This window comes from Hippopotamus amphibius, chromosome 7, assembly GCF_030028045.1.
Source record: "Hippopotamus amphibius kiboko isolate mHipAmp2 chromosome 7, mHipAmp2.hap2, whole genome shotgun sequence".
NCBI lineage: Eukaryota > Metazoa > Chordata > Mammalia > Artiodactyla > Hippopotamidae > Hippopotamus > Hippopotamus amphibius.
The window spans coordinates 60,274,406-61,427,838 of record NC_080192.1 but is presented as its reverse complement, the minus strand read 5'-3'; the positions used below and the strand labels follow the sequence as shown (position 1 = coordinate 61,427,838).

General features: G+C 34.8%; 2 protein-coding genes and 1 pseudogene across 2 annotated transcripts; 2 read left to right on the top strand and 1 right to left on the bottom strand.

Annotated features, from left to right (window-relative positions):
* Positions 1–197,337: 197,337 nt before the first annotated feature.
* Positions 197,338–1,018,817, top strand: LRRTM4 (leucine rich repeat transmembrane neuronal 4). The gene is made up of 3 exons (XM_057742053.1): positions 197,338–197,512; positions 199,327–200,873; positions 1,018,462–1,018,817. The coding sequence occupies exons 1-3, from the start codon at positions 197,509–197,511 to the stop codon at positions 1,018,681–1,018,683; spliced, it is 1,773 nt and encodes a 590-aa protein (XP_057598036.1). The 5' UTR covers positions 197,338–197,508; the 3' UTR covers positions 1,018,684–1,018,817.
* Positions 857,332–857,900, bottom strand: LOC130856946 (39S ribosomal protein L35, mitochondrial-like; annotated as a pseudogene).
* LOC130856945 (protein FAM98B-like) lies at positions 937,835–939,115 on the top strand. Its single transcript, XM_057742054.1, has one exon. It carries the CDS (start codon positions 937,835–937,837, stop codon positions 939,113–939,115), a length of 1,281 nt encoding a protein of 426 aa, XP_057598037.1.
* Positions 1,018,818–1,153,433: the final 134,616 nt, after the last annotated feature.

Below are 1,153,433 nucleotides of genomic sequence, written 5' to 3'. Positions count from 1 at the left end.
CCACCTTCTGTAAAGAAAGCAAATGTTTTTAGAAAATATCACTGGTATTTATGTTCACCAATCTACAGAATGCTAACATTAAGGACAGTTCATGATTGCTCAAGAAAAGTAGGATATGTGTTTTCAAGAAGGCATGAGAAATGCAATTACATTTTATTAAGGAAAAAGGTAATAGGTCTGACTTACAGGTGGCTGTTTCTGAATGGGAAATAAAGTAATGATACAGAAAGTGATAAGAAGGTTTGTGGAAAGTGGACCCTGAGAAAAGAGTTTTGTGCATGATCAGGATTGACTAAGTTTAGATAAATTTAGTTGAGTAAATTAATTTTAAAAGTAAGCTGGTGCAGAACTTGAATTTGGCTTTTCTCTCTGTTAAGAGGACAAGTTTTCTTAAAATGTTGAATTGCCTTTTGATAACAGATTTCAAGTTTTCTTACCTTTTAAGTGATCTGTTCTTGTTACTTTGGCTAAGTGAATAACTATTGTTTCACAGTGACCTATAAGCCTATCTGACTGAATGTTCTAAACCCTTTTTGGTATTTTCAACAAAACTTCCTGAAACAAATTTTGATAAAGTCCTTTTGACCTCTAGCTAACTTTGGGATGCTTCAAAGGGCCCCTAAAACATCCCAAAGAGAGATATAAACTAGATTCATTTGGTACATTGTTACATGGAAAGTATTGTCAACCAAATAATAAATCTTAGATTTTAACACATAGTAATTGTTATTAATATAGATATTCTAGAAATTATATGGGGTTCCTAAAATTCTGATATGTCCTGGTAAAATGTTATCAGTCATAATTCTAGTTGTTATCTTAAAATGTTGTATGTCACAACAGTAACAAAATTAATTGCCCTTGCAATCAGATTTTAAACACACCTTCTTAGGCCTTATGTCTTAAGATGACTCTGGTTTTATTCTGATGCCTTTGTAAAAATGCTTCCTCTTCAAGAAGATTTATAAAAAGGACTTTTGGATAAATACAAGTTTCTGACTTTCAGACCGTAATGCTGAATGAAATAAAAAAATAAATAAATAAAAATCCTAATAAAAATAACTTGATGGTTTCATAAGCTGTTAACAAAAAATATGTTACATATGACTGAGTAAACTGGTGAATATGGTTATAAATTTTATGGTTTCTATTTAAAAAAAAAATAGTGTTTTCCAGATGTAAGGAAAACCTTCCCTTCAAACTAACTATGATTTACAGTTTGATAAAGTATACATTTGTAAAAAGGATTGAAACATTTATCTTTTCTCTCTATCTGTTCCCTCCAGACATTAGAAACTCTTAGGTTCCCAGCACTTTATCAGATAAATTAGGATTTTCTATACCTCAGTAACAGGTATTTTGGGAACCTTGAAAAGGGAGGAATTCACTTACATCTGTTAGGTAAAAATCTGTGATAAGCCCAAGCCCTTGGTGTGGCTTTCCTACCCCTGAGAGATCTTTTAAAAAGTACAGTCTGAGACTCCTTATAAAAGTTTCAACAAAGCCAAAACACTATATGATCAAATATAGTTACAAAAATTATCAGGCCAAGTTTCATTTGAGACCAGACCTATTTTGCAAACAAATTAGCCTTAATCTATTTATATTAGGTAAAAATGAGGGTAATTTTAGAAAGAAAAATATTGTTTCAATAAATATTAAGTGCCAGTTTTGCTGATGGAGGTCCGTATTTACTAAGCTTCACTCCCTGGATAGTTCCATGCTGTTGTACTATAGTAATGTAAAATCCAACTAAGTTTTTAAAAGGACACTCTAAGTTTGTTTCTGAAGCTTATCTCAGTAATCTATCATTGGATAAAAACCAGATGCCCCTCAACCTTCAACCAGGGGATTATGGATACTAAAAGGACATAATTTAAAGGACAATCTACCTAGACAGAAGGACACTTATCAAAGGAAAAACTACATTCACACTAGGATGAGAAGAAACCAACATCAGAAGTAGACAGCTAGCCCAAGATGCTAGATCTGACTCTTATGAGCATTTATAATATTTTTTTGACTTCTTGGACCTTTACATATAAATCAAATGTTTTTCTATCATGGGCACAATACTACACTAATTTTAAAAATCAATCCAATTATTGGGTTTACTTTTGGTTTGCCTTGGTGTGTTTCTCCCCTCCAAGGCTCTAATTGGATGGCCCTTAGGAAATTTGCTCTAAAAAAAGAAAAAAAAAATTATAATCCTGTTCAGGGGATTCCCTCACCTAGCCAATTAATAATACTTGCTCAGATTTCTGCAACCCACTCCAAAGTCTTGAGCTCTTCAAAAACTGGTTTGGCGTGGGAAGCTCATGTCTTAAGTATTTACTTGTAACTCTATTGATGCTACTAGCTATATTATTTGTATTTTGTCTGCTTTTCAAGATTATTGCTTCTCATATTACCAAATGTGTGACTGAACCACCAACAAAAATAATGATGACTAGGCTACTTGAAGCAGTTGATCAAATATATAGTTCTGTAGGTGATCAATGATTGTAATAGTGTAACTCTGGATATGGAAAGATGTAACAAGAGGAAATTTTTCCTGGACCATAACAGATTAGGAACACAGGTGGTCCAGAGAGCTTTGGTTTTTATTACAAAGACCTAACCCAGTACTGGCACACTGAGTGGCCTATCGGCAAGATCTTCATCAGACCTAGAAATGAGCCTTCCTAGCACTGTGGGATGAAATGGTCATGAAACGCCTCCCAAAGCATGGTCAAATTTATGACCATGAGGGGGCCCTGTCAACTATAAATTGGAACTTGCCATCTGCCTGTACAAAGACTAAATCACTTTGTGCTGCTATAATTACTGACCTTCCACATCCCCCTGAAGGGAATTCAAGATGGAGACCAGGAATGAGGCACTCTATACTTTGGAGGATGGGCAAAACAGGTCTTCAGGTAGTTAGATGTTTTCAGGAGCTGATTTTATGAGCCCAACCCTTGCATCTCCTCATATCTAGAAAAACACTAAATCTCTACATGATGACATCTGCTCCTCATGACTAGCAAAAAAACCCTACTATATATATATATAATATTATATGCACTTCTTCTATTTCCTACTTTTCTTAGCCCAAGGTAAATCATTAGGGGTCCCAGTTTATGAAGACAGAGGTCTCACCAGGAAATGCAGGTCTCTACAGATTGAAAACTGGAAAGGTGATGAGTGGACTCCTGAACACATAATCCAATATTATGGGCCAGCCACTTGAGCAGAAGATGAGTCCTTGGGCTACCGAACCCCAATTTATATGCTTAACAGAATTATCTGACTCCAGGTGGTAATTAAAATCATTACTAATGAAATGGCCAAGGCTCTTAAGTTATTGGTAAAACAACAAACCAAAATGCATAATGCTATTTATCAGAATCTCCTGGCCCTAGATTACTTACTGGCTGCAGAGGTGGTTGTCTTTGGGAAGTTCAATCTCAGTAACTGTTATCTAAAAATAGATGATAAGGACAAGGTTTTGAAAAAATAAAAATAAATAACCAACAAGATGACTAAAATAGCTCGTCCCAGTCCAGACTTGGAAGAGATGGAATCCCGGAGAGCTATTTGGGGAGTAGTTCTCTTACTTGGGAGGATTCAAGACTCTTGTAAAAATAATTCTGCTCCTCCTGGGGACCTGCCTCCTCTTACCTTGCCTCTTGCCATTATTCATGAGGATAATTTCCAGCCTAACTGAAGCCACCTCGGATAGGAGGGCCACTGCACACCTCCTAGCCCTGAGAGGTTACCAGCCCCTCAGCCTAGAAGATGAAAAGGTTGATGCCTTGTAAGATTTAAGGGGCATCAAGAGGGGGAAAAGAAGAGGAAAATTAGAAGTTTGCACTCAGCTGGAAATAACTTCATGCTTGCTCTGCTTCTGTAAAATCTGCTTGTTGCACCAAGATAAGAACAAGATGACCTAGCAATCAACTGTAATCTTAAGATGTTCTGAGAGGTATGGAATGTTCTGCTCTTGCTCCTGCAAGTTTCTGTTTGGAAACCCCCTGCCCATAACCCATAGCAACTCCAGTGCTCTGTAATTGCCCGTAGCCTATAGTAACCAGGTAACCAATCAACCAATGCTAACTGTAACCATGTGCACTGATCCCTATAAAGGTAAAGCTCACCCTGAGCTCAGGGCCCCAGAACTTTAGAGCATTAGCTCATCTGGGACTGCTGGCTTAAGAAACCTGAATTCTCCAACCCTCTGAGTGCGGTGCTTGGTTTCTTGACAGACAGATCCAGTTTCTGCAACAGTTGCTCTCAATACATGAAATTAAAATACGAGCAATTATGTTACAATTTAAGAGACAAAAGGCCAAAACTTTGGGAAATAGGATGCTCTAATAATTTGTTACAACTATCCAGCAGTTACCCAAAAGGATACAAAAGACATCCTTAGCAATTTCCTGAGAAACGTACTAGGGGGGTGAGCTCTATAACTCTTAATAGCACTTCAATGACTGTTATCTGCAGTTAATAATCCACATAATGTCCTTGACTTCAAGGAGGATAGAAAGATTCAAGACAGAGAAAAAGGTGTGGCATTTAAATGACCGAGACTAAGTTAGCTTGAAATAATTATTGGAATCGTTTGGTCTATAGATTTTTTTTGCAGCAACAGCTAAAATCAAGTGAAGATACTGGGTCAGTCTATGAAGGTAATTTTATAAGAGATATACAAACTATTACATCAGTTAAACAGGTGCCTGACTTGAACCCTAACAGTAAGAGTTGGCTTTGGGATACAGTTGTTATTATAAATGTAGGCAAAAGTTGTAAGGTGATCTTGAGCTTCAATGAGGACTCCCTTAAGCAGCGGTCCCCAAATTTTTGGCAACAGGGACCGATTTTCTAGAAGATAATTTTCCCACGGATAGGGTGGGGCGATGGTTCAGGTATTAATGCCATTCAAAGTGATGCAGAGCAGCGCATGAAGCTTCGCTCACTTGCCCTCACTCACCTCCTGCTGTGCAGTCCAGTTCTTAATTGGTCTGCAGCCTGGGTGACCCCTGCTCTAAAGGATTCCTAGTTCTTATATTTCCCAGAAAGCCTTTCTAAATAATGGTACAACATCCTGGTCACACCAGGACAGTCTTCATCCCACATGGAGGAATCAGACAAAGGTCCATTATAATATTATCCTTTCAGGCAAGAGAACATTGGGGTGGCAGATGGTAGGAATGTGTTCCATGATGAAGTGTTTAGTTGGTTTCTACCACTGTCAGTCAGCTAAATTGCTGAGAGCTTGTCATTTTCTTTGGATGACCCTACACAACAGATCTCTCACTTGCTACACAGGGGGAATTGAGTGTGGTCATAGTGTGCTTTTCCCTCATTACAAATGCTTGCATTGATTCGATTTTTACTGGTTACTATTTTGTTTCTGTTCAGAATAAACTTTGCATCAATCGTCTATCTGATGACCCTCAAGTGAATTAATTTTCCTAATTCAAAACTGAAATGAGATTTATTTCTTTCCAACACATAGTCTTGTTCTTGATTCTTCACCTCTGAAACTAAGTTTCAAAATAATTTCTTTTAGCCATACCAATCCAGAACAGTCTCAGCCAATTTCTTCTTGTCAAGCAATATAGTTTTTTTATTATTCATCCCATTTTAGGAAAATTAGGCTTTTTAGATAGTGTTACCTCTTCATCTGCTCTCCCTCTTCCCCATATTTCGATAATCGGTTTCCTCATCTGTAAAATAATTGTGTATCTTCTTCTTATCTTATAGTATAGTTGGGAAATGAATATATATAATATCTGCAAAAGTGTTTTTTATTCCTTAAAACACACACACACACAGATGGAAGTAGTAGTTTATATTAATAGTCATGAACTATGCCACACAATTTTAGAGTAGTGTGATTATTTCTAAATATATACGGACATTTCTTGAATCTTTCCTTGTTATCTCATTCCTGGATCCCACTCTGTCATAGATTTAGCTTCTCTATACCTCTGTTTCACAAGGAAATAAGGGAAAAACATTGGCCTGGGCTAAAAGTGAGACAGGCTGGGACCTGGGATACTTTGCTGCAATGCTTATATCTGGACAAACATCTCCTAGAGCAACAAAATATAAAGAAACTATACAGGACTTAAAATATGTATGTACATGTGCAGTTGGGGCAAACTATGGACAAACAGATACAACAGACTGAAAAAACTCAACTGCCACTTCTGAAGAGCCAGGAGCAAACATAGAGTGTTGGGAGCAAAAGTAGGGTGCTACACATGCACCTGCAATAAATGCCACCAGAGGTGTGGTCAAAACCCCTAAACCACCCCATTGTTTGACCCTTGGACACACCCCTACCCTCACCCCACATAGGGGACAAGCTTGCCCCCCTCAAGCAGTGAGCAGGTGAGAGAACCTGTTGCTTTTCCTTGCTCCCCTTGCTGCAGCAGGGGCCCCAATAAAGCCTTGTCTAAAGTTGTTTTCTGGCCTCTAGTCAATTTGTATTGACTGGGGAAGGCCAAGAATCCTGCTTGGGATCAAAAATGGTAATGAAACTAGTATGAAAACAGACCCCAGGCTCAAAATCATTGGAACAAGATATTTCCATTCTAGAACACTTTCATTAGACTATCTTCCCACATTATATCCACCCTATTCTACTTCACACATCATACAAATCAATTGCCTGCAGTCAAACTGAATTGTTCATATGCTACAGGTACAGGTTAGCCTTCCCAATCTCAGCACATTTGCTTAACATAATTTGCACCATGTTAGTATCATGACATTCCCCAAGGCAATCACCACTGTCATGGTGTTACTGATCTACTTTGTCAAATGTGATCTCTTTCTCCCCATGTCTTTAGGACTTTGCATTTTTCTTAAGGCACTGCCCACACTCTGCCTTATATTAGGATTCTAGTTTCACCTCTGGTTTTATCTTCTCCCCACATTCTTGTAAGTTGTCTGAGGGCAGTGTCTATGCTTCCATTTTCTACATCCTCTACAAAGCTATGGCTCCAACAGCAGTAACAATTAACATTTTGAACTGGATAAAATTGAGAAATGATTTAGAGTAATATACTATAATGAACATTTTAGAAAGGCTATTAAGAGGTTTATAACTCAGCCAAGAAAACTCTTAAGTCTAAATTATCATTGTGAGATTGATTATATTAGAGCTAGAGAAAATTTCTGACTGATAGAGGAGTCAGGAGATTTTGCCACTAAGCTATGGCTATTCAGAAATTTAGGTGGCAAGAACATTCCACTATAGGCTTATTTCCTTTTACTCTCTGTGAACATACTATACTGGCTCCCTCCTCCCAGACATCTGTGATTTAACCAACTGTAAGTCTATAAATTGAAAGGTTTGTGGCTTTTTTCCCACTAGAATGTTTTTATTTTCTCTGTGAAGTTAGAACAACATAGTTAAGAGTTATAACTGTACCTTTGGGTGAGCATTGAAGTTGGCATTTCTCAAATAATGATGAGGCATGAAACACAATTTTACCTTCTAGAGCAAAGTTGCAAAGAAATTTTCAGAACCTCCTAAAACATCTTTTTATTCCTGGTCCCTCAAGACATTTTTCTGATTTAATCACATCTTTGCATTTGCTTTCTGATATTATCATTGTTATTGTGTCTTAAAAATTACTGCCTTTTTTTTCCTTTTAAAATTTTATTGAAATATAGTTGATTTACAATGTTGTGTTAGTTTCACATGTACAGCAAAGTGACTCAGTTATACATATATATATATATATATATATATATATATTCTTTTCTTACATTCTCTTCCATCATAGGTTATTACAAGATATTAAGTATTGTTCCCTGTGCTATACAGTAAGTCCTTATTTGTTATCTTTTTTGTATATAATAGTGTGTAATGTTTAACGCCAAACTCCTAATTTAGCTTTCCCCTTGTTTCCCCTTTGATAACCATAAGTTTGTTTTCTATGTCTGTGAGTCTGTTTCTGTTTTGTAAATAAGTTAATTTGTATCATTTTTAGATTCCACATATAGCTGATATCATATGATTCTTGTTGTTCTCTGTCTTGCTTACTTCACTTAGTATGATCTTCTCTAGGTCCATCCCTGTTGGTGTAAATGGCATGATTTCATTCTTTTTGTTATGGCTGAGTAACGTTCCACCATGTATATATATATATTAAGTCTTGAATACCACTTTCACGCAAATCCATGTCAACAGAACCTACATTTACCTTTAGGACCATTTTCTTTATCAGCATTCAATAATGATCAGTTCTCCAGGCACCTTGAACATAGCAAATCTGGCTAGGTTTGTACATGTGAATAGCATAGAAGCCACTCCTTCACTCCCATACTTTCTTACTTTGATAGAGGAAAGGATGACAAATAAAAGCTGAAAAACTGTGTAACTAATATACAGCAATTTTGTAACTGTGGTACAGAGTGCTGAGCTGAAAGGAATCATACTAACACTTAAAATATTTCTGCAAGCTGTATAAGTCCTTGAGAATACTGTATTAATCAATTTGTAATGACTGAGCACTGTGAATTTTAAGTCCCATGCCTCTGAGAATCCAGAATTAAAGTGGTAGATTGTTTCATAGCAATCTTTATGATAGCCACCTAAAATCTCTTGCTTGGGAGCTTGTCTGTTACCTTTTAAAAAATCTGTATTCATAAACTATCGTGAGGAATGATGTTAGCATAAACTTTTTGTAAACCGTGTGGTCATGCTTGTGACAATCATGATTAAATTAGGTAAAGGACAGGACCCTACAAAACCAACCCAGAAGTCAAAGAATAAGGGGTGAAGGTCCACAGAGCAGACATTTTGAAAACACAAATATGATTTGGTCTCTTTTTTGAGTATTGACATAATGTTAAAAGAAAAAAAATAAGAGTAACAGAATAAATATATGCACAGATTTTTATCAATAAATATATATTAATTATATAATTACATTTTTTGTGTATGTTAGAAAAACTAAAATTACCAAAACCAAAAACATCAGGATGTTAACATCAATTATTTCTTAGTGGTGTGATCCTTATACGTTTTTATTTTTTGTGCTTTTGCAGCATACATTATCTTCCAAAAAATTAAACAAAAACTTAATAAGAATTCTATAACTGGGTATATACCCAGAGAAAACCATAATTCAGAAAAACACATGCACCCCAATGTTCATTGCAGCACTATCTACAATAGCCAGGTCATAGAAGCAACCTAAATGTCCATCAACAGATGAATGGATAAAGAAGACATGGTCCATAGAATATTACTCAGCCTTAAAAAGGAATGGAATTGGGACAATTGTAGAGACATGGATGGACCTAGAGACTATCATACAGAGCAAAGTAAGCCAGAAAGAGAAAAACAAATATCATATAGTAATGAATATATATATATATATGGAATATAGAAAAATCACACAGATCAACCAGTTTTCAAGGCAGAAATAGAGACACAGATGTAGAGAACAAACATATGGACACCAAAGGGGGAAAGCAGGGGGTGGGGGTTGAGGTAGCATGAATTGGGAATTGGGATTGCCAAATATACATTACTAATAAGAAAAAAATCAAATTTTACACTAAATATATGCAGTTTATTGTATGTCAATTATATCTCAATAAAATTTCTTTAAAAAAAAGAATTTCTATAGATTTCTTATTTCACAGGTCAAGAAACTATGACCCGGTAGCCAAGCATATTTTTTTAATGAAGTTTTATCAGAACGTAGGTATATGCATTTATTTCCATTAAATGTCCTTTACTGTTTGTGGCTGCTTTCATAATATAATAACAAATTTAAGTAGTTCATAAAGAGACAACATACATATCAAATCTAAAATAGTTATTATCTGGACGTTTTGCAAAAAGTTTGCCTACTCCTGTTTTATGTCATCAATTCTTTCTCAACTCAACCTGTGTATGATAGCCCAGAGAACAATTTATAGGCCAACACTTTCTTAAAAGTATAATCTCACTTTTACCAGCAACAAGGCTGTTTCTTAGTATTAAGTTGTTATACAGCCAGTTTAAATTCACAGGTGGAAGAATATGTCAACAGATGCAAAATTTTGACTGCTGCTATATTTTTGTGAGCTATTTCAACAGCAATTTGTATTTAGTTAAAAATATTTTTATTACAATTCAAGCTTAAATAAGCTCTGTGTCTGTCTGTTATGATACTTTCATATTCTGGCCTTTCTTCTGAAGGCTTTTCTGAATAAAAAACAGATGGGATTCCAGAACTAGAGAAACTGTATGCATATCTGAGTTGCTTGTTTTTAAAAAAAGTTAAAAAGGAGAAAAGTCTACAGATAACTTAAAAGTAAATGAATAATCCAGAAATTTTATATCTTGTGTGCACATCTTTTATGATGGAAGTTGTTGAACTTTAGTTTGTATGTAATTTGATCATATAGGTACAAAATCTGTGAGTAAGCAATGCAACAAAAGATTAGGCAGATACTTAACACACAGCTATCCACCAAATGTAGATGTTAACAAAGGTGAAACATGAAATAGAATCAGGAAAAATGTTCAATATTTTATTTGTGGCCTACAAAATGCTTATAAATGGGCCACAAAATTGATTAAGATTTCTCATAGACAAAGTGGAAAAGGAGACTTGCGTAGTAACAGAATTCTTTGTTCATAAGCTGAACACAGATCTATTGCCCAGAAGAAGCACAAACATCCTTATGTACTACATAGCCAGGGAGGAATTTTCTTAGGAGACCTCATCAAGAGGATCCTGAGTTATTGCAAGCCTTCTTCACCCAATTCATGCAAGAGCTAAAAAAGGAAACTCTAAAGAATTTCATTCTAAGCTGAAGATGTCACACAACAAAGGACAATTATTTTATTTTTGTTTGTTTTTTGTTTTCTAATAAAATAATGTCCTGAATGGGAGCCCAGCTCTTTGCTACTCAGATTTGAGCCAATGGTAAATATTAAAATATGTAAAAAATAAGTTACATTTAATTAGGTCCATTTGTTAATTTTTATTTTCATTACTCTAGGGGGTGGGTCAAAAGACATCTAGCTTCAATTTAAATCAAAGAGTGTTCTGCCTATGTTTTCCTATAAGAGTTTTATAGTGCCCAGTCTTACATTTAGGCCTTGAATCCATTTTGAGTTTATTTTTGTGTACAGTGTTAGGGAATTTTCTAATTTCATTCTTTTACATGTAGCTGTCTAATTTTCCCAGCACCTAATTAAACTTAAAAGCTTTTGCACAGCAAAGGAAATCATAAACAAAACAAAAAAGACAACTTTCAGAATGGGAGAAAATATTTGCAAACAAAGCAAATGACAGGGGATTAATCTCCAAAATATACAAACTGCTCATGCAGGTCAATATTAAAATAACAAACAACCCAATCAGAAAGGAAAACCTAAATAGACATTTCTCCAAAGAAGACATACAGAAGGCCAAGAGGCACATGAAAAGATGCTCAACATCACTAATTATTAGAGAAATGCAAATCAAAACTATAATGAGGTACCACCTCACATCTCATCATCTCCAAATGGCCATCATCAAAAAATCTACAAACAATAAATGCTGGAGAGGATGTGGAGAAAAGGGAACCTCCTATACTGTTGGTGGGAGTGTAAGTTGGTATAGTCACTATGGAGAACAGTATGGAGTTTCCTCAAAAAATAAAAATAAAACTACCATATGACCCAGCAATTCCACTCCTGGGCATATACCCATAGAAAACCATCATTCAAAAAGATACACACAGCCCAATGTTCATTGCAGCACTATTTACAGCAGCCAGGACATGGAAGCAACCTAAATGTCCATCAACAGAGGAATGGATTAAGAAAATGTGGTACAAATACACAATGGAATATTACTCAGCCATAAAAAGTAATGAAACAATGCCATTTTCAGAGATGAAGATGGACCTAGGACTGTCATACAGATTGAAGTAAGTCAGAAAGAGAAAAAAATATATCATAATATCACTTATATGTGGAATCTAGAAAAATGGTACAGATGATCTTGCAAAGTGGAAATAGAGTCACAGATGTAAAGAACATTGAACTCTAATGTTCTGTGGTAACCTAAATGGGAAGGAAATCTGAAAAAGTGGGGATACATGTGTACATATAACTGATTCACTTTGCTGTACAGCAGAAACAAACACAACATTGTAAAGCAAAGCAACTATACTCCAATAAACATTTTTACAAATATGTTACAAATTATTTACTGGCCAACAAAAACTTCCATATATAATATTATATACATAGTATAGGTTACAAATGTTTTATGTATATAGATAGAAATACACATATATAAGGTTTTTTTAAACTTCTTTTTATGTAATAGGTGGAAAAGGTAGCATAAACTGAAATGGTAACAATGTTAACAATGGGTTTCTCCTATTTACAGAAGAAAGCTGGCTGATTTGGTTTGTTTCTCTGTTTCTTGTAAAGAGGTTAAAATACTCCTGTTACTTCCATAGTAAGAAATACAACTTTAAACTCTTTTCCCTTAATCTGTAGCTTATAATACTCTTATCAAATTACTTTTCTCCTTTATTAAATGTATTATATTTAATGAAGTTTTATTCTTCAAGCATCTATTTATAATTTAAAGTGGAGCCAACCAGAGATTTGAAGCACCCTTGCCACCACTCAGTAGGAGTACACTAAAATCACATGGACAGACTTATCAGATAGAATTAACTTCAAATATGAGAGAAAGCATACATGATATAATTTTGATACATGTTGCCATCTTTAATTTGGGGTTTATGTATGTGTCAGAATTTTTTTAAAACCCTAAAATACCTAATAAAAGCATATCAGAAGTTTTCTGCAACCTCCACAGAAATCGAAGAAATACAAATTAAGAAAATCATTAAATGACAAGTTAAACTATGAAATTACAATGTTGTGTATATTGTAAAGCTAATTTCAGCATTGTTGAAAGTGAATAGGAATACTTAAAGCATACTTAACACTATTATTGAATGCAAAACTTCTGGATGACACTTTGGCAACATATATCAAGAGTACAACCTTTGATCAAGCAATTAACTTAGAGGTCTTTATAAACAAAATAACACCAAGATATGCCAAGATTTATACACAGGAATATTCTTACTTATCAATCCTAGTAAGCAAAATAGAGGGAATTTAATACAGAGAACTGGCTATACTGGTGACAGAAGAGCTGATATGCCAATCATGGCATTATAAGTTCCATAAGAGCAGGAAGGCTTCACCACTATAGGTTGCAGCGACAAAGGAAGAAGGCTACAAGAACTCAGAGATGGAGATCATCTGCTAAGAGCTGGAGACATGTCACCATGGCCTTTCCAGTGGGTACTGGAGCCTCAGGGAAAATGAAGCTGATGTCAGAGGTACCACCCAATGGAGAGGGAAAAGAAGTACTCTCTCTTTCTTCCTCCTGCCTTTCAATGTCCCATTGATCCAGCCAGTCAGAAGTCAGCTGACCTAGGAGCTCCCCACACACATACTGCAGGAGTCTCTCTCCTGAGATACAGAGGAGGGCAGGGTTGGAATGGCTCAGAGAGCAAATAGGACAAGAACGAGCAAATTATCAAAAACTATTCATCTTATGTCAGCAGTTACTGTACAGTAATATGATAGAATTAATAATATGCAGTCAGGAAATATTTTTTATAAAAGAGCTTGTAAACATATTCAAGATGTATGAAAAATCCACATAGAAACATATTTTTTAAAATACAATTCAAATATTTTATTTTTATTTTTAAAAAGCCATATTACCTCCCCCTATACACAGGCTGTCTCTCTCTCTAAAAACAAAACAAAACAAAACAGGAGAATAAGTTGTTGGACATATATTTAGCACATATGGTTTGGTTTGGTTTTGTGTGGATGATTATAAAGGGCTTTAAAAAAATGGGTTTGGATGCAAACTTTGTGCTCTCAATGTTGCAGAAAACCGATCCCAGGAGAGACCAAACACCAGGCTCAGAGGGTTGAAGAACTCAGGTTTATTGAGCCAGAGGACCCAGATGAGCTAATTCTCCAAAATTCTGGGGCCCCGTTTCAGGGGAATCTTTTCCTTTTATAGGTTAAGTCATATAGCTATAATTGGCACAGAATGATTAGTTGCTTTAAACAAGGCTCTAGTTGAGTTTGGCACAAACTGATTGGTTACATAATTACTATAGATTAGGGCAGTTACAGAGCAGAGAGTTGCTATGGGTTACATGCAAAAGGGGGGGAGGGGGTGTTTCCAAACAGAAACTTGCATGAGCAGGAGCAGGACATTCCATACTTATCAGAACATCTTAAGGTTACAGTTGATAACTAGGTCATCTTGTTCCTATCACGGCACAGCAAGCAGTCTTTACAGAAACAGAGCTAGCATAAAGTTATAAACTTCAAATTTCCCCCATCATCAACACACACACAGCATAATTACTTAAATTTTAAGTTTTTAGCAAAGGCAGGAAAAATGTCTTCAGAAAATTAAGATACATATTAATTTAGCATGTTCCAATTATTAAATATTAGATACCATGTATATTTCAATTTGAGTTTAGCAATTTTGTTTAAGGAGAAGTTACAAGACAATATAATTGGATTTTTTTTGAGATTAAAGTGTCCACATATTTTTGTAAAAGGATTTAGGACAAAATTGTGCTCCTAAAAGTTTATTGCTGTTTGATTGAAGACAGAGAAACAAGCGGGGAGTGAACACATTTTCATCTCTATGTGGTGTGATTAAGGACAAAACCAGGAATTTTGTTGTGAAAAGTGAAAAAGAAAGAACAAATCAAATGGTGGTAGCCTTAGAAATGGTTACAGGGATTTGTAACTCTGTTCCTGATACAAAGCAGGAATGTGGAAGTAATCAACACCCTTTTATGAGAAGAAATGGTTTCTGAAGAAAGGTTTTATCATGTAGAGACAAGGCAATACTTCCCAAATGTTTGTTATGGACATGCCTTTCAAATAACTTTCTTTTGAAGTTTCATCATTTATTACTATGTCATCTTCTCTACAGAATGTCACAACAAAACTCCCCTCCCAGAATGGCAGGGAGTCTCTTCTCACATCTTTCATGCCTTGAACTCCACCCATCCTGAGTGTCAGGAAGCCTTCTTCCCCTTCTTTGTCCTTCTTTTTTTACAACAGCCTTTCTTTTTACAAAAGCCTTTCTCAGAAAGGGTCTCAGGTGATGCTCTGGACACAACACATCTGTAGTTTTGATGTGTTAGGGGATGTGGTGACACAAGCTCCTGATGTGTAAACATTTTTTTCTTCCTTCTTGCAATTCAGACTTTTTAAAAGAGCTTTAAAATTATAGATAGAAGATTTTCTATTCTGACTCTGTGGTCTTATTTTACATTGCAGTGAGAATGGGAAAGCCTGGAGAAGGGGAAATAAGATAATGTGTTCATGTTTTGACATGTCAAGTTTTATTATTTTAACAAGATATTCACGTGCAGATGTCTTGTTTAAAAACATAGCTATAGAACTAGATTAGATTCTAAATCTATAACAGTGAAGGTTGATTCAAAAATGTCCACAGGGACTGTGAAATAATTCAGAATTTCTGATTGTTGTTAAAAATAAATTAGATTCTAATTTACCTCAGAACAGTTAACTGTTGTTCATTTTAAAAAGGAGTTAATGGAATGTTTTTGCATCACCACCATCTCAACTAAAAAGAAATTTTTGAGAATGAACAGCCCATATAAACTTGAACTTTGCTACTTAGCATATATTACAAATTTTATCTAATTTGCTTCCTTATAAAAATAAAATTTGTCTTTTTTTGCTAAATACAGAAGCATTATTTTTATTTGTAGTTCTTACCAAAAAACTGTATTTGAACAAATAGACAGTAAATTTGTAAAATGAAATTTCCATTACATTGATTTTTAGAGAATGTAGCTTCTTGAGTATATTCAATTTTGAAACATATTAAAAAGTGACATACTATTTTTATAGTTCTCTATATAGTTTGAGATGTTAGTCTATAGATATTTGGGGAGAAGTAATTGAATTGTGTCTTATCTTTCTGATACTATAAGTCTGTCTTTATCATGCCAGAAGTGAGATGTTTATTTTTCTGATGCTTTAAAAATATAAAAATATCAAAACATTTCATTTTTTTACTTTGCATCCTTATCCAGGGAAAATATATGTTCAGTGGCATATATTTGAATTCAATTATTTAAATTAATTATTTTTGGAGCAATATATATTTTGAAACCTATAATGAACACTTTTCCATTGATATTTAATTGGCTTTCTTGGATCATAGATCTAAATATCTCTACATTTCTTTTGCATTCAACACCTACCATTTTTCCTAAGCTTTTTTCCTTAATCAATGCAAGTTTTAAAACAGACTAAGCAACACAAAATATGTGACACTACAAAATTTGATTTTCACATTCCAGTGGTTTACTCTAAGGAAAGTTGAGACAAGGAATAACTTATAAGTCCTACGTTACCAGGTGTTTAATTGCTCAAAATTTATTTAAAATTATAAAAAAAATGTAGAATTTTCAGAATGGAAACTAATTTTGAACCATCTTCTAACAAAAATAATTTCTTTTCTTGAAATAACTGCTTCTTTTAGTATGAACCAAATAAGCTTACTAATTGAAAAGAGTTAGTAGGAAATTACTTGGTTTTGATTTCATGTGAGAGAGGTATTATAAGTCAATATATCATATAATTTTAATATGTACTTAACCTTACCAAATAAATTTCGAGGTTAAAAATAACAGTGTCTATACATTTTAAATAAAAAGTATTGCTGTATGGTTATCGTTTGTATTAATTAAATGAAAAAAAGATTTGTAATTGAAATAAAAACTACATTTGGAAAAACATCAGAAAGCATTCCCATGTTCTACAAGGCCCTGTAGATCTGGTTCCAACTTAGCTCTAGAATTTTCTTATACAAATCTCACCTTAACTCACCCTGCTCCAGACTCACTGGCTTTCCTCATGTTCTTTCAACATGCCAGGTTCATTTCCATGACCAGGTCCAAATTTATTACATGTGATGTAACAGATGACTTTACACTTTCTTGCTTAATCTAGTCTCTTAATGTAGTCTCTTAATCTAGTCTCAATCTATTTCCTCAAAAGGAACTATAAAGATTTCCGCATCATTTTCAAATACATCTACATATATGAACACATACACAAGTATACATAGGCACATCAGATTTAATAATGCTGCAGTTCTTCATGTAATAATTTGTAATAAAACTAAATTATCTAGTTTCTTCTTCATTAAAAATGTTAAGAAGTTCACAGGTAAATTTAACAAGTACAAAAATAGTATTGTATACCTAATTTACTTTTTTATTACTTGATCACATAAAAAGTATTTGTCAACATAAAAATACTTTAAATTTATATAATCAGTTGAATGATATTTGAAAATTAAGTTTAGATCTTCATTTTAAACCAATGAAAATAATATGGTCTATATTTCATGTTGCAAGGCTGTTGATAAATTTATTCATACTAGGATGTTAGTGGTGAGATATCTTAGGTTAAACTTATTAAACCACTAAGGGTTTCATTAATAAAAACAATTTTCCAAGCTCAAAACTAAAGCAGGGCATAGAAAAAGAGTTTTCAAATTATTTTATAATACTAATAGATTTGATACAAAATCATAATAATGACAGTGCAGTAAAGAAATCTATAGGACTATAACTTATAAGAAGAATTTTAAAATAACAATACGTTTAAGTAAACTTTATTGATCAGGGTATTAACTGAATAATGTAACATATCCCCAGAATTAAATATCCTAGAGTTTTAAACCTAGATCAATAATATAAAATGTAATAATAATTCATTATTCAGCAAATTTGTATTGAGTACCTACTAATGGCCATGTGATACAACAAGTAGAAAGTTACCTGCTCTCATGGGACCTGAATTTTGGATAAGGAGAGAGCAAAGGATGTAAAGGATGATAATTAATGTATACAGTAAGTTAGAAGGGGAAAGTGTTTCCAAAAGATAGCAGAGATTGGAAGAATTGGAATTATTCATATTAATAGATTTGATGAGAATAAAAGTATGAATATTGTTAGTTCAAATTTCAGAAAACATGATAGATACTGAAAAGCATTTGAAGAATAATATATCTATCTCAAATATACAGAACATTGGTAAAATAGGAATAAAATGATGTCTCTATCATAAAAATATCTGTACCTCAAATTTAGTCAATAAAATTATTTTAGATTAGTGTGTATTATTTTTCTCCTTATTCTTTTATATTTTTGCTAATTTATACTATTCTTCTCTGTCCTTTATTATAATCTCTGATCGAACTACAGCTCTTTTTCAAGAGATAACTTTTTCCATCCTAATTTTCTTCTTTTTTTTTCTTTTTTTTTTAAAAAGGCAAAAAAGACTTTATCTAAGGCTATTACATTGGCAGAGGCCAGAACAGAGTTTGAACTGAACTCTGCTGAAATAAGAAAAGGTAGGTTTTCAAGAACCAGAGTAAGGAGGAGATGGTAGTCTATTTCTGTTGTTACAACTTGAAGCAAGGCACCATTGAGGCAGACTCCTACCCTTCTACAGAGACTGGGAAATGGAGTATTCTTTTCCTTGATGATTATATTTCAAAGAGATGATTCCCAGGATCTTGAGAAAGACAATGCTGGTTTGTAAAACTATTAAGAGGCTTAAAAATATTTATTTATATGTTTGGCCACAGTGTACAGTTTCTGGGATTTTAGTTTCTGACCAGGGATTGAACCTGGGCCAAGGCAGTGAAAGCGCCAACCCAGATGACTGGATAACCAGGGAATTCCCCCTAATTTTCATTCTTCATTCATTCAATAAATGTTTGTTGAGAGCATACCAAATTGCAGGTGTAATTCCTTTGTTTGAATCATAAAATGTTAAGAAACTATAAATTTATGGAAAAAATGAGTTTAGAGTTCATGAATTACCATTTTAAATAGATTAGTTAGGGTAAGCTCATTGAAAAGGCAGAATTTTAGCAATAATTTGAAATCAAAAAAGGAAACTGAGATGAAGCGAGAGAGTAGCACAGACATATATATACTACCAACTGTAAAATAGTCAGTGGGAAGTTGTTGTATAACAAAGGGAGTCCAACTCAAGGATGGAAGATGCCTTAGAGGACTGGGGCAGGGAGGGTAGGGGGGACTCAAGGTGGGGGAGTCAAGGAAGGGAGGGAATATGGGGATATGTGTATAAAAACAGATGATTGAACCTGGTGTACCCCCAAAAAATAAAAATAAATTAAAAAAATAAAATAAAATTTAAAAAAAAGGAATTTTCCATTTAAAGGAAAGGATAACATTATTATATATTAAAAGGATCACTCTTTCAGATACAGACTGAAGAGGGCAATGTTGGAAACAGGGAAACAGGACTTTGTTGCATAAAAAGACCTAAAAGATGATGATGGGTGGAAAGTACCAAGACATTTATTATGAGTTTCTAACAAGTAATACAGATATATTGTGAAGGCCATGAGAACAATTTCCTGTAATACTATATTTGATTTTTTAGAGAAAAATGATGAGGTGTGAAGCTTGAGAATTAGATTAAGATATGTTATCAACCCAAAGGGGTGGGTTATGTATGGGATGTGTTTGAAAGACAAAAACAAAAGTTCACCTTGGATATGTAATGTTGATATTTTATTAGACCAGGTGGAGATATTAAAGAAAGAGTGGATATGAATCTGGAATTAGGGAAATAAATCTGAGCCATAAATATAAATGTGTGAGTCACTAGAGTTTAGGATGTTTTTAAGGACATCGCAAAGGGAGTTAGTGAGGTTAAAGCAGAGAAAAAAACCAAGGACTGAATCATGGCAGTCTTCAATATTAAGGACTTTGAGATAAAAAGATGAAGAGAAGTTGAATGAGAATCGGTGTGGTCCGTGTGGTAGGAACACAACCAGGTGAGTGTGGTATATTAGAAATCACATGTAGAAGGCAGAGAATGATAAACTGTGTCCAAGGCTTCAAATAATATATTATATATGTATATATAAAATATATATACTTAAAATTAGCCATGTTATATTGATGTAGCAATTATGACATTATTGATGACCTACACATGAACAATGGAATAGTGAAAACAAAAGCCTGATTTGAGTGAATTTAGTAGAGAGCTAGAATAGAGAAATTAGAGACAAAGATAAGGGGTAAAGATGTTTCTTTCAAGGAATTTTGCTGTAGAAAGAGCAAAGAAGTGGGATAAACCTGGTAGAAAACTTAGAAGATATGGCTTATTATTTTTTTATATAATATTGGAAAGATAACAGCATATTCCTAAGTTGAAAGAAATGATAAAGAGGGAAAATTAACACAGCAGGCAAGAGAGAAGCATCCTGGAGCAACTTCCTTGAGTAACTGAGAGGGGATGAAGCCTATACACAAGTGGAGAGATTGGCTCTGTGTAGAGCACAGATGGTTCACTACAGTAACAGGTGGGAAGGTAGATATTATTGGTGCAGCTGGTGGAGGGTTGGGGAATAAAGCTGTGGGAGTTTGTGGAAGTTTGCTTCTGATTGCTTAATTTTTCTCAGTGAAATAGGAAAAGTTCATCATCTGAGAGAGAGTATGAGGAAAGACGTGTTGCAGGTTTCAAGACAGAGAAAACTGAAATTGTTATCTAGGGAAATGGTGGAATATATGGTTAGACATATACAATGTAACTGTTGTACAGCATTTAGAGACCACTTCATGATAACAGTCATGATTTAAAGTGGGACCTAAAACAGTTTTACTTTTTTTCCTACAGCCATATTCAGTTGCATGGGTGTGGGTGTGCAGTAGGCTGGATTATATTTAATCAAGGGTGATTTTATCATGTGAGCATGATGACAGTCAGCCCACAGGTGGGAAAACAGGATACATGCAAGAAAGTGATTATGATGGTCACAGAACTTAAGCTGATGTGAAAGTCAGGATGGTGAAAAGGTAAATAGATCAAATGTGTGGGTAGACAAAGAATTGTGGAGATTAGGTGGTAGAGGGAGTGAGAAGCATATAGATGATTTCGTGGTCATGAGTAAGATGTGCTGAATGAAATTTAAGGAATGATTGCAGTTACTTGAAAAGAAAAAAATTGTAGGATATGACAATGCAATGTGTGTTTGAGACTGGGTGATATACAAGACCATTTTATAAAATGTGATAAAAATGGCACTTCACCACAGTGACTGTCCTCCTCAAAACCCATAATCCATGTCAATTATGAAAAGAACACCAAAAGGATTTCAGTTGAGGAACATCTTGCAGTATACCTGACCAGTACTCCTCTCAACTGACAAAGTCATCATAAATAAGTAAAGCCTGAAAAACTGTCACAACCAACAGGAGCTAAAGGAGACATGACAGTGAAGTGTAATGTGGTATTCTGGATGGGATCATGGTTGAGAAAAACAACATTATCTAAAACCTAAGGACATCTGAATAAACTATGGGCTTTAGATTATAATAATAGTTAATATTGATTCACTACTTATAACAAGCTTACGGTATGAAGATGTTAATCACAGGGGAAATTGGATATGGAGGTATATGGGACTTCTGTGTGCTATCTTAATTTTTCTCTAAATCTAAAACTGTACTAAATAACAAAGTTCATTTTTGAAAATGTGGTCCTAAAAATCACATTTATCCATTGACTGGATGCAAATAGAGCACCCAACATTGGTAGTAGGTAGAGTATTGGTAACCCCTGAAATGCTACTTCAGTATAATTATTGAATTTTTTCCAAGGGTAAATACTAATGGAGTAGTGATACAGGGAGTGCAATGGGCCTCCACTATCTCAGATATTTGGAATTTGGGGCAAAGTATAAATTTGTAAAAGGACTATAGCATTGGATGCCTATAGGTGCTTTGATTGAACAACTGAGGGTGATAAATCACCAATTTATAGTGACATGTGGAAGTCAGAGTTTCATCTGCAGCCTGGGGCAGGAAAAGCTAAAGTCCAAAGATTAAATTTAAGAATAGCACAGTTCCTGAGATGTTTGGATTCTCAATTCTGGCATGTCTACTACACTAAGATCAAGGCCCTAGAAGGAATTAAACTCAGAAAGGTGGGGTGGGGATTCTTGCTTTGATTCTCTTCAATGTCCAAATTCTTCTCAACCATATGTGCTGCAGAAGTGGCCCACACCTCTCTGTTAAAAGCTGTCACTCACTTGGTGTTTGCCTATGACACAGAAACCTCTATCTTGAAAAACAGGACACACTTTCTAACCCCCAATCCACCATATTTCTTAATTTATCATACACACACACACACACACACACACACATACACACACACACATATGCAATTGCTTTAGGTCTATTTTCTTTATTATTATTATTTCTTTATTTATTGGCCATACTGGGTCTTCATTGCTGCACATGGCCTTTCTTTAGTTGCAGCGAGCGGGGGCTACTTTTCATTGCAGTGTGCAGGCTTCTCATTGCGGTGGCTTCTCTTGTTGGGGAGCATGGGCTTTGGTGTGCAGGCTTCAGTAGTTGTGGCACGTGGGGTCAGTAGTTGTGGGTCTCAGGCTCTAGAGCACAGCCTCGGTAGTTGTGGCACATGCGGCATGTGGGATTTTCCCTGACCAGGGCTCAAACCCATGTCCCCTGCATTGGCAGGTGGATTCTTAACCACTGTGCCACCAAGGAAGTCCAGGTCTATTTTCTAATTAAATACTTCTATATTTATGTATTTCTTATCTGCCCATTAATTAAACTACACATTTATAATTAAAAATAACACTTAATAATTTACCTCTACTTATTTTATATTTATCTTGCTATTTTTATAGTTCCTAATTATTTGCTTATGTGTCTAGTATGACTTTCCTTTTACTAACTTTTACGTAGATTTATTTTATATTCCTTCCTGACAATATCTATATCTGGGATACTCATGGGTATAATTCATCGGCTTATTTCTGCTTCTTCTCTGAGGTTTTCATATGCATTTCTTTTCTCAGGGATCTGCTGGGTGGCCTGATGAGTCTGAGTTTAAGCTGTATTCCTCCAGAGAGAATCCTCAATTGCTTCTGCCTGGTGGACTAGGGCACCGCTAACTAGAGAACACTTTAAAATATTTTCTGGGCTGGTGGTTTTCAGATCAGAAATAATGTACATTCAAATCCTAAATATACATAAGACAAGGCTGGGTTATGAATTCTTGTAGGAAATTGGCTTTATTTTCCATCCAGATGCATAATTCAGAAATACAGTTTTGCAAGAAGAAAGATATTTCCTAGCCGGTTCCATTCTGCAATGAAAGCGCTGCAGTGTCCTCAAGAATGTCATTCTGCCTTCCACATATTTTTGGCAGATGGATTTTTGTCAGCAAATATCTTCTGGGCAACTCTTAATTCATGCTAAGTTTGCACTGGCTGGTTTTTCCTTACTTTCTTAGTACCCAAGCCTGTGTGCTTGTGTTTGTGTGGAAAGAGAGATTGCAGTATTTTATCCAGCATGTTCAGGAGTTCGGGATCTGGAAAAGTTTTCAGAATATATAGTCTACTATTTTTCTAAAGTCTGTAAATTCCACTGATGTCTAGTTTTCAGAATTGTGGATGAGAAGTTGATTCCTATGCTGATATTTTTTTCTTTTATACATAAACTCTTCTTTCTGTATAGGTTATATATATTTCTCTTTATTGTATGGCTTCATAAATTCTACCAAGGTACAAGTGGATTTTTTTTTTAAAGTTAGTATATCTGACACTCAAATGTTTTAATCTAAAATGCTAACTTTGTCTCATTGGGGAGTTTATTCTCTTGTTCATTTCTTCTATTTATTATTTCTTCTTTAATCATTTTCTTCAAGAAAGGCTCTTTATTTTAAATATTTTTATTTCTTCTTTTCTATCCAATAAATTATTTTCTTCAGTAGTGACTCACTTGTGGTTTTCATACTTTTAGATCAATCTTCCTTTTTAAAATATTTGTTCTTTACTGTAAGAGATATCCTCTAATCATTATGTATTTTCTCATTGCCTCTATTTGTGAAATGTACATGCCATCTTCCAGAAGATAATTGTCTGAGACGTGTCCTTCTTCTGAATCTTCATAGAACAATTTTCCTCCCTGTTTTTATTCCCATGGCCCTGGCCTCTAACTTGTTATGATTACTACTTTAGGTCTTTAATCTTCCATTTTTTCTTGGTCTGACATTACAAAGATGCAAGTTGATACTTACAAACCTCAGGTCAATTTCTACTTTTTAAATACTTTTCTTCTGGAGATGCTCTGTTCTCCAGAAATGAAAACTTCTCTCACCTCCATGTCTTGACTGTTTTGTTGTTGTTGCCTTACCTTTGTTTTAATACAAAAAATAAAAAGTAGCCATCAAAACTATGCTCCTTACTATGTCTGTTCCTCCCAAAGAACTTCCAAAACAGTAATTTGGGTGTTTATATCAGTAGGTGTGAGGGCAGTACTATTTCTTAAAGCAAGAGAACACATTATAAGTGTGATAAAAGGAGGTTGGGCAAGGGATAGACAGAAGTAAACCAAATTCTGGCCCATATTTAAGAATCATGAAAATTGAGTTTCCTTGGTAATGCTGTAAAAATGGTGAAACAAAGAGACTAAAGATATAGATGGTGAAATGAAAAAGTATTATGCTTCTTTGCTAAGTTGCTGTCAGCCTCATTTCTAATTCAATTTTGACTTGTACTAAACACATTTAGCATAAATAACCTTTCTTTATTTCCCTTTTCTGCTTCCATGAAAGTTCTATTAAATCAAACCTTTCCTAGTAGTAGAATATGGTAGTCCCATGTTTCTGTAGGTGTATATGTACTCAAAACAAGATAAAAACAAAAAGAAGCATCAGTGATGTCCCCAGAATGTGAGAAGGTTGCCTAGGCACTGATTGCTGTTCTGTCATCATTTCTATTGCTTAACAGTTGGAGATTCAGAGTTTATGGCAGCAAATTCTGTTTAACTGGCAGACACAGTTGTAAATATTAAAAATGAAAGAATGTGAAAAATTTCACCAGATAATCTAAGACCTAGTGAGACTGAGATTGTGTTTTGGCTTTAAATTAACTCACTAGCTAAAAGTCAATAAATAAATAAATAAATAAATAAATAAATAAATGCAGATATACATTACACACACACACACACACACACACACACACACCATATTTGTTCCTTAGGGAGATTGTGAACAGAAGTTGGAGTTTTTAAATTATGTTACTTTCATTCTAAACATAGTTGTTCCTCGTTCCTAATCTACCACACTTACTGATTTAAAAAAAGTATTTTTCAAGAAATTCTTAATGGTTATAAAATAGAATGAACTTAATACAAGATGACTTATAACTTAAATGTTTAGTAACTGAGATGCTTCAAGATAATTTCTTCCAGGCTTCACAATATTTTGAATCATTCAATACCAGGTATAACCTGCATCTTGATTATAGGTAATAAGAACCCTGAAAGGCATCTTGCTGTTGTCACTGGCCATCTGACCAATGAGCATTTGATGTTGAATTGTGTTTCAGTGACCAACAACTCTTAAAATTTAGTGGCCTAAAGCAACAATCACACTAGTATATTTCATTATTTTGTGTCTATGTAATAATGGGAAATGTTCTGCAGTGGGATCTTTTTGCTCTAGCACAGGAGTCACTCAGTGGGATTTAGCTTGTGGTCTGCATGGTTCAAGATGGCTTCACTCAGATGCCTTTCACTTCAGCAGAGATGGCCTGAAGACTGGGCACAGCTGGCCCCTTTCTTTCTCCAGATAGTCTCAGGGCCTCTTATTTGGTCTTTGCAATAGGGTACCTAGACTTTTTATGTGGTGGCTGAGGGCTCTAAGAACATGTGTTCCCAGAAACCTGGTCAGGATCCCAAAGCCTTTTTATGGCAGCCTCAGAAGTTCAGAGTAACATTCGTGCCATATTGCATTGATCAACCAAGTCTCTAAGGCCAGGAGACTTAGACCTCACCTCTCAGTGAGAGGAATGCCAATAAATTTCAAGCCATTTTTAATAGACTACAACTGTGTTAGATCACTCATGCTTAACTCCAAGACATCCTGGAGAAGTGAATAAATACATTTTTTTCATAACATCCAGGATCTTTAAAAACAATCATTGATATTTCCTGGAAAACGACTTTCTAATGGCAAGTCTAGGAATGAAAGTTTACATAAAGTTAAATACACAAACTTTTCTCTGAGGGTGAGAGCATTATTAGGCAAAACAAAGGAGATTCTAAATTATGAGACACAGGAAGCTATAGAAGGCTGAATGGGAAAGCAGTTGGCATGGTGAATCTGAAGACCAATGGAAGGAGAGACTGAAGAGGCAAATTAGGACATCATGAGATTTAACTCAGCAGTAGCAGAAAATTAGATCCAAACCTACTCATCTGCTGCTTGGAAACTGTAGCCAATTCATTTTTTAATGTAGGAATTGATTTTCTAAGCAAGGCCCACAGTTATATAGGTTGGTAACAGGCTGAGTATTTCATCTATTTGTTAATACTAATATACATTTTATTTTACATCATTTTACATAATACACTTAATTAAAGGCTAAAATTATACTTAAAGGCTTAGCATGTTTGAATTATAATTCATATTGTCCTAATGTTAGCAAAACTAGAAGATGCTAGAGAAGCTGACAGAGCACAGTACCGATTGCTGCTTCCAGGTGCAAAGTGGCCCCAGCATCAGGACAGTTTGTTTGTTGTATGCAACATCATGGTATACAAATGTCAGAATAAAGGTGCATGTAAGGGGCAAAAAGCAAGGATCATGAGATGTTAACAAGCCTAAGAAACCTTACATGCCTTTCTTCAGCTATTTGTCTATAAGTCATATTAAAGTCAAAAGGGGAGAATAAAATGAAAGTTCCTGTAAGCCTTAAAAATCATCAGTGTTCTTGATTAAACATTCTACTTTTGATCACAAAACTACAGTTTCCCTGTTAACCAATATACAGACCACTAAGGTGGACCAAAAATGGCCCCCAAACTTCAACTTATTGGCCCAGAAGTACAATATGTGATCAAGGTTCCAGATCAAGAGCAGAAGAATTTTGGTTGAATTTCCTCTCACACTTGTCTTCAGTTTCTTTAGCACTTTATTATTTTCCAAGTGCCTACAAACCTCCTAATTAATTATGTTCAAAAAAGTCTTTCAAGAGACATCTTTAATTTCATAGACAAGGAAATCAGCACAGAGAGGACAAACTCTCTGCTCAGCATCATAATGCCAGGCTCTAGATATCAGTCATAAAATCAGATATATTTTAGTCAGGGATAGGCCCTCATAAGCCCACCCTCTAATAGTTATTCAAGAGTCTGCATTTAGCTGTTGACATAATAGATTCTGGTATACATTCTGCCACTTATTCAGATAAATGGATATTGCACATGTCCAGCTAGGAGAACAGAAATGGAGTGGATAAAGATCCTTGTCCTTACAGTTCAGAGTGAACTTTCAAAGTGCTGTGCCAAGAAATCTAATAAAAGTTGAAATCTGGCCACTCACATGGACCCTCAGATATACAGATCCACTTCAATATGCATCGGTCTAGGTCAGGTCGGAAAAATGAGTCCTTCTCCAATTAATTCTAAGAATGGAATAAATGAAACTAGTAGCTAAAAATCTGTTAAGAGATCAAGATCCAACAACAAGGCAACAACAGCTAAAGGTAATGTAATTCAAATTAACAATAGTAGTTCCTACCTTTCCAGAGATGGAAGGACAAGAGGAAAGGCTGTTACTAAAACCTACTATCTCAGACCACTTGAATGGAGTTGAAACAACAATGAAAGCTTTCAGTGGGAGCTGTGTTCATGGAAGAAAATGCTGTTCATGGCTGGGTGTGGGTGGTGGAGGAGGGTGGAGGCTCAAACCACTGTGAAAATGTAGACAATGCCAACGGATTCAGCCCAAAACAAAGACAGTGAGGGCATGAAATCCCTCTCTTCCAGTCTCTCACTTACCACCTAACTTAAGAGAAAATATGCAAAGGTGCCAGGTGAATGTAATTTGCAGCAATACAAGGCAGAATAGAGGAAGCACAGTAAGTGGATGTGAAAGCAATGGGCACAGAAAAGGATTTATAATTGTGTATAATCTAATAATTATGATCCATTGTGTAATAAGTATTCACTGACTAGAATTTAAGCTTTATGTGCAGAAATTCTTTCAAGTAGTTTTGGGTAATCTATTAATTTTGCTTGTTTGAATTTACATTTCTACTTTGTATAGCAGAGAGAATATTTTATGTGCTCTCCAGGAATTACTGCATTCTTAGGAGATAACCATATAGCTAATGTATGATTTGGTAAATTAGCTATTTAGAACCTTAATCAGTAATTCATCAACAGATGACTGGATGTTCCACCATAGAAGACCAAGAAGCTATAGCCTCTGGTTTATCTTCAACTGTTTTCCTAAAAAAAACTATGACAATAACAATGAGAGAGAGAGAGAAAAAGAGAGGGGATAATAATAATACCACAGACTAGGATTAGGCCATGATGAGCTATAAAAAAATGAGAAGAATATCCAAAGCTAAAACTCTGGAAGACTAATACCAATATAGGACCATGATACTGGTATGTTGGGGATTTTGGAAAGGAAGAGGGTGACATTGGAAGGGGCCTGGATTTTAAATTGAAAAGCCAGGTCTGAAGTTATGTTAATTGCTCTGATTAAAGAAGAAGCAACTCTGTTCTCACATTAAGAGAGACATAAGGTGAAGAGAAAGAAAGGCATTGCTATCTATTGTTTATTGCTTGTTTTTCTTCCCTCTGTAACTAAGGCCATGCCTGAGGATACACTTCCCTCTCCACTATGTTTTTACAATATTTAAAGGAAGTAAAATACGGTTTAGTACATTGTAGTAAATCAACATTTATTCCTTTATGTATTTTGTGCTAATGAAGTTGTCATTCTTTCTTCAAATAAGAACATAAAAACTAAGACATTTTTCTCTGCACATATAACATTCAGATCTTTCTGTTTTACCATGCTCTCCTTCCCTGAAACATGATATAGTTGTGGAGACTTCATCTACTAGGGAAAGCTAGTGTTGTGTTTATCAAAGTCGTTCTCTGAATATCTATGACTCTACCATAATCCAATTACCTCTTCCAATGCTTATTTAATTGATCTGTTTGGACCCAGTGACTCATGGCACCCAAATTATGGCATGTGAAACTAAGAGTTAGAAAAAAATGAGTTTGGAAAGAGCACTGGAATGGTGCAAAAGTAATTTTATCTAGAATAAAAAAGAAACTGTGCTTCAAGCTATCCCCAGTTAAAATTTACTTCCTAGAAAAAGAATAACATAATGGCAACTTCAGACCAGTATTGATTCATAAAAGAAAGGCTTCAAAACAGCAGGAAGTTACCTAAAAATGGTAGTATCCATCAGTCTTCCAGTAGTAAGCTATTTCTAACACAAAAATGTTAGGTTAAGATGAGGACTAACAAGAAACCACACAATTAGGTTCTCAAAAAACAGGTGTTAAATGAATGAAAAAAATGTGATAGAATCCAGGTCTACTTGTCACTGTTATTACAGTGTGATTAGTCTTTTTTAACTAATCTCATTATTTTAATTCTATAATAATCCATCAATTCAATTCACTGAGCAGCACCACCAACCACAATAGACCCACTTTGTCCACATCCCTTCTCATTCAAACCTGGAGTCATTAAGTAGATGAACGGTTTGTTTCTTTGTTTTAATTGATTTTTTTAAGGAGAGGAAAAAATGTGAAGCCATTATTATAGATTTTTGCCTCCAATGAAAATTTCAATTAACAGAAAATATTCTTCTTTACACTACTAGTTTCCATATTCAACTTACAAAATACCAAAAGACATTCTAAGCAGCCTATAGTAGGTCCTTTTGAGGCATATGCTTCGAGAAAGTTGATAGATCATGTCATCAGCTATCAACTGATCTATCATGATCTATCAACTTTGAGCAGCCTAGGGATTTTTCTTTTTTTTTTTTTTTTTTGTAAGCACTATTTGAAAGTCACCTCAAAGATGAAATTCATAGTTTAAATATACATTTTATGTCCCATAATAAATTTTTCATGAGTAAAAATGAGCCTAGATAAAGAGGATATGAAATGAATCCATGAATAAAAGTTTTTAATCATAGGAGAGTTAGAATGAGTTAGTAAGAGGCAACCCTTAGGAACTGGGTTCAGTTCTGTGCAAAGTACTTTAACTACAACATAATGCATTAGAGTGAATTCAAAGAAGAGTAAAGAGGAGAATAAAAGTACTTAGGACCGTGTCATATGCAAGATAGTAAATAATGAGGGTGTTTATATTCCAGAAGAAATAAATAAGATGGCACAGGAAAGATTTCTTCAAATATTTGAGAAGATGTTCTGTTGGAAAGGATTTATGGGACCCCAGAGTTCAGATCAAGGATAAGAGAGTGAATGTTTAAAAGTAACATTGAGGCTGAATAAAAGAAAGGACTGCATATCAATAAAAGCTAACAAAAATTAGAATGAATTTTGTGAACTTCATAGGAATAATATAAACAAATAACACTATATTTGAATGTGAATGAACCAAAAGATAGAGACCAAACACTAGTTGATTTGTAGAATTTCTTCATCTCAGTTTCAGTGTTTTGGTGAAATGACATAACCAAAGGTACAGATCTTTTTTTTTTTTTTTTTTTTTTTTTTTGATACTGATTAAAAACTTAGGGTAGAAAATTTTACCAAAATTGTTGTCAAGTAGCTACATAAATGATTTTCAGACTGTGGGCTGTAATCTATTCATAGGCCTAAAACCAACTTAGTGGGTCAAATGAGTAAAATAGAATAAGTAAAATATGAAAAATTTCACCTAACAAGGATACATATTGTTTCATACAACTTTTTTTTACTGTGTGTGTTTGTGTGTGTACACTGTAATTACATAAAATCTATTTTCCACTGTAGACCATGTTCTAAAATTTTTGAAAATCACTTTCTTGAACCATGTCTCTATGTATAACTTGCACAATTTTGACTGAATTGGATAATGATGTAATAGGCACATTGTTGTGAACAAGTGGTAAATTGTCTGATATTTTTGTCAATTAATTCATTTTAATTACCTTATTTTATTTACTATTTGCATCATTTCATAATAGTGGTCTTCTTCCACAGTGTTTCTCCCTTGAAAGTAACTGCAATTTCTTTGAGATTTAATTGAGATCCTTTCAAACATAGGAGTGTTTGAGGAATAATATTTCAAGCAACTATAGTTAAATCCCCAGGCCAAATGCTCATATATTGAGTTTTAATAAAGAACTGAGTTATGAAGAGTTAGTAGGAGGATGAACTTTAGAACCAGACATATCTGGGTTCAAATATTAACACTTTCTATATTTTATTTAACCTTGGACAAATTATTTTACTTTTCTGATTGTTGATTGAAATGTATATATAAATATATATGTGTTTTCAAAAAGTTCAATTTTTATGTCATGTCCCTCCACTAATCTAACTTCATGACTGGCATTAAGATTACAGAGGATACCAGAGCCTTTGCACTTTTTGATGGAGTCTTCAGTAAAAAGTAAAAGAAAGAAAGAGGAAGGAAGGAAGGAAGGGAGAAAGGAAGGAAGGAAGGAAGGAAGGGAGGGAGAGATGGAGGGAGGGAGGGAAGGAGGGAGGGAGAGAGAAAGAAAAAAGAAGAAAAGAAACAGAATCAAAATCTCTTCCATTTATTGTGTAGTATTTTACTATCTGCTGTTGATGAAAGGATTCCCATCTATTTAGGAAATACTGTTCTTAACATGGGCACTTGAAGGCAGAAAAAGATCAAGAAGAAAGAAAAACAAGGAAAAATTTTTCTCATAGAAAAAAAATTTAATTGGGTACTTGACAAGAATTTTACCACAGCACACCAAGATAGGACCCCAGATATGAATATTAAGACACAAAGGTCATGTAAGAATTAAGGGTATTATTTTGACTAATGAGAGCTCTGTTGTGTGTCCTTCAGTATCCTGTATCTGGTTTCAGATGGCAATAAACAGTAGAAATTTAGAAATTTAGTGCTCCATGTGTTAATAGGGGGCCTTAAAGATAATCCCTAAACTATCAAGCAAGGCTCCCAAAGAGAATAGCATTTTGTAATGACTTTTTCTTTTTTTAAGTTGGTCACCAAATTATCCTTAAAGTAGTTGCAATTTACAGACCTTAGATATAAAGCTAACTACTACAATTTGTTTATAATAGTTTGAATTAAGACATACAAATACTACATATGTGTGTGTGTGTGTGTGTGTGTGTGTGTGTGTCTGTGTGTGAGGTTGTATTCAATAATCTGCTGGAGCTAGCTTATACTGGCTCATAAGAACCAATTTTTAAATTTTCAGGAAATTTTGAAACATGGTGTGAATGTAAATTGGTACAGCCACTATGGAAACAGTATGGGGGTTCCTTTAAAAACTAAAAATAGAACTACCATACGACCCAGCAATCCCACTACTAGGCATATACCCTGAGAAAACCATAATCCAAAACATATGTGTACCTCAACATTCATTGCAACGCTATTTACAATAGGCAGGATGTGGAAGCAAACTAAATGCCCATCAACAGATGAATGGATAAAGAAAATGTGGCACATATATGCAATGGAACATTACTCAGCCATAAAAAGGAATGAAATTGAGTTACTCATAGTGAGATGGATGGTCCTAGATTCTGTCATACAGAGCAAAGTAAGTCAGAAAGAGAAAAACAAATACTGTAGGCAAACTCATATGTATGGAATTTTAAAAAATGGTACTGATGAACCCAGTGACAGGGCAAGAATAAAGATGCAGATGTAGAGAACAGACTTGAGGACATAGAGTAGGGGGTGAAGGGGAAGCTGGGACAAAGTGAGAAAGTAGCATTGACACATATACACTACCAAAAGTAAAATAGATGGCTAGTGGGAAGCTGCTGCATAACACAGGGAGATCAACTCGATGATGGATGATGACTTAAGGGGTGGGATAGGGAGGGTGGGTGGGAGTCACAGGAGGGAGGGTATAAATAAAGCTGATTCACTTTGTTGTACAGCAAAAAAAAAAAGAAAAAGGAAAAAAAAGAAATACTAAAACTATCAGATTCCATTTGAAACAAAAATTAAATTGCATAAATGTACATTTTAATACATTATATTTAAAGTGGCTAATCTTTACAATAAATTTATCATTCCTAATTATTTTATTACATTTTACTATTATCTATACTCTTGAGAGTACATGTTCTGTTGTTTCAGTATGTTATAAATAAAATACAATGATATGCTACTGCTTATTTTCCCCCAATGTTCAGTGATATACTGTTAGTTTGAAATCAACATTGCTGGGAATAGCTACACCACAGAAATGGTAAATACTACAAATCAGGGCTTTTTTGTTAAAGGGTCAGTTGTTATAGAATTACCATTATACCAATAGATTTTTGTCAACAGATTTCAAAGAGTATTGGTGGCTTGCATTTCTTTAGGAAACCCCAGACCAGAAATTTCTAGCTCTTTCAATTTCATTATTATGCTACGCTGCATATCATCAGATCAGAGGACATCTGCCCCTTTAGAGAAATGATCAGAGGACTGATGTTCTAGAACACCTGAAGGCCAGAATATGTTTGCCTCTCATTTCACTGCCTGAGAACAAGTGAGAACAGGCTGTACTTCTTTGTATAAGACAAGGATAATCCAGCATCCAAGAGACATCATGAATAATTCTTTAGACAATTAATACAAAATTTGTTTGCCACATACAGTCATACATAAACTTAGGTCCTGTCTCTTTTTAACTTTTTCTTCTATCAAAATGAACTTATGTTTCCTCAAGTTGAATAATTTACTCTTGTACACTTCACCTGAAACTCAGATTAATGTGTTGTGCAAGGGAGATTTCCATGATTTCCCTGAAATCATTGTTGATCTACAAAAATATTTTTCCATTTATCCTCCAACCTCCACTTGCAAACTTTCACTACAAAAAAGATTTGTCCTAATGCAGAAATTTAGTGAAAATATGAATGTGTAACAAAGTTAAAAAAAAAAATCATGAAACAATATGTACTCTATTGACAACTTCATAGCAAAATATGGAACACATTGATTTTTTAGGCTGGCTAGAATTCTCCTCCTGCATCAAAAGGGAGTTCATATGTAGGGATTTTCTGCTTATTAAGATGGATGTAAAAACTGTGTATTACTGGGATATAGTGAAAAGCTAATTTTTTCTTTTTTTTTTTTTTTTAAACTAGAAGGTCAAAGAGAGAATTACTGGTATAACTGTGGAAGAAAGAGTCTTTGTCAAACTACTTGCTGTGTCCTCTGTGAATACATATTTAATGCAGTTTATTCTTTTATAATTTCTGTGGGAAATTTATATATATATATACATATATATATATGTATATATATATATAATATTGAGGTGAAAGAAATTTGAGAATTCATCTTGTTCCACTGAAGTATGCTTGTAGATAGACATTATTTTTTCTGTTAGGGTGTATAGCCTCTTCTGTTCCTGGAGATGCTGTTATGATATTTCTTCTATAAAGACAAGCAGTTAAGAACTTCATAAATGTACCTGATATAAGTGTCTTCCAAATTAATTTAAATCTTCTCCATGGATACGGAGAACAAGTGATAATCATTGCCTAATGAGCCCTCTACTTACAGGCAGAACTAATCAATTCACATTGGAGTTTTCTTTTCTCTAGCTTAAAATGCCCCAATAGGGTTAAACTTTGGAAAGGCACTCCATTCCAGCTTTTATCATTTTCCTTGACACTTTACCAAATCCTTCCCCCCTTTTCCTAATCTAGGAAGTAAACTTTATACTTTATCCTTAGTTAATACATCCCTTTCTACCAGGAAGTTAAGACAGGTGTATAGATATTTCTGACTCTCAAGTTAAGTATTTTGTCTTAAATGCTCCAAGCAGTGGATTCTATTTTGACAAAGACAAACAATAAACCAAACTAATAGAAAATTAACTTTCAAAATACCTGCATTTGAAGAGAGATTCTACAACATTGATTCTCTTCTGGTCTTCCTAGTTTACATTAGTGATTTTTTTTTTTAGCTCTTTATTGGAATATAATTGCCTTATACTCTTGCACCAGCTTTTGAGGTACACCAAAGTGAATCAGCTGTATTTATACATATATCCCTATATCCCCTTCCTCCTGTGACTCCCTCCCACTCTCCCTGTCCTGGCCCTCTAAGGCATCACCCATCATCGAGTTGATCTCCCTTTGTTATACAACAAATTCCCACTAGCTATCTATTTTACAGTTGGTAGTGTAAATATGTCTATGCTACTCTCTCATGTCATCCCAGCTTCCCCTTCCCCCCTGCCCCCCTAACCCTGTGTCCTCTAGTCCATTCTCTGCATCTGCATCCTTATTCTTGCCCTGTCACTGGGTTCATCAGTACCATATTTTTTTAGATTCCATATATATGTTAGCATACAGTATTTGTTTTCCTCTTTCTGGCTTACTTCACTCTGTGTGACAGTCTCTAGGTCAATCCACCTCATTACATATAGCTCCATTTCATTACTTTTTATGTCTGAGTAATATTCCATTGTATATATGTGCCACATCTTCTTTATCCATTCATCTGTTGATGGACATTTAGGTTGCAGCCACTATGGAAAACAGTTTGGAGTTTCCTTAAAAAACTAAAAATAGAACTACCATATGATCCAGTAATCCCACTACTGGGCATATACCCAGAGAAAACCATAATCCAAAAAGAAATATGTACCATAATGTTCATTGCAGAACTATTTACAATAGCCAGGACATTATTGAATTTTTAAAATCATCATTATACATTTTTGTCTTTAAATCCAGGAAACTAATTCTTTTGGAAGCATATTTTTACCATGAATAGTATAGTATTTGTTGGCATGATACATTTACATAACTCATACATATTAACTCATGCCTATTACATAACTCATGCCAGTTAAAAGGCCTGAGTACTTCATACTGCCATATGAAGTAATATTTCAGTGTTTGAAAAGCAGACTCTAATTTCATGTGATGTGTTTTTTTGAAGTTTCAATATGACAGTATTTGCGGAAAGCAAATTATGCATACTTCAATATTAAAAATTATAAGCATTAGTATTTTTCTTTTAGGATTGTTAGAAACAAAGTTGTTCAATTTATAAACAAGTAACAAATTACAGATTGCTTCTAAAGACAATATATATCAAAAGCTTTACAAACTCTGTCTTTATAAAGCCAATTTATTTTGGTCACACTCTACTGTAGGATATATCACTAGGAGTGAATTTAAAATTTCAGCAAGTGCACTGAGAAATCGATTTACCACCTAATCTTCTCCCTGTACTTTATAGCCATAAAACATTATTCAAAATGTGATGGGACTCTGGCACTTGCTTCAGAAGTAGGAATTGTCAGTAAAATAGTTATTTATGTTTATTAAGAATTAATGTAGTTTGAGTCAGTGGGAAGTTGTTGTATAAAAAAGGGAGTCCAACTCAAGGATGGAAGATGCCTTAGAGGACTGGGGCGGGGAGGGTGGGGGGGACTCAAAGCGGGGGAGTCAAGGAAGGAAGGGAATACGGGGATATGAGTATAAAAACAGATGATTGAACTTGGTGTACCCCCCCAAAAAAAATAAAATAAAAATAAAATTTAAAAAAAATAAAAAAAGAAAATAATTAATGTAGTTTGAAGCACTTTGAAAGAATTGCAGGTGGGTTAGAAGTCTGTGTTTATTGATTATGAGACTCAGTCTTTACAAACATAAAGTTCTCCAGACTTTTTATTACTTTCTTCACCTTCATATTCACATACATTTTGATTCCTCCATAATTTATTTGTGATTATCAATATGCTTTATGAATTACTTCATTTTGTAGAAAGATTAATTGAACATAGAATTTTTGCAAGAATAGTAAATTCAAGTTCAGATCAAGGTAACATTTCACAATCCCATGACATTTCAATTTAGTATCAAATGAGAAGAGAAGGTGAAGTTATGCCTCCAATTTTAGCATAATCTACTATGATAATGTAACTTATTTTTTCCTGTAAATGTTTTTTAGTAGTTGGTATGCAGGTAATTTGCTTTAGCTTTATTTGCTTTAATTTTAGATATATTTCATTTTAGGTGCTCAGTCTCCATAATATAGAGATGAGTTATGTTTGTGAGGAAAATATGAGGTCATTTTAAGCTGAATAACTTAGAAAATGAGATGTAGATTCTGTTCAAGTTTTTGAAGGCAGGGGAAAATCTAAGCAAGTACATAATCTCAGCTGGGGACTTGCCTCATCCTGATCATGTGGGGAAGCTCTGGAACATGACTTACATTTATAGAGTAGGTACTCTCAGCCAAAGAGTGTCAATCTTCTGTATTCCCAAGTGAATCATTTAATTGATGGCTGGACATTACAGTTCCTGTATGCCTGAGGACATTTCTTTGGAATAGGGGGCTACTGTGAGCAATTAGTAGCCTACACCAACAGGGTCTGGGGTACATACACACCATCAGTAAAAGGGAATCTGAATGAGTCACCAAAAGAATCCATTATGGAAACTTACAAAGAAATTAACAAATAACCTTTGATGATCACTAACTAGTTAGCTAGCTAACCAGTTAAACAGATTTATATCAAATAAAAAACAGTGCCTAGAGTCCAATTACAATGCATGTTTGTTTTTACCTGTTAAATTACTATATTGATTTAAATTTATTTAAATCAGAATGCTTGTAGACTAGGTATGATCAGGCATTATTTTCTAAATCCCTATAGCCCTATGTGCATTAACCTCACAAATTTTTATTATCTCCTTTGATTTGAAGGAATTTGAATCTGATAAATATGGCATATCTATTGAAGATCAAAAGTTCATTCAGGAAACACCGAAAAGAACTTTTTGGCCAACCCAATATATAGAAGGGACTTAATTATGACAATTGAATAAGAGTTAGGCTAGGATATTAGTCTCAAAATTGATAAATCCCCTAAATCACCCCTTGACACTACAACTTTTTGAATTTCCAATTGTACTTCATAAAATCAGAATTAAGGCACGGCAGAGGTCTTAGAACTGCTTACCTTTATAAACAAAATACAAATAATGCTCAGCCCATGGTAAATAGACTTCTTCAGATATTATTATTGTAGTTAGTTCTTCTAATTGTTATTGTTCTCCAAACAATATTGTGGTGGGACCCCTAGGAGCTTTAGGACCCAGAGGCCATAACTCAACTGAAGAGAAATGTAGCTAGCTCCAGTTGTTATCTATATGTGCCTGGGAAAATCCTCTTGCATGTTTCCTACCTACCTCTATTACTATGTAGCCCTTGTAACTCTAAAACAGCCCAGAGACCATGAAAGAAAAGTATCCAATCAAATCACTTGTTACCTTCCTTGTTACCTTGTTTGGGGAACAAAGAAAGCCTAATGTACAGGATCTTGACAAAAGGTGCAAAAGAAATTGCCCTGCTTTGTTCAGGGCTCAGCCTCTGGATAATAATCCACTGAGTTAGTGCCGGCACAAATAAATGCTGCTTCCTGCATATAGCCTTAGTGTCTTGCTTCACTCTGTAAGAATCCTGCAACAACATAAGAGAAAATTAAAGTACAGAAAGAAGTAAAAAAAAGGACAGAAAGTATGGAAAGAAGCTCCAGACTGTTCAGCTAGTGAGACAAGAATCAGGTCTTGATTAACGAGTTTAGGATCAGCAATTCCAACTGGATCAATAACTCAGACTTGATCAACAAAATCTATTTCCTTTTCCATAATTTCTCTGTGGCTCCTTAAACATCAGTAATTTCTTCCATTTTATATGAGATAGTTTGTGAAGACCAGAAGCAATGCCCACTTTCACTAACGTCCTCCGCTTTGAACATAAGCGGTGAGACTAATTCATTCCTTGTGGTTCTTGATGTCTGCCCTGGCATGGAACTGGTCATGCTACTGGCTTCTGCCTATTGGCCTTACTGATGGAAGTGTCTTTTTCTTCCCCTTACATTTCTATGAATAAAGCTTCCCTCAGTCACACTGTCTGCTTCCAGTGTCTGAATGACTCCCTTTTATGGAATTGGGTAATTGACATGCTGGTGATTTTTTTTTAATAGTAACATTTGCACTTTTAATAGTAACAGCTCAATTTTATGAACTTTTCTGATGAAACCAGTTTTAAGACCTGTTAAACACTAAGGAACAAGTGGCCTGAATCCAAAGACAAAGGCACAGATCTTTCTACTCTAACTTCCTCAGATCTAGCCATCTCTTTGAACTTGCCCTTAGGTTTCCCTTGCCAAGCTTAGAACTGAATTAAGACCTCTTCATGTCCTCTCATTCAATTGTCTGGGCTTTTTATTCTTTATCTTTATTTCTTTACTTTCTCAGCTTCTTCTCATTCAGTATATCTGTGATACTTTGTCAAATTTATTTTTCTTATTTGTGGGAAGACATTCAGGAGTCTTTCTGAAACCTTGAAAATGTTAAAGTATGTGGGCTGAGTGACTGGATGCAGAATGTCCTGCTTGAGCAGTGGAGGAGTTAAGGGTGTGGGGCATGGAGAATATGGGGACATAGGCAGAAAATTGACCCTCTCTGAGGGTGCAACCCCTTTCTCACTGCATTCCTCATAATCACCCTGTTTGGCCCTGGAGGATGGCTGGTTAGCCAGAGATGGGTAAGATTCTTCAGGGGAGGAACAACCTAAGACAGGCACAGCCACAGAGGGGCCAACAGGGGTGGGGCACAGGCCCTTAATCCTTCTGAGAGAGGTCTCCTGCCCCCAGGACTGCTTTGCTCCCATGCCCAGCTCAAATCCGCACCCTGCTCAGATCCACACCTGCTCAAATCGGACCCAGGAGGCAAACAAAGATCATTGCCCCAGTCATGTGAGGCCTTTGATTGTTTATGGGATTAACCTGGGAAGTGTTAGCCAAGAACTCAATAAAAGCAACGTGGGATGAATCAGCAAGGCTCTTGATCCTAGAGGTCTAGAGCTCCCCTGGTCCCATCTTTCTCTTCAGTCTGTGTCTGTGTTTTCTTCAGTCTGTGTCTGTGTTTTCTTCAAGCTTGCGGCAACCGTCACTCACCTCGAGTCGCCGAGCTGGTCTCAGCACTTATTAATATCTATTGCCTTCATTGGAGTAAAAATACACTCACAAAGGATTATAATGAAAAGCAGTAGTCCTGTGAATCAAGCTCTGCCCCCTTAGTCCTCCTCCACAGAGACATACACTGACACATTTCTAGTTTTGTTGCTACTGGTGATTAATCCCATGTCTATAAATAATGGTTTATATAATGACATTTATTAACATTTCATCTTAATTATTTACCTATTATTTACATAATATGAAGATTTGTATAATTTAATCTGTCAAATGCCCTCTTTTATGCTCTGGAATTTTTCTCCCAGGTATCCCTATGGTCTATAGAGAAACCATGACCATAGAACTTGTATTCAATTGTCCCTGGAGTTGGGTCCATTGTTTATTGTATCTATGACTTTCCCTTTAGTTTCACATTTTTGCATGTAATATATGAATAAATATAAAAAATATCATACTAGGTAAATTAATCCAGATATAAAAGACTAAATATTTTGTGACTCCATTTATATGACATTTCAGGAAAAGGAAAACTATCCAAGGGCATAAAACATATTGCTGCTTGACACTGGTGGGGGGGAGGGGAGTAGGTAATCAATTACAAGGAGCCATAGTGGAAACATTTGGGGGGATAAAAATGTTCTAGGTTTAGATTTTTGTGATAGTTATACAACCAAATATATATATCAACAATATTCATTGAATGGTATAATAAAATGATTGATTGTACTATATGTTATCTCAATTTGAAATAACAGTATTTTAAAAAATTCTATATTATTTATTATGTCAATTCAGATACTGTAAGAAAGATTCCCATATTCAGTAATTTGGTTCCTTTTTTCTTTATTGAGGTACAATTGACATACAACATTATATACTTTCAGGTGTACAACAATGAATAGATATTTGCATATATTGCAAAACGGTCATCACAATATGTTTAAGTTAACATCGTAATCACACACAGTTACAATTTTTTTCTTGTAATGAGAACTCTTATGATCCACTATCTTAGCAGTTTTCAAATATGCGATACAATATTTCTAACTATGGTCACCATGCTATAAATTACACACCTGTGACTATTTTATGACTCAAAGTTTATACACTGAGCCCCTTCACCCATATTCCTGATGCCACCCCCACCTCTGGCCAAGTATTCAATATCTTAAACAAAATAGAAGTTCACTTCCTGTAAAGTCTAATTTTGCATAACATCCCTCCTCCATGAAGGCAGCAGAGGTAGTCCCATTTGCCACCTTCAGCATCATGTGGTTGAATATAACTGCTGTAGCTACTGCAATCATACTGTATTATGCCTCAGTTTAACCAGGAGCTAAGGGGAAAAAACAGAGGAGAAAACAACAACAACACATTCCTTTTGAGGAACCATTCAGAATTGTACTTAGCATTTTCTATTAACTGGAAAGTAGAAATAAAGATAACATAAATGAGGAAAAATGGAGGGTATTTGTACTTGTAAAGGAGTCAACCATCAACCCTTGTGGCAGACACTCAAATACAGGAAGGGGATGAGAAATATTTACAGTAAGAAAACAAAAATTAAAAAAAAAAAAAATAGAAAGGATTCAAGTATGATCTGATTGGATCACTTAGCCTGGAGAAGTTAGAAACAGGCTAACCAGAAGTGGGCATCTTATGTGATTGGTTTGAATTACATATCTGGTTTTGTCTGGTTGATCCTGAGTTAAATGCAAGGGAATAAGATAAATAAACCAGCAATGTTGACCAAGTCTTGACTGTCCTAACCCAATTGCTGAAGACTCTGTGGTTTGGTTGCTGCCCGATGGTTGCTGCAAATTTTGTAAGTCAGAGTTCTGTTGTCATATATGATCCAATCATTGTTCATGTGTACCTTCAGTCTCTCAATAAATTGCTCATATGGTAACACTTTGATGTAAAGGATACTTTGCTATGCAGATTGTTTTTCTGTGTGGCTCTTACCCAGCTAGATGTCTATCTCTATGTAAAATGAGAACTCCATAGCCAGCACTTCTGCACAGTCAAGTATTTGTACATGTATTTTTTCTTATGCATAAACTGCATTAAAACCTACCATAAAGTAGATAATCTCAAAGAACCAAAAGGTTATTGCTTACAATCCAAAGACTTGATCTCTGATTTAAATGCAGTTCTCAGGTATATGATTTCCTTTTGGTGAAAATGTTTATAAATTAAATACATACCCAACATGTATTTCAGTGGGTGAGGAGAAATAGAATAATTGAAATTTAAATGGTCATTAATAAAATAAGAAAAAATAAATCTCACCAGTGAATGAAATGACCAAGTCCTGTCATGAAGAATTTGCTAAGAATCCCTACTCCAGAAGTAGAATAAGTTTCTTGGTTAACCCATCCATCTATGCCTGGTTCTGCTAGCTGGGCAATAGGTCTTAAACCATTTTCTTCTGTGGTTTCTTACTTAACCTAGTGTGAGATTGTTCTTTGTCCATTATCTTCTCTGGCTCATCTGAAGTGGGCATTCAGAAGAACATGACCTACTTAGAGATGTATAGTTTTCCCAACTTACTTTCTACGACTCAGTTTTTGGGGCCCCCTTGAAGTTGTTTTAGACATCCAACAATCACAGCTTTTTCAAACAAAACTAGTAGTATTTTTGGTAGTATAATTTCTCCAGATTTTACTAGGTTACTGTCTATTGGTTTCTGGGCAATGGTGCTTAGAAACAGTTTCAAAGTCTAAAATCTCTGGCTAAGAAATTTTACTAGGTTTGTCTGTGCCCATCAGTGTCTCTCTCGACCTAATTACAAATAACTTGGGGCCATCTGAAACAATAACTTTCAGTGGAAAGATAAAGACTTTTTTTTTTTTTTTTTTTTAATATATGCTGCTTGCCTGGCTCACATTAGGAGTTCATCCTACAAGATATGGATCCCTGATGATTTTTCAATCTCATATACCATGCCTCCCTTTGTAACTTACTTCAACTCCAGTAGCAGACTCTCTGGTCTGATTGAGGACATTTTGCTTTTCACTTTGCATAGGAAAGTTGTATAAATGTCAGCTTCTGTCTTGAGGAATATAGATTGTAGTTTTGGCTATCATTCCTGCTGTATGACTAACTGCCTCACTTTTTACAGATTTTTATTCAAAAGTCACCTTATCAATAGCCTTTACCAACACACCACAGTTGAAATTTCAAATTCCTTCACACAACACTTTAAACCCTTTCCTTCTCTTATTTTATCTTCTAATGTCTTCCTATAGCACTTATCACTGTCTAACATCATAAACTTTATTTATTGTGTTTATTTTTATTGCCTTTCTCTTTCCCTTGAAAACAATATTCTTGAATATGGGTGTCTTTTTTTACCCTGTTTTGTTCACTGCAGAGCCTGGGACGTGAACCAATGCAGGACTGGTACTTAGTAAATTTTTATTGAATGAATGAAAGGATACTGGAACTTGAGTTTTTTATGTCACTTGTTCAGTTTCCCAAAGTTAATTAGTAGGTTTATATATTCTTTTATTATTGTTCAAATGAATTTGCATCAATAGCTAACGTAAGTATTCATACCATTGACCAGGCACTACTCAAAGCTCCTTGTATATTTTTTTTCAGTTCTAATTCAAAAGAGCTCAATGTGAGAGATACTATTATTATTGTCTCTGTTATGAAATGAAGGATACTGACATAAGGGGTTTATAAATTGCCCAAGGTAAAGAAAGCTCAGTAACTGTAAAGAATTAGGAGGCCAGGAATCCATCACAGGCCTTTTGACTTCAGAGTATGGGTACTTAATTGTGTTATTTATGTGATGTTGTGTGACATATTACCCCAAAACTTAGCAGCTTAAATCAATAAGCATTTATTGTTTCACAATTTCTCTGAGTCAGGAATCCAGGCACCACTTAGGGATTCCTGTGATTTATTATCCCTCATGAGGCTACAATCAAATTCTTGTCCAGGTTTGTGATTCTCTCAGGGTTCCAGTCTGGCAAATACACTTCCAATGTCATCATTTGGCTGTTGGCTCCTCTTGGGTTGTCACTGGCAGTTGACCAGAAACATAAGCTCCTTGGCACATGAGTCTTTCCATGGGTCTCTTGATAGCATGCTATCCTGCTTGCCCCAAAATAAGGGCTCTAGGAGAGAAAGAAAGAGAGCAAGACAGAGTCTATTTGAGGGAGTCACAGTATTTTTCTAATTAATCTTGAAAGTGGCATAACTTATGCCATATTCTAGTCATTAGAATTGAATTGTTTGGTCTAGCTCACACTCAGGAGGAGGGTATTCTGCAAGTGCATGAATAACAATATATGAGAATTATCTGGGGACTATTTAGAAGCTATCTACTACAATAACCAATCCAGTTGAATAAATGAATTATTGAATGAATGAATAAATGAATGAATGGATAAATGAAAACAATGTGGCAAGATAAGTAGAACAATGTCACATATACCAAAATTGTATGCCTAAAATGTTCAAATTTTAGTCATATATGTAATGTGAATCTTGAATCCTAAATTTCTTATGGGAGTTGCAATGTATGTCTTTGTTGGCCTGTAGCAAAAATAAAGCTCACTACATTATTGATAGTTTAGCTTGTAAGGTCTGTGGAAACTAGACATCTTCTTGTGAACACATTTTATTATTAATGGTAATTATATATAATTGGTTGAAAGTCAACCTGCTATAAAAAATTATTCATTTATGGGATTTTTCTCATGGCAACAGTGTCTAACAGCTGACCATCTTTTATACTATTTTCTTTGCTATTGATCCTAAATTTACTTGCTGTTAATTTGATTGAATGAACACTTGTTTTCAAATGATAAGGCAATAAAAATTTTTTAAACTACATTTAAGTTAGTTACCAGATAGATCAGCAATAAAGCTCTGCTATAGAAATATTTAATCTCAAAGAGAGGAATCTTTTCACTACTACTCTCAGGTAGTAGTCTCCAGCCTCAACCCCATATCCTGGCTTCAAGGAGCTCTTTAGCCACTTACTGGTTAGATACATTTTGAGGGAAAAAAAAAAAATCCCATTTTGTGTTATTAAGTATTTGAATTGTAATTCGAATTGTAATTCAAATTGTAATCCAATTGTAATCTTTGAAGGAGTTTAAACTCTCTCTACCATTATCTAAATAAAAACCTCTTTCTGCAGCTTAACTGTATTGCTGGTGTGGAGGTTAAAAGAATGGGAGGTCTGTGGTGTATGTATGCAATGGAATGAATCGTTATGTCCCTCCAAAATACACGTGTTGAAACCTCATCCTCAGCATGAGACCTTCATAGGTTATTAGGTCATGATAGTGGAACACAACTGAAAAGGATTTGCATCCTACATAAGAGGTTGTGGAGACTTCCCTTGCCCTTTCCATTATGTGAAAACACAGAAAGAAGATGGCCATTCAGGAAGCAGGCTCTCACCAGACATCAAGTCTGCCAGTGCTGTGATCTTGCAATTCCTAGCCTCCAGAGCTGTGAGAAATACATGTGTGTTTATAATCTACTCAGTCTATGGTATTGTTATAAAATACCCTGAGTGGACTAGGATAATGTGCCATTAAGTAAATATGAAGATTCTTATAAAAATATAATTTAGTTTCCCACTTCTTAAGAGTAATTAGTACAAATCAAGGCCTATAGGACCAGAATAAAAGGAAAACCATGGTTCTATTGTAATTCATCTTCCTGATTCCACAGTAAAGACTAATTAGTAGTATGTAGAAAAAACTTAAAAGAGATTAGAGCAGACTATAAAATAGATAAAAATTAGCCCAATTTCACACAGATGGGTTGTTGACACATGAGAACAAGCATGGTGAAGGCTTTGCATGTATAATGAAAGACTAAGCTAAAAGACCAGTACCAAGCCCTTTGGAAGGCATTTCAGAGATACCAAGTAGACTGAAATGTGTTTCTTCCATGAGTCCACGGGGGAAGTTTATCCACCAAAAGAAAGATAATATGATTTGCCTCAAATATTACTTTTAAGACATTAACTGCTATAAAACAATGTAGTTTTACTCTTGATCACAAGACTAAAATATTTGATACTTGCTATATTGTAAATCAAATGTAAAGGTAGTAACTTTTTTTCTCAAAAATATCAAGCCACAGAAAGATTATACTCTCTTTCTGAATTATAAAACAAAACTAAAATTGTAAACAAACAGTTACAAAGAAAGACCTATTCCACTTAAAGATGGATCACAATGAATAACTCACTGAGGTGGAAGTCACAACAATGAAGCTTTACATTAAGTTCAAGTTATCAAGTTCATTCTTAAACTGAGAGTTTTGAGTAGAAATGCACTTCCTGAAAAGAAGTTTTCACTGTAATTAGAAAATCCAAGTGAGTTGATATAAGAAATAAAAAGGTCTGAGGCAAAAATTAAATTATTAATTTTTGTGTGTATATGTGTACAATTTCCCTTTCTCTCAACCCACATAAAAGAAGGAGGTAGGTTCTACAACTCTTTATCTTAGATACTGTAGTAGAGTTGAAAATGGAAACTATCAGAAGTAAATAATTCTTTTGTAAACTCTCATGCATATTGAGATCATGTGATGTTCGCTAAAGAACAAAGGTCAGGTAGAAATTTTTATTCCAAAAAAGGATTCCTTTGTTTGGAAAAGGCAGAGAGGTCTGTGAGTTTTGAGAGGAAAATGCAGTGGGAGAAGCTTCACCCTGTTCACTAGCAATGTCCCTGAAACAGGTGGAAAAGATCAGGAGGGATGTGATTTCTGGGCCTAGGGAGGTGTATATACACATTTAAGGACTTGCTTCAGGAAGTATAGAGAAGAGATGAATGGGAGATTGTGTTTGAGCAAAGGAAATGCTAGAGAAAAACCTAATACACCAGGGAAAAGAAGACTGTATTATTTACCTGCTGCTGCACAACAAAATATTCTAAATCTTTGTATCTTAAAGCAACAACAGTTTATAATCTCACAGTTTCTGTGAGTTAGGAATTTAGGTATGGCTCAGCTGAATGTCTTTGGCTCAAGATCTTTCCTGAATTTGCAGTCAGTTGTCAGCTGAGGCTGTGGTTATGATGAGGAAATTGAAACTTCCATACTTGTAATTGCTTACTCTCCTCTATCTCTCAAAGGCCTGCTTGCCACTCTCAGTTAAACAGTAAAATGAATTACTAAGAGTGATCAGATATGGGAAGAATGTCTCACTCTCAGGCACCCACCCCAAGCCTTTGTTTGAGACCCTTTGCACATAGACTTGTTAAGTGACCATTAACTTCAACCTGCAACCAATGTGAGAATGCAAATTGGGACCTTAGTCCTGATAGGAATGGAATGTCCGGCTCCTACAAGTTGCTGTTAGGACCCCCTACTATGTGCGTAACCCATGGCAACTCCCATGCTATGTAACTGCCTGTGACCTATAGTAATTTGTAGCCAATCAGTTTGTACCAATTATAGCTGTATGTTTTAACTTATATAAGGAGAAGACTCCCCTGAAACGGGGCCCCAGAATTTTGGAGTGTTAGCTCATCTGGGTCCGCCGGCTTAATAAACCTGAGTTCTCCAACTCTCCGAGTGTTGTGCTTGGTTTCTCGTGGTATCAGTTGTTTTTTTTTTTCTGCAACAGTCATACATGAAGCCTTGGCTCAAAGAGGTGATGGAGGGAACTACTAAGCTCACTCATCTGTGTTTTTTTGGAGGGCTTCACACCATCCCCTGTGTCCCTCTGTAGGACTGCTTCACATCATGGAAGCTCACTCCCAGAGTGAGCCCTTTAGGAGAGAAGGTGGAAAATAGAATACCCAACACAGAAACCACAGTCTTTTATAAGCCAATTTTGAAAGTGAAATCTTTCTTTAGAATTCTTTAGAAGCAAGTAAATAAATCCAATCCACACTTAAGAGTGTTGCAGAAAAAAAAACTGATCCCACGAGAAACCAAGCACAACACTCAGAGAGTTGGAGAACTCAGGTTTATTGAGCCGGCGGACCCAGATGAGCTAACACTCCAAAATTCTGGGGCCCCATTTCAGGGGAGTCTTCTCCTTATATAGGTTAAAACATACAGCTATAATTGGTACAAACTGATTGGCTACAAATTACTATAGGTCACGGGCAGTTACAGAGCGTGGGAGTTGCCATGGGTTACACACATAGTAGGGGGTCCTAACAGGAACTTGTAGGAGCTGGACCTTCCATTCCTATCAGGACTAAGGTCCCAATTTGCATTCTCACATTGGTTGCAGGTTGAAGTTAATGGTCACTTAACAAGTCTATGTGCAAAGGGTCTCAAACAAAGGCTTGGGGTGGGTGCCTGAGAGTGAGACATTCTTCCCATATCTGATCACTCTTAGTAATTCATTTTACTGTTTAACTGAGAGTGACGAGCAGGCCTTTGCAAGATAGAGGAGAGTAAGCAATTACAAGTATGGAAGTTTCAATTTCCTTATCAAGAGGATGGGGAATTACCTAAGGATATGAATACTAGGTTTTGGGGACCATCAGGGTCTGTCTTAAAGAATACCTCCTACAGAGTGTTTTTTTTGTTTTTTGTTTTTTTTATATATAGTTTTTCCAGGCATTTTACCAAAATAGCAACCAGGATGGAAGATTATAGATTTGGGTGATTTAAAATAAAGGAGAAAGTGATATTTCTTTAACAATGTACTTTTGGGTCTAGCACTCACAGCATCATAAAAAGAAGCATCAGTGTCAATGATTATATCAGTGAGGTTTCAACTATTTTCAAAGATTTGTACAGGTTTAAGGGACCCAGCAAAGGATGATGAAGTAGCAACAATCAGCAAAAATGTAAATCCATTCACAACTCATCCCTCAAGGGGCAAAAGGACATGAGAACCATGGGAGAAAGGTAGTTGTGGTAGAGAAGGCACCCTGAAGCATTTGTAAACTTAGATTGAGAAAGTCAACCCCAACCCAAATCAGACCTCCCTCTCTCCAGATTTCTGCTGGTGTCTTCCGGTGACAACAGAGTCTAAGCAAGAAAGTCAGTAGAGGTCAGCCTTTCATGGCTAAGAGTAGACAAAAAGGTTGGAGAGGCATCTATAAGAGAAAATTAATAATAACTACTCTGGTACATCATTATACCACTTAATTTCTAGTATTATAATTTGTTTAAATCAGTGGTTCTTTAAGTGTGGTCCAGAGATAATGTGATACTATTAAGAAGTTATTTGACTTTCTCATTCTCCCCCTCCCCTCCCCCTTGGTGTAGAGTTCAGTAGAGTTGTCCAGAGGCTAAGTCATGTGTGACATTACAACATATTGACAGCAGAAGTAGATATGAGAATCCATTTATCTTATATTAAGCCAGACATTAATGATTTTGAAATTAAAATAAAACAATGTCACTTTCTGTATCTATCATGGATATTGCCAATGAACAGGATAATTTTTTCTAATGTAATATTCAGCATAAAATCAAAGATCACCAAGCACAGGAGACAAAACAACATGAATGAAAATAAACACAAATAATAATCAACAAATGAAGTAAACAAACAGCAGAACAGACCTGGAGTTACCTTAGCCAGTAGGTTATTCCAGGTATATACAAAGCAAAATATAAACATTTCATTAAATAATTGGAACTTTAAAAATTTAAAATTCCTATAGAAAAAGAATTAAACATAAAACTCAGTAGAACAATTTGAGAATTAATAAGGACAGAATTAATGAACCAGCAGATAGGACAGAATAAAATATATACAATCAAGCATAGTGACAGAAAAAGATAGAAAATGCAGTACTAAAGGTAAGAGACATAAAATCTCACATATATAATTAAAGAATCAAGAAAAGAGAATAAGAATGGGATAATATGTTTCCAAAATGCATTAAATTATCAATTGCAAGACAACAATGAACTAAAATCAGGAAAAATAGAGAACAATTCACAACATCACAACACAGAGAGGGATTGTAGAAACCCAGAACAAAAGAGAAAAAGATCAAGAACAGGCAAAGGAATAAAAATATTACCTTACAAAGAACAATCTTTAGATTGATAGCTAACTTCTGAAAAGCAATGCTGTTAGCCAGAGACAATAAAATATCTTCGGTGTGCTAAAGGAAAATAATTTCCAGTCTACAGTCTCATATGCTATGAAAACTTCCTTTACAAATGAAGATGAAAATAAAAACCTACTCAAATCATTGAAAATTCAAATAAATCACCAATACAGAACCCACACTGGAGGTTATATTTCAAAATAAAATGATACTAGGTGGCAGTTTAGAGATTCAGGAAATGAAGAATAGCAAAAGGTACATATGTGGAGAAATTAAAATGAGTACTGTATAAAACAGCAATAGAAATGACAACAGTGTATATTAACATTCATTAGAAAAATAGAATATATATTAAATTTTATTAGCAAAATAGAATAAAACTTGGTAGGAGGGTAAATGGAATTAGTTTTTGAAAGCCCTCACTTTACTATCACTTAGGGAAAATATAAATTAATATTATAGTTTAATACATCAGTAATGAATGATTTTAATTTTAGGATAACTATAAATACAAATAGGAAAGCAGTAGAAATCTGCTAGCAGAGGAAAAATTGGAATAAAAAGTTAAGTCAGGGAAAGTAATGGAAAATATATAGTGAAATGGTAATTTTAAATTAAATTTAAACTGAATATATTTGTAGATTGTGAATGTTCTAAATTGTATGTAGTTATACTATTGTGTTTTGTTATTGCTCTTATTTGTCTTATTCTCCAAAAGGATCTAGAACTGCGACAGTTTTTAACCAAAATGGAAATAATTATTATCAGAAAGGAAGAATCAGAGACTGATAGCAGAAACCACTTTTTAATTGTGATATATTTATAATTATACACAATACACTATCATTAGTGTATAATTAACAAAAGTTTAAAATATATGCATATTAATCTTTTCCTTTGCCATGCAAAAGCTTTTAAGTTTAATTAGGCCTCATTTGTTTAAAGACAACCTACTAAATGAGAGAAAATATTTGCAAATGGTATGAACAATTAAGGGTTAATATCCAAAATATATAAGCAGCTCAGTCAACTCAACATGAAAAAAATGAACAACCCAATTAAAAAATGGGCAGAAAACTTGAATAAATGTTTTTCCATAGAGGGAATACAGTTGGCCATCAAGCACATGAAAAGATGCTCAACATTGCTAATCATCAGGGAAATGGAAATCAAAACCACAATGAGATGACACCTCACACCTGTCAGAATAGCTATCATTAAAAGAACACAAATAACAAATACTGGCAAGGATGTGGAAAAAACGGGCACCCTCCTACACTGTTGGTGGGAATGCAAATTGGTACAGCCACTGTGGAAAATAATATGAAGCTTCCTCAGGAAACTAAAAATAAAACTACCATATGACTAGCTATTCCACTCCTGGGTATATATACAAAAACAAACAAACAAACAAACAAAACACTAATTCAAAAAAAATACATGCACCCTGTTGTTCATAGAAGCATTATTTGCAATTACCAAGATACAGAAGCAACCTAAGTGTCCATCAACAAGTGAGTGGATAAAGAAGATATGGTATATACATGCAATTGAATACTACTCACCCATAAAAAAAAAGGTCTAATTTTGCCTTTTGCAACAACATGGATGGACTTGGAGGGTATTATGCTAAGTGAAATGTCAGACAGAGAAAGACAAATACATGATATCACTTTTCACTTAAACAACAAACTAGTGACTATAACAAAAAAGAAGTAGACTCACAGATGTAGAGAGATGTAGAGAACAAATTAGTTGTTACCTGTGGGGATAGGGAAGGGTGAGGGGCAGTATAGGGGTATGGGATTTACAGATACAAACTATTATGTATAAAATAAGCTACAAGGATAGGGACTTCCCTGGTGCTGCAGTGGTTAAGAGTCTGCCTGCCAATGCAGGGAACTGGGACATGTTTGATCCCTGGTCTGGAAAGATCCTACATGCCATGGAATAACTAAGCCCATGAACCACAACTACTGAGCCTGTGGGCCTAGAGCCCATGCTTCACAACAAGAGAAGCCGCCACAATGAGAAGCCCTTGCACTGCAACAAAGAGTAGCCCCTGCTCACCGCAACTAGGGAAAGCCTGTGAACAGCAACAAATACCCAATGCAGCCAATAAATAAATAAATAAATACATACATACATAAATATTTTTTTTTGTATTCCCTCCCTTCCTTGACTCCCCCCCCTCAAGTCCCCCCCACCCTCCCCACCCCAGTCCTCTAAGGCATCTTCCATCCTCCAGTTGGACTCCCTTTGTTATACAACAACTTCCCACTGACTATCTATTTTACAGTTGGTAGTATATACATGTCTCTGCTACTTTCTCGCTTCATCTCAGCTTCCCCTTCACCCCCGCCCCCTCCCATTCTCTGTATCTGCGTCCTTGTTCTTGTCATTGAGCTCATCAGTACCATTTTTAGATTCCGTATATGTGTTAGCATACAGTATTTGTCTTTCTCTTTCTGACTTACTTCACTCTGTATGACAGACTGTAGTTCTATCCACCTCATTACATATAGCTCCATCTCATCCCTTTTTATAGCTGAGTAATATTCCATTGTATATATATACCACATCTTCTGTATCCATTCATTTGTTGATGGGCATTTAGGTTGCTTCCATGTCCTGGCTATTGTAAATAGTGCTGCAATAAACATTATGGTACAAGTTTCTTTTGGGATTATGGTTTTCTTTGGGTATATGCCCAGGAGTGGGGATTGCTGGATCATATGGTAGTTCTATTTGTAGTTTTTTAAGTAACCTCCAAATTGTTTTCCATAGTGGCTGTACCAACTTAAAATAAAATAAGCTACAAGGATATATTGTACAATACAGGGAATATTGCCAATATTTTATAATAACTCTAAATGGAGAGTAACCTTTAAAAATTGTTAATCACTATACTGTACACCTGTAAATTGTATAATACTGTACATCAAATATACTTCAATAAAATAAAAAGTTTAATTTGACAAACAAAAACAAATAAATAAACAAAGATGTATGCAGGTTAATATCAAAAATATAAACAAAATTATGAATATAAATTATTAAATAACAGCTAAATTTGGCAGCTATTAAAATGATTAATATTATTACTAAACAATAGTCTTATTCAAATTAAAAGGTAAAAAAGGTGACCAGGTATGTTAAAAGTTAATTCAGTAATGAAAAACAAATATGGCTAATAAAAATTAAAGAATTTAAATACAGTAAAACCTTGGATTTCAAGTGACTTGTTCTGTGAGTGTTCCACAAGATAAGCAAATATATCTAATAAATTTTAACTTGATAAACAAGCAATGTCTTGCAATACGAGTAATACATGACGCTGAACATTACATGACCACGACTGAGCCAATGCAGCTGAACACTGATGAACTGATGGATCTGCATCACAAGCAACAGCAAGAGGTTATGAAGGAGATCTTGTCTGCAGGGTAGGAGGAGAAAAAGGTGGAGGAATCCGTCACTTCAAATGAGATTAGGGAGATGTGTAAAATGTTGGAAACCATGCAAAATTTTGTAGAAAACACCACCAAAATAAGGCTGTAGCACTGCAAAAAATGAATCTGTTTAATGACAATGCAATGTCACATTTCCACAAAATCCTCAAAAGGAGGCAAAAGTGTGTCATTGGATAGGTTCCTTGTTAAAGTTGCACAAAAAGAAAAAGATTCCACTCAGCCGATAAATAGCAGTGATTCTGTTAGTGATAGTAAAAGTAAAGTCATCCTCCACAATAACCCTCCTCCCTCTTGTCTCCCTCACACCAGCCACGAAGATTTTAAAAGGTAAGTGAAGGTTAATTTGTTTATTTTTCTTTATATTTTGTATTTTCTTTATTATTTTGTATTTTATTACTGTACTGTAATCATTTTTATATGAATATTTTTGTGTTGTGGAATGAATCATCTGAGTTTCCATTATTTCTTATGGGGAAATTCACTGATATAAAAGTGCTTTGGATTTCAAGCATGTTTCTGGAACGAATTACACTCACAAACCAGGTTTTTACTGTACTGAGAAAGCACGTGGTCTAATTGAACTTCAGAATTGTTTGGGCTGTTCTTTCCAGTTCAGGTTTTTGTGTAAGTCTGGTGAAAAGCGGCCTCCTAGGCACAACTCCTAGGAATTTAAACTGATGCAGACCTTACTAAGTGTCATTTACAAACACATATCCAAAATCTTAAAAGTAACTGCACCTTTTGGCTCAAAAATTTTCCCTTTATGAATTTGACCTACATAAGCAGAGGTAATGAATACAGGGTTCTCTGTATGAGAACATATATTGACATACTACATTATAATTTTGTAACCTGTCTAAGTATAGCTATGATGCAACTGTAGAGAATGGATTCAATTAATTTTTCCCTTGACACTATCCACTTTTATTTATCTATTTTTTATTGAAGTATAGTTGATTTACAATATTATATTAGTTTCAAGAGCACCATTTTCAGCATTTTTACAGATTATACTCATTTAAAATTATTACAAGTTAATAGCTATACTCCCCTGTGCTATAAATATATTCTTGTTGCTTATCTATTTTATGCATCATAATATCTCTTAATCACATATCCCAAAATTGCCCCTCTCTCCTTGCCTCTCCCCACTGGTAAGCAGTAGCTTATTTTCTACACCTGTGAGTCTGTTTTGCTACATATATTCATCTGTATTATTTTTTAGCTTCAACATGCAAGTGATATCATACGTTGTCTTTGTCTGACCTAGTTCACTAAACATAATATTCTCCAGGTCCATCTATGTTGATGCAAATGGCAGAAGTTCATTATTTTTAACCACTGAGTAATATTCCACTGTATTTATAGACACACACACATATACCACATCCTCTTTATCCATTCATCTGTTGATGGACACTTAGGCTGCTTCCATATCTTAGCTATTATACATAGGGCTGCTATGAACATTGGGGTGTACGCAACTTTTTGAAATAATGTTTTCATTTTTTCCAGATTTATACCCAGGAGTAGAATTGCTGGGTCATGTGGTAGTTCTATTTTAGTTTTTTAAGGATACTCCATACTGTTTTCCATAGTGCCTGCACTAGTTTACATTCCCACTGACAGTTTACAAGGGTTCTTTTTTCTCCACATTCTCTCCAACATTTGCTATTTGTAGGATTTTGATGATAGCTATTCTGAGAGCTGTGAGGTGATGTCTCATTGTGGTTTTGATTTGCATTTCTCTAATTATTAGTCATATTGAGCATCTCTTCATGTGCCTGTTAGCCCTCTGTATATCTTCTTTGATATGTAGAAATTCTTTCTTTCTTCTTGATTTAGTCTTGGCAGGTTATATTTTCCTAGAAATTTGTCCATTTCTTTTTGGTTTTCCAATTTGATCATTCTTTGGACGTTAGACTTATTATTAATGTTGCCTTTCTTTTGCTTGCATTTTCCACAGTTCATTATCAAAAACATATAATAGGTTTCATAAAGCATGTTCATTGACAATTATTGTGACACAACATTATTAAACAAAGTGGTGCTCGTATTGTTGACTCAGTGTCAATGGTGTGTTGAAAACAACTTCTACTGGCTTGGAAGAGCCCACTTGAGCCTCTTAACCTAACTCTATGCTCAGTAATGTCTTGTTGGTTGCTTAAAATTGACCATGGTGAATTTTTACACTGTAGAAATCTGAAAATGCTGCAAATCTGGCTTTTTTATTACAGAATGCTGGAAAAAGAGAAAAGAAATAAAGATATTTTAGACAATATATTTAGTGATAGATATTTATAATTTATTTCTGCAAAAATAATAACATTCATATTTAATAGCAGCTAGCAAACATATTCTTTTCATGACTCTTATTTTGTTACTCTTGTCATCTTACTTGCCATTTAAACCAAGTTATTATTTTCATTTATTCTTAAGTCATTTTTATTTAATGTTTACTCTCATATAGTTATGCAAAAGGCTCTAGTAAGATTCACACCTTTAGCAGTCAATATTTATGAAGTAAACAGGTCCTAGAATAATAACTACACATTTGGTTGCACATAATAACATCACAAAATGAGAGATATATAAATATAACATGTATTAATAAAACTGCATCTTGCTGGGAGAAACTCAGGCTTTTTAAATCACAGGTTCTAATGAGACCTTACCTGCTGAGAGTAAGAGAAGCTGAACATTCTGTATAGATGTATGGATACAACAGACACTGTAGACTTTATACCAATGTTAATCAATCTAGTCAATAAAGATTAAAAAAGTCACACATAAAAATTATATTTTACTGCTTGCTATTTTTAATATGGTTTAAAACTGTGTAGTTTTCTATAAGCATTTTAATAGCTCTTCCTAAAAAAGGTTAGTTTTTTGAATTGTAAATGATTCATCCCTATAATCCATTGTTACTCAAAGTATAGTCCATTAGTGAGTAACATCAGCATCACTTAGAGCTTGTTAGAAATGTAGCTTCTTAGGGCCCACTCCAGATCTACCTAAACAGAATCTACATATTAACAAGAAGCCCATGTAATATATATATATGAAGTTTGAGAAGCAGCTTACCAATCCATTCTCATTGTCATCTTAGTAGATAATTTCTTTTTACTTGTTTCAGTATCAAGCATCAAAAATTTGTTTGTAAATTAAATATTTTAAGTGAAGGTGATTTATGTTTTTCAGTCTTTATTATATTACTATAAAGTTATAAGAAACTATGTATGTAATACATATGTTGTATATAATGCTGTCCATTTAAATGTCATTTTATAGAGCTACATGTAGACAAACACACATTATAGACCTATTCGGAAGAGTAGGAAGATCCACGTATTTGAGGGTCAGATTTTACTTGTGTTGTGGCCCCAGTGCTAACTAGGCACCTCTCTCTCTCTCTGTGCCTCAGTTTCCTGGGTCATAAATTATAGGAACTACGTGGTACATCTGGGGAAATTAGATGAGCTTATAGAGGAAAGCAGCTGGTATGTATTGCTTGACAGAAATGTATCTGTTCAAATACATTAGTATCTAAATTTATGATGTCTGAAACATCTGCCCTTCTTAAGTCAACATATTAGATGCATATATCTCATTTTGATAGAAAAGAATCTGTCACTAGCAAAAAGTTATTTAAATTATTACAGATATTATGAATACTTTAAAAAAATAATAAGCTTGCTCTCTTAAGCTTGATCCTAAGAATGCTTTATCTAATCAATCCTTATAGGTAGCTTGAGATTCTGCAAGGAATCTTGCCAGATCTTGTGTTAGTTTGGATAGCAGCTAAGGAGAGAATGCTATATATCTTGAATCCAAGTTCAAGTAAATTTCCTTTCATTCTTTACTAATTTAAAGCAATCTTTAACAGTTCATCACAATGCTGTTTAAAATGGAAAACTTTAAACAACGTGAATCTCCAAATATCTGGAAGAATACAAATCAAACTAATAAAATTGATGATCTCTGGTGAAAAAGTGAATGATTATTGTTTACTTTTAATTATCTTTATTTTCAAATGAACAATTAAAAGCAAATATTTTATATATGATGTTAAATTTTTATGTGGCACAGCTTAAACTTATGCAGTGCTGTATGTCAATTGTATCTCTACAAAACTGGAAGAAAAAATAGAAGCTCACCACTAAGCTCAAAACAAAACAAAAAAAAAAAAAGGAAAAAATCCAACTATTCCATCATAGATAGATTCTATAAAAGTTTATATTTAAAATAAACCTCAAATTCAAGTTTAGAATTCCTTGAAGATTTTATGTAAAAATCAAATATAAACATATTGTGTGTGTGCTGAACATAGATAATATTATCTGTTTACTGGTTAATAGAAGTTGACAATTACTTCAAAGCATTATAAATTGATTCAGCCTTCCATTTTAATAAAAATAAGAAGCTCAATCATTCAAGATTCCTGTGAAATAAATGGCAGTATAACTAAGCTAAGAGGAAAAAGTAGCTGAGCTCCTTTTCTTTCTTCTGGTTTATCTCTTGTAATGTTAATAACTTAGATATGTTTGACAATAGAAAAATAAGACAAGGTAAAGCTTAGTGCATTGCAGAAAAGTCAGTTTGCATTTTCACATATATAGTTCTCTTAAACATAATTATTTTTATAAGTTAACAAACTATATAATTGGGTAGAAAATAAAACTAACAATATTAGTGAATATTTAGCTTTGGTATTTCTATGTTCAGTATTTTCTATAAGTTACATATCTAAGTATATTCTCCCTGGATTTGAATACTACTTCTGTGATTTGAAGAGACCGGGAAAGAATATTTGTGAGTTGCAAAACTCAGGGAGCATTAATTTATTTGAGCTTTTGAAAAGGGCTTATTTTTTTCAAATAAATTCCACAGAGAAAACCACATTACCGATATAGAACTATCAAAAAATTAGAAGTCTATTTGAATAGCCTTCAATTTCCTGATTTCATATAAATTATACAAAAGGTACATAGTTCAAAATTTATTCTTATTTTAAAGATTTGTACTTTTCCAATTTTCACAGGGTTGTACATTTAGTATCTCTGATAGGTCTCAAAGCCAGACCTCTTCTATCATGTGTTCTCCTATATATTGTCATTTCTCTCTCAGTCTCTTAAATGTTCTTCCATTAACATTTAGATTATTCTAACATACTTTATCATTTAATGGCATAATTAACTTTTTTAATGAATGATTGCCTGTGTGATTCCCACTGGATATGCAATGACAAAAAAAATAATTGGCATGACTATGATTCTCTGTTTAAGGGAAAATAACAATAGCAATTAGATAAAGGTAGCACTGTGAGACTGCAAAGACAGCATTAGTGCTCTATCTCTAAACAAAAATTAGGTCACACATAAATACTCCCAGACATTTTATTAACAATTCATAGAATAAATGCTACAATAAGGGTAGTGTAAGATAACTCTATCATGCATTTTCAATTATTTTCTTTAAATATGTGGATCGAGTACCCACCATGTGCAAAAAATTGATTCTCAATATGAGGGCTATCAAGTACAAAACCATCATACCTCACAAAATATTCACAGGGAAGATATAATTATAATCATCTAGATTTTAAAATTTTAATATTTTTAAAAGACATAAAATTAGCAATGTGGGCATGTGTAGGAGAAGAGAATTTTTTAACCTATGGACAAGGGATAAAAATTTCAATAACATAATATCTCTTATATGTGTAGGAAGTCTTCCATAGAGAGGAAATGAAATTTGGCTTTAAAGAAGACATAAGATATAAGAACTCTCACTGTTATACAATAAATTCAGTGACTTTTGCATTTAGATGTCAGGAACCACAGCAGTTTTTATAATTAGGGAACATAATTATTTGTTATACGGCTTGGTAATTGCATTCTGCTCCTAGGTTTCATGTGTCTCACATTAAAACACTTTGTAATTAAAGTATTTACAGTATCTTTATGTTGCATAATTAACTATAAATTTGAATCTCAAAGGAAAACAAAACTATGACTTTCTCAGAAATGAAATGTGTATCTGACATGCTGAGAAACAATTCAGTACATGAGGTTAAGGCTGAAGTTACATTTTCATACGAAATGTTAACTGGGTTAATTGCCAAGGCTGTGAGTTACATTATCATTTCAAGTGACTTGTAATAGCACTTTTTGAGTCAATAGATCTCAAGTGTTTCAAATCTATAATAAAGCATAATTTATAATATTAAAATATAAATAAATGTTTAATAATTTTACATTTATAATTTATAATAGTCATAAAAATAGATTATTTTCAAAAAATGATTCATGAGTACACTTTGAGTTCATAAACATCATCTATTTTAAATTGTAATTGTTAATTGAGGGATGGCCAACAAATTTCAGTAAAATATAGCTAAGATTTTTTTAGCCAGGAAAATCCTAATAAATGTTTGATATATCTTATGCTACCAGTGGAAAGTCACAAACCATTACAAAAAACAACAAATTTTTGGAACCTAAAGAAAATTGTACACTGAATACAAAGCTAAATGTGAGTTTTCAGATATATTTTATACTTGCCTCTGTCTATTTTGCTTTTGGCCCAAGACAATGCCAGGACATTTTCATTTTCATCTGGCTTTAGAAATTCCTCAGTTCTTCAGGTGGAGAACTCTCCACTTGAAGAGGTCAAGGCCAATAGTGTCACCAACCATTAAATAATTATTTTACTAAATATTATAAATAATTAAAATTGTTATTGTTACAAAATGATCACCAGAGGCTATATTTGAAAACAGTTTTGGCATGCATTTGTGTAGCCACACAAAAACAAATGATCAACTTGATGATGGGTGATGACCTAGAGGGGTGGGATAGGGAGGGTGAGAGGGAATCACAGGAGGCAGGGGATATGGGGATATATGTATAAATACAGCTGATTCACTTTGTTGTACAGCAAAAACTGGTACAACAGTGTAAAGAAATTATACTCCAAAAAAGAGCTTAAAAAATGACCAAGTACCAATCTAACATTTTGCACATTAAAATTACTTGGGTCAGTTATTGCAGAGTATTATTCTTAGCAATCTCTCCAAACAAATGAAGATAATTCAGATAATAAGGACTCAATAATTGTGCTGAATAGCTAAAAACTCATTTTCAAATTTACCAATTTATAGGAAGTATAATGTCTCAGTGGGGTGTGGATCCTTTACTGTTAACGAATTCCTATTATTGCCTAACTTTCTGAGTGTACCTTCCTGCTAGATTTGGAAGAGGACAAACCCAGGATCTCAGTGAACAGTGTGAGAAATTCCAGAAAACAGAGTCCAGTGATCTAAAATCAATTCTACAATGATAGTAAATCTCTCACTTTTAACTTGCAGAAAATATGCAAGCCCTAGAGCATCAGTTAGGTGTTACTTGTCCCATCCCAGGAATATGAGCTAGAATCCAAATACAAATCACACTGCAAAACAGAAATGAGGACATAAACTTAAACCCTTTTATTCAACTGGAAACTCACTGAGGGGAGGAATTATATTTTAGACATTTTTGCATCCTCAGAAAATTATTCTGTAATTGTTGTGGGTTATATATTTAATATTTTGTGAATGAGTATCATTAATTACTTAGTTACCAAAGAGAAAGAAAAATCTAATGTTGAACCATATCTTACTAGGAGAATAGGATTTAAATGCGACAGATAAAGAAGCCCCTGTTTTTAGCTCAGTTAATGCAACAAAGTTAATGACATACGTTTCAAGAGTAAAACAACAACAACAACAACAAAAACCTAGCAGGGTAAGGAATTGGTCAAAAGCGAGAAATTCTTCAGTTTGGATGCAATGGATATTATTAATGGTATTCTTTACAAGAATCAGGATTCCACCTCTGTAGTTTTCCTTAAAGCACATTTCTTATATTTGTAGATACTTCAGTTTTAATGTAGTTCCTGTATTGTTTTTCTTTCTTCTCATACGAGGTCCATTATGGCAAACACAAATGGAAAACAAAACAAACTCAATACAATCAGTAAGATAAAGCTACAGTTAATGCTTTCTTAGTGTCATCCAGGTTTCCCATATTAACATGAGATATCAATCTTTACATACACATGCACAAAGAACATATGCACAATGGGAGAACACCTTTCTGATTTGCTACCTTGTTTTAATACTTTAATGTATTTAGAGAATGTGACTTAACCTATCACATTTTAATGGACTCACAATTCTCCATTGTGTGGTAGTAATACAAATTTATTATTTATTTATTTTTTATTTTAAAATGTTTTATTTAAAAAAAATTTTGAGGTATAGATGATTTACAATGTTGTGTTAATTTCTGCTGTATGGCAAATTGACTCAATTATACACATATATTCTTTTTCATATTCTTTTTCCATTATGGTTTGTCACAGGATATTGAATATAGTTCCCTGTGCTACACAGTGGGACTGTGTTGTTTATCTATCCCATATAAAAGTTTGCCTCTACTAATCCCCAAAGCTTAGCATCTAATATAATTTCAATTCTTGCTTCTATGAACATACCTTTATGAAACTTCTTATAACTATATATCAAAATTTTATTATTTATTTAAAATAAGTTCAATGAAAATGAATAATTTAGCCAGACAAAATGTATTTGTAAACTATTTCTAAATGGTGCCTCATAGACATCTAAAAGGATCACTATTATATATATATATGTATATATATATACAACAGTATCCATATCAGTTCATTTTAGTCAGTGATAAATATTGCTACCTATTTTTAGCTTTGATGATTTAGCAGGAAAATGTGACAACTAATCATTTTTAAAACAATTTATTTGAATAAAATACTTCTTTAAATGCTTATTAGTCATTTAAATCATTGCTTTTATAAATTACATTGTGTATTTTTTTTCATTTTTCTACTAGTTAATATTTTATTAATTAATAAGATCTGCTAATGAAATAGTAATACTGACCTCATAGCTGTCACATATAATGCAAATATTTAACATTCTTGCTTTTCAAATAATTGTTATACATTTTAAAATGTTTCTTGTCACATTTGCATCATTAGTTCTTCTCCAGTCAAAAATTCTGTACATATTTGCATATAGCAGTCAATGTTTACTAATTCTTCTCTTAACAAATTTGCATATTTTACTATAAAATGAATGTATTTTCAGTAAATATGGATAAGAATCTAACTTTAGAAAGCTTATCAAAGCCATTTATTGAATTATTTACTTTATTTATATCTCTTCTAATTCAGCTTTTTCAATATTTTGAATTTTTCAATCACAATATATGTTTGTATTTTTGGTAGAAATACTGTTCAATCAGTAGATTAGATAGATTGTAGTAAAATATCACTGATGGAATACTATTTTGTTTTTAATTTTTGCTTCTCAGAAAAAGTTATATGAGGCTACATTTTTATTACACATCACATTAATCTTATTTATTTAAATTTGATTCTTTAGGTTATCTTCAAAATAATAATCATATCACCAATAAATAGAAATATTTGTTTCTCTTCATTCAGTGATAATAAACACATTTTTCCTTGTCTAATTGAAGCTGCTAGAATTTCTAGAAAAAAAGTTACACTATTGTCATGCTTGAAAGAATTGTGTTCTTATTTTAATTATTAATAAGAATGCTTCACAATTAAGTAAACTCAATGGCTGTGTGCTTCATGCATATATCTATGTAAATGTTTATATAAATTTTATCACATATTATTAAATCACTAAGAAAATAATTAAAATTTTCTCTGTACTATTTATGTGATGAATTTAATTAGATTTTCTATAAATTGAAATTTTCTTTGACTATATCAATCTGAAGAGTTAACTAAATTCTTAGTATAGAGTGAATTCCACTACTAGTTGCTTATATACAGTTCCCACATATTTCTAAGTAATATTTTGTTGTGTTTTTTTTTTTCTCACTGATGTTATTTTCTATGTTCTGTTACATTACATAAAAAAGGTAATTAAAATGGAATAAGAAGTTGTATATGTCGAGGATGGAAGATGCCTTAGAGGACTGGGGAAGAGAGGGTGGCGGGAACTCGAGGGGGGAGAGTCAAGGAAGGGAGGGAATATGGGGATATGTGTATAAAAACAGATAATTGAACCTGATGTATCCCCCCAAAAAAATAATAAAATAAAAAAAAAGAAGTTGTATATGATTTGTGAAACATTAAATATAAAAAATTAGCTAATATTAGAATATTTGAATGAAAGAATTTCTAACATACCTGAATCTCAGTATTTTGGAAAAAGATTTTCTTTTAATGTATTTTAATTTTTTCTTCTGGAGTTACACTTTTGTTAAGGTTTTTCACTTATTATATTAGCACTTTATATTTTCCTAAAGAACTGTTCAGTTTAGTGTTCTCTAAGTTAACTTGAAAAAAAGTCTCTAATTTTAAAATAATTAACCTGGAATGCATCTTTTTTGAATGTTTATGCTATGTGTGTTCCAGTTTCTTTTTGACTGGACACTTAAGAAGTTGTAGCTTATCAGTATTTTTAAAGAAGCACCTTTAAATAAATAAAAAATTAAAAAAAAATAAAGAAGCACCTTTAAAAAACGGCTTTAAAGTATAATAAAATTATCCCATTATAATAATTCAGTTCAATGATTTTGGTAAATTTATAGAATTGTGCAATGATAACTACATTCCAGTTTTAGAACGTTTCCATTGCAGTAAAAAGTTTCCTCATGCATCTTTGCCTTCAGTATCCCATTCTACCTGTGTTTTATTTATATATTTGCCTTATTTAAATTTAATATAAATGGTATATACAATGTGTAATCTTTTCTATTTGACTTCAGGTAATGTAAAATCTTCAACTTTGTTCATTTTTTCAAAAAATATTTTGACTATGTTGTTTTTCCTTTGCTTTTCAGTTTCTATTTAAATGTTGGTGGTTTTGATTATGATTGCATTAATTCTGTAGATAATATTTGGAAAACTTGACATTTCAATATTGTATCTTTCCATCCAGGAGCACAATATTTCTTCATTTATTTAGCTTTTCTATATTTTATTTACTCAGCAACAATATGTAGTTTTCAGTGCACAGGTCTAGCTCATATTTTGATAAATCTATTTTTATATATTTCATTTTAATGCTAATATAAATGACTGTTTTATAATTTCAATTATTTTATTTTTCACTGTGTTTAAAAAACCATAACATGCAATCATTTTTTTTTTTACATTTTTAAGTATACAGTATAATATTTTTAAGTATATGCACATTGATGTACAGCAGATCTCTGGGACTTTTTTTTTTTTTTTTTTTTTTTTTTTTTTTTTTACTATGCATGGCTCAATCTCTATATTCATTGAACAGCAACTCCTCATTTCCCCCTCCCTACAGCTCCTGGTAACTGCTATTCTATTTTCTGCTTCTATGAGTTTGGCTATTTTAGATTCCACATATAAGTGAAATCACACAGGTTTTGTCCTTTTGTGATTGGCAATCTAAAAAAGAAGGATTGCTTTGGAAATTCTTTGGATCTTTTATGGTTCCATATAAATTTTAGGATTATTTCTATTTTTGTGAAAAATGTCATGGGTAATTTATAGGGATAGCATTAAATCTGTAAGTTGTTTGGGGTAGTATGATCATTTTAACAATATTAATTCTTTCAATCCAAGAGCATGGGATGTATTTCCATTTCTTTGTATCATCTTCAATTTCCTTTATTAATGTTCTCAGCTTATAAATCTTTCACCTCCTTGGTCAAGATTATATATAAGTATTTTATTTTTTGATGTGATTCTAAAAGGGATTTTTTTAATATTCCCTTTCTAATGTTTTCATTTTAGTGTAAAGAAACACAATCAATTTCTGTATATCATGTTGTGTCCTGCTACATTCATTTATCAGTTTCAGTAGTTTTTCTGTGGAGTCTTTAGGGTTTTCTATACATAATATCACGTCATCTGCATATAATGACAATTTTACCTCTTTCCTTCCAATTTGGATACATTTTATTTATTTTTCTTCTTTGATTGCTGTGGCTAGGACTTCCAATACTATGTTGTGTAGAAGTGGTGAGAGTGGGCATCCTTGTCTTATTCCAGATTTTAGCAAGAAGGTTTTCAGCTTTTCATCATTGTGTATTATGTTGGCTGTGGGTTTGTCATAAATAGCTTTTATTACGTTGAGATATGTTTTCTCTATATACACTTTGGTAAGAGTTTTTATCATGAACCAATATTAAATTTTATGAAATGCTTTTTCTGCATCTACTGAGATGATCATGTGTTTTTTTGTATTTTCTTTTGTTGATGTGGTGCATCACACATTGATTTGTGTTTGTTGAACCATCCTTATCACCCTGGAATGAATACAACTTAGTCGTGGTGTATGATCTTTTTTATGTGTTACTGCATTTGGCTTGCTAATATTTTGTTGAGAATTTTTACATCTATATTCATCAAATATATTGGCCTATAATTTTCTTTTTTGGTAGTGTCTATGGTTTTAGTACTGTCTTTGGGTGTATCCCCTCCTCTTCAGTCTTTTGGAAGATTTTAAGAAGTATTGGTATAAGTTCTTCTTTCTATGAGTGGTAGAAGTTGTCTGTGAAGCCACCTGGTCCTGGACTTTTGTTTGTAGGGAATTTGTTTGTGTTTCAGTTTTGTTTTGTTTGAAATTACAGATTCTATTTCACCTCTAGTGATTGGTCTATTCAAGTTATGTATTTCTTGATTCAATTTTGGTGTCCTGTATGTTACTAGAAACATGTTCATTTATTCTATATTGTCAAATCTGTTGACATATAATTATAGTATTCTCATAGTTTATTGTATTTCTGCAGTATTGGTTGTTTATACTACATTTTCTTTATCCATTTATATATCCATGGACAGTTAAGCAGTTTCTATCTCTTAGCTATTGTAAATAATGCTGTAATAAACATGGAAATTTAAATATCTCTTCAAGATCCTGATTTCAATTATTTTGGATGAATACCCAGAAGTGGGATTGATGAATGATACAGTAGTTCAATTTTTAATTTTTTTGAAGAAATTCTATGTTTTACATAGTGATTTCATCAATTTACATTCTCACTAACAGTGTATAAGGATTCCAATTTCTCTACATCCTCATCAACACTTGTTATTTTGGGTTATTTTCCCTTCCTTTCTTTTTTCTTTTCTTTATTTTTTTAAATGGCTATCTTAACAGGTGTGAGGTAATGGCCCTTTGTGGTTTTGATTGCTGTTCCACTGATGATTGGTAATGCTGAACACATTTTTATGTACCTATTCTGGCTAGAAATTCCAGTTTTATTGAGTTGAAGCAGCAAGAGTGGGCATTCTTTTGTGATCCTGATTATAGAGAAAAAGGTTTCAGCTTTTCACCATTGACTGTGAAGTTAGCTGTGGGCTTGTTATAGATGGTTCTTATTATGTTGAGGTAAGTGTCTTACATTCCTAGTTTGTTGAAAGTTTTTATTTTTTAAGATCCTTGAATTTTGTCAAATGCTTTTTCTATATCTGTTGAAATGATTGTGTAATTTTTATCCTTCATTCTGTTAATGTGGTACATTTTTGTATGTTGAACCAACCTTGCATTACAAAGATGAATATCCCTTGATCATGTTGTACAATTATTTTAATACGCTGTTGAATTTAGTTTGCCAGTATTTTGTTGAGAATTTTTGCATCTACATTCATCAGAAATACTAGCTTATAGTTTTCTTTTCATGCAATGTCTTTGTCTGGCTTTTGAATCAGGGTAATACTAGCCTCAAAATAATTGTTGGGAAGTGTTCTCTTGTTTCCCAGTGTTTGGAAGAGTTTAAGAAAGATTCATGTTAATTTTTCTTTAGATGTTTGATAGAATTCAGCAGTGAAGCTATCTGGTCCTGGGCTTTTCATTTTGAGGATTATTTTTTACTACAAATTCAATACACTTGCTAGTTACAGATCCAATCAGGTATTCATGATTCAGTCTTGGTAGGTTGTATGCTTCTATGAATTCACTAATTTCTTCTAGGTAATGCAATTTACTGGTGTATAATTATTCATAACAGGGTTGTAATCATTTTATTTTTGTTGCATGAGTTGTAATGTTGTCTGTTACATTTGTGATTTCATTTATTTGAATCTTATTCTATTAACATAGCCAAAGGTTTGCCAATTTTGATTTTTATAAAACCAATTTTTAATGTAATTAAATTTTTATTGTTTTCTCTATTTTTGAATTTCTGCTCTAATCTTTATTACTTTTTCTCTCTTTTAAATTTGGGCCTAATTTGGTTTTTTCCTCTAGACCTTTAGTGTAAAATTAGATTATTTATTAAAGATCTTTCTTCTTTTTCAATGTTGGCATTTACTGCTGTAAACGTCCCTCTTAGTATTGCTTTTATTACCTTCCTTCAGTTTCAGTATTTAGTAATTTCACTTTTGTTTGTCTCAAGATATTTTCTAGACATCAAGATACTTCTGAATTTTTTTCTTTGACCCATTGGGTGTTCAAAAGTATATTATTTAATTTCCACATAATTGTGAATATCTCTGCTTTCCTTCAGCTATTGATTTCTGGTTTTATTTGATTGTGGTGATAAAAATTCTTAGTATAATTTTAATGTTTAAAAATCTGTTAAGACATATTTGGTAATTTAAAATGTGATTTATCCAGGAGAATGTTTTGTGCTTGATTGAGAAGAATGTGTAGTCTTCTGCTGTATGGAATGTTCTGTATATATCTATTAAGTATATACAGTTGTTCAAGTCCTCTATTTCATTATTGATATTCTACCCATTATCAAAAATGAGGTATTAAAAGCACTTACAATTATTTTAATGCTTTCTATTTTCCTTTCAGTTCTGTCAATATTTGCTTCATATATTTGATGCTTGGATGTCAGGTGTGTATATATTTATATTTTTTATATCTTCCATGTTAATTTATCCTGTTATCATTATATACTGTCCTTCTTTCTATTGTATCAAATTTTGACTTAAAGTCTACTTTTCCTGTTTACCTCCACTCTCTTTTGATTACTACTCACATGGCATATATATTACCTTTATTCACTTTGTATGTCCTTAAATCTAAAGTTAGTGTCTTGAAGTTGGTGGGGTAGAAGGACATGCACTCATTTCTTCTTGTGAGAGCACCAACATCACAACTAACTGCTGAACAACCATCTTCAGTAAGACGTTGGAATAAACCAAAACCAATAACACACGTCCAAAGACAAAGAAGCCACAATGAGATGGTAGGAAGGGTGCATTCACAATATAATCAAATCCCATAACCACCAGGTGGGTGGCCCACAAACTAGAGGACAATTATACCACAGAAGTTCTCCAACTGGAGTGAAGGTTCTGAGCCCCATGCCAAGCTTCTCAACCTGGAGGTCCAGCAATGGAAGGAGGAATCCCCAGAGAATCAGACTTTGATGGCCAGAGGGATTTGATTGTAGGACTTTCATAGGACTATGGGAAACAGAGGCTTCACTCTTCGATAGCACACAAAGTCCTGTGCACATCCAGGGGAGAGGAGCAGTGACCCCATAGGAAACTGAACTAGATCTACCTGCTAATGCTGCAGGGTCACCTGCAGAGGTGGGGGTGGATGTGGCTCACTGTGGGGACAAGGGCATTGGCAGAAGCAGTTCTGGGAAGTACTCCCTGGCATGAGCCCTCCTGGAGGCCATTAGCCCCACCATACAACCTGGATGCACCAGTGCTGTGTCACCTCAGGCCAAGCAACTAACAGGGAGGAAACACAACCCCACCCATCAGCAGATAAGCAGATTAAAGTTTTACTGAGGATGGCCCTACCCACCTGAGCAAGACCCAGTTCTACCCACCACCAGTCCCTCTCATCAGGGAGCTTTCCCAAGCCTCTTAGATAGCCTTATCCATCAAAGGGCAGACAGCTGGAGCAAGAAGAACTGCAACCCTGAAGTCTCCATAATGAAAACCACAATTACAGAAAGTTAGACAAAATGAAAAGGCAAAGGATTATGTCTCAGATGAAGGAACAAGATAAAATCCAAGAAAAACAACTAAATGAAGTGGAGATAGGCTATGTTCCAGAAAAAAAGAATTCAAAAGATTGATAGTGAAGAAAATACAGGATTTAGGAAAAATAATGGAGGCAAAGATTGAAAAGATGCAATATATATTTAACAAAGATCTACAAGAACTAATGAACAAACAAACAGGTGAACAATACACTATTTGAAGTGAAAAATGCACTAGAAGGAATCAACAGGAGAATAACTCAGGCAGAAGATCAGATAAGTGACCTGGAAGACAGAATGGTAAAAATCACTGCCAAGGAACAGAATAAAGAAAAAAGAATGAAAATAAATGAATACAGCCTAAAAGATGTCTGGGACAAAATTAAATGTACCAACATTTATTTTATAGGAGCCCCAGAAGGAGAAGAGAGAGTGAAAGGACCAGAGAAAATAATTGAAGAGGTAATAGCTGAAAACTTACCTAATATGGGGAAGGAAACAGTCAACCAAGTCCAGGAAGCCCAGAGAATCCCAGACAGGATAAACCTAAGGAGGAACATGCCATGATACATAGTAATCAAATTGACAAAAATTAGAGACAAAGAAAAAATATTAAAAGCAACAAGGGAAAACAATAAATAGGATACAAAGGAACTCCCATAAGGTTATTGGCTGGTTTCTCAGCAGAAATTATTTTGAGAAGGGAGTGCCATTATATATTTAAAGTGATGAAAAGGAAAAACTTAAAATCAAGAATAATCTATCCAGCAAGGCTCTCATTCAGATTTGATAGAGAAATCAAAAGATTTATAGACAAGCAAAAGCTAAGCGAATTCAGCACCACTACACCAGCTTTACAACAAACACTAAAGGAATTCCTCTAGGTGGGAAAGAGATTAGCAACATAAAACAACATTGTACATATATAAACTGCTATATTAAAACCACATTGGAAGAGCAAACCTCAGAATTACAATAGATGGACAGAAAAAGAAGAAAAAGCAACCCAAACACAACATGAAAGATGGTCATCAAACCACAAGAGAACAAAAGAGGAAGGGGGAAAAAAGACCTGCAAAAACAAACCCAAAACAATTGAGAAAATGGCAATAGGAATGTACATATTTATAGTTACCTTAAATGTAAATGGATTAAATGTGCCAACCAAAAAACATAGACTGGCTGAATGCATATAGAAACAAGATCCATATATATGCTGTCTACAAGAGACACACCTCAGACCCAGGGACACATACAAATTGAAAGTGATGGAATGGAAGAAGGTATTCCATGCAAATGGAAATCAAAAGAAAGTTGGAGTAACAATACTCACATCAGAAAAAATAGACTTTAAAATAAAGGCTGTTATTAGACAAAGAAGGACACTACATAATAATCAAGGGGTCAATCCAAGAAGAAGATATAACAATTCTAAATATATATGCACCCAACATAGGAGCACCTCAATATAGAAGGCAAACACTAACAGCCACATAGGGAGAAATCAACAGTAACACAGTAATAGTGGTGGACTTTATTACCCCACTTTCTTCAATGGACAGACCATCCAGACAGAAAATCAGTAAGGAAACACAGGTCTTAAATGACACATTAGACCAAATGGACTTAATTGATATTTATTGAGTGTTCCATCCAAAAGCAGCAGAATACACATTCTTCCCAAGTGTACATGGAATATTTTCCACAATTAATCACATGATAGGTCACAAGGCAAGCTTTGTAAATTTAAGAAAATTTAAATCACATCAAATATATTTTCCAATCACAATGCTATGAGTCAATAAACAAATTGCAAGGTAACAAACTATAAAAAACACAAACACATGGAGGCTAAACAATATGCACTAAACAATCAATGGATCACTGAAGAAATCAAAGAGGAAATCAAAAATTACCTAGAGACAAATGAAAATGATTCAAAACCTATGGGATGCAGAAAAACAGCTCTAATAGGGAAGTTTATAGCAATACAATCTTACCTCAGGAAACAAGAAAAATCTCAAATAAACAGCCTAACCTTACACCTAAAGCAACTAGAGGAAGAAGAACAAACAGAACCTAAAGTTAGTAGAAGGAAAGAAATCACAAAGACCAGAGCAGAAATAAATGCAATAGAGACAATTTTTCACAGAACTAGAACAACAACAACAAAAATCTTAAAATTTGTATGGATATACAAAAGACCTCAAGTAGCCAAAGCAAACTTGAGAAAGAAAAATGGAGCTAGGGGAATCAGGCTCCCTAACTTCAGACAATACTACAAAGTTATAGTCATCAAAACATTATGGTACAGGAATAAAAATAGAAACATAGATCAATGGAACAGGATAAAAAGCCCAAAAAACCCATCCACCTATGGTCAATTGATCTATGACAATGGAGACAAGACTACACAATGGTGGAAAGACAGTCTCTTCAACAGTACTGTATCATATCTATGTGAATGTAAGATATCTTGTACCTGATTTATGATACATATGACTGACCTTGCTTTTTTTTTTTTTTTAAGCTCTTTATTGGAATATAATTGCTTTACACTCTTGTACCAGCTTATGAAGTACACCAAAGTGAAACAGCTGTATCTATACACATATCCCCATATCCCCTCCCTCCCACAACTCCCCCCCCACTCTCCCCATCCCAGCTCTCTAAGGCATTGCCCATCATCAAATTGATCACCCTTTGTTATACAGCAACTCCCCACTAGCTATTTTACAGTTGGTAGTATATATATGTCTATGCTACTCTCTCACTTCACCCCAGCTTCCCCTTCACCTCCTGCCCCCCCCCCAACCCCATGTCCTCCAGTCCATTCTCTGCATCTGCATCCTTATTCATGTCCTGTCACTGGGTTCATCAGTACCAATTTTTTTTTTTTTTTTTTTTTTTTTAGATTCAGTATATATGAGTTAGCATACAATAATTGTTTTTCTCTTTCTGGCTTACTTCACTCTGTATGACTGACTCTAGGTTCAAAAAAGCAAATAACCCAATCCACAAATGGGCAGAAGACCTAAATAGACATTTCTCCAAAGAAGACATACAGATGGCCAACAGACACATGAAGTGATGCTCAAAATCACTAATCATTAGAGAAATGCAAGTCAAAGCCACAATGAGGTATCACCTCATACCAGTCAGAATGGCCATTATCAAAAAATCTAGAAACAATAAATGCTGGAGAGGGTGTGGAGAAAAGGGAACTGTCATGCACTGTTGGTGGGAATGTAAGTTGGTACAGCTACTATGGAAAACAGCTTGGAGGTTCCTTAAAAAACGAAAAATAGAACTACCATATGATCCAGTAATCTCACTCCTGGGCATATACCCAGAGAAAACCATAATCCAAAAAGAAACATGTAGCATAATGTTTACTGCAGCACTATTTACAATAGGCAGGATATGGAAGCAACCTAAATGCCCATCAACAAATGAATGGATAAAGATGATGTGGCATATATATACAATGGAATATTACTCAGCTATAGGAAGGACCTGACTTTATAATGGCATTATTCTAGAATGTTTTCTTTCTTTTTATCATTTGACAATTTGATTATAATAAGACTTCTTTAGTTTCATCATAGTTGGCTTCTGTTGGACTTCTTGAATTAGAACATACATTTCTTTCACCATATTTGTGAAATTTTCAATCATTATTTCTTCAAGTAAGTTTTCTTTATATTTTTCTCTCTTTCTTTCTTCTGAGATTCCCCAAATGTGTATATTGGTCCACTTGATTTATCCCTTAAGGCTTAGCCACTCTTGATTTTTTTCATTCTTGTTTTCTTTTTGCTTCTCTTTCTAGATAATTTCAAATGACCTGTCTTCAATTTTCTGATCCTTTCTTGTGTTTTATGAAGTCTGTTCTTGAACTTTTCTAGTGAACTTTTCAGTATAGTTACTATATTCTTCACCTTGAAAATTTCTGGTTGATACTTTTTGTATTGTCTGTCTTTAATATACACAAGTTGTTTTCCTGGGCCTGTCTAGCATCTTTATGAGAGTTATTTTGAATTATTTGTCAGGTAATTCACATATCTCCATTACTTAGAATCATTTCTGGAGATTATATTATTCTTGATTGTGCAATGTATTTGTGTTTCTTTGTGTGTGTTGTTCCTTCGTATTGGATTTTGTGCATTTGAAAAAACAGCAATCTCTTCCAGTCTTCATGGATTGGCTTCACACAGTGAAAGATATTCACAAATGAGATTTTGGTGGCCTCTCAAATATTTTCTGTGGATACATTTTTTCTGGCCTTGTGTGTCTAAATTCTCAGAGATTTGCCAGTTTATTTTTTCAGGAGTTTGTAATCTCTTCCTCCCTCTGGTATCTATCTGTGTTACTGCAGTTTCTTTGCAGGCACATCAAGCTGCCCATTTCTTTTTTGCTATTAGCAGCTGCCAGACATCTAGAGTAGGCATGGTCTTGTCAGCATTCCCAAGCAGAAGAAAATGAGACCACTCATCAGGCAACTCACTGAAAGCCAGAACATTGGATAGGTACTCCAACTCTTCTTCTCCCCAGTAGTGAAGATGAAAGGTGGAGGTTTTCTCCTGCTTGTTCTGTACTGAGATGGGGGGAGGGCCTATGGTGAGTGAGTGTCAGAAAGTATCATACTGTCTTTGATGTGGCTGGTTTCATGCTTCCCCAGGGTTCAAGAGCCTCTTAAGAGATTATTGGATTTCTCACAAAGGGAATTGGTCTGTGAATTGTTGTTGAATTAGTGCCACCTTTGGGGCAAGGAGGGTCTGGAGCTTCCTTTTCCTCCAGCTTGCTGGCATCACTCTCTCTATAATTTCCATTAAATTTTACTTGTTAACATGTGTAAATGCAAAGGGTCTTTTCAAAGGGACTTTATAGCCTTCAAACACTCTAAACTGATTATTTCTGGTAGCTTTTTTGGTATGTTTCTGAGAATAAATATGGTTTTACTTCTTCCTTTCTAATATCTATATTTTTAATATTGACTTTTTGTCCTTTTGTACCATTCATAATGTTCTGTACTATATTAAATAGAAATATTGAAAAATTACATTTAGATATCGTTGCCTTTTTCCCAATCCTAAGCATAAGTATTCAGTCTTTCTCCATTTTACACTTTCAAGATCAGGACCATCATTCTTGTAGAGCCCATGGTTGTGGAGATGGAAAACACAAAATCTTCTATCAGTCATTGGGAGTGTTGGTATGTGGGCTCATATTCTTCTTTGGAGACAGAGCATCTTCTAATGGTCTCTGATTTAATAAATACACTGATTTCTGTGTTTGGTACTACATACTTTCAGAGTGTTTCCTCTGAATTGATGATTTAGTTGCACATTTAAAAGGCACTTGGAATCTTCTCATTACTTAAGGTTAATCATACTCAAGATTTCAATGATCCAAAATTATTGTCCAAAAAGTGCTAATCTTTTGCAGAGTCAAAACAGCAAAATTAAATGAAGATGTGATAGGAACCTTCACAGTCATATTTTAATAGTTTTTATTAACTGCTGCAATTCCCTATGGATTGAGGTACTGCTTTGAAGTCACCATGTAAGAGGATCAGTTCTCACTGTACAAGATGGCACTGCCTAACATAAATAACTCTTATGATAGAACACAATACACCACTCTGAGTATTCTTCCAGATGGTCAGCTGACCAACATTTAACCAAGTTGAAATACCTACATGTAATGCAAAAATAGAAATCAAAATATTTAAAGATGGAGGAATGTTAGATCTGATTTAACCAAGGACCCATAGAATCAATCCAACCATGTCTCATAAGAGAATATGCAACAAATGTATTAATCAAGTTTTCAAAAATATTTTGACATGGAAATTTAGTAGTTTTTCTTTGCATGATGGCTAAATATTTAGTTTTGGAGAAAATGACTACAAGTTGGTCATAGACTCACTGGGATCACTATGAGATGAACCCAAGCTAAACCTCCATTTATTATTCAACACCCATAACTTTCTACTTTGACTGATGGACTAAAGAGATGTTCTGAGTCTCCCAAAAATGGTGTCAACAGACAGCAAGTGTTCAACAATTCTCAAAAGATCTGGGGATTTTATTTCACCCTAGAGCCCAGTTACCTTGTAAACAACTTCTGGTCACCTTGAAGCATGCTTGGAAGGAGATTTACAGTAAATGTTTGTGGAGTGCTGCAGAGACTTTCCTTATTACTATCTATGTCCTCCTTTGTTTGAGAGTTTCTAGGCCGGTGAAGTGAATCATGCTGGGAACTTACTGAAAAATCATAAATGCATCTCTTCCCCAATCAGATCAAGACCCTTATTGCCAGGCCCAGTTTGTTGTTGTTGCTGTTGTTATTGTTGTAGAAGTTGTTGTTGTTTCCAATTATGGTGTTGAAATTAGATCTTAAGATTTTTCTACATATTTAATATCCTAGGAGCACAAAAATCCCTTAATAACTACCTGTGATTACTTGGATCAAATCAGCCTGACCCAAAAGATCTTGTATGAGAACTGCTAAAATCCTGATCCTTAACCTCTGAAATTCTAAGCTCACATCTTCCATGGAGAAATGGGGAAGCCTATATCAAGTATAGTAATCTCCAATTTCATACCCAGCTAATAAAGCTTTATAAATAAAATTTCCTCCCTTTTGTGGGGCTTAGTAGAGATTGAGTTCATGGGTCCAAAGGTTAAACCAAGCCAACTTCCTTATCCCCTTAAGGTTTTGGGTTTCCTTCTTAATGTTAGACTTTTATTTCTGGCATCCCAACTTCTTCTACTGTTGGCCACTGTTAAATCCAGGTTGTACTTTTGAGCAAGCAAACAGAATCATCCCTAGCTAGTTGAGCTGGCACACACAAAAAAATGCAATATATCTGATAAATGTATCATGTTCACAAACTTACCCTGATGAAAAATTTTGTTTCCTCAGCTCTACACTACTATGTTTGAAACCCATTTGGCATTATATTCCTTTGAATACTCCTGATAAAATTCATTAAAATGATATAATCCTTTCATCTGTAAGAATTATTTTCTTTCATTAAACATTGTATCAAATTAATGAATCTTTTTTTTGTTTTTATATGTCTAATGATAGTAAAATGTGACATAAGAAGAAATAGCCATCCCCTTTCTGAAATTGTATAATTATTGCTAAAAAGGAAGGCTAAACATCATATAGTGGAAGAGGGGCTGCTACCCAGACAAAAAGACTCTTAAAATTTTGGATTCAAGTACCTAAAATTGTGTAAATGCTACTAAGCATCACTATGCCAGTTCCTAGGTTCCCAGTCATTCCCAAGTAACACCATAACTTTTACACAGCATATTTGAAATGGCTATAAATTCATTCTAATAATTGAACAACCTACAGGCATCAATTTTGTCTGTATTTGAACACTTAGTATTAAAATAAATGACAAAAGATGTTTTAATGACAATATAAAGGCACATTTGTCCTCTAATCATACATAGATCTAAGCTATGTTATTATAATTTTATTTAGTCAAGCTTTACTACATAGATCAGCATAGTTAATTCACTCTTCCGTCCATGTATGCTTCATTCTCATTGCCTTATTGTCAATAGGCACTTTATTCTAGGTTATTAAAGGAAATGTTCTAAGTGATTCCTGACAGGCCATGGCAAACATGGTCAAATGAGCAATCACAGAAGTTAAATCCACATCAGCACTTCTGTATTCCTAAATCTTTATAGTTATTCTTCCTAATTTTCATAGTAATGTTATTTTCTTATTGGAACAAATCCTCACTGCCTATAAACCCTATTAGGTGAGAGAGCTAATCATGGATTTTTTTATTTTATTTTATTGGCTGTGTTGGGTCTTCTTTGCTGTGCACGGGATTTCTTTTTAGTTGTGGGTGAGTGGGGGCTACTCTTTGTTGTGTTGTGTGGGCTCCTCATTGCCATGGCTTCTCTTGTTGTGGAGCACAGGCTCTAGGCATGTGGGCTTCATTATTTGCAGCACATGGGCTAAATAGTTGTGGCTCATGGGCTCTAAAGCACAGGCTCAATAGTTGTGGTGAATGGGCTTAGTTGCTCCATAGCATGTGGGATCTTCCTGGAGCAGGGATTGAACCCGTGTCCCCTGCATTGGCAGGCAGATTCTCAACCACTGTGCCACCTAGGAAGCCCCTAATCATGGATTTTTATTCCTGAGTTTTTGTTGTCTGCAATCAATTCTTGTATCAAATACTTTTAAAGTCAGGATTAGGTTTGAGAAAGCAGAAACAATGCTAGCATTTTAAAGCAGGACATGATATAAAGCAGAACATCAGTTTTTACAGTCTTTCAAATGGTTATATAAATACTCTGTAAATGGAAACTCTAGGAATGACTTTCAGAGTAACATTGCCAATCTGGCCTAACAAAGATGATGTGTCCTCTGTATAATTACAAAGATGAGAAATAAGGAAGCTCTATTTATGATCCAGACATCAGGAATCTGCTACTATCATAAGTGGCTGAACCACTATTTAGACCCAGAAAGGATGTTTGTGCCTAACTTTTAACATCTAGGAAAGTCCAGTGTTTCCTCAACTGTGCTAAAGAAGAGAAACATTGGAAGCAAAGAGGCAAAGCCTCCTATTTAAATCATATCCAAAATCCTAGCTGTAAGATTGTCTGGAAAACTGCACTTCAGCTGACTTTCCTCTTCAGTACAGGTGAGCTCTGCAGGAGGGTGGAACAGATGCGGAGCCATTCTACCGTATTTCATTTTGGATATTTCTAGGTGGGCATATGATGTCAATATTTACCTCAACTCAGTGAGCCCTTTAGATTGATCATATAGATTATTCAGCAGTTCAAGAAAATTTCTATTACTACTGTTGTTGCTATTGCTATTACTGCTTTCCTACTCTTGTCTTTTCACTCACTCATTAAATCCTTTAATTCTGTTTCAAAATGATGGTAAGAGTAAATGTATTTACCTCTTCTAATGCCTAAAAAATGACAACTGAAACCAAAATAAATCCATAGCATCACTGAAACACTTGGAAGGATGTCATTGAAGAATAAGGACATTTAAGAAATTTCTTGATATAAAAGAGATGCCATTAAATTAGCAGCTGATAAAACTGCAATCCCATACAGCATTCACATCACAGTGAGTTCTCCCAAGCTAAGAGCTTGGTTCAGTTTCTTTGTTTCAGAAGAAGCAGTAAATAAGGAAGGCATTGGGGAAGCCAGAAGGGTAATTGGAAAATCGCCTCCTAATCCCACAGCTTGTGACTTTTTACCCCAGATAAAATCTAGAAAATTTTCTCTTTTTATAATGATGATAGACTATCAGAAACTTCTGTTGCTAGCCCTATAGATGAGAAGAAAAATGTGTCAATACCTGTAGGTGATTTCCAGCTTCATGAATGGATATAAAGCTTTCTCTGGAGACATACACAGTAATGTTTATATCAGCATAATTCATTGGTGCCCCAAACTGAATATAACCCAAATTCCCATGAACCATAGAATGGAAGCATATTAAATGCATAACTACATTGTAGAATATTCATAAAATTGATTGTTATGAAGCAATGAAAATAAACTAAATGATGCAACATGATATAACATGGATGAATCTCAGAAATATGAGTCAAAGAATGCAGCTATATAATAATGCACACTGCATGATGTCATTTATATTATTTTCAAAGAACAAATCTAAATGATAGTGTTTACATATTTAGTGATTTTTTTTTTTTTTAATTTGGCACCAGAAACACCCGCATGCCTGGAGGTCAAAGGCCCTTCCTCCCAGTTTCATCCATAGGAGTTTGGCTCACAGCTCTGTTACACATTGACTCTTCAACCCTCCTCCACACCAGTCAAAGTCATGGTGCATTGCCTTGTCCCAGAGGCTACACCAGGTGTGGGAATACACTCTGGCCCAAATGTTGTGCACTGGATGGACAACTGGAAGCCAGAAGTGGGGAGTGCACTGAGCATGTGCAGGTAGCAAATCTATGGCCTTCCAGGAGCCTTAAGGGACCAAAACAGTAAGACCCACTACTGGCCCATAACTCCTGGGCCTCCATTGGATATCTGCCAAGTTCCAAGGCCACAGCAACCCAAAACATGCTAGTTCTATTCTTAGGCTCTCTATCCTGGACACTGATATTCTTGCAGCCATTATTAATATATATAATTATTTTATCATATTAACTTGTTAAGATACTGAATATTCATATCTTTGCATGTGACTTAATTATATAATATTAATTATGTATTCACATATATGCATTATATAATCAGTTATATATTCAAAATACAATTCATATATTTGAATTAATATTAATGTAACATCAAGATAGTAATTACCTTGGCTTTCGCAGGGTGGAGTGAGTTTTGGAGAGGGGCATGGAAGGGCACTTCTGCGGTGCTGACAGTATTCACTTTCTTAATGTGCATAGTAGATATGTAGATATTCATGTTGTGGTAACTCCTCAAGCTATACAATTTGGTTTGTGCCCTTTATTAATATGGGTGTCTTATTTATGATAACACAAACATTTTTAAAAATTGATATGAAATCTCTTTTTTAATTAATTAATTAATTTATTTTTGGCTGTGTTGGGTCTTCATTGCTGTGCATGAGCCTTTCTCTAGTTGCAGCGGGTGGGGGCTACTCTTTGTTACAGTGCATGGACTTCACATTGTGGTGGCTTCTCTTGGTGCAGAGCACAGGCTCTAGACACAAAATTTTCAGTACTTGTGGCTCATAGGCTTAATTGATCCACAGCATGTGAGATCTTCCTAGACCATGACTTGAACCTATGTCCCCTGCATTGGCAGGTGGATTCTTAACCACTGTGCCACCAGGGAAGTCCCTGAAACCTCCTTTAAATGAAGTTTTTTAAACAGCCTGAATTCACATCCTCACTATGATAGCCAGGGCTTCCATAATTAGCATCAGAAACCCATGACTTTCATTTACCTCACGAAAAACCTCCACCCAATTACAGTTGTGTGTGTGTGTCTGTATGTATCCATGAAACAAGAATTACAAAGCTTTTTATGATCACAAACAGTATTGGGACTGCTAATTAAGGAGGAAATAGGTAACTTCAAGCCAAAAAGCAAGAAAGAAAATATACTGTTTGAAGAAAATAATCAGTTTTGAATTATTATCATTCATAAAAACAAGAGATTCTGTTTATTTGAAACAAAACAAACAGTAGCAAGTGAGAGAGATAGAGACAGAGACAGAGTTAGATGGAGAGAGAGAAGGGAGAAGTGTGTTTGAAATGTTAAGCTCATTCGGTAATTATTAGTATTCAGGCTAGCAGTTGAAAAATATAACAGCAAAAAATAGTTACCATATTAGTCATATGAAAAAGCTGATGAGCTCTCTCATAAAGTACTCCTACACAACAAAAGGTTTAAAATTATGAAAGAAAATTTGAGGTCAGCAATTGATCCAACGTTTCCAATATTCATAACCATTTATAAGTTATTAAGGTATCCAAAGCAAGATACAAGAGCCAACACACAGGCACAGATACAAAAGCATAATTGAAGAAAATATACCAAAACTTATGAAAAAAAGCATGGAAAGAGACCTCAGTGTCTTTCAAAGTTAGGATCATTAATGTGAGAAAATATATTAATTCGAGGGTGAGTCAAAAATTATCCACACTCCAGTTACATTAAAACTTCTGTTGGCCATGCTGTCTTAGCAGTTTCCATCCAAGGCTGCTGTCTCCCCAGTCACTGCACAGATTGCACTTTCTTTTTCTGTCCAAAATATGTCATGTATACCTGTGCTTGTTCCTGGTGTAAAAATATTGCATCTTCTGAAGAATATTTACAAACCTTGACAAACTACGTTTCCCATACTTGTTTTATTCCTTCTTCATAATCGATGTACAGTACTGCAATCCCCAGTTCCATCCAAATTTCTCTCTCTGTTAAGGCTTTCTTGTTCATTGCAGGTCTTTCTTTCAGTTCTCAGAAATTTAGCTGGATTTATCTTCTACAAATCTTATTAGATGAAATTAATGCTACTCTATATTTTGTATTTTCATTGAATCAGGCAAATCTTAAAAAAAATTGTGATATATAACTTCACTCTATCGTGACACCTAGCACAGTTCTATATACATACAATGCTCATAAAATAGTCATAAAACAAAACATCAAAAAGTACATTAGTAGCATTTAAAACTAGATGTTCTCCTTAACCATGTCACCCCTGAGTTTGACTTACTTTATAACTTCTGGCATGTTTACAGCTGTAGACAAGAAGTCAGGTTTATAAGTGTCACTATTTGCATATCTGCAAAAATAAAATAGAAAGATATTTTTATTATATTTCTATTAAATATATGGTATTTTACAAAAATATAATAGAAATATATTTTTATTATGTTTCTATTAAATAAATGGTATTTTACATGTAATATAATTTATATAGTATTTTATATACAATATAATAGTAAATAAGTTTGATAAATTCTTCCATTTATACATTCATCCATTTTTTCATTGATCTATTCTGCTATATACCATGTGTCAAGGCTTTTACTAAGTTATGGGAATAAAATATGATATATATGGTACTTATATTTACAAAACATACAGTCTTATTAAGAGACAAACATTACAGTTATAGTAGAGTTTGGTGAGTGTTATGATAGGAGATATATCAAATATTATAATAACTTATAGTTTCTATCATTTATCTAAGTCTTGTGACCTCTTCAAGTAAGCCATTTAAGTTAAGATACAAAAGAAGAGAGAAGCAGCTATATAAAAATCAAAATAAACCAAGACTCTGGAACCTTCATGAAAATAAAAATATTTCTGTATCTCTGTAGTGCAGTATGAGGAGTACGCAGAGATATTTTACTGGAGAAGACAACCTTATAAGTCATGGTAAGGTGTTTGGATGCTATTCAAAAAGAGATAGGGCATCAGTGAATAGTCCAAATCAAAGCTAATTTTATTAAACTCAAAGCATGGCATTATGATTCTTCCTGGATTCCAATCTCATTTCTGCCACTAGGATTCATTAATTTATGACAGGTAACCTTTGTATGCCTCCATTTGCTCATTTTAAAATTAGGATAGTAGTAATGCCTATCTTATAGAATCATTTGGATGCTAAAATGAGTTAATATTTGAACTCAAAAATGTGTTCAGACACTTCCCTGGTGGTACAGAGGATGACTCCATGCTCCCAATGCAGGGGGCCCAGGTTTGATCCCTGGTCAGGGAACTAGATCTCACATGCATGCCTCAACTAAGGAGCCCTGGTGCTGCAAATTAGAAGCCCACCTGGCACAACAAACACCTGGCACAACCAAATAAATATTTTTAAAAAAGTGTCTAGCACATAGTCAGTGTGAAGAGAGTGCATGAGGATTGGACTATTGGAAAATCATTGTGATAATGTAATCTAGAAATAGTGGTGATTTACACTGGAATTGGTATGTGATCAGCAGAGAAGCAAGTATGCAACACTTGGAAAGGTACTTGCAGGTAAAGCTGGAAAGATCCCTTTATGACTTTATAGGAATGGTGAGGAGAGGAGCCTGGAAATGATGAATCTGAGGCATAAGTTTAGATAGATGGATAGGACAAGGAGTGATTTATTACATACTTTGAGCACATTATACAGTGTATTTTTTAAAGTAGCATGTCTACAAGATTGTTACCAGCTGTGAATTAAAGAATATGTAAGAGAAAGCCTTCTGAAAATAATCCACCAACAAAACAGAGAAACGATAGTCAAAATATGCTGGGATTTTTTTTCCCCTAAAACTAATGACACAGTTCTTGTCTACAAGCTCTCCATGTTCACAGATTCCTTTGAAACAAGGTTTCCTTAAGAATTGCTTTTAAATATGGAGGCATGTGCAAACAGAAATAAAATATCATGTATCAGTTGTTCCTCTGAGTTTTTCCATGGGTAATTTTTTGTCTTTAAATTCATTACTTTACTTTGAAATGACTTATTTTTCTTAAGTAAGATATTAATTTTGCAATTAAGAAATTAGCCAATTAACAATATTTTTCAATATCATTGAGAATGCAGGTTTCTCTTCTCAACCTGATAGGCATAAACTAATTATAAGGAGAAATTATTAGAGCAGGTACTGGCCCAGAGAAAGTCAAGTTATCTACTCTTCCTATGAATTTAAGAAATTAGTAATATTTATTCCTCCCTTTTTGACATTTTCTTCTCAATTCAGTGTTTGGGCAAATGATTTCTGTTTATAGAGAAGATGAATAGTGGCTTCTACAGGGTATCTTCATATGAATATTAACTTTAACATGATTTCAGCTCTTAGTGATTTTATTAGCTGTGTGTGAAAAGAAACTAAATGTAAGAGGAAATTCAGGGTGTAAAATAGAGATTTATTTTTACAGAAAAAGAGCAATGATGTTCACATGTAGTACATATCCTTGTTTAAGTCTCAGGTATTAGTTTAATCAAACTCACCATCAGCATCAGTATTATCATCACAAAAATATGTGACAAAATTATAAAATTTTTCTTAAAAGATTATATTAGTATGTTTTTTATGTGCATCTACTTAAATGTTAGAAACCTCATCCCATCAAAATGTTTAAGCTTTAACATTTAACTATACACCCATTAAATGTATATAAATGTAAAATGCTTGTAATACAGATTTTTGTTTTTATTTTCCAAGTAAAAATTTTTTCCAGCTTGATAATCATCTGTTTTAGTTGCAGCCTCCTTGGCCTATATTGTGAAAGCTCATTTCTGTACTTTGTATATTAAAGCTCATGGAGAAGATTTGTGTGCTCACTTCAAATGTTCCTATTTAAGGATAATTTAAAAGATATTAGCAACAAAGTAATTTATCATATCAATTAATTTTAAAAAGTGTAAAACTAAAATCATGTGAATAGTGATTCAAGAGAAAATATATTATTCATTAGTGATATAGGCCCTTAGGCCAAGTTTTATCAGTTGCTAAAAAATAGTATTACATACCTCATCTACTAATTTTCCTCATAGTTTTCGATTTCTCCCTACCTCCTTGCCAATCCATTTCAAGTTGAGTACCATTAGCATTAACATAGACCTAAATATAAAGTTGCTAAAATGTCTTATGCTTCACATGTACATTCACTTATTTATTGACATATTTTCAAAACTACTATTGCTACATCCTAACACAATCATCTTCCCATCTTGCCTTGGAGCAGAACATGTTTATTGTGGGTGACTGGATATCACATCTACAAGATTCCAAGTCAATAGGGCCAATAGGCTATACGTTGACTTTTGTTCTAAGTCATGCTATTTAATGGAGAAATGTGACAATAGTTTTTATAATAACAGACATGGGTAAGACTGGGCTGAGGTGACCTTTACAAACCTCACAATAGGCTTTTTATTAGATATTTCAGTAGTTAATTTTGGACCATGTTAGACTTGGCCCGGATAATCATGGCTTTGCTATTTCAAGACTGCTTCAGTTATGTTCTCTTTCTTTAGCCATCTGAGTACCTGAGACAAGAGAATAACATTTTTGAGAAATAATTTATTAATTCAGATATTCAAGAACACTTCAAATTTCAGTATTCAGAACTTAAGAATACCATGCAAAATTGGATTATGGGGGAGGAAGGAGGGAGAGAAGAAAGGAAGCAGGAAAATCATTAAGTCTAAGTAACAAGGGATCTGGAGAATACCTGCATGCTGTTTTAGCCACTTTGAGAGATGTCAGAAAAAAATTATACCAAACACAATGAATATGTGAATCTACCCAGGAACAATAGCTCAGTCATAAAGAGACGGACTCTGGAGCCAAACTGCCTGACCCTGTCATATAATAGTCATATTATCTTCAGTAACTTACATAAATTTTCTATACCTTATATCCATTATCTATACAATAGATGAAGATATGTACCAGATTACCAAGTTTTGTAAGGAAGACGTGAGTTAGGAACTATGAAGTGCTTAGAAATATGTCTAGCATTGACTACTATCATTATCATTACTATTATTATTATTTTATGTGAATTTCTCTGAGTCTGGATTAACATCAAGAGCTCCAGAATCTGTCATACATTGGATTGTTCTCATCCAGGTCATCTAAAACTCCAGGCACAATACACTACACCAGACTTTGGTTACAATGGAGGTGAATCAATACTGGGATATGGAGTGTAAGGGAAGGCAATACAGGGCTAGAAATGCAATATGAGATGGATCAGTCAATATTACTTCTGATGGCTTTTATGCATCTAGTCCAAATATAACAAATTTCCCTGTTATTTTACAGTGCTGTTGAAACCCTTCTGTCTCATATGTGGCTTGTATTTACCTAGATTACTCTAATAGCCTTCTGAATGAAACTAACTCCTCTATTCATTTCCACCCAGCCCATTAATATGCTAGTGCAACAAATAATTAACATTTGCACAGAGCTTAAAAGGATATAAAATGCTTACACATTATCTCAGGAAATTTAATTTATCCTACTTATATAACCTAATTGTTCTTAATGCAGCTCCAATAAAATCAACAACAAACTTTACCATTATTCCTATGGTATATTTAAGAGATTTATTATTTTTTGAGATTTATTATTATTAAATGTTTTAAAAATCATTTTGAGGGTAACTGGAGCTTTCGCTGAAAAAATTTTAAATATCTATGACGGTATCATCAAGCAATTAGTTCTCATTTTATTTCCCATCTACATGTTTCATCCATTTTGACATTCTGATTTTGCCAAGTGTGCAGCAACCACTTTTTTAAATGGTTAGACAATTGAAGCTATACCACTTTGTGAATAATCTAACATTTACTAAATATTTTTAAATGCTAACATATCACAGATCTCATTTGGATGACTTCCTGGCTCTCTATTTCTGATTTTTTTTTCTCTTTCATAAAATTCACTTTCAAACTGAGTACCAGAAAGTTTTCATTATTAAAGTTTAATAACACATTTAAATAAGAAGTGTTCTCCCATGACTCACCTACTTTTTAATATTCCTGGATTTTTCCCACATAATATATTTTCATTGTGAAAGAGGTGGCCAATGAATATATATGTTCATGTATGCCTGTGGTTTTGTGTGTGTTAACTTTGGTGTAGACTTAGTATGCTTCATATGTTTCACTTAACATTTATATTTCAGAAATATATTTTTTATTTGTGGTTAATTTTAATTTTTTCTTATATAAATATTTACTTCTTTCCAAAATCAAATTTATATGACAAGATGTGTTCTTCTCTAGAATCTATCTAAAGTTTACACTAGCACATTTTATCTATCATCTATCTATATCTATCTAATATCATATATTTACAAGGCTGTTCATTTCAGCATTGTTTGCAAAACATTGTACAAGAGCCCTAAGAAGTGTCCTTTATGGAGCACAATCTAGGGGAGGGGACAGCAGCTCTGCAAGAGGGCCAAGAAACCACCGGATCCTTCTGTCCTTTATCTCTTATGGAAGAAAACGTCTCATCTATGATGGGAAAGGCAACAATCATTGTTTTTCTCTTGATCTCTCTCTCCCTCTCCCCTTTTAAGGATACTAAACCTTTGCTATCATAAAAATTTAAAATAGGAGGAAGGGGCAAAGTGCAATTGTGCTTCCCTGATTCATGTGCATCAGGGCAGATAGGGAAGGGGTGTGCCAAAGAAGCTGCTGAAAGGTATTGGGAAAGACTTACTGAAGCTGGAAGAAGAGAACAGGGAGGAAAGAACATGGCAGGATTAAGTGCTAAATCCAGAAATATAGTTGGAGGCAGGGCAGATGAAAGGAAAAGTTCACACTCACTGACACCCAGGGAGAATACCTTACCTAAGGTAAGCCTTTATCCTTAATCAGATAGCAAAACCCTTACTCTACCACCAAGCTAGGACACCCCAAATAACAAGTAATAGAATACAACTGGAAGACAGATAAGAGAACTGAGCAAGCTTATAGTTTATTATTGCACTGTTTTCCTCAGTGTATAACAGTCTTCAAATTCATGTAGAGGGAATTTGTCTGTAGGATACAGATGGTTTAACAATCATTACCAGTTCTATTCTGAATATTAGGTCTTTCCTTCATGCCACACCTCAGAGATGTCCCTACATAAACTTCCTATAAGCATGAGACCTTTTCCATAATAATTATTTATGTAAATACTTTCACATAAAGAAAATTCAATTTTTATGTATTTTTTATGTGCTGTCTTAATACTCTAATGATTTGTAAGTTCATTTTCAATTATTTTCTTCAAGATTATTATCAGAGTTTGTATTCTGAAATGCCAATTGAGTAGAAAGTCTTAAAGTTCATTAAAAACTCAAAATTTAATAAAAGCAGCGTGAAAATTATAATTTCTTAATTTGGAAGACTGATTACATATATTTATTTTTCTACTCTTCTTACTAAAATACATGAGGTGGAATGCCCACTGATTCACACTAGCCAAAGGCAGCACTGGAGTTCTCTGCCAATTATGTGATCACATAAATAATGCCTGTCCTACTCCCTTACATTGCCATTTATTTTTTTATTTTATTTATTCATTTATTTTAAATTATTTTTATTTTTTTTATTGGTTGTGTTAGGTCTTCGTTGCTGTGTGTGGGCTTTCTGTAGCTTTGGAAAGTGGGGGCTACTCTTCATTGCAGTGCACCAACTTCTTATTGCAGTGGCTTCTCTTGTTGCAGAGGCAGGGCTCTAGGTGCACAGGCTTCAGTAGTTGCAGAATGTGGGCTCAGTAGTTGTGGCTCATGGGCTCAGTTGCTCTGCTGCATGCAGGATCTTCCCAGACCAGGGCTTGAACTCATGGCCCCTGCATTGGCAGGCAGATTCTTAACCACTGTGCCATCAGGGAAGCTCCCCATTGTCATTTATTCTTAAAAAATAAAAAGGTGTACTCAGTCATATGACTATTTAAGATGAAAGCTTTGAGCCAGGGTCCTTTGTATTAATAAGAGAATGAATTCAATTCTGTTAAACGCTGTCAGAGGGATGGCTGGTTAGTTGCTGATTGGAGGATTTTTATTAAAATTTATGTGTTTTAACCTGGAAAAAATCTACTAAAAATCCACAAAATCTACACAAAGCCACTGTTTTTTTTGTTTTTTTTGTTTTTTTGTTTTTTTTCACAAGTTCCATTTGGTGACAACTCCTGGATGCATTAAGGATGCACATTGTAACTTTAGGTCCAGACTTTATCATATGCATCAGTTGCAGCAGAGGGATGTATTCAATTTTTCACACTATTTCAATATTAAAGAAGAGCCACAAAGAAGGACCACATTTCCAGAACTGCTGACAGGGCTTTGGGTCCAGTTAATTGCTGTATACAGAACGGTTTTTAATGCTCTTTTTAGTTCTGTGTTTGTGGCTGCCAGAAGCTATCAACAGGGCCTTTAAATTTTCCTCTTTATCTCTGACTCCAGTTGATTGACATGTGAACCATGAGCTGACAATGTTTGAAGAACTGCACTGGATTTCTATAAAGCTATGACTATTTCCCAAACCTTACAGAACCAGATCTAAATGCTACAATTTCAGGTGTGATTCTTTAATGCCTGAAAATCACTAAGCTGAAAAGCTAGTCAAATATTGTAGTGAGTTCTTTCCTCATTCAATTCATTGAAAATCATTCAGTGAGTGCAGATTTGATGGTAAGGGATGCTTAGCCCAACATTTATTAACACATTTCTAATTACTTGTTTAAATGTTTATTTATCAAAATATGAAACTATGTTTCTATTTTGATTTGCATTAAGAAACATATCTACACAGTACATTTTGTTTCTTAATTGATTATGTTATTAAAGTTATAAGTAAACCAACTACTACTAATTTTGAGGAGTTACTGTTATTGTGATTTTCCATTGAGAGAACATGTAACAACTGTGTTTGAAATTTTAAAATATCCCAAATTACAATGTACATTCTTTTCCTTTCTCTCTCTCTCTTTCTCACTCCCCCTCTGTGTGTGTGTGTGTGTGTGTGTGTGTGTGTGTGTGTGTGTGTGTGATTTATCTCTGTGTTAGCTTACTCTAATGAAAAAGTGAAGACATTATCCATGGATAATTCTGCAAAATATTGGAATAATGCTATTTATAGAAATAGAATTAAAACAGTCTATATTATGTATTTTGACCCAAAAATATCTGTTTTAACAGAGTAGAAATCTCTCATCTGAGAGATAGTAATTAAACACTTTTTTCCCTATTATACAAATCCTTTAAAAAATCTTTCAAAAGAACACAGTGACAGGGTATAATCCAATGTAGATTATAAAGGAAATAAAATAAATTGAAGGTGTGCTACCAAAGTCTTTCTCTTATGCCATAGGTTGCAATATTCTGTGGCTAATCTTCTTTTTGAAAAGCAACTTCAAATACTTCTCAAATGCAATTGTGCTTTTTATTTTCCATCCTTTGCAGAAGTATAATTTTTACTCTTCTTTGTGGTATATAATATTTTCATAAATTGATTTAATGTGAAGTGTTTTTAGATGTTGGCAGTGAATGTGGACAACAAAATTGATAAGTAGTTCTGTCTAATCAATAATCAATATTTTTTATCCTGAAAAGAACATAGCCTCCTTAGAGACCTGACTTCTTGTTATGGGAATAGTTTGTTTCATTTTAAACAGCATTGTACATTTTCTACATATGATTTGGGGATTTAGGTTTCATTCTTGCATTTTGCTTCTGTCATTGGGCTGAAGAGAAGATGTTAACTCTCAGAGCTCAAACTACCTGCCCATGTGAAATTAATTTGAAAGTGTAAGACAGAAAACACAGTGTGAAACACAAACTTCCTTAAGGATATAAATATTTGATATTAGGCCAGTTATGCCAACATTACTCCATGATTTAGGACTTAACTGGGTAATATCTCAAGGTCTCAAAGTCATCATATCTAAAATAAGGGGTTTTGAAGCAATGATCTTAAAGGACTTTGTAGTCTAAAACTATAGGATTTTGTTTTCCAGTAAAGACATAATATATTGTCTTTGTAAATGATATAATTATGCCATGCGAACATAGCAATTTTGGACAATAATATATACTTGTTTATGTTACTGTTCTAATTAAATGACAAGAGTGAGTTTCTATGATATTTTATGAACTATTAGTTTAAAAAGCATCAACAAAGCAATAAATATCTAATTAAATATATGATAGTGACAGAAAAAGTTATGTATATGGAAAAATAAAGGCTCTAGTCATGCCTTGGTAAAATTTATTTTGATTTGAAAATCAAACTAAATGATGCTTGAGCAATAGATCTTGATGAAGTTGTTTAACCAAATAGAATGTTGAAATATGATGGCTATATCCTGCTGCTTTTACTAAAAGGGATAGACTATCAAAGAAGAATTAGCCAACTGTAGAAAAATGGAAAGATATACAGTTCTGCAAAGGGTAACTCTTCTCATGTGGGCTATATGTCATTTTATTATGGTGTACACCTCAAACTTATGCAAGGTTATATGTCAATCATATCTTAATAAAACTGGAAATAAATAAATAAAATTGCTAAAGGTTTACTGTACCTGAAAAAAAAAAAGAGTTCAATTATTTGGCATTTACAGATTTAGAAAAGTAATTGATAATATAAAAACAAAAACAAAAAACTAAAGAGGAAGCAATAAGATTCTCTCTTAGAGCTTTCTGCAAGAACATCCAAGGAGCTATTCTTGGACATATAATAGGTGCAAGCAAAGAAAATAAGACCAAATTATGCTTTCATTCATTTTATGGTTTTTCTCAAGTTTTGTCTTGCCTTCTCAACCAAGTCTATAATCTCAGATGGGCTCAAGTAGAAAAAGGGGGAAATTTCAAGAACAGAGCCCTTGAAATAATGCTAACTCAGGTTTAGTTATTATAATCAGATGTTTTTGACTGTGCTTATTTTGCCATGGAACTAACTGAAAGCAAATCATCTGGATGCCTTCTAAGTTTTATTAGAAAATTTACTGCTATAGAATCTACAATTCTGACCTAAGAATACTTGTTATCATTTAACTTGTACTCTGAACCCCCAAAACCTAAACCAGTAAGAAGCAGGCTATAAAATTAATGCAAGGTTTTTGGAATGGAAAATTTTATGTTACTGTCCTGCTTCCCATTCACATCATAAAATAAGCCAAGAAGTAGATGAGATAGAAATGCCATGTATATATAGGATTTATATGTATTACACATGATTATTGAACAGTATTAAAATGATATTGAAACAATGACCATCAATTTGGGAAATAATTACATTTTTAATCTATATTTTCTCATACACATAAAAAAATTTCAGATGAATGAAAGATTTTGACAGAAGAGTACATACATACACACACAAATACATATATATATATAATAAATCTAGACATATACAATTATAGGTAAAGATATAATAAAAAGTATAATTATACATGTATATATAGATATTTGAATATTTTTTGGCTGTGATAAGCCAGAAGACGTCATCAAGAAACCATAAAGTAAAACATTAATCAAATTGATCATATGAAGATTAAACCAATTTTAGATGGCAAAGGCAATATGGACATCCTAAAAAATACGATGTTCTGAAAAATAAGAAAGAAGACTGGAAGCATTTATTTGCAATAAATAATAGGTTGGAATATAGTTATATAAATAGTTATTTCAAATCAATTAGGAAAGAGTCAGCCCCAGAGGGAAAAATCAAACAGGGAGCAACTATGTTATTACCTATGGACATGAATCAGTTAAAATAAGAAGAAATACAAATTACCCATAAACTCAATGAGCTCATTAAACTTATTGAATATCTCAAATAATATCTAAAATTCAAATTAAAATACTTGTGGAATACCATTAAGATAAACCTAATTTTATAAAATTATGATTAATAATTGGCAAGATTATGGGGAAGTACTCATTCCCTACACAATTGTCAGAAGTTTAAATTAGAATAGCTCTTTGAGGTGATTTTTACTAACAAATATAAAATGCATACTATTTGACCAGCCAATTACATTTCTTTTACTTATTAGAAATACTGACACCAGAATACAAAGTTATGTGCTCAAGGACATCCATTGCAACATTTTATATAGTAGAGAAAATCTGGGACAGAATAATGATCATTATTAGAGAAAATTTTAGAGAATATTCTACTCTACTTAAAAGGAAAATGATATGTCTAGTTTTCAAACAAGAAAAGATTTCCAAAGCATAATTTAATTTATGTGAAATTGAAAGGCAGAGAAAAAATTCAAGTATGTGTTACATAGAGAAATATCTGGGAAGGATATTGCAGACTTGAATAGTGCTCTCTGAGGTATGTCATGGTATTGGTTGGGAAGCTCTCTGGGTCATTTTCACTTTAGCACCCTTAAATTTTGGCACTATTTGAACATTTTAACAGTAATAATTACAGTATTAATTTTTCAAAAGTATTTTCTTTTTGTGGATTTTGCTATTACTAGATAATGACATTGTTTATTTTGAGCTTTAATGTGCACTGGCAGGGGTTATGAAGGATATTTAATACTTTTCTATAAATAACTCTAAAACAATATATTCACATATAATCTTTTAGCTGCCTGAGGCAAAGTCTTTAGCTCTTCATGCTCATCACAGTAGAATAACCTGACATGTGTGCATTTTGAGGAGCTATAATTTTGAGAGAACAAAAGATTTCTTAAACTGTGGTAAAAATTGCATGATTATTTTTCATGAATAACAAAACATCTGCACAATAACATGACTAATGTCTGCAGAAAAATGCAAATAAAATATCTGTGGAATAGAAACTCCATCACTGGAACAGGCAACAGATATTATATTCTACTCCTACCTCCATGAAAATTAGCTATGGAAATAAATATTTAACCTTTCCAGGTATCCGTTTGGTAATTATCAAGTAAAAGGATAGACAAGGCAATACCTACATTCTATTCCAACCCTTGTTTTATATTTGTTTAAATTTTGTTTTCTAAAAGGACAGTTAGAAACCTAATTGCTTCCTAAAAATTTCAGTCACATTTTTTCATGTGTAGTGAAAAACAGTTAAAAAGTCTAACAGGAGTTCCTGAGATAAATTCCTAAAAGTGCAAAGACTGAATCAAGATGTAGGCATATGTTAAATTTAAATTTCAGTGCGAAGTCATTCTCAGAAAGTATATACCAAATTGTAGTAGGTACAATATTATATGACAATAACCTCTCCCTCTCATCTTTGATATCACTAAACAATACAACATTTTAAAAGAATTATGACAATCTGAATATATTACCTATTTTTGGCTGCTGCATTTTTTAATTAATTAATTAATGTATTTATGTATTGGTTTTGTTGGATCCTCATTGCTGCATATGGGCTTTCTCTAGTTATGGCGAGGAGGGGCTACTTTTCATTGTGGTGCATGGGCTCCTCATTGTGGTGGCTTCTCTTGTTGTGAAGCATGAGCTCTAGGCACATGGACTTCAGTAGTTGTGGCACATGGGCTCAATAGTTGTGGCTCACGGGCTCTAGAGTGCAGGCTCAATAGTTGTGGCATGTGGGCTTAGTTGCTCCACAGCAGTGGGATCTTCCTGGAGTAGGGATCAAACCTGTGTCCCCCACATGGGCAGATGGGTTCTTAACCACTGTGCCACCAGGGAAGTCCCTGCTGTTGCATTTTTTTTAAGCTCTTTATTGAAATATAATTGCTTTACACTTTTGTATCAGTTTTTGAGGTACACCAAAGTGAATCAGCTGTATTTATACATATATCCCCATATCCTCTCCCTCCCGTGACTCCCTCCCACCCTCCCTGTGTTGGCCCTCTAAAGCATCACCCATCATCGAGTTGATCTCCCTTTGTGATACAGCAACTTCCCACTAGCTATCTATTTTACAGTTGGTAGTGTATATATGTCAATGCTACTCTCTCACTTTGTTCCAGCTTCCCCTTCGCCCCCCGCCCAACCCTGTGTCCTCAAGTCCATTCTCTACATCTGCAGCTTTATTCTTGCCCTGTCACTGGGTTCATCAGTACCATTTTTTTAGATTCCATTTATATGAGTTAGCATATGGTATTTGTTTTTCTCTTTCTGGCTTACTTCACTCTGTATCACAGATTCTAGGTCTATCCATCTCACTACATATAGCTCCATTTCATTCTTTTTATGGCTGAGTAATATTTTGAAGCCAAACTAAATTATTTTGAATTCTGAATTTACCACTTTATTGCTGTAATATAAAGCAATTAGAATATAAGACAAAAAGCTCTTAGCTAGGTTAACAAATATGCAAAGAGGAGGAACTAATAATACCTGGTTATAGGGTGATTTTAAGAACTGATTAGATAATTCAAATAAAGAATGTGATATTTGGCAGGGAGTAACTACTTGGTATTTGTGATACTTATTATTATCATTTCTGACTTCTTTACTTAATATAGCCTTACATGCACCTAAGATTGTAAGTATATTCACAGCGAAAAATAATTTACCTCGTACTATAAAATACTTCCTTAAGCCATTTAGAATCAATTCCTTACTGTAGTATGAGGTAACGATTCAGTCTTTTCCCCCAAAGGGATGACAATAATACATGCAATGTGTTAAATACACCATATTTTCCTGATTTATGTCAATTATCACTTTTAATATTGCCTACTAAATTCCTAGAGCTAAATGGATCAGTTTCTAATTTCTACAAATAAAAGAAAATATATCATTCTCTTGTGGAAAAATAAGTATGTAATTGTAATTTGAGTCTGCTTATACTTTTAGTCTCAGCTGTTGATGGATAAGCCCCCATATGGTGGGGCTTAAATTATTCTATTTAACAACACTGAAATATTAACTGTTAACTTCATTCACTGAACATTTTACTACTGTACTTTTCATTGGAGTAAAGTTATTATAAGCATATCTACTTCAATTACACCATGAGGGTTTTCAAGGGTAGTGAAATTTTAGATAGTAATCCTAAAAACAAACTAAGAGTTGTAATGAGGTGTTGAGTTTGAGAAACACTTCAGACTTTGCTCCCACGTATCACTGAGTTAAGTATTAGGGAAAAACTGAATAATTTATTTAACCATGCCCACACAGAATTTTTCCAAACAAATTCAGCCAGCCATCTCTTAAAATAATCTCTCATATCTCATAGAATACTATTTTCAATGGAATGTAGCTTAAAAAAAAAGAAATACAGATCAACATTATCTGATTAAAAAAATTACCAACTCATGCAGCCTGCCTTGAAAAACATTAATAAAAAGCATCAATGGATTCCCTCTTGTTGGAAACCAAGGCATAAAAATCTCCTCTAACCATCATGGAAAATAATCACTTCAACTGCATCCCCCAGTTTATAACCTGATGGGGACAAGTATGCCTTTCCTGTTACCTGCAAGGGTGATAGAAGTTAGTTTTCCTGAATGAATGATTTCCATCCTTACTTCACTTAAATACATTTTGAGGCTTGATTTTCACACTATTCTATGTGTTTAGATGTAATAATCTAAAATCATAATACTATCATAAGTAAGATTCAAGTAATAACTATATGAAGCGTGGTAGATAGTGTTAATAACTCAAGAACTCTAATGCTTGGATTTGAATCTGGGATGTATCAGTTATGGGTTATGTGACATTAGGATAATTACCTAAATTCCACTGGTCTCAGTTACCTGATCTAAATAATTAGGATATAATACAGGTACATTTATAAGATTTTGTGTGTAGAATGAATGAATACATGTAAATTTCTTTGAAGAATTTCTGGCATATAATAAACATTCAACAAAGTTACTTATTGTAACTTTACTGTACTAGCAGATTCTATTTCCTTTTTTTAAAAAAAAATTATAATTGTTTATTTCATTCTAAAGGACTGTAAGTCTTTATTTTACCTAATTAATGTGGGGGTTTTGGTTGTATTAAATCAATTTTATTTTTTAGGGCCGTTTTAAGTTCACAGCAAAATTTAGTAGATGATACAAAGATGTCCCATATAGTTCCTGCCCCCACTCATGTATAGCCTCCACCATTATCAATATCCCTCACCAGAATGGTACATTTGCTGCAATTGATGAACCTATGCTAACACATCATAATAACCAAAAGTTCATAGTTTATATTAAGGATCACTCTTGGTGGTGTAATTCTATGGCTTTGAGCAAATGTATAATGACATGTATTCAATATTATAGTATCATACAGAGTAGTTTCACCATCCTAAAGGTCCTCTGTGCTCTACCTATTCATCTCTACTTCACCCTTAACCTCTGGCAACCAATCATTTTTTACTTTTCAATAGTTGTGCCTTTTTCCAGAATATCATAGGGTTGGAATCACACAGTATTTAGCTTTTTCAGATTGGTTTCTTATACTTAGGAATGGCCATTTGTTTCCTCCATATCTTTTCATGTCTTGATAGGATATATTGTCTGGGTATACAATAACTTATATATCCATTTTATGTCTTACTTCAAAAATTGTAGATATGGAACAAAAAACAAATTCTTGGCAATTTACCCTATGGAAATCCTAGAATTGTAAAATTGGGTCTTTTATCTCTTTTCTCTCAAATCCATGATATAAGAGAAAAAGAAAAAAAAATGGCTTCTTGATCAAATAAAAACAAATTAACAGCGTTTTAATCACTTTCCATTAATTGATATTTAAATATGTGGCTCCAACTCCATCTGGAAAAAGATATATATATATATATATATATATATATATATATATATAATTAATTACTTATAATTAATTACTTATAATTACTTATTATTATTAATTATTATTATTAATTATTATTATTATTATTAATTACTTATAATTCTCTTAATATAAATTTACATTTTTTAAATATGCACACATGTAAGTACAGATAAGTACTATATGTATTTACATATATGTAAATGAATAAGCATATGTATACATGTGGGTATTTCTGTGTGTGTGTGTGTCTGTGTGAGTATGCATGTGTAAACACTTGCTGCATAAACTGACTACAATACTTTGACTCTTGACTTATTGTCTTTCAAACTATGGCTCTTTCCCACTGCTTCTTTTAATATTTTATCCCTGTCTAAACCTATTCCTGAATAGGTTTTTCTTTGTGATTCCAGTATGTTAAATCATACAATATAGTCACTTATTTTTATGTCATTTTTAGGAAATATTTGTTCTCCAAATTAGCCACCCATTCTCAAAAGACTATAGAGTTAGTAGTCAATAAAAATGATTTTAGTCCTGATCATTAGTCTTCAATTTTTATCCCTCCAGTTTCAATACTTTACTGCTACAATCTTTTTACTTACTTATTCATGCAGTAATAAATTATCATAATCTCCATAATACTTGATTAAAATTGTAGCTGAAATCAGGAGCCACATATTTAAATATCAATTAATGGAAAGTGATTAAAACGCTGTTAATTTGTTTTTATTTGCGCTCCAGCTGTATCTGTATTCTTTTTCTCCCAATAGATTATAAAATTCTAAACAGTAGGAACCTCATAATATTCACTTGTATATACCTTGTGCACAGTAAATACTCTATAAATGTTGATTATATTCTATCTGAATGCATAAACTCCTTAAAAACAAAATGCACTGGTCTTCCTATGTATAATATATTATTATACAATAAATTACACATACTGTAATGAATTATTTCTGAAATATATATATGATATATAATATATAATATGTTAAAGTAAAATATATATTTTATATATTAATATAAATATACAACATATGTAATGAATTAAGTAATACAATTTATATATTAATATAAAAATATAATTGTGTAACATAATTATATTTCATATTATATGATATTGCATAATGTGATATATTATATGAAAAATATAATTATATGTTACATAATTATATGTTTACATTAATATTATTTATTATATATTAATATATTCATACTCAAAAATCTCAGGAACAAAGAGAGGGCTGAAATCAGAGAGGTCAGCTAGAGGAAACCCTTCAACATCTCAGTTCCCGAACTCTGAACAAGGTATCATTAGACAAATTGGAAGATTTTGGTACAAATTAGGTTAACTATAGCAAAAACATAATTGTACATATAATTGTATATAATGCAATTATTTATATAATATATATTATATATAATTATATTATATATAATATATATAAGATAAATATATATTAAAATATATAAATAAATGTAAATTTATTATATAAATTTAGTATTATTTATTACAAAATATTTAAATATATATAATTATATATATTACATATAATATATTTAATAGATATAGTATAATTATATTCTATCATATTATATTATGAATTTATTATTACATTACGTCACATTACATTATATTATATATTATAATATCATTAATATATTTATTAATTACTTATAAATTAACAATTAATAATTAATACTATACTATATTATAAATTTTATAGAATATAATATGGTATATTATATACTTTTATTTATAATATAAAATATATACAATATAAATACATAAAAGTATGTATATAATTGTATATAATTATGTATTATTATATATTTTTATAAATTTATATATTTAGCTATATATAATTATATAAACATATATAATTACAACATATTATGTATAATGTTTATATAATAAATCATACTCTAATATATAACATTTATAATATAATTTTATATTATATATTGTAATAGATGTGGTATAATATATAATGTATATATAAATCATAATAATAAATAAATAATAATAATTATAATAATAAATTATAATTAATATAAATAATATTATTTTTATTTTTTATCTTTATATATTTATGTAATACATATATCATAATATAAAGCCATATTATATATTATATTTTATATTATGTAATTGTATTATATAACTTATAAATTCATTGTGTTGAAGGTGAATGCATAGACTGGTTAAGGACAAAGTACATTGTATCATAATATAAACTATATAATACAATTACAAAATATATACTATAGATTATATATAGTATAATATAATGAATTATAGTATAATATCATATTAAAATATAATTTATTATTATATTATATGATATATCATATTATATATTACATACTATTTATATTTATTTATATAAATACATTATAATGATGTATAATGTACAACACAATAATATATAATATGTAATACTATACATTATATTTATAAGTTCTCACTATATAACTGTAACATTATTATATTAATGAAAATTTTAACAATCATTATCTAATTAATAACAATATGTTTTATTATATAATTATTGTTTTAGTATACAATTAAAACTTTTAAATAATTTGCCTTCTTGAAGATGACTCATATGTGGTTACAGTGCCCATTGAAATCACCACTCAGAGTTTATACTCTTAACATTAATTTGTTAGCAACTGAATCTTATTTGCTAAAATCCAACTCCAAAACAATGTTATTTCATCCTTCCTTATATTTGCAAATGACAACTTTATTTTTCCATCATAAACTGATGTTATCCTTACCTCTCATGTTTTATACACTACATCTAAACCATTAGTGAAATCTGTGATAATTCCTTTCAAATACATTCAGAATCTGATTATCCCAAATCATTTACGCTACTACCACTCTAGCCAAGAAATTATCTCCTTTCTCCTGAATTATTGCAAGATGCTCATATTCAACCTCCAGTTTTAACCACTGTTTCTGTACAAAACATACTGTACAAATTATCATCACAAATCCATTTAAAAAACTTAAATTAAAATTTCTCCTTAGGATTTGAAAAGCTGAGAATGAGCATCCCTCCTACCTAACAATAAAAAAAAAAAAATATTATATAATGATAACTTTTTTGAACCCAGCATAGAATTAAGATTTTAAGCAGCTAGTAGTCTAATATTTAATGCCAGATGAGTTCCTTAGAGGAGGTACAAGAAATTCAGACAGGGACAAGGCATAGGAAAAATGTGTGGCTACCAAAAAAGTGAGAAAAACATCAATGCTAAGCTTAATGAATTGCTAAAGAACATCTGCATGTGCAGAAGTGAGAAGGGTTCCCACTCAATCATGGGTAACATTTCATGGATAGAAGACAGGAGGAGAAAGCATGTCTCAGTAGCGTAAGAAAGGCAGAAATCCAAAAGCACTGCAGGAAAGGCCAAAATTCCTCCCCCTTTGTCTATTTCTTTAAGACTGAGGAGATCCTTTAATCTACCAGCAAGGAATAGGGACAGAGAACTTGTGTCTGAAGAAAAGATATAAGAGAAAACAAACAAACAAACAAAAAAAACAACTCCCCCCACTGCATGCTTATGAGATAATTGAAAAACAGTCCTCAGCCTAAAATTGCTAGAACTTTATACTTTTTTTTTCCTATATTCTTTTTTTTTAATTTTTTTTATTTATTATTTTTTGGGGGTACACCAGGTTCAATCATCCGTTTTTATACACATATCCCCGTATTCCCTCCCTTCCTTGACTCCCCCCCTGAGTCCCCCCCACCCTCCCTGCCCCAGTCCTCTAAGCCATTTTCCATCCTCGAGTTGGACTCCCTTTCTTATACAACAACTTCCCACTGACTATTTTACAGTTGGTAGTATATATATGTCTGTGCTACTCTCTCACTTCTTCTCAGTTTCCCCTTCACCCCCCGCCCCCTCCCATACCTCGAGTTCTCCAGTCCATTCTCTGTATCTGCATCCTTGTTCTTGTCACTGAGTTCATCAGTCCCATTTTTAGATTCCGTATATGTGAGTTAGCAAACAATATGTGTCCTTCTCTTTCTGACTTACTTCACTCTGGATGACAGATTGTAGTTCTATCCACCTCATTACATATAGCTCCATCTCATCCCTTTTTATAGCTGAGTAATATTCCATTGTATATATATGCCACATCTTCTGTATCCATTCATTTGTTGATGGGCATTTAGGTTGCTTCCATGTGCTGGCTCTTGTAAAGAGTGCTGCAAAGAACATTATGGTACAAGTTTCTTTTGGGATTATGGTTTTCTTTGGGTATATGCCCAGGAGTGGGATTACTGGATCATATGGTAGTTCTATTTGTAGTTTTTTAAGGAACCTCCAAGTTGTTTTCCATAGTGGCTGTACCAACTTACAGTCCCACCAACAGTGCAGGAGAGTTCCCTTTTCTCCACACCCTCTCCAACATTTGTGGTTTCCAGACTTTGTGATGATGGCCATTCTGATTGGTGTGAGGTGATACCTCATTGTGGCTTTGACTTGCATTTCTCTGATGATGAGTGATGTTGAGCATCTTTTCATGTGTTTGTTGGCCATCTGTATGTCTTCTTTGGAGAAATGTCTATTTAGGTCTCCCACCCATTTGTGGATTGGGTAATTTGTTTGTTTGGTATTAAGCTGCATGAGCTGCTTGTATATTTTGGAGGTTAATCCTTTGTCCATTGTTTCATAGGCAATTATTTTTTCCCATTCTGAGGGTTGCCCTCTATTCTTGTTTATGGTTTCTTTCACTGTGCAAAAGCTTTTAAGTTTCATGAGGTCCCATTCTTTTATTCTTGATTTTATTTCCATGATTCTAGGAGGTGGGTCCAAAAGGATCTTGCTTTGATGGATGTCATAGAATGTTCTGCCTATGTTTTCCACTAGGAGTTGTATAGTGTTTGGCATTCAATTGAGGTCTTTAATCCATTTGGAGTTTATTTTTGTGTATGGTGTTAGGAAGTGTTCTCATTTCATTCTTTTACATGTTGCTGTCCAATTTTCCCAGCACCACTTATTGAAGAGGCTGTCTTTTTTCCATTGTATACTTGTGCCTCCTTTGTCAAAGATAAGGTGCCCATATGTGTTTGGGCTTACTTCTGAGATCTCTATTCTATTCCATTGATCGTCCTTTCTATTTTTTGTGCCAGTACCATACTGTCTTGATTACTATGGCCTTGTAGTATAGTTTGAAGTCAGGAAGCCTGATTCCACCAACTCCATTTTTCCTTCTCAAGATTGCTTTGGCTATTCGGGGTCTTTTGCATTTCCATACAAATCATAAGATATCTTGTTCTAGTTCTGTGAAAAATGCCATTGGTAATTTGATTGGGATTGCATTGAATCTGTAAATTGCTTTGGGTAGTACAGACATTTTCACGATGTTGATTCTTCCAATCCAGGATCATGGTATGTCCCTCCATCTGTTTGTGTCATCTTTGATTTATTTCATCAATGTCTTAAAGTTTTCTGCATACAGATCTTTTGCCTCCTTAGGCAGGTTTATTCCCAGGTATTTTATTCTTTTGGTTGCAAGGGTGAATGGGAGAGTTCCCTTCATTTCTCTTTCTGCTCTTCCGTTGTTAGTGTATAGGAATGCAAGAGATTTCTGTTCATTCATTTTGTATCCTGCTGCTTTACTAAACTCTTCAATTAGTGCTAGCAGTTTTCTGGTAGAGTCTTTAGGGTTTTCTATATATAATATCATGTCATCTGCAAAGAGTGACAATTTTACTTCTTCTTTTCCAATTTGGATTCCTTTTATTTCTTTTTCTTCTCTGATTGCTGTGGCTAAAACTTCCAAAACTATGTTGAATTACAGTGGTGAGAGTGGACACCCTTGTCTTGTTCCTGTTCTTAGAGGGAATTCTTCTAGTTTTTCCCCATTGAGAACGATGTTGGCTTTTGGTTTTTCATATATGCCTTTTATTATGTTGAGGTAATTTCCTTCTATGCCCATTTTCTGGAGAGCTTTTATCATAAATGGATGTTGCACTTTGTCAAAAGCTTTTTCTGCATCTATTGAAATGATCATATGGTTTTTATCCTTCAATTTGTTGATATGATGTATCCTGTTGATTGATTTGCGTATATTGAAGAATCCTTGCATCCCAGGGATAAACCCCACTTGATCATGGGGTATGATTTTTTTAATGTGCTGTTGGAGTCTGTTAGCTAGTATTTTGTTGAGGATTTTTGCATCTATATTCATCAGTGATATTGGTCTGTAATTTTCTTTTTTTGTGACATCTTTGCCTGGTTTTGGTATCAGGGTGATAGTAGCCTCATAGAATGAGTTTGGGAGTGTTCCGCCTTCTGCAATATTTTGGAAGAGTTTGAGAAGGATAGGTGTTACCTCTTCTCGAAATGTTTGATAGAATTCGCCCGTGAACCCATCTGGTTCTGGGCTTTTGTGTGTTGGGAGATTTTTAATCACTGCCTCAATTTCCGTACTTGTGATTGGTCTGTTCATGGTTTCTATTTCTTCCTGGTTCAGTCTTGGAAGATTGTATTTTTCTAAGAATGTATCCATTTCTTCCAGGTTATCCAATTGATTGCCATATAGTTGCTTGTAGTAGTCTCTCATGATGTTTTGTATTTCTGAGGTGTCCATTGTGACTTCTCCTTTTTCATTTCTAATTCTGTTGATTTGCATCTTCTCCCTTTTTTTCTTGATGAGTCTGGCTAATGGTTTATCAATTTTGTTAATCTTCTCAAAGAACCAGCTTTTAGTTTTATTTATTTTTCTTATGGTTTCTTTCCTTTCTTTTTCATTTATTTCTGCTCTGATCTTTATGCTTTCTTTCCTTCTGCTCACTTTGGGGTTTCTTTCTTCTTCTTTCTCTAGTTGTTTGAGGTGGAAGGTTAGGTTGTTTATTTGATCATTTTCTTGTTTCTTAAGGTAGGACTGTATTGCTATAAACTTCCCTCTTAGAACTGCTTTTGCTACATCCCATAGGTTTTGGGTTGTTGTGTTTTCATTGTCATTTGTTTCTAGATATTTTTTGATTTTCTCTTTGATTTCTTTAGTGATTCCTTGGTTATTTAAGAGTGAATTGTTTATCCTCCATGTGTTTGTATTTTTTGCAGCTTTTTTTCCTGTAATTGATATCTAGTCTCATGGCGTTGTGGTCTGAGAAGATGCTTGATATGATTTCAATTTTCTTGAATTTGCTGAGGTTTGATTTGTGACCCAAGATGTGATCTATCCTGGAAAATGTTCTGTGTGCACTTGAGAAGAAAGTGTAGTCTGTCATTTTTGGATGGAATGTCCTATAAATATCACTTAAGTCGAGATGGTCTAATGTGTCATTTAAAGCTTGTGTGTCTTTATTTATTTTCTGTTTGGATGATCTGTTCATTGATGTAAGTGGGGTGTTCAAGTCTCCCACTATTATTGTGTTACTGTCGATGTCCCCTTTTATAGCTGTTAGCATTTGCCTTATGTATTGAGGTGCTCCTATATTGGGGGCATAGATATTTACCATTGTGATATGTTCTTCTTGGATGGATCCCTTGATCATTATGTAGTGTCCTTCCTTGTCTCTTTTAATAGTCTTTACTTTCAAGTCTAATTTGTCTGATATGAGTATTGCTACTCCAGCTTTCTTTTGACTTCCATTTGCATGGAATATCTTTTTCCATCCCTTTCCTTTCAGTCTATATGTATCCCTTGGTCTGAAGTGGGTTTCTTGTAGGCAGCATATAGAAGGGTCTTGTTTTTGTATCCATTCAGCCAGTCTGTGTCTTTTGGTTGGAGCATTTAATCCATTTACATTTAAGGTGATTATTGACATGTGTGTTCCAATGACCATTTTCTTAATTGTTTTGGGTTTGCATTTGTAGGTGTTTTCCTTTTCTTGGGTTTCCTACTTAGAGAAGTTCCTTTAGCACTTGTTGTAAGGCTGGTTTGGTGGTGCTGAATTCTCTTAACTTTTACTTGTCTGGAAAGCTTTTGATTTCTCCCTCAAATCTGAATGAGATTTTTGCTGGGTAGAGTATTCTTGGCTGTAGGTTTCTCTCTTTCAGGACTTTCAGGATATCCTGCCATTCCCTTCTGGCCTGCAGAGTTTCTGTAGAAAGGTCAGCTGTTATCCTGAAGGGTTTTCCCTTATATGTTGTTTGTTGCTTTTCTCTTGCTGCTTTTAATATTTTTTCTTTGTGTTGAATTGTCATTAGTTTGATTAATATGTGTCTTGGTGTATTTCTCCTTGGGTTTATTTTGTATGGGACTCTCTGTGCTTCTTGGACTTGGTGAATTATTTCCTTTCCCATGTTGGGGAAGTTTTCCACTATAACCTCTTCAAATATTTTCTCAGACCCTTTCTTGTTTTCTTCTTCTTCTGGGATGCCTATAATTCAAATGTTGGTACGTTTAAGGTTATCACTGAGGTCTCTGAGACTGTCTTCTAATCTTTTTATTCCTTTTACTTTTTCCTGCTCTGTGGCATTTATTTCCCCCATTCTATCTTACAACTCACTTATTCATTCTTCTGCCTCAGTCATTCTGCTGGATATAGCATCTAGAGTATTTTTAATTTCAGTTATTTTGTTATCCATTGCTGTTTGTTTTTCTGAGTTCTTATGAACTGTTTCTTGTACTTTCTCTATTTTGTTATCGAGATTTTGTATCATTTTTACTATCATTACTCTAAATTCTTTTTCAGGCATTTTTCCTATTTCCTCCTCATTTATTTGGTCTTGTGGGTTTTTTTTTCCTGCTCCCTTGCCTGCATGGTGTTTCTTTGTTTCCTCATGGCTGTCCAAACTTTTGGGGTTGCTTGTCCTAGTGATAGAGGTGTTTACAGAAGACTGTCCAAGCCTCAGACTAATGTCCAAGTATTGGATTAAACAGATACTAAGTCTAGGAAACACATACATGTATACGACACACAATTACTGAATCCATTAGGACATAAGGCTCTAGAAAGACCTGACAGAACCCCAGTGTGCTATCAGATATTCAAAGAGAAACCCAGCAGAAATTGACAACTGAAACAGAACAAATCAGAGACAAAAGCAAAAGCAAACAAACAACAAATAACACCCTACACATACAAACATCAATCCAGGGAGATTTTGTAAGCTAGGATCAAATATAGAAATGAGCTGGAGTACCACCAGAGAGATTGGAGATTCTCAGAATGTAATTAGACAACTGTACTAAGAACTAAGGTAAAGACAAAAGCCTAATATTAAACACCAAGGCAGTGTGTCATCTGGAGAATAGAGCAAGGAGTATGAGCAGACCGATAGTGTTGCTTATAAGTATGTTAAGATAAAATAAACTTAAAATGGCTGGAAGAAAGGGTAACAGAGGAGCATAATGTGGTTGGAAATATGCAAATAAAAAGAAAGGAATAGAAATGTATAAAAGATAGGGATGAAAGGAAAGTATGAGAGATATTTTGTCCATACTACCAAAAACTTGGCTAGATATAGAAGTATATAAAAAGGCCAAAAAAAGAAAATAAGAAAAAAATCATTAAAAAATTATGTTATAAAACTTGTATATCCCTTAGGGCTAAGATCGTATTTAATAAATCAAAAAAAAAAAAAAAAAAAAAAAAGAGAGATAGAGAGAAAGAAAAAAAAAAAAAATCCAGAACTGATCCCAGAATGGATCAGTTCAATAGGTATTGATACTACTATTTCTGTTTCCTTAGCGTCTCAGCTGTAAGTGTCCTTCTCCTTGCCTTGGGTTTTTTTTGCATTATTCTGTGACCAGCAGAGGTTCCTTTATTGTTCGTCTGTAAGCGTCGGTGTGTGGGGAGGGAGAGGGTACAATAGTGGCTCCTTCTCCTGGGAGTGAGTGAGCAGTGGCGCACTGTTGTTTCCGTCAGGCTTGGAGGTGCCTGTTGCAGAGGGCGCTGGTGGCTCAGGCATAAACAGAAAGTCTTAGAGTTGGGCCTCTCTCAGGGTTTTTTTCTTTTTGATGCTGTTTTTTTTTTTTCTCTCGGCAGCCTTCCTGCTGCTGGCGTTGCAAGGGGTTTTAATCTAGCCCTGCCCAAGTGCCTGAGGGTGCTTGTTATCCCTGAGTGCCTTAGGTGGCCCACAGTGCTTCTCTCCACTGCCTGTTGCAGAGGCGTGGAAAGAGAGGGAGATGCTACGTGCGTGGCTCCTCCCCCCGCCGCCCATGAGCTTGCAGCCTCCAGCGGCCATCATGGCTGGGCAGCTCTCAGGGACGGGCACTCCTCTCCGCGGACCTCCTCCCTCCTGTCCTCTCGGTCTGTCACCCTACCGGCAGCAATGTTTCTCACCCTGAACCAGCTCTCCAGTTCCCATGCTCCCGCTCCTGGACCCTCCGTTCAGCCACGGATCGATGTCTCGGTCTAGAACTTTATACTTTTATCCAGGAGCATGAACTTCTTTACCATCCAGGACCTGCCTAGGGACATGGTAGAATTTGTCTGTCACAGAGAAGAAGAGCAGGAGTCATGACAAAACCCCTCCTGAAGTCCAGGAGCACATGGTTTATTTAAAGCTGAGGCTGCACCTGGATAATAATGATCACCTCTTGTCATCAACCTACACACAAGCAAATATCAATTAACAAGAAGCAGCAGTTAGTCAATAAAGGAGGGACACGAGCATGGAAAGTGACCTTCTCTGGGTCTCGGGGCCACAGAGAAGGCTGAAATCTGAGAGGTCAGCTGGAGGAAAACCCTTTGACATCTCAGTTCTCACCCTCTGAACAAGGCATCATTAGATAAATTGGAATCTTTTGGTACAAATTAGGTCAACTACAGCAAAAACAAAATTCAAACCCAACTTCTGATTAAAGTAGCTCAACTGCTACACTAAAGATATGACAGAAAAGGCATACCCATTTCCAGAAGTAAATACTATTTTCCTCAGTCTCTGTTGCTCCATACATCATGAGAAGCATTCATTAAAAAATTATGAGATACACATAATAACAAGAAATTAGATACTATAGATAGTAAACAAAATAACCAAAATACTTGCATTTAAATGTCTTACATGCTGGAATAATCACACTAGGACTTTTAAATCATTATGATTAATGCAGTCAGAAATATAATGGTAAAGATGCACAACATATGTGAAAAAATTGGGAATTTCAGCAAATGATGGAAAATATAAGAAAGAATTAGAAGGAAATGACTGAAATACTTTTTTAATGATATCACACAAATAATTCCTCAACAGACACAACAGTAGACTCAACAAAACTGAGGATGCAGTGGTTCAACCTGTGTGCAATTGGAGTCCCAGTTAAGAACAGAGGAGAAGCAAAGGAATTATGTGACAAAATAATTGCCAGTAATTTTCTTCAAATAATAAATGACAGCAAACCACATATTCAAGAATCTCCAATCACTTCAAGAAGGATAAATATCAAATAAAGCATAGTTAGGCACATCATATTTAAATTATTGTAAATGAAAAATAAAGGAAATTCTTGAAGGAAGCCAGAGAAAAGGACATCTTATCTGTAGAGGACAATAATGAAGATCATTGCATACCTTGTCAGAGCTCTGAAGATAAGAAGACAATGGTGTGATATCTTTGAAGTACTGAAAGAAAAATCAAGACAAAATAAAACCCTGTCAACACAGACTTCTATGCACAGTAAGAATACCTTTTGAAAACAAAGTGGATAAGGACATTTTTAAAGACACAAAAGTTTAGAGAATTCACTTCCAGCAGACCTGTGCTGCAGTAAATGATGAAGAGATGTTCTTAAAGCAAGCAATATGAGACAAGAGTAATCTTGAATCTCTGTAAATAACTGAATACCTGTGGAAATGGTAAAAACTAGGGGTAAATATATGAAATGTTTTTCTATTCCTCTCAATATCCTAAAGGGGTAACAATGTTTAAAACAAAAAATAGTAACAATTTGTTGTGGGTTTATAACACATAAAAAAGTTGTTAGGCTTTTCACTATATGTGAACTGGTCTACTATTACCTAAAGGCAGATTTTGATAAATTAAGGACATAAATTATCAACCCTAGGGCAATCACTTAAAATTAGAAAATATATTATAACAAGTAAGCCAAAGAGGTGATAAAATGCAATAAGAATGAAACACAATCAATATAGCAAACAAAAAAGAAGATGGAATAAATAAATAGAAAACATCTAAATATTATGGTTGACATAAATATGATCATATAAATTGTTGCATTAAAGCAAATGGTCCAAACATCCCCAATTAAAATGCAGAAATTATAAAATTGTATAAAACAGAAGACTTACTATGTGCTTAAAAAACACTTCTAATAAGAAGTCAATGTAGATTAGAATGAATCATTGGAAAAATATATGTCTCATACTATCACCAATTAAAAGAAAGATGACTGTTATTATTATTATATATTATTATTAGGTAAAGTAATTTTAAGAAAATAATATAATCAGGGAAAAAAACAAATATTATATAAAGTTATTTCACCAGAGCTTCAAAACACACAAAGTAAAACTTAATAGAAATAGATAAATCTAGGGGGAGGAGTCAAGATGGCAGAATAGGAGGAGATGAATTTGTTGCTCCTCACAAGTTCATCAAAAACACATCTACAAATGGAACAATTTCCACAGAGCTCTTGCTGAACAGCAGCAGTAGACTTCAGACACCTAAAAGAACAAAAGAAAGAAGAAAAAAGAAAAGAGGAATCAAAAAAGAGTTCAGCAATCCTGGCAGGAAGCTGAAAGTGGGGAGAGATCCCCACATTAAGAAAGACTCCCTAATGGAGGGGTAATCAGCTGGGACAGAAAAGGAACTTTTTGGGTTCAGAGGAGAACACAGAAGAAGGTCTGTGGAAGGCAGGACAAAGTAAGAACCACACGCATGATCTACACCACAGCTTTGTGCATTCCAGCCTGAATTGTGAGTCATCTATTGTGAAGAGAAGCTGGGTGCTGGAAAGAGGGATTTGAAGTAAAGACCCAGAGAGAGGACAGATCTTGGCTGTGAAAAGACAGCCTAAAGGGATAGGATCAAGGGACACCACAGCCAGGAAAGTCTGTCAAAAAAGCCTGAGACACTGTAGCAAGGCATAATTGTCTAGCAGCATGCAAGGAGCAGAGCAGAGATTATAACACCCTTCCCCACCCACTGGCTTCTTAGGCCTCTGAGGACATTGGGAGGGGCTCCCATCTAAGCAGGCCCATCTGGGCTGGGCTCACCACCACCTGCATAGGCTCCAGGGGCCTTAGTGCCACCCACCCCAAAACCTCCTTGGTAGGACAAGAGTCTGCTTAAGTTGGCAGGGTTGGAGGGCTAACACATGAGGTTGGAAGAACAGACTCAGTGAGGGAAATGCAGCTGGCTGTGTGGATGCAATAGAAGGCATGAGAGTGAGGGGACGCATGACCAGGAATGCCCCTAGAGAAATCAGGGTCTGCCTGGAAAACAAGGCACCATTGTTGAGAGGCACACAAGGAGGCAGGGCCAACAATGCTCCCATACACCAGCTCCTGCCACTGCAGTTACTGGGAGTACCCAAGTGGGCTCCAAGCAGCTGTTCTTTTCACTCTCTCTCACCTGGTCAAGGATCAGATTCATGAGGGCAGCACACATGCAGAGGAAGGGTTAAATCCCAACGGGAAGTGCAACTAAGGAAGAGAATCACAAATCTTTCCATGCAGCAGCACAAGCTGTGCATTAAGTCCCCAAGATCAGCTGGGTAAATCCTGCGTTTGTGGAATACCTGAATAGATAATGAGGATTTCAACATCTGAGACCAGTCTCACCTTCACAGCACTGGACTTTGTGGGCAAATACACATGGGAATGGAGACATATCAGAGTCTGAGCTGGCCCCACAGTGTTCACAGCAGGTCCAGAGACCTACCTAGAGGTATTGGAAGGCCTCCTGGGGAGGTGGCCCCAGGAAAATATACTTATTACTATTATTCTATGTTGGTTGGTTTCATTTTGTTCAGTTGTTGGTGGTGTTGCTTTTATTATTTTTTATCTTCTACTTTTTAAAATTTATCTTGTGTTATTTTCTGAATATATGTAAAATTTTTAGTTTTATATTTTTCCTTTACTTTTTTGTTGCTCTGTGGCCTTTGCCTTTTTATTCTTCACTTAATATGTTTTTTCTTTTTTCACTTTTTCAATTGCTTTTAGATGTATATTCTATGTTTCATTCACTTTTTGTTGTTGATATTGATTCCTTGTCACCATTTCTGTTTTATTTTTCATTCTTTGTTTTCATTAGCATATACGTTATCAACTGTCATATTAGAATTCTCTTGTTTGGTTGTCTGTTCCCTTATTTTTTTCTCTCTTCTCTCTCTCTGTGTGTGTGTGTGTGTGTGTGTGTGTGTGTACGTGTGTGTGAGTGTGTGTTTTGTTGCTGTTGCTGCTGCTTGTTTGCTGCTGTTCTTGCTATTTTCCCTGAGTTTTGTTTGTCTGTTTTGTTTTTCCTTTTTCTTTTCTTTCCTCTACTTTTCTACCAGACTGCACTGTGCACCTTGTGGGTTCCTGGTTCCCTGACCAGGGGTCAGGCCTGAACCTCCAGGGTGGGAATATAGCATACAGGATGCTAGAATACCAGAGAATTCTGGGGCCTAGGAAATATTAATCAGGGTGTGTGTTCCTGAAGATTTCCAAATCAACACCAAGACCCGGCCCCACACGACTGCCTGCAGGCTCCAGTACTAAACACCTCACACCAAAAAAACCAGCAAGACAGGAAAACATCTCCACCCATCAGCAGACAGGCTGCCTAAAATTATACAAACTCAGACACCCAAAAAAAACCACCCGACACAGCCCTGCCCATCAGAAGGAAAAAACTCAACTCCAAAGCACAGAGCACAGGCATCAGTTCCTCCCACCAGGAAGCCTGCACAAGCCCTGGGACCAACCTCACTGAGCAGAGAGCAGTCAACAGTAAAAAGAGTAACTATGACCCTGCAGCCTACAGAAAAAGACCACCAACCCAGTAGGTTAGACAAAATGAAATGACAGAGAAATAGACTGTAGACAAGGGAGCAAGGTAAAATCCCACAAAACCAAATAAATGAAGTGGAAATAGGCAAGCTATCTGAAAAAGTATTCAGAGTAATGACAATAAAGATGATCCAAGATCCAGGAAATAGAATGGACAAAATACAAGAAACATTTAACAAGGACCTAGAAGAACTAAAGAACAATCCATGAATGATGAACAAAACAAAAACTGACATGAAAAATACACAAGAAGGAATTAACAGCAGAGTGAGGTGGAATAAAAAGTGAGTGAACTCGAAGATAAAATGGTGGAAATAATTGCAAAGGAACAGAATAAAGAAAAAAGAATAATGACTCCATCTTGCAAGAGCACCAGAATCACAACTAAATGCTGAACGATCATTGACAGAAAGACACTGGAACTCACCAAAAAAGACACCCCACATCCAGAGACAAAGGAGAAGCTGCAATGAGACAGAAGCACACATGAGCCTCCTAGACAACTTCCTCCACAAGAGGACAGACAGCAGTATCAAGCAGTATCAGCAGTATTTCATCTTGTGGAACTGAAAACCACAGCCACAGAAAGACAGAGAAATGAAAAGGCAAAAGACTTTGTACCAGATGAAGGGACAGGATAAAACACCAGAAAAACAACTAAATGAAGAGGAAAAAGGCACCCTTACAGAAAAAGAATTCAGAATAATGATGGTGAAGATGATCCAGGACTTTTAAAAAAGACTGGATGCAAAGATGAAAAAGTTTACCAAAGACCTAGAAGAATTAAAGAGCAAACAGAGATATGCAACACAATAACTGAAATGAAAAACACACCAGAAGGAACCAATAGCAGATTAACTGAGGCAGAAGGGCGAATAAGTGACCTGGAAGACAGAATGGTGAAAATCACTGATGTGGAAAAGAATAAGGAAAAAGAATGAAAAGAACTGAAGATAGCCTAAGATACCTCTGGGACAATGTTAAAAACACCAACATGCCCATTATAGGGGTCCCAGAAGGAGAAGAGAGAGAGAAAGGACCCAAGAATATATTGTAAGGGATTATAGTTGAAAACTTCCCTAACATGGGAAAGGAAATAGCTACCCATGTCCAGGAAGTGCAGAGAGTCCCAGGCAGGATAAACCCAAGGAGAAACATGCCAAGACATATAGTAGTCAAGTGGACAAAAATTAAAGACAGAGAAATGTTATTAAAAGCAACAAGAGAAAAAGGACAAATAATATACAAGGGAACCCCCATCAGGTTAACAGCTGATTTCTCTGCAGAAACTCTGCAAGTGAGAAGGGAGTGGCATGATATATTTCAAGTGATGAAAGGGAAGAACCTACAACCAAGAATACTCTACCCAGCAAGGATCTCATTCTGATTCAGTGGAGAAATCAAAAGCTTTCCAGACAAGCAACAGCTAAGAGAATTCAGTACCACCAAACCAGCCTTACAACAAATGCTAAAGGAACTTCTTTAAGTGGGAAACATAAGAGAAGAAAAGGACCTACAGAAACAAAAAGAAAACAATTAAGAAAATGGTAATAGGAACATACATATCAATAGTTATCTTGAATGTAAATGGACTAAATGCACCAACCAGAAGACACAGACTGGCTGAATGGATACAAAAACAAGACCCTAATATATGCGGTCTACAAGAGACCCACTTCAGAACTAGGGACACATACAGACTGAAAGTGAGGGGATGGAAAAAGATATTCCATGCAAATGAAAATCAAAAGAAAGCTGGAGTAGCAATACTCATATCAGATAAAATAGACTTTAAAATAAACAATGTTACAAGAGACAAGAAATGACATTACATAAAGATCAAGGGATCCATCCAAGAAGCGGAGATAACAATTATAAATATATATGCACCCAATATAGGAGCACCTCCATACATAAGGCAAATGCTAACAACTATGAAAGAGGAAATGCAAGGCAGAAATAGAGACACAGATGTGGAGAACAACCACATGGACACCAAGTAGGGAAAGTGAGAGGGTTGGGGCCGAATGAATTGGGAGATTGGGATACCAAACTGTACACTCTAAATATATGCTGTTTATTGTCTGTTAACTGTATCTCAATAAAAGTACCAAAAAGAAAAAAGAAAAAGGAAAAAAGAAAAATGAGAATTGAGGACTGTCTCTGAGACCTCTGGGACAACATGAAAGGCACCAACATTTGAATTATCAGGGATGCAGAAGAAGAAGAGAAAGGAAAAGCGACTCAGAAAATATTTGAAGAGATTGTAGTTGAAAACTTTCCTAACATGGGTAAAGAAATAGTCAATCAAGTCCAAGAAGCTCAGAGAGTTCCATACGGGATAAATCCAAGGAGAAACACGCCAAGACACATATTAATCAAACTAACAAAAGTTAAATACAAAAAAAATATATTAAAAGCAGCAAGATAAAAACAACAAATAACTACAAGGGAATACCCATAAGTTTACCAGCTGATTTTTCAGCAGAAAATTTGCAGACCAGAAGGGAATGACAGGACATATTTAAAGTGACAAAAAGGAAAAAGCTACAACCAAGATTACTCTACCTGTTAAGAACTGATGGAGGATCTCTTTCAGAATAGATGGAGAAATCAAAACCTTTACAGACAAGCAAAGGCTTAGAGAATTCAGCACCACAAAACCAGCATTACAACAAATGCTAAAAGAATTTCTCTAGGTGGGAAACACAAGAGAAGGAAAAGGCCTGCAAGAAAACACCCAAAACAATTAAGAAAATGATAGTAGGAACATACATATCTATAATTACCTTAAATATAAGTGGGTTAAATGCTCCATGCAAAAGACACAGGCTGGATGAATGGATACATAAACAAGACCCATATATATGCTGTCCACAAGAGACCCACTTCAGAACTAGGGACACATACAGGCTGAAAGTGAGGGGAAGGGAAAAGATATTCCATGCAAATGGTAATCAAAAGAAAGCTGGAGTAGCAATACTCATATTAGAGAGGACAGACTTTAAAATAAAGACCATTACAAGAAGCAAGGAAGGACATTACATAATGATCAAAGGATCAATCCAAGAAGAAAATATAACAATGTAAATATCTATGCATCCAACATAGAAGCACCTCAATACATAAGTCAAATGCTAGTAGCCCTACAAGGAGAAATTGACAGTAACACAGTAATGGTGGGAGATATTAACACCCCACTAACACCAATGTGCAAAGTATCCAAACATAAAATAAAAAAGGAGGCATAAGATTTAAATGACACAATAAACCAAATAAATGTAATTGACATTTATAAGACATTCAAACCAAAAGTAGCAGAATTCAATTTCTTCTCAAGTGTTCACGAAACATTCTCCAGGATAGATCACATCTTGGGTCACAAATCAAGCCTAGATAAATTTAAGAAAATTGAATTCATATCAAGCATCTTTTCTGACCACAACACCTATGAGATTAGAAATCAATTACAAGAAAAAAACTATAAAAAAATATGAACACATGGAGGCTAAACAATACACTACTAAATAACCAAGAGAGCACTGAAAAAAGGAAAGAATAAATTAAAAAACACCTAGAAACAAATGACAACAAAAACCCAATGCCTCAAAACCAATGGGAGCAGTGAAAGCAGTTCTAAGAGGCAACTTTAAAGCAAAATAATCCTACCTCAGGAAACAAGAAAAATATCAAATAAACAATTTAACCTTACACCTAAAGGAACTAGAGAAAGAAGAACAAATGAAACCCAGGGTCAGTAGAAGGAAAGAAATCATAAAGACCAGAGCAGAAATAAATGAAATAGAAATGAAGAAAGCAATAGCAAAAATAAATGAAACTGAAAGCTGTTTCTTTGAGAAGATAAAATTGATAAACCTTTAGCCAGACTCATCAAGAAACAAAGGGAGTGGACTCAAATCAGAAAAATTAAAAATGAAAAAGAAGTTACAACTGAAACCATAGAAATACAAAGGATCATAAGAGGGTAATACATGCAACTATATGTCAATAAAATAGACAACCAGATTAAATGGAAAAATTCTTAGAAAAACACAACCTTCCAAGAGTGAATCAAGAAGAAATAGAAAATATGAACATACCAATTACAAGTAATGAAATTGAAACTGTGATTAAAAGTCTTCCAACAAACAAAATCCAGGTCCAGATGGTTTCATGGGTGAATTCTACCACACATGTAGAGAAGAGATAACACCTATCCTTCTCAAACACTTGCAACAAATTCAGAGGGTGGAACACTCCCAATCTCACTCTATGAGGCTCCCATCATTCTGATATCAAAACCAGACAAAGATATCACAAAAAAAGAAAATTACAAGCTGATATCACTGATGAACATAGACACAAAAATCCTCAACAAAACACTAGTAAACAGAATCCAACAACACATTAAAAGGATCATACACCATGATCAAGTGGGATTTAGTCCAGAAATGCAAGGTTTCTTCCGTATATGCAAATCAATCAATATGATACATCATATTAATTAATTAATTCTTTAATAAATTTAAGAATAAAAACCATGTGATTATCTCAATGGATGCAGAAAAAGCCTTTGACAAAATTCAACACCCACTTATAATAAAAACTCTCCAGAAAGGCCATATATGACAAAACCATAGCAAACATTATTCTAAATGGTGAAAAACTGAAAGCATTTCTTCTAAGATCAGGAACAAGACAAGGTTGTCCATTCTCACCACTATTATTCAACATAGTTTTGGAAGTCCTTGCCATGGCAATCAGAGAAGAAAAATAAATAAAAGGAAAAGAAGTAAAACTGTCACTGTTTGCAGATGACATGATACTACACATAGAAAATCCTAAACATGTCACCAGAAAACTACTAGAGCTAATGAATGAATTTGGTAAAGTTACAGGATACCAAATTAACATGCAGAAATTTCTTGCATTCCTATACACTAATAATGAAAGTGCAGGACCAAGCACCTGTGGTCACCTAATCTATGAGAAAGGAGGCAAAGATATACAATGGAGAAAAGACAGTCTCTTTAATAAGTGGGGCTGGGAAAACTGGACAGCTACATGTAAAAGGATGAAATTAGAACACTCCCTAACACTATACACAAAAATAAACTCAAAATAGTTTAAAGACTTAAATGTAAGAATAGACACTATAAAACCCTTAGAGGAAATCATAGGAAGAACACTCTGACATATATCACAGCAACATCTTTTAGGACCCACCTCCTAGAGTAATGAAAAAACAAAATAAAATAAATAAACAAAAGGGACCTGTTTAAACTTAAAAGGTTTCGCACAATGAAGGAAACCATAAATAAGATATAAAGACAACACTCAGAATGGGAGAAAATATTTGCAAAGGAATCAATGGACAAAGGATTAATTTCCAAAATATACAAGCAGCTCATACAGCTCAATATCAAAAAAATAAATGACTCAATCAAAAAATGTGCAGAAGAACTAAATAGACATTTCTCTAAAGAACAAATAGAGATGACCAACAAGCACATGAAAAGTTGCCCAACATCAATAATTATTAGAGAAATGCAAATCAAAACTACAATGAGGTATCACCTCACACCAGTCACACTGGCCAGCATCAAAAAAATCTACAAAAAATAAATGCTGGAGAGGGAGTGGAGAAAAGGGAACTCTCTTGCACTATTGTTGGGAACGTAAGCTGATACAGCCACTGTGAAGAACAGTATGGAGTTTCCTTAAAATCTGAAAATAGAAATATCATATGACCAAACAATCCCACTACTGGGCATATACACAGAGAAAATCATAATTCAAAAAAACACAGGCACCCCAATATTCATAACAGCACTATTTACAGTAGCCAGGTAATGGAATCAACCTAAATGTCCAGCAACATAGGAATGGATTAAGAAGATGTGGTACATATATACAATGGAATATTATTCAGCCACGAAAAATGAAATTGGGTCATTGTAGAGACTTGGATGGACCTAGAGAGTGTCATGCAGGGTGAAGTAAGTCAGAAAAGAGAAAAACAAGTATCATATATACATGGAATCTAGAAAAATGGTAGAAATGATCTTATTTGCAAAGCAGAAATAGAGACACAGATGTAGAGAACAAATGTATGGATACCAAGGGGAAAGGGTGGGGTGGGAGGAATTGGGAGACTGGGATTGAAACACATACATTATTGATACTATGTATAAAATAGACAATTAATGGGAACATACTGTATAGCAGAGGGAACTCTACCTAATGTGCTGTGGTGTCCTAACTGGGAGGGAAGTCCAAAAGGGAGGTGATATCTATATGTGTATGGCTGATTCATTTTGCTGTGCAGTGGAGGCTAACACAATATTGTAAAGCAACCATACTCCAATGAAAGTTAATAAAAAAAATAGGTAAATCTAAATTATGTTTGAAGACCTCAATACTCTTCTCTCAACAATACATAAGACAAATAAGAGATAAAATCAGTGAAAGATATAAAATACCTAAAGAAATCTGTAAATTAATGACCCTACTTCTATTTATATAGTACTTTATTCAGTAACATAAAATACTTATTCTTTTCAAGTACACATAGAGCCTTCACCTAGCTAAACTCCATTAAGGATCATAGAACAACCATCAACAAACTTAAAACAATTTTAAAAAATGAATAATAAAAGCATGTTCTCTATGAGAAGAAAATAAACTAAAAATTAACAAGAGACTATGCCCAGACATTTGGAAGTAAAACAATATAATATCAATCTCTAATGATTCAAATTGAAAATCACAGTGAAATTTGAAAATATTTTGATTTGAATTAAAACTGAAACACAATGTATTTTTAAAAAAAGTGTGAACTGTGGATGAAGCCTTGTTTAGAGATAAATTAATAGTGCCAGATGTTTTATATTAACATATAAGAAAGTCTCAAACCAATGCTCTTAACTTCTTGCTAAAGAAATCTGTGTTCTACCACCTCTTTCTTTTTTTTTTTTTTTTTAATTACTCTCCAATCTTCTACTAATGCCTCTTTTTGGCCAAATCCAATTAAAAGTTAGAAGGTAAGAGTGCCTGACTTACAGTCTATAAGAGACCATAAAGCCATTAAGAGAAGGTTGGAGTCAGAATTGGTGAGAACAAATGAAAACTAAGCAACATCAAACTTCTTATACTAACCACTAAAACTTACTTCAATGATAAAATATTAAAAATAAGAGATTACTGGAGTTAGGAAAGGTACTTATAATGCTTATTTCCTTGCATAGAATTGATCAAATGAAAATAAATGTTGATTATATCACAGTTTATAAACAATCCTGAGTCTGTTGAACACTTCAATTTCACATACCTCTTTTGCTTTATTTTTTTATTATTCATTGTAAATGATCATTATTTTAATGCATTCTTTTAAAAGTTATTTCTTTCCTTCCTTTACTCCTTTATTTTTTTTTTAATTTTCTATCAAGATAAATCTTTTGTTAAACACTACAATCTATGTTTTTTGTGTTGACCTGCAAGTAGCAAAATTTTGTGTGAGGGGCATGAAAGAAAAATGAGATATATTAAGAGGCTATTGTGGTCTTCCAGGCAAGAAATTAAGGCCCTTGGACTAGAGAAGTCAAAGCAGAAATCATAATATGTGGTCAGATGCTGAACATAGTTTGAAAATCCAGTCTATTTGATGAAGGATTGGATGTGGCTAAAAGGGAAGCAGAGAGATAAATAACGACTGCATGGTTTTGCGCATTGACAACTTAATGAAGAAAAGTGGTACCAATTATAGAAATGGTGATGCCTGGGGAAGAAACTTGTAGATAAAGGGGTGCATGTAGAAATCAATTAAGTCTGTTTGGAACTTAAGTTTTCAAAGCCTATTATATATCCAAATCAGATTAATTGGGAAGTTGGTATGTAAGTGAATCTAAACACCTGGAAAAGTATTTTACACACTATTCTCCTAAAAAAACCTCACTCAGAGTTAGTAATATGAGCACAGTAAGTATAACTTCCTAAAGTACTAGAATATCTTTTGTTTGTTTGTTTTGATGCTTTGTTCTTACCTTAGAGGAATTTTGTCCATTCTGTTGTGCAATAGATTTTAACATACAAAGAAAAATATTCATGTCAGTCAATTGAGCTACATGAAAAAACTGTAACATACCCTTTGTCATGCTCATTCTCTTTCCATTCCCACAGATAATTCCAGAATCTTTATAATATATTTTTTCTTAATTTATTTGAATACATTTAGGATATAATAATTCCCTTTGCTACTCTTTGCATTTTACCACTAGTGTATGTTGAGTTCAAAATCACTTTTTACCTAAGAAGCAAATGAGGAGAGTACATAAAGTACTCTACTTTATTTTTCTACTTTATTTCTAAAGGAAAGCTTAATCAGGCAAAGGCGATTCAGAGGAGATAATTTTCTATAAGTTTTGGTGGTTTGAGATTATCCAGAATCTCTGAATTCTCAGATATATGACTGTTCCTATTGTTAAGGTGCTTATCTTTCTCTGTTAATATCTTAGTTTTCAGAAAAAAACCCATAAAGATGGTGTATTCAAATGGTGTTGTATATCCCCAGTTGAGTGACATCAGTTGCCGAGTTCAGTATTGAATATCATTTTCTATACAGGTTTAAGCTCTAAATCTTGGTGCTAAAAATCCTTGCATTTTATCCCATACCTTGAGGCAAGTATTTCAAGTTTGTGCTTGTCACTTTCTAACTTTTAATGTTGCTATGAGCAACCCACTGGTGCAGTAGGAAGGCTAATGATCAAGTTTCCTAACAAAAGCCAAAATAGCAGTGGCTGAACAAGATAGAATTTTAAAATTATTTCACAGTATAGTCCAAATATAAGTAGCCAAGGGCCCTATAAATGTTTCTTAGTGAAGCTCTGATATCCTAAATCCATGGATTCAATAATATGCACTAAAGTTGCTATTTCTGCCTCCCTTTAACAAGACTATTTTCTAGTCAGTGGAAAAGCTGGAAGAAGGAGTGAAGATGATGTCTCTTCACTTCTGTAATATGACCCAGAAATTTTACAAATGCTTTTCCTTCCATCCCATTGGTTGGAACTCAGGCATGTGGCCATACCCAACTGCAAGTAAGTTGGCATATACAGTCTTTGACTGATGGCTATATATCAGGAAAATCTTGTCATTCTCATTCTGAAGAAAGAAGAACAACATGGATAAAGGTGAGCAAAATGTTGTCTGTATTAAAATTGACATTATTCATCTTCTTTTTAAAAATTTTTTAATTTACTTATTTTTTACTTTTTTTTTTTATTGAGGTATACTTGTTTTAGAATGTCATTTTAGTTTCTACTGTACAGCGAACTGAGTTCCTTGTGCTATACAGTGGGTTCTTATTATTATCTATATTGTATATATTAGCATATATATGTCAATACCAATGTCCCAATTTACCCCCGTTCCCCCCTTGGTGTCCATGTGTTTGTTCTCTACATCTGTGTCTAATTCTGCCTTGTAAATGGGTTCATCTGTACCATTTTTTCTAGATTCCACATATATGTATTAATATATATTTGTTTTTCTCTTTCTGACTTACTTCACTCCATATGACATTCTCTAGGTCCATTCACATGTCTACAAATGACCCAATCTCATTCCTATTTATGGCTGAGCAATATTCCATTGTATATATGCACCACATCTTCTTTATCCATTCATCTTTCAGTGGACATTTAGGCTGCTTCCATGACCTGGCTACCGTAAGTAGTGCTTCAATGAACATTGGAATGCATGTGTCTTTTTGAACAATGATTTTCTTTGTGTGTTTGCCCAGTAGTGGGATTTCTGGGTCATATGGTGATTCTATTTTCAGTTTTTCAAGGAATTTCCATACTGTTCTCCATAGTGGCTGTATCAATTTACATTCTTACCTACAGAGTATGAGGGTTCCCTTTTTTCTACACCATCTCTAGCATTTATTGTTTGTAGATTTACTGATGATGCCCATTCTAACCAGATTGAGGTGATACCTCATTGTAGTTTTGATTTGCATTTCTCTCATAGTTAGTGATGTTGGGCATATTTTCATGTATTTGTTGGCCACCAATATGTCTTCCTTAGAGAAATGTCTATTTAGGTCTTTTCTCCATTTTTTGATTGGATTGTTTATATATATATTTTTTGATATTGAGTTGCATGTGGTGTTTATATACTTTGGAGATGATTCCTTTGTATGTTGATTCACTTACAAATATTTTCTCCCATTCCAAGGGTTGTCTTTTTGTCTTGTTTATGGTTTCCTTTGTTGTGCAAAAGATTTTAAGTCCCATTTGTTTATTTTTTTTTATTTCCATTACTCTAGGAGGTGGGTCTTAAAAGATGTTGCTATGATATATGTCAAAGAGTGTTCTTCCTATGATTTCCTGTAAGAGATTTATAGTGTCCTCTCTTACCTCTAAGTCTTTAATCTCTTTTGAGTTTATTTTTGTGTATGGTGTTAGGGACTGTTCTAATTTCATTCTTTTACAAGTAGCTGTCCAGTTTTCCCAACCCCACATATTAAAGAGACTGTCTTTTCTCCATTGTATATCCTTGCCTCCTTTGTTGTAGATTAGGTGACCATAGGTGCTTAGGGTTATATCTGGGCTTTCTATCCTGTTTCATTGATCTGTATTTCTGTTTTTGTGCCAGTACCATATTGTCTTGATTACTGTAGCTTTATAGTATAGTCTGAAGACAAGGAGCCTGATTCCTCCAGCTCCATTTTCTTTTCTCAAGATTGCTTTGACTATTCAGGGTCTTTTGTGTCTCCATACAAATTTTAAGACATTTTTGTTCCAGTTTTTTAAAAAAATGTCATTGGTAATATGACAGGGATTGCATTGAATCTTGCTTTGGGTAGTATAGTCATTTTCACAATATTGATTCTTCCAATCCAAGAACATGGTATATCTCTCCATCTGTTTGTATCATCTTTGATTTCTTTCATCAGTGTCTTATAGTTTTCTGCATACAGGTCTTTTACCTCCTTAAGTAGGTTTATTTCTAGGTATTTTATTTTATTTTATTTTATTTTATTTTTTGCAATAGTGAATGGGATTGTTTCCTTAATTTCTCCTTTTGTGTTTTCATTGTAGTATATAGGAATGCAAGAGATTTCTGTGTATTAATTTTTTATCCTGCAACTTTACCAAATTAAATGATTAGCTCTAAACATTTTCTGGTGGCATCTTTAGGATTTTCTATGTGTAGTATCATGTCATCTTCAAACAGTGACAGTTTTACTTCTCCTTTTCCAGTTTCTTGTAGGTCTTTTTTCTTTTCTTATGTTTCCAGCCTAAAGAAGTTCTTTCAGCATTTGCTGTAATGCTGGTTTGGTGCTTCTGTATTCTCTTAGCTTTTGCTTGTCTGTAAAGTTTTTGACTTCTCCATTGAATCTGAATGAGATCCTTGCTGGATTGAGTATTCCTGGCTGTAAGTTCTTCCCTTTCATCACTTTAAATATATCACACCACTTCCTTCTGGCTTGCAGAGTTTCTGCTGAGAAATCAGCTATTTAGCTTATGGGAGTTCCCTTGTATGTTATTTGTCATTTTTCCCTTATAGCTTTTTTTAAAAATACATTTTATTATTTATTTATTTACTTATTGGCTGCATTGGGTCTTTGATGGTGTACATGGGCTTTCTCTAGTATCGACAAGAAGGGACTACTCTTCATTGTAGTTCACAGGCTCCTCATTGTGGTGGTATCTCTTGTTTGTAGAGCATGGGATCTATGTGTGCGAGCTTCAGTAGTTGCAGCACACAGGCTCAATAGTTGTGGCTCACAGGCTTTAGCACACAGGTTCCATAATTGTGGCACATGGGCTTAGTTGCTCCTCAGCATGTGGGATCTTCCTGAAGCAGGGATCGAACCTGTGTCCCTTGCATTTGCAGGCAGATTCTTAACCACTGCACCATCTAGGAAGTCCTCCCTTGTTGCTTTTAATAATTTTTCTTTGTCTTTAATATTTGTCAGTTTGATTACTGTGTGTCTTGGCTTGTTTCTCCTTGAGTTTATCCTGCCTGGGACTCTCTGTGCTCACTGGACTTGGGTGGCTATTTCCTTTCCCATGTTAGGGAAGTTTTTGACTGTAATTTCTGTAAATATTTTCTTGGGTCCCTTCTCTCTTCTCCTTCTGGGACCACTATAATGTGAATCTTGGTGCATTTAATGTTATCCCAGAAGTCTCTAAGGCTGTCTTCATTTCTTTTCATTCTTTTTTTCTGTTGCATGGTAGTGATTTCTACCATCCTGTATTCCAGGTCACGTATCTTTTCTTATGCTTCAGTTATTATGCTATTGATTCCTTATAGTGTATTTTTCATTTCAGTTGTTATATTGTTCATCTCTATTCATTCTTCAATTCTTGCAGGTCTTTGTTAAACGTTTCTTGCATCTTCTCTATCTCTATCCCCATTCTTTTTCTGAGGTCCTGAATCATTCTTCACTATCATTATTCTGAATTCTTTTTCTAGAAGGTTGACTATTTCCACTTCATTTAGTTGTTTTTCTGGAGTTTTATCTTGTTCCTTCATCTGGTACATAGTCCTCTGCCTTTAGATTTTGTCTATTTTTGTGATTGTGGTTTTTGTTCTGCAGGCTGCAGGATTGTAGTTCTTGCTTTTGCTGTCTGCTCTCTGGTGGATGAGGCTATCTAAGAGGTTTGTGCAAGCTTCCTGATGGGAGGGACTGGTGATTGGTAGAGCTGGGTGTTGCTCTGGTGTGCAGAGCTCAGTAAAACTTTAATCTACTTGTCTGCTGCTGGGTGGGGCTGAGTTCCCTCCCTGTTGCTTGTTTGGCCTCAGACAACCCAGCACTGGAGTCTATAGGCTCTTTGGTGGGGTTAATGGTGTATTCTGGGAGGTCTCAAGTCAATGAGTACTTCCCAGAACTTCTGCTGCCAATGTCTTTGTCCCTACAGTGAGCCACAGCCACCCCCACCCCTACAGGAGACCCTCCAACACTAGCAGGTAAGTCTGGTTCAGTCTCCTATGGGGTCACTGCTCCTTCCCCTTTGGTCCTGGTGTGCATGCTACTTTGTATTTGCCCTCCAAGAATGGAGTCTCTTTTTCCCCAAGTCCTGTAGAAGTCCTATAATCAAATCCCACTGGCCTTCAATGTTTGATTCTCTGAGGATTCCTCTTCCCTTTGCCAGACCCCCAGGTTTGGAAGCCTGATGTATAGCTCAGAACCCTCACTCTAGTGGGTGGACTTCTGTGGTGTAATTGTTCACCAGTTTGTGAGTCTCCCACTCAGTGGTTATGGGATTTGATTTTATCATGATTGTGCCCCTCATTCTCAGTAAGTATGTTGATGATTACTTGAATATGTGGTTCCCCAATGTATACTGCATAATGTATCCCATTCAGAATGTATATATATTCTATAATGCTCTATTTTACCCTATTTTTTCTAGCAATTAATTATGAATGCTCCCATATTTCACCTGGAGTCATTTGCTTGCATCCCTCTTTCCTTATCACTTTCTTTATCAAATAGGATTCCTTGTAAGCAACAGAAACAAAAATCTCATTAAGTGAAGAAAAAGAAAGAATGCTATTGAAGTATACTGATATCTCACTGTTATCAAATGACAAGTTAAAATAGCAGGGTGTGATCTGACCCTGCATCTGGAGATTTCACCAGCACAGATTCATGAGACTTAATTGGGGGCTGCCAACAATGACTCAACTCCAACAACCTTTAGTCCCTGAACATTCCCTCAAGATTCAAATGCCCAGATAAGAGAGTCTAGTTGACTAACTTTGGCAACAGTTTCATCCTCTTTTCCTGGGGTGTGTGTCAAGGAAGAAAAGGAAGGGCAAGGGTGCAGTGGAGTACATATATTTTCCTTAAGGCAGGGGTGACAAGCAGCAAACACAAGAGATGTATTCTCTCTTCCTCTGACGATGACAGCCATTACTATTTTTCTATTTTACTGACTTCTATGAGGAGGCAAGTCACAAATTGTTCAAAACTCCATTTTATCCTCTATTCTCTTGGCTAAATTTTTATTTGCTTTGTGTATCAATTTTATTATATTTAGAGTTAGAATATTATTTCTGGTAAGTTCCTTTGTGTGCTTACATCAGATAATTCCTAAGATGCCAGTTATATTTTTGGACTTAGAAATATTAGTTTTCATACTCATTAAATTAATGAGCATTACAGAATGATTTATTTGGTTCTAATACATGCCATTGTTTTTTCCCTTTTTTGCTTATGTATAAAATTGTAAACTCATTAAGGGATCACTTATTAAGATTTTATCTTCCATAAAGCATAATTCAGAGCTAGTTATTTATTTACCATTCTATAAGTGATTCTTCATTAATTGATAGCTGCAGTTAAGTTTTTCAACTGCTGTAGTTTTACTGATTCTTCAGATTGAAAATTTAAGAAGAAAGTAAATTTATTAAACATCCACAAATCTATAACCATCCATATGTCAATTTCAGTTGATCAGTCAAAGCTATATGGAGTTGGACAGGAAGTTCTCTGAGTCTTGATTGTGTGAGATTCAGTGGCAAAAGTTGTCTTCAATAATCAACAATCCCCACCATAAGTACAGGTGAGCATTTAGCAATATGTATGATTGCTTAAAAAACTAGCACCTCACTGTCATGTGTGATATGAAGTACCTAGAAAACCTGATGAAATGCAGATTCTATTTCCTATGGTCTGGGGTGGAATATGAGATTTTGCATTTTTAACAATCTGTCAAGTGATGTGGAGGCTACTCTTCCACAGGCTTCACTTTGAGTATGAAGGACTTAAATGCTTATTAATGAACTAGACAGTATCTCACTGAGTTTCTGGCTTGTATAAATGAAGATCTATGCATGCATGCAACAAATATTTATTGACACTTCACTATGTACCAGGCAACTTCCTAAGTATAGAAATACAGCCATGAATAAAATAATTAAATAAGTCCCTGTTGCTACAGGTATTCCTTTCTGTATGTGAGCATGTGTGTGTGTTTGAGAGAGAGAGAGTTTAAGGGAGGGAGAAGAATAGGTCAGGAGAGGAGCAGAATGGCAGAAATTCAACAAAGACAAATATAAATTAGTACCTAAACACAGAGTATCTCTCTCTGGGAATATTTACCCCAACTCCCCTTTTCACATTAGCAGCAAGCATAGCCAGTTTTCTTTAAGCAAATAAACAAGCTTAAGCCATTCTTTAACAAATATAAAAGGTTGGATTCAGTGAAACAATACTTGACATCCCTAGGATTTTTCTACCCCTTTTAGGTCCTGCTGGGCTTGCCATGAGTCATATTATAACAAGATGGATTCCAGTGTCAGATGCCAAAACTTTACACTCAGTAGCAAGATGGTCAGCTTCACTAAAACAATCACTAGTTCAGGGAACAGCCTAGGAGCCCCTGCTTCAGAGACAAGTGGTCATTTGCAGGTAATATCCAGTCCCACCCCACAATCCCTTTTCACTATTACAATGAAAACACAATAAGATCCCCACTCACATAGCCATTACTTAATGTAGCAGAATTTCTGGAGAGGAGGGTGGGCAGCAAAGAGGAGAACTCAACTCTGAAAAACATGTATACCAAAGTTATCAAAAGGGACTATTTAATTTATTATGAAGAGGTCGACTTCAGATAGAATTAGTATTTAAGCTGAAATAAGACATTAAAGTAAAAGTAAATGACATATTGTTCATTGGCAAGTCTAAGTGTGTTTGTTACCCAAAAGGGTGGGGGCTCAAAAGAATGATAGAGAAGTGACAAAAAAGTTACATTGTTTAAAAACACTTGGTTGTTGTGTGGGTAAATTAATGATCATATTATATATGCTACAGAACTAGTTCTTAAGACTCTTCCTTTCTGGATTCCTTTTTGGTTAACCTCTGCTACAGAGGACATTGGTGCTGCTGTTACTCAACTGGGCACAGTTGCTGTGGACTAATGACAAAATCAAAACAAAAACACCACAGCTCTACTAAGATCTTATGATCTTTCTGAAGCCATTGCATAAAAAGAAATTCAATAGAGAAGTGAGATGGCTACAGTCATTAGTTCCTCTAAGAGATGACAGCTCTATTCTGAGTTTATAACCCCTTCCTGAGCTGTTTTAAATCCCTACATCTCACCTATGGAATAACATAGCACAAAATTAACAATGTTTTTACTCATTTGGCAGACATATGAGGAAAATATACATTCTCAGGAAGCATAGTACTACACCCAACCATACAATTTCTTATAAGAAATGAAGGTAGTATTTTAATCTGAAGTACCTGGTTACCTCACTGTTTACAGGTGCAGCAAGGACAATGATTGGTAGGTCTTGTTACATGTCCTCATGACTTAAAAAGTCCAACTTAACACTTTCTGTCCCAGAACAAAGTGGGAATTTTTCTCCAAAATGAGTTCCAATCTCCAAATTAGAGACTAGAAACTCTTTTAATTCTAAAGAAGTCAGTTTTACAGCTGAAATTACAGTTAAATTTTAATACTTACTGGATACTCCTTCAATCAAGTGCCTAATTTCCCCTTCCCTCCTTCCTCTCTTCCTCCCTTCCTGATTTCCTTCTGTCTGCCTTTTCCTCCCTCTCCCCACCTCCTCGATTTTTTTCTCTTGCTTTTCGTTTCTTTCTTTTTCTCTTTTCATTTTCTTTCTTTTTCTTTTTCTTTCTTTCTTTCTTTCTTTCTTTCTTTCTTTCTTTCTTTCTTTCTTTCTCTTACTATGTACAGCTTAGTTTGAAAAATAACAATTGTTTTAAGAATTTTCAGTATAAATAACTTAATGAAAAATACTCTAATATTTTACAAGATTTATATATTAGCCAATGAGGAAAAATCTTAAAGAACCTCCCTCTCTTTCTCTTTTGCCCTTTTCTCTATACCTCTGAAAGAAACAGTATCTATACATTTTTTTTATTTTTCTGGGAGGAATAGGGTGTAAGAGTTTCCTTGTTCTGGACAGTTTAGAAAAGGTGGCCAAGGCTAAACACTGTCCTACATAAACTGCTATTCTTGAAAGGTTAAAAAAAGGTAAGAAAATATACATCCTATTATTGATGTGAAACAGACATTTTTATTTGAAGAAAAAAAGGAATTGGTCCTTAGGGCTTAATGGAAGCATTAAACTTACAAAAGTCAAATGAATGTTTCTTCTAAAGTTTAAATATTATAATTATCTATCATAAAAAATAACCATAAAATGGCCTACATTTTATATCCTGTTATATTTTCTAAATGCTTTCCCATATGTTTTGATATAATTTTGTTCTCATATATATCCTTGTGAAGGAGGGTGGGGAGTTATTAATTTTCTCTCTTATTCACAGAGGCAGCCTAGAATCCTCACTGAGTAGATTAAATATGCATAACTTCATTTTTCATTCCCTGACTGATTCCAGAGTCAATATCTTAATATTGCTAGGAGAAGTTGCCTTCCTTAAACTAAGGCCTCTGTGATACAGACAGAATATTTATAAGGTAATAAGTAAAGCATTTTTATGAAGAAGAGTGCCAGTATTATGAAGAAAACATATTTCACATTTATTATGAAATTAGTTATTATGGAGAAAATGTTTCTTCTAGGTACCCAGGAATTTTATCTATGAAAGAGTGATATGTACTTTTATTAAAATGCATTTTCTTTGAAAATGAATTTTTGTGTATCCTAAGATTTAACTCTTGCTCATGATTTAAGATTTTCAGTCTCTCACAGATTCAGGAAGTTTGCCTCACAATTTAGGAACCTGTAAAAGAGAACAGCAAGACTAGTGTTAGAAGTTAAGATTTTGTTTTGTGCAGCAAGGCCTAGAATGGAAGTCAGGGCACTTGGAGAATGTAAAAATCTTCACAAACAAATTCAAGCTCAGAATGCAGAGAATGGCGTTAGTTCCACTGAAGTCCAGGTCAAAGGATGTTAAAATATACCACTGGAAAATGAAGAAGACAATTTTACAAGGAGCAGTGACCTATGGCTCCTCTCTCTAACAAGAAGATTGTTAAAGAAAGAGAAAAATAAGCCAGGTAGAGATCTCAGCACACCTCTGAAGCCTTATTGTCTAAGACTATCATAAACATTTCTATCACTCAGAGTAGTCACTGTTCGAGATGTATGCTTTTGCAGAGTTTGTGTTTCATGTAAATATACAGAAATACATATTGCATATATTTTCATGTATATCCATACTTAAATTATATCTGTGTACTCTGTCATCTACATAAGTAAAAGGCACATATGCAATTTAAATTTTCTAGTGACTACATCCAAAACTAAAAGGAACAGATGAAATTAATAATACATATACTTAGTGCAATATATCTAAAATATTATAATTTAAATATATGTAATTAACTTATAGTATTTGATTATGTACATTAACTATATGTAATCAATATAAAAATTTAAGGTAATTTTACCTTTCATTCTTGAGAATGAAGGATGAGTAAGAATGGAGCCATTTGTGGCACTATGTATTTCTATAATAAATTTATTAAGACAACCTTAATGAAAATCCATATTTTTTTGAATCTGGGAATGAAGACATGTTAATTCCATCAGCATGCACCCATATTAGAAAAAAATGTGAAAAGCAGTTCACTTCAACTTTATTCCTCTAACATCTGAAAGACAAATAAAAAACTAAAGATTATTTTTAATAGCCACACAATTCTCTTTTGTAGTATTTAACAAATTGGATTAAATTGGTTATTTGTTAAAAGTTCTTGCTCTTTTTTTTTTTTTGCATTGCAGACAATGCTTATCATCTTTGTACATATCTCTTTGCTTGAATGTACATAAACATCTTTAGAAATGCAAGTCATGAAAAAGAGGGATTTATATAGAAATAATAGTAAAGCTTGAACTAAGATATTGTGAAATGTTCTAATGTTCTCATTAGAATATTCAGGTATTTGAGGAAAAAATATACACAGGAGAAAATGGAGCACAATGGACCATGTGACTAGGAAACTCTGAACTTCAAGCTCAGTGAAGTGCTCCAGTGAGACAGACTTGACTATGTGGAAATATGGTTTTACTTATGCTAAAAAAAATAAGTAAAAATAAATCAGAAAGTGTCTTCCCTGGGGGTTAGCGAGCCCATATTATGGCCACAGAGAGAATCCCATCTTTTGTAGCCTATGAAAAATAAACATGTTTGCATGTGCATGCATTAGTGTAACAAGGATGTGAAACTTCCTCCTCACACAACATACAGTGCTCTGCCAAAGCCTCTTTCTTGACCTATAGTGAAGGCAAGACTTGGGTTCAGCAGAAGTGTGAAAGATAGAGCTTTCTGGATAATAACATGCAGGAAATCTACTTAAAATATTTCATTTTCCCAAACATAAAATGTTAGAATCCCATAATAGTTAATAGAAACAAGTTGTTAACAAAGCAATGATTTGGTCATTTTGTCAGTCTTCAAAATGAAGTCACTAATTTTTACAAATTGCTTTGCTTCCATAATAGAAATTGTCTGTGACTACATCAAGGCTGTCATGCATACTGACAGAAACATGTCAAAGTTTAAGTCACACAACTCTTTTGGCATATTTGATTCAGATTTATTCTCCCTTATTCAAATATGAGAAAATATGGACATTAAAAGATGGTAGATTAAATTATCAGAGAAACCTGGGTTGGGGGAGAATCAGCATCAAAAAGACTTAGAACAAGTAGTTTAAAATGATCCATTTCTATTTCTACAAGAAAACTCTGGAATAATTGATAGACTAGGTGCAAAGTGAGACTATCTCTGTAAAAGTCGTTCAGAAAGCCAGCAGGAGAAAAGGGTGAAATGGAAAAGAAAAAAGAGAAACTACCAAGACCAAGGACTGTACAAATGGAGAATTATGAGGCATTAGAAATTTCCTGTATATCAAGATGTTCATGGTGGTTATCTGCTGTTTGTGCAGTTACAGTAATTAAATTGATTTTTTGCTTTTATATAACTTCCAAAATTTCTGCAATGTAAGTGTAATAACTTTATCAAATAGAATATAAATGAATGGTATGAAATATATAGAACATTTTAAATAAGATTGGAAGGAATTGTAAACAGTTACAAAAACATTATCAAATAATGAAACTCCAATTAGATGGCTTCACTTATTATTTCAAACTTTTGGATGACAGATTATTCCAAAAATAAGCAAACTATTCAAAATTTACATAGTACAACCTAAGGCATATTTTGAACCAAAATTATGTGTGAAACAGAAGGTAACTACGGTAGAAACTATAAATCCTTTCTTATAAATCAATATGCAAAAAATACTAAGTACTGTGCTAATAAAGACAGTTAAACAGTGTTTCAGAATATCAATTCCATAAGACTAAGCAGAATCTAATGCATGGAGTAAAAAGTTGTCTTAATATGAGAAACTCTAGTCTGTGTTACTACAGATCCAAAAATAGGAGCATCACACATAAAAAAATAAAAAAATTATTTGTGTTATTAAAATTTCTAAGTAGTATATGTGTATATGTATATATATATATATATATACCCATCCTGCTATTTTGCATCCAGAAAACTGCAGGCTCTTCCTTCCTCAGAACTCACAGTGCTAGTCTGCTTTAGGGTATAAAATAGATGGAGTCAATCCAAGGATGTGTTTATCACTCTAACAATTTTTAATAGAAAAATGATTTTCCATTAAAATAAACTGCTAGAAAATTTCTGTATATAGGCAAACCTTTCTTTACAATGCTCCTGACAATTGTTTTTTTAAGTATGTTCATGAATATTCTTTTAACAAAAACTCATCAAGACCATAACTACATAGCAATGTTCACATTTTTTTGTATGTTTATGCACCAACTTTAATGCCTTCTGAGTGTTTTACTTTATTTTTAAATATACTAATTTATAATGAAGATGCCTTGCAAATAACTTATATAATTACTAATTTAATTATAAAATCACATAAATTAGCTAACTACAAAACAAATCATTATAAAATGTATGTCTTAGAGAAAGGGAATAAATTATTAACATTAGGGAAAATAATGACACTGTGATAAAAAGAAAAGGTGGAGAATAGTTTTAAATTGTCTCCCTATTTTATTTTACCCATCATGCTCTTTATAAAGAACATGCTCACTCACATACTCTTTTTTTCTGACTATAAACAATTTAATCCTCTGCTGCTGAAATGACAGGGAAAACTCACAATGATTAAACCCAATTCAAGTTTATGGTCATGACCCATGGCTTTCCCTTAATGCCCCCGGGGACCTGAATTTTAAATCCTTAAGCCACTCACACTTTTATGCACTTTTCCTCTTTAGAAGACTTCCATTTCTCACCCTTTTCCTCTATCCTTTAGCCCAATATTTTCACTTCCAAATTCATTCTCTGTCGATGACCCTTACCTTCTCTTCCACTTGAAATATAATCGAAACCAGGGTAAGAGGAATCAAAAACCTTAATATTGAGCCATCTGTCACATGGCCCCAGCTATCCTCTGGATTCCTGCAAAGGTCTTCCTGCCTCCTAGCTCTTCTGCCTTGCCCTCTAAGGTTGGCAAATGGATTACAGGTGTGACATGGTTTACTTTAAGTATGCCCACTGGTATGTTAGGGGAAGGGGTCTAACCCAGTTACTATCTCAAAACAAACTCAGGAGGGCATAGCTCACTTGGAGGTTCAGTTCTGTGAATAGAGCATGTTAAAAGCTACTGGGATTGTGGCTCACAGAGGGTGCAAGAAGGATGGCATAGTCACTACAAATGGGAAGAGCACAGCAGATGCCCCTGGGATGAGAGTCGAGAAGCAAACATACACATAGACTGTCACATTCAGACATTTGTCCTTGGGAGTCTCATTGGGATTCTTACCATCTCATGAGGTTTTGACAGTTTTTAATCATTGGCCCTAGAACTGTAAAAGTTCCAGATGTGTGCAGGCTCCTAATATTTTGACATTTGAGCATGTGCCAGACCTAAATGTGTCTTCCCGAGGCATCCAGAATCATAATTTATAATGGTGTGTAACACATAGAGAAAATGTACTTCCTGTTCTAATATATCCAAATTACCAAGCTGGCTTTCTCCGGAAATATAGAAATGGGTATATTACTGACCTGGGTTCTTGGCCTCCTTAATGAAAAGAAATTTATCAGAGGCCAGAGAAGAAATTCAAGCAAGGCTTTATTGGGGCCCTTGCTGCAGCAAGAGGGAGCAAAAATGAACAACAGGTTCCCTTGCTTGCTTGCTCCCTGAGGGTGAGGGTGGCAAGCTGGTTCCTAGTATGGGGTGAGGGTAGGGGTGTGTCCAGGTGTTGGGCCAAAGGGGTGGCTTAAGTGGTTTGCCCACCCCTTAAGTGGTGTTGTGTGCAGGAGGCATGTGCAGTACCCTGCTTTTTCTTCAGACCCCCTGCTTTCGCTCAGGGCTCTTCAAAAATGGCAGCTGGGTTCTTGGTCTCTTTGTATCTTTTATCCAGATTTTGCCCCAACTGAGCATGTATGCAGTTATTTTTAGTCCCATATAGTTTCTTTGTATTTTGTTGCTCAAGGAGATGTGTGTCCAGGTGTAAGCATTTCAGCACCACAGCAAAGGGTCCCAGATCTCAGCCTGTCTCATGTACACTGAGGAAGAAAATACATTTGATTATAACTGGCTTTAAAAAAATTAATACCATAACTTCTTAAGCTGGTAACTCACCCTAATTTTGTTTTTATATATCTTTCAACAAAAGCACAAAAGCATTTTAAGCCTACCAATGTCAATCACTTTGCTTTAACTACTAGACAGACTGCAGCATATTTCAAATATGACTAATACTGCCTTCATAAAATTGTATCAATGTAATTCACCACATGGTATATTTAAACTCTGGTGATCCAAATTCCTTTTTTTTTTCTATTATTATTATCTGTGTTGGGTTCTTGTTGCTGCATGCGAGCTTTCTCTAGTTGCAGCTAGTGAGGGCTACTCTTGGTTGTGGTGCACAGGGTCCTCACTGCCGTGGCTTCTCTTGTTGTGAAGCATGGGCTCTATGCATGAGGGCTTCAGAAGTTGCGGCACATGGGCCCAATAGTTGTGGCTCATGGGCTCTAAAGTGCAGGCTCAATAATTGTGGCACACAGGCTTAGTTGCTCCACGGCATGTGGGATCTTCCTGGAGCAGGGATCGAACCCATGTCCCCTGAATTGTCAGGCGGATTCTTAACAACTGTGCCACCTAGGAAGCCCCCAAATTGCTTTTTTATATGACATTATCAAGATAAGTCAGGCTTTGAAAAAATAATAACAATTATTTCTAGCCACAGTTTATGAGAGAAAAGAAAGGAAATAGAAGCATTGATCATGTTTTAATTGGTTGGCACACTTCCTTTGATCACCATTTCTCAAGGTGATGAAAATGCCCTTTAATTTTTGCTGATCTGTCAATATTCTTTTTGAACCTTGCAAATTGCTGAAAGGAATTTGACATCTAAGATGATGATGAAAAATTATCTTTCATCTGGTTGTAATGTTCTTACAATTCTGAAGAACCAAACATTTAGAAATTATATTTAAATGCCTAAGCCTAGAATCTGCTTCATAGCCACTTCTTAGATAAACAGAAATAGTCCATTCTGAGCAAGAGGGCCATGGAAACTCTATTGTCTTTTGTATTTTTTCTTCTCTTTTTGTTTGTTTTCTATGTCCCTTCATCCCTTAAGCTATCTCTCTCTCTCTCTTTCTATCTCTCTCTCTTTCCTCCCTCTCTCCCTCTCTACTTCCTATGCTTCCTTTTATCATTTTTTTCCTTCACTTACAACTAAAGACTTAAATCCCCTTAATATCATAAAAGAAAATTTTCCACATACATTTTACCTCTACATGCACTCTACTTGCAGAGTCTTGATGACTCAGGGAAGTTCTCTTGACTCTTCATTTCATCGTCTTTACCCTCTTAAGTAGGGTTGCTCCTCAACCTTGAGATTTGCCTCTTCATACTTAGGCTTGGTTGTATGCTCTGTCACAATGTGGTTTTTGTTTCAATCCCAGATTTTGTTTTTCCATGGGCTAATTTTGTCTTCATAATCTGAAGCCTGTCCTTCCCTAGCACTGGTCTCATATCTCTTTGCCTATGCCGTTAAAAATGGGAGTGTGTGGAAAAACAAAATGCAAAGGATATCAAATGAAACAAGGTGATATAAAGTAATAGCTGCTTTTCTGGTATATTGGTCTAGAAAGGAAGGTAGAAGTCTGATTGTAGAAGACCTTGATTGCCAATATATGTGTCACCAAAGGAGTTTATAGAAGCTTTTGTGATTAGGGCAGTAAAATGTTGAGAGTGATATTTTCCAAAGCTTAATTTGACAGAGATGTACCAAGGGGATTAAAGAAAGACAATGCTGAAAGGACAGAGCCCAGGTAGGAAGCAGTGAGATATGGAAGTGTGCTCCACAGCCAAGTGGTACCAGAAAGATGGAATTTCCCTTCTCTTTTGTGAGAAGACATGCTGAATACTCCAACCCCAGTGCATTAAAAAAAAATCTGCTTTTGATTTAAAAGTAATGTTGAATACTCCTCTAGTTCATTTGTTTCTACTTACAGATCTGTATTTGTAAGACAGTGCTGACTTCTTAATGATTGTTTCCAAGGATTCAATTTGCACCTGTGTCTCTATAGCTCCTTGAATTTTTCAGCTTTTCAGTCCTATGAGCATGAATATATATTTTGATAAACCTATACAAGTGAATATTTTTCTGACCTCCCTTCAAAATTACTTTGTGAAGCTCAAATAATTAGAAAATAATTTTTGTTGAGAATTATGTTCCTTTTTTTGGTATGACATATGTATCTTCCTTACCTTTAGAAATTTAAAAATTACTACAGATCAAAGGAAGCAGTAAACTTGCTGGCAGGGTCTGCATGTGAAACATGATCAATTATGTGTTCTGCATCTTTGCTCAAAGTGAAAAAATAGGAAAAAAATTGAACCACAGGAGAAAAGCCAGTGTTTTAGTTTTTTACGTATCCACTAAATTCATTGTATTTCAGAAATGATGAATGCCTTACTAAGGAAAAATGCATTTTGTTTGCTTACATATTATCAGAGGATAGAGACTAATACAGCAGGGATCAAATAGCCATTTTTCTTAGTGACTATAATTTAGAATTATATTGGCATAATATGGAAGTGTTATATAGCCTTAATACATGTTAGCTATAGCTGTGGACTTGTGGTTTGTTATGTGTAGAATTATTTTGCAATGAAACATGAAATTTCCAAATAGATAGAGTGAGAAAGAAGCTTATCATCCATACCAATGCCTTATTTGTAAGAGAGAAAAATAAGAAAGAAAGAAGGTAAATGATTTATCCAATGTCTCTTGGGCTTGTTATAACTGAATCAGGGCCAGAACTGTGGTCCCCCAACTCACTCTCCTTCAAACTTTACTCAAGCTAGTCTTTCTTTATTTCTGGACAACATATCCTGTCTTCCCTACAAAACAGGAAGCCAAAAATCAGATGTGCCCTTTATTGTCTAAACATATCACCAGCAGAGGTTTGACAGTCCTTATGAATAAATAGTATCTTGAATAAAAAAGCACAAATATTTTCTTCTCCAAGACCACTGACTTGTTCTCTTTAGACACTTAGTACCATGTGTGTGCATAGGCACAAAATATTTCCATACTTCAAATGTATGATTATAAAGCATATACAGGGACTTCCTAGGTGGCTAAGTGGTTAAGAATCCACCTGCCAATGCAGGGGACATAGGTTCCATCCCTGCTCCAGGAAGATCTCACATGCCACAGAGCAACTAAGTCCATCTGCCACAACTACTGAGCCTGCACTCTAGAGCCCATGAGCCACAACTATTTAGCCTGTGTGCCACAACTACTGAAGCCCATGAGCCTTGTGCTCCACAACAAGAGAAGCCATTGCAATGAGGAGCCTGCACACGACCTTAAAGAGTAGCCCCCGCTCACCGCAAATAGAAAAAGCCTGTGTGCAGCAATGAAGACCCAACACAGCCAATAAATAAATTAATAAACAAAAATTTAAAAAATAAAAAAATATTAAAAAATAAAGCATATACAATTTGCCTTACATATTAAACTCTACCTGCTAAAAATGTCATCTTTTTTTCATAGCCAAAGTAAGAAAAATTAGAAAAAATAGACAAGTAACAAAACAAAATAATGTTTAGCAGCATAATTATTCTTTTAAAATAAGTTGATGGAGAATTTTTACCTTATTTGTATTTTTAGTGAGAAGATATCACCGTGCTTTTGGATTTCGTGTGAAAATATTAGCTACTCAAAAATGCTAACATATATTTTGTAACTTGGAAAAATGTTTTCTTCAAGAAATAGATGTTACAGCATTGGCGGGGGAATCTCCTCACTCAGTCTATGTGAGTGTGTAAAGGCACATGAAAAATGCAAGGAAGTTGTAAGTTACTTTAATAAAATAAAAACAATAATTTAACTAATGTTTTTTAGCCATTAGCCACTTTTAGCTCACAGGCCGTACTAAAAGAGGTCATAATTTGCTGACGGCCTAATCCATTTTTTTCAGATAGAAATATAATGTAAGCCACAGGTTAATTTTACATTTATAGAGGCTCATTTTAATATTTTGTTTAATTGGATATATACCAAATATCATTTCAAATTGTAATCAATATAAAAATTATTGAAATATTTTACTTTTATTTTTACAGTATTTTTCATAATCCAATGTATATTTTTCACTACTATAGTCTTAATTTTGACTTCACATTTGGAATACTAAGTTACTTTTAATTAGTGATTACTGTATTACACAATACAGGTCTAAACATTTGAAATGCAGGGTGTCCAAAATAGATTTTTCCTATAGCTTTGATTCTCTCAGTATTCGCTGACTCTATGAAGTGTGATCCTCCCATTTGCTTAAGCTCCAACACTAAGATATATTGTTTCTCTTCCCTTTCATGTTAATCCATCATTAAGTCCTGCTCCAAACAAATGTAGACTCATTCTACCTCTCTGCAATTCCCCAGGCTCTATTCCAGGCCACTGTTACCATGCATCGTGACCCTTACAATGACCACATTTCTAGTTCTGTTAGCTCTAATCTTTCCCCACCATCATACTAATATTTAAATTTACATCATTCCATTTCACTTCTCTCCTTTAAACTTGAAAATAGGTCCTGTTGTTTTTAAAATTCAACCTCCTTTCATGGCAAACAAGGTCATATAATTTCTCTCCCTGTCACTCATCTATGTCATAAATTAATAAGAACCTCACAGGATTATTGTGAGAATAAATTGATTTAGAGAATATTGACAAATTTTTTTAAGTTTTTATAGTGTGTATTAATATAAGTTCTTATATTTCCATAAATGAGGGGCCTATCTAGCTTCTGAAGTTTTGTTGAGAGCAAAGTGCTAGTGTATAGGCATTTAATGAAATCACCTGAGAGCAGATCCAAGAAATGGAAAACCAACAGAAACATGGAATGATAATGACCAATCCATATTTTCTTGGGTGGAAGCAATTGAGGAAGATTTTGTCAACATATTATTTAAAGTGAGCTAAATAAATCCCTCAGTGCCTAAAAATTGCTGATAGAGCATATCTGATTATTGAAAGCACTATTTTTTTTTTTAATCTTCATGCTACGTCTGTCTCACAGACAATGTGAGTAGATGGGATGCAAATATGTTTTTCTTCTAAAGTCTAGAATAACATTTTTGACACGGAAGGAAGAATTGATTGAAATTACTTGAAATTATATATATATATGTGTGTGTGTGCTCCATTTTATTGGATGACTGTGCAGTTTTTACAAAATATTAGTTTAGAACACATAAAATACGCATATGCAAATTTAAATACTTTTAGCATCAAATTACATGCATCTAAAAATTTGTGCAAAGAAGTCTATATGTCACTCAGAAAAACTGCAAAGGAAATAACTTGGAGTAGTCTGTTAGTTTAAACTTTTAAAAAATCTCTCAGATTTAGGTCAAAGACTGAGTTTATTACTGTTACTTATTGAATTTATGTAGCCTTGTTGAGTCAAAGATTTCTGAGTTTCAATCACAAAGCTTGAAAAGTCAATTAATAACAAATCTGTTCAACATCCTTATTCCATAACATGATATATGCATTGCAGAGAATGCATGCCTTTTGGTTAACCTTTTTTCTAAATTTGTGGAAATTGTATAAAACCATTTTACTATGATTTAATTTTATCATCATCAAAATATATTTTAAATTTTAATATAATTTATAATTATAATACATAAGTATAAAATATATAGTAGGACTTTGAAAATGAAACAAGTTCTTAAGAAATTATATGGAATAAATTATGCTATATTATGGACCACTACTGTATCCTGGGGAGAAATTAAATTATAATAGAAAAATTTTTTTTTCATTCAGATGTTTTAACTATAATATTATAAAAGGTTATATGAGGGTGATGGTATGAGAGTGTAAATAAAAAATAATAGTGAAATTTAGTTTACTGAAGATCATCTGTTTGAAATTCAGGCATGTCACAAGTTAATACTGCATTAGTTACATGCTTCTCCCACTAAGAAGGAAAATAAAAGAAGCTGATGTGAAATTTGGGCCTGTGGATAGTCATTGGCACAGTTACCACATATTTCAAAGATGAAGCAAACCTGTGGTGAGATTTAGAAAAGACCAATGAAGTTAGTAATTATGCAGGATAAATATTTGCTGAAATATATACGCATCATTAAAATTCAATTATATCCCATATTATTGACATCTTTCACATTTCTGTAGTGTTTTACAGTTTAATATTTGTCAACTTTCCAAAATAGGAATTCTGGCATAGAAAAGCAGCTTGAACAGGATCTCCCTGGTGTTAAGAGTGGAAACCTTTAATGTAATCTAGCTCTCAACTGCATACATTTTACTATCCAGTATAATTCTGGCAATAATTCCTTCTATTATATTTCTGTGGTATTTTCTGACATTACTTAGTTTTGAGTTGTGCTGTCTCCAAGTAGCATTCTCCTTTCATGAAAGCTAATGTTAATTCCCATGTAGTGGCTTAGTTTACTAACTCAGCTATAATTAATTTTGTCTCTTTCTAGTGCTCTTGCCAAACTGAGATACAAGTATATATTTTCAAATTGAAAGATGTGCTACATTCTTTTTTCTTAATCTATTAATTTTTAAACTACTTTATCAAGGTATAATTCACTCACCACAAAAATTCACCAACTTTAAGTATAAAAGTCAATAGGCTTTAGTATATTCAAATATATTTGACATCATTGCCAAAGTCAACTTTAGAACATTTCATCACTTCCAAAAGAAATCCTGTGTCCATTGGTTATGACCCCAGTATCTCCTCACCCCTCCACCAGCTCTAAGTACCCAATAACCTACTTTCTGTCACTATAGACATAAATGCCTAGTCTAGACATTTCATATAAATGGAATCATAGAGTAAGTTGGATTCTGTGACTGTCTTCTGCCTGGTTTCTTTCACTTAGCACAATTTTTTCAATATTCATTTGTGTTGTGATATGTGATAGTACTTCAGTCCTCTTTATGGCTGAATAATAATCCATGGTATATATAACACATTTTGATTATCCTTACATCACTTGATAAATATTTGGGTTGTTTTCACCTTTTAATAATACATGGAAAATGCTGCTATAAACATTTGTGTACAAGTTTTTGTGTGGACATATATTTTGATTTAATTTGGAAAAAAATACCTAAAAGTGAAGTTGCTGGGTCATATGGTAGCTCTATGTTTATTTATTTGGGAAACTTTCTGTTTTTCAAAGTAGTTGCACCATTTTAGATTCCCGCTACCAGTGTGTGAGAATTCCATTTTCTCCACATCCTTATCAACTGTTATTCTCTCACTGTTATTTTCTCCCATTCTGTGGGTTGTTATTTGCATTTTCTTGACAGCTCCTTTGAAACACAAAAGTTTTAATTTTGATGCAATGTATCTATTTTGTTAGTGTTGTTGCCTGGACTTTTGGTGTCATATCTAAGAATCCATTGCCAAATCCAAGGTTATGAACATTTGCTTCCATGTTTTTTCTAAGAGTTTTATCACTTTAGCTGTTATATTTAAGTAGTTGATCCATTTTGAGTTAATTTATCTATATGGTGTGAAGTAAGGGTCAAACTTCATTCTTTTGCTTGTGACTATCCAGTTGTGCCAGAACCATTATTGAAAGACTATTCTTTCCCATTGAATCATATTGTCACTCTTGTTGAAGGCTGGCTGACTTTAGTCAAATGGTTTTATTTCTGGAATCTTTTTTTTCTTTGTTTTTTGGTTTTTGGGTTTTTTTGCTTTTTCTGTGTAAGATCATGTCTGAAAATAGAGATAGTTTTCCTTCTATCTTTTCACTCTGGATACCTTTTATTTCTTTTTTGAGTCTAATTGCCCTGGGTGGAACCTGTACTCCAATGTTGAAAAGTGGCAAGAGCAGACATCTATGTCCTGTTCCTGATTTAAGGACATATATCTAGTCATTCATCATTAAGTATGATGTTAGCCATGGGTTTTTCATACATGCTATTATTCAGTTTAAGGAAATTCCCTTCTCTTCCTAGTCTTTTGATGTATTTTGTGTAATGCTTTTTCTGTGTCAATTGACATGATAATGTGGGGTTTTTTTGTTTGTTTTGGTTTGTCTTGTTTTTGTCTTCTACTAACATGACATACTAAACAATTGATTTCTGGATGATAAAGTAATCTTGCATTGCTGGGATAAATTCCATTTGGTCATGGTGCGTAGTTCTTTTTATATATTGCTGGATTTGGCTTTCTACTATTATGTTGGGGATTTTTGCAACCCATATTTATGAGATATTGGTATAGTTTGCTTTTCTCATAATGTATTTTTCTGGTTTTGGTGTCAAGGTAAAATTGGCATCATAAAATGAATTGGTAATTGTTTCCTCCTCTTCTGTTCTGTGAAAGAGTTTGTGAACAACTGGAGTCAATTTTTTAATGTTTGCAAAAATCAATGCCGAGGCCATCGGGCAGTGCATTTTTATGGGTCGGTAGGTTTTGATGACTAATTCAATCTCTTTATTTGTTACTGGTCTATTCAGATTGTTTCTTATGTTGGTTTTGGCCACTTGTATATAGCTAGGACATTTTCCATTTCGTTGAAGTTGTCTAATTTATTCATTTCAGATTCTAGTAATTTTGGTCTTTCCCTTTTTTTTTTTCATTGTCAATATACCTAAAGTTTTTCCAATTTCATTGAGCTTTCAAAAGACCCACTTTGGGTTCACTGATATTCTCTATTGTTTTATTCTTTTCTGTTTCTTTGTTTTCCTTTCTAATGTTTTTATTTATTTTGCCTGCCTTAAATTTAGCTTGCTCTTTTTCCAGCATCTTATAGTAGAAAGTTAGTTATTGATTTGAGTAAGAGCTTCCTTTTTTCTTAATACTATAGGTATAAACAGCTATAGACTGTTTTAGCTAGATGCCATTATTTTTGGTTTATTGTGTTTTCATTTCCATTCATCTCAAAATATTTTCTAATATTTCTTTTATATCATGTTGTCTGAAAATAAGGATAGTTTACCTTCTATCTTTCCACTCTGGATGTCTTTTGCTATTTATGTGAAAGCATCTTTCTCCATTCTTTTAGTTTTAATGTACTTGTAGGTATAGATCTAAATTTGTAGACAATATATAGTCACATCTTTTTTTTCAAATTCAGACTGTCTCTACCATTTTATTGACTTGTTTAACCACTTACATTTAATGTTTTTGTCGATATTGTTAGAATTATGTCTGCCATTTTACTTTTTGTTTTCTATGTCTTACAGTTTTTATTCCTGTATTTACTCCTTACTGCTCTCTCTTGAATCAAGTTAATATTTTATAATGTAGCATTTTAATTTCTTTAATAATTTTTCACTACATTTTTAAGCTATTTCCTGAATGGTTGCTCTAGAATTTACCATGTACATCACAATTTATCAGAATCAGCTTCAAGTTATACTAACCTAATTCCAGTGAGATAAAGAAATGTCACTCCTACAGTTAACCCCTTTTTGTTCTATCATTGTTATACAGATTATATTTATAAATGTTACAAACCCAAAACTACATTTTTATAACTAGCACATTGTATAATTTTAGATCTTTATTGTAGCTAAAAGAAGAAAAGAGAGAAAGTTTATGTTTATAGTTTTTATTATATTAATTTTATGGCTCTCTCCATTTGTTCTTATGGTTCAAGTAACAGTTTGAAATTATTTCCTTAGCATAGCTTTGCCCCCATCAACTTGATTTTTCCTCCTTAGTAGCAAACATACTACATTTCTGTATATTATAGGCACAGTATTTCTATTATTTTATAATTGTTTTATATATTATATAATATTGTTTTCTACAATTGCTTTTTATATCAACTAAGAGGAAGATGAAAATATTTATTTATACTACATTTTATAATCACATCATTATCATTACAAGATTTTTTTGTTTATATGTGGAATTGAATTATTATCTGATCATTTGTTTTCAGCCTAAAGAACTTCCTTTAATATTTGTCATTAGGCAGGTCTTCTAGTGACAAATTTTCTCACTTTTTGTTTTTCTGGTATTATTAAGTTTTAACCATTTTTGAAGGAGCTCTGCTGAATACTGGATTCTCTGTTATCAGTTTTTTTTTTTTCCTTTGAACACTTGGAATCTGTTATTCCACTAGCTTCCATTTTTGTTTTTGCTAGGCCAGCTTTCAACATTATTGTGAGTCCCTTGTAAACAGTGACTCCTTTTTTTTTCTTCTTTTAAGATTTTTCTTAAGTTTTGTTTTAGCATTCTTATCATGATATATTGTGAATCTTTTTCCATTTATCCTATTGGAATTTATTGAGCTTCTGAGGTGGGTAGATTATTATTTTTCAATGAATTTGGGAAGTTTTCAGTAATAATTTCAATGAATTTTTTTCTGCTCCCTTTTCCTTCTCCTCTCCTTCTGATAGTCCCATTATGCATATGTTAGTGGGTTTAATAGTGTTCCACCTTTTTCTGATACTTTGTTTATATTCTTTTATTCTTTTCTCTTTCTATTTTAAGGATCACATCATTTTTATTGATCTGTCTCCATGTTCATCAATCCTTTCTTTTGCCAGTTCAAGTCTACCACTGAGGCTCTCCCATAAATTTTCCATTTCAGTTTTTATACTTTCAACTTCATAATTTCCATTTAGTTCTTTTTTTATAAGTTCTATCTTTTTATTTACATCTTATTTGATGCAACATTGTTATCAATATTTGCTTTATTTCTTTATTTTTGGTTTGTTACTTCTTTAATTTAAAATGACTGCTTCAAAGATTTTTTTCTATTATCCAACATCTGGTTGCTCTCAGAGGAAGATTCAATTGCCTGCTTTGTTTGCAGTGTTTGGGTCATATTTTTTTTTGTTTCTTTGTATGTTTGGTAATTTTACTTTTTGGAAAATGGATATTTCAATCTTCTATTGCAGCAAATCTACAATATATATCTCTCAGGGCTTGTTTTACTTTCTTTTTTTTTTTTCTTGTTTCTTTTTTTTTTCTTGTTTGTTTAGTGGCTGACTGGATAATCTTACTGGAGTCTATTTCCCCATCTTACACAGTTGCTCCTCAGAGGGTGCAGCCTGAAGCATTTCCACAGTCAGTCTGGGATGACAGTGCTTTTGGCAGGATTCTCTTTGACTATCACTGTCCATGACCAAAATCAATATTTAGCTCCACTCATGATCTGATTGATCTACTGGTTTTAACAAAGCCCTGGAGTATAAATTGTTCTATACAACTTAATGAGTGAAATGTGTTCTCCTTTCAAGTGGTAGTACTGAGATTAGTGTTGAGAGTTATTCTGACAAAAAGCAGGTTTTGCTTAGTTCTCTCCTTCCCTGAGTCTCTAGGGAAAAAGCAGCCAGCCTACAATTTAGCCTATATATCCAAAGAATCCACCAATCTCTTCCCAATAATTTGTCTCAACTGCCTCCACTGTTTTTGAAAGTGCCCTTAGGCTTGAATTTTTCTACACTCTGTTGGAAATAAAATTAGTTATTTTGGGAAGAGATTGGGAGCTATCTGTTTAACAGCCTGCTTCTCTCACAAGGTAAAATCTATGAAAGACTGCTATGAAACTGGGCATGGGGCCAATGGCATACTTGTCTCTGAATGATACCTTTGCTTTATGACCAAAGCTTTTGGAAGAGTGGTGAAGCAAGCTCAAGTCTGCTTTTTTGTCTCTCCTATAAAGGAACCACTGACATGAGCTGGGGCAAGGGTAAGTAGGGCCATATTATTCTCAGCAATGTTACACACAAAGTAGCACCTCTGTCCCATAAGTGGTGGCTGTGCAGAAATAAGGGTTCACTGGATTTTGGGTACATTTACCTGAAACTTAGCTTCAGCAACAGATAGTTGGAGGGAAGATGAGAAATGTTGACATACTGCCTCTCTTGGGACATACTTGCCTCTGCCCTTCAAGTGGGTTATGTGAGCGAAGACAGTCCTATGTTTTTGGCTAAAGTACTCTATGGTGGGATTTCCATTTCATGGAGTTAGAGGTGATGCAGAGGAAGCAGTCATAGTTTAATTGAATTTTAGTAGATTTTCTTGAATAAGTGGTTTTCATTTATGTTATGTCCTTGGTATCATTTCCAGATTTTAAAATGTTTTAAAAATAACTTTTACCAGTTTTGTTGGGGATCAAGTCCCAACTACCATATGACTCAGCAATCCCTCTTCTGGGTATATATTCAAAGGAAATCAAATCAGTATCTCCAAGATATATCTGTACTCCCATGTTCACTGCAGCTTTATATTCACAATAGCCACGATATGGAAACAGCCTAAGTGTCTGTTAATGAATGAGTGGATCAATGAAATGTTATATAAACACACACACATAAGACATACAAGAACATTATTCAGGCATAAAAACAGGTGGGAATCCTTTCCTTTGTGAGAGCATGGATGAAGCAGGAGGACCTTATTCAAAGTGAAATAAGCCAAACACAGAAAGACAAATATTGTATGATCTCACATAGAATCTAAAAAAAAAAAAAAAAAAAAAAGAAAGAAAAAGAAATAGAACTCACAGAAGCAGGGTGGAGTGGTAGTTACCAGAGGCTGTGGGGTAGGGAAAATGAAAAGATGATTGTCAAAGGGTACAAATTTCAGTTACAAGATGTATAAGGTTGTATCATATACTAGAAATTTGCTGAGAGAGTAAATCTTGTGCCTCACCACACACACACACACAAATGATAGCAAATGTGAGGTGAAAATATGTTAATTAGCTTGATTATGGTAATCATTTTGCAATATATACAAATATAAAACCATCACATTCTGCACCTTAAATGTATGTCATTTTTATTTGTCAATTATATCTCAATAAATCTGGGGGGGGGATGAGTAAAGGAACTAGAATATAGGCTTTAAAATTTGCTGCTTAATTTTTTAAATTTTAATGTAGCTTAGTACTTTCTTCTTCAGAAATCTAACTTGTATTTTCAGCTTCATCACTATTAATAAAAAAAAATGCACACACACAGAAACACAAGACACAAGAGGACTTTAAATGCAAATTGATACAGGAGCCAATTTGAAAAGGCTACCTATTGTATGATTCCAACTATATAACACTCTGAAAAAGGAAAAATACAAGACAGTAAAAAATATCATTGGTTACCTGCCAGGTATTTGAAGAGATGGAGGATGGGAGGGATGTATTTGTGGAGGATGGGGGAATTTTAGGGAAGTGAAATTATTCTCTCTTGTATTACTATGGTGATTACATGATATTATGCATTTCTCAAAATCCATAGAGTCTCACAACCTAAAGAGGGAGCCCTAATGTAAACTTGGATTTTTGTTAAAAATAATACATCAGCATTGGTCATCAATTGCAAAAATGTATGACCCTAATTCAAGATGCTAATAATAAGGGACACTCTGTGCTGGGGTGTGAGGTTGTGTGAGCTTTCAGTATTTTCTGCACAATTTTACTGGAAAGCTAAAACTGCTCTCAAAATAAAGTTTATTAAAACTTGAAAAAAGTACATTTTTTAAAAAATTCCAAGAGATGAGAATGTAATGAAGCAAGATTCCCTAAAAGCCTTAAGGCACTAAGGCAAAGTCTCCTTACCTGGTCTTTTTGTTTACTTTTTACCTTCATCTTTGTCTTGAAGTTATCAAGAAAATATGTATTTAAAATGTAATTATAATACTATATAAAGACAATAGCTCAGTACATTTTCCAAGATTATGAAAACCTTATCAATGGCTTTTCCACCATTCTCTATGACAGATGTTAATTTGTAAGAAGAAAATGATTCTAACAAAGATATTATTTATATGACTTTATCATTTTAGTGAATTGAGATGGGGGATATAATGAAGAAAAATGTAAGATTAAAACTTTGCTGTATTTTCTAAGTAACAACTAAATTTTTAAAAATAGCATATACACAATGGTGCACAATAGAAAAATATTCACATTCACATGGATTGTGGCTGCTGACAAAATAAAGTGCATAGTTCAACTTAATATGTAACTTTTCAATAACCCTATCCATTATATAAACAGCTTTAATGTATGCTTTCCTTTTATCACCTGTAAATTTGCTAAACATAATACCATGGATTATCTTCCTAGTATCTAATAATCTGTCAGTTAAGGGTATGAACAGTTCATTCAGATCAACAGTTTTCATGCAATTTGCATATATTGTGGACAATTTTATTTTCCTTGCAGAAGTAGTCTTAAAAACTATTACTGTGTTTGTAAAAGATATGTTACTCTAGATTTTTGTGATATAGGACTTTAAAACCATCATACAACAAACAATGACTCTTTCTAAGAAACATAATATAGATACATTTATTGAAGTAATGAAATAAAAATTCCACTAAGTTGCTATACACTCCTTAGAGAAAATACTTGAAGTAATTTTTCCCTCGTTCTTGAATTCATCTGGTGACTTGAAAATGAGCAGTTGAACTGAATATCTTATCACTCTCAGAATGACATGCTATCATCATCTGTCTTCATGTTTTTCTTCCAGCTTCCTACCATAAACAGTATTTCTCCCACTGAAATACTTTTCATTTCCTAAGAAACTCAGGACCCTGATTAACAACTACCCCTTTTTTTGAAACTATGTAGTTGCTTTTACAAAGTCCTCATATGCTTTTTGGAAGATAGGATTTATCACTGTGAGAAACTACAAGTTTTTTTTTTTTTTTTTTTTTTCTGATCCCAAACCAATCATTCAATTTCTCTATTCTGTTCATACATTATATGATCAGAATAAAAATGTGGTCAGCCATAACTGTAAAAAACATTATCAACAAAATGGTGCTGTGAATCGTATGCTTCATGGGAGCATGTTTGAATGCATCTCATAGTCAGTGTAATTGAATTTTACCGCCTGCGGTTTACTGTCGATCTTTCAATTACGTAGGTCCATTACCCCCCAAAGTATTTCCAACTTTAGCTGTAGCATATCCTTATTAACACTCATAATTGTGTGCTCGTACTATATTCTTCAGTGTTTACTGCTGTCGTGAGTGGACTATGTGGGGCTGCAGCATGTCACATCCTATTTGCTGCTGGCAGGGCCGTGTATCACTCAGCTTAAAGTGCTTGTTTCCTATTGCATATTTCCTACTATGGTAATTTTTTAATCTTGGATGTGTGTCTTTAATTATATATTGATTTTGGATTCCTTATTAAATAAGTTTTCTGAATAAACTCTTGGTATTGGAATGGGAAAATTCTAAGTAGATTAATTCTGAACTTTCTGAAAAATTACTCAAATAATAAAATATGAAATACCTTGAGAAGGTCAAACAAACTTTTAAATAAAGGAATCTCTGTGTGGAAAGAAATGCAGAGCAGTTATGCTAGACGTTAATGTTGATTTTTTTAAAAATAATGCCCTGTGTTATTAGGAGAAATTTCCTATAAATCTTCTAACATCTATAGTACTTTAGCTTTCATTTAATGTCCTAGATAGCATAGGAATTTTTAAGTAATTATACAAACAGGCTTTTAAAAATCTTTACAAACATAGTGCTAACCTGAAAATCAAAGTCAATTTAATACATGGAGTTAAGAATTCTGGCTCTACAACCAGACTAAGACTTACATCCAATTCTAATTTCTTATTTGCATTTTATTGGGTAAATCACATGTTTTCCCTGGACCCCTGTGTCCTAAATTCTAGGAGTGAAATAATACCATCAGATGCCTGCAGTGCCCTGCCTAGACCTCCTGCAGTGCATTGTTCAGTTTTGCAGTTGTGCCTCTCTCCCATTGCTGAGGTGCTAGGTACAGCCTAGATGCCATGCAGTGGAATTCTTAAGGGATATCCTCATGAAATTGAGCTTACCTAGAATGAGTTGCTTGGGCATTACACCTGTGCCGCTCTCCCCATGTTTTCTACTTTAAAACTCCCTCCACTTGGGGTCATAGGCAATTAGAGAGAAACCAAAGCTCTTCTCCTTTGACTCAAAGTAGAATAGAGCCTTTGGAGTAATTTACCCTCCAGAGCTCCCCTTGAGATGAGGTTCAGTTAGACCTCTCCTGAATCCACATTTTTGCAAAAGCATAACCCTTTTCTCTATCCTGTTTTTCTCATGCCTTTACAGGTTACTCAGAGAGTACTGTTTCAATAAATCACAGACTCATAAATCTTCTTCTCAGGCCTTGCTTCTGGGGAACCAAACCTAACTCACCTATCTTCTTAAGTTATTACAAACATCAACTTAATTCATTTCAGGTCTGTAGAACCACACCTTACACATTGTAAATTTACTCAGTAGATGTTAACTACAATTTTAATCATAAATATTTTTGAAATCATATGTGATTTAAAAAATGTTTCAGTTAACTTGATTTGTAGAAGACTGTGAAGATGAAAAGTATACACAAGTAACTCCAATAAAATGATTAATCTGTCAATTAATTATTAATTATCATTTTATTAAATGGCCAATTTTAAATGTATCTGATCAATGGAAGAATATTACTTTTCTTAAAGGTTAGAGTAAGATGGTGCAAAAAAACAAAAAATAAGAAAAGCAAAAGACACAAAAACCTCATAGGTTATTGTCTGAAAACAGTGTTATGAGACCTAGGAAACAATTCTGCTTCAAAAATGCATTGGTGAGTGGATGTCTGTATGTTTGTTTTAATTAGTATATGCTTCTTCACTGTCTCAAGTTAGTTTTACCACCATAAAAGTGTGGACAAAAATTAAAGCCATATCTTCATATCCATTATAATAGATAATGGGGAGAAACATGGACTGAAAAGAAATGTTAAAAAGCTTTTTTTATGTTGTTTATATTGAGATAAACTATTGATAAATAGAAAGATGTAGAAGATGACTGCTTTAGTAACCTAATGCTTTGAGAAAAAATCTTCTATAGAAGATTCAAGCATTAGTAACGGAAGGCTATCCATCAGAATATCATCAACATTTTGTCAGCATGTAATAAATTTTAAGGCCAAAATGGAGTCCATGTGGCCCATGGTTTATGAAAGGCCACTTGAAAGTCTGAAACTAGTCTATGTTTTAGCACTGCCAAATTTGATAATAAAATGATTTTATTTCCATCATTTAAATGGAAGTCATATTCTCAGTGTGAAAATAACTATTAAATCAATATTTATTCATGCAAGTAAATTGATTTGTAATATCAGATTTTAAGGGAAAAATTTGAAAAAATATTTTATACTTCATGGAAATAATAATTGATGAAACATAACAGAATTTAACTGCACATTAATAACTATTCATTTCCTAAATGCCATCATTACACACAAAATAAGTTGATAATAATTACATAGTATTCCACTATTTAGAGATAAATCTTTTTGTTGGATATTCTTCTAGTAATTTCATATGGACATATTAATTTTAAAGTGATATCATACCTATGTACTGCTTGTAACAAACAATTGTGAAACTCTAATTGTACAAACATTATGAACAGCCTTCTATGTCATTACATATTGCCTATGTGGTTAGTCAAGTAATGATATAATATTCCATTGTATAAATACTAGATTAATCAACTTTTTAAATTTACAGTTAATATGAATAGTCTTAATTATAAACATCCTGACAATGAGATTATTATGATAATCAACAAATTTGCATCTATTCAGGATTATTTCTTTACTATAAATTCCTACTGAAAATTTATGACAATATACACTCCTCCATATATATTTGAGACTGTCCATTTCATTGTAACTTCACTCAGATTAAAACCTATATTTTAATTGCTGACAAATCTGCAGTTAAAATTTTGACTGTGAGTGAAACTAGATATATTTCCACTTGTTTATTAATATTTAAAGGTATCATAGTCACATTTTACACACTTTCCTATAAGGAATTTTTAGAATTTTCTTATTACTTGGTAATATCTCTTTTTTATATTTTTATAACTTTTTTCATTTTACTTTTTTTTATAATTTTTATTGGAGTATAGTTGATTTACAATGTTGTATTAGTTTCAGGTGTATAGCAAAGTGAATCAGTTATACATATACTTACATCCTCTCTTTTTTAAGATTCTTTTCCCATATAGGCCATTACAGAGTATTGAGTAGAGTTCCCTGTGCTATACAGTAGGTTCTTATTAGTTACATATTTTATATATAGTAGTGTGTCAATTCCAGTCTCACAATTTTTCCCTCTCCCCTTACCCCAGTAACCATGTTTGTTTTCTACATTTGTGATTCTTCTTCTGTTTTTAAATACATTCATTTGTACCCTTTCTTTTAGTTTTCACATATAAGTGATATCATATGATATTTTTCTTTTTGTGTCCTACTTACTTCACTCAGTATGACAAACTCTAGGTCCATCCATCTTGCTGTAAAAGGCATTATTTATTTTTTTATGGCTGAGGAATATTTCATTAAGTAACATATTTATCCATTCCTCCATTGATGGACATTTAGATTGCCTCCATGTGCTGGCTATTGTAAATAGTGCTGCAATGAACATTGGGCTGCATGTACCATTTTGAATTATGGTTTTCTCTGGGCATATGCCAGGAGTGGGTTTGCTGGGTCATATGGTAGTTCTATTTTTAGTTTTTTAATGAACCTCCATACTGTTCTCCATAGTGGCTGTACTAACTTACATTCCCACCAACAGTGTAGGAAGGTTCCCTTTCCTCCACACCTTCTCCAACATTTATTGCTTGTAGATTTTTTGATGATGGCCATTCTGACAGGTGGCAGGTGATACCTCATGGTAGCTTTGATTTGCATTTCTCTAATAATTCATGATTTTGAGCATCTTTTTATGTGTGTTTTGACCATCTGTATGTCTCCTTTGAAGAGATTTCTATTTGTTGTAGATCTTCTGCCAATTTTTTTATTGTGTTTTTTCTTTTTTCTTTTCTTTTTTTTTTTTTTTTTGGATAATGAGCTGCATGAGCTTTTTCTATATTTTGGAGATTAATCCCTTGCTGATTGCTTCATTTGCAAATATTTTCTCATTCTGAAGGCTGTTTTTTTGTTTTGTTTATGGTTTCCTTTGCTGTGAAAAATCTTTTAAGTTTAATTAGATCCCATTTGTTTATTTTTGTTTTCATTTTCATTAATCTAAGAGGTGGACCCAAAAAGATCTTACTGTGATTATATCAAAGAGTGTTCTGCCTATGTTTTTCTCTAGGAGGCTTATAGTGTCCAGCCTTACATTTAGGTCTTTCATCCATTTTGTGTTTATTTTTGTGTATGGTGTTAAGAAGTGTTCTAATTTCATTCTTTTACATGTAGCTGTTCAGTTTTTCAAGCACCACTTATTGAAGAGACTGTCTTTTCTCCATTGTATATTCTTGCCTCCTTTGTCATAGATTAGGTGACCATAGGTGTCTGCATTTATCTTTGGACTTTTTATCCTTTTCCATTGATCTATATTTCTGTTTTTGTGCCAGTACCACACTGTGTTGATTACTGTAGCTTTGTAGTATAGTGTGATGTCAGGGAGACTGATTCTTCCAGGTTTGTATTTCTTTCTCAAGTTTGCTTTGGCTATCTTGTGTCTTTTGTGTTTCCATATATATTGTAAAATTTATTTGAAAAATGCCATTGGTAATTTGATAGAGATTGCATTGAATCTGTAGATTGCTTTGGGTAGTATAATTATTTTCACAATGTTGATTCTTCCTATCCAAGAACATAGTGTATCTCTCCATGTGTTTGTGTCATCTTTGATTTCTTTCTTTGGTATCTTATAGTGTTATAGTCTTATAGAGTACAGGTCTTTTATCTCCTTAAGTAGGTTCATTTCTAGGTATTTTATTCTTTTTGATGTGATGGTAAATGGGATTTTTTCCTTGATTTCTCTTTCTGATCTTTTGTTGTTAGTGTATAGGAATGCAAGAGATTTCTGTGCATTAATTTCATATCCTGCAAATTTACCAGATTGACTGATGAGCTCTAGTAGTTTCCTGGTCACATATTTAGGATTTTCTATGCATGGTATCATGTCATCTGCAAACAGTGACAGTTTTACTTCTTCTTTTCCAATTTGGATTCCTTTTATTTCTTTTTCTTCTCTGATGGCCATGGCTAGGGCTTCCAAAAGTATGTTAAATAATAGTGGCAAGTGTAGACATCCTAGTCTTATTCATGATCTTTGAGGAAATGCTTTCAGTTTTTCACTATTGAGAATGATGTTTGCTGTGGGTTTGTCATATATGGTCTTTATTATGTTGAGGTAGGTTCCCTTTATGCCCACTTTCTGGAGAATTTTTATCATAAACTGGTTTTGAATTTTGTCAAAAGCTTTTTCTGCATATATTGAGATGATCATATGGTTTTTATTCTTTAATTTGTTGACATGGTGTATCACATTGATTGATTTGCAGATATTGAAAAACCCTTGCATCCCTGGGATAAATCCCACTTGATCATTGTGTATGATCCTTTTAATGTGTTGTTGGATTTGGTTTGTGAGTATATTGTTGAGGATTTTTGCATCTATTAGGTTGCCCAAAATGTTCTTTCACTTTTTCCATAAGATGTCTCCAGTAGCATTTAGTTGTCTTTAACTTCATTGAAAATAGCTTTGTTAGATTGTATGTGACAACTGTCATATCAACATGCATTTAAAAAAAGACATCAAAATTGGTGAATTTTTGTGTGGCCATTTTAATATTGAAGATGGAAGAAAAAAAGCAACATTTTTGGTGTATTATGCTTTATTATTTCAAAAAAGGTAAAAATGCACTCAAAATGCAAAAAACAGCTTTGTGCAGTGTATGGAGAAGGTATTGTAACTGACCAAACATGTCAAAAGACGTTTGCGAAATTTTGTGCTGGAGATTTCTAACTAGACAATATTCCACAGTTGGGTAGGCCAGTTGAAGTTGATGGCAATCAAATAGAGACATTAACTGAGAACAATCAATGTTATACTATGCAGAAGATAACCAACACACTCAAAATATCCAAATCAAGTGTTGAAAATCATTTGAACCAGCTTCAGTATGTTAATCTCTTTAATGTTTGGGTTCCACATAAGTTATGTGGAAAAAAAAAAAAGAAAACCTTCTTGACCATTTTTTTGCATACAAATCTCTACTTACATGTAATGAGAATGTTCTGTTTTTAAAACAAATTGTGATGTGCAATGAAAAGTGGATACTGTACAATAATGTGGAATGGAAGAGATCATGGGGCATATGAAATGAACCATGACAAACCACACCAAAGGCTGGTCTTCATCCAAAGAAAGTGATGTTGTGTATATGGTGGGATCAGAAGGGAGTTCTTTATTATGAGTTCCTTCTGGAAAACCAAACAATTAAATCCAACAAGTACTGCTCCCAAATGAGAACAACTGAAAGCAGCACTTGATGAAAAGTGTCCAGAATTAGTGAACAGAAAATATATAATCTTTCATCAGGATAACACAAGACCACATGTTTCTGGCCTTCAAGGCTAAATGCTTTAGGGGTTCTTCTTCCTGATGCCTGCCCTTCAGATTGTCTTGAAGCTCTCTTTTTATGTGGAAATATCCCTGTTTGGCCTGCGTAGATTTAGTTTTGGGGTTTTTGTTGTTGTTGATTTCATTTGTTTGTTTGTTAGTTTGTGTGTTTTGGTGCAAAGAATGTTTTCAGTATGAATGACTGCCACCTCTTTCCTCGGTGAATGCTGCCTGTTTTCCCCGTGATTGGGGGTTTGACTGGTGTGGTGACTAGACCACACCAGAATGTGGTGACACCTCTGCTCTGGGTGTTGAGTGGGGCCTCCCTTTTGTTCTATGGTTGTCACTGCCCTGTGAGGGGTAGGGTCTGCTCCCTAGTTGTTGAAGTAGGGCCCCCAGATCTGTTTCTTAGCTGTGTTTCTGATCTGTAGTGTGAGGTAGGCGGGATTGGGGTACTACCACTGGCAGAGAAGCCACTGAGTTTTCCTCCTCTGGAGTTTTCACGTGTGAATGAACTCTGTTGTGTCCCCTTTGGCCCACGGTGCTCACAAAATACAGTGTTGTTGGCACTGCTCTTGGTCCCACCTTAACTGTGGGTATGTTGGCAATTGGCCCTGGTGTCTCTCAGGCATTCTTTTTACCAGGCAACCAGCGCAGATCCCCTGAGGTCAGGTCCCAGGAGTGCAGTAGTCATGCACCTGGTCTTGCTGTGGGGGATGTGAAGGTGGCTCAGACTCTGTCCTGGCTCAGCCCCCAAGTGCACATGCCCACAAAGCTACAGCTGCTAAAACCAGATGCTCCTAGCTACAGGAGCATCTGTTGTTCTACTGAATGTTTCACAGGAACTAACTTTAGGAAGCTGTCAGCAGAGCTGTAACTCCACAGCTTGCACAGCCACAAGGAGAGATTTCAGCTCTTCTTCCTTAGTCACATAGCCCCTGGGGCTCAGCTGTGATTTCAGCTCCTTCTCTGGGCAGATTTCCTAGTGGGGGAGTTATCTGTGCCCTCCTGGGAAAATGAGGGCAGGTCCTGGCACCCACTGACAGATTTCCTTGTGACAAGAGCTATCCACATGCTCCCAGGACAGCAGAGCATGCCCCAGTGAAGCAGGTCCCAGTGCAACTCCTAGTGGCAGAAATTCTGTACCCTTCCTAGTCAGCAGGGGTGGGTCTCGTGGCCTGCTGATAGATTTCCTAGTATTGGAAGCTGTCTTCGCCTTTCTGGGTTGGGGGCATGGAGGGTCTTGGGGCCTTCTGACAAATTTTTAGTGGTGGAAGCTATCTGCTCCCTCCTGGACATATAAAGGGGGAAGGGCCTGGTGTCTACCCACTGGTCTGGAAGAGGAAGCCAGTGCCTGCCTCTGGAGCCCAAGATGGTGGTGGTTACTTGCTCCTACCCCCAGGGCTCCAATAAGCCATGTCCTGTTTCCTGGGATTGCTCACAGGGGAAGAAGCACTTATGCTGGTCCCACCCCTCTCCTTGTGTGTCTGCCAATAATGGTGTCTTGGCTCTCTGGATGACGCATGCTTCTTCCTAGTGCACCCCCAGTTGCCACAGTCCAGCCTCTTCAGGCTGTTTCCACACCTAACCCTGGTCCTCTCCCTGGGACTGACCTCCAGAGCCTGAGCTTTAGCACCCAACCCCCACCCACATTGACAGAGGAGTGTCTCAGTTTGGAGAGTTCCAGGTGGGTGGAGCGACCCTCTATGCAGCTTACTCTCCAGGTTGCCTTCCACAAACCGGTTGCTGCCCTCTCCTTTTAGGCTCTGAAGCTCCCTTCCATCCAGGCTGATCTCCCTGCAGGTGAGGAGACTTCCCCTAGTGTGGGAATCTTTCCTCCTTCACAGCTCCCTCCCTGGGGTGCAGGCTCCATTTTGGTTCCTTCTTCTTCTTTTTCCTTTTTTCCTACATAGTTATGTGGAGGTTTTCTTATCTTTTCAGACATCTGAGGTCTTCTGTTGGCACTCAGTAGCTGTTCTGTGTGAAGTTCCACTTGTAGATAGATTTTCAATATTTCTGTGGAAGAAGGTGAACTCTGCTTCCTACTCCACCATCTTGATCTCTCTCATTTTACCTTAAATTTTCATAGTATTTCTAGTCATTTTACAAATATTGTGCATTCAAATCCAACCTCAAGAATTTATTGCATGCTTTCTATGATGACATTTCTATGAAATGTATGCATTACTTATTGTCATTGGCTTTAAAATGGATGTGACAAGGACAGGGATAAGGAAAAGGACAGGGAATAATAAGAACCTAGAGTCAGCTGAGACAAAGAGTAGCAACTGTGTTTGTGTTTGGACTGACCTAGCTCAGAGACGGTCACCAGTGCTCTGAGTTAGACAGTAGCAACAGGAGCAGGGGATCTTGTTCCATAGCAATAATCTTTGTAATGGTTGGTGGTATTTTTAAACTTCAAAAGAACCATCTTTGATATCCACCTTCTTCCCTTAGTGATAAATAAGATGTGGCACTTGGAAATATCAGTTAAGCTGAACCTGTGAAATGTATTATGAACTTGTGGATAAGATGGCCACGTGGAATATTGAGTGCACTCTTTGTGACACTATTGATGGACATTATTTTTTAGTTTTAAAAATAACACTCTTGATCTTGCTTAGCTCTACGTATTACAATATTGCTATGGGGTAAATAAGCTTATTTTTGATTCAATATAACTGCTGGTTTGTGTGTGTGTGTGTGTGTGTGTGTGTGTGTGTGTTTTCTTTACTTTTCCTACTGTGTTATTTACATTTACTCCTTTTTGAGTTGCTGTTTTTTAGTTTTAGATGACCAAATCTTAGAGCTTCTGTATTTTCATTTTAACACTTAATGTACTTGCATTTGCAGTCATTTGTATCTTATTCTGCTACCTGTTCTTCTCTTTTTAAAATGTTTGTACTGTTTTGTAGGACAGATAATCAATTCAGATGACATTACCACACATGATTAAAAGGATTTTTAGAAATAAATTTTCATTTTGGAAATTTTTTTAATTTACAGAAAAGTTGTCAAGATAGTGCAAAGAGATTCTACATACATCATATCAGAGGTTCCTACTATTAACATTTTACATTAATATTGTAAATTTGTCACAATGAATCAATATTGACATATTTTTAACTAAAGTCTATATATTATTCAGATTCCTCTAGGTTTTAATGTCTTTCTCCTGTTCCAGGATCCTATCTGAAACATATTACATTCAGCAGTCTATCTCCTAAGGATCCATTAAACTGTGAATTTCTCAGGCTTTCCTTGTTTTGATGATCGTGATGGTTTTGAGGAGTATTAGCCAGATTTTTGTATATAGAATGTTTTGTAATTGAGATTTTTAATTTTTTCTCATGATAAAGCTGTTTTTTTTTGGGGGGGTATGTTTTTGTTTCTTCTGGAGAGGATGCCAACAGAAGTAAAGTGCCACTTTCTTTACATAATTATCAGGAGTGCAGAGTATCAATAAATTAATTATTGTTAATACTAACTTTGGTCATCTGGATGTAGGTCGCATTTGTGAAATATCTCTACTGTAAAGCTATTTTTTCTCTTTTCCCCTATTGTAATTTTATGAAGAAAGTCAGTGTGCCACCCCAAGTTTAAAAGTGGAGAGTTGTGCTACCTCTTTTTTGAGGGTGGTGTATATACATAAATTATTTGGACTTGTCCCGTTTAGGAAGTTTGTCTCTGTTTCCTCATTTTATTTATTGAATTATGTTCAAATGACTTATGCATATTTATCTTACACACTGGGTTATAATTCAATAGTATGTTAGTTATTCTGTTGCTCAAATTGTTCCAAGTTTGGCTATTAAGAGCTCTTTCAGTTGGTTCATCTGTCACTTTCACATACTCCCATCATTATATTGTTCATTTTGCTGTTGTTAAAGTACTTCTTAATTCCTCGCAGTAAAAGATGATCAAGGTTAATCTGTATGTCCTCTACCTCAGCCCTAGAATCAGCCATTTTTTCCAAGAAACTGTGGTTCTACATTGGTTGAAGAATAGTATCAACCACCAAGATAGGAGAGTTACTCCTAAGGTGTCAATAATTTATGTCCTCTCAAGTGACATAACATGGAAACCTATGTGTGTATAGTAACCTAAGTATATACAGATATTTATAAATGTTTTCCTCTATGTCCTACTGTTGTTGCTAACTCTAATCCATTATCACTTTTATTATTCTAGTCTTCTCCTCTTACTTGGCTGCCACCTCCAACAGTGAGAAACTTGGCTCCCATTATCCACCATCCATTTACATAATTTTTAAATTCCAGTATACCTCTATAGGGGTTTCAATGCTATTAACCCACATCCCCATGGAAAGGTATCTTTATCAACTAGACTATAATGCTTCTGTATAGTTCATTTTGCCTGTAGTCTTAAAGTCTCCTTGCATTTCCAAAATAGTTTGTCAGCGTGTGTTCTCCAGTCTCCCAGAGTGAGACCATTACATTCATTTGTAATACAATAGGATTCTTTTGTCACAGTCTATATTCTGGGATAACATGACATCATGAATGAATTTTTAAAAATTTACATACATTAAAGTTCACTCTAGGGCTTCCTTCTTGAGCCCACATGCCACAACTACTGAAGTCCACACACCTAGAGTCCATGCTCTGCAACAAGAGAAGCCATCACAATGAGAAGCCCATAAACCACAATGAAGAATAGCCCCCACTCACTGCGACTAGAGAAAGCCTGTGTGCAGTAACAAAGACCCAATGCAGCCAATAAATAAATAAATAAATTCATTAAAAAAGTTCACTGTGTTCTACGTGTATTGACAAATGCATAATGTCATGTAACAACCCATTAAAATATTATACAGAATAGTTTCATGACTCTGAAAACCTCTGTGTTCTACCTAGTCAACACTTTCTCTTTCCTAGATCCCCAGCAATCACTGATTTGTTTGCCATCTCTATAATTTTGCCTTTTCCAGAATGTTGTATAAAAGGACCCATAAATTATATAGCTTTTTTCAGGCTGCTACCTGCTTTTCATGGTTCTTTAAATTTTTGCTATCTTCGGATATGATGACTTTTTCAATGTTCTGGTTTTTTTTCTTCAAATATTCACTGGCAATTTGGAAAAAAACAAGACCAACTTATTTTAGTTTAGCTGTTATTTAACTTTACTTTTTTTGGAAAATGCATTTAAATCTATTCTAAATAGAAGTGAATTTAAACATAAATCAATTTAAACATATATCAATTTTCAAATGAAACAACATATATTTTTAAAACTATATACAATGAAATGAAATTATCTTTAACTTTTTATGGGATATGACAGCCCATTTTATCTTTTCAGATTTTATCTTCATTTTTATGTTTCAGCTAGTATAATATGGTGTTTTAGATCATGTTTATATATTTTTTAAAAAATTATAGTTGAGAACATTAATAATATTAATTATTAGTGTGTATATATATATACACATTATTTTTTACAATATGTGTATAGTCAAATATTTTAAATTTGCTTTTTTTATTAACTCATTCAGGCAATCCTTAAGACATAATTTAAAAGTATTTTGTAATCATATCTATTTTTTTTGCAATCAAAAAGATTTTACAAGAGTTTTTCCTGTAGTTTTGACTAAATTTGCTCTTCATTTGCTGTTGATTTCTCTCAAATTTTTAAAGAATTGAAAATTGATCCACAGTCAATTTATGCTGAAGGAGGGTTAGTTGCCAAGGATCAATATGTGCCCCCTATTGGCTGTTCTGCTACTGGTATTTAGATCCAATTGCTGCAACTTCAGCTCTCAAATGTTAGGCATTCATTTTCATCTCCCTCCTCCTCAGAAACAAGCATGGAATGGTCATTCTCATACAGTCAGTCAGGTTGGCCAACATTATCTCATATCTCACTCAGAAACTTAGAAGTTTCTGAGATGTGAGGCATACTTTGCCTTGATTTTCAGCATGGATGCATATGTTTTCTTATTTTTGAATTCCTTTGCTAATTTCTGTGAATATTTAGGAGACCGAGGTTCTTCAGGCCATTGAGTTATATCACCCTGTGTTCTGGAAACACACATACATTTTAGTGTTCTTTTCCTTTGGTTCTTCTGATGAAAATTTATCTCTTTTTTTTTCTGTCATTTGAAGTGATTCTAAATTATTTATTAAAGAATAGATAGCTTATAAAAGCCAAACAATTTTTGATGAAATATTATCAGCAGCATTACACAGAAGCTTTAATTTACATGTCTATCCTCTGTCACCCCTCCGACTGCAAAAAGGAAGACAGGATCTTTCATAAAGCCAACTATTGTAACTGATATTATTAGCATATGATAATTTATAGATGGTACATTGTACATTTTTCTTATTGTTTTTTTTCTAAATATAGCACTGCATTGTACATAATATGTTATTCATTACTTGCTTATGATCTGAATAATGGAGTAAATTATTAAATTTAGAGTGATTTGAGATAATAACTTAAAAATTAAAAGAGCTCCTCTGAGGGGAAAAAGGATATGACATAGTTATAAGGTTTAATAATGTCACATGATCATGTTTATCATTTCCACTTGAGGTTAAGAGACAGTAGCATCACTAATATTTTACAAATATATTCATTTAAGGGATAATATTCCCCAATCCCAAAGCAGAAACTAGAATAAAAATGTGCTAAGAAGCACTAATTGGACTCTTGAGTATAAGAATTCCATCTGTTTTTAAAGGACATTTGTGTGTTAGTAACAGAGTATTTCTGCTATAAAAATATCTTAATTCTAAGAAAGGTATATAGAGCAAACTCCCAAATAGCTATTATTTATTTACCCAGAATTATCTCTGAGCTGATATTTTTAAAAAGCCTGACTCATAAAAAGCTGATGGTTAAAATGATAGTCCTGAAATGCATATGTTTTAAGATACTATAAAAATAAAAAGCATTAAAATATATTTAGCACAATTTTAATCACTAACTATATCTAGTTATAAATATTTAAAAAAATATGTACCAAATATGTTGCATAACATGTATATTTAAGTATTTCAGCTCCATGAATTTATTGAATACTTGAAATATGAGTACATTTGATCAGACACATTCACACACACACACACACACACACACACACACATTCTATTTTTCTAAAAATTAGTTGTAGGATATTATTTCTAGTTAGATTGTTTACAATTAAAAACAAACAAACAAACAAACAGAAAATAAGGGGCTTTAGCCTCTGCTGTCTTCACATATATTCTGTACAAACTTTCTCTGTGGTAACTTTTAGTAAATACACTTAACACCAAACAAATATTACATGCATACACACACGTATTTAACACACATAACTTTATAATAACTTTTCATACTCAAAAGTTTCAAGTAAGTTAAAAATGTCCAAGAATTTTAATAAGTAAAACAACATCATCTTCACCATCAACAAAGCTCTAATCAGCAGGGTGATCAGATTTGTTTTCACGTATCCCTGTTCATTTCTACTTCTTTTGGCGAATGAAGTTGGAAAAATCAGGTTTCCAAATGAACCCCACTCTCCTTTGGTAGCCACCTCTATACCCTAATCACTCTATTCTCTTAGGTTTCACAACAATGATCAAAAGAACATCAAGTTGAGGAGGGATGACTATCAGTACAAGGACCAGTGCTCAGGAGATTTTAAAACATGAATCCCAATTTATGGACACACCCCTTTCCTTTTGGCAACCTCTCACCAGGTTTGTGTCTGCTTGGACCACACAGACTAAATGATGCTGTGTGACTTCTAAGGCTGAGCCGTAAAAAATGATGTAGTTTCTGGCTTGTTTGGTTATAACACTTATGATTAGAGCCCTAAGCATTAAGAAGGTCAGCCTGAATCTGCTATGCTGCTAGGAAGCTAAGAGACAGACAGAGAAGCCACACACACACACACACACACACACACACACACACACACACACACACGTAACTCTAATTAGCTCCCTAGCATTCCCATCAGCCAAACTCAAGGGCCACATAGGAGTGAACAGGCATTCAGCAATGTTCCCAGTGGAGGCCTCTTCCCAGCTGAGGCCCTGGACACTGCCAAGTAGAGAAAAGCCACCCTTGCTGTGCTCTGTCTCAATTTCTGTCCCCAGAAACAGTGAGCATAACAAATTAGGTGTTTTAAGCTGCTAATTTTGATTAATTAGTTACACAGCAGTAGTAACTCTAACAAATACGAACTGCCTGAAGAATACTTTGAGAAAAATGTTTCTAAGATACACTGTAGGCTGCTTGAGGCAAAGGCCAATTAACCCAAGGATTTGCTTATAAATGAAAGGGGTCCCAAGAAGAATGGCCCTTACACTCCCTACATTAGAGTAGCAGAGAGAAGTTATAAATGAGAAGATGGTGGGCATGAGATGCTTGTGCTGGAATTTGAGAGAGGCAGTTTTTGACCTTACTTGCTGTTCCTGAATATACATTGGATGCTGGCACAGAGGATAATACTGTTTTCAACTTGCTCTGTTTGGCCTACATTCTTAGAAACATAATACACCTGACTGCAGGGTCTAATATGTTATGCTGTGTTCCTCTGAGAAGAAGGCAAGAGTCCCAACTCACTACACAAGTCTAAATACCTAAGAGGTAGAAATCTGTGAGCATATTGGTTAGGTGCCCTTATGCACCTGCCAAGGGTATAGCTTGTGCTGCCCTTTACAGAAGCATCAGCCTGAAAGGAGCACTGAGCACAGGAATGGCAAGGTTTATTTCTATTTTCATCTTGACTGTTCTGTATGGGATAGATTACAGAAAAGTAGAATTGCAAGAGTTTCTTGAAACAGTTCATGGACGGATGGCAGTGCCTTAGACTAGGGAGGTCATGGGGGACAGAGTCTCACTTTATCTTGAAAGTAAACTGTAAGAATGTTTGATGGATTGGGCCTGTGGTAAACGTTGTAGAGAGTTACTCTTCTTTATTTAATTTTTATTTATTTTGTTATCATAATGAACTCCTTTTTCATATTTGTTACATGAGTTTGTGTGTGGGTACTGTTATTTATATCTTTACCTTTCTTACTGTTCAGATGTTTATCTTTTTTTTTATGATGCCTCTAACTTAATTATGACCCTAATATACCTCCTTAAGAAAAGTAACTCTTTCACTTCAGTGTATTTTTCCAATATTTTTCCAACTTGTCATTCCCCTTTTACTTTTCTTTAGGATGTAATTAAATTGCCATTTCAGAGCTTAACATTTTTACTTGCAAGTATGTGGATTTACAAAATGATTTCCTCTAAACATGTTTTTAAATCTCTAATCTAAAGCTAAAGAAACAGACACCAATGGAGACCAATTAAATAATTATATTCTCTATCTTCCCTAAATCTTAAAATATTTTAAAGCAAATGAATAGAAAATAATATCTATGTGGTATAATTTATACCATAGTCTTTACTCAAAGCAAATTTGATTTCTGTTTTCCCAAGAAATATTTATTCCATCGAAAGACTGAATTTCTCAGAAGCAGTATGTTTTTGCCTTTTTCCCCCCTAAACAACAAGCCTGCATGATCAATGTCTTTAGGCAGTGCCAGATTCCTTCTTCTGTGAATCTTCATTCTTGATATCTCTAAATGGATAAAGGAAAATATAGTAAATATAAATGATTCCCTTTTAATTTCACCTGTATATGAAAGATATGGAGAAGGACCAACTCATATCTACAGCAGAGACTTTATTAGCTTCCAATACTGAATCATCAAAGGCCTCCACTATACAGAGGGGCCATCCACTTCTTCAGATTTGCTTGCATATTCTTGTGTGCTTTCTGCATTCCTAGAGTGAGTTCTAATTCAGTGACTGGCCCATAGAACTGTCAAAGGATGCATCTTGAGAATGTAAATGAATCTCATGCTCATAAGTTTTTAACTGACAGTTATATAAAATTTGATTATTCAAAATTATGCTAATTAACTATTAGTAAATGTCATTTGGTTGTTCAAAACATGTGGTCAATTAAAAAATTATAAGGGCCCCAGATATTGGCAGTTAGGTCTAGGAGAATATAATTTTATTTTTGGCAGAGATTTGTGAATTCTCTGGTGAATGATACAGGCATTAGAGAGAATTTCCTAATTTTTAAAACTATTGTGAAGAGAGTTTTAAAATGCATTCAATTTATAAGAGCAAGGGAAGAAATTGAGGAGAATATAGTCATATTTATGTTTATATGTGGAGATAATATGCATATACATGTATATATATACACACATACACATTTCTTTAAAAGAAGAGCAGAAAGGAAAAATTAAGTAGTGCTTATTCTTTAGAGAGAGGGAATAAGGGTCAAAGGACAAGAAGACAAGTTTGTTTTTGTTGTTTTCTTATTTTATTGTATAATTATTGCACTCCTTAATTTTTTTTACTGTGCGTATTACTTTATTTAAAAAAAAAAGACAATTTCCATACAAAGTTGGCATGTTTGAAGTGCACATTTGTTTAAGTTCACACATCCTAAGTAATAATAATGGTGGTAGGTAACCACTTCTGTTGTAAAGTTCATCTCAAGTTCAGCACTTGCATAAAGTAACTGCAAATTTAAAAGAAATTAAAATGTTTTCTACAGGAAGGCCTGCCTGACTCAGCACTCTCACCTCTTCCTAGTGCTTGGGTGGAATTCTTCTCAGGCTTTCAGACCATCCTGGTTTTGAGGGTAGATACATTTTGAGGCACTGAAGCTTGAAACAGACCAGACTGGACTCCTGGAAAAGGATCAATGTGTTTATACATCCAGAGTAGCTGTAGCCAAATCAAGATCATCCTAATTATCTTGGTTTAAAATACAAAGTTCATTGTCTTTGCAAGTTAATAACTTAAGAATGTAGAGGGAAGAGAACACAATAGCATTTCATATTTCTAATTATGGAATCAAAAAGTAAGAATAGGAGAATATGGGATTTTCAAGCAAGGGAAAAAACTTGTGTCTTCTGACATCACAAGGAAACTAAAACACATAAATGAGAATATTTACCATGTTGGCTGCTCCTTTCACTGAAATTTTATTTCTTGTTTTATTATTTCACAAATAGTGGCAGGTAAGCCAGTACTCCAAAATAATTCCTATTAACAAATTGTTTTTGTTTCTACTCTACCCAAAAATAACAGGGAAAGGAATTATCATTCAAAAATGTGAAAAACTTTCTTAGCTCACAAGTCAAAAAACAAGCAGCTAACTGGATTTGGCCCAAGGGTAAGAGTTTGCCAATGCCTGAGGTAGAACAACAGCCTTTCGGTAATGGAAAATGCAAAAACCTAGCTGCTATTCTTTTTGTAAATAGGAGACAGGTGTGTATGTATTTTTTAATAGTAAAATGTTAATATTTCCATTTTTAAAAATAATACATTTAGGCAAAAGAGATATCTATACATCCTTATCCCTCTTAAGTAGCAAATTATCTTTTCTTCTATCCACCATAGATGTAATTTTATACAGTTATTAGCACATAATAGATAAACATATACATTTGGCATATTCTTTGCTTACCTAAAATTATGTTTCCCTTATTACGGCAGAATATCTTTAAAAACTAATATATTATTAAACTGACTGAAGCAATCGATGAGTGATAAATTTTATAAAATTGATTTCCAAATTATTATACTAATTTATGTATAGCACCATAAATTACCATTCTATATACACATTAACTTTTATTATGTTTTTATACTTCTTAAATGCACTATCTCCTTTTTGCTTTAATTTGCATTTATTTCATGATAAAAATATACATTCCCACTTTCAAATTTCCTTGCTACATTTAGCACATAAGAATTGTGTTTTCATGTCCATTGCTGTTATATCTACTTGAATAGTGATATATTTTATCAATATTTACAGGTTTTTTTTTTTTTATAGAGCATATTTATAAGTGGTTTCTCAGAACTGTTTTAAATATATTTGGGGTCTATTTTCTTTTTTTAATTATGTTTTTTGTTATAGAGAAATTACTTTTAATTTTTTATACTCAATGGAGTCAAAATTTCTTTATTTTTCCTTTCACCTCCATGTCTAATAATTTCTATTTTTCAACAATTTGATAAACTTTCTATTTTGAACCAGCTTTTCTATACTTTGAATGTTTACATTTACATTCATGTCCACCTGAGCTTTAATGTTATTTGTGACAATAGGAATTTTAGGAATTCATCTATTCAATGAAAAAAAAGTATATAATCCCAAACCATGGCGATGACATGGCTAAGGGAAAAAAAAAAAAGTAATTCTTTCTATAAAAATAACTTGCAGTAGCTTGTGCTTGCCCATTTCATCGCAGAGGGAATCACATTTTATGACTGTCACTGAAGCAGGCTATCATGTATAAGAGGCTGCTACACAGGTTTTGGTTCAGTAGACAGTAGTAGAGTTTAAATGGAATTAGGCTTTTTCTTTCTGAAAGTAAAAATGTTGAGAATGTGCATTTTGTAATCAGTATTCATTAGTTGTTTCCAACCTGTAGATCGAGGCCAGCAGCAGCAGCATCACGTGGGAAATGTTGGGAATACAAATTACTGGGTTCCATCCTAAACCTGCTGAATTAGAAACTTTGGGACAAGGCTCATTAATCTGTGTTTTAATAAGCACTTGAGCTGATTCTGATTCACACTAAGTTTGAGAACCTGAGAAGTACTGGTACAAAAATTAGGACCTGTATTTGCCTTAATAGGTAGGCAGATCTTTCCTTTGTCATTTTCAATTTTATACATTTAAAGATTTTAATTTTTGACAAAGGAGACAAGAATATATATATACAATGAAGAAAAGACAGTCTCTTTAGCAAGTGGTATTGGGAAAGTTGGACAGCCACATGCACATCAGTAAAGTTAGAACACTCCCTCACACCATACACAAAAATAAACTCAAAATGCCTTAAAGACTTAAATATAAGACATGACACCATAAAACACCTAGAAGAGAACATAGGCAAAACCTTCTCTGACATAAATCGTACCAGTGTTTTCTTAGGGCAGTTTCCCAAGGCAATAGATATAAAAGCAAAAAAATAAACAAATGGGACCAATTCTAACTTATAAGCTTTTCACAGCAAAGGAAACCATAAATAAAATCAAAAGAAGACCTACAGACTAGGAGAAAATATTTGCAAATGATGTGGCCAACAAGGCCAAAAATGTCCAAAATATACAAACAGCTCATACAACTCAATACCAAAATTACCAAACAACCCAATCAAAAAATGGGCAGAAGATGTAAATAGACATTTCTCCTAAGACATACAGATAGCCAACAGGCACATATAGTCAACAACAGGCACAGATGGTCAATATCCCTAATTATTAGAGAATACAAATCAAAACTACAATGAAGTGTCACCTCACACTGGCCAGAATGGCCATCATCAAAAAGTCTAAAGTTAACAAATTCTGAAGAGGGTGTGGAGAAAGGGAACACTCCTACACTGTTGGTGGGAATATAAAGTGGTGCAGGTTCCTTAAAAATCAAAAAATAAAATTACCGTATGATCTGGAAATCCTATTTCTGGATATATATCTGGAGAAAACCATAATTTGAAAATCTACATGCACCTCAGTGTTCATAGCAGTATTATTTACAATAGTCAAGACATGGAAGCAACCTAAATGTCCCTCAGCATATGAATATATGAGTGGATAAAGATCTGGGGTGTGTGTGTGTGTGTGTGTGTGTGTGTGTGTGTATACTGTGTGTGTATATATATATATATATATATATATATACACACACATACACACAAGAATGAAATAATGCTATTTGCAGTATCATGGGTGGACTTAGAGATTATCATACGAAGTGAAGTAAATCAGGCAAAGACAAAACATCATGTGATACCATTTATACGTGGAATCTAAAATATGATACAAATGAACTTATTTGCAAAACAGACACACAGAAGTAGAAAACAAACTTGTGTGTACCAAAAGGGAAAGTTTGTAGGGGAGGTATAAAAGGAGTTTGGGATAAGCAGATATAAACTACTATATATAAAATAAACAACCAGGTCCTATTGTACAGCACAGGGAACTATATTCAATATCTCATAACAAACCATAATGGAAAAGAATATGAAATATGGAAAAGAAGATATATATATGTGTGTTTGTGTGTGTGTGTGTGTGTGTGTGTGTGTGTATAACTCAATCACTTTGCTGTACATCAGAAAATAACACAATGTTGTAAATCAACTATACTTAAATGAAAAAAACATTTAAAATTAAAAAAGATCTTTTCTTGCCTATTCATTATTAGCTGTATATTTCATTTTTGAGGAACCATCATACTGTTTTCCATAATAGCTCTACCAATTTAATTTCCCACCAACAGTGTCTAATGGTTCCCTTTTCTCTACATCCTTGCCAACACTTGTTATCTTTTGTGTTTCTGATAATAGCCATCCTAAAAGATGTGAGGTAATATCTTATTGTGGCTTTGATTTGCATTTCCCTGATGATTAGTGATGTTAAGCACTTTTCATGTACCCACTGGTCACTTGTCTTCTTTTGAAAATAATGTCTACTCAAACCCTTTGCCCATTTCTTAACTGGCTTATTTGGGTTTTTTAGCTATTGAGTTATATGTGTTCTTTATATATTTTGTATATTATCCTCTTATCAGATACATGGTTTGCAAATATTTATTCCCATTCTGTAGGCTGCCTTTTCAACTTATCATACCTTTGTTATGTAATGCTCTTTAGTTTGATGTAGTTTCATGTGTTTATTTTAGCTTTTGTTTCCGGTTCTTCAGTATCTTATCCAAGAACTCATTGCTAAGACCAATGTCAAGGAGTTTTGACTCTGTTTTCTTCTAAAAATTTTATGGTTTCAGGTCTTACACTCAAGTTGTTAACCCATTTCAAGTTAATTTTTGTGAGTGATGTAAGATAGAAGTCTAATTTCATTCTTTTGCAAGTAGACATCCAGTTTTCCCAGCACTATTTATTGAAAACACTATCTTTTAACCATTGTGTGTTCTTGGCACCCTTGTCAAAAATTAGTTGCTCTTATGTTTATCTTATGTTTTCTTTCTGGAGTATTCTATTCCCCTGTTCTATGTGCTTGTGATTATTACAGTATCATACCATACTTTTTTTTTATTACTATTGCTTTGTAATATAGTTTGAAATCAGGGAGTGTGACACCTCCACTTTGTTCTTCTTTCTAAAGATTTCTTTGCATATTTTGTGTATTTTGAGGTTCTATATAAATTTCAGGATTGTTTGTTCTATTTCTATGAGAAATGTCACTTGGAATTGTGATAAGGATTGCACTAAGTCTGTGGAACTCTTTGAATAGTATGGGCATTTAAAATTGTTAACTTTTCTAACCAAGAACATTGTATATCTTTTCATTTATTTGTGTCTTCTTCACATTTTTTTTATAAATATCTTCTAGTTGTTCATGTACAGGTCTTCCATCTACCTAGTTAAATTTATTGCTAAATATTTTATTGATTTTGATACTGTTGTAAATGGATTTCATTCTGAATATTTCTTTCATAAAGTTTGTTGTTAGTGTATAAAAACACCACTGGTTTTTGTATCTTGATGTTGTATCCTGCAACTTTACAGAAATCATTTTTTAGTCTAACAGTTTTTGAGTACAGTCTTTCAGGTTTTCTATATATTAGATCACTTCATCTGCAAATAGAGATAATTTAATTTTTTTCATTCTGATTTGGATGCCTTTTTGTTTATATTTTCCCCTCATGTTGTTTGGACTTCCAGTACTATGTTGAACAAAAATGGGGTGAGTGGTTGTCCTTGTCTTGTTCCTGATCCTAGAAGAAAAGTTTTTAACTTTTCACCTTTGAGCTTCTCATATATGGCTTTTATTCTGTTGAGGTACATTTGTAGTAGTTCTTTATATATTCTGTTTATTAAAACATTTTATTAAATATATGATTTGCAAATATTTCCTCTTATTCCATAGGTTGCCTTCTCACTCTGTTAATTATGTTCTTTGATTTACAAATGTTCTAAATTTTGATGTATTCAATTATCTACTTTTCCTTTTTTTGCCTGTATTTTAATGTCATATTTTAAAAAATCTTTGTAAAATCCAATGTCATGAATATTTTCCCCTATGTTTTTCCTTAAAAATATTATAATTTTAGGTCTTATGTTTAGGTTTTTTATCCATTTTGAGTTAATTTTTGTATATGAAATTAGGTAAGGTTCCAAATTCATTATTTTGCCTGTGGCTCTTCAGTTTCTCAACAAAGTTTGCTAAAAACTGTTCTAAACATTTCACATGGAACAGTCTTGGTAGCCTTGTCAAAAATAATTCAACCATATATATGTGATTTTATTTCTACATTCAGTATTTTATTTCAATGGTTTATATAGCATAATTTCTATAGATATATATGCTATAATTACTTGATAATTATGATTAAAACCTTAAGAACCATCGAATCTATGTAACTTCGTTGCATTAGTTAATTATTTCCTTGCACTATAAACACTTAGACTGGAATTGCTGCATGGAGTAGAATGCAGTTTTATACATTTTTCCAGATATTTTGAAATAATTACACTGTTAGAATGTAAGTGTTATTTTTCTAAACTCCTGTTGTCACTGGATATTAACTATAGACTTTTTAATCTTTGTCAACTGGCTATGTTCTTTCCTTTTTGCCTATTATATGTGTAGTTATAAATATTTCATATTAATTTTATTACATTTTAAATGCTTATATATGCTCAAGGTATGTAACACATGTGCTTAAAATGTTCTTTTAAGAAATATTCATGGAAATTAATGATGGAAAAAATCCTACAGGCATTCATGCAGAAAAGACATACCATCTATAAAATGAAAAAAAAAATCTAGTTGGACTCAAATTTCTCTACATGCAGGAAAGCAATGAAAGAGAGATTTAGAATTTGAGGTTAAAAGATTGTAACTGAAGAAATTTAAATCAGCTAAACCATGATTCTTTTACAAGCGCCTCAAAGATTCATTGTCATGCAAAGATTCATTTAGTATGCAACCCACACATGAATTCTGGAAATATATATATGAATGTGAAATTAAATAATAATTAAAAGGGTGACTTCCCAGGTAATTCAGTGGTTAAGAATCCACCTGCTAATGCAAGGGACAGGGGTTCGAGCCCTGTTCCAGGAAGATCCCACATTGCATGGAGCAACTGAGCCCATGCACCACAACTATTGAGCCTGTGCTCTAGAGCCCATGAACTACAACTATTGAGCCCATGTTCCACAACTACTGAAGTCTGTATGCCTAGAGCCTGTGCTCCACAACAAAAGAAGCCACTGCAATGAGAAGTGCATGCACTGCAACGAAGAGTAGCCCGCACTTGCCACAACTAGAGAATGCAGGAACGAAGACCAAATGCAGCCAATAAATAAAGAAATAAATTTATTAAAATGATAATAATAATAAGGATAATAGTAATAAAAAAAAGGACAATAAGGAATGGTGCTAGTAAAGCATGGTGTTGCTTAATTACAAATTAAGGTACAGAAAAAATTAAAATTGTAATGAGATGAAATATTTCACAGAAAGTAGAGCAATCTGAGCCTGAGGAAAATCAGATTATCATGATAAATATTTAGAAATATTTGTTTAAGTTTAATTTACACAACTTACCTCATGTCTTCAAGAATGGCAGGCTTCAAAAAGAATGTACAGCCTCTAAATCATTTGAACTCAAGTGAAGATTTGAAATGTGTACTTAAGAAAAAAAAAAGGGATAAGTCTGGAAAACATAAAGGAAGACAGTAAAACTCTCAAAGTCAGAAAAATCAAGTTGCTTTTTTGCATCTCAAATTGTATGGAATAATGTGTAATTTAAGATAAACTTCCATGTATTATTAGCTTTACTATTTTATTAAAAGACACAACTTTATGAATATTATAATACATTAAAATAACAAGTGTGTAAGTAAAAAGAACAAAGAGTCTCTCTTATCATCCAGTTATACAAAGCATTAGGTAGCAACCCAGAGCAGTCACCCACAGTGTGCCCTGAGGGAAATTCAGGATGGAGAAAAAATAGGATGATGCAAAGTTCCCTAGTTAGTCAAGATGCAGTATCTAAGGAAAACTTTCAGTGGCCCCAGAATCTTGCACCTTCCCAGACATAGAAAAGCACTAAAATCATAAACTTGAGATATCTGTTTTCTGTGATTAGTGGTCATCTTTTACTAAGACATATGCTTGGCTACATGTATTTCCCAGCAAAATAATTTTATATATATACACCGGCTCCTCCCCTACCTCTTTGGAGCAGTTGCTCAGAGCTACTTGAGAAGCTGTCTCCTGCACTGTGGTAATCAGTCAAGTCCATGAATAAAACTGAAACTCACTGCTCTTACATTGTACAAATTTTTAGTCAAGTGAGAGACTTTTAGAATATCACTATCATTTTTGACAACAAAAATTAGCGAGCCATTAGAGATATACTAATGTTGCTATATTTGTGTATGTATGATAAAATATAACATATTTTGTAAAATGTTAATGTGATATACACATATATATGGGTATATGTGTGTGTGTGTGTGTATATATATATATATGGTCTTATATTTTATATATTAAACTCCAAAGAAACCTCTAAACTTTTTCCTAAAGCTAACCGTGTGGACGATTTTTCATCATAATCAAAGAAATCTATCAACTAATAATAAAAAAGAAAGTATTAAATTTCTTGGGGAAATTGAAATTTCACAAGTAATGCCTTAGCAAGGAAGCAATTTAAACTATATTTATGTAGCTAAAAATAAAAAATAAAATAACATATTTTATTTCAAACATAAAGGGTATTTTAAGATTATGTTATGAGGAAACTTGATTCTTTTAAATTTTTATTTTAATAAAAAATGGAAAGGGCCTTCACCTCAAACTTATATACAATAATAAAAAATAAAATGGGTGAAGTTTGTAAAATGACTGGTTTAACCAAATAACAAATATTGTTTAATAAATCTAAGCAGTTTCTTTAATAAGGCTAATAAAAACTTGTGCTACATTTAATAAATAAATAAAATTACTACAGAATAATCTTATAAATTAAAAAACTGATAGAAAAATAGGCATGAGTGACAGGGAAAAAGAGATTTATAAATATTTATTAATTTATAAATATTAACTTGCAAATATTTAATTCTAAAATATTTTTAGAATTAAAAGGACTTATTTTTTTAATGGGCAACAATTTATTAAAATGATAAACTACCAATTAGTATTAAAATTTTCCCAGTTGTACATAGATATTTTCTACAGTTAGCTGTTTGAATCAAATAAGGACATACTGTAAAAAAAATTAAACAAAATAAACAAATAAAATAAAGGAGACCAATCAAGTGACTACAGGGCTTCACCATATTTGAATTCTGATTCAAACATATATAATAGCACTTTTAAATTTGTTTTTTCAAATTCATGGAAAGTTTCCTGATTATTTTTAAGCAAACAAAAATAACATGGATAAAACAACTTCACAAAGCACAGAAAAGAAAATTACAGATACGTCATTTTTAATAATATATGCCAGAATTGAGTTCATCAATATATTAAAAGTACAATACAACATTCAAATGTATGGTTCATCCCACTTGTGCAAATATAGTTTAATATTTTGTACCTGTAAATGTAAGTCACCACATCAAAATTTCATGTAAGAAGAAAATCATTTGACCATCTCTACTGAAACAAAAGATAACTTAAAAACTTCAACACCAATTCTTGGAAATTCCCTAGCAATCTATAAATAATATAATCATTAAACATTATAAATTAAAGCTATTTAATTCTACAAACCAATATCAAACTTAATGCAGAGATATAGATGCAGTTTTTCCATGCTTCCTCATCATTCTGTAAATTTTGATTACTAAAATGAAAAAAAAAGTATCGGAAGTAGAATAGAGGTATTGAAAAGCACAAACTCACTTAAAAATTTAAAGCCAAATAATTAAATTCATTTAGATAGATTTTAGTATTTTCTGTTCAAGAAACACTTCAGAGTAATATCTGTGGACATGTGTATATATTTATGCTTCTCAGTAAAAATATGCCACTGAAGACTTACAATTTAGCATTTTTGAAAATTATATAGGCATGTGTATCTACTTATTTTTAATCATAATATGATTTGAATTTCAACTAAAGACCTTAATAGTGGTTATCTCTAGGAGAAAGTACTATACAAAGTATATACTTTTAAATTTTTAAAATCATATTTATTGAGTATCTATTACTTGAAGTTAAAAGTTAAATGCTACAAAAATAGGAGGAGAAATGTTAAAAGATATAAAAAGAATTGATAATCAATGTGGAAAAGGTATCTGAATTAATAGATGATGTTGCCAAAACTTGCTAAATTAGCTTTTATTTATTTATTTATTATTTATTTTTTATTGGAATATAATTGCTTTACACTTTTGTACCAGTTTTTGAGGTACACCAAGGCCAATCATCCGTATTTATACACATATCCCCGTATTCCCTCCCTCCCTCGACTCCCCCCTACCCTCCCCGTCCTAGTCCTCCAAGGCATTATCTATCATCGAGCTGAACACCCTTTGTTATACAGCAACTTCCCACTGGCTATTTTACAGTTGGTAGCATATATATGTCTATGCTACTCTCTCACTTCATCTCAGCTTTCCCTTCACCCCCCTGCCCCCCCAAACCTCGAGATCTCCAGTCCATTCTCTGCATCTGCATCCCCATTCCTGTCTCATCACTGAGCTCATCAGTACCATTTTTAGATTCCATATATATGAGTTAGCATACAATACTTGTCTTTCTCTTTCTGACTTACTTAACTCTGTATGACAGACTCTAGGTCTATCCACCTCATTACATAGAGCTCCATCTCACTCCTTTTTATAGCTGAGTAATATTCCATTGTATATATATGCCACATCTTCTGTATCCATTCATTTGTTGATGGGCATTTAGGTTGCTTCCATGTTCTGGCTGTTGTAAATAGTGCTGCAATAAACATTATGGTACACGTTTCTTTTCAGATTATGGTTTTCTCTGGGTATATGCCCAGTAGTGGGATTACTGGATCATATGGTAGTTCTAGTTTTAGTTTTTTAAAGAACCTCCAAACTGCTTTCCATAATGGCTGTACCAACTTACATTCCCACCAACAGTGCAGGAGTGTTCCCTTTTCTCTATACCCTCCCCAACATTTGCTGTTTCCAGATTTTGTAATGATGGCCATTCTGATTGGTGTGAGGTGATACCTCATTGTGGCTTTGACTTGCATTTCTCTGATAATAAGTGATGTTGAACATCTTTTCATGTGTTTGTTGGCCATCTGTATGTCTTCTTTGGAGAAATGTCTATTTAGGTCTTCTGCCTATTTGTGGATTGGGTCATTTGCTTTTTTGGTATTAAGCTTCATGAGCTGCTGGTATATTTTGGAGGTTAATCCTTTGTCCGTTGTTCCGTTGGCAACAATTTTTTCCCATTCTGAGGGCTGTCTTCTTGTCTAGTTTATAGTTTCTTTCACTGTGCAAAAGCTTTTAAGTTTCATAAGGTCCCATTTGTTTATTCTTGATTTTATTTCCATGATTCTAGGAGGTGGGTCAAAAAGGATCTTGCTTTGATGGATGTCATAGAGTGTTCTGCCTATGTTTTCCTCTAGGAGTTTTATAGTGTTTGGCATTCCATTTAGGTGTTTAATCCATTTTGAGTTTATTTTTGTATATGGTATTAGGAAGTGTTCTAATTTCATTTTTTTACATGTGGCTGTCCAATTTTCCCAGCACCACTTATTGAAGAGGCTGTATTTTTTCCATTGTATATTCTTGCCTCCTTTGTCAAAGATAAGGTGCCCATATGTGTTTGGGCTTGCCTCTGAGTTCTCTATTCTATTCCATTGATCTTCCTTTCTATTTTTGTGCCATTCCCATACTGTCTTGATCACTATGGCCTTGTAGTATAGTTTGACGTCAGGACGCCTGATTCCACCAACTCCATTTTTCCTTCTCAAGATTGCTTTGCCTATTCGGGGTCTTTTGCATTTCCATACAAATCGTAAGATTTCTTGTTCTAGTTCTGTGAAAAATGCCATTGGTAATTTGATGGGGATTGCATTGAATCTGTAAATTGCTTTGGGTAGTACAGACATTTTCATGATGTTGATTCTTCCAATCCAGGAACATGGTATGTCCCTCCATCTGTTTGTGTCATCTTTGATTTATTTCATCAGGGTCTTAAAGTTTTCTGCATACAGATCTTTTGCCTCCTTAGGCAGGTTTATTCCCAGGTATTTTATTCTTTTGGTTGCAATGGTAAATGGGAGAGTTTCCTTAATTTCTCTTTCTGCTCTTCTGTTGTTAGTGTATAGGAATGCAAGAGATTTCTGTGCATTAATTTTGTTTCTTGCTACTTTACTAAATTCATCAATTAGTGCTAGCAGTTTTCTGGTAGAATCTTCAGGGTTTTCTATGTATAATATCATGTCATCTGCAAAGAGTGACAATTTTACTTCTTCTTTTCCAATTTGGATTCCTTTTGTTTCATTTTCTGCTCTGATTGCTGTGGCTAAATTTTCCAAAACTATGCTGAATAATAATGGTGAGAGTGGACACCCTTGTCTTGTTCCTGTTCTAAGAGGGAATTCTCTCAGTTTTTCCCCATTTAGAATGATGTTCGCTTTTGGTTTCTCATATATGGCTTTTATTATGTTGCGATAATTTCCTTCTATGCCCATTTTCTGGAGAGCTTTTATCATAAGTGGATGTTGAATTTTGTCAAAAACTTTTTCTGCATCTATTGAGATTATCGAATGTTTTTTATCTTTCATTTTGTTGATATGATGTATCACATTGATTGATTTGTGTATATTGAAGAATCCTTGCATCCCAGGGATAAACCCCACTTGATCATGATGTATGAGTTTTTTAATGTGCTGTTGGAGTCTGTTAGCTAGTATTTTGTTGAGGATTTTTGCATCTATATTCATCAGTGATATTGGTCTGTAATTTTCTTTTTTTGTGACATCGTTGCCTGGTTTTGGTATCAGGGTGATGGTGGCCTCATAGAATGAGTTTGGGAGTGTTCCATCGTCTGCTATATTTTGGAAGAGTTTGAGACAGATAGGTGTTAGCTTTTCTCTAAATGTTTGATAGAATTCACTCTTGAAGCCATCCGGCCCTGGGCTTTTGTGTGTTGGGAGATTTTTAATCACTGCCTCAATTTCCATACTTGTGATTGGTCTGTTCATAGTTTCTATTTCTTCCTGGTTCAGTCTTGGAAGATTGTATTTTTCTAGGAATTTATCCATTTCTTCCAGGTTATCCAATTTATTGGCATATAGTTGCTTGTAGTAGTCTCTCATGATCTTTTGTATTTCTGAGGTGTCCGTTGTTACTTCTCCTTTTTCATTTCTAATTCTGTTGATTTGAGTCCTCTCCCTCTTTTTCTTGATGAGTCTGGCTAAAGGTTTATCAATTTTGTTAATCTTCTCAGAGAACCAGCTTTTAGTTTTATTAATTTTTGCTATTGCTTCCTTTCTTTCTTTTACATTTATTTCTGCTATGATCTTTATGATTTCTTTCCTTCTGCTCTCTTTGGGGTTTCTTTGTTCTTTTTTTCTAATTGTTTGAGGTGTAAGGTTAGGTTGTTTATTTGGTATTTTTCTTGTTTCTTAAGGTAAGACTGTATTGTTATTGACTTCCCTCTTAGAACTACTTTTGCTGCGTCCCATAGGTTTTGGGTTGTTGTGTTTTCATTGTTGTTTGTTTCTAGATATTTTTTGATTTCCTCTTTGTTTCCTTTAGTGATTTCTTGGTTGATTAATAGTGAATTATTTAGCCTCCATGTGTTTGTATTTTTTGCAGTTTTTTTTCCCTGTAATTGATATCTAGTCTCATGGCATTGTGGTCTGAGAAGATGCTTGATATGATTTCAATTTTCTTGAATTTGTCGAGGTTTGATTTGTGACCCAAATTGTGATGTATCCTGGAAAATGTTCCGTGTACACTTGAGAAGAAAGTGTATTCTATCATTTTTGGATGGAATGTCCTATAAATATCAATTAAGTCAAGATGGTCTAATGTGTCAATTAAAGGTTGTGTGTTTTTATTTTCTATTTGGATGATCTGTCCATTGATGTAAGTGGGGTGTTCAACCTCTCACTATTATTGTGTTGCTGTCAATTTCCCCTTTTATGGCTGTTAGTTTTTGCTTTATGTATTGAGGTGCTCCTATGTTGGGGGCATAGATATTTACCATTGTGATATGTTCTTCTTGGATGGATCCCTTGATCATTATGTAGTGTCCTTCCTTGTCTCTTGCAATAGTCTTTACTTTAAAGTCTAATTTGTCTGATGTGAGTATTGCTACTCCAGATTTCTTTTGACTTCCATTTGCATGGAATATCTTTTTCCATCCTTTTACGTTCAGTCTATAGGTATCCCTTGGTCTGAAGTGGGTTTCTTGTAGGCAGCATATAGAAGGGTCTTGTTTTTGTATCCATTCAGCCAGTCTGCGTCTTTTGGTTGGAACATTTAATCCATTTACATTTAAGGTGATTATTGACATGTGTGTTCTGATTACTATTTTCTTAATTGTTTTGGGTTTGTTTTTGTAGGTCTTTTCCTTCTCTTGTGTTTCCTACTTAGAGAAGTTCCTTTAGCACTTGTTGTAAGGCTGGTTTGGTGGTGCTGAATTCTCTTAACTTTTGCTTGTCTGGAAAGCTTTTGATTTCTCCCTCAAATCTGAAATAGATTCTTGCTTGGTAGAGTATTCTTGGCTGTAGGTTTCTCTCTTTCAGGACTTTCAGTATATCCTGCCATTCCCTTCTGGCCTGCAGAGTTTCTGTAGAAAAGTCAGCTGTTATCCTTATGGGTTTTCCCTTATATGTTATTTGTTGCTTTTCTCTGTCTGCTTTTAATAGTTTTTCTTTGTGTTTAATTGTCATTATTTTGATTAATATGTGCCTTGGAGTATTTCTCCTTGGGTTTATTCTGTGTGGGAATCTCTGTGCTTCTTGGACTTGGTTAATTAATTCTTTTCCCATGTTGGGGAAGTTTTCCACTATAACCTCTTCAAATATTTTCTCAGACCCTTTCTTTTTTTCTTCTTCTTGGATGCCTATAATTCAAATGTTGGTATGCTTAATATTATCACTGAGGTCTCTGAGACTGTCTTCCATTCTTTTTATTCTTTTTTCTTTTTCCTGCTCTGTGGCGTTTATTTCCCCCATTCTATCTTCCAACTCACTTATTCATCCTTCTGCCTCAGTCATTCTACTGGTTATACTATCTATAGTGTTTTTAATTTCAGTTATTTTGTTGTCCATTGCAGTTTGTTTGTTCTTTAGTTCTTCTGAGTTCTTATGAACTGTTTCTTGTACTTTCTCTATTTTGTTATTGAGATTTTGTATAATTTTTACTATCATTACTCTGAGTTCTTTTTCAGGCATTTTTCCTATTTCCTCTTCATTTATTTGGTCTTGTGGGTTTTTTTTCCTGCTCCTTTGCCTGCATGGTGTTTCTTTGTTTCCTCATGGTAGTCCAAACTTTTGGGGTTGCTTGTCCTGGTGATAGAGGGTTTTATAGAAGACTGTCCAAGCCCTGGGCTGATGTGTGAGTGTTGGTTCAAACAAATACTAAGTCTAGATAACACATACATATATAAGGCACACAATTACTGAATCCATTAGGGCATAAGACTCTGAAAAGACCTGACAGAAGAACCCCAGTATGCTATCAGATATTCAAAGAGAAATCCAACAGAAATTGAAAAACAAAACAGAACAAAACAGAAACATAAACAACAAAAAAACAAACAAACAAGTAACACCTTACACATACAAACACAAATCCAGGGAGATATTGAAAGTTAGGATCAAATATAAAAAAGAGCTAGAGTACCACCAGACAGAATGGATAGTCTCAGAATGAAATTAGACAATTGCACTAAGAATTAAGATAAAGACAATAACCTAATATTAAACACCAAGGCAGTGTGTCATCTGGAGAATAGAGCAAGAAGTCTGAGCAGATTGATAATGTTGCTTATAAGTTAAGATAAAATAAGCTAAAAATGGATGGAAGACAGGGGAACAGAAAATCATAATGTGCCTGGAAATATGTAAATAAAAGGAAGTGAATGGAAATGTATAAAGGATAGAGATGAAAGGAAAGTAGGAGAGATATATAGTCCATACTACCAAAAACTTAGCTAGAAATAGAAGTATACAAAAAGGCTAAAAATAAAAATAGTAAAAGAAATAGAATAAAAAAATATGTTATAAAACTTGTAGATCCCTTAGGACTAAGATTGTAATTAAAATAATAATAATAAAAAAAAACTGGAAGTGATCCCAGAATGGACTAGCTCAATAGAATTGATACTAATATTTCTGTTTCCTTAGAGTCTCAGCCGTAAGTGTCCTTCTACTTGCCTTGGGTTTTTTGTATTATTCTGTGACCAGCAGAGCTTACTTTATTGTTTGTTTGTAAGTGCTGGTGTGTGGGGAGGGAGGGGTACAATAGTGGCTCCTTCCCCTGGGAGTGAGTGAGCAGTTGTGCTCTGTCATTTCAGTTGGGCTTGGAGGTGCCTGTTGCAGAGGGCTGCCGCTGGCTCAGGTGTAAACAGAATGTATCAGAGTTGGGCCTCTCTTCTGGCTTCTTTGCTCTCAGCAGCCTCCCTGCTGCCAGCATTCCATGGGGTTTTAATCTAGCCCTGCCTGAGGGCCTGAGGGTCCCTGTTATCCTTGAGCACCTTAGGTGGCCCACAGGGGTCCCTCCACTGCCCACTGCAGGTGCCAAAAGAGAGAGTCTATGCCCATGGCTCCTCCCCCCTGTCCATGAGCCTGCAGCATCCAGCTGCCATCATGGCTGGGCAGCTCTCGGCAGGCACTCCTTGCTGCAGACCTCTTCCCTCCTGTCCCCTCTGTCTGCCACCTTACTGGCAACAATTTTTCTCACCCTGACCCAGCTCTCTGGTTCCCATACTCCTGCTCCTGGACTCTCTGTTCAGCTGTGAATCGACACCTCAGTCTGGGAATGCTGAGCTGTGGTGCAGCCCCTCCGTGTGTTTCTCACTCCCTCCCATCTGCCACAGCTCAGCCACTTCACCCTCTTTGAGCCATTGTAGATGCCTCCCTACTGGGTCCTTGCAGTCCTTTCTGGTGTCCAAGGTAATCTGCTGGTGTTCAGTTGGTTTTCTGTGGGATTTATTGCATCTTTTGGTGCTTTCCCAATGCATCTGTGGTGAGGGATGCATTCCACATCCCTCTACTTCACTGCCATATTTTCCACCATTTATCTGTAAACAAGCTTTTAAACATAAAATAACAGCCAACCTACAGAGACCAGCTCACCTCAGCAACTGAGAATAACTTCCATCACTCTAGTTGTCTACTCTCTGAGTCCAGCCACCTAAACCCTAGAGTCCTTTCCTTTATATTCCATTATCTGCAACAGGTGTTGATTCTATTAGGATGCTGATGGTCTCAGGTCTGAGACTTTCAGGACGGTCTGTCAGAAACAACAATCCCTGCCAGTTCAGGTCCAAACACTCAGTTACTCAGTCTGAAATACTTCATGGAAGGCAAATAATCAGCAAAATGATCCAGATTGGTCTTTGCCTCTCTCAGCCTTTTCCCCTTTAGGCTTTCTCTGTCAGTGTGAAATTAAGATATTTTTCCTGGAGCCTATAGACTTTGGATCAGATTCACTCTGGTTAACTACCTGGAGACAGCTCTTCCCAAAACAAACAATAATTTTCAGAAGAAGGGTGTCTAAATTCAATATTGGTCAAAGAAACATTATATGTATATATTTTAACCATAACTGCAGCCAGAACTTTCACAAAGAAGTGCCTGATACAGACTCAAAAGGCTAGTAGTACCTGTTAGGCACACTGGAGTTTCCAATTTTTCTAGAGATGAATTGTTTTTAATTTACTTTTACTTTTACTTTTACTTAAAAGCATAGAACAAAGCCTTCAAGAACATAAAAATCACAGAGTATAAAAAGTTTCAGGAGGCAACATTTTCTTATAGAAATCCAGCCAGCATAGCGTATTTATCATTTTCCACCTGCCAGGCTCAACTTGAGTATGTCTGTACAGACAGCTTAGGGTTAGCTTCATACAGGGTGAATGAGACCATTTGTCAGTGCCTCATGACAGAAAACTCATGCACTGTGTGTTAATAGCTTGTGAAATCCCTTGAATTGCTTGGTGTGGTTGTAATATGTGTTATTTTTAAAGCAGTTCTATTTATACAAATTAAGGCATCACCACCACAGGAAAATAGTGTGAAGACCCTCGCAAGAGGGTCTGTGATACATTACAGACATATTTAGTAAATCTTGTCTTGATTTAAGAATTGACACATCTTGGCTTGTGGGAATGCCAGAAGTTTAATTTTCTACTCCTAAGTATAAATGAGCACATGTTAATGTAGTAATTGAATATTGCATATCTCATAAGTTTCTTTCTTAATAGCATTAAGAATAAGGACAAGTGACTTCTTAGTCTGCTGAATTGTTCTGAGGCTGACACAAATTATCATCTAAATTTATTAAGAATTGCCAAGTTTGAATTATTTTTATGGCACTCTAGCCACAATTAACTAACTCTAGGCTGATCTTTAATATAAATGATAATTTTTACTGTCTAAGGAAAGAATTGGAGCTGGTGCTAGTAAATTCAAGTCTTCTTAATATCATCATTATTTGAGGATAATGTTAATTAAAACATATTAATAAAACTACTATAATTATAATTTGTCATAGTTGTGTTTTCTGAGTTTCAAAAAAAAAAAAAAAAGAATGAGTACAATATTCTAACAACTAACTTAGTGTCCACCCATCTTTAAAATTATATTTACATGTGTTTGAGATAGCCAAATAATCTCTCTTATTTAAGATACATTTTTCCTTAATGAGTCTTGAGATTAAAATGATTAATAATTGGAGAATGTTATCCTTGATAAGGTGATGTGAAAAATATCTCATTCTGAAAATGTCAGTCATTTTAAAAAATCAAATTATTAAAATCTTCTGTTTTGAAAACATCAGAAGATGGACTTTCAGGGCCTTATATTTTCAGACCAAAAGAATCTATCAAAGACAGCAGTGCCTTCAAATATTACATTTTCTTAATTTGGAAATCCAGATGATCTTAAATTGTGTGGATAAGTAAATTATTTTTGTCTTGATGCTGATTGACTTTAAAAATATGTACATTAATAATAAATTTGTCATTAATAATTTTAACATAATAAAATATATTGATGTTAATTCTTCAGTTTAATTTAAATTAAATGATGTTTTCTGTGCCTCAAAGACCTTTCTAAAAAAATTTCTCTGCTTAGATTGCGCCCTTGATTTGTAACCTCTGAATTTCCTTCACCTTCCTTTTCTACTTGAGAAGTAGTTCTTAATGGGGGAGAAAGTGTATTTTGGTCCCAGGGGACATTTAGTAATATCTGATGACATTTGAGATTATAACAACCAAATCTGGAATTTGTTACCAAAATCTAATGGGAGTTTATTATCAAAATCTGGTGAGCTGAGATCAGGGATGCTGCTAACTATCCTCCAATGCACAGAACAGCCCCTAGAGAAAGAATTATCTGGTCCAAAATGCCAACAGTGCTGTTCTTGAGAAGTCTTGTACAAAAATATTAGTCTCCATACCAAAAAACCAACCCTTCCATTATTGAATCCAACATTTCCTTAGAAAGTAGCTCCAGCACCTTTGACGTCACTGGTGAAGGCTATTTCAAGAAAGAGTGTTTAGTGTTGCATTTAGTCAAGTCACTTATTAAGTTAAGAAGTCAATCAACCACAAGTCACAAATCAATAATAAAATAAGCTTCATTAGCTTCAACATTTTCTCCAAGGAATGGTTTGCTAAACCATGCAAGTAGAAATAATGCCATGAGTGTGCAGGTACTAAAAAGTAAAAAGTGAATACTGATGATATGAAATTTTGTGATATAATGGACGTATCAAACTTAGTGTTTCTTTATGATGCAAGAACTCCTTTATTCTAAAATTTATGCATGGGTTTTACATATTGGTTATGTCTATGAAAAACAGCTTTGACCTTAAGACACCAAATATTGCTTAATTCAGCAATCTTCTCATAGTTGTGGGGTTTTGAATATTACAGTCATTGCAAGACCTGAGTTATTTAAATAATATCCATGTTTTTGTAGAGTTATAATAATACACATCTCTTTATACATCAGGCAATATCAAGTCACATGACTATGTCTATACTGATGTGAACAGCAGTATGATGCAAAAACCTTGTAACAAAGTATATGTTAGTATTGGATAAGCATTTAACAAATTAAAGTTCATATATGTTCTCAGTGCCATGATTAACTCACAGACAATTTGACTTAAAGGAGAGTATAAATAAGGATTGAATTATTATACAGCCTAAGAAGACTTGAATTACAAGAATTTTGCTGACACTTCAAACAGACAAATGGCTTCCAGCCCTATGAATTTGTTCTCTGTCAAAAGCTGCATGGACCACAGGAGTAATTCACCACATGCATATTCTACACTTTCAGCACTTCGTTTTATCATATTTCTTTGTCAAGCATTGTGTTAAAAAATTTTCAGGTGCTTATTTGAACATGCATCAATTCAAATCAAGCAACACCAAACCAGGAGTGGTTAGGAGTACTCCACCAGCAGGAGCTAGGGGAGAGATTTTTACAGAGAAGACATGGAAGAAAAATAAGGAAACTATTTGATTGGCTACAGTTTAAGGCTGCCTTTTTTGCAAAAGCTGGCTGGCTGTTTGTGATTGGTTCTTCTTAAGTTTCATATTCTTGACTTCAACAGCACTGATTCTGGCTCAGTTTCAGTTTGCTTACACAGGCTGCTAAGGTATCAGAGCTGCCCCCTTGTTTAATTACTTTAACACTGTAAGTTTTTCAGAATTATTTATTATTTTAACCTGTCTTTTAAAATGTGGGCATTAGTTCCTTTAGAAAGTCAGAAAATACCTTGAAATCGGATATATATCATGAGTATTTGTATTCCCATTTCTAAACCACCAGACTAAGCAAGTCATAGTAAATAATTCATCCTGGAATAACATAGTCTTACCTTTCCTAGTACATTTGTAAAATATGTGGCTGGAGAGAGAATTACAGAACTGCAGAACAAAAAGAGAAATTTATTCTACGTGCTTTATTTTTTCCTTTAGGTCAACTGGTTGGTTAAAAACAAATGCATGATGAAAAGTCCAGTTGTCCTTAGCCCACTAGCCTCCCATCAGTATGACCTCCATCACTCAGTTCCGGTTTTATGTGAATGATACCATTCTCTGAAGGACCTTGAAATGCAGTCAGCCCTCCTTCAAAGCAGTTCAGTATTCTCCATCACCGCCTTGCAGGAGATCTCAGCCCACACTAATGCATTATCAGAGGGGAGATGCCCAGAGGTTACAGCTTCCATGCTTTTTTTGACTCAGAGTGAGTTTGTTGCCTAATTGAGCTCTGCAGATTAGCCATTGTCCATACAACTTCAGAGTAAAAGTCAAACCTGGTTAGGCCTATGACTACCTCCAGGACTGTGGTTACAGCTCTTGCTTGTGTTTCTGACATTCTCAGGAGCAACTAGTCTAAAGCAGCTTGCAAAGAGCCACCCCAGAGGCTGAGGGGTGGATATAACTCCAAGGATTAAATAGATATTCCTTGTTGTTTCAATTATGATGATTGCTATTAACTCTGATGTGGGACTATGGAGTTTATCACAGGGGGATGAAGACTGACCTTCTGTACCCTGCCTCTGCCAGCTGTGCTTCAGCTGAACCTAGGGTCACTCATCTGAATGGGTGGAACAAGGCATCTTTGGAGTTCCAGCCTACTGTGTCTCCTCAGCCCATTTGTCCTCTGAAACAAGCTCTTACATCTCTCATGTCTCATGTGTCTTGTCTCATGCTGAAGTTAAATACTTGCCTCCTCAGAGTGGCAGTCTGTTTTGCTCCTGCTATAATTGAGAAATACTACTCCCTGAAATAAAGCCTCTCTTCTAAATTTAAATTCACCTCATGATCCCTCAAAAATATGCTTTAGTGAGCCTTTAGAAGTTTCCAGGTCTAAATGATTTAACCTATTATTGCCTATTCATTTTTGGCATTATCTGTATTAAAGATATTACACTTTATAAGAGTATGTACAGATGTGAAAACCAAGCCCCTGAATTTGTAAGTAAATAGGCCAAAGTCATATTTTCATAACTGATATCTGGATAACACTAGAACCCTGGACCCCTGCCAAACTGTGGCAGACCCTTGCCTTGTCCTCTTAATTTCCAGTGTCATTCGATTTTCCTTGGAGTTTTTTCATTACTGCAATGGCCAATTATAAATGTGACAATTTTCTATTGGAAAATTGTTTTAAATACAACTATATTTTCATGAGCAGTAACTTGAAAGTAAAAACATGCACACAACAGTGTGTGTGTGTGTGTGCATACTCATATATGAGAAATCAGTTTTACTAGCACAGACTGTTTTCTGATGGATGTGTTTCAGAGTACTATTTAGAAACTTTTAATTTACATTCTAATTATGTGTTAACCATTAAGCCCAGAGGGTGATAAACATCTAAGTTTGTGTTGCCTCCTTACTTATGCTCCTATAGAATGGAGTGAAATCTATTCTAAGCTGCTGAAGCATGTTCACTCTTCTCTATTGCTATTGTCACTCTTAACTTCATGCTGCCTGCTTTAGATGAGAGTGACTCAGAGTCATTTGGGGACCTTGTAGCATAAACATATATCTCACTTCCTTGAATAAATGCAATACTAACTTGCTACAAACCATTATGTATAAACTCAACTTTCACATTTTTCCCCCAATTGGGCTCTATACAGCTACAAATAAGGAGAGTTTACATTTGGGATATACTTAAGACATTTTTTTTTCACTTGCAAGATTTTCTTTGTTTAGAAATAAAGGGCTAACTTGTAAAGTCATAAATTGATTTATAAAAGACCTTAATCTGAGCAGATGGCAGTTTAATGTCTTGTCATCTAATTCACTAAAATGTTATTCTCAGATATTTTCTTCTTATTTTATATAATATATGATACGGATGGAGGGAATTTTAGTGGCTGCAGAGTAGTCCAGGATAGATCTAATGTTGTCAGGGTTTACAAGGAAGGAAGATGGCCAAATATTCCCTTGTATTTTCCTGATATTTATAACCTATTATTTGTTCACTTTAATTCAGTTAGTATGCAATTAATCAGAGACTGTTAACACCTAAAGCAATCTGATGCCATCCTTTAGAGATAATGGGAAAAAATATTTAGTGCAATTGTAATACTAATAAGGTTATTTTGCTGGTTTGTAATTGAATCTGGACAATAACACAGCCCCCCTTGATATTACTGCCAGTGAAATAAGATATGTTTGAGTGAAGACTTAAGCAAGCCAATTAATGTACTGGCAATGAAAGTCAATAAAAAAAGGAAGTAAAAAGCCTATTTTCTCTTTCAAGAAAAAAGTTGATAGTGAAAAATACAAAATACATACACATAGGATCAGTTGAATATTATTAAATTTATCAGGGAAAACACTGAACATGCATTAATTAAATACAAATACATTGCTATACACAATACTCAAAACATACTTAGCAATGTATACTATTATCCTATTATTTCCATTTTACAGATAAGGAACTCAAATAGGACTGGTTAACTTACTTTAACATTTTTTAATCCAGCTACACAGAGACAGAGTCCTTTTTCTTCGCTCACTGATACACTGCATACTCAAAAATTACTTGATAATTGGAGAAACAGCTACTAGTGCTACATTGGAATGCAAATCCTTTTTACTTCAATAATCATGTTCTTGTTAATATACTGTTTTGCTTTCATTTGAAAAAACGTACCAGTGTAGCATAAAGAAAAAGAATATCAATTGGTGGTATCATTTAAGCCTTCATGAAGTAGTTGATATAAAATGCCTGGATGGGCTATTTCATTCAAAAGTGTCTGTATGGTACTTCATAAAGGAACACACACAAATATAAGCACACTATCACATGATGACAATGCGTGTAACTGGTTCATGCATAATTATACTTATATTTATGGAAGACATGATAAACCACACTCTGTAGCCAGCCGAAACCAATTCAACAATAGCAATATGATGACAATTACCAAAATATAACTGCTAGATATGCCAGGACAATGTGCAGAAAATAATAAACACTAGTACTTACTAAGTGTAATTTTTACCAGCTATACATAGGCATGAATTCTACTGGCAATGTTATAGCAGAACTAAACATTTTATAGGTCTTTACATGTTTTGCTATCATTATTTACTTAACTTTCAGAAAGTCTCTGCTTTCCAAATTTGTGTTATCGTTCACTTTATACAGGATAAACATGAGATGCAAAGGGTAGAGATTTATCAGCATGGTTCAGATAAAAAAGGTTATTAGGGTGTAAAATATCTACTCTAATTAGTCAGTAATGGATGTCTGATTGGATGTGTTTTCATAGTCAGGAAAGACACTTTAAAATTATTTACAAAGTATCCCAGATCTTTCAATAATAAAGTCAGAAATTTGACTGATACTTGAAATTAATTTGTCATAATTTAGGGTACAATCAACACCTGTCTGGAATCATTTTCTGTCTTTCTGATTGATATGTATTGTAGAAAGGGAAAAATAGCCATAGAGAAATTGTCAAAAAGTTATAAATTCATCAATTCACTTTTTTTCTGTGTGACCTTCACTCTTTTTTGGGTATTAGTGTAGGTTTTTTTTTGCATGGTTGTAATCAATAACATGAATACCAGTTCACTTTAATCATAAAAATTACTTTCATATTTATTGAGTGTAAATTGATTAATGTGTCATTTTCAGTAAAATATTCTCATTTTTTTAAAGTCTCTTTTATGACTTTTTTCCTTTTCTTTCTAATAATATTGTAATGGATCTGTTTGAATATTGTATCCTATTATTTTAAGACATCTTAGAAAGGAAACACTAGGTTAAAGGCTAGGAACATTTATTTCTATGGATCTTGATACTTACTGCTAAGTACATGAAAAACATAATTATTCTAATTTACATTTCTCCTATAGATACATGTTTCACAACAAACATAAAAACACATGCAAATATAAATTGAAACATAATATCTGATAATATAGTCAGTATGTGGTTTAACTTTTATTTCTTTTCCTAGTAGGGATATATATTGTATATTTTTTCCCATTTGACTTTCTGAATTTCTGATATCCTGTTACCCCATCTATAGTGTGAGCAGTTTAAAATATCCTATGGAAACAAAGTCTTGATGTATTACTTTCATCTTCTGAAAAGTTTCACTGAAGCTAAGTTGTGCATTTTTATATAAGAATTTGTCAGCCCTTTTTGTGTGATTTCTTATATCACCTCAAATTTTATAAAAACAAAACTTTGGAGACAAAGAAATAATAATTATTAATTGAGCCAAAGTTACGCCTTTGCAGTGGAACTTCCAATGAATGTTGCCATTACTCCTATAACATACAAAATGCTCATATTATGTAAAAAACATATCATTGCACCTGCACTGAGCTCTATTCAAAGTTCCAATGTTAACTATTTGTGAAATTTTGAATAGGCCACTAAGTTTAACTTTAGTTTATATATTTCTATTTCATATCAATGTTGTTTACACTATACACAGAGAAGTCAATGAAGTATACTATCAGTGTATTATATAGCAAAATGTAAAAACTATAAAATATCAGCAAAATATTGTTTTATGAAAGGTATTTTTAATTCAGTAAAATCTATTATTTTTTATGGGAGATAGCGGGAAAAAGAAATACATACATATACATATATATATACATATATATATATATATATATATATATATTTGCAAATCCCTAAACTACATTTCCCATTCTACTGTTTTATCTAGTTCTCTACATAATCTTCCATTCGGTTCTGCCCAATTTTCATTTATATTTCCATAGAGTTCTTAATTTCAATTATTTTGAATTATTCTGCTTTTAGTTTTACAATTTGGATTTGATTCTTGTTTACAAATTTCATTTAGCTGCTGAAATCCTGCATCTTGTGATCCAGTTCTTTAAGATAGTAACCACAATTATTTTTAATTCTGTGTCTGATAACTCTACTATTGAACTGATATGTGAATCTGTTTCTATTGCTTACTTGTTTTTTCCTATTATTTATTCAAACAAAGCCAAGCATTTACCTCTCCTCAAACTATTTACTTATTGTTTTCTCCATTGTATTCTTCTCAGGGTGTCCTTAAGTTGTGCCTGGTTCACTCCGCTCATTCATTCAGTCATACGAAATTTGGTAATTCATTTATTCCACAAATGAATGAGAGTATTTTACTTGAAAGCCCATTAAAATATCATTTTTAAAGATTTTGTTCCCAATTCTTCAGTGCAAATTATCACCCATTATTCTGCTTCCTAACATTTTTTTCATTTACTAACATTTATCATAATCTGTAAATTCTATACTCATTTCAGTTTTTATTGACTAAATATCCAATTTCCATGCACCTCAACCCCATTTTATCATGTTTACATTACCATTATCTACTCATTAATATTCTATCATAGATTATCAATTATTTTTCTCTTTTGATATGTTAGTCCACTGGCAAATAAAATAAGACATAGAAATAGTCCATTTTATGTATCTAAATTTTAGTAAAATTTTTGCTGTGACTATATTAATGTAAACATTATCTGAATTTACACACAGATTAAAGGCTTTGAGTATGGACATTAAAATTCCTAAATTCAACTGAACACATATAATAGGATGTTATTTTTCTTTAAGTTTTTAACAAGTAAGTAATTATCACTACTATCCGGAATGAAGTACTATCAAATTACATGAGTAAATTGAAAAAGTTTCCTCAAGGTTCCTCTTCAGATTGAAATTGAATTATGTGCATGATTAAAATGTGTCTCAATGAGTAAATTATTTCTAAACATTTTCAACGTGTGTGTGTGTTGGTGGGGGGGGCATGTGTCCAATGTGAATACTGTCTAATACATTAATGCGTAAGACAAAAGTGAAATAATATAGACATACATTGGAATTTTGCTTGTCAATGGCATGAGTGATTTCTTTGCTCAATCTGCTAATAGTTTTCAAATATTGGAAGGATATGGCTCAATTTTTGTGCTATTTGTAATTAAATAGCTATAGATACAGTGCACTTTTAAGTTTAGTTTGTAATCCTCTTTCCTCCATCACTTTCTTAACTCTAGACACTCAATTAAAATTTAGCTTTTGATGATTTCCTTTGTGTAAATACTCCTACCATGGTCAATTTCAAATCATTAAAGTGAGATTACTGAATTCTCTTTGAGGTAACAGAAATTCCTATTATATCCTGAGGTCATAATATCTCAATTTAGAAAATGAAAGTATTGTGCATCATATTAATTAAGAACTCATATTTCATATAAAGCTTAAGTATTCTCCCCCTTTTCCCCTGGTGGACCAGTTGTAGATGGGCCCTCTGCTGCCTAGGAAAAAAGAGGATGTGAAGTCAGCTTCTCTCATTCCTGCTTACCTCCTTCCACTCTTACTTACTGCTGTTTCTGATCTTCCCAGGAATCTTTTTGGTTGGCTGGTACAATTGTAAAAAGGTTTTTAATCTCTGTGCCTAGCGGAGATCCAAAATATTTATCTTTTTCATGGACATATTGATAGATCCCTAATAGCCCAATTAGGAAAAATGGGCAAATTTTCCCATGACAAGAATGACACTTTTTTCTTCATGTGTCTGGTGCCCTTCCAAACTTGATTGGTTTCTATTTGTTTTTTGTTTATTTGTCTGTTGTTTTGATAATGCCCTTACGCAGATTTATTCTGTTGCGGGTATCACCAGGTTTTAAAACAGCTTGAACTAGTCTTTCTCCCCTTCCTCTCTTTCTCATAACCCATCTATCTTCCGTGGAAAACACTTGTACATATTTTTATCTAGACAAACTCTGAAAGTGAAAGCCAATCCCAACACTAATTTAACTCTTCTTTGCTCTGGTAAACCCATTTCTTATGTTTTTGGCTTGTCTGAAAGGAATCAGATTCTATAGTACTGGCCTCAATGCAAGAAAGACATATCAAGCTCTTCAAGTAGCCTGGAAAAACCCCTTGTGCTACAATTGAGTTGAGGAGCTGGCATGCTCCCCACTTTCTTTTGGGTGAAAGGATGTGTGTGTGTGTGTGTGTTTATGTTTGTGTCTTGTGCACATATACATGTGATAATACAGGGACAGCTCTTTCCAAAGAAATCTTCCATGCAGTATCCTTTGTTACTCTCAGCTCTCTCTGTCCTTTAATGTCTTCACAGTGTGTTCAAGAGAATTGTAACTGATTTTTGACCACATTCTTTATAAATTCTGCATATGGTCTAGTACCTTCTTTGGAATACACATATGTTAGATCTTAGTACTTCAAACAAAACTTGCATTTTAACCGATGATTCCATTATAAATGTGGGTAACATCATGAGATTTTTCCAATCTACTATCAAAACTGTTCTCACATCTTTCATTCAAAGAAAAATTTTACCATACAAGTGCATATATACATATCTCAGGTTCCACTTATTCATTGCATTTAAAAAATACAGAATATGTTAAATAAAAAAATCATAAACAATGAAATGAAGTGCACCCAAAATTAATTTCCCAGGAAAATCTGCTTTATTTTGTGCCTTTGCAAAGAAAAATATGTAAAGAAATAGACTCCCTATCATCATCCTGTAGCACCTGTGTTCTCTGTGCCTCCTCTTCATGCATGATCTATTGCTTTGCTGAGTGTCTAGACTTAAGAAAGTGATGGAGCAAATACAAAGCATTTTAATTTCCATGGCAGCATGTGTTCTAGTTCATGAATATATTAACTTTTCTGAACTAATCTATCACTGAGTATTTAGGTGGGGTTTAGTAAACCACATTAGTATAAACAAATTATATGTGTATCATTTATGTTAATTTCCTTAGAAAGGTATATACTTTTCATTAATCTATTTTGGTGTTCATTTGCATTTTAATAAGTGTTAAGCCTTAAACCAAAGTTATACATTTCTAAAATAGAAATTTAGGTATTGGTTAATGAGAAAAGGATTTACTTGTTCTTTGAGAAATCTTTGCAATTAGACAATTGTCTAGTATTGTTTAACCAAAAATCTGAGTTAAATAATATATATTATTCATATGATAAGCTCCCTAACACTAATATTTTGATAGACAATCTAAAATCAAGTACTATTTCTAAAAATATCCATTTCCAATGATCCACAGGAATCCTAGATGCTTATTAAAATTAATTTAAACTTCCCACACCTGCTAAATTAGGTTAGCCATCTAATCTAGCAGTCTTTCTCTATACTGTATTGGGTCATTATTCCAAATTGTTCCAAAAATTGTTATTGGCCAGAATATTATGAAATAAACAAAAAGAGACACAAAATAGAGGTGATGAGTTATACTACTTTTTTCAAAGTTTAGTACAAATTAAGGAAAGCATGTATTTTTTTCAAAAAAAATACCCGTTTCAGGTATTATATAATTTTATCCCTTCTGAGAATATTCTGCAAAATTTAGTGAAATACAACAATGATGTAGAACTCACATGCTTTTGTTTTTCTGGAATTGCCCATTATAACTGACTTGCATAGGAATAACCTTGTATTACAAATATAGATGAGTTTTAAAGAAAGTGATTGCAATAAGGAAGACAAGCTGGAATTCTTCTTTTGTCTAACATTTAGTCTCTCTTAGTTACTTGCACATTTGGTAATATAGAATTTAAAGAGGACTGCTTTAAGGCTAAAAATATACACTTTTTGAAAGTAATGATCTAGGCTCTTCAATAAATGTGCAAAATTGCAGAATGTGTTTTATTATCAAAAGTTGGGAGTTTAAAAGTTAGACCTAATTTTTTTTAATGCAACTATCTTTAAAAGTGGTATTTTCCTTGAGTATGCCTGATTCTCAAGGGAAAAGTCTCTATGAATTCCTGGCCTTAGGCATTAGAATTCTGCATATGTGGCTAATGAGGTTCAGCCTGGGCTGCTTATTCCTGCTTAGGGTTATGTCCATATGACCCATCAAGAGAGTAATGGAAATATGGACATTGCACAGGCTGAGTGAAGTTACTGAATGAAAAGAAACATAATTAAACTAAAAAAAAAAGACTGCTTCCCTTTGTGGTTTGCTTGAAAATCTATAAATAAAACAAACCAACATCAAGAAAAATAAAACTGAAATTACTTCTATTGTTAAAAAAAAGAAAACACATATCCCCTGTGATATATGTAGAAAAAGAAATCAGGTCAAGGCAACTTTAAACTACGAATTGCATAATATTTGTAGATGCAGTATTTTACTTAATATTTGATATCACTGAATGGAATTCTTTGGTATAAACCTTTCATAATATATATTATTGGAGAAAAAAAAGTGATCCTGTGCCTTTAATTTCCCTTTCTGAGAGAGGGAAGGCTGCACACCACTGACAGGCTCACTTGTTCCCGTCTTTAATGTGCAATCTGTTTTCTCCAGCGGAGGGCACTCAGTGTATCACAAACTCAAGCATTAGCACCAACAAGCTCTGAGCATCATCAGTCTCTGGAAAGCCTTCTGAATTAGACAAGGGCTGCCTCTCAGCACAGCTACAAAACACTTTAAACCTGACCAGCTAAATGGATAAACCTAGCCTGCATAGCTTTTAACCTGGGGTCTCATACAGCACAGGAGGCCTACTTGCTTGAAGAACTGAAAATGCAGAGGATGAATTGCTTTATCTGGAAATGGCAAAAGGCAGCACAATAAGGAATGCCAGGTATTCTGAAGATTTTTTTTTCCTCTCTTTTTACAGAGAAGTTGGTTACCTTCGAGATGGGCTGTAGCTCTTTTGCACAGATTGCCAATTACTGCTGATGGGTCTCTGGTGAATTACACAGTGATGCTCAGAGCCTAGAGGCCCTCCCCCACCCCCCAACCGCTTCTTTCTCCCTGCCCCCCATCCCACCCCATGCTGATTTTTCGTATATGTATATATGTATACATATATATATATATATATATATATATATATATATATTTTTGTCTGTCCTCTCCGGGGAAGTTTGTATGGGGCTACTTGCTCACATGCGGGGTCAGAATGGTGTGAATGACAGCGGCACTGTGTCATGAAGGTGGTGGTGGTTTCAGCACGAGACACCAAATAAGAAGAAAACTGAGAGAGAGGGGAACCGTTTTGGATGACAAAGGATGGGTAAGTGAACTTTTGTTGTTTCCTTCTTAGCAAAGCTGATCCTCTTGGCTTCCTATTCTCAGTCGTGGCATTAGCTGATAAAAGACGGGAAAACAGGCAAAAAGCGGCAGCCTCGGAGTTTGCCAGTTGACTCTATAGTTGCTATTATATTTTTAGATCATTTTCCTTTGTGTCTTTTTTATTTTTAACTGTAAATGCATAACACGGACTTAGACTCTGGAGAAATATCTTTAAGACTATCTCTTCAGTATGCGTATCCTAGCTTGGGAATTGAGCGTGAGATAAATGTTACGTTTGCTTCTATTTCTTGATAATATTAACCATGCTTGTACTTCTGGTTGCTGTCAGGAAGACTGTTAACACTTTGCTGCATGTGTGTAGGGGTGGGGTCATCACTTTATCAGAGGTCGCACAAGGGCTTGTTTTATCTTTGAAGATGTATATATCCTGAGCACAGCTTCCAAATTTCCAGCAGTCATTTGCCAGTCTTATTTTTTCAAGTGTGACTGGCTCTCCCCCCACTCCTGTGTGAGAGAGCTGGAATGTATTTCAATGAGTCTGTAGCTGGCAAGAGGACAGAGAGCAAGATCGAGTTTCAAATTAAAAAAAATCTTAACTGGTTGAGTAAAAGGAGAGTTTTTCTTTTCTTTTTAAATTAGGGATTTGGCTGATTGCCTTTTGGTTAAAAACAAAAGTATTTAAGATTAATAAAGAAACTGCAGCACAAGGTACCTTTTTTTTCCCTCACCGCTAAGAAATAATAAATCTACTGTTGACAGAGGAAAGAAGTCCCTTAACATGCTATGACTTGGAAATGCAGCATAAGTGCCAATAGCTTGCAACTTTGCAGGTTTTCTGAAGTTAATGGAGGTAGGGGAGATAGAGAAGTCAGTGAGAAATTTGAGCAGGTTGGGATGGGAGTGGGGGATAGTAGTCTGCTGTTTCTCTCCTTGCTTATCCCCCGAATTTGCAAAAGCAACTATATGAAATATATCAGAGAAAATTAATACTACACAAGATTATTTTGTATTGTATGCAAATATTTAATAAGAATTTGATAATCATAACTTAGTAGTGTTTTGTGTTATCAGTAGTTAGGACTCTGAGCCAGTGATCATGGGGCAGCAGAGCCTCGGTAGGAATCTCTTCTTGAATGTTGAAAGCATATATGCTTATTAACACATTGAGAGTACCTGGTGCATGCTGTTACTAGTCTTCATACCAGGCTTCATTGGCTGTTTATGTTGGTCCCAGTGCCATTTTTTCAGAGCTCCTATCTGGTTATCTCATTATGCAATAAGGACGCAATCTCAAGCAGGGCAGACTTGGGTTACCTTGACAGTTTTCTTAAGCTCCTTTGCCAAATCACAGCCTCTTTGCTCCACCAAGAAAGATGTACAAGCACAGGGTTTACTAAGTCACATTTTCCCCATTCCAAGAAGGCTTAGTACTCTTCCTTTTGGTACTGGTGTTCAAGTGACTAGTCAAACATTGATGTTATTAAACATCACCATTATGTGATAAGATAGGCTCAGTGTTTTTTAGTGTTGACGTACATATGAACTCCTGAAACTAAGGAAGCTGTTCTTAGTTCTGTGACACTGTGGCAATTTGGAAATCAAGGAAGAAAGCATGAAACCTAAATAGGAAACATGCAACACTGAGGAAAATAAGGCTTTCAGTGCCAAATACATTGTTCTTAAATCAGCTGTCCCATTACTACACTAGATGAAATGCCCCTGATATTGGTAAGCTGGTGGTGATTTACATGGATAGCTTTACAAAGTGCATTTGTCTTCTTTTTAATATTGTAGGTTTCCATTTAATTACGCAGCTGAGAGGCATGTGTGTGGTGCTAGTGCTACTTCCTACACTGCTGCTTGTCATGCTCACGGGGGCTCAGAGAGCTTGCCCAAAAAACTGCAGATGTGATGGCAAAATTGTGTACTGTGAGTCCCATGCTTTCGCAGATATCCCTGAGAACATTTCTGGAGGGTCACAAGGCTTATCATTAAGGTTCAACAGCATTCAGAAACTCAAATCCAATCAGTTTGCCAGCCTTAACCAGCTTATATGGCTTTATCTTGACCATAATTACATTAGCTCAGTGGATGAAGATGCATTTCAAGGGATCCGTAGACTGAAAGAATTAATTCTAAGCTCCAACAAAATTACCTATCTGCACAATAAAACATTTCACCCAGTTCCCAATCTCCGCAGTCTGGACCTCTCCTACAATAAGCTTCAGACATTGCAATCTGAACAATTTAAAGGCCTTCGGAAACTCATCATTTTGCACTTGAGATCTAACTCATTAAAGACAGTGCCAATCAGAGTTTTTCAAGACTGTCGAAATCTTGACTTTCTGGATTTGGGTTATAATCGTCTTCGAAGCTTGTCCCGAAATGCTTTTGCTGGCCTGTTGAAGTTAAAAGAGCTCCACTTGGAGCACAACCAGTTTTCCAAGATCAACTTTGCTCATTTTCCACGCCTCTTCAACCTCCGCTCAATTTACTTACAGTGGAACAGGATTCGCTCCATCAGCCAAGGCTTGACATGGACTTGGAGTTCCTTACACAACTTGGATTTATCAGGGAATGACATCCAAGGAATTGAGCCGGGCACATTTAAATGTTTGCCCAATTTGCAAAAACTGAATTTGGATTCCAACAAGCTTACCAACATCTCACAGGAAACCGTCAATGCGTGGATATCATTAATATCCATCACTTTGTCTGGGAATATGTGGGAATGCAGTCGGAGCATTTGTCCTCTATTTTATTGGCTTAAGAATTTCAAAGGAAATAAGGAAAGCACCATGATATGTGCAGGACCTAAGCATATCCAAGGTGAAAAAGTTAGTGATGCAGTGGAAACATATAATATCTGCTCTGAAGTTCAGGTGGTCAACACAGAAAAATCACATCTGATTCCCCAAACTCCCCAGAAGCCTCTGATCATCCCTAAACCTACAACCTCAAAATCTGACCCCAGCCAGTCCACCCTTGAAATGCCAAGTCCTTCCCCCGTGTTTCAGATTCCTGGTGCAGAGCAAGAGTATGAGCATGTTTCATTTCACAAAATTATTGCAGGAAGTGTGGCTCTCTTTCTTTCGGTGGCCATGATCCTTTTGGTAATCTATGTGTCTTGGAAACGCTACCCAGCCAGCATGAAACAACTTCAGCAACACTCTCTTATGAAGAGGCGGCGGAAAAAGACCAGAGAGTCTGAAAGACAAATGAATTCCCCTTTACAGGAGTATTATGTGGACTACAAGCCTACAAACTCTGAGACCATGGATATATCAGTTAATGGATCTGGGCCCTGCACATATACCATCTCTGGCTCCAGGGAATGTGAGGTATGAACCATGATCCTCCTAAAAGCATTTCTACTGCGGGGAAGGAGAGGTAAATGTTTGAAGCTCTAGAGGTGTCTCTAATCACTAGAAAGATTAATGACCCTTTTGCTTTTGGGTTTTGCTCAGTGTGAAAGGTTACTTAATTAAATTACAACCACCAGGAAATTGACTGCTTTTTTTTTTTTCCTTAAATGGTTGAAACTTGAAGGAAGTTCATTCAAGGATGAGATTAAGTTGAAATAAAGCACTATGTTAAAACATCTGTTTTTTAACAGTTTGTACACAGGGGTTGGACTTACAAACACACATACACACAAACAAAACTCTTTTCATCCTAAAATTTATGTCTGGTTCTTGTTGTTTGACTTTTGTAATCAAGTAAAGAAGGAGGGGCCAGCTTAATTTAAAAACAAAGTGATTTTACCAAAATTCCAGGAGGTAATGAAGATTTAAACCAAAGAGCAATTTACCCAAGGGTTGATTTTGTTGTAAATTTTTTAGTTTTAATTAAAGCATGCAACAGGGATCTCACAGGGATAACTGTTTCTGTGTTACTTGCCATTTAGTTATTATACCAGCATAGAGAATGTCAGGCCTATTGTGTAATTGTATTAAGGCATTTAAAGATGTGTTTTTTTCCTCCTTTCCTTCCTTCCTGCCTTCCTGTTTTCCTTCCCTCCTTTCTTCTTTCCTTTCTTCCTTTCTGCCTTTTTTTTCCCTGGTTTTTATTACTGGACATAGATCACTTTTCAAAGGTTTTCTTAAGTGCTGGCTATATGTATATAATCAGAATGAAACAAATTCCATGGTTTTGGCTTTGTCCCTGCTAACTAAAATCAGGTCATGATGTTGTGGATGATTTAGCAATAACATAATGACAAGCATAACAGGGACTGTTTGTCAGTGTTGCTGTCATCCCCAAAGGCATAATGTGTATTCTTGTTAAACTAATCCAAAACTAAGTGATGCAAATATTTATAAATAAAAAGAGAGAGATTTGGGTTCTGAGTATTTTCCCTTTCTGTAACAATCACCTCAAAAGAAGTCATTTCATGTTATACTATTTTCATTTTCCTGAGAATAAGTTGGAGTCAGTCTGATTACTTAATTTTAAAGATCACATATAGGAACATGTTTATGAGTTGAAAAATAGTCACAGATTTCCAACTTGTTAATAAGCAATACTGGGTGCAAATTTTTTCTTTACTTGTTAAAGTTGATTGAAAAGTGCAAAGACTGTGACTTCCAAGGCCTTATTACTAGAATAAATTAGTAAAAAGAGGTAAAGTTCTGCCTCTGTGTCATCTTAGTATCTAATTTTACATGATTAATTTTTCAAAAAAAAAAGTTCCAATGAGCATTTAAAGACTTTGTCCTTTTTAATACTAGTTATGAGTTGAAAAATATAATTTGCTCTGTCATAATATATACCCAAATCTTTCCATAATCCTAAATGCAAATGCTAATGAAAATGTTTTCAGACAAAGCACTGAGTTTGAAACAATCTCCAACTCAGTGTTAATGTGAAATATTGAGCTATTCTTCAGAGTTCACCTTCTCCTCTTTGTGTATGATTGAAAATAAGAAAAGTAATCCCAGATAATAAATCCCTAAAAGAAACCTGTATAAGCAATTGCCCTTAAAAATTCAAGAGAATAAAAATTTTATATAAAAATCTAACAGGTTTGATGTTTTTATTGCAGGCTGACATTTATATAATATTCATGAATATTAGTAAAACAAGCTTGTCCTATTTTATTCTAGATTTGTCTTCTATTTTGAGATCCTCTTAAAGACTAGCAATAGGTAAAAAAAAGCAAAATCCAGTTCCATTCATTTTTCTCAATGTTTGCATTCGAATGGTGATTTTAATTTACAAGAATCACCAAGAAAGATTCTTCAAGAGCATGCACTTCAGAAAAGTGGTTCTAAAACTTTTCCAGAGATCTTAAATTCTCATGATTATTCTTTAAAGACCATAGACATTACCATGATAGAAACAAAATAAAAACATATTTCATTCTGTAAAAATGTGTTTAAAAACACATGTTGATATCATATGTATTCTGTAGAGTGGTGTTTATAGTCAAGAAGTTGCAGTGACATTATTGGGGATGGATGTGGTGTTACGTTAAGTAATGAAAAGTTTAATTAAATGTTATAATGAAGATGTTGAGTTGAAATGGTAGCCCTACTGAAGTAGATCAAACTTTCTATGCCCTGCAAAGTAGAAAATGGTAGGCTATACATCTGAGATCATTAACTCTACTTTTGAGTGCTCACGGTCCAATAAAGCTACATTTAAATGAATATTAACTTGTTTTGAAACACAAAAACACAGAAACAAACAGTGCAGCTGCCCCTCCTCCTTGTCAGTGTGGTCAGTATTCAGTGTATCACAGTTACAGATGGAAATAAGAAATGAGGAAAATTAGATTCTTAAAAATTGTTATGAAAACAATAATTTTCCCTTACTTCTTTGTCACTCTAGAGTAAAATTTCTCTTGTTAAGAAAACTTTTCTATAAAATGAAGCCAAGAGAGAGATGTGATTTGCCCAAGTTTATGACTTTTTAGGACAGTAGAGCTATGCTGAGTTTAGGTCTGGTGTTGTTTTGACAAACCTCACCTATCAATAGCTTAGAAAAAACAGAGAACCATTAATATATTCATAACACATTTTTTTGAGGTAGGTATTTTTTGATTCAAAACATCATACTCTACCCAATAAAGCCATATTTTACCAGAAAACTTAGCACCAAATGAAAATTTTCTAAGATAGTGCCTTGAATAAAAATTGCATTAAATTGAAAATTTCACCTATATAGTTGATGTTACCTTCAATTACCATGATCCAAATATAGTTAAAATATTCATTTTTGTCTATTTCCTTTAAGAAGAAAATAAAAATCTCAACATTCCTCCTTAGAATAATATCTGTGAGCCACTGGACCTATATAGCATGCAATTTATAAAATAAATAATACAGGCTCTGATCTTAATAAATTTTAAATTTTAAAGGTCCAGGTGCACATTGTATGATAATAATCTGAAGGAGAATATTATAATAATTTAGGCAGGAAAACTTTATTATGTCTATGAAAGAGGAATAGAGTATATAGCAATGAATAATTACTATGATACACGACACAACTCCAACAGGCAGATACGTCTCCGTCATACTTTGAGTGGATCAGTGTGCTTGGTTGAACTGAATCATTTAATTTGTTCTCAATATAAGCTCAAAGAAGAAAACTTAAAACCAAAAGGATACAGCTTTGTCTAAAACTTAGTGTCACTGACAGTCAAAGTTGCAAATACTTACTTTTGAAAATAGCTTGTGAAACTTTGGATAGCTTTATCTCATACAGAAATTACAGGAATTATAAAGTTACTTCATTTTGCATACCAAAACTATACTTAAAGATTGTACGAAACAAAATTTTGAATACCTGGTTCTTCTAGGATATGTTTTATCAGCTGAAAATAGCAAGGACTTTTATAAAATTAGTCATTGTGAATATAAGCCAAGAGAGTTTTGTCTTTTGAATTAAAAAAAATTGAAATTGGTAAAACCTTAACATGAATGAAAGAAATCTGAAAGAAATCCTGCATTCAGAGTGTTTTAAAAGAGAAGTAATTGAAATATAAAGTTTAATGATCTCATAATGCTAACAGTGCTGCCATTAGGGAAATGGGAGTATAAGAGACATTAGGTATATATTTTACAAATATTTAATATTTTGGTTACACTCTTCAAAATCAAGTGAATTAGAAATGTATTGGTTGTCACTTGGGGCTTATATTATTTCTTTCACTGCTGTGCAGTGGATGGTATAGACCATTTCTAACAATTTATATTTATATTTAGTGAATGTACTAGGTCAGGTCCAAACTACTGACTTAAAAGGGAATATTAACTTCTTTTTACACTGTAGACATTGACATTTTGAAGTATACTGAATGAATTTACAAGAACTAAAAATCATAATATATTCAAAGAAGATTCTAAGTGAAGCAGGCCCAGTATCACTGAGTTTAATACACTTTGCTAATATAAAGCTATAGAAAACAAAATTAATTTTGGTGGCTGACTCCTACTGTGTTATATTAAAGTGTTACAATTGAAACTATACTTTATATATTTAAAGAAAGTCTATTTATGCTTGTGTGTGTGTGTGTATGCGTATGTGTGTATTATGTAGGTAAGTGTATGTGGTCACATACAGAAATAGGGAGAGGGAAAATTTAAGTTTATTTTGTTCATTTTGAACATTTGAAATACTAGTAACAAAAACTTGGGTTGTGATTACTGGAATTTGTTAGTTAGGAAAATACTTCTTAAGATAAAGTTTAATCATCTCTAAAATTATATATATCTTATGTCCAGATAGTCTAATGTTCTTTTTTGAAGAAGCAGAGTTTAAATTACATATTACCATGTTTGCTGTGACTTTGGGCTCATCATTTCATTTCTTTGTGAACCATCACTGAATGAGTGTGATCAAACTAGTGCAATATATCCCAACTCACATCATTCCTCAGAATAGTCAGCTCTGTAAAATCTTTGTGGTATTCCTAGGACTACAGGAGCAAGATGGGATGTGGAGGGAAAACTGAGCTGTTTATATTCATTGTCCATGAGAAAAAAGAGAACTTCTAGAGTTAGTAAAAAGTAGCATGCTCAGTGAGCAGCTGTACAATTTCTTTATGCTTGAGGCAAAATAAGTTAGTGCACACACACACGTGAGCAGACACACAAATTTATATATCTTTTAAATTCTTTCAAGTAACTAGCTATTTTGAAAGCATTCAAAATATGACTTTAAAAAATCTACTGTCTAAATTTGATCCAACTAAATTTCATTCATAAATACAGTTTTTATTAGAGTCTGCAAATAGTACTGGTGAAGAGTGACAGCTGCTAAGAAGGCCCACATGGCTAATTTAGGAAAGATTTTAAACTGACAAGAAGGATTCAATTCCTTTTTCTAGAATTAGCTCATATTAGCATCTCATGAACAAGGTTTTAATAATTGGTTGCTCTCATAGATACCAAGTTGAGAATCTGACTCTGGTCTTAGGAATGCATAGTTTTTGACACACCCCAGGAATCTTTAGATGCTTCCAGAATTTTTCTTCTAGTGACTTTTCTACATTCAGTAAAATCTAGTCATCCTAGTTCTGAAGAATTACATTTATAGATAGCTTTATGCTTTGGAAGTTCCTTGGGAATATTAGCCTTGGGTACTTGGTGACTCATCAGAATTGTCATGTCTTTAGAGTTTCATGAATCTCTAAATCAAAGTGAAACAGTAGCAACCTGTATATCACCAGACACTGAAAGTTTTGAAAAATTACTCTGTCTTTTGATCAGTGAAAATCATAAAAGAGATATCAAATATGTTTTAAAAATTAACACTGCTTTTTATAATCAAAAGAACTATCATTCATTGGGTCAGTTTAATAAAATCTCAATATTCTTAAAATGAAAGAGAAATCATGAGGGTATTTTTCTCATGAACTGCATAAGGCATTAAAATTTTAACTGTTAGTTAAGGAAGGTTTAGAAAAAGCACAATATTTCCTATGATGTCAGAATCATTGGCTTTTTCAATAAACTGCTTTAATATGCATGAAACTGCTCAATATGTGCAGAGAATATGATTTATACTCCTGCTAACTAGTTTACAAATAATGCTTACACCATCAAGAGAAATTAAGGAAAAGTAAGATGTTTGACTTTAAGTCAAATCTTACATATTATAATGCTTGTAAGGTTTGGGAATGAAATGACAGCAAAGTGAATACACATTAATAAAAGGTTAATGTAAGGGTGAGAATATAAAATATTTAAGAAAAAATCATGTCCAAAAATTATCAACAAGCTTTACTAAAAGGAAAAAAATTGAACAAAACTAATGCCTGGATATCAGATAAACAATAAACATGCACATAACTAAATAAGATTATGATATTTAGCATTATTGTTTGTACATGGAAATGAGATATCTTTTAATATTATATAAATATAAATAAAAAAGTAACTTTGAAATATAATTGCATCTAAACAACCATTTACAATTAAGCTGCCATATATCCCACAGAAATATTTCCAAAATACTGAAATGTATGTTGCAAACAGATAGTGGATTAATATATATTATACTTTTTGAATAAACCCTATTCTTTACTAACTTGTCCCATACACATGAATTGTCTCAGAAATAAATATTTGGAGGAGACATTAAAAAAGTTAATGGCATCAAAATAATTTTATGTTTCTTCTCTCATTGCCTCAATGTACCATGATGGTTTTCTGAATTTTTGGACATCCATACACAATCTCTCTCCTTTACTTCAGTCTTTTACATATTCACTGAATACTCAGACTTTAGAGTTAGGGGTAAAGATGTAATAACTAAACCTAGCAAGAAGAGTCTTCTCTTTGATTTTTCTTTTCTTTTTTAAATGTAAAGTCTTCTAGTAGAAAAAACTAAGATACACTAAACATGTTTGTCACTTTGATTTTAAAAGAGAATTTTAAAGTAAAGAAAGAGTAACTATAATATCAAAACAAAACTTCCTAAACAAATTTATAATTATCATTTTTGCCTACCATTTCAGTTGTTAGGATCTTCAAACCTCATTGAATTATAAAAACTAAAAATTGTATTTGTTTTTTACAACATATTTGAATATTTGAAACAGACAAGCTAAAATGAGTATAGATGGATTTGTTTAAGAAAACTTTTTTTTTTTTAAGGATTTCAGTAAACAAATGTGTTCCAAAAGAGAAATATATAGTGTTATGAATTGATTCCATTTTGAGGTCATTTTTAAGGTTAGAGCAAAACCATGTAGATACTAATTTTGGAATGCCAAATGATGCAGACAAAGAGGGGAAAATGCCTGGAATTGTTTTATTTTGGAAAGTCAGTGCTACTTAATTCACATTCACTGTGTGTTTTCACTTTAAAAGATAATGATTGCTGTTTTGCTGCCTTCTTTTAAAATGAAATATCATCAGATAAATCATTGAAATTATACTGATTTTCTTAAAACAAACAAGAAACAGTCTTTGGGTATAAATTCTACACTTGCTTTTTCAATTCCTCCTTCCCCCCTCAAATCACATTTACTGAAACGGTGTTCTTTTTCATTTTCTGCTGGAGATCTAATTATTTGCTGTGCTAGGAATTATTAAAAGTTGATTTCTTGTTTCCTTTAACTGACTCCTATTAAATGCATTTATGTGCAAATGAGGCCCTGAAAATATTGCTTGTTTCAGCATAAACGTGATCGTGATGCATTTCACTATTAGGTATTTGATATTTATTATTTTAAGTTGAGACCAACTATTGTTAAGTATTCCTAATAAGACTAAAAAAAGAAAATAATAGAAATATAAATTATGTCTGAGTCTTTTTTGGTATGGTCTCCATAGATGAAAAATTGACATTTTCTTCTGTGTTTATAGGTCTGGAAAAGTAATAGCAGAGAGGTCAGCCTTAAAGTACTTTAGGTTGATGGTCAAACCATAACATGGATCAAAATTGCATTGGTCCAGTGGTTAGATCAAGGGGTGAAAAAGAGGTCTCAGAGATTTGCTTTACTTCTGTAATATGGGACAAGTAAATATATATCTGACCTTTCTGTGATATGATTTTTCTATCTATTGAACTGGGATAATAACTTTCCAACTAACTTGTTGAAATGATTAATGAGCTACTATTTGAAAACCACTCTGAACTTCTCCATAAAAAAGCTGCAGTGTAAATATAAATGATTATTAGCCATAAGCCCTACTGTCTACTGAAAAATGCAAAATACAATGTGGCTGTATTATTTTCATTGTTATTATTAGTTATAATGATGGTTATAATACTCTCTGATGTAGAAACAAGTGTTGTGGTTACATTTTTAGTAAAGTGTATAATAAACCTGAACTTTCAGTTCCTTGTCTGAGCTGTAATTTAGTTTGGGTACCAGACACACTAATATTTAAATAATACCCCAGGATTTGTAAAATACTCCCTTGGCTGAATATTTGTTCATGTTTCAAAGAAAACAGCATTTACAATTCTTTTAGCAGTGTTAACACTAAAGAAGAAACAGGTTATAGAAACAACTTATAAATTTTCAATCTAATCAAGTATTGCCCTTCAGCTCATTTTCTTAACAAAGTGAGGCAGTTGTAATTTCCCCAAAGTGTTTGTACATGACAAGTGGGAATTTTCAAATAATATGTAGGGTATTCCTTACCCTAGGAAGGTAAGGAAACAAACAAAAGGAATAATATGTATTCCTTTTGAATAAGTTAATATGTGATTTTAGGAACCCAATATTTATCAAGTGTGTATATATGTGTATACATACACACACATGTTTAATGCTTTGATGTGAATATAAATCTTTATTTTGGTTGAATATAATATGACCTCTTATTTTTGCATAAATATATGATTATGTAATTCCTATTTATGATATATTTAAAAATGAAATGCATTTAAGTTTTCACATGGAATATTATCGTGTGCTATAAAATAGAAGGCACTACTGGTACAGGTCCTTAACAAAAAACAAGCAGCCTGCAGACAAAAGAAAAATGCTAGCATTGCTAGAGAGGACAGTAAGTTATTTTCTTTGTGAACAGAAAGGCAGAATTATTCCAAATCGGAGATTCTGCCCATTGATGAATGTCTATTCCAATTATGTACTCTCGAATGAGAAAAATAACCACATAATGGGGTCACAAACCCACTGGACCCACTGTGAAATGGATCTGAACCCATACTCAATTAATTTCATGAGCCCCTATTCTGACTGGGGGACCACAGTGATGTTTTGGATCTCTGGAATTAGTGTCCCTTCTGAGTCGATGTCCCCAATAATCCCCAAAAGTCTGATTACTTCACTTTCCACAGTGCACAGTCACCTTGGTAAATAGCTGTATGTACATGTATAGCAATTCAGGTTAGACTTCTGTTCACTTGACTTAGCACTTTTCCACTTATACAGATCAAGTGAGAATTTAGTAGACTGCTCATGTACTTCTTTCCTAAGAACACCATAGATAAACAGACAACATTATAGGTCTCTGTTGAATCAGACTGTATTGATTACTGCTTTGACTCTACTGTCCCATATGGTAACCATGCCCATCCTGTCTTTGGCACTAGGCCTGTGACACCCAAGGATCTCACTTTTCATGTTGCATTTAGGGACCCCAGTTCAGTGGTAGCTGTTCCCACTGTAATTTCTGTCCTGCAGTGAAGAGTGACAACAGAAACATTAATGCTGAACTTACTTTTCTCTACCTCTTTCCTCTCTCCAGTTGCCAGGCCTCAATAATTTTATCATCTTGGAATATGGTCCACAGTATTCTAACCAGTTTTTCTTTAGTTTTTGATAATTGCTTAGAAACTTATAAGAAAAGAGATTATAAAATGGGAATATGAAATTCTAACTTTTTGCAATTCATAATTCTTTGAGCTCACTCTCCACTCATGGTCTATCTTTTCTCAAATGATTAGAGGATGAAATTATTTTAAATCAATATTCCAACTATTTCCCCTTTAATACTGGCATATCACTTTCCTTGAGAATGTGTATACAGTTTTCCTCCAAAACATGAAGGTTGGCAAGGATCACTGGCCTAGAAAGAAGATAGCATCCATTCTCTTTCTCATTGTGTTTCTTAATGAAAATTTATTGGAACATGGTGATCAATTGCATAAGCAAATATACTATTTTATTAAAGTTGTCAAACTATTCCTGTTCTATCGACAGTAGAAAACTAAAGAGGTAATCTTACTCTCAAATATGAACAAGTATAATTTTGTGGATTAACTAGATATATTTTTATTTATTTTTATTATTTTGTAATTTTAAATGAATGCTTTCTTTAGAAAATGTTGAGAATATGAGAATATTTATAAAAATAAGCAGAAAAATTATCAAAAAATCCTACCATGCAGAGATAATACTTTAAAATTTCTGCTACTTACATCAGTTATATGCACAGATATGTGTATGTATTTATAATATCGATTTAGCATTGAAAACTGTAACAGATTTTTATACTACTACTTTAAAGTTAACATTTTGTGATGAATAGTCATGTTTAAAAATACTATTTTTGAAATTACATCCCTAATGTGTCATATTTTACTTACACCTCCCTTTTTGTTGAACCTTTATAATGCTTTGTTTCACTGTTATAAATATTTCTTCAATGAGTTCATCATCTAGATAGATTCCTGGAAGATAAAATATATAGCCAAAAGAATGAAAATGTTAAACTTAACTCATGTTGCCAAATTACTCTCTCAAAAGTATATACCTATTTGTATTACCACATGAATTGTACAAGAGTTATTTTCCCACCTATACACCAACATTATTTATCTTTTTTTAAACAACTTGATAATTTTTTTAGTATTTGATATTTTTGTCTTTGTCTTTAGGCTATAGAATTTTTTTCTATGTATTTGGTGTTATTGGATTTTGTATTTTAAAATATGGTGTATAAATAGTTTGTAGCATCGAGAATAATACTATTTTTTGTTATTTTTCTACATTGCTTTTAGTTTTAGAAAGGCCTTTTCCATTCTGCAAGCAAACATTTACTATGTTTTGAACACTCCTTCAATATTATTTTCATGTTTATTTCTTTAACCTACCTGAAATATCCTCTAGCATATCATGTGAAACACATACCTAATTTGTTTTTCTCACAAAGGAATTAAGATTAGCATTTTACTGTAGAATTTTCATGTGTCCACATCAGTTTTCTGTTTCCTTGGTTCTTCCCATGGGTTCATTCTCTATACTTATATTAGAGTTATATTTTTACATTAGTATAGTTTTTATGTTTTTTTAATTTCTATAAATGTTTTTAATCCTACTAAGTTCCACATATATTTTTTGATTGTCTTGCTTATTCATCACTATTTTTATTTGAAATAAAATTTTGCATCTTTTTCTCTCTGTCTGTCTTTTTTTTCTGGAACACACACACAACACACACACACATGGTATTTTGACTGAGATTGTGTGGATCAGTTAATTTGTTTGGAAATAACTGAAATATCTACAGTTATCAGAAAGAAGTGTTGTAAATGTTATGGGCATAAAAATGGCATAGAGCTCCATTTATATTATCTATTCCTTATGCCTTCAATAAGCATAAGCTGATTTGCTTTTTATTATGATTCTAATTTGTATATAAAAACATATGTATATAAATGCATATATAATTATTATCAGTATTTTGACCAAATCCTTAATTTCAGCAGATTGTCATTTTTTTTTGAAATTTCAAGTTCAAAAATAATTGTGTAAAGAAAAAATGTTAGCTTTCTAACAGTTACATGACTTATTTACTTATTTTTCCATATTGTATTGTCTAAATCTTCTAAAATAATGCTACATGATTACTGTGATCTGTAGCAAAGTTTTTTCATTTCTAATTTTAACACAGACTCTCCTGTGTTTTTGTACATTTTATCATTCTATTTATTCATTCCCTTATTTATTCAACAAAAATGTATTTTATATCTACATTTGTATCTGTTAACACAGGGCTCAGTGCTGTGTTTACAATAGTGGATAAAATACTTTGCATTAGGTAAGAATTTATCACATTTTTCATACCTGTAGTCTCAGTTATAAAGTACACACTTATCAGGATGGACGTTAAGTATTACTTAATGACATTTTGGCACTTCGTTTTTCTCTTTTTGTGAGTCCTGTATTTTTCCCCCCTTTTTAGTTATCGATTTTATGAATTATATATTTTTATTTCCTCATGTTAAAAGTTATTTGTTTTTCTGAAATACATTATGGTTATTTCTTTCATATTTTTCCTAGATCAGGTCTCCTTGTGTTTACTTTTATTTTGTTTGCAATTATTAAATCTCTCTTAAGGAGGGCACTCAAAATTATTGCTCTTTTTATCAGTTGAGTTACTTTTATTATCTTTTTCTAGCTCTGAAATGATTAAAACAATATGGATGTGATCTTTTCCTTGAAATTTATAAAATATTTGCCAAAAACTGCTTTGTGGTGCCCTTTTTGGATACAATTCTGAGAAAATGTTATAAATTTTATCCATGTTTTTTTCTTTTTGCCTTTTTGCATCCTTGAATCAGAATGTTGGATTAGGTTTCCCAGAAAAATATCTATTTAATTGAAAATGTAGCATATATAATGATTCACATAATAATCACATTTTCTTAAACATCTTCTCTAGTCATGTATTTGTTCATTCAGCCTCTGTGGACCACTACACTAGAAACTGTAAATGAGCAGGTGAGCTTCTTCAATCCATATTCTAATAATCCAGAAGGAAAATTATTAAAGTATTAGATGCACTTTTTTCTTAAGATTTTAAATTTCTTAATGATGTAAAACTTCTCTAGTAGTACTTTTTTCATATTTTAGTTTTGTTAATTTATTCTTGTTCATAATTGCTGAAGTTTTTCGGATTTATCGTTTTTTAAAAAGAACTTGAGGAGAATTACCTTCAAACTGCAGGAAATTATATCAGTGTTCTACTTCCCCTGGCATAATATCACCTATGTCTGAATGAATTCCTCCACCAACACTCTCTGACCTTCTAAGTTATTTTACCTTATCATTCTTATCTTACATTTCAGTGCCTTGTATCGCTAAATTATTTCTTTGATTTGTAAGGGGTCATCAAAATACTTCTGCAAAGGACCAGATAGTAAATATTTTAGACTCTGTGGGGTATACAGACTCTATCACAACTACGTAACCCTGCCATTGTAGCATGAAAGCAACCATAGAAAACATGTAAAAGAAGAGCACATCTGTGTCCCAATGAAATGGTATTTGCAAAAACAGGCAGCAGCTGGATTTGGCTCAAGTCTTTATAGTTTGCTGACTCCTAATCTAGATCATTTTAAACCTGCCTGGGTCTTACCACTCAAAAATAAACAGCGTAGAATTTTCTCCTGACCTAATACCTTCTATGATTGCCCTGTCTTAGTCCTCCCCTTCATAGAAAATCTTGCCATAAGATTCCACCCAGTCTATATTCCCTCATCAATTCTTCAACCCACTACAATCTGTCATCATAGTCTATCAAGCCATTAAATCAGCTTTTGCTAAATTTGCTGCTGACTTCATTATAACTCAATTCTAGGCCCTTATTTAAAATTCTTTGCTTTGCTATGATATCTCAGTAATTATAATTTAATTATAAAAAATGGGTCTTTTCTACCATCTTTAAATGTTTTCCTTTCCAGAATTCTATAATCAGACCATTTCCTCTTCATTCCAATATGTTCCTTTTTCCAACATGTTCCTTTTTCATATCCTTTGTAAGCTCAACTTTCTCCACCTGAATATTATGTTTGCCTTAAGGCTCTTTCCTTGCGCCTCCTTTTATACCACTATATTTTCTCTCTCTCACTCGCTCTGTCTCTCTCTCCCTCTGTCTCTAGATGATCGCATTTCCATATACAGCATGCATTACCATTTATTTACTAACAGTAAATGAGTTATTTCTCTATAGCCTGACCTCTTCCCTGAGTTCCCCACATGTATACACCATTTTCCTATTTGACTTCTAAATTCAAGTACAGAAGAGTACCTTAAGCCCATTTCCAAGCCAAATCATGGTCTTTCTTCCCAAGCATATTTTTCTTTTGGTGGTTCTTGTCTTGTATATTTATTTAAGTCAGAATCATAGGTATCATCCCCGACTCTCTCCTCACTCTCACATTCCATAAACAAATCACCTTGAAGTCTTGCTGGTTTTACCTCTTGTGTATCTCTCACATCCATCCATTCCCTCTATATTTACTATTGCTACCTTTTTGTCCTATTTAGTCCCCCAGCTCAGTTCTTGCTCCATTGAATGTATTCTCTACACTGTATAAAAGTGCATCTTTCAAAACAAAAGCTGATCATGGTCACCATCCTCCTTTATTTAGAGCAATTTAGCTGAGTCCTGTTGCTCTTTGAATGAAAACTAAAACACTTAACATGACCTTAAAAACCCAGAATGATCTGGCCCTTCCTTCACAGATCTTTCTCACATCACACTCCTCTTGCTCTCAAATCTCCACCCAAAGAAGCCTCCACACACTGCCCTGGCTTCCTTTCCTTTTCCTTTTACTCTGCCCTTTGATGACATCATTGGATAAGCCCAGCCCCAGCATGCTACTCACTCTACTTAGTTAATTCCTGTTCACCACCTCCTCCATAAGCCATTGTTGAAATCCATATATTGTCAAACCACAAGGTTTAATTCTTCCTCACTACCACTTCTTTTTCATAATGATTTAATTAACATCTTCCAGTTCTACTTGAATCTACTGTATCAAAGGAAAGGTAATATATGACTGTTTTTATTTGACTTTATATCTTCAATGCCTTACTCCATACTTTGTATAGAAGAGGAATGTCATAAATGTTTACTGAAAGAATAAATAAGTACATTTCCAAATTTTACTTCTCTTTATTTTCTGCCTTTTAAAAATAGACTCTCTTCTTTGCAAAGTCTCTTTATAAATTTTTCTTTTGAAAAATTAGTAAGTTTATTTCATTATTTAAAGTTCAAAACTATAGATTAGGGTATAGATTTGGTATAGCTCATTTTAACAATAATTTTTCTCATTGACTTTTTAATTAGTATACCATCTTATTATGTCTATGTTCAAGATGACAAAACACATAAGGACAAAAACAAGAAAAATACTATATATAACTTTGTTTACCATTTTCCTAGCATTTTTGTATATTTTTGTTACACAAATAAAATCAATAGAAACAAATTGTTTATAATATGCCATTTTTATTTACTCTATTGTGAGCATATTAAGCATCCACCTAAAAGCATAATTTTAGTTTGTTCATAATACTGTATATTATTTTATTGTACATGTATTTTACTGTACATTTTTGTTTTGCTGTTTGTTTCAAAATATTTGGAATAAACAAGATGACTACCGTTGCACTTATGTATTTCTAAATATACTTAATGATTATAATTTGATATTAATATTTCAATCCATCTTATCCAACATTTAAAAAAATTGGTAATGATCTGTTACAATTTAGATCAGAAAGTATTTTGTTGTTTTCTTAAGACTCACCACCTTGATTACCAATGATACACATAATATCTTACATTTCATTGACATTTATATATTTTACTTTCTGTATATTATGTTCATTTGCTTTGCCTATTCATAATTTTTAGTGACTTCTATAGCTTTTTAATTAATTTATTAGTCTTTTGGCTTTTTATAAATATCACAGATGTTTTTCTCAGCCCTTGTTATTCACCTTTTAATTATTTTAGGTGGGATTTTTATTATATAATTAGAAAATTAATTTCACATATTTAAATTATTGTATGTTTTATTTTATGCTTCCTGCCTTTTTTGTATGGTACAAAACTTATCTCCAGAAATATTAAATAAATATCCATTTTGTTATCCTCTAATAGCTTCATGGTTTTATTTTTTGCATGCAAATCATTAATTCAACTAACTTTTTGTTGTCAAAATTTTACCTGGTTCCACAAACTCATTTGTTATTTACTCACAGTTATGAAATGTTCTATTTGTTAACCTGCAAAGCATCAAATACTTATAGATACATATATTAAAGTTGTATGCATATATATTTTTGTGCTACATGCATGGGTTCTGTTTTCATATACAAATATGGAATTCTGTTTCCATATATATACAAATAGATATGAATACACATGCTCTTCTATTAAACTTTTAATTTTCCTAATGCTTTTATCCTACTCTTTATTTAATATTATCAGTTGAATTACATTTCATCATTCATATTTTTTAGATATTTTGGCTATAGTTTTATTGAGTTTCTATACTTAATTATAAAAGTCACTATATATAATATAGCATATATATACATATATAATATACATTACATAAGGTATATTATAGATAGTATATACATTATATTATATACATGTTTCTTTCAGTTACCTTGCTTTCTATTGCTTTTAACCTCTCCTAAATCATATTCTAGAAATAAATCTCTGTTAACTCTTTACTCTGTATTCTTCTGGATAGTTTCTTTGCATATATAAATGAACATATTTTCTTCTCGTATAATATTATACTGTCTGTACTGATCTAAATTCTGTTTGTATGCTTTTGGCTTTTTTTCATGTAATATATCTTGGACATTTCTCCATGATAGCAAATAAAGATCTACCTCTTTGTTTTTAGTTTATTAAAATGATTCTCTAGTGGTAGACAAGAGAGATGTTGGAAAATATGGAGATGAACTTTACAATTATTTGTCAGTATCCTAATAAAATTTATTTGATACTTTTATCAGAATTGTGTTTTTTTAAAGAATAATTTGGAGTTAACTAATAGCTTTTAAATTCTAAATCTTTCATCCTGGGATATGATAAAACTCTACTTCTATTAATTTATATCTATGAGTTAAGTAAACAGTAAAACACTAAAATATTCTGCATATAGGAGAAAATTGATTTTATATGTGTTACAATTACAGTTGACCCCTGAAGGCCAGTTTGAACTGCTTGGGTCCGCTTATATATGGATGTTTTTCAATAATAAATAATGCAATAGCACATGGTCCATGGTTGGATGAATCTGGGGATGCTGAGGAACTGCAAATACAGAGAACCAACTATAAACTATAGGCAGATTAACCCCTGTGTTGTTCAAAGTCAGCTGTACTTCATTTTTCTCCTAATACGTACATGATGAATTTTCCTTTTTTGATATTTTCTGTTGTTTTTTTTGTTATTGTCCACCTAATTCATGTTTTTGTGTGTATATGGGAGTGGGGGGTTGTATCTTTATGTGCCTGTTACCAGCAAAAACAATATTATTCCAAATGTTAATTCCAATTATATTTCAGTATATTTTCTTTGGTTTTATAAATAGGACATTCTTCATTTTTCCATTATCTCTTAACTCTCTCAACTGTTAAAATTTGCATTTTTTATTTTAGTCAAACTTATGAAATGATATTGACCAACTAGGAAGTTGGAAATCAACAATTTCCCTCTCTTTCATCTTCACAATAGTCTGAGGAGGAAAATCATTACTGTGGATGATTTGGTCCAAAATGTAGAATGTTCAAAGTGATAGAGTAGTGTTTATAGCTGATAACAAAACTCTTCTGCAGGGAGAGGATGCAGTAAGGTGGGCTGTCAGCAATCCTTCAATGAGAGTGTTTCTACTCTGAGGCAGTAGACTTAGATGAGTTGCTCTGAGCGATATCACTGTCTTCTTCAATATCTTCTATTAGGCTTCTTCTAGCACTTTTAGTCTTTTGGGTGGAGCTGCCAAGAGAGCCAAAATAAGCATATAAGTTTGGGCCAAAATATTAGGAATCTTCTCTGTTTAAATTTGCCCATGGGTTGCATTTAATGAAATGCAGGCAAACTCAGATGTCTTCAAGGGCAAGAGAGATGATATGAGACAATGCGTGGAAACAAATAAGGATTAGGGATTAGTGGGACTATGGAAACCTACAGTAACATGGGCACACTATGTAGCCTGTGTCAACTGTTTTCTTATCTATAAAATAATGAGACACAATTAACATCCGGGCAGGCTCAGGTAAGTGTGTAGAGAACTACAACCAGGAAAACTTTCCTCAGGGACTCGTAAATGCTGAGGCATGGGTAATTTCATACCCCTCCCCCAAAAAACTCCCAAAGTAGGAAATGATCTAGTAGAGTATTTTTCGACCTCAGCATTGTTGCTATTTGGGGTCAGATATTTGGTGGAGGGGGACATGGTGGATCTTACCTGAGCATCATTAGAAACATGCCTGGCCTGATCCATTAGAAACCAGCAGCAACACCCACCCTCTAGTTGTGACAACTGGCTGTGTCTCCAGATATTGGTAAATGATCCCCTGGGAAAACAGAAGTAATATTAACCATGGTTGAGAACCACTGATGTAACACATAGAATTTAGTCTTGGAGAGATAAGAATACATTTCTGTAGCCAAGAAAAGTTCACTAGTGATCCTCAAACTTCAAAATCTTGATGTCACATGTATGGGACAAGGGATAATCTAAGCAGCGATGGGTAGGTAACTCTAAAGTAAACTCAGGGTCACATCAAAATTGAGAGAATTTCCTGTTCCAGGAAAGAATCAGAAGAAATTATTCATTTTGCTGCCACCATGGTAGTAGGGTAGAGCTAGAGAATTTTGCTTAAGGAGAGGCAATGTTGGGAGAAGTAGGTACAGGGTAGTCCAAGTACATCTTTCCACAAGATTCCTGAGTAATTGTGTTTGGGAAACACAAATAGCACCAATTGGGTCAAGCAATGTTTAATGCATAAATATTAGGCATCAGAGAATTAAGACTATGACTTTGTTATTTTGACTATTATATACTTGGAAAGGGGGAAAAATCACAATAAAAGATTGTCTACTCTCAGTTCAAATTTGGAAGACCTGCAAAGCAAGAATCAACAGGGAAACTGAAAAGCAAATAAAAGGTTTTGAACACACCAAATGAAAATGTGTAGCAGAAACTAGCCTCAGGAAAAACCTGGAGACTGACAGGTATTTCTGTAATTTTCTACAATCTCTAAGAAGATAGTTTTTCAGAAGACTTGATCTATTAGAGGAAGGAATTTTCACAGATGGTAGAATTTCCCCTTATTAAATGGGAGAGATATGGTTAAACTCTTGATGAAAGATTTCTTCCAATTGAGTTTGAGGCTCACAAGTAATGAAATCTGAACAAATGTCACAGACTGACTGGTACCATGGAGAGGCTGAAATTAAAAAGAAAATGATTTTTTTTTTCTTCTCCCTTCAGGAACACTTTAGAGTCAAAAAGACCTAGGCTCTAACACTAACCCTGCCATGTTTAGCTCTGAAATCTTGGGCAGACTTTGAAACCTATGTCAATCTGTTTTCTTATCTATAAAATAATGATACCATTTGCACCTTATAAGTTTATATGAAGATGTCATATAGTAAAGGATGTAACATAGTCTCCAGTGCACAGTGAGAGTTCTTAACAAATGGTTGCTATTGTTGTTATGCATTTAATATCCTCCCTCTTTACTCAGATGTCACTAATTTTTGGTTATGTCTATGACTGTTACCAACTCTTCAAGTACATTACAGAATATGTGGTGCCATTTTGGAATAAGCCATTATATAAGATAAAGAAATTATATATATATATATATATATATATATATATATATAATTTCTCTATATTCATATAAAAATTCCTTATAAATCCATATTTAGATGTATATATATAGAGAGAGTGGGATAGTGTGTGTGTGTGTGTATGTGTACATGAATGTAGATATAGATCAGGACTTAAAATATTTTGTCTTCTTGACTTCTCGAAGTCATAGAGAGGTGTGACATAGGGGATATCTGGAAGACAATCCTGACTATAGGCTCTGAAAAAGATTTCAAAACTATAGCCAGTACTTATGTGAAATTTACAGTGATAAATGCCTATATTATAAAAGAAGAAAGGTGTCATATCATTGACCTCAGCTTCTACCTTAATAAACTAGAAAAACAAGAGCAAATGAAATCCAAAGTAAGCAGAAGTACATAAGATAGAAGCTGAAATCAATCAAATAAAAAGTATAAAATAATAAAGGAAATTATTCTTTGAGAAAAGCAATACAGTTGAATAGACTCTAATCATACTGATTTGCAAAAAAAAAAAAAAAAAAGCAAAGAAAGAAAGAGCAAAACATGAATATCAGTATCAGGAATGGGAGAGGTGGGATCATACCAGTTTCTAAAGCTATTAAAAGTAAGGTAAGGGAATATTATAAACTTCTTTTTGAAAATTAATTTGATGACTTAGACATAATTAACAAATTCCTTGAAGGACACAAGCTACCAAAGTTTATTCAAGAAGATCACCTAAATATCTTTCTATTAAAGAGATAAAATAAGTACCACAAGTGAAAATCCAGGTGTAGGTGGCATGAGTAATAAATTCTACCATACACTGAAGGAAGAAATAATATGAACTAAAGAGGATTGAAGAGAAAATTAAAGAGGAGGAAATGCAATACAACTCATCCAGTAAGGCTATCACTGCACTGATACCAGAAGCAGACAAACAAATTACAAGAAACAAAAATGATAGGCAAATACACCTAGTAAATATATATACAAAAGTTCTATACATACCCCAAAATGTATAATCATGACCAAGAGGGTCTTATCCCAGGAACCCAGGAACGCATGTTTGGTATAGTACCTAACATCAATCAGTATAATTTATGATATGATGTAATTAATTTTCTTAGTATATATGGATAAAGCATTTGACAATATCTAACATATATTTCTAGTGAAAACTCAGTAAATTAAGAATTGAAGGGAACTTCCTCAACCAGATAAGGTTCATTTGTAAAATACTGATTGCCAGCATCATACACAATACTGATGAATGCTTTCACCATAATATCTGGAACCAGGTAAAAGTATCTGCTCTCACCTTCTGTGTAACATACTGTGAACATTTTAGCCAGTGCAATAGACAAGAATTAGAAATTAAAGGCAACCAGATGGGAGAGAAGGATATAAAACTATATCTAGATAACAGACCAGCTAAAAAGAAAATCTAATGGAATCTATCAAACAACAACAACACAAAACTCCCAGAATAAGTGAATTTAGCAAAGTTACAGTGTGTCATATTATTATACAAGAAATTGATTGTACTTCTATATTAAAAGTAAACAAACATTTAAATAAAAACAATGGTATTGATATTTATGATAATATCAAAATATGAATTACTTAGAAATAAATATGACCAAAAATGCCCAAGACCTGATCTGTACTCTGAAAACTACAAAATATTGCTGAGAGAAATTAAAGAATACATAAATAATCAGTGAGGCAGACCTTCTTCATGAATCAGAAGACTAAGTATTATTACAATGTCATATCTCTTCAGATTGATCTGTAGATTCAATACAATGCCAAACAACAGTCCAGCAGGCTTATTTTTGTGGAAAATGCCACACTGGCATTGAAATACTAAATTTCATACTGAAATGAAAAAGACCTAGAATAATCAAATCAAATTTGTAAAGGAAGAGTAAGTTGGATGGCAAATTATCTTCTTTTAAGATTTATAAAGCATTAGTATTCAATACAGTATAAAATTGACATGAAGATAGACAAATAGGCAATGAGACAGGATAAATAAACCCATACGTATAGGGACAATTGATCTTTGATACAGATGCAAAGGCAAGGCTTCCCTGGTGGTGCAGTGGTTAAGAATCTGCCTGCCAATGCAGGAGACACGGGTTTGAGCCCTGGTCCAGGAAGATCCCACATGCTGCAGAGCAACTAAGCCAGTGTGCCACAACTACTGAGCCTGCACCCTAGAGCCTGCGAGCCACAACTATGGAGCCCAAGAACCACAACTACTGAAGCCCCCGCACCTAGACCCCATGCCCTACAGCAAGAGAAGCCACTTCTATGAGAAGCCCACATGACACAACAAAGAATAGCCCACTTACCACAACTAGAGAAAGCCTGTGCACAGCAACGAAGACCCAACACAGATAATAAACTAATTAAAAAAAAAAGATGCAAAGTCAATACAAGGGAGAAAGCATAGTCTTTTCAACAAATGATATCTGATAGCCACATGCAGAAAGTAAGTTAATAAAACACTTCATACCTTATACCAATTTAACAATATGGATCATAGACCTATATGTGAAACCTAAATCCATAAAATTTCTAGGGTAAAATACATGAGAAAAACTTTGTTTTTTTTATATTTGATAACAAAAGCATGCTTCATAAAAGAACAAAATGATAAATTAGACTTAATAAAAATTAAAGATTTTGCTCTTGGAAAGACACTGTTAAAGGAATAAAAACATAGACCACAGACTAAGAGATATGGCTAAAACGCACATTAAGTGTTGACAAAGATGTGGAAGAACTGGAACTTTCATACAATTCTGCTGAGAATAGAAAATGATAAAATCATTTTGGAAAACTATTTGGCAGGTTCTTAAAAAGTTAAACGTGGACCTAGCCATGTGAACTAACACTTCTACTGCAAGGTATTTAATTAGAAATATGAAAGCACATGCTTTTATACAAAGATTTGTACATGAATGAACATAGAAGCTATATTTATAATATCCAATAACTGGAAACCATCCAAATGCCCGTTAACAGATTAACAGGTAAACACACTGTGTTTTATCCATACAATGGGACACTACCCAGAAATAAAAAGGAACACAGCAGTGATACTACATAATAGAAGAATCTCATATTACTAATGCTGAGTGCTAGTAGCCAAGCAAAACAGAGAACGTTATGCATGATTCTATGTGCGTCACTCTCTAGAGAATACAAACTAATGTATAGTGATAAAGAAAAGATTGGTGGTTTCCTGGAGATGGAGGAAATTGTGGATAGGAAGGCCAAAAAGGGGCACAAATAAATTTCTGGGTGTGGTGAATATGCTCACAGTCTTGACTGTACTGATGGTCTCACCAATGTATACCCATGCCAAAACTCATCAAATTGTGTATTTTACATACATGCAGCACAGTGCATGTTAATTACACTCTATAAAGCTGTTAAGAAATGCAACCAGTCTTGAAGGAGAACCTCTGGCCTGAACCATGCAAAATAAAAAGAAGCAGGGAAAGGCAGTGCACAGATTCAGGGATTTTTCTGTGACAAGTTTTTAGAGTAGAGAAGTGGTAATGGGAAAGGAAACCTCTCTTTTAATTAACTGCTGATCTCCTGCCCGAGGGCTGCCTTGATGGTCCACAGGTCTCTGCCAGGAGAATAACTAGAAGTATCTAAATGTTGAGAAACTGTGGATCTTGGGATGACTAGCACAAGTCATTTTCCCTCACCTACCACTGTGTAGATGAACCACTAATAGCCACGAGAAAGGTCAAGAAAGATTTGGTAATAGAGATCTAGGGAGGGATTGCCTGGTGGTGAAAAATAACAACTAAACCAAATCAAATGAATGAGGTGTTAAAGACACTTCTCTCCCTAATTTTTTTAAGTTCAGTTTATTTTGTGCTTGTAGAGTCTCTACACTCATAGGAAAAGCTTGGCAGGTCTTTTGACAATTGATTTTAGGTAGACATTCTTTAAAGTGCTAAGGAAACACTGTACTTTCAGTTTATAATGGGTTTATAAGAAATGTGTATTGAAGTTTAATATAGAGGTAAGCCATATCTATGGAGAGAATTTCTGTTAACTTATTACTAAAGTCAGCTTATTTTATGAGATTTCCTAATTTTCAACCATTATCACTTTACAACTTGAAACTCTATTTTATCATAGACTATCATGGTAATATATGGTTGAGATAAATTGGCTAGAAAATATTAAGTATTAGGTATCTATATATGTAAAAATATTGATTAGTACTTTTTTTAATTTGCCTTTTTTATTAACAGAATTAAACTAGGTTTGTTAAATGAATTGCAAAGCTTTCCGTAATTTCTTCAACCTGCAATAAAGTACATAAAAATGGATAAGTATTTTTCATTTATGTTATCCTTAAAATTCTTGGGGTCCTGGGTCTTTTGGGGAACATATATTTTTAACTCATTTTTATATAACTTTATGTTCAAGGATTTATTTAAATAGCCCTCATGAAATATTTTTAAAATTTTCTAATTTTTAGAAATTAATTTTTAAGAGATTCTCAAGTTTATTTGCAGAGTGGTAGAAATAGATATTTTAAATACTAAAGTAAATAAAAAATCTTTCAATTTACAGTTTTATAAATGATTTATTTTCTTGATCTTAACCACTTTCTTAAATACATGTTTAAAGTATCTCATCTTGATTTTGCTTTCAAGAAACTTGCATATATTTATCATTCTTAAAAAATGGCTTTGATGATTGAACCTGGTGTAATCCCCCCAAAAAAATAATAATAATAATAAAAAAATGGCTTTAAGAGGTATTTATTGCCACATTGTCCTCTGATTTTTATTACTGATACATTGATTACTTTTCTGTTTGTTACTAATCTATACCTTCACTTAAATATATATTTTTATCTTTTGTGTTACTGTGTTGTTTAATTTTTAATATTTTCTTTTTTGTTCCATAATGAAAGAAGTTAACCCATGGTATTTGTTCAGAGTAGAGTTTTGGCTTCTTTCCATGAGCCCAGATGGGTATGATTCTGATTGCTGATAATTTTCAAACAGATTTTAGTTGCTATTTTGTTGTCTATTTTAGGCCTAGTTTTATTAAAGTGAACGCTATATTTTGGTTTCTGTATTGTTGATTATTAAGACTTTTAGAAATAATTTTAATTAGTTTCTAATTTTATTATACTACATTTACTTTGCAAAACAATATGAGTTTTCAATGTTGACCAGTGCACACAATTTTTTAAGTATTACAGGTTCTGGCTATGAAAATGTATTGTTTCTTTCTATGGCATAATATAAATATATAAACCTTCTTAATTATATTATTGAAGTTGTATAATTTCTTGCTTATCTATTGATCTCTCAATACTAAGTCCTATATATAAATTTCATGGTTTTCCACATTTAATTTCATAATGGATCCTCAAATCTTGATTATTTCAGTTTTTAGTATGAAGAGGTTGGTATTTATATATTATTATTCTATATTATTTCCACACATAAAATTTCAGGAATTTTATGTCCTCTGGGAATGCTATAATTAGAAATATATACAAAAACATTGAAAAGTTATGCTTTTTTTCTAGAAAAATTATTTTCACCTAATATACTTTTCTAACATATTAACTTTTCATTTCTGATACTTCATATGTTATTTTAAATGTGAGTTTTGTTTGTTTCAATGTAAGTGATGACTCTTGTAAAATAGTTTTATATGTAATTTAACTAGATTTTTCCTTAGTTCCACTTGAAATTATTCTTACATATAATTGATACATTCTTCATAATTTAAAATGTGATTGAAAACTGTTTAATTTTAGAATTTCTCATCTTTATTGCACACAAAAGGTACATACTTTGCTTTATAATTCAAATAGTTGTCTTCATTTTTTCATTTTTAAAAATTTTTAAATTTCTGATTCCACTAATTATCTGAGAAATGAAGAAATGTATGAAATTTTATCCCTACTATCTGAGACAAGGAATTTAAAATTCTTTTACTCTTTCCTTCTTCTTCAACAATATATTCTTATTCTTATTTAAATGTAATTTTATTATATTGTTATATAATTTATGTATTACTTTAATATTTTAAACTTTGTTGATTTTTTTTAATGGATTGAACAAGTGTATTTTGGGGTTTTCAGACTTCTCTCTGTGTTATTCCACTGCATCATTACATCACAGCATTTAAAGTTGCTCATTCTGCTGGGTGATGTGGAATTCTATTATACATTATTCTTGTATTTGTCTAGGATGTGCCAAGTGGTAGGAATGATGTTTGAGATGTGATAAGCCATTTAAGTTTCTATAAGGGGATTTTCCATCTCAGGGACATTGCTACTTTCCATCCAATTATTTTTCTGCTTTACTTCCTTTATCTCCTTTTCACTTCTGTGTTTATTTATCCATATTTGGCTTCTCATTCACTTTCCCCTTTATCTATTTTGTAATTGCTCAATATTTCCTAGCTTTTTTATTTCCTTTTACATGCTTAATATTATGTTCAAATATTTCTTCCCTAACTTTAATTTTCTACAAACTATTTTGATCTTTATGTCCTTTAAATTAGAGTTTTTCTCTGAATTGCTCTTTTTAAAAATTTCTTGTCTGTTTTTTCATTTTATCTCCCTCTCTCTCATTCTCTCTTCTATTTTCTCATTCTGTTGCTTTTTTATACCAACTTTCTTTCCAGTTTCAATATTCTGTCCTTTCTGACAAATGTCAGACACCACTGTAACTTATATCACAGAAAAAGAACCGTTTTGTGAACTGTTGCTCTGATCCTTTCCAAAGTTTTTAATGATATTGATTTTTCTTTCCTTTCCTTTGTTCTGTCATAGATTACTAGTCCTGTATTTTGTTCTTCGTGAAAGAAAAAAGAAATTGGTTCAGATACAGTATTGTAAAGACACAGGGAAGCAGGGCTGACCATGGTGTCCAGCAGTGAGACAGTCCTTTTCAGATATGCAGCAACTCTAATAGGTTTTTACCCACTTTTTACTCTAATGAGGTATTAGCTTTCTCTATCTAGGCTTCCCAGTTTTCATACACAGGCACACTTTGTTTTCTTGAACTATACAGATATCATGTGTGGGTGTATTTTAAGTTGAAGTATAGTTGATTTCTAGTATCATATTAGTTTTGTATGTACAACATAGTGCTTCAATATTTTTATAAATTATACTCCATTTAAAGTTATTGTGAAATATTGGTTATATTCCTTGCATCGTACAATATATCCTTGCAGCATATTTATTTTATACATAGTAGTCTATACCTCTTAATCACCTACCCATATTTGGTTCCCACACACACACTCACCTCCAGTAACCACCAGTTTTTTCTCTATATCTGTGAGTCTATTTCTGCTTTGTTGTATTCATTTCTCTTAATGTTTAGATTCTACATGTAAGTGATAACATTCAGTATTTGTCCTTTCTGTCTGACATTTCACTAAGCATAATACCCTCCAGTTCATCCATGTGGTTGCAAATGGCCACATTTCATTTAGTATATTGCTTCTTCTTTATCCAGTAGTCTACCGATGAACACTTAAGTTGCTTCCATATATTGGCTATTGTAAATAATGTTGCTATGAACATTGAGGTGAGTGTACCTTTTCAATTAGTGTTTTCATTTTCTTTGGATATATACCTAGAGGTGGAATTGCTGAATCATATTGTAGTTCTATTGTTTGGCTTTTGAGGAAGCTCCCTACTGTTTTCTACAGTGGCTGTACCAAAGTGCATTCCTATCAAAAATGTTCCCTTTTCTCCACATCCTCATCAACATTTGTTATTTGTGGCCTTTTGGATGATTGCCATTCTGACAAATGTGAGGTGATATCTCATTGTGCATTTGATTTGCAATTATCTGATGATTAACAATACTGAGCATATTTTCATGCACCTGTTGGTCATCTGCATGTCTTCTAGGTAAAAAATTCTATTTAGGTCTTCTATTTCCTTTAAGCAAGTTGTTTGTTTTTGTTTTGTTGTTGTTTTTTTTTTTAATTTTTGTTTATTTTTTGATATTGAATTGTATGTGCTGTTTGTATATTTTGGATCTTAACCTGTTATGTCATATTATTTGCAGATATTTTCTTTCATTCAATGGTTTGTCTTTTTATTTTCCTGGTGGTTTCCTTTGCTATATAAAAGCTCATAAAGTTAATTAGGTCCCATTCTTTCATTCTTGGTTTTCTTTTCTTTGCCCTAAGATACAGATCCAAAAAATAAATAAATAAATATTGCCTCAATTTATGTCAAAAATTGTTGTCTCTATGTTTTCTTATAGGAGACTTATGGCTTATGATCATACATTTAGGTCTTTAATCCAAGAGTTTATTTTTCTATATGATATAAGAAGATGTTATAATTTTATTCTCTTGCATGTAGCTGCCCAGTTTTCTCAGCACCACTTATTGAAGAGGCTGTCTTTTCTTCGTTGTATATTCTTACCTCTTTTGTTGTAGATTAATTGGCCATAAGTGTGTAAGCTTATTTCTGGGCTCTCTATTCTGTTCCATTGATCTTTGTGTCTGTTTTTTGTGTGCCAATACAATACTGTTTTGATGACTGTAGCTTCATAGTATAGATAGTATAGTTTGAAGTCAGGGAGTGTGATACCTCTCACTTTTTCTTTTTATCAAGATTGATTTGGATATTTTAGGTCTTTTGGTTTCAGTACATATTTTAGGATTATTTGTTCTAGTTCTCTGAAAAATGGGTATTTTGATAGGAATTTCATTAAATCTGTATATTGCTTTGTGTAGTATACACATTTTAATGATATTAATTCTTCCAATCAATGAGCACTAGATATCTTTTAAATTTCTTTGTATTATCCTCAAGTTCCTTCATCATTGTTTTATAGTTTTTCAGAGTATAGGTCATTCCCCTCCTTGGTTGTTTATTCCTATATATTTTATTTGCATGTGTGTGTGTGATCTTAAACAGGACTGTTTTCTCTTTCTGAAATTTCATTATTAGTATATATAAAAGCAACAGATTTCTGTATATTAATCTTATATCTTTCTACTTTACTGAATTAATTATTAGTTCTCATAGATATTTGGCAGAGACTTTAGGGTTTCCTTAAAACAGTATCATGTCATCTGCAAATAGTGACAGTTTTAATTCTTCTCTTCCAATTCAGTTATCTTTTATATTTTCAGGTCTGATTCCTGTGGCTAGGACTTCCAGCACTATGTTATAGAATTAGCAAGAATAGGCATCCTTGTCTTGTTCCTGATTTTAGAGGAAAAGTTTTCAGTTTTTCACTGTTGAGTATGATGTAGGCTATGGGTTTGTCACAAATGGCCTCTATTATATCGAGATATGTTCCCTCTATACTTACTTTAATGAGGATTTTTATCATGAATGGATGTTGACTTTTGTCAAACACTATTTCTGCATCTATTGAGATGATCATGTGATCTTTATCCTTCCTTTTGTTAAAGTGGTGCATCACATTGATTGATTTGTGGATATTGAGCCATCCTTGCATCCCTGGAATAAATCCTAGTTGATCATGGTTTATGATCCCATTTATATATTGTTCAATTCAGTTTGCTAATATTTTACTGCATCTATATTTATTAGAGATATTGGCCTGTAATTTTCTTTACTGTAGTGTTTTTGTTTGTTATTTGTATCAGAGTAATGGTGGCCATATAGAAGTCTTCCTCTTTAATTATTTGGAATAGTTTTGAAAGAGTAGATATTAGTTCTCCTTTATATGTTTGGTGGAATTCCACTGCAAAGATATCTGGTTCTGGACTTTCATTTGCTGGGAGCTTTTTTTTTAATTATAAATTCAATTTCATTACTAGTGATCTGTCTGTTCATATTTTATATTTCTTCCTGGTTCAGTCTTGGAAGACTAGATGTTCCTAGAAATTTGTCCTTTTTCTGTAGGTTGTCCAATTTGTTAAAATATAACTGTTCATAGTATTCTCTTATGATTTTTTCTGTCTCTGTAGTATCAGATGTTATTTCTCCTCTTTAATTTTTTTTTATTTTGTTTATTTATGTTCTCTCTCTCTCTTTTTCTTGATGACCCTGGCTAAAGGCTCATCCATTTTGCATATCTTTTCAAAACACCAGCTATTGGTTTTATTGATCTATTCTATTGTGGGTTTTTTATTTGTCTTTATTTTATTTATTTCCTCTCTAATACTTATTATTTCCTTTCTTCTGCTGACTTTGGGCTTTGTTCTTTTTTTTTCAAATTTCTTTAGATGGTAGTTTAGGTTGTTTACTTGAGACTTTTCTTGCTTCCTGGGGTAGGCCAGTATTGCTATAAACTTCTCTGTTTGAACTGCTTTTGCTGCATCCCATAGATTTTAGAAAGTTATGTTTTTATTTTCATTTGTCTCAAAGTATTTTATGATTTGCTCTTTGATTTCTTTATGACTCATTGGGTTTTGTGGTATGTTGTTTGGTCTATAAGTGTTTGTATTTGTCCCATATTTCTTCCTGTAATTGAATGATAGTTTCATACTATTGTGATTGCAAAAGATGCTTGATATAATTTTTATCCTCCTAAATTTTTGAAACTTGTTTTGTGACCTAGTATGCAATCTACTATGGAGAAAGTTTCATGAGTACTTTAAAAAAATGTGTATTTGGCTGATTTTGAATAGATTGTCTTGTAGATATCTGTTAAATCTAACCAATCTAATTTGTCATCTAAGAATACAGTTTTCTTATTGATTTTCTGTCTGGATGATTTTTTCACTGATGTAAGTAGGTTGTTAAAGTCCCCCACTATTATTGTGTTATTGTCCATTTTCCCCTTTATGCATGCAAATATTTGCTTTATATATTTAGTCACTCATATGTTAGGTACATATGTTTTAACAAGTGTTGTATCTTCTACTTGTATGGAACTGTGCCCATATAAGAAGGCATACTTAATCAACAAATGCTGTGTGTTCTGACTGTGCCACTGACTCTCTGCTTTCCCATCTCTGTTCCTGTGCCCTGACACAAAACTATGTTGAAATAGGGCCAATTAATAACTCCTCAAGGGCCTCTAAATGTCCAAGTAAATGAAAGAGTTGCATGTCTCTACCTTTAAATCAAAGGTAGAAGTGATTAATGTTAGTGAGGAAAGCATATTGAAGGCCAGGTTCAGACAAAATCTAGGCCTCTTGCACCTAAGAGTTAGACATGTTTTGAATACAAAGAAAAAGTTTTTGTAGGAAACTAAAAGTGCTAATCCAGTAAACACACAAATGATAAGAAAGTAAAACAGCCTATTGCTTATGGAGAAGCCGATCTGGAGGGAAGATTGAATCAGCCACAACAGTCCTTTAAGCTAAAACCTATTCTAGAGCACGGCCCTAACTCTCCTCAATTCTGTGGAGGCTAAGAGAGGCAAATAAACTGCAGAAAAAAAGTCTAAAGCTAGCAGAGGTTGATTTATGAGGTTTAACCCATCTCTATAACATGAAAATACAAGGGGAAACAGCAAGTGCTGATGCAGAAGCTGCAATATTTTATTCAAAATATCTAGCTAAAATAAATAATAAAAGTGGTTACACTAAACAACACATTATTCAACACAGATGAGACAGTCTTGTATTGGAAGAAGATGCCATCTAGGTCTTTCATAACTAGAGAGTAGAAGTTATTGCCTGACTTCAGAGCTTCAAAGGACAGGTCAATTCTCTTGTTAGGAGCTAATGCAGCTGATGACTTAGTTGAGCTCAATATTCACTTACTATTCCCAAAATTCCATATCCCTTAAGAACTATGCTAAATTGACTCAGCCAGTGCTCTATAAATGGAACATCAAACCCTGGATGACAGCACATCTATTTACAACATAGTTTATGACTATTTTAAGCCTGCTGTTGAGACTTCCTGCCAGAAAAAAAAAAAAAAAGATTCCTGTCAAAATACAACTGCTCATTGACAATAAGCCTGGTCACCCAAGACCCCTGCTCTGGAGATGTACAATGTTGTCTTTATGCCTACAAACATAATATACATTCTACAGACTAAAAGTCAAGTAATTTTGACTTTCAAGTCTTTTTTATTAAATAATAATACACTTCTTAGCTGCCATAGATAATGATTGTTCTGATGAATCTGAGGAAAGTCAATGTAAAGCTTTTGGAAAGAATTCACCTTCTAGATGCCATGAAGACCATTTGTGATTCATAGGTAGAGGTCAAAATATCAACATTAATAGGAGTTTGAAAGTAGTTGATTCCAAACCTCACGAATGCCTTTGAGGTGTTCAAAACTCCAGTGGTGAAAGTAACTGCAGCTGTGGTGGAAATAGCAAGAGAACCAGAATTAGAAGTGGAACCTAAAAATGTGACTGAATTGATGCAATCTTGTGATAAAGCATGAATGGATGAGGAGTTGTTTCTTATGGATAAGCAAAGAAAGTGGTTTCCTGAGACAGAAACTATTCCTGGTGAAAATGCTTTGAGGATTGATTAAATGAGTAGAGACTTAGAATATGACATAAACATAGTTGATTAAGCAGCAGCAGGGTTTGACAGGATTGACTTTAACTTTGAAAAAAAAAAGTTCTACTGTGGGAAATTATGCTATCAAAGCACATTGCATGCTCCAGAAAAATCATTAGTGGAAGGAACGATCAATCATGTCACAACTTTTTTGTCTTAATTTAAGAAATTGCCACAGCCACCCAGTCTTCAGCAACCACCACTTTGATCAGTCAGCAGTAGCTATCCACTTCGGGGGAAGATTCTCCACCAGCAAAAGGTTTAAGACTTGCTGAAAGCTCAGTTGATGGTTAGCTTTTTTTAGCAAGAAAGTATTTTTTTTTAATTATGGTGGTACTTTGTTTTTCCTTTAGATATAATGTTATTGCACATTTAATAGACTACAGTATGGTATAAACATATCCTTTTATGCACTGGGAAACCAAAGAATTTGTATGTCTCACTTTATTGCCATATTCACTATATTATAGTGTTCTGGAACTGAACTCCCAATATTACTGAGGTATGCTTGTACTTTGCAGCAAGATAGGATAGTAAAAGAAAAATGCTATATATCATGAACTGCCATTCAAGTTCTTGTAATGGCAAAAATATCCTCTTCTTGCAAAAACTTTTCTTCTGTGGGCCTGCACTTCCCAGAATGTACTTCTGCTCTTCTTACTACTAGATATACCTTTATATTAGAGGAATATGAATCTCTGTAGAAATATTGTATTTTCCCATAATATTTTTTTTTTACATTTAGGTTTAATTTTATTCCAAATTTATGAACAATATACTTTATTAAAAATATGTAATGTATTGTCAGTGTTCCCTGACATATTTATAAGATAATTTTTTCATTTTTCAGTTCTTTGCTTTGCTTTATGTCTTGTCAAATAGACTCAGTCTTCAAATAATTGCTTAAAGGACAAACAGGCATAAGTGGTATATATTCTGGATCTTTCTTCATATGGATATCTCTCTCTGTTTTCTCCATACTTATAATCTAGCAAGGCTGAGCCTACAGTTAATTTTGGGCACATACTGCTACACTTCTGGTATTTAGTGTTGAAGATTATTAATATGTTTGAGAGCTATAAATGAAAGTTGGGTGGCCAGTTTTCTTTGTGGTGCAGTTCCTGCATCTTTGAAAATGATGGTGAACAATAAAGAAGGGAACAAATTTTTGTCTATTTTCAGGTACCATTATTTCATGATACTATGTGTATTTGTTCCATGTAGCAGTGTCTCAGTCAGGATCTATTTATTTAATTGTTGAAAAGGATCACTCAATATCTGTAATAAGGTTAGCTTTCTGTCTTAGTTTTCAATCCTACTTTAATAGTCATCGTTTTTTGTCTGTATATGGTGTAATGATGAGTTGGGAAGCAGAGTGGCACAGCAGGAGTGTGCTGGGCTCATAATGATGAGGTGGGAGAATATATATGAGAATCTGCTACCTATATGCCATTTTTTATTTATGAAAAATGCATGCATGTGATTTTTGTGTCTACAAATAGAACAGTCACCTATTATTAGTTGTCTTAAATTGAGTAGGTGTGATGTACCCAATTTTAAAATAAATTGATTAAATAGATCCACTATAATAGATTCAACATCTTTTATAATATAATGTCTTTAACTTTGTATAGCAGTTGAGGGGCATCCTAGGTGGCATAGTGGTTGAGAATCCGCCTGCCAATGCAGGGGACATGGGTTAGACCCCTGGTCCAGGAAGATCCCACATGCTACGGAGCAACTAAGGCCATGAGCCACAACTATTGAGCCCATGTGCTGCAACTACTGAAGCCCATGTGCCTAGAGCCTGTGCTCTGCAACAAGAGAAGCCATGGCAATGAGGAACCCGCACACCACAACAAAGAGTAACCCCCACTCACCACAACTAAAAAGAAAGCCCGTGCACAGCAGAAAAAAAAAAAAAAACACAGCCAATAAAATAAATTAATTAATTAATTAATTAATTTAAAAAAACTTTGCATGGCAGTTGAAAAATTTCAATTGCATTTCTCAAAATACGAATCCATCTAAAACTCAAGATAGATAGCATGTTCTCTAGCAAGGAGCTTGTTACCTCCATTATACAAACATATCTCTTATCACACATTAAATCTTCTTTGAATATTATACAGATAATACTAAGGAGGATCAAGGGTGGGAAGAGTACATGAGAGTCATTAGAAGTTAGAAATCTAGTATAGGTTTTGCCATCTTGGTCCATCCAAATACAACTCTTGTATGCTGTAAGAGGTAACTATTATTATTTTTCAATACTAAATTGTTCAGGCATCCTCCAAGAGTAATTATGATAATTATTCCTTAAGCTCCATGAACCATGATTTTGAAATAAAGAAAACTCTTAACAATGCATGCTGTTCTCAATGTTGAATGTTTCCTATACCAGGACTGTTTAAAATGGTTTATTTTTGTGAACAAGCCATTCTTGGTTATTTGACTTGTTGCTTTGTGCAATCATAAATCAGAGCTTATGTTACAAGTGGTTGTTTAAATATTTTGAATATCAGTCCCTAGTTCTTCAAATCACAGTAAAAGCAGAATTCTAAGAAAGGCTGATAAATTGAAGACAAATTGCAGTTCTGTGTAAATGAAAACCTGAAGGACCACCTGTGGATAAAACTCATGTGTTTTCTGCAAGGGGTAGTATTTGTACAGGTTCAGACATATTATAGTCTTCTGGACTAGAGGCAATTTGAAGGGATCAGAAGTATACATCATATAGTAGTATTGAAAAATCAAGATATAGAAAGAGTACTTGACCATCGCTCTACGTAGTACTAATACATATACCTGTTAGGTAGGCTAGTAGACTTTGGGTAATGTTTCATAACGTTGTATGAAATCACAAATGGATGTGGATTCTTAAAGCCCTTTGGGCCTGTACCAAACAGATAAGTGCATTGTGTAAGACTAATTCTAGTATCAGGTTCAAACATGGCAAAGACTATAAGTGGTGGATAAGCAGAGAGGTTGTAAATCAGTTTATCAATCCCTTAAATTGATTAGATCATAGTATTGGAAATTAATTCATATTTGTTTGTAATTGTACTAAAGAACAGCTTGTTATTTTGCTTGATAGATCTGAAAATGTCACTAAAAGATTCCATTAAAGTTTAAACATGCTACTCTTTCCATTTAATTTTTAAAATTTCGTTATTTAACTGGTATTTACAAAATCCTTCAATGTGCTGTAAGTTATTTGTGAGAATAGAAATATTTAGCTATTTAATTTTGGATTCTTAGTACATGCTGTATTGTCTCTGATAGTCTCTTTCCATTCAAATGAGAGCAGAACCTTTGTAATATAGATCTGTCATTTTTATATGTTTATCACAGGAGTTGGAAATGGCCATTATCATCTCTTTGGCATTATTTATTTCTTCATCTCAGTGAACTTGTTTGAAAGTATACATAGGTCAGTGTCCAATCATGTTATATATGTAAACTTTAATATTAATTTTTAACGTGCTTAATAATATCATTTTTCATAAAAAGTATGCAATTATATGTAATTATAGTGGCTCCATCCTTGAAATCTATAATCCATAATATTATACCATGTTTCTTTCCTTAAGGTTGTCATAAAATATAGATTCTTACACAAATATCTTCTTGCCAGAGTGATTGAGGAAAATATTTTATCATTTTTTTCTAAAACAGGAAACATTCCCTCCCTGTTTTCTCTCTCTCTCTCTTTCTCTGAGTAGGAAGAGAAAGGACACAATACCCAATTTTCTATTTGTTTCCAAAATTTATTAGTTCACATATTTGTAACTTCTATGAGAATAACTGCTGTTACTCTTTATTTCCAATGAAACTGTTCTATTGAGTTGTAAAGAAATGTACAGTCTAATCATTGTGAAGCAATACCCAATTAAAATAGTCTTCATGACTTAATTGTAGATGTGGTAGCTAAGTAACAATCTCTGAATATTTATTGTGTTCCTATAAGGCATTACAAAAGTTCAAATTTATTGTAAAAATGCAGACCTTCCTTTGAGGAAGTATATATAATTATTTTCTTCTTCTATGCATCAAGACTTCTTTGGAATCTGTGTCAAGATTCATTTTCTAATATTTTCAAATATAATAGAAACTTAATCACATGTCCTAATGTGTCTTTTAAAAACATTTCTATGGAATTTTTGTATTCAAAAACATATTGTTTTATGGCAACTTATATTTTATGTTTTCTTTCTTTGCCTTTCCTTTTTTTTTTTTCATGAAGTCTCAAAAACCTCATGTAGGGTATTTGATTTACAATCCAATGCCTTGTAGGAAATCAAATGAGAAATAAAGGCTCCTCTTATTCCCTCACAGTTGGAATAAAAATTGGACAAATCATATTGGAAAAAAGCACCAGCAACTTCAAATTAGTGAGAAACAACTCTGGTCATTCATTACATGCTTCCCACATCCATTATCTTCTTTTCATTTAAGTCACTAATTCAAACTCAGAAAAAGTTTAGCTACCTATTGACTTGAAATGTGTAGCATTTCATTTGAAATTTTACATTTTTTTTTCATTATCTTCATACAGCAGGTTAGAAATTAAACACTAGTTTTATGTCTTGAAAATTGCAGCAGAGCTTTCAATCCAGGAATTTTGAGAGAAATGGTGCATTTCATGCTTAGGGTCAGGTTCCAAAATAACTATAAGAAAAAATGCAATCTCCACCCTCTTGCTATGTTACACTGTGGTCTTGCTATGTGAAATAGGTTAGCCTGGAGCAGTTGCCCTCATCCTTGGATAATCATACTTTTTTGAAAAAGGGGATTTCAAATTTATGTTTCCATGAAAAGAACTGACAAGTGATGCCTGAGACAAATACCACACACTTTGCAAAAACAAACAAACAAACACAATATCACAGTCTTCAATTAAGAAGCAAAGAATGTGGAAGGAGAAACTAAGGGTGACTCCTAGTGCGTGAGATGGTGGGTGGTGGGATCTCTGCCTTTGACTTTTGTCTCTCCCTTCATCTCAAATCTGGAATATAAGCAACCTCCACTAACTATAGAACCAAGTCTCTTGCACTATTTTACCTTTATCAAGTTTCTATATTTGGCTATCTAGGCAAAGGCAGAGTCCACCTACTCTCATCTGCTTAGTTCTGTATTGTGTAAAGAGGAGGGGAACTAATAGATTGCCTTGCTAAAGCCAAGTTTTGTCCACAGTTAAGAAGACAGATTCGGGAACCAGGTCCCTTCCTGCATTTAAGTCTCTGTCTTGCCTTTTCCTAGGCAGGTTACTTTACTTCTCTGAGCCTCAATTTTCTCTTCAGTAAAATGAAGATAATACTAGACCCATGCATCACAGAGTTGTAAAGAGAATTAAGTGAGCTCACATACATATCAGTTCAGAACAGGGCTTGTCACAGAGAATGTGCTGAATAATGTTAATGAACATTCATATTGCTTTTTGCTGAAAGGTGCCAGTAAGTGGGCAGTGAATTAATACTCTCAATGGAATAGTTGAAATTCTCTAGGCAGAGAGTGGATAGAGGGATAGTTAATGCTATACTTCCATGTAGGTCATATCTGAAACATCTGACATCAATTCAAGGCCCTGCCAGATGTAGCAGTTTGGGATATGTTTGGTGATTCGGTGACCCTGTGTTGCATTTGGATGTAGACTTGAACTGCAAAGAAAACGACAAGACAAAAACCTGCACAAAGAACTTTTGCAATCTCTCTGTCTCTCTGGCTCTCTGTCTCTATCTCTTTCTCTTTCCCTCTGTCTCTCTGGTGTTGGCCCTCTCTCATCCCATCCCTGCCATACACACCCTAAAACAGCAAGTTTTGAGTTTCAGAGTGTTGGAGAGGGATGCTGAATGACTCACATGGGTTATTCTTTTTGTAAATTGCAAGCTTTTATGCCTGCCCTTTCTTTTTATCCCCCGCTGCTGGCAGTGCTTAATTTGCCTGCTTTATTAATAGTGGCAGTATGGAGTAGGCAGAAGAAGATCTATCTAGGAATTGAAATGATGCATTAGTTGATTTGCTTGGGCCTGTTTGCCTTCACGATGGTGAATTGAACAAGTGTCTAGTGAGCAGCCAGACATTAACTCTGGGCAAGGTGACTGTTCATTTTACCATGTGCTGGACTCTCTTTTCTTTTCATCTGCAGTCACTCACATATTAAAATATAAAGAATACACTATCTTTTGGAAAAATAGGACAAGAATTAGCATAAAGTATCTCTAAGGAAGAGTGGACACCTCCTGCATTATCTGAAAATAATCCACTGCCAGGCAGTAGTGCTGGAGTTCTTTTGCAAAGACTTTGCCTCTTTTCTCTTCTGTGGTTTTCACTAGATAATTTCCTCTTTAAGGTAGAAATCCACTAACATCAACTTCATTCATTAGGCAGGATATGCTGAGGTTCATGATCAGAGGCAATGCAGGTTAAAGGAAAGAGTGTGGGCCAAGGCAGATCCCATCTCTCCTTTACACCAAATTCCTACATTGTTTGCATGGGCTCTAATTCTGGGAAGCTCACTGGTGGCATCACCATTATAGGCCAGATTAAGCTAGGGGTAAGGGTAAAATGAGATCCTAGATGGGAAAACCTTGTGTCATAAGTAAAGCATTATTTGAAATATGGTTGTTTTGTTTCCTAGATATTTAGCCTTTTCCTATATCTGTAGTTTTCAAATAACAGGTACCTTACAGCCTTTGTGAAAAGATGAAGTGTACCATCACTCTGAAGTGTCTGAGGATCTATGGGCATGAGAGAGAGGGGTCAGGAAATGGCATGAGGGATGGCAGGATCCCACCTCTAACCCTGAGACCCACTGTGTCTCTGGACAACTTACAGGGCAGGACTGCACGGTGTATTCATGCAGGTCACATCACTTTCACAATCAAAGTCACCTCCTGTTACTCATCTTTGTTTATAAGTCTGCAGAGATTAGTATCCTGCTAAGGTGACACTCTCCAGTAAACTCTGAGGACTTGCTTTTTGAAACCTCCATAGCTTTTAAAGTGTACTGCCTGTTTGATCTTTTCTTTTTGTCAGAAATATTTTGTTAGAAAAATATTCATTTCTGGAGAATCTTACTTCCTATATGTTTTTATGATTGTTGTTAGAGAGCCCATTAAAAGATTCTCACATTCACTTTCATATTTTAAGAAATCAGACATTGACAATAATGAAAAGGTCAACAAGGAAACAAAATTGCTTGAGACAGAAAAGTTCTTATGGAAAAATAAATGCTGAATTACATAAAAATCTTTCACCATAGGGGACCTATCAAGACTAGCCTTTTTTTTCCTTCTTTTTAGAAGAGATAAAAATTGTAAACTCATGTGGCAATTATAGCAGACAGCATCTTCACATCAGAGACTTACAGATCTTTAGAAGTAAGTGCTTCTGAAATGACATGAACAAATAGAAGTGCATTTTCTCTAATTGAATATCTTAGAAACTCAGATTGTTTTCCAGGAAAAGAATTATATATATATATATATATATATATACCAGTGTATGTGTAGAGACACATACCTCTCAGTCAATGGGCTTTGTGGGAAGTGTGAAAGTTTCTAGCACTGAACTAAGTGACTGTAGAAGCAAAATTTCTCTCCTTAAGAAATCCAGAAAAAAATAAAATACTTAAAATACTAACTGCTGATATGGGACACAATATGTTTAGATACATATGGTTTTCTAAATAACTTTAAGAAACCTAATAATTTAAAAAAGATACCAAAGAGTAAGGCATGAATAATGGTTATAGCACTTCATCTTAAAAAGTTTTGAAAATTGAGCTGTTTTGAATAACATTGGCATAGATGTCAAGAAAAAGTTGCACTTAAAAATAGCATTTTTATCTTAAATTGCATTTTGAACTAACAACGAGAAAAGATATTATTTTCATGAGTAAAGTTTGAAAGTTGTGTGCTTCCAATACCTCCACAAGTCTTGACCAATTTTGTTAATGTGCAAGATTGAAAAGAAAATAGAGGTGCAGATACATTTTTAGGGAGAAACAAGTATCAATACTAGCAGTGAGACCAGTGGTTTATAGAATTGCCTAAAATAGATGTTAATGTAATTCATCTTGAAAATTAGAATCTATGTTTCCTTGAAGAAGATAGTGAACATCTGTGAGCCTGACTCCTTCATTCTTAGGATTAAAGTAACAGTACCTGCCTCATGTTGTTTTTGAATGAGTATAAAAGCATGAATATGTTTCAAATACTACATGGTACTGCTATGCATCTCAAAATAAATCATTTTTTAAAAAGGAAGATAATGGTAACATAATATTTCCATTTGTACTTATGTAGGAGTTTGAAATAGTTTTAACTCTATAGAATAGGGCCATTAGGTTGCCAAATCCCCTTTCAGGGCTTCCCTTAGTCAAGACGAAAGTTTTTTGTTTTTTTGTTTTTGTGTCTTTTTTTTGTTTTTCAGAAATGGTTTTTGTCATGGAAGTGCCATCCATTATATCACCAAGAATATTTCAGATGTTCCTCACTAAATACTTTTATCTTCTTTGGTTCTTGCTGATTTCCTAAAAACTGTCTCCTTGAATCCTCAGTAGTCTTCTCAAGTTGTATGTAATTTGGATTATTTTGGAAAGAAAATAATCTGCAATCTTACCTCTTAGAGCAGCAGTCCCCAACATTTTTGGTACCAGGGACCAGTTTCACGTAAGACAGTTTTTCCACGGACCAGATCAGAAGGGGTGATAGTTTCTGGATGATTCAAGCACTTTACATTTATTGTGGACTTTATTTCTATTATTATTACATTGTAATATATAATGAAATAATTATACAATTTACCATAATGTTGACAGGAGGTGGAGCTCAGGTGGTAATGCAAGCAATGGATTCCTTCGCTAGTCCTCTGCTCACCACTTGTTGTGCGGCCCTACTCCTAACAGGCCATGGGCCAGTACCAGCACCTGTCCATGGCCCAGTGGTTAGCGACTGCTGCCTTAGAGAAAACAATTATTCACTTATTTTTCTGGTAAAATATATGACAGTAAATTGTTTACTTAGACTGTTAATTTTTAAAAATTCACACACTTTATTTAAATAATGTTTGTACCTGGCTTTAGTTACAAACATCCCATACCTTTATTCTACTGCAACATTATTTTTCAGTTGCATTATTTACCATTATAAAGATTTTCCAAAATAAATTTGGCTTTGATTATTGCCTTAATTACAATTTGCAATTTCTACTCTTTTCATTATATTGTAAATATTTTCTAAATGATGCTTTTGTTGTCTTATTGATTTGAGTTATTAAAATGAATACTTTATGCTTACTTTAATTTCTAAGATATTTTACTACTAAAGTTAATTTGTGGCTTTTGTTTTAATATAATCAAATAGTCAGATCTATATATTTACTGATTTTGATTTTTTTGTATTTGATTTTTTTTCTATATTTCCTATAACTTGTAGAGGTTAAGCTGAAAATGGCTTAATGATTTCTATATAATTGAAAACACCTACTTATGTGTTCTATTGCTATATCTTCAATAACAAGAAAAATAATTTAAAAATTGTCTTCCTAGTTAGTAATTTGTTCATTTGAAGTTCATAGGAAAAGAGCTCTTTTCTATCTACTTCTAGCTACATACTTTAATTCCTATTTGTAAGCCTATGGATATTTGTTTACAACATTGCAGTAGAATATGATTAAATTTTATAAATGTTCTACAAGTATGTAAAAATTGAATACTATGTTTCATAGTTCAATACATAACTCTAAAATAAATCCTCTCAATTACATTATCCTATTTCTTGAACATCTTATTTATGTTCCTTGATATGTCAAGGACTTAGTAAAATGTATTAAAATTTTTCCCGCAACGTGGGAAAGTTAAAAACTTGTATGATAAGTAATAAATTTATGATTCTCACATATATCCATTAAGTGTTTCTTTTCAGTGAGAAAATGGGATCTTAGCTCGATGGAGCTGGGATAACTGATTAATTATTTTAGGAAAAAAGAGGAAATGATTCATATCACATAACAATAGAAATAGTATTCTGAAGAAATTGACATATGGAAATAAATGAGAATATTATAGAACTAGTGATGTAAATGTGTATGTTTAGGCAAGGGTGACTGGAAGGAGGGCATTGCAGGCATGGCCCAAAAAAGGCAAATGTTTTGAATGCAGGCTCCACTAATGGGCTCAGGTAGTTCATGATTCTTTTTACATATATTAGCAAAGTTTTCTTCATACCTTTTTTCATGAGAAAAGATTCAATTGAACTCTTTACCCTGAGAAAAGCCTTTCATTAAGTTTTTTAATGTGTCTGTGTTAGAAAAGGTCAGTATTGATCAACAGGGAAATACAAAAGTTTATTTTTTGTGTGTAATAAAACCTTAAACAAAATTGTAAAGAAAAAGATAATATATAGATTGCTATGATAGAAAAGCGGTTATTTTATTAAACTGGAGAAGTAGGCTACAAATATATCAATCAAAAATAAAATGTCATGAACCTTGTATTAAAAAGGACAAAGAATATGAACAGGAAACCTAAGAAAGAAGGAATATAAAGTGCCAATATATGAAGAAATGCCTGAATGTACACATAAATAAAATACATGCAAATTACACTTAAATTAATTATCTTCTTTTCCTCATCAGATTAGTAAATATTTTAAAAAAAAATTATTAGATGCTAGTGTTGATGCAGAATGGGTAAAACTTTCTAGAAGACAATTTAGAAATATGTATCAAAGGACTTTAAAATATGCATATTAGTTAACCTATAAAGCGTATATTTGAGAAACTTGTCTAAAGAAATGGACATTCATCATTGCCTTGTCTGCAAAAAAAAAAAAAAAAAAATCTACAAAGAAGGAAAAATATTCTAGTGAGGTTACTGTATATTCCTTAAAATACTATGTGTTCGTTCAAAATAGATGACATACCAATGAAAAGTGATTTAGGCATTGTTCACTGTGATAGTTACCTGTGATATCTAGCAATATGCAATGGACCATAAAAATGATGCAGGCTAACTGTTCAAGTTTGAAAGTTTGAATTTTTAATATGATTAATGAGCCCCCCAAATTAAGTTAAATTAATTACTTACAAGTGAATTGAGTTATAAAGCTAATACCACCTGTGCTTCTTTATATGTGTGGATTCCAGTTGCTTGCTCTGCATCACACAGTTGGTGTTTTAGGGAAAGAATACTTTTCTCTTCTTTTACATATTTTAGAAGAAAATGTTTTCCCATAAATACATCTTCTCGGTTGGTCACAAATTTTTCTTAATGTTCATATGTCTTTCACACAATGTCAGTTGTTGGAAGTATAGTGACCCCTTTCTTTCCTCAACGTACTTACTTCACAGAATGGAGTTTGGGCTTTTGTATACCAGTGGATGAGCCAAGTTTTAGGTTATCATGCTGTGATGCTTCCTGGTAGTCAACAGGGTGTTGTGAAAGCCTTAACCTCATTCATATTACAAAGATACATGTTGATTATTTGAAAGTTTAATCAAATTATACCTTTGTTATTTTACAAAGGGTGCTTATCATTACAGACAACATAACTGAGTAAGTGTGATCATCACTACAACTGCAAAAACAGCCATTTTGACTCTTAATCATAAACATATTGGATTTAAATAAGTCAATATAGGTCAAATATAAAGTACAAATAAGAAAACTAGGGGTTTATAACCTTTTTTTTTTTTTTTCAACTTTGATATCCATTTCCTATAACATTTGTTTGGCTTTGAGTATTTATTGTCTTGATTTAATTTTGACTTTTTAAATCTATCTGTCATATTGATTCTGTTCCAATCTTAGTTTTGACATTGTTGTAGAAGTTCACCCCTACTGAGAAGTTTCCACTGAAATAGGCTTCTGTGACTATTACATATACCATGAATCATATAAGAATTGGCAGTTGGCAAGGATGGAAGATGCCTTAGAGGACTGAGGAGGGGAGGGTGGGGGGGACTTGAGGCGGGAGGAGTCAAGGAAGGGAGGGAATATGGGGATATGTGTATAAAAACAGATGATTGAACTCGGTGTACCCCCCAAAAAATAATAAATTAAAAAAAAAAAAAAAAAAGAATTGGCAGTTGGGTTCTGTCAGAGAGCCATAAATATGATTAAGCCAGCAAAGCATGAGATGGGACTGACAATTTATAAAAAATCTTACCTATGTAAATGAACAGCTGCAGCCCCAGACAAATAACCTGAAATCTACTGAGTACTTTTTACCTCTCTGTTTCTCAGGTGCTCCCTCGCTCTTTTTCTCACTCTTCTCTCCTTCTGTCCCTTCCTCTGTCAGCCTATCCCTCCACACATGTTAGTTTTTGAAGCAATTTAACAAAATGCTTTTTCTCTGAAAAGTAAACACACACACACACACACACACACACTGTAAGTGTAAATTCAATGGCTGTTTTTTTTTTGCATCACTGATCTAGAAATAATAAAAAAATGTATTTAAGTGTAATGAAACACATGATGATAACAAAACAAGGACAAAGCAGACAAATTCACTGGCTCACACTGTAAGCCAGGGAAGTGGTAATGAACACTCTAAACTGCCAGGACTAATTGAGTAAGTGGTTATTTGTAAGAATGACACACAAGCAGGCTTGGCTTGACTGTTGCAGTGCTTTGAATTCTACCTGCCAAAGAAGGAAAAGAAAATGCATAATAGAAGGAAATCTCTTTTTCATTTCTTTATTAGTGTCACATACACTGGTGCCAATAAGGCTGTCAGGCAGATGTTTTGACTTAAATACGCTTGGCAGTGACTTTATTGAAAATCAACACAAATCATGGTCAACTATCAGTTTTTACTCCCCAAAGAAACAATTAACAAAAAGTGACAGCTCAGATGGCCTCATGAGGTGAAAACCAAAGCTCAAAGTCTGTGAGGGACGGTGTTCTGTGTCACAGTTGTCAAGCTGCAATTGGGTCAACAGTCCTTTATTTGATTTTACTTGTACATCAGCCCCACTCATTTCTAGAAAGAAAAATAAAAAGGACTAACAGAGCTATCAGGTGAGCACTGTGCATAAAATCAATCCCATTAGCCTGAAGGAAAATCAAAACTCTTGTGCCTGAGTGATGTTAATTTGTGTTTATGTCTTTGATTTTACATGTTCTCTTATAATAATAATAATCATATTTATCCTAAACTACCTCTCTATGAACCCTTGATAAATATTTGTTTCAAATCTTAGAAGAATGATTCATATTGTAAAATGGTTATTCATTATTTTAATAACATTTCATAACATTGAGACACTTTCATATTGCATTTACATTCATGGTCCTTCTTGATTCTGTAAACAATTCAGAAAAGTGGGGAGGGAGAATACGTTTATATGTAAACAGTGCAAAATCTGAGTTTCAAAGTCTTAGTGACTTGATAGTGAGGATAGATGATATGTGTGTGCAAGTATGTGTGTGCTTGTGTGCATGTGTGTGTGTATGTGTGTTTATCTAAAGGGGAAAAAATACAGGAGTAGAGTCCACATTTTCTAACTTTGTATCCTCAATCTGTTATCTGCTCTAGGCTTATTTCTAGTTCAGATTAATCACTGCCTTTATCTATTTTTATCTTTAGTATCTTTATCTTTAGTATTTTAATTTAGAGATAATAATAAATTCTCATATCACAATTAGTTTAATAACAAGTGATATGGGCTTGTTTGTGATCAAAAGATGATAAATTCAGTTTAGAATTAGATATACCTGAAATGCATGTGTTGTTTAATTCACTCATTTAATCCTTCCTTCATTTCATTCATCAGACAAATAGTTTTCCACCAACATCACCTTGAGCAATACTAAGGTGGTTAGAAATCCAAACATGCTTCCTGGTTTCACATCGTTGCACTGCGTAATGTAAGTAATTGACCTCCTTGTTATAAGCCTTTTTATATGTCAAATGAGGGTGCTAGCCCCTACAACATTGAACTGTTGGGAGGATTATATGCTGTAATAATATATTATTACTACTGAGCACAGCTACATTCCAGGCACAGATTTAAGCTCTGGTGATACATTAGTTTGGATGCTTCTCTGCTTTTTCAGAATCCCCTGCACTATAGGGAAGAGTATGACAATAAAAAAGGAACAAATATAGTCAAATCTCATTATTCACAGTAATTATGTTTTATAATGTTGCCATGAGTACTGAATTAACACATAGTAAACCATCGCTCCTAGGGGAAATACAGGGTAGGTTCCTGTGAGCCTCTGGTCACAAGATTTTTTGTAGACTGAGCAATACATAACTGTGTTTTATGTGTGTTTCTGCTTAAGGACACCTTGTTTAATAGATGCTGTTGATTCACTGACATTGAGCTTACAGCCAACAGCACAGTAACTCATGCCTGAACAAAACTCGTCTAACACATTTTCTCTGCAAGGCACAGCAGAGTTTTCTTGCATTTAGGAACACTAGACAGCACTTCAGCACTACACTTGGGGTCATTTTAAACAGATAAATCACTAACAAAAACATGAAAAATGGGAAAAACATGACATAAAATATACTGCAAAAAGGACATTTGTTTATAGTATGAGAGATGAAGCAAGAAGGTAGAGAGTTCAGCCTCAGAGGAGAATGTACCCCCAGGTTACAAATTTTTTACAGCTCTACACATGCCTGTAAATGACTTTGAAAACACCACCACAAGTACTAGGTTTGAGGTTACAAGTAAATTTTAGTGAGTGCACCATAGTATGAATGCTATGTAAAATAAAAATGAATGACAACCACATGAAGCAACATGGATGAACATCACAGATGTAACACTGAGTGAAAGGAGCCAGTCACAAAAGAGGGCATGCTGTTAGGGTTCCATTTTTATAAAGTTCAAAAGAGGCAAAATGAAGCTCATGTTAGAAGTCAGGTTTGGAGTTACCTTTGTTGGGTGAGCTAATGAATGTCAGGATGAACAATATTTTAAGTCTTGATCTGGGTGCTGACAATGAGTGTGTTGATCTTGAGAAAGTTTATTTTGCTACACAGTGATCTGTACTCTTTTCTGTAGGGATGTTATACTCAAATTCTATTTTAAAATTACCATTGCTAATCTAGATTTTATTAGTTTTGTATTTATTTTGTATAAGAACCATGAGAATAGGAAGATAGTATCTAGTCATGTTAGTACATATTTATATTATATTATAAAAATAATTTTTAAAGATATTGGGCAAAGATTAATATACTAGAATCATTTGTTAACCCTTTGGTTGAATTTTAGATATTGCAGGTAAAATGTTCAGGAAATGAAATGTCTTAAATTTCCCTCCACCTCCCTCCCCCAACCTTCTGCTTTGGTTTTATTTTACTTTGTCATCTTATAACATTTACATCCTATTCAATAATCACAATTTCGTGGCTGTTCTAGTCTATGTTCTGGTTTGTATCATTCACTTCTCACCACCAATTTGTTTAGTTGCCTTCAACTTTTTCATTCCTGAATTCATCAAAGCATGAGACCATCATTCAATATCTCAAATAAAAAAGACAAACCAGAAAACAAAATTTAGTGGGTGAGCAAGTTTGCAAATATAGAATTTGCAAAACATGAAGAAAGACAATATGTATATATGCTTGTAAAACATACCACATGGTAAAAATAGTCATGGAGAAAAATAAATCAAGGTAGAGTGCTGCTTCTGGTAGTGGTGAGTGTGTGTATATCTGAAGTTGTTGTAAAAAAACCTCTGTGACAAGCTGGCATTTGAACAAAGATCTTAAGAAAGTTAGGGAGGATTTCATGTGGATGTTTATCAGAAATGCCTTCCAGGCAAAGAATAGCAAGTGCAAATGACTTGAGGAAGTATCACCATCCCTTCATTTGAGATTCAGTAGGAAGGCCTGGGAACAGAAGTGGAGACAGGCAGGGGATTGGGGAAGAGAAGAGTTCAGAGGTCACATGAGGCATTAGAGAGGGCTATGGGAAGTCAAGAGGGATGTGAGAAGATGAGACGCATAATCTGGTTATTTATAAAGTGGATCATTCTGACTTTTATAGAGAATGGATGGGAGGGAAGAAGGAATTTATTTAGGAGACTACTATAGTTCCAGAGCTTATTACAATAGTTTGGCTGAGCATGATGATACTTTGTACTGGAACAGTCAGGTGTGGTCAAACTTTGGATCTATTTGGAAAATAAGAGTTGACAGGATTTTCTGATTGTATTTTTTTGTTTTTGGGGGGGTACACCAGGCTCAATCATCTGTTTTTATACACATATCCCCGTATTCCCTCCCTTCCTTGACTCCCCCGCCTCGAGTCTGATTGTATAGGAAAAGAAAAGTCTATGGTAACTTCATGATGACTCATGATCAACTGGAAGAATGGAATTGCTTTCAATGAGAGGGGAGAGGCATCTGAAGGGTGGCTTGGGGGAAAGGAAAAATCAGGGAACCTGGTTTTGTGCATGCCAAGTTTCAGATGCAGATTTGAAACACAAGTGGAAACATCAGGTCCTTACTAGATGATTTGTGCTCTTAATAAGTATTTTTATCTGTTTTGTTTGTACTAATTAAGTCCACAAATTTCCCATGATTTCATACACAACTGGCATGATCTTGTTGTGTCCTTATTCATGTAATATGAATGAAAAATAAAAGTTGTATATTTAAAAAAGAGTTATATCTTAAAGACAACAGAGTGCAAATTTGTCTTCTATATTTGTAAATGCAATGTCTTAAGATGAATGTATCTTAAAACACCAGATGAACTGTAAATTAATTGTTAAATCACCCTATGATGCTGAGGTTGTGACTGTGCCATGAATATTGACACCACTGTCTTTGTATCTATCTAATGCTTGTTCAACCGACTCACCTTTCTGCTCTTCACAGCCCCACTAGATAGCAAACCAAATGTCATTTTGTGGGTTAGTATTTTAGTTATTCTAAACACATTTTTGTATCTTCCTTTTCACAAATATTTAATGCTTTCAAATACTTGCTTTGTGTCATTTGCTCTCTGTTTTATGTAATTTTCAACATATTCGGCACCAGCTTGGTATGCCTTCCAAAATTCTTACGTCCACCCATCTGCTTCTTCACATGCCAAAAACCAAGACAAATGGCTCTTAATCCTTAGTTCTTAAGGAAATAGTTGGACAATGTGAAATGTTCTACCTTGCTGTATGATATGTAATTGTGAATGATACACACAATTTGTTTGCATAATGTTACACACTTTTAAAACATATTTGTCTACAACCTGAACACACGCCCTTGCTTTTCTGCAGCAGTTCTAGTCAGTCCTAAGAAACTATGCCTATTAGAGCTAAAGCAAATTGATCCTGAGTGACTAACTTCTTACCATATCTGACCCACCCATGCCTTTCACAGCAGTGTGTAATCCTACATTTCCAGGAATATAAATTTATTGTGATTAACTGCACTCTTATAAATAATAAAACTTTGTTTTACTCTATTGTGATAAACTAATTATCACTTAAAATGGAGAAAATTATATCAGCCTTATCAAGAATTGTGTAAAAATGTCAGAAAGAGCATAAAGTGCTATAGAAAAAGAAATTTGCCCTTGAATATGTAAAAATTATAATAGTGAATACATTTATAGCAATATATGCATTCATATGCATGTTTAAAATATATATGTGATATACAGGTATAAAAATGTTTAATCATCTTCCTTTTCCAGGGTGAGATTGATATCTTCAGTTTGCTGCAATTCATCATCTCACTTTCTTAAAATCTTTTTATATATTCATCAAAATTAGGACCTTTATTCTGGAATCATATGAAAATGAAATAAAGTCTCTGGCTTTCTCATTTGCATAATTGCAAAATTTTGATTTATGTGTTAACCTGGCACTATTTCTTGGCAATGTCTTTACGGTTAGCAGCAAGCTTATTTTTGCAGTACATTAGCTCTCTATTACTACATTTCAGCTTGAATTCTTTGCAGGATTTCTTTTCCCCTGCCCCCTGACACATTCTCTCTTTCTCCATCAAATAGGCTTCTGTTTGAGTAGTTTATTAGTGGCCTTCTGTGAAATAAAGACGCTTCTGTGTGGGGCTGTGCTTTCCCTGCTGCCCCTGTTTTCAGAGGCAAACCCTTGCTGCTTCCTTTGCCCAGGCTGATTCTGTAGTTTTTAGAGATTACCCTTGCAGTCTCACTACTTTCCCCAAATGTAAATGTTAAGGCAGGAATCAAATTAACTTTTTTCCCTCTTGTGTTTCCCTCCTCACTCCCTTTCTCTGTCCTTCCTTTTAAGAAAGCAACTGAAGTTGGGAGTGAAAAGGCATTTTCTGTGTTCCCTAAACAAGATACCTTATGCACTAATGGGGCACAGTCCTGCCCTCCTAAGTGAAGAGCTGGATTAGTTTTCAGTTTCAGCACAAATCTGGCAAAAACAGGCAACATGTTATATGAGGTACTTCTAAGGGTTTAAAATTTCAGGATGGGTCCACTTAGCAGACATTTTCTGTCATGTCCTTAGTGATTGAGGGCAGATCTCATGTGCTGCTCCAGTGAGAGAAGGCAAGAGGATCAAATTGGACCTTTAGGGGTGTCCCTGTGTGTGACAGATATCACACCATGGGAGGCAGGCATGCATTGACCCCTGGGAATACAGGACACAGGGTCATGAGGAGAGCGACAAGAAAGCTAGAGGAGTGTGAATACCTCCACACTCCCCCAGTGAGATGTTCCCACCTCTGGGTAAAGATGGCCCAGAGCACTGTGCTGCTTTTACCTCTGCATGCAAGTGCCCTTGTTATGTCTGTCTTCCTTACAGACTCCAAGCCCAGTGAGGACTTAGTGCCCCAGAGTAAAGCAGCTTTTCCATATTTGAAGACTAAATACAGACTGCACCAAAAATACTTTAAGCACATCTCAATTTTATAACACACTCTAACAGAACGATCAACTTGCCTTGTAATAAGTATCTTTGCATTCTCAATCAATAATGATTCTTTGTTCATATGCTTCTCAAGACTATAACATAGTACCATATTCATAGTAAGAGTTAAATATTTGTCAAATGAAGTAACAAATATAAGAATAAAAAAATCAGTGATAGCCAAATGTATAGTTAATTAATGTGGTTTTAATAAGTTTCTTTTTTCCCTGCTGCTCTCTGATCCTTTGGTCTTTATTCTCTGGAGAAGAAGCAGAGGTGGGGTATAAAAAAAATACCACAGGCACTGGCAGAAAATACAATAATAGATATTTATAATATCATAGACATTTTGGAAAGAAGGGAAAAGCCAATGAAATAAAAGCAAAACACAAAAATAAATAAATAAATAAATAAATAAATAAATAAACAGACACTCATATGACATGACTTTTTTCACACCTGGGCTGACAGAGAACTATATAAGTACTTCTGATTGCTACTCAAATGTAAACAGTAGCAGGGAAAAAAGACAAATCAACAAATAATCTCTGACATTTATTCAAAATATTTTTTCAGGGTTGACAGCCATTGATTTTATAGCACACAGAATCTTTTTTTTTTTCTAAAGGTCTTGTCATTTTCCCTACCATCCAAACTTAAGATCATTTTGCTACTTTTTTTTCTTAAAAAGTTATAGTTTCAGAATAAAATGTCAATTTACATTGTATTTAAAATCATTGTTACATTATTTATATACTCAATCTCAGCCTAACTCAAAACAAAATTACTGTGTTTTGGCCTAATTTCTTTGACATGTATTATTCGTAGAATATGTTCAAAAGATTCCCTTTGCTCTCCTGGTGGTTAGGAATGCAAGCATACAAGCCTACACGTTCACACACACAATCATAAATATGTGTATGAATGTGTTTTCCTTCTTGGGTCATTGAAAGCGGAATTTTATCCAAGCACCCAGACTCCTTAAAGGGAGATGTAAAACGACTGCTGGCTGTCACATCCCTGGTGGATAAGAATCAGGAGCAGCTCACGAGATGGGAAGGTCATGCTGCACCTGTCCACACAGTGGGCTGCGTCTTTCTGCTGAGTGTCAGGATGGGTATTCCAAACTGGAAATATATAAACAAGTAAGCAGACAAACAATGTTCTGACCACCACACCTGGTGAAAAACTCAGGAGTCAGAGCTTCCGTGAGATCCATCGTTCAACCCCACAAACTCCATTCCCACTCCCCACCCCCGAAAACAGACCAACAACAAAAACTGGTTTTATATGAAAATGCTAGCATGTAAAATGTGATATTTAGTTTCAGCAGTGAACAGAAAGTGAAAGATGTTATTTGTAGTTTGGAAGCTTTTATCACAGCACCAAATATTTTATTGCAGGCAGATTATTCCAGAAACAAAGGATTGGAAAAAGAACTTTCTTGTGTTGGTGTCTTACAGATCTGAATTGATTAATTATTCATAAAGAAAAACAGTGACTAAGAAACATGATATTATCATTTAACTGTTAACACAAAAGGAAGAGATGTTTTAAAACATGAAATAGTTGACAGATTGGATTGTTTAGTTAGTGACTCTAGTGTATTGCATCAGCAACCTCAGTTCCTTGCATTAAGGCATCTCTCCCAGACCATCAACCTCATCTTTGAGGTTATAAAACAAAATACTTACACTTAGCTGCCAGATATTCTCATTATTTTTCTTTTCTTGCTCAGTGGTAACCAAGACCAATTTAATTCTGACTTCTCTGAAGTAATTAATTTGGGGTGTTCTAAAAATCAGAATTCTGCAGAAGCAGGGTTCTTTTCACTTCCATCCAATTAAATTCACAAGCCTTTCCTGTCCCCATATGCCCCCTTCTGATAAGCTTTGTTCAGAATTGAAACTCTGTGGAGAACTGATCTGAATTTAATTCTATTGTTTCTAAGAAATGTACCCCATAGTTAAAGTCCTGTTGTTTTTCTCTAAAACAAAGGTCTCCTCCTTACATAAAAAGAGTCATATTTGCTTAGGGCCTGTATTAGACACGTTTTAAGTTCTATGAATAAATTATAATCACTAAGCAAAATAATGGTGAAAGGAAAAATGGTCCACATTGCATTTGAGAAGTCTGCTGTTTTTATCATTACCTTAGGTGCTAGCTGCTGTATGCATTGTTCTGTAATGCCAGTCTAATCAGCACAGAGACTAGGAACACAACATCCATGAAAACTAGAGAAATTAGCTAAAAACAATAAATCCAAACAGAAATCATAATATTAGAACTGTTGTATTCTGACAGAAAATGTTTTCTAGGACAACAGATAGGTAAAATCTTTGGCAGAAACAAACATTTCTCCTTCCTATAGTCATTGAGTTGAACCAGGATTTAAATGGTGGATGAATCTTAGGTGCCTCTCTATATAATAAAATTATAAGGGACTTTCCTTGTCCCCTAATATGATCACAAGACATAATAACAACTATTAGAGTAACTCCTTATGGATTGAAGTGAATCTTTTCAGATATGTGTTTTTAAAATGCAGAAGTTCTTGGGAGATGGAATACAACAAGTTATTAACCACTGTGAGTTTATGAATTCGCTCTTCTCCTGCAAAGGAAAAAAAGACAAGCTGTTGGGGAAAACTTGTGTTAAATGAAAACTCTGTACATATAATCAATTTTCATTTCATAAAATACTTAAATATACATATTATCTTCAGTTTGTGGATGGGCAAAAATTTAGTTCACATAGTTAAGGAACTGGCTAAAAGAAGTAAAGATTTCATTCATTAATTAATCAACTATTGTTGAACACCTAATCTTTTGCCAGGAACTGTTTTAATAGATATATACTATATATTATATGGATACCATACATCAGTCCCAAACCTCATGAAGATTATATGCTGCTGGTGACAGAAAGACAATCAACAAGCTATATTACAGTGCAGGGCAGTGATAGATGCTGTGATGAAAAATTAAGGGTTTGAGTTTCTGAGATTATGGTGATTATGTATTTCATAATTTTTTATTCTCTGCCATGCTGCCTGTCAAGGTGAAAAGTGATTGGAATTGATTTGGCTCTAAAATATTGATGGTTTCATGTAGGATCGCCCCTTGTGTCATTTGTTTATTGGGAAAGTATTTTTTAAGAGCTGTATTTTCAGGGATATATCTACATAAAAAATACTTGGTTAGCTGTATTAAAAAGTGCTAATTATTATTACCTAACACAGAAGTTCTAATTTAATAAACTTGGAAGAGGGTTGTTTTAATAAGCATCTGAGGTGATTCTAATGCAAGTGCTTTATTGGTCACCTTTTGAGACAAAATTACCCCAAAGAATGAATAGTTAACATTGGTTATCCACTGTGATATTAGGCCCCACAATGAGACTTCAGAAGAACAGACATGCCCAAGACCAATTATTGCCTGAGAGCTGCCACGTTCAATACATGTGACTCTTAAGCCCCTGAAATATGCATGGCCCAAATTGAGATGGGCTGAAAATACAATATGCACAGTGGATTTTGAAGACTTAGAATTAAAAAAAGAATTTAATGTAGTTCATTAATAATTTTTATATTAGTTACATGCTGAAATGATATTATGTCGGGTATACTGTGATAAGTAATATATATTGTTATATTAATGTTACCATTTTAAACATTTTTAACATGGCTACTAGAAAATTACATATGAAGCTCAGATTATAGTTCTGTTAGACTACTGTCTTAGACCAATTATTAGCCCTTGTTCATTCAGAAATCTATGAAAAACAATTGCATTGCTATCCTAAACATGCTTCCAGGGTCATGATACTGTGGCACATATCCGTCTTTCTGATATTTTCCTAGTCTTAACTCACCCATGAGCCACTCCAGACCCATGCTTGGTATGTTCTGTACCAGCCTGCGTCCAGGTCATTTGCCTTGTCTCTCCCTCCAAACAAGACTATACATTCTACATTATGCATTTCTACTATTCCATCAAAATCAGTTCAAATCCCATCTTTAAGAAACATGTATCTATAACATTTATCATGTTACTCTCTATTCATCAATTCATTAATTCACACCAGAAGTTATTAAAATGTTGTAATGGTAATGTTTCTTATTATTGTGTACTTTGGCGTAATCAGTGATGTGGTGAGAGGATGTGCAATCATTGACAACACTAACGTTATAAAATACATCACTAGAGATGGTGCTGCAGGGCAATGATGACAAAATATGTACATTTACTGCATCATTCATTATTCCACTTGTTAAAAGAGATTGAAGTAGGAGGAAGGTCTGTGAATGATAAAATCTTAGGGTCATTTTCAGAATTGTAAAATATATAATCATCTTCCATTAATGCAAAATATAATCACTCTTCTATGGTGAATTTTCTTGGAGGACAATTACTCTAGCAAAACGCACTTAAAAACCATAAACATTTTCCAGTGTTGTGTTGCAATATAGGTATCTATAAGTGATTGGGAATTTCATAATTAGGAATATGTGAAAGATTGTGGTTTGTTGGCTAAAGAGAGTATTTGTATTCATGCATAATATTTGAGATTTGCAATATACAGGTTATTCATGATCATACCTTAACATAAAAGAAAGCTGCTTTATTATTTACCAAGATGATATAATCAAATAATAATTAAATTCAGCATGAACAATCAAAATAATTCACCTCTCTGGCTTCCTAGTCATTTCTTCTTTGAGACTTCCATAATCTTTGCCTAGATCCTTCTCTGTTAATTCACTGCTCAACTCTAACACACACACACATACACACACACAAACACACACACACAGATGCTTCTAGAAGCCTCTGTTAAAACAAGGAGGATTGCCCTAGACTCAAAATTTTTAAAATCAAATGTGCATTGATTTCTGCACAGGTAGGCAATCTGTGACTTTATTTTTTCTTATGCTGATTGCTAATTGGGGCGGATGCAAGACCTGCTTTGTTTCCACTTAAAAGCCTTTGCTTGTGAGTATTTCATCATCTGTGAATCCAGAAACAGCATGAATATCAAAGAGCTGTTGGTTAGATCTTCCTGCCACCTGTTTTTATTTTTTTATTTTTTTTCCTGGTGAGCCGGTTGTGTGTTTCCATATGCTAGACCATTTCCTTATAAGTTTTTCTTATGTCAAGACAAGCAGTTTATTTACTGATTGGTAATGGTCAGAAGTGAGAGTAGGACTGGGTCAGGAAGAGTGAGAAGGAGGTTGACCTCTCATAACCCTTGCTCCGATTCTCCACTGAGCTCATTCAAATCTCTACCAGGGAGGATGCTACACCACAGTAATTCCTGAGTGAGGGGAGACTTTCTAAATGTCTGAACTGGTTGTGTTCTCTTTGCAGCAATAATCATTCCCTTGAGAGATTCAATTTTATTTTGATAATGACTTCCCCTCTGTCAAATATTTCGCTATTTGCTGGAGATGCAATGGGGAATACTCCAGAGCTCACATCTTGACTTTCACAATACTATGAGAAAGAGAGCAGGCAAACTGACTTTTACAGTGAGCATAAGTGCTTTGATAGAGTTATATGTGGGATATTGTGGGGACAGAGCATGTGGGGTGTTCAAGTCAGACTTCCCAAAAGAAAAAGTGTAAATTGAGCTGCTGTGTTAAGTGAGTAGGCAACAAAGGGGGAAAGAGAAAGAATGTTCTCAGTCTTATTCAGTTTGTTCTTAGAGAAAAGTGATTTCAAGATATACTTTTGAAAGATTATGGCCTGACTGATGTTAATCAGTATGTACAGAAAGACAAAAACAAGCAGTAAGTTTTTGATAAAGACAAGCAGATAAACAAAACAAATACTCAGAGAAAGGAATAGCAGTTCAGCCAGCCATTTGAGGCAATTGACTGAAAAATCATTTTATTGGTTGCTCAATACAATTTAATACTCCTGGGGTGAAAGACCAAAAACAGCCACAGAGTGGGGGATGCTGAGCGAAAAGGCAGTAATATTCTTGAATCTTCAGAATAAATTGGATTGACTGTAAAGAATTTGCTTAGGTCCCCAACAAAAAGTAATATGTATGTATTTTTTGGCAAAATAATTTTATATTTGTTACCTCATAGCAACCATAAAAGCTGTCCTCATTACTAAAATAGTATTCCTTATGGTTGTTTTAAAATTTTTTACTATCCCTAATTTTCATTGTGTAGAGGTAATTAGAAGTAGGGAATGGGATATTTCGACATTTTCAGTTCATATGGCCTCTGAAATTCTTAATCTCTGCCATGGGAGATATGTGCATTGTTACAAATCTACAAAGATATTTAAACAGCACTCAAATGAGCAGAGGCAGAGACATCCAAATACCAGGGCTGCTGGCAAGTGCTGAATCTGAATAAATTTCTTTGCCTTTGAGAATGCATGCAATAACCCAAAAATAAAATCCATGGTAACAGTGGATACCTCTGAATGATTTATAATCTATTCTTATGTGTTTCCATGTTTTGTAAAATAAGTATACGTTTTAAGTCATAGAAAAAAAGAGACTTCAGACTCAGCATGTACCACTTTGGTTTGTGTGTGTATATGTGTATACACAAACATATACATAAATAAATGATATGTTTGTGTATGTATGTATGTGAAAATACATTGATGTTTTAATAAATAAGAAAATTACACTAAAGAGTGAATTAAAAATAATTAACTCTGGATTGAAGAACTTTTTTTCCTCCAATTACCTCTTTATATTTTGAATTCTTTGGAATTTAGCCTATATTCCACTTTTAATATTAAATGGGTAAAATATTACTTTAAAAAAAAGTCAGGCTTGGTAGAGGGTAGAGGAAATGGGTTGGAATTCCCAGTGTCACAACAGATTACCAGAATACAGCTACCTAATTGGAAGTTACTGCCGCAAGTAGAGTGAGGTCAAAGAGACTATTTTCCTGGGGACTTTTATATTGCTCCTTTCCTGGTGTTCGAAATCTAGGTACAGAGAGCCAATCACTCTAAGAAATGCAAAAGGCATTCTCTAACAACCAAATTAAGCACTTAAACTGTTTTTATCTTTCTGAATATCATACCTCATTTCTAAAAGAAGATTTTCATGATTAATTATTCTGTGTAAATAATTATTTTGGTTAATCAACTATATAAATCATCATTTTTAATTGATTTTTATGGTTGTCAGAACTTACTAAAATGACCTTAAGAAATAAACTACCTGGGGATTTTTTTTCTTGCCTAAGATAAACGGATGTGCAGAAGAGATTTGTCATCATCATCTTCAGACTAGTAACTATAATGGCTTCTCTCTTAAGGATAAAAGGAAGCTCCAAGTAGTTAAGGAACTTAACCAAAGTTTACATGGTTAACAAAGGTCCACATTTAGCTTTACCTTAGTCTAGCATTCATGCTGCTTCCAATAAACACAATTAAATATGGTTAATAATATATGTTTAAAAAGAAAGAAAGAGAAGAAAACTTGTCTCTGATTATGTGCAGCAGCCTAGGTTAGCTTGATCATGGGGGGGGGTATTCAGGGGGTCAGTGTATTTAATTTATAGAAAATGTATGTTGTTCAACAGCTATACAGATATTTAGGTATTCAGTCAGTTCTCCTTATGTTTTCTTGTACTCATCTCTGTATCCATGAAGGATGCATATGTGGAATTATTTCAACTAGTTTACTCAAGTGGAAAGAGAAATGTAGTAATTTAGAGATTATTATTTTTCATCATGATTGTAGGATAGATTGGGAATTGATTAGGTGGTCATTGTAATAAGAAGAATCATGAACTAAACAGCACACGGCAGTAGCCCATTGCTAAAAGGCAAGATGAACTTACAAGCATTTGAGATTCCATTAGCATAAATGATTATTCAAGAGCCACAGAGTTTCATGGCAACCTTTTTTTTTTTTCTTTAAACCAAAACCAATTTACACAAAGAGTATAAAGCTTTAAGTGTGTCATGGAAAAAGAATTTACTTCTATGTCCCTTGTTTTACTGAATTATATTTCATTGAAAAGTATTTCATTGGAACATCAGCTAGGGCTGACATTAAGTATGTTTAATATGAGCTCTTTGTATAAATGTCATGGATGCCACAATTTGATGTTTTGTAAAGGACCAATATTTTATACAATTATTCTGCTGTGGGGACTGTATAATGAGGATAATCAAAGACTGACTTCTAATTTAAAACAAAAAAATCTGAAGAACAAAGCTGAAAATTGGTAGAAGGAAGGGAAAGATAAATTTCAGAGCAGAAATAAGTGAAACAGAGGTTAAAAAATAGAAAAGATCAGTGAAACTAAGAACTGTTTCTTTGAAAAGATAAACAAAATCAACAAACCTTTATTTTAAACAAGAAAAAGAGAGAAAAGACTCAATAAAGTCAGAGATGAAAGATGAGAAACCATAACTGATATCACAGAAATAAAAAGGATCATAAGAGAATACTACAGACAAAAATAGGCCAATATGTTGAATAACCTAAAAAAATGGATAAGTTCCTAGAAACATGGAATCTTCCAAGAATGAATCATGAGGAAATAGAACATCCGAATATATCAATTACTAATAAGGAGATTAAAAGAGTAACAAAAAATTTCCCAACAAAGAAAACCCTGATCAGGAACATACTGATTCACTGGAGAACTCTACAAAACATTCAAAGAAGATTTAATACATGTTCTTTTCAAACTCTTCCAAAAGATTGAAGAGGAAGAAAATCTTTCAAACACATTTTACAAAGCCAATATTACCCCAATACCAAAACCAGAAGGGGACACCACAAAAAAAGAAACTCACAGGCCAATATCTTTGGTGAACATAGAAGCAAAAAATATCAACAAAATATTAGCAAACAAAATCTAATAATACATTAAAAGGAACATACACCACAAGCAATTAGCATTTATTCCATGGATACAAGGATGGTTCAATGTCTGGTAATCAATCAATGTAATACACCACATTAGCACAAGAAAGATAAAAATTATATGATCATCTGAAAAAGATGTGGAAAAAAAGCATTTGACAAAAAACAGCATTCATTTATGATAATAACTCTCAATAAAGTAAGTATTCAGGGAACATACCTTAACATATTAAAGGCTATATATGACAAGCTCAGAGCTAACATCATACTCGTTATACTTGTTATCAAAAACAAGACAAGGATGCCCACTCTTGCCATTCTTATTCAACATAGTATTAGAAGTCTTAGCCACAGCAACTAGGCAAGAAAAAGAAATAAAATCATCTAAAATGGAAAAGGAAGATGTAAAACTGTCACTGTTGATATATGACATGATACCATTTAAAGAAAACCCTAAGGATCTACCAAAAAGCTGTTGGAATGAATAAATGAACTGAGTTTATTCACAGAATACAAAATCAATATACAGAAACCTGTGGGTTTTTTTCTATACAGTGATAATAAGCTATCAGAAAGGGAAATTAAGAAAACAATCCCATTCACAATTGCACCAAAAAGAATAAAATACCTAGGGGACAAACTTACCCAAGGAGTTAAAAGACCTGTACACTGAAAATTGTAAGATACTGATGAAAGAAATTGAAGACACAAATGGAAAGACATTTCGTAATCATGGACTGAAGAAATTAATGTTGTTGAAGTGTCCATACTATTCAAAGCAATCTACAAATTCAATGCAATCCCTATCAAAATTCCCATGGCCATTGATGAAAGTGAGGTTTTGAATTCCCCCACTATTATTGTGTACATTTCTCCCTTTATGGCTGTTAGCATTTGCCTTATATATATTGAGGTGCTCCTATGTTGGGTGCATATATATTTATAATTAGATTGATTCCTTGATCACTATGTAGTGTCCTTCTTTGTCTCTTGTAACCGTCTTTATTTTAAAGTCTATTTTGTATTATATGAGTATTGCTACTCCAGTTTTCTTTTGATTTCCATTAACATGGAATAAATACCTATTTCCATTCCCTCAGTTTCAATCTGTATGTGTCCCTAGGTCTGAAGTAGGTCTCTTATAGACAGCATATATACAGGTCTTGTTTCTGTATCCATTTAGCCAGTCTATGACTTTTGGTTGGAGCATTTAATCTGCTTACATTTAAGGTAGTTATTGATATGCATGTTCTTATTGCCATTTTGCTAATTGTTTTGGATTTGTTTTTGTAGGTCTTTTTTCTTCCCTTCCTCTTTTTTTCTCTTCTCTTGTGATTTGATGACTAACTTTAGTGTTTTGTTTCAATTCCTTTCTTTTCTGTGTGTGTATCTATAGTAGATTATTGGTTTGCAGTTACCTTGAGGTTTTGATACAGCAGCCTATATATAAACAAGACTGTTTTAAGTAGCTGGTGTTTTAATTTCAAATGCATGTCCAATATCCTGCATTTTGTTTCCCCCTTCTCACAGTTGCTTGTTTTGATATCATATTTATGTGTGGATGATTTCCTACCTTTACTGTGGGTTTGCCTTTACTGATGATCTCTTCTGTTTGTAATTTTCTTGTTTCTAGTTGCAGCCTTTTCTTTTCTCCTTAGAGAAGTTCCTTTAGCATTTGTTGCAATGCTGATCTGGTGGTGCTGAATTCTCTTAGCTTTTACTTGTCTGTAAAGCATTTGATTTCTCCCTTGAATCTGAATGAGAGCCTTGCTGGATGGAGTATCCTTGGTTGTAGTTTCTTCCCTTTTATCACTTTAAATGTATCATGCCACTCCCTTCTGGCCTACAGAGTTTCTGCTGAGAAAGCAGCTGATGATCTTATGGGAGAGTTCCCTTGTATGTTGTTTGTTGCTTTTCTCTTGTTGCTTTTATTAAAGACCTAAATGTAAGACTGGATACTATAAAACTCTTAGAGGAAAACATAGGCAGAACACTCTCTGAAATAAATCTCAGCAATATCTTTTTCAATCCATTCCCCCAGAGTAATGGAAATAAAAACAAAAATAAACAAATGGGACCTAATTAAACTCAAGACTTGCACAACAAAGGAAACCATAAACAAAATGAAAAGAAAACCCACAGAATGGGAGAAAATATTTGCAAATGATGAGACCAACAAAAGATTAGTCTCTAAAATTTACAAACAGCTCATGCCATAAAAACAAACAGACCAATCAAAAACTGGGCAGAAGACCTAAATAGACATTTTTGCAAAGAAGACATCCAGATGGCTAAAAGGCACATAAAAAGATGTTCAACATCACTAATTATTAGAGAAAAGCAAATCAAAACTACAATTACATGTCACCTCACACCAGTCAGAATGGCTATCATCAAAAAATCTACAAACAGTAAATGCTGGAGCGTGTGTGGAGAAAAGGGAACCCTCTTCACTTTTGGTGGTGATGTAAACTGGTACAGACACTATAGAGAACAATATGGAGGTTCCTTAAAAAACTAAAAATAGAGCTACCCTATGATCCAGCAATCCCACTCCTGGGCATATATCCAGAGGAAAACTTAGTTCAAAATTATATATGCATCCCAATGTTCTTTGCAGCACTGTTTACAATAGTCAAGACATGGAAGCAACCTAAATGTCCATCAACAGATGAACGGATAAAGAAGATGTGATACATATATACAATGGAATATTACTCAGCCATTTAAAAGAATGAAATAATGCCATTTGAAGCAACATGATGGATTATCATACTAAGTGGAGTAAGTCAGACAGAGAAAGACAAATATCAAATGATATTGCTTATATGTGGAATTAAAATATATATACAAATGAACTTATTTACAAAACAGAAACAGACTCACAGACATAGAGAAGGAGCATATGGTTACCAGGGGGAGGAGGGCAGGGATAGATTGGGAGTCTGGGATTGACATGCACATACTGCTATATTTAAAGTATATAACCAACAAGGACCTATTGTATAGCACAGAGAACTCTGCTCAATATTCTGTAATAGCCCAAATGGCAAAAAAATTTGAAAAAGAACAGATACATGTATATGTATAACTGAATCACTTTGTTCTACACCTGAAACTCACACAACATTGTTAATAAACTATACTCTTATATAAAATAAACATTTAAAAATGAATTAAAAAATAACATATTTGTAAAGAAAAAAAAATTCCACAGACCTAGAACAAAAAATTCTAAAATTTGTATGGAACAACAAAAGACCCCAAATAGCCAAAGTAATCTTGAAAAAGAAGAACAAAGCTGGAGATATCATGCTCCCAGACTTGAAATTGTACTATAAAGCTATAGTAATCAAAACAGTATGGTACTGGCACAAAAACAGACACACAGATCAATGGACCAGAACTGAAGGACAGATATAAACCCAAACATACAAGGAAAACTAATTTACAACAAAGGAGCAAAGCACATACAATGGAGAAAGGACAGTCTCTTCAATAAGTGGCGTTGGGATAATTAGACAGCCACATGCAAAATAACAAAACAAAACCACTCTCTTACACCAAACACAAAAATTAACTCACAATGGATTAAAGACTTAAATGTAAGATCTGAAACTATAAAATTCTTAGAAGAAAACACAGACAGTAACTCTATTGACATTGGTTTTAGAGATGTTTTGTGAGATATGACTCCAAAGGCAAGGGAATCAAAAGCAAAACTTAAGAAATGGGGCTAAAAGCTTCTGTACAGCAAAGAAAACCATCAAAATGAAAAGCAACTTATTGAATGAGACAAGATATTTGTAAATCATATACAGGCATATATGGAGATATCACTGGCTTGGTTCCAGACCATGCAATAATTCAAATATTACTATAAAATGAATCACTTAGGAATGTCTTGGTTTTTTAAAAAGAAACTGGATCATCAGAATATGTTGGTTAAAAAAAAGAGATTTTGTCTTTTTTTGAGAAGAGCTTTTAAAATTGTCTCAGGAGAAGATACCCTATCTTAATTGCTATGTTTGTATCTGTTTACTTAAACATGAAAAAAATTCTAAATTTAATATACTGAGTTTTAGGTATGTCTGAAATAACCACCTTATTTGTGTCATCCAAAATGATTAAAATATTTTTCACTTTTACTCTGTTGAAAGCTTAACACAGCTTAACACTTCTGTAACAGAGGCTAAATAAAAACATGGCACACCTCTCCCAAGAATGGGGTGAAGATGAAGTTGATAATTTGAAGAGATAAATAATAGTTCCTTCTGGTATTCTACAGAATGGAGAGTTTATTATTCTAGTTAATTTTTATTATTTTGGATAAGAAACAAATCTCTGAGCTTTTTGAACAAATCAAATTGTGATATATTCCAGATTTTAAAAAATAAGAATTTCCATGTGGTTTACATTATGAACTTTTAAAAATTCACATGGATCACGTAATAGAACAGAGAAAGAACCAAAGGATATGGTGTCTTGAACTCATGGATATAGCACAGCTATTTCACTTGCCAGTTCAACACATATTTAAGATATCAATCAGAGCTCACACATTTAAACTTCCTGCCTAATTTCTGAATTTCCACTGAATGAGAAGAAAATTAATGCAATTAAAGTAAAGATTCCTATCAATATTTAAACCCAGGAAGCCACTCAAATGTGAAAAATATTGAAGAATTTCTGTAAAATAAATTGTAGGAATGAACATCTTAATAGGACAGTAAACCATTAGTAAGTCCCTGCAAAGATGGAAAAGTCCATCTGGAAATGAGGGGTAGTAGCTGCACTGTGGAATCTCACTAGCATTATTTCATCTGCACCAACAGAAGCTGGAGCTAAAGGCAGCCTTTGAGCCTTTTATGAGAAGTACAAATTGATCTCATTTATTCCCCCAGATTTCTATCAAACGTTGGAATCAAGTCCATGGGACAAGCCTGCAGTGGTGCTGCCTCCCAGGTCACATTTAGCATGTATGGCTTTCTGAGTAAAGCAAGGCAGTGCTACAGCTGGCTCCAAATGAAGGGAGTGGTGCCAACTCTAAAAAGTGCCACTGACCCAGCTAATGCCTGCTGTTCTGAGAAATACAGTAAGAAATTATTTGGCAGAAAGGTGAAGCACTATGTCTGCTCTTCCTGGCTATAGCTCCCTTGCTACTCCATCCTGGCAACTGAAAATGGAGCAGCTCTAAACCTTCCCTTTTATTCCTTTGTCTGGTCTGGAAATATTTGAACAGAAATCAACATAATCTCTGATAAATCCCACCTTAAATCCCAAATCTGGAAAAGAATTATTGACTGTATGCTCTCTGTAGGGGTGGAAAAATATCCTGGACATCCACAAGGACTAGGTTTTAAACAGAGAGTTAATCTAAGGATTTAAACTGTGAGACAGATTGGGCATTTCCCTCACCTGGGTAATTTTAACTTTCATCAAGTTAGTCTCACTGCTTCTAGCCTAGACTTCCTTTCTCTAAATCCCATCTGTACTGCAGATAGAGTGAGCTCTAAAATAAAACTCTGTCAGTAGTGCAGGGTCATCCAGGAAAACATCTCTTAGAAATTGGCCTTTGGGCTGAGGTGTGATGAAGAGAAGAAGGGGCTAGGTGATGATATTTGAGGATACTTTTTTAGACAGTGGAACAAAAAAGGTCAAGGGATTAGTTCAGGAATAAAATGGGCTTCATGGAGGGACAAAAGCAGGTCCAGTGCACTGGCTTCCATGCACTGATGGAAGACAAGAAAGATGAAAGGGACATCATCAGAACACAAGGAAATGAACAGTTGAAAGATCACAGCTCTTATAGTACATGATGCAGCTTTAGAAAATTTTTAAAGGGAAATTCAAAGCTGTTTAAGTGACTTTAAGTAGAAGAGATATATGCATGACTTCTATTTTAAAATATCATTTTGATTTCTTTATAGAAAATGAACCAAGGCAGAATGGCTTTGTTAAATGTGAGATATCACTAAACAGATAAATATCCAACTCTGGGGAAATAGCAACCTCTGGGGAATCTTGGGATTCGGAGATAAAGTTAAGTAGCATATAGATAGCATTTAAAAATCACTAAGTAAAAATAAATCATCAAGTGAAGAGAAACAAAGGAGTCTTGCCAAAATACTCCATAGGAAAATATTAGAGTTTATAGAGAATAATGAGTCAGAAAATAAGTGGTTTAGAGGATGACACGAGAAACTGAAGAATGATGTTACAATTAGAGAAGAAAGTAATTCTATATCAAACTTCTCCCATGTTACCAAGGATTATTTCCAAATATGCATAGAATATTTGTGTAAAATATCATTTACATTATCAGTAACTCAACAAGTGTGGTTGATGCAGTAAGAAGCACTTAGTCTCTTGCAAAAGTACACTGAATAAAGACTTGGAAGGTGGAAATATAAATTGTAGTTTTTCCAATGGCCCATGGTATACTGAATCTAATTAAAAATCTTGGCTAAAAAAGTCATCATTTTAGCTACTGTTAACTAATCCCCAATGTCACTTTCTATTTTTGAGTATGACTTTTTAGCTGGATCAACTACATCCATATTTTTCAAGACTCAGTGCAAAATGAAAATTCAGAGTTTTTCATTAAAAAATTATTAAGACAAGGACAGCAAAACCTTGAGCCAAGTGCAGGACCCTCTGAGCTTGGGGGCCCATGTCACTGCCCAGGTTATACATCTGATGTCCCTCAATAGCACACACCTCTGCCTCCTAAGAGAATCCATTAAAATGGTTTTACTCTATGCCCGCAGCTACAATTTAGCCCATGCTATTTTATACTCTGCATTTGTTAGAAAGGTCATTAAAATGAGTTAATGACACATTTATTCTCAAAACCCTCCAAACATTCTTATATCTCTTAGAATAATATCCAAAGTTCTTACTAGGTAAGAGGGACTCTGTTCTCTTGATTTTAGTTTTCTTTTTTTTTTTTTTTTTCCTTTCCTCTCCACATCCAATTCATCAGCAAGTCCTGTTGGTCCTACCCTCCACATGTATCCTAGTTGTGTCAATTTTCCCACAGTTCTACTGCTGTCATCCTACCCCTGATACATGGGTCACTATAATAATGTGCTAAGTGGTCTCCCTTTATTGGTTTTCATCTTTAGTAAGACATTCTCCTCCTAAATGTAAAAGTAACATTTAAAAGCATAAATCAGGTCATGAGACCTCTATGAATAAAACCTTCCAGTGACTCTCAACTGCATGTAAAGTAAAATCTGTACTCCTGTCAATGAAAGAAAACACATGCATCTTGCCCCTGTCTAGTTCTTCAAATGCCTTCTTATCTACTCCCTCATTCCCTATTCTCCTGTATCTTGTAAATAAAAGATAACCAGAAACATCAGAAGTTTTACCTTTAAGCAACCAAACTTATTGACACATCCCTTTGTGTGGAGAGCTTTTCACAACTCATGGCCAGCTCTTCCTTATCATTCCTGTCTCAGCTCAGCTATCTCATGCACAGAACTATTAACCTGAAGAGGCCTCTCCCTTCTTGTCCACTACCCTGTGGATTGTATTCACAGTAATTATCACCATCTAACATTTCCTTAATTATTTATTTCCTTACTTTTGTTTCCACCTACTGCAAAGCAAAAGCTATGTAAAGAGTTTCTTGCTCTTTGCTGTATTATCAGTGCTTGGAATAGTACCTAGAATTTAGGAGAAGTTCCAAGTTTTCAATGAACAATTACAAAAATAAAGTATACAGGCCTCTTTCTGTAAAAAAAAAAAAAAAAAAATTAGAATTAACAATGAAAGAATGAGCAAGCATATAGAAGGGCTTTCCTCACAGCCAAAATAAGAAAAAAGTGCACCAGATCTGATTTTGTATTCTGAGCCTCATCTCTAATTAAGTCCACTGAACCTCCATTTCACTTGCCAGCTCATTAGGAAAAATAGCATCAATGCTCAGATTGCATCTAAAATCAATCAACAGATATTTTATTGATTGCCTCTCATAGGCATTAAGCAGAATTCAGTGATGGACTTGGATGGACCTAGAGATTGTCATACAGAGTGAAGTAAGTCAGAAAGAGAAAAACAAATATTGCATTTTAACACATATATGTGGAATCTGAAAAAATTGGTATAGATGATCTTATTTACAAAGCAGAAATAGAGACACACATAAAGAACAAACATACAGACACCAAATGGGAAAGAGGAGGTTGGATGAATTGGGGAATTTGGATTGACATATATACACTATTGATACTATGCATAAAATAGATAACTAATGAGAACCTACTGTATAGCATAGGGAACTCTGCTCAATGCTCTATAGTGACCTAAATGGGAAGGAAATCCAAAAAAGAGGGGATTCACTTTGCTGTACAGTAGAAGTTAACACAACATTGTTAAGCAGCTATACTCCAATGAAAAGTTAAAAAAATATAGCATGCAATGTTTGTGTCACATGTTAGAGGGGCCTGAATGCTATCTAACAGTGCAACACATAGGATACTTTCAAAAAGCTAAAGAAATTCATAACAGATTGGAACTGAGGTGAACAGGGATGACTTCAGGAAATGCTAATCATCAGACAGGTTTAAAAGATGGATTGGGCTGGACTGCAGAACAAGACTTGCAAATGTAAATGTGATACTTTTCAAAGAAATTTTATGGGACAGTAAGTGAACTATTTAGGTTATTGCAGATGTTTACATACAGAATTTATGGAAAATAAATTATAAATTTTGTTTAGTTGGATTGTGAGATCTTTGAATGCTAAGTGCATTTAAAACTTAAAATATAGGGGGGTACTGTTAGGAAAGTAGTATAAGATTTGATCTATAGAAATTTATCGAATAGATTGGACTACCAGAAACTTGGAGCTGGGAATAAAAGTTGGAATATTAGAATTGTCTAGATATAAGGTGATAAGTGCTTAAGCTAGAATGTCTACAGTGAAAATTGAACTGGGGAGATAAAAATAGCAAGTCATTAACATGTGACCATTTGTAGTTACTTTGGGAAGAAAGGGAATCAAATTCTTGGGTATTGTTTCAACTCTCCACAATCTGGAGATAAAGAGAGGAAAGGATAGTAGATGGAGATGCCTATGAAAACATGATTTCTGTTTTTTAGATAGATGTGTCCCTTTTTTCCAGTTTCTAAAAGTCCAGTACAGTCACAGTGCTGATTATTGGCATTGAGTTGAAGAATAAAGACACTTGTCTATCTTAATTACTTAGCTTTATCATCAAAAATTATTTGGTTAAAACAGAAATTGACATTATAAAGTCTTCTCTTCCTTTGGCATTCATTTAAGTTAAAATTGAGATTTAAGTCCTGGTCTGATAGAGTTCCATTGGGAAGTGTATTTTTTGGTTAATGAGAATGGAACAAGATAATTTTTATTATGTGCCCTGTAACTTTGTACCTGATGAGACGTGTGTGTGTGTGTGTGTGTGTGTGTGTGTGTGTATGCAGCCTGAGTAGGGGAGGGGGAGTTAATATTATGTAACTCCTAAACTGTTGAATAATGTTTCTCTAAAGCAAATATAAATTAGTGTTATGTTATCAAAATATATTAAATTTTTAAATAATCATTTTAATACTTTAATGACATTTTTTATGACTACATTTTTATGACATTTATTTCTGAGATAATAATAGCAAACATTTATCCAATAAATATTTATTGTCCACTATCTGCTAACCTGAGCTGGGTGCTGGAATTATAACACTTAACAAATCAAACATAATTACTCCTAAAGCTTATATTCAATATTATTATAAATCTGGTATTGGTTAAGTGTTGAACATATTGTATCAGTCAAGATTTATCACCAAAAGCTAGAGAAACTGGCTGATTCAAGTATGAGCAGAATTCATTAACAGGGAGCTGGAGAGCATGATTTGAGGTGACATAGCCAGTGACAGTGTCAAATCTATGCCAAAGGAAATGATCCAGTGAAGTTAGACTGTGGTCACACCAAGCACCAGAAGCTGCAGCTGGCAGCACTGACCCCACCACCATAGCACACTGAACCATGGAACTGCTGATTCTGGGATATAAATGTAGCTGCTGTCAGTGGCTACCTCTTTCCACACTGGATTCTGTGTAGTCCCTACTGCTTCCTATCACTAGTTTCTGATTCAAAGCCTGTGGAGAGTATGTTTAATTGGTAGAGTCCGGGTCACCTGATGACACCCTAGTAATAAGGGAGGTTGGGGAATGAGCCTGGCACTTTTAGTTTCTGTAGACTCAAGAGTGCTTTGCTTCAGGAAGTGGAATATTCCCTACAGAGGGGAAGCTGGTTCAAAATTCTGAAAAGGCAAACAGGAAATAAAAGTGACAAATATGCACTCCCTGTACATTATCTAATTTAAGACTTGCCACAACTCTGACATTATTATAATTATTTAGAACATGAAATAACTGACATGCAGAGCTTCTAATTAATCCATTGAATGGCCAACATTTTAACCAAGTCCTGTCAGATTCTGAAACCCAAGCCAATGACTCCGTGCTCCAAAACTTTTTGCATATCTTAATGTACAAATGAAATATAATTGCCTTAAACATACATTCATTTGCTTGAAATAGTCAATTTCTATTAGATTTTATATCCTTTAATAATCTAAAATTCATAGCCAGTGACAGAAAAGGAACACATAAGCTTAAAGAATAATGTTTGATTTTAGACTCAATTCACTGTTCTTTATTATATTAGGACTCACAGAAGAAATTGTCAAAATACTAATTTATTTATGTTTATGATCATGGAATGTCAAATATTCCAATGTCAGTTGCAAATATATTAAAATGACTTAAATCTGCCACTCTCCAGAAATATGTGAGGGTCATTGTCTATTGATATGGTCAAATTTTTTTTAAAAATTACTAAAAAAAAAAGTACATTCTTAACTTTGCTAGGTACATTCAGAAATAATACACTATTCTGAATCTTGACAAACAACATCAGCTTATAATAACATTGTACAGAAGGGACCACTATACAACCTGGCATTTCTATTCCCAGAACTACTACAAGAGACTCTTTTTCATGCTGACATAAATATTTATGGTAACATTGTTCATAATAGCCCAAACCAGAAATAACACAAACAGAGCATTAACAGAAAAATTGAAAATAAAAATTTGCTTTATATAATAGAAGGCTATACAGAAGTGAAAATATATTAATTATAGCTACACATCAAAATGAAAGAATCTCAAGGGCATAATATTAAATGAAAGGAGTAAGTCACAAATATATATATATATATATATATATATACACAATATGATTTGATTTAAATAAAGTTTAAAATCAGGAAAAAACCTGGTTAATATGTTGTAAATAATAAAATAATATTATAGTAAAATAATGTAATAAAATAACATCATTCTGTAGTGTAGTTATAATGGTGGCATTAAAAGTTAAACAAGGGAAAGATGCACAAGATTGAGTGCATCACTGCCTTTGGATGTAAAAAGATGTGATCAGAAATTGGTACAGGAGGGGTCTCTAAGGAACTGAAAATGTTCAATTTTTTAATCTGAGTAGCTTTTTCATTTTATTATTACTTTTTACAGTATGTGCAAGTTTTATACACTACTGATTACATTATATCATATTTTAAGCAATAAAGACAGAGAAATGTAGCATATATATGAGCCCTTACTTTGTGCCAAAATCTACAATCTTAAAATCCGTGACCTGTAGTGACTGCTTTTGTTGAAGAACGCAAAGCAAATATGGCTACTTCCATGCTGAGCTGTTGAGAAGGACCTTTTAACTCTGCACAACTCTCCCCTTTCCACATCCAACCTTTCCACCATCTTTTACTCTCCAACAAGGAAATGCAATATCCAAAGTTTCTACCTCACTTCCAATCTATGGAGGTTATGCATTTGTTTCCAGTGTGCTGATATCAAACTATTGCTTAATTTTTATCTTTCTTTTTCCATCTCCCAGAAGATCTTGCATTTATGTCTTGCTATCTTTTAGGATATAAGTAGGTTAATTCAGGTAGAACAGACATTTGTACATATTAGCAACATATTATAATCAATTAAAATCATAATTACTACATTAATAATTGGATCATTATTTATAGGCATTTTTTACAAGGGGAAAACAGTTTATTTTAGTGACAAAATTATTTCTGGGAACAAAATACATTTTTCAACAAATTAGGGTAAACTGATTTTAACTTGGCCCCAGGAATGTTTTATTAGTATCCCCATAACTACCAATCCTGATACTATTCTTCATAGTCACCAGATAGTTCTACTTAGGCATGATTCAGCTGGCTTCAATTCAGAAAAGACTTAGAGTGATCAACTGATATAATACTGACTCTGTAAAAAGGTGAAATAGCACACCCAACCTAAGGAATTTGGACATAAGGTAATTAACTCTACTTTTACATTATTATGTTAACTAGGATTCCAAAAGCATGATAGTGGCTGACAAAAACAAGACAAAACAAACAAAAAAACATATTAAGCTTCTAATTGCAGAATAAATTAGTTGTAGTCCCCTTCCCTGCAAAACTTCTCCCTTAATGTCATTGAATCCCATGGTGCTGTTTGCCTCTTCACCAAAACTACTTTCTACTACCTCAATCAGCAAGCAACCCAATAGTGAACATATAGCAGCACATAATTTGTACATATGTATGAGGGTGAGTCAAAAATTATCCACACCGTGGCTATAGAATGTATTTTAATTAACTTTTAGAAAAGACAAATACATCATTTTTCAACATAATATCCTTGCTTTTCAATAACTGTCCATCTGTCAACAAACTTTCCTATTCCCTCATTAAAAAATGTTTTAGGCTGAGCTGCAAGCCATGTATGCACTGCAGTCTTCACTTCATCAGAAGTGAATCCCACTCCTTCTTGATGGCTAACACTTGTGCAACCTTCCTTGAACTTCTCTACCCATTCATATATATGTCTTCGTGGCAAAACACTTTCTCCATACTGCACACAAAGTCTTCGATAAATAATGGCACCAGGAACACCATCAGACCACAAAAAACAAATCACTGCACGCTGCTCTTCTTTTGTGCAAATCACAAGTGGGGCATATGTTTTGCTTGCACCGCAGTTACGTAACACATTCACGCTCACACAGCAGTGACTGGGGAGACACTAGACTTGAGTGGAAAGTGTTGATAAGACAGTGTGGTCAACAGAAGTTTTAATATAACTGGAGTGTGGATAATTTTTGACTCACCTTCATACAAATATTTTCAGATTAAAATTTTTCAAACTGTTACTATTATTATTAGAAAACAAAATCAGCATTCTTTTCCTCCTCTGCCACGAATTAGCTGCATAATTTTGAACAGTTTGTTTATCACTTAGGGGCTGTTTTCCCTCCAACCGAATAAGAAGGTGAAGCAGAGTATGGGCCAAATATGCCCAAAATATATCTTATATTTGGCCAGTTATAGTGTTTCTAAATGTTTTGAATTAGTTATCAACATTTAAAAATTGGAGTTCTTCACTCAAATATCAGGCTATCAGATGTCCTGTGCATCTCTGTGGATCCTTTCAACTTGATGTGTGTATTCCCTCCCAAGTCTAAAATCACAGACCCCTCCTCTCACACAACCTCCAAATCCAGGCATTCACCAAATACTGTCACGTATATCTTCAGAGTACCTTCCTAGTCAACTTCACCCCCCCATCCCCAAGGTATTCTCACTGCCCTTGCCTTCATTATGACTTGCCTATGTTATAGCACTGGATCCCTATTAATTTTTGCTCTCAGTCTCTCATCATTCAAATAAAATGATTGTATTCCTTCACACAACACTTAAAAAATCCTTAGTAGCTTTAGAACAAATCCTAGATCATGGCACAGAGAGACAGTGACACTCATTGTGGGCAGTGCCTGATTCCAGAAATTCTTCTGCTACCTCACTTTCCCTCATGCAACTTCATTCTTGGGCTCAGTGATTTGTAATTCCTGATCTTGAGAGAATGTCTTGCTTTGGGTGTCCTTGGATATGCTGTTTATTCCCTCTATCTGTACCACCCTTGCCTCTGTCTTTGGCCAGTTAATTATTATATCAGCTCCTGTGTCTCCAGCTTGAGGACTGTGCTATGGTTACATCCCCTCCTCTCTGGTCCTTCAGTCCTATGTGCATGCTTCTTTAGTCACAAGGATTGTTATTGTATTTGTTTATTAGTCTAATTACCTCAACATCTTTTTTCCATTCATGAAATACTCACTGCAAAGACTATTTTCTTGCCATCTTTTCAGTCTTTAGTAAATTTAGAGACAACTGTCTTTTAAATCACTTTTATTTCCTTCCAAAGCAGTCAGTGGGTTCACTGCATCAAAAACACTAAGGATTTGGCCCCATACCAAATCTACTTAACAAAAATCTCCAGAGGTGAGGCCCTGAATTCTTCATATTTTAAAAAAATATCTCAGGTAGTTTTATACCCATTGAGATTGAAAAACCATTGTCATACATGAATATTTGTTGAATGAATGTGACTATTCCAGCATACTTAGATGTACATTTCAATTTGTTTAATTCTGGTTTAACTTAGTCTAATCATAGATTTTCCATCTGCTTGACTCCATCTATTTTCTTGAAAATAACATTTCTGTCATCCTAAATATTAGACATATATCAATAGGCTCAGAACTCAAAGTGGAAGTTAGAGGGGGCTCCACCTGGAGAGGAAGGTTATAATTGCAAAGGTAAGTCAGACACTTTCTTAAGGAACAGATTTCATGGATAGTGCTGAAAAATAAAATCTAACCACCTAAAGGGCTTCCTTGACTAAGGCTTCTTGAATTTATTTTAAGTTATTAAGCCCCAAGAAAGTATCACATGTGAATAGTTTTGTGCAGGACATCATTTAAACAACTTTGAATTAAATGCAAGCATTTTAGTTACATGCCATGGGAACTGTGTCAGTTCTTTCTTTGTGCTATTATATTAATATTACATTAATTTTCTCAGAGTCCATAAGAAAACTAGAAAGTGAAAGGAAATTATTTGCGAGTGTGGATTGAAAAGTGAACTACACAATTCAGCTTTGTCTACTCGTTCCTCCCTCTATGCCTATCCTCCCAAAAGTATATCAAATAATTTTCATAATGCTGTGGTGTAATTTTATGACCAAAACTCAAGATAGCTCCTAATGGTGAATAATAGAACATTTGACGTAATAAAGATTAAAACTTTTGTTAATCCTTAAGGATGTGGTTTTAATCCTGTTACAGTAGATTATGACCAGGTATGTAAAAATGAGTAATCTCCTGTCCTCTTGCCTCCTGCCCATGTGGCTCCTAAAGCAGACACACAGGCAACAGGGAATAGGGTAGAAGTCAGAGATGCCCTTGACAAGCCCTGACTAAGATGTTGAGCTCTAGAAAAGGCTAAGTTGGAGCAGGACATTTAGATTTGAAGTCTCAAGTCTTCTGTAGGTATCCTTAGTCATTCTTTTCTAATTTTAGAATACATGTAATCAGTTGTATCTGTGATGCTTTAGAGATGACCATGTCCCAAGTTACTCTTTTAGCAAAATGGAACTAGAAAGAGAGGGAAATGACTACTCTTGAGGGTGTAGGTTGATGGTGTTAGGGAAGCTGTTTCAAGTTATCAACTATATGTGCCCACCCATGGAAGTCCAGGAGGATAGACAGAGAGATAGGCTACTGAGGCCCACATTGGAGGATGGGAATGGGAGGAGGCAGGATGAGTGGAAATAGAGGGCAGGCATAGCTTCTGGGATTTTAAAGCCCTCAGTAGTAATCATAGCTCAATCAATGCCTAATACTTTTAACTATATTTTAGCATCTTCTTCTTCCTTGAGGAAGAATATAGAAAGGTACCTGTGGAATAGGAAAAGGCACTCACAATGCCCCCTAAACCTACATACCATGTTTACTTTTCCTTCTCCAATTATCTTTTTCTCTTTACTCTTTGAATTCAGTGTTCAAGGCTACAGGCAAGAAAAATGAGGCTCTCTCAGGAAGAGACTAAAAGCTGTAGGGGGAATCTGGCTTTCTTCTACATGGGACTATTATTCAAATTCTTAATGCAGTTTCCTTAGAGTGTTCTGAAAACTCTGAGGAAGCCAGATCTCTACACCCAAATCCTCCAGGTAAAATAAAATTCACCTTGATTGTATTTCCCATCTCAACTCATCCATGGTCTCAACTGTCTAGTATGACCTCCTAGAGATTATACAGTGAGCCCCACATGGAAATGTCATTCAAATAACAATGAAGCCTGCATTATAGTTGAGCACTATGGAATCCTGCACAATTCAGTAACCCCAAAGAGATATAAAATCCAGACAAGAACTTTCATTTCCTCTCTCTTATGTAGTGAGGGGCCAGAATGAAAGTGTCCAGTTGTGATTACAAGAAATGCAGCATTACTCCATTTTTGTGTGACTCAGAATGGCAGCATATCAAATTGTAAGGGTCTCCTTAGCAAGTCTCTCAACCACTCTGTACTAAGGTTCTCCCACCTATAAGACAAGACTAACCCTGCAATGCGGATATAATGACCTAATACATGTGAGGTGCTTAGAGCAGTGCTTAACATATTCTAAGTGTTTGCTAGTATAATTCTTAGCTATAAAAAATCAGGTGAACAGGTAGGTACTCTACTTTTTCTGCCCTTTGAGGAACAAAAAGACAGGAGCCCAGCATTGGAAGAGAGCAGAAGCTCTCTCTCCACACCTGTGATATCACTGATTTTCAACTCCATGATTTTCTATTCAAATACAGAGGTAGTGCAAGTAGTAATAACATATCCAATTGATCACATTTAATTTGTAATATGTGAGTGTGTATGTGTGTGTGTAAGAAAATATTTTATTCCCATTTTTAGAAGAGTAAGAATCTTATGTATAAACACCTTCTCCAGTTCTTTTCCTATTAGAACACATCAGATAACGTAATTTTAAAATCCAAGCTGCAGAAATGAACAGTTCCTTGAAAAAATATTTTGATTTTTTTGATAACACAATTAGAATGATACAGATGTAAATTGTAGACTGTTTCCCCCTAGGGGTCTAGTTGTTATTGTTGTAGGCTAAAGAACAATTTAGAGATGAGTCTACAGAAGGTACTGTGTAGAGCATTAGTAATGAGTTCATCATTGAAGTGAAGGGCTGACCTCCACCAGAAGGCAGGTATGCTCAGGCCTTGCCAGTCACCTGAGGGTGTCTGTAGTTAAACCACAGTGCAGGACAGGAGGTCAGAGCATGCTGAGCCATCCACACCACGACAGCTGATTCTAATGCAGAATCTTCCTGACAGTAACAAAGGAGCTAATGCCACCTTCTGTGTGATATGGGCACACGTCCTGCTTTCTGTCCCCTTGGGAGGGGATAAGAAATTAATTATAGGATGATTAAGGAACGAGAACATTTTCATAATTTGTTTTCTCTCTTGTACACCTTTCTCCTTTTTCCCAATGGTTCACTCATCTAATCTGCTCTTTAAAGAAACAATGCCTTCTCTGCTTACATAAAATGTTTAAGAAATAAATTGTACTAAGTCAATGTTAACATTCCCACATTCAACATTAGTTACAAAAATCATTGTGAAACAGCTAATTACAACAACACGAGGAGTATCCACCAATATCATTAAACTACAGCTGGGTCTGCTCTAACTTGACATGCATGTTCCAGTGTTCTTGCAGATGCAATTTCAAATAAGAAAACATATTTATATCTATCTAGAGGCAAATACGTCTTATGGATATACTTGCTTACAGAATATATATCATATATAACTATATATATATATAATATCATATAACTACATATGACATATTACATCTATGCACATATGAATTGCCTTGAAACAGATTTGCATTTTCTAAACAAGTGTTTTACTAGAACTACCTATAGCAAAATTAAGTGATACAGTATAGTAGTATTTGGAGTTGTTAAAGTGCTGGAGAATCTGAGGAAAACTTTTAATCTTCTCCCATAAAATCCACATATACATGCATACATTCATGAACAACGTGTATACAATAAGACCCCCATTCTTTATGATTTATATTGCTGGTACCTTGTTTAAAAAGTTCATTTGCATCACAAGGTTATGTACCCTCTTCATCTTGACTTTATACTAGTTTTGCTTCATACTTTGGAAACTCTAAACTCTCAAATTACAAATACTTATTTGATTTAACAAGGAAGTGTTGCATTCATTTCCAAATATTTTTTCATAATTTTGGGTACCTTTGTGACTCCCCAAAGCTGAGTTATTATTTCCATTGTTTTCTGTACTGGTAAAAAAGAGTCACACATTTCACTGAATCTGGGCTACAGGGATTGCCAGGGTATTTTTCACAGAGAAAAACTGCATTTGTTCAGGGGAGTTCACAAACAAGAGCATCAGGCTTACATTGTCTATATTTAAAGTGCTGTCATGATGTACCTAAAGTCCAAACTCTGACCCTTGTTTACATCAATAAAATGAAAGAAGATAACAGGGTGCTTGATGTTAAACATTAATGAAGCAAAAAAGGGGTGAGTTTACATTGGAACTAGACCAAATTAGACCCCACAAAGAGCTGATTATGGCAGATTGCTAAAGGTACTAAGTTAATTGTAAGAGTAACCTAAATATTGCTTTATTCTTTTACATTCCAATGTAAGTTATATTTTGTTATTGAGCATGAATAGCTAACACTGTCATCTCTGGAGATCAGTGTAGTGTCATAATTCTCAGCCAGTGAGAATTTTGTTTGCCAGGAGATATTTGGCAATGTCTGGAGATATTGTTACAACTGGAGTGTGGAATGTGTAACTGGTTTCTATGGGGAAGAGACTAAAGATGCTGCTATACAGCCTATAATACACAAGACCACCACCCACAAAAAAGAATTATGTGACCCCACGAAGACAGTATTTGAATCTGTGCACTAAAAAAAAAATATATATATATATATATACACACACACACATATATCAGTAATACTAAGGTTGAGAAAACATTTTGTAGAGGAAATATAACATTCTATTAACTTAAACAAATGAATAGATGAATTATTACATGCTGAGTATGACATTTAGGAAAGCACTAATCTCTTCTGTCTATAAAAATTGTATGATGATGCTGCTGTTTTGAAAGTACTTACATCATGTTGTATAAGTTCCCAACCCTGTCTCAAAGGAACGTAGAACATATCATATATTTTTTGTTTGATGATAATAACATCTCATTGGGCAAAATAAAATTAATAGTAATACTGGAAACAGCAGTAATTTACCTTTGCTGAATGGTGCCAGGCATTGTTTTGAATACCTTGAATATTCTATTTCACTCAATTCTCACAAAGTCCATGAGATAAGTTATTTTTCTCACTGGTTTACAGATGAGGAAACTGAGAGGATAAATACCCAAGTTACACACCTTGCAGTAGTGGAACCAGGAAATGGGGAATGAAAATGGATACTCATGAAAACATTTTTTATAAATCTTGATATAAATGGACTACAAATTTATTGTAGCTATGCCAAACAGTACATTGTTTGGGGGGTGTAAAGTTGTATATATTGATATGCCAAGCATTTTAAGGTTACTTTCAAATGTGCTTTAGTGATGCTTAGGAAAGCAGTAAACTCTGCTCTACTCAGAGACTCAGAAATCATTTGAAGACAACACAGAAGACCTGGCTAAAAAAATGAAAAACAGGGGAAAGAAAAAAAAAAAGGAAGAGATAAAAGAAAGAGGGACAAAATGTATGCTGGAAATTTGATGTATGAGTAGTAAAGGAGAATCCTGTCAGTGCCAAGGATATGAGAAGGAAAGTTTCCAGAGGCAGAGAAAATGATAAAACCTGATACCTTCTAGACACACTCTTCTAAGTGTACCATGTATATTGACTCACGTAATTCTCACAATAAATCTATGAGGTACTTACAGTGAGTCCCCTACATATGAACTTTCAAGTTGCAAACTTTTGAAGATGCAAATGTGTATTCACATGATTGATCATGTAAGTTAGCTCACATTTGGCCTACATTGTCACATGCGTGAATCCTCTACGAGCAGTTGTGCTTTTGTGTACCTCACTGTACAGTACTGTATACAGTACACTAGTACAGAATCTTTATTTCAAGTGCAGGATGTCCAGAAGCAAGTGTAAAAGCAGTGGTGATGTAGCTGGTACTGCTAAGAAGTGCCAAGCAATAATGCTGGAAACAGATGTGAGAATAATTGAGAGAGAGGAGCAACAAGAGGAAGAAGAAGTAACTGAAGAACTGAAGAGATTCACAATGCCGGAAATAGCAAGGGGATTTTCTTCATTTGAGGAGGCACTGCTAGTTTTTGAGACACAGGACCCACATGTAGAATGGTACACAAAGGTTGCAGCAGCCGTTCAGAATGCAATCCACTGCTACAGTATCACCTATGATGAGAAAAAAAGAGCTGCTACCCAGACATCACTGGATCATTTTTTCAAGAGGGTAGATAGAATTGAATCCAGCCAGGAACCAGAACCTGTGCCATCAATGTCAGGTGTGAGTGGAATTGCCACTTGCCCTCCATCTCCTATTTCTGACCATCCTTCAGCTGTACCATCTCCCACCTCCACTCCCTCCTCCAGTCAGTAACTCTTCTTGCCTGTTCACTCAATGTCAGCCCCTGTATGCCAGCTGTTGTACTGCACTATTGTACTTTTCAAGGTACTGTACTGTAAAATTAAAAATGTTTTCTTTGTGTGTGTGTGTGTTTGTTTTTTATGAATTATTTGCTTAAAAAGTATTGTGAACCTCTTACACTACAGTACCATATAGCTGATTGTGTTAGTTGGGTACCAAGGCTAACTTTGCTAGACTTATGAACAAATTGGACTTACCAACATGCTCTCAGAGTGGAACTCCTTCATATGTAAGGGACTTACTGTATGCCTATTATATTCATTTTACAGATGAGGAAACTGAGGCATATAGAGATGGAATAGTTTATCCAGGCCATATGAATGGCAAGCAACCAAGAATCTACATTTGAGTCTGTACAATGAAGGCTCTAACACCCATGGTTGTAACCATACTCAATTGCCCTAAAGAAGATACTTGAGACCTAACAAGGAAAATCAGTCTTTGAAATAGCTTGACAATATTTCTGAGCATATATCAGTTAGGAATTGATCTCTTTGGCTGATCCTCAGTGTTTGAGTGTGTGTGTTTGTGTGACAAAAAGACAGAGAAATGAAGACACACATACACACACAGAAAGAAAGAGAGAGAGAAGGCAGCTGTATACAACTCTGCATTTTACTGTATTTAAAGCCCACAAAACACTGATTTTAAAGGAAATGACAGGAAAGTGTGTGAGACTGATGTTTTCCTGATAGTTTTCAACAGATAGAACATTGGAGATTGAAGTAACTTATTGAAGAAATTTGTTCAATAATCTGTGAATTTACTAGAAACTCCTATTTTGAGTTTAGTGATTATCACATTGGCTGAAATCAATGTTAAAAGATTTTTACATTTTTAAACTACACCTTTTAACTTGATGTTTTGCAAGTTATATCAGCAATATGTGATCATTGTAATAAGTGAAATAGTAAATACAAAGAGGTAATCATGCAAAGAATATCATGTGCCTTCGTTATGTCTCCTCACACCTGCTGGCATCCCTAAAACAGTAGATTTTATCAGCCTGGAATCTGTCCTTCCACATAGATCTTTACTAAGACTAACATAATAAAAGAAAACACCTACAATCTTACAAGTAAGCAATTATATCACTACAATGAAATATTGAATTTCAGAAAATATAACTTTTTACTGGAAACATAAAGGTTACTTTTGATGAGGAGGTGTCCTCTGGAAGCATTGTGACTGTCTGCCTTGCTCCATATGTATCCACAGGACTCACATCTCATACATGGACAACATGTTAAGCGTCTGTAGATGAGCACCTAGCCAGGGCATGCATGCTGTTCAAGTGATTGTCATATTTTTTTCTATGTTGATTTTTTCCTTTTATTTTTACTGATATATATTTGATATCCAATATTACATTAGTTTCAGGTGTACTGTATAACATAGTGATTCAACATTTTTATATATTATACATTGATCACAACAATAAGTCTAGAAACTATTTGTCACCCTATACTGTTATTACAATATTACTGACTATATTCCCTATGCTTTATGTGACATCCCCATGACCTATTGATTTTATAACTGGAAGTTTATACCTCTTAATCCCCTTTGCTTATTTTGCCCCCTCCTTCCCCCACCCGTTTGGCTACCACAATTTGTTCTCTGTATATATCACTCCATTTCTGTTTGTTTGTTAATTTGGTTTTTAGATTCTACATGTAAGTGAAGTAATATGGTATTCATATTTTTCTGACATTTCACTTAGCATAACACCCTCTAGATCCATCCATATTGCAACAATTGGCAAGAGTTCATTTTTTATGGCTGAGAAATATTCCCTTGATATAAATCACATCTTCTTTATCCATTCATTTACCAATAGACACTTAAGATGCTTCCATATCCTGGCTATTGTAAATAATGTTGCAATAAACATTGGGGTGCATATATCTTTTCAAATTAATATTTTTGTTTTCCTCTGATAAATACCTAGAAGTGGAATTGGTGGTTGTTCTACTCAGTATTTTGAGGAACCTCTATACTCTCCTCCATGGTAGCTGTACAAATTTTACCTTCCCACCAATAATGCAAGAGGGCTCCCTTTTCTCCACATTCTCACCAACACTAGTTATGTGTTGTTTAATAACAGCCATTCTGACAGGTGTGAGATGTTATTTCATTGTGGTTTTTATTTTTACTTTTCATATGCCTGCTGGCAATTTTTCATTGGAAAAATGTCTATTCAGATCCTCTGCCCATTTTTTAATCAAATTGTTTTTTATTGATATTGAATTGTATGAGGGCTTCATATACTTTAGATATTAAACACATATCAATGTATCATTTGCAAATGTCTTCTGCATTCAGTAGGTTGCATTTTCATTTTGTCACAGTTTCCTTCACTGTGCAAAAGCTTTATGGTTTGATTGTGGTTCCATTTGTACGTTTTTGCTTTTGTTGCCCTTGCCTGAGGAGATAGATCCCAAAAAATATATTGCTAAGTCAGAATGCATTGCCTATGTTTTCTTCTAAGAGTTTTATGGTTTCAGGTCTTACATTTAAGTTTTCAATCAATTTTGGGTTTGTTTTTGCATATGATGTAAGAATGTGGTCCAGGTTTATCCTTTTACATGTAGCTGTCCAGTTTCCCAGCACCACTTATCAAAGAGGCTGTTCTTTTCTCACTGTACATTCTTGGTTCTGTTGTCATAAATTACTTGACCATATATGTGTGGGTTTATTTCTGGGCTCTCTATTCTATTCCATTAATCTATGTGTCTTTTTGTGGCAATACTATACTGTTTCAATGACTATAGATTTGTAGCACAGTGATATACAATTGGGCTTCATTTAACTGGTTTGAGTGTAATTGAAAGGTGTCTAGATACACATAGGTTAAGAAACAAATGGTGTCATTCATAGGCAGGTAGTAGGTAATATTTGAGATACCAAGTCAGGATTTTTGGCTACTGGGTAACCAAGCACTTCAGTTAGCAACAGGTGATATCTTGAACAGTTAGCTTGAGTTGTTTTTACAACCAATTGCTAATATATCAGGCATTTTCAACATGCTTTTTTATGGCTAACCTACTTCTTTTTTAGGTGGCCTGCTGCTTTTTGGTGGCTTTTATTGTATTGGGCAATGAATCATTTATAATATTTTCCCAGGTTAATTGTTATCATCTAAAGGGGTGTCTTTATGCTCAAGCCTGACATGAGACGTCAAAGTGGTACCCATGGATTCAATATTATGTTGAATAAAAGCAGTGTAAGTGGGTATCTTTGTCTTGTTCCTGACTAAGAAATAACTTTAATTTCTTAATTACCTAACCTTACTAAGAGTCCCTGGATTTTGTTATGTCAATTAATTTTTAGAGGTATACAATTAGCTCTTATTTACCTCTTTAAATAATATCCCCCCAAATTAATTTAATTTCTTTAAACTTAATTCTTATTCTGTGACTAAGATCTGAACATCTTGTTCTTGTCCGTGTCTTTGTTCAAGTTCTCTTTCTACCTACTTATTACTTTTTGTGAATGATTCTCATAGGTTTCAACCCAAGTAAAAGTCTTATTTTTGTTGATGTTGCCTGATACTGCTGTAGCTATTGGTGAAGATTTTAATTTAGAAATGAATCAATCAATTTTATATTGAATGTCTATGTTAGGAATCCAATTATACTTTATATAAAGTATTATGAGACACTGCTGTGGCTATGAAAATTGCTTATATTTATATTACTTATTTTTCTTCCATGGAACTCAGAATGCTTCACATGTTATATATTTTATCATCCCAGGATCTCACTTCAATAATGATAACAGTTATTGCAATCATAATAAATAGCTTGCATTTAGTGAGTGTCAAACATTGATAAAGGCAGTAAAACATTAAATATTTAGCTCAAGTACATGCTGCTTCTGGAATTACAAGAACTTCATTTATATACCCACTTTAATAAAATAGCTATATGCAATGCCTACCTATCCATATGAATTTTCAAAGTATGCAAATAATAAAATATTTATTGAGCACCAAATAAATGTTGTATCCTCCACGGCACCACTTTATATCCTGGACAACTACCAGGATATCTAATTGATAGATCTGCATCCAATCTGACCCCTTTCCAATCTCTGTGACTCAAAAGAGGAAGAATCATCTTGTATAAGCTCAAATATACTCAGTTCATATTCACTTTTCTCATTTTCCTTTTGAAATCTTTCTTAGAATCTAAGGAAAACAGCTAGCATACACAGCTCTGGCTGGATTGACTCTCCCTCCCTCCCTAGCCCATCTTATACAACTTTCTTCTCTCTTTTTCCATTGCAGACACACTGTCTTCTTTTGAGACCTTTTTAATTAGCCACACTATCTTATGACATGGGGCTTTGGAACATGTCATTATTTATGCTAATAATGATTAGAAGAAGGAAAGGGTTGGGAAGAGAGGAGAGAAAGAAGGAGGTGAATGCAAGTAGCTAACATACCAAGTGAACCCGTCCTATGCTCCAGCAGCTGATCAAAGCAATATACACATATATATGTGTATGTGTATGTGTATATATATATATATATATATATATATATGTATATACAACTCAATCCTCACAATGGCCATAAAAGTAAGACAATATCAATGTGAATACCTGGAATAATCTCCCATATCATCACCATGTGGTTAAAAATTTTGGCTCAATCACACCTTTACCCAAGAGTCACTTCTTCAAGAATATCTTCTTTGACCTCTTTGGCTTAGTCCGCCTAACATTCACCTGAACATACTCTGTTCTCCACATAGCACTGAGTACCAAGTGCAATGAGGGAGTGAAATGTCTTTTGCTGCTAACCACTGAGTTCTCATAGGTTCTCACAGGGCCTAAAACATATATAACATCAACAAACATTTGTTTGGTCAATAACGTATATTTGATATGTGGGGTTTAGAGAACTTTATCGCATACTCAAATGTTTTTATGTTTCCAGGCAATATTGATAACAAAAGAGCATGACACACTTGCAGTTTTGAAAAAGTTATGCTGAAGTTACGGATGTAATCATCATGCTACCTTGTGGATTGTATCTGTCAAATTTTTGTTTCTGGGAGGAAGAAAAGTTTTGAGTTGTGGTATATAAAATTTCTTCTTGCTTCTATCTGAATGCATGAACTACTGAGTTTTAGGAAATTTGAAACACCATAAATTATAAAACTCATCATGATTTTACAGACTTCTTATAAAGAAATTGAAAATATTACATGATGCTTTCCTGTCAGTTAGAATATTGTATATTTAACTTATTAAAATAATATGTTTAGACTATCTAGACAATGATATGTACATTGATAAAAGGCAAATATATGTAAAATAAACTAGTTATGGGATTTCTAAAACTTCTTTGCATTTAACACCCTGCTCTTCTATGTCAGATTTTAACCCAGAGTCCTCTGTGCCCATGTTTTTCAATACTACATTGCTCTCTGGAACATTGAGAATGTTGGCAGTGCATAACTTCTGAAAATAATATCCTCTACTGTATCTGCATCATTCAGTTGTTTTCACTTGTTTTGTTTATCCAACGCTATGACTTCTATTCTGAAGTTTTCTTGATGATATTTTCTTTTTTAAATTAAAAAAAAGATTATTTTTTGTTGATTTTAACTGAAAGAAAATATCTAGACAGTACTCAAAACTCCTATTCTTACCTCAAATGGTCCTTCAAGGGTTTATTGGCTAAAAACAATGAGCAGTCACAGTGTCTAGCTAAACATCCGGAAATAACAAGTTTATACTGATTCAAGCAAGGAAAACTATGTTCAGCTTCTATTTAGTTGACTGTCATTATAAAATGTGAAAAAAGTGTGATTTGAAGGCCCACTGAAATATATTTGGTGGTTTTACTCCATCAACTATGCATCTAGGACTTATAAATATTTATTATTTTAGTCATTATTGCTCATAACTTAGGCCAGATAAGCTTATTATGTCCATATTACAAATGAGGAGAGAGAGTCTCAGAGAGAGACACAGATTAATATGATCTTGACTCGCCTCACCTGCAGGGGCTTGAAGCAGGGTTTCAGCTCCTGGACAGTGATTGAGGTTGGGTTGCAGTGGTGAAAGCACCGAATCGTAGTCCTAGACCAGTGGTCAGTGACAAGGCCCTGGCCCTATGGCTTTGTAGGAAAGAATTCCCACAAAGATGTAAAGAAGCAAAACTAGTAAAGTATTTATTGGGGAAAAAAAATGCATGTGGATAGACACATGGGGGACTCAGAGAGTCGCCCCCTAGTGGCAATTTGAATCACTTATTTGAGGCATTTCTTCCATGTTTCCTTTGACCAATTATGTTGATTTGCCTGGTTCAAAAACCATATTTGGTGTATCTCAGGATTTTCCCATGTGTGCATGCACATGTCTTAGCCAAGATGGATTCCATGGAAGAGGCCGATGGGTAGGTTTGGCCACTTGACATCACTCCCCTTTTGACCTCCAAGGAGGCTTTCTGTGCATGTGTGGTTGGGGGAGGTCTGCTGACTTCAATAATGAGGAATGTGTGGTCTCATCTTCTATCTGGGCAGGGCCCAGCCTCCTCTCCCAATTGTCCTCTTACTCCTGTCTCAGAGTATCAGGTCCACAGGGAATGAGCTCAGACCTTTTGCCCTGAGGGCCCATCTGTCTGCTGCCTCACATTCATTTGCCACCCCCCCTCCCCACACAAAAACCTAGTAAAAAAGCTGACATGTAAACCCACATTTTTAAATGTGGAATAGAAAAATATTAACTGATTAGGTGATTGTGAGCTCTAATCAAGGTAATTCACCTAAAGTTCTTATAAAATAATAAGTACCCAAACATATTAGCTATTTATATCATTTATTTGTTCAACAATATTTTTTGAACATCTACAAGGGACAAGCTACTGTACTAGGCATTGGATATAATTTTTAAAATATTATTTAAAAATCTTAGTCCTTGCTCTCCTGAGCATTTATTCTAGTGGATTGTTAATAAAGAGGTGCCTTTTTCAAATCTAGGAACTTGGTTTAAATAAATGATATCAGATCATCTTCAGTTCAAGGTGAGACAGAGATGATTACACATTAAACAGACTTTCCACAAATTTATTAAAGTATACATATTTATTAACAAAGCCAAGTTCTTAGGGCAAACTATGTTAACATAGTTCACTGTGAGAACTGTTTTTAAGAATAAATAATGGCAGGGAGTTGCAAAATGCACAACTACACAATAACAAGACCTCTTCATTGAGATGGAGAGAGTGCCTCTTAATTTACATATGAAATGGCCAATCAGGACTGTTCCGTTTAAATATTACTTTCATTGCTACAAAACTAAATCTATGTGAATTAGGGAGGAAAAATATCTAAATTTTCTAGGGCATTCAATCTATACTTGACTAAAGGAAATATTTTTCCTGAGCATAGTTTGGTGTTCTAAAAATAATATGTAGTATAAGGCACCACATCCATTAGAAATATATTGTATTTGCACTGCCTTTGTAAGAACTAATTCAGTATTAGTTAATTAACTAATAATTGATGAATTGATACTGATTTGCAAATTTTAAGACAGGAGCTGCTGAGTTTTACTTTATTTGGCATTAACATTCTGAGCAATGTCCAAAATAAAATTATTTTTATAGCAAACATTCAATTCCTTAGTAAGCACTAGAAGAGAATCCTGATTTTTGTTGCCAGTAGACTCTACTCCTAAGCAGTGTTATCTCTCACCCTCATGATTTTTAATATATTCTCAGGCTTGTTTGCAGACTATTCAATTTCATCCCTCTTTCCTTTGCCAGTGCCACATTTATTTAATTACCGTATTGCAAAATAACATTATTTGATAGTGTAGATATCACACTTTGTATTTAGATGTAAGGTATACATTTTAAAAGCACTATTTCTGGAATGTTCCAGCTTAGTTCATTTTGTGCTGAATGTAAAATTCAAAATGATACCCCAATTTTTCCTTTTTCAACTGCTTCATCTGTAAAATGGAAACAATGATATTGCCTTCCATGTAGTTTTGTTTTCAAAGAATAAAATGAGATAATGCATGTAAAATAGCACTGCTCTGGCCTCTTGAGAGTGCGCAGTGTAGCACATAGTACCACTTTGTTGTTATCATTAGTACTTGTGCTACTTTAAGAAAGTCCACATCCTTCTTAACCACCTATACTGTTCATTTCTAGTTATATTCTGTTTGGATTCTGATTGCTATTGCATTGAATTTAGAGGTTAATTTTGAGAAAATAACAATCCTTAGAATAATATGTCTTCTCCTTCAATAGATTTTTTTATTAATTTCTTCCTCAGTGATGGTTAATATTTTCCTAAGTTCCTAAATTGAATGAAGACTTTCAGTTTTTATTGTTAGATAACAAAAATAAATAAATTATGATTAATTCCATATTTGGCCTTATTTGGTCATATTTGGCTTTATTCCTTAATAGGCAAATACAGTTTTAAAAAAAAGAGGAGTAAGAAGAGGGGGAAAGGAAGACGAAAGAGAGGAAGGAGAAAAATACGATTTTCACATTGTAATCCTTTGACATAAGACTGCTAGGAGCTCTAAGTGATGAATTACCTCTAATTTTTTTCAGCATCTTGAGTTTGGTCCTGGTTTTATTTCCCTTTTATAGGAAAAGAATCTTAGGCTTTAAAAAGTCAACTAACTTCTTCAGCTTCATATCACTTCAGCCTCAGTGTGAAGGTCATGAACTTAACACTGCTCTGTCTTATCTCCTTACTTTCTAAAGAGCCTGTAAGTGCATTTTGAGTTACTCTACCTTAAGTGACATTCAGGACAATTTGTTAACTACTAATTGGCGGGGTAACTTTGTGTGTGTGTGTGTGTGTGTGTATGCATGTGGTTGCTTTATTAATTTCTATCTAGTTCTCTTGCATTATGCCCACATAACAGGGTCTATATATTTTATGTTTTTCAGAAAGTTTTGACATTGTATCCTTGCTATAAATGATATCCACTCTTGTAAAATGTTCCATGCTTCCTGGAATGAAGAAATATTTTTCTATTTAAAGGGTCCACAGTTTGATATGTCTTTGCTTATACCTATGCTAATAATAACCCTCATTTTTAAAATGGTTTCTTTAATTTTTATTTTTCTAATTATCATTATCACTTAGAAAAATATCTTTTAGATTCCAACATATACTTTATTCTATCCTTCCCATAAAATAAGCATTTTTGTAGTGTGGTTTCAAACTCACACTACTACTCTACTAATTTCTAAATTATATCATCTATGTCAAAATGATTTTTGATATTTTTATTCAATGCTATAGCAATATTACCATTCTACTGAAATACGTAAGTTTTGTTCATTTCATAGTTTGGCAGTATAGTGTCTATATATTTTAGATACCCTTTGTAAACAACAGGCTCTGAAATAAGAATACATTAAGTACACTTTTGTGATGCTGAATTTTAAGAAATTTAGTGAAAGATGCCATTTATACAATAACTGTGACATCAGTCACAAGAGTTTCAGTCTCTAGAACAACTTTATAAAAATCTTACTATGCATATAGTATAGCTATAATTACAGTACACTGTTAATTCTTTATAATTGCTTAATAATCCCAATATAGTTTCTATTCTGTTCTTATTTGGATGAAATTAAAAGGAAATTGGTATATTATAAATGCTCATTAAGTATGCGCTTGTACATTTCATTATTATATTAAGAGGAGAAAAATATGCAAAAAGGGATTGAGTTAATATTAAGTGGTCTATAGAAACCAAAAAAATCTAAAATAGATATTCATTAAATATCCTGGCCCCATGTTTTCTATCAAACATGACTCAGTCAATTTTTGGAATGTACTTTTTGTGTTATTTTTAATCACTTAGATAACTTTACAAGAGCAATGATGATGTTTTACATGTATCTACTGAGTTAAATGTCCTTAATAGAAATATTTTTTTCCAATTCAGTGAGTTTTCATTTTTTATATGAAAAGGTTGTGCCCCAATTTCTTCAAAACAGCTTGGTTATTTTTTAATATATTTCTTTGTAATTATTGAGTGTAATAGCTTTAACACCATGGCTTAAAAAGTCAGTGGGGTTGAGATAATACAATTACCTTGTTTTCTTGCATGAGTCAACAAATGGAGTTCATTAGAGGGTTGAATCTCTGTGTAATATGAAGTTGTTTTGAAAGGCAAAGCATGTTTTAATTCCTCATGCTTGCCTGCTCAGAAGGGCATATTTAAAAATCTTGACTTTTCATGTTTAAAAATACCATTCTTTTAACTATCCTAAACATCTTGCTTGATCAAAAATTCATAAAAATCATCATATTTAGCCAACTGAAAATGTAACAGGCCAGTATCATTGAAAGGCCATCTTGATTAAAAGATATACTCTTAGCAAAGTTATTATACACTGCATTGTTTCCAGTCAGATCACTGTCAAAACAGTTAATCACAATTGTCTCCCTAATCATACAACCAGACACAAGTTATTTATATTAATATTTAAGTTACTATACTTTGTGTGGATTCTCAGCTGATAAAAATATACTCTTTGTTGTATTTGTACCAGGAACTGATCGCAAATTACATTAAGTCCAAGTCCTTAAACTTAGTGTGTTTGCTATTTTAAGAGTTTAGAGAAAGAGTTGACAGAATTATTTATCTACACAAATAAAATATTACCTTCATAACTAGTATGTTACATACAGAAAATAGTTGATTGATATCATTATTGGACTAACAGCAGAAAATAAAGTGTTTGTAAGATTGAAGGCATAATATGTTTGCTTCTTTTCTCTTTTACTATATTTTATCATCTAAAGTATATTTACAACTTACCCATTTAATCTATCTAAAGCTTTCTAGACTCTTTGGTTTGTTATGTGCATGTCATTTCTGGAGGTAATGATTTCTATAGTAAAAGAATCTCTCTTCCATTGGTCCTAAATTTACATCTTCCTAACATCAAGATGTGACTCCAAATTTTAATTTTATTTTTTAGGGTATTATATAATTATGTAAAATCAATTATGTTAAACATATAATACCATAAGTGACACTATACATATAATTAATATAATTGATTTTATATAATTATCTAACAACCTTAGCATCAATCTTCAAAGACAGATGATTTTTCTATTTTTAGTAGTCTACTTATCGTTATGCTAGAATCAGTGAGTTCACCTGGAGGCCAGGGTATTTGTCATAAGCAGTATTGTAACTTTAACACTTTGCAACACATTTGACTTTATTAAATGGTGTATAGACAATTAAAGATTTTGTTCCTGCTCTGGTCATTCTTTCTTGTACTAGCCCATAAAAATACACAGCATGTTTTCTTCACTGTGACGAGCAATTCGATAATTTTAGTATTCCTTTTAATTACTTTCCTAAAACATTTTATCTTGTTTGAAATGATCAATGTCTCTCCTAATCATATATATTTCTTCACACATGGAGAGTCAAAACTATCTAAGGAAAGATTTCACGTGGTGGAAATAAAGGAATTAAAACTGAGTGAGGGCATGAGTCAAACATCTCTCTGAGAGTTCCATTGGTCCTTGGTTTATTTTCCCCTTGTGCTATGGTCAAGGCAAGTATGGTTTTAATCTCCTGGCATTATAACTAAACAAGTTTGCAAAGAATTTTCAGCTGAGCAATAAAGCAATTCAATTAAAGAATGGTTGAATAATAAAACTTGAAAACATGTCTTATGATGCAATTTCTTTCCATGAATTGTAGAAATGTCTCCAACTATCCTAATTATTAGTATTTAAATCATGAGATCCCAAGAAATCTTGAAACTAGAATCAGGACTGCTAGTAAAGGAAATGGTCACTTGAGTGGCCCTTCAGCCACTTTAAATATAAAGCAGTTGTTCTCAACTAGGAGCCACTTTGCCTCCTAGGGGACAATTTACAATGCCTGGAGACAGCTTTGGTTGTCACAACTGTGGGTGAAAGCTCTACTATCATCTAGTTCAGAGATACTGCTGAACACCCAGCAATGCACAGGAGAGCCTATCACAATAAATAGTTATTTGGCTCAAAAGTTCAATAGTACCAAGAAAGAGAATCCTTAAAACTAGACGACAAAGTCCCTTGAGTTAAGAGGTAAACAAAACCTTCAATTTTGTTTCAATGTATGTACTCACTCACCAGTGTCCCTCTACTTGCTTCTGCATATGAATGCATGGCATGGCTTTTAGAAGTAGAATTGTTAGTGCACTTAAAGTTTAATTCTTGATTCTACTACCTATTTGCTTATTAACCTTGGACAACTCATTAAACCTTATTTACCTTTAAAAATAGTAATGTTGCAGTAATGATTTCTAAGTTGTGAGGTTGTTGTGAAGGTAAAATAATGCAGGCAAAAAATAAACACTCAATACATTGCAACTACAATGTTAATTTTGTGTAAGGATGGTTGTGAAGCTATATGAATTGTGGTGTGCAAAAATTTTAACATTTTTTTCCATAACTCTGGTTAATTTCTGCCACCAGATCTTTTTAGACTGGTGGTAAAACAAAATTAATCAATTGTCTATAAACTCAAATAATTCATTAGTTTCTTAATACATTAAGGGCTATTGTGTTCTCCCTTTATTTCTAAAGTTGCATGTAAGTTTCTGACTCACATCAAAGCCCATGAAAAGTGACTGAGTTCTTGGTAACTGCTGACCCATTTTGGTATCTTTTGAAGCTTTTTATTTTCTTTATCCCCATTCAGCAAGTGATATACCCCTCTGGCATTTCAAAGACATTTTTTAAAAATCTGGGCTCTGATAACATGTCTACACACCTCACTCTGCTTGTTCAGCATCCTGGCCAGGGTGTTATTTTCTGCAGCTCTGTGTCCTCCATAGGGAGCTTTTGGATGTTATCCTATACCATTTAGCTCCATGGGAAGTTGTGTAGAGCAATCTCACATCCAGACACAGGAGATGATTATGTGTAACTTTATTGCTACAGCAAAGTATTCATGTAGAGGAAACTCTAGAACATGATGCTTATGTAGGCCCATGAAACCAAGCTAAGGTATTCTCTGCTCTAGAATCCTAAAACTTGTCTAGGGATTCTACTGTTCTTCTTCTCATAAAGCTCAGACAAAGGTGGAAACACAAGATAGAAGGCTATTTCTCAGGAAGCTTTTCCAAAGTTCTTCTCTCTTTTCCAAAGACATGCACCCCATGTCTCAGTTCAAATGTGGGTAGAGAGAGGTTTATCTACTCATTCTGTAGCATCACAGTGGTTTGAAAAATTTCTTTCCATTCCTATTGTTTATATTAGGACTTCAGCTTTTGAAAATCCAGAAGCCAAGGATTCTTCTTCTTCTTCTTTTTAAATGTCTGCTATGTCTTTCCTTAATGATGGCAATATGGCTGAAGCTCTTATGGTAATGAGGAATTAAAAATGGATAAGTAAACTTATTATATATAAAATAGATAACCAAAAAGGACCTACTGTGTAGCACAGGGCACACTACCCAATATTTTGTAATAACCTATAAAGGAAAAGAACCTGAAAAATATATGTAGATATCACTGTGCTGTACACCTGAAGCTAACATGACATTGTAAATCAACTATATTTCAATAAAAAAAAAAATTAAATGGATAGGTAAATTTACCAAGTTGTATATAATCAGTGTATAATCTCCCATTACCACATGCACACTCTACTTCATAGTGAGAATACTTTATAAATATAGTGTTTGACTTTAGAAATTTATGTATCCTTAGATTTGTTAACACTGGTGCAAGGTTGAAATGAAGGTAATCTTCCCCTTGGCTCCCCAACCTGTTTTGATTTCAAGATATCATTGCTGATTCTGTTTGATCTTTCCCAGTTCTTATTTTCTCAGAATATAACATCATAGCTTTCAGCACATTCTATTTTTCTCATAACTTTCTTTCTTAAGGAAATAAATGAGAAGGGCTGCCTGAGTCCTTCTTCAGGGAAGCAGTCTTCAAATGATTGAATGCCTTTTCTCATGGTGCAGGAAGAAGGCTCAGGGGCTCCAAAGGAATGAGTAGATTTAAGGGATTTAATTTCCTGAACTACATATACTATTTCCTAAAACTGACCTACCTGAGAACTGTCTACTGACTGCAGATTTTCTTTCCCCACATCCTCTTTCTTAATTACTGCTTACCCATTTTACAGAAGAAAGAAGAAAGATACAACTTTAATCTACCATTTTTCCACTGAAAAGAGCTATTAAAAATCTCCTGGGCATGAAGCACAGATGCAATTGGAGAATGCACTGTTTCTGAAAGATAATCCCAGGAGGAAAGCAAAGAAAGTGTTAACAAGTATTGAAAGGGACATCATCTGATTTCATTCTAGTTACATACTTCTTGCTTATCTCTAGAATGAAATAAGCATCTGCTTCTTTCAATACTTCTTGCCAATACTTTCAATATTGTCTTGGTATGCATATATATATATATATATATGTTTGTAAATACACATACACACAAAGGTATGCTGAAAGTGTATTTATCTCTTAATCCGTCTATATCTATCTTTCTACCTATGTAAGTATTAGAATTTATAGTGAGCAGGTTATCACAGGACATAAGCCATATTTTGATTTTGATTTCTTAAAAAATCTTACTTTTTCTGGAAGAAATTTGTCTAATTTAGATGAGTGATTTGACAAAGAAGAGTGGATTTTCCTAATGTAGATATTTTCCCTAAGCTGAATGAGATAACTCTGTCCCTTCAAAGTTTAATAAAAGGTATATTTTAAATGATATACTATATACAATTTGATGAAAAATACATTTTTCACAATGATTTTAAGGTAAAAAAATCTTAGATGTAAACTTAGAAAGTACAGGAAGATACCTGGTTTTCAAAGCCTTATTTGGAGCATATGACTACAATTTTTGAAGTCCAGTGCTTTGCAGATCTCTAAAATATCACTGAAATAAACTGGAATTATTAAATATTTACAGTAGCTTTTTGCAAGCCATTCTTCCTGTAAGTGACAAATTGCAAGTTGACCCTACCTTGTAACAACAATTAAACAAAAAGTCTCCCCCTGAATTAATTTATCATCCATGAATGTATTTTGAATTTTTACAGGCAAATTGCAAAGTTCATCTGCACCTTGAACCTTGCAGTAGTAATTTGAAGAAATGCATACAAAAGATAATATGTGGCAGAATGTTTTTTAATAGAAAAGAGTATGTTGTATTACTAATGAAATAACTTTTTATTTAATATAACTCCCAACAGAATGTTTGGTTTGAAATTGCAAACATAAATAAATAGATAAATGGATAGATAGATAATAAATGGAGAATATGAACTAGGAAAAAACAGAGCACTAACCAAATATTTCAAAACATAGAAACTGCTTTGAATTCTAAATATAAATTACTAAGTACACTTTTTAAAACAAAATGAATGTTTCCTTAACTGTACCAGATATGAATTTAATGAATATTTAATATTTCCTTCTGGATTCCAGGATACTTAGTATTTTCTACATGGCTTAATTTGTAATCATTGCCTCTATTTTCAGAGACAGACAGGTACTGTACAGCTGAAAGAGCCAAGATTCTGGACCCAGAATTGGGCATTTGTTTTTTCATGGGATTCTATAATTTGAGTTAAAATAAAATTTTTTAGTTGCAATGTTTAGTATAACAGTTATAAGATTAGCTGGAAAAAAGGCCGGACCCATTCATTTATTCATGCATGTATTAATCTTGTGCCAATGTGCACATTCTATGGTCGTGTGCTGTAAAAATGAATGCAATACAGTTCACATATTGCTGAAATTATACAAAGACTCAATCATTGCATTACGGTATCCTAAAAATAGAGTGGTTTTACAAAACGTTGTAGAGCTCCTGAAGAAGTGCACCTATTTAACAGCATCAGAGATCCAGAGAAGTCCATATGAAACTTCAGTAAAACCAAGTTCTGCTTGGTGAAGAAGTGCTTACCAGAAGTGGGAATGCTAGGGGACATTCCAGGTAGAGGAAACAAAAGGGTGAAGGGGAAGCTGGGATGAAGGGAGAGAGTAGCATTGACATATATATATATATACACACTACCAAATGTAAAACAGATGGCTAGTAGGCAACTGTTGCATCAAACAGGGAGATCAACTCAATGATGTGTGATGACTTAGAGGGATGGGACAGGGAGGGTGGGAAGGAGTCACTGGAGGGAGGGGATATGGGGATATATGTATAAACACAGCTGATTAACTTTGTTGTACAGCAAAAACTGGCACAACAATGTAAAGCAATTATATTCCAATAAAGAGTTTTAAAATGTGAAAAAAAATACTTTGAAAAAATAAAATAAAGAAATAAAAAGGAAAAAAAGTTTGAAATGCAAAAGTACATTGTAGAGGGGAGCTTGGTTTGTCTGAGAAACTCAGACAATTCAGTGTGTCAGGGAGCATGGTGAGTAGGCATGTGCACAGGCTCGAACAGAACAAGGAGGGGCTCAAGATAAACTTCCTGAGATGTTGGGCAAACCTAGTAAAATTAATATCACAACTCCCGGAAAGCCACTGAAATATTTCAAATAAGGAAGTGGTAATAGATTATTTAATTGTCAAAATCACAATAATAATTAATATTGAGAGGTATGGGTCTACATTATGGAAAGAAAGGTCAATTGGGAAAGGTAAGAAATAGTAGTAGTGGAACTAAAGTAGTTACAATAGAAAGAGATGAAAAGTCTACAAGTTGTAATTATGAAAATAAAGTCTTCCAGTTTAATAATTCAGTAGATATCAGATTATGTAAGTAGAAAACTAAAATGACTCCTAACATTTTGGCAATTAGGTAAAAGATTACCTTAATGTTACTTCCTAAAATACAGAATATAAGAAAAATGACACACTTTGGGGGACAAAGTAGGGAGGTTAGTTTTGAATATGTAATTTATTACATTGCTAAGAAATACCCAAATAAACATAGGCATTCAATTGGAAATATGGCTGGATTTCAGAAGGTGAGGTTTGCACTTCAAATACCTCACCAGTGTACACCAGTATATGTACATAAGTATATATACTATATTGATCACCATATAGTTCCTTTGAAAGTGACAGAAAACCAATTCAAAAGTAGAAAAAAGAATTTTCACTTATATAATATATAGAGTTATTATCAGGGACAAATTTATCTGGGGTCCAGAGATGTCAAGTTTCTGTATTTCCTTTGGATTGGTCTCATTTTCAGGGTATGTTTGAAGACTGCCATCAACCTCAGGCTTCTCTCAACAATTATTGCCTAGAATCCATATTCTCATGTTACGAAACCCTGGAAAATATAGAATGCTTTTCTTCCCCCAAAGCTCCAGCAAACATCTCATATCTCCTCTACTCTGATGGGGTTGGTTGCTCCTCCCTGAAATGATAACCGAGGGCAAAGTACAGGATGTGCTGATTGTCATGTGCTGATCTTGCCTCTTTGGAGCCATATGCAGCTTCAAATCATCTGGAACCACTTGGGTGAAGAACAGAGACTATCCCCCCTAAGGAACATTGGAATATGTTACCTAGAAGGAGTATAGAAAGCTGGCCCAGCAAAAACAAGAACACTAAAGGGGGAAAAAAAAAAAAGATTGAGAAATATCCACTAGGTAAGGCAATTAAAACCACAGGTTTGGAAGCAGATTACCTTGGATAGTGTATAGGAAGGAAAAGATGTAGTCTTATGGTCTTCTAAGGGATTGCTAACATTTAAAGAATGCAAAGTGAGTGACATTTTTTGCAAAACTTTTTTGAATGAAAGAGCATATTGTAATTCTTAGATCATTTTCCTGGATCATAAATGATCTCTCCTAATCTATTATTCCATATCTAGAACTGTTCTTTAAATGCTTGACTTCACACTTGCCCACATTGGAGCTCAATTGCCATTTGCCTTACCCCACACATCTTCGTGAGTGCTTTACTCCCACTGACTCAGCATTCCTTTGCTGAGGAGAGCTTGGATAATGTACTGTGTACTCCCACTTTTAGGTTATTTATAAAAATCTTTAAATAACATTACTGTCAAAGCTGGGGAATGGCATTGTTAACTTTTCCCACTCAGCAGAGCATTAATTTAGCTCTGTTCTTTTTCTCCTAAGTGTCTACTCCTTAACCACGGCAATCAATATTTATTTGTTAAGCATCACACAATGTGCTTAAAAGTACACCAGTCTTGGGGCACACTGATGAGTTTGAAGACATTCAAGAGATTCTGTTAATCACAAGGCAATTAAGCTTTATTTGCTTTTTTAACAGTCTCAATGATGAAACTTTGCTTAAGACCACACATCAGTTCTGTTCACTGTTTACTGTTCTTATTCTTCCATTAATAAAAGGCCTTACCTGTGTTTCCTTTTGACAATACACAAGGCAACTTCAATTTTTTTTTTCAGTTTTATCACTTATCCAATAGGTAACTGAAATTATTTTGAAGTTATTCATCAAAAAAGAAGAAAATTTCTTAGAATTATTCATAGGAATGAGAAAAAGAAATATTTTACTCAGTTACATTATGTGAGTGATTCCCATGTGTCAAATTATGAACTGTGACCAGTCTTCTGATGGCAATTTTATCAGGCCAAGGTGAAATTATGAAAATAAGAACACACCATATTTTAATAAAATATTATTTTTATTTACTTAAAAAGTCTGTCCTTTGAATTTTTTTTTTTTTTTTTGGTGTTAATACATGTCCTTCCTTTGCTGATGACATGGTTATTGAACAAGCTATATGGGCATTTTTAATGTCCATAGTTGACAAGTGAAAAAGTTGGCAAATTTATACTAGTCTTCAACACTGTTTTGAATATTATATGATATGCAAGATTCAAAATATTAGTAACATTAATTCATATGCCAATAGGCAAAGAATTTCACCCATTCATCTGAACTTTGGGTTCAGAATCTAAGTAAAGATTACATATCCAAAAATACAGAGTGTTCTCCCCTCTGTTCTCTCCCCATAGCAGGCTGGCAGTGGTGTCATATAACCTAAGATGAGATAGATGTTAAATCAACAGGTCAACTACATAACTGTTTTATATGGATCATTCATCTTCAGAATTGGGGTTATCTTGTAATGCTGTAAGAATTTTAACTTCAGACTACCAATAAAGGAGAACTTTCTCTGTATTCTAAGTTGATAGAGCATTGTTGCATGAATTAAAGCATGAATGAAAATGTGTACTTCTTTTTACATTAGCAAGAGTGTTCCCAGGTGGAAAATATATAACTTGTTAAATGTCTTAGTTTAGGAAAAAGGAAAATATACATGAAGGAAGGATTAGGTAGTGATATATGATTTTAAAGTATTTATGCATTATTTTTTCAACAAATCCCTCTTACATATTAAGAAGGTTCCAAGCACTTTGTTAGGTGCTAGGAATAAATTAAAACAGGCATGGTTCCTGCTCTTATGGAGCTTAAAGAATAATGGGGAACATGGGCATTACAGAATTGTAACTTTGAAAAGAGAGACAATATAGTAATCAGATCTGAAGAATAAATAGAAATTAATAAAAAAAGATAATTCAAAGTGCAGGCTCTGAGACTGCAGGGAAGCAGATTTCTGTGAAGGACTAGTAGATAACCACAATGAAGTCTTCATAGAGGTAAATTAACCAACCTTTCCAGGAGAAAAACGAGACCGATAAGTGATGAAAGTATTTCTCTGGTAAAATGCAGAAAATGGACTGTACAGCAGATGGGGGGGTGGGGGTGCATGTGGGTAGATGATTTAGGAGACAATGGTAACTTGTATTTTAAAAAGATAATATTTGCAAGAGATATGTTTAGAAGTAAATGAGTTTGGATAACTTTTAACCAGTATATTTGAGAAGATTTTTAATGAATTGGATAGAGAAGATCAGGAAATGGATGTCATGGTTGACTCAATTACTGACTTGAGTAATTAGATGCATAGGGCTTCTATTATATGAGAAGACAGGTTTTGAAAGGTGATATATGTATATTTATGTGTATATATATATATATATATATAAAGGTGGTATATATATATATATACATGTATATATACATATATATATTTCCTAGATACCACAATGCCTTTGAAACATCCAAGAGAAGTTGTCAAGGAGACAATAGATATAGATGTCTGGAATTAAGAGTAAGATCTGGCCTAAACATACAAATTTGTGTATCTCTGTTTACAGGTGTCAATTGGTATATACGTGATTACTGTGATTACCTAGGGAAATAGTATAGAGTGCAAAGAAGAGAGACTTTAGACAGAGTCTTGAAGAATTTCAATCAGTAGAGAGATAGGTCTCCAAAACAAGGCACAGAATAGTAAGGTAACATGAGAGAAGAAAAATAAATGAGAAACGACCAGAAAGTCAAGGGAAAATATGTCAACAAGAGTGAATGCTGCTTGGAAGATAAGTAGTATGATGGTTGGTAAACAGCCAATGGATTTAAAAAATGAGTTTGATTGGTGACCACAAACAATTTAGATTGATGCACTAAACTAATGACTACGCTGAGAACTGTATAAAAGGGGAGGAAATGAAAAGAGTCACTATGGACAGCTCTTATAAGAAGTTTGTGAAACTGGAAGATCTTTAATTTGGTCCCTAATTTTCAGACACTGTGTTACTTTGAACAACTAAAAACAGGAAGAAAAGTTTAAGAAATAAAAATATTAGGATTATTAAATGTTAAATTTCTCACTGTATGAGTGCAGTTTTATTTAGCACAGATCTTTTTGTAATTCGCAAAGTTTTTTAAAAGACACCATGCTTAATCATCCTCAAGAATCTGCCACTGTGATTCAAAGATGTTTCATATTCCATTTAAAACATCAAGAATCTAAAATAAAAAGGAATATATTAGTTCCCCTCCTGGAGCTTTGTGGTATTTTAATAAAAACAGCACTAATAATGGACTCATTAACACTTGTCTCTGTCATCTACAGGCATTCCTGGGTCGGTAGCCAAATACAGTATAATTTCCACAAAGACGGTGTATGTGATTAAAGCTGGAATTTCTTCAGGTTTATAGCAAATGCTCCCCACATCTTTTGTTCTGATGCATTTTTTTTGTTGAATAATCTCAAGAATTTCATTTCAACAGTGATTGGTTGCAATTTATACAATCATGTTTAAGGTGTCATTTGATGGGTTCTGGAAATTTTCCTTTTGCTATATTTTCCTCATCAGAAAGCTGCTAACAGAGATACCACACATTGTGAAATATGCATTCTGTTGGGATAAGAACTGATCTTGGTTACAATTAAAATATTCCATAGGAGAATGATGAGTTACTTCATGTCTGTTATTAACATTTTAGTGCTAAAGAGTTTATCTGATCTTATCCAAAGTGACAGGGAGGTGATATCAGCTTATTATATGTATAATAAGACATATTATGAAGAACTTTTGAAGGCAGAAGAGCAGAACAAAATGTCCAGAGCTAAAGCACTATCCATAAAGGGCAGGTGAAAGAACATTATTTCAAAGCTATTTTCCTTGAATTCTACTTTCCAGTAATCTCTTATTTTATTAATGACAACAACAAACTAAAACATACAGAATGCTTACTATGTGCCCAGCAGTTTGCCAAGTTTGCATGATTGCTCAGGGCTGGAGCAATACACTGAACCAAATTATTTAACTTTGCGTTCTGAGCATTCAACCCCCTCAATCACTATAACATCTGTCTATCCCAAAATTGTTGATATAAATTCTTTAATAAATATGCAGATACCTATTTAGATAGTGGCAAAACACATGAAGCTTAGGAAAGATGTAATAAAATTAATAAAGATACAAAACAAATTTGATCTCATTAACAGCCCAATAAATGAAACTTAAAAACAAAATAACATCTTAGATGTGAATTCATTAAGAAATGAAATGCAAATGACTGTACCAAAAACTGGATGTCATTTAGCACTTTGGTGCTCTTGAACCATGTGGGGTTCGTGTACGATGAACAGACTTCCTCTGCAGCCATTCTGAACTACCTTGTTTCTTTTACAGAAACTAGAAAACCAAACACTCTATTTTCCTACACAGTTTCTAGTCAGGCGTGAACTTGCAAAACAGTTCTCATCAATAAGTCAGAAGAAGTCTACGAGGAATTACTTGCCTATCTACACACAAAGACAAAGCCTTGAAAGGAGGTTTTGCACCTTCAACACTATTCCAGTCTGGTGCCTAGACACTCTGCAACAACAGAGGAACCATGACCATGAGGCAGCACTAAAGATGGCACAACAGAAGAACAGAAAGAACTTATGTTAATGATGACATCATTGGCCACTATACTAGCCCTGAACTTTATGTGAGACAAACCAAACACTTACAATTTAAGTAATTATTACAGGATGTTCAATTATTGGCAGCCAAATGCTCTCTTAATCTCTGCAGAGAGTGATTTGTCTTTATGTCTCAATAATCTTTAGAATGATGAGAACTTATATTAAGTTATTTAAATTCTGGGAACTATTCCAAAGAGATCAATTTATATAAGACCTGTATGCCCTAAAATGAATGAGTTTGAAGAAATTATATGTAAAATTGTTTATTTCAGCACTATTTATAAAACTGAAAAGTACAAATAATTAAATGGTAAGTAGGGGTTGAAAAGTAAATTAAACAAGTGATGTTTATTTGATGGACCATTATCTAACAATAAAATGACTCTTGAAAATGAATAATGCTAAGAGAAATCTTGTTTTCATACAAATAGAAAGTTAAAATATTCAAAATTGCATACTGTATGATTAAAACACTATATTAAAGCATATAAAATGCTGTTTTGTTTCAAATTGGTATGCATTATGGAATATTTTATTGCAATTTTATCATCTGGTTTTTCCCCTTAATTATAACTACAGTAATATAAAACTTTCCTGCAACTTTTAAAACTTTTATGAAAATTTCAGACAAATCTAAAAGTAGAGAAAATTGTATCATGGACTCTTAACTTCAAATTGTTTAATCTATATTCCTACACATATCCCCTTTTTCCATCCTAGATTATTTTGAGGTAACTACCAACCAATACCATATCATTTTTCTGTAACAACTTCAACCGTATCTTGAAAAGTTGACTACTTGTTAAAAATATGACCAAGGTATCATTGTCACACCTATAAAGATTTGAATAATTTCTTAACATTATAATCAGCTTTTCAATTTATCTTCAAATCTCTCTGATGGTCTTACAAAGTTTTGCTGTTTATTTGTATTAATTGGAATCCAACTATCTTCCATTTCCTGGAATTAGTTGATGTATCTACTCTGCCTGTTGTTGTTTCTTTGTAATTTACTTGTTGAAAAGATTAAGAGATCATTCAAGTAGAATTTCTCAAAGTCTGAATTTTGCAAATAACATCCAGGTGGTACCATTTCTAAGGTCCTCTGTCAGACATGGGTTCAGTTCATCGTCAATAATACTGTGTGAACAGTTGCGCTCTTTTGTGTTTATGTGATATTAACAGTCATTGATGTTCAATGCTCAAACCCACCTTTTATTAGAGTTTGCAGAAAGTTGGTATTTTACCTTATACATTATTTGTTAACTGGAATACTTCTATAAAGAAAATTTTCATCTCTTCGACTATTTAGTTTGAAGTTTTCTCAACCCAGGTGCTACGTTTAGACTGGATAATTCCGTGTTTAAAAGGTAGTTCTGTGCATTATAGCATGTTTAGTAGCAACTCTGGCCTCTTCCTACTAGATGCTAGTAGTACCTTTCAGTCGTGTGAATAAAAAATGTCCCCCTCATTGCCAAATTATCCCTAGGGGCAAAACTGTCCCCAGTTGAGAAACACTGGCTTATCCTAAAATTTATATATGAAAAGCAGAATGTATACTTTTCCTTTACTTCACAGTTTCCAAAATGATGAGTTAGTTCTCAAGCTTTCCTTAAGGAGATAAATGAGATTTTTTTCTAATATCATTATGAACTCATAATTTAAAATGTATTTTATATCTTTGATATAATGTACTTTTCCAACTTACGCTCATGTTTTCCTATTTTAGGTCTGTTTGAACCTCTTCACAGTTGTTTTCTAAATTCATCTGATACATCCAGAGCCCTTACTTTCTACTATAACAAGTTAATCCAAGCTAATTTTGTACATTTTCTGCTCAGGCCTAGAATCAACTGTTTCTCCAAGGTGTCCTATTTCTTTCTGAAGAAAGTAGAATTTAGAGAGTACAGTCTGGGTGGATGTTTAGCATTTTCCCTCCTCTCTACCCAATAGATGCCAGTAGCACCCCCACCCAGTTTTGACAATCAAACCTGCTTCCAGACATTACCAAAGGTACCCTGGAGGACAATATCAATCCCTTTTGAGCATCACTATCTTAGATACAAAATTTTTTTTTTTCTGTTTTTACAGGTGCATGCCATATTTTTGCCTGCATAGGCCATAGCTTTTTTCACCAATCTCTTCTTGATAGACATTTCAGTCTTTCCCAGCTTTTTACTTTTAAATACAGCACTGGAGTGAATAGTCTTGGCCTTTTATCTTTTTCTTTTTATATTTTTGCCAATGTATCATTGGAATAGATTCCTAATTGTAGGATTGCTACATCAAAGCATAATTGCATCTGTATATTTGAAAGATATTGGCTAATTCTCTCCATACCCCACAGGATTTGAACTATTTTACTTTGCTACCAGCCATGTATGAGAATGTTTCCCTATGGCCTCACCCACAGTTTGGTTTCAAAGTTTAGAATTATTGTCAGTTTGATAGGTAGGAAGGGTATCTCAACCATTTGCATTTGCATTTCTCTTAAGAGCAAGGCTAAGCAACTTTTCATATATTCATATTCATCTTTAGTTTTTTTTGCCTATTTACTGTTGGTTCTTTCTATTTTTCTTTTCAGAAGTCTTTACATATTAGGTGTATCAACTGTTTGCAACATAAGTAGAAAATATTTTTGCAATTATATATTTGTCTTTTAACTTGTTTATCACATTAAAAAAACAAAAACAAAAACAAAACAAAAAAATCAACATTTTCTTTTATACATCTGGATTTTGAGTATGTTGAGAAATTTTCTCAATGACCAAAATAGAGAGGAACTAAGCCATGCTTTTCCCTAGCAATTGTAAGTAAATTCTGAATCAATTTGTATTTATTCTAATATATATAGTAAGAGGAAAAATATGAACTTTGGACTTTATCTTTTTCAATATGGCTACCCAGTTATGCTGACGCTGCTCATTTTAAAAGTTTACCTTTGCATCGTTGATTTTAGAAGATGCCTTTACATTGTATTCCAATTCCAAATGTATTGGGTCTATCTGGATTTTTAGGTTTTTTTTTTTTTTAACACCTTTATTGAGGTATAATTTAATGCCTTGAAATTTATTTTAAGGGTAAAATTAAATGTTTTAGTAAATATATAGACTTGTACAACCATCACCAAAATCTGAGTTTAGGACATTCCTATCACTCCAAAAAGATCTCTTGTTCCTATTTGCCATCACTCTTCATTCTCATCTGCAGCCCCAGGAAACCACTAATCAACTTTCTATCTTTATAAATTTGCCACTTCAGGAAATTTTATACAAATAAATTTATACAGTATTCGGTACTTTGTGTCTGGCTTCTTTCACTAAGCATAATGTTTTTCAGGTTTATCCATTTTGTAGCACGTATCAGTACTTCCCTCCTTTGTACTGTCAAATGATATTCCATTGTATGGATACACAACTTTTTTTTAGAACTTTATTTTTTTATGTATTATTATTATTTTTTGGCTGCATTTGGTCTTCATTGATGCGCGTGGGCTTTCTCTAGTTGCGGCAAGTGGTCGCTACTCTTCATTGTGGTGCACAAGCTTCTTATTGTGGTGGCTTCTCTTGTTGCAGAGCATGGGCTCTAGGTGCACAGGATTCAGTAGATGTGGCATGTGGGCTCAGTAGTTGTGACACACGGGCTTAGTTGCTCCACGACATGTGGGATCTTCCCAGACCAGGGCTTGAACACATGTCCCCTGCATTGGCAGAGGAATTCTTAACCACTGCACCACCAGGGAAGTCCCTATACTACATTTTTATCTTATTATTACATTATGGACATTTGAGTTGTATCCACTTTTGTCTACTGCAAATAAAGCTGCTATAAACATTCACACATATGTTGATGGGAACAATATGTATTTTATTTATCTTGAGTATATAACTAGTAGTAGAATTGTTGAATTATAAGGTAAATTTATATTTAACTTTGTAAGACTCTGCCAAACTTTTTTCCCATCTTTTCTATTCTTTAATTTTGTCTATGTGTCCAAGTCACACTAATTTAATTTAGAAAATATATCTTTTCATATCTGAAAGGCTAGACACTCCCCCTTCAATAAGGTATTTCCTGACTATTCTAACTTCATTTGTTTTGTTTAATTTCAGTTTTGAAAAATGGTAATTTATTAAGATTACCCTAAATTTATGAAGTGGGGAGGTCACTCATTGTTATGATGTTAATGTTTTGTATTCAAGAGTAAGGTACACCATTCCATTTGTACCAAGTCTGGGAACTAGACTTATCCCAAGTATAGCTTCTTGTTTCTTAGAAGCATAGGTTTTAGACTTTTCCTTAAATTTTTGCTGAATTTCTTTTTTGGGGGGAAGTATTCTAAATCTACTTTTCCCTTCCATTACATCTCATAACAAGTTGTTTTATTATGAAAGCTATTGATTTCTGTGTTGATTTTATAAATTTATACTTTGCTTAATTATCTTGTTGATAATGCATTTTCCATTGATTGTGATCTCTAATACTATCAACTGAAAAAAAAGATTCATTTATATCTGTCTTTCCAGTTCTTACAGTTCTAATTGCTTTCTCTTTTCTAACTAGATTGGATAATACCATGAATACAATCTAGGTAGTAATCTAGATAGTGAATATACTTGTTTTACTTGTGGCATTATCAAGGAAGCCTCTATAATTCTCCGTAGAGGAAGAGGTAGTTTTGGAGATGAGGGATCCATCAGTTCTTATGTTATGAAGAATAATTTTCCATAGAACCGATTGAACCTAGGTTTTTGTTAGGTTTGGTTTTGTGTTCTTTAACAATTTTATTTCTTGGCTAACTGGCTTTTTTAGGCTTCTGTCTTTATTGGGGCAATTTTTCTAGTTGTTCTCATTTTTCTAAAAATGTATGCATCTCATTTAGGCTTCCAAAGCAATTAAAAACTTTTTTTTTTCTGGTTCAATTGTTATTTCACCATTGTCAGTTTAAAAATTAATTCTCTATTTGAGCCTTCATCACCCAAAGGAGAGCACACTTTTTTTTTTCCTTTATTAGCCTCGTTAGTGGCTTGTCTATTTTTTTTTTTTAATTGGCTGTGTTGGGTCTTTTTTGCTGTGTGCGAGCTTTCTTTTTAGTTGCGGTGAGTGGGGGCTACTCTTCTTTGTGGTGTGCAGCCTCCTCATTGCCATGGCTTCTCTTGTTGTGGAGCACGGGCTCTAGGCACATGGGCTTCAGTAGTTGCAGCACATGGGCTCAATAGTTGTGGCACATGGGCTTAGTTGCTCTGAGGCATGTGGGATCTTCCTGGAGCAGGGACTGAACCCATTTCCCCTTCATTGGCAGGCAGATTCTCAACCACTGCACCACCTAGGAAGCCCCATGGCTTATCTATTTTTATTATTATTTTAGAAAAAACAGTTTTATTTATTAATTTTACTGTTTTATTATATTTTATTTTGCAACTGCAATATATTTACAGATAAATTCACTGAACATGCAAAATACTGAAGACATATTCATAGTGATTCATTAAGAGATGAGACCAGCAGAGTCATTGGACCTGGGATCTAAGTTAAGGGAGCTTCAAATTTTTGCTGTATTAAAAGCACATTTTTGGAACAAAATTGAGCCATTTGTAGTGAGATGGATGGACTCACAGAGTGTAGTAAGTCAAAAAGAGAAAAACAAATACTGTATGCTAACACATATATGGAATCTAAAAAAAATGGTACTCATGAACCCAGTGGCAGGGCAAGAATAAAGACACAGATGTAGAAAACGGACTTGAGGGCATGGGGTGGGGTGGAGGGACAGGGGGGAAGCTGGGATGAAGTAAAAGAGTAGCACTGACATGTATACACTACTAAATGTAAAATAGATAGCTAGTGGGAAGCTGCTGCATAGCACAGGGAGATCTACCCTATGATTGGGGATGACCTAGAGGGGTGGGTTAGGGAGGATGGGAAGGAGGCTCAAGGGGGAGGGGATATGGGAATATATGTATAAATACAGATGATTCACTTTTTGTACAGAGGAAACTGGCACAGCAGTGTAAAGCAATTATACTCCAATAAAGATCTGAAGAAAAAAAACCAGCACATTTTTGATATGAAACAGGATGAGCCTTTGTCACGTGTGTTGCTTACAACTAAATTTAGTCAGCTCTCATTCTATTTAAATATGAATGTTAGAGGACAGATTCAGAGGTGAAAGTCTTAGATGCCTGATATACTTGGTTAGTTTTTTTTTTAATTTATATTGAAAAGATATATTCTTTAAAAAAGTAAACCCAAGAGTTCTGTTTTGTTTTTTTTTTCTGTGTAGCATTCATACATTGAAAGTGAGAGAATGATATTTTAGAAACCTTTAAATTCTGAGCATAATCTCTGAACAACCCCTATCACTACTTCCATGTCCATGACAAAAATTCCAGTCTTGTCGCTGGGCACTGACAGTGAGTAAAAGCAAACTTGACATGAGCAACTTCATCCAAGAATCCATGCTGTATATACATAAGCCGCCAGCTGTGCATATAGCTAAAGAGAGTGGCTGAGTGGTGCAAACTGCTTTTACTATTTTTTAACAAACCTTAAATGAAAGCAGGGAATCTGTATCTTTAAACTCAGGCTCATAAATGTGGAAAGTAACAATTTAAAATAATGATTTTAGATTAATCAAAACAAAGCAAACCTACTGAGGGCTAACATTTTGCAAACCAAGAGAAGTGGAATAACAAATGCTAGAAACCCAAACTTGAGAAGGGGCAACCCACAGATGAAGGGGACAGTTCACATGGAGCACCAAACACCACTGACATCCCCATGCACCCTCCCTCAGTGGTCAGTTCATTTGAAGAGTTCTTTGTTAATGCTTGTTACAGCCTCAAAAAATGCTGATTTGGACTCTACTGTAAAATTCCTGTGTTCTTCAGTCCTATAATTATGGCACTACCTTCATTCTATTATACCAGGGCTTCTCAATTCAAGTACTATTGACATTTTGGTCCACATAATTCTCTGTTGTGTGTTTTGTGCATTGAATGATGTTTAGCAGCCTCCCTAGTGTCTACCCACTAGATGCCAGTAACACGTGCCCCTCATCCGTGACAACCAAAAATGTTTCTAGACATTACCAAACGCTCTATGAGAGGAGGCAGGGCAACAGTACAAACTACCACATAATATGTTTACTGACCACATCCCTTCTGTCATTGATCATGTCTTTCCTTTATTTTCCTGTAAGTATGTGGGAGAAAGAAGCCTGGACAACTGTGATTCATCCTTGTTTTCCTTTTTTTTTTTTTTGAAATCCTATTTTTTAAGCCCTTTATTGGAATATAATTGCTTTACACTTTTGCACCAGCTTTTGAGGTACACCAAAGTGAATCGGTTGTATTTATACATATATCCCCATATCCCCTCCCTCCCATGACTCCCTCTCACTCTCCCTGTCCTGGCCCTCTAAGGCATCACCCATCATCAAGCTGATCTCCCTTTGTTATACAGCAACTTCCCACTAGCTATCTATTTTACAGTTGGCAGTGTATATATGTCTATGTTACTCTCTCACTTCGTCCCAGCTTCCCCTTCACCCCCCACCGCACTAACCCCATGTCCTCCAGTCCATTCTCTGCATCTGCATCCTTATTCTTGCCCTGTCACTGGGCTCATTAGTACCATTTTTTTAGATTCCATATATATGAGTTAGCATATGGTATTTGTTTTCCTCTTATTTGTAGTGAGGTGGATGGACCTAGAGTCTGTCATATAGAGTGAAGTAAGCCAGAAACCCACTCTTATGACCTCATTTAACCTTAATGATCCCTTTAAAAAGCTCCATCTCCAAATTTGGTCACATTGATGATTAAAGCACAAACATACAAATTTAGGGGGGAACACAATTCAGTCCATAAAAGTTTTGTTAAATATTTATCCTTATTGGTATTCTAGACCATTAATTTTATTTGAAAATTATCTATTCTGTTATCATTCTCTTCTGGTTTTTCAAAGTACATATTGTATATATACATGTGTGTATTCATAGTATATATGTGTGTTTACACATGTGTGCCTACATACATGATGTATATATACACATACATGTATGTACAATATACATTTCTACAATATACATATATGTATTGTGTGCAGTATATATATATACATTTAGGTATGTGTATTTATATTTCCCAGGTCACTCCTTTGTAATAGCTTCTTGTAGTCTCTTAAAAATTTGAAATATAGTTTTTTTTCCTTTGATTCTAAAATTCTCTCCTATTAAAACTTCTTCAGAGAAAATAACCTATGGCAATTTGTCAGATTGATCTCTGTTCTTCAAATTACTGGGTCCCGTAAACAAAGAGTAAATTCCCTTTGTCTATTTATACATTCCATTCATATTAGACCATCCCTCAGCAAGAGTGGGTGTCTATTATTAACTTCTGAGTGCAGGGACTAAGTTGTCATTCATGAGGGAGTACACAGAAGCAATTCTTCCACTGTGGGCTGGAAGTAAATGGGCTTCAGAACTAATAAGGGGAGGCTTCTGGTTCTCAGGTTTTGACAAGAAACAGTAGTTCTTTCTCAGTTGCATGATAGAGAAATAACGCTACTTTTTTGCATAGGGCCTCTAGAGGGCAGCCAGGATAGCAGGAGCAGCAATTCTTCATATGGTAGCATAATATGTGGACAGAAGCAATTCATTCCCTAATGTTGGAGGGACACCCTGGACCAGTTGGTGCCCAGCAGATACACATTCTACTGCCTCACACACAAGGAAACCTCAGTGCCAAGAATTTATGTGTACAGTAATGCATCAGACCCATCTCCCCACCTCCCTGATCCCTCCTATCAGGGTCTGCTATTTGTATTAGTAAAGTCAACCTAGCAGAATACAGCAGAGTAGAGACAGTATCCTATTAGGCCTGTTTTTCTCTGAAAAAGTCAAAACCCCCACCATCTCTTTGACTTTATCTTTACTTCCCTGATTCTGTTCCGGGGGTCAGAGTTGATCTCAATTTTTAAAAATGTGCTTCATGCATCTTGTGTTCTTGTTTTATTATTTTAAAAAGAGAGAGTTTAACAAGTTAATATATGTTACCTTAGTCATTTTCTGTCTTGTTGGTGTTTATACAATTTTGTTCAAGGTATAATTGGATAAATAATGGATTTGAAAGAGACTTCCTGACCTTCATGAGTCTATTATATAGTTAGAAGTTCAGACATGATTAAATAAACAGAGATAATTAAAATAAGCCTGGAAAAACCTCTTGCTGACTTTGATATAAAGTCTTGTGGAAATACAAAATAGCGGTAGTCAGAATGACTTTGAGTTCACCGGGAGATTTATTGGAGCAGATGTCTTGAAGCAGTTTTAAAGGAAGACAGGAGTGTAAGCGGGTGGAAATTGCTACGTAGCCTACGTCAAGAATAAGCAAATGTGAGAATAAATGAAAGAGCAAGGATTTTCAAGAAGATTTTCAAGAGCCAAGTTCACATACACCTTTGTTTGTATCCTTAAAAAAATGTTAAATTTGCTTTAGCATATATTTTTTTTTTCATTTAGTAAACACAATTTTCATTCAACTTCAATACATTTCAAGCATACTTCAGAAGTGCTAAATAGTCTAGTTTCACTGATAATCATCAGATTTCTATAATATGATTAGTATTATAGGAAAATGGTGCATCCATCCATCTTTTTCTTCAAGTTCACCAGTTGTCAGAAGAGAAATGGTAAAAGAATAGGAAATTCATATCTCTTTCTCTGACATGACCTTGGATAAAATCTGTGTTAGTCTTGGGGAGGAAGGATTTCCTAGCAATATACCATAGAATAGTCACAGGAAATATTCTAAAACATGGAAATTATGCAAAAGACATCTTTTGAAAGAGTGATGGTTAAGAGTTTTAGTGGATGTCTGGTGGAAATTAGTTGGTCTAGCATGTGGGCTGTTGCTGCCTTTCTCCATTAATTTGTGGCCAAGAAAGAACCAAATGATGAGGACAATTGTTTTTCATGATCCTCTTTGCTACTTACTCAGGAACTCTGTGTTCTTAGCATTTCTAGTTCCCTCCCCACCAAGCGGTGAAGTCAGAAAAAATGGGTAAGCCACAGAAATGCAGTTTCTAAAACTGAGGTCTGAAATGGCTCTACTTAGGGTATAGACTACTTACTTGATGATCTCACCCACCTTTAATAAGATATGAGCCACAGATTGTGCCTGTGAAATGAAAATAAAGGATTCTGAATAAAAACATCCAAACCTTCAATCATATTACTTCAAAGTCAGGTTATTTGAGTGTTTCATTCTAAAATGACAATTCAAAAAAATATTTTTAAATGTCTATTTTTTGGTTAAACAAACAACATGATAATTGCTTTGGCACTCAAATGTATAAAGTGAAAAATTTTATTAAATTAAAATATGTCAGAAATAAGTCAGACAGTGAAAGAAATACTGTATATTATCACCTGTATGTAGAACCTAAAAACAAATAAACAAATGTATATAACAAAACAGAAAGAGACTCATCAATTTAGAGAACAAACTACTCATTACTTGTGGGGAGAGGGAAGGGGAGAGGCAAGGTAGAGGTAGGGGATTAAAAAAGACAAACTACTATGTATAAAACAAATAAGCTATAAAAAATATTGTACAGCACAGGGAATATAGCCAATATTTTGTAATAACTTTAAATGAAGTATAATCTATAAAAACATTGAATCACTACATTGCACACCTGAAATTAATATAATATTGTAAATCAAATATACTTCAATTAAAAAATGTAAACTAAATGCAAAAAAAAAGTCTTGCAAGATTAAGTTACTGCTATGTGGTTTTTCAAAATGGTTACCTTCTTACCATGTTTTCAAACTCCTTGCCCACTGCTTTAGAGACATCTGTTTATAGAGACATTTTAGAGAGTAAAAGCATATCAGCAGGCTACTTGCAAAAGGACATTTAATATACATACTTTCTGTAGGAAAAAGCAAAATTTTATGAAATACTCAAAATTTAAAAATTAATTTTCATTTTAGAAAATATTTTTGATTCTTCCTTTCAAGAAATGTAAAACATTTAGGTTGAGAGGGAAGGTTTTTTGGTTTTTTTTTCACACATTTTATATAATTTATTAGGGCAAGAGAAAATATATCTGATTTTACTTACTATCATGCTTCCTTGAAAGCTCTGAGTCCTATTGTGAAACTAATGAAAATGTAATAATTTAATGTGTGATGCCCCACTTGTCTTCAGAAAACATTACCATAGTATTAAAATAATCTAATCCATTTTTATTGTGTTTTGACTATATGCAATATATTGTATTGGCTATATGTAAAATAAATATTATAGGTTTCTTACTTTTTAAAAGCTATTTTTAGTATAAAAATGTAAGAAAATCTATACACAAATGTCTGATTAATAAAGTCACTACTTAAGGGAGGAAGTAGATATGGCAGGTTTGTCATTTTTGTTCACTGATCTACCTCTAGCATCTAAAGTGCCAAAGAAGGTACTCACAAATTATTTGTTGAATGAACATAGGACTGAGAATACTGTGATCATTTGTGTTCACTATTAAATTATTAAACAAGGAAGTCTAATAACAAATAAACTCATGTTTTAAGGCTTTTGATGTTTTTAAATAACTGGATCTAATGAAAGATGAAATATTATAGTATTTAAATGATATATCTTTATTTTAGAGATTCATTTATCCAGTTACCACACTAACTTTTTATATCTCATTTTTTCTTTGACTCAGTTTCTTTAGTTTTTCTGCCAGAAAGGAGCTCTTTTTACTAAACATGTAAAGTCTAGTTCTAAGCTGTAGTTTTGCCTGAAGTGGTATGCTTTTACTAAGATTCCATCAATAAAAGTCCATAGTAAGAAAAATATTTTAATTTTCTGTGTTCATTTTAAGGGAGGAATTTGTTTTGTTTTTTTTTTTATTTTTTTGAGAATGAATTTGTAATCATTTTAATGTTTTACAATTATAAGCCTTTGTAAAAGGTGGGATATATTTACAAACAAACCGAAGACATTTAGTAGCAACCTATATAAATAAGTGTTTGTGTGCATACCATGAGTTATATATTTATTTCAGAAAAAATTCTAATAGTTGCATTGAATGATGTGTAAGTGACCACAGAATAATATCTGTTACTAAAATCCAAAACCCTGATAACATTAGACTTTCTCATTTGCAGGCCTATCATGGGCTTACAAATTTACCTCTGGGGGTGAATATTTAATGGTTAACTAGTCATCATTAATTTTGCAGTCATGATTTGAAAGTGCACAAGATTTAGAGGAATAAATGAAGGAAATATTATTCTCTTCTATAATAAAGCAGGTTGGACAAATGGACTCAATGCACAAAGGGAAAATTACAAACCATATTTTATTTAAAAAAAAAAAGAGATGTGATATGCACTAAGGAGAGAAAATGTTTGCATATTCTCATAATATACCTTGATTCTACAGTATAAATTAAGAGAAATGTTAGCCAATTATATAGATCTCCTATAGAGGATTTGATTCTTAATCTAGTAATCAAGAATAAATCAATCATGTTTGGATGTGCTGAGTTAACTAGCATTTAATCAATGACATTCATTTATTTATTTATACATATGACATATATCCAGAGAGTACCTAGGATGTACCATGCACTGTGCTAAAGTCCATGAGACAGAAATTGTGTTTGATCTCATGAAACTAGACCAGGAAGGTACACACAAACAAATAGGCAATCACAACACAAAATGTTGAGAGAAAAGCAAGGTGCTGTGGAAATTTCCTGAGATATCTGTAAAAGGAATTGTATATGAGAATCCTAGAAGTAGTACTTTTTAGTAGTAGCACTTAAGATTACCTACTTGTTGAAAGGGATTTAAACAGGCAGATGAGTGGGGAGATAGAATGTTTTATGCAGACAGAGGCGTATGCACAAATGTTCTCATAGGAAGACAAGGAGACGGATGTGCTGTTTTGTGAGAGGTAAATGTGGGTCAAAACGGCTGACATCTGAACCCTATGAAAGCCCTATGGATAAATCTCAAACTCACCAAGAAATCCTGACAGCTGCGCAACTGAGAAAGAATGAATTTGAGGAGTTATTATGCTCTTGCACCTCATAAAAAGGAAAACAATTTTCAAGTGGCAGATACATTAAAGAGGGTGAACTCTGATACAGTAAAAGTGAATAAGCATTCACATGAAGAAATGCACTTCTCTAAGCAAAGTCTGCTAACTACAGTTAAGGTGTGGCAAGTATTCCATTATAAGTATTGTGTACTGGAGTATGATTAGGAAATAATAACACTGTTTTAGGAAAAAAATGTATTCCTAAAAATACTTTTAAACATGTATCCCCTCAGAAAGAAAACACGTAACAAACATTTGAGTAAAGTGAGCAAACTTCTTTATGTCTTCTTTAGTGATTTTACAGTGAATTTGATTTGCAGTACACAGGAATGTAAACACGTCAGTACAATTTAGAACCACGATCAATATTCACTCCTTCCTAAATCATTACCGTTAAATCTTTCTAAACCTGTTATAGAATGATTGGATTTCAATAGGACTTTAGAGATTATCTGGTCTGACTTCTTCATATTGTATGTGAAAAAAGAAAAGCCATTGGAAATAGTCAAACTACATCTTTTTTGTTTCCCTCTGCTTTCTTGAGGTAAAATTGACATGTAAAAATTGCAAATGTTTAAAGTGTATAATTTGATGTTTTAATGTATGCACACATTGTGAAATGATTACCACAATCATATAATTAACATCCCCATCACCTCACACAGTTATCTCTTGTTTTGTTTTGTGGTGGTAACACTTGAAATCAGCAATTTGCTCATTTTGATTTTAGGTTTGATGTTTTGATGTTTGATTTTCTACCCAGGTAGCTCGTGTATTGGAAATGACTTACTGGTGTTGTGTATATGTGAGGGAGAAAAGTATATAAAGTGTGTGTGGGGAGGGCTAGAGTTCACAAATCATCAATCAATAAGCATAAATTTCTTGGCATAAACACTAGACTGCTGACTTCACTCTCGCTCCTCCCCTAATAATAGTCTGTCTTCCTGAGAAAGCATAATTGGATCAGAACAATCCCTAATTATGATGAGAAATTTTAGAAAAATATACATCCTTTACTGATGCAAAATTATACTTGGGGACCTGTCCTTATGCAGTTCATGGTCTCTAATTGTTTTTAGTGCTGATAAGACTACAGTTGGCAAAGAAATGCAGACAATCAAAACACACTGAGATAAACTGAAGTGTGAACAGGGCTCTCTGGGAACACAGAAAGAGATCACTCATCAGACAAGGTTTGGAAAGCAAGAAAGGGAAGGCTTCCTAGGGCAGCCAATTGAAGACAGCAGAGAGGCTGTGCATATAACACTCAACATCTCTCTGTTCATAGTATTTCTCTGGCTACATTATAATTATCTGTGTACTTGTCTGTCTGCCCTTAAAGGTGAGGGTCTGGTTTTATCTTTGTTTTCTCAGCTATATACAGTGCCTCACACTTAGAAAACTTTTGATATTTGTTTGTCTGATGGAAAGAAGATAGGAAAAGACTAAAATAAGGAAAGGAATGTAAGAAGAAAGGAAAGAAAGTGAAATAAAGAACCACACACAATCAAGTGGAATCATAAATTTTTTATTTTTTTTTTAATTTTGGATAGAATTCTAGTTTTCTTCCAACCTTCAAGTACCTTGTCAGTCAGAAGTATTGCAAATATTTCCTTATTTTTGTTTTATAATTAAACAGATTTAATTAGGGAAAAGTCTCTGACTTTAGATGAACAAGTTGCCTGCTGAGTTAGGGTAAAGAACCCCAGGCATCCACATAGTTGGGTATGTCTCTGAGGGAATAACTGTATAACTGGACAAGATGTCATTAATGTTTGCCTGGTGTTTAAATCATGGATCCATATATAAATGCATGCTTTCCTTCCATGAGGTAACAGTGGGCATCGTGGTAGGGTGGGGGCAGGGGGGAGGGGAGGGAGGGGTAGGTGAGGGAGAGCCCTATAGAAGCATGATGCTTCTCAATGTCAACTCTCTCTCCCACTGGAAACAGGTTCCTGAACTTCCTGTGACAAATCATGCCTCTGATTCTCATCTGTGAGTAGAGTGTCCTCCAACACCAGGTGTATTGGCTTAAACCAATCGTACTATCCATCTCACACTCCACAATAATTGGTTCAGTAGCATGGAGCAGAGTTGATCAAAGAAAGCATTTGCTGGGACTTCTGAAAAGGTAAACCTCTCACTATTTCTGGAGTGAGTAGCTCTAGTTTGGGAGACTGGGACTGCTGAAGTCAATCAGTTATCCCAAAGGGAAGAAGCTTGGTAATGAAACAGGGGAAAGGGTCTTAAGATAGGGATCTCCATGACCTGGTTTGAAATTTAATTGCAGGTAAAGCAATACTTAACTATACTCTTTTCAGATCTATGAGCCAATTTCTTTTTAGTTTATTGCAATTTGGGTCAAGATTTCCTTTAATTACAAGCAAAACAATCCATAATGACACAATTAGTGAACTAAGAATTATAAAACCAGTATTTGAATCAATAATCTTGCCATTAACCTGCTGAACTTGATTGGTTAGTCACCTTTGCAGTTGAGAAACTGACTACCAAAAAAAAAAAAAAGAAGGAAAGAAAGAAAATGTTTCCTCCCTACTTCAAAATACCATTATGAGTCTCAATAGAGACAATGTATGTTAAAATACTTTTTAAGTAGTACATTAATAAACAAATAGAAGAGAATATCATTAATACTTCAAAAAATGAGCATTACCTTTTTTCCTTCATACTGACAATAAAACTGAGGTATAGAAAGTAGACGGTAGAAAGTCAAGTCAAGAAATTTCAACTTTTTATCCAACTGTATCTCTGTCATCCTATGCCGCTGATAAAATGTAGAATAATTTGCAAAAAATTATCTCATTAATGATGACAGTTTCTGAATAATTATTGCACACATCTCCCTTGATGGTCCTACTGCCAAAGATGCCCTTATGGGCTTTGATTGCACAGACATGACCTTATATTTCAATGTTGTCATGTCTTCAGTTACAGACAGACATGATTTGAAGCAGCCAGATTTCCTTTTTACAACCAGTAATTCACATTTAGGCTGTTCAAAATACTCTTGGGTTTAGCACATTGAGACAGCATTATCCCAAAATTAAACACTCATAGCTGCTTACAAAATGTGTGCAAATACTCCGTATTTGCAGGGTGGCTGAACAGATGCAATTGTAGTATACTATAGAGATTTGGGGAAAACTTAGGAGTGGAACATGTTAAGAGTGATACTTTCCTTCCACTGTCTGCTCGTCTTTGTTCAGAGATAAATTAATTTCTTCCAAATGACATCCTGCTAGAATCTTGACTGTACTGCAAACTAAAATGTTGCCTTCAGATATTCTACTTATTTCTGTGGTCCTTGTCTACTCCACTGATCTACCTGTCACTCTTCACCCTGAGGTGATATGTATGCATGAGTACTTGGAAGTCTCTATGAATAAGGCCAAAGTGATACAGAACTGTAGCCAGTGTAATTTAGGAACAAGTGATTAGTTTCTAGAGAATCCACTCTAAGGACCACAGTCATACCTGTGGGAAGACTGAAACTGAAGCAGATGACTGGGCTGATACCACAGACATTCATTCTTAAAATAAAGTGAGATAAGCAAGGGGACAGTATGACCTCAGAGCCTAAAACCTACACCCCATTATCAGTAGGTCATGTGTTCCTCAAGAATAAAGATGGGGTTTTATACATTCCCGTTTTTCAGAGCGTAGCACATTGCTTTACATGATAGCCTTCTGTAAATTGGCTAAATAAATACATTCGTGTGGTAGTGGGGTAAGTGGTGCAGTAGAAACCCAAGACCCTAGGGTCTAATGCTTGGGTGCCCTAACCTGGGGCAGGGTAGAAGGGAAAGTGACTGGAATCTAGGGTCCCACCCCTCATATTTTGCTGAGGATACTTGTGACCTTAAGCCTAACATAATTTAGGGACACAAAGGAGATTAAGACTGTGGTTTAGAGTGCCGCTCAAGTCCTTTGTGAGAGACCAGGGGAAGGGGCCTGAACACATGCTGTAGGAAGACGTTCCTGAATGTTCCCTTCAAAAGTGATGTATTCCTCTACATTTTATTTGCAACATTTGTATAAGATTTAACAGAATAAGCCTTGCATTTATAATGCTCATGATTTATTATTCCTGGTAGATTATAATCTCCTTGGTAATAAGACTCATGTCTCATTCATCTGTTACATACATACAGCTACATTGTTTCTTCTATGTGGTAAATTTCCTATGAACCTTTCTTGAACAAAATTGAGCCCAAACTAGTTACCTTGCTAGCTTTTTATGGCCATGGTGTATATGATAGAATGATCTGGAGAGATTTTAAATATGCAACCCTGGCCTATCTGCCAGAGATTCTGATTCCTTCAATCAACTGGGGGGCGTAGGACATTGTTTAATACCACCAGATGATTCTGATACATATCTTTGATTAAATTCTCAGTACTTTAGTGAGTGGAAAAGAAAAATGCTGTTGATTTCCAATACATGTATCCCTAGGATAATTTTCAATTTGCCCAAATTTTCTTTAGCATCCTCATTCTCAGTCAGTATTCCTCTTCTCCTTATGGGCACACTATCTTCAATGTACTTTCCCATAGGAACTATCTCACTTAATTAGCTGTCTGCCAGATTGGAAAGCAGTCCCTGATCAGGTGTTAGCTGATGCTTCCTATGGTGTTATATCCTGTAAAGCAATTTCAATTTAATAGGAAAATGTGAGCACCAAAATCTTAAGGGCTTAAGATATCTAATAGGGGTTTCAAGCACCAGTGTGGGAGCTATTTCAGGATAGGGAGGTCTTTAAAATAGACCTTTAAAATCACAACAAAACTGGCTCCCCCCTCATGTGGCTGGCCCCATTTCCCCAAATATCAGACCCCAGTTATACCCTACATGAGAAAGTTTCTGGTGATTTCTTGTCTGTTCAATGTAAAGTGCTGAATGTTAGGAAACATTTATTTGTAGATTGCTCTTTTTTATAGTATCTTTTTAAAACCTATAAGACTTGTTTATTTTTATTTCTGATATATATGTATATATATCAGAAATAAAGGTTTCTTTGTTGATGGACATTTTCTATTTTTCTCATCGTGAGATTATGTGGGACAAGGAGTAGCAAGATTGCCACCAGAGGAGAAGTGCTACACCAGGAGGTTGCAAATGCCACTCTTTTTCTACTATGGCTTTGATTAGCATTGTTCCTTAACCTTTTTCCATCAACCTTAATATCAACCTAGGGCAGATAAGTCAAAACTAAAGACAGGACTATTCTACTTTAAAAAACAGTTTGGTTTTTATTTTCTAAATAAAAGAACAAAGGCTGAAAAATGACATTTCTTATTAAGGAAACTGTCATTTATTTGTCTTTTTTGTTTTAAACTTCTTCTAAAGGAAATAAAAACACACATGCTCATGCTTACACATACACACACACAAATACAAACAAATATCCAACCTAAAAGACAAACAAAAGAAAAGGCCTCCAATTAGTTAAATGATACAAGGCATCAGACACTCTTATGTATTTCTTATATTTAATTTGCAACTAGTCCTATGAGGGTAAAATATTATTGTCTTTATTTATTTCTTCCATTAACTATCTTGATGAAAATTTCTACCTTGGATTCAATGTTCATCAAAAGAAAACCAAAAACAAAAATAAGACACATACACACTTGCAGTGGAAGAATTTTATATGGTCAGATGAAAACAGCTATATTTTTTCCCAATAAAAGTTGGCTCAATTTTAATATTTTCTCAAAAAGTGCAAATCATTAGTCCCAGAACATGCACATGTGATTCATTACATATTTTCCTAATTGACTGTTTAATTGATATTAATTTTTTTCAGGCAAACATTTATTAAACAGAAACTGTAACACCTGTATCAGACCCTAGGGATTTAACAGGCATAATTTCTTCCTTTGAAGAGCTTTGAGACTAATGGGGGATATAGAGAAGTAAAAAAGCAATTATAATTCAGAGTGACAAGGACCACAATGTGGAATAAGAGTTTGACAGCAGAGAAGCAACTAACCGGGACAAGAGGATGGGGAGGCTTCTGGAGACATGAGAGGCTCACAGGTAATTTGATGAACAAAGCAGTCAGAGGCCCCATTGCTGCAATTACTTATTTTTATGAGAAAACACACAATGAAAATTATTTGTGAACATAATTTCAGAAAATTGAATATTGATTTTATATTATATCTCTTAGGGATTCAAATTCTAAACTTAACAGATAGATGAAAGTCCTAATTAGTAGCAGCATCTTTTAATAACACTTCAAATTGGGATTTATGTCCTGATATAATTTGGTCTATGAAAAATTATGTCTGGAAAATATTTCAAACCATGATAGATATTGAGATATTAACAAAGAAACACTAAATTGGAAGATAAATTTCAGTAGCAGATACAAGAGCAAATATTCTGCTTCTATGGGATTAGAACCCATCATGAAGGGATATCCTGTGTAAGGCAGAGGCCGTACTCTTAATAAACAAATACAGACAGGAAAAAATCATTTCCACTAGGAGTTGAGAATAGGAATAGAAAACATCAATGCTGAAAACTGATTTCAAACTTGGAAATATTTGTGGGAAAATATATTTCTAACAGAAGTTGATAATTTTTTGAATGTTGGAGAAATAGACACCCTTGTGTATGTGAGCTTACAGACTTTGGTTTACAAATTATTTTCTGAAACTTACTAAGGGTGAAAGGGCAGGTTATATGTTGGACCAAAGAAACAATTAGCTAGGCATTTGTGATTTTTCTCCTGTTGCCAGGTTATTTGACACAATCATTATGTCTTCAAAACCTATGCACAGATCAAAGTTGTTTAAACAATTGGAAAAGGGCCTGAGTTAGTATTAAAAGACAATTTTGGAGGCATTGAAAGAACCCTGAGAGTAATAGGTGAAGCTACTTAGCTTCTTTTAAATACACAGATATGATTTTTCCCAAGACTCCTATTGTCAAATTAATGAACTTTAACTGCCAAAACAAACAAAAATATAAACTAACAATAAACTCAGACTTAAAACAAAACTATGTACTTAAAAGTAGTACAGAAGTAGTTTTTGTCCAAAACTATAGCTTCACTCTCCAGAGTATTTGTTAGTCTGAAATCAACACACAAAGATTATAACTCTCAAAAATTGCATGCAGTGATTACATCTCATACATTTAAGAAATACTTCAGGACACTTTCTAAACATAATAAAGAGGTACATTTTTTGCTTTATATAAATTCTGTTTTCTTCTAACCAAATATTTTCAAGTCCATGTCTCAAATTGTTCTCAAATGGGGGCATGGAAGATTGGCGTATATGTACAAATTCCTCTGCCCTGATAAATCCCACGAAGCAAACAAGCAGATACCAATTCTTTGTGAGATTTTCTTGGTAAGATTTACTTTTAATTACAAGTAGGCTCAATAATCCAGGTCTAAGGAATAAATACTTCCTCCACAATTAGAAATTATCTATTTAAAAGATTGGCTTTATTGATCAAGTTTACAGTAGTTAATTTTGTAGGGTATGCATCAGCAGGCTGCTGCAGGAGAATTTATTTCTCCTGGGGCATTGGACAGTATATTTCCTCACTTATTTCCCATACGAATGGAAAGATCTGTTTTTTGGTGGTCGGTCATTTTTTTTTAAGATACAAGATTACTGTCTTCCAGTATTTCCTTGTTATTTGTGGATTTAGAGCAAGAAACATTTTCTTTTCTACTGTATTTCTTTATATGAAATGAAAATAATCTCATTGCACTGAAGGAAAATATTTGAGCTCAATCCATGCACAATGCAAATTGGTCTGATGACCATCTATTTTCATAGTAACAACTACATTATCTTTTTAAAATAAAAATAACTTTCTTACTGCTAACCTAAACTAATATCTTACTACTAATCTAACTAATAATAGCAAAATATATGATGTATGTAAAAGTCTGTATAAAACATAGTACATATTAATTTGTTGCTTACTTTAGCAGTTGATTAATAAATAGTCTCATTTTGAGTTTTTGGTCCAAATTCTAGTGAGCAGTTTCCAGGTATAACCTTTTCTTTCCTACTTTCCTGGTTTTGTTTCCAACCTGCCAACTATTGAAGAAAGAAAGGTTAGTAAGGCATATATCATTCTATTAAAATGTGAGTGATGCTATTTGTCAATATTTTTATTCATTTACTTTTTCATTTATTTATCCAATATCTACGGTTTATGTACAGAGTGTTAAGCTTCGTTACAGGGGTAAAGAAAAGGAAGCTAGTCCTGCTCTTAAGAAGTTCTTTTTCTATTGTGAAAGTCAAACACGTGTACGCACAAAGATGGTAGAGAAAAATAAAAGCTATGGAAACCAGTGGAGGAGACATATGAGACTGAGGAGAATATGAAGAAATTGCCTCCTCCTGAATACAGTAAAACAGAGATAATCCAAAAGATGCAAAGCAAGAAGATTCTCTGTTGATGTGGGATGGCTAGACTCGGAGACCTGATTTGACTTTCAAATTCCCCTTCAGTTTCAACATCACTTACCAATTATAATTGCCAACACCACCTTTGTTTCAGGAGCAGCTCTGTTGCTAAATCAATTTCAGAGGATTAAAGGAGAATTCCTGAAAGGGTATATCTTTGAATGAAACATCAAACAAAAATCAGTATTATTCAGGTGAAGTTTGAAAAAGGAGTGAGGAGAGAGTGGCTAAGAGTAGTATTATATAATGATTTAATGGTGTAAGGTTCAGTGAAACTATGTTCAAAGTCCAAGAGATATATCACATTTGGGTACATGCATGTTGTTCAGTAGAATAGAAACAAACTTTTAAAGGTTTAGGGCAGTAAACAGTGGCCCACTTCATGGATATCACCTCTCTACCATGTCCAGGAGTTTCCTCCACCCCCACCCCAGTTTTGAGGGGAAGAAGTAAAAATACTGGTGGGCTTTTTATAATTCTCAGAAGGGCAGCCAAATCAAAATGAGCATGGTTCTCATAAATCAAAGTGAATTGTATTAATTTGGTTGCATTTAGAGTGAGACTGATAAGTGGAAGCTTTCAACTCAAACATCTGTGGAAGCTGAGTTTTTATGTTAGACTTTTAAAATTACATTATAAGAGTAATTTAAACCATGGCTTACACCTGCTACTTAGTAGTGCTGATTGCAGTGTTTAATAAGTTTATAAGTTTACCTTAAAAGTAGCATCACCTTTACCAATACTATGAAAGTTCCCTGATTTAAAAAGGAGGAAGGGGAGAGGTTTATGAAAAATACTAGAAACATTAAATTTGAGATACCCAATAATTCCTGTTGCTTAACTAAAAATGCTATTTTTTACTTTTATTTCATGCAGCTACCTATTTAGAAGTTCCCTGTGGACATTTTAATTAGCTTTGCCACCACTCCTGTGAGGTAGGCAGATAGCATAATGCGTTGAGTTTGATGAATCTGCCTGTGGCTTAACTATTTTTTATAGAAAGTCATAGGTTTTGATAGTGTTAAAACAAAACCCCAAATCTCTTTAGTCCATTTGACAATTCACTAAGCTTAAATAATCAGAGGTCAAACTATTATTGGGACGGGCTTCCCAAGTGGCAAAGTGATTAAGAATCCACCTGCCAACGCAGGAGACATGGGGTTCGATCCCTGGGCGGGGAAGACCCCACATGCTGTGAAGCAACTCAGCCCATGCGCCACAACTACTGAACCTGTGCTCTAGAGCCTGCGAGCCACAACTACTGAAGCTATGCACTGCAACTACTGAAGCCTGTGTGCCTAGAGCCTGTGCTCCACAATAAGAGAAGCCACTGCAATGAGAAAATGGTGCACTGCAATGAAGAGTAGCCCCTGCTCGCTGCAACTAGAGAAAAGCCCCTGTGCAGCAACAAAGAGCCAACACAGCCAAAAATAAAATAAATAAATAAATAAATAAATAAATAAATAAATAAATAAATAATAAAATAAATCTTTAAAAGAAAAAACTATTATTGGGATATACATGCTAAGCAGTATATTAAGCTACTATATCTGTTTTCTCAGTATTTCTTCTCCTTCTAAGGGCCTCTTTAAATTTATTTAAGGGAAAATGTTTTTCTTATTCTTATTAGATAAATGCATTGTTTTCTGAAATGCAGTGCCCCAAAAAAGTCCTAATATTAGCAAACATTTTTGTTAATTACAGTATCATTATAGGCACACCTCACAGACACTGCAGTTTTGGTTCCAGACCACTGGAACAAAGTAAATATTACAATAAAGTGAGTCACACTAATTTTTTGGTTTTTCCAGTGCATATGAAATTTCTGTTTACACTATACTGTGGTTTATTAAATGTGCAATAGTATTATGCCTAAAAAATAATGTATATCCCTTACTTTTTTAAGTGTTTTATTGTTAAAAAATGCTGATCATCATCTGAGACTTCAGCAAACAATCCTTTTGCAATTGAAACATCAAAAATAACTGATAGCAAATTACCATAACAATATAATAATAATGAAAAAGTTTGACATATTGTGAGAATTACCAAAATGTGACAGGGAGACAAGAAGTGAGCAAATCTACTGGAAAAATGGCACCAATGGACTTGCTTGAGGCAGGGTTACCACAAACCTTCAATTTGTAAAAAATGCAATATCTGCAAAATGTAATAAACTGAAACACAATAAAAGGAGATATACCTGTATTGTAAAAAGCTGACAGATCAAATTGAATAAAACTCTTTTCCAGTATTAAGTAGAAGTCATCTGAAAAAAAGATGACAGGGAAATTAAAAATAGTGACAACTGAAAAGCATGTTTTTTCATCAGCACACAATTATACCAATTTTCTATTTGCTTTTTATTTCTATAAATTAGTTATGTGACAATATTTTAAAGCAGAGAGAATAGGTGAATCAAACCAGAACATTCCTGTAATAAGAACTGATCTAAGGACCATTCTCCTATATGAAACAATAAATTAGAATAGAACTGGTATTCTCTTATTTATTAAAGCAGGACAAGTTGTCTCCAACTTAGTCATGTTGAATGTCAGCTGGATCCTTTAAAACTATAACAATAAGTTACATTGCACTATATTCACCTATCAGACATTTTATAAAATGATTTTAAAAGTGTAATAAACATTTTTCTTCCTGTTAGTGAGTAAAAAAGAAAATCCCTGAACCAACTTTCCTTTCCTAAAATACATGTATGTTTCTCATGTAAGTGGAAAAAAAAAAGATAATACCTATTAACACAACAGCAAAAACAACAATTGCTTATATTTAGTGTTCACTAATGCATGACATAGTCAGGGTCAGGGTTGGATTAAGTTTCAAGATAGTGGCAAAATGTGACACATAAATCTCAGAGTAGACAGAGATTTAAAGGGAGAAATTATCTAAGACCCACCCCAATTATCTAAGTCCGGCCAACTGTCTTAGAATTATCCAGGACTCATCTAGTCCCAACTCCATTACTGAACACTTAGAAATCATTAATTAAATACTTGCTAAATAGAGCAAAAAGATAAAGAAGAAATAAAAGTTCAATATATTTGATGGTGAACTTGCTTTTTTAAAATTATATATATTACATATAGATATATTTCTATTACATACATAAAATCTTGCCAATTTCCATTATTGCTCGTTCATCACTCATTCATCTATTCACCCCCTCTTTGTACAAATATGAAATATTCACTCTACTCCAAGTACTGTACTAAGTACTAGAAATCTACCTGAAGCAACACATACCTTCTGGCCTCAAGGGATTTGTAATCACATGGCAACCACAAGACAAGACTAGCAGTAAGTGATGTCTGGGAGAATGATCAGGGTACCATGAATACACACAGGGGAGTAAACCAATCAACTTATTAGGACTGCAACCACCTTTCTGTTGCTATGGAATTCCAATAAGAGATCTTAAAACTGGAGTTATTAGGATGAAAAAGCAGAAACGGGGGTAGGAAGGATTTTGGATAGAGAGAACCACTATTATCAATATGTATTTATAGAACCAGAGATGAGAATCCAAGGACTGAAACTAGCTCAGGAGAATTAGAACCCTGAAACCCAGATGGCAGTGGAAGGGTTTTTTCTTTGTTTTTTTGTTTGTTTGTTTGTTTGTGGAGCGGCTGTGGAGGAACAGTATTAAAAGATCAGGATAGAAAGGCAAACTGATTATTAAGAGCTTGTCCTGATCAGGTTAGGCACTTTAAAACTTACCTTAGGTTAGCAAGGAGTCACTGGTAGGTTTTCAGCCCCAAAATGCTATGACTGGATTCATACTTGAGAAGGAATTTTATGGCTTAGTGCGGAGTGGGGCTTAAAAAGAGTGAAAGATGAAAATGTCCTCATAGGAATCCAAGAAATAATAATGTTGACTTAGGATAGTGATCACTGAAAAGTAGAAAAGTGTGTACATTTTTTATGAGCAAAAGGACTAATACTTTCTCTCATCTACCACCATAATACCGAGCCCTGAAGCTGGTAGATATTCAATAAATATGTGTAGGAATCCATGAAATGTCATATAGGCCCTTCACAGAGTGTTTTCTAATGAATAAATAATTTGTGGGGATTTTCGGCAGAGAAATGGCATGATTTGATATATTTTCAAAGTCCCTCTCTGGCTGCTCCATATAAACATGAGACAAAACTGTGGGAAAATGAAGAAAGAAAAGAACAGGGAGACATTTCAGGAAATTCCCTCAAATATGCAGATGAATATTTTGACCTAGAACTCAGGCAACGGTATACAAGAAGAAGACAGCAGGGTGTTGAGATACAAACCAACTACATGTACTGATCGATGAGCTGTGAGATGAAAGGGAAAGAAAGAAGTCAGTGACAGTTTAAAGCATTTCAGTCTTGGAAGCCAGGTGAACTGTAGGGCCAATGCCTAAGCTGCAGGCTTTAGACCAAATGGAAGGGTCAATTATTCAATGGCAGGCGATAGAGCAAAACAGGTAATAAAAAATGTGAAAAAGCAGAATAAACATTAGACATGATGGAGGAAAAAAACAAAGAATGTAGCATTATGTCACCAGGTAAAGAGTTTCAGAAGAATAGGCTCAACATGATCAGATACTGGGAGGTAAGGTAAAGATGAAGATGAAGAACTGGCCAAAGGCACAACATTGACAATTTCTTTGAAAATGTGATACTAACTTGTAAAATTGTAGATGAAGTTCAAGAGAGAATGGGAGAAAAGTAGTAGAGACAGTGTTTACAGCTTGTTCTAGAAAATCTTTGCTAATATGGGGAACAGAGAATGGGGAAGTAGCTGGAAAGCTGTAGAAATAAGCAGCACCTCTTCCCTTTTGGGTAAAGACTAGATATATTCCAGCATATACATATGAATTATCCAGCTAAGAAAACTTTCTGGTTTATGTTTTTGAGTTTATTAGAAGACGTGATATCTGGATCATGGATGGAGGCTTTGTCATCATAGAAACAGGAGAGAAGTAAGAGTAATACATAAAAGTGCAGGTATAGAATATGCAGGGCTAGGAGATGCCTGTTCTTATTGGATTACACCTATTTTTTGCAGTCTGGGAATAACAAGGAAAACTCTGCTTACCTTCAGGCCTTCTGTGAATTGGCATGAGAAAACATCGACAAAGGAAAGACTGCTTCTTTTTTTTTTTTTTAAGCTCTTTATTGGAATATAATTTCTTTACACTCTTGTACCAGTTTTTGAGGTGTATCAAAGTGAATCAGCTGTATTTATACATATATCCCCATATCGCCTCCCTTCCCCAGCTCCCTCCCATCCTCCCTGCCCTGGTCCTCTAAGGCATCACCCATCATGGAGTTAATCTCCCTTTGTTATACAGCAACTTCCCACTAGCTATCTATTTTACATTTGGTAGTGTATATATGTCTATGCTTCTTCTTAAAAAGCTTTCCAAGGAATCTATTTTATCCAAGTGCAGAGTGATTTAATAAAGGAGATATGCATAGAAGAAACTGGGGGAGTCTGTTGATGGGGACACACTTTAAAGGCCAGAGGAAGAAGTGAGACCCAAATTAGGCTGTGTAGAGCACATGATGGGGGTATATGTTCAACTTCAAATTATTGCATTTTCTTGAGACTGGGTAGTGTCATAGTCAATGATGTGGAAATATTGAGGAAGGGTAGTGGTCTGACCGGGAGAAAGAAGACTTTCATGGGTCTACATCAGTCTTGATGAAGGGTCAGTGATGAGGGGCTGCAATGAGGATGAGGGGCAGTGCTGAGCAGCTGATTGTCACTTGTGAACCCACTGTGCCAGGTCACATTGTGACACTACCTCATTCAGTTTCACAGCACTATGTCATAGGGACCATTAATTGGCCATTTTGTAAATTAGCATGAGGGAATGTGAAATGCCTTTACCCAAGTTTTTTGGGATAGTTTTCAATCCACGTTGTCTGACTTTATGGTCTATACTTTCAGCCGCTTTTAAGGAGACAAGATGAGGAGGGAACTATAAGATTTAACTTGCACATGTTTTCCAAATTCCCTTTTTGGAGTAAGTTTAGTGCCGTGTTCAAGGGCAAGGACATTGATTTTTATTATGCCTTCAGCAACTTACTGTGTGATTTTGATCGAATCACTGAAATGTTTTTGAGTGTTTGATTCCTCCTTATTTACCTGTAGTCAGAAGGAACTACCTATGTAATGCATAGTAACCCTATAGGCAAGGGGTGTAGCATAGAAAGCTAAATTATACTCAAGGTGTCAGTTTAAAAATTTACTGACAAGAGGGTAGCACATAAGGTCTAGCACATGGGAAGATGACATGCATCATTCTGTTTACTTAGCATAGATTCATTATTTTTATAAAGGGGATGATAGTATGAGTTTAAGTGGTTAGTGGCATATGCATGAGATAAACCTAGGATAGTTTCACACAAAGAATAATGGAGACAGAGAAGGCACATCAAATTACTGGGCCAGGGTACCTCAAGGCTCAGCACAGCTCTGGAATTAGCATTGCAGAGGTTCTTCTTTATGATGCTCCTTTGTATTCTACGCCCTGAAAACTGCCACATCTCTTTAGAGAGATGCATTATTTCTTAGAGATGATAAACAATTTGATTAAGTTATAATCACATCCTAATGGCCTGTGAGCCATCGAGTCTTTTTAAAATGCCTTTTCTTATCTTCTCTCTGATTCATTGTCTGCTAATGTCTGCATTTAATTAGCAGAAATCAGTCTTAGAGATCTTTCCACAATAAGGGAAGATACTGAGGGTTAGCACATTCCAATAAGGAAGGACTAAAAATATAAGCAATGGCCATAAAATTTGGAATCAGAGGTTCCAGTCTTGATTTTAAAATGTATTCTACTATGGGAGTTCTTGTTACACCTATTACACTTTAACTATGAGAATGGAAATATTTTAGTATAGCCTCATATACTTATTTTGATAATCAACTAGGCAGTGAGTGTAAAAAGGAACTTGAGAAATACAAAAGTCTATTTAAATTGCATTTATTCAGTGTTCAACATATATTGCACACTCCCTGCACTTAGTAAATGTTTGTTGAATGTATAATCAAATCAAAGACTCAGTCAATCTTTGCACCTTGCTGTATTGGAAGTCACAGGTCAGGGCTCCTGTTATGTACAGCTTTCCCATGGGTAAAAGTGAAGAAGAAGAATAGGAGAAGATAGCAGCAACGTACTGTCTTCTGTGCATAAATAGCCTTCTCTTATGAAATGTGTAGGCAGAGATTGATCTCAATTGACCTTACTGCTAAACCTTCCTGCAGCAACAATGTCACCTAATCACTTTTCTGTTCTATGCATTGTTCAGGAAAGTGTACAGGTTGTTTGATCTCACTAGTAAATAACCTGCAGTCAGCTATGATTCTGAAACATAAACCTCTGACACTTTTTTTCCTTAAACTCTCATAATCTAGTATGCATTGTTTTGGCCTATCATGAAAAGGAAACTTATAGTAATTTTTCTTGGATTTAAGAGGATTTGAGGTAGTTCTTTATTACCCCTCCCCCAGCAAAGACCATGCCATGTGTATGTGCAATTTATTCAGAAAAACTTTCACAAAATGTAGACCGTAGAGATAACCAACAATTCTGTTATATTGCTCTCTCTCTCCATCTCTCTCTCAGTCTCTCACATTTTCTTCTTCCCTCCCTCCCTGTCTCCCAGTCCCTCTCCATTTCCCTTTATCTTTCCTCCTTTCTCCATTTATTTTTCTTTATATCATTTTATTTTCAATAAATTATGTTTAGTAGGGCCAGGAAAATTAAGACTCAGAAATTCAGGCATGCCACATTAGGCAAAGGGAAGAAGCACAGTGTGGATTCTTGAGAAATATTAATAACTATCTTCCAAATAAAGAATATTGTCTTTGCATTCTCTACTGAATACTTCTCCCACTGTCAACTGAAAATAAGGGTAGATGGTGTTGACTTAAAAAAAGCACAACCTCAAAGTTGAGAATTATGTTTTATATGCTGGACAAAACTGAGGACTTAAGCTCAGGACATAGCCTCTTAGATAGCTTTAAGGGACTGTTCCGAAGAGGAAAGGGAGGAGCCAGGATATATAGGAGTTTTGCAACAAAGACCAGATAGTCGGACATCAAAAGATTACTGTTAATTAGAAAAAACCAGATATCTCAAGTTCAGGAATTTAGCACTTTTCTAAGCATGGCAATATGAAAGAATCTGGGCTCACTGAAATACTGAAATGATTTATTTGATCTGCACCTCAACTATCTGGGGCTGGTATCCTCCACTTTCTCATCCTCAGGCTGCTCCGCTGGCAGTGGTTGCCATCTGATGACTGCTAGATGCTGAGCATCCTGTTCCATCCTTCATCCTTCCATCCCCTTTTCCTTCCATCCTTCATCTTTCCATCCTTCACCCTTCCTGTGTGTAGGGAGGGTGCTGTAGTGTGCTGGCTTAATGGCTGCAGCATCCTCTGGTTACTAATATGGCAGCAACATCGTGTCATTGACAGAGGCAACAACTGCTGTGATCTGCATCCTATGAATGACCCTAGAGACCTGCAGACTGAAATGAAGAAACAGGGGTAAATGCCTCCTCATCTACAATATTCCAAGAGAACCCTCACTGTAGATACTTTATAAAAATCCCTGGATCTATTCAGTTGAGTGAGTATTAAATAGGTGAGGATCTCTGAAGCATTAGGTTTCTGTTATGCAAATGAACACAGAAAATAAAGTGTTTAAAGGAAAGAGGAAATTAATATTTTAAAAGACCAAAGATAAAACTTCCAATGAAAATCAGATGATACACATAAAGACCTTAGTATATAACAGTTGTTCAATTAGTGCTATGTTCTTTCTTATTTATATTGACTTACAAAATATTTTTAACATTTCCATCAATAGGTAAATTTTATTTAAGAAAAAAATGATTGTGGATATTTTTATTAATGTGTTCATTATATAAATAAGCCCATTACACAGAGGAGAAAGCTGAGACACAATTTTATCAACTTGTTCAAGATCTCACAGCCGGTCAGTGAAAGAGTCTGGATGCAAACATTTGCTAGCTGACTGAAATCCCTTAAGAAAGGTCAAGCTGTTAACGAGCCCAGAAACTTATATGTGTACAACTCCAATGTAATTTTCTTGCTTTTGAAAAAACATGTACTGTAGATAAAATGTCATTAGTAGGTTCAAAAAATTTTTTAACAATAGTTATCAATTTTATCTGTATTCTCCAACATCGTCCTACACTTGCAAAGGAACAGTTATGTTTTTTTAAAAAAAAGTAAGTTAAATTACCTAGAAAGGATTGAATTCATATTATCATATTTTAATCTGATTTATTGGCCTAAAAGAATAGAGAATCTATATTCACAGGGCAGCTGTATGGTTGGGCAGTGCCTCTGAATTTAGGAGCTTCCAAACTTTTAACTTTTCCCATGTATCTAAGTGCTAAAATTTGGCTTGAAGTGCCTTGGTTTCTGGAAATTAGAGTAGTTATTTGTGAAAGCAACATCTGTTTCGGTAGTCATTTGCTACTTATATCTTGTTGAGAAATAGAAAAAGTAACAAATATTTAATTTAAATAAATAATTCAGTTGCTTTTGAATGTTTCCAAAAATTGAGCTTACCACACAGATTATCCAGTGGGAAAAACTTCCTTGTCTATTAATAATTTAGTGATATTCAAAGGGCATCGAAAGATAAGGCTTTTACATTCTCACTGGCAAGAAAGGGGCTTTCCTCAGTATCACTTACCTTTAAGGTTCAAAGTTGTAAATTGCTATCCAAGGACATTTTTCCCCAGGACACCTAAGTGTCTCTCTTACAGTCAGCACAAACTGTGTCTTAAGAATTTTGAGCACCCAGGTATTAAAATTTCATTTTGGTCAAGTTTGATCCCAACCTTCTAGTCATTCCTATGACTTTTGACAGGAATCATGCTGTATTCTATCTGGTAAGGAGAAAGTTCAATTGGGAGTTTCCTTGTTTTAATGATGATCCTAATACAAGTATAATCAAACCAAGATTGTTAATAAAAGATAAGAAAATCAATTTTAAAATATTACTGTTTTTTTCTTCTAGCTTCAGTGCAAGGAGAAGCAACAATGTTTGCCCTTTTGTATGCCACAGTCTTTGTAAAACTCTTCTAAGGAAACACACCACACATTTCAATAATTTTAATGAAAGTCAAGCTTTTACAAACAATTATATTTCTGTAGTATATCTTTATATTGTATTCTATTCTTTTATCTCACAAGTATTGTCTTGATTTTCTTTTATGTTGAAGGAAATGCATAGTTTCATTTGTGTTGATTTATTCTTAAAGGGAAGTGGCCTTTATGATTTTATTTTCACCTCAAAATAATGTAATTGAACTATTTTAGATCTCTTTATTCTTAGCCTCTATTGCTAGAATATTCCTTTTGGAAATTCAGATGTGGAAAGGTGACAGATACAAGTTTATTTGGTTGGATTAGTGCTCTAGAAACCAGAGTAAGGATTGCCATTGGCAGTCCCAGTAGGGGGACTTTGAACCATGACTTTCTTCTCTGTGTTGTTTAAATCTATCCATATAGAGACCAGCATTTCTGTTCTATTTATCTTCACTTTGCAAACAAAGTGGTGCACCCTGCCCTCTTTATCACTGCTCTTCATGAGAAAGGAAAACCTTACCCAACAGAAACTTAACTCATCTCAGTTTAGTGTGTCCACACTCTTGCTCCTGAACTTTGCTCCAAATCAGCTGACTTGAAAATATTTTTTTTTTTGGTCCACAATGGACACAAGGATTCCAGCAGAATAGTTCCATTCTTTCCCACCAGTTCTCACCTTTCTAAATTAAGTCTTATTTGTGGGATTCTTTTTTTTTTTTTTTTTCCCTACTTACTTAGCAGCTTCCATTGTTATTTTGGGAAATAAATGGTTGTCCTTCAGTTAGGTTCCATTTCAGTTGAATTAAGCAGACATTCCTCATGGATTTCAAAATGTGAATGTCTTCCTTCCCTTTTAACAAAGCTGACACAAATTTTCTCTACTTTTATATACTTTTGTTCATTTCAGTCAAGTTCTAATATCAAGGTGGGGAATTTTGGTTGCCAATTCTGAAGCCATCACTATTCTCTGAGAAACCTCTATGGAATAAGCTTTTGGTCTTTGGCATTCTTAGACTGTTCAGTTAAGCTGCTTCACTAGACAACACAGAAGAATTATATAATCAAAAGGCAGATTAATAAATCTCAAGGATTTTCTATTTCCACTTAAATCCCATTTTTAACCTCACATCTACAGTAGAAGATGGTACTTATTGATAAAAAATAATTTAAGGCTTGAGAAATAAAATATATCAGTAAGAAATAAAAGAAAGGTCTGGGGAAAAGCTATTATAGGCATTAGATTTACTGCATTTTAATAAAACATTTCTAGACTGAGGAGTCAAATAAACTAAATTTACTTTTCTCTGTCATTCATTTAACAAACATTTAACAAGTACTCACAGTATGCAAAACTGTATGTAGGCACTGCGGGAGATATAAAAATAAATTAAACACAGTTCCTACCTGTGAAAATCTTAGGGGAGACAAGAAATATGCATAAATAGCTTGAACACAAGCTCCAAAAATGATGTAAGCCATAAGGGGAGCATAAACAAAGTCTACTGAATCCAACAGCTGCAGAGATTACTTCCCTGCTGAAGGTAAATGTGAAAGGCATGTGCATAGAGGCATGTACATATGTGCACAGGCACACGTGTATGTATACATGCTCAGGGGTTTTTTTATGTGTAAATATCCCTTTAAAATGTTAACCAGTCTTTAAAATGGATAAATCATTTTAGTGGTTTTAATAAATAAATCAACAAAATTAAGCATGCCTTGATAATAGAATCTAAATGATTCCAAACACAATCCTGATTTTAATAATGTTCTAAGAAACATTTCAGTAAAAATATCAGTTGCAAGACATGAAAGATATGAAGTAATTAATAAGGAGCAATATTAACTCCTTGTCTTTTGGCTAATGTCATAGAAACACATCCATTTAGTTCTAATTATTATTTTTTTAATAAATTTACTTATTTATTTGTTTGTTTATTTTTATTGGCTGTGCTGGGTCTTCATTGCTGCACATGTGCTTTCTCCAGTTGTGGCCAAGCAGGGGCTACTCTTCACTGTGGTGCACAGGCCTCTCAGTGCGGTGGCTTCTTCTGTTGTGGAGCACAGGTGCTAGGCACTCTGGCTTCAGTAGTTGTTGTATGAGGGCTCAGTAGTTGTGGCTCGTGGGCTCTAGAGCTCTGGCTCAGCAGCTGTGGATCACATGCTTAGTTGTTACGTGGCATGTGGGATCTTCCCAGACCAGAAATGGGACCTGTGTTCCCTGAATTTGCAGGCAGATTTTTAACCACTGGGCCACCAGGGAAGTCCTGTATCTAATTATTTTAAGTGTAGCAAAAATTAGGAGGAAAATTGGGTCATTTAAGAAAAAAAAATCTAAGGAGAACAACTGAGCTAGTACTGAAATGGATATTAAATGAATACTAAAGCATCAAAACACTTTTTTGAGTGTTTAAATAATTTGAAATAACCTTGTCCAAAGGACTTAAAGAATGTAAACGATGTTTTGAAAATATCACTGGTCAGCTAGTCTCATTTGTCTCTGAGCGGAGACAAAGAGTGAATACATTTAGTTTTACCAAGACAACGTTTCTGTTAGATTTTTTTAATTTTTGGAAACTACAAACTAACTATGATAGAAGCATCAGAACAGCTTATTAAGACTTGTCAGCTAATAAAATCCTGTATATTACCCAAAGTGACATGAGAGAAGTCCTAGATGATGATCTCTTCAAGGGAATTAGTATTGTGGCATAGTCAAAACTATCTAAATTCAAGTGCTGGCTACTTTTGGGTCTAGCTATGTGATTTGAGGTAAATTTTTAACTTTTTTAAGACTTCTTTAGAAAATAGATATCTTAAAGCTAGGATAACATGAATATCTACCTCATTAATTGTTAAATGACTTTATACATGTGAAGTTTTAGACTAGTATTTTCTTAGATATTAACTCTGAGTAACAAACTCTTCTCCACAAAGCAAAAACAAAAATCAGCAAAGAAGAGATGGAGAAAGTACTGATATAGGGAAATTGATTGTCACAAATATCATATTGATTATTTAGTTTCCTGCATGAAAGTCTGGAAGGAAACCAAGGACATTATAACAGAATAAAAATAAGTTCCTTGATTTTTTTTTATTTAAATCTATTTTATTTTTACGCAGTTAGCTTTTCTTTTCTCCAGTCTTTTCTGGTCTTCGATTTACTTTTTCTAGTATCCTTGATTTAAAATTATGGGTTGTATTGCATGAAACATAGACTTGTATTTGTGTTAGAAATTAGAGAAATTCCTAAATATTGCAAAAATGCAGGTACTATATCTAATACTGTACTACAGTATGGTTGTCAGATTAAATACAGTACACCTGTTTAAATTTGAATTTCAGATAAATGAGGAATTTTTTTTAGAGAAATGTCCTGAATTTATATGGGGCATATTTATATTAATAAATTATTGTAAGTTTATTTAAAACTCACATTTAGCTGAGCCTTCTGTATTTTTATTTGATGAATCTGACCATCATGGGCTGTAGGAAGCCCATTAATTCCCAATGTGTCAACCTCAAAACAAATTACCAACAAGTAATTCTGTATATTCATCTCAGTCCCTGCCCCCACTTCCTTCCTTTAGACCATAATCATTCTAACTCTAATAATTCCATCAGCCTCCTAATTGTCTCTGGCTTTATTCTCTCCCTCTTTCAATCTATATTCTTCACCCTGTAGTAACGTGATTGTTCTAAAACAAAAATCTGATTACAGTGACTTGCCTGCTAAAAATCTGTTAGTGGTTCCCCAGAGCCCTCTGGATAAAATTTAAACACCTTACTAAATATGTAAGGTAAAGCCCTAGGTGGTCTAGGACTTGTGTTCCTCTCCAGTTTATCCACTGTATATTAAAATCCAGCTACAGTAAGCCTCATTCTGTCATGATCCCTCTGTCTTGAAGGGTGTTCTCATACTTTCCCCTCTTCCTCCCTTAGCTAACCCCTACTTGCCAGTCTGCTTTATGCCTTCTCCTTTATGTTGTCCCATGCTAGGTAAGTGACATCCAATTATTTGTTTAAATACTATATAGAGTATAGGCTATACTATCTTCTTTTTGTATGCATTGAAGACAAAAGGGAACTGACTGATGTGAGCTGTGAAAGAATTTCCCTACTTGTAACCAAGGTATCTTTAAAAATGCTTGGATTAAAAACTATTTTTAATAGGTAACATATACACAATGTTCAAAAAGTAGAGAAAGTATCTTGCTCCACCCAGCCTGAACATCCCTTCCCAGAGATAACCACAGTTAGAGTTCCCCCTGTCCCCTTCTAGAGACATTTTACGCCTGCATGTAATACATGCAAATAGAAGCACACATACATTTCCAGTTTCTATGGATAATTAAATCTTCAACTAGTAAATAATATAAAGTTATAAAGTTTTCATCTGACCTATTCAAGCTGTGGATTTCATGAGGAAAATTTTTTTCTCAGTTTCAGTGTTTCAATCAGTAATTAAGTAATTACATATTCATTAATAAAGAATTTACAATGTCCTAATCACAAATTTTAAATGGGTCATGCCCTACAAAAATATGTTCCTTTTCACTCTCTCAAGTTGTTAAAAATTTAAGCAGACAGCCTCTCTAAAGATTATGTATTTTCTTTTGTTTACATTTTTTCTTCTGTTACCTTTTTAAATTTCCTATTTCCCTAACAATCTTTATACTCATTCTCAACTACTCAAAAGGATTAAAAATTAAAACATGGGTTATTCAAAGTATATAGAACTGGATATACTTAATAAAAATATAAAAACTAAATAAATCAAAATATTAACTTCTTAAAACAATGTATTTCCTCTAAACTATTTAAAATTATGTAGTATAATTTGTTTTGCCTCTATTTTCATGTAAATCAAAATTTAAAATTATATTTATATGAAGATCACTTTATTTAGCTTTTCAAAAAAAATTGAATTTATAACATATTTTTATAGTAATACACAATTTGCAATTATAGCTTAGGGAATATAAAGAACATTCTGATTTGCCAATGTTGAGAACAGGGATCATGTTTCAGATGAATTACATCTAAACCTTTACATATCCTAATTTACAGTTATATGAATTATTTCATATTGCAAAGTGATTCTTGATGGCTGTGTGCAACCTATCTGAAAATTGCTAGTATGTGAGTAACTGTAGAAGCACAAAATGGAATACTATGGGAAAAAATGAATTTGCCACAGTTCTGGGAAATGGTATTTCACTATGCAAGAAGCTCTTGCCTTCATGCCAACTTTAAAAGTATATACATGTGTATTTTCTCTTACTCAAGCCTACCCAACGGCACAGTTCTCTACATGGTATCCAAAACATTGTCCATTTTTTAAAGCTGTAGAACACACAAATTTTTACAGCACTCAGATATAGTTGCCTTTGGTTTAAAAGGAATAAGGTGAAAATATGAAGTGGTGTTTCCCTGGGGTGTAAACAATGTTATTGTGAAAGTGGATGTTTAAGATTAAGTTACCCTGTGCTGGCCTGATTGCTAGATTCTGAGTGACAAAGTGATTGTGTTCTTTAGTACATATCGTGTCTGTGTTTGTGATATACTGAGCCTTTAAAGCACAGGACTCAGGACAGGGGGCCCTCTTACCCAGGTGTAATAGTAGCTTAAATATAGTCAATATTGGCTGCCTTCCATAATGATTACTTCCATAAAGGCTCCCCATTGGATTCACAAAACCCAGCACAGCGTTCGACACATACTAGGAGCTGAAGAAATGAGAGGGAGGGAGGGAAGGAGGAATAACAGAAGAAGAAAAGAAGGAAGGAAGGAAGGGAGGAGGGGAGGGAGGAAGGAGAAAAGCAGGAAGTGGGGAAGGGAGGAAGGAGGAAAAGAAGGAAGGTTTATATTTTGTTCAGGCAAGTAAGAATTATTCCTGCTTGCAGGGTGATGGGATACATGAGGGTTTGTTAGCCCAATTGGCAGTACCATCTTGAAACAGAAGTTCCTTTGGTGGGAGGTAGTTTAACTATAAGAGGGTATCAATCTTCTTAAGATGATCAGTCAGGAAATAGATTTAAATTACAAATTCACTTTGCTGACTGGATAGCATTTAAGGGTGTACAAATATCAAAGCCTCTTAAAGTCTCCTTTGGCTTTATATCTAAACAAAGAGACAATGTATAAATAATCACTTGATAATTACCTGTTTGAAATTTTTCACCTATTAGTTACTTTTGTATTTTTAACACAGATGAGTGGTTCTAATTCATCACAACCCTGATTTGGCTTTACCTATGACCTGTCCGGGCTCTAGGAAAGGCTTTGATAAATTTTCTGCAGGTACAATTTGATATTTTATTCAGTCCCTCAGATTTTCCAAATTTCTTTTTGGAACAAAACCAAGAATTTTTCATCCCTTTTAATGTTTAACTGCTCTTCTGTAGGTATATTAAAATAGAGTTACAATAAAAACTACAGTTAACTTGATTTGAATTGGCAATATGATTGGCAGCTATTTAAAAACTGATACAATTTTAAAGTGAGATTGCAAAATTTTTACCTGGAATTTATTCATGCTCAGTTATACATTTTGTTTTATAAACTTTAAAATACTTGTGAATACACATTTTAGTATAGATTGTGGAAATATACTTCTTTCAGTATCTAACGCTATAAAATCTAGTATATGCTTGGAATTTCTAATTAATGGTTATATTAGGTTATTTGGTACTATATCACCCAAATTGTGATTTACAAAACCTTTCCAATTATATGTGGAACTTTAAATATATATATTACAAAGTACATATATTTATATAAAAGTATCTATATACTATTTTACATATTAATTTACACATTTATATATTTATTTTTACTTCACTGAAATGAATTATTAACATAATGAATTAATGACATAAAACACATTCACTAACACGCCAAAACACATTCACTAACATGCATGTCTTCAAAAATATAAAAGACAGAGAAAACATCCACCTAAATACAAAATTTGAAATACAATTGACACCATACTGATTCACTACTATTCATAAATAATACTCTTTCATGTATGCTATAAATTATTTGATATAAAGTGATTGTAATAGAGAGATTTTATAAATTAGCCTAGCTGATAAACAATATTTGTAAATCTCAAAATTTACTTGTAACTGTAACACAACTACATGAAAGAAAAAATAGTGTCCCCACTTAAATGAAGAAAAGAAACAATGAATGAAAAAGAGAAATTCTCTCAGATTTATTTCCTCCAAATTAGGGGCTGCAGACTCCTTTTGCATTACTGTCACAGTTTTGAATGTCTGATGTACAAAAATAATATCCTGGCCTTGTATTTATGAGATCTGTGCACCACCAACTGCATGATGTGACCTTGAACAAGGGACCAAATCTCTCTAGACTTAGACTAGATGATATTTATGGTCTGATCCAGCTTTAACATTCTATATCTAATCTAATATTTTCTGTGAAGGTTCATTTCATTCAATTCTCTACACACAGGCCTGAATGACTGTTCACTTTCAGAAATCCTTACTTTTTCTTTTTTTGAAAACTGAAGTTACTAATCTGACATTTCCTTTCTTGAAGATGGTCATGTCTCTTAGTCCTCCATTACACTGTCAGGTAAATCAATTTACACACCACACTGCAAAGCCCTTCATCCAGTCAGGAACAAAAATCTGCCTCAAAAGAGTGATATGAGCAGAAAAAGAACAAGGATCTTATCCTAGATCCTGTGAAAGCACAAAGTAAATGATCCATTTAAATATCTTAGATCATGTTTTTGTTTCACTACCAGTGAAGCCATATATATTGAAAGTTTGAAGAAATTTTATATATAATCTGTCTTCAAAAAATAGAGGTAATGTGAAGTAATGGTGAAGTAATTTCATTAACTGTTAGGCATATGTTTTCCAACGCATTAGCATGTCCCTAGTTTATATGTAATTTCTCTCATCAGGTGGAATGGCTTCCCTTTAGGTAAGCTAGTCCTTGTCAACAGCTGTGAAGGGCCCAAGATGTTACCCCACTTGCAAGCTAACAAGTTAGCCTACCACACTTTCACAGAAGCTGGGAGAAGGTGCTTGAGGACTCAAGGCACAGCAGACATCATGAGCTTCTTGATCACATGGGTTCCCTTGCCTCCCCAGCCCTGTAGAGTGATATGGAGTTGTCCAGCTTGAAGGTGAGCAATCTTGAGTTCAGGAAACCCCAATCTTCTAAAGAGGACCAAAACTGCTCAACTTTGCTCCAAATGGAGATTATCGTGGAAAGCAAAGAAATATGCCCTTTGCTTAGAAGACATGCAGAAACATGCAGGATCCGTGACAAATTGTCTCTTAATAATCCTCATTAAAAAAAAAGTCAAAAACAAAAAAATGTAGAAAACTCACCTTTATGTACAGGTCAGCATGCTTATAAAAATTAGAATGGCTTTTTTCTTAAGGACACTAGGAAAATGTCCACATCAACCAAATCTAGTCATATCTAACATCTATTAAATGCCTCTCATATTCCTAGCATTTTCATATATACTTTTACTGTAATTTCTAAAGCTTCTCTATGAAGAGTATTACATAATTCTCAGTTATATAGGTAAGGAAATGAGTGTTCTTACAAGGAATAATACCTGCCTCTTGGTCATAAAACCATTCCATAGAAGCAGTGGGATCTAAGTTTGGTATAACACATTGAAAAATAACTTGTATGAGGACTTATGAGGAGTAAAGGTAATAAACTTTTGATTAAAATTTTTCTCTTTGTTTTATTGACTTAGTAGATGCACAGAACTTATTTAACCTTGTTAAGAGGTAGTAACATCCTTATATAAATGTGCTAACAGAGGATCACTTAGACTTACAGACTTATGAAATCTGTCACTTTCGTTCATGTTAGAAAGCTTATTGATCTAACATCTCCAACATTACTCTTTCCTCCCTCTGGTCTTTTAGCTTTCAAATGCAGTTATCTTAGAACAATTTGGTGAGGAGTTAGCCTCAAAAACATATCTTAAAAATATTTCCTCTTAGAAATAATATATCTTCTACATCAGAACTTCTAAAATTGTACCATGTAACATATTTTAATTATAATCTAGATATATATTCAAAAAGAAAAAAAAGTAAAAAAGAACAAGAAAGTCTACTTATTTGCTTAGGACATCTGGTATTACTGATGGAGTGAGAAAATCTGAGGTTCATACTTTTCAAAATCATGTTTTAAAGTGAACTTGATCATCTTAAGAATACCGTAAGTCTGAGTTTTTGCTAGAAAACGACCCCCATTTTAAAGCTTATGATTGCCTTAGGACAACTGCCCAAGTAGTCAGTGAGTGGGTTAACTAAGGAGCAAAGAATTCCACTACACAAATATTTTCAAAGCCAACTATAGCTGAGAGGATTTGCTCTTTACCAGTGAATCTACTTCAGAAATCTCTTTGGAATCACAGTAAACACAATTCTATTCTCTTGTCTATTGTTAATGTTATTGTTAGTTGACTTAATTTTGGCTAAGCCCTGAGGATAAAAGGTTGAGAAATGCACAGTTAGAATTGTTGATGGAATTTATAAAATCAAATGGGTCATTAGAGTGCAATCTACTCTGATCCCTTTTGAAGAATTCCATTTTCCATTCTCTCTTGATCTGTTTCTCAGCCTGCAGAGATCTTATGTGATTATCTTTTAAAATGCATTACCCAACATTGATAATTTTTCCCTTTCTAAAAGTGTTACATTTTTACTTCATGTTTCCTTCCTATGCATTTTTCACTGGGAATTGCATTTAGAGGATTAAAAGAAGACAGTATAGCTGGGGGATAATTAGATTTTTATAAATGCTACTACTTGAGTATTATGATTTTCATAGTTTTGCTGTAATATATACTATTTATATAATATGTGCAATTTCTTTAATAAAGATGAATTTTAGTTTATAGCAAGATAGTGCCCACATATATTAATTTTAAATCTAAACTTGATCCACTTCACCTACTTTCCTTCACAAATCTGTTGTTGTATCAAAACTGGTTTATTACTTTCCCAGAAGTGTTATTTCAAATTTCCTCTTTTACCAACTCCTTTTCCTTTTCACTAGGGAAATGTAAAGACAGGTCTTGCTCAATTTAAGCATCACCTTTTCTTTAACTTTTTCCTTGAACACCCCAGTCCTCAGTGATCTTTCAATTTCATCTACTTATAATTAATCTCTTTCTTTTGATGTTTATTAGTATTTTTACATAGAATGTGTACTGCTAGTAGTAGTACTACTAGTAATAGTAGCAAGATATGTAGTGATAAGCAATTAACATTTATTGGAAGCTTAATATATGTTACATATTGTCCAAAATGCAATTTCTCATAAATAAGTTTCTCATTTAATTCTCATAATAACCTAATATGTTGAGCTCTGTTGAGAAAAATTTCAAAAACAAGTATTTGAAGAGTCAAATAACATGGATAAAGTCATACAGCTAATCAATATTAGTTAGAATATGGATTTAAACTCACTTTTTCCAATTCAAGACCTCACATTCTAAATTAAACCATCAAACTATATATAGCATTTTTAATAATCTATGTTTTTTAATATTATCTTCCTACTTATATTAAAAGCTCTTTGAGGGAAATGACAATGCCTTACACATTTCTTGCTACCTCATAGAAACTAATTTCATGTACACTGAAAGTTCTTAATGAACATTAAGTCATTAATTGAACAGCTGATACAATAAATTGTAAAACATGCTATTTAACAAAATATAAATATTAAGAATACTAATAAAGTAACCAACAGTAGTCTCATTTATTCCAGCATATCTCTGTCTGTAAACCTTCCTCTTGTAAAATTAAGCCCTGCAACAACTGCAGCTTAGTACAGATTGTTGGACCCTCAGAGTTTCTGACTCAATAGATCTGGGGTAGTTGCCATACTTTGCATTTCTAACAGGTTCCCACCTGATGTTAATGCTGCTATTCCAGGAATGAGTCTTTGAGACTTTGAGACCACAGGTTAGTGATTCTAGAACCCCAATGCTGCTGCTTTTAAGCTGTGAGCAAATGATTAATATCTCTGAGTCTCAGTTTCTTCATGTGTTTAAAGGAGACTTTAGAATTTGTGTATGGATTAAATGAGATAGCATATGTAAGTTGCTTAGAATACTGCCTGGCATATACAAAAGTTCTCAGTAATTATTAAACATTAATTTTATATTAGCTATAATTAAGTTGCAAACATTGACATAACCAACTCTTTCTTAGACTGCTTTTTGGTGTCGTGCAAAAAGCAAAGCATTGAGAAATAGACTATGAGCTGTGATTCTCAGAATAGCAGAGAAGAAGTGCTTGAGGTATAAGAAAATTCTGAGAAGAGCCTTAGTAGGTGATCCAAACAGTCGTTCAACGAACCCAGAGAGCCTCATAGGGAAAAAAAAAAGCATCTGTGAGAAGTGGAAGAAAGCAGGATGATTTAAAAAGAGGCAGAGTAGAGGTCAGAAAGTCAGGTAAGAGAGAAAGACTATATTTGCAAAGCAGAAATAGAGACACAGACATAGAGAACAAACGTATGGATACCAAGAGAGAGGGTGTGGTGGGATGAATTGGGAGACTGGAAGTGACATATACACACTACTATGTATAAAATAGATAACTAATGAGAACCTACTGTGTAGCATGGGGAATTCTACTCAATGCTCTGTGGTGACCCAAATGGGAAGGAAATCCAAAAAAGAGGGGATATGTGTCTATATATGGCTGATTCACTTTGCTGTACAGCAGAAACTGACACAGCAGTTTAAAGCAACTATACTCCAATAAAAAATTAACTAATTAATTTAAAAAGAAAGTAATTTCTAATAAACATAACACCCAATCTGAAATGTACAAAACTCAAGATGAATGTTTTTAAGAATAAAATTCTCACTACTTTATGGGTATCTAACATGATCCATAGTTTTCTCAATCACTTTAGTTTAGTTTATGAAACATGAAATTGATATAATTTCCAAAATTTAATTTGAGGTACAAAAACATATCAAATATTTTCCTTGCTCCTTGTGAACATGCTAGCAAAAATTGAAATGGAGGGAATTTTGCAATTTATTGCTCCAAATGGAGAATGTGCATATTTTTTTTTTAGCAACAGGATGTGCTATACCAGGGTTTCATTCAAATCAGGTTTTTAAACAGCGAAAGTAACCACATAACAGGATAATATTTAATGATATAAAGAAAGTGGTTTTGGTATGGCTAGTACTCTACCACATTGTCCCATTCTCAGCTTAGATCTCTTGTATGCTTAGATTTCAATTTAAATAAAATATTCCTTTCCATTTTTAACAGGATCACTTTATTCTAATCTAAAATGATGTGAGGAAAAAAATACAGCAGGAACATGATTTCCAAACTAAACAGTTTTACATAAAAGGTCATTCTGTGGCCACTGTTGTGAGGCTATGCTCTGAATTATTTTTGCATACCTTTTGAGGCAGACTACAGGGTAATAAAATCAGATTAACACTGCTAGGATTTACATAAAGGACAAATACTTCTGCTAGTGTTTCTCAGAGTGTGGTGTGCCTGCCCCCAAATCACAGAGGATGTTGGTGAAAATTTTAGGTCTCTGGGCATCTCCCAGGACCACTAACTTATAACCTCTGGGAGTTTACTCATGAATCAGTTATTTCAGAGATATCACAGGCACTTTCTCCTGAACCAATAACTATCTGATGTTGACAAGTGAAGGCTTCCTGGGGAAATTTACATGGTTAAAAATAAATTATATTTCTTTCTGTAGGTTAGGAAGTGTACAGATAAATTAAGCATGCCAATCAGTAATATACTACCTATAGAGAGAACAAAGTATATATTAGTAAATATTTTATTTTATATTTAGCTTGAAAAATACTGTCATTTTCATGTATACTGTCATTTTCAAGATTTAACAGAAAAATCTTCAAAGAGTATATAATAAATCTGAATACTTCAGTCTTAACCATTACTTGAAAGACAGTAGAAAATTTCTACAAAATTATTCTCCTTATACAAATATTCTTAACCTGAAAATACCTAAATATATATTTATAATGCATGATAACAATTCAAAAACTATTCTGTAGCTTGTTTGTTAGTATTCCAGTGAGAAACTGAAATGCCTTATATATTTATTATGCATTTATTATATATTACATATTATATTATAAATTATATTTTTTTTTCTTCTTTTCCTCAACTCCATCATCCTGTCACAAGAAAATAAGAGTGGTCTCAAACATTCTTTTTCTGTGCAAAAATGTGTACGTGTGACTATATAGCAAATATCTAGAAGTGAGTCTACTGGATATTCTTTTTCAAAATACCACTAAATCTTCTAACTAAAAAGGTTTTTGACAACTTGCACATTCATCAGAACATTAAAATGACCAACTCCTTTCCCAAATTCCTATTCACATTGGCTACTAATAAGCTTTTTCATCTTTACCTAACATATGAATAGAAATGGTAGGTTTTTATTATAATTTGCAATTATTTAATTTGACTGAGATTATATATTTGTATGCTTATTGGCTGTTTATGTATTTATTGATCAATTGTGCTACTGGTCTGTTTTCTTACTGAATTATAAGAGATGTTCTATGTAAAACACTTCACCCTCTTTCTGTCATATAGTTGCCAGTTTTTTTCTGGGTATTTGTCCTTCAGCTTCGTTTATTATATCATCTATACAAGAACTTTAAAATTTTATGTAGTCAAATTCATTGATATTTCCTTTTCTACTTTTCATTTATGTATCACACATAAATGTTTTCTATACTTTTCAAAGTCTGAAATCTCTAACATAAATCTCTATATTTTGGTGCTTTCATAAATTAATAATAATAGTTAATTATATGCTATATTACAAACATCTTATTTATACCTACTTTTACTAGGTTTCTTGTGTTCCTTCCATCCAAAATAATTGTTTCACCTAATCACATGGGTGATTCATGTAGATAGTCTAGAAAGTTTAGGAAACAAAAAGAAAATTAAAAGTGTTCATCATGATATTATCCAGATACTGAAACTGCCACTAGTTAATATATATTATTTGCTTATTTTCTTATGTCTTATCTATCTATTAATGTATTAATCAGTTAATTTGACCATATTTTTATCTTGTATATTTTTTATGAACTAATTTTTAACATGACATATGTCTTTTCCCCTGAAGTTCCTTGGAAACATTATTTAGCAGCCAAATAACCACTTGCTTATATAAAGACATAATAAGTTTTAAGCAGGCTAATTCCAGTTTGTTTGCTATTTTACTTAAAATTGTGTTAAATATCTTTCTCATAGTTCTCTGAATAAAATTATGATCATGAACAATTCTTAGAAGTTAAATTACTGGGTCAATCTATATAACTGTATTTTCAGATTTTTCATATGTTGACATATTGCCCCAAAGGGATGTTTTACTGACTCTTACCCCCTGAGCTGTGCATGATGTTTTTCCTTTAACTGAAAACTTGCCAATATTTAATAATGTTTCTTAAAATCAATCTATAACAATAAAAAACTTTGAAAATTTAAAATACAAAGGATTATTTTAAATTAATTATATATTTCCATGGAATATTTGCCTTTGTTGTGCCTTAAGTATATTACCTAGTTACCTGCAAGTTTAAAAGTTTATACTATTTCAGAGGATTCAATTATAACTTCATAGTCTATTAAACATAAAGGTCGGAAAATGATGACATCATATGTTTAACTTGTTGAGAAAAATAACTTCCATTCAGATACACAGATTAACTACTACTGATGAAATTTAGCAAAACAAAAGGTAAAATTAGATAGAGTTTATTTATTACAGTTTTCTAAAGAACTACCATAAAGGTATAATTCAAGAAAGTTAACCCAGTAGAATACACAGGGAAATAACAATTATGAGCAAAGAAACTGATAGTCCTGTAGGGAAATCTATATATAATTAAGTGTAAATATCAATATTAATAGCAGAGTACTGATGAAAGAAGTCAATGCAGCTCCAAATAAATGGAGAGACATACTGTGTTTGTGGATTAAAGATTTAACATAATAAAGATGTCAATTCTCCCCCCACCTAAAGAAAGAAAAAATATTAATAGCAGGAACCAGTGGAGGAGATTAAATTTAAGATAGAGGTAAAATAAAAGACAACAGTAATATACCATGTGTGAGAAGAGCTGCTGGAGTTAACTAATCTAAATGGCAGATGTTATTGGAAAGAGAATACAGTGTGTAATTCTTTAGAGGTTGCCATGCCAAATATTCATATTACAGATATACACACAAACATTAAAACTACATAACTATAAGGTATTACTTCCAAACCAGAGAAGATAAAGAAAGGAAATAAAAGTTAATACAGAAAACTCTATCAATGAATAGATATCCAGAAAGGATATAAGGGAGAAAGAATAAACACTGAGAAAAAAAGCACAAAATATGGGAAAAAATACATCCAAAATATTTAGTAATCAAAAGAGTGTAAATAAAATCTACTTTTAAAAGACAGAAATACATATTCAGTGGAAATATATACATCTTTAAAACAGACACCTCTGAAAACTATAGGAATAAATATAAGATTGAAAGCAAAAATGAGAAAAAAAAATTACAGAGTCACTTATAAACAAGAGCAACATTAGACAAAATGAGAAAAAAATGAGATTTTTTAGTCATAAGGAGCATCATTATGCATAATGACAAAAGGAAGAGTTTGCCAGGAAGATAAATTTCTGAGCTTTTGAAATGTGAAATGGTAAACACTATGTCACCTGAAACATTCCAGCCCAGCCTCCAGGTGATTCACACACAGAGTATCACAACCAAACAGGAGGGTCCATTGTACACCTGAGGTCACTGAAGCAGGTGACAGTTTAAGTACCCAGTCTGAACTCACACATCTAGCGATGGGTAAAGTCAGATGCACACAGTAAGCTTGGCTGCAAAGCCCAGCCTGATGCACAACATAAGGAGCTACCACAGTTACAGAAAGAGACTTTTACTTCACATCTGAAAGAATGCAGATGGAACCCAAGGACGTGTGGGACTTTTAACAACACTTGATCAGTTTAGAAAGAAAGTCTCAAAAATACCTAATAGTTGAAAATACACAGATTATGATCTCAAAGCACTCAGTTAATTATCCAGAAAAGGATATGACAGCTCCCAAAACATAAGATGGAGAGAAACTTTTAAGAAATAAGCAGACACATGCACACACTAGATAAAGAATTGCTCTAAGAAGAAATCTTAATAAAAATAATACATATTTAAATAATAAAAATGCCATATATCTAAACACGGAGAATGAATTTAAAGCAGCCTTTGAAATAAAAAGCATAACCTTAAATGAATTAGAATAAAGATATAAAAATCAATTGATTTTATTTATCACAAGAAAAGAAGGGCAAATATACCCCAAAAGTAGGAGAAAATGATAAAAGTAGACTTACTAAAGTGGAAAATGCATTGAAACACTGTATAGAGAGTAATTAATGCCTTTAAATACTATCATTTGAAAAATAAAACAAAATAGACTTGATAAGATTACAAAGGGAAGAAAAAAGATTAAAAGTTCAATAAAATAACATTTAAATTAAGTAGGTCATATAATTACAAATATAGTTTTTAAAATTTTAAATGAATATCATGAATAATTGTAAACCAGTAAATCTGAAAACTTGGTCAAAATGAACTTTTATAGAACAACCTAAATTAATAAACTATCTTTCAAAGATGTAGAATTTTGATAGGAATATGGGCATTAAAGAGATCAAATTAATTTTTGAAAGGTTAATAGGTTGATTTTACTTTAAGAAAATAGATGAAAAATATAAAATAAAATCTTAGTATGTTTTACAAAGAAATGAAAAGATAAATATATCCTGACTAAACAGAGTTTAATCTCAGACAGGGAAGGAAGTGTTATTAGAAAATCTACTCATGTAATTCATCACAATAACTGATTTAAAAAAGAAAAATAAGGAAAAAAAAAAGACATGTGATGTTCCCCAGTGATTCAGAAAAGCATATGATAATATTGAGTACCCCTATAAGATTCATTTATTTTTCTTAGCAGTTTGTAGATAGAAGATTACTTCTTTAACCTGGTAAGTAGTATTATCAAAAACTTGCAGAAAACATTGCACTTTACAAGAAGCAGTAGAACATTCATTTAAAGGCAGATTACATGACAAAATTTGCTACAATTTTACATTGTCCTAGAGATGCTATCCAAGAAATCAAGATGAAAAATAAAGATGAATCAATATTGTAAAAGTCAACTAACCACAGATTAACCTATAAGAAGGCTCAGAAAACTATGACTTTTTGGCCAAATCCAGCTCATGGCCTGTTTTTGTACTGCCCTGTGAGCTAAGAGGTTAGTAATTGTTGTTGCAGTACTAACTGTCAGGCAATTTATAAGGATTTTATTTGTTTCATTTTTTTTTCCTCTCACAAACACTTCATGAAGCAATAGCCATGTTTTCCTATTTTACAGAGAAAGAACTCAAGGCACACAGTCAGGTAGTTACTTGCTCAACATCACAGAGCTAGGAAACAATGGAGCACAGATTCCAACTCAAGCTGTTTCTCTCTAGTGTTTGTAAGCATGCCAACTTCCTGGGGCCAAAGAAAGGGAAAAACCTTATAGGATAGAGGTCTAGCAATAAGTACAATGTGCTCTTTGTTTCTTTTCCTGTTTAGCTTTTTTTCCTTAACTTTGTTGTGTCCTTTCTTCTAGAGAAAGCTGGAAGTGACTGCTGCAAATTACAAATAAATTCTGTTTCCTAGTAATATCTGCATATACATTTTAATCAAATTAAGAGAGTTCTCTTGAGTGTGAAAAAGTGGTGATTTGAAATTTGTAAAATTTGAATTCTTATTGAGTGGTGAGGTTCACGGAGAGAGAGAGAAAAGATAGAGTGGAAAGAAGAAAAGAATAAATGGATGCACCACTTGTAAACTTTGTTTAAAAAAGAAAAGGTTTGAAATAATATTCAGAAGAAATTTGGGAAAAAAATAACCCAGGAAGCTGAGAAAATTAGAAGAAACTGAGGAAACTGACTGAGATATTAGTAGGATCATCCAACAATCTCTGGAAGAAGTTTTAGAAGTTAAAGTTTATACTAGAAAAAAAAATAATGCTTTTCTTCTCTTTCACTAAAGAAAACTAGGAAGTTCTCTACAAGATGATTTTGGAACCTAAAATTTATAGCAACTAGATCAAGTAGTGCTACAACCACAGAATGTTTGATATTGCATTTATAAACTAGATATAGATAAATCTTTGAGACCAGATGGTCTCTAGTCAAGAGTTTTGAAAGCAATTAAGACTGGCACTAAAGTTTCATGGTAAAAATAAATAGTCATTGAAAGTAGTCACTTTGTTAGAACCAAAATTGACTGGCATCCAAAAGAAAAGTCCCACTATAAACCCTAGAATTACCATCTAGTGAGTTTCATTTCCATATTAGAAAAGATGACAAAATCTGTTCAATTATTAATTTCACTCACATTTAAAGAAATATTTTTTAAATTAATTAATTAACTTATTTTTATCTATTGGTTGCATTGGGTCTTCACTGCTGTGCACGGGCTTTCTCTAGTTGTGATGAGTGAGGGCTACTTTTTGTTGCGGTGCACGGGCTTCTTACTGCAGTGACTTCTCTTGTTGCAGAGCACGGGCTCTAGGCACATGGGCTTCCATAGTTGTGTCACGTGGGTTCATTGGTTGTGACTCACAGGCTCTTGAGTGCAGGCTCAGTAGTTGTGGTGCATGGGCTAGTTGCTCCGCAGCATGTGGGATCTTCCTGGAGCAGGGCTCGAACCTGTGTCCCTGCATTGGCAGGTAGATTCTTAACCATGGTACTACCAGGGAATCCCCCTAAATAAATACTTATAAAAAGATAAATTGTGGGGTTTTTTGTTTGTATGTTTGTTTGTTTAAGAAAATTATGTGTCTAATATGGAAACCATAGGGAAACAGGTACTAAGTTTTAGTACCTGGAATAATCCTTTATAAACACCTTTATAAATTATGGAAAGAGGAAGTTCACTGCTTAAATCCCTGCAAGTCAGTTCCCTCTTCTGTCATGAATATATTTATTCCCATTTGCTTTGAAATTCCTGCTTATCTCCTCCATCTCCCATTTTCATTGCAGCTCATTTGCTTTTAATTTCAGTCTTTTTTTTCCCTTGAAGCTATTTCCTTCAGCCTCACATCTGCATGTAATCTTTTGAATGTGCCAAACTTTCTAACATTTTATATTTTTATTCAGCAGTGGAAACTGTGGCTAGGCCGGATGTGGACATCAGCTTACCCTCTAGCTTCAGATGCGAGTGAATAAAAAAGGGCATGTGAAAGATCCCTGTCCAGTTTCTCACTTCCAGTGAGGCTTTGACTTTTTGACTCTGTATCTGAGCAGTTTCATCTCCATTTTCTGCCACAGAGTGGATTTCTCATTCTACAGAAATCCAGGCTGTTTCCATTCCTGCCTAGACTTTTCTGACTCTGTGTTAACAGCAATGTCCCCTGCAAGGGGACTCCCACTCCATCCCTATTATATACTTCCTGGCCAATTGTCTTCTATGAGTCATATATCTGAATATAGCTTTAAAAATGAAGGGGAAGGAAAGAAAAGTGATGAAATCCAAATAAGGTCAATAGCTTAGTTAATAGTATGGCAACAAGTCTAATTCCTGGTTTGATGTTTTATGTTTATATAAGATGTTTCATTGAAGGAAGCCAGGTGCAGCATACCTGGGAAATCTCTGTACTATTGTTACAGCTTCTTATGAACCTAATATTTTTCAAAATGAAAAGTTAAAAAAAGGGAGGGAGAGGGAGATATGAAGCAGTAAGTGTTTCATATACCTCAAAACATAGTACCAGTGTTGTTGAAGGCCAGCACTTCCATTTTATATTTGGTATAAACCTTGGACTTCTGAGTCTGGAAACAGAAAGAAATTGAAGACAAATCTAACATTTTTTTTTTTTCCCAAGTGAGTTTTATTTCTTGGTTGACTATAATGCAAACATTCAATATATTAATTGTTTACTTCTTCCGTAATCTCTTTTCTACTCTTACAGTTAGTGAAATATATTCAAAGCTCCTCATTATAAGTTATCCATCACACTAAGTTTTAGAAATTTTAGGTGACTATTTTTTATTCTCCTATCATCCTAGTTTTTGTTATTTTCTTATTTTCAAATTCGAAGTTTATTTTGTTTTATTAATTTTTGTTTTGTTTTGTTTTCAGAACTGGGAAATGGTACATAAGGGTCTAATGCCATTTTAAGCCAAAAGTATCCCCAATTTGGTTGATATTTCTCATGACCCTTTTTAGTAAGCTTTTTTTTCCACAGAAATCATTAAGTTTACTTCTGTGAGCAAGTAAATTGTGTTTGACCAGCTGTTATATTGCACTCATTTCCAGAAAGAATTGAATTTGCTTCTGAACTCTGAACTCACAATGGCTAAACTTGGCAAAATGTGTTTTCTCATCCCTACCCCAAAAGACCAAGCACACACAGTTATTTAATATAATGCAATTTTGACTATTGGCTTAAAAGAACATGGAGGCTTACAGCAACTACCACAGTGTATTTTCCATGACGTGCCATTTGTGCCTTCCGAAGTGAAGAAAGCATTATTAATGCTGAAGTATTATTCACAATTTATTCTTTTTTATTGGATCAATACTAATATATGTGGAGATTTTTACCAGATCTCAATGCCTAGTAACCTTTCTGCAGTTTATAATGAAATGACTGTGTGTGATTTGTGATATATAATTAAGGGCTTTTAAAAATCACCATCATTCCTGAAATGTGCAGTGAAGTTCATTGTGTTTGTTAAAAATTCAGTTCTTCAAATCTGGTACTGTACTGTGTTCTGCATCTGTCTAACTCTCCATCTAGCAAAATGGCTACAATATAGAGAACACTTGGTAGATTTTTTTTAATTAATAAGAATACAAATAAAGAAAGGCAACCTTTTTATGATCGATTCTCCAAGGCATTTCTACATGATTTGGGATAGCTTTTGTCCCAGAGTATACTTCCAAGGATGTTTGTATAACAGAAAGCCTTGGAAGATAGAGATGGATTCTCCTTCCTGGGCAGAGGGCAGGTTTTTTCCTGGCCAGAATAATAAAGATAATGTCTTCTTCTTGCCCAAAGTTGGATGAGTCTGCCAGCAGCCTGCTATAATACTGAGGTTTATCTAACAGTGCTTGGTTCTGTAGCTGTAAGATAAACCCACTGTGTACACAGTACCCCCTTGGCCATATGCATCACTGCTTTGGGCCCTGGGGGCCTGAGTAACCAAAGCAAACATAAAGCCTATGCTTCTTGGCTGTATAATGAGTAATAAAGTCCTTTATCTCTTACATATGTTTTGTGTGTCCTGCTGCTATGCATAAAACTGTGGCAGACAGAGGTGCTAGACTTCAAGTGGAGTAAAATTTCATTCTCTTCAACTTTTTTGAAATAATGATTTAGCTTGGAGCACATTATGACTTTGTAAGTAGCTAGGGAGACCTTGAGGCCAAAGGAAGGTCTATAGGATTTGGAGAATTAAGCTCAGAGGGAGGAGCAAAAAAGCGAGGTTGAACATATGTAAAGGAACTATGACTGATGTAGTCAGTTCCTAGAACAGAACTGACAGGAGAATCTCTAGGCACAAGAGTAAAGCAGGGCTTAGAGCAAGAGAAAGGCCACTTCCTCCTGTGTGAATGGAGAAGAGAAAGAAAGAATGGCTATGACAGCAGAAAGATTAATAGATAAAGAGGTGGAAAGTTGAGGAAAATCAAGCCTGTTGGCCATAATTTTCTAGTGTGTCAGATGATTTGCTGGGTGAGAACTGAGTACAGAGAAAGTCTGAGGAAAAGGAATAGTTCTGAAATGTCAATAAGAGGATGGGAGAAGTAGCTGAATAAAGACAGGTAATAGGATTGATAGATGGTGCTGAGCACCCAGCTGAGTTCAGAAAATAGACATCTGTAGAGTTCTTAAACTACTGTCACATAATGGTCTGTAGCAGAATCAAGTTGCTCTGACATAAAAGAGATGGCCCATTTTAGAAATTTAACTTTCCTGGTAAAGACAAAGAATAATATCCACTGCCGGTTATTTTGGGATGAAACTTAAAGTTTCATGCCCATCCCAGGTTCTACATAATTGTACATCCACAGACGTAGCTGACCATTGAGATAATGGATGAATAACCTCCTTTTAACAGAAAATTCACCATTTGATTCTCAAGTAAAAGTTGAGACTGACATACATGTTCTAACAGCTTTTTACATTATGATACAGTCCTCTCCCATCCAACTAATCCCATTACAGATTAAATCCACCTTGTCTTGAAATCATATATTAATGAGGGGCCTTGAACATGAAACTAGAGCTAATTTGCATGGATGCCTCTGTTCTTTCTATTATTGAAGTCTAGCCAGACCATGTCACCAAAGAACTATGAGTGATGGGAAACTTCAATGAAGCAGTTGGCAAATGCATGTCAGAGAAATTCTTAATCATAATAAATCCTCTGACAAGACAAGAGCACTTAAGTGACAGTTTAGTTTACAGAAATAAAGCCCATGTTCTCTGCTCCATTTTCAGGGTTTGAATGGTTTTAATCAGGCTGTTTGTCAGATAGCTACATCAGTCCATCCCATCTATCTAAATTCTGCCATCTTTGGCTAGGAATCCATAGACATATTTCTAAACTTCAAAAACAAAGAAAATCTCATTTTATTTTTCATTTTTGTTTCACAGCCATTGAAACATTCTCTCATTTACAGTTTGAAAATGTATGAATTTCCTGTGAAATAAAACAATGCTATTTCCCCCAAATGAGAAAAGTAAAGATTAGTGTCAAATCAAACTTATGCAAAGGTTAATGTTTCATAAAGTAGCATTGCTAGGGGCAGTAGTTATTATACCTAGAAACTTGAGGGACATCCCTGGTGGTGCAGTGCTTAGGAATCCACCTGCCAATGCAGGGGACATGAGTTCGAGCCCTGGTCTGGGAAGATCCCACATGCCACAGAGCAGCTAAGCCTGTGTGTCACAACAACTGAGCCTGAGCTCTAGAGCCTGCGAGCCACAGCTACTGAGCATGTGTGCCACAACTACTGAAGACCACGCACCTAGAGCCCTTGCTCCACAACAAGAGAAGCCACCATAATGAGAAGCCTGAGCACAGCAATGAAGAGTAGCCCCGGCTCTCCACAACTAGAGAAAAGCCCACGTGCAGCAACAAAGACCCAACACAGCCTAAAAATAAATAAATAAATTAATTTTTTTTTAATTTTTTCAAATTTTTTTGGGGTACACCAGGTTCAATCATCTGTTTTTATACACATATCCCCGTATTCCCTCCCTTCCTTGACTCCCCCCGCCTCGAGTCCCCTAATTTTTCTTAAAAAGAAATTTGATGGCCTATATATCTGCAATCTCACATCTGATTTGTCCCCATTTTCTGACCCCTGCCTCCTTGATTTCTCAAGCCAAACTCAACATCTTCCCTTGCTTCTTTCCAGGCCTGAGTTTAGATCACCTTTACTGAAGAGTGTCTCTCTCTAGAAATACCATGTAGATTGCTGTGGCCACGGTTTCATGGATACTTCAACAGTCCTATGTTGATCAGAAAAGTTTGAGGATGACCTCAGGCTCAGTCTTTTCTTGGGATTTTCCTATATTATCCACAAACCCTACCTCAATGTCATTAATCTTTGTTTCTTTCCTATACCTTGACCCATAATGGATTAAAAATATAATTAACCAAGGGTAATGCTGTATTTATTCTTTTATTCCCAGCTACTAGTACAGAGACTTGTACCTTGCAAATATGTAGCATAACAGAAGTGTGTCATGTTTTCAATTCACAGAAACCATATAGATTTGCATCTGGGCTCTATTACTTATATCAAACTAATTAAACCAAAGTCTACTCATCTGTAAATAGAAATATTAAAATAAAACCTCATGATTTGTTATGAAGATTAAATAAAAGTTATTCAAAATGGTTTATATTTTTTAAAGGGTAGTTTCTGTTTAAGGATTCAAGGGTAGCTCATAGTACCCCAAGGGCAAAGACAGACAGAAAGGACTCAGAAGAAGACTCTATGTGAATACAACCATGACTTCCATTTTTCTTCTCATACCTGGGTGATGGTAATCTGCTATCTTCTTTATTTCTTGAATCCAATTCCTCCTCTTCTCCAAAACACATGGTAGAAACAGGTGAATTACCTGTAGATAAAATGATATTTCTCTTCTTCAGCCCAAATTCCAAATTATTTGAGAAAAGAGAGGTTGCCCTAGCTTAGGAACCTGACTACACCTGTTCCTGCATGAAGAGGAGAGCAAGGTCAAACAGTAGAAAGCTGGATCTTCTAAGTCACCTCTGCATGGCTCAGGTGACACTCCTGGTGGCTTGGATCAGAAGACAAGTCTAGGCTATGGCAGAGGAAGAAATATTTTCTTACTACAGAGTTTTTTATTTAAAACACAGGGTATAGAACAATATTGTCTAATTGAGCTTAATATGATGATGGATAAGAGCACCTGAAGTGTTTCCTTGAAAACAAGGAAGTAATATTTGATTTTAATTACTGTAAACTTAAATAGCCATATATGGTTAGTGACTAGTATATTGGACAGTGCAGCTACAAAATTTTGCTGTCAACAAATGGAAGCTGTTCCTATGATGTAATCTATCCTTGTTTAATGAATGTGTAAATGAACACCTTCCATCTTCCCTAGACAGAGCACAGTTCCTGGTCATCCCTTATTACTCAATCCTGTAGTTGTTTTTATACTTTCTGTAATTCCCTCTATTTTTTAGGTACTTGGAAACAGAAGTATCCTGGGAGAGGTATGTTACAATTGTTTAGTAAGAGTAGAGTTAGCTGCAGACTTGTGTGGAGGTCACTGAGTTTCTAAAGATGAAGAATTGCCGGAAGTTGGATGGGGGTAATAAAAATGGGAGAAGTGAGGAGAGATATTGATAGTCTTTGCCTTCTCCACAATTTCCCATGAGATATACCCTATTCAGGAGCCACTTAGACAAGTTATTCAATTCCAAACAAGTTACTACCTCAAGTAGAAACTGAGATATGTATTCACAATTAATCACTGTCTCACGTACACATTCTCATGGCAATAGTTGAAGTTGCAATCAAGAAAAACATGGGCAGGTTCCACTTTCAGGTAGCTTATTATCTAGTAAATGACATTAAAAAATGAAAGAATGGCACCAACAAGTGCAAGTGTGATGGAAATCTATGTGGGAATGTGGAGGGGCAGGATCTAGTTTGGGAGGAAAGGAAGGCTTCTCTGAGGAAACACCCCTTTAGCTGAGAGCTATAAAAGGATTTTGTCTTCCTATAAGAGCAACTGGAATTTATTAATAATGGGGAAGAGGGAGAGGGAGAGATAGTGATGTGACTAGAATTGTAATTTTTTAAATGTTGATTTGATTATAGTTCAGAAAGACAGATGGGAGAGGAAGAAGTTAAGTGAGTAATGCAGTGCCTGGGGCAGAGAGGATAATAACTTGACCAAGGATGCTGACCAAGATAGAGACATAAAAATGCCTAAAAATGATAATAGTAAGTACAATTCTTGAGACTGAAGAGGGCATTGGATGGTGTATATGAGTATGAAATAAACAACACTGATGACTTTCTGTGTTTCACTTGTACTGCTGCATAAATGATAGTAGTTTTCACCGAAATAAGGGACTGGAAGTTGGCAGGGTTTGAGAGAGGTGAGAGGAATGATAGGTTAATTTTTCATGAGATTTGCCTTTGAGACACCCAATGGAGATGTCAGATAAAAAGTTAATAAATTGCTTAGAGCTTTTAGGAGTGGTCAGGGCTAGAGACATAAATTTGACTTGGGGCAGAAATGAGATAATTTGGGTGAGAATATAAAGTAAGAAAAGGAAGGCACCTAGGATTAAGCCTAGAAGATTTTGAATAGTTAAAGATTAGTTGGAAGGTAATAAAGCTGCAAAGGTAGAGAAGAAGTAAAACTAGAGAAATAAGCAAAGATATGTCTTGGAAGCCAAGAAGAGCATGTTTCAAGGAAGAGAGAATGGTCAATTGAAGTGAGTCCAAGTAGGAAATTAAGTACCACTGAGTAAATGACCATTAAACCTGGGGAACTTGGTGAGAGGTGCTATGGAAGAGGAGAGTATAAGAAGCCAGACTGGACCAGGTGAGTGTGTGAGAAGGAAGTAAAACAATGGATGTAGAAATTATGAACAATGTTTTTAACAAAGTTTTCTGTGAAAAGAAATTTCATTATATTTATTTTTGATTTAACTTTCCATGGTACATAAACAAATCTGGCACATTTCATTTCATATATACATATGTAATATATAGCATATGTGTACATGTATATACATACATATATATGTACACACCTATATATAATCAAATTGTTCCATCAACAAGAAGGAATTTATTGTTTAGATTTTTTAAAAATATTATGTAGAGAAAATAAAGATACAAATAAAAACATCCACAATCCCAACACTCTTAATGTTTCATTTGCATATAAATAGGTGATATTTATATTAATAAGTATTAATAAAATCACTCAAGCAAAGTAATAAGTAACAAGCAAATATTATTTACCTACCCTTTACTTAGGTGGAGATCTTACAGTTTATTTTAGAGACATGCTGAAACTTAATTTGTTTACCCCTACGGAAAAGAGCTGTGTCAAGAGAAAAATCATGACAGCTTTTCTGGTTGCTTGATCACTGAATGACTCCTTAGTTTATTCATAATTTTTTCATGTAATTAAAAAAAAGCTGAGTGTTTTCACAGAGCTGGAACACAGGCTGATAGAGTATATTTAAGCATTATGTTCTGGGGACTGACCTGAACTTTGTGCTATTTGGAAATTAACTAGGTGATAACAAGACTTTTATCATTGAGTGTGTAGCATTTCTCTGAGAATGTCAATATTCAGTAAACATGTTCTTGGTAAATCTTATTCTACTGAAGCCTATTTTTATGTGTAAGAGTCAAAATGTTCATCTAGACTCTACCTGTATAAAGAAAATATGTTAGTCTTGCTTTTTTTTTTCTTTTAAAGATTATTAGTTCTTACATTTCATTAGTGTTCAACTTCTACCCTGAAAATACAGATACAGATTTGGGCCCTGAAAGACTTGATAGAATCCACAAAAGTGAAATCCTTCTCACTGGAAGGATCAATGTTGGTTTAAAAGTTTGATTTAAATAAATGTTGTTTGTTTATCTGCTAAGAGGTAGGATTATGTGATTATTGGGGATTTGTTCTACTCTGGTGAATCTAAAAGCAGTGATTTTTCCCACACAGAAATTACTACAACAATGAAAACAGCAAAAATAATACAGGTGATTCTGGTTATTATGATGATTCTATGATCTCTAGGCTCATTTTATGTGCCTGCCTTAGTGTTAAGACAGCTACTTATGGGAATGGATTTAGTTAGACTGCTGTCTTCCCTCAGGGGGTAGGGGCTGCATTAGAGGCTACTGACTCACTGATGGTGAGACAAACTTCCAGGAATGGGAGAATATAGCAAAAAGAAGGGAATGAAAGGACATGATGGGAATGACAAATGGCACAATAGAATTGGGTTGGCTCTATAAATTCAAAGAGTAGTAGTGTCTCCAGTTTTCATGATGGCTGCTCTACTCTTAGGATTGTTCCTTTAAAATATATCCTGGTTGCAGTTTTATCTGCAAGTTAACATTTGGTCCTCTGCTTATTAACTCTTCCTTTCTTGTTTGGACTTGAATCCACAATTTCCTTTAATTATCTACTTCCTCTAAAATGGAATCAATTTTGTAGCTTTCTCCAAATACATCCCCTATACATAGCAGTTAGTTTGAAGATTCACTTTCTAGTGGAATTTTAAACAAATGTGTGCTGAGGAGCAGAAGGTAAACATTCTTGTGCTCAGAAACCACTCATCCTGCTACAATGAGGCAGGTGTGCTGATGCTGAATGCAAATAAATGTCCATGCAAACACAGGGAAGTAAACAGACTTTTTTTTTTTTGCTTGCTGTCCATAGCATTCTCTGCTTCTAAATGCATGATTTATGAGAAAGACTTTACCAACTAAATTTGCCTTTTGAGATTCAAATTTAGGTATCTTTAGAGGGACTACATGTAGCTCTTTATCTTTAGTAATTCTGTAACTGTGGTAAATGTGTCAATCATATGTGGAATTATGTATCACCTGTAATCGAAACTTTCCATCATGCCAAGAAATACACAAGTTTTTTTAGGGTTTTAAAGGGTTTCTTTTCATTTGAGATTTCAGAGTTATATAACAGGTTTAGTTAAAATTCCAAAGCATTCTTCTTAATACCTTCTTGCAGAGGAGGAGATAAATCTTACATATGTACTCTGTGTTCAGTTAGAGCTGTGGTCTACATATAGGTAATGCATTTACTTCTGGTAAATTCTCCCTCTTTTATTGAGGACCTGATGTTAATGAGACAGAGTTTTGAAGAGCACTTGTATTAGTCATTTACTATTTGTGTCACAATTCTGAGTCAGAATGGAATTTCGGGTTGGATGCAAAGCTCAGTAAACCATTTCAGGATGACAGGACACAGAATTCATGAAATGGTGCATAGTCCTGATTCCTTAAAGGACATGATGGAAATCACCACCACTACTTCTATTCAGGGAGATGACTGTAATGATACCTTGCTCTGTTAGTTTCCATCTCACTGCTGCCATTAAGGACAACCTTGAGGTCCAACTCAGTTCAGGACTATATGCTGTATTCTTAACAGCACATTTTTTCTTTTTTTTTTTTTTCTGATTTCCTATACTTTTCAGTTTCATTATCTTTCTTCCTTGGCTCTTACTTTTTTTTTTCTCTTTTCAAAATTCAGTGCCAAGTGCTAAAGATATGTGCATAACCCATGAGAACTACATAACATGAAATTTGGAGGCACAATATAATTTTTTTATTATGAACCCTGATAATGTTGATTGTGGATTTTAATTATGGATATAGTATAAATTGTAAAGGGACAAAATAGCATTGTGGTTAAGAACATGGATTATGGGGACATATTGCCCAGTTGCAAATGCCTTCTTTGCACCTATTACTTATTGACCTTGGGCAAGTTTACTCAATTTCTTATTGCCTCAGTCTTCTCACCTGTGGGCAATAATAGTACCCTTATGGATTCTTATGAAGATCCTTTGTTAAATACATAAAATTGTACATTAAAATTAAATTAAGTTAAATTTTCTTACTTTATAAATTAAGAAATGTGCTAATGTTGGACCAACTTTTGTTTACAGACTGTTCTAATTTTCCTACTGACTTGTTTTGTCTTAAGAAATTTGTAAATCAGACTAAAGTAGGAATCATTTATATGGTTGTTATGGAAATTTTTTTTTTTTAATGGAAGTTATGATATCTTCTATCTTATGGCCCTGATGCCAAGGCAGAATCACTTAGGTTTTCATCATCTTATCACTGGTCAGATTTTACTTGCCATAAATGGGCTACTCTAGAATGATAGCTAAATTAGTCCAGTCCCTATATTACCTCTCATGGGGAAGAAGTAAGACTAGGGTCAGTTTGAGGGTAGAGTCTGTCCCTAGCTCTTGTCTTTCAAACCACCTATTCTCTCCCCCAGTGCTGTTCTACATTAGAAGTGTTGGTTTGATCTCTGATTGCTTTAGGTTTTCCCAGTCAAAGTGGTGTGACTCTAAGTTCTGTGTACGCTTACCTTACTTAGGGAGACCAGCATTTCTTTTATTTTTATTTTTTTTTTTTTATTTTAATATTTATGTATTTGGTTGCACTAGGTCTTAGTTGCTGCAGGCGAACTCCTTAGTTGTGGCATGTGTGTGGGATCTAGTTCCCTGATCAGGGATCAGACCCAGGCCCCCTGCCTTGGGAGTACACTGTCTTATCCACTGCACCACCAGTGAAGTCCCTTGGGAGACTAGTCTTATATACTAGAATCTTCTTCTGACCAGGAAATGCTGAGCATAGGTATGAGACAGTATGTCCAATGGTTAAGATCATGAGCTCTGAGGACAGACTGCCTGGAATGATATCCAGGAATGTCACTTTCAGCAATGTAACTAAACTTTCTGGGCCTCAGTTTTCTTAATTGTGAAATATCAATGGCTATAGTGATAGCAATGGAGAAAGAGGGATGGGTTTAAGAAATACCGGAGGTAAAATATTTGACATTAATGTGGAATGATCCTAAGATGGCACTGATTTCAATTTATGTCACTGATATTTTTACAAAGTTTTTGCCAGTATTGTTTGTTTGTGTTTGTTTTTTTATAGTTAGTTTAATGGACTGTTTAAAGGTATACCAGCCATGATTAGTTCACTGAAAAGACAACTGGTATGTGTTCTAGACTATATTTTCAAGTTGTTTAGCTTTGAAGAGAATATATAGAACCATAGTTAGCAGAAGTTGTGCACTTGAGGGAACATTTTCTTTTTAAGATGAGATAAAATTAAGCATTATAATTTAGCTAAGGTAATAAGTCAAAACAAGTAAAAGAGTGAGGATGGAGAGAATGAAGACATTTGAAATAGCACAATATCTCAAAATGTCACAGAAAAAGGTTTAAATTTTCACTTCGAGAAGAAACCTCTTCAACTAAAATGGGATGAAAGGATGGAAGAATGAAGAGTTTGATTCACCTGCGAGTGGCAAACGGAGGAAGTTTAAAGAGTTCTTGCCTGATTGCATTTTTTTTTTTCACTGAAGGAGGAAAGATCATTTGCTGAGAGGAGGAAGGGGGTAAAGCATATGGGATTGCAGGAAATAAATCAATATTTAGAGGAATTCCTGAAGGAGTTCATAGATGACTTACTAGGAACATATTGAGGAGGATCTGGAAGAGTTTAGAATCTGGATGAAATTGGATGTTTTATGAAGCTGTAACAAGATTGTGAGATTTTCTTATGCATTCAGTCAGCTGTCCAAGAGCAGAAACAGAAAAGTTAAATGGTTGGATTCATCCTGGCCTGGGACCAAAGGTGGGTAACTAAGTAAGAAAGTTAAGTCCAATAGTAAGATACTGATAGAAATGGTCGCAGATATGACAGACTCTGAGTGAATTACTGAGGGAAAATAAGTAATAAGTTGGGAAGAAGATTATTGTAGGAAGCTGCAATACACCTTTAAAAAATATGTAATGAAATAAGAGTATCCTGGAGGAATCAATAGCTACTAACTAATACAATTTAACATTCCCAATATATTTGTTGAATTCCATTTAAGTCTATTCAGTTATATCACAATACTTTGGAATATTGGAAAGATTCTAGAAGCTAAAATCCCAGTTCTGCTCTGTTCTTCTCTAGCAAGAGAGCATTAGGGAAGTCACTTAAATTCACAGGGCTAATTTATTTATCTACAAACTATAGCACAATTGTTGCCAAATTGTTGCCACACTGGCTCCCTGTGCACGGATGCCAAATAAAAATAAGGAGATAGAGAATTGAAGATAAGAAATAGGCTTTTCATTTTCTTTGCCAAGCAAAAGGAAGACACAATAGGCTAGCACCTCAAGGACTGTGCCCCACTCCTTGGGAAATCAGAGATTTTATATGTGGGGCTCTCAGTCCAGGGTATATGATAAGTATCAAAGTAATGAAGGTCTTGCATTTCTTTTCTTCTGCAAATTCAGGGCCAAAGCTGGCATCAGGTGGCTCAGCAACCTAGTCTGGTGCCCCTGAAGTTATTAGCCCATGACCTTCTTTCTGCAATGAAGAGTGCTACAAGAGAGTGTGGGGGGAAGAGATGCCAGATACAAAAGGTAATTTGTATGGAGTCAGAGAGTGATCAGCTTTGTGAAGGGCAAGTCTAGCTTCAAGTGTTTGTTAGTAGTAACAACTGAAGAATAACTGAGATCGTTTAGCTCTTTCAGGCCTGTTTATGTTGTTTCCCCAGCCTGTTCATTGTTTCCTTGTTTTTCCTGGTTATCAGGAGAGGAAAAAAACTCATTTCTATTTTTGTTGTCAGCAAATTCCCCACTGCTAGTGTATTCCCTCCACATCAACGGAGGAACGGAAACAGGTGTCATTTTTGTCTGGTGAGGACAAACTTCAGTTTTGCTCCATTTGACAAACACTAGCTCTCTGGCCTAGGGGCCCATCTATCTCCTACTTCACTATGTATTTTTGATAGACATTCAATTCATATCAAGTGAATAAATTAGTAAATACAGACATTGGGGTTTAAGGATGAACTTGATATAAGTTATTATAACATGTTTATACAACATTACATTTCCATTTCTCAGATATGTAAACATATATCCTATTGTTTTTTAAAGACTTTAGAGCAGAAAAATTCAGGTTCTATTTTAGTTACTAAGTCAGAGCTTAGTAAAAAGTCACTATTAGTAATGCCTCCTTTAACTAACTTAAATTGGCCATAAGGTATTTTAAGTTAATTTACCCTGTCAAGTAGAAGTGCAGGGGAATGTATAAAGCAAATATTATGTAGTAGGTAACTTTCACATCTCATTTTTCTCTTTTAATTTGCACAACATCATTTGAGGGAAGTATGACTGTTCACATTTTATATTTGAAAATAATTAGGCTTAATGCAATCATATATAGTGGCAGATCCAAGATTCACACCTAGGTCTATGATAGATGTGTAACTCAAAACCTTAATCTTCCCAGCTTTGACATTGCTCTTAGTTTACAGAGAGATTGAAAAGCCTTCTTAATGATAATACAATTTACAGCAATATACTTCATAACACTTATGCTTGCTATGTCATAAACACCTTCACATTTTTCTCTACTTAGAAAAATTCTCAGAATAATAAGGCAATGAAAGAAGGGAATTAGGGAAATATGAAATGGAAAAATTTTTTTTAACTATAGGAGTTAACAATTTATTTTTGGTGAAAAATAGAATGGAAAACTCAAAAAACCACAAAACTTGAAAGAATTTTATGAGAGGTCATTGATTATATAAAAAAAATCATTTAAATAATTTGATTAGATTTGCAAAGAAAAAAAAAAAAAAACTAGAAGATCCCTGCCTAACAATAACAAAAATCAATTTAATTTAGATTAAAAGATTAAAATTGAAAAACAAGAATACAATATAATTACAAACTAGAGTAAATTGTCATCTGATTTCAGGCTGAGAAAGGTTTATGACCAAGTCCAAATGCAAAAAATATAAAATTTGATACATTTATTACATAAAATTTTTAAAATTTAGTAATCAGAATCATTAAAAAGGTAAGAAACTAGTAAAATTTGTAATTAAATGAAAAATAAATGATAATTCAATTGATGAAATGCTTTCATCAATCAATAAGAAAAAGATGAATAACAATGAGGAAATGGACAAAATAACAAGAGAGGAAATTCACATGCAAATAAAAGATTATTCATTAGACAAAGTATGTATTAAATATTTATATGCAATTAATAATGAGCAACATTTTAAATTAAATTGGTAAAATTGTAAAATTGTTAACAAATGTTACCAAAGTCATAAGGTAACGTGCAGTCTCACTTACTGATGTTGGGTGTACATGCTAGAAAAATCTCTCAAGAATAAAATTTCTTAATGTATGTTAAAGCTTCATATTCTTTAACAGAGTAATTCAACATCTGTAATTATCTTATTAAAAATTCCAAAATGTGGAGAAAATTATGTAAGAAAGTGAATACTATTAAAGGGTGAAAATAACCACAAAATAGAATTTTTTCCTGACATGAAACATTGTGTTTTAGAAGAAAAGTCAAGGACATTATTTTAGCATATATTAAGTGGGGAAAAAATCTAAATTCAAAGCAGTATATAAATTGTGACCCTAACTTTCTCTAAAATGTTATATATTCCATCATACTACTCATAAACATATAAAAAATATGAAGGAAATACATTAAAATATTAACAGTCCCTCTGGCTGGTGAGTTATTTTTTTTTCTTTTCGTTTTCATCCCTGTGTTTAAGTCCCTAAAATAAGCATTTATTTTAAAAATGCTATGTGTATATGAACTAATGTATACTCAGTAAAAATTAGAAGTGTTTTTTAATAGATATAATGCTGTTAAATGCAATAAATTGTACATTATCTTATTTATCTTAAATTTATGTAAATTTTTGTCATTTCCAAATTTGCTGTGGTCACATGATTTTAATTAGCTTTGTCTTCTTTACAAAGTATCTCCAAGAAGAGAGAGAACAGTCAAAGCTGGTTTGACAAATGAATGAAGTTTGTATTTATATGTGTAACTCTTGGAAGATTTGAAGCAGATGGCTACTTATTTTTTAATTTAATTAGCATTAAGGAGGATAAGGCATATTGGGGGAGAATATTCCCAAGCAATGATTAAAATACCAATGTGGAATTGAATATGTGGCCAAGATTCTTGATTTTCTATAGAATATTTCAGCTGTGCTAATTTACAATGTGTTATAGGAAATAGGAAAATGTCAGTATCAAAAAAAAAAAGTCAGTATCATCTTTGCTCATTTTGCCACACTGTCATAACACTTTTTGTAAAAGGTTGTTCTTATTTTAGTTTTCATTTGTTTTTCTTCTTCAAAGACTTTTTTTAAGCTCTTTATTGGCAAAGACTTTTTTTAATACTTTACTTTTTACTACTTTTAAATTTATTTATGTACTTTACTTGTTTACTGGCTGTGTTGGGTCTTCGTTGCTGCACATCTGCTTTCTCTAGTTGTGGTGAGCAGTGGCTACTCTTCATTGCAGTGTGTGTGCTCCTCATTGCAGTGGCTTCTCTTGTTGCAGAACACAGGCTCTAGGCACATGGGCATCAGTAGTTACAGCACATGGGCTCAATAGTTGTGGCTCATGAGCTCTAGAGCTCAGGCTCAATAGTTGTGGCACATGGGCTTAGTTGCTCTGCTGCATGTGGGATCTTCCCGGATCAGGGATCAGACCCGTGTCCCAAGCACTGGCAGGCAGATTATTAATCATTGCACCACCTAGGGAGTCCTTGCAAAGACTTTCTAGATTCATTTCACTTCCACTATCTAAACAAATAATAAAAATCATCTAAAACATGTTGAAGATAGGAAAAAGGAATGTGAAAAGAATGCCACCGTATAATGAAATATATACTACTTTGTAACCACAAAACACAAGAGATTATAATGTACAGTATCCAAATAACATTTTAAGTCATTAAAAGAAAGATGTCATTCTAAACTTCTTCAAAATAAGAGGAAGAAGGTAAAGTGAATTACTAGGTATAGGTGTTTCATAATTATGATAGTCAAATTGCACACAATACTCTTTCAAAAAAAGTCAAATGTGTTAAATAATTTGACCTTCATAGCAATTATAATACCTAGAATATAACACATGCCCTCATTTGCAGAGAGAAAAACTGAAATATCAAAAGGCAGAATGATAAACCTAAAATCCCACAATCAATTAGCCCTAGTGCTAAGACTGTATTTCAAGTTTTTGGTTTTATAATTATTCCAAGTGGACCTTTGCACTTAGAATTGCCTACTAGTCCCTGTGGTCATTATACATGTTTATGTGACTCTTCTGAATTGATAGCCTAGTGCCAAGGCACAGCAAACATAGAGATGCCTTGTCTTACTGGTTCCATTTAATAGGCATTTCTCAAAACAAATCAATCTTCATTCTCATTCTAACCAACTAAGCTGAAGACAGTTTTTGCCTTTGATGGGATTTTTTTATGCTGTTCTAGTTCCTAGAAATGCATTTCTTCCAGTTTCTGAGCTTAAGCACATTAGACTGATCTTGGAAGCTCCCTCCTCTTAAGTTCTTCCATCTTTGTTTGTTTTCTGTTTTTATTTTCCTTTGAATTATCAATGCCTTTTGAAGAAATCCCACTGCCATCACACTCATAGAGATTTTTGCACCCTCAAACCTAAAATACTTCATGAACCTCCAAAATTGGCCTAATGTCTTTTAGAAGATTTTTCACACCACCATAATGGCCTGCATCTATTAAATACTCTCAAAATGCTGCCGTGGTCATGTTATGTCACTCCTCTGAGGGAAATCTTTAATGTTTCAATTACTCTATGATCTGCATTAAAAAAAGATAACCTTTATTGCCATTCCTCAGCATGTCTGTAGGTGAAGAGAGGTGGAAGGACTGGGTGCATACTGAGCCCATTTCTAAGATGTCCTTACTGGTGGCTATCTAGTGGAAGCATGAAAGAGCAATTCCCTGGCTCACAGCTGAGAAAAAGCTCCGAGCTCTCTCAGATATCACTTGTACCCTGGAGACCCCTTGTGGTATCTGGCTAAACTTTAGACTCGGCTTGAAATCATATCACTGCTGGTCTTTTCCCCCTTTCCTGTCCTGTTTCCCCCATGAGCTTTCCAGTGTCGCTTGGAAGAACTTCCTTTAATAAAGTACTTGCCCAAGATTCCTGGTTTCAAATTTGTTTCTGGGAAACTCACTGAGTTACATGGTTGATTAGTGAAAACCAAGTTTGGAACATGCTACCCAAAGTGTAGTCCTCAAACTGAGAACAGTAGTAGCATCTGGGAAGTTATTAGAAATGCAAATTCTGTGGCCTCACTGCAGATGTAGTGAATAAAATTTCTAGGAGGTATGTCAGAGAAATTTCTGTTTTAAGAAGTTCTCCAGATGGTTTTTATGCTTGCTAACGTTTAAGAACCACTTGTCTTGAAATGCATCTCCTAATTCATAGCCCACAGCTTTTCAATAACTTTGTATCTCTCCTCCACCCCCGTCTGTTCCTCTGCCATTCTCCTCACTTTTCTTACCTATCTTTCTTACCTCCTTTCTTCCCTCCCTCCCTTTCTTCCTTCCTTCTTTCCGTCCTTCCTTCCTTCCTTCTCTCTCTGTCCCTTCCTTCCTTCTTTCCTATTATCTATCTGCTTGTCATGTCATTTATCATCAACTTGTTAACAAGACAAATAAATAAAGCTTTATTATTTATTTATTTATTTATTTGCCTTTTCCTCTACTCATTTTATAGCCTTGCCAATAATCTCAAAGAATTTTCTTACCCTCCTGCAGGGAAAGAATGATCAGATTTTTCACCCCTATACTCCTAAACAAATGATGAGCTGTTTAAATCATAATAACTATTGCTTACTAGTAATTTACCTTCTCCCTTTTTTTTCTCTGAGAATAAAAAAGCAAGTGAAATTCAATACAGTAATACATGGAATCATTTTCTAAATTTATTTTGATATAACAATTTTTGTGAAAATATTTTTTCACCATGTGATGAATGATTTAGTTGACTGGCAGTTGGTATTAGATTGTCTGTACTTAGTTATTTGACATTCCTTTATAGTAAATATGATATCTTGAGAACTTACTGTTTGCTAGGTACTGTTTTTTGTCACACACATTATCTCAGTTAATCCTTGCAGCAACCTCATGGGAGCGAATTAGTATCATACTTATTTACAAAAGAGGATATGCAAGTTGAGAGGAGTTAAGAACCTTTCCCAAATTGTTTACTTTTATGCAAATTTCTTCTGGCCTGAAGACTCTTAGAAGATTTCAGACATGGCCAACTTGTGTATTCTTTAAAAATTTGTTTATAAGTTTATAGAACTTACAATTAAAACTCCAAAGGGATTTTAAAAACTGGGAAAAGTGACTTTAAACAATTGACAATAAATAGGCAAGAATATCATAGATCTTTTTAAAAAATAAGAAAGAGGAGTAACTTGCTCTAACACCCAATATACTCTAAGTCTGTAATAAGTGTAAAAAATCAAAATGAAACCAGAATATCACAGTGGATGGATTTATGCATGTATACACAATACATATTTACATATATGTGTTACAAATATACATGCACCAATATGGGTACAAAAGTACACACACAGAAAGGTATGTAATACTTTTTCAAATTGAAGTATAGTTGACTTACAATATTTCATTAGTTTCAAGTGTACAACATAGTAATTCAATATTTTTATAGATTATACTGCATACAAAGTTATTCTAAGATTATTGACTCTATGACCTGAACTGTGCTGTACAATTTATCCCTATTACTTATTTATTTTATAACTGGTCGTTTGTACCTCTTAATCACTTTCATCTATTTTGCTCTTCCTCCCACCTCCCTCCATTTTGGCAACCACTAGTTTATTTCCTGTTTCTGTCTAGTTATATGCATTTGTTTGTTTTGTTCCTTATATTCCACATATAATTGAAAGCATTTGATATTTGTGTGACTTATTTCACTTAGCATAATATTATCCAGGTCCACACATGTTGTCATAAATGGGAAGATTTCATTCTTTTTTATGCCTGAGTAATATATATATATATATATATATATATATCTCATTTCTTTATTCAACACCATTTAGGTTGCTTCTGTATCTTGGCTACTGTAAATATCAATAATTCCACCACTCAATAGTGGAATTCCTGGATTGCATGGTACTTATATTCTTAGTTTTTTGAGGAACCTCCATAATGTGTTCCTTAGTGGCTGGACCAATTTATGTTCCCATGAATAGTGCACAAGGATTCCCTTTTCTCCACATCCTCACCAACATTCCTTATGTTTTATCTTTTTGATAATAATTCTCACAGGTGTGAGGTAACACCTCACTGTATTTTTGATTTGCATTTCCCTGATGATTAGTGATGTTGACTATCTTTTCACATGCCTGTTGGCCATCTGTATGTCTTCATTGGAAAAATGATTAGTCAGGTCCTCTGCCCAGTCTTTAAATCAAAGTCTGTTTTATTGATATTGAGTCACATGAGTTCTTTATATATTTTACATACTAACATGTTATCAGGCAATCATTTACAAACATCTTCTCCTATTCAACATTGACTTTTCCTTTTGTTGATGGTTTCATTTGCTGTGCAAAAGCTTTTTACTTTGATGTGGTCCCATTTGCTGATTTTTTGCTTTTGGTACCCTAGCCAAAAAAATCTAAAAAATATTGCTAAGACCTGCCTCAAAGAGCATACTGCCTAAGTTTTCTTCGAAGAGTTTTATGGTTTCAGGTCTTACATTTAAGGCTTTAATCCATTTTGAGGGTGTTGTTTTTGTTGTTGTATATTAAGTAAAAAAGTGATCCAGTTTGATTCTTCTGTGTGTGGTTGTCCAATTTTCTAACACTGTTTTTTGAAGAGACTATCCTTTCATCATTCTCTGTCTTTGCTACTTTATCATAAATTAATTGTACATATATTTGTGGTTTATTTCTGGGCCCTCTATTCACTTCCATTGACATATGTGTCTGTTTTTTGGGGGGTTTTGTTTGTTTTTTTGTTTGGTTTGTTCCAGGACCATACAGTTTTTATTACTAGAGCTTTGCAGTATAGTTTGAAATCGGGGCACATGATAACTCCATCTTTGTTCTTTTGTCTCTAGATGGCTTTTGTTATTTGGTATCTTTTGTGGGTCCACACAAATTCTGGATTTTTTTTTTGTCCAGTTCTGTGAAAAATATAATTGTTATTTTAATAGGGATTGCATTGAATCTGTGGATTGCTTTGAGGAATATGGACAATTCAAGAATATTAATTCTTCCGATCCATTAGCAGAGCATAACTTTCCACTTATTATTTAAATGTCTTTCTTTAATGTCTTATAGGACAAGTCTTTCATATCCTTGGTTAAATGTATTCCTGGTATTTTATTCTTTATAATGCAATTGTAAATGTGATTATTTTCCTAATTTCTCTTTTTCATAGTTTGTTATTAGTATATAAAAATTCAACAGGTTTTCTGTTTAGTAATTTTCTATTCTACAGCTTTGCTGAATTCATTTATTAGTTCAACTGGGTTTTGGTGGCATCTTTAGGGTTTTCTATATATAGTATCATGTCATGGGAACACTGAGATTTTACATATTCAGTGTCAATGTGGCTACCTTTTACTTTTCTTTTTTCTTTTCTTTTCTTTTTTTTTTTGCTGATTACTGTGTCTAGGACTTCCAATACTATGTTAAATAAAATGGCAATAGTGGGCATCTTGGTCTTATTCCTGAGTTTAGAGGAAAGGCTTTCAGCTTTTTACCTTTGAGTATGATGTTACTGTGGGTTTGTTATAAGTGACTTTTATTGTCACTTATGACAAAAGTCTCAACTTTGCTGAGAGTTTTTTGTGAAGGGATATTGAAAATTGTTAAATGCTTTCTCTACATCTTTTGAAGTCATGATGTGACCTTTATGCCTCATATTGTTAATGTAGTATATCATGTTGATTGATTTGTGGATATTGAACCATTCTTGCATCCTTGAAATTAACCCCACTTGATCATGATGTATGATCCTTGTAATGTATTGTTGAATTCAATTTGCTAATATCTTGTAGAGGATTTTTGCATCTAAGGTAAAGTTTTATCAAATTACCAGTTTCATTTATCTTTTCAAACAACCACCCTTTAGTTTGATTGATTTTTTATATTGTTTTTTGGTCTTTATTTCTATCAGCTTTGATATTTATGATTGCCTCTCTTCTACTAACTTGGGTTTTGTTTATTCTTATTTTTCTAGTTTCTTTAGGTGTACAGTTAGATTTTTTCTTGTTCCTTAAAGTGTGCTTGTATTGCTGTAAACTCCTCTCTTAGAACTGCTTTTATTGCATCCCACAGATTTGGAAAGTGTGTTTCCATTTTCATTTATCTCAAGCTATTTTTTTTTTTTTAATTTTATCTTTGGTTTCTTCACTGACCCATTAGTTTTTTAGTAGTGTATTGTTTAGTCTCTGCTTATTTGTTTTTTTTTTTTTTCTTTTAGTTCTTTAATTAATTTCTAGCTTCATATCCTTGTGATCACAAAAAAAATGCTTGATATGATTATGGTTTTCTTAAATTCATTGAGACTTATTTTGTGGCCTAGTATGTTATCTATCCTAAAGAAGTTTCCATGTGCACTTGAAAACATGTGTATTTTGATATTTTGGGGTGGAATGTTCTGTGGATATCTTTTTAAGTAATTGATCCACTACCTTCACTATGTATTTGCTTTTACCAGTGAGACTGTTTCCTTCATTCATCTTTTTTTTTCTTAATTTCTTGTTATGGAATTTTTTTTTTTTTTCTTAAAGAAGACCCTTTAAAATGTCTTGTAAGGCTGGATAATTAGTGATGAACTCTTTTAGCTTTTGCTTATCTGGAAAACACTATCTCTTCTTTGATTCTGAATGATAACTTGCTGGGATAGATATTCTTCATTGTTTTCTCCTTTCAGAACTTTAAACATATCATACCAATCCCTTCTGGCTTGCACAGTTTCTGCTGAAGAGTAAGTAGATAGTCATGTGGAGATTCCCTTGAAAGTGACTCTTTGTTTTTCTCTTGCTACCTTTAAAATTATCTTATTATCTTTAACTTTTGCCATTTTATTATTATATGTCTTGGTGTGGATCTCTGAGAGTTCTCCTTGTTTGAGACTCTCTGTGATTTCTGGGCCTGAATATCTGTTACCTTCCTTAAGTTAGGGAATTTTTAAGCCATTATTTCATCAAATGCATTGCTACCCCTTTTTATTTATCTTCTTATTTTGGGACCCTTATAATATAAATGTTAAGTATGACTGATATTATTCCAGAGGTATGTTAAACTATCCTAATTTATTTTTTTTTTTCAATTCTTTCTCCTTTTTCTGTTCTGGTTGGGTGATTTTCACTCTTTTTTCTTCCAGGTAACTTATGTATTCCTTGGTATCATCTAATTTACTGTTAATTCCCTCTCATGTATTTTTTAATTTCATTTATCATATTATTCAGCTTGTTTCTTTTTTATATTTTTTTAATCTTTATTGAAGTTCTCACTATATTCCTCCAGTCTTCTCTTGAGTTTGGTGAGCATTTTATGACTGTTGCTTTAAACTCTGTATCAGTTAAATTACGTATTTCCATTTCATTAGGATTTTTTTTTTCTGGGATTTTATCTTGTTCTTTCATTTGGAACATATTCCCTTGTCTTCTCATTTTGTTTGAAATTCTGTGTTTGTCTCTATGATTTAGGCAAAACAGTTACCATTCCCAGGCTTGAAGATGAATCCTTGTATAGGGCATCCCTAAGCAGACTGCATGTATCTGGTGGCTTTGGCAGGAGGGCTAGGGTTGAAGAGAGCACAGGCCAATACTTTTTTGGGGGACATGCTGGGGTTGCCACCTTGGCAGTGACTTTCTAGGGTCAAAGGTGCTAGAGCACAGGATATGGCTTCTACCAGGAAGCACTTTGTGTTGTTGCCTTGGCATGGGGGTTTGGAGCTGGGTCTGAGTGCATGCTTGAGTGCATATTGGGACTGTTTTGCAAGCTGGCTAAAGCACCAGGTGCTTTTCAATCTGCTGTTTCTGTGCTGGGACTTGGAGCAAGTGAGTTTGTGCATGCAACCTTTAAGTGTGTAGTCTTGATTTCCTACAGCCCTCCAGCTCTCCTTCTTATAAGCCCCAGTGGTTTCCAAAACCATTTAAGGGAGTTTGTCTTCTTGTTCCAAGTCCCCCAAACTGGGGTACCCAATGTAGGGCTTGAACCCCTTACCCCTAAAGGAGAACTTCTGAGTTTGTTATATTCCCTTCCTCTTTTGGGTCACCCACTGGGTCTGTAGTCTTGACTAGATAGTCACTCTTCCTCTCCTACCTGTCTCAATGTGATTTTGTTCTTTTTATCCCTGGCTGTAGAAAAGCCATTCTGCTAGTCTTCAGGCTATTCTCAGAGAGAGTTACTCTATATGTAGTTGTAGTTTTGGTGAGTCTGTCAGAGATGAGCTCAGTGTTTTTCTACTCCACTATCTCAATCCCACCTATGAAGTCATACTTAATATCATTGGGTGAGAATTGTTCATTAAGTTATATTGATATATTTAAAAATCAATTTGGTTTAAAAATTAAGATATATATTTTATACTGAAACAAACTTTAAAAGGTAAAAAATAAATAATAGAGTTGTAAAATAATTAGATGAAAATATAAATATTTTTATTACTTCAACATGGTGTCATTATCTCTATGTATACAATTCAGAAAATACATATATGTAGATGCTTATTACAGTTTATATGAAATAAGGAAAGAGTTAAAACAACCTGAATATTTAAAAAAAGGAAATGTACTTTATATATTATGACTTAGCTATACAGAAGAAAGGTTAGTCTTTAAACATAGCACTCTGGAAATTATAAACATTAAAAAATATTTAAAAAATACACTTAGCAACAAAGTATATACACATTTTAATTTTTTCAGAGAAAAAAGAAAATAAATCCTTGAAAATATACATAAAAAGTTAATGTCCATTAGTTGAAGATGATAAAATTATAGTGATTCTTACTTTCATCTTTAAGTCCCTTAATTTTAATTTTTGCATTTTCTAATATTACTACATCTAATATATATAGTAATATAAATAAAAGCATTTTTAAAGAAAATATTTTAATTCCTTTTTAACATGTGTGTAAAACCAGTATTTAAAAATTTAAAAGCATTTTATATTGCTTACCTTAAATGTTGTAAGAATTCAAACTCACAGAATAAAATTAGTTGTAAATTTTAATTACTTAAACCTATTAAGAAGAATATGTACAAAATTTAGTTACAGCTACTTGTTTTGATGTGTTTAATGTTATCAATTAGGCTTTTGCTAAAAATTGTGCAATTGATCTCCTATTCTGTACGTTCTTATTTCTCTATTAGGCAAGTTTCACTGAAAAGGCATTTGTAATAGCTTGCACTGAGGAACAACAACAGCAACAATAAACTGTTTTTTTGTTTGTTTGTTTGTTTTGTTTTTTTTTTTTCTCCTTAACTCCTTGAAGTTTCCATCCAGGTTGCAATACAAATCTTAACCTGGTTTGGAAAATGGAATCGTTGCAAGGCCTAAGGGATCTCTGTACTGTCACATTTAGATCAATAACTCATTAAAATATAGCTCTGTTAAGCAGAGACAAATCTGGTCTCTCCTCAAATGTAAACACCTAGAACAATGAGAACTTCTGATTATATCTAGTTTCAAGCAATTTTGGGGAAGCATTGTAAATAAAATGGGTCATGCATAACATTAATTGTATTTCCTGGAGTTTCCAAAATGATCTAAGGGTGCTACAGATCACTTTATAATTGCCAGAGTAATCTGTCTTCATCGTGTTAGGTCACTGAGGGAAAGATTGAATTTACTTTTCATTGCAGTCAAATGTAGGAAACTAACACATTTTCTGCTGGCCATCTGGTGAATTGTACATCAAATCAGTATTACAACTTCACTCCTAAAATCTAATTATTATTCAAACATTGGTAAAGAGAACTAAACAAATAACTTTAAACTGTTATTCCATAAAGGAAGGTCAGGCTCAGCATCAAGAGGAGAGTGAATGGCTTCTCACAAATGCTAACCAGAGGAAAAGAAAAGTTGTTCTGTAATAATAGAATTTTCCCTCATTCCCAATCGATGTTCATGTGATTGACTAAGAATTATGACATGCACCTTGATCCTTCATTTCTCATTTTAATTTACACTGTCACATATATCAAACATGTAATAAAGATGACTTTGTTAATAAAATTATACAAAATGAAACAAAGAGGACACTCAGAGAATGTACACAAGAAATAGCAACTGTCTCTAAATGTATTTTATAGTAATATTTGTTGTGTTTTAAAAGTGATTTTACAAACAAAAAGTACGCACACACACTCATGAAGGAATTCTGTTGTCATATTTTTTTTTCACATTTTTTTCTTCTTGTTGCTATTTTGTGGTAGTATGATCCTCTTTTTGTTCCTAATTTGTTTGGTTTCTGCCTCTTCATTGCACATATTAAACAACAAGTAGTCTGAGTTATTGATTCAATATGAATCCTTCCATAGTTTTCTCTATGTTCATGTGTGTGTGTGTGCAAATTCAAAACATAAATGCACATACATAAGGGTTTGTCATTCATTCACAAAAGTGAATTATTTTCTGCATCTTGCTTGTATCATTCAAATATGTTTCTGCTTACCCTTTAATATTCCATGGTACAGATGTACCAGAAGATCATTAGCCATCCAACTACTAATGAGACTTTAATTTGTTTCAAGTCTTTTATAATTATACTGTAATAAATACTTCAATAAACATCATTCCACTTGCATTATTATATATAATTGTTATTTCCAAGAAATAGAGTACTTGGACTGGGGATATCTTGTCAAAGAAAATATGTATTTCTGAATTTTATAGGTTTTGACCACTTGATATCAAAATGCACTGTAACAACATATTTTCACCAGCAAATGTTTTCTTTGGTTGTTAAGCTTTACATTTTTTAATGATAAGCTCAAAATAAAATGTTACTGTAATAAAATAATTTTATAAACTGTATCTTGAGTACTGCTGAGTCTGAACAACTTCATTTATGTTTTGGGATATTTTACAGTTATTAATTCTCTGCTTGCTGGTGGAAATAAGTCTTTCAAGCTCTGTTGTTTGTAACTTTAATTTGCCTATGGTAATTCTACAAACTACTTAAATTATTTTTATAATTAAATATATCTCAATTTATTTCATAGTTTTAGGTTTCAGGTCTTGATTTTCCCTTAATAATGCATTATGCATACAATTTCAGAGAAATTTTAATGATGTTTTTAACATTTAAATATTTATTTACTCCAAATTATTATATTTTTCTCAAATTCTTCTAAATTCATTCTTTGAAACATCAGCATTATCAAGTTCTCTGTGAGAAGAATTTGTGAGGGGAAAAACTGAAGTTTCTGAAGTTAAGATCCCATTCTTGAAGAGTCTGAACCTAGTTCTAGGGGAATAATTGGGAATGTATTACTGTATGTGATATAAAACAGGAGAATAATTTTATATTCATCTAGATAGCCAGCTATTATTCATGATGACAATAATTTATAGTCCACTATTTACTTGCTGAGTTGGAATAACACGACTTTCTTGTGTTATCATGTAGACTGGAATTTTATTTTTATGAATTTCTTACTTTACTCCATTGATTTTTTTTTTACAGTTTCTATATAGATTTTATTGCATACATTTATAGATTTTCTTATATCTGGTAAAGCATGTCCCCTTCTTCCATTGTTCTTTAGCCAAAAAAAAAAAAGTCTTTTTTTGATGCATTTATTCTTCCTTATAAACTTTAAAGTCATCTTACTTCTACCCCATCTCCCATCCCAACAACAACAAAAAATCCCATCAGCAACAAAACTGTCACAAGTCATCTGCTAATTATTTTAAATGTATAGTACATTTTGAGAAATAAGACATTAAGACATTACTCTCATTAAGACATAGTATCACTTTCTATTTGTTGAAATCTTATTTATATCCTTCAAAAAGATGACTAGAGTTTTCTTCACCATTTCTTCTGAACCATTAAAAACTTAATTCATGACAACTTTCTAGGTTTTATAGTTATGAATGGAATTTTTTTTTTTATTTCTGTTTTTTCAGGTAAATACTATTGGAATAGGAAAGAACTAGGGTTTTATTTTTTAATTTGTTTACCTTGTATGCAGCCAACATAAGAAAGTTGATCATTAATTCTAATGGCTTTTCAGTAGTCTTTAACATTATAAACATAAATACAGTATTATCTCTACTTTTCTGATGTTATTTAATTTTCTTATTGCATTCACCAGATCATCCAAAACATTACTGATTTTAAAAATGGAGCTAGCAAAAAAAAAAAAAAAAAAAAATGGGGCTAGCCAGTAGCCCTGTCCACCTCCTCATACTACTGGAAATGCTTCTAGTGGTTTGACATTTATAATCATGTTTGCTGTCAGTTTTAATGGTCTTCTATTTTTGTTTTCTTTAGAGTTTTTATTTTAAGTTGCTGCCATACTTCATCAAATGCCTTTTCATTTATTTTTTTCATTAATTTGTGGCTGTGAGATTATGTTGGTAGATTTTTTTATCTAACCACCTCTGCATTCATGTAATGCATTCTACTTAAACATAATCTTTTTATATTAATATCTTTATTTGCTATGATTTTTGTATAGTTTTTGTAATTATGTTCATAAAGTTTTACCTGTATGTGTTTACTTTTTAAATTTCAAAATACATGTTCATTGATGATATTTTAAGATCACCCATAAGCAAAAGGCTAAAATAATAAAAAAAAAAAATCACTAACAGAAATAACAACTTTAAAATAATGTTTTTATATTTTTCCAGAAAAATATTCTTTACATTTTGACATTCTGCTTTGCATACTTGTAAGTTATATTTCACTGAGCTAAACATTTCTCTTTCTCTGACATTATATATGCTTCTGAAATTTTATTTTAGGGTTGGCTTTGTGTTCTCTTATGATTTTATGAAAGCATTTTAAATGCTTCCTTTCGGTTGAAACTTTATTTGATTTTTCCAGTTTTTCTTATCTTGCAAATAATACTGTTAAGCCCAAATGTCAGGTCAAAAAGTATGCTTATTTAAACATTTAAATAGCTTGTGCCTATTTTCTGCCCTCAGGCAGTATATGAGAGAGCCATAGTCTCTGAAACTTTAGCAGTAAAAGAGACTGTGTATATGTCTGTGTATATTCTACATTTTGTTAACTGATTTTTTTTAATGTTCATTCATGTATTTATCAAATATCTATTAAGTACGTGATAGGTGACAAGGCAATTTCTGGCATCAATAACTATACATATGTGTGTGTGTATATATATATATATATATATATATATATAATGTAAATAGATATAATATATAATTATAGATACATATACAGATACAGGTATCATCTTTTTCAAATTTTTATTTGTTTATTTTTTCTTTAAGAACTTTCACTGAGAACAATTGACATACAATAAACTGCATATATTCAAAGTGCACAATTTGATTTTTTTATTAGTAATGGATATATGGTAATCCCAGTCTCCCAATGATATAGGTATTGTCTTGATCATATTTTAGACCAGCAGCACCAAAAGTGCAATCTACAAACAGATGTGAGTACACAAACATAAATTAAGATAAAACATTTAGAAACATTTATAGCAATTTAACAGAGCAAATTTATGTCTCCTGAATTTAAATATAAAAGGTGTGGGTTTTTTATATGTATTTTCAATTTAATGTCTTATAATTATCTTCATTATATTTTATAAAACTGTATATTCACGATGGATTAAAAAACAAGTAATCTCCCACAATAGGTAGTTTGAGAAACATTATTGTAGTAAATTACATATTTTTCCTTTTGTAGTTACAAAAATCCACATAAGAGTAAATAACACCCAAAACACACACACGGAAGTAAATCCACATAAAAGTAATATAAATAAATAAATGCTTTTCCATCGCAAGAGATAACTTCTGCTAATATTTTGGTGAAAGTAATGTTCAGGATCCTGGCAGGAAATACCTAGTATTAAAATGAGCTGATTATTGACATAATTTAACAAATATACTACATACAAAGGCTTCACGTTAATGACAAGGGAAGCTGAAAATCTCCAGGGTTGGGACCACAGTGAAACCATCATATCTCCTGAGTCTGAATAGGAGGCAGTGGTTCCTGGAAGTCTGTGTAAACTCTGGATATAGGGTTTAACCACTTGATGGAAGCTATAGCCTTTGGTCAAGGCATGTAACCACAATCAAATCATAATCTTCAAGGAGACAGCTGAGGAATAGACACATTCAATCTCCTCCTTCCTGTGCAACTCTGTCAGTGTCTTAGATTGGCCCAACCAACTGGTGCAGGGAGCCCACTGATGTAGCCCAGGGCAGGGAAGAGAGGTGGAGAAAGGATCTGTAGAGGAGAGTGGAAGATATAACACCTAATGTACATGATCTGTACTATTTGGGGTAGTGTACAAAGTAAGAAATATATAAATAGTGTTTAGAAAATATTATCAAAATGGCTTCATATTCTGTAACTAACTTTTAAAAAATCTGTTATGGTCATAATTTCCTTTTAAATAAATATATTTCTCAGCATCATTTCAATAGCTGCATGTATTATTATTATTATTTAGTCAAATCTCTATTAAGGGTTATTTAAATCTCATTGAATTATTCAATATTATAAATAAATCCACAGTTGAAAACCCCATAGCTACATTTTTGTCTACATTGATGATTATTTAATTTGATTTCCAGAAGTAGAGTTCCTCTATTTTTTTTGAGAATGTTTAAGGCTTATCATAAGTATTCAAGGACTATTGTACCAATTTAAAATTCCTACTGACAACATATATGTGTCTATTTCACAACATTTCAATTGCTCATGTCCACAGACACACATACATGCACTTGCACATATCTATTTCTATCTCTGTCATTTTGTTAGGCATACTTCGCATATTTCTTAAATTTATGTTTATTTGGTCACAAATTGAAACATTTTTCATATCATATTAACCATTTGTATTTCCATTACTATAAATGGCCTTAATATGATTTTAACCATTTTTTAATTTGAATATCAATTTTTAAAAATCAACTGGCAAGATCTCCCCTAACTTAAGGTTAATTAAAACCTTCATATTCATGTGCTTTGCAAAATTTTCCTTCAGGTATAATCTGCTTGTATTTTTTGCATTTATTTATCACAAAACACATTAATTTTCTTTCAAATCTATATATTTCTAATAAAATTTCTGCCAGTATATAAACTTGAAAAAATACAATCAAATTTTCTCGTATTCTTCAATTTTTTTTTTTATTTTCAGAAAAACTGACTTTTTTTGGTTTACCACTCTATGAATTTTGACACACGGTTAGATCCATACAACTGCTATCATAATTGGGATATAAAACAGTTCTATCACCTTACCTAGTATGCAAACTCCTCTGTGCCTAACTCCTAGCAACCATCGATCTGTTTGCTTTTCCTACAGGTTGCCATTTTCAGAATGTAATATAAAAGAATCATATATTAAGTAACCTTTTGAGAATGGCTTCTTTTACTCAGCATAATGCTTGAGATTCGCACAGGTTGTTGTGTGTAACAATAGTTCATTCCTTTTTATTGGTGAGTAGTAGTTCAGTGTACAAAAGCACCACAGTTTGTCCATTCATTCAGTAAAGGATATTTGGATTTTATGGTTATCAATGGAACTTCTAATAATATACAAGTATTGTGTGAATGTAAGCTTTCATCTCTGTGGTAAATATCTACGAATGACATCTGAAATTCTTGTGGTAAATGTATACCTAACTTTAAAAGAAAATGCCAAACTGTTTTCGATCGTAACTTTATCACATGGCATTCTCACCAGCAAATGGTACTGTCAGAGCATTGCTGACAGTATTGTTTCATTCTAGTTGGTATACTGTGGTATCTCATGAAATTTGATATTTTAATTTGCATTATCCTGTGGATTGCCTTTTCCTTCTCTTATTGCATTTCTCAGAGAAAAAACAATTAACTTCAATAAAGGCTAACTTGCCATTTTAAAAATATATTCTCTTAGTCTGTTTTTCTTTTTAATTAATATGATTACACAATTTATATTTAATATGGTATTAGAATGTTTGGGTTTTACTTTTTGTTTTCTCTTTTCCTCTTATTTTTATTTTTTTAAATTTATTTATTTATTTTATTTATTTATTGGCTGTGTTGGGTCTTTGTTGCTGCAGATGGGCTTTCTCTAGTTGCTGCGAGTGGGGGCTACTCTTCATTGTGGTGTGCGGGCTCCTCATTGCAGTGGCCTCACTTATCATGGAGCACAGGCCCTAGGTGCATGGGCTTCAATAGTTGTGGCACATGGGCTCAATAGTTGTGGCTCATGGGCTCTAGAGCACAGGCTCAATAGTGGTGGCACATGGGCTTAGTTGCTGTATGGCATATGGAATCCTCCCAGAGCAGGGCTTGAACCCATATTCCTTGTGTTGGCAGGTGGATTCTTAACCACTGTACCACCTAGGAAGTCCTTTTCCTCTTTTTTTACAATTCTTTTTTGTTTCCTTCTTTCTTGGAAATATCTATGTATTTTTATTATTTCATTTAGTTTTTGTTAAGTGTTTTATGTTTGTATGATGTTTTTTGTAGTTGCTCTAAAGTGGTCTGCCTTTAGTTTTCAGCAGTTTGATTGCAATATACCTTAGCACAGATTTCTTTGAGTTAATACTTTTTGGGATTCTCTGATCTTCTTAAATTTGTGAATTCACCACTTTCACAAAGTTTGGAAGCTTTCTTCACCACAGTCTTCCTTTCTTCTTGTAGTATAATAATACAAATATTAAACTTCCAGTATTGACCCCTAAGTCCCTAATGCTTTATGTTCATTTTCTTCCTCAATCTTTTTTCTCCCTGTTATTCAGATTGGATTGTTTCTATTGCTATATCTTCAGGTTTGCTCATATTTCTTATGTAAGTCCCATTCTTCTATGAAGCCCAATCCATTATTTTTTATTCTAAAACTTACCTTTACTTTTCCTTTATTTCTCTGCCAAGTCTTGGTGTGTCTTAAGTCATCTGAGGTGTTCACTCTTACTTATATTGGTTCTTTGTAGTCTTTGTCAGATAATTTCAACATCTGTGTAGTTCAGAACTAATTGGTATCTGTTAATTGTTTTTTTATTATGACAAATCAATATGATATCTTATGATATATACTGATATGTTTTATTATGATATGTGTCTTTTGCTTGTAGAGTAATTTTGGTTTGTATCCCGAAGAGTTTGAATATTATGTTATGGAACACTAGGTCCTGTGTATATCGTGCAGAGAATGCTCATTTTTTGTTTGCTTTCTTTCTTGCTTGTCTCTTTGTTTTAGTAGGCTTGTGTGAATACTACTTAATGGGCAGAATGGCACAAAATTTAAAATTTACTTATTTATTTTGTATCCAGTTTTCCCATGCTTTTTTCTGGCCACCCCATCCATTCTTTCTTCTGTTTCACCAATTCAATAATCTAATTCCCTAAGGACCTTTATATCAATTATTTTAATTTCTTGCTGTACTTTTCCCCAATTCTACCCATCTAATTTCTCTACTTTCAGATATCAGCATTAATATTTTCTTCAGAAAAGCCTTCCCTGACCACTTGCATACAGGTGTACCTCATTTTATTGTGCTTCACAGATACCACATTTTTTACAATTGAATATCCGTGGCAACCCTGCATCAAGCAAGTCTATCAGAGACATTTTTCCAAAACCATTTGCTGATTTTCTAACTCTATGTCATATTTTGAATTCTCCTAATGTTTATAACTTTTTCATTATTATTATACTTTTACAATGATCTGTGATCAGTAATCTTTGATGTTATTATTGAAAAATGATTATAACTCACTGAATACTCAGATGATGGTTAGCTTTTTTAGCAATTATTTTTTAAAGTATGTACTTTTTTTAGACATAATGCTATTCCACACAACAGGCTACAAATATATTGTGAACATAACTTTTATATACAATGGAAAACAAATACATTCACTTTATTGCAATGTTTGCTTTATTGTGGTGGTCTAAACTGAACCCACAATCTCTCTGAGGAATGCCTGTAGTTACGTTTATATCACAATTTCTTATTACCTAATGGTACAAAACTGCAAGGGTTTTATCTCATTGTTTGTCTTCTCCATTAAGATAAACATATCAGTTTTTCACCATAGTAACTGGAACATAGTAGGTACATACCTGATGAACAAATCTGCTATATATAGCTAAAAATTGTTTTATTATTCTATATTTAGAGTATAAGGTAGTTATAGACATAATACTTTCAACTTTTTTTTTAACTTTTTTTTTTTAGCTTTACTATACATTTTTGGGGAAATTCAGTACAAATTATCCAAGTATTACTAGCCATAAATGACTAAAATTAGAGACTAAATTTTTAAATAAAATGCAGAATAAAAGATTATTATTACTACAAGTTTGAGACCTACTGGTCTTGAAAAGTTAATATACATTGGATGAAGTTCCATAACTAACTTGTGGTTAAGGAATACCAAATATTTTAATTCAATAATATGATTTGCATTATTTTCTATGAAACATTTTAATATTTTTCTCCTAGGGTGATCTATTTTATGGTGAAATCAAGACAGTTACATAGGAAAACCCTATTATAATGTATGTTAGAAAACATTAGAACTCTCCATTTCCTACAAGATAAATAATAATTGTATCTGTGTATTTTAGAACTCTTGGTTGCAAGTGACAGGAACCCAATGAGCTAGCTAAAGAAAAATAGAAGCTTTTGTCACCTCAAATGTTGGGGGAGGCTTCAGAGATGATTGGATACAGAGCTTGAATTCAGTCTTTCCATCTGCATTTCTTTATTTGCTTTCATCTCAATGCCAGCTTCAAACTCTTACTGTAAAAGTGTTTTAGTCATATTCAGTATAACTGTAGCTCAGTCTCTTGACAAGGGAGCAAGATTGTTATTTTTTATCAAGTTTGGAACACTTGAGAAAGGCACACATGTCCTGGTTTGGATCATTTGTCCATTCTCAGGATTCTAATTGTGGCCACTGGCATAGGGCCCTAAGTTTGAACCAGCTTAAGGCATAACCTGTGTCCCTGGAGTAGAGTTTATTAACAGAAACAGAGAAAATAGGATTGTTAGGTGTGGAATAAACAGCCAAACAAACAAATGACACCATCTAGCTATCACAGTTTTCATTTATTAAGAGACTGCTCTAATGACAGCTTATCCTATTGTACAATTTCATACACATTATTTTTCTTCAAACAATATTTACTGTCCAAATTAGATAATTTCATTTCTATTTTTTCCAGTGAAGAATCTGAGGCCTAGTCAGATTAAATATTTTTTTTTAAAAATTCAACAGTTATTAAACAGCAAAATGGAGACTTAAAGTCCTATCTGAATCCACAACTGTTGTTTTTTCTACTCCACTAGATTTTCCCAACTTTGGCACTATTGATGTCATGGGCTGAATAATTCTTTGTTGTGGGGGCTGTTTGGAGCATTACAGGATATTTAGCAGCATCTTTGTCTTCTACTCACTGGAAATCGGTAGCAATTTCTGACATGCACAGTTGTGACAACCCGAAATATCTCCACATAGTGCCAAATGTTCTCTGGGCAGAAAAAATAAACCCACCCCAGTTAAGAACCTTGAACTGCACCACTGCTTCTCAACATGTGTTTTGTGTACTTACATTCTTCATGATGCTCCATGGAAAAGAAAAGTGCTCCATAGATAAACATGTTAAGGAGGTTCTATATGAACTACAACTTCACCATAAAGTACATCATGTAGTACATTGGTATAGCAAAGAGCTCTGAGACGTCCTGCAATAAATTTAACTGAAATAGTCTTTTCTTTCTGAATCATCCATTAGTTGACATAGAACTTCTACAATACCGTAGTGTTTCATCCGTCTTGAGCCCAATGCCTTTGCATATTCTATTAACCCCTTTACAATCCGTCTTTCACAAACTATTATTCTCTACAAGGAACTTTAACAATTCAAACTTGGAAAAGATTCTTTAGACTTCAAAAATGCTTTCTTTTTATTTGTAAATGGCCTTTTCCTTTATTCTGCCTGGTAAACTCCTGCTAGTGCCTTTAACCGCCTCATGAAAGAGTCACTGTTCAGTATAAACTATCTAGTCCTCCCAGAAAATAAATTATTTTACATTAGTAGCTTCTCAACATTTAACCCAAATTGTTAAGATGCATTTTTTAATCCATTTAAGATATTTATTGAGTGCAGTATCTTGTGCTGAATGAAAGCATATGTAGTTCCTCTCCTCATAGGGCATAGAAGCTAGGAAGGGAGAGAAAGTTAACATGCTGTTATCAATAAAACCATGATAAACAGTATTCTAGGAAGTATGGATCATTCTATATAACCACAGCAGCTGAAATAACCTCTATGTTTCCATGAAGGAGTGATATCTCATCTGAAACCTCAAAGCTAAGCAGGGTCTACCAGGAAAACAAAGTGTCAGTGGAGAGGCCTGTCACAGGCAGAAGTAACATGAACAAAGGCTCAGAGGCAAAAGAGCACATGTTTCATTCATAGGAGTGGAACAGCAGCAAAAACCCTAGGAGGAATGTATCTTAGATTTTGAGCACAGGAAGGGTAATTTAGTATGGATGTGGATGTATTTCTCCACCTGGTTGTGTTCAGCCAGACATTAAGGACTGTGTCCTCATCTTCATGTCTGTCCCTGTGGCTAGCAGTATTAGTTATTCACAACAGATTTTTGAGTAAATGGACCCTTAGAGTCTTGATAATCCATGGGATAGCAAGAGATATGTGTGTACTTCATCTTGCCTATGAAAGATTTCATTTCACTGGCAGAACACCTGAAATTGGAATTTCAAAATGCTTTATGTCAGGATTTTATGCTACTTGGGTATTCTCTGAATCAGAGGTACTTTATGAGGTTGTGTTATATGCACTGTTAAATTTCCTTTCTATACTCTCACCAAGTAACTTTTCTTTAGACTTCTTTTACTTTGAAATGTAGATCATGCTCCCTTAGCAAGGTCCATATTTTTATTCTATTAAGTAACTTGTAGAGTCAAATACCTGAAGAGAATATTGAAATCATGAATTATGGAGACCATATTAAAATAATTTCTGGTCTCAATAAATGATAAATTAAGGCACTACAAACACAGTGGTACCATAAATTCCTTTATTTTACATTCATTAGAATTCTTAACTCATAATTCCATCCCTACCAATTCTCCCCCAAATATAAGCACTCCTTATTTTCTGCATATGACAAAAAAAAAAAGTGTTTAAAAAGTCAACAATCTGTGTACAGCTTTACAGTGGTTAATTTAGGGTTATTTCAGCATTTAAGTATGAATTTGATTATTTGAACAGGACTATCTAATCTTTAGTAAGGATTTACAATGTGCCACATGGTGTACTAAACTCACGACATGTATTGAGTTGTGTAATCTTTATAGCAGTCTTACATGGTAGTTTATTTTATAAACTGAATTTTATAATTAAAGATACCAATTCAGAATGGTTGTTTTGTTTAATATCTGTGATTTCATAAATTATGAAATTCTGATTCCAAAGCCACATTCTTCACCACTGCTCTACACTATCACCTCTAACAATGTATGGCTGAGGATATATCTTTAACATTTATATTTTAGTGAAACCAAACAAATGTGTAATGTTACCTGGCAAGAATAAAATTTACTCTATGACACCTATCCTCTTGAGGATACACTAATAATAGGTTAATCAATTTCTTAAAAATCTATTAGAATATGGTGCATCACATTTCTTATGAAATCTGTTTTAAACTAGCATTCCTTTAAATCCATATAAATTCATATTCAGACTATAGATTTATAGCCTTTAGGTGTTTACCCATTTCTTTGGTCAAAACTATCAATGTATGTGATTCTCGTTAGGAAATAAAGCAACATCCATTAGAAAGAATAAAACCAAGTGTGAGGGTTAAGAGTACATAAATTTCCCTGATGGAAAGCTGTCCTCTCTTAGGAGATGAGTCTATTCTCCTTCACTTGTCACACTATTCTCAGCCTCTGAGGGAGGAGATACAGCTCTAACCTTTTCTTGCCTTCTATCCAATCTCCATATATTTGCCTCTGACCCATCTCACATTGCGGAGGATAAGGCAGCATAATACAGTGAGAGTTTTTTAAGGAATAAGAGTCTGGAAACCTTAATAATGAACTGTATGGTCTCAACCACATCATTGATACATCAAGAGTCTCATTTTCCTCATTTCTAACTTAGGGCAGTAACACACATCTGCAATAGGCAAGGTTTATCTAATTATTCATTTAACAAATATTTATTAAACACCTGCTACATGGCCATGCTGCCCTCCCTAATGGAATTAAATGAAGAAGACAAATAGTAAACAAGTAAATAAATACATAATAAATACATAAACATACTATCAAGTAGTGATAATTGCTTTTCATGAAATAAAGCAAGAAAAAAACAGGGAACTCAGAGTGATGGGAAAACAGGAGAGGACACTTTAGACAGTGTTGACGGAGAGACGTTGGGCTTTGAATGAAGCATAAATGAAGTGAAAGAGCAAATCATAGCTTTCTGATGTGTGAAGAGTTATGTTAATATTTTATTTGGTTAAGTCTCTTCAAATTTATTCAGAGTGTGGGTCTCAGAGGAGGGAAAGAGGCCAATTTCCTAGAACACTGAGACAGGGAAGGCAGAGAAAAACATTAGGGTGAACAATGGCTGTCAGAAACCTGCAGTTCATCCAGGCATATCCACAGGGTTCTCTGATGCCTATAAAACTTGTGGCTCTTACATAATATTTATTTGGTTACGTGAATGATTGGGTACCTGTAAGTTGATGGCACAGTTAAATTTGGTTTGCCAAATCATTTCACAAAGCCATTTGAAGGCAGTGTCTTATTAGTTTTATGTTAACTATTTCTTAAGTGGCAAGAGGTTTAAAAGAATATGAAATGGATTGACACAATGTCCTTGCAGGCACAGAAGCATCCTAAGTCTTTCCCCTAGAAAGATGTGTGACTACAAATTTAGACATGTTTAAACAATATGAACTTCAATTATGACCACATTGATAAGACATTCTTTTTTGACATAGATGTAAAAGTAAAGTTTTATAAGAGAGGATTTATTTAGTTTAGTCAAAAAATTTTAAAACTATTTAAAACTATTTAAAGCTGAAAAAGTATTTTAAGTTTTAGAGCAAAGAAACAGATGTTCTAGACTTGGCTACAGCTGCAAGCAGGGTCTGATTATGATGAATCTTTGCACAGTGGTACAAAGATCAGTGATCTTTGATGACCTCCAATATACTGATGCCAGAGAGAGAAAAACTATTTATCCCAATACTATTAATTTTAGAGAAGATAATTAGATAAAATATTTAAAATATTTTGTGACAAGTAATTTGAAGAAACTCTTGAGATTATTTCAATGTATCTTAAATGGAATTGTAGGAAACAGTTTGTAGCTTTGGTCAAATATTCATTTATGAGCTAGCTGTTGAAAGTTCAAGGCGTTCATAAGGCAATTGTGAGGTAGTTTTGTGTTTTGTTTTGTCTTCCTCTCTCTCTCTTTTGTTTATTTTTTAGGAATAATTTTACAAAAGAACTGTACAGTCACTAGAGTAGGGGTCAGCAAATTATGGGCTACAGATCAAACCCAGCCCACTGCCTCGTTTTTGTAAGTGAAACTTTACTGGCACTCAGCCACACCCATTCATTTACACACCGCCTACAGCTGCTATTGTGCTACACCAGCAGTACTGAGTTACTGAGACAGAGATGATGTAGTTCAGGAAGCCTAAAATATTTACTGCCTGCTCCTTTACAGAAAAAGTTCGCTGACCCCTGCACTAAACCCTAACCTGATGAGTGCAAGGACTATTAGACATGACAAATTAACAAGGGATACTTTGCAAGAAGCTCCAAAATTACTTCTGTTTGGAAACCCCTGACTGAAGTAGAGATGACAAATTCGATTCTGAAGGGTGTGCCAAGGAAATATGGACCTGTTCACTATATTCTGCAGTGCTAGGTCAGCAAATGCCTGTTTATACCAAGGGCATGTACTGAGCATTACTGTGTAGGGGTCATCACATAGTGTTTTATTGCAGTACCTCACTCAACCTCACAAGTCACATGAGCAAAGGATAATGCTATTCCTATTTAAAGATGAGAAAACTGGAGTGAGAGCGTTTAAGACTAAATAACTAGTAAATGTCAGAATTTGTGTAAATATCCAAGCTTGTCAGACCTCAAAGTCCAGGCTCTTTATAGTACTAGTAGTAAACAATATTGTCTACAATGAAATATATTTTTATACATTGATTTAAAAAATATATATTATTAAATACATTAATAGGCTCACATATAAGCAATTCCACATTTTAAAAAGGTGGAGACCTACCAGAAGACAGATAGCATGTTTAAGTATGTCAGAAATGAAAAAGGGAGATACAAGTATTTGAATTGTTTAATATGTATTGGTAACACATAGGGAGGGGAAGAGGGAGTTCCCACTGAAACATCTTTTAAAGGAATTCTCAGCTATTTGAGTCAATACTAAGGAATTCACAATCTCAACCTTATTAATACTATATAGAGACATGTGGCCACCCCAAAACTTAGCTTAATCAAGGCTTAAATTATGAAAAAAGCCTACTTTGGGGTTAATTTATGCATTCATTCAAAACATGATTGTTTAGTGCTTTCTATGATCTGTGCAGCTGGTATTCATCAGTATTTAAAACAGACATAAACTCCAGTCCTTGTGGAGTTTAACCTCCAGGAAAGAGAATTATGATAAATATATGAAGCATATATCACTTAGAAGTGATAAATAAAGTAAATTATTTGGGTTCAATATAAGAAAAATTATAAAAAGATAAAGGAAAGTGAAGATACTTGGACAAGGTGTGATTTTAAACATAGTTGGCTCTTGGAATTCACAGGTTCCACATCCACAGATTCAACACAATGTGGATAAAAAAACGAAAAATTCCAAACTGTTTCAAAAAACAAAACTTGCATTTGCCATGCACTGGCAAATATTTACATAATGTTTACTTTGTATTTACAACTAGTTACATAGCATTTACATTGCAGTGAATATTATAAGTAATCTGGTGATAATTTAAAGTATATGGAAGGACTTTCATAGGTTATATGCAAATACTAAGCCATTTTATATAAGGGACTTAAACATCTGCTGATTTTGGCATCACAGTTGGGGGTGGGAGAAGGTCCTGGAACCAGTCCCCCTCAGATATTGGGGAATGACTGTGACGTGATGAAGATGGACCCTCTTGAGTGGGAGTAATTTGAGCAAACACTTGAAGAAGATGAAAATGCAGCTAGGGGGAATTGTGAACTATCTGTGTTTCAGGCAGAGAGAAAAGCCAGTGCAAAGGCCCTGAGGCAGAAACAAGTCTGCTTGTTAAAAGATGAGCAGGGAAGAATCCAACCTGACTGAAGCCAGCTGATCAAGGGACAAAGTAGGTTGAGTAGAGGTCATAGAATCAGTACAAGGACCAGATTGTTCTGTGCCTGGAGCCACTGTAAGACAATGGGTTTTAATATGAAGTAGGAAGTGATTTGGAGGTTTTGATCAAATATTTTAAGCAGATTGAACATGGAAAAATATACCAAAAGCTCCAATTCCACTTTAGGTCAATTGATAGATTCTATAACAAAGCAGAGTATCTTACAATATTCAAATTAATATAAGCTATTAATATAATATAGTAAAAGGTAACACATACTAGTACCTATACAAATTTAGATCTATTAGGATGGGCAAGTAAAAGAAACAAACTAAAGAAAGACTTTATGAGACTATATAAATGGGAAAGGAGAGTATTAGCATTAGAAACTAATATTTCCCAAACATTTATTTTATGGAGATACTATAATAGCATTTTAGGTGTATTATTGGTAAAAACACACATGCAAGAGAGTTATTATTTCTGTTTTAAGATGAGGCAACTGCTCACTGTGGTCTTACACCTGAAAAACTATCATGTGTAATGGTACCTGTGGTGGAGGTGACAAAACTAATAGAAAAGTGAAAGACGATTATCCTATACTTCACTAAACATAGTTTATCTCTAAATAGAGCACCATGTACAAGAAAGATGGACAGATACTAGAGAATAAATATAAACACATTAAGGAGGAATGTAACTGTACTCAACCAAAGTTTAATGCTTCCAAAAATTAAAATGTGTATAAATAGAACTGTGAATGATTAAAACTACACAATTGTATAGTATAGGTATAAGATTCAATGCAGTACAATGACTAGTAAATATTACATTGTACAAATGATTATAAATCCAAGTAAATGTAAAGAAAAAGATTTAATAAATTTAGGGATGCTGGGGCATTTTCACATTATTACTGAGGAAAATACTTGGAACTGTAATCTGACCCTTCTGTAATTGCTCTCTAACAATGAATATGATTAACAATGTTTTCTTGAAGCCTATTTAAACACTGAAGTCAAGTAGAATTTGATATATGGTTTGGTCAAGGGAAGAATTCCTTATGATCAATCATTATACCATCACTATAGGCACATGCACCACTTTGTTAGACCATTAATATATTTTTTTGTATTAGAGAAAAACCAAGTTCATAATTATGGAGGAATATTCTAAAATGTTTACGAAAAATTGGGGTTATTATTTACTTACTATGCAGCTCCTGGTTCCTTTCTTTTCTTTTCTATTCTTTTTTTTTTTGGTTTTTGTTTTTTGTTTTGACTCTCACCAGAAGTTCCTAAACATCTAACTATTGACCTTTGTGGCCTGCCATGTTTATTGTTTGGCTTATTTATAAGTCAAAATTCCAACTGTCTTAGTCTTATTGGAGGAATGAGTTCAAGTAAATCTAAGAAAGATTTGTTTCTATATTTTTGCTTTGTTTTGTTTTTATCAGATTGCAATATCTATGATAACACTTGCATTTTGAAGTTCAGTCCTGGAATATAGCAAGTTTACAATATGTAACATTTTTTCCCTAGAAAACTAGGAAGACAAGGTTTTCTTAGAAAACAAATTGGCATTTTTTAAAAATTTATAACAATATCTGTCACTTTACCTTGATACTAAAATTGGTCTTAATTAGTGAAAATAGACTTTCTGTCCTTCTACATAAGTTTCTCAATACTGATCTGATTTCAGAGAATTTTCATAAAAATAATTTCCTTGTGTATGCCCATTTATTTATTTAGAGCATTTTAGGAATATTTCTTTATTCCCAAATCCTTTCTGTATGGTTTTGGCAGGTCTATAACACAAAGGACTGGGTTGTCAATTGTATTTGCAAAAATTAAAGATCTTTCCCAGTATAAACTGTATTAAAATTTCTGGGACTCCAAGTAACCACAAGGTAGAATCAAAGCAGTTACAACTCTGAGTTCTCAAATACCATTTCCCAGATCTTTTCTTGCCACATTCAGACCCAGATTAACATAAGAGATTCTTACTCATTCTGTGCAATCACATAATTTACAGACTATAAGTCAATTTGATCATGCAACTTAAACATGTTCATAACCTTTGAGTCCTTTCTCTCTTAAGGACAGCACCTAATAAAAGGAGAGAACTGATTGCAGACCTGCTACTTAATTATTTACTATACACTTTCAATTACAATATTTTTGCCTTTCCAAACTTTAAGAGTAGGCCTGGGCAATCATTGCCCCTCATCCCACTGCCCTAGTTATAAGGACTAGTACAAGGAAGGGTATGCAAATCAAACAGGGTCAGTGAGTCTTCCCTGAAATTGCTATATAAATCTTAGGAGATTGATTTTTGTTTTTGTTTTTTTTCCTACTGGAATGGCTAAACTTGTACCATGGAAAGGATACACGTCTGAAGTAAGAGAGAATAACCTCAGCAAGAAGAAGAAAGCAAATTGGAAAGAGAAGCGTAGAGAAAGAGAATAAGAGAAGACAAGATAAAAATACCGTTTGAGTGCTGAATTAGATCCCTAAAATCCTGTTTTCTTTGAATCTTTAGACGCATCAAACCAGTTGCATGTTTTGTCTTTTGAATTACATAAACCAGAGTTTAAAAATAGATTATTGTCACCTTCCAAAAAGTCTTAATGAACAGAAATAAATAAAATTTTAATTGTCACACTGCTTTATTTCTATAATGGATAAAGCACCATTTTGACAACTTAATCGTTTCCTTTTCCCATAACATAAAAAGCATTATGAGAAGAATTAAATGTGTGAAACTTCCTAAATTTTATTTTTTCAAATAAGTAGTTTGACTAATAGAAAGCTCAGAACAGTTCTTTTTTTCTTGATAACATAGATGAGTATAAAAGAAAAAAAGAAACCCAATATCCAATTATTTAAAGATAGCAACTATTAAACATCATATTTTATTTGTATATATATGATACACACACATGTATACATACATATGAAATAGAAACCAGATTATAAATACATTTTTTCATTTTATTTCACATGTGGTAGGAATTTTCTTACATCATTAAAATTCTCTGTAAACATAGTTTGGGATAGAAGCTTATCAATTTATTATTCCTCACTTAGTGTAGGATGAAACTCTTTAAAGGGCCAATTTTTCTCCCCACTCAACAAAATATAAACAATTAATAATATTTTAAATATCACTTTTTAGATTGCAATCAGCACTTCTGAATAAAACATTATTAATTGGATGCATGTCACCTCATTCTGTGGAAAGTTAGCAAGTCATTTGAACCATGTGAGCACATTGTAAGTAACCAAGTCTAGAAAAGCAAACAATTAAATAACAAAACAACTCCCAAACTTTTTTTTTTTTTTTTTTTTTAAAATAAATTATTTTATTTTTTTGGGGGGTACACCAGGTTCAATCAACTGTTTTTATACACATATCCCCATATTCCCTCCCTTCCTTGACGCCCCCCCCTCGATTCCCCCCCACCCTCCCTGCCCCAGTCCTCTAAGGCATCTTCCATCCTCGAGTTGGACTCCCTTTGTTATACAACAACTTCCCACTGACTATTTTACAGTTGGTAGTATATATATGTCTGTACTACTCTCCCGCTTCTTCTCAGTTTCCCCTTCACCCCCCGCCCCCTCCCATACCTCGAGTTCTCCAGTCCATTCCCTGTATCTGCTTCCCTGTTCTTGTCACTGAGTTCATCAGTACCATTTTTAGATTCCGTATATGTGAGTTAGCATACAATATTTGTCTTTCTCTTTCTGACTTACTTCACTCTGTATGACAGATTGTAGTTCTATCCACCTCATTACATATAGCTCCATCTCATCCCTTTTTAGAGCTGAGTAATATTCCATTGTATATATATGCCACATCTTCTGTATCCATTCATTTGTTGATGGGCATTTAGGTTGCTTCCATGTCCTGGCTATTGTAAATAGTGCTGCAATAAACATGATGGTACAAGTTTCTTTTGGGATTATGGTTTTCTTTGGGTATATGCCCAGGAGTGGGATGACTGGATCATATGGTAGTTCTATTTGCAGTTTTTTAAGGAACCTCCAAATTGTTTTCCATAGTGGCTGTACCAACTTACAGTCCCACCAACAGTGCAGGAGAGTTCCCTTTTCTCCACACCCTCTCCAACATTTGTTGTTTCCAGACTTTGTGATGATGGCCATTCTGATTGGTGTGAGGTGATACCTCATTGTGGCTTTGACTTGCATTTCTCTGATGATGAGTGATGTTGAGCATCTTTTCATGTGTTTGTTGGCCATCTGTATGTCTTCTTTGGAGAAATGTCTATTTAGGTCTTCTGCCCATTTGTGGATTGGGTTATTTGCTTTTTTGGTATGAAGCTGCATGAGCTGCTTGTATATTTTGGAGGTTAATCCTTTGTCCGTTGTTTCATAGGCAATTATTTTTTCCCATTCTGAGGGTTGCCTTTTAGTCTTGTTTATGGTTTCTTTTGCTGTGCAAAAGCTTTTAAGTTTCATGAGGTCCCATTCATTTATTCTTGATTTTATTTCCATGATTCTAGGAGGTGGGTCAAAAAGGATGTTGCTTTGATGTATGTCAAAGAGTGTTCTGCCTATGTTTTCCTCTAGGAGTTTGATAGTGTCTGGCCTTATATGTAGGTCTTTAATCCATTTGGAGTTTATTTTTGTGCATGGTGTTAGGAAGTGTTCTAATTTCATTCTTTTACATGTTGCTGTCCAATTTTCCCAGCACCACTTATTGAAGAGGCTGTCTTTTTTCCATGGTATACTCGTGCCTCCTTTGTCAAAGATAAGGTGCCCATATGTGTTTGGGCTTACTTCTGAGTTCTCTATTCTGTTCCATTGATCTTCCTTTCTATTTTTGTGCCAGTACCATACTGTCTTGATCACTATGGCCTTGTAGTATAGTTTGAAGTCAGGAAGCCTGATTCCACCAACTCCATTTTTCCTTCTCAAGATTGCTTTGGCTATTCGGGGTCTTTTGCGTTTCCATACAAATCGTAAGATTTCTTGCTCTAGTTCTGTGAAAAATGCCATTGGTAATCTGATCGGGATTGCATTGAATCTGTAAATTGCTTTGGGTAGTACAGTCATTTTCACGATGTTGATTCTTCCAATCCAGGAACATGGTATATCCCTCCATCTGTTTATGTCATCTTTGATTTCTTTCATCAATGTCTTAAAGTTTTCTGCATACAAACTTTTAATGAATGCCTAATTTGTAATGAGCAAGTGGTCTCCCCACCTACAGCCCTGCCGCTCCAGATCATCCCACCGCAAGTGACTTTTACCAAGTGCCATTTCTAAAATACAAATCTGAGTTAGTCACTCTATCATCCAAAGTTCCAAACAAATTAAGACTGTTGATCAGAAGAAAGAAAGCTGAGGGATCTAATCCTGCCTTCCTTGCTCTTCCGACCTCCCCTCTCTTCCTCTAGTCAAGCCAAAGTCGGTGTCCATTCCTTCAGTTTCCTGACTGTTCCTTGCCTAAATAAACTCAGGACTTCTAGCTGAATAGGATTATTCACTTTATTCTAATAACAATGGAATTATTATCTATCCCCGTAACACTTTCATTCTGGCTAATCAGGTCATCTGGAAAAATTCTATGCACTCTCAAGACCCTAAACACATGACAACTCCTTCTATGAAATGTTTCTTAATTTTTACTCTGCCTCATGCACATTACCATCAGAGGTAAATACCCTCTCCATTTCCCTTACACATGCTCCTGTGCATCCCGTTGTGAGGGGATCTATGGCCCTAGTATCATATTTGTTGATATCCCTGACACCCTCATTTACCTGAGCACCTTCAGGCCAGGCACCATGGCATAGGCATCTTTAGACCTTCAGTCAAATGCAGTCCAGGAAGCCCTCCCTGGGTTTATTTTTTTTTTTTTTTTACCATTTGGCACTGTTAAACACAGTATGGATTTTACTGGTATATCTCTTTTTTTTTTCTTTCCAATTGACAGTCACCTGTAGAATTTAAACTCCCTGAATATAAGATTCTGTTTCCATATGTTCATGCCAGTATTTCTCACCTAGAAGAATTCCAGACCAGCACATATTACATGCTTACTTAAATATCTATTGAATGAAAGCCTATGTTTGATTAAAAAGCAAGAGGACACAGAGGTAAAGATAAAATTTTACATGAGCAATTTTCTGATAAGTTGGACTGAGTTCTGTAAAGAAACTCATAGCTGAATGTATTTTAACCAGTCAGTGGAGTACCACAGCCATTTCTGTGATGAGTGTGTGACTGTCCTAAGGTTAGTCCTATCCAGGGACAAGCTACCTAAGTTCTCTAATATCAAAAGAAGACACTCTGTTGATGTTAACAGTTAATGGTCATCTTATCTGGGATTCACAAAACCCTGGCTATTCTCTAAATATTACAGTTGAGAAAACTCAGTTCAGAAACATCAAAGATATCTGGTCAAGGTTCCCAGGTAGCTGATGGACCCTTTGGCCTGTTGCTGTCTCACTTAACTCTTCAGAGATCTCTGCTGAAGGAATTCTATATCTAGAGCATTTGCAATGACTTTTGTGAGCATCAGTGCTGAAGTATAGAAGTCATTCATCAGCTTATTTCAATTTATGTGTCTATGGTGCAGCCTGAAATCCCTAAATAGAAATAAATCACCTGCCTAGTTAAGTGAAGACTCCTGTATAACTTCTCCCAACGACAGCACTTGTAAACCATAGATCATAGATCACTGCACTTTCCCCCAGGGCTTCACATTTTCCTCATGAATGCATAATATATCTAGAAGTTATAGTTTTAGAAACTGTCATTGTACAGCTCCAATCCTTAAACCCTCAAACTGTGGCCAGAATATGTTCTAATGGAATAGTTGTGATCAAGGAAAGAAAGAGGATGAGAGAATGAGGGAGAAGGAAGGAAAGAAGAAAGGGAGTGAGGGGGAAGAAAGATGACACAAATCCCTACTACTGGAAATTTCCCTCTTCAACCATACAGTTGTAAAAATGTCAACCCACACAGCAAGCTTCAGGATTCTCCATGGAAAAGTCAGCGAGCTCTCTGGTAGCAATCACGTCTGAAGTGATGAGGTTGCTATGACTGCTGGAGCAGGGGTTTTACAAGGCTGGGATTTTGCAGAGAGCTATTATTCAGTTAGACCTAATAGCAGTAACCTTCACCTACACCTTTGCACTTACTTGGACTTTAAATTTAACTTAATCTCAGGTTATACCAAGCAGGCTATGGAGCTAATGGATAAAACCTATTTGCTGAAATTATAACTTTTACTACCAAAAATAAGAGGTCACCAAGGGCTTAGCACAGTATGTAGTAAGAAATGTCTCTTAACATATGTATTTTGGTAAAAGGCAGATTCCAGATATAAATCTGTGAAATGACAAAGCCAACAAGTAGACTTTCCTCCCATGTATGTTTTCACCTCTTCTTTGTTCTTCTTCTCTATCTCTTTTCTCTGACTATCCTGCCCCCAGCTCCCTTTTAAATTTCTCTCTTCTTTTCCCTCATCCTCCTTTCTTTCCTTCCTTTACTCTTTCCATTCTTGTTGAATTCTTAGTTTCCTTCTTTCTACTTTTTCCTTGTTTTACTAATATTCCATTCTATTCCTCTTTACATTTTTCCTTCTGCACTCTAGCTCTTGAGATCTTTTTGAAGGGGATAATCGTGTGAATATTACTAGGTTCCCTATTCCCCCCAAAACATACTACCTAGAGAACATAAGCTTGCCTAAAATTAAACTAAGGAAAAATATAAAGCAAATGACAGATGGCATCAATCCAAAATGCTGTAATTACATAGAATAATAAAGGATTCCTCAACTCCTCTCTTTTGTCTCTACCTGCCCAGCTTTTAACCTTGTGTTCTTCATTCCTTTTGTTACCTATAGAGAACTTAAATTACTCTTTCAAATACAAAGTATACCATGACTTAAGAGCAGTTTTACATAAGAGTCTTTTTTATACAGCACCAAATAGTGCTTCATTGTTATTGATATTTTACTAATTACCATGGAGAAAAAAGAACTCTACACCCACCGAAGCAGGGTATAATATTGGGGAGCTGTAGGAGCTGAGAGTCTTGAAATTATATAAAAAACAATTTGTGTCATATTCTCAGGTTACCCCAGTTTTTAATCTTTTATAACTTTTTTGTATTTTGTACAGTATGCTTAAACCCACATGTTTTTTGATTTACATAGTGCTACCCTTTAGTTCTAGAGTGTATATAAATAGTTTAATATAATGAATTATATGATCTCCATCCTTGCATCCAAGTGAGGAAATGTCTTCTACATTTATCTTAGGAAGAAACACTTTCCCCTATTCCTTTACTGTATCCATTTTAGAGAAGAGAACCACAGATGAAAAAACAAAATGAAACAAATCTTCCTTTTGCCTAAGATATGTCTTGCAGCAGAGATAGCTCAAACCCAGGTTTAGGGAACATTCTACATTCTGAAATTAATACAGGCAGGAGAGGGAAATGAAAGCTCATAAGTAAAATCAGGGGGAAAAATTGTCAAATGATATTTTCAAACCTGCATGAAGTAAGTAAGCATGACACTTTTGTGACATGATGGTAACAGAGAAAAGGAAACTAGTCCAGTAGGATGAAATGCAGTATCTTTCATTCCATTGGCTGGAAAATAAGGTTAGATTCCATAGATTATTTAAAGTAGAGACCAGGACAGCAGTGATCTATTTGGACAATAAAAAGGTAGTCTATGAGTGGTTTGAACATGATACATAATATTTCTACTGCCAGAATCAACCCCAGATAAAGCTGATGCACTGCCTAAGAAAAAGTTTTCACAACAATTTTTACCAGTACAAAGTACAAAGAGCTGAAAGCTGCAGAAACAATTGGTATCACTTCAGAAATAGTGCCCTCACCAAAGCAAACCAAAAAGGTAAATTCCCAAACCTCAATATGAAAGGGGCTCTCAGAGAAGAAGTGGAGAAAATTCTGTTAGCAAATGGCTCACTGTAATTCCAAATCTTTGAGGGGAGACTTGACCTTTTCTCATGCTATTCTCTCTCTCATTCCCAAGCTGCATTTACTTTTTATGACATCTATGCAATTGAATTTTATTGCTGAGGTCCAGAAAGGACAAGTTCCCTCCTTTTGCTAAGCAACAACTGGACATCTCTATGTGGTTGGTGCATAAGGGTCTCCAATGTTTAAAGACTCCAAATGAACTTACATATAACCCCCATACTCAGCTCTACCTCCAGTGCATTTCAAAGTTGCTTTGGCCAAAAGAATGAGAATCATCCTGGGAATATTTTATCCTTTGTCAACTGTCTGGCTATCTTATTTTGGGTTCCTTAGAAGCAGAGTCTGAGACAGGGATTTGGATACACAAGATATTCTGTGTCAAAGGGGACAGTCCTCTGGAGATTGACAGTCCTTGGCTTGGGTGTGAGTATGAGGGTTGAAGAGTGGTATTTAACGTCCAAGCAGATTTTGAATTTCTCTGTTAAAGGGATTAGATGTAAGCCTAATACCCTACTTAAACAGCAGGTGGTCCAGTGGAGGGGATTTGAATAGGTCACCACTGACTATATCTAGTGTATCATCAAGTCTCATTAATTCAAATTTTTAAATAATTATTGCTTCAGCTACTTTCCTCTATCATTCTACCATTACCCTGTTCAAGGTAACAGTTTTGCTCTTCAAAACCACTAACACATTCTCCTAATTATTCTTCACAAATCCATCTGTATGCCTCTCTCATCTAGTCTGTCAGTGACATCTTAAAAAAAGAAAATGAAACCACCACACTGCCTTACTTAAGACCCATAGGATGAATTCACAAGTCTATAAAATGGCTCACAAAATGCAGTATCATCTGTTTTGTGTCTATGTCTCCAGCCACTTCCCTAACTGTATGTCCCCTGACTCTACTTTAGCAGCTAGAGGATGCTGAAGTTACTCAAAGCATGAAGTTGCTTCCTGCTTCATGGCTGTTGTGCACGCTGTCCTGTCTTCAAAACACTTTTCTCCAGATGAAGCTAGTTCTAGACAAAAGTCTCATTCACAGGGGACCATCCTCTTGCTTCCTTCGACTAGATTTGAATCTCCATTTATCTGCTCTTACACTACACTACTCTTTTGTAGCACTTTTGTCAGAATGGTATTTTTTGTGTGTTTGCCTATTTAAGTGTCTATCTCCTATACCCTACAAGACTAAGCTACATGAAAGTAAAAATCTTATCATCTTTTTTTTGTTTGCCACTGTGTCCCCCTTCTCCAAAACTCTGAAACACAAGCTAAATGCTAATAAATATATGTTGAGGAAAAAATCAATAAGGCCAAACACATGTGGAATAAAAAAAAACAAAACCAGAAACATGGCAGCCATTTTTATCTGAGCTCTATGAAAACCCCACATTTCCAACTGAGATTTATTTAGGTCTGTTTTTAGGCAGGGGTGATGTGCCTAAACAATTTGTATTCTGTTGTTTAGGAAACCTCATCTGCAAATGTTTCCATGAAAACTAGTAAATGCAAGGCTAGTCCCAAGTGGCTAAAACAGCTTAGTAATAAGTTGGATGTCTCCCTTGAATATAAGGGAGAACCATCCATGCACTGGGAGAGTTCAGTGCCTCACAAGCAAGGGAGCACTGTTCCCAAGGGATCTGGAGCAAGAGCAAGTTTCACAGAGGTTAGAAGAGGCAACATGGAAACAGAGCATGATCGGCTAGGAGGTCAAGGATTTCCTTAGGAGGTGAGCAGGTCCTGCTTCACCAGGGTCAGGAGAGCTCCAGAAAGAGGAGTTGGAGGATCGTGACTGGCACATGTGTCAAGGAACCCCCTTCCTTGACAGGGCTTTCCTATAAATATAGGCTGACGTAGGATGAGATTTGTGATGTGGGCTGGGCCACAGGGGCAGCTTCCATTTTGTGGGTCCTAATACACAGATTAGCTTCAACAATAGTAATTATAATAAGAGCTAGTATTTTTGAGTGATTACTAATACTAAATATATTGCTTATATTTCTAAGCAATTCATATATATTAACTCCTTTAATACTGATGTAAGTTAGGAACTATTATTTTCCCAAAGTTATCTTTGAAGAAATTGAAATCCAGTGAAGTTCAGTAACTTGCCCAGGGTCACACTTCTCATAATGGTGAAGCCAGGAATTAAGTCCAAGTTTATTTTTCTTACGAGCCATGCTCTCATTCAGGGCTCCCATAATGTGAGATTTAAGAGTGTAGACTTTCTCATCAGAAAGATGCTGTTTGAATTGTAGCTCTGACAACTTAGTAGATATGTGATCATAAGCTAGTCATTTAACTTCTTCAAATTTATTTCCTTATTTATGAAATGGGGGCAATAAAAGCATTTGCCTCCCAGAGCAGCATTTAACACAATGCCTTTCAATTAGAAAATACTCAGATAATAATAACTACCGCCATTGCCACTGTATTGTGATTATGGGTTTGTTTGCAAGTAGCAGAAAGCCTAAATTAAACTGGCATAAACAATAAAGGGAAATGGTTGGCTCATACAGCTGAAAAGTGTAATGTAAGGTGGTCTCCAGGCCAGGGTTAGAGTGATGTGACCCAGGACTCAGGATATTTCCAGCTCTCTGTTCTGAAGAAGAAGATTTACCTAAAGTTTAGGTTCCTTCATGTTCTCAGGATGATGGTGGACAACGAAAGCACTTGCTTCTTTCTGGTTTAAAGGGAGAGCATTTTTCCTCCAACCACCAAAAAAATTCTGGAGAAGGAAGTTCTGGGATTTACTCTGTTCAGAATCACTTTGGTCAGGAAGCAAAGTGAACAGGAGATTGCCACAAGACAGTTCAAATATCTGGGCTACTCCACACTGGGGAAAGATGAGTAGAACAGAAGCTGGTGTGTAATAATCAGAGCTCTCCCCAGAAGCCAATGCCACCCAAACCCTGTGTCTTTGACACAATGGAAAAACAGTGGTTCCCCCAAGGAACTTCTGCATGCTACTGGGAGACAGTGATGTTGAATAGACAAGCAATGAATTTTCACTAAAAATTATTACCTTTAGAGTGTTTTTGTCTTTAATATAAACATCTATGTAACTGGTTATATGTAACAAACTATTGGGGTGGGGGGGGAGTGGGAGAGAGGGCTCATGTAGTTCCAAAGTCTCAACCTTTAGTCTTGGAGCTTCTCTGGCATATGCATACCAAAATCAGATGGGTTTTGTAAAATTTGTGTGGACTCTAGTTGTTTCACTTTTTTAAACTAATTTTGACACCTGTTTGATGAAGATCTCTTATTTATATTTGGATCTGTGAAGGTTATTTTTACCCTAGAGCTAGGTAAGTGTTCTGATAGAAGCAGTTTTTTTCTCTCTAAAGCCATGCCAAGAACTTTTTTTTTTATAGTAGTAACCTACAGAGTTTGTTTGCATGTATTTTTTCTCCTCATTGAATTCAGAAATGTTTCAACATTTGGGTATCTGCTGAATGGATTGTTAAATCTGCCCTTTAGTGAAAGCAGAATCATTTTCAGTTGAACGGTACTGAGATGGGATCACATCTCAAAGTGTTTAGGTGAGCCAGATGCAAAGGAAATGTTCTTAATGTCAATTTATTTTACTAAAAGAGGTATATTTGGATCATATAAGAGGATTGATAAAGTAGCATCCTAATGAAACTTAGAGGAAACTACCAATTTATATGGTAAGTATATTCACCTTCAGCTATCCAGCCCCTTCCACCTCCCAGGAAACTGTACTGGTATAATTGAGCTCCTTCTTTGCAAATTTGAAAAAAAATTATTTTGTAAACAAAGGGTATGAATTCAAATGTATCAACTCTACCAATTCTACCTGTGTGATGTGACTTTGATTACCCTTGAAACTCAATTTCTCCATCTGTAATGGGGAGAAATTAATTTTAAAATAAAACAAGCTTTTCCCTCCTACAACTCAAAATTTCATGTCTTAAATTTCAGTCTTAAATAATCAATGTAATCCTCTCAAGAGAATGCAGAAAATGAGTTCTGTTGAATTTACAGCAAAGCTATGTAGGAACAGAAGATTTTTTTTTTTGGTTCTGTGTTTATAATCCATTAGCACCAATGCTCATACTGAAAGTCTTTTCAACTTCCCAGAAGTAATACCTTGCTACATTTTTTTAAGCTCTTTATTGGAATATAATTGCTTTACAACCTTGTACCAGGTTTTGAAGTACACCAAAGTGAATCAGCTGTATTTATACATATATCCCCATATCCTCTCCCTCCTCCCATGACTCCCTCCTGCCCTCCCTGTCCTGGCCCTCTAAAGCATCACCCATCATCCAGTTAATCTCCCCTTGTTCTTCAGCAACTTCCCACTAGCTATTTTACATTTGGTAGTGTATCTATGTCTATGCTACAATATCAAAAAATTCTAAATTTACTCTTTGCATGATAATCTTGCTTTAAAAATAAAATGTTTCACTCGTCCCTTGTTAATGTTAAACTCACACATCGAATTTTGCCATAGTTAAAAATCTCTATCTAATGAATATAAAATATGAGTGTTCCCCCCCACCCCACCCCTTTGTTTTATTTCTCATTCTTGTCAGAGCAAGAACTTGTTTTTCCTTTCTTCATTCACTCAATACTTAGTTAGAAACTACTGTGGGCTAGAATCAGACTACAGGCTGGGCAAGTTAAAACACTCCAATTTAGATGTTGTAACATCTCCTGCAGGGGAGGCCTTTGCACTTACTGAACTAATAATTGCCTTTTGGTTATGTAAGACTGATTTAGAAGAGAAAATACTCTCATTTATATACTTAAGGTTTCCAATAAAAGGCAAGCTGAAAAGTTGATTTCCATTGCACACACACACAGATAGACTAAAACACTTTACCAATAAAATTTACCTCCTGTTTCTCCAGGCTTCAATAAGAAACTGTGCAGGCCTGCAAGAGAGAAGTGTGTTTCTATTCTTTTTATCAGAGGAACTGAAGACAGACAGATTGAAATGCAACAGTTTCTAGTATACAGTAGATGGTGCTTTTAGTAATAAATTTATGAGGTTACTTCCATACCCTTTCTGTAGATTTTTTTTTAATAAAACTAACCAGAAATGAGAGAAGGTAATATTTTGCCATAACATGAAACAGTCTATATTTTTGTTGTTATTAACATATGTACTTACAAAGCTCAGCATGGTTTTTTGAATATTCCTATCAGGTCTCTGTCAAATAATGAGAGATGAACTAACAGAGAAGCTAAAGTTAATATGTCTTATAATTCAATGATTTATTTAAATGCTGAATGCTTATGAAATTGGAATAATCTAACTGCCAGCATAACTCCAGTTACAGATAAACTCACATGTATTGTTTTAACTCATGCTGATTTGGTAATATTTTTGTGTATACAACATTTTTCAATATAAAAATTAAAATTTTAAATGTCTCATATAGGAAAAATTGCCATGACGGTAAGATTTTTGTTCCCTTAAACTATATTCACATTTGCTCTTAGCATGTTTCATATGGCCTCTTCCTTTGATTGTGGCCTTCATTTATCTTATATCGACCTAATTGTATTATAATCTTCTAGGGTTGCCTACCAAATTTTTTTTTGAGAACTTTTATTGAGATACAGTTGACATACAATAAATTGAATATATTTAAAGTGTACAATTTGATTTTTTTTCTTATTAGTAATGTATATATGGCAATCCCAATCTCCCAATTCTTTCCCCCCAACCCCCCTGCTTTCCCCACCTCGTGTCCATATGTTTGTTCTCTACATCTATGTCTCTATTTCTGCCTTGCAAACAGGTTGATTTGTACCATTTTTCTTTCTTTTTTTTTTAAGAACTTTTATTGAGATAGAGTTAACAGACAATAAACTGCATATATTTAGAGCGTACAGTTTGGTATGCCAATCTCCTAATTCATTCCCCATCAACCTCCCCTGCTTTCCCCACTTGGTGTCCATATGTTTATTCTCTACATCTGTGTCTCTGTTTCTGCCTTGCAAAAGGGTTGATTTGTACCATTTTTCTATAGTCTGCATATATGTGTTAATATACAATTTTTGTTTTTCTCTTTCTGACTCACTTCACTCTGTATGACAGTCTCTAGGTCTATGCATGTCTCTACAAATGTCCCATTTTCATTGCTTTTTACAGCTGAGTAATATTCCATTGTATATATGTACCACATCTGCTTTATCCATTCATCTTTTGGTGGACATTTAGGTTGCTTCCATGTCCTAGCTATTGCAAATAGTGCTGCAATGAATATTGGAGTGCATGTGTCTTTTTGAATTAGCCTACCCCATTTTAAAGAAAGAAATGGCATCTCAAGTGTACCAAGGGAGTCTGCTTTTTAGGTGGGGTGGGGTGACTTCCAATGGTAAGAGTAATGGTAAAATTTAAAATATTAAAAACATTTCCATTTACCCTAATACCTGATCTTTATATTACCTCTGAGGTTAGGAGAAATGCTTTTGGAAATGATTTCTTAACAACTTTCATATACAACATACAGCAGTGTTAATTATATTGATCATGTTTGCATTACATTCCTAGTACTTATCTTAGAACTGAAAGTTTGTACTTTCAGTTTCTTGCATTCCCTACCAACTTGACAAAAATAGACCTCTCTTTAAATTCAATATCAAATCTTTTCTTTAATATGTGTAATTATGAATATAGTTTTGGGCATTGCTATAAATTAATATCAAAACACCAGTCACATTAATTTCCCTATATTTTAAATTCACATAGTTCCTAGTAAACTGAACTATATGCTCATATATCCTAGTAGTTTTCCACCACACCCAGAGTCTTGAATATCAATACAGAGATTTCTGCAGCATTCTGGTTGTTTTTTGTTCATTTGTATCATATATTTGCCTCACTTTCAGCTTAATAGAAAATGTAGATATTTATAGCTTGACATTTGAAAAATGAGGAGTTAACTTCCAAAAACATGATTAGTTTTTCTTAATGATGATTTTTGAATAGGCATCATAGGCACAAATAGGAATTATTCAGTCTGTACATTTTGGGATGGTGACCAAGAGTTACTTCTATGATATTTTCAAGGGTGTAACCTCCTCTGAAAAGAAAGGATGAAGTAAGTCAGAATAATATGACATACCTAGTGATGGGATGCACTGAGAATGGCTATGTGCTGTTCTTGTCAAAATTCCATAATTTCAATCCTAGTCATGAGAAAATATCAGATAAACCCAAAGTGAGGGACATTCTACTAAATAATTGACCAATATTCATCAAAATCATCAGAATCATGAAGAAGAAGGAAATTTGAGGAATTGTCACAGATTGGAGGAACCTAAGGAGAACTGACAACTATGGGTAATCTAGGATGCTGGATTGTATTCTGGACCTGAAAACTAATATAGGCAGGAAAACTGGCAAATATCAGGAAATATCAGTAAGTCATTTTAAAATATTGTATTAATTTCCTAGCTTCTATCACTGTTCTGTGATCTTATAAACTGTTAAGAATAGAGAAATCTGGGTGAAAGTATCAAGGTACTCTGTGCTATTTTTGCAACTTTTCTATAAGTCTAACAGTATTTCAAAATAAAAAATAAAGAATAAGCATATGAGTATATAAATAATCCATAATGCTCAGAATTTTACAGAAGTCTCTCATATTTACCTTACCTTTCAATCGTTCTTCCTTACAAATCTTTATATTAGACTAGCTTCAAATGAAAGTTGGTGGAAAACAGTATTATCTACCTTAAGAAATTACCCATTATAAAATTATAATTATCATTATAACATCAAAGAAAACAGTATATATCCAACATAAATACACTGATACCGCCTGTTCCTTTACCCAAATTCGATTAACTATCCTATTTCAAGCCAAAATGATATTAAGTAAGGAGTTTATTAGATTTCAGATCTGGCCCTTGAAAAGGGTAGTTATATTTTCCAGGTGTCATTTTAATTTTCAGCTAAAGGTAATGTGATCTGCAGCAGTTCTATGAAAGTTTTCGCTCTGAGTTTGCTTTCCTGTCGTGCTTTTAAGTTCATAAATGTGTAATTTGAGTTTCCTGTGTGTCTCCACTGGAGTCACATGTAACAATGTAATAATACATCATTTATGTCAAAAGACTTACCATATAAAGATGCTTTACATGAAATTGAGTGTCAGAAATTTAAATGAAAATGTTGATTTGGAAAGGAAAAGAATAATACAATTATAACTATAGTATGCTGGTTTTATATATTCTGAGCAAATAAAATCCCCCATATGAGTCTTTATTAACATTATTACCAACCCATGGTAAGTCCATGTTATTTTGGTAGTTCTTAGAGGAGAGTTTTTTTTTTTTCCTTTTTCAACAGACAACATGCAGGCAGTGGTTTTCAGTTTTATCTATGCAGAGAACAGGACTAAAGTCACAAGTATTTATTAAAAGAGTGAAACAGAAAAAGATGGCCTTCCAGCCTCCTACTAGTTCCCACTTCATCATTGGACTGTCTGAACTGACTGCTGGTTCACTGACTCTCTGGGAATGGTACACAGCAATATCTAATTTTACGAGTACCACTTGACAACAAAAAGAAGAAACTAAGTAAAAAAAAAAATGTCTGTTTGGGATATGGGATAGTCCTACAAATATGAAAATATTAGAGGAAAATATATTAATTGGGAGATTACACAATTTACTATAGACCCATATAAAGGAGTTAGAGTTCATAGGAATAAAGTCAAAAAAGTTAAAAGAAAGCAGTGAAGAATGTCTAAAAAGAAGACATCAAACAATATAGAAATATTTTAATTTCTTCTAGAAAAATAATCACCTAGAAGAAAATCTTGGTTTTTAACTAGCAGATGAATACCAAAGTTGATTACTTTGATCATTTTTATATATTTTGTGATTAGTTATGAAATGGCAGAAAACTGCAAAGATGATCATCACAGTTCATGTTTTTTATCATGTATTTTAAACTAACTAGCTTCTTTGATAGAGAATGTATGGATTACAATGTATAAATTGTTGTACTTTTTTTTCACTTTACATTTATCATGAAAATTTTCTCAAACTATAAATGATTCCTAAATGTGATTCTAAACATTTATATAGTACATTCCCTTGTATAGTTGAACAATGCTTTATTTAAGTTATCTCCTATAATTTGGTTTCTTAGGGTTGGGTCCAACAATAAAAATAATAATATAACAATATTAGAAATAGAGCTGGGATAAATACCAGTATTAATTAATATTTGCTAATGTTGAACTATTTCTTAGCCTTAAAAGCAGCATTGCTAAGTAGGCACAACTTGAATTTTTTTTTTTTTAATATTTAATATCATATTGACTTTCAGAAATGTAATAACAATTTATATTTTCACCCCTGGTATAGGAGAATATTTGCTTTGCCAAACATTTGCCAACTCTGTAGAGACAATTTTTAAAAATTTATGCCACTTAGATTGCTAGAAACTAACATTTTACTGTTTCAATGTCCATTAAAAAAATACAACTTACAACTGACATAAAACATTTTTAGGTGTTAATTGGCAGATTATTTTTGTAATTGCCTATTTAAACCCTTAGACTATCTTATTTCTAAAATTTACTAAGCACTTCCTATGCATCATTCTGTAAAGCACTTTGCCTACTACGTTATCTCCTTTGAACCTAACAACCATCCTGCTTGGGAGGTGCTATAAATCACTATTTACAAATTAAAAGTTGAAATGTAACCGTTAAACTTGTTCCAAATTATAGAACAAGCAATAAAAGTCTAGCTCTATTTCTTGATAGTTTCATGTCAAAGAGAAGTTTCTCAGATCCTTGAGAAATACAATCCTGGCTTGTGAAACTGGCAGGAGGCTTTGGGTAGAAAAAAGATTTACAATTTCTTTGCCCACATGATTAAATCATTCTCAGATATGGGAAGTTGGAGGCCTGAAATTGAGAAGAAGGGTGTCTAAAGTTTAGCCAACTCGAGGTGAACTTTAAGACTGTCTTGGTCACTCCAATAACCTTTGATATTCAAAGAAATTCACTCCCCATTAGTCATAATTATTGCAAATAATTTTCACTAACTGCATTTCACTATAATTTAGTAATTTTACAGCACTAGCAATCTATATTGGTTATTGAAAAATGAGAAACAACTGAGTGGCAGGAATCCTATAATTAAACTAGTTATTTATGTATGTTATGCAAATGAGTTACCTACTTTTTAAACTAACAATATATTTTAAAAGTTGTTGTTTGTAAATAACAACACTCTAGAATATCATTCTAAATTTCTATTTGACACTTTACAGTTTAAGCAAACCCCTACGATTTCATATAGATTATTTGCAACCTAAATAATAAAAATATGTACATGCCATACACTAGTCCAGAAAAGTAAATGTATTTTTGCATACAAACACAGATGGTCCCCAACTCACAATGTTTTGGTTTTATGATGGTGTACACATTATATACATTCAGTAGAAATTGAACCTTGAATTTTGAATTTTGATCTGTCCCCAGGCTAGTGATATGCAATGCAATGTTCTCTTGTGATGCTGGGCAGCGGCAGGGACCCACAGGCAGCTCCCAGTCAGCCACGTGGTCCTGAGGTTGAACACCTGATACATGTACAACCATTCTGGACCCAGACAACCTTCCTGTTTTTCACTTCCATTATAGTATATCAATAAACTACGTAAGAGAGTCAACACTTTACTGAAAATTGTTTTTGTGTTAGATGATTTTGCCCAACTTTAGGTTAATGGAAGTGTTCTGAGAACATTTAAGGTGGGCTAGGCTAAGGTATGCTGTTCTATAGCTTCATGTATCAAGTGCATTTTCAACTTATGCTCTTTTAAACTTAGGATGGGATTGTTGAGACATAACCCGATGGGTAAGTTGAGGAAGATCTGTAATAACATTTTGTTATTATTATTTTATAGTACATATTATATTTTCTAAGTGCTTTGCATTTAATCCTCTCAAGAACACTAAGAGGAAGGTACAGTTTTCATCTCTGTATTTCAGACAGAAAAATGTAATTGAAAAGATGCTAAGTTACTCCCCCAAGGCCACACAGCTACTAAATAATCTTGTAGAATAACCTTTAATTGGTAAACCTCCCAAACATAGAGCATATAACACTGAGTGAAAAAAAAAAAGTTGATTGAAAAGAAGTAAATATGTTATGATCCTATTCTTAGAAAATTGGTATAGGTATAGGTATAAAATTTATAAAAGTCTATAAACCAAGATCTGAACTGTGCTTATATCTATTTTCAAGAAGATGAAATAGAATATACAGAAAAAAAGAACATCAATAAGGATGCTCATGGATGCCAGGAAGAAGAGAAAAGTTAAAGGGGGATATCACGGCAAAAGTTTCCAGCAGGCTGTTTAGTCATTGAAGGTGGATTTTGACTTAAAAAGTCTGAAAAGCAACCTCTTTATATTGATTAGATTTTCCTAACAATAGAAGGAAATGAAACAACCTACAGAGATGATACATACTTTTTCTATAAATTTATTTATTCTAATTTTATGCATGTACCTTTGTCTTTCTCAAGAGCTTTTCCCTTCATTTCCAGGACTCTAATCAATGAAGAGTCCTTAGTATTGACTCACTTGACGTTACCCATGAGACTTCAACATCTACTCAAAATTCTCTCTTAACATTGGATGATTCTAAAAGGGCCACATCAAATCTCTACTATACTTTTTGAGTTATTTGAGTTGCTGTCTATTTAATTTTGTTTTTCCTTTTTCAGAGTAGGTAAGGCTTATTAGATGATGGATTTCCATTTACTTAGATTATGTGTGTATGTCTGTGTGTGTGGTTTAAGAAACACATAGGTAATTATACAGAGCTGAAATAATTGAAGTATGGGTTTTGTAAATCATAGTGAAATAAATAAGAATACTTATATATTATCTAAAACAATATTTAAATTGAGAACTATTTCTGTCTTCAAACTTTAGATCTTTAAATTGAGATTCAAAACAGATAATTGAAGCTGTGCCTAGTGACCTAAAATTACCTGATAATGTCCACAAGATAACATCACATCTACATAATTGTGTTGATAACTTGTTGATGGGATTTAATAGCAGCACTTTTCACTAATTGAAACAATCACAGTCCAGAAGAGATTGAAATACAAGATGAATAAGCAGGTCAGTTTCACAGCATTATGAAGATTTAAGTGATATCTAATTAACTCTGAGGAATTATGTACTTTTGTAGAATAGAATACACTACTGAGAAATAAATGGGTGAAAATCATATTAATGACAGGGATATGTGGGCAGTGAAATGGACTGAAGTCAAACAACCTTGAAAAGACGCATCACATGTTTCAATAGCTTGGGTGTCCAAGTGAGGGGTTGGAGTGTGGCTGGAATTATGGGAAGTCACCAACATTCTAATAATGGGGAATGACAAAAAAGCAAAATGCACTGGGCTTGCTGGTCATTTGTGGAATATGTAGAGAAAAAAGTGAGAGTCCAATGTTCCCTGCATGGATTGCCTCATATTCATTGAGAATAGCCAGTGTTAGAGTAAGACAAAATTTGCTAACATTTCTCCTGACAACTCAGTATTTTATTAGACTCACTTCCAAATTGTCATCATATTTTCTACCAAAGCCAGAATTCTCAATAATCTTGTCCCTTTTGGAATTTTTTAAAAATAAATTTATTTATTTATTTATTGGCTGCATTGGGTCTTTGTTGCTACGCTCATGCTTTCTGCAGTTGCATAGAATGGGGGCTACTCTTCATTGTGGTGCACAGGCTTCTCACTGCAGTAGCTTCTCTTGTTGCGGAGCACCGGCTCTAGGCTCACAGGCTTCAGAAGTTGCAGAGTGTGGGCTCATTAGTTGTGGTTTGTGTGCTCTAGAGGTCAGGCTCAGTAGCTGTGGCTCAAAGGTCTTAGTTGCTCCGCGGAATGTGGGATCTTCCTGGAGCAGGGATCGAACCCGTGTCCCCTGCTTTGGCAGGTGGATTCTTAACCACTGTGCTACCAGAGAAGCCCCTTTTGGAATTTTTTAAAGTCTGTGTCTGACCTAAGCCTTGAGCTTGCAGCCAAACTCACCTTCCCTTCCTAAGTGTTTCTCCATTCATGCTCACACTTTCTAGTGACTTTACATTGGTGGCTCATTATGACCTACCAAATAAACTTCACACTTGCCATCATTTACTTAACCAATACATAATACACACAGTCTTTGATATATGCCACCTACTGTGCTAAACCCTTTACAAGTATTAGACCACTTGATTGTGAAAATAACCTTATGAGGGAGACAGGTAATAGTATAATTTTCTACACTCTAAGGGTAAGCAAACTGAGGGCTTGAAACTTGCCCAGTTTTATACATAGTCAGTAAGCAGAATCCAATCCCAATTATTCTGCCTCCAGACATTATGCTCTTACTTGGGTACTTTGTTTTCTTCCACATAAACACACTCACCCCTTAGGTGCTGTAAATTAAATAATTCTTTCTGAGCCTCAGATTTCATTCATGTTCTTCTTTGTAACCAGCAGAAAATGGGATAGTTTTAATAAATCAAATATGATATATAAAGAACATTTTTTTAAAATGCCAAGGCTTTTAAAGTCCATCAAATTTCTACCTTGCACCTTAATTTGTTAATTTTGGGCACAAATCTTGGGCAAGTTTTTTTCATCTTGTTTTACAGTTGCATTTGAATTCAACTCAATTTTTGTGGAAAAACCTTAGTACCATCAGATAATTTGGAGATATTCTGGGACAATATTTGAAACTTGTACTGGACAATGAAAAGCCAACTTTGCAGTCCAAGATTTAAATTCATACTGAAAATAAAAACTATGAATTATTAGAGATATTTCAAATATATTATTACATTCTTCCTTTAACAATGAGTCTATTTTAATCAAATGGCAGGCTCAAGACAATTTAAATAAATAAATATACACATTTATATATATATAAATAAAATATGTATACATAAAAGACACTGCCATGATTATTATTCCCAATGCTGCAATATTTATTATCATTAAAAGTGTAATTAATCATGGAAGTCTGGTACAGTATCGACATATTGGTTGTACTTGTCTGCTCCCCTTTCCTGTAACAGCTGCTGGGCTCTTAGATCAAGAAAAGCCTTTGCTGCCACATCAGAAAATAGTCTTGTGACAGATGTTCCATGTTCGATTGAAAGAGCACAGAGGAAAATAACAGTCTCTCCATGCTTCTGAGACCAGAGTTGAAAATGAGCAGTTGTGCCCCTTCCAGACAACGGCTATCAAACTCATAGAACCTTGACATAATTTGCAGCCTGGCCCACACTAGAATGAGGCCTACATAGTACTTGAGGCTGTCAGGTTCCACACTATTGAAACACAAGTAGGGTCTGTTTTCCTTTTCTGAAAATTCAGCTGTTGAGAACAATAATTGTACAACTAATGACAAAAACTGCTGCAAAGATTTTGCTCATTTTCTTTTAAAAAAATATGTTTTTGTGTGTGTGTCATGTATGTAATTTCTTTATGGAAAAAATTTTAAAATGCATAATAATGACAATGGAAGTTACTAATAATCTTTTCTAATAACCATAACAATTGCTAATCTGATGTTTATCCTTCCTATACACTCACAAATGAACACACACACACATACACATGCACATTTTTAGGTACACAAAAATATGAGCTTAGCATACACAGTTTTATAATTTCCTTTTCCACTTAATATTATCTCACAAAAATGTTTCCATGTTCACAAATATAACTGTCTTTTTTTAACCAAGACTAAGAAAACTTTCTGTAAACAGCAAGACAACAAATAATTTAAACTTTGCTGGCCAAATGATCTTTGTTGCAACTATTCAACTCTGCCATTGTAGCTTAAAAGCAGCCATAGGCAAGACCTACATAACTGCGTGTGTTCTTGTTACAATAAAACTTTATTTACAAAAGAAGGAACTGTGCCAGAATTGACCTATGGATTGTGATTTTCCATCTGTGACCTACACTATTATTTTAACATTGGCAGATGCTTCCATGATATGGATATGATAAGGTTTATTTAAGTCTTTTTGCTCCAATGGGGTATGTGCTTTCAGCCTTCTGTTATTATATTGGGTTGGCCAAAATCGTTTGGGATTTTCCATACAATGTTATAGAAAAACCCAAAGGAACTTTTTGGCCAACCCAATAAAAGCTCTTGCACTGCCAAGGATTCCACTGCATGCATGCCTCTCAGTGCTGTGACTAACATCCCTGGGGGCTAGCTTTCCTATCAACTAATAATTACCCCAATCTTCCAGGCCTCCTCCTTCCCAACCAGAGGGCCTCTGTACTTTGGAATTCCTCCACTATGTTGTCTCAAGTGTGTGCTAGTTTATCAGCAAGGTTAATTACAAGACATTTGCAGCTTTGAGTAGTTTTTTAACACAGCTTGGGAGATCAGTGAAGTTTTCACATTTCCTATGTCCAAAGAAAAGGAAGGAGAGGGTCAGACTTTTGTTGTTAGGCCCTTCCTGCAAGACCTGTCCATTTGATTTTTCATGGCATGTTGCTATTGTAATGTCATTTAAAAGTGTGTTATTTGAACTGCACTCCAGTTTCTGCATCTCTGAATTGGAAATGGCAAACAAAGAATCATCAAGTGGGTTTATTTCTGCCCTTTTGATCTCTGGTGGCCTTGGCCTTCAGTGGCTTGAAACAGGGTCTTGGTTCCCAGCCAGAGATTGAGGTTGGGCCCCTGGCAGGGAGAGTGCTGAAGCCTAGCCACTAAACCACCAGGAACCAGTGGCCAGTGACAAGGCCCTGGCTCTTTGGCTTTTCAGAAAAGAATTCCCACAAAGACAGAAATTAGTGAATCAAATAAAGTGTTTATTAGGAGGAAAAATAGTGCTTATGGATATACAAATGGTGGAATCAGAGAGAGAGTCATGCCCTCGTGGTAGTTTGAATCACTTATGTGGGGCATTTCTCCCAGGTTTCCTTTGACCAATCATTTTGCTTTGCCTGGTTTTAGTCTGTATTTGGTACATTTCAGGATCCTCCCATGTGTGTGCCTGCATCTTTTAGCCAAGATGGATTCCAGAGAAGAGGCCTGTGGGTAGGTTGACATCACCTACTATGGTGTGTCACTCCCTCCTTTTTTGACCTTCAAGGAGCTTTATAGTTGGGAAGGTCTCTGAGTTTAAGAATGAGAAATATGTCATCTCTATCTTTTATCTGAGCAGAGTTCAGACACACCTATCTTCATCTTGGAGTATAAGCTCCAGCTGCTTAGCCTGGGGCCATCTATCTCCTGCCTAAAATCTCTCCTGAGAGACATAGACCCCAAAAAATCTCTATTGGGAAGATGAAGGACAAAGGTCTGTCTTCTATAGCTTCTTCAGGCTGGCAAGTCGCTTGCAGACCCTACCTTGTTAGCATCACAGAGCTCTCACGCTGTATCATTAAGGGCCCCAAAGTGATTTCTGTTGTTATGTTGGCAGGACCTGCTGTGGGGAGTCACTGGAGTCCCTGTATCACCGTTGTCCTATGGTGACCTAGAGAAAACTAAGTAATCAGATTACAGAAACATGCGCTAGTAAAAGACTATTATACTATATGGAATCTAAAAAAAAATGGTACTGGTGAACCCAGTGGCAGGGCAAGAATAAAGATGCAGATGTAGAGAATGGACTTGAGGACATGGTGTGGGGGGGGCAAAGGGGAAGCTGGGATGAAGTGAGAGGGTAGCATTGACATATATACACTACCAAATGTAAAATAGATAGCTAGTGGGAAGCTACTGCATAACACAGGGAGATCAACTCGATGATGGGTAATGACCTAGAGGGGTGGGATAGGGAGGGTGGGAGGGAATCACAGGAGGGAGGGGATATGGGGAAATGTGTATAAATACAGCTGATTCACTTTGTTGTACAGCAAAAATTGGCACAAAAGTGGAAAGCAATCATAGTTTAATAAAACAAGAGTAAGAAACTGGTTATACAAGGTCAGCATAATTTTGTTAATCTTCACCTTAAAATTCAGTACATTTCTCTATTTCTAAAATGGCAGGTCTGAACCTGTTAGTCCCAGGCTTCCTTCTCGGAACAAAATGTCTTCACTGCAGAAGTACAACAGTAAGGAAGACAACAGGACACTAGGTGAAATATAAATCAGTATGGCTGAAAAGAGGAAGTTTATGAGAAAATGGAAACCTGTTATCAGAAAGTTTTTGATATCTTGTGGGATCCAGGAGAACAAGGTGGAGAACTAGTTTTCAATTTCCCTGCCCATATTAAATAGCGAGGATTGATAGTTAATTGTCTGCTTGAAACTGTGTGGCTTGTTATCGAATTTTCTCAGTGTTGGTCTCTACCTGGGAAGAAATGTTAATGTATGTGCAACAAGAAGTATTGGCAACTGCACATACCCCTCTTTGTTCTGCCAACAGATAATCCAGGGCCAGTCCATTGTTAAGTAGCACCTTGGCCAGCGAATCTAGAGATTTTTGTAAATTAATAAGAAAGTTAGCAATACTGTTAGCTATGGCAGTAAGAGTATGAGACAAGTTTCGAAGGACATGTTGATGGGCGGCTACTCCCCACCATGGTAACAGAGGGTACCCAAAGAAATAGGCATCTCCTTCTGGGATGCCACCAGGTACATCTCAAGTTAATTGAGTGAAGAGTTTTAATGAACTAGCCCAGTGCTTGGATTCATTTAAGGAGTGGATTAAGAAAGGGGTAATCAAAGTTCCCAGCAAACTGTGTAGGTGTGGAGTTATTGCGTAGGCAATTAGTGGCCCATGGTGTTTCATCTACCTAGCACATGAAAGCATGTCCTGGTGGGGCACAACAGACTAAGTCACCCAAGGTTTTAAAGCCTAGCCATCCAATTCTAATTTTATGAAAACGTTCTCCAGCTACAAACCCAATTCATTGCATCCACAGCCATCCTGATATCTTTTTCTCTAGATTGAATACTTCTTCCATCGGGTAGCAATTTAGAGTTTGAGCACAAATAGGTAACTGGAGTTTTGGCTTGGGGGTGAGGATGGGGTGAGCATTGTAAAGTGCCAAGGTGCTTTCATGCCAGTTCTTTGTCCTCCCCGTTTGACTTTGTCACTAAGACCCTTTGGGGCCTTCCCATGACAGGCCTTCCCCCATATTCTCTGCTTACCTCTTCTCTGAAATACCTAGATAATAATATTTGATACACATATCCTGAGTTCTTTTGCAGATGTGAACCCCACCCCCCCAACAAAAGGAAGATGATAACTACTTGATGACCAGGAGCACATAGCTCAAGGCCTCCTGGAGGATAAAGACTAATAATGTTAACCACTATGATACCACCCTGACTTCACCATCAGCCAATCATAGAATTGTGCACAAGCTGATCACATACCCTGCGACCCCCCCTCCCTCACCTGGCTTTTAGAAGTGCTTTGCTGAAACCCTTCAGGGAGCTGTAAGCTTTTCAGGGCATAAGCCACCTCATTTCCTTGCATAGCCCTTCAATAAACCTTTCGCTTCTTAAAATGGTTTCAGTGTGTTGGGCCTCACTGTGCACTGGGCACATGAACTTGCACTAACTTCACTTTTATTCTTATAGAAATTTGGGGCTTTGTTTCCTTTCTTTTTAGGTATGTTTTTATTTGTTTTTGCAATTTGCATTATCAATACCAGAAGATTCAGAATTTAAAATTAGATTATTTTTGTGGTTTTACACTTACGGTTAGGCTTCATTTTTATTTTTATTTTTTGAGTCAAAGTTTGTGCATTTTAGTGAGTGTTATGATGTGCTTAATCTGTGCCTCAAATGCCAGAAATCAGCATAATTTGATGGAGACTGCTATAGAAGATAATAGTTTCAACTTGTCGACTGAAAAAATTGCACAACCTAAAAGTTGAGTTATGTTTTTTCCTTCTGGTGGATTTTCTAAGGATTGAAGCCCAGAGGATAGCCTCTCAGATCACTCTGATGGACTGCTCCAAAGATGGGAGAAGCCAAGATATATACAAGTTTTTGCAACAAAAAGCAGGTAGTCAGAATATCAAAAGGCTACTACTAATTAAAGAAAAACAGACATCTCAAGTTAATGAATTTAGCACTTTTATGCGTGGGAAGATGCAAAAGTCTAGGCTCATTGAAATCATTCCTATGATGTGCGCCATCCTCCACCTTTCCTACAGAAGGACTCAAAGGTATTGTAATGTATATTCCTTAAGGAGGAGAGCTTTTTCACTGCACTCTTGCTTCTTGACTGCTCCTCCCTAGTTTCTGCATTCCCTCCCTTTCCTGGCAAGCAAATGTTTGAATCTGCCCTTTGGGACTCAGGTCAAGGAAGCTGAATGAAGCATATTTCCTATCAATAAGAAACAGCAGTGGAGGGGTGGGAATGGACACAGAAAGGATTTGTACCTGCAAGGCCCACAGGGTTCTGCTCCATTTCTAATTTATACTGCATTTTAGTAATAAGAAGCATCTCATTTAATGTCAAATATTTCATTATAAGCATTCCTGCTTTATAATCTTTTCCCAATACATAAGCAAATAACATGCCGAAATTGTATAGATCCATGTATATGTATGTGTAATAGAAGTGTTACATGTGTGTATATACATAATTGAATTACTAAGTTTAAAAAAATAGTACAAATTATAAACATTGTGTCATATATAATGATATGATATATATGTGATATTATATCATATATAATTTATCTGATAAAAACAATATACCAGAAAAAAGTCTATCTCTCATTTGTTAATAAATGAAATCTGAGATTGAGATACTGGGTGAAGAGATATAATAAGAAGCACAGATAAGAAACAAAAAGTAACTAGTAATTCATATATCAGAGAAATTTTGGGTTTAATTTATATTTTCTTCTATAGGATTTTAGTATGCAAAGTAAACTGCAAAATATATAAAAGCAGAATATGAATATAGCTACTCTTTTAGAAACTCTATGAAATGACAGTTTTTAATTTTACTTTTTAAATGGTTAAGAACATTAGAGCTTTCATCTCATCAGTTGCATTTCACTGCTTGACATCTGAATTTTTTTTCCTATTTCATTAGTTTATAACCTGATTGAGAAACCAAAAAAAAGTTATTTGAAAACTGGGTCACATGTATTGAACTATTCTCCAAATATAGTTGTTTCTCATATCCTCAACTTGGATAGGTAACTGCATCAGAGCAAAGTGCATTAAAATGATCCCTAACTGGCTGCAGGTTAACTGCTTTGGAGAGGAGAGAAGAGATATTAAGAATTTATCAGCTGCAAAAGCTGGATAGTTATTTGATTACCAGTGTTGTCACATTTACATACATTTTGGGATATGTCTGCTCCCAATGCCTCAGGTGTGACTTAATAGAAACTATCAAGTTTAAGGTTTTGCAACAGGAGGCCCATCAGCAATATCTGAAAGCTATGGTAAATTGCAGTAGAACTATTTCAAGGAGGTTACACACCATCCTGATGTGAGCTATTGTCCCTGAAACTTGTCATCATTGAATGACATGTCAGTGCTGCAGGATGAAAAAGGGCACAGAATATGATTTCTGTTATTAGTTAATAAACTACAAAAGGCAATACATATTAAAATTCTCATAACTTTAACCTGGTAATTTCACTTAAAATAATTTAACTTATGTATATAATGAGAAAATTGCAGAATTTATAACAAAATTGAAAAAAACTGAACCTAATTGCATATATATCCAAATATCTGGGACTGAATAAAATTATTATGCATCCAGGCAATGTATAATATTCAGCCTTTAGGAAGAATGTATAGATGTGGACACATTGTAATAACATAAGTGGAAGGAAAATACAGATTTCAAATGATGTGATCCATTTTGTACATGCAAAAATGCACATACTTTTATTTTGTCTTTTCTAAATTTTCAGAATAAAATATATTGAATCAGTAGTAATGATTTTACAGACTTTTTTTTTAGAAGACTAGAATGTACAGGGTTGTTATTTTATTATGAGAACATAAAAGAGATAATTCTGGTTATACCATCACTTTGCACAACTTCCAGAAAAAAAAAAATCAAGCTTTTTTTGCTTTAAAATTTTAGGGTATCATATGAAAATGTCATCTTACCAACTTTTAGTAGCATAACAAAGCAATGACTTTAAGAGCTCAGCAATAACACATGGCTATGCAATGAAAATTTTAAAACATGCACCAACTTTTAGAACTATGTCTGTTGAATATTAAACACTTGAAATTGCTAGTGCCTAGAGCAGTTCATTTAGCATAATGTATGTAAACTTTGGAACTATTTTCAGGCACCATTTTTAATAAATGAAGTGCAAGGTTGAGAAGGAAGTTTACTACAAAATATTTTGTTTTACAATCATTTATTTTAGGTACTACTCATATTGAATCTTTGTAAGACATGAAATTAGAGAAAAGATTTTAAATGTGGTTAATACTTGAACATTTTGAGAATTTAAATTAAGTTCAAGCTTGCTTTTAAACATGTTCTCAAGAATAACAACATTGGTGACAATTTAAATTTTTGGTGCATATATACAGGATTTGCATTTATAACATTAAAAATTAAGAAATTTGACAAGAGGTAAACAAAATAGCCTAATTCATATATAAGTCAATGAAGAAAATAGACAGTTGATGTTATATTGGTATTGAATTAACTAGTTCTGAGTTTAAAAGCAATAATTAAATAATAGTCTCAAATAACCAAGTTTCATGTGTATCTTTTCAACCTTTGTTTCTATGGCCTAATGTTCTCAGAGATAGAGCTGCATCAACAATGTTCCTTCTTTTCATGCATATGCATGACATGATGTTCCCAATATGAAGAATGAGTCCACAATGAATGAATAAAATGCTTGGTTAATTTACAAAGCATAATTATTGGTGTATCATGTAGGGATCTTAAAAGACATTGCTTTAACAAGATTTGGTGTTCCATCTGAAGAAGATTTGGAGTCAGAAAGGTATTCATTTGCATCCTGATCACATTATGTACTAACTATGTGATCTAGGATAGGAATTAATCCCTCTGAGCCTAGTTTACATGTATGCAAAATGGACACAATAATACTGTTACCAAATCCAAGCTCAGTCTGCTTGCCACATGACAGGCCAATGAATTGGGAGATGAGGTATTGAGGCAAGGAATAGTGACTTTATTCAGAAAGCCAGGCATCCGAGAAGATGGTGGACTAGCGTTCTAGAGCACCATCTTATTGGAGTTTGCATGCTGGTTTCTTTTATAGAACAGAGATGGAAAGGAGGTGAGGAAGTAAAGTAAAAGTGTCATAAGCGTTGCAAATATCTCCTGGTTTTGGCCAGCCTTGGTGAGGGGATGTGTTAATATCTTATTTTCTGCAGCCATTCACAGGTGGGCAGGATCAGAGTGTTTCCCTGTAAGTTGAACAAAGGCACTTTGGTTTAACATTCAGGCCAAGAGGCAGATTTTCCTGAGGCAGGCCATTATGTATACCTATAGCTATAGACAGAACAAAAGCAATGGAGAACAAAGGTTAAAGAAAAACAACAGATCCAACCTGGAGTCAGATTTTGTTCTTCCCTGTGACAATACTATTTCTTTGAAGGTTAATTTAAAGAGTAAATAAGATAATGTCAGGTAAGCACTGAGCAAAATGCCTGCTCACATACTAGTTGCCCAGCAGGGGATTGTCACTACAGTAGCACAATTATTGGTTGCTCTGGTGTTAGTACACTTAGCCATATAGCCATTTTACCCCAGAGCCAAGAGCTGTCCCCTTCTAGTTTTTCTGTCTGACTTCTGTTCACACTAAGCCTCAAGCATTTTTTTTTTCAGATATTATTGATACTATTTCAGAAACTACTTCATTTAACTATTTATTTTTCATTCATTTCAAATCATTTCTTGGATAAAATTTTTCCACTAAAGTAGTTTAGATAACAGACCACTTGTCACTAAACTCTACACTGAATTTGTGAACTTGGCATTCACTTCTCAGCAGGAGAACTCCATTTACTCATTCAACAAATTTTGGTTGAGTGTTTACACCTGATCAGCACTGTGGAAAGAGGTGCTAAAGGTAGAGTGATGTGGGATTCTGGACACTAATGTGTGTGATAAAGTCTGAGCCACAGTCGGACCCCTGTAGGATCCCACTGTGCCAGTGGACATGCTGTTCTAATTCATCACTTTCCCTTCTTCCCTATCAAAATAAGTACATAGAAGCCTTTATCTTCTTGGAAATGTTAATTACAACTCCCCTCTGTGCTAAAATTTTCTGGTTTAGTCAAATCTATTTTCAAATGCCTACTAATCAACTTGTGTCAATCACACTTTATCCTGGAGAAGAATAAAAGACATGGTCATTTTGAACAGGTGATTAAAACTTTCAGCTATACATTTTATAAAAATTTACCTGGGGTAGGTAAGTTACAAAAGGGACAGGACAGATAAATAGTACTGCAATCATCCAAGAAAACAAAAACCCTTAGGGTTTTACCAACTGAAAAAAACAAAACAAAACAAAACAAAAAAAAAACACATACACAAATTAAAAGTTGCCAGTTATGTATTGTTTCGGGACCCTACTGAAGACTGCAGCCCAAGAGACAGCCTCTTAGATAGCTCTGAGGAACTGTTCTGAAAAGGTAAGGAAGGAGCCAGGATATATAGGAGTTTTGCTGAAAAAAACCAAAAAAGTGGTGGAACATCAGAAGCTTACTTCTAATCATACACATACACAAAAAACAACAGCAAACAAACAAACAAAAACATATCTCAAGTTAATGATTTCAGTGCTTTTCTTTGTATGGGAAGATGCAAGAATGTGGGCTCATTGAAATTATTCCTTTGGTATGCATCTTAAGTATCTAACACCAATATCCTGTTTTTCTCAATCCTGAATTCCCCTCAGGGCACACCTAGGGGATGGCTGCAGTGTCTGAGGGCTTGAAGGTAGACAGTATTTGTTTTTTTTTTTTTATTTTTTTATTTTTTTTTTATTTTTTTGGGGGTACACCAGGTTCAATCATCTGTTTTTACACACATATCCCCATATTCCCTCCCTTCCTTGACTCCCCACCCCTCGAGTCCCCCCCACCCTCCCTGCCCCAGTCCTCTAAGGCATCTTCCATCCTCGAGTTGGACTCCCTGTGTTATACAACAACTTCCCACTGACTATTTTACAGTTGGTAGTATATATATGTCTGTGCTACTCTCTCACTTCGTCCCAGTTTCCCCTTCACCCCCCGCCCCCTCACATACCTCGAGTTCTCCAGTCCATTCTCTGTATCTGCACCCTTGTTCTTGTCACTGAGTTCATCAGTACCATTTTTAGATTCCGTATATGTGAGTTAGCATACAATATTTGTCCTTCTCTTTCTGACTTACTTCACTCTGTATGACAGATTGTAGTTCTATCTACCTCATTACATATAGCTCCATCTCATAGACCTAAATAGACATTTCTCCAAAGAAGACATACAGATGGACAACAAACACATGAAAAGATGCTCAACATCACTAATCATTAGAGAAATGCAAGTTAAAGCCACAATGAGGTATCACCTCACACCGATCAGAATGGCCATCATCACAAAGTCTGGAAACCACAAATGTTGGAGAGGGTGTGGAGAAAATGGAACTCTCCTGCACTGTTGGTGGGACTGTAAGTTGGTACAGCCACTATGGAAAACAATTTGGAGGTTCCTTAAAAAACTACAAATAGAACTACCATATGATCCAGTAATCCCACTCTTGGGCATATACCCAAAGAAAACCATAATCCCAAAAGAAACTTGTACCATAATGTTTATTGCAGCACTATTTACAATAGCCAGGACATGGAATCAACCTAAATGCCCATCAACAAATGAATGGATACAGAAGATGTGGCATATATATACAATGGAATATTACTCAGCTATAAAAAGTATTTGTTTTTTACCAAAAAGGCAGGCAACATTCTTTTTTTACTGAAATGGCAGACAACATTTTTTATTTGGCCACTGCCTGAATAGTGACAGCATATATACCCCAACCTACTCAGAACCTAGGCACTTCAGGGACTTCCTTGGTGGTGCAGTGGTTAAGAATCTGCCTGCCAATGTAGGGCACAGGGGTTCAAGCCCTGGTCCAGGAAGATCCCGCATGCTGTGGAGTAACTAAGCCCGTGCACCCTAACTACTGATCCTGTGCTCTAGAGCCTGCGAGCCACAACTACTAAGCCCATGTGCCACAGCTACTGAAGCCCATGTGCCTAGAGCCCATGTTCCTCAATAACAGAAGCCACCACACTGAGAAGCCCACAAACTGCAATGAAGAGTAGCCCCCACTTGCCACAACTAGAGAAAGCCCATGTGCAGCAATGAAGACCCAATGCAGCCAATAAATAAGTGAAAAAAAAAAAAAAAAAAAAAAGAACCTAGGCATTTCAGCCTGCTGGTGTGGGTTGTTTCCCCATTTTATCCTCCCACCCCCTCCATGCATAGTGATTTCAACCAAAAGCTAGATTATATTAATGAGGCAGGCTAATAATAAATGCAGGGAAGGAAGAGGCAAACAGAAGAGAATGCAAGCCTCAGGGAATAAGTAACTTATGGCCTCTTTTACAGAGATCCTGCCATAAACAGCCCAGACATCTGAGTCAAGGAGATAAGGGAAAACCTAACTTCTGCACTCTGGCCTCTGTACCTTGCCCCTGCCTAGATAAACATAGCTATAGGCTCCCAAAAAGCATGGGAACTGGTGTATAAAAGGGAAAACTTTTCTTTGTTTCGGGGCTCAGTCTTTGGATGTGAGTCCACTGTGCCTGTACCAATAAACATTGCTTCCTGTATTACAAGCCTCGGTGTCCTGCCTACCTCTACCGATTCCTTCAAAATTTCAGCAGATTGTTTTACATTATCTAACATTATGCCCTCACAAAGTGGCTCTGTCCCCTCCCTTCCTTAATAGCTGTCTGGTAGTAATTTCTCAAAATCATTCCACAGACCCAGGAAAGAAAGTGTTTGTAAATATTTCATTCAGAACTGCTGCAGAAATCTCACTGAAGTTGTTGAAGTGGTTTATAGCACCTCCACCTACTATTGCCAACATAAGTTTCCTCTACTATTATAAAAGTTTCCATGGGATATTACAAATTAAAGTAAGAGTGAGCAAATATTTATTGAAAACACCTCCCTTCTCCCATAAGATAGGGACTGTGCTAAATGCTTCTTTTTACTTGTTTTATCTAATTCTCACCCGACACTGATAGGCATATTCTGACTTCAAACCCCATGATTTCTTTTTGCATTCTATCACAGCTGCCTTACAGGAAATCTTGAATCCTACTATCAACACTATTGAGATATATTTGCAAAGAAGTCAACATGTTCACTGATTAAAAATAAACATATATTTAACATAACAAAACTCTAAATTTTAAAAGGGACAGATTTATCTACTATTTCTTAAAATAACAAGAGCTAGAAATGATATCATGGATGCCACATTGAAGCAAGACTGAATAATATTGTGACACAATTCTCTATTTTTATATTAGTTTATATTTTACTACTTTAAATTTGGAAGTCATTGTTATTTCTGATGAAAATTTTACTGCCCTGATGTGAGTCTGCAGTGATGACTAGAAGAGTATGTCTTCATTTCTTCCTACTCCTCCACTGCTCCTCTGATGCATGGAAAATGAGCCTATTTCTGCTTAGTTCTCTTTTTTCACCTAGGTGACTTAGAAACTATGTCTAAAATAGTTTTTAAATGATTTCACCTGTTCTCATTTCTGGTGAGTCTTCCATAGCTTTCATTTTTTGAGGTGTTGCTAGGCAATGTCTTAACTATCCTTTATTCCTTGTGATTCCTTAGCGTCTTCATGTTACAGAGTAACTTTTGAGTAGAGGTCACAGACACACAATATGCCATTTCTACCCTGTGTTTGAATCTCTCTTGGCCCAAGAATAACCAAGCCTAATATGAAAGGAATAGGATACTATTTATTTTAAGTTTTATTAGCAAAAATTCTGGCTAACAGCTGAAACATAGGGAGAATTACAATTACATGAGTGGATTGTCAGCTCCTCCTGCATTCCTCTGTGTCTCATGGGGCAGAATGAAAATGACTGCAATTATAGTTCAAATCTCAGAGGGATATTGATGTGATAGTTTTACCAATAGCTTTCTTGTTTTTTTTTTTTATAAATGTGTTAATAAAAGGATGGCTGTGGTAATTTGTGGAATATTACATTTTGTTAGCAGTAATTACTCCTTAATATAATGTATGTGACATAATGACATTAAAAAAAAAAAGACTTCCTGAGAAATTATTTCAGGGTAAAACCTCATGAAATATCATTCTGATTTATAAATATTTTCTCATAATATTTTATCCGATAGTATCTACTTAAATTTTTAGCAATAATATGTTTCTTTAGCTATGGCATTCTATTTTTCAAATTTAATTACTTTATTGTACAAACTTAAAATTAGAAATTAGCAACATTCAATGGTTATATAATTTCAGAGCATAAAAATTACGCATTTTCTTATGAACCTGTTTAAATATGTAAAGTTAAACAGAAAAGCAATTTTTAAAAGTTCATGAAGTGTCTATTTCAGAGTATATTAAAAATGTGCAGTGTGGTTTTTTTATAAAGGTTTATATCTTTTCTGTTAACCCTATACAAACCAAAATGTTTAATTAGCTTTAAAAGACATGGCCTTGTATCCTCTTTAAAAGAAAAAAAACAGGAAAAATCTATCTGTTTAGAGTCATTTAAAGTGTTTTTCAGTTTACTGAAACTGGATTTTTACTATGATTTCTATCTTTCTTAGTATGTATTGCTATTTTTAAATATGAAGTCATGGAAAACCCAGGATATCACAGAATGCTTGTTGTTATCCTAAACAGATAGATATGTTACCAAGTCCAACCTTGCTCTGCTCACTGCATGACAGGCCAATGAATCAGAGATGAGGTGCTGAGGCAAGAAAATGACTTTATTTGGAAAGCTGGCAGACTGAGAAGATGGCAGACTAGTGTCTCCAAAACCATCTTATTGGGGTCTGGATGCCAGTTTCTTTTATAGAATTGGGGAGGGGGGGAAGAAGTAAAGTAAAAAGAGTAGACTCAGGGAAGGGATGTGTTAATTTATTCTTTTCTGCAGAGGTGGATAGGGTTCCCTGAGGTAGGCCATTATGCATGATTAAAATAACAAAAGCAATGAAAAGCAAAGGTTAAAGTCAAAGAAACAGATTGAACATGAAGTCCAATTTAGTTCTTCCCTGATACAGATAAGGATAATTGAGAAACATGAAATGAACATATGAAAGTACATGCTAAACCTATCTCTCAAATCCTTGTTTAAGAAATAGTAGTTAATCAATAATTTATACACATGCATGTTCTACTTGATTTACATACAGTAGAAGCAGCTACCAATTATTGTGCACTTGATGCCAAAAGCTCAGCCTCTCTGTACACCAGTGTCAAATCGAATCTTAGAGAGAGTTTTGGGTGATGTAGAAAAGGATAGCATTATTGCTTTGCCAGGTAAATAGGGGCAGAGTGGGCTCCTGCCTTGAAAAGCTATGTGTCCCAACCTGGGAGGATTTGATAAGGAGTTTTATAGCAATAGTTCAAGGGTAGAAGTTGCTACAAAGATTAGGGTATGTGCAGGGTCTCAGGTGGTCAGTCTCCAAATCGTGGTGAGATTTCTGGTCCCTTTAATCTTGGCTCATGTGGTTTCTTGTCTGCTCCTCCCTTGATTAGCAACTATTCCTATCTGCCCTTTGAAATTCAGGGAAGGTCCTGGAGGCTGGAGTCTTGCCTACAGAAACTGAGGACAAAAAAGACTTCCATGCTCAGGAGTCCCACAATATCCTCCTTGGTTACACACTTCCTTTGTGCTAGACACTGTATTAAATGGTATGCATAGTTATAATTTATTCTTCACTCCAAATTTATGTGCTGTTTACTATAAACTCTATATTACAATTGAAGAATTGAGCCATGTGTTAGGTAAATTAGCCCACAATTGCCCATCTAATCTTTAGTAGAACTCAGCCATAATCATAGTTTGTAATGCTGAATTGTCTTAACACTTAACTATTTTGTCTTCTGCCTTTTAAAAATACTTTAAAGGGCTTCCCTGGTGGTGCAGTGGTTGGGAATCCACCTGCCAATATAGGGGACATGGGTTCGAGCCCTAGTCCAGGAAGATCTTACGTGGTGTGGAGAAACTAAGCTTGTGCACCACAACTATTGAGCCCACGTGCCACAACTACTGAAGCCTGTGCACCTAGAGTCTTTGCTCCACAATAAAAGAAGCCACTGCAATGAGAAGCCCATGTACCACAGAGAAGAGCAGTCCTGGTGTAGCAATGAAGACCCAACACAGACAATAAGTAAATAAATAAATTTATTAAAAAAATAAAATAAAATTACTTTAAGAATCTGACCAAAGTTTAAAACATTTATATTTTTCATCTAAATAGTATCACCAAAAGATTAGCACAAGCCTTCCAGCTATGATGACAGTTCCAATTAAATAAAATGACTCATGAATAATCATTTCTACAAATTACATATAAAATACCCCCACATTTTCTAGAAGACATCACTTTTATGTACTCTGTTGAAGTTCATGGGCCTCAAACAAACTTTAAAAAAATCATTATCACATCATGTCCTCACACTTGGTGACAATGTGTTGTTATGTCTCCATATATCTGTCAACATGTTTTTTTTGAAAGGTTAAAGTGTTTCTTTTCAATAAGTTATAATGGATAAACTTCTCTATATTTCTTGCCCACCTTCTAGAGATGCAGTGTATCTTACAATGGATAATGTGACAGTTTTACTTAGACAGGCTTTTATTTTTCCTGCGCTGGATTTTAGAAATAGATGGCTAAAAGTAGCAAATATTCTGGTACCACATGAAAAGGAAACAATGTTCCAGTTCCTCTAGTTATGAGACTGAATTTTGAAGAGTTTATTGCTTAGTTCAGGAATCTTCTTTGAATTGTTCTATAGTTGAAATTAATTATATTTCACCACTTATAATGTGGTAATAAAGAAAACATAATTGTGAGATATATATGTATCACACAATTTTATATCCTGTGAGATATACATATCGTGACAAGTTGGAAGAACTTTTGTGCATTTATTTTCCTTCTTGGCAAAGCCTGTCTGCATTTTTGCAAACAACCATGTAGACTGTCACAGTAAAAATTTAATGGTTATTACTATACTCCTTTTCTTAATTTGCACTTCAGCCAGATTGGAAAATTCCCTCTGTTTCATTAAAAGGAAAATATTTGTACACATTGTATGAACATTTATGTGTAATGTTTTATATAAATGTTTTTATGCATCATCTTCTATACATTTTAGAAACCATGTTAGGTTTTAGACTTTAATCATTAACAAGTATTTATCACTATTAGGTTGGAGTTATGATTAGCAGTAAGGAAAGATAATTTAAGGTGCCAACAAAACTCCATTTTTTTCTGTGTGTTGGAAAATTAATGCAGTAATGGTATTGTTTTTATTCAAGTGATTTATCCTCTGGAATGATAGCAGCAGGACACTCTCTGATGAATGCAAGATTAATTAATCAGTTGTAAATCTCATGACATTAACTTGTTAGAGAGGATTGGTCAATGCATTCTTAGTTCATTATTTTGGTTCATCAACTATAAGTGGTTTTCAACTCTGGCTTTGCATAAAAAGCACTTCTAGAATTTTCAGAAAATATCTGTTCTTAGATTACAACATTTGAGATAATGTCTGGAGTAAGATCTGGGAGTTGATTTTAAAATTTCCTTTAGTCGTTCTTGTATGAAATAATTTTTAAAACCACTTTATCTTAATTAGATTGTCTTCACTTGAGAGTAGATCCACAGAGAACATAAGGTGGTATTACTCCTGGTGACTGATTAATCCACTTGCCTATTGATCTTGGATTATTGGATTATTGAAAGGCAGAATTTACTCTCTCCTTATGAGTTTCTTACAGATCACATGCTCATTCATTACACTTAATGCCCAAGGGTTCTGTGTAGAATTAGAAATTTAAACCGTATCACCTGCTTTGGGGAATGATGCAAGATTTTTTTTTAAGAAAAGTAGAAAAAGAAGCATCAGCAGCTCATTTTTTTCCTAAGTGGGTAAGCCTTTGACCACATGATCTTGTGTCAGTCCTAAAGAAGCATTGTCATCAGAAGATATTGCTAGTTTAGATAATTTGGAAAACTTAAATTGATGAACTAAGAGCAAGGGAATCTCCACAGGGGAAAACTTTTCTCATTATATTATTATTAATTTATTTTAAAGTCCTATTATCTTCACTCTGTTATTAAGGCAAAAAAAATCTGAGCATCCCTGGTATGACTGCCTCCAGGGACAGCATCTAGGGGTTTCTGAAAAAGACTATAGCCAAGCTTGGTAGGAGAAGGACCCCTAGGTATAACTAGACCAAAGAACAAACCAAGCTTACTTAATTCCTGGGTCATAAAATGTAGAAAGAGGGACAGAAGTAAACACTAACTAGTTAATGCACTAGGAGAATCCCTAAGATCAACCTATTGAAGCCTGTGTGTAGTTTTCTCTTTCCCCTATCTCTCACTGTATAGCTAGAAGGCACTAACCTCATCATGTATACAGTAAAATGTGGTGACTATAGAATAATTGGAATGCTCTCAGGAAGACAAATAAGCAGTCTCTACATCTTATCAAAGTTTTAATAAACATAAATAGGTCAAACTGTCTATTTTTTTAATTTACTATGATGTAAAACTCACATAAGAGAGAAAGACATTTTTAAAATAGGAAAACATAGAAAAGAGTTTCTTCAGCCCCCTTAAGGGCTGCGAAATGTTTGAAGAAAATCTCCAGATACATGCAAAAGAAATATGTGCAGGAAAAAAAAAAAAAAAGAACAAAAACAAACCAAAAAAAAACCACCAAGATTTACTAATGACAGAATGCCAAAATATTAGTGGAATCTATATTCATTACCCAATGGAGCTATGATGAGGACTCGGGGGCAGAGAACTTTCTTTTCTCTGCTGATTCCAGGTCTGACCTTATGAAACAGGAAGAGACCTGGGGGAGCCAGCTCTGCCATCACTTTGATCTGGGATGTCTAGCATCCAGAACTCTCAGAAAAAAAAAAAAAAAAACAAACTTCTGTAGTTTAAGACACCCAAGTGTGGTACTTTTTATGGCAGCCCTAGCAAGTTAATCCAATGATGGTCAAGCCATATAATTGACTATATTAATTTATCAATATTATTGGAAGAGGAATTTGCCTGAATCTGCTAACATGGACTAGAAAGTACTGATCAACATATGATCTCCTAACTCCTTAAATAATGTAGACTTTAAAGTTTAAGAAAAATATATACTTAGTAAGAAAAATTATAAGTAGCAGAAAATTTTCTGATAAAAAAAGATAAGCTCTTTTTCTAGGGAATTTTTTTTCTTTTTTTCTTTTTTTTTAGGGAAGAACAGTTGCTAAGAAATAAGCTATTTCTATATCTAATGTAACATAAGAGGATACTGAAATTATGTTCTTAAAATAATATGTAAAGTAAATCACATTTGCTTTAAAATAAACCCAAAAAAGAATGAGAATATCTTCAATTCTAGAAATAGTTGATTAAATTTTTGACAAGTGACAGTAGTGTAAATATAGCACTATGGCTAGAAATGCTAGTATTATTACAAATATATAAAGTTGACTGTGTGCTAGAAAAAAGATGATTTGGTTCACCTGGAGTCATTATATGTTTATAAATTTTTCATGACGATTAGGTAGGTATACTTTAATTACAACATTCATATGTTACTTAAATGGAACACACAGATTAAATATAGAAAATAATTGTATATAGTGAATGTTTGTTTTGGTTTTTCCAGTTTTAAAATATAGGCAATGTTAAAATATAAATCCTGTGTGCATTACCCATTGCAACTGAGCTCAATTCTTTTCTAGTGTCATTTCGAGTTCCCTGTTGCCATAGTTGCTGCTAAGAAAATGCATTTTTCTAAAAGATTTATAAATAATGATTGCAATGTTTTTAGCTCTTTGTAGTGAAATACAATATCAAATGCCTCTGAGAAGAATATAAATCTGAGCACTAGGGAACCATTCAGGTCACACTTGAGTCTTGTTACAAGTAGGGCAAGAAAATTGTCTCACTGGTATCCATTAATGTTCACTCTCCTGCCCACTCAAAAGATAAATTCCACATAGTTAGCTTTGGAAGACATATATATAAGACAGTCTTTAAGCTTTATATCTGCTTTTGTTACTCCAACGTCTTGTCAAACAGAAAAAGGTTGCATTTATTAACCTCTCTCCCTTCTAACATTGCTTACTCTCATCATTCTTCTAAATGTTAAATTAAAATATTTAGTTTATATGAACATGTTTCGCCAAATGCACACATTCTTAATGTGTCTGAAAATTATATACATTCTAATTTTTACTGCAACAAGGAATCAAAGTTATCCATATGTGATAAACTGATTTTAATTATGGCTATTGATATAAGATGAAAATCAATATTCAAAAGTCACTTCCTCCTCATTTTCCCCCACCAAATCAGGCACTATTTACTAATTGAATAATTGTTTAAGTTAGTCCACGTATAGTGCATGCTATCTGAAATGAACATGTACCAAAAAAAACAAAACCCAGAAAACAGAGAATGATGATAAAATAACATAAATATCTCCTATCCAGGAATACAGAAAAATTGAATGTTTCTGATACACACACACACACATACACACATAAATACACATATATGTACACATATCTATATATATGTCAGTGGTATATACACATGCGTTGGCTAGTCTAGATTATGATGCAGTAACAAAACCAAATTTCCATGGGTTGAAAAATCTGAAGTTTGTTTCTTCCTCACATTTATGCTCAATACTGTTCAATGGAAGGATCTGCTTTCCTTAGTCACTCAGGGACCCTAAGGTGGCAGAAATTCCACCATCTATGACATCTCCATCTCAACATGAGGCTTCAGGGTTTACCACGCTGTCAGGGGAAGAGATGGTTAGTGCTTTAGGCTCCCACACCAGCAATTAAATGCTTTGGCAATAGTACATTACCTACAGTTAGTCACATGACCTTGGCTAATTGCAGATGGTGGAGAAGTATATTCCTCCCATATAACCAAAAAGGTAGTAAATATCTATCAATGAGCATTAGAAAGATCAACCGCAATGTTCTACACAAATATTCATTCTCTTCTTCCTTCTCTGATTCTTTCTTTTTTGTGCCTTATTTATATCTTGGTCAATAGAGTGTGTCAATGGTAGTGTTACCATTTTTATGTTAATAAATAGATACCCATATCACCATTTTAGTGGTTCCCTGATTTTCCATTATATGGATTTCTGAAGAAATGTTCTACTTTATCCACTTTCCCCCTTCCCTGTATTTTCTTTTAATCTGTTGAATTCTGAGTCACATTGTTTGACACATGGTGTGTCTGATGACTCATACAGTTTAACATTCTCCTCCTATCTTGTATATGTTTTTGTATGGCACACCCTAAGTCCTCAACAAATATTAGCTCTTATTACTTTTGGTCAAAATCACCACTTTTTCTCATTTGAGTTCCATTTTTAGTATATACTGTGAAAATTCCTCAATTTCTTATTTGACTTTTTTTCTTCCTGATTTTATATTTTGGTTCTACTTCCCCAAAGTGTCATATTTTCCTATAGATTTCCATGATAATTTCAAAAGGAAAGGAATTAAGTATAGAAGCTCATAGTAATTTGATACAAAAATTAAAATTTCCTCTTGACAAGATGTGGTATATTTTAAAAGCATACTGGACTTAAAGGTATGTCATCTGGATTTAGTTTCCAATTCTGCTAATAACTAGGGATGTGTTTTAAAGAAATAATCTATTGGAATTGAATTTTCATTTCACCATTCAAATAAATGGGTGAATAATGAAAATGGCTGACTTAAATTAAAAAAAAAAAAAAAAAAACATAGACCACACACTAAAATATAATGGCCTCTTGATACAGGTTTGTTTATTTTCTTCTTTTCCTCAAAATTTTCTCTTATCTGACATTTTGAAGCACACAGAAAATCTGTTTAATATTTATATGTGAATAGTGTTATACTGCTTTTATGTTTTTGATCTTTACTGGCAATCACTTAAGTTGATTGTGATTGGAAGTGACTAATGTAAATACAAAGGAAATTTTCATTTTATGACTCCTTAAATTTTGAAGTTTATTTTTTTCTTTTTAATAAACTTTATTTTTAGAACTGTTTTAGATTAACAGAAAAGTTAAGAAGATAGTTCTGAGAGTTCCCATATACCCTGTATCCGGTTTCCACTATTGTTAACTTATTTGAGTATGGTACATTGGTTAAAATCAATAGATTAATATTGATACATTAGTATTAACTAAAGTTCATACTGTATTTAGATGTCCTTGGTTTTTACCTAATGTCCTTTTCCTGTTCCAGGGTCTCATGCAAGATAGCACACTACCTTTATTCATCATGTCTTATTCAGCTCCTCTCACATGTGCTTTTCAAAGCAAAATCCAAGCTCCTCCATGGCTCCTGCTAAGCTAGTTTCTTCTGCTTCCAATCTTTGCTTCCTGGACCCATGCACAATGAGAAGTTTAATTTTTAAGGCATGCTTCTTGATTTTCCAATTCTTTGTAAGATTGGAAAATAAAGGGAAAGAATAATATTCTAATATTCAAAAATCCAGAGCACTGATGTAGGTGCTACATATGTATTTCACCAAGTTTATATAAAAATCCAATGAGGTAATGCATATGGAGTCTGCAGAAGCCCCAATTATTTATTTATTTTTTTATTTATTGATAGAAGTGGGCATGCTCTCTTGATGTTTTGGTACTCCAAGTTTCTTTGGTGACTCAAGTTTAGCCACAGCAAAGTAACAGAAAAATATTAGGCAAGGCTTCAGGAAAGTTTATGTAATACACAAACTCTCTTGACACCTCAATTTGCCCTTTATCATTTGCCCTACCCCATTACTTTTATGTGGAATACCAAAATTCATTTTGGTTAATAGAAGGACAGAAGTTATCTTATTATCTTGTGGATGAAAATCAAACGCTAAATTGGAATAAGAAGATAGAAGGAAAAATGACCCTTTTTGATATTTTTGTAGCTTGTACAAGCCCCAAACAACCTAGCTTCAGAATTTTTGTGTTAAAAAAATAATTTTCTTATTTATATCAGTAGTAGTCAATTATGTGATTATTGCCATTAAGTAAAATCCTAGTTGACACTCTTGAGCATAAGGCCTGGTACAGGTGCTCTGATATTTTTAGTAGTATTGTCATGAAGACATCTATCAGTTCAGAAAATTAAAGCTACCTAACCAAATATGAACACTTACAATCTATTAAAATTTAGTTTCCCTTAATAACACATATTTATGTTAAATATTTTTGCACAAAATGAACAAAGTGGGTCATCAGCCATTTCCCTGTATACATCACAGAAAGAGAAAAGCTTCTATCTCCAGGAAAATGGTAGCTCACAGGCCAAAATACAAGATAATGAAAGAAGAGAAGTACTTCAAAAGAAAAACAGAAACTGAACAATACATATCATCTAAGCAATTATTGAAGCAGTGAAAAAATAATTTAAAATAAGCATAATTAATATATTTAACTAGAAGAAGCAAATTATTGCCATGTTAAATGCAAATGAAATGAATAATGCAATGTGAGAGTTAAAATGTGGGATGGAAATAGTTAAAAATGAATTTGTGCATTGAATGATCATATTGGGGTAAATTTCACAGAACATGTTGAGAGTAAAGTGACCTAGAAAACAAATGAAAATGTAAGAAACATGGAGAAAAAAGCATAAATATCCCAATTATACAGATATCTTAAAGAGAAAAATAAAAATAGAAAGGAGGAACTAGTGTAGTAAAAATGGAATAAAAATTTCCCAGATTCAAATAAATTTAATAGACTTTAAACCAAATGGTTCATAGAGTCTCTGCTGGGTGAGCAAAGGAAAAACTTAACCTAAATATATAGTAAAACTTTAATATACTGATTACAAATGGAAAATTCTTAACCTTTCTTTTAACCTTACAAAAATATTACAATATAATTGAGTATATCCGCCCCCACCCCCACCCCAGCCATCCCCTGTTGCTTTCCTTATCTATGAATCTGTTCCATTTTGTTATGTTTGTTCATTTGCTTTTTTTTTGTTTGTTTTGTTTTGTTTTGTTTTTAGATTCCACACTACTGAGTACAGCACCATCCCTATTTTATTCAGTAGAATAGAGTGTGAAGCTGTCTGTGGGCTATAAGAGCAGAAAAGGGGCATGTAGTCCAGCAACAGTGTACTCTCACATGCAGTGTGTCTTCAACTGAGAAAGATGACTTGGCTGGCTGATCACTAGGAACTCAGGGCTCACAGGTGTGTCAGGAAGCAGATGCAGCATGAAAGAACACAGACTCTAAGAACTGTAAGTAATTAAGTGTGGTTGGAGCATTTTAAAAATCCTGCAGCTGTAGGGAAGGCAAGAAGAAAAGGAAACTAGAATTAGAGGTAGGGTCATATTGTGAAGGGACTTAAATGGTAATCCTAGAGTTTAGACTTTGAAAGATATGAGACACAATTGGGGATAAATTTAAGCATCTGAAGAAAATTGTCAAATACATGTTAACCTCTCTTGAATAAATACTGTATGATGATTGGGAAAGATATCACCTAATAGTTACTGCTACTGATGATATTAGCATCCACATTTGTGTAGACTAGGATGATTTTTATCTGTTCCACCATGTCTAGTGAATCACACAGATTCTCCTTCCAGTCTTTTATATGTTTTCATTAATTTTCACCCTGTTTTAGTTCACAAAACATTGAAGGATGCTTACAAGGCATTAAAAAATTAACAGAGAAAGTCAACTGATGAAGAAGCAAAACCTTCTTAATATTAGCAAGAAATAATAGTTCTTCCTGGATCTCTTTCATGAGTTTTCCCTGATGGATTAAGAACTAAGTTAACTGGGAGCAAGTGGACAAGAGAAAGAAGGAAGGAGAAATACTGTTACTTTGAGAAATACGAAAAATGGCAGAAGAGATGTATAATGCGTGGTTTTCACATAAAGATTCATCTCAGAGATTTTAAACACTGAGATGTTACTATTTCAAACAGAAATGAGTGCACAAAAATCTTATCATATACTCATTGATTATGAAATTCAATCACCTACTTTGGAGGCAGATATAGGCCTGAGTACAAGCCCCAGAGTCCATGTTGTCAGTAGCAACCCAGACTGGCCTACAAAGAGCAATTCCTAAAAACACGAACATACCTTCATAATTTTGTAAGTGTTATTATTGGCATGAGATAAAATAACAGTGTCTTTGTCAATTGTGCATTAGGAAGCCCATGGTTAATAATAACATAATGCAAGCACGGGTGTCTCAATTCAAGTGTAAATGTGGAGTTAATGAAGGATACGATCCCTTAAGAAACCATTTTCATACTCACAGTTTTGAAACTTGGGGGCTATAAAACCATTATCTTTCAAATTTTCCTTTTGAAAATAAAAACACCTATTTTATATTGGAGCCTAAATTAAGACATGCTTTTGTGACACAGGGGAAAAAAAAAAGAACTGAAATTAAGAAAGGAAGTGAAAAAATATGCATAATGCAACCAGTCTATGTGTACCCCTTTCGCAACATGTTGGTGATTCCAGTCAAGATCTAGTTCATGCATAGAGGATCGGTTTTAATAAAAGGATACAACTATACACACAAAATTGTAACTTAAAAACAAACAAAAATCATCTAACACTGTATTATAAAAGTATTTGACTATCAGAAAACAACTATTCATTTTCAAAATATTTTCAATGGCAAACAATTTTCTATTACCTGGGTGAACAATCAACTAATCAACTGTATCCTTATTTTTTTTCTTACCCAATGTTTAAAGATAAGTAATACAGTAGTAATGCCTTATAACTTGATTTTTGTGGCTCCATCCCACCTGGCTTCCTCTGAGCCATCATTGAGCAGAAACATGACACAAGTACACCTAGCTGGAAGGATGTGTAGGGACATGGGAAACAGGATAGTCAAGAAGAGTTTGAACCAATTATAGTACAAAATTCTAAAATCTATATAGATACCATTTCACTTTTTTCTAAAAATTAATGTTTGCAATGTAAAACTTTGAAGATAGACAAAAATTTTATTTGTTTATATGTATTTTTTCCTTGCCTATGTGCTTTATAATTCAAAAACACTGCCATGGTGTTACTGAACTCAGGTTTGGCTGTTTGCCACTCAAAAGCCAATAACAAGAGGCAAGTGTTGGTAGAAAGTTGCTTTAATCAGAAAGCTGTCAATGTGGGGAGGAGGTGTATTCATGTCCCAAAGCCAACTCCAAAGATTCTGCTCAGCCATAACAGTTTATAGGAAAGAACAGGAAAGAATCTTAGTGAATTGGCAAGGCAGAAGGTCAAGCTCTGTGTCATTTTCCATTGCATGCAGTCTGGCTGACTCTTCATGATCTTTTTTCAGGTATTATCTTGTCTCATGGTCTGCTTGCAAGATTGCTAAGGGGGCTTCTGAGAGTAGAGAGCTAGTCACTCTTCAGCTACTTTATTCTTCATTCCTACTTCTTTTAACCTAGAAAGATAATCAACAGGTTAGGCAAGGCATTGTCTGCATTCAGTAGAGGATACAACAGGAGTTAGGTTAAATGTTACCTAGTAATTTCATTTGTATAATTAAGGTTTAAGGGGGACAGAAATAGGCAAACAACAATGCAGCAAAAGAACTGATTACAAATCCCCACGTGTCCGACATCATTCTGTTTCTATGGGATTGGGGCAAAGGTCCGTTTTCTGTAACTTCATGCTGATGTAGGGTGCCTATTTTCAGAGTAGAAGATGCCAACATGGGTCTGTAGCATATCTTTGGTGACAATTTTAGTTGCCTGCTTACATGTATGGGCAGAGCAAGCTACTATTATTCCAGTGCCCACAAATATATAGATTATTATGAGCAATAATGTTAATCCCATTCTCTTGAGTCCAGTTCTTGGAATTGTGCTAGCCATAGACTCAATATTGCTCAAGACAGAGCAACTCATGTCATGGCTGCAGTTTGGTCATCATGCAGTTAGCTTTTCCCTCTGGTGGTAGTTATGCATCTGTAAAACAACTCAGGAATATGCATCAGACCCTGAAAAATTCTGTGACTCTATTGTCCTAATCATTAACTGCTTGAGCCTGCTCTTTTGTGACTTGGAGAGGCTTTGGAAACTTCAGCTTTTCTACAAACAAAAGGCAGGAGATGTGGAGGGGCCTTTGTACTTGGGGGGGCCCTTCAGGGTTCTGCTTAATTTCAGTGGTATGTTGACATATGGGACAAAGTATCCTGGAAAATAATGGATTTTTAAAACCAGTATTTTTAATCATTTTCATAATTTATAAACATTATTTTCTAATATGGCATTGCTTTTTCACTTCTGTTCCTTTTATTTTTCACCTTTTCTTTTGGAAACATTAGCTTTTGGTATACTGTTCTTTTTAGTATGTCTAACCTACTCCACCTCATTAACATAATTTATTTTTGCTTTTTTAAAAATAAGTTTGCTTATACATATTTTTATGCAATATTATGTTTGTTATTTGTCTCCAAATTGTATTATAATTCCATACATGTTAGTTTTTCATTTTCTTCACTATTCTTCCTTTTTGGTTTTCCTTTTAAATCTATTTCTTAATTGCCTTAATTAACCTATTTTCTCCATTTTATGCTCTGCTTCTAATTCACAGGGACCATGCTCTATTACTGTCTATTTGATATATCCAGTGTTCTGTGTTTTCCTTCTGAAGTTTCTATTGGACCATATTCAGAGATAAGATCACCCCACAAATCATGAAGAAATTTTTATTTTTCTTTCTTTTTTTTTGTAACCACAGAACCAGTGTTGTTGTAGCTTGCTGTCTTGTTTGTTTTTACTCATCCTTAAAGAATGTCCAGACAACAGATTTGCCCACTGTTTTAGTATGAGTGGATTGCCCTTTTTCCTACATTTGTGTTTGTGGATAAGGGAAAGGATTAGTACTTATGAACAGCCCCCTGTCTGTACTAGAAGTTCACTATCATTCTTTGGTTTTCCTGGAAATTTCTCATTTCCCCCCAGGTCCTTAGGGTGTAAAACAAACAAGTCAAAAACAAACTACAGTTTCCTTCCTGAATTTCTATAATACCTTCCCCTTTCTTCTAGTCTCCTGTGTAACCTACACAACCTAACCCATGTAGGGATGCTGCATTATACAACCAGCACCAATTCACCCAATGGTCCAGTGGTTCCTTGTTTTGGGATGGCAGCCTTGATTTTCCCTAACTTCCATACTTGTTCAAACATGGAGAGTCTGAGATAGGATTGGGCAAGAAACATTAATAAGATTAATTTTGAACAGGTTTTCCTTCAGGTAGCATAGAAACTTCAATTAGTATCGTTTTCCCTTTTAAGTATTCTTAGATATTTCTTTGGTTATAATTTTTCCCATTGTCTTAAAGAATATTTTTATAAAATCTGGTCTAGGCAAAATTAGGAACTCCTATTGAGATACCAATTTAAAATAGAAGCCCTCTTCTTAACTTCTTCTGCTTTTCTTAAATATCACTGTATTGTTTCTACAATGTGATTTTCTTTTTTGCTAGAGTTTTTCCATATATGTGTGTGTGTGTGTGTGTGTGTGTGTGTGTGTGTTGGTAGTGATTTATAGTGAAGGAAAACTGCCAATTGAGGGAAAAAATCATTTGCATTTTATAATGTTAAAATAGCAGATGTTTAAAGGCCAAAATGTTAGTTAACATTTAGTATATTTTTAATCAATTGTGATTTTAAATAATTTTTGGAATTAAAAGTATGATGATTAATAATTAAAATTCTTTTCTAACATCTGTTTCCACAATCAATATTATTCAAATGGCTTAGAATGATTTCTTAATGTAAACATTGACTACCCTGTATTTTATGTATTTAAAAACTTTCACTTTACTGAATTATTCACAAAGTGTGAATAATAATCTTAACATCTTCACATTCTAGATTTCAATATGTATACACAAGCTGAATTGATTAGATTGAAGCAATTCTTCAAAACAATCTATCTAGAGCATCCTTTCAGCTCTGTAAACAGCCAGAAACTTACAAATTTACCATATATAAGATTACAAGATTCCCAATGTTTATTAGATTACAATTGTCAATCTAAATAAACCTTGGAGGCAATAATCAAGCAGAATGCATTTATTTAGGATTAAAGAATTGCAATCCCTGGCACACAGATTCCTGTAGAAGTCCAAACATAGTCCTGCTACTGAGTAAAATTCAGAGGCTTTTAAAGGCAAAGAAGGGAGATTTGCACTACAAAGAATTTTAATTGGAGTTGGAGGCAGAAGCTAGTCTTGGCTAAATAAGATTGAGTGCTAAGGCTATCACTAGAGGGAGGAAAGAATCTGTTGCTATGACAAGTTGCCAGCTGTTTTTGCAGCATCCTTGGGGTATTTGTGGTTTGACCAGTTCAAAAGTCCATGGTTCCACCTGGTGAGGATGTGTGCAAGATCCACTCCGTAATGGACTCCCAGCTTCATGTTAAAACCCCTTGGCAAAAGTGACTCCATTTTTGTCTCACATTTCACATCATCTTCCCATCAGCTATACCCAATGCAGTTTAACAGGCCATAATATATAAGGTTAGACATCTATAATTACATGTAAGAAAAAGTTCTTAGTATTTAAGTATTTTGTTTTATTATTATTGTCTGGTAGTGCAGACTTTACATTATTTCTTTTTTATAATATATATATTTATTTATTTATTTGTTTATTACATTGAGCTTGGTCTGAATTGCATCAGGTGGGCTCCTTAGCTGTAGCTCACAGGCTTCTTAGTTGCAGCATGAGAACTCTTAGTTGTGGCATGCATACGGGATCTAGTTCTATGACCAGGGATCTAACCTGGGCCGCCTGCATTGGGAGCATGGAGTCTTAACCAATGTGCTACGAGGGAAGTCCCTACATTATTTCTTTAAGCTTAGATTTACTTTTGGTTTATAGTGTTACTGCTTAATATGGCTTGTTTTATCCTACATCTTGAAGTCAGAAATTTCTCTAATTGTCAAAATTTGGAAGGCATGAAATACCTAAGTATGTGTGTTACTTGTCCTCTTCTGTTTTAGATGATCAGGATCTATTTTTAATATTTTTCTTTCTTAAGGAATTTCTGTAATGCTTGCTTGCAATTGCTCATGGTACTGTATATTTGTATCTGTATTTGTATTTGGTCAAATAAAATTTATAAAAATTTTGTGTTGGGGTAGAATTAAATTTACATAGACAATTTATTCCCAACAATTATTTTAAACTCAGCACTAAATTAGTTCCTCTTATGGTAAGTTGAAAATACCCTCATTGTTTTTTAAAGAGAATTTCTGCTAAAATGCTCACAGATAGGTCCTGGGGTTTTGTGTGTGTGTGTGTGTGTGTGTTGTTTTTGCTTTTTTTCCTACTGTAGGAAATAAAAGGGCATGAAAAACAAACAAAAAATGTTATTAGACTAAAGTTTTTCAGCCCAGTTTTTCACCTATCAGAGGTTTATATCATTTGACCTTCAGTTAAATACTCTGAGCCTCTAGGAATAAAGGTTCTACAGTAGCATTAACTATTATTGCTCTTATCTTCCTCATCTAAATGCAATCTTTAAGCTACTTAAGATTCACCTCTCACTGTTGGAAACTTTCTTTAATACCTCCATAATTGTAAATAGGACTTTGATGTGAGTATTAAGGTTTCCCCAGCTTCTGAGTGAATTGTCTGTTTAATAGTAGATAAGCAGACTTCAAGAACTATTGACATTCAATTTCCTCTGATTTCTTCATTTTATAATTTCTTTAAAATTCATCTCTTCCTCACTACTGTAGAATCATGCAAGAAAATGCCAGGTTAAGATGGAAGGAAAATAGAATGACTTAGGACACAAATTCCATTTTAACTCCATCATTAATTTTGAATAAGATCTTGAGAAAATTACTTAATCGCCTGCAGAATGGGGGGATGGCATCAGAGACCATCTGAAATAGAATATTGGGATTAGTCAAGAATGTGTTTAATGCCTCCTGTGTATCTAATTATCTTTAAGTGATTTACTGACACAAGATTAAATATTTCAGCTGCCAATGTGGAATTTTAAATATAGTTTTTTTTTTTTCTTTTTAAATTACTTTCTATATTTAAGAAAAAGACATTAGATAGAAATAGAAAATAAAATGTAACTATCCATCAGTTTAGATGTTTGAATTTTTAGTATGTGTTGGCATCTGACATTAATAGAATATTATTTTCAGAGGCAATGAATATACTATAGGAATTATCATTAACAGACCATGTGTGCAGATTTGATATATCCACCACCCTATGCCTAGATTCTTCCCCTGTGAAAGTCAGCCTAAAGAAAGACTTGGGCAATAAGAAGCCCTTATTTATTAACTCCCAAATAAGGAATGAGGTTCACTTGTTGCAAGAAGAAAGGAATACAGAGACACAATTTTAAAATCCACAGAAGGATAAATACTGCATGATTCCACTTGTTTGAAGAATCTAAAGTAATCAAGCTCTGGAAGCAGAGAGTAGAATTCTGGTTGCCGGGGACAAGAGGAAGGAGGGCTGGAGAGTTGCTTTTCAATGGGCCTAGAGGTGTAGACACAAATGACAAAACAGTTCTGGAGACCTGCTTGCAACCTTGTGCACATGGTTAACAATACTGTACTATGCACATAAGAATTTAGGAGGGATTTGTGTTTCATGTTACATGTTAATAACAATTTTTAAAAAACCTTGAGAAATAAACAGAAGTGACTTATGTGTTTCAGAAGCTGGTCTCATTTCTGATTCAGAGTTTTGGAAGTTTGGGAAGGTGAAGAGAGGGCTGGCAAAATGGGAGACCTTAGATACAGAAGCTTGACTGGTTACTAACTTTCTCACTGAACATGTTTCCTATTAACATATTTAAATTTTTTTTAAAAATCTAGAAAATATAAATTGTGGAAATGCTATTATAATCTCCAGAAATCATAGATAATATGAGGTTCTGGAGCCCTGAGAATGACCTTTCCCAGATTATAAGCTGTTTATAAACTTTCACAATACTTTATCACAAGAAATACTAAGCATAGTTTTCTGGAATGAACAATGTAGAAAAGAGTGGGGCATTGGACAAACAGCCAAATGAGGTTGCCATTGATTTCAGATGAAATTCTTGGACTAATTTTAAAATAAATTGTTAGTGAATACCTGAAAGAAGGAACACATACTGCTCAGCTACAGTATGGGTTCACACAAATAGTCATCTCAGACTAATTCAATTTCTTTTTTTAATAGGATTAGTAGCTTAATAGATCAGGGGATATTAGAGACACTGCAGACAGGGTCTGGATTTCAGCCAGGTATTTAACAAGGCTTCTGATGTTTTCCTTGTTGACAAGATGAAATGAGCTGAATTTAAGAGCAATTTCTGCTTGCAGAAAAATTATGGTAATATGTAAATAGTCTTAAAATATTAAACTAATGATATTTATTTATAAATCTTTATGTCAAAGCCACTTCTATGTGCTTTATATACATGCTCTAATTTTCTTTTCTTAATTCATTCATTCATTCATTTATTTTTATTTATTGGCTGCGTTGGGTCTTCATTGCTGCACACAGGCTTTCTCTAGCTGCCATGAGCAGGGGCTACTCTCCATTGTGGTGCACAGGCTCCTCATTTTAATGGCTTCTCTTGTTGTGGAGCAGAGGCTCTAGGCATGGGGGCTTCAGTAGTTGCAGCACATGGGCTCAGTAGTTGTAGCTCATGGGCTCTAGAGCCCAAGCTCAATAGCTGTGGCACACAAGCTTTGTTGCTCCGTGGCATGTAGTATCTTTCTGGACCAGGGATTGAACTTGTGTCCCCTGCCTTGGCAGGTGGATTCTTAACCACTGTGCCACCAGGGAAACCCCATGCTCTAACAATCTTAATCCTCATAACCTATGAAATATACACATTCTCCAAGTTAGAAAAATGAGGCAAAAGAAAGTTCAGTACTTTGTATTCTATTCAGATCATGTGGATTATAACTGGCAGAGCCGTAATCTGAACTTGACTTAGACTCATACCCTCAACCACTATGTGATAACCACTTGACTTGTTTTGTACTTTTACACAATTTAATTAATTACAGCAAAGAAGATATAGATGATATATTCATCAGTTTTGGAATAACCTGTATGTGAAATATTTTGGATGATATAATAATTAACATTAGAGTTTGCCTCCTTGAATTAGAGTTTTTCATGTCCATGGTAACAAATCCCCATAAATGTAATGGCTTAAAACAATGCAAATTTATTATCTGACAGTTCTGTAGGCTTGAAGTGAAATGTGGGTCTCACTGGACTAAAATTAAGGTGTCAGCAAAGCTACTGTCCTTCTGGAGGCACTAAGGGCAAATCTGTTTTTTTTTTTGCCTTTTCCAGCTTCTACAGACTGCCTGCATTCTTTGGCTCGTGGCTCCATTACATCTTCAAAGCTAGCAATATTGCATTTCTCTGTGCCTATCTTCCACAGTTACATATTCCTGGCTCTCTTCTTCTGTGTCTCTAATCCACATTTGTGATTATTACATTGGAATTCATCCAGAGAATCTAGGATATTCTCCCTATTTTAAGATCAGCTGATTAACAACCTTAATTCCATCTGCAAACTTAATTCCCTTTGCCATGTAACCTTGCCTAGTCATACATTCTGGGGATTAGGAGGATGTAGACACCTTTGGGTTGACCACTGTTCTGTTTAACACAATTCTTCTATTTCATTCTCTACTTTATAGAAAGGGTGAAATCTCTAAGGTATACACCTGGTTTTGTCATTTGGTGAGCATTGTTTTTTACTCCCACAACCACTCACATGAACTTCCTAGTGCAATATCTAGTTTAATATATCCTGTATAAAGTCTTTTCTTCTCTCTTCATTACTTTATAGATAACATCCAACCAACTGCATGGCTTATAACACTGATATTGTTCTGGAAGCTGAGAATTATTGAAGCTGGTTGATGGGGCATTTACTACATTAGTCTAGTTTTGTATATATTTAAAATTTTTAATAATAAAAATTTAAGAATAAACTCAGAATTTTATTATACTGTGTAATAGTCAGCCATATAGTGAGAACAATCTAAAAGCTGAGGTAATATGTACTAAAACAGTAGAATTTTGATACATAGAATGAGAGTAAGTGTTCCACAGTATATGATGGATAAACAACAATTAATTTATGATATCCACCTTTGAGTACTACAATGAAAGGAAATGTATACAAACTGGGACATATTCATAGGCAAGTGGCTAAAATGATGCCTGGATAGCAAGCTACATAAGCTTGGTTGAAGAAATATGCAGCTTGGTCAAAAAAAAAAAAAAAAAAAGGGGCTGGCATAGTATTATCAAGTATTTAAAGATCATTGGGGTAAAACAGAAGTAGGTTTATCTTCCCTGGCCCCTGATAAGACCAATATTTAGGGACTTCCCTGGTGACCTAGTGGTTAAGACTTTGTATTTCTACTGCAGGGGTCACGGGTTTGGTCCCTGGTCAGGAAACTAAGATGCCACCTGTCGCACAACACAGCCAAACACACACACAAACACACACACAGAACACCAGTATTTAGTAGACCCATGGAAAGGGTTTTGGTATCTATATAATTTGAATTATTTAGAGATGGAAGAGCTGTTTTGAATGACAATGATTTGGATGGCCTAATGAAGAGTATCCTAGCAATAGCTTGTTGGACTTCAAAAGGTTTGTAGTTTCTTTTAACCTAGGCTTAAACTTTGGTAATGGATGAAACTTTGACCTGTTTAGTTTGTAAAAATCTCTGAAACCATAATCACATTCTGCTTGATTTCTCAGTTTTATAGAGTCACCACTGCCTATTATAATCACACTGAAGTGTTTGGACAAGACAAGTGAAATCTCATTGGCTTGAGCCAACTTACAAAAGGCGCAGCATGCGTCTTACTTGACTGAGGGCAGTGGGATTTATACTGATGTAAATACTAAACTATCAAGCCCATGAGAGTGCTTACAGGAGGAAAAATCCTATACTTGCCAAATGATATTAAGTCAGAAAGTGGTAGAGTCCATATGGAATACACTACCTCCTAACCTGACCTCTACAAATGGTGAAGTAAGATATTGTGGGTGGGGAATCTATACCCTCCATGCATATCTGGATCTTTCCTCCTCAGCTATCTTAGTATAACTAGCCACTTGGCTCCCTCTAGACACACCCTGAAATTCACAGTTTTGGCTTTTTACTTTTCTTGCCAACTCTTCCTTTATGCAACTTATGGAAAATCATTTTCAAGTGACATTTAGTTCTCTGCCACTGTGATTTTTTAAGGCAATCTCAGTCTTTTGCTAGGAGATGCTTGATGAATGAAAAACATATTTTAGGAATGCCAATCAAGCTGTACAGGCATACATATAGTGAATTTTTAAGTTCCTTCCAGCTGTCATAGGACACTATTTCATGCAGAAAAAATATTTTCTATTTAATAATGTTTAAATTCCTCATAAATTTAATATTTTTCTAAATGTTTGTCAGGTATAATCTCTTTTGATCATTATAAGTACTGTTAAAAAGAAAGGCATTGTGAGGAAACTGAGACCTAAGTGTCTTGCTCAAGGTCACATTGCTGGTTAAAGGCCAGAGGGCTTTAGGGGTGCAACTACTATATCATACTCATCCCTCTAGACAGGAGGAGAACCAGGCTTTGAACCTTGGACTTTTAATTATAAGTTCACTGTTCTTTTCACTATGCCATATGACCTTTCCAAGTAAAATGCCACAGCTTTCCAACATGGTAATTAGCTTCCAGTGTGACTTTGAGGCTTTCAGTGTGACTTCTAGGGGGGAGAGAGAGAGAGAGAGAGAGAGAGAGAAATCCCAAGTGAGAAACTCCAGTTAACCCTAGTAAATGAATTTGATTTATTATTCTTATGGGTCTAATGAGAGTTGGAATTAATCTGAAATGAATAGCTACAGTTTTCTCATCTTTAGCTTGCCATATAGAGATACTTTAAAAAGTACTCAGTGACATTTTAGAGTAAATATGACAAGCAAATGTAAATGTAATTACACAAGTCATATATGGTGTGAGTCATTTGTAAAGTTCACTATGAATGAGTTATACTGCACAGAATCCATTTGTCACTTAAGAAAATTAGATCATCTGCTTTTACATATGAAGGAAGAAATTTAACAGTGCATTAAACCCAGTCTAAGCCAGAACATGTCCAAATTAATATTCTCCAACAGTTCGGGTTCAAATAATCTAACTGTGAGGATATTCCCCATTACTCCTTTCCTGATGAAGGCTGGTAGAGAAAAAGAATGGAAAATCTGAAGAATATGTGTATAACTTTAATTTTTTGTGTATGTGAAAGGGTACGTGAATAAAAGACAGATGGATATATCTTCTGTTTAACCTCTTCATTATTTTATGCCTCTATACTATGCATTTTCATAAGACACAAGCTCTAATTTTCTGTGTGATATAATAATTTTCTTTGTGATATAATTGGCCAGATCAGAAAGAGATAGGTTAAACTTATAATGAACTGAAGTAAAGTATTTTTCATTGCTATACAGATGTAATAAAAGCTGAAAATAGTAAAATTTATTTTCTCAGAAAATATGTTCTCTGTGCTACTGTTGCTGTCTGTAATTGGTTTTGAATATAACTTTTCCAAAACGTGAAACTATGGAACAAAGAGGTACATGCCACATTTTAGAAAATGATTTCTAAATGTGCATTTTGAATTGTTCTTTCTGCCTTGCCATGTGCTTTGTAGTTGCATGTCACTGGCCTTGTCTATTAAATTTTAAAGAATAAACATCCTGGAGCACAGAATACTGATGGCGGTGTGAGGCAATTATTTCAAGAACAAAGTGCAATAAGGCAACTGAGGTGACTACCCACACCTCACCCTCTATCCCTAAACTCTAAATTTGGACTCTTCTTGTCATGATTTTTGTTTGGTCTTGTTGAGTACCCCCTCAACCTTTACCAGAGAGAGCTCTCCTAGATCCTCACTGCTGGAAGACAAGGGTTAATTCAATCCCTCACTTTTCTTCTTGCTTCTAAAATTTTTCCTCCCATGAGTTACTCCAGCAGCCAGTTTTTAGGGGAAAAAAAATACACACACACACACATATATCTGTATGCATGTGTATATATATGTATGTTTTTAATTTTACAGTACAGTCCTGAGGGATTGGTTCCAGAATCCCCTGTGGCTACCAAACTCCACAGATGCTCAGGTCCCTTATATAAAATGGCAAAGTATTTGCATATGACCTGTGCACATTCTTCTGCATACTTAATCATCTCTAGATTACTTATAAGAGAATATAATGTAAATGCTACATAAATAGTGTGGCAAATTCAAGTTTTGATTTTTGCAACTTTCTGGAATTTTTTCATATATTTTTGATCCATGGTTGGTTAAATCTGAAAATGTGGAACCTGCAGATATGGAGGGGAGCCTGCAGTTGTATGTCTGCACATACTTCTTATGACAAGATTCCTTCTTCCTTCTCTCCCTCCTTCCTTCCTTTCCCCTTCCTCCTCTCTGCCCTTCCTTCCTTCCTTTCTTCCTTCCTTCCTTCCTTCCTTCTTATCTATCTTCAAGTTTTTAACATGTTATATATTTTTACAGTATAATGTTTCCTTGAGACTCTGAAGTGGTCAACTGGGGAGCTTTCCAGCAAAAAAAAAGAAAAAGAAAAAGAAAAAGAAAAGAAAAAAAATAGAAGCCCACTGCCTTGTTTTTAATGATTAGAACTACAATTTAATGACAAGGATGGAGGATAACATGGAGCAGTAGTTGAGGATACATTTAATACCTTTTCTATACTTTGGTTGCTTTGACTGTACCCCATATATTTAAGTCTGTTAACTCTTCTCTACTTGATGACTTATGTACTTCCCATTTAACACCCAATTTTTGAAAATCAGTTCTCTTCTGAAGCCTTAAAAGGAAGAGGATTGTCTTCTTAAGTGTGAGAAACTCCAATGAAAGCTCATCCTTAAAGTTGAATACATGTAATAATTTTTTTCCAAGACAAAACCTCCAAGAAAATCTCTCATCTTATCATTTTATCTGCCTCTATCATTTTTATATTTGGTGCCATGTTGACCTTGAGGGTCCTGGAACTTTCTATTAACAATTTACAAGCTATCACTATCACTCAGGTTAAGTAAAGGTTAGTACAGTTGAGGCCCAGTATAGGGAGAAATGCATTTGTAGATGCCTAGAGGCCTACATCTTCTTAGAGAACTGCCAAAGCCAGGCAAGATATGCAATAGTTTATTTTTTTATTTTATTGTTTTTAAATAAAGCTGGTTTGCTGATGCTGAACTCTCTTTCTTAAAAAATTATTTATTTATTTTCTTTTCATTTATTGGTTGCGTTGGGTCTTCATCACTGCACGTGGGTTTTCTCTAGTTCTGGAGAGCAGGGTCTACTCTTTGTTGTGGTGCTTGGGCTTCTCAGAGCAGTACCTTCTCTCATTGTGGAGCACAGGCTCCAGGCACACAGGCTTCAGTAATTGCAGCACATGGGCTCATTAGTTGTGGCTCACAGGCTCTAGAGCACAGGCTCAGTAATAACAGCACATGGGCTTAGTTGCTCTGCCATGTTTGGGATCTTCCTGGCACAGGGCTTGAACCCATGACCCTGGTTTTGGCAGGTGGATTCTTAATCACTGTGCTACCAGGGAAGCCTGATACAATAGTTTTTTAAGCTCTATTACTCTTTACACAGCAATAAGCCCCTTGAATCAATTTGCATGCTCCTGATTTTGCTTCCTGGAGCATTATTGCACAATAACATAGCCTATAGATAATTTTGCCTGATTATCAGTTATATTTTTAAATTATATTCAGGAAAATTTACTGAGTTTCTAGTGATTGTATCAGGCTATATTTGGTTCTATAAAAATTCAACAACTATTAATTTAGTGCCAATCATGGAGGAGACTGATCAATGCCTTGGAGGGAGAGGTGAATCAAAACATTATGAAGTATCATTCTCATTTTGCAGGGTTTTATAATCTAGCTTAAATGTTGTAAAGAAATTTCTGCAGGAACAATGCAAATCGGTGTAGGTGGGTACTAAATGTGTGGCACAGAGAAGGGCTGTGGAAGCTTTAAGGGAAGAGATTATTTATAAGCAGCCAAAGCTGCTTTTGCATATATTGGGATGGGTTTAAATGAACCATAGCAACCATTTTCTTTCCCATTCCCTTTCTTTCCCCTCCTCTCTTTTTCTTTTAAGACTTAAACTTTGGCTTTGGATAGATTGTGATTTCCATCACTCTCAGGATTTTAGTGTTTTTTCACATTCTTGATCATGTCTGTGTCTGCAGTGGCCCTCACAGAGCCTGGCACATGAAATGATACCCACAGTTTAATGAATGGAACCCACACACAGTGAAAACCACCAAGACTTTGTTACTCTTTTTCCCCTTTCCTACCACACATGCTGTCAAGCTATCTGGGTTTTGGAATTTTAGGAAAGATGGAAGAACCTAATGGCAGTTGTTTTTTATTAACTTATCTATGGCTCCCTTTACACATATTTTAACAATTAGGTACCCAGGGTTTTGGTGGATATTATAAATGAGTCATTATATTAAAACTCCAAAAGCTAATTTTATGAAAGTAATATAGCCAAAATAACCAAAGATTGTGCTTTTGATATAATAGATGTAATAGGTATTATTTGTCAAAATCTTTTGACACATAGTAATTTGGGTTCATTAATGTCCCTTGGAAATTACTGAGTACTTAAATTTTGTTTTTTTAATACACTAGAAAAAAGTCACAGAGGTGTAAAATATTTAAAACCCCAACTTGGAAGTGTTTTTGTTGATTCTAGAAAAAAAATTCTATCCATAAAAAGTATGGATAGTTAGGTGAGCACATTTATCATCTAGACACCATGACCTTTATTGCACCTGTAGTTTCTCCATGCTCCTCTGCAGTCTAAGATATTTTTCCACAGGTACAGATACAGCAGGAAGCCAAGGCTGCAATTAAAATTGCCAAATGAACATGAAAACCCTTGGGTTGCGTCTCATCTAGATACTCATTAACCTTTCTGTGATAGATGGCTTGGTCTTCTAATATGTAGAATGGGCAACAGAAAGATCTCCTGCTTAATTGCCAAAAAGCTTCAATTTGTGTGTGTGTGTGTGTGTATTCACACATGAAAGAGAAAAGGCAAAAGAGAACAAGAGTATGAGGGCTTTGGAAATATAAAATGTAGCATTATTTCACCAGAGTGAGCACAAGTGCTGCCAGAGTCATCATCTTAATGAGTCTCTAGCATTGTTAGCCTCTATTTTTAGGAGAGACTCAAAAACCATTATATTGTGAGGGTCATTTCCTAAGAATTTTCTTATTACTGAAATAAGTAAGAAGTAGGCATCTTGCATGTACCTTACTGGAAAGGAAAAAAAAAGTGCTTGTTTCAGAACATTGGGATAGATATATGAGCATATATTTTGTAAAATCAATGCATGATATATATATATATATGTATATATATATATATATATATATATATAATCAGCAGTTTAAGAATCTCACAAGTTGTGTCTATTTCTAAATGCCTTCAGATATCAAAAGTGAAACAGAAAACCATTAAAAAGACTCTAAAAATTTCTACTGCTTATTTTATATATTGGTCTTGTTATTTTGTTTCTAAAGAGAATGCATAAAGTTAGAACAGAACATTTTGCTTTTTATTCCTTTTAAACTTTTTAAAAACCTTATATCTAATTCCCTGGAATGTCTTAATTCACTATGCATCTTACAGTTTTCTTAAATAATGCCTCCCACCTAAAGTCTACACAAACCCCTGGTTGTGTGTGTGAGTGAAGGTGCTATCCACATGAGACTGAGTATTAACCTATATGCTTCCTTCTGCTAAATCCATATTGAAATAAAAATAGGGTTTAGTGACTAACATTTTTGCAATGGTGATTATAATTCTAGTGTGATAGACAATACAAGGTAAAGGTCTGTTTGTTTCAGAGTGCTTGTTCACTGCATAAGAGAATCTAAACTGTTGAAAATAAAACAGATGCTCTGAAAATTATCAGGCTTGTATTTAATTTATGCAGTTTTCCCATTAATAGCATTATCTATTTAACACATCCATTACACATCCTTGGTGTTAATTTAGACAGAAAAAATGTAACAACTTCAAAAGGAAATCTTCCATTAAATTAAGGATATTGACTTTAATGGATGTCCCAAATAGACATGGAAATTAACAGGATGAAAAAACAAGTTGATTAAAAGTGGTCCCATTATAATTTGTTATGCCACATAGAATAAAAATATTAAGACAGAATTCACTAAAAAAATCATACCATCGAAAGCTCTTTGTACTCTAAAATATATGACTTTAAAAGCTGTCAAATCATAGAATCTTATGTAAAAATACAGCTTTTTACAGTTCTGAATAAATCTGTATCTTGCAAAAGAAATTGGTATTTACAAGGCTCTCTTTATTCTGATAGTCAAGGAGTTGGAAGTAGTGATCAACATTGCTTGTTTAATGACCTCATTTCAAAGAAACTCTGTACCTTCTCAGGGCAGGCAGAGTGAATTGCTGCTTCTTTCCCTTCCCCCTTTCTCCTTTTTCTGTATCCCACAATTCACAAATAGCTATTATTATGTTCATTAGATTGCTTGAATTCCCTTTTAACAATTCATTTCTTTGGACCTTAAAATCATTCTGTTTTTTGATCCCATTAAAGTGCCAATATGCCTAAGCCATCAAGGAACAAACAACTCAATAAAAGTCCCAGGTGGCAAGGATTATCCAACTGGGGGTGGGGGTGGGATGTCAAGGAATGGGGTCACAGGCAGGGGTGGGGGGATAGGATAGAAACAAAGACCAATGAGAACAGGGGCAATATAGGACCTAGGGTGGAGAAAGGGGCCTTAATAGGATGAAAGAGAAGGTGAGTGGGGACAAACTATTCCTTCTTTCCTATATTATGGCTAGTTTAGCAATTTAACTGTTGACTTTTTATCCACTGATTCATCTGTTCAAACTGTTTTATTGTGTGCTTATAATCACCTTGGCCTTATATAGGCACTGTAAACATAAAGATAAATATAGCAGAGTCCCAGTTTAGTCTCATGCATAAGGGACTATAAATGTGAATTATTGTATTGTAATGAATTTTAAATTTTTCATTTATAACATACTTACTGAGGGTCTTCCCCATGCAGGGCACTGACTGTAAAGTTATCAGGCAACATAACTGTCTTTAAGTGGCTATCTAGTTGAAGAAGACAGAAAATTAATTGTAAAACCCCACAAAATCTATATAATATGTCATGTGCTGATAAATGCATGGAGAAATTAACAGTGTAATGGAGGGAATGATAACTTTTGCTTATTGAAAAGAGGGGAGGGATGGTTGAGGTAGGTTTCAAAGGAGAACTGCAACATAAGCCCTCGTGAAAGAGGACTAAGAATTAACCAGGCAGAAGTCACTGGACATTCTGGGCAAATGAGCACAGTAGGTATAATGGCTTGGATGTTTTAAGCAACATGATATAGGGAAAGGAATTTAAATGATATCCTTACGTTTGAATCACCTGTGCTCGTGGAGTATGCATGCAGAGGGCTTGGTGGTGGAGGCATATTTTGGTGGGAGATGAGAATGAATAAGTAATTTGTTACTGGATTACAGAGCACTTATAATCGTCTACTAAGAGATCTGGCTGTGAATCACCAGTAAGTGGTTGCAAACTATGGAAGGATGGACAAATGGCATAATCAGATAGATATTGTAGAAACTTTGGCTTGAGTAGTAAAGTAGCCTCACAAACAAATTAGAGGAGGGTCAGCGGAAGTCAGAAAAATCTTTTATTTCACAGTCCAGACTCTGGGTAGCTCATGAGACATGAGGGTGGAAATGGAATAAGAAATATAAATGGTCAAATAACAATGAGGAAGAAGAATAACATGGGTTATGAAATGAGGATACTTGAGAGTCAGGCTCCTGAAAAGAAGCAGACATTCTTTCTAGAAAATATCCTAGTAGATTTTAATTCCACAGTCTTTTACAGTATGTTTATTACTATACCAAATTAGAAATATTTTTTTCATTGAAAAAGACTTTTGGAAGACACCAAGGCAAGGGTGATCTTATTTTCACACCAGTGGTTATGGGTAGACCTCAGTCTAAATAATAACTCTTTTGGTCTTGAAGAAAATGCAAAAGGATGCAATTTCACAACCTTCCTTGGCAAACTGAGAGCAAGACCTATTACCTTTTTTATTTTATTTTTCCAATTAAGCCCTAACTTTTCAATTTTCTAGGTCATTTTTCTAAGCTGTACCTTTCTTTCTTAAAATCAGTGACCCAAATACATAACTTATTAAGACAGAGATTTTTACTTTTGCCCAAGCCTCTGCAGAGGGATGCAAATGGACAAGTGCTGCCTTATCAGTCCATCCAGACACTTGCCCCAGTTCAGATCTTAAATCATCCTTCTACTTTAGTGAATGCCTGTGGCCAGATGACCTTAACTTCTACATTTCTCAACAATCACAGGTAGGAAAGGCACAGCTAAAAGGGTGTTGAAAGCATGGTCTTCCTTGAAGCCCTGATGATGTTACTTAGTAACCAAGCAACAAAATTCAGAATTTAAGGTACCGGGGCTTCAGAAATTTAGTTCAAGCTTTTCCTGATACATCGGTGTTCCCAAAGATAAAACACTTAACTATTCAGTCTCTTTTATTATTTGATTTCTGTTGAACATTATACAAAATTTTATATAAAAGAGGTGCAAGACAAGCACAGATTGAATAAAATCTCTTGAGCTTTGAAAGAAAAAGAAATTAAGAAAAAAAAGGAAAAAGCTTAACAAAGGTCCTTGTTTACAAGTGAGCTCTGTATAATCATGTGCTGAATAACCAAGCACTTTTTTCTCTCATTAAGCAATTATCAGCAATTGATATATTTGAATTTCATTTATATTTGTAAATAGTACTGACTTAGAATGTCTAGCAGACACTTTCATCCAGTAAGGTTCATATAATGACATACAATCTATTGTTTTAGATCAGTGAATACTTATCATTAACAATGCAGTGTGCTAATTGGCTTCATTTACCTTATTGTTTCACCACCATTTCATCTCTGTGTTTAACATATTCACAGTAAGCTAGCAATATTTATCAAGCCTCTTTTATGTGCCACCATTCTTGATAAATTATGAGTTAATGTAACCAGGTCCAGGGCCTCCTGTTTTGCAAAGTTTAGGTAGACATTGAATCAAGTAATCACACAAATATGTAATAACATACCATAATAGTTGGTTTGAATGATAAATGCAGGAAGGAAGCTGTGAGAGCTTATTACAAGAAAATCTAATCTAGATATAGGGGAATATGAAGTGTCCTGAAAGATGCCCCAGAAGAAAGGAAATTTGAGCTGAAATATGGAAAATATGTAAAAAGTAAGGAAACATGAGGGGAGAAATAATTGCAAGTGAAGAAATCAGCATGTGGAAAATTTCAGTGGATCTCAAGCTCTAGAGTGCATCAGAATTACCTGGAGGGCTTGTTAAAACACACCCTTCTGAACTCCATTCCTGGAGCTTATGATTCAGTAGGCCTGGGGCAATGTCCAAGTATTTACACCAAGTGCATTTCTAACAAGTTCTCAGATGCTGCTGCTGCTGCTAGTCTGTAGAACATACTGGATTAGAACATACTGGAGAACCACCAGGTTAGAGAAGTTGAAGGAAGGTCATTACGGCCAGTCCACTGTGACTATGGAACCATGGATTGAGAAGACAGCAATGTAGAGAGAAGACAGATGAATTAAGCCTTTATAAGATCTTTTTCATAGTTTTAAGAACAATTGGGATGCCTTAGTGGATTTTAAGCAAGCAACTGTTTTGATCATGTTTGTTTTCTTAAAATGATCACTGGCTTTGTACCATGCAGAAGGAATTGGAAGGGAAGTGAGAAGAATGCATGATAGGAGAGGAGTTAGGAGTTTATTCTGGGAGTTCAAAGGAGAGCAATGGCAGGGTGACAGGAGTGACAATGCAGAGATTGAAAGCGATACAAGGGATATTTTGGAAGGAAAATCAATAAGACATGGTAATAAATTCAATATAAGAGTATTGGAGTATCAAGATGACTCCAAGAATTCTATCTTCTAATGCCCGGTTGGTACTCTGTGGTACCATCCAGGTAAAAAGATTCCTGAAAGAGGGCCATATTGGAGGTGGAGGTGATTAAAGGTGATTAAAGGAATAGTAGAATTAGGATATTGAGGGGTTTTCGTTTTTTTGTTTTTGGTAGAAATGTCAAATGGAAATTTGGATGTCTCTTGACCTGGAGCTCAGATGAAAAGCATGTGCCCAAAATACAAATTTGAAAGTCATTGACCTATTGATGGATTTGAAGTTTTGTGTATGGATCAAATCACCTACGATTAAAGTGTACATGAAACATGAGAACATGAAAAGGCCTAGAGCTGAGTTTATGAAAATAAAATCTGACAGAAAAAGAAATATGAGCTGATAAAGTTGAGAGGATGTAGGAGGAAAGAAAATAAAATTGCTGTTCAGATGCCTAATCATTTTCTTACAGACTTTATGTAGTGTTATTTCTGACTTCTGAAGATGTTTAGAATCCTTTGTTTAACATTAGTACTCTGATATTTTACCAGCATCTACTAAAAATTTTTCTTATCTTTTAAATTTTGTTTATTCTTTTTATAAAAAAATTCTAATTCTCCAGTAGTATTATCTTATAGTGTGAACTAGGATATTTTTGAAATTGAAAGTGGCATTACCAATAAATATGCTGGAGAAACAGTTCTAAACAGGACTGACTAAGGCAAACTGGAATATATGGTCTCTCTATATGAGTAATAAATTAGATCTTTTGGATTAATGTTTAAAATTTTCTGCTTTATTCCCTCTTATTTTCAGTCATTTCTGGGGGATTTCTTTGAGAGTAATTAAAGCACTAATGAGCTTGTTGAAAGATTTATATGGGGACAATTGTTTCCTGGTGGCTTTACTGTATGGAGATCTGGAGGAAAACAGGGTGTGAATTTTTGGGGGGATAGGACCCCTCCTTCCACCAAATACCATTCTTTCAAATGGTTTTGCTTGTTTGTTTTCTCTGGATAATACTTTGCTTAGCAATCTTCAAGCCTTCAGCCTGTTTTCACGGAGTGGATTGGGAGAGGAGGGAGAGTCTCTGAGTTCAGCACGTCAACTTGGCTCACCCCATGTTTCAGCCTGATGCTCCATCCCTGCACTTGACTGGGCCTGGTATCCTCCACGTCCAGAGCCTCTGCAGGTCTATTGATCTGTAAAATTGCCCCCTTGCTTCCTGCAGTCGGAAGAACTAGGACTTTCAAACATAATTTTAGTTTCCCGCTATCTTCTATAATTCCATTGGACCCTCTCACGATATGGGTGGGACAAATCAACCCTTTTCTTATCAGAGTCCCCTCTGTAGACCCTTGGAGTGTCATTTCCTCCACTCTACTAAGTCAAATGACAACTATTTTATCAACTTTATTGTCTCCAAATCAGTTGAAATATTATTTTGGTCTTGATGTCTGCTTACATTTTGGCACAAATCTTATTGCACTTGAAATTAATCTTGGAATACAATATTAGGTAAGATTCTTCATTTTCTTTCTGCTAAAACAATCATTTAATCTAATATATTTAATTATTTGTTATTTTTTATCACTTTGTGATTCTAAGCTTTTATAGACTAAAGATTTATCTTCATTGCTTTGGGTTTGAAAAACCTTTTCTCAAGGTTTCACATGCCTTAAATGAAATGTAATTAGGCATAAAACTATGTAGGACATTAATTTGAACATGTTACTAATGCAACAGATATTACTGCACTGTTTCCTTCTCAAATATGGTAATTAGAGTAGTTAAAATACAACTTTATAAATATGCTGAGTGAATAGAAAGTAGTAGAAAGCTTTACATTTTATGTCATTGTTTTATTTGTTCTCTGTTGTATTAAGCAGAACCTCTCTTTTGTCCTTTTCTTAACATAAGATGATGACATGACTTCCCTTTTGGTTTTAAGGCTTTCTCTACTTATAAAATCCATTCACTGTGACTTCTCTTAGTGAATGGTTCATTATATTTTCCAAGACCCTGTTGTTTTACCATCTTTGAAAACAAATAGAAGTGACACTTCTAAACACTCCACTAAAACAAATTAGATTTATTCTGATGCGTTCAGCGAACAGCATTTTGAATGAGATCCATAATGGGCTTTTTAATTAAATGAATATAGTCATTTCATAGAGGCAATTCTCATTAGTAGAGCAGTACTGAGATGACCGTTTCATTCTAATTGTGCTGTGTGTTTATATAAGGGGGCTCATTTTAGGGTTGGTTTGAATAGATTTATATCTAGTCATGTCTTAATGCCTAGTGCACATTCAAAAGATAAATATTATTCCTTTCTCAAAGACAGTAGTGAAATAGTCTCAATAAAAACACAACATTTTCCCCAGTAATTTGCTGTTATTTTATTTCTGTTGGGTAGTAGAGAAAATAGATTTCATATATTGCCTTTTATTAAATACCTGGCTTTCATTTTATTTCTTTACCTTCAGTATGTCTTCAGAATGTATCTCCTAAAAATTCATCGGTTGAAACCTGAACCCCCAGTGTGGCCGAGTTTTGAGATAGGCTTATAGGGATATGATTGAGGTTGAATGAAGTCATAAGGGTGAAGTGATCTGATAGAGTCAGGGTCCTTGTTAGAAGAGATACCAGATGCCTCCCTCTCCCTCTCTTTCTCTACATGAATGGATTGAGGTAAAACCATGGGAGACCATGTAAGATGGGAAAGGCTGTGATCTGCAAGGCAGGAGGAGAGCCCTCACCACCATACAGGCATCCTGATCTCACACCTCCAACCTTCAGAACTATGAGAAAATGAATTTTATTGTGTAAGCCACCTAGTCTGTGATATTTTTAGGGCAGCCTAAGCAGATTAATATACCTTCCTTTATGTAATTCTAAAATGTTAATATTCTGAGTTGCTATGAGAGTAGATATGTAAGTAATGGATGAAATTTCATAGAAAAGGTTAAAGAAGCATGAGCTTAACATATCTTTCTACATGCTAGTAACTTCATTACCTGAAGATGTTCCTTTGTAAAAATATCATTAGGACAGGGTACCAAGAAATATTGGAACATTCTATAAATGGAGAATGAGATTCTAAGAATTATCAAGGTCTAAAAATGTGTATGCAAAGGACTTCCTTCTTTAGTATATGGTATAAAATGGTAGGGTAAAGAATAACTTTACAGTGAGGAAAACCTAACAAACACTACTTCAGTCAGGTAGTTAAGGATAAAATCATCAGTGATAAGTCATTTTAATAGTATGCATAACTGTAATTAATGATGTATTAATGATGGTTTATTATTTATGACAAATGTACCATACTAACATAAGATATTAACAATCAGGGAATCTGGGTAAGGTGTATATGGGAATTCTGAACAACACTGAAATTTTTCAGTAAATCTGAAAGCCCTTGATAATAAAGTTTGTTTTAAAGCTGTAAGTAGATGAAAGGGATGCTATTTTTTTTTTACTTGTTTTTATCCAAAGTCAATAAGATCCAAAGACCAGGATAGAGAATCTTCTCTCTCCAAGGATCAGTAATCATAATGTGGTTAGGAATCCTTCATAGACTCATTTATCCACTTTGCACGGTAGGATCCTGTACCCAGCACCATGTGTAGTAATCAGGAGAGGCTGTGCTTGTTTGCTATTTTTAAAGCGTGTATTAAAGTAATCCAGCTTTCTTTCTCATGCTTCCATTCCAGTTTGGGACACCAAGGGCACCTGCTTACTCAGGGACCAAGGGTAATGGGAACTTTGTATAACCACACCAACTTCAGCAAGGTTTCCAGGTTCAGCAGAGCAAGGAAAGGTATTCTATATATATACTTGTTACTTTCCCTCACAGTCTATTGATAGAGTTTGCCATATGGCAGTTGCCAGCTGCAAGATGACTGGGCAATGTCTCTAACAAATGGAATATGTGAGAGCAGTAAATTCATCACTCATTTTTATTTCCTCATTCTTTACCACTCCTTGCTTACTTTTATCCAATTTCTTTTCTTTTTTTAATTAGTACTTTCAAAATATTTGAGAGCTCTGCTTAATCTTTGGAACTCACAATACTCTCATTCATTCTCTGGAGAAAATGGGAACCCCAATTAGATGCCAATTTTTTCACCATCTCTTAGAGACTAAATGCATAACTCACGCTTCCTCCAATTTGTGCTTGCCTAATACTTACCAATGGAAATAGAAGAAATATGGAATAAGTATATGTGTGAATATAGGAGATGATTATTTTAAAGTTAATGCCTAGTGATGGGGAAAAGTACACATTACTCTATGGTTCATCTCCTGAAATCATTACCCTAAGATTGTCTCCAATTCCAGTATCATAAATTAGTATAAGGTCCCCAAGTGCATTTTGATCAGGATTGGTGAGTCTTTATTTTCATAAGGAAATTGTCTTCTTGCCTTCCAAATTGGATAATTATAATTCTAAAAATCCACTCAGAAATGTAAATGTCCAATTGCCTATGAAAATATTATATTTTGACTTGCATTTATTGCATCTGTGGCTGCAAGTTTAGTTGAACTAACTAATTCTTAGTACAAACTCAGTGTGTATTTTCCTTTCCTAATAGCATCAGTAACTGAATGGTAACAAATTAGAATCTCTTTTATAATGTGGTAGTTAATGACTAATAGAAAAACATTTTGGCATATTTTGGCAAGAAATGGTTTGCTATCTAAATGCTGGCATCTATTTGTGAAGTGTTGTGTTATGAATCACAACTATCCTGTAGAAATTCACTTCTGTAGAATATTATTCCGACCCTTAATATATAAATTACATTGCATTCCACACTGAAAGCAACACTTCAAGTAACTAAACACACACACACACACACACACACACACAACTTCTTGGCAGTTGTAATCTCTTTAATGATAGGTCAAGAGTTAGGGAAAAACTAATGTAGGAAACCTGGAGGGGACTTTTGTATACACCTGTGCTCTGTTCATGTTTTTGATCTCTTCAACCTCTTCTGTGCAATTTCAGATGAGCATATTCTTTACCTCTATAACCTGTGCTGTGACCCATAACTTTGCAAAGCTGAATAGAAATTTACCTCTCTGCTAAAAATCAAACAGACTTTCCAAAATCTCTTCATACAGAATTTTCTCCTGCTAGTACCAAAAGGAACCCTATGATCTATTAGGCTGATCTTCTTTTAATTCACATTTGAAACCTCCTAACACTCAGCTTTTTCTTGCTTCACCACTCTGCAAATAGAATGCCCTTTCCTCTCCTTTCTATGTTTCTCTTTCAATTCATAATAATTAACTGAAGAGTTATGAATCTATTTTGACCTACAAAGGCTCTTGATGTGGGCTGTTCTGTTGAACTTCTTTGTTCATCAAACCTGTAGGTGTTATACATGGAAGGGATGAAATGTCAACTGATTACATTAACACTGGTTAAATTATTTCCTCTCAGTCCTGCAAATGATGTGCAAACATGTATTAAAACTTGCTACATATCAGGCACATGCATTGTCTCAATACTCATATCTCTTTTTAAGAGTAATATTAATCCTGACCACTTGACAAGCATTTGAGATATGTTTTTGAGAGGTTACATAATTTGCTCAATGTCACACAGCTAGGTAATGTGAGAGCCAGGATTCACGTCTAAGCTTACTTGATTGCTAAACCCATATTCTTGACTCTTGGGCTATTCTGTCACTAACATTTTGAGGACTAACACTTTAGAGGTCATTACATTTAAAAAAAAATTGGACTTTATAATTAAGTTTCAAATATTTCTGTGTTAATTTCTGGTCAATAATGTACAAATTTAATTCTAGTAATTTTATTATCTATTTTGATGTCTTCTAGTACAAGTTCATCTTCCCTGCTCCTCCAGGCCTCCTCCAAATCCCTGCTGCCATACATTTCTACTGTTTTTTTTTTCCTGCCCAAAGTCTTCCTGAAAATGTGGCTCATATTATTTTTCTAGGTAAACCTCATGAGAATTTTGTCTTATTCCAATAACCTTCTCCCACTGAGGTTTTTATTTGAGTTGTAAAGTATATATTAAAAATGAGGATAGTGGGGACATGAATTTGCTCTGTATTCAAGTTTTTAAATCATTTTCCTTAATACTATATAAACAATGATTTAAAATTAACATGAAAATTTACTTAGTATCTCAATGCCCTGTATTTTATTTAATTATTTTTGGTTTATTTTGTTGTTGTTGCTAACTTCTTATTTTCAAATAATTATAGAGTAAGAGAAAGTTGCAAAGACAGCACAGAGAGTTTTTGGACACCATTCATCCAGTTTCCCCCATAAGTTACATATTATACAACTACAGCACAATAGCAAAATCAGGAAAATGATAGCACCATAGAATGTAAATACAGTTTTGTAATTTTATCACATTTGTTTATTCATGAAACCACCACTATAATACACAATCAAGGTACAAAACTACTTCATCACCATAAAGATCTCCATTATGCTACCACTTTATGATCATGCCCAAACCCCTTACTATCCCTAAACTCTGGCAAGCATTAATCAGTTCTCCATCTCTAGAAGTTTGTCATTTTAAGAATGTTACAAAATGGAAACATACAGCATGCCACGCTTAGAGATTAGCTTTTTTTCACTCAGCCCCACTGCTCTTGAGAACTACCCATGTTGCTGCATAAATAGATATTTTGTTCCTTTTTATTGATTAACAGTACTCCTTGATATGGAGATACTACACTTTAACATTTCAGGTATAAAAGTAACATTTTTGTTGCTTTCAGTTTCTGGCTATTATAAGCAAAATTGCTATGAAAAATCATGTACAGGTTTTTGTGTGGATATAAGTTTTTATTTCTCTGGGATATATTCTCAGAAATACAACTGATCTGTTGTAACATAATGCATAGTTTAGTTTTCAAAGAAATTTCTCAGCTATTTATTGTAGTGACTCTACCATTGTACCTTCCCATCAGCAATGTGTGAGAGAATGAATTTCTTCACATCCTCTGCAGCATTTGGTATTGTCACTATGTTTAATTTTCTAATAGATGTGTAGTGATGTCTAATTGTGGTCTTAATTTGTATTTTCCTAGTGGCTATTGATATTAAATTTCTTCTCACATACCACTCATGAATTCTCCCAGTATTTTGTCTATTTTCTAATTAGATATTTTTTTTCCTTGTTGCATTGTGAATTTGTTATAAACTCTTGCTCTAAGTCCTTTATCAGATATATGATTTGCAAATATTTTTTCCCAATCTATAACTTATTTTTTCATTCTCTTTACAGGGTCTGACACAAAGCAAACATTTTTAATTTTGACAAAATCCAGTTTATCTTTTATTTATTTATTTATTTCATTTATGGATATCTTTTTGTTGACATGTTTAAGAATTCTTCACCAAAGCTGAAGTCTCAAAGATTTTCTTCTACCTTTATAAAAAGCTGTATTGTTTTTGTTTTTATTTAAATCTACAATCCATTTTGATCTATATTTTGTATAAGTTTTGAGATTATTTTTGCCTATAGGTATCATAATACTCCAGCACAATTTGTTGAAAATACTCTTCTTCCTCCTTTGAATTGTTTTTGTCTCTTTGACAAAAATGTGTTGGCTGTAATTCTGTAGGTCTGTTTCTGGATTATCTTATTCTATTGATCTATGTGTCTAACACTTTTCTAATATCAAATAGTTCTGATAACTGTAGCTTTAAAATTAGTCTTAAAATCAGGTAGACTGATAATTCTTACAATTTTATTATTTTTTAAGAATGTTAGCTATTTTATTTCTTTTGCCTTTCCATAAAAATTTTAGAGTAATCTTGTATATGCCTACAAAATAGCTTGCTAGAATTTTGATAGAAATTGTGTTAAATGTCTATTTCAGTTTACAGAGAATTTGTCTTTCCTATGTTGTCTTCAATTTCACAACCATGCTATGTTTTTCCATTTACTTAGGTCATCTTCAATTTTATCAGAATTTTATAATTTACAACATATAAAGATTGTACATATTTTATTAGATGTATGTATTAGTACTTCCCTTTTTTGAGGGGTTATAACTGGTATTGTATTTTTAATTTTGATTTTCACATATTCATTTCTAGCATGTAGACATGTAACTGATATTTTATGTTTATCATACACTCCATGACATTTATGAACTCATTTATAAATTCTGGGCAGGTTTTTTGCAGTTTTGAGGAGGGGTTTCTAAGTAGACAATCAAATTATCTGCATATGGAAATTATTTCTTCCTTCCCAGTATGCATGTCTTTTTTTCCTTTTCTTACCATATCTTGTGTGCTAGAACTTCCATTTCTATGTTAAACTGAACTGGTGAAACTGCATTGCTTTGCTGTATTCATAATCTTAGGGAAACACCATTCAGTCTTTCAGCATTAAATATGATGTTAGCTATAGATTATTTTGTAGATTTTTTTATCAAGATGGAGAAGTCCTTTACTCCCAGTTATCTGAGAACTTTTATCATGAACAGGTGTTGAAATTCATCAAATGGTTTTTCTGCATCAAATGTTAAGATTATATAATTTTTCTTTCTTAGCCTATTAATATAGCTGGTTATATTTCTTTTTTTTTAAATTGAATTATAGTTGATTTATACTATCATGCTAGTTTCAGGTGTACAGCAAAGTGATTTGGCTACACACACACACATAGGTATTATGTACATATCTATATTCTTTTCTCCCCACACTCTTCCATTATAGTTTATTACAAGTTCCTGTGTTATATAGTAAAACCTTGTTTATCTGTTCTCTATATGGTAATGTGCCTCTGTTAATCCCATACTCCCAATTTATCTGAGCTTGTTATATATCTTGATTCTAGAATACTGATCCTGCCTTGCATCCCTGGAGTAAATCCCAATTAGTCATAGTGTATATTTTTATATCTCTGAATTCTATTTGCTAATATTTTGTTTAGGAATTGTGTGTCTATTATTTATGAGGGATTTTGATCTCTAGTTTTCTTTCTATTCTTTCTTTCTTTTTCCCTTTCTTTTTTTCTTTTAACTATCTTTCTTGCTTTTTCTCCTTCTTTCTGCAGTCTTTGTCTTCTAGAGATTGTATCAGGGTAATATTAGCTGCATAAAATGAATTGAGAAATCTTCATTCCTCTTCTATTTTTTGGAGAAGCTTGTTTAAAATTGTTAATTCTTCTTCAAATATTTGGTATAATTTTCCAGTGAAATGTTTTGAGCCTAAATATTTCTTTTTTAGGATTTTTTAACTAAGTTTAATAGTTATAGGGCTATTTACATTATCTTTTTAATGTTGACTAATTAATGATAATTTGTGCTTTTAAGAATTGGTCCATTTCATCTATGTTGTCAAATTAATTTCTGTGGAATTATTGTATTATTCCTTTATTATCCCTTTGAGGTCTGTAGAGGCTTAGAGGTATCTCGTATTTCATTATAACATTGATGTTTTCTTTCTTTTTTTCTTGTCTGTTACACTAGAGGTTTGTCATTAATTGAACTCATCAAAGAGCTAGATTTTGTTACACTAATTTTCTCCATTGTGTGTTTCTCACTTCATTGATTTCTGCCTGTGTTTTTGTTATTTCCTTACTTCTGCAAAATTTGTGTTTATTTTTACTTACTTTTTTCCAGTTCCTTAATGTGGGAGGTGAGATTATCAGTTTGAGACTTTTCTTTCTTCCTAATGTAGGCATTTAAATGATATAAATTTCCCTTCTTCACTACATTAACTGCATCTCACATATATTGATAGGTTGTAATTTTGTTTTAATTCAGATAAATGTATTTTTTTTTCTGTTTCCCTTTAGACTTTCTCTTTGACCCATGAATTATTTAGAAGCTAATGTTCAGTTTTCAAGTGTTTCGAGATTGTCCTGTTATTACTTGATTATTGATTTCTACTCTGATGCCATTGTGGTCAGAGAATATACACTCTGTATGATTTAAATTCTTTTGAAGATTCTGAATGTGTTTCATGGTTTAAATATGGTCTATTTTGATATATGTTTTGTAGAAATAATGTGTAATCTGCTGTTATTTGGTGGAGTATTCTATAAATGTCTATAGATCCTGCTGGCGTATAATGATGCAGACTTCTTTTACAGTCTTGCTAATTTTCAGTCCAGTTTTCTACCACTTTTTGAGAGGTTAGTGTGGAAAAGTTAACTATAATTGTGGATTGATATATTTCTTCTTTCAAGTTATCAGTTTTGTTTCAGATATTTTGTAGTTCTGTTGCTTGGTGCATACAAATTTAGTATTACTGTCTTATTGGTAGATTGATCCTTTTATTATTGCACAATGAACCACTCTGTTACTGGCAGTTTTCTTTGCTGTGAAATCTATGTTGTTTGGTCTATCAATTAACCTCTCTTGCTTCCTTTTGGTTATTTGAATATTTTTTGTAAATATTTTTACTTCACCTACATGTATCATTATATTTTAAGTGAATTTCTTGCAGATAGCATATAGTTGTGTCATATTTTTCAATCCACTCTTTTAGTCCGTATTTTAATTTTTTAATTCAGATAATTTACCTATAATGTAATTATTGATGTGTCAGGGCTTATGCCTGTCATTTTATTTTCTGTTTTCTGTTTGTTTTCTATGTTTTTCACTTTTCTGTTTTCTTTTTTTTTCTCTTGTTATGGGTTGCTTGAACATCATTTAGATTTTCATTTTAATTTATCTATAATGTCTTTAAATGTATCTCTGTGTATAGAATTTTTAAATATGTGCTCTAGGTATTGCATTATATACACATTACTTATAACAGTCTACTGGTGTCAACTATTTTATTGGCCAAGAAAATCCTTCTGTGGTCACAGGAGGCCCACTGTCAATGGGTGACCAAAGAGGCACCCAAGCCCTCATTCCTCTGCACTCTGTGCTGATGTAGTTTGAGGGAAATGCAGAAAAGTTTTCTCCTTTACATAACTCTATCTTCCCTCAATTATAATACAATTGTCTTACATATTTTATCTACATTCATTGAGAGCTATGATAGATGGTGTTATAATTTTTGCTTTAATCATGAGATATAATTTAGAAACTCAATAGACAAAGGAGAGACTATTGCATTTAGCCATAGTTTTGCTTTCTGTTCTTTTTCTTTCTTCCTGATGTTCCAAAATTTGTTCATCACTTCTTTTCTATTTAGATAACTTCCTTAAGCCATTCTTTTATGGTACGTTGTCTGGCAATAATTATCTTTTCTTGTTGTTGTTGTTTCTCTTTTGTTTTATTTTCCATCATCTGAGACTGTCTGATTTTCTCTTTATTTCTGAAGGATATTTTTGTTGGATATAGATTCCAGAATGACAGCTCTTTTATTTTAGCACAATCCAATTTGGATTCCTTTGATTTCTTTTTCTTCTCTGATTGCTGTGGCTAAAACTTCCAAAACTATGTTGAATAATAGTGGTGAGAGTGGACACCCTTGTCTTGTTCCTGTTCTTCGAGGGAATTCTTCCAGTTTTTCCCCATTGAGAACGATGTTGGCTTTTGGTTTTTCATATATGGCTTTGATTATGTTGAGGGAATTTCCTTCTATGCCCATTTTCTGGAGAGCTTTCATCATAAATGGATGTTGAACTTTGTCAAAAGCTTTTTCTGCATCTATTGAAATGATCATATGTTTTTTTTTCCTTCAATTTGTTGATATGATGTATCATGTTGATTGATTTGCGTATATTGAAGAATCCTTGCATCCCAGGGATAAACCCCACTTGATCATGGTGGATGATTTTTTTAATGTGCTGTTGGATTCTGTTAGCTAGTATTTTGTTGAGGATTTTTGCACCTATATTCATCAGTGATATTGGTCTGTAGTTTTCTTTTTTTGTGACATCTTTGCCAGGTTTTGGTATCAGGGTGATGGTGGCCTCGTAGAATGAGTTTGGGAGTGCTCCGCCTTCTGCAATATTTTGGAAGAGTTTGAGAAGGATAGGTGTTAACTGTTCTCGAAATGTTTGATAGAATTCGCCCGTGAACCCATCTGGTCCTGGGCTTTTGTGTGTTGGGAGATTTTTAATCACTGCCTCCATTTCCGTACTTGTGATTGGTCTGTTCATGGTTTCTACTTCTTCCTGGTTCAGTCTTGGAAGATTGTATTTTTCTAAGAATGTATCCATTTCTTCCAGGTTATCCAATTGATTGGCATAGAGTTGCTTGTAGTAGTCTCTCATGATGTTTTGTATTTCTGAGGTGTCTGTTGTTACTTCTCCTTTTTCATTTCTAATTCTGTTGATTTGCATCTTCTCCCTTTTTTTCTTGATGAGTCTGGCTAATGGTTTATCAATTTTGTTAATCTTCTCAAAGAACCAGCTTTTAGTTTTATTTATTTTTCTTATGGTTTCTTTCCTTTCTTTTTCATTTATTTCTGCTCTGATCTTTATGCTTTCTTTCCTTCTGCTCACTTTGGGGTTTCTTTGTTCTTCTTTCTCTAGTTGTTTGAGGTGGAAGGTTAGGTTGTTTATTCGATCATTTTCTTGTTTCTTAAGGTAGGACTGTATTGCTATAAACTTCCCTCTTAGAACTGCTTTTGCTGCTTCCCATAGGTTTTGGGTTATTGTGTTTTCATTGTCATTTGTTTCTAGATATTTTTTGATTTCCTCTTTGATTTCTTTAGTGATTCCTTGGTTCTTTAAGAATGAATTGTTTAGCCTCCATGTGTTTGTATTTTTTGCAGTTTTTTTTTCCTGTAATTGATATCTAGTTTCATGGCGTTGTGGTCTGAGAAGATGCTTGATATGAATTCAATTTTCTTGAATTTGCTGAGGTTTGATTTGTGACCCAAGATGTGATCTATCCTGGAAAATGTTCCATGTGCACTTGAGAAGAAAGTGTAGTCTGTCGTTTTTGGATGGAATGTCCTATAAATATCAATGAAGTCGAGATGGTCTAATGTGTCATTTAAAGCTTGTGTGTCTTTATTTCTTTTCTGTTTGGATGATCTGTCCATGGATGTAAGTGGGGTGTTCAAGTCTCCCACTATTATTGTGTTACTGTCGATGTCCCCTTTTATAGCTGTTAGCATTTGCCTTATGTATTGAGGTGCTCCTATATTGGGGGCATAGATATTTACCACTGTGATATGTTATTCTTGGATGGATCCCTTGATCATTATGTAGTGTCCTTCCTTGTCTCTTGTAATAGTCTTTACTTTCAAGTCTAATTTGTCTGATGAGTATTGCTACTCCAGCTTTCTTTTGACTTCCATTTGCATGGAATATCTTTTTCCATCCCTTGACTTTCAGTCTATATGTATCCCTTGGTCTGAAGTGGGTTTCTTGTAGGCAGCATATAGAAGGGTCTTGTTTTTGTAGCCATTCCGCCAGTCTGTGTCTTTTGGTTGGAGCATTTAATCCATTTACATTTAAAGTGATTATTGACATGTGTGTTCCAATGACCATTTTCTGAATTGTTTTGGGTTTGTATTTGTAGGTGTTTTCCTTTCCTTGTGTTTCCTACTTAGAGAAGTTCCTTTAGCACTTGTGGTAAGGCTGGTTTGGTGGTGCTGAATTCTCTTAACTTTTGCTTGTCTGGAAAGCTTTGGATTTCTCCCTCAAATCTGAATGAGATTCTTGCTGGGTAGAGTATTCTTGGCTGTAGGTTTCTCTCTTTCAGGACTTTCAGGATATCCTGCCATTCCCTTCTGGCCTGCAGAGTTTCTGTAGAAAGGTCAGCTGTTATCCTGATGGGTTTTCCCTTATATGTTGTTTGTTGCTTTTCTCTTGCTGCTTTTAATATTTTTTCTTTGTGTTTAATTGTCGTTAGTTTGATTAATATGTGTCTTGGTGTATTTCTCCTTGGGTTTATTCTGTGTGGGACTCTCTGTGCTTCTTGGACTTGGTTAGTTATTTCCTTTCCCATGTTGGGGAAGTTTTCCACTATAACCTCTTCAAATATTTTCTCAGACCCTTTCTTTTTTTCTTCTTCTTCTGGGATGCCTATAATTCGAATGTTGGTACGTTTAAGGTTATCACTGAGGTCTCTGATACTGTCTTCTAATCTTTTTATTCTTTTTTCTTTTTCCTGCTCTGTGGCAGTTATTTCCCCCATTCTGTCTTTCAACTCACTTATTTGTTCTTCTGCCTCAGTCATTCTGCTGGTTATAGCATCTAGAGTATTTTTAATTTCCGTTATTTTGTTATCTATTGCTGTTTGTTTTTCTGAGTTCTTATGAACTGTTTCTTGTACTTTCTCTATTTTGTTATCAAGATTTTGTATCATTTTTACTATCATTACTCTAAATTCTTTTTTAAGCATTTTTCCTATTTCCTCCTCATTTATTTGGTCTTGTGGGTTTTTTTCCTGCTCCTTTGCCTGCATGGTGTTTCTTTGTTTCCTCATGGTAGTCCAAACTTTTGGGGTTGCTTGTCCTGGCGATAGAGGTGTTTATAGAAGACTGTGCAAGCCTCAGACTAATGTCCAAGTATTGGATTAAATGAATATTAAGTCTAGGAAACACATACATGTATAAGACACACAATTACTGAATCTGTTAGGACATAAGGCTCTAGAAAGACCTGTCAGAACCCCAATGTGCTATCAGATATTCCAAGAGAAACCCAACAGAAATTGACAACTGAAACAGAACACATCAGAGACAAAAGCAAAAGCAAACAAACAACAAATAACACCCTACACATACAAACATCAATCCAGGGAGATTTTGTAAGCTAGAATCAAATATAGAAAAGAGCAGGAGTACCACCAGAGAGAATGGAGATTCTCAGAATGTAATTAGACAACTGTACTAAGAACTAAGATAAAGACAAAAGCCTAATATTAAATACCAAGGCAGTGCGTCATCTGGAGAATAGAGCAAGGAGTCTGAGCAGACCGATAGTGTTGCTTATAAGTATGTTAAGATAAAATAAACTTAAAAAGGCTGGAAGAAAGGGGAACAGAAGAGCGTAATGTGGTTGGAAATATGCAAATAAAAAATAAGGAATAGAAATGTATAAAAGATAGGGATGAAAGGAAAGTATGAGAGATATTTTGTCCATACTACCAAAAACTTAGCTAGATATAGAAGTATATAAAAAGGCAAAAAAAAAAAAAAAAAAAAAGAATAAAAAATATCATTAAAAAATTATGTTATAAAACTTGTAGATCCCTTAGGGCTAAGATCATATTTAATAAATCAAAAAAAAAAAAAAAAAAAAGAGAGAGAGAGAGAAAGAAAAAAAAAAGAAAAAAAAAATCCAGAACTGATCCCAGAATGGACCAGTTCAATAGGTATTGATACTACTATTTCTGTTTCCTTAGCGTCTCAGCTGTAAGTGTCCTTCTCCCTGCCTTGGGTTTTTTTTGCGTTATTCTGTGACCAGCAGAGGTTCCTTTATTGTTCGTCTGTAAGCGTTGGTGTGTGGGGAGGGAGAGGGTACAATAGTGGCTCCTTCTCCTGGGCGTGAGTGAGCAGTGGCGCACTGTTGTTTCAGTCAGGCTTTGAGGTGCCTGTTGCAGAGGGACGCTGGTGGCTCAGGCGTAAACAGAAAGTCTTAGAGTTGGGCCTCTCTTGGGGTTTTTTTCTTTTTGATGCTGTTTTTTTTTCTTTTTTTTCTCTCGGCAGCCTCCCTGCTGCTGGCATTGCAAGGGGTTTTAATCTAGCCCCGCCCGAGTGCCTGAGGGTGCTTGTTATCCCTGAGTGCCTTAGGTGGCCCGCAGGGTGTCTCTACACTGCCTGTTGCAGAGGCGCCGAAAGAGAGGGAGAGGCTATGTGCGCGGCTCCTCCCCCCCGCCCGTGAGCCTGCAGCCTCCAGCCGCCATCATGGCCCAGCAGCTCTCAGGGACGGGCACTCTTCTCCACGGACCTCCTCCCTCCTGTGCTCTCAGTCGGTCACCCTACCGGCAACAATGTTTCTCACCCTGAACCAGCTCTCTGGTTCCCACGCTCCTGCTCCTGGACCCTCTGTTCAGCCGCGGATCGATGTCTCGGTCCGGGATCGCTGAGCTGCACTGCGGACCCTCCGACCCTCCGTATGTTTCTCACTCCCTCCCATCTGCCACAGCTCCGCTGCTTCACCCTCTTTGAGCCGTCATAGAAGCCTCCCTACCAGCTATGTTGGGCTCCCCGCAGCCCTTTCTGGTGTCCAAGGCCATCTGCTGGTGTTCAGCTGGTTTTCTGTGGGAATTACTGCGTCCTTCCGTGCATTCCCAATGCATCTGTGGAGAGGGATGCACTCCACGTCTCTCTACTTTGCCACCATCTTTTCTCTCCGCCCTGCTCAGCAGTTTTTAAGGGATCTTGCTCTCAAGTGTTCCTTCATCTTAGAAAGACTCATTTTATGAATTCTTGATCATTGAGTTTCATCTTGTTCTTGACTGCAATCTGGACAACTAATCATATCTCAGGGTATAATTTCCTGTACCTTCCTTACCACCATAATTTTTGTTCTCTTTTCCTTTTTCTTACATATTTTGTGAAATATTTCTTAAAATTGACATCTAGTACTCATGTGGGTTTCTATAATATCCAACATTCTGTGCACTCCCCGCATTACAGTTTTTACATCAGTTATCATGTTCTTCATCTGAGGTGAAACATTTATTTCTCTGAACAGCTGGTACAAGAATTCCTGTTAGAGAGAAAACTATATTGGGAAAATATTTATGCTTGTGGATAAGAAGCTAACGGAATGCTCAAGAACCAAGAATCGTTGCTGAATCATGTGTGAGGAAAGAGGTGGAGGGAATCACAGAGGTTATGAAAGGTTCTGTTACACTCCCCATGACCCCTGTGGTGGGTCCCCAGCGTATTTTCAGTATATGAATGTTTTGGCTAAAGAACTTGATGAATTTTTGTTTGTTTGAAAGGGAAGGAGTAAGTGTCATGTTTTATGTTAGGGCCAATATGTTAGGGCCAGTAAATAATGTAAGAGACAGAGAGTAAAGAGAATGTAATGTCCTTAGCATTAGCATAGATACGTGAGAAACCCTTGGACTTCCAAGAGCTATGAAATTGGTGGAGAGGGTAGTGCAGTCAGGCACAGAAAGGAATTCAAGATAATTTTATTAAGTTTCAAAAGCCAGTCACAGAACAACACAGAGGGAAGGCCATGTGAAGTCACAGGGAGAAGATGACTGTGTACAAGCCAAGGAGAAAGGTCTCAGAAGAAGCAACCCTGCCAACACCTTGATCTTTGACTTCTAGTATCCAGAATTGTGAGAAAATAAATTTTTGTTTAAGCCACTCCTCTACCCCTACCCTTCCAAACAAACAAACAAACAAAAGTCAGAGATGTTCCTAGTTAAGATGCAGGTAACTTTTTTTTCCTGTTCTCCATTCTTTCCCCTCCTTATGATTGCCTATCTACTTTTAGTTTCAGTGATGGTTTTTTCCCTTGCTAAACCAGTGTGCTTGTGCTTCATTGCAATTTCATCAGGGTCATCTCATAGACCGAGTTTATTTTGGTTTGAATCAGTTACACTCAAATGAGGTAGGAAGAAAATGTGGTTGTCTCTATTTTAGTTGTGTCACCAAAAGTTAAGGAATTGCTCTCTTTCTTAGCTCGTTTTACCTTATTTATTAGAAAACAAACAAACAAACAAAATACTAAACCTCTTTGTCTGGTAAGTCCAGCTGACCCAAAGTTTCTTATCTATACTCTGTGTCATCTCAGGCATCTCTGAGCTTCCTCAAGGCTATAGTTGGATCAAGACTTATACCTCTCATCTGCTCCAGCAGCTTCACTATCTCTCATCCCAGACAATCTGAAACATGAATGCTGATTTGGGGGAATATGCTTCATTTATTTGATGTCTATGGTTGTTTGAATTTGTGGATAGTGGTTTTTTTTGCCTTTCATCAGATCTAGTCCTTTCTGTATTCTATCTTATCTAAAATCCTCAGTTTCTTGCATACTATTTTCTGTCTGAAAATGTGCAAGAATATTGACATTCTTAAAAAGTTTGTTTTGTATTAACTTAATTATGCCTTTGAGGATCCATCCCACCAAGATGGTAAAAAATTCAGTCTCAGAAATTCTCATACTCTAACAACAGCTACGTACTCAAATATCATCATCTTTAAAGAGACAGATTCTCATGGGGCTTTATTTAGTGCCACAATAGTGAGAAATTTGTCAATAAGAAATCATGTAAATGAAGCCTAGAACCATTAGCAGTGAAACCTACAGTGGGTGAGTGCAAAGGTAGTTGAGCAAAGCAGTTCTGAGTGGTGTACTCTCTCTACCATCTGTTGTGTGGCATTACATACTATGTAACTCCCCTTTGCCTCAGTTTTTTCAACTGTAAAATGTAAATTCTAATACTTGGTTGCAAAGATTTTTGTGAGGATTAAATGAATAAATGCAGGTGAAGTTTTCAAACCAGTGCTTTACACATAGAAAGCTCTACACATATGTTTGAACTGTGTTTCCCTGAGCTCTTGCCTTCTCCCTGGGGTGCTGTGGGTTCCCTAGGATGTGAATCAGTGAGCTCTCTTCTCAATCTCAGTCCTTCCCATCAAGTTTCTTCTTAATTCTTATCTTCCTTCGTTTCCTTGGAAATCCTAGGAATCCTGTTTGCTGAGCTTAAAATTGCACAAAAAGACAGGAAGCGCTTTTAACTTTTTTCTTCTCATTCAAAATCTGTGGCAAATTAAAAACAAAAACAAAAAAGAGCAGAGCCCAGCTACTTTCTGGAAACAGGAGAAAGGTAAACCCACAAGTACAAACTACAAATATTCAGGCACACATACTCTATGGCCTTTAATCACTGCAATGGGAAAGTTGAAGAGAACTAGAATTTAAGTGCATTTTCTGTAGCATTAATTTTTCTGCAAAGCTTTTATAGTACTTTTTAAATCTATTTTTTCCTAACTGAAATCCTATAGAATTTATGATTTATTCAAAATTATAGAGAAATTGTTTTTACTGTCTATACATTAACATAATATTAATACAATTATAGTAATACAGATTGAAAAGGGTCCTATTCCTTTGATAGCCACTTATGTGAAAATAGACTATACAACCTACTCACATAAAACAAACAAAAAAATATATCAGGCTTTCACCTTGGATTTACCCATTCACTGTTAAATGTATCTTTAATTGTAACATTGCTTGTGATTTTCTGCTGATAGCACTTATACAGTTAGTGTTATATAAAGTTTGACAATCCAGCTTACCTAGTGGCTTTCATGCTCAAATGGCACTTAGAATTGATTTTCTATGAAGTATGATTTTGGTGACATAGAAAGTAAACTTTTTTATTCAAATTTGATAGGGTTCTGTAATTATCTTTATTAGGTATCAATATTTTATGTCTATACTTTACTTTGAAGCAATATAAATATATATTGATTTTGTGCCCATATTTTTAATTTGCAAATGAATATATATATAAATACACATATACACTTAAAGATACTTAATTGGTGCCCATGTTTTATTTTGCAAATTAATGCATACACATATATTTATATATTTATAAAACACTTAAGATTTATATATATAGAAATTCATATATATATTATATTTACATAATGTATATATACAATATTTCAGCAATTCTTAAAAATTATATTTGAATGTCCAATGATAATTATTTCTTGTGCCCTTGAATAACCAAATTTCAAAGGTAACAGTCTCCAAAGTTAAAATTCTATGCCAATAACATATCGAATAACTAATGCAATTAATATTATATCATAACATTATATTAATTTATATTAATGTATTCAATCATTAATATAATTCAATTATATTAATATGTAAACTTTATTAATACATTAATTTATATTGATTATAAATTATGTTAACTTAAATTAATATAAATACTCTAATATAAAAATAACCAATTGCTTTTATAGGAAGTACTGAACATGACAGCATAATTTCAAAATATTAATTAATCTCACCTTTTGTGGACAACATTCTTAATTACCAATGTAAACACACTTTTTTTAAAAGTGTTCCCCGTGCATGTATTATTGGAGGAATATCTCATCCTGACATTTTTGTGTTGCTAAAATTTTCTCTCCAACTTCTTAGGAATCACAAAATGTTGACAGAGTAATAAGAGCACTGAAAGATGTGGTGAGCACCTAAGTTATAAAAAATGAGAACCCACATAGAGTTATTAAAAGACTTGTAACTTTCAGGAACAGTATCTTCAAAACAGCTATGGATTCTGCAAAGTACTTTCTGTTCTGAGTGCTATATAGGAAGGACAAATAGACCTATTATTCTTAAATACCTATCTGAAAGACACTATTGCTAGAAACTAGAAAACAGAGGAAAGGTTTTTCACATCTCTAAATAAAAAGAAAAAGGAAATATTTCAATAAGCCATATACCAGTGTGATTTTATAATCATTCAATTCACCTATATTGTTTTACATGAATAGAAATTGTTGGTACTCAGTTTTGTACATGGCATATTTCCAGTCCCTTGCGAAGTTATATTTTGTTTTTATTTTAGATACCATTAATATTCAATTTAAAATTATTTATTAATTTAAAATGTTTTCATGTGATTATCGTATTATTAAAAAAATGTATGACACATTTCTGTGCTTTTGTTAATCAAAATGTTTTGTAAATACCAATCAATATAATTTTAAAATCTCATCCTATTATAAGAAGGATATTTATTTAGAAAATGAAGTAAAAATTGCATGAATTACAATGGTAAAATTATGATTAAAATATTAAAAGTAGTAATTTATGAATGTAAGTATAAAACATATGATTTTGCAAATACATTTATGTAAGCTGGCATGTTTACCTCTGAGAAGAGTCCTATAAATTCATCCAGAGGTAGCATATTTTCACTGATAAAAATGAATCAAAACAATGGAAACAACAACAATGATAATATGCTCTTCTAAATGCAAAGAGCTTTTACACTCATTTTCACGTTTGATCATCCTACTGATATTGTGAGGTAGACAGGGATTTTCATCTTTGTTTTTAAAGATGGGAAAATCAAAGAGAATGATGTTAAAAGAAGTTTGTACAATAGAATTTTCTGTGATGATGAAAATGTTGTATACTTGGTGCTGTACAATTCAGTAGCCACTAAACTCATTGGCTATTGAGAACTTACAATATGTTTAGTGTGACTGAGGAGTGAAATATTTAATTTAATTTAAATTTCAATAGTCACTCATGAGAGTGTTTAATAGCACAGGTACACAGGGTCATTCCTTTATTTACTGATTCACTTATTTATCTTTGCAGTGAGTACACAGATTTGGACTTGTGCCTTTCATTGCGCTGACCACATTGTGGAGCCAGTGAAATACCTTGCCTAATCCCCAGCTTATGGGAAAGCAGAGATTAGAAGACACATTCAAATGGAGGTGTCTTTTAATTGCTAAGCAATTAGGCTGTAAAATATTTAACTGTTGATTAGTCACTAAATCTAGTGAAATAACATTTTGTCACTTGCAAATGTTTATATCTAGTATCACACTCATTTCAAACTGAAGGTAGCTTTGCCTACTCATCTCTAGAGTCAGCTAATCAAACCAGGCATTGGAAAAACCCAGAGAAGCTAAATAATTCAACTAAGGACTTACAGAGAATTTACTGTATTTAAGATGAATGAAACTGGCTAATTATGTTATATGGTTGATCAACATAGATTTAAATTAGCAGGGACCAGATTTTCTCTTGCAAGATTCCAGGTATAAAATTCATGAAGTCCAAATGTTGCTTCACATTCCCAGTGTTCATTCAGAAACTGGAAATGGACATTTCTACTAATGATTGTGCAAGTTGCTTCATTCCTTTCCATCTCTTCCCATTTCATTGCTTCAAAACCCCCAACACAGGTATTATGTGTGTGGGAAACTTGAGGAACATGCTGAGTTCCAACCTTTAGGGTATTATTTCTGTCAGGTTTCTTAGAGATTATTGTCTTCTTCAAACTTTCTTCTAATTCTTTTACATTTTTTTTCCCTGGAATGACTCAATGTCATTTGTCATTACGTATTTTGGTCTAACAAAACATCTCAAAAGTTAGTGGCATGAAAAACAACAATCTCAGAATTTAAGTGGGTCAGGAATCTGGGCTTGGCTTGATTGGGTTCTCTGGGTGTCAGGACCTCTCATAAGAGTTCAGTCAAACTGCTGACCAAGGCATGAGTCATACCAAGGCTCTACTGAGAAAGGATTCCCTTCCAAGGTTACCCATGTGGACACTGGCAGGATTTGATTCTTTGTGGGCTTTGGGTGGAGGATATTAATTCTTTGCTGGCTTCCTTCAGATTTTGCCTGTGGGCCTCTTTATAGAGCAACTGAGAACATAGCAATGTGCTTCATCAGAGTGAGAAGAGGCAGAGAGAAGGATAGAGAGGAAGAGAGAGAGAGAGAGGTAGAGAGGAGGAGAGAGAGAAAGAGCGAGAGAGACTGTGAGAAAGAGGCCTTGAGAGAGAATGAGAACAAGAGGGGAGTTACAGTGTGATCTAATCTTAAAAATTCCATACTATCACTTTTGCTAATTGCATTAATTATGAGTCCAGCCTACACTCTAGGAGAGGAGATGATATGAAGACATGACCATCAAGATAGAGGGCATAATTAAAGTCATTTCAGAAGCTGCCTGCCGTGACCTATATTTTTGGTATCTACCAATCTCCCCATGTGTTTGCTCCCATTCTGGTGCTGCAAATTTCCTTTAAAATGTTTAGATATAAATGTGTTATTCATGATGATATTAAAATACTGTTAAAAACCCTGAAAACAGATGTACTTTACTAATGGCTATTATATCAACTGTTATTTTAAAAATAAATTAATTGTGGTAAAAAACATAACAAAATTTACCATTTAACCCTTTTTAAGTATAAAGTTCAGTAAAGTACATTTGCATTGTTGTGCAACCAATTTCCAGAACTCTTTTTCATCTTGCAAAACTATAACTTTTTACCCAATAACCAAGAACTTCTATTCCCCATTCCCCAATAAGCCGTGGCAACCACAGTTCTCCTTTCTGTCTTATGAATTTTATTACTCTAGCTAATTCACATAACTTGTATACTACAGTATTTATCTTTTTTTACTGGCTTATTTCACTTAGCAAAATGTTCTCAAAATTCATCAGTGTTGTAGAACATGTCAGAATTTCCTTCCTTTTTAAGGCTGAGTATTATTCCAAAGTATAGGACACATATTTTTATCCTTTCATTCACTGATAGACACTTGGATTGCTTCCACTTTTTGGCTATTATGAATAATGTTGCTATAAACATGAGTGTACAAATATATCTTTAAGACACTTCTTAAAAATATTTTGGGTTATAGTCAGAAGTGATAATTCAATTTTCAATTTTTTTGAAGAACCACCATACTTTTTTCCATAACAGCCTCATTATTTTACTTTCCAATGAATAGTGCATAGGGGTTCCAATTTCTCCGTATCCTCACCAACGCATTATTTTCTGTGTTTATTTTTGTTTTGAATAGTGGCCACCATAATGGATGTGAGATGGTATCTGACTGTGTTTTTGGTTTACATTTCCCTAATGATTAGTGATATTTCATGTGCTTATTGTCCATTTGCATTTTTCTTTGGAGAAATGTCTATTCATTTTCCTATTTTTAATCAAGTTGTTTGCTTTTTTGTTGTTGGCTGATAGTTCTCTGTATATTCTGGATATTAACCCTTTATTACAGGGGTCCCCAACTTCCAGGCCATGGACCAGTGCTGGTCTGTGACCTGTTAGGAACTGGGCCACACAGCAGTGGGTGAGCAGCGGGCAAGCGAGTGAAGTTTCATTTGCCTCTCCCCATCGTTCCCCATCACTCGCATTACCGCCTGAACCACCACCTTCCAGCCCCTGTCTGTGGTAAAACTGTCTTCCATGAAACCAGTCCCTGATGCCAAAAAGGTTGGGGACCACTGCTATCTGATGTATGATTTGCCAATATGCCCTCCCATTCCATAGGCTGCCTTTCACTCTGTCAATTGTGTCCTTCAATGCCGAGAAGTGTTTAATTTTCAGGTAGCCCAGTTTATTTATACTTGATTTTGTTTATGCTTCTGATGTCATATCTAAAAACTCATTGACACTTAATATTGTTACTATGTCAATACTATCCAAAACAATCTAAGATTCAATGCACTCTCTATCAAAATTCCATATTTTTTTTTACAGAAAGAGAATAATTTGTCCTAAAAGTAATATGGAATCCCAAGCAACCTGGAATAGCCAAAATAAGTTTGAAAAAGAATAAATTTGAAGACCACACATCCAGATTTCCAAACTTAAAAAGTTACAATCATCAAAACAGTGTGGTACTGGTGTAAAGGTATATATATATATATATAGGCCAATGAAATAGAATACAGAGCCTTAAAATAACAGCTATGTTTGTATCCCTTAGCCCAGTCAAGTTGCCACATAAAATTAATATACATACAAGTATGTGTGAATATATAATATATACTTATATCACTACTTCTTCGATCTGTGTCTTTCACTCATATGTATTGAAAAAAGAAATGGCATCTTCCAGAACTTATACCTTATGCCTCACCTCTATACAACAATCCATGTGCACTGGAAAAGAACAAGTATTCTGCTATTATTCAGTGGATTGTTCCTGAAATGCCAATTAGGTGAAATAGTTTGACTTAATAGATTGAAGGACAAATAGTATTCTCCAAGTCTTTTCTATTTGTATTGTCTGCCTACTTATTCTATCATTACTAAGGTAAAAGCATTAAAATATTCTACCAAATTTCTTGATTTTTTAATCTGCTTTCAGTTCAATTAGTTTTTGCTCTATGAATTCTGAAGTCCTGTTAGTAGGTGCAAAATATTTAGGATTATTATATCCTCTAGATGGATTGAACTCTTTATCATTCTGGAATGACCTCCATTACCCCGATGATATTCCTAAATCATTAATATAGTTAATTAAGTTTTCTTTTAGATTAATGTTTGTGAGGTATACTTTTTCCCCATCCTTTTACTTTCAATCCATTGATAACTTTATATTTAAAGTGACTTTTCTGTTGACAGCATAGAGTTGGGTCTAGTATTTATAATCAAGCTGATAATCACTTTCTTAATTGCTGTGTTTAGATCATTTTCATGTTATACTATTGATATGGTTGGTTTAAAATCTAGCAGATTGCTAGTAGTTTTCTATTTGTCCCATCAGTTTTTTGTTCTAGTTTTTCTCTTTAATGCCTGCTTTTAAAATGTTTGGGTATATTTTTTTATTTTTCCACTTTAAATACAATATTGGCTTCTTATTTATTTTCTTATCACAATCTACACTTGAATAATACTATACAGTTTCATGCAGTATACACAAGTATACACAGCAGTATACTTACATTTACTTCCTCTCCTTTTTTGTATTGTTAATGTCATATATTTTATTTTTACATATGTAATACCTCTTCAATGTATTACTACTATTATTGCTTGGGCAGTCAATTATATTTAGAGTGATTCAAAATAAGAATACAAATATTTTCTTTATCTTCATTGAGGCCTTTGAGACCATTTCTGAAGTTCTTTCTTTATTTCAAAGTTATTTCTGATATATTCCTTCTCTCTGGAGAATTTTCTATAACATTTCTTACAGTGCAAGTATTTTATGCTAGTGATGAATTTTCTTAGCATTGGTTTCTCTGAAAAAATACTTATTGTAATTAAAAAACTTATTTTTGCTGGATATAATATCCTGATTTAACTTTTTGTTTTTGTTTGTTTCAGTACTTTAATGATGGCAGATTTTGTATTCTAACTGCATAGTTTCTGACAGGACATCTGCTGTAATTCTTGCCTTTGATCCTCTTTCAGTGTATTATATTTCTTTTTTAATGGCTGGCTACAAAATTGACTCTGTATCTTTGACTTTAATACAGTGTGTCTAGTAGCATTTTATTTTTGTTTTGTTTTTAATATTTATCCTTCTTGGATGTCTGTGTACGCTTTTCCCTCTCCCAGCAATAGATTGCTGTTACTTGTTACTTGGTTCTTGCTAGCATGGTTTTGAGGAGAGGGTTAGGCAAGCACTGTATGCCTATAACTTTGCCTTGGTACTTTTCTTTGCAGTGTCTCCTATGTGTAGCAGACAAACTATGTTTTCTTTCTTCGGTGCTTTTGAGAGAGAATGTCCTGCTTTCCTCCAAAGTTAAGAGACTGCCAAATGTGTCACTTTTGTTTTTGCACCCAAAACCTGCTCCACCCGTAGTGTTAGGGTTTTTGTTACTATTTTTCTTTTGCTCTTCACTCAGTCCATTGGTTCTTACCTGTGCCCTGGTGCAGCATCATTTGCTGCTCCTTCCAAGCAGCCTAGAGCTTCAGAATAGTAGACAAGAAGGGTCTAGATGGAGCTCTGTGCCTTTCCTCTCATAGTGGCAGTCTCCTCTTCCAGACTTCCTCAACCAAATGAGGCAGCCTTCTATTCTGTTCCCAATCTTATAAAAGAGAATGTGATGGAGGTTCCTGAAGAAGAGCCCCAGAGTAGCTGTAAATTCCCCTGTATCTGTAGCTCCTAGTGATTCTATACTCTCATTGTGGTTCACTCTCATACTTCATAAGTTCATTAAAATTTTAGAGTGAATTCTTCTTACTTGCTAGTAGGGCACTTTGTGTCTCTTCTCTTCATTCTCTGCAGTAAGTTAACAGTGCTTGCAAACCATTTCTTTTGTGTAGTGGTGTGGAGGTTCTTAAATTTTAAGCTATGTTGTAGCCATGTGACTTCAGCAATCTGGGTTTAAGAGACTTATAATTTTTGTAGCCTGTCTGATTTTTCTTGTTGGGAGTTAGGTTTTTAACAGATTTTTGTATCTTTGGTGAAAACAGAACTCCTGCATCAGTACTAAAACTATAACAAAAATGATAACAAAACTTCCTTGGTATATCTAATATACAACTACAGTTGAGAACCCCAGAAACTCAAGCACTGCGCATAACTTCTAATGCTATGGCTTTCAACCCTGGGTGCTGATAAGAGTCAATGGAGACATTTTTAATAAATATTGGTGCCTGAGTCCAAGCTTCAGAGATTCTTAATCAGTTGGTATGAGCAGAGCCCCAGGCATCTACCTAGGAGACTCTAATGTGCAGCCAAGGTTAAGATCACTGCTCTAATCATTCTAAATTGTCCTGTAAGCATGTGAAATAACAAATCTTTGCATTTAACCATAATATTCTTGAGTCTATTATAATCACAAATTTATTTGAAGATATTTTTTAATCTTACCTCCTTCAGTGAAACCAACCAAGGTCATATATTTTACGCTTGTAGATACATATTCCACCTGAAGCCACATCCAAGCTGTAGTCATTACAGTAATTTTTTTTTGTGAGCTAAGGAGAGAAATGTTTTTTTTCCAAGGGGTTAAATCAGTCCCATTGGGCTCTTCTGTTATCATGGTTGGGTAGGCTACTAGCTGAGGTTCTGTTCAGTGGTCTGCCCAGAATGTTAGAAAATATGCAGGGGGATAGAAACAACAAGGACATATATCTCTTTCATATGATCTGGTTTTTCATGACCCAGGTCAATAGATGTGACTGTTATATTGTCAGATGTATCATGTACTGTATAGCTGGCACATACATGCTACTCAGACAACAACTACTTAGACAAATAAGTCAAACAGCTGACATGTTTCATGAACAGGAACTACCCTCTGAGTTTTTGATTTACAAAAAATGTTTTAAATAAATGTTCTTATTTATTGACCATTCAAATTATATATGAATTTATTAGTGAGCAAAATATTAAAATTTTGTAAACAGAGAGAATTTGAGATATAGATAATTTGAAATATAAAATTTGTGATGTAGAAAAATAAATGACCAAAATATTACATCATAAATAAACAGAAAAATCAAAAAATAAATAATGTAGATATAAGCATGATTCAAAGATATCCTAGAATTTACACTATTCAAAAAAAAAGAAATGTCAACTCTGAATTTTATAGAGATAATTTTAATATTTTAACATTTCTCTTATAACTGAGCTGGGGAGAGGAGCCTCCTAGAAGCCCAGATATAGTTTCTTTCATAAAACAGCTGTAAAACGAGTCTCCCAGTTAGGAATTTGCCAAGGACAATTAAAGATTGGTTAGAAAGGATAGCAAACTGGTAGGTTTTAACATTTTTAAACCTTGTTAGCAAGGTTTAAGCCTCCAAATAATTCATAAACACTACTTTATTTCTACAAAAATATTAAATTTAAGATATTAATTTGTCATAAGATTTGTGACCCCCAAATAGTAGATTTCCTACACATGATTCATCCTGCAAAACTCAAAAGTCTTAAGCAATACAATCTCTTTATATATCATCTATGTATCAATCTATATTGTGCATTTTTAATTTTATTAAAAAAATTTCTTGTTATAGTTTTGTCATACTTTACAAAGACAAATAATAATTGAGTTCATCAATTCATCTGAAAATTCACCTCAGAACTTTAACATTTTCACTCAACTGCAAACATACTATGAGAAAAAATATGATTTTAAAATGCAAATGTATTCTACACCTTGAAGAACCATTTACCTTAACTACACTTTAACTTTTTCTAGTAAATTTTTGACAGCAGTGGGAAAGACCCTATCATGTAATTAGCGAATGTTTGTGACCGTATATTCATGTTGCCTTTTACAAAACTTTAAGATTATGTCACATTTCTGCCATTGACAAAATAATAGGGAGAGTTCAGAGATTTCCTCTCTTTATGTTCAATCCATATTCACAGAGTAAAAAAGTTTAGATTAAACCAAATTTATAAGATCCTATTGTGGTATAGGTGCCTTGGAAAGGAGGACTTAGACTCTGTTCTAAAGATGCAAGAGGAAAACATGAGGCTTATAAGAAGCCAGTTCCCCCAAGCAAGGCAATATTTGGAACCGATTTTTGAAGAGTCTCTCATAAGTCTTTCAGAGTCTGCTCTGTGGGGACTTGCCTGGTTTTCCATTGGCTGGGACTTGGTGCTTTCACTTCAGGGGCCTGGGTTCCTTTCCTGGTCATGAATGAAGATCCTGTAAGTCTCAGGGTGTAGCCAAAATAACAACAACAACAACAACAAAAAGTGCTTTGTGAAGAACATGCTTTTCATGAATGACATCAAATGTGTGTATTAAATAGCATTTAAATACAAATTCTGTTCCTACGCAGAAATGTTAATGTTGTATAATTGACAAATTCTTCCACTTTAATATTAACTGTTAAAGAAATAAAAGATTGGATGACTTGGAAAAATATGTTGGGTATGAATAGAGACAATGAGGGAATAATCTGAAGAAAAATGAAAGTTATATGAAAAGTAAGTTTTTAAATTAAGTATTTAAAATGCCAGGTACTAAACTTAAAAAAGAAATCTGAAAAAAAGTTTTTCATTCTTGGCAGGGCTAAATCACTAGTATACATTACTTATTTGTATTATAAAAAGTCAAAATACCTAACTTTAGAATCATTTGTGTGCATAATGCTATATACTTTCACATAGATTTATTTGAATGCTCATTGATTTATTTCAATGCTTATTGAATTTAGTGCATTTTGCTCAAAAATTATTTACTGAATGAATGAACAATGAATGCATTCTTTCTTCTGTTCATGAGTTGGTATATTTTCTCTTTAAAGGACCAGATAATAAATATTTTAAGATTTGTGAGCCATGTAAGTTCTCTTTGAACATTATTCTTTGCTTAGAAATTAAAATGCAGAATACAGAAATGTAAAAAAAATATTCTTAGCTTGAGGGCTGTGCCAAAAGAGGCCATAGGTGAGATTTAGCCTACAGATCTTAGATTGCAGGTCACTTCTCTATACATTAAATGGATCTTAATTTCTGAGGTCCCTTCTAGTTTCCTGAGTTCCCTTTCAGTGGTACATCAGAGCTTGCTCTTACCAGCTCAGTGGATGAAACTGCTAAATGTGGCAATAAGACCTCTGTTTGCATGTGAATGTTTGTGTACGTGTGTGTGCACACATGCCGTGTGTGTGTGTGTGTGTGTGTGTGTGTGTGTGTGTGTGTGTGTGTGTGATGAGCCTGTTTAACAGCATACTGCTTTTTAAATTAAAAAAAATAAAAGAAAATATTGTATTTAGGGTTCCCAGATTAAATTCAGGTATGCCAGTTAAATTTGAAGTTCAGCTTAAAAAAAAGTTTTGTTTTTTTTAAGTATCAACATGTCCCATGTAATATTTGAGGCACACTTATATAGACATTTAGTTTTTATTATCTGAAATTTGAAATTTAACGGGGAACCTTATGTTTTTGATTGTGAAATCTGGCAACTCTACCTGCATTAACTGGAAATTTTGTGAAGAACAGTGAAAAACTACTAAGTATATTAGTCATATACAAAAATGACCATTACTTAATAGGAAATATTTTGTCTATTTTTCATAATAGTTTTCCTATTCTTAAAGTAACAGCTAATTCTTTTAAAATACATATTAAAGTTAAGCCTGTCATTGTATGGTTACATCATTCTTGCTGTTTATTTAATCTGTATTGTCCTTAATATTATAATAATTTTTGAAAACTCATCATATGCAGGCACTAGGTTATATACTATATGAATATTATTTTCATTCAATAAGCACAGAATTCCCCATTATACAGATGAAGAAACTAAATATCAGAGAGTTAAAGACAAAAGATCAATAAAAATTTAAGGAAAAAAATTTTAAAAATCATATAATTAGTAAGTGCTGCAATTGCTCTTTTTTCTCAATCTTTTCATATTTAAATTACATCAAGACCCAGTTCAATGGCCAGCTATGAAACAAAGCTTTCTATTACTCTTCTTTGTCCTTCTAGGAATAATTTCTCTTTGGAACATTCTTAGATTGTAATCTTTATATATTTTTCTCTCTGATGATGTTTATGGTTTTTCTATAGTTTTTAAGGAAAATAATGGATCTTATTTACAAATGTATTCCCAATGCTATTTAGCACAGTCTTTTATATTTATATGGGTTTAAAAGTATACTTGGTGAATAATTTATTAGCATTGAATAATTAATAATTATAGATTAATATTTAATGTTGTGATTGCTTAGTGTATAAGTTGAATGAATGCAAAGTGTGACTTTTATATTAAAATCCTTTATTTTGAAACTAAATTTACAGCAAGGTACTAAAAACTCCAAAGGAAGTCACTTTTATAAGCAGACCTAAGCAGTGAAAAATTAGAGGAATGACAAAAGTAAAATAGTCCTGCTCTCTTGTAGTGTATATTTTTCTGGGGAAGAGATACAGAAAGAATATTTCCAGTGGTGGTAAATGAAATGAAGAAATAAAAAGCAAGATGAGTGGATAAGTGTTATTTTGAGGCCTGTGATATTTTATAAGAGAATTTTTTAGGAAGGCAACACTGATACAGTGATACATGAACAGAGACTTGAAGAAAATAAGAAAGCAGCCACTCAGCTATTTAAGACAATAGCATTGTAGGTAGCAGGAACATCTAGTGCAAAAACCCTGAGCAGGTGTATACTTGAGATACTCAAGAAAGGCTTGTGAGACTAACGACACACATGCAGCAAAGTGACATCCATCCTCTACTCAAAACTCTTATTCTGCTGTGGCTGTTTGGAGAATATTCACTAGAAGTGCAAAAGCAAAAGCACAGAGAATTGCTAGGAAACTATGGTTAAGTTCTGGCAGCAGATGCTTGGACTGTGCCTTGCACTGTGGTGGTAGAGTGGAGGTGGGGAGCAGAAGCTGGGTTCTGGATATATTTCAGAAGAACTGTCCACATAATTTGCTGATGGCTTAGATGTGGAGTACTAGAGAAAGAGGAACATCAGAAAGGATGCTAAGCGAATTAGTCTTATTATCTAGAAAAATGTGGTTACCATTCAATGATAATAGGAAGACTGAGGAAGAAACAAGTTTAGGTGTGGGAAAATTTAGACTTGTTAAACTTGAAGTACTAATTAGTGACCTAGGTAAAGATTTCCTTAAAGACCAAGAAGATTAGGGCTCACTTGCTTATGACTTTCTTACAAAGTTAAGCGGTAAGTTGGATAAAGGAATTTGTGGCTTAGAGAAGAGTTTGAAGCTAGAAAATAAAGTTGTCACTCATTGATTATAGGCAATGTTCAAAGTCAAGGAACAATATGAGGTCATCTGGGCAATGAGTAAAGAGAAATACAGACAAGGACCAAACACTAGGACACTCTAATTTTACAATTTATGAATTCAAATATAATCCAACAAAGGAGAATAATGGGGATTCACTAGGAAGGTAGGGAAAGAACCAAGAATATAGTACTCCAGAAACTAGTTAAGAAAGTGTTTTGAATGGTCATGATCAATGCCATCAAATTCTGCTGCTAGGGTGAGTAGTGTAAGGATAGAAAAGTGATTACTTGATTGGAAACTTGGAGGTGGGCCAGGAGTTTTGCTGGATTATTGGGGATTTTCATTAAAAGTTGGGGAGAATTAAGTGGTCAAAGAGCACATTCATTTGTCCCCTGGTCCCCACATTTATTCCTCCCCCTGGGAGAAAACTCATGGACATAGGAGAAGTAGCAGATATATAGATCCTTTGATGCACATTCATTCTAGGGTAACCCCCAGTTATCTAGCAAGAATGAACATGAGATTGCAAGTGAGAAAGCCTGGCTTTGGGAATCTTATGATGCTGATTTAAGTAATCACTACCTCTTCTCCTGTTATGAACAAGGGCAGGACACAACAGAATACATTTTGACAGAACTCTGCCTGCAGCCCAATCTTATGAACTCAGCTTGAATAGCTGGGAGCAGTAGCAGCTCTTTCCCTGAGGTGATTTGTGGGCTAGTGTCCAAGCTTTGAGCTTGCAGCTGTGTACAGTAAAATGCTGGCAGCAAGGCTCCCCACATGAGAATGCTTGGATGAAAAATGATCAGATCCTTTTCTGATGTGATCAGGTGAGCTGAGTTTCAGCTTTGAGGTTGTCCAGGATTGAATGCCTTATTCACTGAACTCTATCCAGTTTCCATAGAGTTTTACAAAAAGTCTACCTTTTTTTTCTGACTAACCAGTCTGCAGGAGATCAATCTAGGATAAGACGGGGCAAAATATTGTAATGGGTTCAAGAGAGAAGGAAAAGACAGGGAGTAGAGTTAAAGAGTATACTTAGCAATAAACAATGTAAATAATAATGTGGAAAAAATAAACTTTGGTGGAAAGATCATGGATTTGGACAGCATCCACCATTATTAAAATCTTAGACCTGTTATGAATCATGAGCAAAAATTGAATCTCTTTGATTCTCAGTTTCTTCAAATTTCTCTGCCCAGGCTTATATTATGTTATGAGACTTTATATGTGTGTGCTATTTCAAAACCAAGTTAATATTAGACTTAACAATAATAATAATGTCTCTGTGACCTATATTTTATTTTGCCTATGTCCTATATAATACTGGTAAATTAATTACCATTTAAATAGTGATAAGAAGAAATGAAATAGTCCTATGAGAGCTCAGTATGAAGGAAGCAGTAGTAATGTAAGCATATGCGTAAGATAAAAACTGAAAAGTACGATCATATTTCAAAGCCCTGAAAATATTCCCCTTTTATCATTTCTTACTGTAAAGTAATAATTTTAATTTAAAATACAACTTCTATGGGTAACTAATTCATAAATTTAACTGTAAAAATTAGTTGCCAGACCACACTATATGATCTCTTATCCCTTTTTTAAAAGAATTTTATTGAAATGTAATTGACATATAATAAACTGCATACATTTAAAGTGTACAATTTGATGTTTTTTGTATCAGTCATCTATTTTATACATATTAATGTATATACAGCAATCCCAATCTCCCAATTCATCCCACCACCCCAACCTCCTCTCCCCCATTTTCCTTGCTTGGTGTCCATATGTTTGTTCTCTATATTTGTGTCTCTATTTCTGCCTTGTAAACCAGTTGATCTGTACCATTTTTTCTAGATTTCACATATATGCATTAATATATGATATGTTTTTCTCTTTCTGACTTACTTCAGTCTGTATGATAGTCTCAAGGTCCATCCATGTCTCTACAAATGTCCCAATTTTGTTGCTTTTTTATGGCTAACATTCCACTGTATATATGTACTACATCTTCTTCATCTACTTGTCTGTCAAAGGACATTTAGGTTGTTTCCATGTCCTTGCTATTGTAAATAGTGCGGCAATGAACATTGTGGTACATGTATCTTTTTGTATTATGATTTTCTCTGGGTATGTGCCCAGTAGTGGGATTGCTGGGTCATATGGTAGTTCTATTTTCAGTTTTTAAGGAACCACCATACTGTTCTTCATAGTGGGTGTACCAATTTATATTCCCACCAACATCGCAGGAGGGTTCCCATTTCTCCATACCCTCTCCAGCATTTATTGTTTGTAGATTTTTTGATGATGGCCATTCTGACTGGTGTGAGGTGATACCTCATTGTAGTTTTGATTTGCATTTCTCTAATTATTAGTGATGTTGAGCAGCTTCTCCTGTGTCTCTTGGCCATCTTTATGTCTTCTTTGGAGAAATGTCTATTTAGGTCTTCCACCCATTTCTTGATTGTTTGTTTTTTGATATTGAGTTGTGCAATCTGTTTATATATATACATATATATATATTTAAGAACTTTTATTGAGATACATTTCACATACAATAAACTACATATATTTAGAGTGTAATATTTGGTATCCCAATCTCCCAATTCATTTCCCCCAAACCCTCCCCACTTTCCCCACTTGGTGTCCATATGTTTGTTCTCTACATCTGTGTCTGTTTCTGCTTTGCAGATGGGTTGATTTGTACCATTTCTCCATAGTCCGCATAAATGTGTTAACATACAATGTTTGCTTTTCTCTTTCTGACTCACTTCACTCTGGATGACAGTCTCTAGGTCCATCCATGTCTCTACAAATGTCCCAGTTTCATTGCTTTTCAGAGCTGAGTAATATTCCATTGTATATATGTACCACTTTTTCTTTATCCATTCATCTGTTGATGCACATTTAGGTTGCTTCCATGTCCTGGCTATTGTAAATAGTGCTGCAATGAAGAGTGGAGTGCATGTGTCTTTTTGAATTATGGTTTTCTCTAGGTATATGTCCAGCAGTGGGATTGCTGGGTCATATGGTAGTTCTGTTTTTAGTTTTTCAAGGAACCTCCATACTGTTCTCCATAGTGGCTGTATCAATTTCATTCCTACCAACAGTGCAAGAGCATTCCCTTTTATCCACACCCTCTCCAGCATTTAATGTTTGTAGATTTTCTGATGATGCCCATTCTAACTGGTGTGAGGTGATACCTCATTGTCATTTTGATTTGCATTTCTCTAATACTTAGTGATGTTGAGCAGCTTTTCATGTGCCTTTTGCCCATGTATATGTCTTCTATGGAGAAATGCTTCTTGAGGGCTTCTGCCCATTATTTGATTGGCTTGTTTGTTTTTTTGATATTGAGCTGGATGAACTGTTTATATATTTTGGAGATTAATCCTTTGTCTGTTGATTTGTTTGCAAGTATTTTCTTCCATTCTGAGGGTTGTCTTTTCATCTGGCTTATAGTTTCCTTGGCTGTGCAGAAGCTTTGAAGTTTCCTTAGGTCCCACTTATTTATTTTTGCTTTTATTTCCATTACTCTAGGGGGTGGATCAAAAAAGATCTTGCTGTGATTTATGTCAAAGAATGTTCTTCCTATGTTTTCCTCTAGGAGTTTTATAGTGTCTGACCTTACATTTAGGTCTTTAATCCATTTGGAGTTTATTTTTGTGTATGGTGTTAGGGAGTGTTCTGATTTCATTCTTTTATATGTAGCTGTCCAATTTTCCCAGCACCACTTATTGAAGAGGCTGCCTTTTCTCCATTATATATCCTTGCTTCCTTTGTTGTAGATTAGTTGACCATAGTTTATCTCTGAGCTTTCTATTCTGTTCCATTGATTTCTATTTCTGTTTTTGTGCCAGTACTATACTGTCTTGATCACTTTAAAAACTTTAATAACTTTTCTCTGTCTTTAATTTTTGTCAGTTTGACTACTGTATGTCTTGGTGTGTTCCCCTTGGGTTTATCCTGCCTGGGACTCTCTGCACTTCCTGGATGTGGTTGGCTATTTCCTTTCCCATGTTAGGGAAGTTTTCAACTATAATCTCTTCCAATGTTTTCTCAGGTCCTCTCTCTCTCTCTTCTCCTTCTGGCACCCTATAAGGCGAATGTTGGTGTGTTTAACATTGCTCCAGAGGTCTCTTAGGCTGTCTTCAGTTCTTTTCATTTTTTTTTCTTTATTCTTTTCTGCATCAGTGATTATCACCATTCTGTCTTCCAGGTCACTTATTCGCCCTTCTGCCTCCATTAATCTGCTATTGTTTCCTTCTAGTGTATTTGTCATTTCTGTTATTGTGTTGCATATCTCTGTTTGTTTGTTCTTTAATTGTTCTAGCTCTTTGGTAAACTTTCCTTGCAACTTTTTGATCTCTGCATCCAGTCTTCTTTCAAAGTCCTGGATCATCTTCACCATCATTATTCTGAATTCTTTTTCCAGAAGGGTGCCTATCTCTTCTTCACTTAGCTGTTTTTCTGGTGTTTTATCTTGTCCCTTCATCTGGTACAAAGTATTTTGCCTTTTCATTTTCTCTGTCTTTCTGTGGCTGTGGTTTTCAGTTCCACAAGATGAAATACTGCTGATACTGCTTGATACTGCTGTCTGCCCTCTTGTGGAGGAAGCTATCTAGGTGGCTTGTGGGTGCTTCCTGATGGTGGGTTGGGCTGGGGGGGGCGGAGCCCAGTAAAACTTTAATCTGATTTGGTGGGTGGAGCTCAGTGACACTTTAATCTGCTTGTCTGCCAATGGGTGGGGCTGTGTTCCCACCTTGTTTAATATTTGGCCTGAGGCGACCCAGCACTTGAGCTTACAGGTTCTTTGGTGGGGCTAATGGTGGACTCTGGGAGGGCCCACATCAATGAGTGCTTCCCAGAACCCTGCTGCCAGTGCCCCTGTCTCCTCAGTGAGCCATAGCTGCCCCCCACCTTTGCAGGCAACCCTCCAACACCAGCAGGTAGGTCTGGTTCATTCCCCTATGGGGTCACTGCTCCTTCCCCCTGGGTCCTGGTGAGCACACTTTTTTGTGTGACCTCCAAGAGTGGAGTCTCCATTTTCCCCAGTCCTGTGGAGGTTCTGCAATCAAATCCCACTGGTTTTCACAGTCTGATTATCTGGGAATTCCTCCTCCCATTGCTGGACCCCCAGGTTAGGAAGCCTGATGCGGGGCTCAGAACCCTCACTTTAGTGGGTGGACTTCTGTGGTATAACTGTTCTCCAGCTTGTGAGTCACACACCCAGCATTTATGGGATTTGATTTTAATGGGATTGCACCCCTCCTACCATCTCATTGCACCTCTCTGAAAGTGGGGTGTTTTCTTTTTTTTTTTTTGGGTGAGTTCCAGTGTCTTTCTGTCGATGATTGTTCAGCAGCTAGTTGTAATTCCGGTGCTCTTGCAAGAGGAAGTGAGCACCCATCCTCCTGCTCCACCATCTTGATTCCTCTTCTGTTTATATATTTTGAAGATTAATCCTTTGTCTGTTGATTCCTTTGCAAATATTTTCTCCCATTTTGAGGGCTGTCTTTTCATCTTGCTTGTAGTTTCCTTTGCTGCACAAAAGCTTTTAAGTTTCATTAGGTCCCACGTGTTTATTTTTGTTTTTATTTCGATTCCTTTAGGAGGTGAGTCCACTATATGATCTTTATTGAAAACATTGTAAGGTAAAGCAGGAGAGTAATATAGATTAGAAAGGAAAAACGTGTGGAAGTCCTACTATGTCCCAGGCCCTGTTAGACTAATTAATTTAATCAAGTAAATATTCCAGACATGTTAATAATTAAATTGACTTAGCTTTGTCATTGTACAACACTGTCTTCGTGGTGTTGAAAAGAAACAAGTCCTTGATTAATTGCTAACATAAAAATCTAATTGCTAATATAAAAATTATAAAAAGAATTGTTTCCACCTATTTTTTTTTTTTCTCATTGTTTCCTCATGGTTTCCCTCCTGCTCAATGACTCCTCAGCCTCTTAGAGTCATTTTTGTAGAGATTACATTGAATCATTTATTAAATTATGTTTTTAAATTTTCAAAATATGCATTAGTGCTAAATTTATTTCACTCAGCAAAACACATTGGCAGTAATATTAAAATAAAATAAACATTGAATGTGAGCTATGGCAATCTGAAAATTCATAAAAGTGCAATTTCCTTTCCTTTTGTTTCTCAGAAGCTGCATATTAAATTCTTAAAGCAGATTGCTGCTAACATTCATAAAACTTGGTTGGGGGCAGGAAAAGTAACTAGGTATTATTCTAGTAAGGTATATATTAGCAACAACTAGACTGGGAACTAGAGGACCAGGTTGTAGTGTTAATAACCCAATCTCAGCTTGTCCCTAGATATGGCTGAGAATAATTGTCAGTGGAGAATACATTCATTAACTTTCCATCCAGTAGAGTATAAGGCAACACATTGAAAATATAATGTGGAGCAAAGGGAAAGAGGTATTGGATGTTGAATGGGAGGATTTAGTTCAGATCTTACAGATATAGTGTTTGCACTCTGTCTAAAATCCATCATCTTCCCAAAATTACTCACTATTAGTTCATTCTCTCTTCTGCCTGTGCTAATAATTCTATATTCAGAATAATGGTCTACCCATTTGTGTTCCTATTTAGGGATTCAAAATATGTCAGCAGACATTTATAGAATGTATATTTGCCTTGAAAGGGAAAACTTATACCTGAGAACAAATGTTTTATTTTTTAAGCTCAAAAAATGAGTTTTTTTAACTTGAGTTTTGGGAAAAGTTTACATCATTTAACAATCTTTTTAAAAGAAATATTAAGTATAAGACATTATTTGGGGCATTTTCAAGATATATGTCATCCTATCTGTAATAAACTACCAGTAGAAATATTAGATGATAGAAAACAAATGCTAACAGCAACAAGAACTGGGAGCTTATTCATTTTAATTGGGGAAATGAAGCATAAATGAACCTTTATATATTTCTATTCCCTAATGACAAAGACATTGAACTATTATTATAAAAATTAAAAAGGGATAGAAGTTATGTCTGATCATTTGTAATTTTTATTTCTGCTTTGTGATCTCTAATCCTACCTGAGCTTATTTTATCCAGGTTAGGAAAGGGAGTGGAAGAAAGAATTCTCTGACAGATTTAGATTAAGGCATGGCCTTGTTCAAATCATTTTAAATAAGATATAGGGTAGGAAAATTGCAGTTGATCTTTAAATTTTATTGTTTATGATTTGAGAGTCATCTAAATTATCTGAAAATAATTGTTTCTCTTTAAAAATACATAAAATAATTGTAAAATTTGTAACTTCATATAGTTTATAAAATAAAATTTTAAAATATTAAATAAAGCATGTACATATTTTTTACATTCTTTATTTGTACTGCCATGCAGTAATAATTAATTGTTTATCAGACATAATAGCTACTTACTGTTTATTTCCAAAGATGGAAACTGTTAGATTTCATCTCTGTAGATAAATAATAATGTCTGTGTTTTCTCTGTAAAATATTGTATTTTAATGAACTGATTTATACCAAAAACAAAGACAAAATGATTTAGGCAACTCAAATCAGTTTTAAGGTACATTTAAAAATTTTTCTCCTTAGATAAATTTATTCAAGGGCATGGCCATATCATGTATTTCATCTGTTTTCACCATAGCATATATAGATCTAGGCCAAACAGCAATTACTTATTTATGTACAGTGCATAATTAAAATGTGTATAAGCATTATTAATTAATTAACTCAATAAACATTTATGGAAAATGGTGAGGCTAACAAGGCCCCATAGACAGTAAGTTCTCTACTATTTACCTAAAAAGTACTTAGTAAATATTTGTTGTGGGAGAGAAGGGAAAATACTTAGAAGGGGTGCAGTGCACACCAGAGGCAATTTAGAAACATTAGCTAGTGTTACTGTCATTAAAGTGACTTCCTTGAAGTCACAGAGCTGCTGAGTGGCACAGATGTATCTCAAACTCTCAAGTTATTTTCTACAAATTTCCCTTTCCATTCTGCCCAAACCATCTCAGGTCAGGGAAGTATCTACAGTGTTAAGGATCTTATTAGAACTGTTGTAGAGGTAAGAACTATCAATCTCTTCTCAGAAAGTTTCAGTCCTGTGAACAAGGGTCCTGCATATTTGTTTACCATACATATGCACTTGTTAAAGCATAGTCCTCTTTATTCCCTATGCACTTCCTGACTGTGAGGGCATGCTCTATGAATTCAGAATCCTAGGGGAGGGTGTTGAGGCCTTCTGATATCTTTCATTCCTGTGACTTGACAGGCTATGCTCTTTAACCAATAATTCCAGATGGTGACCAGAACAAACTTTGTATGCAAAGTTAATACAAGGAGGACCTGATGGCAAACCCTGCTTTTTTATGATTCTCCTATTGTTCTTATCACAGAATCAGCTCTCCCAAACCCATACACATTGAGAGAAATGCAGCTAAATCTCCTCCCCATCTAAAGAATTCAAGGAATTGTCAGGCTGAAAGTTATAGAATTCCTCCTGTCCCTTTTATAATGTTTTCATCAGGGAGGAAGGAATTTTCACCATGTCTAGTTATTTATAGAAAAAGAATCTGTGGTAAAATATCTGATTTTAACATATTCAGAGGAATTTCAACACTCTAACATTCTGTGGTACTCTAAAAATGCCCAGCACTTATCAGAAGCCTTGTTCTATTTGCTTACATTTTCATCTTCTCCACCTTTTTTGAGCCTTTTTGGGGGCAGAAGTTTCATCTTTTTTTTTTTTTTTTATATCTCAGTATCAATAATGCTTTGCTTAGCAGAAGACCTAAATAGACATTTGTCCAAAGAAGACATACAGGCACATGAAAAGGTGCTCAACATCACTAATTATTAGAAAAATGCAAACCAAGACTACAATGATGTACTACCTCACACTGGTCAGATTGGCCTTCATTAAAAAATTTACAAATGACAAATGCTAGACAGGGTGTAGAGATAAGGGAACCCTCCTACACTGTTGATGGGAATGTAAGTTGGTGCAGCCATTATGGAAAACAGTACAGAGGTTCCTCAAAAAACTAAAAATAGAGTTGTCATATGATCCAGCAATCCCACTCCTGGGCATATATCTGGATACATGCACCCTTATGTTCATAGAAGCATTATTCACAATAGCCAAGACATGGAAGCAATGTAAATGTTTATCTAGAGAAGAGTGGATAAAGAAGATGTGGTATGTATATGCAATGGAATACTACTCAGCCATAAAAAAAGAATGAAACAACACCTTTTGCAGCAGCATGGATGGACCTAGAGATTGTCATAGTAAGTGAAGTAAGCCAGAATGAAAAAGACAAATACAATATAACATAACTTAAATGTGGAATCTAAAATATGGCCAAATTAACCTATATACAAAACAGAAATAGACTCACAGACATAAAAAAGAGACTTGTGGTTGCCAAGGGGGAGGGGGTTAGGAAGGGGTGGAATGAGAGTTTGGGGTTAGCAGATTCAAACTATTATATATAGAATGGATAAACAAAAAGGTCCTACCGTGTAGCACAGGGAACTCTATTCAATATTCTGTGATAAACCATAATGGAAAAGAATACAGAAAAGAATCTCTATATATGTATAACTGAATAACTTTGCTGTACAGCAGAAATTAACACCATATTGTAATTCAACTACATTTCAATAATTTTTTTTTAAATAATGCCTTGCCTTGTACCTAGTACTTTTTATTCAATAAAGGCATTACCAATTTTACACAAATAGTGTTGCAAAAAGCCACATTATCCATGCTTACTGAGATTGTTGCTCATGTGAAGCTGGGTACATAGCCTGAAATGCTTCGGTGGCTGTAGCAAGGAGACATGTTTGATAAAGCCACCAAGGAAGGGTCACAAACAAAGGGTTTCAGATTTGGGGGATATATCTTAAATACCCCCAAAGTTTTTTTCAACTTGGAAACTGTTTACTCTTCGTTAACTATCTGATAGTTCTTAAAAGCATTTCTAATATCATAGGACTAATAAAAATAAATAAAGCAGAAGGATGCAGAGCTTTCGAGAATTAAAAGAGACGTAATTTCTGGAGTAAGAGACAGCCACTTTTTCCCCTACTCTTTTTGTTTTTTTCTTGCAGAAAGATCACATTGAAGATACAATACCTGAATGCATATCAAAAATATCTCAAATCTGAGCAAAAGTTTTAGGAAAAATAAAGCTCAGTTTTGTTTCATTAACATTTATTGAACCTCGATCATGTGTTATGTGCTGAAAGTGGATATAGTACCCAACAAGGGAGACAGAGCTTCTAATATAGTGACACCTCCACTGTATTTATTTGGGAATCAAGGTCTTTAAGATATTAATATTCCATGCTGTCATTAGCATTCAAGGGTAAAGAAGAGTACCATATGAAAATGGGACTGGTGACAACTGTTACAAATATTAATTGCCTTATAATTTATCTTTAATTGCTATAAAAGCATTTAGAAAGGAAAGAAACCATCTCAAAATATATGTGGGATATGGAACAACACATCAGGGCAATAAATGGAGCAGAACCAACATGATCCAAAAAACAGTTATGTTTGTGTTGATACTTCTAGCTCTAGCTTAGGTGAGGAGTAATTTGAACTCAATTCTAGAATCACAGTTTTTATTATTTGCATATTATCTGCAAATTAAAGGCTTAAAAAACATAGGTAGTTCATTCTGCTATGTAGTCCAAGTCATTCTCAATTAATATAAACAGTTACTATATATAAACCAGATAGGTATTATTAAATAGTAATATCTCTAATAGGCCTACCTCAAAATTCTGATGTCTAGAGTAAGATGATTAGGTAAATAAAACTGAATAGAAGGATAAAATGTTTGACAACAGTAGTTGTACATCAAAGTTGTATGAACAACTCTTTTAAAAAGAGAGTGTCAACTTAAAGAAAGACACAGCATAAAAATTGTGAGTTTAATTTTTACTCAGGGTCTTGCTGAGGACTATAGCCCAGGAGACAGCCACCCAGTAAACCCTGAGGAAACTGCTCTGAATATGTAGGGGAGAAGCCAATTTATATATCTTGGTAAAAGATTACTGCTAGTCACAAAGAACATATATCTCAAATTAATGATTTTAGTGCTTTTCTATGTATGGAAGATGGGAGTCTGGATTCACTAAAATTCTTTCTGAGGTATGCATCTAACTATCTCAAGACCTTTTAGTGTAAAGCACAGAATGCCTTGCTCTGTTTTTCATCCTGAATTCCTTTCAGAGTGCACTGTCAGTCAGTGACTGTAGCAGGTTACAACTTAACCCTTGTAGAACTTGGTGGTGAGCAATGCTCTTTGTCTCCGCCATCTTAGTTTTTTTCTGCTTTCACAAAGCAGTCAATTCCTGGATACCAGTCCTGAACTATTCCTGGAAATCTTGATTCATTGACCTAGGATGCACCCTCCCATGAGGCACATATAAGTTTACAAAACTTTGAAACATGCCTGCCTTAACAAGGTTTATTTCTGTGCTTATGTCACATGTTACTCTTTCAAATAGAAAATACAAATTTAGGGGACTCAGTTATACCTGCTTAGGTGAACAAGCTATCTTCAAGGGAGAGATTTTAAGTAAATATTGCTGTTTACAAATACAGCATATATTTCCTAAAGTAAGTCCATTTTTTTTCTAAAGAACACTCTATTAGCATTGCATTCAAGTTATTATATGCATTAAAAATTATAAACTCACATTTAAAAATACCTGGGATTCTTTTGCAACCAGGTCCACCCAAGTTTTCCATTTCATATTCTAGCAATGATATCAAGCACATTTCACCTTATTGTTGTCCAGGAAGATGTCCATTATCTTTTTAAAATCTCAGAAATACATCATATTTTCGAGTTTAAGTTCTAGTTGTATTACTGTGGGAGGGCTTTTCAAAGCATCATAGTCCTCAGCTTTTCTACAAAGGATAGAAGCTTCCCCTCTTTATTTCTATTCAGCTCTAGCAGCCCACAGGTGACATCGCCAGGAATAGGAACAGGGATCAAATGATGCATGGGGGGGAGGGAATCCTATAGTTGAGCAATAATTTGCTGATGTTGTCATTAGCAATAATAATTCTAAAGAAAATGATACTTATAAATATGTAACAATTATTTCACACTTTTCACTAATAAAAACTGCATGAGCAGCAAAAATCTATGAGGCTTTAGGATAATTGACATTGTTCAGTTGTGGCAATTAAAATCAGTCATTAAAAAGAAACTAGACTGACCAAAGTTCAACTAAATTGTAAAAGAAAGGAAAGTCTGGGTTTTGAGCCAGTTCTGAAACAGCTCTCTAGTGTGATGAATAAAAAAAGTGCCTGATAGCCATTGCAAGTGAAAATGATAGGAGCTAAGCCTTGACGTTTCACTCCAAAAGTAAGGCTTCGATTCATTTGTGCTGTAAGCATGATAGAATAAGCCAATTTGTGTTTAATGAGGAGATACCTAGAATAGTTAAAGAAAAAAAAAATTGGGCATATTTCTACCCTGTTAAATATATAGTGTTAAACTACCTCCTAATTAGCCCATGACATTTTCTTAAAGGCAAGTGATGCATCTGGGCATAGAAGTGTCCAATTGTACCACGTAACTTCGAAGCGGATTTTGGCCAAGTTACTTTTCTCATTAATGAAGCATCTAAAACACTTTACAACTCATGAAGGCCACAGGTTTTAAGAATGGTTCCTTTTTCCCTGACTTCTTCCCCTTCAAAACCATCTTCCACAATATTTTTTTTTTCCTTTCTTTCCTCTTCCCTAGCATTTTTCCCTCTTAAGATATGCCTTCTGGGACATAACTAATTGTAGTTGAATTTCTAAGTCTCTTATAGTTAAATGAAGGAATCTTATTGTTAAAACAAAGGTTTGTATATGTTAACTGATAAAGTTGTAGCTATCCAAAATTGACTACATTAAGCTATGTCTGGAATATATAGATAGTCCTTATCAAAGTTTACTAAAAACAGACATTTGGAAAGTTACTAAGTATAACATAAGCCAATTAAATTATATAGGAACTTTGATTTTATTTAATCCAAAGAAAGCAGACTCTAGACTGTTTAGTGAAAGAAAGAATTAGAAGCTATCTCACAGAAAACTAAGTTACCCTAGAATAAAAATGAGAGAATGCCTCGTTAGGATGCTAAGCCCCATCACATCTGTTTAATTCAAAGGGGGACTGTATTCTGATAGAACTATAAATAAATATTTTTGCAGAGAAAAGAGTTAACAGATGGCTGGAGATGATTGTCCATATCAGTGAATTAGCAATGTTAAAAAAAGCATTCTATAAAAAATTAGTAGTTTTACCATTTACTTCTTTTTCATATTGTATTAAGGGAAGGTTTACCAATACAAGCATGGCATGTACCATGAGTAATGATTAACTCAATAAGTTAAACCTTCCCATAGCTATCTTTTCTATTGAAATTGGCAAAGTAATTTGCCATTTTAGAGTCAAATTGTGTAAACAGCAATGAAGTTCTGGCATTGTATGGAATAACTGCCATTGCACTGAAGACAGACTAATAAAGTAACAGTTGCCTCATTTGTGAACCTGTTGTGCACCTAGCATAGAAGTGAGCAATTTATATGGTATATAATTTAATAATGCTAATAGTTATGCAAAGAAATATTATCATTCCTACTGTAAAGAATAGAGTCTAAATCACAAAGACAGTAAGTAATAGACAGTATATAGGCTTTTATTATGGGAGCTGAATGGCTGATGACATTTTGGTTTCACATTTATTTCATGTCTTTTTCATATCTGTCCTACTACTAAGATAGATGCAGTAAAGCACTTTTCTCTCCACTGGAGTTCCATCAAATAAAAAGTTAGTTATACCTTTGCAGCAGCCTGTAAGGCTTTCTAGCATATCTGAACAGAAGCTAGCAGGCAGATAAGAGAAAAGGACAGCTCAACCTATTCCTTTAGCCCCACATGGGTTGTGAGGGTCTGAGGTTGAATTTTATAGACCTCAGCATCCACCGGGAAAATAAAGCTCATGAAGAAGTCTATCTTGTGTTATGCTGTTGGAAGGTAATGTAAGGCCTGGTTTCAAATTCTTGTATGGTGTAATGACAGCAGAGAACTGTGTTGAAATTGGACTGTGTGCCAGATAATCCTCTATGTGCCTAACACATTCATTGGCTCTTAATGACAACCCTAGGAGATAGGTGCTATTATCACCATGACCATTTTGTAGGTGAGGAAACTGAGGCCAAGAATGGTTAGAGGGTATGAGCCCATGACAAAATGAGTTGAGAAGCTGGTTGAGATTCAAATCCAGTCCATCTAGCTCAGGAGTTCCTGACATTGACCATCAGTCTGCATTCCTCACCTCCTAGGCAGCAGAGGGGCCATGGGCCTCAGGTGTTTGGCAAGACAACATGTCCCTACTTTACAAGTTAAAGTTGGTGTTAACAGTATTTAAAACAATGTGAACATTACATTTAAGTACAGCATTCTTGACAGAATGACCTACCAGTGTCTTTTTTCTCTCTCTCATTTCCAGGTGTTAACTGGTGTTAATGAGAGTTGCTATGCCACTAATTCAGAACAAGTGACTTAACTTTGATTAGTAGATCAACTTGCAACCTTGAAATAAAGTTTTGACAGAAGAAAATCTTCTAATAGTATCTATTTTGTATTTTTGGTGAAGTACGGTGAAGTTCATTATGTTACCAGTGGGTACAAAAAATTGATTGCTTATGTGGACTCTACAACTCATTTCTAAAATGTTTCATTTCTCTTTATTTTCAAAGACCAAGTTCACAAAATAAATACTACACCTTTTTTTAACCAAGAAAAAGACTGTATAAACAAATTTATTTACTAGAAATAAATTGCACTTGGTAAAATATACACGCTAACCACCTTAGAGTTTTTGTATAAGACATAGCAGTGAGGAGCAAATACATCTAAATAAAGTAATAAATTAGAGTTCTCAAACTAATGCTACAGTTTAGCTGTTATTTGATATAAGGAAGTTTCCTTAAATTTTTGTACCTCTGTTTTTCTCAGCTCTAAAATAGGAATACATATGGTTATCACATGAGTTAGTTACCAGAATTACATTAAGATAATATAAACCAATTAATATCCATTTAAGAATAGCTCCACAAATTCCAAAATAAATTTATATTTTCATAGAAACTCTTCTGTGTAATGTATCATTGTTAACATTATCATAACTATTAGTACTTTGTTAAGTAATCAACCTTGAATAATGAGTTTTTTCCTAAACATTTTGAACCTAATAATATCATTTTGTCATTTAGTAATGCTTTATGGTGTCTTTGTTCCTATGCATTTAGGTCATCTCCCACACATGGTGCATTTTGATGTATATGTATGATAAGCAAAAAAGGGGGTATATTTGATTAATCCTGAAATCCTTCACTCTATGCACAGCACTGGATCAGGTGCCCCTGGCACTGTCATATTACTCATTGTTTCTGTCCACAAAGCGCTTATTACTAGGTTGGAAAGAAAAGTTTCATGAAAAAATAATGAACAGGATATTACATAATAAACTATCAATTTCACAGGAAAATTGGGGAATACAATTGCATGTAATAATGTAAGAATTAAATTTTATTCATAGTACACTTAATATAAGATAAAGATTGCAGAGAGATCTGAATTATCCAGAGAAAACCTAAAGGAAATTTAACATCAACGTCTTCTTCAGAAGATGTTAAAATGTCAATGGACATAGCTATGTGCATGGACTATTTCTGATGGCCCCACTGCCATTAAATTGTTCCCATGGTTAGAGTAAAGTGAATTCATTTACTCACTTTGCTGAAAAGACTTGTGGTAGAGTTAGAATGATCATGGTGATAATAATTATTAGAACTTGGTGGAAATACAAAGGAAAGTCAAAAATTATCTGCCCTCTTGCTGTAAAGTTTATTTTAATTAAATTTTAGAAAAGACAAATACATCATTTTTTGACATAATCTCCTTGCTTTTCAGTATACTTTGTCCATCTGTCAACAAGCTTTCATATTCCCTCATGAAAAAATGTTTTAGGCCGAGCTGTGAGCCACGAATGCGCTGCTGTCTTCACTTCATTAGAAGTGAATCTTCATCCTCATAGGGCTGCTTTCAGGGGACCAAACAGGTGAAAGTCCAATGGCACAGGATCAGGACTATAAGGAGGATGCTTTAACACCTCAAAATGAAGTTTTTTCACAGTGTCGACTGTGTGGGCAGAAGTGTGCAGATGTGCACATCCTTAGACCACAAAAAATGATTCACTGCATACTGCTCTTCTTTCATGCAAATCACAAGTGGAGCACCCATTTTTGTTCACACTGTAGTTACAAATGAACTGATGTAACATGTTCACACCTGCACAGCAGTGACTGGGGAGACAGTAGCCTTGAACAGAAAGCACTGATAAGACACTGCAGCCAGCAGAAGTTTTAATACAAATGGAGTGCAGATAATTTTTTACTCACCCTCATATATCTTTGGATATTATTGAACAAAGGTAATAAGTATTTGATTTTCTTTAAATGCTTTATCTTCAGAATCAAATTATGAGTAGTTTGGAGGTTGGGTCAATCACTTGCCCATTTTCTCTCAAACCCATTTCCCTTTCTGTTCCCTTGTTCCACAGTTTCCTATTACTTTCACTGTAGGCATGGGCAGGAGACTGAGGGTAAGAGAATGGGAGAAGCCTGAGTATTTCTCATTCTCTCCCCCTGCTTTTTTTGCTGATTTGGGCAGTATCTGGCTTCTCTTTCATGATTCTAGTACTTATTGGGTATCCCCTCTTTATTGTTCCACTCTTGTATGGTTGTCCTAGCACTTAGATCCTGGTAAATATCCTTTATTATTGTCTTTCTAGCTCTAGAGCTGAGGGTACTTTCTATATGTATCTCACTTTGGGTTGCCACACCTTCATTAGTGTTTAGATTTGCAGTATATCTGTGTCTAATTCCCCAGATTGAATTATGCTATAGAATTACCTGGGCTCTCTTTTTCTGGATGGATATTGAGCACAAGAGAGGTTCAGAGAGATTTTTATCTGACGGATTCCTTAGGGCAGGGTGACTATGCTTTTACATCCATTGTAACTTTCAGGCAGTCAGTGGGCTAACACATCTGTTACTCTGTAGCGCAGCACAGTTTCTTGTACTTACTGGGCAGTAGGGGCAGTGCTATCAGTCTCTCTCCTTTCTTGCACCTACAGATTTGGGGAATTGGATAAACACACCTGACAAAAAAGATAATTTTTCAATACAGGGAAATGAGTAGCTGAGCGTCTTCATGTCAAATGTCTAAACAAGCTCTCAATTTCTGTTGCAACTTCAAAGATATCACCAGATGCTGAAAATGCAGGGAACTGGGGAGGGTGTGAGGAATGGCAAACTAGGAGTCAAAGTGAACTTGATTAGAGTTTTATTTCCACTATTAACTAGCTGTGTGACCTAAGGTTACTGGGAGAGAGACAGGTAAAGATTGTGGAGAAAGGGGATTCAATCAAAAAGATATATAAAGTTATTTATGAATACAACACAAAGACAAAAACAAAGAAAAAAGATAAATGCTTTAACAGTGTGGTGAATTTTCTTCTTTGTTTCCTAAATTTTTGACTTTATTTTGTGACTTTGGCTAAGAATTTTAATTTATTTTAAAGGATTCTATTCTTTCCAGATGTTAGCTAGCTAAGAGAAAGCTTTATGAGGAAAGGGGGAAGAAAATTCAGGGAAAAAGAGAACTTCCAGATCCACAATTTTCCAGAAAAGGTAGGACTGGATGAGTTTCATGTTATTATGAGATAAGAAGCAAAGATGCTATGGCTAATAGGGGTGAGAATAAAAAGGCAGCATAAGGCCCAGAGGTGATAGGGAGAAGCTAAAACTATTTTGCTCCTGACCTTCCCTTCATATGCCTAGTCAATCCCTTGATATGTTAGAAATCATCAGCAACAAAATTAGTTACTATTTCTGTAAATAAAATATAACTTGGTATGTTTGTAATAGATTCATATAGCATCTAACACATCCCAATGAGAAGTGTAATGCTCACAGAATTCAGGTAGATGGCTATATTATTGTTTTATGGGTTGAGAACAGAAAGTTTTGAAACCAGGAGTCAAAGAGTTACTCTGTGAAGAACAAGAATTGTAGAATGTGAGGCAGATTTAATAGGGCTTAGTTTTGTAGTCCTGCTGAGTTACTATTATCCAAAACACACAAAAGCCCTTTTTACCTTGTTCACAGTTTCTCCTAATGGATTTTTCCAGATAAAAGTATTTTCAATGTGTGATTACTGAGGTCAGAGCATTGTTTCAATGTAATTGTTTTTTGTTGCCTTTTATTCCTTTTAGAAAATGGCATAAGAAGATTAGAGTTCAGTAGAACTCTTGCTTTTTTTTTTTTTTTTTTTTTTTGCTAGATAAATGAAATGCATGTAAATGGTTAGATTGAAAACATGTTTGAGTGTTTCAACAAATGAACTTTAGTTAAATTGTTCCATTGTTGATAATACTTAGTTCTAAAACATCATCTGTGCTTTAAGGACATTGACCCTGCCATTGCAAGAGGAGTAACTATTGTGATGTTTGTGTTTTGCAGTTTGGTATTAAATTGTCCAGTTTTCTTCTTATGTACAAAAACATTGCAAGCATACTACTTTTCTCTGAGTATCATCTAGGTACTAACACTTGGTTATTACAGCTGCACATTAGAATCACCTGGAGAAATTCCCAAAACACCAATGCCCATTTCCCACTTCCAGGGAATTCTGATTTAGTGTTTCATTGTGGAGACAAGGCAACAGTATGTTTTAAGCTACAGCTTGCTTGAGAATTCTTCTGCAGAGGAAACAAAAAGGAAAAATAAATGTGTGGCAAGATTTCTCTTCTATAATGAGTTTATAGTCTTAATAACCATTCAAAGACTTAAAGTTCTATAAGAAATTGAAATGGAGGGAGCCCTGTGAGAACAAATAGCTGGTGATAGGCAGGTTGAGTGTTTTAGACCCAGGAGGAGAAGGCTCCACAGAAAGGCTGAATAGAGGGAGGAATTAGGGTGAAGGTTAGACATGGAATGAAATTTCATGTGGAGAAATTTCATGTTTGTATGTTAGCACTGAACCATAAAATCATTGACATCTCTAAAACATGCGAGACTTTTTTAAACATGATTTTACTTGTGTGATGTGAATAGCCAACTGTGTTAAATCATCCCCAAATATAATTGTTTTAGTATATAATATAACTACTTTTCCACCAAAACTTTTAGGCCCCGACCTTGGCATTTTCTAATCAACGTCTGTATGACAATTTTCCAGTCTAAACCTCTGGTCTCCTACTTCCCACATTGACCATAAAAATAGACATCTTTCTCCCCAAACCCCTCACCTGCAGTAAAATAACCTAATTTCATACTTGCTGAGATAACTTCCAACTTCTCCAACAATGGACCAATATCTCTACCTTTCCTTCCTCCTTCTGACTCAGTGAGCGGGTGGTAGTAGTCTTCTTCCTACAGTCTCACATTTGCTCTAAATTTCCAATCCTGCTTGTCTCTATGTGTATGGAAGGAATTTCTTTTTCACATAATTATTCTCTTTATCCTTCAAAGTCTTGTTGAAGTTTCACATCATGAGGGGAGCCTCCCAATTATTTAGATTCCATCATTGTGTGGGGGAGAGAGACAGGGAGAGAGGTTTAAATCACTTATAGCATTTAATTCTTATATTTAACATGTAATTTTTGATTACATTGTCATCTTCTCCACTATGCTCTATACACTTTAAAAGAAGCAACCATGTCCTATTCAACATTCACTAACCAAAACCTAGCACAAAACAGAGAATACAGAAACACTTGTGTACAGAAGAAAGACTTGAACATGATTTATTATGAAATAATTTATGGAACATATAATATATAGTTTATTTACAAGGTGAAAATATTAAGGAGAACCTAGAGGGCTTCTACAATCTCCACATCACATAGAATTTTCAGTGATTATTATAGGCATTTAAAGGTAATAGTGTAATGAGACATCAAGGAGACCAACTTGCCAAACTTTGTATGGATTTATAGCAAATGGCCAAATGCTGTGAGCTCAACTCTGCAGTAGACAGTAAGTCACAGTCTGCTTGCATGTCAGCATCAATTATAATCTCACCCTGACAACATGCTACAAGGAGAATAGAAGGGAACATCTAAGTGTGTCCTAAAAGTTTTCTGATGAGAAAACAAAATGAAATCAGGAAAACCATAACTTTTTAAGTTTCTTCAACCTGGTCTCAAACAAAAGAAATAATTGCAAGTCATATTTTTCATAAAATGAAATGGGAAATTGTCCTTGCCACTTTTGAGGGATAATTTGAGTAAAGGAGCTACAGGAAACTGGGGTTATTGCAGGCGACTTCTCCAAAGTTTGGTAATTTTTGGTCCCAATTTAAATTTGCTGTCTTTGATGTGAAATGTGACCCACACTGCCTTAGTCAAGGCTGTTTTTTATTGATATGTCAACAAAATCATTTTGGGACATTGGAGAATATAGAACAATTAGACCATAATGTTCAGCCAGAAGGATTTTGAAAACTTCGTGTAGCATTGAAAAGAGGCAAAATCTCTAGCAACATCATTATTAATGATGTCTGAAGTTTATAGATAATGTGTTCACTCACCATTCATAACAGAATGGGTACATTTTGCTTATCACAGTTGTGGTGGTTTATTACAACCTTACTGATGCTGAAAATGCCCCGTGGATTTCCACTGGAGTCAGAATACACCCAAATTGGCATGGTGTGCAAATCCTTTAGTATACAAGGCCTCCTCCTTCTCTGACCTCTCTCACTGCACTCTCTCTCTTCCACTTTATGCTCTAGCCTCCTTTGCTTTCCTGATCCTTTTCTCACATCACACGCACTCTCTTCTGAGAGCCTTTATCCATGTTTTGTTTTGTTTTGTTTTTGTCTAGAATGGTGTCCCCCAGATCTTTTCAGCTAGTAACTTCTTGTCATTCATATCTGAAGAAGTCACTTCCTGCAAGAGTCTGTCTACCACTATGTAATCTAAAATAGCCCCATTTAGTACTTCCCCTTCCTCTGAATTCATTTACCCAGTATATCTTTTTCCCAGGGCACTTTTCAATACCTGATATTATCTCATTTGCTTGGTTTCTTGTTTCCTTGTTTTCTCTTTTCCTCTCTTGAATATAATCTCCATGAAAACAAAGGACCATCTTTATCATGTTCTCTATTGCATCCCCAAAATCTAGGATAAGAGCTATTCAAATAGTTGCTGTTTAAATGAATACTTGAGCATTGTAATGTACTGCAATTTTACGTTGCCTTATTCCAGGGCTGGAAATTATTCATAGTCTTCCAATGGCTAAATAGTCACGCTTTTGCTTTCCAAATATGGGGAATTATACATCTCTCAAGTAAGCTCTGGACTTATATAATGCCGACAGCCTTATACTTTGACATCACAATAATTTCACATTAGACCTAAGTTGGAAATTATCATAGTTCTAGATGCTCCTGGTTTTAAATCTGATGGTTTTAATTATGACTGTCTTACCCAAGTGGGGGAATGATTGGGTTGGTATACTATGGCAATTGATAGATTAATTTATTTATTTAGGAAGTATGTATTGAGCACTTAATCTGCTCAGCACTGTGCTTTGCATAGGGCATAAATTGGAATGGCCCCAACTTGCATGGAGTGTACAGTTTACTGAGAGAGAGACCAGGCAATTAAAGAGTTCCATACAATGAATCACAAAAAAAGTGCTTCTCCCTGTGCTGTCTGACTTGGACTCAGTTTGCTAGGGAGATGTCCTCTTTGCTCACATGTCAGTATAGACAAGGGCATGGTTTAATGCCCAGGTCTTCATATCTGGCACTGACCTTGCAAACTCCAGGACATTTAAGATAATGACACCTGACACATCATGCAGCTGTAGTTCTGGTCTATGATTGCTATAGTGACTTTCTCTGTGACCTAGAAAGAGGGAAAAGTCTTCTAATTCAGATTGTAGACTAAAAGTAGGTGCTGCCTGAAGTGTTAAGTCTTTTCAAGGTATCTTGGTGGGACAGTATTTTCTTTATCAACCTTACAATAGAACATTTTGAGCATAACGCCTCTAAATTGAAGGGAGTTACCATGTACTGGCTGTACCAGAAATATACATCTCTTATTAAGAATACCCACTGCCTGTGAATGCATCTTCTGTACTTGACTCTCTCTGTTCTATATTCCCACAGCTTAAGAAGCTTTGTCATCAGAATAAAGCCATTAGTGGGTGTTTGCTAAATCAACACTATGGAGTTCCATCCCAGGATACACAATTATTGGAGACCAGACTCAAAGTCTCTGCATCCATTCTCATTGTCACAGGAATGGGTCCCTGAAACCCTGCCTGTAAGCTAGACTCTACTGTCAGATTCCAACACCAATCTTGACCTAAGGCAGTGGATAGTAAAGAAGCCTACTGGAATTTGATTTTAAATTATATGCTGTTCTTCAACAGTGACAGTGTGATCTAGTTCTTGAAACCCTTTTCTTTCACTGTTCATCACTCCTTGTCTATCTCCAGGAGCTTCAGGTTATATAACTTAGCATTTACCTGGGCACTTCTCCTTGTTTCTGTTGAGTAATCTGTCCATTTCTCTCCAGATAATGGAAACTTTCTTTTGTCTTTAGACAACATTTTGTCTAAATTTTTGTCTCTGGACAAAATTTCTAAAATTAGAAATTTTAAAAGGAAACACTGAGAAGACAAAAAATAAAATTAAACAGAAAAAATGAAATAAAACAGTGACTGTAACAATTCTCTGAAACTGCCCTAAGCATCTCAGCTTACAGCAAATCTACCATAATTCCAGTTCTATTTATTTGGGATACTGCAGTCAGCTATAAGATTTTTGAGCAACTTCTCTTACATCTTAGACCCTGTCTTGTCTAAAGAAAATAATTTTCCAAATTCCAATATGAATTGGCAACCTATTTTGTTTGACCACTTCCAGATAGATAATTAAAAGCTGTAGACATTTATGGATGTATATGTTAAAATATGTAGTACACTTAGAGTAGTATTGGTACTACTGCTACTAATAATAGTAACTGGAAGTAATATCATTTATAAGGAGTTGTCAGACATGGAGTTGTCAGGGCCAAAATCTCCAGATTGAAGTGTGACATGTCTGGCTTTTTTTTTTACTATTTCAGCTAAGCTGATTAAGTTTTTCATTTCATTTTCCATGTAATGAAAGTGTAATCATCAGTAGAAGTGATGATTTTAAAGCATACCTGGGGGAAAATGAAATAACTCAGGATTCCCAGAGAGATTTGATAAGTTTACACATGTCACTCTTTACACTACCTGGGGCCACTTCTATTTCTAGCACCCTTTTACTGTTACTGACAACATTCCCAGTTGGACTGAATAATTTACCCTCTCACCTGACAGCAGCTGTCACTATAAAAACTGCCAAGCCAATTCAGAGAGCATCTGCACGAGGTGCAGCAGGGTAGTGGTGGGGGGACTTAAACTTTTAACAACCATCAAGAAAGCCTAGACTCATCACCACCTTGTGTCAGCTTGTACATGAGCTCATCTTTTAGTCTCAAAAATTTGGCAGATTAGAAGATTATATATGACAGATCTGAAATAAGCATCCATGACATCCTTTCCTAGTAGTACCTCTGAAAAGAAAAGTAATGAAAAATCATATTTAGAAATTTGGCAAGTACTTTACAAAATGAAAGAGGTTAGGTTTATGGCTAACTATCATCTAGTCCATTTATCTGTAATAAAACCCTGGTAAGCTGTGATTTTGAATATTACAAGGTGATTTATCAGAAATGCTATGGAATGTTACTACTTCTTGGCATATATTAGATTTTTGCTGTTATGGTCATTTTATTTATTCTACTAGGAAACTTGGCAAGACATAAACCTTTTCTTTTTGGTATAGTCCTATCTGCTTAAAAAATTGTCTCTTCTTTTTTTGTCATCTATTTCTGGATTTGATTTATACTGATTAGGTATAATAAACCTCTCCTTTTGACACATCTTATGAAAAATTTTTGTCAGGCAAACAATTCTACTAAGTGGCAATTATTTCTTTTTTCAAAAATTTAATTACTTAAATATATATACAGCTTCCAATGCCCAGAGATCAGCATTACATAGCATGGGCTTAAACCAGTTCTAGGCAAAAGCAAGAAACTGTAGTAATTTAGTTTTCTTGGGCACTCTTAAGATAGATGACTCCCATTCTGTTTTCTGAAACTCTAAAATATACTTTGCAGACCCTTCTATCTGTGTAGTTAAACTCTAAGAATCCAAGTTCTCAGCCACTACCTTGGAGCCCTATTTGAGGAATTTTTATTTATCTCTTTCATTTTCTTTTCTTTTTTTTTTTTTTTTACTATTTGTTGTTCATATTTTGAATGTTTCCTTTTCTTTTCTTCTTTTGTAACCCATTGATTCTGAGCCTTGATATAAAGAATAACTCTCCTCAAATCATTGTTTTGCTAAAAGTAAAAGGTATTATTATATATTGAACTGTGATATGCTTATTTACACTTGCCTGGGCTGATTTAGAAGGGATTTTGCTCCAGGTTTTCTATGTGTGTATAGATGATTTTGGCTAGTGAGTGGGAATAGGAAGGCAGTTGTGGCAAGTAGAGTTTAAAATCCCAAACTCATATTTTATAAGTAGTTGGTCATAAATAACTTAGAATTCTGTCCAGCTCTCCTTTACCAATTTAATGAGGTAAAGGAGAACAGTCATCATATTAAATTATATCAGTTTTTCTGGGAACAAGTGACAGAACAAATCATTTCAAACTTCCTCATTCTACATTCTAAGAATCCACTGAGGACTGTAACTGTTGACCTTTATAGCAGTGAGTTGTAGCCTGGGGAAAAAAATAAGTGAAGATTATATTTCACTGAACATTTTCACCTCTCTAGAGTGATTCTTTCAACCGCAGCCCTTATCAAACATTCTTCTGAGGACATGAATAGATTCATTAATGAGAGTTTTCCACTACGAATATTTATGTTTTTCATAAACATTTTAGAAAGGTAATTATTTTGTCAACTGAGTTTGTATTTTGTTATATATATAAAATATAACAATAATTATACTTTATATTTTGGAGAAAGATGTATATATACACATATAGATTTAATAATTTTGAGAAGCATATCTATATATATCAGGCCACAGAGAAATTAAATTTTCAATTAGAAAGTTACATTATTGAGACTTAAAATTTTAATGTTTCTTTAAATTTCTTGGGCCATTTAAAATGAACCCATTCTTTTTTATGTTGTGTTCCCTTAACTCCAAAATCAGTGTTTCCTAAAGCTTGTTTCACACAGGATGCTTCATGAGAGAGGTAGGGTTTCCATAGTAAGTGTGGAAAGTCTGTTCCTTCTAAGAGAAGTATATGATTCTATTATCATAGTAAAGACTCTAAGAAATTTGCCTAATCTAAATTTCTTACATGTATTTGACTATGAAATTAATTCTATATCTCACTGCTTCTTGGACACATTGAAGTGTTACAAAAAATTAGAGGTTTTGAACTTTTAGAGAAATTTGTGATATATTTATAAGTGGTTGCCTTTGACTCCTAACTTTCTCTTGGTTGTAACATGTGACACTTCCACTTATCTTGGGCATGGCATTCTTGAAACTAATTTATGTTTGCTATTCATTATTTTTATAGCTTTATTAAATAGCTATAATTGTTCCCTGTCTTTGAAGTACAGCAACATGACCACATAAGACAGTGTAGGGCATTGCAAGTGAGATTTGTATCACCTGTCAGTTATATCTGAGTAGAAATTGTGAAGATTCTTTTATCTAAAAGTTTGCAATTTAAAACCATTTCCATTAGCTTAATCATAGATACATGAACTGGCAAGTGGGATTGAAGGATCATTTGGTCTCAGTTTTTTAAAAAATTTTTTACAGAAGGGAAAAAGCAAACAAACAAGACTGGGAAAATTGTTACTCCAGTGTAGCTTAATGAGTAAAAGTGCAGGCTCTTGAGCCAGACTACCTGAGGTCAGATTTGGCTCCACCACTCATTAGCCATCTGATTTTGTGCCAATTGCTCACTCCTTGTGTTTTTAACTCCTTCATGTGTAAAATGAGCATAATAATAGTATCTGCCTCAAAAAGTGATTGTTTGGGGCCAAATGAACTAAAATACATAAAACTTCATTATCTGGTATGTAGCAAGTTCTAGGTAAGTACTTGCTATTATTATTATCATTAGGATTCAAGTCTCTGATTTCTAGTTGTGTCATCAGAAGACAATTTATTTAATGCCCCATACAGAATATTTAATAATATTTAATGATTTAGAATCCAGTAAGTAGTATCAAAAGAATACTGGAAGGTTTGTGACCAAGGGCCCAAGTGCCAAAGCAGAGCTACAAACACCAAAGACACAGAGGGATTCAGAAATTGGAAAAGCCAGTCATTGTGTGGGGGTCTCCAAAGACTAAATGGCAGGTGGTATCCCTGACCATGCAGTATTTACAGTCTGGGGAGAGTAGTGATAAAAAGTAGGAAGAAAAAAAAATTATATGTAGGACACATAATGAACACACAGAAGATATTAAGCAGGACACTTAAACAGAGATCATTCTGGGTCTATGTTTGACTGAATAACCAAAGAGAATGAGATTAGTTCTAGTAGAGAAGACTCTACAAAAGTCATAGATTTATGCTGTAGTATAAAAACAAAGATTATTCAGCAGCTTAGGAAATGTCAATGATTGGCAACAAATGACTAATTTCATGGATTTTTTAGCTAAATTATTCTTTAAAAAAATCTGATTTATAATTTATTTGCCAGATATATCTAGTGTTTGGCTTTTGGGTTTTTTTTTCTTTTTCTTTCTTTTTTTGTTAATGTTCTCTGAACTCTCACCCCTGCTTACTTCCAAATAATATATTTTCCATTTAGTTTGATTGAATTACAACCAGTTTTAATTTTAACAGTCTTTCTAATGATAACCACACAGCTAGAATCACTCAACAATCTTGACCATGTTGCTTCTGAAACTCATGGAAGCAAGCATATTTATAATTTCTGAGCCACAGCATTGCCTAATGTGAACTTTTAGAGGTGCTTTCTGAGACCCAGGCCTTCTTATTCTGGCCACAATCTGACATAGGAAAGCTGAAACTTCTGGGCCCTGTGTGGTGAGATGAGATGCTTTTCTAGCCAATGAGTGGTATAGGGAATGGCATGTGTCACTACCTGGCCAGGGCATCAGATTGTTCAAGATCCCTCAGAGGTCCCTTCCCACCACAGCAGTGAACCAGGAGGCTGTCAAGATGAAGTCTCAGTTGCCGTTGGTCCTAGAGAATGCACAATGAGCAAAGCAACCTTCAATGTGCAAATTACATGAGGAGGAAACAAAAGTTTGTTGTGCCAACTGTTAAGGTTTGAGGGTTTTGTGTACTGCAATATAATCTAGTCTAACCTAGCTAAAACTCATGCTGTCTACATAAAGTCATGTTTATGTGTGTGTGTGTTTCTTTTTCTCTTAAGATTAAAAAAGAGAACTTAAATGAAAATGGAATTTAATACAATATTTCTCCTGGTTGATATAATGCATGCAAACTAGAACTAGAACTTTGTCTATGCCTTTGGAAGACATCAAATTTTCAATAAATAAAAGAAAAATAATTAACCTATTATCATTCCCTATCATAATGATATACTAGGCAAATAGATGGGGAAAATGAACATGGCACAAGAGATGCTTACTGTACAGATGGAATAACTGGAGTTCAGCTGAAGTGAGTTAATTTCTCAAGCAAGGTCTCATTAAAAATAGTTTAAAAATTAATAGAACAAAATTTTAGATGTGTAATTGATTGACATCAATTATTTCAAATAATAGCATTATATTAAAGTGTTTGAATAGGAAGTTGTAGGAAGAGTATATCTTCTTTAAGTCTAATAGTCTCCAAAATCAACAATTTTGAATAATAGTAATTGATGCTGTTCCTCATTTTGCATAATACTGATATATGGAAAAACTAATGACAATTTTACTATTCTATTTTATTTTGTGATATGTGTAGATTATAAAGAGTAAAGAGTGTGTCAGGTTCACTTTCCTGTTTTCTTGCATGACCTCAGTATTCTCAAAAGCTAGTTCCTTGGGACACAATTATTTTAAGATGTTTTAATTTATTTCCATTACAAAATGGGAAAACTATAGAGAGAATTCCACTAAGATTAGGAACAGGCAAGAATGGCCACCATTTCCACTTCTATTCAACTTTGTAGGGACTTCCTAGGTGGTGCAGTGGTTAAGAATCTGCCTGCCAATGTAGGGGACACAGGTTCAATCCCTGCCCCAGGAAGATACCACATGCCAAGGAGCAACTAAGCTGGTGCACCACAACTATTGAGCCTGCACTTTAGAGCCCATTTGCCACAACTATTGAGCACATGTGCCACAACTACTGAAACCCATATGCCTAGAAGTCCATGCTCTGCAACAAGAGAGGCCACCACAATGAGGAGCCCGCGCACCAGAATGAAGAGTAGCCCCAGCTCACTGCAATTAGAGAAAGCCTGTGTGCAACAGTGAAGACCCAACACAGCCAATAAAAGTAATTAATTAATTAATTAAAATATTGTAGTTGAGGTACAAAGGATGACAGTTTTGAAAAGGTAGGCCTATTAATGTGAAGAGAAAAAAAATGCCAAATCTACCAATAGATTTAGTAATTGGGATTCATGAAGTCCAAGTGAAGAGACCAAGAAATTTTTGGATGAAAAAAAAGAAAAAACCTGATATGGACTCAAAACTAGAATAAAGAAATCTGTGATGCTAGAGTTCTTTATTAAATTATTCTAAAATTTCAGCCAATTCTTTTAAAATGATTTCTCATATTTTGGTTGGTCTCATATTAAGAATTCATACTTGTTTTCTTACTCTTAAATTTAATTTCATAAATCTTAGGTTCAACTTTAAAGTTGTTAAGTAACAGTTTGTGTTTTCTCTCTTCCCATCTTATTTTGATGTCCTGTGTGTGTCCAGAGTTCTCATGTTGTCCTTTAACTAAGATCTCTGCTTACTTCTGGCCAGTGGGATCTCCTTATTAAAGGTATAAACTTTTCTCTTCACAGCCACTAGCATTTTGGAAGTGACAATAGCTGAAAAAATACACTGTTATTTCTAATGTATTAATGAATGTTAAATGTCTTCATCCTCCAAAGTAATGTATTTGGGTTTTAATATGTGTTCAAGAGTCATCATGAGAGGGACCAATTTCTTCCTTTCCAGGAAAGTTAATGACTTTTCTACACACGTGGAAGTTTTCCTACAAGATTCAACCTTCAAGATCCATTTTAAATAGCACTTCATCTATGAAGTTCAGTTCCTAGCCATACAGTGGCCATATATTCTTGTTTGAACCTGGGAACTCAGGTTCAAAGTGGGAACTCAACATAGTTAGCAGCACCCACTATGTTCTCTTAGCAGAATTTTCATGACCTATTTGGGTGGTAAAGTATAAGGTCATCCAACCACCTTAGTAATTAGAAAAGTAAAATTGAAGTCAACTTTTACTCTTTATTATTGTATTATATTATTAATGTTTATATCTTAGACTCACAGTTTCATTATACATACATATGTACAATATATATATAAAATCTATTATGTATATTACATATACATAATATTCATCATATTAGGTAAAATGCAGAAATTTGACATTATTTGCATTTACAACTTTATTTGCCTACAGTGCATTGCATAGAATGCAGCCAGCAGATATTTCATAAATTTTGAATAAATTATCTTAGCTTTAAATATAGTTCTTTAGAGTAGGTGCTAAGTTTTCCTATTGTTGTTAATAAAGGTTTTAAAATACGTGTAAAATGGTCTTGTTTATTTAAGTTATAAATGTCTAGCTTTTAAAATTTTTCATAACATGTCTTTCCAGTATTTACCTGCTGTGTATTTGCATGGAAGAAAATCTAAGAAAACATTTATAAATATTAACAGTGTTAATAATTTGTTAAGCATTTTCCAGATGCAAAGTAATCCTAATACAGTCTCAGAAGTATGTCATCACAACAAAAGCAAGGAGGATAAAAAATTAGTTCCTCCTAGCCAATAAACTTCTTAAAATATAACACATGCTTATTTTGAATAATTTAAAAAATACAGGTTGAACACATAATAAATATATAAAAACAAAACAATATCATTGAACTATCAAGGGATCTTTTCCATCACGGATTGTCAAACATAGATTCAGCATATTGTTTTGTAAAGAAAACACTATGACATTTAAATATTTTAATTTTATAACTGTTAGACTTTCTTAAAAAATAAATTGCCACTTATTTTTTCTTTACTTAGTTTGAATACTTCTAGTGTTCTGATGGGGTACTTTTTGCTGCAAATGAAAGAAAATTCAAACATGCTGAATTGTCTGTGGTCAAATTGCAGCATGGCAGCCCCCATGTACACTCTCTCCTGTGAATCCCAAAGAGCGGCCTCCAAGACATTTACCCAGGGTCCCCTACCTGACCCAGGTACAGGTCAGATTCTTCTAATGAGAGGCTGCTGCATGTTGTTTAGAAGCTAATGAGGAAGACAGGGTTTTGTTCTCTGAAGGCAGTAAGGCAGTTATAGCCAGATGAATGGATAAGCAGAACATTTCCAGTCATTTACCAGCAAGCTCTTGAGGACATCTGATTTATTGATGTTATCTAGGCACTTGGTGGAAACTTCTACAGATTCTTGAGAATTGTGGCAGCTTCCCTGTGAAGACCAAGAACTTCACACTTCAGCTTTTCAGATTGACATGCTGAATTGCGACTTCCTAGACTTCCATTTTCCCACATATTTAAATGCTTTTGTAATTTCCACCTTAAATTCTTTTTGCCTGAAATATGGAAATCAGTTTCTCACACGCTCTTCAAATCCTGACTGATATGTTAACTCCTAAATCAATGGACTTTTTAGTTTCTCACATAAGAATTCTGGAGGTAGGTATGTTCTACAGGTGATTATTTCATGGGCTCGATGACATCATCAAAGACCCAATTGTATTTATTTTAATGTTTCATCCTCAAGATAATGGCATTTTCTCTTAGATTTCTTATTATCACTCCAAGACCTGGGAAAGAGGGCCCCTATGACACAAATATCACTCAGCATCAATGAGACATTTCTCTATACCTCTCACCCTAATCCTCAGAATAAAAGGTGACTATAGAGGAATGCCTCTAAAGTGTGTGAATTTCACTACTGTCCACTACAGAACAGTAAAATATTAAGCAGCAGAAGGGCTTAGATGAATTAATCCTTTCTCTCAGAGAGCATGAGTCCCATAGATTCTGGCATAATCATTTCCCAGAAGGGGCGAGTTTCCATCTTCTTGCTTCTCTATATGTTCCTCATATTCAGGTCAGTGTGTGCTAACAGGATTCAACAGTGGATATGGTGACAAAAAATATTCTGTGTTATTAAAAACACACTTTTCTCAAATTTGTATATATGTATTCTACAAGTAACAGGAGTAAGGCATGATACCAATTTTTATATTGACAAATAGATTCTTAAATGCAAGAATTGTGAATTATTTTACTTTATAAAAATATTTAGCATTTAATTTTTTTTCAAAAACTTTTCAGAAAATTAAAATTTTAGCTTTATCATAATAATTTACATATTGTCAAGAACAAGGAAAAAATGTACAAACTAGAATTTTGACAGAAAATCAAATGTTTTATTTTTCCACATACAATCTATTGTTTGTGCTACTAAGCTAATAGCAATCATATTCTTTGAAAATATTCAGATATTATATTTGATGCTTTTGGAATATGCCCAAAATATCTTGCGTAGCACACACAAAATTTTACCTTTAAGCCCCTTTGGACACATGTGGTAATACTATCTAAATTCTGTAGAAGCAGTTTTATTTAATATAATGTAAAAGATGCAAGATATACTAGAAGTCAATGGTGATCTTTGGCAGAAAATCTAATTAATTTTGGGCTTGTGCTATCTACAGTTTTCTGGTATGGCTTACAGAAAAATGAAAACAAAGTAATTTAAGTTTGGCTATGTCATTTTGGAGAAGATATTTTAAAATTAAAAAAAATGATTTTTCTACATTTCAAAAGAAGAGTGATACTAGTCAACTGAACAACATGCTGCTATTTTTAGGGTTTTTTCCCCTTTTTTTGGTATTATGGCACACTGAAAAACTTGAAAAAAAAGGAAATTAAGTACCATGGTTACAATTTCATTAAAAAATAAAAATTTGAGGTATATAATTGCAATTTGTAATAAAAATTAAAAAATAAAACAAGAACTACAATACTTCAAGACATGTTGTCTTTAATATCAAGGTCAATACATTATGTCAAAACCTTGACTTAAACAACATAACTAGCAATTTTGCTGAAATGGAAGTGACAGTCATAAATATATGGAGTAAACACGATACTTTTTTTTAAGAATACAAAATTTTGTCTTTATTATTCCATTTTTCACATAAACATTGCACCCATCAACACTCAGTATGTAGAGTATCAAATTTAATTGTCTTGGATACTTTGCCAATTTTCAGTTATAGAACATTCTAGTTTCATGTACATATGTTAGTTTATCTGTTGTGGGTAGAGGCATACCATATCTTATTTTCCAGTTGGCTTTTTTTATTTTTATCTTTTACATATTTAAACATATAGTTAGCAGATAGGACGTGATTCGTACTATCGTTCCTGTCCTGTGAAAGTTAGAAATGGGCCTATCCCTCATATTCCCAAAATCGTGATTATAATTCCAGGTGATAGAATTTTAGAAAAATACTTTTAACTACTATAAAGAAATTTAATCTTTCTCAGAATTTTTTCAACAAATGTTCCACATGGCAATTTATTTATCCAAATTTTCTACTTCTCCTTGAGTTAAATAAGTCAAATTGTATTTTATCAAGAAACATTGCCTATTTTATAAACATTAAAAAAAATTTCTAGCATATGTATAATGTTTCTTATTTTAATGTCTTAGTACTTATCATTAGAGTTTTAATTTTAAATTTCCATTGGTATTAGTGATTTTTAACCTAGTAAAATTTATGAAAAATTCTATATTTCATCAGTCTACTGAGTTTATTTAATTTTAATCATATTTTTGTTTTTCTGGTAAAAATATATGTGTATATTTTGAAACACTGAGATTTTTTTGTTGCTTCTTAAAGAATAATCATGTTTTAAAAACTCACAAGGCTATAATTGCTGTAGTTTCTACTTTTTAGGTACAAAGTTTGATATACTTCTATTAAATTAACCTTATTAATTAAATTCAATAGCTCAAATAAGCTTAAATACAACTTCCTCTGGAAAGCATTCCATGAGCAGTGCCTGATCCCATACTAGATAATTATGCCTGCCACACACTAACAAATTATCTTTTATTTATTTATTTATTCATTTAAATTTTATGAGACTATAGTTGATTTACAATGTTGTGTTAGTTTCAAGCGTACAGCAAAGTGATTCAGTTATACATACACATATATCTACTATTTTCCAAATTCTTTTCCCATTTAAATTATTACAGAATATTGAGCAGAGTTCCCTGTGTTATACAGTAGGTCCTTGCTGGTTATCTATTTTAAATATAGATTGTGCATATGAGGTATATCATATGATATTTGTCTTTCTCTGTCCAACTTTCTTCACTTATTATCTTAGTCTCCAGGTCCATCCATGTTACCACAAATGGCATTAATTCACTTTTTTTAATGGCTGAGTTACATTTCACTATATATATGTACCACATCTTTATCCATTCATCTGTCAAGGGACATTTAGGTTGCTTCCATGTCTTGCCTATTGTAAACAGTGCTGCAATGAACATTGGGTGCTTTTGAACCATGATTTTCTCCAGATATATGCCCAGGAGTGGGATCTCTGAATCATATGGTAGCTCTATTTTTATTTTTTAAGGATTCTCCATACTGTTCTCCATAGCGGCTGTGTCAATTTACATTCCCACCAACAGTGCAAGAGGGTTCCATTTTCTCCACACCCTCACCAGCATTTATTGTTTGTAGATTTTTTTATGATGGCCATTCTGACTGGTGTGAGGTGATATCTCATTGTTGTTTTGATTTGCATTTCTCTAGTAATTAGTGATGTTGAGCATCTTTTCATGTGCCTCTTGGCCATCTGTATGTCTTCTTTGGAGAACTGTATATTTAGGTCTTCTGACCATTTTTTGATTGGGTTGTTTACTTTTTTTAATATTGAGCTGCATGACTTGTTTGTGTATTTTGGAGACTAATCCCTTATCAGTCACGTCATTTGCAAATAATTTCTCCCATTCTGTGGGTTGTCTTTTTGTTTTGTTTATTACTTCCTTTTTTATGCAAAAGCTTAATTAGGTTCCATTTATTTATTTTTTTGTTTTCATTTCCATTATTCTAGGAGATGGGTTGAAAAAGATCTTGCTGTGATTTATGTCATAGAGTGTTCTTCCTATGTTTTCCTCTAAGAGTTTTATAGTGTCTGGTCTTACATTTAGGTCTTTAATCCATTTTGAGTTTACTTTTGTGTATGGTGTTAGAGAGTGTTCTAATTTCATTCTTTTTTTTTTTTTTTAAGAACTTTTATTGAGATACAGTTAACAGGCAATAAATTGCATATATTTAGAGTATACAATTTGTTTTTTTTTTTTCTTATTAGTAATGTATCTATGGCAATCCCAATCTCACAATTCATTCCTCCCAAACCTCCCATCTAATTTCATTCTTTTACATGTAGCAGCCCAGCTTTCCCAACACCACTTATTGAAGAGACTGTCTTTTTTTCCATTGTAGATTCTTGCCTCCTTTGTCATAGATAAGTTGACTATAGGTGTGTGGGTTTATCTCTAGGCTTTCTTTCCTGTTCCATTGATCTATATTTCTGTTTTTGTGCCAGTACCATACTGTTTTCATTACTTTGGCTTTGTAGCATAGTCTGAAGTCAGGGAGCCTGGTTCCTTCCTCTCTGTTTCTCTCTCTCAAATATCTTTTAATTCCACTACTTGGCACCTTTAAACTAATGGTGACTGTATATAATATTGTTTTTTTCCATATTGAACTCTAAATTTCAATGAGGCCAAAGACTCTATTTATCTTGCTTGTGTTTGTAAGTTTTATATGTTGATTATGTATTGTGTCTACATGTAGGGCATGTATATGTACTACTTAGTACAATGTCTAGCATATGTCTGTGAGGTGTGGTTTTACACAGAATAGATTTCAGTGTAGATCATATTTGAAATGAGGATGAAGCATCTAAAGGGAGATGCCAATAGGAGCTGAATATTTGAGTCTAATGATAAGAAAAGCAGGTTGTGCTAGAAATGTACATTTAAAAAGTGGAAAGAGGAGGAAGAACCATAATGATTATTTTAAAAAATGACCAAGTATATATAGGAAAAATCAGGAATGTGTTACATCCAAGATGCTAAGAGCAGAAACCAAGTATTTCAAGGAGGGACTGACTGGATCTGATGAGATGGGCAGAGAAACAGATGAAACTTTGAACCTTGGAGGGTCTTCTGGTATCATATTTTTCATAAATGAGGAAAACCATGGGAATAATCATTTGAGATTGAAGATGCAGCAGAAAAAGTAAAGGAGTGCAGTTCCTGAAAAGGTAAGAAAGAATGAGCCTCAGGGTACATTGTAGAGACATTGGCATTTAATAGGAGATGCACCCTTCTTCCTTGGTCACAGAGAGGAAGTGCAGAAAGTGCTGATGCAAGGATGTTGAGAATATCATGGAATAAACTACCAATATATTCAAAGCCATCAGAACAACATTTTTAAGTAATAAAAGCTGAATATAAAATGTGAAATGTAGTACAATTTAAATCTAATAAAAACTATTAAAAAGACAATGGAATTAACAATATTTAGAAAAAGACTGTATTTGCAACTGCTACTTTTAAAAATAATTTTATGTACTTACATATTTTCATAAGAGGTATGGAATCCTGTTTAATTAAAAGAAAATGTTTTAAACTGACTTATTTTTCTCCCTATCACTTTACTTCAAAAGCTTTTAATTTGTATACTTGTATGGAGAATATATTTTTCATTTTTATTTTTACTCGTTTCCTGGATAAGGCTAAAAAGATGCACAGATTTTGCTTGTTAAGGGATGGGGAATTAAGAAATAAAATAAAACAAAAATAAATATCTAGGTTCAACACAATCTCTGGTGCTTCACTAGCATCTCAGCTGTCCCATCTCTGGTCAAGGGGGCTGGATTCTTAGCACCCTAACATCAGTCAGTCATTGGTTACAGGTCTCAATTCCTGTCCTTGGCATTTCTAAGTATGACGGCTCCTGATATAGAAAAGGTACATCTCTGAGCATTTTAGCAGCCATGGAGAGGTACATCTGCAGTAAATTGGAGCTGTATGAGGCAACTGGATTTCTACTACCATGAACAATGAAAAAAGACCTGTTCTAGGGAGTCAGAGTCCTCATTCTGCTTTCAATCAGGACTAGAATCCCTTTCTTCACAGTGAAAAAATAGTTGGGCTAAATAACTTCTAAAACTATTTTCAGGAATATGTTTTCGTAGAAAGACCATGGACTTTTGAGTGAAAAATCTGTTCAAACAGTTGTCCACCAGTAATTAGCTTCCTTCTGGTTTCATTATTTTTCAATCTATAAAATATGAATGGTAATTCCTAAACCAAATTATCTGGATTTATCTAATAAATCCTTTGCTATACTCATCATTAATAAATGATTATTTATTGAGATAAATAATTTACATGTTACTTCCTTACATAACTTTGGTTCAAATAAAAATCTCACCATTTAACACTATCAGTATGCTCTGAGCATACATGTGTTTCTAAAACCATTTTTAGTTTTTCATCAAACTAGAAGGTTTTACATCTCTTGCCTCCTTCTTGGGCTCAATTCTTGAATATTGATCTAAAGAAATCCACATAATTAAGTGTAGTTCAAGTAGTCTAAATGAAATTAAAAAAAATTTGTCCAAGTAACAGTGCAGTAATTGCCACAATTGGTTAGTTGGATGAAGATAAAGGCGTTAAAGTCTATAATCTCTGTAATACTCACTATTATTTTTCTACTATTTTCCAAAAAAACCTGCTTCACTCTATATTCCTCAAATACTACTCGAGCAGATCAACATATAGTTGATTATGACATAATTTAATCAGTATCAGCAAGATTCTTTGCCTAAATCCCCATGACACTGAATATACACTTACCTATTTTGCTACTTCTAATAAAACTTCACTAGCAAAATAGACAGCTAATTTATGGGTCATGGTTTGCTGATTTGAATTTTTTTAAAATATTGCATAAACATGGTATTTATCTTGATCACTGTGTTTTTTGTTCTTCCTGAAATTTTGTATGGGGCTGAGTGTCTCACTTACCTTAATCCCATCTCTACTCAGAAGAACAGGATGTCCTTTATGAAAATAAACTGCTAATAATTAGCCATCCTCTATGCAGAATGATAGTATCAGATGTAGATCTTAATCTAGAAAATAGAAAAAAAGATGAAAAGATAAAAATATCCTCTAAAGACTGAGATTAATGGCTTCCTTGCAAGAAGTATGAATCAAGTATCTTCTCTAAATCTAAAATTTAATGTAGTGCTAATTCTAGCATTAAATGTTTCATGCATTAATTTATGCATTTAGTTAACTATCTTATTATTTATAATGATGTCATTCTCAGTGTGAATTAAATTTATGCATCATCAATCTAACCATAAGTTTGGATCAAAAAAGGCTAGGGCAAATGTTATATTAAACGTGTTGTTACTGGCTTGACAGTATTTAGGAAGCTGTATAGGGAGAAAGGAATGTAATAGCTTTTTTATATAAATTTATTTATTTATTTATTTATTTATTTATTTATTTATTTTATTGGCTGTGTTGGATCTTTGTTGCTGCACATGGGCTTTCTCTAGTCGCAGTGAGCGGGGTCTACTCTTCATTGTGGTGTACAGGCTTCTCATTGCAGTGGCCTTTCTTGTTGCAGAGCATGGGCTCTAGGCACGTGGGTTTCAGCAGTTGTGGCACATGGGCTTAATAGCTGCAGCTCATGGGCTCTAGAGGGCAGGCTCAATAGTAGTGGCGCAAGGGCTTAGTTGCTCCGCGGCATGTGGTATCTTCCTGGGGCTGGGATCAAATCCATGTGCCCAGCATTGGCAGGCAGATTATTACCCACTGCGCCACCTAGGAAGTCCCTGTAATAGCTTTTTAAAGGCAAATCTATCAACCCCTTGCCAATAGGTCTATATATGATTCTATTTTTAATCTTCATTACAATGCAATACATTTTTAAAATAGCTCCTATGATGGTTCCAAAACTTATTAGTAGCCCTTGGGGTTTTGTTGTGGGAGTTAGCAATAAAGTGGGAAAAAGTTTTCCTTGACTCATAGCTGGACATGGAGAATTCATTGCCCAATATAAATCACTCTATAAAACAATTGGAGGGTTTATATAATTGATATCTGGCTATAATAGAAACACCACTTGGGTTTATATTTATTTCATGCCAATTAATTTTCATCCTAGAGAATGATTTCCTTTTTATATGAGACCTATGGCATTTTAATTAAAATTAACTTTGTCATTGTTTCTACAATCTCATTATTTCAAGGTTTTGAGAAGTACGGTGCTTTCTAAGTGAATATTGGCAGTTTCTTTTATTTTTTATTTGGCAACACATTGTGTTTATTCTATATAAAGTGATACACTAAACAGAGAAACAAGACTGCTAACCAAGGACATAAAATCCAGCAAGGTAACTAAAAGATACTTATAATTCATTTCAACCCAAGGAAATCTCTGATTAGTACCACATGAGCAGTGCAAGCTATATTTATTAATGAAAAAATAAGCACCTCCTGATGATCTTGGAGAGCTTCATGTAAGACATAACATCTTATAACATTAGAACTGATAAATAGCAGAAAGAAATATGTGAAGGATTCGAGGTACCAAAACTCAATTTAAATTCCTGAGAACTAGTCTGACTGTGATGTTGAAGAATATTAAAACCAATGATATTAGCTCCTTTCTATCAGCTTGTAGCATTGTGATAGTAAACACAGTACCTATATTTTCTCTGGGTGTCAGGTCTTCATTACAAAGTAATGATAATAACTAGTATCTATTGATTACAATATGCCAAACACTGTGTTAAAGGTTTTACAAGCATTATCTCACATAATCCTCATGCAAAACTCATAGGTGAGCTCTCATTTTAGCCAACTGAAGGTTGGAAGGGTTCAGTAACTTGCCTAAAGTCACTCTTCTTGTAAATAACTGAGCAGAAATTAAAACTGTTGGACTTCAATTTCCATGGTCCTAACTGCCAAACAACTGCCCTACCTAACTCTTAGGGTGAAGATTAGTTTTAAAAGATGTATGTGACTTTGGGGCACCTACCTGATCTTGAATGAGAAGCAATCTCAGTGTGCAATTTAAAGTCTGTTTCTTGTTTATACTTTAGTTTGGTTTCTCCACCTCTACCAGTAACCCTAACATCCATGATCACCCCAAACTCACACATGTGCTGTGTGACTTTGGTCACTTCACTTCCTTAGCTCTCAGTTGTGAAGATAAAGTAAAATGGAAATTATACTCTTGAAGTTGTATGGGAAGGGAGTGGTATATAAATAACAGCCCCTCTACTCATCCATTTCCAGATGCAATACAGTAATAAATACATGAACCTGATGGATCAAAATATGACCTTTATCACTGATACAGCTGTTTTGAAAATTACTTTAGATCTGTGGACAAATGAGCATAATAATTGTTCATCTTGTCAGCACTGGAAAAGGATAGATTTTCCCACAAGACAGAGAATAGACCATGATATATGGACCTGTGGATGTGCTGGCTTCTAGGAATGCTGTCACTAAGTCAGGTATGCTCAATGCCTTCTCCAAAGATTACTAAATGTGAAGTTTATCCTTCTTCCCATGGGCAAGAACGATTGACGTGTGGGGAGGGGTAAGATAAAGGCCAGAAGTCTTAGTTTAGTTCCACAGATTTCATCCCTGGCTGTACTATGTGAAGTATATAGAATCCACCACCAAAGAGTTTTTGTTTAGTCAATCTGATGTGAGGCCCAGGCCCTAGCAATTCCTCTAAATGAAAAATAAAAGGCACGAGGAGTGAATATGCCTCCATATCAATGCTACCTTATTTCCCAAATACATTGATGTAAGATGTAAAGTCATATAATACCCTTCTGGTTTTCAATTTTATTAGCAAGGAAACAAATATTAGAATATACCCCTGATGGAAATAATGATTACCACTTTTACATAAGGAGGTACAAATTTAACATTTATGCAGAAATCAGTATCTCCCACTTCTGCTTGTTTTATTTATGACTGGGTTAAGAGGGAACTAGAACGAAGTGGAACTCAACCTGGAACCATCCCAAGGGCACACTTTTAACAGAGCTTTATTGGGAAAGATTCTATGTGTAATTCTAATAGTCTGAGCGTTATTGTTGGTATTGCCTAGACATACCAGTAATATTTAGGGGACAGGACAGGGACAATAATTCAGCTTTCCTTGTACTGTTTTTTTTTTTTTTTATATGCTTAGACATCAACTGATTATAAATTAATTTTTCAAAGTTTTTTTCACCAAAATATAATTTTCATGTGAAATCCCTCATCAGTTTCAATTCTGTCCCTGGAGACATGGTGAGAGGTGAGCAATGGGCAGGTATGAGTCTCAGTGCTGCCACGTCCTTGCCTATGAATCCCAGGGCAGGTCAGCAGTGTCTTTTCTGTGTCTGTGTTTCCTCATTTTAAAAAAGAAGATAATGGTTCATATTCTGAAAAGATGTGAATATTTTTAAAAGTAATGCATGTAAAGCTTACTTAGTGTGTGTGTGTGTGTGTGTGTGTGTGGTACATTTCTAATAAACTCACTCACACTGGAGAATTATGGATTATGATTTTCTAGCTCCAAGAAAAAGCAGACTACTTTTTTCATATGAGTAAATTAAGTGGAATGAGGTACAATATATTAGTAATACTTGTAAACATTCAAGAAAAATATTAAAAGCTTTAGGCATTAATAAAATTGTAGTGCTTTATTAGTCTACATATTATGAAAGTGACTAATTTCTTATTTAGATATGTAGTTTATTTAATATATTTTCATGATAACTTTCATTAAAATTTTTAACAAAATATTTTTGATGGAAGAAAAATTTAATGCATAAATGGAGAAAAGGAAAATAACATTAATTCTACAATCTTTATGTGGCCATATGTAATTTTGATTACTCATACTACACTTGGAATGATTCAACTCTTTTTGCAATTGTTTCTTCTGTGGTTTCAAGGTAGTTTATCATTGCTTTAACTTTTTATTCAAATTCTATTACTTCTTTTTAAAAGCATTTTTTATTCAATTACCTTGGCTAGTACTTTCATAACAGGGATAAGTCAGATATCTTTTTCTTTCATTGATTTGAATGAGAAGGCCTCCATTATGTAGGATTTTAGATTTTCTTTGTGATAGATGGTCAGTCTTTATCATGGTAGTAACTTATCCTTCAATTTCTATTTACTAAAAGTGTTGTATTTAGTTAAAAACCATCAACATATGTTGAAATTTATCAAATGTTTTTTAGAGGCATCATTACAGAATATATATTCTTTCACTGTAAATCTCTTAAATTGATGCATTTTTATTATCACATTTCTAACACTGGACCACTATAAGAATTTTGGAGTTAAAGATTTTTGTTTTCTCTCTTTTTTTGTCCCCTCTGGTGATTTGGAAGATATCCATCCTAAGATCATTAGCTTATTTTTATGTTATAATAAAATCAAAATGCCAAACCTAATTATTTCTGCTGAAATCATAAGTAATTGAATTATTTACATTTCTGATGTAAAATGAAAATTGGTGTATTTTTACACTTTTCCCCCCATTTAAATATGGTTAGAAACCATAGATTTTAGCTCTAGATGATAATGGCTCCATAAACAAAACATTTCTTTTACTTTAGTGTGTTTCTATTGATTGTATTTTATAGCCATGTTACCAGTAATTATTTAGATATTACATATAAATATGGCTGGTTTTATTCTGCAAAATTATTTTTATATCACATTTTGTTATAATTTGATATCAAATTTTCTTTTCTTTTTTTACCTTTAAATAAATATGAATTTATTTTTCACATTATCTTTTTAATTTTTGATTTCTCAATACATATACCATCTACAGTGTTTTGTATCACATAAGACGATGTTAATGTAGATAATGACAGAAAGGATTCATTTTAAAAACAGAGGATGTAAACTTATGGTATCGACACAGTACAGTACTGTAAAAGTATTTTCTCTTCCTTATGATTTTCTTTAGTTTGTGTACATACAATTCTTTATTTGATTTCTTTCAAAGTAGTTTTTTTTTTTAAGCTCTTATTGGAATATGATTGCTTTACACTCTTGTACCAGTTTTTGAGGTACAAATTTTCTTTTCTTAACTTTGTGATTTTTCTGTTTGTTGATGTTTATTAATAGTTGTTTTTGTCTATTTCTGTACTGGTACTACACTTTGTTGAAATTTTTCATTGATTTTTGTAGTACGGCTGGTGCCCCATATTATTTTTCTCATCTCTACTAGATATCCTTTTATTACTTTTTCCATGTGTACTTTGAAATAATCTTATTAAATTGCCACTCCCTCCCCTGAAAAAATAGCCCTATTGCTTTTTTTTATTTGTATCACATTAAATTTGTTAGTCAATATAGAAAGAATTAGCATCTTATCTAAAAGTATTAGCTGACTGTCCATCTGTTCTTATTCTGTTTTATTTGGGAATATTTAAATACCATTCACATTATAGCTCATTTTTTAAAAAATGTATGCCTGGGTAATTTATTTCTGTTGTTGTTTGCTATTTTTATAAGAAGTTTTACTTTTGTATCTAAATTTTTTTATTCCTTTTTTTGTGTGTGTCAGCAAAATGGTAGTTAATTCTTTCCTGACTGGTACCATGGCCCTTCTCTTGAATCTATTTTAAGCCATTATTATTTTTTTTTTACATTTTTTTTTTTTTACTACCAGCCATTCAGTCAAATGCACATCCTTGGCACTGGGATGAGAATGATCCATGCTACCTCTGGTGTCTAGCTGTTTTTCTATGTCTTTAGTAGTTTCTTTAACTACTCCATTTCCCTTTCTGCATCTGTTCCACCACCAGCCATCAAATTGCTAGTCTAATTTAGGTTTGTCCATGGGTTTTTTGGACACCCTTCCCAGCATACCTTTGTGGGTTTTTTCTTTCAAGCAGTAAATTACAGGTCCTGCCCTCAACTCAGTCTAACCTGCAGTGTAGTTTACAGATATTTTTTATAAAACATCTGTCTGCCTTATCCCATCCTGCTAGAGACAATTTCTACTCATTACTATATTTCTTCTGTAAAATCATTTGGGATTAGGAATGAACAAATTAATCCATGGGTTCAAACCATAATCTCCACTTCTCATGTATATTTATTTTTTTAATTGTTTTAAAGAGAAAATATTAGAGAATGTTATCAGAGTCAAACACAAACTATAGAGGGTAGAATTTATATAGGAAATGAAAGTGTATGGAAACTTCACGTTAATTCAGTGTTTGTTATTCATACCTGGTTCTGAGAAAATGTATATTATATTTGCAAAGATTGAAACAGAGTGTTCCATAAACCTCAGATTCACTGTTTTTTTCAAATGGTTTTTGTGATATCCTTTTACATAGCTTTTATGACAAATGGATATAACCAATTTATAGTACAGTGGCATCATGAGACAATCAGAATTTTTTTCCAAATACAAATTGAAGTGGAATTGACATTCAACATCATGACACTAAAAAAAAGTATTTTCAGGATTTTCACAAACTTTTTGGATAAAAAATAATAAAGTTATATTTTATTGGAATGAATTTCTCTACAAGTCCATGAAATAGGAAGAACTAAATCTCCATTTTATTTTGGGGGAAATTGAAAGAAAGAAAGGTCAAATTACTAATACAATCACAAAACTAACTATTGGAAGAACCATGAATTAAAGCTATACTTTCTATATATTAATAATGTGATAACTAGGCAGGTCAACCAGGGTCTCATTTTGCCATGAACTACTATTCTTCATTTTTGAAAAAGAATATCTTAGCATAGGAATGTACAGGGGCTCAGAATCAGGCAGAATTAGTGTACTGACATTTCTGTCTGATGTTGTTAAAGTTGTAATTTCTGTTGTATGCAAGAGACTATAACAGTCTTACAAGATTCTCAGCAAACTCTCCTATATTCTTATAGCATTTCTGACAGGGTTTCAGATGCTAACTTCTTATATTTTGGGATCTAAGACAGAAGCTAATTTGATAAGCAGTAATAATAATGCCTTTTTTTTTAGCTAACAACTTTCTGGCAATAATTTCTGTTCAGCTTTTCAATATAAGACTTCAGTTCTTGAACAAAACATTAAATTTTGTTATAAATTTATGTAATATGTTTAGGTATTTCTGATTAACAACTTTGTTGGTGAATTTTTATTTTTGTTTCCAAAAGATCAGAGAAACTTGTTATTTAAAAGCATTGGTTTTCTATGTCTATGGCCAAGACAATTTTCAATTTCAACTACATTGAGATCTACATCCTGGTAGTAAGGTGATTATTCTGATAAGAAATCAGTCTTGTCTTAGTAATAAAACAAGTTGTCTCTTATTCTCATTTTTTTTTTAATCCTCCAGCTGAAGCCCGAGTCATCCTTATTAGGACAGTTTTATGGTCTAATTTTTTTAATAGAGTAAAACCCAACATAAATCAATGGAAAATTGAACATTAAATCCCTAAACCTTAAGTGACTTATGCTAGATTTAACCACAGTCTTCTTGAAATACTGATGAATAAGTAATTACTTACTCACTGTAATGCTTGTCAATCAACTGAACAAACAATTACTAAATCTCACATCATATTATTCAGCAAAAGTCCCAAGCAACCCACAGGGAAAAAAGTTAAATATTTCTAAGAATACTGACTCAGTACATCTGTAAGTACATTTATTCTGACTTTGTTCATTGACTTATTTGACTTACTTTACATACAATGCCAAATTAGATGTCCTAAGATAGAGTGAATGATCCTAGCTACTGCCATTATATTTCAAGAAATTTACTTACTGACATGCTAATTCTGCTTGCTAAAATGGAGAGAATTCTGGGAATGGCATTCAAAGACCTAGGTTTTGCTTTGTTACTTCTTGCTGAGTTGGTTATCTATCCTAAGATTGCCATCAGACTTCTATCCCTTAATTATGCATATCCTATCTTCACAACAGAATTATCAAAATATTTGAATTATGCAAAAAAAGGCCTTAAAATAATTTTTAAAACACCAATTAATAAGCTAAAATATAATTATTGATGAATATTAATCAATAATTATATATATGGATATCTTTGTTCATTTATTAGGATTTGGGAGAATGTAGGAAATTTGGCAATACACAGGTTCAAGAAAATTGGTCAAAATTTTTTAGGTTAGTTTTACAATATGAATCACATTTTAAAAATTGTATCCTTTGATCTTAAGGAAATAATTAATACTTTGCTGAAAATTTTAGGTAAAAGGATATCAACATCCAAATTTGTTCAGAATAATAAAACTTTAGGAAAAGTTGATGTTCACTATTAAGGAATTCATTACTTATACCATTTTACAGCTACCTGATAGAAGACTACACAGTCATTAAGAGAATGTATAAAATAGTGAAACAGTAAAAACAGAGAGCTTTACATTCTCTACATAGAGTAATTTCAAATATTCAAATATTATCTGAGAAGAATAATTCTCTGAGCAGAATGATTCCAGATAATTTTTATATTTTCCTACATGCAATTTCTATGTTTTTAATGTTCTTGGGCCATTTACATATTGAGAAAACATTAATCCATTATAATACAGTATTAAGATACAGCAGGTAATGATAGCTGACATTTTTTGAGCACTTGCTGTGTGCCAGGCACTCTTCTAAGTGCTTTACACCTATTAACTTTTTCAGTATGAAGAATCTTGTTGATATTGCTATGCATATGGAATAATCTTTCTCCTCTGGGTCTCACTGTAGTAAAAGCCTCCCAAAAGGAACTTTGTTTGTTATAACTGACTCTAAATCTTCTCTGGAGATTTGGTGATATCTGATTGGAAGGGAAGAGAAGGAAATTGCCAGGGTAAGGACTGAGAGGGTTCAGGAGTGTCAGTGGAGTCTGACTTCATATAGGGAGAGGGGATACATTCATGAGGGTTGCAGCTAAAGTGTTAGCAGGAAAGAATCAAGTACTTAAGAAATATCCAGTTCCAGTTTCCCCTGGGGCCTGGGGCTTCTTATGCTTATTTGAAAATGTGGACTTCAATCATGAAAGTTCTTTAGACAATGGAAGTCATAAGGAAGCATTCTGGTTTGGCAGGTTTATTTTCAAGAAACCCCACTTGATGGGGCTGGGTAGACTTCTGAATAAGAATGCTTTTGTTAAAAAAGATAGATTTCTGCACCTTGATAATTTTAAGAGAGTGAACAAATCTTTGAAATCCTTGTAAGGTAGAAGACACTTAGGGACATAGTGGGAAGATGGGAAAACAATTTGTGGAGAACTTCCAAGGATTCCTTCTTCACACTTTGAATGAAGAGAGTATTTTGCTTTTTAAATAAGGTTCTAAGAAACAGTTCCAAGAGACATGTTAAATAATTTGCTATTGTCTATTTGTCCATCAAGAATCTAACTGTTGACTTCGTCTATAGTAGTCGAAACAGTGGGATCCCTGCAATACCTTAAAACTACCATACTAAATAAATTTCCAAATCATCTCAGTTCATAATGTAGAATAAGAGGAATCTTAATTTGTTTTTATCACCGTGGTCCTGCCAATCCAAGTGTAAGTGGTTTACAGTGGTTGTTCCCCATGCCATCACCCGCCTGCTGCCTATTGATACAATCATTAGCACCTTTTCAAGAGGAATTATCAGAAAAGAGATTGAAACCAGATCTAGAAGCAGATGTTTTCCTGTGATGGTTGATAAAGAGCAGAGAAATTTATATGTTGAGGGGTAATCAAATCATCTCAGTTTCCATAGGCCTTCTCTAGTTTTAGCACTGAAAGTCAGGTATTGTGGGAGCCCTCTTAGCTTCAGGCAAAGTGGGATTTTTGGTCTTCCTAATTGCATGATCTGTATAAATACCGCAACACAGGTATAGAATTATATCCAGAGTGATGGGTGACAAATGTGATGAGGTCTTGACAAACTGGAAGGTAGTCTCATGAGTCCAGAAAACATACACCTGACGGTTGACTTTAAATTTCATGTCAAATAGGAAGAAAGCAATCTGTCACGACAGCAGAGATCTCAGTAGAGGGGCAATGAGCTCAAATAATAAAAGACCATTTGGACCCCCCAATCTGCCTACCACCACTATCCCCAAGCTTCAGGGCTCAGGCAGGAAGCTTTCTACAGTTATTCAGCAGAACTCTATAGAAGATATTAGAATTGAAAGTTAGATCCTAAGATCCTGCCTAACCTTTACATTCTATGAGTAGATGGGGAAAAGGAAAGCAAAATGGAAGCATTTTCCTCCTTTGAATTTAAGCTGACTACTTTATTGGAATAGCACTTTACTCATTTTTCATCCATTCAACAATATTAATTCAGTTTCTTTATGATCTGGCAAAAGAGATCAAATCATGATTAAATTCAGTTTTAGATCCTGTAAGTTCAATTGAGACACTGCTGTTGCCTATTGATCCCTGGGTTTATTTATGATTATTTCCATGGTAAAGTCTTCACTCTAGCTAATTAGGATGGTACTGTATCTTCTTTTTTGCAGTGCTGTCTTTATTGAGCAACTTGTCCATCATTCCTAGAAGATATCATTCCTTGCTGTACAGAGACTTCTAGGATTTCTAACAAGAAATCCCATATTTATTATACTTCTTATCAGAATGTACTTATCTCTTTACCTTATCTTCTCAGTCTTTCCTCCCATTTTAGAAGAGAAAGTGATTACCTTCTTTCAAGCTGTCATCTCTCTTTATAATCCCTTTCCAGTACTCAAGAAAATTGAACAAAATTTGTACTAATTTTCTTCTATTGGAAGTATCTCTGCCTTCAGAACATTTCTCTTTGCCTTCAATATGTTCAGCTCTCTTCATCTAGAATAAAATGGTTATATTTTATCTTACTGCCCTAACCACCTATGACATTTTTTTCTATTCCTTTCCCTAAAAAATATATAAATGAACAGTTTACTCTTTAAGAAATAAAAAAGTCAAAAAAGATAAGATTATTGTCACTTCTTTTCCTCTTTCCTCTCAAAGGCCTTCACTCTCTGTCCCTAGAGTTCTTTCTGTAAGCAAGATAACTGATACATTCATAGGTAAATTCTATTCAAGGCTCTTGTCCAAATATGTGAAAGATATTCTCCTTTCTTGCCTTAGACAGTTGGAGATATGTGTTGTATGATGGAAATGGAGGAAGATGAAGGGGGAGAGAGATCTAGAAAACATGAACCATGACTGAAGGCAGGGCTTTAGAAGACACCTTCATCTTCTGAAGAATATTGCCATGTTGCTTAAAAACAAGCACTATGATAGAATTGTTTTTCTTCAAGAATATTCTCACGGATTCTCAAATCCTTATATGTTGTGACAAAAAAATGTTTGTGGAATACCTTTCTAGTCATGCTTTGAATATATCTATACCTATTGCCTCTGGACAAGTGTCTAAACCTCTTTTATTGTTTTTCTACTTTTAAAGTTATTTTTTGGATTAAATAGTTAAGCTTTATGTAAGGGTTCAAATGTATCCTTCAAGTTTTGTAATGTTCTTACCAAGTTCTTTCATAAAATTGAACATTTGTTAAATCACTGATCTCAGCTAAAATGTTAGAAGAGACCAATATGAAATTAAATCAATGCTCAATTGGTCTTATTTCTTGGGTATTTTCTTTGAAATGTAGAAAATATCTTAAGACATAATTTTACCTCCACAATAGCTTGGTGACATAGCTGGACTTGTAATGACTTCAGTTCTGCTCAAGAATGCTGGGGAGACAGAAATGAAAAAAAAAAAAAAAAAAGAAGAAAGAAAATCAAATGTTGAGTAAGGAGAAGGGGAGGAGGAAAAGCCAACAATTTTGTAATGTTTTTTCACAGTGAAATGTCAAATCTTGACCGAATAAGAAATAAAATAATCATTGAAAATAAAATATACTTTGTGATGCTAAAAATTATGAAAGAACATGTGGTAGTGAAGTGTTTGGAGGGAAGTATCTAAAATTTTTCTCTGTTTTAGTTCCTTGGTTATTATCACTTGAAAAATCTTAATTTCTATCACAGATTACTGTGCTAAATATCACTGCCTGTTATTCATTTGTAGTTTCCTTGTACATTCAGGAACACAGGAAGACAAGACTCCTCTTCACTTAGAGTTAGGCATGGACATGGACCTCATCTGATCAATGAAATATGGATAGAGGTGACCTGTTGAATTGAGCTTTTAACTGGTGGTCAATTCTCCATTTTCTCTTTCCCTTGCTGTCTGGACTATCAGCATTCTAGATGAAGTAGTCTCTGTTAGCCTGAGTCACAAAGTGAGGAAGACATCAGGTAGATAGCCTCATCAATATACGTGAAAATGTACCATGCCTTAGAAGTAAACTTTTCATTTTTCTAAGCTACTGATATTTGGGGTTTTTTTGTTACTAAACCATAACCCTCTTTATCCTCACTGATACATCATAGGGAGATCATGACTGAGCTGGAATAGGAATAAATATCACACAGGTATTTGTCACATAAAGATCACATATTTGGGGGTAAAGGGTATGTAAATTTTTGTTGTGTGATGGGTAGTTACATTAAGTTTGGTGAATACTGTTGTTAATATATAGCATTAAGACATTTAAATGAGGGTAGAAGGATGTCTATGGATGTTGAGTAAACAAGGTAGTACAGTGTGCTGAATTATAGATTGTGAACATTATGTCAATTAATACTTTCTAGTATCCTGTTATATTTACAGGTCTAGATGAGAAATTACCAGAGAAGTATAAAATTTTGAAAGTGTAAGAGAAGGAAAAGCAATTATTATCTAGTAACACTCCCTGACAAATATGCAGTTAGACACCAAGTTTCTGAAAGTTGCCAGCTGAGGCTGGTAACAGTGGCATCTCAGGTTTCACTGTGGCTATGGCATGAGCACCTATGAATCCCCCATTTGTGATTGTGGCTTCCTAGAATTTTTCAAACTACTATGCACCTAACAAAAGTTTTAAAAATACATGATTTAAAACGTGATGCATCCGTGAAGAGAGTTTTAAAAATCCACTGTCTTAATGGGAGATTCAAACATCAATCTCTTAGTAATAGATAGAGGAGGTAGATAAAATTTCAGCAAGATGACAGGAATTTTACCTCACTGGCTTATCTCTAGTCAGATGTTGAATGTTGCTCTACTCTGATCACAAATATATCAAGTTAAATATCAGTATCAACAGGACAAATGTACTTGTACATTTGGGAAAATGTTGTCTTTATAAAATCCATCAAGTATCACATACAATGATCAAATAGAAACATTAATTTTGAAGTCAGGTATAGGACAAACAAGCCCACTATTATGATTTCTTAACATCATATTTACATGTGTTCATGTTTTTAGTTCCAAAAATTTCTCTTCTTGGCCTTTTGGTGATATTCATACTCTATTGAAGTATATATTAAGTAATATGACCCTTCATACAGTTCTTAACATCTTATTGATAGACCCCACCCCTCATTATTACCTTCTTCCTTTTCTTTCTCCCTTTGTTATATATGCATAATCTCCATTCTATACTTAGACTTCATTATACAGTAGTGAAAAATACAATCTAGATTTGCTAATGTTAAGTAACCCTCCTTTTGGATATACATTTTAATTCATGAATTATCTTTGAAAAGTGTTTAATTTTTATTACTTTCAGAAACACAAAATGTACAAAGAGTGATATGCCTATTACTGACCCGGAGAGAAAGAAAGCATTAGCAAGTAGTTAAAGGCCTTAATGTGTCCCTTCCAAGTTCCCATTTTCCTATGTTACCCTGAATTTCATGTTTAAATGCATTTGTTGACACTGATTCTATACATGTGTTTCTAAGTAATATATGGCATTGTTTTGGATGTTTTTAATTTTATGTTATTGAAACTATACTGAAATATCCTCTGTATCACTTTTACCCAATGTCCCTTTTAATTCATAAAGCTTGGATTGATTCATTTTTACTTTTGCCCAAATTTCCATTGCTTGAATATACTATAATTTATTTAACCATTCTCCTGTGAATAGACTTTAATTTAAAACACTATCTTTTTCATTTTCTCTGCCTTCTTTCTTTATAATTGTTATCCCTACCCTCTATTTCCTAAATTATTTAAAAATTCTTATCTTATAATCTGTTCTACTATTTCCTAGTTGTGTTTCCTATTTGCTAAACTGCTCTCTTATGGAACTTCGGTTTTTTCATGTTATTTATAAGTTATAATTTTTTTAGCTGACTGCTCATTTTTAACACAGCTCTCCTCCTTTATCTTATTTGTATTTTTCTTTTAAAAAAGATGCCTATTGTTATATTATAAAATACACATAATATTAAATTTACTTTTTTAACCACTTTTTAAAAAATTGAAGTATAGTTAATTTACAATGTTGTGTTAGTTTCAGGTGTACAGCAAAGTGACTCAGTTATACGTACATATATATCTATTTTTTTCAGATTATTTTCCCTTATAGGTTATTACAAAATATTGATATAGTTCCCTGTGCTATACAGTAGGTTCTTTTTGGTTATCTATTTTATAGAGATAATGTATATATACTGTGTATATGCTAATCCCAAATTCCTAATTTATCCCTCCCCCACTTTCCCCTTTGGTAACTATAAGTTTCTGTCTCTGTGCATCTATTTCTATGTAGTATATAAGTTCATTTGTATCTTATTTTTTCTAGATTCCATATATAAGTGATATCATATGATATTTGTCTTTATCTGACTTACTTCACTCAGTATGATAATCTCTGGGTCCATCCATGTTGCTGCAAATGGCATTATTTCAGTCTTTGCTATGGCTGAGTAATATTCCACTGTATATATGTACCATATTTTATTTAACCATTGATCTGTCGATAGACATTTAGGTTGCTTCTAATTGGTACAGCCACCATAGAGAAAAGTATGGAAGTTCCTTAAAAAATTAAAAATAGAGCCACCATATGGGCCAGCAATCCTGCTCCTGGGCATGTATCTGGAGAAAACCATAATTCAAAAATGTACATGCACCCTAATGTTCATTGCAGCACTACTTACAGCTTTCCTCCTTTAAACTCCCACACACACTTTGGGGAGTCCTCTGTGTACTCAGAGGAACTCTGGGGTTCTATTTCTCTAGAAGCAAATTTTCCTATGGGTAATAAAAGGAATTTCTTTCTAGTCCTCTTTTCAAATATAAATCAGCCCTTCAAAACTTTGTTCTTTACACAGGGACTCAATTCCAGCCCCATCATCTGGCACATGGAGATAACTTCAATGTGGACATCATCAAACACAGCCCACAGGGCCTACGTGCAAACACTACATCTCGGTTTCAGATGCCTCTTCTATGCTTCCTTTTCATTCTTTTTTCATTTATAGCACCTACCCCCTTTCACCAGATCAGTTATGTATTAAAATACATATTTAGCAGTATTTAAAATTTTCATGTTGTAGCCAAATTTGGAATCATTTGGATTTATCACAATCCCCATGTTGTCCAAAACTCTAAAAAGCATTTTATTCTGTTTGAGTCTATCCCTGGTTATTTCGCAAACTACGTAAATACAATTTGTATTAGAAAATATATACCTTATATTTTCATCATTTCATTGTAATTAAGTATAATTAAAAATTATATATTTTAAATCCCATGAATATCAGATTTTTACTCAACCTTAGTCTTACATATAACTTAGCAAAGAGTAATTTTTTTCCTAAAAATTAAACAGTAATGTGTGAATACCATAGAAAACCCAGAATATATAAATAAAAAAATTATATGCAGATTTTTCATTTTCCTTCCCTATTTATAGTTAAAATAGGATTTTAACATTATTCTGCTGCTGTGTAACTTTAAATTTTTTTAAATTCCGCAATTAATTAAGAATTTCTTCCCATGTCAGTTGACCTAACTTTGTACAATCATTGCTAATGGATGCCTAGCAGTTAGAAGTTCAAGGTGCAATACAAATTGTATCTTATTTAGTGCTCACAAAAATTTTCTGATAAAGACGCCACTCATTCTCATTTTAAAGGATCAGACACTGAGTTTTATAATGGTTAAAAAAATTTTATAAGAAATTTTGCTGTGAAATTTCAGAGTCGTAAAATGAAACAGGTTCTCTGATTTCAAATCCCATGTCCCTAACCCTTATTATCCTTTGCAGATTCCCATCAACATTCATGTAACTAATCTCCTATTCTTTAATATTTGTTTACATATTTCATGTTTTTTTCTCTTATGAACAGCTATGCTAAATATTCTTAAGTATAAATGTAAACCACCTATTGTCTTAGCATAAATTCTTAGAAGGGAGAGTGTTGAAGTAAATGGGTAATTTTATTGCTTTTAATGCATCTTGGCAAGTTACTATCCATAAGGATTTTACTTACATACACACGTGCTTCAGCAGTTAGAAAGTGTCTGTTTTCCTATGTTCATGCCAGTGTAAATTACAATAAGCCTTTTTCCTTTACCAATCACCCAGAACCCAGAACTTATGAAATGCACTTTTTTCTTTAAGAACTTTTATTGAGATACAATTGACATACAATAAACTGCATATATTTAAAGTATACAATTTGATTTTTTTTCTTATTAGTAATGTATATATGTCAATCCCAATCTCCCAATTCATCCCCCTCCAACCACCCCCCCCCACCACTTTCCCCACATGGTGTCTATATGTTTGTTCTCTACATCTGTGTCTATATTTCTGCCTTGCAAACCAGTTGATTTGTACCATTTTTCTATAGTCCCCATATATGTGTTAATATATGATATTTGCTTTTCTCTTGCTGACTCCACTCTATATTACAGTCTCTAGGTCCATCCATATCTCTACAAAAGTCCCAATTTCATTCCTTTTAACAGCTGAGTAATATTCCATTGTATATATGTACTACATCTTCTTTATCCATTCATCTGTTGATGGACATTTAGGTTGCTCCCATGTCCTGGCTATTGTAACTAGTGCTGCAATGAGCATTGGAGTGCATGTATCTTTCTGAATTATGGTGTTCTCTGGATATATGCCCAGGATTGAGATTGCTGGGTCATATGGTAACTCTATTTTTAGTTTTTCAAGGAACTTCCATAGTGTTCTCCATAGTGGCTGTATCAATTCACATTCCCCTCCAACAGTGCAAGAGAGTTACCTTTTCTCCACACCCTCTCCAGCATTTACTGTTTGTAGATTTTCTGATGATGCCCATTTTGACTGATATGAGGTGATAGCTCGTAGTTTTGATTCACATTTCTCTAATAATTAGTGACGTTGAGCAGCTCTTCATGTACCTCTTGGCCATTTGTATGTCTTCTTCAAAGAAATGCCTTTTTGGGTCTTCTGCCCATTATTTGATTGGCTTGTTTGTTTTTTTGATATTGAGCTGCATGAATTGTTTAAATATTTTGGAGATTAATCCTTTGTCTGTTGATTCATTTGCAAATATTTTCTCCCATTCTGGGGGTTGTTTTTTTGTCCTGCCTATAGTTTCCTTTGCTGTGCAGAAACATTTAAGTTTCATTAGGTCCCACTTATTTATTTTTGTCTTTATTTCCATTACTCTAGGAGGTCAAAAAAGATCTTGCTGTGATTTATGTTGAAGAGTGTTCTTCCTATGTTTTCCTCTAGGAGTTTTACACTTTCTGGCCTTATATTTAGGTCTTTAATCCATTTTTAGTTTATTTTTGTGTATGGTGTTAGGAAGTGTTCTCATTTCATTCTTTTACATGTAGCTGTCCAGTTTTGCCAGCACCACTTATTGAAGAGGCTGCCTTTTCTCCATTGTATATCCTTGGCTCCTTTCTCATAGATTAGTTGGCCATAGTTTATCTCTGGGCTTTCTATCCTGTTGCATTTATCTATATTTCTGTGTTTGTGCCAGTACCATAGTCTCTTGATTACTGTAGCTTTATATTATAGTCTGAAGTCAGGGAGTCTGATTCCTCCAGCTCCTTTTTTTCCCCTCAAGTTTGCTTTGGCTATTCAGGGTTTTTTGTGTTTCCATACAAATGTTAGGACTTTTTGGTCTAGTTCTGTAAAAAATGCCATTGGTAATTTGATAGGGATTGCATTCAATCTGTAAATTGCTTTGGGTAGTATAGTCATTTTCACAATGTTGATTCTTCCAATCCAAGAACATGGCATATCTCTCCATCTGTTTGTGTCATCTTTCATTTCTTTCATTAGTGACTTATAGTTTTCTGAGTACAGGTCTTTTATCTCCTTAATTAGGTTTATTCCCAAGTATTTTATTATTTTTTTGCAATGGTGAATGGGATTGTTTCCTTAATTTCTCTTTCTGATCTTTCATTTTTAGTGTATAGAAATGCAAGAGAATTCTCTGTGTGAGTTTTGTATGCTACAACTTAACCAAATTCATTGATTATCTCAAGTAGTTTTTCTGGTGGCCTCTTTAGGATTTTCTAGGTACAGTATCATGTCATCTGCAAAGAGTGACAATTTTACTTCTTCTTTTTCAATTTGGATTCTTTTTCTTTTTCTTCTCTGATTGCTGTGGCAAGGACTTCCAAAACTATGTTGAATAGCAGTGGCAAGAGTGAACATCCTTGTCTTGTTCCTGATCTTAGAGGGAATGCTTCCACTTTTTCACCATTGAGAATGATGTTTGCTGTGGGCTTATTATATATGGCCTTTATTATGTTGAGGTAGGTTCCTTCTATACCCACCTTCTGGAGAGTTTTTATCATAAATGGGTGTGGAATTTTGTCAAAAGCTTTTTCTGCATCTATGGAGATGATCTTGTGGTTTTTATCCTTTTATTTGTTAACATGGTGTATCACATTGATTGATTTGCATATATTGAAGAATCCTTGCATTTGAGGGATAAACCCCAGCTGATCATGGTGCATGATCCTTTAAATGTGTTTTTGGATTCGTTGGCTAGTATTTTGTTTAGGATTTTTGCATCTAAATTCATCAGTGATATTGGTCTGTAGTTTTCTTTTTTTGTAGTATCTTTGTCTGGTTTTGGTAACAGGGTGATGGTGGCCTCATAGAATGAGTTTGGAAATGTTCCTTTCTCTGCACTTTTTTGGAAGAGCTTGAGAAGGATGGATGTTAGCTCTTCTCTAAGTGTTTGATAAAATTCACCTGTGAATTCATCCGGTCCTGGGCTTCTGTTTGTTGGAAGTTGTTTAATCACAGTTTCAATTTCATTACTGGTGATTGGTCTGTTGATATCTTCTATTTCTTCTTGATTCAGTCTTGGAAGGTTATACCTTTCTAAGAATCTGTCCATTTCCTCCAGGTTGTTCATTTTATTGGCATCCTGTTGCTTGTAGTAGTCTCTTATGGAGCATTTTATTTGTGTGGTGTCTGTTGTAACTTCTTCTGTTTCATTTCTAATTTTATTGATTTGAGTCCTCTCCCTCTTCTTGATGAGTCTTGCTAGAGGTTTATCCATTTTATTTATCTTCTCAAAGAACCAGCTTTTAGTTTTATTGATTTTTGCTATTGTTTTCTTTGTTTCCATTACATTTATTTCTGCTCTGATCTTTATGATGTCTCTCCTTCTACTAACTTTGGGTTGTGTTTGCTCTTCTTTCTCTAGTTTCTTTAAGGGTAAGGTTAAATTTCTTATTTGGGATTTTTCTCATTTCTTGAGGTAGGATTGTATTGCTATAAACTTCCTTCTTAGAACTGCCTTTGCTGCATCCCATAGGTTTTCCATAATTGTGTTTTCATTGTCATTTGTCTCCAGGTATTTTTTGATTTCCTCTTTGATTTCTTCAGTGATCTCTTGTTTATTTAGTAGCATATTATTTAGCCTCCATGTGTTTGTGATGAAACACACTTTTGTTTAAAATTATTTCATTATTGTTTACATGGGCCATTTATTAATTGTTCAATTGCAATTTGTAAAATTCTTCTTGTTATTGAGGCATCAAGTGCACAGAAGTTTGATTAAGAACAGAAGTAACACTCTATATAGTTTGCCTCTAGGATGGACCATAAACCATATTAGGCAAAGTCTATAGTTGTTCAACATGGAAACTAAAAAAAGAAGAAAGCTATATAGATCTGCTAATATCACAACTTTGATGGGAATGCCAGGAATGTAAACAAGTCTTCATAAAGCTAATTCCAAACACTTTCCACTATCTTACAACTCCTTTGCATTTCATGTGATTTGATGTTGATCAGATTTTAGCAACTAGAAAGTTTATAAATGAAAAATATTGAGAAATATAGTGGTTTATTTTAACCTTCTGTAAAACAGTTCTGAAAGGTCTAAGATTTTTTTCTTAACCAGAGTATCTTACAATGTATTTGGAGTGATGAATTAAACTAGATGTCAATTATGAACCATAAGCTTTTAATAATTAAATGTTTCCTTTGTCACTAGGGACAGAAAAAATGCACTCTTTAAATTGAGAGAATAATTATTTTTCCTGACAAGACTTCACTGTGCTTGATTGAGATTTTAAAATGCATATATATGGGTTGACAGTTTGCATTTGCTATGTTTTCCCTTAGGGGACATCTACAAGCATTCATAAGTTTTAGTTTTAATGAGAATAGAGCCCATTAGCCCTAAAAATGCTCTTTTTGCTCAAAGGAATATTCCACCTGGAAAACAATATAAAATACATCTCATCACAAAATGACAATTCAGCATTTAAATAAGGCATGTGGGTCTTTAATTTGAGACATAATAAAAGAGTGAATTCTGCATTCTTATCCATGGTTAAAAACTACATTTGCCTTGGCCTTTAAAGAGAGAGAAAATGGCTCAAATTATTTGTTGTATTAAATTTACATGAGTTAGGATCTCTCAGATTTTTAAACTTAGGAGCTATACAAAATACTCAGAGAATTAACCTCACTGAAGACTACATACTTAGGAAGCAAGGCAGCTGTCCTTTTAAATATGTGACAAACTGTTACAGAAGATGTGGGCAGGGTGGTAATCCCCCCTCATCTTCAGATAACACGGTCATAGCATACTGATGACTGCAGAGCACAGCACTAATCTCTAGCACCTCCTTCTCCAGGAGGCTTGATATTGCATCTAACAAGGAGGAGGTCCTCTGTGAGATTTAAGGGTATTAAGAAGTCACCTCAGTGCAACTTTGAAGACAGGGGAAATCTTAGAGTAAACATCAAAAAAGAAGAATGGAGCTTGGATAGGCAAACACTAATGAATAATTGGCACCTATTGAGGAGCTATGCACTCATTATTACATGTGCCTCTCATGAATGAGCTCATTTAAATCACACTGCAAGTCCATGACATGTAATTGCTATCACTACTCTATGAACAAATAAACTAAGATACAGAAAGTGAAGAGGTATGTCAAGGTTTCAGGTCACGTGTCTGATGTACCTGGGTAAGGAGGCTGCAGATAAGTGGTGCTCTAACACTCTGCTCTCTGCTCTCTGCCTCTGCTGGGATCAAAGGGTAGCCCCACATGACATCAGTAAGGACACCAGCTAAGCATCTTTATAGGTCCAAATTAGACACAGAGTTCACAGAGGAATAGAGGTGAACACAATGGCATGAAGTCAGGACATCAATTAAGGAATTTAAGCAGAGAAACCTGAGTTACATCTAATTTCTTATTTTCTTCTTTGTTTTTTCCATTTGTTGGTTCAATTTTATATCCCTTTAAGATACCCAATTGGGTAAGAGTTCATGAAAAGCTTTACTGAGATAAATGTCTTCCTGTTTTAAAAAATTAGACTAATAAACCTGAATATAAAAAAATATAATGAGTAGGATAGAAAGCCTTTGTACAAAATGATTCGATCTGGATAAGAGTCAAATAGGAAAACAAAACCTTTCTGTTTCTAAATGTACTTACAATGCCTTAGAGAATTCCAATCTGCTTTCCATTATATGATGTTTTTTAAAGTGTGTAAATATATTCAACTTATTGAATAAATGGAAGGTGAGACAGAGAAAACTAACTTTAAGAAAATGATGGAGAAAAGCTCCAAAGGGAAAGATTAGAGCAATGGAAGAGGATATAGCAGTTGAGGGGTGGTGGTGAGAGGGATTTGACTTAAAAATATGCTTTTAATTTATTTTTGAATAATATAAAGTTATGGTATATAATTTAAAAAATGAAAATGATATCCAGCAACCTTTCCTGAGTGAGGCTTTTCTTTTAACATGTAGCTAATACATATGTATATTTAAATATTCTTCTTCAGTTACATAGGAAAACATTATACATAAAAAGATGTATGAAAATAGGGGTCTGTATACATATCCATATACAGTCAGACCTAGAGTAGTACTGGTTTGAACTGCACTGCATGGGTCCACTTATAGGTCGATTTTTTTTTTCACTAAAAATGTTCTGCAACACTACATGATCCATGGTTGCTGGAATCTGCAGACACTGAGGAACCTCCGATACAGAGGGCCAAATATAAATTATACAGGATTTTTGACTGTGCAGAGGGTCAGTGGCTCCCTAATGGCTCCCTACTCCCCCATGTTGTCAAGGGTAAACTGTGTAATCACACCATGTTGTTCTGAGTCTAGAATCAAGAGTTGTATTAGTAAGTACTGTAGCCCCTAAACACAAGGCCAGTGAGCATTTGAAATATAGCCAATCTGAATTGAGATGCGCTGTAAGGGAAAAAAATACACACTGGAGTTCAAAAACAATATGAAAAAAATGTAAAATATCTCTTTTTAAATCTCAATTTTTTACAACTGATTACATACTGAAATATACTATTTTAGATGTATTGGGTTAAGTAAAATATGGTTTTAATTTTCATTTATTTAGTATTTGTTCAATGTGGCAATTGGAAAATTTAAAATTCCATATGTGGCTCACATGTATGTCTCCCATGGTATTTTTATTGAACAGCATTCATCTAGATCTTTTGTTAATTTCACAGATCCCTTGTTCTCTTAAGGAAGAGCCAGAGGCTCACAGGGTCTCTTCATGTAAAGAAAGAGGGTGTGTTCTATTGTGCATGCTTGCAGATACATACTTGCAGAATGTATCTGATCTATGAAAAATGTGGAAACCATGTTGCCAGGAGGCATAGAAACCTGTTTGAGTTTTCATTAAGGAGATTGGTTTCTAACATACTAGGCTTTTCTAAAAAACTTTAAACTACTGAGGGAAAATTTTCTGTGTGAAGGAAGAATGTGAGAACTTCTGAATATGACTTAGTGGAGAGGCACTCATTAGGAGCCGCGTGCTTCATTGGTGAGTGGTGAGTGCCTACCTGCCAGTCTCACACCTCACTGAACTTGGACTCCCAGGTGTCCACCCCAATCATTTTCTGCCTTACTCCCCCTCCTGCTTGATAGAGCTCTCTCTCTCCTGGGATTTGCCAAGGAGGCCATATAGCCTCACTTAAATTATTGACTTGCTGAAGACAATAAATGTGGTCCTCTGGGACTAGTTTTTTCTCTAAGTAAGGTTGAAAATCTGTATTTATTCCAGTTAATTTGTACATTAATATTTTCCCTAGCTGCTTCATGGATGTCTTCTATTTAATAGAGAGAAAAGAAAAAATACAGAATTTGAACCTTAACTAAAGTGGCTGAGCTCAGTTGTTGGGTAAGCCTGAAAGAAATTGAAAAGAAAATTCTCCTGATAGATTATCAGTCTAGGTAATGGGGATAATAGGATACCTGAATTCTCCTTTCTTTTTGAATTTTTCTCTATTCTTCAAAATACTGAACAAAAGGCCCAGTCTACCACAATGTCACTAGGAAAACTTGGATAAAGTGTCCATTATCATTTCTTTATCTTCTCCCTTTTTGCTCTTTCTTCTTCTTCTTTTTTTTTTTTTTGAATAAGAATTGTTTCATAACAGAGTAATAACGAACCATATGTCATTGACCAGAATTACAACTAACCACTGAACAATCATCAACAGAAAGACACTGGAACTCACCAAAAAAGACACCCCACATCCAGAGACAAAGGAGAAGCTGCAATGAGATAGTAGGAGGGGCACAATCCCATTAAAATCAAATCCCATAAATGCTGGGTGGGTGGCTCACAAACTGGAGAACAGTTATACTGCAGAAGTCCACCCACTAAGGTGAGGGTTCTGAGCCCCACATCAGGCTTCCCAACCTGGGAGTTCAGCAATGGGAGGAGGAATCCCCAGAGAAGCAGACTCTGAAAGCCAGTGGGATTTGATTGCAGAACCTCCACAGGACTTGTGGAAACAGAGACTCCACTCTTGGAGGGCACACAAAAAAATGTGCTCACCAGGACCCAGGGGGAAGGAGCAGTGACCCCATAGGCGACTGAACCAGACCTACCTGCTGGTGTTGGAGGGTTGCCTGAAGAGGTGGGGGGGGCAGCTGTGGCTCACCGAGGAGGCAGGGGCACTGGCAGCAGGGGTTTTGGGAAGTGCTTGTTGGTGTGAGCCCTCCCAGAGTCCGCCATTAGTCCCACCAAAGAGCCTGTGAGCTCCAGCACTAGGTGGCCTCAGGCCAAACAACCAACAAGGTCTGAATACAGCCCCACCCATTAGCAGACAAGCAGATTAAAGTTTTACTGAGCTCCGCCCACCAAATTGGATTAAAGCTTACTGAGCTCCACCCACCCAGCCCTACCCATCATCAGTCCCTCCCATCAGGAAGCACACAGGAGGGTCCTAGAGAGTTTCCTCCACAAGAGGGCAGACAGCAGTATCAAGCAGTATCAGCAGTTTTTCGTCTTGTGGAACTGAAAACCACAGCCACAGAAAGATACAGAAAATGAAAAAGCAGAGGACTTTGTACCATATGAAGGTACAGGATAAAGCCCCAGAAAAACAACTAAATGAAGAGGAAATAGGCACCATTACAGTATAGGAATTCAGAATAATGATGATGAAGATGATCCAGGACTTTGAAAAAAGACTGGATGCAAAGATTGAAAAGTTTACCAAAGACCTAGAAGAATTAAAGAGCAAACAAACAGAGATATGCAACACGATAACTGAAATGAAAAATGCACTAGCAGGAACCAACAGCAGGTTAACGGAAGCAGAAAGGCAAATAAATGACCTGGAAGATAGAATGGTGAAAATCACTGATGCAGAAAAGAATAAAGAAAAAAGAATGAAAAGAACTGAAGACAGCCTAAGAGACCTCTGAGACAATGTTAAACACACCAACATCTGCATTATATGGGTCCCAAAAGGAGAAGAGAGAGAAAAAGGACCTGAGAAAATATTGGAAGAGGTTATAGTTGAAAACTTCCCTAACATGGGAAAGGAAATAGCCACCCAAGGCCGGGAAGTGCAGAGAGTCCCAGGCAGGATAAACTCAAGGAGAAACACACCAAGACATATATTAGTCAAGTTGACAAAAATTAAAGACAGAGAAATGTTATTAAAAGCAACAAGGGAGAAACAACAAATAACATACAAGGGAACTCCCATCAGGTTAACAGCTGATTTCTCAGCAGAAACTCTGCAAGCCAGAAGGGAGTGGCATGATATATTTCAAGTGATGAAAGGGAAGAACCTACAACCAAGAATACTCTACCCAGCAAGGATCTCATTCAGATTCGATGGAGAAATCAAAAGCTTTACAGACAAGCAACAGCTAAGAGAATTCAGCACCACCAAACCAGCCCTACAACAAATGCTAAAGGAACTTCTCTGAGCAGGGAAACAGAAGAGAAGAAAAGGACCTACAAAACCAAAAACAAAACAATTAAGAAAATGGTAATAGAAACATACATATCAACAATTACCTTGAATGTAAATGGACTATATGCACCAACCAAAAGACACAGACTGGCTGAATGGATACAAAAACAAGACCCATATATATGCTGTCTCCAAAAGACCCACTTCAGGCCTAGGGACACATACAGGCTGAAAATGAGGGGATGGAAAATGATATTCCATGCAAATGAAAATCAAAAGAAACCTGGAGTAGCAATACTCATATCAGATAAAATAGACTTTAAAATAACAAATGTTACAAGAGACAAGAAAGGACATTACATAAAGATCAAGAGATCAATCCAAGAAGAGGAGATAACAATTATAAATATATATGCACCCCATATAGGAGCACCTCAATACATAAGGCAAATGCTAACAACTATGAAAGAGGAAATGCAAGGCAGAAATAGAGACACAGGTGTAGAGAACAAACACATGGACACCAAGAGGGGAAAGTGGGGAGGGTTGAGGGGGGATGGATTGGGAGATTGGGACACCAAACTGTACACTCTCAATATATGCTGTTTATTGTCTATTAACTGTATCTCAATACAAGTTCTTAAAAAAAAAAAAGAATTTTTTCATAACAAAATGAAGATTTCAACACCCTCCTAATAAAACACTGCATCTGCAAACGTGTAAACCTGCTACATGGTAGGATGTCAATCATAAGAGACCAATTGTTTGACTGACTGCGTTTATAAGAATGACCCAGAAGCTGACACTCATTTTAAGCTCTCCTTCTCTTAGTGAAATGTGCTTATTTTCAGGTGTCATTACACTTTGTCTTTACATAATCACATGCACACACACAATACATATGTGTATATATATTCATATATATTATATGTCTACTAATATGTGTATAATATGTGTAGGTAATACAGTCAGCACTCTGTTTTGGTAGGTTCCACATTTGAGGATTCAACCAACTGCAGATTGTGTACTATGTTCATGATCTGAAGTTGACTGAATTCCCCAGGTGCTGGAACCTGAGGAAACCGAGGCCCTGATGAGGAACTTTAGCATCCTCCGTATTTTGGTATAGGTGTTGTGTGTCCTGGAACCAGTTACCTGGGGATACTGAGGGATGATTGTATTAGGAATCTCTGCTGTAGGACTACTACCCTCTACTTCCTAACTTTTCTTCCCTCAGTGAATTATAACTTTAGAAAATCCTTGATGGGAGTTCACCATCATGGTGAATTGCTACAGCCATATACCCAAACAAAACTGTTTCCTGAACCATCCATTGCAGGTTATTTCTTTTTAATTTCCTCCCTTTTTTTCTAATTCCAAACCAATCCTTCCCCCTTCTGTCAAGTGTTTGCCTTTCCAGGTGCCTGATTCCTGTGTTACAGCACTGCAACTAATTGACCTTTCATTTCCATTATTCAAAAGCAACAGAGTTACCATTTACAAAAGTAGGTTGACTAATGAGGGTGCATGTATTTTGGGCATTGAAAACTAGGTGTATATCTAGATTTGGGGGGAAAAGAAGAAAAAATGAGATGTGGAGATGTAAAATTCTTCACACCCTTAGCATAGCAATTTAAATTCACACATATTTATTCCCCTATTTATTTTTCAACATAGTTTCAAAGTATGCCAACTACTTTTCATTTTGCAGAACTGCCAAGGTCAAGACATTCTCAGGATGCATTGGCCAGGTTGAAATCAAAAGCAGCCCAAGGAACAGCTAATTGCACATGTTCATGAGATACAAGTTAGGAAGGTAGATTCTATAAAGTAAGTGGTTGCATGCCAAAAGGTGGAGCCACAGAGTTGTTGCCAAGACATGTTAAACATTTTCTAAAAATGGCAAATAAAAATCACTTATATTGAACGTGAAGTATTACATAAGTTAGGGAAAATCTTCCATTTAGAAGCCCTCAATGTTTAAAAAAAAATTTAAGGTAAAAAATACTATCCTATCCATAAGCAGATTAGTAGTTTCCATTTTATTTACACATTTGGTAACTTCTTGTGTATGCCTCCTTGCAAATTATCCAATTCATATCAATGTTCTTTTTTAAAATTTATATTTATTTTTTTGAATTTTCTCAGTTGAATCCAAGAGAGCACTTTAACTGAAGCTGTCAATGCTTGCAAATAATTTTTCTCTTAAGTAATGTTTGCAACAGTACAACAGAATGACTAGATGAAATTTGGGAAAAATAAAAAGAACTTTAATAGTAGGTGGGGAGGTACTGAAGCTGGGGGAGAAAACTCGTCTGAGTGAGAATGCATACCCAAATTAAGAGAGTCTTGGTAACATGATACAAAGGTGATGGTATAATATATGTGACAGATCTTGTCTAATCATATGAAAACTAACCACTCAGAGCCCACAGAGAAAGACTGTGCCATTAATTCTGCACTGCTCTCTTGCACACTAACAGTACCTGTACTAATTAAATGTGCTCCCAGAACATATGTTTTATTGTCTGAGCTGTGCCATTAGCTTTGATATACAGTACTTGTGACTCTTGTCATCTGGGATGGGAAATCCCTCTTGCTGGCGTGTATCTGTTTCTATGTCTTCCCTGAGCAGAGAATACTGTAGTATCATATTTTATTGGCAGTAAACAGCTGGTGTAAATATAGGAACCAACAACATTGAAACCATTCCTTTGAACTTTGTATGCTTAAAGATATGGTGGAAAAGAAATATATGTGTAGAAGATAACACCTTTAAGTTCATACATCCTTACATTAATGTGGTAGTCTTATTTTTCCCTGGGAAAGTTGTACAGTTTTTTTAAATTGAAAATTTTATTAATTATTATGAAATCAGATACTGTCATCTAATGACCACTCCTTTTATTACTAAATTAATTTGAATTCATTTGTCAGATAAACTGGCTGCCTCTAATTATATTTTCAGTATGGAATAAGGTATTGCTCAAGTAATCTTTGTTAAGAAAAGAGGAGAATGAGGGAAAGACAAGTGAATCTTAATTCTTTATGCTGTCTGAATAAGTGGCTTAACTGCGTAAAGGAATTTATTTAAGACTGATTTAATGCTTGCAGATTTGAATTGGTTCCACTCTAAAATAGAAAGTGTCCATTAAGATGAAGTTACAAAATATTAGTGAAACATGTATTTTATTTCCTGGAATCTCTGTATTCTTCCTCATAGAAATCTCTGGCTTTTAAAGGAACTAAAGGGAAATGTGACAGCAATGGAAAAAGAAAGTTTGTTACCCTAGTCTAAAACTTCAGAGCCTTCCATTCATAATTCTCAATGACAATGAGCTGAAATAAGGCTCCTTGTTTCATAGATGTCCTTGTAGCTCAGTGTCTCAGCTGAGTCTGACTTCTCAGTTCTAAGGCTAAAAGAGGATGAACATGGCACCATGTCTCTAGCATGTATGCTGTGTTCCTTCCACAAGCAAATCTAAGCAGAGCACTCTTGAACTTGAAACAGTTTTTAAACTGTAGTTGAAATGAAGATTGTTGGAAATATGAAGTGCTATAAGAGTTTGTGTATATATCCTCATTAAAACTAGACTTGAAACCCTTTACTATTATAATTCTGTTGCCAGTCCTTAGATTCTTAATTGTTGCAGAATAATATGGAGAACAGGATCTTATACTTGAAGGGATAAAAGTGCCCAATGATGTAGTATTTGAAGGTTAGTTCTAAAAGTTGGGTCTAAAAATAAATAAATAAATACATACTGAAACAAGAGGTTAAATATATACCATCAACTAAAAAGGTCTGAATACAGATTTTTAAAGGCCACATTTTTAATGTTGTTTACACATTTCAAGCAGATGGAAGACTATAGATTAAAGATGATGGGCTTTGAAAATCTTTGATCTTAAATTTCTTGGCAAAAGGATAGTCTCTGAAGCACATTCCTAAAACTGCAAGACTGCATAAGCAATGCTCTCAGGCTATTATCTTCTCTTTCTCAAGGACACCTGCACATTTTATGAGAAAAACTCTGATGAGCTAAGGTTTCAATACTTCAAAATATCTTTCTATGTATCATTCACTGCTGTCATGAAATTAATGCAGATGTACTATATCAAATTATAAAATATAGATGGGGAAAAATAAAAGACAACAAGGTTTTCTCATGTTCAAAGACTTTTTTTGTTTGTTTTTACTATTTTTGTCAATTTTTTGCTCTTTATTTTGACTTTCTATTCCATGAATATGACATCTTTTCTAGCTTTTCAACTCTTTACCTGTTTTCTTTATCACTTCCTATTAATGTTGCCATTCTTTTTTGCTGAAATTAATATGATTAGACATTCCTTTCAAGGCCATACATTGATTTTCTACACATTTTATTTGCTGCACATTATTTGCATTATTTCATGTTTAAATTTTTCCAATCATCTCTTCATATCAGAGCACACATTTCCAATATTACTCTTTCCCAATTTAATAAATTCAAAATCTTCTCAAATCTCCCTAAGAATGACAGTTTTCTAGGGTCCTTCCAGCAACTCTATTGCTTTGAAATATATTTGCTTTTGTTTCCCAGATATTTTCTCTTCTTTAGAATTACTTAATCCCTTTATATGACTTGTGCTATTTTTTCTCTTTGATCATCTCTCCTTTGATAGTCTATAGATCATCATATCTTGGGAGCTAAGGTGAATTCTACATATGTGTAACTTTCTCTTCTAATTTCACAGTCACATAAGAAAGAAGGGAAAAGCTTAGCCCTTCTGAACTGTTATTTTTCTAGCACTGGAGTCTTATTGCTTCTATCAGCAGAGTTCAGCAGAACTGTAGATGAAGGCAACTGTGGCAGACAGCCTTATCTGTGGATCAGTTTTTCATCTATGTAATTCGTGGCTGGCTCTATATTTCTTTCTTTACCCAGCATGACTATTCTCATCAGAAACTGGTGTAATTTTTGTTCCTGGGTAAGTGTGATGAACACTTTGATGTACTCCCATGTCTCCCTTCAAGGAAGAACCTGCAGCCTGGTTGTTGGGAATATTGTCAGCAAGTACTTTAATTGCAGAAAGCCACTTTGTCCAAGACCACAGCCCTTCCCAGGAAGATCCACATGCAGTGACAGATTGACATGAGGTCATAAAGACCTGGCCATTTCCACTCACCTCAGGATAACTCTGAGGGCCATTTATATCCAGGCCTTCCTAGTGAGTTGGCCAAACCTATAACTGGACCTTCATAACAGCTTAATTTCTCCCTCTGCTAAACTGTTGTCCTCCTCCTCCATTCCAAGGGCATTTCATAATAAAGATCCTAAATATTAAGCTCTGTGCCTGAATCTGCTTCCAGAGGAACCCACCCTGCAACAATAAGTTATGTGGAATGACCACAGGTATTTTGACAATGTGTGAACTCACAAACCTAGTGAATTTATGGAAAACACATTCAGCATCTAGATCTAGCCCCAAATGATTGTCCAGAGTCTTCCTTTCAACTTCACCCTTTGCTTCTAAACTAGCAGTGACATTGAAAATCCTTTAACATTTCTCTAATGATTAGTGATATTGAGCATTTTTTCATGTGTTTAATAGCCATCTGCATATCTTCTTTGGAGGAATGTCTATTTAGATCTTATGACTATTTTTGGATTGAGTTGTTTGCTTTTATGATATTGAGCTGCATGAGCTCCTTGTATATTCTGGAGATTGATCCTTTGTCAGTTGCTTCATTTGTGAATATTTTCTCCCATTCTGAAGCTTGCCTTCTTGTCCTGTTTATGGTTTCTTTTGCTGTGCAAAAGCGTTTAAGTTTTATTAGGTCCCATTTGTTTATTTTTGTTTTTATTTCCATTATTCTAGGAGGTGGGTCAAGAAGGATTTTGCCTTGATTTATGTCATAGAGTGTTCTGCCTATATTTTCCCCGAAGAGTTTTGTAGTATCTGGCCTTACATTTAGATCTTTAATCCATTTTGAGTTTATTTTTGTGTATGGTGTTAGGAAGTGTTCTGATTTCATTCTTTTACATGTAGGTGTCCAGTTTTCCCAGCTTCACTTATTGAAGAAGCTGTTTTTTCTCCATTATATATTTGTGTCTCCATTGTCAAAGATAAGGGGACTATATGTGCATGGGTTTATCTCTGGGCTTTCTATCCTGTTCCATTGATCTATATTTCTGTTTTTTTGCCAGTACCATACTGTCTAGATCACTGTAGCCTTGTAGTATAGTCTGAAGTCAGGGAACCTGATTCCTCCAGCTCCATCTACCTCAGACCAGTCAGAATGGCCATCATCAAAAAATCTAGAAACAATAAATGCTGAAGAGTGTGTGGAGAAAAGAAAACCCTCCTGCACTGTTGGTGAGAAAGTAAATTGGTATAGCCACTATGGAAAACAGTATTCCTTAAAAGCTAAAAATAGAACAACCTTATGAACCAGCAATTCTGCTACTGGGCATATATCCTAAGAAAACCATAATTCAAGAAGATAGATGTACCACAATGTTCACTGCAGCACTGTTTACAATAACCAGGACATGGAAGCAACCTAAATTCCCATCAACAGATGAATGGATAAAGAAAATGTGGCACATATATACAATGCAATATTAGCCATAAAAAGGAATGAAATTGAGTTATTTGTAGTGAGATGGATGGGCTTGAGTCTGTCATACAGAGTGAAGTAAGCCAGAAAGAGAAAAATAAATACCATATGCTAACACATTTATATGGAATCTAAAAAAATGTAGTGATGAACTCAGTGGCAGGTCAAGAATAAAGATGCAGATGTAGAGAATGGACTTGAAGACACAGGGCTGGGGAGGGGAAACTGGGATGAAGTGAAAGAGTAGCATTGACATATATACACTACCAAATGCAAAATAGATAGCTAGTGGGAAGCTGCTGCATAACACAGGGAGATCAACTTGATGATGGGTGATGACTTAGAAGGCTGGGTTAGGAAGAGTGGGAAGGAGTCATGGGAGGGAGGGGATATGGGGGTATATGTATAAATATAGCTGATTCACTTTGTTGTATAGCAGAAGCTGGCACAACAGTATAAAGCAATTATATTCCAATGAAGATCTGAAAAAAAAAACAAAAAACAAAAACAAAAACAAAAAACTCCTTCAGCAGTTTGCTCCTCTATCTTCCCTCCGTGCTGTTATTTTACACATTGTGAACAATGAAATCTTTGGCGCTCCCTTAAATCCAGCTTCTCCTTCTTTATATCTTGCAGAAATTCTGAAAAGCTTCTGGCTTGTGGATGATAAAACTGTTCTATGTTCTTACAGTTTTATACTTCACTTTCTCTGTTTTTCTGTACCATTGATTATTTTCATTGACGTTTTGGAGAGAAGAGGAAAGCTATAAGCCCAGGTCACCCATCTTGAAGCAAATACCACTGACATATTCTTGGTATTAAAATTAATATGTCTTTTACCACTAAAGAGAGCACTGAAATTCACTGAAACAAAAATGAATAAGTATTACAGTGTTTTTCCTATACACACTAATGCTATATGAAGGTTACATTAAGATATAATTATTATATTAAAATCATTTTGATTGTGAAGGTCTACTGGCTCAAATAAGAGAACTGGCAAAAATATTCTAATTGAGGTTGCTTTACTCAGAATAGTTACAAGTGAAATTAGAAGAAGCATAGATTTAAAAGTCATCCAGCCTGGGTTTGAGCCCCCAGCCTTCCTACATTTGCCTCATTATTAATGGTGTTGGGGTTGATGCTGATATTGTTTGAGTGTGGGGACAGAGAACTTACGTATAAGGAAAATGTAATTATTTGATTCAATGATGTTTTCCTGAACTAAAAGCTTAGATTCATACTATGCTTTTGTCACAAGAGGATTAGGACCTTGGGAAATATTTTTAATATCATTTTCAGTCAGTTTTCTCATTCATAAGTACAAATGAAAAAATGGTATATTACAATGTTTGGAGATTGTGTGTTATGAGAATCAGATTAGAGGATATATATATAACTGTCTTGCAAACATGTAAGTATTGTAAACATGTAAGACATCATCAGAGCCATTTCCTTCTTCAATCCATCTTTATCAATATCCTTTCCCAAAGTTTATGAAAGGTTCTCAACATGGGGTTCTGGGGTCAAATAACATCTTGTTAAAAGATACTAAAACTGATTTGCTTGCCTTATTTATTAGACATCTAAAAAATGTAATAGTAATTAACCTTTGAATTCAAAACAATTATTTACTTAGGATATTAAAATAAATAGTGGATGTTACCTTTTATTGGTAAGTATATTTATTGATAAGTATAATCAATACAACTATCAACTTTTTCTTTAATTAGTGAAACTTTGAGAGACACACAGAGACTGTCTGTGTGTTTGTGAAGATGGTGACAAGATGCAACAAAAAGGAAACTGGCTTATTAGGGTTTTCGATCTTGTCTAGACCTTGGACTAAACATCCCAGGAAACCATGGAAACAGGAACAAGAACTCAGTCACAGGGTACAACGTAGAGGATTTTCAGTCTGCTAAAAAGTCTTGTCAAAAATTTGTGGTGAAAAATTGGAAAACAACTTGATGTTGTAAATGTTCTCAGACATTTCAGCGGTATTAATTCTAAAAGTTCAGACCACCGAGGAAGACTTCTAGAAACCATTTACTAGAACTATCAAGCCTGTGGGTAAATTAGAAAACCTGCAATCTTTAGTGTGGAATACCTTTATAACTTTTACTTTTGTATATACTTCAATGTGTTGTCAACTGCAGATTTTTCAGTCTATTTCAGCTCTTCCTCTAGCATAGATAGTAAACATAAACTCTAGAGAGTAAGCAAGGAGTAGATAAGAGGCTTTGGAGTGGAGGCCTGGGTTTGTATCCTCTCCATGTTACCTTCATAAAATGCAATTTCTTGACATTTCAGTTTACTCAGCTGTTGAGTGTTGATATTTACATCCTCAGAGCCATTGTGTTCTCATATTAATGTAACATTAACCATTAAATGAGATATATAGTAGTCAAAAAGTGTATAATAATAATAACATTAGGAGCCACTGACAAATGTCAAATGAGTTTGGCAACCCACTTTAGATAATAAAATATTATTTATTCACTCCTTTTGCTATATTAGTTCTTTTTACATTGAATTGCTACTTACATCCTTGTAGTTCTCATATTTGTTGTGGTACTGTCAAGGCACTAACTTCTAAATTTTATACATATATATATAAAAGCCTTCAAAAGTAATACTGCAAAAAATATCAAAGAATATTCACAGCAGTAGACTTCACCATAATCAATTGTTTATTAGAAGTTTCAGAAGCTAGCAGTAGCTTTCTCTTTCATAGCAGATTTATGAGATGTTTGTGAAATAAAATGAAGATTAATCAGAAATGGGCTGTTTGTAATGAGGAAATATAGCATTTGATTTCTAGGTCAAGTTCTGCCATAACACATTGTATTATATTTCTGTGGTACTGTCACTGACCATGCATTGCAGGGATTTTGTAATCCCAGGAGACCCTTCTCAATAGGATGGAGAACTCACTGATGACTGTGTATCCTGGCCACAATGAGGACAGAAGGAAGCAGGAATGTGCCGTTGGACATAATGAATGCCCCTCAAAGGAAGAATGCTCTCTCTCTCTGAAAAGGGACACATGGGCCAGCCTCCCTCAGAGAAAGCACTGGCATCCTTTAACACTAATTAAGACTACAGCTAGTGATGTAAGCCCTGCACTTTGGCCAATGTTTGCCAGAATACTGGTTCTGTAGGAGATGTGGTACTGCTGCAGATCCAGGGTTTGCAAAATTTGAACAGAATGTTTTTACCAGTCCATTTTTATTCAGATTTTTGTTTCCTTTATAATTTTCAGTCAGTGTAATTTCAGGACTTCTATCTGTAGTACTTTTCAAATAAATGTTATTGATGCCTCTGAAAGCTTTCAATGTTTTTCAAGATCTCACTCCCTTTCTGTAGAACTATAGTTGCCATTTACTATTATTGCTTTCATCTTTAAATGGAAACATTCTCTCTTTACATTGTACACTCAGCATAGATGCAGTAAATAAGGAGCTTACGCCCACCTAATTCACTTTGTGATTGATTACTTACATGATGAGAAAAATATTCTCATGAATTTTCTTCACCCAAAAGACCCTTAGTATTTGACATGTTTTTAGGGCTCTGTTACAGTAAGATTTCAGTACATTTTTCCTTTAGAAATGATGTTTTCAAGTGTACAAAAACTAGTGTACAAATACAAATGTAAGAACTAAAATTGTAAAAGGAAAATAAATGGAAAATAAAAGAGAAGATTTACTATACTTGTGAGTTACAAGAAATTTGACATATTTAGTCATGTGAAAATTGAAACATTAAGTCCAAATTTTTGGTGTCCCTTAGTAGGAGAACAAATTCAATATTTAACACAAATATATTTAACATATTTTTAAATAATAAATGTCTCCTGAATCTTGAACCTCTTGTGGTCAACATAAAGCTAATGAAAAGTATTTTTCTAATAGAAATATGTGCATGAAAATAATGGACAAAGTCATCAGTCTATAAACAATTGCCTAAGCTGAGCACTTCAAGCTGTAAGTCACCTGCTATCAAATCTTTTACATGTCTTTATCCTAAACAAGCCATGAAAATATAAGATCTAATTCCCTATAAATTTAATTTGGTCAATATTGAAGTGTGTTAATTTTTATCTGTACTATCTCTTGATCTTAGATGTTGATGGATTTTTATTCAAAATAGATATGGTATATTTTGTATTTATATTTAATAGAATTTTGTCTAGTGCTTTTAAATCTCTGCTGTTTTCCATGTTAGCTACCAAGACAGAGTATATAGCATTGGTTATTGGCAGGCATAACTCATTTTTTAAATCTCTTCTTATTGTTTCAAATCATAAATGGTTTATAATTCTTCAAATATACATGAGGAAGGCAAAACAAAACAAAGTGCAACAACCTACTTTTTTTGTGTGTGTGTGCAATCACCTACTTTTAATTCCATCTAACTATGGTACCCCATGCCTCAAGTATCAGGTGGACATTTAATGACATAGCGGTAATACAGTGAGGAGGCAGTTATCATTGCGCTATTTTTTTCGTGGTACCCACAGTACCAGGGTGCATGTATATCCATGCAGAGAAACAATTTGTGTCACTTGACATCTAAATATAAATTAGTGTGCCTTAACTATGTGACAGAACTGAGGTCTGCGACACTGGAAACAAGAAATCATTGATTCATGAGCTTACTCATTGATGAAGAGTGAAGGTCATCATCCCCAATGTTCCCTTGTAAAAGTAAATTCACCTTGTTACAGAAGCAACACTTAAAGTAGCTCATTTCTCTTTTCTTGATTTGATTGGACCATTTTTTGTCTTGTATTGCTTTGGCTAGTGTAAGTCATGATTTGTGAACATTCCTAGAAGAGTTAGGCATAGGCCCCAAGACATTAAATATTTTTTTCCAGGAAAAAAAGGAGAAAATGAGTAAACTGAGAAAAATAATGAAGAAAGAGATGTATAAGCCGTGTCGTGTCACACTAAGTGTTCTTGATGTTCACGTCAGTTACTACTGAGCTGGCTGTTCTCTGTCTCAGATATTTGAATAGCTGCCAACATTAGCTTAGTGCCATTTCTAAACACATAAAACTCAACAGAGAGTTTTACACTCAAAATGCTTATTTTAGCCATTGGCTAGTGACCTGAAGTGCATTCTCTGTGAAGCTGCAAGTTTCACTCCGGGCAAAGGAACATCTGGTAGTAGTGGCTTAATGCTTATACTCACATGCATTTATCCCTCTTCCTCCTCCTCCACCTCCTGCTCCCCTTCCTCCACCTCTTCTTTCTTCTTCCTATTTCTCTTTCCTTTTCCTTCTCTTTTTCTTAAAATTCTCCGCCTGGATCTTTCAGGGATGTTTCCTCCTAAGTATTTACCAGTCAGTTATGTTCACAGAAAATGCATTGAGAAGCGGGAAGTTTTAGATGCTACCTTTCAAAGCATGACTCTGAATTCCACCCCTGTGTCCTCATCCTGACATCCTCTTGAAAGCGTACAGCCCAAATTAGGCTGAGAAATTTACATTTGGCCTTTCTCCACCTTCCCATGCAATATACCACTCTTTTAAAATAAATCATGTTCTGATAGTGCACAACATGTTATGAACCACAATTTTGGTTCAGTTCAGTTCCCAAACCTAGGTATTTATATTCCTGAGCAAAAGACAAGCTAACTCTGTCAGTGTAGTTTTACATATTTAACATTCCAGATTGTCCCAGCCAATTAGTCAGCAATGGAAATACAGGTTCTAAAAGAGTTGGGATTTCCAAAGATTTGATGTTTCATTCCAGTTTTGACACTCACAAGGGAAGTGATCTTGTTTAGTTTATCTTCTCTGATTCCTAATTGCTCTGTCAGTAAAATGGGAATGACACTAGTAATTACCCCATAGGTTGCTGTGATGATTAAATACCTATAAGACATGCACTTGCAGCTTTGTTTAGAACACATTTATGTATCAGAGTTTGCCCCTGTGTGTGATACATAGGGAAATAAAATGATAAAAGAAAAATTAAACACAAATATCATATAGCATAGTGCCTAGTACCCAAATAATAATAGATATTATTTTACTCTTGAAATTGCTTCAACACTTTCCACATTTTACAAATGATGATCAAAAAAAAAAAAAAAAAGAACCAAATAAACAACTCTCCTTCTGTCACAGTCTTAAGTAATCCAAATAATGACTGGAAGACTAATAACTTTTCACCAGCATTGAGGAAAGGATATTGACCTCTGGAAAATCAAAAAATTGAAAGATGCCCACTTGTTAATAAAGTTGGATTTATACCAAGTGAATAATACATTCAATTATACTCATGTTTTTGTGAAATTCAATAAGTCTTTCCCTCTAACTAATTTCCCTAGTAATAAATCCATTACAAAGCACTGATACACATTGCAAACAGCTCTGACAAATAACTCATGTCCTTGGCCCTAAGCCACACTTCAAACTTCTGTGTTCTTTTTCCACAGTCTTTGGATAGTAAGCATGGATTACGTCTAATATATCATGAACCGAAAGCTGCATTGAGCTATATTTTCAGGCATAGAATACAAGTTATGCAAAAGAAAAAAATAAATCTACTTTCACTGGTAATTTTATGCATCTCTTTCTCTCATTCACATACCACACACACACACACACCACACACTCACATACCACACACACCATGCACTCACACACCACACACATGCACTCACACACCACACACACCACACACTCACACACCACACACTCACACACCACACACACACACACCACACACACACACCACACACACACACACCACACACACACTCACACACCACACACACACACACACACCACACACCACACACTCACACACCACACACACGCACACACCACACACCACACACCACACATGCACTCACACACCACACACACAGCACACACTCACACACTACACACACACACCACACACACACTCACACACCACACACACACATGCACTCACACACACTTCTGAATATGAAGAAACAAAGGTCCGCCTTTCTTACCTTTTGCAATAATCCAGTTATTTGCGATATTCCTAAAGTTATACCTTTCATGGTAGAGAGTCAGATTAAAGAACAAAGAGGTAGGCATATACGAGGAAACCAGAGAGTGATTTAAGGAGAATTTAATTATGAAAACACCATGTAGGTCTGAAACCTAAGGTGAGTGAAAAGGCTTCTCCAATTATTTGCAGAACAAATGGAAATTGAAGACTTCTGGATCAAAGCATCTGAGCCTTGTTTCTCACTTTTTTCATTCTCATTTATTAACTAGAAGCAATTATCTTAATTAAATCAGAAAATTTTGTGCATTTTTTCACTTAAGCAATGTGTGACACACACACACACACACACACAAACCCGGTAGAGATAGAATAAGGCATAGAGATTCTGGTAAATGCCTTTTCTGAAGGCAAGCTAAATTCAAAGTAGATTCAAAGAACTTATAGAGAAGTTTACAAAGAAAGATATATCCTAATAAATAAGAATCTCCAATATGTGATACTAGAAATTTTCCTGAGGAAGACTGTATGATAGGTACATCTCTGTGACTACTTATGTCATTGCTATTTGAAGTGTAACCTTAATATTTCAGGACATGTGAAATCATGGATGAACATTCTGGGTTGCTAACAATTGCTTACCTTAAGCAAAACCTTATCCCAAAAGAGAAACAATAGAGTTTCACTTAACAGTATAGAGTGACAATTGTGTGGAAGGCAGTATGGTCACACCATGCAGGCAATCATTTACTTGAAATATACCAGGCTCCATGGTGCTGTCAACCAGGTTTGTATAGAGATTCCCTGGCAGTTTTGTGTAGCTAGGATTATGCTGTCTGTGGAGGACACATCCTTCCTTTTACTTAAGATCGTGTTTGGCAAGGTTTGATTCTCACCACAAAGGAATAACTGCAGCACTTCAGTGAGGCTTGCCCATGAAGGAAGAAACCCAAGATAGGCTGAGCAGGTTTTGGGTCAAAAAACTTTTATCAAAAATAGCAAAAATTTGAGAGAACCAGCTTGAAATATGAAGAAAACTAAAGTTAAATAAGGCAACAGAGGGCTCATGTCCACCCAATCAAAGGGGCCCTTTGTGCTTGCATGTTACATAGTTCTGCACTGTCTTAGACTTAACTAGGTGGTTTCCTCTTCCTTTCAGGAGTTGCCTACTCATGTAAGACACCTACCTCTGCATTATTAGCATGTGTTTGTACAGAGGACATGGAAGGGTTTTCCTTCCCTTGCCCTTACCCATAAGACTGCTTAGTATCAGCAATTTAGTGAAATCCTTGTTTATTCATTGTGTTAGACCACTGGAGGATCAGCAGATCAGTCACTTTTGTAGGTTATGGAGGTGAGTGAACTGCTCTGTTTTTCACTACTTGCTTTATTCCCTAGATTAAACCAATGTTCTCAGGCCATGGCTATGTAGCTAGATCCCTGGAAACTTGCCTTGGGAATAAGAAGCCCAGGAAAACAAGGAGATACAGGGACAGAAATAGGTTTTCTTTGACTGGGAGCATCTGTCTGCAAGGACAAAGTGGAAAATCAAACGTGGCAGAGAAAATACAAAAATTATCTTTTTCAGTAGAATTTTCAAGTATAAAAATTTAGGCATGACTCTCTTTTCTCACAATGAAATTGTTCTTTTGACTATAAGAGAACAGCAACAGGCTGGATAGGTTTTATATAGTGCTACAAGATGAGAATCCTTGGTGTGGTTAATCTACTAAGGTACCATTGCTTGTTGTGTCTGAGTCTAACTGTCACAAACACATCAATGAGAAAAGATTTAGTCTTAAACTTGAAGACACACTGCTTAGCATGTGTTTGTAACTTGTAGCATTTCACATTTGGGACCCTTTCATGGTTGTCTTATACCTCTAAACCCAGATGTCAAACTTCTGGTGAAGAAAACATCCAAACCTTACTAATTGCTTAGAATTGGCATTTATTATGTACATGAAATTTTTGGTTTCTGGGATTTCATGCCCCACCCACCTCCAGATAATTCATTTGTATTAGCCCAAAACTTAGCTGTTTAAAGCAACAAACATTTATTTTCTCACATAGTTTCTGAGGCTTAGAAATCTGGAGGTTAATTTAGCTGTGTGGTTCTGGCTTGGGGTCTCTTCTGAGATTGTAGTCAAACTCTTCATCAAGGCTACTATCATATCTTACAGCTTAACTAGAGTTTCAGGATTGGCTTCAAGATCACTCATGTTCTTTTCTATATGGTTGCCTACAACATTACTTCCCCCAGAGCAAATAGAGAGAGAGAGAGAATGATCAAAATGGAAGCTTTAATCATTTATATCCTTATCTCAAACATGACCTACCACCAATTTTACGTTCTATTGGTCACACTAACCAATTCTGGTATAATGTGGAAAGGAGCTACACACTAGGTGAATATCAAAAGCTGAGTACACGTTGGGCTATCTTGGAGATTAGCTGCCACATAATGTATTAGTTTATTGATTCATATGATTAATGCAATTTAAATTAAGTAATTTTGATTAGTTTATGCATTGAACATTTGTTAAGTTCATATGATGAGTCATAAGGAACTTATATGATAGCAGTAGCAGGAAATTAAGAAGGAAGTGAGAAAAGCTGGGTTGGGCTCAGGATTCTTTGAGCATATTAGAGCTTGCGTGGCCAGGGAAGACAGATCGAGTAAGTATATCTAAATGGTGGAGTAGATAAGTCAAATAAATATATTAGGGAGGAAAGAAATCATGTAACTTTTCAGTATATTTAGAGAATATTAAAAGATTAAGGGTGGAAATGTGGAAAAGATGAATTTGTACATAAAGGAAGTATAGAAACTTTCAGAACAACAGTAGCAGAATCAGAAATTCGTTCCAGGGCCTCTTGTTAATCCCTGGCTTTGCATGTTATAATTGCCAGGTGGACTCTGAGAAATAAAAAAAAAAAAAAAAAAAATGATGGTTAAATATCCTTGAACTCAAAGGAATGAAACTGTCTTCTGGAAAAAGCCAGTGATGCAAACAGCTTCCAAGAATTAAATGCCTGATCATTTATCATCTTGATATCCTGTATCTACTTTGTTCTTCCACTTTAGATGTTACTAAATCAACCCCAGGAGGACCCCGTTAATAGCTGCAAATCTTCCTAGGAATGACCTGAAAAGACCCCTATGTCATTTCACATTTCTCTATATATCCTATATTTTACTTGTAAGATGAGAGAAATCCATGTAAAGTGAGCTTAGAGAATTGATTTCCCATGAAGGGGATCTGTCTTTCTCACTTCAATAGTCTCTCTTGTAATGGAATCACCATTTTACTTACCTTTGGGGTGCTGGATACAGAACCTTTTCCTTTCCTTGCACAGGGAGAAATATACCTTACTAGAAACAATGAGAAGATACAATACATGATACAGAAACCTAGAACAATAATCTGCCCATTTCCATCTCCTAAACCTTTTTACTGCTTCTCTTCATTGTATACCTTATGGTCCCAATATGAAATATCTAATTATTCCCTCATTAACTTGTCATTTTTAATGATCCTTAACTATAATCTTTTGTCTTTCTAATTTTCAGTTTATCTCTAAGAGTACTATATATTAACGTATTCCTTTATTGGATTATGTCACTTTAGAATAAACAAAAATCCAGGCAAGTTAGCTTTACAACATAAAGGTACAGAGTATTCAAAATAAAAGCAATTGATTGAGGTAAACTACACAGAAGTCCATAAATATAGTTTCCTTGCTTATACAGAGACTATAGCTCTTATTTTAGTTCCCTATAGAAGAATAGTTTATTTTTATTCAGCATGTATACACATACAAATATGTGTAAATATATGACCCAGAAATTCTATGTTTATATATGATGCAGTGAGTATGCATATATAAATACACATTTATATATATATATATACACACACACATATGTGTGTGTGTGTGTGTGTGTGTGTGTGCAATCACTACTTAAGTCATTGGATTCAAGGCTCTGTTACTAGCTTCAAGTGAAATATTTATTATGCATAATGATATTTCAAAGCATATAAACTAGAAATGATGATCTCATATTTTTCAGTGCAGAGGTTTAAAATGTCCATATCTTCATATCCTTCTTAAATCATACACACACACACACATTAAGGACACACAAGAATGCATATACTTCCATGTTATTAGTTATGTAGACAAGAAATACCCTTAAATGTCAAAGAAGGAGCCTTCAGGGAATTATCATAACTATGGTAACCTCAAGTAGTGCAGGACAGTCCTGGTTTACTTCTGCTGCCTACACATCGTTATCAATAACCTCAACCCAAATGATAAAGAAGGTGTGAATTGAGTGGAGCTTTTAGGATGGAAAATAATGCAAGGTGAAAAGCTAAGCCTGGTCTACTAAATGTGTGTCAGTCTCCTGTGAGAGGGGATTGAAAGCCCTGGTGGGAACTGTGTTCACATGCTCTTCTGTCTCTGATGGAAGCCTTTGTGGAGTATCTTTTTCATTTCCATATCATCATATCATATCATATTGTATCATATCATATCATTTCATGTTACAGAAAGTGTTTATAGAACCTTTAAATGTCATCTTAGGACCAAGGGATACTGTTTCACAGATGATATCCAAAATATGGCTTTCTATTCTGATGGTCAAAACTTATAATACACTCAGTCAGAACTCCAGCAAATTTTGTATACTTGTGGCCAAAAATTTTAAAAGGAAATCCTCCTAAGGTCTATTCAGGATGGCATCAACAATACTTTTGGATCCTTTTCCATCAGGTTCCTCTCTCAATCTGAAGACTCACTTACTTTTATGGATTTTGAGGAGCTTTAATGAGGAAGATAAAAAAGGAGTAGCTGACACATGGTTGTTGCTTATTCAAAGCATGTCCTGCTCAACCAGGCCCAGAATGCTATGCAAGCTACACATTTCTGCTGGCTGATTCCTATTCCCTTCAGACACATCTGTAACACATACTATACAATAGAAATGTTTTTAAAGAGTCAGCACAATGTTACATATTGACCTGAAGAAGATGGATGTCATGAGCTACATCATGGCCAAAAAGCAGTACAGTCAGCAGAATATCTTGCTGCCATGTTCCATTGTCTGGAAAACATGATATGTGAATTTGTACTGATGGCTAGAGGAGTATAAAACTGAATCAAAAATATTAGCATTCCTTCCAGGGAACTGGAAACAGAGAGTGACTCCAATGCTGCCAATTTACTCAAAGGTTGACAAGGAGTTACACAGGTAGCATGGATTTTTTGGTGAGGTCTGTGACTTGGATAGGAAAGAGATCTCTATTCTACCTTATTGAAAGCTTTCCTCTAGAACAGAAATTGGTGCATTGAGACTCAATTTCTGTTTTAAAGTTCTGAGCTAGTCCTACTCTGTGACCAAATTAGTGACCAATTTTGTCTTAAAGTAGGGGAATTTAAAACATTACTTTCTGTCTTTAATGTCACAGTATGGAGAGAATCATGTCATTCTGCAGTGACTTTGACAATGTCCTGAATGTCTTTAACTTGGCTTTTGCTCTTGTTGCTCTGGGCAAGCCCCAGGACCTTTGTACATTCTGTCATTGTGCCCCTTTATTCTTCCCTGTCCTCATGTTTTGGTTCTCTTTATCTTTCACCCCCAGTTCCTGCAGATAGAGGACTCTAATTCTAACTTGCCCATTTTTCTTATGCTTAAAGTTCTGTCTCTGAGCTCTAATGCTGTGGCTTCATTTTCCTTGATATCAGTCATGCCTGAGGCTGTGTCTAGGCAATCAAGTAAATCACTACTTTACGTGCCAATAGACATTCCTTACCCTTGGCCTCTAATACTCTCTACTTTAGCCTATAGTAGAAACTTTTCCTGGCCTCACCAATCTATAGATCACCTTTATTTCTAGTCTTACAGCATACAGGGCCACAGAAAGTATGATATTTTCTCATTCCCTCCCCAAAACTCTAGGAAGATGCACTTAGATTATTATTACTTACTGTCAAGGCAGAAAGGGTAACAGGTGAAGTGTCATGCTAGTGTTTTGTTTTGTTTTTTAAGAACTTTTATTGAGATATAATTGACATACAATAAATTGCACATATTTAAAGTGCACAATTTGATATATTTTTTTTTTCTTTTTAGTAATATATATATGGCAATCCCAATATCCCAATTCATCCCACCCCAACCCCTCCCTCCCTGCTTTCCCTGCTTGGTGTCCATATGTATGTTTTCTACATCTGTATCTCTATTTCTGCCCTGCAAATCGGTTGATCTCTACCATTTTTCTAGATTCTGTGTATATGCATTAATATACTGTATTTATTTTTCTCGTTCTGACTCACTTCATTCTGTAGGACCTAGAGACTGTTAACATGCTAGTGTTTTGTTTTCTTTTTTCTAAGTTCATTAATTTATTTATTGGCTGCTTGGGTCTTTGTTGCTGTGCACGGGCTTTCTCTAGTTGTGGTGAGCAGGGGCTACTCTTCATTGTGGTGGCTTCTCTTGTGGTGGAGCACAGGCTCTAGGTGCATGGGATTCAGTAGTTGCAGCACATGGGCTCAGTAGTTGTGGCTCACAGGCTCTAGAGCACAGGCTCAATAGTTGTGGCACATGGGCTTAGTAGCTCTGCAGCATGTGGTATCTTCCTGGGGCAGGGATCGAACCTGTGTCCCCTGCATTGGAAGGCGGATTCTTAACCACTGTGCCACCTAAGTCCCATGCTAGTGTTTTAATTGGAATACTGGTGTGGCCTGCCATGGAAATCACTTGTGGTGCTGCTCGACATGCATTAGTATAGCAAATAACTCCTGATGTGAAAACAATATTAAAAAGCATATTTTGTGTTAACTAAGGAACACCTTTTTTTTTCATTGTTCCTTTAGAAGGCAAAAGAATAAAATGAGATGGAATTAGGAGATTCTAAAAATATAAATAAATTTAAACTTCCTTCTCATCCATATTTCCCTTCAAAAATCTGTTCTCCTTCTCTCTGTATTGAATATGATATTTAAGGTCAAGGATTAGATACTGACTTCATAAACTTCCCCATTATGAATACTTTTCTGCCTACAAGTCTTTCTTAATATCACTGTTCATTGCAAAGGCTCAGTCCCACACAAAATGTGCAGAAACTAATGAACATGGAGGAAATATTGCAGCATTGCCTTTTAAGGTTTCTATGTGATTCAGTTGGGGTTTCCTTCTCTTTTTATTTACCTTAGGCTGCAAGCCAGAAAGCAGAAAAAACTTATTTAATTAAATAGAGTTCATCAGGAAAGTTAATTTACTTTACTGTGAGAATAAGAAAAGTACGCCAAAACATCAAGTAAAAAGACTGAATTATGAATTGCATTTCTCCATCCATCCTTTCCCCCTTCTCTCCCCCCACCCCTCTCTCTCACTCTCTCTCATTCTCCAGGTGGAATTGGGGTAGTACATAAGGAGGAAATTTTGTTTGTTTGTTTGCTTATGTTGTTTTTGTCCTCAACCTATACATTTTTTCCCATGACTGTTCACATTATGTAAATTAATTTGAATATTCAGTGTTAGAAAAAAGAAAACATTTTTCACATATTTGAATTGATTCTAATTCATTGTTTGCTGTTCTTAACACATTGAGCCATGCCAGTAATTTTTATCATAGGGGCTCATCATTTTTCTGACTCTTAGAGTGGACATACATACATTTGACATGTCTTACATAAATGAAAACCTTTAGGCAAATTGAGGGACTACTGAATTACGTGGAGTAATAAAATCACACAAATACTATTTTCAAAATTAATTACTTTTCACTCATTACAGATTGCTGGATTTCTGAGTTTTGCCCCTCCTTGATATTATTGTCCTTCATTACTTGATAGAAGCTTTTTACTTGGATAATTTGCTATCACTTATTCAGTTACGTGTGTGAGCAGACACCCATAGAGAAAAGTACATTCATGGATGAAAGATGGCAGAGCTTCAGAATGGAATATTAACCTTCAATTGCCCAATATCAGATTTTCTGAGCTACTGTAAGCAAACTGCAAGAATGCTGTATGCTTATCCAAAATATATCCTTTCAGATACATAGAGAGTGAATCTTGTATCATGAAAACTTTCTGTGATGTATGATACTTAAAAAGGAAACAACACAAAAACGTGTCATGAGAACTTATTATACATTGCTACACTACAAAGATATTTTTAATGAACTTGGCATGACATGAAGGCTTGTAACAGGATTCTTCTATAGTACCCAATGTAAATAGTTCCCAATGAACTCAATCATTTCACTCAGGCAATGTTTGTGCAAGTTCTTTTTCTTTTTTTCTTTAATTTTTATTGGCATGTAGCTGATTTACAATGTTGTGTTAGTTTCAGGAGTACAGTAAAGTGAATCAGTTATACAAATACATATATTCACTCTTTTTTAGATTCTTTCCCTACATAGGTCACTACAGAGTATAGACTAGAGTTTCCTGTGCTACACAGTAGGTCCTTATTAGTTATCTATTTTACATACAGTAATCTGTATATGTCAGTCCCAATCTTATATGTGGAATCTAAAAAAAAAAATGGTACAAATGAACTTATTTACAAAATAGAAATAGTCCCAGGGAATTCCTTGGTGGCTCAGCAGCTAGGACTTGGTGCGTTCACTGCCACGGATAGGGGTTCAATCCCTAGTAGGGAACTAAGATCCCACAAGCCATATGGAATGGCCAAAAAAAAAAAAAATGAGTCACAGATATAGAAAACAAACTTATGGTTACCAGGGGGGAAAGGAGGAGGAGAGAGATAAATTGTATTAGTTCTTTTTATGAAACAGTTAAGATCTCTAACTTTTAATTTGAATCTTGTTAAACAAATATAGTTTTATATTTAGTTGTTTATAAAATAATATATACTATATAGGATATATATTTATACATAGACGTGTAAATGCTGTGCATGTCTATACATTCCAAAACAAAACAGCAGTGTCAGCATATTAATCAATTACTGATAGTAAAATAGCAAATTTTTTGCAAAATTGCAAAAACTACCAATTACAAATGTCAGTCTTCCGTAATATTCCAAAACGTAAATTTTAAATAGATTCATACTAAATCTTTCCTCTGAAGATTTCATGTTGTAGTGGGAGCACACCACAGAGTAGCCTAGATTATTGCTGTCTTCTTGTCTTACCCAGAAAGATGGTAACCTGAAACATCATCTCACTTAGTTACAGCAAATGGTAGAAAAGTGCTTAGCTAATATCATCTAGCCAGGGAAATTGGACTAAAATCATCGTTCACATTAAAGAAGAAGTCTACATAGTCATTATGCATCCCTGACTGTACAATAAAACTTCTGCTGTTTTTTCCATGGAAATTTGTTTCCAAAAGCACATTCTATAATCTAATGTATTTAATTTTTTTAAATTTTCATGGAATAAAAATCATTTATTTTTAAATAATTCTTGTTCATCTTGAAAAATCAAACTTTGCAGAATTTTACAAAATAAGCATCTTGTCTTTCAAAGTTTTGCAGTTTTTTTTTAATGTTAAACATCAAAAGAAATAGTTTTTTTAGCACTTTGTTTTTGCCATAAGTTGAAGAGGCACAACTCCATTTATCCCCTGAGAGAGGTAATATATTGTGCTATGATATTAATTAAGTGCAGTTCAGTTTCATTTAAAAAATGTTTATATTAAGATGAGGAGCTGATGATAAAATCATTACCTACAGTTTAGTCATTAAAATTCAGGCATTTACTCTCATGTCAAACAAAACTGAGTGTGATACAGCTGCTGGCAGCATGAAATGAAATGGTGAGTTGGTGACTTGCCTTTTCACATTCTCCCTGCCCTCATTTCCAAAAAAACTGATTCTTTCACCTAGACAGGAGGTTTGACACTAAAACTCTGTCTCTTGTCTTGTTTATCTTTCTTGTCATCATCTTCCAAACATTGCACATACACATGCACAGCCCACCCACAGACACATACAGCTCTTGTGTTTTCTTTTTAAGATTTGCTTCAAAATCATTCTGAACACTTGAGGTTCTGCACTGTAGAACTGTAGACTGCCATTGAAAGCTGAATTAAATTATATTTTCTCAGACTGTCAGAAAATAAAACGTGTTGATAGGAAAAAAAAAATGTTTTCCTCTATTGACAAAAATACCATGCATCAGTGAAGTAAATGCAATATTTGACTCTATCACAGATGCCAAAGACATTGTTTGAATGAGCAGATTTTGGTTTTTTACCAAGATAAATATTGTCCTTTATACAAAAAATATATATTTTCTGGCACTGTCAAGTCATTTGTCAATGGGCTTATGTCTAAGAAAGGGAGCTTATGAAAGAGAGAAGCTTCAATTTAGTTTTGAAGATGAAGCATCAGAAGCATGAAATTACATTATTGACCTAGAAAATTAATTATTTGAAAAGCTTACGTGCTTCAAGTTCCTGCATCTTTTAAAAATGATCAATTTTAATATTCCATTTCATATTTTTAAATTAATATTGGGGGAGCTCTGCTTTAAGTAGTTTTGATAACTTTCTTTCAAAAACATTTCTTCACTCTTTAATAAAGCACACCTTTTGAAATTCTAACCACTATCCATCATCTCAATTTCTGCTCAAATCCTAAACTGAATTTAACTATAGTTCCACTCCTGTTAACCTACTCTCCATGAGATAATATATCCATGTAGATGACACATTTGCTGCTAGTTGAATGTCCATATGCCCCCACACATACTCCAGCCCTCTTGCAACTACCCAAGGCCAGTGGGTTATGAGCAGAAATAAAGTGAAACCAATCTGGACTAAAGTTATTTTTCAACATCTAGCACCTCTCTTCTTGTTTGGCAATGACTGTGGAAGCCTGTGTAGAGATGGTATGTTCACAAGATAGAAATGTCTTGGATCACTGAGTCACCATTTGGAAGGTGTGCTACAGGTACACCCAAACAGTAACTAAAGTTCCATGAGTGAAGAGTAGGCATTTATTTGTTAAGTCATTGAGATTTGGGGGGTTATACATAAATGTAAGTTACCCTTACTTATGTGAGTCCTAGCTCTTCAGATTCAATAGATACTAGATAAACTCCAGAATATCTTCATATTTCACTTCCAGTCTTGATCTGAAGAGTAGAAAAGAAGCATGGAAGAGAGGAATAAGATACCCAGAGCAGTGATATTTAAAATTCTAGAGCTCTAGGGACTTCCTTGGTAGTGCAGTGGTTAAGAATTTACCTGCCAATGCAGGAGACACACTTTTGATCTCTGGTCAGGGAAGGTCCCACATGCTGCAGTACAACTAAGCCTGTGTGCCACAACTACTGAGCCCACATGCTACAACTACTGAAGCCTGTGTGCCTAGAGCCTGTGGTCCACAAAAAGAGAAACCACTGCAATGAGAAGCTTGCACACCACAATGAAGAGTAGTCCCCGTAGAGAAAGCCATGCACAGCAATGAAGGCTAAACACAACCAAAAAATAAGAATAAACAAATAAATTAAAAAAAAAATTCTAGAGCTCTAAGCCAAGCTTCATTTGGAAATTCTGCTACAAAAGGAGATTTACACCATTAGTTACCTCTTTATACATACTACTATATTTAAAATATATAAAGAATAAGCACCTAATGTATAGCACAGGGAAATACACTCAATATTTTGCAATGACCTATAAGGGAAAATAATCTGAAAAGAATATATACATAATATATAGATAGATAGATCCCATAATTAGTTAAAGTGAATTCATTTACCCATTTTACTTTGCTGAAAAGACTTGTGGTAGAGTTAGAATGATCATGGTGATAATAATTATTAAAATCAGGTGGAAATACCCATAGATATGTATTATATATACACACACACACACACACACACATATATACACAACTGAATCACTTCACTGTACACTTGAAACTAATGCAAGGTTGTAAATCAATGATACTTCAATAAAAAATAAAATAAAAACAAACAAAAATTAAAAAAAATTAAAAGTTACCTAAATGACTTTGTCCCTTGAGTGTATTTTTAGAAAGGAATCTCCAAGGGCAAAGACTATCTCCTCTTTGTTCTATCTATAATATCTGCTCCAGTACTTGGAGCAGAGTAGGCAAAGTCAACATGGGTTACAAGAATTAATGGTTACTTGATAGCTATACCTTTGAGTAAAGTCCCTAGGACAATAGTTACTTGATAGCTATACCTTTGAGTAAAGTCCCTAGGACAATTGAATTTTGCTCTGAGTTGCTTTTGTATCAAAATACTTAAAAAGGGGATTTGATCTTCAAACATCAGGTGAATAGATAAAATTTGAAATTATACTACTTTTCGCTTGCATTAATTGAACATTTACTGGATGTCAAGCACTGAGCTAAGGGTGCTTTACACAGAATAATCATGTGCCCATCTTGCTCAAGAAATCTTGCTTTATGTGTGTTACCCTACTGTAATTATTAATAGGTCCCCTCTTTAAAGTGTCCTGATGAGAACAAAAAGTTATACAGTTTACCTAGCCTTATGGATTTTCTTATTTGATCTTCAAAGGGTCCTTATGACATTATTATCTCCATTTGAGAAGTGAGAAAACCTAGGTCTAAAAAGTTGAGTAACTTGTTCCTAGCTCTCATATAATTAACAATGAGTCAGGTAGCATGGCTCTATAATGTATGTTTTTAAGCAGTTAACCTTACCACCTTCTGCTTTCCAGGAATACATCTATTGTGTTCAGTGAGGAACATTCCCTTTGATTGATTCAACTTTGCTAGATTCCAAAATTATGCTTTGTCAAAAATTGAAGGGTCTCAGAAATAAATGTGTGTAATGATGTCTCAGCAATGTTGCATGCTCTATCCATCACTGAAAGATTTTGAGCATGAATAATGAGCAAGCAGGATTGAAAGAGACTGTGTCTCTGCCAACCCATAAACCACAGCAAATCATGAAGATGGAGTTAGTGACTTCCCAGCTGCACTGATGTTATTAATGAGAATATAATTTGTCTTCATGAAGAAAGTAGACACTCTTCATAGTTTGGGGTTATAGTTTTTTTCCTAAATATTACATCAATATTAGTATTCAATATTTCTAAACCAAGCTATAATTTAATAATGTTTGGAAGTAAGACTAACAATTTATTTTTTAAGAATATTTTTTCAGTTTTTTCTAACCAAGATGACATGAAATGGGCTTCCCTCCCAGTGATAGTGTCTCTACAAAACCTGTCCAATTTCTAGCAGTGACAGCCTTTGATAGAAGGTCTGGCCTTATATAAATAAATGAGGTCAGTGTGATGAGTGGGAACATTTTCTGAAGACAAAAAATTTACTTTTTGTTGTAATTTCTAAATTTTTGAATTTAGAACATAGGAAGTAGTAATTTATTTGTGAAACTCTACACTTTAACAACAATAAATGCTCCAAGTACAATGCAGAAATTTTGAACCTCACAATGCTGGAATTTTGTACATGAAAATTCCCTTCTATAGTGCTAGAATCACATCTCCTCAAACAGCACGCAGTTAGACCCAATTAACTCTTGAATTCTTAAGGCAGAAGTGAGCTCCAGAACCTAAAACAGGTCTAGGTTCCATAATTGTTTTTAGAGTGTTTGAATAAATTAAACTACTTATAAGTTTTTTAAATAATACATAACAAAAATGTATATTTATATATATGTGGATACCATTTGTGGATTTCCCAGATGACTAAAACTTTTTTTTAATTGGATCAGCTGATTTTATTTTTTGCATGAACTTCACTGCATAAATAAGTCTTGGTTTGGCAGTGCTATTTATTTACTTGGTCATTGCTGATATAGAGAAAAAGTTACTTCTATATATTTACCATTCCCATAGGAGCAGATGATTTATGGTATAAAAAGAAAAAACATGTCACTCTAGGAAAAATTGACATGAATTTATAATTGCATATTAGATATAGTGTATAATGTATTTCCTCAATTCTCATGAAGACAGATGCATGTATTATTAAAACATATAGGAGAAAATATTTAAAAAGCTTTTCCAGGTTTTACAATGAGAAAACAGTGACAGTTTTCGACTCTATGGAATCACTCGAAAATTGTACATTTTGCAAGTTTTTTTAATCTTAATTTCAATTCTTTAAAATTACACATGTCCAGGCAAAAACTTGTACATGGATGTTCATAGCAACACTATTCATAAGAGAAAAAAACCTTCAACATCCATCAACTGATGGATAAAGAAAATGAGCCATATCATATAGTGGAAACTTATTCAGCAATTAGAAAGAATAAACTGTGGATATGTGCTACAGCATGGATGGACTTGGAAAACACCATACTCCATGAAAAAAATCCATAAATAACAGGCCACATACTATTGATAACATTTATGTGATATGTCCAGAAAGAGCAAATCTTTGAAGAAAGTTGTTGTCTGGGGCAGTTGAAGGTGTGTGTGTATGTGTGTGTGTGTGTTAACAGTATACATGCATGAGGAATTTTACTGGGGTGATGAAAATATGATAAAAGTGATTTATAGTGATGGTTGCACAATTTGATAAATTTACTAAAATATTGACTTTCACTTTTTGTTTTTATTTTAAATAAGTCAATTTTATGATATATAAAAACTTTCATTTCTTTTGAAAACAGAATAGGATGTTGAGTATTTAGGAGAGCACAAAACTACCTTTATATTTTGCATTAAAATTTTTTTAAGAGGAAAAGTCTTCATTGTGTAAGAAATAGAGTATGGAATCTTTTTAGGCTTTGGGGGACTAATTTACCAGCCATTGCAATTCTCCTGATGCTCTGGACAAAAGTTAATACATCATGCTGTGCTACACATGGCTTAAAAGAGATGAAGCATGGTTGACTGTTTTCTTCATGGTTAGAAAGTAAGTGGAAAATAATGCTCAGTTTAAAGGATTAATTTAGTAAAAATAAACTTCAAGTTTTTATGATTAGTTCTCCCTGAACTGTAATAATAATGTATATGCAATAATTACACATTCAATAAATATTTAGGGTTTTTTTTATGTTTCTTTACATGGACTGCTTTAGATTTAAACTGAAGTTGATTCTTACACTTCTGTTATTAGAAATATTAGAGGGTAAAGTCAGTGTTCTAGATTGATCAGGTTATACTACTTTAAAAATTTTTTTAAGTGCCATCTTCCAATCTGTCTAATAAATCATATGGTCACTGAATCCTCATTGTGGTATACTTTGGAATCTCAGAGTCCTCAGATCTATACCTCCTTCATCTCTAGCCAGTAGACATTACCTCAGAAAAAGCATATTATACATTCTATCTGTTTAAACCCTTCATCAGTGATTCTTGAGCATGTACTTAAAAATCAATACAATGTTTTGTTTAACATTGAAAAACTAAAGATTTATCAATTGCAAAAGTCATATAAAAGGGAAAATACACTTTTAGATTCTAGAATGACTTTTCAGTATGATGTCTCTGCCTAGAATTATATTCATATATGGAGTCATTTTAACTAAAAATAGTAATGTTACCACATATTTTTGCTACTTCATAATTCATTTATATTCTCAGTGGAAACTGGTAGCTTAACTTCTTCCCTGGTCATTCAAGAAAATAGTCTAAGTTCTATTTGCAAGGAAAACAAATAAATAGAAATAAATAGTAGTAATCACCAAATATAACATTTACTAAAAATCAGTATTCATATGCTTACATTGCAGACCTCTGGATAAGTGATCAGATTTTGAAATTAGTTAGAATATGCACAGTTGCCTTAGAAAGAGCCTTGGATTCCCCTGGATATCCTTTTCACCTCTCATTTTCCTCCTCCTGCCTTACACATTTTCTAACTTAAATTCTTCCTTCTAACTTAAATACACCCTCTCAATACTTCTTTCACTCATGAGCTAATCAAAGCAGCTGTTTCATGCTTGTACATGACTTGTTCAAATTCTCTGTGTTCACACTTTCAGAAACTGAGGACATATTTTTACCCTAAGATAGCATTTATTTTTGATAATATTTATTCTGAGTACAAAAGCAAATGTTTACTGCAGAAATAATTTTAAAAAAACAGTGAGGCACAGAAAAGCAGCTTAAAAGTACTCACAATTCCATTGCCAGATATAACTAATTTTAATATTTTGGAGGATATGTGTCCAGTAATATTTCAACAAAATTGTATTCCAACTCTATATAATAGTGTAGACTGCTTTTGAAAACAACATACCTTCCATACACATCCATGCTTTTAGACAGATGTCTCTTTACAAAAACATGATTAATGATGGTATAATATTTCAGTACTTTCCAAGTTCCATCTTATTGGAGGTCTGATTTCAATATTAGGAAAATAATTAAAATTTTATTGTAGGCAAATATTTGTACATACCCATGACAAAATTATCAGGACAAAACTTATAAATAAGGAATTTCTGGTGCAAAGGATGTAAACCTTAAAGTCTTTTTAATGCATAATAGCAATTTATGTTTATATCAAACTTCCATTAATATTGTATTCAATGTTATTCTCCACAAGTGATATCGTATAGGAACTAGTTCAGCAAAACTCTGTTGGTAGGTATTGATTTTGATTTCTCTGAAGATGTTATTTTTATTTGACTCAGTTAATTTATTGGTTTTTACATGATGATTTAGCTGAGTATAAACTCTAAATTGCCAGCTCTTTTCTCCCAGTATATTTTTTTATTGGAGTATAATTGCTTTATGATGTGGTGTTAATTTCTGCTGTACAATGAAGTGAATGAACTATATGTGTACATATCTCCATTCCCTCTTAGACTTCCCCCGCCCCCATCCCACCTATCTAGGTCATCACAGAGCACTGAGCTGAGCTTTCTGTGCTTTATATCATGCTCCCACTAGCTAGCTATTTACATATGGTAGTGTATATATTTCAATCCTAATCTCCCAATTCATCCTACCCTCCCCTTCCTATTCTGTATTCACATGTCAGTTCTCTACATCTGTGTCTCTATTCCTGCCCTGGAAATAGGGTCATCTTTACCATTTTTCTAGATTCTACATATATGCGTTAATACATGATATTTGTTTTTCTCTCTCTGGCTTACTTCACTCTGTATGATAGACTCTAGGTCCATCCACATCTCTAAAAAACACTCAATTTCATTTCTTTTTATAGCTGAGTAATATTCCATTGTATATAAGTACCACATCTTCTTTTTCCAGTCATCTTCATTGGAGATTTTGGTTGTGTCCATGTCCTGGTTATTGTAAATAGTGCTGCAATGAAGATTGGGGTACATGTGTCCTTTTGAATTATGGTTTTCTCAGGGTATATGCCAAGTGGTGGGATTGCTGGGTCATAAGGTAGTTCTACTTTTAGTTTTTTAAGAAACCTTTATACTGTTCTGCAAATGGCTGTATCAATTTACATTCCCATCAACAGTGCAGGAGGGTTCCCTTTTCTATGCACCCTCTCCAGCATTTATTGTTTGTAGATTTTTTTTGAGGATGGCCATTCTGACTGGTGTAAGGTGGTAACTTGTAGTTTTGATTTGCATTTCTCTAATAATTAGTGATATTGAGCAGCTTTCCATGTGCCCCTTGGCCATCAGTATGTCCTCCTTGGAGAAATGTCTATTTAGGTCTTCCACCCATTTTTTGATTGAGTTGTTTGTTTTTTTTGATATTGAGCTGCATGAGCTACTTGTATATTTTGAAGATTAATCCTTTGTCTGTTGCTTTGTTTGCAAATATTTTCTCCCATTCTGAGGGTTGTCTTTTCATCTTTTTCATGGTTTCCTTTGCTGTGCAAAGCTTTTAAGTTTCATTCCATTTGTTTATTTTTGTTTTAATTTTCATTGCTCTAGGAAGTGGGTCAAAGAAGATCTTGCTGTGGTTTATATCAAAGAATGTTTTTTTCTATGTTTTCCTCTAAGACTTTTATAGTGTCCAGTCTTACATCCATTTTGAGTTTATTTTTGTGTATGGTGTTATGGTGTTAGTTCTAATTTCTTTCTTTTACATGTGGCTGTCCAGTTTTCCCAGCACCACTTATTGAAGAGGCTGTCTTTTCTCCATTGTATATTCTTGCCTACTTTGTCATAAATTAGGTGACCATATGTGTGTGGGTGTATCTCTGGGCTTTCTATCCTGTACCATTGATCCATATTTCTGTTTTCATGCCAGTCTTGATTACTGTAGCTTGTAGTATACTTTGAAGTCAGGGAGACTGATTCCTCCAGCTCCACTTTTTTTTCTCAAGATTGCTTTGGCTGTTCAGGGTCTTTGTGTTTCTATACAAATCATAAAATATTTTGTTCTAATTCTGTGAAGAATGCCATTGGCAATTTGATAGGAATTGCATTAAACCTGTGGAATACTTTGGGTAGTATAGCCATTTTCACAGTATTGACTCTTCCAATCTAAGAACATGGTATATTTCTCCATCTGTTTGTGTCATCTTTGATTTCTTTTATCAGTGTTTTATAGTTTCCTGAGTACAGGTCTTTTGCCTCCTTAGGTAGGTTTATTCCTAGGTATTAGAGTCAGTACAGTTGTCTTTCCTTTATAAGTGCTTAGTTGTTTCCCAATGAACAATTTTACCCATTGTTTTTGTGCGTGGCAGGTTGACTCCAGTGTGGTTAGATGTGGAGTTCGTTTTCTTTATGTTATTTCTTTTGTGTGTATGTGTGTGATGTCTGTATCTAATTATTCATTTCTTTATTCAATTATGAAAAATGTGAAATATCACTTTGCATGTATCTCTCCCTCATTTTACCTGTCCTTTATTTCTTGTACTGCAGTTAGATATTATTTTAAATTATATACATATATTTAATCTTGTTAGTGGCTTGTGTTGCACTGAGGGTAATTTCTTCACATCTATATTGCTGTTTACTGATTCTGTCTTCAGTTCTTTAAAACATATATTTTGCTTTTTATTTTAGTTATTTTTTCAACTCAAAAAATTTCCATTATTTTATTTTTCAAATTTCCCTGGCTTCTTTTGTGCTCTCCTGTTTTGAGGTTTCTTTGCTGTCTTTAACAGTTTTATGCAAGTGTGTTTATATCCTTTCTCTGGTATTCTGCTTATCCGAAGGGAAAAATGGTTAGTTGAGTCCTTCACTCACCTCTGAATTGGACTGGGTTAAACTCACCTCTTTCTCAGCTGCTATTATCAAATCGGCCTCACCAAGCTTTCCAGTGAGGACTTCTTGAATATTTGGGGATTCTTCTCTTTTCAGTTTTGTTTGATCCTGTGTTTCCTTCTGCACAAATGCTGATAAATCTATGTCTTTAGCTTTTAGCAGTTTTTCACCACCTGATTATATTTTGAGGTTTGTGGGATTATGTTAACATTTAGTTTTATTGTAGGTATTGTGTGTGGGTTTGAGGTTTTGCTATCCTTGTCCCACGTGTTTTTAAGGGAGTACTCATGAAAATTAAAATCTACCCCACCACTGTTTATTTTTACAGAGGGAAGTAATTTAAGGATTCTGGTAGGAAAGTGTTATGATCTGATCTACGTTTTTAAAAGATCACTCTTATTGCCATGTGGCCAATGGACTGATGAGGGGCAGAAGTGGAAACAGGGAAGCCTGCACAAGGAGGCTTTCATATCAGTTCAGGTGAGTGATAATATTGATTTGGTCCAGCGAGGCAGAAGTGGAGGGAACACTAAGAAGACGGTATTGATTTATAAATAAGTGTGGCAGAATGGGCTGGTGTATTTCTTATGGGGGTGAAAGAAAGAAAGGAATCAATGACATAGATTGTGGCTTGAGCAACTGTAGGAAGGTGATGTTAACTAAGATGAGGACTATTGTAAAAGAAGCTTTGAGTGATAGAAATAAAAATTTTTGTTTTGGTCTTGTTAAATTTGAGATCCCTATTAGATATTCAAGAGAAATTGTCAAATAAGGAATGAAACTTCAAGTCTGGAATTGCAGAGACAGTTAATGGATAAAGAGCTATGTAATTATCTTCCCTCTTTCTCTTATTCAAATCTTACTTTTATCTAAATCTTAGGAGAATTCCTTTAATTAATTAATAATTAATTAATTTGTGGTCTGCTGTTTACTACCTCCACTGTATTTTTAAACAGGGCAACCTTTCCCTCTGAATCAGTTTTCCCTCATTCAGAATATTGCCTTGGCATAACTGCCTATTCTGTTGTAATATATATGATGCCCTCCTGAATTATGTTGAGTGCCAATTACAGACACCACAGAGTTTGTCTTTCACATTGCAGATTTATTTCTAAGTGAATATGAATTTAGAGTTCAAAGATTGGTCCCCATTTTTTTCAACTGCTAACTATAATTTATATGCCCAGTGAACAAATGGTTTCATACTCTTACAGATGGATGGCTATTTTTTACACTATTGAGAATTCTCTCGCAGATTGCATTGAGTTGTTTAAATCTTTCATGACATGAGAGATAGAAAAAGTTGAGATTCAATTTGCCAATTTAAATCTTCAATTTTCTGTGCAACTTTCTTGTATCTGTGCTAACCCTGGAGGGCAAAATGCTTCTTTTATTTTCTGTAATTTAACCCAATTTATTTTTATTATTTTTTATTATTATTATTTTTGTGATATCTTCCCTTGCAGGATGTCACAGCTTCCCTCACTGGCAGCTACTTATGACAGTGGCCTTCACCTTTGATGTCCTCTTGCTGCCCCTGGTCTCAAATGAAACCTACAGTGAATGAAATGATTCAATGTTTTATCTGTGTGAATTCTTGCATCAGGTCTAATATGTGAAATTAATGTTAGGGTTAAACTTTGTTCAATACAAATAGCACTATATTTTACTCTTGCATATGCTGTCTACCATATTAGCAAACTGTTTCAATAAAGGGCCAAATAGTAAATATGCTAGACTTTTTATGTCATATGGTCTGTGTCACAATTATTCACCTCTACCTTTATAGACAATACATGAATGAATAATTGTGACTATGTTCCAATACCACTTTATTTACAAAAACAGACAACAGATTGCTTTGTCACACCAGCCATAGTTTGCTGATCTCTATTATGTAACATTACAGGAATTCTACTGGAAAGCATTCCCTCTGCATTCAAAATTTCCTAAGTAAGCCCAAGAGCTCTAGAATTTCATATTGTTTTTAACCTTTCTCCACTCTTTTTCCTGCACCCAAAATATTACAGAAAATTCTTGATTTAGAGCTAACAGTATTTGCCAACCACCCTTGCCAAGTATTACATTCCTTTGATCATTTGAAAAATAATTTGACATTATAGAAGATTTAAATATGTGCTAAGGTCCCCGTCTTAGAATGTATTTCACTTGGGTCTAGCAAGGAAAACATATTACATAATTCAAACAAAGGAAGTCTGTTTACCTTGATGTTGGAAGTTTGAAAGATCAGGAAAGAACTCTGAAGTAACCTGGAAATTCTAGGTTATCTGAATTAGAAAACTGCCAAAAGAAAACAGTTACCTCTAGAGCTGGTGAAAAAAGTGGAATTATATGGAATTGACCAAACCTAGGAGCAGCACCATGGATACCCGCTAGTGCAGTGTTCTGATGGTTGTAGGGTCTGGGCATGGGGAGCAACACTTAAGGGGTGCTCAGGCTTCTAAGGAAAGAGCAAGGCCTGACTGGTACTTGGACCACATAGCCAGGGCATGGGAACCTGCAGTGTGCCTGGCACACTAATTGCCAAGAAGCCATGGCAAAGCTAGGGTTTGAGGGCTGAAAGCAACTGCAAGCTGTTCCAGTTGTCATCTGCTGCTGGAACAATATAGACAGTAATTATTAGAAAGCAGGAAGGAAATCCCTTTACCTGGGCTAAAAGCTCTACTTTGTTCCTGCAATTAGCATCACCTAATAGAATGCCAATGGTCTAAGGGAATGTGGGAAACGTAGTTTGCAGAATTACATAAAAAGGAGGTTCTAAAGGAAACTACAAGACAATAGCAAATAACCAGCACAAACTAGATTTAGATGTCTTTGCCTGAAGGTTTTAGTAGGCTAACTGTGATACTTGGATGGAGGGCAGGGGTACACGTCTCACTTAGAAATAGTGCTTGTCAGAATATACACAAAAATCAAAAACTTTACTATTAGAATGAAAACATTGCTTAGTTTTGGTGGTATTTGTCTAATTTCACCCTCTGTATTTTGTGTACAGAATACATTTTTAGATAAAACCAAGTTTCTTATAAAGAGGACCTCTGATAGGAAGAATGTCATTATTCTTGCACATATTAGGATACATATATATATGTATGTATAGATACACACATGCTAATATATATGCATGTATATTTGCACAGGCAGTTTAAGAAACAGAAATAGGTATTATTACTATATATTACATCTTGCATATATTATATATGATATAATTACTATACATTATTACTAAGTATATGTATAGTGCATGTATATGTACATATATGTGTGTGCCTATGTACATATATACACACACAAATATATATATATAAATGTATGACTGTGGCTTAAAAAGAAAATACTTTTTTTACCTATATTCAAGATTGTTTTCTTCATTTATTCATTTAAATATTTTATCATCAATGATTAAAGTACTCTGCTAAATCCTAAGGGAATCCAAAACAATATTTTTAAACTTGAAATGAAATAATAAAATTTCTGAATGATAGGATTAACTGAAAAAATCAGAGTCACTTTTACTAAGAGCTTAAAACAATTCCAAACTTGCACATACTTTAGTATAAACTCCTAGTGATAGCAATATTTTAAACAACTACCATGACATTATTCATTGAATAAAATAAAAATATTTCCATAGTATCTAACACCTAATACTTAGTTTCCTTTTCTCAATTACCTCAAAGATTTTTTTTCCCAATGTTTTATTTATTTTAAACCAAATCAAACACAGCTGCCCATTGCATTTGAATATTACATCTCTTAAGAGGTTTTAAGAAACTCTGCCTTTTATTTTTTTAATGATTTTTAAAATTTATTTATTTATTTTATTTAATTGGTTGTGTTGGGTCTTCGTTGATGCGCACGGGCTTTGTCTAGGTGTGGCGAGCAGGGGTTGCTCTTCGTTGTGGTGTGCAGGCTGTTCATTGCAGTGTGCAGGCTGCTCATTGTGATGGCTTCTCTTGGAAGCACAGGCTCTAGGCATGTGGGCTTCAGGAGTTGTGGTTCTTAGGCTCTAGAGCACAGGCTCAGTAGTTGTGGCACACAGGCTTAGTTGCTCTGTGGCATAGGGGATCTTCCCAAACCAGAGATCAAATCCGTGTCCCCTGCATTAGTAGGTGGATTCTTAACAACTGCACCACCAGAGGAGTCTCTGCCTTTTATTTTTCACCACACTTATCATTGGAGAAGCAGGCTATGTGTCCTGTAGAATGCTCCATGTGCTAGATTTGATTGATTGCTTCCCTGTGGTGAGGTTTGACCTGAACTTCTATCTCTTGCTTTTTCTTGTAAACTTAAACTTTAGTGTAAAAGCTAAAGGTATAATTCAACTTGGCAACAATACTTTTGCAGCAAGAACACTTCATGTGTGATGCTGTGCATTTTCTACTACATTGCATTTAATTTTACAATATTAGTGACTAGGAATTGGAGATGTCCATTGTGAAGTTTAGTTTTTAGAAAAGTATGTCAGGGTATTCTGAGTGTCATCTGATGAAGTGTTTAATGGTATAAGATACATTCTTAACCCAAGTTAAAGTAAATTCCTGAAAAAGTGATGGATACTCCCTCTTTTATCACAGTGAACATTATTAATGCAAATGTGTCAAAAGAGTGCAATAAGGTTGACAAGGAGGTTAATGTGTAAATGATACAGAAATGACAGAAAGTTCATTTCATGTTAGTCAAAGGAACAAGAAGACACCAAAGGATGAAAAAAAAAAAGTCAATGAATAGCTTAAGGAAAGAGGAGAATAACTTGCGGTAAAGATGATTCAGATCTTTATAGAACAATTATGTTATTAATAAAATGTCCATAAGTTATGGTCTTTAGGAAGTTGTACATCTGCACTTTTGCACTGTACATTCATGAAAAACATAAGTGACAGTAAATAGTATATTAATATTTTATTTTTTTAAAATATTATGTTCAGATCAATGGTAAATTTAAATAAATTTTATGATACTAAAATACTTTGAATATTATCCAGAATCCTTAGTTTTCACTTAATCATAATATTCAATGCAAACAACTGTTTCTTCAATTTTTTGACTTAAGAAGACATTTACATGTTGGTTTGATTGCTCTCTCTATTGGTTAACATTCATTATAAATTATTTCTGATATATAAAAAGCATAAAGGACAACATTCATGTGCTCAATATATACCTATTTATAAGTTCTATTGGAGTCTCCTGGCTAACGCTCCCAAATGCATCCAATTCTCTTTCCTCTGAGGTTATTCATTTAAAGAATATATATATATCCGAAGAATACTTATGAATATATATCTCATTAAACCCTGTATAATATTGATACCCACGTTTTGATATACATGCAAATAAAATCAGAATATGTGCATTAGTCTCCAACTTTTATGCATAACAATAATTTGTGCAGTTCATTCATTTTGACATGTATAGGGCTAACTTATTCATTTTTACTCTGATATAATAGATAATCATGAGAATATTACAATTTATGTTTTGTTATGTATAGAGGGACAGTATCTTATATAATTATTCCACTATGAGAAATAATACTGCTATTGTAAATATTCTTATCCTAGTGCCTGTGCAAAAGTTTTTCTAGGTTATACCTAGTTTGCATATTTATTAGATAGTTCCAAATTGTTCCCTAAAATAGTCTTAATTTAAATTACCTCCAGAATGTATGATTTTCCATTGTTCTACCTACTAGCCATCATTTGACATTATCAGATTTTCATTTTATTTCATCCTAGTAGGTGTGAAATTGTATGTCATCATGGTTTTGTTTTGTTTTGTTTTGTCATTTACTGAAGTATAGTTGATTTACAATGTTGTGTTAGTTTTAGATGTACAGCAAAGTGATTCAGTTATGCATATATAGATATAGATGCAGATATATTCTTCTTAAGATTCTTTTCCCTTAGAGGTTATTACAAAATATTGCATATAGTTCCCTGTGCTATACAGTAGGTCCTTGTTGGTTATCTATTTTATATATAGATATGTATTTAGATTTACAGGTATGTTAATTCTAATTTATTCCTGCCCCGCTTTCCCCTTTGATAACCATAAGTTTGGGTCTATTGTCATCAGGGTTTTAATATTAATTTAGAAACATATTTTTAACTTTCCTAATATGTTTATCTTTTTCTTATTTATGTCTATTTATTATATCATGGTCATTGAGTATTATCTGTATGGCATGAAATTTCAAAATGTGTTAAACATTCATTTATAGTTTTCCATGTTTACTTCCAACTGAAGAAAAATGTGTAGTTTTTAATTAAGGGATGCAAAGTTCTATGAATAAGTACAAATAAGTTATGATAATCAGATTCTTCAAAATTTCTATTCTTACAATTACTTAAATCTCCTAAAATTCTCAAATAATGGTGAATTGGTCAATACCTCATTATAATTCAGAAAGTTTTGCCTTATGAATGATTTGTCAATGGCAGTAAGTATATGAAATATGAGGATTTTAATATCTTTTAGCTGAGTTGTCACATATATTTTATATAATAATTCTCCTTATGTATAGTATGTTTTTAACCTTATTTTTTCTTAATATTACTATAGCTCTACTAGCTTGCTATTGATTAGAGTTCCCCTGCCATATATTTTCACCTCTGCTTTCAAATATTCTATAATCCTATATTTTAGCTGTGTTCCTTATAAATTCTATAATAATATGTATATGGAAATATATTGGCATATAGATTTTATATTTTGAATGACGCCTTAAAATCACTATTTTTAACTGAACAGTTTAGTCCAATTACCTTAAATTGAGAACATGTAATTGGAATTATTTGTTATTTAATATGAGCTTTCTCTTTACTAAGATTTTCTAAGCTTTATTTTACATTTAAAAATTCTTCCTCCTTTGGATTAATAATTTATCTGTTTTTTCCCACTAATAGAAGTTATATAGTCCTTTTTTTTCAGTGTTTGTAGTTACTCTTAAACATGCAAACATTCGTATTTGATTTGACAATACCTACATCGATTATCTTTACTCCACTCTGATTCAGAAGATACATACTTTTTTTAGCTTTCATCAATCCCTTCCATTATATATGATGTTGTAATCAGGCATTTAACTTCAGTTTTATCTTTTGTCCCATATTCTTTCTTTTTTTTTTTTTTTTTTTTGGCTGCTTTGAGTCTTTGTTGTGGTACATGGGCTTTCTCTAGTTGTGGCAAGCAAAGGCTGCTCTTCATTGTGGTGCACAGGCTTCTCGTTGTGGTGGCTTCTCTTATTGTGGAGCACAGGCTCTAGGCATATGGGCTTCAGTAGTTGCAGCAGGTGGGCTCAGTAGTTGTGGCTCATGGGCTCTAGAGCACAGGCTATTAGTTGTGGTGCAGGGCTTAGTTGCTCCACAGCTTATGGAATAATCCCGGCCCAGGGATCAAACCCCTGTCCCCTACATTGTCAGGTGGGTTCTTAACCACTGTGCCACCAGGGAAGTCCCCATATCCTTATTATAGCCATTTATATTATTGTTCTCTACACACTATTTTTGTTTATATTTACTTGTGTTAATCAATTTCTTTGCTCACTGTTCTTACATCTCAATATTTTCTTATAAAATTTTTTTCTTATTCGTGGAGAATACCCTTTTATAGTTCCTTTACTGAAAATCTTTTATTGATAAACTTTGAATATGTCATTTTTTCTTCATAACTTATGATATGTGAATGTATTTCAATTCTAAGTTAAGGGACTTCCTAGGTGGTGCAGTGGTTAAGAATCCACTTGCCAAAGCAGGGGAAACGGGTTTGAGGCTTGCTCTGGGAAGATCCCACATGCCATGGGGCAACTAAGCCCATGAGCCACAACTATTGAGACCATGTGCTGCAACTGCGGAAGCCCACACACCTAGAGCCTGTGCTCCACAACAAGAGAAGCCACCACAATGAAGAGTAGCCCATGCTCGCTGTAACTAGAGAAAGCCCATGTGCAGCAACAAAGACCCAATCAATAAATTAAATAAATAAATAAGTAAATTTATTAAAAAATTGTAAGTTGAGAGGTTTTCATTCAACATTTTGAAGGCAATATTCTATAACTTCCCCATTCTCCTATTGCCATTGAGAAATCTGATTCTCTAATTTTATATCATTCCTTAATTCTAAAATTATTCAGTCATTATCTTTTTTACCATTATCTCTCTTCCATTTTCTATGCTATATTCACCTGTATCATCAACTAGACGAATGTTAGACTTTCTTGTCCTCTAGCACAGGGCATGTTTGTGTATGTTAATTTGCAAGAGACAGTTCATAGGCAGCTAGATTCAGTATGTGCTTTGCCTCAGTATCTGATCCAAAGGCTCTATAAATGGTTTGTGTGGCTTCTTTCTCTGTTCTGGAGCCAGGTTACTATGACCCCCATCCCTGTAGTTGGAGGGATATTCTGAGGCTTCTGCTCCTAAGTCCTTCTGCCACTAAATGAGTCAATCCATAATATCAAGTGGTAGTAACATTGTACCTGCCATTGTACTCTTTTTCTCCACCTCAGGGCTTCCAGTGGCTTCTGGGGCATGAGATTCTGTAGGATCTATTTGATATCTGTACATCTGCAGCTGGAAAGTATATGGACTTAACTCCTTAGGTCAAAAACTTTGACAGAAGAAATCTGGTGGTCAAGATCAATTCTCATCTCTTTCTCCTCCTGTTTCAGGCAGGACCAATCATTCAGCTTGTCATGAGGTTGTAGCTCTCTCAGCAACCCCCTAGGTTGTATCTCTTGTCTCTGCTTCCCAGCTTCACTTCCCTTTTTCACTCTCATGCTTCCCTGGTAGTACACTTCCCAGTGAAGACTTTGCATTTGATATTTTGCCTCTGAAAGAAGGAACTGGGCAAAGAAATGTACTGACATGCTGTCATATTTCTATTACTTTATTTTCTACACATATTTTCTAACAGTTCTTTAATTCTCAGTCCTTTGTTATTTTTTTAATGTTCATGGCAATTTTATTCTTAATAATGAAAACCAAAAACAACCCAAATGTACATCAATATATGAACAGACTTTAAAAAGTGTGATATATTCATACAATGCAATACTAATCAACATTAAAAAGGTATGTCATTGATAAATGCCATGTGGTTAAATATCACAGATATTATATTGAGCAAAAGAAGCCAGACACAAAATTTTTCATATTATATCACCCCATATATGATGTTATAAAACACACAAAACCAATAGTGAAAGAAATCAGAACAGAGGTTTCCCTTTGGGTTGTGGGTGTGAATTGACTGGGAGAAGACAGAAAGGAACTTTTTTGATAGAGATGTGGATAGCAAAGATGTACCCATTACTCAAAACTATCAGCTTATATTTCTTTATTTTAATGTATATATAAATTTTATTTTATTTTATTTACTTATTTTTAAAATTTTTATTCATTCATTCATTCATTCATTCATTTATTTATTTTTATTCGTTGGCTGCATTGGGTCTCTGTTGCTGCACACCCGCTTTCTGTAGTTGTGGAGAGTGGGGGCTGCTCTTCATTGTGGTGTGTGGGCTTCTCATTGCAGTGGCTTCCCTTGTTGCAGAGCATGGGCTCTAGGCTCATGGGCTTCAGTAGTTGTGGCATGCAGGCTCTAGAGCGCAGGCTCAGTAGTTGTGGCTCATGGGCTTAGTTGCTCCTCGGCATGTAGGATCTTCCCAGACTAGGGCTCCAACCCGTGTCCCCTTCATTGGCAGGTGGATTCTTAACCACTGTGCCACCAGGGAAGCCTCTAAATTTTATTTTAAAAATAAGAACTATTTTAAAAATATAAATAAAACATAAAATAAGGAGGAGCCAGCTATGTGTAGTGAGGGGGAGAATGTCAAAGACAGAACAGCACCTGTAATGTTTGAGAGTAACAAAATGCTTTTTCTGTTTGAGAGGGTAAAAGGTCAGCAGGACTGGAAGAGTTGATGAGATAAGCATGAAATGAGAAAACCATGGAGCTAGATATAGTTCAGATCACACAGGCCCAGTAAAGCAGAATAAGCAGTGTACATCTTATTTAAAGTGTAATGGAAAGCTATTGGGGATTTTAAGCAGGGATACATCATGGTCCAATTTTCACTCTTGCCACTATGTGGGGAATAAATTGGAATGGCCAAGAGCTAAACCTGGGAAACTAGAAGAGGCCAGTGCAGTTACCTTGGCAAGAAATTAAAGTGACTGGGACTAGGAGGTAGCAGCAGCAGAGAGAGGAAAGTATTGAATATCTTGTTTCAAGCCATATTTAGTTTCCTTTGTTAACTTAGCACATCTATTGATTTTTAAATTAAATGATTTTTTTCCTCTTATAGATATTTTTTCACAGCTGCCCATTCTTTTCTTATACTACTATATGTCTTTCTGTTGTTCTCAGTTCTATGTTTAAACATATTCATTTTCACATTCTTTATCCAATTATTTTATTATCTTTACCCTATGCTGTTGGTGTTTGAGTTCTGTTCCTGATGGTTCTCACTCAATGTGGCTTGTGTCTTCATGTATTTAGTAATTTTAATGGTGAGCTCAGGTTTCCCAAGTTTCAGTTTTGTGAGACTTCCTGTGAAGGCCTGTTGATGATCTGCCCATCAGAAGGGTACTGAGGCTTAATTCAGCTAGGCGTTCTAGGTTCCTATCAACCTGGGACATTATAAGTGCACTTGACTGGCATTTTTTCCTGGACCAATTGTAAAATCAGATTCCTAACTGCTGACAGCAGGCTGTGACTGTGAGTTTTTAGGGGAGAGATTTTTTTCTACCAGACCTTAGGCCAAGATAAGCTAATTAGCTTGTGGTTTTTGCCGTTGCCAGCAGGAACAATTTTTCTAGTCCACCAATTCACTTAGGATGGAAGCCTTTGAGAGTTGAACTTCAGTGTATGTGTGTGTGTGTACCCACCTCCTGGATGGTATTTAGCCTAAGGTCTTGTTTCCTGTCTCCAGAGCCACTCATGACACCCTAGCTGCCAGCAAACAAGTCTTTGCTTAATAAGTTCAGCATCAATGCACTGGTTGCATTAGTTTTAGTATTAACTTGCCATTCTCATTTCTAATTCTCTTTTGAGTCTCTGGTAATCTATAATACTATATTGTGAGTTCAGCTACAATGTTATAAAAGGTGGCTGTTTTACATTTTACCTAGCATGTCTAGCTGTGCTTTGTCAGTTGTTTCTTCAGGTTATTTCAATAACATTGCTGCTGGAGACAGAAGTCAGTTCTCTGACACTTAATTGTGGTGTTAATTCACTGAACTAGGGCTCACCAGCCTTGCACCAAGGTTTTTTTAATTTTTATGTTTATTTTTTAATGATGTATGGCCTTTAATATTAACTTCTTAAAAGCAAACATGAATAAATGATTTAAAAATTAGAAAAAAAATGTAACATTTAAGAGGCAACAAAACATGTTGGTGAAAAACATAATCATTAGAGAGGGACCACTTGAGCTTAATTTCTGGCTCCCTCATTTCTGTAATATTAGAACTTAGTCCAGCTGCCACTCTCCTTGAGTCTCTTTTCTCATCTAAAAAATGGACACATAGATAACAGTATCTATTTCTTTGGATGGCTGTGATGATTAAATGAATGTGTATAGAAAAAGCGTGTAGAACAACTCCTGGAATATTAATATATTCTATCAATAATTTCCATTATTATTACTGCTTTTTCCTGCCCACCTTCAGTGTAATTCTGAATTACTTAATCTCTGTGATCTGGCACAGGATTTTCTTAACCTGAATATAACTCATGTTTTCTCCCCTTTCCAAAAATTGGCTTACAATATAGGGTAATGACAATAACACAAGAGTTTGTTCCTTCTGGCTCTTCATTATCTACATACATTTTGTGAGGATAAGAATATTCATGCAAACAAAAAGTACTTAAAAGATTTAGGAACTGAGAACATTTAGAAACCATTTTAATCTCATGTAGTTTACATTGGTTAATCAGTTCATGGTAAGAAGCCATTTTTAAACAAGCAGAAAATCATTATATGATATACAATGCTGAAAATAGACAAAGAAAATATGGTATCAGTTTGAAATAAAAATCATTTAATTGTTCTCATTAGTTGAACACATGTTTTTCTTGGTAAAAACTAAAGGAATTGTGTCAGGCAGAAAACTGTGTTCCATATAGTTTTTGCTGAAAATGAATAAATAGCTCATTGGCAATTAGTTTTCCATAGAATACAGAAGCAGACTGCAATTCTTTCTTAATACATAATTCTGTGTTAAAAATGAATAGGCAACTATATACATCTTTTATAATTTCTAGTTAAAGTTGGTCTATCTTTTACTGAATTAGGTAAGACTCTAAAGCCTCCCAATATTTACAAGTAATATACTTAAATCAGAAAATATGTGGGTATATATATATATATATATATGTATATATATTTACATGAATGTGTATGAGGAGAGGGGTACTTTTCCTTTCAACTCTTCAATGGTTTTTGAGCCATTGTTAGTATATGATACTTGTAGGTAAATAAGTATCCAAAAATAAAAAGCTGACTATAAAAGTATTTTCATATATCACTGAAAAATTTTATGTGATTTATTAACTATATATATACATATATTAAAAATAATAAATGTGATCTTAAAGAAAACATAGTCCCACAAACTATTTCTTCATAAGCTTAAGTATATCTAAAATTCTTAAAATTAGCTCATTTAACATATAAAGAAATTCTTTTCCAGCAATAGAAAGGTTTGCTTTTAAAGTTATATTGTTAAATCAGATTAGCTTTAGTTGATATATAGACATACATTGCTACACTGCAGGCATTGTAAAATTTTACTTATAGAAAAGATAACTTTGACTTTTACAATAGATATTTTGGAATTAAATTTTATTGTGTATGTGTGGGGATATGTGTGTGTATAAAATTATCATCACAACCATTAACTGTTAAACTCTAGCCTATATTAATGTTCCAGTACTTGTCCTACCACTCATAATTAAAAAGCACTTAACTGTAATTTTATACATACATATATATCTATAATACTTAGTGTTCTCAATGAAGATAAGCTCCTACATACAGTATCAAAATTATTTCTCATGACAATAATATGTAGTAGGTACTATTATTATAACTATGATTAAACTAGCTGAGGCTTGGAAAGGTTATATAACTTGAAAACATATCTAGGAAATGGCAAAATCAAAATCTCTCAAACTTCAGATCCCATGCTCATAGCCATTACTCCTAGATAAACAATAAATGATATAGGCAATTAGTAAAACACCCACGAAGCAGAAAAATAAATGAGCTGGTTCACCAAAAACAATACCAAGGTAAATTTGGAAATAGTAAAATAATTAAAATTAGATCTACTGTAAGAATCAAAGTAAACAGTTAAACAAGAGAGGCACTTGTTTCTCACATACAATTCTGGAGGCTGCTAAGGCAATTCTGTTCACACAGTCCTAGGTGTGTAGATACTTTTCAGCTCGCCACCCGTCAAGCCTGGGGGTCTTTATCTTCAGAGTTAAGATGGTTGCTGGTAGTTCAGCTATTACATCCTATATCACAGACATCAGGATGTCAGACTAATTGAAGATGGGCAAAAGACAAAGTCAATTTTCTTTTAAGTAATGTTCATTGGAAGTTTTCTCAGGTATTTTTTGTGTTTTTATATCATCGATGAGAAATTAATCATATTTTTATTTAAAAAATCATTGTTTTCAGTTAAAAATTGGGAAGTTCTAATACTATGAAAGGAAGAATAGCTCCTGGGATTCAGTCAATACTCAATAACAGAGTAAGGAGAATGTTGTAGTTATTGTTCTTTACTAAATGTTCATTAAGAAGTAGAGAGAATAGGAACTAGTATTGCTTGACTAACATTTGTCAGGGTTAGCATCTCATATTATATGGCTGTTTCATTTTAGGTTTGGCTGTCTTACTGGCTTTCACTGTTGAAATAAATGGTTGCTGAAATGCGTGGTAGATTTTCTACTTGCTACAAATTTTGTCTGTGTGGGCAAACCCTTAAGAATCTCTTAGGATTTGGTATTTTAAGGAAGTGTAAGCACTCCTCCAGACCCCTAGGATGACATCCTTTGCCCCATAGGGTGGCTAACTGGAGACCTGGGTAGCTGACTCACATCCCTCCCACACTTAGTGTTTTTTTGTGCACCATGCAATTCCCACCATGCTGACTTTCACTTTATGAAAAATTAAAGGGCTTGGGATTTTCCAATCAGCTCACAAACAAAACAGTTAATAAATCTGAACATATTTACCAAAATCACAGGTGTACAAATACAGCATTTTATATCAGACAGGTATATTGGCATAGTTTAAAAAGTTACAAATTAATAAAATAATGATCCTCAATATATTAGCATATTGCTGACTTTTTTCCCTTCTTGAGGATGTATAAAGGCTTGGAATTATTCCAAATATATGAGTCATAACAAGATCTCCTAAAACAATAGAACAAATAAATTAAAATGACAAAATATTGCTTGTATTATGCATATAGTATTTGTGCTAGGGCATTTGTGCTTCTTCTCTAAGAGCAAATGTGCAACATGTTGTGAGAAGTAATGAAGTTCTTGTAAGCAAAACACAAATATGTTCAAAATAGAAAGTTTTTTTTTTCTCTTATATTAATGTTAGAACCAAGAGGGCATTTTTATTTTATATTTCTCTATCTTACATAGATTTTTTTTCAAATAAGATGAGAAGTACAAATAGTGCATGTATATGTGTTCACATCTGGTTTATCTTTACCAGTGCTCAGTTTATTAAGCCAACAGCAATTTCCTGCACTGACCTCTGTACTATGTATGAATAATGCCCTTTTAAAACAAAGTTGTCTTTAAATAAATTTATAAAGTTGTTTCCAACTGAGGAAGCTGTAAGAACTCACTATAAACATTATTTTAAAAAACATATTTGAATTTGATACTATTTCTATGACAAGACTCTTGAAAAGAAGGAAATCAAGCAAGATAGTAAAGTCTTTGAGTTTGAGGATCTGGGTCCCTCTAAGCATGTGGGCAAATATTAGTCACATAATAGGTGTTCGATAAATAAAATTGTAGTAAAAAATTGAATCAGCCAAGCAATTGGGAAAAAAGAGAATGAGCTATACCTCAGGATCAAAATTCAAAAGGGCACATCAATATCCCTGGAATTTTACGTGAAGCATAAAAACATGTAAAAATTAGGACAGAAAAGTCAATGAGCAAATGCATGCAAGATGCGATTCTCTTCTGGGGTCTACTTATCTTCCTGAAATATAGTAAGGAGTAGATAAACAACAAAACACAAATGCAAAGAAAGGTAAAACATAGGTGTAACTAAAGTTATGAACTTCAAATCTTTCTGAGAATATGTGTGGATTGCAAAATATTAATAGCATTAGGATGGGATTTAGATAACAGTTTTCATTTATTTATTTGAAAATAAACACCAAAAAGCTGACTAAATGTGTCTTTGTAAATTTTCTAACTGATTTTGTAGCTGTCACTATTGGCGTATTGCTTCCAGAGGCTGAGTATATCTAATTGGTCAGGGAAGATATTTAGGTGACTCAGCAATCACTCATGGCAAGAAAGTTGAACAGTTTTTCAGGGTTCAGCATTATCAGAAAATTAGGTCTAAAACATTTTAAAAACCCATCCAGAGTACATTTCCAAACTGATAAACTGATATTGACATGTAAGATTTGAGAAAAATATATGGAATCCTTAACTTCAAATTGTACCTGGAATTTATTAGGAAGAAAGTCACTTCTCTACACTAAAAAGTTTGAAAAGTGATGAAAGTCTGAATGCTTCTGGTGTGAGTAGCAGGCAGACATTTTGTCTGTGTGTGCACACACGTGTTAATTTCTTACACATTGAAATATATATGTATGCACATATATATATAGTTGTCAGGTTGTCAGCTACTATTTTTTTAAATTTATTAATTTTTTTTAAATTTTTGACTGTGTTGGGTCTTTGTTGTTGCGCGTGTACTTTCTCTAGTTGTGGAGAGTAGGGGGCCGCTCTTTGCTGCGATGCACGGGCTTCTCAGTGAGGTGGCTTCTCTTGCTGTGGAGCACAGGCTCTAGGTGCACAGGCTTCAGTAGTTGCGGCACACGGGCTTAGTTGCTCTGAGGCATGTGGGATCTTCCCGGACCAGGGATCAAACCTATGTCCCCTGCATTGGCAGGTAGATTCTTAACCACAGCACCACCAGGGAAGTCCCTGTCCACTATTATTTTAGGCAGTAGGACTGCATCAGGGCACGAACAAGGATCCCTCTTCTCACGTGGCTTATTTTCTATGGGAGGGACATATAATATAAAATAAAATTATAAAGTAAATGATAGACTATGACAGAAGATAACAAATGCAATGAGTAAAAGAAAAAGTGGAGCACGATGGGAAAGATCTGTTATATGAACAAGGTGGGAGTTACTGAGACATTTTTATTACAGCAGGACTTGAAGGAATTAAGAAAGTTACCTACCTTGTAGCTGGGGATGTGGACAGAGGAAAGGGCAAGCACTCCCTGAGGCTGGGGAGTGCTCCATTTCATTGTAGAGCTTGAAGGAAACAGTTTGGTAGACAGGAGTGAAATGGGGGCAAATAATAGTAGAGGAGACCTTTACAAGCATTGTAAGTGCCTTGCAGAAAAGAAATGATGACTCAGACCAGGGTGTTAGCTGTGTTGGTGGTAAAAGCTGTAAGGCTTAAGTTTTGGACATAAATTGAAGGTGGAGTTAACATGATTTGTTAAAATAGGCTGTGAGAGAAAAAGACAAGTCAAGGATGACTTCAAAGTGTTAGGCTTGAACCAGTGGAAACATGGAGTTGCCATTAACTGAGATGGAATGGATGCTGGTCAAGTTAATTTGGGGTAGAACATTGCTCATGAGTTTGATTTTGCACAGGTCAAACTTGAGATGTCTGTTAGACTTCCCAGTAGAGATGTCAAGAAGGCAAGATACATTCTTCTGTTGTTCCAGAATGATCCAAGAATACACATTTTTAGGGTTGCTTACATATAGATGGGGTTAACGGCCAGAGATGGGATATGCACAAGGGAGGAAGTGTAGACTGGGAAAGCTGATCAAGTACTGAGCCCTAGGGCAACAATCCAGAATTAAGAGAAGATTAGCAAAAAGAGGCAGTTTAGCAAAAGAGATTGAAAACAAGCAATCAGTTATGTAGGGGGAAACAAGAGAAGATAGAATTCTGAAAGTCACCCACAGAAAGCATTTCAAGAGGGAAAGAGTGATTAACCCTTTCAAATACTGCTAATAGGTCAAGTAAAACAAGACGTGACTATTGAATTCAGTAAAGTAGGGTCATTGAAGAAATTGAGGACAATTTTAAAATAATTATGGGGGTGAAACCATGATGGAAATGAGTTTAGAGAGACTAGGAATTTAAAAAATTGGAGATGATGACTATAAATAACCCTTTTGAGGAATTTTGCTGAAAAGAGAACAAAGAAATACAATTGTTAAAAGTGCATTTGAAAATATACTCTTATGTAAAATGCATATTTAAATAATATTAAATGTAAAATGTTTTCATTATAGGATTTAGATGTAACATTCCAAGAAATTTGGAACATAGGGATAAACAAAAAGAAGAAAGTAAAAGAATGGAAATACAAGCCACCGATATTCTATCATTCAATAAATAGTACTTACATATCTTTTAATTAATGATTATTAAAATTCATGGTACAGTAAGAAAAAGTCAGAAAATTTTGTCTTTAATGGAGAGCATAGTATTTTAAGTTTGTAGGTTATACAGTCTTGGCACTAGCTACTCAATTCTGCAGTTGTATGGTGAAAGCAACTACAGACAATATGTAAATCAATAAGCAGAGCTGTGTCTCATAAAATCAAATTTATAAAAACAGGCATTGAGCCCTCTTTGGCCTGCAGGCCATAGTTTCTCAGTCCCTATTCAAGACTATCATGGCATTTAAGATTCCAGCCTGTAGCTTTAACTCTATTAATAAAAAAAAAGTTGAAATGTTTGATTTGTAAATTCCAAATCCATTATTCACAGAAAAGACAGTTTTCTTTTTGTCAATGTGTTTCTCTTTATATATAATGTATTTTACAGCATTTCCCTGGACAAGTGTTGAGGATGATGTAAAGAAAAGGGTATTCTTATGCACTGGCGGTGGGAATGTAAATTGTTGCAGCCACTATGGAAAACAATATGGAAGTTCTTCAAAAAATTAAAAATAGAACTACCATATGATCTATCTATCCCCCTTCTGAGTTTATATCCAAAGGAATTAAAATCTGGATCTTGAAAGATACCTGCACTTGCCACATTATTGACAGTAGCCAAGATACAGAAACCACCTAGCTATACATTGAAAGATGAATGAATAAAGAAAATGTATTATATCCAAACATTAGAATATCATTCAGCTTTAAAAAAGAAGGAAATTCTATCATCTATGGCAACATATATGGGCCTGGATGACATTACACTAAGTAAAATAAGCCAGACACAGAAAGATACCATGTTATCTCACTTAGTCTGTGGAATCTAAAATAGTCAAACACATACAAATAGAGAATGGTGGTTGCCAGGGGCTTGGGTGAAGGGGAAATGGAGAGGTGGTGGTCACAGTGTATAAAGTTTCAGTTATACAAAATAAGTAAGCTCTGAATATCTATTATACAACATAGGGCCTACGGTTCATGATACTCTATTGTATACCTAAAATTTTCCTAAGAGTATATATTTTATATTAAGTGATCTCACCACAAAAGAAAAAAAAAAAAAAAACAGGCAGGTGGTAGGTGGAAGAAAACTTTTGGAGGTAATGGGTAAATTTATGGCATTGATAGAGAGAATGGTTTCACAGGTATATACTTATGTCCAAATACATCATATTGTATACATGAAATATCTACATCATATTGTATACATGAAATATCTATGTGTCAATCAGATAGACAGATATAAATAAAGCAGTTAAATATTTCTCTAACTAGAGGCAATGTTAACAGAAGTCTGTGCATGCTTTTCCATAGCCGTGTGCTTATTGTGCAAGGTTTGCCACTGTAGTGTGCAGGTGTCAGATAATCAAATTTTTGCCGAAGTCCCTAATGATAAGTAGCTCTTCAAAATAATGACAATTATTCTATCATATATCATGGCAACTATTCTATACAAAAGACTTTCTGACTTGCTAAGTTGATAAAATACTGGTTAGAAAAAATATTATAAACATAATAAAGAGCAAGGCCAGCTCAGGCAAGGATGTTGTGTTATTCTGCTTCATTGCTACACATATATTCTTCAATAAGAAAGGTCTCTTTACTTGCTCTTGTTGTTTTAGAAGAAACTGGATATGAAAAGAAAATACTAATACAAGAAGCTAATACTTAGAACCAATTCAACATTGCCAATCCCTACTGGGTTTGTTTGTGGCAGATATAGAGACATAAGGTGACAGAATTGTTAAAGAAATCTCAGATGGCTCATGGGGGTACATAGCAACAACAAGTTAATCTCAGTGTTGTTTATTGCTTTATAGCAAAAGGTAGGGACATAAAGTCACAAAGAAAATCTTGCTTTCAGGTAGTTGAAAGAATAGCTCAGCTACTTCAGAAAGGAAGTGAAGTCTGGTTCACTAAAAATATTGGGGAAATGGAATTAGAAAGCCTCCAGAAGAAAATGGAAGGAAGCACACAATTTTACTTCTCTCCATCTTCATTTAAAAATGCAAGGCTCCTTTGTCACAGAGGGCTATGAAGATTAATTATTTGACATATCCTAAGTATTGTGAATGTTCTCCATATAACTCATTAACTCAAATGCAAGCTCCTTCAACCTTTGTCAACATGCTGTTTTCAGATGCAACTGAGTATATTCTACACATATAAATACAGACCAATTTTTTTTTTCTTATTCCCCCAAAACATACTCTGGACTTTGATTAGGCTAGTCACTCCCAGTCTTGATAAACTCACAGGAACTGTGCTTATGCTACTAGTAGTCCTTCTGGATGTTGTACACTGAAGTGGTCTCAGAACAGTCCAAGATCATGGGCTGTGATTAGGAAATAGAGGCTAGAGAAATTGTCTATAGTTCCAGTCAGTCTGGGTTTTCCATTCTGGTTCACAGGATATTTCAAAGAGTCAAAATGTCTAACATATCAGAACTTTTCAAAGTTTCTGACCTAATTCCAAATGGTTCTTGGAAGAACTGGAAGATATCTCATCTGTGGTATCTCTTAGAATGTAGTAACACATCATGCTCATTGACTGGAAATGAACTAGCATTAGTCATGTTTCCTAATCTCTCATTTTTAGGTTGATTATAGTTATTCAAGAAGTATATGGATTTAAGACAGTGAAATCTGTGGCATAATTGATTGATGTTTCTGTTATAAGTGATAAGGTGACTTACTACATGTTTGAAAAGAAGTCTTTATTTTGCACATAAATCAATATAGAGTTATCCTTTTTTATGTTTTTACATAACTTTTCACACTGTGTACATACTAATGCATAGGAAATGCATTATGCTTTTCAGACCATCTACGTACTAGATGAGAATCAATTGCCACAGTTGCAGTACCCGTCTTAGAGTTGCTGCATTTTGTTTTTCTTGTTGTTGTTGTTAAACCTAATTGCTAATTAGGGTAAATGAGAGGAGAGAAAAAATGTTTCTCGACAAAGGGATAAATTGATGCAAATTTTGGTGTTCACAAATCTAGCATAGACCTAGTAATAAGAAAGCACTCACAGTCTGTTTTCTCAATGGCTACTTTTGCAAATAAAGTAGGCTTTCATGAATAATTTGAACAATGAAAGAGTTATCTCAAAATCACACAACTTAAAACTAGCAAAAATGGACAACACAAACATTATGTTCATTTATATGACTTTTATCCTATTTTTTCTGCTAAAATAACATTTTAGGGTAGTTTAAGTACACATTCAATTACATTACCCATGCTGCATATAAATAGATCAAAAAGAATTAATACTATTTCCCCAAGAAACACAGGAAAATATTCATACTCATTTGTCACAAATAAACAAAAACTCTACAGTGTATCCTTCTCATTATCATTACAGTTGTTACTACAATATCTGTTTTTTATGCACTGCTTGCTTTATTTTCCAGTTATACTTCAAGCATTAGGAGAGTGATGGGGACTGAAACCATTATCCTATTTTTCAAGTTGTGAATTAAATTACATTCCATTAAGGAATCATTTGGTGAAATATTCTTTAAAGTATTTAAAATATGCAAATACACTGCAGCCTGTGTATAATAAGTATTGCTACAAATTAGAGTGGTTAACTTCTCAAGTTAAACCCAAGCACTGAAGGAATTTTTCTATCTTCCAAGGACAGTGTGAGTTCTGCTAAGTATTGTAACTCAGTTACAAGCCATTTATGTTAGATGTGCTTCTAATTAATATTTTCCCTAGCTGCAGCATCTTTCCCTTCAAAGAATGGCTCTGAGAGAATGAAAATGCCTTTTACTTTACGTGAATCTCAGAAGCCTCACTGATCAATGTAGTGCTAGGAAAAAAAAATCTGAAATAAATGGAAACAGTTCTTGGGAAGGAATCTGCATCAGACTTTAGGATGACCCTATAAGAAACCAGCTTAACTGCTCATCCCACTCCATTTAAAACAAAGTCAAAAATTAGTTTCAAATTTGGATTCCTATTATCACATTTGAATCCTACTTGCATGTATTAGAGAACAATATACAACTTATTTAATGACAAATATATAAAGAGATCTTAAGCAGTATTTAGTTTTATGGCCACCATAGCTATATCTTCTTAATCACTGTGAAGCATGTCACAATTCTTTTGTGTGTGTGAAATAAAAACTAAGTATAATCTCAAACTCAACTTAGTCTGAAGAAGTTTAAAGCAACTTAACTGCTGATTTCTATACTAAGACTAATAAACTAACAGAGCATCCAGGTTATTTTTGATTAAGTCTAACTTTCACAGGTAGAAAAAACAATAATCAAATAATTCACTTCTTAAGACACTATTCCTTCAAACTCAGTCTCTGTATAAGTTTTGGAAGGATACACTATATTTTTTGTCTTTTTCAACTTCAGATTTACTTTGTATTGGAGGGGGCACCTCACCTACTAGCTACCCTATGGGAAGACTTCACTGATCATACAATAAAATAAAATAAATCTTAATTTTGATACAAGAATGTTGATGTCATTTACATGACCCAGAGATAGTTTCTGGTTTGAATTGATAACTAGTTAGTAGTCTGGATATGCTGTCACCCACATTCTCACTGAAATATTTACTAAAATATAGCAAAGAGCAAAATATCATTATGTTCTGAAAAAAGTCAAACTTAAGTCAAACTTATGCTGGTATATCTGGTTTTCCTTTAAACCATAACTTGAGGGAATTTATTTATTAACTCAAATGCTGGCATCCTTCTGCAATGACAACTAGGAATTATAGGAAAACCTATTCTCAGTTTTGCCACCTCTTAATTTAGAAAGCCCAGATCTGTTACCATAGACCTGATGTGATTCTAATAGTTAGGGCTAATTTCTAAAATAGTCCTCCTTTCCATTGTTCCAAATCAGGCCTTTTCTTTCAACTTCCTATTGGTGACTGTAATTCACAGCCATAAAATCCATCCATCCAGATATAGGAGGCTAGATAGATGATAGAAATAGGTAGTAGATTGATTAGGTAGATAGATGATAGAAAGATAGATAAGTAGATAGATGATAGATAGATAGATGATGATAGATAGATAGATAGGTAGATGATATATATCAACTGAATAGGAAAAATTCAGGAGAGTGCAATCTTGGAAATCCAGTCACTAAAAATAGAGTGTTGTAGGCTTAAAGACAGAAATAAAGAATCCAGGAATGCTGAATGTTTAATCTTGAGTTTCTATATTTCCAAGAATGAAAGAGAACAGAACATGTCATTTTATTACTGCCATTTCTCACATGATAAAGTCAGCTTCAGGAGTGGGAATATTCAAGAGACTGTGGACAAAAATGTAATTTATACTGCAAATCTAAAGTTGCTGATCAATCAGGTCCAAGGACACAGGTTGAATGAAAAAGGTAATTCACACACCCACACTTAGCAAATGCTGATTAGAAACAGATCATTTATGTGTGAGAACAGTATCAAGATATAAAGTTTGAGGTAATAAGACAATAGAATAAAATTAAAGGAGAAATAGATAAAGATGAATTTGGGGCAATTAAAATATCCATTAGAACATTTAAAATTGCATTGAGGATAATGAAACATAAAACAGACACTGTGCAATATTGAGTCACTGATATGAAGGTCAAATTTGTAAAGATTTTCAGAATACAGAAGAACAATACAAATGTACACAAGGATAAGAGATTCATAAGCAATATACAGAGAGCTAATTAAGAACATATTTTTCATAAAAAATGGTAAAATCATTTATATCCATCTTTTACAGTGTATTTGAAGATCAACAAAAAAAGGTAATCAAAATTAATAATTAATAATGGATAATTTTGTGGTAAAAAACTCATTTCCTAAGATTCAGTGTTAAGAAAATGATTTTACACTGCTAATGATTTATGGAACATAATATTGAGAACATGTCTACAGGAGGTACTAACCTAGAGATGAAACATTATGGCAAGAATAGTGTCATTGAAATAAGCATGCTACAAGACTTTAAAAACTGTATAATTCTATATTCTATGTATAATATACAATAATGTGTTAATAAATCTATATGGTTGAAGCAATGTGCATCAGAATTTTATACTGAAAGTGATAAGAATCAGGTTGTTTTCTTCTGCTCTATTTTGCTACATTTTTACAAAAGGTGTGTCATATTTAATAATAAAATTAAAAAATAATATCAGTAACTTCTAATGATATAAGAAAATATTTATAACATAGTATTATAAAATTGTATGAATATGTAAACTATAATATATTGGGGGGGAAAAACCACCTGTGTACCCACCAAAATTTCAACAGTGGTTGCCTCTATATTAGTTTTTCTCAAGCCATAACATGCACATAAATCACCTGGGGATTTTGTTTAAAAACAAATTCTGATTTTTCTGTTTGGGATGTAGACCGGTTTTCTGCATATCTAAAAGGCTCTCAGGTAATGGGGATGCAACTGATTCAAGCACCACTCTTTGGGGAGCAAGGGTCTACAGTATCTGCTAATACTTTTGTTTCTTTATGCTTTTCTGCATCATCAAAAATGTCAGTAATAAATAATTTATACTTGTATTTTATATATTAAGTTTATAAGTTCTATGTTTATGATGAATGTATTATGTTATCAAAAATGATTACATGATAAAATTTGAACCAGACTATTTGAGTTCCATTTTCTTGTCCCTCCTCTAAAATCTTTAGTGCACTCTAGCAAAACTATTTCTGTCCTAATAAGCCATGATCTTCCAAAGCCTTCTATTGGGATCTGACAGACACAAATAGTTGGAGAACTGAGAAAATCATATAAAAGTTGGGGATGGTGGAAAGGGTTGTTAAGGCATTCTTGGGTGAGCCATGTGGGATGCTTAAATCTTAAAAATCATTTGTCTCATATCTTTGGATTCATCCACAATTAATTTTTGAATGATGCGTGTGTTAGGGGTGCTGATCCTCTATGTAGTAGAAAATCCATTCACAACTTTACATTGGCCTTCCTTATCCACCATCCTGCATGTGTGGATTCAACCAACCACAGTACTACAGAACATATTTAGGGAAAAAAATGTGCATATAAGTTGACCTGCATAGTTCAAACCCATGTTTGTTCAAGGGTCCTCTGTATTTTGAAATCAAATATATTTATATGTTTAGGCTATCAATTTTATTCAGGGAAATAATGCCTGAATTATAATGAAAAACAGTGATTAGCTTATAGCTATGGCAACATGAGTCCACTGGGTATTCAGCTAAAGACCACCCATTTAGAAGAGACTAACCTGTAAATTTTAAATATAGTCAGCATTGTAAGCAGCTGATTTAATTTTCTTCTATTGTTATGCTATTGACAGGAACCCTCAGTTCTCAGTCTTATGTTTTTAAATTGACAGCATGGAATGGAAAGTTTTGAATCTTTAATAACATTCTCATGATTCTGAGTTTTTGAGATAGAAAATCATATATGTATATACATATCAACATACAGAAATAATGTATATTATTGAATATGTATATATATAAATAAAAATACTGTATATTTTCTATTAGGCAAAATCAAGTGACAATTTTTGAGAGATTAGAGAGAGTAGAAAAAGTGTTGGAGAGTTCAGTGTCATGAAGTAAAATGAGAAAGTCCTACCAAGTCAGAATCTCATACATCAGTCAGTTTTCATATCCTGTACAACTAAACAACAATGCTCCCTGGGCTGTAGTATAGGAGGTACATACACAAAGCTTAAGCACTAATCCCCTCAACTTTCCTCTCCAAATGCTACATTGTGGAGTCTGTTTGAAGATTTTTCTTTATCAACAACAAATACTGTATTCTTAAATTTTACTCCTTGTAAGAGTCTATAGCACACTTGAATGGCATGAATGGGAATGCATTCCTTGATACATAGATTTTGAACAAAATAAAAACAATTAATTTTGGATTTATTTTACCTGTTCATAAATTTTATAATGGTTACAACTTGAGATTTTTAACAAAATGTTTTTCAGGTTTAACTCATGTTACAGAAATAATCTCTGCTTCTCTTTTCTTCCACTATGACCCACTGTTATAATGGAGTGCAGATTTCTCATATGTCTTGCCTTGAAGAGAATCCAGGAGAAACATTCTAGTACAGAAAAGTCTATTACATTTAAAATATTTAGAATTGAGGCATAATGGTTAAATGGATCTTTGAAATACTAGACAGCTGTCTTTATATGCATGAATTCTCTATTTTCATTGAATTTTATTAAAATAATATAGGTCAGAAATGTAACACACATTTGTAAGTCTCTAGAAAATCACTGCAGTGTATGAATATTTCAATAACAGGTTAGGTTGAGGAAACTTTTGTTGTTGGAGCATTCTAATCCACCAAGAAAAAAAAAATTTCAAGGTATGCAACTATTATGCAGATTCTAAAGTTCACACTAGAATTTTATATGTCATCTTTATCTCCTTTGAGAAGATTTTGTTAGTTTGTTTTTAGTACTGAAGATATGGATCTCAAGAACTTTTTGTGAAACATTCCTTGTATTCCTGTATTTACCTGTGTACACCATTTTCAATGTTTATGTGACCTCTAGACTTAAAAAGAAGAATAAAATATTACACCTGCACAGAAAGTAATTCCCACACTCTGGTTAGGATTGAAGCTACAAGATTCTGAAGGAATATAGTCATTGGATTTTAAAACTGTTCTTTAAAAAGTGTATTATTTGCTAATTTAAAAGGATGCTGTTGCATAATTTTGTAGAAATTTTAGAAAGTAAAACCATGAAAGTGAGTAAATTAAAAAAAAAAATGCTTGCCAAAATGTTAGTGATAAATTAAACAATATTCTTATTTTAGTTTGCTTTTCTGCATAGTAGAAAGGTTGAATGTTTTTGATATGTAGTTTGGACAGTTACATTTTACCATTTAAATATCCTATATAGAATGACATCAGTGAAAATGGCAGACTAAAGGCCTCTGAAAATTTTTCCCTCCATAAAATCAACACAAATCTTGAAAAATATTTTTCTAAGCCATGTTATCATAACTCTTGACATTAACCAAAGACACGTGGTAACCCATATAGCATTTATTTTCAAAAAATTGCTGACTCTCAGTAATAACAGTGTGCTTTGTGGCACTATATCTTGTCTTAGTTCCATCCCCTATTCTTGGGACTTCCCTGGTAGTCTAGTGGTTAAGATTCTGTGCTCCCAGTGCAGGGGGCATGGGTTCAGTCCCTGGTGGGGGAACTAAGATCCCACATGCTATGTGGTGTGGTGCAGCCAAAAAAAAAAAAAAAAAAAAGTACCACCCCCTATTCTTAAATTTGACAGTAATCTTGATAAAAATGAAATGGCCTATATTTCAGAAACTGGAAGGAGAAGAAAAAAGCAGGAGCTCTTTCCAAGCCTCATTCACAAGTAATTGTTATTATCTGAAAAGTCTGCTAGTTACATAGATGTGTCTATTCAAAAGTTTATATTTAATTGATCTGAATCCAGTTTGTGAAGTCTAAAACTTCTCCCACAGTCTGTATCCAAAAACATTTGCAGGCAATTATTTTAAACTTTGCAACTGCCTAGGACAATGATATATGGTTGGGGCAAATAATAGATTAATCAAGAAAAGCATTCCTCATAGAAATATAAGAAACAATCCTAAAATATGTGTGGAATCACAGAAGTTCCTAAATAGCCAATGCAAATCTGAGAAAAAAAGAGCAAAGCTTGAGGCATTACACTTACAGATTTCAAACTATATTACAAAGCCATAGTAATAAGAACAGTGTGGTACTGGCACAAAAAATAGACACAGTGACCAATGGAACAAAAGATAAAGCTCAGAATTAAACCCTGGTATACACAATCAACTAATATTTGTCAAGGGAGCCAAGAATACCAAATAGGGAAAGGGTAGTCTCTTCAAAAAATGGTGCTGGGAAAATTGGAGAAACATAGAACAACAAAACTGGACCACTATCTCACATCACTCACTTAAAAATAAGGCCTGAAACCACAAAACTCCCAGAAGAAAATATAGGGAAGAAGCTCATTGATATTGGTCTTAGCAATGATTTGTTGAACATGATACCAAGACCACAAACAGCAGAATCAAAAATCAACAAATAGGCCTATGCCTAACAAAAGATTCTGCACAGCAAAGGAAAGAATTAACAAAAGGAAAAGACCTACAGAATGAGAGAACATTTTTACAAATAGTCTATCAGATAAAAGGTTAACATCAAAAATACATAAACAACTCAGTCAACTTAACAACAACAACAACAAAAAACCTGTTAAAAATGGGTGGAAAAACTAAATAGATATTTTTGCAAAGAGGACATAAAAATGGCTAACATGTATATGAAAAGATGTTCAGCATCACTAATCATCAGGGAAATATAAATCAAACCACAATGAGAAATCACCTCACACCTGTCAGAATGGGTATCATAAAGAAGAGATGAGACAACAGGTGCTGGTGAGAATGTGGTGAAAAGGGAACTCCTATACATTGTTGATGGGAATGTAAATTGGTCTAACCACTATAGAAAACAATATGGTGGCTGCACAATAAATTAAAAATAGACCTACCAGGGATTCCTTGGTGGCACAATGGTTAAGAATCCACTTGCCAATGCAGGGGACACTGGTTCAAGCCCTGGTGTGGGAAGATCCCATATGTTGCAGAGATATTAAGCCTGTGTGCCACGATACTGAGCCTGCACTCTAGAGACCTCGAGCCACAATTACTGAACCCATGTGCTGCAACTACCGAAGCCCATGCACCTAGAGCCCATGCACCACAATGAAGAGTAGCTCCCACTCACTGCAGCTAGAGAAAAGCAGCCCAAGTATCAACAAAAACCAAAAGTAAAGAAAAAAAAAAAAAAAAAAAGACCTACCATATGATTCAGCAATTCCACTTTGGATATGTACCCATAGAAAATGGAAACAGAATTTAGAATTTAGAATCTAAAATTTCAAGTAGATAATTGCATTTCCATGCTTCTTGTCACAAAAGACATGGAAACAACCCAAATGCCCATCAACGAATGAATGGATTAAAAAGATGTGGTACACAAATAGAGTGGAATAATTATTGAGCCATGAGAAAGGACAATATCTTTCCACTTGTGCCAACATGGATAGACCTTGAGCACTCCATGCTAAGCAAGATAAATCAGACAGAGAAAGTTAAGTGCTGTACAGTATTACTTATGCAAGGAATCTAAAAAAAATTAAATCCATAAAAAACAGAATGTAAAATGGTGGTTTCCAGTGGGGTTTGGGGTGCAGAGGATAGGCATGATGGATTCTAAGGATACAAATTTGTAACAAGTAGTAAATAAGCCATAGAGATTGAATGACAACATAATGAATATAGACAATAACATTGTACTATTATGTAATATGATAAATAGCTAAATGTCACTACATTTACAAACATTTTACAATATATAAATGTACCAAAGTAACATGCTGTACATCATAAATTTATACAATGTTACATGTCAAATTTATGCAAAAAAAGGAAAAGGAAAGGGGGAGAAAAGAAACAAAAAAGTCATAAAAGCACAAAAAAAGCCAACAAATGCAATGTTCATAGGAACTTTAAAAAAACTACTCCATATTCTTGGAAACCTAGAAAGTACCCATGTGTGTAGGATTGTGGGCATGCTTAAGAAAGACTTAAAGAAACTTTAGGCTCTCACTGCTAATTACCTATGAGGCCCTGCACTAGGCTGGCTGAGAGCTGAAGGCAAACTCCAGCAAGCACACAGAGAACAATGGCAAAGGCTGGGAATTTTATTGGTTGGAGTATTTAAGAAAAATCTCTTTCTGTTCATTAGATAACCAATACATTGAGTAGAAATAATAGTGGCCACATATGACAAAAAATAGACTTTGCAGAATTAGTAGAGAAAAGTCACCAAACAACAACTGCAGCAAGTAGCAAAAACAAACCCAGTTATATCAAAAAGCTATAGCAATTCTAAACATATATTCAGCTAGCCACAGAGTCTCCAGAAAGCCTAAAACAACAATGAACAGATTGATGTAAAAAATAAACAAGTAATAATAGACATTTTATTAATGGATCTTCAACAATGAAGAGAACATCTAGACAGAAGATCAACAAGAAAACAGAAAATTTGACAAACACTATAAAACAACTAGATCTAACAGACACTTCACCCATCTTTTCTGACTACAATGGCATGAAATTATGAAGCTACTAGAGAAAGAAAAATAGGAAAAGAATAAATATGTGTAGAATAAACAACACGCTCATAAAAAAGTAATGACTCAAGGATGAAGTCAAATAAGAAATCGGAAAATACTTTGAGACAAAAAATGAAAGCACAACTTTACAAAACGATGGGATGCAGCAAAAGCAGTTCTAAGACAGAAGTTTACAGTGATACAGGCCTTCCTCAAGAAACAGGAAATACCCCAAATATAAAAACCTAAGCTACCTACAATAATTACATAAAGAACAAATAAAGCCCAAAGTCAGCAAAAGAAAGGAAATAATAAAGATCAGCAAGAAAATAGACTTCAAAAAAATTTATTAAAGACCAATGAAACCAAGAGTCGTGTTTTTTTAAAGATAAACAAAATTGAGAAACCTTTAGTGAGACTCACCAAGAAAAGAGAGATACCAAATACACAAGATAAGAAAAGAAAGGGAAGAAATAACAACTAATACCACATAGATACAAAAATCATAAGAGAACAATATCAACAGTTATATGCCAACAAATTGAACAACTGAGAAGAAATGGACAAATTCCTAGAGACATACAGCCTGCCAAGACTAAGTCAAGAAGAAACAGACAATTTGAGCAGACTAATCACTGGAAGTGAAATAGAAAACTCTAATAAAAGCCTCACTGCAAACAAAAATCCAAGACTGAATGACTGCACTGGATAATTCCACCAAACATGTAAAGAAGAACGTTTACCTATTCTTCTCAAAGTATTCCAAAAATTGAAGAGAAGGGAACACTCCCAAATTCACTCTACAAGGCCACCATTACTCAGGTACAAAAACCAGACAAGACACTCCAAAAAAAAAAAAAAAAATACAGGCCAATATATTTGATAAATATAGACATAAAAATCCTTAACAAAATATTAGTAAACTGAACTAAATAATACATCAAAAGGATCATACACCATGATTAACTTGGATTTATACCAGTATCACAAGGATGGTTCATCATATGCAAATCAATCAATGTAATACACCACATTAACAAAAGGAAAGACAAAAACCAGATGATCATCTTAATAGACATCTTAATAGATCATCTTAATAGAAAAAGCATTTGAGAAAATTCAATGTTTATTCAAGATAAAAAAAACTCTCATCAAAAAAGGTATGCAAGGAACATATCTCAACATAACAAAAGCCATTTATGTTAAAACCCACAGCCAACATAATACTCAACAATGAAATGCTGAAAGCCTTTCTGCTAAATTCAGTAATAAGACAAGGAGGCCCACTCATCCCATTTCTACTTAACACAGTATTGGAAGCCCTAACCACAGCAATCAGACAAGAAAAAGAAATAAAAGGTATACAAATGAAAAGCAAAGAGGTAAAACTTTCATTACTTGGAAATGACATGATATTCTGTATAGAGGACCTTAAAGTCTGCAATCAAAAACTATTAGAACTAATAAATGAGTTCAGAAAGGTAGCAAGATAGAAGATTAATACATAAAATTTTTGTGTTTCTATACACTAATAATGAAGTCTCAGAAAGAGATTTTTTTTTAATTCCATTTAAAATTATCAAAAAATACCTGGGAATAAATTTATCTAATAAGGTGAAAAACTTATACACTAAAATTATCAAACATTGATAAAGAAAATTGAAGATGGCTCAAAGGAATGAAAAGATAGCCATTCTCTTGGATTGGAAGAATCAATAGTCTTAAAATGACCACACTACCCAAAGCACTCTACAGATTTCATGTTATTCCTATCAAAGTATCAAGGACATTTTCCACAAAAATAGGACAATAAAATTTGTATGAAACCACCCAAAACTCAAATTGCCAAAACTGTCCTGAGAAAAAAGAACAAAGCTGGAACTATAACGCCCCCAGACTTCAGAATATACTACAAAGCGACAGTAATCAAAACAGTATGGTACTGAAACAAAAACAGACACATAGATCAATGGAACAGGGTCAAAAACTCAGGAACAAACCCACATATTTATGGTTAATCAGTCTATGACAAAGGAACCAAGAATATACAATGAGGAAAAGACAGTCTCTTCAATAAGTGGTGCTGGGAAAACTGAACAGCTAAATGTAAAATAATAAAATTAGAACATCCTTTAACACCAAATATGAAAATAAGCTCAAAATGGATCAAAATACCTAAATGTGAAAACAGATACTATAAAACTCCTAGAGGAAAATATAGGCAGAACATTCTTTCACATAAATTGCAGCAATATTTTTTTGGATCTGCTTTTTGAAGTAATGGAAATAAAGGCAAAAATAAACTAATAGAACCTGATTAAAATTAAAAGTTTTTTGCACAGCAAAAGCAACTATAAACAAAACAAGAAGACAACTCACAGAATGTGAAAAGTAGTTGCAAATGATGCAACTGAAGAGGGATTAGCTTCCAAAATATACAAACAGCTCAATATCAAACAAACAACAATCAAAAAATGGGCAGAAGACCTAAGCAGACATTCCTCCAAAGAAGACCTGCAGCTCAACATCAGTAATTATCAGAGAAATGCAAATCAAAACTACTATGAGTTATCACCTCACACTCAGAATGGTCATCTGCAAATAAACACTGGAGAGGATATGCAGAAAAGGGAAACTCCCTATACTGTTCATGGAAATGTAAATTCATGCAGCCACTATGGAGAACAATATGGAGGTTCCTTAAAGAACTAAAAATAGAGTTATTATATGATTGAGCAATCCAACTCCTGGGCATATGTCTAGAAAAGACAAAGACTCCAACTCAGAAAGATATATACACCACAATGTTCATAGCAGTACTATTTACAATGACCAAGACATGGAATTAACCTAAGTGTCCATCAACATAGGAGTAGATAAAGAAGATGTGGTATATATACATATATATATATACACACACACACATATACACATATTATTTTATATATATATATATATATATATATATATATATTTTTTTTTTTTTTTTTGGCTGTGTTCAGTCTTCATTGTTGTGCACAGGCTTCCTCCAGTTGCCGCAAGTGGGGGCTACTATTTGTTGCAGTGTGCAGGCTTCTCATTGAGGTGGCTTCTCTTGTTGCAGACTTCAGTAGTTGCAGCACACAGGCTCAGCAGTTGTGGCTCTCAGGCTCTAGAGTGCAGGCTCAATAGTTGTGGCTCATGAGATTGAAACTTTGTCCCCTGCATTGGCAGATGGATTCTTAACCACTGTGCCACCAGGGAAATCCCTACATATATATATTATAAACATTATATATATAATATTACACAGCCATAAAAAATAAAATAATGCCATTTTCAGCAATCTGGATGGACCTAGAAATTATCATACTAAGTGAAGTAAGTCAGCAGAGAAAGACAAGCATCACATAATATCATTTATATGTGGAATCTAAAAAAATGATATAAATGAACTTATTTACAAAACAGAAATACACTCACAGCCATAAAAACAACCTTATGATTACCAAAGGAGAGAGAAAGGGAAGGGATAAATTAGGAGTTTGGGATTAATAGATACACACAACTATATATAATATAAACAACAAGGACCTACTGTATAGCGCAGGAAACTATATTCACTATCTTGTAATAATGTATAACGACAGAATATATATATATACATATATATGTAAAACTCATATAACTGAATCACTTTGCTGTACACCTGAAACTGACACAACATTATAAATCAGCTATACTTCAATGAAAAAATAAAATAAAATAAATAATTTTAATAAAAATAAAAAAGATCTCAAATCAATAACCTAATCTTCTACCTTAAGAAAAACAAAAGGAATAGCAAACAGTACTCAAAGTAAATAGTAGGAAAGAAATAATAAAGATTAGAGCAAAAATAGATAATATAAAAACAATAGTGAAATCAAAAACCATAAGCTGGTTCTTTGAAGGATTCACAAAGTTCATAAACCTTTAGTTAGAATGACCAAGAAAAAAACCCAAGACAGACTACACTCAAACTACAAAAATCAGGCAAAAAATAAAAGACATACCAACCAACTTTAGAGAATTTTCTTAAAATGATTATAAAGAGTACTATGAACATTTGTATAAGAACAAAGTAGGCAATCTACTGATATGAATAAATCTCTTGAAAGATGCAAACTACCAAAACTACCCCATAAAGTAATAGAAAATCTGAATATATCTATAACAAGTAAAGAGATTGAGTTTGTAATCAGAAGACTTCCCACAGTAAAAAACCCAGATACGGATGGTTTCACTGGGGAATTATACCAAACATTTAAAGGAGAACTAATGCCAATCTTTCTCAAACTTTTCAAAAATAAACTCTTCAAAAAATAGTATAATAATAATAAACACCAATATCCCTTAGCTGCAAAAGTCATCAACCAAATACTAGCAAATCAAATCTCTCAGTATGTAAAAAGGATTATATAGCATGATCAAGTGTGATTTATCCCAGGAATTCAAGGTTTGTCAAATAAAAATGTAATTAATGTAACATACCATTTTAATAGAACACAGGACAAAGCCACATGACCATCACAGTAGATGCAGAATAATTATTTGACATAATTCAACACCATGTTTGTTCACATTTTATTCATAACACTCAACAACCTGATAAAACACACCTACAAAAAACACACAGTATCATACTGAATGATGAAAGACGGGATGATTTTTCCCCTAAGATCAGGAACAAAAGAAGGATGCCTACTTTCTAATTTGTACTAGAAGTTTTAGCCAAGGAAATTAGGCAAGATAACAAAATAAAAGGGATCTAGTTTGGAATGGAAGAAGTAAAACCATCTCTATTTGTAGATGACATGATCCTATATATAGAAAACCCTTAAAGAATCCACAAAAATATCTTTGATCAAAAAAATGAATTTAGCAAGCTTAAAGAATACAAGATTGAGATACAAAAATCAATTGTAATTCTATACATCAGCAATGAACAAACTGAAAATGAATTAAGGGAATCAATTCCATTTATAATAGTGTTAAAATACATAAAATATGTGGGAATAAATTTAATCAAACAAGACTTGTTCATTGAAAATTACATACTATGTTGAAATAAGTTAAATTTAAATAAATTCAAAAACATCCTGTGATCATGGAGAAGACTTGATATTGTTAAGATTCAATATTACCTAAATTTATATACACATTCAATGCAATGTCAAAATTCCAACTGTTTTTTGCATAAATGGACAGACTGATGTTGTAAGTCACATGGAACCGCAAGGGACATAGAATAATCAAAACAAATCTTAAAAAAAATAAGAACAATTCCAAATTTGGAGGGCTCATGCTACTCCAAAGCTACAATAATCAAGAAAGGGAAATATTTGCAAATTATATATCTGATGTGTCTAATATTCAGAATATATCAAGTACTCATAATACAGTAATAAAAAAAGAAAAACCACTTAACTGAAAAATGAGCAAAGATTTTGAATTGGCATTTATCAAAAGAAGATATAAATATGGCCAATAAACACATTTAAAGATGCTCAACATCATTAGTTATTAGAGAAATGAAAATCAAAAATGCAAAGCAATACCACTTCATACCCACTATGATGGCTGTAATTTTTTAAATGTAAAATAACGTGTTAGCTAGGATGTGGAGAAATTGGAACCCTGATACATTGCTGGTGGGAATGCAAAATGGTGCAGCCACTGTGGAAAACAATTGTGCTGTCCTCAAAAAGTTAAACATACTTACCATATAATTTAGCAATTCCACTTCTAGCTATACTCTTCAGAACATTTAAAAATATATTCACACAAGACATATACATATATGTTAATAGCAGTAGTGTTCATAATAGCCAGAAGTAGAAATAGCCCAAAAGTCCATCAATTGAATGATGGAAAACAAAATGTAGTATGGCATAAAAAGAAATGAAGTACAGGTGCATGCTATAAAATGCATGACCCATGAAAATATTCTACTAGTAAAAGAAGCCAGATACAAAATTTCTCATATTGTTTGATTTCACCTATATAAATGTCCAGAAAAGGCAGATTTATAGAGATAGAAAGTAGATTAGTGGTTGCCAAGGCCTGGGAGAGGAGGGGAATGAGGAATGAATGCTAATAGGTCTGAGGTTTCTTTTTGGAGTGATGAAAATGTTCTGAAATTAGGTAGTGATGATTGCAGGACAGTGATTATAGTAAAACCCACTGAACTGTACACTTTAAAAGGCTGACTTTTATGGTATGTGAATTATATCTCAATCTAAAACAACAAACAAACAAAAAACTGAAGCATTGAGAATCAAAGTGAAATAGTCACCCAGTTTCTGGCTGGCAGAAGTTCTCTTTTTCATTTTAGAGACAGAATTCTTTAAGAAACAAGAAGTTATATGTCAAAAATATGAAATTTGTGCTCTTATTTCTACAACAGATTATACACAACTAGTGTCTCCTTTTTTTTTTTTAAAGCTCTTTATTGGAATATAATTGCTTTACACTGTTGTGCCAATTTTTGAGGTACACCAAAGTAAATCAGCTGTATTTATACATATATCCCCATATCCCCTCCCTCCCACGACTTCCTCCCACCCTGCCTATCATGGCCATCTAAGTCATTACCCATCATCGAGTTTATCTCCCTATGTTATGCAGCAACTTCCCACTAGCTATCTACTTTACATTTGGTAGTATATATATGTCAATGCTACTCTCTCGCTTCATCCCAGCTTCCCCTTTGCCTTGCCCCCACCCAGTGTCCTTAAGTCCATTCTCTACATTGCATCTCTATTCTTGCCCTGTCACTGGTTCATAGTATGATTTTTTTTAGATTCCACATATATGAGTTAGCATACAGTATTTGTATTTCTCTTTCTGACTTACTTCACTCTGTATGACAGATTCTAGGTCCATCCACAGGACTACAAATAACTCAATTTTGTTCCTTTTTATGGCTAATATCCCATTGCATATATGTGCCACATCTTCTTTATCCAGTTGTTGTTGATGGGCATTTAGGTTGCTTCCATGTCCTGGCTATTGTAAATAGTGCTTCAGTGAACATTGTGATACATGTTTCTTTTTAGATTATGGTATTCTCAGGGTGTATGCCCAGTAGTGGGATTTCTGGGTCATATGGTAGTTCCATTTTTAGTTTCTTAAGGAACTTCCAAGCTGTTTTCCATAGTGGCTGTACCAAGTTACATTCCCACGAGCAGTGCAGGAGGGTTCCCTTTTCTCCGTACACTCTCCAACATTTATTGTTTCTAGATTTTTTGATGATGGCCATCCTGAACGGTGTGAGGTGCTACCTCATTGTGGCTTTGACTTGCATTTCTCTGATGATTAAGATGCTGAGCATCTTTTCATGTGCTTGTTGGTCATCTGTATGTCTTCTTTGGAGAAATGTCTATTTAGGTCTTCCACCCATTTGTGGATTTGGTTATTTGCTTTTTTAGTATTAAGCTGCATGAGCTGCTTGTATATTTTGCAGATTAATTCATTGTCAGCTGCCTTGTTGGTGAATATATTCTCCCATTCTGAAGACTGTCTTCTTTTCTTGTTTATGGTTTCTTTCACAATGCAAAAGCTTTTAATTTCATTAGCTCCCATTTGTTTATTCTTAATTTTATTTCCATTATTCTAGGAGCTGGATCAAAAAGGATCTTGCTTTGGTTTATGTCATAGAGTGTTCTGCCTATGTTTTCCTCTAAGAGTTTTATAGTGTCTCACCTCACATTTAGGTCTTTAATCCATTTTGAGTTTATTTTTGTGTATGGTGTTAGGAAGTGTTCTAATTTCATTCTTTTGTATGTAGCTGTCCAATTTTTCCAGCACCACTTATTGAAGAGGCTGTCTTTTTTCCATTGTATATTCTTGCCTTCTTTGTTAGTGATAAGGTGCCCATATGTGTGTGGGTTTACCTCTGGACTCTCTATTCAGTTCCCTTGATCTATATTTCTGTTTTTGTTCCAGTACCATACTGCCTTGATCACTATGTCCTTGTAGTATATTTTCAAGTCAGGGAGCCTGATTCTTCCAGCTCCGTCTTTCCTTCTCAAGATTGCTTTGATTATTCGGGGTCTTTTGTGTTTCCATACAAATCGTAAAATTTCTTGTTCTAATTCTGTGAAAAATGCCTTTGGTGATTTGAGAGATATTGTGTTAAATCTGTAAATTGCTTTGGGTAGGATAGTCATTTTCACAATGTTGATTCTTCCAATCCAAGAACATGGTGTGTCCCTCCATCTGTTTGTATTGTCTTTGATTTCTTTCATCAGTGTCTTATAGTTTTCTGCATACAGTTCTTCTCTGTCTTAGGCAGGTTTGTTCCTAGGTATTTTATTCTTTTTGTTGCAGTGGTGAATGGGAGTGTTTCCTTAATTTCTCTTTCTGCTCTTTCATTGTTAGTGTATAAGAATACAAGAGATGTCTGTGCATTAATTTTGTATTCTGCTACTTTACTAAATTCATCAATTAGTGCTAGCAGTTTTCTGGTAGAATCTTTAGGGGTTTCTATGTATAATATTATGTCATCTGCAAAGAGTGACAATTTTAATTCTTCTTCTCCAAATTTGATTCCTTTTATTTCTTTCTCTTCTCTGATTGCTGTGGCTAACACTTCCAAAACTATGTTGAATAATAATGGTGAGAGTGGACACCCTTGTCTTTTATCTGTTCTTAGAAGGAATGCTTTCAGTTTTTCACCATTGACCATGATGTTGGCTGGTGGTTTGTCATATATGACCTTTATTATGTTGTGGTAACTTCCTTTGTGCCCACTTTCTGGAGAGTTTTTATCATAAATAGATGTTGAAATTTGTCAAAAGATTTTTCTGCATCTATTGAGATGATCATATGGTTTTTATCATTCAATTTGTTAATATGATGTATCACATTGATTGATTTGTATATATTGAAGAATCCTTGCATCCCAGGGGTAAACTCCACTTGATCATGGTGTATAATCTTTTTAATGTGCTGTTGGCTTCTTTTAGCTAGTATTTTGTTGAGGATTTTTGCATCTATATTCATCAGTTATATTGGCCTGTAATTTTTTTCTGTGTGTGACATCTTTTTCTATATTTGGTATCAGGGTGACGGTGGATTTGTAAAAAGAGTTTGGGAGTGTTCCTCCTTCTGCTATATTTTGGAAGAGTTTGAGAAGGATGGGTATTAACTATTCTCTAAATGTTTGATAGAATTGACCTGTGAAGCCATCTGACCCTAGCCTTTTGTTTGTTGGGGAATTTTTACCCACAGTCTCAATTTCCGTACTTGAGATTGGTCTGTTCATAATTTCTATTTCTTCCTGGTTCATTCTTGGAAGATTGTACTTTTCTAAGAATTTATCCATTTCTTCTAGGTTATCCAATTTATTGGCATAGAGCTGCTTGTATTAGTCTCTCATGATCTTTTGTATTTCTGTGTTGTCGAATTTTACATCTTTTTCATTTCTAATTCTGTTGATTTGTGTTTTCTCCTTTTTTTTCCTGCTGACTCTGGCTAATGGTTTATCAATTTTATTTATCTTCTCAAAGAACCAGCTTTTAGTTTTATTGATCTTTGCTATTGCTTCCTTCATTTTCATTTATCTCTGCTCTGATCTTTATGATTTCTTTCCTTCTGCTCACCTTGGGGTTTTTTTTGGTTGTTGTTCTTCTTTCTCTATTTGTTTTAGGTGTAAGGTTAGGTAGTTTATTTGAAATTTTTCTTGTTTCTTGAGATAGGATTGTATAGCTATAAACTTGCCTCGTAGAACTGCTTTTGCTGCAAACCATAGGTTTTGGGTCATCGTGTTTTCATTCTCATTTGTTTCTAGGTATTTTTTGATTTCCTCTTTGATTTCTGCAGTGACTTCTTGCTTGTTTAATAGCAATAGTATTGCTTAGCCTCCATGTGTTTGTATTTTTTTACAGTTTTTTTTTTTTTTCCTGTAATTGATATCTAGTCTCATGGCATTATGTTCAGAGAAGATGATTGGTATGATTTCAATTTTCTTGAATTTACTGATGTTTGGTTTATGGCCCAAGATGTGGTCTACCCTGAGAATGTTTGGTGTGCACTTGAGAAGAACGTGTATTTTGTAATTTTTGGATAGAAAGTCCTATAGATATCAATTAAATCAAGATGGTTTAATGTCTTATTTAAAGGTTGTGTTTCCTTCTTATTTTCTGTTTGGATGATCTGTCCTTTGTTGAAAGTGGAGTTTTAAAGTCTCCTACTATTATTGTGTTACTGTTGATTTCCCCTTTTATGGCTGTTAGCATTTGCCTTATGTATTGAGGTGCTGCTATGTTTGGTGCATAAATATTTACAACTGTTATGTCTTCTTTTTGGATTGATCCCTTGATCATTATGTAGTGCCCTTCCTTGTCTCTTGTAATAGTTTTTACTTTAAAATCTAATGTGTCTGATATGAGTATTGCTACTCCAGCTTTCTTTTGACTTCTATTTGCATGGAATATCTTTTTCCATCCCCTTGCATTCAGTCTGTATGCATCCCTAGGTCTGAAGTGTGTTTCTTGTAGACAACATATATAAGGAAGGGTCTTGTTTTTTATCCATTAAGCCAGTCTGTGTCTTTTGGTTGGAGCATTTAACCCACTTACATTTAAGGTAATTATTGACAGGTACATTCCTATTATCATTTTCTTCATTGTTTTGGCTGTGTTTTTGCAGGTCTTTTCCTTTTCTTGTGTTTACTGCCTAGAGAAGTTCCTTTAGCAGTTGCTGTAAGGCTGGTTTGGAGGTGCTGAATTCTCTTAACTTTTGCTTGTCTGTACAGCTTTTGATTTCTCTGTCGAATCTCAATGAGATTCTTGCTGAGTAGAGTATTCTTGACTGTAGGCTTTTCTATTTCAAGACTTTAAGTATACCCTGCCACTCCCTTCTGGCCTGCAGAATTTCTGCACAGAGGACAGTGCTTATCCTTATGGGTTTTCCCTTATATATTATTTGTTGCATTTCTCTTGCTGCTTTTAATATTTTTTCTTTGTATTTAATTTTTGTTAGTTTGATTAATATGTGTGTCGGTGTTTTTCTCCTTGGGTTTATTCTGTATGGAACTCTCTGCACTTCTTGGACTTGGTTTACTATTCCCGTTGCCATGGTGGAGGGGGGAAGTTTTCTACCATAAACTCCTCAAATATTTTCTCAGACCCTTTCTTTTTTTCTTCTTCTTCTTGGACCCCTATGATTCGAATGTTGGTATGCTTAATATTATCCCCTGCATCTCTGAGACTGTCTTCCATTCTTTTTATTCTTTTTTTCTTTTCCCTGCTCTGTGGCAGCTATTTCCCCCATTATATCTTCCAACTCACTTACTCTTTCCTTTGCCTCAGTTATTCTGCTGTTTGTACCATCTAGAGTGTTTTTAATTTCAGTTATTGTGCTGTTCATTACTGTTTTTTGATCTTTAGTTCTAGTTCCTTATTAAATGTTTCTTGTATTTTCTCAATTTTGTTTTTGAGGTTTTGGATCATCTTTATTATCATTACTCCATATTCTTTTTCAGGCAGTTTGCCAATTTCTTCTTCATTTATTTGGTCTTGTGGGTTTTTATCTTGCTCCTTTGCCTGAAGGTGGTTCTTTGTTTTCTCAATTTGTCTAATTTATTTTATTTGCTGTCTCCTTTTCCTATGCTGCCTAGTAGAAATTCCTATTATCTCTGTTCTATTTGGCTTGAGGTGTCAAGCACTGGAGATTGCTGGCCTATGGTTGGATTTGGAGCTTGGTGTTGAGAATGAGAACTCTGGGGGAGTACTTGCTAATTAATATTCCATGGGGTCAGGAGCTCTCTGGTGTTCCAATGTCCTGGACTCCACTCTGCTGTCTCAGAGGTCCAGGTCTGACCCCTGGCTGGAGCACCAAGACCCTGGAAACTGCAGGGCATGGAGAAAGTGCAGGGAGAAGGAGAACAAAGGAAAACAAAGGAAGAAAAAAGGGAAGAAGGGGAAGGGACAGACAGATCCCCAAGACTGGTGTTAAAAGCAACTCTAATCAGTCAAAATCACTCAAGGAGATGTGCACACTTGCACTTATAATAAGGGAAGATTAAAAAAAAAAAAAAACAAAGAGAAGAGAAAAAGAGAGAGCAAAGAAAAGAAAGAATAGAGTACTCATACCAATTACAAGCAAATCCACACACAAATATATATGGTAAAAATTTAACTAAAAAAATACCTAATACCAGAAACAATATAAGCATAGCAAGAAGTCCTCCAATACTTCTAGGTTTGGCTCTGCACCTGCTGTGGAGAGGACTGGAGAGCTCAGACTATGGTCCGGTATTTGTCCTGTGTGTATTTTTCCCACAGTTCCCAGTTGTCCTCTATGTCTACAGTCTCTATTGTAGAAACACTCATCTATTCAGGTGATCCACAGGTGCAGGTTCTTTCAAGGCTATTGTGGGCATTAAATCTGCTCCTCCTGCAACTGTTCATCTTTCTCTTCTTTGGTCCTGCAGTCCTTGGGCATCAGTGTTGGTTTTGGTCCCTACTTTGCATGTGGGTTGCTGTCAAGAGTCAGTTCCCTGCCAAGGCAAGCAGGGTCAAAAGAGGGTGACTGGGCTTCATTTGCAACTTCAGATCAGGGGGTAGGGAGGGATATGACAGCCTAACTAAAATCTGCGGTAGTGCTTGCAGCATCAGAAGTCAGAGTGAGCCTGAGATGTGCTGTGCGTTCTCCCAGGGAAGTTGGTCCTGATCGTGAGCCCCTTGATGTTGGTGGGTTTTCCCTGCTGCCAGGAGGGTGTGGTCAATAACTTGGCTTACACACAGGACCCTTGGCAGCTGTGGGTGAGTGGGACATGGACTGGAGGCAGCAGGGGCAGGGGAGCGGGGCTGTGCGCGGGTGGGCAAGCATTCAGTGGGACGCAGCAGCACAAGGGGTGGGCGGGTGTGTGGGTCGGTGGGGTTTTTCCATCCAGCATCCACTGGTCAGAGGCACAGGGCAGGAGGAGGGATTTTTGATCCAGCAGCCGCGGGTTACACTGCTTCACAGCCTGTGAGTTCACAGAGAGGGATTGCCTCCCAAACACTCTGAAACAAAAGTCTTCTGCCTCGCTGTCTGGCACAGGATTTCCCCCAAACTCACTCCTAGCTTGCTGGCACAACTGCCCCCCAGAATGTTCTCATGCAGCCAGCCCCTGCTCTCTCCTTGCTTTCTGTTCTCCGAAGCCAAAGGCTTAGCGCCCAGCCCCCACTGCTGCCATGGGTGAGCAGATTAGCCTCTCAGGCTGGGGAGTGCTGCCTGACTCCTTAGTGCAGGATCTCTCTGCTCTGCCTTCAGCAGACCTGCCATTGCTCTCTCTTCTGGGGGCTCCAAGGCTCCCCCTGTCCTTCCTGCCTGTGCGGGGTCTCCCCATGCATGGGAACCTTCCCCCTCACAGCTTCCTCTCAGAGGGGCCGGTCTCCTTAGGATTCTTTGTCTCTCTTTTTCCCTTCTTTCCTTTGTGCTACCCAATTACATGGAAATTCTCTTGCCTTTTTGGCAGTCTGAGGTCTCCTGCTGGCATTCAGAAGGTGTTTTCCAGGAGTCACTCCCCAAGTAGTAGTGTTCTTGATGTATTTGTGTGGAGGAAGGTGATCTCGATGTCCTACTCCTCCGCCATCTTTTTCCAGTCCTAGTGTCTATATTTCTAAACAAAAAAACAAAACAAAACAAAAAAAAAACCCAAAAAACAAAAATGAAACAAAAGCCTCTATATATTTTTTCTTCATGTTTCATCTCTAGTATGAATGCATTTTATTAATTTTTATTTATAAGAACACTTCACATACATATTAATTCTTCTTCTGTATATATTGACACTGTGTCCCAATTTGCCATTTTTTCAATTTATTTTATGATACTTTAAACAAATACAATAAAAATCTATCAGTATATTTCTTTTTCTTTTTGCTAAACATCAAGATTGATGTATGTTTATGTTTCCACTTACATATTTCTTTTCATTAATGTTGACTGCACTCAGTAAGAGATTTCTCTCTAAAATGAAGCTATCTTCAGAGATAATATTTCATAACGTACTGGATTAAAGCTCCTTCAATTTTGATTTTCTTCATTCTTTCTGAAATTCTTATTTCATATACATGTGCCTTTGAAAGTCAGCACATCCTAGTTCTTCTCTTTATGGCCTTCTCATAATATTTATGTCCTACTCTCTCCCTGAGTTCTGGAGAAATTTGTATTCTACCTTTGAATTCATTGCCTTTTTCTCTACAGATCTGGTCTCTAAGAGATGCTTTAAACCTTTAGTTAGTTGTTTGAGAATATAACCCATTACCCCACTTCACCATTGCCTACTTGAGGCCCTTCATATTTGAGGACAATGATCCTAATCAGAAAATGTTGTTGGCTTATTTTAGTGATAGGTTTTAATTCATAAGGGTACTTTTCTCTAATTTGCAATAAACAATGAGGTCATCAGTCATTCCCACTCTCTTGTCTCACCTATCTTTTATCTTTTAGAAATTCCTCTAGTTTTCAGGATTTCTTTTTCAAGTTTTGTAAGTGATTTAAATGTTCTCTACTGTTTTTTTTTTTTTTTTTCTTCCATCATCTCAATAGGAATTAGGGGAAAAAAATGTTGTTAAATTCAGACGGTCTCTCAACAGATATTCACTTTGCTTACTTCTCATTATTGTGTTTCAGAAGCCAGTGAAAAACATTCAGATTAGGACATATTTTCAATTAAATTACAATTAACATGGAGTCACACATCTGATGTGTCTAATACCAGAACTAAGGACTCTTTTATTTTTGATCAGAAACACCTTTTAATAATTAATTAATGTTGAGGTACAATTGCTATATAACATTGTATTACTTTTTGGTGCACAAAATAATAATTCACATTATGTACACATTGTGAAATGATCACAAGTATAAGCCTAGTTACCAACTGTCACCACACATAGTTATCTTTTTTTTTTTTCTTGTGTTGGGAACTTTTAAGATCTACTCTCTTAGCAACTTTCAAATATGCAATACAGTATTATTAACTTTACTGAACATGCTGTACTTTACATCTCTGACTTACTCATTTTATAGCTGGAAATTTGTATCTTAGATCCCCTTTACCTATTTTTTCCTAATCCCACCCAATCCAACTCTAGAAACAACCAATCTGTTCTCCGTATTATTGTCTTTCTCTGTTCAACTTATTTCTTTTTGTTGTTGTTGTTTATGAATATTTTATTTTTTAATTTTTTAATTAATTTATTTTTGGCGGGGTACACCAAGTTCAATCATCTGTTTTTATACACATATCCCTGTATTCCCTCCCTCCCTCAACTCCCCCCCACCCTCCCTCATGTCCCCCCCATCCTCCCCCTCCAAGTCCTCTAAGGCATCTTCCATCCTCGAGTTGTTCAACTTATTTCATTTAGCATAATGTCTTTAAGATCCATCAATATTGTTGCAAATGGCAAGATTTAATTCCTTTTTTTATGGCTGAACAATGTACTAGTTTGAATATATACACCACAATTTCTTTATTCTTTCATCCATCAATGGGCATTTAGATTGTTTCTGTATTGGCTATTATTTTAAAAAATGCTGCAATGAACATGGGAATGTAAGAACTCATTAATACAATAATAAAAAAAAAAATCCAGTTTAAAAATAGGCAAAAGATTTGAATCAACATTTATCCAAAGAAGATAAACACATGGTCAACAAATATATGAAAAGGTGTTTAACATCATTAGTTATTAGAGAAGTCAAAATCAAAACCACAAAGAAACAGCACTTCATGCCCACTCTGATGGCTATAATAAAAATATGTAAACTACTAAGTGTTGACTAGGATATGAAGAAATTGAGACCTTCATGTGCTGCTGGTGGGAATGCAAAATGATGGAGCCACTGCAGGAAGGTATGACAGGTCCTCAAAAATTTAAACAAAGTAACCAGATTGTTGCAGGAAGGGGGAACCCATCCAGGGCCCAAAAGGGGGCTCTTGTCTAACACTCAGCAATGAGTTGTCTGAAGAGACACACGTGCTGACAAAGCAAGAGACTTTATTGGGAAAGGATGCCTGGGTGGAGAGCAGGAGGGTGAGGGAACCCAGGAGGACTGCTCTGCCATGTGGCCTGCAGTCTCTGGTTTTATGGTGATGGGATCAGTTTCCGGGTTATCTCTGGCCAGTTATTCTGACTTAGGGTCCTTTCTGGTTGTGCGTACATCTCTCAGCCAAGATGGACTCCAGTGAGGAGGATTCTGAGAGGTGGGTGGGATGTGGACTGGCATCTCTATTCTTCTGGTTGGTGGTGGCTTGTCAGTTGCTTATTCCTTATCAGGATTTCCTGTTGTAAAATAACTCATACAAATTGTTACTGTCTGCCTGGCCAGGGAGGGTGGTTTCAGTCTGTGTTTCCTCTAACAGGATGACCAAGCAGATCGAGCAGTTGTCCTCTACCTTGCAATATATTGCCTTTGAGTAAATTTGGAATTTGGCAGTCTCCCCAGAAGAACTGGGCAATGTTCATAGGTTTGTGATTAGATCAGATCATGGGGTGGAACTCATCAGCCAGCTCCTCCTGTCAGCCATACATTTGTGCTGGACACACCATGCACAGCATTCATCACTAATCATCCCTGTTTTAGGAAACTACTAGTAATTCTTCAAGAGTCAACCTAAATGTCACACCTTATTTAATTCATTTTTCATAAAATGTTAATCTTCAGTGGGCTTAAAATATTTACATATTTTATATGCTCCTTTTGTATATATTTACTTGTGTAGGTGTCTACATATCAAGCTCCTCTATGACAAAAAGAGCCTTCCATTTTTTCGTGTGTGTTGGCATTAATCACAGCAGATGCTCCAATAAAGGGAAACTGCTGAGCTTTCACGTTAAGCTCCTAATTCCTAGCCATCAGTTTACTTCTTTTAAGCCTTAGTGACCCTTATGCTTTCAATCTTTTGCTTTAAAGCTTGAGCTTTAAAATGAATCAAGTAAGAGAATTGGAACTTCATAGCATGATTCTATGACCACAGGTGGCTGTCCCCACAGAGGTGATGCCCATTACTTTCCTGTTTTTAAGGTGTTTGATACATGCCAGTACTGTTCTAAGCCCCATCCTTGTTCTATTCATTTAATTCAACAGACTGGGCAGGGCCAGTACTGCTAGTGATCTCCTTTTATAGATGGTAGATGTGAAACATCTAAAAACCTAAATAACACATTGAAAATCACAAAATAGCAGTTAATAAAGGCAGGATTTGAAAAAGACAACCTAGCTCAGCATCTGAGCTCTTAACCAGTATAATGTTCTGTATTTTGCTGATGAAAGTTGTTACTATTAGCACTGAGGAATCCAAAAGAGAAATGTACAGTGTATCATTTTTCTTCACTATGAAAAGGTGTAGCTTCTTTACATCATCCTGGATTTATTTGAGACATTGCCAGAGTGTATAGAAAGGATCTATTAGATCCCATTTCACATAAACAAACATTTAATAAGCACAAAATATGTACCTGGAGCTATAGCTGGTATCTCACACATATGATTTAATTTATATAAAATGCAAAAGGCTAGCATTTTTCTTTTTTACCAATATAAAAATGGAGGTTCAGAGCTTATGACAACCATGCAAATGATTGAAATGGGGAAATTGGGAATAAATGCCATTCTGTTATTAAATGAGAGAAGAATCAAATGACAAGACTAACAGAGACTCCTAGCTTTGGACCAGGAATTTACTCTGCTGAATGCTTTGTTCCTATGTTACACCTCCCTTCTTGATATTGAGTATGCTTCTTCTGAATCACAGCCCCAGGCTTTTCCTACATTCCATGCAGCTTCATGTTACATAATCCAGAATGTTAGTCTGGCAAACTCAGTTGTTACAAAATGTGATTTAGTAGCGTATAGTTGTATTTACTCACCCAGTCAACAAATATGTATTTACAATCCTTTAAGGGGAAAATTGAGATGCTAAAGATATTAAGATCCCCCAAAAATGGTCAAAAAAAGAGCAGGACATGACTTAATTTTATATTGCATTTAAAATATATTTTTAAAATTAATTTCTATCATAGTATGTGAGTTCCTTGAGGACAAGGACTGTGTTTTTTTATCTCTGTAACTTCTGGGTCCATTACTGCAAATTAATAAAAAGATGGAAAAAAATTATGGCTCTAAATCCAGCAGATCTGTGTAGAAAAGCAGTTTTGCCACACAATTAGCAATAGGAAAATAATAGCTAAGTTCCCCATTGGAATGATTTTGATGAGAATTAAAAGAAATAATACTTACAAATTGTTTGTTCTAATACTTGACTCATGATACTTTTTCAATAAAATATTAATATTACCAGTTATTATTATAGGTGTTAAATCAATATGTGCTGTATGAACCACACTAGAATGAAATAAATGTTAAATAACATTAATCAACATTAATTATAAATACTTATCAGATCATAGAATATCCAGAGACTAGCTGTGCTTGTATGAATAAGCTTCAGAATGTAGGTGACATCTTATTTAGGTTCCCCAAGAATGGGTTAAATCTGCCAATCAGAAAAGGCAGGGGTGGGAGTGGGAGGAAGGTAACAGAAAACACCACAGCTAAGATAGAATATTTAAAATTTCCCTCTGTCTAGGACAAAAATTTTCCCCAAAATGCTGAATAATTTTATGGACATATATTCCTTAGAGACTATGAAGAAACTGCATTGAGCAAATCTAAGATGCAATTTCATCTTGTGGGAGAAAAGTGCAAAATATTTCATTTCTGGCCTGAGTGACCAGGGGTAACCTTGCTTGGAGATAAGATGGTCTCCTCTAAGGTATGCACATACTTACCTGGCCTGAAGAATGCAGCTGATAGCTTGCTCTGTGAAATTATTTTTTGCAGGTGACTTTAAAGGATCTATATCTGTGTCTTGTGTCACAATTTGCCTGAAACTCTCAGTGAGGGAGAAAATGTCAACTTTGAAATCTACTTTTAAATTAAGTTCTTAAGATACCCTTCCCTGCTTTCTCTGCTGCCCTCAATGCTTTATCTACAATATGTATATATTGCAGTAAATGGGGCAATTAACAGGTTGCCCACTGAAGGCCTATTTTAAATAATACACAGTCATACTGTTACAAGACATCATTTCATACTTATCACTTTCTTAAGCTTATGCAATATTACCTTGGGTGGGAGTGCTTACTGAATAAAATTAGAATTCCCCAAACCTTTTTTTAAACCAAAGCTGAATTGGCCATGAGATGAAAATGTTAACTTTTTATCCCAATGTAGTCTTTTGAATTATGTTTCCACATTTCATGAGTACATTAAGGAAAGTAAGAAACAAATTGTAATCATCCTTGAAAGTTATGCTGTATGTATACATGCACATACATGCACATGCAACTCAATCTTTCCTCCTACTCACACTTTTACTTTTGAATCTATTTCCCAAATAGCCTTTGTCTCCTTCAGGAAAATAATAATCCAGACCATCAATAATCTTTATTTTAGGGGCATGTGGTAGACTTTCAATAACTATAGAATAGAGTTGATTGAACTGGGGAGAACACAATGCAGAAAGATTAAATGTGTTATAAATACAGAATCTGTAGTTTATTATAATAAGCATTTGACATTATGGGCAGTATTTGAAATGGAATGTCTCTAAAATCTGCTCAATTTAATTTTGACCAAAAATAATGGATGACTTTTAATGTTATTGAAATTTCAGATGTTATAAAGTAGATCCCTTTGATTTTGAACTTAAATGGCATTTGCCCTTTATGTTCAATTGCATCTTCTAAAGACTTTTGGAAGAAAAGGGCCTAATTTGGAAAAGACTTCACATCGATCTTCTGTTGACAGCACAATTATCACCAGAAAAAGCAACTTATTTTCTGGTTCTCTATTTTTTCTTTCAGGATAGTGGTGGTACATATTATTTTGTGGCAATATAGAGGCATATTATATAATGGCCCCATGGTTATGAAATGCACAGGCTAAGGAGGCAGCATTACATTATTCTAAATAGAATGAACTCAACAGATGTAAAACAAGTCTTTGGAGACCTTGCTGTGATTTAAAATGTGAACACAGCAATGACCAGCAGGTTTTGCTACCATAAAAAGGACAAGGGGAACAAAACACTGATGAAAAATTATCAGAAGAATGTCCAAGACCTAAAATTTGTACTGAAAACAAGACCCATCTCTACCTTCCCGCATCTGTGCCACAGAACATTGTATCTTGTGCCAACATTACAGAATGCTGAAGAATGACTAAGCTTTGGAGAACTATAAGCCACCTGCTCGAGCTACACTTTATTGGAGTCAAGAATAAGACATCATGAAAGATCCAAGACTATGCTGTATTGGTGAGAAAGGGAGGGGTGGGGGAATGAGTACCTGAATTACTGAGTCCTACCTCAACCCTTGGTTTTTAAAGTATAGATGTAATCACTACGCATTATTGAGTAAGCTGAAAAACCAGGTCATTTTTCAGAGAGCTTTGTCGACTTAGAAAACTTGAAGTAATTACCAGATCAGGTTACTCATCATTTAAACACTGATTAAAATTATTATTAGCTTTAAATTGATTGCACTAAGTTGCAAGTATTAGTTCTCTTCAAACCTTGAGTTTTATCACTTTTCTGCAGAGACTGAAATTCTACTATGTAGAGTTCTAGCATTTTAAATGGAGAAATTCTTATCTGCTTTTTTCCCTGCCATCTGCTCTTTGATTAATCTAGTTGAGAAGCTGAAATAAATTACAAATATGGCTACTTCCATTTTGCTTAGATCTTAGAGTTACTGCCTAATGCAAGCAGAAATTTACCAAATTGGAGGATTTTCCAACAATGTAAATATGAAGAATATATGCAGGTAAAGAAAATGAGGGTTTTTGAAGGGTTAACTTAAGCCAGAGTTGAGTGATGAGACAAATGTGTTGGACTCCCTCTCACCTTTATATTCCCCTCACACGTCTTTCACAGGCATATGCCAGAACATGAGCTATTTTCATCATACCATGCTTTGTAAGGTCACTTGTGCTTTACACACTCTCAAGGAGCCTGCATAAAATATTTTGTTTAATTGGCTCATTAAGAGCTGTCAACTATTAAGTACTGTGTAGATGACTTTGAAAGTATTCAACTAGGGTTTAATTTATTAATCAGGCAATGGTGAAAACATAGAGTGATTAGTTTGGTGATTATATATATATATATATAATCTCCCATATATATATATATATATATATATATATATATATATATATATACACACAGAAAGAGAGAGAGAAAGCTAGTTCAATTAACTCCTGATTGTTCACACTAATTAATCATAGATTCATAGAATTTAATGGTTCAAAGTTTTGAGGTAAGTCATTCAGAATAGATGATAATGGAAAGTCATATTTGGGGGTTGGTTTGATATATATAAGAACATGATATTTTATACTAATCTGGGAAGTCAAAATCCTGCAGACAAACAGGGTGAATGATACGCATTTGGCTTCCATGCTGAACTCTCTTCCTGGAAGGACTAGAATGTTTGTCATAAACCTCCAGACTGATGCAGCAGACCAGCCTAAAGCAGAGCTGATGTCACTTTGAAGGCTTCTGCGTCACATTAAGTGAAGAAGTAATTAACATTTTGGCTCTCAGAATCTCAGCAGGTTTATTATTTTGATTTGGAAGACCACTTTTTTTCAGATCAATTTACCCTAGCAGACTAGGGTAAATTAAGGAATAGATGAGAGCAGCTTTAAAATCCTGGACTTAACATTTGAATTACTGATAACAATATGAACTTACTTTTAAGATTTGCCAAGTAAAATCATGATAATTCAAATTACTACTCCCATCTGTAATCTAAAGGATATTGCCTTATCTAATTTGCTTTTCACTGACATTGTGATATGAGGACAATTGATATGTACTGATTTTATAGATATAAAGAAACTAAGCTTAAAAGTAATCTAATGTCATCTCCAAAGTTATAAATCAAGGAAGTGGCAATACTAGGACTTGAGTTGATATTTTTGATTCTATGTGACGTGCTTCTTATAATGTTCTAGAAAACTATTGTTTGCTTCTTAATGATTTAACTTTCTGATTTGCTATTGTTTCTATTTCACACTTGAAAAACAAATGCATAGAAATAACAAATTTGTACAAATTGCATTGAATGATAATTAAGCACATATGTTCCAGGCATTGAGCTAAAGTCTTCCCATGATTTATCTTCTACTTAGCATTCAAAACATACCTATTAAGAAAACACTGTATTTTCCCTTATTTTGGAAAAATGAAATAAACTGCATCTTAGATACATTGCAATTACCCAAGGTAAGGGCTGCTAAATGGCAGAAGCCAAATTTGAATCATAAACTCTAGATCTAGAGCTGTATAGCATTTATAATAGTGTGTGTAACATATATAAATATTCCCTTCTCTTAATATTGGATTTTACAAATTTTACCATGAGCTTAAAATAATTATTGTTATCTAGTATAATTCTACATTTTTATGTTTGGTTTCCCCAAAAGATTTGAATCATTTTTGATACAAATAAGAATATATACAGCTAAATTGCTATAATATTTTTAAAATGCCAAATACATATTGATATAAATCTTTTTTCCCCAAGTTGCTAACCCATTTTCTCTAAGGACATTTGATCTGAACTCTTCCTATTTACTGCCTAATAATTTCCATAGCATTTTTGTATTATAAAATAATTACATACTTACCACAGAAACTTTTGCAAATGTCCCATCTCAAAAAAGATCACATGGGAAAAAGAAAAAGTCAGTAGTAATTTTTCCACTGAAAACTACAATTAACATCTAGACATATGCTTTTGCAGGCTTCTTTTCTAAGCACATATGCTTTGAGGTAGTTAAGGCACAGGGAGATTTCATAACTGGCCCAAGGTAATTTAGCCAAACCATCATGCCTTCCAGATAAACTGACTCCAGTGTTCCCTGTCATATCACAGATTGCAAATGTTTATCTGTAGAAAGCACTCCTAGTTCATGGCCATATGCAGAGGGCCATTTTGAGCCCATGGGCTCTAGTTTGCCAGCCTCTGCTCTTCATCTTCACTCTACCTTGCCTCTTAGAAAGAAAACAAAGCAAACAAAACAAAGAGCTTTACTTTTACTGTGTTATTCCTTGAGATGCCTGTTCCACAACCAATTGGAGTTATCAAATCTGGGGTTCTTGAGCAAAATGATTCAGGGTATAGTAGAATTGCATGAGGCAGAAAAATATACATTTAATATAAAAAGTGACTTTAAGATGTGAGCAAAATGTTTTTTGCTTTACTTATCAATTCCTCCCAAAAGAGGACACGTATAAATCACTAATGAAAAATGTGTTGCCTTTTATGGTTGCCTACTGAGCTGCCACTAATCAACTGGTAAAGAACATGCCCATAAAAGAACAGTGTTATTCAGATGTAAGAGATTCCAAGGAACTCATTTGAAAAGGAAACAAAATTATTGTCTCTTTCCACTGACTTGATTCTAAGCAAATCATGCTTCTCAGGCTTATGAAATGTGTTTCAAATGATGACTGAGAAGGAGCTGGCATCTTACTTACAGAGCTTGTGTTGATTCTATGCCAAAACACAAGCCATTATATTTAGTTTCTTGCTATTTTATTATGAAATCTAAGTCCTGAAGCTACCAAAGTGAGAAAAAAAGAAACAGAAAAAAACTTGGGATTATTTAGACAACTCTACTAAAGGAATTATTATCCACTGTGACAAGATAATGGTTTATTACTGAAAGAAAAATGGCCTTCCAAATCCCAAGACATTTGTCAGGAAATAAAAAAATTGAGACAAACATGACATATTTGTTTTGAAGTATATTGTTTTCTGGTGATTGTCTAGTTCCCTTGATTCAAGTATGCTAAATAACCCTGTACAGAAGAATAAATTTAGCTGCAGATTCAGAAAACCATTGCCAAGCTTAGCAGATAAAAAGAAGACTGACAAAGTTTATGGGAGAAGAAAAAGATTTTGTTTTCAAAAGTGACAACTTTTGACTGACCTAAGTAATGAAGAAATTTATAAAAGTTGCTTAGAAAATGGTTATTTCAAGACTCTCTAAATCAGAAAATTATCATTCCTGAATATATTTAGAAGCATTGAATGAAAAAAGTTAAGTTATAAAAGCCAGGACTTGAGATTCAAAGGAACTAACTGTTCAGTATTACCTATATTGAATTGATCACAAGGTAACAATCCTCTTTAAAATAATTATCTAAATACAATTTGGGGGGGGTCATATGTCTAATGTGGAGAATAAAAAAGAAAAAATCTAGCTTTGTTAGACATTTTACTCTAATTTTCATTAGTGGCTCATATAACTATTTAAAATGTCTTATAGTAATACATATTTTAATCAAGAAAACTAAATATTCTAATGCCACTTGAAATATATTGGAAATATAAAGGTGGTTACAAGATATTTTACTTTGTTTAGAGAGAACAGAAGAATAAATGAAAGAAAAAGTAAAAGGTAGGGAAAAGAAAACACTGAGTGAGGAAGGCCTTGGTGGGTATTAGCTATAGCTAACATTAACTGGTTTCACTCTGGCGTTAGCAGATTTTTTTTTTAATTCAGATATAATTGACATAAAATATTTGATTAAAGTGTATAACATAATGACTTGAAATTTGTACATTTTGCAAAATGATCACCATAATAAATCTAGTTAACATCCATCATCACATATAGTTACAATTTTTTTCTTATAATGAGAACTTTTAAGATTTACTCTTTTAGCAATTTTCATATATACAATACAGTATTATTAGCTATAGTTACCATACAGTATATTACAAGGGTGAGTCAAAAATGATCTGCACTCTGGCTGTAGAGTTTATTTTAATTAACTTTTAAAAAAGACAAATACATAATTTTTTGACATAATCTCCTTACTTTTTGATTTTTGCTGTGCGCTGGCTTTCTTTAGTTGCGGTGAGTGGGGGCTACTCTTTGTTGTGGTGCTCAGGCTCCTTATTTCCGTGGCTTCTCTTGTTGCAGGGCACAGGCTCTAGGCACGTGGCCTTCAGTAGTTGCAGTGCATGGGCTCAATAGTTGTGGCTCATGGGCTCTAAAGTGCAGGCTCAGTATTTGTGGCACACGGGCTTAGTTGCTCCGCAGCATGTGGGATTTTCCTGGAGTAGGGGTTGAACCCATGTCCCCTGCATTGGCAGGCATATTCTTAACCACTGCACTACCTAGGAAGCTTGGGGCATCCATTTTTGTTTGCACCACAGTTACAAATGAACTGATGTAACACGTTCACACCTGCACAGCAGTGACTGGTGAGACAGGAGCCTTGAACAGAAAGCACTGATAAGACAGTGAGGCCAACAGGAGTTTTAATATAAGCAGAGTGCAGATCATTTTTGACTCACCCTTGTACATACACAGGACTTATTTATATCTAGAAGTTTGTACTTTTGACCACCTTCACCCATTTTGCCCACCTTCAGCAGCTGTCTCTGGCACAACCAATCTGTTTTTCATTTCTAGGAATTTGATATTTGTTTTGTTTTGTTTGTTATGTTTTTTAGATTCTACATATATGTGAGATCATATAATATTTGTCTTTCTCTGTTAGAATCATTTCACTTAGCTTAATGCTCTCAAGGTCCATCCACATTTTTGCAAATGGCAAATTTTCTTCTTTTTATGGTTGAATAATATCCTATTGCTTTATCCAGTCATCTATTCATTGACTGATGGACATTTAGGTTTCTTAAATGTCTTGGCTATTGTAAATAATGCTGCAGTGAACACAGGGGTGCATATTTCTTTCTGAATGTTTTCATTTTCTTTGAATAAATACCCAGAAGTAGAATTGCTGGATCATGTGGTAGCTCTATTTTTAATTTTTTGAGTGCACAAGCTCCTTCTCTCCACATCCTCACCAGCACTTGTTATTTTTTGTGTGTTTGACAATAGCCATTCTGACAGAAGTAATGTGATATCTTGATGTTCTTTTGATTTGCATTTTCTTGAGATTAATGATGTTGCACACATTTCATGTACCTTTTTGTTGGCCCTGGCAATTTTTAATTTATTCCCCTTCAGCCATAAACACTTGTTACATGATGAAAGAATGTTATTAAAAAGAATTACAGTATAGGATTAAAAAGAATGCCCAGTAACTTACAACCTCTGATCTATGACCTCCAATCTGCTATGAAGTATAAACAGGGAAAAAGACTATTTTACCTTGAGATTGTTTGTTGGTTCGATTGAGTTAGAAAAAAAAAAAAAAAAGGAATTAGGTATAGGAAAATAAAATATTGTAAAATTTGCCATAATTTGGAATGATGCCAGAGGTCTATGAAAATTCCAAGCTACTGACCAAAATTTTATGTGGAATGGAAACTGAAGAAGGCAGTTGGTAGCAGCCTATGGAAAAGATGACATGAGAAGTGGGATGGAGTCACATTTATGTGTGTGTTTACTCTTGTGTGAGCTTTCTCAGTTCAAAGTTCTATGCATCCCTAGGCTGGTATGAATCTTAGTCTTAGCTTCCCATGAAATTTACCTCTCTACTCCATATCCACCCTAATACAGGTTCCTTTTATTTATATATTTATTTCAATAGTTCATGCTTCTGGAAGCTGGCTGCACCTTAGAAGCAACTGGTGAGTTTCTGAGGTCCTAAATTAATGGGTCTGGGATATGGAAAGGGCATGGGTATTTTGTTTGAAGGCTCTCTAGGCAACTGTAATGTGCAGCCAGGATAAGAACCACTGGGTTAACTTGGTTGGTTCTCAATTCCTTGAAATTAAAACAGCCAGGCTAAAATTCATGTTATTAATAGTAAGGAAAGGTAAAATTAACCATGCCCATGCTATGATTTAACAACAAAATTGTAAGTTAGTATACTATGAACTAGTTATTCTTCTAATTAATGGTCTTCTTGTGCTAATGATAATCCAATTAATTTGTTTAGCTTGTTCCAGGGTTCAAAGCATTTTCACATGTATTATCTCAATTGCTTCCAACAGTAAGTATATATTATCCTGTTAGCCTACTCTGTCCCAGAAAATTTTTATACATACATAGGTTTCACAATAACATCACAGTTATTTACACTTTATCCCATATTTTACAGGATTTTCCCCAAGTTTATTTTATATAATATCTTCATAGGAAAAACAAATGGGTGGCAATCTTTCTGAATCATTATATACCCTTTTGATCAGGGGTTAGCAAATTTTGTATCAGGGATTTGCTAAGTTTTTGTGTAAAAAGCCAGATGGTAAATATTTAAGACTTTGCAGATCATACAGTCTCTCTTACAGTTACTCTGTCATAGTCTGAAAGCATCCATATGCAAAATGTAAATGAATAGACGTGGCTGTGTTAGTGTAAAACATTATTTAAACAGGTGGTGGGCCAAGTTTGGCACATAAGATGCAGTTTGCCAAATCTCATATGGTATGAACTATAGTTTGGCTATAGTTCTTATTCTACAATCATTATCTTTCAAACCTTTGTGTATGCTGGTACACATCCTTGGATATTTAAGGTATGAAGGGAAATTAGATAACAGATTTTTTTTCCTGGAAATAGGCAACCATTGGTGATGGGGGGTGGGGAACTGACTTTTTTCTTATATCATTAGGATTCAAAATCTTAGCCACAGATATACTTAAGTATATAAAATTTTCCCTAGTTCACAGTACTGTGAAATCTTAAATATTTCTACAGTGAATGACTTTTTAAATCTTTTATTGTATTCTTATTTTTATATAGTTATCAATAAGTCTTTTCATATTTTTATTTGTTCAGGCTTTTTTTTTTTTTTTTTAAACTGATCTTGAAACTTTAAGTCATGTATTCTGTTTTCTGTTACAGCCAATGTTCCCTCTATTGCCTGGTTTGTATTTTAAATTTATGTCATAAAGGTGCTATACTTTTGAATCTAGTATGAATCTTAAATATAAATTTAAGACTTGAAAAGAAAAAAAACTTCTGGGATGGGGAGGGTGGGGGGAGTCGAGGGAGGGAGGGAATAAGGGGATATGTGTATAAATACAGATGATTGAACTTGGTGTACCTCAAAAAAATAATAAATCAATAAATAAAATTGAAAAAAATAAAAAAGAAAAAGAAAATAAACTTCCTTCTTAAAGCAAGTGGATTTCAGAGGAGGATGTAGCAGATGCTTTGGCTTGTTGGGTGGTTTCCTTCCCTTGGGCTGCTATAGCTTTTCATATACCATGTTATTATTCTCAAGTTGGCTTTATAAATAAGATGTGTGCCCAGAAAAAAGAGCACAGCTGATTTCTATCAGCAGTTGGGCATGTTTTTCCTTGTGTATCTCAGGCCCAGTCCTAGAGAAAAGGAGCAATTTAGATGCCCTGTCAGTTCATTTTGCTTCTCCATGTATTTAGCAGTTGATAGAGGTAGTCATCAGGAAAAGAGTAGGCAAAGCACCTCTGTGCTGGACATTTCCTTTCCTGGGTTTGTTGTGGAAGTTCTCAGCTGTGGGAGGCAGTGTCCTCCTCTGCCAGCACTGTTTCTTTGCTGGAAACCAGCTATCACAGGATCCCTGCTCTTGGTCCAGCCCTGCCTTTGGAGCAAGAATAAATGCAGCTGCTAAATTCCTATTATGTGAAAAAATTGCAATCTGACTGCAAATAAATTGTTTTTTTTTTTTCTTGGGGGGGGGGGAGTTTGCAAATGAATAAGTCAAAAATAAACTTGTTGACATGATAAATTGATCAAAAGTGAATTTTTCCAGTCACTGATTCTGCAATTTTTCTAGTCATTGATGCTTGCTTTACTTTTTAAAACAGCAATTACTTAGACTAAAGAAATAGCAGTCTGATTGTTTCTACCTCTAAAAATAGCATTAACAGTGTTAACCTCTCTGCTTTTAAAAACCATGATTCTTCAAACTAAGAATATAGCTCTCTCTCATTGTAAAAGGATACATTTAAGGCAAAGGTTGTAATAATATCTATGCTTGTTAGGAATGCCAAATTAATGAGAAATATCTAGTTTTGGATTTTTTTTTCCTGCATAGTACCTACTTTAGGTGTTTAGTCATGTTTACTCCATTTATCCTACATAGTTTTAGCTCTTTTATTATTATGAGCTTTGAAAGTCTTCCTTATAAACAATTCAATTGCCCAGTGAAACAAATAAATACAAACTGTTTTATATGTGAGTTAAAAAATATTTGTTTAGCATTCCCCTCATTCATCATCACATCAGGTAGTCTGTATTCCCAGGTTTGTGTAATTATTTGCAAAGTAAAAGTGGATGCCACTAGAAAAATGTTGTAAAATTAGTGATTGGACATATTCACATTCTGTTCATTTGTGATTTTGAACAACGTGCAATATATTTTTTCAACCAAAATTATTATTTTTTTTAAGAACCATTCCTTGAGGCTTCTAACCACTGGTCCATTGGAATGGAAACTTGTAGAATCTACGTAGGCATCTTCTCCCAAGGTCCACCTTCCCCATGACCTGCTTTCTTATTGACTCCTCAGAAGAATCCCCTGAAGAAGGTGCTGTCCTATCCCTATTCTACAGACAAGAACACTGAGGCAAAGTCTTACAGTGAGAAAGAAAGCAAAGTCAGATTCTATTTCAGGCATGCTGATGCAGAATTGGAACTCATAACCTTGTCATAAATAGCAGCCATGGAAGTTTTTTTTTTTTAATGTTAGTACATTTCTAACTCAAAATCACTTGTATTTGAATTATTTTACTACTCATATTAGCACAGGATAGTTTGAAGGTGCACTAGTCAATCAAGCTGATTTTCTTTGGTTATTGTTTTAGTATTATGCCTATATTTAATGAATTAAACAGAAAAATTGTCATATGAATTAATTTTAGCTCAAAATTTTTGTCTAATTTTCCTTTATGTTTTTTCCAGTTTCATATTACAACCTAATTGTGTACCCAATATTCCTGCTATGTTTGGCAAAGAGATTCATTAATTCTATTACCTTTAGCAAGATAAAAGGGGAATTTTGAAATGGCTAGTAGCTACAGATCAATACACTAACTCAATAGAGATAATTATTGAAATCACTAGGAGACCAGCAAGCTGTCAGCTGTAAGCAATCATTTTAGGCCTGGGATAAATCTGCAGAAAAACACAAAGCAAACTTTAAGTGTATTATTTTAAAATTGAGAGCCATATGCTTACAGTTGTCTTTCTGTTATTCATTTCCACAGATCTGTTATCATTGGTTCCTGATGATATATATTAATTTTTAAATATTTTGGCCCACTAAGCTTCATGTTGAACTGCAATTGCTCTGTCTGCTTTTTTCCTCATTCACTATCCCAGTTTTGTGGCCTTATTTAATTAATAAATTTTGTTCATTTCCTTTATATATTTAAGTATTAATATCTTATTTGGACAAGCATTTACAGTGATCAGTCATGGAATTACAAGAGAAAGAGTTGTCATGTATCTACAAATAGAAGTAAAATGTCCTATAAACAGAGCATGTGTGCAGTATCTGAATTCTGCCTTAGTGATAAACTTGCATTTCATCTTACAGTTTCTTTTCACCAGTGAGGCTGCAGTTATCATCAAGGACTCTCTTTATCTCTTTTAAATTTCACATAGCTTTCTGTTTCTTTCTAAACCGTTAGTAAAATATCCCTTTATTATCATTTGACTTTTTTTTTTTTTTTACCTTCTATCCTAGGATTCCTAGCTCCTTTTCATAAATTACTCAATGGGACCTGAAACCTTATTATTTTTGTGAACTCAGATGGAAAGTTATTCTACTGTATATGCCCTGAAGAAAATCAGCGGGGCTAAGCTATACATCAAACATATTTTTCACTTTTGTTTTGAATTTCTGTGTCAGTATCCTTGATATTATAAGAAAATAATTAACATAGAAAATTAATAGAAACTTTCAGAAGGATATTTATACACACACAAACATATATATACATACACACATCAGTATTATAGAGAAGTAAATGCAATGATTGTATAAATTAGAATAAAACCTTTTGTGTAGGTTCTGAACATAGTATCATTATAAAACATGGTAGCATATGGCTTCTTCCTCCAGTTCAGTAAAAAATGCATGAATTAAAAGACAAGAGGAAACTTTGTAATTTACTAGATGAGTAATAGGGCCAAAACTGTTTCACTTTTAAGAGCCTGGTGATTCTCTCTTGTGAAAAAGGAGATGTAACCTTATTTCCTTTTGTCTTCTTTTTCTGGGCTGTGAATGCCAGTTGCTTTTTTTCATTGATTGCTCTTGTGGTCAAAAGTTAAAAATGTCTCCAAACATAGCTTGCCTTCTATCTAGAAACAAAATACATTTTATTTATTTTTTAAGTACATGTAAATTACTGCAGATCCTTAAGGAAAAATAGAAATGAGAATACTTCAGACTCAAGAAACAATTACATCTCCTAAAAACAGTAGAATACTAGATGGAAATGTTTGGTTTTCACAGATTCTTCCACTGTCATGAAAATCAGACACTGATTTTAGTTTCCTATTTGACAAGGTGAGACAGAGTGAAAAAAAAATAAAGTCTTTATCCAGGTGCTCAGATTGCAAATTTGATAATCAATTTAGTCTCTATGTAAATAGTTAATGCTAACAGATGAAAGCCTTAAACAAAAACTGGATTTATGGATGTCTAGGGACCTTTAGGGTCTGGTGTATTATCTATCCCAGAGAAAAAGAATGGAAAGCAGTTTCCTGCCATGACATTACATGTATTAATTTGAGGAGCAGACTGACACACATGGCTAGGGACTCACTGGGGGATTTCATTTATTTTTGTTTCAACAGTCCAGTCAAGCATTAAGATGACAGATTTATCCTGATTCTAAAATCTCTATTTGAAAGTCAAACTTCCATATTCCAAAGAAAAGCACTTAATTCATTTGTCAATGAAAACCTCTTTGAGGAGTATATGGTACAAATAAAACAAGTTTGTAACTGTCATTTGGCTTTTCTCTAGACATATCTTCCTTTTCTGATAATTTATTTTTACTCTCGCATCACAGTAATTCTTTAGTTTATGTCAGTAAATATCTGTAGACCACGTTTCTCAAATCCCACACTATTAATATTCTAGACCAGATATTTCTTTGTTATGGGTTCTGTCCTGTACACTGAAGATTATTTAGGAATATCTTTGGCTTCTACCCACTAGATAAGAATAGCACATACCCCCCAGTCTTGACAATCAAAAATGTCTGTAAAAATTACTAACTGTCCCATGGAGGTCAAAGTCACCCAGGGTTGAGAACAGTAGCTCTAATACTTAATGTTGTCTATTATGTTTTTTTTATTTTGGAGTCTGGTTGATGTAGATAGATACAAGTAAAGTTAATTACTCATTTGTTTGAGTCAGTTGAGAATATGACAATTATTTATGAAATGAGTGAGTTATCAAGAATAATTGTAGCAAGAATACTAATAGATAACATTTAATGAATGCTTACTGTGCCAAACATAATGTTAAAAATGTTAAAAATCTTTTTAAAATTCTTACTTAAGCTTATGTAATAAATACAATTACTTTTCCTATTTTATAGAAGTGGAAAGTGAGTTTTGGACAGATTAAATAATGCCACGATCACATAAATAGCAAAAGAAGTGGGTAAAAGATCCATTTTGCAGTAGTCAAGATATCAATTTAGATCAGAGACATAGTTTGTTTCTAACAATACCAAGCAGTTAGTGGCAAAAACTTTTGTTGAATGTATGAATACACAAACCCTGGTGGGTTCAGGTTCTTGGTCTTCATAACGATGCCTTATATTTTTGTCCTATTTTTGTACAGGAGTGTTCTGATACCTGTTTCTTTAAAGTTAATTGATTTTCATAGATTTAAGTTTTAAGGTGAAATTGCAAACCCTTTTGCTATCTATAGGGTAATAAAATTGATGGGATTGGGCTAGATTAGAACAAACACAAACATAGATAATATCTAGCATCAGGCGTCATTAGGGAAAACTGACAATGGAGGGGTCAATGGCCTACTGAAGAATATGACCAGACAAAGGGACTACCAGCTTTTGAACTCCTCTGGTGGTTGCCATGTAAGAATGCAGAGTCAGGAATTCCAGACATGCTGATGTCTCAAGAAAAGCAGAAATCTCAGATTTTTAAAGGAAATGTTCTGATTTTATTTCTTTTTTTTTAAACATATGTATACATTCTTCTTCATATTTTTTTCCATTATGGTGGTTATCACAGGATACTCAATATTGTTGCCTGTACTATACAGTAGGACCTTCTTTATCTATCCTATGTATAGTAGTTTGCATCTGTTAATCCCAAATTCTTTCTATGAGTCTGTTTCTGTTTCATAGATAAGTTCATTTGTGTCATGTTTTAGATTCCACATATGAATGAAATCATATTGTGTTTGTCTTTCTCTTTCTGACTTAATTCACTAAGTATGATAATCTTCTAGGTCCATCCATGTTGCTGCAAAGGACACTATTTCATTCTTTTTGTGGCTGAGTAGTATTTATATATATATATATATTCCATTATATATATATATATACACACACACACACCACATCTTTATCCATTCATCTGCCAATAGACACTAAGGTTGTTTCCATATCTTGGCTATTGTAAATAGTGCTGCAGTTGAACATTGGGGTGCATGTATCTTTTTGATTAGAGTTTTGCCTGGATATATGCCTGGAGTGGGATTGCAACTCTATTTTTCATTTTTTGAGGAACCTCCACACTGTTTTCCATAGTGGCTGCACCAACTTATATTCCCACCAACAGTGTAGGAGAGTTTCCTTTTTTCTACACCCTCTACAGCATTTGTTATTTGTAGATTTTAAAATGATGACCATTCTGACCCATGTGAGGTGATACCTTATCGTGGTTTTGATTTGCATTTCTCTAATAATTAATGATATTGAGCATCTTTTCATGTGCCTGTTGGCCAATTGTATGCCTTCTTTAAAGAAATGTCTATTTAGGTCTTCTACCTAGGTTTTGTTGGATCAAATACTTTCCTTTTTTTTTTACCCTTTGGTTTAAATTCATTATAGGAAATAAAACCAATTGAAAAATGATTTCATTTCTTATAATGAATTTAAACCAAAGAAAATAAAAGGAAAGTGTGTGATGCAACAAAACATAGCTGCAGACAAGTACAGTCCATCAGACACTGTTTTTGACCTCTGCTCCAAATAAGTGTCTATGAGCATGTCATGGAGTCCAATCTTTATTCAAAAAAAAAAAAAAGAATATAGCTCTAACACCAGTTATTAAACTTTTGGTCATTCCACTGTTTTTATTTTACAGAATAAAAACCTAAATAGTCAAAAGGTTTGCTCAACTCATCTAAATTTGTTATATTCCTTATCAAACAGTCATTTGGGTAACAAATATGGAGACTGGCCAAACGAAGTCTTCATTTCTTCTTTCTTTGTAACTTTTCAAGGCAAGGAAGGAATATTATACTCATTTTATCAAAATTACCAAAAGATACCCTTAAAAACTTCAATAGGAAATTGGCAAAGAATAAGATTTTTTTCTTTCAAATCAACAGAATTTATTTAGACCTGTCTTTTGAAGCATGATTTTAATTATACACATACAGAAATTCTCTATTTGCATTTCCAGTTTTTAGAGGCTTATGTTAAGAAGCTTTAACACAAAACAGCTGTACTGACTATTTCTGAAAATTTATCTATGATGGCTGTCTGTACTTCTTTTAAATAAAATAATCCATGCCAAAACAGGGTTACAATACCCAAATACACGTATAATTCTACCTCTCTTGACTCACTTGATGATAAAACCAAATTTCCATATGAATGCATGGGCTGGCCCATCTAAACATACCCCTACACACACAACACACACAGACACACACACACACACACACACATACACACACAAGAAAAGTATACACACACATATGAAATTTATCTATTTTAAATCATGATTGTTTTATGCATATCAGAAGTATATGCTGTTTTATTTTCCCCTGTTAACAAAATTCCTTTCATTGCCTGTACCTCACTGTATTTTCAATTCATTTTTATGAGATAAAAATAAAAAATGCAGAGAGATACAGATGAGAAAATAGGTAAATGCATTTTATAGCAAAATATTTTCATATCCAGATATAAAAATAATTACTTTATTAAAAATACAAATTCACCACTTTGAAAAAAACAAGTTAACTCTTTTTTCATTACTATTTCTGAGAAGAATAGCAAGAGTTAACTTGTTTCTGAGTTATGATAAGTTTCAAGTTTCTGTAGACATACAGAAATAATGTAAATGCAAGTCTAATCATTCAGTGGGTTCTCAACTGGGGCTATCCCCCCATCCCAAGGGACTCTAGGTAATGTCTGAAGACATTTTTGATTGTCGTGACTGGGGGTTGAGGGCTACTGGCATCTAGTAGATAGAGGTCTGGGATGCTGCTATAGCACACAGGACAGTCCATAACCCCACCCCACAAAGAATCGGCAGGTCCAAAATATCAATAATGCTGAGAATGAGAAAGCCAAATAGTTCATCATCTAAGTCTAGGGGAGATTTGGACCCAGACCCACACAGGAGAACATCATGTGATGATGAAGGCAGATATTAGGGTGATGTGTCAACAGTCCAATGACTACACAGAGCCAGCAAAGCACCATAAGCTAGAGGACAATCATGTAACAGATTCTTTCGCACAGCCCTCAGAAGGAACCAACCCTGCTAACATGTTGGCCTCAGACTTCTAGCTTCTATAAACATTTGTTGTTGAAGTCATTCAGTTTGTGGTACTTTGTTATGGCAGCTCAAGCAAACTAATACATTGTGCTTTTAACTTCTCTGTTACTACTCTGTTTACTTAAAGTTTCTGCTCAGGAACAACTCTAAAAAGTATTGTAAACAACAACAACAACAAACCACCTCCAGTGATGGCTAAAGCTCCGTTCATTTAGCAATGCACTTACCTGGTTTAAATCAATGTCCTATATGAAACCAAAAGAAAGATCACAAATATTTTGATAAAGCTGTGCCAAAATGCAGTAAAGGTGCCAAGGACAAGGATTTCTTCCCATCAAGCTTCTCCCAAGCTTCAATGTAACATATTTCTGAACCACTAAACACATTTTAACTCCTGAATTGTGACAACATGTGCCTTGATTCTTGGATACTTGTTCTAAGTTAGGAGCAGGACACCTCTATGTGGAATAAGTTAGCAATCAAAATAAAGAACCAAAGGAGGGACTTCAAGCCCTTTCTTCTTTCTACACATCTCTGTCTTATGAATGCATTTCTAAGTATCACACTTCTGCTTCCCTTATATTCATTCCACGAGAGTCATCTCATTTTGTTTGATAACTCCAATGTAAACACTTCAAGCTCTGTCCAAAGTGGAACTGTTCTTTTTGTGTAAGACAAAAACTGTGTGCGCCCATATACACATGCATATGTGACAATACTGTGGAGCAGACATCCTCCTGCCTTATTTCCTACACTTCAGTTTTTAAAAAGTCTTTTATCTTCCATTATTTTTCACAGTGTGGATGAGGCAGCTGCTTCCTGGGAGGAAAATGGCTAATTCTGCACTGGACCTCCAGGGTGCCTATGTCAGACTCAGTTTGGCTTCCTGCTGAGTGGTATCTACTCTAGTCACTCTGCCAAAGACTCCTCCAGGGACTTCATCATTGAGACCGTTTGCCAGAGCTCTGTGGCAATTGAATATCAGATTATATTTGAGTGTACTACTTGGTGGAGTGATGGAATATATATAGGTTGGCACTAAGCTTCCATTTACTACAGGTTTATAACTATTTTCTGAGAAAAAACAAATATGGTCATTGCACATCTTGGACTTTGGTTGGCCTTTTGTGCTAACAGTTGTCCCCAGAGATAAAGTTTATAGACTAACATAGAGGAAGGTAATGTGTCATGTTGCAAAGAGCAACACTATACAATCAGACACCATTTCTTCTAGGCTTGTGGGGCAGGTTCTAATGTAATATACAACACATGGGACCACCTAGGTAGTATTGTATTTTCAACTGCCATCAAATCAAGATTTAGCTAAATTTACAGGTTATACGAGAGAGTAGAGGAACAACTTAAATAACACTAAAAAGAATCAAACATACAAATCTGAAAAGTTGGACATGCTATAGAACAACTAATCTTATTTCTCTAACAAGTCAATGGTATGAAAGAAAAAGGGATTATGCATTAAAGAAACAAGAGACCTTGCAAACGAATGCAATGTGTCAATCGGATCTTGATTCAAACCAACTAAAACAAAACTTCTGAAGCTATCAGGGAAATTTAATTAGGGATTAGATACACAATCATACAAAAATTGGCAATTTTGGTTTAGGTAAAAAAATGGACTTAGTCTTAGGTTAAAAAGTGTCCTGTAGTTTTGAAAAAGATGGATACAGATGTAATTTGGAGGTGAAATGACATGATATGAGAATACTTTGTAATACTTCAGCAAAAAGAAAAACTAAAAATAAACGAGTGATAAAACAAATGGGGCAAAATCTTGATACTTATTGAAACTGAGTAGTGGGCATATGTGAGTTCACCTGCAAGATTTTCTCTACTTTTTTATGAAGCTTGAAATATTTTGTAACAATCATACAAAAAGTAAGAATATGAAGTTCAGATTCCCACACTTCTTGGTTCAAATTTTACCTTTCCCTCCAAATTTACTAGCTTTGTTCTGGGTTAACATTAATTTTCTAAGCTCATTCTTATACTCTGTTTAAAGAAATGACATGTGACCTGCTCATGTAAAGACAATTTACATTAACATATTTAAAGTGTAGGTACATAACATTTAATGCTTTATAACTAATTATCATATTCACACAATTTTTACTACGGAAATATTTTTGCAGATATATGCCAGACTGTCCACAGTATGTGTGTATAATGCCAAAAATGTATTAGTCATGGAAAAGACATCAAATAAACCATTTTCACTCCCATATCAATCCCTCCATTCTTCTTCTCTCCCTCTCTTTCTCTCTCTCTCTCTCTTTCACACACACACACACACATACACACACAGCCTTAACTAATACCTGCATTTGCTTAGAAAATATATTATCTTAAGAAATTTTTTTAAGGTCAATTTTAAAATCTGTATGAATTTCCTCTTTTAAAATATTTCTATTTTCAAAGAGAACAGGATCAAAACTACTACTTTTAAGCTTTTTGTACAAAGTAGTATTTGGACAGTTTGATGTAATTGGAAGAGTTTCAAAGAAATATTCTAAGCACCATATTTTACAGATAATCTCTAGTTGAACTATTTTATTCAAGCAGTGCATGTTTAATTCCATTAAAATAATATTACTTTTACAGATTTAATGCACTTTATATTCAAATGAGTTCAAGGTACTCAAGTGTAAAGGACAATATGTCCTTTCAGTGTTTATTCCCATACTGTGAAGGCTAAGCAAGGATATTGTAATCCCTACAGCAGTCATTAAAATACCTACAGGAACTTCCTAGAGTGTTTAAATGCATTCATGATTTCTGTCTTCATTTCTTTATTATTATCTGGTAAGAAGATGTGGAAGAAAACAGACAGAAATGAAGGAGAAAATGAGGAAATCCTCCCAATTGAAGTACTGCATATCCTGGCATAAATGTGCAGGCATCTCCTTAGGTGGGAAGCTCACTAATCCCCTACCCAGGATGTGAGCTAAAAATTGTTTTTGCCTATTTGTAGGCTGAAGAATTGACCATTTTGTTATTTTAATGCAAATAAATTTAATTCATTTTTTTTACCTGACATATAAGAGCTTAACATCCATTAGTTACTATTCCAGCAGAAATCCTTCACTTTAAGATAAAAAATGTTTGCAAGAGGAATTCTACCAGTTTATAGGATCATTAGACTGGTCTTGATTCATCATTCTTCATAAAGTTTGGGTGTAATCTGCACATTTATAAGATAATAGTCCAGTTATGGTTAAATGTTCCAATATTATACCTTTTAAATCAGACAGCACTTGCTTAACTCTTTCTGTCTTGTCTCACACAATGTCCTTGTTGGTTATGGCTTGAATTTGATTTCTGTAGGCTATGTAAATTGAACACAGCAACATTCATTTAGGCATCTTAAAAATACTTCTGCAAGTATTACAGAAAGACCCTTCAGAGAAGTAGAAACTTCTCAAAAGTGCTTCGTATTGCAATGTTGTATGTTGTGTTAGAACTGTAAGATACTACTTGCTGAGAAGACAGGATGCTTGAATCCTCATTTTCTATTCTCCTATAGACAACACTTCTGATACAAAATTTAAACATACAGGAAAGAGTCCATTGTCAGTTGGAACATTAACCTCAAATCTGAATGCCTACACTAGATGCAGCCACTGACCTACAACAAAAATAGACAAAGTAGTTTCTTATCTTCCCAGAACCATACACACTTACATATCAATGAAAGGTGAGTACAAGAAGCAAAGCAGCAAGGAATGGAAAAACAAGGTTTACTGCGTAAACCCAAGGACAGAGCTGGCCTAACAAAACCACACATAAGTTTTCCTAGGCCTGAGTAGTTCCCAAGAGAATCAGAGCTTCATAATAGAAGAAAGACAGAGCCCAAAGAAGATCCCACCCCACCCCACAACTGCAACTCACAACACCAGATCTGTCTTTTATCCCTTTGTTTGGCACAGAGAAAGCCCTATCTTTCAGCCCTATGGTCCATTTCAAAGGCTTTGCCCATGGAGAGTGGAAGGGGCCTAAGGAAGAGGAGGAGGAGAAAGGGGAAGAGTCTGGTGTTCTGACTATGGGTGCCTTTATAGTTACTTCTATCAAGAGAAAATGCTTTTGATGAATATAATTTTATAAACACTCCATTAGTAACATTAAATTATATAATGTTCACATAAAGCATTTACATATATCATAAGGATTGTATAAAACTACATTTTATTTAAAACATTTTTTCTGTATAGTAGAAAGACCCCATATTTTATTCTATGTTATTATACACATAAATTACAATCTTGCTATAATTCTGATCTGGTTGAATACTCATAATAACAGATGTTAAATAACTACCATGTTTCATACATCAAATTAAAATTTATAATAGGCAGAGATATTCTTGTTCATATCTTTTTTAAAAAAAATTTAATGTATTCAGATACAGTTTGAGATTTATAGAAAGTACAATGAACTAAACATTCACACTTATCCTTTACCCTTACTTGCCAAATGTTAACATTTTGCCACATTGCTTTATCATTTTTCCTTCTTTCTACTTTTTTGAATACTTACCCCTAAACACTTGTGTGTTTTTCCTACAACACAAGGACATTCTCTTATATATGCACAGAATAACTGTCAAAATCAGGAAATTAAGAGTGATATAATATTATTATCTGAAATACAGGCCGTATTCAGAATCTTCCAATTGTTCTAATAATGTCCTTGTAGAAGAAGAAACAAACAAACAAACTTGGGTCACACATTGCCTTCAGTTATTATATCTCTTTGGCCTTTTTTTTTTTAAAGAACTTTTATTGAGATATAATTGACATGCAATAAACTGCATATATTTAAAGCCTACAATTTGAATTATTTTCTTATTAGTAATGTATATATGGCAATCCCAATCTCCCAGTTCATCCCACCCCACCCTCCTGCCCCCACTTTCCCCTCTTGTGGCCTCTTTTTAATTTGTAATATTTCCTCTCTCCTTACACACATAAAGAGAGCAAACTCACACAATTTGTCTTCTCTAGAACCACACAAGTAATGAATGACTGAATTGGTGTCCAAATACTTATTTCTTTGATTTCTCGATCTCATTCCTAAGTGCAGTATATCACACCATTTCTCCTGCTTTGTGTACTGGGAAATATATGTGCTTTGTGTTTGGAAGTTTAACTTCTACAATTTCCATATGAAGATTCCAGAGCATTTTGACTACTGAGAAGCCACTTATTAGTGTGTCTAAGTAGGGCTACCAAAACATGAGCTTGATCACATTCTTTTCTTTCTTTTTATTTTTTTCTTTTCTTTTTTATGTTTTACTGAACTTATTGAGGCTTAGTTGAAATTTATCAATTTGACAATTTCTTTCAACTTCATATGATAAGACCTTATTCAAGCTTCATTTAAAGTTTCAGCAGATTAAACAAGACTTGTTTAATTTTAGTTATTACCTGTGTAGCATTTGTCAAAACATTTATATGCAAGCATTTAGCAAATGAAGAGATATAATTTGGATACACAGTGATTATATATATATGTACATATATATGTGTGTATGTATATATATATATATATATACATACACACATACACACATACACACTCTGGCTCTGGCTGTAGAATTTATTTTCATTACCTTTTATAAAAGACAAATACATCATTTTTTGACATAATCTCCTTACTTTTCAACACACTTTGTCCATCTGTCAACAAGCTTTCATATTCCCTCATTAAAAAATGTTTAAGGGTGAGCTGTGAGCCACGAATGCAATGCTATCTTCACTTCTTCATCAGAAGAGAATCTTCATCCTCGTAAGACTGCTTTCAGGGGACCAAACAGGTGAAAGTCCAATGGAGCAAGATCAGGACTATAGGAAGGATGCTTTAACATCTCAAAGTGAAGATTCTGCAGAGTGTCAACAGTTTGGGCAGAAGTGTGTGGACATGCATTGTCATGCAAGATCACAACACCATTGGAGAGCAGTCTTTTGCATTTAAATCAAAGTTTAGGCTTCAGATCTTCAATAAGCATCTCACTGTAACAAACACTGTTGATTTTTGAACATTTTTCCTAATAATATTCCCTTGAGAATCCTAGAAAATTGTAAGAACCAGTTTTCCAGCTAATGGTTGACTTTTGAACTTTTCCTTGGTTGGCGATTGAGGATGTTTCCATTCCATGCTCTCTGTTTACTCTCAGGCTCGTAGTTCTGAATCCCTGTTTCATCACCAGTATTGATTGTCTTTAAGAAACTTTCACCTTCTTTAGAGTATTGGTCCAAATTTTGTTTGCAGATATCCAAATGCTTCCGTGTATACTCTTCCATGAGTTGTTTCAGCACCCATCTTGCAAAAATTTTTCAAAAGCTAAGTCTATCATGGATTACTTCATTTTGAGGTGTTAAAGCATCCTACTTATAGTCCTGATCTTGTTCCATCTGACTTTCACCTGTTTGGAGCCCTGAAAGCAGCCCTATGAGGACAAAGGTTCACTTCTGATGAAGAAGTGAAGACAGCAGTGCATTTGTGGCTCACAGCTCAGCCTAAAACATTTTTTAAAGAGGAAATGGAAAAGCTTGTTGACAGATGGGCAAAGTGTATTGAAAAGCAAGGAGATTACATCAAAAGTGATGTATTTGTCTTTTCTTAAAGGTAATTAAAATAAATTCTACAGCCAGAGTGTGGATCACTTTTCACTCATCCTTGTTTAATGTATAGAACATAAAGAAGATTCAAGATTTGTATCTTATTTAATGGAAGAACAATTATATATATATTTTTTTAATTTTATTTTTTTGGGGGGAGTACATCAGGTTCAATCATCTGTTTTTATACACATATCCCCATATTCCCTCCCTTCCTTGACTCTCCCCCCTCGAGTCCCCCCCACCCTCCCTGCCCCAGTCCTCTAAGGCATCTTCCAATCTCGAGTTGGACTCCCTTTGTTATACAACAACTTCCCACTGACTATTTTACATTTAGTAGTATATATATGTCTGTGCTACTCTCTCGCTTCGTCTCAGCTTCCCCTTCACACCCCGCCCCCTCCCATACCTCGAGTTCTCCAGTCCATTCTCTGTATCTGCATCCTTATTCTTGTCACTGAGTTCATCAGTACCATTTTTAGATTCCATATATGTGAGTTAGCATACAATATTTGTCCTTCTCTTTCTGACTTACTTCACTATGTATGACAGATTGTAGTTCTATCCACCTCATTACATATAGCTCCATCTCATCCCTTTTTATAGCTGAATAATATTCCATTGTATATATATGCCACATCTTCTGTATCCATTCATTTGTTGATGGGCATTTAGGTTGCTTCCATGTCCTGGCTATTGTAAAGAGTGCTGCAATAAACATTATGGTACATGTTTCTTTTGGGATTATGGTTTTCTTTGGGTATATGCCCAGGAGTGGGATTACTGGATCATACGGTAGTTCTATTTGTAGTTTTTTAAGGAACCTCCAAATTGTTTTCCATAGTGGCTGTACCAACTTACAGTCCCACCAACAGTGCAGGAGAGTTCCCTTTTCTCCACACCCTCTCCAACATTTGTTGTTTCCAGACTTTGTGATGATGGCCATTCTGATTGGTGTGAGGTAATGCCTCATTGTGGCTTTGACTTGCATTTCTCTGATGATTAGTGATGTTGAGCATCTTTTCATGTGTTTGTTGGCCATCTGTATGTCTTCTTTGGAGAAATGTCTGTTTAGGTCTTCTGCCCATTTGCGGATTGGGTTATTTGCCTTTTTGGTGTTAAGCTTCATGAGCTGCTTGTATATTTTGGAGGTTAATCCTTTGTCTGTTGTTTCATAGGCAATTATTTTTTCCCATTCTGAGGGTTGCCTTTTACTCTTGTTTATGGTTTCTTTTGCTGTGCAAAAGCTTTTAAGTTTCATGAGGTCCCATTCGTTTATTCTTGATTTTATTTCCATGATTCTAGGAGGTGGGTCAAAAAGGATGTTGTTTTGATGGATGTCATAGAGTGTTCTGCCTATGTTTTCCTCTAGGAGTTTTATAGTGTCTGGCCTTACATTTAGGTCTTTAATGCATTTGGAGTTTATTTTTGTGTATGGTGTTAGGAAGTGTTCTAATTTCATTCTTTTACATGTTGCCGTCCAATTTTCCCAGCACCACTTATTGAAGAGGCTGTCCTTTTTCCATTGTATACTCGTGCCTCCTTTGTCAAAGATAAGGTGCCCATATGTGTTTGGGCTTACTTCTGAGTTCTCTATTCTATTCCATTGATCATCCTTTCTATTTTTGTGCCAGTACCAGACTGTCTTGATCACTATGGCCTTGTAGTATAGTTTGAAGTCAGGAAGCCTGATTCCACCAACTCCATTTTTCCTTCTCAAGATTGCGTTGGCTATTTGGGGTCTTTTGCGTTTCCATACAAATTGTAAGATTTCTTGCTCTAGTTCTGTGAAAAATGCCATTGGTAATTTGATCGGGATTGCATTGAATCTGTAAATTGCTTTGGGTAGTACAGACATTTTCATGATGTTGATTCTTCCAATCCAGGAACATGGTATGTCCCTCCATCTGTTTGTGTCGTCTTTGATTTCTTTCATCAATGTCTTAAAGTTTTCTGCATACAGATCTTTTGCCTCCTTAGGCAGGTTTATTCCTAGGTATTTGATTCTTTTGGTTGCAATGGTGAATGGGAGAGTTTCCTTAATTTCTCTTTCTGCTCTTCCATTGTTAGTGTATAGGAATGCAAGAGATTTCTGTGCATTCATTTTGTATCCTGCTACTTTACTCAACTCATCAATTAGTGCTAGCACTTTTCTGGTAGAGTCTTTAGGGTTTTCTATATATAATATCATGTCATCTGCAAAGAGTGACAATTTTACTTCTTCTTTTCCAATTTGGATTCCTTTGATTTCTTTTTCTTCTCTGATTGCTGTGGCTAAAACTTCCAAAACTATGTTGAATAATAGTGGTGAGAGTGGACACCCTTGTCTTGTTCCTGTTCTTAGAGGGAATTCTTCCAGTTTTTCCCCATTGAGAACGATGTTGGCTTTTGGTTTTTCATATATGGCTTTTATTATGTTGAGGTAATTTCCTTCTATGCCCATTTTCTGGAGAGCTTTTATCATAAATGGATGTTGGACTTCGTCAAAAGCTTTCTCTGCATCTATTGAAATGATCATATGGTTTTTATCCTTCAAGTTGTTTATATGATGTACCACGTTGATTGATTTGCGTATATTGAAGAATCCTTGCATCCCAGGGATAAACCCCACTTGATCATGGTGTATGATTTTTTTAATGTGCTGTTGGAGTCTGTTAGCTAGTATTTTGTTGAGGATTTTTGCATCTATATTCATCAGTGATATTGGTCTGTAGTTTTCTTTTTTTGTGACATCTTTGCCTGGTTTTGGTATCAGGGTGATGGTGGCCTCGTAGAATGAGTTTGGGAGTGCTCCACCTTCTGCAAGATTTTGGAAGAGTTTGAGAAGGATAGGTGTTAACTCTTCTCGAAATGTTTGATAGAATTCTCCCGTGAACCCATCTGGTCCTGGGCTTTTGTGTGTTGGGAGATTTTTAATCACTGCCTCAATTTCCGTACTTGTGATTGGTCTGTTCATGGTTTCTATTTCTTCCTGGTTCAGTCTTGGAAGATTGTACTTTTCTAAGAATGTATCCATTTCTTCCAGGTTATCCAATTGATTGGCATATAGTTACTTGTAGTAGTCTCTCATGATGTTTTGTATTTCTGAGGTGTCCATTGTAACTTCTCCTTTTTCATTTCTAATTCTGTTGATTTGCATCTTCTCCCTTTTTTTCTTGATGAGTCTGGCTAATGGTTTATCAATTTTGTTAATCTTCTCAAAGAACCAACTTTTAGTTTTATTTATTTTTCTTATGGTTTCTTTCCTTTCTTTTTCATTTATTTCTGCTCTCATCTTTATGATTTCTTTCCTTTTGCTCACTTTGGGGTTTCTTTGTTCTTCTTTCTCTAGTTGTTTGAGGTGTAAGGTTAGGTTGTTTATTCGATCATTTTCTTGTTTCTTAAGGTAGGACTGTATTGCTATAAACTTCCCTCTTAGAACTGCTTTTGCTGCATCCCATAGGTTTTGGGTTGTTGTGTTTTCATTCTCATTTGTTTCTAGATATTTTTTGATTTCCTCTTTGATTTCTTTAGTGATTCCTTGGTTGTTTAAGAGTGAATTGTTTAGCCTCCATGTGTTTGTCTTTTTTGCAGTTTTTTTCCTGTAATTGATATCTAGTCTCATGGCATTGTGGTCTGAGAAGATGCTTGATATGATTTCAGTTTTCTTGAATTTGCTGAAGTTTGATTTGTGACCCAAGATGTGATCTATCCTGGAAAATGTTCCATGTGCACTTGAGAAGAAAGTGTAGTCTGTCGTTTTTGGATGGAATGTCCTATAAATATCAATGAAGTCGAGATGGTCTAATGTGTCATTTAAAGCTTGTGTGTCTTTGTTTATTTTTTGTTTGGATGATCTGTCCATTGATGTAAGTGGGGTGTTCAAGTCTCCCACTATTATTGTGTTACTGTCGATGTCCCCTTTTATAGCTGTTAGCATTTGCCTTATGTATTGAGGTGCTCCTATATTGGGGGCATAGATATTTACCATTGTGATATGTTCTTCTTGAATGGATCCCTTGATCATTATGTAGTGTCCTTCCTTGTCTCTTGTAATAGTCTTTACTTTCAAGTCTCATTTGTCTGATATTTGAGTACTGCTACTCCAGCTTTCTTTTGTCTTCTATTTGCATGGGATATCTTTTTCCATGCCCTTACTTTCAGTCTGTATGGGTCCCTGGTCTGAAGTGGGTTTCTTGTAGGCAGCATATAGAAGGGTCTTGTTTTTGTATCCATTCAGCCAGTCTGTCTTTGGTTGGAGCATTTAATCCATTTACATTTAAGGTAATTGATTGAGCATGTGTGTTCCAGTTACCATTTTCTTAATTGTTTTGGGTTTGTATTTGTAGGTGTTTTCCTTTTCTTGTGTTTCCTACTTAGAGAAGTTCCTTTAGCACTTGTGGTAAGGCTGGTTTGGTGGTGCTGAATTCTCTTAACTTTTGCTTGTCTGGAAATCTTTTGATTTCTCCCTCAAATCTGAGTGAGATTCTTGCTGGGTAGAGTATTCTTGGCTGTAGGTTTCTCTCTTTCAGTATATCCTGCCATTCCCTTCTAGCCTGCAGAGTTTCTGTGGAAAGGTCAGCTGTTATTCTGATGGATTTTCCCTTATATGTTGTTTGTTGCTTTTCTCTTGCTGCTTTTAATATTTTTTCTTTGTGTTTAATTGTCGTTTGTTTGATTAATATAAGTCTTGGTGTATTTCTCATTGGGTTTATTATGTATGGGACTCTCTGTGCTTCTTGGACTTGGTTAGTTATTTCCTTTCCCACGTTGGGGAAGTTTTCCACTATAACCTCTTCAAATATTCTCTCAGACCCTTTCTTGTTTTCTTCTTCTTCTGGGATGCCTATAATTCGAATGTTGGTACATTTAATGTTATCACTGAGGTCTCTGAGACTGTCTTCTAATCTTTTTATTCTTTTTTCTTTTTCCTGCTCTGTGGCAGTTATTTCCCCCATTCTATCTTCCAACCTACTTATTCGTTCTTCTGCCTTAGTCATTCTGCTGATTATAGCATCTAGAGTATTTTTAGTTTCAGTTATTTTATTATCCATTGCTGTTTGTTTTTCTGAGTTCTTATGAACTGTTTCTTGTACTTTCTCTATTTTGTTATCAAGATTTTATATCATTTTTACTATCATGACTCTAAATTCTTTTTCAGGCATTTTTTCTATTTCCTCTTCATTTATTTGGTCTTGTGGGTTTTTTTCCTGCTCCTTTGCCTGCATGGTGTTTCTTTGTTTCCTCATGGTTGTCTAAACTTTTGGGGTTGCTTGTCCTGGCGATAGAGGTGTTTATAGAAGACTTTCCAAGCCTCAGACTAATGTCCAAGTATTGGATTAAATGAATATTAAGTGTAGGAAACACATACATATATAAGACACACAATTACTGAATCCGTTAGGACATAAGGCTCTAGAAAGACCTGACAGAACCCCAGTGTGCTATCACATATTCAAAGAGAAACCCAACAGAAATTGACAACTGAAACAGAACACATCAGAGACAAAAGCAAAAGCAAACAAACAACAAATAACACCCTACACCTACAAACATCAATCCAGGGAGATTTTGTAAGCTAGGATCACATATGGAAAAGAGCTGGAGTACCACCATAGAGAATGGAGATTCTCAGAATGTAATTAGACAACTGTACTAAGAACTAAGATAAAGACAAAAGCCTAATATTAAATACCAAGGCAGTGCGTCATCTGGAGAATAGAGCAAGGAGTCTGAGCAGACCGATAGTGTTGCTTATAAGTATGTTAAGATAAAATAAACTTAAAAAGGCTGGAAGAAAGGGGAACAGAAGAGCGTACTGTGGTTGGAAATATGCAAATAAAAAGAAAGGAATAGAAATGTATAAAAAATAGGGATGAAAGGAAAGTATGAGAGATATTTTGTCTGTACTACCAAAAACTTAGCTAGATATAGAAGTATATAAAAAGGCAAAAAAAAAAAAAAAAAAACAATAAAAAATATCATTAAAAAATTATGTTATAAAACTTGTAGATCCCCTAGGGCTAAGATCGTATTTAATAAATCAAAAAAAAAAAAGAATAAAAAATATCATTAAAAAATTATGTTATAAAACTTGTAGATCCCTTAGGGCTAAGATCGTATTTAATAAATCCAAAAAAAAAAAAAAAAGAGAGAGAGAGAAAGAAAAAAAAAAAAAAAACCAGAACTGATCCCAGAATGGACCAGTTCAATAGGTATTGATACTACTATTTCTGTTTCCTTAGCATCTCGGCTGTAAGTGTCCTTCTCCTTGCCTTGGGTTTTTTTTGCATTATTCTGTGACCAGCAGAGGTTCCTTTATTGTTCGTCTGTAAGCGTTGGTGTGTGGGGAGGGAGAGGGTACAATAGTGGCTCCTTCTCCTGGGAGTGAGTGAGCAGTGGCACACTGTTGTTTCAGTCAGACTTGGAGGTGCCTGTTGCAGAGGGCGCTGGTGGCTCAGGCGTAAACAGAAAGTCTTAGAGTTGGGCCTCTCTCGGGGTTTTTTTTCTTTTTGATGCTGTTTTTTTTTTTTTTTTTTTTTTTTTTTTTCTCTTGGCAGCCTCCCTGCTGCTGGAGTTGCAAGGGGTTTTAATCTAGCCCCGCCCGAGTGCCTGAGGGTGCTTGTTATCCCTGAGCGCCTTAGGTGGTCCGCAGGGCGTCTCTCCACTGCCTGTTGCAGAGGCGCCGAAAGAGAGGGAGAGGCTATGCGTGCGGCTCCTCCCTCCCCGCCCGTGAGCCTGCAGCCTCCAGCCGCCATCATGGCCGGGCAGCTCTCAGGGACGGGCACTCCTCTCCGCGGACCTCCTCCCTCCTGTGCTCTCGGTCGGTCACCCTACCGGCAACAATGTTTCTCACCCTGAACCAGCTCTCCGGTTCCCACGCTCCTGCTCCTGGACCCTCCATTCAGCCGCGGATCAATGTCTCGGTCCGGGAACGCTGAGCTGCGCTGCAGACCCTCCGTATGTTTCTCACTCCCTCCCATCTGCCACAGCTCCGCAGCTTCACCCTCTTTGAGCCGTCATAGATGCCTCCCTACCAGCTATGTCGGGCTCCCCGCAGCCCTTTCTGGTGTCCGAGGCCGTCTGCTGGTGTTCAGCTGGTTCTCTGTGGGAATTACTGCGTCCTTCCATGCATTCCCAATGCATCTGTGGAGAGGGATGCACTCCACGTCTCTCTACTTTGCCGCCATCTTTTTCTCCTCCAGAACAATTATATTTTAATTAGTATTATACCAAAAGAAAAAAAAAAAGCACAGAAAAATCCATACAGTTTTATAAGGTTTTATGGATTTGGACCGCAAGGAAATCTATGATGGCATCAATCAGACCACTCTGCTTTTATGTTTTCTGCTGCCCTGACCACCAGTCTAGTAATGCCAAGATAAGCATAAAGGTAACTTGATTTGGCTAACAAGATACAGCAAAAATCTCTATCTCTTGCTTATAAAAATAGTTTATTTTAATTTCAAATATTTAAGAGCTAAGAAAATAATTATTAAAAACATTTATTAATATTATCTAAGGACAAAATTACTAAGTTGAGTTTTGTTCCTTCTGCAAAATTATTCTATTAAGATAATTTAAACATAGTCTTCCCTTTTGTAAGTTCAATGCTGTTCTAATGCAATAGTTTTTACTTTCTATAAAGACTATGACAACTATAAAAGCAATAAAACAGTTTCTCATAAATTAATTTCATGAAAAAGAGGAACTATTCAAATACAAGAATGCAATGTGCATGTGTAAGTAAACACAAGCTTGCATTTAATTAATACTATTTGATATAGTATAAAAACAGGCTTTTATTATTTTAAAATAGTATAATCTAAAAAAAAACAGATTTGACTGTCAGGGGAGTGGGGGAAGTGGAGTTGCTTTATAGAAATCCATATATAGTTTAACCTCAAAATTGTCTCTGACTGCTATTCCCAAATGTATCATCTCAAATTGAATGCAAGTATTAGTGATAACAGACTATAAGGAGATATATATATTATTGACACTGAAGGAACTGACACTAATGATGAAAAAAAAAAAAAAAAAACAGGCCCTGAGTAAAATAGATACATCTAGGACTCAACTTATATTATTATGTAGCTATGCTTTATAAAAATATAATAATTATTATAATTTTTCAACGTTGGTTGATTCAAAAAGATACATATAATCCAAGGTTCATAGCAGCATTATTTATAATAGCCAAGATATGGAAGCCACCTAAGTGTTCATCAGTAGATAAATGGATAAAGAAGATATGATGTATAAATACAATGAAATATTACTCAGCCATAAAAAAAGAAAGAAATTTTGGAGAATGTGCAAGATGTCAGGTTAGAAAGACCCTGAGTTCACCTCCTCTCAAAGACACAGCAAAATCACAATTAGTTGTAAAATATCTATTGATGAAAATGACCCAAACTTATCAGAAAAGATCTCCTATATTTAAAATTATAAAGAAAAAAATACATATAAAGAAGAAACCACCATGAGACAGGTAGGAGGGGTGAAATTGTGATGTAGTCAACTCCCTTACTCACAGGCAGGTGATTCACAAACAAGAGGATAGCTGCAACTGCAGAGGCTCTCCCAAAGGGGTGGGCATTTGGAGTCCCACATCAGGCTCCCAACATATGCATCAGGAAGATCAGCCCCCAAAGCCTGTTGATTTAAAGACCAGCTAGGCTTAAGTGAGAGAGTTCCAGAGGGCTAAGGAAATAGAGACTCTGCTCTTAAAGGGTACACACAAAATCTCACACTCTGTGGGACCTGGGACAGAAGCAGTCATTTGAAAGGAGTCTGGGTCAGACATTCCTGCTGATCTGAAGAGCAGGGGGCAATTGCTGTTCACCCTGTGGACATAGACACTGGTAGCAGCAGTTTTGGGGAGCGCCTTCCACCACATGAACACTGGTGCTGGCAAGCAGCATTTTGGACTCTTCCTTCCAGCTTATAAGTCCCAGGACCCAGTGCTGCCCTGGCCCAACCATCTGCAGACACCAGTTCTAGGACACCTCAGCCAAGCAACTAACTGGGCATGAACACAGCCCCACCCAGTAGCAGGCAGGCTGAACTCACAACTGCCTCTGGACATGGCCCTGCTCTCCAGAGGGCCCAGGAACCCAACCCCACACACCAGTACTCAGGCACTACACTTGAGACCCTAGGGGGCTTCCAGCGAGAGAACTGAGGAGCAGATCCACCCAGGAGCAGGCAGACTGAGCTTACAACTGCCTCTGGACATGGCCCTGCTCCCCAGAGGGCCCAGGAACCTGGCCCCACACACAAGTACTCAGGCACTACACCTGAGACCCTATGAGGCCTCCAGCCAGAGAACCTGGGACCAGATCCACCCAGCAGCAGGCATATACCAGCCACAAGTAAACCACAATCCCAGAGTTTAGGAATCCACCCCATGCACTAGCAGGCCAGATCCTGCCCTGAGATGGGGTGGGCCTGGGGCCTGCCCACTAACAGGTTAACAAAACTTTCAAGATATGCTGAGCCCAGCAGCCAACTGTGTCCAGAACTGGCCCCACCTACCGGCAATCCAACACTTGTTCTGGGACCCCTAGGACCTGTAACCAGACTCCAGTATCCATCTCTGCCTGTTGGTAGGCTGGCATTAGCTCCAGGACCTGGATTCACCCACCAGTGGGCAGGCAACAGCCCTGGGGTTTCCCAGACCCTAACTCCACTCATCAGTAACCCAGCACTAGTCCCAGGGCTATCTGGGGTTCCCCAGTGAGCCAACCAATGGCAGGCAGCTTCCACATAATATAGGACCTGGAAACCAAATGGACTGAGGTCCAACCAAGCCTACCAGACTGCCCAGACAGTAAACTTTTCACAGCAGAAAGACTCATACAGCCCTCATGGGGAAACCCCTAGAGCATATAGTTCTGGCGATGAGAGGGGAGTGTGCTGCTGAGGTACATAGGACTTCTTGTACAAAAGACTACTTCTTCAAGATCAGGAACCACCAGATGCATAAAAATAAAAATAGCAATTAGACAAAATGAGGCAGCAGAGGAAAGTGCTCCAAATGAAAGAACAAGATGCAATCCCAGAAGAAGAACTCAGTGAAGCAGATATACGTAATATATCCAAGAAAAACTTCAAGGTAGAGATTCTAAAGATAGTCAAAGAGCTTGGGAGAAGGATAGATGCACATTGTAAGGAGTTAGAAGTTTTTAACAGAGTTAGAAATTATGAAGAATCAACCAAACAGAGATGAAGGATATAGTAACTCTAAAGAAAACTATACTAGAAGGAATCAACCATGGACTAAATGATGCAGAGGGATGGGTCAGTGAGCTGGAAGACAGAGCACAGAGAATCACTGATGCTACACAGAAAAAAGTGTGAAAAGAAATTAGGACACTTTACGAGAACTCTGGGGCAACATCAAGTGTACTAATAATTGCATTAAAGGGGTTCCAGAGGAGAAGGGAGAGAAAGGGAGCTAAGAACATAATTGAAAAAATAATAACTGAAAGCTTCCCTAACCTGAGAAAGGAAACAGACATCCAAGTCCAGGAGGTGCAGAGAGTCCCATATAGGATTAACCCAAACAGGAACATAGCAAGACACATTGTAATTAAAAGCCAAAAAATAAAGATAAAGAGAGAATATTGAAGTCAGCAAGAGAAAAATAACATGTTACATACATGGGAACACCCATAAGGATATCAGCTAACTTTACAGCAGAAATTCTGCAGGCCAGAAGGGAGTAGCACAATATATTTAAAGTGACAAAGGGAAAAAAAAATGTGCAACCAAGAATACTCTACCCAGCAAGACTCTCATTCAGATTTGATGGAGAGATAAAATCTTCACAGACAAGCGAAAGCTAAAAGAGTTCAGCACCAATAAAAGAGCTTTTCAGGAAAGCTTACATACCAAATATCATTCATGAGCATAGGTGCAACAATCCTCAATAAAATATTAGCAGACTGAACTCAGCAATATATTAAAAGGGCCATACACCATGATCAAGTAGGATTTATCCCAGGAATGCAAGGATTTTTCAATATCTGCAGTCGATCAATGTGATATGTACCACATTAGCAAAATGAAAAATAAAACCATATGATTATCACAATAGATGCAAAAAAGAAAGCTTTTGAGAAAATTCAACATTCATTTGTGATAAAAACTCTCCAGAAAGTGGGAATATAGGGGATGTAACTCAACATAATAAAGGCCATATACAACAAGGCCACAGCCAACATTATACTCAACAGTGAAAACCTGAAAGCATTTTCTCTAAGATCAGAAACAAGGCAGGGATGCTCACTTACACCACTTTTATTCAACATAGTATTGGAAGTCCTAGCCACAGTAATCATACAAGAAAAGGAAATAAAAGACATCCAAATAGGAAAGGAAGAATTAAAACTATCACTGTTTACAGATGACATAATACTGTATACAGAAAATCCTAAAGATGCCACCAAAAAACTGCTAGAGCTCATCAATGAATCTGATAAAGTTGCAGGATTAAAAATTAGTATTGAGAAACCTGTTGCATTTCTATACACTAACAATGAATAAGCAGAAAGAGAAATTAAGGAAATAATACATTTAAAATCACATCAGAAAGAATAAAATACCTAGAAATAAATCTTCTTAAGGAGGTAAAGAACCTGTACTCATATAATTATAAGACACTGATGAAAGAAACTAAAGACAACACAAACAGATGGAAAGATATACTGTGTTCATTAATTGATAGGATTAATATTGCTAAAATGAACATACTGCCCAAGACAATCTACAGACTCAATGTAATTCCTATCAAAATGCCAAGGGCATTTTTCACAGAACTAGAACAAATAATTTTAAAATGTGTATGGAAACACAAAAGACCCTGCATAGCTAAAACAAACTTGAGAAAGAAGAGTAGAACTGGAGGAATCACTCTCCTTGACTTCAGGCTATACTACATTAATCAAAACAACATAATACTGGCACCAAAACAGACACATATATCAATGGAACAGAATAGAGAGCCCAGAAATAAACTCAGGCATTTATGGTCAATTAATATATGTCAAAGGAGGCAAGGATATACAATGGAGAAATAACATTCTCTTCTATAAGTGGTGTTGGGAAAACTGGACAGCTACATATTAACAAAATGAAATTAGAACATCCTTTAACACCATATACAAAAATAAACTCAAAATAAATTATAGATCTAAAAGTAAGAACAGAAACAATAAAACTCCTAGAAGAAAACATAGGCAGAACACTCTTTGACATAAATATTAGCAATATTTTTTGGGGGATCTGTCTCCTAAAGCAAAGGAAATAAAAGCAAAAATAAATAAATGGGACTTGATGGAGCTTAAAAGATTTTGCACAGCAAAGGAAACCATAAGCAAAACAAAAAGACAACCTACCGAATGAGAGAAAATATTTGCAAATAATATGACTAAGAGGTTAATATCCAAAATATATGAACAGCTTATATAAAACAAACAACCCAATTAAAAAATGGGCAGAAGACCTGAATAGACATTTTCCAAAGATAAACACACACATGGCCAACAAGCATGTGAAAAGATGCTCAATATCATTAATCATCACAGAAATGTCAACTAAAACCACAAAGGGGTATCACCTCACACCTGTCAGAATAGCTGTCATCAAAAAGGTCACAAATAACAAATGTTGGCAAAGATGTGGAGAAAAAGGAATACTTGTACATTGTTGATGGGAATGCAAATTGGTGTGGCCACTATATAAAACAGTATAGAAGCATCTCAAAAAACTAAAAACAGAACTAACATATGAGCCAGCAATCCATTCTTGGGTATTTGTTAAAAAAAAAAAAAAGAAAAGAAAGAAAGACAGAAAGAAAGAAAGAAAGAAAGAAAGAAAGAAAGAAAGAAAGAAAGAAAGAAAGAAAGAAAAAGAAAATGTTAATTTGAAAAGATACATGCAATGCAATATTCATAGCAACATTATTTACAATTGGCAAGATATGGATGTCACCTAAGTGTACATCAATGATGATGAATGGATAAAGAAGATATGTCTGTATATATATATAGGAATACTACCCAACCATGAAAAAGAATAACATTTTGCCATATACAAAAACATGGACAGACTTGAAAGGTATCATGCTAAGTGAAATAAGTTGGACAAAGAAAGACAAATACTGTATGATATCACTTATGGTGTGGAATCTAAAAAATAATAATAACTAATGAATATAACAAAAAAGAAGCAGACACATAGATACAGAGAAAATGAACTAGTGGTTGCCAGTGGGAAGTGGAAAGGGGAAGAAGAAGGGGTAAATTAGGGGTAGGGGATTAACAGGCACAAACTATTATGCATAAAATAAATAATCCACAGCACAGGGAATATAGCAAATATTTTATAATGACTCAAAGGACTATAGCTGCTAAAAAATATGAATTATTATGTTGAACACCTGAAACATATAATATTATACATCAACTATAGCTCAATAAAAAAACTCAGATGTTGAAAGATGTTTTGGACTTATCTCAGGATATACCTTGGCTTGAACTTAGAGCCTCTGTAAAAGAAAAAAAAAAAAAAGAACAAAATCAAACAAAACCTAACCACCATGAACCTCTTTATCCTTAGAATGAGAGATCTGAGATAACAGATCTGTTAAATATTAAATAGGTTATGTCTTTATTTTTCTTACTATTTTAGATACTTCTCTTGTCCTATTTAAGCAAAGAAAGATATTAAATTAATTTTTCATTAATTGCGTTAATCGTCATACTGCAGATGTAGAACCAAATTCAACTTTTTTATGAATTTAGCAATCTATTGACCTCCCCTGGACCTATAGCATTGCAAATGCTATATTGCTTATTTTACAGATTCTTAAAACACTCATTATATAATAGGAGCAATGCCACATGTAATATAGTCCCTAAACTCAATTATTTTGGTCTGTTATAAGAATCAGATGTACAAAGAGATAATAAGAAATATGAAATGGTTAGTGCTATGAATAATAAGGTGAGGGAGATGGAAACTCCCCACCAACTCCCCTATTTACATTGTGTTCCTTAAAAACTTGAGTCACCAACAAAACCTTTATTTTATTTTCAGAATGATTTATTGAGAACTGGCTTTATAAAAGGTGGAAGGACAGTAAAATTGGGTGGGAGAGGGCAGGAGAGGGATTTGCTAATGATTCAGTTTTACCAGCATCAGAGTCTTACATACATCATACAAGTGCTGTTGGGGATGATAGTAGAAGTGAGGTTAAAGGGAGGCCAGCATTTTGCATGTGGCATGGATAATACTGAAACATGGCTTTATAGAATCTGAACAATATCATTTTTCTAAAAAAAAATTCACCAGAATGTAAATGGTAACTTGTGAAAAACAAACCAAAACAAAACAAAACAGATGCTATTGTAGGATTGGAGTTAACATGCGTAAGGTGAGGTGAATTCTAACAGCAAAGCCGCTCCTGACTGTGCATGGCAGATATCAATCTATTAGGCACATTTCAAAGGTTGAATTCTGGAATGCATTAACATCACGGTCATCATTTGCTTCTTTTTAAAGGATTTGTAAGGCATAATCGAAAACCATGGTAACAATGTTGAATTAGTTCTTGCAATTTTTCTACTCAGAAGTCCATGGAGATTTTCCTTGGAAATACTGTGTATTCATTAATAAATATTTAGGAAGAAAATATAAGCGGTCTAAAAAAGAAACAGATGAATGCTTTATTGGGGAGAAAATATGCTTACTGTAATTATACGGGTACTTTGAAGACCACTAGGGTCACTTGAACTTTAGCAAAGAATACGTGAGCCTGAGGATTCTGACAGGTTCAGTAGTCACTGGCCTCCAAGCACACTTCAGTACTAAGGTCCCTGAGGGAGTGGACCAGATAAATGTGTACTTCCCACCAAGTGCATTAATATGAAACTAACTTAAAATGTGAAATTGAAACTGAGAGAGCATTTAGAATCTATAACCTTTTAATTGTAGGCAAAACTCAACTGTAGTCAGAAATGCTGGAAAGTGAAAACAAACATTAAATGTGTGCAGTGGAGATGGTACAGAGATTCTAAATTGTATCCTTAATATACAATTAAAGCATCCCTTCCCATGATTTGAGTCTTTACATTTTTGAAAAGTGAGGATTTATATTCCCTGTTTGAAGGAGACATAATGTATTAAATGAATGTGAAGATTCTTTCTGGTTAGACTAGGAGTAAAGAAAACAACTATGAGAGAAATCATTGACATGGTTGTATTTGCAAGTAATGCTGCAAGCAATGAAAGACAGACAACATGTAGGAGGTGTGAATGCTTGATATTGCCTGAAAGGTAGGATTAAACAATGATTATGGAGGGAAATATTATGGCCTACATTGATTTACATGATTGAGTTCTTAATAAATTCAAGACTCATGAAAAGACAACAGGAGACCATATTGTTTGATGACAAATATGAACTTGATCTCTAACACAGTTTCTATAAGATATTTTAACCCTCATTGAATTGGATGAAGACCTTTGTTGGGAAGCCAGGCTCTTTGAAGCCCGCATCCTCTCTCAGTATATAGTAGTCCCCTTGGCCCCCCATAGCCAAAGGGGATATATTGCAAGACCTCCAGGTGATGCCTGAGACCTCAGATAGTACCGAACCCTATATCTGCTATGACTTTTCCTGTGCATACATGCCTATCATAATGTTTTATTCATAAGTCAGGTACAGTAAGAGCATATTTGACTTGCCAGCATTATTACCCACATGCTTTGGGGCCACCTTTAAATACAATAAAGGTGACATGAACACGAGCACTGTCATAGCTCTGAGTTTATCCGATAACTGAGATGGCTGCTAAGTGACGAATAGGTGGGCTATGTAGGACAAAGGGATGGTTCACCTCCCTGGTAGGTGGTTTCATCACACTCCTCCAAGTGTATGTGATTTAAAATTTATGAATTGCTTATGTCTGGAACTTTCCATTTAAAATTTTCTGATTGAGGTTGACCATGGGTAACTAAAACTACAGGGAGCTACAACTGAGGAAAGGGAAATCACAGACAAGTGTGGACTACTGTACTGCATAAAATATAAGTGGATTTATACTCTTGTCTTCCTAGATGGTTACAGCCTAGCAGTGGAATCCCATCCATTGCTTTGGTGACTTGATTTAGGGGAGAGGGAAATGGTGAAATTCAGTCTCAGTACCATCCTGTTGAAGGGTCACCTAGGGAAATGCTAAGCAATTGATAGGGGTGGGGGGATTCTAGAATTCTAAACAGCTGAGTAACCAACTCTGAGCAGAATTAAATAGGGCTCAGTCACTTCTTAAAACATTCAGATCATTCCCCCAAAATTCAGATTAGTAAAGAGTTTCTATGCCTTGCATTGATCAACTGAAAATTTATTTAAAAAATCCCCAGTTGAGGTAGAAGGGGCATGAATAAAACATCTCTTACCATCTTCCTTCTTCAGTCACTACTATTAGGTCAACTGGAAGGGACTCCTCTTTCTTCCCAAGATTCAACAGTATCTACCCTTATTAGACAAAAGCCAAACTTATCAAGTCCAGTATATCCAGTATATGAAAGTTACTGATGATATTTTTAAGAGATAAGATAAATTTGTGTGAAAAGAGAAAGGAACATTTAGAGAGTGCCCAGAAGTCAATGCATGGTAAGGATTGCAGAAGCCCAAGCCTTAGTAGAGACCACATTGCTAAGCTAATCAAGAATGACTCTGTTGAGAATGTGGTACCTGAGCAGGATCCCTGGAGTAGAATTTTTTAAAAGTAGATTTTTGTTTGCTGGAAAAATTCATATTGTTCCAGGAGTTAAAAATCAGCCTGAACAAAGGAATATATAGGACTTTGGTTTTTCATGTCAACATAATGCTTTCTTTTGATGGTTCTGTGTTAGGTTCTTCATTATGTTTTAAGTGGATGTATGTGAATAAGTTATCAGTTTGTATTCCTTAGATTTCATAGGTCTTAATTAATTAAAGGTCCAAACTAACTCTTTGAGAGTAAGGCACTCTAAGACGCTAGGGAGAGACAGTTGAAGTCTGTAATCTCAAAACCATTAGGCTGCTGCGTAAAGCTTAATCAAATCAAATTCTTTCAAAAAAAACCTTTAATAGCATTGAGAAGATGCCATTGTTGATTACATTTAACTGCTAACCATCCTCCAATTTCTTGCAGAGTAATAAATGCTTGTCATCTTACAGTTAAGGTGTATTTCAGAGTTAGGTATTGTACTTTGTTGTGAAAAGAACAGGGGCTATAAGTGATAAAAACTAGAACTTAGTCTCTTTTGTGCTACACTATATGATAGTTTCCTTCTTATGAGGAAAAAAGATATTTCTGAGCATTCAATTCTAAAGGGTCTCTTAAGGATTAGATGAGTATAAGTATGTGAGGTAATTTGGAAATATAAAGTTAGAAATCTCCTTCTAAGTTATTTTAGTAAAAAACATATTTGTAATCTCCCAATCACTTTTTAAGCTATTCTAAATTTGGCTTTCAGAAATATGAGGCCACCATATCTGAAGACTAAAATGACTTTTACCACTAATAAAATACATTTAAAATAATCCCTTCCTGCCTCACAGAATTTGCTTTTTCCAAGGTCATCAATAATCTCCATATGGCTAAATTCAATTGACATTTTTCTGTCCTGATTTTACCCTACTTATCAGTAGCCTTCAACAGAGTTGACATCACCCTCCTTCCTGAAATATTCTTCTTTTGTTGAATCCAGGACACCACAATCTCCTGGATTTCCTCGTGCATACCCCGGAAATCAATTTTCAGTTTCTTTTGCTGTCACTTTTACTCTTAATCCACCTCCAATTTTGTGGGAGGTGAGAGGCGTTCTCAAGGTTCGGTCCTCCTTTTCTCTTTATTACCTATTATTTCTTATTCAGTATAATTTTGGAATATCAGATAAGTTATTAACATTTCAGATTATATGTATAATATCTTCATGACTAGAACTCTCTTATTAAATTATTTAATTAAATGCATATTAATTGAAAACCTACTGTGTACCAGATATAGGACAGGATTTTGGAAAAGAAATAGTGAATGGAGAGATGAGATTGTGGCCTGAATGTAACATACAATTTAAATACATTCAAAGGGTATTCTTCATGAGGGAGTGAATCTCTACTGACTGATGCAGTACAACTACAAATCAGATTAGTGTTTGTCATCAGATCAGATGCTGGACTAGATAACAAATTAGTCTAATGTTCTTCAAGAACATTTCGTATGTTATAATCAAAATTTATTAACTACTCTTTTGACATTATTTATTTTCCTTTCAATACAGTTGGTCTTCTTCCAAAATAACTATTTCAAAAATAGTACAAACTTAACATTTACATTTAAAGAAAAGCTGTTGAGATAAAATGCTAATAATAATATTCATGCTTTCCCAAAATGTGATTATAGCTTACACGGAATTTATATATATACTCATTCATTCATCATATATAATATGAATATGTACACACACACACAATGCAGAAAGGCTCACAGCACAAAGAATAACTTAAAAATTTAGAGAACTTCCTGAATAGTTGTCTATATATATAATCTGAATATTTCTATATATTTGTATTATTTTTTGTTCTTAAATATTCAGGATTCATTCTAAATACATGTTTAATAATATGCTTTTATTACCTAAAAATGAATCAAGAACATTTCCTCAGGTCAGTAGATAGTTTTGTCAAAATGATTTTAATTTATAGCTTCTATTTCTTCTTGAGAATATACTATTTTTATGTCCCGTATCTTTTTTATGGGCCCCATTTTTCTTTTCTTCTTTTTTTTTTTTGTTATTTAGAATACATAATCCTGGTGTTAATTTTATTAGCATGTAATTGTTAATTTTTAAATTATAAATGAAAGACATTTCTCACATTAATAACCTAATGAGCCAGTGTGTATTTGTGTTACTTTCATCAGTATTATAGAGCACTTTTAAATATTCCTGTTTTTGAGTGATTAGATAGTATAGTCGGATCTGTGGTGCATTTTATTAGTCTAATTTTTTGACATTTCAGTATGATTCTGGGGCTCATGGAATGGGCAGGGAATGAGATGGGGATTAGTGTACATGTTTATGCATGTAAACATGTATTTTTTGTTTTGTTTTTTCATTTTGCTACTACAAAGAAAAAAAAAAAGTGTTTGTTTTACAATGGAGTGTTTTCCTAAAGTGTTATACATAAAGTGAAGTTGAGCTGTCTGTAGGAAAACAGAATATAATTTTAGGAAATTATGGAAGGGTTCAGATTGTGCTTAAAATAGATTAGCACAGTAAGTAAATATGGCAAGATATAACAGCCTTAAAAAATGTGTATGAACACAATGATATAGAAGCTCAATATTAACACCTGTAGTGATAATTTGCTTTCAAATTTGTTGAGAATATTAAGAAATCAGTGCTTCAATCTTAATAGAAGAAAGCACTTAAAGTACTAATTGAAACAGTGCCCTTTCCTAATACTGTCAACTCTCAATTATCCATAATAATTAAAGGGATTAGTGACACTTAACATTTTTAAAGATAAATAATTCCAAAATTAATTTTGATTAGTGCCCTTGTACTTGGGTTTGGGTGCGAGAAATATTGCCATCCCTGGAATTTGCAGCATTGATAAGGTGAGGAGAACTTCTGCTTTCTTCTCCCCTCCTCCTCAATGGGAAGAGGCACAATCATATGCATGCACACACACACACACATTTATATATATGCAAGTATATATGTATGTACAAATCTTTGTAAAACCTCCTTAGGTATGTATAGGTCCTCGGTTTCTTGCTCTCTAGTGCTTAATGTCATGTTGCTTAGGAAAGGTAAATGGTTAATATGCTGAGCATACCTCATGTTTCTTTTTTACCAAACCAGAACACTTGGGTACCCTTAAACTCCCAAACATAATTACACAGGAACCCTGAGATAATTTTAAATTTTTGCAGAACTACTTAAATTCCAAGCAAACAATTAAAAGTGACAGTTAAAACCATAAAATATCTTGTGCCTTTTTATAATAATTTATAGAACATGGCAGGAAAATTTGGGATGATCAGTCATTTTTCTAAGCACTATTTAGAATCAGTTTGCTTTAAAAATAGAACAGGTTGATTTAAGATGATGCCAAAAAGAAGCTACTAAAACACATCAGAGAAGGAATAAAAATGCAGTTGCACAAATAGGTGGATATATATTTATTATTCATGGCATGTGATTTGTGACATAGAAAGCGACCCCCCCTCTTAAAATCAAACTATCTTAGAGTTGATCACCTTTGGTCATCAGCCTACCAACTCAATGAACAGATCTTATTTGCAATAACTCTGAATAAAGTCCATGCTGTGCTAAATGATTGACAATGGTAGGCTCCAGGATGCACCCATTTTATTTTTGGATAGATCCAGTTGGAGAGGCAGTGCAGTGCAGCAGCTAAGAACATTTCCTAACCTAGTCAACCTGGGTTTACATCTCAATCCCACCACTCACTCCAAGGGACAAGCCCTCTAACTCCAATGGTGTCAGAAAGTTTATATCTTAAGCATTTGTAACAGTTCTTGCAAATAGTAATTGCTATGTAATGGTTAAATAGCATTAATATTCCAGTTTTTAAGGTCTTCATTTTGAGATAAACCATCTTCTCTAAAAACTGTCTATTTAAAAATTAGTAGCTAACATTAATTTCACTCTGACAGTTGATCACATCTTTTATATGCATGATTATAATTTTTATTATACTTTGGTCCTGCAGAAAGCAAAGTCAATAGTCTTAGGCATTCCTGCCATGAAACTTTCTCCTGAGTGAGAATGCAAGTTGAAGAGATCAAATATAAATCAACTACCATTAATCATTGTAGTTTTGATACAATTCTTCAGCTAATTCTACCTAAATCCATTGTCAACATAGTTTGGACTTCTGCATGAATAAAAACTTATTTGTTCAGCTTAAACATGACTTTTACAGATAGAGAAACCTCTAGTTATCGCTTTCCAAAAATTATACAACTTAACCAATTATACAAAAGTTTTAAAAAGTGACATCATTGGCTGAAATATATAATATTTCTATTTTAGAGATATTAAAAATGTGGAGGAAAAGATGTATTTTAGAATTAGTGAAATAATGCACATGCTTTTTCAGCACCTTCTATTTATCCTTAATAGGACTTACTAAAATTGTGCATGATTATATAATTATTTCTTTAATTACAGGTGTCCCCCATCAGAATGTAAGCTCCAAGAAAGTAGAGTCTCTACCAGACACATTTATCATTTATTCACAGAATACATATTTACTGAGTACTGGCCATATGCAAAATAATGTTCAAGTCACAAAGAGAAGGAAACAGAACCTTTCTCCCATAGAGACCTCAGGTGAATCATAGCATCTATCACCATTTCTGAAACCCAGCAAGTATCCAGTACTTACAGGTTTAAGTAAATGAATACATTTTCACATGTAAAGATAGTTCTCAAACATGCATATTTGAATATGGCCAACATGTTTCCCATTAGCCTTTTTTTTTTAGCCAAAGAATTGGTAAATAATTTTCTGTGAAGGACCAGATAGTAAATGTTTTAGGCTCTGGGTCATATGGTGCCTGTAGTAAGTACTGAACTCAACCATTGTAGTGCAATGGCAACCACAGACAACACATGAACAAGTAGGAGTGACTGTTTCAAGTACACTTTACAAAAATAAATGGTGAGTTGGTCTGGATCTATGGATGTGTTTACCAACCTCTGTTCTAGACCATGGCACTTAACAGACACTCTGTATAGCTATTTTAGTAGCACCAAGCCACTCTGGTCAACTATTTCTTACGCTGCAGGGAATTCAGAACCTCACTATTTTTTCTTGTGGTTTGTTTTGTCCACATTTTAGTTTTTGTAGTCTGTTTTTAGAGATATCCCTAGTTTAAATGTCCCAGAACGTATCTAGCCAGTGCAGTCTATGGTACTGCCTCTTGCCCATCACTGGGCACTGTTACTTGACATTACTGGTTAATGTATTTAAATCTGGATCATACTATTTATTTTTATCAAGTTCCTGTTGAACTAAAACCTCTGTGGCTGGTAAATACCACCTATTCCCTATTCGTGCCACTTTGAAATTTAATGTTTATACTATTAATTTTTATTCTGTTGTTTATGGAAGAGCACGTTAATATGTTAACATTTTTTAAGTGTTAACTTTGTGAATTATCCTACTAGTTTACGTTCTCTCATCTGAAAATTTGGTAAGTTTTACTTCCATAATTTCCTTGAAATATTTAATAAAGAGACAATGGACATCTCCCTCTAAAGTGTACAAAGTTATTAATCAACTCTACTTAGATATAATTATTGAATCAGCTGTGATTCTACATAATTTTACTATCATCTCCACAAGGGTACACTTATTTCCACACAATTAACATATCAGGCATTGTCTTACTTGGATAAAGTCAAGATAAAGTGCACTTGGCATTTTTGGTAGAGTCTGTCAATCCAATAATCTCACCGGAAGAGTGAATTATCTAGACTGACATGTCTTATCAGAACTGGACTTACATTCAAGTATTCAATATTTGCAGTTTTTTTATTAAGTTGAGAAAGGCTCAGGTTTATAAACCCAACTTTTGCTAGAGCTAGATATTCTGGTTGATTCCAGGTTTTGTATTTTCACTATTTAAAAATCATTTCTGGAAAGGAATTTTTAAAAGGAATCAGCAAATGCCTTTAAAATTGTGGAATGTATATTAACTCATGAACTCTTTAGGTGCCAACTTACTACACCTTCAAAAGTTAAGCTACATATTCCTTTATAGTTCAATGCTTTCACTCTTTCAAAATTGCAGGCAATTTTCCATTCTGGAAAGTACATATGCAAAATGCGAGTTGAATTTTTTAGTACAGTCTGCTTTCCATTAATGTCAACTTATATTCACCTCGAAGCAGCTTCTATTCCTTTTCTGTCTTGCTCCTAGATAAAAATGTCCCTTTCTTTCACTTTAATTTATTAAAACCCTAAACTGAATATGTATGTATGTATATATGTATGTATGTATCTATGTATGTATGTATGTATGTACAAAGACTTTCATTTCCATAGTGAAATATTGAAGAAATAGAAGTTCTCCATCTGCAGTTAACCTGCAAGATAGTCCAGTCTCATTCTCCCTCCTTGGTTTCTACGTCAATGTGTTTGCTTTTTGTGTCTGTCTTGAATTTTCTTGATGTGTTAAAATATATTTAAATTATTTGAGGAAATATTTTTATTTCAAGTTTTTTTAATTACCACAAATACATAGGATAGCAAGCTAATTCTGAAAATGTTGTATTTTTCCATATTTTGTAAAACAAGTTAAAAAGCATCACTATCCTCCCCACACCCTCTGAAACCCTGCCCCTCATTTGTCCCCATCTCACAGGTGAGTGTTGTCTCAGGAAAAGACTTGTCAAGATTCAAATGATCCTTATAGCAGTCTTATTTTCTCTTTTTTTCCCCTAGCTGAAAATGGTGTATGTGAGAGAGGGCTAATGCAAGACAGTTTATCTTCCTTTGGATTATGAAGGGTAATTTTTGAATAGCATAAAAACATGTTAGAAGTCAATTATCTTGGTTATTGTAAGAAAATGTGGTTATAGATGTGCACAGTGTTTGAATGTCCACAAATACCACATAAGAATGGACAGAGAAATGAGACAGCTAAATTAAAACCCTATGAATAATATTTTACTACAGAAGTAGATGACAAGGTAATTCCCATGAACCCTTAAATCTAAGTAGGTGGAGACACAAGACCTATTGGCTTCAGCAGAGAAAGAACAAAATAAAAGCAATAAGGCATCTGATAGAACCAAGAACAAAAGAACCCCAAAACAGACAACAGGTATTTACTGGAAAACATAGATGGACCACTATAAATTCAGGGTGAACCTGGGAAACATTTCACACACCCCAAAGATGAATGAGTACAAGTGGCCTGGGCTCAAGTCTACAGGCATTGGAAGAGTAAATACTCTGAATTCTCAACACTGACCAACCTGGGTTCCTTCCTTCTAGAATTGGGGAGAAAATTCTTGGAATGGAATCAAAATTGAAGAGGTCAAAGAAAATAGAAATGAAGAAAAGAGAATTCCAGATAAAAATGAGGAAAGAGGGAAGCAAAGAAAGCCCAGAAAGTGAGCTGCCATATATTTGAACACTACAGGATAATAAAAGAGGAAAGGACAGCAATAGGTTAGAAAAACTGCCTTTGCCACTCTTTACTTTTAAAGTTTGAAGACTCTTCTCAAATCTCCATGAAACAGATCAGCCCACAAATCATACAAGACTACAAATACAATGAGCTCAAAAACATTAAAATCAAAATATAAGACATGAAAGAACAATGTAAATCAGAACTAGAGAAAAATTTTAAAAATTAGACAAGCTCAGAAAAGCACTAGAATTCAAAACAAAAATTCATTTCAGAAATAAAGATGAAGCTAAAAGGAACAAAAAAGAAAAAAAAAAAAAACCCAACAGATAATGCCTTAAGAGAAATACAAGATAAAAAGAAATAAAAATGTTTAAGATCAAGAAAAGATGAAGAAAAAGCTAAAATATTTAAGATAAAATAACAAATATTGAAGAGCAAAAAAATAAATAAATAAGTCCAATACATGAATAATAGCATACAAAAGAGCAAATCATGTACCAGAGGGTAATAACCCAGAACAACAAACACCAAGAGAATTGTAATAACATTACTAGTCTTTAATGAAAGAAAAAGAAAATCACTTGTGAATATAGACAAATAAGGAAAATGAATTTAATGGTAAAATTGATTATAATCAAAATTTTCAAAAGCAACAGTTTATTCATGAGAAATACTAGACATATTTAAGACAATAAAGAGAAGAAAATGTATGACAAGAGTCTTATATCCACACATCTTGACATTCAAGTGTAAGAAGCATAGTCAAATTGTTATCACCATGCAGAAATGAAGGGGTTATTGTTCCCATGAGAACTTCTTAAAAAATCCATTAGATAACAAGCATCAGGTAGCCAAAATTACTAGACAAATATTGACATAGGACTGGTGAAAAACATGAAATATATTTACTTACAGATTTAGCATCAAAAGAACGAGAGTATACTGGCACCAAATCTAGCAAATACTTTTAGGGTCATGTCAAAATAGGTCAATATACAACTTAACAAGGCTCTAAATGGTTAAAACTGGGAAACTTTAAATTTCACTGAGGCTAAAAATTGCCGTTAATTGAAGAAGTCCATCAAATGTGATGAAATCAATTACAATTTTTTTAAAGAAGAGACTTTTTCCAAGAAGAAGGAATAGACCCATTTTCCGTATTCTTTTCACTAGTTACAAATAAAAGCCATTGATATTATATACAAAACAAATATAAGAAGACTTTGAAAAGTGAAGAGAAGGCAGCACATCAGCTAGGGATCTTGGACTCAGGGTACAAAATGGTAATAAATTTCTTAGATTTTACTTTGTCTCATATACCCCTGACTTGAAGATGGAGAAGCTGGTCTTGCAGAAAGGCCAGTATGCATGGACAAAAAAGTCTTAGCAAAGTCAACTCATTCTAGCCAAGGGATCAGGAGAGGGACAGTTTAGCAAGACAAAAACCTTTTACAAGATACATACTCTATGACATCCAAGCACTACAGGAAAACAACAACAACAATGAGCAATGATACTTCAATAAAGATTAAAAATAAATAAAATGGAAAACAAACAAAACAAACAAACAAAAAACTCCTGGCCTTATCTCCACTCACCCCAGAAACAACTGAGTGGGAGGTTAAATGTCTATCCTCCTGAGTCTCAAATGACATATCTCAACACCCTCAGGGTGGTTTCAGAAACTAAAGTAGAGAGCCAGAATTCACTATCAGCTGGTAACAAGACCATCTACACCACAGAGGTCATGGAGGCCTTGCAGGCAACATGGACATACACACTTACTCAACAATAATTAGGTCCCCTCTCCCTCCTGCTGCTTTGGTATCAGAAGAGACAAATGGTGAATCAGGACTTTCACCACCACCAGATGATAATGACCTGGTATCAGCAGAGACCACGTGGGGATCTGAAATTTTCACCCACCATGATGTCATGTAGAGAACATGTGAGAATCCGGAACTTTGACCTCCACCCAGAAGTAATGAGAAAACACTCTCTTAGGACCAATGGAGACCAGTAAGATAACCAACAGATAGAGAGAAAATATTTGCAAAGGATATGTCTGATAAAGGACTGTACCAAAATATACAAAGAACTCTTAAAACTCAAGAATAAGAGATAACCTGATTAAGAAATGAACCAAAATCCTTAACAGTCACTTTATCAAAGAAGATATATAGATGATAAATAAGCGTATGAAAAGATCTCCTACATCATATATCATCAGGAAAATGCAATTAAAACAGCAATTAGATACCACCACTAAATACCTATTAAAATGGCCATATCGAGACCATGGACAAGACCAAATGCTAATAAAGATACCGAGCAACAGGAATTCTCATGTGTAGCTGCTGGGGATGCAAAGTGCACAGCCACCTTGGAAGGCACTTTGCCAGTTTCTTACAAAGCTAAACATCTTCTTAGAGTATGATCCAGCAATCTTCGGTGTTTACCCAAAGGAGTTAAAAGAATACTCCCACACAAACACTTGCACATGGATATTTATAGCAGCTTGTTTCATAATTGCAAAAACTTGGAAGCAAACAAGATATCCTTCAGTGGGTGAGTGGATAAAATACTTGTGGTACATCCAATAATAAAATAAACTACCAGGTAATGAAAAGAATGGAGGAACCTTAAATGACTATTACTAAGAGGAAGAAGTCAATCAAAAGGCTATATACTCTATGATTCCACTGGTAAGGCATTCTAGAAAAGGCAAAACTATGGAGACAGTAACAAGATTAGTGGTTGTTGGGAGGGATGGGGAGAGTGATTATTAGTAGAGCACAGGGAATTTTTAAGACAGTGAAAATACTTTGTTTGATACTGTAATGATGGGTACGTGTCATACATTTACATCTAAAGTTCGTGTACTACATAAACTCAAAGAAAGTACAATACCAAGAGTAAACCCTAATGTAAACCATGGTGATTATTATTAGTTAATGTAATGAATGCAAGTACATCAACTGTAACAAATGTAAAAAAAATAGAATTAATTTTATATTTAAAGAAGAATAGCATTGGACTCGTGTCTATGGACTAAATGTTCCTGATGGGACAATGTAAAGTCCTAGTAAAAATTTAGTTATGTGTATACAGACACAATAGAGAAATGTTGTCACATCATACAAAAACCAGTATATATTTCAAACCTACAATCAATGTTACTCTATCTTTTATACCCAGAATATGCAGGTCTAGAAAGCAACAGGTAGAAGTTAAGAGGGACATATTTTGCATTTTATTTATTTTTATAATCCTTATTGAATAATAATTTATGTGCATTAAACGATGCCCTTTTATAATAAGAAGAAAAAAGAAAAGAAACAGATCAATAAGATTGAAGACAGAAAAGCAATAGAGAAACAGTGCAACAGGAAATTGGTCCTTTGAAAAGAACTCTAGACAAATATCCTTAATGTTCTTAGGATTGATATATAAAACCATGATCCAGAGAAGGAAAAAAATAATAAATTAGACTTTATTAAACTTAAGAACTTTGACTTGTGAAAGAACTTGTTAAGGGTATGAAAGCACAAATTCACAAGTAAGAGAAAATATTTTCAAACCATATCTCTGACAAAGGACTAAGATCTAGAACATATAATGAACTCTCAAAACTCAACAGTGAAAAAGCAAATAACCAAATTATATTATGGACAAAATACGAAGAGGGATTTTACCACAGAAGACATAGAGATTACAAATCAGCACATGAAAAGTGTTTTACATCATTAACCATTAAGAAAATGCAGATAAAAACTCCAGTAAAATGTCACTTCATATCTATAAGAATGGCTAAAATTAAAATTAGTGACAACTCCAAATGCTAGTAAGGGTATGACAGGTCACTCACGCATCACTAATGGGAATGAAAAATGGTACAATGGTACTAGAAAACACTTTGGTGGTTTCTTAAAAAAATCTGCACTTGCAGCTACCATAAAACCTATCAATTGTACTCCTAGGGATTGATCCAGAAAAATGAAGATGTACATTCATCTAAAACCTATACACATTTTTTTTCATGTCCTTATTCATATATACCATTAGAAGGAGCTAGACAAATAGTAAAATAGACCTCAGTATTATTTGTTTCAACTGCATGTGAATCTACAGTTGTCGCAACATAAGAAGTTTAATTTTTTTTAAATGTAGATTGTTCTTTTTCACAAACAGCCTATGGACTTCCAATACCTAATATTAATTAACCTCCTGAAGTGCTATAAAAGTAATAAAAATGCATTTTGATAGTACCAAATAACATACATATTTAGTAGAGGGGGAACTTTTTTTTAACAGCTGTACTTATAATTAAAAAACTGAAAGCAACTCAGGTGTTCTTCAACAGGTGAATTGTTAAACTGTATTATATCTATAACATAGATTATACTCAGAAATAAAAGGGAATGGACTATGGATAAACATAGCAACCTAGATGTCCAAAGAATCATGCTGAATGAAAAAAATCAATTCCAAAAGATTACCTCTTAAGTAATTCCATTTTTTTTGGGGGGGGGGGGCTGGGCTTGTTCTTTTATTTTTTTTAATTTTTATTGGAGTATAGTTGCTTTACAATGTTGTGTTAGTTTCTGCAATAAAGTGGATCAGTTGTACACATACATATATCCACTCTTTTTTAGATTTTCTTCCCATTTAGGTCACCACAGATCATTGAGTACTGTTCCCTGTGCTAAACAGTATGTTAACATTAGTTATCTATTTAATACATAGTAGTGTATACATGTCAATCACAATCTCCCAGTTTGATCCATCCCAACTTCTCTCCTGGGTACCCATAAGATTTTTCTCTACATCTGTGACTCTATTTTTGCTTCACCAATAAGTTCATCTGTACCTTTTGTCTAGATTCCACACATAAGTGATATTATACAATATTTGTTTTTCTCTTTTTGACTTGCTTCATTCTGTATGACAGTCTCTAAGTCTATCCACATTTCTGCAAATGGCACTATTTCACTTCTTTTTATGGCTGAGTAACATTCCATTCTATATAGGTACCACAATTTCTTTATCCATTCCTCTGTCAATGGACAGAGGATTTAGGTTGCCTTCACATCCTTGTTATTGTAAATAGTGCTGCAATGAATATTGGGGTGCATACATCCTTTCAAATTATGGTTTTCTCTGAATATATGGATAGGAGTGGGATTGCCAAATCATATGGTAGGTCTATTTTTAGTTTCTTAAGGAATCTCCATACTGTTATTCATAGTGGCTGTACAAATTTACATTCCCACCAACAGTGTAGGAGGATTACCTTTTCTCCACACCCTCTCCAGCATTTATTGTTGGTAGAATTTTTTTGTGATGGCCATTCTGACCAGTGTGAGGTGATACCTCATTGTTTTGATTTGCATTTCTCTAATAATTAGTGAAAGCATCTTTTTGTGTGCTTTTTAGTCATCTGTATGTCTTTAGAGAAATGTCTATTTAGATCTTCACCCCATTTTTGATTGACTTATCTGTTTTATTTTGTTGTTGTTTGTTGTTTGCTTTTTGTTTTTTGTTTTTGCTATTTTTTGATATTAAGCTGCATGAGCTGTTTTTATATTTTGCAGATTAATCCCTTGTCAGTCACTTTGTTTGCAAATATTTTCTTCCATTCTGAGGGTTGTCTTTTTGTTTTGTTTATGGTTTCCTTTGCTGTGCAAAATCTTTTGTTTAATTAGGTTCCATTTGTTTATTTTTACTTTTGTTTTCATTACACTAGGAGTTGGATCAAAAAAGATCTTGCTGTGATGTATGTCAAAGAGTGTTCAGCCTATGTTTTCCTAAGAGTTTTATAGTGTCCAGCCTTACATTTAGGTCTTTAATCCATTTTGAGTTTATTTTTGTGTATGGTGTTAGGGAGTGTTCTAACTTCATTCTCTTACATGTAGCTGTCCAGTTTTCCCAGCACCACATATTGAAGATAATATCTTTTCTCCATTGTATATCCTTGCCTCCTTTGGCATAGATTAGGTGACCATAACTGTGTGGGTTTCTCTCTAAGCTTTCTATCCTATTCCATTTATCCGTATTTCTGTTTTTGTGCCAGTAGCATACACTATTGATTACTGTAGCTTTGTAGTATAGCTGGAAATCAGGAAGCCTGATTCCTCCAGCTCTGTTTTTCTTTCTCAAGATGACTTTGGCTATTAGGGGTTTCTGTGTCTCTATGTAAGCTGTAAAATTTTCTGTTTTAGTTCTATGAAAAATGTCATTTGAAATTTGATACAGATTGCAATCTATAGATTGCTTTGGATAGTGTGGTCATTTTCACAATATTGATTCTTCCAATCCAGGAACATGGTTTGTGTTGTCTCCATCTGTTTGTGTCATCTTGGATTTCTTTCATCAGTATTTTATACTTTACTGAGTACAGGTCTTTTACCTCCTTAGGTAGGTTTATTCATAGGTATTTTATTATTTTTGTTGCAATGGTAAATGGGAGTGTTTCCTTCATTTCGTTTTCTGATTTTTTTTGTTGTTAGTGTACAGGAATGCAGGACATTTCTGAGTATTAATTTTATATCCTGCAACTTGACCAGATTCATTGATGAGCTCTAGTAGTTTTCTGTGGCATCTTTAGGATTTTCTATGTATGTCATCTGCAAACAGTAACCATATAACTTCTTTTTTTCCAGTTTGGATCCTTTTTTTATTTTTTAAGAACTTTTATTGAGATACAGTTAATAGACAATAAACAACATATATTTAGAGTGTACAATTTGGTATCCCAATTTCCCAATTCATCCCTCCCAACCCTCCCTGCTTTCCCCACTTGGTGTAAATGTGTTTATTCTCTACATCTGTGTCTCTATTTCTGCCTTGCATTTCCTCTTTCATAGTTGTTAGCATTTGCCTTATGTATGGAGGTGCTCCTATATTGGGTACATATATATTTATAATTGTTATCTTCTTTTCTTGGATGGATCCCTTGATCTTTATGTAATGTCCTTTCTTGTCTCTTGTAACATTTGTTATTTTAAAGTCTATTTTATCTGATGTAACTATTGCTATTCCAGCTATCTTTTGAATTTCATTTGCATGGAATATCTTTTTCCATCCCCTCACTTTCTGTCTGTATGTGTCCCTCGGTCTGAAGTGGGTCTCTTGTAGACAGCATATATATGGGTCTTGTTTTTGTATCCATTCAGCCAGTCTGTGTCTTTTGGTTGGTGCATATAGTCCATTTACATTCAAGGTAATTATTGATATGTGTGTTCCTATTACCATTTTCTTAATTGTTTTGTTTTTGTCTTTGTAGGTCCTTTTCTTCTCTTATGTTTCTCACTTAGAGAAGTTCCTTTAGCATTTGTTGTAGGGCTGGTTTGGTGGTGCTGAATTCTTTAAGCTGTTGCTTGTCTGTAAAGCTTTTGATTTCTCCATCAAATCTGAATGAGATCCTTGTTGGGTAGAGTATTTTTGGTTGTAGGTTCTTCCCTTTCATCACTTTAAATACATTGTGCCCCTCCCTTCTGGCTTGCAGAGTTACTGCTGAGAAATCAGCTGTTACCCTTATGGGGGTTCCCTTGTATGTTATTTGTCATTTTTCCCTTGTTGCTTTTAATAACTTTTGTCTGTCTTTAATTTTTGTCCATTTGACTACTATGTGTCTTGGCATGTTTCTCCTTGGATTTATCCTGCCTGGGACTCTCTGCACTTCCTGGACTTGGGTAGCTATTTCCTTTTCCATGTTAGGGAAGTTTTCAACTATAATCTCTTCCAATATTTTCTCGGGTCCTTTCTCTCTCTCTTCTCCTTCCAGGACCTCTATAATGCAAATGTTGGCATGTTTAACATTGTCCCAAAGGTATCTTAGGCTGTCTTCAGTTCTTTTCATTCTTCTTTCTTTATTCTTTTCTGCAACAGTGATTTTCACCATTTTGTCTTCCAGGTCATTTATTCACCCTTCTGCCTCAGTTAACCTGCTGTTTGTTCCTTCTGGTGTATTTTTCATTTCAGTTCTTGTGTTGCATATCTCTGTTTGTTTGCTCTTTAATTCTTCTAGGTCTTTGGTATACTTTTCAATCTCTGTATCCAGTCTTTTTTCAAAGTTCTGGATCATCTTCACCGTCATTATTCTGAATTCTTTTTCTGGAAGAGTACCTATCTCCTCTTCATTTAGTTGTTTTTCTGGGTTTTTATCCTGTCCCTCCATCTGGTACAAAGTCCTCTTCCTTTTCATTTTCTCTATTTCCTGTGGCTGTGGTTTTCAGTTCCACAAGACAAAATACTGCTGATACTGCTTGATACTGTTGTCTGCCCTCTTGTGGAGGAAGCTGTCTAGGAGGCTTGTGAGTGCTTCCTGATGGGAGGGACTGATGATGGGTAAGGCTGGGTGGGCAGAGCTCAGTAAAACTTTAATCCAATTTGGTGAGCAGAGCTCAGTAAAACTTTAATCAGCTTGTCTGCTAATGGGTGGGGCTGTGTTCACACCTTGTTTGTTGTTTGGCCTGAGGCTACTTAGCACTGGAGCTTACAAGCTCTTTGGTGTGGTTAATGGTGGACTCTGGGAGGGTTCACACCTATAAGCACTTCCCAGAACTCCTGCTGCTAGTGCCCCTGTCTCCTTGGTGAGACACAGCTGCCCCCCATCTCTGCAGGCAGCCCTCCAACACCAGCAGGTAGGTCTGGTTCAGTCTCCTATGGGGTCACTGCTCCTTCCCCCTGGGTCCTGGTGAGCACATTTTGTGTGTGTCCTCCAAGAGTGGAGTCTCTGTTTTCCCCAGTCCTGTGGTGGTCCTGCAATCAAATCCTGCTGGCTTTCAGAGTCTGATTCTCTGGGGATTCCTCCTCCCATTGCTAGTGTCCCAGGTTGGGAAGCCTGACATGGGGCTCAGAACCCTCACTTTAGTGGGTGGACTTCTGCAGTATAACTGTTCTCCAGTTTGTGAGACACCCACCCAGCATTTATGGGATATAATTTTAACGTGCTTGCGCCGCTCCTTCCATATCATTGTGGCTTTTCCTGTGTCTCTGTATGTGGGGTGTCTTTTTTAGTGAGTTCCAGTGTCTTTCTCTTGATTGTTCAGCATTTAGTTGTAATTTCAGTGCTCTTGCAAAAGGAAGTGAGCCCACGTCCTCCTACTATGCCATCATAATCCTATCTCCTACATAAGGTATATTTTTTTTGGGGGGGGGTACACCAGGTTCAATCATCTGTTTTTATACACATATCCCCGTATTCCCTCCCTCCCTCGACGCCCCCCCCTTGAGTCCCCCCCACCCTCCCTGCCCCTGTCCTCTAAGGCATCTTCCATCCTCGAGTTGGACTCCCTTTGTTATACAACAACTTCCCACTGACTATTTTACAGGTGGTAGTATATATATGTCTGTACTACTCTCCCGCTTCTTCTCAGTTTCCCCTTCACCCCCCGCCCCCTCCCATACCTCGAGTTCTCCAGTCCATTCCCTGTATCTGCTTCCCTGTTCTTGTCACTGAGTTCATCAGTACCATTTTTAGATTCCGTATATGTGAGTTAGCATACAATATTTGTCTTTCTCTTTCTGACTTACTTCACTCTGTATGACAGATTGTAGTTCTATCCACCTCATTACATATAGCTCCATCTCATCCCTTTTTAGAGCTGAGTAATATTCCATTGTATATATATGCCACATCTTCTGTATCCATTCATTTGTTGATGGGCATTTAGGTTGCTTCCATGTCCTGGCTATTGTAAAGAGTGCTGCAATAAACATTATGGTACAAGTTTCTTTTGGGATTATGGTTTTCTTTGGGTATATGCCCAGGAGTGGGATGACTGGATCATATGGTAGTTCTATTTGTAGTTTTTTAAGGAACCTCCAAATTGTTTTCCATAGTGGCTGTACCAACTTACAGTCCCACCAACAGTGCAGGAGAGTTCCCTTTTCTCCACACCCTCTCCAACATTTGTTGTTTCCAGACTTTGTGATGATGGCCATTCTGATTGGTGTGAGGTGATACCTCATTGTGGCTTTGACTTGCATTTCTCTGATGATTAGTGATGTTGAGCATCTTTTCATGTGTTTGTTGGCCATCGGTATGTCTTCTTTGGAGAAATGTCTATTTAGGTCTTCTGCCCATTTGTGGATTGGGTTATTTGCTTTTTTGGTATGAAGCTGCATGAGCTGCTTGTATATTTTGGAGGTTAATCCTTTGTCCGTTGTTTCATAGGCAATTATTTTTTCCCATTCTGAGGGTTGCCTTTTAGTCTTGTTTATGGTTTCTTTTGCTGTGCAAAAGCTTTTAAGTTTCATGAGGTCCCATTCGTTTATTCTTGATTTTATTTCCATGATTCTAGGAGGTGGGTCAAAACGGATGTTGCTTTGATGGATGTCATAGAGTGTTCTGCCTATGTTTTCCTCTAGGAATTTTAAAGTGTCTGGCCTTACATGTAGGTCTTTAATCCATTTGGAGTTTATCTTTGTGTGTGGTGTTAGGAAGTGTTCTAATTTCATTCTTTTACATGTTGCCGTCCAATGTTCCCAGCACCACTTATTGAAGAGGCTGTCTTTTTTCCATCGTATACTCGTGCCTCCTTTGTCAAAGATAAGGTGCCCATATGAGTTTGGGCTTACTTCTGAGTTCTCTATTCTATTCCATTGATCATCCTTTCTATTTTTGTGCCAGTACCATACTGTCTTGATCACTATGGCCTTGTAGTATAGTTTGAAGTCAGGAAGCCTGATTCCACCAACTCCATTTTTCCTTCTCAAGATTGCTTTGGCTATTCGGGGTCTTTTGCGTTTCCATACAAATCATAAGATTTCTTGCTCTAGTTCTGTGAAAAATGCCATTGGTAATTTGATGGGGATTGCATTGAACCTGTAAATTTCTTTGGGTAGTACAGTCATTTTCACGATGTTGATTCTTCCAATCCAGGAACATGGTATGTCCCTCCATCTGTTTGTGTCGTCTTTGATTTCTTTCATCAATGTCTTAAAGTTTTCTGCATACAGATCTTTTGCCTCCTTAGGCAGGTTTCTTCCTAGGTATTTGATTCTTTTGGTTGCAATGGTGAATGGGAGAGTTTCCTTCATTTCTCTTTCTGCTCTTCCGTTGTTAGTGTATAGGAATGCAAGAGATTTCTGGGCATTAATTTTGTATCCTGCTACTTTACTCAACTCATCAATTAGTGCTAGCACTTTTCTGGTAGAGTCTTTAGGGTTTTCTATATATAATATCATGCCATCTGCAAAGAGTGACAATTTTACTTCTTCTTTTCCAATTTGGATTCCTTTGATTTCTTTTTCTTCTCTGATTGCTGTGGCTAAAACTTCCAAAGCTATGCTGAATAATAGTGGTGAGAGTGGACACCCTTGTCTTGTTCCTGTTCTTCGAGGGAATTCTTCCAGTTTTTCCCCATTGAGAATGATGTTGGCTTTTGGTTTTTCATATATGGCTTTTATTATGTTGAGGTAATTTCCTTCTATGCCCATTTTCTGGAGAGCTTTTATCATAAATGGATGTTGAACTTTGTCAAAAGCTTTTTCTGCATCTATTGAAATGATCATATGGTTTTTATCCTTCAAGTTGTTGATATGATGTATCACGTTGATTGATTTGCCTATATTGAAGAATCCTTTCATCCCAGGGATAAAACCCACTTGATCATGGTGTATGATTTTTTTAATGTGCTGTTGCAGTCTGTTAGCTAGTATTTTGTTGAGGATTTTTGCATCTATATTCATCAGTGATATTGGTCTGTAGTTTTCTTTTTTTGTGACATCTTTGCCTGGTTTTGGTATCAGGGTGATGGTGGCCTCGTAGAATGAGTTTGGGAGTGTTCTGCCTTCTGCAATATTTTGGAAGAGTTTGAGAAGAATAGGTGTTAACTCTTCTTGAAATGTTTGATAGAATTTTCCCGTGAACCCATCTGGTCCTGGGCTTTTGTGTGTTGGGAGATTTTTAATCACTGCCTCAATTTCTGTACTTGTGATTGGTCTGTTCATGGTTTCTATTTCTTCCTGGTTCAGTCTTGGAAGATTGTACTTTTCTAAGAATGTATCCATTTCTTCCAGGTTATCCAATTGATTGGCATAGAGTTACTTGTAGTAGTCTCTCATGATGTTTTGTATTTCTGAGGTGTCCATTGTAACTTCTCCTTTTTCATTTCTAATTCTGTTGATTTGCATCTTCTCCCTTTTTTTCTTGATGAGTCTGGCTAATGGTTTATCAATTTTGTTAATCTTCTCAAAGAACCAGCTTTTAGTTTTATTTATTTTTCTTATGGTTTCTTTCCCTTCTTTTTCACTTATTTCTGCTCTGATCTTTATGATCTCTTTCCTTCTGCTCACTTTGGGGTTTCTTTGTTCTTCTTTCTCTAGTTGTTTGAGGTGGAAGGTTAGGTTGTTTATTCGATCATTTTCTTGTTTCTTAAGGTAGGACTGTATTGCTATAAACTTCCCTCTTAGAACTGCTTTTGCTGCATCCCATAGGTTTTGGGTTGTTGTGTTTTCGTTGTCAATTGTTTCGAGATATTTTTTGATTTCCTCTTTGATTTCTTTAGTGATTCCTTGGTTGTTTAGGAGTGAATTGTTCAGCCTCCATGTGTTTGTATTTTTTGCAGGTTTTTTACTGTAATTGATATCTAGTCTCATGGCGTTGTGGTCTGAGAAGATGCTTGATATGATTTCAATTTTCTTGAATTTGCTGAGGTTTGATTTGTGACCCAAGCTGTGATCTATCCTGGAAAATGTTCCGTGTGCACTTGAGAAGAAAGTGTAGTCTGTCGTTTTTGGATGGAATGTCCTATAAATATCAATGAAGTTGAGATGGTCTAATGTGTCATTTAAAGCTTGTGTGTCTTTATTGATTTTCTGTTTGGATGATCTGTCCATTGATGTAAGTGGGGTGTTCAAGTCTCCCACTATTATTGTGTTACTGTCAATGTCCCCTTTTCTGGCTGTTAGCATTTGTCTTATGTATTGAGGTGCTCCTATATTGGGGGCATAGATATTTACCATTGTGATATGTTCTTCTTGAATGGATCCCTTGATCATTATGTAGTGTCCTTCCTTGTCTCTTGTAATAGTCTTTACTTTCAAGTCTCATTTGTCTGATATGAGTATTGCTACTCCAGCTTTCTTTTGACTTCCATTTGCATGGAATATCTTTTTCCATCCCTTTCCTTTCAGTCTATATGTATCCCTTGGTCTGAAGTGGGTTTCTTGTAGGCAGCATATAGAAGGGTCTTGTTTTTGTATCCATTCAGCCAGTCTGTGTCTTTTGGTTGGAGCATTTAATCCATTGACATTGAAAGTGATTATTGACATGTGTGTTCCAGTTACCATTTTCTGAATTGTTTTGGGTATGTATTTGTAGGTGTTTTCCTTTTCTTGTGTTTCCTACTTAGAGAAGTTCCTTTAGCACTTGTTGTAAGGCTGGTTTGGTGGTGCTGAATTCTCTTAACTTTTGCTTGTCTGGAAAGCTTTTGATTTCTCCCTCAAATCTGAATGAGATTCTTGCTGGGTAGAGTATTCTTGGCTGTAGGTTTCTCTCTTTCAGGACTTTCAGGATATCCTGCCATTCCCTTCTGGCCTGCAGAGTTTCTGTAGAAAGGTCAGCTGTTATCCTGATGGGATTTCCCTTATATGTTGTTTGTTGCTTTTCTCTTGCTGCTTTTAATATTTTTTCTTTGTGTTTAATTGTCATTAGTTTGATTAATATGTGTCTTGGTGTATTTCTCCTTGGGTTTATTCTGTATGGGACTCTCTGTGCTTCTTGGACTTGGTGAATTATTTCCTTTCCCATGTTGGGGAAGTTTTCCACTTATAACCTCTTCAAATATTTTCTCAGACCCTTTCTTGTTTTCTTCTTCTTCTGGGATGCCTATAATTCAAATGTTGGTACGTTTAAGGTTATCACTGAGGTCTCTGATACTGTCTTCTAATCTTTTTATTCTTTTTTCTTTTTCCTGCTCTGTGGCAGTTATTTCCCCCATTGTATCTTCCAACTCACTTATTCGTTCTTCTGCCTCAGTCATTCTGCTGGTTATAGCATCTAGAGTATTTTTAATTTCAGTTATTTTGTTATCCATTGCTGTTTGTTTTTCTGAGTTCTTATGAACTGTTTCTTGTACTTTCTCTATTTGTTATTGAGATTTTGTATCATTTTTACTATCATTACTCTAAATTCTTTTTCAGGCATTTTTCCTATTTCCTCTTCATTTATTTGGTCTTGTGGGTTTTTTTCCTGCTCCTTTGCCTGCATGGTGTTTCTTTGTTTCCTCATGGTAGTCCAAACTTTTGGGGTTGCTTGTCCTGGAGATAGAGGTGTTTATAGAAGACTGTCCAAGCCTCAGACTAATGTCCAAGTATTGGATTAAAAGAATATTAAGTGTAGGAAACACATACATGTATAAGACACACAATTACTGAATCCGTTAGGACATAAGGCTCTAGAAAGACCTGACAGAACCCCAGTGTGCTATCAGATATTCCAAGAGAAACCCAACAAAAATTGACAACTGAAACAGAACAAATCAGAGACAAAAGCAAAAGTAAACAAACAACAAATAACACCTTACACATACAAACATCAATCCAGGGAGATTTTGTAAGCTAGGATCAAATATAGAAAAGAGCTGGAGTACCACCAGACAGAATGGAGATTCTCAGAATGTAATTAGACAACTGTACTCAGAACTAAGATAGAGACAAAAGCCTAATATTAAATACCAAGGCAGTGCGTCATCTGGAGAATAGAGCAAGGAGTCTGAGCAGACCGATAGTGTTGCTTATAAGTATGTTAAGATAAAATAAACTTAAAAAGGCTGGAAGAAAGGGGAACAGAAGAGTTTAATGTGATTGGAAATATGCAAATAAAAAGAAAAGAATAGAAATGTATAAAAGATAGGAATGATAGGAAAGTATGAGATATATTTTGTCTGTAATACCAAAAACTTAGCTAGATATAGAAGTATATAAAAAGGCAAAAAAAAAAAAAAGAAAAAAAAAGAATAAAAAATATCATTAAAAAATTATGTTATAAAAGTTGTAGATCCCTTAGGGCTAAGATTGTATTTAATAAATCAAAAAAAAAAAAAAAAAAAAAGAGAGAGAGAAAGAAAAGAAAAAAAAAAATCCAGAACTGATCCCAGAATGGACCAGTTCAATAGGTATTGATACTACTATTTCTGTTTCCTTAGTTTCTCAGCTGTAAGTGTCCTTCTCCTTGCCTTGGTTTTTTTTTGCATTATTCTGTGACCAGCAGAGGTTCCTTATTGTTCGTCTGTAAGTGTTGTTGTGTGGGCAGGGAGAGGGTACAATAGTGGCTCCTTCTCCTGGGAGTGAGTGAGCAGTGGTGCTCTGTTGTTTCAGTCAGGCTTGGAGGTGCCTGTTGCAGAGGGTGCTGGTGGCTCAGGCGTAAACAGAAAGTCTTAGAGTTGGGCCTCTCTCGGGGTTTTTTTTCTTTTTGATGCTGTTGTTTTTGTTTTTGTTTTTCTCTTGGCAGCCTCCCTGCTGCTGGCGTTGCTTTAATCTAGCCCACCCGAGTGCCTGAGGGTGCTTGTTATCCCTGATCGCCTTAGGTGGCCTGCAGGGCGTCTCTCCACTGCCTGTTGCAGAGGCGCGGAAAGAGAGGGAGAGCCTATGCGTGCAGCTCCTCCCCCCGCCCGAGAGCCTGCAGCCTCCAGCCATCATCATGGCTGGGCAGCTTTCAGGGACGGGCACTCCTCTCCACGGACCTCCTCCCTCCTGTCCTCTCGGTCCATCACCCTACCGGCAACAATGTTTCTCACCCTGAACCAACTCTCCGGTTCCCACGCTCCTGCTCCTGGACCCTCCGTTCAGCCGCGGATCGATGTCTCGGTCCGTGAACGCTGAGCTGCGCTGCGGACCCTCCTTATGTTTCTCACTCCCTCCCGTCTGCCACAGCTCCGCCGCTTCACCCTCTTTGAGCCGTTGTAGATGCCTCCCTACCGGCTATGTCGGGCTCCCCGCAGCCCTTTCTGGTGTCCGAGGCCGTCTGCTGGTGTTCAGCTGGTTCTCTGTGGGAATTACTGTGTCCTTCCGTGCATTCCCAATGCATCTGTGGAGAGGGATGCACTCCATGTCTCTCTACTTCGCCGCCATCTTTTCTCTCTGCATAAGGTATTTTTAAAAGCATTTATTATTTCATTTTAATAGTCAGTTTAACTTCTCCAATTTTGAACCTTAAGAAAATCTTAATCTGTCTCCCCATTGAACACTGAACATTCCTCTTACATGGTACTTTCTTTGGTATGAAGAAGCATTCAAGTAGAAAGAGATGGCCTTACATTGTCTGTGTCAGACAAGTAGCTTTACATCTGGTGGTGCAAGCAGTCTATAAATAATTCAGGGGCAAAGGCAAGGAAAAAAGTGGTGTGTGGGAGGTGTGAGGTATGGGCACTATAGGGATTACTGTAATTTCAGTACTTCCTGGTGATATTTCAGATACCAAAAGATCAAGGTGGTAGATGGGAAAATGCAAATTCCATTGCAGAATTGTAACTAAGGGGAAAGGTTTTTTTCTTTGCTGATCTTTCATTATGTTGTACTAATATATTTTCCTTCAAATTAACATTTCCTGCAACATTTTACTAAAGATTCACAGAGGTACCTAATATTTATTTGCATTGTATTTTACAATTATTAAAATCTTTTTTGAATACTTGTATATCGCTATAGCTCATTATTACATTGTGAATTTCCTTCTAAAATATAATTTTAGTTCAGACAAAAATTTGAATTAGTACTTGGGTTAACATGTGTGCATGTGTGTGTGTAATATGCAAGTAAAAGTGCAAATAAAGCTTTTTTCATTCAGGATTTTAATTTTTCAGGTTTTGTAGAAGGATTTACATATATATGGTAGAATAATTAAAATAGCATCTGATATCAAATTTTAATAAAAACTAGATAAGTCATTTAGTATTACTTTGGTTGTAATTTTGTGGTATAATTTAAAAGATGGTAAAACTCACTAAATTATTGTAATCATTTAGATTTTTTGCAAAAACCTATGTTGGACAGCAACTACTCCTATACTTATTGATTTGATTAGAATCAGGCTTATAAGCAGTTGACTCTCAGCTCCACCTTCCAAGTTGCACAAAGTTTTTAATCTCTCTGAGCTTCATTTCTCTTATCTGTAAAATCAAGAAAATATCTCCCTCCTAAGGTTTCAGTGCTGATTGAATAGGAAGATGCATGTAAAGTGCTTCAAACAGCCCTTAGAACATAAATGTTAGCTACTATTAACATCATTGTAATAAATCAAAAGATTCTTTTTCTTGTAGTGCTAATTACCAAAGAGATTTCCACAGACTACGCTCTAATGTCATTTAATGTCATCTAATCCCAGGTAAAATTACTTAACCAAGGCAAAGAAAATAAAATTCTGTCTTAGTCAATGTTCATAATATTTAACTTAATTTCAGAGCTGTGCATTTTTTGTTCCTGCATTCTATATGCTTTATTTTGACTTAAGTAGGAGGCATGTGAGGTCATAGCTTGTTTATTTAGCAAGACAATTTGTGAGAGGTGTTAATTGATTTTAATCTCTGGACTATTGGTCTAACTAGGGTCTCCTTTCAAGTATGTGTAGAAATGGTCCATAATGAATGACATCTAAAATAAAGGAAAGAAGGATCGCCGGCCATGTGCATGCAGGCAGAGCCTGGTTGTTACTGAAGGTGGAGTCTGACTGCTCCCAGCTCTAAAGCCAATAAAGAGGCAAGGATGCTGGAAAGGAAGGTTGTTTTATTTAGGATGCCAGCAATTGGGGTGGGAGAGGGCAGTGTCCTGTCCAAAGGCTGACTCCACACCACTGACAGCCAGTGGGCAAGAGATTTTATAGGCAGAGGGAGGGGGTTACATGTAGAAATAGCACAGTCAGCTCTGACAGTCATCTTGAAATTGGTCATGAGATGGTCTGACCAGTGCCATCTTGATTGTTTTAAGAACAGTTAGTCATTAGTTCCAGGGTTGGTTTGTTCCCATTTCTTTGAAGCCAGTTCTCAAAATTGTGGCAGCTTATGTCATGGCTACCACCTGGTTACCATGTAGTTAACTTCTTCCACCTGGTAGGGGTTTCAGTATCTACAAGACAGCCCATTGAATGTGGCTCAGAATATTATCTGTAGCTCTTGCAGAGGATCTAACAGTCCTTGATTATTATTATTTAGTCTTGTTTGACAGTTTTCCTTTGTTTCTACATTTTCTCACTTCTCTGATTAAATTTATTCTTTGGCTAAAGTTTTTCCACAGACAAAAAGCAGACTGAAGACATGGTGGCAAGGACCATAGGGTCCTGCTCCATTTCATGGTGGAGGTGGTTAAGTCTTTGTGATAGTATGTTACTCCCTAAACAAGCATTCTTCAGTAGCTCTATATTCATACTGCTTACTTTTTAACACAATCCCCTCTTCCCTTGCCCTTTCCCTTTAGTCACTCACTAAGTTATTGTACAATGGGCAACAGGGAACAAGTTGACATCTTTTTGGCACCCAATACTGCTCAAGTTCTGAAAGATATGATCTATTGTAATACTGATAGACTTTATCTGTATTCTGATACTGGAGGAAAAAAAAGGAACATAGATACAAAATATTAAAAATAAAATATGAGGAGAAGGAATGAGAAAGAGGAGGAAGAAGAAGAAGAGGAGGAGGGGAAGGAGGAAACAGAGGGGATGAGGGAAAGAGAAGAAGGAGAACAAGTGTTGCCATTTCTAGAAACTGTTTTGCAAGAAAGAAGAAAGAGATTGATGCTCACCAATCTGGGAGTGGAGTCTAAGTTTCTTTTACATTCAGACATATACAAGACCTCCTTCAAGATTTGTCCTGTGCTCACTGGAGGTAGAAGGGCCTAGTCATATTCAAGTAGAAAATATTAGATATTGTGGCAAACAGTAGGAGAGAGGAACTGGATCTCATAGTTATAAATCAACCTACTTCAAGAGATTATTTGAAAGGATTACTAATAACATACATTTGAAAGAACTCGTAGTATTTTTTCCAGGGAAATAGTTGTGACTTATTAAGGGGTCATGGGTTTTGCCAGGGAAAGAAAGCATTACAGACTTCTTTGTTAGTTGGAAGTTTTGACTTTTAGAATGTGACATAAATTTCCACTAATTGTGGAAGGACTGATTACCTTATCACAATTTAAATGTGAATATGCACTTGCCTTGAGTTGTTGAAAGACTTAGAATTTCAAAAATATGGATCAAGAGTCTTTCTCATTTTAATTGAAACAAAATGGTATAATTCCTTAAATTAATTACTATTTGCAAAAATTCAAAAAATATTATCTGTTTGCATTATCAGTTAAAAATCTCATTACATGTCAAACAAGATATATCCTAGCTAGGTTTCCAAACATCCTTTAGGAGCAAAGTTCTAGTCTCAGTGCTTAAAGTGTGTTTCCAATGGAATTCCTACTATCTACCTTTATGAACATCTTTATTCTGGCAGTTTTATGTTTTTCTGAGTGGTTTACATATATTATCTCACTTAACCCTCCAATGGGAAAAAATGTTAAATAAGTAAAATATGTTTTATTACTCCATAGATGAGAAAAATGATCTAAAAACAAAAAGAGGCTGCATGACTTACTTTTATACAATTAAGTAATAACAAAGAAATGTTTTTTTCCCCTTTTTTTTTTTTGATTTTTTTCCCCTTCTTTTAAGGACTTGACTTGTTTTATTGTTTTTATTCTAGACTCTTTGCAACCAATGACATGCATTTGTGAAATAGGCCACTCATGCTAGAATTTACAGCGTTAGTAAATTATCTATGGTTATCTATGCTGTATAACCATTATCAAACTTAGAGGATTAAATGAAAAAGATATTTTTTTACTTGAATTTGTGGGTTGGAAGAAAGTTTCTTTTGCTGATTTCACTTGAGTTTACTCATACAGCTACATTCAACTCAAAGTTTGGTAAAAGGGTGGACTTAGTTGGGATGGCTGGGATAATTGGGGATCTCTCTCAATATGTGTGAAAAGTGTGATTTTTTTTCACATAGTGACAGCTGGCAAGCTCAGAAATGTGATCATTCATCATGTCTTTTCTTGTGTCATGTGTGTTGATATTTATTTGGCCATGATATTTCAGAAAGGGAAGCCTCAAGTAATGTAAAACAATTTATCCTGCTCTGCTCTCTGAGTCCAATGATTAATGCCCAGTCCATCTGTAAAACATACTCACAGTTTGCCAAACCTCCAATATCTTATTCAATCAAAGCATTAGTCTTGAAGGCCATGTTCCTTATCTGTATCAGTTCTGGGTATTGCTAATGCTTTTTATTTGCAGTGCCTTTATCTGTTCCTGTTATTCCAGGAAACCATAAACTATTGTGAAAATGATGTTACACACCCTTATACTGCCAACATACAGTGATGAGACAAGTACAGGATAACTGCGATAAACACTCCTGTTCAAAACATTAAGAAATAGGAGGCAGTCACTAGTCCACAACAATTCTGAAAATAGCTGGGTGTCTTTTCTCAGGATTCCCCACTCCAAAGAAGGGGAATGCTCCTCGATCAAATTGTTTCTGATCATTGGGAGTGATTCTCAGCTTCCTTGTCTTTGGTAGCTCTTGACTCCACCCTGTGTGATGCACTTTCTCTTCTATAAGAAATGACCAGTGTTTGAGACTGAGTATCTTCTCAGATTGCTTTTTGATCATAGAAATATCTATGTGGGCATAGAGATATCTTTTCATTTTGAACTACGTCTGACCCTTTTAGTTCAATGTGATATTACTCCCTTAAAAATGTGAGCTTTGGATGCATGTAACTGTTTACACCGTGTTTCAAAATCCATATCTACATAATACAATTATTTATAAAACAGACTTCTCTCTATTTTGCATAGAGTGTCGGGACAGAGCCTTTAAGATTCTTAGAAAACATTTTATGAAGCTGATGGAGTCTCTATGGTAACTCCATGTTTCTAATTTATTAACAGAGGATCTTAAAGCTACATTAGGCTTAATCCTTACTGTGAGTCAATTTCTCATTTTGAGAATATTTTACTAATGGGAAGGGTGAGAAAAATACAGTTTTCAAACTAAGCAAGTCCTGTGCCCTCTCTATTTACTACCAACACCTCTTGTGAACTGAAAATGTCTCTTTTACTTCCACCTTCTCTTCTTGTACCATAATACACAGAACTAAAAAAATCAAATTTACAATACCCAGCCTGGAAATCTCAGATCCACAGGCTCATTTTAGCATATTCCATGTTTTCTAAGCAACTACAGGGTATGGTTTTGCCAACTGTTACATGAAAAAACACAGATCACCATTTATTTTAGCCTCTAAAAACAATTTTTTCCCTTCTATTTCAGCTTCCACTAACATTTTGTCTGTCATTCCCCCAACTTTCACCTCCTTGACATTCATCTAGCCTTTACCAACTCACTAACTAGTACCAAAGCCAGTACTACATATTTTCAATTTTCTATTATATTATAGGCCCACATCTAATAAAATTTTCTGGTCAGTTATCTATTGCTGCATAATGAGTACCATGAATGTAATAATCTATAAATGTAATCAAGATTGTCTCTCTTGAAATTGTTTTGCATGTTTTAGAAACAAGAATTGGCTTTATCTGCAAATGATTTAATTTTTATCATTGGGTTAGCAGTATGAACACATGCTAAGCCTTTTAAGCAGTTACTGTCTGCCAGTCATTGTGCTAAAGATTTAAATTTGTTTTCTCCTTGTATCTTCACAACAGTTCCTTCAGCGAGATTCATAGTAACATTTTACTGATATGGGTAACTGAGGCTTAGGAAAAGGTTTGTAACCTTCTTAAGGTCACATAGCAAGTAATAAATTTTGGATGTAAACCTTAATATTCTGACTGCAGAGGTGGTACCCTCAAACACTAAATAATATTGCCCATAATTTTGCATATTTTACATTAAGGGGGCCTACATTCTTTAGGGCCTTAATGATGACAAGGGATGTCAATAATTAGGGTCAACCTACCATGTTGTCTTTACTGGTAAAACAGGGACAAGGTGAGTATCCAGTTGCATGTTCTTGAATAAATCTTATTTTGTAAAACTCAATGTGATTATTTGTAAGTGGAGTTATATTCTGACTCTCTATAACAAGTCTAAAAATTGTTTCCGTATTTCATTCAAGAAGTTTTTCACATAGCACTGTGAAATGAACAGCAGATTGGGGCCTTCCAAGGTGTGAGATTCAAGATTAGAGCTGCAAATTCACTACATTTCTGTGACAAGGTATTTCTTCTTTTTACTTAAAGACTGAGATTGATGGTGGGGAGTTGTGGAACACATATGAAAGAGATTTAAATTTCAGATTAAAAAATATTTAAAGAAAGCATGTCTTACCACACTGAAACAAAAACCAATGTTAAAATTAGACTAAAACATTTCTACCCCTTAGAAATCCTTAATTTGCTTTTTTAAAAGGAAAAATAATTATAATTATCATACCAATTGTTTATATGCAAATTATACTTTTCACACTGCATCAGAAGACTTAAACCTTTTAAAAGGCTTTAAACTTTGTCCTAAAAATTATTTTTTTCCTATTTGGTTAAAAAGCATTCTGAGTTAGGGCTTCCTAGGTGGCGCAGTGGTTAAGAATCCGCCTGCCAATGCAGGGGACACAGATTCGATCCCTGCTCTAGGAAGATCCCACATGCCACGGAGAAACTAAGCCCATGTGCCAAAAAAAAAAAAAAAAAGCATTCTGAGTTAATGTCAACCTTCAATCTAACTTCTGAACTAGTAACAATTCAGAATTTAACTTCAGGAAAGAAAAATGCACATATTTCTTATTATAATCAAAATCTAATGATTCCAGAAATTGACCTGGGTGCTGTTGTTATGATAAGGTATGGAAGAGGCTGGTTTCTGCCTTCTGCTCAGAAAAATGCTGTAGGAAATCTGCATCAGTAATCATCATGAGTTAATATATACACAGCAGTCTAGCTCAAAAGGTTATCCAAACACAGATATGATATGGCAGCTATAAGGTTTGTTCTCAGAAAGGATGTAAATGAGAAAATCCCAGCCATCCACAAATAAAAGAACCCTTAGAAATTCTTCATCTATCAACACCCCTCCTGTTCTTTTTTTATCTGCTCACAATCAGAAAAAGAGCAAAAACAAAAAGCAAAACCCATTGAGAACTCCGAACTCTGACTAGGTGAAATGCATTTTTTTTTTTTGGCTCTTTATTGGAATATATTTGCTTTACACTCTTGTACCAGTTTTTGAGGTACACCAAAGTGAATCAGCTGTATTTATACATATATCCGCATATCCCTTCCCTCCCGTGATTCCCTCCCACCCTTCCTGTCCTGGTCCTCTAAGGCATCACCCATCATCAAGTTGATCTCCTTTTGTTATACAAAAACTTCCCACTAGCTATCTATTTTACAGTTGGTAGTGTAAATATGTCTATGCTACTCTCTCACTTCATCCCAGTTTCCCTTTTGCCCCCCACCCCAGCTGCATGTCCTCAAGTCCATTCTGTACATGTGTCCAGAGAAAACCATAATCCAGAAAGAAGCATGTACCATAATGTTCATTGCAGCACTATTTACAATAGCCAGGACATGGAAGGAACCTAAATGCCCATCAACAGATGAATAGTTAAAGCAGATGTGGCATTAAAAGGAATGAAATTGAACTATAGGCAATAAGGGGGATCAACCTAGAGACTGTCATACAGAGCGAAGTAAGCCAGAAAGAGAAAAACAGATACCGTATGCTAACTCATATATATGGAATCTGAAGAAATGGTACTGACGAACCCAGTGACAGGGCAAGAGTGAAATGCATTTTTGAACAAAGAAAACAAAAGCATTTTTCTTTAGGGGATCTATTTTTCATCACACAACAGAAATTAAATGTTTTAAGTGGAAACTAGATTTCAAAAACATCAGGAAGCAAAATACTTTGCTCAATTGTTTATTACACTAAACAATCTGTATATCACACCTATAAATAAGTCAAGTACATATTTATTTAAACATACATACAGATGAGTCAGATATTTACTTACATTAATTATATACAAAATATATTTATATATCAACATTTCATTATGATTATTTGTTCATATCTTATCATTATTGAGCCAATACTTCCTATTTTAAATAAAGACATTTCCTAACATACACTCTTTTGATTATTATACAAACTTGTTAAATACAATACAATTACAGATTAGGAGAATCCTGTTCTGTAAAACTATAGGAAGCCAAATTAATGAAATTAGGAGATTGTTGACACAATCATACTCCAAATTTTCTTTTATACCCACAATTTGTTTTTCTTTTCAGATATTTCTATGATTAATCTGGGTTGTGGAAAGAGGGGCCAGGAAGAGAGGACCTATTTACATAGATAATGTGTTTGATATAAATAGTCCAGGATCATGCCATAGGTCTAATCAAACATTCTTACTGGTAGGAATTTGCTTTCCTGTAGATGCTACAAAAGCACGTGAGAGCTGTGAGCACTGCTTTCATTTAGCTTCAGCGAATGATCACTTTATCTGCATTTATCAAATCCTAGGGTGTACAGTTAATGGAGTGGGCATGTTAGAAAAAAAGATTCTTTTATATCTTTCTCAAAATTAAAAGAGAAAATAAATGGAAAAGGATGTGGGTAAGGCCAATAAGGAGGGCAATTGTTCTACAGAATTTTACAGAAGATAATTATTTTAAATAGATAGTTCACAAGTATATTTACTAAAACAGGATTTATTTAAAGTGTGACTTTTATAGAATACATGTATAACTTTCAGTGCAAGTGTGGCAAAGCAAAAAGAGAGCAGGCCTTAGTTAACATCCTATTTTTGCCTTGGATATAACACAACTTCTGCTGCCCCAGTGCCCTCATCTATGACACCTGTCTTAGAGAATTCTTTTTTATGTCATTTAAGAGATATCTAACAAAGGTCAAAGTACCTGCTGCCTAGTGTGGTTTCTCTTGCATTATGCCTTTAAAATAAGTAATACCCATTATATTTTAGCTGAGTGTAATTGAGAAGGAAGCATAGAGTGTTTAAGATTTGCTACTATGAAATAAAGAAAACAAGATATGAACCTAACTACAATTAAATAAAGAATGCTACTACACATTTCTCTGCTGGCTATGTCTTCCTTATTAAAAAAAAAGTCAATACAGTATCATTTCAAATCTCCAATTGGCCTTACTTCCTAATCAGTTTCTGCAGCCAGAGGTAGCAAATGTTGAACAAGACAATAGGTGAGAATGTGAAGCTCCCAGAAATAGAAAGTGTAATTCTCACATGTAATTCACTAGAGGGAACATTTCAAGACCTCCATTTATCATTTGTGAGTGGGCACCTCTGTAAGGATAAGTTTATTTGCATTTTCAGTGGCAAGATATTTTATGTTCTGTCTTTCAAAAGAAATAGGAACCTAACATGAGAAGAGAGGCAATCCATGTGGTCCAGTTGCAAATAAATGTGGAAACCTTTCCAAGTGAGCACATCAGCATGGCTACAATACTTGCAGGCTTTATGCTGCCAGGAGGAAAATCCTGGTTATCCCAAAACTCTAAGTTCAAAAAACTTATTTATGTTCATCAATTAGGAGTTGTTTCCTTTTCCCACTCTATCTCACTGTTCCCTCTTCATCCACAAAACAAGGCTAAGTTAGTATGGTTAGCAGCCACCTTGGCATTTCATTTTCTTTGATATTTCAGATCTAGTACTTAGAGTCTTGAGAGATTTCAAATTTCTAGGATTTTTGTTTTTGTTTTTGTTTTTTTCCCTATGCACTTCGTGCATTCACTAGGCTGATGAGCTTCTCTTGGTCATTTATTTCCTACTTCAAATTATATTCCATGGCAATATTATTTCTAAAGAGCAAAATTTCCTCCCTGCATCAGTGCAGTTCAACCAGAAAAGTAGAGCCAGTAGGAGATATAAAGATATATTGCAAGAAATTGGCTTACACAATTGCAATAGCAGGGGCTGGTTAGGCAAGTCTGAAATGTGTATTGCAGGGCAGACTGTCAGGAAGGGGAGGGTGGAGCTCTGGGCACAGGCAAAGCTGCTGCCCATGGGGTAGTGCCTCAGCTCCTTTTTTAAGACCTTTTAACTGATGAAATCAGGTCGATCCTGATTATCCAGGATATTCTCAGTGACTGTCAATTGCCTATGGACTTTAATCATATCTACAAAATACCTTCACAGCAGCATCTAGGTTAACATGTAGTGAATAACTGGAGATGGTAGTCTAGCCAAGTTGACAAATGAAAAGATGATCACAGTCCCTAAATAATGAAGTTCTTTGAAAGAAAGAAAAGTTAATCATGGCATAACTATCTTATTGGATATTATACAATCATTAAAGGTGATGTTTATAAAAAGTTTAATAGATGGCATAAATGCTTTTTCTGTAATGTTATCAAGAAAAAGGATTGTGAATCATATAAACAATGTTTATTAACTGTGTAAAAGTTCTTACATGAAAAAAGGGGAGGAAATGCTTCATATTATAGGATGGGATTGCCTTGTTTGTGTTTTACAAATTTGAAATGTTTCAGTTGGCAAGTATTCTTTTTACTATAAATTAATATTTAATTTATCAGTAGAATATATATACTCATATAGTCCTGCATTCTAAGCATACTTGTGCTTACAATTGGCCTATCCCTTGACTTTTGTCTAGTTCTCCTTGTTTCTTTTGAATTTGGCCTCCTTAATGTTATTTGCCCTCACACACTCTCTCTGTTCATTCTCTCCATCAAGCTCTACAAATCCATAGCATGTAGGAGGAACAAACAAAGGAACAAAAAATTGTTCAAGTTCATACTTACCATACAAACTTGATCATCTTCATCATACTTCCTCACCATACTCATAACACAGAGTTAATTTACTCACTTTGATTCCTACATGTGGGGATGAAAAAAAAAAAGTAAGTCTACTAAACTAAGTAACCTAACTAAACCTAATCTTACTTTCAAAATCCCTTTGAAATGGGTACAGTGATCCCCATTTTACCCATAGAATACAGAAGCACTAAGAAGTTAAGTAACCCACCCAGCTGAAGGCAATAGACTCTTCCAGCTTATAACAGTCTCATGGTATAGTTACCATGATTTCATTGGGGTAAACGTGTAACAATTTCAAAATTCAAATTTCTTACTTGAGTTACACCTCCCATCCCACAGAGTTTTGCTACCCCTTCCTTGGTCCAAGAGAGTATGTGAATGTGTTGGGAAGATTGTTGTCACTGCTGGCTTTGGGTGGTGTTGAGCTCTGCCCTTGCTGTCACCACTGATTAGAAGCCAGAGGCTACAGTAACTCATATTGGGTCCTCTCAACAAGAGTTGTTGAGGCAATTGTTTTGGGAGGGCCTGTCTATGTCATCAATGATGCTGATATTCTTACTCACCTCAATTTCTAATAGTGAGGATCATCTTGCACTTGGCTTTGATTTCAATTTGACTTCTAGTGTGCCTGCAATATTCCTTGCAAGGCCACTTTTCCCTCACAGTGGTGACCTCACAGGCAAGCTTGCTCAACAGGAAGACTCTCTCTCTATTGCCTGGGAGCTGGGGGAGAATGGCAAGCACTTTCCTCAGACTCTCTCTCTGCCAAAACGTCACAAGAGCATATCCGCTCTGTGCAGCCAACTCATAGGAGCACAAGAAACAAGCTAGAGTCAAGGTACACACCTTCTCCTGCTCCCTGCTTCCATCTCAAGTGCTCTGAATAGTTCCACCTCTTCCTTTGAGATTCAACCCAAAGTTGGGTAAGTGAAAACCTTTCAGAAATGATCTCTCTCAGTGGGAAAGCTGAGAGAAAAGGAGAAGGTAAAAAGTAAAATGAGAATGATGGAAAGTGGGGAGGAGGCTATCTAAACTTAGTCATTCATATTAAATCTATTTGTTTTGATTACAAGTATTCCTCTTGAACATTGATCTTGTCCCTAGTGGAGTGTGCCTTAAGGTTACTAGTCACATTGTACTGCATTCATGGTATAGGTAAGTCTTTAATGGTGTTGTGGATAATAATTGCAAATAGGTATTATGTAAGTGTGGTGAGTTAGACTTAACCAGGAAAGCAATCCTTGTTTGACTGAATAACTTTATTTGCTTTTCTCATTTTATTTCACTTATAGTATACTAGATCTCTGGAAAATAGAGTCCTAGTTTTTGCTAAATTGTTACATAATCAAATTTGAGGTTACTCACTTCATGTTTCTGGGTCTCAGTTCCTTATCTGGAAATTCACTCTGATAATTTGAAAAATTACTTGTAGTCTGAAAGCCTATTATACTTTTACTTTAAAAATTGCATTAAAACTTTGAGTTTGAGTGCAATTAGCACTCATCAATCCTGCCTGGGATCTGTAGGTGATTCTTTATATTCTTCAGGATCTCTGCAGTTAAATGATTTTGTGTCTATAGTTTGGGATTAAGAAAAAAGAAGCAGCAGAGGATGGGAGAGATATACTTACACAAGCTCTATAGGTGTTAATTTCTCAGTGTAAAAAATGGTTTCTGCCCTATGGGAGTTTTCATTAGAACATCTGTTTCAAATCCCTCTGTTGTAATATCATTGAGATGATATTTCCAAAGAATAATTTCAATTTTAATAGGACTTGGAAATACTGGAGTAAGCTTCCCTACCTGCCTGTGGTGTGTTTATACCATATCAATTTAAGCTGGAACTTCATTTCTCAGGAATTCATTCCCTGTATGGCATGAGGTTTGGAAGATAGAAGTAAAGAAGTAATCCTATTTTTATGCTATAAAATTTGATGCAGAGCTTCAAACACTGTGGCCACTGGCATGTGATGTTGCTGATTTATCATCTCACCTTGTAGGTGTGAGGCAGCATCCGAACTTGCAGCTTCCTTCAGCAGCTCTGAGTTTTGGACCACATGAATGGGTAGGTCCATGGTGAAGGGCACCAGCCTGTCCATCTGTGGCATCTAGGTTGGAGGTGGTGAGAAGCACAGGTGTGTTGCACTTTGTTGCCTTGTGTTCCACTCTTTCTTCATTCTTGTCCACACAAAAAGCTTCTTCACCAGTTGTCAATCAGGCTGACCTTTAGAAACATTGGGTTCAACATTAAACACAGAGGTGAAACCTTGCATAGACTCTTCCATTAGTTCTCATAATTATGTAGGCTCTAACTCCAGTAATAAGTTCCTTGTTCTAGCTCTATTCTGTCCCATATGATAGCACATAGGGTAGCACATATGACCATGGAGAACTGGAATGTAAATAGTCTAAAGTGAGATCTGCTGTGAGGATTAAATATGCATTGGATTTTAAGACAGTGTAAAAAAGTGGAAGTAAAGTCATTGATATTTTTTTCATGTGATTGTATATTGTAATCACATTTTGAAATGTTTGTGATAGATAAAATAAATTAAAATTAATTGCATCATTACTGTTAGTCAATTCTGGCTTCTATAGCAAAATACCATAGACTAAATGACTTAAAGAACAATCATTTATTTCTCAAAGTTCTGGAGGCTGAAAAGCCCAAGATCAAGGTATTTGCAGATTCACTGTCTGGTAAGGGTCCTCTTTCTGGTTTGTAGATGGGCCACCTACTTGCTGTGTCCTCATGTGGAGGACAAAGAACTCTAGTCTCTTCCTCTTCTCATAAGGACATGAATACCATCTGGGAAATTCACCTTCATGACCTCTTCTAAACTTAATTACCTCCCAAAGGCCCCACCTCCCAATACCATCTACTGGGGGTAAGGGTTTCAACGTATGAATTGTGGGAGTGGGGGCATGATCATTCGGCCCACATCTTTCTTTTCATTTTTTAATGTAATTATGAAAACGTTTTTAATTGCATGGGCAGCTCACATTGTATTCCTGTTACATAGCGCTATTCTAGATTATTCATATACTTCTGATGTCCTCAGAAAACTGACTAATTTAGTAATTTTAATATCTTCAGTCCCCTATGTGGATGAGTAATATTAGAAAAAAAAATTATATTTGATGTCAAGCTGATCAGTTCTGTTTGAATGTTGCTTTTACGTGGTGAGAATGTTTAAGTAATATTCTGTTCCAGGGCCCCAAAACAATCAATCTCTGCTTAGAAAATTACCTGTGGATAGGACTTTAGTTGACTAACCTCACTCTGAACAGTGGATTTATTCATTTAATTTTTAATTTATGTATTCATTTATTCAACAGATGTTTTCTATTATCACCTAAGTATCAGCTACTCTTCTAGGTCCTAGGGCTAGATATAGCTTTGAACATGCTAAAAAAGGGTCTTGTCCTGATGGAACATAGAGTTTAATGAGGGGAGACAGATGATAATATAAACAAAAGAATGATTAGAGAGTTTGAGATATATCCTGAGCAAGACAAGAATAATATAATAGCTAGTAACTGAAAGTAGTTTTCTTTAAATGGTTTGAGCTATAATCATTTATTTCTCAAATTATTGGGAGATGGAAGCTTATACTATGTTAAAAAAAAAACTTACTGATAAAAGAAGTATATAAAAATATAATAAACTTTATTTATTTGAAGCAAAGTGGTAAATTATAGAAAACCATGAATATGGAAGTGAAGTTGGTTTCTATTTATTCATAAAATGGCCTTCTGAGATATTAGAGCTGGTGTGTTCAAGTTTAATATTAAAAATGCAAGGCTTACCAGCTTTTTAGCTTTATTTTTCATTTTAGAAATAAGTAGAGTATCAGTTACAGTTTTACCAGTGGTCTTGAAGGAATCGTACCTCTTGGCACTTTTAAATGTGTTTATTAATATTTAATGTGCCTGTAGGATGCTTTGAAGGATGTAGTTGATGCAATTAGAACATTTAAGAGGCATGAGTCATAGTACATGAATCATGTTGTCATCTCCTTTGAAATTCAAAATCAATAGCAGGCTTCCCAAGTGCATATTCATGTTGTAAAGAAAAGGTGAGAGGAAAAATCTCTCATGATAAAGAAAATAATGCCACAGAACACATTTCAGAGAAAAACAGTATTTCTTACAGACTTCACTGTGGAAGTCATACCATAATTGCAAGGACAGAAACTCACTGGATCTGACATCTTTCCTTTGGGTTGGCCCATGAGTTGTGTATGAATGGTGTCAGCTTTGTACTTGTGCCGGAAACAGTCAGTGGTTTCAGTGCCAAAGCAGTTTTGACAAACTTTTTATTGGTGCCAACTCTCATGATGGTGTGCTCTCAGCATTTGCCTTTGAATTTCAAATGGTTGTAAAACTCCAGGGGCTCACCACTCTGTGAATGAAAAGAGACAAGAAGTTGTCAGCAAAACTGTTTAGCTGCATTTCATCATGTTTTTTCCTTCTTGGCTCCAGTGTGGCTTGAGACCTGGCATACTGTGTAACAGAGAAAAGTGTTAGCTACAAAGTGCTAACCCAGTCAGAAACAGGGAATTCCACAAGGAGAAAGCAATAAGCCACCAGAAAGGCATCGCCTATGCTTTGCCATGCCTTCAGGCCTAGAAAACAATTATAACAACAGTACATTTGGAAATCCCTATGTCCCAGGCAGAAGCAATAAACTGACTGAGTTAATGTACATGATCCGACTACTGATATAAGCATGAGCTATATGGCAAACACACCTCCGCAGGAAAGACAAGAGTTTAGTCTGGCACTCAGATGTTACTCATATATATGGCTGCTAGGCACTGCATTGCCAACATTGAGTGAATTTAATTGCCTCAGCCCCTACCTTGTTTGTCTTCTGGTGACAACAGTGGCAACCTTATTTAAAAAGTTTAACTGGTGTCACATCAGTGGTTAGGTCACACTGCCCACAGTTATGTTAGCTTCTGAGTGAAGCTATGTTACTGTGAACACAATGAAGAATCTGACCCATGTATTCTATGATACATCCATGATTCTGCTTTTAGGAATGATTGAGCTTAAGAAAAAATGTAATGCAGGTTACATTTGATTATAAGGTAAAATAAGATTAGAGGTTTTATGTATAAGCTTTCACTTAGGATGCTGAGATGAACATAATTGTGTATACCACCAATTCAAGCTTTTTTAAAGTCATTTTGTAAAGAATGCCATTTGTAAAGAAGGCCATCCAGAATGACTTTAATTTACATTAACATCAAACCACATCTGAGGTTTTTATTTATTTTATTTTTTCATCGTCTCCTCTATCAGTTCATCTGGTCAAACATAATAAGTGATTGGTTAAACAACAAGATTCTATAATTATCGTTGTGGTTTACATTTTTCTTCTGTATTTCAGTTTGATGCAGTGGAGATTAATATCTTAGATAATGTATCTGAGGCACAGTAAAAGTGTGTATTTTCAGTGAATGATTCAATTCATTGAAGGAACAATAAAGCTATGTGAGCTGTCTTGGATATAGAACAAAATCACTTAACCTCTGCCATGTCGTTTTTAGGATGGTGTAGGTTATGGAGTTGCATGCAGCAGCTGATTCCAGGAGAGTCATTGGGAAAACAGCCAATTTTCTATTCATGGAACTCTCTCTGAAGAAGAATAAAAGATGTGCAGCCTTTCTTTTCCACTGACCCATTGCAAGAACACTGTAAATATCTTCCTTTAGTCTATACCCTTAAGAGAGACCCGAATGGTGAGAGTTAGTTGTAAAAATATTCAGTAATATGCCAGCCAGATGTACAATTTATGAACACATTCACATTGCCACTTTATTAGACAGAGAAGGGACTATGACAGACCAATGCTTTCTCAAAGCTTGGAGCCTATTTTTCCTTGGCCCTCCTATAGATGGAAATGCCTATTTCTATTTACAGACTTTCATTGCTTTCCCAATATGTTCTTTCATATGTGAATAGAATTTGATTGTATAACCAATATACCTCAACAGATTTTACATGCATGACTACTGTCTTCATATTGATTTTTTCAAGTTGCTGTAATATTTTGCACTGCGCCTAAAGGCTCCCAATGTTTCTTTTAATATAATACACAAAGGAGTCTTGATGTTCACCTCCTCTTTTTATTCACATCTCCTCTGTGAATTCTTAGCTATCTTAGATAACACAATTGTAACTGTGCATATGCTGTATCTTGTGTGAGCAAAAAAAAAAATCCTTTTGCTTTATTTTTTATAAGAAAAAAGCTCTAATTCTCTTGAGTTTCTATTTTTCTCCCAAGGTCTTCCAAGTTAAAATTGGGTCTTTCAGGACTCTTGTTAAAGAAAGGTCATTGGAATTAAAAACAATCACCTTGGGCTATTCTTTCTATAAAGCTTATACTTTGCCCTCCTTGAATCTGGACATAGGAGGAAGTTTGTATGAATGTGTTTGGCTAGAGACACATTTGGTCCAACTGCGGCCCTCTGGACCTCTATCAATTTTCCCAAGGTCTAAGTTTGCCCTGGTCTCTTCTCTTTCTGTCAGGGTCTGGTGTTCACTGCAGGTTGGCTGGCCCTATCTATTTCTTGTGGTGGAGTTTTGCCAATTGCCAGAGACCCCTGTCAAGAGGTCCATCTTTGCAACCCCTATATTCCAATCCTAGACCTTGCTAATCCACCAGTTCTCTTCAAGTATTTCACAGCCGCAAAGTCCAGGATACATCAGTTTATTTTTCTGCAACATAAGATGTTGCAACTATAAGGGGTTGCTCTGCAGCCGAACAACCTAGACACCTTCTTGTAGCTCTTAACCTCTCTGTACCTCAGAATGCCCTGTGGATGCAGGATTTTGCTAAGGTCGATAGATCTTGATCCCAATGTTAAGATTTTCATCTCTTTCCTCTGTTCCCATCCACTAAAATTAAATTTCCTGGAGGCTTTACTTTTGGAAGGGAACAACCTTAAGTAATAATTTTCAATCATTTTTTAACCATTGTCTGCTGACCATATGTTTGATATCTGATCTGAGTAAAACTGGATTTTGAGAATTTAGAAAAAATCTTTCTCTCAACAGGGACTAGATTTAAAATTATTGTAATTACTGGGATTCCAAAAATGTTAGATTCGAGATTCAAAATTTATCAGTAACAGTTTTATTTAAGGCCATATTTTTCTCCCCCTTAAGAAATTGATGCCCTTTGTTTAAGAGTTAGAAATTCTCAGAAGAGCATGATTGAAATGAAATGAACATATGAGAAAATATTTTAAATATATGCCATTTTGGGGGTTTTGAACTATTTATTCATTTGAGAAGCTGAACTCTGGAGGTAGACTACCTGAATTTGGGTTTAAATTCTGGTTCTTCTATTAAACTCTGGTTTTTCTATTAAATTCTTGTTCTTCTATCTGTGTGATCAAGAGCATTGCTTATCCTCTTTGTGCTTCCTTTTCTCTATGTATAAGATAAAGGTAATAATATTATCTAAGTGATTATAGAAGGATGTTATTAAATGAGCTAATGTTTGTAAATTTCTTAGGATAATTCCTAAAATAGTATAAGCTCTATGTATGTGTTTAATAATATTGATAATGCCAATGATAATAATAATAAGCAAATAAAATAAACTGCAATCTACAATTTTCATGAATAAGAAATTTAGTTATAAAAAATACATGGAGAAAATTTCATCAACAGGAAGAAAAAGACAGGAATAGCACATAAAAAGCTGAATTTTCAGCCTAGGGTGCTTTAAGAGAAGAGAAATTGGATATGTTCTCTTTGCAAAAGTAAAGATTAGACATAAAAAATGTTTAAAATAAAAATTCAGCTGAGTATCAACTATATGTCAATTCTGTTCTAGGCAATGCATTACCACTGTAGACAAGACAAGTTTTTGGCTGTATACAGCATCAATTCTTAGTGTGAATAAGACAGTGATCAAACAAGTAAAAATAAAAGAAAACAATTAAAATAATGATACATACTTCAAAAAAAACTTAATAAATAGGGCAAGTTATAATGGTAAAAAGTGGCTGAAGGGAGAGGTAAGAGTTTAGATTTAGTCTTCCAGGGGACCCCTCTGATGTGAGGCCTTTAAGTAGAGACCTGAGTGGTGGAAAGAAATCAGTGTGAAGGGGATGTGAGAGCAAGGATGACAAGGGCTCATCAAGGGCAGAGAAAAACTGAGACTCTTGTTTCCAGGAGACACAAATGGTGCTATGGTGTGAAGCCTTGGGGGCTGAAGATGAAGAGCGACACATTCTGTTGTATATTTTTAAGAAGAATAATCTGACTGTTACGAAATGAATAGATTGCAGAGGGCTAGTATGAAAGCAGGGATGTGACTTAGGAGGCAATAGTTCAGATGAGTGATGGTTTCAGATGGGACAAAGTCAGCAGTGGTGGTTATGGGGGAAAAAAGGCCCACGCACTAGGAATTTTGAAATATGGCTTGCAGTATTTGCTGAGGATCTGCACACAGGAAGAAATGAGCCCCTCCAGCCAGGAATTTGGCACCTATTACACAACCCTCAATAATGCATCATTTTTACAGCTTCCTTTCACACATGGGTGGAACCCCAACTTGCAGTCTTTCCCAGAGTTACTTTGGGGTTCACAGCAAATAGACTTTAAAAACTTATTTAAAAAGCAAACTTAAATATGCATTTGAAAAGTGGTCAAATATACATTTGAAAGTAAGGAAAATCACAATATTATCTCAAAAGAGCACAGAGTGTAATATTGAAACTCTGCAAAGGCATAGTGAATAATTCTCAGGGTAAAAATATTAAGCATGTGTTTTATACACTAGGTGGAAGACAATGCATCAGTTATCATCAGCATAAACCTTTAGGGACTCCCCTGGTGGCCCAGTGGTTAAGAATCTGCCTACCAATGCAGGGGACATGGGTTCAATTCCTGGTCTGGTAAGATATCACATGCTATGGAGCAACTAAGCCCATGTGCCACAACCACTGAGCCTGGACTCTAGAGCTCGTGAGCCACAACTACAGAGACCTCATGCCACAACTACTGAAGCCCACAGGTCCAGAGCCCATGCTCTGCAACAAGAGAGGCCACCACAAGGAGAAGCCCATGCACTACAATGAAGAGTAACCCCCACTCACAACAGCCAGAGAGAGCCTGCACGCAGCAACAAAGACCCAACACAGCCAAAAACTAAATAAATATATAAAAAAAACAGAAAACAAAAACCATAAGCCTTTAATTGAAAATACCAAGCATGATAAAACTCCAAAGGAACCTTCTAACTTGGGGCAGTGATTTAAGGAGGGTTAGCAGGCAGGGTGAGCGGTAGTTTGGCTAGTTTCAGGAACAGTTGGTCAAGGGTGGTTCTTGAGAAGAAATTATTTGTGTAGATCACCAGCCATTGTTTATACAATAAGAATTTTGTCAAGAGGAATGGGAGGTAGCAGTTAGGGGGTATGGCCATGTAAAAGAGTTGGTTGGAGAAACAGTTGCAGGACAAAGGCACATGAAACACTGTGGAAAATTCTCAGTCCTTCAATGTCTCTTACATTGAGTCTTTTTTTTTAACTTTTTATTTTTTTATTTTTTACAATAAACTGCATATATTTAGAGTGTACAATTTGATATCCCAGTCTCCCAATTCGTTACCCCCCAACCCTCCCTGCTTTCCCCACTTGGTGTCCATATGTTTGTTCTCTACATCTGTGTCTCTATTTCTGCCTTGCAAGCTGGTTGATTTGTACCATTTTTCTATAGTCCACGTATATGTGTTAATATACAATATTTGTTTTTCTCTTTCTGACTCATTTCACTCTGTATGACAGTCTCCAGGTCCATCCATGTCTCTACAAATGTCCAAGTTTCATTGCTTTTTACAGCTGAGTAATATTCCTTTGAATGTATGTACCACATCTTCTTTATCCATTCTTCTGTTGACAGACATTTAGGTTCATTCCATGTCCTGCCTATTGTAAATAGTGCTGCAATGAACAATGGAGTGCATGTGTCTTTCTGAATTATGGTGTTTTCTGGGTATATGCCCAGTAGTGGGATTGTTGGGTCATATGGTAGATCTATTTTTAGTTTTGCAAGGAACCTCCATACTACTTTCCATAGTGGCTATATCAATTTACATTCCCACCAGCAATGCAAGAGCATGCCTTTTTCTCCACACGCTCTCCAGCATTTACTGTTTGTAGATTTTCTGATGATGCCCATTCTAACCGGTATGAGGTGATACCTCATTGTAGTTTTGATTTCCATTTCTCTAATAATGAGTGATGTTGAGCAGCTTTTCATGTGCCTCTTGGCCATCCGTATGTCTTCTTTGGAGAAATGCCTATTTAGGTCTTCTGCCCATTTTTTTGATTGGGTTGTTTATTTTTTTGATATTGAGCTGGATGAACTGTTGATATATTTTGGAGATTAATTCCTTGTTTGTTGATTCATTTGCAAATTTTTTTTTTTTTTTTCCCATTCTGAGGGTTGTCTTTTCATCTAGCTTATAGTTTCCTTGGCTGTGCAGAAGCTTTGAAGTTTCATTAGGTCCCATTTATTTATTTTTGTTTTTATTTCCAATACTCTAGGGGGTGGATCAAAAAGATCTTGCTGTTATTTACATCAAAGAGTGTTCTTCCTATGTTTTCCTCTAGGAGTTTTATAGTGTCTGGCCTTATATTTAGGTCTTTAATCCATTGGAAGTTTATTTTTGTGTATGGTGTTAGGGAGTGTTCTAATCTCATTATTTTACATGTAGCTGTCCAGTTTTGCCAGCACCACTTATTGAAGAGACTGCCTTTTCTCCATTGTATATCCTTGCCTCCTTTCTCATAGATTAGTTGACCATAGTTTATCTCTGGGCTTTCTATCCTGTTCCATTGATCTATATTTCTGTGTTTGTGCCAGTACCATACTGTCTTGATCACTGTAGCCTTGTAGTATAGCCTGAAGTTGGGAAGCCTGATTCCACCAACTCCATCTTTCCTTCTCAAGATTGCTTTGGCTATTCAGGGTCTTTAGCATTTCCATACAAATCGTAAAATTTCTTGTTCTAGTTCTGTGAAAAATGCCATTGGTAATTCGATGGGGATTGCATTGAATCTGTAAATTGCTTTCGGTAATGTAGTCATTTTCACCATGTTGATTCTTCCAATCCAAGAACATGGTATGTCCCTCCATCTGTTTGTATCTTCTTTGATTTCTTTCATTAGTGTCTTATAGTTTTCTGAGTACAGGTCTTTTATCTCCTTGGTTAGGTTTATTCCTAGGTATTTTATTCTTTTGTTGCAATGGTGAATGGGATTGTTTCCTTTATTTCTCTTTCTGATCTTTCATTGTTCAAGTATAGGAATGCAAGAGATTTCTCTGTGTTAATTTTTTATCTTGCAACTTTATCAAATTCATTGATTAGCTCGAGTAGTTTTCTGGTGGCATCTTTAGGATTTTCTATGTATAGTATCATGTCACCTGCAAACAGTGACAGTTTTACTTCTTCTTTTCCAATTTGGATTCCTTTTACTTCTTTTTCTTCTCTGATTGCTGTGGCAAGGACTTCCAAAACTATGTTGAAGAGTAGTGGCAAGAGTGGACATCCTTGTCTTGTTCCTGTCCTTAGAGGGAATGCTTGCAGTTTTTCCCCATTGAGAATGATATTTGCTGAGGGTTTGTCATATATGGCCTTTATTATGTTGAGGTAGGTTCCCTCTATGCCCACCTTCTGGAGAGTTTTTATTGTAAATGGGAGTTGAATTTTGTCAAAAGCTTTTTCAGCATCTATTGAGATGATCATGTGGTTTTTATCCTTCAATTTGTTAATATGGTGTATCACATTGATTGATTTGCAAATATTGACGAATCCTTTCTTTCCAGGGATAAGCACCAGCTGATCATGGTGTATGATTCTTTTAATGTGTTGTTGGATTCTGTTGGCTAGTAATCTGTTGAGGATATTTGCATGTAAATTCATCAATGATATTGGTCTGCAGTTTTCTTTTTTTGTAGTATCTTTGTCTGGTTTTGGTATCAGGGTGATGGTGGCTTCATAAAATGAGTTTGGGAGTGTTCCTTCCTCTGCACTTTTTTGGAAGAGTTTGAGAAGGATGGGTGTAGGCTCTTCTCTAAATGTTTGATAAAATTCACCGGTGAAGCCAGCTGGTCCTGGACTTTTGCTTATTGGGAGTTTTTTAATCACAGTTTCAGTTTCATTACTTGTGAATGGTCTGTTCATAGTTTCTATGTCTTCCTGATTCAGTCTTGGAATATTTTACTTTTCTAAGAATCTGTCCATTTCACCCAGGTTGTCCATTTTATTGGCATATAGTTGCTTGTAGTAGTCTCTTATGGTGCTTTTTATTTCTGCAGTGTCTGTTGTAACTTCTCCTGTCTCATTTCTAATTTTATTGATTTGAGTCCTCTCCCTCTTTTTCTTGGTGAGTCTTGCTAGAGGTTTATCCATTTTATTTATCTTCTCAAAAAACCAGGTTTTAGTTTTATTGATTTTTGCTATTGTTTTATTGTTTGTATTTCATTTATTTCTGCTGTGATCTTTATGATTTCTCTCCATCCACTCACTATGTGTTTTGTTTGCTCTTCTTTCTCTAGTTTCTTTAGGTGTAAGGTTTGATTGTTTATTTGTGATTTTTCTTGTTTCTTGAGGTAGCATTGTATCGCTATAAACTTCCCTCTTAAAACTGCCTTTGCTGAACCCCATAGGTCTTGGATTGTTGTGTTTTCATTGTCATTTGTCTCTAGGTATTTTTTGATTTCCTCTTTGATTTCTTCAGTGATCTCTTGGTTATTTAGTAGTGTATTGTTTAGCCCCCATGTGTTTGTGTTTTTTACAGTTTTTTTCCTGTAATTGATTTCTAATCTCATAGTGTTGAGGTCAGAAAAGATGCTTGATACAATTTCAATTTTCTTGAATTTACCAAGTCTTGATTTATGACCCAAAATATGATCTATCCGGGAGAATGTTCCATGTGCCCTTGAGAAGAATGTGTAATCTGCTGTTTTTGGATGGAATGTCCTATAGATATCTATTAAATCCAGCTGATTTATTGTGTCATTTAAAGCTTGTGTTTCCTTATTAATTTTCTGTCTGGATGATCTGTCCATTGGCGTAAGTGGGGTGTTAAAATCCCCCACTATGATTGTGTTACTGTCGATTTCCTCTTTCATAGTTGTTAGCATTTGCCTTATGTATGGAGGTGCTCCTATTTTGGGTGCATATATATTTGTAATTGTTATTTCTTCTTCTTGGATTGATCCCTCAATCTTTATGTAGTGCCCTTTCTTATCTCTTGTAACATTTTTTATTTCAAAGTGTATTTTATCTGATATGAGTATCACTACACCAGTTTTCTTTTGATTTCCACTTGCATGAAATATCTTTTTCCATCCCCTCATTTTCAGTCTGTTAGTGTCCCTAGGTCTGAAGTGCATCTCTTGTAGGCAGCATATATATGGGTCTTGTTTTTGTATCCATTCAGCCAGTCTGTGTTTTTGGTTGCGGCATTTAGTCCATTTACATTCAAGGTAATTATTGATATGTATGCTCCTATTACCATTTTCTTAATTGTTTTCTTTTTGTTTCTGTAGGTCCTTTTCTTCTCTTATGTTTCCCACTCAGAAGTTCCTTTAGCATTTGTTGTAGGGCTGGTTTGGTGGTGCTGAATTCTCTTAGCTGTTCTTGTTTGTAAAACATTTGATTTCTCCCTCGAATCTGCATGAGATCCTTGCTGGGTAGAGTATTCTTGGTTGTAGGTTCTTCTCTGTCATCACTTTAAATATATTGTTCCACTCCCTTCTGGCTTGTGGAGTTTGTGCTGAGAAATCAGCTGTTAACCTGATGGGAGTTCCCTTGTATGTTACTTGTCATTTTTCCCTTGTTGCTTTTAATAACTTTTGTCTGTCTTTAATTTTTGTCCATTTGACTACTATATGTCTTGGCATGTTTCTCCTTGGGTTTATCCTGCCTGGGACTCTCTGTGCTTCCTAGACTTGGGTAGCTATTTCCTTTTCCATGTTAAGGAAGTTTTCAACTAGAATCTCTCCCAGTATTTTCTCAGGTCCTTTCTCTCTCTCTTCTCCTTCTGGGACCCATATAATGTGAATGTTGGTGCATTTAACATTGTCCCAGAGGTCTCTTAGACTGTCTTCAGTTCTTTTCATTCTTTTTTCTTTATGCTTTTCTGCATCAGTGATTTTCACCATTCTGTCTTCCTGGTCACTTATTTACCCTTTTGGCTCAGTTAATGTGCTATTGGTTCCTTCTAGTGTATTTTTCATTTCACTTATTGTGTTGCATATCTCTGTTTGTTTATTCTTTAATTCTTCTAGGTCTTTGGTAAACTTTTCTTGCAACTTTTTGATCTTTGCATCCAATCCTTTTTCAAAGTCCTGGATCATCTTCACCATCATTATTGTGAATTCTTTTTCCAGAAGAGTGCCTATCTCCTCTTCATTTAGTTGTTTTTCTGGTGTTTTATTTTGTCCCTTTATCTGGTACAAAGTCTTTTGCCTTTTCATTTCTGCTGTCTTTCTGTGGCTGTGATTTTCAATTCCACAAGATGAAATGCTGCTGATACTGCTTGATACTGCTGTCTGCCCTCTTGTGGAGGAAGCTGTCTAGGAAGCTCATGGGTGCTTTCTGATGGGGGGGACTGATGGTGGGTTGGGCTGGGTGGGTGGAGCTCAGTAAAACTTTAATCTGATTTGGTGAGTGAAGCTCAGTGACACTTTAATCTGTTTGTCTGCCCATGAGTGGGGCTGTGCTTCCACCCTGGTGGTCATTTGACCTGAGATGACTCAGCACTGGACCTTACAGGCTCTTTGGTGGAGCTAATGGTGGACCCTGGAAGGGCTCACACCAATGAGCACTTCTCAGAACCCCTGCTGCCAGTGCCCCTGTCTCTTCAGTGAGCCACAGCTGCCCCACACCTCTGCAGGCAACCCTCCAACACCAGCAGGTAGGTCTGGTTCAGTCTCCTATGGGGTCACTGCTCCTTCTCCCTGGGTCCTGGTGAGCACTTTTTTGTGTGCTCTCCAAGAGTGGGGTTTCCATTTCCCCCAGTCTTGTGGAGGTCTTTCAATCAAATCCCATTGGCTTTCAAAGTCTGATTCTCTGGGGATTCCTCCTCCCCTTGCTGGGCTGCCAGGTTAGGAAGCCTGATGTGGAGCTCAGAACCCTCAGGACTTCTGTGGTATAACTGTTCTCCAGCTTGTGAGTCACCCACCCAGCATTTATGGGATTTGATTTTAACGCGATTGTGCCCCTCCTACCATCTCATTGCAGCTTCTCCTTTGTCTCTGGATGTGGGGTGGTATTTTTTGGTGAGTTCCAGTGTCTTTCTGTTGATCATTTTTCAGCAGTTAGTTGTCATTCTGGTGCTCTTGCAAGAGGGAGTGAGCACATGTCCTCCTATTCTGCCATCTTGATTCTTCTCTCCTTACATTGAGTCTTAATTTTCACATGGCATCTATTGTACAGGAGGGGCTGATCTTTTAGTTAGTGAAGATCAAGAGAAGTGGCTATGAGGGTAAAGGGAAAGAGAGAGTTCAGGGATGATGCTGTGTTTTCTCACTATTCATTGATTCTAACCTTACCTTTTGTTTCTAAGAAAGTATTAATGATAATTAATTCTATCATGCAGAGAAAGGGAATGTTTAATCTGCAGCAATACTCCCCACTCACTGAACACCCCCCATTACTTACACTCACTTGGCTTAGGAATGTTGTACTGCCTTCTGACATGGTTTTCTTATTGAGGCAACACATTCCTGGGAGTAGGGACACTGGCTCTCCAATTACACTAATCATTTTGGTTTTGCTGCCAATTATTCAAGCAAAAAGTGTGATCCAATAACAGAAAAAAAAAAAGACCCTGAAGTTCACAGGGTAATCTCAAGATGAGCTGGTGAAGAACTGTCTTCTCTCTCTGGCCTCAAGCCTTTGAATGTAGATTTCAAGGAGGGCAGGTATAGGCTTTCTCTGAAGCTGCTGCTAGGTGACACCTGCCACAGACCAGTAAGTCAGCACTTTGGTTGCCCTGGGCTTACAGCCTCAGAGAGCAAGGCAGCATCAGCATTTATTAGTTAGCTTGAATATACTGTCCATATATTCTTTTTTTTTGTTAACTCAGGCTTATGAAGAATATTTTCTTCTCGTGGCTTAATTTTTGAAGTTGTTTAAATGTCTTTAAACTGTTCCCCTCTGAGGTTACAAGACAGTAGATGGCCTCTCTTAGAATGAAATATAAAAAAAAAAGGGATAGTGACTGCATTCTCAAGGACAAAGTGATTCCAGGGAATAAGAATTAATCAGTTCCCATGTAAAACTTCCCTGTATTGCCATCATGGAGGGACATGGGTTAACTTGAGGAATAAAAAAATGGAAGCTTCCTGAGACAGAGAAGAGAGCCCAAATAATGGCTATGGAGAAAACCAAGATGATGAAATAATGTTCAGAGTAATCTCAGTTATTCTATTACTCTTAAAATCTTCAAGTTTCCAGGACAACTCCAGATATGCACCTCTCCTTTGCTTCATATCCCATGGACTACATAATTATGGGACAGTAAATCAATGCCTCCCACCTCCTCTCATTTAGGGCAATCCAATACCACACCTTTGCAGTCCACTGTTCCTGAGGACAGTTAATGATATTGAGTTATAGGTTACCCCAGTGATCCCTTCCACCCTTACATATCATAGATACCACCACCAAGACCAAGAGCATAACCATGCTTGACCTTCCTTCTAGCAAGTCTGCATACTAAACCTGCCACATTCTCTCCCAAGCCATCAGTTATTACAGCCCTTGGAATTTGAAATGTCAGCATCCATGTGATGGAGAAGACAGTACAATTACTAACACTTTACTTCTCCCAGAAATCCTTTAAACCTGAGAAGAAGATAGACTGCATGCTCCGTCCAAAGGACTCCCTTGTGCCTCAGCTGCCCACCAGGCTCATTCACAGTTTGATTCAGGGTCATTCTTTCCACCTAAGGACACATTTTCCCAGTCTTTCTCCATCTCAGGTGCTGTCTGAGGCTTTTGTCAATTCATCAAATTAAATGCGGCTCAGAAACCAAAAAAAAAATCACACAGCCTATATTTTTCAGTCTACCTTCAGTAATGTGTAAAGAAGAACGATGTATTGTACAGTTTTCTGGCCAAAAGAAGCTATTATCATTGTCCATTTAGTTCTTTCCATAGTATATAGAACTGTCACACTGTCATTGTACACTTTTAAACTGTAACAATTTAGTTTTAAGGTACAATAGAAAAAATCTGAAAATGGCATTTTGAAGCAGTTTTATAAAAGTTTGGAATCTATATTATATAATTGTTCAAAATACTTTCTATTTGAGATCCTGAGACAAATGAAGAATGGATACAGCTATGGGAATTCTAAATGGTGTGCAGTGAAAGACAAATTAAATTCAGTATAAGCTGGTGGAAAAAATTCAGTGTACTAGATATACACAGATTATTTGCACTGTATTCACAGCTTAAGCAATTCAAATTTTAAATTCTGAAAGTTGAGGAAAATAGGGAAACTTAAATGCCCTTCTGCTGCTCTCATGATCCAAAACAGGGTAGTTCTGTTTTAGCCAGAGTAGGCTAAAGACATGTTGATTTTATAAAATTGAGAGAAACTTCAAGTATCTCACATTATTATTTGTAGACTCCTCACCAACTATTTTGTTTCCTTTTGTGTTTTCTTTCTTGGAGTTAAGCATTTTTTATGGCCCTAAGATTGGCCCCCAGAGAACCTTAAGTCACAGTCATCATTACTGTGTACCAGTTGCTCAAGTACATCTTGAGATCCTATCAGTGAAACTGTTCACTGGAGACTTGTATCTACTTGCAAGATAGGAAATGAAAAGAAATACACATTAGGGCAAGTAGTTACAGTTATACTGTTGAGTAATATTCTTTATGATTGTAATTTAATTACATTGATTTATTGATTCTGCTGCAGTTCTGTTTGCAAGTGTTTGGGATGAGTCATAACCACAAAGGGACTGTAGTTCAGGACTGACTAAAAGTAACTCTAACTTATGCCTAATGTGAAGAAGAAAGGGGAGAAAAGGAAGAAAGAACTAAGGAAAATGTAACTGAGGATAGCACCTATGGCTCTTGTTTCACATCGGTTCTTTCTCCAAAGAGATGGCTGATTGGAGCACTGGATGTCAGACTTCAGTGTGTACAAAAATCACCTGGGGTTACTTTCTGGGCATGTGGATTCAACTCTCAACCTGGAGATTAAGACTTTGTGGTTTGTTTTTATTGTTGATGTTGTTATAGTTGTTTTGTGTGCAATGGCAAAGTGTCATGAGACTGTATGTTTAGTCAGCACTCAAGTTGATTCTGATACAGCTGGAATAGGGACCACACATGAATATTAACCCCATTCATAGATGCCCTGGGAAGACACTGTATGCCAGCTTATGTATGCAGGTACCTTATTTCTCTATTGGGACTGATGATATAACCCTTTAAACCTAGGTAGGAAATAGTAAGGATTAAACAGAATGATCTGCACATGATATTGGGGGCACAGTGTGTGGAATGTAGTAAATACTTCACAAAATTTTTACTTTCACTTCTACCTATGTTACCAACTATGTATCCTTAAATGCAACTTCGTGGGTTTTCCTTCACAAAACAGAAGTTGTATAAAGTAGTTGAGTGAGTCGGGAAGTGGCAGCAGTATAAGCTGGAGAAAGACTGGCTTGAGCTCCGCTAGATCACTTGAGATAGCACCTCAGTTTGGTAACATCATCTAGGGTCTCCAATTATCCGTGTCCATGAATGATGGGGGCTAAGCCAGAGGACTGAGTCATGCTAAATAAAATATTGAAAACACTAAACACTTGGCTGCTAAATCGCCAAACTTACAGGGAAAAATAAAACATTTACACTGACAGATAAACCAACAAACCAACATATTTACATATTTACAAAATACAAGCTCTCTCACTATATTCAAACTACATGGGAACCAAAAAAAAAAAAAAAAGAAAAGAAAAAAAAGAAAAGTCAAGACTGAAAGAACTAATTCACTTCCAGAAATGACAGTCAGACAGCTCATAAATATTTGAAGTCCATTTGATTGAGCTTCATAAGTTGATGGCTGCTTGGGGAGCATGGGATCAGAATAAGGGAAATTAGATTAATTAAAATTTTACTGGTTTTGGAATAAGACATTGTGAGAAATCTGTCAGAAAAGCCTGGTTCTGAGAAAATACACAAAATGACCCAACAACACCTTACCCTCTGGCTCCGGCTCCTTCTCTCTCGACAAGGACTAACATTTTCCCTTTGGACTGTGCATTTCCCAGGCTTGATATGTGCTCTTGATTGCTTTCTGGATATACTAAAATATTTCCAAAGCACCTGCAAGAGTGAGTCTCTAAAAGGAGACTGTTTTAGGTGTGACTTTTAGGCCAAGAGTGCAGTTATGCAAAAATACATTTCTTTTTCTATAAATACACAATTTTATTTTTACACTTCATCTCAGCAGACTTTCAGGAAACTCTTTGTCAATCATTAACATCATTGTACATTTTCTCCCAAAGAATATTACCAGAGGCTTATTCTCCTCAAACTTCAACCTCACTCATTTGTACTTATGACATTTACACATATTTCAGACAAGAGGTCATTTGTATTAGGATTCTGCTTTATAGTCATCCTTGTTTTTCCTCTATTAATTTTTAGTGATATATGTTATTAAGCAACATTTTATTTTACCTTATTCAATCATTGAATTGGCTTCTCCCCACAATTCTTCAAAGAAGTAACTCTACTTCATATTTTTTTTAATCTGAAATATTCTTTCTCTGTTTTGGTAAGCTGCAAAAAGAACATTTTACAGGACAGTAAGAAAAATTATAGAAGTTGGTACAGCTTTCATTAGTAGGCATGAGGAATATCATGATTACTGTTATTCTTTTTTAATTTTAATTTTATTAATTTTAAAATTTCAGCTTTACTGAGATATTAATTGACAAATAAAATTATAAGATATTTAAAGTGGTGATTTCATATATACATTGTGAAAGGATTCCCACTATCTAGTTAACACATCTGTCATCTGACATATTTATCTTTTTTTTTGTGAGAACATTTAAGTTCTACTGTCTTAGCAAACTTCAATTATACAATACAGTGTTATCAGTGATAGTAACCATGTGATACATGAGTTCTTCAGATATTTATCTTATAGCACAACTTTCCACCCTACAGTCCCTGGCAACCACTTTCTATTCTCTGTTGCTATGCATTTGTCTTTTTCTTTTTTCTTATATTCCACATGTAGTATTTGTGTTTGTCTTACTTATTTCGTTTAGCATAATGCCCCCAAAATTCCATCCATGTTGTTGCAAATGGCAAGAATTATTTTCTTTCTCATGGATTACTAATATTCCATTGTATGTATATGAATCTTTATTCATTTGTTGATGGACACTTAGGTCATCTCTATATCTTGTTTCCTTTGAACAATGCTGCAGTGGATGTGGAGGGGCACATATCCCTTTGAGATAATCGTTTCGTTTCCTTTGGCTATATATCCAGAAGTGGAAATGCTAGATCATATGGTAATTATATTTTTAATTTTTTGAGGAATCTCCATACTGTTCTCCATAGTGGCTGCACCATTCCCACTAACAGTGTACAAGGTTCCCTTTTCTCCACATCCTCACCAACATTTGTTACTGGTAGACTTTTTGATGAGAGCCATTGTGTCAGATGTGAGGTGATATCACATTGTGGTTCTGATTTGCATTTCTATGGTGATTAGTGATGTTGAGCATTTTTGCATAGTGTTATTGCTTTAGTGGTTGTGCTAGTGAAGGCAAGTTTGTGTGCCCAATACACAGTGAGCCCAAACAAACTAAAATGTTGGAGTTTGGAACAGAGAAAGTTGTATTGCAGGGATATGCAAGGAGACAGGTGCATCATACCCCAAAAACAAGCTCCTAGAAAGGTTTTAGCAAAGTACTTTTAAAGGCTAGATGAAGGAGGGGTGTGGTTAATTGTTGAAAACTTCTTGGTCGTGGAGTCCTTTGTTCTTGTAGCTGTCCAGGTAGGTCAGATCATGAAGTTCCAGTAAACCTCCAATAAAATAAATGTTATTCTCTATTCTGAAACTTTTTATGTCTATGTGAATGGACTCTTAAAGGTCAGAGTCCTGAAAATGGGCTCTCCTGTATATATCAGGCTATAGGCAACATTCTTTTACAGAATGTGCAAAGCCAGTATGACTAAGCACCAGCAACAGAGCATGAAGGTTAAAGTAAAAGGAACAGACCTAATGTGGTGTCAGGTTTGTTCTTCCCTGTTATTGTTGCTCCAGAAAAAGTAGTTTGGTTTAACTCCATGAGCTTTCATAACCATGTTCATGTAAACTGACAAAATTGATCTGTTATCCTTTTTTTTTTTTTTTTGTCTGATTGCATGGGGGTATGATAGAATTCTTATATTGAGGAAAAGCTTAGCTTCTTGAGCTGCATTATGTTGGGAACAGTGAGGAATGCATTGCAGGGAACATAATATGCAATTGATCAGGAGACATTGAGTCAACTTCTAGTAAAGGAGAAATGTTCACATACAATCTCTTTCACAACATGTTCTCACCTAATTGTGAAATTCCCATGCCCAAGCATATGGCCTTTCTTCTCCCTCACACTTCCTTGAGACTACTGATAGTGAACTAAATATGATCTGAGTTTGGCAGCATATTGCTAGTTATACACCTCATTAGTCAATTCAATTTCATATGAAAATAGTTCAAAACATACATTTATACAACACAATATTAATGGTGCTTCTATGGTCAGGCCACTCAAGATGGCTGTTCTCTTGTTCTCTTTACATGCCCTGCTCAAACAGTGCCTGTTTCACCTACACCCTATGCACATGACACACAGGACTGACCTTCCTACATACTTACCCCAGACCCCAGCTAGTGATTATTCTTATCAGAGGGGCAGTAGAGGGCATGCCCCTCTACTGCTTTCCCTGGCAACTAATGGGCCCACCTGATGTCAATTCCCTCATGACTGGTAATTTCCCCTCCCCCCACACCCCTGGCAACAAAAGCTGACACCATGTCCTACCCACCATGCACTGCACACAGTGGGGTGTCTCTCCAGGACCTTGCTTCATTCGTGTAAACTCCCCCATCCATTAAACCACTGACGTCTCTGTTGCTGAGTCTGGATTCTTTCTTCAGTCTTGAAGCTGGACATGGACAGGGCTTGTACACCTATGGGGTGCAGCCCAACAAAGTTCTTCTTGGAAATAAGAATAAAGCACAATAATCTTACAAATGAACATAATTACAGCCTAGGTGATAAATAAGATTAATGGTTTCTAGAGCCTTCCTGTCAGTTCCATAGCTTTTTTTCTCCTCTTTATGGAGCTAAGAAACCACTGGGTTCTGCCAAGATATGTCACATCATGTTCCTAGGTCTTCTGTGCCACAGCTCCTCCAAGTTCTTTAAGGACTCTCAAAACCTTTATAGAAATTTCTACACCAGAACCAGTTACCAGTCTCCATGTTCAAATACAGCCCAAACTTTGGAACATATCAAGCATTTCCTTATTGTTTTCCTTTATAGGACTCAGAATTCTCTCACAATAACCCTCACAGATTTAAGCCATAATGGCTGGTGCTGTCCTTCTCCAGCTAGTGGCCATCTAAGGATACTTGACGCTTCGTAATTTTTCCTCAGCTAAAAGTATAGGCTGAAGTTCCCCTGCACTTAAGATCCTACCCAGTGTATATTAAGCAATAGATAGATATATACTGAATAAGTGAATGAATCCCACTCAATGTCTTTGTTTCATTGAGGTATAATTAATGTACAATGTTTCATAAGCTTCAGGTGTTTAACACAGTGATTCATGATTTTAAAGTTTATATTCCACTTATAGTTATTATCAAATTTTGGCTATATTCCCTGTGTTGTACAATATATCTTTAGAGTGTATTTATTTCATGCATAGTAGTTTGTACCTCTTAATCCTTTATCCTTTTTTGCCCCCCCACAACCCCAACTGGTAACCACTAGTTTGTTCCTTACTTCTCTGGGTCTGTTTCTTTTTTGTTGTATTTTTTGAATTCCACATATAAGTGATATCATACAGTACTTGTCTTTCTCTGTCTGACTTATCTCACTAACCATAATACCCTCCAAGTCCATTCATATTCTTGCAAATGGCAATTTTTTTTTCCTTTTTTTTTTTGTGGTTGAGTAGTATTCCATTGATTATATCTTATATTTGTATATCTGTAGATATATAGATATATCACATCTTCTTTATCTGTTTATCTGTTGATGGACATTTAGATTGCTTCCATATCTTGGAAATTGTAAATGATACGTCTCTGAACATTGGGGTGCATGTATCTGTTTGAATTATTGTTTTCTTTTTTCTGTATATATACCCAAGAGTAGAATTTCTGGGTCCTATGGTAGTTCTATTTTTACTTTTTTTTAGGAACCTACATACTGTTTTCCATAGTGGCTGCACCAATTTATATTCCCACCAACAGTGAACAAGTGTTCCCTTTTCTCCACATCATCTACACTTCTTGTTTGTGGTCATTTGATAATAGCCATTCAAAAAGATGTTAGGTGATAGCTCATCATGGTTTTAATTGGCATTTCTCTGATAATTAATGATGAATGAGCATCTTTTCATGTGTCTGTATGTCTTTTTTGGAAAATGTCTGCTGTCTATTTTTAATTGGGTTATTTGGGGATTTTCTGAAGTTGAGTTGTGTGAGTTATTTATATATTTTGGATATTAACCCCTTATCAGTCATATTATTTCCAAATACTATCTCCCATTCAGTAAGATGTCCTTTTGTTTTGTCAAAGGTTACCTTTTCTGTGCAAAAGCTTTTAAGTTTAATTAGGTCCTATTTGTTTATTTTTGCTTTTATTTCCTTTGCCTTAGGAGGCAGATCCAAAAAACTATTGCTAAGATTTAGGTAAAAGAGTGCTCTGCTTATGTTTTCTCCTGTGAGATTTATGGTTCCCAGTCTTACATTTAGGTCTTTAATCCATTTCTGAGTTTATTTTTGTATATGGTAAATTAGAGAATATTATAATTCCATTCTTTTATATGTAGTTGTCCAGTTGTCCCAGCATCACTTATTCAAGAGAATGTCTTTTCTCCATTGTGTATTCTTGCCTCCTTTATCATAGATTAACTTACTATAAATGGCTGGGTTTATTTCTGGGCTCTCTATTCTGTTCCATTGTTCTGTCTGTTTTGATGGCACTACCATAATATTTGATTATTGTATCTTTGTAAGATAGTCTAAAGTCAGGAAGCATGATACCTCCAGGTCTGTCTATCTCAATATTGTTATGTCTATCCCAGGTTTTTTGTGTTTCTATACAAATTTTAAAATTATTTGTTTTAGTTATATGAAAATGCCATTGGTACTTTAATAGGGACTGTATTGAATCTGTACATTGCCTTGAGTAGTATGGTCATTTTATCAATGTCTTTTTACACACTAAAACTTTTATACACCATAAACTACCAAAATCTAAGGTTACTTACAATATCTGTCTTCCTTCTGAACTAGACAGTGGCCTCTTTACACTTCTCTCTCTAGGTTTCCCCATCCATATTCAATGTTGCTGTTATACATATATACATATATATTTTTTTCAGTGTTATAAGTCTCTTTTGCTTCTAATATCATAGTCCTACTTCTGGATTCACATGAGCATTTGTTTATGAAAAATAATTGTAGTATTTGAAATCTGATGTTTTAAAGCATACTTTTAATTTTTTATTTTTTTCTTCTATGCTATTTTATTTGTTTATATATTTTTTTGAGGTACACCAAGTTCAATCACCTATTTTTATACACATACTCCTGTATTCCCTCCCTCTCTTGACTCCCCCCCACCCTCCCCATCCCAGTCCTCTAAGGCATCATCCATCCTCGAGTTGAATTCCCTTTGTTATACAGCAACTTCCCACTGGCTATCTATTTTACAGTTGGTAGTATATATATGTCTATGTTACTCTCTCACTTCGTCTCAGCTTCCCCTTCACCCCCCGCCCCCTCAAACCTTGAGTTCTCCAGTCCATTCTCTGCATCTGCCTTCTTGTTCTTGTCTTGTCACTGAGTTCATCAGTACCATTTTTAGATTCCGTATATATGAGTTAGCATACAATATTTGTCTTTCTCTTTCTGACTTACTTCACTCTGTATGACAGACTCTAGGTCTATCCACATCATGACATATAGCTCCATCTCATCCCTTTTTATAGCTGAGTAATATTCCATTGTATATATATATGCCACAACTTCTGTATCCATTCATTTGTTGATGGGCATTTAGGTTGCTTCCATGTCCTGGATATTGTAAATAGTGCTGCAATAAACATTATGGTACAAGTTTCTTTTGGGATTATGGTTTTCTTTGGGTATATGCCCAGTAGTGGGATTACTGGATCATATGGTAGTTCTTTTTGTAGTTTTTGAAGGAACCTCCAAATTGTTTTCCATAGTGGCTGTACCAACTTACAGTCCCACCAACAGTGCAGGAGAGTTCCCTTCTCTCCACACCCTCTCCAACATTTGTTGTTTCCAGATTTTGTGATGATGGCCATTCTGATCAGTGTGAAGTGATACCTCATTGTGGCTTTGACTTGCATTTCTCTGATGATTAGTGATGTTGAGCATCTTTTCATGTGTTTGTTGGCCATCTGTATGTCTTCCATGGAGAAATGTCTACTTAGGTCTTCTGCCCATTTGTGGATTGGGTTATTTGCTTTTTTGGTATTAAGCTGCATGAGCTTGTATATTTTGGAGGTTAATCCTTTGTCCGTTGTTTCATAGGCAACTATTTTTTCCCATTCTGAGGGTTGCCTTCTAGTCTTGCTTATGGTTTCTTTTGCTGTGCAAAAGCTTTTAAGTTTCACGAGGTCCCATTTGTTTATTCTTGATTTTATTTCCATGATTCTAGGAGGTGGGTCAAAAAGGATCCTGCTTTGATGTATGTCATAAAGTGTTCCACCTATGTTTTCCTCTAGGAGTTTTATAGTGTCTGGCCTTACATTTAGTTCTTTAATCCATTTTGAGTTTATTTTTGTGTATGGTGTTAGGAAGTGTTCTAATTTCATTTTTTTTAATTTATTTTTATTTTACTTTTGGCTGCATTGGATCTTCGTTGCTATGTGCAGGCTTTCTCTAGTTGCGGAGAGTGGGGGCTACTCTTTGTTGTGGTGCACGGGCTTCTCATTGCAGGGGTATCTCTTGTTGCGGAGCATGGGCTCTAGGCACGAGGACTTCAGTAGTTGCAGCATGAGGGCTCAGTAGTTACGGCATATGGACTTAGTTGCTCCTCAGCATGTGGGATCTTCCCAAACTAGGGATTGAACCCATGTCCCCTGCATTGGCAGGCAGATTCTTAACCACTGTGCCAGCAGGGAAGCCCTAATTTCATTTTTTACATGTTGCTGTCCAATTTTCCCAGCACCACTTATTGAAGAGGCTGTCTTTTTTCCATTGAATAGTCATGCCTCCTTTGTCATAAAGTGCCCATATGTGTTTGGGCTTACATCTGAGTTCTCTATTTTATTCCATTGATCTTCCTTTCTATTTTTGTGCCAGTACCATACTGTCTTGATTACTATGGCCTTTTAGTATAATTTGAAGTCAGGAAGCCTGATTCCACCAACTCAATCTTTAGTTCTCAAGGTTGCTTTGGCTATTCGGGGTCTTTTGCGTTTCCATACAAATCGTTAAGATATCTTGTTCTAGTTCTGTGAAAAATGCCATTGGTAATTTGATCGGGATTGCATTGAATCTGTAAATTTCTTTGGGTAGTACAGTCATTTTCACTATGTTGATTATTCCAATCCAAGAACATGGTATGTCCCTCCATCTGTTTGTGTCGTCTTTGATTTCTTTCATTAGTGTCTTAAAGTTTTCTGCATACAGATCTTTTGCCTCCTTAGGCAGGTTTATTCCTAGGTATTTTATTCTTTTTGTTGCAATGGTGAATGGGAGAGTTTCCTTAATTTCTCTTTCTGCTCTTCCGTTGTTAGTGTATAGGAATACAAGAGATTTCTGTGCATTAATTTTGTATCCTGCTACTTTACTAAACTCATCAATGAGTGCTAGCACTTTTCTGGTAGAGTCTTTAGGCTTTTCTATATATTATATCATGTCATCTGCAAAGAGTGACAATTTTACTTCTTCTTTTCCAATTTGGATTCCTTTTATTTATTTTTCTTTTATGATTGCTGTGGCTAAAACTTCCAAAACTATGTTGAATAATAATGGTAAGAGTGGACATCCTTGTCTTGTTCCTGTTCTTAGAGGGAATTCTTCCAGTATTTCCCCATTGAGAATGATGTTGGCTTTTGGTTTTTCATATATGGCTTTTATTATGTTAAGGTAATTTCCATCTATGTCCATTTTCTGGAGAGCTTTTATTATAAATGGATGTTGAACTTTGTCAAAAGCTTTTTCTGCATCTATTGAGATTATCATATGGGTTTTTCTTTCAATTTGTTGGTATGATGTATCACATTGACTGATTTGTGTATATTGAAGAATCCTTGCATCCCAGGGATAAACCCCACTTGATCATGGTGTATGATTTTTTTAATGTGCTGTTGGAGTCTGTTAGCTAGTATTTTGCTGAGGATTTGTGCATCTATATTCATCAGTGATATTGGTCTGTAGTTTTCTTTTTTTGTGACATCTTTGCCTGGTTTTGGTATCAGGGTGATGGTGGCCTCATAGAAAGAATTTGGGAGTGTTCTTCCTTCTGCAATATTTTGGAAGAGTTTGAGAAGTTTAGGTGTTGGCTCTTCTCTAAATGTTTGATAGAATTTGCCCGTGAATCCATCTGGCCCAGGGCTTTTGTTTTTTGGGAGATTTTTAACCATTACCTCAATTTCCATATTTGTGATTGGTGCATTCATAGTTTCTAATTTTTCCTGGTTCAGTCTTGGAAGATTGTATTTTTCTAAGAACTTATCCAGTTCTTCCAGGTTATCCAATCTATTGGCATATAGTTGCTTGTAGTAGTCTCTCATGATGTTTTGTATTTCTGAGGTGTCCGTTGTTACTTCTCCTTTTTCATTTCCAACTCTGTTGATTTGCATCTTCTCCCTTTTTTTCTTGATGTGTCTGGCTAATGGTTTATCAATTTTGTTTATCTTCTCAAAGAACCAGCTTTTAGTTTTATTAATTTTTGCTTTTGCTTCCTTCCTTTCTTTTTCATTTATTTCTGCTCTGATCTTTATGATTTCTTTCCTTCTGCTCACTTTGGGGTTTCTCTGTTCTTCTTTTTCTAATTGTTTGAGGTGGAAGTTTAGGTTGTTTATTTGATAATTTTCTTGTTTCTTAAGGTAGGACTGTATTGCTATAAAGTTTCCCCTTAGAGCTGCTTTTGCTGTGTCCCATAGGTTTTGGGTTGTTGTGTTTTCATTGTCATTTGTTTCTAGATATTGTTTTATTTCCTCTTTGATTTCTTTAGTGATTTCTTGGTTGTTTAAGAGTGAATTGTTTAGCCTCCATGTGTTTGTATTTTTTGCAGGTTTTTTCCTGTAATTGATATCTAGTCTCATGGTGCTGTGGTCAGAGAAGATGCTTGATATGATTTCAATTTTCTTGAATTTGCCGAGGTTTGATTTGTGACCCAAAATGTGATCTATCCTGGAAAATGTTCCATGTGCACTTGAGAAGAAAGTGTAGTCTGTCGTTTTTGGATGGAATGTCCTATAAATATCAATTAAGTCAAGATGGTCTAATGTGTCATTTAAAGCTTGTGTGTCTTTATTTCTTTTCTGTTTGGATGATCTGTCCATTGATATAAGTGGGGTATTAAAGTCTCCCACTATTATTGTGTTACTGTCAATGTCCCCTTTTATAGCTGTTAGCATTTGCCTTATGTATTGTGGTGCTCCTATGTTGGGGGCATAGATATTTACCATTGTGATATGTTCTTCTTGAATGGATCCCTTGATCATTATGTAGTGTCCTTCCTTGTCTCTTGTAATAGTCTTTACTTTCAAGTCTAAGTTGTCTGATATGAGTATAGCTACAACAGCTTTCTTTTGACTTCCATTTGCATGAAATATCCATCCCTTTACTTTCAGTCTATGTGTATCTCTTGGCCTGAAGTGGGTTTCTTGTAGGCAGCATATAGAAGGGTCTTGTTTTTGTATCCATTCAGCCAATCTGTGTCTTTTGGTTGGAGCATTTAATCCACTTGCATTTAAGGTGATTATTGACATATGTGTTCCAATTACCATTTTCTTCATTGTTTTTGGTGTGTATTTGTAGGTGTTTTCCTTTTCTTGTGTTTCCTACTTAGAGAAGTTCCTTTAGCACTTGTTGTAAGGCTGGTTTGGTGGTGCCAAATTCCCTTAACTTTTGCTTGTCTGTAATGCTTTTGATTTCTCCCTCAAATCTGAATGAGATTCTTGCTGGGTAGAGTATTCTTGGCTGTAGGTTTCTCTCTTTCAGGACTTTCAGTATTTCTTGCCATTTCCTTTTTGCCTTCAGAGTTTCTGTAGAAAGGTCAGCTGTTATCCTTATGGGTTTTCCCTTATATGTTGTTTGTTGCTTTTCTCTTGCTGCTTTTAATATTTTTTCTTTGTGTTTAATTGTTGTTAGTTTGATTAATACGTGCCTTGATGTATTTCTCCTTGGGTTTATTCTGTATGGGACTCTCTGTGCTTCCTGGATTTGGTTAATTAATTCCTTTCCCATGTTGGGGAAGTTTTTCACTATAGCCTCTTCAAATATTTTCTCAGACCCTTTCTTGTTTTCTTCTTCTTCTGGGATGCCTATAATTTGAATGTTGGTATGCTTAATGTTATCACTGAGGTCTCTGAGACTGTCTTCTATTCTTTTTATTCTTTTTTCTTTTTCCTGCTCTGTGGCAGTTATTTCCCCCATTCTATCTTTCAACTCACTTATTCATTTTTCTGCCCCAGTCATTCTGCTGGTTATAGCATCTAGAGTATTTTTAATTTCTATTATTTTGTTATCCATTGCTGTTTTTTTTTTTTTTTCTGAGTTCTTATGAACTGTTTCTTGTACTTTCTCTATTTTGTTATCAAGATTTTGTATCATTTTTACTCTCATTACTCTGAATTCTTTTTCAGGCATTTTTCCTATTTCCTCTTCATTTATTTGGTCTTGTGGGTTTTTTTCCTGCTCCTTTGCCTGCATGGTGTTTCTTTGTTTCTTCATGGTAGTCCAGACTTCTGGGGTTTCTTGTCCTGGTGATAAAGGGGTTTATAGAAGACTGTGCAAGCCGTGGACTAATGTCTGAGTGTTGGGTTAAACAAATATTAAGTCTAGGAAACACATACATGTATAAGACACACAATTGCTGAATCCATTAGGACAGAAGGCTCTGAAAAGACCTGACAAGAGAACCCCACCATGCTATCAGATATTCAAAGAGAAACCCAACAGAAGTTCAAAACCAAAACAGAACAAAACAGAAACAAAAGGAAAAACAAACAAACAAATAACACCTTACACATGCAAACACTTATCCAGGGAGATTTTGTAAGCTAGGATCAAATATAAAAAAGAGCTAGAGTACCACCAGACAGAATGGAGATTCTCAGAATGAAATTAGACAATTGTACTAAGAACTAAGATAAAGACAAAAACCTAATATTAAATACCAAGGTGATGTGTCATCTGGAGAATAGAGCAAGGAGTCTGAGCAGATCGATAATGTTGCTTATAAGTATGTTAAGATAAGATAAACTAAAAATGGATGGAAGACAGGGGAACAGAAGAGTGTAGTGTGACTGGAAACATGCAAATAAAAAGAAAGAAATGAAAATGTATAAGAGATAGAGATGAAAGAATGGTAAGAGAGATATATTGTCCATAATACTAAAAACTTAGCTAGAAATAGAAGTATATAAAAAGGCAAAACAAAAATAGAATAAAAATAGAATTAAAATATATGTTGTAAAACTTGTAGATCTCTTAGGACTAAGATCATAATTATTAAAGAAAAAAAAAAAAAGAGAGAGAGAGAGAAAAAAATCCAGAACTGATCCCAGAATGGACCAGTTCAATAGAATTGATACCAATATTTCTATTTCTTTAGAGTCTCAACTGAAAATGTCCTTCTACTCACCTTAGGTTTTTTGTATTATTCTATGACCAGCAGAGCTTCCTTTATTGTTTGTTTGTAAGCGCTGGTGTGTGGGGAGAGAGAGAGTACAATAGTGACTCCTTCCCTTGGGAGTGAGTGAGCAGTGGCGCACTGTTGTTTCAGTCAGGCTTGGAGGTGCCTGTTGCAGAGGGATGCCGGTGGCTCAGGTGTAAACAGAAAGTCTCAGAGTTGGGCCTCTTTGGGTTTTTTCTTTTTTTCTTCTCGGCAGCCTCCCTGCTGCCAGTGTTCCAAGGGGTTTTAACCTAGCCCCACTCAAGGGCCTGAGGGTACTTGTTATCCGTGAGCACCTTAGGTGGCCCACAGGGCGTCTTTCCACTGCCCACTGCAGGCAAAGAAAGAGAGGGAGAGAGGCTATGCCCATGGCTCCTCCCCTCTGCCTGTAAGCCTGCAGCATCCAGCTGCCATCATGGCTGGGCAGCTCTCAGGTGCAGGCACTTATCACTGTGGACCTCTTCCCTCCTGTCCTCTCGGTCCGTCACCTTACTGGCAATGATTTTTCTCACCCTGAACCAGCTCTTTGGTTCCCACGTTCCTGCTCCTGGACCCTCTGTTCAGCTGTGAATCAATGTCTCAGTCCAGGAATGCTGAGCTGCGGTGCGGACCCTCCATGTATTTCTCACTCCCTCCCATCTGCCACAGCTTCACAGCTTCACCCTCTTTGAGCCATTGTAGATGCCTCCCTACCAGTTATCTCGGGATCCTTGCAGCCCTTTCTGGTGTCTGAGGTCATCTGCTGGTGTTCAGTTGATTCTCTGTGGGAATTATTGCATCTTTTGGTTCATTCCCAATGCATCTGTGGAGAGGGCTGCATTCCACATCCCTCTACTTCACCACCATCTTTTCTCCCAAATGGTAAAGCACATTTGTAAATGGTAGCTTATTTGAGTGGAAAATTCAAGATTGGCTGTGATTTCCTCTCAGACCTTTGAAAATAATACTCCGTGGTCTTTTGGAAATTTTGGTTTCTATTGAAAAAATTGTATCAGTAATTTTGATTTCTGTTTAGACATTCTGATTTTTCTTTCTAATAGCTTTTAAAATTATTTTTAATCCTTGTTGTTTGGTAATTTCATAATGTGTTTATTAGGTTTGTGATTATTTTTATTTATTATGATCAATATTCTTTGGCTTTATATCTGATTCATCTCTTTCATTGATTCAGAAAATGGCTCTGTCATTATTTCTTTAAACGTTACCTTACCATTTTTTTTTTACTGTTTGAAACTTCTTTTATTTATATGTTAACAAATCTAAAACTACGTTCCATTTCTCTCTTTTTCTATATTCCATTTTGGGCATTTTCTCATTCTTTTGTTACAGTTTGATAATTATTTCTCCTTCAGTGGCCCATCTATTTCTTTTGTTGATAACATTTTTAATTTCTGGAATCTCTATTTGGTACTTTTGTATCTCAATTCATTCCTGATTCATATCCACCTATTTTTTTCATAATTTCTTATGATGACTTCTGAATGCTATGCCTTCTTTTATCCCTCAAAATAGATTAAGGAGATTCATTTTATAGTCCTTTTCCAAAGGTTGCTACATTGTCTGCATGCTCTCATAAGTTAGTTCTGCCATTTGTTGAACTATCTGGCTATTTTTTAAGTTTTTAGTTTTTCTTTGTGTTTTAGACCTTGATATGTCAACTCATCTTGAATAAGTATTTGTCTAAATGTGTGCAGAATGTTTATTTTTTAATTCTTATGCTCATACATCTATGACTAGTGGTTCCCATCCTGAAAAATGAGATTTTACATTTAAAATCACTTCTTAAATTGGAGTTTCAGGGCTCTCATCCTGCAGGGAAATCATAGTTCTAACTCCTGAGTTTAGATGGCTTAACCCTGGTGCCAGGTGGGTGGACATCTTTGTTCCCTCCAGCTTTCCTAGAGTAGTCCCAGGCAGTAAATTGTAGCCTTCCTACATTTAACTCTGTGAATGTTTTATGATTTCATCATGGCTCTTGCCCACTGCCACATACAGAATAGAAAAGGGGGAAGGGCAAGTTCAAAAGTTCAGAAGGTATCCACCAACTCATTTCCCCATGCCATGCAGGGCATGACCATAGCTCAGCAGGCTCTCCTCAGTGGTCCATTTTCTGAAACAAAGCTTCACTGCAAACTTATACACACACAGAAAACATAGACCCAAGCCTTGGGTGAAATTAGCTCTCTGCCATTCAGAAATGTTTATGAGGGGGTGGCTATTTTCTTCCAGTGTCATATCCATGAGACCCAGGTCCCTTTGGCTGTTGGAAAGGGGTGGCTGTTGCATTCACACTGACATTCATAACATGCTGCTTGGAAGAGCTAGAAGCCACAGGGAACACAGCAGGCCCATACTGGAAGGTGCTGGGGAGGCGCAGAACCCTTGTGCAGTATGGCAGGCTGGTGTAACTGTAACCAGCAGGCAGAGCCAGGTTCAGGTGTTTCTGCTGCATGGTACGGTGAGCCTATGTCTTGTTCTGTTGGGGTTGGGCCGAGGTTGTGGCCACGGCTGGGGAGGGGGCATCCCCATGACCAGATTTTGTGAGGTCACCAGAATAAGGGTTGCTGGCCAGGCTACCATCCCTCCCAGTCAGCAGAGTGGTGGGTGTAAGAAATGGGATGCTGTAGTAGTCCAAGGGAAATCTTGTCTGAAGCATCTGCAAGTCATCATAATGATATGCTTATGGTGGGTAGGCTGGTAACAGCCTTGCAGCCATCATATCTGGATGAGGCAACAATGGTGTGACACCAGCAGGGAGGTGGGAGGATCTCTGTTACTCTGATAGGGCTAGTCCCTCAGCTGCCTCCAACAGCTTTCAATCTAGGAACTTCAGAGAATTGCAGGTAAGGCTTCATTTATTGTTGTGGGTTTTAGTTACATTTTTGTTTCATAGGGATATCTATATGACATAAAAATACTTTAACTATCATTTCTGTGAATTTAAATCAAGGTGGGGAGGATTCCAGATAAAGTCACAGCAATATCTTGACCAGAATTCACAAGAATAAACATTCTGTATTCACATTGCTTTTTTTTTTTTTTTTTTCTCTAGCGCTCTCTCTTTTTTTCTAAAAAAAACTCTTTATTGGAATATAATTGCTTTACACTTTTGTGCCAGCTTTTGAGGTACACCAAAGTGAATCAGCTGTATTTATACATATATCCCCATATCCCTTCCCTTCCATGACTCCCTCCAACCCTCTCTGTCCTGGCCCTCTAAGGCATCGCCCATCATCGAGTTGACCTTCCTTTGTTATACAGCAACTTCCCACTAGCTACCTATTTTACAGTTGGTAGTGTGTATATGTCTATGCTACTCTCTAACTTCATCCCAGCTTCCCATTCAAACATAAATTCAATGACCAAAAAAAAAAAAAAAAAAAAAAGATAAATATATTGGTTTGGAATATGCTGCCTTTCAAATATGTGTAAACTTAACTCTCAAGAAACATTAAAACAAACAATTAACTAGATAGCTCTTTCAATTGAAAATTGTTCTTTACCTTTCTGTCTCTTTTATGCATTTTCTGAAATTTACTTCCATAAGTTCAGTTTTTGAGGTCATATTTCTCCTTACAATCTAAAGTCTTATAATAAGGGGACTTGTCAGTTATCGGATTCAACTCTGAACTCCACCCTTGCACTTTCCTCTTGATTTAGATCAAAATGTTAGGAGAGGGTTTAAGCAAAAATTTCATTTTCCTAGTTAGGTAGGTAATCATATAATTTGGGTGGCATGCTGTATATTACAGTTTCTGAACTTTTTGTGAATAGAATATTTTGTGTATTGCTATTGATGATGTGGGTAAGTCAATTTTACATTTTCATCAGCTAGTAGCAGATTATGTAATGATTTTAGTCAAGTTCCCTTTACTCTAAGTGTTGCATTCATATAATAATGAATTATATTTTCAGTGTATCAATTATAAATTATTCAAAAGTTTTTTTTAAATTTTGATGTTCCTTGGAAAGTTAATGTTTCATAATATCTTTTGGAGTTAACTTGTGTCAAGAATTGTGCAACAAATGAAATTTTACTCTATTCATAAAGAAACATGTCAGCCTCCACAATTTCAAGAATGTTGACACAAGTGATGCGGTTCCTTGGTCAGAAACAAAGGATGTTATTACTCATGGCAACAGCATTAGACAGGGCTTCATACTGGTTTTCATCAGTTCCAAGTGCCCTCCAGATTCTACTGAGAAAATGCAAAGAGCCTATTATGGAGGCTTGTGAATGAAACTGGTTATGTTACAAGACAGGAACACCGAGTTTGGGGGATTCATCATTTTTATAGAGAACAGAAACATGCCTATTCTTTGTCTGGACAGGGACAAATGGGAAGGGAGGTGTTAGAAAGAGGAGAGGAGGCATCATCTAAACCTTGGAGGTTGCCCTACAAATATAACCCTGAGAAATGGCCCTGATAAAGAGTGATTAGGACCCACACACCTATGCTCAACTAACCTATGACAAAGCAGGCAAGGATATACTATGGATAAAAGACAGCTTCTTCAATAGTGGTGATGGGAAAAGTGGACAGCTACATGTAGAAGAATGAAATTAGAATACTCCCTAACACCATACACAAAAGTAAACTCAAAATGGATTAAAGACCTAAATATAAGGCCCGACACTATAAAACTCTGAGAGGAAAACATAGGAAGAACACTCTTTGACATAAATCAATGCAATATTTTTTTGACCCACCTCCTAGAATAATGGAAATAAAAACAAAAAGGAACAAGTGGGACCTAATGAAACTTAAAAGTTTTTGCACAGCAAAGGAAACTATAAACAAGATGAAAAGATAACCCTCAGAATGGGAGAAAATATTTGCAAACATAGCAACAGACAAAGGATTAATCTCCAAAATATATAAACAATTCATGCAGCTCAATATAAAAAAAAAACAAAGAACCCAATACAAAATGGGCAGAAGGCCTAAGTAGGCATTTCTCAAAAGAAGATATACAGATGACCAAGAGGCATATGAAAAGCTGCTCAACATCATTAATTATTAGAGAAATGCAAATCAAAATTACAATGAGGCATCACCTCACACTAGTTAGAATGGGCATCATGAGAAAGTCTACAAACATTAAATGCTGGAGAGGGTGTAGAGGAAAGGGAACCCTCTTGCACTGTTGGTGGGAATGTAAATTGATACAGCCATTATGCAGAACAGCATGGAGGTTCCTTAAAAAACTAAAAATAGAATTACCATATGACCCAGCAATCCCACTACTGGGCATATACCCTGAGAAAACCATAATCCAAAAATACACATGCACCCTAATTTTCATTGCAGCACTATTCACAATAGCCAGGCTTTAGGAACAACCTAAATGTCCATTGACAGATGAATGGCTAAGATGTGGTATGCATATGCAATGGAATATTACTCAGGCATAAAAAGGAATGAAATTAGGTCATTTGTAGAGACATGAATGGACCTAGAGTCTGTCATACAGAGTGAAGTAGGTCAGAAAGAGAAAAACAAATATTGTATAATAACGCATATATGTGGAATCTAGAAAAATGTTACAGATCAACCAGCTTGTAAGGCCAAAATAGAGACACAGATGTAGAGAACAAACATATGGATACCAAGGAGGGAAAGTGGGGAGGGGTTGGGGTGGGATGAATTGCTAGATTGGGATTGCCTTATGTACCTTAATATGTATAAAATAGATGACTAAAAAGAAAAAAAATATCAAATTGTACACTTTAAATATATGCAATTTATTATTTGTCAACTATATCTCAATGAAACTTTTTTTTTTTTTTTGCAAGTTAAGTTTCATTTGGGGCAAAAAAAAAAAAAGACTCCTTTAAAAGGGGGAAAAAAAGGTGATTAGGGCATTGCATTCTTTGTTTACCTAGTAAGAACTTGTAGGGAAGTTCAGGGTTCCTGGAAGATTGCCCATCCCCAAACCAAATAAAAAAGTGCTATTGTATAGCCCTTGTTAATTATTTAAAGACTAATACTACTAACAATAAGAAAGAATAGCTAATAGTTACTGACTATTGTGCTAGGTACTTTACATACTTCATCTCAATTAACTTCTAGTATCTCCCTTCTCTGTACCATTGTTTTGCATTTCACATATATATGTTAATATACGATATTTGTTTTTCTTTTTCTGACTTACTTCACTCTGTATGACAGACTCTAGGTCCATTCATGCCTCTACAAATGACTTGATTTCATTCCTTCTTATGCCTGAGTAATATTCCATTGCATATATGTACCACATCTTTCTTATCCATTCATCTATCGATGGACATATAGATTGTTCCTAAGGCCTGGCTATTGTAAATAGTGCTGCAATGAACATTAGGGTGCATGTGTATTTTTGGATTATGGTTTTCTCAGGGTATATGCCCAGTAGTGGGATTGCTGGGTCATATGGTAATTCTATTTTTAGTTTTTTAAGGAACCTCCATGCTGTTCTGCATAGTGGCTGTATCAATTTACATTCCCACCAACAGTGCATGAGGGTTCCCTTTCCTCTACACCCTCTCCAGCATTTAATGTTTGTAGACATTCTCATGATGCCCATTCTAACTAGTGTGAGGTGATGCCTCATTGTAATTTTGATTTGCATTCTCTAATAATCAGTGATGTTGAGCAGCTTTTCATGTACCTCTTGGCCATCTGTATAACTTCTGTGGAGAAATGTCTATTTAGGATATCTCCCCATTTTTTGATTGGGTTCTTTGTTTTTTGATATTGATTTATATATTTTGGAGATTAATCCTTTGTCTGTTGCTATGTTTGCAAATATTTTCTCCCATTCTGAGGGTTATCTTTTCATCTTGTTTATAGTTTCCTTTGCTGTGCAAAAACTTTTAAGTTTCATTAGGTCCCACTTGTTCCTTTTTGTTTTTATTTCCATTATTCTAGGAGGTGGGTCAAAAAAATATTGCATTGATTTATGTCAAAGAGTGTTCTTCCTATGTTTTCCTCTCAGAGTTTTATAGTGTCAGGCCTTATATTTAGGTCTTTAATCCATTTTGAGTTTACTTTTGTGTATGGTGTTAGGGAGTATTCTAATTTCATTCTTCTACATGTAGCTGTCCACTTTTCCCATCACCACTATTGAAGAAGCTGTCTTTTATCCATCACTTATCCTTGCCTCCTTTGTCATAGATTAGTTGACCATAGTTTATCTCTGGGATTCCTATTCTGTTCCATTGATGCATATTTCTGTTTCTGTGCCAGTACTGTATTGTCTTGTTTACTGTAGGTTTGTAGTATAGTCTGCAGTCAGGGAGTTTGATTCCCCCAGCTCCATTTTTTCCCCTCAAGATTGCTTTGGCTATTTAGAGTCTTGTGTCTCCATACAAATTTTATGATTTTTTTTCTAGTTCTGTAAAAAAAAAAAAAAAAAAAAAAAAAAAAAAGCTTTTGAGAATTTGACAGGGATTGAATTGAATCTGTAGATTGCTTTGGGTAGTATAGTCATTTTCACAATGTTGATTCTTCCAATCCAAGAGCATGGTATATTTCTGCATCTGTTTATGTCATCTTTGATCTCTTACATCAGTGTCTTATAGTTTTCTGAGTATAGGTCTTTTACCTCCTTAATTAGGTTTACTCCTACTTTTTTTTTTCTTTCTGTTGCAGTGTTGAATGGGATTGTTTCCTTAATTTCTCTTTCTGATTTTTCATTGTTAGTGTATAGGAATGCAAGAGATTTCTGTGTGTTAATTTTGTATCCTGCAACTTTATCAAATTCATTGATTAGCTCAAGTAGTTTCCTGGTGGCATCTTTAGGATTTTCTATGTATAGTATCATGTCATTGGCAAACAGTGACAGTTTTACATCTTTTCCAATTTGGATTTCTTCTATTTTAATCATCCCATGTTTGAGATAAGAAAACCATGTCTTAGGTATTTTAAGTCACTTGCCAAAGGCCAGTGTAGAAAGAAAACAAAAGGAAGGTTAGAGATATCTTAGGAATGGTTTTTACAAAGTAATAATTTTTGTAATGATAAAAGAGCTATATTAATAACAATAATAACAATAACCTCTTATATGCCTGATATAGATTTTTAAATATAACCTCCACACTAACACAATGAGGTTTATTATTTCCATTCTATAGCTCAGGATTTTGAGACTTAGGGAGGTTAAGTAAGTTGGCCAGGGCAGGAGTAATTGCAAGGATGAGAAGTATAGCTTTACAATATATATTCTTAATTCATTTATTATATTGTATCTCAAAATGACTATAGCTTCTTATTATTGAATGTATCACTTTCTCTTACTATACCCAACCCCTGCAACCTTTGTTTATTCCTTGAATCCTAATTGGGGAAGCACTGAAATTATTGGAAAAAAAGATTTTGATAATATGCATAAAATAGGAGTTAAGAACAAAAAACACCACCCACTTGCTTTCATAGCAATTGGTAATGGCTAAACTACTTTTTAATTAGGTATGCCTGAGAGACCATTTGCTTTGCTAAACAATACAATAGGATATATTTTACCAATTTAAGACCAGTAGCTGATATTTTAAGAAAAAATTTAAGAGCTGCTTTAGATTCACAGAAAAATTAAGAGGAGGTATAGAGACGTTTCATATAACCTATGCCCTCACACCTATATAATTTACCCTATTACTAACACTGCCCACCAGAATGGTTCATTTCTTACAATTGATGATCCTATATTGACATATCATACTCTCTTGAAGTTCATAGTTTACATTAGGATTCACTCAGTGTTGTACATTCTATGGGTTTAAACAAATGTATAATGGCTTGTATCTATCCTTACAGTATACAGAGTATTTTCACTACCCTAAAAATTCTCTGTGCTCCTCCCATTGCTCACTCCCTACCCAGATCCTGGCAACCACTGATCTTGTTACTATCTTCATAGTTTTGCCTTTACTAGAATATCTTATAGTTGGAATAATACAGAATTTTGCCTCATAAGTTAGCTTCTTTCACTTAGTAATATGCATTTAAATTTCCTCCATGGTTTGATATCTTATTTTCTTTTAGCACTGAATCATATTCCATTGTCTGGGTGTACCACCATTTATCTAAAAATTAATTTACTGAAGGACATCTTGGTTGTTTCCAGGCGATGGCAATTTTGAAGCAAGTTGCTATAAACGTTCATGTGCAGGTTTTGGTGTGGATACAAGTTTTCAACTCCTTTGGGTAAATACCAGAAAGCATGACTGCTAGATAATGTAGTAAGAAAATGTTTAGTTTTTTTTTAAGGAACTGTCAAAGTGTCTTCCAAAGTGGCTGCACCATTTTGTTTTACCACCAGCAGTATATGAGAATTCTTGTTGCTCCACATCTTCACCAGCATTTGGTTTTGTCAGTGTTCAGATTTCAGCCATTCTAAGAGGGGTGTATTGGAGTTTATGTATTGTTTTATTTTGCCTTCCCCTGATAACATATGATACAGAGCATATTTTCAATTGCTAATTTTCCAGTTGTATATCTTCTTTAGCAAGGTGTATGTTGAGGTCTTTGACCCATTTTTAAACCAGATGGGTGTTTTTCTTATTGCTGAGCTTTAAGTGTTCTTTGTATGTCTTGGATAAGAGTTATCACATGTGTTTTTTTTTTTTTTTGCAAATATTTTCTTTTGTTCTGTAGCATGTCTTCTAATTATTTTGGCAAGCTGAACTGTTTTTCATTTTGCTTTTTTTCCAGAAAGAAATTTGAAGTTTCTACTGGTAATTTTGGTAAGCAAATGATAGCCACTGGCAAGATTTGATACTTCAGGGGGGAAGGGAGGACTGGGAGAAAATACCAGCTGTAGAATAAGGAGAGGGCATGGAGACTAGAAATAACTAATGAGGATTTTTAACATTTTTTTCACTATGGCATGTACACTATAATTATTAAATTTTTGTATTTTTCAAAACAGTAGAAAATTTGGGGCTCATAAAATATTTTGGTTTTTTTGATGAATTTGAAGAGATGACTATGAGAAATGTGAATTCATTTGTCACAGGATAGTCCACTGATGTCTGTGGTGCAATAAAAAAAATCAAACTCATGTGGACTGGATCATTCCATTTGCATAAGTTAATGGAGAATAAATTTCTCTGAATTTACAGTTGTGTCAAGGACATTATTTTCATCACCCACCTCAATGCATTCTGATATACATTTTAGTGATATCTTTACCATGTTTTGTTAAGTTGTCAACAAAGCTCAGAAATATGAAACATTCATTTTGTTCCATTCTTGCCCTGTACTTATGAAAGTTGCTACATAATTATTGGATTCATGTGTTTAAGTTACTTATATAAAAATGGTAGAAGCTGAGAAGAGGAAGTATTAGGCAAAACAAGTTGACTGTAGACTAGAGAACATAAGAAAACCACTAATGATTGGAATCAATCATAAGGCAAATGAAAATTGGTAAAAGAAGGAACAAATCATAGAGTACTAAGACAATATCTAAGAGTGACAGTGCAAAATAAATTTTATCACACAATACTAGTAAAATTTTTTGAGAATTTACCTTGTATATTTATCTTTCAAAAATTACATTCATGTATTATTCTATAAATGTATTGTGTATATAATAAATATACTTTGTAGCAAGTATTACCCACGCTCACCAATATTCAACTTTCCTTTTTTTTTTTGGAGAGGGGTGGTGACTGTATTTTTTTGCCCTCTTATAGTTAGTGAAACAGTAACATACCCTGCAGCATTTTCCTACCACACCCTTTACAAGTGGCCACAGTAAAGGAAGCCATGTGTTCACATTGGTTCATCTACAAGATAAGAGAGACTGTGGCTGAGTAATGTTCCATTGTATATATGTACCACATCTTCTTTATCCATTCATCCATCTATGGACATTTAGGTTGCTTCCATGTCCTGGTTATTGTAAATAGTGCTACAATGAACATTGGGGTGCATGTACTGAATGAAATAAGAAAGATAAATATCATATGATATCACATATGTGGAGTGTAAAAAAGTGGTACAAATGAACTTATTTACAAAACAGAAATAGAGTCACAAATATAAAAAAAAAACTTATGGATACCAAGGGGGGAAAGGGAGGGATAAATTGGGAGATTGGAATTGACATATATGCACTACTATATATAAAATAGAAAACTAATAAGGACTTACTGTAAAGCACAGGAAACTCTACTCAATACTCTATAATGGCCTAAATGGGAAAAGAATCTAAAAAAGAGTGGATATATGTGTATGTATAATTGATTCCCTTTGCTGTACAGCAGAAACTAACACAACTTTATACATTACCTATACTCCAATAAAAATTAATTTAAAAAAGGAAAAGCAAAGGATCACAAAAAAATTAGAGATTATCCTTGTGGGTCTCAGTAAACTGTGGAACAAAGACTTCAGCAAGCCTATTTTGAACATTGTCAGAGATAAATATATTTTATGGCATTAAGCTGTTGAGATTTTGGAGTTGTTACCTCATCATGACTTAGACAACCTAAAACTATGATAACAAAAATATTTATAGAAACACATATTTTCTTTTAGGACCCCATTGCATAATTCTAAACATTCCGAGATATATTGGCTCTACTTTGAAAATCACTGCTTTAGAAATCACCTGATGAAACTGAGAGACTAAACTGACATACAGATCAATTAGGAACCTTCTTCTTTAGAGTTCTAATTGTTAAAAGAGTAAATGTATATCACATTACTTAGTACTGAAGAGTTTGTATGCTGTTACCAGGTGAAGTGTGGGTACCTGGTACCTGCTTCACATGTAATAAGCTCTAGCATTCTGACTTCAACCAAATGTTACACATCTCTTGGTTATAAAAATAAACATCACTTCTGTTTTTTTTTTTTTTTTTTTTTTTTGACACATGGGCTTAGTTGCTCTGCAGTATGTGGGATCTTCCTGAAGCATGGATCAAACCTGTGTCCTCTGCATTAGCAGGCAGATTCTTAACCACGGCACCACCTAGGAAGCCCAAAACATCACTTCTTAATAGCAGGAAAATGTAATAATTAATAATGAATAATATAGTTAAAGAAAATTCTTACATAGAATTTACAAAGAAGGGATGACCACATAAATAAAATCAGATTCATCGTTACTAACCCATATCACTCTTTCCAAAGACAGATTTGATCTTTTTCTATTACTTTGTGCAGAACCAACAAAGGAACACTTTGCTGGAGCAGTTTCTTTCCACCACTGGCCATTGACTTTCAGATAAATATGACATCAAAATAGTTCATACAATCTAGTTTTTTAAATTTCTCTTGTGATTACCTTGCAAATTGGGGATGAGGCAGTGTATTTTTCATGTTTATTATGGTTGCATATGATAGAAATCAAAATCAAATTAGCTAAAACAAAAGAAGAAATGTATTGGCCCATGTGACTGCAAAGTCCAAGAACTGAAACCTGTTCCAGACCTGGCTCAATCCAGGGAAGCAAAAAATATAATTTATTTTTTTTCTTCTACTCTTGGCTCAGATTTTGTCTATTAATTTCATCCTCAAACAAACTTACTATAGGTGCTAGGATAACTGTGTCAGGTCATTCTGGACTTTCATTGTCTTCAACTCCTGAGATTTTAGTAGCAAGAGATAACTTACACACTAGTACCTACCAAAAATGTTCAGATTGGCCACACTGGACTATATGCTTACTCTCAGGAACTGGAAACACAAACAAATGATTGTGTTTTTGTTTTTGTTTTTTTTTTTCAGAGGAGGGGAAACTTCTAAAATGAAAACACACAAGTAACCCAGAAGTGGGTAGAATCTTCCATGTGTGGAGAAGACCTCTGATTATCAAACTTTCAAAAGGAATCTATCTAGTAAATTTCTGGCTAAAGTCTATGAGAATCTCCTGTAATGCTGTATCTCATGTAGCCCAATCCATTTATTAATTGATACCAGAAGAGAGGATACTCATAAGTAGCTTTCCAAAGGACAGATTTTTTAAATTACACTCTTTAAGAGTTCAAGTCAAACAATAAAAATTCAAGTTAATATGCAGAAGGGGCATCTTAGAACATATGTCACTGATAAAATGCAAAGAACCAGAGTCCAATGAAAATCTAAAGTTAACATCATTTAAAATATAACCAGATTAATCAGTCATATTTCTGGATGATAAAGCAATTGATAAAATTTAAAATTACAATGTGAATGGAAGATCAAAGGATTTCACTCCTTACTAGATCCAGCCAAGTGAAAGATTATGAATTGAGACTTTAGAGGTTCAGAGGGTGGATTATTTGTTTTCACCTCTTTGAAACCTCTAAGCAAGTGTGTGAATGGGATGAAGTGGGACAGATTCATTCTTTCCTGGGCATTCATTAATGATTCGTATTCTCTTTCAATATTTTCTTTCATCACGAAAACTGATGAGCATATGGTATGTTAATGAAGCTACTGTAGTATACTAAAATTATGACATTTTAAAAAGCCAGCTTTTAGCTGAAAACAAGAAAACAAGGCATTAGATTTCATCTCTTTTCTGATTGCCTGTCACACATCACTCAGAAGGCTCTAACTTCCTGAACTCCTTAAGAAAAACTTCAATCATGCAGCAAGACTTTTGACATAAGAGAATTTTCACTAACATCCTTTCAGCAGCTGGCAACTTTTTTCTCAGGAGGGGTCTCTCACCCTGCTTTGGGTTATTACAGCTAATTAAAGTGATGACCCTTGTTTGCCTTGCTGTCACTCAAGGTCTCTGGAAGGGGCCTCCTATTCCTTTTTATTCTTCTGTTCCTTTTCTGTGGTATTGGCAGAAGAAAGAAAAGAAATGCTCTCCCACTGGGTCTCTAAGCTGAAAGCAAATCTCTCTGGGAATCCTTTCTAATACACAGGAGGCAATTTCTCAATTTACTCTTAAAGAAATATTATCCTCCCTATTAATTCACAGCAGGGAAATTTTTAGATATACACAACGTTTACATATTTGTAATACAAAACCTTTCACCAAGTTTTCTAATTGGGAATTCATCTTTCTTTCTTTGTTTCTTTTGTTCTTTCTTTCTTTCTTTCTTTCTTTCTTTCTTTCTCTCTTTCTTTTTTTTTTTTTACATATGCAATAGTTTTAAACAAGAGTCTAAATAGTTTCCTGAAGAGTATCCACATTTTAATAAAAGGTAAAAAGATATTTTTGGAGGAAAAGTATGAGAGGGACTGCTTAAAGTTATGAGATTTTGAAAGATCCAAGCTCACATAATTCATTCTAAATTTAATATCCTTTATCTTGAATGTCTACAATGTTATAATACTGATACTTTACCCTCTGATTTCTCCAGAATTCACAAGAAATATCCTTTTATTATTTCTAAACTTAATAAGTCTTATTTTGGCAAACCTCCATTTCAGTATCTACCTATTCATATCTAAATATATTATGCATATTTCAGTTTTTTAATCATATTAACTTGAGAGAGAGCAGTATAATTAGGAATGCTTTAGCCTGCAAATGACAGCAAATCCAATTAACATGAACTTAAACAAGTAGAAGTTTACTTTCTTATATAAAGAATTTTGAAAGCAGTTTAGTGCTGATTCAGTGGCTCCATGATATCCTTAATGTGTAAAACTTCTGCTGCTTTTCTTTTGTTTTATACATCTTTATTGGAGTAAAATTGCTTTACAATGTTGTTAGTTTCTGTTGTACAACAAAGTGAATCAGCCATATTTATGCATATATCTCCATAACCCCTTCCTCTTGAGCCTCCCTCCCACCTTCCCCATCCAGACCCTCTAGGTAATCACAAAGTACCAAGCTGATCTCCCTGTGCTATGCAGCAGCTTCCCACTAGCCATCTATTTTACATTTGGTAATTATATATATATATATATATATATCTCTCTATCTATCTCAACACCACTGTCTCACACTATCTCAGCCTCCCCTTCCCTCCCTGTGCCCTCAAGTCTGTTATCTACTTCTGAGTCTTTATTCCTGCCCTGTCACTAGGTTCATTGGTACCATTTTTCTAGATTCCATATATATGCATTAGTATACGATATTTGTTTTTCTCTTTCTGACTTACTTCACTCTGTATGACAGTCTCTAGGTTCATCCAACTCACTACAAATAACTCAGTTTCATTCCTTTTTATGGCTATGTAATATTCCATTGTATATATGTACCACATCTTCTTTATCCATTCATCTGTTGATGAACATTTATGTTACTTCCATGTCTTGGCTATTGTAAATAATGCTGCAATGTACCACAATGTTCTGTTGCTTTTTGATCTATCAACCTGACTGTCTTGGTCCTTGCCCTCAGGTTGTAAGTAGACTTCCCTAACTCCAGCATGACATCTCAATTTAGGACAGGAAGAAGAAGGTTGTGCAGAGAGAGCCTTCTGGTTGAGCATGACAAATCCAGAAGACTTCCCCTTAAGTCTCATAGGTCAAAATGTTATCACATGGCCACCACACATGTAAGCCATCACAGAAAAAGGGGATTGGGGTGTAAGAACAGCTAAAACTCTGCAACAGTGTCTGCTACAAATCTCTGTTACTTATTTTCTTAGAGATAAACATGTAAAAGCCACCAGATACTACATCATTCCTTAATTCTACAAAAAATAAAAGCTATATGTTTTTAAATATTGAAACATTTCTGAATCTGAGAAACACATTTCAGTCAATATGTGCTAATATTAAACATATTTTACACTCAAAAGCAGTTGATATTAAATTAATAATGCATTTTAGAGCTGAGAAGACATGTTTTAAAGGAATCACTGTGTTAATTCTTAGAGGATCATCTTGTCTGTTTCTACTTTTCTAAAATGAGCTTAGTAATATTTCAACATGGTGAATTTCATTAAAATTGTAAATAACTCATAATTGTTTAGGTAACCATGGGACAAATCTTAATTCAGATAATGGTCACAAGCAGCAGGTGTTGGGTAGTTGCACTGGGAATCATGCTGTTTTCAAATGGGTGTTTGTACAATTTTTGATACTACCCATCTTAAAACATATACAAAGAAATTGGTGTGTGCCACTTAAGAGCACAATTTCCTTGTGGACCCAATATCACTGTTTTTACTGGATTTTTGGCTATATACTAGGTCATTATGAAGACAAATTCAAAATTTTTTTATAGCCTAATCTTGTTTCATCTCACAGAAATGATTTGCAGAGTTGGATTACATGAAGATGATTGGTAACAATCCTCGAGTTACATCCTTTCTAATCTTATGTATAATTTTGAAGAATACAATATAAACACAAGAATACAATATAAATAAAATATAAACAAAGACTAAGAAACATTGGTGTTCAATGATGAAATAAAACTTGCAACTTTTCAACCCTCATTTCACTTTCTTTGCAAGTTTATCCTACTTTTGCAAGTCTATTTAAACACTGGCTTCCATAATTTACCCTGTTGTTTGGTCTACACCTGAATTTATTTCATATCAAGCCTTCAAACTCTCCTTGTGCAACTCTGAATTTCACAGATGCTCGTTCTGTCTCCCTGGATGTGCTCTTGATTTCCACATGCTGCAGCAGCTGGAATAGGTCACATTCCATCACTCAACTCGTTTTCCTCTGGCTGGTCACAGATTCCTCCACCACTCCATCTGACCCATAAAGGGTCAAGAATTATGCACATTTACCTTTTTATTATCAACTTTGACATGAGTGTAATAGATTTCAAATTATTCCATTTAATTTAAATCCCTCAAAAGAGACTGATGGCTTAAAAATAAAATCTTTATGTGGTTAAAAATATTTTCCATTTTGCATCCCTGGGATTTTCAGAGTGAAATTATATTCTAAGAATTCATATTATTTTGCTGATTTTCCTACTCAGTAGGGTTTCTTATTTTTGGGTTCAAATGCAACAAGACTTTGAATCAATGGAGGCTAATAGCAGATGTTCTTTTCAAGGTCAAATAACTAAATAGGTAAAGGAAATATGGCAAATGTTAGATCATAACCATATTTGTGAATGTATAATGCAGTAGGACCTAGGATTGATGACATAAAATATAAACTCATTAAGCACAATCATTTTGTTAGCAAATATGCTTCTAAGTTTTTTCTTTTTTAAGAAGTGATCTTCTACCACAAGGCCAATAAGCCTCTCCAAGGCAGTTTAATTTCAGTTTCCCAAAGATTTATCAAGTTAAGGAAATCAAGACTCCTTAAAGTACCCAAGTTTTAATATTAGCTTCTGTTCAATGTTTGTGACAAAACTCACATTATACATTCATTACTGTACATAGAGGCCTGGAATCTTTTTAAATTGCTTTCCTTAAAATGTTGCTTATATATTTCCAAATCATGATAATATTAGATTGCTATATTTAAAACAGGTTTCAATTTGCAAACCCCAACTGGCTCCACCTTGGCAGAACTTAACACAGTAGGAGTAATGCCCTTAGGTGAGTGGAGATGTCTATTAATGATGCTTAGTTGCTGTTCCCAGCTAGACATAGATGAGAGAGAATTCCTTTTCTGTTTTGCAACCATCTGAGTTTCTCTTCTGGGGCAGAGATTATGATTTTCATAGTCACATCTCTGTATTTCCCTCACATAACCAGTATGTGTTGTCTAAAACAAGGTTAAGCCATTGAGTAGGGAATTAATGAATACTATTACTTTTCAAATGTAACAAGATAAACAATGATTATATTTATTCACTGAATATGAATATTTTATAGCATTTACTATGGTGGCAAGAACTTGTAATTGAGTGAAATAGCATCTGATAACTACATTAATCATTTCATTGTGATCATACCCCAAATAAATTGAAGGCCAGCGAAGGAGAAGCCTACTGTGTTAACTGGGTGGGTAAGAGCACTTAAATATCAGTGTGTAACCATAGGGGACAATTCTACAATTTCCATGAACAATTTAAAAAATTATAGGAAAGAAGATGTAATACAAAAATTTAAAGTTATAGTTCCTCCACACCCCTTAATTCTTTAATGGTACTTTTGACCCAATCATTACCTCTGGCATTTGTTGAGATCTAAGATTAAGCACTTAGAATACTTTCTTACATTCATCAAATGTTGGCTGTGCTCACTTCAGGAGACATTGCTCTCAAACATGAAGCACTGGGGTCAAAGCCCTTACCCCACCTCAGTCAGTTACTGGCTTCAAAAGTGCCTCCAGGTTTTCACTAGCTTGCTAGCATACCAGGTTAGAGTTCACCTGTCTTAATCTGAGTGCCAAGAACATGTCTTTTAGGAGAGTGGCTTCTTTCCGTAGCTATCTGTCTTTTTTCTTTAATCTTTCTGCAAGACACAGAGTGGTAGAGATAGCCTATCTGTTTGTCCCACCACCTTTAATTTTTAAAAGAAAAAAATATATATATACATACACACTTGAAAATTTTAAACAACATAGGTTTATTGTTCAGAGCCATTTCTTCCCATCCTTTGGCAAATACTTGAAGCTAAACATAAGCTGATTTGAACAAATATATAACTTGTTTGCTGTTAACAAAATACCACAGACAGTGTAACTTACAAACAACAGAAATTTATTTCTCACAGTTATAGGAGCTGGAAGTAGAGATCAGGGTGCCAGCATGATCTGGTGTGACCCTCTTCTGGGATTTAGACTTCTTATAGCAGAAGGGTGTTCTGTGGGATCTCTTTTATAAGAGCATTAATCCCATTCATTAGGGATCCATCTTCATGACCCAATCACCTCCCAAATGGCCCACCTCCTAACACCATTACATTGGGCATTAGAATTACAAAATGTGATGGGGTTGGAAGGTGATTCAAACATTCAGACCATAGCACTCAAAATATTACAAGAATGCTCATGGAAACTGAGGATAGAGGTGACCAGACATTAGCAACAGCTCCACTCAGGGACACAATTGTCATCAGCACATTTTTCCATTTCTCTCATTGTTGCTTCTCCCTGGGAATCTGTGATATTCTTTTGTCTTGCTGAAGACTGACTCTCTGTGCTCCTCAATCCACATAGCAGAAGATGGTTACCTGTAATATCTGTTTACATATTTTTGTTATAGCTACTTAAAAGAAGGCTAATCTCATTCTCCATCATCTAAAATCCAGAGAAGGGAATGATCTTCTGAGCTTGTGTCCAGGCTCTGAAAGTAAACACCAGTATACAGTGCAGGATGAGCGGGAGCAGAGAGATTCAAGCCCAGAAGAAGTGGTGATAAGGGAAGAAAGTTACCATAATGAGGAATAATGAGCAAACAGATAAAAAATCTGTAGTGTCCTCCAGTCGATCCACTACTTTCATACATTGTCCTGTTGGTGTGAGCTTAAATATCTTCAAAGTGTAACATCTTCAAGAACTTTTAACCCTTTCTCTATGTCCAAATGTCTCAAGTACATTTTGAATATACAAATAGAGTTTAAATTTTAATGTCTTAAAATGTGACATAGAACCATTGGTGAGGCAGAAAATGGAAGCTTTGATTTTAGACCCACTGATTGACTGTAAGGAATATTAAAATAATACCAAGAGCTTTGTACGGAGGGATTTTATCAACAGTGTTTTCTATTAATTTAATCTTCATAACTACTGTTATCTGCATCTTATACATGATGATACTGATGCCAGAAAGTTTAATTTTCCAATGAGCACATGTTTATTGAATAATAGAGTTTTTATTTAAACCCAAGAACTTTGTTTCCATAGACTATGTCTTTAAACTTTATGATATTTACAAATGCAATGGAAATAAGATGCTAGGAGGGACACAGTCTAGAAATTTGCTTCATATAGGCTGCACAGGGTCTTCTTCACATTCTTTTTGGTTCATACTAGTATTTCATCCTATTTTATCTTCTGCCTAGATATTTCTGCTTACTCATACTTTTTTCTCTCTAGGTTCAACCTGTGCTTGGCCCATCACAGAACCAGTGATACTTTACAACTCATCTTAAGAAATCTTTTGAGCATCTGTTCCCAAACCTAACTTGCCCTTTTCTATCAGTAGTCCTAGGTGGTAAGAAATGAGATTTAGAATATTTAGATTTAGAATATGTTCATCAGTTGGGGCCAGATAATAAGTCAAGGGTTGCCAAATGGCCTTGGGATGGTTACTCTTGAGTTCCTTGCCTGCTTCTCATTCAATTGGCTAGGGATGGCATTGTGTGGTATGAAATGTGGCCACCTTGACTTAGCCTTTCACACAAAGACACCATAAGACATGTCTCAATGCTTCATAATATCATTATTAATTTTACACATGTACTCTATTAAAAAAAGAAAAAATAAATAAAAAGAAAGAATAAGAAGAGAAGAAAAGCCCCCTGACTGATAATATTATTAGACCTGAAAAAGACCTTAAACATAATTACTACAACACTCTTCTTCATTTTTTAAGGAATTGGAAACAAAGATGAATATATGCCCAAAGCAGCGAATTAGCAGACTAGATGCAATGGTGTTTAGATAAAGTTAAAACCCCCTTTTTTCAAAGAGCTTAAAGTTAACATGGGGAGGTGAAATTCACACTCATGTACAATGTCAAGGGAGATATTTCTTTATACTATTTGAACTCTTATTGTCATTGTCTTTTACAAACCTACACAAAATAAGCTCTGAATAAAAAGCTTATTCTGCTTCTTATATGTGTTTCCTATACAGTGATCCACTTCCTTTTATTTACTTCTTTATGATAAAACTGGGGGAAGATAAATAACACAGCCAGATAATTTCCAGCACTTATCCTATTTCTAGCTTCAGCCTTCTCCCAATCCATCAACCTGATTCTGATCAGGATGGTCTTCTCACATTTTTTTTTTTTTTGCCCTCTTCCTGCACCTCTGAGAAAACTATTTCCTCTTTTTCATAGAGAAAATAGAGGGCATAAGGAAGGTCCATTCTCAGCCTCCTGTCTTCCCCCAATCTCTTCTCTGCAGTCATATGATCAACATCCTTACCCACTGTCACCTTTTTCCTTTCCCTCTCAAGTGGAGGAGGTATCCTTCTGTCTCCACTCATTATTTGGAATCTATTTCTTCACTCGTCTTCGGCAGTTACTCCAACAATTGTCTTCTCTCTTGGGTATTCATCCTCTCTCTCCTGATTGACTTTTCATTCCAGCACATAAATATGCCCAAGTCTGTCACCTAAAAAAGAAAGCTTTAGCTGTTATTCTATGTATCAATATTTTCTTCCCATCACAAGACTTCCTCTCTGCCTGCTATTGTCCAGTGATTTATACTGGGTATAAGATAAACTTGGATCACTTTACAATGCATTTATCTATTTATTCAACAACAATTTACTGAATTTCTGCTGCTTGCAAGTTACTGTGCTGCTGTTTGACGTATAGCAGTGAATAGGACTGATGTGGTCCCTAGCCTTGTAGGACCTGACACCAGGAAAAAACACAAGATATTTTATGACATGAGCCCTATTTGTCTCTACACTCATATCTGTCTATCTCTCTACTGTACTATCTATCTGTCTCCTATCTATCTATCTATCTACCTACCTACCTATCTACTTATATTGCTATGCCCTAATTAAAACCTGTTTCAAACACAACCAAGCTTTTGCAACTCCATGAACATACCTTAGAATGCCTTGCTAATCCTTTTGCTGTAGTGCTTTTTATGATTTCTCTATTTTTTCCCTCTGTGTCTTTCCAAACTCAGTCTTGCATGTATGGATTACATAATATTCATCCTCTGTTCACACATCACTCTCCTTCTGAATTTTTACAGCATCTCCCAATAGGTTGTAACTACTTCTTTATTTCTTCATCTCCCCTCCCCTAACATATGAGCACCTTGGCCTCATATCATGCAGATATGCCCTTTCTGTGCTCAATGCCTAAAATCTAAATTACCCCTAGAAAGTGAGACCTGTCTTTCTTCAGCAATCTGCAGGTAGAGGTGAGGTTAAATTAACAGTAGTAACAGAAACTCCATTTGTTCTTTTGTGCCTCTGCTCATGCATGATCTCAATGATGTGAAAGTATCCTCCAGACTCCTTGGGAGTCTCCAAGGAATGTCTGATATGTGGTCACATGTATGTCTGATAATAGTGGAATTTACTCTTAATTAGGTGAGCAAATGCTGAGTACTTAGTAGGGGCCAGGCATCCTCATCCACCACTGAGCATCCTGGTTTCTGTGACTCTTTTCTGATCACTGGTAATCATCATGAAATTACACATGATACAATAACCTTAATACTGTATTATATGTGTGGCACAGAGGGCAAAATCAGTCTCTACCACTCTGTGTCATTTTACATTGTCTAACGACATGAAGAGTTTAGGCTGTCTCTCAGTGTCAAATATGAAGCTACATGAAAAATAGGTTATGCGGCTTCCTCCTCATTTCTGCCTCCTCAGACCTCAGACCCAAGTCCCAATTCATGCTGCAAGGTAAGGGAGGATACTGCATTGCTCTACACCACTCCCTTCCTAAGCTCAGTCACCAGTTGCCAGAATTTAAAAAATCTCCCCTTTGACTGTCTTCAAAATAAATGTTCTCATGCAAACCAACTACATGAAGATCTGTTTACCAGTTCAGCAGGCACTCCTAGACACATGTAAGTTTCCCTTTCTGCTGAAAGTAGTAGATAGACCTTATAGATATGACCTCTGGAAATACATGTTGATTGAATAAATGACAGAGTTAATGGTGGATGATTAAGTGCTCTGTGGTATCTCATCACTTTTACTTTTATTCTCACCCATTGCTTAGAACGCAAGCATCCTAGGCTAGAGGCCATATGACTGAGTGAGCATTTGGACTGCAGAAAATAAATGTGAAAGCAGAACATTGAAAAATATATTTTCATGTTATATAAGAAAAGTGACTACAGCTATTATCATTCATCATCACCAACATAACTAAGCAATAAAATCCTCTAACTTAAGCCAAACATGTGCCTTGATTCTTTTTCCCCTGTATCTAAATTTCAAACAGCTATATGCTTCTGAAGGAAATACCTTAGTAAAGGATTACTTTTCTGTAGTAGAAAAGAAAGGACCTTGCCTTCAGAGTCAATCATGCTGAACCAGCCTGGTAGAGGAGGAAATCTGTTTGTAGGCCAAGAGGGAGAAAATTTTGGGAAGGTTCATAAAAGGAAGAAAACTATGAGAGGGCTAATGATTGCCATCAGAATATAATTTGTGTGAGAAGAGCCAGATAAAATATTAACCTTCCCCACAGACTCGTAAGCCATGGGTTTGACCATATGGAAGCTCACATTCACACTGAGTGAATGTAAATAAAGGTCTTCAACTCTACTGCTATCGAAGCCATTTATGTTTCTGGCTCAGCAAGCCTTTCAGTACTTTCCTAGGCATAGCCAGCATAAAAGGGCATCCCACTGTTTTCACTACATATAGATGAAAAAAAATTTATACCCTAATCCTTATTTGTTTTCTTACAATAGGGTTTTGAAAGAGAAAACACATTTCCTATGCTTTAGGTTGCTCTTTCATGACTGAAATATAATAAAGAATCACCAATTGACAACCATTATACCAAGAAGAATGAAATGTCATATTTCTCTGGTTTCAACATTATCAATATTCCAAAAGAAATAAACCTCTACATGAGTTATGTCTGTAAGGACCTAGGAATCCAATAACAGTGGGAATGGTTATTACATTTATGCCTTGGGCATTGAAAAGCAGCCTCAGATATTTTGGAAATCAACAGGCTGCTGGTTAAAGTGTGGATGACTGCAGTGGGTTAATGTTCTACCTGCCTTCTGAAATTTTGGTTTTTATTGAGGATAAGCCAATACTTGCAATCTTTCAGAATTAGTTTGCAATAAAATATATTCATGCTGTGTGAACTCTATGCAGGAAATTGTAATTGCCACCAGGCAAGTAAGTTTATGGGTGTTTGTACTTAACTTGATCAAAAATTAAGAATCATACATTATTCCCAAAAGAAGATGAGCAAAAGATTTCAAATATGCACAAGAAATTGGAGGGTATATACAGAGAATCAGTATAACATCTAGGCATTTAATTTTAAAAAAGGATATTAACTGGTACTATTAAGAATGCCAAGGGATGTGGAATCAAGAGGGCCATTTTGAACTTATTAATGTTGATGTGGGAGTAATGAACACCCAAAGGAAACAGCTACATTGCTAGCTCAAAAGGAAGGTTTCCACTGAGAGAACTATCTACACATGCAACCATGTTCACGCATGTACACACACACACAGCACAACCAGCATATCAATAACTTTTAATGCCATAGAGATGCATGAAAAGAGATAATGTTATGTGTGGGTACAGAAATAATTTTGTCTGAGCCTGGGCCACATCAACATTCAGTAGACTATGGAGAAGGCAGAGACAGCAACAAGACCTAAAAAGAAAGACTAGTTATATAGAGTTATGTAAGAACCCAGAGAGTAACTAACTACTGATATATAATAATGATTTGTCTCTTAATGTATGATTAACTTATCCAGCCTTATTATTCACATGTTTTAGATTGTTTTGGTTTCTTTTTCTGAATTAAATGGTTCCATTAAATAAAGAAGTCATTATTTAAGCATGAGTTTCTTTAAATTGAGCCCAATATGTTTTCCTTTCCTCAGATACTAGGTCTAATTAGGTCATAACTTGATTGTATTTATTCTCTTGACTTTATTATTTAGAATGTATTTTGATATAAACATATTCTGCTATTATTAAAGGATTGTTTATGTAGTTAATTGTGTGATAAGCAAGCAAAGAAAAAAACCTGGAAGAACATCTTTTATGGATTCAAAGCCAAGTATGCAGAGTATGTCTGTAAGTGGATTGGAGATTGCATAAAAGTTTGAAACCTTTTAATATAAAATGCACACAAACCAATTTTCAATAAAAGGACCCTATTTGTTATAAGAAGAGTTATAATCCAATAAAAGAAACATTATTCCCCCAAATAATTAAAAGTAATAAAAAAAGAAAATCCATAGACATGGCATGAATGACCAAGAATGCAAATCTATTTCATTAGGAAAAAACAACAACAACAGCAACAAACCAGGAAGTTACCTCTTCTCAAAATTTTCTATGACTTATTTTACCTTTAGAATTTATATGTTTAATCATTTCTAAACAACTTAGCAATTTGATTAGCTACAAAGTAAACAAATGAGAGAGAGAAAAAGATACTGATTTGATTCCTTGCTTCCTATAAATTTGCCAGTTACTGCAGCACCATAAAGATGCTTCAGGGCCTTTTATAAAAGACTCTGCCAAAAATGGTCCAATAATAAATCTTACTCATGTCTGTTTATTATTTTTTGCTTAGCAGAGTACTTCCATAAGTAACTCCTAACACTCGCTTCAGAATCATCCTTTGATTATTAGTGTGGGTATAATTATCTTTTTTATTTTTGAGATATGAAAATTAAAATAGAGTCATGTTAGATAAAGTGCTCAGAATAAGGAAAAGTAAGGGAAGAAATAATATGGCAGGTATTGATCTCTTCTACATTACTATTAGTCCTTTCTGAAAACAGCTTCCCTCTACTGCCAGACTTTCCCTAGAAAAATCACAGAGGATTGGCCAGAAAATACCTTTTTAAAAATTTCCAGTTTGGTTTTGTCCTCAAATCCCTAATGAGCAAGTGAGGATGCATGCTTCTTTCCTAAACTAGGCATTAAGAGTAAAGTGGCCTGTTTCTCACCACATGCATGGCAAAGAGGGGTCCTATTTAAGAAATTATTATGATGAGGAGAGACCTGCTTAGTATAAAAAAATGATGAGCTCCCCGAGCCTGTGACATGCCGTTTTTTCTTCAGTGGGTCCAGGAGTGTGCTCAAAGACAGGGCCAATTGTACATACCTTTCTCCCCCTCCACCATCGTGATGTCAGGTTGGTAGCTTGAAACCCACCATGGTGGGAGCATTCACGTCACAGTATTCAGTGAGAGCTACTAATCAGGGCTTTTTGTTTGTTCATTTGCTTGTTTCTTTTGCTAAATATTTATCAGCATATCAGCATGTGATATTTATAAATAACAAGCCACTCTTCCAAGTGCCACTCAATCTATCAATTTATCAATTTTGAATGCTAGGAAATGTAGAAAATACATATAAAAGAAAATATTTTAAAAACACATATCAAGGTGATTATTGTTGTGCGTAACTATTTGTGCATGTCCCTCATGATTTCTTTAGATTAAAAAAAAGGTATAAGATAAGAGAATATAAATTTTTAGAACTTTTAAAATATATTGTTGAATATACTCCAGAAATATTTTTGGAAAAGTAAATTTCTAATCTTAGTATGTTATTCATTTGACTTTAAAATGTAACTAAATTTCCTTCCAAATACTAGCACAATTTACTAAAAAATCTATTCTTGGTACTCATTTGAAATTCCACTTTTACTAGAAACTAAATTGTAGATGTATTACCTGGATAATTCTCTGGGCACTTTCTCTTCATTTTCATTATGTGTGTATGTGTTTAATATTGGTAATCCCATCCTCTTATTACAAGTTTATAGACATAGTGAGGGTTTGGTTAATATTATAAAATACACCATATGTTGCAATAATAATACAATAATTTGGTATTTTCTAACTGTCTAGAGTTCTCAAGATAAATGTTTCTGACTATAAAAAATTGAACTTTCAGGCATAACAATGTCAAAATATGTTTAAAAATCTGTTAAATCATTGTTAATGCTCTGGTATGTCAGAATAAAAAAATACAGATATGCTAGAGCAAATGTGTTAATAATCATATGATTCAGCATTAGAAACTATGCATTTATCTGAACAGATGATGACACTTTTTTCTAAGGAAATGGAAATTATCCTCCTTATGTACTGTGTTCTTAACAAGTGCTACTTTGAGAGTACATTTACCTCCATCCTGAAAATTTGAATATGACAAGCAATAGCAGTTGCATTTTTTTTTGTCAATGCATGTTTCATTGATCCTTTATTTAAAGAAAGCTGAAAAGTATCTTTCTATCACATTTATTCCATAACATATAATTTCAACTCTGAGAATTAGTAGCAGAATGAATGATAAATGATGGGGAAAGATTGACAGATGCTAGTAATTGTATGTGCTACCCTGGTTATTCTGTTCTGTCCAGACTTCTATATTTCATTTTGTCATCTTTTATGCATTAAGCTCACTCATCCATCTTGTAGAAAGGTAGAAAATTGCATAAATGGGTTATCTGGTTGTATTAGCACTGATAGAATAGAAATGAACATTACCTTCGAAAGTATATATTAGAGCTCATCAGAATTGATATGGTCTACAATTCTCCTTGTCTCACAGGAAAGGCAGCATTTTCTTGGGCAGAGTGTTCCAAATACCAGTGAAGAATTCTTTCCATCTGAAAACTTTAGACAATGGAAAAAGTAAATTGTGTGTCTACCTTCAGGAGAGTATGCATGTCAAATGTGATGTATATTTTTTGTATAATGCACTGGAGAACTAAAACTTCTGAGAAAATATTTCTTCTACTTAAGAACATTTTATAAATCAATAAAAGTCAGCAATTTAATGTAATTGCAAGTAGGGACAAGTAGTACTCTCCTATTACATAAACATAATAAAATGAAGCAAATTGCAATGTGACATGGGATACTTTGTAATTAGTACTTTCAAGACATTCAGTCAGGGACTTCCGTGGTGGTGCAGTGGTTAAGGATCCACTTGCCAATGCAGGGGACATGGGTTTGATTTCTGGTCTGGGAAGATCCCATGTGCCATGGAGCACTTAAGCCTGTGCACCACAACTACTGAGCCCACTTGCTGCAACTACTGAAGCCTGCATGTCTAGAGCCTGTGCTCCACAAACAAGAGAGGCCACTAAAATGAGAAGCCCATGTACCACAGTGAAGAGTAGCCCCCCCTCGGCACAGCTAGAGAAAGCTTGCATGTACCAAGAAAGACCCAATGCAAGCAAAAATAAATAAATAAAAACATTTAGTCATTTATCCTGTGATTTTAAGATTATAGAAATCATATGCTAATTCAATGCCACTGATCTTCCAACCCTTTCTTTGTCAGCTGTCAGTTTCCTTCCAACTGCCATGTATATACCACTTTTTATGCAATACTATTAGCATGTATCTCACCAGATATGTTTGTCATCCACCTCAGGGAGTCAAAACCTGATTTCATTGTTTTGGTATCACACAAAGCATTCTCACTTTGATCTGATCCAAATGGTACACACTTGTCAAATTTTGGGAGGAAAAAAACTTTACCCAATATCCTGGCTTACCTTTTAAAGAGAAAGGAGGAAAAGGAACCACATAGTTAACTCTAGCAAACCTTTTCATTATACTAATTTCATGATTTCATATGGCAAATATTTTTCATGAGAAATGATGTGATAATTCAGACACGAAGTTTGCCAACAGGGTTTCCAAATGCCATGAAGTTAGACACATCAACAGTCTTATTTATGAGTGTGCCTAAACTGCAACATGGCACACAGAAGGAATTTGAAAAAGTGTAGAGTGAATGAATGAATTACACATGATATTTACAAGGCAGAGAGTGATTGGTGGCTTCAGAGTGCTGTTAATTAGGAGCTTGTCTATAGCGAGAGGAAGAGTTCCTCTCTACTGAGAGGCCCAAACAGTGGGTGCTAGCCACACTGATGCCCTGTTACTTTCTCTCATATCCTCATTCTCCCCAGAGTGCTCCCATCTAATTGGATGAGCAGATTTGACCAAGACTTTCAGGGAAATACTATTAGGTCCCTCTTTTTCACTGACATCTTCTGGGGAAAAAATCCATTGAGAATGGCTGAGTTTTTCCTGGAGTGGCTGACTTTTGGGAAAGAGCTAGAATAACAATCAGGTTCTGTGCTGCATTTTAAATGAAGGCTATAAAAGAAAAATGATGGCAACCCCCCCACAATAAAGACATCTGTTCCCTTGCAGATCAATGAAACAGCACAATTTGTAGGATGAAATATAACTCTATCACTATAATCATCAGTCTTCATTTTATAGAAAAATAAATAACCATAAAAATTTTTCATTATAATTTAAATCTTATTGATTTTTTTATCTCTGTTTTATCCATGTATTTTCTGGAGGGGGGGTGTGTTATTTTCTGGTTTTTTTTTGGATTATGTGCATTTGAAAACTTTGAAAAACAAATCCACAATTGGATGACTGAACATATTTGTAAATACATTTGAAGACAGTTAATATAGTTAAACTCTGGCCTTGTGTTCTCCATTCGAAGCTGACTCCTTATTCCTTGTTTAATATCCAGGTTGGTACCAATATTTCTCAAACAAGAGGCTACACAGATAGCTATTTCTTCCTCGAGCTCAGAACTCTACCCAAACCTGAGACTAGAGCCCTGCTCCTATTCTGTCTGACAGACAACTCTGATGCCAATCACCTGTCTGAATCTCTGCCAGTTCTCCTGATGCAGTAACTGGCCCAATGAAACTCCACTGATATCCTATATGGGATTTAGCACCTGTTAATCAACTGCTTTTCTCACATCAATTGCTTGCTACCAAATTCTAGGGATCACTGGTTGTCACACTTCCGTGTGTATTCAGAATTGACTGGGGAGCTTACCCGGGGTGCGTGTTCCAGGACTCCAGCTCTAGACATTCTGGATGGGTAGGCTGGAAGGTGATATGTGCTTTCAGCAAACACACAGGCGCCTGCAGATGCAGGTGGTCCTCACTGCAGGCCCTGAGACATGCTATTGGGAGTCTGTTTTACCTGTCTCAGAAGACTGCGCTCCACATGCAGCCGCTCCCTCCTCTAACATCAGCCCCACCACAGGCAGTGCTGCTTTTGTTTCCAGTTCAGGAATCATGCAATGTTTGGACCATCGAATTACCTAGCTGCCCTCACATGCTGCTTTGTACCTTCATCAGGTTTTGTGTTCTGCAAGCCTTGGAGAGACTTTGAATAAAGAGGCTGGTTCTAAAGAGCAAATAAATCAATGATCCTGAGACTTAAGTGGGCCTCATTTACATCTCAATGGAAACTTCATACTGCTCTTGTCTCAGTGCTTCCCCAAAACAATGCAATTAACTGTAACTCAACTTATCAACCTCTAAATGTGACATTTTGGCACAATAAGCAAACTATATGATTAAACACCTTCTAATGAAATCAGCATATTCAGTTGTAAAATAGAAATCTAATTACATTGCTACAGCTTTAGGCTGGGAGGTTTGGCTTTACATAACTTTTGGCAGAACATATGTGAAGATGGTGTGAAATTACTTCAGGGTATTTTCTTTTTGTGAGAAATTACAGGTTTCATAATGCAAACCAATTATTTTTCAGAAGTTATTGAGCTAAGGATAAAATTTATAATATTTGTATAGTATGCCATGAATATTGCTGAATTTATGTAACTTCTCATAAATCAATAGTGAACTTTCAGAGTAAGGACCCACACCGATGTGCTCATCGTTTTAATAGGAAAGAAACTAACAAGGAGTATTTGGGAATTTGCAATAGAATAAAAACCATTTCTTCACTATTTACAATACTATTAGTGTCATGAGTGCTAGGAGAAGAAAAACAGTTTCAGAATTGAACACTGTGAAATACATCGCATTTGTCTATGAACTAAATAGGCAGTATGGTGTATGTGTTGAATATACACATTGGCTTCTCAGAGGTTTCAAATATTCTCTCACTTTCACCCTGTACACTTATTCACAATTATCAAATTATGAGTCCTAATTTTGGAGCCATTTTAGATGTCACGGAAGGAAGACTGTGCTGTGTACTGCTTTGAACTCCCTGGTTGACTGACCATGGGCACATCACTTAACTCTGTGAGTTTAAATATCCTTTCCCAAAAAAAAGTGAGTGGGACTGAGTGATCTCTAGAATAGTCTGATTTAAAGTTACAGGAAAGTTATCAGAAGTCCCAGCAGAACAGATATATTTTGAAGAAGACACAGACCAGGAAAGATGCATTTGAGAATTTGGGTCAACTATCAAACCTCAATTTCTTATCTTTTTTTAAAACATAAAGATAGCAATTTCAACTCTTGTGGTTGTGAGAAATGAAGACAATGTAGCTAAAAACAAGACCATAATATAGTTTGAGAATGCAGCAAGTGCTCAGAATCATTACCAACAGCATCATAATTTTCATTATCATTATTATTTTGTTACTGGTGCTATTTTTACTATTCCATTGTTATGGCATTTTATTACTGTTAGAAACTTCTGTTACTGTATGGAAAATGCAAAGTATTGTTCAGCATGCAATCAGTATTTAGCTGTGCATCTACCTGAATGGCTTAAATTTTCTCTGTATTTAGAGCTGCACTGATGACTTTTCTAGAGTTGTGTTTCTTGGAGGAATTCTAGGACATATGCTTCTAGATTGAGGCGAATACTAAAAACATCATTTTTCTTGCATTTTTGCATCTTGTATCTGGTACCAGCTGGAAACAGGGAGGGCAGAAACTGAAAAAAAAAAAGGTAGAACTTCTTCAAGATAGAATAAGGTTTAACTTGCAGAATGACTAGGTGGGAACCAAGTGCTATGGTATCACTCCTTCAGCACCCGACCCACCCACACAACAGGCTAGTTAGCTGCTTTGTGGATTGCTAACATAAAGAAAGGTGTCTTTAAAGAGGACTGAAAGCTGTTCCTTGAACATGTTTGTAAGTTCTAAAAAAAACAGATTCCTTCAAATTTGAAAAGTGTAATAGATAACAGAAAATTCTTGGATGTACTATGTAAATGAGAGGAAAGCCTTTTGGGAGGACAATAAGGGCAGCGGTCTCTTTATACTGCAATTAGCAAAGGCTAAATGACTGCCAGGTAACTGACAGCTCCCTGGGCACTGACAGGAGAAGCTTGGTTTTGATTTAATACATTGACAACAAAACTCTGGGATTGTGAGATCTTTAAAAAGAAGCCACAGATCGATGAGTAAGGGGGATCTACTTTAAGTGCTTTACTGAGCAGAAGCCTTTGAACTCTGAATTCTTGGCAAGAGCCTGAACTGGGAGATGGGGAGTTCCTCAGGGCAAGGATTTTTACCTGATTGTATGGATTATCAAGCATTGTGTGCACATCATTCATCTTTTCCTCTTTACCTGTTCCTTTTCCATCCACCGTAAATACTTATTACTCTCCTCCTCCAGCCAACCCAAGAGAGCTAAAGGCCAAATAAGCTAAAGATTAAAGGAAAACTATAGAGGAAGAATAGGCTGGCTGTGGAAGAGTATTTACTTCTGAAAGTTATATATATATATATATATATATATATATATATACACACACACACACACACACACACATAGATACACACATATGTATGTACATACATACACACATGCAAGAGAAGATAGAAAGATAGATATAGATATAGAGGGGAGGAGAGCAGACAGAGAGCATGCAAAAGGGAAAGATTAGTTTGTTTTTGTACACTTTACATACATACCTTTATATTTCCATTTTAGCAATACTATATGTTATTAGATTTTAAATTCATTGCCAAATTTGATTTTTCTTTTGGAGTTCCCAGTGCTGTTTTAGTTTATATTTATCTGATTATCATTAGTGAATTAAACAGTTTTTATATATGCCTTGTGGGCTACATTTTAAATGTAAGTTTGTATAAATAAATGCCTGAATATGTGCCAAAATGTTGATGACAGATAGATGAATGGTGTAATTGACATTTGAGTTTCTTTACTTTGCTTACTTACATCTTTAATCTTTTAATCATTCCTTGTTGTCTTTTTAATCAAGTAAATAGTTGACAATGACATGCCAGTCCTTAGTCAACCTTCATTTGTCTTCCTATTTGTTAAACGACTATACTGCATCAGGCACTGAGCTAGTTGCTGGGAATAGAGGTACAAATAGGACATAGGGTGTGTTCATATGGAGTCCAAAATCCAGGGTTATAGCATCAGGATTTACAAAGTGTTATTTTAAAAAAAATAGAGAAATCTACTTCTCAAAGGAAATGATATATAATGTAAGACAAAGAATTAGTAGGAATTTGACAAAACTGTATAGGTAGCTGAGGAGAAAGGATAACCTAAGAATTATTATGGGTAAAGGAACAAGTTTCTTAACCATGGCCAGTTTGATGAATTATAAATTATTTTGCACGACAGAACATAGATTAAGTGATGGAGAGGTTATTTGAGGAAATTAAAAAAGGAGGTAGGCAGGAGTGCAAAAAGGGCCCATGCCCACTTTCCAAAAATATTAGAGATTACAATTTGTTGAGGAGAAACTGAATGACCTCATGTTGGAAGTGACATGATGAAAATTGCCACCTTGAAAATGAAACCACTTGAGTTTTGTAGAATGAATGGGTAGGTGGAACTCTATATGACATTATTAGAATTTGAATTGATAGAGATCCTGCACCTAGAGAAGAATAGATCAGAGACATATTTAGGAGATAAAATATGGAAGACTTTGTGACTAACTCAATTTGGAACATGAGAGGAAGGAAGGTGTCTGAAATAAGTCAAACAAGTCTGAAACACATCAAACAATTTAAATATATGGCAAGTGGTACGAATGCCTACGGCATTATTGAGTTTCATTCAGGTACAGGGAAAAATGTTAAGATTCAACACTTTTGTCTGAGGATGATACAGAAGGATCGGAGGGAAATTTCAGATATTATGACTTTGGATATTATAGAAATACTATAAGTAGACCTGGAATTTATTATAAATTTATTTCCTTCAAATATCTCATGTTGTGTATAGTCAAGGAAACACACTAGAGAACAACTAATACATCATAAATATAAGACCAGTTGGATTGTTTACTGTTTAAAATGTTACTATCCTCCTCTACCCCCAAATAAATTGTATTGGTATTGTGGTCACAGCTATAGGCATTCACGTTATTTTGCTTCTATGGGTTTATTCTTTTTTTTTAAATTTATTATTTATTTATTTATTTAATTTATTGGCTGTGTTGGGTCTTTGTTTCTGCACACGGGCTTTCTCTAGTTTCTGCAAGCGGGGGCTACTCTTCATCGCAGTGCACAGGCTCCTCATTGTAGTGGCTTCTCTTGTTGTGGCACACGTGCCGTAGGCATGTGGCCTTCAATAGTTGCAGCACATGGGCTCAACAGTTGTGGCTCATGGGCTCTAGAGCACAGGCTTTATAGTTGTGGCTCACAGACTTAGTTGCTCCATGGCATGTGGAATCTTCCCAGAGCAGGGCTCGAACCCCTGTCCCCTGCATTGGCAGGTGGATTCTTAACCACTGTGCCACCTAGGAAATCCTATGGGTTTATTCTTAAATTCGAGATTAATTGTTACTACTTTCATGGAAATTTATCTGATGTCTGTTGGCTAAAGTTATTTCTCTTATCCAAAATGCTATAGCATTTATATTTATACTGCAGCTTTATTGTATTATAAAAGATAGTTTTAACCAAATGATACATTGTAATATAATATTTAATAAAATATGAATTATTGAAATATAAGAAAAATGCATATGTTGTGACATATCATTTTTCTGGGTCATGCAGGTGTGAGTGTGGACGTGTGCATATATGAATTTTTTGTTTTTTTCCAAAATTTATACTTCTGTCTTTGTCATGGTGTTATCCTATGGCCATGACTTCCAGAGGAATGACTTCTAATATCACCATACTCTTGGTTTTAGAAGAAAGCATTTTCACTTAATTTGATGTCAACTCCTAATTTGTAATATACATAACTTATAATTAATTATATTTTTCAAAATCCACTTTTAGTAACAATTGTTTTAAGAATAATTGAATTTTTAGGCATTTTTTATATCAAATAAGGTAATAATGTTGGAATTTTTTATTCTTTGATCTATTAAATAATATTTATACTGAAGTGGTTTTGCATTCTTAGAAGAATAACAAATTGATTATGTGCCATATTTTAATGTACTGGTGTGGTAATAGAATTCTAAATTGGATTTTTCATTCACATCTGTGATTGGGATTGATCTGAGGGTATATATATGAGTACGTGTGTGTTTGTATATATGCACTAGTTTTTAATCAACTTTTGGTTTCACAGTCATGATGGCATTTAAAAATGTATTGGGAAGTTTGCGATTTTAAAAAAATTATCTGATAATGCTCAAGCAGCATTACATTTATTTGTGTCTTGATGTATTGAATGAGCAAGCTATAATACTTTCTGGGATTTCTTCTGTTATACTTGTCATTTTTTAGATTTTTTGCCTATTCTAGTAGCAATATTTTATTTCATATTATGAAATAATTAGAACATTATTCATGACAACAAATTTTCCATTATATTACTATATGTTTGTTCATAGTTATTTCACTTATTTTGATTTTAAAAGGTGATACATTCATGGGTTAAGAAATGGGAACAGTAAAATCACTCCAGATCACAAGTTCAATATTTCATATCTAGTCCCTCTCCTTAGAGGGAAAAATACTCTTGTTGGCTATTAGCAAAATTCTAAATATTAGTTAGACTTCTCTCTATACATCTGATTTATTAATCTACACAATATATTGTCATGTATCCAATAAAAATTGAGAGATGGAAGAGCAGAGGTGGAAGGTAATTGTACAGCATTTATAAGAGTCACCACCCATTTACCCCCCCATATATACTTTGTATTGTAATCTTTGTAAGTATTTGATCTCAAACTGTCTTGTATAAAAATGACTTCTGAGATATTTTAATTTGGTTATTCTCTTTAAAATTACTAGCATATGCTACAGGAAAGAAGACCAAGATATTTATGGTTATGACATAAATTTGGTCAACTTCCCGCAATGTCTATATTCATAGTTCTTTTGCAAAAGTAAATAAAGTAACTTCATAATGATGACCTTAAATTTGTATCACATTGTAACACATCTGCTAATTTATCAAAGATTAAACTGCCTTAAGCAAAGTTTGAAGGTATATTATTGAACTAAAATTTGTTGAAAATTGGATACATGTGTATTTATACCATGTATCACTCAAAGTCTGAAAGCCACTATTGGCTTTTGTCCTTATTTGATTATAAACTCTTATTTTAGAAGTGGAGAAACTGACACAGGAATGTGAAGTGACACCACTAATATAAAGCCATGTCTTAGAGTGTTGGTCCAACAAACATTCCAGTTCATATAGGTGTCTCTATTCAACTGCTTAGGATGCTTCTTTCCCCAATGATTTTGGCTAAAATTAGAATAAAGACAATATATTACATTTATGGTTTTTAGTGATGGCAGCCAATCCTGGCCACTCGATGATTAAATAATCATGTCCCTTGAGTAAAATGTGTTCAGAGTAGTGCAGGAACATGGCAAAACTTGTGGAAAATAAGTAGCAAAATGTTTCACATTTTAAAAGATGAGGGGTAGCTGAAGAAGAAAATACTACAAATCTATCATGCATCATTCTTTGTTATTCTGAAACAATCCTCTTTATTGACATATTAGGTCTTAATATTTCTTAACATGACAGCAATCTAGGGATTTTGATATCTATATTGGTTGTCATAATGATGTGCAGAGAAGATGCACTCTTACCCTTTCATGAATGCATACACTGGAAAGTATGGAATTGACTTAAGATACATTGTACTGGAGAAAACTTACAGAAGGAAGGTCAGCAGGGTGGAAAGGCCCCTGTCCTCCTATTTTCATGTGGAAAGGCATGTTGGGCCTGGAACATAGTGTTTCTGGAAAGGGACTTTGCTTCTCTCCCCACTCCACAAACACCTCTCCACTCCCATGGTGCTTTAACTATCCATAAGGGTTTCAGAAGAACGATTGGAAACATTTAGGTCACTAGGTAACAAGGAGATCTTTCTTTAGGGAAATGTCATTGCTGAAAAAAAAACTAAGAGTCAAAAAGTAGATTAGATTAGAATTGGCTGCAAATAGGTTGTAGGTGTCAACTGGAAACTGATTTTTCATTTAGCCAACCAATCATGCTGAGCCAATGCACTGCAAAAGTACCAAAATGAGGGACTAAGGATAGAGGCAAAAGTTTTCCTTCTCCTACATTTAGTTCTGGACCTGTTTCTGTTAATTACTAGAGGCATGATTTGTTATTTTGTTTTGCTTTGTTCCTGAATTGAGAAACTAATATTCTTTGCTAGTTTTTCACAGACTAGTTAATGGCCTAATATTATAAATCTTGGAGAAAAAATATATAAAATTTTTTCATTTTTCTCTTTAAACAAGTCTTTTCTCTAGATTCCTGCTTTTTACAATTTCTATATTTAATCAGGGATTTCTATGTTGGAGGTAAATATCTTCAAACGTTTAATGTTTATTTCTGCATTGCCAGCACATTTATAATGTGAGCATGGCTATTTTTCAACAAACATAAGATCAATTTAGTGAGAACAATTTCAAACACTAAAAAAATATTTTTACTGTCCAAACCTAAAAATATCAGGATTTTAGGAGAGTAATTCCAATTTGAATTTAAAAAGCTGAGAACATTTCTGCAAGTACCAAACTATTTTAAGATCTTTATTTCTCAACCCACCTCAGAGAATGAAAGTAGCAGTAATATGATGATCAATGGAATTATTTCTATAAATATATATAATATATTATACTGTGTTTATAGGAACATTGATTATTTAATTTCTGTAGAATACATCTTAAATAGTTGGATAATTTGCCCACTAAATAAAACTTACGTACACCTACAGGTTGCTGCTTTTAATAATGTAATTCAATAAGACTTAGAGATGATTCTTTCTAGAGGTCACAATGTCAATTTCATATCCCTCAGAGCAGGCTAATATGGTTCGTTGTTTCAACCTGTTATGGGATGAAGTTCATTATTATTGGATTTTTTTAATGCTTTTTAAGAACTTTTATTGACATGACAATAAACTGCATATATTTAAAGCATACAATTTGATATTTTTTTCTTATTATTACTGTGTATATGGCAATCCCAGTCTCCCAATTATTACTGTAAATAAAAGTCTATACTGCAAATTATTATGAAGCATTTTGATCCACACTCCTATATTTAATTCTGATTTTGCACGTGTTGGCATAACTGATTTACTTTTCTGTAATTCAAATCTATTAATTCACAAAAGAGGATTTCCAAATCAGAACAATTTCCTTACTGGGAGATGTTGGAACAATGGAGAGTCTTAAGGCTGATTAATTTGCTAAGATTAAAAAAAAAAATTAAAATTGCAGTTGACTCACACTGGTCTCTGAAACTCTGATATATGCATGGATTTCAGTATAATGATAGCTGTTCAAAATATTTCCCATGGTAGGAAACTAAAATGTTATTTAAAAGAGAAGAGGTCAAGAAAATATAGGCTATCATAAAGTTCATATAGCAAAGACAAAAGTAGAACTTTATATAATCTTAATATTTCCAGTTGGAGGACAAAAATTTCACTGAGATATATATATCTCCACTCTTTTAATCTTTGTCTGAATTGTCCCAAAGTCTTCTAAAACATATATATATTGATCAGCTTTTCACAAATAGTTGATTATATTTTGTGACTGTCTTCAAGACACAGGACAGCTGTATCAAAAAAGAACAAAATTACATGGGAAAACATTATTTCATAACTTCACCCATCTCCTTCCTCTGTTTCCCCTCTTTTCCAAACTCTGCAAAAGTAAAAAGCAGTCAAAGTGTCCCAACAAGGAACTTGGTCAAGGCCTATTTCCCAATGAACACTCAGCAGCACACCTCTTACAAAAAGATAATATATAATTATATTTTGAAAGGTTGCTTAAGGTAGCCATTCCTTGATAAGGTATTCCTCAAATTGGCAGAGAGAGCGGGTCTGGAATTACAAAGACAGGTCATTTCTTGATGTATAAAAATGTTGACAAGCTAACATATTTGTGAAATTCCACCTCCAATACTGCAGCTAAGCCATATTGTAGCATTTGGTAATGTCAAGACTCAGAAAATGATGATGTGAACAAATCTTTCATGTTTGGGCAAAATCTCCTCTCACTGCCCAAAGATTTCCAATTATGTATTGTATAAATATCTATTCACATGAAAATAAACATCACTCTCTAGAGTGCTAGATGATCAGAAAAGTCAGTGTATTATGCTATCCAATAAGGGAAAATGTTTTTATCTTATTATTATAATAGCTAAAAAAGAAAATATGTAATGTGTCAATAGATTTGCACCATGGGTGCTGATTGGCACACTGAAAATAGGATTTTACATTCTTTCTAATTTTTCATGTATTGATTCCAAAATCACATTGGAAAAATAAATCAACTTGTGGTATTATTTTCATTTCCCCCACAGTCCTAGCACAGTATATTATGCATAATCATCACTCAATAACATGGTGAGCATTTATTGTTTATAACATGCAGAACATTCTACTAAGCATTTTTAATATATTTCTCAATTTAAGCCACATAAGAATGGTACAAGTTCAGATTTTTAAGAGACTGAATCATAACCATACACAGATTTTATGTGAAGAGGAGAAATATCTTGCAAAAGGTCATATAATAGAAGATGCAGTCAAGTTTAAAACTTAAACCATGTGATTCTAGAGTTCTCTTAAACTTTATACTATCTTGACCCTCAGGAAATTGTTGTTAATATACTGTGGTCCTGAAAATATAACGTAGTATTCCTGTGTGTGTGTGTGTCTGTGCACACTAATATGAGCATTTGTGATAAGGATACCACATATTGCTGACTGTACAGCAATTTTATGATGTAATTTTTGAGACTAATGAGTAAAGAGATCATGCATGTCTATATTGCTTTAGTGTTCCTTTAGATGGAATAGTGTATACTTTAACAATTTTGACTCTTCTTTTCAATAATAATACTGTTTATTTTAAAGGTTGAAAAACAGAAATCATAAAATACAGAAATAAAAATCTCATGTAATTCCAATTCTCAGGTTTTCTATGCAAATGTATATACTATCTATATATATTGTACATAACATTATTTATATATATATATAATGGAGAATTTACAGTGTGATGAACTATTTGTATTTTTTATTGAAAGCAGTTGATTTATAATAATACCTATGTTAGTTTTAGGTATACAGCATAGTGATTCAGTTTTTTTTTTGCAGATTATAATTTATTACAAGGAATTGTATGTATTTCCCAGTGCTATACAGTAAATCCTTGATGGTCATACAAATCATAAGAACAACCCATATAACTCAATATATAAAATAGATATTTTATGTATAGGGGTTTGTGTCTATAAATCCCATACCCCTAATTTGTCCCTCCCACCCTCTTTCTCCCCTTTGGTAGCAATAAGTTTATTTTTTATGTCTGGGAGTGTGTTTCAGTTTTGTATAGTTGGTATTATTTTTTAGATTCCACAAATGAGCAATATCATAGAGTAATGTTTTTGCCTGAATTATTTCACTAAGCATACTAATCTCCAGTTCCATCCACATTGCTGCAAATGGCAGAGTTTTGTTCATTTTTAGGGCTTAATAATATTCCATTGTGTGTGCATTTGCATGTGTGTGTGTGCGTGTGAATGTACCACACCTTTTTAATTCAATTGTCTGTTGGTGGGCATGTGGATTGCTTCCAAGTCTTGGCTATTGTAAATAGGCCTCCTATGAACAATGGAGTACATGCAACTTTTCAAATAAGTGTTTTTGTTTTTTCTGGTTATATACACAGGAGTGGAGTTGCTGGATCATACGGTAGTTCTACTTTTAGTTATATAAGGATTCTCCATACCCACTTCCATAGTGGCTGCACAAATTGACATTTCCACCAACCATCAACAAGGGTTCCCTTTTTTCCACATCCCCTCCAGCATTTGATATTTAGCAGATTTTTGATGATAGCCTTTCTGACAGGTGTGAGGTGATACCTCATTGTGGTTTTGATTTGCATTCTCTAATAATTAGCAATGCAGAAAAGCTTTTCATGTGCCTGGTAGTCATCTTTATGCTTTCTTTGGAAAACTGTCTATTCAAGTCTTCTGATGATTTTTTCACTGGATTATTTGTGTTTGTGGTATTAAGCTGTATGAGCTGCTTCTATATTCCAGATATTAACCCCTTGTTGACCACATTGTTTTCAAATATTTTCTCCCATCTCTGTGCTTTTGTTTTGTTTATGGTTTCCTTTGCCATGCAAAAGCTTTTCAGTTTAATTAAATCTAAATTGTTCATTTTTTCTTTTATTTCTCTAGCCTTAGAAGACTGATCCAAGAAAATATGGCTACAATTTATGTCAAAGAGTATTCTGCCTATGTTCTCTTCTAGGAATTTTATAAAGTCATGTCTTACATTTAGGTCTTCAAACCATTTTGAGTTTATTTTTGTGCATGGTTATAGACAATATTATAATTTCTTTGTTTTCCATGTAGCTGTCCAATTCTTTCAGCACCATATATGGAAGACTGTTTTTTCTATGTTGTATATTCTTGCCTTCTTTGTCATAGATTAGTTAACCATTGGTGTGTGGGATTATTTTTGGGCCTATTCTGTTCCTTTGATCTGTGTGCCTATTTTTGTGTTAAAACCATGCTGTTTTGATTATTGTACTTTTGTTGTATATTCTAAACTCTGGGAGGGTTGTATTTCCAGCTTTCTTTTTTTTGTTCTCAGTATTGCTTTGGCAAGTTGAGGTTTTTGTGGTTCCATATAAGTTTTATGATTATGTATTCTATTTCTGTGAAAAATCTCCTTGGTATTTTGATGGGAATTGCATTAAATCTGTAGAGTACTTTGAGTAGTATGGGCATTTTAATAATACTGATTCTTGAATCCAAGAGAAAGGCTCTCTTTCCATTTCTTTGAATCATCTTCAGTTTCCTTTATCAATGTTTTATAGTTTTCATCAGATAAGTTTTTCACTACCTTGGATAAGTTTATTCCAAGATATTATTTTTTAAGTTGCTTTCAGTATTTCTTTTATTTATTTATTTTTTAATTTCTTTATTGGAATATAATTGCTTTACACTTCTGTACCAGCTTTTGAGGTACACCAAAGTGAATCAGCTGCATTTATACATATATCCCCATATTCCCTCCCTTCCGTGACTCCCTCCAACCCTCGCTGTCCTGGCCCTCTAAGGCATCACCAATCATTGAGTTGATCTCACTTTGTTATACAACAACTTCCTACTAGCTATCTATTTTACAGTTGGTAGTGTATATATGTCTATGCTACTCTCTCACTTCCTCCCAGCTTCGCTTACACCCCCCGCCACCACAACCCAATGTCCTCCAGTCCCTTCTCTGCATCTGCATTTTTATTCTTGCCCTGTCACTGGGTTCATCAGTACGATTTTTTTTTTTTTTTTTTTTTTAGATTCTGCATATATGAGTTAGCATACAGTATTTGTTTCCCTCTTTCTGGCTTACTTCACTCTGTATGACAGACTATAGGTCAATCCACCTCATTACATATAGCTCCATTTCATTCCTTTTTAGAGCTGAGTAATATTCCAGTGTATATATGTGCCACATCTTCTTTATCCATTCATCTGTTGATGGGCATTTAGATTGCTTCCATGTTCTGGTTGTTGTAAATAATGCTGAAATGAACATTAGGGTACATGTTTCTTTTTGGATTATTATTTTCTCTGTGTATATGCTCAGGAGTGGGATTGCTGGGTCATATGGTAGTTCCATTTTTAGTGGTGTTGAGCATCTTTTCATGTGTTTGGTAGCTATCTGCATGTCTTCCTTGGAGAAATCTCCATTTAGGTCTTCTGACCATTTGTGGATTGGGTTATTTGCTTTTTTGGTATTAAGCTGCATGAGCTGCTTGTATATTTTGGAGATTAATCCTTTGTCCGTTGCTTCATTGGCAAGTATTTTCTCCCATTCTGAGGGTTGTCTTCTTGTCTTGTTTATGGTTTCTTTCACTGTACAAAAGCTTTTAAGTTTCATGAGGTCCCATTTGTTTATTTTTGATTTTATTTCCATTATTCTAGGTGGAGGGTCGAAAAGGATCTTGCTTTGGTTTATGTCATAAAGTATTCTGCCTATGTTTTCCTCTAAGAGTTTTATAGTGTCTGACCTTACATTTAGGTCTTTAATCCATTTTGAGTTTATTTTTGTGTATGGTGTTAGGAAGTGTTCTAATTTCATTGTTTTACCTGTTGCTGTCCAATATTTCCAGCACCACTTTTTGAAGAGGTGTCTTTTTTTCATTGTATATTCTTGCCTCCTTTGTCAAAGATAATATGCCCATATATGCTTGGGTTTACCTCTGGGCTCTCTATTGTGTTCCATTGATCTATATTTCTGTTTTTGTGCCAGTACCATACTGGATCACTGTGGCCTTGTAGTATAGTTTGAAGTCAGGAAGACTAATTCCAACAACTCTGTCTTTCCTTCTAAAGATTACTTTGCCTATTTGGGTTCTTTTGCATATCCATACAAGTTGTAAGATTTCTTGTTCTAGTTCTGTGAAAAATACCATTGGTAATATGAGAGGGATTGTGTTGAATCTGTTAATTGCTTTGGGTACTTTAGTCATTTTCACAATGTTGATTCTTCCAATCCAAGAACATGGTGTGTCTCTCCATCTGTTTGTATCGTCTTTGATTTCTTTCATCAGTGTCTTCTAGTCTTCTGCATGCAGGTTTTTGCCTCCTTAGGTAGGTTTATTCCTAAGTATTTTATTCTTTTTGTTGCAATGGTAAATGGGAGAGTTTCCTTAATTTCTCTTTCTGCTTTTCTGTTGTTAGTGTATAGGAATGCAAGAGATTTCTGTGCATTCATTTTGTATCCTGCTACTTTACTAAATTCTTCAATTAGTGCTGGCAGTTTTCTGGTGGAATCTTTAGTATTTTCTATGTATAGTATCATATCATCTGCAAAGAGTGACAATTTTACTTCTTCATTTCCAATTTGGATTCCTTTTATTTCTTTTTCTTCTCTGATTGCTGTGGCTTGATTGGCTGATTCCCAAACTATGTTGCATAATAATGGTGTGAGTGGACACCCTTTTCTTGTTCCTGTTCTTAGAGGAATTCCTTTCAGTTTTTCCCCATTCAGGATGAGGTTGGCTTTTGGTTTCTCATATATGGCTTTTATTAAGCTGAGGTAATTTCCTTCTATGCCCATTTTCTGGAGAGTTTTTATCATAAATGGATGTTGAATTTTGTAAAAAGCTCTTTCTGCATCTGTTGAGATTATCATATGGTTTTTATCATTCAGTTTGTTGATATAATGTATCACATTGATAGATTTGTGTATATTGAAGAATCCTTGCAGCCCAGTGATAAACCCTAGTTGAACATGGAGTATGAACTTTTTAATGTGCTGTTGGATTCTGTTAGCTAGAATTTTGTTGAGGATTTTTGCATCTACATTCATCATTGATATTGTCCTGTAGTTTTCTTTTTTTGTGACATCTTTGCCTGGTTTTGGTATCAGGGTGATGGTGGCCTCATAGAATGAGTTTGGGAATGTTCCTCCTTCTGCTATATTTTGGAAGAGTTTGAGAAGGATAGGTGTTAGCTTGTCTCTAAATGTTTAATAGAATTCACCTGTGAAGCCATCTGGCCCAGGGCTTTTGCTTGTTGGAAGATTTTTACTCACAGTCTCAATTTCCGTACTTGTGATTGGTCTGTTCATATGTTCTATTTCTTCCTGTTTCAGTCTTGGCAGATTGTGCTTTACTAAGAATTTATCCATTTCTTCTAGGTTATCCAATTTATTGTCATATAGTTGCCTGTAGTAGTCTCTCATCATCTTTTGTATTTCTGCAGTGTCCGTTGTTACTTCTCCTTTTTCATTTCTAATTCTGTGGATTTGCATCTTCTCCCTTTTTTTCCCAATGAGTCTGGCTAATAGTTTATCAATTTTGTTTATCTTCACAAAGAACCATATTTTAGTTTCATTGATCATTGCTATTGCTTCCTTAATTTCTTTTTCATTTACTTCTGATATGATCTTTATGATTTCTTTCCTTCTGCTCACTTTGGGGTTTTTTTATTCTTCTTTCTCAAATTGTTTTAGGTGTAACGTTAGGTAGTTTATTCAATATTTTTCTTGTTTCTTGAGGTAGGACTGTAGTGCTATAAACTTACTTCTTAGAACTTCTTTTGCTGTGTGCCATAGATTTTGGGTTGTTGTGTTTTCATTGTCATTTATTTCTAGATATTTTTTGATTTCCTCCTTAATTTCTTTAGTGATTTCTTTGTTGTTTAATAGCATATTGCTTATCCCCCATGTATATGTATTTTTTACAGTTTTTTTCCTGTAATTAATATCCAGTCTCATGCTGTCATGGTCAGAGAAAATGCTTGATATAATTTCAATTTTTTTGAATTTACAGTGGCTCGATTTGTGACCCAAGATGTGATCTTTCCTGGAGAATGTTCCATGTGCATTTGAGAAGAGAGTGTACTCTGTCATTTTTGGATGGAATGTCCTATAAATATCAGTTAAGTTTAGATGGTCAAATATGTCATTTAAAGCTTCTGTGTCCTTATTTATTTTCTGTTTTGATTCTCTGTCCATTGGTGAAAGTGGGTTGTTAAAGTCTCTTAATATTAATGTGTCAATGTAGATTTCCCCTTTTATGGCTCTTAGTTTTTGCTTTATGTATTGAGGTGATCTTATGCTGGGTTCATAAATATTTACAACTGCTATTTCTTCTTCTTGGATGGATCCCTTGATCATTATGTAGTGTCCTTCCTTGTCTCTTGTAATAATCTTTACTTTAAAGTCTAATTTGCCTGATATGAATATTATTACTCCAGCTTTCTTTTGACTTCCATTTGCATGAAATATATTTTTCCATCCCCTTACTTTCAGTCTATATGTGTCCCTTGGTCTGAAGTGGATTTCTTGTAAGCAGCATATAGAAGGGTCTTGTTTGTGTATCCATTCAGCCAGTCTGTGTCTTTTGGTTGGAGCATTTAATCCACTTACATTTAAGGTGATTATTGATATGTATGTTCCTATTACCATTTTCTTAATTTTTTTTGGTAGATCTTTTCCTTCTCTTATGTTTCCTGCTTACAAAACTTCCTTTACTAATTGTTTTAAGGCTGGTTTGGTGATGCTGAATCCTTAACTTTTGCTTGTCGGCACAGCTTTTGAATTCTCCCTCAAATCTGAATGAGATTCTTGCTGGGTAGAGTATTCTTGGCTGTAGATTTTTCTCTTTCAGGATTTCCAGTATATCCTGCCATTCCCTTCTGGCCTACAGAGTTTCTGCAGTAAGATAAGCTGTTATCCTTATTAATTTTCCCTTATATGTTATTTGTTGCTTTTCTCTTGTTGCTTTTAATATTTTTTCTTTGTGTTTAATTTTCATTAGTCTGATTAATATGTTTCTCAATGGATTTCTCCTTGGGTTTATTCTGTATGGGATTCTCTGTGCTTCTTGGACTTGATTAATTATTTCCTTTCCCATGTTGGGGATGTTTTCCACTATAACCTCTTCAAGTGTTTTCTCAGGCCCTTTCTTTTTTTCTTCTTCTTCTGGGATCCCTGTGATTTGAATGTTCATGCACTTAATGTTGTCACGAAGGTCTCTGAGACTGTCTTCCATTCTTTCTATCCTTTTTTCTTTTTCTTGCTCTGTGACAGCTATTTCCCCCATTCTATCTTCCAACTCACTTATTCATTCTTCTGCCTCAGTTATTCTGCTGTTTATGCCATCTAGAGTATTTTTAATTTCAGTTATTTTGTTGTTCATTACTGTTTGTTTTCTCTTTAGTTCTTTTGAGTCCTTATTAACTGTTTTTTGTATTTTCTCTATTTTGTTGTCAAGATTTTGGATCACCTTTACTATCACTACTCTGAATTCTTTTTCATGCAATTTTCTTATTTCTTCTTCATTTATTTCATCTTGTGGGTTTTTTTCCTGCTCTTTTGCCTGCATGGTGTTTCTTTGCTTTCTCATTTTGTCTAATTTTGTCTAGGATTTGCTCTTTCCTTTCCCTATGCTGCCTAATAGTAATTCCTCTTGTTTCTGCCCTCTGCCCCCTATGATGGGGTTTGTCCAGTATCTTGAGTAGACTTCCTGGTTGTGGGGTTCTGGTTTTTGCTTTCTGGTATGTGGCTCTGTGTCTTTTCTCTCTGATGAGCAGGGCCCATTCAGGTGGTGTGTTTTAAGGTATCTGTGATGTTAATATGGCTTTGAGTAGTCTGTGTGTTGATGGTTGGGTTTGTGGTCCTGTCTTGTTTGTTGTTTGGTGTGAGGTGTCCAGCACTGGCAGTTGCAGTCAGACAAAGCTGGGTCTTAGACTCTGATACAGGGCTCTGTGAGAGTTCTCTGCAGTTAACCTTCCCTGTGTCTGAGGACTCCCTAGTAGTCTAGCATCCTGGATTCAGTGTTCCCTCCCCAGAACCTACTACTTGACTTCTGATGGAGTAGTCCAGACTTCATCGGTTGCTTGTTCCAGGAATAAAGGGGTTTAAAGAAGACTGTCCAAACCCAGGCTAATGGCAGACTGTTCAGTCAAAAAATACTAAATCAAGGAAACACATACATGTGTAATACACACAAATCCTGAAACCAGTAGAACATAAGGCACTAGAAAGGCCTGACAGAAGAACCCCAGTATGCAATCAGACAATCAAAGAGGAAACCAACACAAATTCAAAAACAAAAACAAACAAACAAACAAACCCACTACACACACACAACCACAAATCCAGGGAGATTTTGAAAACTAAAATCAAATATAATAAAGAACAAGAGTACCACCAGACAGACTGAAGTTTCTCAGAATGAAATCACACAATTATACTTAGAACTAAGATAAAGACAAAACCATAAAATAAAAACGAAAGCAGTGTGTCATCTGGAGATAAAAGCAAGGAAACAGAGCAGACCAATAATATTGCTTGTAAGTATATTAAGATAAAATAAACTAAAAAAGGATAGAAGACAGGGCAAAAAAAAGAGCATAGTGTGACTGGAAATATGAGAAGAAAAAGAAAAGAGAGAAAAAAATAAAAAGTATAAAAGATAGAGAAGGAAAGAAAGTAGGAAATATAAAGTTAGCACTACAAAAACTTGGCTAGAAACGGAAATACGTAGAAAGTCTAAATATAAAAATAGAAGAAAAACATAGAAGAAAAGAATAAAAAATATGATGTAATATGTGCAGATCCCTTAGGACTAAGATCATAATTAATTTAAAAAAATCCACACATAAACAAACACATATCCAGGGATCTTTTGGAAGATAGGATCAACTATAATAAAGAGCAAGAGTACAATCAGAGAGACTGAAGATTTGCAAATCAAAATAAGACAATTTTAATCAGAATTAACATAAAGAGCAAACCTAATAGTAAAAACCAAAGCAGTGTGCCATCTGGAGAATAAAGCAAGGAGACAGAGCTGAGCAATAATATTGATTATAAGTATATTAAGATAAAAGAAACTAAGAAAGGATAGAAGACAGGGCAACAGAAGAGTGTAGTGTGACTGGAAATATGAAAAGAAAAAGAAAAAATGTATGAAAGACAGAGATGAAAATAAGGTAGGAGAGATACAGTCAGCACTACAAAAAACTTAGCTAGAAATAGAAATTTATAAAAAGGCTAAAAATAAAAATAGAATAAAATATAGAATAAAAAAAGTATGTTATAAAATGTGTAGATCCCTTAGGACTAAGATGGTAATTAATTAAAAAAAGAAAAAAAGCTAGAAATGACCCCAGAATGGGCCAGATCAATAGAATTAATAATAATATTTCTGTTTCCTTGGGGTCTCAGCTGTAAGTGTCCTTCTACCCAACTCGGGCTTTTTGTGCTACTCTGTGACCAGCAGAGCTTCCTTTATTGTTCATCTGTAAGCTCCGGTGTGTGGAGAGAGAGAGGGTACAATAGTGGCTCCTTCCTCTGAGAGTGAGTGAGCAGTGGCACCCTGCCTGGGTCACAGTGGCTCAGGTGGTTCGGGTGGTGCCTGTTGCAGAGGGACACTGGTGGTTCAGGCTGAGAGAGTGACTCCAACTGTGGCTCCTCCCCCCCTGCTATGACTCTGCCGGGGTGCCTTGCCTGGGTCAAGGCAACTCAGTCTGCCATGGTGGTGCCTGTTGCAGAGGTATGCCAGTGGCTCAGGTGTAAACAGAAGGTCTCTGGAGCTGGGCCACTCTGCGGGCTTTTGGCTCTTGGCTGCCAGCACTCTAGGCCAGCCCCACCCGGGGACCTTTGTTATCCCTGAGTGTGTTAGCCAGGCCCAGAGGGGTCCTTCCTTTGTCAGTCGCAGGTGCCGAGAGAAAGGCTACACCCGCGGCTCCTCCCCCCACCCCCCCCCCGCTTGTGAGTCAGCGGTATCCAGCCGCAACCATTGCCACCCAGCTTTCCGTGGTAGGCATTCTCCACTGTGGATTTCTTCCCTCCTGTCCTCTCAGTCCATCTCCCCACTGCCAACAATGTTTCTCACCCTGAACCAGTTCTCCAGTTCCCACATTCCAGCTCTCAGAACACTGTTCAGCTGTGAACCTATGTCTCAGTCTAGACATGCTGAGCCATGGTGCAGACCCTCTGTGTGTTTCTCACTCTTTCCTGTCTGCCACAGATCAGCAGCTTCACCCTCTTTGAACAATCCCAAATGCCTCCCTTCTGACCTAGGGAAATTTCCTGTTGGAGAAGGGGTTTCCCCATCAGAAAAGGGACATTTACCCAAATTGGCCAATCTCCCCTGTTTCAGATTCCCCCTTCCCAGGGTGTGGGACCTGTCCCTTTCCTTTCTTCTCCTCCTCTTTCTCCATTTTTTTCCCCTCTGTCCCACCCAGTTATGTTGGGATCTTTGCAGTCCTTTCTAGTGTCCGAGGTCATCTGTTGGTGTTCAGCTGGTTCTCTGTGGGAGTTATTTGCTTCTTTTGACACATCTGTGGAGAGCAATGCATTCCACGTCCTTCTACTTCGCCACCATCTTTCTTCTCCCCAGGTATTTTTTGATACAATTTTAAACGGGATTTTTTAAAAACAGCTTCTCTTTCTGATATGTCATTATTATTGCATAGAAATGCAACACATTTTTATATATTAATCTTGTATCCTGCTACCTTTTGGAGCTCATTTAACAGTTCTAACAGTTTTTGGGTGGAGATTTTAGGTTTCTCTGTACAGAATATCATGTCATTTGCAAGTAGTGACAGTTTTACTTCTTTGTTTCTAATTTGTGTAAATTTTATTTCTTTTTCTTGTCTGATTGCTGTGGCTCAGACTTTTGATATGATGTTAAATATAAGTGGTATGAGTGGGAATCCTTGTCTTGTTTCTGAATTTAGCAGAAAGGATTTCAGCATTTCACTGTTGAGTATTATGTTGGCTGTATATTTGTCATAAATGGCCTTTGTTATGGTGAGATATATTCCCTGCAAACCCACTTTGGTGAGATTTTTTTTTTTTTGAATGCATATTGAATTTTGTCAAATACTTTACTGTATCTATTGAGAGAACCATGTAGTTTTTCCTTTCCTATTGTTAATGTGGTGTATCACATTGATTGATTTGTGTATGTTGAAACATCTTTTTGACCCTGGAATAAATCCAAGCTGATCATGGTGTATGACCCTTTTTATGCATTATCTCTTTTAATATGTAAGAATTTGATTAGTTTTTAATTGTTTGCTAATTAGGAGAATGGAGAGGAAAATGTGATATGTGCAGTCCTACTGGTTTAACTCAATTTTTGAGTTCTTTCTGCTTGTAGTCTGGGAAGTCACTGTGGCATCAAGCAATTTCCAAAAGCTAGTTCTCTCCTTGGCCATATTTTCATTTCTAATGCACAATAAACCAGTGGTTATAAAGGTAGTAGTAATGGAAGCAGTCTTCCCCAGTACAGGCAATAATGGGATAAAATATTTGTAGAGATTTTTAAAATAATAATTTAAAAAATGTGTTAGCCTTAAAAAAAAAATCACCATGTATGGTACTTAAAACAAAGTGATATAGCACTCTTTCTTACCCAGATGTGGACTCCCACAGACTAGCCCTTAATATGCCACTGCTCTTTACCATTATAATCTTACCCCACAGCCTACCAAAATAAATGAAGTATCATATACTGTTTTAAATTCTGTGCAGCCAAAATCAAATACTTAGAACAGCTTATTTTGCACGTTGTTCACATATGTTGCTGACACTTTTCCTAGTACATGTGTGCCTGCTCTGTTCCAGACATTACCCTCCCTTTGATTCCTTACCTATTCAGATTGAGGGTTTGTTCTTAGCAGCACTCTCCTGTGCACTTCTAATGTGATTAATTTTTAAGATGGGAGTAATTTCTTCTATATTCTATAATTTCTTTATTCTTCTATCTTGTCTTCTCTTTTTCCAGGAATGTTTTAATGTCTGTGATATTAGCTATTAGATAGCAGCTTATGCCCCAACTCTAATACTGATGTGGGGTTTTCTTTTCCTATATTCAGAATGTTTTCTTCATTTTAGTATTTTTCTAGGAAGGATCAGCTAGATCCTTATATTCAAATTACACTTCTTTCCATCATGACATTTATTTTTAATTAATACTGTGACAAACATTTGACAATTTTAAAATTTAAGAACATATCAAGAGTATCTTTAAAGAGTATTTTAATAGAATACTTCAGGTGAAATTTTAATAGAATACTTCAGATGAAATTTTGAAATATCAAATTTTAGCATCAAATAAGAAAAATCATAATTACCAAAGCAGATACTCTAGACTTAGAGTCCTGATACTCATGGTGTTGGACATAGTCAACAAATGGTTCAATATTCTATAGGAAAGGTACTCAGGAAAAAATAACAATGTGATCATTACCTCTGAGTTCTCCTTTCAGCGCTGAGGACAGTCCACCTTGGGATCTTCACCTTCTACAGGATCATTTTCTAAGAAACAAGCCTGGAAAACAAGCTACTTGCTGCAACAGTGTGTAGATGAGGAGATTTCAAGATTTAAAAGTCTGAGAAAAACTACATATTCTACTTTCTCACCTAAGCATATAGTTCCTCTTTCATTTAACACCTATTAACATTCCATAGGACTACTGTTCCTTAGAACATCCCTTCAAAAATTCTATTCAGCAAATGGAAGGCATGGATTGTGTGTTAAAAGCTCTGGGTCAGGCTTTCATTAGGCTTACCAGTATCTGGCATCCTCATACTTTCCCTGCAGGATTCAGTAAAAGGGAGGATAAAAGAAGAGATTATACAGGGTGCACCCTGCAAATCAGTTTCCATTGTTTTCTAGGCTCTCTGAAGGAGTCTATGAACTCCTTCATTGAAACATGGATAACATCTCATTAGTCCTTGCAGTTGGAAACATCTGTCTTTATTTTTCACAACAGGATCATCTTTAATAACTAGAATCTTTGTGTGGTTCCAAAGCATGTGACATAATTTCTGACAGAGTTTGTATATATTCAGTTGGTTTTGGTGACTAGGTGACAGTTCCCAAAGTGTAATCTGTGAATCATTTATATTCAGATTGCCTGGGTGGCTTGATAAAAATACAGGTTCTTTTGCATATTGAACTGCAGTATCTGGGGAGTGGGAACATGGTGACTGCAGTTTTAGAATGAGAATCTCAGGTAATTCTTGTATTTGCTGAGGTTTTTAGAAACACTGATTTAAATTAAAAAAATAGTGCTTATTTTTTTAACTGGATCCTCACATGTGCCTTGAGGTTCTCCATCTGAAAGGAATCTTCTCACACTGCCATGTCCTCCTGCTTCCCGGATATGATTCGTCTGAGCCAGAAGCTTTGGTTAAGTTGAAAAACTGACTGCTACAGAGACTTGGTAGGGAAGAGATTCTGAGACCTTGGTAGACTCAAGAACCTGTTTATCTCTAGCAGCTAAAGATAAAAAGCAGAGGGGACTGGAACAACTGATATGAATGGTAAGATTTCCTCAGGCTCCATTAGCTGATCAGGAAAAGAACAGATCCTTGAGGTTTCAGTTAGGGCTGAGTCAGATTTTATGGTGTGTAGGACAAATCCAGCCTCCTGCCTGTTTCTATAAATTCACACGTGTTTATTGGAATACAACCATGCCCTTTCATTTGCATATTGTTTATGGCTGCTTCCATGCTGTAATGGCAGAGTTAAGTCGCTTCAATAGGGACCATCTGCCCAGTAAAGCCTGAAATATTTACTATCTGGCCCTTCAAGGGATAATCTTACCAATTCCTGGTTTAGAATAATTTTATTCTAGGTGTAGTATCAGTTTAGAGGAATAGTTTCATCTTATATTCAGTGAAACATGAGCGCTATCCAAGATCTGTTTGCTTGATTCAAATAAAACAAAGAACATAGGTGAGATTCAAGAGTTACTTCAGAGTATCATTGTAAACCAGAAGGTTCTTCTATGAAAATGGATCCTAAATTTAATTTTTCATTGCATTTAATATTTAAACAACTATGAAAGCAGATTAACTAGGAGATTAAAAGGGTTCTAATTGGAACATTCAATTTTTTCAGTATGTTTCCCTCCTTTGGGTAGGGGGTGGATGTGTTACAAGATTTGGTCATTCCAAAGATTATGAGTCTCAGTTACTCATCTTTGAGTTGGAAAATGTATCTCTACATCATGCCAGAGAGCTACAGAATCAGCCTTGAAATTTTCATGAGTCAGGAGATTCTGTCAAAATTATTTCTGGTTTGCATTCTGGATTCCTGGGAGGAGATTTTCACAAGAAATTTGACATTGTGATTACAGCATAGGCCCTCTACCTAGCCACTGGGTGCAAATGGTTCACTTCTCTATAAATATTTAATTTCATATTAAGGGAAAGAGTAGAGAAATGTTTTATCCCATGGAATTTTGTAGTTAATAAGACAATTTTTTGCCAGCATGTGAGTCATATCAAGTTAAAGCTAATCTTACTATCTCAAAGGTACCCCAGGTTTACAGGTGAAAATAGCTGAAATTAGAATCAATGACAATAGAAGACTTAAGCCTGAGTAAAATAAAAGTGTGTATCTCTTGAGGGATATCTACTCTATTTAGCAAAGTCACATCATAAGGGTCTATATTTTGAGAAGTAGTCATTCCAAAATAACATGACTGTGTACAATTGTGAGAAACTTGGATTATTACATATCATATTCAAGCCTTTTCATCCTGTTAATAGAAAGTGGGTTGAATTTAGTGATTTTCTCAAAGAGTTCATTTTCCAATAGTGGGCACTAAAATACTGCCAGATAAATTTAAATCTATCAGGAAGAGCATATGATAACCCAAGTTTGCCCTAGACTAAAGGGTAAATTATGGAAATAAAGATAAAGAAATTGAAATTGTGAAAGTTAGGTTTAGATTTTGAATATTTATATTTTCTTGTTATTTTAGAAAGTAAAACAATATTTCTTACCTTGAAATTCTTAAATTATGTTTTCCCTATTGTGAGAAAAAAAGGCCCAGAAAATCTTGCTTGTAATAGAAAGAATATATGGTCTAGTGACCTGTTTTCCTATAATTAACCAAAGATATTTTCTCATTATGAAGAGTAGAGTTGAAAACAAATATGTTTGTGGATAAAGTGGGCATCTTAAAAACTAAGTGGAACAAAGGCTACCCTTAAAAGTAGAAGAAAACAGAACTCAAATCAACTTCTCTCCTGGTCATTATACTTACACCATTGCCATTTTTATCATCTGCAAAGTGATCAGGAGTATCACAGAACAGACACTTCTATTAATCACTTAAATTTACTTATTGATACATTTTTAATTGAGGTATAATTGACATATAATAGTTTATTAGTTTCAGGTGCACAAAACAATGATTCGATATGGGTATATATTACAAAATGATCAAAAACATGTCTAGTTAACTTCCATCACTCTGCCCCTGTTTTATTATTGCTTAATGCTTGTAAGGTTACTTTTAAATTTTGGAACAAGTGAAAAGAATTTATTTATGTGCACTTTCACTTAGTAATTTTTCCAGCTATTATGTAAAGAACAGCTGATCAGCTGATTTCTGTATAAATCCTCTAGACTAAAATCATCATAAATATGGCATACTTATTATATTTTACTTATTCCTTAACATATTAAAATGCTAATACGTAGATCTATTGTTAAGTCATGTTGATATATTCCTCCTCCAAAGTGCTGAAACAAAGTAAAACAGGCTGTACGTGAATGCATCTGTCTGGTATATTTGGAGACACATTGTCAGGAAAACAATGAGGTTTTCCTGACATCTGGGAAACTTGAGTTCATTTTAACTTCATTAATGATGTACATTCAGATACTAGGCAAAACAGCTCCTGAATAACTCAGTTATGCTATGCATTAATGGTGATAACAAGGCTCTTTCCAGGAAGGCAAAAAATAATATGCCACTAAATAAGCTAACCCTACTAATTGTTTGAGTCTGAATTGCTTCCATTCAAATAGACTAATGTGCTTCCAGATAGCATTTCATTAATTCCCAATCAATAAACCATTAACAGTGTGGAGAACATTATTATTAAATAATTCAAATCTTATATTTTCAGGAGACATTTATTGCTTGTCCTTGTGATAAGCTTTATAATTATCCAGAAATAGAAAAGCTAAACTACATTCTGAATATGTTAGTAAAGATACCAACGTTTCCTAACTCAACCAGTTAGGAAATATTTGTCATTTTTCATTCAAATGTAAACCTAAACTCTGGAAGCAATAAGTGAATGTTCAATAGCTTTCAGTGGTGTGGAAAAAATCATATTGTTTTATAACTGAAGATTTATTTTATGAGGGGCATCGGCACACTTAAAATCAACAGCTTGTCTTATATTTGTTTTGATACAAGAACAACTGATTTTCAGGCACTGATTATCATCTAACTTAGGAATACTGGTACAGAAAGAGTCTTTTTAGCATTTTGAAAGGACGGATAATGTTAAGAATTCACTTATTTGAAATAGTTGTGGTCTTAGGTTACTTTTTCCTGTATAATTAGTCTTAAAATATCTTATCTACACTTCCATTTGTTCAACCAATACACATTTATTGGCAATGAACAAAAGAATAACAAAACAAAATTCCTGACTTCATGTGCTTTAAAATCTAACTATAACAGAGCCCCTTCTTGAAAGCTCTTTCAACTGCAACTGATCTTAAAAAAATTATGAAATTAAATAAATTTTTATAAGAATTGGGTCATGTTTCAATATTTCCTTTTTTTCTACACTAAAAATACTCTTAAAAGAGCACAAATTTGACTATGTACAGAATGTAGTTTTTTAAAAACTATTTGAAGAAACAATTATTGAAGGTTTGGATAGAACTCTGTTATGGCTCAACAGATATTATTTCAGAAAAATTAATCAGTATTACCTTGATCCAGCAAAAGATTCAGTTTTTCTCTAACCTTTTTAATTCAAATACCATATTCATGTTCACAGTTTTGAAAGTTAATAGAATTTTCTTAACTAATACCCTTTACATTGCATAAGATGGAGTCTGGGAAATAAGCAGGGATAATTTTTCTGCCATATGCTAGAATAAACTGAGCTGCTTAAGTGGGGGGTTATGTTGTATTTGTGACCAATTCCATCCCACTACCTGAAGTGCCTTGGTGGGTATGTCTTCAGGTGTGCATGAACTAAAATGCCATGGTCCCACAAAAGCCTCTGAGGTGACCTTTTATGATATACTTCTAGGATATTCTTCAGAACTCTGGATTGCTCTTATTTTTCTTTTGGGAAAGCTCTTAAGAATTTCTGAGCTTTCACAGAAATAAATGCTCAGAAATCTGGAAGAGCTTGCTTGATTCTTTTCCTAAGAAATGCCACTCTTACTACACTTTCCATCCCTTGAGAATTCACTTCTCTTTGCTTGCACCAAGGCCCCTACTCATTTATTCTTGTCAACCTTATGCCTCTTTCTGCTGACTTCTTACCACCTACTAATTTTACATATTTTCTATCTTATCCCTTATTTGTTCTGCTTATTTCCTTCCCCATGGCTCTTAATTTTGGCTATAGCGGGACTTAGCTTATGATCTTGACCAGTCAATGATAATGCTGCTTACCTTTTTGCTGTTGAAACAGTTATTGCATTTTATATATTTTTCTAATGTTATCATCATCAGTATTTTATGTCAAAATAAATAATGTATTTACAATATCACAGGGTGATTTCAGCTATCTCAGTGTGTTCAGTGATGATAATTCTGTTAGATATGAGCAAATTATCACCATAACAGGAAATTAACATATTTTAAAGATAAGTCAACTGAAACACAAAGTGACTGCATATAGAAGAAGAATCTGAGATCTTCCCAAATGCTGTGGTCACTGAGCATTACCATTTCTCTACTAACATTTTTGGCACATTTTTCCATGCTGTCCCCAACAGCTGAAATTTCTTTCATCCATCAAATCTGGCTGAAAATGTTGTCTCATCTATGAAGTATTCTATAAACTATTCGAGAGGAAAGAATTGTTCTTTCTTTGGAGTATTTTCCAGCTTCTAGGAGAGAAGGTTTTATGTTGTATTATATTTAGTCATGTATGATTCTGCATCTACTTTATTAGGAATTCCACTGGAGTGAGCAGCCTGAATTCTTCAGATGTATAACCCAAGTCTAGCTAGAAACTCAATAATTATTCATTTGCTTGAACTCATTTTAAAAATTTCATTTTAAACTCATTTTTTTTTGGTTTATGCAACTTTATTGAAGAAAAATGCAACCAGATTTAACATTGACTCCAAGGGCCAAGGATGCCTAAGAAACAGAGAAGTGTGTGTTAATGTATTTTTTTTTTTGGGGGGGGGGGTACACCAGGTTCAATCATCTGTTTTTATACACCTATCCCCATATTGTTAATGTATTTTTATGAGCTAAAACACTGCTCATTTTTTCACTAGAGAGAATTAAACCTATCAATCACAAAACAAATATGGCCTTTGTAAAGACTTAATCACCACAGGCTTCAAATCTCACACAGATAGCTTAATTTAAAATCAGTAAAACATTTTAAATTAAATCCACCAGATATCATGTAGTCTTTGCCATAAAATCTACAAAATTGAGTTATGATTAATGGCATTATTATGAATCTCAAATCTCATTACTGAGTATTGCTGAATTTACTTTCAGTTCAATGTTTAAATACAGTGAGATTAAAACTATTTAGTGAGTTCTTACAACTTGTGGCAAATCATTATTACTTACACCTATTGCTATTGTAATATTATTAACCATAATGAATTCCTTTGAAGCTCAGTGGAGCGGCAGTATATTATTCCATATGCATTTCCACTATAAATTAGCTCTTGTGACTTCACTGCCTAAGAACTATTATTAAGTTACTATATAATACCTGCAGAATCAGAATCATACCAAGAAATTGATTCCAAATGAAATTACTATAACCAGTTTTACTGGAAGTGAAAATCAGATAAATGAGAAAAAATAAGAAATCCTAAAAATAAAGTATTTCTAAACAGTGTAAGATTATTAAATTTCCTCTGCAAATATGTCCAACAGATTTTAATGAAAAAAGATTAAAATGCAAGAATTGCATTTGTCATACGACAAACCCAGGAGAGTTCAGTCATGTAGGTTACACACATCTCTAGTCTAATTACATGGTGAAAAGGATTTATGGGTACAATAGGACCATAGCCTCATGGAATATTTGTCATCCCCTCTATCTGTAAAGTTTTCTGCTCACAATCACAGTAAGTAATGAGGGCAGGAAGAAACAAAAGACAGCACTATCCCTCTTGTCATTGAATACATTTGTGATGGGGGTTACTTGCTGTTGTGGTGCAATTCGCAGCTCTCACAGTATTTGGGGATCTCTATCTTAAGTCAAAGTTCCCTTCCTCTCTATCTTGTTGTGAATAAAATAGGTTGAGGATCTGCAAAAAGAGAGAACTGCAGAAGTCAACTAATAGTATCTAATTTAAAAGGTGCTCCAGTCCAGGGCATGAGGGAGGAAGATCAGGGTATCTGGGCAGTTCATGATTTTATCTTTTTTTTTTTTTTTAATCGAGTCACATTTAAATTCCTTTCTTTTGTTTGGTCATTGCTAAGAAACTAGTGTAAACATGCCTATTCTCTCAAACCTAAGAATGAAAAGTCAGGCATAAATGACACTGTGATCAGCAGTTGCATTGTATTCATCATAACTGCTACTCCTCTCTAATAGGCGGCTGCCCTCTAAAGTAAGTTGTCAAAGTTAGAATGCTGTTTGTATGTGTATATGTGTGTCTGCATGCTTGCATGCATGAGTGTGTACAAGTTTCTGCTAATTTGTCCATGTGTTTGTCTATGTGAAGATGTCTCATTTCTCAGTATTATCTGCAAATTGATTCCTTGAGTATGCAAACACGAATTAGATAAGATGGGGTAAGCCACTAAGTTAGGCATGAATTTTTTTGATATGATATTGATAAATTAGAGCTTTCCAAACAAGTCATAATTCCTACATTATTATACTTAATTTATAATGCCCATTCCTTAGAAGACTCTGTCTACAAACCCAGGCGTGTTTACTTTACTGGATCTGTTTTTCTAGGCAAGTTGTGTACCCTACCTAATTTAGTTAATGTCTTTCTCATTTATACAATGGGGAGGTTATTAGTAATAGCACTATTGTGAGGCTTGAAAGTGATAAGGCATGAAGTACCTCACTGCATCCTCAGGGTCACTGAATGTACTCAATGACTATTAGTTCTACTTCTGCTGCTATGTTATTATCAGCTTTCTTATTCCTCCTGATTGATTTTCAGTTGACAAGTGCATTTAGCATGTTAAGAATTTCATTTTTTCCATTTCAAATCTTGAAGTTTTCTTGAAATTCCCAGATCAAGAACTGAGAATTCAAAATCCCCTCTCCCTTCATACAAAACTGGTGATTCATCACACTTATGAATTAAGTTTTATTCATCATTCCATTTTATCATTATCTAACCATGTCTTCTTTCAGGACTTCATGGTGATATGATAATCTTTTAAAAAGACTATAATGGAAGAAAGGAACTTAGCCTTTTGCTCTCTTCCTTACCTGTATATGCCAGGCATACCTTATTTGGCAGAGAGGACATATTTTGAATAATGGCTCATAAATAATTCCATGTATATTGAATGATGCTTCAAGTGACAGTGTAAAGTTTCAGTGAAACTACAGGAAAAATCAACTCCTCCTTTTTATACTGTATAATTTTGAAGATTATAGATCAAATTCTTACTGTGTTAGCAAAGTATTTAATATCTGTTACATGCCTACTGTGTTTCTGAAACTGGTCAGGCTTTATGTATTCTGTTGCATTTATTCCTTCAATGAAGACAGCAATGCATACATTATTATTTCAATTTTATAGAAAAATTGAGGTTCAGAAATAATAGCTTGCTAAGTTCACAAATATTGGGAAGTGACAGAATTATCCAATGTGCATGGTTCTTTATTGCATGTTTTTAGCATTTTACTAAGATTTTTTCAAATACTAAGTTCTCACCTGTGCTTTTATATATAGGCTTATTTCCAAACACACGATAACACTAGACATCTTCTTTCCATGCAAGTGAGAATAGTTTTTCTATTTTTCATATATTTACTGTGATTTGAATTTGCCTTTATAGTTATGTCTTAGTCTGTTATGACTGTTACAGTAAATACTGTAGATTGGTGGCTTAGAAACAACAGAAATTTATTTCTTACAGTTCTGGAAGAAGTCCAAGATAAGTTCAAGATAAAGGTACCAGATTTGATGTCTGGTGAGAACCTACTTTCTGGTTCACAAACCACACTCTTCTCACTGTGCCTCACATGGCAGAAAGGATGTAGCTCTCTGGGGTCTCTTTTTATAAGGGCACTAATCACATCCGTGAAGGCTCCCTCCTCATGACCTAATCACTTCCCAAGGCTCCAGCTCCATATACCATCAAATTGGTAGTTAGTTTTCAACATACCAATTTTGGGAGAAACAAACAGTTAGTCTGTAGCAAGTTGTAAAGATAATGCAAAACTAAAGGAAAAAAAGTGTATTAATTTATGAACATATGCTTATATCAATCTCACTTAACATAATTAGAAGTATGATTTCCTTGTAATATTTACTCCCCAGAAGGCTTTCAACCACCTTTTAGGAAAGTATTTAAGTCTAAGGAAATACTTGGCTTCAAAAGTGTTAATTACCCACAGATGCAATGTGCCTACATTTAGGAAACATGGCAAAACATGCTGTATTTTAATGACACTGCATTGACATTTCAAGTACAATTTGCTTAAAAAGTTTAATTACTATTATTGTTATTATTGACAGAAACCTTAATTTTTTAAGAGAATTTCAGTGCACAACAAGCATGAGAAAGCATATGAGAATTTCTTATCACAATTTCTCAATTGTGGCTACAATTATGGTTGCATACCTGAATGAAATAAAAGTAACAACAACAACAATAACAACAAACAAAAAGTTTTGCTGTTGTGATTTTTAAAAATCCAGTCTTCCATAATGTTTCTTTAAAAAAATACACATTTTTTCACCCAAAATGTGATTGCTTGACATACTTCATTTTTTATCCCAAATGTTTCTCACATATATTAATCAATATTTTATTCTTTTCTGTTCTCTTTATTCTTGAAATTCATTATAAGACTTTAAAAAAGGATTGCATTAAAGATATGCAGATCTTTCTGTCAATGCCTAATAGGTTAAAAAAAAATCTTTGTAATCAAATGCTGCTTCTAATTCCTTGAAAAGTTATTTAATAATCTGTATTACATCATGGAGCCTCTTTCTGCCACAAACTGCACTGCATATTTGCCAATCCAGTTGACTCTTCATTTTCACCAATATTGCCTCATGCCTTATTGGCCATTCTCAATCTGCTAAAATAAAACATTTTATGATGGCGACATTTTCACAGCAAATTTTTCTGCACTGAAGTAGTTGTTACTCTGAGACCAATAAATATACATTAAAGTGAACCTACTTTCCTCAGGAAAAAATAAAAAAGGGTAATTTAGATACCCTAGTTGCTTTATCTTAAGAACAATTTCCTTGGAGTTGAAGTTACTTGTATATTCTATCTTTTTTTTTAACAAAGATTAAAGGAAAACTATTAAGTGATTGTTGTGGTTAAGAATCTCCTTTAGGTAATTACATTTTATCTGTTGATGTCATAATGTCTTACAATTTATTCTACTCATGACCTCAGACAAAACACAACTGTCCTAAACCTGAATTAGAATTTTCACATCCTTAAATCTGGGTCCTGAGTCCACATGGTGATTTCTAAATTCCACAAAATATGTGCCCTCTTGTAGGAGTCCTGACCTCCTACAACAACCTTCCAAGTAAGCTCTGTAGAAATCCCATACTTTGTCATCTCCTTTCTTCTATATCAGCTGAAGAACACTCATTAATGTCCCCAATGAATACAAACTTACACCTTTAAAAATATGTAACTTTCACTATCTCTTCATTCACTGGGAAGATCTTTTCAGTTGCCTTTGGTAAATTTCCTGCCTGGTCTTCTAAAATATGCTCTGAGAACACCTGGAAGAGCTCTTCTCAGTTTACTAACTGAATAGCCTATAACCATAATCAGATTTTCAGTAGATAAATATGACAATACTTTTAGAACAAGATAGAAAACAATAGCATTGAACTCTTTTATCCTTATTTGCTTCCCATTAATTCTTATCTGTAGGTGAATGTACCCATACATGCGTCATAATAGGATATGTTCTTTCATTGTCATAAACAATGTATTCTCTTCTTTTTCCTTCATTCATTATTTATTGAGTGATTACTACTTCTCAGGTATTGGGAAAATCACTGGAGACATAGCTGGGAATAAAGCAGGTATGTCTCATCAGAGAGCTTTCAGTGTTTTGGGACAAATAAATAAGTAGATAGAGAATTCAATACAATGTTGTGAGTACTGTGAGAAGGGAAGTATAGTACCATAAGGGCCTCTAAGAAGACATTTCACCTGGATTTAAGTGTCAGGGAAGGCTGCCTTGAGGAGGTGGCATGAAAGTATGAGTCAGGAGTAGAAAAGAGAGGAATTAGGAAACTTTGACTCATAAAGTGGTGATATCATGTTCAAAGAGTAAGAACATGCATGATGTAGAATGAAGGCTAGTGTGACTGGAATGTACAGGGATGAAGAGAAATGAGACCTGAGAGACAAGCAGTAACCAATCTTAAAGGGCATCAGAGACCACATTAACATTTAGGCTAAAGAGTGATGTGACCATATGTTCTTTTGATGACTTCGTGTAGAATTTGGATTGATGATGGATAAGAGTGAAATCAGGGAGATCAATGATGAAGTGATAGGAACAGTTCAGGAAAGCTAACATGGTGTTACTAGGATAATGGCCCTGAGTATGAAAAAATATGGGAGATGCATAAAAGGAAGGGAGGGAGGGAGAGAGGGATGGAGGGAGAAGAGGGAGAAGCTATCAGACTTTTGGCATGTGAGATTGTGTGTGAAGGAAGAAAACAAGCAAGACATTAAGATTGATGCTTATGCTTTTGGCTTAAAAGAATGAATATATGACAGTGCCATTTATTGAAACAGAGGAGAAGAAGTAGATCTGAGACAAAAGTAATACGTTCATTTTGTGGTGTTTGTGTAGGAAGATTAGATTCCTGCAGGGTATGCAATTGAAGCCAACCAGAGGCAGTGAGATATAGAAGTCTGGAGCTCACAAGAGTCATAGAGCAGAATCCAATTGTTACGGATAGAAGAATAAATTCTAATGAGAACATATAGACCATAAATGTAGACACCTCCTCATGGCATGAATACTTTTTCCAATGATTCTTTTGATTAAGTGATACACAAAACTAGCTGCTTATTAATCTTCAAGGGAGCTTTGAAAAATATTGATATTTCAGCCTCATCACAGAAAAATAAAATCAGAATTTGGGGATTTGAGGGTTTCAGAATCCAGAGATGTGTTCTAACAGCTTTACAGGAATTCTAACATGAAGACAGGACTGAAACTACTGACTGTAGTGTTTATCTACTGATTGTCACTTCATGGTATATTTATAATTCTCAAAATTTTATTGCCTATCAAAGGGAAAGAAGCAGTAGACATGTTCTTTATGAACAAATAATGTGATTTGAACTAATTATTACATTTTGAAGTTTTAATAATTGGCAATATTAATTGCCTACCCTTACAAAATACTATACTACCTCATGGATACTTTCATCTTGGTACTAGAAAGATGTTAAAACAGAAATTAATATGTATTTAGTACCTAGTACTCTCTGCACTCTTATTAAGGGTTTTACATAAATTATGTCATATAGTCAAAAAATAAAAACCTGTAACTACTCTGTACCAATGAAATAAAAATCTCTTGATCCTAAAGGTTGCTTACTTGCCAAAGGTTCCATTGTAAATATATTAACAGGTAGACCCAGTATTCATAAAAGCTGGTGTTAAACCTATTGGGTATATTATATTTATAATAAAAAATAATACATTTCTTTCTTCTTCTGGCTGAACCTCTCTGTTTGAGAATGTTTTTATAGCAAAGAAGAGTTAGCACAGAGACTTAAGCATTAGAAATATGTATTCTTTTGTCTGTTCTCCTCAGGGGGCAAAACAACAATCATTTTTAAATCTTAATACTCTTTCATCTGATTCTTGCTGAATATATTAAGAATGTGTTTAATATAAACAGCCATTTTTACCTGAAAATTAATCAAATATGATTCAACATATGAAACATATAGCATATGTGCATTCTGCTAGTGAATGCAGCCCATGAAACAACTTTTTCTTCTTTTTAAAAATTTTCCTTCTTTTTTTGATCTTATTTCTCAGATAATATTTTGCATACATTTTCATTTATCTTCTACTGCATCGCGCTTTACCTTATTTTTCATTCCTTTCTTATATTCCATGAAAAAACAAATAAAACTCCAGCCACAAAATTAAGAAAAAACACAGCTAAGAGAATCAACCTCAGCTCTAGGGAAAACTAAGTGGTGAGAAATCAGTAGGTAGTGAAATGCTCTATGAAACTTGACTTGCTAGCCTTGTATAAGAGGAGAGAAAGGAAGGAACTCTAACTGAAAGGATAATTTTTGCCAGACCTGGGAAATTAGGTTTACATTCTGGGCATAAATAAGCAGGTGATCCAGGTTAGCACAGTGTGAGGAGGAAGAGTAGAGCCTTACATTGCATACCCGCTTCAGGAACTCTCTTCCTGAGGTCTAGAAAACAAGTATAATCCTGGATCTGCACATCTAAACAAGAAACAGAGTATTTGAAAAACCAGCCCCATCTTGGTCTTGAAATAATGAATAATTGTCAGTAACATGTTAATTTGAATATAATAAGCAATAGTATCAATGAATTACATATAGGAAAATGCCCCATGATATTGTTTTCCTAAATCTGGTGCAAAATGCTGAGAATTATTGGTCATTTCTGGCCAGTTAGAAGCCACTGAAATCAGACTGTCTAGAACTATCTGAAATACCTGTAATAACTGTGGATAAAATATTTTTCACAATTTTGGCATTTAGAAGAAAATTTGTCATTTAACTAGGAGAGAAGCACATCATCTGTCAGAATGGTGGCCAAATATTATTTTTATTTTCTGAACACCAAGACAGGGCCAGTAGATAGTTACCAAAATATATTTTATTTTCCATAACATGAATATACCACTGGGAGGGAGCTATCTTTTATCAGTAGAATATGAGCAGAAGTGAAACAGGAAATTTTCCAATTTTTAAGATGCAGGTATTCTTTCACTACTCTTTCCCTCATTTGATGTTGAATGTGGATTACAAGGCCATAGAGCATATGATGAAAGCAATCTGGATTCATAAATCTTCATGCAGAGGAAAGTATCCAGGAAAAACTGTACTGAAATGTTGTCTGAGTTAGAAAATTCTATTGTATTAAGTCATCTAAAATTTAAAGTGCGTTAAGGTACTCTAAATGCATCATCACCATAATTTTTCCAGTAACAAGTGACCAGTTAAAAAATTGCTGGAAGGTATTATCCCCTGTTGTAGTAAATGCAGAAGTTTTTGGAGCATGAATGTTCATCTAGAAGGTAGGATATGTGGGGAGTTTCTAGATTCTCCAGAATGTTTGTGTTCTTCTGCCACAAATCTCAGAAACAACTCTTCATAAATCAAATAATTTACTCTGATTTAGCTTTCCCTGCTCTTTTGTTAGTGGCATGTCACTCCCATGCTGTCACTACCATGTCTGATATCTGAGTTTTTATTGTTTGTATTTTTTGTCCTGAGTCTCCTTTTCAATAGCTATCAAAAAGTTTCCTCATTAAAGGGTTGAAATAAGGAAAGGAATATACATTATCTATAAGGTTCTATAATCCATGGGCCTGATGGAAAGTTTATCAGAAAAGGCCACATACCTACCATTCCTGAAATTTATCTTGACACACTATTACAGCATAAGTCTCTTTATAGAAATGTAGATTCAGAGGACAGCAAGGAAGGAATATTTTATTCCTTATTTCCATGTTGGCCAAAATCTCAGACCCGAGTGAACTGAATTGGACTCCACAGATATGCAAAAACTTGTGTTGAGAGGGTAGGCCTGAGATTTTTACTGTAATCTAGTGGATTCCTTAACTCTCTTTTCCTCTAAATTTTATCTATAAAACTATCTTACTATGTTGATGGCAAGAAAAAATCTAAGGCAAAAGAAGAGGAAAGTGCATGTTTTCTCTAAATGTTTAGTGCAGAGTTGATTTAAATTATCTGCCACAGGCCAGAAAGCAGGGAGACTCAAGCCCTTTGATTATCCCATATTCCAGCTAGGACAGAGAGAATGACAATGAAACAAAGAGCTTCAATATGTTAGATCTACACTAGATCTTAAAAGCTCTTCTTCTAGAATTGGAATATAATCAATATCCTTGACCATGATCCTATGTTATCAATATTTGTACTTATGAGTAGAGAGGGATCAAGGAATGAAATGACCAGGATTCAAGAGCCTTGAGTGCTTCATAGAAGTTGGCAGGTATGAGATAGTAATTGTAAAAAAATAGCATAATTATCATTGTTATTGTCATTATTATTATTATAATGATCAATAGCATTATACATAACTTTTGTGTTCTCTTTACACACTAGACACTATACTTGAGGTTACAAATAAATTATTTCCAGTGAACCACATGTGTAAATCAAGGTCAGATATATTCTATGCTCAACGCCTAAAATATATGAACTCTATTATTTAGAAGGTATATCACACCTTAAATTTCTTCTGGGTTCATGCCTAAATGAGTAGGATGCCAGAAGTCTTAACACAAAATATCTGTATAAATACTTAGTTTTCCATACATAAACTTATGAATAAATTTGTGTAAACACATTCACATATATATTTAAAATTTAAGCAAGTTTATTTTAATAGTTTATCCTATGGAAATCAAGAGAAAATATATGAAATATAAATTATGATTGAATAATGATCTGCTTGAATTCAATGTCAATGTTCTAGGGGAACCAAAAAGGCATGAAATTCATATCTGGAAATGACCTGCATATTGTGTAGCTCATTATTTGTAGATAAACTGAGGTTAAGAAGTTAAATGTTTTCACAATGTCACAAATACATGAAAAGACACCAGATTTCCACATTCCCAGTCAAATATTCCTTTGACCACACACACATAAATAAAAAAGCAGATATGTTACATAACCCTACAATTCAATGAAGACAAGTGGCAGATGAGTGCTCCATCACTTGAGTGGTCTATTGCAACTAAACTTGATTTTTATAATACCAAGTGGATAGTTTAAGGAATATTTGTTTTTATAAAATAAAACATAATACCTTTTCATTAATACTATACTTAAGTAATTTAATTTGTATTTTTTCTGTTTTTTTAACTTTCAAAATGCTTGGAAGTTTCTTCACCTCAGAATGTTCATGTTGTTACTGAGGAGGCAGCTACTATGTGAAGGTCCCTAAAATACCTGAATAAACCAAATGACAGTCTTTATCAGAAATAACCCTATGATACTCCTTGAATATTAATATACTTGGAGTCTAAGGGATAATACAAAGATTTATACGCTATTCCCCTGTGGTTGCTTTTTAGTCTTAGCTGAGTTAGTTTAACATGGGCACTAAAATGTCCCTCACTCTTGTCTTTGGTCAGCATGTCTTATTCACTCTGACATTGGCCTCATCTTTTCATCCCACTATCAATTTCATTCTATTTCATATTGTCACTCTTTCACTCTCAAGTTCTGGCTAAAACACTTGGCTCCACCAAATTGCAAACCTTTGACCCATTTCATCATGATGGTACATTTCTTTAGCCTAGGTATCCATCTAGGACAAAATGATATTTCCCTTGTAAACATGGTTCATGTGACTTAATTTTAATGCCTTTTTTGCTCAGTGACAACATTCCTATCAGGAGTGAGGATGGAAAGGGGGCAATGGGAATTAATAGAGTACAGAAATGTCATTCATCACCTTCCTTGTTAAAGGATATTTAGGTTGATTCCAAGTTTTCTTTAATACAATTTCTTAGAAGATATATTATTCTCTCTACTATTAGCATAATAGAAATATGTTATCCTCATGGGGTCTGTGGCACAAATAATTTCACAGAGCAAGAATGCCAAAGGTGTGTTTAAACAATAGGAGATGCCAACAGATTCTCCAAGCCTTTTTCATAGACATAGAAGTTTCTGTAAATAATAATTTTGCTACAAAGAATAACCAACAATTGAATGCTAATTATGCTTTGCTCCTTTGCCTTCCCCAGGCATTTCTTTGCTGGAATCCTCTGTGAAACAGGCTGGATTCATAACATTAGAAGAGTAAGATTGCATATACACATTTAAAAAAATAAAAAGAACACAGGATGAAAATAAGATCTTTTATGATATAGATAAATGAAATGTGAATAATTTAAAACATTTTTATTTGCTTTCCCTATTAATTTTATCAGATATAAAATTATAAAGACTGATGTTTTTCAAAAATAACTTTCCATAATAGCCTTCCTGCTTGCATATAACTACCATCAAACAAAACAGCATTCTAAGAACTCTTCCTAAAAAATAAAACAAAAAACAAAACCCACTTAGCTTTTCAATCTAAAGTTATTTGAAAAATTTGTTTAAAAATGAGGGAAAATGTTAGAGAAAAATCCTACATCACTTAAAATGTAGTATCTCATTTTATTCAGTGAAGCTCATTAAAATCTAGTTCATTAATTCACGCTCACAAACATACCATGTGTCAAATCACATCTCCCAAAACATAACTACAAACAATAAAAAGCAGTTATGAAGAAGCTCTTTCTAATGAAATTATGTGATCCATAATCAGGAAAATTGTCCTAAAACTGTCATTACAATTTGAGATCTACTTTTTTAAAATAATTTATATTCTTTTGTCTCTGAAATTAAAAAAATGTCATCATAGTTTCATCCCAATTTCTAAAATACGATCAGTATGATCCTTTGCCAAATACTTGTTTGCCAAGCAGTTAGGGCCAAATGAAGCATTTTTGATTTGTCTGAAACATCAAGACTAATCTTTATACTCTCTCTGGACTTGCCAATTAGCTGGAATTAGAACTGAGGAATGTCAGGGAAAGAAAAAATCAAAGCTGTTGAAATGAGCTGAAGAAATGCAGCCAGCAGCCAACAGAAACATTCTTTACCAGAAGTTATTTTTAAAAAACACAAATTGGGATGAAAAACTTATTACTGGACATTTTAAAAATTCTGGGGAGGGAAAACACTCAAGAAAATCTTAATGAAGCAGAGCCAATTAAAATCCCCCAAATGTTAAACAAAATCAACATTCCTTTATTGCTTATAAGTGATACTTTGATTCAATGATTTACTCAAGTGGTATTAGAGTTTATGCATTTTTTAAAAAAGCAGTGATTTGATAAAATCAATTAGGTCCACCTGTCATCTTGCATAATGCCTTAATTTAAATAAAAGGATTGTTTGATGCATAAACAAAATCAGGTTAAAAAAATGAAAGTCCCATCCAAATTTCAGAATGACCACCACACAGATTATTTGCCATTGTTTCCATCATACCCATACAGGGAAAGCTGTTACCAGTGTTATGCGAAGTGTCTTTCACTAGGACTTGCTAGATGCTCCATTTTCCACTTTTCTTATAGCTAGATTAATGAGATTTTGCTTTGCATCAGTTGATCACCTTCATGAACATTTTTATGCACACATTAACTCAACACAGAGTTAGTGAGCATCTGCTTTTGTGATTCACACTACAGCTCACCTGTTTTCCAAAGGAAGCAGTGTATACTGGAACCAGCTTGCACCAGCTTACAAGACCTGATTCTGTGCATGCCTGTCCACCTCGATGCTCAGAGGTATCATACTGACACGTTGAAATTGGCTATGGTGTGAATATTTACTCTCAAAAAAGTAGCAACTGTTACAGATTGAGGCTTTTCTTGGCCTGGACAACTGGTTGTCAAATGTTTACCAATATATCACTAAATGCATGTCTTGTAACTGTTTGAAAAATGTATATACACTAATTTTAATTTCACCAATAAGACATCTAAGATTCCAATATGTTAGTTGGCTTACTCCTCATCACATGACCATTGTGTGCATAATTGGATAGAAATGCAGGTTTTTTGACTCAAACTCAATTATTTTTTCACCTTGCACCAGGGTTGTTACTCTGTATCAAGAAAATATTGTTTATCTCTGTGATAAAGTTATACATACACATACATACATACACACTATATATACATATATATATACGCACACTATTAAATATCATATTTAGCATAATTAAATGCTAGTGACATTTTTGAAGGAATTCTGAGTGAGAAGGACAAAAGTCCAAGTTTAATGAAATCCTCATGAGATTGTTCTACAGAGTAGAGTACTTTATTTTCATGTAATGTAGAATCTTGCTTTGAGAGCTGGAACCCTAGGTCAACACTGGTAAATCAACAGATGGATGTTATCGGCATCTTGGCTACTGACTTGAAGATGCTATTTCTCAGCATAGAAGTACCTGTATAGGGCAGACTGTTACCAATATATTTTAAATTTCTACCTTTAATATTCAAGTAGAGTAGGGAAGGGAAACATGTAAATTTGGAGTGAAGGGTTAAATTTTTCATCAACTTTCCCAGGATGTCATGGCTGCCTCTAAAGTTAGTATTTCTAGGTATACTAACACATACCCAGCAGGAACAATGCATGGATTCTGACACTAATGCTGTGTTCAGAAATTTCTCCCTCTTTAGTTAAGTCATCAGTCTCTGATCCAGTGAGCACCTTGTAACTGAAGAGAGATTTATCTGGCAGCTTTCAATCAATGTGATGGCTACTGCTAGTACACCAATGGATCAAACCCTGCCCATTTTTATTTCAAAGCATGATATCCTGGAAAGAGTGCAATTATTAATACCAGAGGCCTATTTTAGTAACAAATTCTAAACAATAAGCACTCTTCTCCTTTTACATACCTCAATTCATATCATCCAGTAATTAGGTAGTTAAATATGCAAAATTTGATTCTTACTGTAGTACTAGAAATATCATCAAGTCTTTGGAAAAATAGCTATTTGTAGAACACCGTGAGCTTAAAAAAATGCCTATTTTTGGATACAAGGAAACATTTTTAATATGTAGTACTTGGCAGGTTTACAATAGCAGATTAGGATAACACTTCTATTGCTTGAGAATTCATATCTTTCTCAACAACTACTCACAATGATTACTTTGATATGAAATTCAAATGAAAGGAATTGATGCTATTCCACAGATTTTCAAAATGTGCTATTGAGATGTATTTATTGTCATTTTTCATAAATTGACACTGTTGCATTCAGTGTTATTTGTCTTATTGGCTATGGCTTGTACCCACAAAATTAGGATATGAGGAATTGAAGAAAATACAGGTATTTCAAATTATTTTTCTATATGGACTTTAACTGAATGTGTAAAATTCTATCATTTGAAATTAATTTCTTTAAGGTAAGCATTTCCCTGTCTGATGTGTGTGAGTGTACACATATGCATATATGTAAGTGTATATAGAGAGAATGCACATGTGGTGTGTGTATATCCCTTTGCTTTTCAAATATAGAGGGTTCCTATGAAAACTTTTGTTGAACCAAAGTGATTTAAAGTGAAAAAGCAATTTTTTTTTCTTAGAAGTGAAAATCTTTTCTTAGATTTCTTTTGGTTAGCGAAACCAGGTACTAATGTAGATCTTTTTTAAAAGCAAAATAGCATAAAGAAAACTTTCTAAAACAGAGAGATACCTGTATAGTATGCATGTGTACGTAATGTGTGTGTGTGTATTTATTTTCCTCAAAAGGCAAACACTCCAGGGGATTAATACCATGAGTCACCAACACATTAGTGTGAATTCACTTGCTTCCTCCACCATCAGTAATCTCAGAAATAACTCACAATTTTCCTTTCTGATAGGGTACATGACATGTTACAAAAATAATAAAGCCAAAAGAAGAAAGTTGTTGGATTAAAAAAAAGCTTCATCTACTTTAAAATCCACCAATGGCAAATTCTGGCTATATCTGCCTGAGGTAGATTTTAAAGGATTATCAGAAAGTGATAGGATTTTCAGACCTGGCAGTGAACTTAGGTATTATTCTAGAAAATGGCTTTGTATTTACAAATGAACAACTGAGGTCCAGAGTACATACTGAATACAAAAGAAGGATGTGCCTCTCCTTCCTTTAAGGATATTCCTTGCACCACTACTTTCACTCACATTCCTTTCTCAAAATTTAGTACAGTGGTCAGGGGAAAATCTTTATTATGGGTGGCTTGGTGTCCAGATATAAGTTGGAGATTTTATTACTAAGGGAAAAAGTGGATAAGGGCTATCAGTGGGAGACAACATCTCTCTCTCATCAGTTTGTGCTTTGGTCACCAAGGTCATGGTGGGAGCCCTTCTCGTATATGAACATATTTGCTTCCTCCCTAAAGAAAGTATCATCAAGCTTTCAATTAACTCATGTTTTCAGCTCAAAGTTCAACCACTTGTGATGTGGTCACATTTTGGATGTAAAGCCTGTGGCTCAAGGTACCTGTTTCTGTCTCAGTCAATATGCAGTATGAAAGATGAGCAGGATAAACACAATAAAGTTCACTTTAAACATGGGGAACAGGGGGTAACACAGTAGTCACTGTGACTGTTGTGACCAATTCCAAGCTCACTTCCAGCCTTTCTGCTCTGTATCCTTCTTCCTCTCACACTGATGAAAACCACCTTGATATTGAAACTATTTGTGGGATTTTTGAAGGTACTAATTAAAGTCCCCCACTCAATGATTTTGAATCACTTGGAAAATAAAATAAGAGTAAGATAGGTATCAAAATATCAGCTTTAGGTGTAGTAAATCTAGACTGAAGAATGTGTGCTGGACCTGAGGTGTAAATAGTGGGGGTTTTTTGTTTGTTTTTAAACTTTCCTCCTTTAAATCAAGCCCTATAGAGAACATATGTACTTAGCCAGCCACTTGCATTTTGTCCATACAACCCTGAGGGTAGGGAGGGACTGTCCTAATCAATAAGACAGCTGGGAGGCATCAAGAAATGAGGGAAGTGAAGAGAGCAAGAGGGAGAAAGAGAGCAAGAGACTGAGTCAGAGAGAGAACACTGAGAATATATGCAGGCCAACTATGGGCACACCAGGGATGCTTCTCCCTTCCTCATGAGTCAAAAAGGGAATTGTCAAGGGAAAGAGCAAGGAGAGCAGTATGACAAAAGCCCAAAGCAAAGAATTATGGGGAGAATAAGGAAATGGTTTCCACTATGCTCTATTTCTTCATTTCCTTACAGAAGATAACTTTAACATAATGCTGACCCATGAGTAGTATTGATAACAGTTACTAATATACACTTATATTTCTCCTAAAAAAGGCCAGAATGCAAATAATTACTTCAGTTTAATATTTGATCCTTATTTATTTGATGGATATAGGAGATATCATATTAGCATGGGTTTTATATTTAATAAAGAAGTTTAATGTTTTTTACTTAATTTTTATTTCCAAAGGGTCTTTTTTCTCTCTTTTTTTCTCTTTCTTTCTCATTGATTTTGTACCATAATCATATAGACTTTTTCTTACATAGGTAAGATACTGCTATAAAACAAATGTGTGCAAATTCTTCAAGCAAAAGTCTAATACCTCAAAAATCAAACAGGATCTACGTTTTTCACACAATGCTGACCTAAGTGGTATAAATATCATTAGGGTTGGAGTGAGAAGTTTCCTTTCTGATATCAGAAATGATCTGACTTCAATTAAGAAAATTGTAAGAAATATAATTACAATTTATTTTTAAGTAGCACTTTATAATTTATCAAGCATTTTCAATGTTTAATCAGTTATTTATCATAGCACTTCTTAGGCAGCTCTATGACACTGATCATTATTTTACAGATTAGAAGACTAAGGACAGAAAGGACACATGGCTATAGCCAGTGAGGAAAGTGATGCAGACTTCTGAATCTGTCCACCTGATTCCATATCCCTCACTTTCTTACCTCCAGCACACAGAAGTCCCAGTGAAAAAGCACTCCATATGTCACACAACATGCCATAAGATTGTCCAACGATTTTGAAGAAAATCTCAGAGAAATCAATGACCAAGAGAGAATTGCAGAAAGCAGATGGTGTCATCAGCATGCTTCTGGTGTGGCATCTGCATTTACTTCTGTCTCTAGATTGGATTTTACTTACATCAAAAGAGCCAACATGTGCAAAAAGGAAGAAATAATAAAATAAGAACAAAACTTTTAGCACAGACACATTTACTAATTATAGAACTGTTGATGGATATTAACCATACTCTGTGTGTGTGTGTGTGTGTGCATGTGCACGCCTGAGTGTCAGCAGAAGCTTACCTAATGTTCATTGAAAGCTACTAAGCTTGGAAACCCAGAGGCCAAAGGAGCCCCAAGAGACTCACCTAAAATCACAGTAATGGAGTTGCAATGGTAACTCCCTACCTAATTACAGATGGTGCTCAAAGCAAAATCCCATTAAGACAAGTTTTATGGGTGTGTTGTGATTGGCTGTTAGAAATTACACCATTATTACACAGAGTCTGAAGCCAAAATGACACTGATTTGCAATCTCTTTGCTGAGAGACAGTAAATGAAAAAACAAACAAACAAACAAGCAAAAAGGACACCAACAAAAAAAAACCCCACAGGTAGAGGTAGTTCTCAGACTTAAATTGGGTTTCATTCAAAAAAATATGCTACGAGTCAAATTAAGAAAAAAATAAAAGGAGCCCCAATTGCAATTGTCTTATTTTTAGAGCTCTACTGCAAACAGATTCCCCCCCTTTTTTTTTTTCTATTCTTTACAAATGAACAAGCTCAAAAGATAAGATATGTGAGGTTCCTTTGATATTCATTTTGAAGCAATGTGTTTTGTTAGTCAGATCACTGATGCTAGAGCATGCGGCTGGATTCTGAGTCCTGTCCTACACTAGATCCATGAGGGATTTACATGGAGGGAATGCTGAGCAAATGTTCACTTTATTGCTATGTAAGAAGAACTTTGTTTTAAACTCCCATAGTCTGTGGCCTGTTGAATTATGCCAGACTGTGTATGTAGGTTAAGACCTTACTTGGCATGTTTAACTTAAGGTCAAGACTAGAAGTATGTCTGCTCTACTCACTTTTCCTGAAGTCTGTGTATTAGGATATTTAGCCTTTGTCATCCTAGTGGCAAAGAAATTCTCAAAGGAAAAACCAAGATAGAAAAAAATAAGAACTAGAGCAGAGTCAGCTTAAAATTCTCAGTTTATACTTTTTCCACCTGAACCCAACTCTGGTGTGTCAACAAATATTTTCTGTAAATATCCAGATAATAAATGCAAATCCAGATTTGTGAGCTATAATAAGATCATTGTTTCAACCACTCAACTTTGCCATGGCAGCATGAAAGCAGCCACAGATGCTTCAGAACAACTGAGCAGAGCCAGGTTTGATATGAAACAAGATAGATGAGGCCTGTGGGCCCTATTTTGCTGATCATTTAGGTCTTTAATAAGTGGATTACTCCTCCTAGTATGAGGGTTCTCCAGGCCATCTCTATGAAGGAAGTGCAAGAAAGGCAAAGGAGAGATGATTAACAAATAAAAGCAATCCACAAAGGAAAAAAAACAAAACAACTTCTTTCTTCCTTTCACTAATATCTCTGACCCTTAACTCTATGGCCTAATTTATTTGTATTTCTTTGAAGTATTCTGAGCTTTAGCTTGTAGAAGAAGCTGAGCTGCTAAGCTTCAGGTCTTGGCTGAAATGTGCAGTCAATACTATCCTAAGGAGGTTTTTTCCTTCAGTAGAAACCTAAACCATATGCCCATTTTTGCAGTGCAATCCTCACAAAAACCATATTCAGCTTCCTCTAAAAGTAAGAGCATACTATATTACATAAAACTTTCTAAAGTTTATGTGAAGTTAAATACAGTAACATTGAACCAATCACAGAAAACAGATCTAATATGATTTTATATTTATATTAAAGATGATGACACCATATTCTTACTTTTTGATAGTCCTTGATTAATTTTTTTCATGGTATCAAGTCAAAAGGTGAAATTATCAGGAAAATTATCAGGAATTTAGTAGCAACATTGACAAACATTTTGATTCCTTGAACTGATAAAAACTTGTTCAGCTAGCTTGAAAAAATTGAAAAATCATTATCTGGGGTTATAGTTTTCTTTTCCTGTTCATCTAAAGAGAAGGCAAATTGGCTTCCTTGAATGCCCATTTCATTAGCCTCAGCAGCTGCCTTCTAAGCACTGAAATTATTTAAGGCACAATTGTCTTTAAAATGCATGAACCCATATTTGCCCCCAAGTTCCAGTCTTTGATATTTCACTACTGATTGTTCTGTATCATCAAAAATCCTCAAAGCTCTTGCATGAGTAGTGGTCAGGCCCACAGGCACACTGCAGAATTTGATCTTGAAACCACAAAATTAAGTCTTTACATCTCAGCCTCTCACCCTGCACTTGTTTAAACATATTCATAACACTTCAGGATGGCTTTTGCTGTTACTCAGTAAATTATACATTATACCACTTTTAATGTTTTAAATGAGAGAACTGACAGTCAAAATAGAGAATTCCAATTAACACTGAATTTTTATTTTATCAATATTTTAAAGGACTTTAAGCATTAGATATGAGGTGTGATTCTAAAGTGTGACTTTTGTCACAAACCCAAATTCCCACATCCACATGGCTCCTGTCCTTCTATTCAATTCAACAAATGTTTATTATGTCACTATTATATATCTGATGTAAAATCATATAAAAATTGGAAAGGGACATTCTCTGCCTTCCAGGAGCATGACATTTAGAAAGGCAATTAGGGTAGTGTTTTACAAAATTAGTCAGCTTATTTGAATCACTTTAGTGTAATTGTTTTTCAAGAACAAGACCTTCAAAGTAATAAGTCATATGAGAAAATAAATCTTATTACTTCGATTAGAGTAGGGTTACCTCCTTTTACCTGCTTAGCCGCACTGTCTCCTGTCCCAACTGTTGAAAATCTTACAGACAGATATCACTGTTTTAAAATTGAAAAATGCTAGAAAAAGAGACCAAAACATTAGACTGAATTTGTAAACTGAGAAAGCATGGAGCACAAGCTGGGAAGCTAAATTAAGTATGTTCATCTGCTACCTCTGTAACAGTTTATTAATTAGGATTCCATTGCAAATGGCAGAAACCAAAGTAAATTAGTGGAGGAGAACAGGGAAATATATTGACTCTTGAAATACATGACTGTTGGAAAACCAAATGACAGGAAAGAGGGTAGCTTCAAGAATCAAGATTTACCATAAAGTCTTTTCCATTTCATCCTTGTCTCTGTTTGTCTCTGGCTTGTCTCCTTTATCTCTCACACCTGGCTTGTGGGAATCACAGCTATCAGATCAAGCAGAACAAAATTTTTTATCATGAAATTTTTATATTGGAAAGCCCTTCACAGATTTATTAATCCCCTCACACTCTAAAATTCCAAAGAAGGAATTTGATTGGTTCAATTTGGGACAGATTCACATTCCAAGACAAATGAACTATGTATATAAATACAGTAGTGCTTCAGGTGGTCATGTATGTATAACAAAGGGATTGCTCCCAGGAAAAATGTAAGATAACCACTGATAAAGACCTCTGTTGAAATTAGCTCCAAGCATGCAAAACCTAAGTACTGAAAACAGATTAAGTATTAATAAACATAAATGAACACATCATAAGTAAAAGCACTATAACTAGCCGATCTGCAACTTGAATGCAGAAGTAAACAGGTGTAGTACTTTATGTCTCCATTCATCATCTTGACACATGTTCATATGCCTTTGCTTTGGTCCCACTATATCAGCTTTTCTGAAGTAGGTTTCAGGAAATTTGAAGATACAGAACAGTATGTGGATGCAACTGAGAAAAAATTTCTTTTTTGTTGATGAAAGCATCATTATCATCACACTTATAACAATTCATGAAAATTCCAAATATGATTCAGTTCTCTTTTATTCCATGAATTGACTTTTCAGGAGTAGACAATGATGGGCTTTAATTAGGAGTGCCCTAGAGAATGCATGTGTTACATATGAAATGTGTTGGACCTAATAGAGTGAATCAGTACCAGTGTTGATGGGCAATGGTATAGCCTATCTAAAGTTTTTCTTTGTAAAATTATTTATCATAGATTTATTTTATCTATATTTGAAAAATGAATGCTTTTAAGATCTTGGTTAATCCTTCATAGAAGTACTCTTAAATGCATTCCATATTTCACTGAGTCCTCTAAATAGTCACTGAATGGAGAACATTAAAACCTCAGAAGAGAAAATGAATCAGATTTCTGAATTTATAAAAAGTAGAACTTAGAAAAAATTCACTTAGAGTAATAATTACTAAATAAAGTCTCAGACTCACCTCTTGCTAATGAAGATAGAGATTGGAAAGAGCAGCCTTATAATAATTTGGTTTTATTTCTGAAGGCCTCACAAACTGTTCATTATTTTTTTTAGCTCTTTATTGAAATATAATTGCTTTACACTGTTGTGCCAATTTTTGAGGTACACCAAAGTGAATCAGCTGTATTTATACATATATTCGCAGATCCCCTCCCTCCCGTGACCCCCTCGCACCCTCCCTATCCTGGCCCTCTAAGTCATCACCCATCATCGAGTTTATCTCCCTACCTTATGCAGCAAATTCCCACTAGCTATCTATTTTACATTTGGTAAAGTATATATGTCAGTGCTACTTTCCCACTTCTACCCAGCTTCCCCTTTGCTCCCACCCATGTTCTCAAGTCTGTTCTTTACATCTACATCTTTATTCTTGCTCTGTCACTTGGTTCATCAGTACCATTTTTTTAGATTCCATATATATGAGTTAGCATACTGTATTTGTTTTTCTCTTTCTGTCTTACTTTGCTCTGTATGACAGACTCTAGGTCCATCCATCTCACTACGAATAACTCAATTTCATTCCTTTTTATGGCTGAGTAATATTCCATTGTACATATGTGCCACAGCTTCTTTATACATTCATTTGTTGATGGGCATTTAGGTTGCTTTCATGTCCTGGCTATTGTAAATAGTGCTGCAATGAACATTACAGTACATGTTTTTTTATGGATTATGGTTTTCTCTGGGTATATGCACAGGAGTGGGATTGCTGGGGCATATGATAGTTGCATTTTTAATTTTTTAAGGAACCTCCAAATGGTTTTCCATCGTGGCTGTACCAACTTACATTCTCACCAACAGTGTAGGAGAGTTCCCTTTTCTCCACACCCTCTCCAGCATTTATTGTTTCTAGAATTTTTGATGACGGCAATTCTGACTGGTGTAAGGTGATACCTCATTGTGGCTTTGACTTGCATTTCTCTAATGATTAGTGATGTTGAGCATCTTTTCATGTTTTGGTAGCCATCTGCACGTCTTCTTTGGAGAAATCTCTACTTAGGTCTTCCACCCATTTGTGAATTGGGTTATTTGCTTTTTTGGTATTAAGCTGCATGAGCTGCTTGTATATTTTAGAGATTAATCCTTTGTCCATTGCTTCATTGGCAAATATTTTCTCCCATTCTGAGGGTTGCCTTCTTGTCTTGTTTATCATTTCTTTTGCTGTTCAAAATCTTTTAAGTTTCATTAGGTCTCCTTTGTTTATGTCTGGTTTTATTTCCATTATTCTAGGAGGTGGGTCAAAAAGGATCTTGCTTTGGTTTATGTCATAGAGTGTTCTGCCTATGTTTTCCTCTAGGAGTTTTATAGTGTTTGACCTTACATATAGGTCTGTAATCCAATCAGTTTATTTTTGTGTATGGTGTTAGGAAGTGTCCTAATTAAATTCTTTCACATATAGCTGTCCAATTTTTCCAGCACCAATTATTAGAGCGGCTGTCTTTTTTCCATTGTATATTCTTGCCTCCTTTATCAAAGATAAGGTGCCCATATGTGCATGGATTTACCTCTGGGCTCTCTATTGTGTTCCATTGATCTATATTTCTGTTTTTGTGCCAGTACCATACTGTCTTGATCACTGTAGACTTGTAGTAGAGTCTGAAGTCAGGAAGCCTGATTCCTCAAGCTCTGTGTTTCCTTCTCAAGATTGCTTTGGCTATTCAGGGTCTTTTGCATTTCTGTACAACTCATAAAATTTCTTGTTCTAGTTCTGTGAAAAATTTGATAAAGATTGCATTGAATCTGTAAATTGCTTAGGGTAGTACAGTCATTTTCATAATGTTGATTCTTCCAATCCAACAATATGGTATGTCCCTCTATCTGTTTGTATTGCCTTTGATTTCTTTCATCAGTATCTCATAGTTTTCTGCATACAGGTCTTTTGCCTCCTTAGGCAGGTTTATTCTGAGGTTTTTTTTTTTTTTTTTTGCAATGGTAAATGGGAGTGTTTCCTTAATTTCTCTTTCTGCTCTTTTGTTGTTAATGTGTAGGAATGTAAGAGATTTCTGTGCATTAATTTTGGATCCTGCTACTTTACTAAATTCTTCAATTAATGCTAGCAGTTTTCTGGTGGAATCTTTAGGGTTTTATATGTATACTATCATGTCATCTGCAAAGAGTGACAATTTTATTTCTTTTCCAATTTGGATTCCTTTTATTACATTTTCTTCTCTGATTGCTGTGGCTAAAATTTCCCAAACTATGTTGAATAATAGTGGTGAGAGTGGGCACCCTTGTCTTTTACCTGTTCTTAGAGGGAATGATTTCAGTTTTTCACCATTCAGAATGATGTTGGCTGATGGTTTGTCATATATGGCTTTTATTATGTTGAGGTAACTTCCTTTCATGTATACTTTCTGGAGAGTTTTTATCATAAATGGATGTTGAAAATTTGTCAAAAGCTTTTTCTGCATCTATTGAGATGATCATAGGTTTTTTATCATTCAATTTGTTAATATGATGTATCACATTGATTGATTTGCTTACACTGAAGAATCCTTGCATTCCAGAGAAAAACCCCAGTTGATCATGTTGTATGATCTTTTTAATGTGCTGTTGGATTCTGTTAGCTAATATTTTGTTGAGGATTTTTGCATTTATAGTCATCAATGATATTGGCCGGTAATTTTCTTTTGTTGTGACATCTTTGTCTAGTTGTGGTATCAGGGTGATGGTGGCCTTGTAGAATGAGTTTGTTAGTGTTCCTCCTTCTGCTATATTTTGGAAGAGTTTGAGAAGGATGTGTGTTAGCTCTTCTCTAAATGTTTGATAGAATTCACCTGTGAAGCCATCTGGCCCAGGGCTTTTGTTTGTTGGGAGATTTTAAATCACAGTATTAATTTCAGTGCTTGTGCTTGGTCTGTTTATATTTTATATTTCTTCCTGGTTCAGTCTTGGAGGATTGTAGTTTTCTAGGAATTTATCCATTTTTTCTAAATTATGCAATTTATTAACATATTGTTGCTTGTAGTAGTCTCTCATGATCTTTTGTATTTCTGCGGTGTTAGTTGTTACTTCTCTTTTTTCATTTCTAATTCTGTTGATTTGTGTCTTGTCCCTTTTTTCCTGATGAATCTGCCTAATGGTTTATCAATTTTGTTTATCTTCTTAAAGATCAGCTTTTAGTTTTATTGATCTTTGTTATTCTTTCCTTCATTTCTATTTCATTTATTTCTGGTCTAATCTTTAAGATGTCTTTCCTTCTGCTCACTTTGGAGTTTTTCTGTTCTTCTTTCTCTAATTGTTTTAGGTGTAAGGTTAGGTGGCTTATTCAAAATTTTTCTTGTTTCTTGAGGTAAGATTGTATTGCTATAAACTTCCTTCTTAGAACGGCTTTTGCTGCATCCCATAGGTTTTGGGTTGTGGTGTTCTCATTGTCATTTGTTTCTAGATATTTTTTGATTTCCTCTTTGATTTCTTTAGTGATTTCTTGGTTGTTTAATAGGGTATTGTTTAGCCTCCATGTGTATGTATTTGTTACAGTTTTTTTTTTTTTTTTTCCTGTAATTGATATCTAGGCTCATGGCATTGTGGTTGGAGAAGATGCTTGATATGATTTCAATTTTCTTGAATTTACTGAGGCTTTATTTATGTTCCAAGATATGATCTATCCTGCAGAATGTTCCATGTGCACTTGAGAAGAAAGTATATTCTGCAGTTTTTGGATAGAATGTTCCCTAGATGTTATTTAAGTCAAGATGGTCTAATGTCTCATTTAAAGCTTGTTTGTCCTTATTTATTTTCTGTTTGGATGATCTGTCCATTGGTGTAAATGGGGTAGTAAAGTCTCCTACTCTTATTGTGTTACTGTCGATTTCTCCTTTTATGGCTGTTAGCATTTGCCTTATGTACAGAGGTGCTCCTGTCATGGCTGCATAGATACTTACAATTTTTATATATCCTTTTTGGATTGATCCTTTGATCATTATGTAGTGTCTTTCCTTGTCTCTTGTGGTAGTTTTTACTTCAAGGTCTATTTTGTCTGATATGAGTATTGCTACTCCAGCTTTCTTTTGACTTCTATTTGCATGGAATATCTTTTTCCATCCCTTTACATTCAGTCTGTATGTCTCTCTAGGTCTGAAGTTGGTTTCTTGTAGACAGCATATATAAGGTTTGGGTCTTGTTTTTGTATCCATTCAGCCAGTTTGTGTCTTTTTATTGGAGCATTTAATCCATTTACATTTAAGGTATTTTTTGACATCTATGTTCCCATTACTGTTTTCTTAATTGCTTTGGTTGTGTTTTTGTAGGCCTTTTCCTTGTCTTGTGTTTACTTCCTAGAGGACTTCCTTTAGCAGTTGTTCTAAGGCTGGTTTGGTGGTGCTTAATTCTCTTAACTTTTGCTTGTCTGTAAAGCTTTTGATTTCTCCATGCAATCTGAATGGGATTCTTCTGGGTAGAGTATTCTTGCCTGTAGGTTTTTCACTTTCAAGACTTTATCTCCTGCCACTTCCTTGTGGCCTACAGAATTTTTGCAGCAAGATCAGCTGTTATCCTTATGGGTTTTCCCTTATATGTTATTTGTTGCTTTTCTTTTGCTGCTTTAAATATTTTTCTTTGTGTTTAATTTTTGCAAGTTTGATTAACATGTGCCTCATTTTGTTTCTCCTTGGGTTTATTTTGTATAGGACTCTCTGCACTTCTTGGACTTGGTTTACTATTTCCTGTCATATATGGGGGAAGTTTTCCACTATAATCTCCTCAAATATTTTCTCAGACTCTTTTTTTTTTTCTTTTTCTGGGATGCCTATGATTCGAATGTTGGTATGCTTAATGTTATCCCCAAGGTCTCTGAGACTGTCTTCCACTCTTTTTATTCTTTTTTTCTTTTTCCTGCTCTGTGGCAGTTATTTCCCCCATTCTATCTCCAATTCACTTACTTGTTCTTCTGCCTCAGTTATTCTGCTGTTTATACCATCTAGAGTATTTTTAATTTCATTTACTGTGTTGTTCATTACTGTTTGTTTGCTCTTTAGTTCTTCTAAGTCCTTATTAAATGTTTCTTGTATTTTCTCTATTTTGTTGTCGAGATTTTGGATCATCTTTACTATCATTACTCTGAATTCCTTTTCAGGCAATTTGGCAATTTCTTCTTCATTTATTTGGTCTTGTGGGTTTTTATCTTGCTCCTTTGCCTGCAAAGTGGTTCTTTGTTTTCTCATTGTGTCTAATTTATTGTATTTGCTATCTCCTTTCTGTATGTTGTCTAGTAGAAATTCTTCTTATCTCTATTCTGTTTGACTTGAGGTGTCAAGAACTGGAGCTTGCTGGCCTTTGGTTGGATTTAGAGCTTGGTGTTGAGAATGAGAACTCTGGGGGAGCACTTATTGATTAATATTCCATGAGGTCAGGAGCTCTTCAGTGGTCCAATATCCTGGACTCTGCTCTGCTGTCTCAGAGGTCCAGGTTTGACACCAGGCCAGGGCACCAAGACCCTGGGAGCTGCATGGCTAGGAGAAAAAGGAGGCAGAAGGAGAGCAAAGGAAAACAAAGGAAATAAAAAGGGAAGAAGGGGAAAGGACAGCCAGATCCCCAAGACTGGGGGTAAAAACAACTCTAATCAGTAAAAATCATACAAGGAGATGTGCACACTTGCACTTGCAAAAAGCAAAGAGGAAAAGAAAACAAAGAGAAGAGAAAAAGAGAGAGCAAAGAAAAGAAAGAAGATGGTGCTCATACCAATTACAAGCAAATCACATACAAATATATACAGTAAAGATTTAACTAACAAATACCTAAAACCAGAAACAAGACAAACATACCAAGAAGTCCTCCAATACTTGTAGGTAGGATTCTGCACCTGCTGTGGAGAAGACTGTGGAGAACTCAGACTGTGAGCTGGTATTAGTCCTGTGTGTATTTGTCGCCACAGTCCCCAGTTGCCGCCTATGTCTACTGTCTCTATTGTAGAAACACTTGTCTATTTAGGTGATCCACAGATGCAGGCTCTATCAAGCCTATTGTGGGTATTAAATCTGCTCCTCCTGCAGCTGTTTCTCTTTCTCTTCCTTGGTCCTGCTGTCCTCGGGGATCAGCTTTGGTTTTGGTCCCTACTTCACATGTGGGCTGCTCTCAGGTGTTGCTTCCCCTCCCAGGCAAGAGGGGGTGAAAGAGTGTGATTGGTGCTCACTTGCAGCTTCAGGTCAGTGGGTAGGGAGGGTTATGGCAGCCTAACTCAAATCTGCTGGAGTGCTTGTAGCAGCAGAGGTCAGTGTGAGCCTCGGGTGTGCTGTGCATTCTCCCAGGGAAGCTGGTCCTGATTGTGGGCCCATGGTGTTGGTGGGCTTCATCTGCTGTTGGGAGGGTGTGGCCAATGACATGCCTTACATACAGGACCCTTGGCAGAAGCAGGTGGGCAGGCAGCAGGGCCCAGTGGTGTGTGGCAGGGGAGGGGAGTGGACCAGTGGGGAGATGGGTGGGCAGTAGGTGGGGTCTGGTGGTGCGCAGAAGGGTGGGAATACAGGACCCAGTGGGAGGGCTTTTCCATCCAGCAGTCGTGGGTTGCTCAGTTTTGCAGCCTGTGAGTTTGTGGATAGGGAATTTCCTCCTAAGCACTCCAAGACAAAAGTCCCCTGCCTCTCTATCTGGTGCAGAATTTTCCCCAAACTCCCTCCTAGCTTGCTGGCACACCTACCCCCCCAAGCTGTTCTCATGTAGCCAGCCCCAGCTCTCTCCCTGCTGTCTGTTCTCCAAAGCCCAAGCTTCAGCACCCAGCCCCCACCACCACCACAGGTGAGCAGATTAGCTTCTCTGGCTGGGGAGTGCTGTCTGACTCCTCCATGCAGAGATCTCTCCACTCTGCCCTCAGCACACCTGCCATTGCTCTCTCTTCTGGGGGCTTCAAGGCTCCTCCTGTCCTTCTCCACCAGTGAGGGGGCTCCCCAGCGTGTGGGAGCCTTCCCCCCATCACAGCTCCCTCCCAGAGGGGCTTGTGTCCTCAGGATCCTTTGTCTCTCTTTTTCCCTTTTTTTCCTTTGTGCTACCCAATTAAGTGGAAATTATCTTCCTTTCTGGTGGTCTGAGATCACCTGCTGGCTTTCAGAAGGTGTTCTCCAGAAGGCACTCCCCAAGTAGATGTATTTTTGATGTATTATTTATGGGGAGGAAGGTGATCTTCACATCCTACTCCTCTGCCATCTTTTTTGAGGTCTTCCTGTTCATTATTTTAAAAAGATATTTTGAGGGCAAATATGGCAACTACATTGAGTACTATTAGAACAAGTTTTTACTCTTCATAAAATGCTTATATTATAAATATTTGTGAAAGGGTTTCTCACCAAATATATTGTGAATACAGCCAGTTCTAACATAAGATGACATATGTAGTCCTAAAAATCACTGTGCTGTGTAAAATTTTGCAGTAGAAAACACTGGGCCTATGGGAAACATGGAATTGGGTAACAACACTTTAGAACTTCATTAGTGACACATTTAAGAAAAGATAGGAATCTAATGAAAACAGCAGCATATTTTCACACATGGTAAATGATTAAGAAATACATGAATATTGCCCCCTACCCCCCAAATGGTACTTTACCTTGAAAATGGCTTGAAGTGTTCTTGTGGATGTTGGCATTATAAACTACATTTGTTTTCTATTGCTTGCATGGTAATCACCACAAACTTCATGCTTCATGGCTTGAAACAGCACCTGTTTTTTTGTATGTTTTGTTTTTTTTTTTTTTTGTCTTGCAGTTCTATAGACCTGACACCCAGGCTCAGCTTAACTGGAGTTTCTGATCAGTGTCTCACAGGCTCAAATGAAGGTGTCAACTGAGGTTGTGATCTCTATGAAGTCTCTGGTCCTCTTCCACTCAGTATGTTAGCAGGCCAAATTTTGGGGTTGCAGGATTGAGGCCTCAGCTCCTGGAGGCCACCCGTCCCCACTAGCAGCTCACAATGCAGCAGGAGAGGGGCAGCTCTAACTTCTTTTTTCTCTGACCTTGAGACTTCTTTTTAAAGGCTCACATGATTAGCCAAGGCTTACCCAAAATAATCTACTTTAAATCAGTTCAAGTTAGCTGATTAAGGGACTTAATTATATTGGAAGATTTCCTTCACCTTTACTATACAGTATATCATGATCATGGGAGAGATAACCCATCACCTCTCATATGTTTTATTGATTAGAAGCAAGTTACAAGTCCCTCCCAGTCAAAAGAAGGGGATAATACTGAGATGTGAGCCATTGGAGGCCATCTTTTTATTAACAGAACAGTTGAGGCTTGTCAGTTATTGTGAAGTGGTGGAGGGAGGGCTGTATGAACTTGGGTGAAAAGTTTTAACACAAGATGTGGATCAATGGGGATTATAACACATGTAGAGAGTTGAGGGAGCTGGTAGATGTTTGAGGTGCATGTGTGTGTGTGTGTGGTTGTGTTTTGTGTATTCCTACCCGGTGGCTCAGTTCAGCTGTGTGCAGTTTTCTGCATTCAGCTAATGTTTTTCACAGATGAAATCATGCATAAGCAAGTGCAAAATTTGTATTATGTTCAGATTGTTCCTTAATATATCAGTCATGTTGGGACTAATGTGCATTTTTAAAAGAAACATTAAAGCAGAATGAACTATACATATTTATCTTTCTATTGCCTTCAATACCTAAGAGAATGTTGGCATAGAATGGAAATTTGTAGTACCTTTTAAATTGAATAGAATTGAAATAGTCTTTGGAATTTGGGATAGATACACAAATGGGCTTTATTTCAATCCATCAAGTCCTTGCTGAGTTGTGGTCATGGCTCCAATGAGCCAAAGAAAAAAGGAAATGGGATGGATGTGTGGTTTATCTTCATAATGATGTTGATAGAGAACAAATGAGAAGAGTTCAGGAAAATATATCGTAAAGGCACAGCCATGCCGTTTGGATACCGGACTTCTAATTTAAAGATAACCACTATGATCTCTATTATGTGTATTTTGCCTTGGTTTTAAAATATGTGTTTAGTATAAGAGAGTTTCTGAAAGTAAATGAGTTTCTGCAACAGAAACTTTCAAAAATACATAAATAGGTTTGTCTCTATTTCTCACTTGATCTTTTGTAAAATGCTGTCCAGGTATAAAGGCTCCACTTTACTTAAGAAATTTCAGGGTATCCCCCCAATAGTGCTTCCTCTGCAGAAAGACAATCAGGAACCTAAACAAAAGCAGGCTAAGTGTCAAAATAGGTTGTCAAAAATATTTTCCATATCTGTAGCAGCGATATGAAGATGCTTCCTGTGTGGATCATCCTACATGACAATTTCAGGAAAGTGAATAAAATAATAAGACCTTTCTCTTTGAAGATGACTGGTGACCATATACTTAATCCAAGTTAGCACTGAATTACCACTGATGTAACTAAAGACATGTATAAAAAGATTATTTCTATTAGCCTTTGTGAAATATCATAAGGAAATAGCATCATAACAAGACAAATTTGAGAATTTTCTGCATAATACTAGTGTGGTGGGATTTGGCTAAATTAAGTGTCAAACTATAATATAATAAATGCAGAGAAAAAACTTTTCTAGAATATATGGGGTATGTGTGGGGTTGAGAAGAAAAACTGCTCAATAGAAAAAGCATAGGGAAAATATATGGTGGCTAAGAAATGTAAGAATAAACATGAAAATAAGAATGTCTGTAAATTATTGAAATAAAGGTGAATTTTGTAAATTTTTATTAATGAGTTCAGTGACTGCCAAACTAGTTAAAAAACATAGCAACTAAATGCTGTCTGCATCTAAAAGAAAATGTCATTGAAATATAATAATAGAAGGATGAATAATTGCATGTATAGGTAATACAAACAAAAAATAATGCCAGGGACAAATATTAGATTATATTAGACAAAGCATAATTCTGATAAAAAGCATTTATATTTCCTTCAACAAATAGTTGCATAGTGCCTACTATAGCCAGCAGTAGAGCAAAGCTGAACATTTAATCTATCAGGTCCAGATAAAACACTTTGTGGTCTTATCTCAGCCTCAGCCATCTCTTAGCTAGCAACCTGGTGGCCAGGATTTATCACCTCTGTCCTTTCCTAAATGATCATAGGCATCCAACATTTCTGTCATAGTGGTCATGGAGTTACATCATAAGCATCCCCTTTCTCTCCACAAGAAGAGGCTATAATCAGGGATACACATAATCTCTGTAATGTGTTGAGTAAGAATATACAAGATGAACATGAAGTATCCTGTAATGCCAGAAGGTAAGGAAGTGTTCAAAAATCAAGACAATTGGGACATGTCAAAGGGACACAAAAGCACAAAGAATCCCAACAGCCAAATCTGGAAAAATTTGAACAACAAACACAATATTACATAGTGTAAAATAAAAACCCATGGATCTATGTTGACATAAATAAAAGATTAGATAGACAAACAAATGGAAGAAAGAGCAAATCTCCCAAACAGAATTCCAATTCATTTATATAGATATTACCTGCTCCAGGAGATGGAGCTTAACTTGAGTGTGGGCTGTGCTTAATGACTTACTTTCAAAGAACAGGACATGAGAAAAAAAGCAGGGGTTGGGGGAGTAACTACAGTGGAGAAATATGGCAAACATTACCTCTGCCAGGTGACCAAGAGTAACATCATCACTGATAAATCATCTTAATAGAGTGTACACTTGATATGATGTAATGAGAAGGCACTGCACCTTTGTGGTCTTCCTATCAGAAACCCATGATCCCAGCCTAACCATAAGGGAAAACAATGGACAAATTCAGTTTCAGCAACATTTTTCAAAATAGCTGACCAAGGCTCCTCAAAACGGTTGTCATCAAAAATAAGCCAAGTCTGAGAAAAGACATGATGACAAAATTTGGTGTGATATCTGGGGTGGAAGTCTGGCATAAAAAATAGGGCATTAGGTGAAAGTTAGTGAAATCTGAATAAAATATAGAGTTCGGTTTAAAATATTATACTGAGCCTGGCTTAGTTTTGACAAATCCACCATACTAATGTAAGATGGTAAAAAATAGGGGAAATAGGGTGAGTGGTATATGGGAAATCTATATGTATATCTATATAACATTTTGGTACATCTAAAGCTATTTTAAAGAAAAAATCATTTAAATTGAAAACAATCAAAGAAAGTTACTAGGAAAAAATGTTTCAAATATATGAATTAATTTAAATGTGGTAGAGATATGGCCTAGAATAATGTTATTTTGGCAAATGAAGTGGAAGGCAAAGCCCATTGTTGAGAATCTACCATGGGCTGAACTAGGTGCTTCATTTTACATACCATATTTTACTGTTGTTCTTTCCATTATTCTATATTTAGACATACAAGAAAACACTTGTAAACTAACAAACCAGTTCTAAATAGCTACCAGTTGAGTCTCCCAAATTACAAATAAATCAAATTGACAACTTTTGAATGTTATTAGGGTCTACATATCACCAAGTGTGACAGGTATGAAAATGAAGTCTTCTCTAGATTCTAAATAAATTGCTAAAACCTCAATGTCATTCTTTTGCACCAGTGCAAAGCCTTCAGAATTTTATGGGAAATGAAACTTTTATTTCAAAACCAGGCATTCAAGCCTGATTTTAAAAGAGTGTCTATAGTCTAAAACTGCTGAAGGACTAAAAGTACTGTGAAAGGAACTTCAGGTTAGCTAGGATTTAAAACAGCTTACCTGAAACTAACAGAGAATTGTGTAAAAGTTTATCCTTTTGAGGAAAAAATATTTTTATTTCTATTGAAAATGAAGAGAAAAAAGAAAAATGTGGAATAGCTACAAAATGACCATTTCCAACAAAACTACGATGTCATAAGTATCTCCTGCAAATTAATTTTTCTTATCTGTAGATGGCAGAAAAGGATTTCAAATTGTTCTTTTGAAAGAGATATGTGGCAAAATCTCACTGGAAAAAAAAATCTAATTGGAGTTAAAATTCAACATTCAATATATTTATTGAGAACTCATAAAAAAAAAAACACTGGGCTAGGTTATTGCAAATAAAATTTCAAGCAGATATAAATGAGTAAAAGAGAATGCAAGTTTCTCATAATTGTAGAAATGGAGATATTGTAATAATTGCATATATTTAGCACTGGGCAGAGGACCAGAAAAAGACAGGACAAGAAGACAGACGTTCTGTCATATTGATACTCATCCAATAGCCAATCCTATCAGAATATATATGTTTTAAAAACATATGTCATGGTGTACATTAGATACTGAATCAGTTAAGATCCATTTAGCTGAACCAAAGAGAATAGCCAAATAAAAGAGTTTTAAAACAGAGTCTAAGAGTATATAACACATTCAAGGCATTCACAGGAAGGTTGTTCAGAGGTGGTAAATCATAAGTTCAAAAATGTCAGGGCTCTTATCTTCTACAATTCTCTCAATATTCTCCATAGAGTCATAAGATGGAGACTATAGCTCTAAACATCATGTCTACACAATGCCATGTTCAAAGTGCACAAGAAAGGATGAGTTCAGAAGTCTCAAATCCTGCACATTCCCAAGAAAGTTTTGCCTTCAGGACTGGCCCTTGTCTAGCTCCTGGGAGATTAAGTTTGGGCCCTTTGAATATTCCAGCTGCCATTAAAAAATATTTTGTGTTTTGATTTGTATGCCTGAGGCCTTGGGCCATGAAGTGCCATTTTGATCAGATGGTTTATGCTAACAATGTGGTTTATGGTGAATGCCTGTTTTTGTTCTGGGATTTTGGAGTCTGAATAGCTAAGGTCAGTCACAGAGGCACTGCATGTCCATGTGACTGAACACCCACCCCACCAAAAAATAAGTAAATAAATAAATGAATAAAAACACTGGACACTAAGCTTCCATGGGTGGTGACCATTTCCATGTGTGCCACACGTTGTTGGTGGGAGAATAAAGCATGTTAATGTGCTTCCACTGAGAAAGGACACCTAGAAACTTGTATGTGGTTTCTCCTGAATTCCACACTTGGCATCTTTTCACTTTACTATAATAAACCATAGCCTTGAGTATAACAGCTTTTCTGAGTCCTGTGCATCTTTCTAGCTAATAATTGATCCTGAGTGTGCTCTTAGGGAACCCCAGAAAAATTGGTGTCAGAAGTGGGAGGCAATGAGGACAACATTCTATGTCTCTTCTCATCATGGAGGGGGATCTTTCCTAGAATTAATCTGTACTAGTCAGAACCAGGCCATAGGTCCACTCCTAGTTTCAACTGAGACTAAACTGAGAATGAGGCAGTTTTAGCCTCTATCATGTGAGGTAAGCTGTTATTAAGGAAAAACGGGCAAGGAAGTGGCTGTTAATTAGGTCACCAAGAGTAACGATGAAGATGATTTCTGCTTCCTCTATGTTTTTACATTCTCCTCCCTCCCCTATTTTGGTCAGTCTCATTCATTCCTTTCACATTTTTGGATCTGGATAACCCTTCATGTCCTGCACTTCTATGACTTATGTGATAAGCCAAATATATTCCCAGACAAAAGTTAAAAGTAATTAAAAAATAGGACACACAGGTGAAATTCTAAATTATATGAAAACATTTACCCAAAATCGGTACACAACTGTATTAAGTGATTTAACCTAAATATGAACTGACAGAAAGAAAATGCAATAGTGTCATTTGATTGCATCACAATTAAAGAAACCTTGAATGTTAAATACTATTTTAAAACAATATTTGTTTGCTGCACATCTGTTGTGGTTTTAATGTTTAATTCAGCAACTGAGAGAAATTTCACAAGTGACTTAGAAGGGCAGGCATTTTTCATGAAATTGTATTTCTTTTATATTGGTGTGTTGTTACAATCTTTGGTATTCATTATTTTGTTAACATAGCATTGCTACTGTTTTGCAAAAAGGTGATATGTGAAGTATTAATCCCAGGAAATCAACTAATACCTTGAAATATCTAATGGTGTGTTCAGCCCTCTTCCCTACCCCCAAAGGAAAAAGATGCTACATTTTGCCTGGTGAAGTATCAGGTAGAAGGATTTGGAAGCACATATCCCCTCAAAATAAAGCCTTACCAATAGAAAAATGAGGGGAATGTCAGGGGTGGGGTAACGGACACTAGTTAAAGTAATGGGAGTAGAGAAGACAAAAATAGAGGAAGAAGAGGAAAGGAGGATCCATTCTACCCTCACAAGGAAGATACTTAGGGACATAACCAAGTATGATGTGAACTTGAGAGGAAATTTGGAGCTCAGTTTTGTCATCTTGATTCATGGTACTCAGCAGCCTTGCGGAGACGGGCACATAGCAATACGTGCACAATCATCTCCCTGAATTTTCTGTGTAGGTAAATGTCCTGGAAAATTATCCAACAGTTTCAGTGAAACTGAGGGAAACACAGAGCTTAGTAGGAAAAATTAAGGCATCTAATGGAGATGCGTAATTCATGCACCTCTGGTTAGGAGCACAGGGACTGTTTTCAAGGATGACAGTGCTATAAAATTCAATATAAAAATAATTCAATTAAAAGGACTTTGGAAAGAGTTCTGGTTACTTAGTGTAACAAGAGTCAGCAAACTATAGCCCTTGAGCCAAATCAAGTCTGTTCCCTGCATTTGTAAATAAAAATTTAATGGAATAGAGCCATATTTATTCATTTAATTATTGTCTATAGTTACTTTTATGCTGCAATGGCAGATGTGTCATTGCAACAAAGACTCTATGGCCCACAAAGTCTAAAATATTTACTATCTGGCCTTTTACAGAAAAAGTTGGCCAACCCCTGGTTTATACTGCAAGGAATATGTTAAATCTGGGTACTTGTGTATGACACACCCCAATAAAAACATTGGCACTGTCGTTCACATAGAATATACATTCCTTGCTGTAGAGTTTGCATCCCCCTGAGGAAGCAAGCAGGGAAACTCAAATATGTGATGTTTATTTGGAGTGTCACAGGATTATGAATATTATTTTGACTGGAATCTGTTGAATTTAATTTACCTGCAAATACCTACTTGAGTGTCCTTGCTGAGCAGCAAGCTGGGATTTTAAGCCAGATATTAAAGTTAGTTCCAGAAACATAGTCTTGTTTTTGCATGTCTGAGCTTTGTGGATCTAATATTTTGTGGTCATAATATTTTATCTCAAAAAAACATGGATCTGAAATTAGCGAGAGCACAGTGACTTTTAATATTTTAATTTACCTCATTAATTTTCCCCTTGCACTAGTATCTTCCCAAGTGTTTCTTGGATTTCAACTAAAGAAATTACATATATTTTTAAAGTTTTGGAGACAGTGAGATGCTAGTAAATTTGTATTAATTTTTAAAACGCCACCATTTCCTTGGTTAAATTATCAGAATCCATGTGTTTTATTCTTCCCTCTGGAATTTATATTTTAAATATATTATATCTCCAAAATCTGTCCTACATGTCATTTTTCCCTCTTACCACTACCATCTCTTTATTTTTGAATTTTCTGATTGCTGAGTAAATGTCTGTATCTTCATATGTACCTGTTTGTTTTCTTCTGTTACTAATCTGCTGCTTACTACCAGATTAAAAATGCAAAGATTAACTTTTTATTTTCTAATAATTATTTTCTCCATAAAATGTATCATTCATTATATAATAATTATTCTATTTTCCTAGGAATAATGTGCTATTAATTTTTTTATTGGAATATAGTAGTCTTACAATATTATATTAGTTTCAGGTGTATAACATAGTGATCCAATATTTTTATAGATTGCACACCATACAAAATTATTAAAAAGTATAAACTATATTCTCTGTGCTGTATATGACATCCCTGTGACTTATTTATTTTATAACTGGTAGTTTGTACCTCTTAATCCCCTTTACCTATTCCACCCCTCCCCCTACCTTATCTTTTTACCCTGCGGCAACTGCTAATTTGTCTCTGTTTGTGAGTCAGTTGTATTTGTTACATTTCTTCATTTATTTTTTTAGATTCCACATGTAAGTGAAAAAATACAGTATTTATCTTTCTCTGTCTAACCTTCAATAAACATAACACCATTTACACCCTTTCATGCTGTCACAAATTGCAATATTTCATTCCTTTTATGGCTAACATTTCAATGTATACATATATATATATATATATATATATATAATATATATTTGATATGCACCACATCTTATTTATCTGTTCATCTGTGGGTGGGCACGTAGGTTGTTTCCATATCCTGACTATTGTAAATAATGCTGATATGAACATTGAGGTGCATATATCTTAGTGCTTCCATTTTCTTCAGATAAATACTCAGGAGTAGAATTGCTAGATTTATAGTGGGTTTATTTTTAATTTTTTGAGGAAATTCTATGCTGTTTTCCATAGTGACTGTACTAATTACATTCTTACAAACTGTGTACTAGGGTTCTCCTTTCTCTGTGACCATATTAACATCTGTTATTTCTTGTCTTTCTGATGACAGCCATTTTGACAGATGTGAGGTGAGATCAAACTGTGGTTTGGAATCTTGATGGAAATATTATGGAGATATTTTACAGCTTTCTTCAGATTTTTATAATTTTTATAAAAAACAAAATCCCAGAGTGTTTTTTAATTTAAAGTTCTACTTTTCATATCTTAATTTTTTTACTTCCACTTAGTCCCTGAAAGAGAACTTTTTTTTTTAATTACTATATTCAGACAAGTAGAAATGGTTGAGGTGGTTTCCTTCAGGCACGACATGAGGCACCTGGGTGACTCCTTTGTGTTCTGAATATGGATGAATAAAAAAATTCCAATTCACTTGAGTGAAATAGGTAAACTTATCCAACTATCTGCATTTTAACCGTTATCTTTAGTTAAATGTCAAAAATCTGAGCTTTAGTGGCAAAAGAATTGTACAGTTTCAGGTAGATGGACAAAATGGTCTTTGCCTCGCTACTAAAAATAAATCTTGCAAATTTACCTGGGACAGCTTCTCCTATTAACAGAGACACAACTTTAAACAGACTTCCTCAAGGCATAAGTCTGCTGTAAATTGTCAGGACTGGATCCCGTTTTCATATCATTTCCACTTACTTGAAGAACTTTCTTTGAGGACTCTGGGAAGAGATACTCTCTTACACTACACACTGTTAGTCCACTTGTTCTTGCCTCTGGCTACTTCCACTCCAGGCAGGATGACATCATCCAGTTAGCTCCCAGGACCCACCTCATTCCCAAGGCAAATATAGTTTTGCATATGGTAAATCTCCAGTTGGCTGTTTCTTCTTTTCTTTGGTCTCATTTTAAATTTTTTGAGAAATTCCTGAAATGTTTTGACATTTGGATGGCACTTTCCCAGATCCAGCACCAGTCTTATTTCTTGTTGTATTTTATTGCATATTTAGAAAGTGGATTTCTCCAGCTTTCTTATTAAACCTAGGTGCACAGAGGCTTTCAACATCATTGAAAAAGCAAAGTGTTTAATTTTAGTTAATAAGCATAAGATACCTGAAATTTCCTAACTACTCCTAGTAAACAGTAGTTATTTTGTGATTTATAAGCCTTGCTGTTAATTAATATGTAGCTATAGCCAGAATATAATAAAGTAATTATAATTATGTTGATGAATGATAAATTGAGTTAAACTTTGAAATTAATCTTAGCTTTATTATTAAACAAATACAAGTTTAAGTTAAAACCATAGAAATGCAATTATATAAAATGAGACATACACTAATTTAAATTTTCAATTTAGGGTTTTCAAGAATGAATAGAAGAGGACTTCCCTGGCAGTCCAGTGGTTAAGACTGTGCTTTCAAGGCAGAGACACAGGTTCGATCCCTGGTCAAGGGAACTAAGATCCCACATGCCGTGTGGTGTGGCCAAAAAATATAAAAAGGAAAACAAGAATGAATAGAAGTTTGTTGAGTCAGAGCAAAAATAATGAATGATATTAAAATATGTAATCTCTACCTTTCACTCATACATACTGCTCAGTTTTTTAGGTTGACACAAATGGTTATATGAGTTTTAATAACGTATTTAATAATATGATTTAATAAACAATCTAATTTTACCATTTGAACAGGAAATATGCACTTGTTCAAATGAACACTGAATCTTTAAAAAAAATATTCAGATCATGAAGCAAAATGGAAAATATGTCCAAATATAAAGAAAAAGTAGAGGGAATATAGTATACTAACTTTATTTACAATGAAAATCCAGAAAAAAAATTTGTCTGAAAAACCAAAAAGAAATCAAACCTCTTACAGATAAAATGATTTTTAAAATGATATAGCCACAGTTTGATGGATGAATGGATAAAGATGTGATATACATGTACAATCGACCATTAAAAAAATGAAATCTTGCTATATGCAATAACATGGATGGACCTCGATGATATTATGCTAAGAGAAATAAGTCAGAGAAAATAAAATACCACATGATTTCACTTATATGTGAAATCTGAAAAACAAAACAAATGAATAGACACAGTAAAACAAGTACAAGTTACCAGATTTATGTTAAACAAATGTGGGGGGTGGAGGGAGGAGGAATTGGAGGTAGGTGGTGAAAAGTTACAAACTTCTAGTTATAAGATAAGTACTAGGGATGTAATATACAACATGATTAATATAACACTATTGTGTGTTATATACAAAAATTGTTAAAAGAACAAATTCTAAGAGCTCTTACAAGAAGGAAAGCATAATTTTTCTTTTCCTTTTATATGTTTTGTATCTATATGAGATTATGGATGTTCACTAAATTTATTGTGGTAATAATTTCATGATTTATGTAAGTCAAATCATGAGATATGACAATTTTTCATAGTACTCTATGTCAATTATATCTCTGTGAAACTGGAAGGAAGGAAGGGAAGGAGGGAGGGAGGGATGGAGGAAAGCAAGAAAGGAAGGAAGAAAGGGGTAAAGAGAGAGAGAAAATCCTGTTTTTGGGAAAAAAATAGAAACATTTCTTAATGATGCTAAACAATATTCAAACACAGTGGCAAAAGCCTAGAATATGCCCTAAACTAAGAAAGAAACAAGTTTTCTATCACCACTATTATTTTACATATTTTCTAATACTTCTAGTGAATATATAGAGAGAAAATAATTGAAATAGGAACTATGAATATTGGGAGGTAAATAAGAAATTTTATCCTTATTTGCAGATGTTAGAATTCTCTACTTGAAAAAAAAATTTCCAACTTAAAGATTTCAAATTAATAAGAAAACTCAGTAATATACTTAGTTAAATAAATGAACATACATTAATTTTCTTTTATAAGCAATAATCTGAGAAATAATAGTAAAAAATACCATTTACATTGGAAAAAATATACCCAGTAATAAGCTTACCATGAAACATACCAAAAATGCTTCAAAATGCTAAATTCTAATGTTTCTGACATATAGAAAGCTTTTACAGATCTATAAATATAACATGCATCAAAGAAAAATGAGTCAAGTTTGCATGTACCCTAAGTAGAAGAAACCCAGATGTAAAGACAAGTTCAATATGAAAAATAGTAATGCTACAAATAAATGATAAGATTTTTCATTTGCAAAGATTAAGCTACATGATGATAAGTGCTTTCTAATGGTAAGAAATTGGGTCCTGTGATATCACAATTTTATTTTATTTTTTCTGGTTAAATCTAAGTTATCACGAGCATTCTGAATCGCATTATTTCTAAATGTTACAATGGTCTTGAAATTACAATGGTCTTTTTTATTTATAAATTTATTTACTTATTTTATTGGCTGTTTTGGGTCTTTGTTGCTGCACACAGGCTTTCTCTAGTTGCGGTGAGCAGGGGCTACTCTTCGTTATGGTGCGTGGGCTTCTCATTGCAGTGGCCTTTCTTGTTGCAGAGCATAGGTTCTAGATGCGTGGGCTTCAGTAGTTGTGGCACATGGGCTCAATAGTTGTGGCTCACAGGCTCTAGAGCACAGACTCAATAGTTGTGGCACACAGGCTTTGTTGCTCCTCAGCATGTGGTATCTTCCTGAAGCAGGGATAGAACCCATGTCCCCTGCATTGGCAGGTGGATTCTTACCCACTGTGCCAACTAGGAAGTCCACCAATGGTCTTTTACATTACTTATTGTCTCTTATTTTACTTCTAAGAATTTATCCTAAGAAAATAATTAAGGGTGTATTAAAGTTTAAATTTGCAAGAAATTAATTATAGGCCTATTTATAATTGCAAAAGATTGGAAGCAATCCAATCAAAAAATGTACTGGACTAAGACATATTCCTAAAATTCAATATTATATCATTTTTTGCAGAAGTATATTTATTGACATGGAATTATGATTTTGATAAAGTAAATGAAAAATATTTATAATATAGTGTGTGTAGTGCATTGTTTATTATACACACAGCTAATTAAAAAGACACATATCATAATTCATTGTTTCTAGTTCATGAGGGTGGGATTATAGACAATTTCAAACTACACATATACAAGTCTACACACATACAAACATACAAATCATAAAGCTTTACTTTCTTTAATTTGGAAAATGTGGCTTTTAATTGTTGCATGTAATTCCATCAAAGTGAAGTACCATTAATTTTCTTTCTTTTCCCCAGTATTATATAGTAATACACAAATATATCAAATTAACATATTGTACACCTTAAACTTACATAAGTTTGTATATCAATGTTTTCATTTTTTTCTGTTCTTCCTTGAGTGTGCATATTACATAATATCAGAAAAGAAATGATTAGCCCATTCTACTTTATTGCCTTTTTTTATGCATATCTATTAAATATAAATAAATATTAAGTATTAATTAAATATGAAGGGATATTTCTGTGTATCCCTATCTTTCTTTCCTTGTCTCTGTTTTCCTCACTGCCTTCCCCATTACTCCTTCTTTCTCTGTCTTTCTGTTTTCTTCTTCTCTCATATTCAATTTTTCCTCTTGAGTGAGCAGAACAGAGCTTCGTACTGACCCATCCAATGGACCAGTGTCTTACCTCCCCCTGCCATGAACCAGAGGAAAAAGCCAGAGCTCATTAACTATGAACTGTAGGAAAAAGCTGTAACTCTCAAACACTGGAACTTTTTGAAACACCTAAGAAAATTGCTGTAAATGAAAAGATATACAGCATAGTTTGGTGTGTAACCATTTCTTAAGAAAGACTCTGTTCTGTCACAGTATTTGTTCTTGGTGGTCAGGGGAAAAAAAATTCACTTTTATTTTCACTAAATCCCTTATGGACTTAAAGCAAATAATTATGAAAATTCTGATAATTATTATTGTATTAATAAATGCTATGATAAAATGATTGTTCACTTTATTACACTGGCTTTGCAACACATCCATATATTATCTTATTCACTGAAGGTTTCCTTTGCAAATTCAATACCTAATTGACCCTTATTCTCTGCATTCAAGAAAAATGATTCTTCCTAAATGATTCATTGTTAACTAAAGGACACTTTTTTTAGGCATTTCTTTTTCATCTTATTCCCTAAGTAAAATGTGTAAATATTATGAATTGAATGTGAATTCCATATTTTCTGCAAAGATTAGCTATCTTAGATTGTTTTACTGAGTGAAAGCACTTTTTTGTAGATCAATATATTACTCAATACCCTCAAGCCCATCAGTGTCTTTTCTTGCTATTAAGTTTAAAACACTGTAGTGAATGCATGAAAATAGTAAAAAAAAAAAAAAAAAAAAAAAAAAAGACAGATAACGTCTAGTGGAAGAATTGATATATAGTTGGGGGAAGAAAGAAAATATGCTGGAAAAAGAAAATAATATGAGATTAGTTAATATTGCACACCACAGTTGTTTTCATATAACAAAGTATTTCTGTGAGTTGGGTGACACAATTCTGTGACTATTTTATTGCTAAGTCTTCTTTCAGGACTACAAAGTTATTATCTAGAGGGTAAGTAAAGAATTTGACACAAGCTCTATCCTCAGGTTTGCACAGACTTTTTATAAGGTGTTCCATCAATCTGTGAATAAGGAGAAACTGAAAAATATTGATGTTTAATAATAGAGATTTAAGAATAAAGCACTTTTGACAGGTGAGTGGCTCATGTTATTTTCACTATGACACTTCATGGTGGATAGTTTTATGCATTATATCTGATTTTTTACATGTGTGACATTTGATATTGCCTCAGATCATAAAACTTGCTAATTGCAAATAGAGTTTCAGTATGAGTTTTCTGACTTACAAGCAGATGTTCTTTCCACAAGTCTAGCAGCCTTCTAAGATATTAATATAGATTCCTCACTACTCAGATATACAAAAATGTGTCTTTTACAGATGCTTAGAATCTTCTATACTCTCACAATGATTTACATTAGCATTGCTGAGAGATACATGTTGTTTTAGCCACCAGTCATATTTCTTAAGCTTGTATGTAAGTAACACAGATTATTTTCCATCATGAAAATATTGTGATGATATATGTAATTGTGAAACATAAGACCGAAGTCAAGTGTATGCATAAATCCCCTCCAGTTGGGAGGATTCCACCTCTACTATATCTGTGACTGTTTTCTGCCTTGAGCAACAATTTCTGAATCAAATCTGGTGTGATCAGTAGGGTTGTAAGTTTTACTCCTTAAAAAAGTAGGACTACTCGAGGAATCAGGTAATATTCTTCTTAGAAGTTAGCTAGCTATGTAATGGAAACTTCATGACATCTTTTTTCCATCTTGGCCTATTCAAAGGGGTAAAAAATATTTGCCAAATGAAGCACCAATCTACATAACATAAATACTAAGTAAATAAGTATTTCCACATTGAAATTCCCTATAATGAAATTAAAATCATAAGCAGAGTTGGAAGAGACTTAAAAATATCCAATCAATTCTTTCTTTGCCTGCTTAAATCTTGCATACCATCCCCCAAACAAATGCCAATCTAGCCCCACAATTAAAAATTCCAGCAATTATCAGTTTATTAATTTCATTGGGTAGCTCATTCATTTTTAATATAGCCTTTATTCCTGGTAGTTCCTGCCTACTGTTGAGCTGAAAAACTACCTTCTTAAAATTCAAACCTGAAATGTAATACTTCTCTCATGCAGTAGGGCTTTAAATCTTTGAAGATATTTTTGGGGGTATCTTTTAAATCTCTGACTTTATTTTACTGTTACTGTTTGAGTCAGATCTGCTAGGGGTAACTCACTAATGTCTTATTCTTTTTTTCTTTCTAGAGTAGTTACTTTTAACAAATTCTTCACTACATATTTTCATTAATCTTGCATAAAGAGCTATTTAAAGTAAAGTAGATGTATGAATTAATTCCATCATCAAATGTTTTCAATAACCATATTATTAATATCATTAGTATATGTTTTTACTTATAATTTCATAAAGTTGTAAACATATTTATTAATGTTTCCATTACAGCATCAAAACTATCACTATGATTTTGAAAAAAGGTAGTGATTTTTAAAATTTTCAAATGATTACTCACACTGGATTATTGTTTTGCATAATGTTAAATGTGAAGCAGTTGACAGTTTATGAACTTGTAGACATATAGAAGTGTGTATATCAATTTTATTTGTTCTAATCTAATGAATTTAGCCTAGCATTTTAAACCATGAATGTTATGTTGTTTCCATATACAATATGAAGATTATAAAACAACCTTATAGTGTAATAATGAAGATAACAAATACATGAAAATGCTTGGAATTTGTTTTTTTTATAAATTTAAGCCTATCAGAGAGACCAAGATGGCAAAGTAAGAGGATGTGGAGCTCACCTCCTTCTACGAACACACCAAAAATACATCTACATGTGGAACAATTCTCAAAGAAAACTAACTGGAAATTGGCAGGGCTCTTGTACAACCAAGGCTGTAGGAAAGATGCACACTGTAATTAGCAGGAAAGGAAGAAAAGTGATCATGTCAGGCTCTGTGCCCTGCGCGGGGTGGGGAGTGGAACTCAGAGGAAAAGGGAGACTACGTGAGTGGACATGCCCCATGGAAGTTAGCAGGTTAAGCTACAGTCTGGGCATCCTAGTCCTGGTGTCCTGAACTGAGGAAACAAGCCCCTTTGGCAGCTGGAGAACTGCTGGGACAAATAGAAAGGCTGGAGAAACCTGGACTTTGCTCCTGAGGAGTGCACCCATCCTGGTGTGCCTCTGGGAAGAGCAGAGAGAGATCTGTGTTAGTGACTGCTTGGTTTACCATGACTGCCTCACCATGCATCTCAGCCAGAGCCAAACAAACACTCCAGTCCTGATCACTCCATGAACAGTGTGGCGCTGGATCTGGGGTGGCAAAGACTGGGGAAAAGGCTGAACCTTGGGACCCAAAGGTGACAAGGTCCTGGGGCAAAGGATCTGGGTGGGGTGGCAGTGGCCACTGTTAAATCTTTCTCAATAAGCAACACAGAAACAACCCAAATCTCTGATGGTGGCCATTCTGCCACAGCTCCCCATGCAAGATACACAGAAATCACCCAAGCCTTGCTACCACTGCAGAGCAGTTCTGTAAAAGGATAGGGGCTGTAGAGGCTGGGGACAGTGATCCACTGTGAGAGACAAAGGGGTTTTGTTCCCCAGACAGTTCAGAGAGAGGTCTGCTCTTCAGGCTGCCAAATTTTCCATGACTACCTCACCATGAACCCTAGCCCAAGCCATGCAAACACCCTGGCCCTCTCAGTCCATGTCACAGCCCAGACTGGATTTGGGGCAACCAGACTAGGGATAAAACTCAACCATGGGCTGCATCTGAGTGGAGCCACAGATGACTACATAGGTAGCACACTGGACCTTGGTATACACAGAAGCCCCACTTACTTCAGCACACTCCTCCTCTGGGGCAAAGGTCCCAGTGCAATAAGAAGGGGAAAACACACACTTAAAAGGAACAGAGCAGGATCAAGCTGGACCCTCAAGGTTTCTGCTCCAGCAACTTGGGGTCAGACCCTGCTCCTGAGAGGGCATTGATGGCCACTGGGCAGAGTGGAAGGCCTGTCTAACCTCCTGCATAGACTTTATCCCTGCATCTTCAGAACCACCCCCCTCACAAAAATGATAGCTACCATAAAACCCTGAGGAAAGATGCACTGGCTTCCACATCAAATCAAGCCCTCCTACCAAAGGCACTGGCCACACACAGTCTGCACAGGAACACTCCCATGTAAGAACACCATTTCAGAACATCAATAGGTAATTATTTCACCTAAATTTATAGAGGCAGATACAGTCAAGTAAAAGGAAAAGACAGAGGAACTATCCTCAATTGAAAGAACTAGAGAAAACTACTGAAAATTTTAATAAGTAAACAGAAGTAAATAATATATCAGATAAAGAATTCATGGGAAAAGTGGAGGGGGTTGGGGCAGAATGAATTGGGAGACTAGGATTGCCATATACACACTACTAATAAGAAAAAAAATCAAATAGTACACTTTAAATATATGCAGTTTATTGTATGTCAATTGTATCTCAATAAAAGTTCTTAAAGAAAAAAAAATTCAAAACATTGGTATTAAAATGCTAACAAAATTCGGAAAAAAGGATTTATCTAAATAATTATTATTTTAACAAGGAGCTAGAAAATATAAAAAAAAATCAATAATAAATAATTCAATATCTGAAATAACCAGCACACTAAAAGGAATGAATAGCAGACTAAGTGACACAGAAGAACACGTAAGTGATCTGGAAGATAGAATAATGGAACTCTCTCAATCAGAACAGCAGAAAAAATTAAGAAAAAAATAAAAGCAATTTGAAAGATCTTTGGTATAACATTAGGTATTCCAGCCTTCACACTGTAGCACTGTAGAAGGAAAAGAGAGAGAAAAGGGGGTCTAAAACCTATCTGAAGAAATTATGGCTGAAAACTTCCTAAACCTGAAGAAGAAAACAGATATACAGATTCAGGAAACACAAAGGATTCCAAGTAAGATGAACACAAACAGACCCACACCAAAGCATATTATAATTAAAATGGCAAAATTTAAAGATAAAGAGAAGATTTAAAGACAGTGAGAGAAAAACAAAGAGCAAATTAAAAGAGAATCCCCAAAAGACTATCAACTGATTTCTCTGTAAAAACTTTGTAGGCTAGAAGGGTGTGGCATGGTATTTTAAAAGCTCTGAAAGGGAAGAACCTGTAACCTAGGATACTCAACCAAGCAAAATTATCATTTAGAATAGAAGGAGAAATAAAGAACTTCTCCAACAAGCAAAAACTAAAAGAATTAATCAATGCTAAACCTACCCTAAAAGAAATATTGAAGGATCTTCTCCAAATGCAAAAGAAAAATAAAAGTCTATAGAAAAGGGAAGATCCCACAAGGAGAGGCAAATATACAGCAAGAATTGAAGATTACTCAAATAAATCAGTAAGTAGATTAAAAGACAAAAATTGGTAAAATAAAATAAACATAAGAAATAACATGAAGTTGTAAAATATGACATGAAAAACACAAAATGTGCAAGAAGGGAGTAAAAAATGTAGATCTCTTAGAATGTGTTTCAACATTAAGTACTAGTTCAAAGCAAGTATATATAATTATGGCTCAGCATACATGAACTTCATAATAATCACAAGTCAAAAATATTCAATAGATATACAAAAACCAAAAAGAAATGAATACAAGCATGCTAATAAAGAAAATCGTGGAAGCACAAGAGTAGAAACAAAAAAGAGAATAAATGAATAGGGAAGAACTATAAAACAATCAGAAATCAAGTAATAAAATGGCAATAAGTACCTGCTTATCAACAATTACTTTATTTTTTATTTTTTGGCTTTTTTTTTTTTGACATACAATAAACTGCATATGTTTAGAATGTAAAATTTGGTATTTTTTTCTTATTAGTAATGTATATATGGCAATCCCAATCTCCCAATTCATTTCCCCCAACCCTCCCCACTTGGTGTCCATATATTTGTTCTCTACATCTGTGTCTCTATTTCTGCTTTGCAAACTGGTTGATTTGCACCATTTTTCTATATTCCACATATATGTGTTAATATATGATATTTTTCTCTTTCTGACTCATTTCACTCTGTATGACAGTCTCTAGGTCCATCCATGTCTCTACAAATGTCCCAGTTTCATTGCTCTTTATAGCTGAGTAATATTCCATTGTATATATGTACCAATTTTTTTTATCCATTCATCTGTTGATGGACATTTAGGTTGCTTCCATGTCCTGCCTATTGTAAATAGTGCTGCAATGAACACTGGAGTGCATGTGTCTTTTTGAATTATGGTGTCCTCTGGGTGTATGCCCAGCAGTAGGATTTCTGAGTTAGGTGGTAACTCTATTTTTAGTTTGCAGGGAACCCCCACACTGTTCTCCATAGTGGCTGTATTATTTTATATTCCCACAACAGTGCAAGAGCGTTCCCTTTTGTCCACACCCTCTCCAGCATTTACTGTTTGTCAATTTTCTGATGATGTCCATTCTAACCAGTGTGAGGTGATACCTCATAGAAGTTTTGATTTGCATTTCTCTAAAAATTAGTGATATTGAGCAGCTTTTCATGTGCCTCTTGCCCATCCATATATCTTCTTTGGAGGAATGCCTATTTAGGTCTTCTGTCCATTTTTTGATTTTTTTTTTTTTTTATATGGAACTGGATGAAGTGTTTATATATTTTGGAGATTAATCCTTTGTCTGTTGATTCAATTGCAAATATTTTCTCCCATTCTGAGGGCTTTTTCATCTTGCTTATAATTTCCTTTGCTGTGTAGAAGCTTTGAGGTTTCATTAGGTCCCACTTATTTTTGTTTTTATTCCCATTACTCTAGGGGGTGGATCAAAAAAGATCTTGCTGTGATTTATGTCAAAGAGTGTTTCTTCCTATGTTTCCTCTAGGAGTTTTATAGTCTCTGGCCTTACATTTAGCTCTTTAATCCATTTTGACTTTATTTTTGTGTATGGTGTTAGGGAGTGTTCTAATTTCATTCTTTTACATGCAGCTGTCCAGTTTTCCCAGCACCAATTATTGAAGAGGCTGCCTTTTTGCCATTGTATATCCTTGCCTCCTTTGTCATAGATTAGTTGACCATAGTTTATTTTTGGGCTTCCTATCCTGTTCCATTGATCTGTATATCTATTTCTGTGCCAGTACCATACTGTCTTGATCACTGTAGCCTTGTAGTAATTTGAAGTCAGCAAGCCTGATTTCACCAACTCCGTCTTTCCTTCTCAAGATTGCTTTGGCTATTTGGAGTCTTTTGTGTTCCCATTCAAATCGTAAAATTTCTTGTTCTAGTTCTGGGAAAAATGCCATTGGTAATTTGATGGGGATTGCATTGAATCTGTAAATTGCTTTGGGTAGTATAGTCATTTTCACAATGTTGATTCTTCCAACCCAAGAACATGGTATATCTCTCCATCTGTTTGTGCCATCTTTGATTTCTTTCATTAGTGTCTTACAGTTTTCTGAGTACAGGTCTTTTACCTCCTTATTTAGGTTTGTCCTTGGGTATTTTATTCTTTTTGTTGCAATAGTGAATGGGATTGTTTCCTTAATTTCTCTTTCTAATCTTTCATGGTTAGTGTATGGAAATGCAAGAGATTTCTGTGTGTTAATTTTGTATCCTGCAACTTTACCAAATTGATTGATTAGCTCAAATAGTTTTCTAGTGGTATCTTTAGGATTTTCTATGTATAATACCATGTCATCTGTGAACAGTGACAGTTTGACTTCTTTTCCAATTTGGATTCCTTTTATTTCTTTTTCCTCTCTGATTGCTATGGCAATGACTTACAAAACTATGTTGAATAGTAGTGGAGAGAGTGGACATCCTTACCTTGTTCCTGATCTTAGAGGCAATGCTATCAGTTTTTCCCCATTGAGAATGATGTTTGCTGTGGGTTTGTCATATATGGCCTTTTTATGTTGAGGTAGGTTCCCTCTATGACCACCTTCTGGAGAGTTTTTATCATAAATTGGTGTTGAATTATGTCAAAGGCTTTTTCTGCATCTATTGAGATGATCATGCAGCTTTTATTCTTCAATTTGTTAATATGGTGTATCACATTGATTGATTTGCACAAATTGAAGAATCCTTGCATTCCAGAGATGAACCCCACTTGATCATGGTGGATGATCCTTTTAATTTGTTGTAGGATTCTGTGTGCTAGTATTTTGTTGAGGATTTTTGCATCTAAGTTCATCAGTGATATTGGTCTGTAATTTTCTTTCTTTCTTTTTTTTTGTAGTATCTTTGGTCATGGTATCAAGGTGATGGTGGCCTCATAAAATGAGTTTAGGAGGGTTCCTTCCTCTGCACTTTTTTGGAAGAGTTTGAGAAGGATGGGTATTAGCTCTTCCCTAAATGTTTGATAAAATTCACCTGTGAAGCCAGCTGTTCCTGGACTTTTGTTTGTTGGGATATTTTTAATCACAGTTTCAATTTCATTACTTGTGATTGGTCTGTTCATAGTTTCTATTTCTACCTGATTCAGTCTTGGAAGGTTATACCTTTAAGAAACTATCCATTTCATCCAGGTTGTCTATTTTATTGGCATATAGTTGCTTGTAGTAGTCTCTTATGGTGCTTTTTATAGCTGTGGTGTCCATTGTAACTTCTGTTTCATTTCTAATTTTATTGATTTGAGTCCTCTCCCTCTTTTTCTTGATGAATCCTGCTAGAGGTTTACCAATTTTATTTATCTTCTCAAAGAACCAGCTTTTAGTTTTATTGTTTTTTGCTATCATTTTCTTTGTTTCTATTTCATTTATTTCTGCTTTGATTTTTATGTGTCTCTTCTTCTACTAACTTTGGGTTTTGTTTGCTCTTCTTTAGTTTCTTTAGGTGTAAGGTTAGGCTGTTTATTTAAGATTTCTCTTGTTTCGTGAAGTAGTATTGTATTGCTATATACTTCCCTCTTAGACATGCCTTGGCTGCATCCCATAGGTTTGAAATTGTTGTATTTTCACTGTCATTCTTCTCTAGATATTTTTTGATTTCCTCTTTGATTTCTTCAGTGATCTCTTGGTTACTTATTAGTGTATTGTTTAGACTGCATGTGTTTCTGTTTTTTGCAGGTTTTTTTTTTTTCCTGTAATTGATTTCTAATCTCATAGTGTTATGGTTGGAAAAGATGCTTGATACAATTTCAATTTTCTTAAATTTACTAGGGCTTGATTTGTGACCCAAAATGTGATCTATTCTGGAGAATACTCCATGCACACTTGAGAAGAATGCATAATCTGCTGTTTTTGGATGTAATGTCCTATAGATATCTATTAAATTCATCTGGTTTATTGTGTCAGTTAAAGCTTGTGTTTCCTTATTAATTTTCTGCTGGATGATCTTTTCATTGGTGTAAGTGGTGTGTTAAAATCCCTCACTATTATTGTGTTACTGTCAATTTCCTCTTTCATAGTTGTTAGCATTTGTCTTATGTATTGAGGTGTTCTTGTATTGGGTGCATATATATTTATAGTTGTTGTCTCTTCTTCTTGGATTGATCACTTGATATTTATCTAGTGTCCTTTCTTGTCTCTTGTAACATTTTTTTAAAATTTTAAAGTCTATTTTAACTGATATGAGTATCACTGCTCCAGTTTTATTTTGATTTTCATTTGCATGGAATATCTTTTTCCATCCCCTCACTTTCCATCTATATGTGTCCCTAGGTCTGAAGTGGGTCTCTTGTAGACAGCATATATATGGGTCTTGTTTTTGTATCCATTCAGCCAGTCTGTGTCTTTTGGTTGGTGCATTTAGCCCATTTACATTCAAGGTAATTCTTGATATGTATGTTCCTATTACCATTTTCTTAATTGTTTTGTTTAGGTTTTTGTAGGTCCTTTTCTTCTCTTATGTTTCCTGCTTAAAGAAGTTTCTTTAGCATTTGTTGTAGGGCTGGTTTGGTGGTGCTGATTTCTCTTAGCTGCTGTTTGTCTTTAAAACTTTTGATATCTCTGTCAAATCTGAATGAGATCCTTGCTGGGTAGAGTATTCTTGGTTATAGGTTCTTTCATCACTTGAAATACATCATGCTACTCCCTTCTAGCTTGCAGAATTTTTGCTGAGAAATCAGCTGAACCTCTGGGAGTTCCCTTGTATGTTATTTGTTATTTTTCCCTTGTTGCTTTTAATAAATTTTCCCTGTGTTTAATTTTTGTCAGTTTGACTACTATGTGTCTTAGTGTGTTTCTTCTTGAGTTTATCCTGTTTGGGACTCTCTGCGCTTCCTGTACTTGGATGGCTATATCCTTTCCCATGTTAGGGAAGTTTTCAACTATAATCTCTTCTTGTATTTTCTCAGGCCCTTTCTCTCTCTCTTCTCCTTCTGGGACCCCTATAATGTGAATGTTGGTTCATTTAATATTGTCCCAGAGGTCTCAGGTTATCTTCAGTTATTTTCATTCTCTTTTCTTTATTTTTTTCTGCATCAGTGATTATCACCATTCTGTCTTCCAAGTCCCTTCTTCACCCTTCTGCCTCAGTTAATCTGCTATTGGTTCCTTTTAGTGTATTTTTCATTTCAGTTATTGTGTTGCATATCTCTGTTTGTTTGGTCTTTAATTCTTCTAGGTCTTTGGTAAACTTTTCTTTCCTCTTTTTGATGTTTGAATTGAGTCTTTTTTCAAAGTGCTGGATCATCTTTGCCACCATTATTCTGAATTCTTTTCCTGGAATGGTGCCTATTTCCTTTTCATTTAGTTGCTTTCCTGGGGTTTTATCTTTTCCTTTCATCTGGTACAAATTCCTCTGCTTTTTCATTTTCTCTGTCTTTCTGTGGCTGTGGTTTTCAGTTCCACAGAACAAAATACTGCTGATACTGCTTGATACTGTTGTCTGCCCTCTTCTCAACAATTACTTTAAATGCCAATGAATTAAATTTTCCAATAAAGACATAGGGTTGCTGATTAAAAAAAAAAAAGACCATTCATTATACTGTCTGCAAGAGACTCACTTCAGGGTTAGATGCAGACTGAAATTGAGGGTATTGAGCAAAACATTTCATGTACATGGGAATAAGAAAGCTGAGATTGCAATTGAGCAATAGCCATACTAGACAAAATAGATGTTAAAGAAAGGCTGTAACAGAGACAAATACATTTGATGACTATGTATGCAAAATCCTCAACAAAATATTAGGAAATTGAACCCAACAATATATCAAAAGGATTATACACCATGATCAAGTAAGGTGTATTCCAAGGATGCAAGGTGGGATGAGTTTTCACAAATCTATGTGACACACCACATTAACAACAGGAAATATAGAAATTAAATGATCATATCAATAGATGCATAAAAAGCATTTGACAAAATTAAAATCCATTAATTATAAAAACTCTTATCAAAATGGCTATAGAGAGATCATATCACAACATAATAAAGGCCATATATGACAAACCCACAGTCAATATCATACTCAATCACAAAAAAGTAAAAGTCTTTTCTTTGAATTCAGGAATAAGACAAAATTGCCCATCTCACCACTTCTATTTAAAATAGTACTGGTAGTCCTCACCACCAAAATTACACCTCCACCCCAAAAAAAGGCCACCCAATTTGGAAAGGAAAGTTTAAAAATGACATTATTTGCAGATGACATGATAATTTATATAGAAAATCCTAAAATCTCCACCCAAAAACTATTAGAACTAATAAATGAATTCAGCAAAGTTTCAGAATACAAGATTAATATACAGAAATCTGTTACTTTTCTATACACTAATAATTAACTATCAGAAAAAGAGAGCAAGGAAACAATTCGGTTTAATATCTAATAGAATAAAATACCCAGGAAGAAACTTAACCAAGGTGGTGAAAAATGTACACTTTGAAAAGTATAAAACATTGATGAAGTAAATTGAAGATGATACAAATAAATGGAAAGATAGCCTATGCTTTTGGATTGGAAGAATTAATAAATAGAAATGCTACCCAAAGAAATCTACAGATTTAATTCAATCTCTATCAAAATACCCATGACATTTTTCACAGTACTAGGACAAATAATCCTTTTCACAGCAAAGGAAACCATTAACAAAATGAAAAGACAGCCTACTGAATGAGAGAAAATATTTGCAAATGATGAAATTGACAAGGGGTTCAATCCAGAATACACAAAAAGCTCATACAACTCAATACCAAATAAGAAACCAACCCAAGCAAATAATGGATAGAAGACCTGAATAGGCAGTTTTTCAAAGAAGACATACAGATGGCCAACACACAGATGGAAAGATACTCCACTTGCTAATTATTAAAAAATGCAAATCAAAGACAATGAAGTTCACACCTATCAGAATTGCTATCATCAAAATGTCTGCCAATAGCAAGTACTAGAGAGGATTTGGAGAAAAGGGAACCCTCGTAAACTGTTGGATGGAATGTAAATTGTACAGCCATTATGGAAAAGTTTATGGTGATTTCTCCAAAAACTAGAAATATAACTACCATATGACCTAGCAATTCCACTCCTGGGCATTTTCCTGGAAAAAGTGAAAACACTAATTTGAAAAGATACATGCACCCCAATGTTCGTAGCAGCTCTGTTTACAATAACATTATGGAGGCAACCATAATGCCAATCAGCAGATGAATGGATAAAGAAAATGGGCATATATAAATACAATCAAATATTACTCAGCCATAAAAAGAATGAAATTATGCCCTTTGTGGCAATGTGGATGGACGTAGAGAATATTATGCTAAATGAATGTCAGGCAAGACAACTACTATATGACATCACATATATGGAACTTAAAACATCTACAAATGAATGTATGTACAAAACAGAAACAGACACATAAAGAAAACAAACTAATGGTTAACAAAAGGGATAGGAAAGGGGAGAGGGGCATGGTATTAAGAGATACAAACAACTATGTATAAAACAGATAAGCAAAAAGGATATATTGCATAGCACAATATATTATAGCCACTGTCTTGTAATAACTTTTTTTTTTAATTTTTAAAACGTTGCTAAGTTTAATGTTGGTACTGCATGTTTCCATCAGTTGGTACAATTTACATCATGTCATATACTACTTCACCTTCACAAAGACATCATATACACCAGGATACATATTCAGTAGCTGGGGAATCATACACTTCTGATCTATACTTGCAGGTTTGTTCGGTCATGGTACTTCTGGTAAGGATCGTCAGCATACCAGTTTCGCCTCTTCCAGAAAGACGTCGTCATTTTATCTAAGAGCTTACTCTGGGTTTTATTGCAGAAGACAAATTCCCTCAAGCGTCTTTTTCCTGCAACTGTCTTTTTCCATAATGTTTTCTTGTAACCAACCTTCCTCCTTAACCACAGGCCAGAATGAAGTTGAAGAAACCTATAGACGACAGCTTTCACAGTCTTCCTCTTTCCTTTCCTTGAACTATATAGTATGTTACAGTTCTGACTGGTGGCTTCAGGACATTTGGGAGCAAGGAGGCAACTCTATTGAGGACTGTGGCAGTCTGCCCACATGTCAGGTTCCTGACAGACATGATCAGTCTGGGAGCAGAAGACACAACCGGTGTCTGAATATGACTGAAATGTCGGGATGACAGTGCAGAGCTAAGACAGGCATTCTTGGAGCAGTTTCGATAGGCTGAAGATGCTAAAATATTCAGGGGCCATAAGATTCCTGAAGCTGCTCTCACAGCACTGACAAAAGTGGAAGCCGCCATCTTGCTGTCCTTGCAATAATTTTTAATAGTGCATAATCTGTACAACTGTTGAATCACTATGCCGTAACCCTGAAACTAAAATAATACTGAAAATCAAAATTAAAAAATAAAAACTAATTTTCTCTCTTATGTTTTTAAAAAATGTATAATGACAGATTATCCAAAATCAACCCAAGTTTTGCTATTTTTCCCTTTCTTTCTCTTTTATTATTTTTAAAAATCCATTCTACCTTCCATATAAGCAAATGCCTTTTCCTCTCTCTTATAGTCTTCCCTCCATGTTCTCTCCAAGAAGACTTTTTGTTCTCAATAAATTGGTAAAATTCCATTAGGCAATTAACTGAAGTAGCTTAATTGGAATATAGGAAGATCTGCTATGCACACTCTAATTATACAGCAAGAGATATCCTATAATAAGCTGCTCTGCACCAAGGGCAATTGTGATAGTGTGGGATGAGCACTGAACTGGGAGTACTGTATCTGAATCCTGATTCTCCTATGCTGTGTAAACCAAGGAAGTAACTTCATTCAATTTCAGTTCCTTATCAGTAGGTGGGAATAAAACCTGTCACCCAGTATTATTGCCAAGATTAATTGATTAATTTCATTACATTGGATTACTACATTTGAAAAATGGACATTTAATTCTGAAACACTTGAGATTTTCTTTAAATCTTTTTAAATTTTAATTTTTTATACATCTTATACATTTATTCTGTTGAGTATGATTGCTTTACAATGTTGTGTTAGTTTCTACTGTACAGCGAAGTGAATCAGCTATATGTATACACATACCCTCTCACTCTAGGACCTCCCTCCCATGATCCCCATCCCACCCATCTTGGTCATCACAGAGCACCAAGCTAAACTCCCTGTTCTATACAGAAGGCTCCCACTAGGTCTCTATTTTACACATGATGATGCATATAGTAAATGGACAGAATAGAATAGTAATCTATTTACTAACGGCTTCTGTTATAATTAAAAAAAAATACATAGTTAAGAAAAGTAGCATATCACCTTTCCTAAATGCAACTTTTCTATGATCATCTTGTTAGTAACTGTATCCATAGATACTCAAACCCTGAGGAAATACCAGATAATGAAAATGCCTTGTGGCTGTTTCACCTTTTTATCTATCTCAATTGTAAGAATATCATGTTTTTTGAGTGTTGCTCAGATTCCTAATGTCTCTAGACAACAATGTCATCAACAAACATTACCATGCTTAGATAAAATAAGCTTTAGTCATTTTCATGAAATGTGGTTGAAAAATAAGTGAAACAATTCAACATATATTAATGAGCTGAGAAGCTGTGGAATTTGATTGACAGTTTAAAATTACATTAATCTTGACCCACCCAATTCTTAAATTTATTATAGAAAAAGTCAACCAAAGTCTCTGGAAATATAGATTTATATTGAGACACCAAAAAATGGTAAGAACCCAAATAACATGGTAACATTTTCAAAAACTTCTTTCAAATGCATCAGGGAAATCTATCATTGATAGATATATCACTTTGATCAGTGGAACTATATCTCAATAGAATATTTTAAAACTAGGGCAACTTAATCTTAGATCAATGAAAAATAAAGTGGTGGTACAAAACAGAACTTAAAAGAGAATGCAAGCCCAGGTAGATCTTAAAATAGGCAAAGTTTACTAACTGGCCCAAATCTCATCCAGAAACTCTCTCCCTAGATCCCTTATTATAATTTGTAGTCCTATGAGGCCCTCATCCTTGGCCATCATCTTCCATATCTGCCCCCAAATTCTAACCTTTCTAGACACCTCAGTCATCAAATCCACATGCCTTGTGTTCTTTTTTCCAAGAATCAGTGGTTAATGAGAAGTGATCTGATACAGAATTTTTTTAAAACATTAATGTGAACAAATTCTCAAATCTGATTGAATACATATTTAATATTTATTTTTTAATAAAAGAAATGGTTATTTAATTTTAAGAAAGGTAGATTTAAAAGGGAGAAACATAAATGACTATTGGTCTGCTTATAGTGTGACAGCTAGGAATAAGAGTACTCAGGTATAGTTACAGTGGTCAGGGTGCCATAGAAGATTGACATTCCTTTTCTTAAAATTAAAAAAAAAATTTATTGGAGTGTAGTTTATTTACAATGTTGTATTAGATTCTGTGAACAGCAAACTGGGAATAAGAGGATGGGATTTTAGTAATTAGGACCCAAATCCTTTCCTACACCATCCACTTCTTTCCCTTCTCTGAATCACAGTGACAGTGACTCCATTTAAAATGTGATTTTTCTCATTAAGCTCCTGATTAAAAAATCTCTTGAATAAGGGAATAGATATACAAAGAAAAAGAGAGAGAGACTGACAGAGAGAAATGTTAATGCCAGAATTAAGTGTATTTTTAGGCATCTACAATTCTGAAATTCAGTTCTAGTCAACATCTGCTAATATATGATTCAATTTCAACAAATGATAATTGAATGTCATTAATTTAGAATTGCACTGTTTTAACATTGTATTATCTTATAATATTAAATATTCTTTTTAAAAAGGATTTATTCCTATATGATATTCCATCAAATGGATATGCAATAATTTCTAATCAATATATTGATTTTGTAAATGAGAGGTTTTCCATTGTTTCATTACTTTATTTTATTTATTTTATTTTGTTATTTTATTTTTCATCATGATTGGAGTATAATTGCTTTACTATGTTATGTTAGAAGCTGCTGTACAACAAAGTGGATCAGCTATATGTATATACATATATCCCCATATCCCCTCCCCTCTAGCTCAACACAAAACACTGAGCTTATCTCCCTGTGCTATGCAGCAGGTCCCCACTAGCCATCTATTTTACATTTGGTAGTGTATATATATATCAGTGTTACTCTCTCACTTCATCCCAGTCTCCCCGCACCACCTGTGTCCTCAAGTCCATTCTCTACGTCTGTTTCCTACTCTGTCACTAGGTTCATCAGTACCATTTTTCTAGATTCCATATATATGTGTTAGCATATGATATTTGTTTTTCTCTTTCTGATTTACTTCACTGTATGACAGACTCTAGGTCCATCCACCTCACTGCAAATAACTCCATTTCATTCCTTTTTATGGCTGAGTAATAGTCCATTATATATATGTGTGACATCTTCTTTTTACATTCACCTGTCAGTGGACATCTAGGTTACTTCCATGTCCTGGCTGTTGTAAACAATGCTGTGATGAACATTGTGGTATGTGTATCTTTTTGAATTATGGTTTTCTCAGGGTATATGCCCAGTAATAGGATTGCTGGGTCATATGGTAGTCTCATTTTTTTGTTGTATAAGGAATCTCCATACTCTTCTCTATAGCGGCTGTGTCAATCTACACTCCCACCAACAGTTCAGGAGGGTTCTCTTTTCTCCACACCCTCTCCAGCATTTATTGTTTCTAGATTTTTTGATGATGGGCATTCTGACCTGTGTGAGGTGATACCTCATTGTAGTTTTGATTTGCATTTCTCCAGTAATTAGTGATGCTGAGCATCTTTTCATGTTTATTGGCAATCTGTATGTCTTCTTTGGAGAAATGTGTGTTTATGTCTTCTGCCCATTTTTGGATTGGGTTTTTTGTATTTTGATATTGAGGTGCATGAGCTGTTTATATATTTTGGATATTGATCCTTTTTTCATTGATTCATTTGCAAATATTTTCTCCCATTCTGAGAATGGGAGAAAACATTTGTCTTTTCATCCTGTTTATGGTTTTCTTCCTGTGCAGAAGCTTTTAAGTTTCATTCAGTCCCATTTGCTTATTTTTGTTTTTATTTCCAGTACTCTGAGTGGTAGGCCAAAAAAAAGATTTTGCTGTGGTTTATGTCATAGAGTGTTCTGCCTATGTTTTCCTCTAAGAGTTTTATACTGTCTGGCCTTGAATTTAGGTCTTTAATCCATTTTGAGTTTATTTTTGTGTATGATGTTAGGAAGTATTCTAATTTCATCCATTTACATGTAGCTGTCCAGTTTTCCCAGTACCACTTATTGAAGAGACTGTCTTTTTTCCATTGTATGTTCTTGCCTCTTCATCATAAATTAGGCAACCACATGTTTGTGGGTTTATTTCTGGGCTTTCTATCCTGTACCATTGCTCTATATTTCTGGTTTTGTGCCAGTGCCATACTGTCTTGATTAATGTAGCTTTGTAATATAGTTTGAAGTCAGGGAGCCTGATTCCTTGAGCTCCATTTGTCTTTCTCAAGATTGCTTTGGCTGTTCAGGGTCTTTTGTGTTTCCATACAAATTGTACAATTTTTTGTCCTAATTCTGTGAAGAATGCCCTTGATAATTTGAGAGGGATTGCATTGAATCTGTAGATTGCTTTGGGTAGTATAATCATTTTCACAATGTTGATTCTTCCTATCCAAGAACATAGTGCATTTCTGCATCTGTTTATGTCATCTGTGATTTCTCTTTCATCAGTGTTTTATAGTTTTATGAGTACAAGTCATTCGTCTCCTTAGGTAGTTTTATTCCTAGTTATTTTATTCCTTTTGATGAGATGGTAAATTGGACTGTTTCCTTAACTTCTCTTTCTGATATTTTGTTGTTAGTATATAGGAATGCAAGAAATTTCTGTGCATTGATTTTGTATCCTGCAACATTATGAAATTCATTTATTAGTTCTAGTAGTTTTCTGATGACATTTTTAGGATTTTCTATGAATAATATCATATCATCTGCAAACAGTGACAGTTTTACATCTTATTCTCCAATTTGTATTCCTTTTTTCTTTTCCTTTTTCTTCTCTGATTGCCCTGGCTAGGACTTCCAAAACTATAGTGGATAAGAGTGGTGAGAGTGGGCATCCTTGTCTTGGTCCTGATCTTAATGGAAATGCATTCAGTTTTTCATCATTGAGAATGATATTTGGTCTGCGTTTTTCATATATGGTCTTTATTATATTAAAGTATGTTCCCTTTATGCCCAATTTCTGGAGAGTTTCTATCATAAATGGGTGATGAACTTTGTCAAAAGCTTTTTCTGCATCTATTGAGATGATCATATGGTTTTTACTCCATAATTTGTTATTATGGTGTGTCACATTGATTGATTTGCATATGTTGAAGATTCTTTGCATTTCAGGGATAAATCCCACTTAATCATGGTTTATGATCCTTTTAATGTGTCATTGGATTATGTTGGCTAGTATTTTGTTGAGGATTTTTGCATCTATGTTCATCAGTGATATTGGTCTATAATTTTCATCTTTTGTGATATCTTTGTCTGGTTTTGGTATCACGGTGATGGTGGCCTAGTAAAACAAATTTGGAAGTGTTCCTGCTTCTGCAATTTTTTGAAAGCATTTGAGAAGGATAGGTGTTAGCTCTTCTTTAAATGCTTAATAGGATTTGCCTGTGAAGCCATCTGGTCCTGGACTTTTGTTTGTCGGAAGATTTTTAATTACAGTTTCAATTTCATTACTTGTGATAAGTCTGCTTATATTTTCTAATTCTTCCTGGTTCAGTTTTGCAAAATTATGCTTTTCCAAGAATTTGTCCATTTCTTTCAGGTTGTCCATCTTATTGGCATCTATTTTTTTGTAGTAGTCTCTTATAATCTTTTGAATTTCTGAGGTGTCAGTTATGATTTCCCCTTATTTCTGATTGTATTGATTTGTGTCTTCTCCCTTTTTTTCTTGATGTGTTGGGCTAAAGTTTTATCAATTGTGTTTATCTTCTCAAAAGACTTTTAGTTTTATTGAACTTTGCTATTGTTTTCTTTGTTTCTATTTCATTTATTTCTTCTCTGATCTTTATGATTTCTTTCCTTCTACTGATTTTGGGTTTTCTTTGTTCTCCTTTCTCTAATTGCTTTAGATGTATATTTAGATTGTGTATTTGAGATTTTTATTCTTTCTTGAGGTGAGATTGATTTGCTATAAACTTCCCTCTTAGAACCACTTTTGCTGCATCCCATAGGTTTTGGATCATGGTGTCTTCATTGTCATTCTTTTCTACATATTTTGTTTTTATTTCTTCTTTGATTTCTTTGGTGTTCTCTTGGTTATTTAGTAGGCATGGTTTAGCCTCCATGTGTTTGTGTTTTTTTACAGATTTTTCTTGTAATTGGTCTCTAATCTCATAGTGTTGTGCTTAGAGAAGATGATTGATATGACTTCAATTTTCTTAAACTTTATGAGGCTTGATTTGTAACCCAATATGTGATCTATCCTGGAGAATGTTCCATGTGCACTTGGGAAGAAAATATGTTCTGCCACTTTCAGGTGGAATGTCTTATAAATATTGATTAAATCTTTTTGGTCTATTGTGTCATTTAAAGCTTGTGTTTGCTTATTTATTTTCTGTTTGGATGATCTGTTTGTTAGTGTAAGTGGGGTGTTAAAGTCCCCTACTATTATTGTGTTACTATCAATTTCCACTTTAATGGCTGTTAGCATTTGCCTTATGTATTAAGGTGCTCCCATATTGAGCCTATAAATATTTATAATTGTTATATCTTCTCCTTGAGTTAATCCCTTGATCATTATGTAGTGTCCTTCCTTATCTCTTGTAACAGTCTTTATTTTAAAGTCTATTTTATCTGATACGAGTATCACTACTCCAGCTTTCTTTTGATTTCCATTTGCATGGAATATCTTCTTCCATCCCCTCACTTTCAGTCTCTATGTATCTGCATAGAGTCTGAAGTGGGTCTCTTGTAGACAGTATATATATGGGTCTTGTATCCATTCAGCCAGCCTGTGTCTTTTGGTTGGATAATTTAGTCCATTTATATTCAAGGTTATTATTGATGCATGTTTCTATTACCAATTTCTTAATTGTTTTGGGTTTGTTTTTGTGGACGTTTTTTTCTCCTGTATTTCCCACCTAAAGAAGTTCCTTTGGCATTTGTTGTAAAACTGGTTTAGTGGTGCTGAATTCTCTTAGGTTTGCTTGCCTATAAAGCTTTTGATTTCTTTGTTGAATCTGAATATGATCCTTGCAGAGTAGAATAATCTTGGTTGTAGGTTTTTCTTTTTCATCACTTTAAATATATCCTGCTACTCCTTTCTGGCCTGCAGAGTTTTTGCTGAAAAATCAGCTGATAACCTTATGGAGATTCCTTTGTGTGCTATTTTTTGCTTTCCCTTTGCTGTTTTTATTATTTTTCATTTGAATTTATTTTTTGTTAGCTTGATTAATATATGTCTTGCTGTGTTTCTCCCAGAAATTATCATATATTGGACTCTATGTGCTTCCTGGACTTGGGTGGCTATTTCCTTTCCCATGTTAGGGGTGTTTCTCCACTATAATCTCTTTGAATATTTTCACAGATCCTTCCTTTTTCTCTTCTTATCCTGGGACCCCTATAATTTGAACGTAGGTTTATTTAGTGTTGCCCCAGAGGTCTCTGAGATTGTCTTCAATTCTTTTCATTCTTTTTTCTTTATTCTGCTCCTTGGCAGTTATTTCCACCATTGTACCCTCCATCTCACTTATTCATTCTTCTGCCTCAGTTATTTTGTTACTGGCTCCTTCTAGTGTATATTTCACTTCAGTCATTGTGTTGTTCATCTCTGTTTGTTTATTCTTTGGTTCTTCTAGATCTTTACTAAGTATTTCTGGTATTTTCCCAAGCCTCCATTCTATTTCTGAGATTCTGGATCATCTTTACTATCATTACTTCAAATTATTTTTCAGGTAGGTTGCCTATTTCCTCTTCACTTATTTGGTCTTGAAGGTTTTACCTTGTTCCTTCATTTGTGACTAATATTTTTGTTTTCTCACTTTTTTTTTTGGATGGGATTGTGTTCCTGTCTTACTGGTTGTTTGGCCTGAGGTTTCCAACACTGGAGTTTGTAAGCTGTTGGTTAGTGTTGGGTCTTTGTTCTGAGGTGAGGACCTCTGGGAGACCTCACTCTGATGAATATTCCCTGGGGTCTGAGGTTCTCTGGTCAGTGGTTCTCAGTCCAGTAGTTTGGACTCAGAGCTCCCACTGTAGGAGCTCAGGCCCAACCCCCAGCTCATGAACAAAGATCTTGCAAGCAACATGAGGTGGAAAAAAGAAAAAAAGGAACAGAACAATAACAAAGAGTAAAAAATAGAATAAGATTAGAAAATTAACAGATATGTTAGAAAAAAATAATGAAATATATGAAACAACAAATAGAAGGTAAAACCAAAATAGCAAAAGAGAGGAAGGGAAAAAAAAATCCAGAAAAGGCATTGGCTGTAGGGGGCAGAGCATAGGCAGGAGCTGGGTTTAAGTGGTGGTCAGGGTCAGAAAAAGCCTTGGGAGGGTGGAGGGGTAGGGCTTAGGTTCAAAGAGGCAGGAGGTGACAAGGAGTGCTTCTGGCCTTGGGAGTGGAAGACTATGTCTGGGATCCCAGCAGGCTCCCTGGGCCTGAGTGGGCCGAGGGAATGCTAGGCATGTTTCCCTCTGATCCTTCAATCCTGGAGGGTCCCTTCCCTTTGGTCTCTCTTCTTCACCCCACCTCCTATGTCCCTAGGACCCATGCAACTGGAGGGGGTCCCAGAAGGCAGGGGACCAGATCCAGAAGCCCAACAGGCTTCCCAGCACTGAGTGGGCAAAGGAAACACCTGCTATGCTTCCCCTGATGCCCCAGTCCTGGAGGGTCCCCACATCCACCTCTCTTCCTCTTTACACTCCCTTCCTCCCTCCTACTCCTCTAAGACCCACACAGCCCAGAGGTGGCCTCAGAGGGTTGAGGACCCTGCCTGGGAGTACAGCAGACTTCCTGGGCTTGACTGGGCAGGGGAAATGCTAGGCATGCTCCCCTGTGTTCCTCCAAGCCCCTGAGGGTCCCTCCAGTCATGGGAACCCCTGCCTTCTTCCAGCCACCCCTCAGAGGCACCAGTCCTGTCTGGCTTCCACTTCTCCTACCACCTAATTCCACCCCCACATCCTACCTGGTTACTCGGGGATTTCCCCCCCCCCCCATCTCCTTGGGCATTGAGCTCCCCCACCAATGTTGGGCAGGTGCCCTGGTTATGGGGAGAAGCAAACTCTGTGTCTTTCCATGCTGCCATCTTGACTCCACCCCTCATTATTTTACACTGTGCTAAAACAAACATCCTTTTACATACAACTTTGACTGTATTTCTCATTTCAATTGGATTATTTGCTAGAAGTACAATCGTTCATTTATTTATTCACTGAATATTTATAGAAAGCTGTGAAATACCAGGAAATATTCTATAGTTTGGCATACAGGAAAGAACAAAACAAAACTCTTACCCTAACAGATACATTATGATAAAATAAATATAAAATATAATGTTAAGAATGACTATTACTTTGAAAATAATTAAGCACAATGAGGGAATAGTTGACAATTGAATTTAACAGAATGAAATTTGGAAACTTGTGACAGATATTTCTAACTCTCTAATACCTCAAAGGAATCCATATTCTACAGTCACAAGGAAGTTATTAAACAACATTCAAGAACAATTTAGTGTGGACATCACACAAAAGGTATTGTTCTAAGTTCTGGATATTCCACAGTGAACAAAGAAATATTCTTGCTCTCATATATGTTGCTAGTGGATTACCTTTTATATTTGTTCCCAATATTTGTCCCCAGTTTGTCTTTTGTCTCTTAATTTATTCATTGTTTTTAATGTTCAGAAGTTGTAAATGCATATGTAATTAAACCCCCCAGTCATTTCAGTAAGTCCATTTATAGTTTAAATAATTTTCCTATTACTCTCCTTCCTTCTCTCCCTTCCCTTATCTTCCTCATTCCTCAATATTCCAGGCATGAACTCAACTTAGGTGTTTTCCATTGGCTGCTTCTTTCATGTGTAGTATTTCTCCAGGAATTTTTAGGATTTATTCCTCAATTCCTTCAAGCCTTTTTTCAAAAATCATCTTCATAAGGCCTATTATGGCCAGTCTAGGCACAACTCTTAAACCATACACCATCTGAATTCTGTATCCTTTCTCTTAATAACATTTATCATCTACTATTATAAAGCACAGAGTACATGGCTATATTGCTTCCTTGTTGTTCTCCTCTCTAAGGGAGTGTAAGCTTCTGGAGTGAGGTATTAGTGCAGTTTTATTCACCTCTGTATCTCAAGCATCTTTCTACATATTTGTTGACTAAATTATTGAAGTTTTTTCCTATGTTGAGTTTGTAAACATTCACCTATATTTCCCTTAAAATTTTTGTTTTATCTCAAACAATTATTTGTTTTAGTGTAAGGAGTTAGATAAGCATCTTATGATTCTTCAAATGTGGAGTTAACCAATTTTTCAACACTATATTTGTTCATAAACCTTTTTTTCTCTACTGATTTGTGAATGTAACTTAATCAAGGATCACATTATTATATAAACTAGGTTCTGTTTCCTAGGAAAACCAATCTTTCAAAACATTTCAAATGCTAAATTAAAAATTAGAGTGAAAAGCAGAAATTCATAATTGGTCTCCAATGTGTACAAAAATTATAAGGAATGTTATATGTATCTTATACCTCTTATAACATATATTAGTTATTTTTAGATCTAGTAGACATCTTCCATAAGATGTCATATCTCTAGAGCTATTTGCTCAGGAAACTCTACATGATTGTGAGTAATAAAAATATTAATGCAGATTTGAACAGGGGACATTAATTAGATTATTTGGTACTGCTACCCATTACCATACCATGAATGTACCATTATGAACATTTTAAAATTACCCTTTTCTACAGAAGTAAAATTTTGACTTCCAATATACAAGAAGAAATTATTTTAGTGCTTTTTTGTCACATCATCTCAAATACTGTATAGCTATATAATTTGCTGATCTCTGAAAAAATATTAGCCAACATTCCGTGTAAAATTCCTAATCGTTGAGATATTAAGAGCAGAAAATAACTTTGCAGAGCCATTCCTATGTATTTAAAAACATAGTCACTATATAATGAGTACATATTTTTATTTATACAGAATTAAGAAGCAGAAACAAGAGTATAAACAATGTATGTAAGTAGCAATATGTATCCTTTAGAATATATAGAAAAATGTATTTATAATGGAAGAGAGCCTGTATGAAGTTGTCACATTTCTTTTAGCTAAATTTTCTAATACTAGAGGGTGTTTAGTCATTCACTGTGCCCTCTTCTTCTTTAGTCCATACCTACAGAGAAACTCTGAAGGAAGACTGGACAAAGGAGCAAATTTAGGCCATCTTATTAGGGGTTGGAATTTGCATTTGAAAAAGTGAAGATATCAGAATATTTTTTCTATATAAAGTCTTCCCTATTTAGATTGTCTTCCCCTTTGATGGCTTAATTCTACTAATATGAAAAATCTACTTTGTTCTTCCATCCTCTATGGAATGAGTAACATTGCTGTTATTAACTGGTCAGGCAGAAATAGAGGTAAGATTCAAGGACAAGGGTCCACAGAACAAATGACTAGCTTGAACCTATGCAATGTTCCCATTAGCATATGGCCAAGCCATCCCTGGTCACTGATGGAAGTAGCATTTATTAGGCCACAGACCAGCTGGTAATTAAAGCATTTGTCTTTGCCTAAAGTATATTACCTCCTACTTGTACTAATTGGAGGTAAAAAATGGATATATGTACAGCAACAGCTATGATGACTATATTTAATTGACTAAGATCTAAGAAATCAAGGCATCACCTTACTCTTTTCCTCTTTTTATTAATCACATCTAATATTATGCCTATTTACCAGAAATTAATAGATGGTTATTTTGTTATAATGTTATATACTCTAATAGAGAATATACACAAGGTACAAATTCCATGAGAAAATTCAAATTGATTCGTTGGTTTCCTTTATGCTCAATAGACTTAGTAATAAAAATAAGTACTGTTTATCATACAAACTCTCAGTTTACTTTAGATACGGAGATAAAATTTGAAATGTTACAGGTGTTGTATGACATTTCTTTCCTCTATCTACTCATGAGTTTAAATGCAGCAGGAAGATGATTGTATTAGTAGGCAACTCCCATGGCACCCCACTACTCTGCACTGGATAAACAACTAAAATTCAGCTCAAATCTTGCCTTCTTATCTTAAGTTCTCACAGAATTTGGGCTCTTTCAGGCTCATTAGAGCAATGACTATAGAGTTGTCTAAAAAACCACCTCCTTTTTGAAACTTAACCTAAGAATACCCATCTTAGTTAAGTGCACTGGGCACTCTTATCAGAACATTTTCTTTCCCAAATTCAGAACAATTAAAAGTACAGACTCCAGATTTCTTCTAATTTCTCTGCCTCAAATGTGTAACCCATGTTTTTTTGTACAGTTGCATTAGTTTGTTAGAAATTGCTTTATATGATTATTTAACCCTACCTTTTATGTATAACTAGTATTGACAAATAATGTGCCTGGTGGTACAAGGCACACATCATGTAAATCATGCATAGCAATCACAATCAGTTAGGGTACCGTCGGAATGTGTCCAATAAGCACTCACTATGAAATGAAAGGATTTGAAAAATCAGACTGATCCTTACTGCAGAGTCATGTCGTGTCAAGAGCGAGAGCTTGTCAATTCCATCTCTTCGCAGTTGAAAGAAGAATAGCATGATGGTAAATACCCAGAGGCCCCGTCAGCTCTCAAATAGAATTTTTCAAGGCTTCCTGAAATTACCATTTATGTAAACTTCTATTAAAAGAATACAAGATATCATTCAGCTAAAAGTTGAATAAAATAATATTAAAAAGAGTGTGAAATTATTTATAAAAAATTAGTGAATAAATTAAGCCAGGTAAGTTATAAATCATATTCTTAATATATGAAGAATTTTCTTATGAATTGATTTAGTAAAGTAGCAATATCTTAAAAGATGTGTCTAAAACAGATACATAAATTATAGACTAATAAACATAGTATTGTCTCACTAATAATAAAGAACACAATTAAAAAAAGAAAAATCAGACACTCAAAGATTTGATGAAATGACTCTTTCATAAACTAAGTAAAAATATAAAGAGATACAGTTTTAACTAAAGTGTTTGTCTTCTGGGAAGACTCCAAATAACTGATATGTAGCTTGCATATTTTGAGCCATATAAACTTTTGCCAGCTACAGCATACTTAATTTCTTAAATTTCTGACATGTCATGAAAAACTGCACCTGAGATAAGCCACATGGATTTTGCAAGCTTGATAATTGTTTTCACACAAAAGAATAAAATTTTCAGTTAAGCAGGTAGGTAGAAATTAAAATATGTATATACCTGATGAAACTGTTATTTTTGTATACAGAGCAATATGCTTTTATACTCTATTTCATTTTAATTAACTGTGACTACATAGGTTATGGTGTTTATTGTCTAAATTACTGACCAAGTGATTTTTTGACCACACCACAGGAAAAACATTACAGTCTAAACTATGTGTGTGTGAGCTGAAGAGAAACTCTAACATAGTGTAGGGCATTTTAGATATTCACACTTCTCTTCTTGGAATTATCCCATAAAGGATATTTTGTGGGGTTCATCTATGTAATAGTTAATGATCTTTAACATCTTTGGGTCAAATGTTTTTCCAAGGACACAGACTTGGCACTTATCCACCTCTGTATTCACACACACTAGCACACAAAATCTCTGAGTGCTTTTATTCACCCTGTAAACCTGGCAGATGTGATCCCAGCGAGGTTCCACCATACTCCACAGCTGAGTGGAGCCCATGTGTCATTGAAAATAGAAAAAGAAAAGAAGAAGATTAATTCAGTTGTCAACGTAAGTAATTGGGGTTATGTTGCCACCTTTCCTAGTCTTCAAGGAAGTTAGTCATTTTCTTAATTATTTATAAAGAGACAGAATTAGGCTTAAAACCAGAAATACACTTTTTGCATTGTGCTTGTCCCTGTGGCTCTTCACATTCCATTCAGATGGAGTGATAAAGGCACAGGTTGTTGTCTTAATTGTACAACCTGAGGAGTGTGCTGGATTGATGGACAGATGATGGACAGACTTAGAGTTCAGGCTAAAAGCAGAGAAATATTTAAACCTCTAACAATCTGATTGCTTCTCTTTGTCAGAAATCATGCCTGGGAGGGAATAAAATTCTGAGGATTTTTTTTTTTTAATTCCATAACCATTAACTCAGAGGATGAATAATTTTTTAGCTTGATTTGTCACCGTCTGCCCTTTGTTCTGAGAATCTATATCAAAATGAAATAATATTTGTGACCTTGATTTATAAATTGTATAGGCTATATAAATACTGTATAAAGCACTGTTTTCATTATGACCACTCTTTCTCTTTGATGGATAAATGGTACTGAAATTTGAGAATAGATGTACTAGTAAAGAACTTATAGGTGATCTATTTTATAAAGCTTATTTGAATATGAGGTATTTTTATCCATAGCAAATCAGTCTACTGTCTTCCACAAGTTTTATATAAATAGAATTGAAAAATAACACAGAATGCTATAAAAAGTAGATAGGTTACAAATAGAAATGCAAATGAAGTGCTAAAATTTTATAGTGGGAAAATCTCTACCTGGGAATGTTCTGGTAAATTTGGCTCTTTTTTTAAACTGCATTGTTTGCCAAAGTATTTTTCCTTATTTCATTTAAAAATGAAATGGCATTCTTTAGTATTTGGTAAGTGAATTTTCTACAAAGGTGAAAGTTGCAAAATTATAATTTATTTTAAGAGATAATATTGTAATGTATAAATCAAGTTGTTATTGAACTGTATTATTTTTACTGTCTAGGATAGCTATGTGTATTTGTGCACATACATTGTGAATAAGCAGTGTGTGTGTATATATATAAACTTGTATATGTATATAAACTATACACACAGGCACACATACATAAACATGCATACATATATAATACATGTGCATATGTCTCACACATGCACACACAGATATTTACATATAGATAGCTGTTAAGCAAGCTTACAATCAAGTGTTTAAAACTTTTTGCTGAGTTGAATTGCCAGTTTCCTAAAAGAATAAAAAATGTAACTCAAACTATTGCAAGAGATTTATAATAGGATTTTTTTTTCATGAAATCTTCACCAAATAGAATTTAGTCTTATGAAAGAGTTAACATTTGGTGCATTTTGAAAATAAGAATATTAACATAATTTTTCAGCAAAATGCCATTTAATTACAAGTACCACATTAAAAATCAGCTGATCTGTTACTTTAAACTGTTGCAGCTACCTAATAGTCTGAAAATTTCAATCTATTAAAAACAAGATAATAAGATGAATTAAAATATTATCCTCAAAAGTGGTCAGTTTAGAAACCACAGGTAGACATGGCCTCTATCTGGAAATGAGGGATCGAATGACTCAGTTCTTCTTACAAACAAGAATCATGGAATTCTAGAATCCTAGGTTCAATGGGATGTGACGTGTCATACAGTCCAATTACCCACCAGTGCTTGGATTCTAGCTAATGCATCATCATCATGTGGTTCCCTAACATATGGAAGAAAGCCCACTGCCTCTCCAGGAAACCAACTTCATAGTAAACACCATTTAATTTTTTTTTTTATAAATTTATTTATTAATTTATTTATTTATTGGTTGCATTGGGTCTGTGTTGGTGTATGTGGGCTTTCTCTAGTTGTGGCAAGCAGGGGCTACTCTTTGTTGCAGAGCACAGGCCCTATGCACATAGGCTTCAGTAGTTGTGGCATGTGGGCTCAGTAGTTGTGGTGCATGGGCTTAGTTGCTCCACAGCATGTGGGATCTTTCCAGACCAAGGATCAAACACATGTTTCCTGCATTGGCAGGTGGATTATTAATCACTGTGCTGCTGGGGAAGTCCCAACACCATTTAATTTGAAGAATAGAAGTTCTGAATAGCCAAAATATATCTGTCTGTAAATTCCATCCACTGGTCATCTTTGCATATCTTTAAAAACTGACATTAATAAAAACCATTTTCACATAAAATTAACTATCCTTTTTCCAGTATAATATGCACATTTAAATTTATCTGATTGGGAGAGTTACTTGTAGTTGATTGAACCAGATGTGCTGTTTGAGTTCAGGCCATTTAAAATCTGTCAAAGTTCTTCTCACATGAGAGATCACCCATATTTTAGAGGGCAATGTTTGCTGCACAGTGGCTCATGACAAAATAATGAAATGTGTCTTTCTCTTCTTTAGTGTTAAACATATGAAACCTACAAACATAGTACATACTAAATATGTATGGTATTTTGAGCAAAACAGCTGTTTTAGATCTTATTTAAAGGTTTTGTTTTGTTTTGCTTTGTTTTGTTTTTTATCTCTGGGACCCAGAGATGAGTCTGGAAAAATAGGGACAGGATGCATTGACACAACTAGAATCTCCTCTGTCACTTATCCTGGCCATGCCTTTCAGGAAATATGCCAGAGTCCTTAAGATGAATTTTCTTTCAAACAAATGGACTCTGGGAAGACCCATGTCTTAACTGGAGCAGAGGACATCAGTTTAGACTAAAGCTGATACCCTGTGTAGGTATACACACACTAACAGAAACACAAACAGACACAGACACACACACACACCAAAATAGGATGAGGATGAGGCAAGATTCCTGTGGAATTCCAGTAAAATTTCTCTCTCTGCATACAACTAAACCAAGCCATTAAGTGGCCTGGAGTTTTCCTGTTTGTGTTTCTCTTCTTAGCTTGTCCATCTACCTGGGAACAATATTTTGGGGTTGTTTACACATTTTTTTTTGCCTTGAAATAGGCCAAATAACGTATAGATTATCTGCTCTTTGAAGGTTTGAAATAACTCACCTAGAATTACCTGTTTTGAATGCCCTTTCATTATTAATTTTTTAAAACTTTTAAATTAATATTATCAAATTTAACAGAAAATATGAGGTTATTAAACTTGTTCTATTTCTACTGAGGTCAATAACAGCATTTAAAAAATCCACCCTTTTGGGGAAAATTATTACTTTTTATTTGAATATGACTTTAGAAAAATATAATTCCTTGTATGTCTTTTGAACAACATATATCTGAATTTATTTTAAAAGTCAAGTGCAAAGCTTCTTCCTTTAATATAAAATATAACTAATTGATTTTTTGTGACTAAATAACAGAATAGTATTACTACTTTAATCTCACTTAATGGTTGATTTATAAATTCAAACTCTATCATCAGTTTTTCATTAACTTTTTGTGCATTGATTTTTATTTTGCTTGTTTTCTGCTTATAATAGTTATGTCTGTTTCTCTGAGGTTCAAATTAAGTAATAGTCCTCTAATCATGATTTCCAACATATTTTCATGCTTTTGGGACAAGTTTGAATATATCAATAGGAAAGATTGTTAATAACCTGAAGTGTCATTGCAATGTTTCTTATCAAATTTCCTTCCAAGTCAATATTTCCCAAAGACAGTTTTGAGGAACACTAGTCCTTTAAGATCTTCCTTGAAAAATAATGTGAGGAAAATATATTCAGGAAATACAACATACTTAATTTCCCTCTTAGAGGGTCATAATGAATATTTAAAGTACTGTGACTTTCTGAGTTTAAACTATGCAAATTCACCCAGCTTTTCCTAAATATATTTCATTTTGAATTCCCACTTCCCTCACTGAATTTTTCCCTCTTAAAATTAAACTTATTGACCTTTATGGTCCCATGGAACATACTTTGGGAATTCCTGTTTATTCATCACTGTTTTTAGGTTTGCCAAAAATGTAATTTACACTTAATCAGTTTTCAAAATGCCTAAAATGGGAGAAACTGTGCCTTAAGGTCTATTAACTCTTTCTAACTTCCTAAAAATCTACTCTAGAAAAAATAAAAACAGTATGAACATTAAAAAGCATTATAACATTTACATTAAGGACTTGGAAGCAACTTTGGTAGCAGAATGAAACAGCTAGGACTATAAGCATGGAAGTTTTGTGCTACCATCAAGTAACTAGAAAGCTAGGGACTACTGTTAAAGGTCCAAAACTGAAAGAGAAATAATCAAATGTATATTTGGCAAATAAATGATAAATCCAGCTTATAATTTTGTATCAGAAAGGACAAATAAGATTGGGAAAGATAACCAAGTGAACAATTTCCCAAGATGGAAAGTTTACCCAGAGAGTGGAGTATGGTTTGGATTCAGTGGTTATGTTACCAAACTCAAGTCCAGGTGCTCATCACTCAAAAATCAATACTCAGGAAGCAAGTATTATAGAAAGGAAAGTTACTTTAATCAGAAAAGCTGATAATCTGGGAAGAAGGCTAGCTCATATTCCCGAAACCAATTCCGAAGTTTCTGCTCTGCCATGAAAGTTTTTAAAGGGAAAAGGGGAGGTAATCTCAGTTAGTAATGGAGATGGGGATCAAAATCTCTCTGTGTGCAGACTTGTCAGCTCCTTGTGATATTTATTTAAATGCTATCTTGTTCACACAATTTGTTCACAAGGCTACCGAAGGAGAAGCTGGGGAAGAGATCTGGCCATCTGTTAATTACTTATTCTTCATTTCTGCTTCTTTGATCTATGGAAGGAACCAACAGGTTATGCAAGGTATTGTGTGATCAAAAGATTTGAAAAGTGTGCTTAGGCTGGAGATGAGTAGAACATGGTGGTGCCTGGTTTAAAGTTAGTTACAATATAGTTTTGCTAAGGAGACACTACAAAAGTGGACTCCTGCAAAGAGCTCTTTCTTGCAAAGAGCTCTTTCCACCAAAAGCTGCTTATGAATCCCCACCTATCAGAACATCATTCCATTTCTATGGAATTAGGGGTGAAGATCCATCTTCTGTGAAGTAGGGTGCTGTTTTCTTACAGTGGACAATGTCAAATTGGTCTGTAGCATCTCTTTGCTGACAATTTTATTTTCTTGATTACATATACTGGCAGAACAAGCTAGAATTACTTTGATACCCAAAAAGATTTAGATTATTATGAGCAATAGTGTCAAGCCCATTAAGGCCAGTTCTTGGAATTGTGCTAGCTACAGATTGAGTACTGCTCATGATGCAGCAGCTTATGCCATGGCTGCAGTCTGGTCATCATGCATTTAGCATGATGGTTGCAGTTATATTAGAAGTGTGCATTAGACACTGAAAGATTCTGTGACTCTATTGTCCTAATCATTAAGTGCTTGAGCCTGTTCTTTTGGAAGACTTCATCTTTTCTACAAATAAGAGGTAGGGAACATGGTGAGGACTTTGTACTTGGGGAGAACCCACAGGGTTCTGGTCAGTTCCAGTTAGAAGACTGAGTTTATTGTCTGATGACTCCACAGTCTCTATTCTCTTTCTCTGTTGAAGATATTAAGAAATGCAACAGAACCCACAAATGTTCTGGTGTAAGTCTACATTTCTGTTGGTCTGGACATCAAATGCAATGCTGTAGCCAGATCTAGACCCAAAACTCCCACTGCCAGCTGTGCAAGTTTGGTGAGTTACTCAACCACTGCTTTCATTTCCTCGTATATAAATGGAGATGATAAACTTCTCAGATTTTTATTACCTTAGAGGAGATAGTATTTGAAAGCACATAAAACAGTGTCAAGGTGCGTATTGGTATATGTGTATTAGGTTTTCTAAGACAAATAGTAATTATTATTGTCATTCATATTATTATTAGTAGTATAAGAATTTAAAGATATGTAAATTATTTCCCAGATAGTCCAATATCCAAAAACTTTCCTATTCTATTGGACACGGCTTTTTACTATTAGAAATTGACCAAAGAGATATACTAATTGTATTTTATTTTAAAGCATTTACATTTTAAAAGATTAGTACGTGAATTCTTCATATCATAACTGAAACAACTGAAATTTCTTTATTTTTCTAGTTTTCACAATAATATCTTAAGGAAACTTGAGTAATACAACAGCCCTATTAAGTTACTTATTTTCAATACATTATACCATATAGAGACTATTGTGCATTTTACTTCTAATTTTCATTTTCCTTACCCATATTTTAGATCTTTATAATTTCAGGGTGATTAGTTTTTCATCTGTGATATATGCAACCAATATTTTCTCCTTGATTATCTGTTTTTGCTTCTATTTATTGCGGATTTTTTTGTGTGAAATTTTTTCTCACATTATTTAATAATTTTCATTTTCATATCTGGATTTTGAATCACAACTAAAAAAGACTTTTTATACTATTAGTTTATGAATTATTTTATCTAATTTTCTTCTAGTACTTACAGAGATTCATTTGTTGTATTAAGATATTTTATTCACTGGAGTTGATTCTTTTGTGAGGTATGAATTCAATTTCATCTTCTTCCACACAGCTATTTGATTGCATAATACTTTTAATGTAGAAAGTCCATATTTTCCCCAGTGATTTGAAATGCTACCTTTATCATATACTAAGTATTCATTAATGCTTGGATTTATTTTTTCTCATATCAATTTTAAACATTTCTTACTAAGTGATTTTTAAAAAAATTTTATTGGAGTTTAGTTGATTTACAATGTTGTATTCGTTTCAGGTGTATGGCAAAGTGAATCAGTTATACATATACATATATCCACTCTTTTTTAGATTATTTTCTCATATAGGTCATTACAGAGTATTGGGTACAGTTCCCTGTACCATATAGTAGATGCTTATTAGTCATCTATTTTATATTAATAGTGTGCATATGTCAATTCCAATCTCCCAATTTATTCCTTACCCCGTTCCCTGGTAACCATAAGTTTGTTTTCTACATCATAATTCTATTACTGTTTTGCAGAGAAGTTCATTTATACCCTTTTTTTAGATTCCACATATAAGTAATATCATATGATATCTGTCTTTCTCTGTCTGACTTAATGCATTCAGTGTGACATTCTCTAGGTCCATCCATGTTGTTTCAAATGGCATTGTTTTGCTTTTCTTTATGGCTGAGTAATATTCCATTGTATACATGTACCACATCTTCCTTATCCATTCCTCTGTTGATCACCATTTAGGTTGCTTCCATGTCTTGGGTATTGTAAATAGTGCTGCAATGAACACTGGGGTGCATGTGTCTTTTCAAATTATGGTTTTCTTTGAATATATGCCCAGAAGTGGGATTGCTGGATCATATGGTAGCTCTATTTCAGTTTTTTAAGGAACCTCCATGCTGTTCTCCATAGTGACTGTATCAATTTTCATTCCCACCAACAGTGCAGGAGGGTTCTCTGTGGTGGTTTAAAAAATACCATAATCCAAAAAGAAACATGTACCATAATGTTCATTGCAACACTATCTACAATAGCCAGGACATGGAAGCAATCTAAATGCCCATCAACAGATGAATGGATAAAGAAGATGTGGCACATATATACAATGGAATATTACTGAGCCATATAAAGGAATGAAATGGGGCTATATATAATGAGGTGGATAGACCTAGAGTCTGTCATACAGAGTGAAGTAAGCCAGAAAGAGAAAAACAAATACTGTATGCTAACTCATATATACAGAATCTAAAAAAAAAAAAAAAATGGTACTGATGAACCCAGTGACAGGGCAAGAATAAGGATGCAGATGCAGAGAATGGACTGGAGGACATGGGACTGGGGGCACAGGGGTTGAAGGGAAAGCTGAGAGGAAGTGAGAGAGTAGCATAGACATAGATACACTACCAAATGTAAAATAGATAGCTAGGGGGACTTTGCTGTATAACAAAGGGAAATCAACTTGATGATGGGTGATGCCTTAGAGGGCCAGGACAGGGATAGTGGGAGGGAGTCACAGAAGGGAGGGCATATAGGAATATATGTATAAATACAGCTGATTCACTTTGGTTTACCTCAAAAGTTTGTACAAGAATGTAAAGCAATTATATTCCAATAAAGAGCTAAGAAAAAAAAAAGCCAAAATAAACCAAGTTTTTTTTTTTTAATGTTGCTATTATAAATTGGGCTTACTCTTACAATATTCTAACTAGATCTTATTATATATAAAGGTTATTGACTTTTGCCTGGTCATTTCATATTCTGCCACCTTAATGAAATGCTATTGTTTGTGTTAATGTTATCACTAATTCTCTAAGCCAAGGGTTAGCAAACTTTTTCTCAAAAAGCCAGATAATAAATACTTTAGTACTTTAGGCATCCTTGGCAACAACTTTCCTGTCATGATTATCTACCTCTTGCTATAGTACAAAAGCAGCCATAGATGACACATGGATGAATGAATATGGTTGTCTGGCAATAAACCTTTATATACAAAGAGTTCATTTTACAAAACAGAAGGCCAGGATGTCAGCCACAGTTTGCTGACCCTTGTCCTAGGTTGCTAATAATAGGTGGCCATCTGGAAAAAATGTTTTTATTTTTTATCCCATTGCTACAAGTCTGCTAGGTTTTTGTTGGTTGTGTTCTGTTTATTTTGTTTACTCTTTGCCTGAATGTTTGCATTAAAACTTCAATGCGATGTTAAATACTATTGGAGACACTGGGCCTCCTTACATTTTGTATCACGTTAGCGGGAATGCATCTTGTGTTCCTCAATAATAAAATGCTGGCTACAAAAGTGAAGCATTTTTTTTTTTTTTTTACTATGGGAAGCAAGTATCCATCAATGCCTATTTAATTGTGTTTTTTTTTTTTAAGAGATATGTATTGAATTTTATAAAAGACCTTTTTAGCACCTACCATGATAATCACGAATTTTCTATTTGGAGCTATTAATCTAGTAAATTATAATCAAAACATTTACAAATGTTAAACCAATCTTACATTCCTAGGACAAATCCCATTTAACTATGATTCATTATTTTCAATGTGTGAGAAGATTTTTGCTAATATTATATTTAGGAATTTTGAATAAATATGCTTGTGAGATTGGTAATTTTATGTAAGTTTGCATATATATGTTTATGTATTTATGTTAACTTTGCTTCATATAAAGAATCTGAATGTTATTCTATTTTCATGTGCTCTGGGAAAATGTAAAATAATATTGTGATTATGGTTTTTGAAAACTTGATAAAGTTTTCTTGTAAAATATTCTAAGGCTAGTTTTTTTTTGTTTTTTTTTTTTTTGCTTTTTGATCATTTTAATGTGATTATCCTATCCCGGAACAAAATTCTGTTTCCCAGGATCACTTTTAAGTATCCAGGAAAGCTTGTGTGGTGTTATATCCACAGGCAAACCTGGACTGAGGGTTCAGATTCCATTAATTTTTCTATGTTCTTATTCTTTTTTTTTAAGCTCTTTATTGGAATATAATCACTTTACACTGTTGTGCCAGTTTTTGAGGTACACCAAAGTGAATCAGCTGTATTTATACATATATCCCCATATCCCCTTCCTCCCGTGACTTCCTCCCAGCCTCCCAGCCCTCTAAGGTATCACCCATAATCAAGTTGATCTCCCTTTGTTATACAGCAACTTCCCCCTAGCTATCTATTTTACATTTGGTAGTGTATATATGTCTATGCTTCTCTCTCACTTCATCTCAGCATGAAGTAGTTTTGTAAGAATTTTCTCCATTCCAATAGTTGAAATAGTTCGATTATTTTTCTTTTCTTTTTCTTTAGGTAATTTTGTAAGGATGTCACCTACTATTTTGTTTACTTTGAAACTCCTTATAATTTTCTAGACAAGCAATATCAGGTGATTCTTTTTAGGCAAAAATGGTTCAGTTGTTTTACTACATTTCCTTAAGATCCTCTCTAGTTGTTATATTTAAGTAGTTTCTGTTTTGTTTTGTTTTGTTTTTTATTCACAAAACTTCTTGGGGAGGGGTTGTTTAAAAGGAATTGACATGTCTTCTAACTATATGATACTTTTTGTTTTGTAGAATCTTTAATTTCCTTCTTTTCTTTCACTAACAAGTCTTTAAATGATGCCTCCTTCTTTGACTTCATCCTTCCTTTGTTCTTGAAGCCATGCCTTAAGGCTGACATTTTCATTCTTCTGAAATTTCAAGGCTTCTTGTTGCCTTGTCAGTAATCTTTTCTCAGACCCATGAGTCTCAGATCTGTTCTGAATCTTGCCCATCAGGGTATGCTTCTCTCTTTCTAAGAGTGATTTCACCTGTTTTCTGCCTCTGTTAGGCTTCTGGAGCCCTTTTGTTTACCCATACTCTTTTTAATCCTCTTTTTTGGCATATGAGTCAGAGCTGGCTCTGCTTAAGTTATTATTGCAATAATTCTATATAAATTCAACTTTGTAGCAGTTATGTATTAGGTATGGTTTATGGTCAGTTGTATTTGCTATTATTGATATACATAATTTTGGAAAGCTTAGTTAGCTGCTATTGTCCTATGGTAACATTACATTATTTATTATTGTATAATATATACAGTTATTATCATATATATATATTTCAAATTTTTTTCTGCATTACATTCAGATGTTTGTTTTGTTAAGGCATAAATTTTCAATGTGCATTAACATATCAAAAGGTATTAACTGAGTCTGAGAAAATATGGTCATGAAACAGTCTAAAGAAAATGTAACTAACATTGACAAGACCCTATATTCACCTTTGACCTCTGAAGCAACTTTTAATAATTACACAAATCATACTTAACCATGATGTTAGAACTTGTCAAGTAGAATATTAAGCTGGTCAAGACATGATATATTTTGTTCTTCACTTTTGAGGTTTTGCTTATCCCCATTTGAAATTTTAATTTGTAGGAGAAACAATCTATGAGCTAATAACCCTGTTGGATATGGACTCATGAGACCTGTATTCTAGTAACCACTCAGGCCAAACAGCTAGCTGTGTAGCCTTCACACTCATGAACTTTGGTTTTATCAGTGTAAAGTTATTAGGTTGGTGTGGTGGGATGAAGAAATCCAACTCTAGGAGTCTAAGTTTTTATCTTACTTTTGGTAGTGTGTATGCTGCAATGACATCTTTTTACTGATCATGGATGGGACATTCACCAGCAAACGACCTCAGATCTTTTTGGTCTTGATGGAATGACTGAGCTCCCCAAATATCCCTATAGTCATTCATCAAAGAATAGGTCACAGAACAGAATGCGCTGGGGTGAACAGTGCTTCAGTACCTGTGGCCATTGGCCGTTGTGTGCAGGGTCTTGGTTGTCCCCTTTTGCAGTCATTCTCTCTACCTTAATCTCTCTCTAAATTCTGTCTCTCCTCCCTTCTTCCCCATTTTATTTGTCTCTTTTCCTCTCCTACATGAAAAAAACACAAAGAAAGATAAAAGCAAGAATAATTTTTTCTGCTATAATTTAAACAGCCACTGAGAGTGTGGTGGGGCTCCTGCTGAGGTTAAAGTGCAATCGTTTTGCCTGCCTGCCACCTTGCTAATTGGATCATCAATTAACTTGACCTTCCATTTGCTTTAATCAGTATCCTTGGATCTTTGGAGTCAAATTATTTTTATGTTGCCAGGTCTCTAGCCTATCTTCATCACCTTCATTTCTTAAATTCATAAATCAAATGCTAAACACTAATAATCTTTAAGAATAATGAAAATGTTGGAAGAAATGAAAGTGGAATTTTTACTTTAATCTCATTGAAAATGAAAAGCGTATTTCAAGCAAAAGTTCTTCTCACTTCTTTTTTATAAGACTTTCTCATTTATTTTTTTAAACTATACACACAAAAAGAGGTATTTTTGTCTATATAGAAATATTTAATCCTCAAAATAAATATGTGGTTTCTCAAGCTGCATCTAGCTAAGAGGCGTGCAGTGAGTCATGTTCCAAAGTAAAATCAAAATCTTAGTTTATAAACAGATGAGTAAAATGGTGATTAAGATAACATTATTACTTTCACATCAATTGCATGGTTAATCTAACGAAAGCAAAGAACAAATATCCCTACTTCTCCTCCGTGAAAAGAAAAATAGTCTATTTCAAATTCAATTTCTGATAGAAGTTTTTGTTTGTTTGTTTTCGCCTGTGTGATATTGTCATTCTAATTCAGAGTTAAAATGGAATTATTATCATGGGATATTTAAGTATATATGCTTCGTTAAAAAAATACTGTTGAAATTATGTTCCTGACATGCCTTATTTGAAAAATTTAAATTCACATACTTTTTCTTGAAAAGGAGAAATCAGAATTGTCAAAATAAGTAAGCCTCATTTTTTTTAAACTATTAACTTGAGTTAATCAACCAATCATTAAAAAAATAATCATTCTCTGGACATGGCAACCAGGTGTTAGAGGCAAAAGAATGAACATTATTTCTCCAGAGTAGCAAAAGTACTCAACAAAATAAATATTATTAAAAATAAAACACAAGAGGCGAGGAAATCAGTAGCCCAAACTAAAATTTAGAAAATGTATTATTTAGATAATTAATATAAGTTTTGAAATTTGAATAGAATTTGAAATTAAAATGATAATTTTGATTTATAAGAATAATTACAAAGCTTCTGTCATCTCAACAAATAAGAATACCTTTCTTAATTTCCTTGCTTTACATAAGCTATCTTTCAGCCTTAAATATATTTTTATTGACAGTGAAAGACATAAGAAAATAAATCTAGCCATCCATAGAGGATGATTGTAAAACTTTAGAATATAACCTTTCAGATGTGTGTGTGTGTGTGTGTGTGTGTGTGTGCAGGAACAAAACACATGTTATCTCTATATATTATACATTATACAGTAATGCATATATGCATATGATAATGAGCTTCAGGGTTATTTCTTGCATTTAATTATTATCCCAAAAATATGTTTGCAACTAAACTATTTCTTCTTTAAAATTATACATATAGGGACTTCCCTGGTTCCAAAGTGGTTAAGAATCTGCCTGCCAATGCAGGGGACACGGGTTTAATCCCTGGTCCAGGAAGATCCCACATGCCACAGAGCAACTAAGCCCATGTACCACAACAACAGAACCTGTTCTGTAGGGCTATAGCTACTGAGCCTGCCTTCCACAGCTACTGAGCCCACATGCTGCAACTATTGATGCCCTCATGCCTAGAGCCTGTGCTCTGCAGCAAGTGAAGCCACCACACTGCACCACAACAAAGAGTACCCCCTACTCTCCGCAACTAGGGAAAGCCTGCTAACAGCAATAAAGACCCAACACAGCCAAAAATAATTAATTAAAATTATACATATACATATATATAATTATATATTCTTTTACTGATATTTAATATTTTATGTTATACACCCACACAATAACAGACATTAGGAATATATATGTGTAAATACATATATGTTTCAAAATGTATATACTTTTAAAGTCTTTTAATAAACAGCAAATTCAGCTCCAAGTTGATTGTTATTTTATCCATTCATAACAAGAATATTAGGGCTTCCACTTGATAACTTTGTCATTTTTTTTCTTAGTCTTGACAATTTGGCAGCCAAAAAGTAAAAGTAGTACATCATTATCTTAGATCACATTCCATTGACTACTAGGTAAATTATTTTATTTTTTTCATGCTTTTCTTGGTCATTTGAATTTCTTAACCTTCAATAGTGAAATATTTTCTAATTTTATCATCTAATGTATTTTATTTTGAAATGTGTATATACATATATATACAAACATACATACATACTTAAACATACTAAGTTATAAATACTAGATGTATACATATTTATAACGTGCATATATATCTAAATTAAAAGTATTAATTGTAATTTTTTGTCACTGTTACTCTTTTGGATTGATGGTACTATTGATCAAGTGTTTACATCTATCATGTTTTTCTTTTGATTATTGCCATTGCTATAAGCCTCAGGAAAAAAAAATTCCCCTGTATACATGCAAGATTTACTAAATTAAATGTGAAAAGCTTTTAATATTTTAAACATTTACTTTCACATTATACTTTGACTCTTTATTATTTGACCCTTCCTTATTCTTGACTTTAAAGGGAACTCCTCTAAAGCAGAGATGTTTAACCTGAGTTCCATGGACAGTCAAGCTAATCCACATGCCCCCAGATATCACATAAAAAAATTGTGTGTATGTGCAATTTAAAGGTGTTTAATAATCATTAATGATGAAGTCTCAAAAGTGTTTGGGACTCAAATGGTTAAGACTATTGCTCATTATTAAATAAAATATTGTTGTTTATTTGAGATAAGTAACCTATATCACAGTAAGCAAAATGTATTATTTTTTTATTTTTCAATACTCTTTTTTTTCTTAATTTTCTTTGTTTGACTTTGCTTTGATTTGATTTTATATTCAGGATATTGACTTTTCCTAAATAACTTTAGGTTTAACCTTTGGTTTAGTAAGTCATGTTGAACATTTTTTAAGTTTAGAAATGGATTTTATTTGTTACTCTGTACTATTCTTTTAGTTTCTTGGAAGGTGCAATTTTTGTCACATTTACTTATCTGAGGAGTTGCTAGCTTCTCCAAATGAATTGAAAAGATTTCTGTCTTAGGATCTGGGAAAGTTTATGTACAAAATTACTGTTTATTAATTGAAAGTTCATATGTAATTTCCATAAAACTCCCAAAGGCTTATGATATTTTCTAGACACATTTTTTAGTAAAAACTCTCTTCCTCTTTGTCAGTCATCTCACATTCTCTGTGTCTTGTGTTGTTATTGATTCAGTTAGCATTTATTGACCCCACAGTTGTAAGTAAAGGGAATACACACATTTTTAACATGCTGTTGCTGCATTTTAGTGTTTACAGTCTAATAGGGAAAGATATTATTTTGCAAGTCACCATTCAATATCTTTTTAAATTTGTTTAGTTCTCTGTAAAAATAATCTATTTATTAGAGAAAGATTCAAAGTCTCAAAGTTTCAAAGTGACTGTTTAAAAAAATATAAATAAAATTTGAGGATTGTAGAAAAGTTGTAGAATACAAAAAGTTATAAAGAGGGAAATCAATCATCATCCTAATATTCAAAGAAAACCACTAGCAACATTTTGGTGTTTTTATTTTCAGTCTTTTATCTGTGCTTTTATTTTATGGTCATACCATATATACAATTTTGTGTTCTCCAATTCTGCTTACTATTATATTGTAAGCATTTTCCTTCCCATTAGAAAGGTTTTGAAGGCATAATAACTATGTAAAATTACATCCTATGTATGTACAATAATTTTCTTAAAAGTGCCCACTTGGATATTTAAGTTGTTTACATTTTTTCACTTTGATGAACATCTTTATTCACAAGTGTTTATCTACTTTTTATATTGCTTCTTTAAAACAGATTATAAGAAATAGAATTACTGGGTTAAATGTTTCAACATTTAAAAAGCTTTCAGTACATATTGCCAAAGAGTAGAAAGACTGTTTTGAATTTTGCTCCATTTTTCCCCCATGAAGGAAGTTTTTTTGTTGTGTTGTCTTAACTGGATATGTAGTTGTAATCATACTTTGTATATAATTTTACATTCAACTTATTTGGCCTAACAAAAATATCTTTGTGTAAACCTGTTAATAGGCACACAATAATATTTGAATATAATTATAGTTTGCTAAACATTTGTCTAACATTAGAGTTTAGTCTTTTTCCAATTTTCAGCATTATACATAATGTGATTTGTGTGTGTTAAAGTAGTTGTCATAATAGTTATGATTTGATTTCTGACAGTTGGCTTAGGATTCCCTGATTTTGAACTACCTCCATGACTTGAGCAACATACTTCTCCTCTTTAAGCTTCATTCTTCTTCTCTTCATGGGATTGTTGTGAGAATTCAGTGAAATAATATACCAATGAGTCTAGCATGATACCTCTTATAAAATCAAGTGCTCAACAAAAATAAGATTCAAAGGCATTTTTTAAAAGTCACATTTGCCTTAGTTGGCTTGCTTAGTCTAAATTAGGTACCTGTAACACATCTAAATCTTGACTACATTAGGATCAGTATAAAAGACTTTTCTTTCAGCCAATTCACCCTCATTTAGAGATTTAGAGCTTCTCTGACATGTTCAATTTTAGTTCTCCCAGATCATTGATGCTGAGAGGGCTGATGAGTAATTTTCAGGGACTGTGACTGCTCCAAGCCCTCCAATTCCTGAGATAAGGATTTAAAAAAAAAATGGGATGAGGGAAGAGTGTAGTACAGTGAGACATTTTCAATTTTTTGTTTACTAATAAGATCTTCTCTTGTTTCCCTTCCACTACCCCAACCATCCATACCCTGTTGGGATTGTGTGATTACCTTTTTGGTTGAGTTCATGTGAATCTGGCTATCAGATTGCAACTTAGTCTGTCTACAAAAATTCTCTTGTGAGTTTGGTGCTACCATTCCTCTCTTCTAAATATATGTGTAGGGTTGCTACCTTCCAGGGCTAGGTGCTCTTGGTATCTTGGGGTACAGCAATGTGATAGACAGCTTCCAGGAGAAAGTTCTCCTGGGTCTGAAGAAGAACTTAAGGGCTGGGAAAGTGCTGAAGATGAAGGGTGCCCTCAGATCCCAGTTAATGCATCCTTTGGGGGACAACAAATCATGGTCACTTAACTATGGTCTAGCCTTATCAGCACATGGTGGAGCTGCAGCATGAAGAGGACTCAGCCTCTCATGTTTGGACATACACAACCTAGTTTGTTAGATAATAACAATAATACTGGACATAAATTATCATTATAAATGTAAGTGAAATAATGCCCTATTAACAAAGGAATAAGAATTTCATAGACCATGTGTGACTATCTGAAATGTTCAACATTTGAAAATGTTTCCTTTTTGCCCTCACACTTGGTAGCTAATTAGGCTCTACTGAATTTTGGTTTCAAACTGAGTCTTTTAAGGATGGTAAAAATGTTCCTCCTGTCTTTATGGTCACTAATGAAAAATCAAATCCCAACTGGGTTCTCAATTCACTTATTAGCAGGCTGTGGAATTGCTGTTGTAGTAGCTGTGGTCATGGGAAAAAATTACTTTGATTTTCTCTCTAGTCATGGGCTTGTGTTCATTTACCAGGCTGCAGGGCCCAGAGATCTGATGAATATGAAGCCACTAGTCTTCCTATGGCCCCAAACAGTTTTCTTTCAATAGTTTTTGAGTTATTTCCTTTCCCTCCTTTTCCTTTCACAGATTTTGGACTTGCTTCACTGATTCTCCAAGTCTTCTAATTTTTCCCTTGACTATGCCATCCCTGTAAACTATATATTATAGAATATTTCCCTAACTTCAACTTTAAAACCTCAGCTGTTTCCCTTTTATTAATTAGATATTATATTTGATTTATATTTAAGTGACTTTGATAAAGTTTTTATCAAAAAGAAAATAAAATTTCAGTAAGAAATAAAATAATAGGAACATTTTTGTTTTTATATTCCTAGAATAAACATAGAAATATTAGCATCTAATATTAAATAATAATTTAATATTAGAATATAAAACACAAGCTAAGACATTTTTAATTTGATCTTTTAACTTCAATTTAAAATTCTAATAATCATAGGTATTGTCTTACATGTCATCCTAATTACATTAAATAACATGCAATTATAAAGTGCTGATCCTTTAGCTGATTTACCATTGCTCATAAATGTAGAATAGTCACTAATTTCTGAAAAAATAAATAGAAATTTAAGCAGCAAAATAATTTAAAAATTAAAAGGAATAATTGTTTTAAAATGTATAAACTCTTCCATTTTAAAGCTGCACAAAATTATGGATATTGTCACTAATAAAACATCATTTTTCAACCAACTTTTTCCAGACTGCTCACTTAAAATTGAAGGAAATAAACAAATTAATCAAAAACCTTTACCAAAGAAGCAAGAGTAGACAGAATCTGTGCAAAATATAATAAAACTTACTTGTAGCTCTTGCAAAAAAGTTTTAAATGCTGAAAGTTGTAAGATCCATCTATATTTTTCAAAACTTCTGACAAATTCCAGATGAAAATTCCCAAATTCATAAAATCAGTTAAATTTTAAAATACAAGCATACCTGGGAGATAGCGCTGGTTAAGTTCCATACAACTACAATAAAGCAAACATTGCAATAAAGCAAGTCAGAGGAATTTTTCACTTTCTCAATTCATATAAAAGTTATTTTACACTATATTGTAGTATGTTAAGTGTGCAAAAACATTATGTATAGAGAAAACAATGTAAATACCTTAAATAAAACATTTTGCTGTTAAAAGTTGTTAACCATCATGTGAGCCTTCAGCAAGCCATCATTTTCTTGCCATGGGGCGGGGGGGCAGATCATGCTCAGTGTTGATGGCTGCTGACTGATCAGGGTCATGGGAGATAAAAATTGGGGTGGTTGTATCAATATCTTAAAATAAGACAATATCAAAGTTTTCAGCATGCAATAACTCTTCCTTTCATAAATGATTTTTCTGGAGCATGCAACACAGTTTGATAGAATTTTACTCACAGTAGAACTTCTTTCAAATTCGAAGTCCATCTTCTCAAATCCAGCTGCTGCTTTATCAACTCAGTTGATAAATCCTTTGTTGTCATTTCAACAATCTTCCGAGCATCTTCCCCAGGAGTAGATTCCATCTCAAGAAACCATTTTGTTGCTCACCCATGAGAGGCAATTCCTAATCTGTTAAAGTTTTATCATAAGATTGCAGCAATTCAGTCACATCTTCAAACTCCAGTTCTAATTCTGGTTATCTTGCTATTTCCACCACATTTGCCGTTACTTCCTCCACTGAAATCTTGAATCCTCAAAGTTATCCAGGATTGGAATCAGCTTCTTCTAATCTCCTGTTAGTGTTGATATTTTTACTTCTTCCCATCAATCATGAATGTTCTTAATGGCATCTAAAATGGTGCCTCCTTTCCAGAAGCTTTGCAGTTTACTTTGCCCAGATCCATGCGAGGAATCACTAAGGCAGCTATAGCCTTATGAAATATATGTCTTAAATAATGAGACTTGAAAGTCAAGATTACTCCTTGATCCATGAGCTGCAGAATGGGTGTTGTATTAACAGGCAGGGAAACAACATTGATCTCACTGTACATATCCATCAGAGCTCTAGGGTAACCAGATGCATGGTCAATAAAAAGTAATACTTTGAATCTTTTTTTTTTTTTTTTTTTGGCAGTAGGTCTCAACAGTGGGCTTAAAATATTCAGTAAACCATGTTGTAAACAGTTGTGCTGTCATCTAGGCTGTTTTGTTCCACTGATAAAGCACAGGCTTTAGCACAATTCTGAAGGGCCCCAGGATTTTCAGAATGGTAAATGAGTATTTGCTTCAATTTAAAGTCACCAGCTGCTTTAACCCCAACAAGAGAGTCAGCTTGTCTTTTGAAACTTTGAAGCCAGGCATTGACTTTTCCTCTCTAGCTATGAAAGTCCTAGATGTCATCTTCTTCCAATAGAAGGCTGATTTGCCTACATAGAAAATCTGTTGTTTAGCTTAGCCATCTTCACTGTATTAGCTAGGTCTTCTGGATAACATGCTGCAGCTCCTACATTAGCACTTGCTGCTTCTGCTTGTCCTTTTATGTTATAGAGACAACTCCTTTCCTTAAACTTCATGAACCAACCTCTGCTAGCTTCCAACTTTTCTTCTGCAGCTTTCTTGACTCTCTCAGCCTTCAGAGAATTGAAGAGAGTTGAAACTTGCTCTGCATTAGGTTTTGGTTTAATGGAATATTGTGGCTGGTTTACTCTCTTATCCCAAGCACTAAAATTTTCTCCATGTCAGCAATAAGGCTTTTTTGCTTTCTTATCATTGATGTGTTCATTGGAGTAGCACTTCTAATTTTCTTTAAGCACTTTTCCTTTACATTCACAACATCGTAGGGTTATTAACTGGCCTAATTTCCATATTGTTGTATCTTGAGGAATAGAGAAGCCAAAGGAGAAGAGAGGGACAGCAGGATGGCTGGTTGGTGGGGCAATCAGAACACCACATTTATTGATTGTTTGTTGTATTTTATGGGTGTGGTTACAATAGTATTGCTAAAGATCACCACAACAAATATACTAGTCATGAACAAATCCGAAATATTGTGAGAATTACCAAAATGTGACATAGAGACACAAAGTGAGCAAATGCTGTTAGAAAATTGATGCTGATAGACTGGACACAGTCATCACAAATCTTTAATTTGTAAAATAAACACAATATCTGCAAAGTATAATAAAATGAAGTGCAATCAAATAAGGTGTGCCTGTATCTTCTTTATTGTACAAACTATAAAAACTGTTATTTTTAAAATTTTGAAAACTAGAAACTGGAAATCTTTATTTTAACCAATTTATCAAATGTGGTCCTTACTGCATCATCATGTCCTTTTTATTGTATGTCATCAATTTATATCTGTTATTTTTTATATAAAATTGTTATTGAGATTTTATTGACTTTTCATATTAATACTAGTTTCAGGTGTACAGCATAACATATATATTGTGAAATGAGGACCACGTTTTGCTGAAAGCCTTACTTTTGGTGTCTAGGTTCGTAGGATTCGTTGACAAAATAACTGCTCTACACTCAAACAGGAATTTAGAGAGAGTTTATTGAATTAACAAAGATTACAGTATACTAAGAAGGAATAGTAAAGACACAGGTTTATGCATCACTGAATTGGGGAAGCACCTACATCCAGATCCAAGCAGCAGCAATCTGGAGTCCCAAGGTTACAGTATAAGGACAAGCAACATAGCAAGAAATAAATCTAGATACATTACCAAATTGGGAAGCACTTACATCCAAATCCAAGCAGTGCTGGGAAGTCCCGGGAACAGCAATCTGGAGCCCCAATTAGGAAGGGTCCTGGGCAGTGCGTCCACCCCATGGTTGAGACTTCAGATTGGAGTTCTGGGGGCTCCTGCTTTTAATTCCAGGCCTAAAAATGATATCATCAATTTGTGTGCAAAAATGCAGCTCTGGACTTACTTTAACAGTGTTGTAGTTTTCATCATGTGAGTCACAAGATTCTCCAGACCCCGGGGACTGGCCAGGTCCCCAGGGCTCAAAAAATTCCAAGACCCACTCCCTTTCTTATCATAAGTGCCGCTTGACTTGCTAGCAGCAATGGTTAGGTGTGTAAGCAGGAGCTCAGTCCAGGCAGGGTCACAGGTTGGTCAGATGCCTGCTTCTGTCTCTGAGGCCTGAACAAGACTACATCACTAACTTCCCCAACAGACCAACAATATGTCTAGTTATCATCCATCACCTCACATATTTACAATTTTTTTTTTCTTATGAAGAGATATTTTAAGATCTACTCTCTTAGCAACTTTCAAATATACAGTACAATATTATTAACTATAGTCACCATGCTATACATTACATTTCCAAGACTTTTATTTTATAACTGGAAGTTTGCATACTGGTACTATCTTCACCCATTTCACCCACCCCCAAGCCCTATCTGTTATTATCTATCAGGTCACAGAGAACATATTAAATTTATAAGCAGAAAAAAAAAAAAAAAAACTCAGCCAGAGTTAAAGTTTAGAGTAGATAAATAAAAATACCATATACTATTTTTAGAGTCACAATAAGCATTTAATATATGAAAACATGGACTAGATATATCAAAATTTCATGATATAGTAGCTGCCTCTTATGAAGGAGGGAAGTAGGATGGCAGGAAGGGAGAAAGGGAAAGAGCATAAAGACTGTTGTCCAACTTTGTGTATAAATTTTGTTAACAAAAATGTTCTGAGGCAAATATAAAAATCATAGACATTATATGTTAATTTGAAGCATCAGATATGTAGATACTGATATTATCCTTTGTGTTTTTTTAATACTTTTATCTAAGGATAATGGGAATTATTTTTTTTTCTTATAATGTTATGCCTAATAGAGATACTTCCTTTAAATAAATAAATAAATAATTCATTTCAATACATTTCCCTGGACTTTAGCTAGCAAAAATTATCTATTTCTAATTTTAATGCAATAATGCAATGTTTTTAGGCAGTTTTATGCCTCTGGACCCCAGCCCTAATATCCAGTACTTCACTAGCTTTTATTAGTGTCTTTGAGTTAAGAGATATTGTAAATGAACAATATTTTGAAATAAAGTTAGGTGTGTCAGGATTTAATAAAAACAAATCCAGATCTTACTCATTTCTCAAAAAAATACCTCCCTTTTCCTCTAAAATCTTTAGGCATTCTATGTTCTTTACTGTGAGTGTATAATTCTTACCTCCTGGGAAAACACCAATTAGACTTGATTGGACTGTTAGATTCCTTGGGGACCGCTAGAGAAAAGCTCATTAAATTCAGTTATTGTAAAGATGGCAAGTTAAAAGATTATTTTTTTTTTTTACTCTAAATGGCATTCCAAGTTAGTAAATACTCTTACTGAAAAATGTGTTCCCATGTCAGCACCATTCTAATGAAACACACATTTTAAACCACACACTGACACAATTCAGTGGAAGTAAGAGTTTGCCTGCAACAATTGTCTATAGTCCCACTGTACACTGTCTCAAAAAGTATTCTTGCCTTTGGAAAAATAGTTTTCACTGAAGGTATAAAATGACCAGCAATATCTGATAGGTCATTGTAGGAAAAAATACTCTACCCATATAAACATGTCAAACTTTTTAGTTTTATGAATAACTTGACAGCAGTACCTAACTAAGAAAAGAATACTTCTAGAAAACATAGAGAAACAGGCAAAGCCCCAAGTCTATATATTTCCTAACATTTGCTAGTTATCAAAATTTTGTTTTCTTATTCCCCAATACCCCTATCATCTGCAATGACAATATGGGTGGAAATACATCTTAATCACTTGACTGACTCTCTCATTCACTCATAATTCACTCATTTTTTAACTACATATGCCAACAAAATATGTGAGATACGGGCTACATGTAAGATTACAAAGGTCACCTCCTGGTAATTTAGAGGATTAAAATTAAATCAGTGCATGTGAAGTCTAAAATCAATATGATAAGTGAATATGAAAAGTTTGTATAAATCATAGAAAAGTATTAAGGAAGGAGAAATCATTGAGAAATATTAAAAAGGGAGCACTATTTCTCTTCAAGGTCCTAGAAGAAATCAGAACATGGCAGGAATTAGCTGACAACTGCAGCAGACACATCTTCTGTTGTCTCTCATTATACCATAGAAATAGATATCTACCGTATTTCAAACAAATACATGCCCATCATTACAAATAAATGAACATGTGTTTATTTTAACCTGTATGCTACTTGGCTTATATAGAAGCTTCTAGTTTCTGTCATTGGGTAGCAGGATATATGAACATAAAAATAATTCCACAAATCAAATGCCATTCCAATAGAAAAAAATGAACCAGGAATATTGCCAGACAATCCATAGGTGAGAAATGGAAATAATTATAAGAAATGAAGAGATGTAAATTATTACAACAGACAAATAATAAATACCCAAACAGAATATTTTACCATCATCACATAACTATAACATGAGACCTGAGGCTGTCATCTCTAAAATAAGTAAATGATGAGAAATAAACTATACCCACTGTTAACACTACTAATCATTAATCTTTCAAAATAAAGTAATCTGGCAGTAGTATCAAGAGCCTTAAAAATATTCTACTTGTAGGAATATATTCTAAGGAAATATCAGAAATAGAGATTAGGATTACATTACAAAATGAACATTCCAATAAAGAGCTTTAAAAAAATGAACATTGAATTGCTATTTAAAATAGCAAAGCATTAGAAATAACATCAATGATCAACAAAGAAAGAATTTCTCAATATATAATGGTCCATTCATGTGATAGAATATTACACAGCTACTCAAAATATTATTCTCAATATTTGATCATCATCAAATATACTCATATTTTAATTTATATATTGTCAGGCCATTCATTTGCCCAGACATTCATTTATGAAATATTTATTACTATTTTGGTACATGCCTATTTTGGGAGTACAGTTGTGTGCAAGACATTGTGCTTGCCCTTATGAGGATAATAGCCTAGCTATAGAGTTAAACAAAGAATCAGGCAATTTAAATGTAATATTGTGTGTATATGTATTGAGATAAAAAGAGAAAGGTACTAAGAGAACACAATAAAAATTTGGTGAGCAAAGCTTGTTGAGTCAAAGTCAACTTTGACTTGTCAAGACTCATCAAGTGTTGTCTAGGATGAGACAAGAAGGATAAACAGGATTTAGGCAGACAAAGAATGTTTAGAAGAATGTTGCAGAGAGAAGAAAAATTATATGCCAAAGTCCAAAGAAAAACAAACATTTCCTATACAGTAAGATTTGAATTTTCTGTGAAGTTCTCCAACATACTAACAATGATTCTCTGTGAAAAGTAGATTTTTGGTAGGTATTTATAACTTTTTTCTAGGTTTTAAAGTTTTTATTAAATCTTCTTTATGACAAACATGATTTGCTCTTAAATTAGGAATAATTAACCTTATAAATTTTCAAGAGATTCAAATGATTAGAGGGGACTGACCTTAAAAAGAAGCAATCAATACTTAAATTTATTCTGTACACTGTTCATGAGTTCCCTTGTGTTTAAATATATTAGCATCAGGATTGGGATATCAATCTATCAACCTGTTTCACATGCTTCAACTATTAAAATGTGTGACTTCAAGCAGTGTACCTTGATGATTAACAATCAGGTCATATAGTAAAATGCTACCCGGTAGTACACATTGTCTCACACGTGTCAGGGTCACAAGGCTATCACAGAATTTAAAGATGGGGTAAAGTGTTAGTCTAATTACCTGCCTGAATGCTGGAAGAAAAATCAATAATTGTTCATAGGAACTAGCTATTTTTTTTCAGAGCTAGTTTTACAACTAGGCTGTGTGCACATAGGTGTCTGACTAGGTGATGGGAAATGCTCCAGTGTCAGGGAGGGTCTAGGTCTGAAAATACTAAACAAATTACCCAATTTCCTACTATGATGCAAATAAATTTCCTTATGTCTTGAAAATTTTTGATATTTGAATTTTTTCCTAAAATGGAAGAGACAGATTATCTCTACTGATAACATCAGCAACATAATCTGCAAAGACAGATTTTTGAGCATCTTGTCTGTCATAAGTGTATATATATTATGATGGTATTAGAGAGGTAAAGGATATTATAGATGCCCTCATGAAGTTTCACTTACTTGGAAGGGTATATTAGGGAGACAAAATATGGGTCTGTGCACCCACCAGCACTATCAGTACTGTATTTTAAGTGCTGCATAAGTGACACAAACAGTATGTTCTTAGGGAAAGCAAATGAAGCCAAGACCATACATGGACCCTGGAGGTCAGTGGTGGCTTCCTGGAGGTGACACTGTGAGCACTTCAATAAGGGGAATCTATAGGCAAGTAAAGAGTGACTTTCAGAGAATCATTTGTTGTGTGTGAAGACATTTTGGAAGGTAACTAATTTACTTCTATTATTAATTCCATTTTTATTGTTGCTTCTATACTGATTCATGGTCTTGCAATTGTTTTATGATAATTTTAATAGGGATTTCATGACTGCTTTTAACTTATTCTGAAGTACAGAAAAAACTTAATATTTGTATATTGTAGTTACATTCCCTTAATTGGAGACAAGATTTATCTCCTTTAAGCATTGTACCTTGCTATTTCACTCAAAGGCAAATTGTATTAGTTACCTATTGTTGCATAACAGATTACCTCAAAATTAGCAGCTTAAAACAAACATATTTATTGCCTCACCATTTCTGTGGGTCAGTGGTCCTCTGCCTTAGGGTCTCTCACAAGGCTGCAATTAAGGTGCTGGCCTGTGTTGAGGACTTATTTGAAGATTTGACTGGGGAAGAATCTTCTTGGAAACTTACTTATATACCTGTTGACAGGATTAAATTCCTTGTGCACTGTGTGAATTGTAGACTTAATTCTTTGCTAGAGAGTCAGAGGTAGCTCTCAGTTCTTTCCCACGTAGGTCTCTTCACAGGACAACTCATAAAATGGCAGCAGGCTCTTGGCAAGGCAAAAGTTACAATCATGTGTAATAGTCCACTACTCTGCTTAGCAGTAGAATCAAAGATACTGGACAAAGTTCATTCAGCTGCTGTATACCTGCATTTGCTATCTAATGTCTTACAATAGCTTCTTTTTTCCCCAAAGAAAATATCTTATCCAAAAGATTTCAGTTTTTCTTTTGGGAAATGCTGAGGATAAAGTTGGGGGTGTTCTGACTATGCTGGTGCAATCATTATTCAACAATATACTGTCCTGCAGGGCTCAGGGAGAGTTGCCAGAGGGGGTTATGATATGTCTTACTGTAAGACACAGCACACAACCCTTTTGAAAAGACCCTGTCAGGCTACCCAGAAACTCTGCAGATTCAAATGGAAACTATATATTCTTCCTGGAGAAGGCAGTAAAAGGCATTGGTATGCAAAAATGCTGAGCAAACAGTAAACACTGCAGGACTTCAGCAGGATAAAATATCATATGTCTTTGTGGTGAGAAATAAAAGAAGGATCCTGGCTACTAGTGAGCATTAAAGATCCCAGGATTCTTCTCCCAGGATGGGACTGTTAATCTATGCATTCTGGCAGTATTCCAGTATGGGTAATTATTTTCTGTCTCCCTAAATCTCTTTTTCCTTTCCATTTATACTGAAAATGTCTCACTTTCTGTCCTAAATGGATTACAGTATCACTCACCTGGAAGGGTATATTACAAGAAAGCAAATGTAAATTTATGTGTAAAATGCCAAATAACGTGCATATTTGTAATATGATTGTCATTACCATTATTATTAATTAATATATGTTATCTTCTAGAATATTTTGTTGACCTTGGGTATTGTTTTAGTTTACAGCTTTCTTTCAAATTATCTTTTAATCATAAAATATAAACTCTCAATTCTACTTCCTAGGGTAAATAAATTCATTTTGCCTTTGGTTATATTGCATTTTGATTTTCATAGCATACATTTACTTATGTCACACATATCAGCCATGTACTTAAGTATATGTAGACTTGGCAGATATTTTTTAAGTTCCCCCAAAAGATCTGATCTTTAAAAAAATATCAATCATCTCCCCTTTCTCACCTCCCATTTGTTTTTCAAATCAGTATCAGAATAAGCCAAATCATATCCTGTGAGATTTCAGAGCTTTGCCAGTCTGCATTTATAAGGTTAAGACAAGCCTAATGTGAAAAATATATATGAAACTAGAGACTATCCTGCTATACAATCTGAAAGGCAAAGAGAAGTTTCAGTCTCTTCAATTTGCTGCCTGAAATTGTCTTCCTCACCTTAAAATTTTATTAGCTTTTAAAACACAAAATCCCAGAGAGGTCAAATAAAACTGTTAGCAATTGCATATGTATAGCATTAAGTAAATTCTCTATCCTTTCCTGAAAGCAATTTTAATAGGGTGACCAGAGAAAATGTAATGAGAATCAAGGTACTTGGGAATAGGAAGAGACAAAGGATGATTCAATGGAGGCAAAAAGAAAAAAAAAAAAAAACAAAAAAACACACAGACTGCCCAGAAAAGATCAGAGATCTGCTTCATCCTCTTTCATCTGGGTCTGACTGGGTTTGAATCTGTTTAATTTTTATGCTTCTCTTTATTTAAGTGATCAGGCTCCCTTCCTACATATTGCCTATTGCACTATCCACTGGATATTTTTTGTTATGTTCTTAACAATATTTCTGCATAGAACTAGACAATATAAAAATAGCTTGAACTTCCTTAAGTTGAATGAGAGCTATACCAGGCTTTTTATTCTGCTAAAGTCTTTCTCTAACATAATCCTAAAATAGCCCCTTGAAGTTGATGATAGATCTGTGGGAGTTTAATGCACGTATTTGAGAGGAGAAATTAACCATGTACAGTATACAAAGAACATTCTGATTGAAAGGTGTTACATAAATGAGAGATATTTTTTCTTATCCTGTTCAAACTAGAAAAAAATTGTTGAAAACTGACCGTGGCATGTCTATAGATAGAAGATACTGAAATTTTAATAAATGTGATTCAGATTCATATAGTAGTACAGACTGTATATTAAATCTGATGCCTCCAAGAGCTATTAATTTAATAAATTAAGCAAAAAATAATAATATCAGAAAAATCTACCTTTGTTTTGAGATTTTTGCATGTGAGTCTACTTCTAAAATCTTACTATAGATTGACTGAGTTCAGTTGAAAAAAATACTTAATTCCATCAGATGACTTTATTTTTTTATCCTGAATCAGTCTGTGATACTCACAGTAGCCCAGTGTAGGACAGAACATCTGCATCAACAGAAAATGTTCACACACCTGAACTAATTCAGTAGGGCTTTTTTTGTGAACTTGACAGTAAGAATTAATACGTTTTCATGAAGCTAATTTCTAGAAAATTCCTAGGGCTATGTAAGCCAATAAAATCTCAATCCTATGTATCTTGGGAATTTGGTGGAATTTCTAGTGCTAATTAGAATGAGAAGAAATATACATGTATGTGTGTACATGAGTGTGTTATAGGAAGGTATATGTCTGATAGAAAATATATTCTAACCAGGCAACATATGCTCCCTAGTGCCAAAAATCGACAAGAGCAACCTATTTTAAAAAGTTAAGTCAGTGATTACGTACTAAAGTGGTGTTATCAAATAGGGGAAAATCTATGAACACTGATGGGAGTACATTGTGGTTTTAGGATCACTGTAGCATCAGCTGCACACCAAGTTAATGGCAAATATCTCTTCAACTGAAAAATCTCTAAAGGATTTATTTTAGTAGCTAACTTCTAACATTCATAAAAGGAAATAAACAAAAAATTAAAATAAACACACATCATCCACACCAAAGTTACCCAGAGGAAATCAACAGCAAAGGTGTTTCCAGAGTGTTCGCCACATCCCAGGCATTTTATCTTTAAATCTTTTATACTTGGACTTACTTGTGTCCAATTTGGTTTGCAAACATGATCAGAAGGCTTTCATATTTGTATTCATTGGCAGAATTTGTTGTAAAAAGTCAAAGAAACCTGTCCAGCAAGCATCACAATGCATCCTAATGCTTCTTCTTAGTTCAGTCCATCATTCTCACTTGCTTGTTGATGAGTACAATCCAAGGAGACAGTACTTACCTAAAGTGATGTGACACAACATGACACATCAATCAAGCATTGTTTGAAAAAGGACACAGTTCAGAGTTTTGAAAGTTTTGCCTTTGGAGGAGAAAGGTTTTAAATATGTTTTAGGGAAAAAAAGATGAAGGGCCAATCCAAAATTGAAAGAGGGAAAAATACAGTATTGATCCAGTGCTGCTTGCTGAGTCATAAGGAAATTGAAATTGCTCTAAGGAAAGAAAGGTAACCAGCAGAGCTGATGAAAACCCTGAGGAAAATGTTCAAAATGAGATCACTGCATCATAATCGTTTTATGTTGGCTAGCTTGTCAAAGCTTCAAAGGGAAGGATGCTGAGAACTGAGATTGTTCCTCAATTGAAGTGCATACAGATATGTTTAAATTAACTTCTGAAATGTTCATTGGTCCTCAAAGGGATTTACCTCCTGAACTTTGGATAGGTCTTTCAGGGAGGTAGGTAATTGAGATTCTTCTTTGGCAAGAGCATTATCCTGCTCTGGAAGGAATTGCACCAAGTTCCTGTATTTGTTTGCGTGCAAGGATGGGTCACAGAATAATACCAAGTCTCCTCCCCGCCTGCACATTTCACTCCAGCTGCTAAGTAATGTCTTCTGTGGAGTTTCTATTGCTCACCCTAAGAGTAACATGTGCCTTCTTCAAAATAATTTAAATGATTTGAACATGGGAATTTTGATACACACAACATTTGTCATAATGTGAAGTAGTATTCTGGACTCTAAACCTTAATCTTCAGAGGTCTAAATCTGATTGAGTTTCTTACTTGCTTTCTAGTAATATGCAGTGTGACAGTCCTAATACATCTTCCTTTCATATACTAAACAGGGTCATCAGGTGTTAACAGGTCTCTCTCTCTATCTCTCTCTCTTTTAAATGTATAGTCTTTGCCCTTTATTTAGTCAATGTCTATGTCCTAATTATGTGTGTTTCTGCCTGACTTATTCCATTAAAGTAAGGTTGGATTTTAGTGATCATTTAGGACTTCCTAGGTGGCGCAGTGGTTAAGAATCCACCTGCTAATGCAGGGGACATGGATTCGAACCCTGCCCCAGGAAGATACCACATGCCATGGAGCAACTAAGCTCATGTGCCACAACAATTGAGCCTGTGCTCTAGAGACCATGTGCTGCAACTACTGAAGCCCACACATCTAGAGCCATGCTCCACAACAAGAGAAGCCACCACAATGAGGAGCCCATGCACCACAATGAAGTGTAGCCCCCACTCCCAGTAACTAGAGAAAGCCTGTGTGCAGCAATGAAGACCCAACACAGCCAACAACAACAAAAATCCAATAAATAAATAAATAAATAAATAAATAAATAAATTTATTAAAAAATAAATAACATAATGGCAACATAAATATCTCCAACTCTTAGAAACTCAATAATACATTTCTAGATAACTCATGGGTCAAGAAAAATAAATAAAATAAAATATCATTTAAATCTTAACTTTTAGCAATTATGGGAGGGAGCTCAAAGTCATGTGAGCACAGATGCTTAATGAGAAGTTAGGCAAAAAGCCTAGAAAAACTAAACTCTTCAAACTGGGAATAAGAGTTTTATGAAAGGATAATAACTGCTTTGATAAAGTAACAAAGGTGAATGAAAACTGGGTACAAAAATGTAAAATACTATTTTGGGGAAAGAAAACATTAATTCCATAAACTGCATTCAAAATAATCATTGAGATAGGTTGGCCATGCCCTTCCACCCCCTAGATCCCCTGGTGCTGTTGGCATCAAGAGCCTATTGGTCTTTGATTTTTTTTATTCCTACCAGAGAACATCCAGAAGTTGCTCCTGGAAAGGTGACCTTGATATGTGATTAGTCAGTCAATAAATATTTATTGACTTCTTCCTCCATGAAGGTGGGTAAACATGAATATGAGGATGGACATGATCCTTGCCCTCCAGGCTAGAATAGTCCAAAAGCAAAGAAAGGATTTGAACAGACATGCTAAATAACTTCTGAAAACAGAATGTGTGCAAAGTGCCACAAAATGATTGCTTGTGCTATGGGAGAGTGTGGTGGGGTAACCTAACCTAACCAGGAATGAAGGTAGAGAATGTTGTCAGGGTCCTAGGAACAATTCTCTCCTGCAAGTATATGAAGAACGTAAATAATAACCAAGATTTAGATGGGATTATAAGTGCTGTCTGACACTGAAATCCCTTTTTAAAAATCCCCAACAAATTTTTTTTTTTTAAATTTCTGCATAAAAATTCAAGGGATAAGGAAACTTATATCCCCTTGGGTATTTCATTCGGTCTTTGGCCAACTTTGTTATGTAGTGAGAAGAAATTTTCTACTTCATATTCTGCTTTTTGATCAGAATTCTACCACTTTAAAAACAAGGAGAATTAGTTCAATTTTTGTTCCACTTGACCATATCAAAATACTGCAAGAAGACTATCATATTTTCCCCAAGACTTTTATTGTTTTAAGCAAAATTCCTTTGACAGAATATTCCCAATTGACTTAGTAACCCTGACCATCTTCCTAAAAATGGGATAAATTTGTCTGGTTTCCCATGCTAAATGTGGTGAGGAAGTTTAGGCTAGATGTGCCTAAATCTTTTTGTCTTGCAGATTAAAAAAAAATCAGAGTATAGTATTTAACATTTATTCTTATTAAATTTCATCTTAATTAGATGCCACCTGATATTCCAAGTAGATAAAAACTTTTGGTTCTCATTCAGTCACCCAGTGTATTTCAAGTGCTTAAGTATTAATGACTTGTGAAATATGATTGTCTTACTTTTTTTTTTTCACTGAGGTCACCTGTTTATTATAATGCACTTTAAAAAAATTCTAAATATATATTATGAATTATTTATACAAAAGAGGATTACATTAAACACTGTTTTTTTTTCAAATTGCTTTTTTTTTTTTTAATGAATTTGAGCTTTGATTGCTTTGATTGCTAAGCACCTGGAAAACTTACACTAGCACATGCTTTTTCAATACATAATTATTATTATTTTTTTTTATCTTCTGAAGCTTTCTTTTTTTTTAAGCTTTTTTTTGGAATATAATGGTTTTACACTCTTGTACCAGTTTTTGAGGTACACCAAAGTCAATCAGCTGTATTTATACACATATCCGCATATTCCCTCCCTCCAGCGACTTCCCCCCACCCTCCCTGACCCGGCCCTCTAAGGCATCACCCATCATCGAGTTGACCTCCCTTTGTTATACAGCAACTTCCCACTGGCTATCTATTTTACAGTTGGTAGTATATATATATGTATGTATATATATATATGTCTATGCTACTCTCTTACTTCCTCCCAGCTTCCCCTTCATCCCCAACCCCCAACCTCATGTCCCCCAGTCCATTCTCTGTATCTGCATCCTTATTCTTGTCTTGTCACTGGATTCATCAGTACCATATTTTTTTTCACATTCTGTATATATGAGTTAGCATACAATATTTGTCTTCCTCTTTCTGATTTACTTCACTCTGTATGACAAATTCTAGGTCTATCCACCTCATTACATATAGCTCCATCTCATCATCTCATTCCTTTTTATAGCTGAGTAATATTCCATTGCATATATATGTGCCACATCTTCTTTATCTATTCATTTGTTGATGGGCATTTAGGTTGCTTCCATGTCCTGGCTATTGTAAAGAGTGCTGCAATAAACATTATGGTACATGTTTCTTTTGGGATTATGGTTTTCTCTGGGTATATGCTCAGTAGTGAGATTACTGGATCATATTGTAGTTCTAGTTTTGGTTTTTTAAGGAACCTCCAAACTGTTTTCCATAGTGGTTGCACCAACTTACATTCCCGCCAACAGTGTAGGAGAGTTCCCTTTTCTCCACACCCTCTCCAACATTTGTTGTTTCTAGATTTTGTGATGATGGCCATTCTGATCAGTGTGAGGTGCTACCTCATTGTGGCTTTGACTTGCATTTCTCTGATGATTAGTGATGTTGAGCATCTTTTCATGTGTCTGTTGGCCATCTGTATGTCTTCTTTGGAGAAATGTCTATTTAGGTCTTCTGCCCATTTGTGGATTGGGTTATTTGCTTGTTTGGTATTAAGCTTCATGAGCTGCTTGTATATTTTGGAGGTTAATCCTTTGTCCGTTGTTTCACAGGCAACTATTTTTTCCCATTCTGAGGGTTGCCTTTTACTCTTGTTTATGGTTTCTTTTGCTGTGCAAAAGCTTTTAAGTTTCATGAGGTCCCATTTGTTTATTCTTGATTTTATTTCCCTGATTCTAGGAGGTGGGTCAAAAAGGATCTTGCTTTGATGGATGTCATAGAGTGTTCTGCCTACATTTTCTTCTAGGAGTTTTAGAGTGTCTGGCCTTACATGTAGGTCTTTAATCCATTTGGAGTTTATTTTTGTGTATGGTGTTAGGAAGTGTTCTAATTTCATTCTTTTACATGTTGCTGTCCAATTTTCCCAGCACCACTTATTGAAGAGACCGTCTTTTTTTCTATTGTATATTCTTGCCTCCTCTGTCAGAGATAAGGTGTCCATATGTGCTTGGGCTTACCTCTGAGTTCTCTATTCTGTTCCATTGATCTTGTTTTCTATTTTTGTGCCAGTACCATACTTTCTGAATCACTGGGGCCTTGTAGTATAGATTGAAGTTAGGAAGCCTAATTCCACCAACTCTATCTTTCCTTCTCAAGACTGTTTTGGCTATGTGGGGTCTTTTGCATTTCCATACAAATCATAAAATTTCTTGCTCTAGTTCTGGGAAAAATGCCATTGGTAATTTGATAGGGATTGCATTGAATGTGTAAATAGCTTTGGATAGTACAGTCATTTTCACAATGTTGATTCTTCCAATCCAAGAACATGGTATGTCATTCCATCTGTTTGTATCACCTTTGATTTTTTTCATCAGTGTCTTAGAGTTTTCTGCCTACATGTCTTTTGCCTCCTTAGGCAGGTTTATTCCTAAGTATTTTATTCTTTTTGTTGCAGTGGTCAATGGGAGTGTTTCCTTAATTCCTCTTTCTGCTCTTTCCTTGGTAGTGTATAGGAATGCAAGAGATTTCTGTGCATTAATTTTGTATCCTGCTACTCTACTAAATTCATCAATTAGTACTAGAAGTTTTTTGGTAGAGTCTTTAGGGTTTTCTATGTGTATTATCATGTCATCTGCAAAGAGTGACAATTTTACTTTTTCTTTTCCAATCTGGATTCCTTTGATTTCATTTTCTTCTCTGATTGCTGTGGCTAAAACTTCCAAAACTATGTTGAATAATAATTGTGACAGTGGGCACCATTGTCTTGTTCTTGTTCTTAGTGGGAATACTTTCACTTTTTCACCATTTAGAATGATGTTGGCTTTTGGTTTGTCATATATGGCTTTTATTATGTTGAGGTAATTTCCTTCTATGCCCATTTTCTGGAGAATTTTTACCATAAAAATATGTTGAATTTTGTGAAAAGCTTTTTCTGCATCTATTGACATGATCATATGGTTTTTATCTTTCAATTTATTGATATAATGCATCATGTTGCTTGATTTACATATATTAAAAAATCCTTGCATCCCAGGGTTAAACCCCACTTGATCATGGTGTATACTTTTTTTAATATGCTGTTGGATTCTGCTAGCTAGTATTTTGTTGAGGATTTTTGCATCTATATTCATCAGTGATATTGGCCTGTAATTTTCTTTTTTGTGACATCTTTGCCTGGTTTTGGTATCAGGGTGATGGTGGCCTCATAGAATGAGTTTGGGAGTGTTCTTCCTTCTGCTATATTTTGGAAGAGTTTGAGAAGGATAGGTGTTAGCTCTTCTCTGCATGTTTGATAGAATTTGCCTGTGAATCCATCTGGCCCTGGGCTTTTGTTTGTTGGGATATTTTTAATCACAGTCTCAATTTCTGTTCTTGTGTTTGATCTGTTCATAGTTTCTATTTCTTCCTGGTTCAGTCTTGGAAGATTGAATTTTTTGAAGAATTTATCCTTTTCTTCTAGGTAATGCAATTTATTGGCATATAGTTGCTTGTAGTAGTCTCTCATGATCTTTTGTATTTCTGTGGTGTCAGTTATTACTTCTTTTTCATTTCTAATTCTGTTGATTTGCATCTTCTCCCTTTTTTACCTGATGAGTCTTGCTAATGGTTTATCAATTTGTTTATATTCTCAAATAACCAGTTTTTAGTTTCATTGATCTTTGCTATTGTTTCCTTCCTTTCTTTTTCATTTATTTCTGATCTGATCTTTATGATTTTTTGCCTTCTGCTCACTTTGGGATTTCTTTGTTCTTCTTTCTCTAATTATTTTAGGTGTAAGGTTAAGTTGTTTGTTCAATATTTTTCTTATTTCTTGAGGTAGGATTATCTTGATATAAACTTCCCTCTTAGAACTGCTTTTGCTGCATCCCATAGATTTTGGGTTGTGGTGTTCTCATTGTCATTTGTTTCTAGATATTTTTTGATTTCCTCTTTCTTTAATGATTTCTTGGTTATTTCATAGTGTATCATTTAGCCACCATGTTTTTGTATTTTTTGAAGTTTTTTACCTGTAATTGATATCTAGTCTCATGGTGTTGTGGTCAGAGAAGATACTTTATATGATATCAATTTTCTTGAATTTACCAAGGCTTGATTTATGACCCAAGATGTGATCTATCCTGCAAAATTTTCCACGTGCACTTGAGAAGGAAGTGTATTTTGTAGTTTCTGGATGGAATGTCCTATAAATATCAACTAAGTCAAGATGGTCTAATATGTCATTTAAAGCTTGTGTGTCCTTATTTATTTTTTGTTTGGATGATCTGTCCATTGATGTAATGGGGTGTTAAAGTCTCCTGCTATTATTATATTACTGTTGATTTCACCTTTTATGGCTGTTAGTATTTGCCTTATATATTGAGGTGCTCCTATATTGGGTGTATAGATATTTACAACTGTTATATCTTCTTCTTGGATTGATCCCTTGATCATTATGTATTGTCCTTCCTTGTCTCTTTTAATAGATTTTACTTTAAAGTCTAATTTGTGTGATGTGAGTATTGCTACTCCAGCTTTCTTTTGACTTCCATTTATATGGAATATCTTTTTCCATCCCTTTACTTTCAGTCTATATGTGTCCCTTGTTCTGAAGTGGGTTTCTTGTAGGCAGCATATGTAAGGGTCTTGTTTTTGTACCCATTCAGCCAGTCTGTGTCTTTTGATTGGATCATTTAATCCATTTACGTTTAAGGTGATTGTTGACATGTGTGTTCTGATTACCATTTTCTTAATTGTTTTGGGTTTGTTTTTGTAGGTCTTTTCCTTCTCTTGTGTTTCTTGCTTAGAAAAGTTCCTTTAGCAATTGTTGTAAGGTTGGTTTGGTGGTGCTGAATTCTCCTAACTTTTGCCTATCTGTAAAGCTTTTGATTTCTCCATCAAATCTGAATGAGATTCTTGCTGGGTAGAGTATTCTTGACTGTAGGTTTTTCTCTTTCTGGACTTTCAGTATATCCTGCCATTACCTTCTGGTCTTCAGAGTCTCTGAAGAAAGATCAGACCTTATGGATTTTCCCTTACATGTTATTTGTTGCTCTTCTCTTGCTGCTTTTAATATTTTTTCTTTGTGTTTAATTTTCATTATTTTGATTAATATGTGCCTCAATGTATTTCTCCTTGGGTTTATTCTGTATGGGACACTCTGTGTTTCTTGGACTTGATTTATTATTTCCTTTCCCATGTTGGGGAAGTTTTCCACTATAATCTCTTCAAATATTTTCTCAGACCCTTTCTTTTTTTTCTTCTTCTTCTGGGATACCTATGGTTTGAATGTTGGTATGCTTAATGTTATCACCAAGGTCTCTGAGACTGTCTTCCATTCTTTTTATTCTTTTTTCTTTTTCTCTCTCTGTGGCAGTTATTTCCCCCATTCTATCTTCCAATTCACTTATTTGTTCTTCTGCCTCAGTTATTCTGCTGTTTATACCATCTAGAGTATCTTTAATTTCAGTTATTTTTTTGTCCATTTCTGTTTCTTTGCTCTTTAGTTCTTCTGAGGCCTTATTAACAGTTTCTTGTATTTTCTATATTTTGTTATTGAGATTTTGTATCATTTTTACTATTATTACACTGAATTCTTTTTCAGGCATTTTTCCTAATTTCTTCTTCATTTATTTGGCCTTATGGTTTTTTTTTTTTTTTTTTTTTTTTTTTTTTTTTTTTTCCTGCTCCTTTGCCTGCATGGTGTTTCTTTGTTTTCTCATGGTAGTCCAAGCTTCAGAAGTTGCTTGTTCTGGCAATAAAGGGGTTTAAAGAAGACTGTCCAAGCCCCAGACTAGTGGCAGAGTGTTGAGTCAAACAAATACTAAGGCAAGGAAACACATACATGTATAAGACACACAAATACTGAATCCAATAGACCATAAGGCACTAGAAAGACCTGACAGAAAAACCCCTGCTATCATACATTTGAAGAGAAAACCAACAGAAATTCAAAACCAAAACAGAACAAAACAGAAACAAAAGCAAAAACAAACAAACAAATAACACCACACACACACAAACACAGATCCAGGGAGATAGTGAAAGCTAGTATCAAATATAATAAAGAGCAAGAGTACCACCAGACAGACTGAAGGGTCTCAGAATGAAATCAGACAATTATGCTAAGGACTAAGATAAAGACAAAAACCTAATTATAAATACCAAAGCAGTGTGTCATCTGGAGAATAAAGCAGGGAGACAGAGCAGACTGATAATATTGCTTATAAGTATATTAAGATAAAATAAACTAAAAAAGGATAGAAGACATGGCAAAAGAAGAGCATAGTGTGACTGGAAATTTGAAAAGAAAAAGAAAGAAATAGAAATGTATAAAAGATAGAGATGAAAAGAAGGTAGGAGAGATAGTCAGCACTACAAAAAACTTAGCTAGAAATAGAAATATATAAAAAGGCTAAAAATAAAAATACAATAAAATAGCATAAAAATATATTACAAAACTTGTAGATCCCTTAGGGCTAAGAACATAATAAAAAAACAAGCAAACAAACAAACAAACAAAAACTAGAACTGACCCCAGAATGGACCAGTTCAATAGAATTAATACTAATATTTCTGTTTCCTTGGGGTCTCAGTTGTAAGTGTCCTTCTACCCATCTTGGGTTTTTTTGTATTATTCTGCAACCAGCAGAGCTTCCTTTATTGTTCATCTGTAAGTGCTGGTGTGTGGGGGGGAGAGGGTAAAATAGTGGCTCCTTCCCCTGGGAGTGAGTGAGCAGTGATGCCCTGTCTGGGTCATGGCAGTTCAGTCAGGTATGGTGGTGCCTATTACAGAGGGACACTGGCAGCTCAGGTGTAAACAGAATGTCTCAGAGCTGGGTCTCTCTGCAGGCTTTTGGCTCTCAGCTGCAGGCACTCTAAGCCAGCCCCATCTGGGGGTCTTTTTTATCCCTGTGTGCATTAGCTTGGCCTACAGGTGTCCTTCCTCTCTCTGTCACAGGAGCTGAGAGAAAGGCTATGCCTGCAGCTCCTTCCCCCTTCTTGTGAGTCAGCCATAACCAGCTGCCACTATGGCCTCACAGTTTTCTGCGGTAGGTACTCTTTGTTGTGGATTTCTTCCCTCCTGTCCCCTCAGCCCATCTCCCCACTGCCAACAATGTTTCTCACCCTGAACCAGTTCTCCAGTTCCCACGCTCCTGCTCCCAGACCCCATGTTCACCTGTGAATCGACATCTCAGTCCGGGCACTCTGAGCCTTGGTGCAAACCCTGTGTGTGTTTCTCTCTCTTTCCCTTTTGCCACAGCTCAGCCACTTCACCCTCTTTGAACAGTTGTAAATGCCTCCCTACTGACCCAAGGAAATTCCCCATTGGAGAAGGGGTTTCCCCATAAGATAAGGGACGTTTCCCTGAATTTGGCAATCTCCCCTCTGTTTCAGATTCCCCCACCCTAGGGTGTGGGATCCATCCCTTTCCTTTCTTCTACTCCTCTTTCTCCTTTTTTTTTTTTTTTTTCCCCTCTGTCCTACCTGGTTATGTTGGGATCTTTGCAGTCCTTTCTGGTGTCTGAGGTCATTTGCTGATGTTCAGCTTGTTCTCTGTGGGAATTATTGCATCTTTTGGTGTATTCCTGATGCATCTGTGGAAAAGGATGCATTCCATGTCCTTCTACTTGGCTGCCATCTTTCTTCCTATCTTACTTTCTAAGTCATCAGAAAATCGTGAAAAATTAACTTGGTAACAAACATGTAAGGAAAATTACTTTCTCTGTATTTTCTATTAATTTCTGGGGAGTGTTTTAGTTATTTGTGTATAACTAACATCTATTTAAAATTATTATTTGGAAAACTGTGGACTTGACCTTAGGCAATGAAAAGGGAGAATCAAAGATACATAAATATAAAACACTTTTACCTGTGAAGAATCATAAAAAGAATGTAAATTTGGTGCCAGGCAGTTCAGGATTCATATACTATATCTGCTATACTAGCTATGTGATCTAGAGGAAATCACTAACCTCTTCATCTTGATTTTCTGACATGGAAATACAGACATACATGCTCTTAGTTTTATCAGTCTTACCAGAACATGGTTTTAATTGAATTATTATATGGCTCTATTATATCAGTCTTACCAAAACATGGTGTGAATTGAATTATTATATGGCTCTTGGCAGCTAGATTTTCTCTCTTCCCAGAAGTTTATAATAACCTGGAGAAGATGGACAAGTCTACAAATAAAATAATTTGAATGAAAGTGGTGGGTAGGTGGGAGGTAGAAGATTCCAGAGGGGTTATACAGCCAACAAAATGCTTCCAATTTTGAATACCACTGTGATGGTGTATGACTTAAATTCTGCCCTGGCAAAAGTAGATAATTGGAGGGCAGATAAACAGTCTGGAAGCAGAATCTTCTTTAGATTACACAGATGCATATACAGATGATGCCATCCTTAACCACATAGTATTCTGCAAATATAAGAATCCATCTTGCCAGTCAGATTTCTTCATTATGACTTGGGCTAGCCGATAGCCCCACCCCATATTAGGGAAGGTATAGGAGATCTCCCCCTATGTTCAGGCCACCAAAACATCATAGTCTGAGTGAGGGTTGGAAAAGAATTTCTAGACACAAAGCATTTCAGAAGAGAGTTTATTGAGAAAAAAGTGTACAGTTTAGTGAGGTGTGCTGAAAAGACAGTGTATGACTTTCTGGCAGACAAGGGAGAGAGCTCACAGCCAACTTTTAAAACCCCAAAACAAGGAAAATTCTTGCTAAGAAAATGGCATTAATAGATTGGTCAGTGCACCATAAGGTGACAAGTGTCATTAGGTGATAGACTAGGGTCCTATATGGTGAATACCTTCCCTAACATGGGATTTGTTTTTGGCTAGCTCAAGTCATGAGTCAAAGATTGCTATGGGGGTTGAGATAGCTCCAGCATTTGGTTGCTATGGGGTTCGAGTTAACTCTGGAATTTTGTCTTGTGACTTTGGTATAGGGCATAGGGCTCCACAATTAAGTATTAAAGTTACATTTCTCTCTTTTAATTCCATTCTCTTTTTTTTTTTTTTTTTTTTGAGTTCTGAATGGATTTTATTTTTGCAGGAAAAAATGCCAAAAGACACAGAAAGGTTAATCTTTAAACTGAGCTCTCAGCAGTGAGGTGAGTCTTGTCCTGGGAGGGCTGAGCCATCCTGAACTTCAAGAGCTCCAGGTGTAGGTCTAAGAAAGTGTATGTGCTGTAGTCATGATGCTGGAGATTCTTGTAGGTGGTGTCAAATGGCTCAGCAGGGACGGAGGCTGGTGCCGGCTTTTTTGGTGGCCTTTCCTTCTTGGGATTTGGTGGCAATCCCTTTTTATTCTTTCCTGATTCTGCAGAGAGTGGAACTACAGGAGCAAGTCCTCAAAACACTTCTGCTTCTAGGAGCACAGCCTTCAGTGCTCCACTCATCCTTGCTGCAGCAGAAGTGAGGCCCCAAGGCCGTCAGTCTGGCACAGGCCAATTCTCCTTCAAAGTCAACAAACATATGTGAATAAGAGCCTCATTGTCAGTTTTTAGTTTGTTCAATCATGACTCAATAGAATTCAGTTTAACAGCAAAATTGCATTTAAAGAGCATTCCCTGATGTTATCATTGCTTTCTGATATGTATGTCATATACACATATATTTATATATTTCCCTCCCTCTCCTCAGATTACAACCTTCTTTTGTTTTCTTTCTTTCTGCTACTCTCTATTGTTGTGTCTGGCCCAGAGCAATGACTTTCAGCCTGATCTTTTCAGGAAAATAGCATTTCTCAGCATTTGTTTCTCACCTGAGAAGTAGCAGCTGTCTTTATCCCCCTTTCCAAGTACTTCCCTGAATAAAAAACCAAGTTCACAGCAATTTCAAGTAGAAGCAACAAATAACAAGTGATTGCTAGATATCAAGAAAGCATTTTCTGAGCACTGTGAATTGCCTTTTAATCTAAGCTTCCTCACCTACAAAGGACACACTCCCAACCTGACAGGGACTGTGTTCTAAGAGTACAAATAACCACTACTACCAGACCTTAGCAGAGGTGCTACCCAGCACCAAATGTTACCTGTTAACTATTTATATGAACTGATATTTTAAGTCCCCAAATGCTTGGGATACTGAATAGTTCTAGTTTCTGAAACATCAAGACTCTGGTGCAGTCCCCAAGAAAGTGTCTTCGCACTGGTGTCTTAGAAGTCAGTTTATAGTGCTTCTCTAGCAAAAGACCATGTTGTGGGGCTTCTTTAAACCCAACATATAGAAGAGTAACCGCTATTGAATTTATATTTAAAACATAGCCATTTATATTTTCCCAAACAATTTTCTGTATTATCACCTTAATTGTATTCATTAAAAAACTATAAAGCAGGAAGGGCTAAAAAGTATTATATTTAACTTAGTGAAGAGGTGAAGGATATGGATTGAGTGCAAGGATATTGGAATCAGAAAGAGCCTGAATCCCAGCTTTGTCATTTGCTGTTTCTTTCTTAAAGCTATTTATTCTGGCTTCTCCAGTTCTCTGGTTATAAAATAGAAACCTACACATAGAGTTGTTTTGATAAATATATATTACCCATTCAACACAATGAATACTTTCCAGTACATATTAAACACTCAGTAAATGTTAAATGTTATTTATATGAACATTAATAGTGTTTAATGGAAAAATGATACACAAAGTTCAAATGATGTACAAAAAGTCAAGGGACAAGATTAGTGACAAAGTGGAATTTAGAAGTCACTCTCCTTCAATTCCTGTGCCACTATCCCTAGCATTTCCCTAATACATTACAGTGTAGGATTAAGTGCAAAATAAATAGACAATTAGCAGTCACATGGAAATATACAATATGGACAATTGTATATGCCAGGTTTTCTGCTTTTGAAAACCAGTAATTCTAAACTTTTGCCTGAAGTTTTTGAACTCCCAGAAGTTGTCCACTAGATTCAAATATTTCATTATGAATATATTAATGAGAATATATTAATAAATATATATCTCTGTATATATTATATTGATAAATTTGTAAATTGTTTCAAACAAAAAGGGTAACGGAAGCATTTAAATACTTTAACAGTAAGATAAACATACTTCATTAAGAATTTTAAAGATTTTTTGCTGTAAATTTTCTTTTGTTTTAATGATTTTTTTAAGAACAGAAGTATGTTTATTTTTCAAAACTTGGGAGGGGGAAGAGAAAAGCAAGAAAGTAAAGAAAAAAACTGATGCAATGATCAATTTTAAATTTGCTTTATCACTGTATAAACTTTATTTCAGCCATATGTATATATTTAATATTTTGGTTATAGATATATGTATTTTTAAAAACACACTATGTAGGTTTAAAACACATTCAACTTGATGATACACAGGGACATTTTCACAAATCCTTAATGCTAAATAAAGTATTTTATTGATAAATATGTAGTTATTTATTTTAAGTATTAACTTATATTAAACAATTAGTTCATTTCCTATTTTATCTATTAAAAGGTCACTTGTACACAAATTACACAAAAAAGCAATTTAACCTTTTAATGGAAATTCTTTGAAATCAAATTTCTGAGATAAATTCTAGGTGTACTGATAATGCTTTTGCTACATGTGGCTTAATATTTCTAATTAATAAATGTTTCTATTTCAATATTTACATTTACATATATAAGAGACCTCTTAACCTGCACTTCAACTATATTGGATATTTTATGCAACATAATATTGTTTAAAAATATATAAAAATAAAAATAACACCTAATTTTTCCTTAATTTTTTTCATTGGTTATCAGAGTAATTGAGTGATTACCAGAGTGGTTTTATTAAACAGTGTGGAGAACAAAAGAGACTAGTATAAATGAAATTTATTTTCTCTACCAATAATCTATTCCCAGAATGTGTTTTATAATTTTGTTTGGTTTTAAAGGAAATTTTATAAAGTATTTTATATGATTTTCCTATTTGTCAAATAAGATAAAATTTTAGAGTGTATGTTTTCTTTTATAATAAACTGGAAAAATTATAAGATTTTAATAGCTTTAGCTCTAACCATCATTTAAGGAGAAAATGTTTTCCTGTGGAATATGTTAAGTACTAAGGTGAAATTGATCTCATTGAGCATGAGTTAGCATTTAAGGATTGTCAAAGAGTGTGAGGTCTGGCATTCATAAATATCATTCTATGTCCTAGATATGGATCAGTAATTTTCCTCATTTATTTCAGCAATGATGGTCAATGACATAACAATTAATGACCTAAAAGTCCTCTCTGACCTGTTACCTTTTTCCTCCTCTCCCTCATCTTGCTCCTGGTGACTCCTTAATCACCCCTCCCAGGCTTCTGACCAAAAACCTTTGCTCTAACAATTCTCTCTGCCTGGAATACTTTTCTCCTAGATATCTACTTGGTTAAATCTTTCTTCTCTTTCAAAACTTTGGTCAAATGTCACTGTCTCAATGCATCTTATCTGAGCCACTTTACTTATTACTGTACCTCTTCTGGCCACTAGACTCTCTTTATCTTCCTTATTCTGATCTACTGTTTCTTTTTAGAATAATACTTAACAACTTATAAATTATATAATTCAGTTATGTATTATGCTTATCTTTGATTATCTTTCCTTTTTTTCTAGAATCTCACCTCCATGAGGGCAGATATATTCTTCTCTGTTTTGCAAACTGATGTATCCCAAATGCCTTGAATAATTTTTGGCATATAGTAGGTGCTCAATAAATACTTTGAAAATAAATAGAGATATCTTAAAGTAGAAAGTCTAGAGCAAGTGCAGCAGTTCAATTTTTGTCATCAGGTACCCATACAGTGGTGTGCTACATGTTCATTGATTGGCAATTTCAATTCAGTAATAATAGGAATATTTACAACTTTAAAATAGATAAACAATACAAATCACGACTTTTTTGCCCTCAAAAAAAAGTGGGTTATCAATACCCCTTTGGACCCAGGTTTTTTATCTCTTTATTTTTACCACACTTATTGGTTGGGTTCTTTTACATGTTACTTCATGATTAAAAGATGGACTGCCACTTCAGCTGTATCATGACTCATTATAAGATTTACTTGTTTATATTTGAAATACATTAATGCATTAGGTCCTTTGAAATGAAGTCTACTTTTGCCTTTACTAGTTTTTTAGAATAAACATTTTATGTAGGAAAAAAAAAGATTTACATGTTTATTGAGGGAAAGTGAGAGCAAGAAAGCTAGTCTCAGCATGACTAACTCTTTAATCAGACAGCCTAAGCTCTCTCAGAAGTCCCCTAAAAGAGTAGTGCTAACCTCTTATTGACCTGTATTTGTCACAAGATTATCTTTTACATGCACAGAAGACTGTGACAGTGAATGTCTTGCAATGGGAAATATTCCACTACGAGAAATGTAATTGCATCCTTGAACAAAATCAAGAATTATTTGCTAGGAATGTGTGAAGGCTGTAGGATTGCCCGCTCAGAGTGGTTACTACTAAAGGCAGACCATTCTGAAAGATTTTCTTGTACTGAACGCTTTAATGCACAGAAAAATGAGCACCTGCAATTTTGAGGAGTGGCAAATGCATATGAATTTTCAAAACTTTCCACAACTGGGTGGGAAAGGCAACTGAATTTTGTGTCATTGAGAAAACACATTCCTTTAGATGCCATGCATAGCACATAGGATCAGCTGTAGTCCTGCCATTGCATTTGTCCTTGCAGAACACTAATCGATTCTATATTTGTTTTCTTTGCCCTCTGGAACATGATTTAATCTATCTATCTTAACACATTTTTTTTTAATTTTTTTTTAATTTATTTTTTTATTTTTTGGGCGTACACCAGGTTCAATCATCTGCCTTCACACACATATCCCCATATTCCCTCCCCTCCCCGACCCACCGCCCCTCGAGTCCCCCCCACCGCCCCCGCCCCAGTCCTCCAAGGCATCCTCCATCCTCAAGCTGGGCTCCCCTTGTTATACAACAACTTCCCACTGACTATTTTACAGTTGGTAGTATATATATGTCTGTGCTACTCTCTCGCTTCGTCTCAGTTTCCCGTTCACCCCACGCCCCCTCCCATACCTCGAGTTCTCCAGTCCATTCTCTGTATCTGCATCCTTGTTCTTGTCACTGAGTTCATCAGTACCATTTTTAGATTCCGTATAAGTGAGTTAGCATACAATATTTGTCCTTCTCTTTCTGACTTACTTCACTATGTATGACAGATTGTAGTTCTATCCACCTCATTACATATAGCTCCATCTCATCCCTTTTTATAGCTGAGTAATATTCCATTGTATATATATGCCACATCTTCTGTATCCATTCATTTGTTGATGGGCATTTAGGTTGCTTCCATGTCCTGGCTATTGTAAAGAGTGCTGCAATAAACATTATGGTACAAGTTTCTTTTGGGATTATGGTTTTCTTTGGGTATATGCCCAGGAGTGGGATTACTGGATCATATGTTAGTTCTATTTGTAGTTTTTTAAGGAACCTCCAAATTGTTTTCCATAGTGGCTGTACCAACGTACAGTCCCACCAACAGTGCAGGAGAGTTCCCTTTTCTCCACACCCTCTCCAACATTTGTGGTTTCCAGACTTTGTGATGATGGCCATTCTGATTGGTGTGAGGTGATACCTCATTGTGGCTTTGACTTGCATTTCTCTGATGATTAGTGATGTTGAGCATCTTTTCATGTGTTTGTTGGCCATCTGTATGTCTTCTTTGGAGAAATGTCTATTTAGGTCTTCTGCCCATTTGTGGATTGGGTTATTTGCTTGTTTGGTATTAAGCTTCATGAGCTGCTTGTATATTTTAGAGGTTAATCCTTTGTCCATTGTTTCATAGGCAATTATTTTTTCCCATTCTGAGGGTTGCCTTTTACTCTTGTTTATGGTTTCTTTTGCTGTGCAAAAGCTTTTAAGTTTCATGAGGTCCCATTTGTTTATTTTTGATTTTATTTCCCTGATTCTAGGAGGTGGGTCAAAAAGGATGTTGTTTTGATGTATGTCATAGAGTGTTCTGCCTATGTTTTCCTCCAGGAGTTTTATAGTGTCTGGCCTTACCTGGAGGTCTTTAATCCATTTGGAGTTTATTTTTGTGTATGGTGTTAGGAAGTGTTCTAATTTCATTCTTTTACATGTTGCTGTCCAATTTTCCCAGCACCACTTATTGAAGAGGCTGTCTTTTTTCCATTGTATACTCGTGCCTCCTTTGTCAAAGATAAGGTGCCCATATGTGTTTGGGCTTACTTCTGAGTTCTCTATTCTATTCCATTGATCGTCCTTTCTATTTTTGTGCCAGTACCATACTGTCTTGATCACTATGGCCTTGTAGTATAGTTTGAAGTCAGGAAGCCTGATTCCACCAACTCCATTTTTCCTTCTCAAGATTGCTTTGGCTATTCGGGGTCTTTTGTGTTTCCATACAAATTGTAAGATTTCTTGCTCTAGTTCTGTGAAAAATGCCATTGGTAATTTGATCGGGATTGCATTGAATCTGTAAATTGCTTTGGGTAGTACAGTCATTTTCACGATGTTGATTCTTCCAATCCAGGAACATGGTATGTCCCTCCATCTGTTTGTGTCGTCTTTGATTTCTTTCATCAATGTCTTAAAGCTTTCTGCATACAGATCTTTTGCCTCCTTAGTCAGGTTTCTTCCTAGGTATTTGATTCTTTTTGTTGCAATGGTGAATGGGAGAGTTTCCTTAATTTCTCTTTCTGCTCTTCCGTTGTTCGTGTATACGAATGCAAGAGATTTCTGTGCATTCATTTTGTATCCTGCTAATTTACTCAACTCATCAATTAGTGCTAGCAGTTTTCTGGTAGAGTCTTTAGGGTTTTCTATATATAATATCTTGTCATCTGCAAAGAGTGACAATTTTACTTCTTCATTTCCAATTTGGATTCCTTTTATTTCTTTTTCTTCTCTGATTGCTGTGGCTAAAACTTCCAAAACTATGTTGAATAATAGTGGTGAGAGTGGACACCCTTGTCTTGTTCCTGTTCTTAGAGGAAATTCTTCCAGTTTTTCCCCATTGAGAACGATGTTGGCTTTTGGTTTTTCATATATGGCTTTTATTATGTTGAGGTAATTTCCTTCTATGCCCATTTTCTGGAGAGCTTTTATCATAAATGGATGTTGAACTTTGTCAAAAGCTTTTTCTGCATCTATTGAAATGATCATATGTTTTCATCCTTCAATTTGTTGATATGATGTATCACGTTGATTGATTTGCGTATATTGAAGAATCCTTGCATCCCAGGGATAAACCCCACTTGATCATGGTGTATGATTTTGTTAATGTGCTGTTGGAGTCTGTTAGCTAGTATTTTGTTGAGGATTTTTGCATCTATATTCATCAGTGATATTGGTCTGTAGTTTTCCTTTTTTGTGACATCTTTGCCTGGTTTTGGTATCAGGGTGATGGTAGCCTTGTAGAATGAGTTTGGGAGTGTTCCGCCTTCTGCAATATTTTGGAAGAGTTTGAGAAGGATAGGTGTTAACTGTTCTCGAAATGTTTGATAGAATTTGCCCGTGAACCCATCTGGTTCTGGGCTTTTGTGTGTTGGGAGATTTTTAATCACTGCCTCAATTTCTGTACTTGTGAATGGTCTGTTCATGGTTTCTATTTCTTCCTGGTTCAGTCTTGGAAGATTGTATTTTTCTAAGAATGTATCCATTTCTTCCAGGTTATCCAATTGATTGGCATATAGTTGCTTGTAGTAGTCTCTCATGACGTTTTGTATTTCTGCGGTGTCCGTTGTGACTTCTCCTTTTTCATTTCTAATTCTGTTGATTTTCATCTTCTCCCTTTTTTTCTTGATGAGTCTGGCTAATGGTTTATCAATTTTGTTAATCTTCTCAAAGAACCAGCTTTTAGTTTTATTTATTTTTCTTATGGTTTCTTTCCTTTCTTTTTCATTTATTTCTGCTCTGATCTTTATGATTTCTTTCCTTCTGCTCACTTTGGGGTTTCTTTGTTCTTCTTTCTCTAGCTGTTTGAGGTGTAAGATTAGGTTGTTTATTCGATCATTTTCTTGTTTCTTAAGGTAGGACTGTATTGCTATAAACTTCCCTCTTAGAACTGCTTTTGCTGCATCCCATAGGTTTTGGGTTGTTGTGTTTTCGTTGTCATTTGTTTCTAGATATTTTTTGATTTTCTCTTTGATTTCTTTAGTGATTCCTTGGTTGTTCAAGAGTGAATTGTTTAGCCTCAATGTGTTTGTATTTTTTGCAGTTTTTTCCTGTAATTGATATCTAGTCTCATGGCGTTGTGGTCTGAGAAGATGCTTGATATAATTTCATTTTTCTTGAATTTGCCAAGGTTTGATTTGTGACCCAAGATGTGATCTATCCTGGAAAATGTTCCGTGTGCACTTGAGAAGAAAGTGTAGTCTGTCGTTTTTGGATGGAATGTCCTATAAATATCAATGAAGTCAAGATGGTTTAATGTGTCATTTAAAGCTTGTGTGTCTTTATTGATTTTCTGTTTGGGTGATCTGTCCATTGATGTAAGTGGGGTGTTCAAGGCTCCCACTATTATTGTGTTACTGTCGATGTCCCCTTTTATAGCTGTTAGCAATTGCCTTATGTATTGAGGTGCTCCTATATTGGGGGCATAGATATTTACCGTTGTGATATGTTCTTCTTGAATGGATCCCTTGATCATTATGTAGTGTCCTTCCTTGTCTCTTGTAGTAGTCTTTACTTTCAAGTCTCATTTGTCTGATATGAGTATTGCTACTCCAGCTTTCTTTGGACTTCCATTTGCATGGAATATCTTTTTCCATCCCTTTCCTTTCAGTCTATATGTATCCCTTGGTCTGAAGTGGGTTTCTTGTAGGCAGCATATAGAAGGGTCTTGTTTTTGTATCCATTCAGCCAGTCTGTGTCTTTTGGTTGGAGCATTTAATCCATTTACATTGAAAGTGATTATTGACATGTGTGTTCCAATTACCATTTTCTGAATTGTTTTGGGTTTATATTTGTAGGTCTTTTCCTTTTCTTATGTTTCCTACTTAGAGAAGTTCCTTTAGCACTTGTTGTAAGGCTGGTTTGGTGGTGCTGAATTCTCTTAACTTTTGCTTGTCTGGAAAGCTTTTGATTTCTCCCTCAAATCTGAATGAGATTCTTGCTGGGTAGAGTATCCTTGGCTGTAGATTTTTCTCTTTCATGACTTTCAGGATATCCTGCCATTCCCTTCTGGCCTGCAGAATTTCTGTAGAAAGGTCAGCTGTTATCCTGATGGGTTTTCCCTTATGTGTTGTTTGTTGCTTTTCTCTTGCTGCTTTTAATATTTTTTCTTTGTGTTTAATTGTCGTTAGTTTGATTAATATGTGTCTTGGTGTATTTCTCCTTGGGTTTATTCTGTATGGGACTCTCTGTGCTTCTTGGACTTGGTTCATTATTTCCTTTCCCATGTTGGGGAAGTTTTCCACTATAACCTCTTCAAATATTTTCTCAGACCCTTTCTTGTTTTCTTCTTCTTCTGGGATGCCTATAATTCGAATGTTGGTATGTTTAAGGTTATCACTGAGGTCTCTGAGACTGTCTTCTATTCTTTTTATTCTTTTTTCTTTTTCCTGCTCTGTGGCATTTATTTCCCCCATTGTATCTTCCAACTCACTTATTCGTTCTTCTGCCTCAGTCATTCTGCTGGTTATAGCATCTAGAGTATTTTTAATTTCAGTTATTTTGTTATCCATTGCTGTTTGTTTTTCTGAGTTCTTATGAACTGTTTCTTGTACTTTCTCTATTTTGTTATCGAGATTTTGTATCATTTTTACTATCATTACTCTGAATTCTTTTTCAGGCATTTTTCCTATTTCCTCCTCATTTATTTGGTCTTGTAGGTTTTTTTCCTGCTCCTTTGCCTGCATGGTGTTTCTTTGTTTCCTCATGGTTGTCCAAACTTTTGTGGTTGCTTGTCCTGGCGATAGAGGTGTTTATAGAAGACTGTCCAAGCCTCAGACTAATGTCCAAGTATTGGATTAAATGAACATTAAGTCTAGGAATCACATACATGTATAAGACACACAATTACTGAATCTGTTAGGACATAAGGCTCTAGAAAGACCTGACAGAACCCCAGTGTGCTATCACATATTCAAAGAGAAACCCAACAGAAATTGATAACTGAAACAGAACAAATCAGAGACAAAAGTAAAAGCAAACAAACAAATAACACCCTACACATACAAACATCAATCCAGGGAGATTTTGTAAGCTAGGATCAAATATAGAAAAGAGCCAGAGTACCACCAGAGAGAATGGAGATTCTCAGAATGTAATTAGACAACTGTGCTAAGAACTAAGATAAAGACAAAAGCCTAATATTATATACCAAGGCAGTGCATCATCTGGAGAATAGAGCAAGGAGTCTGAGCAGACCGATAGTGTTGCTTATAAGTATGTTAAGATAAAATAAACTTAAAAAGGCTGGAAGAAAGGGGAACAGAAGAGCATAATGTGGTTGGAAATATGCAAATAAAAAGAAAGGAATAGAAATGTATAAAAGATAGGGATGAAAGGAAAGTATGAGAGATATTTTGTCCGTACTACCAAAAACTTAGCTAGATATAGAAGTAAATAAAACAGCAAAAAAAAAAAAAAAAAAAAAAAAGAATAAAAAATATCATTAAAAAATTATGTTATAAGACTTGTAGATCCCTTAGGGCTAAGATTGTATTTAATAAATCAAAAAAAAAAAAAAAAAAAAAAAAGAGAGAGAGAGAAAGAAAAAAAAAAAATCCAGAACTGATCCCAGAATGGACCAGTTCAATAGGTATTGATACTACTATTTCTGTTTCCTTAGCCTCTCAGCTGTAAGTGTCCTTCTCCTTGCCTTGGGTTTTTTTCCATTATTCTGTGACCAGCAGAGGTTCCTTTATTGTTCCTCTGTAAGCGTCGGTGTGTGGGGAGAGAGAAGGTACAATAGTGGCTCCTTCTCCTGGGAGTGAGTGAGCAGTGGTGCACTGTTGTTTCAGTCAGGCTTGGAGGTGCCTGTTGCAGAGGGCGCTGGTGGCTCAGGCGTACACAGAAAGTCTTAGAGTTGGGCCTCTCTCGGGGTTTTTATCTTTTTGATGCTGTTGTTGTTGTTGTTGTTTTTTTTTTTTTTCCTCTCTGCAGCCTCCCTGCTGCTGGAGTTGCAAGGGGTTTTAATCTAGCCCCACCCGAGTGCCTGAGGGTGCTTGTTATCCCTGAGCACCTTAGGTGGCCCACGGGCATCTCTCCACTGCCTGTTGCAGAGGCATCGAAAGAGAGAGAGAGGCTATGCGGGCGGCTCCTCCCCCCCGCCTGTGAGCCTGCAGCCTCCAGCCACCATCATGGCCGGGCAGCTCTCAGGGATGGGCACTCCTCTCCGCGGACCTCCTCCCTCCTGTCCTCTCGGTCCGTCACCCTACCGGCAACAGTGTTTCTCACCCTGAACCAGCTCTCCAGTTCGCACGCTCCCGTTCCTGGACCCTCTGTTCAGCCGCGGATCGATGTCTCGGTCCAGGAAGGCTGAGCTGCGCTGTGGACCCTCTGTATATTTCTCACTCCCTCCCATCTGCCACAGCTCCGCCGCTTCACCCTCTTTGAGCCGTCGTAGATGCCTCCCTACCAGCTATGTCAGGCTCCCTGCAGCCCTTTCTGGTATCCGAGGCCGTCTGCTGGTATTCTGCTGGTTCTCTGTGGGAATGACTGCATCCTTCCATGCATTCCCAATGCATCTGTGGAGAGGGATGCACTCCACGTCTCTCTACTTCACCGCCATCTTTTCCCCTCCCTTTTTTTGATGTTTTATATACCTGACATCCATTGTGGAAAACAGTTAAATTACTACTTTCAAGATCTTTCTTCTTTAGGATTAACAAATTTTTTGCTATGCGCAAGTATTGTACTTGCCATTTAGCCTATTTTAAGTAGTACTAAAGGAAGTCACTTTTAAGTATATGTTCTGGGTAGCACTTCTTAGACTAATTATCCACAACTGAACAGGGTTCCTATTCAAAGACAGCTTTAACATTCAAAGGGCAAAGATGAGTGTTTGGTTTGTCTTAGAAAAAAAAATCAGCAAGAAAGCAATTGAGTTCTATTTAGATGGTGACAGGTGCTCTCAACAATTTGGATGTTGAAATAAACGCAGACATATTAAAAAAAAAAAATCTAGGGGAACTGAGAACCTATCTCAATTCAATCAGTTCTGTTGATTATATTTCTTGAACATCTCTTGAATCAATTTTTTACCTCTCCTTCTTCACCACAACTATATTAGTGACAACAGCTCCTCCCCAAGCAACGTCCACACAGTACCCAGCCTTATATCTCCAACACCAAGTTTTTCACCTCAAACCTCTGCCTAACAGAAAACAAAATTCAAAAATCTTCAGCATTGCCTAAGATAAAGCCTAGATTTTTCAGCATAGCATAAAGCTTTCAACAGACAGGTACCAAATTATGAGTTCTGTGTCATCTCTTATTATTCAACTTGCTCTAGTATACATATTCCCATCTTTTTTCTGAGAATATACCATACTTGTGTTTGCATACATCTTTTCTTCTAAAAAAATCCTCTCTTATCTAAAAGAAAGCTCAATTTTTCATAATGCCCTGCCTCCTCATTGAGGTATTCTCAAATCTAAGATACCCTTCACAAAGCTATTTTCCATATCTATTCTTATTTAAGGCAAGTCTAGTCATGAATTGTATTGTAATATTTTATTTGGATGAGTGGCTGTAACCCTATCTTACTCTTTGAATTTCCAAAGGATTGAGTACTTTATCATATTTTCATGTTTCAGAGCAAAGAAAGTTAAAAAATGTATTGCCAGAATCGATGAGTTAAACAATAAGTATTGTAAATCTTCTGTGTGGTAAGAAAAATGCGATTTTTTCAAAAAGGAACTCATAAGCAAACACTAATTTAATAAATAAAAATATGAGAGAGTATAAAATTGCATCCAAAAGCAATGCAGACAAAATTCAATAAAAATATTCAGAAAAGAGAGTTGATGAAATCTGATGTAATTATAATTAAAATTTCCTGATGAAGATTGGGACATCATTTGAAACTTAACATAAGTGTAAAATTTGCATCGCTTAGGACAGAATGACAGCAAGCAATTGTAAAAGCATAGTTGATTTTGAGGATGGAAAGAAGCTGAGATGATAGGAATCTAGGTTGAATGGTGCCTCTAGTTTGTGCTGAGTGGTAATAAGAGCCACAATTTAATAGAAAAGGTATTATGAAAGGCTGCTAAATTTGGAATTAGAAGATCATAGTTGGAATCCAAGTTCTGCTTACTCACTTGTGACCTTCAGTAAGGCTGTTCTGATGATAACATTCAATGAGACAGGTATAATTCCCTAAGGTAATGTGTAAGAGATAGTAAGTGTTCAAAATTATCAGTTAAATGTGAATAGGATTAGAATAAATGAGGTTACCTTGGGAATTTATAAATCATACAGTGTGATTCAACCTTAAGTGATGCTGACATATTAAAGCTCTACAATCATAAAGGTAGTGATTTCCATTATTCCCTTTGCTTGTAGAGACATAGAGACTGTTTCCTATGTGATTAGCAAATGGAATCAAAAACTGTAATTTTTTATTGTAATCAGAATTGTAACATAATTCAGAATTAAAAAAAAAAACTTATTCTTAATTTTCCATATCCCAGGAAGATAACATCACTTAGGGAAAGGCTGTTAGGAAAACAGTGTCAAATCAACAAATAAACAAACAAACAAACTAAGCATGCAAGTTTTCTTAAAAGAGTACACTCCTGGGCTTTGAAGGAGACTGAAGGTCATCAACTCAAACTCTGTTAAATAGTTGATAAGAAAAGTGAAACCTGCTTAAATCTGCAGTTAGTCTTGCAGGATGGTTTTTAGAAGATGGCTTCACAAGCTCCTTGATCTCTAAACCAGTATTTCCTTCTCACTGTTTCTGGGTGGCCATCTGTCAGCACAATAAGATCAGGTCCTGAGTCTTTACCATTAGATCTTTTCGGTAACTCACTTGTCCTCAAAGCAAACCCATTTTTAAGGCATAAATAAATGCCCAGACAAAACCCCAAATTATATTTGCAGCAAAACCCCCTGCTATTTCAGTACATTAGCTATACATTCAATAAAAGTAAAGTGGTTGTTAAGCTTTTCAGCTTGAATGGAATCATTTTTTTATTGCACTTGGAAGAAAAATCTGGTGGCACCCACCCAAAATCATAAAACTAGAGCATCTAACAAAAGATGCTGTGAGGCTTGAGCTCCATTATAATTTCAGATTTGGTGTGCTTCCCACTCTGTAAATCACCTGAAATTTACAGCTGCACCTGCAAACTCAAGCGTGAGGCTGAACTCTTAGATAAATAGAATTGCTCACAGTGTTCCCTGAATGTGCACTGTTAGCAAAACTGGGCCCTCAGCCCAAGTGGGGCTCTAGATTTACCCAAACTGACTGCTTCTATTTAATCAAAATCAGTAGGAGCTTTGAGAATTAAATACATTTGGAAATACTCTCAATCTTTTAGATGTCTTAAATGAGTCTACAATAAGTTATGTGGGAAAATAGATATTCCATGTATTTTTTTTTCATTTTCTTAAATTACACATTTTTATTAGTCTATTTTATACATATTAGTGTATATACATCATTCCCAATCTCTCAATTCATCCCCCAAACACCCCACTTTCACCCCTTGGTGTCCATTCATTTGTTCTCTACATCTGTGTCTCTATTTCTGCCTTTCAAACTGGTTCATCTGTACCATTTTTCTATAGTCCACATATATGCATTAATACACAATATATTTTTTTCTCTTTCTGATTTACTTCACTCTGTATAACAGACTCTAGGTCCATCCGCATCTCTACAAATGACCCAATTTTGTTCCTTTTTATGGCTGAGTAATATTCCATTGTATGTATGCACCACATCTTCTTTATCCATTCATCTGTTGATGGACATTTAGGTTGCCTCCATGACCTGGCTATTGGAAATAGTGCTGCAGTGAACATTGGGGTGCATGTGTCTTTTTGAATTATGGTGTTCTCTGGGTATATGCCCAGTAGTGGGATTGCTGGGTCATATGGTAATTCTATTTTTAGCTTTGCAAGGAACCTCCATACTGTTCTCCATAGTGGTTATATCAATTTATATTCCCACCAACAGCATAGGAGGGTTCCCTTTTCTCCACACTCTCTCAGCATTTTTTGCTTGTAGATTTTCTGGTGATGCCCATTCTAACCAGTGTGAAGTGATACTTCACTGTAATTTTGACTTGCATTGTTCTAATAATTAGTGATGTTGAACAGCTTTCCATGTGCCTCTTGGCCATCTGTATGTTTTCTTTGGAGAACTGTCTATTTAGGTCTTCTGTCCATTTTTTGGATTGGGTTGTTTGTTTTTTCATATTGAGCTTCATGAACTGTTTATATATTTTGGAGATTAATCCTTTGTCCATTGATTCTTTAGCAAATATTTTCTCCCATTCTAAAAGTTGTCTTTTCATGTTTCTTATAGTTTCCTTTACTGTGCAAAAGCTTTTAAGTTTTATTAGGTCCTATGTGTTTATTTTTGTTTTTATTTTCATCACTCTAGGAGGTGAGTCAAAGAAGATCTTGCTGTGATTTATGTCAAACTGTGTTCTTCCTATGTTTTCTACTAAGAGTTTTATAGTTTCTGGTCTTACATTTAGGTCTTTAATTCATTTTGAATTTATTTTTGTGTAGAGTGTTAGGGAGTGTTCTAATTTCATTCTTTTACATGTAGCTGTCCAGTTTTCCCAGCACTACATATTGAAGGGACTGTCTTTTCTCTATTGTATACCCTTGCCTCTTTTGTCATAGGTGAGTTGACCATAGGTGTGTGGGTTAATCTCTGGGCTTTCTATCCTGTTCCATTGATCTATATTTCTGTTTTTGTGCCAGTATCATATTGTCTTATACTGTAGCTTTGCAGTATAGTCTAGAGTCAGGAGTCTCATCCCTAAAGCCTCATTTCTTTTCTTTTTTTTTTCCCCTCAGGATTGCTTTGGCTACTTGGGATCTTTTGTGTCTCCATATAAATTTTAAGATTCTTTGGTTCTAGTTCTGTAAAAAGTTCTATTGATAATTTCATAGGGATTGCATTGAATCTGTAGATTGCTTTAGGTAGTATAGTCATTTTCACATTATTGATTCTTCCAATACACAAACATGGTATATCTTTCCATCTGTTTGAGTCATCTTTGATTTCTTTCATCAGTTTCTTATAGTTTTCTGAGTACAGGTCTTTTATATCCTTAGGTAGGTTTATTCAAAGATATTTTATTATTTTTGTTGCAATGGTAAATGAGATTGTTTTCTTAATTTCTCTTTCTGATTTTTCATTGTTAGAGTATAGGAATGCAAGACATTTCTTTGTATTAATTTAATTGTGATAATTGATCCATTTCTAGCTTTCTCTGGTTTTTCCATTTCCCCTTTTATTATTAGGAATTGACAAATTTAATTTTTGAAACAGTCAAGGATTAACAATATTTATTGAGAAAATTTTGTATGTAATACTGGAACCAGCACTACAAAGCATCCATGCAAACACACACACACAGACAAATGACGTGGTAACACGGTTCTTACTCTTCAGATGAGCAGAGGTGGGAAGAGAAGAGTGACACTTGTTAAGGGCCTACTACATGCAGAATACTTAACATATAATGGAGAAATATGCAAAACCTCCATTTGCTACTCTCTCATATTTCTTACTTAAACATGCTATTTAATCTTTTTAGCAATTTTGGATCCTACTTATTTTTATTCTCAATTATCAAATGGAAAAACTGAAGATGAAAACTACTCATTAGTTTGCTTTAATCACCAAATTATTAATGCAATCATTATGTGAATCTGCTTTTCTTAGTCCTAATTCATGGTCTGTCTACACTGTCATTTTCTGATCTGTCTACAGCACAACTGCTTGCTTTTCAGTGAGTTTCTGGTAAATGCATCTCTTCATGGAACATGTTGAACTTTTGATAGGTCTTGAAAGATAACGTAAATGATTGTAAAGGGGAAAAAGATATGGCATGAAGTGCAGGTGGACACAAAGGGTTTGGGTAGAACAGAAAGATTTGTTTGTCTAGAATAATATGTTTAACTTGAAGACTTTTCAGACAGAAAGTTGGAAAATTAAAATTAGATTGAGAAGGATCTAAAATGGTGGAGAGTTCAAAATTCAAGGGCTGTGGGGAAAGTGGGGGGGTTGAGGGGAATGAGTTGGGAGGTTGGGATTGCCTTATATACATTACTTATAACAAAAAATAATCAAAAATATCAAATTGTATACTTTAAATATATGCAGTTTAGTGTATGCCAATTGTATCTCAATAAAAGTTCTTAAAAAAAAATTCAAGGGCTAATAATTATCCACTAGTACCAAATGATTGTCACTATGGGCATGAGGAGATATTTCACTCCATCATCTATCATACCTGTGCTCTAAGAGTCAACTTCTTTTACATCCCTCCACTAATCACTATAGTTTTCATGTGAATAAGAAGGTAAAATAATATTATAAATCACTTCTTTGTATAAAAGGAACATATCACTAGCACTCCCATCTTTTTCTTTTCATAAAATTTTTTGAACCTCTAAGTGATTGCTGAACATTATTTTAAATACTGTGAAATAACTGAAATTAATACAGAGTTAAATACAAGAATATTATAATCTAGTTGTAAGTATTTGTTGATAAGTTGCTTTAATTTGAAATAAAAATTAAGAAAGCTTAGTTTTGGAACTTATTTTCATAGGAACAATTTGGTAGAGATTACTGATCAGCATAATTATATTTTTTGTGCAAATGACATTTTAAGTCACTTTCTATAGAAGTATGACAATACATTCATTTTATGAAGAGTTTTCCCCTATCATTATTCTTAAAAACACATAGAATTTATTTTGGACAAATTTTTCTATGAGAAACAGGAAATATTCCAACTTTGTGTTTTCAGCCTTCCTTCATTCACACAAAAAACATTACATCACAGCTGATAATTTTTTATTTTTCCCAGAAGAGAAGTCATGCTGTAACTAAGAAGGGATCACACTGACAATGCATGACTTCAGCACAAAGGCAAGAAACATGTTAAGAGAGAAATAACCTGCCCCATGATTGCCTTTCCTTAATTCAACCTACTCAATCTCCTTTGCACTACCATCTCTACACCATTCTCAAAGCATTTATTAAGTCCTGATTAAAACACTGTATTGTTATTTAATCCTGAAAAAAAAAAAAAACTTTTATTTACATTCTGTTTATATTCTGTTTCTTCATTTATATTCTGTTTCATAAAGGGACATTTTAATATAACTACAGTATCTGCAGGGAAAATGAAGTCTGGCATGGCATGGTATAGAATATAGATCTGGTTTGTCAGACCTTTCACCAGTGGGTATTTTGTAACTAGGAATCCTCAAAATGTTTGACATAAAGCATATCTATCAAGGAGGGTGCACTCATGAAATAATTGTCCAAAATCCTGAATACTCTTTTTTTGCCCCTGAAATAAAAATAAAGTCTATCAATATGTGAATTTTCTATTATTTCAAATATTTGATTGTAAGTAAATGTTTGCACTTGGTACAAGCACAAGTTCCCCAAACATCTGTCCATCAGGTAAAGTTTGTTCCTTTTTTTGAAACTTCTATAAATATTAACATGTTTGAAAATAGTTTAGAAATACTCACTATAAGTTATTACAAAAATAATTTCATGTGTTTAAAATAAAATAAAATAGTAATGGAACCCAGGTTTAAAATAATAATGAAAAGAAGATTTAAATAAGAAAATTCGTAAGTAAAATTGACTTATTTTGCATTTAAACTTGAGTGAATATCAGCATAAGTATATATATGTATATATACATATATATGTACGTATAGTAACTACATGGTAACTATAAACCAAAAACCTGCAATAGATATACAAAAAATAAAGGAAACCAAACAAAACACTAAAAAAAATCAAACTGCCAGGGAAGAGAACAAGAGAAGGAGAAAAGAACAGAGAGGAACTACAAAAACAATCCAAAAACAATTAACAAAATGGCAATAAGTACATACCTATCAGTAATCACTATAAATGTAAATTGACTAACTACTTCAAACAAAAGACATACAGTGGATAAATGACTAAATAACAAGACCCATAAGAAACTCAATTCAGAATTAAAGACACACTAACAAAAAGTGAAGGGATAGACAAATGGTGGGGTAGGAGGACATGCACTTACTCCCTCTTGCAAGAGCACTGGAATTACAACTAACTGCTGAACAATGATTGACAGAAAGAAACTAGAACTCACTAAAAAAGACACTTCTCATCCAGAGACAAAGGAAAAGCCACAACGAGATGATAGGAGGCGCACAATCACCTTAAAATCAAATCCCATAAATGCTGGGTGGGTGACTCACAAACTGGAGAACAGTTATACCTCAGATGTCCACTCACTAAAGAGAGGGTTCTGAGCCCCACATCAGGCTTCCCAATCTGGGGTCTGGCAATGGGAGGAGGAATCCCCAGAGAATCAGACATTGAAAGCCAGTGGAATTTGATTGCAAGACCTCCACAGGACCTGGGGAAACAAAGACTCCACTCTTGGAGGGCACACACACAAAAAATGTGCTCACCAGGACCCAGGCAGAAGGAGCTGTGATCCCATAGGAGGCTGAACCAGACCTACCTGCTGGTGTTGGAGGGTTGCCTGCAGAAGTGGGGGGCAGCTGTGACTCACTGAGGGGACAGAGACACTGGTGGCAGGGATTCTGGGAAGTGGTCATTGGAATGAGCCCTCCAAGAGTCCACCATTAGCTCCACCAAAGAGCCTGTAAGCTTCAGTGCTGGATAGCCTCAGGCCAAACAAACAACAGGGTGGGAACACAGTCTGACCCTTTGGTAGACAAGCTGATTAAAGTTTTACTGAGGCCTGCCCACACAGCCCAACCCACCCTCCCAACAGGGAGCACACAGAGCTTAGATAGCTTTCTCCACAAGAGAGCAGAATCAAGTAGTATCAGCAGTATTCCTTCGCATGGAACTGAAAAACACAGCCACAGAAAGGTAGACAAAATGAAAAGACAGAGGACTTTTTGTACCAGATGAAGGGACAGGATAAACCCCCAGAAAAACAATTTAGTTTGGAGGTAGGCACCCTTCCAGAAAAAGAATACAGAATAATGATGGTGAAGATGATCTAGGACTCTGAAAAAAAGACTTGATGCAAAGATTGAAAACAGGCAAGAAAAGTTTACCAAAGACCTAGAAGAATTAGAGAACAAACAGAGATATGCAACACAATAAGTTAAATAAAAAATACACTAGAAGGAACCAATAGCAGATTAACTGAGGCAGAAGGGAGAATAAGGGATCTGGAAGACAGAATGGTGAAAATCACTGATGCAGAAAAGAATAAGGAAAAAAGAATGAAAAGAACTGAAGACAGTCTAAGAGACCTCTGGGACAATGTTAAACACACCAACATTCACATTATAGGGGTCCCAGGAGGAGAAGAGAGAGAGAAAGGACCTGAGAAAATATTGGAAGAGATTATAGTTGAAAACTTCCCTAATATGGGAAAGGAAATAGCTACCCAAGTCCAGGAAGTGCAGAGAGTCCCAGGCAGGATAAACCCAAGGAGAAACATGCCAAGACACATAGTAGTCAAATGGACAAAAATTAAAGACAGAGAAAAGTTATTAAAAGCAACAAGGGAAAAACAACAAACATACAAGGGAACTCCCATAAGGTTAACAGCTGATTTCTCAGCAGAAACTCTGCAAGCCATAGGGAATGACATCATATATTTAAAGTAACAAAAGGGAAGAACCTACAACCAAGAATACTCTACCCAGCAAGCACCTCATTCAGATTTGATGGAGAAATCAAAAGCTTTACAGACAAGAACAGCTAAGAGAATTCAGCACCACCAAACCAGCCCTACAACAAATGCTAAAGGAACTTCTCTAAGCGGGAGACATAAGAGAAGAAAAGGACCTGCAAAAACAAAAACAAAACAATTAAGAAAATGGTGATAGGAGCATACATATCGATAATTACCTTGAATGTAAAATGGACTAAATGCACCAATGAAAATTCACAGAGTGGCTGAATGGATCCAAAAAAATACCCATACTTACCCATTTCAAATCTAGGGACACATACAGACTGAAAGTGAGGGGGTGGAAAAAGATATTCCATGTAAATGGAAATCAAAAGAAAGCTGGAGTAGTGATACTCATATCAGATAAAATAGACTTTAAAATAAAAAAAAAAGTTACAAGAGACAAGAAAGGACACTACATAAAGATCAAGGGATAAATCCAAGAAGAAGAGATAACAATTATAAATATATATGCACCCAATATAGGAGCACCTCAGTACATAAGGCAAATACTAACAACTATGAAAGAGGAAATGAACATTAACACAATAATAGTAGGGGATGTTAACACCTCACTTAAACCAATGGACAGATCATCCACACAGAAAATTAATAAGGAAACACAAGCTTCAAATGACACAATAAATTAGCTGGATTTAATAGATATCTATAGCATACATCCAAAAATAGCAGATTACATCTTCTTCTAAAGATCATATGGAACATTCTCCGGGATAGATTACATTTTGGGTCATAAATCAAGCCTTGGTAAATTTAAGAAAATTGAAATTGTATTGAGCATCTTTTCTGACCACAAGGCTATGAGATTAGAAATCAATTACAGGAAAAAATCCTGTAAAAAACACAAACACATAGAGGCTAAACATTATGTGACTAAATAACCAAGAGATCACTGAAGAAATCAAAGAGGAAATCAAAAAATACCTAGAGGAAAATGACAATGAAAATACAATGATCCAAAACCTATGGGATGCAGCAAAGGCAGTTCTAAGCTGGAAGATTATGTCAATACAATCCTACCTCAAGAAACAAGAAAAATCCCAATTAAACAATTTAACCTTACACCTAAAGAAACTAGAGAAAGAAGAGCAAAGAAAACCCAAAGTGAGTAGACGGAGAGAAATCATAAAGATCAGAGCAGAAATAAATGAAATAGAGAAAAAGAAAACAATAGCAAAAATGAATAAAGCTAAAAGCTGGTTCTTTGAGAAGATAACTAAAATTGATAAACCTCTAGCAAGACTCATCAAAAAAATTGGCAGAAGACTCAAATCAATAAAATTAGAAATGAAACAGAAGAAGTTACAATGGACATCGCAGAAATAAAAAGCACCATAAGAGACTACTACAAGTGACTATATGCCAATAAAATGGACAACCTGGATGAGATGGACAGATTCATAAAGGTATAAACTTCCAAGATTGAATTAGGAAGAAATAGAAACTATGAATACTCACAAGTAATGAAATTGAAACTGTGATTAAACATCTCCCAACAAACAAAAGTCCAGGACCAGTTGGATTCACAGGTGAATTTTATCAAACATTTAGAGAAGAGCTAACACCCTTCCTTCTCAAGCTCTTCCAAAGAATTGAAGAGGAAGGGATACTCCCAAACTCATTTTATGAGGCCACCATCACCTTGACACCAAAACCAGACAAAGATACTACAAAAAAAGAAAACTACAGACCAATATCATTGATGAATTTAGATGCAGAAATCCTCAACAAAATTCTAGTAAACAGAATCCAACAACACATTAAAATGATCATAAGCTATGGTCATGATCAAGTGGTGTTTATCCCTGGAATGCAAGGATTCTTCAATATATGCAAATCAATCAATGTGATACACCATATTAACAAATTGAAGGATAAAAACCACATATTCCTCTCAATAGATGCAGAAAAAGCTTTTGACAAAATTCAACACCCATTTGTGATAAAAACTCTCCAGAAGGTGGGCATAGAGGGAACCTACCTCAACATAATAAAGGCCATATATGACAAACACACAGCAAACATCATTCTCTATGGGAAAAAAACTGAAAGCATTTCCTCTAAGATCAGGAACAAGACAAGGATGTTCACTCACTCCACTACTATTCAACATAATTTTGGAAATCCTTGCCACAGCAATCAGAGGTGAAAATGAAATAAAAGGAATCCAAATTGGAAAAAAGCAGTAAAACTGTCACTGTTCACAGATGACATGATACTATACACAGAAAAGCCTAAAGATGCCACCAGAAAATTATTTGAACTAATCAATGAATTTGGTAAACTTGCAGGATACAAAATTAACACACAGAAATCTCTTGCATTTCTATACACTAACAATGAAAGATCAGAAATAGAAATTACGGGAACAGTCCCATTCACCATTGCAACAAATGGAATAAAAGCCTAGGAATGAACCTAACTACAGAAATAAAAGACCTGTACTCAGAAAACTGTAAGACATCAATGAAAGAAATCAAGGACGACACAAACAGATGGAGAGATATACCATGTTCTTGGGTTGGAAGAATCAACATTGTGAAAATGACTATACTACCCAAAGCAATTTACAGATTCAATGCAATCCCCATCAAATTACCAATGGCATTTTTCCCAGAACTAGAACAAGAAATTTTACGATTTGTATGGAAATGCAAAAGACTCTGAAGAGCCAAAGCAATCTTCAGAAAGAAAGAGTTGGTGGAATCAGGCTTCCTGATATCATACTATGCTATAAGGCTACAGTATCAAGACAGTATGGTACTGGCACAAATAGAGAAATATAGATCAATGGAAGATGATAAAAAGTCCAGAGATAAACTATGGTCAACTAATCTATGACAAAGGAGGCAAGGATATACAATGGAGGAAAGCTAGCCTCTTCAATAAGTGGTGTTGGGAAAACTAGACAGCTACATGTAAAAGAATGAAATTAGAATACTCCCTAACACCATACACAAAAGTAAAGTCAAAATGGATTAAAGACATAAATGTAAGGCCAGGCACTATAGAACTCTTAGAGGAAAATTTAGGAAGAACACTTTGATATAAATCACAGCAAGGTCTTTTTTGATCCATACCCTAGAGTAATGGAAATAAAAACAAAATATATAAGTGGCATGTAATGCAACTTCGAAGCTTCTGCACAGCAAAGGAAATAATAAGCAAGAAAAAAGAGAACCCTCCAAATGGGAGAAAATATTTGCAAATGTATCAGTCAATAAAGGATTAATCTCCAAAATATATAAACATTTCATGCAGCTCAATATCAAAAAAAAAACCCAATCAAAAAATGTGCAGAAGACCTAAATAGGTATTTCTTCAAAGAAGACATATGGATGACCAGGAGACGTATGAAAAGCTGCTCAACATCAAGAATTATTAAACAAATGCAAATCAAACCTACAATGAGGTATCACCTCACACTGGTTAGAATGGGTATCATCAGAAAATCTACAAACAGTAAATGCTGGAGAGGATGTGGAGAAAAGGGAACACTCTTGCGCTGTTGATTGGAAGTTAAATTGATACAACCACTATGGAGAACAGTATGGAGGTTCCTTGCAAAGCTAAAAATAGAATTACCATATGACCCAGCAATCCCACTACTGGGCATATACCCAGAGAACACTATAATTCAAAAAGACACAATGCACTCCATGCAGCATTATTTACAATAGCCAGGACATGGATGCAACCAAAATATCCATCAACAGATGAATGGATAAAAACATGTGGTACATATATACAATGGAATATTACTCAGGTGGGAAAAGGAATGAAACTGGGACATCTGTAGAGACGTGGATGGACCTAGAGACTGTCAAATGTAGTGAAGTGAGTCAGAAAGAGAAAAACAAATATCACATATTAATACATATATGTGGAATACAGAAAAATGGTACAGATGAACCAGTCTGCAAGGCTGAAATAGAGACACAATTGTAGAGAACAAACATATGGACACAAAGTGGGGAAAGTGGGGAGGGTTGGGGGGGAATGAATTAGGAGATTGGGATTGCCATATATACATTACTAATAAGAAAAAAAAAACAAATTGTACACTCTAAATATATGCAGTTTATTGTATATTGACTGTATCTCAATAAAAGTTCTTAAAACATGAAGGGATAGAAAAAGATTTTTCATACTCACAAAATTAAAAAAAGTAAAAGCTGGAGTATCAATATTCATATCAGAAAAAATATAGACAAAATCTTTCTTAAAACAGAGATTGTAACAAACCACAAGTAAGAGCATTACATAATGATAAAATTGTCTATCCAAGAAGAGGTGGGCAAACAAAGCCCAAAGGCAGCAGAAGATGGGAAATAATAGTGATCAGACTGGAAATAAATGAAATAGAGACTAAAAGTTTTAAAATATTTAGAGAAGATTAATAAAACTCAGAGTTGGCTTTTTGGAAAGGTAAACAAAGTTGACAAACTGTTAGTAAAAGTAAACAAGAAAAAAAGAGAGGGCCCAAATAAATAAAATTTGAAATGAAAAAAAGATTTTATAATCAATACCACAGAAATACAATCATAAGAGATTACAACAAATAATTATATGGCAACAAATTGGGCAAGCTAAAAGAAATGGATAAATTCATAGAAATATACAATCTTACAAGAGTGAATCAGGAGAAAAATGGAAAATCTGAACAGACCAATTACTAACAATTAAACTGAATGAGTGGAAGGACCATGAGAGGGCCGGAGCCAGGTCCCAAACCTACGATGGAGGGGGACGTGCTGGACACACTAGACGTGCTAGGGTATAAGGGACCACTGTTAGAAGAGCAAGCCCTTATGAAGGCAGCAGAGGGTGGACTATCTTCACCTGAATTTTCAGAGCTCTGTGTTTGGTTAGGCTCTCAAATAAAATCATTGTGCAACTTGGAAGAAAGTATCACTTCAGCTGGAAGAAATGATCTAGAAAGCTTCCAGCTTGAGATAAGTGGCTTTTTAAAAGAAATGGAGTGTCCATATTCTGTACTCATATCAGGAGATATTAAAGACCATTTAAAAAAGAAGGATGACTGTCTGAAACTTCTATTATTTTTAAGTACAGAGCTTCAAGCTTTACAGATATTACAGAACAAGAAACGTAAAAATTCTCAATTAGATAAAAATAGTGAAATTTGTCAGGAAGTTCAAGCTATCTGTGATACCCTTGGTGTTCCCAAGTCAACAACTTCTGACATTCCGCTTATGCTAAGCCAAGTGGAGTCAAAGGCGAAAGATATTCTTTCAAAAGTCCAGAAAAATCATGTGGGAAAACGACTGCTGAAAATTGATTTAAATCTGCAGCAGGCGGAACAACTGGAGAGAATCAATGATGCTCTTTCCTGTGAATATGAGTGCCACCGGCGAATGCTGATGAAACAATTAAATGTAACAGTGCAGTCTTTTGGATGGTCTGATAAAGCAAAGGTAAAAACAGATGACATAGCAAGAATTTACCAGCCTAAGCGTTATGCTTTGTCACCCAAGACAACAATAACCTTGGCACATCTACTTGCTGCCCGTGAAGATCTGTCCAAAATCATCAGGACAAGTAGTGGCTCCAGCCAGGAGAAGACAGCATGTGCCATTAATAAGGTGCTGATGGGAAGGGTGCCTGACAGGGGAGGACAGCCAAATGAAATTGAACCACCACCTCCTGAAATGCCCCCTTGGCAAAAGAGACAAGAAGGCAGCAGAAGGGGTGGTTGGGGTGGTGGAGGTGGAGGTGGTGGTAGAGGAGGTGGTGAGAGTGGAAGAGGTGGTTGGGGAGGGGAAGGAGGTTGGGGAGGTGGTGGAGGAGGAGGGTGGAGTGGAGATGGAGGAGGGGGTGGTAGAGGAGGAGGTTTCCAAGGCAGGGGAGATTATTGTGGGAGGGGAGATTATGGAGGAAGAGGGGGCTATGGAGGAAGAGGGGGCTATGGAGGAAGAGGTTATGGAGATCCATATGGAGGAGGTGGTGATGGGTATAGAAGATATTAAAAGCTACAAAATTTAGATAGCAATGCTTACTTCTTGATAGACACATTAGGCATAGTGTTCTGAATAACTACTTGAATGTCATCTTTGAAGCAAACACCATGTTAGATTCCCTGATGATATCGTTCTTGAATTGGATTTAGTATGTAAAGAGCATTGTTTTATACTACTATTTGATCTCTTAGACAAAGTGATGATTTTTTCCATATTCTGTGTACTCTTGAGCATGTTATGTCTTTTTAAAAAAACAACAAAAATGAGCAAAAATTATTTTTAAAAGTGTAAATATATTATTACCACCAAACTTGGGAAATAGAAAGTATTTTATTGTCTTGATTGAATTTAGATAGTTACCTGTATTTTATTCAGGTCTGAGACCCATAAATGACCCTACTTGTAGTGGAAAGGAATATAGACTTATTGCCTCATCTGTATTCCTTTGGCTGTGTTTTGTATTTGTTAATTCTACTTTACAAAATAGGGAGAGAGACTGATTGTTGTGTTCAATAGGAAGTTGTCATGACTTGTTTTTTCTTTTATATGAGCAATTTCTCTGGCCACATTTCTGTTAAAATTCCATTAATTGAAGCCCATGTCTATTTAAAAAAAAAAAAAAAAACTGAATGAGTAATTAAAAACCTAACAAACAAATGTCCAGGACCAAATGGCTTCTACAAAATACTTAAAGAAGAGTTAACACCTAGCCTTCTTAACAATTCCAAAAACTTGAAGAGGAAAGTATATTTCCAAAATTTTCTATGAGGCTAGCATTACCCTTGTTCCAAAGCCAGACAAAACACTACAAGAAAAGAGATTACAGGACAATATATCTGGTGAACATAGATACAAAAATCTACAATAAAATATTTGTAAAACAAATTTAACAATACATTAGAAAGATCATACACTATGGTTAACTGGAATTTATTCCAGAGATGCAAGGATGGTTCAATATCTACACATCAATCTATGTGATAAACCACTTTACCAAAATTAATGGTAAGTAAGAAATCATATTCTCATCTTAGTAAATGCAGAAAAGTCTTCTGACAATATTCAATGTCCCTCTGTGATTAAAACTCTCAACAAATTTGCTATAGGGTAAACATAACATAATAAAAGTCATATGTAACAGACCCACAACTAACATCATAGTCAACAGTGAAAGCTTTTCCTCTAAGATCAGGAAGAAGACAAGGATGCCCACTCTTGACACTTTTATTCAACATTGTATTGGAAGTACTGACCACAACAAAAAGATAAGAAAAAAATAAAATGCATCCAAACTTGAAAGGAAGAAGGAAAATTGTTACTATTTGCAGATAACCTGCCATTATATGGAAAACCTAAAGACACCACCACCAAAAACAAACAAAAAAAAGTATCAATAAATTTGGTAAATTTGCAAGACACAAATTTTTATTTATTTATTTATTATGGCTCCATTGGTCTTCATTGCTGCATATGGGCTTTCTCTAGTTATGGTGAGTTGGGGCTACTCTTTGTTGCAGCGTGTGGGCTTCTCAGTGTGGTGGCTTTTCTTTTTGGGGACTATGGGCTCTAAGCATGTGGGATTCAGTAGTTGTAGCAGGTAGATTCAGTAGTTGTGGCATGCAGGCCCTAAACTCATGGGTTTTCAGCACTTGTGGTGCATGGGCTCAGTAGTTGTGGCTCGCGGGCTCTAGAGCACAGGCTCAGTAATTGGTGTGCACAGGCTTGGTTGCTCTGTGGTATGTAGGATCTTCCAGGACCAGGGATTGAACCCATGTCCCCTGCGTTGGCAGGTAGATTCTTAATGACTGCACCACCAGAGAAGTCCCACAAGACACAAAATTAACATATAGTAAACTGTTGCATTCTTTTTACACTAACAACTGAATATGTGAAAGAGAAATTAAGAAAAACAATCCCATTTACAATTGCATAAAAAGAATAAAATGCCTAGGAATAAATTTTAAAAGGAATAAGATGCCTAGGAATAAATTTAATAAAGGAGATAAAATACCTGTTCTATAAAAACTATAAAACATTATTGAAAGAAATTGAAGATGACAAATAAGTGGAAAGATACACTGTGCTCATGGACTGGAAAAATTAATATTGTTTAAATGGTCATACTACTCAAAGGGATCTACTGATTCAATGCAATTCCTATCAAAATACAAAGGCATTTTTCACACAACTAGAACAAATAATCCCAAAATTTTAACAGAACACAGAAGACCTCAAATAGCCAAAGCAATCTTGAGAAAGAGGACAATGCAGGAGGTATCATGCACCCTGATTTCAAACTATACTACAAAGTCATACTAATTAAAACATTATGCCACTGGCACAAAAACAGACACATAGATCAATGGAATAGAATAGAGACCCTAGAAATAGACCCATCCTTATAATGTCAATTAATCTATGACAAAGGAGGCAAGAATATACATTGGGAAAAAGACAATCTCTTCAATAGATGGTGTTGGAACAATTCTAGAGCTACATGCAAAAGAAGGAAAGTACTGTAGACCACTTTCTCACACCATCTGCAAAAATAAATTTAAAACAGTTTAAAGACATTAGTGTAAGACATGAAACCATAAGACTTCTAGGAAAAAAAAAATGGCAGTAAGCTCTTTGACATATAGCATAGCAATATTTTAGGGGGATCTGTCTCATCAGACAAGGACAACAAAAGCAAGAATTAAAAAAATGGGACTACATCAGACTAAAAATATTTCCATGGCAAAGGAACCCAACAACAAAATGAAAAGACAACCTATTAAATATGAGGAGATATCTACAAACTATATGTTTGATAATGGCTCAATATCCAAAATATACAAGTAATTCATACAACTCAACATCAAAGAAACAAACACACTGATTTAAAAGGGGGCAGAAGACCAGAATGGATATTTGTGTAAAGAAGACATAGAAATGGCCAACATACACATGAGAAGATGCTCTGCATTGCTAATCATCAGGGAAATGCATATCAAAACCACAATGAGATATCACTTTATGCCTGTCAAAATAGCATTTTTTAAAAAATTGCAACAAATAGCAAGTGTTGGTGAGAATGTGGAGAAAAGGGAACCCTCTTGGCACTGTTTGTGGGGATTTAATTTGGTGCAGCCACTGTGGAAAACAGTGTGGGGGACCCTCAAAAAATTTTAAAAATGAAACTACCATACAATCCAACAATTCCACTTCTGGGTATTTACTTAAAGAAAACAAAAGCACTAATCCAAAAAGATATATGCACCCAATGTCCATTGCAGCATTATTTACAATAGCCAAGATATGGAAGCAACCTAAGTATGCATCAAAGATGAATGGGTAAAGAAGATATAGTATATATAAAGAATGAAATATTAGCCAGAAAAAAAGAATGAAATCTTGCCATTTGTGACAACCTGGATGTACCTAGAGGGTATTATGTTAAGTGAAGTAAATCAGACAGAGAAAGACAAATACTGTATTATTTTATTTATATGTGACATCTGAAAAACAAAAATGAACAAGTATAACAAAACAGAAACAGACTCATAGAAACAGAGAATAAACTGGTAGTTGCTACAGTGGAAGAGATGAGAGGGATAAGCTAAAGAAATGAATGGGATTAAGATGTATCAACTTCCAGTTATAAGATAAATAAACCATGGGGATGTAATCAATGGGGAATGTAGTATATAATATTTTAACAGCTTTGTATGGTGACAGATTGTTACTAGGCTTGTAATGGTGATCAATTTGTAATGTACATAAATGTGGAATCACTATGTTATACACCTACAACTAATATAATATTATATGTCAACTGCACTTCAAAAAAAAGGAATAAAATAATAAAATTGACTTAAGATGAAATTTAAATTCTGGACATAAAATGAAACAAATAAAATCTGAAAAATTGTCAAAATATTCTCTACAAAAAGCAATTGGTTTAGAAAAGTTTACAAACAAACAACAAAATTTGTAATTGAAAGAAAGAAAGAATTTACAGATGACACTATTTGCAAATTGTAGAGAAAGCTGCTATTTCTAGAGATGATTCTTGTCTTTATAATAATTCAAGGGAACCAACAGGGAAAATAATTGAAATTAATGGCAGAATTCAGAGTGGTAGCAAATTCAAAGACAAAAATGAGACTGTCATACAGAATGAAGTAAGTCAGGAAGAGAAAAACAAATATATATTAATGCATATATGTGCAATCCAGAAAAATAGTATAGATGATCTTATTTGCAAAGTAGAAATAGAGACACAGACATAGAGAACAAATGTATGGATACCAAGGGGGGAAGGTGGGGTGGGGTGAATTGGGAGATTGGGATTGATATATATACATTATTGATACTATGTATAAAATAGATAACTAATGAGAGCCCACTGTATACCACAGGGAACTCTACTCAGTGCTCTGTGGTGACCTAAGTGGGAAGGAAATCCAAAAAAGAGGCGATATATATCTACGTATAGCTGACTCACTTTGCTGTATAGTAGCAACTAGCACAACATTGTAAAGCAACTATACTCCAATAAAAATTGAAAGCTCAAAAAAGTTATAAATAAGTATTGTTCATATATAACATCAATAGGTACAAGGTAATAAGAAATCAAAATATAGTAGGAGAAAAAGTCACATATATATCCTCTCAAAAAAAAAGAAAAAAGAAAAGAAAAGAAAAGAAAATTAAAAGGAAAAAATGTAAATAAGCTTTATGGAAAACTGCCAACATTGAATTCTTTTCTAAGATTCAGCCCTGCTTTGATTCTTGCTATGCTATTTTCATTGGCCAGTATATCTCCATGTCTAACTGGAGCTATCCTTGTATTTCTCAAGAATCTCATAAAATACCATCCATGAATAGGTTCTTTTTTTCCCTTTCCAACCTCATCATCTAGAATGGCATACATTAAGCATAAATCTCCAATCAAATCCCTGAATGCTATATATTGTTCCAAATGCTACATATTGTTCCCTGTCTTTTTGACATAGCAATGGAGACCCCTTTCCGCATTTTCTCACCCACTGTGTTCATCCTTGACCCTAATCCCTGTGAATTAGCCTAGCTCACAAATTCAGTTATATTACACTACATAAAATCTTTCACAACACACTCAGTTAGCAACTGCTCTTCAGATCCAGGCCCACCACTATAACTGACCTGCTACACTCCATGCTGCACTGATCGGTCACTGTTTATTATGTTGCTTGTGTAGATGTCTGTCTTTCCTTGAGCTGTTTGAGATTGGTGACCAGCTCTATGGGTCATTGGAACCCGTGGTCTTGTTTGCTCCAAAGGGAGCACGTTTGCTGATGAAAGGGCAACTGGATGAGCAGATATCTTTATAAGGATTTTTACTTGTACTACGATATGAGAATTTTAGATGTCGATTTTTAAAATAAATTTTTATGAGATTCCATTAAAAATCTAATGGGTATCTAATTCTGAAACTGACAAAAGGTGAATATGCATAATCAATAAATTTTCTTATAAAGTGGTTAATAAAGATAAAAAACTGTACAAATATAGAATATTTACAAATAGGTAACAGAGGATTAAAATACATGAGAATGTTTACTCTCCCTTGTAAGTAAGGCAATGACATTTTTTGTTTTCTTTTTCAAACAGAATTTTATTTTTAAAAGTAACTTAGAAAATGATAAAATTAAATCATTTTTATAGAAACACAGCATATCCTGCTGGATATATGCCTTTCATAAACATAGAAAGGAGTTTATCAATAACTTTGGGAGCAATGGGATAAAATCTGTATTGAAAATGGAGGTGGGGTGCTGTGGAAGAGATGATGAAGAATGGGAAAGTTACTTTCATATGGAAATTATAAAATGCAAACAGGATTTATTTTAGAAATGTTAGTATTATTATAAAAATCTCCCTAACACTAAATTTGTGACCATTGCTACAGAAAGCATCTTTTTTTGGACAGCTTATTCTGAATAAAACTTATCAAGTCTGGTAGAATTTTCAAAACAACATGCTTGTGTTGGGAAGGAGGCACAAGTCTATTGGGAATGAGGTGATAGATGGACAGAGGATAAAAACATATTGTTTTACAAAGCTTACAATCTTTCCCTGATACACCTGTCATGAAAATAAATATTTATTTCTTTATACCTTTTGAAGGACTCCACTTAAAATGTTCCTAGTTGATTCTTGATATCTGGTCTATCAGGAAAACACTGATCTAATGAGTAATTGCCCATTTGTCCTTTAAAATCTAGCTCAAATTTCACTTTTTTATATAATTCTTTCCTCAGCCCTCAGTTGTAAGATTTTTTAAAATTTAATCTCAATTCCAATAACTCTTTATTTGTATTTATTATTTGAAGCATTTGGTTTTTAGTTTTATTTACAGTTAATTGTGCACATTTTATCTTTCACCAACTAGACAGTGTGTTAAATTCAGGAAAGTTTCTAGATAGATCCATTTTTGTATTTCCAACATATAAAGGTATTCTTAGTGTGAGAGTGAGTCAAAAATTATCTGCACTCCATTTATATTAAAATTTCTATAAATTCTACAACCAGAGTGAGGAAAATTTTTGACTCACCCTCATATATATAGTTGAGGAAAAAGTGAAAATATTTATTAGTATTTGATTCTAATGATACAGAGCAGGCAAACAAGTAAATGTCTAATTATCCAGAAATATTTGTAATTAAAAATGTTTCTCTTTTTTATTCTGTGCTAAATTAGTATAGCAATATTGAATGGTTTTCCTGTCAATAGATACATAGATTATAGATGATAGATAGATAAAAAGAGATGTGTGACTGAGAGAGAGGGAAAAAATGTGACAATATCTGTACATATACTATTATGCAGAACACATAGCCTTAGTTTCGAGTAGAATGTTACTTTAGTTGAGGCTTTTTAATGGTATGGGGATCAGGACAAACAGAAGGGAGGAAGGCACATAGGGCACAAATGTTAAGGAAGTCCTCATCAGGTGGTACAAGTGTGGGGTCAGCTTCTGAAAGTGAGTGCAACTTTCATTTTCCCCCCTAGGTACCTCATTGACCATGACATCTACCTTCCAAGATGTGCCCCTGCACTAGAGCACTGAAACTCAACCATACTGAGGAGCTTCTGTCTCCTATTTCCTTATCAAAGTTCCAGTTGTTTCTGCACTCTTCACATGGAGAATGCTGTCACATAGACAACTTTATAAATAGCTGTTTCATTTTTGAGATGAAAACACTGAAAAAAAAATGATCTAAGTTCCCCAGGTAGTACTTGAATTTTATAGAAACATGCTTGGATACTAAGGAATGCATTTTTTAGTGTCTGCAATGCTCACATCTACCTTGGTGCACCTGCTGGGGTGACCCAATCCCATGGTCAGTCCATCTACAGCCTTCAGTTGACACCTGCCTCCTTGGGAGGATTCTTCCTCACACATCTACAGGGAGCTGCCACTCACATTGCTGTCCACACTGGACCCTGTGCTTTCTAGTTTGTTACATACACTCTAATTTCTTATTTATTGTGGTTTTTCAATTGTGTTATATATGTTGGTTTTATCACCTTGATTGTATTTTCCTTTCTTTTACAGTCAGGTTTTTCCACATTCAGACATTTGTTTTATAAATCATGAATCTTTAATTCTCTGACATCAAAACAGACTATTATAGGGTCACTGAAGCTATAGATTTGAGGGCTGGGACTCTCACTTGCACTACAATGAATTCATATTTGCAACCTTGACATGCCTCTGCTTAAAGCAAGCCCTGTCAACATGTCCTTCCCTACTCTACCACCACATTTTAATGGTAGGAAAAGAATCCCATTGTTGTTTCTCAAAATGAAGGGAACATATTCCATTATAAAAAGGACTAAGCAACCTCTAGGCTGAAATCCAACTATCAAATGGGTTTGATAGCATTATACCAGATTTTCTCATTAAAACCCTTATGCAACAGTGACCCATCACTAAGATGTTGAGTGACTTTAGAAGTGGAGGTTAAGAGGCATTATCATCAAATAATCTATTTTCTAAAACAATTTAACTCTCCTTGTCAATAGAAATGATGGTAACATACTTTTGGCATGGGACTCACCAATTCTAAACCATGTTATTGGAAATGATTTGTGAAACTTCAGTTATAAACTAAATTATATAGCAGTAGATAAAGAAATAATTTAATTCAACTTTTGCTGACATAAAGATGGGAACAAAACAAGGAGAGATGATTCAGTTCCCCCCAAAAAGAAACACAGTGTTTCTTTTTCAAGTAAATATTAATACAGAAATTATTGTGAGTGTTTTAAAGCATGGGGTTTGGAGATGGAAATACTTAGTATTGATATTGTTTTTTCTTTCATAATGGAGAATTTTGAACATACACATAAATAATTTTGTATGAAAAATCCCAATCTAACTACCACATGAATTCAGCTATCATCAACCTTGGCTAATTTTGGCCCAGCCTCACCCCTATCAAAACTTCCTCCTTCAAATTATTTTGAAGGTATCTGAGAAATCATTTCATTTCATCTGTTAATGTGTTCTGTGTAATTTTAAAAGTGAGAACTCATTAATTTAACCAAAATATTAATATCAAATGTAAAATTTTAAATAATGTATTCTTATAAGTTCTTTATTGGAATATAATGGCTTTACACACTTGTACAAGTTTTTGAGGTACAACAAAGTCAATCAGCTGTATTTATATATATATCCCCAGATACCCTCCCTCCCACCCTCCCTGTCCTGTCCCTCTAAGGCATCACATATCATCGAGTTGATCTCTCTTTGTTATACAGCAACTTCCCACTAGCTATCTATTTTACAGTTGGTAGTGTATATATGTCTATGCTACTCTCTCACTTCGTCCCAGCTTCCCCTTCACCATTCGCCTAATCCCGTGTCCTCAAGTCCATTGTCTGCATCTGCATCTTTATTCTTGCCCTGTCACTGGGTTCATCAGTGCCATTTTTTTTTTTTTTTAGATTCCATATGTATGAGTTAGCATATGGTATTTGTTTTTCTCTTTCTGGCTTATTTTGCTCTGTATGACAGACTCTAGGTCTAGCCACCTCACAAGAAATAACTCAATTTCATTCCTTTTTATGGCTGAGTAATATTCCATTGTATATATGTGCCACATCTTCTTTATCCATTCACCCACTGATGGGCATTTAGGTTGCTTCCATGTTCTGGCTATTATAAATAGTGCTGCAATGAACACTATGGTACATATCTATTTTTGGATTATGATTGTCTCTGGGTATATTCCCAGTAGTGGGATTGCTGGGTCACAAGGTAGTTCCATTTTTAGTTTTTTAAGGAACCTCCAAATGATTTTCCATCGTGGCTGTACCAACTTACATTCCCACCAACAGTGCAGGAGAATTCCCTTTTCTCCACACCCTCTCCAACATTTATTGTTTCTAGATTTTGTGATGATGGCCATTCTGACCAGAGTGAGGTAATACCACATTTTGGCTCTGACTTGCATTTCTCTAATTATTAATGATGCTGAGCACCTTTTCATGTGTTTGTTAGCCATCTGCATGAATACAGAAGAAATGTCTATTTAGGTCTTTCACCCATTTGTGAATTGGGTTATTTGTATTTTTGGTTTTAAGCTTCATGAGCTACTCATATATGTTGGAGATTATTACTTTGTCAGTTGCTTCATTGGCAAGTATTTTCTCCTATTCTGAGGGTTGTGTTCTTGTCTCATTTATGGTTTTATTTCACTGTGCAAAAGCTTTTAAATTTTATTAGGTCCCTTTTGTTTATTCTTGATTTTATTTCCATTATTCTAGGAGATGGGTCAAAAAGGATCTTGCTTTGACATATGTCATAGAGTGTTCTGCCTATGTTTTTCTCTAGGAGTTTTATGGTGTCTGGCGTTATATTTAGGTCTTTAATCTGTTTTGAGTTTACTTTTGTGTATGGTGTTTGGGAGTGTTCTAATTTCATTCTTTTATATATTCCCCTCCTCAAACAATATAAAAATAAAGTGACAGTTTGAAATCTCAAAGCACAAGACACTCCTACCAACAATAATCATTCTATCCACCATGTTTCTGACCACTTTTTCCAGCACCACTTATTGAAGAGGCTGTCCTTTTTTCATTGCATATTCTTACCTCCTTTGTCAAAGATAAGTTGCCCATATGTGTGTGGGTTTACCTCTGGGTTCTCTATTCTGTTCCATTGATCTATGTTTCTGTTTTTGTGCCAGTACCACACTGTCTTGATCACTGTAGCCTTGGAGTATACTTTGAAGTCAGGAAGCCTGTTTCCACCAACTCTGTCTTTCCTTCTCAAGATTGCTTTGGCTATTCAGAGTCTTTTTCATTTCCATGTAAATCATAAGATTTCTTGTTCTAGTTCTGTGAAAAAATGCCATTGGTAATTTGATAGGGATTGCATTGAATCTGTAAATTGCTATGGGTAGGATTGCAATTTCACAATGTTGATTTTTCCATCCAAGAACATTGTAAACCTCTCCATTTGTTTGTGTCATCATTGATTTCTTTCATCAGTGTCATACTTTTCTGCACACAGATCTTTTGCCTCCTTAGACAGGTTTATTCCTATGTATTTCATTCTTTTCATTGCAATGGTAAATGGGAGAGTTTCCTTAATTTCCCTTTCTGCTCTTTCCTTGTTAGTGTATAGGAATAAAAGAGATTTCTTAGCATTAATTTTGTATCCTGCTACTTTACTAAGTTCATCAATTAGTGCTATCAGTTTTCTGGTCGAGTCTTTAGAGTTTTCTATGTATAATATCATATCATCTGCAAAGAGTGACAATTTTACTTCTTCTTTTCCAATTTGTATTCTTTTTATTTCATTTTCTTCTCTGATTGCTGTGGCTAAAACTTCAAAACTATGTTGAATAATAATGGTGAGAGTGGGCACCCTTTTCTTGTTCCTGTTCTTAGAGGGAATTCTTCCAGTTTTTCACCATTTAGACCAATGTTGCCTTTTTTTTTTTTTTTTTTTTGTCATATATGGCCTTTATTACGTTGAGGTAGGTTCCCTCTATGCCCACCTTCTGGAGAGTTTTTGTTTTTTTTTTTTTTTATCACAAATGGGTGTTGAATTTTGTCAAAAGATTTTTCTGCATCAGTTGAGATTATCATATATTTTTATCCTTCAATTTGTTAATATGGTGTATCACATTGATTGGTTTGTGTATATTGAAGAATCCTTGCAGCTTAGAGATAAACCCCACTTGAACATGGTGTATGATCTTTTTATTGTGTTGTTGGATTCTGTTTGCTAGTATTTTGTTGAGGATTTTTACATCTATATTCATCAGTGATATTGGCCTGTAATTTTCTTTTTTGTGACATGTTTGCCTGGTTTTGGTATCACAGTGATGGTGGCCTTGTAGAATGAGTTTGGGAGTGTTCCTTCCTCTGCTATATTTTGGAAGAGTTTGAGAAGGATAGGTGTTAGCTCTTCTTTAAATGTTTGGTAGAATTTGCCTGTGAATCCATCTGGCCCTGGACTTTTGTTTCTTGGGAGATTTTTAATCACAGTCTCAATTTCTGTACTTGTGATTAGTCTGTTCATAGTTTCTATTTCTTCCTGGTTCAGTCTTGGAAGATTGTATTTTTCTAAGAATTTATCCATTTCTTCCAGGTTATCCAATTTATTGGCATATAGTTGCTTGAAGTAGTCGCTCATGATCTTTTGTATTTCTGCAGTGTCGTTTGTTACTTCACTTTCCTCATTTCTAATTCTGTTGATTTGCATCTTCTGCCTCTTTTTCCTGATGAGTCTTGCTAATGGTTTATCAATTTTGTTTATTTTCTCAAAGAACCAGCTTTTAGTTTCATTGATCTTTGCTATTGTTTTCTTCATTTCTCTTTCATTTATTTCTGATCTGATCTTTATGATTTCTTTCCTTCTGCTCACTTTAGGTTTTTTTTTTTTTATTATTGTTGTTCTTCTTTCTCTAATTGTTTTAGGTGTAAGGTTAGGTTGTTTATTCAATATTTTTCTTGTTTCTTAAGGTAGGATTGTATTGCTATAAAATTCCCTCTTAGAACTGCTTTTGCTGAGTTCCATAGCTCTGTGGTTTTTGTGTTTTCATTGTCATTTGTTTCTAGGTAATTTTTGATTTTCTCTTTGATTTCTTCAATGATTTCTTGGTTGTTTAATAGTGTATTGTTTAGCATCCATGTGTTTGTAATTTTTACAGTTTTTTTTTTGAGGTAATTGATATCTATGCTCATGGCATTGTGGTCAGAGAAGATGCTTGATATGATTTCAATTTTCTTGAATTTACCAAGGCTTGACTTGTGACCCAAGATGTGATCTCTCCTGCAAAATGTTCCATGTGTACTTGAGAAGAAAGTGTATTCTGCAAGAGAGGGACTATACCCATGGCTCCTCTCCCCTGCTTGTGAGTCAGCAGTATTGAGCCGCCACCATGGCCCCCCAGCTTTCTGCAGTAGCCATTTTCTGCTGCAGATTTCTTCCCTCCTGTCCCCTCAGTCCGTTTCCCCACTGCCAACAATGTTTCTCACCCTGAACCAGTTCTCCAGTTCCTACGTTCCAGCTCACAGACCCCTTGTTCAACTGTGGACCCACATCTCAGTCCAGACATGCTGAGCTGTGGTGGGGCCTTCTGTGTATTTCTCACTCTTTCCCATCTGCCACAGATCAGCTGCTTCACCCTCTTTAAACAGTCCCAAATGCCTCCCTTCGGACCCAATGAAATTCTCCATTGGATAAGGGGTTTCCCCATCAGAAAAGGGACCTTTCCCCAAATTCAGCTATCTCCCCACTGTTTCAGCTCCCCCCACCCCAGGGGTGTGGACCCATCCCTTGCCTTTCTTCTCTTTCTCTCTCTCTCTCTTTTTTTTTCTCCCTCTGTCTTACCAAGTTATGTTGGGATCTTTGCAGTCCTTTCTGGTATCTGAGGTCTTCTGCTGGTGTTCAGCTGCTTTTCTGTGGAAATCATTTCTTCTTTTGATGTATTCCTGATGCATCTGTGGAGAGGGATGCATTCCATGTCCTTCTAATTTGCTGCCATCTTTCTCCTTAAATAATTTATTATTATCATCAAATATACAGTCAACATGGATATTTCCAATTATCTACTAATAAGAACTCAAATTTAGGCCTTGTTTTTCCTCTTACTTCTGTATGGCTTCATTCTTCTTATCTGTAAAATGTAAAAGTTGTTAAAAGCCTCACCTGAAAGGGGTGTTGAGGATTAATGAGGTGATATATATATATATATGTATATGTATATATACGTGTATATATATATTAATTTTTAAAAGATATTTACAATGCAATTTTTGATTTTTGAAATATGTATTTAATCTAGGTCATCAAAAAGTCATCAAGCAAATACAAAAGTATAATTGAGATGGAAAAATTGTAAATTACACTCTGACCATCTTCAGATTCCTCCTTTGTGTTCTCTCCTCCCCTCCATCCAGACCCATTGCTTTCACATCTTCCTCACTCATATTTATCTATTTGTGCTCCCCCAAAAGATGACTATTACCTGCTTGTCACTCATAAATGATAACAAGCAAAACCACACTATGATGTTGAAGTTATTGATAAAAAAAAAGAGTGGCAATGTATAATTTTTTTCACTTATTTTAGAGCACAACTTTGAGCCTATGGACCATTTGTAAGCAGAGGAAATTTCCTCTCTGCATCTGAATCCATAGAAATGACAGCTAACTCCAACAGATATTGATAAAAAGTGGCTAGTCTCCCTTAATATAGATAGATTTCAAAAAGATTTACCCTAATCACTTTTCACTCATAAGAAAAGAGAGGGTCAATTTCCTTCCTATTCTAATTTGTCACTAATCCAGAATTTTTCTTATTTTGATATTATTTCAAATAAAATATGGGAAGGAGAGGTGTTAAACCATTGAAACTAAACTCCAAATACATTTTTAATAATAAATAATGGTCAGTTTCTAATAACGGATGTCCAAGTTTTGCCTCCTATGAGCAGTGTATGTGTGAGCCCATTTTTTCACAATCTCACTAACATCTTTTTAAAATTTTGCCCATTTGAGATGTGAAATATTATCTCTTGTTTTATGTTGTGGTTACTAGTTACTAGCATGGTTGAGAATTTGATATTTTATTGGCTATTTCATTTCTCTCTTACAAATATTTACCCACTTTTTATATTTTTGTATTGGAGCATTTGTCTTTTTCATATTGAATATTTTTTTTTATCATATGTAGACTGTGCAGTTTTTTTTTTTTAATTTTTTTTTTGGGGGTACACCAGGTTCAATCATCTGTTTTTATACACATATCCCCATATTCCCTCCCTTCCTTGACTCCCCCCGACTGTGCAGTTTTCATTTCCCTTTTTTCCAGTTTACCAAACTGGCTCTGAATTTTCTGTAATTTTGACTGGCATTGTGTGTCTTGATACTAATAACCACTGGACTTGCATGGTATTGAAAAGTTGAAGATTTCAAAGTACTTCATTGCAATGAATTCCCATCACGCCCCAGTGTTACAAAGGCCTTTTAAAGGCAGTAAATTGAAAGTGATGTTTTTCTGGATGTATGGTCAAAGAGATGGCAAATTTATGACCAGAAACAAGAATCCAGATATCAATACCAATTCCATCTTCTTTTTTGTCTTTTTACCTGTTACAATCTTGAATGGAAAACTACATCTAGGCAGGGTATCTGTGAAAACCCAACCAATTGGGATTTGGTTTTGATTTTTTTTTTTTTTTTTATGATCCCATCTTCGTATATGAGGACCAGCAGATAAAATTTTGATATTCACTGATATCTCTGTATGATCTTGTCAGGTGATGGTGAACATCCCATCAAGTGCACTTAAGCATTTGCTGGATGTCCAGACTATGTACTGAGAGATACAAGAAAAGGAAAGGAAAGGTCTTTCACTAGCTGTGAAAGGCTGGACTGTGGCAATGAAAAACAGCTTTTAGGAGAATGCCTTTGCTCAAACAACTTTGGACTTATTTTTGCAATTTCCCTCACAATCTGTTTTGCTCCCGCTGTATTTTATTTAAATTATGCTTTAAAAAAAAAAAAGGGTTAATGACAACTTGAGCATTATGCATTTCACTAAACTTAATTTAAAATAACAAATATAATTTAAGATAACAAATGGCTGTTAGCCCACTTTGTTCCATAACCCCCCTTACTAGGAAATTCATTTTCAAAGGGAAAACAATATTTTGTTACTACCGATGATATTCAAAAGAACACCATTATCAGAACCTAAAAAGCAAAGTTAAAGAATGGTCCTTCAGGAACAGAGACAGCAGGTAAGTCTCCCTTATTTATGTATTCCTGTGTTCTCAGGACCAGGCTCAGTGCCTGCCATACAGTAGACACTCAGTGATTCTTACTAAACATATATAAGAAAAATTCAGAATCCCAGAACCATTTCATAAAGTAAGAATTCCCTAGTGTGACACTGACATTGAGATTATTCTTCATACCCATGGAACCAATACTCTTTTGTGCAGTTTTACAAGATTCAGCATTTAAAAAAGTAAAATTTTATTTTGAATTTACCTGAACCATTCAAATATGTTTATAAGCATAAGAAACTATTATTTGATAAAGAAATTACTTATATGATATATGCCAATATGTACTTTCTACTACTAATAATAGTGGAAATAATCTATTCCTCTATGTGGGAAATATTGTGTTAGAATAATATTTTTATGACAGTTTTCCAGGATAACCATATTCAGCAAACAGGCATGACTAATTGAAAGTGACAGGATCAAAATGATCTATTGGGATGGCTTGATATGCAACTAAGGCTTAATATATTAGAAAATATAATTAATTAATTATAAGGAAAGTGGATATTGTTTGTAAATTGTCAATTAAGTGTTCTGTAAAAAGAATTCACTGCTTTCTTATTAATTTAAGTTTACTATTTGATAATTTAGGGAAAGTAAAATGTTTTTAGTAATAAAAAGGTTAATTAAAATTTTTTTCCTTTCTTCTGTGAATCTTACATTCTCTGAGATCTGGCTAGAACCATTAATGCAATCCTGTGTTCATGCTTTGAGATCTTCTCTTTCAGAAATTGTCATTTGGGGATAAAATATCTGTCTCTCTCTACTTCATTGACTCTCCATCTGTTGTCAACAATTATTTGAGGCAGCACTTCTTATTTTCCTCACACTGTCTTTTAATTTCTCTTTATCTTATAACAGTTTCATAATTAACTCTATATTATGTTAAATATCCTTGGGAAAAATGCTACAAAAATATTTCAGTGCAGAATATTTACATCACAGAGGACTTGAGGTGATCTGGTTCCCATAATGAGTCTCCAAATTCCCTTTCTTCTTTTATTCAGGAATGGATGTTACACATTTCATTGCTAGTATCGTTCTTGGTAAAAACAAAATAATTATGTAATCTAAAACAAATTGGGTGGATGGGTTTGTTTTCAGGACAAAAAGTAGGTATCCTGAAATACTTGCTAATTAAATCCAGCATAAATTGTTGAAATTTTCCCAGATCAAATTCAAAAGTGATATTTGGTTTATTTAGTGCTTTAAGTCCATCAATGAGCTCTTGTTAACACCTCCCATGTTGTTGTCAATTCAAGAATATTATCGTATTAAAATAACATCTCTTACTTAAAGTGTATCTTCATACGTTTCTGTATGTTATTGGAGGTGTGATTCAGAGAAGAAAGTGAGTGTAACATTTCAGAACTTGGTAAGTGTTAATAGCAGTTTCAAGTAGAATGAGAAGCAAAATGCTACTCTCTACTTCAAAAGAGGTTGGGCAGGGGAACGGAAAATGGATTCTAAAACTAATTTGCAAAGGCACTTGAGGTAACAAAATTAGAAGTACTTTTCACAAGCTGAATTCTTTTACCCTGTGATGAAGAATAGTAGGATAGAGTCTGAAATTGTTATATTATTTGTTCCTACTCAATAAGTTATTCTTCTTGATTCAGGGGTATACATTAAACACTGCAGAAAGTCTTCTTAAATAAACTAATCACAATCTTAGAAGTAGAAAAACAACTACTGTAAATATTTTACAGAGAAAAGTTGAAAGTATGCTTCTGGATAACTCAACAAAAATAATTTCTCATGGTAGTATAAGTTGGATGATAAATGCAATTAAACATCTCTTGTACATTAATTAGTTGATTTTCTTCTTTAGTAATTACTTTTTTTTTAAAAATTTTATTTATTAATCTGGCTGCATTGGCTCTTCATTGCTACGTGCAGGCCCTCTCTAGTTGAGGTGAGTGGGGGCTACTCTCTGTTGCAGTGTGACGGCTTCTCATTGTAGTAGCTTCGCTTGTTGCGGAGCACAGGCACTTGAGGGTGCGGGATTCAGTAGCTGTGGCATGTGGGCCCAGTAGTTGTGGCTCATGGACTCCAGAGCACAGGCTCAGCAGCTGTGGCACACAGGCCTAGTTGCTCCACAACATGTGGGAATCCTCCCAGACTAGAGCTTGAACCCATGTCCCCTGCATTGGCAGGGGGATTCTTAAAATTGTGCCATGAGGGAAGTCCCAAATTAGTTGATTTTTATGATAATTTTGAGACTGTAAATTTAAGTACTACTAAAATGGCTTGAACATCCCCAAATTTTTCCTTCTACCTTAATTTTTAACTTCTAGGGTGACAGAATAATCCCACCTTAACATTTTACCTGCTTGTATACAACACGGGGAAAATCCTCTGATTTCATGATACTATATATTATTTTGATTTATTGTATATAACTTAATATTAAAATGTTCTTGGAACAGAAGGGAAAGACAAATTAAAATAACTTCTATGGGACCAATCTTAACAACTCATGACCAAACATAAACCTTAGCCGCTAGTCACATCCTTCTTTCTACAAGCATCAAAACACATTCTATGCTGAATTGGGCAAGATCTTGAATTTTGACCACATGTGGAGTTGAATCCGAACTGTGCTACTTACCAGCTGTGTAACATTGGAGAAAGTACTTATCTCTGAATGTTTATTCCCTCTATGAGATTAAGGGAATAAGGGAATAAGCTTGGGTAACAGTAGATCTTACCCTGTGGGGTTGTTATTAGAATTGAGACATGCATGTAAAGCATTTAGCACAGTCTCTAGTATATTAATTGTTAATTAACTCAATTATCAATAGTATCACTATCATGTCTTTACAACCAAAGATGGAACAAATGGACAAGACAGGAGACACCTGTTGGAAAGATGTGTAGAAGAAAATGAAAATGCGAAAGAAGACAGGAAGGCATGGGGAATTCCCTGGAGCAGGTTGTTTCAAATGTTGGCATGGGCATAATCAAAGACATTAACAAAATAACAAAGAAGGAAACTAATATTTATTGAGCAATTGCAGTATGCCAAGAGTCTTTGAAACACTGAAACTGAGCCTCAGAAAAGTTATGCAGTTGGATCAAAGTCACATAGCTAATAAACTACTGACAAGAAAGAATTAACATTCAAGTATTTTGGTTCCTTTAAGCTAAGTTAAACCATTATTTGTCTCATATCCTACTTCTGATGTTACCATGGGGATGATTGCTCTTGATGAAACATGAGACCAGAGTTTGACTATAAGGATCCTGATGTTGTTAGTTCCCTCAAACCACCTAGTTTACTAAACATTGAAACAGTAAAAGTTCTGATCTCCCAATTCCAACATGGAGGTGAGGGATTTTCCCCCATGTCAATAAGCCATGCTCAGACACCAGCTAGTTGCTCTATAATTCAACTCAGTTCTGACACCATCTACCCTGAAATAATGACAGATTCCACAGGTTAAGGCTCAGTCTCACAAGACTGCCTCCCCTCTCCACTTCAGACACCACCAATTCCAGGTTGTCACTTGACTGACCTGCTATAAATTTGATGTGCGAACAACCCTCACTTTGTGTTTAATTTTCTAGGGTAGTTCACAGAACTCAGAGATACATTTTACTTTTTAGATGATTGGTTTATTACAGAAGGGCATAACTCCAGAATGGCCAGATGGAAAAGATGTATAGGGCAAGGTATGGAGAAAGAGACCAGAGCTTCCATGCCCTCTGAGTGCTCCATTCTCTCTGCATCTCTACTTGTTCATCAGCCTGGAAGCTCTCCAAATCCTGTCCTTTTGGAGTTTTATGGAGGCTTCATTACAAGCTTGGTTGATTAAATTAATGGCAATTGATGATCAAACTCAATCTCCAGCCTCTCTCCCCTCCCAGAAGGTCAGGAGGTGGGACTGAAAGCTCCAGCTGTCTGTTCATGGTTCCCTTGGCAAACAACCTCCCATCTTTAGATGCCTTTCAAAAGTCCCCTTATTAAGATAAACCCAGTTGTGTGTTTTGAATAACAAGACATCCATTTTGCAATTATGGCTCCAAAGCAATTTCAGGAAGTGATGATAAGAGACCAAACATTATGACAAAAGATGTTCCCATTGTTCTAATCACTCAGGAAATTCCAAGTATTTTGGGAGCTGTAATCCAGGAACTATGGACAAAGACCAAACACATTTGAATGACCAAATATGTATTTCTTATAAATCACAGTATCACACTTAGTCATTGAACTAATGTGTCTTCTTCCTCTTATTAACTTTTCCACATATAAAGGGAAGATCAGATCTTTATGGTCTTCCAGAAAAACCATTTATTGGTCAGGTTCTAATGGTGACCTTGGTCTTCTTTGAAATTACTCATGTTGACTGAAATAAAAATTCACAGTGTGTGAGCTGTGAATTTCAATTTTATCTGGGGATTTGATGAGGACTATACCCCAGTAGACAGCTTTTCAGATAGTACTGAGGAACTGCTTCACAGAGGTAGGGGAAGATCCTGGATATATATATAAGGTTTTTTTTGGCTAAGAAATACATATTATCAAGCATACATTTTGGTAAAAGTTTACTGCTAGTCATGTAGATGAGACATCTTAGTTAATGATTTTAGTGCTTATCTGTGTACGAAAAGAGGCAAGAATCTGTTATCATTGAAATTCTTGCATTTTAACTATCTAGGGGCCCATGTATTCAAAACACAGGATGCTTCATCCTAAATTCCTTTCAGGGTATACTTGTAGGTCAACAACTGCAGTGATTAATGACTTGATCCATGTAGAACTGGAATAGCTGACAACCTTCTTTGTTTACACTCATTTGACATTTATTCAAGTATTGCTGTGTAACATTGTGCATAGTGTTTCTTCTATTCTTACTTGGTAGATTTTATATATGAATCATCTTTCCAAAGTGATCTATACATTTTAAATATGCACCACCTATACAAGTAGTGTATAAGCCAACAAACTAAATATTTTATTATTCTCACAAATCTTAGCACAGAGCTGAATAGCAATCTTTGAATAGGTGTTTGAGCCATTGATCATGGAGAAAGAATACCCATGCCAAATGACATATTATCTGAGAGACATGATGAATATGATTATAATGGAATGAAATATTGCTCAGAATGTGTGTAGTGTACCACACCCTCCCCCTTCTCTTAGCATTAACAACTTGATGGTGTCTAAATTCCTCTGGACTCTTTAGCTACTGAATTAGATCAATCAGCATGTTCTGTTGACTCCTTCTTTTCCTAATCCTCCATAGCTTTCTATTGCAATACCTTGCACTCTAATCAAGCCTTTATCACGTTATACACAGAGACCTGCAGTCATCTTTGTCTTGGACATCTTTAAGTACAATGGAAGTGTTATAGCTGCCCTTTAATCAATCTTACTGTCTCATCCATGAGTTATAGTTAATTTAAAATAGAAAGACTTGGGAATTAAAGTGTTGTTATTTAAATTCAGTCTGTAAATGTCAAAATACACTCATTCTAAAACATCTTTGTTATAATAAATTGCATATACATTGAGAAAATTCAAACATTACAGAAAAGGTAAAAATACTAATTCACCTTTTAACAAATTTTCATCCAGGAACTAAGAGTTTCTTAGTCTTCTCTACCCAATTAAGCAGGGTAGAGAAAAGAATCACTTCAAGGATGCACTAAAATGATGTATTAGAAAATAGGCTATATGAACTCATAAGATTAGCAATACAGGTGGTGGACCAGGAAACCATGTATGTGAGTGTGTGTGTGTGTGTTTGTGTGTGTGAAGCTTTAATCAACTTGAATACATGTGTAAACTACCTGCTTCACATTCAACACATTTTAGGCTCAATACGGATGCAAAGAAGACTACAATAAACTTCCAAATGGCTTACAATTAAATTGGTGATAGGAAACTCAGACATGCTAAACAAAAACAATAAGATAAAGTAGAACACAGACGTCTCTAAGTATCAAGACCTAATTTGTGTCTGCCAGTGTGTTGGAGAGTGAATTTTCAGAAAGTGGGAACCTACATTACATCATTTTAAATTGAGGGAAAAGAATGGATTCCAAATGTAACCAAACGCCCAAATATCTTCCTGCAAATCACTAATATGTTTTTAATCACCAGTATAACAATCCATTGAGGATGTCAGCTGGAATACAATGTTTTTAAGATACCAATTATAAAATTATTTAACATTTAATGAACCCAAATGAATATGTTTACAAGTAGAATACAAAGATACAATACTGTGTCAGCTACAGATTGCACTACTTTCTGCACTGCAACAAACATGTGCCACCATATAAATTCTAAAAAAAAGAAAAGAAAAGTGGCAAAGATGCTAAAGATGATATCTAAATTGCACCCAGGTTGATAGTGCCCACAGGTGCTTGGAAGATGCAATATTAAGGGCCATTAAGGGCTAAATTCTCAGGAAAGATGGGGAAGCGATTAGTAACAACAAGAGGATATCATGAGACAGAATGAATGGAGGTGTTAGCATACTAACATCCTCTCTTTCAAATGTCAACCTTTCCACTGACATGAGCATATTCATTATAGCAGTGTTACAATTTAGATCATGAATTCTAATTTGAATGATCAGATATCAAGGGATAAATCTTTTTATTAGCCAATGAATTGTATGTTTGGGAATATACATGCTATAGAAGGAATTAAATAGATGACGGTCAACAGCAAAGCTATTGTAAACAGAAAACACATTAGGAAGCCATTTAAGTGGATGCAAAGGAACGCCTAAAGTATTCTTAAATGTGTGTAGAACAGAGGGGCAGAGATGCAGAGACTATGGAGACAGGCTATTTTTAAAGAAGGTGTGCACATGCACACACACAATGAACATACATAGGCAGGAATACTAAAGTTGCAAATAATACTTAGTAGCTGCAAACCACTTGAAATTCTTAAAATATATTCATCATATGTGTGTGTGTAGTTGTGTGTATGCATGTTCATTGTAGATATATTCATTGTGTATTTTATTCATATGCATATAGAGAGAGGCACATACAATTTTTTATATTGTTAACAATGATATACTGTTTTGCAATTACAAAATAGAAATAATCTTTACCAGTGCATCACCTTTAAACAAGGCAGAAGGTGGAATGTTGCTAAATTTTTAAAAACAAATAAAAATCTCCTTAAAAGTAAGTAATTGGCTAGTAATTCAAACCAATTGTACTAAATTGTAACCGCATAAAACTCTGTTTTTAAAGACCATGATTAGAACTATAACATTTGTTTATATATTTATATCTTATTGAATCAGAGATAAATAGTAACAGCTACAATTGTGATCTAAACATCAAACAAACTAGAGTTGTTTGAATACATTGAGTATATTTCACCGTCTGCTTTACCATAAATAGAAATAGTTTATATAAAATTTATTTACTTTAAAATAAACACACTCTTTCTTTTGCTTATTTTTTCAATGCTAGCTCATAACAGCCTTGTTTTTAAGACTCTTTGATGATGTAAAGCTTAATTTTTAATTTCATAACAAGGATTTTAATATGAACACAAAATCTTAAAACACACACTTTTCAGAATTCAAAAAATGCAGATATTCTCCACTCCATTCCATGGTTATGTTCCCTGGAGCACTTATACACACACACATGTAACCACAAACTTTCCTTCTGTCTCAAAAGTACATGCACACAACTAATTTTAAATGTAAAAACATAGACAACAAAAAAGGCAAGTGGGGCTGAAATTTCTTTCTAGTCTTAATTATTCCTTTCCTATTACTTTGCAGGAATACAAAAATAAAAATCCCTGAAGGTAAAAATTAAAGGATAAAAGTAAAGTAGACATAGTCAAATTAAATACCAGATAACATACGTCTATAGAAATGTGAATACTTTGATGATGGTGTCATCATCACAATGTTGTATGTGGACACTGGGCATGGATGGATTTGGGATCTCTAAGACTCCCCCATGAAAGAATAATCACCCTGGTAATCAAATTATTGTTACTTGTGACATGAGATTTGTTTCTATTCTGGGAGGTTTTTATGACACATTGGTCAGGTTAAAACTGCTCAGAGTCCTGCAATATATGCATCTGGTAGTCTAAGGTTAATTGGATGGACAATTAATCTTTGGCCATCTGTCAAGTATGCTGTGGATTCCTGCCAAAGAAGGGGGAGTAAACTAAATGGCCATTCATGTTTCTTCATTCTCCATGATTCTATTATCCTAAAAATAAATTTGCTCAAAATGTATAAATGAAAGCTATGAAGTCTACAATCTTGATGAATTAAAATATAAGGCAGAGGTCCAATACTCCAGGGGAGTCAATATCAAGAAGCTGCTAAAGTACTAGAACACATTGTTTTTACTTTTTCTGGGCACATTAATAAAATCAACAACCTGGAGAAAAATGGAAGAGAAAATCAGATTAATTGAAACATAGGCCTTGTTCTTCACATATATTTATGTAACAAAATGAACTTAGTAATTAATTTATGCATGACAGTGTACTAAGCAGTAATAAAATGCAATTTATGTGTAATTATGGTGAATAAGTGGAGCCCCTAACCAATTGAAAAGCAATAACATGATAGCCTATGATCAAGGACTCGATTGTAGTGCAGATCTTATGAACTCAGATGTCATAGGTGAGCAGCTTCTCTATGAAATAACATGACCAATTAAAGTTAAGTAATGGTAGGATTAAAATGAATACTTTAAGCAGGGAAGATCCTATTATTTGTGGGATTGGAGAAAGAGTACAAATGGACACACCTAGCTTGCATCTTGCTTCTCTTCTTCTCCTACCTCCAGGTCTTCCTGCATTCAATGAGCATCATACATGTGGGTATGGACATCCTCAACCTATAGCTGTCTGCATCCCAGCCATCGGGTGTTCCTTGGCTGTACATTAAGCCTGTGTGCCCAATCTCCAGTGGAAGTGAGCTTGGGGTTATTTGAGCAGAGAATTCAAGATCCGAGTTCTAAGTCTTTGGGCCTTTCTGAAGGGCAGCACAGTCTTTGAATGGGCTCACTGCCTTGGTTCCATAGATGCCAATCATATGGGGAGGGTCATAAATGAAATAAAGACAGAGACAGACTTTTCGAAGCAGAGGGTCTACAGCAAAATATAAGTGCATTTCATTGTGCTAAAGTAGAGTGGAAGCATCTCAAGGCCTAATGACTGACTAGATATTAGACAGCAGGAATTAAAGGGAAATTTATAGCAAAGTTGCAGTTTTAAAGCAAAGAAGTAGGATTGAAGGAGGGAATGACTTAGGAAGACTGCAAAGGTGAATTGGGATAATTGATTGGTTTTGTACTAGGCATATTATTAAATTTATTCCATTCCTCTACAACTACAAAATGAAAAGAATCTGGGAGCTCAAATATCAATTTGCTTTCAGTTACTATGAGGAGGCAGTAGGCACTATGCTTATATGGACTTAAATTAGTTAAAGTGCCTTTTGCAAATAAAGAGGCAAGGTCTGTTTTTGAAAACACAAAGGAAAGTTCAGTCACACATTCATGTTACCCACAACATCATAGTTGTAATAAGAAATTGCTAACTCTCTAATGGATCTGTACATTTTTCTCTTGTCCTCTCTCAAAGGGCAGCATTGTACTAAATACTTGAGAAGGAATTTTTTAGATTCTTCATAAGTGTCATCATTTCATTCTCTGAACACTTCAAAGCATAAGAAGTCAGGAGAACTAGTACTGTCTCTTTGAAATGTGCATTACAATGATATCGCTTCCACTTCATATCACAGCTCCATTTTTATACACTACACATAAGGCATTTGGGCCCAAATAAGATGCAATTATGGAAGAGTTGAAATGGAGATGGCCCTTGTGTCTTGAAGTTTTAAGAGCTTTCCTACTTTACTGCAATTTGGGAGGGAGCAACAACTCTTTAGAGTGCTCAGTAGTGTCCTAAATGGCCTGCTTAGCAATCAGGCAATCACCTACATCAGATCAAAATTAAAGAGAAACTCACAAGAGATAATTCTATTCCAAAAGTGGTCATAATAAAGGAATGATGGAAGGAATGATTGTTCTTTTCATTAAATCCAACTTGAGCCTAAACAAGACTTTTCTAACATAGACAGCAAATCTTTGATTCTCCTGCTATTTCCCAAGAGTAAAAGCAAATGACATTTTCCTTAGTATTCTGAAAACAACATTTCATTTGTTCTATTGTGTTCCCAAACTAGGATGTTATATTTAGAAAATGGAAAATCTGATTCCTGAGAGAAAGCAATAATAACAGTAGTATTATTATACCTATCTTGTTCCCATGAAGAGAGAGCATTAAAGCCAGGCATAAGGTAGCTTGATATATATTAATATTGCCTAAAATTAAAACACTGTATTTGTAATTTTATCATTATTCAATATGTTGATCTTAAACATACAATCTAAGAAATAAAATTAGTTGGCTGATATCATCCTCATATACAACTTTTTTTTTACATGAATCTGAACTGCAGTCAATTTAAATAAAACATTTTCAGAAATCAGATGAGAAATTTCTCAATGCCATGAAATACATGTCAATCCAACAAGGCATAGTCATCACAGTGTGTAGTTTCTGGTGTCATCATGATCCTTAGATTAAATCTTAGCAGCATTCAGAGGAAAGTATGAAGCAGCATGTGCTTTTGTTTTAATGAAGACTCAATCAGTAAGCAGTAGGGCACGTGAATCATAAGGGTAAACCCCCGGAATTTGTGGCTGCTCTTTTAAGACCCATAAACTTTCCCTTTAAGTACTTGGGAACAAGCAGGTCCTGAGACACTATTTCAAACATCTACAGAGTTGAAACATACACCAAATTTTTGGTTTATTATTTTACAGTGGAGAATAACATCATAGAATCTGGAAATACTTAAATTCAGAGTGATCAGCATATTTTCTCCTCTGCCATCCAATGCTATGGGAGGCCAAATCAAAATCAGAAACCATTTCATTGATTTACCATAAAAACTAATGCTCTCAAGAGAGAGAAATACTCAAAGGTCCATCCAATCAGCACTTCCTCTTCATGAGCTAGCTAGTCATGTACAAGAGCCTGAGGGTGGCTTGGTGAGCATGGAAACAAACCAGGGAATGGGGTCAGTCAAGCTTAATGTGCCTGCCTGAGAAAGTTAGAAGCCACTCTTGTGATTGTGATGAGTTTCCTTTCAAGAATGGAAATACACATGCCCTGGGCTATAGAACTCTATAGTTATTTCTACTCCAGAGATGAGCTTCCCATAGGAGACAGAGATGTTTGGGAATGTTAACTAATGCACATTTGTTTCTGCCTCATACTTGAATCACTGTGATCAGCATCTTCCCCAGTGACTTTCCTTTTATTTCTGCTTTAAAGGCTGATCAAGTCTTTCTTCTGAATGACACAAGATTATTTAAGCAATTTAATGCAATTCATTTAAGGTGCTGTTAAATCCTGGCTTTGTAGCTATTCTATTTTCTACAAGTGAACTTCAAAATACTATATATATGCATATTATAAATAATATAATATATAATATATTTATATATATTCATTATTTATATAATATATAAATTGCATATATAATATATAAATATACTTATTTATTTATTTCTATGTAGCAGTTTATGTTTCAAAGACAATACCTTTTTTAACTTCCCAAATTCTTAAGGAGTATATAATATAGCCCTTAACATTGTCAATCTTATGTCAATCCCTTCTTGAATGGTTGGATAATCCTGAGAGGGTTTATGGAACTTATTTAAGGTGTATGCAGTGTGCAGTGATACTTGGATTCAGAACCTGCTGTTCCTCATTCTTAATCCTAAATTCTTTGCCACTATGTTAAACTACTTGGTAGTTTTTCTGTAATCTTCTTCTGCTGGTTTTGCTAAATTCTTTGTGGTCATTAGCAATTGCATTTGATAATGATCTTCATTTTCCATATTAAAAAATGTTCTGTGTAGTTACCATGGCACTTCTTTGATCTCCTCTATTGCAAAACTTTTGGATAACACTTGCTGTTATGTAATCACCACTTTCTTATTTCTCACTGTCTCCTCAGCAGTCTAAGTGACTTCCACCCACTCAAATACAATGAAACTTGCTTTTATTCAAAGTTATCAATTACTGTAGGTTAGCAAATTCACTGTTCACCTCTTTGATTTGTTTTAATATATTCAGCAAAATTAAATACTTTCTTTACCAAATAATTTCTGCTCTTGGGAGACCACAACTTCAACCTCTTGATTTCCTCCTATTTTACTGCCTGTTCTTTCTCATTCTTGTTTTTTTTGTATTTTCCCTTTCAGTTAACTTCTTAATGTTTTAATGCTCCAGGCTCAGTCCTAGGCCTTCTTCATTTCAATTCCTGCATTCTCTCTCTAGGTAACTTCACTCAGTGTCATGAATTTATACATCATTTACATGCACACATTTGCTTTTCTAGCTCTGCCTTCTCCCCAAACAGTATATTCATAGACAGAAGTCTATCCAGCATTTTATACTTGGTACATGCAAAGTGGACTTTTTAAATTCCTTCCATAGCCATCATACTGAAAACCTCACTCCTGAATCTCCTGTAGTCATTTTCATCTCACTAAATAGCATCATCATCCACACAATTGCTCAAGTCAAATAGAAGTTGTCTATGATACCATTCTCTCTCCATTACATCCAATCCAGCAGTATATCAACTAACTCCATGTTCATAATATATTCTGAATCAGAACATTTCCTCATATTTCCACTACTCCCCACTCACTTCTCTGCATACCTAGTACTGTCAGAATGGTCCCATCAGCCATTATCTCTAGCTTAGATTGTTGCAATAGCCTCTTAACTGCCCTCTCCACTTCAACACTTAGCCCCTTCAATTCTCCACCCAAGGTCTAGAATGACTTTTAAAAATGTAAAGCAGATAATGTTTGTTTGTTTTTTTTTTCTCCTTAATCTTCTCTACTTCCCTTCATTCTCTCTTTCATCACATTTGGTATTAAATATAAGTGTTTTACCCTTATCTAAAAGATTCTAAAATGTCAAATTCTATCGGACTCCTGCCCACCTCTTATGAGAACACTTGTGATTACATTGTGCCCACCCATGTAATTCATGATACTCTCCACATCCTATGATTCTCCATTTAAGTACATCATAGGTTCCCTGAGGGGCCATGATTCATCTTACCACAAGTTGCTACCTTTATCTCAGAGAAAGGGATTTCCCCACTCAATTTTGCCGTTCCTCCTGTTGCTCAACACATGCTAAGCACACAACTTGGTTTATATTCTGGTCATTCTCATTCCCCATTGTCTTTGCACTTTTCAGTTTTCAGTTACTCTTTGTTACTTCTCATCATTCAGGTCTCTGGTAAAATGTTCTTTCTTTGGGGAAATTTCCTTGACTGTCTAAAACTTCTTGGGAATGTAAAAGAGCCATTGCCTCTAGTCATTCTTTATCACTCTATTTTCTTTACTATATAACACATACCATTCTAAAAGTATCTGATGTATTTATTATTAAAGTTTATGCTTTATCTGCCTTACTAGAGAGCCAGGACTTTCCTGTCTGGTTCATATCACTATATTCCTAATTCCATGGTAAAGTTTCCTTACACACTCTAAATATTTAGCAAATATGTCTAAATAAAGTAAATAAATAAATGAATAAACAGTGCCCCAAAATGGAGGCATTGGGTGTGTTTTAAAGTGTCATTTGATGTTTACCAGGTACATTCTGTGAAATCTGTCTTGATTCCTTTGTTCACACTGCTTCCTTATTTGGAAAGCCCTCCATAATCCTCTGCAGCTCTTGAGATCCTTCGCGTTCTTTTTTTTTTTCAAGAACTTTTATTGAGATACAATTGACGTACAATAAACTGCATAAAGTGTACAATTTAATATTTTAGATCCTTCCCATTCTTGATGGTCCAATAAATTTAATCCCAAACACCTATCCTTCCATGAGAAATTTCTGTGACCAATCACATTTATCTGCCTCTGAAATGCCAGGAAACAATGCTAATACTCCTATAGTATTTTTTATTATTCACTTTTATTAACTGGAATCATTATTAACTGATTATTTATATAGCACATACTGACGAACTGTCTAATATGTACAAATAATAATTAATAACTATGTCCCTTATTAAATTATAAATTCCTCTAAGGAAAGGATTAGGTCTTGTTACTGACTCTACTTTTGCATTAGTGTTACAAACATAAGCAATATTCAAAATAAAGCAATCTGATGGTTAATGTAATGAAGCGAGTGTATTGGTATCACTCAGCATGAGAATTTATTAAATGGCTTATAATTTAGTAGTTGAACATGAAGATATTCCAAGGAGAACCTGAAAACATATTTATAAGAATCTATGAGTATCAGCTGAAGGAAAACAGCTATTTTCTTCCCCTGAAGCAAACATATCACTGTTAATTTTTTCAAAAAAAAAATAAAATTATGGTAATAATGCAGGTATAAAATACACACACTCTAAGTTTTTTTACTCATTAATTTATGAGGAAACCAGGCAGATATTATAACTGGTCAAAAGAGAATGCAAAAAACAGACACATTTATAGATTCAAAATTTCAGCTATTTTGAAAGATTGTGTAAATGGAGGCAAAACTGGAAAGGGAGTTTGGGAGGAGTCCATTGACTCTCTACCAGATAAGACAGAATTTGCATGTCTATGGGTAATATCATTTTTGCATTACTATACATAAACTCCAGCTCATAGAGTTGCAAAATACGTCAAAGACAAGGAAAGATAACCCAGAGGGATGTTCTATAGACAGTGCATAGTTTTCCATTGCAGCACACATTTTTCTAAGTCACTGAACTCAGGCATTTCTGTAGAAGTTAAGTGGATTGAAAGTGAATGGTTTATAACATACCAATTAAAGAAATAAGAAATTCATCATGTATTGCATTATAATTAGGAAGTAAAACATGCATGTTAATATGCTTTTACTTTTCAAAGTAGTTTTATATAATTTTAACATTTCTAAACATATGTTGCAAATATTCTCCAACATTATCTTTGCTCTTTAATTTTGTTTATTATTGATATATAAGCATTTTGTTTTATAGAATTAATTAACCTTTCTCCTAATGATTTTATTTTGTGTATTATGTTTTTGAAGTAGTTAACTCTCATTCTCAAGGAACAGAAAAACATTTAGAAATATTTTCTTTTAGTTTGTTATTTTTTAAATTTTATTACATATAAATCTGTGATTCACTGGAACTTATTTTGATATAAGAAATGTTGAAGAAATCTAATTTTATATTTTTTTGATAGTCAACCACGTATCTCCTGCATATTGCTTGGTTCATCCTTGCTACATTAGTGAAAATGCAAATTGTTTATATACTTGTAGGAGTAACTATTTTAGTGGTTGTGTGTGTATTTGTGTGTGCTAGGTATAAATAATAAGAGGCAGAAATTTGCCTGATTGTTGTATATTTTCATGATTTCTATTTGATTATATAGTCATAGCTGCTTACCATGCAAAGTCATTTTTTTTGTTTTATGCAAATTCATTTTTAAGAATTATTTAAAATAATACAGGGATAGAAGGTAAACCTTTATTGTTTCTTTTATTACTTGCAATATTGAGAATGTAACCTTAAATTTTTATGCAAAATTTAAGTTGAATTTTAAGCACACATTCAAATGATATTAGTATGTTCCTGTGCTTGCATTCATTTCACTGTTCCTTTGTGCTAGGATTGATTATTGTAAATATAATATAGTTGTTTGGGAACATATGTATGTATGTTTTGCTCTATTTGTTACATGTTGCTACACAGTAATTAATTCCAAGTTTTAGTGTCTTCAAACAGTAAATATTTATTATCTCACAGTTTCTCTCTGCCAGGAATTTGGTAACATCTGAACCATGTAGTTCTGGCTCAGGGTTTCGTATATTGTTGCAGTCAGAGCACCATGAGGGGTGGAGGCTATCTGAAGGTTTGTCTGGGGCTAGAGGATCCACTTCCAAGATGGTTCATTCACAGGGTTGAGTTCTTCACTTTAGCCACCAAGACTGCTTTAATATTCTCATACCAGGGTAGTCACCTTCTCCTACAGCTAGCAATCTAAGAGAATGTGAATAATACAGAAGCAGCAATGACTGTTATGACCCAGTCTTTGAAGTTACACACTGTCACTCCTATCTTATTCTATTAGTTGAATTATTAAGTCCAGCCAACTCATAAAAGGAGAGAAACTAGGTTTCACCTCTTGAAAAGAGCAATATCAGAGAATCTGTGAATATATTTTAAAATCATATTTACTTAATGTGAGAGCCTTTTATTTTATTTTTATACATCTTTATTAGAGTATAATTGCTTTACAGTATTGTGTTAGTTTCTGCTGTACAATAAAGTGAATCAGCTATATTTACACATATAACCCAATATCCCCTCCCTTTTGAGCCTCCCTCCCTTCCTCCCTATCCTACCCCTCTAGATCAACACAGAGCATCAAGCTGATCTCCCTGTGTTATACAACAGCTTCCCCCTAGCTATCTATTTTACATTTGGTAATGTATATATGTCAATGCTACTTTCTCACATCATTCCAGCCTCCCCTCCCTGCCCCCCACCATGTCCTCAAGTCCATTCTCTACATCTCTGTCTTTATTCCTGCCATGTCACTAGGTTCATCAGTATCAGTTTCTTTAGATTCCATATATACATGTTAGCATATGGTATTTGTTTTCCTCTTTCTGACTTACTTCACTCTGTATGACAGACTCTAGATCCATCCACCTCACTACAAATAACTCAATTTTGTTCCTTTTCATGACTCAGTAGCATTCCATTGCATATATATATATATATATATATATATATATGCCACATCTTGTTTATCCATTCATCTGTCGATGGACATTTTGGTTACTTCCATGTCCTGGCTATTGTAAATAATGTTGCAATGAACATCATGGTATCTTTTTGAATTATGGTTTTCTCAGGGTGTATGCCCAGTAGCATGATTCCTGGGTCACATGGTAGTTCTGTTTTTAGTTTATTAAGGAACCTTCATATTGTTTTCCCTAGTGACTATATCAATTTACATTCCCACCAACACTGTAGGAGGGTTCCCATTTCTCCACATGCTCTCCAGCATTGTTTCTAGATTTTTCGATGATGGCCATTCTGACTGGTATGAGGTGCTACCTCATTGTGATTTTGATTTGCATTTCTCTAATAATTAGTGATGTTGAACCTTTTTTCATGTGCCTCTTGGTCATCTGTATGTATTTATTGGAAAAATGTCTATTTAGGTCTTCTGACCATTTCTTGATTGAGTTGTTTGGGTTTTTTTGTTATTGAGTTGCATGAGTTGCTTATATATTTTGGAGATTAATCCTTTGTCAGTTGCTTTCTTTGCAAATATTTTCTCCCATTCTGAGGGTTGTCTTTTCATCTTGCTTATTGTTTCCTTTGCTGTGCAAAAGCTTTTAAGTTTCATTAGGTCTAGATGGCTTCACAGGCAAATTCTATCAAACATTCAGAGAAAAGTAACACCTATCCTTCTCAAACTATTCCAAAATATAGCAGAGGGAGGAACACTCCCAAACTCATTCTACGAGGCCACCATCACCCTGATACCAAAACCAGACAACAATACCACAAAAAAAGAAAATTACAGACCAATATCACTGATGAACATAGACGCAAAAATCCACAACAAAATACTAGCAAACAGAATCCAACAGCACATTAAAAGGATCATACACCATGATCAAGGGGGATTTATCTCTGGAATGCAAGAATTCTTCAATATATGCAAATCAATCACTATGATACACCATATCAACAAATTGAAGGGAAAAAACTATATAATAATTTCAATAGGTGCAGAAAAAGATAACAAATTCCAACACATATTTATGATAAAAACTCCACAGAAAGTAGTCATAGAAGGAACCTACTTTAACATAATAAAGGCCATATATGACAAACCCACAGCAAGCATAGTTCTCAATGGTGAAAACTGAAAATATTTCCTCTAAGATTAGGAACAAGACAAGGATGTTCACTCACTCCACTACTATTCAACTCTCACAACTATTATTCAACATAGTTTTGGAAGTTTTAGCCATGGCAATCAGAGAAGAAAAAGAAATAAAATGAATCCAAATTGGAAAGGAAAACGTACACTGTCACTATTTGCAGATGAGATGATACTATGCATAGAATATCCTAAAGATGCCACCAGAAAACAACTAGAGATAATCAATGAATTTGGTAAAGTAGCAGGATACAAAATTAATGCACAGAAATCACTTGCATTCCTATGCACTAAGAATGAAAAATCAAAAAGAGAAATTGAGGAAACACTCCCATTTACCACTGCAAAAAAGGAATAAAAAAGCTAGGAATAAACCTACCTAAGCAGGCAAAAGACCTATATGCAGAAAACTATAAGGCACTGATGAAAAAAATCAAAGATGATAAAAAAACAGATGGAGAGGTATACCATGTTCTTGGATTGGAAGAATCAACACTGTGAAAATGACTTATACTATCCAAAGCAATTTAGAGATTCAATACAATATCTATCAAATTATCAATGGCATTTTTCACAGAATTAGAACCAAAAATTTATAATTTGTATGGAAACACAAAAGACCCCAAATAGCCAAAGCAATCATGAGAGAAATAAATGGAGCTGGAGGACTCAGGCTTCCTGATTTCAAATTATACTACAAGGCTACAGTAATCAAGACAGTATGGCACTGTCACCAAAACAGATATATAGATCAATGGAAGAGGATAGAAAGCCCAGAGATAAACCCATGAACATATGGTCACCTAATTTATGACAGAGGCAAGAATATACAATGGAAAAAAGACAGTCTCTTCAATAAGTGGTGCAGGGAAAACTGGACAGATAAATGTAAAGGAATGAAATTAGAACACTTCCAAACACCGTACACACACACACACACACACACACACACACACACAAAACTCAAAATGGATGAAATACCTAAATGTAAGGCCAGACACTATAAAACTCCTAGAGGAAAACATAAGCAGAACACTCTATGACATAAATCACAGCATGATCCTTTTTGACCTACCTCCCAGAATAATGGAATTAAAACAAAAAATAAACAAGTGGGACCTTAAAAATTTTAAAAGCTTCTGCATAACAAAGAGAATCATAAACAAGATGAAAATGTAACCCTCAGAATGGGAGAAAATATTTGCAAATGGAGCAACTGACAAAGGATTAATCTCCAAAATATATAAGCAGCCCATATAGTTCAAGATCAAAAAACCAAACAACCCAACCCACAAATGGGCAGAAGACCTACATAGATATTTCTCCAAAGAAGCCATACAGATTGCCAACAAATACATGAAAAGATGTTCAATATCACTAATCATTAGAGAAATGCAAATCAAAACCACATTGAGGTATAACCTCACACTGGTCAGAATGGCCATCATCAAAAAAATGTAGAAACTGTAAATGGTAGAGAGTGTGTGGAGAAAAGGGAACCCTCTTGCACTGTTGGTGGGAATGTAAACTGATACAGCCACTATGGAGAACACTATGGAGATTCCTTAAAAAACTAAAAATAGAACTACCATATGACCCACCAATTGCACTACTAGGCATATACTGTGAGAAAACCATAATACAAAAAGACACATGTACCACAATGTTCATTGCAGCACTACTTACAATAGCCAGGACATGGAAGCAACCTAAATGTCCATCAACTGATGAATGGATAAAGAAGATGTGGCACATATATGCAATGGAATATTACTTAGCCATAAAAAGGAACAAAATTGAGTTATTTGTAGTGGTGTGGATGGACCTAGAATCTGTCATACAGAGTGAAGTAAATCAGAAAGAGAAAAATAGATAGCATATGCTAACACATACATATGGAATCTAAAAAAAAACGGTATCAATGAACCTAGTGACAGGGCAAGAATAAACATGCAGATGTAGAGAATGGACTTGAGGAAATGGGGTGGGGGGAAGGGGAGCTTGGGACAAAGTTTGAGAGTAGTATTGATGTATATACACTACCCAATATAAAATAGATAGCTAGTGGGAAGCTGCTCCATAGCATAGGGAGATCAGCTTCATGCTTTGGAAGGACCTAGAGGGTGAGATGGGGAGGGTGGGAGGGAGACTCACAAGGGAGGGGATATGCAGATATATGTATAAATATAGCTTGATTCACTTTGTTGTACAGCAGAAACTAACACAACATTGTAAAACTGTTATACTCCAATAAAGATGGGGAAAAATATACATATATATAAAAGGACATGACAGCACGCTAAGGAGATACAGAGTTTGAAGATTCAGATCCCTGAGTGGGTATACTGATGGTTCGGAATTCCTGAAAAAGGGCAAATTTATAGATTGGCCTTTCACAGGAAGGCTATTAAAACTGGAGGAAGGAATGAAGGATGGTTGAACATGAAAGTAGAGGGGTGGTATAGGGAGGGTGGGAAAGAGTCACAGGAGGGAGGGGATATAGGAATATATGTATAAATACAGCTGATTCACTTTGTTTTACAGCAGAAACTGGCACAACACTGTAAAGCAATTTTACTCCAATAAAGAGCTAAAAAAAAAAAAAGAAAGAAAGTTGAATTTTAGATGAGATGGCTGGAATCTGAACTAGTTCCACCTGATATTATCTATTTTCTCAGTTGAAGGTTTAATGTTAGTCATAGGCTGAGAATAACAATTGAATCACAGTTTTGAAAGTGAAAAAATTATGAAAGTATCACTCTCGGCAGGCAGTCTTTGATTTTCAATGTTACCCATTATTTTCTTGAAATAGAAACATTTTTAATGTTATGAATTGATATCTATCAATTTTTAAGTACCTAACCTATCAACAGAATGTTAAGATATAGTTTGCTTGTTGCTTTACTTTCCAGGCCCAGTTGGTCAGTCTTTAATTACAAAATTCTTATTTGTTCTTTCTTAGTTTTCATAACTCTGTTTTGCTACATTGACAAAGACATTTAATTTGCTATTTATGCCTTTTGATTTGGGAAGTAGACATACTATTTTTATAACCTTGAACAAATAATGTAACTTTTCCGTAATTCAGCTTTCTAATTTGTATAATAAAGAAAATATTAGTATCGACTTCTGGTGGTTTTTTGAATGATGTAATGTACATATGGTATGAGACAGCAATAAATACTGGCTATTATTATTATTGTTTACCTTTATTGCCAAGTTATAAAGTAATATGTTTATCTTATTTTAGTCTGTAATTATAGGCTAATAATATTATTTTATCAAAATTGAACAAATTACAAATATTTGTAACAAATTGATAAATATTAATATTTTATCACAATTTTAAACAGAATATTTTTACAATTTTTTGTATTTCAAAAACTGTTCTGTTATTTGCTTTGCTTCATAACCTTGTCAAAAATTGTTTAGGACAATATTATTTTTACTTGTTTCACTAATATTTAATGTATATGACTTCTCATCTTTTAATTTTAAGTAGTGTATGTGATTTTTTACTTTTGTCTCTTTGGGTTTTTCTAAGGATTAACCAACCAGTTTTTTAAAAATGATATTCTCAGAAAACATATCTGGGCAATAATATGTCTGGGTACAGGGCTTTCTGCATGTGTAGGTGTGGTGATATGTAAGTGAACTTTCATGTTCAAGGCTATCTCCTTAATGACCTTAAATATTAATTGGACTGGGCACATTAGGAATGCATCAGTATTTTATTTGTGAGGAACTGAGAAAGGGAAGACTGGTTATCACTTTCCTTTCATTTTACAATACATTTTGTGTCTTAACATTTGCTCACTCTAGCTGAGGAATTTGAGAGATTGTTTTAGTTCAGACTTAATATTCAGTAATATGATGGGTCGTGGCTGTGAGCAGATCATAGTTTTCATGCATTTTTTCCTGAGTTTTTAAAGTAGAAATCTGATATTATAAGAGATTATGTCCTAGTAAGTAAATTCTACTGTATTTTTCACTCACTAAAGGAACACAACAAATCAATAAAGCACTGTTTTTAACATAAGTTTAAAGAAAACATTTAAGTTAAAGAGTTAATGTACTTTTTGTCTTATTATTTTTAAAACTGAAAAGTATCTTTAGGGATCATGAAATATGTTTATTTCCTGCAGAGGAAAACCAGTCTTTTCACATGAAAGGTATAAAATTGACACATCTGAAGCAAGATGATGTTACATTGAAGCCCAGATTCATTAATGAAAATTTGATACAATTATTAAAAATGTGTCTTATTCAAAGAGTATTTAAGCACGCATTAGTATTTTTAAGTACTCTGCATTTTAAAATGATACTATAGGAGGTTTTCCAAGGAAGTTGCTGAGGACTTGAGTAGATATGGGCATAGCCTTACTCTCTGGTTACAGTTCTAACTGCTCCCCAGAGCTCCTGCTGTTAACAATGGAATAACAGAATGTATCTCATCAACATACTAGCTGTGCGACCTTGCATAAATTACTTATCCTCTCCCATTCTTGTGAGGATTTAACAAGGTATTACTCATTCCATTCCCAGCTTAGTGATTTGATAAATGTTAGTTAATTGCTCCTTCTTCTATATCCTGACTCAAACTCCACTCCACACAGCCTCAATCCTCGTCTTTTACTTTTAAAATAATCATGTCAACTTTAGTACATTAATATAACCTCCAACTCAGCAGCAACCTAAATTGAACTTGCAATCTGATCCCATATTACCCATGAAATATCATTGCCACTATACATCAGAATGAATTAGCAAGCTCTTGAGACTGGTTACTCATTTATGCTAGAAACAGCCATGCCTACGCCTGGCACTTACCATTGCTTTCAGCCTGTTTCCTCCCTCTTGAATTCCCTTCCTCTCTCTCTCTCACTCTCAAATGAATTTTAATAGTGGGGGAGACTCTGCATTTGTAGGGGCAAGAGTATCTGGACTTTCTGCTCAGTTTTGCTGTTAACATATAACTTCTCTAAGAAATAAACTATTTTTAATGTCCAAGTGAAATAAAAAGAAACAAAAATGGTGTATGAACTAAAAATATTTATTAGTATATACCTACTATACACTGTATTATCAGGTTCCATACTGAGTACCAGGGGTACAATGATAAATGTGCACGTGTGTGAGAATATGAAGAGGTGTTTAAAAGATTAATCCCACGTACCTAAAACAATATCAATAGTCAGTTTTCTAGGTTTCATTTGTGAGATGAAGGGAATGCCAATTTTTAATTCTATATCATCAAACCCTCTAACTAAGGCCTAAAATTGTACAATTAATGATTCACCTGAAATAAGCATTTTACTCTGTAAAGAATTAAAAAAAAATAGACACACATAAATCCCATTGGTAAAAATGAGACTCTAGAGAGGCCTACCTACTAAACTCTGATATCACTGAATAGTGATTATGTACGTATCTGCCTCCCCTGCTAGGCTGTGCTAGTTTACACAGTGCCTGTATTAGCATCAAATTGCTGCTCCATAAATGTCTGCCAAATGGAATTGCGTTAAGTAATAAGTCAAAGCATTATGTGATTTATTGTGTGCTCTGTTATTTGGTTTATGAGATGCTTTTCTCTATGACAGGTAGGGTCAAACTGGCAGCCAGAAATCACTAAATGCCCTGGCGTGAGGAAGTTTCTGCTGAAATGGGAGAAAAATGAAGCAGGAAAGAAGAGGGAAGAGTTGCTCACAAGGACACATTTGACCCACTTTATAATTCCATCTGCCACTAACGCACACCATAAAAATCACTTGGTGTTGAACACCTTTTCATGTGCCTCTTGGCCATCCATATGTCTTCTTTAGAGAAATATGTACTTAGGTCTTCTGAATCACTTTGCTGCACACCTGAAACTAGCACAATATGGTTAATCAACTACGCTCCAACATAAAATAAAAATTAAAAACAAAAACCTATGATGATGTCAAATGTTCCTACATCTCACTTAGAGACAGTGTATATTATAGGGATTGTTTATTCCTCATTTGTGTTTTATTTACATGATAAAGATACTATTTTTTTCAACCTAGGATCTATGGATAGGTCCCAGAATTTTTTAATATTCTTATAATTGGTGAGAGAGTAGTCTCTCACAATATTCTCATTATTTGTAGAGAAACATATATGAAATAATTGGGTGGTGGAGGTGTTATAGCCTTTTATCATTGCTTGGAGATTATTTTAATACCAGTAGGAGTTGATATAAAGAGTGGGCAGAAGTTGAGAAACATCCTTTTCCCCAAAACCTCTGCTTGACCTTTGACTAGAGGGATGATAAATGAGCATTTCTTTGGATTTATAAGCCTTTTCACTATTTTTATGATTATTATATTATAAAATATATACTCATGTCAAAGGGGTACAGAGAGCCAATTGCAGCACTCCCAAAGACCAAAGCTGGAAAAATATGAACAACAGAATATGCATCATAGATTGTAAGACAAAGTGTAAAATAATTATCCATGAGTCATAACAATATTAATGTGTGATTGATTAAGTAAAGAGATGAGAAGGGATAGAAAAATGTCCAGCGCAGAATTTCAAATAATTTAGGTAGCTACTCCCCCTCAGGAAAAAAGAGCACAACTCCCTATTCTTTACGTGTTGCTGTGCATAGAGATTTCCTTTCATAAAATACAGTATGGAAAAGGGGTGGGAGTAAGGATTAACTTCATGGTGTATAAATCCAAAAAACACTACCTGAAACAGGTGATCAAAGTTAACATCACCAGTGATAGTTACTTTGGTAGTATATACCCTTGATAAATTTGATGAGAGTGGCTCTTTCCCTCTGTGATCTTCCTTCCAAAACCCCATAATTCCAGTATAATCATGAGAAAACATCAGACAAATCCCAGTTTAGGGCATGCTACAAAATACCTCACCAGTACTCCTCGAAACTGTCAAGGTCCTTAAAAATAAGGAAAGTTTGAGACACTGCTGCAGTCCAGAGGAGGCTAAGGGGACATGAAGACCAACTGTAATGCAGGGTCCTGGAACAGGAAAATGACATTAGGTAAAAACTAAGGAAATCTGAATGGACTTTAGTGAATAATAGTTTGCCGATTAATTGTGACAATGTAATACCAGTGCTTCACTAACGTAAAATGTTAAGAAAAGGAGAAACAGTGTGCAGAATAAGGAAACACTCTGTACTATCTTTTTGGTAAAAAGATTCTTCTAAATGTTTTTTATAAATCCAAAGCTCTTCTTTAAAAAAGTTTATTTAAAAAATAACACCCCCTCTCTTCTCCTCATCTGCTCCCTGCTACTGCTGAAGAGGTAATAAAATCTAAAGCCTGTTAACCAATCCTAATCTGAAATTCAAAAGGAAAGAAATGTGCCAAAAGCTAACTTGGACTATGTAATTATATTTTGCTGCCTGGGATTATTTACTCTACTGCTCACATAAATGAGAAGTTTACATCTAAAACACATTAATTATATATTTTAATGGAAATAATATGAGAAATTATAAAGAACAAAGTACTAATAGATGTTTTTATAGTCTATGTCTTGGGGGTTTCATGTCTTGAGACAGACCCAGGGCTTTCATAGTCCCCTGACATGAGGGAGTCAGGCAAGCCCAGGGTTGGTGAAAAATATCTGATGAAACAGCTGATGAGAAATAGTCCTTGTCTGACAGACGTTACCATTCATGACTTAAGTAAAGAAAAATAGTTCCTATAAACAATACCCTAGTGAGGTGATTTCCTGATGCACACCTTTCCAGATGAAATATGTACACATATGGCTCCTTTAATGGATCTGTGCTCTTTTTTTTTTTTTTTTTTTTTTGTAGCAAAAACATGAAAACTTTCTCTAAATCTGACCTTGGAAAAAGCCTGTTTTTATGCAGAAATGTGGAAACGTAGTAAAGTCATCATTTCAGGTTAAATATTTATCCCATCCTCAACCTAGGCACATAAAGGCTGCCTTACTGCAAAACAGCTTCTTCATGTCTCCTTCATAGGAAAGCACCATGGCTGGAGGCGACCCAACTATAATTGGAAGTCAATAATTACTCTGAATTAACTGTCTCTTGGTGATACGGCTCTTATTAAGCTTGTGTGGAGCCTATTAGATCTCATTTCAATCCTAACAAGTATCCCCAGTCAATTTAAACCTCAGTTGAGCAATCTGCCTCTCTTGGGCTTTCCAAAACTCTCTTAAGACTGGAGAATTTACTGCCAGGCCAGGCATTTGTTAACCACTGTCCCTTGTCACAGAGCATTTCATTGGTTGGCAGCCAGGAAAACACTCAATGAAGTTTTCATTCTGTGGGTCTTTCTATAGTACCACGCATACACATAATATAATTAAATGTCAAAGAAGTTTATGTGGTGTTTAAGTGACCAGAATGGATCCTAGATCTGAAAATTGGATTAGATATATGACAAGGGAGGAAGCATACATTGTTTCTTTCCTCCTTCCAGAACTCAAAGACTTCCACTAGCTGTCTTTATTATGCAGTTACACTATAAATTTTTTCTTAGTGCTTTATGAAGTTCAAATAACTCCATTTATCAAAAGGAGTATAAGTTATTTTAATGTTTTATCACTACAGAAAAAAAAAGCTCAGTGTTTAAAATATAATTCTTATGAAATATATTTAGTAGTATAATGGGAGTAAGGGAAATGGGAGATTAACATAAGAAAAGTAAAGGAGTAAACTTATGTAATGAAAACAATGAATAGGATCAAGGAAGAAACACATGCAGTTTTTTTTTTTTGTGTGAGTTGTGGTGGTGGGGGGAGTTGGTTTCCATCTGTATCCTTACAAATTCCTACCTTTCAAATCAAATGAAGTCTTACTTTCAACCATTGAGAATTTGGATTCTAATTTTCTGCCTCCCCGGTGTTTAGGAACAGTAAAATGAAAATGTGAGGACTTTGTTCAACAACTAATTAAAAGAGCAAGCACGAGGCCCTGCTAAGTGTGGGGGGCACAGGTCAGGCACTCATGAAGTCAGTTCTGTTGGTGTTCAGTTTTCTTATGTTGATTCTTGCATAAACACACTCACCTACTAAATATAGACATTGCACAACCAAATTGTAGCTAAAATGATGGCTACAAAGGAGAAGGTTTCCCTTCAGATGGAAGGGCTTAAATAAACTCACAGTGTAGCAGATGTGATGACATGGCTGCTCCCGTGGGCTCTTAGGTGGCCTGCCGCCCTCCTCTCAGTCAGTATCTATCGGCTGCCTTTTGGATACCCAAGAGCCCGCAACCATGTTGTTCTGTCCTCATTTATCTTTCACTCCTCAAGATGTCTATTCATCTGTCTTTAGGCTTTCAATTTTCTGCAAGCTGCTTTGTGACAACTATGAAATTAGCTACAATAGATGGGCTAAGGGGTTATGGAGCACTGATGGTATTTTTCTTTAATAACATGGATTCATGAATATTCAAGAAAACTTAGGGGCACCTACAAGGTGTCAGGAACTCTGTATTCAAGCATGTTAATAATAGCCTTTGGATCGGAGCTATAACAAAAGACATGCCTCTGACTGTGGATATTTCAAAGTCTGTGGCTAGCATGTTGAAGAAAGACTGGGGCTAAGGTGCGAGTGGGTGGTTGGAGGACTTTGTCCAAATAAGAAGGACTTTTCATTTCCATATCTCTCTCAAATGAATCATGTCCAAATATCTCCTGATTTATTTTCAGTGGATCTAGTTATTCATATATTAACCAATGATTGCAATAATACCACACTAGTGAAATAGTGTCATATTTCTGAAAATAAGCCTAAGTATTCATAAATGCTAAGAGGGAGTTTGCAATATTGAATAATAACTAGCACTAAACTTCCTGGACGCTAGTTCCTTGAGGAAACACGTCCATGCCTGAGCAGCATGCTTCTGTAATATGGATTATTCATTGATCTCAAGGCTCAGTTTCCATTAAGAGGCCAATAATCCCACTGAAACAGGGACTTTAGTATCATTGTGAAAATAATGAGAAACTCAGTAAGCAAGTTGTTGCAACAGGCTGAAAACCAGTCTTTTATATTTGGAATATGATTTCTTTAGATTTTAAGAATTTTTAGAAAAACAACACATTTAGAATATTTTTTTTTTTTTAATTACTAACCTGTACTGTTAGCTCACTATGTAGCAGGCTATTTATGTAAATGATCTCAAGCAGTTTCATTAGCAACACATACAATGTAAAAACAATACCTTCTCTCACAAACAAATGGAAAATATGAGAAAAAAACTCAGTGTTCATAGGTTATAGGAATATAGTTATTCTCATACCCTACTAGTGGAAGCATACATCAGGAAAACCAGTTATTAATAGTCATATTGCAAAATGTTAACATCTTTCAAATGATGTAATTTACTTCTTAGGGTTTACTCTTAAGTTATAATCAAGGATGAAAATCATTGTCTATAAGAGAAAATAAACACTGCAGTTAAAGGAAAATAGTTTAATCGGTTTATGAGTGACTGCTGTGTGTCACTCACTTTGAAGGTGGTGGGTATGTAGCAATGAACAAAAACTGATAATGTCCTTGTCTTCATGCAGCTTACATTCTAATGAAGGATACAGAAAATAAGTAAAACAAGTACATAAATAAATAATATATCAGCTGGTGATAAAAGCTGTGAAGAAATATAAAGCAAAATGTAGAACAGCAAGTTGCAGGTGGTATTTTTTACAGGTTGGTATCTGAGGTGATAGCATTTGAATAGGAACTGTAATGAGATGAGAAAAGGAGCCATGAGGGTCCGGGAAAAAAGGTCTTAAAGCCACAGCAAATGGAAAGTGCAAAGGCTCTCAGAAGCAAGCATAGCATGTTCAAGGGTCTTTAAGAAACAACTGTGGCTGGAACCCAGCAAGAGAGGGGAGAAGGATAAAGATTGATCAGAGAGGTGCCAGGCCAGCTATACAGGTTCTTATAGGCCAAGGCATGTGTTTGGGGTCCTACTGTCAGTGTGATGAAAGGCATCTGTGGATTCTGAGCAGGAGAACATAGTCTGACATAGTTAACCAATGGTAGGAGTGGCAAAATTGAAGAAGGGAGCCTGTTGTCAACTAGAAAAGAAAAAAGAAAAAACTTGGCTAAGGAGTTAGCAGTGGAGGGTGGGAAGTCTGTAGATTATGGATTTTTCTGAGGTAAAGTTACTAGGATGATTGTATGTGTCTTGTGAAAGGGAAGAGTCATGGCAACTGAGGTATGACATTGGCTCAACTGACAGGGCGAGGCCTGGGAAAGGAAGGTGGTGCAGGGTAGTAGCAATGAATTGAAAATAGTAATGTTGTATTTTAGAAGAATATGTAACAAAATTGGAAACTGTTAAAGCAATAGTGTGTGGCATAAATGGTACAAAACAGTAGGTACAATAGGATTGTAGCTGTATGTATGTGCATAGAAGCATTACTAGTGATAAAAAGATGTTAATGTTATCACTGGTTAGTGTGATGATAGCTGACTAACTTCCCTCATCATTTTACTCTCCATTTTCCAATTTTTTTACTATAAACATATGTATTGAATCAGGGGGAAAATCATTTCAAATAGCTTTGAGATCATGGAGAAATATAATTGGGGTAAAATATGGCTGAGAAAGCCCAGCTGTTTGTAAATCACTTGAAATATTTAACAAACACAAAACACAGCTGGTCTAGAGGACAGAGATATTATGTAATTTGAATTCTTTACTGTCTCTGTTAAAAAGGGGAAGAAATGGAAGAAGAAATTCTTTAAAATAAGACTACTATTTATTTTCTGAGTAGAACTTAAAAAAAATTCCAGCAGAAAATTCTCAGCAATCCACAGCATTTTTTGAGTTTCCTGACTAAATGTGTTGCAGGGAAATTCACTGACCATGCACCATTCTACATCACTGATGCACATAATGGCAAATTCTAAAATCATTCTGCACCCATTCTGGAAATTTGGTAGTGGCCTTCAAAACACTGGTTTTAACTTTTCAGGAAAATGAAAAAGTGTGCCAAAATAATGTCAACAGTAATTTTGCAAATTTTAAAACAGCATAAAGTATACGTATGCATCAAGAGATAAAGAAAAGGACAACTCTTGACTGGATCTTATGTGATTCTTTTTTTATTGTTTATATATTGTTTATGTGTTGAATATATTATTTATATATTGTTTCTTTTAAAAACAATGTGCATATACAGGTATATTAATTATGTAGACAGAAAATATTGTGAAAAATCAATGAATGTGCATTTTTTATTTATTAAAATAAAGATAGAACAAAATACAGGAATAAGCAAGAAACTATTTTAAAAAATGGAAAATCAAGCCTATGACATACAGGAAAAAAAATCACCAAGATCAAGATTTTAGAATCCAGGGAAGAAAGCAGGCTTTTAGGATAAAACATACTGTTTGTATGTAAGTACTCTGATAGTGTGAAGCGTCAAGGAAAGATGGACAAATATGAAACATATCAAGGGGAGAGTGAGTTCCCTGAAACCTAGAATAAATGGCCTAAGGCATTCACCTCATTACATGCACCCTACTTTCGTAAAAACTTTAGTGTGAATACTAACTCGTATTTCCGTGTTCTATGTGAAATTCAGAAAGTTATTTAATACTTTGATTAAAAGTATTAAATTTGATTTCTTCACTGGCAAATGAGTAATTTCTACTAAAAGTCCTATAGAATAAACGAAGACTTCTACTTTCCATCAAGATGGAGTGACAGAGATAGGTTTCACCCTCCCACTCAGAACAAATTGCAACCCAGACAAAATATATAGAACAATAGTTTTTGAGACCCTAGACATCAAGCAATGCAGGACAGTGACCCCTGAGATATGGAGACAAATAAGGTGAACCCTATGATTTCTCTGGCTTATTGCTTTGAACAGGTTTCCAGGCCACAGTGCAGGCGGGGGGAACCCAGGCAGACCCAGGTCCCTCCCTGAGTTGAGAAGCAGAGCTGAGAGTCTGTAACTACTAGCTCTTACAGGAAAGAGTACTAGAAAGGGGAAAGAGAGAATTCCAGAGATAGGTAGAGGGTCCCAATCAGGAATTTAGCAGAGGAGTGACCATTCACAGCATCAGCATTGCTACTCATAGGCGGTATCTCTTGCCTGAAATACTGTGTTCTCTGAGAGCTACTAGAAGACTTAGCAAAGCTTACCTTGTGCCATCTCACACACACACACACACAGACACACACAACTAAAGATGGATATATGTCTTTCTATTTTGCATAAGCCATGGTTCCTATCAAGTGTTTTGTACAGAGTATATGCCAAATAAATGTTTCCTGGCGTGAACATTAGTATTCTATACCACTTGGCCAAATTTCTATGTATTCCTGATCTCTAGGGGTTAGTATTTAATTTAATGTGTAAAGTGACTTCCTTCTTGCACAGAAAAAGTGTGTTGTTACAGATGTTTGTTTCTTTCTGAGATGATTTAATGTAGATTTTTAAAATGCTGTGGCAAACTAATACTACATAAGGGTGTAGTATTGTATCAAAAACCACATATCTGATCTTCTTTTTCTTACTCTGCAAGTTGTTTTATGACTAGAAAAACCCCCTTTTATTAAATATGGACATTTGTATTTTATGCCTGTGTGCCTCTAGGTTTGTGTGCTTAGATAAACAAGAGCTGACTTTCTTTCTGAAAGAGAACACTATAATAGAGAAAACTGGAATGTAATAAAATTTATGACCCAGATCTGATACGGAAACATGAGTGGGTGATAGGCTAAGCTAGTTAAGCACTTTTTGTTTGGTTTTTATTTTTTGCTTTTCCCCAAGAATTCTCTGGGGTTTGAAAGTCAATTTCGTATTGGAAATTAGCTTATTACAATGTTTTGACTTGATTTCCTATGACAAATATTGTTGGCAAAATAAATAATATAGCTCTGAAACCTGAAGTGCCTTTCTGTTGTGTATCCACAGAATGTGTAGCTCTGTGTAGCTACCAATTTGCATTATGACATTTCTTCATATGAGAACACAATAGGCACTGAAATTGTGTCTTTAGCTGATCCTCACAGCTTAAGAAAGTTTTGTATACAATTCAGAATTATCCACTGTGTCCTATTGCATTTTCCTATATCTCTGGTAGGACTGGATTTATTGCTCAATGAATATTTATGCTGAAGCAGAGGCCCTAAGTTCCTGAGCCCTTTGTCTTCTTTATGGTATCTTGGTGTCTATATGATATTCTCATTTACTTCTTTTCTAAATTTGCTGCTAAATTATTTAATATTCAGCTATGAGTTCTACATTCCAATTTTGTAATCATAAAGGCCTTTTCTTGATTTTCAAACTTGCTGAAGAGCATGGATAGACTTGGGCAAGGAGCTTTGTTTCCTCAAATAGATAATGCCTCCTAATACTGACTTCTACAATTGTTGAAATGATCACCATAGAGGTTCTGAAGCCCTTTCCATATATCTTAGGTGTGGCAGGGTTTTGGCAAGATCCTTCCCTTGATCACTTGTGGCTCTAATGGACTGTGGTTCTATCATTCTGTGATTCCAATCTTGACTTGAGAAGAGCCTGCATTACATCAGGGAACTAGGGGGATGCAAGGGAATATTGATTCTGGGTCCTCTGAGGCCATCAGAGGAACAGCCAACAAATTATATTCCCAGTAAATTGTCTCTTTGTCATCGTAACATCAAACTGGCCTACCAAGTAGTTGAGAAAGGAACTGTGGTGTGTAGGCTTTTTTTGTTGTTTTTGTTTTTTTCCTTTTTTATATTTACAGTAAGATACAGAAACATGCCCTGCCATTGTGGCAGCACAGTGTTTATTGATTATCATGATGCCCTCTGGGGTCCAATCAGAAAGTGTTATTGCCCAAATCAGTTTTCTAAGAAGAGAAGCACATTAAGTCTAACATTGACCTGTATTTATTCCAGAAAGAGTAGAATTATAACAAATTATTTCAAAGAGTAAATTTATATCAACAGAAGATAGACATCTTGTCTATTAGATTTCTCTGGAGGGTTATCCAATTAATCAATTGGTCCAATATATTTTTTTCCCAAATTAAAAAGATCTAATTATGTTCATGAGAAGTGGTAATTGGAATCACTTTATTAATAACTAATGCCTTTTGAGTGCTACTTTTGGCAGGCTTTCCATCTATTTTCTTAGTTAAACCCCATAGCACTCTATGAAATAGTTTCCATTTTTCTGATTTTGAAGGGAAAGGAGTGGAGGCCAGCTCAAGATCATACACCTAGCAAGATGTGGAGGTGGGATTTGAACCCAGACAGTAGGAGCCCAGAAAATTAGCTCCTAATCAGTTATCTAATCTACTGGGGGAATGATAACTCCTAGGTATGTTTCTTTCTTTCTTAAGGGTCAAAAACTATGCTTCAAAAATAGAGGAAAATCCAAGAAGGCCTTGCATCAATCCATTCTTGCAGAGTAAACACCATGCAATGACTGCCAAAGCAGGGCCAACGACTGCCTTATCGTTAGTTTGGATTTTATTTCTTTTTTTTAGTTTTATTGAGATATAATTGACCTATAACTTTGTATAAGTTTAAAGGGTACAATGTATCTGTGCTTAAATAATTATCACAATAAGTCTAGTTAACATCCATTACCACACATAATTACATTTTTTTCCTGTGATAAGAACTTTAAATATCTACTCTCTTAGCAACTTTCCAATATACATTACAGTATTGTTAACTATAGTCACCATACCATACATTGCACCCCCAGGACTTATAACTGGAAGTTTGTACCTATAGACCACCTTCACCCTTGCCACTTGCTTCTGACAACAAATTTGAACTCTTTTCTGTATATTTCCTTTATTATTTGATTCTACATAGGAAAGAGATCATACAACAGTTTCTTTCTGTTTGACTTATTTCACTTAGTATAATGCCATCAACAACCATTCGTCTTGTCACAAACGGCAGGATTTCTTTCTTTTTTCTTTCTGGATAGTATTCCATTGTATAGATGTATATACCACATTTCCTTTATCCATTCATCCACTGATAGACACTCAGGTTGTTTCCATGTCTTGGCTATTGTTAATAGCAGTGCAATAAACATGAGGATACAGATATCTCTTTGGCACAGTAATAACCTTTTGGATGTCATATCTAAAACACAAACAACAAAATAAAAAATTAACAAGAGAAATTACATAAAGTTAAAAGCTTCTGTAAATCAAAGTAAATGATCAACAAAATAAAAAAGCAACCTAAGGAATAGGAGAAAATATTTGCAAACCATACATTTAATAATATCCAAAATATGTAAGAACTCATACAACTCAATAGCAAAAAAACAAACAATTAAATTTAAAAATTTGCTAAGGACATTTCTAGACATTTTTCCAAAGAAGATGTTCAAGTTGTCAATAGGCACATGAAAAGGTGCTCAGCATCACTAGGACTTAGGAAAATGTAAATCAGAACCAAAATAAGATAAGACCTCATATTTGTTAGATTGTCTATTGCCAAAAAGACAAGAGATAAGTGCTGTTGAGGATGTGGAGGAAAGGGAACCCCATGCACTGTTGGTGGGAATTTAAGTTGGTACAAATACTATGGAAAACAGTATGGAGGTTCCTAAAAAACTAAAAATAGAACTACCGCATCATTCAGTAATTCCAGTTCTAGGTGTATACTGGAAGGAAATGAAATCACTATTAGTTTGACTTTAACTCCTAGCCACAGAACAGGAGACTAGTGAACTATTTTCAGCTTTATGGTGTTTGCTCCACTAAGTCTGGAATAAGCACGGCTTTGGTACTTCTAAAAATAAATCAGAGTCTCTGATACAAGGAAAGATCTCTTGATAAAATGAAGGAAGTCTAGGAGAATGAACAAGCAATAGAAAGCATATAGACAACTCTCCCCAGCAAAACTGTCTTAGGTCACTTGTCTCAGACTACTCATCCAAGGAACTTGTTCTTGATCCTGGTGCCTTCAAGAAAGAATCAAACCATCTGTAAGTGAAATACTTGAAAAGTCAGACCTAAAAAGAAGATGGTTTGGGCTTACTCTAAAGTAATGAGCTGAGTTATCCTCCAATCAAGAAACATGGAAAACAAAGAATGGAAAGAGATCATGCCTTCGTGCTCCACGAGTTTGAAACTTTTATCCATAGGCTCAAGAACCTAGACTTTGGCTATTCCAGATCAACAGTCTTTCCTCATGACTGTGACTCATACTCACGCATATATGGTGCAGGGGAACCATAAAGGAGGTTGTCATAAACTCTTCCTAAATGTTAAATTCTCACAGAACTAAAAAAAATAAAAATAAATTGTACAATGTTAGGATGTCACTGAAGCTTAAAAACTAAATCTCATTAACTTGGAATTTCCCTCTTTAGTGATTTATTTAGCAATATAGAAGCCCTTCCAAAGAAGGATTATTATATGACTCATGATGTTTGAGTTACTCTTTGTTTTGTTTTTTTTTAATTTAAATTTTTTATTTTCTTGGGGGGTGGTGAGTTCTATTGCTGCACGCTAGCTTTCTCTAGTTGCCATGAGCAGGGGCTACTCTTCATTGTGGTGCACTGGCTTCTCTTGTTGTAGAGCACAGACTCTAGGTGCACAAGCTTCAGTAATTGTGGCATGCAGGCTCAGTAGTTGTGGCACACCGGCTTAGTTGCTCCACGGCATGTTGCTCCTGGCCCAGGGATGGAACCCGTGTCGCCTGCATTGGCAGGCAGATTCTTAATCACTGCACCACTGGGGAGTTACCCCCTGAAGATAAGTATTCTTGCAAGAGGGAGAGGACACAAGAATGGATGTGAGTGAGGAGAACAAGAGGTTGCTGAGCTACAGAAGAGGTTTGGGAAACAGAAGCAGGAGTTTCTAAAGGCAAACCTCACCTCCTTCACCACTTTTTTGGGTGTCTTCCTTGTTGTCATTTTTCCATTTCATTACTACCTCTGCTAGCACGTACAGTATTTTAGAGTGAATAAGATAAGAGTGAGCATCTCCTCCAAATAATTGCAGTCCAATTCCAGGCAGGTGCTCCCCATGGGGAAGAAAATGTGGGTGGAGTGTGGGCTGGGATTCAGCTCCCTCATTTGTTTGGCTGGCTACTTTCTGAAGGGCACAGCCTCACAAATCTGAGGTGGTGGCTCTGCAAGTTGGTAAATTAGTCAATACCCCAGGCATGCAGCATCTAAAAATGGTCCAAACTGAATCTGAGAACAAATTGGCATTCTTGGTCCTATACAAAGAAAATAATCATGAAAGCTATAGGCTTATACTATACAGTTTTCTGTTAAACATTAACCTTATTGAAAATACTACGGTTGTATAGGGGTTGTTAGGATTTTCCTTGATCTTTACATGTATTCTGTAAACTAAAACAGAACCCTGTGCATATTTTAAAATGAAAATGCATTTCTTTTAGAAGGCAAACATGCAATTCTTCTTTATTGCCTCCAAGTATCATGGTCTGAGTGTGGGACAAAGACAGAAGGGTAGCCTAATTTGCTCCTCTGCCACCTCTGCCCCACCCATTCTTCTCACATTTAAAGAAATTAGGAATTAGGGCCAAAGCTCCTATCCTTACCCCAATGGGGCCTCAACCCTGAACTCTGTGACCCCAAAGCATCTCCAGAACATAAGGTCTGATTTTTACTGAGAAACAACTTGTAGTAGAAAAAGCACAAAATGCAGAACCAGGAAAGCAGGGTGTGTGTATTTGCTGTTTAACTTCATATAAGAATATTTATTTCTCTAAAACTCAGTTTTCTCATCTTTAAGATGTGAAAAATAAAACTTTCTTTTCAATAGTTGTTAGGGATTTAAAGGAAATACTGTATAGAGAAAATGTTTTTGAGACCATAAACTCCATAAACATATAAGTATTTATCATTATTATCATAGATCTTAGCATAAAAACCTCTCTATGTTTGAGTCCTCAACTATAAAACTGTTAATATTCTCTTCCTCAAATGAATTCACAGGATCTTCTTTCTAACTTTACAATGATATAAAGGTATAAGAGGACATTGAACAGAGATACAGTGCTTCAAAATTCTATTATTACCTTTTTTTCTTATGTGATTTCCTCCTTATGTGGTTTCCTTTTGTGTTATTATCCTTAAAAAAAAGTTGCCTTAAATTTTTATCTAAACTTAACCTTGCTTTATAAGCTTCTTTGCACTTATTTTTAAATTATCCCTTTTTATTTTTTCTTTGCTATGATTAGTCTCAGCTACTGCTATATCTACACAGGTTAAATAGAGAACATTTTATATTTTTGCTGACTTCCTGTTACTAGTAAATGTGACTTTGTGTTCAAGCTCATTTTAGTTCTGATTGAGTAAAAGAGAGATTATTCATTCATTACCTTTGTCCTGATTCTGGGTTTAATATCACAACCTGTGATTATAGTTATTTATCAAGGATAGCTAGGGATGATAATGTGATTGGCTGACTCCATTTCTAATCGAACTCTCAAATGTTGCCCTACCCAAAACCCATTTTTCTCTTGACCCTAAGGCAGAGTCAATTGCTGTTCTACTCACATTTCTATAGGACCTTACATTTACCTCAATTACATTTCTTAACACATTGTACTGGAACTATTTATTTAATTGATTCTCTCGCTACGTCCTGACCTTCTTCAGTTTTAATCTTGACTATGCCCAGCACATAGAGTCAAGAACACTGGCTCATAAAAATAACAGCAGCAACTGCAGTATTTATTCATCTTTACTTATACCAGACAAGGTTCTAATTGTTTTTACACATATTAACTCTGCTAAAGAAATAATTTTTAAATGGTAAAATCATGAACCTCATACAGACAAAATGAAAACGTGTTAAAGATTTTACTTAACTCATAATGAAGATTCCAGACAGATGTTACAACTTGTTCAAAGAAGTTAAACAAGCACAAATTTATATAAAGGACTGGTGAAATAAGTTTACAAAGAGAAACTGGCTTTTTCCATGGAGAAGAAAAGGAGTCAACTGAATCTCCATCTGAAAGAGTATCTTTGTTGTCTATAGACAATAATTATTTTACATAGTTGTAAAATAACTCCTGTTGGATCAGGATCAGATAACCTGAGAGGTATACTCTGAAAAATTCATAATTTTCCACTGAAACATAGACTTTTCTCTGTAACTATTTTAATCTTCACAAAACAGGCAATTTTTGTTAAATTTAACCAAAGCACTAAATTTTCCTATTCACTCCATAAATGATTGCTTTTTTTTTCCTTTTCCATGTTTTTAATGCCCACCCACTATTTTCAGTTCAACAGCTAAACATTAATAGAATACAATGGCAAAGTACCAGATTACTACATTGCATCCTACAGTGCAGTCTTCCACTAAGTTATTGTGAACCTCTATTTGAACTGAACTAATTTTGTGCAAAATAATTGATTTCCCAATGACATTTCACTACATTCTGAGCTTAGCAGTTTTCTTTAAGGTATATTTACTTAACTGTCTTAGTATTTTATTTTTGTGAAAATGAGTAAATAAAAAATCACATGAAAAGAAATTCAGTCTTGACAAAGTTACCAGCCAACACAGTTACTGGTATTTCAAGAATTTATTCAGATGTGGAATTATGATATTAATAATAGTATAGGAAGCTCTTCATGCATGAAATGAACATTACATTTATCATTTCAAAATCAAGGCTGCCCAATAACAGATACAACTTAAATCAATGAAATTACATAGAATACCTAATTTTTAAAAAATTGCATTTATTTATATTATGTGATTATAAACAAGCACAGAAATCAGCTTAAATTCATCACCCAGTGAAAAACACAACACTCATATATCTATGCACAGGCATATGTTGGAGATTTATTTTAATGGAAGTACAGTAATTTCTGATCTTCATTTTTCACTTGACATGTATAAGAGAGTTTTATCCCAAACTTAAATATGTTTACTATCATAATCTTCAAAATCTGCATAGGATTACAATGCATAAATTAATGTAGTATAAATTATTTATCTGAATAATGTCTTAACTGAAGAAACGGGGAATATTTTTCAGAAACATTAATTCAGTGGTACCTATGCATGCTTTTTTGATACACCTGTGGTTAGGACTGAACATTAAATTAGATAACTGTGAATATATCTGAACATTAGGGATATTTTAGTTCAAAATATAAAAGCTTATTTGGGAATGTTTCCAAAAATAATTATTTTCATTTCTTCTCTTTCACAATAAAATAAAGAAAATGCAAGGCAAATTTAATTTTTTTAAAAATTCAAACATTTTGTCAACCCTCCAGCTCTGCATTTTTCCTAATTAATAATCTATATATTACTAATCACTTTTGTTATGAGTCCTTTTACTATAAGCTTATACACATCTCTCTCCCATCTCACTTTTTAAATAAATTCATTTATTGATTTATTTATTATTATTTTAAAATGAATTATTTATTTTTGGCTGTGTTGGGTCTTCATTGCTGCCTGAGGGCTTTCTCTAGTTGCGGCAAGTGAGGGCTACTCATTGTGGTGGCTTCTTTTGTTGTGGAGCACTGGCTCTAGGCATGTGGGCTTCGGTAATTGTGGCATGCAGGCTCAATAGTTGTGACTCATGTGCTCTAAAGCACAGGCTCAGTAGTTGTGGTGCACAGGCTTAGTTGTTCTGCTACATGTGGGATCTTCCCAGATTAGGGCTCAAACTCATGTCCTCTGCATTGGGAGATGGATTCTTATACTCTGCACCACCAAGAAAGTCCATCATCTCATTTTTAAACACTAATTGAACATTGCAGTTAAAGTACACCACTCACATACACACATGCACACACATCTTGTGTGTGTATACCATCCCCTTGGATTCCTTTCAAAATGCTATTATGTTCTCTTGCTCATGCCTTTGCACCTGTATTGCCTCTTCCAGAAATGTCATCTTCCCAACCTGACTTTTTACTTTGTCATAATAACATCACTGTATAATATAGAGATGCTTCTACTATGTATCTATCTCCCAAGGTCTGATTTAGTGGGAAGTGAAATTAAATCTTTGTTAAATAATATATTTGTTATATTAACAGAAGGAAATGTATTTGTCATTATTTTATAGCATTTTTCAGAGAAAAAAATGATTAATATTATTTTCTATATTATTCAATAACTTGTTAAATCCCTTCTTGATCTTTTTCTCTCACATATTTATTTCATTATCTTTTAAACTTTTTTTAGTTTGCTTGCTTTCATTTTTTAATACCAAAAAAATTAAGGTTCTATATTTTCCTCTAAATGAAAATAATGCAATTTATTAATCCATTCTGAGTTGATGGGATATAAATTTTTCCCAATAATAATTAACATTGGCCATTTTGTAAGAACGTTCTCTGACAGTTGTTGTGCATGTAACTTCCTGCACCTAAGCATGCATACCTCTAAGATATATATACATTTAGAGAATAAAAAAAGAATAAAGCTTAAAGGGCATTTTTAGGGAGTTTATAAATTTTGAATAAAGGCTTAAGGAAATGCTGAGTGTTTGGTATATCCCCAATTCTAATATATGCTCCCCTCACAATTTAAATTGTTTCCCTAGCAACAATTTAAAGTTTCAGAAATCATTAACTAATTTGAATTCATTGTTAATATGGTCATATTTATTATATTGTTAATTTTTTTCTTCTGGACAGCTATAATTATCTTAAATTTATGATGTATTTGACAACAATGGAATTTAAGAATTCTAAAAATATATCATGTCTAATAATAAATAAATCTTATTAATCAATACAACATTGATTCCAAGATTTAACCATTTATAGTCTTTATTATTTTGTCCACATGGTCTATGGAAAACTGAAAGGAGCTCTTCAACTTCTCTTTGAATTTCTAGGGATTTTTCCTCTAAAATATTTTGATTTTATATATTTCTTTGATATTTCATTCTATGAAAGAACACATCTTTGAGAATTTAAATTTAATTTAATTTAAATTTTTATCTTTTATTCTTTATTTTTAGTTATTTTTTCCTTTGAATCTACTTTGAAATTTTAACATTTTTTCTTTCAATTCAACTTCGGTGTGAAACTACAGACCTGTATGAAATAGTGATGAAAGATTTATCATTTTACTCACCCCCATTTAGCATATATGGCCCATATTATATATAGCTTTTATTGAAACTTTATATTTTTTGTCAAAGAAAAATTCCACTAGACAGATTTAAATAGGCAAGGAAGATTTTATTAAAGACTATTGCAACAAGGAAGAGAGATTGAACTGAACTCTGCTGAAACAAAGACTAGACAATTTGTAAGCCATCTGTGAGCTCAGGAAAGTCGCTGGAGGGTGTGGAGGGGCGGTTGATCAGTAGGATTAGGCCACTTGTGTTGCTAACTGGTGCACTGAGGTTAGGCTCCTACCATCCCACAGAGACTGCTATCTTTTTGATGATTGCATTTCTATGGTGTGGCTCCAGGTCCTTGAGAAAGATGTTCCTGGGCTATAAAACTGCCCAGAGGCTGGGAAAAGACTTACACCTCACAGGAACAGAGAAAAAATTTATGATTGCAAGTTTTCTGAAGTAAATGCTCTACAAAAAGGTAGGGCAGAGGACTATAGTCCGGAAGTTTTAAAGTTTAGTCCAGCTTAGGGGAAGGCAAAGGCTACCTTGGTCAGTTTATTATTTCTTTTACTTATTTGTCTCTTTTAGTAATTCTTTTCCATTACTTTAGTATTTAGTACACCATCAACCTTTATTTAGACATTGCTAAATTTCTTAATTTAGTAATTTCCTGTAAATTTTTGCAATTGTCTCACATATGGCATCTATGTTTTGATACTTATTTTGTTCTTTTTTCTCTTTCTTTGAGGGCATGAGAAAAATTCTGGGCTGCAATTTCCATTAAAATCATCTGGGTGGGTTTTCCTCAGATCCCTTATTGCTCCCATGGAGAGCATAAGAGTCCTTGCGGATAAGAGATCAGTCCCTGGGTCTGTCAAGAGAAATGTCCTCTCTGTGCTGGTCTGGACTCACTTCTGTAATGTATTTATCATGAGCTGTATTCCAGGTCAGTCTTAAACCAAACCGCTTTTCAGTTCATCTGACTGTGATTTGAGGAGCAGCACACAGCCTTCTTGATGCTTCAGGGAGCTTCTAGCCAAAGCTGTTTGAAGGGACAGCCCTGGGCCTCGGACCTCCCAGGCAGCTACCTAAGAATGCTATGGAAGCATGGTGGTTAAAAGGATTCCACATGCAGCCATTGCTGCTGTCCCATCTCATTTCCATTCCTCGTTCTCACCAATAAGGCCCATTTTAGTAAGATTTTGCCTTAGTCTCATCTAAATCAGATTGAGTAGTTCTGAGTCAGCCATTGTTTTCCTTCTTGCATCTGGCTCTTGCTGCATTAAATTGCCCCCAAATCCTCTAAGGTCATGGCAAAAGGGTAATATTGTATACTGTTTCCAAATAGCTGGGACAGCACTTCCAACCCCTGAATGCATGTGTGTACACACACACACACACACACACACACGTAATCTTTTTCATCCTTTAATCATTTCTTTCAGTTGAAAGTGAGACAAGATGAAGGTTAGGCATTTGTGATCATATCACTGTATTTTCAACAATTCTTTGTCACATTTTGTTGTGGATTTTTGTTTTGTTTTGTTTTTCCGGATTGAACCTGAGATAAGGGAAATTATTAGGGAGCTATGAATAACATTGTTAATAAAAAATCAAATACCTGCAAGGGCTTGTATTTGACAAAGAATCAAATTTTTCTTTGGATCTTTTCAAATTATTGTATAAATGAGGAACATTTGCTAGCATCCTATTTTTTTGGAGATTACAGAGATGATACTACCTTGGACTCTCAGAACATGTAGCATAGTGTGAGTACTTAGTTGACCTAGAAAAGCTTCTCAAAGGACCCAGAAACAATTAGAAATTTAAGTGGATGAAAATGGAGACATATTTTATGTTATGTCAAATGTCTCAATTGTACTACTGGGGGGTGAAAGACCTTCTATGACTTTGTTGGTGGATTTTTTTAATGCTTAGTATATAAAAGGAGAAATTCTTAACATAGCTTACTTTTAATCGGAGAACTTCAATGTATTTTACAGGTAGTTATTCATCTTAAAAAAAGATAGGATGACCTCTAAACCAGGAAAATAAATAGGTCTTTTCATGCCAACACAAAACATTAACAAATAAATAGAAAACACATATTAGATACCAACTGTATCCTAAGCATAGTGCTAGATGCCTGGGGGCTACATAGATATAAGACCAAATATCTACCCTCTAGATAGTCTATATTTGAAGCAGTCCCTCAGGGTCCCTTGTACAGGTAATAGGGATGGGAGTTCAGAACAGCAAAACAACACTGCTTGGGGGAAATGGGATCTGTAAAGGATCTAGTATTTTATGAGTTTTGAAGGACGACAACTTATGGAGTTGAAGGAAATATAACAATCATAGTCCATTCCACATATATTATGTTACTAATCCTTTAAAACATGGCACTGTTTCCCTCTAAGTGTCTTTTTGGAACTTTTTGTTTTCTTCTTATTTGGCAACTTCATTTAACTGCTTTTCAGCCTGATTACCTACATCCGGTGACTCTTCAGCTCCCATTCTAAAAGTCACATTGTTCATAGAATCACCTGGAGGGCCTGTTCAAACACAGGTTCCTGGGCCCTGAACCAATAGGTTTGATTCTGCAGGTCTGGGGAGGCATATAATTATTTGCATTTCTAACAAGTGAACAGGTCATGCTGCTGCTGCTCCAGATGACCACTTCTCTGGAATCTAAAAAAACTATTACTTTTTCTTTTGATATTTTTGATCTAGGCATGATGGAAACATTGGGTTCATCTGGAATAAATACCATCACCATTCTGGTAGATGATTACTGTGAAACACTGATCTGCTACAGCAGTGTGTCACAAACTTGAACATGCATATAGCATCTAGGGGCCTTGTTGACATGCTGACTCAGATTCACTAAGTCTGGGGTGAAACCTGAGAGTTTGCATTTCCAACAAGCTCCTAGGTAGTGTGGACCACACTACTTGTGATCTCGGGTGGCCTCAGCCTGCAGGGGCTTGACACAGGATTTTGGTTCCCAGCCAGTGATTGAGGTCAGGTCATGGCAGTGAGAGCACTGAATCCTAGTCACTAGACTAGTGGCCAGTGACAGGGCCCTGGCCCTATGGGTTTACAGAAAAGAATTCACACAAAGACAGAAAATAGTGAAACAAGTACAGTATTTATTAGGAAAAAAAGAGTAGAGTACGTGTGGATAGACATATGGGTGGACTCAGAGAGTCTCACCCTCGTGGCAGTTTGAATCATTTTTATGGGGCATTTCTTCCGTGTTTCCTTTGACCTGTCATTTTGATTTGCCTCGTTCAGAGTCCATATTTGGTGTATCTCAGGATTTTCCCACATGTGTGTGCACATCTCTTAGCCAAGATGGATTCCACCCAAGAGGCCTATGGTAGGTTTGGCCACTTGGCATCACTCCCCTTTTGACCTCCAAGGAGGCTTTCTATGCATGTATAGCCAGGGGAGGTCTCCTGACTTTTAGAATGAGGAGTATATGGTCTCTTATCTTCTATCTGGGCAGGGCCCAGCCTCCTCTCCCAATTGTCCTGTTGTTCCTATCTCAGAGTATCAGTCCATAGGAAATGAGCTCAGACCATTTGCCCTGGGGGCCCATCTGTCTCCTACCTCACTAGGAGCAAGGTGTTAAAGGACATTGAGCATAGTACCTTAACAACAACATTAGTGTTTTTTTTTTTTTTTTTTTCAGTAAAAAATGAGCTTCTTTTATGGAACATCTCAAATCCCACATTCATCTAATTAATTTCACCACTTCAGTTATATTATCATTGTTGACTACTCCCCATAGAAAAGAAAAAAAAAATTGTACTCACAGAAAACACAGAATAAGTCAAAATGGACCTTAAATATCTTCCAAATTAATCCCTTCATTTTATTTATCAGGAATTTTTTCTGATTCCAAATCTGATTGGGAATAAGTAGAACATGGTGGAATTATTTGAGAAAACTATTTTTGTTTTTATCAGGGTAGATTTAGTCATTTAAAGGAAGAGGATTTTCTTAAGTAGCACTGATGGTTTATGAAACCAAGGTAGCAGAATCATCCTTCAAGGCCTGTGGAGATGTTAATGACCTTCACCTGCCTATTTTTATCGCTATTAAGTGAAATACATACTTTATAGCCCCACTGAGCCTGAAACTAGTTGGTGATTATGAACTGACCTCAAAGAAACATAAGTCATTTCTGAAGCAGGGCCACAGGATGCTTCATTTCATACCTTTGTTCAAGCCTCTTTATAACACTAATTATAGTGATGTACACATCAAAAGAAGCCACTTCTCTGTTTCAGTTTCATGTGTATTTCAATACAGTATGTCCCCAGCACATTTTTTTCCTTGCAAAGAATTAGCAAAGCAGTTAATCTCTCCCAATTCTTCAGGTATCCTGGATAGTTTTAGGCATGAGGAATTGCATCCTGATTTCAGTTAAATTTCTGAAATGCCAAGAGAATGCTTTGTTTTTGACTTGTGAGGGGGTTATTTACGGAGAATATTGCCAGGAGAAATAGAGTGCTTTGTTTTCTTATTTCTGAGGATTTATTTTTGTCCATAAGAAGACAAAGTAGTAGAGCACTTTGAATTTACAAGCATAAGTTTCCAGTCTTAACTTTCTCTATGTTTAAGTTTAGGGCAAGCATGTTGTGCACTGCTCTCAATTAGTCATCGAAATTGGAAATAATTTCCCTAGGAAAAGATAATTTGTATATCTTTAGAAAGAGTATTTAAACCTCTTTTAGAAAAACACCAATTCTTTGCATGCTATAAATTTTCAATTGATCTAATAAAAAGCCAGTATTTCCTCTAAGACAAAATCTTATTTCACTCATCCACCAATGCATCCATTTATCATAGTGTCAGGCCAACTCAGCTTTTGATGCTAAATACTGTATATATTTATTGTGAAAAATGGGTAGAATGGGTTACCATACGCAGGATTGTTACATGTAAAACGGCAAGTATACTTTTTCCCTTACTGTCAAAATTCCTTAGAGAATGAATCAATTTGCCCACTTTTAAAAAGTATTTTCAGAGAAACTATTACTTTTAAATATCAGCATTTCATATTTTCAAACTGAAGTCCTATGGAAAAAGCTATTCCGTTCTTAAAAAGCTTCATATCTCTATATAATATGAATATAAATTAAAACCTGCTTTTTCTGTGTTTTTAAAGTACAGGCTTTAAGATTCAATTGATTATATAACAAAAATTCTTTATGACATTGGTTATATTGTTGCTTTAAGACACTAGCACTAGCAAAACTAAAGTTTGATTTCATACTTAACATTTCATTAAATCCCTCAAAAAGCCTTAATTAATATTTCACACATTCTTTCTGTTCCTCATGGTTTGAATGCCATTCTAAGAAATGAACCTAGTTTTTTTTAACATTTAGGTGCCATAGGCAGACCTACGTTTTGTTAAAATAGGCAAGGCAAAGGAAATGAAGAGGCATGCAAGAATAAAGGGAAAAGAGAAACAAAAAGGAAACGAGAAGAAAGACAGTAGGCAAGAAGAAGGGAAGGACAGAGAAGTAAAAGAAACAGAAAATAAAAGGGCATGCAGAGTGGGAGATAGGATGCCACCCAGGGTTGCCCTGGATGTGTCTCTGAAAATTTCTTTGTGATGTTTGAATGACTCGCGAGCACCAACTATGGCTTTTTGTGTTACAGATATTATAGAGGTTTATTTGTTTGTTTGTTTATCTGAAGACAGAGTGCACTGCTTGAGGTAGTAGTTAAACACCCAGGCTCAAGAGCCATTTTTAGTATGTGACTTTGGGCAAGACATTTCACCCATGTGCCTCAGTTTCACCATCTTTCAAATGAGAATCACATTAGCATCCAAATCATGGAACTCTTGTGAACACTGAGTTGATCACATCAAGCACTTACAAAGACGGGTGGCCCAGAGATACCACTCAACTCCCATTAGCAATTAGTACTGGGGGAAGTTTGCCGTTACACTTCTAATTTAAGCAAAATGAACAAAATGTTAAATGTTCATACCAACTGCTACATGTGAATCTAAAATTCCATGTCACTTAGAACCCCACAAATAAACATTGCACACTCAAAGGTTTTGATCAAAGAGAGTTTAATGAAAGGGATTACATAGAAATGAGAGCAGCGTTAAGGGGAGATCTACAAAGCAAGGTAAAGAATTCAAACAGAAGAAGCCGGAAGCTGCTCCTGACCTCCCACCCCCAAGGCCTGAAGGAGCAGAGGCAAGATACAGTGAGATCAGATCCAAGTAGGGACTGTAGTTGTGAGAAAGGGCCCATCCAAAGGGAGCTGTCACTACAGCACAGGGAGCCTTGACAGTGGCACTTAGACATTCAATCAGATGATCCTTTGTTGTTTTTGTTGGAAGTCTTATTCATTGTAGAGTGTTTTTAGTGGTATCCCTGGCCTCTACCCACTAGATGCCAGTAGTACTTCAAGCTTGACAATCTCTTGTCTTGACATCAGTCTTGTCAATAGAAATGCCTCCAGATATTAACCACTAAGTGCTCCCTGCATGGGGGGTGGGGGGAGGTGGAGCTGGGGCAAAATTTCTCCAGCTTGAAAACTACTGCTGTAGAAGAACCAGCCACTGCAGAACTGTAGCAAGGTCAGAATGTCATGTGACAAGTAATAAATGCTCTGGCCTACAACTCCCACCACCACGGGGTGCCTCTCATTACTGAAACTGGTCAAAGCTGGAAAGCAAGAGAGCTTGGTGAAGCAGTCTAGTTATAAATTGAGATTCTTGGGGCACAGTAGAGCATGGAACAGTAGAAAGGAGTCTGAGGGGACAAAAGGAGAATAATGAATATGCAATCTGAGGACATGCATTAAATTAGAGTTACCTGGTACCTTCTGCAGTAGTCACGAGCCTTTGGGGTAACATGAAAAGGCAAGGAGCACCATGACTTGTTGGTTACTAGGAAAATGTATAGATGTCAGGTCCCCAGCTGGATACTCTGAGAACTACAGCTTAGATGTATACAAATGTCTTTAGCTTGGATTCCAAGTGAATGTTAAAAATAAGGCACAAGGAAGGAAAAAATCCCCTCATATATAATCTTCCCTAGCTCCAGCTTCATTTAAATAGTACAGAGTTTAACATTATAAAATGGATGATGGGGGAAGATGTTCAAAAAAGAATACATATCATCATACACCTGTTATTTCTATCCTAAACTCATATTTTTTTTTTTTTCCTAGGAGGAAGATCTCAGCATTTTGTGAGTCAATATATTGATCCTTGCAGTCCAGCATTGATAAATCAGATAAATACAACAAAATCCATATACTCTGCTATTAAATAGCAGGATTTCACTCATCTCTCTTAAGAATTTTTTCTGGAGCTCTGCAGAAGAATTAACAGTACTTTCTCACAAAATGGTTCATCAACTACAACCACATCTCTTCCATCACTGTGAGAGCATCCACCCATTTTTTATGCAAAACCTCACCACTCCGTGGTGATGGTGCCTATGTTAGTCAGCTCAGGCTGCCATAGCAAACACCACAGGCTGGGCGCCTTAACAGTAGTACTGGAAGCTGATAAGTCAAATATGCTAGCAACATAGGTTTCATTTTGAGGCCCCTCTTGGCTTTTAGGTGGCCACCTTCTCACCATGTGCTCACAAGACCTCTTCTTTATGTGCACGTGGAGTGAGAGAGAGCAAGTTTCTGGCATCTCTTCTTATAAGGACACTAATCCTATGGAATCAGGACCCCAACCTTTATAACCTCATTTGACCTTAATTAACCTTAACATAAACTCCCTAGCCATCAAGGTGATAGAGGTAAGAAAGTGTATTGTCTACATATGCTGGTAGCTTGTTGACCTTATGTTAGCTACACACAAATTTCCTGTTTCACTCAATGAAGTTCACTACATTTTTTAAAATGCTATATAATTTACAGTTCTCATTAAGTGATCATGTCTTAGTCTGAATCAATGAAGTTTTACTACATGCTAACTAAAAAGATAATGGGGCCTTTTCATGTTTTTAGTTAGTTAAATATAAATTACCTATCTTCCTGGAAAATGGCACTTTAGTTTGCCATATAGAGGCTATATATAATTAAATGTATCCAAGAATATTATGAGTTCTTTTTCTACCAAATTCCCAACGCTAGACTCTATTCCAAGCAACTAGGGCTTCTCTGAGGGTCTAAATTCATGATGAAATAATAAAATAATTTATAATTTATATTGATATGTTATAAATAAGCTTATTTATAACACTATTATAAATAATAAGTATCATTACTGATAATAATAAACCAGCAAACTGCAATTAAGTTGGCACTTAATAAATTAGTCATTCCATTGAGCATTCTCAGTAATATTCAATGAGTGCTAGCCTTCTTGCCTAATGCTATGATTTATCTACATTAAGATACACTTCAGAAATAAGAGCTTCCAAATCAAACTATTAAGTGCAGTGGGGAATTAGGAATCTAGGTTAAATACCTTGACTAGGGTCAAGCACCCAGAGATCAGGATCTAGGAGAAACAGATAAAACTAGAACACAACAGTAGATTAGAAGTGACCTGCTGAGATAGAAGTAAAAGATATCTGAATCATAATAAACAGCTGAGGAAGCACATGCAATTCAGTGAAGTGGTTTGGAATAAAACGCAGTAACTGATAGAAGCAGAATTCAAGAAGGCAGGGTGGAATTTCTTAGGAAATGTAGAAAAGAAAGGGGTTGGGTAAAAGACTATTACAAGCATGGTGTAGAGTGGATTTAGATACCCAGAAGAGGTTAGATTTTGGGTGTGGGCCAAATAAAACAACAGACTGCAGTATGATGGATTCACTCCACTCATCTGGAGTGTGTAAATAATTCAGCTATTCAATTTAGCTTCATTATAAAATAGGGACCTATGCAGTCTCCCAAGGCAATAGAAATAGAAACAAAAGTGAACAAATGGGACCTAATCAAACTTACAAGCTTTTGCATAGCAAAAGAAACCATTAAAAAAAAAAAAAAAAAAGACAACCTATGGAATGGGAGTAAATATTTGCAAATGATATGACAGACAAGGGCTTAATCTCCAAAATATATAAACAGCTCATACAACTCAATAACAAAAAAAACAAACAACCCAATCAAAAAATGGGCAGAAGACCTTAATAGACATTTCTCCAAAGGAGACATACAGATGGCCAATAGGCACATGAAAAGATTCTCAACATCACTAATTACCAGAGAAATGCAATCAAAACTAAAATGAGGTACTGCTTCACACTAGTCTGAATGGCCATCCTTAAAAATTCTACAAATAACAAATGCTGGAAAGGATGTGGAGAAAAGGGAACCCCCTCCTACACTATTGGTGGAAATGTAAGTTGGTGCAGCCACTGTGGAAAACAGTGTGGAAGTTCCTCAGTAAAGTAAAAGCAGAGCTACCATATGACCCAGCAATCCCACTCCTGGGCATATACCTGGACAAAACTATAATGCAAAAAGATACATGCACCCCTATGTTCATAGCAGCACTATTTACAACAGCCAAGTCATGGAAACAACCTAAATGTCCATCGACAGATGAATGGATAAAGATGTGGTGCATACATGCAATGGAATATTACCCAGCCATAAAAAAAGAATGAAATAATGTCATTTGAAGCAATATGGATGCAACTAGAGCTTATCATATTAAGTGAAGTAAGTCAGAAAGAGAAAGAAAAATATCATATATCACTTACATGTGGAATCTAAAATATGGCACAAATGAACCTATCCACAAAACAGAAATAGACTCACAGACATAGAGAACAGACTTGTGGTTGCAAAGGGGGAGTGGGCAGGTGGGGGGTGGGAAGTACTGAGGGTGTGGGATTAGCAGATGTAAACTATTATATATAGGATGGATAAACAACAAGGACCTACTGTATAGCACAGGGAATTATGTTCAAATCCTATGATAAACCATAATAGAAAAGAATATTTAAAAAAGAATGTATATGTATAACAGTAATTTTGCTGTACGGCAGAGATTGGCATAACATTGTAAAGGAACTATATTTCAATTAAAAAAAATAAATTAAAAATAAATAAATAAAATAGGAACCTATGGAGGTAGTCTGTAAAAGTTAATACTACATCTTGCTGGGGAACTATGTGCATATGGACCTGGTGGCATGTGGCGGAACTCTGGTAGTTAAGAGGCAAATAAATAAGTCTTGTGGTGTTGGGGATGAGTGGCAGCTGGAGTGGGGCGTGGTGGGTGGAGGGTGGAAGAACAGCTGCTTCAAGCTGGTGTCTGTAGTCTCACACCTACAGATCATTTCCTTCTCTGATTTACTACCACAGATGGTGAATTCTATCAATTATAAGTCAACTCTTACTAATTTCAGTGGCAGGGCTTCCCTGGTGGTGCAGTGGTTAAGAATCCGCCTGCCAATGCAGGGGACACGGGTTCCATCCCTGCTCTGGGAAGATCCCACATGCTGTGGAGCAACTAAGCCCAGGGCACCAAAACTACTGAGCTTGTGCTCTAGAGCCCACATGCCACAACTATTGAGCCCACATGCCATAACTACTGGAGCCCATGCTCCACAAGAGAAGCCACTGCAATGAGAAGCTGACACACAACAACGAAGAGTAGCCCCCACTCACCGCAATTGGAGAAAGCCTGTGTGCAGCGACTAAGACCCATTGAAGCCAATAAATAAATAAATTAATTAATTAGAAAGAAATTTCAGTGTCAGAGGACCCCTTTTCACAGCCCCCTATGTAACTGAGTATCAGGTTGCTTTAAAGCAAACATGAACTTAACAATCCTTCCCAAAGTTCTTTCCTAGTCATTATTGCTTACTTGCTAACACTTTTGGGTTTTAATTCTTTTTCTTTTCTATTAAATTTATCGCTTAATGGAAATAATTGGGAGGTGTGAATATCTTTCAACAGTAGGAGCCTTTATGAGCTTTTAAGTAGATAAAAATATCCTTTCTTCCCCATGGTGCAAAGTGGAATGGGCTATTACTACCATTCCAGTAAATTAAATTACTTTAAAAAAATCAAAGAAATAGATTGTGAAAATGTTTAGCCAAAGGACTTCTCCAGCTGACTGAACATTTATGGACACTTTGCCATCAAGGCAAAGTAAATTCACCTACAAGTAGCTATTTAAAAAACATGTGTCTAATGATAGTTGTTAAACCTACCCAACTGAATTACACCTAACTTTCGATGAAAGAGTAGAATATATATATATATACATATATATATCGCCAAACTGATGATAACTGAAAGGATGGCAGAATAAACACTAACAAGACTAGAACAGGGCCAAGTGAAGAACCCTAAACTGGTGAGACAGAATAATCATCAGTAATGAATTGAACTTAAGAGAAACTTAACTGGAAAGCTTACAAAAAACACACCTATATGTGCATGTTTGGCAACTTCTGACTGTGAAGTCATCAGCTTTGTTTTGAGCCAAGCAGTCTCTAGGCAGGTGTGGGGAATTAGGTACATCATACTGTGCACTCCCAGCTAGGCCTACTTCTTTAAAGGAAAGCCACCTAAATTTAACAAGAAGCAGTGCTCTCAACAGTAGTTGCACATTTGAATCACCAGAGGTGTTTTGTTGTTGTTTTGTTCTGTTTTGTCTGTTTGCTTTTTAGTAGGCCATACCCTAGAAATTCTGACTTAGTTGATCTGGGATAGGAATGAGAGTAAGTATTTAAACATCACCACAGATGTCAAAGCTGAAGCCAGGCCTAAGAACTACTGCTTTCAGTGCATTTTTTGTGTTTGATGAAATCCCAAACGGCATATGAAAAGGGAAGCAAGGCACTGTACTTTTTGGTTTCCATGAAGCATGGCATGGGTTGACTGCTTTGTGTTTCAGCGAGAGCTGGGAAAGAAGCTGTTGCAGTGCCCTGCCCCCCAACATCCCAGAGGTATGGTCAGTACCTACTGCTTAGCATGCCTTCGGGAAGCTGTATTTGCCATACTTCTTTGCAGTGTTGGCCTGAGAGGTGTGAACAATGGCTGAAGCAACTGAGGGTGTGGAATCCATTCTGTTCAAGGGCGAGCTGTGGGTAAGTTGGGTAGATTGCTAAGATTTTTAAGAGTAGCTTTTTGATAAATACCACCTGGGGAGCAGGTTCTGGATGGCTTTAGGGAGCCACGCCACGTGCCTCGGCAACACTACCAGATGTGCTGACTGTATACTGAAGCTGCGTGGGGCACCAGGCTTTCCCTTGGTGACTTCATAAACATTTGTTGTTTGAATCAGAAACCCTCTGATAAATGTCTTATTCCTTCTTCTTTCCTTCCTGGTCATTTTTCATATACCTCTAGTATTGCGTCTTACCACAAGCGATGTTACATTGTAAATCTGCTCACATTTGTTTTTCATACTAGGCTATAGATTTCTTAAGGTCGTGGATACCTCTAGTCATTCTCATACCTTTAGCTCTCTGCACAATTCCAGGCATGCAGATTTTTGTAGACAGAAATGTTTGCATGCTATCCTAGATCCCCCTTAAATTCAAGGCTGAGAATGGATGCAAGACAGTAGGAAAAGACAAAGGAGGAGGGTTTCACAGCTTTTGAGGCAAACCTCTTTCAAATAAACCCCAATTCTCTGACAAATACTTCTTATAAATTCATACATTCTTTTTGCAAATATTTATTGAAATATTCTAGCCAGACAGCAGAAAACCAATCAGTAAAGCTCTCTGACAGTATGGAGCTTACATTGGGGGAAAACAGTACAAAAACAAAGATATATGTATATAATCATGGATATTTAACATTTTGATAAATGCTGTGAAGAAAAAAAAAAAGGTATGGCTTACATATGTGAATAGGGATGGGATGGCATTTTAGACAAAAATGACTGGAGAAGGCCCCTCTAGAAACATGACATTTAAACTGTGCCTCAAGATATTCACATAATTTCACTGCAGAGTTGGAAGAAGAATATCCTAGGCAAAGGTTATGGTGAGTACTAAGACCCAGATGTGGAAAAAGCCTTGATGAGATTGAGAAATGAAAAGAAGGTTTTTTAACTTTTTCACAAAACAAAACAAAAACCAATTTATAATTAGATGACCTGTGAACCTAACCTTTTTTGCAAAATCACCAAAGTTCTCTTGGGCTTTGCGTTATAAACCATCACACACCTATTAACAAGTTCACTGGCTTAAGAGTGTTGCTTAAGGTCTTCACTAAGAGGTCATTGAGTGTTTATTTTGCCAGAGCATGTTTGATCTAAATGACCTGAATGGTGACTTGGGAACTTCCACCTGGAGATTCAAGTCTGACTTCTAAGTACTAAGGTGTATCAGTCCAGCTCTTTGTGGGGACCCGCTGAGACCTTTGCTCTCACGTGGAAGATGGGATCCTCACAAGGAAACCTGCAATGCCTGCTGGCTGGGCATTTTTCTCCCTCTGCTTTCTTGATTTGGTTTATGCAGTATAAATCACAGGGAAGTGGAATTGGGTTTGACTCATTCTATTAGTTCTGAATACGCTCCTTGAGTAAAATACCCTTATTTTTATTCTTCTTCAGATACCCAGCACCTATTACCATGCCTTGTTTACAGTAAACTGACCACTACCTAAATAGTTTTTACTTTATTAATGGTTGAAAAAAACAAAAAAATAGAAATGTTTTGTGATAGCTGAAAACTATATCAAATTCACATTTGCTATAAACCAATTGTATTAAAACAGCCACACTCACTCATTTACATTTTGTCAAAGCCTGTGTACTTTCATGCGATAATGGCAGAGACTATATGGGTGGCAAGCCTTTACTTACTACTTACTACTTCCTACTTACTCCTGGCCCTTCACAGAAAAAGCGTATCAACCTCTGTGACAAACAATTTTCATGTAAATGAATGAATACATAAATAAGTGAACAATTAATGGCAAATTTATTTTTATATAATTACTGCTCACAGTACTCCATGGCAGAAATCCAGGCCTTAATCTAGATCTTAACACGTTTTATTAAAAATATGAGACTAGCATGACTTGCACATCACTCTGCTGTGCTACTCTAAAATATATCCAACCAGAATGAAAACTTTGTGTTGTCTATACCTGGGCTTCTCTTACTTTTGTGATTAAACATGCATCACCATGCTTCTTTTCATGACCATCAGCCAGTCCCCCAAGAAGTTCTACTTAAACTCTATTACTCATCTCATTCTATCAAGAATGTGATGTCCTTCTGGAGTTCTCTTCCTTCTGTGTTTGTCATTTGGTTCTAAGCTTTTACCCTGTGATACACAATTTTACTTTAAGAAAAATACACAACTGCAAGAAACTCAATCACTTTCCTTATATGTGAATTTCATTTCATTTTACCTTTACATTTCTAAACAAATTCTAGCATTTACTGAATACTCACTGCACTATTTGAATTGGTTATTTGGGAGGATCACAAAGCGAGTATATCTTCAGAAGTAGAACAGGTCACATTTGGATGAGACAAGATGTATGTGCTTATAGAAAGAAAGTTACAGACCCTATTAATGATTCAACAAAAAACTATACAAAATACATAATACAAAATTTCATATGGAAACTAGAAATTAGCTACTTTGAACAGTGTGGAGAAACTGGAAGTGAACTTGGAAGGAAAATGGCTCTAATGCCTGTTGCTTGCATCTTCCTAGTATTGGCATTCCTGCTGCTTTTTATTTATTTCCTTTACGAAATTTCTGAGAAGGGATTACAAAGTAAATATTAAATTGAATCTGTCACAGGAGCTGAGAAGTTTTGTTTTTGTTTTTGTTTTCTTTCGTGTAATTTTGTTTTCAAATTTTGGGAAGTAGGTTCAGCTCAAGTTCTGTTATAGGAAAGACTTGTCTTCTGCACATCATTATATATCATTGAAACTTCCATATATTTTAAGAGGGGAAAAATGTGGATTTTGATATTTTATTTAAGTGTTTTGGAAACAAATTTACACAGATTTTTCTTAAATAGTATGTTCATTTGCAATGCATGATTGGGGAGACCTTACTCTTTCAAATTCAGGGGCAGAGCTACAGAAAGCAAGCCTTCAGATGTTAATACTAGCTAATCAACCCAGCTCATTAGCCCAAAACCTCACTGAATTCTGAGAGTGCTGCTAATGTAATAATCTTCCCTTTAATGGAGTCAAAGTGAACTTCAAAGAATGGCTAGTACCTCATTCATTAACAACTCTCTGGACACCTCACAGACAGGAAGTCCTGGTAGGAGAGCAACAAAGATGTCAGTGGATCTTCTGCTCTGTTTTTACCACCACTGACTTAAACGTTAAAATGTGGGCAACGTTGAGTGCATAAATAGTCACATTCCCACCCTGAAATAAGACTAGAAAGAGAAAAACAAATGCTACCACATAACTTTTGTTAGAACTTTAATTAGAAATGGTCCAAACAGTCCAGTCAACATAAAGCCAGCAGGTAGCGTATTTAGCAGTGTGCATTTTACATGCTGGAGCTGCTGTACACACTTCAGCCTGTAAACAAAATGCAAGTGGGGCACTTATTAATTTGCACCATTATCATTTTGTTTTCCTTTAAAATTTTTCTAAAACAAAGGTCATTACATTTAATGAGTGTACTTAACAAATATTATACATTTTTTCACATTTATGACTTAATCTTTCAAACAAAGTAGGGGAAAGATAAGACTTTTTATCGTTCTTTCATTCAATCAATATGTGAATACTTACTTTGTACCTAAAGCAGTGTCTAGATGATAAAATTCAATAATAATCCATTAAAATTATTTTCATTTTTATTCATTTCTAGCAAATCTTGCCCTTTTCTTTAATCCCCTGATTTATCATCTCTTGAGTTCTTTAATCTTTCTTGTCTTCAGCAATTCTTTACTGTTATAGTTAATACTTAGGGAGGAAGGTCTGTGTGTGTATGTGAATTGTTAAAATGTCAGAGATTGCATGGGACTCTTTTGTAAAGAAATAGGTTTTGTTTAATTAGTGAACTAGTTGAAGTTTGCAGGTCGCAGAGAGAGAGAAGCTATTGGTGAAGGCAACTGAGCAACAAGAAATAAAACAACAGGCAGAATTTTGTCTCACTTTTGCCACTTGAAGAACTAGCCATTTCCTAAAACAAGGTGAGTTTCCTGGTTCAGGCACACCCTTGCTTGGTTTAGTGTCCCACAGTATGAACCCTGGAGCGACCACTCAGTCTCCTCTTGCAACTCTCCCTGATTTTACTCCTGGCCAAGGAATTGTTCAAAACTCTGTGTCCTGGAAACTCAGAGCTGGTGAGTGTTTCATAGTTCTGCAAAGGAACTTTCCCCAGCCCAAACTAGCTTTTCCTCCAGTTGCACTGAGTTATATGCTAGTACAGTTTGTTTTTCATCTATTCTCCTCTCCATCTTGCAGGAATTTCTAAGAGTCTTTGCTATGGTTATAGAAAAACATACAAACACACATCTCTTTTATAGAAAACAAAATCTTGTGATATTAAAAGTTTTACTTTTTAATTAGGAGAAACTAAATGCTTAGATAATCAGTGTTTTCTAATGAAGAAGCAAGCCTATATTTTTTAAAGAATGAATAAGAATATTTCATTGTAGAATGGGATTAAAATGTAATTTGAGAGAGGGAGGCTCAAGACGTAGGGGATATGGGGATATATGCATAAATACAGCTGATTCACTTTGTTGTACAGCAGAAACTAGCACAACAGGGTAAAACAATTACACTCCAATATAGATGTAAAAAATGTAATTTGATAAATTGATTTTGGTTCATTGCTTATCTTGTGTCTCTTTTCTATTATAAATGTCTTTAGATATTCAAAACCCAAGAAGGTAAAATTTATGAAAAGGTAATTATTAATTCTCTCATTTGGGACATGAAGATAGAATCAGGTTTGCAGGAACTATTAATTTTACAGCTCAGTCAGATGCTCATAGTCTCCTCTGGGGTTTTTGCTCTTTGGCTTATGTGCCTGTGATGAGTTTCTATGGGCTATAGGGGGTGCTAGCTAGTCTAAGATGCCTCAGTTGATCCACAAGGCCTTCCATCCTTCAGTGGTCTGGCCTGGGCTTGTTCACAATGTGGTGGCTAGCCTGGCCAGGACCCTAAGTGCCTTGCAACCCAAACAGCATTGCTGCCACTTTGTTCTATTGGCCAAAGAAAGTTACAAGGCCAGCCAGTATTAAAGGCAAAGAGAAATAGGCTCTAATTTCTGGATGAGAGGAGCCACTAAGAATTGTGGTCAGTTATGCTATCTACTATGTCTGGAACATGTACAGCTTTGGAGCTGTCGCAGTTATGTCGAAGAAACTGACAGGGCATGAAGATAACTTGCAGAGATTATTAGGTATGATTGACTGAGAAGACCCTGGTAACATTTGTGTTCCTAGTTTCAGTTGTTCCTGAGACCTAGCGGTACCCCTTCACTTCCCTCAGTATCACTGTTAAATCTTTCTGGTGTCTATGAGTCAATTAAGTCTACCTGTTACCTAAGTAACTTAAAAGTATTGAGGTTCTGCTGGCTTTAATCAAAATTCCTGAAAAAAACCTGTACCCAAACTTGTTTACATTTTCATATTCCCTGTCCATTCTCATCTCATACTAATCTAGTGAGCAGAATAAAGGCTGATATATTCATTTAGCTACTGCCCTTCATTTCTCAATCAATTTTATTTCCAATAAAACAAGTGTCCATCTTCATTAAGCAACTTAACTATATTTAATTCCTCATCCAGATTTGTAGGGTGATACTTTTTAAACGGTCTGAGTAGTCAGATACCACCCTTTAATTCTAAACATTAGAGACCAAATGTCATTTAGGAAATTGAAAATCAACTTTTTATGACTTCAATTGAAAGAAATACTGAAATGTGAACAATGTTCAGGAAAAGTTAATAAATAAGACAAATGATCGTGAATAGTAATTTTAGAATGGTCAGGCTATTAAGCTACTTATAACTAATGCTAATACTTTTGAGAAAAGAGGGTAATGATATTGGAATTTCATGCTCATAACAAAACTGAACTTCAGAAGCCTTTCATGATCACATATATCAAGAGCCCACTTCACATTGCTCTCACATTCACTCTCTAGACACATTCATCTCTCATTTTAAATATAATTATTATGGATGTAAAACTCTGGGATCTGAAGCAATTTTCAGATTTTTGAAATGCCACATACTCCTCTATAATTTTGCCCTTTCTCCGAAGATTTAGAAATATCCCTTTTTCCTGTTCCCTCGTTGAATCCCTAACACTATGGGCCACTGTAATTGAGAGGAGCGTGTCCTTTTACACTCCCTTCAGCATGTTGGAAGAAAAACATATTCTAGGCAAAAGGCAAACAATGTTTTTAGAAAACCAACACACATAGTGAGGATGCTAAGCTTCTCAATGCACAAAGTAGGAATGAAAGCCCCTGCTAATGAGCTGCTCTGTGACCCTTTGTGTCCTTGCATGTCTCAGAATAGAAATAAAAGACAGGGCAAAGTTTCCAGGAAAGACACTATCAATGTTGAGAAAAATTTGAGTAGGAAAATGCCTTTTGAGTTTATTCTTCTTTCTTGGGAACTGGGGAGTACTTTCAGGGTTATCTGAAATTTATAGAGGTAAAGGAGGTATCATTACTGTCCCCACTTTCAGTGGATTCACAGGAAACCCGGGAGAATTAAAGAGACATAATTAGTGATAACAATGTTTCTTCCCCTTTGTAACTGACGTCAAATTTAGTTATGTGATATGTCTCTATAGAAGTTTATATGCCTCTATAAAAGTTTAAATTCAATTGAGTCAAAATGTTCATATTCTTGTGAGAAGCAAGCAACAGAATTTTAGTATAGTATATTTCCCCCAATGAGATCCCTTCATTCCATGTACCACACCCATTATCTGTAAATAAAGTGCGGGCTTCCAAGGCAGTCAGTGAGCAGTCAAGCATGTGAATGAGGTCATATTTGAGCAACATTGTTGTGCTGTGCTACAGAGCAAAGTCCATCAGAGAGCTGATGGAACACAGGGACCATTTGGAAAAGCTCTAAGAACACATTTACAAAAATACCAAATACACATTAATGGGAACTTAAGGATACTTTGTTTTGACTGCTGGAAGGGAAAAAATGATACACACAGGGACCCAGGTGGTTAATGTACTGTACATTATTACTATGAAGTACAAAACAGTCTCTGGGTTCTTCAGAAACCACAAAGTCAGTTGATTACACAGTGCCCTACAGAATAGACTTTAAATGTAAATGAGCAAACATCGCAGATACCCTTTCAGAGCTTGCCAATTCACTTGGCTGTTGATGTCTTGCTATCCGGCTGTTGTGCAGGATTACTTAACAATGTTTTCACCCTGCTAGAGGTTCTAAGCTTGTCTCAGAAACATCAGAGATATGACAGAAGCCCCTGTTCATTGAAATAAAAATAAAATGGTACAACTGTAACAGCAAAACAAATTTTGAGCTCAGAGATGATGCAGTATGTAAACCTAAGGCTCTGAAGTTAATGACAGGTTAGTCAACTTCATTTGAAAACAAATACCATGGAATCTTAAATATGGGGTTGCTCTTTCCTACTATAGTTCAACTTTCGGCATTTTGTTTTATATTGGAAATTCCACCATGTTCACATACGAGCTAATGGTTTTCATCTGCAGATTAACCTGGTTTTCAAAAGGGTCTTTAAGACCTGGTCTCATTCTCACATACTTTGCTCGTACATGTTTGTAGATTCAAGTGTCTTTTCACTGCAATGACTGGAGAAAGACTACACATGAGGATACAAGATGGTGGACAAAATCACACACATGCTTAATGTCTATTTTGATATCTTTTGGTATTTGGTTAATTTGGAGATAATGAGTCATTTCTCTAAATGAAAGTATGCAAAAAATGTTCTATACCCAGTGAATGTTGCTGTCATTGGAAATAATTTGGTGAAAATTTTTATATCTTCGAGTAATACTATTTCACTTACCAACAACAATAAGAATAACAACAACAACAACAAAAATAAGAGTGGATTATGTTACTCATACGGAGGTCTTCACAAAATTTTCCCTGCTGAAATTTTATGATATCCACACTTTTTCAGAATTTTGGTGACCCATGACACCAATCACAGATAGCTCTACCTATCCAACACACTTCAAAATCCAATAAGGTTTCCTAAAGTAGAACTTGCTGACAAACACTTCAGGTGTGGACCTCTGCTGAGTTATAGGGAGGGGTCTATATGAGTAAGAAAAAATAAACAAAAATAAACACACAAAGAAAAAACTACTATTGATTTGGGGAAGTCCGAACTTTATATTTAGTATTTGGTAATTGAGCCTTCTTGTCTTACAGTTTGTTCCTTGCTTTCAGTATCAGCATAGAAATAAATGTCTATTTCTCTGTATAAATTCCAACTCTGACCCAGTATGTGTTTTTCTCAGATTTTTTTGAAGACAGAATTGCATATTCAGGTTATATCAACATATAAAGAAGTTACCTCTTCTTCACTATTTCTTAAAAGACTTGCTGAAAATAGTGTTGCTTTTCATTAGAAGTAAATGTGCCTCATCCAAAAAACAAAGCAATATATATTAGTTCAATTTTCTCATTCATTGAGAAAAACAGTGAATTATGAGTTAGGAGAAAAAAGAATAGTTAAAAGCAGGATGGAAATTTATTCAGGCTATTGCTAATCACATTACAATAAGCTATAATCTGAATATGCTTTCTGATTATTTTTTAAAAGGATCTTTTACTGTGATTCCCAATTTTTAAAAAATCACAGTATGATTCAGTAGACACACACTCATATATACAAATTTGAAACAAAACTTTTATGAAACGACTCACCTTTACTCACATGATATACTCTGATACTTCCTATTCTAATTAATTCTATTTTAAAAATGTTTATTTGGAGTCACTAAATTGATTTTATAACCCACTAATGAGCTGTGATGTGCCATAGGGAACACTGCTTTGATCTATATCTTTAAAAATGTGAGGAGGTGACTTTTATCTTAATAAGTAAAGAGGTGTTAAAAATATAATTCTCATACAAACAGACAGTGAATTTGTGTCAAAACTTTAATTATCCACATTAATGAGGATATCAGGAAGAAAACACAAGACCTAGTTTAAAGAGCATTTGAGGTATTTATATAGCAATTGGAGGAATGGATTCTGAAAATCAGGTTGCTAAGTGAGATATGAGTCTACATAACTTTTTACAGAACAATTAAGCCACAGACATTTGGGGGTTAAATTCTCTACCAAATTATAAAAATTATAGCAACTTATTGGTTTCCGCAGTTTAACCTACAGAAAGAGCCAGATACAGTCCAGTCGGGAGACAGACAATCCTTCAGTGATTTTCACAAAGAATTTTATAAAGTGCCAAGTAAATACAGAATTGTTAGCTAAGCTCATGCAAAGGCTAAAAGATAGTGTCATGGTACAACATAAACAGCAACTTCAAGAAATACTGCCACTCCTACCACCTGTAGAATTAAGGAACTAAATGACGATGTTGAATCATCAAAATAAAACACTTGCAGGAGGAGCTTTGTGGAGATGAACCTCAGAGTTCCCTGGTGCTAGAGTCTCTGAGGGGGACAAGATGAGATCATATGTTGGAAATACAAATGTTGGAAAGTCTACAACCCAGAATCACCTGCTGTTATGGAAAGGCACTGCTGCAGCCAAAATGAAGTGTTGTTGGGTTAAATACCTAAAGCAGGAAGAAGCAGAGAAGAAGCCCACCACAGGTGCACTCCCTCTATCTCCTTTAGTCTTGCTATCTCCCTCCAGTGGTCCCCACTGGCAAAGTCTAACAGGGAGCAGCAGGTCAGATAGAAATGTGGTTTGCAAAGTCCCTGCCCAGCATCATAAATCCAACTACAGAAGTGGGGCTGGAGCCAAGAGACAGTGGTTTAAACTTCCACAATCTCTAACCTTACAGGACAGTGAAGGGTTTGCAGTTTTATCATCTGTGGACTGTTATCCAGTGTCAGATTGGATCTAGTGAATTAAGATAAATGCTCTAGCATGAAAGCAAGAATTAATCACCATTTTCCTTTTTCTAGTTTTGAGATATACTTTTATCAGAAATTTGTGGTTTAATAAAATTCTGTACAGGGAATCAAAATTACTATAATTTTAACATTTTCAGCATTTCCTATTAAATAGATTTCTATAGACCATTATTCAGGCCTATTATTCTAACATTAGACACAGTTTAGATTATTAGCTTAAAATCAATAACATTAGTATTACAAATGCAAAAACGTGCTTATTTTCATGATTCTAGATTACTTTTGTCAAGAAATTATAGAATTGTTAGAAATAATCTGAGAAACTATATTTTTTTAAAAAATTAAAGTTATATATGCCCATAATAAAGATTTCAATTGTTTATAAAGATATTTTTAAAAGTAAAAAAAATCTATGTTTACAGTTTTAGTCACACAAAATGGATGCTATTATACATTTTTACACCTTAATTTTTTCACTTAATATCATATTTGCCATATTACACAGATTGATATCCCCCAATCTTTGTATTACCTACATTTAAATACATAATATATGTTACATTATATATGTTAAAATTCCCTTTTGATGGGAATTTAGGTTGTTTCTAACTTTCTGCTGTGGTGATAGATGATAAATGATGGATGGACAGATGATAGGACACACATTGAAAAATCTTTATATGTGATTTCATATGCAAAGTATATACACACTTTGTACATAAAATGATATATGATGGACAAAACAATACCGAGTTAAATACTAACAATCATTATTATGTTTAATGTTCATTAATAGTTGGATCAGCAACTGATGACTTAAAACAGCATGAAAGAGAACAAAATACAGTCCTGTGTCATCGTCTTATCCAAAGCCTTTTATAATCAGTATTTTTCCTTCTCGCCACCAGATCCCACACCACGTGGCGCCCTCGCCGTACTACAGCTACGAGCAGCCGGTGATCCGGTACTGCCGGGCCCACCGGCCGCTGCAGGTCTGCACGGGCTACGAGGCAGCCTCTCCAGAGCAGGACAGAACTCCCGGCCTGGAGCTCGGGCCTGACCACAGCCTCATCGCCACCATCGCCAGGTCCGCAGCCCCAGCCCTTTACCTTGAGAGAATAACAAACTGACCTTGAAAGGCAACTCCTCACTGGGGAATTCGTCGCGGGGAGGGAGGGCCTTCATCTTAAAGGAGAATGGGTGTTCAAATCGCGCACTCCAGCCGGCTCATCGTTCCCAAGTCATTTACGACATCGACGAAAGGAAACAAACAAAACTGCTTGAAGACAGCAGTGGGTGCACCTGCAGCATAACCAGGAGAACTACAGAACTTTCTTTGCTTTAAAACATACAAGCAGAAATGCTCCTGGATGTAAATAGTAAAAATGTCAAGTTCTTATAAAAATAGATTTCACCTTAGCTACATATACGTTTGTTTGTATATTTTGCTTTTTCTACACTGCATGGTTCCTGGGCTGGAGAACCACAGGGGGTGGGGGTGGGGAAAGCATCAAACCAGGTGTGGGTGGGAAGTTGGGGAAACAACACGGTTTTCCTTGTTAGGTGTGTGTAACAGATTATTACAATTGCTTTCATTTCATTTTTCTTTTAAAAGTGTCATTTGTTCTTGTTTGGTTTGTTTGTTTGTTTTTCCTGGTCAAGTGATTCTGTTTCCAGTTCTAAACACAGGCGTTCAAATTTATATTGTACCGAAAGAAGATTTGCTTTACCACAGACCACGAAGAAACAAAGTTGACCACAAAGTTTGACAAAACTGCTGGAATGAAAATCCAACGAAATCTGAGGAGATGATCCTTCAAGGCACATGGTACACAATGTGAGGAGTTCTGATTTTTTTTTTCTACTAGCAGTACCCACTGTGAGCTTTCACTGTGTGAGAGGTGGATGAAAAGACCTATGAAGACCTCCAAATAAGAAGACCAGCAGAAATATGCTCACCTGGACTGGGGGTGAATGAAGAACAAAGGCCAAGTGGTCAATGAATGAAACTGCCAAGCTGACAGATTTCTAAACACAAGATAATGTGTAACCTTGCTTTTTATATTAATTATCAATTAGCTTTTGTGTAGTTTTTATCAATAAAAGAAAACAATGTTGGGAAAAATAAACATATTATTTTGTGGTTGGTACACCACAGTCCACCTAATGTTGAGTGCTTTGTCTCTATATTATAGAATCTTTCTAGTCTATATCAGAGCAATTCAAGAAGAATATGTTGGTATCTATCAAGGCCTTCTGTATGTTCTACCCTCAGGTAAGGAAGTCCTATAAGATGTGGGAAAGAAGTATGAGATGTCTTATGCACTAACTGGTTTTAGAATTACTTCTGAAGACATGATGTAACTCAAATAGAATTATATAACAATCTGAGAAAAGAGGAAGTATCCATGAATGGGTTAGAGGTTGAATGATCTTCTAGGAGAGAGAGAACTGTGTGGAAATTGATTACTATCAGAAAAAAGCATAGTGATCACCTATTTTTTTAACAAAGGGGATACCTATGCACACACATCGATTGAACCATTTTCACATGACGTCCTTGATGCTGTGATGCTGTGTCATCAATTCTCTGATTTACTATGGGCATTATCCTGATCTAACCACTGGTCTGATTTGCTATTTTTAAAACAAACTGAAATTATATCATCTATGTCATCCTTTATTAGGTGACAGTTTGCATTCTGAAAGGTGCTAATATATGGGGTTACTAGTGAGTTTTCTGAAGAGCTAAATTGATAGCTGCCATCCATTTAATTCCAAATTCTCCTAAAATAATAATAAAAGAGCTTTGACAATTACTTTCATATCAAAGTAAACTAGCATGGCGTACTAAGAATTTTTTTTCTCAAAATCATTCTCTTACTACTATTTTAAATTAGATTTGAAGTTAAATTGTACCTTAATTGATTAAAAATTACATCATATTAAATAAAATCAAATCAAATGAAGTTTTTCACATTGTAACACTGTAGTATCCCAATCTGTAAATCCTTGCATTTTATGAGCAATCAATACATGTGAATTACATTTGGAAATTTTGCTTGACAGATAGCTTATCATTACTCCACAGTGTAACAAGACCACCAAAGAAAACAAATCACAGAGATGTCCAAAATAGAGAATGTTATTGTTTGAATCTAAACTTAACTAGCCAAACCACATCTGGAATTCAGTATCAGTGTTGTATCAGCAAAGGGACATCTATAAGAATAGTATAGAGAGTATTGAAATTTGTGCAATCCATAGCACATATCCTTGCTTAATGAAGAACTGAAAGCAGGACCATTCACTGGATGAAGCTATTGAAGAATTACAGATAATTAAACAGTGAAGAGAAGCTAATTCATTCTGTTCTGTAGACCCATGACAGCCACCCAGCGTTAGTAATTGGTAGTTTAGCTGATGATCCCAAGGCTCTCATGGCAATAACTAGTCTAGGTCCTTGTCAAGCTCCTCAACTCTGAACCTCTCTAATTTCTAAAGCCCGTGGCCTCTCATAAAGGCATGCTTGCCATCCTGCATGCTATAGCACCTTGAACTGCCTTTAATTCAGAATAGCATAACCAGAATCACCAGTCTCAGTTCAGAAACTCAAGTTGTCTGTCACTGAAATTGCTTTAATTTTACTCAGTCCAAGTGCATGCATGTACTGTCAAGGGCCTCGGCATTGTTCCTATAACAAAATTTTATAAGTGCCTTCTGTGCTGTTCCCTGGAGCTCTGAGTTCCTCCTGCCTTGGTACATCTCTAGAATCCTGTTTCCTCCAAGGCTGAGTAATGTCTGTCTCTTGCCCATGTTACTAGGCACCTGATTTCTGCCCCTGAATCCCAGTCATTCTTTACCAAACCTGCTTTGCTGATCTCTAAATAACCTCTGTTGCTCAAACATCCAATGTGCCCTGCTATAGCCTTTGCTTCCACTTGTAGTACCTGTTGGGCATGTGCTCTGTTCTCTTGATATGATGCCTTGCTAGCTAGCTACTCAATTCCCTGTCCACTATTGTTAAGCTTATACTACTCCAGGGGTACAGTCCAGTTTCAAAAACAGCACCCATTCTATTCGGATAAGGTCTGAGTCACTGTTTAGATTATAATATGCACAATCAGTGGTTCTCAGGTTCTCAAATGTTAGCCTGTATGACAATTACCTGAAAGGCTTTTTAAAACAGATGGGTGAGCTCCCCCCCAGAATGTCTGATGCAGTAAGTCTGGGGTGGGGTCTGATAATATTCATTGCTAGTAGGTGATGCTGATGTGCTGGTGTGAGGATCACATTTTGAGAGCCACTTTGCTACAGAGCATAGATATTTATATCCCTCTGTGTGGGGACACAAACTCTGTATTTCATATTTATTTAGATTTAATTTTAAATGAATCTTTAAAATAAGAATTGACTTAAGTGGAAACATTATGCAATCACACAATATGAGAGGCCTATACCTTTGTGTACAGAGCATTTTCTATAATGTGCTGTGTAGCACTAACAGAATATGTCTTCCGTAAAAACAGAGAAACAAAAAATAAACATCAGCAACAACCACAATGACAGAAGAGCTTCCTATGTTCAAATTACATGTTCAAATTACAGAAAATGTTACTCCCTTTGGAAATTCACAAGGCCCTACAGCATTTAAAGGCTATCAGCAATACTGTGGTCAAGAAACCCATTCGACTTGGCTTAACCCTGGGTTTTCTACAATAGATGTGTCCCAACACAATATCCTGCCTTAATTCACTACCTCATGAAATCCTTCAGAACTAACCTTCCGTAGAACTGACTTTGGCAATGTTGATTTAAAGAATGCGCTTCTTTTGCCCATCAAGGAAAGCACGTAACTTTGCAAATAAATATTTCCACATTTACAAAGGACATTATATACTCTTATTTCTGAGATACAGTGAGGCTCTGATTTAAATTAAGAACACAATATATTTCAATCTCTCTAATAATAGAACAAATGTCAAATTCATCTGGATTAAATGAGAATGAATAAAATAAGAACCTGGTATCATAAATGGAAAATATTAATATATCTCTCCATATATGACAGTCCTCTTCCCTTGTAGGAGATTAGGCCCATTGTTTCTACTGTGTAAGGCATTGCAAAATCATAATAAATCAACAAAAGCACACAATAATGCGGGAAGCCTGTACCATCTACATTGACAAAGTCCTGAGAATCACTAGCCTCAGATGATGTCATTCATTTATTCATTAACCTATGTTTTCTGGGCTAGAGTTTACCCTCAGACAAGAAATAAGATTGCTGGTGGAAGGGGACATGAGAGGACCAAACATGGGCTTTGGTTCATCCTATCTAAGTCATTTCCTCAGCAGATCCAAGGAACTGATTGCAATGTTAAAATAGATTTTAGATTTCCTATGCTCATTATTGTTTGCTTTTCAAAATGATATAAGAATAAAAATGCATAAAAAAGATCAGGCATGAATTCAGATTTTGTACATGTCATGAAAGCTATCTTAATGGAAATGACAGAGGAACTATATGATGAGTATTCTCTGGAATCAAAAATATTCGTATTATAAAAATTCTTAAGCTTTGCTATGCACCTTTAGGGGGACACTCACTTGGATTCTAGACAGTGGAGGAAATCTGATGGAAGATGACTAACGTGTAGATTAATTAGGCAATGCAGTCCTCTGCTTGGGTTGCCATGCAAGGTACCATAGACTGTTTCGCTTAAACAAAAATTTATCTTCTCACAGTTCTGAAGGCTGAAGAGCCCAACAACAAGCCTCCAGCAGGATGTTTTCTGGTTAGAGCTCTCTTCCTGGCTTGCAGACAGCCACCTTGATTTTGCTCACACAGCAGAGAGTGGGCTCTTTAGTGTCACCTCTTATAAATACACTAATCCTATCAGATCAGGGCTCCACCCTCCTTACCTCATTTAAACTTAATTACCTCCTTATAGGCCCCATCTCCAAATACTGTCTCATTGAGGGATTAGGACCTCAACATACTAATTTGGGAGGAATACAATTCAGTCCATAGCAGACAGGAAACCAAACCAAACCAAGCAAAACACCAGCTACAGAATACCTACTAGAGTGATTCAACTGAATCACTTTATTTAATTGTTTATATATGGGAAAGAACCAGTTTATTCTAGAAGAATTCTTGAGGGTAAGTCAGTTTATTTTGGGTTCTGAGTGACTATGAACTCTAAATATACTTGTAAGGAGAAAATATAGGTCTACTTTGTTTCGGCCACATAGAGTATTGTTATAGCACTTATAAGGTCATCAGAGAAGATAATTAACAAAGTTTTATATAGCATCTTAGAGTTCTTAAGGAGATCTATTACCTAGAAAAAAAATTTCCCAAATTGGTTTTACATTAGTCCCATGATGTGCTTTGCGCAAAAGTGTTCCAAGGTCAAGTAACCTTAATGTAAAGCCACATGTTTTATCCACCTTCTCAGACATTCTCCGTGCTCATTGATATATTAAAATCTTTGAGAATTTCTGTAGTAAAGAAGGTGCTTGAATCCATTATTTCCCAAATGTTATTGGATTATGGACTGTTCTTCATTGAAATAACAGCTATTGAGACCTGTAGAGTTAGTTTTGCACAGAGTACATTTAGGAACACATTGTGTGCCTAATGAAGAGCTAACCAATGAAAGGAAGAGAAATAAATTTTAGTGGGGATATAAAATCTAATACTTAAAAATGTAACTTTCTGGAAGATATTCTACTCTAAAAATGAAGTATTTAATTCTTCATCAAAAGTAAATATTTTGAGCTTTTGGTCAGAGTATATAATACAAACCATAAACAGAGTACCAATTTTACACAAGCTGAGTATCTCAGTTCTCAATATTTTATCATGGTTGGAACAAAACTGGGAAACTGTGTTTTCTTACTTTGAAATTACTTTGAAATTCACATAGAGTATGGTGAGTAGACTATTGGGATGTTGGAAATCATAACGGAATTGTGGAATAAACTGGAAAACTTTAGAATAAAGAAGAGATTCAGGTAGGGTAAAACATTCCTGTCTTCAAAGATTGAGATGATAGTAATATAAAAAGTGGAAGCATGCTGTTCCTTTTTCCAGATGTAAAAAATGTGGATGGCAATTTTCAGTTCCATGTCAGAAGTACTATCATAAAGAAAGGGATAGAATTGAAACACACACTGGAGTGACACAATTGGCGAGAGTGGAAATACTGCATTAAGGGTCTGTAAGATGGAAAGAGTTTTCAGAGGAGGGCAACAGTCCTCAGAGATAAGAACATGAATGGTTCAAGGAAACAGAATGCAGTAAGTGAGGCAAGAGTGAAGTTAGAAAGGTCATCAGAGACCAGATCATGCAATGTAGAGGCAGCTGTGCTAAGGAGTTTGGGCTTTAACTTAAGGTGGGAAGACATTCAGGAGCCTTTCTGAAACCTTGAAAATGTTAAAGTATGTGGGCGATGGGATTCAGAATGTCCTGCTTGAGCAGTGGAGGAGCTGAGGGCGGGGGCGTGGAGACTATGGGGGCATAGGCAGAGGGTTGGCCGTCTCTAGGGGCGCAGCCCCTTTCTCACTGCACACCTTATATCACCCTGTTTGGCCCTGAAGGATGGCTGGTTAGCCAAAGACGGGTAAGATTCCTCAGAGGAGGAACAACCTAAGACAGGCACAGTCCCAGAGGGGCCAACAGGGGTGGGGCACAGACCCCTAATATCTGAGAGAGGTCTCCTGCCCCCAGGGCTGTTTTGCTCTCCACGCCCAGCTCAGATCCACACCTGCTCAAATCGGGCCCAGGAGGCAAACAAAGATCATTGCCCCAGTCATGTGAGGCCTTTGATTGTTTATGGGATTAATCTGGGAGTGTTAGCCAAGAACTCAATAAAAGCCACGTGGGATGAATCAGCAAGGCTCTTGATCCTAGAGGTCTTGAGCCCCACCCCCCCCCCCCCCCCCCCCCCCCCCCCGCCGTCCCATCTTTCTCTTCAGTCTGTGTCTGTGTTTTCTTCAAGCTTGCGGCACCCGTCACTCACCTCGAGTCGCCGAGCTGGTCTCGGCAAATTAAGGCATTCAGAATTTATACTCCAGCAACCAGAGTGTAATAAATGGATCTTAATAAGAGCAGTAAACATATTTTGGCTTTGGTGTGATGACTGGATGAAGTGAGACAGACCAGAACATTGGAGACCAGTTAGGAGTTTCCTGTAAAATGGCACTTGAGAGATGATGAATGACTTACGAAAACGCCAATGGGAGTTAACAGCAGAAAACAATAAAGAGGATAGGTAAGATTCATAAAGTACTTACCGTGCACTGGTCCAATAATTGTGTATTTAATGACCCACAGCAATTCTTTGAAGTAAAGTCATTATTATTAGCCTCATTTTACAGATAAGGATGCAAGAAATGGAGAAGTTAAGGTAGTAAGTCATGAAAGCATTATTCTAATCCAGAAAGTCTCCTCAAGAAAGAGGAGCTCAGAGCACCTATGCTCTATGACTTTTTAGAACTTCACATACGAGCTTCTTAGGAAGTAGAAGCAGAAGGACCATGCAATTGGGAGCAGGCAAGAATTGAGGATATGGGAGGTATTGAGGATAGCACCCATACTCCTCACTTAAGCAACTAAGAACATGTTGATATTATTTTCTAAAATAGCAGCCATAGAAGGGATGACATGGTTTGTGGTAGAAAATAATGAATTCTCTTTTGGACTTGTTGACTTTCCAAAACCTGAGAATCTTCAACTAGTGCAATTCAGGGACCAGTGAGATAGATATACCTGAACCTAAGAATGATAGGGGTGTGTATATTAGCATTTAATGTTGAATTCATGGGAATTGTGTATGTTGAGAAGGGAAGGGGGACTGTATCAAAACTCTAGTTAACACGAAAAGTGCCACTAAAGGAGCATCCAAAGGATTACCTAGAAAAACATCAGGATAACAAGAATTATAGATTTTATTGAGGAGAGAATTTTCCAGCTTTGACAAATAACAGAAGGGCCTGTCAAGTAGTGAACACTTGTTAGTAGAAATATTGACATGGTTATCTGATGTCCAACTGCTAGGATAGTGTACAAAGTGGTTTGCATTAGTTAGGAGTTTGAACAAAATGACACCTTGATTCCAAGTTCTAACCATGCTGTATATTTTTCCATTATAGGTGAAATGATACGTATCTCCAGATTAACAAACTGTGTGATTACTTTTACTACTTAAGATGAAAAAACACACCCTGAATTTCTCTTTTTCAGTTTCAGTTTCTACTAATTTTTAATTTGGTATGCAGGTATGGTAGGTGGGATAGGTATAATAAAACATATTATTTGTCAAACTTTCCAGTCTTTAAATTAAATATTGAATGTCTAGGGAACTTCGACAGTACTTATTTCAACCTGACTATGAACTATTCAAGTGTTTTCAAGTTTGCCGATTCTGGAGCCTGGCATATAGTAGGTATACAAAAATCATTGTTAGAAAATGAAAGAATAAAACAAATCCATGGTATAATTTTCATATTTGAAATTAGTTTGAAGATACTCTTTATAAATACAGATCTTTTAAATTTTCTAGCTGCATGATACATTCCAGTATTTATTTGATGGAAAGTTTTTACCCCAAAGACAATCAAGGACCTTGCCTGACAGAAACAGAATGATTATTTGGGAAGTCTCATAATTTTTACCTTTAATATTAAACACATATGTTTGTAACAAGTTCTATAGCTTGCTTAAGGAATCTTTTCCGGTCATAAAAATTAAATTTTCCAATATCTTATTAATGTTTATAATCCTCCCCCCAACACACACACATGTTTTGAAATGTTGAGTAAGAGTACGATTGGAGGTTTATTTGTGACTGAAGCACACTACATGAGGTCCAGAAAAACTGTCATAAAGTCTGACTCCATTTTTATGTTTAACAGATGAGAGTTTTGAATTCTCAGAACTCTCCTTTGCCCATCTCCCCTACACCTGAGATAGCTGATAAGAGAGCCTGAGTGCTTGGAGCTAGTGGGAAGTTAAAATCCTGTATGTAGGGACCCACCCCCCAGCCCCACCCTGTAACTACTATAAATCCCCAGCCACTTTCCTTACCCTGCTTTCTCAAGACCATTCTTGTGGAGCCTGCCCTCTTCTCTCCAGAAAGTCTCATTATGTGAGTAATACATTTTTCACACCCTCTTGGTGTGTGTGAGGTGTCATCAGTCTCAACACTCACACCATAGCAAAACCCCAAACAGAATGAGAATTGTCTGTAGGTTACTAAGATTTCTAGGCCCCCATTGGGGCCCATAATTTATATAACAATATTTAATGCAATTTCTATGACAATAGCGCTTAGCAATGCTCTTTTTCATAGTATATTACATAATCAATATTTTTCTCCTTTTAGAAGAATGACTCTGTCTCTCCCCTTCATTCCTCATTGGTAAACTTGTATGTCTAAATTTATTACTTAAGTCCTCTTTCTCCTGGTAGGTAAAACAAATTAATGAACATATATATGGCCCAGGGAAGCCTGATTTTGCAAATTTGCAATGCAGCATCAGCTAATCAAACAAAATATTGTACTCTCCATGTAGAAATTTATGAAATGTTGACTAGCTTCTCCATGAATGAAATAATTTTCCCTTTCAAGTATGTATTTTTTAAAACCTTTGGTAACTGACCCAGTTCTTCCTATATTTCCCAGGGTACTGTGGTAGGAACTATACTACGTGTTTACCACATCATTTTCCTTTCCTATAGAATGCTGAAAAACTACAATTCTCAGTATCCCTAATGGTTAAATTTGGACCATATGATTGGGTTCTCCTCAGTATAAAAGTGAGTGAAAGTCATCTGTTATTTGTGGCCTGAGACAGTTTAAAACAGGTGAGAATTATTCATTCTCCATCTTTTCTATTCATGGCTAGTGGAAAGATCCTGGGTTCCTGAGTTACCATTAAGGAAGGAGCAGGTTCTAAATACAGCCACCTGAACACACTTAACCATTCTGGTAATTGGAATCTTGTGCAAAGCCACTGAGAATTAATGGGCTTTGTTACTGCTGCAAAGCTTAGCTTATTATGACTAATACCAATACCAAAATATACATAAACACTTTCTCAGCTAAATACAAGGAGGTCTCTATGACCTTAAAATGTCTTTAGTATTAGACAAATTCTAAACGTTAACATCCACTGATGTAGTATTTTTAAATGCTCTTTTTAATAATGATACTTTTGATTTTTTCCCGCCAAAATCCCTTGATTGCTCTCACCCACCCCAGTCACACTTACATATCTCAATTTTGCAGTTGTTTTTAAGCTCTTTGTCCTTTTTTATCTATCTTCCATGTTTTTCAAAGAATAGCTTGCCTTTTGAAACCTGAATTCTTAATATGAGTATATCAGAAGAGGTGAGACACAAGTACGCTTGCCATGGCATTAGAAATTATCCCCAGAGCAATCACAGAACTTAACAACGTATCCTCAAAAGTAAGATAAATTACTTTGCTTGGAATATGTCTTTAATTTGTGTATGTCTATGCTCAAGATCTTATTACTTATTTCAAAGAGCAAAGTAAACTGCCTGTGTGTATGCTAATGAACTAGCTATATTTGAAATCATTGCTTCTTACAACCAGCTTTGGTGGATCCCTCACGATTTGAAGTACTCTTACTGACTACATGTGACTCCATTCTCAGTGTAGAAATTGGGAAATTATTGACTAGCTGCTACATGAATGGAGTAATTTTCCTTTCCAAGTATATCTCCTTTGTGAAAATAAATTGTCAAAACTTTATAGCCTTTCAATTTCAATTTCTTTTTAAACAGAGTACAGTATAAATACATCAAAAAAATTAAAACATCAACCCAAATATAAATATGATTTCTTCAAGGTATAGACAAGAAAATAATGAAATACAATGATCTATTAGGTTATATGTGGCATCTGCTTAAATTGTCCTTAATTCGGTTGTAACCAGTTACCTTTTGAAGCACGAATTATGGCTGCTTTATAAATTGTAGTGTTTGTTGATGAGACAGATACATTTGGGTTCTACAAATCTGGAAGTAATTTTTAAAAATATGACTTCTACTCCTTTTTAGATTGGATTACAAATCAATGATATAGTCTGTTGTTGATCAAGGTTATACTTTAAGATTTTGAGTGTAAAAATAGATTCACCTTAAATGCTCTTTTCTTCTTCTAAATTCCTGCTATTTGTGTGGTTCATTTGGTACTTAATCAGATACCAATTTATAAGCCTCTTTTATTATTGTTTTAGACATTTATTAATTCTATACTGTTATTCAACGTCATTTATTTGTAACTCTTGATTATCTACCTAAAGTTTAAAGTCTTACAGAATAGAATCTCTATAACACATAAAGCCTATTGCATTGTAAAATTTAATTTTAAAAAGTCTCATGAAATATATAGCTAGTAGCAACCTCCTAATTTTATATAGTTCTACAAATCTGTGTAGATGTTTGTACCCAGAACGGATGGAGTGCCCAGAAGGCAACTGCTCACATGCCCGTGGTGTTTGCCACTTTCCTTCAAAGTGTTAATCATTTCAAGACCCAATATGAAATAATTATTTCATCACTAAGTAAAACACCATATTTATCAAGTAATGCACTATAACTGTACTATATAACATGACGGTGTGAAGTACTAAGATTCTTTTCGCTCTGGGAGTTTACAAAGTATAATAGCAATCATCCTCGAGAAAACTGGCCTATTAAAAATAAAATTATCAAATCTTGCAAGGCCAAGTTCAATGCATTCCTGCTTTTTGGCAAAATGACTCCCAATACACCTCAGGAACAGTATAAAGGACCTTAGGAAAAGTCAAAAAGGAGACATAGAGAGAGAACGGCAGAATCAGGAAGGACATTCTTTGAGCCTAGAAGTTTTCACAGCAAGTGTTGCTTTTTTAAACTCTACAGCAGCCTTACTCCCTCTCCAGGTCAGAATGATGAATACTTATGCTAAATGTGTTTCCACTGAATACTGGCTATTTTTAAACATAGAAGTTAGTGCTTTTTTCTGGTGTGAATGTTGCTGAGAGCATGAAGCCCTGTGGACTGTCTCCCTGGAGTACCAACCCTCATCAGGACAAAATTGCTGCTTTCCTACATTACTTTTTAAGAGTTCTAGAAAAGTGTAAGTAAGACTTTTGAAGAAAAGGATCATCTCTTCACTTAGAACCTAACCAAAATTTACCCTGTTATGCTATAAGAAAGCGTAGAACAGTGGAAACTGGCTCTGCAGGTGTGGTGGACTGACAGAGTGGCACACATGGAGAGAAACACACTTCAAAGAAATGAATGGATGAGCCTGAAGATAGCCAAGTACTGCCATCTTATCTCATTCCTGGTAAGAGCCTTCACAAGCACTCAAACCCTTGTACCTTACAGATACCAACTTAAGATCATTGCCACCACACAGATATGCAATTGCTCACATCACAACTGCAGACAAACAGAAAGGGGTCAGCTGACACACCAGTCACAGTAAATGTACCCCATCTAACTTTAACTAGAGAAACAGATACCAGGAAGCAAGTTCATGACTGCTGTTGGGGAGATGACCTTCCTCTACAAGTTCAGCCTGAAGTTTGGAATGAGAAAGTTGTGGAGAAGAGGGCAAACTTCCAAATATATATACAATTTAATTTTTTTAAATTCAATCGACTTTTTAAAATAAGTGTATTGGACAAAGTTATCATTAAAAGGGTCAGTTGCTCAAGAGGAAACATGCTTTGTTTATTAGTAGTTTTACAAAATTAAAATAATTTTGTGTTTAGATCACAACAGTAAAACATATACATATATAATTATATCTGAACCTGGACCTTTTAGTCTATTTCATTAACTTATGTCTTCCTTGGTATCAGAGAACCAGCCTACTTGAATCATTGGAGTTTTATTGTATGATAATATATGTTCATTCTCACCATCATTAATATTCTTTTGAAAGTGTTTCTGGCTAGAGGTCCTCAAAGTGTGATTTCCATATTGGCAGCATCAACATCACCTAAGAGTGTGCTGAAAATGCAAATTCCTGGGCCCCACCCCAAACCTGCTGAATAAGAAATTCTGGAAGTGAAACCTAGAAACCTGTACTTTGGCAAGCCTTCCAGGTGATTCTGATACACACTAAGGTACAGAATAACTGTTATAGACTATTTTCTGCTTGTTTTGTCTATTTCTATTTGTTTATTCATTCACTTTTAAGTTAGTGATAAAACCATTTTGTATTACCTCAGCAGTGGCTAGGTTACACTGCAATAACAAATAATGTTCAAATCACAATGGCTTAAAATAGCACAGGCTTATTTCTTGTTTATGCTACATGCCCATTGTGGTCTGGCAGGGGGCTCTGCTAATCACAGGTGCTAAGAAACCAAGGATGATGGAGCAGCCACCATCTCTGATGTTACTGGCTGTCAGAGCTAAAACCAAAACTTTCATAACTCCCTAGAACTGAAGGAGATCAAGAGAGTGATAAGTATGAAGCAGCATCTTTTCATGTGGGTGGATCTCTCAGAGCAAATAATATGCCTTCCCTTCTACTTGGAGGACAGCTCAAAGCAACCTTCTGTTCAACACGTATGAGAGTCTACAGAATATAGTAATATGCCTCCAAGTCTTGTTTATCACAGATTCATCAGTGTGGCATGACTCCCAAAAAGAAGTGCTAGGGCAGATTTACTTCTTTTGGCCCTGAAGTACACATTTAACCATATTTCTAATTTTACAGCATTTACATTTATAGACATGCTACTACAGAAGAATATGTTACTATGTGGCTTTAGATCATCTCTACCAATATAGATTAAATACCAACACTTGACCATCCACTGAATCTTTAGCCTCAGATCCATTTGGCATAAGCTTCTAGTATGATGTAAAACTCTCTGACTCAGGGTAAAAAGATGTGATAAGTATTATATATAACAATTTATCTGATGCTTCCTTCAACTTCTTAAATAATACAAATCCATATACCACACACACATATTCACAAATACTCCAAATATTCCATTTTGCAATCCGGTCCAAGTTCATCAAATACCATGCTCGCTTATCATTTGGGTCTCTTTCTTGGACAAAATATTAAATAAAAATGGCATTTCAGAGACTGAGTAGAGTTGGGCAAATACTGATGAGACAGGAAACACACTCAAAGTCAAGATCAATGCTTAAGGGAAAATACAGACTTCATAGAAGCACACTTATAAGTGTTACAAAGGACAAATTAGAAGGAAGGCATGAAAGGAAATATAATCAGCTCTTTGGTTCTATATCTTGGAATTGAATCTTGAATTGTGTGCACTTTATTTCCAAAAGTTTGGAATTCAATAGGAAATTTCATGATAGAGAAGACTTTAATATTATACAAAAAATTACACAAGTATTGGAAATAAGGCAGAAAAGGTAGGTGACACAATATTTCAATATTATATGGCAGAAAAAGCCACACAAGAAGTGACTGGCGGTATGTACGTAGTTCACCTTATTGTTTATTATTTGCTAAAGGTCCCAGACTTAGCAAAATTATGTTAACTTGCAGGTTAATTTGATACCTCTTTGTCAAATTGACTATAAATAACTTTCTCCTTAAATGCTTTTTGAACCGGAAATAACATCTTGCTGGCTTCCTCATTAATTAATGTTAAGTAAAATATTTTATGTATTCATTTGATATTTACCTTGGAGTCACAATTTATCTTTTTGAAAAATATACTGTAATAATGTGTATGAGTCTAAAACAAATGAAATTCTCAATGCTTGAGAGTGGTCCTGCTTTGGAAGACTCATAAAACAGAGATTCTAAAACAGAGTTGCATACCTATCACACTCAGAAAAAACAAAAAATAAACAAACAAAAAAACCCCTTCAGTCCAGTAGGTAAGAGACATGCCTGACAAGGTGAAGCCCATTTGAACGTGACCGAGGGCAATGACATATCATAGACGGACAATCATGTTCTTGTCTTCTAGCCAAGTTATGACTGTATTTTTCTCTGAGGGTAGAAAAATTAACTTCAATATAAGAGACTGGATTTTAATGTAATTCAGAAGGAAGCATGGGAAATACAGACTGGGGGAAAAGGGATGGATGTTTGAATTACACATGGCAATCAATTTTCCAATCAAATACAGTCATTTCAATATAACTGCCTTGCTCAGACACTGGAAAAATGTATCATTTGAGCCCTCTTACACCAACCCATCCTCCACCCCAGGCTTAATTAATAAAACATGAAATACTGTCACTCAAGATCAACAAGTTTACTAATTAGCCAAGAATCCATCGGACATTTCTCTTAAGACCACAGACAGGCAGTGGTTTGCATGTGAGCTGTCAGGTTACACATATTGGGGTGAAGGGTGGGCTGAATGAAGCTGACCAGCAAAGTGGATTCTACCATACCAGGAGCTGGTTCAATATTGGACACATTCTTTAGAGAATAAGATCCACTGAGGGCAAAGTCTTAAGTAAAATACAGGTGGAATGTACTGGATTAATTGCTCCCTATGGCCTTAGGTAAGAATTGTGTTAAAGAGACAGTCTAACCTATAGCCAGATGATAGTTGAAGAATTGTGTCTCCCTTTTGCAGGAGTCCTCTTCTGCAAATGGATGCTTTGGGAGCACAGATGTCTAGAAATCAGTCTGTTAAAAATCAAGTTATAGGTGCAGAATTCTTGAGACAATTATGTCAGGATCGCTAAATGTGTAAACGCTGAAGCCATACTGCCTGGGTTCAAATCTTGGCCCCATCCTCAACAGACCTCTGTGGCCATAAGAAGCAAGACGTTGAAGTGCTCCCTGCCTTTCCAAGTCCTAGGTGCGGTTGTTATCTAAAGCTTGTAGAGCAGTGACTGATACATAATAAATTGCATATCATTAATATTATTATTCTCTTCTACCCCAGAATTATATGATACAGACCATGGGGATCATATTGTATCCTGGCACTGGTGAGTTAAATGGTGATAAGGGCTGTGGTTACAATAGGTGGTATGACAATACCTACCATGGGGCTCACTTTGAATTTCATTTTTTGTCTCCCTACAAGATTTTCCTGATTAAATGCCTGACCATATAGAGCTATGGTTCTCAAATTAGAATGGCTTTACTCTCATCCTACCAGGGAACCTTTGATAAAGTCTATAGATGTTTTTAACTGTCATAAATGGTATATGTGGAGGATTATTATAGATATACAGTAGGTAGAGGACAAGAATATTGCTAGGAGAGGAGTCAAGATAGTTGAGGAGTAGGAGGACATGCAGTTCATCTCTCCACACAAATGCATCAAGAATACATCTAAGAATGGAACAATTCTAACGGAGGACCTTGGACACCTAAGAGGACAAGAAAGATCCACATGTAACCAGGTAGGGTGAAAGAAAGAAGAAGGGTAAAGGAAAAGTAATGAAAGCAGCGTGATAACTGCACCCCTCAGCAGGGAGCTGAAGGAGAGGATAGGTTCCTGAATCTGGGGAAGCTGGGAGCCTGACCTTCCTCACCAGCTGGGAGATCAGTTGGGACAGAAGGGGAGCTTCAGGGGCTATCAGAGGAGAACGGAGCAACAAATCTGTGGCAGACAGGACAGAGTGAGACCTGCACAGACGGTCCATGCCACAGCCCTGTACAGTCCATTCTGAGAGGTGTATCCACCAGTGTGGACAGGGGCTGGGTATTGAAATGTGAGGTTTGGAGAGCAGGCCCAGGGTGAAGATGGCTGTTGGCTGTGAAGAGATGGCCTGAAGGGATGGGAATGAGGAGCTCCACAACCTGGAATGCTTGTGGAGGAAACTTGGACCGCCATAAAAGTGAAGTGCCATTGCTGAGTGAGACACAAAGAGTAGGGCTGCCATTGAAGCCTCTCTCCCATGTTCTGGCCCCTGCTTCCCCAGACACTAGAAAGGGCTCCTGTCAGAGCAGGTGCTCTTGTGAGACTGTCGGCAGCAGCCTCTTCCTCTGAGCCCCATCCCCACCTCAGTGGACACTCTCATGACCTTGGCTGCTGCTGTCTCTTCTTACATATCTTGTCCCCACTGGGGCCAGCTCTCTCTCATTCCTGGCTGGCACTTCCCCCTGCCCCCTCCTCACCAGGGCAGACTCATGTGCTCTGGGGCAGCCCTGGGTGTAGATGCCTACGGGTGGTCCACATGCAGAAGTGGGACTGAAAGAACAGCTGAGCCCCAGGGGCTATACAACTGAAGAAGAAAAGCTGAAATCTCTCTTCACAGCTCCACAAACTGCAGACTGACACCCCCATGACTGGTTCTGTAATCTCAGCACCTGCAGAACTTCTGAATAGACAAGAGTGCTCCTGTAGCCAAGATGGGTCTGGCTTTAGCAGCTGTAGGCTTTGTGGGCAGGTACACATGGAGGTAGGGCCAGGCCAGAGTCTGAGCTGCCCCCACTGATCCCACAGCAGGTCCAGATCCATGATTACTGCAATCCCAGGACCAGAATTCAGTGGATTTATGCTGGAGGCCAGGTGAAAACAATCCCTGAGACACATCAGGACCAATTGGCAGCACACCCATGGTTAAGGTGGGGCTGAGAGCAGTGCCAACAACAGAGTAATGTGAGAGCTCACACAATGGGTGAAAGGTGACACAACAGAGCACAAATGCAGGTGAACATCTCCAGAGGAGGAAAGCTTAGTGGTTTCTCTCCCAGTGAGAGTTCTCCAGGTCCACCTACCTCACACTACAGATCAGAAACAGAGCTAAGAAACAGATCTAAGGGCCTCTACTCCAACAACTAGGGAATAGTCTTCACCCCTGACAGGGCAGTGACAACCACAGAGCTAGGGGAGGCCATGCTCAACATCCAGGGCAGGCTTCAGTCACCACAACATCAGTCACACTTCCTATCAAGGGGATAAGAGCCAGCATACACTGAGGAAAGAGCTGGCAGAAATCTATATAAAAACAGCACTTGTACCAAAAAGTATTAAACCCACTCAGCCTACACAGAGATGTTCCCACATAAAAATAGCCCTCTAAGACAGTCTGAGGGTCTGGCATTGGGAGAAAGAACCCCCAGAGCATCTAGCCTTGAAGGCCAGTGGGGCTTGAGTGCAGGAGCTCCACAGGGTTGGGGGAAACAGAGACTCCACTCTTGGAGGGCCAAAAATGGTCTCATATGCACTGGGACTTAGCAAAAAGGAGATCTACCTAGCGGTCTTGAGGCATCTTCTGGGCAGGCAAATGTTAACTGTATCACACTGATACCAAAACCAGACAACAATACCACAAAAAAAAAAAAAAGAAAATTACAGGCCAATATCACCAATGAACATAAATGCAAAAGTCTTCAACAAAATACTAGCAAACCAAATCCTACAACACATTAAAAGGATCAAACACCATGATCAAGTGGGATTTAACTCAGGGATGCAAGTATTCTTGAATATAGATAAAAGAATCATTTGTTAATGGGACACACCACATTAGCAAATTGAAGAAAAAAAATCATATGATCATCTTATTAGATGCAGAAAAAGTTTTTAAGAAAATTCAACACCCACTTATGATAAAAAAAAAAAAAAAAACAACACTCTCAGAAAGTGGGCATAGAGGGAACCTACTTCAACATAATAAAGGTCATGTATTAAAAACCCACAGCTAACATCATTCTCAATGGTGAAAAACTGAAAGCATTTCCTCTAAGGAGCAAGACAATCTTGCCACTTTTATTCAACATAGTTTTGGAAGTCCTAGCTATGGCAAGCAGAGAAGAAAAAGAAATAAAAGGAATCCAAATTGGAAAAGAAGAAGTAAAATTGTCACTGTTTGCAGATCACATGCTACTATGCATAGAAAACCCTAAAGATGCTACCAGAAAACTACTAGAGCTCCTAAATCTATTTGGTAAAGTTGCAGGATACAAAATTAACACACAGAAATTTCTTGCATTCCTATACAGTAACAAAGATCAGAAAGAGAAATTAAGGAAGCAATCCCATTCACCATTGCCGCAAAAAGAATAAAATACTTAGGAATAAATCTACCTAAGGAGACAAAAAACCTGAAGTCAGAAAACTATATGGTACTGATCAAATAAATCAAAGATGACACAGATGAGGAGATATACCATGTTCTTGTATTGGAAGAATCAACTTTGTGAAAATGACTATACTACCCAGAGCAAACTATAGATTCAATGCAATCCCTATCAAATTACCAATAACATTTTTACAAAATTAGAACCAAAGAATTTACAATTTGTATGAAAATAGAAAAGACCCTGGATAGCCACAGCAATCTTGAGAAAGAAAAATGGAGCTGGAGGAATGAGGCTCCCTGACTTCAGACAATACTACAAAACCACAGTCATCAAAACAGTGTGGTACTGGCCCAAAAATGGCAATATAGATCAATGGAAAAGGATAGATAGTCCAGAGATAAACCCATGCACCTACTGTCAACTCATCTATGACAAAGGAGGCAAGAATATACAATGGAGAAAAGACAGTCTCTTCAATAAGTGGTGCTGGGAAAACTGGACAGCTACATGTAAAAGAATGAAATTAGAACACTCCCTAACACCATACACAAAAATAAACTCAAAATGGATTAAAGACCTAACTGTAATATTGAATACTATAAAATTCTTAAAGGAAAACATAGGCAGAACACTCTTTGACATACAGCTCAGCAATATCTTTTTTGAATTTTCTCCTAGAGTAATGGAAATAAAAACAAAGAGAAACAAACAGGACCTAATTAAACTCAAAAGCTTTTGCACAACAAAGGAAACCACAAACAAAATGAAAACACAGTCCACAGAATGGGAGAAAATACTTGCAAACAATGTGACCAAAAAGGAATAAATCTCCAAAATATACAAACAGCTCATACAGCTCAATATCAAAAAACCAAAAACCCAATCAAATGATGGGCAGAAGATCTAGACTTTTCCCCAAAGAAGACATATAGATGGCCAAGAGGCACATGAAAAGATGCTCAACATCACTAATTAGAGAAATGCAAATTAAAACTACAATGAGGTATCACCTCACACTGGTCAGAATGGCCATGATCAAAAACTCTACAAACATAAATGCTGGAGAGGGTGTGGAGTAAAGGGAACCCTCCTACATTGTTGGTGGGAATGTAAATTGATGCAACCATTATAGAGAACAGTATGAAGATTCCTTAAAAACTAAAAATAGAGCTACCATATGACCCAGCAATCCCACTTCTGGGCATATATCTGGAGAAAACCATAATTTGAAATGATATATGCACCCCAATGTTCATTGCAGAACCATTTAGAGCAGCCAAGACATGGAAGCAACCTAAATGTCCATTGACAGAGGATGGATAAAGAAGATGTGGTACATATATACAATGGACTATTACTCAACCATAAAAAAGAATGAAATAATGACATTTGCAGCAACGTAGATGGACTTAGAAATTGTCATATTGAGTGAAGTAAGTCTGAGAGATCAACATATATATGCTGTATCTTATGTGTGGAATCTAAAAAAAATGGTACAAGTGAACTTATTTACAAAACAGATGTAAAAAACAAACATGTTTCCTGGGGGGAAGGGAGGTGGAGGGATAAATTAGGAGGTTGGAATTGACATATACAAAGTACTACACATAAAATAGATAACTAATAAGGACTTACTGTATAGCATAGGGAACTCTACTCAATACTCTATAATGACCTCTATGGGAAAATAATCTAAAAAAAAAGAGTGGATATATGTATATGTTTAACTGATTCATATTGCTGTACAACAGAAAGGAACACAACATTGTAAATCAACTATATGCCAATAAAAATTTGTTAAAAAAAGAATGTTGCTAAACATCTTTTGTAGAAGACAGATCTCCATAAAAAGAATTATTCAACCCAAGATGTCAGTAGTACTACTGTTGAATATAATGTTTTGATTTGCTAAAACACCTATGGATTAGCAAGGTCAGTACATAAACTGATTAAAGCTGAAACAAATACTGGGGATCTCTGCCCTGGAAGAGAGATTGAATCAGTGGTAATTCACTCCAGGTGGCCACAGAAATCTGGAGACTGCTCTAACAGATAAACTGAACAAAGACATGCACTCCCAAAGATAACTGAATTAGTTCTCAGGGGTCTATTTTCAGATATGGCAATGAAACATTTCATAGATTGTTGTTCTCTAAACGACTTATTGTGACCCATTGTCTATGACCCACTAATGACACCATTTGTCTCATTAAAAAAATAGAAAAAAGAGTAGAACATATTAAAAGTGATATCATTACAATGGGAATTGTTTTACGACACTTTTTAAAAAAATGCTTATAATTGATCACAATGAAAAACATTTTTCTCAATATGGATCACAGCTAAAAATGCTCAAAAAATTGTTTAAGATTTGCTAGTTTCCTCAGCTAGATTTGCTAGATTCCCAGTTTCTGAGTCAGTATATGTCCTCAAAGAGCTAGTCTTCATGGCCTGAAAGTAAATATAAAATTTGGTGTCATCTGCAAGTTTGCATAAGAATGTACATTTATACCTAGAAAAAAAAAAAGAAAGACTACAGAATGTAGGATATTCATCAAAGTAACAGTGGTATATATTTCTAATGGCAAGATTTGCTTCTTTTTATCTTTCTGTATTTTCCAAAAGTTCTATGGTGAATCTATGTTACTTTTCTAATCTATGAGAAATCTTGCTATCATTTAAAAAGAGAAGTTTTTTTTTTTTAAGATCTTTATTGGAGTATAATTGCTTTACACCATCATGCCAGTTTCTACTGTACAACAAAGTGAATTAGCTGTATTTATACATATAGCCCCATATCCCCTCCCTTTTAAGCCTCCCTCCCATCCTTCCTTATCCCACCACTCTAGGTCATCACCAATCATAGAGCTGATCTCCCTGTGTTATGCAGCAGCTACCCACTAGCTATTTTACATTTGGTAGTGTATATATATGGAGTCTTAAAAAAAAATGGTACTGATGAACCCAGTGGCAGGGTAAGAATAAAGTTGCAGATGTAGAGAATGGACTTAAGGACACAGCGGGGGATGGGGAAGGGAAGCTGGGAGGAAGTGAAAGAATAGAATTGACAAAAAAGTATCTCTGTTGCAAGACTGTTGGGGAGCACAGGTCTTAATGGGTTTAAGAGTGAATTTTGTAATAAGGAAATAAATTATTTGTAAGTGAAGAAGGAAGCACATGGAGAGAAAACTTGGGAGTTTTCTTTTTAAATAAATTAGGTAGATTTATAAACTAAACCTAGAAAAAGTTCAAGTTTACAAAGAAGTCAATTGCAAAAGAGGATTTCGGAAGTGAATTTTGAAACAGAAGCATTTCTTGATAAAGTATGTAGGTCTCCAAAAATATTATTTTGAAAATTGATGTTTACTAATTTTATAAACTATTTGTTATTGTTAAAAATTAGCAATCTCACCATTAATAATCATTTCCTATAAAAATTTAGAGGTATAAATATATATGTAATTGCTAAAATTGAAACAAACAAACCCCCACAATGTTATTGCTGTTCTTCTCAGTCATAGCAAGCTACGATAGATCATTTTGGAGCTCAGTAGCATTAAATGCATTTCCAGGAATTCAAATATTTGTGGTAAACAAAAGATCATAAGTGTGTGGTAATGTATAAATGACAAATTATTTATAGGCCATTGTATGAGACAAATTGCAAATATTTATAAATCATTCACAAGGCACAGCAGTATTTTGAAATGATTTATTATGAAGCAGAATACATACAATTATGATGAGTTGCAAATAAATACCTTGTAAAATATTACAATGTATCAATTGCTCTAATATTAATTAGTATACTCATTAATTCAAGTAATTTGTAAGTGGTCTCCAAGTTAGCTGTCATCCAGGCAGTTGAGACGTTACAGGTTAACAAAAATATATATCAAGAGAGTGTTAGGGGATCCTCTTTGTAGATTTTCTTCCTTCATTTTCGTGTTGAAGACTGAATGCAACTACTATAAGTTTGGTCTGTAGAAGGATCATTAATTTGTCAGAATTAGTTGGTGACAATTTGGTAAATGGATCAAGAGTAAGAAGTCATAAGATTTCCAGTAAATGTAGTGAGTGGCCCAGATCACAGCGGCTTACATTATAAGTTTATTTCTAGATCATGCTATAGGTTCAGTGCAGCTTTGCTGAGGTTCTTCTCCTTTTGAAAGACAATCCTCCATGATTCTCTTACACCATTGCCTTGTGAGCAGAGACGTTGCTGGACATCACTCTGGACTATCTTTTCAGATAATCTGTATATTCAACAGCCTTGGAAGGTAAAGTATCTCCCTCTGAAGCAGAAGGAGTGCTTGTTTAATGCCCAGCATAATAAAGTTAATTTATCCCTCCAGGGAAAATGCCCTGCGTGTTTGTTTCAATCAATTATAAAAAAAATTGAGTTTTCTAACTCAAGGTTTCCATGCATGTACTCTTCAACCTGACCACTTTCATGTCACTCCCACGGGAATGTGGGGAAAATATAAACTGACATGAAACGTGATGCTCATGGGCTTACCTGTGCTGTGAGTAATAATAATTTTTTCTCTGACTCAAGGATCTCATACCTTCTATTCTAAAATAGTGACAGGATGCAATTGTATGTTTGCAAGTAGAGTAAAACTTCATACCCTTCAAAATTGGTCAGGGTTCCATGTTGTTTTTACTCTAGGAGCAAGGCTGATGCAGCAGCTTCCCTCTGGAATATTATCAGAGGATATAATAACTAATGTAATTACTCTCAAACCTTCTTCCTGGAAGGAGCAATGTCATTTATTTTCACATTTTATTGTCTAAATCAAGGTTTCTCAGCATTGGCACTACTGATATTTTGAGCTGGAAAATTATTTGTTGTAAAAAGTTATCCTGTGCATTTCAGAATTGTAAACAACATCCCTGGCTTCTATCTACTCAGAGCTGGTAATAACTCCTCCCTTAGTCGTGACAACAAAAATGTCTCCAGATATTGACAAATGGTCCCTTAGGTGACAAAACTGCTCCTGGTTGAAAACCACTGGCCTAAAGCAAGACCTAATTTCAGTAGTTTGAGGATATATAATCTTCCCCTTGGGAAGGGCACTGAATTGAGAAGCACTAATTGTGGATGAGCACTATTTCAATTTACCACAGGAGACCACTTATGTCATCAACTGTATGAATTAGTAGAGGATGCTTGGCCCTATCTAGTTTTGGCTAACCCAACAAATACAGAAAAGCTCTTACTTAGTAGGGAAAATAATTACCTCAACAATTTCCACCTGGCGCTTCTATCAAAGCTGCACACAATGAGGGGAGATCAAGATGGCAGAGGAGGAGGACCCAGAGCTCATCACCTCTACAAACACATCAAAAATACATTGGCATGTGGAGCACCTATAACTGAAAACAAACTGGAGGCTGGCAGAAAGACTCAGGTATTCCGAGACTGTCATGATGTATACCCCAGCCTGAACCAAGCACATGCTCCAGCCCTTCTGGCTCCAGGGTGCATCTCCACAGTAGAAGGAGGGGGCCACACTGAGGGGAATGCACAGTTGTGAGGGACAAAGCCAGCTTGGTCCCAGAACAGAATGCAAACAGAGCATGGGCAGCCTTGCTGGTGCCTAAGGAGGCAGAAGGTCAGCACTAGTCTGAAACTCTGGGGCTGTGACTACAACAGCCCGTACTCTGACCCATGCCCTGTATATGCTCTGGTCCCTCTGTTACAGTACAGCTTTTCTTGGGGCAAAAGCCCCAGTTCTCGGAGGGGTAGAGCACTTTCTTATAGCCAACAGAGCCAGAATGAACCTGAGCCACAGGGCTCCTGCTCCAGCAGCTTGGGACCCGACCCCACTCCCAATAGGGTGATATTGGCCACTGAGCAGAGGAGAAGCCTCAGCTCACAGCTGCATCTGGCTCAAGCCCCTCTAACTCCAGCCGCACCTCCTACCAAGGTGATAGCTGCTAGTGCACCATGGGGGAAAATGTGGCTCTTGCTCATGTCACCTCCATCTTTCCCACATAAGCCACTGGGAACACTCAGAAGGTACATGGATTCTCCCAGATAAGGAGACAACTTCAAGACTAAAATAGTTAACAGTTTCAGCTAATCTCATGAAGACAGAGAAATTAAGCAAAATGAGAGAACAGAGGAATTTATTTCAAATGAAACAACAAGAAAAAACCCTATAAAACAGCTAATGAAAGATAAAAAATATAATTTATCAGATCAAGAGTTCAAAGCACTATTAATAACAATGCTAAGTGAATCAGGGAAAAGAATAGATGAAGACAGTGAGAATTTTAACAAAGAAACAGAAAACAGAACAAGTCAGAAATGAAGAATACAATAACTCAAATGAAAAACTCACTAGAAGGAATGAACAGCAGACAAAGTGATACAGAAGAATACATAAGACATGAGGAAGATAGAATAGTGGAAACCACCCAGTCAGAACAACAAAAGGAAACAAATTAAAACAGAGGTGTGGGAACAGTTTAAGGGACATCCAGGCCAACATCAAAAGTACCAACATTTGCATGATAGGGGCCCCAGAAGGAGAAGGGAGAGGGAAAGGGGTCAAAAATGTTTTTGAGAAATTATGGCTGAAAACTTCCAAAACCTAAAAAAGGAAACAGATATTCAACTACAGGAGGCACAGATGGTCCCAAACAAGATGAACCCAAAGAGATCCACACCAAGACATATCACAATTAAAATAGCAAAAGTTTAATTTTTTTAATTTTTATTTTATATTGGAGTGTAGTTGATTAACAATGTTGTGTTAGTTTCAGGTGTATGGTGAAGTGATTCAGTAATACATATACATGTATTTACTCCTTTTCAAATTCTTTTCTCATTTAGGTTTATCACAGAATATTGAGCAGAGTTCCCTATGCTATACAGTAGGTCCTTGTTGGTTATCTGTCTTAAATATAGCAGTGTGTATATGTCAATCCCAATCTCCCAATCTATATCCCCACAACCCTTCCCTCTGGTAACCACAAATTTCTTCTCTAAGTCTGTAAGTCTGCTTTGGTTTTGTAAATAAGTTCATTTGTATTATTTTTTTTAGGTTTCCATATAAGTGATATCATAAGATATTTGCCTTTTCTGTCTCACTTCACTTAGTATAACAATCTCCAAGTCCACCCATGTTGCTGTAAAAGGAACTATTTTGTTCTTTTTATGGCTGAGTAATATTCCACTGTATATATGTACCACATCTTCTCTATCTGTTCCTCTGTCAATGGGCATTTAGGTGGCACCCATGTCCTGACTATTGTAAACAGTGCTGCAATGAACATTGGGGTGCATGTATCCTTTCAAACTATGTTTTTCTCCAGATATATGTCCAGGAGTAGGATTGCTGGATCATGGTAGCTCTATTTTCAGTGTTTTAAGGAACTTCCATACTGTTTTCCATAGTGGCTGCACCAATTTTTATTCCCACCAACAGTGTAGGAAGGTTCCTTTTTTCCATAACTTCTCCAGCATTTATTGTTTGTAGACTTTCTCATGATGCCCATTCTGACTGGTGTGAGGTGATGTCTCATTGTAGTTTTGATTTGCATTTCTCTAATAATTAGTGATGTTGAGCATTCTTTCAGGGGTCCCTTGGCCATCCATATGTCTTCTTTGGAGAAATGTCTATTTAGGTCTTCTGGCCATTTTTTGATTAGGTGTTTTGTTTTTTGTGTGTTTTTTTGTTTTTGTTTTTTTGTTTTGATATTGAGCTAAATGAGCTGTTTGTTAATTTTGGAGATGGATCCCTTGTCAGTTGCATCATTTGCAAATATTTTCTCCCATTCTATGGGCTTTTTATTTTGTTTATGGTTTCCTTTGCTGTGCAAAAGCTTTTGAGTTTAATTAGGTCCCATTTGTTTATTTTTATTTTTATTTCCATTACTCTGGAGACAAATTGAAAAAGATATTGTTGTGATTTATGTCAAAGAGTGTTCTGCCTATGTTTAAGAGTATTATAATATTTGATCTTAAGTTTAGGTCTTTAATCCATTTTGAGTTTGTCTTTGTGTATGGTGTTAAAGATGTTCTAATTCATTCTTTTACCTGTAGCTGTTCAGTTTTTCCAGCACCACTTATTGTAGAAACTGGCTTTTCTCCATTGTACATCCTTGCCTCCTTTGTCATAGAATAGGTGACCATAGGTGTGTGGGTTTATCTCTGGACTTTCTATCCTGTTCCATTGATCTATATCTCTGCTTTTGTGACAGTACCATACTATTTTGATGACTGTAGCTTTGTAGTACAGATCAAAATCAAGGATCCTGATTCCTCCATCTCAGTTTTTCTGTCTCACTTGTTTTTTTTTTTTCAAGATCTTTATTGAAATATAATTGCTTTACACTGTTGTGCCAGTTTTTGAGGTACATGAAAGTGAATCAGCTGTATTTATACATATATCCCCATGTCCCATCCTTCCCATGACTCCCTGTCACCCTCCCTATCCTGGCCCTCTAAGTCATCATCCATCATCGAGTACAGGGTCTTTTGTGTCTCCATGTAAATTTTAAGATTTTTTGTTCCAGTTCTATAAAAAGATGCCATGGTAATTTGATAGGGATTGCATTGAATCTGTAGATTACTTTGGGTAGTATAGTCATTTTGACAATATTGATTCTTCCAATCCAAAAACATGTTGTATCTCTCCATCTATTTCTGTCACCTTTGATTTCTTTCATCAGCATCTTATAAGCTTTTGGAGTACATGTCTTTGGCCAACTTAGGTAAGTTTATTCCTATATATTTTATTCTTTTTGATGCATTGGTAAATTATATTTTTTCTTTAATTTCTCTTTCTGATCTCTGGTTGTTAGTGTATAGGAATGCAAGAGATTTCTGTGCATTAATTGTGTATCCTTCAACTTTATCAAAATCATCGATGAGCTCTAGTAGTTTTCTAGCAGCATCTTAAGGATTTTCTCTGTATAGTATCATGTCATCTGCAAAGAGTGCCAGTTTTACTTCTTCTTTTCCAATATGGATTCCCTTTATTTCTTTTTCTTTTCTGATTGTCATGGCTAAGACTTCCAAAACTATGTTGAATAAAAGTGGTGAGAGTGGAGGATATCCTTGTCTTTTTCCTGATTTTAGAGGAAATTATTTCAGCTTTTCACCTTTGAGTATGATTCTCAGATGTTAAGCAGCCTGTCTGCTAATGGGTGTTGCTGTGTTCCTGCCTTGTTTATTGTTTGGCTTGTGTAGTCTATAGGCTGTTGGGTAGGGCCAGGCCTTGGTGAGAAAATGGTGGCCTCCAAAAGAACTCACACCGATGAGTATTATCCAGAACTACTGCTGGCAACACCCTTGTCCTTACAGTGAGCCACAGCTGTCTCCCACTTTCATGGGAGACACTCCAATACTAGCAGGTAGGCCTGGCTTAGGCTCTTATGAGGTCACCAATTTTCCACCTGATTCCTGGTGTGCACAAGACCCTGTATGTGCCCTCCAAGAGTGGAGTTTCTGTTTCCCCCAGCCCTGTGTAATTCCTAAGATCAAACCCCACTGGCCTTCAAAGGCAGATTCTATGGGAGCTCCTCCTCCCGTTGCCAGATGCACCAGGCTTGGGAGACTGACATGATGCTCAGAACTTTCATTCCTGTGAGAGAATTTCTGTGGTATGATTATTTTTCACTTTTCATCCACTCCAGTATGGGGTTTGATTTTTATTGCAATCATGCTCCTCCTACCATCTCATTGTAGTGTCTTGTTTGTCTTCAGATGTGGGATATCTTTTTTGGTAGGTTCTAGCATTTTTCTTGATCATTTTTCTGCAGTTAGTTCTGATTTTGGTGTTTCTGTAAGAAGAGGTGAGTTCACGTCCTTCTACACTGCCATCTTCCACAAAGGCATCTTAATGCTCACTAATTCATTTGCTTTCCTGAATCACTTGACTAGGGATGACCTTAGGGAAGCATTCAGAGGAACAGAAACATTGTGAACAGAGCCCATGCCTATAGAAACACTCTCTCAGCAAAAAATTAATGATAGAGATTTCTAAAGGCAGGAAGAGAAAAACAGAGAATCATATACAGGTATACACTTAAGGCTATAGGTTGATTATTCTACAGAAATTTTGTAGGCCTGAGTGGCATGATATGTTTAAAGTGCTGAAAAAGAAAAAAAAATCAGCAACCTAGTATAATCTATCCAGGAATATTATTATTTAAAATTCAGAGATTTTTTTTTTTTAAAAAGAAAGCTTCTCAGAGAAGCAAAAAAATAAGAGAGTTCATCAATACTGAACCTATCTTTAAAGAAATGTTAAAGGGTTTCTCTATGTGGAAAAGAAAAGGCTACATCAAAAAGTAAGAATCTATAAAAACGGAAACATCCCACTAAAAAGCCAAATATATAGTAAAGGCTGTGAATCACCCAGTTAAGCTAACACAAAGATTAGAAAGACCCAAAATTCTAAAATCAACCATAAATTCAATAAAAAATAAAGGGATAAAGATGAAGATGTAAAATATAACATCAAAACCACAAAATGTCAGGGAGGGGAGTAGAAAATGTAGGTCTTTTAGAATGTGTTTAAACTTAAATGATAACCAGTTTAAAACAAGTTGATATAATTATGTCAAAATATATGAACCCAATGGTAACCACAAATCAAATACCTACAATACATACTCAAAAACTAGAGAGAAAGGAACACAAGCATACCACTAAAGAAAATCATCAAGCCACAAAGGAAGCACCTAAAAGAAGAACAGAGAAGAACTACAAAAGCAATCAGAATACAAGTAACAAAATGACAATAAGCACATACCAATAGATAATCACTTTACATGTCAATGGACTAAATGCTCCAATCAAAAGATGTAAGATGGCTAATTGGATAAAAACTCAAAACAAAAAATCAAAAACCCCACCTTTCTATATGTCTTATGAGACTCACTTCAGAGCTAAAGGCATATAAAGACAAAGTGAGGAGATAGAAAAATATATTTTATGCAAATGGAAATGACAAGAAATCTGGGTAGCAGTACTCATATCAAACAACTTAGACTTTAAAACAAAATCTTTAATAGAAGACAAACAAGGGCATTATATAATGATAAAGGGATCAATACAAGAAGAAGATATTACACTTGTTAACATATATGTAACCATTACTGGAGGAGTTAAATATATAAAGTAAATACAAACAGACACAAAGGGAGAAATTGACAATACAATAATAGTAGGAGACTTTAACACCGTTCCCATAATACCAAAACCAGGCAAAGACACTCTAAAAAACAAAAATTACAGATCAATATTTCTGATGAATACAGATGTAAAAATCCTCAATAAAATATTAGCTAACCAAATTTAAAAATATATAAAAAATATTATATAACATGATCAAGTAGGATTTATCCCAGGAATGCAAGAATAGTTTAATATTCAGAAATAAATTAGTGTGATACACCATATAAACAAATTGAAGGAAAAAAAATCACACATTCATCTGAAAAGGCACAGAAAAAGCATTTAACGAATTTTAATGCTTTCATGATAAAACCTCACATAAAAGAGGGAACATATCTCAACATAATATAGGCCACTTATGACAAAGCCACAGCTTCTATCATACTCAATGGTGAAAAGCTGAAAGTTTTTCTTCTAAAATCAGGACCATGATAAGGATACCCACCTTTACCACTTCTAGTTAATATAATATTGGAAAACCTAGCCACAGAAGAGTGGCTAGGGGGTGAAAGAACTCTACTGTAAAAACTATAAGACATTGATAAAGGAAGCTGTAGATGATACAAATAAATTTAAAGACATGTCATGTTCATTGATTGGAAGAATTAATATTATTAAAACCTCCATACTACCCAAAGCCATGTATGCATTTAATGCATTTCCTATCCAAATATCCAAAATATTTTTCACAGAACTAGAATAAATAATCCTGAAATGTATATGAAAGCAAAAAAGAACAGAAATAGCCAAAACAACCTTGAGAAAAAAAGAACAAAGCTGGAGGTATCATGCTCTCTGGCTTCACACTATACTACAAAGCTACAATAATCAATAGAGTATATATAGAAAAACAGACATAGATCAATGGAACAGTATGAGAGCCCAGAAAAAAACCCATGTGCATAGCATAAAATTAATTTGTGACAAAGGCAACAAGAACATACAATGGAGAAAAGACAGTCTCTTCAACATGTGGTGCTGGGAAAACTGGACAGCTACATGTAAAAGAATGAAATTAGAACATTTTCTTATACCATATAGAAAGATAAACTCAAAATGAAATAAAGACCCAAGTGTAAGATTGGAAAAGATAAAATTCCTTGAAGAAAACACAAACAGAACACTCTTTGATATAAATTGTAGCATTATTTTTTGGACCAGTCTCTGAATGAAAAAGAAATAAAAGCAAAAATAAAGAAATAAGACCTAATGAAATTTAACAGTTTTTGTATAGCAAAGGAAATCATCAACAAAACAAAAAGACAAACTACAAAATGGGAGAAAATATTTCCCAATGATATGACCAATAAAGTGTTAATACGCAAAATATATAAACATCTTATAAAATTCAATACAAAAAAATAAAACCCAATTAAAAAGTGGGCAGAAGACCTGAATAGACATTTTTTCCAATGAAGATATCCAGATGGCCAATAGGCACGTGAAAATATGTTCAAATTGCCAATCATTAGAGAAATGCAAATCAAAACCACAGTAGATAGCACCTCACACCTGTAATAATAGCTGTTATCAAAAAGACCACTAATAACAATTGTTGGTGTGGAAGTAAAAAAAAGGGAATTTTAGTACACTGTTGGGGGGAATGTAAATTTGTGTATCCACTTTGGAAAATGTTATGGAGTTCTCAAAACTAAAACTATAAGTACCATGTGATTGAACAATTCCACTTCTGGGTGTATATCCAAAGAAAAGGAAACCACTAAATTGAAAAGATACATGCACCCCAATGTTTATGGCAGCATAATTTACAATAAATAGTCAAGACATGGAAATAATGTAAGTATCCATAAACAAATGAATGGCTAAAGAAGATATACACAATGAAATATTACTCAACCATTAAAGAAGAATGAAATTCTGTCACCATAAATGGATGCAGAGGCTATTATGCTTAATGAAATAAGTCAAAGACAAAAACTGTTATTACCTTTAAGTGAATCTAAAAAATAAAATGAATGAATATAAGAAATCAGAAACAGACTCACAGATATAGAGAATAGAGAACAAAGTAGTGATTATCAGTGGAGAAAGGGAAGGGGGAAGGGCAAGATAGGAGTAGAGGATTAAGAGACACAACTTGCTATGTATAATGTATATGAGATAAAAAGATATATTGTACAACACAGGGAATATAGCCAATATTTTATAATAATTTTAAATGGAGTATAATCTATTAAAATATTGGATCACTGTGTGTATATCTGAAACTAATATAATTTTGTAAATAAAATATATTTGAATTTAAAAAAGACTGTACACATTGCTATTTTTCTCAATGGGAAATAAAATGGTAATGATTCTGCACCATTCTCATATTTCTTATTCTGGACTAAAGTGTCTAAAATTTAACTCACACATCCTTTGGCTCACCTCAGCTTCCTACAGGATAGGTTTATACATACTTCAGTGAAAATGAACAAACAGAAAATGCCATTATGTTCAATAAATGGAATATTTTGATTAATTAGAGCCTTTTTCACACCATGAAATATGAAAATACAGAGTTAAAAGTTAAGACCTATAGAGAAAAGAAATCAAATATACATATTGGGTGCAAGTGGATTTGCCTTGAATCTAAATCAAGATGAATTTACCAAGAAGCTAAATGGGCCTTAAGCTTCAAGGTTCCACATTTTTATGGACATCTTCTAGAGACTCTAACAATGTGCCCACATAGTCATTGAATTCTATAAAATTTACAAAAGTGAGATATTTTAGGTAGAGATAGTACTATAGCTAATAGAAGGACACAGAGCTCACCACCTGCCACAAATACATCAAAAATACATCTACCTGTGGATCAATTTTCACAGAATACCTACTGAATGCAAGAAAGATAACCACATAACTGGGTAGGACAAAGGGGAAAAAAAAGAATCAGGTTGGGATCTGTGCCTTTGGGGCAGAGCTGTGAAAGAGGAAAGTGTCTTTTACCCTGGGAAACTCCTCCACTGACTAGGAGACCAGTGGGGACAGACAGAGAACTACAGAGATCAGAAGAGAGGCAGCAGATGACATGCAGCAGGCAGAATGGCCAGAGATCAATGCAGACTGTCCTGGCCACCTCATGCACTTCACAACTAGAGATGTGCATCTGCTGATGTGCATGGTGTCCAGGTGCTGAAACTCAGGCTTAAGCCAACAGCCTTGGGGAGAGGACTGCATGGAGATGGCCTCACAGGACTGGAGTGGGGTGCAGGCTGCACCCATGGCTGTGCACAAGTGGAGCCCAGGTCTGCAACAGGAGCCCTGTTGCTAACCCACACAGGGATTGAGGGGTGGGCTACCACAGGCTCATGATCTTGAGTGCCAGGCTTTGCCACTGCATGTTCCAAGAGCGTGCCAGCTTTGGTGGGTTGCCCACACACAGAAGCAGGTCTGAGATCTGACTGATCCCTAGTGGCATCAGGAGTTCTGAACTAGGGCTAAAATCTGAGCTGTGTCCAGGTGGCTGTGTGGCTTAGGCTGATTTTCCCTGCTGGTAGGTTTGTAACCACGCTGCCTGCAGGACATCTAAGAAGATGACTAGTGCTCCCATGGCTGGGGTGGGTCTGGTGTTGACAGTGGCAGGCTTTGTGGCTGTGTGCATGCAGAGGCAGGGCTGAGTCTGGGCTGATTCCACAGTTCCCATGGCAGGTCCATGAGGATGACTACAACAGGTCCCAGTGGCTTTGTGAGCACAGTGCCTGAGGAAGATCTGGGCAGATTGCCTGCATTCCTAAGGCTGAGGCAAAATCAAGGGGAGTGCCAACAACAGTGTAATTTGTGACTTCTGACAATCAGTGAGAGGTAATGCCACAAAGTGCACTTCTTGGTGGACAACTCCTGTGGAGGAATACTCAGTGGCTCCTCTCCCAGTAGGAGCACTGGATTACTGCCTACCTCACACTGCAGCTTAGAACTGGATCTGGGGGCTTCTATTCCAACAACTGGGGAACAGACCCTGTCTGTGAAAGGGCTGTGACAAGCTCAGAGCAAAGAGGAGGCCCTGCTCAACACCTGCTGATGGCTCTTGTCAACACGACAATAATTACAATCAGGGTATCAAAGGGATAATGGCCAGCAAACACTGAGGAAAGATGTAGAACATATCTATATTAAAAATAGTTCTTGGGATTTCCTAGGTGGCACAGTGGTTAAGAATCTTCCTGCCAATGCAGGGGACATGGGTTCGAGCCCTGCTCTGGGAAGATTCCACATGCCACAGATTCCATAAGCCTGTGCACCTCATCTATTGAGCCTGTGCTCTAGAGCCCGTGAGCCAGAACTATCAAGCTCATGTGCCACAACTATTGAAGCCCACATGCCTAGAGCCCATGCTCCACAACAAAAGAAGCCACTACAATGAGGAGACTGCACACCACAATGAAGAGTAGCCCCAGCTTGCATCAACTAGAGAAAGCCCGTGGGCAGCAACAAAGACCCAATCCAGCCAATAAATAAATAAATACATTTATTAAAAAAATAGTTCTGCACCAAAAAATATTAGAGTCATGCAGGCCACAGAGGGGTACTCCCACATAAAAACAGCCCTGAAGGACCATAGTAGATAACTGTTTCTCCTAAATTTATAATCAAAGTAAAATGAATAAGCAGAGGAACCACTCCTAATTTAAAAAACAGGAGAATTCCCCTGAAAGAATAAACAATGAAACAGACTTCTCCAGATTGCCAAACCCCAAATTCAAAAAGTAGCTAATAAAAATAGTGAAGGAATTAAGAAAGGCTATTGACAGAAATGCAGATCATTGTAATAAGGAGCTAGGAACTATACAGAGGAGCCAATTGAAATTTAAAAACTCATTTGCCGAGATGAAAACCTAACTTAAGGCAATAACTAGCAAACTAAATAATGCAGAAGAAGGAATAAGTGATCTGGAAGATAGAATAATGGAAATCACCCAATCAGAAAAGTAGATAGAAAGACTAATTTAAAATATATGATACCTAGGTGATAAAATAAATGAGACTATGCATAATAGGAATCCCAGAAGGAGAATAAAGAGAACGATGGGATACAAAATGTATTTGAAGAAATTGTGGCTGATAACTTCCCAAACCTAAAGAAGGAGAGAGATATTCAGGTAGAGTAAAAGCACAGAGGGTCCCAAACAAGATGAACCCAAACAGGGGCTTCCCTGGTGGTGCAGTGGTTAAGAATCCACCTGCCAATGCAATGGGAACACAGGTTCAATCCCTGGTCTGGGAAGATTCCCACATGCCTTGGAGCAACTAACCCCAAGTGCCACAACTACTGAGCCTGTGCTCTAGATCTCACAAGCCACAACTAACGAGCCTGCATGCTGCAACTATTGAAGCCCATATACCTAGAGCCTGTGCTCCACAACAAGAGAAGCCATGGCAATGAGGAGCCTGCGCACCACAGCAAAGAGTAGCACCTGCTCGCCACAACTAGAGAAAGACTGCATGCAGCAATGAAGACCTAACACAGCCAAAAAATAAATAAATTAAAAACAATTGCATAGAGAAAAAAAATACCTAGGAATAAACCTAACTGAAGAGATGAAAGAGTTATATGCTGAGGAGCATAAAACACTGATAAAGCAAACTGAAGATGATTCAAAGAAATGGCAAGATATCCCATGTTCTTGGATTGGAAGAACTAAGATTGTTAAAATGGCCATAGTACCCAAAGCAATCCATAGATTTAATGCAATCCCTATCAAATTATCCATGACATTTTTCACAAAACTAGAACAAATAATCCTAATATTTATACAGAACCACAAAAGACCCAGAATTGCAATAGCAATTCTGAAGAAAAAGAACAAAGTTGTAGATATAACCTCCCAGACTTCAGACAATACTACAAATCTACAGTAGTCAAAATAGCATGGCATTGGCACAAAAACAGACATATGGATCAATGGAAGAGAACAGAGAGTGCAGAAATAAACCCACACACCTGCAGTTAATCTTTGACAAAGGACTCAAGAATATACATTGGAGAAAAGACAGTTTCTTTAGGAAGTTGTATTGGGAAAGCTGGACAGCCTTATGTAAGTCAATGAAGTTAGAAAACTCCCTCACAGCACAGACAAAAATAAACTCAAAATGACTTAAAGATTTAAATATGACATGACACCGTAAAACTCCTAGAAGAGAATAGGCAAAACATTCTCTGACATCATTTATGGCAATGTTTTCTTAGGTCAGTCTCCCAAGGCAATAGAAATACAAGCAAAAATAAACAACTTTGTCCTAGTCAAACATAAGCATTTGCACAGCAAAGAAAACCATAAACAAAATAAAAAGGCAACCTATAGACTGGGAGAAAATATTTTCCAAAGATGTGACCAACAAGGGCTTAACTTCCAAAATATACAAACAGCTCATACAACTCAATAACAAGAGAATAAATCACCCAATCAAAAAATGGGCAGAAGACCTAAATAGAGGTTTCTCCAAGGAAGACATACAGATGGCCAGTAGGTTTATGAAAAGATGCTCAACACTGCTAATTATTACAGAAATGTAAAGCAAAATACAATGAGGTATCACATCACATTGGTCAGAATAACCATCATCATAAAGTCTACAAATAATAAATTCTGCAGGAGGTGTGGAGAAATTGGAACCCTTTACACTGTTTGTGGGAATGTAAATTAGTACAGCCACTATAGAGAACAGTATGGAGTTTCCTTAAAAAACTAAAAATAGAACTACCATATGATCCAGCAATCTCATTCCTGGGCATATATCTGGAGAAACTCTAATTGGAAAAAATACATGCACCCCAATATTCACAGCAACACTATTTGTAATAGCTAAGATAAGGAAACAACCAAAATGTCCATTGACAGATGAATGGATAAAGAAGATGCAGCATATATATACAATGGAATATTACTCAGCTATAAAAAAAGAATGAAATAATGCCATTTGCTGCAACATGGATGGACCTAGAGATTATCACTGTAAGGGAAGTAAGACAGAGAAAGATAAATATCATATAATATTACTTATATATGGAATCTAAAAAAGGTATAACAAGCAAATGAGATTATCTACAAAATAGACTCACAGACATAGAAACCAAATGTTTACAAAGGGGAAAGACGGGGAAGAATAAATTAGGAGTTTGGAATCAGCAGATACAAACTACTATATATAAAAGAGATAAAAAACAAGGTCTTCTGTATAGCACAGGGAACTATATGCAATATCTTGTGATCAACTAAAATTGAAAAGAATCTGAAAAAAATTAAATAAAAAGTAATACATGTTAACTGGAATTTGTTAAATCACCATATTGTTCCATTTTGACTTCTCTCCACTCTTCTCCTTCTTGTCATGATAGAGTGGCCATGGACAATTTGGTTCTGTTTGGTCTTAACATATAGAACAATGAATAGAACTCAGAATTTATGTGTGAATTTTGGTGAAAACAGTATATCTTTATGTACAATGACTTAATATTTCCTTTACTTATGAATGGAAGTATTAAAGCACAGTAAGTCAGCAATATCTGTGACTAATTTTTCCTCACTGACATCACATACATGTTTTATCATCACAGAGTCACTCAGCATATCCTTTATCAATATTTGAAATCTTAGGGATTAGATCCTTTTATTCTAATATAATAATAAAGACACACACATTAATATATTACAACCTTATTTTATATATGTATTTCAATATAATTTATTTATTTATTTATTTATTTATTTTTCCCAGAATCTAGCTTCCCTTTATTTCTTTTTTTTTTGGGGGGGGGGGTACACCAGGTTCAATCAACTGTTTTTATACACATATCCCTGTATTCCCTCCCTTCCTTGATGCCCCCCACTCGAGTCCCCCCCACCCTCCCTGCCCCAGTCCTCTAAGGCATCTTCCATCCTCGAGTTGGACTCCCTTTGTTATACAACAACTTCCCACTGACTATTTTACAGTTGGTAGTATATATATGTCTGTGCTACTCTCTCGCTTCTTCTCAGTTTCCCCTTCACCCCCCGCCCCCTCCCATACCTCGAGTTCTCCAGTCCATTCTCTGTATCTACTTCCTTGTTCTTGTCACTGAGTTCATCAGTACCATTTTTAGATTCCGTATATGTGAGTTAGCATACAATATTTGTCCTTCTCTTTCTGACTTACTTCACTATGTATGACAGATTGTAGTTCTATCCACCTCATGACATATAGCTCCATCTCATCCCTTTTTATAGCTGAGTAATATTCCATTGTATATATATGCCACATCTTCTGTATCCATTCATTTGTTGATGGGCATTTAGGTTGCTTCCATGTCCTGGCTATTGTAAAGAGTGCTGCAATAAACATTATGGTACAAGTTTCTTTTGGGATTATGGTTTTCTTTGGGTATATGCCCAGGAGTGGGATGACTGGATCATATGGTAGTTCTATTTGTAGTTTTTTAAGGAACCTCCAAATTGTTTTCCGTAGTGGCTGTACCAACTTAAAGTCCCACCAACAGTGCAGGAGAGTTCCCTTTTCTCCACACCCTCTCCAACATTTGTTGTTTCCAGACTTTGTGATGATGGCCATTCTGATTGGTGTGAGGTGATACCTCATTGTGGCTTTGACTTGCATTTCTCTGATGATGAGTGATGTTGAGCATCTTTTCATGTGTTTGTTGGCCATCTGTATGTCTTCTTTGGAGAAATGTCTATTTAGGTCTTCTGCCCATTTGTGGATTGGGTTATTTGCTTTTTTGGTATGAAGCTGCATGAGCTGCTTGTATATTTTGGAGGTTAATCCTTTGTCCGTTGTTTCATAGGCAATTATTTTTTCCCATTCTGAGGGTTGCCTTTTAGTCTTGTTTATGGTTTCTTTTGCTGTGCAAAAGCTTTTAAGTTTCATGAGGTCCCATTTGTTTATTCTTGATTTTATTTCCATGATTCTAGGAGGTGGGTCAAAAAGGATGTTGCTTTGATGGATGTCAAAGAGTGTTCTGCCTATGTTTTCCTCTAGGAGTTTTATAGTGTCTGGCCTTACCTGGAGGTCTTTAATCCATTTGGAGTTTATTTTTGTGTATGGTGTTAGGAAGTGTTCTAATTTCATTCTTTTACATGTTGCTGTCCAATTTTCCCAGCACCACTTATTGAAGAGGCTGTCTTTTTTCCATTGTATACTCCTGCCTCCTTTGTCAAAGATAAGGTGCCCATATGTGTTTGGGCTTGCTTCTGAGTTCTCTATTCTATTCCATTGATCATCCTTTCTATTTTTGTGCCAGTACCATACTGTCTTGATCACTATGGCCTTGTAGTATAGTTTGAAGTCAGGAAGCCTGATTCCACCAACTCCATTTTTCCTTCTCAAGATTGCTTTGGCTATTCGGGGTCTTTTGCGTTTCCATACAAATCGTAAGATTTCTTGCTCTAGTTCTGTGAAAAATGCCATTGGTAATTTGATTGGGATTGCATTGAATCTGTAAATTGCTTTGGGTAGTACAGTCATTTTCACGATGTTGATTCTTCCAATCCAGGAACATGGTATGTCCCTCCATCTGTTTGTGTCGTCTTTGATTTCTTTCATCAATGTCTTAAAGCTTTCTGCATACAGATCTTTTGCCTCCTTAGGCAGGTTTCTTCCTAGGTATTTGATTCTTTTTGTTGCAATGGTGAATGGGAGAGTTTCCTTAATTTCCCTTTCTGCTCTTCCGTTGTTAGTGTATAGGAATGCAAGAGATTTCTGTGCATTAATTTTGTTTCCTGCTACTTTACTAAACTCATCAATGAGTGCTAGCAGTTTTCTGGTAGAGTCTTTAGGGTTTTCTGTATATAATATCATGTCATCTGCAAAGAGTGACAATTTTACTTCTTCTCTTCCAATTTGGATTCCTTTGATTTTTTTTCTTCTCTGATTGCTGTGGCTAAAACTTCCAAAACTATGTTGAATAACAGTGGTGAGAGTGGACACCCTTGTCTTGTTCCTGTTCTTAGAGGGAATTCTTCCAGTTTTTCTCCATTGAGAACAATGTTGGCTTTTGGTTTGTCATATATGGCTTTTATTATGTTGAGGTAATTTCCTTCTATGCCCATTTTCTGGAGAGTTTTTATCATAAATGGATGTTGAACTTTGTCAAAAGCTTTTTCTGCATCTATTGAGATGATCATATGGTTTTTATCCTTCAATTTGTTGATATGATGTATCACGTTGATTGATTTGCATATATTGAAGAATCCTTGCATCCCAGGGATAAACCACACTTGATCATGGTGTATGATTTTTTTAATGTGCTGTTGCAGTCTGTTAGCTAGTATTTTGTTGAGGATTTTTGCATCTATATTCATCAGTGATATTGGTCTGTAGTTTTCTTTTTTTGTGACATCTTTGCCTGGTTTTGGTATCAGGGTGATGGTAGCCTCGTAGAATGAGTTTGGGAGTGCTCCGCCTTCTGCAATATTTTGGAAGAGTTTGAGAAGGATAGGTGTTAACTCTTCTTGAAATGTTTGATAGAATTCGCCTGTGAATCCATCTGGTCCTGGGCTTTTGTGTGTTGGGAGATTTTTAATCACTGTCTCAATTTCTGTACTTGTGATTGGTCTGTTCATGGTTTCTATTTCTTCCTGGTTCAGTCTTGGAAGATTGTATTTTTCTAAGAATGTATCCATTTCTTCCAGGTTATCCAATGTATTGGCATATAGTTGCTTGTAGTAGTCTCTCATGATGTTTTGTATTTCTGCGGTGTCCGTTGTGACTTCTCCTTTTTCATTTCTAATTCTGTTGATTTGCATCTTCTCCCTTTTTTTCTTGATGAGTCTGGCTAATGGTTTATCAATTTTGTTAATCTTCTCAAAGAACCAGCTTTTAGTTTTATTTATTTTTCTTATGGTTTCTTTCCTTTCTTTTTCATTTATTTCTGCTCTGATCTTTGTGATTTCTTTCCTTCTGCTCACTTTGGGGTTTCTTTGTTCTTCTTTCTCTAGTTGTTTTAGGTGTAAGGTTAGGTTGTTTATTCGATCATTTTCTTGTTTCTTAAGGTAGGACTGTATTGCTATAAACTTCCCTCTTAGAACTGCTTTTGCTGCTTCCCATAGGTTTTGGGTTGTTGTGTTTTCGTTGTCATTTGTTTCTAGATATTTTTTGATTTCCTCTTTGATTTCTGTAGTGATTCCTTGGTTGTTTAAGAGTGAATTGTTTAGCCTCCATGTGTTTGTATTTTTTGGAGTTTTTTTCCTGTAATTGATATCTAGTCTCATGGCATTGTGGACTGAGAAGATGCTTGATATGATTTCAATTTTCTTGAATTTGCTGAGGTTTGATTTGCGACCCAAGATGTGATCTATCCTGGAAAATGTTCCATGTGCACTTGAGAAGAAAGTGTAGTCTGTCGTTTTTGGATGGAATGTCCTATAAATATCAATGAAGTCGAGATGGTCTAATGTGTCATTTAAAGCTTGTGTGTCTTTATTTATTTTCTGTTTGGATGATCTGTCCATTGATGTAAGTGGGGTGTTCAAGGCTCCCACTATTATTGTGTTACTGTTGATGTCCCCTTTTATAGCTGTTAGCATTTGCCTTATGTATTGAGGTGCTCCTATATTGGGGGCATAGATATTTACCATTGTGATATGTTCTTCTTGGATGGACCCCTTGATCATTATGTAGTGCCCTTCCTTGTCTCTTGTAATAGTCTTTACTTTCAAGTCTAATTTGTCTGATATGAGTATTGCTACTCCAGCTTTCTTTTGACTTCCATTTGCATGGAATATCTTTTTCCATCCCTTCACTTTCAGTCTATATGTATCCCTTGGTCTGAAGTGGGTTTCTTGTAGGCAGCATATAGAAGGGTCTTGTTTTTGTATCCATTCCGCCAGTCTGTGTCTTTTGGTTGGAGCATTTAATCCATTTACATTGAAAGTGATTATTGACATGTGTGTTCCAATTACCATTTTCTGAATTGTTTTGGGTATGTATTTGTAGGTGTTTTCCTTTTCTTGTGTTTCCTACTTAGAGAAGTTCCTTTAGCACTTGTTGTAAGGCTGGTTTGGTGGTGCTGAAGTCTCTTAACTGTTGCTTGTCTGGAAAGCTTTGGATTTCTCCCTCAAATCTGAATGAGATTCTTGCTGGGTAGAGTATTCTTGGCTGTAGGTTTCTCTCTTTCAGGACTTTCAGTATATCCTGCCATTCCCTTCTGGCCTGCAGAGTTTCTGTAGAGAGGTCAGCTGTTATCCTGATGGGTTTTCCCTTATATGTTGTTTGTTGCTTTTCTCTTGCTGCTTTTAATATTTTTTCTTTGTGTTTAATTGTCGTTAGTTTGATTAATATGTGTCTTGGTGTATTTCTCCTTGGGTTTATTCTGTATGGGATTCTCTGTGCTTCTTGGACTTGGTTAATTATTTCCTTTCCCATGTTGGGGAAGTTTTCCACTAGAACCTCTTCCAATATTTTCTCAGACCCTTTCTTGTTTTCTTCTTCTTCTGGGATGCCTATAATTTGAATGTTGTTGGTACGTTTAATGTTATCACTGAGGTCTCTGAGACTGTCTTCTAATCTTTTTATTATTTTTTCTTTTTCCTGCTCTGTGGCAGTTATTTCCCCCATTCTATCTTCCAACTCACTTATTCGTTCTTCTGCCTCAGTCATTCTGCTGGTTATAGCATCTAGAGTATTTTTAATTTCCGTTATTTTGTTATCCATTGCTGTTTGTTTTTCTGAGTTCTTATGAACTGTTTCTTGTACTTTCTCTATTTTGTTATCGAGATTTTGTATCATTTTTACTATCATTACTCTAAATTCTTTTTCAGGCATTTTTCCTATTTCCTCCTCATTTATTTGGTCATGTGGGTTTTTTTCCTGCTCCTTTGCCTGCATGGGGTTTCTTTGTTTCCTCATGGTTGTCCAAGCTTTTGGGGTTGCTTGTCTTGGTGATAGAGGTGTTTATAGAAGGCTGTCCAAGCCTCAGACTAATGTCCAAGTATTGGATTAAACGAATATTCAGTCTTGGGTTTTTTTTTGCATTATTCTGTGACCAGCAGAGGTTCCTTTATTGTTCGTCTGTAAGCCTCGCTGTGTGGGGATGGAGAGGGTACAATAGTGGCTCCTTCTCCTGGGAGTGAGTGAGCAGTGGTGCACTGTTGTTTCAGTCAGGCTTGGAGATGCCTGTTGCTGAGGGCGCTGGTGGCTCAGGCGTACACGTCAAGTCTTAGAGTTGGGCCTCTCTCGGGGTTTTTTCTTTTTGATGCTGGTTTTTTTTTTTTTCTCTCGGCAGCCTCCCTGCTGCTGGCATTGCAAGGAGTTTTAATCGAGCCCCGCCCGAGTGCCTGAGAGTGCTTGTTATCCCTGAGCGCCTTAGGTGGCCCACAGGACATCTCTCCACTGCCTGTTGCAGAGGCACCGAAAGAGAGGGAGAGCCTATGCGCTCGGCTCCTCCCCACCACCCGGGAGCCTGCAGCCTCCAGCCACCATCATGGCTGGGCAGCTCTCAGGGACGGGCACTCCTCTCCGCGGACCTCCTCCCTCCTGTCCTCTCGGTCTGTCACCCTACCGGCAACAATGTTTCTCACCCTGAACCAGCTCTCCGGTTCCCACGCTCCCGCTCCCGGACCCTCCATTCAGCCGCGGATCGATTTCTCGGTCCGGGAACACTGAGCTGCGCTGCGGACCCTCCGTATGTTTCTCACTCCCTCCTGTCTGCCACAGCTCCACTGCTTCACCCTCTTTGAGCCCTCGTAGATGCCTCCCTACCGGCTATGTCGGGCTCCCCGCATCCCTTTCTGGTGTCCGAGGCCGTCTGCTGGTGTTCAGTTGGTTCTCTGTGGGAATTACTTCGTCCTTCCATGCATTCGCAATGCATCTGTGGAGAGGGATGCACTCCACGTCTTTCTACTTCGCCGCCATCTTTTCTCTTCCCTTTATTTCTTTAGGAATAGAACTCCAGAGTTTTAACTGGGCATATTGCCACTGAGCTTTCCCGGAGGTCTGTGTATAATTTATTTTTAATATTAGTATATTATTATTTTTTTTAAGAACTTTTATTGAGATTGTATAATTTGGTATCCCAATCTCCAAATTCATTCCCCCCCAACCCTCCCCACTTTCCCCACTTGGTGTCCATATGTTTATTCTCTATATCTGTGTCTCTATTTCTGCCTTGCAAACTGGTTGATTTGTACCATTTTTCTATATTGCACATATATGTGTTAATATACAATATTTGTTTTTCTCTTACTGACTCACTTCACTCTGTATGACAGTCTCTAGGTCCATCCATGTTTCTAAAAATGTCCCAGTTTCATTGCTTTTTACAGCTGAGTAATATTCCATTGTATATATGTACCACATCGTCTTTATCCATTCATCTGTGGATGGACATTTAGGTTGGTTCCATGTCCTGGCTATTGTAAATAGTGCTGCAGTGAACATTGGAGTGCATGTATCTTTTTGAATTATGGTGTTCTCTGGGTATATGTCCAGTAGTGGGATTGCTGGGTCATATAGTAGCTCTATTTTTAGTTTTCCAAGGATCCTCCATATTGTTCTCCATAGTGGCTGTATCAATTTACATTCCCACCAACAGTGCAAGAGCGTTCCCTTTTCTCCACACCTTGTCCAGCATTTACTGTGTGTAGATTTTCTGATGATGCCCATTCTGACCAGTGTGAGGTGATACCTCATTGTAGTTTTGATTTGCATTTCTCTAATAATTAGTGATGCTGAGCAGCTTTTCATGGGCCTCTTGGCCATCTGTATGTCTTCTTTGGTGAAATGCCTATTTAGGTGTTCTGCCCAATTTTGGATTGGGTTGTTTGTTTTTTTGATATTGAGCTGGATGAACTGTTTATATGTTTTGGAGCTTAATCCTTTGTCTGTTGAATCATTTGCAAATATTTCCTCCCATTCTGAGGGTTGTCTTTTCATCTTGCTTGTAGTTTCCTTTGCTGTGCAAAAGCTTTGACGTTTCATTAGGTCCCACTTTTTTATTTATTTTTTTATTTCCATTACTCTAGGGGGTGGATCGAAAAAGATCTTGCTGTGATTTATGTCAAAGAGTGTTCTTCCTATGTTTTCCTCTAGGATTTTTATCGTGTCTGGCCTTACATTTAGGTCTTTAATCCATTTTGAGTTTATTTTTTGTATGGTCTTAGGGAGTGTTCTTATTTCATTCTTTTACATGTAGCTGTATAGTTTTCCCAGCATTACTTATTGAAGAGGCTGCCTTTTCTCCATTGTATATCCTTGGCTCCTTTGTCATAGATTAGTTGACCATAATTTATCTCTGGGCTTTCTATCCTGTTTCATTGATCTATATTTCTGTTTTTATGCCAGTACCATACTGTCTTGTTCACTGTAGCCTTGTAGTAGTTTGAAGTCAGGAAGCCTGATTCCCCCAACTCCATCTTTTCTTCTCAAGATTGCTTTGGCTACTCGGGGTCTTTTGCCTTTCCATACAAATCAAAAATTTCTTATTCTAGTGCTGTGAAAAATGCCATTGGTAATTTAATAGGGATTGCATTGAATCTGTAAATTGCTTTGGGTAGTATAGCCATTTTCACAATGTTGATTCTTCCAATCCAAGAACATGGTATATCTCTTCATCTGTTTGTGTCATCTTCGATTTCTTCCATTAGTGTTTTATAGTTTTCTGAGTACAGGTCTCTCACCTCCTTAGTTAGGTAATATTAGTATATTATTTTATGCACTTATCATTCTGAAAAGTGCACAGACCACAGATTGCCAAAGATGTTGTACTAAAAAGATTTAAAATACTTAGGCAAACAGGAAATTTTGTAGTGAATACATGTAGGTTGGATTTAGAGGAATATATTTATGTGTTTCACAGTAGCTTCTAAGTACAATTCAATTATAATAGCACTTTGCCCCAGAGTAGGAATGGCTTCCAAGAATATTCTACCCACCCACTCTGTTGACTCACTCACGGTTGAAGGTGTAGTGCCAACAGTCAAATCAGAATGGACATGCCTCATAACACCTGGCCTTAGAAACTAATGAATAGTGGAGAGGAATCAGTTTTGAAAAGTATGGAGGCAGATGTTAATCTGTGCAAAATTCTTGTAACCTCAGTATGTCCAGGATTCAGGTCTCTTAGAATCTAATTAAAATAGAAGTTTGCTTCTGTCAAAATATACTTGAAAATGCAGTATCTGTAATTACAGACATATTTTTTATTTCTTTTGTATTGGGATTAACCAAAATAACATAGATCATAATTATTTTATAGAAAGAGCAAAATTTTGTAGCAGTAACACAAATAGTGAGTGTGTTTTAGTGTGAAGATACATGTGATTTATGCAAATGGTTTTAGATTTTGTCTCTCCTGCATCTTGACCTGATGAATGCTACAATTCTTCCTGTGTGGAAAAGAGCCTGAAGAAACAAGTGTTAATGTGAGAAATTTCCATGCCTCTTCATCAATGTCAATACAATCAATGTTTCTGATATAAGAGTAATTTGATTACACAATTGTGTAGCTCAAAATGACAAAGTACCAATTTTGAAACACATTTGGATTATTCTTATGTATGTGTTAGTTTCAGACTAATTATAATTATTATTTTCAGATTTATTAATCATACCAAATTTCATCTACACTGAAAAAAGAATCTTAATGGAAGTTAGATGTGTGAAGGGAAAGAAAGAACACTGGCAGAAAAGACACAGGAAACCAATTACATATTTTGTAGTTACTGAAAATAATAGTTGTATATGAACAGATAGGAATTATGTACAGTCATATAGCTAGGTAAAATGTATCAGTTAAAAAAATCAGTGTGAAGAATATGTTATAATTTGTTTGGAAAAAAGCACATACACAAATATATGTAAATGCATGACCTATCTCAGATACAACACATGGTTACAAGTTAATGGTGTGACCTCTGAGAACAGTAAATGGGTACCTGGGTACAGGCAAGGGATGCAGATTAATTTTTTCACCTATACTAATGTATATCTTTTGAAATTTGAAACTTTCCCAAAAGGTTGGCTATTTAATAAATACGTGTGTAAGTAAATTTTTATTAAAATAAAGTTCTCATAAAAGAGTCAAATGCAAAATTCATCTATACGGTAATTATGAGACCATCTAACCAAAAAATCATAAACAAATTAGCAAAACCACATCAGGAAAACCATAATAGCCATATCAATATTAATAGGCAAGTTAGTAATACAGGTGAAGAAATTAGATAAAAGGGATTATACTTTTTTGATTAAAAGTTCTCTCCAGAGTGAAACTGTTTTTTCACAAACATTTATGAAATTGAATATGTAGCATCCAAACACATGAAAATACTGCCCAAACCTCAATTTTACTAGAAAACTTTGACTTACTTCTATTAGACTTGACAAGTTAAAAAGGGAAAGAAGTAAATATGAAAAATGAGGGATGAAATATTGTCTTTAATAAAAATGTTACTTTAATAGTTTTATATACGATGTTATACCATACAGAGAATATATACTATTTTTAAACATCTGTGAGCATTTTTAAAAATTGAGGTAACAATGAAGATCTTATGGAGATCATATTATCTGATTTCCACTAGATAATTCAAGAAAGTTATAACAAAATAGCCAAAATACTTGGAAACCAAAACACTATCCTTAATAACTTTTAGGTCAAAGAGAAATTCAAACTGCAATTATAGGCTTTAAATAAAGACAAGGAAAATGACAAGACTATATTTCAAAACATATGAGATGCAACTATAGGTAAAATCAGATGAAAAAGAGTAGTGACAAATATTTTCATTATGAAACTAGAAACAATAACTAATGAATTCCACATTTAATTAAATAAGTGAGAATAAAAGCAAGATCCCTACTTCTAAGAACAATAACTGAAAATATAGGGAGGGATGCCTTAAAAATAGGAGGAAGAGTAAAAACAAAATTAACAATTTGGAAAATATAAACATTTGAGAGTTGATGAGGAAATATTGGCATTTGTTATTTGCAATGATCATTATAGTAGACAGTCTTCTGGCAAGGCTAGCCTGAAAACACTATATAGAATGAATAATTACAAATGTTATATAACCATAGAGAGCTGTAATTTGAGATAATGTTAAAATTGTTTTTTTTTTTTAATATGAGAGACGCTTGAAATTTTCTAAATTTGAGGGAAAGACAACAGTAGATAAAACTGTATTAAGGAAATACAAGAAGGAAAATCAGTACAACAAGGTCTCCAAGAAAGCTGTAGCACAGTTTGAAACATACACTATAAAAAGGAAGGATGACTCTTTTATTACAGCAGTTAGAAAGAAAAAGTAGGTGGGTGCAGATTCAGGCAAATTGGTAGGTGGTAGGTACATGTTGGGAAGTTAAAGGAGTTGAGTGTTAAGAGAGCTTCACTTTTCTTTGTGAAGTAGGTTAACAGGTCATTTGTGGAGAATCATAGGGGAAGTGGCAGAATCAGAGGTTTGAGAAAAGAGGTAGAGGTTATAAATAGCTACTGTGAAGTCTGGATGGAGGGCTGCCTAGGGAAACACCACTTAACCGCTGGGAGAATTTGGAGAAGCAGGGGACAGCACTCCTGTGCTGCATGAGACACCCCCCACCACACATACACCAGGCCATTGTTTTTGCCAGCTTGTCACTGGTAAGGTCCCCTGAAAGGCAGAAATTCTGCAAAGTCAGCAAGATGAGCTTGCTGAGATCCTGTAATGCCCTGCCTGGGGAAGTCTGAACAATATCTACCCAGATGGCATGGTAACACTACTTCAGGTCAGATTTCATTTGGTGCAAGTGATTAGGGGGCCTGTGAGTGGTACTACCTGGCAAGAATGTACTAGGGTGAGGTGAGAAGGTACAACTTATAAAATACCTAGGAATTTACCTAACAATAAATATATAAGCCTCATATGAACATTGGTCCACACATAAATTGCAGGAGAGCAGATTGAAAAGAAGCAGAAGACTTGGAGGTTACTAATAAGTGAGAGAATAAGTAACATTAAGTTACTAATTAATTAATAGGTTACTAATAAGTGACATTAATGTTGTGTTGTCAATTCTCTACCAACTAAGTTCTTAATTAATATTATTGTATTTACATTACCAATGGGACTTGTCTATTTTTTATATCACACAAGAATTCAAAAATTCATGAGAACAATCTCAGAAAAGAAGCATAATAAAAGTAAAATTATATATTCAGAAGTTAAAAATATAATTAAGCCACAATAAAGCGGCCACACTGTTGCTAGAACAGAAAATAGTTCACATAAAACTTAGAAATCCCAGAAACACACACAACAGAATAATAGAAGTGTATATATACATGCATGTGTGTGCATATATAATTAAATATTCTATAAAGTTGGCTTCAAATTAGAGACTATGTATATATTTCCTTCATATTTCAAGTAAATATATATATATATATATATATATATATATATATATATATCATTCAACCACTTATATTGGGAAATTTGTTTCAACAACACCAAAATAAAGTTAGAATTTCTACTTCATAACATGCATCAAAATAAAACCAAAGTGGAAATATTTAAATGTGAAATTTTAAATAATTTAAGAAATTGAAATATATATACATTAAGTCCACAAGAATAATATATAGTAAATGGATGATATTAGGAAAACACTAAAGGCAGCAACCATAAAAATATTTTCGTAAATAAAATATAAAACACTAAAAGGAATGTCAGAAAAAAAAATACATAGTAAAATGGTCCTTTAGAAGAATTTGCAGTATAAAGAAACAATTACATAATATCTTTAATATACAAGCAGTCCTAAAAAGATAAATCAGTGAGTCTATTTATGTAACATTATTGAAATGCAAAATTACAGAGGTGGAGAACAGATTAGTGGCTTATGGGGGTCAGAGATGGAGGAGAGAGGGGGTTGGTGTGACTCTAAAGAGATAGCAAAAGAGAAATCTTTGTGGTGATGAAATAGTTCTCTACCTTGATTGTAATAATGGTTAGACAAAATGATAAAAATGGCATATAACTATAAACACATATTGTGCTAAGGTCAATTTCCTGGTTTTGATATTGTGTTATAGGTATGTAAAATGTAAAGATTGGGAAAACAAGGTGAAGTTTACATGAGAACTCTGTATTTTTTTGCAGCTTCTCAGGAATCTATAATTATCTCAAAATAAAAACTTTAGGAAGTAAATTACAAAGAAAAAATATGAAGAAAATGGTCAAGATTTTGAAAACAACCATTGCATACACACATTCTCATAGTAATACACACACAAAAAAATAAAAATGCTCAATAATCAAGTTTTATCCATCAGTAATCAAGTCTAATGGTAACCTTTTTTTCCCTTAATTTATTAAGTTGTCAAAGAAAACAATAGCTTTTGATGTGAGAAAGTGGAAATTCTTACACTCTGCTATTAGAAGTTTAAATTCTGAGAAATTAAACATCAGATATAAGAAGTCTAAAATTGCATATCTTTAATCCCAGAAATTCCATTGTCATTTATAATAAATAATAAGTGCCTTCATACATGTAATCTCAAGGTTATATGTTAAAATGTAACTTGTAAAAGTTTAAAATAACCCAAAACTCAAATGTGCAATGAGAAAATTGATGAAACACCTGTTTGCATGATAATCTATAGTAATAACCTATAGGCATGTGTGTATTTATATCTGAAAATACGTATATCAAAAGTTATCTTGTGATAAAATTATTAATAATATGTATTTTCTTCATTATGTCAATTATCCTGTTTCCAGACTTCCTTACATGACATATTCTAATAGTTATTTAACATTTTAATAATAATTTAATTAGAAAAATGTCATCTGCTTTAGCTTCAAATGCATTTAAAATTTAAAGAAAATATATCCATATCAAGTGGTTACTAAAAGATCCTACTTTCAAAATGCATCCAGATGTTCCACAATCTGAAATAACTTGACTTCGTTTACATCAACAAAATATGCAGCAATTTTATACTGATCAATGCATGAATGTGACATTGGACATTATCATTTATTTTAATCTTAAGTGTCTACTTCAAAGATTTATTAGCTTTTTATTTGTATAATTTAACTGAACTATTGTGTCTTTCTAGGAATAAAGTGAAACCTCTCCTTCCTTCTTGTCTGAAACAACATCGTCAATCTAGTTAGTGGTGAATAAGAATATTACAGACATGTGTGACAATTGATGTGAAAAAATTAGGATCCTGCTGGCAATTGCCCATCAAAAACAGATTGACTGATTGCCAGAGTTAAAACACATGCGAACTGTCAGCTCTCATAATAAGGTAAATGTCCCAGAACCTTGGTGCAATGGCAGGTAGAAATTCAGTTTTCACTGCTGGGAACCTGCCCTCGATGCCACACATCCATAATCTTCTCTCATCAAGCCAAGTCCACACATTCAAAGACGTCCATCATTCCAGCAGTCAAATATATGTCCTGTCATATACATTCAATGGCTTTCATGATAAGTTGGATGAGAAGTGACATGCTATGCATGATTGAATACAAGGGCATATTCTGTACAATTCCTGCTGTCATAATTTGTCATTCTTTTTCTATATCTAGGTAAGGGACTTAAGCTTGATGTTTCCAAAGTTCAAATATTATGGCCAATTAAAAGACAAGACAAATGTAGAAACTATTTTAATAAGTTGCATATAAACTGTAACTATGATGGTATAGAAGGTAGTCAAATAATAAATTTAGTTTTGATTTTGAATTTTGAAAATAAGGGTATCAAGATTCAATAAGAAAATAAAAATGGGAAGCAGTGTGTCATTCAACTTCAAATTTTGCCTAAATTGCACCCTAAGGATTGAGCCCTGTGCTAGTGTGTTTACAGGTGTTATCTCCTTTAGTGTGAGGATATGTTTCTCATTACACAAATGAAATATCTACAAATCAACATTATATGCAAAACCAGTCATTGAAATCTGGCTTTGAGCCAAATCCTGGGTGAATGAAAACAAAATGATTCACCTGTGACAGATAGTACATTCTAAAATTAACCAAGATTTTGCCATAATGAGCAGGTATGCAGACATTTCCTTCATCTCAGATTTTTCCTGACATTTCTATCAATGGAATTTGGTTACTATGGTCTCACTAACTTCTTCAGCTAAAAATTCCTTTGCCCTCTGGCTCAGGGACATGAGAAAGGAGAAAGCATACTCTCAGCCCCTCTCTGCAGCTTCTTTACAATTGTTTTATAATCTTTCATTAAAAAAAGGAGAGAGAGAGAAAATAACTTCTCCCCCTTTGACATCATTCAGTTATTATCCCTGCAGCTGTTAACCTGCAAAATTCCACATTTGAGACCTTTGAGACCACATCTATGACTTAAATCTAAGTGTTTGTGGTCCATCCAACATACTGGCCTAAGAAATCCTTTTTATCCTCTCCTCCCTATAGCACCCACGACTGTAGCAACAGTATAAATTTTGCCATCTTTTGGTTTTATTTCCTTTTCAAAAATCTTTAATTTCAACATATAATTCTGACTACTGTTACCATCTTACCACATTTTTAACCCCCTTGCTCTTACCGGTCCTGTGCTTTGAGACTCAGAGAGAACACCTTTCTTTTTTGGTCCCTTTATTTTTTTCATTTTATTTTTTGTTATAAACCTGGATCATTCTAATTATGCATTCAAATTTTTTCCATTTCTTCATACTACTACAGGCCATCTTATTTTCTTTCAATTTACTCTTTTTCCTTAAAGAAATTTGAGAGGGAAAGTAGTGAAGAGGGAGAAAACATGCATAAGTATGGAAAAAATTGTGTCTGATAAAAAAAATCGAACCCTGTTTTAGAATGTGTGAAAATGTTTTATAGAGCTAAGGGACTGGTGGTCTAGATATGCAAGTGAGCAGAAAAGGAAAATAAAAGGCAGCTACACTTCGAAGAAAGAAACGCTGGCCTTTATTTATTGATTAAACAAGTGGTTATTGACTACCTAATAGGATGAAGACTGTATCTAGACAATTGGAAATAGTAAACAAACCAAAAACCTTGCTCTCATATACTATGCATTCTAGCGTAAAAAGACAGACAGAAGATGATAGACATAATAAGAAAGCAAATTATACAGTATGTTAACAGGCTATATATATATATATATATATAATAAAAAATGTAGAAAAGTCAGGCATGTAGAACAACAAATATATTCATTCTGGGTTTCCTGAACAACAGGGAAGCTTGGACTAGACCCTTCTTACTCTCCCTGTGGAGGGACTATATCTGAATGCAATTTATCATCGGCTCTTTCTTCCTCTGATAAGGAGGGTCTACAATTCCCAAAGGTCCCAAAGTCATCAGTGGGAAGCTGGCTTTCTCAGACAACTCCTGTAGAGCATGGATACAACTTCTAGACATGTCTGTCTGACATCCCAATAATCTGCATGTCCCCCACCCCACCACCCCATATGACTTAGTTGTTTTCATATTTGTCCTAAAAAAGGAGAAAACGAGGGATATGGGAGTCTGTCCTAGATTAAAACCCAGACTCCTTGTCCCACAGAAAGCCCTGATCATGGAATGCTTCTGTCTGTAGAAGAGGAAGGCTTTGTGGAATGATTGCCTGCTCTTCCTGTTGACCCCAGGTTTATAAGATTTCTGAACAATACTAACTTCTTACTCATGTAATACGATTTGTCCCACGCCTTAGTGCACAAGCGATGGCAACTACAAAGGGGCTTTTCTTGCACAATAAATCCTTATCTCTTCCCTTCATACAGTTTTGAGATTTAATTAGCATAATCTTTCTTATTTAATTTATAACATAAAATTATTATGAAGTGTTTTATTAATATAAGAAAAGAATTTAAAATGTGTGTCCATGAAGGAAACAAAATTTATCAGATATTTTAACAGATAATACAAGGAATTACAAAAGCAGATTTTGAAGAAATACAAAAAGGAAAAAGGGATAGTGACTTTTCAGTGCTAGTAATTGCAGGAGGTAGCTTCTACCCATATGTCTGGGGGAACAAAAGAAAAAGATTGAGATTATCAGATTCTAGAAGCTTAGAGAATATATTCCATGGAATCAGGACTCTGATCCTCTAGCAGGGTCACTGCAGATCAACAGCTGGTACCTTAGCATCTTGGAGGAGAGTTAATATTGAGCTACCCAGACTTCCATGGGGAGGGTACTTCTCTTTTCCTATTTTTTTTTTAATGTTATTTGTCCTCTTGGACATATTTCTTTTTTCCTTTGTAGTTTCTTCTGTTGTGATTTTAAATAACCTACCTCACTCACATCTTGTACAAATAATCATAAGCTATTCTGTTAACATTTTACAGTTTCCATTTTTTCACCTTTCACTCTTCAACATGTCTAGAACTTATAGTGGGGGTAAGATTGAGCTAGAGGTACAACTATGTTTTCACAAATAGGCATTCAATTTTTGGTACCATATGATAAATAATCTTTACTGATTATAATAATCAAACTGCCAGCTTCATTATATTTTAATTTGTCTATATTTTTTTGAATTGTGGTAAAATCTGCATAACATAATATTTACCATCTCAACCATTTTTAAGTGTGCAGTTCAGTGGTGTTATGTACATTTATAATGTTGTACAACCATCACACCATCTATATAACACTTTTCATCTTGTCAAATTGAAATTCAGTGCTCATTAAACAATGCATCCCCATGTTCCCTTCACCCAGACCTTGGAAATCACTGTTCTGCTTTCTGTTTATATAATTTTGACTGCTCTAACTACCTCATATAAGTGGAATTATACTGTTTGTTTCTTTTTGCGACCACCTTACTTTACTTAACATAATATCAAAAATGTCCATCCATTTTGCTGCATGTGTTGGAATGTCCTTCCTTTTTAAGGGTGAATAATATTTTATTGTGTGTACACATCACATTTTGATTATCCCCTCACCTATCAATGGACACAGGTTGCTTCCATTTTTTGGCTACTTTGAATAATGCTGCTATAAACGTGGTTGTACAAATATCTCTTTAAGACTCTGCTTTCAATTCTTTTGAACATATACCCAGAAGTAGAATTGCTGGATTACATTGTAATTTTATTTTAATTTTTCTGAGGAACCATGTACTGTTTTCTATAGTGGCCATTTTACATTTGCACAAACTGTGTATAAGTGTTCCAATTTATCCACATCCTTTCCAACACTGGCTATTTTTTTTAAACTATCCATCTTAATAGGAATGAGGTTGTATTTCATTTTGGTTTTGATTTCTCTAATGATTCATGAAGTTGAACGTCTTCTCATGTGATGATTGGCCATTTGTATATCTTCTTTGGAGAAATGACTATTACAGTTTTTTGGCCACTTTTTAATCATATTTTGTTGTTCTTGTTAGATGGCAGGAGTCATTTATATATTCTGGATAATAATCCCTTATCAGATATATGATTTAAAACATTGTATCCTACTCTATAGGTTACCTTTTCACCCTACACTTTTATGTCCTTTGATGAAGTTTTAAGTTTTCATTTAGTCCAATTTATTTATTTTGTTGTTTTTTCCTGCATTAGGATTCTACAGAGAAAGAATCAATAGGAGATTAGATAGATAAATAGATAGATGATGATAGATAGATAGATAGATGATAGATAGATAGAAGGATAGATAGATAGATAGATGATAGATAGATAGATAGATAGATAGATAGATAGATAGATAGATAGATAGATAGATAGATAGATAGGGATAGATGTAAATATGTAAAATAGGAACTGGCTTACATAGTTACAGTGTTCAAGAAGTCCCACAGTCTGCTGTCTACAAGCTGGAGAACCAGAAGGCCTGATGGTATGATTCAGTTTTAGTACAAAGGCCTGAGAATGGGGCCACTGGTATAAGTCCTGCACCAAGAGCCAGCAGCTCTGATGTCAGAAAGCAGAAGATGGATGTCCCAGCTCAAGAAGAGAGATTTGCCTTTCTTTCACCTTTTTGCTCCATTTGGGAGCAAAAGATTGGATGATTCCCGTCCACATTTGTGAAGGTAAATCTCTTCACTCAGTCCATTGAGTCAAATGCTAATCTCTTCCAGAAGCATCATCATTGGCATGTAACCTGGAAGAGCTAAATTAGACTCCATGTTAGATCTGTTTCTTTGACTTTAACCTTTGCTTTTTGTAGCTTTTCTTATTATAATCATACATGATGGCCTGCCTCAGGGAACACTGCCCCCTGTCTGAATGTTAAACTAAAATACCTCTGTTCAGCTCACAGGCAGACAATCTGCCCTGCCTGCTTGTGTGAATGGCTGAAATTAACATATCACCTCACAGAGGCTGGTCATTCCCCAAGATGTTTTGCATGACTGATGGCCCTTTCACTTTACATCCTCACAGCCTCCCCCTCTCTATTCTGTCCTTTTACTTTACTTCCTCACAGCGTCTCCCTCTCTGATTCTATAAAACAAAATGGCATTCAGACCCTGAGAAGATGGTTTTTAGGAGACACTTGTCTGCCATCTTCTCAGTCTGCTGGCTCTCGGAATAAAGTCATATTCCTTGCCTCAACACCTCATCTCCGATGCATTGGCCTGTCATTCAGCAAGCAGAGCAAGCTTGGATTCGGTAACAAGCACACCTAGAGATAATGTTTTACCAGCTATCTGGGCATCATTTAAGCCAGGTAAGTGGACACAAAATTAACCATCACACTGTGCTTTTGGTGTCATATCTAAGAAATCATTGCCAAATCCTATATCATGAAGATTTTCACCTGCAGTTTCTCCTGAGTTTTATACTGTTAGTTCACATGTTTAGGTTTTGATAAATTTTGAATTAGTTTTTGTATATGGTTTTAGATGAAGTTTCAACTTCATTTTGTCAATATTCTTAATCTTTTCCTGGACATATTTCTCTTTCTGTGAATGTCTTTCTATTCCAGTGCTATTTCCATGCTGTTTTAATTATTATGACTGATGACACACAGCCACATATGTAGACACATGGACATGTGATGCCTCTGACATCATACTTCTTTACTCCTAATGTGTTAGATAACATAAATCAAACTGAATACATATCAAAACAAATTGAGTATGTATTAGAATACCCTGAAGGACTTTTCAATACAGTGAATATTGGGTTTCAACCCCAGAGTCTCTGATTCAGGAAGTCTGGGATGGAGCCTAAGAATTCACATTTTGAACAAGTTCCTAATAATGTGAATACTGCTGGTCTGGGGATCATACTTTGAGAAACACTAGCCTAAGACATTTATTCTTCAAAATAAGCTTTATAATTTTCTTTGTTATTTTTAAGAAGAGTCACATTTTTAAATTTGAAGCACATTAATTCTTCTTAAATTCTTCTTTCATGAACTTTTCTTCTGAATTCTACAGGTAAGATCAGTTTTTGGTTCTTTGTCTCACTGATGGGATTTACAATAGGTCATCCACTATTCTGTGTTCAAATTCTGGTTTCTCACACATTTTCAGGCACTTTATATACTCACTGTACACATATCAATGTTCCTTCTGTACACTACCTAATCATCTAATACCCTAAGTACATTAACACTTGTGACACTAGGATGTGTTGCTGAAGGATATGCTTTTATTCTCTACAGTCTTCAGTACTTTTATCTCTTAGACTAAACATTGATTATTTATGGATAACTTGTCTTCCTACAGCCCTGTTTCCAACTCTACTAGTCATGTCCTACCCAGTGCTTTCTGGAATTTGGTGTTCCTACTGTTTATTGGTAGATAAGAGAAAGCAGGGTTAAGGCCCCATGTGTAGAAATAATATTCTTACCCCTGCATCACAAAGTATCTGGGAAAAAGAATGACAGCAACAACAAAATGATAGTAACAGAGAGACAGCTCCCTGTTTCTTTGGATGACAGAAACCCTGTATCTCTGACACTGACCGCAGATGATGGAGGATATGTAAACACCTGCCACCTTGTTTCATGAAAAGATTCAGTATATGTTATTTTGGTAAGTACAGTCCCAATATAAATTAATCAGTTTTATGATTTCTGCTACTTTCTTCTCAGAAGTTGAAATTGGGATACTTGCTAGTCTTAGTTCTTGCTGACATTGTGGTCCCTTCTCCCATCTCCATGGGTAATTCAATGAAAAGTTAGAGGAGTGAAAGGTAGAAGTTTGAGTAGGTACCATTTTAAACTGGTCTGGCCCTTTCCAAGTCTGAGCCTTTTATAATAAAACATAGTTTTATTCCAACCTTTTAAATTTTCCTTCTTTCCTTCCTTCCTTCCTTCCTTCCTTCCTTCCTTCCTTCCTTCCTTCCTTCCTTCCTTCTTTTTTCAAGTGTATAATAACCTTACAGACAGACATAGTTTGTTCTCATTGCACTTGTTTTGGTTTGCTTAGTCTTTTTCAATATTATACTTAATATCTTTTAAAACTGTTTTTAAAAACAAGAAACAGTACAGAATACTTTCAATACAAAGAAGAAATCTAAAATTAAATTAAGAACACAGATTATAATTTTTACTCATTGTAATATTAGTATATTAATCTGTCAAAACAAGTTAGCTAATAAGCAACTCTCACATTTACTGTTAATCATAAAATGCTTAACATAGTCATGTAAACAAAATGTTATTTAATTAATAATTTAAAAAAATCTTGTACATTCCTATCTTCAGCAAGAAATGAAAAATTAGGGAAGGGAGGGATAATTTTACAGTATAAGTACTTTAACTTAAACATAACAAATTATTCTTTTTTTTAGGCTTTTCTAGTACATGAATGATGACTTCATGAATAGTGACAGAAATAAAATTACTGGAAATTTATTTTTGAATTGTGCACTTGGCTTGTTTTTATTTTTTAAATGTAAAATATTTTAATAATATGTATTACTTCACTGTGAATCACTCATTCCAATAAAAGTTCTCATCAAATTTTCTAAAATTTTTCTCATACAACCAGTTCACGGAGAAAGCTTAAACAGGTGTTTTTGAGAGTTGGAGGAAGTTTTCAATCATTTTGTAGTTAGATTTTTTTTTTCTTCTCCTTTCAGAGTAACCATGGATTCCAGAAGAAACAGTAGAAGGATTAGCTACTCTCTGCAAGATGCGACAGTAGCATTGGTGTCTTTTTCTGGTTAGAAGGTAGGATTATCTCCTAATGACCTAACATTTGCTTTCTAAAAGTCATTGCTTTACATTTAATCTTTCTAAGATTTTATTTTTAGCTTTGCCTCTTTTAAACTACAGATTTGTACTTTGTTTTTTGACCCAACTTGAGTGTTTGTTTAGCATGTTTTATTTTTACTTTATTTCTTAAATTTATTTATTTACTTTATTGGCCATGTTGGGTCTTTTTTTTTTTTTTTTTTTTTTTTTTGCTGTGCTCGGGCTTTCTTTAGTTGCAGTGAGTGGGGGCTACTCTTCATTGTGGTGCATGGGCTCCTCATTGCTGTGGCTTCTCTTGATGTGGAGCACGGGCTCTAGGTGAGTGAACTTCAGTAGTTGCAGCACATGGGTTCAATAGCTGTGGCTCACAACGTGGGCTCAATAGCTGTGGCTCACAGGCTCTAAAGTTCAGGCTCAATAGTTGTGGTGCACAGGCTTAGTTGCTCCATGGTATGTGGGATCTTCCTGGAGCAGGGATAGAACCTGTGTCCTCTGCATTGGCAGGTAGATTCTTAACCACTGCACCACCTAGGAAGCCCTAGCATATAAGTTTTAAAATACACTAACTAAAGTGAAAAATGTTATCCTTAAAGATCAAGAACAAGCCAAGATGTACTTTCTCACCATTCCTATTCAACATGGTACTGGAAGACCTAGATAGTACAATAAAACAAGAAAAGGAAATTAAAAGTGTACAGATTGGAAGAAAGAACTCTAACTGTGTTTATTCTAAGATAATATGGTTGCTGTGTAGAAGATCTCAAAGAATTGACAAAACATTCCAGAACTAATAAGCAAATACAGCAAGCTTGCAGGATACAATATTAATGCACAAAACTTAATTGCTTTCTCATATGCCAGCAATGAACAAATAACATTTGAAAGTAAAAACAATACCATATGCATTAGCACACACAAACACATACAAATGTTCTATTTAGGTATATACTTAGTATAGTATGTACAGGATATTATATATGGAAAACTATTAAACACTTGTGAAAGAAATCAAAGAGTATCTAAATAAAAGGAGAGATATTGTTAAGATTTCAATTCTGCCCACTCTGATACATAGATTTAATGAAATCCCATCAAAATATAAACTATTTTATAGATATTGGCAAACTGATTAAAGTTTATTTAGAAATTCAGAAAACCTAGAATATCCAACATAATACTGAAGAAGAACAAAGTTGCTACCCAATTTCAAGACTTACTATAAAGCTATAATTGTTAAAACCCACTTGTATTGACAAATAACAGACACATAGACCAGAATCATGGAACAAGATAGCCCAGAAATAGACCCACATAAATATAATCAGTTGATCTTTGACAAACAAATGGTGCTGGAAAAATTCAATGTTTATGTGCAAAAAAAAAAAAACCCAGAACAAAACCAAACCTAGAAGCCAATCTTATGCTTTTTATAAAAATTTACTAAAAATAAATCATAGGCCTAAAAGTAAAACATGCAAAATTGTAAACTTTCTACATCAAATTATAGAAGAATAAATGAACTTGGGTTTGGTGATGAGTTTCAGATAAAACACCAGACATGATCAATAATAAAAAAATTTATTTTCTTAAAATTAAAAACTTCTGATATGCAAAAGACATGTTTAAGGGGATAAAAGGATAACAGATATACTAGGAGAAAATATTTGAGAAACACACATCTCATAAACAACTTATATCCAAAATATACAAAGAACTCTTAAAACTCAACAATAAGAAAACCAATAATTTAACTAAAAAAAGGCAAAAATATCTCTATACACACCCTCTCAAAGAACATATACTGATGGCAGGTAAGCATATGAAAAAATGCTTAATATCACATATATCAAAGAATTGAAAACTGAAACAACAGTGAGTTACTACTACACACTACAATGGTTAAAATTGAAACACCTGAGTATACTAATTTTGGCAAGCATGCACATAAACTCTTTTTTAAAACTATAGTTGATTTACAATATTTTATTAGTTTCAGGTACATAAAATAATGATTCAACATTTTTATATTCCATTCAAAGTTATTAAAAATAATGACTTTATTTTCATGTGCTGTACAATATATCATTGTTGCTTATTTATTTTATACATAGTAATTTGTATATCATGATCCCCTACCCCTATCTTGCCCATCCACCCTTCACTTTCTCCACTGGTAACCATTAGTTTGTTCTCTGTATCTGTGAGTCTGTTTCTGTTTTCTCATAGTCATTCATAAATTTTATTTTTTAGATTCTACATATAAGTGATAACATATAGTATTTGTCTTTCTCGATCTGACTTATTTCGCTAAGCATAATACCCTCCAGGTCCATTCACATTGTTACAAATGGCAAAATTTCACTCTTTTTATGCCTAAGTTGTATTCCATTATATGTATATCTTCTTTATACGTTTGTATGTTGATGGACATTTGGGTTGCTTCCCTATCTTGGCTATTGTAAATAATGCTGCTGTGAACATTAGGGTGCATGTGTCCTTTCAAATTAATACTTTCATTTTCTTTGGATACATATCCAAGAATGGAATTGCTGGGTCATTTGGTAATTGTATTTTAGTTTTTTTGAGGAACATCTATATTATTTTCCATAGTCACTGCACCAATTTACATTCCCAACAACAGTGTACTAGGATTCCTTTCTCTCCACGTCCTTTCTAACATTTGTTATTTGTAGACTTATTGATGAAAGCCATTCTGACAGGTATGAAGTGATAGTTCACTGTGGTTTTGATTTGCATTTCTCTAATAATTAGTGATGTTGAGCATCTTTCATGTGTCTGTTAGCCATCTGTATGTCTTCTTTTGAAAAATGTCTACTCAACTCCCCTAACTTTTTTTAAATCAGGTTGAGCTGTTTCTGTATTTTGAATACTAATCACTTATTGGTCACACCATTTGCAAATATTTTCTCCCATTCGGTAGATTGTCTTTTCACTTGGTCCATGGTTTATTTTGCTGTGCATATGTTTTTAGGTTTAATTAAGTACCATTTGTTTATTTTTGCCTTTATGAATCCAAAAATAAAACATTGTTATGATTTATGTCAGACTGTTCTGCCTATGTCTTCTTCTAGGGGTTTTGTGATTTTCAGTTTTACTTTTAGGTTTTTAATCCATTTTGAGTTTATTTTTGTCTATAATATGAAAAAATATTCTAATTTCATTCCATTACATGTAGCTGTCTGGCTTTCCCAATACCACTCACTGAAGAGACAGTTTTTTTCCTATTGCATATTCTTGCTTACTTTGCTGTAGATTAATTGATGGTGGATGTGTGGGTTTATCTCTGGTCTCTCTATTCTGTTCCATTGATCTATGTGTCTGTTTATGTGGCAGTACCATACTGTTCTGATGACTGTAGCTTTGTAGTATAGTGTGAAGGCAGGGATCATGATCCATCCAGCTATGTCCATTTTTCTTGAATTTTTTTGGCAATTTGGGTCTTTTCATGATTTCATGTATATTTAGGGTTATTTCTTTAGTTCTATGAAAAAATGGCAAGTGTATTTTGGTAAGAATTATATTAAATCTGTACATTACTATGGATAAAATGGACATTTTAACAATATTTATTCTTCAAATCCAAGAACACAGATTATCTTTCCATTTCTTTCTATTATTTTCAAATTCCTTCATCAATGTTTTATAGTTACCAGAGCATAAGTATTTCACCTCCTTAAATTTATTCCTAGATATTTTATTATTTTATGTGATTTTAAATGGTATTGTTTTATTCATTTTTCTTTCTGATACTTCATTATTAGGGTATAGAAAAGAAACAGATTTCTGTATATTAATTATTTATCCTGCAAGTTTACTGAATTATTTACTAGTTCTAACAGTTTTTTGGAGGAGACTTCAGAGTTTTCTATATAGAATAACATATAATCTGCACTTAATGACATTTTTACCTCTTCCCTTCCAATTTGAATATGTTTATTTACTTTTTTCTTGTCTGCTTGCTGTGGCTAGGACTTCCAATACTATGTTGAATAAAAGTGGCAAGAGTAGACATCCTTGTCTTTTTCCTGAATTTAAGGGGAAGGCTTTCACATTTTCATCATTGAATATCATGTTGGCTATGGATTTGTCATAAATGGCTTTTATTAGGTTGAGATGTATTCCCTCTATACCCACTTTGATGAGAGTTTTTTTTTTTATCATAAATGTTTGTTGAAATTTATCAAATGCTTTTTCTGCATCTGTTGACATTATCATGCAGTTTTTGTCTTTCATTTGGTTAATGTGGTGTGTCACACTGATTGATTTGTGTATGTTGAAACATACTTGCAACTCTGGAATGAATCTGACTTGATCATGTTGTATGATCCTTTTTATATATTGTTGGATTTGGTTTGCTAATATTTGGTGGGGGGGGGGGTTATGTATCCATGAAAGATATCAGCTTGCAATTTTTGTTTTTGTAGTGTCTATGTCTAATTTTGATATCAGGGTGATGGTGGATTCATAGAATTAATTTGGGAGTGTTCCTCACTCTTCAACATTTTGAAATAGTTTGAGAAGAATAGGTACAAATTCTACTTTGTATGTTCAACAGAAATGTCCATTGAAGTCTTTTGGTCCTGACTTTTGCTTGCTGGGATATTATTATTATTATTATTATTATTATTATTACATATTCTACTTCACTTTTAGTGATTGGCTTGTACAAATTATCTGTTTCTTCTTGACTCAGTTTTGGTAGGCTGTATGTTTTTAGAAACTTGTCTGGTTTTTCTTCTTCATTGTCTAAATTTTTGGTATTTAACTGTTCGTAGTATTCTTTTATGATTTTTTAATTTATGTGGTAACAGTTGTTATTTCTCCTCTTTCATTTATTATTTTGTTCAGATGGGTCCTCTCTCTTTTTTTCTTGGTGAGCATGGCTAGAGTTTTGTTGATTTTTTCATTTCAGAAAAACAGCCCTTGGCTTTATTGTTCTTTTGGTTTTTTTGATCTCTATTTTATTTATTTCCTCTCTGACCTTCATTATCACCTTCCTCCTGCTTACTTCAGGTTCTGTTTGTTCTTCTTTTCCTAATTCTTTTATGTGGTAGGTTAGATTGTTTGAGATTCTTTTTTCTTATTTCTTGAGGAAGGCTTATGAACTTCCCTCTTAGAAATGCTTTTGTTGCATTGTGTAGAAATTGTTCTGTTCTGTCTTAATTTTTGTTTGTCTTAAAGTATTTTTTGATTTATTTGATTTCATCATTGGCCCTTTGGTCTTTTAGTATGGTCTCCATGTGTTTGGTCTTTTCCCATTTTTCGTTCTGTGGTTGATTTCTAGTTTCATGTCATTGTGGTCAGAAAAGATGCTTGAAATAACTTCTATTATCTTAAATTTGTTGAAGCTTGTTTTGTGCACTAGCATGTTGTCTATCCTAGAGAAAGTATCATGCACACTTGAAAATAATGTGTATTCTATTATTTCAGGATATGGTGTCCTGTTGATACTCATTAAGTCCAACAGGTCTACCATGTCCTTTAGGACTTCTGTTGACTTATTGATTTTCTGTCTGGATGACCTGTCCATTGATGCAAGTGGGGTGTTAAAATCTCCTGGTGTTATTGTATTCTTGTCAATTTCTTCCTTTATATCTGTTAATATTTGTTTTATATATTTAGGTGCTCCTACTGTGTGCATACATTAATGAGTGTAATATTCTTTTCTTGATACTGATATTTTTATCATTACAAAATGCCCTTCTTTGTTTTTCTTTATGGCCTTTGTTTTAAAGTCTATTTTTCTGATATGAGTACAGCAACCCCCTTTCTTGTCATTTCCATTTGAATGAAATATATTTTTCATTCCCTCATTTTCAGTCTGTGTGTACCTTTCAGCCTGAAACGTGTCCCTTGTAGGCAGCATATTTTACATTCTTGTCTTTTTTATTCAATATGCCACTCGATGTCTTTTGATAGGAGCATTTAGTCCATTGACATTTAAAGTCATTATTTATATATATGTACTTATTGCCATTTTAATCATTGCTTTTCAGGTATCTTTGTCATTCTTCTTTGATCATTTCTTCTTTTTGTTTTTCCTTTTGCATTTGATATTTATCTTTTGTAGCATGCTTGATTGAGTTCTTTCCTGTTTAGTCTTTGTGAATCTACCTGTGTTTTTGATTTGTGGTTACCTTGGATTTCAAGTATGTTGACCTATAACTATATCTAATTGCTTTAAATTAATAGTCATTCAAGTTCAAACACATTAAACATGATCTACATTTGTATATTCCTTTCCACCGCATTTTGTAATTTTGATGTCTTATTTTACATCTTCATGCTTATACTTTTATTGCTAATTTTAGTTATAGTCATTTTTACAATTTTTTATTGTTTTTTAACCTGTGTCCTGGTTTATTTATGAGATCTTCAATTCTTTTATATATTTGCCTTTCATACTGTGATTTTAATTTTCCTATGTATTCTTGCTTCTCTTCTATTTAGAGGAGAGCCTTCAATATTTCTTTTAGAGTAGGTTTAGTATTGCTGAATTCTTTTAGTTTTTCCTTGTCTGAGAAATTCTTTATCTCTGACAGGGTTTTTCTGTTCAGGACTTTGAATATACCATGATACTCCCTTCTGGCCTACAAAGTTTCTGCTGAAAAGTCAGATGATGGCCATATGTGGCTTCCTTTTTAACTGACTCTTTGTTTTATCTCTTACTGCCTTAAAGTATCCTTTCTTTATTGTTAACCTTTAATATTTTTTTTATGGTTTGTCTTGGTGTGGGTCTGTTTGGGTTTATCTTACTTGCAACTCCCTGTACTTCTTATACCTGGGTATCTGTTTCCTTAGATTTAAAAAGTTTTCAGCCACAATTTCTTCAAATATATTTTTGTTCCCCTTCTCTCTCTCTTATCTTTCTGGAACCCCTATTGTGCATAAGTTGGCATATTCATTATCCATAGATCTTGTATGTTGCTTTTGTTTTTTCTATTTTTTCTTTCTGTTGGGTTATTTCCATTATTTGTTTCCCAGATCACTTATTTGTACTTCTATGTCATTTAGTCTGGTATACATTGCCTCTAGATTGGCTTTTGTCTTGGGAATTAAAATTTCTATTTTTCATTAGTTCATGTTTATATTGTAGCTTCTAGTTCCTAGTTACAATGATCTGCATTTCTGTTGATAATCTTTCTTAATTCAGTTAGCATTTTTATTACTTCCTTTTTGAACTTGGGGTATAGTAGACTGATGAGCTCTGTTTCTTTATTTGTTCTTTCAGGGATTTAAATTGTTCTTTGAATTGGGAGTATTTCACCTGCCTTTTCATTTTACTTAACTTTCTCTTTCTCTATGAATTTAGGATAAACAGTTACCTACTGTGGTCTTGAAGGGGTGTTTTTATGTGTGTGTCCCTGTGTAGCCTGTATGTATTCAATAATTTTGGTATGAGGGCTGCTTTTTGTATGGACACCAGCCAAGTCTTTCTTCAGGGTGTGCTGGTCATTATCCCCTTGACAGAGACTGCTGTTGGTGTTGCAATATCTAGAACCTAAGCTAGATGTGAGGTGAGGCTTCCTCTCTCTTCTGTGGCTATCACCACCTGTCAGGGGTGGGGTCTGCTCCCCAGTTGTTGAAGTAGAAGCTCTGAGAGCCATGTTAAATCAGGCTTCCTTGCCCTTGTGTGTTTGCCCTGCCCCAAAGGAGATGACTGTTGAAGGAAGTGAGGCCCATGAACTCACAGAGGACCTATACTCTGCCTGTGTAGTCATCTGCAGTTACATTCAGAAGCAGTTCATGGTCATATCCCTTTCTCTGTTGTGTTTGTCCTAGATCTAGTGCAAATATGTGGTATGGAATAGACTGAGCCAAGGATTAAGGTATTGTGGCTGCAGGCATTGAGGTGGCTGTGCTGTCACCTCAGAACTGGGCTGCCTCTGTGGCAGACTTCTCCTGGGACATATCTTCCCCAGATCTAGTGCTATGTTGTAGTGTGGAATACTTGCCACTGGGTGTTCTAGCTGGAGAGGAACCACTGCATACTCCTGAGCATGCCGACCATGGCTGATGCTTCTCCAGCTGGACCACACCCCAGACTCCAGGCTGTCTCTCAGATTAGCTATATGATGTTTTCTCCAAGGACTTGTCTGCTAGAGATTCAACAGTTAGCTGTGCAAGCCCTTGTGGCACTGCCCTGTGTGCTCACTGACAATGTCCCTGTGGCTACACCTGCTGCCCAGTGTGGTGTGTAGCACTGGCCTCCATGGCTTTGCCTGAATCACACCCCAGTTGCCCCAGTCTGTCTCTGAATAGACAGAAAAGTATTTGCCCAGATTTCATGACAGGCTGTAGTGTGGTGTGTGTGGGGCTGAGATATTTGCCTCTTCAAACTAGGAAGTGCAGTGAGATGGCATCCAATAGCACAAGACTCTCTCCTCCCTGACTGTTAGCAATCTAGCATGTGTGCACTCCTCACAAGTAGAATCTAGGCTTCTCCAGCCTTTTTATCTGTCTTGTTGGGTTTCCTAGCCGGCAGGGGGCTTGTCTCCTTAATGCAGGCCTCCAGGTCTAGGATGCCAGGTTTTAGCTCAGTCTGCTCACTCCCCAGGGTAAAGGTCCACCCATGCATACCTTCTCCACTTTACATATCCCTTCCAGAGTCACAGGTCCTGACCTGATGCCATTTTTGTTGTTCTACCCATTACATGGAACACTTTCTAGCAACTTTGTTTGTGTAGAAGTTCTGCTAGTTTGCAGTTAGATTTCCATGAGAATTCTTCCACATGTAGACATATTTTTTATGTGTTTGTTGGCTGTGGGAAGGGTGAATTCCACATCTTCCTAGTCTGTCATCTTGATCCTCTTCCTGGTTTAAACTTCTTATCAGGTAAATTACTTATCTCTCTTTTATCTATTTTTTTTTTTTTTTTTTGGTTTTATCTTGTTCTTTTCTTTGGAACATATTCCTCTGACTTCTCATTTTGTTTGATTTTCTCTGTTTATCTCTATGAAATTAAGTTAAACAGTTACCTATCCTGGTCTTGGAGGTGTACTCTTATGGGGGAGCATCTGTATGTAGCCTGCTTATGCTCAATAGTTTTGGTGGAATAGCTGGATTGAATTCACTGGCCATATTTTCTACTGCACTGGCTGCACTATTCCCCTGGCTGCACTGGTGCACTGGCTGCAGCCACCTTGGTGAGGCAAAGGGCTGGAACTGGAGGCAGTAGAGCCAGAGCCAGGTGTGAGCCAGGGTTTCTTCCAGACTTGATGGCATTTGCTGCCCTTTCAGGGGTATGACCAGTGTCCAAGGGGTTGGAGCAGGAACCCTGAAGAACCTCAGCTTCTCCCCAAAGCAATGGCAGTCTCCACCTTGGTTGGGGGTGGGACTATGACCCAATGAGCTGGAGCCACAAATCTGAGCTACCTCCACTTCTCCCTGGAGTGATGGTGGTCTCTGCCTTGGAGCTGAGGTCTGAGGGGTGGTACATGCAGTCAAGGAATAAATCTTAAGGTGTGCAAATTTAAAAAATCATTTATCTGGCTAGTGGATATCAAAATAACATGCAGAATTTTACTGTATTATAAATGTACTGAAAAAACAGCACTGAAGGGGATGGGGAAAAAGATGTTGACCTAAATAACTTTGGAAATGAGTGGAATCAGTGTAACTAAAGGCAAAAGAAACTGAACATAAACATTGTATTTAGCTGGTAAAGTTGTTTCCCCCAGGAAGCAATTCTGATACTGCTCTACATGTATTGTTAATTGAACAATTAAATAAATTGATGGTGATTTTCACTGTTGGATTGGCAGTTTACAGATAAGCAAAGGGAAGAAGCTAAAATGATTCATGTAGTAATGATTTAGAGTGGGAGACATCAGTATGAACTCACATCTATCAATATAGATGCATGGTTACATATATAAATATTTCTAGATATGTATATATGCATACACACACATATATATAATACACATATATTCCTTGTTCAGTCAGCTGAAGGGCCTAGAAATAACATCTCAGTTGCAGTAAGCATAGTTAGTATTTAGATCTTGATTTCTAATACTATTTTCCAATTAAAAGCATCAGGACTCTCTGAAGAAATAGATTATTCTAGGACTGGGACAAAAACTATACAAAATAAGCCTGAGCATCTTGCAGTGCCAGAAAGTAAGGAAATGTATACACACACACACACACACACACACACACATACACACATACACACAGAGTAAGGGACAATGTCAAGGATTATAGAAACCAGCTGAAAGAGCTTCTGGTGGCCAAAATGGAAAAAATTTGAGAAACAAATAAATATAGCAGTACTGTATTTAACCCAAAATACAAAGTAAATATCCATAAGTTCATAGTGACATAAATCATTGAATAAAAATACATGTGAGAGGAGAGACAAATTTCCCATGAAAAGAAGTTCTAATTAAATTGTGTAAATACTCCTTCCTCAAGGAGGTAGAGCATAACTCCCCATTATTTATGTGTGGGCTGAGCATAGAGATTTCCTTCCATAGAATATGATACGAAGAAGGGGAACAAAAGAGAAACTTTATAATAAAAAGGCTTCACAAACATTATCTCAGCTGGGTGTTCAAAGCCAACATTAAGAGTGATAAGTCATATATCATTGGTATGAGGAGATGAAAACAGCACTTTACTTCTGTGATCTTCCTCCCAAAAAAACTATAACTGAGTATGAGCACAGGAAAAAAATTAGACAAATCCCAATAAAGGAGCATTTTACAAAATATCTCACCAATACTCCTCAAAACTATCAAGGTCACTGAAGTCAAGGAAAATCTGAGAATCTGTCGCAGCCAAGAGGAGCCTAAAAAGATATGATGTCTAAACATAATATGGTATTCTGTGTAAAATTCTGGAGTAGAAGGACATTAAGTAAAAATTAAGGAAATCTGGATTGCTGGCAAAGGACGTCTGTTGCCTATCATTAGGAATAAAAATCTGAGCACTTCTGCCTACTGCATCAAGGAAAACACAATGCGGTCGAGTACTGAATAGAAAAATGCTCTACTCACACAGAGAAAAGGCAGAGCAAGATCTTCAGTAGCGAGTCTGGGTTCCCCGTGACCAGCAAGTCCCTTCCTGGGCAATTGGCCTTCATGCACCTCTCTCATATATCATGTATTGAGATGGAGATTTTGAACTGGAGTTCCCTGGAATGGGATGTTAATTTCCAGTTCACTCTTACTTCTAGTATGAGCCCCTGAAGATTCCAACCTAAGCAAAGGGGTGTCTCCAGGACACATCCCCACTTATGTGGAGTCAATTCAAATTCTTGTCTCATTGTCACATGAGGTTCTCAAAAGCATTTGTAAGCTGCTAATTCTCTCAAATACCTCCCTTGATAACAGCAGGTATCCAAAGGGAAGAGCTAGCCTAAAGGGATCAATTCCCTAAACCTCTGTCCACCATTCCTGGATCTTGGCTCAAAAATAATTCACTAACTTGCTAGTTTTCTGATGACCTCATGTGGATTTTTAAAATATTTTATACAGCTTTTATAGTTGTCCTCATCAGAAATCTTCATCTAAATTACTTATTCTGTCATTAAGTCTTATTCAATAATCTTATGACACACATACTCTTACTTTCTCCATTTTCCAATGGAGAAGCTGAGTTGTAGAGAGAATTAGCATCTACTCTAAACCCACAGAGTTAACAAATGACCAGCAGACCTAACAGTGGAGATAAAGACTTCCAGTCAGGTAGATGCAAAATGACTTGGAAGTTGGTAGATGACAGTTTCCTTAAGGTGAGTTAATGCTTCATGGTCCAGAACCTTAAAGAGTGAGTAATTTATGGATTCCTTATCAAAAAATGATGGAGAGCAAATCAATACAGTAGTGGCAGCATAGACCACATGAGCGGTCTATATAGCTTTGTTATTTAAGGTACCTGTAGTGGAATATTATCTCCCATACTAGATGAATGCAAAGAGAAAAAGAGTCCACTTAAGTCTCTGAAAGTACTACCTTTTTAAATTATAATTTTACTCTTACAAATAATATTCAGTTGGTCAAAGTTAGGTTAATTCAGACTTGCTCTTACTCTACCTTTGGGAAGAAGAAAAAAAAGAAAGAGAAATAAAGATTTTTATTTGTGTGTGTGTGTATTTATTGTAACTGGTTTTGCTAGTGTGTGTTTACGTCTTTCAAAGCTTAAGGCCAGAACAGTAAAATTAAAACCAACTCCATGACTCAAAACATGCAGAAGTACTGAAATAAGACTGATAAAACAGTAAATCCAGAAGACTGAAGGGGGGGAAAAGAAGAAAAGAGAGAAAATAGGGCAAGGGAGAAATGAAGGGATAATTGAAGGGTAGGGAAAGGGATAAAGTAGTAAAAGTAAGGGCAGAGAGAAAGAATGAGTTAAAAATAAGTGTACATGAAGCACACAAAGGAAAAATGATGGAAGATAGTATAAGTCAGCAAAGGGAAAACTGGGATAGCATGTGTTTCATTTGTTCAAACTAAAACTTTCATGCAAGATCATAGGTAAATATTAAAGAACAGCTATATAAACGGAAGGAGGCCAAAAGATACCTTCAAGGTTTTGTGGTACAAGAAAATACCTAAGACACACGTAGTCAGTACGATTTGATCAGACTCTGGGTGTAACAGGATGAGAATGTTTTTTCAAGATTGTAATATTCATCATAGTATTGGGTGTAGAAGAGTGTTGGGCCACTGAAATGGGTTTGCTTAGCACAGTGTCTTTACTCTTGCTTAATAAACAACTTAGAAGTACTGAAAAACAGAAACTTGAAAGGGATATTTTAAATTTCAGTGGTTTGTTGAATAACTCTTAGAAGATATTCGAAGATGGGATGTAGAGATTGTACTGAATGATCCTTAAGGATTTTATTTTCAACTCTAAGATTTTCGATCATTGTGAATTTTGCTATATTGCTTCTTATTCTTTAAAATATTAACTTTGCAGCATCAAACAAACAACGAAATAAACTTTAAACAGCTGGATCAAAATACTGTGACATTCAGGTGGTCTGACTTTGCTCAGTCATTCCAAAAGAGGCTTAAAAAAAATAACAATTTAAGGCTAGTAGTCTGAGTCCATGCTGCCTAACTGCTATATTAAAATAATGCTGAAAACAGTATTATTTTAATTAAAAGGTAAGTACTGGCCTATAATATACTCCACTTTCCACTGTACTGATGTTAGCAAATAATGTTTAACTGTCGTTGTCTCAGCCCATTAGCTTCTCCATCTGGTTATCTTATTATAGTGGCTCAGTAAATTAGTCAATCTTCTGATAACCTCCAGGAAAACAAGAACAGGTCATGTCTTTTACTAGACTGACTGGAAATTGCTATCATTAGGTGATGAGTCTGTATTCTTTCCGAGAGTTAATAGGCACGACTGTAGAAGGTGTCTGAGCCTGCAGCCTGATTGTTTTTCTCACTCTGTGTATGTAGACCCTGCAGCAATGCAAGGATGCATGTCCAAGGCTTTTGCAGGTTTATATCTGAAAACATGCCATTAGCTTCATCAGTTCTAACTTTGTCTTAACACTGAATTGCACTTGTCCTTTAATATAAAACCTTGACCACCTTGGTTCTGAGATGTTGTGTGACCTGTAAATGCCTAGTAGAGAGCTTTTAAAAGTCTTTATCGTTAGGGGCTGCCATGTCGCTGCGGTGATGTCATTTGGGACCAGATTACTTACAACCTTTAAATTATTCTGTGGCTTTTCTTCTTTATTTCTGAATGAACATCTACTATATTACATGTTTGCCAATAACTTCAGTAACTGTAATTTTCTATAACAATTTTTCTTTTCCTTTAATATCCCCATAAAGGGGAGAAAATCTAAAATTGCCAAGATATCTTACAAATTGTGAACTATAAGAGAGACACACTATAGTATATTGAAAAATGTGGACAGATCTGTGTTGAAATTTAAGATTAAAATGTGTACTTTGCAAGACTGTGTATTATGATAATCTATTAAAAAAAATCTAGCTCAGTGGTTAAAACATATAAAAGCAAGACAAGATAAAGAGACAGAGGATGGATATTGGAGCAGAGGCGAATGTGTGGCTGGATAAGAAGACTTGAACAGGTGGTGGAAGGTCCCTAGACTCAGAAGTCAGAGCTGCTAGTTGGCCTGTGAATAACATGGGGGATTCAGGAGCATGGACCCTATAACTTGGAGCTGGCCCTTTGTGCTCATGGATCTTCTGTGCCCACAGTTCCTCATCTGCCAATTCAAGATTCAACCAAGTGTGGATTGTGTAGGACTGTATTTACTAATGAAAACAGTCTGGTAGAAGTGGACCCCTCCCAGTTTAAACTCATGTTGTTCAAGTGTCAACTGTACTTTAATTTTGGAAACTATCAAGAGCAAATCAGTGTCTTGGAAAGAATGAGCTGGCAATCAAGAGGTAATAAAGCCCATTGTCCTTCCTTCCTTAGAATTCCGGGATGTAGCATAACATTTGCTACCCAGGGTGCAGAAGATGGACTTGTGTAAGCTTAAAATATACTTCACCTTGAAAACAAATTGTAGAAGTACTGAGGATGGGGTTCTTAATAGGAGCATCAATCACATCTGAAATTACAATATATCTTTTATTTCTCAAACTGATATTTATTTACACAAGGAGCTCTCAAAATTGCAAGAGAATACAGTGACTAAACTCTCTTCCAATGCACCATTTTCCTCCATGATAACTCTGTCATCTCCTGAAGAGATGAAAATCTTATCATTTAACAAAACAGAAAATCTTAGTGTGAACACATCTATTTGGGGAAAAAAGAAAATCCTTTTGCTTCTGTTTGAAAAGTTAAACACCCCTTGTAATTCTATTTCTTTCTTTGCAGCAGAACTTGCACTTACTTTAACTGTATTCTGTAATAGGGATGCTTTCCTATGTTTGAATGGATATAAATGTATATTTTTATTGACATGAGTATACTTATGTAAATGTTTATGACATATATCTGACATATAGATATATGTATATCCATCTTTTACAATATGGACAAAAAGAGTGGGAAAGAGAACAAATAATAGAACAGATCAGCCTGTTTAAAACCTGCCTGATTTCACCTCCGGAAACGTTGAGAAAGGGAACAGTTTGCTTTGTTTTGTCAAATTATGTCAAGTAGTTTTACTTCTCAAAGGCTGCTATCTTTGGTGTGTAGGAGAGAGTAGCAGCAAGCTAATGTAGCAAAACAGCATGGATAAACTGGGGGTCAGCCAAACCTGATAACAATGCCAACAGGAAAAAAAAAACCACCTTAACTCAAGGAGAATTCATTTGGCTTTAGCTGTAGCTGTGCTTTAGATAGGAGTTTCTGATTCTACTACATTAGGACATTTCATTTCAGTTTTACTTTTTTTGTTTGTTTTTTTATTTTCAATACTGACCAGATCTATTGTGCTTCAACCATATCGTCTCATTCAGTTTACACCTGTGATTATGTCCCACAGCACTTAATGAAGGAATAGAAGACTGCAGTGAGGGGCTGAATGTTCCACGAGTGTACACTTCTGAAAGTCCACTATGCTCTGAAGATGAGTGTAGAGTGAAAGCAGGGTCAGAGAGGGCGAGCGTGGACTCTGAAATGCGATCGAGCCCTCCTACATTCTCTGTGTTCTTCAAATCTAGTCCATATATTCCTTGTGTTCTCCGGCCTTTCCTGCTCTGAAGATTAATGCATATACTTAAACAGCATTAACTGAGCAATGGAGAGATGGTAGTGAGTTGAACCTCTCCTGGTCTCAAAATGCACGCACCTCTGTTCTAGGAGAGTCCACAATTTCTCGTTTGTGGTCAGAAATATACAGGTAATTATAGATAGCATGGATTTTTATACTGGCAATAATAAATTGATTAATTTTAATTTTGCTTTAATAAGACTAATAATAGTAACAATAACAGTAGTAATAAATATAAACTATCAGAACTACCTCCGGTGCAACAAAAGCCATCCTCGGACTTTTACAATCATTTCTCATTTAGTCAAAAAAACAATGATAAGACATATATTCTATTAGCCCTAAATACAAAGGAGGGACCCAAAGAAGGAAATGAACTCTTCCCATCTCAAAAAATGATTAAACAAGGAGGCAATTGAACTACATGCTTATTCAAAACTCTTTAATACTCTCAGGCTCTAAATTTGAGTGACATATACCCATTCTTCATGGTAATTTTTCCATTTCTCAGTCTTTTTTTCTTTTATAAAACATTTCATACATTTAATCTTACATATTTATATTAGATAAAGTTTATATATAGGTATATAGATAAAATATATTTGTTTAATTTATAGTTATATTACAATAAATTTTGAATTTTTTTCTCCTGTCATGATTTTCTCCAATTTTCTCTTTCCTTTTTGTCTGTTTTGGCCTCTGAATTTCATGTTAGAGGTTTTCCTTGTACTCGTGATGATCCTCAGTTGCTTTGCTTCTGTCTAGAAACCTCATTGCAGCACTATAAATATGGATTGAAATATGGGTTTCTCTGAAAGATCATCTCTCTGGGCTGTTTTGTTGTGGCCTTTCTGATATCAGCTTCCTTAAATCTTTCTCTGGAGCTAATCAGATTCCTCAGAGAGGACCTATCCAATATGCTGCTTAGAGGGTATTGATCTAGCCAACAATACCATGGACGTGAGAGGGAGAAGAGGGCTGGTTGTCTCACTGTTTAATATATACTCATTTAATTCCTTTCTGTTATGTACACATACCTGCTGTGAACTGTGCTTCCTATAGTCATGCTCTAGTTTACCCTCTTCTGCCCGGATAAGGAAGGGGCAGTCCCCCAGATGCAAAGATTCAGGGTGGGAGTTTTTTACTGTCAGAGTACCCAGTACTGATAGAAAAGTCAACATAGTTACTTGCCCTAATATCTTGCTTTTACTTTCCTAATGTTCCTAAAAACTTTTCCTAATATTTTTCTTCCAGTTTTGCTCCAGATTTGGATCTCTCAGTTTTTAGCCCCGTCTGCACTCTGACTTCCACAGGACCTGTTGCTGACAACTTCTGAGGCTTTTTGGTGACTTCTAAGCTTTTTCCAGTTTGCTTCTCTACAGAAGTCAGGTACCGCTTACCCTTCTGCTTTCAGCTGCTGAATGTTGTTAATTTCTTTCCTTTTCCTTTAAGAGATTATGCCTTCAAAAAATTCCTTTGTTGATATTATAGGGAATTCAGGAGGGACTCAGATTTATTATGAGTGTTTCCTCTGTCATTTTTACCAACAAGTATAAAAAATTCTTTGTAATTCTGCAATATTTTTTATAAAGCTCCAATTCCATAATGGAATATTAATAGCATTAAAATATAATAGGTCATGATATTATAATTAATTGTATTTTCATTTTCAGATGTGATACAATTATCTCCCCAGCCAAATATGGTCTTGCATGGCTCAGCAGATCAAGAATATGTGAAATAGACTGGGAACTGGGAGGTGGACCCCTACTTGAACAACTGGTAATAACATCCCAATCTGCTGACAGAGCATTTTCCTTGAGAAGTATCTTACATGTCCCTAAAAGGATCTTGCCTTTTTGAGGATGAGATATTTGTTTTGAGGCTGGGAAAGTTTCTGCTAGAATTCAAACTGCTATTGCAACTAAATGCATTTGTTGCAGACAGAATCTCATGTGGGGTTGAAGAAATTAGAAGATGGAATCTGATCTGGGAAGGAAGATTTAATTTTAGGATTTGAGGCAGAATCAAATAGGGTCTCAAATTACAAGGCAGCTGCTATTCAGGCAGACTCCTACATGGAGAGAAAGCCTTGATGGAGCTAGGGCTTTATTTCCTGAAACAGAGAAGTATTGCCTGGCAGAACTTCACTGGAGGAATCTGGCTTGGAGGATCTAGGCAACAGCTGGTGACACTGTGTTTAGAATTCAAAGTTCTCCTTTCCTCTTGGGACTAATGGCTGACATGTTAACCCAGAAAAAAATAAAAGGGTATGCTACAGTAGAAAAATGACATTGGATTGATACACTTGTGCTGTCTTTGGAGTAACAAATTTCCAAAGCCAAGGATAGGCTTGGTTTTTAGAAGACTACTTGACTAAAGGTCACAGCTTGAGGAGTAACCATTAGAAAGAGCCTGGGACACAAAAGTATGGGGGACTTTTCAAAGCAAAAATATTGGGACAGGGAGGTTGCCTATTCAAATTATGGGAATATCTTCCAATAGAAGAATTAAGTCTGTTTCCCCTAGACAGAGCCTACATCAATCCAGCACTGAAATACCAGAAAGACAGAAGCCAAAGGAAAAATAAAAGCTATTAAACATAAAAGATGTAAAGAATAATGAATGATATGCCGTCAAGAGAGCTGATAGAAAACTATGTGAAATTTGATCATATTTTAGTATCCTTGTGAGCACGGGGCAGATGCTCTGATATTTACATGTGATATGTGCCTTGCTGACTCACTGGAGCCTCAGAAACATGGGAGACATGAGTGGTTTGGTATTAGATTGACCATTTATTACTGAAGAAGCAGCACTGGGTACAGTCCAAACAAGACTGAGCATAGGCCCTCCGCATGGGAACTGGAGATAGAAGAAGACATGAAGGTAAGAAGTTAATTTGGACTTATAATTTAATTTACCTGTGGAAACCAAAAATAAGTAAAGACAACTCTGAAGCATTTTCTAGTATATTTATTATAATTTGACATATTGTGTCATCTGGCTCAGGCTGGTGGATGAGCTTAGATAATATATTCAAGCAATTTTTGAGATAGCAGAAAGATATGATTTCTTGTCTTGGTATAAAATTTTGAATATTGTATCTTAAGTTACATTAGTTGGAGACAGAATAACATAGTGTGTATGAATACATAGTCCAAACATTAAAACCTGAGCTTGAATCCCAACTTAGGGAAATGAAGTGATTTAAAATACCTTTGCCTTAGTTTTCTCACCTGTCAAGTGGTGACAGCAATTGTATTTAGCATGTGGGATTCTTGGTTAATGGGGATAATACACTTGAAAATATTAACTTATTTTATTCACATGCTGGATAGTTTCCCAAAGCTTGTGTGCACAGGAATCACTTTAGGAACTTTCTTTTTTAAAACATGCAGGTGAACCAAATGGTTTTCATGAGATGTTTTTAGGGCCACATTCATCCAGTTCCTTGTTTTCTGTTCATGAGCATGGTTTCAAAGGGATTTCATTAATGCCTTTAATATTGGTAAGAAGCGATGTCCTCTGGACTTCCCTGGTGGTGCAGTGGTTAAGAATCCGCCTGCCAATGCAGGGGATACAGGTTCAAGCCCTGGTCCAGGAAGATCCCACATGCCACGGAGCAACGAAGCCCATGTGCCATAACTATTGAGCCTGCACTCTAGAGCCTGCAAGTCACAACTATTGAGCCCTCGAGCCACAACTAGTGAAGCTCTCACACCTAGAGCCCATGCTCCGCAACAAGAGAAGCGTGCACACCACAACAAAGAGTAGCCACTGAACTTGCTCACCACAACTAGAGAAAACCCCACGTGCACCAACGAAGACCCAACACAGCCAAGAAGTAAATAAATAAATAAATTTATTAAAAAAAAAAAAAGAAGCAAAGGCCTAAGGAGAATCCTCCTTACATAAGGTTGCCAGATTTAGCAAAAATCAAAATAAATACAAGAAATCAGTTGCCCCAAGTCAGCAATTACTTTTACTCTAGTGCTAATGGCAGCCCACTTACTCAGCTGAACGCACTAGACCATCTTCCTCCTTTTTTCTTCTCTTTGCATAAACTGAGGGTGGGATTGCCCAATAAAATATAGGACTCTCAGGTAAACTTGAATTTCACATAAATAATAAATAAATATAAGTACATTCTGTGCAATATTTGAAGTAAGTCTGAGAATACTATAGCATCACTAACTGTTTACATCCTCGCCTAACTTTAACATGAGCTGTGCTCAGCATGAACATTTTGTCCTAGGCTCTCTCTGACTCTTCAACTTGAGAACTTCACCCTTTCATGAAATATGGATAGAATGATTCAGTAAATGCACTTCAATAACTTAACATTTAATGGATTTGATATTATTAAAATAGTTTATAAAATGTACACATATGATCATTTAAACCACAACTATTGCGATATTACTATAATAAAATTAACAGAGATGTTCACTTAATGTAATGAGCTTTACTTTTTCAATGGTATCTGACCTTGTGATAGCATTTTCAAAAGCTGGGTGATAAGCATGTAGGACTAAGAATAGTGCTAGGATGAAAAGGACAGACATGACAAAACTGTTGTGCTAACCAGCCTGCTGGGTTAGAAAAAGCAGAGAGGTCTGAAATTAAAGAAAAACTATGCAGTAATCAGGCTGTAGAGATAGGCACCTGGAAATGGAGAAAGATGCTGATGAAATAAGCATGATGGGACACACTCTCCAAATAAGTTACATCTGTGCCCAGGATAAAAAGGATCATTTCCACTGAGGTATAAAGGGGGCTGTGAAGAGTTTTCTCTTTGAAAATATGAAGGGCAATAGCATGTGTACAGTTTCTATTTTGCATCAGCATTGTAAAGAGATGAAGGAGAAAACACTTACTGGAACATCTGCTGTGCAAACCACTTCAAGAAAAATAAACAGGCAGCAGAATGAGCACATCTGCCAGACGTTTGGCACGTGTCATGAGGTTGCAGGAAGAGAGCAGCAAAGACATGGATGGCATAATAAGCAAGGGCTTTGAGGGCATGTGCATCCTTCAGCTTTCCCCAGAGCTTTGGAGGGAGGAATTGAAGAAGGGTTAATCATCCAGAGGGGGCTTTAAGACAGAGAGACACTCCTCTCAATCTGGCGACTGACTGGAAGGGTGCCTGTGTAGAAATACAGTCATAGCAGCTGAAAGGTAAGAGCAGACTGCGGAGTCAGCTGATATCATATGTGTGGCAACCACTACATCCAATAGGGGCGCTGGTTTTGCCTAGGGAGTAAGTCTTTCTGGAGAACCATTCTGTGCTCAGCCCCATCAGAGTCCACACAACATGACAGGTCTTACTTATGTTGTATGGTGGAACGAACATTTATATGAAATTCTAAATACCAGTGTTTCTTATACTGAGCAATGCACCATCTTAAATATCAACAAATCTTGGAGGTCCTGTCAAGGGACAGGATTACCTATAAAATTACTCTAAAATATTACTGTGGATTTCCTGAGCAATATGTTATCTGTGCTCAAAGGCCCCACCTTCTCCTGTTGGGAAGAATGTAACATCCCATAAACTCTAAGTTAAAACTTTGTCCCAGAAAATGATCTGAAATCTATTCATGCTAAGATCTAAAAGGCAGATTGACTTCTTGAAAATTTTTTCTTGATATTTATTTGTAAAATTTCATGCTTATCAACATCCTAATGCCTGAAACATGTGAATATGTTACCTTACACTGCAAAAGAGACTGCAGATATGATTAATTTAAGGACATTGGGTAGGGGAGCTTGTCTTGGATTAGCTAGATGAGACCAATCTAACCACATGAGTCCTCAAAATCGAAGAATCCTTCCTGGCTGTGCTCAGAAAAAAAGATGTGATGATGAAAGCAGGCTCAGAGACATGCTACATTGCTGGCTTTGAAGCTGGAGGAAGGGGCCATAAGCCCCGGAATGCAGGCAGCCTCCAGAAACTAGACAAGACCAAAAATCAGATCCTTGCCTTGAGTCTCCAGAGAGGAGCCTAACTTTGACAACACCTTGATTTTAACCCAGTGAGACTCATGCTGGACCTCTGACCTGCAGAATCATTGGTGAAACGTATAATGATAAACTGGTGTTGTTTAAGCTGTTATGCCCTTGGCAACTTGCTGTAACTGCACTAGAAAACTAATACAATGCTCTAGCCATGTTTTTGCAAAAATATCTTCACATGCACAATTAGGTCATTTAAGAATCCTTTTTCAAACACCTCATAAACTCATTTACACTTCCTACATGGAAATTTTGATCTTATATTAAGTAGAACCTCCATATGGTGATAAATTCAACTAAATGTTAATACATGAAAAAGACTGCTTACTTAGCTAATTAGTGTAATCTAATAAATTTTCTTCTAACTTCTGAGATTGCAGAAGTAATTTCCCACAAATGAGTTAAATGTAGCTCTTAAATATTTGAGGGGAGGGGTTTTCTGGAAAGAATCAATTATATTATTTCTAAAACAAATCTTTAAAGGAAAAATAGAGGGCTTCCCTGGTGGCACAGTGGTTAAGAATCCACCTGCCAATGCAAGGGACACGTGTTTGATCCCTGTTCTGGGAAGACCCCACATGCCATGAAGTAACTAGGCCCAAGAGCCACAACTACTGAGCCTGTGCAGCTAGAGCCTGTGCTCCACAAGAGAAGCCACCACAATGAGAAACCCGTGCACCACAATGAAGAGAAGCCCCTGCCTGCCACAACTAGAGAAAGACTGCATGCAGCAATGAAAACCCAATGCAGCCAAAAATTAAATAAAAAAATAATTAAATATTTGAAAAATAATAGAGGGTGAAAACCCTGCATTGGTGTTTGAGTTAGTTTTATCTGTATGCCAAACATTAAAATCTTCTGCCAAATGCAGTGTAGATGATACAGTATATAAAGAGAACTCAGAGTGAACATGGAACTCATCATTCCCCAAATTCATCATGGCATAGCAGCATTCAATAGAGAATATATGTGGGTTGATTTTTTTTCCCCAGGTCCTATCTTAGAAAATCAAAGACTATAGACAAGAGTGGTGACCCATGGTAAGGGGGACCCATGGTTAACATCCCATTTCGAGGATACTTGCCCACCGAGCCTAAGGAAGTTGAAGCAGTTGGAGCTTCTCAACCCTTAGGCCTATAACTAAAGAAATGAGTGGGAGGGGGAAGCACAGGGGTGCTTCTTGAGGATGTAGATCTGTTGTAGCAACAGAAATGATGGCAGTCACAACAAGTATTGTAAATACAGAAACTAACTCCCTCAGCAAGAAGGCTGTCCTGCTGAGATGACCTTCACCCCTCCCCACCATTCCCAATGGACTGACAGGTCTGGCAGGTGGAAACCAGCCCCATCTTCATTTCCCTTTCTCTCAGTGAAGTGCTGACAGGACAGATCCTAAAGGTCAGATTTTTACTTAAGTATAAGGGTAACAAAAAACCTTCTCAAATATGCACACCATTAGGATATTTAACCTTCTCACTACATTAGTTGAAGAAGCATAATAGCTGTAAAGAAGAATCGCTGTAAGAGAAGATCCCAAGATTCCAAGGACAGAGAAATGATGTTCTAACTAGAATTAAGGGAAGATTTAGATATATTTGTGCACTAAGATAAATATTATACATATATACATATATATGGAGACAAGTATAATATATATATGCACTGTTGAGCCTTGAACAACATGGGTTTGAACTACGCAGATGCACTTATACATGGCTGTTTTTTGATGGTAAGTACTACGATACCACATGATCAGCGGTTGGTTGAATCCCCGGATCCGAAGGAAACATATAATGGAGGGCCCACTATAGATTACAAGTGGATTTTTTACTACACCCCTAAACCCTGCCTTGTTCAAGGCTCAACTGTTTATATAACTAATACAGCTATCAGTCATAATTTTCAGTTGCAGTTTCACACAAATAAGAAGATATGTATCTCCTGTTTGAGTTTATCACAGAATTTTTTAAAGTATCCAGATCCCTATTTTATTTAAAGTAATTTCAACAAATTTTGGTTATACATCCACAACATAAAGTACAATTCTCTAAATGGGTTTATTTACTCTAGATCAACAAAATTCCTTTATTCTGTTTAATTGTTTCCTATATTTTCTTTTTAAAAAGGCTTTTAAAAAAGCAGGTATCTAACACCCTTATTATGGAATGTATATGTGTACATGATGTTAAAAAAATCAAAGGGGAGAGGAAGGTGTGAAATGCAAATTTTTCTACCCCCCTCTCCTTTCCTCAGAGGCAAAGGCTATTAATGATTTTTGTCTCTCAGTCTTCAAAGGGTTACCGTTTTCATCTTAAATGATGTGATATTTTTATTATCAATCTATCAATCAATTTATTTCTTTTATTTTTTAAATGTATTTTTATCAAAGTAATGCATTTACATACTTTAAGTGAAATTATTTACAAAGCTTATAATTAAGAACAGCAGTATGCTATTTTCTTCCCCAGAGGTACTCACTTTAAAAACTTTAAAATATTTCACCTGACTTTTCTGAGAAACTATTTCAAAATTTTTAGATAATGTGATTCTACACTGTTATTTCCTGGCATTCTAACTTTATTCACAACCCATCTATGGACTTCCTTCTGTGCAGAATGAATATTTTTTTCCCCCACAGCTGTCAAACTGCTACCTCTTTTTTCCTCTCTCCTCTTTGGTTTGTCATGCTAAGTGGGTGTTCTTGCTTTCTTCTACACATCTTAGATTATGTTTTAAAAAATATCCCCACTATTTGTCATCATTTTAAGTGAAATAACTGAGAAAGGCTGAAAATCAAAGACTGAGTGGCAATATAACAATACAAAGTTGCTGGAGGTAATGAGGGTTTCATGGATATCTACTAATCTGCAAACTCAAGTTGTATACATTGAGTATATACAGCTTTTTGTTCATAAATCACACTTCAATAAAACGCTTGAAGAAAAATAAAACTTCCAAAAGATACAAAAGGTATAAGCAAGCCAAATCAAAGTAGTGAGTACAATAATCTGGACCCACATGTTTAGCTGCCTACATTTGAAAAAAAAAATGTAACGGAATCTTTACCGTACTGCATATGCCAATCTAATTTCAAACAGTTAAATATGCATGATAAACCATGAAAAAACTAGGACTGAATTTAAGAAATATTTTTGTTTATAACCTTCTGGGGAAAGACATTCTAAGGGTGATATCAAAGAGAAACTCTAAGGAACAAGCAGACTTGGAAAAAAAAGTCTTAATGTAAAAAATCATCATAAGCAATATTAGGACACAAGTGGCAAGCTGAGATTGTAGGAATCCTTTGAAACCCTTGCAGCCAGCCTTAAAGCTGAATAGGGGCTGGGAAGCCAGAGACCATCTTCATCAGACTGTCTTAGCGCTTTGGGTCCAAGCTGCAGTGAAGAAGATGGAATAGTACAAAAGTAGTACAAAAATGAGACGCCATGCTTTTGCTGTTCTTGCTGCTTCTGTGGGCAAGTTTTTTTGTGGAAGTAATTGGTTTTATGGCAGCAACAGTAGTCATGGCCCCAGTGGATACTCCATGGCCCTGTAGACATTAAGACACAGGATCCAGGGTATCTCTTGCATCCATATGTATTGGAACTTGAGTAGTACTGGGGAAGCAGCCTTCCTGATTCCCAAGCTTTTGAACCTGGTCCACCAGCCTCCATGGTGGGCCAGTTTCGCAGTATTGTTCTCACAGTCATTGTGTTCAGCCAGCATCCCCAGATGCAGAGCCAAAATGGGGATTTTTGTGTGAGTGATTTACTGACGGAATGCTCCTAGGGAAGGGGGAGTTAGGGAAGCAGGATGAGATGAGGAGAAACTAAACAGGAATGTCATCTGTACCTAAGGGGAGCTTTGGCTTTGGAGGAAACTCTGGGTCATCTACTGCACCACCTTGAGGCAAGGGATCTGGCCTTTCATATTTTGTGTTAGTCAGTTATGGGCTGCCAGCTTCTTTTGGGGGGCAGGGTAATCTAACCTCCAGGGTGAGGAGGCTCCCATTCAGCCAGAGAAAATTCTTAAGAGAAGTGGGCTTCTGTGAGTTAACTCTCACAACATCTGTGGCATGGTGTCCTAACTGGTAAGGGGAATCATGTTGGGTCACCAATAGCATCCACTCCATTGTATATGTTCAGCCTCCAGTCTGTGTTCCCAGATTTTCTAATGATTTCATAAGCATGTAAAGCCCAACTTACTATCTTCCAACTGCTTAAAAGAGCTGTAGTGATTCTGTTATATGCAACTGAATTCTAAATAATAAAGTCATGAGCAAGGTTTCATTAAATACGAAATAGAAATTGCCAACGAAACTGTTAATAATTGTTTGACCTCACTGGTAACCAAATAATGTAAATAGAGAAAAAAATAATCAATGGCATTTTCCCTATATGATTAAGGAAGATTAGAAAAGATAAACTTCAGGTTTGACAAGGTGTAGAGAATTGAACGTTCTAATAATTGCTAGTGGTAGCTTAAATTCGTACAGTTTTTCTGGAAGAAAATTTGATAGTATATATAAAAATCTTTGTAAATGTCTATGTACATCCTCTTTGATCAAGCAACTCTACTTCTAAGAATTCTAAGGAAACAATTTCAACTATTCCAAAATTTTATTTGAAAAGCTATAAATATCAGAAAATTCATTTCAGCAGTATTTATATCAAATCATTAGTAATAATCCAAGTGAAACACCGTGGAATGTAGTAGGAATGTTTGGAATGTAGTAGGAATACACATTAAATGCATATGTAATGTAATAGGAATTGTCTATGATATTAGTATATTATATATGTATATAAGCAATAGACAGTTATTAGAATTATAGACCTCTAATGACATTGAAAGTTGTCGAGAACTGTACCTGGAAAAAGCAGCTGTTAACCTAGGAAAACAGTCAGTTACACACACACACACACCCCCAGCAAAATGGGTTTATTCAGGAGCAGCAAAGAATTGCAATTCAGGACAAGAGGAGGACTGCATGCAAGCCCACTAAACCAAAGGCAAGAAAAGGAGAAGGAGAAACTGGGTGGTGCTGTTATAAACAAAAATGTCTTTGGAAGAAACTGGGAGTTCAAAGTGTAGTGGCTTTTCATTGGCTGAGCTCCTCAGGCAAGAGGATCATCTTTCTTCCTCCTCCTGGCAGTAGAGTACCGTCACTTCCGTCACTTCCGGCCAGAGGGAGCAGGGCGTCTCCTCCTGTTGAGATCTGTGCTGACCTGGCGCCGTCTGTGTGTGAGAGCTCCCCCTTCTGGTCTCCCGACTATTTCAGTGAGGTTTTCCTTCTTAACTCACACAGCCTACAGAAAAGTAAGAAAACATGATCTTATATTTTCAATATAGTTGTGTATGTATAGAAGAATACCAGAAAGAACTAACACCAAATGTTTATAGTCCCGACCGACCCCTAGGTAATGGAATTATGAACACTTTTTATTTTATTCCTTTTTGCTTATCCTTACTTTCTATCTGTTCTATAACAAGCATACATTACTTGTGTAAGTTAAAAATGCATTATATTGAAAAATTGAGGGTCATCTGTTCTGGTAGTTGCAGGACACAACAACCAAATTTGATGCGGGCTTTGAAATCTTTTCAGTTTTGTTTGGGGTTTTGTTTTTCTTTTCTTTTTTTCTTCCTTGGTTTTCTGAATCTGACACAAAAGACAGAAGCAACAGATGACTAATCAATATTCTTTCTCGTGCTTCTTCAGACAGACTGCTCACACCTAAAGCTGTGGTGTTTATCCACCCAGTGTACCCAAAGAAACACTGTAAAGAAAATACTGTATTCAGAACGGGTGCAACGATTTAGGGACTGGAAAATAGACTGGCAGTTCAGAAAGCCAGGTATCCTTCAGGCTGTGACAGGAATTTGAGCTGTGAGTTTTCTCCCTGGGTTATGTTTTACTTGCTCTTTCTGAGTGAATGAAACAAAAACTAAGAATTAACCAACCCTCCTCCAACCCCTGCTTCATATTGTAATTTTAGCTTTGTTTACTGCATCAGCTATTTCTTGTGGTTGATTCAAACTGGGAGCAAACTGTGGATTCATACTACATAAATTCATCGGCTCCAAACTTATGTAGCTATTCCAGAACATTCTGCAGGGTTGTCTTTTGTTATGACCTGCTATAAAACCTGATGGTGTGTGTACTGTAAACATAGAAAGGTCTAGCTAGCAAATGGGTCTCTAGTCATTTTAAAAATTCCATTCCTACTTTAAGATATTTTACTTGTGTGTTGGAGCATGCACTTTATTTAGAAGTTCCTTTATTATTATTTTTAGGGTTTTAAAATTATTTTATTCTCAAATGTCACAGAATGTCTTACCACCCATCTGCTCAAGAGGCATAATTATGAAACTGACAGTCTTTTTTGACACCTCCCTGAAGTGGGAGGAATGAACACATTTTCATTCAGTTTGGGAACTCAAATTTTGGCTTCCTTCTTTTCCCTGTGGGAATGAGCCTTTTGAACAGGGTCCACATTGCATAAGTATTTGCAAAATGCATAAGAAAAACAAGGGCTCTTTTAAAGACATGGCAGTATAGACATGCTCAGCTACTTAAGCCACTAGTGGAACTGGTAAATTGTTATTTCAGCCAAAACCTGGCTAATCCCAACCGAACATTTAGGCAAATTTTACACATCAGGAGATGCATACCCCTGTACCTCTTCAGAGCAATGTAGATAATATATGACACTGTAATATTTTATTAAGCTCTAACAGTAAATAATGTTGTTTATTAACAACCTGATAAAACCACACACTAAACATTATGAGATGATATTTGCTTTAAAATATTGAGCCATCATTTGTTCTAATCTGTTTTTAAAAAACAATACAAAATTTTATCTATTGTAAGCACTGTGCTTTTAAGGACCTTCCTGACATTTTTTTTTTCTCAAATTTATTAAGACACTTGAGATGCATCAATCATTTAAAAGATCACCTTGGGACAGTCTGGTGTAAGCTCATGATGAGCTGATTTCATTCAGTACAGCTCTGGTCACCTCTGATAAGGCAATAATTCTGAGAATGGCATTTAGCACTAGTAAATCAGAATTTTTGAGATTGAGTATAATTTCAGAAATAGCTCTTTTTATAAGACTGGACAGATTTCAATTCTAGTAGCAAACTGTCTGAGTAATAAGTTACCTATTTGTGGAAAAAATAAAGTTGTATTTTAAGAGTGCACCAAAAAGTAAAATAAAAGACAGAGATATGGGCATGAGGAATTATTTTAAACTTTAAAACTATTATAATGATTCAAGAATGAGGCTTATTCTGATATTCCAGATTTCAGGTTAGATCAACTGAAACCATTTTTAGGTACCTATAGCAGGGAATGGAAAGTGAACCCTGTGGCCCTGGCATTAGCTCTGGGCCCAGTTTATAATATAATTAGGATGTGAAAATGTAGGAATTACATGAGTTAAAGATTGTAAACATTTGAAAGAGAAAGAGGTTGCCAATGGTTTGTCTTATCAGTAAAAGTTTACAGATGCTTTGATGGCATCATAAGAGGAGTTTATGGAGGAAAACCTAAGATTACATGTGTTCCTATAAGGCACCTTGCACTTCCCACCTAAAGGCTGCTCATATTATAGTCTATCTAAACATCCTTTTCCTTGGCCAGAACTACTCAGAGGTCATTACAATTCATAGGTATGAAATGATAATAGTTTGTATGAGAATGATGACAGCAGACAAGAAGCAATAATTTATTAAGCACCTTCAAGCCAGTCATTACTGATGTATGAGTGTTCTCATGTAATTGTCTCCTGATGTTATAGAGTAGACATTACTGTGCCCGTTTTTCAAATGAGGAAACTAAGGACAATGAGAGGATGTCACACACAAAGAGCTAGAATGTGGCAGAGGAGGACCTGTTTGGCCCCACTCTATCATGCTTCCCTTAATGAAGAATAGTTGTGACAGAAGAGAAAATAAGACATAGAGTCTGTTTAGATATTAAGGATGATTTAAAAGTAATAATAAAACATGCCCATAGGTAGAGATATGGTCATATTAGCTTCAGTGTCAGTTTTGTCTTTGGTTTTAGAGAACGTTTGGATTTAGATAATGGGGAGGTGGCTGGAGCATTCAAACAAATGCATGCAGTGGGCAGTTAAGTATGGGTGTGTGTATATGGAGGTCAGTGTAGTATGCTCTTAGTAGAGTCCTTCATACTGATAGGAACCTAAAAAAAACATATTAGATTGATCCACTCTGATGCCAATAGATTTAGAATAAGACTGCTTCTTGAATTACTATGATATTTTTAATTCCAAAGCAATTCCTCATGTTTTCATCTCTGTGTGCAAGAAAGAGATTAAAGAGAATATGTGATGTAGCTTAAATCACTTCATAAATGTAATTTGAGTTATCCACTCATCTCTGTAGAATCTGGATGCCTCTTTCCAAGATGGATTCAAACAGCACGGCAAGTGGCCACAACACATGGCTTATAGGATCTTAGTTCTCTAACCAGGGACTGAACCTGGGCTTCCAGCAATGAGAGCTCGAAGTCCTAATCACTGGATCGCCAAGGAATTCCTGTCTCCACTTTAGAATGACTTTAGACATACTACAAACAGAAACCTGGCTAGGCAACATTATTTACAACCAGAGTCAAAAGCATATCCTCCAAGTATGGTTTGAACATGACCCTTACCCTGAAAAAGCAACCAGGAAACAGCTGGCCAAGGAAACTGGCATTCCAGAATCTAAAATTCAGATTTGGTTTAAAAACCAGAGAGCAAGACAGAGATGATTGGGGTTCAGCTCCTCCTTAGGAAAAGACCAAATCCATGGACAGAACCAGCCTCAGGCTTACACTCAAGAATACTTACCAAAAGGAGCCACACAAGACCAGACATCTGTCCCAAGATCTCAATCAAACATCCTAGTTCAAGCCTTTGAGAGGAACCAATTCCTTGATATTGCAACCAGGAAAACACTAGCCAAACAGGCATTTCAGAATCGAGGATTCAAATGTGATTTCAGGACCCAAGATCTCTGTACCCTGGGCAGAGCAAAAGTGAGCCTGTGAATTCATTGGTGGATGGCCCAAATGGGAGACCTGGTCTGACAGTTCAGCAGCACAAAATCGACCTGTGCACTCTCCCAGGCAGATCTCATCATTTTCCCTCCTCCAGTTCTTTCAGCAAGAACCAACCACTTCTACCTGTTCTTCTCCCATCCCACGTATCCTCTGTCCCTTGTGTGAGCCAAGGACAGAGTGTCATGATGCAGCCCATGCAGGCTGTGCAGGGAGGAGAGAAGTCTCCCTCCACTCTAATACTTGGAAATTATGTGCCAGTACTGCTGACTATGGGAGGAGACCCAGATACTCAGAATTCTCTCTGGCCCCAATACCAAGAACGCCAGGATCACCAAGAACAGGCTGACATGGGAGTACTGCAGTTGGAAAGACTATTCTCAGCCTCAACCTGAATACAAAAAACAACTGCCACAGGATCTAGGCCAGGTGGACATATCTTACATTCTGCAGTGGTGGGATGAGTGCTGCCAGGCTCTGACTGCAGAGTGGGATCCTCAAAAAGGGACCCACTGAGACAGACTGGTGGCCACAGCACACAAAGTCAGCCAGAGCACCATCTCATGCCCTCAGCCAAACGCACCAGCAATATATAGAAACCTCAAGAAGCCTTTAGGTCAACTCCTGCCATCCACAGATTGTCAGTAAAAGATACAAACTTTCATGAATCCTGATCCACAGGAAGAGGACTCTCCAGAATTTTCAAGCTCTTCTGAACACACTGCAAAGCTCACCAGGGCTTGCGCTTCAGGAGGAAGGTGGCATTCTGAACCTGATCCAGGCCTCCTTTCTTTTGATGCAGACCAGAGCAATTTAAAGAACAATGAATAAGGAAATCATCCTGTCGGTGCAAAACCAAACCAGAGGGAAACCCTTGGAAACCCAAACGGAGGTCGTTTTTCTTGTGGGCAGTGGTTATCTTCTGTACTCCACTAAGTGAAAGACTGTTTCCAAGCTTCACACTGCCTCTGGAAGCACTATGGGCGCTAGGCAGTGGACATATCTCCTGAAATCTTGTGAAAAAAAAACACATTTTACTGACAAATATGCTCTTCTCTCTGTAATCACGTCCTCCACAGTCTGGAAAATCCACAAACTGCAACCTAACTCAGGTGAGAACAGGTGTCTGAGGGACACAGAACTTCTTTCCCTCCTGGCAACATAAGAGGGCAAACGTGAAATTAGTTCATTGTGTAGAAAATGAAGGGATGCTGTACTTCCTGATGTGAGTTCATGTGAGCTTTTTCCCAGAGCTCTGAGGGTTTAAATTGGGAACTAGATACTTACTACCTCAGCATCTGTCATTAAGGGAATGATTAAATAGATTAGGACAAATCCATAATACTGAGTAATCTTCACTTAGAAGTGTATTTTTACTTACATACAAAAAAATTACAAGGAAATTATATAGCAACACCATATCATCACTGAACACAGTCCAATGATGCTAATATTTCCACTTTAGTTTTTTGTATATTTTTGCATATGTGTATATACATATGCCCACAAAATTTCTCCTCTTATTGTAAATACATTATACATTAATTTAAAACCTGGGATAACCATTCTCATTCTCAGTCTTATCCCTTCTTTTGAAAACGTAAATTTGAAAATAGATTTTGATATATGTTGCTTTACCTTGGCAATAAAAATGTCTTTAAAAAAATGTAATTTGATATCAAGAACACAGTAATCTCACTGTAGTACACTACAGCTGTATAAGTCCGAATCCAGCTCAGATGAAAACTACTTCTTTTAACATGAAGGTATTAAATTCTGGGAAGTAGGGGCTCACATAATTCACTGGAAATGATGGGAGAGCAGGGTGTTGGCTGAGATGCATACACAGAAAGATCCTGCCTAGGAGCACTATAGAACTGGGGTACCAAAGGAAGGGCCAATTCCGCCACAATCCAGAATCCTGGAAATGGGGCAGCTGCTGACTCAGCTGCCTCAGCCCTGACGGGGGACAAGCAGTGGATGTCAGAGCTGTTGGCCCCAGAGCTCTGTTACGGCTGCTTGAGAGGCAACAGCGAGATGGATGTTTCAAGGGCTATTGCCTGTCTGCCTAGTTAACTTAATTACAGATCCGGTGCTCAAGCAGGTGCACCTAAATGGAGGGTCCTGAATTACATCTGGAACTCCAGGTGCAAAGGAATCTGGGAAATGTAATATTTTGCTGTCCAGTCTCTCTCAAATAAAGGAAGGAACCCTTAATGGAGTTTGGAATAAATGGCCAGCAAGGCAATATAGCATATACACCACAAAGGACAAGTGTTACTACACCAGAGAATTTCTCTAATGCATGTTACTGAAGTAGAAGGGAAAAACTAGTGGCCAATTGGCAGCCAGTTTCAGGCATATAATTATTGAGTAAAGCTTTGATTGCTGATCTCTGAGTAGCCCTGGAAACCATTAATATAATGAGAAAGACTTAGGAATCAGGGAATTTTATAAAACCTGTAGTGTAACCTTAGAGCCTTCATCTCCACCCTTTCCCAGATTCTCTTAGTGAGTTGATTTAGTGTCAGAAATAAGACTGTCTCAGACCAAGGTCAGGGTTCTTCTGGATCATGTTTTTTTCACTTTTGTATAAATAGAGACGGTGAAGAACTCCATTAAAGAGATTGGATGGATTGATCCTAGGATCACAATAATGAAGTTTATTTCAACTGATCTTTCCAAATCCAATTGTTCTGTATGTTCTCAGTGCACATAAAATATGATCATTGTATATGATAAATTCCTACTGCAAATGCTTCATTGTGCCAAATGAGGTTTTATGTGACACAATCACTTTTAGAGCTTGCCAGAACTTTGAAACATTGGAAAAGGTGTTGCTAGCTTTCAACATGTGCTAATGGGGTTTGCCTACCCAGATGGTATAAAAGAAGGAAAATAGATAGATGATAGATAGATAGATAGATAGATAGATAGATAGATGATAGTTTCAGCTTCTACACTGTTCTAATCAAGAAAAAGAATAGGGGTAACCCATACAAAATCAAATCATTTAACTGCCTTGTTTACATTGATGGATGTAATAGGGTAATTTAAATTTTATTTACCATGTTTTGAGGACTGTGCATGTTCAGTTACTGCTTAGGGAAAAATATAATCACAGCAGTATAAAATAACTCCTGTAACATTCTAAGCACGGTTTTCAGAGTCTCTAACTTAAAGTGAACCATCCATGTTTTATGACTATACAAATGGATGTGATATAGCTGCTTAAACAGTTTCTTTTATGTGAGAAAATTGGTAGGATTCTCTTGTTTCTCTGTATGATTTCCATACTGAGTTTTATACCACTAATCACATCTTCTTTTTTCTTTTGGGTCTGGAGTTGGTAGTATTTGAAATCTACCAAACTAAGATTTAGCTACTCTGTCACAGGTAAGTGACTTAGAATCAGCTATCTGAAGAGAACATGATATTCTCTGCCTTAAAGATCTGTACTTCTTGATGTTCTTATTGACCCAGTATCATGTGTTTCACTATTTCGTGTGACTAGTTTATATGCTGTCAGATAGTTTGAAATAATTTATAACATCCAGATTTTTAACAATAATTTACTGCAAATCAGTCACCCAACCAACAATTTCATTGGTCCTTCTTTCAGATATTATCTGATATTTGATTCTGTTGGAAAGCCTCACAATGTGACCAAGAACTAACAACTAGGAGATCTGACATACTGGGAAATGTGGTGAATGATTGATTTGGAAAACAAATAAAACACTGTATTGAAGCCAATGACATCTATGGTAAAAGTTTAACTCTAAAAATAAAATGAAAATTACTTATTTCTGTCATTTTGATGAAAAATTGAAAGTTCATTAAAAGCTATGTTTTTCTATATGTTGGAATACTGAAATAATTTTAATTTTAAATATCTAATAAATATTAGCCCTAGAACACAACTTCCCCCATCTTTTTCTCAAACCTTATTGAAAAGATCAAAGGAAAATAAGGGAAGGACCTGAGTCATTTTTGGAATCCAGGTAAATAGTAATTGCATTCATAGTAAATCTGATACATAGGATTGCTTTGGGACAAAATTAAAACAAACAAAAAGGAATGCCAAAAGCTGACTCACAACATTCTTTCTGTAGCATTTCAGAAAGCCAGTAGAGAATATTATTACAAAGCCACATGAATGCTCTGTGACTTGAAATTTCAAGAACTAGATATTTGCTATGGACTGAATGTTTGTGTCCTTCCAAATTCCTATGATGGTACCCTAATCCCCAATATGAAGGCATTGAGAGATGACACCTTTGGAAAGTAATTCATTTTAGATGAGGTCAGGAGGGTGGAGGCCTCGTGAAGGGATTAACACTCTCACAAGAAGAGGAAGAGACACCAGAACTTCTTCTCTGTACTTTCCATCATATGAGGATGCTAAGCGAAGATAGCCATCTTCAAACCAGGAAAAGGACTGTCAATGGACATGGGTTGTAGACATCTTGATCTTGGAGTTCCCAGACTCCAGAACTGTAAGAAATGTGTTGTTAAAGCCACCCCATCCATGGTATTTTTGTTAGAGCAGCCTGAACTGACCAAGAGAGGATTATATCATGCCCTGTATAGAAAATGAATTTTTGCCAATGTGGATTTAAGTTTGGGGCAGTTGTGTGCATGGGCTCTGGGCAAATGCTGTATTAGAGAGAAGGCCTTCATTTTGACGCTGCTTTTTTCCTGATATAGTGTTCAGAATAATCAAAATGAGTTCTAGTTCAAAAATATTTTCCAGATGAATGAAAGAAGTACACATAAAATAAGTGAAAAACAAACAAAAAACAGAGAAGAATAAAATGTAGACCATCATTTATTTTAATCCCTGATGGTGCAGGCTTTTTTCCCCCCCAATCATACAAGGCAAGGAAGAGTTCATAACATAAAATAATAGAAAAGTAGGTATATAAATAGATAGCTAAATACATTTATAGGTAGAACTGTATTAGTACCTATTGGTTAATAAGCCCAAAGACTAATTAAAGGAAATTACATATCAAAAGCAATATAGATTAGCATACTTAATATAGAAAAAGCACTTATGAAGCAATTAGAAATGTTCCTAATTATCTTTTAACCTTAAAAAAAACTTGTTTAGAATTCCTCAGCCTTTTTCTTTTGAAGAGGATAATTACTTTCTCTGTATGTATGAGGTAAGGTATATAAAACTTGTTTCAATATTTCCTGACATATAGTAACCATCCAATTATAGTTACTTTAAAACATTATTTTCTACTCTGATTGAATAAAATCTCTTTACTGTGGTCTATAAAGTCCATAAGTTTCCACCCCTTGGGCACACTGCAGTAGCTGTTTTTTACTGCTTGGAGATTTCTGTGTGACTGGCTTCTGCTCATCATTCAGGTCCTAGCTCAGGGGTAACATTTCCAGAGAGGTCTTACCTGAACACTACATCGAAATAGGTCCCCCAGCCCATCCCTGATCATGCTTTATCATAGAAGTTTAATTCAAACTTTTGTTTTCCTCCTTGTGCTTGTCACACTCTGGTGGATTGAATTTTGCCCCCCTCAAGTATATCTTGAAGTCCTAAGCCCCAGTAGCTATCAAGGTAACCTTATTTGGAAATAAAGTATTTGTAGATGTAATCAAGTTAAAATGAGGTCATTTTGGATTAGGGTAGTCTGTAAATCCAATGACTAATGTCTTTATAAGGGAAAGGAGGGATGGATTTGGGCACAGAGACATAGACAATACATACAGATAGAAGCTGGAGGCAGAGATTGGAGTGACGGGGCCACAAGTCAAGGAAGTCCCTGGGGGCCATGAGAAGCTACAAGAGGCAAGGACGTTTTCTTTCCTAAAGTCAGAGAGAACACAGTCCTGCTGACACCTGATTTCAAAATTCTAGCCTTCTAAACTGTGACAGAATAGATTTCTGTTGTTTGAGCCACCCAGCTTGTGGTACTTTGTTACAGCAGTGCTAAGAAACTAACGCAGGTAATCCAGAATTAACTTACCTCTGACATTTTGCTTGTTGTTTGCCTCCCTCAGGAGCATGTGCTGAGCATGAGAGCAGAATGTTATCTACTTCACTAGTGACTGAATGATACTTACTGCAGCACAGTATGTGCTAAATTCATTAATTAATTCATACTAAAATGCATGAATGGATGAACAAATGAATGGTGAGATGAATGCAACAAAAAAGTAAAATATAATTCATTGCAAATAACAAATGACTATAATGAAAATTTTTCCACTTAATAGTCAAAGATCTCCAGTTAAATAAAAATAAGATAAAATCTTTAATCTGTTAAATTGATGAGTTTAAAACTTTTGATAATAGCCACTTTTGGCAATGACAGAGAAATAAACACTCATCTCCCTGCCAGTAGATATTAAATTGGTATAACATTTTAGGAAAAAGAATTTAATAATACATATTCTTTGACTCTTTCCATTAATTTATTCTTAGGAAGCTATCATACAGGTTGATGTCATTTTGTTTTCCTTAAGTATATTCCTCCTGGGATTGATTATAATAGTTTAAAAACTTGAAACATAAATAACTATATCAACTAAATAAATGTTTTGGTACATTATGAATTTTATGTACATAAATACAACTTTATATAAAATATTTTAATAACAGAGATCTGCTCCTGGTTTATTGTTAAGTGAAAAAAAAATATGCTATAAACAAGTAGTCTATTATTGTCCCAATTTTGTTAGCATATATATATGCTTAAACATACATATGTTTATATGTTGTGTATCTAATATATATGTTTAAAGACTGGTTATGGTAATAGTTTTCTCTGAGTTATGGCAATTTTATTTTTTTCTTAGTGGTTTCTACATCTTCCTACATTTTCTACAATGAGCAGTTATTACATTTAGAGTGAGAAAGTAATTTAAAATAAGAAGAATTAAAGAAATATTTTCATGGCTCAGCTATTACATGTCCTTGAATAATGCTGTTGTTCTGTTTATAAATGATAGGCTTGCATTTTTCTGTCAATAATACATTTGAGTCTAAAGACTTTCTACAGCTAATGATGTAGCACAAAAAATAATTAGCCAATTTACAGATCAGAGTTCATTTATAGTTCTCTTGGGAAGCCTAATAATGTGTTACCTTACCCTGTACCTTGATTACACCATAGTTTGATAAAATGTGGAACAGGAGACACTGCAGCTGAAAACATAGCAGTGGGAAGCTCAAACATATTTTCTATTCTGTGGAATGTAATGGCTTTAATGATGGCTGAGCAGTTGATCTAAAATTATTTTCCTGGGGGGGAATGCCCTAATTAATGGATTTGCTAATGTTTTTTTTTCTCCTATGCTCATTATATTTTAATTATGGAAACAAATTGTTAAAAAAAATCATGTATTTAAGAACTCAGAGTTTCATGGTGAAATCTGATATTCCTGACCCCATATAAAAGTACATTGATTTGTGAGAATGGAAATGAGAAATATAGTCAGCAAATCTGTGCTCTAAAATGGCTGGGAAAATGATGACTTTGTCATTCACTCCCTATAATAAAAAGGAACCACAGGCTTAGGGAAGGGCTGGTTGGGGAGGTGAGGGGTGAGGCTGTATCCAAGTGACACCAGCCTGCTGTCTGCTAACCCTGAGTCTGCCAGGTGCTAGTTCTTCATTCTTGGGTTATTTATATGACTTGTAAGGATGCTTTTCTCATTCTTAAATTAGCATAATAATACCTGAAAATTTTCTTTAGTGCCTAATAAGTGCTTTGAAAACCATAGTGATTGCCTTTGCTCAGGGGAAAAGGGTGCATATTTCCATTTGATACCTGAAAAGCTCTATCACTGTTCTTGTTTAGAAATATATTCATCACTCTTGTAGTAGTTCACTTAACTCTGACCAATTTACCTGCTTGTCCCTTCCTGTTGTCCTGTCAAAGGTGGGAGAGAGCTTGACTCTCTTTTAATATCTCAGTCTTCAAAAGGATGAACCTGCACCTTATTGACCTACTGCTCTGTAATTACCTGTCAAGAATCCCAGGCATCCAAAATTGTATCATACGAAGTAAAGAAAGGCAAAAGACCAGGAGTCTTTTCCTGTCACCTGAGAGCTACTGTCATTCGTTTTCAGTGATTTTGCCAAGCCAGTTTTAGTTCTCCTCTGTGTTTTAGCTGTCATTTGAGTTTGAGCCATTGTCGACTGTGCCAGCCAGATAAGTGACTCTCAAACTTTTTCGCTGAAACATTAGCACTTAGTGAGCTGTGTGAGATGGTCCTGCATTAACAAAAATTGTGAAACAAAGTGTTGGTTAGTAATAGGTAAGTTATTGCTTTTTCTTGGTGCCACATTCTTATATCTTATTTGCAGTAAATTATATTGTACATGTATTTAGTAGAGTAGTACGACGTTATTTTTCAAGTTTAACCATGATTCACTGGAAAATTCTGAGATCTTTCAGCTTCATTGGACTGTAAATCTTATCTTTTCATTCTTTTTTGACATTTTTCTTTTGGTAAGGGAAAAATTAATTATAACTTCCAAGGTTTTCCTTGTAATGGTTCAAGGATGAGGTTCAGGGTTTTTGAATCCTGTAAGGACACTCCATACGCAATCACTACATCTTAAGTACCTGGCACATAATTGCTACTCAGTTACTATTTATTGACTAAACAAATGAATGAAATATTGATGGTCTGTGGCATTCATGTCAAATTTTACATCAGATATAGTAAGACAATTTCAAATTATTAGAATGATTGTGAAAGAACAACCATAGTTTCACCTAGTTCAAAATGCTTTTGCAGCTGTTGACAAAAAAGAAGTAGCGACATCAGCTTCAGAGATCTTTTTTCAGGCTTTGGTGAAGGGACTTTAGTGAGGTAAGAGATGCTTTGGAATTATAACTATAGTACCTCCATCAATACAGTGCTCTGGTCTAAAGGGCACTCAGAAAATATTCTTGCTGATTGTTTCTAACCTTTACTTTATATTTCTTAGGAGTATCAAAATGAACAACAAAGAAACATGTGTCACACACATAAACTTAATTTGCCTGTAAGTTTTATAGCTTTGTATTTCACCTAGAAATTTTTCCCCCAAATCATTTTACACATTAAAGTTAATGCTGATACATCTTAAGGGTTACTCAAATGTGATTAGCCTTTGGTTTGGGGACACTGTTTTTATAAGAATGGTAATAAACAGATTTAAAAAGGTACACTGAATTAATTGTTAAAATAAGACCCCAGAGGCACCATGAAACAGACAAGAAGTAACCTAGAGTAATTTTTTGTTTGCTTGAGTTGAGTAATAACAATTTTTAGAAAACTTTTATTTTGAGCTTTATTTTCTTGCTGGTTTAATATTTTATATAAATCAAATAAAATGTAATGATTCTGTGATCGAGAAATCTCTTGTCTGAATTAGTATTTATGGAGGTAAGCCTAAGCAGGGTGATTTCAGGTGTGATGAAATTATCAGGAAAATGTCATATGACATTGTCAATTTCAGTATCATGAGAGTAGTACTAGAAAGGTGTTTTAAATATATGCACTGTACACAGTTCTGTTTTAGGAAAAACAATGATACATCACTCCCACTGAAGGATATATCGCTACTTTATGTCCTGTATCTTGAACTCTAATCACCTTTCAAAGGTCAGGGCTTCTTCCCCTCAGATATTTGCAGTCAGGTAAGCTGCTAAGTTAGCCTGTGGTCAGAATAAAAAGATGAAGAATTAAATTGCAGTTTGAACTGTGGGATATTGTTGTTCTTTCCATCCTGACTGTCAACATGAACATGCATTGGCTCTTTCACAATTTAAAGTGAAAATTTGAAGTAATTGAAATTCATTGTATTAGATCGGCAAGTAAGAGGTGCTAGAAAATGCTCATATAAGCCAATGCACATCCTGACTGCAACATCCTTTCATGCAGAAAATGCTTCATTTACACTCAAAGTACATGGAAACACTTAAGAGTATGGCAAAGTGTGAGTATGAAGGCTATTAAAAAATCAGCTCAATATCTTCTTGCTGAAAACTCACTGCAGTGTTGGCCTTGACATGACCTATAGAATTTTACGTTGGCAGGAAACCAACTTCGAAATTTGTTCTGTAGCAAATCATTGTGGCAATATACTTCCAGGAATTAAATCCTTTACATTGCATGGCAGTGTTGCCAGAGAGCATGTAGGGTCTCTCCTGATAGCAACCATGAAGCAGGCTTTGGCCAGAAATTCAAAGCCATATGTTAGCCCTGTCAAAATTGATATGGATCTGCTTACAAAAACCTTGCTCAGTGGCTTTGCCAGGAACCCTGTGGCTGTGTCCTGCCGGAAAGCCATCACATGCGTTATCACTGCCAGAAATTGATGCTGCCCTGGGATAATGTAACAGCACTAAAAATTCAACCTCTGGATTTCTACTGCCAGGCTTTAACTATTAAGAGAGCCTATGAGTGTATTACAGGGAAATAAGGCCTATTTGCCCTCTCTAGGGTGAAGGTGGGCAATCCTGTTGGCTTCAAATACTTGGAGTTAATTAGCTCTTTGGAAAGGATTCCTGGCTAGGATTATAGTAGTTATTTGTTTCCTGCTGTGCATGAACTCTAGCTAACATTTTCTCAAGAACAGACTTGAATGATAGTTTTATTTATAGAGGGAAAGTGGACAGATAAAAGTAAAAGTCAAGATACTTTGTCTGCAAAAGAATAGTTATATATATATATTATAAAGTATACTAAATATCAACTCCTGGTTGCTGTACAAAACCTAGGATAACAACAAAGTTCCCAGTTTCGATAACTGTGGTACAAAACCAATTGATGACAAATAACTCCCATATTTTCCAGTGTGGTCAGTGTTACACACAGACACTTTAAGATGAATATACCATAATGGAAAATACTCCAAGAAAGTCCATGTACCCCTTGGCAAAGGCTGGTCTTAAACCTGGGCACAAAAAGCACCCACGTGCGCTGGACAGAACACCAGTCCCATGTGGCCCTCTGCGGAGCTCCTACTTGTGGAAAAGATGTCCACAGGGCAGTTTCCTCCCAGCCTGCATGGAGTCTCAGCAGAGGGTACAGTCATCGTTACTGACGGCCAGCTCCCCTGGAGTTGCAACCGCATACCTGTAAAAAACAAGAGTGCACCTGGCAAGGATCTCTGTCAATTCCACACACAAATACTGAGCACCACTTACTTCATAGACTTCATCTTTCTAACAGCACAGTTACAGAGGAATCGTGTTCAGTAAAAAATTACCACCCACTGAAAACATTACACCTGTGTTCTCTTCATAGCCCATCAAAGAGCAAGAAACCTACACACAAAAACTGACCTTGTCTGAACAATGGCTCCTGTTAGTGATGATCTGAGGGAACATTTCTGGGTAAATCAGAGGAGTTAAGACCCCTCAGTGAACCAAACTGTTTCCTTGGACACAAAAAGGATACCCATTCATCTCACACCTTCAGGCTTGGTTTAGGCTCAGGATGGCAAGAGAGTGCCTCCTTCAGTAAGGTTAAGAGGATGAGACAGACTATGTGTGTGTAGGCATGCATGTGTAAGGAATAAAAAGGGCAGAAGCCCAAGGAAACTTCCACTTAATAATAATGATGATGGGGTGGGGGGTTGGATGAACTGGGAGATTGGGATTGCCATATATACATTACTAATAAGAAAAAAATATCAAACTGTATACTTTAAATATATGTAGTTTATAGTATGTCAATTATATCTCAATAAAAGTTCTTAAAAAAATGATTATGATAAAAATAATGACCTAATAAAATAAGCTAATCCTTACTGAGCATGTGCTATGTACCCAGTACTGTTCTAAGTATGTTATGTTCATTATTCCGTTGAAGCCTCCCAACAGTTCCAGGAAGAAGGTTCTGCTACCATCCCTAGACTTAAGCAATGGAGGCACAGGAAGTTAAGTAAATTGCCCAAAATCACAAGGCAACTAAGCGGGGCTTCACACCCAGGCAATCTGACTCCAGGGCCTATACTCTTCACCATTCCATTAACAGTTTACAAAAGCAGGTTCTCATATAATCTGGGATCTGTTATTATTAAAGATCTAAAATGAGTCAGTGTGGGCAATGTCAAATTGTGCTAACTTACCTGGCTTCCATGTTTCCAACCACTCGTAAATAGTTCTTGTGCCAGCAGATTCAACACTGTGCCTCATGAAACAGGTAACACAGTTGCATAAAGATGACCAAGCTGACCATGGATAACCAAATGTTTCCAAATAAAAGCGGGAAAGAGAATAAAATATACAATGAAAGTGAATGTGAACTTGCTAGTGCTGAGGGCGAGGTATGCAACAGAAGCTCTGAATTGTGGGTGAAGGTGAATTGGAGCAATCATTCGGAAAGCAAACACACGTATTTCTCTCACTACCCTAAACAATGTGCATGCTCTGTACCCTGGTCATTTCATCACCAGCAATCTTTCTTGAGGAAGGGATCAGAAATTTTAAAGCTTTATGCAAAATGATGTCTGTCCATACAATTACAAAAAAGAAAATCAGGAAGTGGACAAAATGCCCAGTAGGGGAATAGTAATATGGTAAAATCATATAAAGTAATATGATATACTCATATTTATTTTTAGTATAAAATATAATTACATTCTGTTATGTTTTATATATTACATTTTGAAGCTTAATTACATGGGAAAATAATATTTAAGTGAAAAAAGGATAAAAGTACTTTAAAAAAACTCATGTGACAAAAAAAATTACATAGAGATGTGAAGTAACAAACAACTGAATACAATCTAAATATTATGGGAGTAGGTTGTTCAATGGCTGCGGTGGGGGAATAGGAGGAAGGTGGTCAAAAGGTACAAACTTTCAGTTATAAGATAAATATATATCGGGGATGTAACCTACAACATGACGATTATAGTTTGAACAGTGCTGTATGGTATATTTCAATTAAATCATTGTACCTCTGGGAAAAAAAAAGTCCATGTGTATATTTGGCATATTTGAGTTCAAACATTTTTAAAAGACATTTCCATTTTGAATCAATGAGCATGTTTACTAAAGTCGTGTAAAACTATGCTACACAAAGTATGGTCCATTGACTGATGATAATTTCTGAACGGTTTGTAATTGGTCCACAAACGGATAAGTACAGAATATCAGGGGAAATGCTTAGAAAATTTATAGCAATTTGATATTGCTGAAAAATTTTCATTGTATTTTATAAAATATGCCTGCAATAAGTTAGAAATTGAAAAAAAAAATCTCTACACCACATAGTTTGAGGGGCACCTGCTCTAAAGATGGCAAACTAGTCACCACATCCTCATTTATGATTAGACATTGCTAACCACAGACTTGATTAAACCATTCCTTTATCACTGTTTATGTAGGTTTTGTCCATCATTTTTTTTATTAGTAGTAGTAACTTTCCTCTACAATCTTTGTACGTTAATGTTTGGGTGCCTTGAAATTTCTGTAGGAAATGGTGATGGGTCAGCTAGGGACTCCAATGTAAGCTCCTTCTCCTTATCCATCCCCTAACTCAAAAACGGAGACTATTTTGCCAAAGTGTGGAGTTCTTGTATATTAATTCCCTTACCTACGTGGTTTACCCTGGCTGAAAAACCAATATGTAATTTCTCTTATTAGTAACAGACATAAATTAATTAACAAAACTTACTTTGGCCCTTCATTTCATCAAGGGTATAATGAAGTCAGGTTCATGGTCTCATGGTTTGATAAAAATAAATTCCCATAATTTTTCTATCACCTATTATCTTTACCAGTGAGTCTTAACAAATCTGGGTTTTAAATCCTGCTACTGGCCCCCACGGTCTGTATACAGTCTCCATTTTGTTTTCAAAATTAGGTAGCCTTACATATCTAATCTACCTCTACCTTTTCACCCAATAACTACCATTAGAGAACTCAGCATTAGCTGGTCCCAAACTGAGATCTGGGATTATTACAGCAGAAGAAATGACAGAGACCATCTCTGTTGTCAGGACACTCACTATGTAGCAAAGGAGAAAATGTTGATAAATAATTACACATTATAATAGAGGAAAAGTGACTGAGTAATTGAATTTTGGTACAAGTTGCAAGGTGGAATAATGTACACAGTCACCCCTCGCTATCTGTGGGGGTTTGCTTATAGGACTCCCTGCAGATACCAAGTCCAGGCATGCTCAAGTCCCTTATACAAAGGGTAAAGTGGTATAGTATTTGCATTTAACCTACACACACCCTCCTGTATACTTTGTCATCTCTAGATTACTTATAATACCTGATACAATGTAAATGCTATATAAATAATTGTTCCAAAATATTTTTTGGAAAAAGTAGTTTATCAGAACAACACATCTAAAAAGAAAAATTATATTCTTGCAATTTGATGTATATCAATGCAGATAAATAATATTTGAAAATAAATTTATCAAAATACTAACTGTAATAATCTGTGTGGGAGTACTTGAAAGTAATTTTTCTTTAATTCTTTATACTTTTATGAATTGTTTTAATATTTTACACTAAGCTATATGAATTCTACAAAGGAGCAAAAGTTGGTTAATTTTGATTGGCATTTGTTTTCTAAGTTTTTGTTCTTTGTCTTTTAGTTGTGTATTTTTGATGAGGAAAACTTTAACTTATCAATACTTTTCTTTGTAATTTCTACCTTTGGTGTCATGTATAGAAAGGCCTTCTCCAAATTAAATGCTATATTAACATTTGTAGTCTAGTTATTTTCTTGGTTTCATGTTTTACTATTAATTCTTTAATCATTTTGAAATTTATGTTGATGTATAAAGTGAGGTAAACACCTTTCTTCTCCCCAAAGAATTGGTCAATTATTTTGACACCATTTATACAGTAACTTGGGTATTTTATGATAACTTGGTACTTAATACCATCTCATTCCTATACTGAATAGTTACATATTCTGGTTTATTTCTAAGCTTTCTGTTCAATTTCCTTATTTATTTTTCCAGTGGCCATTCTCATATTATTTAAATTATCTTAACTGTATAGATAATTTTTATACTATTTAAGACTAACCTCCATGTATTCTTTATATTTTTCTACCAATTTTAAATTTTCAATCATTCTTTTCCAAACTCAAACATGAATATTTTCCCTGGAATAAATTACATAAAAATTATTTCAGAGAGAATTGCCACCCATTTTAATATTGAACTAGGAGGAATTTTAGAATAACTTTGTAAAACTTTATAAAAAATGCATAATTAGGATTTTAACTTGAATTGAATTCAACCAATGTGGGATTCACTTCCACATATTTCACATATCCATACTACTCAATAGTAATATCAGACAAATCCTTCTAATTTATTGACATCAATAGGGAATTGTTATTCTTCTACATATGTCTGTTGTTTATTATATTTTTATGCATTTGACATTTCTTGCTATTGTACTTGAGATATTTATTTTCTATCAGTTATCTATTAAACACTTATTATGTGCATGATCTTTTAAAATTATGTCAGCAATTAAATGACAATGATTTGCTAATTAAATACTAAAATGAGTACATTTTTTGTATTTTTATAAGCTCTGGAAAAGTCTATATAGCAGACCCCTTTTTCCTCCTTTTCTTTTATCTTTCTTCAATATAAACATTTCTTAAAAGTTGGTATCTGGCTATCTGACTTTTTTCCTCTAGCTTTAGATGTGTTGTTTCACATTTGATCTGCTGTTCTTTCATCCCTTGAGTCATTTTATCTCCCCACAAGGAGCCAGAGAAAAAAATGCTTGTTTCCCCTTTGAACACTGGTTTTAAGAATTAGATTAAAAAATAGATAAACCATTATTAGCACAACCTCAAAGCATGGGATTGGTTAGAGTGGCACCATATTTAATAGATGACTGCAAATTAGTTCAACTTCTCAGCAACAGGTCTCCAAAATGTTGAAAATTCTAAGAAACAAAATTGAAGCTTAAATTTAATTGTTTTAATAAATTCCCCACCTACTACTGAGATGTAGTAGTATAGCCAAAGAACTCTCATGGAATAGCCTTACATACCATTCCCAAGGATAGCTTAATGTTTGTTTCTTTAAGTACATGATGCATATGATGGCAGTTAACCTTTTGCTAATGTGGTGTAAAATTGGAGCAGTCTCAAAACCTACATAGCTGGAAGTCAAGTGATTTACTTTTGCTTTGTGTCACTACATTTATTAAATAATTATTTATGAGTCATTTCTATGTGTCAAGAACTGTTCTTATTACTAAGAATATTACAACAAAATCTTGGCCTACTAGAGTTTTTATTTCAAGGGTAAATCATAAATATGTAAACATAAATATTTTGAATAATGGTTAAGTTTCTCCAAAAAGTACCTACAAAACAAGGCAATGAGTTAGAGTGTGACAGGTGGGGGATCGTTGCTACTTTAGCTAGAGTTGTCTTATGAGGCCTCTCTGAGAAGGTGGTTTTTTAAGGTAAATGTTGAAAAGAAGACAGTCATGATAAGAGTGTTCCAGATGGAGGACAGAGTAAATGCAAAGAACCTAAGGCAGCTATTAGTTTGGCCTCCTCCAGGGACTGGAAAACTATCTTTCTGGAGCATAGTAAATAAGGAGGAATTGACAGGAGGGAGTTCAGAGAGAGAGCCAGAGGTCTGGTCTATCATGTAGGACAGCACTGAGCTGAAATGATGGTTTCCCTCACAAATACCATGACCTCTCAGTCACAGTATCCCACTGTCTACCTAATAAGTAGTAGATGCTCAATAAATGTGACTTGAAATATAGTCTCTTAAGAAGAGTGTACATCTTTAATTATAGCTATTGTTTTAAAATATAAACATAAAATACTAAAACTGAAAGTTGACCATGAGTATTATTTTCCTCTATGCAGCAAAACAACACGGCTCAGAAGCTGACATTTTTCCTCTTTTCTCACAAATTTTAGAAAATGAAATATAATTAACTCTTGGTAAGACTTTTCTATTTGGCTAGAAGAAAACACTGGCAAACAAAATTAAATATCCCTTAAAAATTAACTGTTTCATAAAGAAAAAAACAAGCATTATGGAGTGTTCCTATTTCCAAGAACGAGTCACATTTTTATTCAGTTAAAAGCTATTGAACAACTGTAGTGCTTTGAAATTTCAAGAACACAATTTGCATTCAATTTATGACTGTTCTCTTCTTTATCCTACTCCCATCGTTTTCCCTTAACTTTTCATGTATTAGATGATTTATCTCTTTCTGCATATCCTTACTAAGAGAATGTTTTATCACAGTTCCCACTACCACCCTCATCATTCCCATCGCTACTACTTGTATCTAATGACAGGCTGGTAATCAGTTATTATACCCTAGCTGCACCGGTTGTTATAGCACTGAATAATCCTACATGGTTGGTAAAATACGGCTGCCCTAGAGCTCCCCATATGGCTCCTGATGTCCCAGCTGCTTCCCTGAACCTCCCCGATATCCACCATCAAAAGCGTTGATGCCCGGCCCCCAAGACCTTGTTCTATCATCAAAACCTGAATCTGCTTTGACTGATTGGTAACTACGATGTGCTGGTTGCAAAGTATTTTAAATATTACCTTTGCATTAAATATTTATAAATCAAGCACTCACATTAGCAGGAAATGTGCTAAGAAGTTTAACTATATAATCTTACTATGAGAAAAAAAAATTCAACATCCATTGTTATCTCCATTTAACAGATTGGAAAACTAAAGCTCAAAGGATATTGTGACTTGCCCAAGACCACACTGCCAGTAACTGGCTTGACTAAAATTAAGCCAGGGCTGTCTGACTCAAACACTTGCATTGTCAACTAGTGTTTTTGATAGAAGGTATGTAGGTACTTTTGGTACATGTGTGTATACTCTTTACCTGAGATAAAATGAAAAGCAAAATATTTTTTACCAGTCTGAAGTCTACTCTGTTTGGGAGGGACTTTCTGGAGAAGGCTGATATCTACAGATAGAATATTTCATGATTAGCCCTCAAGTTTTATTGGTAAAATTCTTGCTTCTGTTCTGAATTCTGTTTAGAAATTTTAATGCTTATTGGAGAACTATTTCCACTAAAGACATAACAATATTTCCCCTGAATTGGAAGCTGAGTAAGTCTATTACCGGGCCATTTTGTTATTCTGAGGTCAGTTTATAAATAAGCCCCCCCCCCCAAAAAAAAAAAGTTGTTACTATGTTGTCCAAGTAATGTATTTTAAACATCAAGGGGCAATTGGGTTGCTTCTATTCTGTGGAGTCAAGGAGGAGCACAGATGGCACCCACGGGATTCCCTAGGGTACATGTTTTTACTACTAGATTCAAGGGTAATAGTAATATAAGACCACTGCAACCCTACACAGGCGGAAACGTTAAGCGTTCAGATCTGTTAGGGCTGTGAGCAGATCTCTGGTCAGTTGAGGTGCTTGGTGAAAACAGAAGTAATCTTTACTTGTTATTAGATAAGGGAAATAATAAATTCTCTCTTGTGAGTAGTAGTCCCAGAATTAAGGACTACACACTATAAATATGTTTTCTTCCGTCTCATGAATGAATGTGTGTTGGGAGACAGAATATTTCTTTCTAATTTCTCTCATTTTACCCATTGTTGAATACACTGGTTTTGGCTACCTTTATGACTTAGTCAGTATTTGTCTATATACATATGGTATTCAGGCAGAAGTAAGGGAACACGAATCCCCACAGATTATGGTGACATAGCACATAATATGATTTGGATGCCTCCCTTTGGTGATGAGGTAAGATATTTTGCTTGCAATATGAGATAGTTGAATTGTGGAAGACAAGACCATTGCTTTGAAGTTCAAGAAATATACATTTATGTTGAACAACCAAAGTTTGAGATTGTGGGTAATATTAATCATTCATATTACCAGTTCTTCATTGGAATATCCTTTCATGCTTGGCAACTGTGTTTAAGTCTCCACGGGAACCAGAATCATCTGTCCCCTATAGAAACTGAGAAAATAGCCTTTCTTGTAGCAAAAGGTCAAGCAAAGGATTTAAGCCTTAACGCTTAGAGACACACTCTGATCCTAGATTTGGAGTTAGTGATGTGGAAATATCATAGACTCAATTTTGGTGATGGTGGTGGTGGCAGCAATATCAATTTTCCAGATGCAACAGTGCATAGGTGACATCTTATACCCTGCACATTAGCATAAGTGGAGAAAGCTAGAACATTGAGCATTCAATGAGAGAGGCAGTGGGTAGATCTCATAGTGTATAGTTGCTCTTAATTCCAGCTGTTTTCCAAGTATGACCTTAAAGATAACTGATGATTCTGTGAGTGACTTAATATCCTTTCAATAAATTTCAGGTTTTCTATTGCTTGCAATTGAAAACTCTAGATGATATGTTGGATTTTCCTATTATATTTGGCCATTTCAGTACAGATGTGGAAAGATAATGTCATGTTAACCACATTGACATTAATTGTCATCATGGATAAGGAGCTCCTGTTATTTTCTCACTTTGAGTTTTTATTAGAACTCTAAATACATCATTAATAATTTCTCTAGAGAAATGTGACAGCCTCCAACTAAGGAAGAAAAGTAAATTCTGATAAAATGAAACCAGTCCAGAATGTTGCTTTATTCTCTTTTTTCCCATTGAACATAAATGTGTGAGGCCCTTTCCACCTTAATTTAAATTCTTGAGTTTGGTTTCAGATAATATCCTGGTGAAAACAATCATTATTCCTATGTAGTTGAGGCCTCCAGTTATAATGAATCTGATTTTTAATGTGTGCAGTGGAATTTCCAATTAATGAGACTAAAGAATCTGAGCTTTCACCTATTTCTCTTAACTAGATCTCACAAATGATTTTTAAAGGTTAACTCACTACTGCTTCAGGGATCAATGTTTCAGGTATATTGTCATCTCATTACTAAAGTAGATTTCATTATATCCAGACTCATTATGAGTTCCAAAATGCTATGTTGTCTTCAAATCTTTCTCTAATATCTGGGGTGCTATAATTGTTCATTAAACAGCCACCTCTGACAGACGTGTACTTCATTCAGTAGCGCATTAATCTGCCTGCTTGGGGCTCTGAATAACTATGTTAATTTCTATTGACCTTCCATTTCCTGTTTTATATTTTCAGCAATTTGTGTGCACAATGATGACATGGTCATTGAATTCTGTTATTATTTTTATATCAGAGATCTCTTTACTAGCAAGTGTTTGCTATTCATGACTAGATTTTTTTTCTCCTCAAAAGAAATAACTGCTTCATATTTGGAGCACTAAGACATGATTACTAGTATCCTAAGAAAATTATATCATGAAAAATGTCTTTCATGAAGGGTTTATTGGCTGTTTTGTAGCATGCACCGATAAAATAGATACCTGGGATCTGCCTGTTTTGTTGTTGTTGTTGCTTTTAAGCTGGAATAAGGAGGGGCTCAATTCTGTGGGTCTCTAATTTAAAAACCTCGATTCCTTTTAAAAGACTTTTGTTGTGAATCAGTTTTCACTACAAAATTATATATATTTATGTAAAAGAACTAACTCTTAGAAAAATACAAAAAAGCAAGTAGAAGAAAATAAAAATCATCCACAGTTCCTGGAGAGATAGCCACAGTTATCATTTTGGTGTTTACCTATATTGTCTGTCTCTCTATCTTCCATCTATTCATAGATTTATTCATTCATTTATTCAACAAATGTTTTTGAGTGCATACTAATGGCAGGTTCAGTTTCTGGCAATACAATAGTAAACAAAATAGATTAAAAAACAACAACAAAACAAAACAAACAAAAACCCTCTGCCCTACAGGATATCTAATCTGAGACACAGATACACAAATACACACACACACACACACACACACACAACATTCTAATCCATATTCTGTTAACAACATGCAAGGTTAGAATTTTTGTGTCATAAAATATTTAAAACATTGTGCTTTTAAAATTTTATTGAAATAAAGGAGTAATATAAAATCACCAATTTAAAAGTATACAATTCAATGGCATATGATACGTTCACATTGCAACCATCATCTCTATTTAGGTCCAAAACATTTTCATGACCTCAAAAGAAAAATCTGACATCAGGTAAGCAATCACTTCCTATTTCCCTTTGCTTCTGGAAAATATCAATCTGGTTTTCGTCTCTGAATATTTTTGAATATTCTTAATATTTCATATAAATGGAATTATGCAATATATGATGTTTTATGTCTGACTTCTTTTACTTAGCAAAATGCTTTTAAGGTATATCCATGTACTAGCATATATCATTACTTCATTTCTTTTATGGCTGAAAATATTCCATTACATGTATATATATAATATTTTGTTCATCTGTTCAACAGTTAGACATTTGGGTTGTTTCCATCTTTCAGCTATTGTGAGAAATACTGCTATGACCATTCATGTGCAAGTAATTGTTTGAGTTCCTATTTTACTTGCTGGGTCACATAGTAGTTCTGTATTCAGCTTTTTGAGGAGCTACCAAACTGCTTTATTAGTGGCTGCACTAGTTTACATACCCATCAGGAATGGACAAATGGTTCAATCTCTCTATATCCTTTTGAACACATTTTCAATTTTTAAAACTTATAGTCATCCTAGTGGGTATGAAGTGATATCTCATTGTGGTTTAATAGTTTAATTTTCATTCCCTTATTGACACCTATTATTGAAAATTTTTTTCTTGTGCTATTGCCTATTTGTATATCTTCTTTGGAGAAATATCTACTTTAGTCCTTGGCTAATTTTTTAACTTAGTTGTTTATCTCTTTTGTTGTTGAATCATGAATTCTTTATGGATTCCAGATATTAGACCTTTATTATATACATGATTTTGCAGACATTTCCTACCATTATGTAGATTTTTTTACATTTCTTGATAATATCCTTTGATACATAAAAGTTTTAAATTTTGATGATGTCTAATTTATCTGTTTTTTTCTTTTGTTGCTCATGTTTTTGATGTCATATATAAGAATCCATTGCCAAATCCAAGGACATAAAAATTTAACCCTGTATTCTTTTGTAAGAGTTTTGTAGTTTTAAATTTTATATTTAGGTATTTGATCCATTTTGAGAGAATTTTATGTATACCATGTAAGGTAGGAATCTAGCTTCATTTTTGTTTATCTTGGAAAGCCTTATACCCCCTTCATTTTAGGAGAATTTTGCTGGATATGGAAATCTTGGTTGACAGATTATTCTTTCAGCAATTTAAAACTGCTGTTTCATTTTCTTCTGGCCTTCATGGTTTACGATGAGGAACTGATTATTAATCTTAGTGAGAACCTCTTGTATGTGACAATCACTTCTCCCTTGCTGCTTTCAAGATTCTCATTATGTCTTTGACTTTTGACAATCTGATTTTAATGTCTACATAAATCTTTTTTAGTTTAACTTTGCTAAAATTTGTTGAGATTCTTTGATGTGTATATTCATTTTTTATATCAAATATGGGGAGTTTTCAGCCACTGTGTCTTTCAATATTCTTTCTGCTCCTTTCTCCCTCCCCTCTATTTCTGAGACTCCATTTTGTGTATGTTAATGTAATTATGTCCCACATGCCTCTTAGACTGGATAATTTCCATTTTCCAATCTTCAAGCTTGATGATTCTTTCTTCTGCCTGCTCAAATCTGCTGTAAAAACCATCTAGTGAGTTTTTCATTTTAGTTATTTTAGTTTTCAGTTCCAGAATTTCTGTTTGATTTCTTTAAAAAGAATTATTGTGGTAAATTATACATAACATAAAATGTATTATCTTAACTATTTTTAAATGTGCAGTTCAGTGGTATTAAGCTTATTCATAATGTTGTACAATCATCAACACCATCCATCTCTATAACTCTATTCATCTTATAAAACTGATATTCTATACCCATTAAAAAATAACCCCCTATGACTGACCTCCTTCCCCCAGTCCCTAGCAATGACCATTGTTTTTCTGTCTGTATGATTTGTCTCTTTATGACTGGCTTATTTCACTTAGCAAAATGTCATCAAGGTTCATTCATCTTGTAGCAAATGCCAGAATTTCCTTTCTTTGTGAGGCTGAATAATATTCTATTGTACGTATCAGTGGAATTTGGGTTGCTTCTACATTTTGGCTACAAGGAATATTGATGCTACAAACATGTGTGTACACATATATTTTCAAGACTCTGCCTTTAATTCTGAGTATATGCCCAGAAATGGAATTGCTAGATTATATGGTAACCCGGTTTTTCATTTTTAGGAAGCTGTCATGCCATTTGCAGCAGTGTGTGTACCATTTTACATTCTTACCAACAGTGTGAAGGATTCCAATTTCTCTATATCTTCTCCAACACTTGTTATTTTCTGTTTTTTGATAGTAGCCATCCCAATGGGCATGAGGTAGTATCTTATTGTAGTTTTGACTTGCATTTCTTTAGTGATGTTGAGCATCATTTTATGTGTTTATTGGCCATTTGTATATGTTCTTTGAAGAAATGTCTATTCAAGTCATTTTCTGATTTTTTTGAGTGATTAATTTTATTGTTATTGAGTTTTAGAAGTCCTAAATTCTGAATATTAATTTATTTTCAGATAGATGATTTGCAAATATTTTCTCCCATTCTGTGGGGTGGATTTTTACTCTGTTGATATTGTCTTTTGATGCACAAAATTTTAAATTTTCATGAAGTGCAATTTGTCTGTTTTGTGTTTTGTTGCCTCTGCCTTTGGTGCCATATCCAATAAATCATTGCCAACTCTAAAGCTGTGAAGATTTTGCACTATGTTTTCTTATAGGTCTTTTATAATTTTAGTTCTTACGTTTAGGTCTTTGAACTATTTAAAATTAATTCTCATATATGGTGTTAGGTAAAGGTCCAACTTCATTTTTTTTTTTTTTATGTGGGTGTCCAATTTTCCTTGCACCACTTCTCGAAAAGACTATCCTTTCCCTATTGAATGATCTTCATGTCCTTGTAAAATATCATTTGACTATATACACATGGGCTTATTTCAGGCTTTTCATTCTTTTTAATTGTTCTGTATGTCTGTCTTATTCCAGTACCACACTGTTTTAGTTTCTTTAGCTTTGCATTAAGTTTTGAAATCAGGAATTATGAGTTCTCCAGCTTTGCTCTTTCTTTTTGAAGTTGTTTTGGCTGTTCAGATTCCTTTGAGGCTGCATATGAATTTTATTTATTTATTTATTTACTTACTTATTTATTTAGGCTGTACTGGGTCTTCATTGCTGTGCACAGGCTTCCTCTAGTTGCCACTAGTGGGGGCTTCTCTTATTGTGGAGTACGGGCTCTAGGCACACAGGCTTCAGTAGTTGTGGTATGAGGGCTTCAGTAGTTGTGGCTCGTGGGCTCCAGAGCACAGGCTCAGTAGTTGTGGCACATGGGCTTAGTTGCTCTGAGGCATGTGGGATCTTCCAGGACCAGGGCTTGAACCCATGTCCCCTGCATTGGCAGGCAGGTTCTTAACAACTGTGCTACCAGGGAAGTCCTGCATATGGATTTTAGTACGTGTTATGTTTTGCAAAAAAGTAATCATTGGAATTTTGATAAAGGTTGCATAGATTCTGTAAATTTTGTTGTGTAGTATTGACATCTTAACAATATTGTCTTCCAGTTCATGAACATAGGATGTGTACCATTTATTTATGCATTCTTTAATTTCTTTCAGCAATGTTTTGTAGTGTTCATTATACGCATATTTCATTTTCTTGGTTAAGTTAATCCTAATGTTTTATTATTTTAGCTTATTTTTTAAATTAAATAACTTTCATAATTTTCTTTTCATATTGTTCATTGTTAGTGTATAGCTAGAATTGTGTGTGTGTGTGTGTGTGTGTGTGTGTGTGTGTGTTGACTTTGTACTCTGCTATTTTGTTGAATTTGTTAATTACTTCCAAGAGGTTTTTTTTGGTGGAAGCTTTAGGGTTTTCTACATATGAGATCATATCATCTGTGAACAGAGATAATATTACTTCTTTTCCAATTTGGATGTTTTTATTTCTTTTTGTTTCACTGATCTGGCTAGAACTTTCAGTACTATTTTAAATAGTAGTGGTGGAAGTGGGCATCCTTGCCTGCTTCTTGATATTAGAGGAAAAGCTTTTAGTCTTTCACTATTGAGTTTGATGTTCAATGAGCTCTTTATACCTAGATTTTATCATGTTGAGATAATTTCTTCTATTCCTAGTTTGTTGAGTATCTTTATCATGAAATAGTGTAGAATTTTCTCAAATGCTTTTTCTGCATTAACTGAGATAATTGTGTTTTTTTCAGCTTCATTCTGTTAATGTGGTGTATTATATTAATTTTTGTATGTTGAACCACCCTTGCATTCCAGGAATAAATGCCATTTGGTTTTGGTGTATAGTCCTTTTAATATGGTTCTGAATTTGGTTTTATAGTATTTATATAGTTGAGAAATTTTGCATCCATATTCATAAGAGATATTATCCTATGGCTTTATTTTCTAGTACTGTCTTTGTCTTGCTTTGGTATCAGGGTAACGCTGGCCTCATAGAATGAAGCCATCAAGTCTTGGGCTTTTTTTGTTGGAAGATTTTTGATTCAATCTTATTACTAGTTATAGGTCCTTTCAGATTATCTATTTCTATGTGATTTTATCTTGGTTGGTTTTACTGTTCTAGGAATCTTTCCATTTCATCTAGATTATTCAAGTTTTTGCCATATAATTGTTCATAATACTATGTTACAATCCTTTTGATTTTTGTAGAATTGGTAGTTCTGTGTCCATTTTTGTTTTTTATTTTAGTAATTTGAGTCTTTCCTCTTTTTCCTTACTATCTAGCTAAAGGTTTAGCAATTTTGTTAATTTTTTCAAAGAACCAATTTTTGGTTTTATTTATTTTATCTATTATTTTTCTAGTCTTTATTTCATTCATGTCTGCTCTAATATTTATCATTTCCTTCCTTCTTCTAGATTTGGCTTTTGTTTGCTCTTTTTACTAGTTCTTTAAGTTATAATGTTAGATTATAGATTTGAGATCTTTCTCATTTTATTATGTAAGCATTTATAATTATAAATTTCCTCCTTGGCACTGCATTTGTTGCATCTCACAGTTTTGGTATGTTGTGTTTTCATTTTCACTTATTTCTAAGTATTTTCTAATTTCTCTTGTGATTTAGCCTTTGATCTATTGATTGTTTAAAAGCATGTTTTTAATTTCCAAAATTCTGTGACTTTTCCAGTTCTTGTTGATTTCTAACTTTCTCCTGTTATGGTCAAAGAAGATACTTTGTATAGTATCTATATTTTTAAATCTATGAAGACAACTTATGTCCTAATATATGATCTATCCTGGAAAATGCCCCATGTGCATTTAAGAAGAATGTGCATGCTATTGTTTTAGGATAGAGTGTTCTGTATATGCCTGTTAAAATAATAGTTTTATTGTGCTGTTTAAATTCTTTGAGCATTTTTAAGATGATTGACCTCAAGTCTTTGCGTAACAAATCCAATGCCTATGCTTCCTCAGGAATGGTTTCTGAAAACTTCTTCTGGGAATGGGCCATGCTCTCTGGCTTCTTTTCATGCTTTCTAATTTTTTTGTAAAACACTGGACATTTAAGTTATATAATATGATAACTCTGGGAGTCAAATTTCCCACATCTTCAGTCTTTGTTTTTCTTGCTTGCTGTGTTCTTTAGCTGCTTATTGGGCAACTTGTCTACAATATTTTTGTAAAGTCTGTATTCACACAGTCTCACTTCAGCATTGTGTCCTCTCAGGACTTTTATGAGCATGTGTCCTGCCCTGGGGATGGACATAGCTTTCTAAAGTCTCCAGTATACATGAGCTCTGTTGAATTAAAGAAAAAAAAAAGAAGAAGAAAAAAAAAAAAAAAAGGAAAAACCCCTCTCTCCTCAACTTTTATTCCAGAATTTAGATATTTTACCATAACTGTAATCTTTAACCACAGGTGACAACAAAGTGTTCAATTGCCTTACAATTTTTTTGAAATGCTTATAGCATTCCATACTGTGTGAGTTCTATGTTAGGCAAAATGAAATTAAGCAAATATGCCAGTCTTCATGTAGCCCTATACACGTTAAAACAGATAAACATGATTGTTTGAGAATAAGGTCCATTTTTCTCCCTGTGGAACCAGGGACCAGAGTTCCATGCTGGGAAGTAGGCTGCCATCTTCAAGATGGTCCTTAAGCCAAGGAGGGTCTGGAACAAATGCAAACAAAAACACCACAGAGCTTATCTACTTTTCTAAATTATCATTTTTTTCATTCAGTGTTGACTTGGTTGTTGTAATCCTTTGACTATTTTCTAACATTCTGACAAAATTGATTCTAATGGTTTTTGCTTTATTTTTCAGTATTCCTGTGGATGTATTCTTGGAGCTACCTACTCTGCCATTTGTGCTGTTGGCCTTTTCTAAAATATTCTTTTTAATAACTGTAATTATTTACTTCTTGTAGAATATTTGAAATATAATGTAGGTAATAGATGGTTATTTTTCCTTTTTAGGTAGTATCTAATTTTCTGAGAAGGGCATAGGGATGCTGTTGTGTTATATCTGGACTGAAATGTTTACTCTCCCACTTCTGCTTATGGGATAAGTGACATTAAAAATCCTTAGACCACAGTCTTCTTTCCTGGAAAAAGGGGATGATCATTTGGACTTAATATTGTTTTCAGTATTAGATAAAAAATATATGTAAGATGTTTAGCACTGTCTTAGCCCATTGTGTTTTAAAAATGGTGTAGAAAGTAATTGCTGCAATTCTTCTTTGCCTATAGCTATGTTTGTTTCCTTAGCATGAATTTTTGGAAGAAAAATTGCTGCAATAAATGGCATGTTCATTGTTTAGAATTAGAATTAATATCAACAAATTGTCTTTTGTAAAGGATTGTGCCACTTTACTAATATTTTGTGTAAAGGCCTCATTTTCTGCTCTTAAACAGCCTGACTTTGCTGTACTTGCATGTGAGGAGAAAATAAAGATAACAATTTCCAAATATTCTTCTTGTATTCAGTCAGACATACAGTGTCATTTTGGACTACTTCTCCACTACTTCTGCTTTGTTTAATAGTGATGGTTCAGTTATTTCTATCAAATTGCAGAAAGATACTAGTGCATAGATACGTGGGGAAAGAGGCCTTCCAGACCCTCATAGACATCACCCCAGGGCAAGCTGATGGCTCTCTAATTCCATGACTTTAGGACCTATATTTCTGAAATATAAGCATGTTGAGAGATGTCATTAAATATCCCTAGGGGTTACTGTATAATTGACCATCAGACACATTTTTTTTCTAACATTTAAACATATAACTCCAAGATACTTTTGAAAGTAAAAGGAAATTGTCCCTGGCAAACTGGGACACATGGTCACGCTACACACAAACTGTTAATTGGTTATCTGTTCACTTGGTCTAGTGCTATCAATCAAGAGCCTGGCATTTAGTTGGCAGTAAGTCTTGATTTTCTTTTTTCATTTCTTTTCTTTTCATTTTTTTTTCTTTTGTTTTGTTTTGTTTTTTTGAGGGAGGAATATGTACTTTCACAGCTATTTTTGTTGGGAGGTAATAAGACTGCATGGTGTTTTCAACTGTAATTCATTCCTCTTCTGATATATAGGTCAATGTGGTACGTTGCATTATGGCTCAATATACTTGGTGCCCCTTTTGGGGCATTCCTTTCTGTGGGGACCCTACTTTTGGAGTATAATTCCAACTTTCTTTGCATCAAACACAAACACATAACAACTTTGGTCCATCAATTACCGCTGAGATTTAAGAGAAAATGGCAATGCTCATTTCCCACAAATTATTTCTGCATTAGTTCCAACTTACACTTTCTACATGAGATTGATAATGTCTTACATAAGTGCTCTACTGTAAGCCTGAACACTGGAGTAAAATAACATGAAAAAGAATCAGAGCCAATGCATGATAGACACATAACTTCAGAGAGAAACACACGTTTGTTGTGAATCACTGAGATTTGGGGTGTGTTTGCTATAATTTCATAATTTAGCTTAAACTGATACAGTCAGTCTATTCAGGTTTATTCCAGGCTGGGAGAGCCAAAAAAAAGTTTGAATGTTATACTTTATTTGACAATTTACCCATTTACTTAGACTTGTCTCCTTCTCATCTAATGCCTCATTACTCTTGACCAGATCTACTTCAATTATGTATTTTCATTCTTTATATATGCACAGTGAAGCATAAAATGCCCTGCCTCTTAATAGTCTATAGCTTCAAACTGGCTCCAATTCGTAAAGACTGGCTCCCTGTCCGGACTTCATGATCTATATATGAGAAAACTTGGACAAAGATGTCTTGACTTCCCTGGGAGACCACAGTGATCATCTCCAGGGATTTCATTTATATCAGGGATGTTAGTTCAGCCCAGATGCCCAGCATAGGTGTTTAGAAGGAAATTTTTATTCTAGATTTTCAAAATTTAAGGCACTAGAGAAGAAATTTCTCAAAGTTAAAATCATAAAAGTGAATACATTATGAGGTAAAATCATGTAGAATAATACCTTGAATATGTTCTTGAAATTTGGAGGCAAAAGCACAGGGAATCTGTTTCAAAATTTAATCCTCAGCTGCTTACCTTTACTTAAAATACTATCCAGAGGTAAAATTTATCCAGACTTTATCTTAAAAGACATGTATTATACTTGTAACCTATGTACCTTGTCCCCTGTCCTGTAAGCATTCCTATATAAAGTGAACAAACCAGCCCTACAAAAGCTGACACCAATTGTTTTGACTGTTTTAAGACCTGAATACAGGATAAGTTCCACAAAATGAATTAAGTGACTTCAGAAAGGTCTTTTATTTTTTTTTAATCTTAAATTACCCCTTCTACAAGTTACCAGATAATACCTAGAAATAGTCCAATGAAAATTTTGATGAAGCTTTATGGAAAGAACACTAGATTGAAAATTAGATCATCTAAATTATAATCTGGAGTCTATCCCACTTAACTTTGTTGGATTTTAGTTTTGTTCTTTGTAAATGAAGTTATTTGACTAAATTTTTTCATGTTGGTCTTTATAGCAAATTCCATATAGGACTCAGGGCACATCAAACTCCTTTTCTCACTGAAAACTCCAATGTTTAGTTGAATTTCTAAATTAGTGTAATTTTTGAATGAGAAAAGTCTTAAGGGGTAACCTAATTTAACACACTAAGTTTGTAGATGAGGGCTCGCCTAGGCCCAAGGGACTGTAAATTTGATAGCAGGGGAAGTAGTCCTGGGATAGAGAATGCTTTCTACCACCACTCCTGCACCTCTGTTCTTACTAGTTTATTTCTCATAAACCTGGAACATTATTATTTCTCCTTCTACTTTCTTGTCTCTGGCTGCCAGATCAGGCTTCTTTCACACAATATAATGCCTTTCTGGAAGAAGAATGAGTGTAAGGAAGACTTGTGAAACAGTTACAGACACTGGCAGTAGCAACTCTACTGGCAGCCAAGGGGACAGAGGGGACTGGGGAGCCTGTCAGTGTTCACAGTTCCAGTGAATAGTACTGAGCATATGCAAGCCATGCACTGTTCCCTTAGCACTTAGAGGAGAGCTGATGGATTCAAGTAAACTCAAGCTGTCTCTTTCAGGTAGAGGGGGAGAGGTTTGGAGTATGAGGTAGGGACCCCTCCAAATGTATCTCTTTGGGCTAAACTTCTGGAAAATTGGAGTGGATATAATGAGACCAAACTTGCTTGTATGTTTGGATCTTAGAGATTTTATTTTATATCCCTCTAATACGGTTATGAAGGAAGATACTACTTATGAGAGAGAAAGAAGACAAACACAAAGTTTCCTTGAGCTTAATTTGGTGGTTAAAAATCTACAAGACCTGCTTTGAAAGACAGTGCTATTACTGACAACAAACCGTGTCTTAGCCAGGCATTTCTGTTAGTAATTATTTGTCAAGCAAGTAGCTCAGAATCCTTTCAGAAGAGAGCAGCCAGAGCCAAATCTCTTCTTCTTATCAGAGCTCTTTTATTGGAAATCTGAAGATTCACATATCTTGAAGACCATGGGATTTTCATGAAATTACTCACTTGTAGCTTCGACTTTTAGTAAAACATTTCTAGCAGTATCCAATAAGGATAAGGGTAAATATGAATTCTTTCTAACCTAAAGAATTTCTTATAATATAGATCATTTAATATTTTTTATGAATAGTTAAGTAATTTCACTGGGGGAAGTTTAAATATGTTATATAATTCAACGGCATTTGCTGAACACCATCTCTGTGCCAAGCATTATGCTAGGCTCATCTTTTCATACAGTGTGATCTGGACTAGAAGAGACAAAAATAGGTAATAAAAGCAATAGCTAGCAACTACTGAGTACTTACTATGGACCAGACATCTTTCTGTTTATTTCTATATTTTGCATGTATTAATTCATTTGCTCTCCTCAATAAGTTAATGAAGTAGGCATTATCATAAGCCCCCTTTTTACATATGAGGAAACAAGTAGAGATTATTTAAGTATCTTTCTTAAGATCATACAGTAGGTAATGTTGGGACCAGGACTCAAGCCAGCAGTCATATTATAAAAAGAATATTTAAAATATAATCTGTGTGGGCTTCCCTGGTGGCACAGTGGTTAAGAAACTGGCTGCCAATTCCGGGGACACGAGTTCGATCCCTGGTCCTGGAGATCCCACATGTTGTGGAGCAACAAAGCCTGTGCACCATAACTATTGAGCCTTCATGCCACAGCTATTGAAGCCCACACATCTAGACCCCATGCTCTGCAACAAGAGAAGCTACTTCAATGAGAAGCCCGTGCACCGCAATGAAGAGTAGCCCCAACTCTCTGCAACTAGAAAAAGCCCGTGAGCAGCAATGAAAACCCAATGCAGCCAAAAAAAAAAAAAAAGAATATAATCTGTGATTTATTTAGATGACTACATTTTTTCTTTCCCAGCACATGGGACCCATATTTAACCATCCTACCTACTGGCATTGAGGGAGTTGCTAAGATTCTATAGGCTTACTTCTAAGAGGATAGCGCTCCCTCTGGCCTACCAGTCCTTGAGGTCTACTCAGGTGTGACAGGCAGGCCTCATCCAATTATTTCCTTATTTCTCTATGCCTGGCTCTTCTCTTATCTTGGATCACTAGTTTCCTTTGACTTGAGGAGCAAACTTCTTACAACTTTATCTTTACTCTATGGCTATTTTGGGGACAAGAATAAAGCTCAGAGGGAAGATTACACTCTGGCATGTTTAACCTTAGAAGTAGATGTAGATATATTATTGAAAAAAAAAGTTAAAAATATCACTATCCTAAAATGTAAGGTATATCATCCATTTATTTATTATTAAAGACATAATGAATTATTTCTGAGAATCAGTTCTAGAGTTTAGAATTCAATATGTAAGGAATCCAATTTAAATTGTTAACAATATGTCAATAGAAAAAAATTTGAAATACATGAAATTTATGAAAATGTAAACAAAAACCATAATTAACACAGCTTTTAATATATCATTCAAAATAATTAAAAACCCTAGGAGGAAGTATAATGAGGTATTTCACATTGTGCATTCTGTAAAGATGGTATTTCATGTTGTGCATTCTGTAAAGATTGTTTTGTTTTAAATGCAAGCTTTACCTTTTCCTTTCTGTGTAACGGTGGACAAGCAACTTCTTGTTACTGGAGTTCACTTACTTTACAAAAGAAAATGGTGCCAGTTTAGTGTGTTTTCTCAGATTGGTGCTGTAAATAAGCTATTGCAAGTAAATTGCTCAGTGCAGTTCCTGGTAGTGAATAATAGGTAAATATGAATAAACTAAGAGAATAAACCAAGAATGACAAATGATGGATAAAACCACTGTAGTGAATGATCATGTACTCCTGGAGCCAAGGGTGGTGAAACGCCACAGGATATTATTAGCATCATGTTTGCCTGTTGTTTGCTGGGTGTTTTCTGCCCTAATTGGATCTTAGCCCAATGCCACTCCTCAGAAAATTCCTACAGGTTGAGCCAAAAGTCCTGCCAATTTCTGACTTCCCACAGTTTTCACGGGGCATGTTATCAAACCCTAGTGCAAGTGACAAGCTTTAGACTTCAGTCTTGTCATGTGTCTACCTGAATGAACAGTTGATTCTTTCAAATAATATTTGTGTAGCCCTTCACACGATGCTTCACCATTTGATACAGCATCACATTTTTTTTTCCTCATTGTCCCAGCAGTTCTGTAAGGAACTCATAATTTTCCACATTTTAAAGATACATGTTAGAGAAGCTCAGTCAAGCTTAAACCTAGATCGTCAGAATTCAAATTGTTTGCTTTTTAAACTGCAACTGGTCTATATAACAAATATTTTTAATCAATATAGCTTCAACAGATGGTTTTGTCAATGGATAAAAATATAGAGAATGCTGTCAAAGTCCAGGTTCTCTGTGTTCATGCCCAAACTGATTTAAAATCTTAGCAGCATTCAACATGGTCTTATTGGATTTGCCTAATATGTAAACCTTACTCATTTATTTACTTACTGTGTTTTTCTCCCCTGCCCCCCCTTCATAACTAGCCTGTTAAGGGCAATTTGGGTATAGTAGCAGTTTCATCCTGCCAAGGGGGTGGATAAATACTGAGATATCATGCACAATCAATCACGCAAATATAACATATGTCCTTATGTCCAGGGACAGGAAGAAATCACACCACACCTACAGCATGCTGCACATTCTCACTAAATATTTATTTTTGATTGATGAATTGCTTAAAATATGACCAGGTCACTGAGAAAGCAGGCAGGGACCCAAACAGAATTTTAATGATCTTGGATTTTTGCCCACTTTATCACAATACATGTCCTTCTTTCCTCACTAACATTTAAGGTTGTGAAACAACCTGTTATCTCATTCTCCATTTGGCTTTTTCTTTCCTTTTTCCTTTTTCTTTTTTTTTTTGGCTTATACTGTTTTTTTTTTTTTTTTTTTTTAAATTCAGTTATATTGACTCTCAGCAAATGGTTTTTAAACTATTGCACATATGGTCACCTTGGAGAGCTTGTTAAAAATACAAATTTCACACCTAGGTCTTACCTCAGAGATCTGGATGAGACAAAGAATTATGCACTTTTAGCACAAGTGTATTGTTGAGGCCACACTTTAAGATGAGACGTTATAGAGAAATATTTATTTTTTACTTTTGGAAAAGGGATGGACTGTATTTATGACACATAATTTGTATTCTAAAAAAGTACACTATCATTTTTTATAGCTACTTTAAAACAAACCTTATCATTAAAATAATGAGAACTTTGATGATTTCCAAAACCATCAGTGGGTTCTATCAATCAATTATGGTACCACTTCTCTGATGGCTTGACCTACAAATAGTTGTTGGGTTCATGTCAATGATATTTTCAGCCTTGGTCATCATTGAGATGGAATAGATATTCAGCCCTTTAACAGAAGGAAATAAGGAATTTTAATTAATAATTCTGCATACATAGTAATTTATAATTTTGTTTTTAATGGATGGTAAATTCACCTTTTCCATAAATCACAAATAAAATCAAGAAAAAAGAGGTGTAGGATATAAGAGAAAGACATTTTTAAATTTATTTTAACAAGTATGCCAGAAGTTGATTTTCATGTAAAATTTAATGAGAATTTAGTGATCTGGCGATAATATTGAGACTCATAAATGGCTATATATTCAAATCTGATAGCTAAATAATCAGTATCATCACCAAGTCAAATTTGAACATGAATTTGGCTATTAAATTAGAATATAACAAAGCATCTGCTATCAGGATACTCTTTTACCTGGGCTGATGTTAGTGATGGTTGGATTGTTTTCCCTGCAATTTTTCTTGCATTTCGTGATCTTATTTAATTTATTGTTAATTTATTAATTTCTAAGGACTTTTATTGAGATATAACTGACATACAATAAACTGCATATATTTAAATTGTACAATTTGATTTTTTTTATATTAGTAATCCCAATCTCCCAATTCATCCCAACACACACCCCCCCATACACTTTCCCCCCTTGGTGTCCATATGTTTGTTCTCTACATCTGTGTCTCTATTTCTGCCTTAGAAAATGGGTAATCTCTAACATTTTACTATATTCTGCATATGTGTTAATATATGATATTTGTTTTTCTCTTTCTGACTCACTTCACTCTGTATGACAGTCTTTAGGTCCATCTATGTCTCTACAAATGCCCCAATTTCATTCCTTTATACAGCTGAGTAATATTCCATTGTATATATGTACCATATCTTCTTCATCCATTCATCTGTTGGCAAATATTTAGGTTGCTTCCATGACCTGGCTATTGTAAATAGTGTTGCAATGAATATTGGAGTGCATGTGTCTTTTTGAATTACAGTTTTCTGTGGGTATATGCCCAGTAGTGGGATTGCTGTGTCATATAGTAATTCCATTTTTAGTTTTTTAAGGATACTCCATACTATTTTACATAGTGGCTGCACCAACTTACATTCCCACAAACAGTGCAGGAGGGTTTGTTTTCTCCACACCCTCTCCAGCATTTATTATTCCTAGATTTTTTGATGATGGCCATTCTGACTAGTGTGAGGTGATACCTCATTGTGGCTTTGACTTGCATTTCTCTAATAATTAGTGATATTGAGCAGCTTTTCATGTACCTCTTGGCCATCTGTATGTCTTTTTTGGAGAAGTAGCTATTTAGGTCTTCTACTCATTTTTTTGATTGGGTTGTTTGTGTTTTTTTTTTTTTTTGATATTGAGCTGGATGAACTGTTTATATATTTTGGAGATTAATCCTTTGTCTGTTGACTCATTTCCAAATATTTTCTCCCATTCTCAGAGTTGTCTTTTCATCTTGTTTATAGATTCCTTTGCTGTGCAAAAGATTTTAAATTTCATTAGGTCCCATTTGTTTATTTTTGTGCTTATTCCCATTACTCTAGGAGGTGGGTCAAAAAAGATCTAGCTGTGATTTATGTGAAAGAGAGGTCTTCCTATGTTTTCCTCTAAGAGTTTTATAGTGTCTGGCATTACATTTAGGTCTTTAATACATTTTTAGTTTATTTTTGTGTATGGTATTAGAGAGCTTTCTAATTTCATTCTTTTACATGTGGCTGTCCAATTTTCACAGCACCACTTATTGAGGAGACTGTCTTTTCTCTACTGTATATCCTTGCCTCCTTTTTCATAGATTAGTTAACCATAAGTGTGTGGGTTTATCTCTGGGCTTTCTGTTCTGTTCCATTGATCTACATTTCTGTTTTTGTGACAGTACCATACTGCCTTGATTACTGTAGCCTTGTAGTATAGTATGAAGTAAGGGAGCTGGATTCCTTCAGCTCCGTTTTTTTTTTCTTCTCAAGATTGCTTTGGCTATTGGGGTCTTTTGTGTTTCCATACAAATTTTAAGATTTCTTGTTCTATCTCTGTAAACAATGCCATTGATAATTTGATGGGGATTGCATTGAATCTGTAAATTTCTTTGGGTAGTATGGACATTTTCATAATGTTGATTTTTCCAATCCAAGAACATGGTATATCTCTCCATCTGTTTTGTATCCTCTTTGATTACTTTCATCAGTGTCTTATAGTTTTCAGAGTACAGGTCTTTTACCTTCTTAGTTAGGTTTATTCCTAGGTATTTTATTCTTCTTGTTTCAGTGGTGAATGGGATTGTTTCCTTAATTTCCCTTTCTGATCTTTTGTTGTTAGTGTATAGGAATGCAAGAGATTTGTGTGTGAATTTTGTATCTTGCAACTTTACCAAATTCATTGATTAGCTCAAGTAGTTTTCTGGTGGCATCTTTAGGATTTTCTATGTATAGTATCATGTCATCTGCAAACAGCAATGGTTTTAATTCTTATTTTCCAATTTGAATTCCTTTTATTTCTTTTTCTTCTCTGATTGCTGTGGCAAGGACTTCCAAAACTATGTTGAATAGTAATGGTGAAAGCAGACATCCTTGTCTTGTTCCTGATCTTTAGGGAATGCTTTCAGTTTTGTCACCATTGAGAATGATGTTTGTTGTGGGTTTATCATATATGGCCTTTATTATATTGAGATAGGTTCCCTCTATGCCCACTTTCTGGAGAGTTTTTTATCATAAATGGGTGTTGAATTTTGTCAGAAGATTTTTCTGCATTTATTGAGCTAATCATATGGTTTTTATCCTTCAGTTTGTTAATATGGTGTATCACATTGCTTGATTTGTGTATATTGAAGAATCCTTGTATTCCAGGGATAAATCCCACTTGATCATGGTATGATCCTTTTAATGTATTCTTGGATTCTGTTGGCTAGTATTTTGTTGAGGATTTTTGCATCTAAATTCATCAATGTATTGGTCTGTAATTTTCTTTTTTTTGTAGTATCTTTGTCTGGTTTTGGTATCAGGGTAATGGTGGCCTCATAGAATGAGTTTGGAAGTGTTCCTTCCTCTGCAATTTTTTGGAAGAGTTTGAGAAGAATAGGTGTTTTCTCTGAAAGGTTGATAAAATTCACCTGTGGAGCCACCTAGTCCTGGACCTTCATTTGTTTGAAGATTTTTAATCACAGTTTCAATTTCATGACTTGTGATTGGTCTGTTCATATTTTCAATTTATTCCTGATTCAGTCTTGGAAGTTTATACTTTTTTAAGAATGTTTCCATTTCTTCAGGGTTGTCCACTTTATTGGCATATAGTTGCTTGTAGTAGTCTCTTATGATGCTTTTTATTTCTGCAGTGTCTGATGTAACTTCTTCTGTTTCCTTTCTAATTTTATTGATTTGAGTCCTCTCCCTCTTTTTCTTGATGAATGTGGCTAAAGGTTTATCAATTTTGTTTATCTTCTCAAAGAAACACCTTTCAGTTTTATTGATATCTGCTATTGTTTTCTTTGTTTCCATTTCATTTATTCCTGCTTTGATCTTTATGATTTCTTGCTGTCTAGTAACTCTGGGTTTTGTTTGTTTTTCTTTTTCTAGTTTTTTCTAGGTACAAGGTTAGATTGTTTATTTGGGATTTTTCTTGTTTCTTGAGGTAGGATTGTACTGCTATAAACCTCCCTCTTAGAATTGTTTTTGCTGCATCCCATAGGTTTTGGAGCATTGTGATTTTGTTGTCATTTGTCTCTAGGTACTTTTTCATTTCCTCTTTGATTTCTTCAGTGATCTCTTGGTTGTTTAGTAGTGTATTGTTTAGCCTCTATGTGTTTGTATTTTTCAGATTTTTCCTTTAATTGATTTCTAATCTCATAGTGATGTGGTCAGAAAAGATGCTTGTTACAATTTCAATTTTCTTAAATTAACTAAGCCTTGATTTGTGACCTAAGATTTGATCTATCCTGGAGAATGTTCTGTGTGCACTTGAGAAGAGAGTGTATCTGCTCTTTTCGGATGGAACATTGTGTAAATATCAATTAAATCTATCTAGTCTATTGTGTCATCTAAAGCTTGTGTTTCCTTACTAAATTTCTGCCTGGATGACCTGCCTATTGGTGCAAGTGGGGTGTAAAAGTCCCCTAGTATTATTGTCTTCCTGTCAATTTCCTCTTTTATAATTATTAGCATTTGTCTTATGTATTGAGGTGCTTCTATATTGAATAAATATATATTTATAATTTTTATATCTTCTTGGATTGATCCCTTGATCATTATGTGGTGTCCTTCCTTGTCTTTTGCAACATTCTTTAATGTCTATTTTATCAGATATGAGTATGGGTGCTCCAGCTTTCTTTTGATTTCCATTTTCATGGAATATCTTTTTTCCATCCCCTCACTTTCAGTCTCTGTGTGTCCCTAGGTTTGAAATGCATCTCTTGTAGACAGCAAATATATAGGTCTCATTTTCATATGCATTCAGCCAGTCTATGTCTTTTGGTTGGAGCATTTAGTCTACTTACATTTAAGGTAATTAGCTATATGCATGTTCCTATTACCGTTTTCTTAATTGTTTTGGGTTTGTTTTTATAGGTCCTTTTCTTCTGTTGTGTTTCCAATTTAGAGAAGTTCCTTTAGCATTTGTTGTAGGGCTGGTTTGGTGGTGCTGAATTCTCTTAGCTGTTCTTGCTGTAAAGCTTTTGATTTCTCCATCGAATCTGAATGAGATCCTTGCTGGGTAGAGTATTGTTGGTTGTAGGTTCTTTCCTTTCATCATTTGAAATATATGATGCCACTCCCTACTGGCTTGCAGAGTTTCTGCTGAGAAATCAGCTGTTAAGCTTATGGGAGTTCCCTTGTATGTTATTTTCATTTTTCCCTCATTGCTTTTAATAATTTTCCTTTGTGTTTAATTTTTGTCAATTTGACTACTACGTGTCTTGGCATGTTTCTCCTTGGGTTTATCCTGCCTTGGACACTCTGTGCTTCCTGGACTAGGGTGGCTATTTCCTTTCCCATGTTAGGGAAGTTTTTAACTATAATCTCTTCAAATATTTTCTCAGGTACTTTTCCTCTCTCTTCTCCTTCTGGGACCCCTATAATGTGAATATTAGTGCTTTTAATGTTGTCTCAGAGGTCTCTTAGGCTGTCTTCATTTCTTTTTATTCCTTTTTCTTTCTTTTCTTCCACAGCAGTAATCTCCACCATTCTGTCTTCCAGGGCACTTATCCAATCTTCTGCCACAGTTATTCTGCTATTGGTTCCCTGTAGTGTATTTTTCACTTCACTTACTCTTGTGCTTATCTCTGCTTGTTTGTTCTTTAATTCTTCCATGTCTTTGTTAAACTTTTCTTGCATCTTTTTGATCTTTGCATCCAGTCTTTTTTCAAAGTCCTGGATCATCTTCACTATCATTATTCTGAATTCTTTTTCTGGGAGGTGACCTATCTCCACTTCATTTAGTTGTTTTTCTGGGGTTTTATCTTGTTCCTTCATCTGGTACAAATTCCTCTACCTTTTCATTTTCTCTATCTTTCTGTCACTGTGGTTTTTGTTCTGCAGGCTGCAGGATTATAGTTCTTCTTGCTACTGCTGTCTGCTCTCTGGTGGAAGAGGCTATCTTTGAGGCTTGTGGATGTTTCCTGATGGGAGGGACTGGTAGTGGGTAGAACTGGGTGTTGCTCTGGTGCTCAGAGCTCAGTAAAACTTTATTCCACTTGTCTGCTGATGGCTGAGGCTGAGTTCCCACCCTGTTGGTTGTTTGGCCTGAGGTACCCGGCACTGGAGCTTACAGGTTCTCTGTCAGGGTTAATGGCAGACTCCAGGAGGGCTCCCATCAATAGGCATTTCCCAGAACCCCTGCCACCAGCATCCCTGTCCCTGTGGTGAGGCCCAGCCACCCCCCCACCCCTGCAGGTGACCCTCCAATACCAGCAGGTAGGTCTGGTTCAGTGTCCTATGGGATTACTGCTCCTTCCCCCTGGGTCCTGGTGCACACACTACTTTGTGTGTACCCTCCAAGAGTGGAGTCTCTATTTCCCCTAGTCCAATGGAAATCCTGCAGTCAAATCCCCCTGTTCTTCAAAGTCAGATTCTCTGGGGATTCCTCCTCCCATTGCCAGACCTCCAGGTGGGGAAGCCTGATGGGGGGTTGAGAACCCTCACTCCAGTGGTTGGACTTCTATGGTATAACTATTCTCCAGTTTGTGAGTTACCCACCCAGCGGTTATGGGATTTGATTTTATCACGACTGCACCCCTCCTGCCATCTCATTCCAGCTTCTCTTTTGTCTCTGCATGTGGGGTGTCTTTTTTGGTGAGTTCCAGTGTCTTTCTGTCCATGTTTATTCAGCAGTTAGTTGTGATTCCTGTGCTCTCACAGGAGAGAGTGAGTGCGAGCCCTTCTACTCCCCCATCTTGAACCAATCTCTCATGATTTATTTTAAAACATGAGTTATCATATATAATAACTGTACTCTGTTACAGTTCTTTAATATATATTTCTCTCTACGCTGTCAAAGTTAGTTGCATAGATTTCTTATAACTCATAAATAAAAATACTAAACTGTCTCACCTATTAAAAGCTTTTGGTTGTGTATTATGGTAACCTACAGGATAGTCTATTTAACCCTTGTTCAGGACCTACCTTCTTCTCCCACAGGGCTAGACCATATGTGTTCTTCACCATTCCATTCCCTGGCTGTGGCTAATTGGTCAAAGTGTAGACTCCTGAGTAACACTGGACTAATCAGGTTTTCTCTTCAGTAAAGGAAATTAAGATTGGAACCAAAGAATTTTACTCTGTCTGTGCTGCCTCTTAAGTGGAGAAAGGTGCATAGTCCCTTCTGTAAAGTGAGAAGAGAAAGTTCCACAGAGAGAGAAAAACAAAGCAGATATGACTCCTAAATTTATATTTCCACTTGGACCTCTCTTCTGCACTCCAGGTTTACAAAGACAACTGTCTACTTAACATCTTGACTTAGATGTCCAAAAATGTTTCTGACATATATGTCTAAGCCTGAAATTCTAACCTGCCTTTCCAAAGTTTCTCTACCTGCATTATCCCCCATTTCACTTAATTAACTATATATTTTGTGCATCTCACACATGAAAGCTGTTATCTTTTACATATCTTTTATCTCTTTTATCTCATATCCCGTGATTATCAGCAAATCCTATCTATTCTTTCTTTAAAACATATTTAGTCAGATCACTTCTCACCATCTTTACTTTTTACTTCCTTGGTCCAAGCTCCCATCATCCTTCATGTAGGTTATTGCAATGGTCACCCAACAGGTGTCCTTACTTCCATCTTTCACCCTCTACCGTCTATTCTCATAAAAACGGCCAGAATGATCCTTTAAAAATATAAAATTCTGCAATTTCTCTCATCAAAGCCCTATGACACTTCCCCAGTGTGTTCATTTTAGAGGTCTAAGTCATGTCAACTACCTAAAAAATATCTTTAGAACTTGCAAACCAAAAGCCTTAATTAATACACCCAGGTACTCTGATGACCTTGCCTGGGCCTTGTAGGATTTGCTTTTCACTGCCTTTTATTCTTTAAAGTGACTTTAGGCATATCTTAAAACCCATCTAATTCTAAGTTTGTGCTTTTGTAAAATGTAAAAAAGGGACTGTCTGCTCTGCTACTTTCAAAATATCCTTTTGAGGATAAAAATTGGGAATATGTGAAGGAGTGCTGCACATATATAAACAATTATTGGAAAGCAACGCAGATCTTGTACTTTAACATTTAAATAGTAGAAGGAATATAGCATCTAAAGAATGCAGGTCTTAGAATTAAGAAAGTATATTGGTTTAGTTTTCATCTTTATTAAACTATTAAGTTCTGTTAAAATTATTTGAAATATAGGTGAATTTGAGGGGAAATCTGTAAGGTGGTTATAATAAAGGTTGGGGTGTAACCAGATTAAGAGATTTAGAAAATAATATGTACAACAAGAGTGTCGATTCATTAATTTCATATAAGAATACTGAGTAAAAATATGTACTAGGGTCTCCTAATCACTGTATTTTTTCCCACAGACAGAATGAAAGAAAGGTGACACAATCAGAAGGGAGTTTTCTTTTTCTACTTAGAAACAAAATATGTAATATGTCAATGTACAAATTCTGATATACTTTGTACATTTGCCTCAGATAACTGAATTTGGGAGACCAATAAACTATAATTCTGTCCCAGCTTCTGACTTTTGATTCAATAAGAACTATTCAATGGTATCAAACAGATGCAAACATCATAAAGCAACACAATGAGAAGATAAAAAGACAACTGACATAATTGTCAATTTTTATTTGCCTAATAAGACCACTAGGAAAAAGAACACTAGCACACATAAAATAGGGTAGGCATTAATGTGAAGTTTCATCATTGACTATTTTCCAATGCCTATCTACTTCACAACTCTGTTTCTCTGCCTCTAGAGACCATCATGTTGTAATGAGGCAGCATGGCTGACACTGAGTACCTCCTCCTGCAAAGATCAGAATTCTATTGTATCATTTTTATAAGTCAGTATCAATAGAGATTCACCTCTTCTTCAGTAACTCAGAGAATCCTGCCTTTCCTATTGTTCCAATGCCAATAATCAACCCTTTATGAAGTGGTAGTTTGGAAAAAGAGTTCTTTCTTCAGGGAAGAAGTTGAGGATCAGTCCTGAAAAGCAGCGAGGCTCATCCCTACTGGACTTGATAAACTCGACAATGCTATCTCTTCATATCCTTAGAGGAAATGGTCTCAATCAGAAGTGTGGCAATTGGTCATTAAAACACAACCAAGGACTTCCTAGGTGGTGCAGTGGTAAAGAATCCACCTGCCAATGCAGGGGACATGGATTTGAGCCCTGCCCTGGGAAGATCCCACATGCCAGAGAGCAGCTAAGCCCGTGCGCCACAACTATTGAGCTTGTGCTCTAGAGCCCGTGAGCCACAACTAGTGAGCCCATGTGCTGCAACTATTGAAGCCCACATGCCTAGGGACCATGCTTCACAACAAGAGAAGCCACTACAATGAGGAGCCCGTGCACCACAATGAAGAGTAGCCCCCACTCACAACAACTAGAGAAAGCCCGTGTGCAGCAATGAAGACCCAATGCAGCCAATAAATAAATAAAGTAAATAAATAAATTTTAAAAAAACACAACCAAACAGGGGTCCAAAGGGCAACTGACCTCCCTGGCCCTGAGGGGGTTGTAGATGATCGGGGAGTGTCTTCTTCTGGGACAGAGAAGAGGCTGACACAGTTGTATCTGGCATCCCTGTTCTTAGTCCCCAGAGCCTTGATTTCCTCACTTCAGTTTGGGGGGTTATCTTTTTCAGCCTTGGCTTGCCATGTCAACATGGATCATTAAGAGGAAATAGTCAAGTGGATATGCCTGATTGAAATTAAGCACTTATGGAGGGCACAGCAAAAGAGTCTTGAGAAGCAAGCAGATGGTAAAGGACCAGCCTCACATGACAGAGAATATTTGTCCTATCAGTGACAGGCAGCAACTAAAACTTTCAAGCCATATCTCAAATTTCATAAAAAAAAAACAAAAACAAAAACAAACAAATGAAAACAAAACCTTCAGTGAATATGGAAGATGAACTGGGCTGCAAGATGAAGAGAATGGACAGAGCAACCCAATGAGGAAGCTGAAGCACTAATTAGGCTGGAGATAAGAAGGATCTAAACTAGAAGAAAGAAGTGAAGACTTGAGATGAGGGCAGATAATTGAGAAATATTCAACTAGATTTTGTGTGACAGGTTGGAAAGAAATACATTATTGTTGTGTTAAATTAATAGACTTTAGAAAATTTCTTGCTCTGGTGCTAAAACACCAAATCCTAATTAAGGTTCTCCTTCTGACATTTTAGAACTAATTTAACACATAAATCTAACATTCTCCTCCTCTCCCCATCATATGTAGTTTCCCAACTACAGTGGTTTCAATGTGGGAAAACTAATGTAGGTTTACTATCTACCCTCCAGGGATATTAAGCCTGGTTAACAAATCATCTGATGAGAACCTGTCCTACATTTTTAGGACTTTCCAGCTCTATCCCAGGGTTGTACACTTTCTGTTGACTTCCCTATCTTGCTTAAATTGATGATCTTGATTAATTATCTGGACTGCATCAGACTTTGTCGGTTCTTAATTTCAACTCTCTGAAATGCACCCTAACCCTAGAATCCCAATCTTTGAAGTCAGAACCAATCTCAGGCAGCTAAGATGTCTGAAGCTATCTTAAATCATTGTTACACTTTGTCACCAGCTTGCCTGGGGAGTTGGTGGAGGTTATTCCTAGATATGATCCTTATTCTCTTGAGGTGTACCACGTGGATAGGAAATTCATTAGGGATATTAATGCCCTGTTGGATACGAATGCATTTTGAACCTAGAGGATACATACAGGAGGGGTTCTAAATGTTGGTTATACATCAGAGTCACTTGCAGAATTAAAAA

Coding starts and splice junctions, on each gene's coding strand:
- LOC130856945 (XM_057742054.1), top strand. CDS start 937,835: ATGAGAGGGCCGGAGCCAGGTCCCAAACCTACGATGGAGGGGGACGTG.
- LRRTM4 (XM_057742053.1), top strand. Junction 200,874..1,018,461: donor CTGGCTCCAGGGAATGTGAG/GTATGAACCATG, acceptor TCTCGCCACCAG/ATCCCACACCACGTGGCGCC.